This window comes from Schistocerca americana, chromosome 2 (genome assembly GCF_021461395.2).
Source record: "Schistocerca americana isolate TAMUIC-IGC-003095 chromosome 2, iqSchAmer2.1, whole genome shotgun sequence".
NCBI lineage: Eukaryota > Metazoa > Arthropoda > Insecta > Orthoptera > Acrididae > Schistocerca > Schistocerca americana.
This window is the reverse complement of record NC_060120.1, coordinates 440,582,899-441,712,656: the sequence shown is the minus strand read 5'-3', so window position 1 is coordinate 441,712,656 and position 1,129,758 is coordinate 440,582,899. Positions and strand designations below refer to the sequence as shown.

The 1,129,758-nt window shown below is 39.5% G+C and overlaps 4 protein-coding genes and 1 non-coding gene across 8 annotated transcripts; 2 read left to right on the top strand and 3 right to left on the bottom strand.

The window, feature by feature from the left end:
* Nucleotides 1-110,180: 110,180 nt before the first annotated feature.
* LOC124596092 (golgin-45) lies at nt 110,181-162,678 on the top strand. Of its 3 annotated transcripts, none has more exons than XM_047135089.1 (6): nt 110,181-110,203; nt 111,767-112,344; nt 132,742-132,941; nt 152,981-153,109; nt 158,432-158,648; nt 161,735-162,678. In XM_047135089.1, the coding sequence occupies exons 2-6, from the start codon at nt 111,775-111,777 to the stop codon at nt 161,897-161,899; spliced, it is 1,281 nt and encodes a 426-aa protein (XP_046991045.1). In that variant the 5' UTR covers nt 110,181-110,203; nt 111,767-111,774; the 3' UTR covers nt 161,900-162,678. The 3 variants fall into 3 exon arrangements, with proteins under 3 accessions (XP_046991045.1, XP_046991043.1, XP_046991044.1); XM_047135087.1 differs by lacking the exon at nt 110,181-110,203 and adding an exon at nt 110,269-110,507; XM_047135088.1 differs by lacking the exon at nt 110,181-110,203 and adding an exon at nt 110,874-111,188.
* A 62,141-nt stretch (nt 162,679-224,819) lies between these two features.
* On the bottom strand, nt 224,820-751,719 carry LOC124596565 (ATP-binding cassette sub-family C member 12-like). The gene is made up of 29 exons (XM_047135749.1): nt 751,646-751,719; nt 727,139-727,285; nt 721,669-721,815; nt 698,859-699,006; nt 693,232-693,431; nt 658,724-658,814; nt 645,397-645,576; nt 616,321-616,468; nt 601,596-601,738; nt 557,020-557,130; nt 556,783-556,934; nt 553,433-553,526; nt 540,964-541,166; nt 516,065-516,208; nt 476,243-476,369; nt 442,104-442,246; nt 440,953-441,080; nt 428,899-429,053; nt 397,319-397,435; nt 383,434-383,563; nt 361,164-361,317; nt 360,816-360,944; nt 326,475-326,566; nt 324,979-325,187; nt 296,325-296,469; nt 262,629-262,812; nt 246,869-247,061; nt 237,801-237,965; nt 224,820-225,166 (listed from the first exon to the last, which is right to left on the bottom strand). The coding sequence occupies exons 1-29, from the start codon at nt 751,717-751,719 to the stop codon at nt 225,083-225,085; spliced, it is 4,137 nt and encodes a 1,378-aa protein (XP_046991705.1). The 3' UTR covers nt 224,820-225,082.
* A 23,891-nt stretch (nt 751,720-775,610) lies between these two features.
* On the bottom strand, nt 775,611-852,171 carry LOC124595482 (LIM and senescent cell antigen-like-containing domain protein 1). Its single transcript, XM_047134243.1, has 10 exons — nt 852,078-852,171; nt 837,541-837,594; nt 836,112-836,222; nt 827,961-828,073; nt 814,039-814,231; nt 803,663-803,804; nt 798,225-798,341; nt 785,365-785,506; nt 785,081-785,288; nt 775,611-779,342 (listed from the first exon to the last, which is right to left on the bottom strand). The coding sequence occupies exons 2-9, from the start codon at nt 837,546-837,548 to the stop codon at nt 785,089-785,091; spliced, it is 1,026 nt and encodes a 341-aa protein (XP_046990199.1). The 5' UTR covers nt 837,549-837,594; nt 852,078-852,171; the 3' UTR covers nt 775,611-779,342; nt 785,081-785,088.
* Trnat-ugu lies at nt 815,558-815,631 on the bottom strand. The gene has a single exon. It is a non-coding gene; the product is annotated as a tRNA-Thr (tRNA).
* A 68-nt stretch (nt 852,172-852,239) lies between the features above and the next one.
* Nucleotides 852,240-1,101,658, top strand: LOC124595481 (protein brunelleschi). Of its 2 annotated transcripts, none has more exons than XM_047134241.1 (23): nt 852,240-852,492; nt 879,911-880,020; nt 891,196-891,328; nt 891,434-891,625; nt 908,352-908,596; nt 909,476-909,876; nt 926,952-927,084; nt 942,503-942,643; nt 946,844-947,042; nt 979,816-980,089; nt 980,556-980,698; nt 989,728-989,813; nt 1,004,093-1,004,219; nt 1,019,861-1,019,973; nt 1,030,828-1,030,925; nt 1,032,954-1,033,180; nt 1,042,555-1,042,693; nt 1,045,268-1,045,352; nt 1,058,825-1,058,967; nt 1,066,517-1,066,673; nt 1,089,453-1,089,645; nt 1,090,153-1,090,376; nt 1,100,994-1,101,658. In XM_047134241.1, exons 3-23 carry the CDS (start codon nt 891,208-891,210, stop codon nt 1,101,186-1,101,188), a joined length of 3,636 nt encoding a protein of 1,211 aa, XP_046990197.1. In that variant the 5' UTR covers nt 852,240-852,492; nt 879,911-880,020; nt 891,196-891,207; the 3' UTR covers nt 1,101,189-1,101,658. The 2 variants fall into 2 exon arrangements, with proteins under 2 accessions (XP_046990197.1, XP_046990198.1); XM_047134242.1 differs by having other exon boundaries at nt 852,240-852,496.
* The last annotated feature ends 28,100 nt before the right edge of the window (nt 1,101,659-1,129,758 follow it).

The following is a 1,129,758-nucleotide window of genomic DNA, read 5'->3' as shown; positions in this document are numbered from 1 at the left end:
GGCTGTTTCTTCTGAATATGTTGCAATTTCTAAAGTTGTGGTTACTTGGGAACCTAAGAACACAACTATTTGTATCTGAATTCATATCAGATTTTTTTGTCTGTACTGACATGAGAATATTACAAAGTCACTTGCTCCCAAACATATCATCTGCCTGCCGCTCTCTCATTGGCTGCGTAAAACTAGTAGCTGACACACCTCCTTTCATTCCAGTCATACATCGCAGCGAGTGTCAACGACATTGTAGCACGAAAAACCTAAGTAAGCCACTGGCCCCTACCTAGACTTTTACTGTTTATGCAGAAAAGCCAAAGTATGCAATATACTTTCACATGGTTAACAACATAACATAATTTGCTGTGCGCTCACTGTTCCGCTCCTAGCACTGATCTAGTTCTTTCTGTAGTGCCGTGTTTGTGCAACTATGAAACATGTGTATGTGCGTGGTTCTTATGGGTGCCCAATGGCGATGTCATCAGTGCCCTTACACTTAACAATACAAACGAATGTGGGGAGAAACTAAAATCGTTGTACACTCATGCATTCGAAATGACCACAAAGTCACTCTCTCTCATGTGCCCTGAAACCAATTAGTAGCTATACATGAAATTAAAGCACAGAGAAAACAAAACACTGAAGAGCTAAAAGAAAAGTGCAAGGAAATGTGATGGCTGACCACTTACAAAAAACTTGGGTGATCCAGCCACCATGTTGACACATTAAAAACATCTCCCTAAAAAGCATGTTAAAAATGTTGGGCGATTCACAAAACTTTAAAACTTGAACGATATTCATTTGAACGTTGCTTAAAATAGATGGGAGATCTGCCACAGTCTGCTGGTTGGAAAATAAAGCACAGTCCAGCAAAATGTCACACAAAGTGATCTGTACACCACAAGCACGACACTTTGGTGGGTCCTCTTACTGGAGTAAGAATCCATGTGTCACGGAGCTGTGGCCTATGTGAAGACGTTGTCCCATCGATGTGGCTGGAAAGAAGTATGCCATGGCTTAGTTGTGGGCTTTACTACATGGAGCTTGTTGTCAGTCAGTTCCAGTCACTCGTTTTCCCATTGATGCAGGACTTTGTACCTCAACAGTGAGGCATGATAGTGTGAAGGGGATGACACACTGAAATACCAAAGGGTCACGACATGTCTCCTTGGCTTCTCGATCCACCCTTTCAGTCCCCACCATTCCTATGTGCCCAGGTACCCAGCAGAAAGACACCTCCTTCCCTAGTCGTTGTAGTTGGAGGAGGACATCCTGGATGACTATCTGCTGGGTACAAACATTGGACGGAGTAAATAGCACTCAGAGAATCTGAGCAGACAAGATCGCATACAATTCTGTGTTGAAGATTTCTTGAGGCAAGAGGACCTTGAGGACAGACAATTGGACCTTGAGGACAAGATCCGGAAAAATGACAGAGCAACCAGTGAAGCCCCCTGCTTAGACCTGTACGTAAAGACAGCAACATAAATCTGCTGCTGATACAAAATGTCTGAAAATGTGGCACTAAAAACAGAAGCAGGAGGACAACTTCTCCCGTACTGCACTAAATCTAAAATGGCGCTGGGCCTCTGCAGTAACAAGGGTGGCAGATGGTTAGATCCCTGGATCTGGGGTTGTACTTGCTCAACACCAAGAGACACCAGCATATGCTGCATGCGGATCCCATACAGCATTGTGGCCCGTAGATGGTTGGAGAAGAGGTGTACTGGAAGCAGACAAGCAACAGTATGCTGTGCGGATGAAGTCGGAGCTGCAAGGATCCTACATGCCTCATGCACCATGAGGAGCTGCTGCCAGATGGTAAGTGGCAGTTTACTGGCCTCAGCGCAGAGGCTGGGTATGGGAATTGGTGCTGTAAGCACCCGTAATCAGCTGAATCACCTTATGGTGGACAGTGTCAGTGATCTTCAAATAAGAAGGCCTCACTGATCCATATACTGTTCAACCATAGTCCAGTCGAAAACACACAAAAGCCATATCAAACTGGAGGAGACATGTCCTGTCTGCTCCCCAAGACTTGGGCTAAGGTACTTTAAGAGTTGCAGTGTCTTTATGATTCAGGCTTTCTGGTCTCTCGGGTTGGCAACCACAGCATTTTTGAGTCAAAAATGAGGCCCACAAACTGCTCTGAAATGTAGGATGGTGTCCCCCATAGACAAACCAGGAAAAATAAAAATACAACAAGAACGATTAAAATGAAGACAGACACACACTCATCTGCAGAAAACTGAAAACTCGTCATTGCAGCCCACTCCAACCTCCACATAGTAAGTTGCAATTGACGGCTTGCTGTTGCAACACTGGAGGAGGAACAGAAAACAGCAAAATCATCCACAAATAAGGAGCACTTTAAGAGACTCCTTGCCATAGAAGTGATACAGTTTATGGTTATCGCAAAGAGGGTAACACTTAAAACACTACCCTGCTCTAAATGAGCTGACAGCGTGTCACCAACTCAGGCCTGAAAAAACTGTTAAGACAGGAAAGACTGTATGAAGATGGGGAGGTGGTCACAAAAGCCCCAGTGATGCAGTTGTGCAAGAATACATAGTCTCCAAGTAGTATCATGTTGTTGTTGTTGTGGTCTTCAGTCCTGAGACTGGTTTGATGCAGCTCTCCATGCTACTCTATCCTGTGCAAGCTTTTTCATCTCCCAGTACCTATTGCAACCTACATCCTTCTGAATCTGCTTAGTGTATTCATCTCTTGGTCTCCCTCTACGATTTTTACCCTCCACGCTGCCCTCCAATACTAAATTGGTGATCCCTTGATGCCTCAGAACATGTCCTACCAACCGATCCCTTCTTCTGGTCAAGTTGTGCCACAAACTTCTCTTCTCCCCAATCCTATTCAATACTTCCTCATTAGTTATGTGATCTACCCATCTAATCTTCAGCATTCTTCTGTAGCACCACATTTCGAAAGCTTCTATTCTCTTCTTGTCCAAACTATTTATCGTCCATGTTTCACTTCCATACATGGCTACACTCCATACAAATACTTTCAGAAATGACTTCCTGACACTTAAATCAATACTGGATGTTAACAAATTTCTCTTCTTCAGAAACGCTTTCCTTGCCATTGCCAGCCTACATTTTATATCCTCTCTACTTCGACCATCATCAGTTATTTTGCTCCCCAAATAGCAAAACTCCTTTACTACTTTAAGTGCCTCATTTCCTAATCTAATTCCCTCAGCATCACCCGACTTAATTAGACTACATTCCATTATCCTTGTTTTGCTTTTGTTGATGTTCATCTTATACCCTCCTTTCAAGACACTGTCCATTCCATTCAACTGCTCTTCCAAGTCCTTTGCTGTCTCTGACAGAATTACAATGTCATCGGCGAACCTCAAAGTTTTTATTTCTTCTCCATGAATTTTAATACCTACCCCGAATTTTTCTTTTGTTTCCTTTACTGCTTGCTCAATATACAGATTGAACAACATCGGGGAGAGGCTACAACCCTGTCTTACTCCCTTCCCAACCACTGCTTCCCTTTCATGTCCCTCGACTCTTATAACTGCCATCTGGTTTCTGTACAAATTGTAAATAGCCTTTCGCTCCCTGTATTTTACCCCTGCCACCTTCAGAATTTGAAAGAGAGTATTCCAGTCAACATTGTCAAAAGCTTTCTCTAAGTCTACAAATGCTAGAAACGTAGGTTTGCCTTTCCTTAATCTTTCTTCTAAGATAAGTCTTAAGGTCAGTATTGCCTCACGTGTTCCAACATTTCTACGGAATCCAAACTGATCTTCCCCGAGGTTGGCTTCTACTAGTTTTTCCATTCGTCTGTAAAGAATTCGTGTTAGTATTTTGCAGCTGTGGCTTATTAAACTGATTGTTCGGTAATTTTCACATCTGTCAACACCTGCTTTCTTTGGGATTGGAATTATTATATTCTTCTTGAAGTCTGAGGGTATTTCGCCTGTTTCATACATCTTGCTCACCAGATGGTAGAGTTTTGTCAGGACTGGCTCTCCCACGGCCGTCAGTAGTTCCAATGGAATACTGTCTACTCCGGGGGCCTTGTTTCGACTCAGGTCTTTCAGTGCTCTGTCAAACTCTTCACGCAGTATCGTATCTCCCATTTCATCTTCATCTACATCCTCTTCCATTTCCATAATATTGTCCTCAAGTACATCGCCCTTGTATAGACCCTCTATATACTCCTTCCACCTTTCTGCTTTCCCTTCTTTGCTTAGAACTGGGTTTCCATCTGAGCTCTTGATATTCATACAAGTCGTTCTCTTATCTCCAAAGGTCTCTTTAATTTTCCTGTAGGCGGTATCTATCTTACCCCTAGTGAGATAGGCCGCTACATCCTTACATTTGTCCTCTAGCCATCCCTGTTTAGCCATTTTGCACTTCCTGTCCATCGCGTTTTTGAGACGTTTGTATTCCTTTTTGCCTGTTTCACTTACCGCATTTTTATATTTTCTCCTTTCATCAATTAAATTCAATATTTCTTCTGTTACCCAAGGATTTCTACTAGCCCTCGTCTTTTTACCTACTTGATCCTCTGCTGCCTTCACTACTTCATCCCTCAAAGCTACCCATTCTTCTTCTACTGTATTTATTTCCCCTATTCCTGTCAATTGCTCCCTTATGCTCTCCCTGAATCTCTGTACAACCTCTGGTTCTTTCAGTTTATCCAGGTCCCATCTCCTTAAATTCCCACCTTTTTGCAGTTTCTTCAGTTTTAATCTACAGGTCATAACCAATAGATTGTGGTCAGAGTCCACATCTGCCCCTGGAAATGTCTTACAATTTAAAACCTGGTTCCTAAATCTCTGTCTTACCATTATATAATCTATCTGATATCTTTTAGTATCTCCAGGGTTCTTCCATGTATACAACCTTCTTTCATGATTCTTAAACCAAGTGTTAGTTATGATTATGTTGTGCTCTGTGCAAAATTCTACCAGGCGGCTTCCTCTTTCATTTCTGTCCCCCAATCCATATTCACCTACTATGTTTCCTTCTCTCCCTTTTCCTACACTCGAATTCCAGTCACCCATGACTATTAAATTTTCGTCTCCCTTCACAATCTGAATAATTTCTTTTATTTCATCATACATTTCTTCAATTTCTTCGTCATCTGCAGAGCTAGTTGGCATATAAACTTGTACTACTGTAGTAGGTGTGGGCTTCGTATCTATCTTGGCCACAATAATGCGTTCACTATGCTGTTTGTAGTATCTTACCCGCATTCCTATTTTCCTATTCATTATTAAACCTACTCCTGCATTACCCCTATTTGATTTTGTGTTTATAACCCTGTAGTCACCTGACCACAAGTCTTGTTCCTCCTGCCACCGAACTTCACTAATTCCCACTATATCTAACTTCAACCTATCCATTTCCCTTTTTAAATTTTCTAACCTACCTGCCCGATTAAGGGATCTGACATTCCACGCTCCGATCCGTAGAACGCCAGTTTTCTTTCTCCTGATAACGACATCCTCTTGAGTAGTCCCCGCCCGGAGATCCGAATGGGGGACTATTTTACCTCCGGAATATTTTACCCAAGAGGACGCCATCATCATGTAATCATACAGTAAAGCTGCATGCTATCATATGCCTTACTGATATCGAAGAATATACCAATACAGTGATGGTTGCATAGAAAAGACTGCTGAATAGCTGCCTCTAGCAGGGTCAGGTTGTCGACAGTGGCCTGAAATCTCCATAATCCACACTGAGAGTGGCTAAGCAGTTGTCTGGCCTCTCACAACTAGAACAGATGACAGTTAACCATTCGTTTGTGGGTCTTTCCTACAAAGCTCATTAAGGCAATACTCCTGCAACTACTGGGAGATGTGTGGTACTTTCCCGGTTTCAGGAAAGGTATCAGAGCTGCCTCCCTCCATGAGTGATGAAGTTGCCTGTCTGCCATATAAAACATTGAAGGAGGATTTATGTTGATGCGCTGCGAAATATCTAAGCATGCAGGGGGTCATGACCCGGTGTAGTATCACAAGTCTCAGACAGAGCTGATTCCAGCTCCCACATGTAGAAAGGATAGTTGTATGTTTCAGAATCATTGGGTCTAAAGTTCAACTTTCTTCTCTCTGCTTTTGCACAGTAGCAACGAAATGCCGGGCCCTGGCTTGCATCAGCAATAGTTTTGGCAAAACTTTCGGCCATTCGGCCATAATCTGAGCAATGTCTCTGGGCATTGTTTAGAGACATCCCTGTTTCAGCACTGATCGAGCAAGGTGGGACAGTGGTTAGCGCACTATACTCACATTCGAGAGGACGACAGTTCAAAACCGCATCCGCCATCCAGATTTAAGTTTTCCGTGATTTACCTAAATCGCTTCAGGCAAATGCCAAGATCGTTCCTTTGAAAAGACATGGCCGATTTCTTTCCCTAATCCGAACTTGTGCTCCATCTCTAATGACCTCGTTGTCGATGGGGCGTTAAATGCTAATCTCCTCCTCCTTTTCCTCCTCTGTTTCAGCACTGTTGCTATCGGTAAACGACATTACCATAAATCCTCCAGATAGCTTCCCATACTTTTGTCGAACTGATGGAATGGTTTATGGAGTCTAGGAATGCTTGCTATGACCATTTTCTTGCTCTCCTTGGCTCTTGCAACTCAAACAGCTGTAAGGTTGTCCAGTGACAAGTGGTAGTCTTCTGTCCATCGTGATACAGGTCACCTCCTGAGAGGACTGTGGTAGGGATAGCTCTGTGGCATGATGGATCTCACACATTATGTGGTCCACCCATTCCTGGGGGCTGCCATGGTTTTCAAACTCAACCAACTGGCTGAGCTGCACCCAGTTGGCCCTGCCAATTATCCATGTTGGTGAAACAAGGACTGCTATATATTCTACAGTGTAAGTCATGTAGGAAGAGCAACTAATACATAAATAAAAGATCGCAGTTCAACTCTTGAACTTTCACCCCTCCCATGATACTGACATCTGTTGGTACTATCTCGACAATGGATCTTTCCACTTTAATTTATTCTCACAGCAATTATAGTCATTTTAATACGAGGGATTTGTTTGTTAGACATTTCTGTCTGGATCAATTTTCCTTCTTGTTTCATCTGAATGTCATCATCATGTTCTAAAGCTCATTAAAAGCTAGTAACATTTTTAACTGATATTCTAATATGTGAACAGTGACTGAGTTTCTCAATTGCAATCCATGTAGTAAGTCATTACAGTCTCTAATAATCAGTAAAATATTGATCTGGATTCAGGATCAAGTAATGTTTTTTGAAGGACAATGTTTCCATTTTTGAATGTTACCTTTACATAAAAAGGAACATTAATTTTTGTACTCGGTATCCATAGATGTATGAGAACCTTTGCCGGCCAGGGTGGCCAAGCAGTTCTAGGCGCTACAGTCTGGAACCGCGCGACCGCTGCGGTCACAGGTTCGAATCCTGCCTTGGGCATGGCTGTGTGTGATATCCTTAGGTTAGTCAGATTTGAGTAGTTTTAAGTTCTAGGGGAACTTAGAAGTTAAGTCCCATAGTGCTCAGAACCATTTTTTTGAGAACTTTTATTGCAAGGCTCTTCAAATACAACAACATTTTGTAAGTTTCACAAAATTGTCAAATTTTAAGCAGAGCATTAGATTGTTGTAGTGGGTAGTTCATAATTTTTTTGCATATCCCTTGCTCTAGGGCCACCCAAGTCAGAGATCACATGATAGTTTGAGCAATGTTGATTCTGTATCGAGCACTCCAGTGTTTCAAGAAACCATAAACCTGTCCGAACGAGTATCGTTTGCCTAGTACTGCCATTCTGAATTATTCAAAATAAACCTGCATGTGACACCAATATCCGAAGTTTCATCTGTAAAGGAAAGATGACCACTAAGTAATCCATTAAACAATGTAAAAATGTTAACCTCAGCAGAAATAGTGTAATTTGCAAATACAAGATGACCGTATTTTTCAAATGAAGTTTTTGGGAAAAACCTCATCTTACGATCGGTAGTTTGCAATACTGCGCATCACCATAATGACAGACACACATCATAGCATGATGCCTCAGGCGTAAAAGTAACATCAAACATACCCAAATGGAGTGTGATAGGACCACTACTTTTCACAATATATGTAAAGGACATGCCCATCCTCTGTTGGTGGCTTGCCAGGAGGGTTGCAAGTCACATATTTAGCTACTGTTGTATGTTTACAGAGTTTAATTTTTAAATTCCTGGCATGTTTTTGTTTGCTTGTATTGTTTAATTCTTAAATTCGTTGTGTGTTTTTGTATTTGAGAAGGTAGTCTCGTGATTTAGCATCTGTATAGTGTACATTTGGGCAATCTGTAGTGCATATGTCATTTGTTTTGAAGGGTAAGTGACCATTGATCACAGCATTCAGCCACCAACCTCTGCTGGTGACACACCAGGAGAGTAGCAAGTTACATATTTAGTTTTTTCCTTTTTGTTTTCATATTTTAATTATTAAGTTAGTAACCGTAGGAGGGATAGGGCGTGTGCATGCTGTGTGTAGATGCAGAAGGAATTGGCTGCATGTCACAAGCAACTGAAGACAATTACGGCCATGGTCAGCTGTCTGCAGGGTGTAACGATGGCAAAGTATCTAGCGCTTCTCACGGGGCACTTCAGGTGTCGCTTGTTGCACCCATGGGCTCAGCTGCTGTGGCACCTTGTCGTGTACCTGTTGCAGGGAATTCGCACTTACCACAGGGTGAATGTCAGGTTGTGACATATGCTCGCAACACTCTGGCAGAAAGTCAAACTGCGGGCTGGACATCTGACCTCGCCCATTCACCTTGAGTGTACTGGTGGCTGCTTCTTCAGCAGGGTCAGACCAGGCACATGGGATGGAGAAGTTTACTAGTTATCGTGAGCCCCAATACTGGGCATGTTAAAGAGCCCCTTAGGGAAATGGCATTCGGTGATGGAAAGAAAACTCGGTATGTCTGTTGGGGGGGGGGGGGGGGGGGGCAGTGCTTACATGCGGCTGTTGAGTGTGCAGACTGCTGTCATCAGCAAGTTGTGGCTCATGTTGGCACCAATGATGTCTGTATGTGGATTCTGATGCTCTCCTCAATTCGTACGATTTACTGGCAGGTGTGGTGAAGACTGTTGGCCTCACATGTGGGGTTCAAGCAGAGCTCACAATTTGCAGCAACGTTCCTAGAATTGATCGGGGACCTTTCATTTGGAGCCGAGTGAAGGGTCTTAACCAAAGGCTCCGTTGATCCTGTGATGGTCTTGGCTGCAAATTTCTAGAGTTGGTTTTTGGGGTGGAGAATTGTAGGACTCCCCTTGATAGGTCATGGATGCACTAAACATAGAAAGCAGCTACTTGGGTAACAGAGTACTTCTAAAGTGTACATTGGCTTTTTTTTTAGACTAGGTGGCGGTTTGAGATACTCTGGGGAGTGCTTGGCAGTCAATATCCATAGAGCCAAATCCAATTGCATATGGAATAAAGACACATCAATTGTCAAAATAGTAACAGTTAATTGTTGAAGTATCTATAACAAAGTTACTGCCCTCCAGGAAAGTGGTCATGTCATGCTCAAATTATTCTCTGAACCGAGAGCTGACTGAAACCCAAAGTAGAAAGCTCTTCTTCTGTCATTGTATCTCTAAATCAGTACAAAAACAACCACCACCATATATAAAACCTTTGAGTCTTTTTTGGTTACACACAGCCAATCTCGCATCCTTGACAAATTTAAAACATTCTTTAAACTTAATTATTCTTTCGAAACTGACCATGAGTGAGAAATGTGGGAGCTGTTATAGGATAGTGAGTAGAAGGATTTGTTGCCAATGTTGTAGGAAATATTTTCACTGGGGAGGATGCAGTGGGGAGAATGTTGGGAGAACAGAAGAGGCTTTCTCCAGGAACTGCAGAGTATGCAGTAGGAACATTTTGATTGGGGCACAGTTGGAGGAAGCAAGGAAGGAACTCATAACGATCAAGGGAGATAGGGGGAGGAAGGTGGTTGGGAACTGGCAGCTGGTAGGAGGATAGGAAGAAAGAGAACACAATCTGACAGTTTTATCATCAACACCAAAAACAGGTATCTACCACTGCCAGAGTTAAGTGGAGAAGAGCCTCAGGTAGAATGAGGAGCAGGACATGTGCAGCACTCTTCAACCAAGACCAAGAAGCCTAGGAATGTACAAAGTCTTAGGTAGAAGAAAGTGCTACTGCTAGGTAGTAGACATGGGCGAGGTGTAGGCCCTCAGTTACAGAAAAGATTAGGGGCAGTGTACCAGGCCACCAGTATCTTCAAGCCAGATGCAGGGCCAAGTCATGTGTGAGAGGACCTAGGGTCTTTATGTAAGGACTTTACAAAAGAGGACCATGTAGTGATAGCTGGTGCGGCAACAACAGTTTGGACAGGGATGAGGCAGATGACATAGGTGATGACCTGGACAAGATAGCTTCCCGACTCATAGCACCAACGTACACTTTGTTGATCTGTTCTGGCATCATGATTGACCACACCTTGATGGAGCTGTGAGGCAAATCAATGTGGGGTTATGGATGGCTCTGAGGAAGTCAACTTTGCTCATGTTTCTCTGGTGTCCGTCAGGACTGTTAACAGATGGGGTTTCACTAGACATGGGCTACACTTAAGCAGGACTGAGAAGGGAAGATTGTTACAGCTGATTCATGAAAGTATATGGGGTGGATCTTGGGTCACACATGGTCAAATACCTGTTGTCATAGGTAGGAAAAGTAGATCTTTTTTTTAGGATAAATCAAAACAACAGGTTCCCCTGCCTAAACAGTATCTCCAGCACTTTAAAAAATACTGAAATAATCACTCACAAGACAGATTTAAACACCTCAAATGTCACAAAGAAAAACAAACCATGGGAAGGAGTAACATGGGGCATTTCACAGACTTAACAATCCTCCATCAAAACATGCAATCAATAAAAAATAAAATACAACTATTAGAAGTTAAGCTCTAATCTCTGAATTGCACATTAGTAATATCATTGTATGAAAAGGCAAACTCTTACTGCAGAACTACTTCTAGGGGTGGAGAATCATGCATTTATATCAGAAAAGGAACACAGTTCAAATCAAGACATGACCTCTAAGTGAAGACAAACACTTTGAAATATCAGCTATTGAATTAACAGGGCTTGATATCACCACTTAATCATTTTGTATGTATAGAGCTCCTAGTGGTAGTGTGGACCTTTTTTCAATAAGTTAACAGAAGTTGTAGATAAAGTCTCAAATACAAAGGTCAACATAATTCTGTGTGGGGACATTAAAATCCACACTAATATCATAAATGAATCCAGCAGCACCTTCATGTCCCTATTGGTCAATAGTGCAACTAGGGTTACTACGACGACTTCATCAGTAATTGACCATATGGCCAGAAATATGGACAGGAAAAAATGAGATGTAGCTGTAAAAGATCTTGGACTATTAGACCATCTCAATTAAATAACAACAGTAAAATCAGGCATTGAATCATTCCCTAAACTACAAGCCCACAAATGACATCTGTCAGAAATCGAAATAAAAGATTTTTAAAAAGAACTAGAAAAGCAAAACTGGGATGAAGGGTGTAAGGAAACCAAAGTGAATATGAAATTCTCCACATTGTTTAAATTGAACAATGGAAAGGCATTTCCAAAAGTATGCATGTCTGTGTCAACATCTCACAAAAACAGATGGATAACAGCAGGTATTAAAAAGTCCTCTCAAACACTTAAACTACTCAGTTCCATGAAAAAGATTCACACTGATCCAGAATTCTTAAATTTCTATCATAGACACAAAAAGATCTATAGGAAGGTGCTGATTGCTGCAAAAGGTCATTTAATGCCAAAATAATATATAATGCAGAGAATAAAAGCAAAGCAGTCTGGGATGTTATAAAGAAGGAAATGGGGAGAGGCAAACAAATGCAGAATAACATACTGCTAAGAGAGGGGGATAAGGTAATAAATGATCCACAACACTTAGCAAACTATGTAAACGAGCATTTTTCAAGTATTGCAGAGAAGTTCCCCCAAACAAATATAACACCTGTAAATAATGTTGCACTAAATACAGTGATGTTACTTCCAACCAGTCTGCCCGATAGCTGAGTGGTCAGCATGACAGATTGCTGTCCTGTGGGCCCGAGTTCGATTCCCGGCTGCGCCAGAAATTTTCTCCGCTCAGGGGCTGGGTGTTGTGCTGTCTTCATCATCATTTCACCCCTCTGGCGCACAGGTTGCCCAATGTGGCATCGAATGTAATAAGACCTGCACCAAGGTGCCCGGACGTGCCCTGCAAGGAGCCTCCCAGCCAATGACGCCAAACGCCCATTTCCTCTTCCAACCACAGAGAATGAAGCCAATAAAACTGTTCAAAAAATAAAAAGTCTGTAGGCTTAGATTAAGTACCAATGTGTGTACTGAAACAATGCATAGGGATTATACAAGGCCCCTTAACAAATATAACAAATGAATCCTTCACAGCAGGGACATTTCCAGAGCAGTTAAAACAGACAAGAGTTGTACCTTTGCTTAAGAAAGGTAATGCAGAAGACATAGAAAATTACTGGCCTATTTACCTGCTGTCGCCATTCTCAAAAATAATAGAAGCAATTACGAAAGACAGATTGATGAATTACCTGAATAAATACAATCTTTTAAGCGAATCACAGTTTGTTTTCCAAAATGGCAAAAATACGGAGTCAGCCATAGTAGAATTCACAAAAGTTGTACTTGATGCCCTTGATAAAATAAGTGTGTCGCAGGCACATTTTTCGACCTTTCTAAGGTGTTTGAGACAGTCGACCACAAGATTCTATTAAATAAATTAGAAGCATTAGGAATAAGAGGGGTAGGTAATGACTTGGTTTCGATCATACCTAACAGATAGGGTACAAAGAGTAGAGATAACACATACTTAAAATAGATCCAAACATTTAGTAAAACAATAAACTGGTAGCCAAGATCGGAGGAATTCTTTTTATTCCATGATTACCAGTTTTGGCAAAACTAAAGCCGCCATCATCGGATGTTAGGACATAATGTCATCTCTCTTGGATGCCTATGTGCTACTTATGACAATTTTGTAAGACCTGCATGTTATAGGCAACTATTAATATCACCATTGTTTGCCTTGATGTTGTAACCTGTATGTGTCCTAAGATCTGATGATGACGGCTTTAGTTTCGCGGAAACCGGTAATCATGGAATAAAAAGAATTCCTGCGATCTTGGCTACCAGTTTATTGTTTTACAAGCATCTAGATCACTCCCACATGAGCACAATGTGCTCCCTACAAATTTAGTAAAACATTTATCAGAACCAAAATACATTAATATAGGAGTTCCGCAAGGTAGCATATTAGAAACAATATTGTTCCTGATATACACCAATGACTTTCCCAGTAGTATCATTCATGGTGAAAAAATTCTCTACGCTGATGACAGCAATATTATAGTCACTGAGAAAACAAGAGAACTCCTTGCCGAGAAAGTAAATGAAACTCTCAAGGACATTTATGATTGGTCAATAAGCAATAAAGTGACATTGAACATAAACAAAACTAAATGCCATGAATTTCAGTTTGAAGAGGAAAAATGACAATGTTAAATTAAATGTAGATGGCACCTCTATAGTCTATGTAACAAATGGAAAATTTCTAGGAATGAATATTGATTCTCAGTTGAAGTGGTGTGAACACACAAGGGTACTTGCAAACAGAATGTCATCAGCATGTTAGGCCCTTATAATCGTGTCATTAGTGTGTGACATGCAGTGTCTTTTAGTTACATATTATTCATATGTATGTACACTCAATCCTTAGCTATGGCATTCTTTTTTGGGGAACAAATGCACAAAATATGAACACAATTTTCAAACTCCAGAAAAGAGCCATAAGAATAATAACCAAAAATACTAGTTGAGCTCATTGTAAAGATTTGTTCAAAACACTGGGGATTTTAACTGCTCTATGTGAATACATTTACCAGGCAGTTGTACACATCAAAAATGACATTGGTAATTACTGCACAAACAGCTCTGTCCATGACCATGCAACAAGAGAGAGACTCAGCTTACATTTACCAAGAAAAAATAAACAAAAACTCAAAACAGCATTTTCTACCAAGGAATAAAACTGTCCAATAAATTACCAAAAGAGATTAAAGAAATAGCAAAAATACACTTATTAAAAAAGGCAGCTAAAAAGTACCTGTTATGCAATGCATGTAGTACATTGAAGGATTACTTAGCTAAAACAGAGTAGGGGTTTGATAAAAAATGTTATACAAATAAATAATAATGAGTATAAAATATCCAACACTCCACATAACACCTTCGCTTTATGTTTCTTTTTTTTCCTTTCTAGAAATACGTACCCCCAAGCTATGCATATCACAATACTAACACCTTCCTCTCTCTGAGCGCAACAATCACACTCATTATGGAGGATGCTGACTCAGTTTTTTAGGATAGCAAATGGGAAGTTGTGGTTCAGAAAATGGCCCAGAGTGTGCAGTGACTGATAGTGAGATATGAGTGAACAGTATGGCATTACATTATTTAATAAGTTATTTAAAGTATTGTATACCAGGAGAAAATCTAATGATTGTCTCTAACTGGAAGTCTGTAAATAAATGTGTATACGAATTAGCTTATTTTAAATTGATCTAACTTAGTAAATACTTTGACATGTCCTATATCCTTGTAAAAAGAGATCTATAGATGAATAAAGCTACTACTACTACTACTACTACTACTGAAATATTTTGCGAGACATGGAAGATTTATCGAAAGGACAGATTGGATGCCACAGGAAGGCATTCATTGCTGTTGACAAAAATATTGTGTGTACTGAGGTCAAAACTGAGTCTGACTGCAAAGTTATGGAAGCGAGTAGCAGGCATAGATGTACTGAAGGTAATTATCAGAACTTTTGACTGGCTATCCAATGCTCCCATAACAGATGTAGAATCATTCAAAGAGAGTCTACAGTCAGTAGCACAAAAATACCCACTACTTATTGGGCTGTCTATAGCAGGTACAGGCAGAGAGCTGTGTGGAAGTTCTTTTGAACCGATTTTTCTGAAAACTACCTTGAACAGCTAGTTGTACAACCTACTTGCAATTGATTTATTTTAGACCTTGTAGTGCAAACTGGTCTGAGCTTATTGACAGTATAAAGACAGGAATTAGTGGTAATTATACCATTGTAGTGACAATGGTTGCTAAAGTTAAGTAATTCATCAAAGGACAGGAGAGTAATTTTACTAGGAAGAGCAGATAAGCAGTTGTTTGCATCCCACTTAGAAAACAAATCGCAATCATTTAGTTCCAGTATGATGGATGTAGGTGAATTATGGGAAAAGTTTAAACTGATTATAAATTGTGCCATGGACTTATTGTGCTTAGTAAATGGATTAAGGATGGTAAATACCCACTGTGGTTAAAAATAAAATTTGAAAACTGCTGAGGAAGCAGCGGCTGTTACATTCTCAGTTAAAAAGAAGAACACGCTAATTTCAACAGGCAAAAGTTAGCAAAAATTTGTGCGTCTAAGAAGATCAATGCGTGAAGCATACAACTACTTCCATTGTCATACGTTAGTGAAAGATCTTGCCAGGAACCCAACAAAATTCTGGTCATACATAAAATTGTTAATGCAGGTGCATAGGAAAAAGATCCCTTGATATTCAAATACGAGGGCGGTTCAGAAAGTAACCTCCGATTGGTCACAGTGCGGGTTGTGGGGGGAGTAGCGACGCCATCTGTGCGTTCACGCACTCAACAGGTCAGTCGGCATCAAGCCGTGGTCGAGTGAACGTCGTACCTGCGCTAGTTTAGTTTTTGTGGCAGTTTGAAATGTGTGCTGCAATAGAAAACGCCGCCAAATGTTAAGTGCGTGCTGTCATAAGGTTTTTTACAGCCAAAGGATATTCTGCAGCAGCTATTCATTGTGAGCTTTGTGCCGTGTACGGACCAAGAGTTATGAGTGAAGGAGTTGTCCGTGAATGGGTACGTTTATTTAAAAGTGGACGAGAAAACGTTCATGATGAAGAGAGGAGTGGTAGACCATCATTGGTGACTGACGAACTCGTTCAGACAGTTGATGCAAAAGTTCGTGAAAATCGACGTTTCTCAATGTCGGAGTTGTCTACTGGTTTTCCACAGATTTCTAAGACTCTCTTGTACGAGATAGTGACAGCAAGATTGGGTTACCGTAAGTTCTGTGCACGATGGGTGCCCAAAATTCTTACCGACCACCACAAAACTCAAAGAATGGCCTCTGCATTAGACTTTCTGTCACGTTATGAGGACGAAGGAGAACCATTGTTAAACAGAATCGTGACCGGTGACGAAACCTGGATTAAGTACGTGAACCCTGAGACAAAAGAACAATCAAAGATGTGGGCACATTCAAATTCGCCTACCAAACCAAGAAAAGCCTCGCAAGATTTTTCTGCCACAAAACTGATGGCAACGGTGTTTTGGGATGCCAAAGGGGTGTTGTTGGTTGAATTCATGGAACGTGGTACGACCATTAATCAAGACGTGTACTGTGAAACAATAAAAAAGTTACGACGGGCTATACAGAACAAACGCCGTGGTATGCTGACTTCCGGTATCGTTTTTTTGCACGATAACGCCCGTCCTCACTCTGCTCGCAGAACAACGGCCCTTCTTGAGTCCTTCAAGTGGGACGTTATCAACCATCCACCTTACAGCCCAGACCTGGCGCCAAGTGATTATCACCTCTTCATGCATTTGAAGAAATGGCTCGGGTCACAGCGGTTTGATGACGACGAAGAGCTCAAAGATGCGGTCACAGGCTGGCTCCAGGCACAAGCGGGTGATTTTTATGCAGAAGGAATTTCAAAGCTTGTGAAGAGATACGATAAGTGCCTCAATCGCTATGAAGACTATGTAGAAAAATAGTGCAAAGATGTAGTTGTAAGATGTATATATTAAAATATTTTTATTTAACTTGGTGTATTTTTTTAAATCAACCGGAGGTTACTTTCTGAACGGCCCTCGTACATCATGAGTAGAATGCTGCATAATTAAATACTAGGCATAACTTTGGAGCACAACATTAAATGGAACATGCATGTAGGGACGGTAGTTGGAAAGGTGAATGGTAGACTTCATTTTATTGGGAGAATTTTAGGGAAGTGTGGTTCATCTATAAAGGAGGCAGTGTACAGAACACTAGTGGGACCCATTCTTGAGTACTGCTCAAGTTTGTGGAATTCCCACCAGGGCGGATTAACTGAAGACATTGAAGCAATTCAAAGGCTTGCTGCTAGATTTGTTATCGGTAGGTTTGATCAACATGCAGCAAGTATTACAGATATAGTTTGTGAACTCAAATGGGAATCCTGGAGGAAAACAATTTTCTTTTCATGAGGCACTATTGAGAAAATTTATAGAACTGGTAATTGAGGCTGACTGCAGAATGATTTTACTGCCACAAATGTACATTTCGTACATGGACCACAAAGATAACATAAGAGGAATTAGGGCTTGCACAGAAGCATGGTCATTTTTCCCTTGCTCCAGTTGGGAGTGGAAGAGGTAAGGAAATCGCTAGTAGTGGTATAATGTATCCTCCACCATGCACCACACAGTGGCTAGTGGAGTACATATGAAGATGTATATTGATAATATTGGAAGTTCAATGAGACTTTTTGTTGATTATGATGCTGTATACAGAGAAGTTCCAGCAGTAGAAACTGTAACAAAATGCAATAGGAAGTTCACTGAAACTTCTTGCTGACTGTGATGTTGGATACATAAAATTTGCAACACTAGAAAACTGTACCAAAGTGCTGAAGACATGCAGAGGATAGAAGCTTGTTGGGGGATTAGTATTTGAATCTAAACATAAACAGTTGTAAGATATTGTGCATTAATAAGCAGAAAGGCCAATTATTGTATATTGTGACTTCAGAACAATCACTGGATGCAGTCACTTCCATAAAATATGTAGAAGTGTGCATTCGGAGCAACATACAGCGGAATAACCACATAAAACTAATTGCAGGCAAGGCAGATGCCACACCAAGATTCAGTGGAAGAATCCTCAGGAAGTGTAGTCCATTCACAAAAGGACCAAAGGCTAGAAACTTGAAATTTGGAGAGTATATTGATCTTGTACTGAAGGCTTCATTTAAGAAGGGGTTTCTCAATATTCCACCCCTAAGGTTGGTGAGTAGCAACGACCCTAGGATCCACATGAATCATACTACACTCAGCAATGTTCATATGATTTTCTTGCAGGTATGCACCCTTCTGTGAATGAGTGACTTCTGGGTTGGATGAGGTCGTTTGCTCCCTATATAAGCGGGCAGTGAACAGCCCAAACAATTATATTAAATGGACCTATAGTAATATGCCAATTACATTGTATATATGCTCCTGTAGAAAAGTTAGTAATGACGAAAAAACACATGTATGGATGAAAGGACTTGGTGTACTTGCTGAAAATGTAACTGTAACTGAAGATATTACTTTGTACTACAATTATTAATAAAGTGAGCACCTAGCGAGTCAGTGATGCAACCCGCACGACTTGGCACGGTGCACCAGGGTACGCATGCTACGAGTGTTACTACAGCACCTGTACGGAATAGCTCTTTCCTGTGGGCACCTGCAGAGTCTTGTAGACAAGCATGCGGTGGCGGCGTTGATGATACACACGTCGATGGGGCATAGTGCTTCAATGCTGTTGCAGATAGAGCTCACAGTGGAACGGTTCCGCTGGCGTGCACTGCCCGCTTATATAGGGAGCGAACGACCTTTGTTACGTAACGCAGCTTGCTGTAAATGGAACAGCCCAAACAATTATATTAAATGGACCTATATTTTTCAGTGGCTTCAGGGTTAATTTTATGCTTGACGTCAATACTGGTAATTCTGGTAGTGGATGGTTTACCCTAGCCATTGTTCAATGTGAAAATGCCTCACTTCCAGGACTTGAATCCTTTGCCGATCGAGATGTCATCGCCTACAAGACCTGGCATTGGGGTATTGACCCGACGATGCAAAGTAGACCAAGCTATGTTTATAGTAATATGCCATTTACATTGTATACACGCTCCTGTAGAAAAGTTGGTACCAGCGTCGCTACTGGTAATTCTGGTAGTGGGTGGTTTACCCTAGCCATTGTTCGATGTGAAAATGCCTCACTTCCAGGACTTGAATCCTTTGCCGATTGAGATGTCATCACCTACAAGACCTGGCATTGTGGTATCAAATGAGAGGTGGTTGGTTTTTTTTTTTTTTTTTTTTTTTTTTTTTTTTTTTTTTTTTTTAATTATGTCACTATTACGGCAATTTTGAAGGTGGACCTACAAATACTGGCGTTTGTTTCCTGAGTCAGAAATAAAGACATATATTTTTCGACACTTTTGGAAATTTACCCCCTATGGGAATGAAATAGTGGGTGACAGTTTTCTTTAATACTTGTTAAAGAACTACTTAAGTATTTTTAAAGCTACATCTATGAAAACTGGTATTTGATGTATTGGTTAAAAAAAAAATATATTACATGTTTCCATGATTTTGGAAATTCAACCCTCAAGGAGCTGGAATGGGAGATCAAATATTTTATGAAATATTTCATTATGAAAGCATTTTTAAAACTAAATCTATGAAAATTTCAGTTTGGTTTCTCAGTTGGAAATTTAAAAAATTACACGTTTCCCTGTCTTTGGAAATTCAGTTCCTAAGGGGAGCAATTAGGGCCAGCCCAAACAGTTACAGATAGAAATTTGGAGAGGGTGTAGAGCTTATACTGTATGCATCTTTTAAGTAGAGATTGTTAGAAGTTCCATTCCTAGAGGAGTGAAATAGGGGATGGAATGCTTTTTAAAAACATGTTGCTATTATGCAAATTTGAATCTAGATGTACAAAAATTGGTACTTGGTTTCTCAGTCAGATATAAATTCATGTGTCAGCATTTTTGGAAATTCAGCCACTAAGGTGATAAGATATAAGGTGAAAGTTTGGTTTGAAAATAAAGTCATTATTAAGCAACTACTAAGCATTTTTACAGCTACATCTGTTACAAAAGGGTATAAATAGTTTTATGAAATAATTTCATTATGAAAGCATTTTAAAAGTGAAATCTATGAAATTTGTATTTGGCTTCTCTGTTCGAAATAAAAAAAATTGTGTTTCATTGTTTTTGGAAACTCAACCACTAACGAGGAGAAACAGTGGACAAAAATCTTTAAGAAAATATTTTGATAAATTAAATTTTTTTAAAAAGCTTAATCTCACTTCTAGCTTAGATATAAAGAAATGTATGTTATGGGATGAAAGTTTCCACTGATTATCAACACAAAAAGTGTAATTAACAAAAACCTTTGACTCCAGCTACCAGAATCACTTTTTTGGTCAAAATACATTTAGAAAAGACCAGACATCTATAGCCTTAATTTACATGAAAAGTTTAAAATGTATTTCAATTTGTGAACAGTGTAAAAATTTGATTAAAGAATAACAAGGGAAATCTGTGCAGGTTGCACAGTCTATGTGAGCAAGGCAATGGGTGCTAAACTAATTTATATATAAAAGCCCACGTCCTGACACATTGAACTCGTTATCGCCCAACCCAAACCACTAAGCACAGCAACTTCATACTTGGAGAGGGTGTTGATATTGTGCTACAGGTGTCATTTAAGAAATGAACTTTTTGAAATTCCCTCCTGAGACGGAGGGAGGTGGGAGTGTGTAGGGGATAAAAAGTTTTTCCAAAATATGTCACTATTAATGCAATTTAGAAACTAGACCTACAAAAATTGGTATTTGGTTTCTCCATCAGAAATGAAGAATTGTGTGTTTTGGCATTTTTTTTTTTAATTTAAATCCTATAGGGATGAAATAGTGAGTGAATGTTTCTCTTAAAAAGAATCATTATTAAAGAACTACTATGAAAATTGGCGTTTGACTTCTTGTCTACAAATTAAAAAATAAATAAGTAAACAACAACTTATTTCAGGGTTGTTGCAAGTTCAAGCCCCAAGAGGGTGAAATAGGGAATGAAATGTTTTATGAAATAGTTAATTATGAACACATTTTTAAAGCTAATCTATCAAAATTTGAATTTGGATTCTCTATTAGAAATAAAAAAATATGTGATCACTGTTTTTGAAAATTCAGCCCTTAAGGTGGGTGAAATAAGGGATGAAAATTTTTAAGAAACTATTTCATTATATTAAAAAAAATTGTAAAGCTAAATCAATGGAAATGGTATTTCACTTCTCGGTTAAATATAAAAAAGTATGTGTTAGGGGATGAAACTATCTATGGAAATATCACCATAAGAGTGCTAAAGGCATGATTAACAAAAACGGACTCCAGTTACCAGAATCATTTTTTGGTCAGAAGTAAGTTCAGAAAAGACCATGCTTCTACAGCCTTAATCAGTGTGAAAAGCTTAGACGATGCTGCAATTATGAACAACATAAAAATTCGATTAAATTTTTTTTTTTTTTTTTTTTTTTTTTTTTAATCCATCTAGACCATACAGTCTTTTATGTGAGTGAAGTAGCGGGCACTATACTAGTACTTGAACATTGATCGTCAGTGTGGGATCTGTGTCAGATAGGACTGACAGAGAAAATAAAGAAGATCCAAAGTAAAGCAGTGTATTTCCTTACAGATTCATTTAGTAAGCATGACAGTGTCACAAACATGCTTATCAAACTCCAGTGGCAGATGCTGCAAGAGATGCTTTCTGCATCATGATGTTGGTTAATGTTAAAGTTTTGAGAGCATTCATTTCTAGAAGAGTCAAGCAATATATTGCTTCCTTTTATGTATATCTTGTGAAAAGCCCATGAAGGTAAATCAGAGAGATTAAAGATCAGATAGAGGTTTATCAGCAATCATTCTTCCTGGGAACCATCCTTGACTGGAACAGGGAAACGGGGAAGTGACAGTGGTACACAAAGAACACTGCACGACATGCAGTAAGGTGGCTTGTGGTGTATAGATGAAGTATTCCATAAGTCTTTGCAAATGCTGGGTAGCCATCTGCTCAGTTGACTGCCATTCACAACACAAAGAGTTTGGTCAGAGTGGCTTTGAATCGTGTGCATCTATAGAGTTATAGTTGGAAGGGGTAGTGGGAGTGGGGGCTACCCAAGTACCCTCATGTCTGTGAACCTCTTATCATTTGGCAACACTGAGGACAACACAAAGCTTGCCTGGCAATGGTCATTGGTAGACATGCGGAGAGGTTTACAAATCAAGTGGTGGCACCCATATAAACCTGACAGAGCACTTTTTTTCCAACTGTCCACAAGCCACGATGCCATTTGGGATCCATGTGTAGCATATGCTGGAGTCACTTGGTGTGGTGTCAGTGCGACCCCAAGTCCAGGGTTTTAACCATCTGCCACCCGGGTTACAGGAGCGGCCAAGAGTGATTTTAGATTTGGTGCGGTACAGGAGAGAGAGAGCACTCCCGCTTCTGTTTTTAATGTGGTCCTTTCTACCAGTTTATCTGAGCACCACAACCATGTAGTTGTTTTTATGGATGGGTCTAAGCAGGGTGACTCTGTTGGTTGCTCTGTCCTCTTCCCGGATCGTGTCCTCAAGGTCAGACTGCCTCCCGAATTTACCATCTTTGACCCAGAATTATATGTAATCTTGCAGGCACTGGCACAGATGAGACATATCTCCCAATGTGAGATTTCTCATCTGTACAGATTCGTTGAGTGCCTTTTACTCTCTCCAGCGTTTGTATGCAGCAGATAAAGTAACCCAGACTATCCAGGACACCCTACTCCAACTACATCTACATCTACATCTACATTTATACTCCACAAGCCACCCAACGGTGTGTGGCAGAGGGCACTTTACGTGCCACTGTCATTACCTCCCTTTCCTGTTCCAGTCGCGTATGGCTCGCGGGAAGAACGACTGTCTGAAAGCCTCCGTGCGAGCTCTAATCTCTCTTATTTTACATTTGTGATCTCCTCGGGAGGTATAAGTAGGGGGAAGCAATATATTCGATACCTCATCCAGAAACGCACCCTCTTGAAACCTGGCGAGCAATCTACACCGCGATGCAGAGCGCCTCTCTTGCAGAGTCTGCCACTTGAGTCACTTGGTGTGGTGTCAGTGCGACCCCAAGTCCAGGGTTTTAACCATCTGCCACCCTGGTTACAGGAGCGGCCAAGAGTGATTTTAGATTTGGTGCGGTACAGGAGAGAGAGAGCACTCCTGCTTCTGTTTTTAATGTGGTCCTTTCTGCCATTTTATCTGAGCACCACAACCATGTAGTCTGCCACAGTGACTGGGGAAGGGGATGTCTTTCTGCTAGGTACCAGGGCATATGGGAATTGTGGGGAATGAAAGGGCTGACCAAGGAGGCATGTCGTGACCATCAGGTCTTTTAGTGTGCTATCCCCCTGCATGCCCTCACCTTGCTGTTGTGGTACAAAGTCCTGTGTCGCTAGAAGTGACTGACAACAAGCTCTGTGTCATCAAGAGCCCACAACTTGGCCGTGGCATACTTTCTTCCAGCCACATTGGTGGGATGAGGTTCCATTCTCGTCTTCGCATCGGCCGCAGCCCTATGATGCATGGATTTTTACTTCAGTGAGAGGACCCTCCGATGTGTGGTGCTTGTGGCGTGCAGATCATGGTGCAGCACATTTTATTGGACCACATTTTATTTTCTGACCAGCAAACTGCAGCGGATTTGCCGGTGGACCTGCAGTCTATTTTATGCGATGATCAAACAAATGTGGTTCGCATTTTAAAGTTTTGTGAATAGTCCCACATTTTTAACAAGATTTTGGGGAGATGTTTTTAATGTGTTAACAGGGTGGCTGGCTCACCCAAGTTTTTTGTAAGTGGTCAGCCAGTCACATTTCCCTGTGCTATTCCTTTAGCTCTTCTGTGTCTTGTGTACTCTCTGTTTGAATTTCTTGATTAGCTATCTTGTCTCCTCATTGGTTTTAGTGCATGTGAGAGTGCCTGTCTGATAGAGTAACTGTGTGTTCATTTCGTGTGCATGTGTGTATGACAGTTTTCATTCTTATCCACATTTGTTTATTTTAATCATTGTTAGGGCACTGATAACCTTGCCATTGGGCACCCATAAGATCCTTAAACCACACACACACTTACTCTTTCACTGAATACAGAGAAATGTGAACGTGTAGCTTGAAGCTGAAAAACAGTGTTTATGTCATCAACCATATTCATCACAGTTGGTTTGATGTTATTTGACCAACCCTGCCTGTGATGTTTCCTTATGCTGACAGACAACTAGTGCTCTCTATGGCACAAAATATATCAAATGCCTTCCAATATAAGCAGTCATAGTGACTGTGAATGAATAATAGTTGCAACATGAGTTAACACTGTTTTTGTATTTAATCCCATTGCAGACACCTACAGGGTGTTCTGTATATGTGTGGATGGATATGTGTGTGTGTGCTAGTGTATACTCGTCCTTTTTTCCCCCTAAGGTAAGTCTTTCCGCTCCCGGGATTGGGATGACCCTTACCCTCTCCCTTAAAACCCACATCCTTTCGTCTTTCCCTCTCCTTCCCTCTTTCCTGATGAGGCAACAGTTTGATGCGAAAGCTTGAATTTTGTGTGTATGTTTGTGTTTGTTTGTGTGTCTATCGACCTGCCTGCGCTTTCGTTTGGTAAGTCACATCATCTTTGTTTTTAGATATATTTTTCCCACGTGGAATGTTTCCCTCCATTATATTGACCTTAAATTTAGTAATACATTATCGTTTTTTTATTATGATTGCTGTTTTGGTGCTATATGTGACTTTCTGTGTAATATTATTATTGTTTGAAAGTTAATGTAAGTGTTGGAATAATGTTTGTATTATGTGTGTCATACATTTGTTTTATCTGTGTTCACCATTAAAACTGACGTTATTTTATTATTATTATTATTATTATTATTATTATTATTATTATTGATTGGAAATACAACACGATGCAGAAAATCTGGTTCCATCTCTGAATTCAGCATCCCAGAATTACATAAATCTTCCAATCTAGAAATCAACTGCAGAAAAAAATTTCAATTTGTTGACCAGTGTAATTACAGCAAAGATGTTGTTATGAATTGTTTGGCTGCTTATCAGTTGTTGCTCTCCAGGACTGAATTAGTGAGTGATTTGCTACACTGTAGCTCTGTCTATCCGTCAATGGAAGTTTTGATAATCAATGGTAATGCCAGAATTCAACAGACCATTGTGCACATCAATTTGCTTTAGTAACACAGTTTCCTCCAAATAGAGGCTCACATTACCTTCTTGATATGCATATAAAAATGTTGAATGATTTCAAATTTCAGAGATGGAGAGTCCAAATCTAGAACACCCAATCCAGCTGTGACCAAATTAGCTGATACTGCAAATTTTGCTCGCTCTGTGCTAAACAGCTAGTACAAGGTCCCATGACATCCTAGTCCATGACAGGCCACTGTAGTGCTCCTCCTCACCAACACAACAGTTGCCTCTAATTCAGTGGCTCTTGTGTGTCAGTTAGTTAGTGGCCCCCACTGTATAATTTTCTTTCAGTTTCCTATAAAGCTTTATTTCATGATTTGTTGTCATAATAATTAAAAATGAATGCACATTTCATCAGTTCCCTCTGCATTATTTACATAATTTATTTGGTAAGTCATTCACATTCTCTGGACACTGTTTCTAGTGACAAGTTCTGCAACTCATTGGCTGGAGTCAGATAATGACAGGAAACTGTCAAATGTGAGAGAATAATAAACGGTAACCGGGTTTTAGGAAGTGCTTCATATTGAAGTAATGGGCGTACAAATAACACACAGCTCTTTATTGAAAACATGTTGAATATTGTTTATTGCATGTGGGAAATATCTATCATAAATTACCATTTTTGTTGCTCCAAAAGAAGTCATTATAATTGTACATTCTTTCCAGGTGCTAATTTCATATGAAATAATGTCAGTAAATGAAATTATTTGAGTAACGGTTATGTAAAGAATTTGAGCAATAGTAGTCACTGGATTTTTAATGCTATCCAGATTGACTAATGATGATTTGGTTAATATTTTAGTTATTAATATGTCGGTGTAACAAAAAATGTGAGATACCTGCCACCCAGCAATAATTCCTTGTACTAGGAGCATAACAGTCACTAGGAACGATGTGGCACCTATGTAGTTCCATGGAGATAGCTGCTACAAGACAGCAAACAAAAAACATACGTACATAGCTGCAGCACCAGGAAAATGTAGTTGGCTTGGGCAATGCAGCTGTGTGTGTGTGTGTGTGTGTGTGTGTGTGTGTGTGTGTGTGTGTGTGTGTATGTATTTAAACCTTCAGATGAAAAAAATCTTTCTTCCAATTTTTTTTTTTTTTTTCTCGTAATGCTTAAAAGTTTAACCATCTTCTGCATTGTTCCTGTTCGCAACTCAACACATCCTCTACTGGTGAATAGCAATCTATCCTTTTCATATTGTTGTTACTCCATCCTGGACTTTCCATTGTGTGTATTTTTTGTTATTTAGTTCTGAAGGAGAACATTGTATGAAATCTTAACAACATCTTCAGTCCTGTTTATGTGCCTGCAATTGCACAACATCTTTAACTATAAACTAATTAGTTATTTCCTTCCATTATAACCATTAATATTTTTTATGCTGAAGATGGATGAAAGCTTAGAATGTCCTGTTGACATCCACCTCAATAGATATGACATGATAGTTAACGGCTCAATGATGGTGAGATAATTAACCGTGAAATATTTAAGGTACAATTTCAATCTTTATCTGATATGATTTATGGAAATGCTTGAAAATCTAATTCAGAAATTCTCTTATCCTTTTTCCGTGATAAAACTAGTTGAAAAAATGTTTAGATCTTGCTCTCAGCATAATGATGAAATAGCTCTGTATTGTAAAGTATTTCCTATGCAAATGTGGAATCTATGATACATGAACCATGGACCTTGCTGTTGGTGGGGAGGCTGAAGAGGGGCAGCAGCCTTTTCAGTAGTTGCAGGGACAACAGTCTGGGTGATTGACTGATCTGACCTTGTAACACTAACCAAAACGGCCTTGCTGTGCTGGTACTTCGAACGGATGAAAGCAAGAGGAAACTACAGCCGTAATTTTTCCTGAGGGCATGCAACTTTACTGTATGGTTAAATGATGATGGCGTCCTCTTGGGCAAAAGATTCCGGAGGTAAAATAGTCCCCCATTCGGATCTCCCGGCTGGGACTACTCAAGAGGACGTTGTTATCAGGAGAAAGAAAACTGGCGTTTTACGGATCGGAACGTGGAATGTCAGATCCCTTAATCGGGCAGGTAGGTTAGAAAATTTAAAAAGGGAAATGAATAGGTTAAAGTTAAATATAGTGGGAATTAGTGAAGTTCGGTGGTAGGAGGAACAAGACTTTTGGTCAGGTGACTACAGGGTTATAAATACAAAATCAAATAGGGGTAATGCAGGAGTAGGTTTAATAATGAATTAAAGAATAGGAGTGCGGGTAAGCTACTACAAACAGCATAGTGAACGCATTATTGTGGCCAAGATAGACATGAAGCCCATGCCTACTACAGTAGTACAAGTTTATATGCCAACTAGCTCTGCAGATGATGAAGAAATTGATGAAATGTATGGTGAGATAAAAGAAATTACTCAGGTAGTGAAGGGAGATGAAAATTTAATAGTCGTGGGTGACTGCAATTCGAGAGTAGGAAAAGGGAGAGAAGGAAACATAGTGGGTGAACATGGATTGGAGGTAAGAAATGAAAGAGGAAACCGTCTGGTAGAATTCTGCACAGAGCATAACTTAATCATAGCTAACACTTGGTTCAAGAATCATAAAAGAAGGTTGTATACATGGAAGAATCCTGGAGATACTAGAAGGTATTGGATAGATTATATAATGGTAAGACAGAGATTTAGGAATCAGGTTTTAAATTGTAAGACATTTCCAGGGGCAGATGTGGACTCTGACCACAACCTATTGGTTATGAACTGTAAATTAAAACTGAAGAAACTGCAAAAAGGTGGGAATTTAAGGAGATGGGACCTGGATAAACTGACTAAACCAGATGTTGTACAGAGTTTCAGGGAGAGCATAAGGGAACAATTGACAGGAATGGGGGAAAGAAATACAGTAGAAGAAGAATGGGTAGCTCTGAGGGATGAAGTAATGAAGGCAGCAGAGGATCAAGTAGGTAAAAAGACAAGGGCTAGTAGATATCCTTGGGTAACAGAAGAAATATTGAATTTAATTGATGAAAGGAAAACATACAAAAATGCAGTACATGAAGCAGGCAAAAAGGAATACAAACGTCTCAAAAATGAGATCGACAGGAAGTGCAAAATGGCTAAGCACGGATGGCTAGAGGACAAATGTAAGGATGTACAGGCTTACCTCACTAGGGGCAAGATAGATACTGCCTACAGGAAAATTAAAGAGACCTTTGGAGAAAAGAGAGCCACTTGTATGAATATCAAGAGCTCAGATGGAAACCCAATTCTAAGCAAAGAAGGGAAAGCAGAAAGGTGGAAGGAGTTATAGAGGGTCTATACAAGGGTGATGTACGTGAAGACAATATTATGGAAATGGAAGGGGATGTAGATGAAGATGAAATAGGAGGTACAATACTGCGTGAAGAGTTTGACAAAACACAGAAAGTCCTGAGTCGAAACAAGGCCCCAGGAGTAGACAACATTCCATTAGAACTACTGACAACCTTGGGAGAGCCAGCCATGACAAAACTGCACCATCTGGTGAGCAAGATTTATGTGACAGGCGACATACCCCCAGACTTCAAGAAGAATATAATAATTCACGCAATATCATATGAATAATTCTAATCCCAAAGAAAACAGGTGTTGACAGATGCGAAAATTACCTATTTGCCACAAGGCTCACTGCCTTAACTGACTCAAGTTAGGCTTGGCTCAGCAAAAAATACAGGAACTTCTTGAGGTAGGAATTTTACAGCCCTTCTATAGTAACTGGTCACCACCCATACACCTCAACCCTAAACAGAACGGCTCCTTTCGTATATGTGGCAACTACAGATGCTTGAACGCTAGAACTGTGAAGGACAATTATTCTGTACTGAATATTTCTAACTTCACCCACCTTCTCGTGGGTGCTACAATTTTCAACATTGTTGATATTGTTGTTGTTGTGTTCTTCAGTCCAGAGGCTGGTTTGATGCAGCTCTCCATGCTACTCTATCCTGTGCAAGCTTCTTCATCTCCCAGTACCTACTGCAACCTACATCATTCTGAATCTGTTTAGTGTATTCATCTCTTGGTCTCCCACTACTATTTTTATGCTTCACGCTGCCCTCCAACACTAAATTGGTGATCCCTTGATGTCTCAGAATATGTCCTACCATCCTATCCCTTCTTCTAGCCAAGTTGTGCCACAAATTTCTCTTCTCCCCAATTTTATTCAGTGCCTCCTCATTGGTTACTTGATCTATCCATCTAATCTTCAGCATTCTTCTGTAGCACCACATTTCGAAAGTCTCTATTCTTTTCTTGTCTAAACTATTTATCGTCCACGTTTCACTTCCGTATATGGCTACACTCCATACAAATACTTTCAGAAAGGACTTCCTGACACTTAAATCTATACTCGATGTTAACAAATTTCTCTTCTTCAGAAACGCTTTCCTTTCCATTGCCAGTCTACATTTTATATCCTCTCTACTTTGACCACCAACAGTTATTTTGTTCCCCAAATGGCAAAACTCATTTACTACTTTAAGTGTCTCATTGCCTAACCTAATTCCCTCCACATCACCCAACTTTATTCGACTACATTCCATTATTCTCGTTTTGCTTTTGTTGATGTTCATCTTATATCCTCCTTTCAAGACACTGCACATTCCATTCAACCGCTCTTCCAAGTCCTTTGCTGTCTCTGACAGAATTACAATGTCATCAGCGAACCTCAAAGTTTTTATTTCTTCTCCAGTGATTTTAATTCCTAATCTGAATTTTTCTTTTGTTTCCTTTACTGCTTGCTCAATATACAGATTGAATAACATCAGGGATAGGCTAAAAACCTGTCTCACTCCCTTCCCAACCACTGCTTCCCTTTCATGCCCCTCGACTCTTATAATGCCATCTGGTTTCTGTACAAATTGTAAATAGCCCTTCGCTCCCTGTATTTTACCCCTGCCACCTTTAGAATTTGAAAGAGAGTATTCCAGTTAACATTGTCAAAAGCTTTATCTAAGCCTACAAATGCTACAAACGTAGGTTTGCCTTTCCTTAATCTATTTTCTAAGATAAGTTGTAGGATAAGTATTGCCTCACATGTTCCAACATTTCTACGGAATCCAAACTGATCTTCCCTGAGGTCGGCTTCTACCAGTTTTTCCATTTGTCTGTAAAGAATTCGTGTTAGTATTTTGCAGCCATGGCTTATTAAACTGATAGTTCGGTAATTTTCACATCTGTCAACACCTGCTTTCTTTGGGATTGTAATTGTTACATTCTTCTTGAAGTCTGAGGGTATTTCGCCTGTCACATTCATCTTGCTCACCAGATGGTGCAGTTTTGTCATGGCTTGCTCTCCCACGGCTATCAGTAGTTCTAATGGAATGTTGTCTACTCCCGGGGCCTTGTTTTGACTTAGGTCTCTCAGTGCTCTGTCAAACTCTTTCCGCAATATCATGTCTCCCATTTCATCTTCATTTACATCCTCTTCCATTTCCATAATATTGTCCTCAAGGACATCACCCTTGTATAGATCCTCTATATACTCTTTCCACCTTTCTGCTTTCCCTTCTTTGCTTGGAACTGGGTTTCCATATGAGCTCTTGATACTCATGCAAGTGGTTCTCTTTTCACCAAAGGTCTCTTTAATTTTCCTGTACACAGTGATATACGCCTCTACATCCTTACATTTGTCCTCTAGCTATCCTTGCTTAGTCATTTTGCACTTCCTGTCGATCTCGTTTTTTAGACGTTTGTATTCCTTTTTGCCTGCTTCATTTAGGATTGCAAACACGCCTATCACCAAATACCAGTCGCACCCGAGGACATTCCGAAAATGACAATTATCACCCCTGTCGCGTTGTACGAGTACTATTTCATGCCATTTGTATTAAAGAATGCTGCCCAGATGTGGCAACAGTTTATTGACTCTCTCTTCTTCCAGTTCGACTTCTGTTTTGTGTATCTAGACAATATCCTGATCTTCAGCAAATCCACACAAGATCACGAAAGCCACATCACAATAGTAAAGGACACTCTCTCATCTAATGGAGTTGAGATTAACACTGACAGACTGCAACTACACCAACAATCTGTCCAATTCTTGGTGTATAAAATCTTGGCTGCCAGTTTACACCTCCCTGAATCGAAGGTGCAATCAGTCTTACCCATGCCACTCCTTACCACATACAAAGAGCTCTATCGGTTCCTGGGAACAATAAACTGCTACCATTGTCATTTGCCTGCAACTGCCGACATCCGGGCCACCCTCACTAATGCCCCTGCCAGCAAGCAACCTTTTCCATGGACCGAACCATTGCGAGCAGCCTTCCAGGCCCTGAAAGACTTTCTCGCATGAGCTGTCACCCTCACTTATCCAAACTCGGATGCTGAACTCTTCATACCATGGATGCCAGTGACTCCCTGGCAGGCATGGTCCTACAACAGCATATTGACATGGTCATGCCACTTAAGTTCTTTTCGAAGAAGCTCTCATGCGCCTAACAAAAATACTCTGCCGTCCACTGCGAACCTTTAGCAGTTTATGAGGTGGTGAAACACTTCCATCCCCCACCTTGAGGGCAGACCTTTTCACATCCTGACTGACCAAAAACCAGTAACAGATGCCATATGCCACCCCCCCTCTTGACCCTCCTTACCGTCGCTTTCGGCATTTCGATTTCATCTCTCAGTTCTCAAGTGACGTCCACCATATCAAAGGCACCAACAACATTGTTGCAATTACCTTTTCTGCATTGGCACCATGTCAATGGTCATTGACCTTTCCGACCTTGCGTGCCTATAGAACAAGGACGAGGATACACAGCAATTCCTTAACAGCACCTTCTCTTTGCTGTCTTTCACCAAAGAAAAATTTGCTGGCGTCCGAGAGGAGGTCTGGTGAGACTCCTCCACCAGCACCCTCATCCCTAACCCCCTACACCGTTTAGTGTTTGAAACCCAACATTCTCTAGCAACCCCAGCATCAAGTCATTGACATGCCTCGTGTCCGTATAGTTTGTGTGGCGAGACATGAAGTGCAATTGTGAGACCTGGGCCCGAAATGGCATCATCTGCCAGGGCAACAAAGTCATCAGGCACGCTGTTCCACCTCTCCACAAATTCGAGATCCCATCTGGCCTCTTTCGCCACATACACCTGGACCTCATCGGATCCCTTCCCCCCTCAGAGGGCTTCCGTTCACTTAGTTTGCCCTGCTACCATCACCACCGACCAGGGCCAGCAGTGTGAATCAGCACTCTTCGCCGAACTCTTCCAGCTGTGTGGTATAAACAAATGTTGCACGACTGCCTAACACCCCCCAACGAAATGGACTGGTAGAACGGTGGCATCGCACTTTCAAGACAGCACTGTGGTGTCATGACAGTCTTTGGAGTGAGGCCCTCCCGTGGGTACTACTTGGCCTACGGTTGTTGTACAAACCAGATATCAAGGGCACCATGAGTGAGTTCTTACAACTATATGGTGAAAACCCTGACCTCCATGGGGAGCTGTTACAACCTACCCCCTCTGATGCCCCCACCCCACTTCCCAACTTCATAAGCTGTATCCAAATGCTGCACTGCAGACCACAACAACAAGTACTTGTTTTAAGAGAAAGGTTATACTGAAGATCCTTGGAATTCTTTGTACATTTTGTTTACTGTCAATATTATTTTACTGTCAGAAATCAGAGTTGTAAACTTAATAATCTTCTCCAATGCTGGTTATCAGAGTTTGTTTAAAGTTTTCTGAACTGACCATCTGCGTGTTTAAAATTTTGAAGAGACTAACAATAAATCTGTTTTTAAGGTATGTTTGTAAAGTGACTTGGCACCTTACCACACCCCTCCCACTCCTATCATTTGTGATAGGCTGAAATTGTACCAAGACCCATGGCATGAATGATTATAAACTACTACGGTCCTTCTCAATAGAAGAAACATTCAAGAAACACAGTATTATGTTTACTACAAAATAAACCAAATCTATTATGACACAAGGCACTAGTAGAGTTCTCTGGCAACTAAATTTCAAAATTATCTTTTTTATACCTTCTGACTATCTGCATGAATGCAAAATTGCCTATGGACAACTCTGCTCCTAACTCTGTCAAAAGCAAATTAATCATTGTATGTCATGTTTTGTATCCATCTATCATGTTGTTGTTGTTGTGGTCTTTAGTCCAGAGACTGGTTTGATGCAGCTCTCCATGCTACTCTATCCTGTGCAAAGTTCTTCATCTCCCAGTACTTACTGCAACGTACATCCTTCTGAATCTGCTTAGTGTATTCATCCCTTGGTCTCCCTCTAAGATTTTTACCCTCCACACTGCCCTCCAATGCTAATTTTGTGATCCCCTGATGCCTCAGAACATGTCCTACCTACCGGTCCCTTCTTCTTGTCAAGTTGTGCCACAAACTCCTCTTCTCCCCAATTCTATTAAATACCCCCTCATTAGTTACATGATCTACCCATATAATCTTCAGCATTCTTCTGTAGCACCACATTTCGAAAGCTTCTATTCTCTTCTTGTCCAAACTATTTATCGTCAATGTTTCACTTCCATATATGGCTACACTCTATACAAATACTTTCAAAAACGACTTCCTGACACTTAAATCTATACTCGATGTTAACAAATTTCTCTTCTTCAGAAACGCTTTCCTTGCCATTGCCAGTCTACATTTTATATCCTCTCTACTTCGACCATCATCATTTACTTTGCTCCCCAAATAGCAAAACTCATTTACTACTTTAAGTGTCTCATTTCCTAATCTAATTCCCTCAGCATCACCTGACTTAATTCGACTACATTCCATTATTCTCATTTTGCTTTTGTTGATGTTCATCTTATATCCTCCTTTCAAGACACTGCACATTCCATTCAACCGCTCTTCCAAGTCCTTTGCTGTCTCTGACAGAATTACAATGTCATCAGCGAACCTCAAAGTTTTTATTTCTTCTCCAGTGATTTTAATTCCTAATCTGAATTTTTCTTTTGTTTCCTTTACTGCTTGCTCAATATACAGATTGAATAACATCAGGGATAGGCTAAAAACCTGTCTCACTCCCTTCCCAACCACTGCTTCCTTTTCGTGCCCCTTGACTCTCATAACTACCATCTGGTTTCTGTACAAATTGTAAATAGCCTTTCGCTCCCTGTATTTTGCCCCTGCCACCATTAGAATTTGAAAGAGAGTATTCCAGTCAACATTGTCAAAAGCTTTCTCTAAGTCAAAAATGCTACAAACGTAGGTTTGCCTGTCCTTTATCTTTCTTCTAAGATAAGTCGTAAGGTCAGTATTGCCTCACGTGTTCCAACATTTCTACGGAATCCATACTGATCTTCCCCAAGGTCGGCTTCTACCAGTTTTTCCATTTGTCTGTAAAGAATTCGTGTTAGTATTTTGCAGCCATGGCTTATTAAACTGATAGTTCGGTAATTTTCACATCTGTCAACACCTGCTTTCTTTGGGACTGTAATTATTATATTCTTCTTGAAGTCTGAGGGTATTTCACCTGTCTCGTACATCTTGCTCATCAGATGGTAGAGTTTTGTCAGGACTGGCTCTCCCAAGGCTGTCAGTAGTTCTAATGGAATGTTGTCTACTCCTGGGGCCTTGTTTCGACTCAGGACTTTCTGTGTTTTGTCAAACTCTTCACGCAGTATTGTACCTCCTATTTCATCTTCATCTACATCCCCTTCCATTTCCATAATATTGTCTTCACGTACATCACCCTTGTATAGACCCTCTATAACTCCTTCCACCTTTCTGCTTTCCCTTCTTTGCTTAGAATTGGGTTTCCATCTGAGCTCTTGATATTCATACAAGTGGCTCTCTTTTCTCCAAAGGTCTCTTTAATTTTCCTGTAGGCAGTATCTATCTTGCCCCTAGTGAGGTAAGCCTGTACATCCTTACATTTGTCCTCTAGCCATCCGTGCTTAGCCATTTTGCACTTCCTGTCGATCTCATTTTTGAGACGTTTGTATTCCTTTTTGCCTGCTTCATTTACTGCATTTTTGTATGTTTTCCTTTCATCAATTAAATTCAATATTTCTTCAGTTACCCAAGGATATCTACTAGCCCTTGTCTTTTTACCTACTTGATCCTCTGCTGCCTTCATTACTTCATCCCTCAGAGCTACCCATTCTTCTTCTACTGTATTTCTTTCCCCCATTCCTGTCAATTGTTCCCTTATGCTCTCCCTGAAACTCTGTACAACATCTGGTTTAGTCAGTTTATCCAGGTCCCATCTCCTTAAATTCCGACCTTTTTGCAGTTTCTTCAGTTTTAATTTACAGTTCATAACCAATAGGTTGTGGTCAGAGTCCCAAGGCTATCAGTAGTTCTAATGGAATGTTGTCTACTCCCGGGGCCTTGTAGTGACTTAGGTCTCTCAGTGCTCTGTCAAACTCTTCACGGAATGGCAGCGAAAAATTCACACATTTGTTATGTTTACACCAGTGTGGATGGCAGTTTGCGAATGCCAAGCACATGGCAGACATGTGCGTGGGCGTAGAGACTCTATTGTCTATAGTGTGAGAGAGAGGTACACTCAACGGTGGTGGCATTGCTGGCACATGTGGAGCTCTTGAGTGAGCCATGCGAGAAGGCGCGAGAGGGGGGAATGTTTATTAACACAACGGGCAGGGGCATGCATGGTGGCAGGGGGCGTGGACAGAGCCCAGACAGCTGGATTGTCATGAGGCGTGCAAGTGTCAGTTTGCGAAGCAGGTGAGAGAGACATTGAGCAGAACACACTTGATGGGGGTGGGAGAGGTGGAGGTAACACTGTGCAGTTGAGACTGGAGTCACACCAGATAGGTTGGGTGGTGCTAACCTGTGTGCAGTTGTCAGTGAAGCTGTCAGGTGCAGCAGATGAAGGCTCGGGTGTTCGCACTGCCGAGTGGTGTGAATTGATGTGGGTGGTGATCACGGCAAGCTCGTCCTTGGCGTGTGCAATATGATATTCCAAAATGGCGTTCTCACATCGGAGGGCGAATGCTTGATACTTTCCGCCAGGATGAGATCCACGGTTGCACGAGTCCTGCTCATGAGAATTGCGTACTGATGCACTAAATAGTTAAAGGCATTTACACTTGGAGAAGGTGGCAGAACATGTACACATAGGATGTGAGAGTTAAAGGTGTGGTGAAACAGAGACCTCGACACAATGTTTGGAGACAGGCGGTGGTGTGATAAGAAGTCGATTCCCAGGATCAGTTCTGCGATGTCCACCAAGTGGAAGATCCACAGCAGGGAGAGGCCATTAGAGAGGCGGAGATAAAGCTCGACAGTTCTGCAGGTCTGGAGTGTAAATGAGTTCATGACTCACAGGAGAGAGCGTGTGCATGTGAGAGGGCGTGTGACCATTAATTTAGGTACAATTGAGATGTCAGTCCTTGTGTCCACAAGGAAGTTGCGGCTTGAAGAATAGTCTTTGACATAAAGGCAGCAGTTTGATTGGACATAGATGTGGATGGAATGTAGTGTGGGTTGATGCATATCGGACAATTGGCTTTTCAGATGCTCGCATAGAGGGCTGCACCGAATATAGTGTGGTACCAAAAGTGCGGGTAGGTTGAGAGAGGAGGTGGCATCGTCCTCAATGTGTTCGAGTTCATATGCCAGGGCGTACAGTGCAGGTATGATATGCAGCAGCTTGGCAGGTGGAGAGTGCGTGCGTTAGGTGCCAGGTGGTGCAGCAGTCTGGGGAGTGGAGCAGGCCTGCCCCTGCCAGTGGCCCGGTGAAGTACTGGTACAGGAGTGCGAACCTGTTGCATGAGCTCCTGCTGTGGCGCTGGTGTCTGAGCGAATATACCTGGTCAGCCATCCGCACATGCGAACTGATGGATTCCAGGGCGTGGGGGAGGAGATGAACCTGGAGTTCTGTAGGCAGTATTCACAATCACACCGACCAGAGTTTCGTCCGGCATCATCTGCTCGCTGACCAGGAAGTGTAGCCAGTGCCAAAGCTGGGGTGGGGTGCGGTCGCTGAGATGTTCCTTGTACAGTATTCGCATAATAACCCTGGGGAACGCAAGAGGCACTTGGTGATAGTTTTGCGAAATCAAAGTTAGCGGCAGCATCAGAAGTAGGTCACAGGTCAGGTCTGTGCACCCGTGCAGATGAGTCATGTCACTCAGGAATTTTGAATTATCATAAGTGACATGGTACAGTTCAAACAAGTTCTCCACCAGTGCAAACCATGTTACTGGGTTGTCCTTGGATAGCAGTGGCAGGGTTGGTAAGCAGCCTGGTGGTGGAAACAAGGGCACAGCTAGTTCTGTATCTGAGTCCCTCATATCACTTGTATGATGTGGATGCTGGACAGGCACGGTCAACACAGATGGCACTGCGCAGGGTGCAAGCAAGCAGTCTGTCAGAGAGGATGAGAATGGCACCAAACCACTAGGAAATGATGCTGTAGAACTGTCCAATGCAACGTTTGTGGCACAGATGTCTGATGCAGAAGGCATGGCCAGCGCCTTGTGAAAAGTGAGCAGGTGAACAGCTGTAGCCAAAAACCCTGAAAGTTTACTTGTGGTGGTGGTGAAGGGGGAGGGGGAGGGGGGGGGGGTGCGGACGTGCGCAGAGAGCACACTTAAATCTTCCCACCAGGCTGTTCTGAGGTTCAGAAACCACAGTTAAGTGTCAGTACATGGCACATTATTCACATCAGGTGGGGGCCTGTAAAGTGCACTGAAGGGCTCAACGATCACTGGGGGTGGAAACATACCTGGAAATGTCCATGATATGCACTGAGTTTTGTCCACTTTGTAAACCAATGAAGTGGTAAAGCACTCTGGCATCATGGAAGCACAATCGGTACATGTGGTCTGTCCTAACAAAGGAGAGGTTGCACACGGCACTGTTGTACCAGTTACTCGGGAGGCCGGCATATAATACATAGTTTGTGCATGAAATGCAGAATCCATGTTAGCATGATAAAATGCAGAAACTTTGCTCACCTCATTATCATTTTCAAAATGCACACTCGCTGGAGAGGCAAAGTCTGTGTCTACAGTTTCATGTTGCACGTTGAGGTGACAAAACTGCAGGAAACTTGCTGTAGAATCTAAGTGGTGATGAAGTGACAAAATGTTGCATTGTAGGTGCAGGGGCTTTGATATCCACTCACTGCGTGGCAGGATACATTTCCAAATGGAACTAATGAAGGCATAAACAAAGCCAGCACAGTAGACGTGAAAATACTTGCACTACGAGGAAATGGTGCCTGAATTCTTACTTGGGATCAAAACTGTGAGAATATGGTTGGGTTGTAGCCCAATGAAAACACACTTAATACTGTAAGACTCAATATATTTCATATCAGTAAGTACAAACACCCACATTACAGCAAGTCACATATCGAACTGAATAAGCCAAGAGTTTCATTTGAGCAGTTGCCAGCGGGCTCGTGCGCATCCACAGAGCTGAATTCACGTATGAGCAGTGCCTTCTCCCACATCTGGCTACTTGAAGTGTGGCTGTTTGAAGTACGAGCAGTAGCAGCAAGTAGCCAGATGCTACCCAGAAAAATTTTTCTGGTGCGCCCAAGCTGCCCGATTTGTGCATGCGCAGAACAATCTGAGTTATAGTTGGAGGTCATTCTCCATGTGACCCATGCATATGTTTTGTGATATTGCAGTTCATTCTTCATTTACAGTTCCCACATCAAATTAAAACAAAACAGATTTCTGTGACTGGGATTAATCAAGTGAACCAATGTACATCCTCATAATCATGGAAGATTAAAATAAGTTAGTGGGTTCAATTTTCTGATTTTGTATTATTACCACGTTATTAGAAATCAACCATTAATCATCTTAATGAAGTTATTTTTGTCAGTTTGCTGGAGAAATTTGCTTCTATTAATCTTTTCTGCCGAGACAGTCAATTCATTTGAAACAAAGTGTTTCATGAAACACTATTGGCTAGTTTCAGCTTTGTTCAGTTTCAAATGCACATTTTCATTTTCTGGCAGGAATGGCATTATATCATAATAAAGGACCAAACATGCGATAATACAGTACTGGTGCCCCAAGAAAACTGGTATCCCAAAAACTACATAGAAAAGCTGAATATCAGGTACTTCAGTGTCAATCTGGACATACAAATGTGCACTTTAAGCCAAATTAAGCATTTTAGTATGGTTTACAAAATTGTGATGCTCTTGGAGTAGTTTCTGATGTCCTGTTTCTTTTATGACACTGTAAGATCTCCTAATGCTATACAGGTTTGAACATACATAAGTATTCACTACAAGCTGACTAAGCAGACAAATTTGGTCAGTAGTTTTGAATTAAATATTTTGTTTCAAATGTATTGACAGTTTTAGCAGAAATTTACAAATCTGCTTCCTGTGTCTGTGAAACACAATTTTTTTCGATCACAAGACACTTGTCTAGTACTTCCTCTAGGCTTTACATTATTTCTTGATTTGTGTTGTTACGCAATGAAAAGTGTATGAGCAGCGCAAACACCAAGCATGAGCTGCCTACATCATTGTAGCTGCGCGTGCGCGGTACGCCCTGTTTTCCGGCGGTCTCTGGCAATTGCTCAAGCAAACCTAAGATGGCACGTGCCATTAGTTTAAAGAAAAAGATCTTGTGATGGCAGAGATATGTTGTTCCTACTTGTCAATGCCACAGTTGCTTTTTTGTAATGATAAGATTTCTTTCATGTTTTTGTAAGTATCTGCTAGCGAAAATTGTAGAATGGTGTTCAGTTTTCCCATTAATGAGCTTCTGTTGAAATAAATGAGCTCCATAATCACTGATATCTGTCATCACATAAAATAGTACAAACAAATCTGGCCTGTGTAATATCTCACTGTTGCATAACTGATGCCTAATTTCACCAAAAGCTGCTTAACACGCACTAGTCCACCAAATACTATTTTTCTTTAGCAAGTTATATAAACAAAGTGCATTAAGTGCTTGTGCATTCACATGCATCGTTTAAAAATTACATAAACTGCCGAATGATCTGAGTTCCTTTTTTTGATTTTTGCTTTGGGAATCCTACAGTGACCAAAAGCTTATCATTATCAGGCAGAATTCCCTCCTCACTTACAATGTGACCAAGGAAATTCAATTTTTTCTCAGCAAATCTACACTTTTCCTTCTTCAAAGTCATACCTCTTTCTCTAAATTTCTTTGCTACTTCACACAATGTTTATAAATGTTCTTCCCATGTTTTACTGTTCATTAGAATATCATCAATATAAATGACTAATTTCAACAGCAACTCACTCTCAAGACATAGCACAAAGCTCTTATAAACTCAGCAACAGAAACATTAATGCCAAAAGGTACAATACAATATTGAAATGACTTGCCATTATAAAGAAGTGCAGTGTGTTTTCCACATACCAACAGAAGTGTAATGTGATGAAACTGGTAGAAAACTTAGGACTATGTGAGATTTTAAGACATGGAACAATCTAGCGCTATCAAATTTGTTCAACAACTCTTCCATGTTTTAGGGGTGATCATTCTCTCATTCTAAAAATTTATTTAAATACTAACCTGATGCCTCCAACTCTCTTGCATACAACAATTAGTAATGGTTTCATAAAGAATGGATCATGATTTCTGAATTTCAGCTTGCATTGGTAGTCCTTCACACACCTGGCTTTTCACTAAAAACGTCACAAAACTCCCACACAAATTTTTCTGAGTCATCTTTCTCTCCTATACTTCATTTATCAGCTGCATTAGTCTTTTCAGTAACAAGGTGTGTACATGAATTTTTACAATGTTATCATCTCAGAAACCCTCATCCTTATCAAAATAATTGCTAACAATCATAGTTTCTGTTCCTCCTACATGATTACTACAATTTTCATTAAACAGTATATATAACTTTCTTTCTTTAATATTACCAGTCCTTGTTTCAATAAACAATAATTTCTTCTTTTCCCAACAAAAATGAGCATTTACTTTCATTCAAGCCAAGCCTAACAACATGCATTCATTTCAGTCATTCAACATTAAACATTCCTGTTCAAAACTAGGGTTCCCAATGCTAAACATTATCAAATCTTGTCTGTTAATTTTTCCTGTTGGATTCTAACACCTGTGATTGGAAATTCAGAATAATTCTCTGTATGTTTTATTCTGTCTCTCAATTTACATAAACTACAACATATTGAGCTACCTGTGTCAATCAAACATACTCCTTTCCAAGTATCAATCTAAATGTTAATATAGGGACTACCTAATAAGTCTTCAATATCAAGAACATCATTCACAGCTAATAAATCATTCTCAACTTCTCTAAAATTTAATTCTGTTTCTATAAGTGATACAACTGATGTGATGGGCTGTAATGCCGCTAAAGGTACCTTACAACTAATTTTAGTATTCTCTTCTACAGACAAATCATGTTCTTTAATGTAGGTGTTGACTATTCAACTTTATCATGCTATCTGCATTGCAATTACTAAATCAGAATGTGCATGTTTGTCATCTACCTGAAAATCACCATGCACATCACAACTAAGTTTTGCGTTATAAATCTGACTAGCTGTAACACCAATGTGTTCATTCTGCTCTAGCTTGTAATCACCAACATCAATTGACATGATCTGACTCTCATGTACTTTCCTATCCATTACCTTATCATCACCAAGATACATCTATCCCTTTGCCACTAGCATATCATCACTGATCTCAACATAAATCATACCATCAAACTCTTCACATCATCAGCATCAATATCAACATCACTTCTGCATAAATCAACTGACCTTTCTACTAACATCAACATCAAAACAATCTTATCAATAACATCAGCATCACCATGAAAAGTAATAATATTTGTGCCATCAGGTTCACAAATGTCATCATTAAACATACTATCTTACCACCGAGTGCGTGATTATGAACATCCACCACACCAGCTTCAGCTAAACTACACAACTTCATCATTCATCAAACCAAGTTCATCAGCATCTTTACAACTGCAGATATTACTTGATACATACTGATCTCCAGATTCATCAAAAAGATTTGTCAACATATCATCACTTAATTCTAATTCCAGACTCACTTTCCTTCCTTCATCATTCATCTGCATCAAAATATTTTCCCAAACTTCTCTATCAAAATCAATTCTATTTATTTGGTGATCCCTATTATTTCTTTGATGACAACTAGCTGTGAAAAGTAACTCCTTCTTCTAAGTCTGTTTTGACTAGCCTGGTTTCTGTATCTACATCTCAATTCAGATTGATGGGCTCTCAATGAGGTGGTTATCCATTTCTCTGGTTATTATTTCTGTTCTGTACTCTCCACCTGCATTTCTCCTTTCTTCATTCCCCCACTGCCTATTTCATCACTCACTCTTTCTGGTCTGTCATAATTATTGCCTCTGAAATTATTCCCATCTCTCCTCCTGTTTCATTCATCTTGTTGATTACGAGAATACCTCCAACTCTGGTAATAGTTATCCGTCTAATTACTATTAGTCTGATATCTGTCACCTCTTTCCCATGCATATCCAGTTTAGCTACAAACTTCAAAAACTCCACTATGAATCATGTGTCCCATAGACCAATCCCCACTGAAATCTACTTGGGAATCTACATTTTAAGGTGCCAGTTTGAATAAGCTCATTTAATGGTTTATACAAATGTGCTAATGTTCTTAATTGTCTCTTACAGAACTTGCTCATTCTCCTCTGTAATTGGAACATTTAAAAACTCACTCTTAATCTCAGCTTGCCAGCTCCCTAATCAAAATTCACTAAGAAACAACTTTCAAACTCTTCAAATGACATGTCTGGGTTAACACGGTGGTTAGCCCAGCCTAAAGCTTCTCCATGATAAACCTTTTCCATCTAAAAACTTCTTAACTAATCTGACTTTGAAACAATCTGGCATACTGACATTAATTTTTTCATTGACACAAAAATTCCATCAGATGGATCTTACAATCTCCCAAGAAATATTTTAAAGTCACACTAGTGAACATATTTCCAAACAAAAAATTATTACTGAAATTAATAGTGTAAAAATTGCTTTCTAATTGATTGCCTTTAGAGTTAACTACATTTATATTCTTGTTACAGTCCTCAACATTTCCACTTACAATTGCTAACTCTTTCTTTATTTCTGTTTTATTTCATTCCAATCTTTTGTCTAAATTCTGTTAATCCACCTTCAAAAAACCATGCATATGCTTGAAATTCTGATCATTCCTATCTGACTCTTTGATTATTGTTTCCTCTATTTCTCCTAATCTCTCTTCAACAACAGTAACTATCTCTTCCACTGCTTTCAGTTCCATATTAGTAAACTGTTTAAACACACCTAGTTCAGCTTCTACTTCATCAACTCTCTCAAAAGCACAATAATTTTTTTTTTATTAACTTGTGTTAAGTCTTTCTTTATTTGTTTAAAACATATTCCCATTTGCTCGAAATTTTTATTTATGCACTTGGATTGTCCTGACAATTTGTTACCAAAGAATGTTGTTAAAGGTCTTTCAATGGATGAAGCTGCTGAAATCCCTGAAGAAGCAAACAATACTGCTTGTATTATCTTTGCAATCCTCTTCCTCCCAGGTAATTAGCTCTGAATTTGATGAATGAAGTTGCACTTCATTGTTATTAAGATTCGCACTAACACTTGGGGATATCTCACTTAAATTGTTAATGCTCATTTTGAAAAAGTTCTACAAATTCATCACAAGTAAACTTTTCAAAACATAGCACAAGTTTTACACTGCTAACAAGACCTAACAAACCAGGTAAAGACATTACTGCTGAAAGTACTTGTCTTTCTTGTTACATTGGGATGTCAGGCAACAGTCTGGCAAGCAACTGATTTCGACTTAACTGTCCACAAGTCCTTTCAGTAATCATCCACAACTGTCCACAATCCAAATTATTCAAAAATATACAAACCTGAAACTTTCAGACCACATCAGCGCTGCAATCAGTCTTATACACATCTGAGCTCCTACCAACACTGTGTCACATTACTTCTGGGAATGTGAATAAATATAACTATCTGAAATGTAAATAGTAATGTTCACTTTGAAATTTCATTGGGTAGTCCCAGCAAAAATGAATAATTACAAAGCTTCCTCCACCAGGTACACAACACAACACAACGTCCTTGTGCCGAAAATTTAGACTAAAACTAATAAGAATGAAAATGTCAATAAAGTTATTGGGTGATGTAAATTCAGCAGCAGAATTTAATACTCTACTTCTAGATCATCCTATCTACTTTGCTGCTATGTCCCGCTGTCCATAATATGTTGCTGTAAGAAATTGTATAAATTTTCCCACATCGTGTAAATCATCAGTGAAAGTTCAGGAGTTGCCTCGAATTCTTTTGTTATGGCATAGGTGGTGTGCAGCAATGAACAATAGGCATTACAAATTGACTACATCTTGCGTCTCTGAAAACTGGCTACAATCTGTATAATGATAGTGCTCTTCCACATCCATTTATAATTTTAGTAACAACCAATGGTATTGTCCAAGATGCAAATTTACAAAATTATAATAGAAAATTAATACACAGAAATAAACTGTGAACAGCATACTTCAGGTACATTATTTCCTGGTGAACATACATAGGCAGTTTATTAAATTGGCAATTTAGAAGCATGAAACATGACAATATGTGGAAATTAACAAGGTGAATTACATTCGATTAATTTATAAGCAAAATATAAGTTTCAACAGTTTCCTAACAAAAATTTGAATTACAAATTAAATACGCTTTCATTTAACAGTAGTGACATAGAGTAGAAAATCAGTATGTGTTTACATTTTTAATAAGGGCCTGCATAATTACTCTTTAATAACAAACACTATTGCAAGTATTTTACATTACTGCTGTTATTCTGCAAACTTTGATGAAATAACGCATACAATGCCAGAGAGAATATGAGGCAAATATAAATTCTAGTGAATGATGGTAGTCATTAAATAATTTAGCAAACTAGTGACTCTAATGTTAACAAAAAATATTCCTACATTCACACAGCCTGGATATAAAGTATGCTTGAATCTGATGTAGTCATGAGCTTTCTATTTGGCTTCTAACCAGAACTTTCTTATTAACTGCTGTATAATTCACATAGTAACTAGTATCAAATTGCAATGTTGGAATGTTTCTCAATATTTTCTGTGTGTATCTGAGGCTTAAATGGCTCTTCAGAGAGTGTTCTGTAAAATCAGAAATAAAAAATTTAAAGATAAGAGCGTTACTCAAAATTGATAACAACCATAATGTTGAAAACTACTGACCTATGCCTCTCCTCTCAGCATCATCCAAAGTATGAGAGAGATTAAATGAAACAACAGCTTATAAAATACTTAATGGCTACAGGCTATTAAATGGTAATCAACACAGCTTTTGCGCAGTTAGACATGCCTAAACACCAATAATTATTTACCCAGATGAAATAATTAGACACATAGAAAATAACAAAAATGTTGTAGGAGTCATCTTAGATCTTGCTAAAGTTTTTGACACTTAAGCATTAAATTCTCTTAGACAAACCAGAAACGCTAGGAGCCATATTGGTACAAAACTCCACAACATACTGCCAACCAACATCAGAAAGTTAGAAGATGAAAACAGATTTAAAGTAGAATTTAAAGAATTTCTACTTGAACCACGTTTTTATTCGGCAAATGACTATTTAGGCCAATAAATAATTCTCATAATGTTTATACGAGGGCTATCCACAAAGTACATTACGTTTTGGAATTAAAAATAAATAAAGCATTGGAATTTTTTTTTTTATTATATACTGATGAAAGCCACACTTAAATACTACTTTTCTACATAGTTGCCATTTAAATTAAGGCACTTACCGTAGCGATGGACGAGCTTGGAAATTCCTTCGTCGTAAAATTCGGCCGCCTGCGCCTTCAACCACGTGGTTACCTCTTCTTTTGGGACAGAAAAGGTGTGATTTTTGTGGATTTCCTGGAAAGATGCACTACAATAAACTCTCAAAGGTATTGCCAAACTCTGCACAACCTCAGAAGAACAATACAAAACAAGCGCAGGGGAAAGTTGGGCTCAAAGATCTTGCTGATTCACGACAACGCCCGGGCCCACACAGCAAATGCCACTCGTGAAGTTCTCGAATCTTTTAAGTGGGAGTTCTTTCCTCATCTGCCGTACAGTCCTGACCTGGCACCAAGCGACTTCCACTTATTCCCAGCAATGAAGAAGCGGTTGGCTATGCAGCGTTTTGATGACGACGCACAGCCTCAAGAAGAGGTAACCACGTGGTTGAAGGCGCGGGCGGCCGAATTTTACGATGAAGGAATTTCCAAGCTCGTCCATCGCTACGATAAGTGCCTTAATTTATATGCCAACTATGTAGAAAAGTAGTATTTAAGTGTGGCTTTCATCTGTATATAATAAAAAAAATTTCCAATACTTTATTTATTTTTAATTCCAAAACATAATGTACTTTGTGGATAGCCCTCGTATTAAGGAAAAACTGAAAACACTGTCTGTAATCGCCTAAAGTTTTTGTTAATTTTGTATATCTGATGGACAACTGTTGAGTGTGGGAAAATCTTTACTGAATTATTGTAGTGAATATAAGGGCTTCCTGTTCATGAAAGTGTTGCGGCCACATGTAGTAAGCGTTGCTTCACGCAGTGGAGAATGGCAAAACAGAGGCACGCCGGTGACCAAGGCATTGCGAAGTAGGCAGGCACAGATAGCTTTGCTGACAGCAGCAGTCTACCAGCAGGCTGACGCAAGGACGCACACAGACCGGGCACCGGAGAGCACCTGGAGAGTGCTGAGTAAGGGGAAGTGAGGCCAGCAAGCTAAGTTACGCTGCAATATACTGCGGGAGTAATAACAAAAAGCTACCACCGAGGGTAAAAAACATTCTCCTGCCGGATATAAATAGTGGAGCGCAGGCAGCAACAAACAGAAGCCATTAGGAAGCAGTTCAGATCTGAGGACAGACGTGGTCCGTGTTCGAATGTTCAATCTTCGTAGGTGACGATTCCAGAAGTCTGTTCCAGCTTGCAGGAGTCATCTGTTCGCCGCCAGATGTCAGCTTCAGCTCTGGAGGTCGGCCTGAGTTTGGTCGGCACCATGGCTGACTAACTACAGCGAGAACTTCCAGCAGGACTGGCCGCAGCGCGGTCTTGGTCACAGGTGCCGCCGGGGAGTGATGCCCGGACTTCACTGCAACCCGGCCCCACAGCACGTGGTCTGTCCATGGTGGAACCTCGCGGACATTCAGACTGATGGCTTCCCAGCTGCCGGTGCAGCAGACGTCAGCAGCTGACCTCACAGCAATGAGTTCATCTCAACCACAGGGCATCCTGGCTTCAGCGAAGCACTGGTGGCCTGAGGCTCCCAAGTGCAATCAGCAGCATGCGTTGCGCGCATTGTTGGAGAATCTACACAGCAGCAGCCAGGCGGAGGGATCCACAGGGCTGGGCAGCAACGATGAGGGAGAAATTGTAAAGAAAGTTCAATAAATAATTGTAAAACTCCATGCCGTCTCAGTCTTTGGCGCAGCCACTGTGTCTGCTGCTAACAAGTGGTGTCAGGCGCACCCACGCCACGGCTTTGACTAGTACCATGCGGGCAACCGAGAAACACCGAATAGGGTGAGTCCAGCAACTGCCTTCTCTCTCTGTTTTCTGTGTAGGTAGACGTGTCGAGGGTAATGTTAAGGGATGTGAGAGTGTCATTTGAAAGGCCTAGCAGCCCTGTAGACTTATCGCAGTTTTGTGGGAATGATAGTCATGTTAACTTAGTACCATCTAAATGGGTAGTGTGTGGATTAACAGGTCACATCACTCCTTGCGATAAATTTGTACCAAGCACTTGTGATGTGTGTGGCTTGTATGGTCATGTAACGTCATATGGTCATGTGGTAAGTCTATATGGCTTGCCATTAGACGTGCTACGAATTAACTTGCTTCTGGGTAATACAATTTCATTTTTGCGAGGTGAGGTATACCACACGGAAAATGCCAGAGACACGTGCAACCAGGACAAGTGACGCCATAGTCGCATTGACAGAGCAAGTTAACAAACTGATTGAAGAAAATAAGTTGCAAAAGCTGCACATGCAGAGGATGGAGCAACATAATCAGGCTCGGGAAGCAATAATGCAGAATGCAAGGGTACTGTCTTTTCTGGTGTGGCAGATTGTTCAGCGGCTAATTTAGTACCTTCCTTCTGGGGTAAAACATCAGAGGATGTGAATGTTTTCATTGGTGACATACATAGTACGGCTAGACTGTGTGGCTTGTCGGATGAAATGTGTTTGCAAAGACTTATGTGGCATACCACGAAAGTTAAAAGATGCTACTATGTTCACAGAGTTGGTGAGGGATTATTGCAAAGGTTTAGGAAAAAAAACAGTGCCAGATTTTTTAGAGAAAAATTGGGGAGGAGGATGCAAAAAACGGATGAAACGGTAGAAGAATTTTCAGACAGAATTAGGAGAACGAATGCACACACTTATGAGTTAATGCAAGATGCAAGTGCAAATGAAGTTCTATTGAAAGATGCAGAGAATAGAGTTTTAGACACATATTTGTGAGGAGTTATGCCAGATTTTTCACGCCAGATACAGATAGAAAATCCAAGTGACTTAGCAGCAACATTGCACGTAGCTAAACATTTGCAGGAAGTGGATAGCGCCACTACAAGTCGCAATGAAAAGAAAATTTTTTCGTCTTCCAAAGAGTGTTACCATTGTGGGCAGCAAGGTCATTTTATGGGACAATGTCTGCAGTGTTTCAATTGTCAGAAAATAGGGCATAAAGCATGGCAGTGTAAAGCCAAAAAACGGGTTAATGATACAGCAAGTAAAAAACTGTTAAATGAAAAAGGGAGTGTTCCTGCCATCAGGAGGCATTCCCAGTAAAAAGAGGTACTCAGAGAGTGCACGAAGAGGTGGATTGTAGTTTGATGGTTTGGATAAAAGAGAAGTGGCAAAGAGTTTTATTGGATACTGGAGCACATGTATCTGTTGTCATTGTGGACCTTATGGGCAAGAAAGGATTGGAAGCTCCGAGATATAGATTGCATGCAGTAGGTGATAAAAAATTAGATGCACTAGGAACAGCACAGCTCAAGTTTAAAATAGGGAACATGTGGGTCTGGGAGCAAATGGAGGTGTTGTCAACTGTGGGACAGGGATTTTCAGCGATACTTGGGTTGGACTTTCTGATTAAACATCACGCCAAAATTGACCTTTCACAACATACGCTGGAACTCGATGGGAACTTGTTCTCAATGGGTACAGCCATTGCAAATGTTTCAGAGTCGCAAGGTGCTCCGATAGCTAAGGTGATACCAACTAAAATGCGTACAAGTGCATTAAAGGTGATTCGTGTGACAAAGTATGAACAGGTACAGGAAGTTGATCTGGGTACCGGTGGTTGTCGATGTGCCACAGCAGGGGTTATTCTTGGTAGAGCCACTACCGAGTAATGAGGTTTTAGACGAAAAGCATTGCTTTATTCATAGAAGTGTATCACGGGTAACGGACATAAACGGGCAGTTTATGGTTCCGGTGAATTTAGAGAACTTCAGGCGAGATGATGTCGATCTGCCGAAGGGATTAGTAATAGCCACAGTAGAGTTAATGGATGAAGAGCACATTGATAGTTCGAGGCTAGGCTATGATGTAAAGCAAATCATCAGCACATCTGCATTTCATGACAAGGTAAATCATTTGAGAGGAAATGATCATTCGGGTATGGAAGAATTATTACTAAAGTATAAAGCATTGTTTGAAGCACAGGGTATGTTACCTGCCACATCGACAACACAGCATCATATTCCAACAGGGAATCATGCTCCGGTGTATCATAAGCCATACACTCTACCGAAACAATTACGACTAGTAGTAGAGCAATTAATAGAGCAACAACTGGAAGATGGGATAATCCAGCACAGTAACAGTCCTTGGTCTAGTAACATGGTCCTAGTTCCAAAGAAGACACCGGGCGGGTCGAAAAAATTTCGCTTTTGTTGTGATTACAGACATTTGAATGAACAGACAGTGGCAGACGTATATCCGATTCTGAATATCACAGAAACGTTAGACAACCTAGAACAGTGTAAATTTTTCTCCACTATGGATTTGCGAAGCGGTTATCACCAGATTGAAGTATGTCTGGAGGACAGGCCAAAAACAGCATTTACGATGCATTATGGTCACTTCGAGCATAAAAGAATGCCGTTTGGACTAAAAAACGCTCCAGCAGCATTTCAGATGTTGTTGGATGGAGTCCTTCATGGGTTGAAATCGAAAAAATGCATGGTGTATCTGGATGGCATTATAGTTTTTTCAAGAGATATAGAGCAGCATGTGGAACGGTTAGAGGGGGTATTTAAAAGATTAGAGGCAGCACGGCTAACATTAAGTTTGGACAAATGCCATTTTGCGCAAGCACAAGTAAATTATCTCGGTCATGTTATCAGTCAGTACGGGGTACGGACAGATCCTCATCTCACTTCTGCAGTAAGAGATTTTCCAGTCCCGCAAACGGTTAAACAACTGCAATCGTATATTGGTCTTACGAGCTATTATCGAAAATTGGTATAGGGGTTCACAGAAATAGCGAGGCCACTTACTAAGTAGCTAAGAAAAGGTGTTACCTTCCAGTGGATGTCAGAGTGCGAGAAAGCATTTCAAGAGTTGAAACGGATACTGACATCAGATTCAGTTTTGAAGTTTCCAGACTTTTTGAAGGAGTTTATACTGCAATGTGACACATTTAATCACACTCTTGGGGTTGTACTTGGGCAAGAAATTGATGGCAAAGAACATCTGATTGCGTTAGTGTCTCGTCAACTTAACAAGGCGGAACAAAATTACTCCACGACGGAGAAGGAATTGTTAGTGGTAATATACGGGATTTCGTACTTTTGATGTTATCTGTATGGTAGAAGGTTTAAGGTTGTGACGGATCATTCAGCTCTGAAATGGTTATTAGGTCTGAAAGACCCAGCGAGTAGGCTAGTGAGGTGGGCGCTGAAACTCAGCGAGTTCGATTATGTGGTAACACACAAGCCAGGTGTGAAACATGCCAATGCTAATGCATTGAGCAGCAAAGTGGCAGTACTACAAGTAACAGGGGTGACTGAAGATGAGTAGAAAAGGGCACAAGCCGTGGATAGTGATTGCCAATTGTTCAGAAAGCAACCGCAGTTCCTAGTACAGGACGGGTTACTTTGCAAGTCACCAAAATGTGGCCCGCGTGTCGTCGTACCAGCAGCGTTAAGATCTGAAGTTTTGCAACAGGCGCATGACCATTTTCTTTCAGGGCATGGTGGGAAAAGAGCTACAGATAGGCAGATAGTGGAGAAGTTTTGGTGGAGGACACGACGTCAAGACGTGGACGAGTACGTCAGGAATTGCGTGCCATGCGCACAGCGTGCGGACTTGACCCATCAAAAGATTCAGCTTCAAAGATTGCCAGAGGCAGACAGATCTTTCCAACAAATCCGAATTGATGTATTAGGCCCATTTAATAGGAGTGCTGCAGGGAATAAGTATGTGTTAACAGTGATTGAAAACTTTTCTAGGTATTTAGTCATGGTCGCATTACCAGATCAGAAAGCAAGTACCGTGGCACAAGCTTTAGTTAATAATTTGTTATTCAGGTATGGGATACCTCAGTCCTTGATCTTGTATCAAGGTATGAAGCAACTGTGTAAGTTACTGAAGGTAAAGAAACTACAGGCTAGTCCATTCCATCCGCAAGCAAACGGACGAACGGAGAGAGTGCATCGCACGATCGCTAAGATGTTGAGTCACTATGTAAATAGTCAACACACCGACTGGGATGTGTACTTGCAGTTCGTAACCAGTGCATATAATAGCAAGGTACATACATCGACAGTATTGTCGCCGTATGAATTGGTGTATGGGAGGAAGATGCCATCACCTTTTGACATGCTTCGTCCAAGGCTGGGAGCGGAGGGCGAGCATGTAAGGCAATTTGCGAAAACCATTAAGGAAGTATGGCAGAGAGTTAGTCGAGCCAACACGAAAGCATTGGAACTACAAGAACAGATGGGAGGTACGAGGAAGTTGCCACAGTACAAAGTAGGCCAATGGGTGCTGCTAGCTAATCCGTACGTTTCAAAAGAGAGAACCAAGAAGTTCACAAACAAGTTCCAGGGACCGTACCAGGTAGTGGAAATGACATCACCTGTCAATGTAAAATTACAATTGCCTACCAAGACAATGGTGGTTCACATTAGTAGAGTTAAGCTGTTCCAGGGGGCAGTAGACCAGTGTATATGTACTTCTCCTTCTGGCAGAAAGCGAAAAGAAGCGCTAGAAGCAGACAGTAAACCGGGTATTAAGTATAAGTTGCATTCAAGAGATGTGTAGTTAGCAGTAATTATCATGTGTGTATTATTTTTGTGCACGGACTAGGGTTATTTTATTGGTATAAAGGGGTAGTGATGGGAGTTTTTTCCTTCTCTCTCCATTCTGTAGGTGACGCAGGATGGGGTACAAGTGGATAGTGTGGGGCGTAGTCCTCTGGCAGCTGACACAAGCTGGCCAGGTACAGGATATGCCGTTGCGAAGTGGGGTGTTGTTCGGGAAACAACCGGATGTGGTCCTCACGAGTCACAAGTGGACACTTCGGCTGGCACTCAACATCCTGCAGGTAAGGGACAAGATGCGGCAGCTACAGGAGGTGGTATCGAGTGTGGAAACGGTTGCATCTAAGAACGGAATATTACGGGATGTGCAAGAAGAGTACGAGGCTTTGGATAGGTCATGTAAGGAAATAAGGGAACAACTGTGCCAAGTCGTGAGCATGATTCCAGGGAGGAGAAAGAGAGTAAAGAGGGGTTGGTTGAATGCAGGTGAGAAGTTGCTGAAAACAATTTTTGGAACAGCAGATAGAGACGATATTGAGGGTTTGAAGAATTCTTTAACAGTTATTCATGACAAGGAGGAAAGCATAGGGAGTTAGTGGATATATACACAACAGAGATACGTAGATTAGGTACAGAGTTGTTGAATGTGACACGAGTGGTGTGTGGGATGGCTACAGGGTTACGAGCATATATAGAATAAACACAGAAATTATTGAATACGGATCTGGAATAGGTACAAATGCGATTGGATATAGTGGAAAGGAAGTTGGAAATGGCTAAATTCCTGCGGGAAGTGGTTAATAGCATTGGTGATGCACGAGTGAGGATGGATGAATTGCAAGAGGCAATACATCACGCATTGCACGGGCAGGTGAGTGTGACGTTGATGTCACCAGAAAAATTCAGACAGAGTCTGAAGCAGACAGAGGGAGAGTTTCCAGAGAGGGTGAAGCATGTAGTGCTGATAATTGAAGCGAGTATGTCACTTTTTTATCATATGTCTAGGATTAAGGTAACAATGGATCTAGTTAAGATGTATATAGATATCAGATTTCCAATAACTAGTGTGGGGAGACAGTATCACTGTTATACAGTGCATCCTTATCCAGTCAAATGGGAGCGCATGGGGAAGGGTGTACAGTTCAGGACACAGGAGGTTTTATTAATTTCTAAGGAGGGGGATACTCATGCTACTATGTCGAGTTTAGAGTTGAGTAGATGTCTAACGGAGTCAGTTTCCATTTGTCCATCACGGGTTGTTTTCACGGGCAAGGGGTCGTGTGAGATCCAGTTATTCAGGGCAGAAGCAGAAGCTTCGGAGTGTTGGAGAATAATAGTGAAGCCTACGCCACATTTTCAGCAAGTTGGGAGGCATTGGTTGTATTCAGTATTCGCTGTGGAGAGGATATCAGCCAAGTGTTATGACAATGGGAATTGGACAGCAACCACGAAGATGGAATTACGGGACAGTGGTTTGCTAATCAACGGGACAAATTGTGAAATAGTAGGGGATCGTTTCAGCTTACCAGCAACAGTCACGGTGTAACGACAATTATACGTATAATAAATTTTTTTCTTTATGAATTTAGATAAATTAATAATAGCAATGTGTTGAATTTCTTTTTCGATTCTTTTCGTGTCATGTTAAAGAAACTGTGTGTAACTTTTGAAACGAATATTATTATTTCTGTTAGATTTCAAATAATGTGGTAATCAAAGGGAAGTGTATTTAGTGTTAAAACTATTGTAAGATGTGAAAATTGTAATTTATACACTTGGTCCATACGTAGGTAATGCGTTAGGATATGTGTAGTAGAAAACCTGTGGTGAATACCCTACCTGTAGGGGAGCGGGAAAAGGTGGAGGCAGGCGAGGCGGGAAAACGCACACTAGCGCGGTTCTGCACAACGGGCTCAGTAACACAGTCGGAGGCGAGCAACAGTCGGAAGTACACGTACTGTACCGAGGAGGCTACCCAGGAAAAGTGGATTCCATTGAGCCTCGGATGAACCGATTCCGACGACTACTTGGCATGGCTATATTCTGAGGCACAAAATTGGAAAAATTACGACGCTAAGAAGATGGAAAGTGCCGATGTTGTGTGAGCCTTAGCCGTGCTTGTATGTGTGCCGTGCTGCCCGCTATCTCGCTGCCCGCCATCCGCCGCACCGACTTGCACAGGTCAAACATTTATTTCATCTTTAGAAGTGTATCTGTGTGGACCAGTGTCGAAACTGTTTCTAATGGTTCAATAATAACGTGACTTTTACCAGAATTGCTTTAGCCATGACTTATCCTGATCACTGACCTAGACAGGATCCTTACCTCGTATTGTGCAATCCGTGTATCCTAAATAGAAAGTTTAATGTTTGTGTTGATGAAAATTATCAGCAGAGTAATCTATGCCATAAAGGAATCTATAGTTCTGTATGTTGTTGCAAATATTGGTAAAGACCAAAAGAGTTTTTTTTTTTGAATTGAGTTAGCGATGTTATTTAATTAATTTGAAACAGAAATAATGACAGTTAAATTATTCATAAGTAAGACAAAAGAGTAGTTATCCAGAGATTGATAAATTTTGTGTGTTAATTTGCCTTCAGTACTTAACAGTTTCAGTATAACCACTATAACAGTTTCAGGGCCCCCCCCCCCTTTTTTTCTCTTATCAATTCGTTAAAACCTTGATGTGTACTGCTCAGATTTGACCAGTAAAGCTAAATTCTATATTATACCTAAGTGTATTAGTGTTTTTCCATCTTTAATAGTAACATTGTATATGTGCTTTCAAAACTGCTAATTATAGGGTAATCTATGCCCGATGTCAGTCTGCTCAACATACAAAAATGTAGTTAGTAGTAATCATTACTGTGTGGTGTTGTGTAAATGTAGTTCGTCCAAATTAGTACAAAAAGAGCAAACTTTAGTTCAGTGGAATTTTCGGATTCCAAACTTTGCCATATACCGTATCGTTACTACGTGTTACTATGCTTGTACATGCACCCACTTGTACAAGGAAAAAACTCACTAATTGCCTAAGTAGGCTGGCGACCGAATTGTTATTTATAGGTAGCATCTACTGTGTGTACTTCTTGTCCACGCGAAAGAATAATTATACTGTACATTTGCTTGATGCGTCACTGTAGTTATTGACTGAAGATAAGTCCGATTTTGCTTCGATTAGGTACACGCGGTCAACTAATGTACTAAAAATCCTTGTTTATAAGGTGAAGCCCGTGAACTTATTACAGTACAGGCTTTATAGAGCTAACCTACGTCCGAGCAGGGCGGTAGTGTTACAAGTGGCTTCCCGGTGACAGGACATCCAGCTGTTGTCGGTTACATATTAATATAAAGATTGAACAGTGGATGTTCAGGGGCACGAATTGCAATAAGAGTCAGTAAAAGAAACTGCAGTGTGAGCCAAGTATAATAGTGTGGTGTAGTTGGCATTTAGTATGGACAGGAACGTAGGCAGGGTAGATGCGCCAAGTGAAATGGAGAATGCGGCTGGCAGTAGCCGGAGTTTACGCGGCCAGATAACAGATGGCGTTAGCGAAAGACAGTTGGCGTACATACAATACCACGAACATGTCAATGAACAGATTGAAAGGTTGAGATCGCCTCGGACACAGCAAGGGACAAAACAGGAAGCAGAGGGTGACTTTGTAGATGATAGTGGACATGTGAACGAATCCACTGACATATTTGATTCACCACAGATAAAGAAAGAATCGAAAGAAAGTTCTGAAGTAGAATCGGAACACATCGATCCTGTAGAACAAAACAGTATAAAAATTTTAAGTATGGACGACTTATTTGAACAATTAACCAAACAAATTGCAGGACAGAATGAGCAACTTCAAAATCAAGTCGGCAATCAGGTTAATCAGCTTAAAACACATGTTGATCAGCAGCTCAAAACGCAGAATGAACAGCTCAAAACACACGTTAACGAGCAACTCAAAACACAGGTGGATCAAATTAAAGCACAGGTGGAAGGACAGGGAATTAAAATTAGTAAACAGATAAAACAGGTAGAACAAAAAGTGGGTAATTTAAGTTCTGTGGTAAATACTCTGAAATTTGAAATTGATACCATTAACAAAAATATGGATACTATGCAGGAGGAAATTGGAAACATTAATAGTAGATTTGATGTTGAAATTCTCAACATCCAAGAGAAAGTAGAACCTTTGGTTGAAACTAAGGTAGACGAAAAAGTTTTCGGTCTTAAAACTGAGATCGTAAACGAATGTCAACACGGGATATCGCAATTGAAAAAGGTAGTTTTGGACACTGAAAGTAACTTAAGTAAAAAAGTATCCGAATGTGTTCAAAATTGTGAACAAAATACTACGAAAATTCAGGGCAGAATTTTCGATCTGGAAAGCAAAATTAAAGATAGGCCTGGTGTTGTCTGTAATGGCACACCAATTACGAAGCTGTTAGAAGGCGAGGAACGCTTCGATCCAGCCAAGAAACATAACGGGTGGCATCCGTTAGATTTTATCAAAAATTGCGAGAGAGTATTTCCTGAGCACTTGTCTGATCAGGAAAAGATAAACGTAGTAATTAGCGCCTTAGCAGGTGACGCTAAGCGCTGGGGAATAAATTTAAATACCGAACGAATGACTTTCGAAGAATTCAGGCAAAGATTTACGGAAGAATATTGGTCTGAACAAAAGCAGGACCATTTATGGCGCGAGTTTATCATGGCCAAACAGCATGATAACCGGGGCAGAAATTCTTTGAAAGATTTCTGTGAGTATTGGTACCGGAAATTGACACACCTAAGAGGTAGAAGATCAGATTCGGAAATTATCTGGGAGCTATATAAAAAGCTTCCGGAGGATTCAAAAAGGTACGTAGGAAGCAATCATCGTAGCTTCCAAGCATTTCTAGAAAGGGTCGAAGATGAAGACCATTGGCGCGAAAGTCGTGCCAATTATCAAAATTTTGGTAACCGTAATAACCGACACAATGACGAACGAAACGACGGCGATGGATTTCGCGTCAATGTAATACAAAGAGGAAGAGGCAGAGGAAGAGGCAGAGGAAATAATCCAGGTCGCGGTAGAGGGTATACCGCGCAAAATAATAACGACGCGGGAAACTAATTTCCGCGAACGTTGCGGGCCAAACGGAAGCGGACAATATATACCGGCCCCGATTCAAGAAAAGATACCGGACCGACAGTAATGTAATAAGACAGGCTAGGGACGAGCGTGGAACGCCGCGACGTGTTGTGGCGAAACAAGCGTCAGGTGCGAGCCAGAATGAATCATCGCTGCCGCACAGAGCGCTACATGTTAACAGGCGAGTGGAGCATCAGAGGGCAACGGCCCAGCCTAGCCGAACATCTGGTCGGAAAGAAGCCGCTAGCAATACGGCAGCAGTAGATACGAACATAGCCGTCAGAGCTAAAGAAAATTTTACGAGTGATAATTCCGTGGCAAAGGAAACAATAATTGAAACTGTAAATACACAGAGAGGTGCGGTTAGCAGTGTTTGCAATGAGATAAAAGGCGAGGATGAACTAGCAGAAGTAACTGATTGGCGTGTGCAGATCGATGATCTGTACAAGGGCCTAAAGAAATGTGAGTGGGAGGATTTTAAGAAGGAGTATGAGGCGAAGAAATTAGTTGGTGGAAAGAGAGATAGTAGGGACGTCCATAAAGTGACGTGGCCCAAATTTGAAGAGGGGAGAATAAATAGCGCCGCGCAAAGTACGCGTGCTGCCAATAGGATGAAGGTTAATGATAGGAAGGATTTGGAGGATGAAATCCTCCGCATTGATGAAGAAATAACTTCTGCTAACAGTCCGCCAATAGTACAAGCTGCTACCGAGAGGCACCGTGGAGAAGGGGTAGATGATTACCTGAAAGTAATTAAAATCCACGAGGATTACACCAAATATGAAGTCACAGTGGATGTGAATAAAGCTGAGGATGAGGCCGTTTTGCCAAAAGAGGAGATTGAATTAAAATCCAAGCCTGACGACAATACAGAGGAAGAACTTAGTGCCAGTCTCAGAAAAGCTTTTATGTTAGAACCTGAAAGCGATCCGGAATGGTCGGATTCCGACGATAGTTCGGATGATGAAAGATACACAAATACAGACGAAAATGAATGTACTAACTCTCCCTATTGTGCGAAAGTAGCGTACTTAAGTGAATCTGATGTTGGGGAAGAGAGTAGTGGTGATTCTAGTGAAGATGAATTTTCAGGTGTAAAAGAAACTGAATATACTTTTACTGAAAGAGGGTATGAGAAAATCAGTGAAAAGAATAGGGATGCAGTTAATTGCGGTATTGTACCTAATGATGAAGAAACTTCAAAGCAAAATCCAGACGTTGAGACCAAACAAAGAAAGAAAGAGCCACCGGACGACTCAGTGTTTATTTTGCAAAGAGTTCAAGTAAGCAAAGACTTTGGACTCCAGAAACCGAAAAAGCCGCCAGATATAAATGGTTCACAGGTTAGGAACGTATCTTGGGACGATGTCAAAGTCGACCAAGGTGCGTTGCGGAAAATACAGGAAGGGGCATGATTTAGAGTCTGGGGCAGATTTATATCGGATTTTGAGAATGGCATGAACACATTACATCATGAAACTACAGGATTTCCACCAGAAGAAATTTTGTTAGGCAGAAGTAGTAAAAGTTTAATTGAAGAAAAACTAGAGTTTCCACCTTGTACAAGTTTGGGATTGGATCAAAAGAAAGAATTGGTGATAAAAAGGGCAAAGCAAAAAGCTGAATCTAGATCAAAAAGACACGATAAAAATTTAAAAGTTTCAAAATTTAAAATTGGAGATTATGTTCTTTTAAAAACCCACGAAAAGTCTAGTGAACTAAACCATGAAATTTCAAAATTTAAGTATATTTATAATGGACCATATGTAATACAGAATATTCCACACGACAATGCTTACTACCTGATCTACCCAAAATCCAAAAGACCTTTAGGCGTAAGAAATATTGTGGACCTAAAATTGTATGTACCTAGGAACGAGTAAATGTGCTGTATCTTATGCTGAACCCAAATTATTCTAAATGTATCTAATCTTTGTAAATGTCTGTATACCCTTGAAAGTGTGCTAATGTAGTTATGTGAGTTTCAGATTACCAATTGTACTGTAACTGTAAAAATGTATGGAGAAAAGGACTGAAAAGAAAGGATAAATGCTATCAGTCAGATAAAAGATGGGACTGTCAAAATGAAAATGGGCAGTGTATGAACCATAATATGAAGGACTGCCAAATACCAATGAGGGCAGATAAATAATCGATGGAAAATTGTAAATGTGATCCAGGAGATGTCACCATATGAAGTGAAAAGGACTGCCCAAATCCGCATAATAGGCAGCAAATATGTGTAGTTAATTTTCTGAATATATGTGTGTATGTTTTGTTTAGTAAGTAAGAAAATGGACTGCTATTCAAAGCATGCAGCGATAAATTATTTTATAGTGTATACAAAATATGCAATTGTTTTTGTAGTTAAATGTTTGTATTCCAGAATTTTAAATTATTTCTTTGAGAAATTCAGAAAAAATGAGTAAATTGCTATTTTAGTGAGGTTATGATGGGAAGTTGGACTGTGCAAAAGGCACTTGAGTAAATGACAAGTAATTATTCTAGAAGTATTAAAAAAGTGTAAACCTATATACAGTGAGCAAAAGGAAATATGTAGTGTAAATCTTTTTGAACAATTAAGTAAAGACTCGGAACCACTGTATAATTGTAAGATTTATTAGTGTTCCCATAAAATTTAGACTTAAGAAATTTTTCTGGAAACAGGGGCATGTGTAACGACAATTATACGTATAATAAGTTTTTTTCTTTATGAATTTAGATAAATTAATAATAGCAATGTGTTGAATTTCTTTTTCGATTCTTTTCGTGTCATGTTAAAGAAACTGTGTGTAACTTTTGAAACGAATATTATTATTTCTGTTAGATTTCAAATAATGTGGTAATCAAAGGGAAGTGTATTTAGTGTTAAAACTATTGTAAGATGTGAAAATTGTAATTTATACACTTGGTCCATACGTAGGTAATGCGTTAGGATATGTGTAGTAGAAAACCTGTGGTGAATACCCTACCTGTAGGGGAGCGGGAAAAGGTGGAGGCAGGCGAGGCGGGAAAACGCACACTAGCGCGGTTCTGCACAACGGGCTCAGTAACACAGTCGGAGGCGAGCAACAGTCGGAAGTACACGTACTGTACCGAGGAGGCTACCCAGGAAAAGTGGATTCCATTGAGCCTCGGATGAACCGATTCCGACGACTACTTGGCATGGCTATATTCTGAGGCACAAAATTGGAAAAATTACGACGCTAAGAAGATGGAAAGTGCCGATGTTGTGTGAGCCTTAGCCGTGCTTGTATGTGTGCCGTGCTGCCCGCTATCTCGCTGCCCGCCATCCGCCGCACCGACTTGCACAGGTCAAACATTTATTTCATCTTTAGAAGTGTATCTGTGTGGACCAGTGTCGAAACTGTTTCTAATGGTTCAATAATAACGTGACTTTTACCAGAATTGCTTTAGCCATGACTTATCCTGATCACTGACCTAGACAGGATCCTTACCTCGTATTGTGCAATCCGAGTATCCTAAATAGAAAGTTTAATGTTTGTGTTGATGAAAATTATCAGCAGAGTAATCTATGCCATAAAGGAATCTATAGTTCTGTATGTTGTTGCAAATATTGGTAAAGACCAAAAGAGTTTTTTTTTTTGAATTGAGTTAGCGATGTTATTTAATTAATTTGAAACAGAAATAATGACAGTTAAATTATTCATAAGTAAGACAAAAGAGTAGTTATCCAGAGATTGATAAATTTTGTGTGTTAATTTGCCTTCAGTACTTAACAGTTTCAGTATAACCACTATAACAGTTTCAGGGCCCCCCCCCCTTTTTTTCTCTTATCAATTCGTTAAAACCTTGATGTGTACTGCTCAGATTTGACCAGTAAAGCTAAATTCTATATTATACCTAAGTGTATTAGTGTTTTTCCATCTTTAATAGTAACATTGTATATGTGCTTTCAAAACTGCTAATTATAGGGTAATCTATGCCCGATGTCAGTCTGCTCAACATACAAAAATGTAGTTAGTAGTAATCATTACTGTGTGGTGTTGTGTAAATGTAGTTCGTCCAAATTAGTACAAAAAGAGCAAACTTTAGTTCAGTGGAATTTTCGGATTCCAAACTTTGCCATATACCGTATCGTTACTACGTGTTACTATGCTTGTACATGCACCCACTTGTACAAGGAAAAAACTCACTAATTGCCTAAGTAGGCTGGCGACCGAATTGTTATTTATAGGTAGCATCTACTGTGTGTACTTCTTGTCCACGCGAAAGAATAATTATACTGTACATTTGCTTGATGCGTCACTGTAGTTATTGACTGAAGATAAGTCCGATTTTGCTTCGATTAGGTACACGCGGTCAACTAATGTACTAAAAATCCTTGTTTATAAGGTGAAGCCCGTGAACTTATTACAGTACAGGCTTTATAGAGCTAACCTACGTCCGAGCAGGGCGGTAGTGTTACAACGGCAGTCACCAAGGTTACAGATACTCATCTGACATTGTACTGGCCAGATGCGTCATTCAGCATTGCTTCAGGAGAAAATTTGACATATATTAACACCACCTTGGATGCTACACTATTGCTAATGATAGATAAACTAGTAGATTTGGAGAAAGGTCAAATTTCAATGCAGAAATTATTAAGGCATGTGGACGAGTACGATACTAGGCGGAAACATAGCATAGTGACCATTGGTATTTCAACCAATACTATTACCATGTTGATTGTATTTATCGGTATGGTATATGTCTTATTAAAACAGAGGATTCAGCATGTTAATGCAAGACCACTCCATAAGATTCCTGTAGAATGGATTACCAGTAGAGCATGAGTCAGGGCAACCTGGATGTATATAGGGAAGAAGTAGAATATAGGATAGAACTAGAGTTAACGTATAGGGTAAATTCAGGGACGAATTTAATTTTTAGGAGGAGGCAGTGTTGCGGCCATATGTAGTAAGCATTGCTTCACGCAGTGGAGAATGGCAGAACAGAGGCACGCCGGCGACTGAGGCGTTGCGAAGTAGGCAGGCAAAGATAGCCTTGCTGACAGCAGCAGTCTACCAGCAGGCTGACGCAAGGACACACATAGACCGAGCGCCAAGCGAAGCCTGGAGAGTGCTGAGTAAGGGGAAGTGAGGCCAGAACGCTAAGTTACGCTACAATAAACTGCGGGAGTAATAACAAAAAGCTACCACCACGGGTAAAAACATCCTCCTGCCAGACATAAATAGTGGAGCGCAGGCAGCAACAGATAGAAGCCATTAGGAAGCAGTTCGGATCTGAGGACGGACATGGTCCGTGTTCGAATGTTCAATCTTCGTAGGTGACAATTCCAGAAGTATGTTCCAGCTCGCATGAGTCATCTGTTCACCGCCAGATGTCAACTTCAGCTCTGGAGGTCGGCCCAAGTTCGGTCAGCACCATGGCTGACTAACTACAGCGAGAACTTCCAGCAGGACTGGCCGCAGCGCGGTCTTGGTCACAGACGCCGCCGGGGACTGACGCCCGGACTTCACTGCAACCCGGCCCCAAGGCGCATGGTCCGTCCATGGCGGAACCTCGCAGACATCGCGACTGACGGCTTCCCAGCTGCCGGTGCAGCAGGCGTCGGCAGATGACCTCAAGGCGACGAGTTCATCTCAACCATAGGGCATCCTGGCTTCATCAGAGCACTGGTGGCCTGAGACTCCCAAGTGCAATCAGCAGCACGCGTTGCACGCATTGCTGGAGACTCTACACAGCAGCAGCCAGGCGGAGGGATCCGCAGGGCTGGACAGTGATGACAAGGGAGAAATTGTAAAGAAAGTTCAATAAATAATTGTAAAACTCCACACCATCTCAGTCTTTGGTGCAGCCACTGTGTCTGCTGCTAACAAGTGGTGCAGAAGTCGTGACAGAAGACAAAAGTAAAGCCTTAGGGTAAATAGACTATGCAGTTTCAATACTGTTAGCATACATGTATAAAAAGTTGTATTACTGTGCGTTGTGTAACCATGCAATATTCTTTGAACATTTTTTTGTACAATTTTGTATGAATTATTCTTTGCGCTACTTAAAGTAGATTTTGTACGTTCTTTTTCCAGAAATTGTTTCCCATAAATTTACATGTGCTTTTGGACAACATCCATACAATATTTATTGTCTATGGATGGATAAGTAAATAAATAAAATAAATCCAGAAATAAAAAAGTGGTTAACACCGGAAGAAATAGAAAACAGGTAGTAGAATTCAAATCACTTTATTATAGTTATAAAGTTATGCTGGTATCTGATGCAAAGAAATTAAAAAGGAATTGTATTAGAAGGTAGGTTGTTAGGTACACTTCTGTTATCATGTACATGAATGTCTTACAGTTGTCAGAGACTACACAGAAGATCATGGTGTTTGGAGATGACACTAGTGCAACTCAAGATCTCATCTACATTGTGAGTAGCAATCAATCTGTTTCATAATATTATCATTAATTACAACCTGGATTTTTCACTAAATACCCCTTGGGCAGTATACACGGTACAATAGTTTTGGTACTTATATATAAAGTTCCATAAATGGCATATTACTGCCTGACTGTGTTTTGAGCTTAAACCGTGACCTTACAATGTGACATTGCTGAATTAAGTGGCACTGGATAAGCTGTTTACTACACGTTTGTTTCTTTCCCTCTGCCAGAGGATAAAAATGGGCCGGGGGTGGGGTTAGGGGAGGAATGTATGGAGTGTTCATGTGCAGGATTAGAAAACAAGATACAGAAATGTCTCAGGCTATGTAAATAAATGTAAATGTGCATGAATTTGTATCAGTCCTACTTTAAAGGTGACAATCAGTAACATTATATTTGTGAAGTACACCAGCTTACAGCACCAGTCTCATCGCATTTTTGAAGGACTGCTTCCATGTGTAACATTACTTCTGGGAATGTGAGTAAATATAAATATCTAAAACTGCTAAATGGTAATATTCACTTTTAAATCTCATTGAGTAGTCTCACCAAAAATTAATAATAAAAAGGTTCCTCCACCAGGCAGAGAAAATTATATGCTTGTACAGAAAATTTAGACTGGAACTATTAAGGATGAAATCGCACAAGTACTACCCACAACTCCTTTTCAGATAAAAAAGCTAACTATCCTAAATGAGTGTAGCCACTTTTTACAAAACATACTTCCCCTTCATTACTCCTCTCCATTGTGGCACTTGCTTGACCTGCACACAGAAACCCCATTTAAAATGTGTACACTACACTATTCTTAAATCAATTGATTGCTGCACTCCTTTTTTCTGAAGTGGCAAAAACTGAAAGACTTCAGGCTGTTAATGCTTTGTATCTGACTACAGTCACTAACAGTATTCATATTCATTTTATTATTATTATTATTATTATTATTATTATTATTATTATTATACTGTGCACAGCATCACAGTACCCCTTATGTAGTTATTGCTGTGAATTAATTAATTTATCTGTTTTCAAGTGAGTTTTGAACCAATTTCTGGAATACTGCAGGTATTATCTACAACTTGGAGAAGACATTTTCTTGAGTTATTTAACATTTGTTACATACGTGTGTCACTTTTATCATCAGTGATGTAGGGACAAAGCACAAAACATGTCTGTTGTGAGTGGACTATAACCTCCACTGCATTAATGCAACTAGAAAAAGTAATTATTGATAACTTGTATAATCAGTATCTGAGTTTTAGAAAATTGTGGTAATAGTAATGATCTTTTGAAAATAATTTAGTTCTGTGACTGAAACAGAATCAAATCATTTAGTTTTTACCCCTCAGAAAATTTCATTTTATCCCTTAGGGGATAATTACCCCCAGGTTTGGATCCACCGTTTTAGATCTTCGTATCTGATTTGCCGATGATGTCCTGTTGTCCGTAATATGTAGCTGTAAGAAATTGTAGCAATCTTGCTACAATGTGGAAATCATCAATGAAATCTCGGGAGTTGCAATGAATTCTTTTATTACAGCATAGTTGGTGTGCAGCAGGAAACAACTGGCATTACAAACTGATTACATCCTGAGTCTTTGAAAATTGGCTACAACTTGTATAATTACAATGTTGCTGCAAGTCTATTTATACATTTGGAACAATCAATAGAATTGTTTAAGATTCAAATTTACAAAATTACAACAGAAAATTAATATGCAGAGATAAACTGTCAGAAGTGTAATTTAGGAACATTATTTCCTTATAGGTAGCTTATGAAATAAACAATTTAGAAGCATGAAACCCGATAATATATGTAAAATAAGAATGCAAATTACATTTGATTAATTTATAAGCAAAGTATAAATTGTATTGTTTTCCTAACAAAAACTGGAGTTACAAATTAAATATGCTTTCATTTAATAGTATTGTGAACTGTGGTTTATTTATCTCGTAACAGACATAATCTAAATCATTTTATTCAGGCACAGCAGACATGTCAAAGTGGGGTAAAATTTCACCATAAACAAAGAGCAACTGATGTTGACAAACAGCATCATAATAACAATACAATTTTGTTACACATACATACAATAAACTTAGTGAACTTCAGTATTGGCTGGAAAATTCAAACTGTACTGTTATTTCAATAAATGAACACTGGCTTAGCAATGATGAACTTAAATTAAGTGTACCATTTGGGTATGAATTGGCAACCAGCTACTGTAGAACAAGTATTAAACATGGTGGTGTATCTGTATATGTTAAAAATAGTGTGAACCTAATCTATGAAGTTATAGATGTAAGTGGACTGTGCATATAAGCAAAATTTGAAGCTGCAGCCATAATGTTGCCAAACCAGGAAATTATAAGAGTTTCAGTATACTGCCACCACAACACAATGAAGACCTGTTTGCAGAACTTCTGGAGAAACTGATACTCTTCCTACTCAAATACAAAAACTACAGAGTACTAATATTTGGTGATATCAATATAGACATTAGGTTTAAGAACAGAAAGGTTGAGCACTTCCTAAATACATTAAGATCCCTTAACTTTTGCGTAAATGACAAACCCACAAGATAAGCAGCATGTCTAGGTAACATAATTTGTAATTTTCATCTGAGCAAAACAGAATTCAACACAATCAAGCTAGGCATTTCAGATTATGAGGAACACTGGCTCAGACAAACTCTTAACAGTAAAGCAACTAAAACTTCCACAGACTGTAGAAAAATTATAAGACCAATTAATGAATCAAAGCTAAACAAGTTGATAATAAACTGATTTTAATAAAATCTGGTTTAAATGTAGAATGTAGGCACAGCAACACCCAAGGAAGTGTCTCGGACCAGAGACAGTAATGGCCCCTGAGTCCAGTTTTAAGGCTGCGGTGCCATCGTCCATTGCAGGTGGTAGGCTGTCGTATGGATCTTTTTAATACTGCAAAGATTACAGAGAATCGTAAAAAGCGCAGATTCGAACTGGTGGCTCTGGTGGGTTGTGATGGTGCATGGACAACCGAACCTAGTGATCCAAGAAGAAACGAATCCTTTGGCCACAGTTTCTGCTGTGATGTTGGGCTTCCACCCAACGAGACATTTGGTCTATTGTGGACAGGATATACCTGTGGCCCTCCGACGAAGGCAGGGGACTGATAAGGTCAATATGTACATGATGGAAACATCCCTTAGGGATGTCAAACTTTCCGAGTGGTGGAGAGGTGTGATGTCCTATTTTGTTTCGTTGACAGGAAATGCAGCTGCGTGCCCATGTTTGATAGTCTCATTTCACATCTTTACACACAAAACGCTCGGTGATGAGGCAAGTGGTGGCTCAGATGCCGGGGTGGGCAAGATTATGCAAGCCGTCGAAAACCTGTCGGCATAGTTTGGGCGGGAGCAAAGGCCACGGAATGCCTGTACAAGAATCGCACCACACTTCATCCAAAATGGCAGGGAACTTACCCTTGTGAAGAGTGCGGGTCCATGAGCAGAACCCGAGTGTCCTCATCCAAAGCCTGTAGTGCGGCGAGGTCGGATAAATCAACGATAGTTGAAACGGCATTGATCCGCGAGAGGAAATCAGTGGGGATGTTCTCTGTGCCTTTGATGTAGCGCACATCCATAGTAAATTGAGAAACCATGTCGAAGTGGCGGAAACGTCAGGGGAAGGGGGGGGGGGGGGAGGGGGGTTTCCTCTGGCGGGTTGCAGAAGGCGTCCGCCATGGGTTTGTGATCAGTAAGAATGAAGAATGGATGGCCCTCAATGTCAGTGCGGAATTGTTTGATGGCCTTGTATACCACCAGAAGCTCTCTATCAAAAGCAGAATATTTCTTCTGTGCTCTAAACAGTTTTTTTGGACAAGAAATGAAGTTATGAAAGTGTGTCACCTTTGCTCTGTTGTAACACTGCCCCAACTGCGATGTCGCTGGCATCCGTAGCGATGAACAAATCGGCAGACGGATCAGGGTGGGCGAGTATGACTGCATGAGCTAACGCTGTTTTAAGAGCCCTGAAAGCTTCTAGCATGGGTTCAATCCTACGGATTGGTTTAACGCCCGAAGTTTGTTTGCCAGAGAGTGAGCCCATCAGCAGGGCCTGCACGGCGGCGGCAGAAGGTGGATGATGGCGGTAGTAATTACCTAAGTACCTAGGAAACGTCTGAGTTCTTTGTACATAGCTGGGGGTGGCAATGACATGATAGCCTGCACACAGGATTTGGGAGGCTGTGTTCCATCTGTGGAGACAGAGTAACCCAGAAATGTCACAGAAGACTGATGCAATTGAAATTTTTCTTTGTTAACCTCGACACCATTGGATGCCAAAGTCTGGAAGACCTGGGATAAATGATCTTTGTGGTCTTCAGTCGATTTGCTGAAAATGAGTATGACATCCAGGTATGAAAAGCAGAACTCGAATTGTCGTAAGACTGAGTCAATGAAATATTGCCACATTTGCACTGCATTCTTTAAACCGAATGGCGTGAAGTTGTACTGGAACAAACCGAGCGGCATGATGATCGCACTCTTTGGAATGCCTTCGGCGCTACAGGAATCTGCTGATAAGCACATTTGCAGTCAATCACACTGAAGATTGTGGCGCCCAATAACATATTAGTGAAATCGTTTATGTTTAGCACGGGGTAATTGTCCATGACAGTGCGAGCATTTAAACGCCTGTAATCACCACACATTCAAAAAGAACTGTCATGTTTGGTGACAAAGTGAATTGGTGAAGACCAATTGCTGTCTGATGGCAGTAGAATGCCTGCCTCCAGAAGTTCATTAATTTGCTGCCGGGCCACGCGCAACTTAATGGGATTGAGACGTCTAAACTTGTGTCTAATACGAGGGTCGGCAGTGAATTATCTTGTGTGTTGTTCTGTCAGTGACTGAAGAGACTGAGAACTGCACACGAGGCTGAGTAATGTCCTGATGTGGAGTTTTGGGACGATGGGGTGCGATGAGGCATAGCCGTTAGTGTGAGTGGGAAAAGGCAGCACGAAAGTCACATGCCTATTACACGAACGTGTTGTGCGCTTGTTTGTAGAGGGTGGCTGTGCGCGCAGCACAGAGCAGAGTGGGGAGTGCAGCGACTGTCTTTTGTTAACTTTGACTTGGGTAACTGGCACTGGCGAGAAGCGCCGGCGTCATCGCGAGGGGCAGCGATGGCCGCCAGGTTGCTTGGTTGGCAGGCGGGAGAGGGGGAATGCTTATCAACAAGCAGGGTGGCTGCCTGCATAGTAGGCATGGTCGTGTTGTGTGAGCGATTGTTATTAGGGACACTGTTTGAAACAAGAAGCACTGCACCCAGTGGGCGCTTGGGCGGTGCAAAGGTGACTGAAAGTGAATCGTCACATGCAATGGATGTTTTTGAACTAACCTGATGAGTGTTCGAACTGACACTTGGCGATGAAGTTCGATCTGGTGAAGGAACTCGGATTGCAGTTTCAACAGAGAGGTGGAGGCCACAGCGAGCTCGTTGTAAGTATGAGCAATGCGTTGTTTCAGCTTGTCGTTCTCCTGGCGGGGGTGCACCGCTGAGTCGTATTCTGAAAATAGGTTGGTGACGCAGGTCACAATCTTGCCCGCAAGGGTAGAAGACTCGTGACCTAAATCCCATATTACGGCGGAAACGGAACGAGGAGTATGAGTGCCAGAGCATGATATCTGAGTGTTAGACAGGTGGTGTAACACTGAACACTGGACTACGTTCAGGGAGAGCTTGTAATGGGACAAAAAATCCATACCGAGAATTGGTTCATCGATGTCGGCGCTGTATAAGGTCCACAGGAAATGCAGAGAATGGGATAGGTGCACCATCACTTTCACAGAACTGACAATCTGTAATGTTGATGTGTTGACAGCTCGTAGGAGACACTTCGTTGGTGAAAAGTCAGTAGGAGTCAACAATCGAGGTATGACAGACATGTGAGCACCAGTGTCAATTACGTAGACAAACTGCAATAAAATGTCTGTCACGTATAAATAACCGCTCGGCCAAGGGGACGAAGTGCAATGTTAGGGTAAGCCTGTGGAGTTCCCGGCAGGACTCGGTGTAATGTAGTACCTGCGGTCAGCATTTGGGTGTTGGCAAGGTAACCTGCACTTCTTGGCCTCAGCCCCAAAAATCTTGTGGCACCACCAGTACGGACGAGCTGGATGTGGCAGTGGTGGTGACTGTGATAGTGGGGGAGGCTTGTCCTCGTTGATCTGTTCTGGGACATAAACCGGGAAGTATGGAGTGTGGGTGAGTCTTGAGTGCTCGGAAAGAGGAGAGAGCAGACAGGTACTGCCTGGTGGCATAGAAGGCGTGGAAGCAGAACGGGCCCTGCCCCTGCCTGCAAACGTCCAGTAAACAGGAGGTGTAGTGTCACACAGTGATGAGGGACGAGCTGGGTGTTTCTGGTGCAGGAGCGCATACAGCTGATCTGGGGTGCATAGGCGAGAACCGATAGACTCTAAAGAGTGCAGCAGTAGGTGTATTTGTAGGTCGGTAGGTAACTTGACAGCCCATACCGTCCACAGAGTGACATCTGACAGTGTGTTCACTCACGAGTAACCTGAGGCAGCGCCATAGTTGTGACGCAGTGCGGTCCCCCAGGTGCTCCTCGTAGAGAATCTTGATTATCAATTCCTGTGGCGAGCAGGCAAGTCAGTCCAATATCGTTTTCTTGGTGAACTCGTGCTTCAGTGGCGGTGGAGGCGAAAGTAGGAGATCGCAAATTAAATCCGAGTGGTTGTGAAGGTATGTGACCAAACATAGGAACTTGGAGTTGCCATAGGAACTTGATGCAGCTCGAAGAGGTGCTCCACCAGTGCGAACCATGAAACTGGATTGTCCTCGTATAGGAGAGATGGCTTGGGTATGCGGCCTGGAGGTGGAGATGAAGGTGACTTCAGCATGTCTTGGAAGCCTGCGGTCCCACTGCACAAGAGTTCATGCTGGGATCTGGCATCACTGGAGTGGAAATGTTACTAGCACACACATTCAGAACAGCAGCTGGTTGTAACGTCTCTGAAGACACCCGAAAACACGACGCGGCAGGCACGGTAGGTATCATGGAAGCAAACGGGCGAGTGGTGCATAATGAGGGCCCGTAAACTGGACCAGAAATTGTAGGAATAGCACTGACATTGTCCAACTCAGAAATGACGCGGAAGGCTGGCAGCAGACGCAGACGGTACTGTGGAAAGGGCAAGCGATTGTATGGTTGGATTCGAGGCCCCTGTAGTTGGGGAACAGGGGGGGGGGGGGGAGGCTGGAGATTAAAGTGGCAACAACAAGAGTATTCCGCACACTCTGGCCACACACCCTTCGTGGAAGGACCATAAAACACTGGTGAAACCTGTGGGTGGTCACACTGTCGTAGTACAATGTTGCTGGGTGAAGAGGCTGTCTTGAGGGCACTCATACCCACATGGTCGCGAAATTGGGTTGCTGATCCGGTGGTTTGTTCTGGCGAACTGGATGCATAAAAATGTCTGTTACTGATTTGTGAGGAAGGTGAGGCCGGCATAGCTTGGTAATAGTAGACTGCGTGTGTGTTTTGCACAAATGGCGGTGTTGCACATGGCACTACTGTAACCAACATCGTGGCATGTAGAGGATCAAAGCACGTGTGCGAATTTCGGTCCCTTTGAGCTTCATATGAACGATCGTTCGCACACTATTTAGTCGATCATCCACTTCACTTTTTACTTGCTGTTGTGCGTAATCTGGCAAAACAAAACCCGAGTCCATTGTTTCAGGTAACTGCATAAACTCGGTCGTTGTGGAGTTGCTAAAGTAGAGATTATCATTGTCGAAGATCGTGGATCATTGTCCGTTAGCTGCGAAGTAACCGATGGCGGAGGGTTGTGCTGGCCTGGTTGTAAGAGCTAGGCCTCCAAATACTCGTAAAGAATGTTCGGTGATGTAGCCATGGCATTGTACCTGAAACCTGTTGATTCTATATGACCGGTGCGGGAGTCGCGGAAGACGTAGAACTTTTTTGTCTGGGTGGGATTCTGGATACGGATTGTAATAAACAGTTCCCAAGTTTCCTATAAAGACATGAACACTGCACGAAGTACAAAGGCAGACTGAATTAAATATGGCGGCTTGTCAGAGCAGTTAATGTTCCAAAGATTGTAATTTGTGTAGTCGATGTGACTTAACGATGCCACAACTTGTTTACTTCTAGTAACTTGCAACTTATAGAATAGTTTCTGGGGAATAACAGTTTTTAATGGAAATTTGTACATTACAGAAAATGGCTATTCTCATCATGTTGCACCACTCTACAAAGGCATGCTGCAAACCTCTATATAAAAAGTTACATGTTCCTACGGGTGCTCTCCCTATATAGACATAAAAATTTATTGATAATTTACAACACAAAAACAACAGAAACTAAACCAAAAAATGACAGCAACACTACCCTGTTACACCTCTCAATACACGGTGGATCTCTGCGCTCCTATGGTAACGTCATGCAGAGAACAACAAACAGTTTCGCGATCTGCGCATGCTATTTGTGCTCCCACAAGATACCTGGGTATTGAAAGTAAAAGGGTCCCACTGCCCTTTACATTTCAAATCAGTTTCAAAATGGATAAATTTTTCTCTTCCATACAAGAATCCAGTCACAAGAACTGATAATTGGAGGTCACATATTATAATCGTTACTACAAATGACATGAGCACATTAAGTTGTCTCACTTTAGAGGGCAAGTGGCATGGGTGGAAATTAACATACTATGCTGTTACACATATATCAGTGAAATTAGGCTGTATAGCAGATTCTTGACCAGTGGGCACATTGTGGTCACTCCATACCAACTAAACCAACGGTAATTTTTCTTCAAATCAGATATTTACCCGCATTTGTAATGTTTGGTATATTTACCCGCATTTGTAATGTTTGGTTATTAACTAACTTATTGTGTATTAACATTGGTACAAGTCAATTGCAATGTATTGCCAACCAGCAACAAAATTTGTGTTACCAAAATAAATGAGGTAAACTGAACAAATTTTTTCATCGCAAGCATATAATCAAAATTTGTGAGAGAAAACAGGATGTTCATGAGGAATGAGGCGTCAGGAATAATTACTAATTTCTTCTATCACTCGTTCTCCAATAAGTGCCACCCACAACTGGGAAGCAGGAACTTTTGACTCAATATCATTCATCATAATCAATGCTTTTGGAAAGCCTGCGACTCTCATTTATTCTTTAAATAATGAAACACTGCACCACTTATATCGTTTTTCCATGCTTCGCTCGACGCATTTCGAGAACTTCTCATTATAATGATGAAATATTCACATTAGTATTTGTGCGTTGGGCTGCCTGCCTCCCACTGTAACCATCGTTTCGTCGTTATAAGGCTTTTTGTCTGCAAAATGTAACCTCAAAAAGACGACTATACGGTGGAAGACATGCACAACAAACAAAATAATTACGTTAATATTTTTGCTTGAAAATGAGAAATTCTGAAAATGCCTACTGCAAAGCATGAAAAAAAAATATACGTACCCGGTGCACCGTTTCATTATTTAAACCACAATCTGTGTTTTATACTCTTGTGGAAGTCGCCAGAAGAACATCTCTGAATGCACAATGAAACGCAGAATACATTGAGCGTCATTCATTTCACGCTAAGTGAGGAGAGCTCTACGTCATAGTGACGTACGCACGCGTCACGATGTTTCACGAGATGTCCGATCGACTGTTGTGTGCCTCTTCGATATGCATTGCTATTAAGCCCGGTCCACACGCAACGATCTGTCTGCGCAGACATCGGCGCAGATGTCTGTACATGCAAGAGATCGCTGCAAATGTGTGTTCACACGACACAAACCCCAATCTACTACTCGCCCGCCATCTGTCGGTGTAGAAAAGAAATATCAGTGGCAAGCGACTACGCTCGCCGAAAACGTCAAAATTTAATTCAGTTATTTTGAAAAATAGAAATGGAGGAAGTTCTGTTGTGGTCTGTGTTCACAACTTGTGTTGCAAAAAACATTCAGACCAACCGCAGGAAACAGAGAAAGCTGTCAAAATGGTGCAGACAGTGGCTGCTAAAGCGAAAGCAGTTTTGTCACGTAAATTTACTGCGAGAGTTGCAGGGCGAACCTGTTTTGTTTTACATAACCTCGTGTTCCATTTCCTCGCACATTGGCACTCCAATTTCATCTTCAATTGTACTCCTGCTTGGTCTTGACGTTTCTTGATCACTAAGAAAGCCAAGTAGATCAAAATACCATAACGTTGGCTGGTATACTTGATCTACTCCTACACCAGGTCCTCTAGATTTCTGAACTTTGGATAACTCTTTTCGGTAAACAGTTCGCTGACAGACTAATTTACTTGACTTGCCTTCATGAACTCATCTTTCAGGAAAGCGTAAATAGCTTCACATGTGTTGGGTATTATTTCACTCAATGCTTGTTTCGATATTGCAGATGAAAATTCCAAATCATTGTAGCTCCTTCCTGTTGCTAGGAATCTTAATGTTACTGCCAGGCGTTCATGAGGAGAAATTTCCCTTCTCATACAAGTATTTTTATCATAATATGAGGGGTTACATGCTTTAAGAGATAATTATAAGTTTCGACATCCATCCGCAAATAATTTCGCCAGTTCGCAACGAAATTATTTTTTTTATTACTGTTTCTCTGTTTGCCGAGGCGCCAACTGCCCGCAATTTTTCAATTAGAGCATTGTATGCTGCTGTCTTTTTGTCTCGGTCACTATATTCTTTACTTTTAATCTTCCACAAACATGGGTGGTTTCTGTATATTTCAATGAATTCACTTACAAACTCTCGAGAACACTGACGAGTATCAGCCATTTTAATGCCCTGTGCACACAAATACAAACACTAGACTGAGCAAACAGCTGTTTCGCGCCAGATTTGCGACGATCTCCTGTCCACACGCTCCAACTTGTCTGCGCAGATGTGGTTTGAACCGACAGATTTGAGAGGTTTCGCTCAAACCTCCAACTCCAACTTCCAGATTTGCACACACCTAAGGTTGGTGCAAATCTTCTGTTCACACGCAACGATCTGTCTGCGCAGATGTGATGTGCGCAGACATTTGCGCAGACAGATCGTTGCGTGTGGATGAGCCATTAGTTTGTGGCCAAATTGAAACACACAACTATTTGGAAACAAATGAGACAGTACGATATAATGTTTCCAAACAGTTCGTGTTTCGTTATTGTATAGGCCTACACATTATATCATATTGGGTGTCTACTGTATAAATATTGTCTCATAAGCACAAATAAGGTGCGAGAGCGCCAATCATAACGCAGAAAGTATGAAAATTTCACTTAGGTGTCTTGGCAGCTCCGTATTTCCTTCAACAAATGCGCTGTTTTCGTATCATGTGACTTTCATATTTCCCAATTGGCTCAGGTCAGAGTTTGTATGTTTGACATAACAGATTTTGCCAAACAAGTTTCCCTGTATTCTAGTGTCTAATTTTGATAGGTTTTATGAGTGGTGATCTGTATGTGCTCTTGAAAAGGTATATCATGGGATATAATTTATTGAGATCGCAGTCTGGGAAGAGAGGCTCTGAATTAACATTTATGAGTGTGCTACTCACACTTTTCTTACTCACTGCTAAATTTTCCATTGTTTTCGGTATGTTTCCCTAAAGTATGAAATCCAGACTAAAATTTAAAGCAATTCACACGGTGTAATGCCTTTGTGATACCTATATCATGGCATATCTGGCTCTACACCACTTACAATTCTTGTTACGGAAGTTTGTTCGATGTACAGGTATATGGCGTTTCCTCAAGTACTCAGAGCAAGCAGATATATTATCATTTTATTACAAACTTCCCCAGGAAATCAGAGATAAGGTTAAGTTTCTGTTGAAATGCCATTTTTATCACAGTATCTGAAAGCCAAAAACAAAAGTATCAAAGTACCATTTTTGATTTGCCTGAGAATCACCTAGAGGATAGATCAACTTGCTACATCCAAATACTGAGATGTCTGTCACCTTTAAGCACCAGGTACCCACTGCATCTTTAACCAAATAACTGGCACAACGCCCAAAGTTTCCTTGAACCTTCTCAGCTTCAGTCACACTTTCCCCCTTAAAAAACTTCCGATTGTTTGTAATATGGACGAATGTAATAATATTCCGTGGCATTAAGAATTTTCTTAGAAGCATATGAATGTCAGTCATACACCTAATAGGAAAATTTATGAGTAACTGCACATTTTGTTTATCAATACAAAAAAGGATGAAGTTCCTTTTACAGAAAGTTTGTGACCAAAGAGTACTTGTGAACGACTCTTGTACTATGTGATGTTTCATATGTGATGGTGGCATACTGTGTTTACTCTCTCAATAGACATGGCGTACATTTTGTGGGTGTATGGCATGATTACTGTAGCTATTTCCATACTGAGTGAAAGTCATACAAAAAGTAGTTAAAAATGGAACAGTACGCCCTTTCAAATGCTTAAAATGCTGGTAAATGTGACTTACTTGTTGTTTATTCACAATATACAGCTTGTAAAGAAAAATAATGACGCATGTTGCAAAAGGTCAGTACATTATGATCTGCAGGAAACATTTATTTCTGGAGAGCAAAATTTTCTTAGTTGATTTACAACAGAAGGCAAAATTAAATGGAACTAGATGCTGTAATACTTCTACCAACATCGTAACCACCACAATTTTTCAGTATAACGTTTCTGCCCACATGAATTGTGTACAATTCATTGGCTTTTCTAAAAATACGAAACACTTTAATTTCTCCCTATATCACGTTTTTATCCACATGATTTACGCACGATTAATCGGATTTAAAAAAATGACTGGACACTTTTCTTAACTTTCGCTATGGTTATGATTCCTTCATTCAGATATTCGTTCATGAAACACAAAATTTCAGTTTCCTTGGATTGCACCTAAATAATTAATTATTTCACGTTTCTGTCCACACGATTTATGCACGATTCATCGGATTAAAAAAAAAAAATGTTTTTTTTTACGTTATGGTTCCTTAAGACATTTTTTATATTCACGCGAGCAACAACACCGGACAAAAGGACCACACAAACAAATAGCAATACAGATCGAAGAGCCACCCAGTCGATATATACAGCATACACACAACTCGTGAAACATGACCACCCGTAGAAGAGTACGGGCGTGAGTCGCGCTTCGGTAGATCAGATGGTAGAGCACTTGCCCGCGAAAGGCAAAGGTCCCGAGTTCGAGTCTCGGTCGGGCACACAGTTTTAATCGGCCAGGAAGTTTCATGACTACCCGTGCCCACGTCACTATGACGTACAGCTCTCCTTCACTTAGTGTGAAATTTATGCTACCCAAAAGAAATTTCGTCTTCAAGGATAATAATCAAAATGCTTACAACTGGATGTGGTAACTTCTGCGAACCCGTGTTTCGCTGTCGCTAGACAGTCGCGACACTTCGCCTCGATTTTGTTGCCTACTTCGACCATAGATATTTATCTATGGTCGAAGGTTGCCTACCGCGCCAGCAGTGCCCCAAGCGGCCAGTAACTTAAACTGTGAGTGAAAGCGAATAGTGGTTGTTTATCTTGATTTCTACAATGGTTTTTACAAGCGGTAGCGTTTGTAGCGCAAGTAATTGCAGCAATAACAGGAAGAAGACACCACAGCTGTCTTTTTTAGGTTTTCTATGGATCATGAGAGGTATATACCATCATTTTACTAAACTGTATCGTCAGGATTCACTTGCAAACTACATGTGTATTAATGATTAATGTTTCGTTTTGGGGGCAGAAAATGGCTAGTTAATAGCAGACTAGAAGACCTTATGAAAAAAGATCCAGTTTACCTGTGTAATAATACTAGGTTCTGTTCGCTATATTTCGAACAAAACCAGTTCATGAACGCAGACAACAATAAACTAGTGTGGAATGCAGTACCCACACTGTTTGACATCGCAAATAAGCCACCTCATCTTACGATGAAGAGGAAACTGCCACAAAGATTCGACAATCCTTCTAAAGCTGTAAAACAGTCCTATGACAGAAGCAGCCAGTTCAACTCTCCATGTATCAGTGGTAGATTCATGTGAATCGTCAACATTCTTTGACGATGAAGTGGTTAGGTTAAATGCAGTTATTCGTGTCTTACAAAAGCGTATTGTTTGGTATGTATTTCATTCGCTTCTGTTGTTAATCACTTAATTTTCCTTGTTTCCTTCATGTGATGACAATTACTTCGTTAGCAGTGTAGCGACGCTGCCGCGCGCTAATTCAAGCTCGCCGATGTGTGTGTGTGTGTGTGTGTGTGTGTGTGTGTGTGTGGTGTGCGCGTGTGTCAGTGCAGTGCTGTGCGGTCGTAATTACTGTACACGACGTCTGTGTAGTTCCGTGCCCAATCTCTAGAGGCGCTGTGTTTTCTAGCTTTTATATACGCTCTATTTAGTATTATTATTCCTTGTTTTTTTTTAGTTAGGGAGTAGTTCCGTGCCTCCTGGCTTGTTTGGACGAGTACTGTTTTCTCTCCAATAACTACGGATGTTATCCCAGGATTAAGGATCCTTCTGTAGAGTCCGGAAGCAAATTTTGTAACTCCGATCAGCGATTGTAGACACGAGCCAGACAGCCATCGAAGCCGCGTTACAGCAATGGTCTGACAACGCATTGCAGCCACTGGCGTATTATTCCCACAAACTTTCGCCTGCACAGAGAAAATGGAGCACATATGACCGTGAGCTCCTGGCAGTATGCCAAGCAGTGAAATATTTCCGCCCCCAAGTGGAAGCGCGAACTTTCACTATATATACAGACCACAAGCCACTCACGTTCGCCTTCCGTCGGAATAGGGTCAACTGCTCCCCCCGTCAATTTCATCACCTTGAGTACGTGGCCCAGTTTACTACCGACATTAGACATATTTCTGGGATTGACAACATTGTTGCGGATTGCCTATCACGGATCAGCAGTGTTTCCAGTACCATAGACTTTGCTGCACTGGCACAGGCACAGAGAGACGACGAGGAACTCCTTGCCTATGTAAAAGATACAGCTTCTGGATTGCAACTGAAACTCATTGATGTTCCAGGGACAGATACACAGCTATACTGCGACGTTTCTCGCGGCCGACCTCGTCCCTTTCTGATGCCGGCTTTTAGAAGACAAGCCTTTAATACAGTACATGGATTGTGCCATCCAGGGGTACGCCCGACATTCCGCCTAGTATCGCAACGTTTTGTGTGGCTGGGCATATAAAAAGACTGCTGCCAGTGGGTACGATCTTGTCTTCAGTGCCAACGCTGCAAGATTAACCGCCATACACACGCACCGATCGGCGATATTCCTGATACCACCGCCCGCTTTGCTCACGTTCATTTGGATGTAGTCGGACCACTTCCACCTTTGAACGGACAAAGATATCTGTTTACAATGATCAACCATTTTACACATTGGCCGGACGCAGTGCCGATCGATAATATCACAGCAGACACATTGGCTTCCGCTTTAGCAATGACTTGGTTGGCAAAATTTGGTGCCCACTACATATTAACACTGACCACGGACGGCAATTTGACTCAGACCTGTTCTCTGGCCAAGTTCTGTGGTTACACCCACCATAAGACCACAAGTTATCACCCAGCAAGCAACAGAATGCTCGAACGCTGGCACCGTTGTTTGAAGGCCACGCTGATGTGCCACAAAGAAACCTGGACAACTGCATTACCAGTGGTCTTGTTAGTCTTACGAACGACTTTCAAACCAGACATGGGGTCCTCAGCGGCAGAACTGGTTTATGGAGAAACACTGCGCCTTCCTGGTGACTATGTAGATGCTGACGCCATAGAGACAGTTGCTACTGGCCAGCCGGATTTCTTGCGACGCTTGAGGGACCATGTATCAAAGATTCGTCCTCCGAAGGCCACACGTCATGGCAAGCCGCCCACTTTTGGGTACAAGGACCTGGAACAACGTCGTCACGTCATGCTCCGCACTGAGGGCGCTAAACCGCCTCTACAAGCTCCTTATTCTGGTCCATATGAAGTGCAACGGCGCAGTGCCCACACGATGGATATTCTAGTGAAAGGCAAAACCACGACTGTTGTGTTGAATCGGGTTAAACCTGCATATGTTTTTCCTGACACCTCACTAGCGGCACCTCGTCGTAGACATCCACCTACCGCTGTTCCAGGCACTGACGCCACATCTCCGGCGCCGGCTCTTCCACATCCGCCGCCCAACGCAGCACAACATCCGCCTCCTGACGCTGGTACTCCTCCGCCGACGCGTACGACCTGTTCTGGACGTCGGGTGCACTTTCCGACGCGGTATCTCGACGCCGACGCTCCGCTTCCGCCCTGGGGGCTGATGTAGCGACGCTGGCGCGCGCTAATTCAAGCTCGCCGGTGTGTGTGTGTGTGTGTGTATGTGGTGTGTGCGCGTGTGTCAGTGTAGTGCTGTGCGTTCGTAATTACTGTATACGTCGTCTGTGTAGTTCCGCGCTCAATCTCTAGAGGCGCTGAGTTTTCTAGCTTTTATATACGCTCTATTTAGTATTGTTATTCCTTGTTTTTTTATAGTTAGGGAGTAGTTCCGTGCATCCTGGCTTGTTTGGACGAGTACTGTTTTCTCTCCAATAACTACGGATGTTATCCCAGGATTAAGGATCCTTCTGTAGAGTCCGGAAGCAAATTTTGTAACTCCGATCAGTCCATGCATGCCGGGCGTCGTCAGATAAGCGCTCGCAATAAAGTTATTGTTGCTCAACTGAAGGTCTTTACTCTTCTGAATCACGTTAAGCAAAGGTCGGACGGCCACCAGTTTAGCTGAACCCGATAGCAACTTGTTCACTGACAGATTGAAAATTATTCAAATATTTGTTTTTGCGTGAAATGTAATGTAATCAGCTCATTATAATGTTTTCAACATATTTCTCCCACTATTTGGCAGTTACTTGTCCCACTTAGAATAATATAAACATGAAGATCGTACTTGTGGCAACAGGAGACGACAATGACAAACACAGTAGGCCTACAGAACGATAAATGAGCTGTCGATCGCTTTTGCATGTAGAGGTACATGTCTGTGTTTCTTACGTGTGAATCTGTGTGTCTATATACTTTTGATATCAACGTGGTAAGCTGCAGTATTATCCAACGTCACATGTGTTACTTCATAATGTGTTGTAGCTCGCCACTCGATTCACGGTTTTTGTCCATACTTGTGTTTATTTTAGAATCATTGTTAGAAACATATATGCCTTTTGATACTACACAAACCCCCAGAGCAAAGAAAATAAGTCAAACATTTCGTAAATTACGTAGGAAATGGATGCAAAACAAGCGTAATTATTACGACGCGTCTGATGTTCACCTCACTCGTCTCTTGAAGCGTTAGTGTCGCTCCATCTGTCAAATGGTAACAACTTTTACAGCAGTGAGTGTCGCGACTGTTATGTTTAACTGTGGCTAGGGTCTAGTTCTGGCTATTGCACTTCGTTTCGCACAATATATTTAATAAAACTATCTGAAAGATCATCAGAAAAAGTCAGCGTCTTTACATAAGGTACTCATATAGAAAACACCAAAGTAAATATAGTGATACCTCATTTTCTGCACTATTTAACCAAATGAAAAATATTCTAGTCACCAGAAATATATCTATGAAGTACAAGGCAGTAAAAGAAAGGGAAAAAAATCTCACTATTGATGATGGTATCACAAGTGCCTTCAGTATTCAACAGTATGGTGAAATGCCTACAATATATTTTTACATGACACATACGTCGCTAAGAAAATTTACCCTGTGTTTAAGTTACGAATTTTCATCACTCATGTGAAAAAATAGACTAGTATGTCAGGTGAGAAAAGAATTTTATGCTTTCCATCTGGTCACCTAAGAAGCGCGTTGTAGTGCTGGAGTTTTGCCGAATATTATCTAATTCTCTTTAAAAATTAAATGACATTCTAAGCTGTATTGTTTCTTTGCCCATCTGAACTGAAACTGCTCACTTCAATGCAGTTAGTTGGACCGCTGGCTGGAAAGTGCTGTCCAAGTTTAATGCGCCAGTAAACCTGTTGTATTATCACTCAGCCTATGCACATATAACACAGAATAAAATGTATTCTTATGATCGTACCTGACTGTACTGGCCACAACTTGCCTTCCGCTCCACGTGAAACGAAATCCAATGAGACCCAAGCAAACACTGAAGGATACATGACGTTTACATCAGATTTACTATTATGATGAACAGAGTATATCACTGTCGCCTGTTGCCACAAGTATTACTTCCATCTGTACATCACATGGGACAAGCAGCTGCCAAATAGTGGGAGAAAGATGTTGAAAACTTTATAATGAGCTGATTGCATTACATTTAACTCAAAATCAAATATTTGAACAATTTTAAAACAATCTGTCAATGAACAAAGTGCTAAACAAACAATGTCATCACATGAAGAAAGCAATGTGACTAGCAACAGAGGTGCATCAAATACATACCAAAGAAATCAGCAGCCCAAATCAACCAACTTCTTCAGTTTCTTGTCTGGTTTCTTACCGTTAGAAAGTATGTCTTAATTCCAATATCTGAGCCAGTAAAGGAGTCTCACATTAACAAATATTCTGGTCAACAGCAGCTTAGTTTCTTCACAACATCCAGGTGGAAAATTTAAGATAGCCATCAACAAGTCCACAAATAATGCACCACAATTTTTCTTGTGAGCATAGTCATCAAAAACAGAAGCCATCTGATCTTCTCAATCCCTCAAAAATAAACTAACTTTTTCATTTAAAATAATCAAAATTCCAAAATTGTCTGCATAACTTTTGAAATAGCGATATAATTTGTCATTTGCATCTCAGTTCTGGTTGTCCACTACAGATAGAGTCCTGCATTTGACACAATTATAGAAAGAAAAAAGTTCCTTGAAGATGTGGCCAAACACATACGTCATACTATTATGTTCTCTGAGGTCTGCTGGAACTTCCACATTTGTCAGCTTCGTTATAAAACTTGTGTCACTATTGCATAATAATGGTGAGATGTGTGATGTATGAGCAGGTTTCATGTCCAGTACTGCCAGACCCCACTCAGTTCCTTCACAGTTACCGCATGCCACATTGGAAGAGTTTATAAGTTTACATAATGTACAGTTGTCAAATGCAGCACAAAACTGCCTTGGAGATGGGTTCCTGCAGAAACCACCTTTCTGCCTTACAGTTGAAAAAAAGTTTTCTAATGTGTCTTGGTTAACTTTCGTGACAATAAGTACAATTTGGTTCCAGTCAGTACCTCAGCAGCAAGCATTTCCAAATCACCTACATTACTTAGAAGCCCCTTTAGACATTTTATCCTCTTGGAGTAATTCTCCCCTCACAGTCTACAAATTTCTCAGAGTGAATCCATGGAGTGATCAAATGTAGAACACACAGCTGCTTTGAATCACTTTTAATACAGTTTCTTAAAGCCACAGGCCCTTAGACATTACATGTATTACAGATACAAAAAAAGTCATTAACTATCTGACAGAAGTCTAAAATACCTATAGGAGATAATGACATACTACCACAAAAAACATGTGTGTTAATACCCGCCCCACTGTGTAAGTTAACACACAAACTGTAGTGCCCACTTTCAATTTTGAAAGTTTCATAGCTTTTTTAATCAGCTTGGGAGCTAACTTGTATTTTCTGGGCAACTCATTCGAACAGAGCTAGGATATGTCCTTCCAAGAAGCAGTACCAACCAAAGCATCATTTGATGCATGAATTACATACCTATATGGATTGTTTTTGACACTCTTTAACGAACATGGTGTGTCATAGAAGAAGTAGATCTTCTGGTCCTCATACATCAAACTTGGATTGTCTTGTGTAATTCCCAGTCTCTTTCTCCAGTCCACAAAATTTAATCCTTGGCAGTCACGCAAGTATTCAAAACCAAGCTAATTTCCTGTAGTCTTTCGACAACTTCATAAAATGTGGTAGTTAAATGCACAGCTCCCACTGACCCTTTAATAAAACAGTAAAAATGGTTGTTTGAAACATGAAAAGTAGCCATTAATCATTATCACCAACACACTATTGGCAATTTTAACTGTGCATGTAACCCCAAGAGCTCAAAGCCAATAACACTGTAAGAAGTGCTGCCATAAATTAAATTTGCCATTAGAGACATTCATTCAATGACATGGTCACTAATATATCACTACCGAAGAAAAGCTGTACCTTCTGCTTTAAAAAGTGTTATATATTGTCACTTATCCCACATTTTAGTTGCATGCCTTCCACATACATCTGTAATGTATGCACTGATGGAAGCATAAAACATTCTGACAAAAACCTGTATGCCTGAGTGCCATAATATAAGAAATTTAGAGCAAACAGCTCATTTTTGTTTTTCCGTCTTGCCGCACGTTTCCCCTTCAATGGAATGCTAAAATGGTATAACACCAAGTCAAGGACATCGTTTTTTTAAATATTGGGATCCTACAGCCTTCAAAATTTGTTTATCCTTCTTCACCTGATCCTTCTGGTACAGTTTCTGTTGCTATCTGTACTTGACATCATAGGCACTTTCCTTGTCCCTTTACAGTTTTGCACGTAGTCTAGTGATTTACACACTCTGACACTTCATTTGCATTTTCAAGACACGAATAACTGCACTTAATCTAACAACTTCATCGTCAATGCAGGCTCGTGTTGACGATTCCGATGAATCTGGCACTGATATATGGAGAGTTCAATTGGCTGCTTCTGTGCCATACTACTGTTTTACAGGTTTAGACCGATTGACGAACTTTTGTGGCAGTTTCCTCTTCATTGTCAGTTTAGGTGGCTTATTTGGGAGTCAAAAAGAGTTGGTTTAGCGTTCTATACGAGTTTACTTATTTATTCATTTATTTATTTACATGTCAAGTCCCATTTGCTCCACAGAGGAGCAAATCTGCAAGATCATGGAATGTGTCAGTACATGAAATTACAACTTAAAAGTAATAACAATTAAAAATAAAATGTTTATGAACCCAAAAAGTCAAGCAATAAGTTTAAGTTAACACAGTCAACAATACAACAACAATCAGCTTAATATTTAAAGAAATTCCTCGGCAGAATAGAATGAGTAACCCATGAGGAAACTCTTCAGTTTCGATTTGAATGCATGTTGATTACTCCTAAGATTTTTGAATTCTAGTGTTAGCTTGTTGAAAATGGATGCAGCAGTATACTGCACACCTTTCTGTACAAGAGTTAAGGAAGTCCAATCAAAATGCAGGTTTAATTTCTGCCGAGTGTTAACAGAGTGAAAGCTGATTATTCTTGAGAATAAGCTAATATTGTTAACAAGAAATGACAGTAAGGAATATACATGTTGAGAGGCCAATGTCGAAATACCCAGACTTGTGAACAGCAGTCAACAAGATGTTTATGAACTTACACCACTGATTGACAAACCGCCCGATTCTGAGCCAAAAATATCCTTTAGAGAAGGAAGAGTTACCCCAAAATATAATACCATATGACGTAAGCAAATCAAAATAAGCAAAACAGACTAATTTTCGTGTCGAACGATCACTACTTCAGATACCGTATGAATAGTAAAAATGGCAGCATTAAGTCTTTGAAGAAGATCCTGAACATGGACTTTACACAACGACTGGTTTTGTGGAATTGTGTGCTAGAAACTGTAAAATCTGAATCTTACTGTGATATAGCGTTAGTTTATTTTCTACAAGCCATGAACTTATGTTATGAACTGCTCTATTTGAAACCGAGCCAATGTTGCACACAACATTCTTTACTACCAAGCTAGTGTCAACAACAAACAGAAATATTTGAAAGTTACCTGTAATACTAGAGGGCTTATCATTTATATAAATAAGGAACAGGAGTGGCCCCAACACTGATCCCTGGGGCACCCCCCATTTGACTGTACCCCACTGAGACTCCACATCAACGCCATTCTGTGAATAATGACCTTTTGCTGCCTGTTGCTAAAGTAAGAGGTGAACCAATTACGAGCTACTCCCCGTATTCCATAATGGTCCAATGGCTGGAACAATATTTTGTGATCAACACAATCAAACGCCTTAGTTAAATCAAAAAGTATGCCTATTGCTCTAAATCTTTTGTTTTACCCATCCAGTACCTTACACAGAAAAGAATATACTATTGTGAGCATTCATGAACTAGTCTTCTTAGAAGTGCAGCAAACAAAACTTAATATTACTATAAAAGGTAAACAGGATCTTTTTCATAAGATCTTCTCTTCTGCCATTTGCTAGCCATTTTCTGCTCCTAAAACGAAACATTAATCATTAATACACATGTAGTTTGCAAGCGAATCCTGACGATAAAGTTTAGTAACATGATGGTGTACACCTCTCAGGATCCTTAGGAAACATACGAAAAATATAGATATAGTGTCATCATCTTCTTGTAGCTGTCTCATTTGTTAAAACCTTTGTGCAAACCAAAATAAAGAACTGCTATTCGCTTTCACGATCGCGCCAAAATCAACAGTTCAACTTATTGGCAGTTAGGCACGCTGTTGGCACAGTAGGCAACAAAATCCAGGCGAAGTGTCTCGAATGTTATGTTAGACTGTGGCGCGCTCGACAAACTTGTCATATCGACCGCGAGAGTATCTTGCTGCGTGGTATCGATTGTTTCGCAACACGCACACTGTTGACTATTCTCTTGGGTGGTGTAATGCTGTTTTACATAAAAAGCTTATTCTAATCAAATGTGTTGTAATAACACTTTTTAATGTGCCGGAGTTAATTCTGATGTATAAACAGACGCTTAGGAACAAGTGCAGTGTTTCTTTCCAACAATGGTTAACTATAGGGCTCAAGAAACACATTTAAAATCAGAATATTCTAACCTAACACGGTGGTATCCGCATAAACGCCATAACAGCAGAGAAAAAGAAAATATCGCGAATAATAGTCTGTTAACGTTCTGGAGTATCTAACATGGCCGCACCATCTTACCATCTTCAAGCCGAAGCACAGTGAAACTCCTAGTGCCATTTCACCATATTATACCTACATGGGACTAACACAACATGCAGTGACACGGTCTAGTATTTAATTGAGAATTGTATAATTTAATAAGTTTGTGGGAAGTGTTTACTTCGGCCTACACATCGAAATTATCCTTACCAACATAAACATTTGAAACGTCGGCTACGTCGTTTGGATTTTTACGAACACGTTGCAAGCTTATTTTACTTATATTCCCATTCTTTTCAATATTAAAAAGAAATTTCCGGAATTTTAATAGATATGCCTGTACTGTGTGGTACCAGACACCATTTGTAACTCATTTATTACAGTGTAAATTCCAGAAGAAGGTGCTATTGTGTATTAGCTTTGCGTCTACTTTACAGATAGAGCCCCATAAACAAATATGTCACAGGCATCACGTGAGTCGAGGGAAGTATTTTTGCCAGCTTTCAAATTATTTTAGCTTCCTTTTATTACTTTTCTAAAAATATCGCAAATGATCCCGCTCTTTGCCCGCAAATAATACTCAATAAAATAAGATTATTTTTAACAGGAATTGGACCTGTTCAGATTAAAATATCTACATATCCTGCTGGTAGCAACACTATGTTGTTTAATGATATGTATTATAGTACACAGTTACAAAATAAAGAAATTATTTGTCGTGATTGTATTGTTTATTCAAAATCTGCAGATTTGGTATTTTGTTTTCACACACACACACACACACACACACACACACACACACACACACACAAAATTTAAAGGAAAACTTTAATTTTTTTTTGTTACTTGCCAAGGTGGTCTTATAATTAAATGAAAGATTCTATTTGTTAACAGAACCCAACCATAGGTTTTCATTTTTGTTAAACATTGAAAGCTGGAGGGAACTGGAGAGAGACCAAAGAAAGACGCGATGTCTCAACCTAGAGCAAATTTAACACACAAAAATAGATTGGACACTGATGAGGAGCTGGAATAGCTCCTTTTAATTTTTGGAAAGGAACACTACTCCACTCAGTGTGTTAAATTATATTTATTCTAATAATTTAATGTCTGTATTTCCAAATGGTTCGACATCTTTACACAAATATTTAACTCTTTTTTTGACAGGAGCAGAAGGCGAAAGGTCATTTTCAAAATTGAAAATAATAAGAAACTATTTACGATAAACCATGACGCAAACAAACTGACAAATATGGCTATTGAAAGTAGATTTCAAAACAGATGATATCATTAAAAAGGTTGCTAATTTAAATGGCATCAAAACTGAAGTTGCTGTCTGAAAATGTACCTAACTTGATTTTAGAGCAAATACTGAACAAAAAATGTAACATAAAAATTAAATTTTGTCGGTTTTTTTCCTCTATTGGCAAAGGGAAGCAGGGGAGTGTGAAGACTGATTTTTCACACCCTGGCGCCCAATATCGTTAGGATGGCACTGCATATTGAAGTAAGTTTACAGGTGGGAGTGGTTTTAGTACATCAGCTATGTATAGATGATAGAGAAGCACTGGTAGGATCAATCCTTGGAGAATGCCAGCAGTTGCATGGAAAATTCAGTAGTAGGTGTTGTTGATACTTACACAGCATGCATGTTTAGACAGAAAGGATTAAGTTTGGTGGATGTAATTGTTTGGAGGAAATGAATGCAACATATGTTTTTTATATTCATATCATGGACACTAATTTGGAATGATCTGTTTAGAAGACAATGAAACTAATGTAACATTACCTGAAGGTCAAAAAAATTAGCACTACATGAACACAGGCTGGTTGCACAAAAAATAGAAATTAATTTTTAAATGACATTCAATAGCTCTATTTTCTGCAGATAATACTAATGTTTTTGTGGTGTAATTACCACCCTCAAGTATATGTCATTTCAAGTTTTTAAGTGGTACCAAAATACTTATCCATGAGTCAGACCTGTGACGTTTTACGTCACACTTCTTTGTGTAAAATCTGTCTGCCCTGATAGTCCTATTTAGTATGTGTGCAGTTTCTAAGACTTTAAAACATGCTTCCAATTTTTGAATCACTTTCATATCTCATTACGATCTAACTGAATATTTTTACAGTTTTTTCAGATAGTATTTTATTAATAATAACTGCCATGTCTGCAAAATGTACGAGGCTACTATTAGTGTTGTCTACCAGGTCATTAACGTCCATGATCAGTATCATTTTCGAACTCTTACAAATGCAATGTTAAACAAATATATACTGGGTCTCCAAGGTATTTCATGCTCTGATATTACACTTCACTCCCAGAAAGAGAACAATAATAATACTGTGTTTCAAGCTCAAGTTTGGTTGATTGCCATATATGTTTTATGCAATTCCCAGTTAGGATTTTTTCATTGTCTTCAAGAAGTCAGAAGCATCAGAGTCATTATCACCGTGTATGATATCAATTCAGCATCAGTTTTATCTCTGGAATCGCAGACATTGTGTCATTAGGAATCCTCCAAATTTCAGCGTCTGTAAGGAGCCTTTTCGATGGTTTTTGCGAAGTCACATGACTTATACATTATTTTCTTCTTTCATTATGTGATTAGACTAACAGTCAATAACAACTTTTATAAGAAAGATTTTGCGAACTGGGTGAAACTTGACGTAAAAAGCTATAGGTAAAGAAAAATTATGTCATCAGGTAACGCTGGGGGTCACTCCAAACTGCTAAAATATGGTAATTCACCTTGTAGAAGCGATAATAGTAAAGGGTCACTACGATCTTTAAAAGTGCAGTAGCTTATTACGATTTATTTTGATTGATCGAAATTCATGAGGCATTTCACAAGTGTTTTTTACAAGTGGGCCTATGCAAAACATTAGCATCATAGCAACTCGGAAATACGAGGCGTGTTTTTTAAGTAAGTACCATTTTGAAATTAAAAAAAAGACGTGCTAAGATATCGCAATAATTTTATTTTTACATGAAAGCCTGTACCTTAACCTATGCACTGACGTCATTACAGTTTGATTCTTCCTTATTTACGTCGTGTACTGAGTGTTTAAGATGCCTCCGATAATCGTGAGTCCCGCCGACTGTGAAGTACAGGCTGTTATAAGATTTCTTAGTGCTAAAGGCCTAAAAGTGATCGATATTCATCGTGAGATCTGTGCAGTTTACGAAGAAAACATTATGAGTGATGGAATGGTAAGAATGTGGGTGAGAGCATTTAAAGATGGCCGCACAAATGTGCATGATGAACAACGGAGTGGGCGTCCTTCAGTCGTTAATGAAAGTTTGGTGCAGGAAGTGGACAACAAGGTGAGAGCAAATGGACGCTTTACGATTTCCTCCTTGCGGGATGACTTTCCTAATGTTTCTCGTAGGTTTTGTATGGCATTGTGACCGAGCACTTGAATTACGGAACATTGTGCGCACTTTGGGTACCGAAAATGTTGACGGATGTGCACAAACCCAAACGATTAGACAGTGCATTGACTTTCCTTGAGCGGCACCACAACGACGATGATAATTTATTAAGCCAAATTGTTATGGCCTACGTCACACCAGAATCAAAGCAACAGTCCACAGAAGTTGAGCAAGGGCATCGTATTGCTGCAAGATAATGCCCGTCATGTGGCGAATTAGACCAAAGATCTCATCACATCTTTTCGAAAGGAAACTCTGGATCATCCTCCATGAAATTGTCTCCAGTGACTACCATCTGTTCCTGCACTTGAAGAAATACCTGGGCGGTCAGCGTCTTCAAGACAATGAGGAAGTCAAAACAGTGGTGATGCAGTGGTTAACAAGTCAGGTTGCAGACTTCTTTGAGGAGGGTATTCAGAAACTGGTACAACATTATGAGAAGTGCCTCAATATTTGCGTAAATTATCTAGAAAAGTAGATTAAGGTACAGGCTTTCATGTAAAAATAAAATTATTGACAAAAGCACGTCTTTTTTTAATTTCAAAACGGTACTTACTTAAAAAACACTCCTCGTATATAGACATTAAAATTTTTAGTAAAAAAGACTGAAGGAAACGATGATAGAGAGGCAGTTTTACACCAATCCGCATCTACAACTACAACTACACTCTGCAAACCACCGAGAGGTGAATGGCACAGGATATGTCACACTGTACCATTTACTAGTGTTTTCTCCTGTTCCATTCACGTATGGAGTGAATTGATTGAATGCTTCTGTGCATGCAGGAATTGTTTCAATCTTACCCTCACAATCCCTATGTGAGTGTTACATAGGGGAGTTGTAGCATATTGCTACAGTCACCATTTAAAGATGGTTTTTGAAACTTTGTTAATAGACTTTCTGGGGATAGTTATGTCTGTCTTCCAGAGTCTGCTGGTTGACTTGAGTCAGTATCTCTGTGATACACACCTATGGATCAAATAACCCTGTACCATTCGTGCTACCCTACCCTGTATACATTCAGTAACCTCTGTTAGTCCTGTTTGGAACAGGTCCCACACTCACGAGCAATATTCTATAACTGGCCACATCAGCATTACGTCATGTCACATCCCACCAAAACATTCTTCAGTTCATTTCAAATGGCGGCTCCCTTATTGGTCATCCTGTCTCATCCCATCCCATCACGTCACATCACCCTACCGTCAAGGTTTCTCGAGAAGAAAGTTTTGATGGCTTACATCATCCATCCAGCACTGATCGTAATGGTCCCCAAGATCAATTGCTCCCAAGCTCAGCCATGCACAGATCTCCATAGTTCATTTCAGTGTGGTTTTCATGATTACTATCAGTTGTTTTTTGTTGGTTACTTGTTATAAATTGTTCTGTTTCGTTTTTTGTTGAAATTCGTAACAAAGATGAAAGATTAATTGCTGCAGTGAATTAGCAGTCTGAATTGCACAACACAGGCATACTACATTACTTGCTTTTTACTATATTTATAAAGTGGACTTTTATAAATAGCGGTAGGGTATTTAATATGTTACAATGAAATGAAACGCAATATGGCTGCAACTTCAAGCGAAAAAAGTACAGTGGTTAGGATCACATTGATTAGTGTGTGGAATTCATTTCTTGCATTTCATACAGAAATGGACTGAAACCTTCAGACACTACAAGTCGTTTGTTTAAATTTGTGTTCGGGGCAGGCTTATTTATTGTTAAATAACTCTCTGCATAAGTGTGAAACAGTTTAACAGGCATCAGTGGTCAATATTTATGTGATTTCACTAGCTGACTCGTACAAATGAAGCAGTTGAACTACCTAAAAATGTTGAAGGAAAAGGTATTAAGGGAGACATGAGTATTGTACAAAAATTTGCACTCAACCAGCAACTAAAATTAACCTCAAACAAACCAATTTTTAGTGGCATGTGTTGGCAGCTCGTAACATTATGCTCCTTTTACTAATTCAGGGTTGCTTTCGATGTAACATATGAAAAAAAACTAATGCTTCGACTTCCTAAAATATAAAATGAAGATTTATCTTCTCAAACTCCATGTGAAATTTCCCTTCTGTACCACTTAATCACGTTTTTTCGGACCCACACTCTTTTCATGTTGTTTTGCGCTTATCTTCCTTCTCTAACAAACAAGCTATTGCTGCAAGTTTCAAACCATTTAAGCCTAACAAATGTAATTTTCTTATAAATGTGAATTGCAGCATCCATTTATATAAGCTACCAAGTTGTGTATGTGCACTTTGGGCGTAAAAACAAGGATTCAAATTCCTAGGGAAAAAACAGTTGAGGTCAACCATGCAAGTTGAGCTAAGGTGACTTGATTTGGCGTGATATAATGGACAGTGTGAATACACCTTGACTTGATGGTTTTATGATATGGTTGTGCCTTGACTGTCCTTGAGTGGCTTGTAAGCAATCTGGTTTGTAGACTGATTGCACTTCCCCAGCATTCTACCAATAAACTGAAGTCTACCACTTAGTTCACCCACAACCGAGCCTAAATGATCATTCCATATCACAGTCCTAAAAGTGTTTCACCCAGGTATTTGTATGAGTTGGCTGATCCCAAGAGTGACTCACATATATTATAGTTACAGGATACTGTGTTTCTTCTTTTTGTGAAGTGCACAATTTTATGAGGGTCATTCAATAATTAAAGAGACAAATTGGTCTGGAGAAAAAACTGTTAGTAGGGCAAGTTTGGTACCTTTATGATCTCAAGTTGGCATCACTGGGCTGAACTCTGATTAGCTGATGTATCGACATTGTTTTGTTTATAACCTCAAAAATATATTTCAGATAGCGAGTCCACTTAAAACGTCCACATTAGTTGAACAACATTCTGTTATACGTTTTTTGCTTGCTGAAGGCATGAAACCAGGGAATATATACTGTAGAGTGTCTAACGTTTATGGTGAAGGTTGTATGAATCATGCAAACTTTTATAAGTGAGTAGAGAAGTTCAAAAATTGTTGCGAATCAGTGACTGACGAACACCGTTCTGACCGACCAGTTGCAGTTTTAACTCTCTCATTGGAAAGTTTAATTGATGACATTATTAGTGCCAACGCCCATGAAACTGTGGAAATGATAGTTGGTAAGGTTCAAGTTAGTACCGGTACAGTTCATAACATTATCTGTAACAAACTGAAGTACTAGAAAACATCTGCAAGGAATTGACATGGCTACACAAGGAAACACTGTTCAGAGTGTGCACAGAGGTAAAGGAACCGTATGAAAGAGAGGATGTGATGAATCTTGGTTTCACTATTATGAGCCAGAATCAAAAAAGACAAAGCATGGAGTGGAAGCACACCAACAAACCTGTCAAGAAAAAATTCAAGCCCAATCATCATCAGGAAAAGTTTTGTTGACAGTGTTTTGGGATGCTGAAGTCCAGTTTTTTGTGATTATCTCGAAGAGCAACATACAATGAACAGCCAGTACTACTCGAATTTGATTTTAAACATGGTGAACTAACCATGAGAGAGAGACATCGTGGATCTCAGACGACAGGTGTGATTCTCCAGCAAAACAACGGACGTCTTCATATTGCTCAACTAACCCATGAAATCATCGACAAAATGGGCTGGGACGAACTACCTCATCCCCTTTACAGTCCTGATTTAGCAACTAGTGATTTCCATTTCTTTGCTGCTCTGAAGTAGACATTACGTGAGAAAAGGCTACAGGACAACAAGGATGTCAAAAAGTTTGTGAGAAATTGGTTCAAACATCCAGATAAAGAGTTATTTGCAGCTGGAGTAAAAAAACTTGTTGCCTGTTAGAACAAGTGAAAAAATGTTCAAGGGGATTATGTTGAAAAGCAGAAAAAGGATTGTTTTGTAAAAATAAACGCTTTTTTCTCCTGACCACTTTTCATCTTTAAATATTGAATGTCCCTCGTACATTTTTGAACATTTAAAGCAAGTTGCCAAACTTTGCACTATTTTGAAATTTTATCAAGACCTCACTGAATGCTTGTGCAACTTATTTCAGACAGAACATCATTATAGATCATGGCATTATCTGCAAAACGTCTGAGGTTGCTAACAATATTGTCTGCAATGTCATTAATAGACAACATGAACAGCAAGGGTCCCATCACACTTCTCTGGAGCACACCTGAAATTATTTCTACATCTAACGATGACTCTCTATCCAAGATAAACTACTGCGCCATCCCTACCAAAAATCCTCAATCCAGTCACAAATTTCATTTTATATCCCATATAATCATACTTTTGACAATAAGCATAGGTGTGGAACTGAGTCAAATGCTTTTCGAAATCAATAGGTACTGATTGCCTTGATCCTAAGCTTTCAGTATGTCATGTGAGAAAAGTGTGAGGTGAGTTTCACATGCTCGATGTTTCCGAAATCCAACTCCAGATCTACGATATTTCTGATCTGAGGCAAAATCTTGATAATGGTGCCCCCCTCCCCCTCGAGCTTTTGAGATGGGACATCATAAATGTAAAAAAAATCAAAAATCGAATTTTCAAAAATATGTACATTTTGTAATACACACTTTCTGAACAGATGATATACTTGTTATTTGGCCTTAAGTGTGGCAAAGTGCAGTGCCATGCCTCTACACACAGCATTATTCTATCGCACATAGCTGTATTTCACACTGTGGAATTCAAATGTGTATATTTTGTAATGGAAGCCACCAAACCTATATTGAGTATAGGGGAAACTAAAATAAAATATCCTGTGGTGCTTCTCCAGCTCCCAGTCGGCCTGTTTGATATGCTATACAAGAATAGGAACTCTTCAATTGGCAATTTTTATTGCCTATTAGCTAATAAATGTGTGACATAAAATTAAATATAGGAAACATAAAACCAAAAAAGACAAGAAGCGAGCAAAACAGTACACATTTCTTCAGTCCTTAGGTCCCAGCAATTTTTTCTCTCTAATGTTGCTACAACCATACACGGTGTGCTTTCCTTCCTGCAAAAGTTCGTCCAACGTTTTGCTACATGAAAAATCAAATTGTCATTGTCTAATACTGAAAATGCTGTTAATACGAAGAGTGCTCTAAGATTGGCATGGTTTCTATATTTAATTATATCTATTTTGTCACTGACTGCTGGATAAAACGAAACAGGCCCTTCTAATATAGCAGCAGTTGTAACATATGCCAAATAAGCGAGACATTTTTGGCACAAATGGTCATTTTTGTCCACCTCATTTACATAAATAACATGACAGAATATAATTCATGGAGTAACAATATCAAACACTTATTAGGCCTCTTACAAGCAAAAAGTCTTATGTTAGCAAATAGTTTCACATTTCATTCATATGCTCCAGTTTCTCAAGCATGAGATCGAAGTGTATCAGTAGTACGAAATTTTTATATAAATTTTGAATCATCATAAGGTTCCATATAATTTATGTGATGTCCCCACTTCTTCTCCTTCCTCATTCTAACAATTAATCTAGTCATCGCTAATTATGTATGTATTTCTGCATTGTCGAGACTTATTCTCCAGTTAACTTCACTAACCCTGCAAGAAACACTGGTTCGGTTATTCCACGTTTATTCTCTGGTTAGGTGTTACTACATGTTCGTGGAACGCGTTTTCCGCGCAATTCTGAGAATAGATCTGAAGTGGCTGCTAACTGTGCGCTGTACAACTGGCCCTTAGTAGAGTAGCGATATGCAAACAATTTTCTGTCAAAATTCTTTTTTTTTTGATACACCAGGAAGACAATATGCAGTTTTTTACCTGTTATTCCTGTTAGTCCTGTTTTGCACTCTGGTAGTCTGAATCAATGGCCTTAACTAGTAATTGTAACAATGCTTAACATTTGCACACCCAGACAATCACATAAACAAACAGCGATTGGCATTCACCCATCTAGGTTTATTTGGCTTATCCCAAATAGTTCAATCCCCTTTTGTCTACAGGAAAGTTTTTTTAATTTCTAGATGTGACAGGGATTCCCCTGGCAAAGACATCACAAACACTATGCATGAATTCAAAAATCAACTTAGGATTAGTTTAGAAATCAACTTAGGATTTGTTTAAAAATGTAAAAAAAAAAATTATGTGAATAATCGATAGACCAATGTGTGCTAGACGCTAGGTACTTTTTGAAACGAGGTTTTTTTCCTTCAAGAATATGGATTTGGCTCCCCTGAAATTGCCTCCCGGGACATATACCCTGGTTTTTCCCCCTCTTCCCCTTCTCCCCAGTTCCAGGTCTGTTAAAATTTACGCTGATTGGCATTGAGAAGGGCATTATATTCAAGATACCTCATTATGTTTGAGCCGAGAATATATTCTAAGATTTTACAACAAATTGATGTCAGAGATACTGAGTGGTAGTCTTGTTGATCACTTCTACTACCCTTCATTTAGGTGGGTGTGACCTGTGCTTTTTCAAAATACCAGGCGCAGATGTGTTTGAGGGCTCTACAATAGATTGTAGTTAGAAGAGGGACTAATTCTGTTGGGTATTCAGTACAGAATCTGATATGGATTCTATTGGGCTTTGGCGTTTTTTCATTTTTTCGATTACAGCTGTTTATCAACACCACTGACACTGACACTTATTTCATTCATCTTTACAGTGGTACAAGAATTAAGTAGGGCCAATTCTCCTGGGTTTTCCTTTGTCAAGAAATGGAGATAAGCGTTTGAGCTTTTGATTTGCTACCCTCAATTTCAGTTCCTGTCCCATTTGTTAGGGGCTGAACACTACCTTCAGTGCTACTAAGAGCCTTTACATACAGCCAGAATTCCTTTGCCTTCTGTGAAATATTATTTGACAATAATCTGCTATGGTAGTCTTTGAAGGCATCAAGCACTGTTCTCTTGCCAGCCAAACGCTTTTCATTCACACATATTTCTCTATCTAGCCCTACACTTTGTTTTACACCTCTTATGCAGTAATCTCTGTTTCTTTAGAAGTTTCTTAACAGTGACTGTATACCATAAAGGTTCCCTCGCAATATGAACTGTTCTACTGGGTACATATATATCCAGTGTGTGATCAATTATTCTTTTAAACTTGAGCCTGAGTGCTTCTACATGTTACTGTACTGTACCGAAATTTTCAATTTCCTCATTGAGATATGGCACTACTCAGCTTTCATCTAGTTTACTGAAGATGTATATCTTACTGTATACTGTTTTAGTTGTCCTTTGTACTTTAGTAACCATTGTTGCCACAACCACATCATGGTCACTCATACGAGTTTTGATGCAGACATCCTCAAATACATCAGGTGTATTTGTTGCAATCAGATTCAATATAATTTCATTGTGGGTGGAGTTCCTAATTATCTGTTCTAGGTAGTTTTCAGAAATGGCATTTAGTGGTATTTCACAGGATGTCTTATCACTCTCACCACTAAGAAAACAGTAATTTTGCCAATTAATTTTTGGATGATTAAAATATTCACTGATTATTACAGTATGATTGGGGAACTTATGTACAAGTTTTCAGTTACATTGGAAGGTGAGTCTGGTGGACAATATTGTAGAAGGATCCAGTTATCATTTTATTCCCACCTGTGATACCGAGTCTTGCCCAATCACTCCCACATGCAGCTTCAGTTTCTATCTCAGTGGGTTTGAATTTCTTGTTTACCACAATAAATACACCACTTCCATTTTCCATTTGCCTATCCTTTCGATACAAACTAAAATTTTGGCAAAAAATTTCACTGCTATCAATTTCAGGTTTCAATCAACTTTCTGCACCTAATATTATGTGAGCTTCACGTCAAACTCTGGCACTATGTTGCAAATATTCAGACAGTTAACCATTAGGAATTTAATACTCTCACCTGTGGGAGGCATTTCTCTTGATCTTACACTCAGAGGTGGTCATGTGGCTAGGGCCTCCCGTCGGGTAGACTGTTCACCGGGTGCCAGTCTTTCGATTTGACGCCACTTCGGCGACTTGTGCGTCGATGGGGATGAAATGATGATGATTAGGACAACACAACACCCAGTCTCTGAGCGGAGAAAAATCTCTGACCCAGCTGGGAACCGAACTTGCGCCCATAGTATTGACATTCTGTCGTCCTGACTACTCAGCTACCGGGGGCAGACGATATAACACTAATATTCTGGGTTTCCTACAGCTATCGCTATCTGGGTTGGATGAAGAGTCGCCTAATTAAAACCTCCTTGTGTGCACATCACGCACAATCACCTACCTAAGTAGCAGCCTCTGACATGTGGTGCACACCTGATCCATTTAGGGAGACCTACAGTTCTCAACCTTATGGCGCAAGTCCAGTAAGTCTCTGCCTAACTTGTCACACAACCTTTGAAGTCTCTGGTTCAATGTTTCCACTCTAGTCAGAACCCAAAAGAGCATGAGCTGTTGTGGGGACAATGCTGCAAATTGTGAGTTTCGTTGAAACTCCATGCACAATGCTGGTCTTCTCAACCTTCCCTGCCAGTCACTGGAATGACTCAAGTATGACATTGCAGTCCATACAACAGGGACCATTTGTTCCACTGTGCGCGAAAATCTGCAGTTGGTTGCACCCTGTTTCCCACAATGGCTGCCACAAATTGAATGGGGCTTCCAAGCATACCCATTGAGTGCACCTGGCGTCCTTTCCATTTCCTGTTGCAAATTCCCTAAGACATATCATCATTCACCAACTGATGGTGATTAATAGACTCCTACCCATTTGAGTTTGCCTCCTCTTGACAACAGACAGAATAGGTTTCCTCAAATTAGGTGAAATGAGTCCCACTGGCTCAGTTCCAGTTTCAGTGAAAGACAGAACCCCAAACTTGTCGGTTAGGGGGATCGGTACAACACCCTGAGTCCTTGTTGGTCCCTGTGCACTCTGTACAGGACTCCTAGATCTACCATTGAAACGCCACTTGCTGCCATATGGACGAGTGCTTACAGATCCTGTACTTTATATACAGGAGACAAGATCCACAGGAGAGGATAGTACTTTAGGTACCTCTGGTACACGACTCTTGGGTGTTCTTCCAATACAATGATTCGTAGGAACTGCCAATCGCGTGACAATAGTCAGAGCAATTCCCAGCTGCTTACAAACATCATCCAACTCATCCTATGTTTGATAACAGCATTCACAGTGGGACTGCATTTCGGCTACTGCAGTGTTTTACAGGGAATGAACAAATAACTTTAAAACCACTGATTATCGTTTAATCCAAAACTAAAAACTCCACCCATACCGGCCACTGTGTAATCCTCAGCCCATAGGCATCACCAGATGTGGGTATGGAGGGACATGTGGTCAGCACACTGCTGTCCCAGCTGTATGGGCAGTTTACGAGATCGGAGCACCTACTTCTCAACCAAGTAGCTCCTCAGATCGCCTCACAAGCGCTGAGTGCAGCCCACTTACCAACAGCACTCGGCAGACAGGATAGTCATCCATCAAAGTGACAGCCCAGCCAAACAGCATTTAACTTCGGTGATCTGACTGAAATCAGTATTATGACCGCTACAAGGCTGTTGGCTATCTTTCAATCTGTTAAGCTAAAAAGTTGGTAAACCCCTACGAGGACTGAAGTAAATACACAAAATGAGATTTCTATAAAGGCAACACAAAACCTGTGAAAAAATTACCAGTTTCTTGAAACTTTTTGAGTTTAATTATAGTCGCTAACAAACTCGAAAGCACAGTTAATTTGTTATAATTATAGGTAATAGATAGGGCTACACCTGTTTAAGGGAGCACTGGATCCAACACAGTATGTTAGAATATCTCTTACAGTAACTAAATCACAAATGTCAATTTACTACATATTACTCGTAGATTATCCAGAGAATAATGGTAGCTTCTGAAAATTCTCAAAAACTTGAGTTGATATAGAATGAAATTCAGGGGTCATGTACTCTTTGGCGGTAACTGTAAACCTCAAACGCTCATTTTCTATGAAATACATATCCAAAACACTCGTACTGGTATCTAACAAAAGTATGGTTTTTATTACGTAACTATACAATGAAATTAGAGAACGGTTGTTTTGAACGAAGAGAGGCCTACTGTTCTCAGAAATTTTAAAAGAACGCAATTAAGTTTAACCCTACATATAACAATTACAGCACGAGTTTATCGCATAACTCACAATGATCGAAATGTCACACTATGTCACATTACAAACGGGAGATTATACTATCAATAAAAGATTATGGAGAAGCAATGCGAACAGTAAAATACGCGAATCTTGATCTTCAACTCGGCACACGTATCATGTATACGCGGTCTCACACAAGGTAAAATTAGGAAGTCGGCTTTTATATATAAATAATGTTATATATAAATAAACGAGCGTATTGCATTTTTCTTCACTTGGCTGTTTCTGCGCACTCTTCTACACGGCGTGCAGAAGAACACTACAGTATGAGTTTATCTTGGTCAAAATCGCTAAAATATGCGGCACCCACAAAGCACGTTTTGGGGTTGGATTGTTTGGGGGAGGAGACCAGACAGCGAGGTCATTGGTCTCATCAGATTAGGGAAGGATGGGGAAGGAAGTCGGCCGTGCCCTTTCAAAGGGACCATCCCGACATTTGCCTGGAGTGATTTAGGGAAATCACGGAAAACCTAAAACAGGATGGCCGGACGTAGGACTGAACTGTCGTCCTCCCGAATGCGAGTCCGGTGTGCTAACCACTGCGCCACCTCGCTCGGTCAAACAAAGCACGTTTTCCGCTTGTTGCAGCTAACATATATTCATGATCGAGCTGTGCTATTTGTATGCCTTAAGACTATTCCAGCTTCGTCAAAATCATTATAGCAAATTCCAAGTATCTCATGAATGTTTTTTAGAAGTGCGGCCTCTGTCATGGCAACCATTCATGCATATGGACAGACGTTTGCCAACCTTATGATCGTCGGATCCCTTCCCAAATCTTACAGCAAATTCAGAGTTTTCCATGAATGTGTCTTCTAATTTCAGGCTTTAGTGTGGTATCCATTAATGCTCATGACAAGGCATTTGGCTACCTTAAGATCGTCATATCACCGACAGACTATTACAGCAAATTCCAGCTATATCACTACCTTCAAAATTTCATGTCAATAGACTCGAAATTGTGGACTGTAGCTCTGTATGCATGCTCCTGAACAGGCTTTTGGCTACCTTACGATCGTCCAATGACTGTCAAAATATGTACTGCGAATTTCAGATGTTTCACGTGTCTATTTTCAGTGTTTCGAATGGAAAGACCCAATATTACGGTCTACAGTGCGGTATTCAGTCATAATCTTGAACAGCCATTTGGATACCTTGCGATCGCCTGGTAGCCGTCAAAATCTTTGCAACATGTTTGTTTCCTGTTTCTCACGAGACTGTCTTCAGAATTTCAAGCTGAAAGACCCAACATTGTGCTCTGTGTACTATCCACCACGCTTTTGATTATATAGGTTATATAATCCCTGACTCGGAAACTGCGAGGCTCGAGTTGGTTCTAACTGAATTGATCTGTAATCTGGGAAGAAGTGAAAGAGAGAACTGGTTAACCGAACTGCTGCGCTGACGCGAAAGAAAGAACGGCGTTGGAGGTTATCACAGTTTTTTTTGTCCCAACTCAGTTTAATTCAATTTGAGCTCAGTTTACGCAAGCGTTCAACACGGTTTAGCGTAAACCCGAGATAGCCCAATGCTAAGCGACAATGCACAACGCTTCCTTCAGCGTTCAAACGACAATGTAAATTAAGATTACAATATGATATTTCACTATGGTGGCAGGAGGAACAAGACTTCTGGTCAGGTGACTACAGGGTTATAAACACAAAATCAAATAGGGGTAATGCAGGAGTAGGTTTAATAATGAATAGGAAAATAGGAATGCGGGTAAGCTACTACAAACAGCATAGTGAACGCATTATTGTGGCCAAGATAGATACGAAGCCCACACCTACTACAGTAGTACAAGTTTATATGCCAACTAGCTCTGCAGATGACGAAGAAATTGAAGAAATGTATGATGAAATAAAAGAAATTATCCAGATTGTGAAGGGAGACGAAAATTTAATAGTCATGGGTGACTGGAATTCGAGTGTAGGAAAAGGGAGAGAAGGAAACATAGTAGGTGAATATGGATTGGGGGACAGAAATGAAAGAGGAAGCCGCCTGGTAAATTTTGCACAGAGCACAACATAATCATAACTAACACTTGGTTTAAGAATCATGAAAGAAGGTTGTATACCTGGAAGAACCCTGGAGATACTAAAAGGTATCAGATAGATTATATAATGGTAAGACAGAGATTTAGGAACCAGGTTTTAAATTGTAAGACATTTCCAGGGGCAGATGTGGACTCTGACCACAATCTATTGGTTATGACCTGTAGATTAAAACTGAAGAAACTGCAAAAGGGTGGGAATTTAAGGAGATGGGACCTGGATAAACTAAAAGAACCAGAGGTTGTACAGAGATTCAGGGAGAGCATAAGGGAGCGATTGACAGGAATGGGGGAAATAAATACAGTAGAAGAAGAATGGGTAGCTTTGAGGGATGAAGTAGTGAAGGCAGCAGAGGATCAAGTAGGTAAAAAGACGAGGGCTAGTAGAAATCCTTGGGTAACAGAAGAAATATTGAATTTAATTGATGAAAGGAGAAAATATAAAAATGCAGTAAGTGAAACAGGCAAAAAGGAATACAAACGTCTCAAAAATGAGATCGAAAGGAAGTGCAAAATGGCTAAGCAGGGATGGCTAGAGGACAAATGTAAGGATGTAGCGGCCTATCTCACTAGGGGTAAGATAGATACCGCCTACAGGAAAATTAAAGAGACCTTTGGAGATAAGAGAACGACTTGTATGAATATCAAGCGCTCAGATGGAAACCCAGTTCTAAGCAAAGAAGGGAAAGCAGAAAGGTGGAAGGAGTATATAGAGGGTCTATACAAGGGCGGTGTACTTGAGGACAATATTATGGAAATGGAAGAGGATGTAGATGAAGATGAAATGGGAGATACGATACTGCGTGAAGAGTTTGACAGAGCACTGAAAGACCTGAGTCGAAACAAGGCCCCCGGAGTAGACAATATTCCATTGGAACTACTGACGGCCGTGGGAGAGCCAGTCCTGACAAAACTCTACCATCTTGTGAGCAAGATGTATGAAACTTCAAGAAGAATATAATAATTCCAATCCCAAAGAAAGCAGGTGTTGACAGATGTGAAAATTACCCAACTATCAGCTTAATTAGTCACAGCTGCAAAATACTAACACGAATTCTTTACAGACGAATGGAAAAACTAGTAGAAGCCAACCTCGGGGAAGATCAGTTTGGATTCCGTAGAAACACCGGAACACGTGAGGCAATACTGACCTCACGACTTATCTTAGAAGAAAGATTAAGGAAAGGCAAACCTACGTTTCTAGCATTTGTAGACTTAGAGAAAGCTTTTGACAATGTTGACTGGAATACTCTCTTTCAAATTCTAAAGGTGGCAGGGGTAAAATACAGGGAGCGAAAGGCTATTTACAATTTGTACAGAAACCAGATGGCAGTTATAAGAGTCGAGGGACATGAAAGGGAAGCAGTGGTTGGGAAGGGAGTAAGACAGGGTTGTAGCCTCTCCCCAATGTTGTTCAATCTGTATATTGAGCAAGCAGTAAAGGAAACAAAAGAAAAATTCGGAGTAGGTATTAAAATTCATGGAGAAGAAATAAAAACTTTGAGGTTCGCCGATGACATTGTAATTCTGTCAGAGACAGCAAAGGACTTGGAAGAGCAGTTGAATGGAATGGACAGTGTCATGAAGGGAGGATATAAGATGAACATCAACAAAAGCAAAACAAGGATAATTCAATTCAATTCAATTCAATTTATTAGCGTCCTTGTAGTACATCTTCGAAATGATATAGGACTTGTCAATAAACATTACAATTTAAAACACATATACATGAAAATTTGTAATTGAATTTACATGTCACTTAGACATTACAATTTTAATAGAACTTTTAGAACATTAACATAAAAATACACAAGTAGGATAACAACGTACAAAAAAAAAAAAGTTACTGATTCTCACATCAAAGATTATTTACATTCTTACATTAACAGTTTCACACTTTCATAGAAACAGCAAGTATTTAAATGTGAGCAATTACACATATTTAGTATGTCAGGGAAATATTAACTGCACTTTTATTGTCAACGATTCACAAACTCTTCAATACTGTAAAAACTATTGCTTAATAACATGTTTTTTAATTCTCTTTTAAATATGTACAGTTTTGGTATTATTTTTAGTTCTTTGGGGAGAGCACTGTAGAGGATTTTGGGGTGGTATAGTACACTTTTGTGATACATAGCTGTTTTATGAATTTCTCTGTGGAAATCATTCCTATTCCTTGTTTCGTAGTTGTGAAATTCTCTGTTTAATGTAGAAAATTCCTCGTGTTCTTTTAAGAAACATATGCTTTCATATATGTATAAAGATGGTAGTGTCATGATTTTTAATTCTTTGAAAGATTGCCTACAAGAGTCTCTATATCCTATACCTTTTATTATTCTGACTGCCTTCTTTTGTAGTCTAAATGAGTGTTTTGTTAGACTGATGTTCCCCCAAAACTGTACGCCGTATCTTAATAAACTGTGCATGAATGAGAAATAAACACATAACACTGTTTTAATATTACATGAGCTTTTAAGCATTCTAAGTATATAACATGTTTGACTTAATTTTTTGTTCAATGATATTACATGCTTTTCCCATCTTAAGTGTTCATCAAACCATACTCCCAAGAATTTAGTGTATGATGCTTGTTCAATCTTACACTTACCCAGTTCTACTGTAAGGTTAGTTTTTATTTTATTTGTAATATGTCTGAAGTTGATCCACGTTGTTTTTTTGGCATTCACAATGAGTCTGTTTTCATTAAACCATCTGTCTGCTTCGTCTGTTGCTAATGTGACTTTTTCCTGTAAGTCAGCTTCACTATTTGCTTTAACAAACAAACTTGTATCATCAGCAAACAGTACTGCCTCTGCTTCAGATAGATGACTTGGTAGGTCATTGATAAATATTAAAAACAGTAATGGCCCTAATACAGATCCCTGGGGTACTCCATACAAAACTCTCTCGAATCTTGATGAATATGTCCTATCTGCCTGGCTTATCTCCACCTTCTGATACCTGTCTGACAGATATGATTCAAACCATTTGTGGGCAACTCCACGTATCCCATAGGCATATAACTTCCTAAGCAGTAACTTATGGTCGATGACATCAAAGGCCTTTGATAAGTCTAAAAACAATCCACAATTTAATTCCTTTCTGTTTATGGAATTTAGAACAAGTTGCAAAAAATTGAAGATAGCTGTTTCAGTTGATTTATTTTTACGGAAACCATTTTGCGCATTAACCAATATTCTATTCTTAATAAGAAATTTGTATAGTCTCTGATACATTATCCTTTCTATTATTTTTGAGAAACCTGACAACATTGATAAACGCCTAAAGTTACTAACATCATATTTATCACCATTCTTGTAAAGTGGCTTTATAGTAGACATTTTAAGTTTTGATGGGAACACCCCTGTCTTAAAAGATTCATTTATAATTTCAGTGAGATGCGAGGCTATGTTTCTTGCACTTTGCTTAATGACTTTGTCAGGAATCCCATCACACCCCCATGACATTTTATTTTTTAACTTATTTATAGCATTTAGTACCTCTGAATCAGATACTGGATAAAGGAACATTGTCATGTCATTCATGGGGATTTTTCCTTGCTATTGGAATTGCATTTAGTTTTTATTAAATTTATGGCTATATTTGTGAAATGTTCATTAAATATGTTGGCAATCTGAAGTGGGTCCTTAACAGTTTTACCCCCACTTTTAATGACAAAGCTGTTATCTTTTCTTTTGTGTCTACCTATATTTTTATTTATTACCTCCCAAGTTGACTTCATTTTGTTGTTACCTTTCTCAATATAGGTATCATTATCAAGCTTCTTAGCTGCAATTATTACTTTCTTGTACAGGCTTCTATAACATTTCACATGTGCTTTCAGTACTACATTCTTCCTGGCTGATTTATTTAACTTTCTGAGAGTGTCTGATGACTTTCTAATCCCCTGTGTAACCCATGTTTTGGTTTTATGTTTAGTTTTGACTCTTTTTATAGGAAAGGCAACATCGAAGCAGTGTTTGTAGTTTTCAAGAAATGAGTCAAACTTTCTGTTGACATCACCACTTGATTCACTACCCCAGTTGTTATTTTCCAGAATGTAATTAAAAATTCTTATGCTGTCATCATTTATAAATCTCCTTTCTCTGTAATTGTTATTGATAACAGGGTCCTTGTAAGATGTGACATTTAAACTCAATTTGATACCCTTGTGATCCGAGAAACCAGTGTCAATTACTTCAGTGTTATATTCACACTTGTCCTTGTTTAAAAATACTTGATCTATTATAGTTTCAGACATATTTCCGCATCTGGTAACTTCATTTACAGTTGCGATCATATTATGACACAAAAACAGATTGCACAGTTGCTGTTGTTTACTACAATCATTCTTAAAGTTAACATTAAAATCACCAAGAACAATTACATTATGTTTAAGTTCATTCAGCAGTCCCTCAAGGTTTTCCATAAAAATGTCAAAGTTGCCCAGTGGTGATCGGTACAAACACACAATAGTAATTTTTAATTTGGTTAGCTCACATATACTGTATTCAAAATCTTTTTCTATGCATTTTAGTTTACATTTAATTTCTTTTGATTCTACCCCTGTCCTAACATAAATACATGTCCCACCCCCTTTATGGTTGATTCTACAAAATTTGCTAATCATTTCAAAATTTGGAATAATTATGCTAGACACTTGCATTTCTTTTACCCAGTGCTCACTTATGCATAGTATGTTAATGTCTTTTAGATAGTCAGTTAATAGAACTTCTATTTCAGCTAATTTACTTTCTAGTCCTTGCACATTTTGGTATACAACTGTTAAAGTTTCATGTAGTGGATTTGCTGCACTATTTACCTTTGTACTTTCTTGTTGCTGACACTGTAAAGATTCTGCCTTTTCTTCTTCTTCAAATTGCGAAGGTCCCATAAAAAATAGTCACTACGCACAGCAGCTCTTCTTATCCTGAGGCTCTTCCTTTGAGATGTCTGCAGAGCAGCTGATGAGTTTCTGGATCTAATTGAATGGTTCTTGGCTGTTGGTGTGGTTGCAGTCCTAGTTACAAGTGAGCATGAAGCATCGAGTGTGTCGAATGTGCTGACAGCTTCATCCTTGGAGGTTTCAGGTGCACATGAGTTTACACTAGGTTTGTAGGCTTTCTCATCTGAAGAAATTGTTTCCTCTTCAACTCTGCTGGATGTTCCTGACATTTCTGCTGGTACCCCATATTCTACCACTCCTTCAGATACTGGTACCGGTATGTTAGGTATCTCTCTCATCTTAGACGTTTCCTTGCAAATTTCCATTTGCTCAGTTACTGCTATGGTGAGGATACCAGGCAGTTTGTGTTGATCATTGAAATTATTTATTGTTTTCATAATTTGAGCACAGACATACAGTTGTCCTGCTCTATTTAGGAGATCTCCACTGTTTATGAAATGATGTTTTCTGAAATCTAGCTGGACAAATGTTGAATTTGGGTAGCACTTTGTTATTTTGTGAAGCAGTCTGTTAGTTTTTTTTATTTCTTCGTTAACACGAGATTTCTTAAAAAATCGTATGGAATGCTGGTTACCATCACATGTACATTTTTGAGCTTTTCGAGCGTCTCTCTTAGCGCTCGTCTTGCTGATAATACATCATTGCAGCGGGCGTCTACTCCACCCCCTAGGATTAGAACACAATCATTTTTCTTTATCTTGATACTCAGATTTTCGCAGTTGTTGACGATCTCTTTCAGTGGAGCATCAGGTTTTATTACGCTAGTAACACTGCATCCTGAGTTATATAGAGTTTCTGCCAGTCTTTTTCCGAGACTGTCGGCAAGTATATGTACAGTAAAAGCATTATTTGTTGTGCTCAAGTCTTCCGAAGTTTTGCAGTCTATTATACGATCTTCTTTCTTTTCACAGTCTCTATGTATTATATTATTAACAGATTTTAACGTTTTGAGCACATTATAGGCTGAGTTGTTAAGTTTTCGCTCGAGGTTTCTGTTAACAGTTGCTTGTATGTTAGGTGTAACGAACTTTTCGGAGGCTTGTTTACTTTCAGTTCTCACGATACTTACTGCTTCCACTCTCTCTCCACAAGATTTTATCTCATCACATATTTCCCGAGCATTGTATCTGTTTTGTACAGCGATCTTTTTAGTTGCTTTTAGTTCGTATTTTTTTAAATTTTCGCTCGTTTTTGGAAGAATAGATGTGCTGTAGATTTCGGAGTTTGTGATAAGTGATGATACTCCATTCAATTCACATTCACGAAGCTTTGCTTTTAGGACTTTTATTGTTTTTTTAGCACTTTGCAATTCATACAACACACTTTGTAACACATTAATTTCACGTCCGGTAGCGTAAGCGACTAACATGGCGTTAAATCCGTTACAACTTCCCTGATCACATTCACATGAAAACACAGTTTTTGCATTAATGAATCTCACACACGCAGAATGTATCCATACTTGTGATTCTAAGCAAAGTCTGAAACCATTTTGCACATTTGAATTACAGATTACACACACGATTACTTTAGAATTACTGTTTTCTTGAGAGAAACTATCACACAATGGAATGTAGTCTAATTAAGTCGGGTGATGCTGAGGGAATTAGATTAGGAAATGAGGCACTTAAAGTAGTAAAGGAGTTTTGCTATTTGGGGAGCAAAATAACTGATGATGGTCGAAGTAGAGAGGATATAAAATGTAGGCTGGCAATGTCAAGGAAAGCGTTTCTGAAGAAGAGAAATTAGTTAACATCGAGTATTGATTTAAGTGTCAGGAAGTCATTTCTGAAAGTATTCGTATGGAGTGTAGCCATGTATGGAAGTGAAACATGGACGATAAAGAGTTTGGACAAGAAGAGAATAGAAGCTTTCGAAATGTGGTGCTACAGAAGAATGCTGAAGATTAGATGGGTAGATCACATAACTAATGAGGAAGTATTGAATAGGATTGGGGAGAAGAGAAGTTTGTGGCACAACTTGACCAGAAGAAGGGATCGGTTGGTAGGACATGTTCTGAGGCATCAAGGGATCACCAATTTAGTATTGGAGGGCAGCGTGGAGGGTAAAAATCGTAGAGGGAGACCAAGAGATGAATACACTAAGCAGATTCAGAAGGATGTAGGTTGCAGTAGGTACTGGGAGATGAAAAAGCTTGCACAGGATAGAGTAGCATGGAGAGCTGCATCAAACCAGTCTCAGGACTGAAGACCACAACAACAACAACATTTCACTATGGAGAAGCAATAATGCACAATATTTCCTCTAGTCTTCAAACAACGATGTAAATTAGGATTAGAATAAATTTCAATGTTTTATTTCGTTATTACAGAATCCATGAAGTTCCTCAGACTGCACCAGTACGGTTAAAGATTAATGGTTGATAATATGTATGAAAGTGTTCTTCCAAAGTATACATAATACTTAATATTTATATATTTTATATTCCAACTAGCGTTTTTCTACAATGAAATATGACAAGGATGACTCGTATAAGTCATCCATACGGTGATCAGGTGAATATTCATAGTGTGTCGATTTTGAATGTCCGCGTTACGCTATTCCACTTTGCTATTGGATCTTTCCCGAAGAGAAACTGAGAGAGAGATAGTGAGAGAAAACAGCTGTTCTAGTACTACTGACAGTTTGTTTGGTACACATCATGAAATTTTGACGGAAAATGAGGAGGAACTGAGAGATATAACTGTGTTGTCACGAGACGTTTCCTCAACGTGATTTAATTAGCAAATTAGTTTATCAAGATCGTACAGTCGTGAGATATACAACTACGGTTACTGATCCGTTTATTTCCTCTACCAGGTATACTAGATAACATTCACTTCTACGTTTGTAATGTTTGAAACGGTATTTGTGTACTGACCTGGAAAATTTTAGCATTTGCTGACAATATAACATTAATATTTTTTCTTAAAACTGTGTGTGCTGCTTGTCCACATATTATTTCTGGAAATATCACTGATACGTATTAGTATCAATTTATACGTTGTACACTGAATAGAGAGTTTGGCAGAGTATCTTCAGAATCGTGCATATATGCATAACCCAAATATCTGACAGCCTGTGTCCGTTGCACATCATTCTTGTGTCTGTTATGTAGGCCCCTACGTCACAATCAGCCTGATTGTTGAAACGATGGCAGTATTTAAAAATGAGAACTTTTTGGTTATTGGCAAAATATTTCAAAACTCACCGTAATACCAAACATAAATGTTTTATGTTGAAGAACGTAGTAAAGTATATTTCGTTTCATTGTGTGTGCATTGACATGTTCGTATCTTGTTACGCCCTTTAGAGACAGTATGTATTAACTACACTATAGTACGACGGCCTAATAGGAAACAAGTACTCAGCATGTAATACAAGTTTTTTATTGTTTTTCCCATATCGAACTATGGTGCATACAGCAAATGCAACTGTCTGTAATGATGGATAAGGTTATTCCATAAACAAGAAATTGGATAATTTTTTTAACAGAAATCGGTAGGTTCAGTGGTGTGTGTGTAATTTGGGCAGGGGCTGCAGGAACATTGCTTCTGGTATGTTCATATGCTGAAGTATCATTGCTTCTGGTTTGTTCATATGCTGAAGTCTCGTTCTCCAGTTTCAAGATATGTAACTAGACGTGATTGTTTTGTGTGCTTGAGTAGGGGGGTGGGGGAGATGTATCTGTAATGGTGGACACTTTGTAATTAAGTAGTAGAGTGTAAGTCATCATTTTGGTTTGTTGTGTTACCACATATTTTGTAAATGATGCACTTCATGGTGCACACTAATTTTTAACAGGAAAATTTCTGCCAGCTACTGCATCTTTGCCAATTATGTATGTGAACAAGCTGCCTGACAGAATCCAGCAGGTATTTAATTGAGTGACAACAGGTACATGAACAAAATAATCTTGGGTTTATTTCCTTATGATTGGGATGATGTAGAGCATTTCATTTTCCCCAGCTTCATTTTCATCTCTTACTTGTCGTTAGAGCCGTGTGAGTTGTAGATTAACTGTTATTCTAAATGCTTCAATTAGGCTACAGAGACATTGACAAAAAAATTTGTTTCAGTTACCGCTATGAAGAAGACTCAGTTGCTATCCCCGGGTCGTACAGAAGGGGATGGAATGGAGAATGAAGGTGACAATGCTACAGAGACAGTTTCGTTTCGAAATCGGAGAACAGCTTTAGGCGACAAGTTAATTTATCGGCCGACAGATTTCAAAGAGTCTACCCCCGTGCCTCCCATTATCAAAGGACAGATTGTAAACCTAGTACCAAGTAATACTGTGTATATGAAAAAAGATAAGTTACTTAACAGTCTGAAAACAAAAGAGCCGAAGTTTGTTCCGTTTGAACCATATAAAGCTGCTGTCAAACCTATTGTGCCAGTTGAAAAAAGAAATAAAGCAAAGGATGGCAAAATATCCAGGAAATGCAGCATGGACTTGAAACCTGTTTGTAGTGCTGTTTCTGACATTGTAATTGAAAAAGAAAAGGTGATTGAAGAAAGCAAAACTGTTGAGACCAGTAGCATTCACCAGGACCAACCTGAGTGGCTTCCAGAGAAGAAAGCTATGCAAGAAGAAATAAAAACACTGAAAGAAGAAAATGGCCAGCTTGAAAGCCAGCTCAAATTCCAGGCTCAGGTAATAATAAAATTGTATTTTAATCATTTTCTTGAACATGGGTTAGGCTTACATCATATTCTGTCTCCACTGTCCTGGTTAACGTACATTTATCTTTTCTACTGGTTCGTAATTGCTTACGTATAATTAAATGTTATGCTATTCCCAATTTTGTTAATGTTACAGTTATGTTTCATATTGTACTTACTCTGTTTGTTTTTTCTTCATTCAAACTGTTTTGGTATAAGCTGGTTAGGCTATCATTCGTTGATTTAATCCCGCATATATTTCAACATGGAAAAAGTTGACTACATAGAAACTCACTCATGCAACCGGTGACAAACTTTATCGAAAGTGATCACAGGAGAAATGGTGAAGAAATATAAAAGCTCCTGAGAACTCACAATTTAAATTAATCCATCAGGAACAGCACATTCAGGCTATCCTGTAACTGTGCACTAATAACTAGACAAGGATGATACAAAAATGTAAAACCCATAAATCAATGAATAAACAAAACCAAAACATATAAAATACCATACCTCTGGTGTTTGGCATGAAATGTTTGACAGTGCGCGCGCACACACACACACACACACACACACACACACACACACACACACACACTGCATAATGGCAGATGTTCGCTACGTCAGCTCCATTAGTGGAAGCGGAAGACTTTTAAAAATGCGAGCCAGAAAATGGATGTGTTGACCAGATCTTTTAGTGCTTTCAGCTGCCAGGTTAGCTGGTGCTGGAGTTGGCTCTGGTGATGGTGGTGTTGGTGATGGGGTGGGTGTTGTGTGCAGCTAGAGCCTTGGAATTTCTGATGGGTGTGCTGCTTGAAATACATATGCAGACTTGACCTTCTTGTTGGAATCAGGTCAATTTCCCATTAATCAAAATGTCAAGCATTTTGCCTCCCCTTGTGAGTATGTGACTTGGCTTGTGTACAGAGGCTGTAGAGATGGTTTGGTATCCTCCATGAATAGCATGACATGAGAACAGGCACTGAGGTCCTGACACACAAGGGTAGAGGCTGTTCTATGTCTGGAAGGGTGGTGGGGGCTAGATCTGGCTTACTTGTGTCTCGAGTCGATGGACAGCGCTGGGCTGAGAGTGTTTGAGTCTGCAAATTCACATGATGGATTCAATGTCTCAGCGTACACTAGCTCAGCCATTGAAGCACTTAAGTCCATCATATAAATGCTCCTGAGGCCCAATAGCACCATGGGGAGGGCCTTACTCTACTCGGCATCACGGCACATCAGTGCTTATTTAAATGAACGGTGCCGTCTTATCAGTCATTCCCCTGGCTGGCTAAGTGGCAGTTCGTCGTTTTGTGGTGGACTGTACTCCAAAATTTAGTGGTCTGTGGTTGTTTGTGATGTGCAGCAAACAGTCAAATTGCGATACCCACTGTGACACAAAATCAAAGACTGACATATTCACTGAAATATTGTCCACTGATGGAGCTTCTGGCAAGTGGGTGAAACAGTCTGTCATCATGGTTGTATACCATTGGACTGTAGTAAAGGGTTCACTTCATCAGTGTGGACATGCGCAAAGCGGATGGTCATGTTTGGAAAGTTTCCTACAGGTGTGCGCACGTGTCAGTGAATCTTGTTGCACTGACATTTGCTGCAACTTCTTGCCCATTCATGGCAGTCTGTTTGCATCCTTGGCTGTACATATTAATTTGTTGCTAGATGGGTCATTGATTGTATGCCAGGGTAACTCAGCTCGTGTAAACACACAGATGCATCTCTTCTGATGTGGCTGGTAGGAAAGGACGAGGTTTTGTGGTAGACTTGTTGCAATACAGTTTAATGTTGGTTCTGGGAATTGTGATTTGCTGGAGATCAAATGCTGCTGCTGTTGATAGTAGTTCCTGGTTTATTTGTCATGCTTCGGCATGCTTAGTGTAATCAATGGTGCTGGAGACACTCCCAACCTGATGGAGTTAATCAGCCACCATATTGTTAATACCAGAGACGTGTTTAACTTGGGTAATATATTGTGAGATGAGCTTGAGCTGGTTATGTTGCCTTGTCGAACAGTTTACCTTGCTCTGACGAAAGATGCATGTCAACGGTCTATGATCAGTATAGATGATAAAGTCTCTGGGTTCCTGCTGAGGCCTGAAGTATTTAATGGCCTTGTAAGTGGCTGGAAGTTTCCAGTCATACATACTCCATTTTTATTGCAAGGGTGACAGCTTGTGTTAGAAGAACGCTAGCGGTTACCATGCATCATCGCGACATTGCTGTAGTGCCGTGGCAATTGCTGACTGACTGGCATCAATTCCAATGCCAAGGGCACATTAGGCTCAGGGTGCTTGAGTAGTACAATTTCTGTGATACTTTTTTTTGGCTACTTCAAATGCAAAACTCTTACCATCAGTCCACGATATGGGCCAGAGAGTGCTGCAATTAATGGCACTTTTAGCTCAGCTGAGTGTGGCAGGTCGAAGTGGTAGTTTGTTGGTACAACTGTATCATTGTGTGTTTAATCTTTGTTTACTTTCCTTAAAAATTTCATTTCAGTTGACTATTCTTCTATGGTCATTCATAGTCAGTGTTCATAATTCACATCCCCATGCTGTTATGTTGGTAACCAGTACTTTATAAAATTTTAATAACTTTGTATCCTTTCTTATCTTGCCACTCAGTGTTCTGTGACTGTACCACACATCATTTGAAAAATGTTTAATTTAGTATGTCCTTTTCACACATTTGCACTAACATTATGCACAAATTACTTATTAATATTGTGTAGTATTTAATTTATTAGTCATATTATTTTCATATATATATATATATATATATATATAACGTGATTGTTGGCTTCAAATTAATGCGAGTGTATACCTGTCCTTTTTTCCCCCTAAGGTAAGTCTTTCCGCTCCCGGGATTGGAATGACTCCTTACCCTCTCCCTTAAAACCCATATCCTTTTGTCTTCCCTTCCCTCTTTCCTGACGAGGCAACCATTGGTTGCGAAAGCTAGAATTTTGTGTGTATGTTTGTGTTTGTTTGTGTGTCTATCGACCTGCCAGCGCTTTTATTTGGTAAGTTTCATCATCTTTCTTTTTATATATATATATATATATATATATATATATATATATATATATATATATATATATATATATATATATATATAATATGGAAGGAAACATTCCACATGGGAAAAATTATATATAAAAACAAAGATGAGGTGACTTACCGAACAAAAGCGCTGGCAGGTCGATAGACACACAAATATACACACAAAATTCAAGCTTTCGCAACAAACTGTTGCCTCTTTCCTGATGAGGCAACAGTTTGTTGCGAAAGCTTGAATTTTGTGTGTATGTTTGTGTTTGTTTGTGTGTCTATCGACCTGCCAGCGCTTTTGTTCGGTAAGTCACCTCATCTTTGTTTTTATATATATATATATCTCACAGAGGTAGTTAAAAATGAAGTGCAGCTACTCATGGAGGTCCTGTGTGGGCTTAATTATCATATAGCAGTGAAACTTGGTAGATATGCTAGGTAATGCATTAATGTGGAACTGATGTACGCTGAAAAAAAAATTAGTTCCAACAAAATCTGCACCTGGTGGCGAAAGTTGGAACTAATATCTGTTGTGTTATTCTACATCTGCCTGACACCTAGAAGTTAGCTGCACAACTCACTGAAAAATAAAATTTTACAAATTACAAGTTTAAATGTGTCGTCGTGCTTTTCAGTTTAGTGGAAGAGTAGATGTTTTGGATGTTGTCATGGGTTAATTTGTATGGGAGACATACGTCTCACGACTGTGGCTTAGGTTTCATGGGGGTGAGTGTAGTGGGGAAGCTAAAAAAAGTACCAGATGACAGAGTTGTAGATTATATAGCCAAGACAAGAAAATTGTACAGCTGGGAAGAAAACCCCTCCACCCCCCTCACATTCCTCCTGGCAGAATTAGAAATGGCATATTTTGAACTAGATAGGTAGAAGGGGAGAAAGGGACATTGTGAGCTGGGAAAAGGCGACAAGTAATAGACACAAGGAGAGACATTAGAAATCACGTTTCAGATTCCAGTTGGCAATCGGTTTGGGTTGTTTCCTGAATTAGGAGAAGAACCTCAAACGGTTTTACCAGTTTTTGAGCTTAGTTGGGTGAGTGGACTTGTAGGAATGACCTTAAGGCTAGGTTGGTAGAAAAGTCGCATAGAAAGATGTCTTACTGCTAGGAGCAGCCACAGAAGAAGTGTAGGCCAATTGCTGCAGGTATGATGTTGCGTCAAAACTATCATGAAACCTAGCACCAAGCTTCACCAGGTGACAGATAGCACAGGGACTATGTGCAGAGGTTTTGATGGAGAGGATAAGGTGCTTATAGTAGGAGCAGAAGGAAACAGCATGGCCAGCAACTTAGAATATAGTTTTAAAGATTACCTGGAGGAAACAGGTGCAGCAACAGCACACACTCATATAGAGTTTTTGGAAATTTTGCAGCATCATGACCAGCCGTGTTAACAGTTTCCAGAAAAATAAAATTAATTTGTTTCATCAGAACATTAGAGGGTTGAAAAACAAGATAGATGAGCTTCTTGTATGCCTAGAAAGATGTGGAAAATTCTGAAGTGATTATGTTCTATGCCTCTCAAGCACCACGTAACCTGAGAGGGGGAGAAGTTAAATATCAGCGATTATAGACTTGAAACTTCTTGGCAGATTAAAACAGTGTGCCGGACCGAGACTCGAACTCGGGACCTTTGCCTTTCGCGGGCAAGTGCTCTACCAACTGAGCTACCCAAGCACGACTCACGCCCCGTCCTCACAGCTTTAATTCTGCCAGTACCTCGTCTCCTACCTTCCAAACTTTACAGAAGCTCTCCTGCGAGTTCGAGTCTCGGTCCGGCACACCGTTTTAATGTGCCAGGAAGTTTCATATCAGCGCACACTCCGCTGCAGAGTGAAAATCTCATTCGGGATTATAGACTTGCATCATTTTCATGTAGAGTTAACATGGAAAAAGGAGCAATTGTGGCATTTATAAAAGTAGGAACAAATTAAAAAAAGATTCAAACAAATAGAACTTAGAAGCGTGTGCTTGTGAGTTGTTACTGCAGAATACTTCTCAGGTAGTTGTAAAAGTCTGCAGATCCCCTCTAGAAATCTAGATGCATTATTAAGCCAGCTGTCAGACAAGAGAATTTGTGGAGATTTCAATGTAGATTTCATAAAAGATGCAGACAGGAAAATGAACTAGAATTATTATGTGGACGTTTGAACTAATTTCAGTAATCTATTTTCCATTTTGTGTGCAGCAAAATAGAAAATTGACAGGTAACATTTGTATAGATAGTTCTCAGGTTGAAACAATTAATATGCACCCAATTGCTACTGGATTATTTGATCATGACACACAGTTAATGGAAATAACAATGTGCTGCCTTAGAACCATGAGGCAAGTTCATACAGATCCAGATCAGTGAAGCTTATAAATAACAGGATAAGTGCTTTAAGAGTAAGTTAAAAGAGGTGATATAGGATTTGGTATACATAGAAAGAGATACTAATGTCAAATTCAGTTTATTTCAAGGTAAATTTGTGTAGATATTTGAAAGTTACTTTCCTAAAAAAATTATCCAAAAGATCCTTAAAAGAAATTGTGGATAACTAATGGAATGACAATCTTATATGAGAGGAAGAGGGAAATTTATATAATAGCCGAGAGTAAGTCAAGATACAAAATTACTTGTACACTGCAAAAAGTATGATAGTATTTTAAGGAAAGTCATTAAAATGTCCAGAAGTATGCATGTTCTGTCAGAAATAAATAATGCAGATAATAAGATTAAATCAGATTACAACTATATGGGATATTGTCAAATGGGAGACAGGACAGCCTGTCAGTGTACAAGGAACCATAACAGTTAAACTAAATGACAATGTTGTGACTGATAACTCACAGACTGCAATTACTTCTAACAGTCACTTTCTAAATATAGCAGCAAAAGATAGGATTAAATTGGTAAGTAATGTCCTTTATGCAGTGCGTCACTGGGCAGTTATTAAACTTCTTCATGAGAATGGTGACATGCAGACTTAACAATTACCATCCAATTTATTTTTGGAAAATATTTGAAAAATTAATGTATTCAAGAGTAGTCTCACACTTAAGTGGAAACAGTTTACTTAGCATATCAGAGTTTGGGTTTCAGAAGGGTCATTTGACTGAGTACAAGTCTTAATTAATAAAATATCAACCAGTTGGTATTTTTTGTGATGTTTCCAATGCATTTGATTCTGTAGATCATGTTACTTACTTAGACAAACTCAAGTTTTCTGAAATTGACAGCTTTACACACAACTGGTTTGAATCATACTTCACAAACAGAATGCAAAAGATTGTGATGAATAATTCAAACAATGTCAGGAGGGTATAAAATATTAGTGACTGGTGAGAAATCACAAAGAGAGTCCCACAGGGTTCAATGTTGGGTCCTCTCCTATTCATGATATAGTTAATTTCTTCGATTTAATATTCAGCAAGTAAAATTGGTAATTTTTGCAGATGATACTACTGTTATAATAAATCCAATTAGAGAGTAAGCCACAGAAGAAACTGTTAATGATATTTTCCAAAGAATTAAAAAGTGGTTCTCGGAAAATGGACTCTCCATGTATTTTGAAAAAATGCACCATACCTACAATTGATGTAGCACTTGAGCAGGAGTAAATAAATAGGGTAGATTTCTCCAAATTTTTGGGTGTTCATATTGATGAAAACTTGAAATGGAAGAAGCATGTTACTGAGCTTCCCAAACAATTAAGTTCAGCTGGTTTTGCTCTTCGTATAATTGCTAAGCATGGAATGAAATGAATTAACCTCCTGATACATTTTGCATATTTCCACTCAATAATGTCTGATGGAATAATTTTCTGCAGTAGCTCACCATTTAGAAAGAAAGTATTGATTGCACAAAAACAAGCTGTAAGGATAATATGTGGTGTCACTGATGGACATTGTGTAGGTACCTCTTCAAGAATCTAGGCATTTCCATTGCGCTGTCACACTACGTGTATGTTACGTACATACCTACAACATTAGAGGGAAATAAGACCTTCATTACCCATTATGAAAGCTGTCAAATGTTCACAAAGGTGTTCAATATGCAGCAACAAAAATCTTTGATTATTTGTCCAATAACATAAATTGTCTGACATGTAGCAAAGCAAGTTTAAAATCTAACTTAAAATCATTTCACCTTCTTCTGTTCCATTAATGGATTTCTAGTTAAATACTGGTGGCCATTAATGTTAACTCTAATCGTGTAAGCTGACTTATTCCACATTATTTCAATAAAAGAAGCATTCAAATGATCTATGGAACATGTGACTAACTACTAACTGACTAACTATATAGCTTAACAGATTCAATAAGTTCAGACATGTTTGTTCCTAGGAGGTCTAAGATGTTAGCTTCTGAGTTGGTTCTCTAATTATCTGCTCAAAGTAGTTTTCGGACTAGACATTCAGAATGATGTCATTCAAATACCTGCATTTGACACCAGTTTTGATAGTGTGATTCTCCCTATCTAAGCCTAGCAAGTTAAAGTCACCCCATATTACAACATCATGATCAGTAAAGGTATTGATGACATCCTGAAAGTTCTCTGTGAAGTGCTCTACCACTGCAGCTCCTGACCCAGGCAGTCTGTAAAAGTATCCGATTACTATTTTTGTTGATCCTTTGATGCTTAATGTCACCCAGATTAATTCACATTCGGAGTCCATGAGAACCTCGCTAGATACTATCAAATTCTTTACTGCAGTTGATTGCTGTTCATTAGTGTGTTTATTGTTTCATATTTCACTTTTAATCATTACATAAACGGATTAAATACAGGCATTTTATGTTTGTTCTTATGTGTTTGCTATACATAACAGAAAATACAACCTAACTATTTGACAAGGTTGGAGAGGGGGTTCATATTTCAATAGATTGAATTTCCCACTATTGAAACATCTGTTTCACTGACACACAGCACAGACAAATCAAGTTGTACTGCAGGACAGCAGCTGACACTGTTTCTCTGCATTATTAAACACAAGTGGATTGCTATTCAGTGAATACTGTTCCATGGTGTGCAAATTTAAAGCTGATCTCTGTTTCTTTTTTAGTACCTTTTTTACTTAATATTGGTGTTGTATTAGTAATTTACTCATCCAAAGATCATTGTGCAGTGATCGAGGGTTATCAGCTGCACGCACCCGTGCGTGCGTGTGCGCTCTCTCTCTCTCTCTCTCTCTCTCTCTCTCTCACACACACACACACACACACACACACACACACACACACGTATTTGTATATACATATATACTGACATGTGAAAATACGCACATGTTTAGTGATGAGAGGACAGATTATCAGCCATGGTCATGTTGGTAGAACCACCTTGGCATTTGCCTGAAGTGATTTAGGAAAACCTAATTCAGTATACCTGGATAGAGCTTGAGCCTCCAAATTCCTTAATCTGGGGCCAGTGTATTAATAGATGCACTATCTCATTTTCTTATACAAAAATACAATTACCTTGTGTTCATACATACTTGGAACAAATTAGCTTCATAACATGAAAAATAATTCTATCACTCAAAAAGTTTGAGACTTGCTTTCAGTAGATGATGATGTAGATATTTTTATTTATTTATTTGTGTCTAAAGCATTACAATTTAACATACATGATAATGCATAATCTTACTTATAAAATAACTGCTAATTTAAAAATTTGAAGACAGTGTTACATCTTACGGTGTCCTGTAGTCTATCATTGGTACACAGTGAAATAATCTGAAAAGAAATAAAGATAACAATCTAAACAATGTTAGCCTAATATATTGTTGTCACAATGGCTTCAGAACTTTTAGACATCAGGTCATCAAAGGTACATCTTGCAGGACATGCTCTAAACTGCTGCACATGCTCAGTAGTTTGTTGAACAAGGGGTTGATAATGTGGAATAACCTCATTTCTGCATATTGTCTTTTGACATTGTGACCCCTATTCTGAACCTACTCGGAACTTTTCAAAAAGGTCTTTTTCAGTGAAACCAGCAGCTAGATTTTCAGATGGTGTCATCAAGTGGTGCTCAGACTTTGTCTTCCACATAGATAATCAGAACATGTCTGTTAGCCAGTTTTATCTGCTGCCCTCAGGAAACTTTTTTTTTGTTGTCATTTGAGGAGGAGGAGGATAGTGATCAGAAAATGAGTGTTTATTGGCAATAGATACCTTATACCTTTCTCTGCTTGTGGCTATCTCACACTGATGTCTGGAGCAACAGTTTAAGCTAAATGGTGCAGTTTATCCTGCTATGTAGGTTTCAGGTATCCAGTAATGAGTCCACATGACTCATTAAGAGTGGCATCCACTTGTTTAGCATGGGCAGAATTTTGCCAAACAGGGTTAGCCATTTCAGCTGTAGCATGACACAGATAAAACTGTACTTCATCTTTGATGCTGCACCCAAGGATGTTCCCATAATTTTGTACAATGTGTGATCTTGCACTTACTTTTTATTGTACTTCTGACAGTGGTGCTTGAAATGCAATATATTGTCAAGAGTGATTCCAAGATATTTGGGATGGAAACTGTATTCCAGCTGTACTACTCTCCAAGTCACTTGAAGTTTCCTGAGTGCCTGTCCATTCTTTAGATAGGATGCAAACACCTATTCTGGGATTTGGTTTTAAGTTGTTCTTATAATAGCATTTATCTTACTTTTCCAAAGCAGCATTAATCTGGCAGTTAGAATAGGCCCAAGATATTCCTGCCAGTCGTAAGAGGCGATTAAAAGGAGTCTCACATGTTTTGGCCTTTGTGTGATGGCTCTCTGTAGGGTTTGATCTCCATTTTTGAAAGTTTTCCCAAAGAGCGAGCCAACTGAGGAAGGGCGCCTTACATGGCACGTTATATCCATCATGCACTGAGACATATCGCATCTTTCGTCGACATGGATCTGCACTTCTGCTAGTTCTCCAACTGTTGGGTGAGATCACCCTCCTGGGTGCGTTTTTTTCCATCAACTGTGTAGTATCATTTTCTACGCTGACGGTGATAATGGACTTCTTTGCTTGGTTGCACCTGATATCCATAACGGTAGCCAGTCTGCTGTGGTGGGGCCACCATGTACCCTGTTGGTTGTAGCCCCCTGACCACACAGGGATCGCTCTGCTGATGCCTGCGCCTTTAACTCCCCACATATGCCGAGGAGTAGTGTCAGTCATCCCGGGGCATCGGGGCTCCTGGTAATGGCCATCCTGCCAGTTGGCCTTTGCTGCAGCTGGATGGTGCCTGTGGGGAGGGCCCCCGGTCAGAGTGGGTGGCATCAGGGCAGATGACACGCAATGACGCATAGTATATCATCTCTTGCTGATGGTCAAACAAAAGCAGTCTCTGTGTGTTCACGTGCTCAATTCGACGCACAGATGTACGACCCCAAATCATTCCCCTCCTTGGCCACACCATGGGGGGAACGTCAGGTTAAGAATGGCAGCTGCTCTTATTCGCCCCAGTACCTTGCATGTTCGAGATCTGATGGGGAATCTTTCATGACGATGAAGCCTCAGTTTTTTGTTGAACATTTAGAGGACAAGTTTGGGGAGGTGGAAGACTTGACCAAAATCAGATCTGGGTCAGTCTTGATCAAAACAGCATCCTCTGCACAGTCACGGGTGTCGCTTGCTTGCGACAAGCTGGGGGATGTTTCTGTAACCATTACACCCCATAAGAGCTTAAATATGGTCCAGGGCATCATATTTCACAGGGACATTCTTTTGCAGTCTGACAATGAGCTGCACGCCAATTTAGAGCGGCGAGGTGTACATTTCGTTTTGCATGTCCACCGGGGTCCAAGGGATAATTAGGTTGCCATCAGTGCCTTCATCTTGGCCTTCGAGGGTGATACATTACCTGAGGAAGTCAAGGTGATGGTCTACCACTGTGATGTAAAGCCCTATATCCCTCCCCCGATGCGGTGCTTTAAGTGCTGGAAGTTCGACCATATGTCTTCCCGCTGTACTTCCAGTGTCACATGTCGAGATTGCGGACGCCCATCACATCCCAATACTCCACGTGCCCCACCTCCCATCTGTGTCAACTGCGGAGAGCACCATTCGCCTTGCTCGCCTGACTGCAGGATTCTCCAGAAAGAAAGGAAAATCCTGGAGTACAAGACCCTGGACCGACTGACCTACACTGAGGTTAAGAGGAAATTTGAGCGCCTACATCCTGTACGTATGACATCATCTTACGCTGCCGCTACAGTTCTAGCCCCGTCCGCTCCGCCAACCCCAGTCACCTCTCAGAGCCACAAGATGTCACCTGCCTCCTTGATGGTGGGGGCCACTTCCCTCCCTTTTGCTCCTGCACCACTTCGGTAGCAACCCCCCCCCCCCCCCTCCATCTCCGATACCCCCCCCCCCCCCCCCCGCCCCCCAATCATCAGGGATATCAGTCCCCACTTCTGTGCCAGAGGAGCGTAAGTCTTCTTTGGTTCCTCTCGCTAGGAAGGGGTCCCGTAGGTCACTCCCTTCCCAGGTTTCTGCTAGTGGGAAAGATGACGCCCGCCAGTGGCTGAAGAGCCCAAAAGCAGCTGGTCCTAGGGTTTCACGCTCACCCTCAATCCCGGGGACTGAATCAGTGAAGTCCTCCCAGCCAGGGAAACCCAAGGAGCAGCGAAAGAAATCCAAAAAGAAGATCCCCAAGGCCAAGGGAATTGTGATGGCGCCCATACCGCTACCTACAAGCTCTGCGTATGTGGATGAAATGGAGATTCTGGCGTCCGTTGAGGACCTAGATCTCGCTGGACCCTCAGACGCAATGGATATAGACTGCTCAGGCAAGAAGTCGTTGGCAGCGGGCGACCGTGAGTAGTAAACTGCTTCATTGAATGCTCCAAGCCTTCCCAGTCTCACGATGACGTCATCCTCCAGTGGAACTGTGGCAGGTTTTTCCTCCGCCTGGCTGAGCTACGGCAACTATTAAGCTTCATACCTCCTTTCTGCATTGCTCTCCAGGAAACCTGGTTCCCGGCAATGCAGACCCCTGCCCTCTGCAGCTATAAGGGATATTATAGGAACCGTAGCGACTATAATTGAGTGTCAGGTGGAGTTTGCGTTTATGTCCTGAACTCAGCCTGTAGTAGTGATACTGTGCCCCTTCGAACCCCTCTTGAAGCTGTGGCTGTCGGAATAAGGATGACATAGGAAATAACGGTCTGCAATGTATATCTTCCTCCAGATGGTGCAGTACCCCTGAATGTATTAGCTGCACTGATTGATCAACTCCCTAAACCTTTACTAGTTTTGGGAGCTTTTAATGCCCATAACCCCTTGTGGGGTGGGACTGTGCTTACTGGCCGAGGCAGAGATGTTGAAACATTACTGTCTCGGTTCGACCGCTGTCTTCCTGTCACTGCCTCGGCATCAGACACATGGATGCCTGCCCACATGGGCTTTAAACAAGGTGGACTGGGAAACTTTCGCCTCTGCTGTCGCCATTGAATCTCCCCCACACGGCAACATCGATGTGATGGTTGAGCAGGTGACTAAGACAATCCTTTCTGCGGCAGAAAACTCGATCCCTCACTCTTTAGGGTGCCTTCAGTGAAAGGCAGTCCTTTGATGGTCGCTGGAAGTCACTGAAGCAATTAAGGAGCATTGGCAAGCCCTACAGCAGCACCCTTCTCTGGAGCACCTCATAGCCTTTAAACGACTCTGTGCCCGTGTTCGCTAACTTATCAAGCGACAGAAGCAGGAGTGTTGGGAGAGAGAGGCGTCTCATCCATTGGGTGCCATATGTCAGCTTCCCAAGTCTGGGCAAGGATCAAACGTGTTTTCGGGTACCAGATCCCAACAGGTGTTCCTGGTGTTAACGTAAATGGCGTGTTATCTACCGATGCAATCGCGATTGCCGAGCACTTTGTTGAGCACTATGCTTGATCTTCTGCGTCAGAGAATTACTCCTTAGCCTCTCGCACTCTCCAACGGCGGCTGGAAGGGAAAGTCCTCTCGTTCACTACAAGCCACAGTGAATCCTGTAAAGCCCCATTTACAGAGTGGGAGCTCCTCAGTGCCCTTGCACATTGCCCCAACACCGCTCCTGGGCCAGATCGGATCCACAGTCAGATGATTAAACGTCTCTCATATGACTACAAGCGACATCTCCTCATCATTTTCAACCATATCTGGTGTGATGGTGGGAGAGCACAATCATTCCGGTGCTCAAACCAGATGGGGATGTGGCCCATCAGCCTTACCAACGTTCCTTGTAAGCTGCTGGAACATATGGTGTGTCTGTGGTTGAGTTGGGTCCTGGAGTCACGCGGCCTACTGGCACCATTTTAGGGCGGCTTCCGCCACGGTCGCTCTACCACTGATAATCTTGTGTCCCTCGAGTCTGCCATCTCAACAGTCTTTCCAAGACACCAACACCTGGTTGCTGTCTTTTTTGATTTACTAAAAACGTATGACATGACCTGGCGACATCATATCCTTGCCACATTATACGAGTGGAGTCTCCGAGGCCCGCTCTCAATTTTTATCTAAAATTTCCTGTCGCTTCATACTTTCCGTGTCCAAGTTGGTGCCTCCCATAGTTCCCCCCCGATCCAGTAGAATGGGGTCCCGCAGGGCTCTGTATTGAGTGTATCTCTATTTTTAGTGGCTAATAATAGTCTGGCAGGAGCTGTAGGGTTATCCATCTCACCTTCTCTGTATGCAGGTGACTTCTGCATTTTGTACTGCTCCACCAGTACCGATGTTGCTGAACGGCACCTACAGGGAGCCATCCACAAGGCGCAGTCATGGGCTCTAGCCCATGGTTTCCAGTTTTTGGCCATAAAGTCGTGTGTTATGCACATCGTACCGTTCATCCACAACCAGAACTTTACCTTAATGACAATCCTCTCTCATCTGACACTTCCTCTCAATTCTTGAGATGTACTGAGGCCATGTAGCCTGAGGCCTGATGGCTCGTTGGCTGATGATCATGTGGGCTTCGTGTATGTCAATGGAGGACATATTGAACAGCATTCCTTTCCCAGTGGCTGCAGTGTTTTCACTGCCGAGCTGGTGGCTATATCTCATGCTCTTGAGGACATCTGTTCATGCCCTGGGGAGTCATTTCTTCTGTGTACCGACTCCTTGAGCAGCCTACAAGCTATCGACCAGTGCTACCCTCATCATCCTTTGGTAGTGACCATCCAGGAGTCCATCTGTGCCCTGGAACAGTCCAGTCATTCAGTAGTGTTTGTCCGGATCTGCCGGCCGCTGTGGTCGAGGGGTTCTAGGCGCTTCAGTCTGGAAATGCGCGACCGCTACGGTCGCAGGTTCGAATCCTGCCTCGGGCATGGATGTGTGTGATGTCCTTAGGTTAGTTAGGTTTAAGTAGTTCTAAGTTCTAGGGGACTGATGACCTCAGAAGTTAAGTCCCATAGTGCTCAGAGCCATTTGAACTATTTGTCTGGATCCCAGGTCATGACGGAATCCCAAGGCAACAAACTTGCCGACAGGCTGGCCAAACAGGTTACGCGGAAACCGCTTATGGACATCGGTGTCTCTGCAATTGACCTGCGTTCAGTGCTATGCCGCAAGGTTTAGCGGCTTTGGGAGACAGAATGGCATAACCTCAGTACGCACAACAAACTGCGTGCCATTAAGGAGGCTATGAATGTGTGGAAGACCTCCACGCAGGCCTCTCGCAAGGACTCTGTGGTTCTCTGTTGACTCCGCATTGGCCACACTTGGGTGACACATGGCTACCTCCTGCGCCGTGATGATCCACCTCAGTGTTGGTGTGGTACCCAACTGACAGTGGCCCATATCTTATTAAGCTGTCCTCTTTTGGCTGCCCTGTGACGGACTCTTCCATTACTGGACTCGTTGGCATTAATGTTAGCTGACAATGCCTCATTGGCTAATTTAGTTTTTCGTTTTATACGTGATGGTTTGATCATTCTATATACACTCCTGGAAATTGAAATAAGAACACCGTGAATTCATTGTCCCAGGAAGGGGAAACTTTATTGACACATTCCTGGGGTCAGATACATCACATGATCACACTGACAGAACCACAGGCACATAGACACAGGCAACAGAGCATGCACAATGTCGGCACTAGTACAGTGTATATCCACCTTTCGCAGCAATGCAGGCTGCTATTCTCCCATGGAGACGATCGTAGAGATGCTGGATGTAGTCCTGTGGAACGGCTTGCCATACCATTTCCACCTGGCGCCTCAGTTGGACCAGCGTTCGTGCTGGACGTGCAGACCGCGTGAGACGACGCTTCATCCAGTCCCAAACATGCTCAATGGGGGACAGATCCGGAGATCTTGCTGGCCAGGGTAGTTGACTTACACCTTCTAGAGCACGTTGGGTGGCACGGGATACATGCGGACGTGCATTGTCCTGTTGGAACAGCAAGTTCCCTTGCTGGTCTAGAAATGGTAGAACGATGGGTTCGATGACGGTTTGGATGTACCGTGCACTATTCAGTGTCCCCTCGACGATCACCAGTGGTGTACGGCCAGTGTATGAGATCGCTCCCCACACCATGATGCCGGGTGTTGGCCCTGTGTGCCTCGGTCGTATGCAGTCCTGATTGTGGCGCTCACCTGCACGGCGCCAAACACGCATACGACCATCATTGGCACCAAGGCAGAAGCGACTCTCATCGCTGAAGACGACACGTCTCCATTCGTCCCTCCATTCACGCCTGTCGCGACACCACTGGAGGCGGGCTGCACGATGTTGGGGCGTGAGCGGAAGACGGCCTAACGGTGTGCGGGACCGTAGCCCAGCTTCATGGAGACGGTTGCGAACGGTCCTCGCCGATACCCCAGGAGCAACAGTGTCCCTAATTTGCTGGGAAGTGGCGGTGCGGTCCCCTACGGCACTGCGTAGGATCCTACGGTCTTGGCGTGCATCCGTGCGTCGCTGCGGTCCGGTCCCAGGTCGACGGGCACGTGCACTTTCCGCCGACCACTGGCGACAACATCGATGTACTGTGGAGACCTCACGCCCCACGTGTTGAGCAATTCGGCGGTACGTCCACCCGGCCTCCCGCATGCCCACTATACGCCCTCGCTCAAAGTCCGTCAACTGCACATACGGTTCACGTCCACGCTGTCGCGGCATGCTACCAGTGTTAAAGACTGTGATGGAGCTCCGTATGCCACGGCAAACTGGCTGACACTGACGGCGGCGGTGCACAAATGCTGCGCAGCTAGCGCCATTTGACGGCCAACACCGCGGTTCCTGGTGTGTCCGCTGTGCAGTGCGTGTGATTGCTTGTACAGCCCTCTCGCAGTGTCCGGAGCAAGTATGGTGGGTCTGACACACCGGTGTCAATGTGTTCTTTTTTCCATTTCCAGGAGTGTAAGTTTTTGTGCATGTCCTTTGTGTTCAGCACTCTAATACCTTTAGGCTGGATGTTTTATTCCTTTTTACTTTTGTGGTCGGCCAGCCATGGTCATCTGCTCACTCGTTTTTATCCTTTCCACCTGTTTCTTGCTTCTCTCTGTGGTTGTCTTTTCCTGTTTTGTCCATAGTAGTGTTGGTTGCCCATCTGTCATTCTTCTGGTTCTTCCATTTTCCTGTTATTGTGCTGTACGTCTCCTTTCTTTTCTTCTTTCCCTTGTGTAATTATTTTACAGGGAACAAGGGACCGACGACCCCGTGGTTTGGTCACTTCCCACCCTCCTTTAAACAAACCAACCAACCAACCAAAGCAGCATTAAGATTTAGTTCCACTTGTTCAAAGGTATCACTCAGGGAAGACAGGGAAAGATCGTCAGCATAGATAAAACTTGGTATGTTTTTAGGCAAGGGTTTGATTGTTGGTATAAAAATTGAATAACATGGGAGCCAAAATACTGCCTTGTGGTAACACATTCTTTTTGACCCTCCATTGACTGTCCTGATTTTCAAATTCTACAAAAATTTTCTATTGTGACAGAGATCTTGAATAACTCTTGTAAGTTGGTAATCTTTAGTTATTCCATACATTTTGTACAGGAGCATTTGATGGTATTCAGTACTTCCTATAAACACATGTTAAAGATGACATACTAACCTGGCTTTTGGAATTATTAGTTTCTTCCGGGGGGAAGAATGAGGGGGACAGGTAGGGGAATGTTGAATAGGAAAGGAAGGTCACTTCATCTTCAAATATTAATACCCACACCCAGGACCATCATTACAAATATTTAAATTCTGTCCTTCAGAATACTGTTGAGAAATGCAACCTTAATATCAAATTGTTTTATGCAGCAATCATGTTGAATTACAACAACCAAAAGAGCTCTCATTGTTTCATACTTGCTACAAGACTAAATATGTAGATGTAATTTATTCCAAATTGTTGTATGTACTCTTGAGCCACCAACCAGAAATAGATTCTCATATGATTTATCAAAAAATGCGTCAGTGCTTACAATAAACATGTTTCCTGATTAATCACAGAGATTGTGTTTCCAGAGAGCCTGTTTGTTTTCAAGTTTTTCAGTCCACTTCCATGATATCTCTTTTCCTATACATTTTATTACTATTTTTTAAATTTATTCTGAGCAGAAATATCTTTGGCCAGGAGCTACTTACGTGCATGATGCTTTGTTTGTTTTCCTTCCAAATACGTTTTTGAGCTACAGTATATTCTGATTGTACTGCCTTTTATTTATTTATTCCTTGATTTATAATGAAATAGCATAATCTCTGGTTGATGATAATTGTTTGTTCAAGTTTCCTCCATCGCAAGTGTGGATTTATCTTCATTCCTCACTTTAAAATTTCTCTGTTATTCAGTGCCTTACAAATGGTTGCTTAAATGTTTTCAGTGTCTACACCTTGGTTAACACAATCATGTTGACTAGTCTGTTCTAAATCAACTACTTCAAATCATTTTTTGTAGCCCTATCTGCTGCATTTATATCTGAGGTAACAACAGTCTTTTTTGAAGTAAGCTTTTGCAGGGTAGTTGGAGTCTTACATAAAGCATATTCCAATTTAGAACTTTCAGAATTTCTATGACATTCACCCATGGCTCAAACAAACCAGTACCAAATCATGCTTAATCTTCATTACACACATTTAACATTACCTGTTAATCAAATTTTGTATGGGTCCCACACAATTGAGCAATGTTTTTGGATGGGTCGCATAGCTATCTTGCAAGAAAACTCCTTTGTAGACGGAATGCATTTTCCCAGTATCCTACTAATGAACTGGGGTGTACCACCACTTGCTCTACCTATAACTGAGACCATACATTTCATTTCACCATTTCATATACCCCACAAATTATTGCACCTAGGTATTTGCTTGAGTTGACTTACTCCAGTTGTGACTCACAGAAGTGAATGTGAAATGCACAGCTTTACATTTCTGAACACTTAAAGAAAGTTGGTGATCTCTGCACCACTTATAAGTCTTATTAAGATCTGAATGAATATCTACTGCTTTTTACATATAATACTTCATTATAGATAACTGCATCATCTGCAAAAATTCTGAGTTTACTATAAATATGATCTGGCTTGTCATTAATATACTATGTGAACAGCAAGAGTCCCAACACACTTCTCTGGAGCATACCTGAAGTTACTTCTACAACTGTTCTTGACTTCCATTCAAGACAATGTGCTACATCCTCCCTTCTGAGAAATCCCAGTCCAGTTCATTTGATACAGTAATTACAGTTCAATAGAGGAATAATATTGGGACATAACTGCATGGAATAGAGCAAGGCGTGCTTTCTTTCCTTTGCTATTTGTCAAGGCCTCTACCAGGTTGACTGGCAGTGGATGGAAACCACGTCTTGGCAGTCTGTTGCTCTGTTTTACTTCATTTGCGCCTGTGGATCCATGCCAGTGCACCATCTCTCTGGAACTTTTAAAAATAACTCAGATCACTAGCAATATTCAAATTTATGGGACAGGGGCAGGAAAACGGGTCTGTACATAGTATAGAAAATTGATACTAAGGGGCTGTACACTTTATTTTAATGTGGACATTACGTAATTTATCCCCTGTAATGTAGTCAGACTCTTAGGTCATAGTTTGCAATTATTGCATGCAATGGGTACCATCATCAATCGCCTTATTTAACAAAGAAAACTTGATTTGTATCACACGGAACTTGGCTAGGTTTCCTTACACTCCACGAGGTGCTTTCCATTTGAGGTTATGAAAAATATGTGAAAAGGAATCATTGTATTCTGTGTCCACCCCTGGTAGCTGAGTGGTCAGCGCGACGGAATGTCATACCTAATGGCCTGAGTTCGATTCCCAGCTGGGTCAGAGATTTTCTCAACTCAGGGACTGGGTATTGTGTTGTCCTTATCATCTTCATTTCATCCCCATCGACACGCAAGTAGCTGAAGTGGCGTCAACTCGAATGTCTTGCACCAGGCGAACTGTCTACCTGAGGGGAGGCCCAAGCCACACGGCATTTCCATTTCCATTGTATTCTGTTGTGTGAACACTGTAGATTTTAAGCAGTTTTCCCAAATGCCATTAACAGTTATGTTCACATCATCTCAAAGCAACATCTAAAAGTGTTTATAATTATTCACCAGGTTTTCCATTTTTTTCTTACCAGTCAGCTTTTGCTTTTAATTCATCATAGTTGATTATTATGGTGTTATATAACATTGAATTATTGTTGCAAATGTTTGCAACTGTCACATTGTATTTCCACAAAAATTCAGTATTGTGTGGAGAGACCATGATCTGCTATCAAATGAGAATATGACTGACTGATTATAAGTAAAATATTTGTATGCATTAAAAATTACATGATTAAGCTACAATGACGAATTTTCAACAACACAAGAATTATGTAAAAGATTTCCCAAGGATCACCAGTTTTCATGTTTCAAAAGAATATTAATGTACAATATTCATAGCCCCAATGCTTTCTCAACTGTGTTCTAATAAGTCAGATTTTTTCATCATTATTTTTAAAGTTTTATACATGGTTCTCAGATGGTAATATTTTGCCATTTACTTTATACAGTGATCACATACCAAGCCTGGTTACAAAATATTTTCAGCTCAAAAAAATAATATTATACAACTCTTCTTCTTCTTCTTCTTTCCCCCCCCCCCTCCCCCCCCCCCCCTGCGTCTCTGCACTCTTGGTACACATTGAAATCCTCATATTCCAGTGCAGTAGCATGCTGTTAAAAGAACCAAACAGAAGTAATAAAGTGGAGTATATGTGACAATTTATTTTCTATATTTGAACGGGAACAACACTGAAATTGTCCTTACTAAATTGTGAGTAGTACATTAAAATACTGTGACCTTTTTTCTTTAGTTAGAAGAACACGTGATCTCTGTTTATCTGAAAAATAAAAGAATGTGTTTTGTAGGTAAATGCTGAGCTGAAGACATTACTGGTTGCAGCTGTAGGGGAAGACATTGAAATGAGGGTCCACTTACTCACTGAAGACAAGCTACAACTAGCACGGGCCTTACTGAATTCAGCACAGTGTTTGTCTACACACCAAGAGCAGACGGATTGGTTGGCAGGGCAGTGTGAAGTATGGCGCAGCAAGTTCCTGGCCAGTAGGTACGTGCTTCAAATGTTTATTTTGCTTATCATAAATCGCATAATATGCATATAAAGAAAGGTTTCAGTTGCTGATAAGTAGACATTGTTACAGTTTTCTTAAAAAGAATATCCTTGAAACAATATATAGGTGTCAACTTTGCCTTTGCTACATAATGCGACCTACTTTGTGTTGGAATTAAGGCATCATCATCATCATCATCATCCTTTTTATTTTTGTAACACATTATTTTATTGGTTTTGTGGCAACCATCGACCGCCAGTAACCGTCACCTATGAAGTGCGGAGTAAACGATCTTAGGCTACTCATTGTTAGTTGGTTCGGTCTTGTGGACTTGGGTTACGATGTGCGTGTTGTGATTTTCTGTAGTGTTTTTTCTTGTGTTTTGTGTAATTACACGAGCCTTAATAAAAGTGCCTGATCATAATAGGTCTGTGCGCAGTCAGTCGCTATAGCCGAAAACCCACATTGGTGACCCCGAGTTGCGAAAATACATTGCATTCGCTCGCTGTGTACCACTGGTTTCGTGCCGATAGACAATGTCGCAACCCCCAGTTTTTCCGACAGTGCAGGACGCTGTGACTGCGGAACGGACATTCGACTGTGAAGCACAGCGCTTTACCCTGTGTGCTACTAATACACCGTGAATGTTTGTATCTCCGGTGTTTGCTTCGACCGGCCAGATGACCCTAACCTCCGCCGGCACACCACACTGGGCGCTGCACTCATTGGCGCGGACACCTTCTACGGCATTCTACACTCAACATAATGCTACTCCAGCACAAGATCCCGGAAAACCCTTGCCCGAGTTTCTACTGCACAACATGGTCCACGCGGCTGTCCAGTTTTGGGGTCCACACGCATAGCTGTCCCCTCCTCAGAGTGGTCCACTGTCTAATGTGTCCCCTTCCATGCTGGTCGAAGGGACACTCATGTCAGCCGTGCTGGACAATGTATACGGCTACCCGACCTTCCACCCCATGCACACCTTGGCTGACGCACCTGCTGAGGTTCCACCCTGTCACTCAGTGCTCAATCACTATTTTGCACCTCTGCTCGAGATTTCGTCTGCATTGGCTGTTGATCCTTCCACGCCTGCCGCGCCGTGCTCGTTCTGTGGCCGTACAGATTTCCTGCCTACAAGGACTGGATATCACGTCTCGCACTTGTTTTGTGTGTTTAGTGAACCACCTACATGACAGCCCTGATCTCTTCAGTGATTGTTGCTGGAACCACCCAAGAGCAACAAATATGCCTTTGCCCGTGCGTTACTCATCGAACGCCTTTCTCGTGCGCCAGCCGATACAATTCACAACATTATTTATGACGAGACTTTAGGCAACAGAACCCCCTCACAGCTGTGGCGACACTTGCGTGCGCAGGTCAGTACTGAGATCTTGCCAAACTTATCACTCTGGGCATTGTGGTTGGTGAAGCTGCCGCAAGAGCTACAATTACATTTTCTCCCACATACCACAGCGTCACTCAAGGATAAACTACGGCTGGCAGACTAGGCACATGCTATTATTTGGCACCGCTACCGCCCTCCGCGCAGCACAGTGCCTGATACTGCCAAGGTTGGTAATCCTGTGAATATACTTCCACCGTTGGGCAGTAGCGGCTGGGCGCGTGCATATCACATACAGGACATGGAACAGCAGCCATCTAGAGGCCAACACTGGGAATCGCGAGCGGCCAGGCACCAGCATCTCCCCACCCCAACTGGGCTAGCACCTGCCCGCCCCGATTTCCCCTCGCCTGTCGCTTCGGCTGGTGGGACGAGTACAGCTGACTCACACATATTCTAGTTCCACTCCACTTACAGTGACACTGCTCGCAATTGCCGCCCGTCCTGTGCATTCCCAAACGCTGCACGCGGGCTGCAGTAGGTGCCACGCCTCGCGGGTACGTGCAAGGGCGTCCACAGACATTGCATTCTGTCAATCCCCCACCTCATGAGGACGTCTGTTCGCCTTGGATTTATGTTCGCACTGGTATTTTCTTGTCTATACCGGAGCAGACGTTAGTGTCATACCTCTCACATTTGTGATTTCCCTAAATCACTCCAGGCAAATGCCGGGATGGTTCCTCTGAAAGGGCACGGCCGACTTCCTTCCCCATCCTTCCCTATTCCAATGAGACTGATGACCACGCTGTCTGGTCTCCTTCCCCAGACCAACCAACCTCTCACATTTACCGTAAAGGACACAACACCAGCTGTGTGGCAACCATCAACTGCCAATAACCGTCACCTACAAAGTGTGGAGTAAACGTCTTTGAGGACTCGTTGTTCTTTGATTCGGTCTTGTTGACTTGGGTTACAATGTGCGTGTTGTGATTTTCTATAGTGTTTTTCTTGTGTTTTGTGTAGTTACACGAGTCTTAATAAAAGTGCCCGATTGTAATAGGTTGACGTTTTCTGTGCATGGTCAGTCGCTATAGCCAGAAAACCCACAGTTTTGTTTCAGTCCAGCCCCATATTCCTTTGCATGTTCAGTAGTAATTGCAGTGATTCAAATAATATTAAATTAATTTTGCAATTTATGTAATATTCCAATAGCTTCTTTTGCATGCTTCTAGGGTAAAACAGATGACCTGTCTTTCCATCTCTCACATATGACTCATCTTTATACCTAGATCCCAGCATTAGTAAGCCATGAGTGTTCACCTCAGTTAAGCAGAATGACCTTTTATTTATTTTCCACATAAAAGGTCAGGCTGTTTTCTCAGTGATCAAAAGGTTATGCATTGTTGTTACGGTCATGAATATGAAGACTGATTTGATGCAGCTGTCCCTTCTAGTCTATCCTGCGCGAGCGCCATCACCTGTGAATAATTACTGCAATCTAAATTTGTTTGAACCTGCTTACTGTAGTCATATCCGAAAGAACAGACACCATATCCATATAAGTATGTAGTTCTGGCAATACCGGCCATGACCTCCTTCTTCTGTGCGGATGCACACTTATTACCCGAACTCTTACGGGACTTGGTAAGAATGTCTTCCACGAGTAATGAGTGTGTTGGATAGGGACACTATGAATGTAGTGTGTGGACATGTAACGTGGGAATGTGGGTCTCGCGGGAGGTGTGCGCAAAATAGTCCCTTCAGTCGCACTATCCTCTGTCCCTCGGTGGCTCGGATGGATAGAGCATCTGCCATGTAAGCAGGAGATCCCGGCTTCGAGTCCCGGTCGGGGCACACATTTTCACATGTCCCCGTTGATATACATCAACGCCCGTCAGCAGGTGAAGGTATTAATATATTATTCTAATTACTATGAGTTTAGTTTACCATTAAGAAATAATAAACAGCACAGGAAGTTAAAAGTCCTTGGGTGTGCATATTGATGAATACTTAAGTTGTAGAAAACCATATAGTAGATTTTCTAAATGATGAATCTACAGTGCTTTTGTAGGAAGAACAAACAAGGAATATAAAAATAACAGTTGACCTAGAGGAAATAGTTCCCCAACTGAAACAAAGAACTGAACAAGTAGCAGAACTCAAAAAACACAGTTCAACGTAAGTGGAACCGATATTAACGTAACTACAGATAAAACTTTGGGTTGATCTAAATCTTTATTTTGCAGATCAAATAATAAAGACAAGAGAAGTCAAGTTTAAAGAAATGGAATTCTCTCCACAAAGAATAAACGTATTACAGCTTGATATTTGTCACAGGGTAACCACCAGTGTCCACTGTATGCTTCCACTATGTTGCTGGTGGTTCCTACACAGTCCCCCCACCCTTTGTGCTCCCATCTTGCCTGCCCTAGAGCGCTTCTGTGAGAATGATGTCTTCTCCTTTGTGATGAACCTCTGTGTGGGGCTTACTGTGCTCCTTCCTGGGGCTGTCACCTCTTCTTGAGTTTCTTCAGCTTGTTCCCATTGTGTGTTATCTTCAGGCGGCAACATGTGTGCAGGTGTAACTTTCTCAATGGAGATAGTTTGTCACTTTGCATCATGGTCTATTTGAAGTGTATGTTTGTCTTTTGCCAAAACTTTAAATGGTCCAGTATATGCTGGCTAAAGCGGCGATTGTAAGGCACCTTTTAGCAACCAGACCTATAGGCAATTTCTTAGCCCCCTATTCACAAATGGTATATTTGTGTTGGAATCTGATGTCAGGTGTAGCTTCGCCATGTGATTACGCACCTGCTGCAATACGTAAGGCATGTCACCTACGGTCTCATCCTGTGGTTCTGTGAAGAACTCTGCTGGTAATCTTAGGGTCTCTCCATAAACCAGTTCAGCGATGGAGGTGCATAGTTCTGGCTTACATGTGGCTCTGAGGCCTATCAGCACTAATGGCAACACCGAAATCCAGCAGTCTTTCGGTATACGGTATCAAGGCTGCCTTTAGTATCAACTGTGCTGTTGCTCGCTGGGTGATACGCGATAGTACAATTCAAATTCTTCGTAGTATGGCCAATTCTAGAAACAAAATCAATTCAAAATGTCACACTTGATTGGTTGTCACATGCAGTGGACACGTGAAACCCACAATCCATGACAACAAAAGTACTCTCAAAAGAAAGGTCAGCATTGATTGTTGAAGTAGTAATCTTTATTTCTCTTGCAAACAAATTTCAATCACTTCGTGATCATTATCAGTGCTAGTATTAAAGCCCTTTGGACTCATACAAACAGTAAAACCTCATCAATGAAGAGTACTTGTCAGGCTAAAGGTACAAATGCAGCTGGGCAATTCCGCACTGTCCAGTTGCATTTGTACCTTCAGCCTGGTAAGTACTTTTCATTGATATGTGCAGATATTGCAGTTTTACTGCTTGCATTTGAGTCCACAAGGCTTTAATACTAGCACTGATGATGGTCACGAAGTGATTGAAATCAGTTTGCAACGTAAATACAGATTTCTACTTCAATGACCAATGGTGACCCTCCTTTTGTTATTAACACTGGTGTGGGAGTTGTGATGCACACAACTCCTGATGGAATCTGACAGTGGTGATACTTACACCCATCTTGTATAACAATCTTCTGTCATCTGTAAATATTCGTACCCTTCGGAAGATGATAATGGGCCCAAAATACCAAAGTGCACTTGTGAGAATTTCTTTGTAATTGGCAGAAACTCTCTGATACTTTTGTGTACATATCATCCAGTCTTACTACTTTGGCATGGCATACATACATTTACCCAACTGCGGCAATAATTTTTTATGCCTGGCCATATGAAATGCACTATCATAAGCTTTATCTGATACGTGAATGACTCAACCAGTGAATATTGCCAAAAAAGCCTCCCATAGCTCCATCAGAAGGAAAGGCCTAGGTCTATCCTCTGTTACGTTACACTATATTTTAACATTTTTACCTCCTAATTTCATCACGTCTTGCTGATAATCTTGTCACTGTGTCTTGTGTGTTTGCGGTGCTGCCAATTGTTCGTTACAAGTAGCCTGTGAAATTTTCTCAACCCTTGACAGGAAATCCACAATTGCGTTTTCAGCTCCTTTTCTGTCTCTAACATCTGTTGTGAACTATTTGTTGTGAACTGATTAATATATTCCAGTTGCCAAAACTGGCACAGAGAACAGTCATCTCTCAATTTAATGAATGCATCTTATGGTCAGTGTACACAGTAAATGCCTCCACATACTGGCAGAAGTACCTGATCGCTAGAGGTGCCTGCAGTACCATGTGAGCTATTAGTACGGCTTTTTGTAAGTTTGTTTTTATATTTTGAAATGTGGTGTCCATGCCCGCATTCCATTGTAATAGACATTGCTATTCACGTGTTTTCGTGCAGGAACATCTGTTATCGTTGCCCTTACCTCCACTGCTTTTGGCAGATGCTGTCGATTGAAATTGACTGCACCCATAAGTCTTCAAAGTTGCTTGTTAAGTGTCTGGTCGATTGCTACCTTATCTCTGAGCAGTATATTCCTTCTGCTGAAACTTCATTACCCAAAAATGTCACTTACTGTATTTGTATTTCACACTTTGCATCGTTGACTACTGTGCCATACTTGATACATTCAAACACATAAGACAGTTGCTTCTCATGCAGTTCTTCTGATGTCAGTGACACCAATATGTCATCAAGATAGGCAAAACAAACTCTTTGTGCTTCATCTGTGAATCATTCCCAGTTTGTGCTGTATTTTTCTACCCAAAAGGCATTCAGACATACTCGAATAAACCAAGTAGCATTGTAACTGCCATCCTAGATACATCCTCGTCAACTACCAGTATCTGATGATTAGGTTTTTGACAGCCATTGAGGTCAACTACCTTCACCCCTGCTAACTCGTTTGTGAAATCACGAATGTTATATATTGGGTAATGGTGTGGTATGGTACATGCATTCAACCTGTGAAAATCTCCACATGGCCTGCATGACCTATCTTTTTTTTCTTCACCACACTTACAGGTGATGCCCATGGGCTATCTAATCTATGTATCACACCTACCATCAGTAATTCCTCAAATTCTGCTCTCGCTGGTATTAAATCGTCAGGTGCTAAACTGTGAGGCTGTTGATAAACTGGTTGACTAAGTATGCTGTAAATTTAATGCATGGTCTTGTGAATCACTTTGGGCTTGCTTATCACACTGTTGGTCTTTTCGACATGTGACACTGCTCTGTATTTATGTTTGTCTGTGAGGTAATTGTCTTGCCCCAATATATCAGTTACTATCTTGTAATTTCTTTTGAAATGTGTGTTATTTATGTCTGTTATGATTTTCATGTGATAAAGAAAAACTGCACATAATATTGCTTCTGAAACCTCCGTCAGAATGAAAGTCCAGCAGCTGCTTTGGTCAAACTCTAAATCCACTTTAACTTGGACATCCATTGAGTAATTATATCCAATTTATTTGTTGGTGTTAATTGCTTTAATGTGATGTTGTTTGTGTCCTTATAGTCTGCAAAAGGTGGTACAGTGACATCTGAATCCACTAGGTAACAGGAGTTTGATTTAATATCCTTGACATACAACCTTCTGGAAGCAGTAAGAATTTTTTGCACGTTTTATTACACAAATCCAGATTTTGGCTAGTGCCTAGCCATTATCAATGCGCTACTTTTTAAACTCTATGCACGTCAGTTCCCTGTTGTTCGGGCATCAGTCACAGTTATTTGAATACTCAAGATGACCGATTGCTGCGCTCTATCATTTATAAAGAAAATTTTTGACATTACTTGCCCTTATGTAGTCCACATTGGCCCCACCTCTCTGTTGTAGGTGCTATTCTCAAATGTCGCAGCCCACCGTGCCTACTGCTGGCTGCTGCAGCAGTTTGGATACATGCATGGCTTTGAACATCTCCAAGCTCCCCCCCTGCGGGTTTGGGGGTAAAAATAGGCCCGCGGTATTCCTGCTGTTGTAAGAGGCGTCTAAAAGGAGCCTCAAACGTTTTGGCATTTATGTGGTGGTCCTCTGTTGGATTTGACCTCCATATCTCAAAATTCTTCCTAAGAGTGAGCTGATTGGGGAAGGGCGCCTTACTTGGTGCATTGTGTCCATCGTGCACTGAGACCTTTCGCCAGCTTATTTATTGTTGCATTGCAGTCCTGTCCGCTCTCCATCTCTTGGGTATGGATATGTTCCTGTGTGCATTTTCCGCCACTGCAATGTGCAGTGCCGCTTTCTGCACTGGCAACGAACATGGGCTACTTGTTACCTAATATCCAGCACGGTAGCCAGTCCGTTGTGGTGGGGCCGCCATGTACCCTGTTGGTTGTAGCCCCCTGACAAAACAGGGATTGCTCTGCTGAGGCCTGCAGCGTTAACTCCCCATGTATGCCAAGGAGTAGATGCCTATCTCCCTGGGGCATCAGGACTCCCAGCAATGGCCATCCTGCCAGGTGGCCATTGCTGTGGCTGGGTGGCGCCCGTGGGGAGGGCCCTTGGTCGGAGTGGGTGGCATCAGGCAGGGCAGATGACCTGCAATGAAGTGTGGTACATCTTCTCTCGCTGGTGGCCAACCGCCAGCAGTCTCCAAGCGTTCTCGGGCTCAATTTAATGCTCAGAAATACAATCCCAAAATGTTCCCCTTCCTGGCCACACCATGGGAGGAGCATAAGTCTCAGGATGGCAGTGATAGTTATTCGCCCCGGTTCCTAGTTTGTACAAGAGCTGATGGGGAGTCATTCATGTCCACAAAGCCTCAGTTCTTCGTAGAGCATTTAGAGGACAAGTTTGGGGAGGTGGAGGGTTTGTCCAGAATGCGCTCTGGGTCAGTCTTGATAAAAATGTCATCCTCTGCCCAGTCATGACGGGTACTTGCTTGTGACAAGTTGGGGGATGTTCCCGTTACCATCACACCCCATAAGAGTTTAAATATGGTCCAGGGTATTATTTTCCATAGGGACCTACTTTTGCAGTCTCATGACGAACTGCGAGCCAATTTAGAGCGTTAAAGTGTTCATTTCGTCCGGCGCGTTCATCGGAGTCCAGAGGATTGTCAGGTTGCTACCGGTGGCGTCATCTTGGCCTGCGAGGGTGATACATTACCGGAGAAGGTCAATGTGATGGTCTGCCGATGTGATGTCAAGCCCTATATCCCTCCCCCGATGCGGTACTTTAAGTGCTGGAAGTTCGACCATATGTCTTCCCGCTGTACTTCCAGCCTCACATGTCGAGATTGCAGACGCCCATCACATCCCAATACTCCATGTGCCCTGCCTCCCATCAGTGTCAACTGTGGAGAGCATCATTCACCTTGCTCGCCAGACTGCAGGATCTTACAGAAAGAGCGAAAAATCATGGAATATAAGACCCTGGACCGACTGACCTATACTGAGGCTAAGAGGAAATATGACCGACTAAATCCTGTACGAATGACATCTTCATACGCCGTTGCTACAACAACCGTGCTAGCCCCATCAGTTCAGCGAATTCCAGCCAGATTGCTGAGCCGTACAACTCCATATGCCCCCTTGCCTGTAGGGGGCACTACCCACCCCATTGGTCCTGCGCCGTCTACCTCGGGAGCAACACCCCCCCAACCATCGGGGACGTCCGTCCCCGCTTCTAAGCCTGAGAAGCGTCCAACTTCTTTGGCTGCTCTCACTCGCAAGAGGTCCCTTGGGTCCCTCCCTTTCCAGGTTTCCACAAGCAGGAAGGATGATGCCCGAAAGTCGCATAAGTGCCCACAAGCAGCTGGTCGTAGGGCTTCGCGATCCTCCTCCATCCCGGAGACTGAATCGGTGAGGCCTTCCAGCCAGTGAAATCCAAGGAGCAGCGAGAGAAGTCCAAGAAAAAGACCTCTAAGGCCGAGGGACATGCGGTGGCACCCACCTCACCGCAACCTTCGAGCTCTGTGTCTGTGGTCGGCCAACCCCTGTCACACTCTGTGTGATTATAATTCCTTTTGTCTGGTGCGTTTTCTTCTGTGTGGGTGTTTAAAAATTTTTTGGAAAAAGGGACCGATGGCCATAGCAGTCTGGTCCCTTCAATCCCACAAACCAACCAACTAATATCTCCAAGCTCTATCCCCAGAATACTGGTTGTACCAACACTTTTATTCTTGTTGACAGCCATGGTGTGCCTCATCACTCTTTCCGTAATTCTTGAATGCTATTCTCATTTTTCAACAGTTGTGATACCTACAGTTGTAACGATGTCACTTGCTGTGTGAGCTCTAGCAGTCATTTAGTGACATCTGTTTGTTGAATTTTCTGTATTCATGCCACCACTTGTGATGTACCTCCCTCTGTAATTATTTTCATGCATGTTGCACATGAACTGTCCAACTCAGTATGGATGTCATCGTTCCTGCAGGTTACATCCACTACTTTTACCATGCCTGACAACTGAGCCTGGCTGGCTCATGTGTCGCATCTGGAAACTCCACTTTGTTGATGACCCCTCAAAGATGACTCTGATATTCTGAAGGTGTCCTATTACCTATATGCTCCTCCATGAGCACTTCCCACATGTGTTGACTCAGTGGTTTGCACAGTCTGCTCATTGAGAAGTTTTTTGATGTTGTATATGGTCATTCTGTTGGAGGTTGGAGTATCACCTCCTTTCCCATTGCTGTTGCTCCGGCATCAAGGACATTTACTGCCATTGTGAACTTCGTGTGTCTGTAAATGATCTCATTCTAGGTGAAAATTCGTTTGATGATCACGAACAAGAGTTATGGTTTTTCTGATATAAACTGTAGTGTCCATACTTTCAATTGTTACCTGTTTTTCATTGTACTACTGTTGTCTTCTGATGTGTGCATGCTTGTCATTGGAGTAGTTTGTCTCCCTAACTCAAGTTGCTTCTTGGGGACTTCTTGGAGGCTTGCTAATTGTATCTTCTTGATCTTCCAAAAGCCTCTGGACTCGCTAATCTTGATCGCCTATGCGTACTACTTCTTGTTTACCATTAGTTTTCAGGATCACCGCTTTAGACTATGCAGCTCTTGTATTAACTTAACTACAGATAAAACTTCAGGTTATCAAACTCTAATAAAGTTGCAAAGACAAGTGAAGTCAAGCATAAAAAATGGAACACTCTCCATCAAGAAAACAAAGAATAAACATATTATGGCTTGACATTTGCCGTTAAGTAACCACCAATGTCCACTGTATGCTTCCACTACGTTGCTGGTGGTCCTTAAAAAGGGAGACAACAAAAAAAGGAAGGATTTAATCCTAATATCAAAAAGGTATACTTCTAATGATAGAAACAAAAAGTGAGAAAACAAACTCAGGGGATTACTACAAAATATTTGGTAGATAACTACAAACATATGACCCTCTGACATTAATGTTAAAGGATAATAATAACCATAATAATAATAATAATAATAATAATAATAATAATAATAATAATAATAAAATAAATTTTACCAGACAATAGATAACACACGCATTAAAATAGACAATCCACCAAACATAACAGACATGGAACACTTGTGGAGCAACATATGGTCAAACCCGGTACAACATAACAGACATGCATGGTGGATACAAGCAGAAACAGACACATACAAGATAATACCACAAATGCCTGAAGTGATAATTTTGCAACATGAAGTCACCCGAGCAATTAATTCTATGCACAACTGGAAAGCACCTGGAAATGATAAAATAGCAAATTTCTGGCTAAAGAAGTTCACCTCAACACATTCACATCTAACTAAATTATTTAACAATTACATTGCAGACCCATACACATTCCCTGATACACTTACACATGGAATAACTTATCTGAAACCTAAAGATCCAGCAGACACAGCAAACCCAGCAAAATATCGCTCCATAACATGCCCACCAACAATATACAAAATATTAACTTCAGTCATTACACAGAAATTAATGACACATACAACACAGAACAAAATTATAAATGAAGAACAAAAAGGCTGCTGCAAAGGAGCACGAGGATGTAAAGAGCAACTGATAATAGATACAGAGGTGACATATCAAGCTAAAACTAAACAAAGGTTGCTGCACTACGCATACATTGATTACCAAAAAGCTTTTGATAGTGTATCCCACTCATTGTTACTACAAATATTGGAAATATACAAAGTAGATCCTAAATTGATACAGTTCCTAAACATAGTAATGAAAAATTGGAAAGCCACACTTAATGTCCAAACAAATTCAAATAGTGTCACATCACAGCCAATACAGATTAAGTGTGGAATATACCAAGGAGACTCATTAAGTCCTTTCTGGTTCAGCCTTGCTCTGAACCCACTATCCAACATGCTAAATAATACTAATTATGGATACAATATTACTGGAACATACCAACACAAAATCACACATTTGCTATACATGGATGATCTAAAACTACTGGCAGCAACAAATCAACAACTCAACCAATTACTAAAGATAACAGAAGTATTCAGCAATGATATAAATATGGCTTTTGGAACAGACAAGTGTAAGAAAAATAGCATAGTCAAGGGAAAACACACTAAACAAGAAGATTACATATTGGATAACCACAGCGACTGCATAGAAGCAATGGAAAAAACAGATGCCTATAAATATCTAGGATACAGACGAAAAATAGGAATAGATAATACAAATATTAAAGAAGAAATAAAAGAAAAATATAGACAAAGACTAACAAAAATACTGAAAACAGAATTGACAGCAAGAAACAAGACAAAAGCTATAAATACTTATGCTATACCAATATTGACCTACTCATTTGGAGTAGTAAAATGGAGTAACACAGACCTAGAAGCACTCAGTATACTTATACGATCACAATGCCATGAATATAGAATACATCACATACATTCAGCAACAGAAAGATCACATTAAGCAGATAGGAAGGAGGAAGAGGATTTATCGACATAAAAAACCTACATTATGGACAGGTAGACAATTTAATAAAATTCTTTATAGAATGAGCAGAATCTAGCAAAATACACAAAGCAATCACTCATATAAATACATCGGCTACACCGTTGAAATTTCATAACCAATTCTACAACCCTTTAGATCACATAACATCAACAGATACGAAGAAAGTAAATTGGAAAAAGAAAACACTACATGGCAAGCACCCTTATCATCTAACGCAGCCACACATTGATCAAGACGCATCCAACACATGGCTAACAAAAGGCAATATATACAGTGAGATGGAAGGATTCATGATTGCAATACAGGATCAAACAATAAACACCAGATATTACAGCAAGCATATTATTAAAGATCCCAATACCACAACAGATAAATGCAGACTTTGCAAACAAATAGAAACAGTAGATCACACCACAAGCGGATGTACAATACTAGCAAATACAGAATACCCCAGAAGACATGACAATGTAGAAAAAATAATACATCAACAACTTGCCATGCAACATAAACTAATAAAACAACACGCTCCCACATACAAGTATGCACCACAAAATGTACTGGAGAATGATGAATACAAATTATACTGGAACAGAACCATTATAACAGATAAAACACCACCACATAACAAACCTGACATCATACTCGCCAATAAAAAGAAGAAATTAACACAAATAATCGAAATATCCATACCCAATTCAACAAATATACAGAAGAAAACAGGAGAAAAAATTGAAAAATACATCCAACTGGCTGAGGAAGTCAAGGACATGTGGGATCAGGATAAAGTTGACATTATACCAATTATACTATCAACTACAGGAGTCATACCACACAATATCCACCAGTACATCAACGCAATACAGCTACATCCAAACTTATATATACAACTACAGAAACCTGTAATTATTGATACATGTTCAATTACCTGAAAGTTCCTAAATGCAATGTAACATATACCGTACAGTTAAAAGGAAATCACGCTTGATTAAGGTCCGCGTCACTTTCCATTTTTAACCAGATATAACGTCTGAGGGGGGGGAATAATAATAATATTGTGACCCATAGCAGTGGATGAAAATAAAGAAATATCAGCAGAAATATTTAACAAATTACTAAATTGTGAAATTCCCTCAGAACTGCTTCAAATAAACACAGATACACCTGCAGGTAATATAAACACACCCAAAATCCATGAAGTTTACGAAGCTTTGAAAGAGCTCAATACAAGGGGAGAAAATCAGACGAGATAATCACTTTGAAATTAGTAGAAGACAAAAACAGCATGTCATAACCTTGGTATACATCAAAAAAGCTTAAGATTGTATCCACAAATCTTCAGCGATATAGATACTGATGAATTTCAGACTCCATCCCAAATTAATGAAAATGATAAAATTGACTCTAACAAACATTAAATCTGAAGTAAAGTTCAGAGAGAAATATCTGAGTCATTTTCAAGTTAAATGGGGTTAAGACAAGGAGATTGTTAATTGCTATTACTCTTCCACTGTGGTGTGGAGTACATGATGCGGGAATGGTACAAGGAAAGTCCTTAAAACATGAGAAATGGAATCAAAAAAGATTAAATAAACTTAAATTGCTTGGGATTCACAAATGGCTTAGTATTATTACCTAATAACATTCAAGAAGCCAGAAAGCAAATAACAAGCCTACAAAATATAGCACAGAAAGTAGAACTGTATATATCATTCGAAAAGATTGAAATAATGCTAGCAGATGACACTAGTAATCAACCACATAACAGAAAAGTAAAAGTAGTTAAACAGTTTAAATATGTAGGAGAAGTTATAACAATCAAGTTGGATGAGAAACTAGCACGGCAAGAAAGAACTAATAAAATGATGAAACACCTAAAATTAACAGTGTGTACATACAATAAAAATGTTTATCTATCAAGATCGAATTAAAACATTACAAGATGATGGCCCAACCAGAGGTGACACATAGAAGTGAAGGTATTTTCATGGTAACTTAGAGAGTTATAGTAAATTATAGAGAAGCTTTGGAACATGAAGCAACAAGTAGGATTGGTAAAGGAAATCTGGGAGGATATAAAAAAGGTAGGATTAACCCTGGACAATTTGCAAAACAGAATGAAATATATAAAGAAACTGAAAAATATAAAAATAAGATTTAAACCAAAAATAGGCAGATGAAGGAAAAAGGGTATTTAAATATGAGGAACAACAAAAAAGATCGCAAGGTGTGCAAAGGTACTGCACAACTCGGAAAGAAAACTTATTGAAGGTGACTAGGAAATGATTGGCTGAAGTGGTCCAATGAAGCTGTAAAAGCAGCAGCAGGAGGAGGAGGAGGAGGAGGAGGAGGAGGAGGAGGAGGAGAGGCATAGAAATCTGGAAGTTAACATATTTTACATTTTTTTCATGCACTCATCGTGCCCTGTATGACAATATGCTGGCGCAACTGCTCACTAAAGCAACAAATACTCATTACATAAAATAAAGTAATTAGAATTGTATGTGGAGTTCAGAAATGTACATTTTGCAGGCATCTGTTTTAACAGTTGGAAATATTAACCACAACCTCACAGTACATTTATTTGCTCATGATGTTTGTCGCTAATAATTCGTTGCAGTGTGAGAGTAATACAATGCCAGGAGGATAACTGAACTACACTTCCCACTAATGACTCTAATTATGGCAAAGAAAGGAGTGGTGTACTTGGTTTATTACTTGGAAATATTATTTAAGAACTTCAAGACAGCAGAAATGTTTTAAAATGTAGATTAAAGGTGTTTCTTCTTAACTACTACTTCTGTTCCATTGAGGAAATGTTGAATAAAAGTAATATCTCCCTTGTTGTTGTTGTTGTGGTCTTCAGTCCTGAGACTGGTTTGATGCAGCTCTCCATGCTACTCTATCCTGTGCAAGCTTCTTCATTTCCGAGTACCTACTGCAACCGACATCCTTCTGAATCTGCTTAGTGTATTCATCTCTTGGTCTCCCCCTACGATTTTTACCCTCCACACTGCCCTCCAATACTAAATTGGTGATTCCTTGATGCCTCAGAACATGTCCTACCAACCGATCCCTTCTTCTGGTCAAGTTGTGCCACAAACTTCTCTTCTCCCCAATCCTATTCAATACCTCTTCGTTAGTTACGTTATCTATCCACCTTATCTTCAGCATTCCCCTGTAGCACAACATTTCGAAAGCTTCTATTCTCTTCTTATCCAAACTATGTACCGTCCATGTTTCACTTCCATACATGGCTACACTCCATACAAATACTTTCAGAAATGACTTCCTGACACTTAAATCTATACTCGATGTTAACAAATTTCTCTTCTTCAGAAACGCTGTCCTTGCCATTGCCAGTCTACATTTTATATCCTCTCCACTTCGACCATCATCAGTTATTTTGCTCCCCAAATAGCAAAACTCGTTGACTACTTTGTCTCATTTCCTAATCTAATTCCCTCAACATCACCCGACTTAATTCGACTACATTCCATTATCCTCGTTTTGCTTTTGTTGATGTTCATGTTATATCCTCCCTTCAAGACACCATCCATTCCGTTCAACTGCTCTTCCAAGTCCTTTGCTGTCTGTGACAGAATTACAATATCATCGGTGAACCTCAACGTTTTTATTTCTTCTCCATGGATTTTAATACCTACTCCGAATTTTTCTTTTGTTTCCTTTACTGCTTGCTCAATATACAGATTGAATAACATCGGGGAGAGGCTACAACCCTGTCTCACTCCCTTCCCAACCACTGCTTCCCTTTCATGTCGCTCGACTCTTATAACTGCCATTTGGTTTCTGTACAAATTGTAAATAGCCTTTCGCTCCCTGTATTTTACCCCTCCCACCTTCAGAATTTGAAAGAGAGTATTCCAGTCAACATTGTCAAAAGCTTTCTCTAAGTCTACAAATGATAGAAACGTAGGTTTGCCTTTCCTTAATCTTTTTTCTAAGATAAGTCGTAAGGTCAGTATTGCCTCACGTGTTCGAGTATTTCTACGGAATCCAAACTGATCTTCCCCGAGGTCGGCTTCTACTAGTTTTTCCATTCATCTGTAAACAATTCGTGTTAGTATTTTGCAGCTGTGGCTTATTAAACTGATTGTTCGGTAATTTTCACATCTGTCAACACCTGCATTCTTTGGGATTGGAATTATTATATTCTTCTTGAAGTCTGAGGGTATTTCGCCTGTTTCATACATCTTGCTCACCAGATAGTAGAGTTTTGTCAGGACTGGCTCTCCCAAGGCCGTCAGTAGTTCCAGTGGAATGTTGTCTACTCCGGGGGCCTTGTTTCGACTCAGGTATTTCAGTGCTCTGTCAAACTCTTCACGCAGTATCTTATCTCCCATTTCATCTTCATCTACATCTTCTTCCATTTCCATAATATTGTCCTCCAGTACATTGCCCTTGTATAAACCCTCTATATACTCCTTCCACCTTTCTGCCTTCCCTCCTTTGCTTAGAACTGGGATGCCATCTGAGCTCCTGATATTCATACAAGTGGTTCTCTTCTCTCCAAAGGTCTCTTTAATTTTCCTGTAGGCAGTATCTATCTTACCCCTAGTGAGACAAGCCTCTACATCCTTACATTTGTCCTCCAGCCATCCCTGCTTACCCAACTTTGCACTTCCTGTCGATCTCATTTTTGAGACGTTTGTATTCCTTTTTGCCTGCTTCATTTACTGCATTTTTATATTTTCTCCTTTCATCAATTAAATTCAATATTTCTTCTGTTACCCAAGGTTTTCTACTAGCCCTCGTCTTCTTACTTACTTGATTCTCTGCTGTCTTCACTACTTCATCCCTCAAAGCTACCCATTCTTCTCCTACTGTATTTCTTTCCCCCATTCCTGTCAATTGTTCCCCTATGCTCTCCCTGAAACTCTGTACAACCTCTGGTTCTTTCAGTTTATCCAGGTCCCATCTCCTTAAATTCCCACATTTTTGCATTTTCTTCAGTTTAAATCTACAGGTCATAACCAATAGATTGTGGTCAGAGTCCACATCTGCCCCTGGAAATGTCTTACAATTTAAAACATGATTCCTAAATCTCTGTCTTACCATTATATAATCTATCTGATACCTTTTAGTATCTCCAGGGTTCTTCCATGTATAAAACCTTCTTTCATGATTCTTGAACCAAGTGTTAGCTATGATTAAGTTGTGCTCTGTGCAAAATTCTACCAGGCGGCTTCCTCTTTCATTTCTTAGCCCCAATCCATATTCACCTACTACGTTTCCTTCTCTCCCTTTTCCTACACTCGAATTCCAGTCACCCATGACTATTAAATTTTCATCTCCCTTCACTATCTGAATAATTTCTTTTATTTCATCATACATTTCTTCAATTTCTTCATCATCTGCAGAGCTAGTTGGCATATAAACTTGTACTACTGTAGTAGGTGTGGCCTTCGTATCTATCTTGGTCACAATAATGCGTTCACTATGCTGTTTGTAGTAGCTTACCCGCATTCCTATTTTCCTATTCATTATTAAACCTACTCCTGCATTACCCCTAATTGATTTTGTATTTATAACCCTGTAGTCACCTGACCAAAAGTCTTGTTCCTCCTGCCACCGAACTTCACTAATTCCCACTATGTCTAACTTTAACCTATCCATTTCCCTTTTTAAATTTTCTAACCTACCTGCCCGATTAAGGGATCTGACATTCCACGCTCCGATCCGTAGAACGCCAGTTTTCTTTCTCCTGATAACGACATCCTCTTGAGTAGTCCCCGCCCGGAGATCCGAATGGGGGACTATTTTACCTCCGGAATATTTTACCCAAGAGGACGCCATCATCATTTAATCATACAGTAAAGCTGCATGCCCTCGGGAAAAATTACGGCCGTAGTTTCCCCTTGCTTTCATTCGTTCGCAGTACCAGCACAGCAAGGCCGTTTTGTCCAAACTTGTAAATGGTCAGCATGTTGCCATATATTGATGTTTTTATCTGTATTATTTATGTATGTGTATGTGTGTGCAACTATATACAAATTGTCTCTGCAATTTTGTGTCCAACACATTTTACATTTATTGTGAATATGGTCTACCGAACATGAAACTAAGTACAAAGGCATTTTCAAACAGTAAAAGTACTAGATTTGTATATATTTTTAGAAAAAGTGTGTTTGAAAAAAATTGTGAGGATATTGTTGATACACTTGTGGACTATTTTTCCCCATAATCTCCATCCTGTTCTGTGTATGTTGTGAGCCATGGCACCTGCTCATCCATTAAAAATTTAATTTCACTCATGTGCCTTCAGGGAGGTGAAAAAATGATCTGAGTCCAAGAGTGCCTTAGTGGCTACATCTGTGTGAGGACAGGCATTGTTGTGGAGCAAGCACACTCCTCTCGTCAGTATTCCCCTCCTATTGTTTTGAATGTTCCTTTTGAATTTTTTTTATGGTTTCTTATTATTGTTGCACATCAATGGTCTCCCTCTGAGGCAGAAATTCAACCAAAATAATCTGTTTTCGGTCCCAAAACAGTGAACCCATTATTTTTTGCTCGAAATTGTGGTTTTGAATTTTTTGGCAAATGGGGAATTGGTGTGAAGCCACTGTGACAACTGTCTTTTTGTCTCAGGCCTGTAATGAGGCACCTACTTTTCATCTCCAGTCATAATAGAGCTCAGTAAATCTTCACCGTCCAATTCAAGTTGCACAAGAAACTCACAGGCATTACCGACCTGATTTTTCTTGTGCTGCTCTGACAGCTGTTTCAGGACTCATCGTGGACACCGTTTTAGGTATCTCAGCATTACTGTGAGTGTCTCATATAAGAAATTTCTGGAGACTTATGGAAACATCTCAGAAATTCCATCCACTATCATTCAGCAGCCTCCATGAACAGTTTCCTCAATTTCTTTGCACCAACTCGTCAGTCAGAAGGGAAGATCTTCCACTCCTCTGTTCGTTATGAATATTTGTTTGCCTTCACTAAACTCCCCATATCACTTAAACACACTCATTCTGTTTGTAACACCTTTAACATAAACCACACTGATTTGCGAAAAAATTAAAATAGGTGTTATTCCTTCCCTGAGTAAGAAGTGGGGCACAACACATGGCGGAATTTCTTGCCGGAATCTTTCAACAACCAGACATTACAATGTGAGCTTACAGACTACTGTATTCCTGTGATGTTTGCTCAAGTCAGGGGACCCTCTGCCACTCAGCACTACCAACCCTTAAAAAAACACATGCATGCTCACATACAGCCTGTTATGGTCAGAATACACTTACTTTCTGAACATGCCTTGTAACTATCAAGCTGCTAAATTGGCATACAGGAGTTGTTTTGTGGCGGTTCAACATGATATATAAGGAAGGCTAACCAAAACTTTTAATGTTTCACAGAGGCACTGCCAAAGTCTATCCGAAATGCCAAGGTGGGATGGAATGGTGGGGAGTGTGACTGCAAGCTACTCAAGTACATTGTCTAATTCAATATCTCATGAATGAAATTTCATTGTTTAAAAATCTGTAATCAAAGTGACAAGTTACGAACATTAAGACATTTTTAATTTTCTCTGCCCAAAAATCTCTACTGTGGAGATTATTCTTGCTGTGTTTGGGATTGTGCAATGTAATATGAAGTGCAAGCTGTTTTGGAATGCATGGAGTACTTGTAGGTTCTAAGTCTATATTCATTAAGGAGTACTATCTCTGTGTTACTTTAAGAATGTGTTTTAACTTGGGTAATCTTTTTGAAAGTCTTATGGTAGAGGAACTGGCAAGATGGAAAGCAGCCTTGTGTCAAAAAGCAACAGAACTTCAGGAGGGCCTCAAACGAATGTTAGAAGAGAGACCAACAGTGAGGGATTCTCTTCTTAGAGCATACACGTAAGTTGTATGGTTATTTATTACCTCACTAATTTTTACATTGTATTGATGTAATGATAACAGCTCGAAATACTCTTACTAGTAAATTAATGGTGGTGGTCATGAATGTGACAGATTATTCTGCAGGTTGTCAGCACAACTACATTATGCAGTTACCAACAGAGTGAGGGGTGCAGGTACACATCCTGTAAGTTCTTCACAATTTACTTTGGGACAATGCTGGCACTTTATTCTACCACTAGGATGATCTGCAGAGATTTTGTACCCACATGACTTGTATCTCATCTGCCAAATGCCTGTAATTGGCCATCTTCTCGGTTACAACTGAGAATTTTTTGACTGTAGTGAACATGTTGGTGTAGTCTGTATTCCAAAGACTGATGCACCTCTCCATGCTACTCTATCCTGCGCAAGCCTCATCATGTCTGAATAACTACTGCAACTGACATCCTCTTGAATGTGCTTTCTGTGTTCATCTGTTGGTGTCCCTCCTTAATTTTGATCCCCCACACTTCCATCCAGTACTAAGATAGTGATCCCTTGATGTCTCTGAATGTGTCCTATCAACCAACTCCTTCTTTTAGTCGAGTTGTGCATCAAATTTATTTTCTGCTTAATTCTGTTCTGTACCTCCGTATTAGTTATGCAATCGACCCATCTAATCTTCGGCATTTTGCTGTAGCATCACACATCAAAAGCTTCTATTCTCTTTTTATCTGAACTGTTATTCGTAATGAACCTACACACTCTTAAATGCGGGCTGAGGGATTTTACCTGCACACCTTTCATTGGCAGTCAGCAGCCTTTTATCTCCAGATGTGCAACCCACTCATTTTCAAAGCCCATTATGTCATAGAGATTTTGGTTTTTCTGTCTGAGTGGCACCATATGTCATCAGCAAGTAGTTACTTTCCATGTCGCTTGCTGTAAAAAGCACACCCAGATATGAGAGTAAATGCCCCTTAAAACTGATAGTTATATTGTTTGAAAGTACTTTAAACTTGCTTCTTGCATTTATCCAATATGTTACTCTGCCCTTTTTTAATGCACTCTGAGATAAAAAACTTAATTTATCACAAATGAATTAGCTGAATGGGATGTAAATTGGTAGATGTGATGTACATATACTGACAAACAGATGACTTCAATTTCAGAAAAATTGGATGATTTATTCAGGAGAAAGAACTTCACAAATTTAACAAGCCCACCTCTCTCCCATATGCAAGCAGTTATTCAGCTTGGCATTGATTGATTGAGTTGTTGGTGCCAAATTCTGTCCAATTGGCACATTAAATCATCAAAATCCTGAGATGGTTAGAGGGTCCTGCCCATAATGCTCCAAACATCCTCAATTGGGGAGAGATCTTGCGACTTTACTGCAAGCAAGCAGGCAAACAGTAGAAACTCTCGCCATGTGCAGGCGGGCAACGCTATTATGCTCAAGTGTAAGCCCAGGTTGGCTTGCTGTGAAAGGCAACAAAGTGGGGTATAGAATGTCATTGACATACCACTTTGCTGTAAGGATGCTGCGGGTGACAACCAAAGGGGTCCTGCTATGAAGTACAATGGCAACCAAAACCATCACTCCTGTTTGTTGGACTGTATGGTGGACAACAGTCAGGTTGCTATCCCACCACAGTCTGGGGCATCTCCAGACATGTCTTCACTGGTCATCGGGGCTCAGTTCAAATCGGGGCTCGTAACTGAAGACAATTCTGTTCCAGTCAATAATATTCTATGCTGAAGAAGAGGTGCCCCAGATTGTCACTCACCATACCACCTGACAACTAGGACTCTGGGCTGCTGTTTGTTTTCATAGCGGGACCCCTTTGCTTATCATCTGCAACACCCTTATAGCACAGCAGTTTGTCAGCGATATTCTGTGCCCGTTTTGTTGCCCTTCATGGCAAGCCATCCTGGGCTTACATTTCAGCAAGATAATGCCCACAAATACATGGTGAGAGTGTCTACTGCTTGTCTTCGTGTTTGCCAAACCCTACCTTGGCCAGCAAAGTTGCTGGATCTCTCCCCAGTTGAGAACGTTCGGAGTAATAAGAATTATTAGTATATTAAGTTTCCATTGATGTATGGTAATAGCTGCTTCAGGACTTGTGTGACTTCCTTTACATATTCTGTAGTTTTTTCTGCTGGTTATTATGGGTATGATTTGCAAATATGCATCGCTGTAATGTTCATCATTAACTTGCAGTCCTCTTGTCCAAAATGTAAAACAAAGGCATGTTTGCAGTGAGAACTGCAACTTTTCTACCACTACATGTAATATGTATATAAAACACATACGTGCCTTTTATGAAAAGGTAAGTTGCTACTCACCATATAGTGGAGGTGCAGAGACACAGATAGGCACAACAAAAGACTCTCACAGTTAAACTTTTGGCCAAAAAGGCCTTTGTCAAAAATAGATCTCTCTCTCTCTCTCTCTCTCTCTCTCTCTCTCTCTCCCCCCCCCCCCCCCCCCCACACACACACACACACACATAACTGCAGTCTCTGGCAGCTGAAGCTACACTGCGAGCAGCAGCATGCATGGTGGGAGTGGCAGGTGGGAGGAGGAGGCTGGGGTGGGGAGGGGGAGGGATTGTAGAGGTGGGGTTGGGGACAGTGAAGTGCTGCTGGGTAGTGTGCAGGGATGAGGTGAAGAGAGGGTAGGGCAGCTAGATGCAGTTTGGGTGTTTAGACAGAGGGCAGGCAACCTTACACCCGCAGACAGAACTGCAGACCGCCATTTAAAATCTGATCCTGGCCTTATAATTCTACCCGTGGACAAAGAATCCACCACTGTTGTTTTGAATGAACTGCAAGGATTACCTGGCAGAAGAACACCAGTTGTGAGATACATCCACCTTCAAACCTTGCCACAGTTACCCCATTCCAGAAATCCAGCAGGATCTCCAGTCACTCCTGAAATCCTTAGACCCATCCCAGAACCTCCCCCAGAGTCCATCTCTCTGCTCACTCCTACCATTCCCCACACTCCTACCCTCTACATGCTTCCTAAAGTCCATATACCCAATGACCCAGGACACCCCATTGTGGCGTGTTACTGTACCCTCACTGAGAGAGTCTCTGCTCTCGTGGACCAATACCTTCAACCTATTACCCAGAACCTATTCTTCTATATAAAAAATATCAACCATTTTCTCCACTGACTCTCCACAGTTCCTGTCGCTTTACCGCACGGTACCCTGCTCATCACTATTGATTCCACCTCCAATTACACTAACATCCATAATGCCCATGGCATTAGCGGTATTGAACACTACCTTTCCCCATGTCCGACTGATTCCAAACCAACAGCCTTCATCCTAGCTGCCATGACCATCCTTACACACAATTACTTCTCCTTTGAAAGCATTACCTACAAACATATCTGGTTCAGAGCTATGGGCACCCACATGGCGCCATCCTATGCCAAGCTATTCATGGGCCATCTAGAGGAATCCTTCCTAAACACCCAGAATCCTAAACCCCTTATCTGGTTCAGATTTATTGATGACATCCTTGCAGTTCAGATTGAGTGTGAGGACACTCTACCCACATTCCTCCAGAACCTGAACAACTTCTTCCCCATTCGCTTCACATGGTTCTACTCAGCCCAACAAGCCACCTTCCTAGATGTCGACCTCCACCTCAAAGATGGCTACATCAGTACTTCTGTCCATATCAAACCTACTAACCAACAGCGATACCTCTACTTCGACAGCTGCAGTCCATTCCATACCAAGAAGTCCCTTCCATACAGTCTAGCCACCCATGGTCGTCGCATCTGCAGTGATGAACGGTCTCTTTCGAAATATACCAAGGGTTTCACTGAAGCCTTCACAAATCGTAATTATCCTCTCAACCTTGTACAAAAATATTTCTCCCATGATTTATGTTTATAGTCTCTCACCACCTCCTAAACTCTCGCCGTCCAGCCACAGAGGAGCATTCCCATCGAAACTCAGTACCACCCAGGTCTGGAGCAGCTGAATTACGTTCTCCGCCAGGGTTTTGACTACCTCTTGTCATGCCCTGAAGTGAGAAATGTCCTTTCCACTATCCTTCCCACCCCCCACCTCCCTTCCCACAGAGGTAGTCTCCCATCCACTGAACCTACATAATATCCTTGTCCATTCCTACAAGACCCCTGCTCCCAACCCCTTACCTCATGGCTCATATCCCAGTAATAGACCTAGAGGCAAGGCCTGTCCCATACGTCCTCCCACCACCATCTACTCCAGTCCGGTCACAAACATCACCTATCTAATAAAAGGCAGGGCTACCTGTGAAACCATTCACGTGATCCACAAACTAAGCTGCAACCCATGTGCTGCATTCTATGTGGGTATGACAACCAAAAAGCTGTCTGTCCGCGTGAATGGCCACTGAAAAACTGTAGCCAAGAGTGGACCACCTAGTTGCTGAGCAGGTTGCCCAGCACGACAACCTTCATGTCAGTGACTTGCTTCACAGCCTGTTCCATATGGATCCTTCCCACCAACACCAGCTTTTCTGAATTGCACAGGTGGGAACTCTCCATGCAGTATGTCCTATGTTCCTGTAACCCTCCTTGCCTCAACCTTCATTAGCCATTGTTCTCATCCATCCAGCCCCTTACTTGTTCCCATTCCGGTGCTACGCTGTGTAGCACTGGAATGGGAACAGGCTAATGAAGGTTTTTACTTCTCTCCTTTCCCGCTACCCCCCCCCCCCCCCCCTCCCCCACCTCTCCCGTACTCTCCATCTAACCTACCGACTGCACCTAGCTGCCCTACCCTCTCTCCACTTCATCCTTGCATGCTCCACAGCAGCACTTCATTGTCCCCCCACTCCTACCCTATTATCCCTCCCCGTCCCCGTCCCAGGCTTGTCTTTACCCTCACCCAGTTGCCGCTCCCATCATGCACTGCTGCTGTTGCTCGCAGTGTAGCTTAAGCTGCTGGAGACTGCAGTCATGTGCGTGGCAATTGTGTGTGCGTGTGTTTTCTATTTTTGACAAAGGCCTTGTTGGCTGAAAGTTTAATTGTGAGAGTCTTTTGTTGTGCCTATTTGTGACTCAGCATCTCTGCTATATGGTGAGTAGCAGCTTTCCTTTTCATAATATTGTTACATTCCATCCTGGATTTTCCGTTGTTTGAAATATGTTTGTTTGTCAGTTATTGAATGGTCTACATTATGTCACTAGTTTGTTGCCAAAGTTAGTCCTAGACAGATAAATTTTGGGGCATAAAAATTAAGATTAAAACATGTACACATAGAACTTCCACTCTCTCTGTGTGTGTGACTTTCTGCAGATTCTCATTGTTTCCATTTTTGTAGAAGATTAGCTGTACTTCGGAAAAACTTTGACCATCCTGCCAACCGCACTGAATATCTATCTTCGTCAAATATTCTGGACTTATCTGTCGCAGTTGACAGACTCAGTGAAGTGCTTCTTCAACAGTTTTTGGGCAGTTGTCCAGATCAGAGGAAAATTTATGAGCCAGACTTCACAGGGTTGGAGACTCGCACTCAAGCTGAACGCAGTGCTGAAAATGTAAGAATAGTTTTGTTTCTATTTATATCTGCAATCCTTTGTTTTTGTGTTTTGGAGAGGAATTTTACCAACTAATTTCTCATATTATCCTTAGAGTTTACATCTTGGCTGAAATCAGAATGTTGTACAAAACGCTTATTTTACTACAAGCACTGCTTGTACCACGATCAGATCACCACATGCAAAATTAGTCAACTCTTTTTTTTCTCTTCTTAAAAGTAAAATTCAGTGGTCAGTCCTTCCTCATCGAGCTGGGCAGTTTAAATTTTGTCTGAAAGGTCAATGAAAGAACATTCTGTTGAACGAAATTTATTGTAGCACGCATTAACCATGCAGAAATATCGATTTGAATTCAGCCAAGATGCATGTTTTGAATGTTCACATTATGTGCCCTTAATTATTTTTGAGTAACAGGTATTGAGAAATTAGTCATCTTAAAGATAATAGAGAATGGTTTTTGTATTTTTAAAAGACTAGAAAATGAATTGCTGTGTGGATGACTACTATTACCTTTGAGATAACACTGCTAACTACACCATGGACTTGGTTTAACTGAAACACAAACATTTCCACTGCCTATGATAGGTAGATTTCCAGGGGAATGCTTTTTGATAGGTAGATTTCTAGGGGAATGAATTTAATCTGTTTCACACTTAGGTAACTCATTTATTTTTGAAACAAGATGGACCATCACTCTTTGCTTTTCACTTATTTTTCTGAGTAGGGAGAATCCAGGGTCATTTTGTAAATCATCTACAGACAGTGTCACTATCCATCAGCCAGTGATAAATGTACTCCATAATTTACAAATGAAGTTGATAACTGGAAGGACTATTAAATAATAATGGAAAATTTTGGTTCGCTTCTCAAAATGTCAAAAAATCTCAGATTTATGACCAAATATCCAACTTCTAGCTCATATTACATAATTTACAAATGATGTGGTAGGTTATCACATTTGTCGTCTTGACACTGGTGTATCTAGACACTCCAAATATCACCACTCCTGTAAGATTGACATAATATAACATCTACATCCATCAATCTTCTTCATTTCTTGTAGCGTGACTTTATCATAACCTATCCCAGTCAAAGGCTTATATCATCCTAAGCACAAGACTAAAAATATATTTTACTGTCAGTAAAAGAAAAATTATTCAGAATCCTAGCAGCAGACAGAGGTACGAACAAAAATCAAATACAGTCTTGTTCATAAGTATAAGTTCATTCATTTGATAAAAGATTGATAAGGATTAAAGGAAATAATGTGACTTAGGAATTAACTTTCAAAGTTAATGAGAACTGCTAGACAATTGGCTGCTGGACAGTTTGACTGTTATATCTGCAATGAAACTCTAGGGAGACCCTGATTTTTTTTATCATAGATAGTTTGAAGTTTAAAAGTGGCAGATGGGCAGTAAACGAGCTAAAATTAAGAGAAGGTAAAATTGAAAAATAAGCTTGGATAAGACAAGAATTTTCCTAGTTTTGCAAGTGTTCCACACCCCATTTGGCAGTTAAAAGTACTCCTTTTTCCAAAAGCTGTTGCTAGTTTTTTTGCCCCGCTGTCTTCCGCAACTTGATGAGAATTTTTTCTACCTTTATTTTACTATTGTTTGTTTTGATAGTTGTTGTAGGTAGCAGACCTACAGCCACTAGATTCATAGATTACTGGAGTCAAAAATCATTTCAACACACTATATTTCTTAGAGTTTATGAATAACTTGTGGATAGAAAATTAAGTCTCAATTTACTGTTGACAGGCAATCAAGAAACTGAAGGTTCCTAACAGGGTACTCAGTGGTGCCAGAATAAACTGTTCTTATAGCGAAGTATTAGTCAAATGATAAGAATCATATTGTACTTTTAGATATATCAAGATGAATTTTAAATTATACTCCTACATCTACAACATTGAAGCCCAAGCCACAGTACTATGCCTGGTGTAGGGTACTTTATAGCATTGCCAGTCATCCCTTTCCTGTTCCAGTAGCAATGGAGCAAGGGAAAAATTATTTCCTGTATGTCTTGGTAAAGTCTCTATTCTGTTTTAGCTTGGTCTTTCAGTTTTTAATTGTGGTGTACATCAGAAGCTATAGAATTATTTCGCAGTTTGTCACAAATGCTGATTCTTGAAACTTGTTCAACAGCATTTCACAAAAAGAATGTTTTCTTCCTTCCATGGCATTCTTCAAAGATAGCTTTCAAAGCTTGCAGAGAAATTCCATCTCCCTACATATCAGCCTGACCAACATAACAAATCAAGCTGAATGCCTCTGAATTGTTTTGATGTCTTATTTTAATCTTTTATCCTTCATAGTTGGGATCCCAAACACTTCAACAGTGCTCTAGGATGAGTCCTTCTGTACACGATCTCTTTTACAGGTGTGCTTAACATTCCCAGAAATTCCCTGATAAACTGAAATTGGCCTTCTCTATAACTGTGTCACTTAGGTACTTGTTCAATTTCTGTCCCCTAATCTGAACTTGTGCTCTGTTTCAAATGACTTCGACATCAGTGTAATGTTAAACCCTTATTATTCCTACCTACCTTCCTTCCCTCTCTTCATGTCACTTTTAACACTGTTGTTGTGGTCTTCAGATCAAAGAATGGTTTGAAGTAGCTTTCCACACTAGTCTAAGCAAGCAGCTTCATCTATGAACAGCTACTGCAACCTACACCCATATGAATCTGTTTGCTGTTTTCATGCTGAGGTCTAATTCGACAATCCCCCCTACACACACACACACACACACACACACACACACACACACACACAAGATGCATTTCACAACACACCATTACAAATTTTATCTACATGACAGATTCAAGGAGCATTCAGGGAATAGTGTATTTGAACATAATTTTAATCACTTATGTCTTGGCATGTGTGCAAATGTCAGTTACTGATATTACTATACTTCATCACTCCTTTCCGTTAGGCATATTTCTCTAATAATCATTTCTTTTTACTTGTTTGATGGTGTTGTAATACTTCACATTGCCTTTGTTTATTTGCTGTCATAATAGGTTATGGGCTGTTAGTTATAGTATAAAATACCAAAGAATCTTTTGTTTTTAATAGCTGTTGCTGAATCCAAACCCCCTCTTGCTGTCTGGACACCCAGATGCTGCTTGTAGTGCTGTCATGGGTGCTGCAGTTGCTGTGGGAGGACACTTGTTAATGGGCCCAAACACTGTTGTGCCTGGAAGTTGTTCTCACTGCAGTGGTGAGACTAAGTTTGTGTGACCTGCACCCATCTTGGTTAGCAGAGGCATGAATATAACATTGTGTCCATTCTTTTAGTATGAGACATATAAGAACTAGGAATTTCATGTAATGTCAGAGTTCAAAACCTGTTGTGTGTCCTGCCATATTTAGTTTTTCTTCCTTGTTAATATCTTGCAAAATAAAAAAGTGAAATGTATTTGTCATATGCTAACTGAGGAAAATAAGACATGCAAGTGAAAAAGTATATTATTCTCAGTGTCGCTGAAACAGAAATTGGATTTTGGTACATCGGAAAAATAGCACTTTTAGCATAACATTACGTTGACTGGCTTTGCTCTTCAACCAAAAACAGGAGTGTGTTAAAAGATGGAAAAAGTCACAAGGTAACACAGACAGAAACACAAACAACTTGTGACATCTGAATTGTTTTAGAGCAAAGGGAATCTTTTTCAAGACTTTACAGGAAGAAGGAGAAGCTGTACAAAATTGGTAGTTGGTGGTGATTTAATGATAAAAGGTATATAAATTATGTAGAATATCACATTGAGGACCAGAGAGAGAGAAATAATTTTTTAGTATTTTTGTCTATCATGTACAGTGTATAAAAGTATATTCATTAGGAATGCTGTAAACTGCTTTGCATATAGGCACAACAAAAGACTGTCAAACAAAGCTTTTGGCCTGGTGAGTAGCAACTATCCTTTTCATAATATTGTCTTTGTATGATATTGTAATATTTATGGAAATTCCAAGATGTAGATGATAAAAATGAATAAAAGCAATACTGTTTAAGGAAATGCTTTATGCTCAGTAAATGTTTACTATAAACATTACATGAAATTTCCAAACATCTACTGCAACAAAATCAAAATACAAAAAGAATTTAGATCAGTGGTGATGAATTGATGAGCGGCATAGAGTTCAGATGATCTTTCAAAGAAAAAATAGGTCACTGGCAGCATCTTTCATGAAGCAAGAAGAGCAAAAGGTAGGTAAAATATATTTCAGGGAAGTTACTGAAAAGTAAGAGGCATTAGCTAGAAAAGTAGATGACAGCAGCAACTTCAGGTGGGGGCCATGTGACACACATTTGTATGCCAGTTAGTTTCCAGTTAAAGCTGCTGCAAACACAGGTATACAATAATAGCAAATAGTGATATATATATATATATATATATATATATATATATATATATATATATATATATATATATATATATATATATATAAAGTAAAGCTCTTTAAGGATTACATAAAAACATTTAAAGGTATTTATGTGTTAAAAGTGTAGCATGAATATGGGCTCTTTAACGGGAAAAACGTTTTTCACATGTAATTAATTGAAACAGCAGTTAGGGTATTTTGAATGGAAAGATCTTACAAGAGGAAATCAGTGTTTTTCGGGGTAGAAACAACAACGAAGATGTGTACCAAAAAGTGGAAGTGCACATGAAAGCTAGACAGATTGTAACAAGTGGTTGAGGGAGGTGGGATTCAAGTGAAGTTACTTTTTATGGTCCATGACCTAAGAGTGGAGCATCAGTTTTCTCTTTTCCATTAATATATATTTTTTTCAATAGATTGTTGTTTCCATTGTTCAGCCAAGTTAATGACTTCTGTAATAGTGTTTCTTCAGTTTGGGTTTTCATATCTTTACATTTATTTTGTAGAATCCCCAGAAATTTACATTTGATTCCAGGAGTTTAGTACAATGTTGCTAGCTCCTGGATGTTGGTGTTGGTCATATTGTTGTTCTATTATTTGTGAATAATATTTTGTAAATTTCATGATTCTATAACAAAATGTGTTTATAAAAAAATGCATTTTTTAATTTAATGATTTAGTAATGAAACAAATGGTACATGTGGACACCCATGGTATTCGTACAGTTGAATAATATGATAATGGAAAATAGCCCCCTCAGTTTATGTGGTATCTCTCACACATTCTTGAACTGAAATAGCTTTTTATACACTGAAGCAACAAAAAACTTACGGGGATGCTACTTAGTGATGTCATCGACAACTGCCAATATTTCGACAGGAACACTGCCTTGCAAATGGCAGGGTGTGCTTCTGTCGAAATATCAGCGGTTGTCGATGACGTTACATGGCTGCATTCCTGTAAGTTTTTTGAACATTGCATGTACCGGGAGAAACCAAGGTTTCCCATTGAAGGAAAAGTTTCTAATGTATGCAACTTCCTGCCACACACAAAATGGTTCAAAACTGCTCTTATCAAGCTCATAAGTGACATACTGTGGTAAGCTCTTAACAGTGGATCTCTTCCTTTACAACAACACTGCCAGGAGTTGTGGGAGCCCAAGATAGTGAACCTAATAGCTGTTAACCTGATATGTTTCAATACTTGCCACTGACTTCTGTAGTGATATGTTAATAGATCACCAAAGAAGTCAGCTAAACATTTTTAGAAATAAGGTGGATGGTACCAGTAATTTATAAAATGAGCTTGAAGTTGGAATATAAAAAACTGGATTCGAAGCATACTAAGACGACACTGTATAATAAATGAATGTACAAAATTTATTAAGTTCCTAAATGCTTCTTACCATTCTCACACAGACTAACAATGAATATAAATATGATTGTTGAATGAGCAGCATATTATTATAGAGTGTAAGTCAGTAACTATTGCCACCTAGAATAACTCCAAAAGTATGATAGTAGCCGAAAAGTTTGTGGGACAGATGTTGCATGGGACAGTGGGAGCCATAATATGATGTTGGTTTTTTGTTGCTAGGTGGGCTTGCATCAGAGATATGATCAACTGTGTTTTTTTTAAACAGGATGCTATAGTTTGGTACTTACTTTCTGATAGCGGCTATCGAGACAAATCCAATGATGTGTAACAGTAAGGTCTTTGATGGTCAATGAAGGTTACGAAGGTGGCATGAACGTCTATTTACAGAAGGTGTTTGAAGTGATGACCATTGGTATCAATGCAGTGCTGCACTCTTCTTATCAATGGATTGAGTGGTATTCCTTATTACTTCGGCACTTATTGAAGCATATGCTCTGAAAATTCTCTCTTGTATATTGTGCAAATAGTAAATATTCGCCAAATACGGTGTATCCATTTCATGTGCCATTGACATGTGAACACCATTCGACGTTTTCCCAATACTACACTAATAGGAATGGTAAGACTAGTATTGTCAGATCATGCAAAAGTGAATGATGTATTCCTTCGAAAAACAAGTCAATATGTTTCTCATGTACGGAGAATGCCAATGAAGTTCAGTGAGAGCTAGAGACTTACAAGCTGAAAGATATCCTCAATGTACTCACACTATATATCATACATTTAAATTTGTGTGTGATAAATTGAGAATAACTGGACCTTTAACACATCGGAAACATATTTGGCAAGGGAAAGTTACTAGCGAGGAAATGGAAATTGGTACTCTTGCCACTGTGTTAGTTCGCGTCAAATCGCAAATGAATCTGGCATGAGCCAGAGTAGTGTTGTTAGTGTTCTGCATCGCCATAAATATCATCCTTACCATATCAGTCTCCACAAAGAATTAACTGGTACAGATTGTATACGTTGCATTGAATTCTGCTGATGGGCTCAACTTCAGATTCAGAGGGATGACACATTTATTAATTTGATTTTATTTACTGATGAGCCATGGAAATGTTAATTTGCATAACATGCATTATTGGGCAAATGAAAATCTATGTTGGCTGTGGCAAGTTGCACACCAGAAACTGTGGTCGGTGAATGTATGGTGTGGGATTCTATAGGACAGAATTATAGACCCCTATTTCACTGAAGGAAATCTTAATGGTAGGAAGTACACCACATTCGTGCAAGAAACATTTCTTTGTAAGAAATACCTTTATAAACAAGGAACAGAATGTTGTATCAACATGATGGATGTCCGGCACATTTTTCGCTGATGGCTAGAAATGAGTTGCAGAGATGATTCCCAAATTGTTGGATTGGATGCGGATGAGATGTGTCATGGGCGGTTCATTTGCCTGAGTTGACGCCTCTGGATTTTTATAAAGACGTTCCAACTACAGCTGAAGATATGCGAGAGAGAATTATCAGAGCATGTGCTACGATAAGTGCTGAAGTGATAAGGAATACCACTCAATCCATGATAAGAAGATTGCAGCACTGCATTGATATTAATGGTCATCACTTCGAACACCTTCTGTAAATGGACGTTCATGCCACCTTTGTGACCTTCGTTGGCTTTCAAAGACCTTACTATCAAACATAATTGGATTTGTCTTGATAACCTCTATCAGGAAATAAGTACCAAACTATAGCATCTCATTTTAAAAAACAAAGTTGACCTTCATATCTCTGAAGTGACCCCATCTAGCAACAATAAACCAACATTATATTATGGCTCCATTGTCCCATGCAAACTTTTGTCTACAAACTTTTCAGCTCCTATCATACTTTTGCAGTCATTCTTAGTGGCAACAGTTAGTGAGTCACCCTGTCGATAAATAAATCAAACATGAAATAAATGAAATGAGACCAAAACTGAACATCACTTTTCCTTTCCCAATTTTGAATGTTTGTATTGATAAGAGTGATTAATGTATACTAATTATTTACAAAATCAAACTTCTGCACTGTCTAAACACGTTGATTTTTTTAAAGAAAAGAAAATTGTTCCTACCATATTAGTTTGCTTGCAAATAAGCATTATTCCAAGTTACTAGCGAATATTCACGAAACTGACCGGAACCATCATGGAATTATTGTCTTCTTTTTCTTAAAAATGCCCCATTTTTTTTTATAAAGTAATATGTTTAAATCAATTAATTTTTTTAGGCATATGTGATATTCTTATATTGCACTCAAACATCAATACGTACAAGGTGTGTTCAATAAGTATCTAACCTTCTTCTTTTTCATGTAAATGAATGAAGTGTGGGAGACTTTGTTCAGTCGAGATGTTGTGAAGGACAATTTTTTCCCACCACCAAAAAGCGTCAGTCACTAGTAGTTGGTCTATGGGTTGAGGATACGTAGTGGGTGCTCTTCTGATTCCAGTAAGTTGTAAAATGATGGAAAAAGTTGAGCAGCGATATTGCATGAAATTTTGCTGAAACCTACACTGAAGTGGAAACCATTTGCAAGATTCAGCAGGCTTTTGGGGATGATGCAATGAACTCCTCCTTGATAAAGGAGTGGTACAACCGCTTCTAAGATGGCTGCACATCATTGGTTCCACAATCAGGCAGACCATCAATGAGATGAAATGACAAGTTGTGGAACAAGTATTAACTGTGGTCATGGAAGGGTATCGTGTCATAGTTTGTGAACTTGTGAATGAGGTGGAGAATAGATACATTCAATTTTTACCAACAGTTTCTGTACGAGGAGAGTGTCTGCAAATTTGTGCCGAAACTGTTGACAGTGGAGCAGAGGACCACTTTCTGGAAATCGTGTAGGATGTTTTAGACAATGGGAACAGTAACCCCAGCTTTGTAGACATAGTGATCACTTGCAGTAAGGTGTGGGTTCATGGGTACTACCTAGAAACCAAAATGTAGTCGTCACAGTAAAAATATCTTCAAATCTCGTGGGGGAGATGCACCATGATTATGCACCACAAACCAGTGCAAAGAACTATGACCTGGAGGCCCTTTCTTACTTCCGTGGTGATTAGTCTAAATGACTAGATCTGTGGGCAGCAAAAACTTGGTAGCTCCATCATGATACCACACGTGCCCTTTCTTTGCATCTGATTTAGATTTTCCTTGTCAAACAGGGCATTCCTGTGGTTTGTTATGCTCCCTTCTCCTCTGGCATGGCTCTGTGATTATTTAGCTATTTCCCAAGCTTAAAACACTCCTGAAAGGAACAGAATTGGAGGCAAATGAAGACATCAGGTGGAATGTAATTGCTTGGCTGACCACCATTCGAAAAGCCGTATTCTGGAAATGTGACCAACAGTTGGAGCACTCAGTATATGTACATTACCATGTAGACAACTTTGAAAGGGATTAAGTTTCTTTACCTCCAAATCAATAAATTATTTTACCAACCAAAGGTTTGATACTTTTTTATGTACAGGGTTATTCAAAATCACCTTGAAGTGATTATAAAAATGTTTTTTTGAGGTAAGGTATCATTTGATTGTATGGAGACAGCAACTCTGAAAGCTTTTTGTGTCATATTCACAAATGTTCAGTGTGCAACCTCTTAGTCACAAGACGTACGTCCAGTCTGTACTCCAATTTGGCCCACACTCATCCCAGAGTGTCTGCATCAATGTCAGTCATAACTGACCTGATGCGCCCTCATAAATCAGCAGTGTTGTGGGGAAGTGGTGGTATGAAAACGGAGTTTTTAATGTACCGTCAGGTAAGTCAGATGGTGACAGATCCGGTGAACTTGGGAACCATGCCAACAATGCAGATTGCCAGCTGATCCATGACCAACTCATAATTGTGGAAGTGTGGTGGAACACAATTCTGTTTAAAAATGAAATTATCTCTGTCTTCTTGCAGTTGTGTCATGAGCCACAGCTGAAGCATGTCTGGGTAGGAATGCCAACTGATTGTCGCTCCTGTAAAGAGGAAGGGTCTACACACACTTTTTTTTTTTCTTGAAAAAGCACAAAACACGTTAGCCCATGAGAATCCACAGGTATGTTCGACAACAGTGTGGCGTTTCTCTGCTACCCTTACTCATAAATTGTGCCCATTTACTGTACCATTCAGCCAAAAGGTAGCTTAATCACTGACAATCAACCTGTGAATGAGATCCTCAGCTCCCATTAAGAGCTGCATATCAATGCAAAATTGTTTCCACAAAAATTTGTCACAATGTGTAATGGCTTGGAGCAACTGAATTCGATATTGTATCATTTGTAGTAATTTTGTCAGCACTCTCCTGTGAAATTCCTAGTTTGCGACTGGCACAAGACATTGGATTTCTGTGTAATTCTGAACAATGTTTCCCTGATCTGTTCAGTATGTTCCTCAGATGTTGATGACCTCCCACCACTTTTGCTTTTACAAAGACATGCTGAACTTTCATACCCACACATGAATGGATTGACTGGTAGGTGGAGCCCTGTTAACTGTAGTCCTGAATTTCCAACATACTGAACTTGCGGTCTCGCTCGTGCAGAACTCCTTCATACAAAATGCATTCTTTATAGGTCCGGCAGCCACTATGTGCAATACTATTGTAGCCAATAAACTTACTGAGTTGCTGTATCCATACAAAATGCATTCTTTGTAGGTCCGGCAGCCACTATGTGCAATACTATTGTAGCCAATAAACTTACTGAGTTGCTGTATCCATACATGTAATCTTATAACACTGTACCTCAGTACAAACATTTTTTCCACTACTTGAAAGTGTCTAGATAATTTTGACTAACCGTGTGTAGTATAGTAGAAAAGTAGGCAATGATGCAGAAATTGAAATCTTTAAACAGCACATTTTCATCTTGGAGGCCTGTAACTTTTCCTGGTGCATATTTACAAAAGAACTGTGAACCAACTGACCCTGTTTCACATTTGTTTAGTTCAGCAACACTTCTGAGTCCTAACATGTTCTTGGATTTTTGATCAATTGTGTGATATGAATTATTGTATGCCTTGCCCATAATCTGTTATGGATTGTTATAAGCAGTCTGACGTTTTTCAACCATCCTCGAATAAAATGTTTTTTGGCTTGAGTACTTATTGTCTGCTGCCTTGACACAGGGCTAAATAAGGTTTCACACTGTTATGGTCTTGGCTTCTTACTTCTAGGTGTAGCTGAAATTTTAAGAAAGAAAATGTGGTCCAAACAGGCTGTAATATACAGAGTGTATCAATAAGAATCATCCAATTTAAAAGAAATCATTAATATGATGTTATTTGAGATATGTGTGTGAGCAATGTACTGTTGGAAAGAACAAATTGTCAAGTTTTAGATGTTTCCCACTAGTTAGCAGCACTGTGCGCCCACTTCAGTTCTAGTAAAAATGGTGTCACGACAACAGAAAGCATTTTGTGTTCTATGTTTTGCGCAGGGCGGGTCGGTAATAACTGTTCTGTGTGACTTTCATACTAGGTATGGTGAGGATCGTCCTACAGCACAGAGGATTAAACGGTGGCATGAACAATTCCGAGAAACAGGTTGTTTGTGTAAAGGCAAATCGCCAGGCTGTCCCCAAGTGTCTGGCACAGACGTTGAACGCATCCACCATAGTTTCACAAGGAGTTGGCAGAACTCCCTTCACTGTGCAGTTCGACAGCTCAACATGCCCCTACACTAATAGTGTAAGTTACCTTAGATATATTGATATATTACAGTCCTATAATTACAACCACGTGAATTCAACACCAACAAGAATTACAGGTGACTCTCAGACATGTATTGACCATGTTATTACAAACTTAAGTAAGGAGGACCTTGTAGTTGGAACTGTTGAGAACCACATTTCGGATCATAGTGAATTAGTCCTAGAGCTTCACATTGACAAAAAAAATAGTATCTCATAAGGAACAATTTACTTATAAAAGAAAGCTTGACTATCATGCATTAAAGGAAAAACTGACACACATAAACTGGTATCAGGTAGGCCTATATGCAACAGAAGACATTAATGAAAAGCGGGAAATATTTTATACAACATTAACCCATTGTCTAAATCGAGTATGCCCAAGGGTCAAAATACTAAAGAAAACTGACAGTTCCATGAATCTTAAACTCCCCCCTAATGTGATGAAATTAAAGAATGACATGAATGATCTATATATTCTTTTTAAAGATACCAAACTGCAGTACTTTCAGTCTAAATACAAAAACCTGTAGAAAAACCCATAGGGAAGCACTTAAGACATTAAAGGCACAGAAGTATGCAGAACAGATGACTCAATCCTATAATGTTAGCAAAACAGCGTGGAATATAGTAAAGAAGGAAAGTGGGGGGAATGACAAGGCATTGTGTAACAACATAATAATAAGGGGCAATGAAAAATTTTTAGTGACCCAAAAGAAGTATGCAAGAGATTCATAGATCAATTTAGTAAGATGAGTAAGGAGGATGTGATCAACCCACCGCAGGTGCTAAATCCCAGTAATGTCAGTAATTCGTTCTTCCTGAGGTGTGTGACAGAACAGGAAATCCTGAGAACCATTTCCAACTTAAAAGCAAGTACATCCAGTGGCTGGGATGACATCTCAGCCAAATTTCTGAAAGAATGCAGTAATGAGTTAATAAAGCCACTGCAACATTTAATAAACGGCTCTTTCAGACAGGGGTCATTTCCTGACTTGTTAAAAGTCACTGAAATAAGACCAGTGCATAAAAAGAGAAAAAACTACTGATGTACAAAATTATAGGCGTATTTCATTGACATCAGAACTTAGTAAGTTGTTGGAAAGGCTATTTCTTGATCAAATGGAATCATTTTTCTCTAAGTACAACATATTAAAAAGTTCTCAACACATTTATTCAAGCAGTATTGAATAAACTTGATGATGGAAACAAAGTTTTTGGCATCTTTCTAGACCTATCTAAGGCTTTTGATACTGTAAATCACTCCATTCTTCTACATAAGTTAGAAACTTATGGGGTCAGAGGAGTGGCATTAGATTTGTTAAGATCTTACCTTGCTGACAGGAAACAATGTGTTAAGTTGTATCATACAACCGGGGGACTTATACAAACAGTAAAATCATCTTGTAAAATTCTTAACTGTGGAGTCCCTCAGGGAAGTATTATTGAGCCTTTTCTGTTCATTGTGTACATCGATGATATAATAATTCCAAAAAATGCAGACCTTGTGAATTATGCCGACGACACCACCTTCATAAGCATCACAGAATATATGACTAAAAATAAATTGGCATTAAATAAAGAAAAGACAATTCTAATGGAGTTTATGCTAAATTACAAATCAAGACAAGTGGATACTGAGCCAGAGTTATCAATTGAAACAATTAATAAACATAAATTCCTGGGTATTATAGTTGATGAACATCTTACATGGAAGGAGCACATCAGCTACATGTGTAAAAAAATCTCGTGTAATACTTACCTGCTAAAACGCCTTTCTAGCACAATAGCATCACCAGCCTTAAGACAAATCTATTTTGGTATTATACACCCCCACCTACAATACGGTATTGAGATTTGGGGTGGGGCATCAACGGTATACATGGATAGGGCTTTTAGAGCCCAGAAGAGAGCAATTAGGGTAATAGCGAATATTAGTAAACGTCAATCCTATAGAGAATACTTCATTAAGTATAATATACTAACAGTGTATTCATTGTATGTTCTAAGGACTATACTGTTTGTGAAAGAAAATATGGAGCACAGTATAATAAATAGTGATATCCATAGTTATAATACAAGGAAGAAAGAGGATTACCACATAAAATTCAGAAATAAAAAAGCAACCAATCATAATCCATTTTCTGCTGGAAGATTTTTTTACAACAGATTGCCAAATACCATAAAAATGTTAAAAGGAAACATATTTAAAATAAAATTAAAGCAGCTGTTAATTGCTAAATGTTTGTACTCCATCAAGGATTTTTAATGTTGTATGTACTTTATTTCTACTACTAAACTGTTATTATTGTTCATGTATGTACTGACTGATTATGTCCACGACTGTAAAAGTTATTATGGACAAATAAACCATTATTATTATTATTATTATTATTATTATTATTATTATTATTATGTCCATCTGGCAGTGTCTTGTGTCAATGTTTACACATGAAGCCATACAAAATTCAGCTACTGCAAGCTCTACGTGAAGATGACAACAATGTGTGGAGTTCTGTAATTTCGTTCTTGGCAACATGGAGGGTGATATTTTCTTCTACACTTAGTGTTTAGTGATGAGACAAAAAAATGGTTCAAATGGCTCTGAGCACTATGGGACTTAACATCTATGGTCATCAGTCCATTGAAGGATTACTGAAAGATAGATCGGTCACACTGAATCAAATGATTCAGCCTTACATTACTAGCCTCCAAGGTCACTGGACCTGACTGTATGTGATTATTTCTTGTGGGGATTTATGAAAGACTCTGTTCATGTGCCTCCATTACCAACAACTAAGAATGAACTAAGACATCGCTTAACAGTAGCTGTGGAAGCTGTAACTCCAGATGTGCTCACTGCAGTGTGGGAACAATTTGAATACCGCATTGACATGTGCCATGCATCTCAAGGGGGGGGGGGGGCATATTGAACACCTATGAAAAGGTATGAAAAAAACTTTTTGAGTTTCCTGTTTATCAAAAAACAAAATTCACTGTATATGTTTATTAGTTTCAGAAATATACATGTGCCAAATCGGATGATTCTTTTTGATACACTCTGTATTTATTATCCATGCTGTTAGTTAATTTTGACTGTTAATCATTTTCAGGCACCTCAAATACATCCACAAAAATGGTAACATTGGTTTATATGTTGTCTGTCTACATGAAAGATTTCATGTACATGTATACTTCATAAACATTTGATTAAACAGCCATTGCATATGTAAAGCTCCAGATCACTTTTGTGTGTGTGTGTGTGTGTGTGTGTGTGTGTGTGTGTGTGTGTGTGTGTGTAGCACAGAGCCAATACATCCATTAGTACAAATATTAAGAAAAGGGAAGTTGCCATTTGTCACGCAGTGGAGGTGCTGAGTTGCAGATAAGCACAAGCAATAGACTGTCCACAAATAAGCTTTCAGCCAGTAAGGCGTCTGTCAAAAATAAACGACTATCTCTCTCTCTCTCTCTCTCTCTCTCTCTCTCTCTCTCTCTCTCTCTCCCCCCCCCCCCCCCCTCCCCCTCCCCCCCTACCACCACACACACACACACACACACACACACACACACACACACACACACACACCTCAACTCAACTCAACTCAACTCAAGACTGTGGTTGCCAGAGACCGCAGTCGTGTGTGTGTGTGTGTGTGTGTTTTGCACTGTCATTGGCATATTTCTCTAAGTATCTCTTCTACATTGTCTTTATTGGATCACAGTTGTAGAAAACTGCTCTGATAAAAATTCAGATTCAGAGCCTCCTCTAACCTGATACTATCCTTGCAACATCATTTTCTTATTTGTGTGTTTTTGCTTGAAGTCCCTACAGCCATCTCTCAGAGTTTGCAATCTTACTGAGTAAAGTTAGGTTTATCTAAAAGGACATTATATGTACAATAACCTAAAATTCTTCTTATTCAGGCACTTTTTACTAAGATGTAATTGTTTGGTGCTATAAGCTTATTTCCTCTCCATGGCAACTGTCAAGCCGCCAGAAAACATATGGGGTTGTTAGTGCATCTATGTCAGTCTGTAACTGATTACTTTTTTGTATGTATCCCTTGTGGTACTTACTTCCATAACATATTGTTAACGCTTTCACTGCCTAATACCATGTATTGCTGCATGTCATAGGTGAAGCACAGAAGAAACTGTTATTGTCTAGATATGTAACATCTCAGCAGAGGAATTTGTTGCTGAGCAACAATCGCTAAGACCTACTTAATATTTTTAGAAGTTTGACGCTAAGTCAATAATATGTCGTTACATAGTTGGCTTATTTGTCTATGGAGTTGGGTGTGGTAGTAGTAAATTTGTTGCTAATATTAATTGGTTTTGAAAATTTTGGAAGGTTATGGTCACCAGCCATTAAGTAATGTATAAAAAGCATATTTGAACCATCAGCTGTTTTTATTTGATACTCAAATACTTACCAGTTTTGGTCTTTGACGATCTTCATGGACGAAGGGTTAAAATAATTTAAGCCACCATATGAGATTAGTCATTACGTATGGGTAGTGCATGCCATGAATGTAAATGTATGACAAGGACTTTAAAAGCAAACATATGAATACTAAATGTATACAGAGCAGTACTGCTGTGTCTACATTTGGTATTCGTATTTTTTTTGCTTTTAAAGTCCTTATTGTATATTTACATTCATGACATGCACTACCCTTAAGTAATGGCTAATGCAATATGGCTGCTTAAACCAATTTAATTCTTCATCTTTGAAGATTCTCCAAGACCGAAACCGGTACATGTTTGGGTTCAGGTAAAAGCAGCTGATAGTACAGATTTGCTTTGTATAATTGTTTTTGGGTTTACCTATAAATTTGTTTTATCTGTTATCATGTTCTATAATTTCAGTAAAGTTGTCAGTATAATTTTTATGTTTTAAGTTGGTTGGTCCCCCCCATGAACCATGGACCTTGCCGTTGGTGGGGAGGCTTGCGTGCCTCAGCGATACAGATAGCCGTACCGTAGGTACAACCACAATGGAGGGGTATCTGTTGAGAGGCCAGACAAACGTGTGGTTCCTGAAGAGGGGCAGCAGCCTTTTCAGTAGTTGCAAGGGCAACAGTCTGGATGATTGACTGATCTGGCCTTGTAACAATAACCAAAACGGCCTTGCTGTGCTGACTACGGCCGTAATTTTTCCCAAGGGCATGCAGCTTTACTGTATGATTAAATGATGGTGGCGTCCTCTTGGGTAAAATATTCCGGAGGTAAAATAGTCCCCCATTTGGATCTCCGGGCGGGGACTACTCAAGAGGATGTCGTTATCAAGAGCAAGAAAACTGGTGTTCCACGGATCGGAGTGTGGAATGTCAGATCCCTTAATTGGGCAGGTAGGTTAGAAAATTTAAAAAGGGAAATGGATAGGTTAAAGTTAGATATAGTGGGAATTAGTGAAGTTCGGTGGCAGGAGGAACAAGACTTCTGGTCAGGTGACTACAGGGTTATAAACACAAAATCAAATAGGGGTAATGCAGGAGTAGGTTTAATAATGAATAGGAAAATAGGAGTGCGGGTAAGCTACTACAAACAGCATAGTGAACGCATTATTGTGGCCAAGATAGATACGAAGCCCACACCTACTACAGTAGTACAGGTTTATATGCCAACTAGCTCTGCAGATGACGAAGAAATTGAAGAAATGTATGATGAAATAAAAGAAATTATTCAGATAGTGAAGGGAGACGAAAATTTAATAGTCATGGGTGACTGGAATTCGAGTGTAGGAAAAGGGAGAGAAGGAAACGTAGTAGGTGAATATGGATTGGGGCTAAGAAATGAAAGAGGAAGCCGCCTGGTAGAATTTTGCACAGAGCACAACTTAATCATAGCTAACACTTGGTTTAAGAATCATGAAAGAAGGTTGTATGCATGGAAGAACCCTGGAGACACTAAAAGGTAAGACAGAGATTTAGGAACCAGGTTTTAAATTGTAAGACATTTCCAGGGGCAGATGTGGACTCTGACCACAATCTATTGGTTATGACCTGTAGATTAAAACTGAAGAAACTGCAAAATGGTGGGAATTTAAGGAGATGGGACCTGGATAAACTGAAAGAACCAGAGGTTGTACAGAGTTTCAGGGAGAGCATAAGGGAACAATTGACAGGAATGGGGGAAAGAAATACAGTAGAAGAAGAATGGGTAGCTTTGAGGGATGAAGTAGTGAAGGCAGCAGAGGATCAAGTAGGTAAAAAGACGAGGGCTAGTAGAAATCCTTGGGTAACAGAAGAAATATTGAATTTAATTGCTGAAAGGAGGAAATATAAAAATGCAGTAAATGAAGCAGGCAAAAAGGAATACAAACGTCTCAAAAATGAGATCAACAGGAAGTGCAAAATGGCTAAGCAGGGATGGCTAGAGGACAAATGTAAGGATGTAGAGGCATATCTCACTAGGGGTAAGATAGATACTGCCTACAGGAAAATTAAAGAGACCTTTGGAGATAAGAGAACCACTTGTATGAACATCAAGAGCTCAGATGGAAACCCAGTTCTAAGCAAAGAAGGGAAAGCAGAAAGGTGGAAGGAGTATATAGAGGGTCTATACAAGGGCGATGTATTTGAGGACAATATTATGGAAATGGAAGAGGATGTAGATGAAGATGAAATGGGAGATATGATAATGCGTGAAGAGTTCGACATAGCACTGAAAGACCTGAGTTGAAACAAAGCCCCGGGAGTAGACAACATTCCATTAGAACTATTGACAGCCTTGGGAGAGCTAGTCCTGACAAAACTCTACCATCTGGTGAGCAAGATGTATGAAACAGGTGAAATACCCTCAGACTTCAAGAAGAATATAATAATTCCAATCCCAAAGAAAGCAGGTATGACAGATGTGAAAATAACTGAACAATTAGTTTAATAAGCCACAGCTGCAAAATACTAACACGAATTCTTTACAGACAAATGGAAAAACTAGTAGAAGCCGACCTCGGGGAAGATCAGTTTGGATTCCGTAGAAACACTGGAACACGTGAGGCAATACTGACCTTACGACTTATCTTAGAAGAAAGATTAAGGAAAGGCAAACCTACATTTCTTGTATTTGTAGACTTAGAGAAAGCTTTTGACAATATTGACTGGAATACTCTCTTTCAGATTCTGAAGGTGGCAGGGGTAAAATACAGGGAGCGAAAGGCTATTTACAATTTGTACAGAAACCAAATGGCAGTTATAAGAGTCGAGGGACATGAAAGGGAAGCAGTGGTTGGGAAGGGAGTAAGACATGGTTGTAGCCTCTCCCCGATGTTATTCACTCTGTATATTGAGCAAGCAGTAAAGGAAACAAAAGAAAAATTCGGAGTAGGTATTAAAATCCATGGAGAAGAAATAAAAACTTTGAGGTTCGCCGATGACATTGTGATTCTGTCAGAGATAGCAAATGACTTGGAAGAGCAGTTGAATGGAATGGACAGTGGGAAAGGAGGATATAAGATGAACATCAACAAAAGCAAAACGAGGATAATGGAATGTAGTCCAATTAAGTCGGGTGATGCTGAGGGAATTAGATTAGGAAGTGAGACACTTAAAGTAGTAAAGGAGTTTTGCTATTTGGGGAGCAAAATAACTGATGATGGTCGAAGTGGAGAGGATATAAAATGTAGACTGGCAATGGCAAGGAAAGCGTTTCTGAAGAAGAGAAATTTGTTAACATTGAGTATAGATTTAAGTGTCAGGAAGTCATTTCTGAAAGTATTTGTATGGAGTGTAGCCATGTATGGAAGTGAAACATGGACAATAAATAGTTTGGACAAGAAGAGAATAGAAGCTTTCAAAATGTGGTGCTATAGAAGAATGCTGAAGATTAGATGGGTAGATCACATAACTAATGAGGAAGTATTGAATAGGATTGGGGAGAAGAGAAGTTTGTGGCACAACTTGACCAGAAGAAGGGATCGGTTGGTAGGACATGTTCTGAGGCATCAAGGGATCACCAATTTAGTATTGGAGGGCAGCGTGGAGGGTAAAAATCGTAGAGGGTGACCAAGAGATGACTACACTAAACAGATTCAGAAGGATGTAGGTTGCAGTAGGTACTGGGAGATGAAGCAGCTTGCACAGGATAGAGTAGCATGGAGAGCTGCATCAAACCAGTCTCAGGACTGAAGACCACAACAACAACAACAAGTTGGTTGGTTTGTTAAGAATGTTGTCTGGATGTTTGGATGTGTATATATAGATTTGTCTTTTTTCTAAAAAGTTCATTATGAGGCCATTTGGTGTTAAGTGCATGAATAGAAATCTACATACACACATGCAAATATCCAGAGAAAATTCTAAACAACCAAACCGACTTAAAAGATAAAAATTGTATTCACAGCTTCACTAAAACTATAGAACACAATAACGGAGGAAACAAATTCAAAAGTAAAAACAACTCCAGTGAACATCAGCGAAGAATATGCTTTTACACCACGCAGCTCCATAGATGAATAAGCCAATTACATAGCCACATAATGTTATTGACTTAGCTGTCAATTGAAACTGTCAAACTTACAAAAATATTAAACAGGTCTTAGCAAGCATTGCTCAGCGGCAAACTCATCTGCTGAGGCATTACATGTAATTGTTATGGTCCTCAGTCCAAAGACTGGTTTGTTGCAGCTCCCCGTGCTGCTCTATCCTTTAATAGCCTCTTCGTGTCAGAGTAACTACTGCAACCTACATCCTTCTGCATCTGCTTAGTGTATTCATCTCTTGGCCTCCCTCTATGATTTTTACCCTTCATGCTTCCTTTCAGTACTAAATTGTTGATTCCACGATGTCTCAAAACGTGTACTACCTATCGATTCCTTCTTCTAGTCAAGTTGTGGCACAAATTCCTCTTCTCCAGAATTCTGTTGAGTACCTCCTCGTTAGTTATGTGATCTATCCATATAACCATCAGCATTCTTCTGTAGAATCATATTTCAAAAGATTATATTCTCTTGTCTAAATTGTTTATTGTCAATGTTTCACATCCATACATGGCTACACTCCTTACAAATACTTTCAGAAAAGACTTCCTGACACTTAAATCTACACTTGATGTTAACAAATTTCTCTTCCTCAGAAATGCTTTCCTTGCCATTGCCAATATCCTCTCTATCTACATCACATATCTGGAGAATAACAATTTTGCCTGCTCTGCACCTACAATATGCAGCAATGCAAGGTATTAGACAGCAACAGTGTTAACAATGTGTTATGGAAGTAACTACTGTAACAGATACATACAAAACTGTAATCAGTTACAAATAGACACAGATGTGCTAACAACCCTGTATGTTTGTAGATAGCTTGACAGTGACCATGGAGCCAAAACAAGCTTATAGTGCCAGAAAATAACATCTTGTAAAAAGGTGTTTGAATATAGCAGTGTTTTGCTTTATTATACATGTAACATCCTTACAAGACATATATCACTACAGGCTGGGAATAATTTAAAATTTATCTAAAACTTTCATTATGAGTTTTAATTATTGATATATTATTTTGATTATGAAGCATGGCTATACTAGTTGGTAATGGTTGAGGAGACCTATGTATGAAGTCAGTTTGCTGGTTTGCATACAGTTTACACATAATGTCTTTCATATTAAAACTCTGTTTAAGTGTATATTAAAATTCAGTTACCGACTTATAGGAATCTGCTACAGTAGCAGCCCATATGTACGCATCTCTTACTAAATGCCTTTCAATAAATGAAACCTTCTCTATGGAGGACCAGAAGTGGGCAATATATGTTTAAAAACTTCCACAGATTCAACTGGAAGTACATTACTACTAGGGGCAGACTTGCATAAGGACTTATATCTAGCCAACATAAGTGTTTTATTCATAGTTAATTGTTCTAATCTCATCTATAATCTCAAATATTTATCCCCCAAACTCCAACCTTACATCATTACTTCATCTTACCATATTTATTTGAGATATCATAAGCTCATTTCCTACCCTTCAAGTATTGTACTAATGCCTGTGCTGCTTACAGAAGTCATGTTCTGCTGTGCTTTTGCTGGTTGCAGCTGTTCAGCCTCACTAACAGCATCTAAATTACTCATGCTGACACTGACTGTCAATACTGGTAGTACTGTTTCAGTCAACTTGCACTGCACACCTGTTAAATTTATTCCAGCAGCTGTTCTTGTATACATGGTGTGGTGCTACCCTTTCCCACTGTGACATACTGATTGAGTGTCACCTCCTCAGTCGTACCTCATAAAGGAGCTGTCCGTTGCATAGTTCAGGGATTCCTTGCACATCACTCCTCTTGTTTACGCACCATTATGGCCACAGCACATATATTTGTCAAGCTAAACTTCTATTTTCAGTTACTATGCACTATTTGATATACATGTGCTTGCCTCGGAACTTGATCCCCGTGCAGTTAATATTATGGAATGAGTTTCGCTCCTGATGTACTAGTTGTAACAATAAATGATATTTGATTGTTTGGTAACACAGAATGAATTATTGACGTGAAAAATACTGTACAAATAGTTTAAAAAAACACTTTCAGATGTCTACTTCACTGCCTTTAAGCTGCATGAGAACCAGTAAGAAAAAGCTGGATGCGAAACAGTTTAAAAATACTCTTTAACAAGCTTCTGTGCAACCTGCTGCAGTATACTCGTGGCACTGACTTGACACTCTTACTTCAATATTACCAGAAGGAATGAGGGAAGCAGTAATCCAAACCATGATGGCCAACCTGATAGGTTTCAGAGGATAGCATAGCACTGGTATTATTTGTTTGAAGATGCCTTTTTCTTCTATGGTTGTGTATGGAATAGTGTTAGACTGTAGAGATCATTCTTAGTCGCAAACCCCAAATTCCTGATCACTGTTAGTTTTGCATTCTTAAATGATTTTTCTCTAATACATGAAAAATAATGATTGAATGCAGTTACTTTCCAGCCTTAGAAGACAGGTCGCAATTAGTCATACTCGTGTAGTAAAAAAGCAGAATGCACTGCTAATTATTGTCCAAAGATTTCAAAAATAGAAATATGTGTATTTGTAAATGGACAAATTTCGACGGTGTGCGGTGCTTGCCTAGGAAGCATTGAATGTATGCCACTGATCAGCTGTTGTAACAATTGTTGTTTACCACCTATTATTTCATTCAAATCTGCTTTTTGTTAGTATCATCCAGTTTTTTGTTCAAATCTGTATTCAGTTTCAGAATCTCTTGTATTTTCTTGTTCCAGCAACTGCTCAGGTTTTGTAAAAATTGCATTAACACATTCTCCTTCCTGCATTACCAATATGATTGTTGTCTATCATTTCCTCTTGCAGTTCAATGTCTAGGTTCAAATTTTAACTGTCATTTTCAGGCGCCTCTACGATTTGAATTATGTCAGTTGGTCCCAATTCATTACTAACATTCCTGCCCAAATTATCCCACCCAACCGTGTCCTGTACATTTTAATTTCATCATAATTGTCATTTTGTCGAGCCATTGTTATCAAATATGTACATTGCTCACACAGTTTATAACTAATATAATAGTTCACTGTCTGTATTGTTTTTCCTTTCCAAGATTGCTTGAATAATTAAAGTACCACTGAAAGTTCCAAATACACTCACCATATGAGATTTTCACTCTGCAGCAGAGTGTGTGCTGATATGAAACTTCCTGGCAGATTAAAACTGTGTGCCGGACCGAGACTCGACCTCGGGACCTTTGCCTCTCATGGGCAAGTGCTCTACCAACTGAGCTACCCAACCACAACTCACGCCCCATCCTCACAGCTTTTACTTCTGGCAGTACCTCGTCTCCTATCCTCCAAAGTTTGCAGAAGCTCTCCTGCGAAGGAGAGGTGTCTGTAAAGTTTGGAAGGTAGGAGACGAGGTACTGGCAGAAGTAAAAGCTGTGAGGATGGGGTGCGAGTCGTGCTTGGGTAGCTCAGTTGGTAGAGCACTTGCCCGCGAAAGGCAAAGGTCCTGCATTCGAGTCTCGGTCCGGCACACAGTTTTAATCTGCCAGGAAGTTTCACATTCACCATATGTTGTTGCTGGATATTAGGCTCCGGATCTCATGATTGTTGCAGGATGCCATGCACTTGTCACCAGTCTCCAGAGATAAGATGACAGAGCAGGTGGTGCTGTACTAATTGATGCTATCTCTCTGCTCTTCAATTCAGTTATCTATTGATGTACTTTATTTTGCTGGTAATTTTGAGGAAGCAATTAATGTTATGTTCAGTTGAGAATAATTAATTATGGATCACAGATTGTATGATTTATTATGGAAACTGTATCTTGTTCTGGACCAGTTCAGCTGTGCTCAATTTGAGCAACATCCTGTATGACACAATATAGCCTTAATTGCTTCATACTGAAACCATGAGGCTATCAAAATAAAGCATGAATAATTAGCATGGGAATACATGTATATTAGCGAGTGCAACAACCCAGTGACAATGACAGACCCTAGCCATCTCCGTACCAACACAGTGCTCCACCACGTGCTCAAAAAGCAGTAACTCTAGACTTGTCAGGGGGCAAAGATTATTCTTAAATACCAGACACGGCTAAATCAGTAGTAACTGCAGTAACGTAACACATACTTTGTAATGACACTAATCAGTAAGCTAACAGGAAAGCCACAAAATATAACAACTATTGTGATAGCATATAGGATGCTCCCAAGAGGTCTTATGGGGAACAACTTTGTTTACAGGCTAAATGTTCACTGAAGCTTCCCGGAAATACTTGGTGTCTGTTTACTGAATTCACTGGCTATGTGATGACAAGATTTCAACAAACTAGCATGGTCTAGTAACCAGGTGTGTTGCATCCGCGTAATACCCAACCCAGTAAAGTGATAGTGATCTTCAACAACAAAACCTTAAGAATTAGTGTCTCTGAGTGGAGAAAGATATTTTAGTAGCAAATCAGATGACTGGATCATAGGCAATAAATATTGGATATACATGCTGCACCACCATCTTGTAGGAACATAACCCATAATGAAAGATGCCTAGTGTTTCTATGAAGTATCAAAGAACATTTTGTACTAAACAAAATCTGTTACCCATGACATACTCTTATCATTTCTACACATTTGATGCAAAGGCTTTGAAACAGCCTGTATATTCACTTGGTGCTGTATCATCAACTTCTTTTGGTGTTTATTAACGTATTTTCAACTTTTGTGGTATGTATATGTTAGCTTAAACAAGCATATTTCTGAAAGCTGATGAAGTTTTCAGTCTTGTTTATTATGTGCCTGTCAACACTCAATGCCTCTACCATTCATGGAATTATTACCTTTACTCAAAAATCATTGGGTCAGCCCAAACATAGACTACGCGTAGTGAGATTCACACAAAGCATTACACTAGCAGCGTATAGTGAATATGTGATGAGAAATTAAATTCTGGGACTCAGATCTTGTGCTTATCATGAGCAGTTATCTTAATGATTTATGCTGTCTGAACATGCCTCCAGCAATAACTCAAATTTTCAGTGGCAAGCAACTCGTAAGAGTCACACCATAATTTATTTGATTGAATATGCCTATGTCTCTTTTTTTTATTTTTACATTGTTGTTGTTGTGGTCTTCAGTCCAGAGACTGGTTTGATGCAGCCCTCCATGCTACTCTATCCTGTGCAAGCTGCTTCATCTCCCAGTACCTACTGCAACCTACATCTTTCTGAATCTGTTAGTTTATTCATTTCTTGGTCTCCCTCTATGATTTTTACCCTCCACACTGCCCTCCAATACTAAATTGGTGAGCCCTCGATGCCTCAGAATATGCCCTACCAACCAATCCCTTCTTCTAGTCAACAGAGTACAGTAGAGGTTGTGAACATCTTAAGATGTAAAAGGAGATCACTCCAGCTTCCTCATATCAATCCATCAGTACACTCGATGATGAGTATTTGGTATGCTATAAACATATTGTGCTTGTCTGTCACAATGATCTGACATTTTTACATATGAAAATGAAGAGCCACACCATAATTTATTTGATTGAATGTGCCTATGTCTCTCTTTTTTATTTTTACATTGTTGTTGTTGTGGTCTTCAGTCTAGAGACTGGTTTGATGCAGCTCTCCATGCTACTCTATCCTCTGCAAGGAGAAATTTGTTAACATCCAGTATAGACTTAAGTGTCAGGAAGTCGTTTCTGAAAGTATTTGTATGGAGCGTAGCCATGTATGGAAGTGAAACATGAACAATAAATAGTTTAGACAAGAAGAGAATAGAAGCTTTCAAAATGCGGTGCTACAGAAGAACGCTGAAGATTAGATGGGTAGATCACATAACTAATGAGGAGGTATTGAATAGAATTGGAGAGAAGAGAAATTTGTGGCACAACTTGACTAGAAGAAGGGATTGGTTGGTAGGGCATATTCTGAGGCATCGAGGGCTCACCAATTTAGTGTTGGAGGGCAGTGTGGAGGGTAAAAATCATAGAGGGAGACCAAGAGATGAATACACTAAACAGATTCAGAAGGATGTAGTTTGCAGTAGGTACTGGGAGATGAAGCAGCTTGCACAGGATAGAGTAGCATGGAGAGCTGCATCAAACCAGTCTCTGGACTGAAGACCACAACAACAACAATGTAAAAATAAAAACTTCATTTTTCTTTGTGAAAATGTCAGATCATTGTGACTGACAAGCACAGTATGTTTATAACATACCAAATACTCATCATCGAGTGTACTGATGGATTGATATGAGGAAGCTGGAGTGATCTCCTTTTACATTTTAAGATGTTCACAACCTCTACTGTACTCTGAGTGAATGCCCAAGCATTCTGTATTGTTTTTTTCCCTGGTGTTATTCTCGGATACCTGTCACACTGTTCGGCAACTCCAACATTCCTTTGCCCATGATTTGGTGGTGGTGGTGAGGGAGGAGGGTGAAGGGTATAGTCCATTACGCCTAATGCTACACTATCTTGCTTCACAGAATGATAGAATTCTAAAGCATGTGCGTGTTGCCTCCTACCTCCTACCTCCTACATTGTCTTCCTGTGGCCAGCCAGCACAGATTGGGTAGCATGAAAAATTTGCTTTACATATCTGTTGCTGTGAAATTCCATCTTTCAAGCTTCTATTTTGGGCATTACGCTCGCAGCATCTGACATGGTGCGAGCCGTATGTACAGGGGCGGCTTCTGAGGTAGTGCCGCTGTGCTGTAGCACCACTTGTATAAAAAAGAAAGAAAGAGAAATATATGTGAACTGCACATATAACATTGTTTCAGGGTATGTATTTTCTGATTTGAAGAGGTGCGTTTTGCCGCGTGTGCCCCCATGGTAGCGTTCTGAAGCTTGGAGCCAACTACAGATTGGCACCATCTGACCTCTGCTGTGTGGAAGGCTCGGCAGTTGGTTTCTACAACCTTCTTATGGTGGAGGTGGAGTCACAGTTAGTCTGACTCAGAACTTTGAGTTCCTCCCACCAGATAGCTGTAAAGTGAAGGGCCTATAGAATCACGATCTGCCATCTAGCAATCATGTTAGAATACATCGGGGTGCAGATTTCTTGTAATCCAGTTTTACAATCTTTCTGCAAGTTAATGCTAATACATTCCTAAATGCTAATTAATGCTTAATTTAATCACATACAGAAATAATACACTTAAATATCATTATAAATAACTATGTGTAATTTGAATATAATTATGCCCTTAGATTTTGAAACCAAGAGGCATTATTTCAAAATTGGTATACATTGCAACAGCAGGGCTATTGTAACAGAACAAAAAAACTAATGTCTTCACCATCTGTTGAGCATCTGTTTTCCAAAACAAAAAGTTGTGTTTCTGTTCATACTCATTACATTCATGTAATATTATTTCTGTTTATACTCATTACCTTCATGTATTACAGTTCTGTATTCAAACACGTTGTAGTTATTGCAAGGTCAGGTAATTGACCGTATATAGCTGTCTACACAGTGTTTAAGGGAAAATTCAGTTGACTGTGAAAATAGCAAACATGATCAAAGTAAATGAGTTATTAAAAATGCCATTTAGCAACAAGACCCTCAGATAAAAAACGCTAGGTAGGCCATTCCCGAATCTGAGTCTGCAGCAGAAAAGAAAAAATCAATGCCATAAGTTCAATCCAGAAATTTACCAAAAGAAGAAATGGATTTGGGATTGTGAAAAAAGCAATGCTGTTTTTTGTTTTCCTTGTGTGTTATTTTGGGGAGATTTTCATTGGTGTAACACCAGAATAACTGATATTGGGCATATATGGTCTAAGATGAAGGAACATGAAATGTCAAAGTGACACATGAATAATGAACTAAGTCTTCCATTTATAGGGAAAACCAACATTCAGCAGAAATTAGATTCGCAATATAGATGAACAATTGACAGCCACTGCAAACATGTAGAAAAGGGTAGATATATATTGAATTCAATTGTAAACTGTATTCAGTTCTGTGGTGTTTTGGAACTGGTTCTCAGGGGCCACGATGAATGAGATGCCTCTCAAACTAAGGGGTTTTTTGCAAGCTAATTCGGTTCAGAACTGAACTGGATAAAACTATTGAAGTTCATCTCATTCAAGCGTCAGTGTTCAAAGGCATTTCTAAGACTGTTCAGAACGAACTCTGCAACGCATGTTGGAAGTGTTCCATGATGAAGTTCATAAAGAAATAAGTTGTTGAGGGAAACCTGTTGAAAGGTTTTGGAACTTTCAGAATGCTCATGCTATAGCTGAGAGTATTCTGAAAGAAATTGAACCATTAATTGGTGATGATCAAGCAAAACTAATAGCTCAGAGTTACGATGGTGCAAACGTTATGAGTGGCAAGTCGAATGGGGTTCAGAAATTGAGTAAAGACAAATATACAGAGGCAAACTACATCCACTGTTATGTGCATCAGTTCAACTTTATGTCTATGGCAGTCTTTGTTAATCACAAATCCCACATCTTTTTTTGCACACCTTTCAGGTAATTTTTCTTTCTTTTCTAACTCGCCACAGAGAGTGTTGCTTAGCATTATTCAAAAAAGCTTGTCCTGTGTGTGTCACAAGATGGAATTACCATTCACAAGTAGTAAAAGATGTTTTTGAAAACAAGCAAAAATCTTATTACTGTTATGGAAGTCACTGAAACAAGTTGCGGCAGGGTGGAGTCAGTCGTCTGTGTTTTTGTTAATGCATCGTTCAGTCCACCTGCCTCGATAGGCTTCTTGCCGATGTCCCTTCACGTGGCAGCAGATACTGCTTGGCAGTGTAAAGCAGCGTTGATACCGAGCGAGGTGGCGCAGTGGTTAGCACACTGGACTCGCATTCGGGAGGATGACGGTTCAATCCCGTCTCTGGCCATCCTGATTTAGGTTTTCCGTGATTTCCCTAAATCGTTTCAGGCAAATGCCGGGATGGTTCCTTTGAAAGGGCATGGCCGATTTCCTTCCCAATCCTTCCCTAACCCGAGCTTGCGCTCCGTCTCTAATGACCTTGTTGTCGACGGGACGTTATACACTAACCACCACCCCCACCACCACCGCAGCGTTGATGAAACCACTACCTAATACCTACCCTACAGAGACTGCATAACTCTAGTTGAAAGTTAGTTCCTGAAAGTTCATGATTAAAAAATCAGGCGTCCAGGATATTCAATATACTTGCAGAAAAGCGTTTAGCATTAGATTAACTCTGCTTTCTATTCATATTGAAAGACGTGAAATGGCTATCAAGTCTGTATTTAATATGGGAAAACGTTATCATTCCAAATTCGCTGTCTGTATAACAAATATTCACTCAAGAAGCAGCCAGAATTTTGCAAGTCTGACCCAATCAGTTTTCACGTTCTACCAGTCACAGAGCCAGAACTATTTGCGAGTTAAACATTTGGTCTTTTCAGTGGTCGCCTTCATAAGAGGTGCTCTCCAAAATATTCTGTACAGAGCATGAAACATGCCACATGGAGTTGTTACTACAACCAGAAAGTTCACACGCTCATATCTCTCAAATTATTTAATTTAGAAACACCATAATTTCATTAAAATGTCCGTAACTGCAGTCGCTTCAGTCACGATATGTTTGAACCGAAATTAGCTCCCTATTTCCTCATCTTACAGAGTATTTGTAAGGAGCGATTTGATATCGTGTTATCTGTAGACAGGCTAGCAAGCAATTCTTTGCTCTCTCTCTCACCTTTTACTTTCCCCTCCTTGGGGAAGTGTATAGAGGAGTTTGTAGCCTGCTGGCTCCTATTCCACTGTGTGTGTGTTGTGGGTGTGTGATTGTCTTTGACTGCTTTGGCTGTCTGTGTGTTGTACTGGTGTTCTGGTGATGTCTAGTACTTGCCTGAGGTTGGCGATATGTTGGGTGTTTTAAGGGTTAAGGATTGGTGTTAGGATTGAGAGATTTTATTTGATTTTTCTCTTCGACTTAGTCGTCGAAGATCGTTATGGGGTGTTTGTGCTTGTCGCGGGACGTGTCGTACCGACCTATGGAGTGGATAAGGTTATTTCCAGATGTGGAAGAGCTCTCATAGAAAGCCCTTGTCAGATCCTGGAGTCTTCCTTTGAAGAGTGGGATTCCGGCAGGGGTGTGCAGATCGTTGGTGGGGAATCCCATGGGTAAGTGCAGATCTGTCCTGAGGGTGCGGTTCTGCAGCCTCTGGAGTTTGTCCAGGTGCTTCTTTGCCATGAATCCCCAGACAGGGCCCGCAGACTCCATTACTGGTCATATGAGGGCCTGATAGATGTTTAGTCCTACAGAGCAGGGAAGGGAGCTGGTTTTGTTGAGGACTGGGTATATGATGGATATTCTGGCGCAGACCTTCCTGTGGATCTCCTCTATATGGGGTTTCCATGTTATTCTCGAGTCCAAGGTTTCGCCGAGATACTTGATGGATCTGCATCAGGGGAGTTTGGATCCATGAAGGTGCTGCTGAAGGGTTGGGGGGGGGGGGGGGGAGGGGGGGTTGTCTGCGATGCACCAGTGACGGGCCCTGGTTTCTGTGTTATCTAAAACCCTTTGTAACCCATGAATGACCAGGTCCTTATTCGCATTACGAGTGTAAAAGGCGGTGTCGTCAGCGTACTGTGTGGCATGCACCAGGGGGGCCGTTGGAGTGTCCGCAGTGTACAGACTGTACAAAAGGGGCCCCAGGACCAATCCCTGTGGCACTCCAGCACGAATACACCTTTTGGTGGAAGTGGCTGTTTCTACCTTGATGGAGAAGGTTCTATTAGTGAGGTAGCTTTGGATTAGCCTGACTACACTCCCGAGGAACCCTTGTGTGTATAACTTATAGTAGCCCTTTATGCCATACTGAGTCGAAGGCTTTGGCTTCATCAAGTAGCACTATCCCGCAGTAGACTCTGTGGTTGAAGCCCTCTGTGGCTGCTTCCACTAGTCTTGTGATCTGTTGTGGGGCAGAGTGCTTCTGTCAGAATCCGAATTTGAAATCCAGCAAAAGTCGCTTGTTGGTGATGTGGTCTCATGTGGGAGTAAACAGGAGGCACTCATAGATCTTGCTGAGAGTTGGCAAGAGGCTAAACGGCCTGTAGTGCTGTGGGAATAAAGGGTCTTTCCCTTGTTTGTGTATCACGACCACTTCCATGTGTTTCCAGTATGCTGGAAACTCGCAGGTAACAGTAATCTCGTTGAAGACGTTTGTGAGGTGTTCGATAGCCGAGGGCGGGAGGTTTTTAACTAGCTGGTTTGTGACACTGTCGTGTCCTGGCACCTTTTTTGTAGGGAGGGACCTAATTACTTTGGCCACGTCGTTGGGGGCAAAAAGCGGGAGTTTGTCCTCTGGGTCCTCCTCAGTGTTGAGGAAGACAGCCAGTTGACGACGAACTACCTTTTCATATTTGTCATTCTGGGGGTTCTGCCGCTTGAAACTGCTTCTTGAAGGTGTCGGCGAGAGCGTTGGCTTTTCAGCATGGCTGTAGGCCAGACCCCTCTTGCCATGCATTGGCAGCAGCCTATCGTGTCTTTTGGTAAATTGTTTGGTTGCTTGCCAGAGTGTCTGATCGTCTACTTTGAGGGCTGTGAGGCAGTTTTGCCATTGCTGGTTTCTGTGCTCATTGATTGCTTCCTTCAGCTCTCTCTGTAGATGATTGAGCAGCCTCTTGGTGGCCTGATTTACGGTGATCTTCCAATCTTTTGCCACTCTGTTCTTGCGATGGATTTGGGCTAGTAGATGTTCCGGTAGTTGTACTTGCAAGGGTAGGCCATCCCTTTGTGGGGGAGTGGCATCTTCCGCTGCTTGCAATATGGTTCCTGTTAGGTCTTGTAGTGCTTGTTCTACTGTTTCAGCAGTAGGTGGTGGAGCGCGAGCGATATCAGGGGCGACAGTTTCTCGGTATTGCTGCCAGTCTGTATGTTTGTAGGACGTCTGGTACCGTGGGTGTGCTACCCATTCTCCCACATCGAACTCTAGAATCACTGAGTTGTGATCGGAGGATATTCTGTGGATTGTCCTTGCAGCCACAAACCCTGCGATCCTCCTAGTAAGGGATATGTCTAACACGTTGGGCCTACGTCCGTTTTTGGAAAATGTGTGGGCTCGACCGGACCGCATGTTTCGAAGTGGTGGTTGTGCGCTAGTCGTTGCAGTTTGGCACCTACTCTGGAAGTTACTCTAGTGTTCCAATCGGGATGTTTGGCATTGAAGTCATCCCCTATTCTGACTTTGCCTTCAATTTGCCCTAGAGCAGGTATGTCTCCCTCCTCTATCTCGGCTTGTGGGGGGTTGGTAGATTGCAATGATTGTTAGGGGTCTGGTGGCAGTGGTTACTTCCACGGCCACTGCTTCAATTTTATTGGTAGCTGGTACGAATACCTCGTGGTGAGGGATCCCTCTTTTTATGTATATGGCCACTCCTCCACCTTGGGTTGGCATATCTTTATGGTAGCTAACATAGTTTGGAACTGTTGCTTTCATAGCGATCCTTCGAGGTACTCTCCTGTCTGCCCGTTCCTCTATTTGTGCAGGAACAGCTTAATTCTGATTGACTGGGGGAACAAAAACAACAACAACAACAACAACAACAACAACAATATAGCCATCCTCCAGCCAATCGTACTAGACAGCTTCGTGCCATACTGCAACGAATGTCATCTCGTAATAACTTGCTGCATTATTCTATCTTCTACTATTGAAAAAGCTGATGCATCCAAACAAAGACTGCAAAATAATGAATTCATTTTCTGGCTATCATTTTTCTATAAGATAATGCCTCATGCAGACGTACTTTTTAATCAGCTTGAGAAGAACGTAATTGAACAGACCACAGCAACACAAGACAACCAGAACTTTTAAGTGGTAATGCAAAACATCAGAGATAACATTGGCTCCATCCTTAATGAGACTAGTTTTGGAAATGATGAAACAATGCCTTGCAAGAAGCCATGGATTCTTGATGGGCATAAAAAAAGGAGATGCTTTGGAAGTGTGCGATGCTGTCCTTTCTGAAACAGAATTACATTGTCAGTTCACAGGACACCTCATTGTAGCCACTTATTTGATGTAAATCAGTTTGTCAAATACATCAGATTTTCCAGACAAATACCATGAAATTAAAGACACATATACATTTCTGGGAAAAAGAAAGTTGAAGGGTGAGCTTCATGTCTTCTATGCTAGGCCTGACTTGAGAACAGTTGCTGACGCAGTTCCGTTTCTTTCGCTGATTCAAGAGGATGAACTTTGTGACACATTCAATGAGACTGTTAAAGTTTTGAAACTGCTAATTATTATGCCCATCTCGACATCAGAAGCTGAGCAGTGCTTTTCAATGCTCAAGAGAATTTAAATGATACTACGAAACACCATGAAAGAGGAATGACGGAGTACCTTGAGGATGCTATCCTGTGGAAAGTCATTCGTATGTGAAATTGAAGATTTCAATTTGAGAGTGACAGATTTATTTGCCAACAAGAAGGAGCAATGAATAGATTTCCAATACCATTCCTACTATTATTTTGAAGCTGTCTTCCCAAAGTAATGGAGTTACAGCTTTTGGTGAGGACAGCACTTTTAGTTTTAAATGTTGGTAATTTGATTAAATTTGCTTTGCAAAATCCAGATTACAAGTTCAAATTATTATAGGTGCTCTATTATTTCTCATACTGGCAATCATGTTGTATTGGACACTTTTCTGGCAGTAAGCTGCGAATGAAAAACAAATGAAGAGTTGTGGCTGTCGAGGGGAGAAGATCAGAATGGGGAGAAGAGCTATGCTTTCCTCTCACAGGACTGGCAGCCTATGTCCATGTTCTGTGCTGCTGAGAAGGCAGAACCAATATAATAATGTACAAATGGATTGCTGATTCCATCTGGTGTTGTGAGAGTTATATCCGAACCCTGTGACAGAGCACAATTGCTCTCTGCACTAATTTCAAAATAAGAAAAGGAAACAACCAGCAAGCACAACTCAAAGCAAAGTGGAGCACATAAATCATTTGTTAGCAGCTAGGGCGCAATTGTTAGTGGAGGTTGGTGATGTCGTTACGTGGTAGTTCAGGCCCGATCTCCAACGGTATCTTAAGCAACTATACATCAGAACACCCCCTGTTTATGACTGCCATGTAAAAGTGACTGAACATACCCTGTGAAGAGTGAAGAATATTGTGCTATTGATACGTGTGCATGCATGTGCATTTGTGTGTGCGAGAGAGATCTTCAGAGTTAGTGTTATGTTTTATATCTCGTGCAGACATGCGAAAAAGATAGCTAAAGCAATCTCTCTCTCTCTCTCTCTCTCTCTCTCTCTCTCTCTCTCTCTCTCTCTCTCTCTCATACAAACACTTGCAATCATGTTCTCTAGGAATATATCAAACTCTCTTACTGTTCATGAGAAGGGTGCTGTTGTGATAAGTGCTTATTTCTGTTTCTCTATACATTTTGTTTGATATAACATCATATGAAGTATATGAATTATCGACAAAATTCCGTAAAACATTTGATGCTACCAAACAAATCTTTTTTTTTTTTTTTTTTTTGCACCACCAAATGCCCTGCTTCTCTGTGATGAATAGTGATGACTGTCAGTATGTAGATACAGGTTCATATGAGTAAATTTATGATAAACACTACGTCCAAGTCTGTTTGACTAATAAATCGAATGATAAAAGTTTCCTATCTGCTTCCACTTCTATTCTGAGCCTAAAGTTCAGATGTAGATAATTCAGATGTTATAAGAAATGTTGTAATTTGTCTTTTCCTTGAGACTAAATTGCAAATTTGACTTATGTATAGAAATAATAATACTAATAATTGTCATAATCCGTGTGGCTGATATTACTGCTTCCTCATAGAGGTACACCCTAAACAGTTTAAGGAGAAAATGTCAAGACCATTTGGCGTTCCAATGCTACTGGATTTAGGAAGTCTTTATGATCTTGATGTCATACGTCCTTCCACACAAAGCTACTTGGTGCCGTCATTCAACAGACCAGATGCTTTGGAAGGAAGTTTTTTGAGGCTCCACATAGGGTCTTAACAAGTAAATATCAATATTTTCAGTATATACATCAGCAGATGTGAATATCACATTTACAATCTGATAATGTATTATTTCCATTGCATATCCAGTCTGACGTACATCGACTGAACCATTAGAATTGTGAAAGAACACCAATGATGTCACACTGTATGCATTTAGGTCAATAAGGATAGCTGGTGGTTGCAACAAGTGCTTGAAGATTTTATTTTAATTAATTTTTAAATAAACAGTGGACACTCCATGTTGGAATAAAATGTAGATTGGTTCTCAACACACATTCATTCACACAAGCGAGCACACTTCAAGCACACATGGCCACCACCTGCTGCAGCTCAGACCAGAATGCAGCAATCTGGAGGGGTTGGGGAAGATCTCTGTCTGGTGGAGCGTGCAGGAAGTAGACTGCCAACAGGTTCTGTGGCTGGTGGGTGTGGGCAGGGTAGTGCGAAGAGGGTGGGGGCAGGGAGCAAATAAATAAGAGGAGCAGGGAAGGGGAGTGAGAAGAGGAAGGGGAAAGATGGGCGAGTGCATTGACAGTGTGTGGCTGACAAAGAGGTTTGGAGACGAGAAGAGGGAGGAGGTGATAGGACGGAGGGAGTGGAAACTGTTCGGTGAGGATGTGGGGACAATAGGTTACTAGAGTTTGAGACCAGGACAGTTTTTGGAGTGGAGAATGTGTTGTAAGGATATCTACCATCTGTGCAGTTCAGAAAAGCTGGTGGTGGAGTGGAGGATCCATATGGGTCAGAAAGTGAAGCAGCCATTGAAGTCAAGCATGTCGTATTCAGCTGCGTGTTGTGGCACAGAGTGGTTTACTTTGGCCTTGGCCACAGTTTGGCAGTGGCCGTTCATCCTGTTGGACAGCAGGTTGGTATTCATACCAATATAAAAAGCTGTGCAACTATTGCAGCAGAGCTAGTATATGGCATGACTGCTTTCACAGGTGGCCCGGCCTCTGATGGGGTAGTATAAGCCTGTGACAGGACTGGGATAGGAAGTGCTGGATGGATGGATTGGGCAGGTCTTCCGTCAAAGAGATGATCCCTTTGGTAATGGGGTGGGATAGGGAATGGTATAGGGATGGACTAGGATGTTGTGGAGGCTGGTTGGATGTCAGAACATCACATTAGGGGGGATGGAAAGGATCTTGGGTAGAATGTCCCTGATTTCAGGGCACGATGAAGGGTAATCAAAGCACTGAGAAAGGTGGTTCAGTTGTTCCAGCCTGGGGTGGTATTGGGTGATGAAGGGGGCACTCCTTTGTTGCTGGTTCTTGGGCATGGTGGGAGGATTGGGGGTGTGAGGGCCAATGGTGTGGGAGATCTGCTTGTGGACTGGGTCTGGTGAATAGTGCCTGTCTATGAAGGCCTTGGTGAGACCATCAGAATACTGGCCATGTGAGTTCTTGTCACTGCAAATACACTGTCCTTGTGTATCAGGCTGTATGGTAGGATTTTTTTCTTGTGGAAGGGATGACAGCTATCGAAATACAGGTAATGTTGGTGGTTGATGGATTTAATGTGGAGAGAGTACCTTCTCAGCAAGACAGGATTCTGCTTAAAGCAGCAATGTCAAGATCAGAATCATAAAATGAAAATTAAAAAAAAAGAAACAACAAAAAAGGTGGATATAGGAATGAGTGATACTACTCAAAAGCAAAACAATGGATACAGGAATGTTTGAGGTGCTAGAATGAGTGACACTAAGCCAAACACGCTGCCAGGGTGTGAAACTAATTCAGTGCATCGACCACTGGGAACGTACAGTAGTGATGGACACCCACAGATGATGCAGCCTCCTTACACAATCCAGTAGCATACCTGATATCACCTCAACCTGTTGCTAACATTTCATGCACATTTCAGCTGTTCACTTGCCAATTTTCCTCTCAGGAAAAATTATGCTTTAATAGCATATTTTATGATTATGTAAGAAGTAACGTTATGTTTGCAGATATCAGTCAAAGGCATAACAGTTATATTGATTATACCTCTTTAATTAAACAATTTGTTTGATGCCTTGAATTTGAATTAACTAATTAACTAATTGTACATGCAAAGAACCCCTTACAATAGTTGACTGAAGATGAGACTACATTACATTACATTACATTTAAGTTTATCCAGAATGATGATTAGGATATTATTATCTGGTGAAGTGCCATGCTAAACAGTGCTTCCCAGGTCCTACACAGTAATCTGCTGATCTTTGTGTGTGTGTGTGTGTGTGTGTGTGTGTGTGTGTGTGTGTGTGTGTGTGTGTGTGTGTGTGTGTGTGTGTGTGTGTTTTTGTCTAATTCCGATGAAGGTCTTTTTGTCCGAAAGCTTACTTGTTTGACATTCTTTTTATTGTGCCTTTCTGCTACTCAGCATCTCTGCTATACGGAGAGTAGTACTCTATCCTTTTCATAATATTATGAAAATGTTAATTACCCTGTGAAACTAGATTTGTTACTTTCATCTGTAACTTGCAGATAATTGTATATTTAACATTACCCAAATCAGGAAACTTCAATACAAAAAATTATGCTTAAGAGTGTTATCTCAGACTTGCTGTAATGTTATGTTACAAATTCTTTGCACTGAAGTGGTGTGCTATATTTGTTTACTGTAATATAACTTTTTCTGGATTGTCTCTGTGAAGTGTTGGAGGAGATTGGTCATAAGAAGCCAAGTCTGTGACTTGCTTCCATGTTACATGATGTGAAATTTGTCTTGTGAGCTTCCTACACTCAAATATGTCTTTATCAAGAATATTAACATTTGTAACGCATTAGTATGAGAAGAAATTATTATTATTATTTAAACCTGATAAGGCAGGGCTTCTGGAGGAGTCTTATCCCAAATTTTACTGAATGACAAGCCAATCAAAATCAAGAGGGATATATTTATTAAGTGTTAATTAGCCTTACAAAGAACTTGGGAATAGCCTATCTGCAATTACATTTTCCTTTTTAAAAAATTATACAATTATATATCAGTTGTTGCTGACAGAAATGTCAAAAAAACTCAATTATCTATATTTTATTATCTTCATGATTATTGAACTGAGGGAATGGGGTTGTTAGAGTTGTGGGCTCTGTCCGTGATCTTTTGTTGTTGAAAAGACATTAACTCCTCTATATGTTCCAGATAATGCAATTTATTATGTAGTTCAGAGAAAGAAGTTCTAGGGTGAAGAGACATATTTTTGGGATTTGACACAACTTTTGTGAACAATGCTGTATTCAAGAATCAATAAAACAATGAATGAAATTTAAAACAGACTATCAGAGGACTTGCAAACAATGAACCGGGGGAGAAATCAAGTATACCAGAATCAAAAGTCTTCAGTTTTGGCTGAGGTGGTATGTAATTACATTAACAAAGATGACAATCAGTGAAGAGGATGTGAATCAGGCAGTGGGAAAAGTGGGGGGTGGGGGTGGTGTTTCAGATATGAGTCAAAGTTTAGACAGTTTGCATGTTGACAAAAAACCAGACCAAGGGGACCTGTTGAGAATATCATTAGCAAGAATGGGAGAGGTGGTATTAAATATGCAGTCATCAGTAAAATGTGAAATAAAATCTTAAATGATCTATAAAAAATGAAATAAAATTTAACAGTGATTATTTGTAGTTGAAACTGCTAGGTGGCAGGGAGTCAATTACGAAAGTGAGCTTTTAAAAAGTGAAATAAAATCCAAAAGTGATTTTTTAATGGACTTACTTTTAGAGGAAGAAATGGAACAATGAAAGATTTTTGCAGGAATCAGTTAAAGAAATTAGCACACTTAGATAAACCTGTTGATGAAATGACTCAGATCGAAGCACTCAAATACAGGTACGCGAAAATTTACAAAGGGATCTAGTTCATGGGCAAGATGATTCACTTGATTACTTTCTCAAGCACATACACAAATTAGATAAAGGTATGTAGGGAAATGTTTCACACAACTTTGGCCATGACAGTGATCACAATGGGTGAATTTTAGGAGACGGAAAAATGGGAATTTTGGGCATGAAAACCAGAGTAATAGGGCAAGAGACTATAATGGTAACAGAATTGGTGGAGGCTGTGAAACAAATGGTGATAACTGAAGTGGTGGATGGGATGGGGGACATGGAATGCAAACAAACTGGAGACAAGATAACAGGGAAAACCATCCGGAAAACACAGGGTCATGCCGATGAGAGTATGAAGTTTTGGGGTTGGTTCAAATGGCTCTGAGCACTATGGGACTTAACAGCTGAGGTCATCAGTCCCCTAGAACTTAGAACTACTTCAACCTACCTAACCTAAAGACATCACACACATCCATGCCCGAGGCAGGATTCGAACCTGCGACCGTAGCAGTCGTGCAGCTCCAGACTGAAGTGCCTAGAACCGCTCCAGTTTTGGGCTGAACAGATCAAATTATAGCAGGATGTCTAAATTGTGATGGAATTCAAATAGGCAGAATAATTATGATAAACAGAGTCAAAACCTACATGTTAAGCATCAGATGAATCATGTAAGTTTGGATAAAGAATTCTGGAATTGTATGTGGAACAATGATTCATTATGGAATAATGTGTTAAAAAAAATTAGAAAATCGAGATGTGGGTATGGAGACTAACCGATTTTTACAACTGGGCTGAAAGTGGAGTTCAAAATAATAATGAGAGGAGTGATAAGTATATTGGTTCTGAAGTGTGTATGTGTGTCTGTGTATGTGTGTGTGTGTGTGGGGGGGGGGGGGGGTATTTGGAAAAGATAATGATGATGGTGAATGTCAGTGCTGGGCTGCAAGAAGCTGTAAGGGTGATACAAGGTGTAATTTCCACATCTGTATTTTATTCAGAATAATGTTCATGACAGCATTGTGTTTGCAATGTGAATGAACATTCTCATGATATTAATAAAAAGGACTTCATCATTAATAAAATAATGAATAATTATTGTCCATAACATAATTTAATATTTTGTAACAAATTATATTGCAGACAGAACCCATGGAAAAAGATAATGAAAATCTCCATCTTTTGCTATCTATGATTCTTCTAGAATAATCCTTCTTCTTGTTCAGACTGTTGTACTGATAGGATGTGATTGATATCTCGTAACACAGAGGTCTGTAAAAAAACTGTAGTATGTTGCTAATTTAATATTTGAAAAAATAGAGTTTATGTGTCATTGAAATGAATTCACTTTGTTTGGAGTTTTATTTCATTGTGATTCTTGTCCTATATAAGTGTTAAGTTTTCTGACCAGCTACAAAGCACCACAGCCATTAGCGCTATTGATATACAGCGTGGTTTATTGGTAAATGCTGAATAATAAGTGATTAACATGGAGAAATATTTTCAAATGTTACTACCGTGATACTACTTGTAGTAGTACTATATTTTTTAGTACTACTTGATACTACAAGATACTACACACGGCAAAACGCACCTCTTCAAATCAGAAAATACATACTACAAAACAATGTTATATGTGCAGTTCACATAGATTTCTCTTTCTTTCTTTTTTATACAAGTGGTGCCACAGCACAGCGGCACTACCTCAGAAGCTGCCCGTGTACATACGGCTCATACCATGTCAGATGCTGCAAGTGTAATGCCCAAAATAGAAGCTTGAAAAATAGAATTTCATGGCAACAGATATGCCAAGCAAATTTTTCATGCTACCCAATCTGTACTAGCTGGCCACAGGAAGACAGTGTAGGAGGTAGGAGCCAGGAGGCAACATGCACATGCTTTAGAATTATATCATTCTGTGAAGCAAGACAGTGTAGCATTACCCACCACCACCACCAAATCATGGGCAGAGGAACGTTGGAGTTGCTGAACAGGAATCTGAGAATAACATAGGGGAAAAAACAATACAGAATGCTTGGGAATTCACTCAGAGTACAGTAGAGGTTGTGAACACCTTAAAATGTAAAAGGAGACCACTCCAGCTTCCTCATATCAATCCATCAGTACACTCGATGATGAGTATTTGGTATGTTATAAACATATTGTGCTTGTCTGTCACAATGATCTGACATTTTCACAAAGAAAAATGAAGAGCCACACCATAATTTATTTGATTGAATATGCCTATGTCTCTCTTTTTTATTTTTACATTGTTGTTGTTGTGGTCTTCAGTCCAGAGACTGGTTTGATGCAGCTCTCCATGCTAGTCTATCCTGTGCAAGCTGCTTCATCTCCCAGTACCTACTGCAACCTACATCCTTCAGAATCTGTTTAGTGTATTCATCTCTTGGTCTCCCTCTATGATTTTTACCCTCCACGCTGCCCTCCAATACTAAATTGGTGAGCCCTTGATGCCTCAGAACATGCTCTACCAACCAATCCCTTCTTCTAGTCAAGTTGTGCCACAAATTTCTCTTCTCCCCAGTTCTATTCAATACCTCCTCATTAGTTATGTGATGTACCCATCTAATATTCAGCATTTTTCTGTAGCACTGCATTTTGAAAGGTTTTATTCTCTTCATTTCTAAACTATTTATCGTCCACGTTTCACTTCTGTACATGGTTACACTACATACAAATACTTTCAGAAACAACTCCCTGACACTTTTATCTATACTCGAAGTTAACAAATTTCTCTTCTTCAGAAAAACTTTCCTTGCCATTGCCAGCCTACATTTTATATCCTCTCTACTTCGACCATCATCAGTTATTTTGCTCCCCAAATAGCAAAACTCATTTACTGCTGTAGGTATCTCATTTCCTAATCTAATTCCCTCAGCATCACCTAATTTAATTAGACTACATTCCACTATCTTTATTTTGCTTTTGTTGATGTTCATCTTATATCCTCCTTTGTTTCAAGACACTGTCCATTCCATTCAACTGCTCTTCCAGGTCCTTTGCTCTCTGTGGCACAATTACAATGTCATCGATGAACCTCAAAGTTTTTATTTCTTCTCCATGGATTTCAGTTCCTACTCCAAATTTTTCTTTTGTTTCCTTTACTGCTTGCTCAATATACAGACTGAATAACATTGGGGATAGGTTACAACCCTGTCTCACTCCCCTCCCCAACCACTGCTTCCCTTTCATGCCCCTCGACTCATAACTGTTATCTGGTTTCTGTACAAATTGTAAATAGCCTTTCGCTCCCTGTATTTTACCCCTGCCACCTTCAGAATTTGAGGGAGAGTATTCCAGTCAACATTGTCAAAAACTTTCTCTAAGTCTAAAAATGCTAGAAGTGTAGGTTTGCCTTTCTTTAATCCATCTTCTAAGATAAGTAGTAGGGTCAGTATTGCCTCATGTGTTCCAACATTTCTATGGAATTCAAACTGATCTTCCTCAAGGTCATCTTCTACCAGTTTTTCTATTCATCTGTAAAGAATTCGTGTTAGTATTTTGCGAACATGACTTATTAAACTGATAGTTTGGTTATTTTCACTCCTGTCAGCACCTGCTTTCTTTGGGATTGTAATTATTTTATTCTTTTTGAAGTCTTAGGGTGTATAGCCTGTTCATACATTTTGCTCACCAGATGGTAGAGATTTGTCAGGGCTGGCTCTCCCAAGGCTGTCAATAGTTCTAATGGAATGTTGTCTACTCCCAGGGCCTTGTTTTGACTTAGGTCTTTCAGTGTTCTGCCAAACTCTTCACGTGGTATCATATCTCCCATTCCGTCTTCATCTACATCCTCGTCCATTTCCATAATATTGTCCTCAAGTACATTGCCCTTGTATAGACCCTCTACATGCTCCTTCCAACTTTCTGCTTTCACTTCTTTGCTTAGAACTGGGTTTCCATCTGAGCTCTTGATATTCATACAAGTGGTTCTCTTTTCTCCAAAGGTCTCTCTAATTTTCCTGTAGGCAGTATCTACCTTACCCCTAGTGATATGTGCCTTTACATCCTTACATTTGTCCTCTAGCCATCCCTGCTTAGTCATTTTGCACTTCACTTCCTCTTGATCTCATTTTTGAGATGTTTGTATTTACTTTTGCCTGCTTCATTTACTGCACTTTTATATTTCCTCCTTTCATCAATTAAATTCAATATATCTTCTGTTATCCAAGGATTTTTACTGCCCCTCATCTTTTTACCTGCTTAATCCTCTGCTGCCTTCACTATTTCGTCCTTCAGATCTACCCATTCTTCTTCTACTGTATTTCTTTCCCCCATTCTTGTCAATTGTTCCCTAATGCTCTCCCTGAAATTCTCCACAATCTCTGGTTCTGTGAGTTTATCCAGGTCCCATCTCCTTAAATTCCCACCTTTTTGCAGTTTCTTCAGTTTTAATCTATAGTTCATAACCAATAGATTGTGGTCAGAGTCCACATCTGCCCCTGGAAGTGCCCTCCAATTTAAAACCTGGTTCCTAAATCTCTGTCTTACCATTATATAATCTATCTGAAACCTTCCAGTATCTCCAGGCCTCTTCCATGTATACAACCTTCTTTCATAATTCTTGAACCAAGTGTAAGCTATGATTAAGTTATGCTCTGTGCAAAATTCTTCCAGGTGGCTTCTACTTTCATCCCTTACCCCCATTCCATATTCACCTTCTACTTTTCCTTCTCTTCCTTTTCCTACCATTGAATTCCGGTCACCCATGACTATTAAATTTTCGTCTCCTTTCACTATCTGAATAATTTCTTTTATCTCATCATACATTTCATCAATCTCTTCATCATCTGCAGAGGTAGTTGGCATATAAACTTGTATTACTGTGGTAGGTGTGGGCCTCATGTCTATCGTGGCCACAATAATCACTATGCTGTTTCTAGTAGCTTACCCGCACACCTTTTTTTTAAATTTCATTATTAAACCTACTCGTGCATTATCCCTATTTGATTTTGTATTTTATAACCCTGTATTCACCTGACCAGAAGTCTTGTTCCTCCTGCCACCAAACTTCACTAATTCCCACTATATCTAAATTTAACCTATCCATTTCCCTTTTTAAATTTTGTTGCATACCTTCCTGATAGAGGGATCTGACATTCCACGCTACGATCTGTAGAACACCAATTTTCTTTCTCCTGATAATGATGTCCTCCTGAGTTGTCCCTTACCAGAGTTCCAAATGGGTGACTATTTTACCCCCGGAATATTTTACCCAAGAGGACGCCATTATCATTTAACCATACAGTGAAGCAGCATGCCCTTGGGAAAAATTATGGCTGTAGTTTCTCCTTTCTTTCAGCCGTTCACAGTACCAGCACAGCAAAGCTGTTTTGGTTAGTGTTACAAGGCCAGATCAGGCAATCATCCAGACTGTTGCCCCTGCAACTACTGAAAAGGCTGCTGCTCGTCTTCAGGAACCACACGTTTGTCTGGCCTCTCAACAGATACCTCTCCATTGTGGTTACACCTACGGTACGGCTATCTGTATCACTGAGGCATGCAAGCCTCCCCACCAATGGAACGGTCCATGGTTCATGGGGAGAAAATTCCAGTTAGACTGTGAATAATCTCTAAATATAGTGAACTTCTGTGAATGCAAACATTGTCTTACGTGAAACAAATTCTTATATGCTGATGTGTGAAGACTGGTTATTTTGTAACAACTTTTATGAAATATTTTGAAAGGAAAAGTACATTAGTCTTGTGTGCATGTGGTATTGTGTGACAGAACTGTTTATTTTGCTTAAAGAAAAGAATTAAAACCTCGAATAACAGTAGCATTAAATTCGATAAACAATCTGCAACTAATAAAGAGCCTATTATGCAACAGTACTGAAAATTACTAAAAATCATTACTCATGTTTAGTTCAGATTATTTATCATACATTTAGCTTGTTTACTGGTTATATATTATTACTTTTGTGCATGAACTTAGTGCCATTTACACTGCTTGACAGACAACACTGCTACATGTTCCCATGTGGAGATTTCTTTAACAAAATGATGATTATTAGCCGCGAAAAGCAGTGATTAACCTCATGTTACTTAATAATCACTTTCTGAATATAGCAGGTGAACTAAATAGAAACCTAGTCCCAACAGGGAATCATATAGCGCTCTTAGAAAAAAGTGTTCCGAGACTGTTACCTGAAATGCTCCTCCATGATACTGACAAGAGGGAGATTGAGTTAATAATTAAATCACTAAAGACCAAGAACTCTCATGGATATGACGGGGTATCTAGCAGAATACTGAAGTATTGTTCCACGTATGTTAGCTCAGTACTTAGCCATATCTGTAACTTTTCCTTTAGGAGTGGTCGGTTTCCTGACCGATTAAAGTACTCGGTAGTGAAGCCACTTTATAAAAAGGGAGACAGGGATAATGTTGACAATTATAGACCTATTTCTATGCCATCAGTGTTTGCTAAAGTTATTGAGAGGGTTGTATATACAAGGTTACTGCAGCATTTAAATTCACATAATTTGCTGTCAAATGTACAGTTTGGTTTTAGAAACGGTTTAACAACTGAAAATGCTATAGTCTCTTTTCTCTGTGAGGTTTTGGACGGATTAAATAAAAGGTTGCGAACGTTAGGTGTTTTCTTTGATTTAACGAAGGCTTTTGACTGTGTTGACCACAAAATATTACTGCAGAAGTTGGAACATTATGGAGTAAGGGGAGTAGCTTACAATTGGTTCGCCTCCTACTTTAAGAACAGAAAGCAGAAGGTAATCCTCCGCAATATTGAGAGTGGTAATGATGTTCAGTCCCAATGGGGCACTGTTAAATGGGGCGTTCCCCAAGGGTCGGTGCTGGGGCCACTGCTGTTCCTTATTTATGTAAATGATATGCCTTCTAGTATTACAGGTGATTCAAAAATATTTCTGTTTGCTGATGACACCACCTTGGTAGTGAAGGATCTTGTGTGTAATATTGAAACATTATCAAATAATGTAGTTCATGATATAAGTTCGTGGCTTGTGGAAAATAATTTGATGCTAAATCACAGTAGGACTCAGTTTTTACAGTTTCTAACCCACAATTCAACAAGAACTGACATTTTAATCAGACAGGATGGGCATGTTATAAGCGAGACGGAACAGTTCAAGTTCCTAGGCGTACAGATAGATAGTAAGCTGTTGTGGAAAGCCCATGTTCAGGATCTTGTTCAGAAACTAAATGCCGCTTTATTTACCATTAGAACAGTATCTGAAATAAGTGACATTTCAACACGAAAAGTAGTATACTTCGCATATTTTCATACGCTTATGTCATATGGTATTATTTTTTGGGGTAATTCTTCTGATTCAAAAAGGGTATTTTTGGCTCAAAAACGTGCTGTTCGAGCTATGTATGGTGTAAGTTCGAAAACCTCTTGTCGACCCCTATTCAATAGTCTGGGAATTTTGACATTGCCCTCACAGTATGTATTTTCTTTAATGTCGTTTGTTGTTAGCAATATTAGCTTATTCCCAAGAGTTAGCAGCTTTCACTCAGTTAATACTCGGCAGAAATCAAATCTGCATGTGGAATGCACTTCCTTGACTCTTGTGCAGAAAGGAGTGCAGTATTCTGCTGCATCCATTTTCAATAAGCTACCACAAGAACTCAAAAATCTTAGCAGTAGCCCAAACACTTTTAAGTCTAAACTGAAGAGTTTCCTCATGGTTCACTCCTTCTATTCTGTCGAGGAGCTCCTGGAAGAGATACAAAATTAAGCAAATTCCAGTGTACATTTTTGATTTTCTTTATTTAAACTAACGACTTGTCGCCTGAATATGTTTCTTATATTTCATTTTATCTGTTTCTACAATCGTGTTACAATTTCATGTATTGACTCGTTCCATGACCATGGAGACTTCTCCTAAATGTGGTCCCACGGAACAATAAATAAATAAATAAAAAAAACAATAAATGTCACATTAATAATAAATAACTAGTTTTATTACAATTCTTGCTGAAATTGTACAACATGCAGTCAAACAATAGGGCATGCCAGAAAGGGGAGAACAAGGTGAAAGCAACGAGGCTGAAAGGAACTTTAGTGAATGTAATGGTGTTATAAATACTATTGTGGCAGAGAAAGGCGTTGAGGATTCAGAAGTTGAATGCATAAAGTATGTTGAAATAAATGATGATGAAATGTTGAAGTTAAATGTTGATTATGTTTCTGCTCATGATATCAGAGAAGATGCAGTAGTTGATGAAGCTGCATGTAGAAACAGTTGTTGCCTGTCCACACTGATCAATCCTAATTCATTGGAGAATGCAGAGAAAAGAATAGAAATAATTTTTTGTAAGTTTAGAAGGTAAAGAGGAATAATATTTAGGATTTTTGTGGGATTAGTTTGAGAACAGTGTTTGATGGGAATCATTACAAGACACGGTGTGAACCTGAACAGATCAGGAAAAAAAGGATTAGGTACCCTCTTAAAAACAAATATATTGGAAGAAGTCCACAAATGCACCCCAAAATTGGAACCAATTGCACTTAAATGGCTCCAGCCATCAAGTCAGACTCAGTTTCATACTCAAATGTTTCAGGAAATTGTTAGTAATGAACGTACTGTGTCTGTAGCTACCGATAATTTTTTAGGCAAAAGTTTACATCTGTCTCTAATTCCAAAGAAATGACGATTTTTCACCAAAATGTGGGAGGACTTGGTAATAAAGTAAATGACATTACTGTTCTGTTAGAGGAACCACAAGGATTAAAAGATATTTATGTATTATGTTTTAGTGAACATCATGTGAAAGATATTGAAAGGTTACAGCTAAGTGGTTACTGTCAAGCAGCGCATTACTCTAGAACCATCATGGAAAAAGGTGGAGTGGTAATTTATGTAAAAAACAACATATCTTACACTGCATTAGATTTAAAGAGCCATTTTATAGAGCAACAAATTGAAGTATGTGGTGTTGAGATTACTGTAAATGACTTCACGGCTGTAGTGTTAGCACTGTATCGATCTCCCTCAGGGAATTTGAATGTATTTCTTAAGCACTTAGATTCTTTATTATCCATACTGTACTCAAAGTCCAAGAACCTGATAATTACTGGTGGCTTTAATGTTGATTTCCTAAATCAGAGCAATAGTAAAGCTGATTTAGTACATTTAATGGAGTCTTATCATCTGATGGCAATAGTAGATTTCCCAACTAGGGCTACTGTTAACAGTAAAAGTCTGATAGATAATATATTTATAGATAAGTCTAAATGCAATGAGATCACTGTACATCCAATCCTTGGCCTTTCTGATCATGGTGGTCAATTGCTAAGGCTCAATTACATCAGTGTGTGCAACAGTTCCGAGCATTCTTGGAAATCTTTTAGGATAATAAATGAACAGAGCCTTAAAAAATTCAATGACAGCCTAAAAGAGATAGATTGGAGCCCAGTTTACAGGGAAACAGATGTAAACAAAAAGTACAATTCATTTTTAAATGAATTCATGTTTGTATTTGAGTCCATCTTTCCCAAAAAAGTAGTTATAAATAGTCATATAGGCAATGCCAAGAAGTCTTGGATCACTACAGGGATAATAACATCTTGTAGAACAAAGAGAATGTTAAACAGCTCTCTCAGGACTTGTAATGATCCAAAGAAATGACAACACTACAAACTTTACTGTAGCATTCTCAAGAAGGTTATAAATAAAACTAAAAGTATGTGCATAAAATCAGAAACTGAAAGCTTAGAAAATAAAATTAAAACTATATGGAATGTAATAAAGAGGGAAACTGGTAGGACAACAGGGAACATGTCTCAGGTAGAGATTAAAACAGGGGACAGTATCATAAAGAAACCTGAGTTGGTTGCAGAAATATTTAATAACCACTTTTTCAGAGTGGCAGAGAAGACAGGTTGCAATGGTTCTATGGAAGAATCATTGTCCATCCTACAGAAAGCTATTAGCAACAGAATCCCACAGTTATCTTTACCTCCAGTTACTGTAAGCAAAGTCATAAGAGGAATTAGATCATTAAAAAATAAAAATTCTGCTGGTATGGACAATATTTCTAGTAAAATACTGAAACACTGTTATAAATTTGTTAGTCCCGTCTTATGCAACATATACAATACATCCCTACAAGAAGGGATTATCCCTGACAGACTAAATTGGCTGTAGTTATTCATCTCTTTAAAAAAGGTGATAAAAGCATTGTTACAAACTATCACCCAACATCCCTGTTAACTACCTTCTCGAAAATTCTTGAAAAACTCATGCACAGGAGGATTGTAGACCATCTCAACTTCCACAGTATCTTAAGCAAAAATCAGTTTGGTTTTCGTGCCTGTCTTTGTACTGAACAGGCAATATTCTCTTTCAGCAACCAAGTTTTGGAAGCCATTAACAAAAAAATGTTCCAGTGGGTATTTTTTGTGATCTCACGAAAGCCTTTGACTGTGTAAACCACCAAATTCTTTTGAAAAAGGCAGAATACTATGGTTTAGGGGGTACTGTTGGCTTGTGGCTACAATCATATCTACAGGATTGGAAGCAGACTGTAATGCTAAATAGCTCTTCTGGAGAACCTGCCTTGTCTGAATGGGGCACGATAACATGTGGTGTGCCTCAGGGCTCCGTTTTGGGCCCACTGCTTTTCCTCATCTTTATTAATGATCTTCCTCTTTGTTCTGAGACAAACAGACAATTTACCCTGTTTGCTGATGATACCACAATTCTAATTGACGATTTGATAGATCATGATCTTGAACAAACTACAAATACTGTTTTTAATGACATCTTAAATTGGCTCTCCTCAAATGGTCTCTCAATCAATGCAGATAAAACTCATTATATGAGGTTCCATACATCACAAAGTAATCTCGATGAAATTAACATAAAATGTGGAGATCAACCAATACAGAAAGTTGAAGATACAAAATTCCTGGGTGCTTATATAGACAGCAAATGTAATTGGTCAGTTTACATTCTTCATCTATGTAAAAAACTTAGCTCGGCAACATTTGCATTACGGGTGATTTCTTCAGTGGCTGAAGTTGACACCATTAAGGTTGCCTACTTTGGCTGCTTCTGCTCGTTGATGTCATATGCTATCATATTCTGGGGGAACCAACCATTGCAAAAAAAGTTTTCACCAGCAAAAAAAAAAAAAAAAAAAAAAAAAAAGCAATCAGAATAATGTGTGGGGTCCATCAAAGACACTCTTGAAGGCACTTGTTTCGGAAGATAGGTATCCTAACAACTGCCTCACAGTATATTTTTTCCTTGCTGACCTTTGTGTGCAAAAATTATTCTATCTACCAAGACAACAGTAAATTCCATGGCTATAACACCAGAAACAAAAACAATCTACATTTCGAAATGAAACGTCTCACTCTGGTACAAAAAGGAGTTTACTACTCCAGCATTAAGCTGTTCAATGCTCTACCACTACATATCAAATGTGTTCATACAGACTGCCAAAATTTAAACAAGTTCTCAAAGATTACCTGACAGGGAAATCCTTTTACACTTTGGATGAATATCTGAAAGAAAATGTATACCATCACTAAACTTATTGTGTCTAGAAATAGTTCAATTGATTTTATTGTGCACTTGAGCATTAGCACACTTTTGGTAACAACAAATTGGCTGTACCTGTATTTACTCTTGTAGGCCTAATATCTCATTTAACTTTGTGCTCTTATCTTTAACCTTTATTTGAAACTCCTTTTTCTGTTAAATGGTTGTTATGTTATCTAGCTGACATTGTATCTATTACTGTATTTATAGTATGTCTTACTTAATCTATGTACAATTTGGCATTGAATTGCCCTTGTATTTATTGTAAGTTTAAATTGAAACCTGTACAATTTGACACCTTCCATATCCTTGTGATTGACTCACTAACTGGATCTACGGAACATGAAATAAATAAATAAATAAATAAGTAAATAAACATTCTGGAGCCAATTAACAAATAGAACTTTATACCCCAAATGGTGGAAGGAAGTGAAAAAGGGATAGAGTGAAAAATATATAACTAATAATAAATAGTGTTATGTTCAGACAGTTTCAAAAACTGGAACCAGAAATGAAGATTCTGATGCCTCTGTAAATTTAGTTAAAATTGAAATGGATGGAATTCAGGGAAATTTTTAAGATGTTTAGAACAACTAATTATTTGAAATTTGTGAATGAAAGGAAGTTAGGGAAGAGTTAGCTTGTTCTCACATTAAAGATAAAATAGATCATTGGGAAGGTAAATACTTAATTGACATAGGGAGTCCTGTATCTGGAACATCAGGAAAAAAACTTAAGGAGAAAATTCATGAGTGGGAAGAGAATTCTTTAATTGATGTAGGTAATTTTTTATGAAAGAAGCAGTGGAAAGAAGATTATAGAATACAAAAAATGGGAATATAATAAATATTCAAGGTACAGAAATTTAAGGAAGAACAAAGAACTTTCACCTAAAAATAAGGTATGTATTATCTTCCTGCTTTTCAAAATTATAACTTTTCAGAAAACAAGAAAAACTTTTCTCAAAGTTTGAAAATCAAACTGTCTTCTTTTAAACCTGAAAACCTGTTACTTGCAACACATATACACTTATATTTAGAGTTGTGTCCCTACACCATTAAATGCCCTGTGACTGAAAATATCTTTTTAGACTGAACTTAGTATTCAAAAAGTTGCATTTGAACAAAACTATGTTTGAATTTTTGAGATGTGATTTTCATATGAAAACCAATTCTGTCCATGTAAATCACAAATATTTTATCTTAGTGTCATATAAAAACCCCACCTCTCAGTTGTCGGTGCTTTTGGGAAAGAATAATAAAACAGGTGCTTAGAAGTATTTTGGAAAGTGAGGTGTCCCTGTGAAACTCAAATATATTTTCTTATTGTCAATCAAAATCCTCAATTTTATTTGGTCAGTATTCTCAGGGGAGGGGGATGTATGTGAGATGAAAGGAGAGGAGAAAGTGGGTTAACTCCATGCAGTATTTCTTTACTGTTTCTTCAAAGAACTTTTTCATTCATTTGTCGATAGTAAAGAAGTAGAGGGCTGGTGAAAGTGATAATGTACCTCTTGGCAATGGAATTAGAAGTACAAGAGATATGTTTTCACATTATTAATTTTTCTTGGGTCATTTATATTTATCCCTTGAGTTAGTAGCAAATGCTTATAAAGTAAAAGTCACTACCTTTCAATCCCATTGCAGGCTATAACAATACATGTTTAGTAATCAGCATTTTTGTTGCCTTTTCATTTCTATATATCATTTGCTCTGTAGTAAAAATGAATATTTTGTGAAATATATACCTGTAGGGTCTTGAGGAAAACTGTGCACCAGGTAGACATCAATCTGGAAGGGAAGGGTGGGATTGTACATTGCTTAAAATCTCAGTGCGAATTGAAAACATAAATTTTATCCATTTGCCAAATGAGAAAATGGTGCTTATTAGTCATATCCATTAAGATGAAACAGATTACAACTTATTCTGTATGCTATGTGTCTTACAGCTAAAAGAATTTTATATCCCTTTGAAAGGTAGGTGTATTGCTATGCTGTGTTATGCAGGGTGACTTGAGAATTTGACATTTGTATGTACTTAGTTACAGTAACTTATGGAATTCTCACGTATTTGAAACTCTTACTTTCATAAAAACTTACTCTTTTTATTAAATCATGCCAGTCTTGAATGCTAATACAAAGAGAAAAATATTTTCAAAAGCATGATTCTGATATCACTGAAAAGATGAAACTAGAGGAAGGAGCATGCTAAGGACAATTTGAGTAAAGGTATGATTGCTGAACACAAAGAAGGGACTAAAAGAGGTCAAGGAAAATGACAGCATCACTGTGGATGAAAGTGGATATTTAAATAAAGACAATAATTTTGTTTCTTATAAATATTTATAAATCAGTTGATACATAAATCATTATGGACCTATGTTTGAACAGAAGGGAATTTGTGGAGAAAGGAACTAAAGTCTATTTGCATAATTTCCTGTATTATTTGTATTTTCTTATTATGTCTACAACTTTGCTTCCACCATTTTGCAATAGAGGACAGTAGCGGCAATTGGTGGTGCAGGTGGTAGGTTGTTTAATACCATTAGCTTAGGCATGTGTAAGTGTAACACCATCAAAATGTTAATCAATTTGTGATTGCATCATAAAGTTACTCTCGATTGAATGTCAACTGACAACACCATTCTTGTCGTTTGCAGGAAGTTTTAATTTTCTGCTTTAATACGAAGAAATCTGCGGCTGAGACTCATAAAATGCTGGGTAAGACCAATGGTGAGGCACTTGCTAGTGAAAGAACAGGCAGAGAATGGTTTCAATACTTTACGAATGACAATTTTGATGTTAAAGACTGGAATGGTATTGTAAGAGAGAAGGTTTTCAAAACTTCTGAAACCAATGGAAACAATTACAGTAGATCATTATCAAAAGCAATTGATGCATTTGAGCCAGCCATTGTGGCTGAGCGGTTCTAGCCGCTTCAGTCTGGAGCCGCGTGACCGCTACAGTCGCAGGTTCGAATCCTGCCTTGGACATGGATGTGTGTGATGTCCTTAGGTTAGTTAGATTTAAGTAGTTCTAAGCTCTAGGAAACTGATGACCTCAGATGTTAAGTCCCATAGTGCTCAGAGCCATTTTTTGATGCATTTGAGCTGAACACTGGAAGTCATCTGGCTATAATACAGTGATATACATGAAAAGATGATTTGCAGTATGACAATGCTCAACTCCATGTTGCAAAACCTGTAAAACCATACATGGATATGTTGAAATGAGAAGTCCTGCCCTACCTGCCGTATTCTCCAGATATTGCTCCCTCTAACTACCACTTTTTTCAATGGGTGGCACACAGCCCGTCCAGATCAGCATTTCCGGTCATATGAATAAGTGCAAAACTGGATGAATTCATGGATCTCCTCAAAAGACATGCAGTTCTTCCACCACAGAATTTGTATGCTGCCCAAAAGATGAGAGAAATTAATGGCCAATTTTAATCATATATTTTTTGTAAGTTATTCACAATAAAACTTTGACTTCAAGAAAAAAAATGGGGGGGAAAAGGTTGTAGGCCTAATATGTGAATGTAAATGTACACCAATTGCTTGAACATTGATTCAAAAATGATAAAAAATCAGAATAATAACCTATTTTATAATGTTGAACAAGTTAGCTAAATGTTTGTAAACTTTAGTTTAATTATTCGGTTTTTGTTTAAGCTAAAGAAAATCCATGATTAAAGTTCACTTAATTGTAACGTTATGTTAAATCACATTGTAGAGAAATGTCTGCCTAAATGTCTCTTTGATATCCACTTCAATATATCATTATGCTACTTTCAAAATTAACAGAAAAGTATGCAAAGGATTATATGTTTGAAAATCACCACCCTGTGTTAGATATATCAGAATTTGTTTTTATTATATTTGCAAGATGTTACAAAACTCTTTCAATACAGAAACCAAACCTGCCTAAAATTAAGAATAATATTGTCAAAATTAAAGTACATGGGATAATTAATGTTATAACAAATACTTATGCTCCATAAGTACACACAATCCCATAAGCCATAAATGCTTGTGTGTGACAGATGGGATGGAGGTGGGATGTACTGAAATGAATCTGCCTATACCACAGTGTCACATGTTCAATAGTAGATAATGATTCATCTCTGTTTAATGAACTGTTCTATACCATTCATATTGTGATGATGTTTCTTTGGAAATTGGATATCTTATGCTCATTATGAAGGTTTCAGAATCATTCTGTTGTTTGGTGACATTTGAAATTTCATTTATCTTTTTATATTTTTCCTCTTAACTTTGAAAGTCTATTTCTTCCATTTTTTGTCACTCATGAAAATGTTGATTATCTCACAAAAATAGATTTGGTTCTTTGTCAGTAACCAGATAATTGTTTATGTAACATTACCAGAAGCATTAAAACTTCAGTACCAAAAATTATGCTTAAGAATTTATAATTGTTCTTTCTTCATAAAATACTTTTGTGTTCTGATTATTGTTTTCTTTGTAAATATTCTCTCAGACTTGCTGCAATGTAATGTTAAAAACTCTTTGTACTGAAAAGGTGTGCTATCATTGTTTACTGTGCATAACTTTGTCTGGAGAGCCCCTGTGAAGTGTTGAAGAGGATTGATCATAGGAAGCTGAGTATGTGACTTGCTTACATGTTAGATGCAGTGAAATTTCTCTTGTGATCATAGGAAGCTGAGTCTGTGACTTGCTTCCATGTTAGATGGAGTGAAATTTCTCTTGTGAGCTAACAAATGAATCTATATCAAAAATGTTAACATTTGTAATGCATCAGTTTGAGAAGAAATATAAAGCCAGACAAACCTAAAAGCAGTGTTTAATTTGAAAGTGATCATTTTTAACCTGTTTCATTTATTACGTAAATGAAGAGAATCATATTATTGACAGAGCTGAGTACAAGAACATACTTTGTTAATCTATCTTTAACAAGTTAATGTTTTTTCATAAGCTTGATAATACTAGTACCTCTGGAGAAGCTATACCTCATTGTTTAGTGGATGAAGACTTGAGCCAACAATATCTACATAAAATTGGGGTGGATATATTTATTGTCTGTTAATTACTGTTACAGTCACTTAGGAATAGCCTATCTATAATTCTGTGTTATTTCTTAAAACATTATACATCAGTTAATGCCGAGAGAAATGTAAAAAACACCCTCAATTATCTATATTTTATTACCTTTGTGATTATTGAACTGATGGAATGGGGTTATTGGATGGCGGAATACCATTTGTTAAAGAGAAAAAGAACCGTTACTACAATAAATTTCTGTTAGTGGGACATCCACAACTTTTACGTGCATTGTTGAAAACTGAGTCCCCCATTTCCGCTGGTAGACAGGACAAACTAACAGTTTCTATGAGTAATTGTTATGTCAGTTTACATTCAGCGATCACCTGCAATGCTGTACAAACTCGGCACCTGTTTGGACTTCCTCTGTAGGCCCTCACTGGTGCTTGAAATGTATGATTGACCTTTATCATGCACATTTGAAAGATGGTTTTAGCATGGTCACTTTTCCATGCTCCTTCTGATGAGGCATGTACATTAGAAGTGCTGCCTTTTAACTTAATTTGGACATGTACACATTGTACTGACTTTAGTTGCATCTGAAGATGAGACTTAGACCACAAAACTGGGTTGTGTAATGAAAATGTTACTACAATACCGGAATCATAAGGACGATACAATGGCCAATGAAAGAGTCTGTCAACCTCAAAGAGCACAATGCATCAAAAAGCTACCTACTAGTATTTAGTCTGTCAGCAATTGGTCAGATGCTGCACCAAGTTTTACTAAACTTACTAAAATGGGTGGGACTATACCTGGTTGTACAAGGTGTAATCAAAGAATATGGTGAATAATTTTTTTCTTGTAGCAGCAGCTACTAATGCTACAACCATTTTGTGTAATTTGTCTGATAACCTGATGCATTGTGACAGCCAGCATCAAGTTGGAACACATTCTGACTTGTCAGTCAGTGTCCAGAGATGCAAGACAGATTGTGTCATACATCATGGATTTTGAACAATGCATGAAAATTAAGTTCTGTTTCGAGTTGCAAAAAAGTGCCAAAGAAATTCAGAAATTGTTGAAATTGGTATATGATGATAATGCTGTAACTGGGAAAACTGTTTACAAGTGGTATAACAGATTTAAAAAGAGAAACGAGTCGCTAGAAGATGAGCAACATTTGGGACAGCCATTAATCTCAAAAACAGAAGAAACTGTGCAAAAAGTAGCAAAAATTATTTTTGTAAACAGGCAAATAACTATTTGAAAGCTTACCAAATGACTTAGCATCTTGTACAGGTTGCTTGATAATTTGCAGCCTGATAGTTTGCAAATAAGACCAGTGAATGCAAAATTGGTTCCCTGACTTTTGAGTGGTGAACGGAAGGGAAATATTGAGTGTCAATTTGCACTGAGTTGAAAGATCATCTTCATTCAGATTTGGGCTAATGGCTTGCCTTCCTTATTCGTTATGGCAGCATGTGTGACACATCACTTTGGATTCGTGAGTTTTTGAGTGGAAAAAGTGTTCCTATCGATCAACATCCATCCTACTCACCAGATTTAGTTCAATGCAAGTTCTTGCTCTTCTTAAAAATTAAAACTGTGCTTAAAAGAAAACATTTTGACACCATTCGTGGCACTGAGGGGGGGGGGGGGGGGGGGGCACGACAGAGCATCTGAATGCCTTTCCAAAAGAAGCCTTCAAGAAATGCTTCCAGTCACACACAGATCCAACGTTGGGATATTGTAGTGTTTCAAGAATTTCCACATAAATTCTAGAGCCACTTGGCCTTCCACTGTCTCGATCATACAATATTTTAGATGTGAGTGGGAGAAAGGAACCCTATCTACTGCACATCACCTGTCTGTGAGTGCAGGTGTGAAATCAGTCACGATCAAAAGGTTGATGTGGCGGTTGAACGGCACCAACAAGTACTTGTCGGGCAATCCATGGAAATTGTAGTGAAAGCACACGGAAGAACTAAGGAACTTCTGTGTTATTCTGTGCTGTTTGTAATTGTGACTATTGTTAGTGACAAAAGAACAACTGAGATTTGCAATTGTGAAGAAACTCTTATCTTGCGCGTGCTGGAGGCAAAACAAAATTTACGATTTGTTTGTAATATAGTTATGGTTGTTAAGACAACTCTTCGCTAAACGTACTTAAATCTGTTTTTAATGTGAGATGATACAAGTGACTTACAAGAAGTCTAATGTTTATGTGCAAAATGTGAATTTTGTTCTTTATGAAGCTCAAATATACCGATAGTTGTTGAAAAGTGTTCTACAAGTACGTAATTATTTCAAAATAGAGAGAGAGTCTTTAAGGTTCCTGTAACTAGCATCATTCTTCAGAGAAGTAGTTTATAGAGATTCCAGAAAGTGGCTATCCAGAGAAGAAGATTGGCTGTGAACACCAAGTAAGTTGACTCGTATAAGAGAAGTGGGAAGTTTGCACATACACTTCACACACTCTTAGTCATCAAAACGTTAGAATGTGGCAACCGGTGTGAAAGGACCGAAGAAAACAGGAATTTTGTGATGAAAAAGGGAAAAAAATCTATCAGTCATGCCATAGCAACTGAGCATAACAAGACAAGAGAACTATTAAGAGAAACTGGATTATGCCGGAGTATCTGCGGGAGAAAATTTATAAAGGCAAATAAGGGAGAAGATGTAAGAAAGTCACAACGTGAAAAACCGGAGAGAAGATCTCGACGTATTAGGCTAAAAAGAGATACGCCTAGAATGATACAACTAAGAAGATCTGGTGTGGGGAGTATACAGCTCTCGCATGCATCGTGGGGACACAGACATGGAAACCAGCCTACATCCGACACCACTGGTACCAGCTGCTGTTCACCAGTGCTGACCTGCCATCACATCCACTCACCTACTCTGTGAGAATTCTACGCCAGGTGAGCACAAAACAGAACTTTAGTACCTTAGCGAGAAGTGATACAAACTATTTAATGAACTTTATTAATGTAGCTATTGTACTTAAAGTTAATTTTTAAATGCTCACAATATATAAAGCTTGTAAAATTATGGATCATGTTCAGAAAATTGGAGAGATGTCAGAACCAGCTGTGGCTATGAGAATTACTAAAGAAAGGCCTCACTGGTCTGAGTTAGTAAATCTAATCAAAACTCAAAATGCTGCTCTAAGTAAGGAACTAAATGCAACTCTAAGTAAAGAACTAAGCTTATACATTCTACTTTAAATGCTCAGAATGAAACTTTAGGACTGTTAAATGCCAAAGTCGACTCACAGAGCAAAGAATTTGGTAATCTATGTGAAGGCATGGATGCTTTAAAGACTGAATTTGACACCTTGAATAGTAAAGCAGAGGATTTTAAATTATACTTAAACAAAGAATTAACCAATTCCTTGGACATTCATGTAAATCAAGTGTTCGCTTACTTTAGTCGGAAACAAAATGATCAATTACAGGATTTAACAAAAAAATTAGAATTTGATTTTGGGGAAAAATGTAATACTGTAGAATCAAAAATCAATGAAAAGTTAGGATCATTTGAAAATGTAGGCAATGTTAAGTCTGATGCTGTAAAGCAGTGATTGTATACTTTAAAAGAGATTGTTGAAAAGCAAGATAAGTTAATGCCAACAATTCAGTTGCAAATTACAGGTCTAAGTATGTGAGTGGATAATGTAGAAAGAAGATTCCAAGAGGAGATAGCAAACTCTGATATAGTAAATATAAGTAGTTTGGAAGAACAAGTCGAAGAAATTATAGAAAGAAAAGTTACCGAGAGAATAACATCCGGGAACATGTCGCCTATGGCTTCACCTGAACTTACTGATACCAGGAAGGGCATAGATGACCTATGGAGAGAAGTCAAGCTTATCCAGGACAAAGTAGAAAAATGGGTAACATCACCTAATGTTGTGTTAACTAGTGAAGTGGTGACTGATTTGCAATGGGGAGACTATCAAAAAAAGTTTAAAGAGAAATACTGGTCTGCCAGTGCACAAGAAAAGTTAATATCAGGCCCATGGGACCCAGGCAGAGTCATCTATCCACCATGGACGTTAATATTCTGAGTTTTCGGGTGGAGTGACGACTGTCTGATCCTGAGTTGTTTTTGGTGTTTCTTCCTAAATAGCACCAAATTTCTTCAAAATCTTAAACTATTCTGTCATCTGTTCCTAAAATCTTAAACTATCCTGTAATCTTATAACTTAGAAAACCGGATATGACAATCAAATAAAAAACAACCCTAGAGAATCACAGGTAAAAATTGATATTCAGATAAAGTGAACTGAATGGAATATCATGTTTGTAGAAAATATAATATTGTGTGACTTGTCGAACCACCAATATATCATAGTATATGATTTTCTACTTTGTATACAATATTTTATACCTCTTATGAGATGTGATGTAGATGGGATGGTTTATATCAGTTCTGAAAGTGGTGGGTATAGTGGATAAAACATGATTTACGAGAACACATAAATCGTGACTATCACAAAACACACATCACACCTTGCAATTTCCATAGGGTTGCTAAGATTTCCTTCGGGGACCTCAAGGGTGAAGGTGGAAATGTACGTTCTGTACGAGATGATTTAACACCAAACCTCCTCCGACATCTCACTCAAACACCTGTGAGGTAGCAACCATTTCTACACACACACACACACACACACAGATATATATATGTGAAAACTATGACAGTTCTACATCGCCTCTAAAAACTAGGATGAATCTACCTCGAGTATACATGGGTGAATGGGAAAAAAAAAGAAAAAAAAAAGAAAAAACCTCAAGCAAGAGTGGAATTGGTCATGGTAGTCATCTAAGAAAAGTCAGCATAATAAATACTCCAATAAAGTGATGAATTGTAGGATAGTGGGACTCGAATAGCCTAAATAAGCATATTATCTACTGAATAGTGTATATAGACATGGTATCTACTGGTAGTATAGAAGTTGATAAGTAGAGAAGAACTCTAGGGATTAGGTGAAGTATTAAGAAGTATATGCGAAGTGTAGAGTAGATTTGTAACTTTACCAGAAAATACTAAATTATAGTATACATTGGAACGTATACTGGGGTAATGAACCATGAGGTCTACTAGACATGATAATGCGGCGTACCCGGAATTTGCTAAGTATATGGGGCAGGCATATCTACTTAGAGATAGGACGACCTGTGGCCTGAAGAAATAGGAGTGTTTTAGAAAGAGGAATACCTACCAAAATGGAAAGAGGAAATGCTCTCATAAGATCATACCACAGGCAAGGTATAGGTACTGATCCTAGGGGAAAGAGACAGTATCGTGACAAAGGTCACAAAATTTTGGAGGGATTATTCTGGAAAGTTTGAATTCTAGGCACAACAAGGATTATTATGTTTTAATCAAGTTCACAAGTGTCAAAAAGAACACTTTCATTTTGCCCAGCGTTCCTCCAAACTAAGACAAGTAATGAAGCTAGTGCATACTAAAGAAAAGGTAGTACAAAGGATAGAAATAATAGAATACTCAAGTGTCATTAACACCTGCAGTGTACGGTTGGAAATAAGGAAAGAGTCCTCATAATCCTTAATTATTATAAAATATGCCTAAAAACAGGAAAAAAATGTTCGGGTCTTGATGACAAGGTGAAATAAGAACAGAATAAAGGAACGCTCAGCTAAAGATTGTTCTAGAGAGAAAGAAGATTGTTGTTAAAGTGAAAGATGTATGTAGGAACATGTATGAGAAAAGTGTATTGTTATCATATGAAATGTTAATGAGAGTGTTGTTATGTATATAATGATTATGTATAAAACATCGCGTGTACAATCTGGGGGTGGGGGGGTGGGGCTATATAGTATTTTGAGAATTTCCGCATAAATTCTAGAACCACTCGGCCTTCCAATGTCTCAAACACATGATATTTTTGATGTGTGTGGGAGAAAGGAACCCTATCTACTGCAAGTCACATGTCTGTGTGTGCAGGTGTGAAATCAGTCACGAGCAAAAGGTCGACGCGGCGGTTGAACGGCACCGACAAGTACTTGTTGGGTGATCCATGGAAGTCGTAGTGAAAGGACATGGAAGTACCAAGTAACTTCTGTGTTATTCTGTGCTGTTTGTAATTGTGACTATTGTTAGTGATAAAAGAACATTTGAGATTCAGAATTGTGAAAACTCTTATCATGGGCTTGCTGGAAGCAAGACGTAATTTACAATTTGTTTGTAATAGAGTTATGGTTGTTAAAACAACTCTTTGCTAAATGTACTTAAATCTGTTTCTAATGTGAGACGATATGAGTGACTTACAAGAAGTCTAATGTTTACGTGCAAAGTGTGAATTTTGTTCTTTATGAAGCTCAAATATACTGATAGTCATTGAAACGTATTCTTCGAGTACCTAATTATTTCACAGGTGTAGAGAGAGTCTTTAACCCTTTGAGTACTGCAGACATGATATGCCACGGTGCTCCACCTTGCTGCAGGGCCTGCAGAAGTTGTTTGCCACTGGAGTGAGCTTTCCCGTGGGCCCTGCAGATGGCATTAGCGGTGTGGCCTGGCTGGTACTTGAGTCCTAATGACGACTTATATTGCAGCCGGTTCCACTGCCTGTGGGCCTGTGGACATCAATAGCCGCTCAGGGCTGCATGCCGGCCTGTTGCATTTTCTTTGGTCCCTTGCACTCCCTGGGATGGACGTACCCTATTTATTGTTCTGTGCTGCTGTCCCTGCTATCTGGGAAACACTCTGCTACGGATTTTGCAGTCGCTGTTCGACATTCGTGCTAGCTGGTTCGTGTGATCTTCTGCATTCTGCTTGTGTGGTGTCATTTAGCTATCTGCTGTTTCATCAGGATTTTTAGAGTGCTGTCACTTTTGAGTTCCACAGACAAATGGCACATCAGCATCATTGCACAAACAAAGAGATACTGGAGATACTGACAAGGAGTGACAGTGACAGTGAGTGTCACATCTTCAATGAATGTAGTGACGATGAAGATTCATCAGAAGAATTTTGTAGTAATACATATCCATGTACTTCACCTATTAGAGCCTGCTAGGACAGTTCTTCTTCAGATTCTGGAAGTGAAGACAAATCAATCCGTAAAAGACCAGCCATAGTGAGAATGAGAAACTTGATTGGCGAAAACGTGATTTCAGCCCAGCACTTCATGCATTTGATGACTCATCTTCAGGACATAATTGCCAACTAGCACCTGATTCAAGCATTCTGTCCTTTTTCCTGCTATTTCTATCACAAGATCTGTTGAAATTTATAGCACTTGAGACAAACCGATTTTTCACTTTCACCATGGAAATACGTTGGAATCAGTTCGTTCTCAACTATCCACCTGGAAAGATACAGGTTTTGAGGAAATGTATAGCTTCATTGGTATTTGCCTTCTCATGGCTCATGTTAAAAAGTTGAGAATAAAGGATTATTGGTCCAGAGATGTATTTCTGATTACTCCAATTTTTGGCGAAGTTATGTCCCGTGACCGTTTTATGCTACTTTTGAGAATGTTGCATTTTAGTGACAACTCGGCCAATCGTGGAGATGACAGTTTGTTTAAAATTAGGAAAATAATTGATACATTTCATGTGGCATTCCGCAGTGCATTTAATCCATACAGAAAACTTGTGTCGATGGAAGCCTATTATTGTTCAAAGGTCACTTATCTTTTTAACAATACATTCCTTTGAAACAAAATAGATTTGGATTCAAAACATTTGTGTTGTGCGATTGTAAAACTGGATACATCTTGGATTTCATTGTATACATAGGCACAACAACAGAAACTGAAATCCATAATTTGGGGAAATCTGGTGATATTGTGGCAACACTAATGAAGCCATACATTGAACGTGGACATACTCTGTATGTTGACAATTGGTATACAAGTCCAGCCTTGTTCCTCTGGCTTCAAAACCAGAGGACAGCAGCATGCGATACTGTACGTAGGAACAGGTGCAACTTTCTGAAGCTACTAAAGAAACTGAAATGAGGAGAAGTCGAGTTAATGTCAACTGATGCAATGCTTGCCATCAAGTGGTGGGACAAGAGAGAAGTGTCATGCTGACTACCTGCAACACTACAGAAATGCGTGATGTGGGAAAGACAAACAGGACAACTGGCAAAAAAGTAATAAAGCCGCAATGTGTTGTTGATTACAATGCAAATATGGAAGCAGTAGACCACTCTGATATGCTATTAAACTCTGTTGCATCTGTGCGTAAATCTGTTAAATGGCACAAAAAGTTTTTTTTTTCGTGTTGTGGACCTTTGTGTTTTGAATGCTCACTCTCTTCAAAGATTGGTGACAGGGAGCAAAATATCACTAGCAGATTTTCATTTATGTTTGGTACGAGAACTTGTGGAAAAATTTGCTACAGACCGGAGAAGAGATAGGAAACGAAGATGTTCTGACAAGACCCCTCTTTGCTTTACTGGGAGGCACTTTCCACATGTCATTCCAAGTGACGAGTCCAAGAAATGCGGACTATGGCGTAGATGGGCAGTCTGCTTGAAACAGAATGTGCATCGAGAAACGAAATATGAATGCAAAACATGCACTGTATCTTTGTGCGTTGACCCATGTTTTGAAACATACCACACAAAGAAGAACTTTTAGGCAAGTTGCTACAGTTGGAAGATGAAATGAAGCCCTTACTTCTGAAAAAAAATTACTAAAAAATTAAAAAAAAGAAAAATAATTACAAAAAATAAAATATTTTTAACTTTATCGTTGTCGGTCCAAAGCCCAGATGAGAAAGAAGGATGGGAAATACAACTGTGTGTGTGTGTGTGTGTGTGTGTGTGTGTGTGTGTGTGTGTGTGTGTGCAAGTGTGTGTGTGGGGGGAGTAAGCAAATTATCTGAACTTGAAGAGCCTCTCCAGATGAAATACTTTGCTGACAAACACCTTACGTAAGAACATGTGAAACATCCAATCTGTGCTGACAAACACAGACTGGATGCTTCAAATGTTCATACAGAAGGTGTAAAAATTAAAACTTAGTACAAATTTATGGATTCTTCCATAACTTCTTGGTAGAAGTTAAACCTTAAACTTAGTGCAAATATTATTAATTAAACAAAAAATTCTAGCATTATTATTATTATTATATTATTACTACAAAATTGTAGCCTGGGTTGTGGTAAAACATATTTATTTAAGCGGCAACTAGTTTTGAGCAAATACCATTTTCAAACCACCATGTAAAACAAAGACAGTGAGAACCACATCATAGCTGTTAATAAAACCATAGAAGATGGATAGCTATCGATATTCTATGGTTTTATTAACAGCTATAATGTGCTTGTCACATTCCTTTTTGACATGGTTGTTTGAAAATGGACTTCGCCCGAAACTAGTCACCGCTTAAATAAATATCTTTTATCGCAACCCAGGCTACAATTTTCTAGTAATATTCAGTAATGGATTATTGTCCTATTTTTCCAGGACACTGGATTTGTGAAAAAATTCTAGGCCTACACTTGGAAAGGGCGTCTAGGCACACGTTGGTCAATTGCACACACTCGCCTGTTTCTGAAGCACAAAAGGTCATTAGAAATTATAGGTGACATTTAATTAGGTAGTTTAGAAACTTGGGTATTTCCTTATCTAATTCTTAAACAAAAGTTATAAATCATTGTTTATTTCTACTGTACAATAACAATTGTGTCCCGTATAAAAAGAATTCAGAATTGAATTTTTGATTTTGAAGTTTCCTTGGGGATAATTTATTGGGTTAATGCTCTCAAAATATAGTGATTAGCTTCAAAAGTGTGTCTCAGCATCCAGACACTTCCCTTGAAGGTTGTTTGTGGGCGAATTATTGCGCTAGTACAGAAGAATGTCAACGTTTGGTCATTAAGGATTCTGCAGTGTTTACAACGTGAGTCACATACAAAAATCTGATAATTAAGTATCAGTATGCCAAATAAAACATAGATGTATACTGAGACCTTATGACGATTCTCGAGAACTAATTGCAAACGAAAGAAAGCCTTTGATAAGGAGTTACATGTCAGCAGTGTAAGCAGTTGCAGTGTACATTAGACTGTGATGACCGCCGTGGTTTCAGAAATACTCAGGCCAAGGCGAGGACGGCCGAGTGGAGAGCTCAGGCACACCCAGTAGTCCGCGGAAGTGGCTGCCAGCGCAGGTACACAGGTAAGGGGGCCCCGAGGGCAGGCTTGACACAGCCAACCACAGGCACCGGTGCAGCACTCAATTCGTTAAGGTTCCTGTAACTAGCATCATTCTTCGAAGAAGAAGTTTATAGAGATTCCAGAAGCTGGCTATCCAGAGAAGATCAGCTGTGTACACCAAGTAAGTCGACTCGTATAAGAGAAGTGGGAAGTTTGCAAATACACTTCACACACTCTTAGTCATCAAAACATTAGAATATGTGCAGTTCTAGCCAAGGACAGTACTCTGAATGAGAGTAAATCAAATTCCATGTAAACTCATACTTTGTTTCTAATAAAAATTTTCGTCGTACTTTTTGAAAACATCTCATATATCTCATATTTTCCTGTCCGTAAATACTCAAAAAACAATATAAACTTTACCAACGCAAATTAAGAACGGTGTCAGTGGTTCAAGCAGGAAACTGGATAGTGTTAGTAACTGACAGACTAGTGAGAAAACTCGTTGTGGCAGGGAGCATGAACAAGAGAAGAACTGGGTTACCTTTATGACCATGGAGACTTGCTCCTCAATTTGGTTCCTACCAAAATAGACATATAAAATAAAAAATGATTGATAGAAGTTGTTGTATTATATTTATTTTTTGGTATATACATACATGAGTGTCAGCAGTAGCACAGCCAGACCATTTATAATGTACACAAGAAAATTATTTGCATTACCTGTTACACAGATATTGTCTTAAGTTGCTTATTTGTTATGTAGTATGTCTGGAATCTACATATATTAATCTACACATTTGTCATGAAGACTGTTGCACTAAATTTTGAGGAATGTTTTACTGCTCACGTAGTTTTAGAAAACATGTTACACTATACATTAATTATGTTAGTTCTTTGACATGTATTTAGAATTTTCTGTTTTTGATTAAAGTTCAGTTTCTGTTATCATGGCAGAGAGAGCTGATCTGGGATTTCTAAGTAGTCGAGCAGGAGTATCATATTCAACAACCTGTAGAAGAGAAAGTATCATTTTTCACATTGTTCCTTCATAATAAATACTAAAATCCTGTTTAATGCAAATCTTTAAGCCCTTATTACAGTTTCTCTTCACGTTTTATTAATGATATCCAAAGAATACATATAAAACTGTTTTGTGTTAAGTGGTTTTTATTTATTTATTTAAATCAATAAAAAACACTTAGCAGAAAATGATCTCTTTCTGTGGAGAATCAAAACTGAGATTTTCGTTAGAACACTCAATATGAGAAAGGAGACTCTGAAGTTGTAGCTGTAAATACTATGGATTTCTTCTGTGGTATGAGGGAGGGGTACATATACAAAACAAACAGAATATTGTACAAAACTAAATGTAGAACACCTTCATTTTTACTTCAAAAGTGACAACATGCTTGAGAGAGAAACTGAATGCAGACTTAGTAGATAATAATTCAAAATCTAAGCAGTTGAATGTATTGTAGAGAATAAATCATATGATAGCTCAGTACAGGTTAAAAATATTTATTACCAAAGAAAAATATTCTCAGTACAAGTCTATGATTGTGTATAACAATTTCTTCAATGCTTTGAGAAAGCAGTTTTTTATTTTTATGATGTAGTAGTAGTAGTAGTAGTAGTAGTAATAATAATAATAATAATAACCATAACAATAATGACACAGTTACAGTCAATTGAAGATATAAACTGTTATAGTTGGCTACAGCATTAATGGCCTCTGAAAACACAGCTTGCAAGAAATGCTGTCCACTCAGCTGAAAGTGCATAGACAGCAACTATGTTATGTTTCTGCACCTTGGCAGTGTCACAGGATGGCTGGCCTGAATCTGCCTCATGTTTGAAGAATGAGTACACTTTAAAAATAAGGTCCCTTGCCTGTTTATGAAACACCTAGTGCTTTCCAGGTGTTTCTGGTATTACGAGAAAACTCACAGAATACCACAGACATCAGTTAATCATAGTTTCACACATGTAAAACCTGATAGAATGCTCAAATATGACAGAAGTCTACACAGCACAGAATGCAGAAGCAGATTGAGCACTGGCTGGCTAGCTGTGCTGCTGTCTACTGAGCATCTTTGGCTCAGAGGACATAAATGCTTTTGCAGTCTATAACCCATGTGGAAAGTGCTTCAGAGGCTTCGGTATTCTGTGTTTCTCATTCTAGCATGTTTTTAAACATTAATGTCATTAACGAAATACTTTTCAGCATTAGAAACAAATTCATTTAGCTGATTTCAAAACAAAAAATTAGAATCATTTAAATTTTACACATCATAGATCAAAAATTCTTAAACAGCAATATCATGAAAAGGAAAGTGGCTACTCACCACATAGCCGAGATGCTGTGTTGCAAATAGGCACAATAAAAAGACTGTCACAAATGTAGCTTTTGGGCAGTAAGGCCTTCGTCGAAATTAGATGACAGACACACACATACACACTCGTGCTAATGCAACTCTCACACACATGACTGCAGTCTCAGGCCTTACTGGCTGAAAGCTATGTTTGAGACAGCCTTTTTATTGTGCCAATCTGCAACTCAGCATCTCCACTATATGGTTAGTAGCAACTTTCCTTTTCATAATATTCTTACATGCCATCCTAGATTTTCGATTGTATGAAAATTCTTAGATGTTATTCAAAACATTAGAAGCAGATATTTCAAAAGACAAGGTTAATTTCACAGTGCAATGGCTTACCTACCAAATGACATGGCCTGTAAGAAAACATTCATTGATTGACAGGGTTGATGCCAATGATGTGTTATGAGCCCACACATGAGTGATTCTCTAGTGAAGCATATAAATACTGATGCAACTGGCTACTATCTGTGGAATATCTAAGGATTTTTTTAGAACATGTGAATGTTTGGAACGTTAATAAAAGAAAAGGCAGTTAGGTTCGTATCTTCATTTTTCCATCATAAGAACAATGGAGGGTGTGAGAAAACATTTGCAAAGGCTTTACTATTTTTACTTTAGCTACATTTATGATTAGTTAATAATGGTAATGTTTGCCAGACAGTTATCTCTGTGTTTTAAAAACACTGACAACCTACCTCATAATTTAAGGAAGCCAATTGTCTATGAAAAACTAGAATAAAGAAGTGCTATGAAAGTCTTAAAGTAAGCCAATCATAAAATTAAGCATTGGTTTGTAGACACTGTGACACACTATGCTTATTTGTATTTGAGATGAAATACTATTTCTTCATGAGACATCTGATTTGGCTGAGTTATGTGGTTATGAGTAATATCTACAGTTTAATGTAAAATCCAAATGATGGTGAAACGTGGCATTTTTCACAAAAACAAAGCATTGTTAAAGGAGAATTACATTAAATATCAGAAAAAGCTAGGAGCACTAAAGCATCTGACTTTTGACTTTGGAGTTTTTTAGTTTGATAATTCGTCATAGATCCACCAAATTGCAATGATGATGACACCATCATAAAAAACTGTGCTCGTAGTGTCGTAGGTAGAAATTTATTATGAGATTTATATGTGTTTGTACTCTGTAAATTATTATGAAGTATCATGGCAGTGCATGCTTTTTATTGTACTGTTCATTAGTGTTTCTTTCTGGCCATTTCACAGTTGTATGTTTCATGTGTATTGTTATTAGCATAATTTTGTTTATATTGCCTCCATGGAAGTACTGCTTAAGGAGTTGAAGAATGGTTGTATCTTCTGCCCTAAAAACTGGCCATGGAGAAATAAATGACCTAACATCTGGTTTGAGATCATGTGCTTATCATTGTAGCTAATGAAACAGAAGTAACAGACTTCTGTATAAATGTTGATATACAGAAAAGCTGAGACTCAAGCTTATTAGTGCCAGACCTCTTAATGACTTTCACTTTGCACAGCAACACACTACGAGGAATAAGTGTCAAAAATGTGTCATTCCTGGTTGCACCTTTAACACTTGCGCAATGCTTCCACGTTCTCCACTTGAAAAATATTTTCATCATTTGCAAATTAAGAGCAATGTCTTCAGACTTTAGTATCAGCAATGAAGCATACGAGTGTGGGATTTGTGTCTGTGTTGAGACGCCATGATCGGCCTCATTTGAACTCTTCTGCAGGGAGGGTGAACTTGGAGTTGGAGTGGCTGCTTAGGATGGATATAGGGTCCCATATTGGTTTGATTCCTGTGGATGCTATCGATAGGTGGGACTACACTAGGCATGGCCTTCACCTCAATAGGAAAGGGAAGGGAAAACTGTCTGGGTTGATTGCAGAAAACTTAAGGGGGGACACTGTCACAAGTGGTAAAATACCAGTGGCCACAGGTGTCAGAGGGATGCCTTTTTTAGGATAGGGAAGGGGGAAAGAAAACGAGTTTTAAGAGAGACTGGCAGACACACTCAGTTTGAGAAAACAGATGAACAGGAGTCAGATTTTAGCATACAGCCTCCATTTAAACAATGTTTAACAGAAAGTAATCAGAAACTGCCAGTTCATCTTCGCCAAAGCAGTTATAATCCCATTAGTAGGCAGTATTAGTTATCTTTATTACACCAGAACATTCCGGGACTCAGAAATAAAGTTGATGAACTACTCATTTGTATCGATGAAATGAATTCATCTAACCAAATTGACATAATCTGCCTCTCTGAACATCAGGTGACCACTGGTATAGATATGTTAGACATTTCAGGATTTAAGTTAGCTTCCTACTTCTACAGAGTAGATATGGATGGAGGAGGAGTTGCCACATTTATTAAAAACTGCCATAAATTCAAGAACATTGACATTAATAAATTCTGTTTAGAGCAGCATCTAGAAGCATGTGCAACAGAAGTAGAGTTCCATAACAGATCCTATATAATAGTAACTATTTACCGAGCACCTGCAGGAAATTATAATCTATTCATAAATCATCTAGAAGCTCTTTTGGGTTATTTAACAGGAAGAAACAAAGAAATCTTGATTGCTGGTGACTTTAATACAGATTTTCCAATGCAATCTTCCAGTAAACATTTACTGCAGTTATTAATGTTGTCTTTCAATCTAACTCACACTGTAAACTTTCCAACTAAGATCACTAAATCCTCAAGGGCAGCCATTGATAACATTTTTATAGACAAATCAAAGGAGCAAAATCATATCATAAAACCTGTCATAAATGGACAATCAGATCATGAAATGCAGCTCCTTGTTTTAGATGTAAATGCTAAGCAGATTATGAAGACTGCTAATTCTGAGTACAGGAGAGTAGTCAATCAACCAAAAATTGAGTGTTTTAGAAAACTGCTCAAAGATATGAACTGGAAAGATGTTTATAGTGCTCATGACATGAATGAGAAATATAACACATTCATGAACAATGTCAGTACCATGTTTGAAAACTGTTTTCCTCTAAAAGTAACTCAAATTAAACAGAAGTCTATAATAAAACCATGGATTACACAAGGAATAAAGATTTCCTGTAAGACAAAAAGGAAAATGTATCTGTTGACCAAGAATAGCTCCAATGCTGATGATTTAGCTAAATACAAGGAATACTGTAAAACATTTAAAAAAGTAATTCAGACATCTAAACAAATGCACTACGAGAAGAAGATAGCAATGTCAGGGAACAAAATAAAAACAATATGGGATATAGTGAAAGAGGAGACTGTTAGAACCAGAAAGGAACAGGAGCAAATAACACCAAGGGCATATGACACATTAGTAACTGATGGGCATAGTGTGGCAAATTTATTTAACAAGTACTTTATATCCGTTACTGATAGAATGGGATTGTCAGGATCAGTAAATAATGCCCCTGAATATCTGAAACTAGCCTTTACAAATAGCTTCAGGTACATGAATATGTCACTCACTTTACCAAAAGAAATAACTTCCATAATAAAATCTTTGAAAACAAAGCATTCTAGTGGTTACGATGAAATATCAACAAAGTTAATTAAGGCATGTTCTTGTGAGTTTAGTACAGTTCTAAGTTACTTGTGTAACTAGTCAATTTTAATTGGGACATTTCTTGACTGGCTAAAATATGCAGATGTTAAGCCTCTATTCGAGAAAGGGGAGAAAGAGATACCATCAAACTACAGACCGATTTCACTTTTGCCAGCATTCTCAAAAATTTTAGAAAAAGTAATGTACAGGCAGCTTCTCAACCATCTGACCACAAATAACATATTATCAAGAACACAGTTTGGATTTCTGAAGGGTTCTGATATCAAGAAGGCTATTTACACCTACAGTGAAAATGTACTTAATTCATTAAATAACAAGTTACAAGCAGCAGGTATTTTCTGTGATTTGTCAAAGGCATTCGATTGTGTGAACCACAACATCCTTTTAAATAAATTAGAATTCTATGGTGTCACGGGCAGTGCTGCAAAATGGTTCAAGTCATACCTCGCTAACAGGAAATAAAGGGTGTCAGTGCAAGGGACTAGTGAATTAAGTGATCAGTCATCATCAGAATGGGAAGAAATTACATGTGGTGTCCCACAAGGATCCATCTTAGAGCCAATGCTTTTTCTTGTGTACATTAATGATCTCTCATCAGTTACACTGCCAGAAGCACAGTTCATTTTGTTTGCAGATGACACAAGTATTGCAATAAATAGTATGTCGAGTGTAGTTCTAGAAAGATCTGCTAATGATATTTTCATGGATATTAATAAATGGTTTAAAGCCAACTCACTGACATTAAACTTCAAAAAGACTCACTATATGCACTTCAGTACCTGTAAGAGGTTCCACCCAGCATATGCATAAAATACGAAGAAGAGCAGATAGAAGAGGTTGACAGTCTTAAATTCCTGGGATTACAACTTGATAATAAATTCAGTTGGGAGGAGCACACCACAGAACTGCAGAAACGCCTTAACAAATCTGTATTTGTAATTTGAGTGTTAGCAGAGATAGGCAACATAAAAATGAAAAAGCGTGCATACTTTACCTACTTTCATTCCATAATGTCATATGGTATAATATTTTCGGGTAACTCTTCAAGTCAAACAAAAGTTTTCAGAGTACAAGAGCGTGTAATACATATTATTTATACATACAATACCAAGAACAAAAATGATCTGCACAGGGACTTAAAAGCACTTACTTTAGTTCAAAAAGGGGTCCACTACTCAGGAACACTCATCTTCAATAGTTTGCCAGCAAACATAAAAAATTTAAAAGGAGCCTGAAAGACTTACTAGTGGCCAACTCCTTCTACTCCATTGACGAATTTTTTAATAGAAACAAATGATGAATTGTATATATTCATACTACTAGTATTGTTATCTCAGCTTTTTTCAACAAAAAAAAAAAAAAAAAAAAAAAAAAAAAAAAAAAAAAAAAAAAAAGCTAAATCTTGACGTGTTCCTCAGCATGGGTCTATGGAACGAAAAACTAATGTAATCTAATCTACTGCTGTTATATCATCAGATGTTGTGATCTGTCCCCAATATGGCTACTGTGCGTTAGGACAAATATTGTAGCGACCGCTACGCACATCACCTGCTGTGTGATCATGCACATTAGCTCCATTCGTGTCATCCAGAGGTGCACTTGTGGGATGAGTCGAGTGACTGCATGGTGATAAATGAAAGATGTCAACTGCCAGGTCTGCGTCCACAACTTAGAGCGCTGTGTTAATGTTTATTACTTACTCCGTGGAGTTGTAACTCTTTTATTTTATTTTTATTCTGTGCTCTGCTTGCTGTATATTGAGAAGTCACCTATAGCAACTGATTTTCTCCATTGTGTTTTCGAATTAATGAAGCTGTTCAAGCCTATTCTCAGCATGTGGTTGAGCACTTATTAAGTGTGGGTAGCACTACATGATCTACACACATCAAAAAAAGTTTTGCGTCATCTCGGTTCCAAGAGTTCTAGAACCGGTACAGAAAACTGGAATAGAGATCAACATAAACATCATTTCCGCCCTTTTGATTGCTCATGAAAACCACACATGGCATGTTGTATCACCATACAGCGAGACCTTCAGAGGTGATGGTCCAGATTGCTGTACATACCATTACTTCTAATACCCAGTAGCACATCCTCTTGCATTGATGTATGACTGTATTCATCGTGGCATACTATCCACAAGTTCATGAAACCACTTTTGGTCCAGATAGTTCTACTCCACTCCTCTATGGCCATTTGGCATAAATCCCTCAGAGTGGCTGGTGGGACATGTCATCCATAAACAGCCAGTTTGCATCTATCCCATGCATGTTTGATAGGGTTCACATCTGGAGAACATGCCAGCCACTCTAATCGAATGATGCTGTTATCCTACAGGAAGTCATCCACAAGATGCCATGATGGGGGGTGCGAATTGTCGTCCATGAGGGCGAATGCTTCGCCAATATGTTGCTGATACAGTTGCACTATCGGTCTGAGGATGGCATTCACGTATCGTACAGCCATTACGGTACCTTCCATGACCACCAGCGGCATGTGTCGGCCCCACATAATGCCACACCAAAATAGCAGGGAACCTCCACCTTGCTGCACTCACTGGACAGTGTCTCTAAGGCATTCAGGCTGACCGGGTTGCCTCCAAACACATCTCCGATTATTGTCTAGTTGAAGGCATATGCAACACTCATTGGTGAAGAGAATGTGATACCAATCCTGAGCAGTCCATTCGGCATGTTGTTGGGTCTGTCTGTACCATGCTTCATGGTGTTGTGGTTGCAAAGATGGACCTCCCCCTGGACGTTGGGAGTGAAGTTGCGCGTCATGCAGCCTATTGCGCACCATTTGAGTCATAACATGACATCCTGTGGCTGCATGAAAAGCATTATTCAACATAGTGGTGTTGTTGTCAGGGTTCCTCCAAGCTATAATCTGTACGTAGTGGTCATCCACTGCAGTAGTAGCCTTTGGGCGGCCTCAGTGAAGCATGTCATCGACAGTCCCAGTCTCTCTGTTATATACTGCATGTCTGAACAACATCTCTTTGGTTCACTCTGAGATGCCTGGACACTTCCTTCCCTTGTTGAGAGCCCTTCCTGGCACAAAGTAACAATGTGGACATGATTGAACTGTGGTAGTGACCCTCTAGGAATGGATGAATTACAGACAGCACAAGCCGTAGACCTCCTTCCTAATGGAATAACTGGAATTGATCAGCTGTCGGACCCCCTTCGTCTAATAGGGGCTGGTCATACATGGTTGTTTACATCTTTGGCCGGGTTTAGTGAAATCTCTGAACAGTCAGAGGGGCTGTGTCTGTGATACAATATCCACAGTCAACATCTGATGTTTTTGATGTGTGTAGTATTGCCATAGGAGTGACCCTGACATAATTAGTGCTGAGAAGACTGGTCCGCAAAATATTGATTACGGGATGGAATTGTCTGCAGTATCATGACTGGCCATTCACATTCCACAATTCTGCCTGGATAATCCAGTTCTCTGGTTTACCCAGGTTGAGGCCAGCTTTTGCTATGCCAGAATTACAGTGGATTTGACTAAATTTGCACTGATAGTGAGTCAGCTCGATCAACATTATGCTTCTGAAGTTCAGGATATAATCATGGCTCCACTGGCAGAGAACACCTACAAAAGATTAATGGCATCCCAGAAAGACTGTATCAGACAAGTGCTGACTCCGGAAGACATAGGTGACAGAAAACTATCCCAGTACCTGCATTGCCTCTGCAGCAAGGTAGACACCAGAATGGTGAATGACATTCTTTTGCTCTCTCTGTGGAGCAGCCATCTACCATTACAGGTAAAGGTGAATGTCACATTGCAGACAGAGATGTTCTTGGACACTGTTGTAGATCTGCCTGACTGAGTTCAACAAGGCATTGCTCCGAGCCAACAGATTAGTTCTGCGACTATGTCTGGTAGTGGTGTGTCCATGACCTTTCCCATCTCACATGCCGATTACGATGCCAAAGTTGATGCACTGAGTATATGGACTGGCACATTGAGGTTACATGGAGGTCCTAGTTGCTGCAGAGGATATAGCCACAAGTGGTCTAGGAGCCATTCCTCTACTTGGACCACATCGGATGCCAGTCCATCAACCTGCTGGTATCACAGAAGGTGCAATGAGCAGGCTAAAGTGCACTAGCCCCTGCACTTATCCAAATGCAAATGACGATCAGTCATAGTCACTACCAGCTCTCCAACTTCATCCTGGCACCTATTCATTACGAATAGGGTATCAGGACAGAAGTATTTAATAGACGTAGGGTCTAACTTTAGTATCCTGCCCAGAGCATTAATGCACTGTTGCAGACTGCTCACTGTGTTTAGCTTGTCCACCACAAATAATTCAACAACTGCAATATACAGCATGAAGAGCTGAATTTGCGACTCTGTCATCAATTCGCATGGGATTTTACTGTAGCGGATGTGGCCAAAACAATTGTTGGTCCTGATTTCCTAGCTCACTACCAGCTCCTGCTGGACGCAGCTGATGCCTGCCTAGTGGATGATATTACCAGACTATCACTACCAGGTACCATCACGATGCCAGAACATACGATGTCAAGGTCATGTAGGTTGCGGATGAAGAGTAGCACCCGTGCTCTGTGAATTACCATTCTTGACAAGACCTCCAGGCAGGCTACAATAGCTTTTGCATGAAACGATCACCACATAATAACTTGCTGACTGAGAAGATTGGCTCCAGGATGCCTCAACATTGCTAAAGTAGAATTCGACACAATGTTGCAAGAAGGCATCATACAATGTTCCAGAAGTTTATGGGTATCTGAGTTGCATTTAGGAGGGCAGAGCCTGGCATCTGTGTGGTGATTACAGAGTACTCAATTCACAAACCATGCCTGAAAGGTACCCAGTGCCACTATTAAGAATTACAATCATGCGCTGTGTCCAGATTCCCATGGCAGCAGAGGACATTCCTGAAAACTGCCATTATCATGCTGTTTGGGTTGTATGAGACCAAGTTTATGACATTAAGCACAAACCTGGTAGCAGTCAATTGACTCTGTCTTGTGCCAGTTGACCTCTTGTTTTGCCTGTTTGGATGATGTATTAGTGTATTCATCAACAAGGATCAACATCGCCAGCACCTGAGAGACATTTTACTGTTTTGAAAAGTATAGCATGGTGTTAAGCATAGTGAAAGGTGTGTTTTGGCAACCTGAAGTTGAATTCCTGGGTCATCAAACATCTTCAGCAAGCTCATTATCACTCACTGAGAAGGTTGAAGGCATATTGCAGCCCCAGTAGAAGAGCTATGTAGATAGTTGGGAGTGCCCAGTTTTTACCATCAGTTTTACCACACACTGCGAAACAACAGCCGGCATTGAATGCAGCACTGGCTGTTCCCAAGATTAAGAACAGTTCTCCATGCATTGAACCAAGGAGATGAATGCAATCTCTGAAACAACCAAAAGGAGCCTAGCACAAGCAACACTGCTGTGCATCCCAAGCTTGAAGCTCTACTGGCATTAGTGGTGGATGTCAGTCAGTCATTCAGCCATTGGTGTAGCCCTCCGACAGAGACTGGATAATGCATGATGGCAGCCACTGGTTTATTTTTGGAATATGCTCTCACCTTCCCAGCAAAGATGGAGTATATATGTTCAGGAAATTTTAGCTATACATCAAGCAACTGAGTACTTTCAACAGCAGGTTGCAGTGGGAGAGTTTGTGATATACACCAACCCCAAGCCTTTAACATACTATTTCAGGAAAAACAGCAATACTTGCTCACTGTGGCAGTACAGCCAATTGGAATTCAGTTTAAATATAGATTTTTGCTACATGTTGGGCATCACCAATGTTGTTGCTGACTGTCTCCCTCGAGTGGCCCGTGTCTCACTGCCTGTGGACATGATGTCACTTGCCAAGGCACAGTAAGAAGATTCTGAGCTGCGCACCATATTACTTGATGACACTGTGGCACTCAAGTTACAGCTGGTAGAAATGTACAAAATTTTCTTGTGAGCTGTCACATGGCAGATCATGCCCTTTTGTCCCCATCGCATTTCACAGACCAGTGTTCAAGGCCTTACATAATCTTTGTTATCCTGGTGTCTGGTCAACATTCAAGTTAGTACCTCAGCAGTTCATGTGGCGAGAGGTAGAAAGAGACTGCCGCAAGTAGATGAGAACTTGTCAGCATTGTCAGCTTTGCAAAATCACGTGCCACATTCATCCCCCAATCGGAGAGTTCGGTTGCTTCTTGATGTTTCGCCCATGTTCAGCTTGATGTGGTGGAACCACTTCCTCTGTTGGATGGCCAACATTATATATTCACAGTGACTGAGCCACAGCTTTCACAGTGACCTGGCTGGTGTGGTTCTGCTGTCCGCTCCATATCACTACCAGCAGAGTTCGACAGTTCTAGTCAGACTTGTTTGCACAGTTGGCAAAGCTCTGTGGCTACATCAATCACAAGAGAACCAGTTATCATTTGGCCAGCAATGACATGGGCCTATAAGCAACATACAAACCTGATATAGAGTCCTTGGCAGTGGATTGGTTTATGGCAAGACTCTGCATCTGAGACAGGGGAGTTAGTCGATGCCAGCCTACTGTCAGAAATGGACGACCAGCCAGAGATCCTTCAAAAGTTACAGGAGCATGTAAACCACATCAGACCTACAAAGACCTGCAGGCATGTTATGTACAGACTGTATCAAACCACAACTGCAACTACCTTATACTGGACCCCACTGTGTCCTGCGTAGAGGCACACACATGATGGTCATCATAGTGAACAGAAAACATACCACCTTGTCTCTTAGCAGAATGAAGCTCTCTTACATTTTCAAGGAAGCATCACCCACTTGTTGTCAAGAGCTACACGCCAGGCAGATGCAGCACTCCAACTTCCTACCCTGCCGTTACAACAAGTCGATGCAGTACCTATGTGCACCACACACTCTGGACAACATATCCACTTCTTAGCCCAGTTTACAGAAGATGTTCCATGCTGTGCTTTCACCGAGGGAGCTTCTGTAACAAATGCTACACACATTGTCTGTTGTGATCTCATCTGTTGTAATTTCATGCATTAGCTCCGTTTGCACCATCCAGATATGGAGCTGTGGCATGAGGTGAGTGACCATGGGGTGATAAATGAATGGTGTCACTGGCAAGTTTGTGTCCACCATTTGGACTCCGTGGCATTGCATTTTTTTTACTTTATGTTTATTATGCACTCTGCTTGCTTTATTGTTCTGTTTTTGAGTTAATAAAACTGTTCAAGCCTATTCTCAGACTGTGATTGAGCACTTATTAAGTACAGGTAGCACTACATGAGCTAATATTCCTGTCAATATGAAAGTTATATACAAAGACATCATCTGTCATTTCTAATGTTATTACCTCCTGCTTCCTACAAAAGTGTAAAATGAACCAGAGTAGTACCAAGATTTAAGAGAGTTCAGTGATGTCTTTCTCTCATTTCTTCCATTTCCTTTCATTTACAAAATGGAATCAAAAGGAATGCAGAGGGTGAGAAAAGAGAAAGGTCAAGTCCCTGCTAGGAACTTACAGTCTCGTGTCTACATATTCCTGTCAGAAAACTCCCAGGTGTCAGACTTTCAAATTCAAGGAATACAAATTTTTATCTCATTGATATCCATTAGCTATAAACAATGTTAAATGCAGAAGTAAAGGAATTTACAATATTTACTGTAATATAAACTACTGTAATTGACGTACCTGTCCATCTTTAATGAGCAACAATTTGTCACAGTACTCAACAAATTTAAAGTGCTGTGCTATTGTTATCACCGTTGTTTTTTGAAATGCAGTTTCTATGACCTCTTGAAGCTTGCGATGAATGTTTTTGTTTATGGGAACCAAAGGTTCTTCTACTATTAAGATCTGTGAACAATACACATTGATATAATAAATTTAAAAAAAAAAAGAATCAGCAATAATCAGTAGTTCTGCACACAGGCTGACTGGGTCACACAGGTAAAAGTCGGACATCAGACAAAGAATGACGTTATTGATCCTTGTCTGATGTCTGACTTTTACCTGTGTGACCCAGTCAGCCTGTGTGCAGAACTACTAATTACAGTATTATAATAACAGTCACCTGCCTTCTGTGTGACATATTATGCTGCACTGAGATTTAAAACATAAACTTGCACATACATCATTGAGTAATAAAGGGGCGTGTTTATTTGACTGTATCACTAAACTATGGCAACATTTATTTATTTTTTATAACATCTTCATGCATTTCATGAGTATACAAAATGTTTCAGAAGCTAAGAACACGTAGAAGGGATCACTGAGCCTAAGCAGACAGAAAACATTTGATACACTGGTGTAGAACAGTGAAAGGGGAGAAGTGAAGTTCATTGTGCATGACTTTAGTTCCCCCTGCTGGAGGTTCGAGTCCTCCCTTGGGCATTGGTTGTGTGTGTTGTTCTTAGCATAAGTTAGTTTAAGTAGTGTGTAAGTCCAGAGACTGATGACCTCAGCAGTTTGGTCTCTTAGGAATTCACACACATTTGAACATTTTTTTGACTTTAGTTCAAAATGATCAGCCATGGAAAAAAGGTAGAGATCAGACAGAAAATTTGGAAACAGAAGAGTAAAGAGAGACAAGGTAAAGAGAAATATAAAATACTTAGACTTAACTTATAATGATGTATTAACACAACCAACAAAGCCGACCACAAAATGATTGCCAGACACTTGCCAATAAGACAGTTTTCACTAGTTGTTATGAGGTTTCCACCAGCAGTAGTCTTCAAATGTATGCAGTATGGTGCACAACAAAACTTATTATATGTGTTTTTGGACCAATAAACAATTCTACAGAAACCAGAGTATTAGAAGGTTCTGTGTTATGTAGCACATTTTTCATTAATGTAAACTGTGTAACAGAGGCCATCCAATACAAGGGAGCAATGCTGACTGTGCACATAATAATTTGGGATTTATTTCTCTGCTCTATTATTACTAATCCTATCTTGTCCAGCCTATTTAAGCCTGAAGAGCTATGTTTATAGTTAAGTTTCATTCAAAATATAACTCATTAAATTAAAAGAAACTTCCATCTCCAATTCTGTGCATTTACTTCATCCATAATGTAAAGAACAAAGCTATTGTGAAATTGGGTTGGCTTGAACACCGATGTGCTTTACTGAACATGATCCTATTGGGGGCAGGAAAACCTTGCCTTTCTCCATCCTTTAAACTGACTTGCCCAGCCAGTTATTGGGGGGACATGCAGTTTAAAGTGGCCAACCACACAGTAAAACTTGGCATGCATAAATCATTTTCAGCAGAAAAAAAGTGACAATGAAAAATCCCAGGATAAGGGATTAAACCACGTCTTTCAATTTATGGTCAGACACTTTATCACTCAGCTACAAAGCCATACCTTTCATCAGTCTCTTTTATTAATGCTCATGCTCCTGTATTCCTTTCTTTCTGCTTGCTCATTCATTCACATCTTATCTTCCCCATTACACTATATTTTCCTCCTTCATTCAATCTTTGATATCCTAGTGCTGATCAACTTGTAATATTGTCTTATCTTTTCAGTTGCTTTTGTTTGTGGAAATTGAATAGTCCCATAGAGCAGCTGCAAACCTGTAGTTATCAATCACAATTCTGTAGAATTTCAGTCTTTCTCAAACACTTTATACCCAGTTTAATAATGCTGGACTCATCAAAGACAGACTTCTTCATTTGACTTCTACCATGTATTTTCATTCATGATTACTTCCCAGAAATTCTTAATCTTTAACCTTAGTTCATTTTTCTTCACTAGATCACTCTTCAATGAGATAAACCTCCAAACCACAGAAACAGCCACTTTACATCTCTCCATTGAGATCAACCTCCAAAATACAGAAAGAGCCAGTTTCCATTAACGGCCAGTTTAAGGCCCAAGTGACACCAGTCATCACTTGAGTTACCAAGTTGAGAAGTGTGCCGGAGGTGGCACAACTGTAAGATTTCTATACAAGGCATATCACAGTTAGCTGCAGCCGCTTGAGACACCAAGGTGAGAGGGGCACCAGGAGAACCAAAGAGCAAGATTTGTGTACAATGTGTGTTGAAATTAGTAATGAAACCTGGTGCAGTCAAAGTGCATGAGGCAAAAGGGGGGGGGGGGGGGGGGGGGAGGGGAAGGGTACCACATATAAGTCACTTGTGTGAAAAAATGTTCTCGAAATGGCCCTATTTCCATTACTCAAAACAAATTCTGACCATGAGCATTCTCACTGTTGGTCAAGGCTCTGCCACTATTGTTAGGAACAGCAAGTGATCTGACAGAGACCTTTGCTAGTCTTCGGACACACCCATCTTCCAACTCTGTTGCAGTAACCGGGCTCCAGTAGTCCAGCGCCACCTCTAAACATTTCTCAAATTCTTAGGCCACTCCAAAAACCTCTTTCCTGAGTCTTTCTCCTTTTTCCCTTTCATAATTCCCTGGACTCCAACTTTCTACAGGTTTCCAAAAATCTATAACCCCAACCATCCAGGATACCCAATTATAGATGATGTACTTTCTTCCCTTGTGGACCAACACCTTCTACTTATTACCTGCTGTCCATCCTATTGGAACAAAGAGACGAATCACCTTCCCCAAGCTCTTACGATTACTGCCCCTTTATCACCTGATGCTCTTCTTGTGATTGTTTCCTTTACCTTCCCCTACACAAACTTTGCCAGTGCCATTGTCTTAATGCAACTGAGCACTATGGTCATTTCATGAGATGTCTGTGGAATGTAAGTAATAATTTGCAGGACTCTTCTTGGAATATTTATTCTTAGAATCATAACAGTAAAATTGCCAGTAACACACGATAACTCTCTTGTACACCCTGTCACAGGAGTTGTATGATAAGCTCTGTGGCACTTTCATGCTTATAACATGATCATATGTCAAAGCATGAAGCTCTTGACACACAGTCTTAAGTATTTTATATTTTTGCCTTTTTCTACTGAATAATTGCTAATAATGTAATAAAAAATATAAAACATGCTCCATAATTCTACAACAGACTGGCATCAGCAATTAAGGCCCATAATAGCACACATTTATCTGATCCCCATTCTTGAAAATATATGTGCTTTTTTACAGTTACTTGGAACTCTTGGTCATTCTGTTGTTTGCACAACCTGTTATAAAGAAAAGGGGAACAAGCAACACACCTTAACAATAGTGTGAAATTATTATAATGACTTCTTATAGTACACCCACTGAGAATTGTACAATACCTTATTAACAAAATAAACCTAATTCCTTCTGAAAACAAGAATGATTTTCATAAGTTACAAAAAATCATTACAAAACAAAGCAGTCTTCTCTCCTAAGTGCACATCTAAAAACAAAAATAGTGAAAATTGTTATCTCATGACGATGATTATCAGTCTTTAGTAGTGAGTATGTCCTCCCTGCACACGGATGAGTTCTTCCACTCTACAAGGCACACTCTGGATGAGACCATCAAGTTTACCTTGGGGTATGAAGTCCCACTCCTCAGTGGAAGCTTCAGTGAGGTCCTGAATATTGTCTGGATTCAGTTACTGTGCTATGACCCTAGCAGGTGTAGTGTCTGGTCATAAAACAATCCTGGTCTCATCAGCAAACATGGCATTACTCCATTCTGCAATGATCCAATATTGATGTGCAAGAGCCCAGGTCCTATGACTGTGTCAGTTTCATTGGTTCAATGCAAAATGTCTCATTGGTCTTCTGTAATGAAAACCATCTTGATGCAATCTTCTAAGCACTATTTGGTCTGAGAAAAGAATCCCTGTTGCTTGGAAGGAATCATTTCCAATATGTCTGGCAGCTGATGATGAGCACATGATGGTGTTGTCATATGAGGACAATGACTGTGAGGTCTATCATTCACATTTCCATCTCTCTGTACTTTCTCCACACCTTAGACACACCAATGTGAGTGACATTAACTGACTGACAATATCTTGCTGTGTATGAACTGCTGAAAGTAAAGCCACTAACCGTACTCTGTTGTATGCCTCTATGTGGCATGTTACTGCAGCGCCAAACACAAACTGAGTGAAGCTGTTGTTGATACTGGCCTGCTCGTAGTGTTTCTCTACAGCAGTGACATGTTTACATGATTGGGAAATGCCCCAAAAACCAAGCCAATAGTAAACACAGTCCAGATTATAAAATTACCATTTTTCTGTATAACTGAGTTGCTGTGTTTGGATATTTACCATGCCACAAGAACGAAAATTTATATGAGATGTAGAAAACTTATTATATCCCAGAGAACTGATGAAGCTCGGATTTTTCCCAAGAGGCCTGTGTATCACTCATTTGATAGAATTTTTTATGAGAATGTATTATAGGCCAGTTTAATTGAAAGAAGTTTCAATTTATGTTGGAAAGAATACCATCTTCTCTGTCAGAAAAGAGTAGGAAAGGTTAAAAGAAGGTGTTAGATTATGGAGCTGCTGTACCATGCAACAAAGGAAGCTGCAAAAAGAGTCACTCTTTTGGGCCATGCTACCTTCCATTACTGCCTTCTTCAACATAGTGTTGTTGAGTGGACTGTGAGGTTTAGCCCAACTATTGTGGGCAGTGACATTCCCCTCACTTTACATCACTAAGTTATACTACGGGGTATAGTGTAGGGTCTACATCCTACATGATTTTCCAAAGTGTGAATTGTTTGCTGTGCACACTCTAAGAAGACTGTCATTGAGGTAGTTGCTGGTACTACTTGAACTGATAGAATTTAAATGATGGTGATGTGTATTAACTATTTCTGATCTTTGCTAATGCGAACTAACAAACAACACTAGTGCATCTACATCTACAAGAACAGAAGTGATACACTGGGTTAATGACTGATGAAATGTTATGTGTAAATGAATTTGAAATCAACTTATTTTGTGATATATTAGACCCAGTAATCACACTGTTGCCTACTGTCTGAAATTACTACCAAGCAGAAATGAGTCAGCTCTATTTACAAGCAATCAGTTTAATTGATGCAGTTAATCTCACCTATCACCTCGCTGAGAGTCTTCTTAGAGTGTGCATATACTATTGTTGGACTGAAATGACACACTAATTACTGTTTCAAGCCTACTTACTGACATTTAAAGAGGATTAACAAAGGTAGAATTTTTTACAGCCACGTCAGACAGCATTATGAGACCTCCCACAGGGCCATGGAGCTTGGCCTTTATAAGTGACTCACAAAGCACAAAGAAACTAATGATGCCCTTGAAAGAGCAAAAAAATACAGAAAACTGCAATAAACAATTAACTGCAAGTTACAAATGACAGCTTTTTCTGAAAAGGTAGAGAAATAAAGCTTATGTATAAAATTGATTGTGAATACTATGGAATATGAGAGAGATAAAAATGTGTGTATTAATGTTTTAGAAAACATCTTATCTTCCAGAAGATGACCCATTTCACACAAAGCATTTGATGTGATTGAAACAAGCACACCTGTTGCACAACATGACCAGATTCTTCAGGGACAGTTCAGTGATCTGCTATGAAAATTAAATAAACTTACATGCTAGGTCTGTATCCAAATATAATGAGAACAGAGAGTCGACAAAAAATGATGGGGCTCTGTTATCAATTCTGAAAAGGTTCACAGATGTCTTTAGTTTAGGTCAGTGCAGAAATGAAGCTGCATGAAAAGAAAGTCCATAATTTCCCATGCATGTTATGACAACCAAAGATACATAAGGTATGCAGCAATTGGTAAAGACATAGTATTTTGTTAACAGAATCTTCCATCGGTTCTTGATAGAACAACATTATAATAAATGAAAAGTACCAGTTTGCTTTTATTCTACAATATTACTTTTATTGTGTTAACCAGTTTTTGGCTTACAAGGCTATCTTCAGACATTTACTGAGTATTGTCACCAAAGAAGTAACACACCTAGACTGAAGCCAAAACATACAATAAGTAACATCTTTGACAGTGTGATGGAAATGCAATGAAGAAGTAAAAAATTGAACAGTAAATAAATAAAAATGGAGTAGACAGGAAAACCTTAAACACAAAATAGGAACAGCATGCCTACATAACAGCTTTTATTAATAAACAAAACTAATAAAATAAAATAAGATCAGTACTTGAGAAGGTTACATCAGGAGGTATAAAACATGGAGAGTGATACACAAACCAATTAAGAGAAGAAACAATTATCAATGTAACTACAGAATACATAAGGAACTTAAGCAATATCAGAAAGATAAACAGAAATAAATAAATGCAGGAAAATGGAGGCATTGGAGGGAGCATACTGTAAATGTACTCTTTGAGAGTGTGCTGGTACTGCACTTTAACATTAACATTATATTCAAAACTGTGGCTATGTAACAGTTTGCATTAAATAAATGAATCAAGTAAGATATAAACAATATTTGATGAGACAACTACAAGTGGTGTTAAACATGGACAGTAATGCAAGTACCAGTTAAAAGAAAGCCTTAACAATTGGAACTACAGTCTATATGGAATATATAGACAACTTCAATAAAACAAAAGAACTTAATGAATACAGGAAGATGAGAATATATAGGAGCAGACAGTGTGGGAAGTAATGAACAACAGAGATGATTATATGAGGTTTAGGAGAGGGGAGGTGTTGAGCTTTGTCTGTCATTTAGGATTAGAGCTGGATTGTGAGCAAGATGTTTGTTAATTTCCAGGGCTTCCAGCAGGTTGAGTTTAAGGCCTTTGTTTGCTAAGTGAAGTACATAGGGCACTGGCTGGTAATTGTGACCCTTACTCAGTACATGCTCAGCAAATGCGGAGTCAGAATTCTGCAACCTCCAACTGCATTCATGTTCAGCCAGCCTAGTTGCTATGACATAGCTATTTATTTTCTGAGTATGTCAAGTTTGTGTTTTGCCCTCCATCCAAAACGAAAACAGTATTAGGATCAGTCAAGGGTGACTTAGGGCCCCGGAAACCAGGAGTTTACAGCACCCCTTGCCAGTGCAGTGAAATGTATGTAGGCCAGACCATCCGGATGGTACAGGAGAGATGCAGTGAACATAAATGACGCACAGACAATGCACAGCTGACCAAGTCCGCCATGGCAGGGCACTGCATCTCACATGGACAAGACATGAGCTACGATGGCACAAAGGTGTTACAGAAATTGAACACCTTCTGGGACTGTATCCTCAAAGAGTCAGTGGAGATCTCGCTGCATGATGAACTAATAAATAAAGACAGTGGTTTCCAGTTAAGTAAGGCCTGGGATCCAGTTTTGAGTATAATTAAAACATGAGAGTCTACATGGAAATCCACTCCTGTCAGGACACCTGATGAATAAGAAGAAGAAGCATTGTCACCAAGACGGCAGAGTTCCACAAGTGGCCCTGGCCACAGAAGGACTGTGGCCCATGATCTGTCACAGGGAGCTGTGCTTCCCCCAGCACCCACTGCCGCCTTTCCCCACCACTGGCTGTGGACTGCTCGGAAGTGCCCAGATGGAGGCTGTGGGAGAGGGGTGGAGGTTATATAAAGTCGGCATCCATCAGAGATCAATAAGACTCCCAGAATGCCTGAAGATGGCAAGAAGTTGGCTTGCCGAAATATCCCACTTTTTGGACAGCACTACACAGCTGAATACCCAAGAAATTTTCAAGATTTCTGTACGCCGGGAAAACCTCAGATCACACAAATATGTTTGCCTCTGTTGCTAAGGCTGTATGGGAGGGAACATTTGATGTGGGAAGGATGGCAACTGTCAAAACGTAAGTGCTGTTGTTTTTTGGTAGGTTTAATGTGGATAGAAGTCTGTTGCTGCCCTTCAGTGAGGATGAGATCAACATCAAGGAAAGTGGTATGGGGTTCAGAATAGGACCATGTGAAATTTAACTGGGAGAAGGTATTTAGAGATTACAGGAATTTTAGCAGGTGAGCCTCACCATGTGTCCATATGGTAAAGATGTCATCAATGTATCTAAACCAAACCAGGGGCCGATAGCTTATGGATCCCAGGAAAGCCCCCTCCAAGTGACCCATGAAAAGGTTGGCAGAGGAAGGAGCCACTCTGGTTCCCATGGCTGTACCCTTGGTCTGTTTGTATGTCTGCCCCTCAAAGGTGAAGTAGTTGTTGATTAAGGTGAGTAGAAAGTATGTCGTAGATTTGGAATCAGGTGAGCACTGACTGAGGAAATGTTCAATAGCAGACAGACCATGTACATAGGGCATGTTGATATAGAGGGAGACAGCATCAATGGTGACAAGGAAGGTGTGTGGTGAGAGTGGGACATGTGCAGATTTCTGATGATCTAGGAAATGGCTGGTATCTTTGATGTAGGAGAGGAATCTTTGTACTATGGGTGCAGGTGTTAATCAACTAAAGCAGATATATGTTCAGTGGGTGCTTTGAAGCTAGCAACTATAGGATGGCCAGGATGATTGGGTTTGTGGATCTTAAGAAGAAGGTAAAAGGTGGGGGTGCATGGTTTGGGTGATGTGAGAAGTTCTGCAGATTGAGGTGATAGTCCTTTCTTCCTTTTTGCAAGTCTATAAAAGACAGACATCAAGGAAGGCAGGACAAAGGTCAGTTACTTCACACAAAACAGAAAAAGTTGGAGGAAATGCAACTGGCATCTGGCGTCTGTTAAATTGGTCCAAAAGGTTACTGAAATGTATGTAGAAGTACTATTATTGAGACCAAGACTAATAAAGGCATGTGCATGCAAACTTAAAATAACATTAATAATTAAATAACACTATCCTTTCTCTAACAATCATTCCATCGATATAATAATAAATGCTAACCTTGGGGTTACTGAGAATTGCTCTTGCCAAATATAGTAACTGACATTCCCCTGTGGTGAATAAGTTGGTGCCCGTTTGCACTGCTGTTTCAGCCTGCTCAGGCAACTCCTCTACTTTTTCTCTCATCCCAACTGCTTCCAGTGCTTCATATACATTACAAATACTGCTGTCATTGTTGTCAATGAGATTTGATCTGTAAAAATAAAAACTGAATCAGTAAATCAAAACTTTCTGAAATAAAATGCTTAACATGAACTTAATTAGACTTTTACTTTATTCTCACACTTCACAGCAAATTGCATGAAATGGCGCATTTCTTAGGCAGTTGCTGAAGCTGCTCTCAGAAAATGAAAGTCACTCACCAAAACTAAGGCTGGTTTGAATACCACAGCACATTAATATGTTCAGTCCAAAAGATCAGATCTTTAGGCTTTGTACTTGCAGTCTCAGAACTGACCACCGTGCCAGTAAGAACAGAATAGAGCAGCATACATTATATTCAGATTTCTTGTTTTACATGTACTAAAATATATTACTGGAATATACTTATATGGATCTTTATCTAATTAAAGATAGGATTATGTTATTGGAAGGTATTCATGTGCTTCACTACATTAGTGAGGTACATTATGTCAGTCATTAACAACCAACAGGATACAACATCTGAGAACAAAAAACAACATTTAGTTTTAGCACCTGAAAAGGTGAACTGTATTCTACACTATAGCAGCATCATCATCATATTTATTCCAACAAAATAGGGAAATGGAAATACCACCACAGTTGTAGTATACTTACAAATGGAGCACTGTCACAAGCTTAAAATCAGGCAAAAATATATATTGACTGGTATTATTTTTCAACAACACACCTAGCACTGTGGTATTTACTATTTGTAAGGAGTGTGAATCCCTGTCTTGTTTGAATAAATCATGGAAAATAAGTTTGTAGGCTTTTTTAGCCAATTCCAATTTGAACAAAATCATTTAGGGTATTGGGCTGTATCATTATGAAATATTAAAGTGTCTAAAATGCCAATGTTTTTACTGACTTTGCACTGGTGGTCTCTTCGGGATGGCTAACCACTAGCTGTTTGAACCAGATGCTTCATTTTCCATTAACATCTGAATTAATATTATCTCTCCACAACTATGTTTTCTTGTTCACATATACTCACTTAGTTGTCAACTGGTTTAGTTTAATACCAAATGCACTATATACATCAATCTTTTTAACAGTTTCTTTGGTAAAATTGAGTTGAGATTCAGTGTGATAAAGGCTGCGAAATTTTTGCCAAGTTAATATCTCAACATATTTTCCATAGCATTGCAGAAATTGTTGTGTAACAAAACATTTATGTATATCATCAATGAAGTACTCCATGGAGTAAGTATTTGAATCCTACATTTGTCAGCATTGTTTCTGTTCTCCAAAAATTTGCATAACATCAACTTACTCAACTTTGACACTTTGCAAACATTCTGTATTGGTACCATCACTGTTTCTTTTTCTTAGCATAAATAAATAAATAAAATCAGTTAATAGCAAGACATATACGAAGACATTCTCTATGCTCACTGCTTGCACCAAATAATAGATTGAATTAATAGAAGGCTGTAATGTATCACATGACCAAGTTAATCACCATGACCAGAAACACAGAATATTTGGTCAAGTAATACATAATATTGTTATTCCTTCCTATAGATGTCCTTTATCAAGCCAATGCTGGGCCAGAACTACTATGGTACTTTTTCTATTTTATGGAGAACAAGCTGTACTCATATATAGGCTATTATTATGATGGGATCGGCTTCCCAAAGACATTTTAATACTACAGTTACAGAGGGACTTTAAATTTAACATGGACTCCAAACAAAATTGGAACTTGACATTTTTTACAAATCAAAATCATTGTCAGAGGTGAAAGAAGCAATAAGTTACAGAAAAATCCAAGAGGGGGACTACACTTGTCATTTCCAAAATTTTTCTAGTTTGCTTTATAGCTCTCTAGCTGAGGATCTGGAGTTGAAAGGTATGTATTTAGTCAAATCTTCTATTGGCCTTGCTGCTCTTTCCTCTCTCTCTGTCTATTTCCTTCTTCCCCCCCACTCTAACCATGTCCTCCTGCCCCTCTTTCTGTCTATCTACTCCTCCCACTCTCTCTGTCCACCTACTCTTCTTCCTTCTGTCCATCTCCTCCTCCCTCCTCTAATTCCACATCCTCTACCTCCTCTCTGTCCATATCCTTCTTCCCCTCTCTGTCTCTCGCTTCTTCTCCCTGTTCATTTTCTCCGCCTTCCTTTTTCTGTCAATCTTCTCCTCTCTCTTCTCTCTGTCCATCTCTTCCTCTTGCCTTTCTCTGTTCATTTCGTCCTCCACTCTCTCTGTTCATCTCCTCCTCCTCCCTCTCTCTGTCTATGTCTTCCTCTCTCTGTCTCTGCCATCTCCTCCTCTTTCCTTTCTCTGTCCAGCTCTTCCTCTCCCCTCTCTCTGTCAGTTTCACCCTCTCCTCTGTCTGTCCATCTCCTCCTTGCCCCCTGTCTGTGGCCATCTCCTCCTTCCCTCTCTCTGTCTGTCCATATCCTCCTCCCCCCTTCTCTCTCCATGTTATCAACCCTATAGGAGGCTTGTGATTCTTAGCCCTACAGTATTTCTTTACAAATCGTGACTTCTATATGTACCAAATTTGGTTGAAATCATTCCAGGGATTTAACAGGAGTTTCTTGTCCATGGCTTTGCTCATGTACACACAAGTCACATATAGTTCTCATATATTTAATGTATTTCACTCATATTTGTTTACATTTTTGTCTGTATCTCTAGCAAATTTTGCCCTGTGGTTTCATTTTCATGCAGCTCAATGTTTATGGTATCATAAGTCCTGAACTATAAGCTGTACAGTGATACAATTTTGCAGGTACATCCAGTGGTATGTGTGGCTATGGCCTGCGAAATGTGTTGCAAATAAAGTTACAAATAAAGAAGCAACAAATTAAAACATCTTGGATGACGCACCAGTTTTTCATGCATTTCAGTATTTGACATCATATCTTCTAGACTATGTGTCATACATTGCTATATTTTTGTAAGTACATTCAGTAAATTTATGTTGATACTGTCTGCTAAATGTGTAGCAAACAGGGTCTGAAATATTGCTTTTTGAATAATTAATAGTATAGGCCCCACATGTTTAGTTAATACCAAAAGACCTTAAGAATAAATTTTCTCTGTGTAAATAAATCTGTAAATTAATGAGAAAGGGTCATAATTTAATATAAAAATTACTTTTTAATGTTCATACAAAGAATGTTCCAGAGCAATGTTTATATATCGAAACTTTATAAAAGTCGCTCTATAAATCAAGCTAAAGGCAGTCACCGTAATTTATTTTGACTGTTTAAAAGCAAGATCTGTGCTCCTGCTCTCTCTCTCTCTTGTTTGTTACTTCTTGCTGTTCCGTAAATGTTACTATTGATTAAATAATTATGTTAATTTAATGGTAACAGTTGTATTTGAATCAAGAAACCTACTTTTCTCTTCCGTTAATGCTGTATCTCAATTTATTGTATTGCATCTTAGAACTTTTTCACACTGCTGCAAAGGAGAGTTGCCAACAAATTTACTAGTGGCCACAGCCAAATACTACTAGTATTCAATTGGCATTTACTTTATCAAACTTCTATTTCAGCATTCCTGAAATCACTTTTACCAATCTTTTCTATCAGTATCCGGGCAGTGTAATTATGCAAACTGCATAATTTTGAGATCAGTCATGGACCTCTGAGCAATGCCATCAGTCAATGTTCTCATGGGAAACTGATGCTGGATGGTGGAATGCAAATCAGTTAATAAGCAAGTAATAATTTTTTGTGCACTGTTTTACCACTGCAGAAGGTTTCCACCAACAGAAATGATTAAAAGTTTTATAAATTTACTTACTAACTGTTTAACAATCAATAAATGTCTTTTAGGGAGTTAAATTTATTTCAATCAGGAATACTTAAAGCAGATATCAGAAATTAACTTTCAAGGCTATTATTAAACTCAATATTTCAAATTAACTTCCCTACTTCCAAAAAATCATAGTACAATATTTTAATATTAGTAATATTGTTGGTCAGTATTAAAGAAGTAGTAAACCGAAATATCATGCATGATTCAGTAGTTTTTCATGCATCTCAGAATTTAATGCCATATCTCCTGCACTGTGTATTGTACACGAATCAATTTTTCTTTTACATTCAACGGTATGTGTGAATACTGACTCCAAAATGTGTTGCAAATACAGTTAGTAATAAAGAAGCAATTAATTAAAACGTCATGCTTTATGCAGTAGTTATACTAAAAGAACAGCTAAAATGTAGTAAGCAATGAACTTTTTAGAATGAGATTTTCACTCTGCAGCGGAGTGTGCACTGATATGAAACTTCCTGGCAGATTAAAACTGTGTGCCCGACCGAGTTCGAGTCTCGGTCGGGCACACAGTTTTAATCTGCCAAGAAGTTTCATATCAGCGCACACTCCACAGCAGAGTGAAAATCTCATTCTGGAAACATCCCCGAGGCTGTGGCTAAGCCATGTCTCCGCAATATCCTTTCTTTCAGGAGTGGTAGTTCTGCAAGGTTCGCAGGAGAGCTTCTGTAAAGTTTGGAAGATAGGAGACCAGGTACTGGCAGAAGTAAAGCTGTGAGTACCGGCCGTGAGTCGTGCTTCGGTAGCTCAGTTGGTAGAGCACTTGCCCGCGAAAGGCAAAGGTCCCGAGTTCGAGTCTCGGTCAGGCACACAGTTTTAATATGCCAGGAAGTTTCAATGAACTTTTTTCCTTTCATCATTTTGTGGGGGAGTCATCAATAACAAAAAGTTTTGTTAAGGTTGTGTAAAGGGTGTTGCAAGTCTCTAACTGCTCTCATTCTCAAATACTGGATGACTAAAATCTGGGTATTTGTGCATCATGGGCTACTCTGCTTTTCCACCTCCACACCCACTCCTTTGATATGTAGATAGTTTACCCCTACACAAATGATTTCCAGACAGTAGGTGATCTTTGTACCAAGTTTGGTTAAAATCAGTCCTGTGTTTTAGGAGGAGATGTGGGCTGTACATACATAAATATATGCAGATCCATTTTTATAATATGTATGTATTTGCTTGGTATGTATTCCAAGGAGTTCGTTGAAATAAGTATCGCCAAGAAATTTATATCACGAAGGGGAATAGTTGTCTGCACTTGCAATAACCAACACAGAGGATTGCACTTCAGTCTTTTGTGCGAACCATATGCATCTTCAGTAATCATATCCAGTGACACATTAGGCAGAAGATGAAATGTTATTCAGTCAGCATCACATAATTCCCTGTGTGTAATTCTGGAGACTTTTTCTGTTTTGCAGTACAGAACTCTTTGCATATAATGATGAACTGATGCTCAGTATGGTTCTCAGCAAGGAAAATGTACTGTAAATGCCATAAGAGTTTACTAGAAAATATGCCCCAGTTTTGATACAGACAAAAAGTCAAAGGGATATTCTATTACCTGTCAAAAGCATGTGATTCAGTGAACCACTCCTTACTTCTCCACAACTTACATACATATGGAATCAGGAAAAAAGCTTTACAGTGGTTCAGTGCACACTTAACAGATAGGCACTGATGGATAATTATCATTTCAAATGCAAACAGTTCCCCTTCTAATGGGAAAACAGTTCTGCAAGGAGTACCACAGGGTTCAATATTGGGGTCCTATCTGTTCCTGTTGTATGTAAATGATCTAGCAGTTATTATAGATGCTCATGTATGTTATTCACAGATGGCACACCATTTGTAGTTGAAAATGAGATGCCTGATAAGTTTCAGAAAGTGATGAAAATGATTAATAAAAGCTTGAATGCTGAACCTATCAGAATGGACTAAAACAGAATATGACAAAACACAGATGATGACACTTGGAAGTAAATAACTAGAACAGATAGCTTGCAGTGATCAGATCACAGAAACAAACCATGTGAAGTTCTTAGCACTAAATCTTGACAAAAAATTAAATCAGAAGGTACATATAAGCTACAAATAAAGTTAATGTCTGACAGTTGGTGCAACACTAACACCCCAAGTGGCAGAAAGCAGCCATAAAATAAAGATTTGTTTTTAATTATTTCTCTTGTTAATTTGCTTAACAGTTATTATGTTTTATCATTTGAAGCATTAGTAATTTATCAAGAGATATGAATGATCATGAAATACATTTAAAAACAGCTGAATCTCCATGATTCAGTAACATAAGCTACAACTTAATTATGAAGAAATACTTTCAACTACGTGTATAATTGCAGCTTACTCTACTGAAAACAAGAGAATATAAACACATACTGATATTTCATGCATAAGACTATATTTCTTTTGTTGTCTGTTCTTATTATGATAGGCACTTTCCTTGACATGTAAGAACTTTGTATGGAGCCTAATGTTTCACATAGTCTTACACTTCACTCTATTTTATAATATGTTAGTATTTTTGTAAATGTATTACTGTTGCTTCAAAAGTGTATGTGATGAAGATTCTTGCCATTTATGGCTCAGATGCAGAAACAGTTGTGAAATTGATTTCTTCTGTGTTGGGAAACAGTTTTATTGCTTTTATTCTTTTTTATCACATCTGTGAGGTTTGTCCTTCACCTACAGTTGTGGTAGCCTTTCTGCTACATTAAATGATGGAGGCAATGGATTCTTTACATGTATCCTATGTTCCATACTCACTGATTTCACTGGAACTGTAGTGAAGAAAAATTTACATTTTTGAGTAGATATACAATGCCTTTCTGCAAAAGGTCAGGTCTTCTGCTGTATACTAGCAATTTTTGTGTTCTTAAAGAACACAACATTCTCCAGAAATTGTAAATAAACTGTTGTGTAAAGTAGCAGTTCACACCTCTTAGTGTTGTTTGGAAACCTAAAAAAATGCAAGTATGGTATATTCTTGTTGCTGTTGCTGCAATTTATTGTTCTACAGATACTCCCATTGGTAAAAAGTGTTCTGGAGACAAATATAAACAATTATGATCTGTTTATGCTTTCACAAGATCTCGCTGAACTCAATAGTGTAACTTCCTGGCTGCCTGACATGCTGCAGTTGCATTGGGTAACAAAAAAGAGATGGGGCATCATGACTATTACGGTAGACTGTGCCCTTACCCTGTGTATTTTATCAGTTACCATAAACATGGACATTCAGAAGATAGCCTATGCTTATTAGTTTGAACTAGTCATGTCATAATCTTTATATGGAGGGATTGGATGCACCACTTGTAACTGTTTCTAAACATCAGAGTGATCAGAATGTATGGTATTCATAATAAACTAAAAGACCTGATCGTATTCAAAAGGAGCTAAGTTTACTGGAAAGATTGCTCACAGATGACAATTTTTCAATTCATACAAGGGAATTTTTTCCTGTACAATAAATCAAATGATTTGAAAATTGTATACCATGGGATGAATATGAGGAGCAGTCTAATGAAAACCAAATACCTGCCACAATTGGACAGTTCCATTCAAAAGTAATCACCACAAGCAGTAAGATATTTAGCCCAATGGAGGACAAATGATCAGTTCCTGTTTTGTAGAGTGCAATCACCTATTAACAGCTGCACAACTACACTCACTCTTGTACTTCCTTGTCTGCCTCAAACTGGCACCCACTCATTACTTTCTTCAGTTCACCAAAGATGTGAAAATCACATAGTGAAAGACCTGGCATTCACCAAAGATGTGAAAATCACATAGTGAAAGACCTGGCCTGTACAGAGGATGTTGTCGTGTTTCCCATCCAAATCACTGAAGTGTAACAGGATGATTCCATCTGACAACATTCCTACAGCCCCAGTGCAAATGACAAAGCCAAAAGTGAAGTCATCTCACATCTCCCCCACCAAAGAAATCCAAAGCTCTTCACACAAGTTCCCGTAAGGACATGATGATCACCAGCTGCACGGGCCTTCTGCTTGTCAAGTTCTTTGAGCATGGAGCCACAATCAGTGTGCAGTGCTATGGAAATACTTTGCAGAAACTGTGACGAACCATAATGTCAAAACACCCAGGAATGCTGTTCAACAGGACCATCCTGTCACATGATAATACTCTCTTCCCACACACTACCAAACTGATGAAGGCTACTCTTCAGCAATTTGGTTGGGACACACTGCAATAGCCTCCATACAGCCCAGACCTTTTACTGTGTGATTTTTGGATCAGGAGGTGCAAGAGTGGCTGTGGTTGTGGATTTGTCAGTGTGTGGCTGCTTTCTATGAAATAGGAATTGATCACCTCATCTCCCTGTGAGGCAAATGTCTTAACACATGTTAGAATTACTTTTGAATGGAACCATTTTGATGGGTGTTTGCATTGAATTACACTTATTTTTACTACTTAAATAATATTTTTGAGTCAGTGGGCTTACCTTTGCGGAAGGATTTTGTAAGCTAGATGAGCATTTCAGAAAAGCAAAATATGTAAAGTTTTACAAACATAGTATTTCAAATTGTGGAACAGAGGATCACATGAGGTAGTCTGATGAATAATCGTAAAGGTCACTGATCAATTTGAAACCCAAGAAGTTAAACTTTTTTTAATGTCCTGATTGGAGACATTTAAACAAAATATAATGCACTCTCTTTTGCTGATATTTAGCATTAATACCTTATGCTGAAATCAGTTGCTAAACCTAGTTATTGCTGTTTAGGTGTATGTTTCCAGTCATCTAGGTTGACTTCTTGAACAGAGTTGATTTGAGAACATTTTTCTACACAAGCAACTTATCATTTGGTGCATCCCTTTCTACCCTTTTTGCTTGTATGCTGTCACTCTTGTCAGTTTGCACAAATAATTGTGATAAGTACTGTACACAAATCTTGCTCTTGGGTGCCCCTGATACCATTCTCAGCTTGGTGCCTCAAGTGACTACTGCTAATTGTGATACATCTTGTATAGAAATCTTACAGTTGTGGCATCTCTCTCAACTTGGTGCCCCAGCTGCAACACAACCTTGTGTTGCTTATGCCTTAAACTGACACTGATCTTGAATAATGTTATATCATCTGTAAATAGTACTGTCTGAACTATAGAAACAGCATCTAAGAACAGCTGTGTGTGGCACATAATTTTTAACTGGCAAGCAATCTAGTTGCTGATTATTTGCATGCACAAACAGTATCCTCTCAGTTAAACAGATGAAGAGCATTCACTCATACTTCACAGAGCTTTGTGATTATGACATTGTGGGGTCCGTACATAAATCATACTTTACATCAAACAGCATCACACAGTTAATGGTCTTTGTTCTCAAAACAATCATATATTTTTCATTCTGTACTCTCAGATGCTTTGACAGTAGAAAAATCGGGTTAGAAACCATTTGTGTGGAAAGGAACAGGTTGTTTTAATCTAACTACTGGTCAATATAGTAGTGAATAAAGTTATTATACATGGTTTGGGGTTAATGAGATGGACTGATAATCATCATGTAGGGTTGCATCATCTTTCTTATGAATAAGAAGGGATTAAAAATATTATAAATATTCTGCACCTTTTTTGTTGACCTGGATTGTTCTGTTCATCTGCAGTGAGTGTTTTTGCTAGCGTTGTTTTGTCCTTGTTTCATTTTTTATGATGGCAAGTTTAAGTGAACAATGTGCAGCAGTGAAATTTTGTTTTCTACTTGGAACAATGCTGCTGAATCTGTTTTAATGCTGAAAACAGCTTACCAAGATGATGTTATGGGAAAAACTCAAGTGAATGAGAGATTTTCTTGACTTAAAAATGACGACACATTGATTGATAACAAACCTCATTCTGGACATCCATCAGCTGCCAGAATTGATGAAAATATTGTGAAAATTCAAGAGCTTGTGCTCACAGACCATTGACAGACAACAAACCAACTGTCAGAGATTATTGCATTATCTTGGAGCTTGGTTCAGCGAATTTTAATGGAAGATTTGAGAATGAAAAGGTTTGGTGCTAAGTTCCTCAGGTTCTGACCAACAATCAAAAGGAACATCAAGTTGAAACACACTGTGCTTTGAAACAACAGCTTGAAACTGACCAGATTTTCTGTCAAAGGTCATTACTAGTGATGAGTCATGGTGCTATGATGCTGTGGTTACAACCCAGAAAAAAAGCAGCAGTCAAGCCAATGGAAGACCCTATCCAAAAAAATGTCAAGTGAAATCAAACATCAAAACAATGCTGATTTGCTTTTTTGATACCAAGGGCATAGTTCATTCAGAGTTTTTTCCCACAGGTCAGAATGTCAATCAAACCTCTTATTAGGAAGTTTTAAGAAGACTGTGCAATAGTGTAAGTAAAAAAAGACCTGATTTGTGGCAGACAGGAGACAGGTTCTTCCACCATTACAATGCACCTGCATACACACCATCTCCTTTAGACAGTTTTTGGCTAAAATGGTTTGGTTCCACTACCCCATGCACTTAATGCCTGATCTGGCTTTGTGTGACTTTTTTTTATTTCCTCACATGAAAAGGGTATGAAAGCACACTGATTTGATAACATTGAAGAAGTCAAGAAAAAAATGAGGAAGGAGCTGTCAGCTATTTCTAAAGATGACAACAAAAATGTTTCAAACAGTGTAAGCACCAGTGATACAAATATATTAGTCATAATGGAGAGTATTCTGTAGTGGATAACATTGTTTTGTATACAATTTGAAAATATGTAGCTCTAAAAAATTTCAAATTTTTTTTGGGTACCCCCTCATACTAAGACCAAATAAATTGATTTAAGAGTATCCTTGTTCCATTATAAATTGATCTTTACTGTGTTGTGAGTTAAAATGTTGATATAATGTATTTTCATTGACAATTACTACTGCTCCAAAACATAAGTAAGATGGTGGTGAAAAAAAGGTACACAAAAATCGAGTTCTGCGAGAAACATAAAAAAGAGTGACTCTATGTATTCAGGACAAAAAAGTTTCATGGTTCAACCTGGTAAATGTGACTGCTGTGAAGTTAAAGCAAAAAATGCAAACGAGATCATTACAAGATCAAAATCTAGTGAAAAAACCATGGCAAATGTAAATTCAGTGACATCCATATGTAAACACTTTGAAGATTTTCATCTAATTTTAACTACAAAAAACAGTGGTATCCATGAACTTAAAACGACTGTAGCCTTATTGGAGAAACAGCTGCAACATCCTGGTTGTAAAACTCAAGAGAGCTTCAACTGAATCTTAAACAAATATCGGCTACCAATGATATAAACAAAGGAAGAACGACTTTGGAAACCAGCACAAAACTTGGAAATATAAAAGTAAGCGCATCAAATAGTTATAATGACAAACATGATTCTACGAACAATGTCACTCATAAACATATGAGTCCAGATGACAATTACAAACAACAACAGCTGTGCACGGTAAATTTTTCACACAACAAAGAAATGTGATAAAAAATCTGTTGACTGGCCTGAAGTGTGCAAAAAAGAATGAAAATCTTAGTTTTGACAATAATCGTGGATGTCAGATAGCAGAAAAGGTGGCAGATACACAAACTAATGCAAGTGTCCAAGCCTTTGTCAAACCAGTAGCAGCCATTGCAGAAGTGACAAAAACAGTGGTGAAATTGTATGAAAACCTTGACTCAGAAGACATTGTCATAATTTGTGCAGTTGCAAATGATGTTCCCAGATATAAAGATAGTGAACTCATCACTGTTCATGAAAGTGTGCTACCCAAATTAGGCAACACAAATGTAGCTGTTGTAAATCAACCACACAGATACGACCTACCTCCCTGGTCATGTGTAAACAAATTAATAGGAAGAGTAAAAGTAGAGATACATGAAGTATGCAAAAATTTCTGTATGTGAACTTAATAAGTGCAAGCACATTAGACAGATCCATGCATAACAGCCATGGCCTTCATTTAAATCACAGTGGGAAACAATTTTTGGTTGAAGAAACCTGTCATTTAGCATATTTGAGTCACAACAGGCATAGTGTAGAAGCAGTCCAAAGTACTTTGGACAGATGGGTCATAAAGAAAGATGTGATGTCTTATAAAAAGGGTGAAAGACATTTTGTAGTGAAGTAGACTGTATCACAAAAAATGTGATGCAGAATTAAATTGCAACTACACATTGAAGATTGTACACCAGAATGTACAGTCATTAACAAACGAAGTTGATAAAATAAATATACTCCTTAGTAGGGAATGGAAAGATGTTTCAATATTATGTTTTTGTGAGCATTGGTTACAAAACGAGTATTTTCAATACTTAAAAATATTGCAGTTTAACCTTGCAAACTGGTTTTGCAGAATGGAATCAAAACATGGGGGAACTTGTATATATGTAAAAGAAAATGTAGATTAATCAAACAATGGAAAATCTAGGATGGAATGTAACAAAATTAGAGAAGGGAAGTTGCTACTTACCATATAGCGGAGATGCCGAGTTGCGATAGGTACAACAAAAGTATTCACACAATTATAGCTTTTGGCCAAAAGGCCTTTGTCAGCAATAGACACACATACACACGGGCGCGTGCACGCACGCACGCACACACACACACACACACACAAACGCAACTTGCACACACACACATAGCTTTTGGCCAAAAGGCCTTTGTCAGCAATAGACACACATACACACATGCGCGCGCGCACACACACACACACACACACACACACACACAAACGCAACTTGCACACACGTCTGCAGACTCAGAGAACTGAAACCACCCACACTGCGAGCAGCAGCACCAGTGCATGATGGAAGAGGTGACTGGGTATGGGGAGGAGGAGGCTGGGGCATAGAGAGAGAGGGATAGTATGGTGGGGATGGTGGACAGTGAAGTGCTGCAGTTTAGATGGAGGGTAGGAGAGAATGTGCGGAGGGAGGAGGGGGTAAGCAGCGGATAGGAGAGGAATAAAAATAAAAATAAAAGAAATTAAAAGACTGGGTGTAAAAGGTGAAATGACGGGTGTGTAGTGCTGGAATGGGAACAGGGAGGGGGCTGGATGGGCCAGGAGGGTTACGGGAATGTAGGATGTATTGCAGGGAAAGTTCCCACCTGCGCAGTTCAGAAAAGCTGGTGTTGGTGGGAAGGATCCATATGGCACAGGCTGCTCTGTTATGATGCAGATATGAATCTCACAGTCACTCATTACACACAGCACACATCTAATAGAGAAGTTGGTAGAAAGTCTCATTTGGGTAAATATAATGTGTGTTATTGAATCACATTGGAGAATAATCTGCAAACTACAATTTCACCAGAAACTAGAGATATTACCTTTTGTACAAGATAAAATCATAGGGGGAGACCAAGAGATGAATACACTAAGCAGATTCAGATGGATGTAGGTTGCAGTAGGTACTGGGAGATGAAGAAGCTTGCACAGGATAGAGTAGCATGGAGAGCTGCATCAAACCAGTCTCAGGACTGAAGACCACAACAACAACAACAACACAAGATAAAAAGAAAGTTAGGGTACCTCTCTCTAAACAAATAATGCAGTTAAATACTCTGGAAAATGCGGAGACTTAAAACATACCATGGATAAAATTTCAAAGAAGTATCGATTAGTGCCATAGGTTTGTGTCTCTCTTTTCAACAAAGTACTTCAATAACACAGGCAGCCAGAAGATTTTACTGAGAAACTTCTTAACTTTCTGAGGCACATATTCCAAATGTGGCAGTGGGAATCTTACTTTCTACACAAGAGCAGCAACACTGACGAGATTCTCATTTAGTTTTCAGTTGTTCTAAATGAAATATTTATTGCCTCTTTATAATGCTCTGTCATATTGCTTGGCATGTCTCAATAGATGATAATCTCATCTGTGTTGCTGATCTTGTGTAGGGTAAGATTCTTGCTGAGAATGATGCATTTGGATAGCATCACTCAGGTAGTTGAGGAGTTTATAATACTTATATCTGGTGCCACAGCAATGGGACAGCAGCAGACATTGGCACCTATCATTACAGTGCTTTGTTGCACTGTTCGATCACATTTCTGGACACGAGTTTCAGTTCTCAGTTTATTTCATTACTTATCCTCTACAGAGTCTCAAAATTTCTTGGTATTGTTTTGGTACACTGTGCACCTGCGCCCACCCTGAAGTATGCTTGCAGGCAGTGGCAGGTAGTGTTGGTCAACTTCAAGATGGCATGACTGCAAGTATCTTGTGCATGTGTGACCTGCTTGACCACACCTGGATGCCTGCATTTACCCAATGGAGTATGATCATGTGTACTGAGGTCCCACTGTAAGACTGCCCATGCATCAGCTGTTTGCCCAACCCTGCCCACCCGCATACATACCCTCTCAAATGGTCCTGAATAGGACACAAGCTGGAGCAGTCTACAGTAGACATAAGACTTAGCAAGTAATGTTTGAGACTTTCATAAGTTCTTTGGACATAATTCAGTTGTTGACAGAGAGCTCATGTTGCTAAAACAAATACATCAAATGCAAGAAATAAATATAATGTACTGCACATAAGTAGGTGGAAATGTTAAATGACTGGCAATCAATCACTTTAATTACATGTAACTATTAAATTCATTATTTGTAATTTTGTAAATCTCTCAAGTGATTTTTCAGTTTGATGCTAAGATATTTTGTGAGCACATTTCAAACACCAATCTTGGTGACATTGCACAGGCATTAATACCAATAACTGACAGTAAATCAGCTGACAGTATAGCTGAATTTGCACAACTTTTATACAAGTCAGTGAATCAGTAGTCAAGTCTAGTAATTCTAGAGCAGAAGTTTGGTAAAGCCCTGATACATTTGTTACAAAACACTCAGTTAGAAATTACAACTGCTACCAATATTGTAATCTCTGCAAACTCCCAGCACCCACAAAATCACAAACATACAGTACCCGCTCCACAGTGCATTGCCTAATACATTTTCTGCCTTTTAGAAAGACTCTTGGACAATCAAACTCATCACTTTCAGTAATGGCTGTAGCGCTGAGCTAATTGATGACAGTCTATGAAAAAAGAAAAGGCATAAAACTTATATATACCACTTCTGTACACAGGCTTACAGGAATGAATAAGTAGTGACAAAAATGGATGCACAATTCCAGTTATTAGAAAAATTTTAGGTAGTCTTGCAAAAATGTTAAATGTCACGACTACAGACCTGCATTCTTCAATACCAACAATGCAGCTAAATATTATTGCATAGCAATTGCAAGTACTGTGGAAAAGTATTTGTTGGTCAAGATGCCAGAGCTGTGGCAGTTAAGCTGTCAGAACATGAGAGAAGCCGGAGAACAGGAAAGACAGATTCAACATTTGCAGAATATATTTTTGCTTTCTATTATTTAGAAAATTCAGCACAGGGGTTTTACATTTTTGTGGTTCACTCAGTTATGGCAATGTACAATAAGTGAGATAAACTACCAGTACTTTGTAATTTTAAATCCTATTTTGTTGTGTACTGTCATCTCTGATGGTCTTGTTTTGTTTCAGACTCAAAAGAAGCTTATATGAGGAGAAAGATGAATGGGTAAATTATGACAAAGTTTTGAAAAAAAGTGTTACATATTTTTGTCGGCATATAATTGAAAATAAGAGAGAGTGAGGGGGATGGAATAGCTGGTGAGTTTTGGGAATAGTTTAACTGAATAACAATATGTGACAAACAATATTTTACAATGGATATAATATTTTAAAGATTTAAAAACAGCTTTAGAATAACAAATATTACATTTAGTCAATCTACCTTATAGTTCCCCTGAACAGAATAGGGTTGTGTGGTACAACTGCGATTTTGGATCTGAGAACACTCAGAGGAATTTTTTCAATGTTCACTCCTCCAATGAAGATGCGTCCTTCAGATAATTCTACCAGACGATACAGAGCTGCTCCTATGGACTTTCTTCCAGCATCAGGGTAGCCAAAAATGCCTATGTGACAAAATATTTAGGGTTAAATCATTGTTGAAAAGTCTGTTATACAAACTGCTTCTTAACAAATTAAACAATCCAAAATGAAAGTGTAGCAAAATAAGGCAGAAATAATATCTGTTTATCAGATAACAAATGACCAAAAGACACACTTCTAAAAATAAAAGTTACAGGACTTCAAAACTTTCAAAATGATGGGTCTCCAACATTGGAGAAAAGGGAGAGGAAAAATTGTGAAAAAAATGAAACTTTTTAACTTGTTAGACAGAAAACTCACGCAATAGATAGTCTGACCAATTAAATGAAAATTTAACACTGATATCATTTGTGTAGTGCCACAAAACTGTTGACACAAAATTTATACTACTATCACTGGCACAATCACAGGAAATGTTACATTTTGCTGTGCTTTGTATATTCATGGTGAAATTGATAGATACTGTGTTTTAATGCACTACTATTTAATGTATATAATTTTTCTTTCATAAAGATTTGCTTCTAGTTGTTGTTTTTTCTTTTTTATTCCCTGTGTGTTGAGAAAACATCATGGCTGACTGGGGTTCATCCACTGCATATTGTAGACTGGTTACACAGATAAAATATGTTGTGAGGATGAGCTCCATGATGTTGTGTTGATGCTTGTCTTTGTATTTTTTCCCTTTTTTTTTAACAATAATCAGTGTTTATGTTTTTTTCTTATTTTATTGGGAGACATTTGTAATTAGGAATGGAGACAGAAATTAGCTGTGCTGAGCAGTGTGTAATCTTCTTAGCTCCTCAACCATCAATTTGGTTAGCAGAAGTTTGCCATGCATTTCTGTATTCAGCATTCCTCTTGAGAGTGTTACAGGTGGTGCAGCTAGCATCCTCCATGATCTGGTTCATATATTCTACTCAGTCTGCCTCTTCATATTTTTCCCATCTACTGTCCCTTCAATCATACTTTTCATGATACCATCATGTCTCAGTAGATGGACAAACCATGTGTCCCTTCTGCATTTGATTAACTTCAGGAGCCAAAGCTTCTCTTCCTCCAATCTGCAGAGCGTGTCTTCACTTGATATCTTGTATACCCAGGAAATCTTGAGCATTCTGTGGCAGTGCCAAAACTTGAAGGCTGTTATTTTATGTTTTTCTGCTGCTCTGAGTGTCCATGTTTCACTTCCATACAGCAGTACACTCCACACAAATGTCTATTAGGTTTTTTCTTAAATGTTTGTCTGTGCAGCTGGACATTAAAAGGTTTCTTCTCTTGTTAAAAGCAGACTTTGCCTGGGGGATATGGCTTGCAATATCCTTCCTTGACCTTCTGTCTGACGTAATTTTTCTCCTTAGTTAGGCAAAGGATTCGGCAGTCTCTAGTCAGTCATTGTTAAGTGAGCATTGGTCAGTGGTGTTCAGTCTGCTTATCACTAAGATTTTTGTTTTACCTTTATTAATTTTCATATTATAGTAAGAGCTGAGGGTGGTATCCATCTGGGCTAGCATCATTTTTAATTGTTCTTCATCTTCACTTAGCACTGTGATATCATCAGCAAATCTCAGCATGTCTACAGTGAAATCCCTATTTTACATCTTCATGTGGTCCAGACTTAGAAACATAAAATTGAGGAAAATGCATACTTGAGGAAAATGTTAAAACCCCTAAATGTGAGCAAAAACATATGTAATTGGCATGAAAACATATGTAATTGGCATATGTGATTAACAATTGTAATCCTCTCCAACACATTGTATAAAGCCTGAATAAGTTAAGGAAATGTAATGTACAATACAATATTTATACAATAATTTGTGGTAATGAATTTCCTCAGTTCGTAAAAAACCACAGATGTATAGCAGCAAGTAAAAACTGTGAAAAAATTGGAATTGGTATCTGGGCACAACATAATTGAGCTATTTTTTGACATGCTATGACCACAAATTATACATCAAAACATGCGTTTTTGAGAGATCTTTCCTTTGTGATCGCCCAGAAAAAAGCAAAAATTGATGAACATGGTGAATTAAACTGAAAACTGTTAAGTATGGTGAAAGGTGTCAGAACATGTGGGGGTGTGTGTTTTCCTTCTGCAGCTAATAGCAGTGCAGCATATGCTGGTGATGTGAGTACAGTGACCTCTAGTGTATTTCTTGCAAACTTTTCCTTGTTCATTGTCCCATGTAGTTGAAGTGGAGCACTCTTAAGTATTACCAACATGTGCCATTACACTCTGAGCTTGTCGCTTGCGATAGTGTGAACACAGCAAGTTTTGTGAAAACACGTGTGAGAGCTGTTCAAAAAATTCTAGAACTTTTGCCAAAAATTTTTTATACACTTACATTTTACATATTGTGCATGGTCTCCATCTAAATACTCTCTCGCGACTGAATTTCAAACCTACACACACAAACATGTGACACACAGTAGGTAGGATTCTATCATCCCACACTCACTTCTAAAATATCATGTGTTTGAGATGGTAGATGGCCCTTGAGCTGTGGGACGAACTTGGCGGCAACGTGATGCATTCAGAGATGTTGTGTCAGGATTTCATGACATAACCCAATTGAAATGTTACATTCTTCTGCATTCTCTTGGACAGCCAGTCTTAGTTTGGCATGCACAGTTCTGTTGGCATTCCTGACATGAACTTCATCAGTGGACATCAAAGGGTGTCCTGAACATGGGTCATGTTTAATGTCTGTCTAGCCATTTTTAAACCATGTGAACCATTTGTAACACTGAGGATGGTGTAAGCACTTACCAGTGTAGGCCTCCTGCATCATTTGGTGTGTCTTGCTAAATATTTTCTTGAGTTTCATGCAAAATGTGATGCAGATGTATTGCTCCTCTAACTCCGCCATCTTGAAATTAGTAAACTATGCAACAGAACGCTCTACTCAATATAGCACTGAACAATAACTAACAGACCCACAACAATGAAACTTCAGGCAGTTAAACATTAAACATAGGCGTTTGCGGGGATTCTAATGGATTTGGATGACGATTTATGTGTGAAGTAGATATACTAACTTCCACTTCTTTTACGAGATGACTTACTTGAGATGTTTGACCGAACTCCTTTGCTGGCTAGCCTGCTGCTGCAAACTCTTTCTTCTCTTCTTCTCCAAAGTATGTAGCTAGGTACAGGAATTTCTTAAGTCACTTTCTACTTATAAAAATAAGTAGACACACAAATTTTCATTTCCTTCAATTAATTATGTATATTAAACTTCAGATATATTAAAACTCTCACTCTTCACATAAACATATACTGCTTTGTAAGTCTCTCATGTCTCTATACATCAGAAACAAACTAATTTACATATAAGAGAAAGGTGGCTTAAGCACCATGTTCATTCTCAACATGAACCATAATACACGTCTTCCCTTCAACAAGGCTAAGACAAAAGTTTTTCACAAGGGTACCTTCTCAACTGTTCTCATTATTATAACAATGGTCACTGACACAATTAGCACAGAATAACATAGAAGCTCCATGGTCCTTCTGTACGCTTTCACTAAAACTTCCATGGATCGCCTGACAAATACTTGTCATTGCCATTTGACTGCCGTGTCTACATTCTTCTCGCGACTGAATTTCAAACCTACACACACAAACATGTGACACACAGTAGGTAGGATTCTATCATCCCACACTCACTTCTAAAATATCATGTGTTTGAGATGGTAGATGGCCGAGTGGTTCTAGAATTTACACCAACATTCTCGAATCACTACAGGTTGCTACCCGCATTTCGCTCCAACACACCATTAGCACAAAATTACAAATGTTCCAGAATTTTTTGAACAGATCTCATATATAAAAACAAGTTGTTATTCACATGTGACACTTATGTAAACCAGTGAATATGAAATAAAGTTAAGCCTGCTGTAATTTCAATGTTTCTCTGTCCCAGCAATCCATTACATTATAACAATCTGTCCGCCATCACAATGCATTGAACACCACTGAGGACTGCTACGAAGTCAAACAAGCCATTGCACAACAGTTCACTGAAGACATTCTGTTCATGTGGTGCTGCACAAGGCAAATGGAGTAGCCTACATTGGCTGCAATCGGTAGAGGCACAATATGTTTTGGATTCTGTCGACTGTTTCTGAGCAGAACTACAGTAAGTACAGTAAGTAAAATTAATGCATGTTAGTGATGGGTGTATGAGGTATAAATATATAAATTAAAACTAAGTGGAAGCCATTGTCATTCGATTGACTGTAAACTGACCACATCGGCCATACTTTGGGACAAGCCACCAAGTAAGCTTGGCTTGCATTTTATCACTCTATATGCTAGAAGCCACTGCATTAGCATCATAACCATGCTATACAGCTATTGGTTGCAAGTGGAAAACAAACATCAAAGATGTAATCCAGCAGCACTCACTGCATTTCACAGTTTTTGGTTTATTTCAGTATGTAGGCTATAAGTTTGTGCTACTTTCCAGGTGAACATAAAGCGATAGGACCCTCAAAACTTCATGTTTTAAGGTATAGTTTGTGGCAGTTGTGTGTTGAGAAATGACTCAATTTCCTTGTACATCATTAGCAAAAATGATAATCTTTTCAAGTATGCATGGTGCCCTACAGTATTAGTAGTGGCAAAACCCACTTTTTTCCCTAATAGGTCTATTATGTGCATTAAATTTTGTAAATTCCCTTCTTGTTTGTTTATGGATTTACGATTTGGTTATGTCAGTTATGAGTGTTGATAAAGTTGCTACCTAGGAGGAGAAGAATGAAATTCTTGCACCAACATTGATTTATAGCTTCTGTGCCTGTTTATAACCCAGTACTTTAGAAATTTTGAATGTTTCATAAGCTATAAACTTATTACATGTGTTAGAGTGGTGTGGTGGCTGTGCTGGCTGTTAGGTGATGTAACAAGTCACCAGCCAACAAGAGCTCACTAGCTGGGTATGGGTGACATTTTCTTTATTCTGACCAAGCCTATTCTTTGAGACTCAATGTTTGAATTTAAAAGGTTGATGAATGATATTGTTGCTGAATACAGTACATTGCAAATAAATGACAAAAGACAAGACTGAGTTATAAGTGGCACAAGAAAACTTGGTGGATGGGTCCCTTTGTCATATATTGGCTCAGTCCAGAACACTTTACATAAATTGTCCTGTTTTTCCATTGCTACTGCAACCTAGAAGTACTTGCATCATAATTTCATGATGCAGCTAAACATTACAAGTTGTGCTGGCAGTGCCAATCATGGAGTACATAATCATTTCCTCTCTCAAGTCTCTCCTCTTGTGCAATAGCCTAAAAAATTGCTTTTACTCTGCCACTACCCGCAACCTGAACCATCTGTCTGTTGTGTGACTTATAAGTCATTCAGTCACATCAAATGTCAACAGGAAGCAAACAGAACAAAATCAAGTGAGATATTGAGTAATAAAGTAGAATCAAGGTAACCTTACAAGGAATAAACATAGAACTGGGAATTTTTTATCATTTATCTTATGGATTTTTCACAAGGACTATGAATTTATGTGTAGAATAATGAGAAATGTAAAATCGAAAAACATAAAATTGAATTTCGACTGTATTTTCTTTCCATGACTTTTAATTCTTCCTATAGCTCATAGTTCATCCCTAGTTTGATCTATTGCCCTCTGAATGGATTGCTGAACAAGACAGGAGAGAGTAAGCAACCCTGTTGTGCACCCTACTTAACAGTAGCTCTTATTTTATGTTCTACACACTTTAAAAAACTGTCGCCAGTCTTCCCTGTCATATGCTTCTTCTAAGTTGATGATGCAATATATGTGTCTTGCCACTTCATTACTCTTTTCTCAAAAATTAATATAAGCTGAGTATTGCTCCTCAAGTGTCTACGCCTCTTCTATGGCAAAACTGGTTGTCTGTGAACACTATGTGTATCCTGGCTTCTATCCATCATAAAATGATAGTGGTCAAGATCTTTGAGTCATATGTTACCAAATTGAAGGTCCTGTATTGTGCACCTCTGTTTGCATATGCTTTTTTGATACTGGAAGTGCGATACATTTTTAAAGTTTGTTGGGTGCTCTCCAGTTTTGTATATAACTTGTATGAGATGGGACAGTTCTTCATGTAACACTGTGTAATATAGATGCAGGAACTATATTTATATATTAGCAGAAAACTGGACTATATTTTATGACAGCTATGTAAAAGGAACTGAAATTATTATTATTATTGTTATTATTATTTAGTTAGCTTTGAGTTGTAAAATATAGTCATGGAACCTGCTATTTGAGAAAAAAGTTAGAGAGAGAGAGAAAGAGAACCACTGTAATAGACAACGCTTGGAAACATGAGATGGCAGGGATTATATAAAGGACAGTCATTAAACAAGGACTTGGTAAAAAAGGAACTGAGAAGGGCAAGTGAGGCAGGGAAAGATGGAGAAATTTGGTGGAAGCAACAAAAAATGCAATAACAACATAAAATCATAAAGAGTACAGGGAAGAGTAGTGTACTTTGTGACATATTTGCAACCAGATATTCATATTCCAATGGCTTGATCAACAATTAATTATAGACCAGTAACAAATACTTTATTCATAATATGACTCTGGCAGTAAAATGCTTTCTCCCCTCTGGCTACACTGAGATTTCTTCATTCATCACTCAGTGATGTGTCACAGTTGCAGAAAATTGCTTCCTGCATCTGCAGACTGTAGCAAAATCTTGTGACCTTAGTGAGAAATGCTTATAAGAATACAAGGAGCTGAGGATGACATCTAATCCTCCTTCCAAAAATTGTTATAAAATGAAAAGAATGTACTACAAAAGGCGTAACTCATTTTTTAAGCTAGAATTTAAAATTTAGGAAATTGTTGCACAATTATGAAAAAAATTATCAGTAGTGCTAAAATGTTGGAAAATTTGCAATATTTTATTTGTTTCTTGTTTATTAAAAAGGCTGCAGCAGATGCAGTGTACGAGAAATGAAAAATGTTCACAAAGTATGAAAACTGGTGTTCTGTGGGATCACAAGACCCATTCATCACATCTCACGTATGGAAACATGCTGTCTCAAGTTAAGAGCACTGACTCATTTTGTGATAAGTGCAATAGTATGGGGTCTGTTACTGATTTATGAAGAATCAGAAAAGACGTAAATCACAAGAGAGTCATTTATGAGAGGCCCCAAGAAATCAGCTCAAAAATTCCCAATGAAAAAAATTATCCCCAAAAAATAATTAAATCAACTATTAGAAAATTGTGGAAAATATGATAGTGTCTTCAGAATGAGAAAGAACCAGCTAGAAAACAGGCAGAAGCATAAGCATCTGCAGGGGGGCAGGGAGGGGGGGGGGGGGGGGGGGAGTGAAGGGCAAAAGAGGTACTTGCCCCCACCCCACTTCCCAGAAATTGAGAACAGAATTTTTTTGCATTACAGAATTCTCATACACTTTTAGAAGTGGGTGGATATTTTCTAGGATAGAGTAAGTTTTTTGTGTCACCCATAAAATTTAGTTCTTGTGGCATGAAGCATCTTGAAACTGACTACCTCACTTGGCAAATATGGAAACTATAGATTATTCCCCTGAACTGGAAGACTGAGGGAACTGAAAAAACTGAGTAACAAGACAACAAACACAAGTGATAAGATGGGGAAATAATGGAGGAAATTAATGATGAACGAACATGGCAGATAATAACTACAATTGAAAAACAGTTAACTTCTACAGTTTGCTTTCAAATTTAACTTTGCCCTCTGTCAAACATTTTATATCACTGGGCAAGTGATCACAAATTTTGGTGGCAGCATTGTTCACATCTTTTTGTGCTAAAGAATACCATAATGTTGAATAATGAATGTCATTTTTATGGTATTGTAATTACATACATCATTGTTCCTTTGAAACTGTGCTAACTTTTTTGCATCAAACTTCATAAGGCTAATATAACAATGAAAATAATCAATTTTTGACAACATGATTTTTGATGACAGACTGTAATTGGATAGATAAATTATCTGAAATATTTATATCATGCAAGGGCCTCACTTCCAACCCTAAAGCTACATTTAATAGTGCTGCTTTGACGAAGAACATACTTTCCTTCACATTTGATATCAACTGGAAGTATCACATTGCAACCCCAATCCCAAAACCTTTCCAACAGAAAACCTGATACTGATGTAAATCACAATTTCTATGCCGGAAATTTTAACACTGGCTTCAGTGATCACTATGCACAGTTTATTGCTTTACACACCCCAAGTGAAACAACTGAGAAAGAGGAACTCATAAAAGAAGCAAGGAAATTCACTAACATACAAATAAACCTTTTTGTACAGAGACTAAGTGAAGAAACTTGGTATGAAGTGTATATTTGTGAAAATACTAACAAAAAGTTTGAAAAATTCATGGAAATCTTCATGTCATACTTTGAAGCTGCATTTCCATTAAAAAAACAAAAATGTCAACCTAACTTCAAAAAGAACAAATGTATTACAACAGGTATCAGAATCTCTTGTGCAGAGAAAAGATTACACTATATAGCAAAGACACAGAACATGCCTCATGAATTTCATTTGTACCTGAAGAATTACAAGAGGATCCTCAAAAATGTTGTAAGGAAAGCTAAAACAATGGCAAATGACAAACACATTGAAAATTAAAAAAACAAATCTAAAGCTATATGGGAAGTTATAAAAAATCAAACAACAAGTGAAACTAAACAATATAAAAATATGAACTTATGTTATGAAGGACAAATGATTTCTTGCCCAACAGAAATTGCAGGGACCTTCAACAAATATTTTGCAAACATAAGTGAACAGTTGGTGAGTGGACTGGAAGAACACAACAAAATATCACCTCCATCATGCAATAGTGTGAGAAACGTGTCTACATCTTTGTTCTTTTCACCCGCAAATACTGAAGAAATTTTATCAGTTATAAAAACCTTGAAAACAGGGTACTCATGTGGAATTGATGGAATACCAGATGAAATTATTAAAAAATTCAGTCTTGCCTTAGCCGAACCCTTTACAAACTTGTGCAACAGCTCACTGGCATCAGGAACCTTCCCTTCATGCTTAAAAACAGCAAAACTGAAACCACTGTTCAAAAAAGGAAATCCAGAATGTGTTTCAAATTATAGACCAATAGCCCTACTGCCTGTATTTTCAAAAATTTTAGAAAATGTTTTTTATAAGAGATTGTCTGATTTTCTACATAAAAATAAAATTCTCTCTCCTTCACAGCATGGCTTCAGGAAAGGCTATTCAACTGAAAGTGCAATATTTGAATTTCTTAATAAAATCTATACTAAACTGGATGCAAGTGAGTTTGTGACAGGCATATGTCTTGATTTATCTAAAGCTTTTGACGTCATTGACCATAATGCCCTACTGCAGAAGCTTGACCAATTAGGAATTAGAGGTATATCCAATGAGTGGCTCAAGACATACCTATGTGGTCGCAAACAGGTGGTTGAAGTGCAATATACTGACCATAAAAAAATCAGCTACTACTATTCAGGATATGAAAATGTGAAATATGGCGTGCCTCAAGGATCAGTATTAGGACCCATTCTGTTTCCCCTGTATGTCAATGATCTTATGTACAACAAGTATTGCCAAACTACCCTCCAATTTGCAGATGATACAAGCTTCCTTATTAGTGGTAAAACAGAAGAAAAACTTAAAGACTCCGCTGTCCAAACAATGAACAGTGTAGAACAGTGGTTCAGCTACAACAAGCTAATTATAAACAAAGAAAAGACAGTAGCACTGAATTTCTATAATGTAAAAGGAAGACACCACCCAAACATAGAACTTGGGGACAGAGTTCTTGAAAGTGTTGACAGCACTAAATTTCTGGGGCTCTGGCTCCAGAACAACACAAAATGGGAGGTACACATTGAATATTTGCAAAGAAAACTAAGCAAAACCTGTTACATGATACGGATCTTAAAAAGTTGTTGCAGCAAAGCCAGCCTGTTAAATGTATATTACTCCTATGTGCATTCTGTAATTAAATATGGCTCAATCTTCTGGGGAAATACAACAACAAATATTAAACTTTTCAGGATGCAAAAGGGAATACTAAGAATTATTGAAGGGGTAAACAATACGAAATCATGCAGACCCATATTCAAAAAACTGTCAGTTCTTCCTCTTCCTTGCATTTTTATCTACAAAACATCAGTTTTCATCAAACAATATATCGATAGACACCCAGATATCTTATTAAAAAATGAAGATATATATGCGCACAATACAAGGCAAAAATCTGACCTTCATATGAAACAGGTGAGAACATCATTGTGCCAAAAAGGCACACTACATACTGGGATAAAGATTTTCAATAATCTGCCTAACCATATTAAATCAATAGGTAAACTCTGTAGTTTTAAGGCTGAAGTAAAGGCATATTTAATTGATCATTGCTTTTACAGTCTGACAGAATATATAAAAGCCAAACAACAAAAATAAAGATGCATTATTAATATTCTACTTTGTATGTTGCCTGTAAGGTTTGTTGTATGTATGAATCTTTGCTAAATCACTTCAATATCTAGTCCTTAGGATTGCAATACAAACTGTATTTTATCTTGTAAATACCTAACCATGTCCAATATCCTTGTATATATTCTATACATATAGGGTTTGAAGGACTAAATAAAATAAAAAATAAAATAAAAACCCTGCATTGACTGACCACAATCCCAACTTGATCCACCATCACTACCTCAAAATCATCCCTTATACACCTTCCAACAATTCCTCACATCCAGCATTGCTTCACATCCCTTCCTCAGGTCCCTACAACATGACCCTAATCTGACCTCTGCAGAACCCCAAGCTCCGAATTCCTAAAAAGCTGATGATTTCATCGTTATCCTCCCAGCATACAAAGGATCTACCACTGTAGTACTTGACTGAAAGGAGTGTGTTAGTGAAGGTCTACACCAGCTGTCTGACACCTCTACATACAGTGTCTGCCATCAAGATACAAAGCCACCTGCAGTCACTCCTTAAAACCTCAGGCCCCTCACAAGGACTATCACCTCAATCCGTAGAACTTCTCACATCACCCAAACCATGCACCCCCCACCTTTTACCTTCTTCTTAACCTCCACAAACGCAATCATCCTGGCCATCCTATAGTTGCTATCTTCAAAGCACCCACTGAACATATATCTGCCTTAGTTGATTAACAGCAGTACCCATAGTACAAATATTCTTCTCCTACATCAAAGATACCAGCCTTTTCCTAGATCATCAGAAATCTGCACCTGTCCCACTCCCAACACACACCTTCCTTGTCACCATTGATGCCACCTCCCTCTATATCAACATCCCCCATGTACACGGTCTGTCTGCTGTTGAACATTTCCTAAGTCAGTGCCCACCTGATTCCAAATCTATGACATACTTCCTACTCACCTTAATCAACTTTATACTTACCAACAACTACTTCACCTATGAGGGGCGGACATACAAACAGATCAGGGGTACAGCCATGGGAACCAGAATGGCTCCTTCCTCTGCCAATCTTTTCATGGGTCACTTGGAGGGGGTTTTCCTGGGATCCATAAGTTATCAGCCCCTTGTCTGGATTAGATATATTGATGACATCTATACCATATGGACTCATGGTGAGTCCATATGGAAATTACCCCACCAGCCTAGTTAAAAAGCAGATTTCCCAAGCCATCACATTCAATTCTGGTACTGCTAATCCCTCCAAAAAACAATTTTAGAGCACACCATTGGTGACTCAGTATCATCCTAGTCTAGAATGTGTTAATCAGCTACTTCAACAGGGCCATGACTTTATAAAATCATGCCCTGAAATGAGATCCAGTCTGTCTGAAATTTTGCCCACCACACTTAGAATTGTTTTCCATCACCCTCCCAATGTCCGCAATATTCTTGTTGGACTCTATACAGCTTCTACAACCATCTCCCTATCCTATGGCTCCTACCCCTGTGACCATCCCCAATGCTAGATTTGCCCTATTCACCCACCTACCACCACCTATAAAAGCTCTCTAACTGGCAAAACATATACAACCGAAGGGAGAGCCACCTGTGAAATAACATGTCATATTCTAGCTGTTATGTAAACACTGTTTGGCCTTCTACATTGGCCTGACTACCACCAAATTATCAATTGGGATGAATGGGCATAGGCAGAGGGTATATACAAGCAATACACAACATTCTGTAGCAGAGCATTCTCTACAAAATGACAGTCATGACCTCAGTGCCTATTTCACCACATGCGCCATCTGGATTCTTCCCCCAAACACCAGTTTCTCAGAACTCGGCATGTGGGAACTAGCGCTAAAACATGTCTATGGTTCTTACCACCCATCTGGCCTTAATTTACGTTAATTTCTTCCATCTCAGCATTACTTCACAGTAACTACTCCTATCTTCACTCTGTTTTAGTTTTCTGCACCTTTCATTTTTGAATATTCATTTATCACCAACCCCGTCCCACCCATGTTACAAATGATTACTTAGCTTTTCTGTATTACAACTCATGCATGATATTTTAGTAGTAATCTCTGTCTTGTATATTACCCTGTCTTCCACCTTTAAACTCTCAGGTTTTCAAATCTTGTCCAGTGCAGTCTCCAACAATCAGTCTTTCCTTTTCATCCCATCTGGTAAGTCTCCCCTGACTCAGGGTTCAGGCTGACTTTTCTGACCTCTACCCCTTCTCCTAAACCCCTCCAGTCCTTTTCCTTCAACCCTCTTCCTTCCTCTTCAACCCTTCTGCTGAAAAAGGAGCCACTGGCTCTGAAAGCTTGCATAAGTGTGTTCTCCTGCTGCTGCTTGGTGAGTAGATTTTTTTATCCGTCCAATTATATTATATTGTCAGACTTTGTACGGGAATAAATATACTGTGAAGCAGAAGTCAATATGCTTGACTCTTTAAACAGATGTTTGCAAGATGATTATGGTCATCACCACACATTATTCTTACAGCACATTTTTGAGCAATGAAGACTTTCCTTCTTAAAGCTGAGTTCCCTAGAACATTACTGATCTTATTGAATGAAAATATATACATATGACAAATTGCTGATTTGCCTCTCTTCAAGAGATCTGCAAAAGTGGCTGAACTAAATTGTTTTAGATGATACTAAATGAATTTTTTCCAGTTTAAATTCTCATCAATATGAACCTAAAAATTTTGATGTTTCTACCTTAGTTATTATTCTTCACCATGTGTTACACTTATCAATGGTGTGGTATTGCCAGATGTGCAGAACTGAATATATTGTGTCTTTTGGAATTGAGGAAAAAACTGCTCAATAATACTTTAAAGAATATTAATTACTATGTCTTCTGTTATTATATGTTTTTTTGATTGATTACAATACTAGTGTTATTTGCAAAAAGAAATGATTCTGCTTGTTATAATTAGATAGAAGGTCATTTATGTATATGAGAAACAATAGTAGATGTAAGATTGAATCTTGTTGAAACCCATAAGTGTTTGCTCCCCAGTCCAACACATACACCTGCACAGTTACATTGTCCTGACTGCTTAAATAGAAGCAGCACTGAACCTTGACTTGGGTGAGAGATTATGTCAGGTGGATTGGGTGAGTGGAGAAATGAGACGAGGAGCAGTAGGGAGGGTTGGGAAGGGCAACTGCTGGTTAACAGGGAGAGACAGCATCCACATAGGATATGAATGTGGCACCAGTCAGCTTTCTGGCTGCAGGAGGAAGAGTTGAGCATTGTGCACAACATACATGATTTGAATGGCTGTTTCACAACCCATGCCATCTGGATACACCCCCATAACACTAGCTTCTGTGAATTATGTATATTGGTATTGTCCTTGCAACGCATCCCTTGATGCCATAATCTTCCTGGCCTCAGTCTCCACTTAATGCTGCACTACACCATCCCCACCTCTGCCCCATGACTCTTTCTTTGCTCACCCTCCTCCTCTGATCTGCCTCTTTCTCCCTCTGTGCTGTCTTCTCTCCCAATCTTCTCCTCCACATCACTGGAGAAGATCCAGCTGAAAGCTATCAAATGATCTCAGTCTTGTTTATATGCCTATTAGTGACTCATTTCTTCAACTGTTTGGTGAATTGTTACCCCTGCTTACTAGAACAGATACATCAAGTAATCAAACAGAACTGCTTGCTGAGATGAATGATATTGTAACTCATGATGGAAAGTTTAGTGAGTCTGATGTCAATATGATGAAAGATGAGATAGATATTATGAAGTTATAGAGGAAGCTCTGATTAAAGTTGAGAATGGGGTATATGACTGTTTTCTGGAAGTCATCTTAAATGTTTGATTGTGTTGTTTTATACTCATAACATGCTCTTTTCCTCATGAAAAGAAAGCCATAAATTAAAATCAAATAATTTGAAAGCCCACTAAAACACTTCATTTGAGTCATGTGATGCCTGTGACACCACTGGCTAGCATGCTGTTCGCAGCGTATATTGTTTTGGAATTTATGTTTTGAAAAATAGGTTACAAGTGGTGAGTGGTGCCACATTGTACAAATACATCTATAAAAACTCCCCAAAAATTATTTTTGAGTGTTCCAGAGAATGAGAAGATACATGAAATGTGGATGCTATTTGCTCATAGGGATGCAATTTTTTTCTTTCTTCATTTTCTTTTCTGTTTTCCTCTTCGCTTAATACTATTTCCTTCTTAAGTTTGCTTTATTTAGAATACAGTTATGTGAGAGATTTATAAATTCTGTATCATATTACGTTTTAGTAGCTATTTTCATTTATTAGCTTCACTTTACACCAGATTAAACTGAGATGAATCATAAGGATGGTGTTGAGAACCTGTGTTTCATGCCTGATGTATATTTTAGAGAATGTTATGTTATGTTATGTTATGTGTTATGTTATGTGGTTTATTCATCTCATTACATACAATTTTCAAATCATTTGATTTGATGTACAGGAGACATGTCAAGGTTTGCAAAAGAAACTTTTTTCACTTTTTTTTAAAGAGAAATACAAAAGTTTACATTATATTTTACATTTCTAAGTTACAGCTACACATGTACATAAAATAATAAATGTATTACAATCCCTGTGTTCAGATTGTGGAGCTGTCCTCAATGAATTCATCGACAGAATAATAACACTTTTCCACCAGGAGAGTAAAGAGCAATCTTTTCAGTGAACCAATCTCCATTTTAAATATATTACTGCCTTTTATTTTATTGAAAATTTTTAACCCCATATACTCTGGCGTTTGGGCATAAAGTTTTAAACGATGTGTTGGAAGTTTGAAGTTATCTCTGTGGCGAGTGCTGTAGTTGTGGTCAAAACGGAAATTGTCTAGTGTATGTTGATTTCTATATAGGAACACCACCATCTCATATATGTAAAGTGAGGGGATAGATAGTACTTTTAAATTTTTTAACAGTGGTTGACAGGATTCCCGTTTTTTTGCAACACACATGTTTCTAATTACTTTCTTTTGTAATACTAGGAGCCTAGTGACATTTGCTGAATTTCCCCAGAAGATTATGCCATAACGAATAACTGACTCAAAGTAGCAATGATAAACTATCTTTCTGGTATCCATGTTTGTGGCACCTGACAAAATACACATTGCAAATGCTAAGTTGTTCAGTTTATTTGCTAAGTAATCTATGTGTACCTTCCAATTTAAATTTTTGTCAAGATTTAGGCCTAAGAACTTCACGTGGTTTGCTTCTGTGATATCCTGATCATTGCAAGTTATCTTTATTTCACTCCTTTCTACTGATTTAGCTTCAAATTGCATCATTTTGGCTTTAGTTACATTTAGTATTAGTCCATTTTGATAGAACCAAGATTCAAGTTTTTCTAAAGTATTTTTGGCTTTTTCCGGAATATTTTCAGATACCTCATTTTCAATTAGAACTGATGTATCATCAGCAAATAAGACTGAATGAACATCAATAGCAAGTGGTAGGTCATTTACGTAAAAAAGAAACAGATAGGGACCCAATATCGAACCTTGTGGGACTCCTTGGGGAACTGTTCTCCAGTCTGATGAATAATTGGTTCCATTTGAAGTTAAAATTACTCTTTGTTTCCTACCTGACAGGTAAGAGCTAAACCATTTGAAAGCAGTGTCTCTGATTCCATACATCTGTAATTTGTGGAGGAGTAATGCATGGTTCACTGAATCAAAAGCTTTAGTCAGATCACAGAATATACCTGTGACCTTTCTACCTTTATCTAACGTGGAGCATATTTTTTGGATAAACTCATTTATAGCATTCGCAGTGCTTTTACCCTGTTGGAATCCGAACTGGTTTTTAAAAATTATATCATTTACAGTAAGAAAGTTATTAATTTGTTTTGCTGCAATCTTTTCAAACACTTTAGAGAAGACTGGCAAGAGAGAGATAGGGCGGTAATTCCCCATATCTTCTGTCGATCCTTTCTTGAATAGAGGTTTGATCTCACCATATTTCAATACCTCTGGAAAGCATCCCTGTTCATAAGATTGATTTATAATAGTTGACAGTGGTTGGGAAATAATATCGTACACATACTTGATTACAGATGTTGTTATTTCATCCCACCCATGTGAGGTTTTGTTTTTTAGAGACAATATTTCCTTTTCCACATCCCTTTGGGTTATTTTTTCAAAATGTGTTCTGGCTGTTTTCCAAATTTGTGATGCCCTGATAGAATGTCATATCCACATCCGATCTTACTACGTTTAGGAAGAATTCATTGAAACAACTTGACATCTGAACAGGGTTTACTATAATTTCATTTTCATGTCTAATTTTCAAAATCTCATGAATTTTTACTTTGGCTCCTAGTTCAGAATGAACAACTGACCACACTGCTTTTGTCTTTTTTCTGTGTTCTCGTATGAATTTATTATTTGCCATTTTTTTAGCTGCCGCTACAACTTTCCTAAATACAGCTTTATACTGTTTGACATAAATAACAAAATCTGGATTTCTGTTTGATTTTAACTCATTGTGGAGCTCTCTCTTTCTGGCACTAGAGATCTTTATTCCTGTTGTAATCCATTTGAGTTTACCATTAACCTTCTTTTGCTTATATCTACGAGGAAATGATTCATTTAATACCTCTAAGAAACAATTTAAAAAGTTGTCATAGTTTATCGAGCTTGAACTATTGTAGTCTACAGGCCAGCTTATTATGCTTAATTTACTGCGGAATAAATCCATTTTACTTTTACTGAGATCCCTTTTTATGCACACTTCTCGAGGCTTTAGGTTATTTGCTTTTGGGAGCTCAATAAACAGAGCTGAGTGATCTGAAATACCCAAGTCTAAGCAGTATTTGTGCTTATTTCCACTGTCAAATATGTAGTTAGTAATAATATTATCAATGCAGGTCACTGATCTGCTGTTTTCCCTAGTGCCTTCAGAAAAATTTAGTTTGAAACCAGATTTCTGAATTAAGTCACGAAATTTTGTGGAATCATTGCTTTCAACTAAGACATTTAAGTTGAAGTCTGCTGCTATAACAACTTTTTTCTTACTTTCTTTCTGGAGTTTTTCCAGGAGGCATTCGAATTTGGTTAAAAACACTTTTGTTACCGCACATCCAGGAATTCTGTAGATTGCTATAACCAATGTATTCAGATCACTCAGCTCTACAGAGCAACTTTCAAACACGCTCTCTTCATTTAAATAATTAAAACTATCTCTTACTGTATAACTTATGGAAGAATTGACAAGAATGCAGGAGCCTCCACAAGATTTGCTTATTCTACAAAAGCTAGCAGCTACCTTAAAATTATTAATACTATTTAGTACTTTTATACTATCTTCTGTTAACCAGTGTTCATTTAGGCAGATTATTTTAATATTTACGGATTCTGAAAGCAGAATTTTTAGTTCATTGATTTTTGAGAATTTACGATTTGGTAGTTCTGCCCCTAAGCCATTTATATTCAAGTGCATCAATAGATCATTTTTGCTTTTAGTTATTTCACGTGCATCCTTTGTTTGGTACCTAAACTTTTTATTTTCAGTTTGAATTTTTTCTTTGTCACCCCTATCACAATGAATTAGTTTCCCTTGCTTCTTAGGACTTTACACACGTCTATGAACATTTTACTAAGGTTCACAGAGCCTAATCTATTCAAGTGCAGGCCGTCTTTTCCCAGACAGAATCAGAGAAATCATATAACAACATTTGACCACATTATTATTCCCAAACATGCCATTGAAGATACTAATTTGCCACTTCTAATTGTCTCCACTGATCCTATTATAAAGCTGTATGATTGAGAAAAAGAGAAAAATTGGATATTGCTTGGAACGTATGAGGAAATGTAATAAGACCAGGGAATTATGATAAAATGAATGTTGGTCATGCCTAAGTACTTTGAAATCATATTGCTTCAGCAGCAATTAAGTAGGTGGTAGGGCAACAGATTCTTTCAGATTTCACTGCATCAATGCACATTTTATACACAAAATTAGCCAGTAGTTTAAATCAATGACCTGAAGATACAGAGAAACTGCAATGTGTAAAGCTGTTGAAGGGAAACAAGTTTTGCAATTCCTCACAAGTATTATTAAGCTATCTAAAATTTTGAGAATTGAGAAAAGAGGTACATGGAAAACAATAGTAGTGCTGGTAACAATGACAGCAATTAACAGTCAGAATTATCTTCTGAATCAAAAAGATGTCACTATGTTTTATTGTGCATGTTTTCACAAGCTGCCATGGAAAACCTTGTCAGTATTGTCTGAGCAAACAATTCAGTTCCAGATTCCCTCAGTTTTAGGACTATTCTGTAACTTATTACTGTGTCATAGTACATCTGTACAAGTTTCCATGCGATGCAGTTTTCACATTTCTTATTTCCGCAAAATAAAAACCTGGGTTGTTTTTCAAGAATGAAGAGACCATAAACACATCAACTTTCAGAAGATTTACCCTACCAGCCTTTACAAAATTCCTTTGTATTGTTATTTAAAAATTGTAAATATATTTCCCATCACTAAATAACTAAAATGTTTGCAGAAAAGAAGGTTTCCCCTACCAGCCTTCACAAAATTCCTTTTCATTGTTACTTAAAAACTGTAGACGTGTTTCCCATCTCTAAGCTATGCAGTCTGAGGCACCTTGCCATGGTCTGCGCAGCTCCCCCCATTGGAGGTTTGAGCCTTGGGCATGGGTGTGTGTGTTGTCCTTAGCGTAAGTTAGTTTATGTTAGATTAAGTAGTGTGTAAGTGTAGGAACTGATGACTTCAGCAGTTTAGTCCCATAGGAACTTACGACCACCCCATCACTAAATAATTAAACTGTTTGCAGAAAAGATACAGAAGAACAGTAGTAAATTTTGGCTAACATTATTATCTTACTCCTAGCTTGTGATGTTTCCAGAATGTCAGCCAATAACAGAGAATTTTTGATTATGTGACCATATCTTTACATTTAATAATTTTAACCTTTAATTACATAAAAATAACATGTATTTTGTTATAATATTGACCAAAAATACTATCTGAATGCTATAGCCATTCAGAATAACAATAGTCTGAACCATATTTTTAACATAAGAAAATTACTTGCACAGATGAGAATGTAAAATGTTTTGTTAATTTGAATGAAGAATTTTTGTGAGAGAACAGAAAAAGTAATGTATCTGATATAACGATGCTGCCAAAACCAGATGGATTTCCAACAGGGATAACTGACAGTAACTCAAAATCTATTGTGTCTGAAGAATAGTGTGGCAAAGACTATCTATATTTTCTTAACAATTGCATCACAACCAGTGGGAGAAGTATTGGAGTGCATTTTGGAAATAGCTTAAAAATAAATGGAAGGAACTTGGTAAGTATGTAGTGAATGATGATTTATTTTAAGTGCACTTGTGGTGAAAAGGTACTCAATTCTGATTTGTCTGCTATGCTGAGAGAGAGAGAGAGAGAGAGAGAGAGAGAGAGAGAGAGAGTGGAGGGGGGAAAAGGGTTAGGGAAGGAGGGAGGGAGAGAGAGATACAGAGAGAAAGAGAGAGAGAGAGAGAGAGAGAGTAATTGAAGAGTGTGCAGTTAGTATTATATGTGGTGACAGAATTGTGAAAGAATTGAATTGTGGAGAACTGAAAAAGCCTCCAGATAAAACAGAGATCTGTATGGAAGTACAGTAGCAAAGTTGAAATATACAGATTTTGTTTATGGAGGAGAATTTTTACTGATTCATCTATTAATTATAGTGTATTATATTTTATGTTAGAAATACTAATGATTGGTTGGTACAGTAAATTCTGACATAATATTGTGTTTGGTTGGATTGGTGTTTGGTAATGAACTGGTATGTAGGATTCTATATTTTGATTATTGAAGATGTTCACCGCTAGTATGATTCATATTTTTGTGAGTTTTGTGCTTGGTGCGAATAAGACTGTGGCGTAGAGCGCCATAAAAATCGATATTTGTTCTGTGCGTAAGTGTGCTATCTTTGAGGAGAGGGCTTTGGAGAGCATGTTGGACGCTACAGTTAGCCTCCGGACTTGTATCTGTGTAGACGCTAAGTGTGAATAAATCTGTATATGAGTAAAATTCTAGTTGTTTACCTACAACTATACCATATTCCCTCACTGGTGACCCTGTTTTTGTGTAATATGCGTCCAAGTTACCGCCTGAAGGTTATTTACGCGCCTACCGTGTCGGGGTTCTCCGCGATCGCAAGGGCCTTTGTTCAGCTCCAGACAATGGCCTTTCAGCATTCACCGCCGCCCGGATTCCAGCAACATCTCTCCAGCACTCCTGCCGTCATAGTGGACATGCCGCAAGAATCTTCGGAATCCTTCAGCCAGAACATGCAGTGGAATTCATCGAGTGCCGGCAGTTTCTTCCAACCGCCAACGGTCGTGGACTCTGGCTTTGTTAGCCAGGACCTTGCCACGTGTTCTCCACAGAGTGTTGGTCGGAACATTTCAATACAGTTTGTGGTGTTGAGCGAGGTTTTGCTACTTTGGAAAATCCAGTAGTAAATTCAAACTCGAATCAGTTCCCGCCATGTGTGTATCCTTCCGCGCCAGCTAGTCAACAGGTGTTCAATGCTTGCCAAACAGCAAATATCACACCGAGTGTGCACCCTAGTGGACGTGTGTGGGATCCTTGTGTTGCTTTTAATCAGGTCAACAATTCTGTGCTGGATAGTAATTACTCCGACATCTACAACCAGCCCCACCACTCACGGTCGAGTGAATACTGTGTGCATAATGGACATTCATCGGCGTACTTAAGCACTTGTGGCTTCTCTCCGAGCTACCACGTCAATGAGAATGCACATTTTGACTACGATCCTCACACCGTTCGAGCGTCCATCGCTTCCCAGCCGCCCCCCGGCGTCAAGTGAATTTCGCGATTCCCGCATTACGGGATGCCAATAATCTGGACTCGCAATCTTCTGCATGTTCTACTTCCATCCGAAGTAATAGGCACACCTCTGCAGTGACTGCAGTGCCGAATCTGCCGAAATTACCAGACTTCAAACCCGCTCACCCGGAGTTCTGGTTTAACCTGGTTGAGCAAACATTCAATGTCTGTGCTTTGGACGACAACGCACGCTTCGCCTGCCTCATGAACCATCTTCACGACCGCGTCAATTTAATTTATGATCTGGTCAAAGCACCCCCTCTAGCAGGGAAGTATGCTGTGGCGAAACAAACGATACTGGAGCGCGTCTCTAAAACCAGAAGAGAAAATGTGCGACAGCTCATCTATGAAGAGCGTCTCGGTGACAGGTCTCCGTCCCAGCTGTGGCGGTGCATCCGTCTTCTCGTCGATGAGCAAGTTATGCCTGATGACACGCTCGCAGAAATCTGGACTGAAAAGCTGCCTTTGCCTGTCCAGACTGCAATCTCTGCATATGAAGATAGGCCAGTAAATGAATGTTTATGCGTCGCCGACAGAGCATACTCCGCCAGGCAACGTGAGCTCCGTGCACTGCATTCTGGACGTGACCACACTAAGACGCTTTCTGACGCCACGCCCTTGTCTGGTGCTGCTGATAACAAGTTTTTTAAACTAGCCGCCCTGCCTGCACCTTCAACTCCTCGCAACGACAGTGCATCGGCCTCTGTGGAAGACTCTGGGGCACATACTCCGTCACCTAGCAACTACCCACAAGGGCACAGGCCCGCCCAACCTTACTGTTTCTTCCACGCGAGATTCGGGGAGCAAGCTCGTAAATGCCAGTCACCGTGCTCTTACCCAAACTCCAACCACAGGTAGGCTACGGTGCCACCTCCTGCGATGTAAACAACGGGCACCATCCCACGTTGCACTCCGTTTCGGACAATAACAGTAAGTGTGGTCGAGTCTATGCTCGCGATTTACGATCAGGTGTATGTTTTCTGGTAGACACTGGCGCAGACGTCTCTTTGCTGCCAGTTCGCCTAGCAACCAATAAAGTGCAACCACACAAAACAGTACTTCATGCAGTGAACTTGTCTACCCTACAGTGTTCGGGTTCCACTTTGTATACAGTGAAACTTTCGCCCGAGTGCAAGCTGGAGTGGACGTTTCCAGTGTCAACAATTGAAGAACCTATTCTCGGAATTGATTTCCTCAAGCACTATCAGTTGTCACTAGATTTTGTGCAAAATACTGTGTTTTACCCCTCCCTTAACAAACATATTCCTTTCGCTTCGCCGAGTGACAGTTCGGCTAACACCAAACATGTGTGCTGCGCTAAGAAGTGTGTAAACCTATCCTTGGAGCTGCAATCTTGGACAAACAAGTGGCTTGTGGAGTGTGCCAAGTCTTCTAAGTTGCGGATGGAACGTATGGAAATGCTGCTGCATCTCCGCGACATACACCACGAGTTGGCCTCCACACAACAACGCCTCACGGCACTACAAGCAGATGACTCGTCAGCTACAGACAAGGTCAGTCCGTGCCAATCTGGTGTTCCCGTGCCCGCGCATATTAACGACAATGTTGTGAACTCTGTAAACTGTGTCAGCACCCCCTTTTGTAATGATAGGGTATGCCCGAGTGCTCATGCTCCTTGCGTTCCGAAGGGAAAATTAACTTGCCAAGCTTGTGGCAATGAACTACGGCCATCTGCTGTCCGGCCACGCCCACTCGTGCCTACAGCGCTCGTAGCGGCACGGCCCGCTACCAAGAACCAGTGTACCAACCTCGCCCATGTTAACACGTGTGCGGCCTTTACGCAGCCTACGAGCGGGTGGCAACCTGTACTTCTGTGCCCTCAGCGCCACAGCTTGGCCCGTCCACCACTGCCTGCTCCGCTTCACAGACATCTGACTATCGTGCCGCGCCACGTATTGCAGTAGTCACTAACGGCACAGTTCATCGGTTACATCTAACCGATGGGCCGCCCATATCGCAAAGTCCACTTCGCCTCAAGCCGGAATTTATGAAAATTGCAAAAGAACAATTGGACGATCTGTTACAAAAGGGAATAATTGAATGTTCTTCCAGTTGCTGGGCTAGTCCTATCGTGTTTGACCAAAAGAAAGACGGTACTTGGCGTATGGTCGGAGACTATAGGCGTTTAAATGCCCGCACCATTATTGATAAATATACGGTCCCACACATCGCAGACTTCAATCATGCGCTCGCAGGTGCAAAGTACTTCTCTGTTTTGGACTGTAAGCATGCATTTCATCAGATTCCTATGGCTCCGGAGGACATTGAAAAGACTGCCATAACCACTCCCTTCGGGCTGTTCCAATACAAATTTATGCCGTTTGGGTTGAAAAATGCACCCCAAACGTGGCAGCATTTCATCAATCAAACTTTATCCCATCTAGACTTTTGTTTCGTATATATGGATGACATATTGGTTTTTGCTTCTACTTTAGAACAGAGTGAGGAGCGTGTTCAAGTCGTGACAGATATTTTAACAGCCGCTGGTATTGAATGTTGTTGTTGTGGTCTTCAGTCCTGAGACTGGTTTGATGCAGCTCTCCATGCTACTCTATCCTGTGCAAGCTTCTTCATCTCCCAGTACCTACTGCAACCTACATCCTTCTGAATCTGCTTAGTGTATTCATCTCTTGGTCTCCCTCTACGATTTTTATCCTTCACGCTGCCCTCCAATACTAAATTGGTGATCCCTTGATGCCTCAGAACATGTCCTACCAACCGATCCCTTCTTCTGGTCAAGTTGTGCCACAAACTTTTCTTCTCCCCAATCCTATTCAATACTTCCTCATTAGTTACGTGATCTACCCATCTAATCTTCAGCATTCTTCTGTAGCACCACATTTTGAAAGCTTCTATTCTCTTCTTGTCCAAACTGGTTATCGTCCATGTTTCACTCCCATACATGGCTACACTCCATACAAATACTTTCAGAAACGACTTCCTGACACTTAAATCTATACTCGATGTTCGACAGAGAACTACTTGCAGTTTACGAGGCCATAAGACACTTCAGAACTGATGTTGAGGGACGAGATTTCTATGTGCTCACTGATCACAAGCTGTTGGTTCCTGCCATAAAAAATCCTGCGGCTGATCCGCCCCCACGACGCTTTCGTCACATCGATTACATCTTGCAATTTACAAATGACATTCGCTACATCCGAGGAGCGGACAATGTGGTCGCTGATTTTCTCTTGCGTGTTGGTGCTGTCACAACCTTAATTGACTTAACGGGCCTACCTCGGTTGCAATCCGCAGACCCCGATACCATGCAGTTAATTTCAGACCACAGCTCCTCTCTCCAACTGGTACGCTCTACTTTCCCTGGCATATCTGACTTAGTGTGGTGTGATGAATCGACTGGTACATTGCGGCCATTCATTCCTAAGCCCCTTCAACGCCAGGTCTTTGACAAACTACACACATTAGTACACCCCGGTGTCAAAGCCTCCACCCGTCTGGTAGCTGAACAGTTTGTCTGGAGAAACATGCGCCGTGACTGTCAGTCTTGGGCAAGGGCATGCATGGTGTGTCAACAGAACAAAGTTTCCAGGCACACTTCTCCACCCCTTGGCTGTTTTGTCCAACCTTGAGGCCGGTTTCACCATGTTCATGTCGACCTCGTAGGCCCTTTGCCCCCCTCCGAGGGTTTCCGTTACTTGTTTACAGCTATTGACAGGATGACTCGGTGGGCTGAGGCTGTGCCTATTCCAAACATTACCTCTGAGACAGTAAGTCGAGCATTCTTAGATTCATGGATCTCTAGATTTGGCTCACCTGTTTACCTCACCACTGACCAGGGGCGACAATTTGAGTCTTCAGTTTTCTCTGACTTATGTAAATTGTGTGGTATTGTCAAAATTCATACTTCTGAATACCACCCCCAAAGCAATGGGCTTGTCGAGCGATGGAATCGCACCCTGAAGTCTGCCCTGCGTTGCCATGACTCAGTATGGACAGAGGAACTGCCCTTCGTGCTTCTTGGCCTTCGTGCGACTTTCAAGGAAGACCTCAAAGGGTCCGTAGCCGAGTTTGTATATGGCCAACTTCTGGTTTTGCCTGGAGAATTAGTCACTCCGACCCCACTTCCATGGCCCTCTGAACTCCCTTCACTTCTTGAGCGGGTGCGCTTGCACTGCAGCAAAATTCAGCCGCCACCTCCGGCTGCTCATACACCTCCACGTGTGTACGTACCGTGCACGCTAGACTCTTGTGTGTACGTGTTTCTCAGAGACGACTCAGTCAAAGCCCCGCTTCAGTCGCCCTACACAGGTCCTTACAAGGTCGTCAAACGCTCTGAGAATAACATGGATCTCCTCATAAAAGACTCTGTAACCACGGTCTCACTCAACCGAGTGAAACCAGCTTTCATTGAGCCTCAGGTGAACCTCCCTGATTCTGCCCCTATTTCTCCCACTCCTGCTTCGAGCGGCCATCCATCTTCCCACACCATGCATTTGGGTATTGATTTTCCACAGCGTGTTTCTCTTCTGAGCACTGCTCCTTCTCCGCATTCATCTAATTCAAGCGGCCAATCTTTTCGGGGCTTCACTCCTCACAGCCCTCGCAGTCGAACTGCCAACCACTCGGATTCTACCATAGTGTTACCATCTTCGTGTGACAGCTCTTTGTCACGCCGTTCAACCCACATTGGCTCCTCGTTGCCTTCGGTCACGCTCCCTCGTCTGTCAGCTGATCGCCCGAGGTTGTCTCCTGCACAGTCTAGTGCACCTGCCACCCCCCTCTTAGCAGATGCTTCCCCCTGCCATGGCTTTCCCACACCTCCCTGCCTCCCTACCATTGCTCGTACTGGTGCCATCCAAGAATTCACAACACATGTGCACCCTGACGACATACATAAATTATCTGTTGTCGTAGATGGCGATACAGTGTGTGTGGTACTCGTGTGTGACAATATTGAGGGAGGAAGTGCAGAATCTCGTGTGGTGCACCGCTTTAAATTGAGCAGAAGTGCTGCAAGTGGCAATTTGCGTGCCTTTGTTAGGCCTTCTGGCAAGGTGATTCTCCGCCTGCCGGCTGACGAAGTGCTACACCTTCACTCCAGGACGGGACATGGTCTTGAGCCGCCGCCGTCGCTTGCTGACCTCACCGTCAATGTACCGGGCTTCACCCCCCGGGTCTCCTACCAGTCGACCGCTTCCGCCTGATGCAGAAGAACTGTGCGTTACCTTCCTAACTTCTCACCCCCCTCATTCACAGGGACGTACTCCATACTGCGTGGGGCAGGGGGGGGGGGGGGGAGGGGGGGAGGGGGCTATGTGGCGTAGAGCGCCATAAAAATCGATATTTGTTCTGTGCGTAAGTGTGCTATCTTTGAGGAGAGGTTTTGGAGAGCATGTTGGACGCTAACGGCAGTTAGCCTCCAGACTTGTATCTGTGTAGACGCTAAGTGTGAATAAATCTGTATATGAGAGAATTCTAGTTGTTTACCTACAACTATACCATATTCCCTCAAGGCTCTGGGACATGTTGAATTAGTTCTCACATCAACTTCCTTGTTGCATCATCTCTTCATTCCAATCATTTGTAACAGTTATCTTTTCTGTTACTGCATCCTCTTTTAACTAGGATGATATGATGATTTTATGAACCATCACAAAGCAGAAATATTTTTTCTTTGTCCTTTTAATGATGTGTAACAATAATAATAATAATAATAATAATAATAATAATAATAATTCTGGATTCTTTCATTTTCACCCCAACAGGCTTAGTGTTTTGCCATTATACTACTTTTGCTGAAACTCAGCCACGTGATAAGATCAGTTTATTCACTTAAACTTCAACTTATGACATGATGTGCATTTTGATAAGACTCTATCTACTTTATGTACTAAATTATTGCTGTCTTTTGACTAATTTATGACATTGTGCCCTTGTTATTTGTTTATTTAATCCATTATTCCAACATCCATGCCACACAACATAATTACTCATGATGATATTTTGCTTTGAACATGACAATTAGTCACTTGCTAAAATATGAACACTAGCTACTTAAGAGAAGATGATGAGAGATAAGTTGGTTTGAGATGATTTGGAAGTATGATGGTGGTGATGGTGGTGTGATGGTATAGTTTGCTCTGATGAGATGCTTTAGAGTTTTTTATATATACGCCTGAAGTCTGGTTTTTCTTACTGCTTTGGTCTCTGTATAAACATTATGAACATGTATTGGATTACTCTGTTGTCATACTTAATACAGTATGAGATAATTTTAACTAAAGCTAAAGAACTGTATTCTTGTGTCTGTATATGTGCAGATGGATATGTGTGTGTGTGTGCGAGTGTATTCCTGTCCCTTTTTCCCCCTAAGGTAAGTCTTTCTGCTCCCGCGATTGGAATGACTCCTTACCCTCTCCCTTAAAACCCACATCCTTTCGTCTTTCCCTCTCCTTCCCTCTTTCCTGATGAAGCAACTGTGGGTTGCGAAAGCTTGATATTTGTGTGTGTGTTTGTGTGTTTTTTATTGTGTCTATCAACCAGCACTTTCCCATTTGGTAAGTCACAGCACCTTTTTTTAATGTATATTTCCCATGTGGAATGTTTCTTTCTATTATATTCATAAAGAACTGTAATGTTTTATAAGATATACAACAAAACTAGTTTAAATACAAATGTTTATGGTTAAATTTTAATGTGACTACTATTGGTATCAAATGATGTAGGAAGTATGTGCTGTATGTGATTTAACAGACAGGCAAAAGAGCCTGTATCACTGGAGACAGTCCCACTGGTTAATCCAAAGTCATAGCACAGCACCTATCAGCCATATTAATTCAGATAAACCCTCTTGATGCCAAAGTTTAAACCTATGAAACAAACTGTGGGAATAAATAAACAGCGATTGGCAACAGTAAACTTGTTGCATTCAGGTGATTACTGTGAGTGAAGATGCAATCTCTGGGAAAATGTGAGCTTAATGAACACTTCTTGATACATGAAAACTTTCACTATAAATGACAAATGCATTATAAATTATAGCATTTATTATTTTGTTACTACACTTGATGTTTTCTTAATAATGTTTGTGCTCTGCAAAGCCATACTGAAGCAATGCTGAACCTTCAGCAGAACTGCCAAAGCTGTGCCTAGTCTGCCCTGGTTTTAGTGATTTTATGATGTGAGATTAAGGATGTTGCATTTTGCTGGATCTTGTATGACCTGTAGGCTTTAACACAAAATATTCCATCAGAACCAACAAAGATAAGTACTGTACTTTTCATTTTCACATAACTTCATTTTTAGTGCATAAAAATTGTTTATTCTCAGATCTTTATGCACAGATGGAATTGATGTTATTTAGCCAAATAAAGGATGTGAAATCACTGTGGTGCAGAGATCCACACCTTTCCTAACATGAATTTCTCATTATTCTACAAATAACATTTTAGGTCAGGCAACCACAGCTACAGAACTTGTACATCATGTGAAGAACAATCAAACAATTTAAAATCAGAGATGGTAAAATAGTCTATATTAAACTGAGTGAAAGTCCAAATCTGCAATTGCTGTTTATTGTGTTTTTCCATGTATGATGACCAGTTTCATATCCTGGAGGTATATCTTCAGGTCATATCTGCATACGGAATGAAACTACATAAGAAAAGGTGACAATAATCAACATAACCTACTGAACAAAGCAGACACTAAAGCTGGGTTCACACACACAAGAAAAGTGCCACCACAGCTAATGGCATACTGCAGATGCAATGCAATTGCACGTGTGAATGCCCAGTTTTTAGTGGTGCAACTTAAGAGATGCAACTTTTGTCATGCCACAAAAAGTTCAGCTCAGTTGTACCACTTTCCTACCACCAGTGCTCCCTGGTGGCAGTATTTCAAAACATGAGCATTCTGTCACAGTTATCATTTAGTAATTTCAGCTGTAATTCATTCGATTTCAGTATGTTTTTAATTTATTTCTAAAAAGAACTGAAAACAGTTGTCAGCAGGTACACTTTCACAGCTACTGGAACTACAAGAATAGCAGTGTGTGTGTGTGTGTGTGTGTGTGTGTGTGTGTGTGTGTGTGTGCAATATTTGCTTGACATATCCCACACTCTTAAAAGATTTTTGAATAAGTAAGGAAATAATCTTAATAAATGTAACCAAAAACAGTGAGTTGTACAAGCTTCATGATTTGTGAGACCAAACATTCCATAAATTGCGGATTTTATACAGGAAATAGCTCCAGACTGTCATGAGGCAGCTGTTAAACTAAAAATTAGTTATTTGAAATGCCTATAACAACAAATTCAACAAGATTCTAAATTTTTGAAGAGTGGTGTGTCTGTGGATGATGTTTACATGCCAGCTGGCAGTTAGTTTGCCACTGCAGATGGCATTTTTGTCTCTCAATGTTATTTGTATTATAAAGATGTTTGTGGTCCCTGATTTATCCCTGTGCAAAATCTATTGTCGGATACAACATTTGGGCTTTGTCTTTCTTGTACTTAGCTCTTTGTCACAGCTCTAAAAAGCAATAATATACACTATAACATTCATATCCACTGATATGATTTCAATTGATGCCATATTGAAAGCTGTGGCATCCTGTATGAATGGTAGCTCATGGTGCCACTACAGAAAGCCACAATCTTTGGTGGCACCACATTAGGTGTGTGTGTATGTGTGTGTGAGTGTGTGTGTGTGTGTGTGTGTGTGTGTGTGTGTGTGTGTGTTTGTGTGTGTGAACCTGGCTTAGATGTAGTCACATGTGCCATGACTTCCAAGATGCAAGTGTGCATAAAAACAAAACTCTGTCAAAAAACAAGCCTGGACAGCACATGACAATCCACAGTTGAAACAAGGAATGAAAGGACATACAATCCTTGGGAGCTGTTAACATACTAAAAATATTTAAAGATATTGGCATTCATCAAATAGAACTGCATCTGCCACACACAGAATACTGTGAGGCTGAGCATGCGCCAACGCATTATGGGTTTAAAATTGCTATATCTAGCAGTAGAACCCAAATTAAAGGACATGCAGACTGGACATTGGAAATCGCAGTAACAATATTGATTTCAGTGTTAAATAACAATCCAGTACAAGAGATCAAAAATATTAACAATTACACTTACGAGAAGAAAGTACACTTAAAATTACAGCTAAGAAAACTAGACTGCCTGGTTACATCCACAACAAGATAACAAAATCTGAATGAAGGCTTACTCCTAGATGGCAAAGTATATTAAACCAACAAAACTACAAAAACAAATTTTTATAAAAAATATAAGAAGTATAAAAATAAACAGCTATTGTGGGTTTGGACTTTCATTCAGTTTAATACAGAGTATTTTACTATCTTTGATTTTAAATTGTTTGATTGTTTTTCATTGTTGATGGAGTGGTCTTTATGGATGACTACCTGAGCTACATTCACTTATCAAATGGTAAAAGCCTTAAATAACAATATATTGCCAGTTGGTATTTTTTGTGATCCCTCCAAGCCCTTTGATTGTGTAGAACATGATAGTCTCTTATTGTTAGAAAAAATTACATTTTATGGAACTGATGACTTTACACACAGCTTGTCTGAATCATACTAGACAGACAGAATGCAAAAGGCTGTGCTAGATAATTTAGACAATTTCAGAAAGGTAGAAAATTTTAGTTTTTTAGTTACTGTCGTAAAATCACAAAGGGAGTCCCAGAGGGTTCAATGATATCATATGGAATAATTTTCTTTGGTTCACTTAAAAAAATTATTGATTGCATAAAAGTGAGCAACGACAATAATATATGGTGTTTACCCATGCACGTCATGTAGATACCACTTCAAGGAACTATGCATTTTAACTTCTCTTTCACATTAAATTTTTCCCTAATGAAATTTGTCATAAATAATCCACTACAATCTGAGAAGGACACTGATGTGCACCCCTATCACACTAGAAGGAAAAACTGACCTATATTACCCATTGTTAAAGCTACCAGTAGCTATTTTCAATCATTTACCCAATTGCCTAAAATGATTAATGGAAAATCTCATATAAAGATGTGAAACAAATACTAACAAAGAGATAGAGGGGCTGGCCAGTGCTTACCTCAGCTCAGTACAGCTGATAGATACACAAAACAGAACAGAAAATTTACATTCCTAGCTTTTGGAAGAAACACTCCTTAATTTTCTCAAAAACCTCAACTCCTTTTCGAATCTGAATTTCACCTGGTCCTTCTCCAAAACTTCCTGGATGTTGACCTCCATTTTGTGGAAGCTCACATCCACACCTCTGTCCACATCAAACCCACAAACAAACAACAATACCTTCACTTTGACAGCTGCCATCCATTCCACATCAAATGCTTCCTTCCCTACAGCCCAGGTATTCATGGCAAACGTATCTGCTCCAGTGACGAATCCCTCAACAATTACACCAATAACCTGACCAGTGCTTTCCACTCCCACAACTATCCTGCAGACCTTGTCCACAAACAGATCTCCTGAGCAATACATTCCTCCCCGTCCAACAACAATGTTCCTACACCCAGACCACACAGAAGCATCCCCCTTGTCACCCAATATTATCCTGGCCTCGAATACATAAATAAATTACTCCACCAGGGATATGACTTTCTCAAGTCAAGCACTGAAATGAGATCATCCCTTGACAATATTCTCCCCACACCACCCAGAGTTGCCTTTCGTCACCCCCCCTAACCTCCATAACATCCTTGTCAAACCCTATGATATTCCCAGACCACCTTCTCTACCCAGCGGTTCCTACCCCTGTAACCGATCCCGTTGCAAAACCTGCCCCATGCATCCCCCCACAACCACCTACTCCAGCCCCGCTACTGGTAAAACATACACAATTCAAGGCAGGGCCACGTGTGAAACAACACATGTCTTTTATCAGCTGACATGCCTGCACTGCACAGCCTTTTACATCGGTATGACGACAACTAAACTGGCTGAGCGCATGAATGGGCACAGACAAACTGTCCGCCTAGGAGATGTCCAATACCCAGTAGCAGAGCATGCCCTCCAGCATAATTCTAGGGACCATGGAACCTGCTACACCGTATGTGCCATTTGGCTTCTCCCACCCAACACCAGTCCCTCGGAACTGCAGAGATGGGAACTTGCACTCCAACACATCCTTCCATCCCGCCATCCCCCTGGACTGAACCTACATTAACCAACCTCACTCCCATTTACTCTTTAGTTTTCTCCTTTTTCCCTCTCCTCTTTAGCCATTCACGCATCTTTTCTTCCTACATAGTTGTGTTTATCTTTATACTATATACCTCTTTACTTCTGTATGCATCCTCTTTGGTTTGAAGCTGGCACAGTACTTACAGTAGAATATCTTCGGCTTCCCTCTGACAACCATGCCTCCATCCTTATTACCCTCCCTGTTTACCTTTCCCTGTTGCTTCATATCCTGGGTTGTAAGTAACTGAATCTACTTTCCCTTCTTCCCTTTTTTCCCCTCTCTCCTCCCTGATGAAGGAACAAAGTCCCGAAAGCTAGGAAAGTAAATTTTCTGTTCTGTTTTGTGTATCTATCGGCTGTACTGAGCGGAGGTAAGTACTGGCCAGCCCCTCTATCTCTTTGTTAACAATAGCCTAAAATGTCTCACAGGCAGGTACTGAAGTAAGTTTTAAATCTAATTTTAAAATCATTGCTTCTGGATAACTCCTTCTGTTTCATTGATGAAGTTCCAAAACTGGTAGCTAAAAAAAATTTTAAATTAAAATTGCATGAGTAGGAATAAAATGATACTGTGTTCATTATTGTTAACACTAATCATGTATACACATCCTGTAAACTGACTTGTTCCACATAATTTTGATAAAAGAATTGTTCAAATGATGTTACAGTGATGCTGGATAAGGGATGGGTTAACTGAATATCAACTAGAAATGCTATCCACTATCAAGGGTGCTCATTTCAAGATTCACTGCTTTTACCGTTGTGCCATAAACATCATTCCATAATATTCACCATTTGAGATTTTTTTGAGCAGAAATAAATATTCTTTATGTTCCGCAATGACTTTACAGTCATTCTGTGGTTCTGCACTAACAAAATAAACTTTTCAAGCAACAGATTAGTCAATATTCAATGGAGCAGTATTTCTGAATTAAGTAAAATTTACCAATCTTCTGATTGCTCTTTATTTTGAAAGTTAGTGCTTTATGCCCTGGAGGCCAGAATTTTAATTTCACATTGTGGAAGAATATACTTCCTTCTTCTGCCAATGTATATGCTGATTTGTTGTTAGTTGGTACCACATCAATATTCTGAAAAGAGAGACAACTATAAATGTTTGCATGTAATGCAATGAACCAGTACACTTTGGTACTTAACAAAATGTTTCTGTTATGAATAAATAAAAAAGAAATAACACTAAGTATGCTGCAAAAACAGAAGAGTTATTTTTTGTTACAATAGTCTTAGCATAGGCTTGATTGTAATAAAATAATAAGAATAATAATAACAATAATTTAAAAACAGCATTGGAGGTACTGAATAAATCTAGAAAAGAATAGCAGGACTTGTTTAAAAAAGAATAAACAAATGATATTCAATGAAAATCATTAACCTATGCACCAATGTAACCACATGCTGATGAAAACATAAATGATCTGTGTGAAAGGATGTAGAAACTAAAGCAGACACCAAAACCCACTACAGGATGATGATGGGATATTTTAATGCAAATTTAAGAAAAAAATTTAGGAAGTATCCTCGCTGATGTACAGCAAATTGAATTGACAAACTACAAATGGAAGGAAAAATGAAAGATTATATTTTATCAAACACTAAGCAAATTGTACAGATAGTGATGTAATCAACTATTGAAAAGGATGAGTATGTGACAGGCATATTCTTAGCTCTTTGCAGAAACTACAGGCATATTCTTAGATTGTTACAGAAACTACAGGTAAATCTTATATCATAAAGAATAGTCTCTCACTGGACTTCATTTTGGTCCCATTTTTATTTAACTTATACACCAGCCAGTGACCTAATGATAGTAACTCAAAGAAACTTATTTGAAGAGGTTGAAGAAAAAGTTACTAACAGTCTAGTAAAGCTTGATCAGTATTACAAAACACTGAGACTTTGCCTCAACCACAATAAATAAAAAGTCAGCCCACTCCATCTAACCAACATGATGACAAAGAACTGAATTTAATCTTCCACAACAAATCTTCCGCCACAAATATTTAGATGTAACTTTTGACAGATCTCAGACTTAAAAAAAAACACATAGAACTAAGAGGAAAAAAAGCTAAAATCAAGATATAATATATTAAGAAAACTTGCTGGTGCAAGCTGGGGATATAAAGCAAACACATTATGAACTACAGCACAAGCAGTTGTGTGTCTTGTCTTCGAGTACTGTTCTCCTGTTTGAAGCAGAAGCAGCCATGGCAATGAAATATATATTTATCTAAATGACATAATCAGGATTGTGATAGGAATTCTTAAATCCACACCAATATTCTTGTTGTTAGTTCTCACTGATATTGTTCTATCAAATTTTTGACAACAAAAATAAATAACACTTGAATTGACAAAAATCAAAAGATCCAGACAATTATAAATTCTTGAAACAATGCAGAATACACCATACACCTGACTAAAATCTAGAGAAACAATCTGGGTAAAGAATGGTCAACCCTCTTGAGCAAACTATTATGTAACAAAAGAATGGAGAAATCAGTGGCCATTCTTCCTTGACTGTGAGAAGATAGGCAAAGCAGGTATGACCATACAACTCCCAGAAGAGGATCTTAAAAGCATGGAGTTCCCTCAATGGTGTAGGAACTAGCCATGCCACAACTAAAGCAGCACTACATGAATGGGAATGACTGATGTTGACAAATTTGACATTTAGAAAGCAGCACAGTGGATGCAGCTTAGTTTGAAGAGCACAACATGAGAGAAGAGATTCTCTCTGTGGGGGCACAGTAACCAGCTGCAACTGGGGGAGGGAGGGGGGTCCTGGATGAAAGGGTTTATGGACTTTAGGAAGCACGTAGATTATGGAAACCAATCTTACATCTGCAGAAAGAAAATCAACTCACAACCTAAAAACTGATCCCGACCTTATAAACATCCATGCTGACAAAGGCTGCAGGGATTAACTGGCAGAGAGACTTCACCAACTGTCTCATACAGCCACCTAAACACCCAAGCACAGTGACCACATGCCAGAAATCCAGCAGAATATCCAGTTATTCTCAAATCATTAGGTCCAGTCCCGAACCTCTCCCTGAGTCTTTCTCTCTTCCCGACCCCATCACTCCCCACACTGCTACCTTCTACATGCTTCCTAAATTGCATAAACCCAACCACCCAGAACATGCCCCTGTGGCACCCACAGAGAGAATCTCTGCTCTTGTGGATTAACACCTTCAGCCTATTACGCATAACCTATCCTACTATATAAAAAACACCAACCATTTCTTCCATTGAATCTTCACAGTTCCTGTTCCATTAAAACTTGTTGCTCTGATCCTCAATGTCAATGTGACCTCCCTCTACACTAATATTTACAATGCCCATGGCCTTTCTGCTACTGCACTAACTTTCCCAGCAATTGAGTAACTCCAAACCTACAATCTCCTTCCTGGTCACGATGACAAAGTGTATCCTCACTCACAACTACTTCTCCTTTGAAGGCATCACCTAGAAACAAATACTTGGAACAGCAATAGGCATCTACCTGGCACCATGTTAATTGGACATCTAGAGGAATCCTTCCTGACAAGACAGAATCTCAAACCCCTTACCTGGTTCAGATTCATGAATGACATCTTCATGATCTGGAACAAGGGTCATGACAACCTTTCCAGTTCCTCCAGAACCTGAACACCTACTTCCCCATTCACTTCGTATGGTCCTCCTCAACCCAACAACCCACCTTCCTTTATGTTGATCCCCTCCTCAAGAATGGCTATATCAGTACCTCCATCCACATCAAACATAACAAACAGCAACAGTACCTCCACTCCACAGCTGCCACTGAAATGAATGTGTAACATAACCATTGCTTGAGCAATGGCAGAACACAATATATCTCTGTTTAACGAACCAATTGATACCACTCATTTTTAGATGATGTTTCTATGAAAAATGCATATTTTATGTTCATTATGGGAACTTTCATAATTATTATGTATTGCATATCTTATGTTTCATAACTGGAGTTTGTTATTTTGTTGTTTGGTGACTATTATTTGAAATTTCATTTACCTTTTTACATTTTTCCTATTATATTTTGGAAACCCATTTCTTTAATTTTATGTTACTTATGAAAATGTTAATTATTCTTTGTAATTAGATTTCTTTCTTTTGTCAGTGACCAGAAGATAATTACATATTCAACATTACCCAATTCACAAAACTTATGCTTATGAGCATATAATTGCTTTTTTTCTGTATACAATATGCTTGTGTTCTGATTATTACTTTCATTATAAATGCTGACTCAGACTTACTGCAATGTTACGTTTCAAACTCTTTGCACCAACAAGGTGTGCTATCTTTGTATACTGCTCTATAACTGTGTCTATAGAGCTTTGGGAAGTGGTCAGAAGAGACATTTATTTATTTATTTATTTTATTTATTTATTTATTTCTTGTTCCGTAGTCTGCAGCTTGCTTCCATATTAGATGATGTGAAATTTGTTTTGTGAGTTGACTATGGTCAAATATGTCTTTATCAAGAATATTAGTTTGATTTATTATGTGAATGTTACTGACTGATTTGAGACCAAGAATATACTGCGAAATGAGTTAATGTTTTTTTCATGAAATTGTTAACACTAGAGACTCTGGAGTACTTGTTCCCCAAATTTTACTGGACGACAAGCCAAGCCAACAACATCTACAAAAAATCAAGATGAGCATATTTACTGATTGTTAATTATTGCTTCAATCAACTTAGGAACAGCATATCTACAGTTCTGTTTTTGTGCGTAAAACATTACACATTTATACATGCTGACAGAAATGTCAAAAAACTCAGTTATCTATGAAATCCAATAATAAACAGATGGAATCTAGAATGTGAAGTGGAAAGGGGGCTGGGAAGTTCAGTTCAACAGTGAAAGCTGACAGTGATCATTTAGAGTCAACTATAAAATCCAGTAGCGATCTCTTAAAGCTGAAAATTGTAAAGAACAGTGAGTAATTCAATAAAAGAATAATAGTTTTAGAAAATGAGTTTGGCAAAGAAAGGCAATGTAAGGACATTGAAGAATTAAAATCTGTACAAAAAACATTAGAGTTAAGTTCTGAAACTGAGAGAATAATAACTAAATTAGAGTCAAACATAAATGAGGTACATGGAACTGTTACAAACAATATAAATGTAATCAATAAAAAGGTAAATGAGATTCCACAGAATTTAATATCAAAGTTATGCATTAATAGTAAAGCTGTATGGGTTAGGTTACCAGAGAAAAGCTTTTCTTGTGATAATTTACACACTGTTGATTTCTTGCAACATTGTAAAGATAGCTTTGTATTTGGTGAGTTAGATAATTTAAATGTCAATTTATAAAAAGTTTCTTGAAGGGGGGGGGGGGGACTGTCTTTGGCTAATAAACCTTTTCACCTGTGGGAAACCTTGAATGATATTACGAAAAGTTTTTGAAGAAGTTCTGGTCAGAATCTGAGCAATGTAGAATCAAGAGTGATTTTTAAATGGACCTATTTTTAGAAGAAGGAATGGAATGATGAAAGATTTTTGCAGGAACCTATAAAAGAAATTAGTACACTTAGATAAACTTGTTGATGGAATGACTCAGATATATGCACCCAAAAGGAGGTTACATGGAAAGCTACAGTGGGATCTATTCTGTTGGCCAGAATATTTACTTGATCAGTTACTTAAGTATGTAGACAAATTAGATAGGGCAATGGTGAGAAATCTTTCACATAACTTTGGCCATGAGAATTATCACAATGGGTTTGTAATTCTGGTTTCAATGGGGAGCATTTCAGAAGAAGGAATAAGGGAACTTTGGGAATTAAAATCTGAATAATAGGGCAAGAGACTACAATGGAAATGGGAGAGATGGAGGCTGTGAAAGAAATGGTGATAACAGAAATGGAGAATGAGAACAAGAAATAGAATGCAAACAAACTGGAAACAAGATAACAAGGCAACACATCCAGAAAACACAGGGTCATGTCAGTGAGGGTCTAGAGTTTTGGGGTGAACAGATCAAATTATAATAGGACCTCTAACGCCTGGTGGAATTCAAATAACCAGAATAATTATGATGAACAGAGTTAAAACATATACCACAAGCATCAGATGAATCAAATAAATTTTGGTAAAGAATTTTGGGATAGTATGTGGAAGAATGATTCATAAGTGTGTTCAAAAAAAGTAGAAAATCAAGGTTGGGTGTGGAGGTGGTGAGTGATTTTCACAACTGGGCTGAAAGTGAAGTTTAAAAGTAATAACGAGGAGAGTGATAAATGCACTGATTCTGAATTTTGGGAGGGGGTATTTGGAAAAGAGGATGATGATGACTTAGAGAATGACAGTGCTTTGCCAACTTTAGTGAAGGTAATGATCTTATTAATATTATTGTTGGAGGAGAAAAACTTTAAGGATTCTGAAGCTAAATGCAAAATTAAAGTTGAAATATATGATGATGAATTGTTGAAGCTAAGAGTTGATAATGTTTTTGTTAATGAAACTGAGGAAATGCAGTAACTGATGAAGTTGTGTCTGGAAAGCAGTTTTTGCCTGTCCATGATGATCAGTCCATAGTAATTAGAGAATATAGAGATAAGAGTAGAAATAAAGAACATGTATTGTTTAAATTTGTACATAAGTTTAGAAGGTAAAGGGTGAAGAAATTTATAAGATTGTTATGAGGTCAATTTGAGAACAATGTTGAAGTTGCAATTGTGCAATTCTATATTTGAATGACTGAGCTGTGATTTTCATATGAAAACAAATTTTGCTCCTGTAAATCACAAATATTTTTTCATACTGTCATACAAAAACCCCAAATCTCATTTGCAACTATTCTGGGGGAAGAAAAGTAAAACAGATCCTTAGAGGTATGGCAAGTGGAAGGGATACCTATGAAACTTAAAAAAAAAATTCTTACTGTCAAATATTCTTGGGTGAAACTGATGTCCTGATTTTAGGGGAAAGGAAAGGAAAAAGAGGGTTAAAACTATGCTATAGTTTAATTAATGTTTTTTCAGAGTACTTTCTGACTCATTTGTCATTAGTCAGGAAGTTGACAACAAATGAATATGATTATGTGCCTTATGGTAATGGAACGAGTAGTAAAAGAGATATTGTATGTTATTAATTTTTGTTATGTCATTCATATTCAGTCATTGATTTAGCAACCAGAACTTATGAAATAAAAATAAATTTGCAACCCCAATGTGGTTTATCACAATATATGTTTAGTAATTAGTATTTCTTGTGCCTTTTTATTTCTGCATCTCTTTTGCTCTTCCATGAAAATAAGTATTTTGAAATATTGTCTTGTGCAGACTTGACGAAACTGTATGCTGATGTACATCAGTCTGGGGTGGCGGATGGGTGGAGAGGGAGGTTGGCGTAGAAACTGTAAATACTGTTCTTTGATGAAAATATATCTCAGTTGAATCTAAAACATAAATAGTTTTTACCTGAAAGATGTGCTTTTGCAGATATGAAGGCTGGAAAGTTCTGGCCTCTAGAAATTTTTAGAACATTCCAGAAGATTTAAGAGTATTCAAGAACATGCCAGAACATATGAGAGTACCTGGAAGCATTCCACAAGATTCCAGAATGTTCCACAATGCTCTGAGATGTTCTAGAATGTTTGGGAATAATCTGGAACATTTGCGAAGTTTCCAGAATGTTCAGGAACATCCCAGATCACTGTAGAACATTCCAGAACACTCTTGAATGTTGTGGAATGTCATGAAAAATTGTGGATCATGGAAAGCCATTTTGGTATGTACTGGAAATAGGCACAGTGGGGCTACCCATTTGTAGGGGTAAATAAAGTTAGACCCATCATGGGTTTGAATGCACTTTCTTATCAGTGATGAAGGGAGGAACCAAAAACATAGTGTAGCAAGTGATTAAAAAAAAAATGAAGTGTGAGTAGTCAAAGTGATACACTGGCTGATAGTACATAAAAAATAAAGTACGAAAAGTGTGTAAAGTGTACTAAATTTATTTGTTAATAAACAGTTGACTTGATTTATATTTTGGACAATGCCAAAAGCCGGCCAAAGTGGCCGTGCGGTTAAAGGCACTGCAGTCTGGAACTGCAAGACCACTACGGTCGCAGGTTCGAATCCTGCCTCGGGCATGGATGTTTGTGATGTCCTTAGGTTAGTTAGGTTTAACTAGTTCTAAGTTCTAGGGGACTAATAACCTCAGCAGTTGAGTCCCATAGTGCTCAGAGCCATTTGAACCATTTGAACAATGCCAAAACATAAAAGAGGAGGAGTTCTTGCCAGTTCTGAAGCAAAACAGTGAAAACAAAAAGAACAGCAAAAATGTAAAACAGATAAAGATTGTGAAGTATGTTTAAGTTCCCAAAGAATGACAATGAGTATCATGAGAAGCAGAGAAACCAAAGAACAAAGAAATGAATGGATTGCACAATCAAGAATGATTCTTGAAATCCATACAAATTGTAAAAATTGATGTACATGTATGTGTGCATATGTAAGTTCCACATCTCCTCCTAAACCAATGGTTTGATTTCAACTAAACTTGATACATATGTACCATACTGTTGAGCAACAATCACTGTGGGGGAAAAAACCACCTATCTATTAAAGGGGTAAGGGGTGACAAAGGAGTGTAGCCCACAATGCAAGCGTTGTGTCTGTATATGTGTGGATGGATATGTGTGTGTGTGCGAGTGTATACCTGTCCTTTTTTACCGCTAAGGTAAGTCCTTCCGCTCCCGGGATTGGAATGACTCCTTACCCTCTCCCTTAAAACCCACATCCTTTCGTCTTTCCCTCTCCTTCCCTCTTTCCTGACAAAGCAATCGTTGGTTGCGAAAGCTAGAATTTTGTGTGTATGTTTGTGTTTGTTTGTGTGTCTATCGACGTGCCAGTGCTTTCATTTGGTAAGTCATATATATATATATATATATATATATATATATATATATATATATATATATATATATATATATAAAGAAAGATGATGAAACTTACCAAACAAAAGCGCTGGCAGGTCGATAGACACACAAACAAACACAAACATACACACAAAATTCTAGCTTTCGCAACCAATGGTTGCCTCGTCAGGAAAGAGGGAAGGAGAAGGAAAGACAAAAGGATATGGGTTTTAAGGGAGAGGGTAAGGAGTCATTCCAATCCCGGGAGCGGAAAGACTTACCTTAGGGGGAAAAAAGGACAGGTATACACTCGCACACACACACATATCCATCCACACATACACAGACACAAGCAGACATCTGCTTGTCTGCTTGTGTCTGTGTATGTGTGGATGGATATGTGTGTGTGTGCGAGTGTATACCTGTCCTTTTTTCCCCCTAAGGTAAGTCTTTCCGCTCCCGGGATTGGAATGACTCCTTACCCTCTCCCTTAAAACCCATATCCTTTTGTCTTTCCTTCTCCTTCCCTCTTTCCTGACGAGGCAACCATTGGTTGCGAAAGCTAGAATTTTGTGTGTATGTTTGTGTTTGTTTGTGTGTCTATCGACCTGCCAGCGCTTTTGTTTGGTAAGTTTCATCATCTTTCTTTTTAGATATATTTTTCCCACGTGGAATGTTTCCCTCTATATATATATATATATATATATATATATATATATATATATATAAAATAGAGGGAACATTCCACATGGGAAAAATATATCTAAAAACAAAGATGATGTGACTTACCAAACGAAAGCGCTGGCAGGTCGATAGACACACAAACAAACACAAACATCACACAAAATTCAAGCTTTCACAACCAACGGTTGCTTCGTCAGGAAAGAGGGAAGGAGAGGGAAAGACGAAAGGATGTGGGTTTTAAGGGAGAGGGTAAGGAGTCATTCCAACCCCGGGAGCGGAAAGACCTACCTTAGGGGGAAAAAAGGAAGGGTATACACTCGCAAACACACATATCCATCCACACATATACAGACACAAGCAGACATATTTAAAGACAAAGAGTTTGGGCAGAGATGTCAGTCGAGGCGGAAGTGCAGAGGCAAAGATGATGTTGAATGACAGGTGAGGTATGAGTGGCGGCAACTTGAAATTAGCGGAGATTGAGGCCTGGTGGATAACGAGAAGAGAGGATATATTGAAGGGCAAGTTCCCATCTCCAGAGTTCGGATAGGTTGGTGTTAGTGAGATGTATCCAGATAACCCGGACGGTGTAACACTGTGCCAAGACGTGATGACCGTGCACCAAGGCATGTTTAGCCACAGGGTGATCCTCATTACCAACAAACACTGTCTGCCTGTGTCCACTCATGCGAATGGACAGTTTGTTGCTGGTCATTCCCACATAGAATGAATCACAGTGTAGGCAGGTCAGTTGGTAAATCACGTGGGTGCTTTCACATGTGGCTCTGCCTTTGATCGTGTACACCTTCCAGGTTACAGGACTGGAGTAGGTGGTGGTGGGAGGGTGCATGGGACAGGTTTTACACCGGGGGCGGTTACAAGGGTAGGAGCCAGAGGGTAGGGAAGGTGGTTTGGGGATTTCATAGGGATGAACTAAGAGCTTATGAAGGTTAGGTGGATGGCGGAATGACACTCTTGGTGGAGTGGGGAGGATTTCATGAAGGATGGATCTCATTTCAGGGCAGGATTTGAGGAAGTCGTATCCCTACTGGAGAGCCACATTCAGAGTCCGATCCAGTCCCGGAAAGTATCCTGTCACAAGTGGGGCACTTTTGTGGTTCTTCTGTGGGAGGTTCTGGGTTTGAGGGGATGAGGAAGTGGCTCTGGTTATTTGCTTCTGTACCAGGTCAGGAGGGTAGTTGCGGGATGCGAAAGCTGTTATCAGGTTGTTGGTGTATTGGTTTGGGGATTCCGGACTGGAGCAGATTCGTTTGCAACGAAGACCTAGGCTGTAGGGAAGGGACCATTTGATGTGGAATGGGTGGCAGCTGTCATAGTGGAGGTACTGTTGCTTGTTGGTGGGTTTGATGTGGACGGACATGTGAAGCTGGCCATTGGACAGATGGAGAACAATGTCAAGGAAAGTGGCATGGGATTTGGAGTAGGACCAGGTGAATCTGATGGAAACAAAGGAGTTGAAGTTGGAGAGGAAATTCTGGAGTTCTTCTGCACTGTGAGTCCAGATCATGAAGATGTCATCAATAAATCTGTACCAAACTTTGGGTTGGCAGGCCTGGGTAACAAAGAAGGCTTCCTCTAAGTGACCCATGAATAGGTTGGCGTACGAGGGGGCCATCCTGGCACCCATGGCTGTTCCCTTTAATTGTTGGTATGTCTGGCCTTCAAAAGTGAAGAAGTTGTGAGTCAGGATGAAGCTGGCTAAGGTAATGAGGAAAGAGGTTTTAGGTAGGGTGGCAGGTGATCGGCGTGAAAGGAAGTGCTCCATCGCTGCGAAGCCCTGGACATGCGGAATATTTGTGTATAAGGAAGTGGCATCAATGGTTACAAGGATGGTTTCTGGGGGTAACAGATTGTACACGATCAAAGGCAGAGCCACGTGTGAAAGCACCCAAGTGATTTACCAACTGACCTGCCTACACTGTGACGCATTCTATGTGGGAATGACCAGCAACAAACTGTCCATTCGCATGAATGGACACAGGCAGACAGTGTTTGTTGATAATGAGGATCACCCTGTGGCTAAACATGCCTTGGTGCACGGCCAGCACAGCTTGGCACAGTGTTACACCGTCCGGGTTATCTGGATACTTCCCACTAACACCAACCTATCTGAACTCCGGAGATGGGAACTTGCCCTTCAATATATCCTCTCTTCTCGTTATCCACAAGGTCTTAATCTCCGCTAATTTCAAGTTGCCGCCACTCATACCTCACCTGTCATTCAACATCCTCTTTGCCTCTGCACTTCCACCTCGACTGACATCTCTGCCCAAACTCTTTGCCTTTGAATATGTCTGCTTGTGTCTGTATATGTGTGGATGGATATGTGTGTGTGTGCGAGTGTATACCCTTCCTTTTTTCCCCCTAAGATAAGTCTTTCTGCTCCCGGGATTGGAACGACTCCTTACCCTCTTCCTTAAAACCCACATCCTTTCGTCTTTCCCTCTCCTTCCCTCTTTCCTGACGAAGCAACCGTTGGTTGCGAAAGCTTGAATTTTGTGTGATGTTTGTGTTTGTTTGTGTGTCTATTGACCTGCCAGCGCCTTCGTTTGGTAAGTCACATCATCTTTGTTTATAGATATATTTTTCCCACGTGGAATGATTCCCTCTATTGTATATAGACATAAGATATGCAATTTTCAAAGATACATCATCAGAATATGAATGGTATCAAATGGTTCATTTGACAGAGATGTATCATCATCTACTATTGATGTATGTCCCTATGGAACATAAGTATTTATTATAACACTATCAGAGAAACTTGGCTTTGCCCAGGTATTTATTTATAGCTGTGCATCCATGCCTGTATCCCATAACATCTGCTCAGATGTTTAGTGTTTATGATGTCATACTTCCTGCATTAAGTATCATACAATGATATAATTTTGTAGGTACATTCAATATCATATGTGGATGCTGTCTGCAAAATGTATTATGAATAGAGTTAGTAGAAAGAGATAATAAAGTTAAACATCATGCATTAAAGGCCTTTACAAATGTCTGCTTTGTCTGTATATGTGCAGATGGATATGTGTGTGTGTGTGTGTGTGTGTGTGTGTGTGTGTGTGTGTGTGCGCGCGCGAGTGTATACCTATCTTTTTTTCCCCCTAAGGTAAGTCTTTCCGCTCCCGGGATTGGAATGACTCCTTGCCCTCTCCCTTAAAACCCACATCCTTTCGTCTTTCCCTCTCCTTCCCTCTTTCCTGATGAAGCAACCATTGGTTGCGAAAGCTTGAATTTTGTGTGTGTGTTAGGGAAACATTCCAATTTTGGAAATCCATTTCTTTCATTTTTATGTTACAGTATATTAATTATCCTGTGAAATTGGATTTGTTTCTTTCATAGTGACCAGCAGATAATTATATATTTCACATTACCAAAATCATGAAACTTCATTACATTACAAACTCTTTGCACTGACAAAGCATGCTGTCTTTGCTTACTGTAATATAAATGTGTCTAGATAGCTCTGGGAAGTGTTTGGAAAAGAAAGGTGGTATGAAGCCAAGTCTGTGACTTGCTTTTATGTTAGATTATGTGGATTTTGTTTTGTGAGTTGACAATGGCCAAATAAGACTTTATCAAGAATGTTGACATTTCTAATGCATCAGTAGGAGAAGAAATCTTAAAAGCAGTGTTTAATTTGAAAGTGGTCATTATTAACCAGTGCCATTTATTATGTGAATGAACAAGATCATATTACTGAGTGAGCTGAGTTGTTGAATACACTACAATAATCCATTGTTAACAAGTTAATGATTTTTCCATAAACCTGGAAACACCAAAGTTCTGTAGGAGTCCTACACCGAATTTTGCTGGACTACAAGCTATGCCATTTATATCTATGAGAAATTTTCTTTTAATGACTGCTGCAGTGAACTTGGAGGGAGGGTGGGGGGTGGGAACATCCACCCGAATAGGCCATTGAAGGCCGAAAAGTACCAAGCAGCCACCATGTCATTCTCGGCCCACAGGTGTCACTGGATGCAGATATGGAGGGGCATGCAGTCAGCACACCACTCTCCCAGCTGTATGTCAGTTTATGGGACCGGAGCTGATCAAGTAGCTCCTCAGTTTGCCTCACTAGGGCTGAGTGCATCCCGCTTGCCAACAGCACTCAGCACACTGGATGGTCACCCATCCAAGTGCTAACCCAGCCCAACAGCATTTAACCTTGGTGGTCTTATGGGAACTGGTGTTACCACTGTGGCAAGGCCATTGGCCAACTTGGGAATAGCCTATCTACAATTCTGTTCTCCTGCTTAATTGTACATTTATATACATCAGTTGACGCTGACAGCAATGTCAAAAAACTTCTATATTTCATTATCTTTGTGATTACTGAACTGAGGCAATGAAATAGCCCTTCCATACAATCTAGCCATTCATTGTTGTCACATCTGTAACAAGGAGCAGTGCCTCTCCAAATATGCCAGGAGCCTCACTGTGGCCTTCTCACATCAGTATTATTCTCCCAACCTTATCTAGAGACAGATCTTCCATGTCTTGTCTCTCTAGTCACATACCACCTCCCACACAACCACTATCTGCCCACAAATGAGCACTCCTCTCATGAATCAGGACTGGAGCAACTGAATCACATTCTCTGCCAGGATGTCAACTACTTCTGATCATGCCCTGAAATGAAGAATATTCCCCCAACCCTTCCAACAGTTGTATTCTGAAATCCATCAAACCTACACACATTCCTAGTCCATCCCTACTGCAATCCTGTTTCCAACCCCTTGCCCCTTGGCTGATATTCCTGCTATTGACATAAATGCAAGAGCTATCTCATACATCCTCCCACTACCACCTGCTCCAGTCCCATCCCAGGCACCTCCTGCCCCATCAAATGCAGGGCAACCTGTGAAAGTAACCATGTGATCTACAAACTAAGGTCTAACCACTGTGCTGCTTTCTATGTGGGCATCAAAACTAACAAGCTGTCTGTTCTCTTCAATGGTCACCACCAAAATGTGACCAAGAGACAGCTGGACCAAACAGTCACTGAAGATGCTGATCAATATGATGTGCTTCACTTTAATGACTGCCACATAGCCTGCATCATCTGGTTTCTATCTAACAACACCAGATTTTCCAAAATGCACTGGTGGGAACTTTCCCTACAACATATCATTCATTCCTGTAAATCCACTGGCCTCTACATTCAATAGTCCCTGTTCTCCACTTTCCCTACATTTCATTCATTCCTGTAAATCCACTGGCATCTACATTCAATAGTCCCTGTTCTCCACCTATCTATCCCCTTCCCCACTCCCATTTCAGTGCTACACATGCTTTCTATCCCACCAATGAATCTACCAGTCTTTTATCATTCTGCCGGCCGCAGTGGTCTCGCGGTTCTAGGCGCGCAGTCCGGAACCACGCGACTGCTATGGTCGCAGGTTCGAATCCTGCCTCGGGCATGGATGTGTGTGATGTCCTTAGGTTAGTTAGGTTTAAGTAGTTCTAAGTTCTAGGGGACTGATGACCACAGCTGTTAAGTCCCATAGTGCTCAGAGCCATTTGAACCATTCTTTTCCCATTCTCTCTATTTCTCTCTCTCTCTCTCTCTCTCTCTCTCTCCCCCTCCCCCCCCCCCCCTTTCCCTTTATCTCCCAGATTAGATTAGTTTTTCGTCCCATTGACCCATGCTGAGGAGATCCTCGTGGATGTGGAACATGTCAATTTATGTTTTTTTTTTTTTTTTTTTTTTTTTCTTTTTTTTTAAGCTGAAATAACAATACTAATAGTATGAATATATACATGGGATGAGGAGTTCCGCCTTATGCAAGACACCTTTTTTCTTTTGTTTCACCCATACATGTTTCAGCACTTTTGTGCTATCATCAGTGGGTTCTATTTTTATTTTTAACTTACATTATATTATTGTCCTCTTGTTTTGGTAGCTGTTATGCTACAGAATATACAACATGTAGTTGTGGTATGTTTTCCTGTTTTGTTAGCAAAGTAAATGGGCTTACCTCTTTGCCTGTGTTCGTGTGGTAATGCAGTTTTTCGATTACTCAAAACGTAGGTGGAGTTATCGCTGCCATTACGTGTGACAACAACACGTAATGGCAGCGATAACTCCACCTACGTTTTGAGTAATCGAAAAACTGCATTACCACACGAACACAGGCAAAGAAGTAAGCCCATTTACTTCGCTAACAAAACAGGAAAACGTACCACAACTTCAAAACTACGACATGTTGTATATTGTGTAGCATAACAGCTACCAAAACAAGAGGACAATAATATAATGTAAGTTAAAAATAAAAATAGAACCCACTGATGATAGCACAAAAGTGCTGAAACATGTATGGGTGAAACAAAAGAAAAAAGGTGTCTTGCATAAGGCGGAACTCCTCATCCCATTTTCTTAGCAAGCACAGAGACAACAAGAAGAACTGCACCACAAGATGATGAATATATACAATACATCATTTGTCTCTATTAAAAAATTCGTCAATGGAGTAGAAGGAGTTGGCCACTAGTAAGTCTTTCAGGCTCCTTTTAAACTGATCTTTATTTGTAACTAAATTTTTTATGTTTACTGGCAAATTATTGAAGATGAGTGTTCCTGAGTAGTGGACCCCTTTTTGAACTAAAGTAAGTGCTTTTAAGTCCTTGTGCAGATCATTTTTGTTCCTGGTATTGTATGTATGAACTGAGCTGTTTGTTGGAAAAAGAGATATATTGTTTAGGACAAATTTCATTAATGAGTAATTATACTGAGAGGCAGTAGTTAGTATACCCAGTTCTTTGAAGAGGTTTCTACAGGACGTCCGTGAATTTACTCCACAAATAATACGTATTACACGCTTTTGGACTCTGAAAACTTTTGTTTGACTTGAAGATTATATTATACCATATGACATTATGGAATGAAAGTAGGCAAAGTATGCAAGCTTTTTCATTTTTATGTCGCCTATATCTGCTAACACTCGAATTGCAAATACAGATTTGTTAAGGCGTTTCTGCAGTTCTGTGGTGTGCTCTTCCCAACTGAATTTATTATCAAGTTGTAATCCCAGGAATTTAAGACTGTCAACCTCTTCTATCTGCTCTTCTTCGTATTTTATGCATATACTGGGTGGAAACCTCTTACAGTTCTGAATTGCATATAGTAAGTCTTATCGAAGTTTAATGTCAGTGAATTGGCTTTAAACTATTTATTAATATCCATGAAAATATCATTAGCAGATATTTCTAGAACTACACTTGACATACTATTTATTGCAATACTTGTGTCATCTGCAAGCAAAACGAACTCTGCTTCTGGCAGTGTAACTAATGAGAGACCATTAATGTACACAAGAAAAAGCAATGGCCCTAAGATGGATCCTTGTGGGACACCACATGTAACTTCTTCCCATTCTGATGATGACTGATGACTTAATTCACTAGTCCCTTGCACTGACACCCTTTGTTTCCTGTTAGTAAGGTATGACTTGAACAATTTTGCAGCACTGCCCGCGACACCATAGAATTCTAATTTACTTAAAAGGATGTTGTGGTTCACACAATCAAATGCCTTTGACAAATCACGGAAAATACCTGCTGCTTGTAATTTGTTATTTAATGAATTAAGTACATTTTCACTATAGGTGAAAATAGCCTTCTCAATATCAGAACCCTTCAGAAATCCAAACTGTGTTCTTGATAATATGTTATTTGTGGTCAGATGGTCGAGCAGCTGCCTGTACATTACTTTTTCTAAAATTTTTGAGAATGCTGTCAAAAGTGAAATCGGTCTGTAGTTTGATGGTATCTCTTTATCCCCTTTCTTGAATAGAGGCTTAACATCTGCATATTTTACCAGTCAGGAAATGTCCCAGTTATAATTGACTGGTTACACAAGTAACTTAGAATTGTACTAAACTCACAAGAACATGCCTTAATTAACTTTGTTGATATTTCATCGTACCCACTAGAATGCTTTGTTTTTAAAGATTTTATTATGGAAGTTATTTCTTTTGGTGAAGTGAGTGATATATTCATGCACTTGAAGCTATTTGTGAAGGCTAGTTTCATAATATTCAAGGGCATTATTTACTGATCCTGAAAGTCCCATTCTATCAGTAACGGATATAATGTACTTGTTAAATAGATTTGCCACACTATGCCCATCAGTTACCAATGTGCCATCTACCCTTAGTGTTATTTGCTCCCGTTCCTTTCTGGTTCTACCAGTCTGCTCTTTCACTATATCCCATATTGTTTTTATTTTGTTCCCTGATATTGCTATCTTCTTCTCGTAGTGCATTTGTTTAGACGTCTGAATTACTTTTTTTAATGTTTTACAGTATTCCTTGTATTTAGCTAAATCATCAGCATTGGAGCTATTCTTGGTCGACAGATACATTTTCCTTTTTGTCTTACAGGAAATCTTTATTCCTTGTGTAATCCATGGTTTTATTAAAGACTTCTGTTTAATTTGAGTAACTTTTAGAGGAAAACAGTTTTCAAACATGGCACTGACATTGTTCATGAATGTGTTATATTTTTCATTCATGTCATGAGCACTATAAACATCTTTCCAGTTCATATCTTTGAGCAGTTTTCTAAAACACTCAATTTTTGGTTGATTGACTACTCTCCTGTAGTCAGATTTAGCAGTCTTGATAATCTGCTTAGAATTTACATCTAAAACAAGGAGCTGCATGTCATGATCTGATAGTCCATTTATAACAGGTTTTATGATATGATTTTGTTCCTTTGATTTGTCTATAAAAATGTTATCAATGGCTGTCCTTGAGGATTTAGTGATCCTAGTTGGAAAGTTTACAGTGTGAGTTAGATTGAAAGACAACATTACTAACTGCAGTGAATGTTTACTGGAAGATTGCATTAGAAAATCTGTATTAAAGTCACCAGCAATCAAGATTTCTTTGTTTCTTCCTGTTAAATAACCCAAAAGAGCTTCTAGATGATCTAAGAATAGATTATAATTTCCTGCAGGTGCTCGGTAAATAGTTATTATTATATAGGATCTGTTATGGAACTCTACTTCTGTTGCACATGCTTCTAGATGCTGCTCTAAACAGAACTTATTAATGTCAATGTTCCTGAATTTATGGCAGTTTTTGATAAAAGTGGCAACTCCTCCTCCATCCATATCTGCTCTGCAGAAGTAGGAAGCTAGCTTAAATCCTGAAATGTCTAACATATCTATATCAGTGGTCACTTGATGTTCAGAGAGGCAGATTATGTCAATTTGGTTAGATGAATTCATTTCATCGATACAAGTGAGTAGTTCATCAACTTTATTTCTAAGTCCCGGAATGTTCTGGTGTAATAAAGATGACTGATACTGCATACTAATGGGATTGTAACTGCTTTGGCAAAGATGAACTGCCAGTTTCTGATTACTTTCTGTTAGACACTGTTTAAATGGAGGCTGTATGATAAAATCTGACTCCTGTTCATCTGTTTTCTCAAACTGAGTGTGTCTGCCAATCTCTCTCAAAACTCGTTTTCTTTCCCCCTTCCCTATCCTGAAAAAGGCATCGCTCTGACACCTGTGACCACTGGTATTTTACCACTTGTGCCAGTGTCCCCCCTTAAGTTTTCTGCAATCAACCCAGACAGTTTTCCCTTCCCTTTCCTATTGAGGAGAAGGCCATGCCTGGTGTAGCCCCACAGGCAGTACAGCATATTCCTCCACCTGTATCCTGCTATTCCTGCCCCTGTTCACCTCATACCCCCTCCTTATCCCCACCACCCATCCCTGCAGATTGCTGCTCATGTCAGATGCAGTTGCAGTGGAAATCCAGATCCAGAGAAAGTGGGCATATGTGTGTGAGTTCTTCTTGTGTGAGTGGGTGTGTTTTTTTCTATTCTGGAAGAAAGACTTAGTGCAAAATTTTAGCACTCTTTTTCTCGTCATGCCTTCCAATGTCCTTGCCAAAGTGGTAACAACAGTTCCCATCAAATTAATGAAGTCAAACGCTGTCGGGCTTGGCTAGCACTTGGATGGGTTGCCATTCAGGTCTGCTGAGAGCTGTTGGCAAGCAGGGTGCACTCAGCACAGCACTTATGAAGCTAATTGAGGAGCTACTTAATTGAGAAGTAGTGGCACCAGCTTTGAAAACTGACACTGTCTAGAAGAGCAGTGTGCTGACCACATGCCACTCTGTATCCACCTTCGCTGATGCTGAGGATGACATGACATGACATCTGGTTGGTACCATTGGGCCTTCAAGGCCTGTTTGGATGGTTTTTGTTTTCATTGTGCCTGTCTGTGATTCTACAGCTTCTCCATCTGGTGTGTTGCAATCTACACTTTCTACACTACTGGCCATTAAATTTGCTACACCACGAAGATGATGTGCTACAGACATGAAATTTAACCGACAGGAAGAAGATGCTGTGATATGCAAATGATTAGCTTTTCAGGGCAGACACACAAGGTTGGCACCAGTGGTGACATCTACAACGTACTGACATGAAGAAAGTTTCCAACCGATTTCTCATACACAAACAGCAGTTGACCAGCGTTGCCTGGTGAAACGTTGTTGTGATGCCTCGTGTAAGGAGGAGAAATGTTTACCATCACGTTTCCAACTTGTAGCCTATCGTGATTGCGGTTTATCATATCGGGACATTGCTGCTCGGGTTGCTCAAGATCTAGTGACTGTTAGCAGAATATGGAATTGGTGGGTTCAGGAGGGTAATATGGAACGCCATGCTGGATCCCAACAGTCTCATATGACTAGCAGTCGAGATGACAGGCATCTTATCCGCATGGCTGTAATGGATCGTGCAGCTACATCTCGATCCCTGAGTCAACAGATGGGGATGTTTGCAAGACAACAACCATCTGCATGAACAGTTCGACGACATTTGCAGTAGCATGGACTACCAGCTAGGAGATCATGGCTGCAGTTACCCTTGATGCTGCATCACAGACAGGAGCGCCTGCGATGGTGTACTCAATGACGAACCTTGGTGCATGAATGGCAAAATGTCATTTTTTTTAATGAATCCAGGTTCTGTTTACAGCATCATGATGGTTGCATCCGTGTTTAGTGACATCGTGGTGAACGCACATTGGAAGCCATTCTGGCATATCACCCTGCGTGGTGGTATGGGGAGCCATTGGTTATACATCTCGGTCACCTCTTGTTCGCTTTGATGGAGCTTTGAACAGTGGACATTACATTTCAGATGTGTTACCACTTGTGGCTCTACCCCTCATTCAATCCCTGCGAAACCCTACATTTCAGCAGAATAATGCACGACTGCATGTTGCACGTCCTGTGCGGGCCTTTCTGGATACAGAAAATGTTCGACTGCTGACCTTGCCAGCACATTCTCCAGATCTCTCACCAATTGAAAACGTCTGGTCAACGGCGGCCGAGCAACTGGCTCGTCACAATATGCCAGTCACTACTCTTGATGAACTGTGGTATTGTGTTGAAACTGCATGGCCAGCTGTACCTGTACACACCATCCAAGCTCTGTCTGACTCAATGTCCAGGCATATCAGGGCCATTAGTACAGCCAGAGGTGGTTGTTCTGGGTACCGATTTCTCAGGATCCATGCACCCAAACTGCGTGAAAATGAAATCACATGTCAGTTCTAGTATAATATATTTGTCCAATGAATACCCATTTATCATCTGCATTTCTTCTTGGTGTCGCAATTTTAATGGCCAGTAGTGTATGTTGTTATTTTATTCTGGACTTATATATAATTTTGCTGTTTCATATTGTCTTATCCAGTATCAGATTAATGTATATACTTGTATGCTATAATTCAGTAAACCATAAGCTGAACAAATAAATAAATTAATTAATCAAATAAAATTCTTAGAAAATGTCAAAACATTTTTTAAACTACAGGAAAAGGTCTTAAGAACAATGATCAAAAGTAGTAATCAGCCTCCTTCTAAGTATCTGTTCAAAACAAAAGGGATGTTAACTACACCATATGAGCACATTTATCTCTGTTATGCACATCAAAAAAGATAATTATTGCACATACGACCCTCTCCAATACCAAGGAATGAGATCTGGACTGAAAGAATAAACATAAACTGAAAATAAGTCTTCTACCATGGGATGAAACTGTACAATAAACTACCTGAGGAGATTAAAGAATTAACTAAAACCAACTTAATTAAAATGTCAGGTAGAAAGTACATATTAAGCAGTACATTCTGTACAATGAAGCATCACTTCGATAACACAAAGTAGGAGTTTTGTAAAAAAATGTAACCCAAGTACATATCGCTACATTAGAAGAAAATTGGCACAACTCGAAAAATGCTGATTTTTCGCTCATGTCATCAACAAAATGAGAAAGGGGAATACTTCTATGTGGAAGAGTGTCACAAACGTAACTGGCATTATTCGTCCACTAGAGAGCAGTTATGACAGTGATGCATTAACAGAACCTATACCAACAACTGGAAAAAGAGTGTCGCATTGTCAGTTGTGCAGAAGCATTCGGCCAGTGCTCATGCGGATGTTGGAAGAAAAGAGTCACATTTTGAATAGTGCCTGTGTTCTCCATGTGAAAGTAAGTAGGCACAGTACATTTATATGATAAATAATGTTTTATTTTGAGATCAATCAATCAATCTCTTTATTCATCCGTTAACAATATACATTGTATGGATGTAGACAATTACAATATATTTTCTTATCTTTAATTTGTTTCAAAAACTTGGAGAATAAATACAAATATTTTATATCAGTATATATAAATAATATTACTTTTCCATATTCAGATATTCTTCAATGCTATAGAAACTGTGTGTTAGTAAAAATTGTTTAAGATCTACCTTGAATTTATGAAATTCTTTAATTTTCTTTATTGTAGAAGGCAATGCACTAAAAAGTATTTTGGGCTGGTAGTTTACACTTTTTTGGTAGAGTGCTCTTTGTGGCTGTCTCTGTGAAAATCATCCCTGGTCCTTGTTTCATGGTTATGAACCTGATTATTTAATGTTGAAAATTCCTGGTGAGTTTTCAGAAAGCATGCACATTCATAGATGTATAAGCTAGGGAGAGTCAGTATTTTAAATTCTTTAAATATTTCCCTTCATGACACTCTGGAGGGAACCCCTTTCATTATCCTAACAGCCCTTTTTTTGAAGTTTGAAAGCTTGTTTTGCCGTACCTGTATTTCCCCAGAAGATCACACCATATCTAAGCAAACTGTTCATGTAAGCATAATAGGCACACTGCAATGATTCAGTGTTGCAGCATTCCCGAAGCATTCTTAGCACATAGCAGCATTTACTTAATTTTTTACTCAAAACTTTTAAATGCTTTTCCCATCCCAAGTGCTCATCCACCCATATACTGAGGAATTTTGTGTATGCAGCTTGTGCAATAACATAGTTCCCTAACTCAGCTTTTACTCTTCTTCTAGCTTTACTTTTAATATTACTGATATTCATCAATACCGTTTTATCCTTATTTATGATCAAAGCATTATCACTAAACCATTTTCTTGTCTCATTTATTGTCCTAGACACTCTGCTGTAGATCATCCTCAGTATATCCTTTTATAAAAATGCTAGTGTCATCAGTGAACATCACCATTTCTGCAACTGTCAGATGGTTTGGCAAATTGTTAATGTACACCAAGAACAACAGAGGGCCTAACAAGGAAATTATTGTGACAGTTTTGTTTATAGAATTAGTTTACATACTATTTCTTTTCCTGTTTTATTTTGAGATGTGCCACTCTTCTAAAAAATTATTCATAACCTTTTTTTGAAACTGTAATGTCATGCTCTAATATTTTGTCTTGTGCCACTCTTGAACAAAGAAGTACATATAGTGATGAATCTGTTTCAGTTGCAACAATGTCGGCTAGTTCATGAAGTCCACTAATTGTCATGTTAGCTGTTAAACGAAATGATCAAAATGCTGCAATTTGGGAGCTTCAACGTCCAAACAATTCTGAAGAAAATGTACAGCATATTATGACCGGCTCTCAAGGTCAGTTTTGTGCAATGACAAATCATGTATTATGTTAAGTACGTTTTATGCAATTCACATGAAAGGTACTTACTTATTTTGTTTATTGCAGCTGTTCCAATACACTGTGGTGATACTGAGGTTTTACAAGGCAGTAGCGTTTTGAATGATTCTGGTGATCAGAATGATAACAACCTCAGCAGATACACATCTGCTAAAAACGATTGTAGTGATCCAGGTGAAAACAATACCTCCATGTTTTTGAAGAGTGTTGCAGATAGACTTTTTGAAGATTTTGATTCCGATGACACAGATGCTGACCCTAACTTTGTTGCCTATTCTAGTGACTCATCATCCACTTCAAATTCACAATCTGCTCAAAGAATTACAAAATCTAAACAAGGGGGAAGAAAAGATAAAAGTAAAGTGTTATTCCCATGTAAATCTGACAATAAAACTCGAAAGACAAAGAGGAATGTTGGCAAATGCAAAAAAACAAAAGCAAAATCCTAAGGAACTGTGGTAAAATTATAAGTCTACAAAGAAAATACAAAATGACAATGGAACAATTGAAAGGACTCTAGTAATGAGAGAAGCTTAGAAAATGATGCCTCCATGTGGGGAAAAGTGTCACCTTAGATGTTCAAAAAAATTCTCTGATGAAGAGAGACGAAATATTTTTCAGAGTTACTGGAAAATGGGAGGCTTACAGAGGCAATGTGATTACATCACTATTAACATGACAACCACACAGCCAAGAAACCGCTATCAGAAGGAAGATAGTCACCATCATCTTAACACTGCTTTTTATTTTGATCATAATAGTGAAAAAGCAAGAGTTTGTAAACAGTCTTTTACTGCTACTTTAGGTATAAGCGGACAAATGGTTAGAACTGTTGAGGAACAGAGAATTTCTGTTCAAGGAGGAGTTATTTCCACTGATTTACAGGGAAAACATGGTAAACAACTGACTGTGTCAACAGAAATAAAATAAAACCTTAGGAAACATTTCAGCTCAATTCCAAAGATTCCTAGTCACTACTGCCATGCCAGAACTTCTAAAGAATACATTGAAGGTTGTAAAACAATAAGTGACCTTTATGGAGATTAAAAATCTGTGCAAAGAAGAAAAGTTGGAGTATGGTAAGTACCTCATGTATTACACAGTTTTTACCAAAGAATTCAATCTGGCTTTTTTTTTACCCCAAAGAAGGATCAGTGTGAGTTCTGCACCAAGTTTGAAAATGCATCTAATGAAGAAAAAGAAAAATTTGCAGTGCAATATGAGAACCATTTGAAAGAGAAAGATCTGTCACAAATTGAGAAAGAGAAAGATAAGAAATCTAGTAATATAGTAGTAGTGTATGACTTACAAGCTGTATTACCATGTCTTGTGGGAAGAAAAGTTGGAGTATGGTAAGTACCTCATGTATTATACAGTTTTTACCAAAGAATTTAATCTGGCTTCTTTTTACCCCAAAGAAGGATCAGTGTGAGTTCTGCACCAAGTTTGAAAATGCATCTAATGAAGATAAAAGAAAAATTTGCAGTGCAATATGAGAACCATTTGAAAGAGAAAGATCTGTCACAAATTGAGAAAGAGAAAGATAAGAAATCTAGTAATATAGTAGTAGTGTATGACTTACAAGCTGTATTACCATGTCTTGTGGGTGATGCCTCCATGTTTTACTACATTTCCAAACTGAACATTTTCAATTTCACAATTTTTCAGCTTAACACAAATTACATTAATTGCTGTGTTTGGCACAAAGGACAAGCAAATCAAGGTTCTGTTGAAATTACTTCCTGTGTATGACATTATTTAGAACAACTGCATCAAGAAAGGGGTAATGACTCATTTTTTATTCAGATAAGTGTGCCAGTCAAAATAAAAATAAAAACATTATTACTATGTACTGTAAAGCTATACTGACTTTCAAGTGGATTAACGCCATAATGCACAAATTTTTAATCTTTGGGCATACCCAAAATGGGGAAGACAGTGTACGTTCTAATATTGAGGAACAGATCAGGACAGCTTGAAAATCTGGTCCTATCTATGTTCCTCATCATTATGTAAGCCTAATAAGGTCAGCAAAAAAATCTGGCATGCCATATACTGAGCACGATCTTTGTTATGATGATTTTTATGACTTTCAAAATTAAGGCAAGGAATACTGACAAAGAAATATTCAATATTTCTGAAGTTAAGATTTTTAGGATCGACCAAGATAAACCAAATGAGTTGATGTATAAGAACTCTTATAGTGAACAAGATTCTAAAGTAGTATTATTAACCAATAATCATAAAACAACTCGATAACAAACATCAGAAAGTGACAAGCAGAAGATGTGTCTGGCAAAAGTCTATAATGCTAAGAAATGTGTATCAGATGCTGAAAAGGGCGAACTGTTGCAGTTAATACATAAAAATATAGTTCCAAAATTTGATTTTTTTAATAACTTGTAGGTTAATTTTTCTGTGCTAACTATTTTATGTAAAATGTAAAACAAACCAAAAAACTGAGTTGATTAATTTCTTGATTTGATTCAAATAATTTGTGCTGTGTTATGTTGTATTTTTTACAAATAAATATTTTCTTATAATTATTTCTTTATTCAATTATTTATTTCATACCCTTTACAGATATAAGAGCTGAAATTTATATTTTTATGTGTCACAAGTCAAAGCACTTTAACTAAAATTGAAGTTTTCTTTGTAGAAAAGTGTCACAATTGAAGCCATTAGGGTTAATTTATCACTCAAAATGAAAGAAAAAGTATGGAAAAGTTACCTCTGAGTATGTGCTACTTAGAAAGAAAAAGACAATGCTGATGTGATTTCATGGAGAAATGTTGACTGAAACTTTGGTTGCTATCTGTAAGTGGGGATTTCACTAAACTAGAGGTTTTAGAGATGTGCTGGTTCTCCTCAAGGTAGCGATACATAATAATATGACACCTGTCTAATTTCGCAACACACCTTTGCTCTATTAGACTTTTTTATTCTTCTTCCTCTCCAACACCCCCCCCCCCCCTCCCCCCCACTCCTCCTCCCACTACCCCTCACCTTTTCTGGAAAAACTTTACACAAAAACTCTGTAATGGATAATACAAACTACTTATCCTCTTCCTTGGAAATTACATTAGGTTAGATTATAGGTTATATGTCCCATCGACAGTACCCTCTTTCTGAGTTCAACATCTCACTCATTATGGAGAGGTACTGACACAGCTTTTCAGGGATTAATTGGGAAGCTGGCAGAAGACAGCAGCAGACAGAGATGCATGTAAACTCCTCTTAAAAATGTATTTAATAACTTAAAGAGTCTGCATCTTGTATAGATTGAATTAGCTGAACAATAAATAAGTGGGAAGCTGCAGTGCGCAATACGCAACTAAAACATCCCCCAACATCATTTTCATGAACCTGATATTGCCTGATCATGTGTGTAGTGTATGGAGAAATTTATGAACACTGTCACTAGCATATTACATTAAAACCTTCCTTCCTTGAATGTACACTACCGCTCTTTAATTTCAATACACCCAGTAAATGACATCTTGTTCTCTGTAGATAAGGTCTAATACTGTTGTACACATGTCATGATTATTGTTTGTGGTCATCGAGATAGAATAGTACCCAACAAACAATGTTGTGTACATAAACATTATGTACATATCTGATATGTTTGTTTACGTATTTGCTGGTGCACCTGTGTTGTTCCCTGTAGTGATTGTTTGGCTGTACATGTATTTACTCTTGTAGGCCTAATATCTGATTTAACTTTGTGCTCTTATCTTTAACCTTTATTTGAAACTCCTTTTTCTGTCAAATGGTAGTTATGTTATCTAGCTGACATTGTATCTGTTACTGTATTTATAGTATGTCTTACTTAAACTATGTACAATTTGCCATTGAAATGCCCTTGTATTTATTGTAAGTTTATATTGAAACCTGTACAATTTGACACATTCCATATCCTTGTGATTGACTCACTAACTGGATCTACGGAACAAGAAATAAATAAATAAATAAATGATGTGATGTCCACAGCGAATGGCAAACATTGCTACGATACATAACATGCGGTTCCTGCACGTCAGTTTCTTCATGACATTGAGGTGTGCACGTCATTAGTATGTCTCCATGAGTGGAGATATCCATAGAAAAACCTGCTGTTATTTTACCACTTAGCCAATTATCTATTCGCCAAATTGTGAAACAGTGTAGTGTGTCTATAGGGGGAGTGCAATACACCCTTCACTGCCAGAAGACAACAGATAGCAAAAAGGACATACCATGACCAGGACAACCTCATAAAACAACTAAAAGTGATGATAAATATATCAGAATTACCAGTAAGAGAAATAGATTCAACACAGTGCCACAAATTTGTACATAATTGGTAGAAATGAACATGACAACAATATCTGTTGCAACAATATACAGGAGACTGACTGAAGCCGGCTTGAAAGGATGTGTCACAGCAAGAAAACTGCTTCTAAGACCCATAAATAAACAGAAGGGGCTTGAATGGGCTAGAAAACATTGTAATTGGACATTGGAAGAGTGGACGAAGGTGTTATTCACTGGTGAATCGAAGTTTGAGATTGTTTGGAACCAGATGGAGAATATTTGTTTGCTGATTTGTAGGGGAAAGTGTAGCCCAGCAGTGTGTTCTACCTACAGTTAAACATGGTGGTGGTTCTATTATGGTTTGGGAATGTTTTGCTGGAGATAGAGTTGGCAACATTGTGAAAATAGAAGAATGTATGGATCAGAAGCAGTACCACTGCATACTTCAGTATTGTGCAATAAAAAGCAGATTGCACTTAATAGGGAAAGGGTTCACCTTACAACAGGATAATGACCCAAAACATCTGTCAGTGTACTGTATGAACTACACTGCTTCAAAGGAAAAACAGAAAGTAATGAATGATATAGTATGGACATCCAAAAGCCCCAATTGTAATCCCATTGAAATGGTCTAGGATGAAGTGGACAGATGTATCAGGGAAGTTAATATATCCAGCAAGGAACATCTCTGGAATATTGTTTAGGGGTTGTGTGGAATAATATAGATTCACGATACCTAGAAATGCTAACTGACCGCATGCCTTGAGTCTGTGAGGCAGTCATTAAATCCAAAGGAGGATACCCTGATGAATGTAAAATATAATGATTTTGATTGTATTATGTACGTGGAAATTAATATAATTATATTTTGTGAGAAATAATGTTTGGTTTGTGTTGTAAATATGAAATACCAGGGTGTATTGAAATTAATGAGTGGTAGTGTATAAACAAAACGGTATTTTTCACTTAAGATAAGACAAATGAAGTACACAGATTTTAACAGACTGGCCTTGTATTTGGAAGCATGGAGGCTCTAATCCACATCTGTTCATCCTGTTTTGGCTTAACACAATGTTCCTAAATTACTTTGAGTCAAATGCCACAATGGTTTTTACTATAAGGTCAGGGCCAACTACCTAGCTCATTGTTACTAGACATGTAACTATGTTAATGTCTGTGTGTATGAGATGTTTTTTGTTCTTAAATTGTCATACCAAACAATGTCCATCATAGTAAAAGTGACCCATAGATGAATATAATTGTTCATACTACTAAAATTTCAAGTTATCATAGCCTAGAGAAAAGTGTAGACTTCAAGGCAGAATGAACTCAACTCACCAGGAAGGAAATCAGGAAATCTAAGCAATAAACATTTATTTATGAAAATAAAAGTATGTCAGATTGAACTACACAATATGTTCAGTGTCTTAGGAAATGTAGTTTGTACCAACACAGACGACAGGGACAAATACTTATCATATGTACTGATGCATAATTAGTTTGAAGGAAAACACATGCAGCAGAAAACTGCTTATCATTTTTATCTATCTATATTTATAAACTGATGCTCCCTTTGTGGGTTTCCCTTTAAGTGTATCATTGTTAACAGTAAGTGAAAATATAAATGAAAATAATTTTGAGAACCACTGTATTCATTTTAAAATTCTTACCTGAAGTTTAGAATTAGCTTCAAAATATTTGAAATACTGGAGATATTCTGCTATGTCCTGTGTTAAATTCTGTATGACGGTGCTGAGCAGATTAATACATATAAAAATGAAACCCACGGTAGTTGCTGTGAGTTTGTGGGCACTAATTATGAGCACTTCATGATTTCTCATCAGAGCAATCATTAACATCACCAACGTGATGAGCAGCACTAGAAAACATAAAAATTAGTCATTTAGTAGATAATGAACACTGTACAGCCTTGATTAAAATGAGTAATTTTATTGAATTCACTTTTTATGAAGGTTATCCAGAATACAGGTGTCATACACTAGTGGGAGGTTGCTATTGAGTTTGACAGTTAACATTTCCCTATTGTTTGTAACATCCCTGTTCTTGTGGTTGAAAATTGTGGCTGTGATTCTTTCTTCTACCAAGTGTTAAGTCTGTGATGACTTTCTAATCTCTCTCACTGTAGCAACTGAAACTCATCTTCAGCTCTACTTATGGGTCAAATACCATGAACCAGTAGAAATAATAATGTAATCAACACTTCTGCATATATTAAAAGGTGTAAACAACTGTGACATACTGGTTATAATTTGATATGCTAATCTTCTACATCAGGGATGTACAAAGACTGATACTGAATGTATTGAGAAACAGTACAACAAATTCAGTACCAACTTTGATAAATGTTTCTGTGCAACTAAACTTTATTTCTATTTTTGGCACTAGGAAAACTTACTCTCTCAATGAAACTTGAACTGTAAATTATAGATTGCAGTGATCAGTCATCCTTTTTAAATTTTATTGTGGAGAGCTAGATTTCAACTAGAAGCTAGCCATTCTCAATGCACTATTATTTCTACTCAATGCATGTAATGCCTGTTGCTAGTCACCATATAGCGGAGATGCTGAGTTGCAGATAAGCACAACAAAAAGACTCTCACAATTATAGCTTTTGGCCGTTAAGGCATTCACCAACAATAGACAGACACACACACACACACACACACACACACACACACACACACACACACACACACGCACATGCATGCACACACACACACACACACACACACACACACACACACACACACACACGCAAAAGCAACTCACACACATGACTACAGTGTCGGGCAACTGAAACTGCACTGCTTTACTGCTGATACATGTATGTATCAACAATATTAAATGTTTTGCCTTGTGAAGGTAAGTAATGGCCACTACATATTTAATTATTTCATATATTTAGAAAAAAATGGTTTGTGAAAAAATGTTGACTTGGATGTTTTCTTTACATCCTTGGTTTATAAAGGATATTGTTCAAAAAACTGTGTGAAAGCTACCAGCAACTTTGTTCTCTAAGTAGAAAGTATTCTGTAACTGTGTATTCTGTGTTCTGCATTTCTGCATCTAATGCAAAAACATTCATTAATCCACCCACTACTTTCATCAAATAGCTTATTACACCGAAAAGAATAAGTTTCTGTACCTTTCAGCATACTTATCCAGAATGAAATGCATCCAGAGGTAGCTTTTATTAGGTATACACTTGCAGCCTTCTGGTCATTTTGTTTCACAAAACTGAAAATAAAAGTTGTGTTAGAATAGGGCACATAACAAAATAAACTGGATTTAAGGTGAGCATTGATACAATAAAGTACTGATAATCAGACAAAATACCAGGATGTGATGATTCTACACATCCACAAAATGACAGAAACTAAGGCTGAAATGCTATTCAAGGAACAATAAGTCAAACACTGATGTTAGCTATCTTAGTAGACAACAGAGGTAGAAATTTTAGTTATTTTTAATATACTTCACTTTTGTGAATAATTTCCTTTTTCTTTTGTAAGTAAATTTCATTATGTAAAGTACATATCTCCAGCACAATACTGAACAGAAATGGTGACAGAAGATCACATTGTTTCGACCCATTCTTAACTACGAAGGGTGCTGACAACTGATTTGCAACCTGGCACTGGAATCATTGTAATAGGGTGCAAACAGCCTAATGTACTTCAGTGGTATGCTGAATGCTTGCATTATCTTTCATAGTGTTGGCCAATTAATGTTGTTGTATGCCTGCCAGGAGTCAATGAATATAAAGTGCAGGTCTTTATCATATTCATAAAACTTCTACTTCATTTGTGTCAGTGTGAAGATACGGTGAGTGGTTGAGTATTCCAGGATAAATCCTCAATGGTATTTGCCTACAATTCCTCTGAGCAATGGTTTTGGTTAGCTTAGTATCAAGAGTGGTGTAAAATTTATACCCTGTCTCCAGCAGTGAGATTTCTCTGTAATTATACATGTTCATGACATCATCCTTTTTTAAAACTGCATATAAAATTGGCCTTTTCCATTCTGTGGGGATCTCCTCAACTAATCATATTTCTGCCAAAAGCTGTATCCTAAATTCTACTAGCACTGCCTCCTTCCTCCCCCTCCCACCCCCCCCCCCCCCCCCTCCTCCCTGCTAGCCTCCCTACTGTTCTTTGGTTTCTACTTGGTTTTCATGATTTAGTATTCTGTCAAAGTATCTTCCAAAGGTATCTGCTTGCTCCACTGCAGAAAATGTCAGATGTGCAGTTGATAGTAATGGAGTGATGGAGATCACTGGAAGTGAGATGATCCTTGCATTTGCAGATGATTTGGTGATAGTGGGTGAAACTTTGAGTGAAATGACGGCAGATACATCTTGATTTATGCTAGAAGTAAGTAAACTAGGGTTACTGGTCAGTAATGAAAAAACAGAGTATTTGGTAGTATTTTGTTGACAAAATTATATGGATGCCATCAGCATAGATGGTCGCAATTTTGAATGAGTTGAAACATTCAACTACCAGGGGCAATAGTGTCAAATAAAAGTGAAACAGAGAAGGAAATTTGACAAAGAATAATAAATGTGAACTGGGTGGACTATAGTTTAAACCACCTATATATGTTACACACTGGATCCCAGGAAAGCAAGATACAGCTGTATATATCACTAGTGTGTCCAGTTATATTGTATGGTCATGAGACATGGGTATGCCACAGACAATGGAGGAGCACATTCCTGCATTTGAAAAGAAGATTTCATGGAAAATTAATAGTCTGGTATGCAGTACAGAAACTGGAAGACAGGAAAGAAGGCAAAATTAAGATCTGTATTGGCAGTTTAAGAAAGCTGATATTTGGAGAGTGACTGCATGAAGAAGAATAGAGTGAGCAGGATATGTTCTCCGAGCAGAGGGTACTGTTCCTAATAGAGTATTAGTACATCAGCCAACTAGTAGACATTTGAGAGGTCATCTGCAAATGAGGTGGATAGACAGAACTTTAGTGACCCTGGAAGAGGTAGATCCAACAGCCAGTATTGAAAATTTCTAAGACAGAAGTAAGTGAATAAACACACATAATCAGATTACACTTACCTATTATGAATATTTTAGAGCCTGTGACTTTTAATTGAATGTCAATACATAAAGCTGCTATCAGTCACTTTTCTGACTAGTATTTATTATTCCATGAACTGATTTTTGAACCTTTTCAGGTTCATCTTCAGATGGTTTTCTGGAAATTATGATACTATGCTAGAAATAGCAATTCCAGAAAACCATCTGAAGATGAACCCGAATAGGTTTGAAAACCAGTTCATGGAACAATAAATAACAATTCAAAAAAGAGACAGGTTGCCGTTTTATGTATTTACATATGTAATCAGTTTTTGTGATGTTACATTCTATTTATTTATGATTCAGGTACTAGATGAGTTGATCATTTCATTGTTTTATGTTTATGTATTTGCATATTTTTGTCTTCAGTCACAAGCTTAAATGAACTGTCTGTGTGCAATAAATTATGATGATGATGATAAAAGTTGGTATTTAAACTTAAAAGATAGGCTACATTAAATTAAACAATGCAATTGTTACTAAATAATAATTATTATTTTAAAAAATCTGAAAAATTGGTTTTTTATTCCGGTATGTGTTACATTTCTTTGAACAAAGCTTTTTAACCAAATACCTTGGCTGTCACAATAGTCAAGTGTGCAGATTGGCACAGAATCATCAAAAGTGGTTATCAGTGTGGGGAATGCCAGCATTATTTTTATGTGTGATACTGAAATGCAACCTGCATGAGGAATAATGTTAGTCATTTCCAGATATGCCATGACTGTCACTACTGCTATACAATACTAAGAAAAGAGCAGCTTATCTTGAAACTTTGAGCTGATTTGACGGTGGCACAATGAAAGTTAACAATTTTGCATGCTGCCATGTGTAATAGTAATATTAGGTCTAGACCAGCTGTATCCAATAGCTGTAACATATCCAATAGCTTAATTGCTTTGGAGACTAAGACAAAAACATTCTGATAACCCAAGAAATTCCAAATCCGTCTGACAGTATAAGGCATAAGGTGCAAGCTAAGCCTAGGAAGGAAAGTTTGTGGTGACTAAGAAGGTCTTATTGCTTGGTGGTAGTCACATGAGAGGAATGTCAGAAATGGTTCAGAACTCTTTGGGTAGTGACTACCAGGTATCTTGTATTTTTAAGCCAAGTATAGGGCATACTGATGTCAGCTGTGCTTTATGTTCTTTGTGGAAGGATCTTGGAAATGAAAATCATGTTATAATACAAGCAGATTTGTTGTGCATAACAGAATGTCACATGAAACTCACTGAAACTAAACAGATTCATATTGATGGAACCAATAAGAAGAAAGGAGAGTGGTTATGTATGCAAAAAAAGTTGGTGTCAAGTCCGAGGTCCTTTACGTTAATGAATGTTGTGCTGAACAATTTTTTGAATGTAATGTCACAATAGTATAATGGGAAACATATATGCTTGTAGTACTGACAGTTTACACATGATCGACAGGAAGTATCTTAAGCATCATACACAGCTAGAAACAGTTTTAATACAATTATGTAGACTTCTTTGGAATACATCATTTATAAAGACTTTAATACTGATTTTCTGTCAGATGATACTGATTAAGTACATCTAGAGTTACTGATGTATGGCTTTGGATTATTTTCTACAGTAAAATTCCTTGCAATGTTTGAATACCAAAAATCTCAAAAAGTTCTTGCCTGATTTACTTAAAATTTTTACGCAATACTCTAACAAACAATGAGACAGGCATAGGCTATATAATGGCTTATCAGCTTATGTTTAGAATATTGCTACAGTATCTGAATTTACAATAACAGTAAACAATGCTCAAGGTCAGAGAGAGAGGGGGGGGGGGGGGGGGGGGGAAGAGGAAATGGATAAAGGGGTCAGAGGAAACGGGCATAGAAAGTGGAGAGGAGATAAATAGAGAGAGAGGGGGGGGGCAGGAGGAGATGGAGAGAGAGAGGGAGGAGAAGATAAACATAGAGAGGGGGAGGAGAAAATGGACTGAGACAGGTGAGAGGAGGAGATCAATAGAGAGAGGGGGAGGTGTAGATGGGCAGAGAGAGGGGGAGCAGTAGGTGGGCAGAGAGAGGGCTGAGGAGTTGATGAACAGAGAGAGGGGAGAGAGCGATGGCAGGGAAAGATGGAGAGAGACGGGAAGGGGAAGATGGACAGAGAGAGGGGCAGGATGTGATGGACAGTGAGAGGGGAAGGAGGAAGAGATGGAAAAAGAGAGATGCAGAAAAAGCTGAACAGAGACAGGGGAGAGGGGAGAAGGAGATTACAATCTATATACAAATCCTGTACATATCAGAAATGTGGGCTTTTTCCTTTCCATTTAAAAAGACTGAGCCACTGCAATGTGCGAGCGGGAAATTTACTGACCATTTAGGTACAGATCTTAGAAGTAAAGTATTATGTTGTAGAATCATAAACAATGACTCAATCACAGTATTTAAAAAGCATTTATGGGACGAACACTAGTGAGGAATTTATAAATCAGACAGAGTTAATGTAAAATTTAACTCTCTTGTAAATGTATTCCTGTAGCAATTTGAAGCTCATTTTCCACTTATAAAATGGCAAACTTGAGAACAGAAGAAAGAATAAGGAGTGTATAACTCCTGGGATTAAAGCCTCTTATATGAGGATGAACTCAGGCATGGAAGTAACCTTAGTTTTGAGAAACATAACATGTGGAGTGCCAACAGGATTGCTACTGTGCCCACTCTTGTTTCTAACCAAAAGAAATGCTTTTCCAACAACTTTAAATGGTGGTTCAAAAACTGTAATGTTTGTGATACAAACATACCAATCAGGGTCCAGACTCAGCCTTAGTAGATAATTTTCAGGTGACAGCTGGAAACATCTACAAGTTGTTTGTAGCTAAATCAGCAATAATGGCCATTAGCACCAGTAGTAGACATTAGGATAACATTTTAAAATGGAAGCAACACATAAATAAGCTAATCAAGAAGCTCAGCCTATCATGTTATGTACTTAGAAGCATCTCCCACTGTGTTGCCCAATTGCCAGAGCATTGTTTTATTTTGCATATTTTTGCTGTCTGTTGTCTTATGGAACTATCTTCTGGGACAGCACACCTAAATTAAATAATGTATTTGTTCTGAAGAAGTTAGCAGTAAGAGTATTGTGTAAAGTAGATAGTTGTACATCGTGTAAAAGCCATTTTAAGGATCTTGGAATTCTTACACTCACATCCCTATAAATTTAATCTTTAATGGTTTTTGGTGCTAGTAATAAAAAAACAATTTCAGCTGAACCGTGTTACATGCAGTCACAATACAAGACACAGGAATAATTTTCACGTGTATTTTGCTTCCTTGTCCAAGGTTCAGTTATTACCCTAATGGTCAGATGTTCAACAAGTTTCCACCTTTCATAAAGCAAGAAAATAGGAATTTCTAACAGCTCAAAAGAAAATCAAAAAGATACCCTATTAGCCATTCTCTAAAAATTACCTGAATATCTCAATTCAGGGACTGAAAAGTTCTGTTAGCCACGTGACAAGTGACAGTGTTTGTTACAAAGCTGTATGACAAGTAATGATGTGCAGTAAATAGGACTCTATATTTATAGAAGTAAAAACATTTTCTTTGAAACATACTGTAGTAATCAAGTAAATATTAAGCCACCCATGGCAGACAAACAGCAACTACTGTATATAACACAACTGAGGAGACAGCAGGTTTTATCAAAGCACCAGCTTTCCTACTAATTTAATAACATAATATCTGTGAATAGCATTAAGACATGCAGTGATAGTTTGTTGTTAATACAGCATACAGATTAGGTTTTTATATCTTTGTCTTATGTTAATGTGTACCTTGACTCATTCTGCATCCTTGAAGGTTGTCCTCATTGATAAGGCAACCAGAGTTTGATAAATAAATGAATGGAATTAGTCCATCAAGTGCCATTTGAAGTTATCTGATTTTCAACATTATTGTTCTTGTCTTGAATCTTCTGTTCCCTTCCTACTTCCAACTTTTCTCTCATTTCAGTCATTATATTCATTGCTAATTAACCTGTACTCTAATAGGCCTGTAGTTCTCCAAACTACAAAACACATCACTATCAGTGATCCAATATTCTGGTCATGATGCATTGTAAGCATTCTACACTCTTTGCTAATTCATCACTCTCATCTGGAAATACTACCTGTTTCCACCACCACTGCACCACATATGAGCTCCATGTGGTTACTTTGTTTCACCACGCTGGTTGGTTGTTGGGAACTGGATGCAGATTCTAATATCTCAGTTATACAGGGTGTTAAAAAAGGTACAGCCAAACTTTCAGGAAACATTCCTCACACACAAATAAAGAAAAGATGTTATGTGGACATGTGTCCGGAAATGCTTAATTTCCATGTTAGAGCTCATTTTAGTTTCGTCATTATGTACTGTGCTTCCATCGATTCACCGCCAGTTGGCCCAATTGAAAGAAGGTAATGTCGACTTCAGTGCTTGTGTTGACATGCGACTCATTGTTCTACAGTACTAGCATCAAGCACATCAGTACGTAGCATTAACAGGTTAGTGTTCATCACGAACGTGGTTTTGCAGTCAGTGCAACGTTTACAAATGCGGAGTTGGCAGATGCCCATTTGATGTATGGATTAGCACGGGGCAATAGCCGTGGTGCGGTACGTTTGTATCGAGACAGATTTCCAGAATGAAGGTGTCCCGACAGGAAGACGTTTGAAGGAATTGATCGTGGTCTTAGGGAGCACGGAACATTCCAGCCTATGAATCTCGACTGGGGAAGACCTAGAATGACGAGGACACCTGCAATGGACGAGGCAATTCTTTGTGCAGTTGATGATAACCCAAATGTCAGCGTCAGAGAATTTGCTGCTGTACAAGGTAACGTTGACCACGTCACTGTATGGAGAGTGCTACGGGAGAACCAGTTGTTTCTGTACCATGTACAGTGTGTGCAGGCACTATCAGCAGCTGATTGGCCTCCACGGGTACACTTCTGCAAATGGCTCATCCAAAAATGTGTCAATCCTCATTTCAGTGCAAATGTTCTCTTTACAGATGAGGCTTCATTCCAACATGATCAAATTGTAAATTTTCACAATCAACATGTGTGGGCTGAAGAGGATCCACATGCAATTGTGCAATCACGTCATCAACGCAAATTTTCTGTGAACGTTTGGGCAGGCATTGTTGGTGATGTCTTGATTGGGTGGGCCCCATGTTCTTCCACCTACACTCAATGGAGCACATTATCATGATTTCATACAGGATACTCTACCTGTGCTGCTACAACATGTGCCTTTACAAGTACAACACAACATGTGGTTCATGCACGATGGAGCTCCTGCACATTTCAGTCGAAGTGTTCGTACGCTTCTCAACAATAGATTCGGTGACCGATGGATTGGTAGAGGCGGACCAATTCCATGGCCTCCATGCTCTCCTGACCTCAACCCTCTTGACTTTCATTTATGGGGGCATTTGAAAGCTCTTGTCTTCGCAACCCTGGTACCAAATGTAGAGACTCTTCATGCTTGTATTGTGGACGGCTGTGATACAATACGCCATTCTCCAGGGCTGCATCAGCGCATCAGGGATTCCATGCGACGGATGGTGGATGCATGTATCCTCGCTAACGGAGGATATTTTGAACATTTCCTGTAACAAAGTGTTTGAAGTCATGCTGGTACATTCTGTTGCTGTGTGTTTCCTTTCCATGATTAATGTGATTTGAAGAGAAGTAATAAAATGAGCTCTAACATGGAAAGTAAGCGTTTCCAGACACATGTCCACATAACATATTTTCTTTCTTTATGTGTGAGGAATGTTTCCTGAAAGTTTGGCCGTACCTTTTTGTAACACCCTGTATACATACATAGTTATATACATGTATAGTTGCTACCATGAGTAAAATGGTAGAGCTACATCATGTTGCAGCAAAAGAAAACATCAAGCATAAGAATTTACCATATTTTACTGTACTGCAGTATCAGCTTTAAATGCAATATCAGCCTGATTTGTTTATGCATTTACTTTCAGGCAAAGTCTAATAGCTTCCAACATTTATCAATGAAAGTCACCACCTGACAGCATTTTCACTTAGTTATTAATAATTGACCTTTACCATGCTTGGACACCAATGTTAACTGGCTTATGACAGTTTCTATTCTTCTGTGTTGTTAACTCTCTCCTGTGGCCTCACAGTTTTTTTTCTGATAATAAAGTTACTGAAGCTATTAGGTGGCAGTTCAGTTTTAACAGGTCCTGCAGTGGAGTATTTGTCAAACCACTCCCATTTACACACCCATGTCAGGTGTGATTACCATCCTCTTCACTGCACTCACACAGTGGGTATGGTATAAGATTGATGCAATGCAGATGTTTCTTGAAGCAGCTGTGATTGAAGCTCAGATAAGCAATGGGAATTCTGAACCTCCATGGATATTGACAGCTGTCATACTAGTGACACAAAAGCAACAATGGTTATGTTTGTATGTAAACTTTTATATCTAATCCCAAGAGATTCTGTCATTCTTTGCATCAGAATTCCCTGGCTGTGCTGTAACTCCTCACCAGAAATAACAGAATCAGTAATATCTGTACTGGTAGGGAACTGCTTAGCCAAAAGTCTATCATTTTGCTTCCTTTAATATTGTAACATGCCTTTATTCAGTAGTGATTGACATGTTGACCATTGTGGAATAATGTTAACAAATCATTTATATCACACACAGTAAACCTTTAACTACATAAATGCTTCAGGAGAGGAAGACTTGAACTGACATTCAGTAATATGATGATTAGTTCTTCCACTTGTTGCTAAGAATTTCAGAAACCCAATAGAAAGGCTGTTAGTTCTGCTGTTGGGAGACTGATTTCCAGTGGAAGTATACATTTTCCTTTGCTTTTGGCTAGGATGTCACTAAGTGTTCCTGTGCCTTGCCTCATTTAGTGAGACTTCATTATAATTAGATCTGAAGCTTCTTCATTTAGAGAGGTTTTTTGCTGGGATATTATGTACCTACACATATGAATGTGGTCTAACAAGATGTCTGATAGCTATCAGCTGTCTACATATGGGAAGAAATCAAAACCTTTTTAAAATAAACATTAAAGTTATGCAGAATCTACAACCCCGAACCAAATGTCCTCATAAATTGTTTAAGGAGTCATGAATATGGTTTTATGATGTCTACTGGTAACCTGTTACAGACTTTCACAACATATAAAGCTCCACTTCCAACTGTACCTAAAATAAAGGAAAGGCAGCTACTCATCTGTGGCAGACTGAAGTATAGTGCATAGACACACATAACACAACACAGTATTAGCTACCTTTCAAGCTCTGGTTCTTCCGCTAGCAGAAAGTAAACATATTCACACACAAAACCACACAGCCAATGAAGTGCACACTACACAGCCACTGTATAAGATTACAGTACCTCTATGGGTTAATTTGGAGGCCTCATTACTTAATCAGTTACATCAGCAATGTTTTAAGGTGTCCAACTGAAAGACTTAGGGAAGTTTAAAATTGAAGTTTAAATAATGATGAAATTATTACATGCATATTGATTCAGAAAACTTCAGTTTGGCTCAATGAGTTCCCTCAGAAAATGATCCCGTATGATGGGATTGACAGTAAGTGAAGTATATTAGCTATTTTATTTTTATATCACCTGTGTCTGTCAACATCCACATTGCAAAATAAAGATTTGTTTCGCCATATCTGCAGTTCTGTTGTATCCTCCTTCCAGTTGAATTTATTATCAATCAGTAAACTCACTAATTTGAAACTGTCAACCTCTTCTATCTGCCTGTCATCATATTTTAAAAATATTCTCAGGGGAAACATCTTATAAGTTCTGAACTGCAAATAGTGTGTTTCTTCAGAGTTTAGTGACAAAGAATTCTCTTGGAACCATTTATTAATATCCTTTAAAATTTCATTAACCAATCTTCCTAAAATTATAGTTGATATGCATTACAATAATGTTTGTATCATCTGCAAACCAAATGAACTTTGTATCTGACAATGTTATTGATCACTGTAAGGTGTGTGAACTCATCTTGCATCATGTACAGGCTCTACAGAAAACATAAATCTAGAAGGTCTGACAAAAGATTTCAGGCCCACTTCCCTGAAATCAGCCTTAACATATTAACCACTGGCTCACTTCATTCATTATGACAATCTTCAATGCACTGAAATTCTGTATTTCTTCTTCAATCTGTAATCCATAAGATCTTCCCATGTGAAGGCTAAGTTTGAAACTGGATTATAGCCTATACATTCTGCCATCACCATCAACATAAATATTAAATAATCTAGTGTAATTGGACACATATCTTTAGTAAGTTTCAAAGATACTTAATTTTATGGGGGTCACAGGGCCATTGTTAAATGTGTAAGACAACTCTGACTTTGTTGTAAGTGAGAATAAAGATAAGAAGTAGATTCACTGATAAGCAGCACATTTCAGCAGTTGTTAAACAAAGAAGGAATACTTTAGAGTTCATGGGAACTGTAATGACAACCAAATATTTATATTTTTCTTTTTTCAGTTGATCTGCAGCCAAATTGTTGGGGCAAAAGTTGCTCTCTGTCTTCCACATACGCCTTAGATATCACACCTTGATATTGATTTGGCTGTTAATGAAACTATATTTTCCAATGATTTAACTGGCTCACAGAGAACCGACTCGTGGAGATAACATATTGGACCTACTGATAACAAACAGACCCGAACTTTTCGAATCTGTATGTACAGAACAGGGAATCAGTGATCATAAGGCCGTTGCAGCATCCCTGAATATGGAAGTTAATAGGAATATAAAAAAAGGGAGGAAGGTTTATCTGTTTAGCAAGAGTAATAGAAGGCAGATTTCAGACTACCTAACAGATCAAAACGAAAATTTCTGTTCCGACACTGACAATGTTGAGTGTTTATGGAAAAAGTTCAAGGCAATCGTAAAATGCGTTTTAGACAGGTACGTGCCGAGTAAAACTGTGAGGGACGGGAAAAACCCACCGTGGTACAACAACAAAGTTAGGAAACTACTGCGAAAGCAAAGAGAGCTCCACTCCAAGTTTAAACGCAGCCAAAACCTCTCAGACAAACAGAAGCTAAACGATGTCAAAGTTAGCGTAAGGAGGGCTATGCGTGAAGCATTCATTGAATTCGAAAGTAAAATTCTATGTACCAACTTGACAGAAAATCCTAGGAAGTTCTGGTCTTACGTTAAATCAGTAAGTGGCTCGAAACAGCATATCCAGACACTACGGGATGATGATGGCATTGAAACAGAGGATGACACGCGTAAAGCTGAAATACTAAACACCTTTTTCCAAAGCTGTTTCACAGAGGAAGACCGCACTGCAGTTCCTTCTCTAAATTCTCGCACAAACGAAAAAATGGCTGACATCGAAATAAGTGTCCAAGGAATAGAGAAGCAACTGGAATCACTCAATAGAGGAAAGTCCACTGGACCTGACGGGATACCAATTCGATTCTACACAGAGTACGCGAAAGAACTTGCCCCCCTTCTAACAGCCGTGTACCGCAAGTCTCTAGAGGAACGGAGGGTTCCAAATGATTGGAAAAGAGCACAGATAGTCCCAGTCTTCAAGAAGGGTCGTCGAGCAGATGCGCAAAACTATAGACCTATATCTCTTACGTCGATCTCTTGTAGAATTTTAGAACATGTTTTTTGCTCGCTTATCATGTCATTTCTGGAAACCCAGAATCTACTATGTAGGAATCAACATGGATTCCAGAAACAGCGATCGTGTGAGACCCAACTCGCCTTATTTGTTCATGAGACCCAGAAAATATTAGATACAGGCTCCCAGGTAGATGCTATTTTTCTTGACTTCCGGAAGGCGTTCGATACAGTTCCGCACTGTCACCTGATAAACAAAGTAAGAGCCTACGGAATATCAGACCAGCTGTGTGGCTGGATTGAAGAGTTTTTAGCAAACAGAACACAGCATGTTGTTATCAATGGAGAGACGTCTACAGACGTTAAAGTAACCTCTGGCGTGCCACAGGGGAGTGTTATGGGACCATTGCTTTTCGCAATATATATAAATGACTTAGTAGATAGTGTCGGAAGTTCCATGCGGCTTTTCGCGGATGATGCTGTAGTATACAGAGAAGTTGCTGCATTAGAAAATTGTAGCGAAATACAGGAAGATCTGCAGCGGATAGGCACTTGGTGCAGGGAGTGGCAACTGACCCTTAACATAGACAAATGTAATGTATTGCGAATACATAGAAAGAAGGATCCTTTATTGTATGATTATATGATAGCGGAACAAACACTGGTAGCAGTTACTTCTGTAAAATATCTGGGAGTATGCGTACGGAACGATTTGAAGTGGAATGATCATATAAAACTAATTGTTGGTAAGGTGGGTACCAGGTTGAGATTCATTGGGAGAGTGCTTAGAAAATGTAGTCCATCAACAAAGGAGGTGGCTTACAAAACACTCGTTCGACCTATACTTGAGTATTGCTCATCAGTGTGGGATCCGTATCAGGTCGGGTTGACGGAGGAGATAGAGAAGATCCAAAGAAGAGCGGCGCGTTTCGTCACTGGGTTTTTTGGTAACCGTAATAGCGTTACGGAGATGTTTAATAAACTCAAGTGGCAGACTCTGCAAGAGAGGCGCTCTGCATCGCGGTGTAGCTTGCTCGCCAGGTTTCGAGAGGGTGCGTTTCTGGATGAGGTATCGAATATATTGCTTCCCCCTACTTATACTTCCCGAGGAGATCACGAATGTAAAATTAGAGAGATTAGAGCGCGCACGGAGGCTTTCAGACAGTCGTTCTTCCCGCGAACCATACGCGACTGGAACAGGAAAGGGAGGTAATGACAGTGGCATGTAAAGTGCCCTCCGCCACACACCGTTGGGTGGCTTGCGGAGTATCAATGTAGATGTAGATGTAGATGTAGATGTAGATGAATACTTTCTATCATCATTTCTTACATGTATTGTGATTTCTTACACCTTTTTAACATTGTCCTTCTTTTATTGTTTTCAAACGCGACTGATATTCCTGCACTTAAAAATACGTAGCACTTTTGATGCTTGTGCATTTGCTGTTTCTTGTTTTATCTTCAACCGCTTTTTGTTTATTACTACAATGAAGTTGGCACTATGTTGTTGTTATTGTTGTTGTTGTGGTGGTGGTGGTGAAGGTAGTTCTCATTCCAAAGGCTGATTTGATGCAGCTATAATGGAATAGAGGAAGAAGACACACTTCTTACATGAATTCTGTAAAGGGGTTTGCAGATCTTTTTTTTTATTGCAGTCTGTTAACAATCATTGTACTTTGAAGTTGCTGGTATTGATGGAGAGCAAGACAAATACATGCTCATAGAATTTTGCAGTATGTTGGTTTCTTGTCTGACCTTCCTGGTGGAAGTGCTGATGTGTGCTCTCCCTGTGGCCGCTTTATTGCTGTAGGGTCAAGTTTCCTGGCCCAATGTGGCTGCTTTGCAGTGAATACATATGGCAGTGACTCACAACAGCAACACAGGGTGAGAGTGTTCCTCATTTGAACCTAAGCAATGCAGAGCTCACTGGATACTCTGTGTTGTAATTCCATGGAGGTGGCAAGATGGTGTGCTGTCCAAATGCCCAAGTGATCAGGCAGAGGGCAGACGTTTAAGCCTGGAAACATTAGGGGTGGTAGCATCATCAGTAAGGCCTTGATCATCACAGACTGCATGCCGCAATGCTGCCCAGCTGTTCAACAATGATGGCTGTCCTGGGGAGTTTCAATGCAGTTGCTTGCACCTGACTTTGCAGAAGTCATGTAGAAATGTTTTGAAGCAATGACTGAAGTGGCTTTTATCACATGGAAGTACATCAAACCAGAGTGGCTTTCTAAAGTCTGACCCCTAGGTGTTGAGAAGTGTCTTGCTGCTGCTGAAGGGTGCTGATGAAGCAGCTTGGTGTCTGGCAACAATCAATGCCCATTTCCTACTTCTCTACCATTCGCTCCAAGTACTGTTAGAGTCCATCCCACCTAAGAAAAGCCTGGTCTCCAGATTACCATTGGAAACTGGCTGTAATGTAAACACTGATTTATTTACAAGCATTTACACTTTGTGTCCACTACTTCATTCACAGTTACACATAATCCTTTACACAACTTTTACTTCATTGTGACTTCACTAGCACTTGGTTCACACATGTATTTTTTGCTCATCATTGATTCTTTCCTCTGTAAGATTGTTTCCCACTGACATGGTTATTACTGGTTTGAACCAGTAGGCTGGATGTTGGCAGGGACAGATTTTGCGTAACATTCCACTTGAAGTGATAGTATGAAATACCTATTATGGCTAAAATCCTGCAGACAGCTGATGCTGAAGTTCCTGTGGTTATGAGTTGGCACTTATGTTCAGAATGATACTTTTTCAAGTGGTCTAAAAGGTACTCCCTTGATATGTGGCCATTCTGTGCAGATAACATCTGATCTGCAGAGACAAGTGGTGTCCGGTCTAAAGTGTTATTCAAGTACATCAGATTTTTAGTGGCTAGGATCTCTAAGGGTAAGTCAGGTTGGTAAATTAAAATATGGCTGACATTTAGATTGGTGTTTCCAGTGATGGAGGCAAATAATTGAAAAGTTGGTCTAGAAGTATCACATCAAGTGCTGTTGATCAGTAACCTTGACCCTGTAGCTCTATGCACTGTGTGTCTCTGTAATGTCCTCACTTGTAACAACTGAAAACAATAACCACTGGGTTTGCATAACCAATGCAGGTTGATTGGTTGATTCAGGGGAGGGGACCAAACTGCGAGGTCATTGGTCCCATCAGATTAGGGAAGGATGGGGAAGGAAGTTGACTGTGCCCTCTCAAAGGAACCATTCTGACATGCCAATGCAGGCCACCTCTTTGGAAGGCTTATGTTTTGTCTGTGATTATCTCTTTACAAAATTCTGTTGCAGATTTCTGGGGTTGAACAAGGTGAACTCATGTGACCAAGGGATGCTGTGTACACACTGTGTAGGGTAGATGGTGACTAGCTTGGCTCAGCAGTGTAGAAATTCCTTGTTACTTTATTATTCCTTCTCATGGCTTAAGTGCAAAGTGATGTGTCAGTCTAACTGTAGGAGTGTCCTGCTTTACTTACCTGCTTTTACCCTTCTTTTCCTTTTTCTCTAGGTACTGCCCTCTCTTCCTTCTGAAACTGGTGCCAGAAATGGAGGCAGCACCTCTAGGGTCCTTTTATAAGGGGCAGAAATATTTTTATGTTAACTGCCATGGCATGAGTTGGAAGTTGTAGTTTAACACAAATAAGTGACATAACTTCTACACTTGGTAGGGTCTTTGGTAACACATAAAAAATTATTTAGTCTTTGTCTTGGCTTCATAGGGACTGGGGAGGACACGGCCTGATGCGACACTCTGGTAATACTGATTTTTGATTAGGGGTATTTTCCTCCTGTTACAAGGCTTTTGCATTCATCTTTTTAACCTGGTGCCAAATATTTTTTAATTTGTTCAAGAAATTTTTTCCTGATCACACATTTTTTCCTGCAAAGCTCTTATATTGCTCGAAAGCGCCTGGCATCTTCTGATCAAAAGCAACTTCATAGGGGGAATAAACTGTTCTCTCATGGATTTTTGAGTTATATGCTGCCATTACATAAGGCCCATTCCATTCAGTATGATGACTATTAATGTATTAATGGAAAATTTTTCCTACCACACAATGGACATTCTCAGTTTGCCTGCATTGGTTGTAAGTTTCTTAAAGCACAGTACTCAGCAGAACCTCTTTATTAAATCATAGATAAAATTTGGTCCTTGGTCAGTTATTACTATCTTGTGTGTTCCAAACTTAAATTACCTATCACTTGTGCCACAGTTTCTGTCTGATGGTTAGGTACTGTTATCACGGAAATGAAATGTAAAAAATGATCAATTATTGTCTGCACGCAATAGTTTCCATTTGGTGTTTGAGCAAATTATCTGAGTATATCCATGCCAATCATCAGAAATGGTTTAATGTCACTGGTAACCACTTAATTGTAATTTTTTTATTACTGAGTTTTGCTCTTCTAGTGCAGGGGACACAGTTTTTTACCTACTGGTTGATGTCTTGTTTACATGTTGTCCAGCAGTAATTTTGCACAATTCTGCATACTGTTGTTGCTGTGTCCAGCTAAAATTGAAACATGAGCCTACCTCAGCATCTTGTAATTTTTCTGGTAGCTCTATGCATAACCCACATCTTCTCTTCCTGTAGAGTATTCCATTTTATATACTGAGTTATGGCTGCATAGTGAACTGCTCCCAATCTGGGTCAATGCTTTATGGTTCTCTCCATTCATATATGTTCATCCCGGCATGTTCTGTGGTATGAATTTTGCAACTGAGGCCATCGTGATTCCTGTATGATTTAACTAGTTGATGTACTACTTCAGAATAGAATTCACACAGTCCCCACACCCATCAAGTTCAATGCCTCATTGGATCTTTAAGTCCTAGTAACTATTTCAGTGCTGCATTATCAGTTATTACTTTGAAGTGCTGTCAGCGGCAGTTGGTCATAATATGCTAATATATTTCAGCACACCATAAATATTGCACTTAAGTCATGAAATGCAGTCTGGAAATTGCATTAAAATTACAGTATTTCTCTTCAAGTGTGATCCATAAATTGTATTAACATTAAGGTCATTCTCTTCAATAAAATGGACAAAGGCATGTTCTGTAGCTCTCTCTCTTGGTGATAACTAGAAATCAGTGTTGACTACTGAACTGACCATCAGCTGCACTATAATCAGCTCAGAGAAGGGACACAGCTCCGTGTTTTCAACTGTGCATGCTCTGATATTACATCATCCCTTCAGGCACTATGAGCTCTATGTTGTTTATGGTGTAAGGTCAGTATTTTTCTCTGAAACTGCATGTAACATCCTGTGCAAGTGTAGACTATGAGAGATTCTTGAGGAGCAGCTAATGTAACCATGTCATGGCCAAGTACCCATGAACACCAACTATCAATTCACTGGTTTGGGTTCGGTTCCCACTACTACAATCTTTTTTTAAAAAAAGTTTAAATTACTCCTTGGAATATTAAACTATTTATTTAACACTTTGACTGCTACAGACATTCTCTCTACATTTTGTGTTTTGTTGCCACTGCACTGCTCTCCTAACACTGCTACCCACGTTGAAAAACAGTGGTGTAGCTGCTGCGAAATACTTATCATACAATTTTAAGAAAACTATTCAGTGAAACAATTTGACTTTTGCACGTCTTACAGTTTGATATTTTTTATCAATAAAGGACTGAATTTATTTTTGTTATTCATCATAGTTACTGTTTGCACAAAATTAAGAAAAACATTGTACTAAATTTTAGAGAGTTAGCAGAGGTAAAATGCTTTGCATAAACTTTATGTATGGTTAATTTAGGATGTAAATTGCTGTTTATGAAATGTACATAAGACATCACAGTTTTGTTTAAAACTGAGAGCAAAAATCCCATTTCATTCTTAAGTTATTGTTTTTTAAATCCAGCAGACAGTTGTGTGTGATGGGCCAATTTAGTACCTGCACATCAGGAAGCATATGGTCATAACAACTGTCATATTCCATAAATGGTTCAAGACATTGAAATGAGTATTCAAGCAAATGTTAGCATGCAAAAAGGCACATGTATTATATAATAAATACCTGAATGTTTTTATTCGCTGAGCATGGAAGTAAGTCACCTACAGCAGTGAGAGGGTCAGTGGGACGGGATGTGTAAACACATCAACAGTGCCTAAGTTTGATAAAGATTTACATGTGAAGTATGAGGTATTTTTGAGCAAAGGCACATGAGTGAGTCCCATATCCCAGTGTTCAAGCACAATGTCAGCCAATTCACTGGCTTAGGTTTGATTTCTGTTAATACTATTCTTTGTTTTTTCCCTTTGTTTCCCTCATAATGTTAAATGATTAATTATAAAATTTAAATACATTTAAACAATTCAGTTTATATAAATAAAAATAATATTCTCAATTTAGTTATGATAACCACCCTTTTATGTCCAATGGCTATAGGCCACCACATTAAAGCACATTGGTAAAATTTTGCCCAAGCCACCAATGAGTGTTATCCATACAAATAATACTGGAAATAAGTTATTCCACATATTAGTGATAGCATTTTTTTCAGTAGTTCAATAATTTATTTCCTGGTTTACTAAGCTGTCTTGATGCATAAGCTGTTGGGTGGCCTAGAATGTCTACGCCTTGGCTTAAAATACATCCCAACACAAAATTATTAGCATCACACAAGAAGCATGAATTGTTTTGGTAATCCTGAAAAGTGAGAAATGGACTAGGGGGTCAATAAACCTTTCAGTTTTACTTATACAGCTGCACAATATGCAGACCATTGAAATTTTACCTTCATTTTTCAATAAATGAGTGAGAGGTGTTGCAATTTCAGCAAATGTCAGAAAAGTTGCAGATCAGAATGTCCACTATTTTGGACAACAATACACACCAAGTAATGGATTTCTTGTTGCAAAATAAATTTTTCCAGGCTCAGTGTTAATTGTGCTGCATGCTAATGGTCAAAGAATTCACATAAATGCATTATATTCCCCTGGATGTCCTTAGAGAACATAATAATATCACTAAATAGATCATGCATTACTTTGTTTTTAACCCTTGAAATACACCATGTAAAATTCCTGGGAAAGTTCTACTGCATTTTTCAGTCCAAAAACCATGTAACAATATTTATAATGAGCAGATGGAGACGAGAATGCTGTTTTCAGATGATCTTCAGATGCTACCACTTTGTATGTCTGTTGTTATAAAATAATGACAGTGGCCAGATTTATCTAAGGTCTCTGTTATAATCTGTAATTGCTTTCAAGTTTAACCCTCAAGTGGGTATGCCATTTTTATCACATGAGCAGGCATGTGGTGTACGTTGTACACATATCAAGAGTAGCTGTCTTTATGTTACCAATGTAAAAATATATGAGCAATTAACAGTTTCCCCTTAGTTTAACTGAACAATGATAAAATAAACTTACTCTATACAAGCTAAATCAATGCTTAATTAAACAATAATAAAATAAACTTTATTATATCAGTCTACTTCTGCCTAGAAGCATTATTATCCCACAGTAATGACTTACTCAAAGCATTAAACAGCACATTTGCTTGAGATCCTAGCCAACAGCTTATTTTTTGCTAATTATCTGGAAGACAACTGATTCAATGTGGGTTTGTTCCACTAGCTCAGATTATGGGCCATTTTTGTGCATGGGTCATAAATTTTTTTCTAATCTAGTTCACTGTTTATATTATTGCTGCTCTCTTGGACATATAACAATACAACTTATAACAGTGTTAGCTGAAGCAATAATGCAGGAATAGATATTAGGTCACATTTTAATTCAACAATGGAATGGTACAAGACAATGTTATTTGTGGCTTGTGCACTTTATACATTCCTGCTCAAGGGTTAAATAATGTTAGACACAATAAAACCTAAATCTTTTGATGCCTTCTGATGATTTCTTTGGTATAATGATGATGGGTGGAGACTAAGAGCTATTATCCACTTCTATGATACCATATTGAAGTTGTTGATCCATAAACTGTTTAATGAACAATTTGCAAATGCTGTGAAACTATATGGAATTTATTATAGACAGGTTACTCATTCCCAGTAGTAATATCATGTTGTGTTAATGGCATGACAGCCAATCATCCAGTTGTTGTTGTTGTTGTGGTCTTCAGTCATGAGACTGGTTTGATGCAGCTCTCCATGCTACTCTATCCTGTGCAAGCTTCTTCATCACCCTGTACGTACTGCAGCCTACATCCCTCTGAATCTGCTTAGTGTATTCATCTCTTGGTCTCCCTCTACAATTTTTACCCTCCACACTGCCCTCCAATACTAAATTGGTGACCCCTTGATGCCTCAGAACATGTCCTACCAACCGATCCCTTCTTCTGGTCAAGTTGTGCCACAAACTCCTCTTCTCCCCAATCCTATTCATTACCTCCTCATTAGTTATGTGACCTACCCATCTAATCTTCAGCATTCTTCTGTAGCACCACATTTTGAAAGCTTCTATTCTCTTCTTGTCAAAACTAGTTATCGTCCATGTTTCACTTCCATTCGTGGCTACACTCCATACATATACTTTCAGAAACGACTTCCTGACACTTAAATCAATACTCGATGTTAACAAATTTCTCTTCTTCAGAAACGCTTACCTTGCCATTGCCAGTCTACATTTTATATCCTCTCTACTTCGACCATCATCAGTTATTTTGCTCCCCAAATAGCCAAACTCCTTTACTACTTTAAGTGTCTCATTTCCTAGTCTAACTCCCTCAGCATCACCCGACTTAATTCGACTACATTCCATTATCCTCATTTTGCTTTTGTTGACGTTCATCTTATATCCTCCTTTCAAGATACTGTCCATTCCGTTCAACTGCTCTTCCAAGTCCTTTGCTGTCTCTGACAGAATTACAATGTCATCGGCGAACCTCAAAGTATTTATTTCTTCTCCATGGATTTTAATTCCTACTCTGAATTTTTCTTTTATTTCCTTTACTGCTTGCTCAATATACAGATTGAATAACATCGGGGAGAGGCTACAACCTTGTCTCACTCCCTTCCCAACCACTGCTTCCCTTTCATGTCCCTCGACTCTTATAACTGCCATCTGATTTCTGTACAAATTGTAAATAGCCTTTCGCTCCCTGTATTTTAGCACTGCACCTTCAGAATTTGAAAGAGAGTATTCCAGTCAACATTGTCAAAAGCTTTCTCTAAGTCTACAAATGCTAGAAACATAGGTTTGTCTTTTCTTAATCTAGCTTCTAAAATAAGTTGTAGGGTCAGTATTTACCTCACGTGTTCCCATATTTCTACAGAATCCAAACTGATCTTCCCCGAGGTCAGCTTCTACCAGTTTTTCCATTCATCTGTAAAGAATTCGCCTTAGTATTTTGCAGCCATGACTTATTAAACTGATGGTTCGGTAGTTTTCACATCTGTCAACACCTGCTTTCTTTGGGATTGGAATTATTATATTCTTCTTGAAGTCTGAGGGTATTGCGCCTGTCTCATACATTTTGCTCACCAGATGGTAGAGTTTTGTCAGGACTGGCTCTCCCGAGGCTGTCAGTAGTTCTGATGGAATGTTGTAGTTTTGTCAGGACTGGCTCTCCCGAGGCTGTCAGTAGTTCTGATGGAATGTTGTCTACTCCCAGAGCCTTGTTTCAACTTAGGTCCTTCAGTGCTCTATCAAAATCTTCACACAATATCATATCATCTTCATCTACATCCCCTTCCATTTTTATAACTTTGCCCTCAAGTACATCGCCCTTGTATAGACCCTCTATATACTCCTTCCACCTTTCTGCTTTCCCTTCTTTGCTTAGAACTGGGTTCCCATCTGAGCTCTTGATATTCATACAAGTGGTTCTCTTTTCTCCAAAGGTCTCTTTAATTTTCCTGTAGGCAGTATCTATCTTACCCCTAGTGAGATAAGCCTCTACATCCTTACATTTGTCCTCTAGCCATCCCTGCTTAGCCATTTTGCACTTCCTGTCGATCTCATTTTTGAGACGTTTGTAATCCTTTTTGCCTGCTTCATTTACTGCATTTTTATATTTTCTCCTTTCGTCAATTAAATTCAATATTTCTTCTGTCTCCCAAGGATTTCTACTAGCCCTTGTCTTTTTACCTTCTTGATCCTCTGCTGCCTTCACTACTTCATCCCTCAAAGCTACCCATTCTTCTTCTACTGTATTTCTTTCCCCCATTGCTGTCAATCATTCCCTTATGCTCTCCCTGAAACACTGTAAACATCTGGTTTAGTCAGTTTATCCAGGTTACAACTCCATAAATTCCCACCTTTCTGCAGTTTTAATCTACAGTTCATAACCAATAGATTGTGGCCAGAGTCCACATCTGCCCCTGGAAATGTCTTACAATTTAAAACCTGGTTCCTAAATCTCTGTCTTACCATTATATAATCTATCTGAAACCTGTCAGTATCTCCAGGCTTCTTCCATGTACACAACCTTCTTTTATGATTCTTGAACCAAGTGTTAGCTATGATTAAGTTGTGCTCTGTGCAAAATTCCATGAGGCGGCTTCCTCTTTCATTTCTTAGCCCCAATCCATATTCACCTAGTAAGTTTCCTTCTCTCCCTTTTCCTACTACCGAATTCCAGTCACCCATGACTATTAGATTTTCATCTCCCTTCACTATCTGAATAATTTCTTTTATTTCATCATACATTTCTTCAATTTCTTCATCATCTGCGGAGCTAGTTGGCATATAGACTTGTAATACTGTCATAGGCATGGGATGCATGTCTATCTTGGCCACAACAATGTGTTCGCTGTGCTGTTTGTAGTAGCTTACCCGCATTCCTATTGTTTTATTCATTATTAAACCTACTCCTGCATTACCCCTATTTGATTTTGTAAAAGTCTTGTTCCTCCTGCCACCGAACTTCACTATTCCCACTATGTCTAACTTTAACCTATCCATTTCCCTTTTTAAATTTTCTAACCTACCTGCCCGATTAAGGGATCTGACATTCCACGCTCCGATCCGTAGAACGCCAGTTTTCTTTCTGCTGATAACGATGTCCTCCTGAGTAGTCCCCGCCTGGAGATCCGAATGGGGGACTATTTTACCTATGGAATATTTTACCCAAGAGGACTCCATCATCGTTTATCCATACAGTAAAGGCTGCATGCTCGGGAAAAATTCTGGCCATAGTTTCCCCTCGCTTTCAGCCGTTTGCAGTACCAAGCACAGCACAACCCCCCCCCCCCCCCCCCTCGCCCCCCATGAACCATAGACCTTGCCGTTGGTGGGGAGGCTTCCATGCATCAGATGGTTCCTGAAGAGGCCCAGCAGCCTTTTCAGTAGTTGCAGGGGCAACAGTCTGGATGATTGACTGATCTGGCCTTGTAAAACTAACCAAATCATCCAGTAGAATCAACTAACTCAGCATATTCCTCTAAAAAGCTCTATATGTCCTCCTTTCCCTCTAGGTATGATACTTTCCTCCTCAATATGGTTAAACTGACAGACTTTGATGGCCCTGCACATTTAGTGTGAAATTCCTGTCTAATTCATCTTCATCCACTACTTCTAAGCTGGCTATTAGAGTGCCTCACCTTCACCTCTTCAGAACTAAAGTTATCACTGTCGACAGATGCAACTCTCCTTCTATCAATTTCCTTTATTCAGGACAAACTACTCATGTAAAACATTGTGCTTTGTCTAATTCTTCATTTTCACACAAAGGTTCAGCTATACACAAAGAGTTAACCTGAAAATCAGCTCCTACATCAACCCAGATTAATTTTCAATTCCATTTCAGTATGATATCCTGCAAGTTGACTTTAAGATACTTCTATGGAGTTCAGGTGGCTGCCTCTGGCCTAGAGGTGATCTTTGCAACAGTAATGGTTTTGTAACACAACTCAGAAATCTAAACTGAGTACGACTTGCTAGCCACTGTCAACCACATGGATGGCTATCCAAGGAGTAGAAAGCATTTGGAAGTCAATGAGACAAAATAAAACTCTAAGCACCTGCACACATGATTTTCTTATGAATAGAATCCCTCCAAACAAAGGTGAGGTAAGTGATGTAATAAAAATGGACTTAGGAAATTTGGACATTAATTTAAAATCCAGAATAAAAATAAATTGTAGTACCAAGTATCTCTCCATATACTGCCAGAATATCCAGTCAATCACAAACAAGGTTTTAGACATTGAAATTTTGATAAACACTCATCTTCATTTTGTCAGTGTTCTATGTTTCTCAGAACACTGGTTAGAGGCAGATCAGACTACATAATTTTCAATATCAAGCCACACACTTGCAAACTACTTCCATAGAAGAAATCACAAAAATAGAGATACTGCTGTTTTAATTAGAAGTTGGTTGAAATTCAAAACTATTGACAGTTTTTCAGTACCTTAATGCAGAAAGAGAATTTGAAGCAACAGTTGTAGAAATCAATGTTGCAAATACAGTTGTTATGTGTATCTATCACTCTCCAAATGGGAACTTCAAGGCATTTATCAATAAACTTGCAACATTACTAAATAAGATATATGTAAGCAAGAAATCAATAGTGGGCAAATTTCAACATTGACTTTCTTGCAACAATCAGGATAAAAGAACTGTTGCTCAACTTAATAGATACTTTTGATTTAAATCAAATAATTACAACCAACAAGAATTACAAAAACTTCTGCCACTACTATGCACCAAATATTTGTTAACATCTCCTTTCACGACTTGTGAAAGTACAAATGTAAGTGATCATGAAGCCCAAGTGATAACACTTGCAGGCTGATTACTCCACATCAAAACCATAAAGAACTGTAGCTGCAACAAGATTCAACATACAGAGTGTAGAAACATTCAGTCACTAATTATCAAGAGAAAGATGGGAAGAAGCTTCTTGGTGCATAACACCGACAAAAAGTTTGAAAAGTTCTCTGACATTTTCAATTATTATTTTGCATCAGCATTTCTGTTCAAAACATGGGTGGTAAAGAATAAAAATCTGAAAGAAAAGCTGTGGATAACAAGAGGGATAAAAGTCTCAAGCAAAACAAAAAGAAAACTGCTCAGTTACTAAAAAACCACAACAATCCTGTCTCCTTAACAGCTATATTACAGAATATACTCAGGTGCATGGAAAAGTCATACACAAGGCAAAAAAATAACCAATGATAAGTTTATATCAGAGTCAGAAAACAAAAGCAAAGCAATCTGGAAAGTAATAAACCGGGAGGGAAATAGTCAAAAGGAAAATATCACCCTGAACTGTGACAACAACAGACTTACTGACCCCCAGAATATTGCAAATCTCTTCAGACATTACTATGAAGACAATACGAAAAGATCTGATGGTTAATAGTAAGAGAGACAGCCCAATCAACCAACAGAACACAGTAAGTCGAAGCAAAGCTTTTGAGATTTTGGACCACAGAATCCTGCTGGAAAAACACCAAAAGCAAGACATTAGAGGCACCACATTAAAATGGTTCTCCTCATACTTGACAAATCAGAAACAGAAAGGAGTAAGGACACATGAACTCCATGATAGCACTAGAACACATTTTTCTTATGCAGGAATAATCAAAAGTGGAGTCCCTCAAGGATACATTCATGGGCCTCCCCTTTTCCTTCTATACATAAATGACCTAGATATAAGCACAGAATCACAAATAAATACCTTGTTTGCAGATGACACTAGCATTCCTCTTACAGGAAGAACACAAATACAGCTACAAGAAAACATAAATAAAACTACAGAACAGCTAAATGACCAGTTTGGAGGAAATAAACTAATAATAAACACATCCAAAACAACTGTTCTTAATTTCTGTTTAAAAGGAGAAACCTGCAACACCTCAGAGATGATAAATGCCAATGGTATTATAACATCACTGGTAAAAAAATTTTAGGCATATAACTTCAACATGATTTTAAATGGCCGGTACGTGTAACAAAAAACAAATATGACATTGAAAACAGTATTCTACAGTATGAAATTATATTCTGGGGTAGTGCATCTCATCTTCTTGACCCAAAAAAAGAACTATAAGAGCAATATACCATGCACATTGACTGACTTCTGCAGGCCCTTCTTTCAGAAATCTTCAATCCTCCCCAACCCATGTCTTTTGATTCTAGAAACTTGTAAATTATGTGAGGAAGAATTGTATCGAGATAGATAAAAACTTTAATGTACATGAACATAATACCAGACAAAAAGATAAACTCCATGTCCAGTCAGTAAGGACAACAGCCTTTAAAGCCTCCACTTCAAATAGCACAATACAAATGTACAATGGTCTGCCACATAAAACAAAAGTCATTTCCTCATTTTCACTAAGGGCATTCTTATTAGACCACTCTGTCTATTCAATGGCAGGATTCTTAAACCATGTGAGTAGAATAGGCTAAAAAGCAAGAATATGCTAAATCAGCTACTGATGCTAAAGCAAGATCAAATAGAATGAATTTATTGTACGATTAAAATAAATTTTGTTGTTATATGTAATTTGTGTGTGTGTGTGTGTGTGTGTGTGTGTGTGTGTGTGTGTGTGTGTGTGACAGAGAGAGAGAGAGTGCACACTTATGTGCAAATAATATCCCATGATCTGTAGAGATTTGCTGGATGAATAAATAAACAAAATAAATAAACCATTAGGAGAAACTCTACATTAACCTGGAAGTTAGAATGTGACCCCTGCCTACTCCACATATTCTCCAATCTACTTCTAAATATACATCTAAATCATACTGCACAAGCCACCTAATGGTGTGTGGTGGAGGGTACTTTCGGTACCACTATCTGATCCCTACAACCCTGTTCCACTCATGAATAGTGTGTGAGGAAGATGATTGTTGGTAAGCCTCTGTATTGGCTCTAATTTCTTTAATTTTCTCCTTCTGGTCAATGCATGAGATGTATGTATGGGGGAAGTAATATGTTGTCCGACTCCTTCTAAAAAGTGCTGTCCCATAATTTCAATAGCAAATCTCTCTGTGAAGCACAACACCTCTCTTATAACATTTACCAGTGGAGTTTGTTTAGCATCTCCATAATGTTATCTTGCCAGTTAAATGATACTGTGGCAAAACAAGTCCTTCACTGGATCTTCTCTATATCTTCTATCACTCCTACATGATAAGGAGCCCAGATAGATGAACTATACTCAAGAATCAGGTGAACAAGCACCTTATAAGCTGCTTCTTTTGTGGATGAGTTACATTTCCTTAAGATTCTTCTGATGAATCTGAGTCTGGTATCTGCTTTTCCACACTAACTGTTTTATGTGGTCATTCCAGTTAAGGTCACTCTGGATAGTTACACCTGGATATTTTATGGCAGATGCTGTCTCCAGCTATTTGTCATCAATAGTGTAGCTGTACAGTAGCAGATTTCTTTTCCTATGTAAGTGCAATATGTTACATTTATTTATGTTCAGGGCCAGCTGTAGAGCCTGCACCATTCATCAATTCTCTGCAGGTTGTTCTGCAAATTCTTACTATCTTCTTGCATTGCTGCCTTGATATAGACAACTGCATCATGTGCAAATAGTCTTAAAGAGCATCCGATACTTTCTACTAGATAATTTATATATATATAGTAAACAGCAACAGTCCTATCACACTCTCCTGAACTCTAGATATTACCTTTACATCTGTCAATTTTTCTCCATTAAGAGTGATGTGTTGAGTTCTATCTGCAAGAAAAGTCTGCTTTGATATTCCATAAGCTTGTATTTCTTTTCATTAAATGGCAATGTGGGATGGTGTCAGATGCCTTATGCCTTACTGAAATGAAGGATACTTGGCATCAATCTGAGTGCCATCGTCAACTGCACTATGGATCTCATGGAGGAGCAGAATGAGCTGAATTTTGCAGGATCTCTGTTTGCAAAATCCATATTGATTTTTATAGAGGAGATGTACGTTTTCCATAAACATCATAATTCTGAGCATAAAATATGTTCCATAATTCTGCAACAGATTGACATCAATGAAATAGGTCTATAATTGTGTGAATCTGTCTTATGGCCTTTCTTAAAAATGGGAACAACATACACTTTTTTCCCATTGTTAGGTACCTTTCATTGCTCAAGTGATCTATGATAAATTACTGCTAGAAGGGGAGCTAGTTCTTTCACATAATCTTTATAGAATCTTATAGGTATCTCATCTGGTCCTGATGTCTTTCTACTACTAAGCGATTGTAGCTTTGTTTCAATTCCATTCCATAATTGGTTATCCCTATATCTGCCATTTTCACATTTGTATGATGATTGAAAGGAGGGACAGTGTTATGATCTTCCATGGTGAATCAACTTCAGAAGGCCGAATTCAGTATTTCGGCCTTTTCTCTGTTATGTTTTGTTTCAGTGCCAGTGTGGTCACTGAGAGAATGAACAGATGATTTTGATCCACTTACTGATTCTTTACATACAACCAAAATCTCTTAGTGTTTTCACTCAACATTTTAATTTCAAAATCATTGAATGTTTCTCTCATTGCTCTCCTTACACTCATCTTCAATTCATTCAGCTTTTGTTTGTCAGCTAGGTTTTCACTTCTCTTGAATCTGAGAAATCTGAGATGAAGTGCTCTTTGTTTACGTAGTGCTTTTCTAACATGGCTCTTAAACCATGGTCACTCTTTCCCATCCCTTAAAACCTTACTTGGAACATACTTGTCTAGGGCACATTCAATGATAGCTTTGAATTTTTTCCATTTGTTCTCCACATCTTCATCCTCATCACCAAATATTTAATGCTGACTGCTGAGATATTCTGAAATTTGTATCCTGTCACTCTTGCTGAGCAAATATATCTTCCTACCTTTCTTATCATTCCTTGTAGGACCCATTGTCATAGATGCTGTCACAGCCTTACAATCACTGATACCTTCCTCTATGTTAACTGATTTGATAAGTTCAGGTCTGTTTGTTGCTAGGAGGTCTAAGACGTTACCCTCATGAGTTGGTTTTCTAACTACCTGCTCAAGGTAATTTTCGAACAAGACATCCAGAACGATGCACATGAATCCCTGTCACTGGCACCAGTTTTGATGGCATAACACTCTCAATCTATACCTGACAAGTTGAAATCATCCCCTATTAAAATGGCATGATCAGGAGAATTACTAATGATATTCTTAAGATTCTGTCTGGAGCGCTCTACGACTACAGATCCTGACCAAGGTGGTCTATAAAAGCATCCAATCACCATTATTGACCATTCTTTGATACTCAGTTTCACTCAGATTAATTCACATTTGGAATGCATGATAACCTCGCTAGATTTTATCAGATTTTTTACTATAATAAGCACACCACCACCATTGGTGCTTAACCTTCTAACATTTCAATCTGAGCTTAGGATTTCATCATCATTGATGTCTGATTTCAACCAGCTTTATGTCACCAATACTATCTGTGCATTACAACATTCAGTAAGCAATAGTAATTCTGGGACCTCTCCTTGGATGCTCCTGCAGGTTATTAACATCATATTAATCTTTTATATCTCTGATCTGTGAGGACCAAGATTCTCTGAGGTCACTGTGGCTGATTTAACAGGCAAATTGTCTTTGATCCCTAGGCAAGGGAAGGGTTCTCTAACCTAAAAAGCTCCATCTGCATGCCACATGTACTCCGCTACCCTAGTATTCACTTCCTACATGTAGTGCACACCTGACCTATTAAGGGAAACCCTACAGTTCTACACACGATAGCAGAGGTTGAAAAATGTGCATCCGATACCATTGCAGAGTTGTCTGAGCCCTTGGTTTGGACCTTCCACTCTGCTCCAAACCACAGGGCTGTGATTAACCCTGATAAAATGCTACAAATAGACAGCTTAGCTTGCACACTGCTTGTGTTGCTTGTTGCCTAGAACCCAAGCATCAGGCATCACTAGTGCTGACATGTGCCACTACATCCAGCTGTTTGCACCCAGTGCACTCGATAGCTGCCGGCACGGCCTCCTCCACATCATGGATGAGACCTCCTGGCAAACATACCGAATGCACATTGGAATTCTTTCCTGCCTTGCCTGCTATCTCCCTGAGGGGCTCCATCACCTGCCTAACACTGGAGCTTACAATGACAAGCATACTCACCCTCTGTACTTGTCTAGACTGGGCAGGAAAATCTACCACTAGCACAACAGGTGAGGCATCTCATGCTGGCTCAGAGTTATCATCAACACTGGGTAGCACCTCGTACCTGTTGCTGAAATGCAGGGAGCCAGCCATATAGCCTGCTCCCTCTTTTGTCCTCCCCCCAACTGACACGTGAAGCAACCACTGTCTGCCATCCACGCTGGAGTGAGGATGGACCGGTCAGATGTTGCATATCAGAAGTCACAGCAACATCTGGGTCACCAGGGGATTCCAATGATACCAAAGGTACTGCAGGTCTCATCACTGGCACCCCGATGCCACTCTCAACTTTGAGCATTAGCTAGAAGCTTGTTGATGGTAGCCAACACAGCTTCCAGCTGTTCACAGACAGCAGCCAATTGTCCCTGTGACCACTCACAACAAGCACAGTCCCTAGCCATATCTTACTATGTATAAAATAGATATAAAGTCTCAAATGGCGCTACTGGGTTTGAATTGTATACAAAGTTTATCAAAGGAGAACAAAGTAACACTAAAAATTGCTGTACAGATTTCTCACTGTACTCTCAGACTGCAACAGAAATAAATTTCTCTACTGAAGTTAATGTATTTACAGATATTTATTATTAGAAACCTTGTTTACCTAAAAGTTACTGCATTCAAACTAGAGGCATGTAATCAGTATGCTGTCTACTAGCTCAAAATTAAAACTTAGTCGGGTGATGGAGTTTCTGGCGATGGGAAAACTTACACTAGGAAGCCACCCTACACAAGGATATTCACAAGACATACACAAAAACAAATAGTACAATTAATTTTCTAACAACTAGTCTACACAGTGAAATACACATGTATAGTTCACTTCTTTGTAGAAGCATCTGAAAAAAGGAAAGACTAAATTAATTTACTGTATATTAGACAGCTGATGTTACTGCTGGTGGCACTGCGGCATGTCCTCTCAGCTCGGTGGCTGCTGCCACAATGTGGCAGATTCAATTGTACTGTGTCAAGTATACCCTTACTCGCCACAAATACCTGAGAATCAGCCTCTAATAAGAAGTTGCACAATTTTCCTTTCATGTGACTAGTCAGAAAAAAGTCTGTGCTAACTCTTACTGGGAGTATTGCAGAGTGGACATACCACACACTACTCCATTAAATCACAAGTTACAAGGTCAACGCTATGAACACGTTTCCTGTTTCTGTGACTCTTGTGCATACAATTCCATTTGGAATGTCCAAAACACTTACATGCATGACACTGTTGCTCCCTTCAATTACGTTTCATATGGCCTGCATGACCACATCTAAAACATTTGATATCTCTATTAAATCTTATAATTAATTTCCTCAAAAAATTTGAGTCTGTTAACTATTACTTTCTTTTCCCATGGTTTGGTGGCCACAACAATTTTGGCTAGTGCTACCACTGTTTCTATTGCTTCATTCAGAGTCTTTGGAAATTCTGTATAAACACTACACTACATTTCTGGCTGTAAACCCAATAAAAATGCATCAAGTACTTTCTGCTCAGATACCTGCAATATGGCCTTCTTCACATTATCTTCATCACTGACCTCATATGTACTGACATTAATTTTGTGAATGCTGTCTACAAGACATTTTACCAATTCTCCATGTTTCCAGAGAATCCCAATATGCCACTCGTGGTGGTACCACAAAGTATTTTTCCTCATATAGAGGATGTTTCACAATTCATGTTACACACTTCTGGAGGTTGTAAAGGGAGCTTACTAGATCAAGTTTTATGTGGGAACCCATGTCCAGAAACATCATCGAATAACACTACATAAAATAAAAGTCATAAGCATTGGCACCTGTAAATGTATGTATATGCAGGATGATTCTGTGATAATGTTACAACCTTTCCAGGGTGGTGGAGAAGGACAAATGTATGAATCCGAGGTAAGGGTCCCTGTACCAAAAATGAATGAGTTGAAAGTTATATGTGAAAAAAGTTCTGATACTCCAATAGTGGAATGCATATATTGCTACTGTTGTTGCTAAGATTGTTGGGTAGGCAACTTTCAGAGGTAATAGTATGGACTAAAACAAGAAAAAAATGTCAGGTAAATATGGTGTCTAAAATGCATACCTGAGGAGCTATGAGCACTTGTTCATTTTCACTACTGTGAAAAACATCTCCTCCACTGAAAAAGTGCTAATAGCTCTTAAGGTATGCATTTTCGAGCCCATGTTTACTGGATGACTTTTTTTTGTTTTGGTCCATACTATCACCTCTGAAGGTCGCCTACGCTATAATCTTAGCAATGACAGTATACGTACATGTAATTCACTGTCAGAGGTACAGTATCAGAAGAGTTTTTGCTTGTAACTTTCAACTCATTCATTTTTGGTACAGGGACCCTTACCTCAAATTGATATTTTTATCCTTCTCCATCACTCTAGATATTTTGTAGAATCATCTTGCATATACATACATTTACAGGTGCCAGCATGTATAGCTATGAGACTCTATAGTGTCATTGGATGATGTTTCCACATAAGGGTTTCTATGTAAAAGTAGATCTACTATGTCTCTCTACAACCTCTTGAAATGTGTAACATGAATTGCGTGACACCGTGTGTATCTTTTCTGAACTTCCCCTGAAGATATCAAATGACTGTGCTTCTCTTAATTTCTCATTATGCATCACACATGCGCTAGTGCCTCCTGTTAACTTTAATTTAGCTACACTCAGTAATTGCTTATTATTACAATTTTCCAATGTTGCAGCCACATCCAAATTGTCAAAAAACACACAGGGATCTTCCCACAATTTCCTGGAAAATGGAAGTGGCTATCAGCATCCAGAAGTTTTTCAAACCAGTGTGGCCTCCTGAGGGCTGGTCCCAGGGTGTTGACACAATGAATAGTGTCAAAAGTGACTTGTTGCTGCTGAGGGGTGCTGACAAGGCAGGCTGACAACTGGCAGTGGTCAATGCTCCTTTCCTGGTTGTCCATCCCCGGCTCCAAGCATGTCTACAGTTCATTCCACTATATAGCTCTCTGTGTTGCTGAATCATGTGCAAACTTCTTCATCTCTGAATAATTACTGCAACCAACATCCATTTAAACCTGCTTGCTGTAACCCTCCCTCTACAATTTATACTCCCCACACTTCCCTCTATCAACAAATGGACCGAGCAAGGTGGTGCAGTGGTTAACACACTGGATTCACATTCAGGAGGACGATGGTTCAATCCCACGTCCGGCCATCCTGATTTAGGTTTTCTGTGATTTCCCTAAACTGCTCCAAGCAAATGCCATGATGGTTCCTTTGAAAGGGCACAGCTGACTTCCTTCCCCATCCTTCCCTAATCTGATGAGACCAATGACCTTGCAGTTTGGTCTCTTCCCCCAAACAACCCAACAAACGAATGATTCCTTCACATCTCAGGATGTGTTTTGTCAACTGATTCCTTCCATTAGTCCACTGCCACCATAATTTTTTTTCTCCCTGATGTGATTCAGTATCTATGTACTATGTACCCATGTAATTTTCAGCGTTCTCCTACTGCACCACATTTTAAAACCTCCTAGTTTCCCTCAGCAGTTGAGTCCCATAGTGCTCAGAACCAACCTCCTAGTTTCTGCTTATCATCCACGTTTCACTTCTGTACAAGGCTATGCTCCAGATTAATATCTTGAGAAAATACTTCCTAATTTTTAAATTAATGTTATATGTTAACAAAATTTCTCTTTTCAGAAGTTCTTTTCTTGATTTTGCCAGCCTGCAAGTTATATCTTTTCTACGTTGACTTTTATCAGTTATTTTGTTGCCCAAGTAGCCAAACTCATCCACAGATTTTAGCGTCTCATTTACAAATTTAATTCCTTCAGAATTACCTGATTTCAGTTGACTACATCCTATTGCTCTTTTTTACTTTATTGGTGTTCATCTTATTACCTCTCATCAAGTCACTATTCATTTTGTTCAGCTGCTCTACCAAGACCTTCACCATCTCTGACAGAATTGTATTGTCACCAGGACACTTCAAAGTTTTTATTTTTCTCCTGAAATTTAATTCCCTTTCCAAATTTGCCCTTTGTTTCCTTCACTGCTTGGCCATTTACCAGATTGCATTAAAAGTCTGACAGATAGCCAACCAGCATTTAAAAACAAATTAAAAGAATTTCTGAATGGGAACTCCTTCTACTCAATAGGTGAATCTTTAGATATAAAGTAGTAATTGCAAAAAAAAAAAAAAAAAAAAAAAAAAAAAAAAAAAAAAGTAAGAATTTAATTATATTGTGTAAAGAAGCCTTATGTTAAACTGAAATGTTCCATATCATTATGAAATGTCATATCCATGATCTACAGGACAAGTATTACTGTAATGTATAAAAGTAATGCCCTGTCTCATTCCCTTCTTAACCCCTGCTTGCCTTTCAAGTCCTTCAACTGTTATAATTGCAGCCTGGTTTCTGTACAAGCTGTGAATAATGTTTTACTTCCAGTAATTGGCATTCTATAGCACAATAGTCCATGGATGCATTGCCTGATAAACATTGACATGCCACAAACAATATTAGACATTCTTTTTAGAATAACATTTAACAAGATGAAAGGCTCTCTCAGAGTGTAGGCTTAAAAATCAAGCAAAACTACCTCGTGAAAATGGTTAACAAGGCATATTTCATTAAAAAAAACAGAGCTAATGTTGTTATGATTAAGTACTCTACCTGTAGATAAAGTCATTTTCTTTTGAATATGACTGAACTGATGTTCTTCCCTCAATCGTGGAAGTCATAAATGCATTTAAATTTGATGAAGATTCTGTTTCCAGTTTGTGGAAATTTGGAAGGGCCATCCTTAAAATAAAATGTAAAAAATATTAATTACAATTTTTAGTCTCATTCATTTGTTGAAAATTACTCATGTTGCAAAACAGGATTCACACTTAGTAGACACTAGACTAAGATCCACCTAAAGAGATTATTACATCAGTTTGCTTCTGCGTTTATTTTACATAATTCATCTTTAAAATACTCTTGTAAAGCAAAAAAAATTCTTCATAATTGCATACTCACAGATAGATCCTATAACCAAAAAATCCAAAGACACAAGCTACGAAAAAGGGTAGCAGAATCCATGTAAATACATATGCCAATAATGTAAGAATACCCAGAAGCAACACAATGTTTCCAGTAATACTGATGAGAGACTCTGGCACCCATGTGTCAACTGCAATAAAATAAAACAGTATTATTTTACAATTTCAAATATAAGCTACTGGATATGTATGGTGTCTGATACTTTTTGCTGCCTCAGAGTCCTTACAAGGACCTATGACTGAGTAACTTTAGCATTAGTAAAAAGTTTAATTTAAAATGGGATGTTATGTTATGTTAACCGGGGACCGAGAAACGATGGAGAGGCTCCATCCCCGCCACAGTCGCAGTGGTCTGCAACCCTATGATGACTACCGCAGTCCCTCTGCCGCCCCACACTGAACCCAGGGTTATTGTGTGGTTTGGCCCACAGTGGACCCCCCCCAGGGAATGTCTCACACCAGACGGGTGTAACCCCTATGTTTGCGTGGTAGAGTAATGGTGGTGTATGCGTACATGGAGAACTTGTTTGTGCAGCAATCGAAGACATAGTGTAGCTGGGGCGGAATAAGGGGAACCAGCCTGCATTCGCCGAAGCAGATGGAAAACCACCTAAAAACCATACACAGACTGGCCAGCTCACCGAACCTCGACACTAATCCCCGGGCGGATTCGTGCTGGGGACTGGTGCAACTACCTGCCCAGAAAGCCGTGCGCTAGACCTCACGGCCAACTGGGTGGGTTAAAATGGGATAGTGAGAAAACTAGAATTTGTACTGGAATGGGCAGTAGATTTTCTAATATAACCAACATATGTAGTGTACAAATATTAAGTATGATGCACATGCTTTAGAAGTTAAATTAATAATGAACATATGATGCTGAAAGTATTAGTAGACCTGATCTGTGTTTATCTAATTGATACCATTACCATTATGAGTGCTAAATAGAATATGTTGCTGTACACATAAGAAATATAAGCTTTCAGATAACATATCAGAGTTATAATTCAGCCTATACTGAATAACACTAAATAATGCTATCGAAACACTCATGACATTGATGTAAATAATCTGGCCACTGCCTAAACAATATTAATATATGTAAGTTACTGAATACAGAAATGCTCTGTTTACTGGTATGCAAATTCTATTTATGTACAATCTGCCAATACACTTCTGTAAGTTATAATGTAATTTTGATGTTACATACCAGTACATTTTTATAACTTATATGTGCATATTAGTCACTCAGTAATGACCACAGGGTTCCAATGTCATCTAGTCAAGCTAGACTATTAAATACAGCCTAATTAAGTAACAATGAAATCACTTCATAAACAGGAAATAAGAGTGTTGTAAGATGTCTGAAAATTAGTAAAAACTATATTATTGGCGTTCATTCACTTTTAGATAATTTCAATCCATAACAGTAACCATGAATAATGAAAAGTTTGCCAGTTTGCAGTAATCATTGATCTGCAGACAAACTAACAATTAGGTTTAGAAATCTAATAGAGATAATATAACTTTAATCAAAATCCGATGTGGTTATAGAAGTTCTAGAAGTAATTTAAAAAGTGTAAACAACCCAACATTATTCTGAATGAGTCTACACAATATACAATTACTTAACTCTAAAATGTTCATGAAGCATTTGCAACATAGGACTGAAAATGCAAAACATAGATAGAACTTACACAGGTAATTTAGAGGCCAAGAAACTCTAGGAAAGTAGTGGGAGGAGTAGGATGAAGTATTTTCTGTAGACAATCAATATAATTAACTAAGTTAACCATCAGCTTCCACCTTGCTAAGGTTTTTAGTTCACAGTGCACATCAAGTTTTCTCCTTGCATTGAGGCTATGAAACATATCCTTTTATTCTTAAGAATAAAACGTGCCAATGAGTATATACATAATTTAGGAAGGCACAATAGGTAAACACATTTCTTGAGGATCATAGCCACTCCTTCATGCAGTTTGTTTATCCTTGGCATGATAGCATCTACCAGCTAATACACTGTATCCTAATGCAATGGGTCACACAGCTTGCAGTGTACATGCATGGTCTGAAGAGCACCAGATGAGTTTACTGTACCGCCCTGACCAACAAATTCCACAGATCTGAAAACAATCAAGAATCTTTGGACCACCTCAGCTGGGCTGTTTGCACCATGGATCCTCATCTGGAGAAACCTGGCACAGCTGGCCACAGCACTGGAGTCACCATGGCTCCATGTCCCTGTCAATACCTTATAGTTTCTGCGTGCCTCACAGTCATCTGCACTGCAAAAGGTGGTTATTCAGGCTTCTGTCAGATGGTGATATTAATGTTACTGGACAAGTATAATAATAAATTTTTAGAACTAATTAAATATGTTTCTAACTTAGCAAGGTGAGAAAATTCTACATGTCCTTATATCGCTGATGATGTCAGTATTGTTTTTTTTCCCTTTTCTGACCACTTTTTGTTAATAATACACATTGTCTACAATAGTTACACAAAATATATAATTTCTTATTCAAGCAGGAATTCATAAAACTTTAATATTCACTGTGGAATTTTTGTTATGATGGCAACACTATGGTTAGAAATATTTATGATTTCCTATATGACAAACCATGAGGTTGAAACTTTTGATGAAGTTAAAGTTGTTTGTTAATATATTGATACAGTTCATGTGAATGTGCTCATTCTCAGGTCATTAATATACAACATGAACAACAAGTGACCCAGCACACTTCTCCCCAAGATAACTTGCTGTGACCTTCCTACCAAAAAATCTTCAACTCAGTCACAAATTTCACTTGATACCCCCTATGATCATATTTCTGATTATAATCTCAGGTGTGGTACTGAACCAAGTGTTTTATGGAAATCAAGAAATGCAGTAGCTACCTGATTGCCTTAATCCATGACTTTCATTTTGTCATTTGAGAAAAGGGCAAGTTGGACTTCACATGATCAGTGTTTTTGAAGTATAAGCTGATTGGCTCCTGTCTTGTCTGTTTGAAGTACCTCATTATATTTGAGATCAGAGTATGTTCTAAGATTCTACATCAAATAGATGTCAAGGACATCTGACAGTAGTCTTGTGCAATACTTGGGTTATCCTTCCTGTAGTTGGGTGAGACCTGTGCTTTCTTCCAAATACTGGGCACAGATTTTTGTACAAGGGATCTATGATAGATTACAGTTAAGAGAGGGGCTAACTTAGTTGCAAGTTGGGAACAGGATCTGACAGCGATTCCCTTTGGCTCTGGGGTTTTATACTTTCTGACATGTTTCACACCCATGAGAATCATCTCATTTTTGGGTCTATGGAATGAAAACTGAATCTGTTCTAATCTAATCTAATGTAACATTTCAGCTGTGTCCCAGTGCCATTGACACTAATATTTCTTTCACTCATCTTTCCAATGGTACAGGAATTAAATTGGGGCAATACTCCTGTGATTTCCTTTGTAAAGGAACATTTGAAAACAAAATTAAGCATTTATACTTTGGTATTGTTACTCTCTATTTTCTATTTCATTTCCTCTCTCATTCGTCAATGACTGGATATTAACTTCAGTGCCTTTAGGTATGACAAGATTTTCTTTGAGTTTTGTGAAAGATGTTTTGACATACTCTGCTATGATAGACACTGAAGGCTTCACATATTGCCCTCTTGACACCCAAATGCATTTCATTCAGTATATCTCTGTCGATAGCCCTATGCTTTCTTTTATATTTTTTATGCTTCTTTACAGAGGCCATATACCATCATGAATTGTTCTACTCATTACATATCTATCCAGTGCATGGTAAACTATTCTTTTAAATTTGAGCCATAGTTTCTCTACAAGCTCCCATCCTGAGCAAAAAGTTTGAAGTTACTACCAGAGATATAACAGTACGGGTTCTCTGTCTAGTTCATCGGACATATAGATCTTACTACTTGTTTGAGTTGCCCTTTGTACTTTGGTATTCTTTTTTACTATAACTGTCTCATAGTCACTGATAGCAGTTTTGATGTGGACATCCTCAAAGAGGTCAGGGCTCTCTGTTACCATAGATCTAATATACCTCCATCATGAGTGGGGTTAAAAACTATCTGTTCAAGGTAGTTGTCAGAGAAGGCATTTAACAACTTTTCACAGAAAGTCTTGTCTAGCCTACCATTAGCAAAACTGCAATTTTCCCAGGTGACTGTTGGATGATTAAAGTCCTCTCTGATGATTATAGAATGATTTGAGAACTTATGTACAGTAAACTGAGGTTTTTATAAAGTTTTTAGTTCCATTTGGAGGTGACTCTAGTGGTTGACAGAAGGATCCAGTTATAATTTTATGTCCATCTTTGATACTGAATCTTGCCCATACAATCTCACATGCAGTTTCAGTTTCTACATCAGTGGATTTGAGTTTCTTGTGTACTATGACAAATACATCATCTCCATTTCCCATTAACCTATCCTATTGGTAAATGGTACTTGGATAGTTGCCTCTGATATGTAGCTCACATCTGACCCATTTAGGAAGTCACACCCTAGCTTGTTACAGAACCTTCACAGTCTGTAGTTTAATTTTTTATGACAAAATGAAAAATGATCAAGTAGAAAGGGAAACAGCTAGGTAACGTTAAAGTAATCAATAGGTACAATACAAATATTGTAATGAAGATGTTGCAAAAGAGTACTGGGATTTAAAGTGAGATTGGTAGTTAAAAGCCAGAAGTAAAAGAAATCAACCAGAAAACTAGCAGTGAAGTAAATACACAACTGGACAAAAATGGTCGTGAAAGAAATAAAAAAACTGAACCAATCTAGCAATGACATTAGTAACTTAAAATTAGACTTGAGCAGTGGTATTAATGATTTGAAACTGGAGCTCAATAAGAAATATGTGCACTGCAACAACAATGCAGATTCCCTGAAAGTGAACTGTATTATAAAATGGAAGAGATTAATTGTGATCTAAAGAGTAATACTGACTCTATGAAATTTTGCTTGGTTAGTAAATTAGAAAATACAAAAGAAAATGCAGAGTTGAAACAGGTAACTTCATAGTGGGAAGGAAATTTAAAACAGCTGTAATGAGCAGCTGGAAGTTGTTGCCAATTCTTGTCACGCTAAGTTAACAGAGGTAGTGCAAATCTTTTTTGACAATGATGAGAATGAATTAGTTTCCCAAACACACCAAATAGATAGTGATTGTGTAAAGAATATGGAAGTTGGTGAGGAAAATGCAAGTATTGATAAAGTTAATGCCACTATGACAGAATGTCAGGTTGAAGAATGTAAAACTTTTGTAATGGACAGTGAGGTAAATGAATTCCAGCCTGTTGAACAAAAGGTAAATAAAGTTGAGATGAAGTGTATCCATATTGGAAATATACAGGTTGGAAATGTAAATGTTAGTATTATTAAATTCATAGATGTAATTGTATTCAAAATATTTGAAGTGGCCAAGTAAATAGCAGGAAGAAACTAGCTTTCAAAGCATATGCATTATGTAATGGAATGATGTTTGTGTATTTAGAAATGTTACAAGAAATTGATGGCAGCTTTATTGTACTTGCAACTGGTTTGGATAGTAAAAGGAGGATTTCACCCAATGCATGGAGACTAGGCTGAGAAGCAGAGAGTCAGATGAATTTTGAGGCTCCCCCCATGAACCATGGACCTTGCCGTTGGTGGGGAGGCTTGCATGCCTCAGCGATACAGATAGCTGTACCATAGGTGCAACCGCAATGGAGGGGTATCTGTTGAGAGGACAGACAAACATGTGGTTCCTGAAGAGGGGCAGCAGCCTTTTCAGTAGTTGCAGGGGCATCAGTCTGGATGATTGACTGCTCTGGCCTTGTTACACTAACCAAAACGGCCTAGCTGTGCTGGTACTGCGAATAGCTGCAAGCAAGGGGAAACTACAGCCGTAATTTTTCCTGAGGGCATACAGCATTACTGTATGGTTAAATGATGATGGCGTCCTCTTGGATAAAATATTCCGGAGGTAAAATAGTCCCCCATTCGGATCTCTGGGTGGGGACTACTCAGGAGGATGTTGTTATCAGGAGAAAGGAAACTGGTGTTTCTACGGATCGGAGCATGGAATGTCAGATCCCTTAATCGGACAGGTAGGTTAGAAAATTTATAAAGGGAAATGCATAGGTTAAAGTTAGATGTAGTGGAAATTAGTGAAGTTCGGTGGCAGCAGGAATGAAGCCCATGCCTACCACAGTAGTACAAGCTTATATGCCAACTAGCTCCACAGATGATGAAGAGATTGATGAAATGAATTATGAGATAAAAGAAATTATTCAGATAGTGAAGTGAGACAAAAATTTAATAGTCATGGGTGACTGGAATTCGATAGTAGGGAAAGGAAGAGAAGGAAACGTAGTAGGTGAATATGGAATGGGATTAAGAAATGAAAGAGGAAGCCACCTGGTAGAATTCTGCACAGTGCATAACTTAATCATAGTTAACACTTGGTTCAAGAATCATAAAAGGAGGCTGTATACATGGAAGAAGCCTGGAGATACTGGAAGATCTCAGATAGATTATATAATGGTAAGACAGAGATTCAGGAACCAGGTTTTAAATTGTAAGACATTTCCAGGAGCAGATGTGGACTCTGACCACAATCTATTGGTTATGAACTTTAGACTAAAACTGAAGAAACTGCAAAAAGGTGGGAATTTGAGGAGATGGGACCTGGATAAACTGAAAGAACCAGAGGTTGTAGAGAGCTTCAGGGACAGCATTAGGGAACGATTGACAAGAATGGGGGAAAGAAATACAGTAGAAGAAGAAAGGGTAGCTTTGAGAGATGAAATAATAAAAATAGCAGAGGATCAAGAAGGTAAAAATATGAGGGCTAATAGAAATCCTTGGGTAACAGAAGAGATATTGAATTTAATTGATGAAAGGAGAAAATATAAAAATGCAGTAAATGAAGCAGGCAAAAAGGAATACAAATGTCTCAAAAATGAGATCGGCAGGAAGTGCAAAATGGCTAAGCAGGGATGGCTAGAGGACAAATTTAAGGATGTAGAGGCACATATCACTAGGGGTAAGACAGATACTGCCTACAGGAAAATTAAAGAGACCTTTGGAGAAAAGAGAACCACTTGTATGAATATCAAGAGCTCATATGGAAACCCAGTTCTAACCAAAGAAGGGAAAGCAGAAAGGTGGAAGGAGTATATAGAACGTCTATACAAGGGCAATGTTCTTGAGGATAATATTATAGAAATGGAAGAGAATGTAGATGAAGATGGAATAGGAGATATGATACTGCGTGAAGAGTTTGACAGAGCACTGAAAGAACTAAGTCGAAACAAGGCCCCGGGAGTAGACAACTTTCCACTAGAACTACTGACAGCCTTGGGAGAGCCAGGCCTAACAAAACTCTACCATCTGGTGAGCAAGATGTATGAGACAGGCGCAATACCCTCAGACTTCAAGAAGAATATAATAATTCCAATGGCAATGAAAGCAGGTGTTGACAAATTTGAAAATTATCGAACTATCAGTTTAATAAGCCATGGCTGCAAAATACTAACACAAATTCATTACAGACAAATGGAAAAACTTGTAGAAGCTGACTTGGGGAAGATCAGTTTGGATTCTGTAGAAATGTTCGAACACTTGAGGCAATACTGACCCTATGACTTATCTTAGAAGATATATTAAGGAAAGGCAAACCTACGTTTCTTGGTTTTGTAGACTTAGAGAAAGCTTTTGACACTGTTGACTGGCATACTCGCTTTCAAATTCTGAAGGTGGCAGGGGTAAAATACAGGGAGCAAAAGGCTATTTACAATTTGTACAGAAACCAGATGGCAGATATAAGAGTCGAGGGGCATGAAAGGGAAGCAGTGATGGGAAGGGAGTGAGACAGGGTTGTAGCCTATCCCCAATGTTATTCAATCTGTATACTGAGCAAGCAGTGAAGGAAACAAAAGAAAAATTCAGAGTAGGAATTAAAATCCATGGAGAAGAAATAAAAACTTTGAGGTTCGCTGATGACATGGTAATTCTGTCAGAGACAGCAAAGGACCTGGAAGAGCAGCTGAACGGAATTGACAATGTCTTAAAAGGAGGATATAAGATGAACATCAACAAAAGCAAAACGAGGATAATGGCTATAGTCGAATTAAATTGGGTGATGCTGTGGGAATTAGAGTAGGAAATGAGACATTTAAAGTGGTAAATGTGTTTTGCTATTTGGGGAGCAAAATAACTGATGATGGTCAACGTAGAGAGGATATAAAATGTAGACTGCCAATGGGAAGGAAAGCATTTCTGAAGAAGAGAAATTTGTTAACATTGAGTATAGATTTAAGTGTCAAGAAGTCGTTTCTAAAAGTGTTTGTATGGAGTGTAGCCATGTATGGAAGTGAAATGTGGATGATAAATAGTTTAGACAAGAAGAGAATAGAAGCTTTCAAAATGTAGTGGTACAGAAGAATGCTGAAGATTAGATGTGTAGATCACGTAAATAATGAGGAGGTATTGAATAGAATTGGAGAGAAGAGAAATTTGTGGTGCATCCTGACTAGAAGAGAGGATCGGTTGGTAGGGCATATTCTGAGGCATCAAGAGATCACCAATTTAGTATTGGAGGGCAGTGTGGAGGGTAAAAATCATAGAGTTAGACCAAGAGATGAATACACTAAACAGATTGAAAAGGATGTAGGTTGCAGTAAGTACTGGGATATGGAGAAGCTTGCACAGGATAGAGTAGCATGGAGAGCTGCATCAAACCAGTCTCTGGACTGAAGACCACAACACCAAAAACAACAACAACAACAACAGGAACAAGTGAGCAGGGCGTCCACTCTCTGGTGATCACTGCTTTCCCAGCTGGGTGATTCCATTCTTCATTTTTTGGTTCACTTTCTTCTTCTGCTATCTTATCTGTAGATTTTAAGCAAAGTAAATTCTACTATTTTAATAAAGATCAATATAAAAAGTAAATTACCTTTTTGTTTTTCAATGAATACTAGCAATGCCTTTTAAGAAGTCGGAAGCTAATGGTATGTTAGTTAAATTAATGAGAAATATTTTTAATTTTGTTTTTGTAGATCAAATAATAATGGAGTTACTCATAAAAAAATAAATCTCTTTTAGATGAAAATAAAAATCTGTGGTACCGGTAAACCACAAGATTAAAGAATGTGACATATCCCAGAAACTGTAATTGGAAAAGTAAAAAGAAATGTGCAATGGCTACTATAAATTTGTGCAGCAGCAGTAAAAACAAGTTTTAAATAATTAATTCAGTGCCAGTTGCATAAGCATTCAGAGATACTGTCAAAGTCAATTAAAGTGAAATAAGTGTATGTGAAATTTGAGTAAAATGTGTCACAGTGTATCCTTTCAGGACATAGAGAAAAAAATATTTCTTAGAGGGGAAACAATGCTTTGACTTACTTGTATATTATCTTTTGAGTAAAGTGGAGTTACAGTTTGTCAGCAATTGCCGTTCTGATTTGTTACTGTGGAGTGTTAGGCTTTATAGTTATTTTTGTAATTATTTTTGATGGTAAAGTTTTAATAATGATGCAGTGAAGAAGCATTTAATGGATAATGAAGTAATAATGAAGTTAATTATGAAGAAAATGAGAGATATTGTGTAATGTTGAGTTGGTTAGGGCATCTGGTAGGGACACTGTCTTGTAGTATCCGGTTTCTGGTAAGTGCACTTCAACAGTTAGCAAATTTCAAATAAAGAAGTAAAGAAATAAATATTATTTGTAAATGTCTGGAAGCTATGGTGTTAAGGAATATTATTTGCTGTGAAGGAACATGTGAGTGATTTGAGGCAATATTTCAAGAACTAATGTAAAAGTTATAGTATTCAAGTTAAAACTGCATGATGTTTTCTGAAATGTAATGGTCATATTCAATAGTACCAAGAAAGTTCTGTGAAACTGTAAAATGGATTAATAATTATTTATAGGTATATACAGATTCAAAAAGTACATACTGCTTTCATATTTTGTGTATATATTTGTATATGAAATTGTGACTTATGCTTTCAAATGTGGTTAGCTTTGCTCCACTTGATTTGCAAAAATATATGCTATATGTAATCGTTATTGGTCATTTTAAAAAAATTGAGTGTATTTAATAATTTGTGATAGCATGTGGTTTATTGTGTTGTAACTTTGATTTTTTTTTGGGGGGGGGGGGGGAGGGGGGGGGGTAATCCAGCAAGGTGGGACTTCTGGTGTCACTATTATTTTATTTTTTATTTTTATAATAATACAAATACAATAGTTACAAAAATATACAATTTCTTATTCAGACAGAAATTATTGTTCACAAGAATATAGTTAGTTCACCTGGAAATGTAATGTAATTGTTATTGGTCATTTTAAAAAATTTGAGTGTATTTAATAATTTGTGATAGCATGTGGTTTATTGTGTTGTAACTTTGATTTTTTTTTGGGGGGGGGGGATGGGGGGGGGGTAATCCAGCAAGGTGGGACTTCTGGTGTCACTATTATTTTATTTTTTATTTTTATAATAATACAAATACAATAGTTACAAAAATATACAATTTCTTATTCAGACAGAAATTATTGTTCACAAGAATATAGTTAGTTCACCTGGAAATGTTCTCTCTAGAGACTGTACTGTAGTGCCGTGCCTGTGTTGTACTATATAGTCTGAATATTCTACAGCCGATGCAGAACCATAATTGCAACCATTTCTCTCTAAAGAAATATTAATGATTTACTATACAGGCAAATCATGTGAATATGAAATTTTTCATGAGTTACAAATTGTTTGTTAATAGATGGGTATAGCTCATTTGAAATCCCTAAGTCTTTTCAACAAACATTTTACTTTTTCCAAAAACTTCATAATTCAAAAGTATTCCAATCTTAATTAATTATTTCCAAAATTCAGTATCATAGTTTTGCAGCTCTGATTTTTCTGTTTCCAACAATGCATACTTTCATTTAAATAACTCGGTATTTAGTTAATTATAGCAATTAGAAAATTTCACTTTCTCAAAACATTTTAGTGGATTTTGGGACTCACCTTTTATAATGAACTGCTCTCTCATAACATAGTACCAATATTTTCACCATTTTGTAATTATTCCACTGTTAGTTACAGAACTCACTTAACAGCCCATTATAACTTTGTCTTCTGAGAGAAAAAACTGAGTGGCTGCCATGATCCATTGATCTTTGGCTGTACCATTGCCTATAAAGCAGTCTGACTACCATCGACAGCCACTGTTACAGGTGCCAAAGGTACAGCACGAGCTAGAAATACTGCTTCTCACAAGGATTATTTAACTTTGTGAAATGCAGCTAATATCTCCGTAGCCCATACAATAGCTCACTGTCTCTATGAATTGCTACTTGAAAGCATTGCTTTGAGCAGTGCCTGTAACTCAGCTGCCTATGGCAGATGACACCTGTAAAAATTTACTATTTCAAGTACCAGCTTAACTGTTCATATGTTTCCAGAAGCAGTACTGCTTGCAATGAGTCTACTTCAGATCACAAGGGCTCAGTTACTTCTGGGATTATTCAACATCCTAAAAAATCCACTGCCTCTTTATGAAGGACACATTTGTCTTTGTTTGTCAGCAATCCATATTCATAATTTCTTCAAAAAATTATTTGTAAGTGGCTTTCATGCTCAGACAGAGAACTAGAAAAAATTAACACATTGTCCAGATATGCAAAACAGAAATTCAAACCATGTAGGATCTCACTGATGAACCATTGTCATGTCTACACGGGTTATTGAGTCCAAATTGCGTTTGCACATATTCAAACACCCCAAAAGGTGTGACAACTGCAGTCTTTTTCACATCTTCTGCTGCTGTCAGAATCGGATTATGTGCCTATCGAAAATCAATAGCACTGAACACCTTGAAGTCTGCCACTGTGGCCATAAAATCATACAAATGCATAATTTGATAGTGATAATGGTATGGTACATGCATTCAGGGCATGATAACCTCCACAAGAATGCCACGACACATTTTTCTTCCTTACTAGATGGAGGGGTGATGCCCAAGGTCTGTCAGAACATCTGATAACCCCCATTGCAATTAACTCCTTACATTCCGTCTTTGTGGCTGCATATATATCAGGGGGTAGCTGATGTGCCTTGTAAGCTACCAGAGGTCCTGACATTGTAGGTATATCATGGAAAGTATTGTGCCATATCCAAATTGTGTTTTCATAGTCATTGATACTGCAAATTTCATGGCATCCTCAAATGTACACGTATCACTTCACCATCTGCTATGAAGCATCTCATTTGGATACAATGATATGATAATAGTACAGGAAATCAGCTTGAAGAATGGGTTCAATGATGTCAGCAATCAGGAAAGTCCATCTTAATTTTCATGAAAGCCAAAACTTACAGCTGCCTCTTCATTGTCATATGTAGGAATCTTCAATTCATTTGCTGCCATTAGCCATGATTGTATGGAAAAATGATTAATTGTCATCACTGGAAAGAGGCTGACATCTGATCCTGTATCAACTAAATATATGAGTTTGTTGTACCGGTCTTTGATGTAAAATCAGAGTGATATGGAGAGTCTGTGAATTCAAAAGTCCTTGCTAGCCCACCTCGAAACAGATACACCAGCACTGCTAGGCATCAAGTGGTTATGGCTTAATGGGGCACTATTGTTACATGTCATATTATCTAGGCACTGTCCAATGGAGGGACCGTCTGTGCCTGAGTCCGGTCACTGTTACCCTTTTGGGTAAGCATAAGCATGCCAGCTGCCCATGGTGTGTGTGGTACCAGCACAGTTTCCCCTGTTGGCTATCTTAACTTGAGTTCTGTATCATCTCTCAGGTTGTGTGCCAAAGGAAGTGCTTGAAACTGTGTAGATCTACTGCTGGAGAGCATCGAAGATGCATTGTAGTATATTCACCCGTTCCTTTAGCAATAGTTGTTGACCTTTATCATCAACATCTGCATCTATACACCCTACACTTTGCTGTCCAATAAATCAAACTCCTCTAGTGTCTGAGAGTGCCAGCTTGTGATAAAATTGGACTGTGATTACTGGGAGCCAAGTGAAAAGGAGGTGCCAGAAACCTCTGCGCTCTTGACCACAAAAGGTAACTGTTCCATCCAAACTTGCCTACATGTAGTGTTAGGAACGTCAGTTGCAGAAACCATTGATAAGAGGTGTTACCAAAAGTTTCAGCAATCTTGTTTCTCTTTGCCGCACTTGTTGAATGTGAATGTCTAAGGGTCTGCACACTCGTTGGAGTACATTGATTCCGATGTGCATAGATATTTCCTTTCTGAGGTGGTATTGAGCACCAAGTCTGCTATTAATGATAATGTTTGTGAGTTCAATGCTCTCAGGGTGATAATGAACTACATGGTATCATCCACCATTCTGTAGGCTTTGGAAGAGAGCTTGAGAAGTCAGAACCAAAGCTCTGGCTGCTGTGGCGTATACAGTGGCACAATGATTTTACTATGCAATGCAGAAGATCAATGCAGCCCATTGGTGAAATGTCCATGACTTGCTCAAACATAACTTTGGTTGTCCCCCCACACTTGATATGTGTTCCACTATTATAGAGCCTGCCCCCTTAGCTGAACTGATTTTGCTATTAATTGATTTATCTTATACCATAACTGGGATCACCACTTGTGGGTACTACAAACCACAATTGATTAAAAGGTTCCATAACTTTATTTTCGTTATTTTTATCACTTCCAAAATCTCAATAACTCCAAAAAATTAACACACATTACAATCTTTAAGGAAATTACATAAAATTACTGAGTTACAAAATGACAACAAAGAATCTCATTTTTTTTCATCATCTAGATCCAGAGATATTCTACCACTCCACTTGCACTCCCATTTACATCATCATAGGGCATATTTCAGGTATCTGTTCATGGATGTTTCCAGTATATATATATATATATATATATATATATATATATATATATATATATATATATATATATATATATATATATATATAAAAAAAACAAAGATGAGGTGACTTACCGAACAAAAGCGCTGGCAGGTCGATAGACACACAAACAAACACAAACATACACACAAAATTCAAGCTTTCGCAACAAACTGTTGCCTCATCAGGAAAGAGGGAAGGAGAGGGGAAGACGAAAGGAAGTGGGTTTTAAGGGAGAGGGTAAGGAGTCATTCCAATCCCGGGAGCGGAGAGACTTACCTTAGGGGGAAAAAAGGACAGGTATACACTCGCACACACGCACATATCCATCCACACATACAGACACAAGCAGACATATTTAAATATGTCTGCTTGTGTCTGTATGTGTGGATGGAAAGAGGGAAGGAGAGGGGAAGACGAAAGGAAGTGGGTTTTAAGGGAGAGGGTAAGGAGTCATTCCAATCCCGGGAGCGGAAAGACTTACCTTAGGGGGAAAAAAGGACAGGTATACACTCGCACACACGCACATATCCATCCACACATACAGACACAAGCAGACATATTTAAATATGTCTGCTTGTGTCTGTATGTGTGGATGGATATGTGCGTGTGTGCGAGTGTATACCTGTCCTTTTTTCCCCCTAAGGTAAGTCTTTCCGCTCCTGGGATTGGAATGACTCCTTACCCTCTCCCTTAAAACCCACTTCCTTTCGTCTTCCCCTCTCCTTCCCTCTTTCCTGATGAGGCAACAGTTTGTTGCGAAAGCTTGAATTTTGTGTGTATGTTTGTGTTTGTTTGTGTGTCTATCGACCTGCCAGCGCTTTTGTTCGGTAAGTCACCTCATCTTTGTTTTTATATATAATTTTTCCCACGTGGAATGTTTCCTTCCGTTATATATATATATATATATATATATATATATATATTGGTGTATGTGCGGATGGATATATGTGTGTGTGTGTGTGTGTGTGTGTGTGTGTGTGTGTGTGTGTGTGCAAGTGTATACCCATCCTTTTTTCCCCCTAAGGTAAGTCTTTCTGCTCCCAGGATTGGAATGAGTCCTATAGAGGGAAACATTCCACGTGGGAAAATGAAGCAACCGTTTGTTGCAAAAAGCTTGAATTTTGTGTGTATGTTTGTGTTTGTTTGTGTGTCTATATAATAGAGGGAAACATTCCACGTGATAAAAATATATCTAAAAACAAAGATGATGAGACTTACCAAACAAAAGCGCTGGCAGGTCGATAGACACACAAACAAACACAAACATACACACAAAATTCAAGGTTTCGCAACAAACGGTTGCTTCATCAGGAAAGAGGGAAGGAGAGGGAAAGACGAAAGGATGTGGGTTTTAAGGGAGAGGGTAAGGAGTCATTCCAATCCCGGGAGCGGAAAGACTTACCTTAGGGGGAAAAAAGGACAGGTATACACTTGCACACACACACACACACACACACACACACACACACACACACACACACATATATCCATCCGCACATACACAGACACAGGCAGACATTTGACATATGAGGTATGTTCAAAAAATTCTGTAACATTTGTAATTTTGTGCCAATGGTGGGTTGGATCAAAATGTGGTTGGCATCCCTACATGTTCCTGTGTTTAAAGTGTAACTGCTGGAAGTTTCACTATTGTATGTAGTTACTGCTCAGTGCTATGTTGTGTAGAATGTTATGTCGCACAGTTTATGGATTTCGAGATGGCAGAGTTAGAGGAACAGCAAATTTTGCATGAAACTCAAGAAAATTTACAGACACACACCAAATGATGCAGGAAGTCTACATGATGAGTGCTTAAGCCACACTTGGTGTTACAAATGGTTCACATGGCTTAAAACTGGCCAGACGGAAGTTAAATTCTCGATGTCCTTCAACATCTACCAATGACGCTAATGTCAGGAATGTCAACAAAATTGTGTGTGTTAAACAAAGACTGACTGTCCAAGAGATGCACAAGAATGTAGCATTTCAGTTGGATCATGTCATGAAATCCTGACACAGCATCTTGGATTGCATTGTGTTGCTGCCAAGTTCATCCCACAGCTCATGAGTTGAGACCAGAAAGACCATTGCCTCACAGTCTGTGAAGAGGTTTTGGATTGTATGCAAAGGAGGATGAGATGTTCCTTAAGAGAATCATAACAGGTGATGAGACATGAGCCTGCCATTATGATGTTGAGACCAAGGTTCAATCTTCACGATGGGCTGGGAAAGGTTCTCCAAGACCAAAAAGGCTTATCAGGTCAGGTCAAATGTGAAAGCCATGCTGATAGTTTTCTTTGACTTTGAATGATTACTTCATTAGGAATTCACACCACAGGGACAGATTGTCCATTGATGGTGATATTGGGATGTGTTGTGATGTCTCAAAGAAAATGTGGGAAGATATGGCCTGAAAGTGGTGAGACAATTCATGGCTCTTGCATCATGATAATGCACCCACACATTCATCCCTATTTGTTCATGACTATTGCCCCTGCAGACGTTTTTTATTTCCAAAGATAAAAACACCATTAAAAGGAGGGAGATTTGTGATGATAGACAAGATAAAAGCAAATTTGCAGACAACTCTTTGTGTGATCCAGCAAGAGGTGTACAAAGACTGCTTCCAGAAATGGAAACATTGTTGGTAGTGATGTATCAATTGTGGAGGAGAGTATTTCAGAGGAGACAATGCACAATGAGTAAAAGATTTGCACAGAAAAATTTTGTGGACAAAGTTCCAGAATTTTTTGAACAGTCCTCATATATTCAATGTGAATGCTTCAAGTCATGATAATAAAGCAGTCAGACTATCAGGGCTGTACAATGTAACATACCCTCTTTACCTGCACAAATGTGCCATTGGCAGTTGTGCCTCCACTGAATCTGGTTGAAAAGTCATTGTCCAAAGTAATCTATTTTAAATGATGTTGTCCAAGCCAAGTTTACAATCCAAAACACTTTAACAGTACTTTGATATTAAATAATCCTTGTTTATCGCCATGTCAAGTGTCGTTTAGTATTATTCATGCACAGATAATGAATAAGCCACATGCTACACTCAACTGGTGTCCAAAAATAATGATTATTGTTCAAGTGCAGAAACATAACACAAATGCACTGATTTACAACAATTAATGTGTGGCAAGGAAATCATTAACACATTCATCAATTACACTGTCCTTTCAAATAGACAGTCGCATCAAAGTGAAAATGACGTGCACAGAAACCATAATTCAGAAATAACACAGTTCACAGTTTAATACTATTCTCACAGTTTTCAGAAGGCATTATTAGAAAATTAATACATTTTATGAAGTTAATTACAATTTCATAGGAAACAGTCACTGAATAGACTCTCAGACATGGATTTCAGATAGAACTTGGCACACTGTACAAGATGTATTTTGTGTTAACTCATCTGTGGTACATTGTTTGATACTTATGGGCACAGATCTTGTTGAAATTATACATTATACATTTCTGCAGACTGATGCAAATGGCTTCCAACAGCCATTCTCTTATAAGATTACAATAATTAAAACTGAACCCATCTATTGTTGCTTGCTGTGTTTTTACAAGTAACATCTAAAGACTTCTATAACTGAAAGGTGGAATAAGATTTCTTCTACATCTACATCTACATGGATACTCTGCAAATCATATTCATGTGCCTGGCAGGGGGTTCATGGAACCACCTTCACAATTCTCTATTATTCCAATCTCATATAGCATGCGAAAAGAATGAACACCTATAACTTTCCATACTAGCTCTGATTTCCCTTATTTTATTGTGGTGATCATTCCTCCCAATGTAGGTCAGTGCCAACAAAATATTTTCACATTCAGAGGAGAAATTTGGTGATTGGAATTTCATGAGAAGATACTGTCGCAATGAAAAATGCCTTTCTTTTAATGATTTCTAGTCCAAACCCTGTATAATTTCTGTGACACTCTCTCCCATATTTCGCAATTGACTCAGGACTGAGGACCTTTAGATAAAACAATAATTACTATTGAGTTTCACCATCTAGTTTGTCTCAATATGGGCTTCTATTTCATTAACAATATTTTAACTGTGACTGTATCTGTGAATACTAATTACTCTGAAACCAAATGAATGCAAGTACTGCTAACCTGTTCTCATCATTAGCTGTTTAGATACTTCCTTTATTTGTATATAATTTTGATCTACTTTGTCTGAAAGTTAGTAAATGGGCACATGTTTATAAAGGAGCAATGATAACCAAGTTTTATGTTTCTGGCACTTTGCAATTAGCACAGTTCATAGGTAAACTAATTGCACCAACAATTCTGATTAACTAAATGAATGTACTGGATAATAAAATCAAATTGGCTAAGCCGCAAGTTAATATTCATGATTTTTGGCACTGTGCACATGTCTTGTAAGTGATAATATCAAAGACATCTGAAAAAGAGAGAGAGAGAGAGAGAGAGAGAATTGGAGCAAGATAAACATAGCAGCAGGAAAGAATCCATCGGCTTTGTTATAATACAGACCAAAAACTTTGCTGGGATACCCAAACAATAAAATTGTGTGGGAGACTATAGTTGAGTTGGCATAAGCTGATCCATGACAGTCGTAGTGGGATGGATGTGGCAGCTTTACAAGGCTACCTCAACCAATAATGGAAGACGATTTTGTAAACATCTCTATGACAACACCTCAGTGTTGTCATAGCTCCATAGACAGCTAATGTTTCCACCTACAGCCATTAGTGCTTCACAGCTAAAAGCTCACAACAGTGCTATGCTGTCAGAGCTCTACTTATGTTGTCTTGACTATAGCCCATTCCATCTAGCTACATCTACTTACAATCTAGGGAGTTAGAATTAATGTCACTTCTGTCCCACAGTTGTTTCTTAAAAATAAACCAGTCTTCATTATTTTTGACTGTATAAGAAGTAAACCTCATTTTCTTGGGGACAGGGGTTGGGGGGAGAAGGGGAGGATCTTAAGCCATCTGGTTTGATGCACCCATCTAGTATCACGAAAGTAATTCCCTGATGACTTAACATGTCTTATCATCCTGTACTGTCTTCTTGTTAATGCTTCCCAATGATTCTGTGAAAAACTTCATCATTTCACATTTTAGCAGTACATATAATTTTCAGCGCAACGTTTAAAATGCTTCAATTCTCTCTTCTCCAGTTCCCCCAGAGTTCATGTTTCAATTTTATACAATGCTGTGGTCAAAATGTACATTCTCAAAATTTCTTCATCAAATTAAGACCAATGTTCAAAGCTACAATACTTTTTTTGGGTAGAAATGTCCTCTTTGTCTATACAAGTTTACTTTTTACATCCTCACTGCTCCGTATGCTATATGCTATTTTGCTTCCAAGATAGCAATATTCCTTCACTTTATCTAGTTTGTGGTCCTCAACTTTTATGTTAATTTTATCACTAATATCATTTCCGCTACTCCTCATTGTTTTTTTCTTTGTCTGGTTTACTTTCAGTTCGTATCCTGTACTCACTATTATTGATATTATTTCACTCTGAATTTTGATCCCACTCCTGAACCTATCTTTTACTTCCATCATTACCTCTTCAGTGTACTGGCTGAACAGTAAAGGGGAAATGAGGCATACAGTACCTATCTTACACACTTTTTTAATTTGAGCATTTCGTCTTGTTCTTACATTCTTATTACTCCTCCTTGGTTCTTACACATTTTGCATATTATCTGTCTTTTGCCATAGCTTACACCTAACTTCCTGATAATTTTTAACTTCTTGCACCATTTTAGATTCCTGAGCACTTTTTATAGGTCTAAAATGTTATGAAGATGTCCTGATTTTTCTTAAGACTTGCTTCCATTATTAAGCATGACATCACAACTATGTTTTTGGTGCCTTTACTTCCCTAAAGTCAAAATGATCATTGCCTAAGAGATCCTCAATTTTCCTTTGAATTCTTCTGTATATAATTCATGATAGAACTTGGATGCATGAACTGTTAAGTTGATTGTTGGGTAATTCTCACACTCATCTGGCCTTGCTGTCTTTGGAACTGTGTAAACCATATTTTTCTGAGACTGATGGCATGTTTGCAGTCATAGAAACTACTCACCAACTTGAATAGTGATTTGGTTGTTATTTTCCCCAATGATTTTACAAATTCCAAACACACGTTATCAGTATGTTCTTCTGTATTTTGTTGCAAGTCTTTTTAAGCTTTGTCAAACTCTGATTGCAATACTATATCCCCAATATCTTCCAAATTGACTTTCATTTTTTTCCTTTTTTCATGCCTGCACACACTTCTTCCTAATAGAGGCCTTCAGTGTATTGTTTCCATATATCTGTTCTCTCTTCTACACTTAACAGCAAAATTCCTCCTGCACTCTTAATGTTAACATTACTGCCTTTAATTTAACTGAAGGTTGTTATCATTTTTCTGTGTGCTGAATATGTCCTTCTGGCAACCATTTCTTTTTCGATTTCTTCACATTTTTCCTTGTACCATTTCACCTTAGCTTCCCTGCATTTCCTATTTATTTTATACCACAATAGACTTTCAGAATGATTGTTTTTGCTCTGCAGCAGAACATATGCTGACATGAAACTTCCTGGCAGATTCCAACTGTGTGCAGGACTGAGACTCAAACTCTGGACCTCTGCTTTTCACAGGTGGGTGCTCTACTGACTGAGCTATCCCAGCACAACCTATGACCTGTCCTCTCAGCTTTACTTCTACCTGAACCTCATCTCTTACCTTTCACACTTCACAGAAGTTCTCATGCAAAACGTGCAGTACCAATACTCCTAGAAGAAAGGATACTGTAGAAAAATTGCTCACCTACATCCTGGGGGTGTTTATAGAATGAATTTTTCACTTTTTAGCAGAGTGTGTGCTGATATGAAACTTCCTGACAGGCTAAAACAGTGTGCCAGACCAAGACTCAAACTCAGCACCTTTGCCTTTCGTGGGCAAGTGCTTCACCAACAGAGCTACCGAAGTACGACTCATGACCCATCCTCATAGCTTTACATCTGCTAGTATCTCATCTCTTACCTTCCATGCTTCACAGTTCTCTTGTTAAACTTGCAGGACTAGCATTCTTGGAAGAAAGGGTATTGCAGAAATATGGCTTGACCACAACATGTGGGATGTTTCCAGAATTAATTTTTTGACCTGCAGTGGAGTGTGCACTGATAAGAAACTTCTTGGCAGATTCAAATAGTGTGCTGGACTGAAACTTGAATTTGGGACCTTTGCTTTCCACAGGAATGTGTGCTATTGACTAAGCTACCCAAGTATGACTCGTGACTCTTCCTCACAATTTTACTTCCACCAATACCTCATCTCTTAACTTCCACACTTCATAGAAGTTCCCCTGCAGAACTTGCAGGACTGGCACACCTGGAAGAAAGGATACTGTGGAAAAGTGGCTTACCTCCAACCTGGGAAAAGTTTCCAGAATGAATTTTTCACTATGCAGTGAAGTGTGCACAGAGATGAGACTTCTTGGAGGATTAAGATGGTGTACCAGACTGTGACTCAAACTTGGGACCTTTGCTCTTTATGAGTAAGTGCTCTACCAAATGAGTTACCTAAGCATGACTCATGACCCAGTCTCACAACATTACTTCCACCAGTAGCTAATATCCAACCTTCCAAGTTTTGCAAAAGTCCTCCTGCAATACTTATAGGACTGAAACTCCTGGAAGAAAGTATACTGTGGGGAATGGCTTAGCCACAGCCAGGGGGATGCTTTCATAATGAATTTTTCACTCTGCAGTGGAGTGTGCACTGATATGAAAGCTCAGTCAGTAGATCACTTGCCTGCGAAACGCAAAGGTCCTATGTTCAAGTCTTGGTCCAGCACACAATTGTAATCTGCCAGGAAGTTTCTCAATATACTTGTTTATTGAATTTTTGTTAAGTGACTTCCATTTTTAAATATTTTTAGAAATTCATTTCAAATAATATTTACTTAGTCATTTCTCAGTTGGCATACACGTTTTTTTTTTCTTTTTTTTTCAATAGTTTACTTAAGCATTATGTAGAAAGATGCATACTGATATCAACATGAATGAGTTATATTATTTTTTCCAGTTTAACAGAAAGATGCATACCAATATCAACATGAATAAATTATATATTTTTTTCAGTTTAATTCATGAATAATATCAGAAAGTGTTTACTACAGATGCTGCCAGTATCAGAATACAGCTTTCATAGAGCTTTCCATAAAGAATGCTGTAAATATTTACCCAAGAGTATCCATTGTGTTCCATAACACAAAAATAATTTCAAACTTTGTGTCATATTTTAACACACTTACTGTTGTGCAAGTGCAATGAAAACCAGTTCAGAATGGATGTTGTAGTTTCCTTTTGTATACATGTTATGTATGTGTCACAGATCTTTTTCATCCAGGAAAGACTTGTTTCAGTTGATACAGCTCCCGTCACCTACAAAACACAAATATATTCATTGTGGATTGATTATCAAACATACAGCAAATCATTTCTTCTCTTAGCCATTTTAACCAAAATTCAGTGAAACCTGGTGAGGACTGGGGTGAGAAGGCACTCTTAATGTGGTATATTAAACAATTTTTTAAAAGTAAAAAATTTAATGCCCAGACCACAATTTTCCTATCACAATTAAAGTTCAATAACTAGTTTAGGTTGCTATCTGCAACCATCTTCAGATCTGTAACACATGTAAGAAACATAGCCTCAGAAAATTAAGTACAATTAAGTAGCAATATTATGAGAAGGAAACTTGCTATTCACCATATAGTGGAGATGCTGAGTCGCAGATAGGTGGGTGTATGTGTGTCTATTGTTGACAAAGGCCATTGGCCGAAAGCTTTAGGTGTGAAAATTTTTCTGTTGTGCCTATCTGTGACTCAGAATCTCCACTATATGGTAACTAGCAACTTTTCTTCTCATAATATTGGTACAATTAAGTAAAACACACAAAAAAATAATGAGGAGCCAATTCTAGATGTAAAAGTGAACATTGACAAAGCTCATTTAACAGTGTAGAATAAACTTTGTTAATGCCTATGAGGTAATCAGAGTATGAAAGGGTGTGAATAAGCATTGAAAAGCATCATTAGCTGTAGCCATGCAACAACATGTATTCATAAGTACCAAAATAATAACAGTACATAGTTAAAAATGTCAATGTAATCAAGCCACATTGCAGACCAGAAAGCTAACTGGATTTTAAGATATAAAGATAATAATGGTATAAAGTTAAAATTACAAGGCAGGTATCTGTATTATGTCTTGAAGTAGCAACATGCCATTTATAGGAAGCAGATCCTATGTAATAGGCATTAATTCATGTATAAATCCACGAAGCTTGTGCCTAAGTTCAATTAATTTTGAAACCATAGAAGTAAGAGGGAAATGAAGTTAAAAACTACAAGACAGGGAAGCTGCCTTATATAGCTAACTGGCAATGTGCCCTATGTAGAAGATAGATCATATGTGAAAGTCAATAGATAAGATCAATAGATAAGAACATCAAAGAATAGAGTAGCACTAACAAACAGTAAATAACAGATTAGAAGACAGATTGTAAGGAGTGTCCAATGATAAAAACATCAAACTACATCATAGCACTAAAAATATGAATAAGATATGGTAATTTTGCATGTTGACAGTCATACAGAGAATTATCCAGTTGCATAAGTAGAAGTTGGATCAAGAGCTCATTACTTGCAATGGTATAACATGTTTATTGTAAGAACAGTATACACAATGGTTCCAAAAACTGCCAGCTTTGCTGTAGCTGTAAACATACAAGCCATACATTCATAGTAATTTTGTAATAAAACTACATGATCAACAGTCATAAAATGAGAGGAAAATATCTCACCCTGCCTTATACAATGTTTCTAACTACGTACTGTTATTGTTTTGGTTCTTATGAATGCATGTTGCTGCTTGACTGCAGCTCATGATGTTTTCCAATGCTTATTCATTGCCTTTCATATTTTGAACAGTGTGTTACCTGATAAATATTAACATAGTTTATACTACACTGTTAAATGGTTTTGTCAAATGTTCACTTTTACATCTAGAATTGGCTCTCCATTATTTTCGCTCAGGTGTTACAGTGTTTTTGTATTTCTTAGGTTATGTTTTTTACATGTGTTAAAGATCTGAAAATGGTTGTAGATAGCAACTGAAACTAGTTATTGAACTTTAATTGTGATAGAAAATTAACCAAATTGCCCTTTATTTAATTTAGTGATTTGTCAAATATATTTGACAATGCTGGAACACTATAAATTCTCAACTACTTTTGAGAATACCAAAAGAATTATCCACAGTTGAGGGTATTTCTCTTTTTGGTAAGAGGTTTTTAGAATGGCTGCTTTCATTCTCTCACACAATATACATTAACACAAAGGTGAATTAACATTTGGCTCAGTATCCTGCTTACTTTATTAATGGACTTTTCCACTAGCTAACTTGAGATATTAAACAATGGAAAATGCAGGATCGAATAATGACAATATTATATATCATTATATGTCACCATATAGCAGAGATGTTGATTCACAGACAGGCACAACAAAAAGCCTGTCAAAAAAAGCTTTCAGCAAACAGGCCTTGATCAGAACAGACAACACAGACACACACATCAATGCAAAAGCAACTCACACACACATGACTACAGTCTTTAGCTGGCAAGGCCAAACTGTGAGCAGCAGAGCATGATGAGGCAACCAAATGTGGTAGTGGGGATAAAGTGGAGGCTGGGGTGGGTAGGGGTAGAGATAGTAGGGTAGGAGTGGGGTACAGCAAAATTCTGCTTGTGGGATCACACAGGGACGAGGCGAGGAGAGGGTAAGGCATCTAGGTGCAGTTGGATGGTTAGACAGAGGGCGGCATGATGGAGGAGGGAGCACAGAAAAGAAGAGAAGTAAAAAGACTGTGGGTAGATTAAAACTGTGTGCTGGACCGAGACTCGAATTCAGGACATTTGCCTTTCACGGGCAAGTGCTTTACCAACTGAGCTACCCAAGCATGACTCACGACCCGTCCCCCACAGCTTCAATTCTGCCAGTACCTCATCTCCTACCTTCCAAACTTCACAGAAGCTCTCCTGTAAACCTTGCAGCACTAGCACTCCTGGAAAAAAAGGATATTGCGGAGATATGGCTTAGCCACAGCCTGAGGGATGTTTCCAGAGTGAGATTTTCACTCTGCAGCGGAGTGTGCACTGATATGAAACTTCCTGGCAGAACAGTTTTAATCCACCAGGAAGTTTCATATCAGCACACACTCTGCTGCAGAGTGAAAATTTCATCCTGGAAACATCCCCCAGGCTGTGGCTAAGCCATACCTCTGCAATATCCTTTCTTGCTGGAGTGCTAGTTCTGCAAGGTTTGCAAGAGAGCTTTTGTGAAGCTTGCAAGGCAGGAGATGAGGTAGTGGCAGAATTGAAGCTGTGGGGGATGGGTCGTGAGTCATGCTTGGGTATCTCAGATGGCAGAGAACCTGCCCGCGAAAGGCAAACGTCCCGAGCTTGAGTCTCAGGCCGGCACACAGTTTTAATGTGCCAGGAAGTTTCTTATCAGTGCACACTCCACTGCAGAGTGAAAATCTCATTCTGGACTGTGGGTACATTGATGGAACACAGGGCTATGTAGTGCTGGAATGGAAACAGGGAAGGGGTTAGGTGGGTAAAGGACAACAATTAACAAAGGTTGAGGCCAGTAGTGGTACAGGAACATAGGATATACTGTAGGGAGAGTTCAACCTGTACAATTCAGAAAAGCTGGGAAGGATCCAGATGGCACAGGCTGTGAAGCAGTCACTGAAATGAAGAATGTTGAGTTGGGCAGAGTGCTCAGTAACTAAGTGGTCCAGCTGTTTCTTGGCCACAGTCTGTTGGTGGCCATTCATGCAGACAGACAGCTTGTAGGTTGTCATGGCCATGTAGAATGCAGCTTAGCTTGTAGATCACATGACTCGTTTCACAGGTAGCCCTGCCTTTGATGGGGTAGGTGATCCTTGTGATCATACTGGAGTAGGTGGTGGTGGGAGGACGTATGGGAGAGGTCTTGCATCTAGGTTTATTACAGGGATATGAGCCATGAGGCAAGGGGATGGGAGCAGGGGTTGTGTAGGGATGGGCAAAGAATTGTGTAGGTTCAGTGGGTGGCATAATACCTCTGTGGAATGGGTGGGAAGGATAGTGGGTAAAATATCCTCATTTGAGGGCATGATGAGGGGTAGTCGAGACCCTGGCAGAGAATGTGATTCAGTTGCTCCGTTCCTGGGTGGTACTGAGTCATGAGTGGAATGCCCCTCTGTGGCCAGAAATTGGGACTTGTGGAGGTGGTGGGTGATTGGAGAGGATAAAACACAGGAGATCTGTTTCTGTATAAAGTTGGGAGGGTAATTACTGTCTCTGAAGGCCTCAGTGAGACAGTGAGACACTTGGTATAATTTGAGAGGGACTGATTGTCACTACAGATGCAACAGTGGCTAGGCTGCACAAAAGGGCTTCTTGGTATGGAATGTGTAGCAGCTGTCAGAGTGGAAGTGTTGCTTGCAGTTGGTAGGTTTGGTACAGACAGAGGTACTGATGTAGCCATCCTCGAGGTGGAGGTCAACATCAAGGAAAATGACTTGTGGGGTTGATGAGGACCAGTTGAAGTGAATGGGGAAGAAGGTGTAGAGGTTCTAGAGGAATGTGGATAGGGTGTCCTCACTCTCGACGCAGATCATGGAGACATCTTCATTGAATCTGAACCAGGTGAGGAGTCTAGGATTCTGGGTGGTCATAAAGGATTCCTCTACATCATTGGTTCCCAAACTGGGGTTAATTACACCACAAGGTGTAAAATGAGATTTTCTAAGGGGCAAGAAATTGAAAGAGTGTGACTGTTTCAGTCATGAAACTAAATTACTTTTAAACATCATTAATATTATCATAATTTTGTAAGGCTTTAATATTGATTATATAAGTTATCAGTAATTACTTTTTCCTCCATTACTAGCCTAAACATGTGACACCATACAGTGGAGGTCACAGGCACCTCACATAGACCACTGATTACACATGTACTTTGGACTCTGAATGGCATATATATGAAAGTAAAAGTAAGATATACATAACAAACGTTAAGCATTTTATGAAAATGTCTTCTTCAAGTTGTAGATAGTTCCTGCACTAGACCAGAAATTGCTTCACTACTTACTCTGAAGCAGATATATGAACTATTGGCAGTACAACATTATAGTGCTGTACGCAGAATTATCATTATTGTTATGAGAGTGGTCAGACACAAAGCACTAACAGCCTGCGACTTCAGAAGGAAGGAGTCCAACAGTCAGGTGATTTATGAATAGTAACTATAGCGTACACATTTTAACTAGATGGATTTTAAATGGGGATCCATGGTGCGGGTATAGTAAATGCTGTTAAGGTGAGGAGTAGTGCAGAGAAAGCACATTTTGTAACAAGTGTCTACCCTCACTGTATATAGTTAGTTTTCATGACTGAGTTGTAGGTAGCACTCACTCTTCATAGGTTGATAGGGAATTGCTTCATCATTCATTATAGAACACACACACACACACACACACACACTAAATGTCATTTAACATTCCACATGCACAAATTAAACATCATTTGTTTCATCAATTTAAAAACAAAGTTAAAAAAAAAAATTCTTTTTCATTCTATAGTTTAGTTATGTGTAAAAGTTGATGATGGTTGGAAGAAGTGGTTGATGGGTCAGTGTGGTGTATTGGGGGGGGGGGGGGGGGGGGGGAGGGTAGGGGGGAAGCAGATAATATCTCTGATGAGAGGTAGTGGTCTAAGGAAGGCTGGGAACCACTGCTCTAGATGGCCCATGAATGGGTTGGCATAGGATGGGCCTTGTGGGTGCCCACAGCCTTACCCTGGATTTATTTGTAGGTGATGCCTTCAAGGGAGTAGTAATTGTGGGTGAGGATATGGTTGACCATGTTGACTAGGAGGGAAGTTGTAGGTTTGGAATCCACCCGGCATTGGAAGAGGTAATGTTCAATAGCAGCTAGGCCATGGCCAATAGGGATGTTAGCATAAAGGGAGATGGCATCAATAATGATGAACAGGGCACCATGTAGTAAAGGAACAGGAATTGTGGAATGTCGGTGGAGGAAATGGTCGGTATCTTTTATACAGGAGGGTAGGCTGTGAGTAGTAAGCTGAAGGTGTTGGTCTATGAAAGCAAAGATTCTGTTAGTGGAGGCACAGAAACCAGCCATAATGGGGCATCCTGAGGTGGTTGGGTTTATGGACTTTAGGAAGCATGTAGATGGTAGAAGTGCAGGAAGTGGTAGGAGTTAGAAGAGATATGGACTCTGGGAAGAGGTTCTGGAATGGACCTAAGGATTTGAGGAGAGACTGGAGATCCTGCTGGATTTCTGGAATGGGATCACTGGGTCAGGGTTTGTAGGTGGATGAATCTGACATCTTGTGGAGTCCTTCTGTGAAGTAATCCTTGCTGTTCAAAACAATAGTTGTGGTGACTTTGTCAGCAGGTAAGATTATAAGGTCAGCATCAGTTTTTAGGTGGTGGATAGTGGTTCTTTCTGTGGATGTACGATTAGCTTGCATGTTGGGGGATTTAAGGAATGATGGTGACACAAGGTTTGAGTTTAAGAAATCCTGGAAAGTTAACAGGGGGTGATTTGGGGGCAGTGGGGATGGATCACAGTTGGATGGAGGAATGAACTCATTCAGGCATTAAACACTATTCTTTGATTGAGACTGATTGGTAGGGTTGGTGGTGAAAAAGTGTTTCCACTGCAGATATTATGAGAAGGAGAATAGGTATTTAGCAAGTCCTGCATAAATGAATTTGGGAGTGGGGCAAAAGGTGAGGTCTTTGGAAATGACTGATACTTCTATGGGGCTACAGCTTTTGGAGGAAAGAACCATGACTGTGTTTTGGGTCTGTTTAAGTTTTGGATTCTGTATGGTCGTGGGAGGGAGTATTTGTGGATGGTGTAAATGCAATAGGTCTGCAAGGCAGGGTTTGTCAGCTATGAGGGGATGTTGTTGTAGAAGTAACGGATAGTGGTAGTCCAAGGTGGGAGTAGGAAATGTACAGGGTGGAGAGTTTTTTGAGGTGGTGTTGTGCATGCTGCTCTTATTCCTCAAGGACAAAAGTTTCAATGTGTGATATGGGATCCTGAAATTTGGGATTGCATAGACGTAGAATTCTATGGATGGAGAGGAGATATTGCAAGAAAATTTTTGCTTGATTGACAGGACTATGTTGATGGTGATGATTAAGGACTTCAGAATCTGAACAAATGGAAGTCATTGTGGAAAGAGGGGTTGCAGCTGTAGATGGGTAATTTGATGGTAAGGCCATTCGGGGGGATTCCACGAGCCGAGCAACATTGCAGGAACAGTACCATATGTGGGACTGGGTTCAGGTTAGACATAAGGAAGCTTTTCTATATTGACGCAAATGGGAGGAGTGAGGATTCATGATGGAAGTTAAAAACACTTAATGATACATAAGTAGCACAGAAGTACATCTGAAAAATTCGCAAAAATACATTAAAAAGGTGGGGAAAATTGCAGAAAAGATGAAATGGTTGAAGTATGGGGAAACAATATGAAATCTTAGAGAATGTGCCAATAGGTAAAGGTGAAAACCAAATGAAATAGATGTTAAAACACTATGAGATCAAAGTAAAAATGAATAAAAAGATTGCAATGCAGGTTGCAGGTTCTTGGGTGGATCAGTGTGAAGAAGAGGGATGGCAGATGTGATTAGGTAACTGAAGTTAACATGTGTGAAAAGGAACAGAGAGGAGAAGGAGTGGGGGATGAGGAAGGATTGGTAGGGTGGGATACAATTTCATGTGGGACAGGAAGGTACTGAAAATAATGCACAAAAATACGTGAGTAACACAGGAAGGGTGATCAATTTGAAGGTCTAGGATTAATTATATCAGTGGGAGTAATATAGGTCATGAGATAAGGCACCAACTGTCAAATGTTTTACTTTTTTAATGAGACATTGATTTTCTTGATTCACTAATATTTTAAGAGATATAATTATTTTATCATTAAGTAATTTCAGCTTGCTGCTTGATGATATAAACTGTCTCACATAGGGGAACCTTTAGGCTATTTGCTCAGTGATTGTTAAGAAATTTTGATTGGAGATGTTAGCAATTTCCTGCTTGCCACTAACCTTATTATTGTTAAGATTGAGTACTATGTTGTGGACCTAGTAAAAGCAACACCTGCATCACCTTTTATTACATTCCAAATACTTTTGTTTTTTGTTACTTTAATTGCTTTTTCTAAAAATCTGTTTAGAATGTTACAGACTGTTTTGCAGAAGTTTGGTTGACTGGGTTATCTCATGATCTAGACTTGATGTTTAACCCTGTTCTTCTTTTATATAATATAATGGTGCCTGAAGTAGCCCACAGCACCTTAAGAATTTCTTTGGAGTGGACTAGTACATTTTATTGGAAATACATTTTCGAAAAGTGATGAATTTTCATTACTAAATCCATCTTGTCTCAGTGTATATTCTAGATCAAGCAAGATTTCAATCAATTTCCAGAATGTTTAAATTTTTGAATTATATCATTATTAACAAGTCTGCTTGTTCTCCAGCTGGATTCCACCATGTTCAGAGATGCACTATGGGCAGAGGGAGTTTCCTGGTTGCTTGGAAATAAAAACCTATATTATTCAGTTACAAGTAAAAACACAATGATTCTCATGCCTGTAAACACACTGCTGACCCTTAAAATTGCAACACTATGAAAATGGCAAGCAACAAACATCAAACTGATATGAAGTGTACAACATGTTTGGACATACAAATAATCATCATTTCAGTGCAATCACTCAAAGTAGGTAGGAGGAAAACCACCTAAATTGTAAATGAAAGACTACACAGGCGCTTTCTCTTTCAGAAATTGCATCAGAACATTGGTTGTTTTTGAGAAGCTGTGTGTGCTTCATTAAAGAAGGAGAAACATCTACCAGCATGTGTTGGAATTCAACCTTGGCTAGATCACAGGCTATTGAGACTGTGGTTTATGATCCATTAGGCAGATCCATCACTGCAAGTTTAACATTCTACAGTACTTCCAGTTTTCCATATTTTTCATAACTACATATGACACATTTATCTTGATGTCATCACTTAACGTTCTACCTCTGATCCTCTTTCTGGACACCATTTGTTCTGGTGAATTCTTTATTGTTCAGTATTTTCCCACCCACACCCTAGCTAATTTCTTTTCACCAACTTTGTTTCCAGTATTTGTCTAAAACACTAATTTTCATTATCACTGAAAATATGCACACATCAAAAAAAGTTTTGCATTACCCTGGTTCCTAGAACCCCTTAAGACAGATGTTGACTATGGATATTGCATCACAGACACAGTCACTTTGACTGTTCAGAGATGTCACTAAACCCATGCAAAGATGTAAACAACCACGCATGAGCAGTGCCTACTAGAAGGAGGGGGTCCGACATCCAATCAGTTCCAGTCTTTCCACAAGGAAGGAGATACACAGCTCATGTTTCTGTAGTTCAACCATGTCTAGACAGTCAGTACCATGGTTCAATTGCGTCCGCGTTGTTACTTTGTGCCAGGAAGGTGTAATATTGTTCCCTGCCCATGATGTAATAACATACTATTTTCCTTTCCTATCGAAATACCAAAAGTTTTAGATATAATTTAACCACTGAGTCAATGAACTGCGCTGCAAGTCAGCAAATATGTACACCCAGGATAATGAGATTGGTGTAACATTATCATCTGTATTTTGTTCTATATAAGAATGTGCGCTCATCATTTTCTCTCTCTTCTTCTTTATTCGCACGCCTTTCCGACAGCATCTTATGTTATCAGACTCTTATTTTCTTTCATTTTGTTCAAATGAACTGAAATTGTATTCCTGTTAGGAATTTGTTTAATTGTGCCATTATTATCGCCAATTGCAATTACCGATATGACTTTACCATGAATACTTTTTCTTTCGCTCCAGAGCTGGGCTACAGCAAAAAATTCTTTGTAATGTTCAAAATTGTGAGATTAATGCACAAGATGTCAGATGTCTGTATAAAAAGCTTCTTTGGTTAAATAATAACTGTTTAATTTGGCATTTCTGCTTTCATTTCATAGTAACAATCGTCAATCTCCAATTTATAGATGTTACAGATTTTGCTTTACTACATTTTTTCTTACATTGCCAATGCGATACCCATGAAATTATATTCAATTATTCTGAATTTTCTCATGAGGTGCAAAGACAATAACTTCCCTGAGATCACAGAAACCCAAATTAGATGTTTTTCAGCATGCTACGAGTCTACCGACCCTCACTTCAAACAATAAAAAAGGTAAAAAAGGGACAGTATTAACTAAGGAGCGAAGCGATTTTTTTTTATGTAGTTGATAATAGACAAAAAATAATTTTCATTATAGAGACTAAGAAAATGATGTGTGTGTGTGTGTGTGTGTGTGCGTGTGCAATATTTGGGTTCATTTTGCTTTTCATTTAGTATATTTCCTAACAATTATATATTTAATTATTATCAATTATTACTATTATTATTATTATTATTATTGTTATAAAGGGTTCTCAACAAGGGAAGTGGCCAGACATCTCAGAGTGAACCAAAGCGATGTTGTTCTGGCATGGAGGAGATACAAAGAGACAGGAACTGTCGATGACATGCCTCGCTCAGGGCACCCAAGAGCTACTACTGCAGTGGAGGACCACTACCTAGGGATTATGGCTCAGAGGAACCCTGACAGCAATGCCACCATGTTGAATAATGCTTTTCATGCATCCACAGGACGTCATGTTACGACTCAAACTGTGCACAATAGGCTGCATGATGCGCAACTTCACTCCCGACATCCACGGCGAGGTACATCTTTGCAACCATGACACCATGGAGTGCAGTACAGATGGGCCCAACACCATGCAAAATGGACCACTCAGGATTGGCACCATGTTCTCTTCACCGATGACTGTCGCATATGCCTTCAACCAGAGAATCATTGGCGGTGTGTTTGGAGGCAACCCGGTTAGGCTGAACGCCTTAGACATACTGTCCACCGAGTGCAGTAAGGTGAAGTTTCCCTGCTCTTTTGAGGTGGCATTATGTGGGGCCAAAGTACGCCGCTGGTGGTCATGGAAGGTGCCATAACAGCTGTATGATATGTGAATGCCATCCTCCGACTGCTAGTGCAACCACATCGGCAACATATTGGTGGCGTATTCGTCTTCATGGATGACAATTTGTGCCCCCTTCATGCACATCTTGTGAATGACTTCCTTCAGGATAGTGACAATGCTTGACTAAAGCGGCCAGCATGTTCTCCAGACATTAACCCTATCAAACATGCCTGGGATAGATTGAAAATGGCTGTTTATGCACGACATGACCCACCAACCACTCTGAGGTATCTACACTGAATCGCCATTGAAGAATGGGACAATATGGACCAACAGTGCCTTGATGAACTTGTGGATAGTATGCCATGATGAATACAGGCATGCATCAATGCGAGGTACTGGTGTGTACAGCTATCTGGGCCACCACCTCTGAAGGTCTCGCTGTATGGTGGTACAGCATGCAACGTATGGTTTCCATGAGTAATAAGAAGGACGGAAATGATGTTTATGTTGATCTTTATTCCAATTTTCTGTACTGGTTCTGGAACTCTCAGAACTGAGGTGATGCAAAACTTTTTTTGACATGTGTATTTAATTTCATAGATTTTAATAAAAAAACAGTGTTTGCATAACAGGACCTTATATCCAATGTTTGTAACACAAACTCATTCCTTATTTTATCTGTCCATTTCTCACATTCTACTCTTCTCCAAATCCATATTTCAATGGTCTCTAAGCATTTCTCCTGTCTCCACCACACTGTCCACATTTCTGCACAATACAGAGCAATACACCATAAAAAAACTCTTCGCTTGCCTTTCCCTTCACTTTATTTAACAGACTACAGATAATGTACCTCCTCCTGTCATACATTTCTCTTGCAGTAGCTTTTCTTGTTTTTATTTTATATCCTTGTTTTTTTATTTCTATCCTTGCTTTTATTTCTAGATTACATGTCATATTACTGGTAATTTTGCATCCTAGGTACCTGAAGTTGTCGTCTTGTTCTATTTACTCATCGCAATTTTTCACTTTGATCTTTCTTGATTGTCTAGCAAAAATTATGGCCTAAATTTTTCTCACATTTATCTTTATTTGTATTCTTAACAGCTGCTGTTCAATTTTTTAACATATTGTTACGTGGCTTTTCATTTTCATTCAGTAATTGCACATCACCAGTATATCTTATACATTTTATTATTACTCCTCCTGTTGCAACACCACATTTTTGTTGCAAGCAGTTTTTAACTAAATCATGTGGAAAGATATCAAGCAGAGTGGGTGAATTACATCATCCTTATCTAACTCCTCTCCCATTTAATTTCCTTCTGTTCTCATTTTCTACTCTTACTTTTACTTTTTGAGTGATGTATAAATTACTTATTTATTGCTTGGCATCCCACAATTGTCAGGCAATTATGGAATTGAAGGGTTAAGGATGGCCATATTCAATCTATGCTTTAACTCAATGGCTTAACATACATATTGTTCATGGGCTGTGCAGGATCATACAGCTATGTCATGTGCCTTGAGTTAAGATATGGGCTTGTCTGCAGTGAGACAAATATAAATACAAACAAATGACATGAGGCAGCTTGGGCTATGAGTACAGTTACGATTGTTGCATTAATATAAACAATCTTTTTAATATGGAGGCTGCACACACCATATGTCCAATATTAACTCTCAATATGTTTCTGCAATGTTTAGGATCAACAACAGTATTCAGTACCGAACCAGTCCTCCTTTCTGTCCAGCACCAAATTCTGTGGTGGAACAGTTAGTCTATATCATCATGAGATAAATGCAGAAGACAGTAATGGATACACAACCTGAAGAATTCCTGATGAGCTTCCTCATTATGTTCTGTTTTACTGCCATTTATGGTCACAGCCTCTCAGTGCTGCTTCATGGGTGTACACACTGCACCATTTTTAATGGACTGGAAATGGTTGAAATGGCTCTAAGCACTATGGGACTTAACATCTTAGGTCATCAGTCCCGTAGACCTAGAACTACTTAAACCTAACTAATCTAAGGACATCACACACATCCATGCCCGAGGCAGAATTTGAACCCGCGACCATAGCAGCAGCGCGGTTCCAAGCTGAAGCACCTAGAACCGCTTGGCCACAGCAACTGGCCTCAATGGACTACATCCAGCATATGCTGACAGATGCAACTGCACCGTCTTGTGGTTGTCCACACCTGGCTCATATTTTTGGCTGTATACTGAGGTGGACTCAAGGAGTCACTGATAAATAATTTTTTGCATAGGTTGGTATTCAGGACACACATCACATGAAACTATTTTCACACACCACTGCACATCATTAAAGTAGTTCAACAGATCCCTCAAAATACAATTTAGTGATGTATAAATTTGGAATCATCAGTTTAGCAAGAAGACCAAAATTATTATTTCTATTAATTACCTCTGCAAAGCCTCTTCATAGCTTCTTGTTACAAATGGCTTAGCCATCTCAATAATTCAATGTCAATCCCCTTGTCTTCTGCTTGACAGAGTATGCAAAACTTAAATTTATCAGATTAATGTTTCCACAGGTATAGATATGAAGAAACACACATGATTACAGGTATAAGCTGCGTCAATGAAGATGACTTTTGCACAGCAGGCTGTCCTACATATTCAGGCTAGTCTGAACTCTGATATATGTCATTTCAACTGACTAGTCTAATACAGTCTGATGATTGCTCTTAATACGAAGATATACTTGACTGTATAATGTGATAATACATGAAAAATACTTGACTTGAATTATTTCTCTTCCCTGAGAGAATTACATACAAATAGATCAATTATAGCTGACCTGTAAATGTAATTGACACAACCTGTTCATTTTTAAATGGAGAAAAAAACTAAAAATATTTTTTAAAATTTAAATTTAAGAAAACTGTTATTTTATTCACTGAATAATATATATATATATATATATATATATATATATATATATATATATATATATATATATATACTAAAAAATAAATACTAGTTATCTTACCTTAAGAAATGAAAAAGCTGCTCCCAGGAAGGCTGCAGTTATAAGGATGGTGATGGAAGCAATAATACCATAGAATACATCTGGATTTAGAGTACTGAAAAAGTTTGCTTCAAATTTCTGTGAACACAATGTTTCAAAGATGAAATTATTTTGTTGTGACTGACTGAGTGTTAAATTTTTAAACTGAGACTGACTTGCTTACAACAATACTACCCACAATACACATTGCATTTTTCAGTAATTGCATGAGACATGCTGAAATGCAACAGCCAGGGTTAAATTTACTGAAATCTCTGTCATAAGCTGACCAGAAACTGATAAATTAGCACATTGCAAGAAATGAAAACAAACATCGCAAAGCACCTGTATCCATGAATGAAGATTTATTTGTGTTCCCTGTATATGTGCATAACCACAGGTTCATAAACCCATTGAAAAATGGCATCTTACTGGCATTGCAGTAATGGTAACAGAATGGACTGAAAAATATTTGGCTATATCTTGCACAGTTCAATGTTTCTTCAATAAACATCAGAGGTATACAGGTATTATAGTCCATGAATGGGGAAAAAGTTGGTCCTGCAAGTCACCATTAGGTACACTACTGCAGTTACTGGATGTAGAAATGCCTTTGATGGCTTAGGAGACCAATCCTGGCTTGAAATACACGGCCACATAGATTACATAGAACAGACAGCATAGGGAATGACTAGGCTTGGTGAAGTTTGCAGTCTGTCATTTCTCATTTCCCATTTTTTGATACTCCCTGGAGTGTAACGGCTAAGTTCTCTAACTGGATTAAGCCAAAATGAAGTGTTACCTAACAAATGATCTGTCAGCCTGATACTATTTGTGATAGTTTTATCTAAATTATATCTTTTTCTCAAAGCTGCCTTTCTCAAAGCTTCTTGATGTACTGGACCTGCTACGCAGTGCAACAAAATCTTGCCATACGGCTTCTTCACTTTCTGGAGAGAGTTAAGGGATCTACAAGAGCTCCAAACTATGCAAGCTACAAAATGACATGAATATCTTTCAATAACTCTTCTGTGTTTTGTATCCAATGCATGACATTTATAGCTGTGGGTGGGCAGATCTATTTTCAGTTTGTAACTCACATAAATCATTACATATTCCATACAGAATCTCAGAACAGAATGGCCTTTTTGTTTAGCTTTCTTCACCTGTTCTCAGGAATTGTCATTACTAGCAGTGCCTCTTGCTCTGTGCTTTCCAAGACACTGCCAAGCAATGGCATGAAAGTATAAGTGGCCCCACCACCACAGAGGGAGATGCTCAATCACTGTTGTTGTTGTGTCTAGACAAGACAGCCTAGACACAATGAGAGGAAGCCGAAAGACACGCGCTAAGCCAAAGCAGGGTGTGTGAGGTCTGAAACAGGATACGTAATGAATGCATAAAGAAAAGTACGTAACTTCTGGAATACTTAACTTTAATCCATCCTTTTGGTACATCTGGAGATTGTGGCGATACAAGTGAGACTCTTTAGATACATGCAATGTTATTAATGGCGCCTTGCTAGGTCATAGCCATGGACTTAGCTGAAGGCTATTCTAACTATCTGCTCGGCAAAGGAGCGAGGCTTCGTCAGTGTAGTCGCTAGCTACGTCGTCCGTACAACTGGGGCGAGTGCTAGTCCGTATCTCGAGACCTGCCTTGTGGTGGCACTCGGTCTGCGATCACACAGTGGCGACACGCGGGTCCAACATGTACTAATGGACCGCGGCTGATTTAAAACTACTACCTAGCAAGTGTGGTGTCTGGCGGTGACACCACAGTTGCATCTTCTCAATGTTCTGTGCTCACCCTTCTCTCATTACATCTGCACATACATCAAACCACACCATGCATAGTAGGTGGTACTCTACTTAAATACTATGTAAAAAACATTTTTACACACACATCTTTCAATGGTCTGAGAGGAAGAAGTGTAACATGTTGTTCCATGTTGTTATATGTCACACAGTGTCATGTGAATGTAAACACGGCATCGAGTATAGTAGTGTTGATGAATCAATCAGTTAACATTAGTTTTGTAGCATCAGTAAAGTGTGTATTATGTAGCAAAATAGTTGAAAATGGAATAAGGATATGCTCTGTTTTTCAAAGATGGTATCACGCAGAGTGTTTCGGTATTACAAATTTTTGTGACTCGTTTTTGTGAATGTAGAGTACATACATGCAATGGTTGTCAATCTGCAGTAGAAATGTGCACTGCTGAGCTGAAAGAAAGTGTGTTGATGCCTCTTCAACATGATGTGGAGACATGTGAGAGTATTTATATGTATTAAAAAAGCCGTGAAAACTGTCACAGGTATTTCAAACATGATTATTGACGAAATCAGTCATGAGTTTGAGAACCCAAAGAAGGTTGTACAACATAAGCAATGTGTAAAAACATTAGTGCCTACAGGGACCTATTATCAATTCAGTGTACGTGATGACAAAATATCTACAGAAATGTCTGTAAACAATATAAACAAACATGTGCAGAAAGGCCTAAAACTGCAAAGTACCAAATTCAAAGTGTATATAAATACATTCAGACAGTCATGAATGTGGCCTAGCAGAATTTATATGTATTGAACATGGAATAGATGCTATTTATTCTGTAAAATCAGGTGCATCAACAGCTGAAGTAACAAGAAACATAAAAGATACAAAAACGTCTAACTCTAATTGATCTACTATAATAAATGGGGGTGCCAATGATGTATATAAAATGAGTTAATTAAAGCCACAAATAACTTGAAAGAAACCCTGAGTTGCTACAACAATGGATCAGTAGTTGTCGTTGGAGTTTCACACAGACATGATCTGATAGAAAGTTCTTGTGTGACTACATAAATTACTAAGGCAAACGGATAGTTCAAAAAAATATGCAAAGCATTCCTCGACACAAATTTCTTATCGGTTGATTTCTTGCAGAGCAAAGACTTTACTAAACATGGCATGCATTTGCATGTAAGTGGAAATTCACTCCTTGGACATAAAATTGTGCAATTGTCAGATAAAAAAAATAATAAAGACCTTTGCTGTAGTGGGTACTCCAACATCAGCAGCAGTACCCAGTCCAGTAACAGCACAAACAACAGAAAAAGCCCAACCAACATCACAATCAGCTTCATCTGCAGCACCACCAACAGTATCATCAATGAGTACTCCAGAAACTACTACAACAGCCTTAGCAACAACACCATAAGCCCAACCAACACCACAATCAGCTTCAGTAGCCACTTCATCAGAACCAACAACAGCAGCAGCAATAATTTATGGGCTACCAATTAAAAGAAGTGAGAGGCAGCCTGAAGGATTTTTTAATGTCAGAGAGCCTCAAGAAAGCAGTGTTAAGATAAGTTATAGTTTATTTAACTTTGTGTCTCATAATCAGTTATCAGTCCTATGTCAAAATGTACAAGGTTTATGTAATAAGTTGGGTGAACTTGAAATCTTGTTAAGTGACAGCCAGTGAACACTGGTTGCAAAACTCTCAAATATGTACAGCAGACCTTCCCAAATTTAAAATTATATAAGCAGTTTTTGCAGAGAAAAGTACAGATGTGGAGGTGTATGTATTTCTGTTAGAGACAATATTAATTCCAAAGAAGTACAGTTAAGCAATGTGAAGCATATAGAAAAAGAATTTGTATACTGTGTCTGTGAACCAACTGACTGTGGTTTGGTAATTGTATACATAGGTCACCTTCAGGGAATATTCCTTTATTTTTAAAAAAATCTTGAGGACCTAATGAATGAATTGAGACATAGGTAAAAATCAACAGTTGTACTGGGTGATTTCAATGTCAATTTTAGAAGTAATAATGACGCACACAAGGATCAATTCCTAAATCTCTTCACCTCATATAATTTAGAAGCCACAGTAACTGATATCACCAGGTACGGAGATCAGTGTGAGACAACAACTGATCAGGTGTTTATTAACAAAGAGACCTGTATTTATGAGGTTGAAGTAACAGATACCAGTTCCTCTGATCACACGGAATTCAAGTTCTTACTAAAAACATGGTTAGGAAAAAAAATGCAGTGGAAACCTTATAGAAACAAGATACAAAATGAAAGTAGCCTTAGGAATTTTCATAGCATTTTGCATAGTGTTGTATGGGGCAGAAACCCAAACAAAGCTGTATACTCTAAACTTGAGTCATTTTTCTATGTTCATAAATACTGCTTAAAAAAGATGTTGCTTTTCCCCCTTAGAAAAGTAAAAAGCTTTCTCAAATCAAATTCATGGTTAACTACAGGAATTAAGAAATCTGCAGGTACTGTTAGAAATCTGGGTTGGCATTCAAAGCATAATGCAGCATTAAAGCCATATCTTAGATACTACAGAAAAGTCTATAGAAAAGTTATTCATGCAGCAAAAAAACTGAACAATGATTTAATTACCAGAAAAGGCAGCAATAAAACCAGATCAGTTTGGAAGGTCATAAACCATAACATAGGTAAATCCAAAGTGACAAACAATAATCTTATTATAAAAAAGGGAGGAAAAGTTGTTGAAGACCCTCTATATGTTGCCAATATGTTCCATGACTGCAGCATTAACACTGCCCAAAATCTTATCAGAACATGGGGAACTCTAAAGTTAGTAAGTCAAAAGTTCCCACAAATGAAAAGACAATGTTTTTGTACCCAGTTACGCATTTAGAAGTAAGAAATGTAATTAATAAGCTGAAAAATAAAATGTGCTGTGGATGTGATGGTATTCCTGATAAGGTCACAAAAGGCATATTGCAAACAAAATAATAACTAAATTAGTTTATATTATTAATATATTATTTAAAACTAGTGAATTCCCTTCTGCACTTAAAAAATCAATAATGAAGCCACTGTATAAAAAAGACTGTCCATATACCATAAAAAATTATAGGCCATTGTCACAACTATCTGGTTTTGCTAAACTTATTGCGAGTAGTTGGACAATAAACTGCACATGTGATCAAAAGTAAGAGCTGTCAGTTCTTGTACAGGGGCAACATGACACAGTAATTGATACACCTTAGGTGGAATACACATGAGGAATAAGGCTTTGCACAAATTTGACTCTGTCACACTGAAAGCCAAAAAGCGCTGTCTGAGTCTTTTTTCAAAAGTCTCTCAATCCTCAGCTGAACCATCATACAGAGGAAAGTGGGTGGATAGACCCTGTCTGTTAATGAAAGCCATGAATGTGGTCACTGCCAAAGTAAGCTGTTCAGTCAGGAGTGGTAGCACAGTGTTCATAATGACTAAAACTGATGAAACCATACTTACAGATTGCACATGCAGAAACTATTTCAAACTCATCACCAGTCATGTAGAAACCATGTAATACATGAAACCAATCCAACTAGCACAAGTGTGGATTTATTCATAAACTTCTGAATGTTATGAAAATAAGCCTCTCATGACTCCACACATAACAAGACAAAATAATCATACAGAAGGTGCAACAAAAGTGATACACAGAACAATTGATGTGAGGAATACAAACTAAAAGAATATAGTGAGATTCAGTCAGCTCTGCTCCATGCATATAGAAGTGTGAGTTGGGAGTAGACTGTGTGGTAGAGACAGTGCCTTGTGCATGTTTCCTACAGGTGACCTCTAGCGGCAGGCCTGTGCTGATACATTTGGTGGTTGATTTAAGTACATAAACATGGTGATGGCACACTCGGCACACTCAAACTGACATGCACTAGTAGCAGGATACAGTGCGCTGCTTGGCGATTAATTAGGAAGATGGCTGTTCATCTGGAGTGCAGACCATGCTCAGGTCTGCATACTCCTTTACTCCTGCCATCTGGAATAAGGGTGACAAACACTAACCCCTTCCATGTACAATCAGTACCAATACTCATACACATCTGGCATGTCATGTACAATGTATAAGGCAATGCACTGGAAAGACTAACAAGCATTCCCTAGGCTACCAATGCAACCTTCATGAAACTATGATACTTACATGAATTGTGCTCCTTGGTGCCTTTATGATCAGTAGAAGGTTTCAACTTTATTCTCAGCAGTGCACTTTGAATTATTACCTTTGGTACTCTCTGTCAGTGCTTCATTAAATTATGTCACATAAATTTTAATTGCTCAGTAGTGTATTTCTATGAGTGTAGGAGTATTGGGGTGCAAAAAGAGGGAAGAGTGACTGAAAGAAACAAAAAGTCAAGAACTGATATAGTACTGTCAGTAAAATAATGCAGGTTTCACAACATTTACAATAAACATGATGTATTCCAAGTTCTACATTGGATCCTTTGTTGTTTTTAATATAAGTCAAGTCTTTTTATCCTGCACTTTCATGAGATTCAGATTTTGTCCTAATTTTTGATAAACAGGAGGAGGAGAGGAGGAGGAGATTAGTGTTTAACGTCCCGTCGACAACTAGGTCATTAGAGAAGGAGCACAAGCTCGGATTAGGAAAGGATGGGGAAGGAAATTGGTCGTGCCTTTTCGAAGGAACCATCCTGGCATTTGCCTGAAGTGATCTAGGGATATCATGGAAAACCTAAATCAGGATGGCCGGACACGGGATTGAACCGTCGTCCTCCCGAATGCGAGTCCGGTGTGCTAACCACTGCGCCACCTCACTCGGTGAATAAACAGGAAAAAAATAGTATTAAATCCTAAAAGAAAAGCTCATGATATATTCTCAAACATCAGCAGATAGTCCAGAGAAAATGGACTATCATTACATTTTGACAAAATTAAATTAATACAGTTAAATAATTCTTTTAAAGCCCAAGTGAACTATCTTGCTGCTGCTGAGGGGTGCTGAGGAGGCAGGTTCGTGGCTGGTGGCTGTCAATGGTTATTTCCTGGAGCTCCATCCTTGGCTCCAAGCACTGCTACAGTTCACTCCATTACAGTTCTTCCTTCCTAAGAAAAATCTGGTCTCCAGATTACCATTGGAAACTGGCTGTTATATATCACTGATTTATTTACACGAATTTACAACTTGTGTCCACTATCTCACTCACAGCTACACTTGGTCATTTACACTACTTACACTTCTTTGTGATCTCTCCAGCACTTGGCTCACACATGGAGTTTTTGCTCACTGTTGATTCTGTCCTTCATCAGACTGCTTCCCATTGGTGTGGTTATGACTGGTTTAAACCCGTAATTTCGGCAACCATCCACATGAAGCATTAGTAAGCAATATCTGTTATGGCTGAAATTATTCGGGCAGCTGAGTTACCATTGATGTTCAGAGGGATGCTTTTCATATCACCTAGAAGGTGCTCCATTTATATGTAACCATTTTGCACAGCTAACATCTGATCTAGGGAGGCAAGCAGATTTGGGTCTAAAGTGTTATTCAAGAAAATTAGATTTTCAGTAGGCAGGGTCTCCAAGGGCAGGTCAGGTTAATAAATTAACATGTGGGTGATATTTAGGTCAGTGGTTTCAGTGGCCATGGTAAGTAATTGGAAAGTTGGTTCAGAAATGTTGTTCAAATGCCATTGATCAATAACCATTGACCCCATAGCTCTTATGCGCTGTGTGCTATTGTAATATCCTTGCTTGCAACATGTGCAAATAATAACCACTGTGTTTTCCATGAAATATAACCAATGCAGACCCTCTATTTAGAAGGCTTACATTTTGGCTTGATTATCTCTTTATGACATACTGTTGCAGATTTCTGGCAGTGGAACAATGTCAAATTACATGTCCTGGAGATGATGTGTACCCATTGCATATGGCAGATGGTGATTGTCCTGGCTCAGCAATGTAGTAATTTCTGTTGTTGCTTTAATATTTCTGCTCATAGCATAAGTGCATAGTGCTGTGTCAGAATCACTGTAGGGATGTCCTGCTGTTCTTGCCTAATTTTATCCTACTCTTCCTTTTTTCCAGGCACTCCCTTCCCCTCTTCTGAAAGTGGTATCAGGAATGGAGCCAACACCTCTGAGGTCCCTATTAAAGGTAGAACATGACTTGAGTGAACTACAGTGGTGTGAGCTGCAAGTTTTAATTTAGTATTAAGGGGTGACATCATTTCTATCACTTGGTAGGGCACATGGAAACATGTAACAATTTGTTTAATCTCTTCCTTTGGTTCATAGGGTTGGTTAGCATAACTCATTGTCCGACAAGATACTCTGGTAATACTACTCTCTGCTTATGAGTATTTTTCTACCATTCCAAGGCTTCTGCATTCATCTTTTTAATGTGGTGCCAAATATTTTTTAACCTTTCCAAGAAATTTTTTACTGATGCTATACCTTTTCCTGTAGGGGTCTCACATAGCTCAAAAGGATATGGCATCTTCTGACCAAAAACACTCTTGGGAGGATAACCCTGTACTCCTATGGATTTTTGAGTTACAAACTGCTACTTCACAAGAGAGTAGGGCATCTAAATCATTGTGGTGACTGTTAATGTAAAAATGCAACATTTTTCTTAGTGTGTGATGGACTCTCTCAGTATGTACATTTGCTTGTGACTGAAAAGCACATGTTCTTCACTTGCCTGCAAGTGCAATACACTGGTTTTAAGTTTCTTAATGTTTAAAAATTGACACAACTGTTTTTTTTTTTTTAAGTTGAACATAAAATTTATTCCTTGGTTTGGTATTGTGTTTTCTGCTGGTGCATGAGCATATGGTCTCAGTATGTCCACACCACTCAACAGAAATGGTTTATCATGTGTCTGTATGTGTGGATGGATATGTGCGTGTGTGCGAGTGTGTACCTGTCATTTTTTCCCCCTAAGGTAAGTCTTTCCGCTCCCGGGATTAGATGACTCCTTACCCTCTCCCTTAAAACCCACTTCCTTTCGTCTTCCCCTGTCCTTCCCTCTTTCCTGATGAGGCAACAGTTTGTTGCGAAAGCTTGAATTTTGTGTGTATGTTTGTGTTTGTTTGTGTGTCTATCGACCTGCCAGCGCTTTTGTTCGGTAAGTCACCTTATCTTTGTTTTTATATATAAAACAACTGGTTAGATCTTTAAGTCTCAGTAACCATTTCAAAGCTGCATGATGAGTTATTACTTTGAAGCATTGTCCATACATGAGTGGAAATAAGTTACTGTATATACTAACACTAGCATTTCTTTTCCAGTAGCTGAAAAATTTTTCTGGCTCCTTTTAACCCTTGCAGTCCACCATCTAATGGGTACTGGAAAGTTGCAGCATGTTCTCAGTCCATGTGCATGTGTCAATATAGATAATGATCAGATGGAGTTGAGAATGATGTTTTTGGATGATCTTCAGACACTAGCTGTAATTGATGGTACCTACTTTGTAGGTCCATAGTTGTAAGATAATGACACTGCACTAGATTATCTAAGGTCTCTGTTATATAATGTGTATTGTAGGCATGTGAGGGTTTTCTTGTTTAAGTAATGGTAGTTGCAGCAAAACCTATATGCTTGGCTGGTCTCTGATGATTTCTTTGGTACAATGACAAGTGCAGACATCAATCCCACCTCAATGTTATTGATCTAAAAACTCTTCCATGATAGTTGACAAATGCTATTAGATGCTGTAGTTTCTTATTGATAGGTGGCTTATTTTCAGTGGGAATATGATGTTGAGTTAGTGGTAGCAGGTGATGCTCCACCAGGATCAAATAACTCAGCACATTCTTTTAATAGTCTATCCATGTCATCCTTATCCTGTCCCTCTATATGTGATACTTTCCTCTTCAGTGTAGTTAAGCAGACAAACAGTTCTGGCATTGTACATACTGGCATGAAATTCCTATTTAATTCACCTTCATTCAGTGCTTCTAAGCTAGCTATCAGAGTGTCTTGTGATAGTTTCAACATTTCAGAACTAAACTTAACTGACATGCACAGCTCTGCTTCCATCAGTCCTGTATGTATGACTTACTACATCATGTAAATCACTGTGCTTTGTCTAATTCATCTCTCTCAGGCAAAGGCTCAACTATACATGAAGAGTTGACTAGGATAAATGCTCTTACATCAACCCAGATTAGTTTTCCAGTGCCTTTTGGTATTATGTCCTGTTAGTTGATTTTCAGGGACCCCATACATGGTTTAGGTTGCCAACCCTGGCATCGGTGAGATCCTTATGACAGTAATGGTTTTCCATCTATAAAACCCAGGTGAAATAATGTTCCATCCAGTTGTACTATACGTCACTTCAAGTCATCTTTGATGTTATGTGAAAACAGGAAATCTAACCAGAATATGACTTTGTAGCCACTGCCAACCTTAGGAAGAACTTCTACATTGTCCCAAATGTTACTTCCCCCCCCTCAGAATATAGCACTATTGATCTGAGTGAATCAACATGACCACTATCTATGCTGATTAATCTCCAGCATAGTGGACTGAGTTCTACTTTACCAAGTATATTCCTGCTTGCCACAGATACTTGAGAACCAGTACCTTGCACAATTTTACTTTCAGATACCCAGTTAGAAACAAGACTGCCACTAATTCAACAATGAGGAAGCCTGTACTACCCGTTAGTGGGAATGTTGTAAAGTAGACACACTGCAATTTGTATTGTTTAAAAGGGAGAGCATGATGTTCACCTTGTGACTGCCTTCCCTATCTCTCCAAACATTTATTTGTACAATTTCATTTGGAATGACCAAATTGTTTACATGCCTACAGTTACATTAAATTGCATCTTTGCAGTTACCCTTCATATGATGTGTATGACCACATTTAAGATATTTGATATCTGTATTAAATATTGCTTCCTTTCCCATGGTTTGTGAACATATCAATTTCAGCTAGTGCCACTGTGATTTCTACTGCTTCATTTAGAGTCTTTGGGAATTCCATACAAACTCTACATGACATTTCTGGCAGTAAACCCCACAAAAATGCATCAAGTACTCTCTGTCTGGATTGCTGTAATATGGCCTTATTTGCTTTATCATCCTCAGTGAGCTCATATGTATTGATATTAATTTTGCAAATGTGGTCTACAAAATTTTCTATTGATTCCTAGTGTTTCTGGAATATCCCGTTAAGCTGCCTGTGGTATTATATTGATGTCTTTTTCCCTCTATTTCTGTCTACTAACACTTTCCTGAAGTCTCAGATGACTGCACTTCTCTTAGTTTCTCATGGCAGATCACATTTTCTCTAGTGTCTCATGTTAACTTTAGTTTTGCTACACTCAATAACTGTTCAGTACTACCATTTCCCAACATGAAGCTACAATGTGTACAACTTTGCTTCCGCCATTTTTCCCCAACATTTGATGCTTTAATGAAATAAATTGGTTACACAAGTATCATTCAAAGTATTTTCCATTGCTGGCCACTACTTTCTTTCATTTTTTGGGCAGTGCACAAATCCCATGTCAAAAAAATTATTCTTCTTTTGAAGTGATCCGCGAATCGATCCAATTTGTGACTTCTTCATGAGATCAGGAGTGTTGGTCAGCCAGGCCACGCACCATTGATCTAAATAGGTGAGGGGACAATGTCTGGAGGATAAGGTGGGTGGGATAGGACTTCCCATTCTAATGTTTCCAAGTACATTTTGACCTCTTTTGCAACATGGGGTCGAGCGTTGTCATGTTGCAAAATCACATTATCGTGCCTCTCACTGTATTGCGGCCATTTGTCCTTTAATGCTCTGCTCAAACACATTAATTGCATTCAATAATGAGCACCTGTGATTGTTTCACTTGGTTTTAACACATCATAGTACACAACACCGAGCTGGTCTCACCAAATACAGAGCATGATCTCGGAGCCATGAATATTCGGTTTGGCCATCGATGTGGAAGCATGGCCAGGATATTCCCATGATTTTTTGGGTTTAGGGTTACCGTAATGAACCCATTTTTTTTCCCCAGTCACAATGAGATGCAAAAATCCGTTGCCTCTGAAGCAACTGTTCACAAACACTCAAACGCCGTTGCCTCTGAAGAAACTGTTCACAAACACACAAACGCCGTTCAATGTCTCTTGGTTTCAGCTCGCACGGGACCCAAGTTCCTTCTTTCTGAATCATGCTCACAGCCTTGAGACATTTTGAAGTGGCTTGCTGTGTCACTCCCACTAATCATGCCAATTCTTATTGTGTTTGACGCAAGTCTTAACTCAGCAATGTCTCCAATTCTGCATCTTCGAAAACATTCTCTCTTCCACCACTACGATGGCCTACGACATTAAAATCACCATTCTTGAAGCACTGAAACCACTCACAACACATTCTTTCACTAATAGCGTCCTTACCATATGTACTTGATAGCATTCAATGAGACTCAAGAGCTGTTTTCTTCATGTTGAAACAAAACAGTAACACCTCCCGCAAATGACGAGAATTAGGCTCGTAAACTAACATTTTCAATCAAGATAAACTTTATGATGCAGACACAAATGGACTAATGTTTGAATGAGGTTATGTTGACTGAGGTCCATGCTAACTTCCTGACATCTGTGATCTGTTTCTTTCGACCACTACTTACCGTTGTCGCCACCTATCGGCAAATGGCGGAAGCAAAGTTGTAAACCTTGTATATCCAAATTGTCAAGAAACCCAGAAACCTGCCCCAAGTTTCTTGGGAAATGGAGTGTTCAACAAAGTTGTGTTTGTACCAAGGAAATGTGCACTAGGATGTGACTATCTCCTTCCTTCCTCTCTTAGTTGCCCTAATCTGCCTGCAGCCGAACTACTTGGTCTATCAGATGCTGGACGATATCTTGCACCAAAATTTGTTTTCCATATTACCTACTTATTACCTACACAAGTATATAGTATACCCAAGATAACATGAAAAGGAAGAAGAATGGACAGCAAAATGACCATACAGGCACAAAAAACCTCTAAAAAGATACTTACTCAAGTTGCTCCATAAGATATCCTTGCTGTAGAACCCTGGAACTGATTTCTGTCTCAACCATCTAGTTCCACCACAGTTCTTCTGACACCAATTATAGTCAAGTAGAGGGGAGAAGACACACTTGTGACAGTAACTCTAATTGGGTTTCAGAGATGGCTGGGTATGGGTGGTCATTCTCTGCTAAAGATGAACACAGGTGCAGCAGGAGATGACAGTTTGTAGATACAAGTATTTCTTTATTACTGTTGGTTTACTATCACTGGACTTTGAATCTGCTAGTGGTGATAGTGAATGAGGCTAATGCACATCATGAGTTTCTGGCATGGTGTCAATAGTTAATAGCACTGAGCAAGCACTTCCACTGTGGCTGCCACACAAGGAAAACCTCACACTTTCTGGCCCATGAAGTACTGGGCCAATGAAGTGCCCTGGTCTGAATACGTCATACTGTGCTACATCCACTTGTGCTGGGCATGGGAATGTTCCACTGATACCTTGGCAGGGACAGGGATGGCTGGATTGCTTTTGTTGTAGTTCTGTGAAGGTGGCACAGTGCCGAGCTGCCCATTCACCCAGGTGCTCAGGTGGCAGATTGAGGTCTGAAGCCTGGTGTTGGTAGAGATGGCCATGTCATTGATACAGTGTTGAACAACACAGTCCGCACATCACATTGTTGGCCAGCCGTTCAACAATAATGGTTAGTCCAGGGTGGGGTTTAAATGCAGCTGCTAATTGCTGACTTTGCAGAAGGGTGGCATTTCTGTGTTACTGCAGAATTTTTCTGAAACAGAGGCAATGACCAAAGTGGACATCATCACGCAACCGTTCATGATGCCAGAGTTGCTTCCTGAAGGCTGGCTGCAAGGCATTGTCAGGTACAAGTCTAATGATATGGGAGTGGTGACTTCTGCTGCCGAGGGATGCCAAATAGGCAGGGGCACCAAATGATGGTGGTCAATGCACATGTCCTGATGCACTGTTCTTGGCTACAAGCACTCCTACAGTCCATTCTGTTATAGTATGAATCACTTGTACACCAGTTTCAGTGATCTTCTGCCTTTGCCTAATATGGATGTATTTGAGCCCCTGTGTCAATAGCAAGCAACACAGTTTTTTAGGCGTCCTTCAAAGTCTCTAGTAAACAATTCATGTATATCAAGAACAGCAGTGCATCAACTATAGAATCTTGTTTCCCCACCCTTAATTTAATTTCATTTGTAAGTAACATTTGTGACTCAGAAGATCTGTTTCCATTTGTTAATACGAGGGCAGTTCAATAAGTAATGCAACAAATTTTTTTTCTCGGCCAATTTTGGTTGAAAAAACCGGAAATTTCTTGTGGAATATTTTCAAACATTCCCGCTTTGTCTCGTATAGTTTCATTGACTTCCAAAAGGTGGCAGCGCTGTACGGAGCTGTTAAAATGGCGTTTGTAACGGATGTGCGTTGCAAACAACGGGCAGTGATCGAGTTTCTTTTGGCGGAAAACCAGGGCATCTCAGATATTCGTAGGCGATTGCAGAATGTCTACAGTGATCTGGCAGTGGACAAAAGCACGGTGAGTTGTTGGGCAAAGCGTGTGTCATCATCACCGCAAGGTCAAGCAAGACTGTCTGATCTCCCGCGCGCGGGCCGGCCGTGCACAGCTGTGACTCCTGCAATGGCGGAGCGTGCGAACACACTCGTTCGAGATGATCGATGGATCACCATCAAACAACTCAGTGCTCAACTTGACATCTCTGTTGGTAGTGCTGTCACAATTGTTCACCAGTTGGGATATTCAAAGGTTTGTTCCCGCTGGGTCCCTCGTTGTCTAACCGAACACCATAAAGAGCAAAGGAGAACCATCTGTGCGGAATTGCTTGCTCGTCATGTGGCTGAGGGTGACAATTTCTTGTCAAAGATTGTTACAGGCGATGAAACATGGGTTCATCACTTCGAACCTGAAACAAAACGGCAATCAATGGAGTGGCGCCACACCCACTCCCCTACCAAGAAAAAGTTTAAAGCCATACCCTCAGCCGGTAAAGTCATGGTTACAGTCTTCTGGGACGCTGAAGGGGTTATTCTGTTCGATGTCCTTCCCCATGGTCAAACGATCAACTCTGAAGTGTATTGTGCTACTCTTCAGAAATTGAAGAAATGACTTCAGCGTGTTCGTAGGCACAAAAATCAGAACGAACTTCTCCTTCTTCATGACAACGCAAGACCTCACACAAGTCTTCGCACCCAAGAGGAGCTCACAAAACTTCAGTGGACTGTTCTTCCTCATGCACCCTACAGCCCCAATCTCGCACCGTCGGATTTCCATATGTTTGGCCCAATGAAGGACGCAATCCGTGGGAGGCACTACGCGGATGATGAAGAAGTTATTGATGCAGTACGACGTTGGCTCCGACATCAACCAGTGGAATGGTATCGTGCAGGCATACAGGCCCTCATTTCAAGGTGGCATAAGGCCGTAGCATTGAATGGAGATTACATTGAAAAATAGTGTTGTGTAGCTAAAAGATTGGGGAATAACCTGGTGTATTTCAATGCTGAATAAAACAACCCCTGTTTCAGAAAAAAAATGTGTTGCATTACTTATTGAACTGCCCTTGTAAATGACATCAACCATGAATGTGAGAGGGAAGGCAGGTGGGGGGAGGGGGTGGGGGGTTACATTTAAAACAATAACATTTCAGTTTTTCTAGAAGAATCTATGATCTATGCAAAGGGCTTGGTAAGATCAAAGAGAATTCACATAAAGTAATTTTTCTTGTTGAGTTCCACTAGAACTGAGTTTGTGGAATCATCTCTATAGGGAAGCCATTACATAAATCAAACTGAACTGTTGTTAGAAGTTATTGTCAGAAAGGTGGTTTGATATTCTGTCATAATCTACCTTTTCAATAATTTTTAAGAACCTGAGAAGGAGGGAGACTGGCCTACAGCTGGAAGTTATTTGGTTTTCTTCACTTTAATAAATGTATATTACTATTACACATTAAGCTCTCTCATGAAGTATAACTTGACACAAAGGCTGATTACAAAGTGTTATAAAGCTTTTAGTACTTTCATTGGAATATTGTCACAATCAAAGACTACTACTCTTCCACGACCTAATAATTTTTGTGATCAATTATATAGCTGACTGGGAAAAACTTATGTCTCTTATGGGTGTATGCAAAGCTTGTCCAAGTAAATCTATGGCTCTGCTTTCAATGGTCCAATTCTACCACTATTTACAACTATTATTAGAAAGAAATCATTGTTGTAAACAATTTGAATTTAATGTAATCTGTCTTTATACTACTTCATCAGGACACTGACTATCATTTGCCCTCATGAGTTTATATTTATTTTAAGCCTCACAATAATCAAAATTACCTTGACTTTATTTTGGAAATTTCATTTTTTTTTCACACAGTGTATGTGTTTCATTTTCTTGAGGATGTGGTGAAGAATTTTGCAATATTGTTTCTAGTGCCCCTTTACGTTTTGATTATATGAAATCCTCTGCACAATATAAAGAGCTCTCTTTCTGGTGGAACATATTTTGATCTCAATGTTTGTTGTCTTTTTTCTTAGTTTCCACGTTTATTGTCCCTGGCCCGTTCTAAAAGGCATAAAGCATTCATAGAGCACATGTGTTTTTAGTAAAAAATTAAATTTTATGCCTACTATGTGCCATTGGTTAACTTCTTCTTATCATTCACCCAATAAATTCTCTCTCAATAATGTGAATTATATGAAACTGTATTTATCTTTGAAAGCAGAGCACATTTTTAAAGATGTTTTATTGCTGCCCTATAACCACTGTGGCCAAGTAAGACATTTATTATTGAAATCACTTTTGTTTCATGAAAGACAATTGTATTTAGTAATAAATTATCAGTCACAGTCACTTAGTGTCCAACTCTCATTGAGAATGTTGCTATGGGGAACAAGACAAATCAAGCAATCAGTAATTCTCGGATCCTCCTGTCAGTAATACCTGAGGTGAAGTCAGTCTCAAACCACCACATACAAAGTCTTTCCGCTTATTTGTACTACGTATTATTAGTGCGCCATCCATATAATTATCTGATGAAGTTAAAATGTTTTCTGTTGGGGGCCATGTATAGTGTCAGCACTACTATTATGTATGTTATCAAGTCTTTTAGTTAAGTACAGCTCTCACAGAGTTGTGCACTATTTGTTTAGGAATATGGTGAGAAATGTTATTACACTCTTAGTGTATAGTATTTCACCTCTCTCTATATTCTGCCTACAGTAATGTGATACTAGGAAATCTGTCATTTGGGATGGTACAGTTTTCTGGGGAAGTTCAGATAACATAACTTGAATGCGGAAAAAAACTGTCACATACAAGTGTACTGCACAGCAAACAGAATCTTGCTGCCTATTATTTTGGAAACTACAAATCCTAATTGTTCCCTGTGAATATATTTACAAAATTATAATTTTCTTTGGAGTAAACAAAATTGATTTGAAGAAAATAATTTTAGCCACAGACACAACATGAAAAACAAAGAGAATTTTATATTACCCACATAGTAATTGAAACTATATGCACAGTCTCCACAGTATAGGGGAATGAAAATATGTTAGTAAAAATACGCTTAATATTAGATTTTTAACCCCAAAGGCCTCACACTTAAAGTTCCCATCTCTGGCTGCAACCCTTCTTTCCATCAGTCTCTATACCAGTTCCAAACTGAACAATCCATTGCCCTCACCCACCTAATCAAAAATCCTACGTGGAATGTTTCCCTCTATATATATATATATATATATATATATATATATATATATATATATATATATATACCTAAAAACAAAGATGATGTGACTTACCAAACGAAAGCGCTGGCACGTCGATAGACACACAAACAAACACAAACATACACCCAAAATTACACAAAATTCAAGCTTTCGCAACAAACTGTTGCCTCACCGTAAATCAGGGGTTTACAAATACCATGTAAATGCGGTAAGGAATACATAGGTCAGGTAATTCACACAATTGAAGACCGATGCCATGAACACAAATGGCACATGAGATTGTAACAGCATAATAAGTCTGCAATAAGTCTGCAATCACCGAGCATTGCCTGTCAGAACTTCATGGCATGGATTATGACAAGACCGAGGTCCTAAGACAGACTTTGAAATATTGGGACTGTGTCATCAAAGAAGCTATAGAGATCAGAGTAAGAAAACCTGAACTGAATTGTGACAGTGGCTATTCCCTTAACCAAGCTTGTGAACCAGCCATTATCCAGATTAAGGAGAAGATATAAATATCCCAGAATGTACTGACTTCTAGGGCATGGGGAGAAATCTCCGAATCCTCACTGGCAAGTCTCCCTGGGTGTAGACCTATGAGGGAACATGCAGACACAGCATTGAACCCTGGCGCGAACGGCCGAGAGAATGCCCGCAGGGCAGATGGTGGAGGGAGTGCCCGAGGGAGGGGGAGCAGGAATCTGATATATACCTCAAACCTGCCATCCCTTTGGCAGTACATCAGCACACCTGATGATGGTAACGAGGTCGATTGCCGAAATATTGTATCCTTTGTGTACTCATACTAGGTTGTTTGCCCAAGATTTATTTCATCATGAAATATGCCTGGAGAAACTGAAGAATCATATACTTACATAGTTGCATCTTCTCAGTCCTTTCCATCAAAGGATGATCAGTAAAACATAATAGAGGGGCATTGTTTATTGCATCAGTGTCATTAATGCAAATAGACAACTGGTCTAGTTTGTTTCTTAGACCCATTATATTCTGATGAAAAATATAAAGTTTGTCATTTCCTAAACTCTTTGTTCTGATGTCACTGTTTTGTTGTAAATAGAAATGAAAGATTATAGGCAGTTTATCTTCAGAATTTTGACTTAATTTACTCCTAGAACTGAGGCTGGGCACCAGAAATCCAGTAGAGTTGTGAATTTCCTGGTTCTTGTGCTTCTTCTGCTTGTCTTTGCTACTGGTGATGATATTGAAGACACATCAGATGCACAAGCATATTACATTGCTGTAGACTGTGCAGTGACTAAGACTGATGAAGGGTCTTGAGCCACTGATGGAAGGTCAACAGTAGATGAAATTTCTACCACTACTGCTGTTGAATGCAGGAGGATAGCAAATGCAAGTTTGATGGCTACATTTTGAGATTCCACTGTTGCTACACCTGAAGTTTGTGGTAGTGTTCCTGTTGAGTAATCTGTTATTTACACAGGTATGATTGTATCTTCAGTACTTTTCAATGCTGGCAGGTCATTAGCATACTGTTTATTTTAGTGGTTGATAGAACAGCTTTCATTATTTCAGCACACATTGGAATCTTTACCCCTGCTATTTCGGTGCAGACTATGCTTTTGTAAACTGCACTCTCACAAAGCTGTCAACTTCTATGAATGTTGCATTGGGAAATGATTTACAAATTCTTCATACTTTCCTATTAGTGTTCATGATTTTAATATTAACACATGATTCTTCCATTAAATTATGCCTCCATGGAATAGCAATGACAAAAAAAGGTAATTTGTGGGTTATTTCAAAGTTTGTCTTTCAAAACCCTCATTGCCCACCTACTTTAATTACAGTAGATCTCATTTGTGCCTCCTACTACAATACACTTGTTTACAGACTGTAAGGAGCTTTCACAGTTTTTTAGAATTTCAGATAAAGGTGCTCCTGGTTTGACAGTATAGTCTTTGGTGAGCATTACGAAAAATTTTGGTGATTCCTTTACCATGGCTATCTGCAAGAACATACATTTTGCTATTTTTCTTTGGTACATGAGTATATGCATGATATACATGCTGCACATTTCTGTTAATGTTGTCTTTCTTATTTATTTCATTATTATGTGCAGTGCATGGTATGCACAGCTGCTCACCGCCACTGTTTATCCTAATACTACAGTGACTAAGACACTGGAACTGTATGTTGAGTGATTCTTGTTCAAACACAGCCATGTTGTTGTTGTTGTGGTCTTCAGTCCTGAGACTGGTTTGATGCAGCTCTCCATGCTACTCTATCCTGTGCAAGCTTCTTCATCTCCCATTACATACTGCAGCATACATCCTTCTGAATCTGCTTAGTGTATTCATCTCTTGATCTCCCTCTACGATTTTTACCCTCCACGCTGCCCTCCAATACTAAATTGGTGATCCCTTGATGCCTCAGAACATGTCCTACCAACCAATCCCTTCTTCTAGTCAAGTTGTGCCACAAACTCCTCTTATCCTCAATTCTATTCAATACCTCCTCATTAGTTATGTGATCTACTCATCTAATCTTAAGCATTCTTCTGTAGCACCACATTTCGAAAGCTTCTATTCTCTTCTTGTCAAAACTACTTATCGTCCATCTTTCACTTCCATACATGGATACTCTCCATACAAATACTTCCAGAAATGACTTCCTGACACTTAAATCTATACTCGATGTTAACAAATTTCTCTTCTTCAGAAACGCTTCCCTTGCCATTGGCAGTCTACATTTTATATCCTCTTTACTTCGACCACCATCAGTTATTTTGCTCCCCAATTAGCAGAACTTCTTTACTACTTTAAGTGTCTTATTTCCTAATCTAATGACACTGTCCATTCTGTTCAACTGCTCTTTCAAGTCCTTTGGTGTCTCTGACAGAATTACAATGTCATCAGCAAACCTCAAAATTTTTATTTATTCTCCTACTCTGAATTTTTCTTTTGTTTCCTTTACTGCTTGCTCAATATACAGATTGAATAACACTGGGGATGGGCTACAACCCTGTCTCACTCCCTTCCCAACCACTGCTTCCCTTTCATGCTGCTTGACTCATATAACTACCATCTGATTTTTGTACGAATTGTAAGTAGCCTCTTGCTCCCTGTATTTTACTTCTGCCACCTTCAGAATTTGAAAGAGAGTTTTCCAGTCAACATTGTCAAAAGCTTTCTCTAAGTCTACAAATGCTAGAAACATAGGTTTGCCTTTCCTTAATCTATCTTCTAAGATAAGTCATAGGGTCAGTATTGCCTCACGTGTTCCAACATTTCTAAGGAATCCAAACTGATTTTCCCTGAGGTCAGCTTCTATCAGTTTTTCTATTCATCTGTATAGAATCCTTGTTAGTATTCTGCAGCCGTGACTTATTAAATTGATAGTTCGGTAATTTTCACATCTGTCAACACCTGCTTTCTTTGGGATTGGAATTATTATATTATTCTTGAAGTCTGAGGGTATTTCGCCTGTCTCATACATCTTGCTCACCAGATGGTAGAGTTTTGTGAGAACTGGCTCTCCCAAGGCTGTCACTAGTTCTAATGGAATGTTGTCTACTCCTGGGGCCTTGTTTTGACTTAGGTCTTTCAGTGCTCTGTCAAACTCTTCACACAGTATCATATCTCCCAGTTCATCTTTGTCTACATCCTCTTCCATTTCCATAATATTGTCCTCAAGTACGTCGCCCTTGTACAGACCGTCTATATATTCCTTCCACCTTTCTGCTTTCCCTTCTTTGCTTAGAACTGGGTTTCCATCTGAGCTCTTGATATTCATACAAGTGGTTCTCTTTTCTCCAAAGGCATCTTTAATTTTCCTGTAGGCAGTATCTATCTTACCCCTAGTGAGATAAGCCTCTACATCCTTACATTTGTCCTCTAGCCATCCCTGCTTAGCCATTTTGCACTTCCTGTTGATCTCATTTTTAAGACGTTTGTATTCCTTTTTGCCTGCTTCATTTACTGCATTTTTATATTTTCTCCTTTCATCAATTAAATTAAATTCTTCTGTTACCCAAGGATTTCTTCTAGCTCTCGTCTTTCTGCCTACTTGATCCTCTGCTGCCTTCACTACTTCATCCCTCAAAGCTACCCATTCTTCTTCTACTGTATTTCTTTCCCCCATTGCTGTCAATCATTCCCTTATGCTCTCCCTGAAACACTGTAAACATCTGGTTTAGTCAGTTTATCCAGGTTACAACTCCATAAATTCCCACCTTTCTGCAGTTTCTGCAGTTTTAATCTACAGTTCATAACCAATAGATTGTGGCCAGAGTCCACATCTGCCCCTGGAAATGTCTTACTATTTAAAACCTGGTTGCTAAATCTCTGTCTTACCATTATACAATCTATCTGACATCTTCTAGTATCTCCAGACTTCTTCCATGTATAAAACATTCTTTGATGGTTCTTGAACCAAGTGTTAGCTATGATTAAGTTATGCTCTGTGCAAAATTCTACCAGGCGGCTTCCTCTTTCATTTCTTACCCCCCAATCCATATTCACCTACTATGTTTCCTTTTCTTCCTTTTTCTACTATTGAATTCCAGTCACCCATGACTATTAAATTTTCATCTACCTTCACTATCTGAATAATTTCTTTTATCTCATCATACATTTCATCAACTTCTTATCATCTGCAGAGCTAGTTGGCATATAAACTTTTACTACTGTAGTAGGCATGGGCTTCGTGTCTATCTTGGCCACAATAATGCATTCACTATGCTGTTTGTAGTAGCTTACCCGCACTCCTATTTTTTTTTATTCATTATTAAACCTACTCCTGCATTACCCCTATTTGATTTTGTATTTATAACCCTGTATTCACATGACCAAAAGTCTTGTTCCTCCTGCCACTGAACTTCACTAATTCCCACTACATCTAACTTTAACGTATCCATTTCCCTTTTTAAATTTTCTAACCTACCTGCCCGATTAAGGGATCTGACATTCCACACTCCGATTCGTAGAATGCCAGTTTTCTTTCTCCTGATAGCGATGTCCTCCTGAGTAGCCCCACCCAGAGATCCAAATAGGGGACTATTTTACCTCCAGAATATTTTACCCAAGAGAACACCATCATTATTTAACCATACAGGAAAGCTGCATGGCCTCGGGAAAAATTACCGCTGTAGTTTCCCCTTGCTTTCAGCTGTTCACAGTACCAGCACAGCAAGGCCGTTTTGGTTAGTGTTTCAGGGGCAGATCAGTCAATCATTCAGACTGTTGTCCCTGCAACTACTGGAAAGGCTGCTGCCCCTCTTCAGAAACCACACATTTGACTGGCCTCTCAACAGATACCCCTCTGTTGTGGTTGCATCTACGGTACAGCTATCTGTATCACTGAGCGCCCCCACCAACGGCAAGGTCCATGGTTCATGGGGGGCAGAACACAGCCATACTAATTTATATTTTCTCTAGTTTCCCTATTTTATCTCTAGTTGATAATAGCACAGTTTCTTCAATAAGACTATGACTGGTTCAATCCTCTGTCTTTCTCCAGTCCAAGTTATTGCTCTGTTCAAATGTTCTCAACATTGACAGAAATGTCTTCCATTAATTTATAAATTTCTTTTGGAAAATATTTAATTTTGAAGTAATGCATGACAAAAATGCCTGTTGCTTGGAGCAAATTTTTTAATAGAATTTCACTTGAATGTACGTATGCATGAAAAGGAAAGATTTTGTAAGTATCAGTAACTTTGAAGCTTTAATTTACTGCGCTGTGCCTCTTAGGTTTTTCTGCATAGAGATGAGAGTTCTTACAGTGAAATTTCCAGTATATAAATGTACTTTAACAGGTTGCATCAGTTTTACTGGAGGAAGAACAAGGCATATATAACAGTACATCTTGTGCTGTACTACTCTGTGGGAAGTAGGCAGTGACTTCCTAGACTTGAGAGGAGTAGTGTCCCCCTAAATGGGTCAGAAGTGCACTACACATCAGATGAAGCTACCCAAGTAGCCAACTTGGTATTTGTTGCACACAAGGGCTTTTTAGATTAGGTATTTCTGCATACAATCCAGATAACAACAACTGTAGAAAACCCAGAAGTATCAGTGTAAGAGCCAAAGAAATGCCTCCTGTAGGCGAGAATATTAAAAGCCTAGTGGTAAACTACCAAAGCATTTGCAACAGTCTGTCAGAGTTTGAAGCACTACTAAAAAGCACTGAAGCTCACATAATACAGAGTGGGGTAGGGCAACTTTCTTCTGTAGAAAATAAATTTTTTAAAAGTAATGATTATATATATTTAATTCTTTGAACAGTATCAATTACAACATTTAAATTTTATGTTTACACAGTTTTAAGTGGGTATCAGACAGATGGTATCTGTTATTCTCAATAAATTGCATTAATCAAAGTTGGTGACAGCTTCAAAAATGTTATTCTTCAAGCGAGGCAGGATCCTAGAACAATTGTTGTAACCAAGTGATTTTATATAGCACCATAAAAAGAGGTGCAGGAGGCTAAATCAGGTGGCTGGGCTGGCCAGTGCAGATTGCCCCTCAAGAACATGAGGCATCCTGGGAAGTGTCCACCCCCGGTAGCTGACTGGTCAGCGTGACAGAATGTCAATCCTCAGGGCCCGTGTTCGATTCCCAGCTGGGTCGGAGATTTTCTCCACTCAGGGACTGGGTGTTGTGTTGTCCTAATCATCATCATTTCATTCTCATTGACACGCAAGTCACCAAAGTGGCGTCAAATCAAAAGACTTGCACCCGGCGAATGGTCTACCTGACGGGAGGCCCTAGTCACACGACATTATTATATCCTGGGAAGTGCTGCCACAAAACAGTCATTTGATACACACACTCTGCATGCCTTAGCATTATCCTACTGAAAGTATGCACTGAGAGTTGTCAGGAAAAACTATTGAATCATGTGGACATAGCAGTCAGAAGTCACCAAAACTGCCTTTTGATTTCTTCAAAAAGCCTTGGTTCAATTATTCCAACTTGTGATAGAGCACAGTACACAGTTACGCACTGTGAATGTAGAGGGTGCCACTACTGAAGCTGTCTGTTACCTAGGCTCAAATAGTACATGTTGTGCCTATTTTCAGATCCCAAAAGATGGAAGTGACCCTCATCACTGAAGAAAACAAATGTGTTATGACACCTACCAGGAAGCACCTTACATGCATTTTCTCAAGCAACAAAATCATGTCAATTAAGTTACTGCACCACAGCAGCTGCATGATAGCAGACAGAGCGCTGAGAGGATCACAAAAGAGAAAGCCTTACTATGTCAATGTTTTGGGATGACATTGTTGTTCATGGAAGCACCGCCTTTTTTTCCTTCTTTTGCTTAAGTTTTTTACCCATGACACAACTGACTGCTGGCTAGGAACGTGACCATGTCGTGCAATGTAGAAATTGCTATGAAATGCACATTGTGTGCTGATGATCAAGTGATAGAAAACTATACCTTGACAGTGAATGCATGCTCCATTCACTCCATGATGCTCACTAAACCAAGGACAGTTTCAACTTTACACCTCACACTCTTGAATGTGCCTATCCCTACCCTCGTCAGAGCAACCATTATTTCAGGGCCCCAAATTCAAACAAGCAAGTTGTTCTGCCCCATGCTACACTAGACACAGAAATCTGGTTAAAACCTGAAGCTGACAGCAGTGAAATGAAACACCAAAATTTGAACATACACCAGAAGGATAGGGAAATGAGAAATGGAGGTGGTGTATTTGTTGACATAGACAAGAAACTCAAATCTACAGAGACAGAAACTGAAGCTGCACAAAAGACTTTTTGCGCAAGACTCATCTGAAGCTACATCTATACAGTGCAAATCTTTGAGAAGTGCTTGGCAGAGGGTATGTACTACTGCACTGGTTATCAAGGTTTCTTCCTGTTCCATTCACATGTGGAGTTGAGGAAGAATGATTTGCTTAAATGACTCTGTGCATTCTGTAATTAATCTAATCTCATCCTCATGGTCCCTGTATGAGAGATACATAGGGAGTTGTAGTATATTTCCAGAGTTGTCATTTAAAGCTGTTTCTTGAAACTTTGACAGGTCTTTAAAGTCAGTACAACCATTAGACAGTTGTTTATTTATGGTGTTACATTTACACTTACACAATCATGATTTCGGCTTCAAAGCACCGTTATCAAGTGTTTTCTGAAATCAGGTTAGACAATAACAATGAGATACATAACAATTGATATAACTGTATAAGAATCCATATTTGTAATGCTTACTTACAAGTGTTATAAATTGCCTAAGATGGCATACTGTCTTATTAAAATACACTATTAGACACATTGTCTAAGAGTTGATATTTCTGACAGACAATTTCTTAGACAGTGTGTCTAATAGTATATTTTAATATGACAGCATGCCATCTTAGGCAATTTATAACACTTGTAAGTAAGAACTACAAATATGGATTCTTATATGGTTATATCACTTGTAATGTATTTCACTGTTGTTGTTTAACCTGCTTGCAAAAAACGCTTGAAAATGGCACTCTGAAGCCGACATCATGATTATGTAAGTGTAAATGTGACACTGTAAATAAACAACAGTCTAATGGCAGTATTGACTTTAAAGAAATATATTATGAGAGTGGCCCTGGATTATGAAAAAAAATATTATTTATCAGTAGACTTTCTTAGGATAATTTTCCTCTATTTTCAAGAGTCTGCCAGTTCAGTTTCTGTAGCATCTCTGTGACACTCCCTCACAGGTCAAACAAAGCTGTGACCATTTGTGTTGTACTTCTCTGTACACATTCAATATCTTGTGTTAGTCCTGTCTGGTATGGGTCCCACACATTTGATCAATGTTCTATAAGGAGTCAAATGGATGATTTGTAAGCAATCTTGTTTGTAGACTGATTGCATTTCCACATTATTCTACCAATAAACTGAAATCTGCCACCTGCTGTATCCACAACTGGGCCTAGGTGATCATTCCAATTCATATCCCCACAAAGTGTTACACCCAGGTATTTGGATGAGTTGGCTGATTCCAACAGTGATTCATCGATATTATGATCATAGGTTTCACTGAAATCCACAGTTTTACATTTCTGAACATTTAAAGCAAATTGCCTATCTCTGCACTGCTTTCAAATCTTATCAAGATCTGACTGAATATTCATGCAGCTTCTTTCAGATAGTACTTCATTACAGGTAGCTACATCATCTGCAAAAATATGAATTGCTACCAATATTGTCTGCAATGTCATTAATGTGCAACATGAACAGAAGGAGTCCCAACACATTTCCCTGTGTACAGTCTCCATCCAAGATAATATGCTGCATCCTCCCTATCAAAAAATCCTCAGTCCAGACACAAATTTCACTTGATACCCAATTTGATCATACTTTTAAAATATAATCATAGATGTGGTTCTCAGTCAAATGTTTTCACAAATCACGAAATGCTGCAGCTACCTGATTGGCTTGATCTGCATCTTTCAGTATATGAGAAAAGTGTGAGTTGGATTTCGCATAATCAATGTTTTCAGAATCCATGCTGGTAGGCATGGATGAGGTCATTCTGTTCCATATACCTCATTATGTTTGAGCTCAGAATATGTTCTAAAATTTTACAACAAACTGATGTTGAGATAGTGGACAACAGTTTTGTGGATCACTTCCACTGCTCTTCTGGTAAACGGATGTGACTTGTGATTCCTTCCTTTGTAAAGAAAATTTAGAAAGTGAGTTAAGCATGTCAGCTTTTGTTTTAATATCCTCAATTTCAATTCATGTCTCACTTGTGAGTGTTTGGACCATAACAGCCTTCAAATATGATCAGAATTTCTTTGGGTTTTGTGAAAAATAATTTCACGGTATTCTGCTGCAGTAGTCATTGAAGGCTTCAAGCATTGCTCTCTTGACAGTCAAACACATTTCATTCAGCATCCCTCTATCTATAGCCCTATGCTTTGTTTCACTCCTATTACACAATAGTCATTGTTCCTTTAGAAGTTCCTTTACATTGACTGTATACCATGGAGGGTCCCGTCCATCATGAACTGTTCTCTGGGTATGTTTCTATGCGGCATGTGGTTAACTATTCTTTTAATCTTGAACCATCATTCTCTACATACTCCTGCCCTGTGCTGAAAGCTTAAAAGTTCCTCACTGAGATATGAAGCTACTGCTTTTTTATCTAGTCTACTTGACATATATACCTTTCTGCTTGTTTTAGTTGTCTTCTATACTCGGGTAACCATTGAGCCACAACTGCATTATGGGCACTGATATTAGTTTCGATGTGGACATCATCAAAGAGGTCAGATCTACTTGTTGCTCTTAGGTCTAATATATTTACATCACAAATAAGGTTCTGAACTATCTGTTGTAGATAGTTTTCAGAGAATGCATTTGGTAATATTTCACAGGATATCTTGTCACATTCACCTCTAATAAAACTATAATTTTCCCAATTGATTGTTGGGTGATCAAAATCATCACCAATAATTACAGTATGATTGGCTAATATCAGGAGATGAGTCTGACAGCCAGTAGAAGGATTCATTTACCCCTTTATGCCTGTGCCTGATACTGAGTCTTGCCCAAACAATTTCATCTATAGCTTCAATTTCTGTTTCAATTGATTTGTGTTTCTTGTCTACTCAGACAAATACACCACCTCCATTTGCCACTGGCCTATCCTTTTGATAAACACTTACATTCTACCCAAAAATCTCACTGCTATCACTTTCAAGTTTCAACTAGCTTTATGTGCCTAGTGTTATGTGAGCTTCACTGCTTTCCAGAACTGCTTCAGACTCTGGCATTTTGCTGCAAATTCTTCAGCAGTTAACTACTAAGATTTTAATACCCTCACCTGAGGGGGCTATTCTTTTGGATCTTACACTTATTCTTCTGGACCTCCTTGGATGGAGAGATGCCTAATTTAAAAATTCCTTGTGAGTTCTCAACCCGAAGGCACAAGCCCAGGAAGTGGCATCCTAAGGTGTCACAGAACTTTTGAAGTCACTTCTTCAGTCCTTCCACTTTACCAATAACCAGAACGTCATGAACAGTTCAGGATACATTGCTGCAAACTGTGAGCTCTGTTGAAACGCTTGTGAGCAAGGCTGGTCTTCTCAACCTTCTCTGCCAGTCACTGAAACAAATGAAGTATGACCTTTGTTGCAACATGCACCACAGTCTGCAGTTTCTTGCACCCTGTTCCTCAATGGCTGTCAGAATAGCCTCTTCAACTTTTTAAACAAGGCTCCCAGGCATACAAACTGAGTGCATCTGGTGTTTTTTCCTGTCCCTTGCTGCCATTTCCCTAAGGAGCACCTTTATTCACTGTACATTGGAACTGCCAATGGTTAATAGACCACTACCCTTTTGATTTTGCCTCTTGCAGACACTGGACAAAACAGGTTTCCCCAAAACAGGCGAAGCAAGTCCCACTGGTTGCTCAGAATCGAGGGTGAACATAAAATTATAATAGAATCTTTCTATTTAACACCACATTCACCTCCTGATATAAACAAAAAATTTAGACATAATCTCAGTTTGCTTGTATATAAATTATCTAATCATATTATAATCATCATAGAAGACTTTAATCACCCATCAATCAACTGGGATAATTGTAGTTTCATTAGTGGTGGTTGTGACAAGACATTCAGTAAAAAGTTACTAAAGCCTTCTCTGAAAACTACCTAGAATAGATAGTTCAGAACCCCACTCATGATGGAAATATATTAGATCTAATGACAACAAACAGACCCAACCTCTTTCAGGCTGTCCACACTGAAACTCGTATCAGTGACCATGAGACAAATACAGCAACAATGAATACCAAACTAAAAGGGGCAACTAAAGCAAGTAGAAAGTTTTATATGTTCAAAAAGCAAACAAAGAAGTCAATAAGGAACTTGAATCTCTTAGCTCAGGTTAGGAGCATGTGGAGGAACTATGGTGCAAGTTTACAAGAGTAATTTACCTTGCACTGGATAAATAGTACTCTGTAGAACAGTTCATGATGAGAGAAATTGTCACTGTAAAAAGATTCTATAGATACAGAGACTACTGTATAATAGATATAAATCAAAACATAAAGTTACAGACAGATGCTGAATGAAAGGCATTTGGCAGCCAAGAGAGCAACGCATTAAGCCTTTGGTGACTACTGTAAGCCTTTGGTGACTACTGTAGCAGCCTATTGTTGAAAAATCTGTCACAAAACCCAAAGAAACTCTGGTCATGTGTAAAGGCTGCTAGTGGCACCAAACTTACTGTCAAGTCACTCATGGACAAGAGAGGAGTTGAAATTGAGAGTAGCAAAGCGAAAACAGTAATGCTTAACTCTGTTTTCAAATGTTCTTTACAAAGGAAAACCCAGGTGTGTTGCCCTCATGCCATCAGTTTAATTATCATACCACTAACAAGATGACTGAAACAGATATTAATGGCAGTGGCACTAAGAAGCAGCTGAAATTAGTGACACTGAATAAAGCTGCATGGCCCTATGTAATCTCTATCAGATTCTATACTCAGTTTGGGGCTGAGTTAGCCCTGCTGTTAACTATAATCTAGCATAGAACCCTCGTACAAAAATCATACTCATTAGCTGCAAGAAAGTGCAGGTTACCACTGTCTCCAAGAAAGGTACCAGAAGTGATCCACAAAACCACCGTCAAATATACTTGGCACCCATTTATTCTAGAATCTTAGAACATATTTCGAGCTCCATCCTAATGAGGTATCTCATATAGAACAACTTCCTCCATACCAGTCAGCATGGACTTTGAAAACATGTATCACACTTTTCTCACATGACATCTTGAAAGCCCTGGATCAAGGCAGTCAGGCAGGTGCAGGATTTCTTGATTTCTGAAAAACATTTGACTCAGCACCACACTTAGTTGTGGCTAGATTGAGGATTTCTTGGTAAGGATGATGCAGCATGTGGTCTTGAATGGAGAGTCATTAACACATGTAGAAATAACTTTGGGTGTACCCCAGGGAAATGTGTTGGGTCCCTTGTGTTAATGACCTTGTGGGCAATGTTAACAGCAACCTCAGACTTTTTGCAGATGATGCAGTTACCTACAGTGAAGTACAGTCTGAACAAAGCTACATAAATATTCTGTCAAACCATGATAAGATTTCAAAGTGGTGAAAAGACTGGCAAAGTGTTTTAAACATTCAGGAATGTAAAATTGTGCACTTCAAAAAAAGGAAAAAATAGTATCCTGTGGGTGTAAAATCATTGAGTCACAGCTGGAATCAGTAAACTCATACAAATACCTGGGCAGAACACTTAGTAGCAACATGTAATTGAATAATCATATAGACTCAGTCATGAGGAAAGCAGGTAGCAGATTCTGATTCATTCTAGGGAAAACACAATCAGTCTGCAAGGGCACTGCATACAAAAAACTCATGCAACCCATCCAAGAATAATGCCCAAGTGTGCGGGACCTGTAGTGACTACGACTAGCAGGGGATATTAAACATGTACAGAGAAAGACTGCAAGAACAGTTACAGGTTTCTTAGACCCATGGGAGAGTGTCACAGATATCTTGAAAGAAATGAATTAGTAGACTCATGAAGATACTCAGAAACTATCCTGAGAAAGTCTCCTAACAAAGTTACAAGAACCAGTTTTAAATGGTGACTTTAGGAATATACTCCAACCCACTACACACTTTTCCCACAGAGATCATGAGGAGAAGATTAGATTGATTACAGTATGCACAGAGACATTTAAGCAATCATTCTTCCCATGCTCCATACATGAAAAGAACGGGAAAATGCCCCAACAACTGGTACAGTGGGACATACTCTCTGTCATGCATTTCACAGTGGTTCACAGACTGTACATGTAGACGGTACTGCAGAGAGGCAGACAAGTGATATGCAGTAGTATTTTTTCCAACTCTTTCTGTGCTGTATATTTTCACCATTTCAAATGAGTTAACATCTTGTTAGCAGAAGTCAATAAGAGATGCATACAAAAAGAAGAAAAGCAATGCAATACTTACAAGAATGAAGAGGAGAAGTGCTGTGATTATGGATAGAAAACAGACTAATTGTATTACTAATCCACATGCCAAAAAGGCATGACAGCTACGTTGTTTTCCAGAAAGGAGGTAAGTTGATAAGTTGTTCTTGAAAACAATTTCTTCAGATTCAGGACCTATAGCAAAAATTGAAATATATGATGACAAAAACTCTTAACAGACTGTAAATGAACAGTACAATCTTTTATTATGTTTAATGTGCTGTATTAGGATATTAATATTCTCAGCAAGTTTATTTGATTTTGCAGAGTCTACAGCTCCTGCTCACCTATAGCCTGACTAGATACATTAACTAAGAAAATAGACCTTTTATATTATGAATGATTAACAATATTAATGCTATTAAGAGAAAGAGGTAACATGCATGAGAGGCTTATTTCATATAAGTAAGTATGCACATCCCTCTTTCTGAGTCTCTGTCTTCCTCAGGGGGTATGCTTGCTATTTTTGTGAATCTAAAGGATATGATAAACTATACATTCACACCAACATCATACTCATGAACAAAAAATCTGTATGTCACTGAAAATATACAATGAAATAGGCTTCATCACTTTTATATAACTACAGACATATAGAAATACACTATGAGTCTTAGAATATCAGATTGACACAATTTAATTTAAGTAAGTCTGTTATATTCCAAAATGGATTTTCTGACAGCTGGTTATATCATTTCATGTGGAACAATTTTGCAGAATATAGCAATCCAAAAGTTATGATTTATGAATGACTTCTAGGGGTCTAACTCCAGCTGAATGGGCTGCTGTTACCTGTCTATTTCTTGGAATATCAATTTTGAATCTGACAGTAGAGTTGAGTTGATGAATATTTTCTCTTAAATTTCACTGCTTAAGTACATTTTAATACAAAGCAAATAGCATTTACATGGAGGTCTATAAATATGAGTATCTTACATTTGTTAACAATAAGTCAAGAGTAATAGCTTGGAGCACCCCTGCAAATTGCTTATACACCTTCCGGTTTGTATTCTCAGTATATCACCCTTATGTGAGGAGTATCTCACATCAGAAGTCCATAAGAAATGGGCATTTGCTTAACTGCAAGCACCCCAGGTGGCCCAGAGTGCCATGGCTGGATTTGGATTTGGCTTGATTATGGTTTTGAAGTTGTAGCTGATCATCACTGCCACACTTCTATTACTGAAAGCTCTGTGTGTGCCTCAGAAACTAGTTTGTGATAACACCTACTCAGTGCTCGACCTACACATATACCTTTACCATATTTACTCAAATCGAAGCAGCACTTTTTTTCCATTTTTTGTAATCCAAAAAACCACCTCTAGCTTAGAATCAAGTGCAAAGTAAGCAGAAGTTCTGAAAAATGTTGGTAGGTGCTACCACAACTAACTTCTGCTGTCGAATATATGTAGCACAACACAGGCATGCTTTTCAGGCACAAAGATGAATACCGGCATCAAAACCTCTGCATCAGTAAATAAATTTAAAAAAAGGTAGAAGACGAGTTTTTTTCTCCGCCCTGAGTTTCGACCACTGCATCTTCATACATTATCCAATGAAGTAAATAGAATTCCGTATTGTTCATCTTCGAATGTAGCAGCCTTTCAAATATTCATAGCAACAAAAATAAATTTCTTACACAAAAATACCAACAATGCACAAGGCTTTAGGATTGTTGCACGAGTTGACATGCTGGTGCTCATTAAGATTTCACGTAGTGGCACCTATTGCTTAATGGAATTTTGTGAAGTGCTTGTTGGTGTTAGTGAACCATAATTAAGCAATTTAATTACAGTGCCAAAATCAAGAGGGGAGTTATTTATTTTGCGGAACAAAGTTCTAATCATGCTGCAGGTCTGTGATACGGGATTGATAAGCACAATGTCAGGCGATGGCGACTGCAGAGAGACAAAATACTTGAATGTTCAAGTAGCAGGAAAGCATTTAATAGGCCAATGTGTGGCCGATATCATGCACTAGAAGTGATTTTAAATGAATTTGTTAAGGAACAGCGTCAGAAATTTCTGCCTGTGAATGCCGAAATTTTAAAAATTAAGGCATATGTAATTGCTAGAGAACAAAAAATGGAAAATTTTAAGGCTGGTCACAGCTGGCTTTATCTGTTTCTGAAGCACTGTGGTTTTTCACTTTGGAGGTGAACTTCAGTTGCACAGAAGAAAAACTTGTGGAATTTCAGCACTTCATAACTAGGCTGCACACAGAAAAGCAATACCTTCTTTGTCAGATAGGAAATGCTGACCAAACTCCTGTATATTTTGACATGCTGTCAAATTATACAGTTGACACCAAAGGAAAGAAAAACATAAGTGTTCTTACTTCATGGGGTGAAAAACAGCGGATGTCCGTCATGCTTGCTTGCACAGCAGATGGACATAAATTATCCCCATACATAGTTTTCAAGTGAAAGACTTTACCAAAATCAGAAGTGTTTCCAAAAACTGTAATTGTACAAGCAAACAAAACTGGGTGGTTTTCGGATGACATGGTGCTGGAATGGATAAGGTATGTGTAGAATCGTCTTCCTGACACAATGCTTGGTTTACGCAGTCTGTTGGTGTTAGATGTGTATGCAGGCCATACAACACCTGCAGTAAAATGAAAATTAGAGGAAAGCAAAATGGACTTGGCAGTAATTCCAGGCAGGATGATGTCAATTCTGCAACCAATTGATGTCTGTTTGAATAAACCATTTAAGGACAAACTTAAATGGATGTACACAGACTGGCTTTTGAAAAGTAACAGAGAACTGACACCAACAGGCCATGTAAAACACGATAGTTTGTCACAAGGGTGCCAATATTTATGATGCATGCAAGTGCGTTCCAAATCAAACTGTGTAACAAGCATTTAAAAAAAGTTTGATATCCAATGCACTAGATGGTACAGAGGACCATGCTCTGTATGAAGAAATGAGCAACAAAGAATCGAGTGATAGTGATTCAGAATCATGACTGATATTTTAAACATTTCATATAAGATGTGTTACAAACCTAATAAAATTTTGATTTAAATTTCAGCGTTTCATTTCTAAGTTATTTTCATTCTTATTTTATAAGTGTTGCTCTGCTGTGAACCTTGCAGAACTAGCAATGCCAAAAGAAAGGATATTGCGGAGACATGGCTTAGCCACAGCCTGGGGGATGTTTTCAGAACGAGATTTTCACTCTGCAGCAGAGTGTGTGCTGATATGAAACTTCCTGGCAGATTAAAACTGTGTGCCAGACCGAGACTCGAACTTGGGACCTTTGCCTTATGAGGGCAAGTGCTCTACCATATGAGCTATCCTTTCTTTCGGGAGTCCTAGTTCTGTCAGGAAGTTTCATATCAGTGCACACTCCACTGCAGAGTGAAAACCTCATTCTGGAAACATCCCCCACGCTGTGGCTAAGCCATGTCTCAGCAATATCCTTTCTTTTGGCAATGCTAGTTTTGCAAGGTTCGCAGGAGAGCTTCTGTAAAGTTTGGAAGGCAGGAGATGAGTTACTGGCAGATGTAAAGCTGTGAGGACAGGGCATGAGTCATGCTTGGGTAGCTCAGATGGTAGAGCACTTGCCTGCAAAATGCAAAGGTCCTGAGTTCGAGTCTCGGCCCGGCACACAGTGGTAATCTCCTAGGAAGTTTCATCTTCTATCATACACAGTCTATTATTTGGATCTTGTTGATCATTATCAAAGAAATAAGCAGTGTAAGTAACAACAAATAGCAGTCTCCTCACTTTTTTTTTTGTAAGCGGCGGTAGTGTGCACAAAAGCAAGGCATTCTGCGAGCGGCAACAGGTCGTAAACACTCATTATCAGAATGAGATAAACAATGCATGACACAGTACAATAATGAATTTTCAGCTTAGAGTGACATAAAGACCTATAACAAAGAGAACGGCATTTATCAGATAAAAACAAAATAATCAATTGATTCAAGCCAGACGAAGCACGTGAAAAAGGAAGGGTACCCATATAAATACGGACGGAGTGCCTGACGCATAGCAATGGCTACCTGGTAAAGCTTAACTGCTAAGCTTATGACTTGAACTAAACTACTGTAGCTGTATCTTCATCCATTCGACCTAAACTGTGTCTCACATTACAATGGACCAACTTTGTTTCGATCTGGAGGGTGGTCTAAAGCTTTTCTCACCCCTTGAATTTCAAGTTTCAAATTTCAGGTGCAGCTTAGATTTGGGAAATTTGTTTTTCCTTGATTTTGAGTCTCATTTTTCAGGTGCAGCTTAGATTCGAGTAAATATGGCACTCACTTCTTCTCATCTGGAAGACTATCTATAAATCTTATCATTCTTACTTTTGTTTTAGTATGGTATGAAAAAAACAAATGTAGTCACAGTTTAAATGAAATAGCATTGCACTTCTTCAAGTGTCTTTCAGTCAGGTGGCAATGCTCCATGCTTCAGTAACTGTAATCAAGTACTGTACATTACAAATTACTATATTTCATTTCTGTTTTGAGCATTTTCTACTTTCAACTCAAAACAGTAGACAGCGTGATATTCACGTGGGACTAACTAAAAATTGGCAAATTGATCCAGAGCAAAGACATACACAAATTATAACCTCAGAGTACAGTCATATACCCATATAACAATTTTATACAAGTATTTCTGTATGTGGAAAGAAAATTATTGTCTTCAAATGCAATTTTATAACCCTTGGATTGTAGGAAGTTGATATAGTTTCTCTTTCACTGCACATCACCAGTACAATGTGTGGTGTCTGATAAAACTGTACAGATAAAAATAAAACATTAAAAATATACAGTATCAGTTAGCTCTAATACCACATGATGAAAATAAACCACTTCTATAAGAGACTTGTCAGATAAATATGGAAATATGAAAAATGGTGTGTACATCATCACTGGTACACAATGATATGCACCACGGATTGCCACCTTGCAAGCAATCCAGCCATGGTGCCACACTGAGTCCCATTCTATTATTGTCTAGATGGCACTCATAATATGGGGCCCATTTCTGATTTTGCTAAAAGACTGTCAAAGCATCAGATTCATCCACCATTAGTGATATCAGCTGCGACAGGCATCACTGATATTTGGAACTGCTTTCCTCTTCACAGATGCAAGATTATTCTGTCAGTTATGTGATAAATAGTGTTGACTCTCATCCAGTTCACATCGAGTACTTGTTGCTTCTGAAGAAAATATTGTCACATTTTTGCAATAGTGAGTGTAGCTTTTTTGGTCGGAAGTTCAGTATAAAACTGATTCACTCCATCATGAATTGTGAAGCCTAGAATATCACATTTGGTGCAGTTCATGCTGAGTTCATGTTCGAATGCCCACAGTGCTGCAGTTCTGTCTACATTAGCTGATGTTATCTTGAATTTCTGCCATAATAGCAACTGTTACTTATGAGTAATTGTTGTACTGATCAACAAGAAGTGTCTAGGGAAGCATTAGACACACAAAGAATAGAGTACTATCAAATACAACAGTCTTGCTGAGCATTTTTAGATTAGATAGTTATCTCCAACATGTTGGGTTAGTCAGCACACTGGACTTCATATGTCAAGCCATACATCTGTCAACACTAAAAGCTGAATATTATTTTTCATGCAAGCTTAATAAATACTTATTACTGATCTTATTTTTTGTTGCTCATGTTATGAGTGTTTTAGAATCCTGTGTAGCGTGCAGACCAGTCACCCTGCACAGCAAATAAATATCTGTAGTTGGGAGTACACAATCTGCAACCTGTGATGTTGGGCATTCTAAGGTTCTGATGAATACTATGTTACAAGTGGTGATGAGATAAAAGTAGGAATTCACACCAATCAGAAATAGTGATGAGGTAAACGATAGATTTTCCAAAGACTCATAAACAGCAAAAGGGAAAAGCTGTGACTTTTAACTCATTTCATGATTACATTTCTGAAATGCTTTTGCAGCAATACTTTCATTATGTGGGTCTTTGACTTTTTTTTAACTATACTGATAATTCCCTATTTTTCCAGGAAGAACTTAAGGACTTTCACACACTGTTTTGAGTTATATTTTTCAGACACAACACAGTTTCAAGCAGATGTACTGCAGCCTATTATCCTATTACTGTAGCAACTCTAAGACATGGTGAAACTAGACGAAAAGAAGGAAGCTGGCTCAGCACAAATTAGCCTGCTGCCACCACCCATTCCAGGGTTTGATGAGAAATTATAAGGCTACCAGGCCTATATTTCAAGACTGAAACAATATCTCATCCCCCACAATGTTGAGCTTTTCTTATTGCCAGTTCCAGGCCTGACATGTACACAGTGCTCCAGAAATTATTTCAAAGACTGATTTACCTACTTCAAAATTCAGAATAAACTTGAAATGTATTTTGAGTCACAGGCCATGTTTAAAGAAACAATATCAAGGCTATAAAAAGTTGATAGCACAGACACATGGCCTAATTACAGAGTGTAAATTTCAGTGCAAAAATAATCAGTGTGAAAATTCATATGTAGACTCTTTAATTGAAGGTATCCTATTCATACATTTACCAGACACTAAATTAAGCAAGTACCTGCTTAGCTTAATCAATATGTCTTTGCAAGGCTGTCTGCTATTAATATGGGCACACAAATGGACGCAAATATCAGCCGAGATAATACATTGTGATGATGATGATATTTTTACAATGCACTGGCAACTGTCAAGGCCTTGTGACATGTGTAGCCATATGTGGAAAATACAGGTCTTATGGACACTACTATCCATAAACAGATCTAGTAAGACAAAATTAAAATCTTGTGCATGCTTTAGAGTTAATGACTCATTGAAAAATTATTTCCTTCAAGATGCTAAACACAGTTATTGTCACAAGACATGGCACACAGAAGAAGCCTGCCATACAAAGCACATAAGGCAATGATACAAGACAACTGGGTGTACAAGAGTGATTAAGAACAAAATTTGGTGTGATGTTCACAAAGAACATGAACAAATAAACAATCTTCCACACACAAAACATAATGTGAATGCAATATTTTCTATGACTGTTAAAGTTTTAACTGTAGCACTTAGAGCAAACAAAGTGTTACTAAAATTTCAAATTGACGCAGGCTTTTCAATTTGAACAATTAATGAACAGGTATACCACCAATTAGGGCTGCAAAAACTAAAAAAGTTCCAGAGTTCACTATTTAGTGATAGTGACTAGCAGAGTCCACAAAGTTCAATTTACAATGGAAGTGGCTTACAAGTAATTTACCAAACAAGCAAGATTCTTAGATGTTAATTCCTGAATGCAACAAATTTTCCAGGATTTGATCTTTTAACACTCTAGGCTTCACAGTTCATAAGATACCAAATCTGATTCAGACTGATGTTCCAACAGAAAAAGTATAAACACTGTTGCAACAATTTAACAACACTTTTTCACAAGCAACAAGCAGCACTAAGAACTACAAGTCACACATCATGTTGAAGCTGAATGCAGTGGCAAAATTTTGCAAAACATACAATATTTCCTTTGCATTAAATGGTAAAATCAGACAGGAACCGATGACCTGGAACAAAATGATATCATAGAATGTATAGCTAGTAGCCAACAGGCAATGAGAGTTCTGGTAGTACAGAAACCAAATAGCACATTAAGGATCTGTGGAGACACAATCCATTATTGATTCTCATCTGATTCTGAAACCAGAAGAACTAACACCAAAATTATTTGGTGAAGTTTACTTTGCAAAACCTGATTTCAAGAAGGCGTAATTACAAATACTATTGGAGAATGAAACACAAAGGTTCTGGTTATCAACAATCTGTTTGGTCTATATTGGTACAAAAGATTACAATCTGGATTAGACAGAGTATTGAGTTTGTTCCAGCAACATTTAGAACAATTAAGAATGCTCAAAATGCTACAAACTATCTTGACAACATCACTGCCTCAGGAACAACTCCAGATGAGTTGTTACATAACTTGGAATCTGTCTTCAAAATTTTGGAAGCCACACATTTAAAATGTTATAAAGACAAGTGCATCTTCTTCCAGCATGAAGCGCAGTACATAGGACACATTTTGTCTGAATACAGCATCAAGGCAACACTTCTACATACTGAAGCAATAAAAAACCTTCTGCTTCCTAAAGGCATCAAGCAATTATGTGCTGAATTAAGAACTTTATCAAACATGCTTCTTCTATAAGTAGAACACTACAGAAATTATTACACAAGGACACAAAGTGTAACTGGAGCAACAAATGGCACCGTGGATTTAATAAAGCAAAGTTTGCTTGATGCTAAATTTCTCAAGACATATGATACACATAAAAGGATAACAAGAGAAGCTGATGATTTGATATACAGCAAAGCCACTGTTTTATCACATTCGCAACTTGAATCTCAATGGCCAATACCGTACACATAAAAAACTCAGTCTGTTGCTCAAAGAAACTACAGTCACATTGATAAAAAGACTTTTGTGATTATTTTTGTTGTGCAAAAATTAAACAAATAGATTTAAGATCATAAATTCACACTCTTTATGAACCACAAGCCTTTTGTGGCTAACTTTGGACCAAACAATACTTTTCCTTCTGGGCACCTCAGTGACTGCAGCACTGAGTGTTACTTTTGTGAGATAATAACTGTGGATCAAATTACATTAAATTCTTCTGAAAAACACAGCAGATTTGCTTTCAGAACTGCTTATGGGGCAGGACAAAAATGTTGATTCTTCAGCAAGTGTATTTTCCTTTATATTTAGTTAGTCAAGATGCTGTGGAAAATTTCCCATCAAATTCTAATTTTATTGCATAGCTTGTGCCAAATAATTCAGTTTTATGATTAAATGGTGATGAGGACAACACACCCAGGCCCCATAGTACTAAACAGTACATTCAGATGGAGTGGCCTACTGACAGAAAATTGATAAGTTTGAAATTATATCTTTCTGGCATATGAGACAAGCACTCACAGTGTACAAGGGTATTATTCTAGTACATTCAGAATCCAGAAAAACATGAAGGTAACTCCTGAGGTACTTAAATCCATAGTACTCCAAGTGTTCTGTCAATACCACTGGGGCATAGTACATACTAAGTGCATTTCCAAAGAACATTGCTACTGGAAAAATATAGATCAGGACATAGAAGTGGTCCTACCTAAATGCCACTGATAACAAAAATGCCAGTCACCTCCTCCTCAAGAATATTTGCCATGGGAACAGGCATCAAAACCATCTTCACATCTACACGTCAATTTTTCAGTGCCATTTTTTAGGAAGATACTGGCTCATCATCATCATTGATGCATTATCAAAATTTTCATTTGCAATTAAATGTCATCAATGGGAATGATTCAGGCTTTGTTTGGACAATGACACTCAGTTTTCAACTATGGATTTTTTTTTGAAGGGAATAGCATTTCACAATACAAAGCTGCACCATTTCATCATGAAGCCAATGTACTTATGGAGAAGCTGAATAGTCAGTGTGGCTGACAGCCATGTGAGGGGGGACACAGTTTGATTCCTACCTGGGTCAGAGATTTTATCTGCTTGGAGACTGGATGTTGCATTGTCCTCATCACCATTTCATCATCATTGACATACAAGTCACTGAAGTGGCACCAAATAAAAAGACTTGCACTAGGTGGCTGAAAAAACCCATATGAAGTCTCCTGGCTGAAACTGCCATATGATTATTTAATTTCATTGATTTTTTTCTCTCTCTCAGAGCAGAGCCACTCTGCATGATGCCAGATTTCAGCAGAGAAACTACATTGAAGACTGAATCACAGTTAAAGGTAAATTGTAAAGCCACTTGTGCATACACAGCTAAAACTTCAACAACAGTCAAGACAAAAATATTTTAAAATAAATGATCCAGCACTCATTACAATGTGTAGAAGTGTAAGAAATCTTAGGTACATGGTACAATCATTCAGTACCTAAGCAATGCAACATTTAGAATAAAACATCAACAAGGTGTCGTTACGGTCACAGGTTCGAATCCTGCTTCGGGCATGGATGTATGTGATGTCCTTAGGTTAGTTAGTTTTAAGTACTTCTAAGTTCTAGGGGACTGATGACCTCAGATGTTAAGTCCCATAGTGCTCAGAGCCATTTGAACCATTTTTTTTTGAACGCATCACAGGAATAACATCTGGCCAGAATGCATTCATTGACATGTAGGAAGAACTCATGGGCTATTTTCTTTTTCAGACTCAGAAGACTACAGTACAGCCACTCACCTGGGGACCTCCAGATGCAGCTAGCAGTTTCCCCCAGTTTTGCCTCCAGCAGTGAGCTCCAACTGTGGCCAACCAGTGACACCCTGGTGAAGGTGAACATTGAGCCTCAACCCACAGAAAAGCCTATAGAGATTGAGAGATATAACACTTCACAGATTGTCTCCTCACTGGGGTTTTGTGTAGGTTTACCCTGGTGCCATGGGTACATGCCATGGGGAGCAACATGTGTGCACCCACCAATCGCATAACAAATAGTGATGCAGAGTCACTCTCATTCAGTCCACATTGGGGAGGAGGAGGAGGAGATGAGTGTTTAACATTCCATCAACAGTGAGTTGATTAGAGATGGAGTATGAGCTCAGACAGATTTAGGGAAATCACAGAAAACCTAAATTAGGATGGCCAGATGTGAGCTTGAACTGTCATCCTCCCAGATGTGATTCCAGTGTGCTAATGATTGCATTACTCCACTCATCAGTCCACATCGAGTTCAGTTCCGGTTCAAATCCGACGAATTCACGTGAAGGTGCCTAGAGTGCTACGGTTCTATTTTACATTAGCCCACTCCATCATCAAGTGCCACCATAATAGCATATCCTACTTATGAGTAATCATCATCATGTTGTTGTTGTTGTTTTGGGGGAAGAGACCAAACAGCGAGGTCATCGGTCTCATCAGATTAGGGAAGGATGGGAAAGGAAGTCGGCCTTGCCCTTTCAAAGGAACCATCCCAGCATTTGCCTGGAGCGATTTAGGGAAATCACGGAATTCCTAAATCAGGATGGCCGGACGCGGGATTGAACCATCGTCCTCCCGAATGCGGGTCCAGTGTGCTAACCACTGCGCCACCTCGCTCGGTCCTTGGTCCCATGATGAGTGTTTAGTGAAGTTATTAGTTAGTGCCAGAACAATGTAGTATAAAATGCAGCAGTTCTGGTAAACCTTTTTAAATTGGAAACTTCCTGGTAGATTAACTGTGTGCCAGACGAAGACTCGAACTCGGAAACTTTTCCTTTCATGCTCTACCATCTGAGATACCCAAGCATGACTCACGACCTGTCCTCACAGCTCCAATTCTGCCAGTAGCTCATCTGCTACCTTCCAAACTTCACAGAAGCTCTCCTACAAAATTTGTTAATTATTTTCGATGTGTTAGGATAATCAGCATGTTGGACTTTGGATACTGAGTCATGCATTTTTCAATGCTATAATCTGAGTATTACTCTGTACAAAAGCTTAATAAATTTTTATTACTGATCTTATTTTATGTTGCCCACATTATGTGTGTTTTACAGTCCTGTGCTGTGTTTACATAAGGTTGCACAGCATGCAGGTCTGCCACCAAGCACAACTAAATAACTGTAGCAGGAAGTTTTCTTCCTGCCACCTTTGATGTTGGACATCCCAAGGTTATAGCAATTGAAACAAAAAAATGTTATTTCTTTTTCTTGAAGAAGGTTTACTAACAATCAGAGGGAATAAGCTTTACATTAGATTGGGATTCATCCTTCAAGCAGAACAGTTACTTGCATTTGCCTTTAATTTGCATACAGGAGTAGTAGACATCAACATGACTTCAGTTCTATAAAATTAAGGAAAAGTTATTTAAAATATGCAATGTGTTGTGACTGACTGCTGAGAAAGATGGATTTCTGGATCAGGTTAACTGAATTTACAAATATTCTAGTGTGGAAAGAGAACAGCTGGATGAATATCAGCAGAAGATTTCAATACCATCCATCCAACTGTTCCTTTCAGAGCTTGTTCTTGAACATTTGAAGGTACTGAAGAATTTAAATTCTACCTTCACCAGTGAGTGCTGCAACTTCATCATCACATGCTGTTGTGACACTGCTCAAACTGCTGTTCAGGTTGCTTGATGTCTTGAATACATCAGATGACAATGTTGAAACACTGTCATAGCTCTGGAGCCTAAGAGAGAAAGGATACTTAGACTGACCAGATGTTAGTATTAAACAAAAATAATAAAAGTTGTTATTGAAATTTAGTAATATTAAATACAACTGCTATACTACTCTAGTTCACGGAACTCATTTGACATACAATACTTCCTTTCACAGTGTCTCAGCATGCTTCTCTGATAACCAATTTCATATTGATCAGTATTTATTTTAACTTTTAGAGACAGAATTACAGATACCTTATGATATGATTACGGCAATCCAGTAACTCCCACATATCTACAGACAGAATTTGCAAGAGTTTTTGAACTGTCAGGTTCAGATACTACTCGTACTTATGTACAATGTATTTACTATGTAGCATATTGATGAAGCTAAATTGTTTAATTTTCTGAAGAACCTTACATTCTTTTTAGTGCATGACCTGGCTCTTGATGAAAAAAATAGTCTGCCTTGGTGCAGTATCAACAAAATAGCTTATCTTAGGGTTTTTACTCTTATTGGATTTGTTGGTTTCTACGCCACTTTTTCTCACCTCAAAGACAATTTACCTTCCCTACTGTCTGTTGTTTTTGGTTCATGTTTATTTATATTTCTTTGCTCGTTTGTGATTAAAACCTGCTTTTGTCTTCAGTTACCCCTAGGCCTTGTCCTTAGAGTCCTTCCTCCATTCAGATACTTGTACACATGTCTTTTCATTTCCATTTGTAGCTTGTGATTTGCTTCTAGATCTTACCTTTGTGTTATAATCTAGCATGTACCTTTCCCATTTCTACAAGAATCTTAGTCTCCACAGTTACTTCTCAATACAACTAGGTATGTCATTTAAATTTCAAGACCAAGGGGTGTGAGGGTCTTAATTTTAGGAGCATAATTTATTAAGAAAGTAATTGGAAACCTAAGTATGAAATCCTGGCTTCCTTTCACTATGGAGATATCTTTTTAGCTTTAGTGATGGTTGCATTAAATAATATTTCAATTTAAGGTAGCATACACCAAGTTTAATCAATTTCCTTACAAGCAAATCACTTACCCCTGAATATTTTGTGTGCTGTCCATATAAAGTGTCAGCAAATCTGCATAATAATTACAAGAATTTATTAGTTGTTCATGTTGTCCGCTCGCAATTATCTTTCCATTTTTCAAGACATATATGATGTCACATCGGGTAAGAAACTGTAAATTAAAAAAATGAAATAAAATAAAATAAAAAAGCCATGTAACTTTCTACACTTGTACAACAATTGTTGTATTGCGATTTTACATCATGATGCTACATTGAAACTCAGTTATTCAGTGGTCTGAACAGCTGGTAGCCATTTACTATGTGCGACTGAGTAATATATGAAAAGAAACAATAATCTGTTTTAACAGAGTTTATCCCATGTATCACATGAGGAAAAAGTTATAAATAACAAATCTGCAGCAAAAAATGGGTTAGTTTTGATATATTTGGAGCAATAACAGAAAGCACATCATTTCGCCTTAGAAATTATTGTGTAGACTAGCAGGTATTAAACAATAGAAAATGCCAGGGTGGAATGTAACAATATTATGAAGAGAAAAGTTGCCACTCACCTTCATCAAAAATAGGACACACACACACACACACACACACACACACATATTCATGCAAACACAGCTCAAGTGCACAACTACAGTCTCAGGCAAGTGAAACCACACTGCAAGCAGCAGCACAAGTGCATGAAGGGAGTGGTGACTGGGTGGGGGTGAGGAGTGGCCATTCATGTGAACAGACAGCTTACTGGTTGTCATGCCCACACAGAATGCAGCACAGTGGTTGCAGCTTAGCTTGTGGATCTGACTGGTTTCACAGGTAGCCCTGCCTTTGATGGGATAGGTGATGTTTGTGACTGGACTGGAGTAGGTTGTCGTGGGAGGATTTAAGGGACAGGTCTCTTAGAACGGTATGAGCCACAAGGTAAGGGGTTGGGAGCAGGGGATGTGCAAGGATGGACGAGTATATTGTGTAGGTTTGGTGGATGCTGGAAAACCACTGTCAGAGGGGTGGGAAGGATAGTGGGCAGGACATTTCTCATTTCAGGATATGACGAGAGATAGTCAAAACCCTGACAGAGACTGTAATTCAGTTGCTCGAGTCCTGGGTGGTACTGAGTCTACATCTACATCTACATCTACATCTACATCCATACTCCGCACGCCACCTGACGGTGTGTGGTGGAGGGTACCTTGAGTACCTCTATCGGTTCTCCCTTCTATTCCAGTCTCGTATTGTTCATAGAAAGAAGGATTGTCGGTATGCCTCTGTGTGGGCTCTAACCTCTCTGATTTTATCCTCATGGTCTCTTCGCGAGATATACGTAGGAGGGAGCAATATACTGCTTGACTCTTCGGTGAAGGTATGTTCTCGAAACTTTGACAAAAGCCCGTACCGAGCTACTGAGCGTCTCTCCTGCAGAGTCTTCCACTGGAGTTTATCTATCATCTCCATAACACTTTCGCGATTACTAAATGATCCTGTAACGAAGCGCACTGCTCTCCGTTGGATCTTCTCTATATCTTCTATCAACCCTAGCTGGTACGGATCCCACACTGCTGAGCAGTATTCGAGCAGTGGGCGAACAAGCGTACTGTAACCTACTTCCTTTGTTTCCGGATTGCATTTCCTTAGGATTCTTCCAATGAATCTCAGTCTGGCATCTGCTTTACCGACGATCAACATTATATGATCATTCCATTTTAAATCACTCCTAATGCGTACTCCCAGATAATTTATGGTATTAACTGCTTCCAGTTGCTGACCTGCTATTTTGTAGCTAAATGATAAAGGATCTATCTTTCTGTGTATTCACAGCACATTACACTTGTCTACATTGAGATTCAATTGCCATTCCCTGCACCATGCGTCAATTCGCTGCAGATCCTCCTGCATTTCAGTACAATTTTCCATTGTTACAACCTCTCGATACACCACAGCATCATCTGCAAAAAGCCTCAGTGAACTTCCAATGTCATCCACAAGGTCATTTATGTATATTGTGAATAGCAACGGTCCTATGACACTCCCCTGCGGCACACCTGAAATCACTCTTACTTCGGAAGACTTCTCTCCATTGAGAATGACATGCTGCGTCCTGTTATCTAGGAACTCCTCAATCCAATCACACAATTGGTCTGATAGTCCATATGCTCTTACTTTGTTCATTAAATGACTGTGGGGAACTGTATCGAACGCCTTGTGGAAGTGAAGAAACACGGCATCTACCTGTGAACCCGTGTCTATGGCCCTCTGAGTCTCGTGGACGAATAGCGCGAGCTGGGTTTCACATGACCGTCTTTTTCGAAACCCATGCTGATTCCTACAGAGTAGATTTCTAGTCTCCAGAAAAGTCATTATACTCGAACACAATACGTGTTCCAAAATTCTACAACTGATCGACGTTAGAGATATAGGTCTATAGTTCTGCACATCTGCTCGACGTCCCTTCTTGAAAACGGGGATGACCTGTGCCCTTTTCCAATCCTTTGGAACGCTACGCTCTTCTAGAGACCTACGGTACACCGCTGCAAGAAGGGGGGCAAGTTCCTTTGCGTACTCTGTGTAAAATTGAACTGGTATCCCATCAGGTCCAGAGGCCTTTCCTCTTTTGAGCGATTTTAATTGTTTCTCTATCCCTCTGTCGTCTATTTCGATATCTACCATTTTGTCATCTGTGCGACAATCTAGAGAAGGAACTACAGTGCAATCTTCCTCTGTGAAACAACTTTGGAAAAAAGACATTTAGTATTTCGGCCTTTAGTCTGTCATCCTCTGTTTCAGTACCATTTTGGTCACAGAGTGTCTGGACATTTTGTTTTGATTCACCTACCGCTTTGACATAAGACCAAAATTTCTTAGGATTTTCTGCCAAGTGAGTACATAGAACTTTACTTTCGAATTCATTGAACGCCTCTCACATAGCCGTCCTCACACTACATTTCACTTCGTGTAATTTTTGTTTGTCTGCAAGGCTTTGGCTATGTTTATGTTTGCTGTGAAGTTCCCTTTGCTTCCGCAGCAGTTTTCTAACTCGGTTGTTGTACCACGGTGGCTCTTTTCCATCTCTTACGATCTTGCTTGGAACATACTCATCTAACGCATTATGTACGACAGTTTTGAACTTTGTCCACTGATCCTCAACACTATCTGTACTTGAGACAAAACTTTTGTGTTGAGCCAACAGGTACTCTGAAATCTGCTTTTTGTCACTTTTTCTAAACAGAAAAATCTTCCTACCCTTTTTAATATTCCTATTTACGGCTGAAATCATCGATGCCGTAACCGCTTTATGATCGTTGATTCCCTGTTCTGCGTTAACTTTTTCAAATAGTTCGGGTCTGTTTGTCACCAGAAGGTCTAATATGTTATTGCCACGAGTTGGTTCTCTGTTTAACTGCTCAAGGTAGTTTTCAGATAAAGCACTTAAAAAAATTTCACTGGATTTTTTGTCCCTGCCACCCGTTATGAACGTCTGAGTCTCCCAGTCTATATCCGGCAAATTAAAATCTCCACCCAGAACTATAACATGGTGGGGAAATCTACTCGAAATATTTTCCAAATTATCCTTCAGGTGCTCAGCCACAACAGCTACTGAGCCAGGAGGCCTATAGAGACATCCAATTGCCATGTCTGAGCCTGTTTTAACCGTGACCTTCATCCAAATCATTTCAGATTTCGGATCTCCATCAATTTCCTTCGATACTATTGCACTTCTTATCGCTATAAACACGCCTCCCCCTTCACTGTCCAGCCTGTCTCTGCGGTATACATTCCAATCTGAGTTTAGGATTTCATTACTATTTACGCCTGGTTTCAGCCAACTTTCTGTCCCTAGTACTATATGAGCGTTGTGACCGTTTATTAATGAGAGCAGTTCTGGGACCTTTCTGTAGACGCTCCTGCAGTTTACTATTAGCATATTAATATTGTTATTCTCTGTTGCATTTTGCCTACTCCTACCTTGCTGCGTCTCAGGAGGCGTCTTGTCGGGCCTAGGGAGGGGATTCTCTAACCTAAAAAACCCCCATGTGCACTCCACACGTACTCCGCTACCCTTGTAGCCGCTTCCGGCGTGTAGTGCACGCCTGACCTATTCAGGGGGACCCTACATTTCTCCACCCGATAGCAGAGGTCGAGAAATTTGCACCCCAGATCTCCGCATAATCGTCTGAGCCTCTGGTTTAAGCCTTCCACTCGGCTCCAAACCAGAGGACCACGATCAGTTCTGGGAACGATACTACAAATAGTTAGCTCTGATTTCACCCCACGAGCGAGGCTTTCCGCCTTCACCAATTCCGCCAACCGCCTGTACGAACTGAGGATGACCTCTGAACCCAGACGGCAGGAGTCACTGGTGCCGACATGAACAACAATTTGCAGTCGGGTGCACCCAGTGCTCTCTATCGCCGCTGGTAGGGCCTCCTCCACATCTCGGATGAGACCCCCCGGCAAGCAGACAGAGTGAACACTGGCCTTCTTCCCCGACCTTCCCGCTATTTCCCTAAGGGGCTCCATCACCCGCCTAATGTTGGAGCTCCCAATAACTAATAAACCCCTCCCCCCGTGTGCCTGCTCGGACCTTGCTGAAGGAGCAGCCATATGTCCACTCACAGGCAGAGTGGGGAATGCTTGTCTGTGGCTGGATGGTGGGACTTTGGGAGGTGGTGGGAGACTGGAAATATAAGGCACGGAAGATCTGTCTTTGTACGAGTTTGGGGGGATAATTACAGTCTGCGATGGTTTGAGTAGGACCCTTGGTATATTTCAAGAGGGACCACTTGTCACTGCAGATGCGATCACCACATGTGGGTAGGCTGTATGGAAGGGACTTCTTGGTATAAAATGGGTGGCAGTTGGCAAAATGGAGCTATTGCTGGTGGCTACTAGGTTTGATATGGATGGAGGTTCTGATGTAGCCATATTTGAGGTGAAGGTCAAAATCCATGAAAGTGGCATGTTGGATTAAGTAAGACCAAGTGAAGCTAATGGAGGAGAAGATTTGAGGTTGTGGAGGAATGTGGATAGGGTGTCCTCACCTCTGATCCAGATTGCAAGGATGTCATCAATGAATCTGAACCAGGTGAGGGGTTTAGGATTCTGGGTGTTTACGAAGGATTCCTCTAGATGGCCCATGAAAAGGTTGGCATAGGGTGTTCCATGTGGGTGCCCATAGCTGTACCCTGGATTTGTTTGGAGGTAATGCCTTCAAAGGAGAAGTAATTGTGAGTGGAGATTTGTTTGGTCATGGTGAGTAGGAAGGAGGTTGTTTGTTTGGAATCTGTCCTGCATTGGGAAAGATAGGCCATGGGCATTAGGAATGTTAGTGTGAATGGAGGTGACATCAATATTGACAAGCAGGCCATTGTGTGGTAAAGGGACAGGAACTGTGGAGGGTTGGTGGAGGAAATGGTTGGTATCTTTTGTATAGGAGGGTAGGTTTCGGGTAATAGGTCTATGAAAGCAGAGATTCTCTCAGTGGGGCACAGTAAACAGCCACAATGGGGCATCCCAAGTGGTTAGGTTTATGGACTTTAGGAAGCATGTAGAAGGTAGGAGTGCGGGGAGTTGGAGGGATGGGTAGAGTGATGGACTCTGGGGTGAGGTTCTGGGATGGGCATAAGGGTTTGAGGAGTGATTAGTGATCCTGCTGGATTTCTGGAATGGAGTCACTGTGGCAAGGTTTGTATGTGGAAGTATCTGACAGCTGGTAGAGTCATTCTCCCTGGCAACTCTTGCGGTTAAAAAAAAAAAACAGTAGTGGAAACTTTGTCAGCAGTTAGGATTATAAGGTCAGGATCAGTTTTTAGATACTTGACTGTGGTTCTTTCTGTGGATGTAAGGTTAGTTTGTATGTTGAGGGATTTGTGGAATGATGGTGAGGCAAGGTTAGAGGTTGAGAAAGTCTGGAAAGTTAATAGCAGCTGATTTGAGGGTAGTGGCGGTGCATCACAGTTGGATGGAGGAGTGAACTGAGTTAGGCAGGGTTCAATATTGGTCTTTGGTTAAGTCTGATTGATAGGATTGCTGGCAAATAAGTGTTTCCACCGTAGGGACCAGGAGAAGGAGAGAATGTCTGCATGAATGACTTCAGGAGTGGGGCAAAAGGTGAGGCCTTTGGAAAGGACTGATATTTCTGCAGGGCTAAGGCTTTTCGAGGAAAGGTTCACGACTGTGTTTTGGATCTGTTTAGTTTCTGTATTCTGTATGGTGGTGGGAGATAGTTCTGGATGGTGGGGTAAGTATAGTAGGTCTGCGAGACACGTTTGTCAGATATGAGGGGATGTGGAGGATGTTCGGAGATTATTGTAGTGGTGGTGGACAGTGGTACTCCAAGGCGATAGTAGGAAGTGAGCAATGTGGAGAGCTTTCTGAGGTGGTATTGTGCATGTTGCTCAAGTTACTGCAGGGCAAGAGTTTCAATGTGTGTTATGGGTTCCAGGAATTTGGGATTACAGCTAGAGAATTTTGCAGGTGTAGAGAAGGTACAGCAAGGAGGTTTGGGCATGATTGATATGGTTCTGCAGGACCATTTTGGTGAGGACTCAGGATGTCATTATGGAAGGAGGGGTGGCAGCTAGAGACAGGTAATTTGATGGTACGGCCATTTGAGGAGGGGGGATTCCATGAGCCAGGCAAGAAAGCGTGAACAGTATGTGGGACTGGGTTCTGGCAAGGAATAAGGAAAATTTTCTATATTGACACAGGTGGAAGGAGCAAGGATCCATGGTGGTGCAAAAAGGCAAAAAATTACATAAATAACATAGAATTACATCCGAAAAATTTCACAAAAATAGGTGTGAAAATTACCAAAAAGTTTAAATTGATGGAAAATGAGGAAAGAAAATGATATATGGGGGAGGATTCTCTAGATGGGCCCTTTTCATGGGCCATCCAGAGCAATCCTTCCTAAACACCCAGAATCAGAAAATCCTAACCTGCTTCAGATTCACTAATGACATCCTTAAGATCTGGATCAAGGGTGAGGACAACCTATCCACATTCCTCCAGAACCTCAAAAACCTCTCCCCCATTTGCTTCACCTTGTCCTACTCAACCCAACAAGCCATCTTCCTAGATTGACCTTTGCGTGAAAGATGGCTACATCAGTACCTCTGTCCATATCAAACCTATCAATCACCAACAATACCTCCATTTTGACAGCAGCCACCCATTTCATACCACGAAGTCCCTTCCATACAGCCTAGCTGCTGGTGATTGTTGCATCTGCAATGGTGAGCGATCCCTCTCAAAGGGTCTCATTGTAGCCTTCATGGACTGTAATTATCCCCCCAACCTTGTACAAAAACAAATCTCCCGTGCCTTATCTTTCCAGTCTCCCACCACCTACCAAAATTCCACCACCCGTCCATAGAGGATCATTCCCCTCGTAACTCAGTACCATCCAGGACTGGAGCAACTGAATTACATTCTCTACCAGGATTTTGACCACCTCTCACCATGCCCTGAAATGAGAAATGACCTGCGCTCTATCCTTCCTACCCCTCCCGCACCATCCACCAAACCAACACAATATACTCATCCATCTTTACACAACCCCTGCTCCCAACTTCTTATCTCATGGCTCATACTCCTGTAATAGACCTAGATGCAAGACCTGTCTCATACATCCTCCCACCACAAACTACCATATTTACTCGAATCTAAGCCGCACTTTTTTCCGGTTTTTGTAATCCAAAAAACCGCCTGCAGCTTAGAATCGAGTGCAAAGTACGCGGAAGTTCTGTAAAATGTCAGTAGGTGCCGCCACAACTAACTTCTGCCATCGAATATATGTAGCACTACACAGACATGCTTTGTAGGCACACAGATAAATACTGGTGCCAAAACCTCTGCGTCAGTAAATAAATTTAAAAAAAGTTGGAAGACGAGCTTTTTTCTCCGCCCCGAGTTTCGACCACTGGATTTTCATACATCATCCAGCAAAGTAAATACAAATTCCGTATTGTTCATCTTTGAATGTAGCAGCCTTTCAATATACTACAAAAATCCGACTGGCAAGACTGTTTGGGATGATTGTCAATATGGCCAACTCTACGTTCTGAATTTTTTCCTACCTGTGACAAGAGATGGTTGCTAATAGGAACTTTTATAGATTGTGAATCACATGCAGTATTCTCTTCACCATAAGAATAATATGAATATAAACATTTTGCCATGTATTCTTTCATGTTTGCTGCTATCTCATTTAAATCCTGTCTGCCTAATGAACTACGAAACTATAGAGTGAGACAACAGCAAACGCATAAGAATATACATATCATGCCATGTTTATATTCGTATTATTCTTACGCCGAATAGTGATACAGTCAGAAATGGAGCACGACAACTGACTAGATTTTTAAATCTGAAATGACTCTAATTTCTGTGCAGAATGTAATGTACTAAAGAGACGTCTGCAAAGATTTTCAAAAAGAGAAAAATTTTTCCTAAATTCTCGTTCAGAACATCTTCTATTATACACAGTCTATTATTTGGTTCTTGTTGATCATTACCAAAGAAAGCAGCAATGTAAGTAACAACAAATAGCAGTCTCTTGCCATTATTTCGCTAATGAGAAGATTCCTCATTTTTTTGGAAGCGGCGGTAGGGCGCACAAAAGTAAGCCACACCGCGAGCGGCGCGGCGACAGGTCATAAACACTGATTATCAGAATGCGAGAAACAATGCATGACACTGACACAGTACAATATTGCAGTTTCAGCTTAGAGTGACGTAAACACCTGTAACAAATAGAACAGCACTTATCAGATCAAAGAAATATAAGCAATCAATTCAAACCAGACGAAGCACGTGAAAAAGGAAGGGTACCCGTATAAATATGGACGGAGCGCCTGATGCATAGTAATGGCTACCTGGTAAAGCTTAACTGCTAAGCTTACGACTCGAACCAAACTACTGTAGCTGTATCATCATTCATTTGAGCTAAATTGTGTCTCATATTACAGTGGACCAACTTTGTTTCGATTTGGGAGGTGCGGCCTAAAACTTTTCTCTCTCCTTGAATTTCGAGTCTCAAATTTCAGGTGCGGCTTAGATCCAAGAAAATTTTATTTCCTTGATTTTGAGTCTCATTTTTCAGGTGCGGCTTAGATACGAGTGCAGCTTGGATTCAAATAAATACAGTACTACTGTATGGTCACAAACATCACCTATCCCATGAAAGACTGGGCTACCTGTGAAACCAGTCATGTGATCTACAAGCTAAGCTGCAACCACGGTGCTGTGTTCTATGTGGGCATGACAACCAAAAAGCTGTCTGTCCACATGAATGGCCACCGACAAACTGTGGCCAAGAAACAAGTGAACCACCCAGTTGCTGAGCACACATGCCAAACATGCCATCCTCCATTCCAATGATTGCTCCTCAGCCTGTGCCATATGGATCCTACCCACCAACACCAGCTTTTCTGAATTGCACAGATGGGAACTTTCCCTGCAATGCATACTACATTCCTATAAACCTCTGCCTTATCATTCATTAGTCACTGTCCTCACACATTCAGCTCTTTTCCTGTTCCCATTCCAGCACTACACAGCCATCAATACACCATCAAACCCAGTCTTTTTACTTCTGTCCTTTTCCACTGCTTGCCCCGCCCCCTCTTCCTACCTCACCGCTGCCCATCGTCTAACTTTCAGAACTACACTGTTCACCACTCCTACTCTACTATCCCTCCACGACCCTCTCCCTGCCCCAGCATGCTCCTTACCCCCACCCAGTTGCCATTCTCATCATGCACTTATGCTGCTGCTTGCAATGTTTGGAGCCATGTGTCTCAGTTGCGTTTGCGTGAGTGTTTGTGTGTGTGTGTGTGTGTGTGTGTGTGTGTGTGTGTGTGTGTGTCTGTTTGTCTGTTGTCTGTTTTTGATGAAGGCCTCACTGGCCGAAAGCTTTATTTATTTGTGACAGTCTTTTTGTTGTATCTATCTGCAACTCAGCATCTCCATTATATGGTGAGTGGCAACTTTCCTTTTCATAATATTGCTAGTACACATTAAGATATGCTAAATTGAAAATCTATGACAATGATGTTTTGATTATAATACATTTGTAGAAATTGTTATCAGGATGTTATAAACATTTGAGAGTTTAATCATAAGGTTTACCCTCATATAATATGCATGTGACTGGGATAAAAAGATGAGAAATAAATATCATGGAAGTAATTTATCAGTAAAGTGTGGTAGGACCACTCTTGTTCTCCATGTAAAAAACAATCTAATGGGTAGGATTAGCAGCAGTCTGCAACTGTTTGCTGATGACACTTTAGTGTATAGGAAAGTGTCAGCATTGAGTGCTTTATGAGGATACAGATAGTCTTAGGCAGAGTCTCTATTTGTGTGGTGAATGACACCTTGCTCAAGACACAAAAAAATGCAAGCTAAATAAGATGAATACAAAATGCAATCATGTAATGTTCAAATACAGTACTAGTGGTCTGCTGTATGACAAAGTCACATCAATTATATAACATTGTGTAATGTGCAAAATGATTTGAAATGGAATGTGCACAAGAGGCTGCTTGTAGGATAGGTAAATGACTGACTTATTAGAATAATTCTATGAAAGTATAACTCATATCAGAGGAGACTGCATATAGAACACCTGTTAACCTCATTCTGAGTACTGCTTGAGTGTTTGGGATCTCTATCAGGTCAGTTTAAAGGAAAGCACAGAAGCAATTCAGAAGCGTGCTGCTAGATTAGTTAATAGTAGGTTTGATCAACACACAAGTACTGTGAAAATGTTCTATGAACTCAAACAGGAATCCATGGAGGGAAGTCAATTTTCTTTTCTTGAAACGCTATTTAGAAAGTTTAGAGAAGTGGAATCAACAACTAAATGCAGAATGGTCCTTTTGCCACTAACGTAAATCTTGTGTTAGGACCACAAACACAAGAAAAGGCAAAATAGGGTTCCCATGGGAGCATACAGACAGTTGTTTTCCCTTGCTCCATATGAAAGTGGAACAGGAAAGTGAATTACTAGCAGTGGTGTGATATAAATTATGCCATGCACTGTATGGTGGCTGATCATGTATGTATGAAAATGTGAAGGACTTGAATTCTTTGTTAATATGTGGAACACTCTTGATACTGTATGACATGACTCACAACTTGTAACAAAGTGTCACTATGTGCTTGAGTGAAAACAAATCATGAGTAACATTTTGTTTTCGTAATTGGATGCAGTAGACTGTAAGAAAGCATGGAGTAGACAGAAATTGTAACATTATTCTCTTTCGTAAAGTAGTTCTCACACTTTTAACTGGCTGCTAAAATTATACAAACAGTCATTTAATGTTAGTCCTGACAAAGTGTCTCAGAGTCAGATTTCATCAACATAGCAACTGTTCTGCTTTCTAACAGGACCCAACAACAGCAACACGAGAAATTGTCTTGTTGTAGTTATATCACACTGTCCACTGAATCTACTTCAAAATTCAGTTGTTTTCCAAAAAATATTTAAGTTTATTAAAACATACAATAATAATTTTTGGTAACTGTGACCCACTGTAAATTATAACAATTTGGTATTTGGCCTATCAAATTGTCTATTTGAAGTACTTGCTCCCAGTACCTTGTTATTTATTTTAAATAGTAAATCATGTACAAAATTACACATATATTTCTGTCTTATAATCTAAGGTAGATTTCTGCTTGAATTCCTATCCAAAAAAATGTAATTTTCCATCTTTTTCAATTTGCATCCAAAATTTTGATGCATGGATGAAGACAGTTAAAATAATCTAGAAACCGATTAAGAGCTTCCATTCCATGTGGCCAAACATATCATCTGCGTATCTCCAAAAACATGTGGGTTGAATAGAAGAAGTCCTGAGTGGAATATCTTCAAAATATTCCATAAAAAGATTGGTGACAATAGGAGAAAGAGGACTTCCCACAGCCACACTGTCAGTTTGTTAAAAAAATACATCATTAAATAAAAAGTATGTTGGTGTCAACACATGGCAACACAGCTCAGTAGTTTTATCATCCAAAAGTTGACCAATTAACAACAGGGACCATCACAGGAACCAGTGCCAGATACTAGTAAATCAGTTGCTTTTCTACCATTTGCTGGAAGTACTTCTTCAAAAATTTCTGGAATTCTCAGGAAATATGATATTAAAAGTGTTTTTCTGGCTTTGGCCAAGACTAGAGCGCTGTTTGGATCTGTTAAAGATGATTTGGTATTGAGAAAGCCTGGAGTATATAAAATTCACTGTCATTGTGGAAAGGCCTATATTGGACAGGCTATTCACACTGTTCATGACCAATGTGTGGAATATCAGCATCACACACCTCTGCTCCAGCCTGAAAAATCAGCCATTGCCCAACATTGTCTCAACAAAGGGCATAACATGTCGTTTAATGACACACAAATTGTTGCTACAGCTTCTTGTTACTGGGATTGTGTACTCAAGGAATCCATCGAAATATGATTGTCTGATGATCATATTAACAGAGACAAAGGTTTTCCTTCATGCAAGATATGGAACCCTATTTTATCTTATATAAAACAACAATGGTCTGGTTTTCGATCCACTACATTTTAATTTGCGATTTATCACTTTTGCCAGTTTCTACTGCTGGTGGCACTGCAATTCTTCACTTCACAGGGGGCAGCTCTTCCGCTTCTTGTGCAGGCACAGTGGCCTGATCCAGAGGATATAGGAGCTGCCATTACTGATGTTCATTCAGTTCCGGGGTGATTGTATCTCAGCAATCGGATCTGAAGATGGCGGCCAGATGGATTGCTGAAATGTCGTATACTGAAAACGATCATATCCAGCAGCATAACAAAATGCAGGTAGGAGTGGTAGAGTCTGACTGGGGAAGAGCAATTTATGAAGTTCCCCAAGGTTCTGTCCTGGGTCCACCACTATTTCTCATATATATATATATATATATATATATATATATATATATATATATATATATATATCGTCTGTGTATGTGCGGATGGATATGTGTGTGTGTGTGTGCGAGTGTATGCTCTTTTTTCCCCCTAAGGTAAGTCTTTCCGTTCCCAGGATTGGAATGACTCCTTACCCTCTCCTTTAAAACTCACATCCTTTCGCCTTTCCCTCTCCTTCCCTCATTCCTGATAAGGCAACAGTTTGTTGTGAATGCTTGAATTTCATGTGTATGTTTGTGTTTGTTTGTGTGTCTATCGACCTGACAGCACTTTCGTTCGGTAAGCCACATCATCTGTGTTTTTAGATATATTTTTCCCACGAGGAATGTTTCCCTATATATATATATATATATATATATATATATATATATATATGGTTATAATAGGGGAAACATAGGAAAAATATATCTAAAAACAAAGATGATGTGACTTACCAAATGAAAGTGCTGGCAGGTCGACAGACACACAAACGAACACAAACATACACACAAAATTCAAGCTTTCGCAACAAACTGTTGCCTCATCAGGAAAGAGGGAAGGAGAGGGAAAGATGAAAGGATGTGGGTTTTAAGGGAGAGGGTAAGGAGTCATTCCAATCCCGGGAGCGGAAAGACTTACCTTAGGGGGAAAAAAGGACGGGTATACACTCGCACACACACACATATCCATCCACACATATACAGACACAAGCAGACATATTTAAAGACAACTCTTTGTCTTTAAATAAATATGTCTGCTTGTGTCTGTATATGTGTGTGTGTGCGAGTGTATACCCGTCCTTTTTTCCCCCTAAGGTAAGTCTTTCCGCTCCCGGGATTGGAATGACTCCTTACCCTCTCCCTTAAAACTGACATCCTTTCGTCTTTCCCTCTCCTTCCCTCTTTCCTGATGAGGCAACAGTTTGTTGCGAAAGCTTGAATTTTGTGTGTATGTTTGTGTTCGTTTGGGTGTCTGTCGACCTGCCAGCACTTTCATTTGGTAAGTCACATCATCTTTGTTTTTTATATATATATATATATATATACATCACATGATCACACTGACAGAACCACAGGCACATAGACACAGGCAACAGAGCATGCACAATGTCGGCACTAGTACAGTGTATATCCACCTTTCGCAGCAATGCAGGCTGCTATTCTCCCATGGAGACGATCGTAGAGATGCTGGATGTAGTCCTGTGGAACGGCCTGCCATGCCATTTCCACCTGGCGCCTCAGTTGGACCAGCGTTCGTGCTGGACGTGCAGACCGCGTGAGACGACGCTTCATCCAGTCCCAAACATGCTCAATGGGGGACAGATACGGAGATCTTGCTGGCCAGGGTAGTTGACTTACACCTTCTAGAGCACGTTGGGTGGCACGGGATACATGCGGACGTGCATTGTCCTGTTGGAACAGCAAGTTCCCTTGCCGGTCTAGGAATGGTAGAACGATGGGTTCGATGACGGTTTGGATGTACCGTGCACTATTCAGTGTCCCCTCGATGATCACCAGTGGTGTACGGCCAGTGTAGGAGATCGCTCCCCACACCATGATGCCGGGTGTTGGCCCTGTGTGCCTCGGTCGTATGCAGTCCTTGATTGTGGCGCTCACCTGCACGGCGCCAAACACGCATACGACCATCATTGGCACCAAGGCAGAAGCGACTCTCATCGCTGAAGACGACACGTCTCCATTCAACCCTCCACTCACGCCTGTCGCGACACCACTGGAGGCGGGCTGCACGATGTTGGGGCGTGAGCGGAAGACGGCCTAACGGTGTGCGGGACCGTAGCCCAGCTTCATGGAGACGGTTGCGAATGGTCCTCGCCGATACCCCAGGAGCAACAGTGTCCCTAATTTGCTGGGAAGTGGCGGTGCGGTCCCCTACGGCACTGCGTAGGATCCTACAGTCTTGGCGTGCATCCGTGCGTCGCTGCGGTCCAGTCCCAGGTCGACGGGCACGTGCACCTTCCGCCGACCACTGGCGACAACATCGATGTACTGTGGAGACCTCACGCCCCACGTGTTGAGCAATTCTGCGGTACGTCCACCCGGCCTCCCGCATGCCCACTATATGCCCTCGCTCAAAGTCCGTCAACTGCACATACGGTTCACGTAAACGCTGTCGCGGCATGCTACCAGTGTTAAAGACTGCGATGGAGCTCCGTATGCCACGGCAAACTGGCTGACACTGACGGCGGCGGTGCACAAATGCTGCGCAGCTAGCGCCATTCGACGGCCAACACCGCGGTTCCTGGTGTGTCCGCTGTGCCGTGCGTGTGATCATTGCTTGTACAGCCCTCTCGCAGTGTCCGGAGCAAGTATGGTGAGTCTGACACACCGGTGTCAATGTGTTCTTTTTTCCATTTCCAGGAGTGTATATACAAAGATGATGGGACTTACCAAACGAAAGCGCTGGCAGGTCGATAGACATACAAACGAACACAAACATACACACAAAATTCAAGCTTTCGCAACAAACTGTTGCCTCATCAGGAAAGAGGGAAGGAGAGGGAAAGACGAAAGGATGTGGGTTTTAAGGGAGAGGGTAAGGAGTCATTCCAATCCCGGGAGCGGAAAGCCTTGCCTTAGGGGGAAAAAAGGATGGGTATACACTCGCACACACACACACACACACACACACACACACATATCCATCCGCACATACACAGACACAAGCAGACATTAGTAAAGGCAAAGAGTTTGGGCAGAGATGTCAGTCAAGGTGGAAGTAAAGAGGCAAAGATGTTGTTGAAAGACAGGTGGGGTATGAGTGGCGGCAACTTGAAATTAGCGGAGGTTGAGGCCTGGCGGATAACGAGGAGAGAGGATATACTGACGGGCAAGTTCCCATCTCCGGAGTTCTGACAGGTTGGTGTTGGTGGGAAGTATCCCGATTACCCTGTCGGTGTAACACTGTGCCAAGATGTGCTGGCCATGCACCAAGGCATGTTTAGCCACAGGGTGAGCTTCATCACCAACAAACACTGTCTGCCTGTGTCCATTCATGTGAATGGACAGTTTGTTGCTGGTCATTCCCACATAGAAAGCTTCACAGTGTAGGCAGGTTAGTTGGTAAATCACGTGGGTGCTTTCACACATGGCTCTGCCTTTGATCGTGTACACCTTCCAGGCTACAGGACTGGAGTAAGTGGTGGTGGGAGGGTGCATGAGACAGGTTTTACACTGGGGGCGATTACAAGGGTAGGAGCCAGAGGGTGGGGAAGGTGGTTTGGGGATTTCATAGGGATGAACTAAGAGGTTACGAAGGTTAGGTGGACAGCAGAAAGACACTCTTGGTGGAGTGGGGAGGATTTCATGAAGGATGGATCTCATTTCCGGGCAGGATTTGAGGAAGTCGTATCCCTGCTGGAGAGCCACATTCAGTCTGATCCAGTCCCGGAAAGTATCCTGTCACAAGTGGGGCACTTTTGTGGTTCTTCTATGGGAGGTTCTGGGTTTGAGGGGATGAGGAAGTGGCTCTGGTTATTTGCTTCTGTACCAGGTCGGGAGGGTAGTTGCGGGATGCGAAAGCTGTTTTCAGGTTGTTGGTGTAATGGTCCACGTCAAACCCACCAACAAGCAACAGTACCTCCATTATGACAGCTGCCACCCATTCCACATCAAACGGTCCCTTCGCTACAGCCTAGGTCGTCGTGGCAAACGAATCTGCTCCAGTCCGGAATCCCTGAACCATTACACCAACAACCTGAGAACAGCTTTCGCATCCCGCAACTACCCTCCCGACCTGGTACAGAAGCAAATAACCAGAGCCACTTCCTCATCCCCTCAAACCCAGAATCCCCCACAGAAGAACCACAAAAGTGCCCCACTTGTGACAGGATACTTTCCAGGACTGGATCAGACTCTGAATGTGGCTCTCCAGTAGGGATACGACTTCCTCAAATCCTGCCCGGAAATGAGATCCATCCTTCATGAAATCCTCCCCACTCCGCCAAGAGTGTCTTTCCGCCGTCCACCTAACCTTCGTAACCTCTTAGTTCATCCCTATGAAATCCCCAAACCACCTTCCCTACCCTCTGGCTCCTACCCTTGTAACCGCCCCTGGTGTAAAACCTGTCTCATGCACCCTCCCACTACCACCTACTCCAGTCCTGTAGCCCGGAAGTTGTACACGATCAAAGGCAGAGCCACGTGTGAAAGCACCCACGTGATTTGCCAACTAACCTGCCTGCACTGTGAAGCTTTCTATGTGGGAATGACCAGCAACAAACTGTCCATTTGCATGAATGGACACAGGCAGACAGTGTTTGTTGGTAATGAGGATCACACTGTGGCTAAACATGCCTTGGTGCACAGCCAGCACATCTTGGCACAGTGTTACACCGTCCGGGTAATCTGGATACTTCTCACTAACACCAACCTGTCAGAACTCCGGAGATAGGTTATTGCCCTTCAGTATATCCTCTCTTCTCGTTATCCGCCAGGCCTCAACCTCCGCTAATTTCAAGTTGCTGCCACTCATACCTCACCTGTCTTTCAACAACATCTTTGCCTCTTTACTTCCGCCTTGACTGACATCTCTGCCCAAACTCTTTGCCTTTACAAATGTCAGGTTGTGTCTGTGTATGTGCGTATGTATATGTGTGTGTGTGTGTGTGTGTGTGTGTGTGTGTGTGAGTGTATACCCGTCCTTTTTTCCCCCTAAGGTAAGTCTTTCCGCTCCTGGGATTGGAATGACCCCTTACCCTCTCCCTTAAAACCCACATCCTTTCGTCTTTCCCTCTCCTTCCCTCTTTCCTGACGAAGCAACTGTTGGTTGCGAAAGCTACAATTTTGTGTGTATGTTTGTGTTTGTTTGTGTGTCTATCGACCTGCCAGCGCTTTTGCTTGGTAAGTCTCATCATCTATGTTTTTATGTATATTTTTCCCACGTGGAATGTTATATATATATATATATATATATATATATATATATATATATATATATATATATATATATATATATATTTTTCAACAACTTCTTTGCCTCTACACTTCTGCCTCGACTGACATCTCTGCCCAAACTCTTTGTCTTTAAATATGTCTGCTTGTGTCTGTATGTGTGGATGGATATGTGCGTGTGTGCGAGTGTATACCTGTCCTTTTTTCCCCCTAAGGTAAGTCTTTCCGCTCCCGGGATTGGAATGACTCCTTACCCTCTCCCTTAAAACCCACTTCCTTTCGTCTTCCCCTCTCCTTCCCTCTTTCCTGATGAGGCAACAGTTTGTTGCGAAAGCTTGAATTTTGTGTGTATGTTTGTGTGTCTATCGACCTGCCAGCACTTTCGTTCGGCAAGTCACCTCATCTTTGATTTTATATATAATTTTTCCCACGTGGAATACTTCCTTCTATGATATATATATATATATATATACCGTCCACATCAAACCCACCAACAAGCAACAGTACCTCCATTATGACAGCTGCCACCCATTCCACATCAAACGGTCCCTTCCCTACAGCCTAGGTCTTCGTAACAAACGAATCTGCTCCAGTCCGGAATCCCTGAACCATTACACCAACAATCTGACAACAGCTTTCGCATCCCGCAACTACCCTCCCGACCTGGTACAGAAGCAAATAACCAGAGCCACTTCCTCATCCCCTCAAACCCAGAATCCCCCACAGAAGAACCACAAAAGTGCCCCACTTGTGACAGGATACTTTCCGGGACTGGATCAGACTCTGAATGTGGCTCTCCAGCAGGGATACGACTTCCTCAAATCCTGCCCTGAAATGAGATCCATACTTCATGAAATCCTCCCCACTCCGCCAAGAGTGTCTTTCCGCCGTCCACCTAACCTTCGTAACCTCTTAGTTCATCCCTATGAAATCCCCAAACCACCTTCCCTACCCGCTGGCTCCTATCCTTGTAACCGCCCCCGTTGCAAAACCTGTCCCATGGACCCTCCCACCAGCACTTACTCCAGTCCTGTAACCCGGAAGGTGTATACGATTAAAGGCAGAGCCACGTGTGAAAGCACCCACGTGATTTACCAACTGACCTGCCTACACTGTGATGCATTCTATGTGGGAATGACCAGCAACAAACTGTCCATTCGCATGAATGGACACAGGCAGACAGTGTTTGTTGGTAATGAGGATCACCCTGTGGCTAAACATGCCTTGGTGCACGGCCAGCACATCTTGGCACAGTGTTACACCGTCCGGGTTATCTGGATACTTCCCACTAACACCAACCTGTCAGAACTCCGGAGATGGGAACTTGCCCTTCAGCATATCCTTTCTTCTCGCTATCCGCCAGGCCTCAATCTCCGCTAATTTCTAATTTCAATTTGCCGCCGCTCATACCTCACCTGTCTTTCAACTTCATCTTTGCCTCTGTACATCTGCCCCGACTGACATCTCTGCCCAAACTCTTTGCCTTTACAAATGTCTGCTTGTGTCTGTGTATGTGTGGATGGATATGTGTGTGTGTGCGAGTGTATACCTGTCCTTTTTTCTCTTTTTTCCCTTTTTTCCCCCTAAGGTAATTCTTTCCGCTCCCGGGATTGGAATGACTCCTTACCCTCTCCCTTAAAACCCATATCCTTTTGTCTTTCCTTCTCCTTCCCTCTTTCCTGACGAGGCAACCATTGGTTGCGAAAGCTAGAATTTTGTGTGTATGTTTGTGTTTGTTTGTGTGTCTATCGACCTGCCAGCGCTTTTGTTTGGTAAGTTTCATCATCTTTCTTTTTAGATATATTTTTCCCACGTGGAATGTTTCCCTCTATTATATATATATATATATATATATATATATATATATATATATATATAGACACACACACACACACACACAGGGTGCCCCATTGATAGTGACTGGGCCAAATATCTCACGAAATAAGCATCAGATGAAAAAACTACAAAGAACAAAATTTGTCTAGTTTGAAGGGGGAAACTAGATGGGGCTATGGTTGGCCTGGTAGATGGCGCTGCCATGGGTTAAACGGATATCAGCTGCGTTTTTTTAAAATAGGAACCCCATTTTTTATTACATATTCATGTATGTAAAGAAATATGAATATTTTAGTTGGACCACTTTTTTCGCCTTGTGATAGATGGTGCTGTAATAGTCACAAACGTATAAGTACGTGGTATCACGTAACATCCCTGCCAGTGTGGACGGTATTTGCTTTGTGATACATTACCCATGTTAAAATGGACCATTTACCAATTGCGGAAAAGGTCTATATCATCTTGATGTATGGCTATTGTGACCAAAATTCCCAATGTGTGTGTGCTATGTATGCCGCTTGGTATCCTGGACCAGATCATCCAAGTGTCCGGACCGTTCGCCAGATGATTACGTTATGTAAGGAAACAGGAAGTGTTCAGCCATGACCTGCAACAAATGATGATGCCCAAGGAGGTGCTTTTTAGTTGCTGTCAAGGCTAATCCGCACATCAGTAGCAGACAAACTGGCAGAGAATTAGGAATCTCAAAAACGTTGCTGTTGAGAATGCTACATCAACACCGATTGCACCCGTACCATATTTCTATGCACCAGGAATTGCATGGCGACAACTTTGAACGTCATGTACAGTTCTGCCAATGAGCACACGAGAAATTACTGGATGATGACAGATTTTTTTCACGTGTTCTATTTAGCGATGAAGCGTCATTCACCACACATTGGAACAACCAAAATAAAATGTTCAAATGTACCTACATTCTGTATTTTAATTTAAAAAACCTACCTGTTATGTCTAAAATTGTGAGCCATATGTTTGCGACTATTACAGCGGCATCTATCACAAAGCGAAAAAAGTGGTCCAAAACCAGTAACATTCATTTCCATTCTGGTCACAAAAGCCCACAGGAGATACACATTGCACATGAGAGCCAGCAGATACAGAGGGTAGATTGTTTAATATTCTTGGGCATACATTTAGGTAACCGGCTGAACACCATATCCAGTAAACCCTAAAAAGGCCTAGTTCAGCAACATTTGCCATCTGCATAATCGACAAAATTGGAGACATCAGTGTCTCAAAATCTGCTTACTTTGGCTTATGTGTTATGGAATAATCTTCTAGGACAATTCACCACTGTTGAAAAAAGTCTTTACAAATCAGAGAAAGGTTGTCCAAATTTTGTGTAGTGTGCCTCCTAGAATGTTATGTCACGTCCTTTTTAAGCAAATAGGAATACTAACAGCTACTTAACAATATCTCTTTTCAATCAAGACATTCATGCTTCACAATCCTTACTCAATATGAAACGAATGAAACATACCATCATCACAACACAAGAAGGAAATGTGACCTGAAAAATTTGTCTCTGGGGCAAAAAGATGGAAAATTCCCCATCACAAAATCTTCAATGCACTTCCAAGTAGTATTAAGTGTCTACACGGTAATAAAGTACTATTTAAAAGTAAGGTAAAGGAGTTCTTGCTTGAAAACAGTTTATATTCTCTATAAGAATTCTATATCAGAGTTAGCTAAGATTATTTACTATGTATTATTGTGTATTCCTGATTCAATACATCTTCCTGCTTCAATTAGATTAATTGGTGATCTGTAAGTCAAGAATATGGTCATGTTTACTCTGTAAAAAACTGTTTAGATAAGATCTGAAAATTACATCTTAATCTCTGTTTGTGAGTGTAATTAGAACTTACTGACTGCGTTACTTTATTATTATTTTCAATTTGTATTCTTAATCTTTGTTTATTGTCCTGGTGGAAACAAATGAATTAATGAACTACATGTTATGACTCATTTCATGTCCATGCTTTACCATGCAAGAATGGATCCATGGAATTCAAATTGGAATAAACAATAATAAACTACACTAGTAAAGTCAGTTATTCACTTTCTATGATTGTAGCCATAAAAAATAACTGCACTCTTCTTATTTTTATATTCAGTATTAACTGCAGGGACAATATTAGCTATTAAAACAACTATTTTCTGACAGAATTTTATTCACACATTGCCAACAATGATAATGTCCTCAACTTCACTGACCCAAAATGCAGTTCCTCTATTCCAGGCAAGATGTGAGAGTTTTGTGCTCTTGTACAGATAAGTGACTTAGACTGAAATAAAACTTAGTTTAATACCAATAACTACTTAAATATGTGTATTAGTTTGTTTTTCACACATACCATTAAAGAATTCACTTTTCTTTGCTTTTTATTCCAGAAAACATCAAAATATCATAAAGTAGAGTTACAGTCATCTTTTTGTTTATGTTTTGGTGAAGTAAACTTAAACAGTCTCATTTAACTGTTTTTTTTTCTTTTCAGTAAGTTAAGTACAATGTACCCCTTTATTGTTTTAATTGTTGTTTGTGAAACAAATTTTAATTTACTGGATATAGGAACTTTGCACTTAGTAGCTTTGTTTACATACATATGTGATAGGCCTAATTTTTGTAAATGTGTTTTTCTTGCTTTTTATTAATTGAAATGAATTATACTCATTAAAGTATTATTTTTATCATGCATTAAAATTGCCTGTCTTGCCATAAAATTGTTAACTCTAGGGTTTGGTGTGATGGATGCAGTAGTTTTCTCCATTTGGATGACTATAGTGGCGTGGGCATTGGGGAAGTGAATCAGGCTCATCAGGGGTTCTGTAGGATATGAAGTAGAGATAGAAAGATAGTGGAACAGATGGGGAAAATTGCCACCCTTCATGCTGAGTTAGATCAAGCTAGTAAAGATCAGGACAGATTAAGAAGGGAGAAGGGTGAAGGGAGATTGGAAGTGTGTAAAGGGACATCTTCCTCTAGCATTACTTTTCCACAACAGTAGCAAATGTCATGTGACTTGGGCCTCCCATCAGGTAGACCGTTCGCCAGGTGCAAGTCTTTCAATTTGATGTCACTTTGGCAACTCGTGCGTCATTGGGGATGAAATGATGATGGTTAGAACAACACAATAACCAGTTCCTGAGTGGAGAAAATCTCCGACCCATCCAGGAATCGAAGCTGGGTCCTAAGGATTGACATTCTGTCACACTGATCACTCAGCCACCAGGGGCAGACACAACAGTAGTAGTCGATGCCAGTAATATTTTTCGAATTTTGGACAGGTCAATATTATCTCAGCTGTTTTTCTGAAAAAATTCATATAATTTTATATACAATATGTTATGTGTCAAGCTAAAATTCATGAAAAGGAATTATTTTATTTTTGTTGTTAAAATTGCTAGCTCTGAATGTACAGTTAAAACTTTTATTATTATTATTATTATTTATTTATTTGAAATTATGAAATATTTGGGGCACTTAAAATTTCTATTATTAATTGCACAACCTAGTACTGTTTATTATATTTATTTCTGGATTTATTTATGAAATAATAACAGAACTTAATAGAAATTTATTTGTCAAGAAAAATTGTAAACCCTTTGGAATATTGTTATTACCGCAGAGTGAAGAAGTAGTAAGCCTCTGATGTGATCAGACATATATTTGGTATTTTGGGTGAATAATGTAATTTTGGCTTTGTTAATGGGAAAATTCAAGATTGTGTGATATAATAAAATGTGACAAAATAAATTAACACATTAAAAATTCTGCAACAAAATTCCTCAAAATTATTTACATCAGTTCAACCATGAGGACCTAAAATGTGAGAATTCCAGCTTCAAGAATCAGACCCATAGACATGAAGAAATAGAGCCAACTGTGCCAGAAAAGATAAGTAAACTAAAAAGTTTATTGTGAATCTTACTCCTCTTGAATCTTCAGAAAAGACTTTACCACAGTGGGCAGTAGCAGCAAGAAAGAAGGAGGGGTATATTACAAGTAGCAATGATCAACAGAAGGTACAGATTCAGAACTTCATCAGACAGGTTTGTGGTGAATGTAAAAAATAAGTTCAACCTATTGCTTCAGTTAGAAACTGATGAGCCTCAGGTAGAGTTAGGTCTAGACTGGAAACAACAAACTTTCAGTAGAAAACTGAGTAAGTGTATAGGAAAGTCAGCAAAGAGGAAAAAAAGTATTGGTGTTTGGTTAGCTCTCATGCCATAGGTGTAGGAAAACTTCTGCAGGATGAATTAGGATCAGAATATCAGGTCACCATTTTTTTTGTTTTAATCTAGTGCTGGTCTGGGTCAGGTGACAGAGGGTTTAGTTTCACTCTGTAAAGACTTTACCGGGGAGGACACAGTGGTTATTGTGGGTGGGATAGGCAACAGTATTGACAGAGATCCTGAGTACAATGTGGAATATAGCATGGTAAAGACTGTATCAGTATTGAGACATACCAGTGTGGAGATTGTGGCTGTTCTGTTTCTATGCATTTAAATGTTTATGAGTATAGTCTTTATAGCTCTGCCCTGGTTTTCCCTCGGTTTCCCATTGGATTTTACCCAAATGGGGCAGCATAATACAAATCATTCCGAGGGGAAGTAATAGGCTGTACTCAACTTCAAAGTAAAATCATCCATGTGCAAGAATTGCAAGAAAGCACCTGTATTATCACAACTATCACAATCACATGTATATGTAGTCACCTGTTTGGATGCAGATAAGCTAAGAATATATTAATACCATGACTATATCGAATACATCTGCAGTCACCTGTTTGGACACTGACAAACTTAAAATATATTAATATCATAATCAAATAAAATATATCTATCATCACCAGTTTGGACATAGACAATCAATATAAAGAAATATGCTATAGTGGAATGCCATTTAAAAAATTGTATGTAACTATCCAAATGGCATTCCAGGGGGCTTTTATAGCATAGCCTCTGGTAAAAAAGAGCATAAATCAGTCGTTGATACTCAAAAATGGAGAAGCACTATCTATGCTCTTAGAATCGCAATTATTATTATCTTTGTCCCTTTGTACAAGAAGAATGAGCATATTTTTTTATTTCATAATCTTATTGATTCTGATGTTCTAGCTGACGGACACTGATTGTTCACGGTCTGTAACTGATACAATTATCTGTAGTAGTAATAGAATTTTGGTGAATATACGCGAAATTAATAATTGTAATATGTGTTTTTGTCAGTAGTGAGTACCTATCCTGCTTATGATTCAGTATGTAATAATTAAATGTTGCCTTGGACATTTTGTGTAGGCTCATTATTGGAGTGACGCCACTGATGGCAAAAATTATACAAGTTCTTTTAACAGTAATTTTATATTAAAATATTAAAAAGAATAATCTCAATAAATTGAAAACAGCATCTTGTAATATTTTCTAATTCATATTATGCCAGACGTACAGTTTTTATTAATAGTATTATCTACAGGGTGTTACAAAAAGGTACGGCCAAACTTTCAGGAAACGTTCCTCACCGACAAATAAAGAAAAGATGTTATGTGGACATGTGTCCGGAAACGCTTAATTTCCATGTTAGAGCTCATTTTAGTTTCGTCAATATGTACTGTACTTCCTTGATTCACTGCCAGTTGGCCCAACTGAAGGAAGTTAATGTTGACTTCGGTGCTTGTGTAGACATGCAACTCATTGCTCTAAAGTACTATCATCAAGCGCATCAGTTCGTAGCATCAACAGGTTAGTGTCCATCACGAACGTGGTTTTGCAGTCAGTGCAATGTTTACAAATGCGGAGTTGGCAGATGCCCATTTGATGTATGGATTAGCACGGGGCAATAGCCGTGGCGCGGTACATTTGTATCGAGACAGATTTCCAGAACGAAGGTGACCCAACAGGAAGATGTTCGAAGCAATTGATTGGCATCTTAGGGAGCACAGAAGATTCCAGCCTATGACTTGTGACTGGGGAAGACCTAGAACGACGAGGACATCTGCAATGGACGAGGCAGTAGACGATAACCATAATGTCAGCGTCAGAGAAGTTGCTGCTGTACAAGGTAACGTTGACCACGTCACTGTATGGAGAGTACTACGGTAGAACCAGTTGTTTCCGTGCCATGTACAGAGAGTGCAGGCACTATCAACAGCTGATTGGCCTCCACGGGTACACTTTTGCGAATGGTTCATCCAACACTGTGTCAATCCTCATTTCTGTGCAAATGTTCTCTTTCCAGATGAGGCTTCATTCCAACATGATCAAATTGTAAATTTTCACAATCCACATGTGTGGGCTGATGAGAATCCACACACAATTGTGCAATCACGTCACCAACACAGATTTTCTGTGAACGTTTGGGGAGGCATTGTTGGTGTCTTGATTGGGCCCCATGTTCTTCCACCTACGCTCAATGGAGCACGTTATCATGATTTCATATGGGATACTCTACCTGTGCTGCTAGAACATGTGCCTTTACAAGTACGACACAACATGTGGTTCATGCACGATGGAGGTCCTGCACATTTCAGTCGAAGTGTTCGTACGCTTCTCAACAACAGATTCAGTTACCGATGGATTGGTAGAGGCGCACCAATTCCATGGCCTCCATGCTCTCCTGACCTCAACCCTCTTGACATTCATTTATGGGGGCATTTGAAAGCTCTTGTCTACGCAACCCCAGTACCAAATATAGAGACTCTTCGTGCTCGTATTGTGGATGGCTGTGATACAATACGCCATTCTCCAGGGCTGTATCAGCACATCAGGGATTCCATGCGACAGAGGGTGGATGCATGTATCCTCGCTAACGGAGGACATTTTGAACATTTCCTGTAACAAAGTGTTTAAAGTCACGCTGGTACGTTCTGTTGCTGTGTGTTTCCATTCCATGATTAATGTGATTTGAAGAGAAGTAATAAAATGAGCTCTAACATGGAAAGTAAGCGTTTCTGGACACATGTCCACATAACATATTTTCTTTCTTTGTGTGTGAGGAATGTTTCCTGAAAGTTTGGCCATACCTTTTTGTAACACCCTGTATAAATGCTTACACTGCCATTGCAGATAGGTAGCTACCCTGGAGCATCCAGCCCCACAGAAAAAATAATTAAGCTTTCTTTAAACGGATTATTACATAATATTATAGAGAGATTTTTAATCCATGAGTAAGACAGATGTCTTCATGTTGGGATGCGTATGATATTTCTGGTGATAGCGCCCTGAGAAAACTTAGCCATGGCTTTTAACAAACATAAAAGAGTACTTTCAAAACCATTCTGTACAATAGGAATAACAGCACAGTTTTTGTTGTACAAATCAGTATTCAATTTAATTCATTCAAAACAATTACGCGATAACTGGCGCCCAAAGTTGGGCTCGATGTTCCAGAAAATTTATGTATGTGGAAAGAATATATCATTAATAGAAGAAAATTAATGCTTGTATATGTAGTCTGTTTCATGTGTGTGAGGAATATTATTTTTGATGTAAAGAGAAACAGAAGACCTGGAACCCACCACAGATTTGACTAAGAATAAATATGACAATAGAAATGAAAATATCTCTTGCTTTTGTGTGCCATATTGTTTCCCAATATTCATGGTTCGTACCACATGGTAGTGTTTTGTAAACAGTAATTCAAGTAGGTAAGGAAATTTATATTTGCTGTAAATTTATGTGGGGTTAGAAGTTTTATACTGTATTACTATTATTTTTGTGGTAATTACCATGTGAAAATAATTGTGATAGAACAATGTCTCATTAAGAGTTAAAGAGATTAGTAAGACTAGGAGAGAAGTTGATATGGAAGCAGATTAACGAGAGTATAGTGATAACAAATTGGAGGAAACCCCCATGGCATCCACATCTAGTAAGAACATGCAGGAACATATTACTGATCATGAAATAATAACTGCAAATCAGCACATAGAAATTGAGCATAGCGCTGATAGCAGCATGTTGCCAACTGTTGTGGGTGAAACAGCCATGCCCGCAAATAAGCAAACAGTTACGTGTGCAGCGCCTGGTTACAACGCCATGACTGCAATTCTAATGAAGTTAGATCAGTTCCAGAAGCAACAGGAGGAGACAGATAGAAACAGGGAAAGAATACAGTTAGAAAGGGAGAGACAGCAGTGGAGAGAGAAAAAGGGAAGAAAGGGAAAAAGAGAGGGAAAACGGAATATATAAACAGCTTAAATGTTTAGAGGTCATGAAAGCAGACATAGCCAGTTTGAAACAAGCCTACCAGAAATTGCAAATTTGGTAGCCAGTTTAACCACAGACATACAAAATCAGCAAATAGAGCAGAATAGTATGCATAGAAAAAGTAGAAAAATGGATAGATAACAAAGAGAATTAGATAGATGACAAAATATGAACAGAAGTGACGCACAATTCGCGCAGTTCACTCAACTTGTCTGATCAACCAGACACCTCAGGAATGAGTAAATATGAGAATGGAGGACAATTATGTACCTACTTTGCATGCTTTAGCCGAAAATTTGCCATTCTCTGCCACATATAATACAATTTGTGGGGGACAGGCAGGAACATGTAGTCCTAACACTGAACCGTTGAATGAAGCAGGGGCTGTGCCCACTGTATCTTCAATAATGATGGAGGAGAGTTTAATAAAACACCACCAGTTTCAATCCTTCTCCACCGACAAGAAAAATATTCACCCAGTTGTATTCATAAAAAATTTTTGAACATAGCATTGACAGAGAAACAAAAGATACAGTTTATTGTTTTGCACATAGTAGGAAATGTTGCTCTATGGGCGACAGATGCAGCTGAAAATAGCTACACCTGTGAACAAATTGAGAAGGCATTTCTAAATAAATACTGGTCGCCTTGTATTCAGAAAAGACTTAGAAAAGAAATATAAAGTGCAGAGGCATATAGTCCTAAACAAGGAAGCCTAGGAAAGTATTTCGAAAAGCACATCAACAAAATGCGATATTGGGACGACCTGATTTCAAATTGTGATGTGATCAGGCTATTAAAAGCCAGACTTCCACCAAATATTAGAGAGAAACTAATCCATGTTCCAGACAATGATTTGGATAACTTCTTGTCTGTCTTAGATTTGTTAGATTTAATTTAGGAAGACTTAAAGTTGCAAAGTATCAATGGAAATAGTTACGATTGTAAGGAAACAGTTGTTTAGCAGTCATCTGAATGATAACAAAAGTAATAACAATAGACAGGCTTAGGGAAACGGTTCACCTCAATACAGATGGAAACGAAGGTATGAGGAAAGGTTTGGTCCAGGAGGTGGCCATCAACAGGGGAAGAATAGACTTGCAATGGCATTGCATCCGAGTCAGAATAACACAGAAAGATACACAAACAATAGCAATAATAGGAACAAATATGGTCAAACAGGTAATTCAAACAACCTGGCTTGGCAGAATCAGAATCAAAGTGTGAGAATAGTTGATGTGACAAATGACAGTCATCCTACGTCAACCAATTCGACAAGCTAAAGATGGCCACAATTAGCTCTCCATTGTCGGCTGTGGGATGGAGGGAGAGCTCACAAGAGAGTAAGGGGAAACATGATGACGTGATTATGTTAAGATATAACAATGGTGTTGGAATGAAGGAGGAACTTTTATCGGAGAATAAGAGATGTAACCAAGTAGATAGTGAGTTGATACTGGCTGTGGTTCAGGCTAAAGTTATTAGTATATGGGTCAATATCATGATCGATACAGGATCTGCAGTTAATGTGATGAGTTATGATTTCTATAGGAAATTGTGCCAACTGCATAAAGTGCCAGTGTTGCCAGTTCAGAATTGCAAAGTGTCGGGTGCCATTGGTGCACAGGTAGTGGAGAGCCAGGTACAGGTGGACATATTTATGGGAAATGGAGCATTCAATTGCACATTCCTGGTTGTAAAGGGATTAAGAGTCGCCTGTATTCTGAGTTGAGAGTTTTTGAGAGAAAGGAGTGCCTACATGGACCTCTCTCAAGGTATTTGCAGCTTGGAGAATAAGGAAGTGAGAGTGAAACTGGAATTGGTGTGCAATAAAGCTATACATGGCAAGTATTGTCAGAATGTTAAAGTGAAGAGTAACCTCACAAAAATACCAGATATGCAGCAGTGTTTTGGGAGGGGGGGGGGTGGGGGGGGGGGGGGGGGGGGGGGGGGGGGGAGATTACAGCCATCACAGTGGAAAGAATGTTAGTAACACAGTGTCTTGTCAAGCAATAAACAATAAAGTAGAGGAATCTACATATCTGGCACCACAGCAACAATTACAATTATCTCAGCTATTGAAGGAACAATTAGAGGTATTCTCTGAGAGACCAGGGGTCATCAGAGGTTATACATATAATACTGATGTGATGTGATACCACACAAGACATTTTGTAATGTTACTTACTCCATTCCATGGTCGAAAAAGGAGGCAGTGAAACTAGAGATACGTAAGATGCTAGAATGGGGAATAATTGAGCTGTCAATGTCACCTTACAGCAGCCCATTACTAACAGTTACAAAAGATAGTGGAAAAATACGTCTGGTGATAGATGCTTGTGATCTTAATAAAATTATTGTGCCAGTAAGTACTAGACCAGAGAATTTGGAGGAACAGTTGCAAAAGTTCTTTGGAGTAAGGTATCTTTCATACACTTATTTGCAATTTTCCTACTGGAAAATCCCCTTGACAGAACAGTCAAGAAAATATACAGCTTTCATTTTCCCTGGTCGGAGTTACCAATTTAAAATACTCCCATTCAGGTGAAATGCAAGTGCTGGAGCATTTATAGCAGCTCTTGATTCAATGTTGGGCCCAGAGTTGCTTGATAATGTCACTATATATGTGGATGATATTTTGATTGTGACTCCCACCTGGGAAGAGCATATGGAGATAATAAATAGAATATTGAGCAAATTTGAACAGGCCGGAGTCACTGCCAACCTATGTAAGTCAGAATTCGGTAGTGAAAAGATTAAATGTCTGGGACATGTCATTTTACCCTTAGGGACTGTGCCAGATGAAAAGAAAATACAAGCCATAATGAATTTTCCATCACCTAAAACAAAAAGGCAGTTGAAAGCATTCTTGGGATTAGTATCCTTTTACTGGCGTTTTGTAGCCAATAAGTCAGTTAACAGCAATGTGTAGTTAAATCTGCTCAAGATAAATATAGTTTGATAGTCGAATTCCACCTGTGAGAGAGAGTTCAATAGCATCAAGGAAGCGTTAGTCAACGCAGGTATTCTGTACCACCCCCCATATGGAGAAAGATTTTTGCATTGCTGCTGATGCACCTTTTACAGGACTAGGAACTTATCTGTTTGAAGTGGATGAAACAGATGGCGAACACCAAATTAAAGTGATTAGTTTTGCAAGTCGGGTACTAACAGAATATGAACAATTATACTCAGTAACGGAACTTGAAGCCTTAGCTGTGGTTTGGGCTTCCAAGGAATTCCAGTTTTTTGTTTACCACCAATCTTTCAGTTTCTTATTAACATGTAAACTGTTACATGCACACTTAGCGAGATGGGCTTTAGCGTTGCAAGAGTATCGCTTCCACATTGTATATATTAATGGGAAAGATAACATAATTGCTGAGGTCTTGTCCAGGTTGCTACAGGGCATTTCTGAAAGTGCAGAACTAATTGAACAGGCATCAGAGTACAAAGTACTGTTGGTTAAAGATCAAACATACAGACATAATTTTCTAGATATGTGTAAACGTATGTCTGAATTGGAAACTGCTGACTGTAAGTGGAAAAACATTGTGCAAATGATCACTGAGAATCCGAAATCAGAATTAGCTAAGCAATTTATGATAAAAGATGGCATTTTGTATCATAAACCTAAGAAAGAGGAAGAACTGTGGAGTGTGTGCATTCTAGAAAGTTGTTTACGAGACTTTATCTGGTATACCCATAAAAGTTGGGGGCATTTTGGCATAAATAAAACTTTTGCTAAGATTGAACAGTTTTGCTATTACCCAAGTTTAGGCAGGCATGTTCACGAATTTTGCTCGTGACATCACCACTGTCACCTATGAATGTGCATGCTCTATTAATGCCGGAAGGCAAGCTCCCCAAGTGCGGAAGGGTGATTCCACATGAATATTGCAAGCACACTCTCAAGCACTGCAATCCCTCCACATGCAAGACATACTAAAAGCTAGTTAATTATCAGTAGTGTTGGGATGCTGTGGTCCTCTTGAGGAACTCTGAGCATAAAACCCAAGATAAGTAAATCATATATTGTAGCGATGCAGGAGGTACCAAATTTGTTATAAAAGTCAGTAAATTACTCAACGGACAGTATTTTTCAGTACAGGTATTTTGTTCATTCCAAGCAAGTGTTGATTAATGATGTCATCAACCAGACACGAGTTGACTGTAATCTGAATCCGATTTAGCAAACTAATAATTTCCTCTCAGGCGATAAAATTTTATTGATTATGAAATGTTATTCAGAATCAGAAATGTTTAATTAGTAATTACATGCCATAATTTATTTGTTTAATATAAAGGTGTTTTGAATTTTGTATGCATAAAAAAAAGTGTGAATTTATGTGTGGCTTTTACTCTGAGATGAGTTATCACTAAGAGTGCTAAAAGTGTGTGTGTACAGTTCGCAGACCTATGTGGTGAATTTTGATCTTGACCTGAATGGAGAGTAAAACCAGTTTCACTTGAACTTTATGTGAGATAGCCACATCATGTTATTACAAAACAGTTGTTTAGCCCATTAGGGAAAACTGAAACCTGCACGCTTGATTTGAAATATGTTACACACCAGTGTGAGATCAAGCTGTCCAGTAAATTGGGTAGAATAGTTGCAAATGCATTTGGGCTTAATGCACAAAGTTTGAACTTAATTTTCAGACAAGTGCTGATTTTGGAGGGGGAAAAAAAATTGAACCCAAAATTTATTCAAAATATCAAGGTCCAGTTTTAATTGAGACATGTATCACTTTGTTGATTATGTTGCCTAGCAGCACTGTAAAGCAGCTTAATTAATTCATTAGAATGATTTGCGATGTAGTAAGGCCCATTACACACACAAAATGTTACACGAGGTTTCCTGACCCCATGAGAGATGAGAGTGTTTTTCTTTCTATAAATGCCAATAAACCGGCAGTTTCAAAAGTTAAATTATTAACTGTTGTGTAACTTCACTGATTGTCCTACACCACTACATAACTTGTTGTATCATGTCTCTTCACAAGAGATCTCAAGAAACCAGGATAAACAACAAGAAGAGAAAGACTAAAGAAGAGGCACTGGCATTGGTATTATCTGTTTTTCTTCCTCTTCCAAGTATTGCATTTTGTATGTCAACATCCATAGCCATCCATAATTCAACAGTTAATTTCAGTTTCCTCTAAGTAGTCTTTTTCAACCTAATTTCAATCTATTACAGTTTATCCCATGGCTGAGATTAATTTTCTCACACAGAGCACATACTCCTCCCCCCCCCCCCCCCCCCCTCTCTCTATCTCTCTCTCTCTCTCTCTCTCTCACTCACTCACTAACTCACTCTCCCTTTCTTTTTTTCCTATAACTTTGATGGGAATTATAAAAATTCAACCAATGCACAATTTAAAATGAAATTTCAGCTCTTCTCCTTTTCTTCAATTCCTTGATTCTTTTTGTCACTTTTGATAAGAAGTGTGTGCCCTCATCTGTCTACAATGGCTGGCTGCAAACACTTCTCAATATTTGTAACTGTGGGAAAGTAATTTATCACTAGCTCAAGCTTTTATTCCATTTCACACTATTTTAATTCAGTAATTTTTTTGTTATTCCTTGGCTGTGGACCATAGAATACCCTTCTAAAATGGCAATCACCTGTTTTTGATTCACATGTTTCTGCCAATCAAAAGTTTCTTCACAATTTTGCTCAACTTCTTTTTTTCCATGGTTTATTTCATTTTGATCATGTAGCCATCTTGTGAGCAACTATTTGGATTTATGTTACATTAAAAAGATTAAGGTCAAAATATTTTACGGTGAGCTTTTTGGAAAGTTTGTCTGATCCAGTAAACCAGACAGAAATAGATCCAGATGAATGCTGAGATAGTTTCCACTAACAGAGCTTCTCCTTCCCTCGATAATTATTAAGAGTTTTAAAATGAACTACATTCTTATACAGTACATTGTTGTTGCCAGTATTCTTCTTGTTCTGATCTAAGGCTTTGTGGCCTTCACATGGTGATCCAACTGATTAAAAACAAAGCAACTAAAAATAAGTGTTTTTGAATTACGCTTCATCATTACTTAAATTCGAAATATAGCTCACCCACTGCACACAAACACACACACACACACACACACACACACACACACACACACACACACAAATATAACCATACTAACACAAAGATAACTTTTAGATATGTAGAGTTTGCCATTTATTTCCATTTAAATATAGCAGTTAGTGGGGAACATGAACTGAACTATATATTTAATTTTACCGTTGTAAGTTTTGTGGCTATAAAGACAGTTTTTCCATTAAGGGCTGTCAAAATTGCTTTCTCAAACACAGTTCTTCGTGTATTTGGGTCCACCATTGTTAGAGGTTCATCTATGAGGTATATGTCCCTGTAAAAAAGTGGAGTTTGTGAAAGAAAACTTTCCAAAGACTGTTAACTGAAATAAATGTATACAGATTAGTCAGATTAAACTCAAAAGAAATTCACTCTGTGCAGCCACAAACAAATGACTATAGACTTCAGAGGTGATTGAATGGAGGGGATGCAATTGTCTTATGACTGTTATTGGTTCTTACACACTTTCCATGTATTTAGCAAATTATGAAATAACATTAAAAAATATAGTTATCCTTCAGGCCAACAGATGCAGAAAATGGTGTAACTTTAGTGTACACACATGAATTATTGATTGTAGTATGCTGTTAATCAATATGAAAATAAAAAGTATATATTTATCTATATTACAGCATATTTTCTTCTTGCTTTTCTTCTTTTATACACAAATATTAACAAAAACCCAGGACAATGAAAAATTAAATTTTATGTGATTTTTTAAAATGTCACTTCCTTCAATGTGATACATTTTATAAGGCAAATTTTCTAGAAAATAAAAATAAACATATTTCTGTTTCTGTGATGATACTGAATTACACATGATCAGCAGCTGTACTTCTGATTATCAAGGATATGCTGACAGCTGTTTTCTCACAGAATTTAGTTACTAAATGAATAGACATCATACAGTTTCATTCCTACAAGTGTCACCAAGTAAGATGGTACTGCAGCAGAGACAGGAGATTACAAGTTTAAATCTTCTTATCTAAGTTTATTGAGGTTTACCCAAAGCATTTGAGATTAACCCTGCTGTGGTTTCCTCAAAACTTTTACATACTCTTCCTTCCACATCCATATCACTCGGCTCTAGTGTTTGACTTTCTATGACTTCCACACTGATGGAAAAATAAAGTCCACCCTGCACTCTATTCCTTTTTTGTCTATGTTTTCTACTAAATATTTTATATTCCACCATACAGACGACATACAGAACCAAATATCCTCCTGATTTCTTAACGATCTTAGCTTACTCCAAGATGCTCAACTTATTACAATACTTGACTAGAAAACTCTCCTAATAGTTTTGTATGTGGCATTGAGACTGATAACCGAATCACTGGCTGTGTTTTGTAGTGAAATATTATGCAATTTCAATACCTTATATCAGCTGTAAGTTAAAGAAGCAAATAAACAGTTACTGCTCTGGGGGGAAAAGCACTGTAAGGACCAGTTTCTGTTTGTGTCCTTTAGAGGTACGTTTCTACCTTATTTTTCATTTTATAATGGGTATTCATGTGCAGCTTGACCAGTTTAAACTTGTGTCAAACAGAGGAGACTCTACTAAACAGAAAAAAATTATTCTGTGTGAGGGGCAGATTTGATAAAAGCAGAAATTTACAAAATTTGTGTTCTTTATTTTCATGGTACCCTGAGTGCAAAAAGACTTTTATGAATGGCTGACCAGAGACCTTAGCGAGGGAACATTCTAAGAATTAATGTGAGATCAAAGAAGAACAGCCAAATAGTAGATAGTACATGTCACAAGTTATATAATCTGTTAAGAAGTCACAAACTGTGTGCCTGTGAAGTGTGCTAATGCTGCACAATTTAGAAATATTGAGAATAAATGAAATTGGAAATGCTGTACTAAAAAGTCAAATGTTAAGTGTTCACTATAAACTGCTATTTCATTACATTTTGAAATGCCCTTGATTTTTATAAAACCTCGTTGTAATTCATTTTGTTAGTGAATAGTTCATAACCTGTGAATAAATCATTCTTAAAAGAAACTGTGTTGGTCAATCCTAATAGTTCATAACAGATTATGGGCCAGGACCATGTCAAAATAAACAAACCATAATTTTAGTGAAGATTAAAGAAACCAAGTGTGTGATTGATAAGAAATTTTTTGCCAATTGAAATGCACAGTAGCAGTAAAATTTCATAAAAACATGGGTACCAATGTGATTCTTAAGTTTCTCCCAGCGTATTTGATAATCAAAATATCCACGGGTGTATTGCCGGTCTACAGTGTCCAACGGGCACAATATTTCGACGATCATACATGTAGCCATCATCAGGTGAACTGACGGAGTGACCTCCTGAAAATGTGCTGGTTCGGAGATCCGTACGCTATGGCTGCTCAGGGGGAACTGGCTTCAGTCGCGGCGGTGGCTGATTTAAATACCCTCCGCCCACGGCGCACTCCCTCCGCTGTCCACGCCCCGCGCCACGGTCACGCGGTGGAACAGATTGCAACGGCGTCTGAGATGATGTCGGTGTGATGGCTCTGTCCGCCATGGTCGTCACAACTATACGTTTGCTCGATTTACTTGTGATTAACCCAATCACTGGTTCCCAAGCCTTACTAAGATTATAGCCACAGTCACGGTTTATGAGGTCGTCATTGGTGCGAATTTCGATGGCCTCTCTAACAACACTGTCCCAGTATCTCGATGTCTGTACCAGAATCCTCGTGCGTTCGTTCATACTCCATAGCATGATTTTCCGACAGACAATGTTCAGCGACCGCCGACTTGCTCGGATACATCAGTCGAGTGTGCCTCTGGTACTCACGGCATCGATCCTCGACGGTACGCATCGTCTGACCAATATACGACAGCACAACCTGTGGAGATGGATGAAATCACGAGGGAGGAGGTAGGCACTGTGTTTATTCCATATACAGGCGCACTCTTGGGGAAAATCGCCCGCATTTTGAAGAAACACCGGGTGGGAACTGTGTTTTGTCCTCCGAATAAAACCCGTGCACTGGTGGGGAGTGCCAAAGATGACCTCGGTCTGAGGAAGGCCAGCGTGTACCAGATTCCATGTCAATGTGGCAGTCGTATATTGGTCAGACGATGTGTACCGTCAAGGATCGATGCTGTGAACACCAGAGGCACACTCGACTGATGTATCCGAGCAAGTCGGCGGTCACTGAACATTGTTTGTCGGAAAATCACGCTATGGAGTATGAATGCATGAGGATTCTGATACAGACGTCGAGATACTGGGACAGCGTAGTTAGAGAGGCCATCGAAATTCACACCAATGATGACCTCATAAACCGTGACTGTGGCTATAATCTTAGTAAGGCTTGGGAACCAGCGATTGGGTTAATCATGAGTAAATCGAGCAAATGTATAGTTGTGATGACCACGGCGGACAGAGCCATCACACCATCGTCATCTCAGACGCCGTTGTAATCTGTTGCACCGTGTGACCGTGGCGCGGGGTGCGGACGGCGGAGGGAGTGCACCGCGGGCGGAGGGTATTTAAATCGGCCGCCGCCACGACCGAAGCCAGTTCCCCCTGAGCAGCCATAGCGTACGGATCTCCGTACCGGCATGTTCACAGGAGCTCAGTCCGTCAGTTCACCCAATGATGGCGACATGTATGATCGCCGAAATATTGTGCCCGTTGGACACTGTAGACCGGCAGTACACCCGTGGATATTTTGATTATTGGTACCAATGGCGATTATAAAGTGAATATTGATGTACTTGTATGACCTCAGAATTGGGAAAACTGGAAATGGCACATCTCTATGGTGCTCTGCTCACATGATCTTGAAGATATTAAAGGTACTTATGAATATGTGGTGTTGCCATGGAATGAAAATATGAACAAAATGTGGCATATATAGAAGGACAAAAGGATGACTGAAATTACCAAGCCTGACAGAAAGTGCAAAGTACACCAGATACTGAACATGTTTTGGCATGCAATAATGCTAATGTGCAACTTGAATGTAGCAGTATGAAAGGTTTAAACATGTTATTTGAACATCTTCTTTGGATTAAACACATAGAAAATGAAGATATTAACACACTTGTAGGTATGCTGCAAGAGTTATTAATTTTTTAAGTCTGAATGATGAATTAATGAAATATGAAGAGAATAAATTGTCTGAAAGTGTACTAAATGGTAGAATTTTTCCTATGCTGAGAAAGGGAAATGATAATTTTAAAAATCTCTTGGACAATTTACCATCAGAAATCCAGAGTTTAAATTAACATATCGAAGAAAATCTGTTCTACTGAACTGCATGAAAAAGTGCAGTGGATCAACTGCATTTATCATTTCTAACACAAAAAGGGGAATAAAATAACAGATATATGAAGATGTCAAATGTATGAGTGAAGCAAATATTTCTAAAACTACTAGGACACAGGAAGGAAGTGTCCACAGAAGACTTGTGACAGCAATAATGTTTGACAAAATGAGATGTTGAAAAGAAATATTGCTTCTACTCAAGCATAATTGGTGTGTCTGCTGGAAACTTCAGTGATGCAAAGAAATGGTATTGTGACAGCGGAGCTATGAAGATTATTAATCTGAATAACCAGCATTTTCGTTCTACAATGGATTTAATGTTCTATAAGTGATTTCACTGGGAAAACAAGATACTAATATGTGCATACAGTATTTAGCTAAAGAGCTGCTGATACAAACATTAGGTGAAGCAGTGAATGATACACTGCTAGAATTGACAATATCTTATATGTGTCTGATGCAAATGTATCATATAACATTTGACTACACTGATTCAGAAGAAAGCCACTGGTGTCACTTTTATCATCAAGTGAACTTAGTGACACCCTATGAAATACTCCAAGTGTACCACTTTTAGTCACCAAAATTAGCTTCACATTAAGAACATCTTGAGCAAATTTGACAACAACATTGATGACTGCAAGGGAGAATTTTGTGGTGGTTGTGTATTAGGAAAGATGTACAGAATACCAAACAACAAATAAACTGATCCACAGTTACTGACAAACTATTACAAGCAAATGTCAATGGACAACTGAGAGATGTATTTTCCAAAGATGCTTTCAATAAATTTAATGAATTTTTCTTCCTGAAACACAAAAAAATGAACTGTATGATGTACTTAAACAATTTTTACATGAAACTCAAACAAAACACTTTAGATGTGATGGAGGCAAAGAATTCAATAACAAAAATTTTAAGGAATTGCTCACACATAAGGTAACAGAATTACTGATTCCTCCACCCTATACCCCTGAACAAAATGATGTGACTGAATGTGAAAATAATTCCTCAGGCTGTATGACGCTGAACCCAAGTAAACTATAAAAATGAATAGAGCAGTGTATATCTTAAACTGTCTTCTTTTCTTTTCTCTCTCTCTCTTTCTTTTTTTTTCTTTTTTTTTTTTTTTTAATACAATCAAACAGTAGGAACACTGGATCACCTCAGAATTTTTGGCCCATGCTGCTATGTTAATATAAACCAACATTTCTGTTCACAGTTTGATGAAAAGGTTGTTACTGAACAATTTGTTGGATGTGTCAATGACAGGAACAGATATGGAGTCATTACCAAAGAAAACTAGTCCTGAGACATGAAGTGAAATTTAAAGCAGAAGCAGTCTACAGTTTTCATAGTGACCATGTTGAATCTGATATTTCTTGCCAAGATTCCAAGATCTGAAATGGTCAGATGTGGTACTCAAAGCAGAAGAAGACAAATGTCATAGGCAGTCTGGTCCTAGAGGAAGTCAAAGCGCATAAAAATTTGGCACACTTGATATTGGAGGAAGTCAAATATCAAATGGCTGTAATAAGGAATCAACAGATTTCCTGAAATCAAAAGTTTCTGAATTTTCTGAAGAACATAGACTGGAGCACAGAAGACAACAAAATATACAAGTCTGGATAGAAAGTGGTGAATTCTTGATGTTAACAAAAGTTGGTGCTGATAAACATAAAAATCACAGCTGTTTATCTGATGTATTTCAGTCAAATGAGAAGAAATAATAGATGTAAGCTATTGATGAAAAAAAACTGAATTGCTTAAGAGAAACAAGTGCCTCGTGGACCATGGACCTCACCAAGATGGGATGATTTGAGTGCCTCAGTGACAAAGACAGTTGTACAATAGGTGAAACAAAAACAGATGGATATCTGTGGAGAGGCCAGGCTAACTCGTTGTTCCCTTTCAGTATTTGCAGGGGTAACTGTCAGGATGATTGACTGATATGGCCTTGTAATGTTAACCTATATGGCCTTGCTGGGCTGGCACTGCAAACAACAAAGGACAACAACAGCCATTATTTTATGAGGGCATACAGCTCTTCAATATTGTTAACACCTCAGCCATTTTGTATGAGCTAGGCTCAGCCAGGTCCAGTGCTTCATCATGCACAGTTTCTAGACTGAGTGTGGGCTGTCTGGTGGTGTTGCATTACATACTCTAAGAACAGCACTAGGGGCCCATAGTCAACAACATTCAGGAGGCTCTACAAAATGTATCTAGAGTTGTACATCAGCTGCAATGGTCTCATTACCTAATGCAAGCATCACCTAACAGATATTGCTGGTGTTTTGTTGTGTGAAGAAATTGTTTATCGGGTAATAGACAGGTTGTTCAGACAGGAATAAACTTGTAGAAGCATGCATTATCTTTGTCTTTGTATGATGAAGACACTGAAAGATTATTAAATGAAAATGGTAATAAGTAATGTAGGGACATCTTTTCAAGCAGTGGAGAAGGAAGCAAAGATGAGGACCTTAATGACAGTGATAAAATGGCAAAAGCAGCTTTAGGGAAGTGCTAACTGCTGATTGTGGTTCTACAAGAATATGCTCTGTTACCTGCAGAGGGGCAAGGAGAGGGTCGGAGGGTGTGTGTGTATAATGCTCATTGCATCCATGGTATTTTTGATAAAGCCATATGTACTCCACAGGTCATTCTAAATGGCAAACATCTATGGAGCACAGCATTCATTTTCTGGGTACAGGCTTGACGAATCTGGTTTTCCTAAACTGGGTGTGATGTAGTGTGTCACACGGAGTGGGGATCTTGGTGTATGTACCCAGATTACAAGGATGCTATAAACCTCTATTAAAAATACATAACAAAATAAACAGCAGTCTCAAGGTGTTCAGCACCAATGAGATGCATAGTTGCTGAGGCAGAATAGCTGCTAGTGGGCTACCTCTGGGGCACCTGCTGCACCTCTGTGTATGAGTTACTAAGACAAGCAGATCTCTGTCTGAGTGGACTTATGCTATCCTACCTGTGTGTAGGATGCCTATGGAGCCTATCAATTCTTCAAAATCCATGTCCAGTGGTTTGGCTATGCTGCTGGTAAATGCTCAAACCCAAACCATCAAGAAAACTCATGAGAGTAGTTCTCCTGAATACAAACCTACCAAACAAGGAACAGTTACAGTTCCAGGGGACAGGCATGTCAAAATGTTTCTGCTATTGTTAGAAATGAAAAGCATACCTTTGACATGGTGTCACCATTCTACATCACAGAAAGATCTTGATGGTATCACAACTGGCCTGAAGTCAGTAAAAATGGTACATTGTTGATTGAAATTGCCATTTGTGGAACTGCATTAATCTCTAAATTCCAGCCATGAAATAGTGTCATATGAAGGCCTTATAGATAGAAACCTCTTTGCGCTTCAAAAGGAATGAGTAGCAAAGGCATTGTAGATGTGTAGAACATGATGAATACAGTAAATGTCATCCCTGAAAGAATGTCTACATTCATTGTAACTTCCAATTCAGCAGTTTCACCGAGTCACATTAAGGCTGGTTTCTTGTGCTTAAATGTTTACCATTATTTTCCAAATCTTTTGAGGTGTTTCAAGTGAAAAAGATATGGCCACAAGACAGTTTCATGAAATGCTACATGTGGGAAGCAAAGAAATTGTTTAAGGCCAAGCAACCCTCTATCATTCATTACTCATTTGCATCAGTCATAAAACAGGCCATAGCTAAAGTTAGTTTGTCAACACACACACACACACACACACACGCGCGCGCAACACCACCCCCACCCCCTCCTCTCTCTCTCTCTCTCTCTCTCTCTCTCTCTCTCTCACACACACACACACACACACACACACACACACACACACACACAAATCCTGCTACAACACCTGCTCATGTTGCTGCACATAACAAATTACAGGCACCAGTAAAACTGTGCCTGCCAGAGAATCAGTGTCCTAGAGTTCTAAGATGTACAATATGTCACCACTGCCTCCCCCCCCCCTCCCCCCAAAAATAAGAAATTATCTTACCAGTGCTACTTAGTTCACTCACTCAGACACCTTCCTGCATTTCTATGCAAAGAATGGATAGTTACCTTGAAGAACAAGACAAAGCCCAACAGAATGAGAACTAAAGCCAAAGGGATAAAATCAGCTGCCATCTCTGATGATGGTGATTTTGAAATGGAAGTGATCACTTAAAAGGACCAATCAGGCCCATGTAGTCCACAGCCAATAGCCTTGGGCTCACTACCAATGTGCAAAGAGAAAGGGAAGGCAACCCTCACAAATAGATAATGGACATATTAGAGACAAATTTAAAAGGCATCAGAAATCTTGTAGAAGAGATAAAGCTTCCAGCACTGGCTAGATCCTTGTGTATATTCCTTCAGGAAACACATTCTGTTACTCATGTGTCCTGGGGCTATCACCTACATAGAAAATGACTGGATTCTGTTACTCATGTGTCTTGGGGCTATCACCTACATAGAAAATGACCCAAGTGGGAAAATGGCTAATGTGGGGAGTGGCAGTGTTTGTCGCTGACACTCTTTACTCCTCACTTGTCACGCTGCAAGCAGTTATTGTCACTGTACATGGTGTGTCATTTCAGGAAACACTTTCTTCCATTTATCACCCACCACATGACTCACTGGATAGTGAGGCACTCTTTGCGCTGATCAACCAACTTTCCCCACTTTTCCTTTCAATTCACACAGTGCTCTCTGGGATTGCAACTCTACCTGTCCAAAAGGTTGAGTGGTTGCCGCTGTATTAAGATGTGAAACCATATGCTTCCTGAATACAGGGACAAAGACACATTTTAGTGCAGCAACAGGGTCATTGTCCCCCAATGATCTGATAGTTTTCTCTCCTGCACTCACAGATGCTATGCAGTGGGCTGTAGTAGATAACCTTCACTCCTCTGCAAGGAAAACTCTGAGGTGTACAGCCAGTTGGCTGTGCTTGAGCACTGAGACAGTGTCCAAGATTGGGTGGATCACATTCCTGATGTGATCCAATTCAGACACTGATAACTCTATACCAAAATCCTCATGCTTTCACAGGAGGCAGCCTGTTCCTGGGTGGAATGATAAGTATCAAGCACTATAAGGGACAGGCAGATGTCAGTGTGAAGATTCAAGTACAGTTCATCTGCACAGAACCTTGGAGCCTTTCAGATAGAGAGAGCAAACGCCCAACAGACATTCAAGAAGAGAGAGAGAGAGAAGTGACTGTGGCACAATATCCTGAAGGCAGTTAACTGGTCAACATTCACCACTGAGTATGGGAATCAGTAAGGAAGATCTCTGGAAAAAGGATGTCACGCCAATTAGCTGCCATCCAGAACAATGGAGTTCTGAAAGTCATACCAGTACAAAAACTACAGACCATGGCACTTTACTTTTATGCATAATATCATCCTTGAGCAGAGTTCCTGGTTTCTAGACCTATCGAGAAGTTAGAGAGAGAGAAAGAGTGCATTTCAACTACAATAATGAAGAGCCCTATAACCTACCCTTCTCCATGTGGGAACTGGACACAGCACTATCTGCAGCTCACAAGACTGTATATGGCCTGAACAGCATACATTGTGGCATTCTATGGCACCTTAACCTTGAACCTAAAGAAATCTTACTTGCATTTTTTATTAAAATATTCAGGAATAGTCAATATCCTGACCCTTGGAGGGAATCATTAATGATTCCCATTCTTAAACCAGTAAAGAATTTGCACACACCCTAGCAGCTATTGTAATGACACTCTTGTTGGCTGTGTAGAAAAGATGCTAAAACAGACCATCAGAACAAAGCATCAACTTCCACCAAAGCTGTGAGGATGGCTCATGAGACGTATTCAGGTAGCTCTGCTGGAAGAACACTTGCCTTCAAAAGGTAACAGCACTAGGTTTGAGTCCCAGCCCAGCACACAGTGTTTCAGTCACCCACAGGGGCCAGCTGCGGCGACCTGCATCTTCTACTTTATTGGCCCAAGTAGCCAGGTGATGAAGTCAAATTCAGGCACCTCCTACTCAGTAATACCCTCCCATTTCTTCCAGTCCATGGACAGGGTGGTGGCACGGGTAGGCTCTTCTGCTTTTGTACCAAGGCCATGCGAAACAGCTGCACTCATTTGCCACAGCTGGCAAAAAGCCTCTTCTGTCTCAGCAGCTAAGATGACTCAAAATATAGCCATCTCTGTTGCTCTTAACTTTTAAGCTTATAGTTATCTCATCTACAACATGGAATGGTGTGGCGTGCATGTTGTCATTCCGCAGATATTGTATCTGCTCAAGCAGGGGCAGCGTTTCCATCCTTTCTACTGATGGCTGCTCTCCCCCTCCATTGGTGGGCAATTCTGGCCTTTTCCAAGCAGGAGGAAATGGCACCAGTTCTCCTGTCTGCTGTTTTAAATTTGAACTTCCCAGTCAATGTCATCTTCTTCTTCAATTGTGCATCTTTACAGCTTGGGCCACCATCTTGCTGTTGGTCTGGCTGCAGCCCGAGGAAGCTGGGCAGCCTTGCCATTTGGCAACATTGGGCCTACCACAGATGGTGCACATCAGAGACTCTTCCCTATGCTTCTCACAAGTGCCACTCTTGAGCTTGCCAAAGCATTTCACCCATCTTGCAGCTCTGCAACAGTACTTTGCCACATGGCCTTCACCTGGAACTTGAATCACTGTTGATTAGGGTCTGGATTTGTTAGGAGAACTTCCACCTTCACAGGGAAGTCCAGATATCGCTGGTATTAGTAACTGTTTGCATAGTGATGATGAACGGTGGTGGCCTCTTGTTATGCTTCCCATTCTGTAGCTTGTTCGCTACTTCCAGAAGCCAGCACATTGCAGCTCTTTCTAACCTGTCTTTTCATCTCAGATTCAAGGCAGCCCCTGAAGAGTGCTTTGGTAGCCTTCTCCCACTGCTTCTGTGATTTTGCCTGCTTCACAGGCACTGATACAATGTGGGCAGCCACAATTCCCCTGAGTACCATGTAATTGCCCATGTTTGCTATATACAAGAGCAAACAACATGTTAAACTCAGAGCTGTCAGGCTAGGCTGGCAGCAATGGAAAGCTATTAGTGCAACTCAAATACTTTCAGTCTGTATTGTTTCAGGTCACCAGCATCAAACACCATTTCAGTGTCTTCAGGACATGCGGTTCTAGGCACTGCAGTCTGGAGCCGAGTGCCCGCTACGGTCGCAGGTTTGAATCCTGCCTCAGGCATGGATGTGTGTGTTGTCCTTAGGTTAGTTGGGTTTAATTAGTTCTAAGTTCTAGGCGACTGATGACCTCAGAAGCTAAGTCGCATAGTGCTCAGAAACATTTGAACAATTTTGTCTTCAGGTAGTGTGTGAATAATAGGTAAGAATCATTTCTTTTTGTAAAGTAATAAACAAAACAGAACAAATTAACTGACCAATACAAGTTTCTAGCAGAGAAACTTCAGAAAAAGTAGACAAAAATATTAGTATTTGTTTCAACATAAAGTGGGAATGATGAGTTGCAAAAAGACTGTCATAAAGTTAGCTTTTAGCCAACAAGGCCTTTCTCAAAAATAGACAACATACACACATGCAAACACTCATGCAAATGCAACTCGCACACACATGACTATAGCCTCTGGCAGCTGGAGTTAGGCTGCGAGCAGCAGGGCATTATGGCAGAGGCAACCAATTGGGGCTAAGGAGGAGCCTGGGGTGGGGATGGGGAGGGATAGCAGGGTAGTGGTGGAGGACAGTGAAGTGCTACTGGGAGTGTGTAGGAATGAGGTAGAGAAGGGGGCAGTAGGTACAGTCAGGAGGTCGATGAGGGGCGGGGGAGGGGGGGGGGGGGGATGGAGGGGGATAGCGAAAAGGAGAGAAGTTAAAAGACTGGGCACATTGGTGGAATAGAGAACCAGTCAGTGCTGAAATGGAAACAGGGAAGGACTAGATGGGTAAGGACAATGACTAATGAAGATTGAGGCCAGGAGTGTTACAGGAATGTGGGATATATTGCACGGAGAGCTCCCACCTGTGCAAATCAGAAAAGCTTGTGCTGGTAGGAAGGATTCAGGTGGTACAGGCTGTGAAGCAATCACTGAAATGAAGGCCATTGTGTTGGGCAGTGTACTCAGCAACAGGGTGGTCCAGTCGTTTCTTGGCCACAGTTTGTCAGTGGTTACAGTTTAGCTTGTAGATCACACGAACAGTTTCACAGGTAGTCCTGCCTTTGTCGGGATACGTGATGTTTGTGACCAGAATGGAGTAGGTGGTGGTGAGAGGGTGTATGGGAAGGTCTTGCATCCAGGTCTATTACAGGGATTGATCCATGAGGCAACAGATTGGAAGCAGGTTTGTGTAGGGATGGATGAGTATATTGTGTAGGTTTGGTGGGGGCAGAATACCACTGTGAGAAGAGTGGGAAGGATAGTGGGTAGGACATTTTTCATTTCAGGGCTTGATGAGAGGTAGTCAAAACCCTGGTGGAGAATGCAATTCAGTTGCTCCAGTCCTGGGTGGTACTGGGTCATGAAGGGTATGCTCCTCCTGACTGCACCTAGGTGCCCCACTCTCCACCTCGCCTTGCATCCTCCCAGTAGCACTTTACTGTTTCCCACCCCTACCCTACTATCTCACCCCTTCCTCACCACACCCTCCCCCTTACCCCCATCCGGTTGCCTTCCACAAAATGCCCTGCTGCTCGCAGTCTGGCTTCAGCTGCCACAGACTGTGGTCATGTGTGTGTGAGTTGCATTTCCGTGAGTGTGTGAATATGTGTACGCTGTCTATTTTTGACATAGGCCTTACTGGCTGAAAGCTAACTTTCTGACACTCTTCTTGTTCAGATTTTCTGTGACTCTACACCTCCACATTATGGTGGGTAGCAACTATTCTTTTTATTATATTGTTACATTCCATTCTGGATTTTCCATTATTTAGTATTTGTTTCACCCCTTTGAGGTTACATAAGGCAGTAAAGGACAATATTCCTATTTTTCTCATGTTTTCATTATTTTGTAGGTAGATCTAGTGACTTAAGTACTATAATGCATGCAACAGACTAATCTCGATCTCAGTGGTGCTTAATAAAAGAGTTCTCATTTCTGTATGGTAGTATGACATATTCATTCGGTGTGTGTGTGTGTGTGTGTGCATGCACATGCATCTGTGGATTTATTTATATCCTGGGAATGAATAATCCTTATGATACTTCACAAGCATCCACTTGATCCTTCACTCAATGACTGAATCTCTCTTTCTGTTTGTTTGTCCATATGTCCATCAGTCTCTCCCCCCCCCCCCCCCCCCCCTCTCCCATGTCCTACAGATCACACTATGAATTGGAACACTCACTCTTATGAAAAAGTGTTAACCTTCTTCCTGTAATTGTACAAAGAATTTTTCATTTAGTTTCTTAATTTGGCTTTGAACTATTTTTAGATACATTACTACATAAAGAACTGAACAGAAAGCTGAAAGTCCCATCAGACACTCTTGAACTATGCAAACTAAAAGTGAACAAACAGAAAACAAAAGTAATGGTAGTACAGAAAAATACAGGCAAAATTAAAACCAACAGAAAACTTTATGACATCCAAATTAAGCGGGAGAAGCAATTTTGTTATCTCAGTAGTATACCCACAAAGGACAATAGATGCTTAATGAAAGTGAAGAGAAAGACAGCATTGGAAAAGCAAGTATTTATGATTAATAAAACATTTTAACTATCTAATATATGAATACAGATTCAAAAATTCTTTGGAAAATCATATTTATGTAGTATACTGCTCTACAAAAGTGAACGTTGGACTCCAGGTAATCTGCAAAGGAATCAACTTGGATCTGCTGAAATGTGGATGTAGTGGAAAATGACAAGAATAAGGTCGATGGAAAGAAAAACCAACTTGGAAGTCTTGAGGGAAATCAACAAAGACAGAAAATTTTTAAAGGAAATGGAAAAGAGGAAAATAAAATTTGTTGAACATGTCATCAGACACAACATATTCATCATTAATATTCTTGAAGGGAAATAAAGGAAGAGGATGACCTAGGATGAAGTATTTGAAAGGCTTCAAGAAGAGGAAAGGATGAGGCAATTACATGGAACTGAAACAAATAGTGAATGACAAAAGAGTCATTGCAATGACACAGCATTAGCCTTTAGAATATATATGTATGTATTAATATATGCTCTGTAAGCACAGAAGTTTATAACAAAAAACTGACACCTACAAGAACAGGAATCATAAGAAATGAGTAAAATTAATGCAATACATGGGTAAAGATGGATTGAGTATATTATAGCAATTTAAGACTAAAATACAACAATCTGAAAAAACTTATGATTATTGCCCACTGCAAGGTTGAATGTTGCTTGGTGGGGTTACAGACACATGCCAATGTAAAGAAAGTACATACGTGGAGCAAAGGCAAATGGGCAATCATTCTAGAGGCGATGCAGGCTACAAGTACATTAATCCACTGACATAAGTGACTTTCAGATAGGGCAGAATCAAACAATGGAAAATCCAGGATGGAATAACAATAATCGGAAAGGATAGACTGCTACTCACCACACGGAGAAGGCCCTGAGTTGCAGACAGTGCTTCAATAGATTTAGAAAACTCACACTCATTCACACAAATACATCTCACAGAAACTTGGCCACTGTCATATCCAGATGCCAAGGACCAACTTAGTGCCTGGAAATGACAGTAGCCATGTGTGTTTGAGTTATGATTCTGTGAATGGTTGTGAGTTTTCTACATTTCAGAAAGCACAGATTGTTATGGCCCATTGCCTGGGAATGAGCATCTGAGAAATTGTTAACCTGTTTGGCTCCTCATATGCTACTATTTCCAGCATGTAAGAGAGGTGGTTGAAGGATGGTAAAACACAAATAGGCTTGGCTGCTCTGAACAACAGGACAGTTAGTAATCTGTAGTGGACCTGATGACAGATTACAATACTGGTACAGGTACAACTGCTTCAGAGCACATTGTTTGGGGCACATCAGTGAACATCGGGCTCTGAAGCACATGACCTTTACGTGTTTCCATGTTGACTCAACAACAGTGTCAGTTCAACTGCATCTTAACCGAATGGAATACATTTGGGAAACTACTGGGTAGCAGCTCCTTTCCCTCAATCCTCTTGCCCATAATTTACAGGAACTGGGTACCTGTGGCAAGATATTGGGTGCCATATATCTCTGGAAACTTACCAAGGCTTTGTTGAATCCATGCCACACAGAACACCTTCTGTACTGTGTTCCAAAGGTGTGCCAACAAGATGGTCACAATGTTTGGATTCATCAGTGTATATTTATTACAGATTTCAACAATGAAATGTTCTTTACATATAACCATAAAAGTAGCAAGGTTCTTGATGTATTCCAGGTATACTATCATGTCATTTCATGATCAGTCTACAGTTCATTCACACTGACTTCTGCATAATACTTCTATGCCAAGAGAACTTATCCAGAAATTTCTTGACAGAACAGAAATGTGCATAGGATGGTCACTTGAACCAAAATTCTTAACTGTCATTAGCAGTGCTCTTGCTGGATGAGATAAGCTCTATAATTAGCTCATAATTTCCATCTGCAAGTACGTATTTCTTACATTCCAAATGACTCCAACTCTCTTCCTCATATGTCCCTGGTCTGCAACCTTGAGAGAAAAAATACAACCATAGCTAATTTTATGTAATTCATAGAAGCTTGGGAGGCTGGTGTTGTCCAAGAGCTACTAATCATTACATCTGTTAGCCATCTGGTACTGAATCCTTACAGAGTATGAATATGGGGTGTGCAGTCACAAGTAAAGATTTTCTGAGCCTTCCAGTTGAATCGTGAATCTGCAAAATGACTTAAACCCATGGTTTTGAGTTATGGAAACAGCAATGTTCTAATACCCAACTTACATCACTTAAATATCAAATGACTTTAGTCTATAACTTCTGTACATTACTTCCAGTAAGGGAACATTTGTGTTTACCAGCAAAACAGCCTTAGACCAGGACTTAAGTTGGTTTGCTTGTCAGGGAATAATTATTACTACTAGATTCATGTATAACTTTAAGCAGGTAAAATGTCTATATTATTTGGGTTTGTGTGGTAGACCTGTGATACATAAGTTGAAAACAAAAATGGCATCTAATAGCAGTGCTTTATGTATTGGTGTTGTTGAAAACGCAGAAAATAATGACCAATCAAGGAGGAAAGGAACTGAAAGGGGTGGAGAATACAAGAGAGCTACAATAAAATCTGCAAAGGATAAAGGTTTGGGGCATGTAAATTTGGGGAAGATATTTTCAACTACACAAACAGGACCTGCTTGTGGGTAAGCAATTTGGATTTAATTTTGTTTCACAATGTTGTTGTAGACATTATTCTTGTACACAACAATGTAGCTTACCAAGACTGGTAATGACATTAGTAATGCATACTCTTGTCTATAAAACACTGTCATATATTTCAGATGCAAGAAACAATGTTTCAACTTGATTTCTGCAAATCCATTGTTAGGAGCAGTTAATTACATGAAAGAGTTTGAAACAAAGAATGAACAAGATGTGTTCTTGCTGGACAGATTGAAAGTACTGCCATAAAAAGATGAAGAGGAAAGAAAGACAAGCCAGGTACTAGGAAAGCTACTGTATGTTCAAGTATTATTTTAAAGATTCAGACAAGCAGATAGAGGTATGTAAGAAAGCCTTCCTCACTGTTTATTGTCTTACTGAATTCAGGATGAAGAGACTGTGTAAGTTGCTGTTTAGTAGTAAGTCTCCTAAAGACCAACATGGAGAACACAAACCAGGGAACACAAAAGAGGCTGATATACTTCCTTCTATCAATACTCATATTAATGCTCATTCCCAACTAGACAAACTCACTATGAAAACACAGAAGTTTTCTACTTAAATGGTGAACTAACTGTAAAAACAATGCATGAAATACTTCTTGTCAAATGATGATGAGGTCCCGTACTCTGAGGAGCATAGGGGACAATGCGGGAGACCCGCTCTGCTGTACTAGGCAAGGTCCTAGTGCACATGGTTTGCCATTGCCTTCCTCTGACCATAATGGGAATGAATGATGATGATGAAGACAACACAACAACACCCAGTGATCTTGAGGCTGGAAAAATCCCTGACCCCGCCGGGAATCGAACCCGGGACCCTGTACGCGAGAAGCGAGAACGCTACCGCAAGACCATGAGCTGTGGACTCTCGTCAGATATCCTGACAGTAATTTGTTTACCACTATTATCAGAGATATTTAAAAAACTGCTTCCATTTGAGATGTGGTAGGTCCAGTGTAGACACAATCATTATGTGTGAAGAACTAAATGTTAAAGTGAAAAGCAGTGCACTTAGTGACTGTGCTAAACATGTAGATGCAGCAGAACTGCTAGTTCACAAATGTCACAGCGAACCTATAAAACACTGGAAGATATAACCAAGTGATACACTGAGAGAGTGGATTTTCTTGCTTTAACGTTTAACTACATATAAAATGTTTGCTGTGCAACACTTTTGGACCTCAGGAAAACTTTTAATATGGTCTCCCATAATATTCTCGTAAAAAAGCTCTACCACTATGGAGTGAAAGAGAATGCACTATGCCTAATGCAGTCTTACTTGGACAACAGAAAACAGTTCATTAAGGTAAATAATCATATGTCAGAATGTCTCCCAGTTACCCGCAGTTGTACTATATGGTGCAGTGCTATATGCTGATGACACAACACTCATCACATGTGGTACCAACCTTGAAAATGTGCAACACAGCATGGCAGTGGAAATGGAGAGATGAACTACTTGGTCTGAGGCAAATACACTGAAGAAGAATTATAGTAAAACTGAAATTATTGTATTCAATCTGAAAGCTTCCAGACATGATAACAAAACAGTAAAATTATTAGGATTTCATATAGATCAAAAGCTCAGCTGGGATACCCACACAGGGAAGATATGTGGCACAATGGCATGTGTCATCTATCTGCTGAACAAGCTGAGGAGCAGTGTAAGTAAAGAACTTCTGTTATATGCATATTTGGCAGTCTTCCATTCCCACCTGAGTTATGGAATACTATTACGGGGCAATTCTGTAGGTTCAAAATTAGTGTTTAAATAGCAAAAGAAAGCCAAAAGGTGCACAGCAGGACTTAGCCCATATGAATCATGTTGAGATTATTTTAAGAAACTAAATATAAAGTCAATGCCTGTCCTGTATATTTACAACTGCCTTGTCTTCATTAAAGAGAATCTGAGTAAATTTTACTTAAGGACAACAGTTCATGACCAGAAAAAAAGAACTGGACATCCAGTTAATATGCCATATGCAAGGCTTGCAAAGACACATAACAGTTACATATATCTTGGTCTGGTCCCCTTCAATGAATTACCTGAAAATGCCAACACAGTGCCAGTAAATAAATTTAAAATGACCATCACATTCCAGCAATGAGATAGACCACATTGAATCAACAAAAATAGAAGCAGATGCAGCATCAACAGCAGTATTGGAACAAACATACTGGAAAAAACAGAAAGATCACAATGTGTCAACAGAAATAACTGATAGTGGATTAAATGTAATAAAGGAACCATCACACACAGCTCCACAAAAAGATTGTGAAATAGATTAAACCATACAACCAACAACTTCAAAAGTTGAACAAACAGAAAGGAAACCAACATGGACTTCGGAGAGAGTATGAGCAGTTCCCCACTATTTAAAAAAAGATTTTTCATTCCACAGCCAACAAAAGGAAAGGAGGGCAAGATAAATCATAATAAATACAGCATAGTCACATATCAATTCCAACTACAACAGATATTCAGCAACCCAGGACTCATAAAGAGAACAAAAACCTTAAAATCTTGTACCAAAATATTCAGTACTTAAGCAACAAATAACTTGAAGTGGAAGTGGTCCTCAATGAAACACAACCAGATATATAATGCATCAGTGAGTATTGGCTAAATGAAGCAGAAATTAGCAGCCTTATAATAAGAGACTATGATTTGATTAATTATTTCTGTAGATCAAAACATAAAGGTGGAGTTGTTGCTATATACAAGAAGAAAATTGAAAGTCAACAAGATACTGAATACTGTGAATATGTAAACCTTCCAGCTTGCTTTGAAAAAGATTTTGAAATTACTGGCATAATGAGTGAAGAGCTCAGAATTATCTGTGTATACAGGTGCCCAAGCAGTAATATTACAACATTCCTGAAAAAAACTAGAAACATTATTAATGAAGATTAAAATGAAAGATGTTGTAACATGTGGAGACTATAATATAGAGATAAGTAAAGAATCAAAACCAAAACAAAAATTGAAAAATACATTATTACAGTGTAAAATGAAAACAATAATAGATGTACCTACAAGAGTGACTGATCATAGTCAGACCATCATTGACAACATAATCACAAATATTGAAGATAGTAAATGTAAAGCAAAAGTTCTACAGACAACAATATCTGACCATCATGAGTTACTAATTCACATCCACATAAATAGGAGCTCAAATACAGAAGAAATGCAAGATAAGAAAGAAGTCAGGGTTATCAGTGTACAAAACATGACCATTTTCAAAACAACACTGAGGAAAGAAGAATGAGTTGAAACAATGCAAGCACAAGGTACAAATGAGAAGTATGATGCATTTCTTAACACATTAATGCACCACTTTCATGTAGTCTTCCTCAAAGTAGCCTATCAGAAAAATCAGAGTCACAGTAACAAATGGATTACGAAAAAAATAATTGAACTCAGGACAAGAGTGAAGGAACTGAGGCAAGCAAGGAGTATGGAGACATATAAACAATATCAAAAGAAGTACAGGCAACTAATAAGAGGAGCAAAAGCCATTTCAATAAACAGAGCCATAACAAATTCAAATCAAAAAAGCAAACCAACATGGGACATAATCAACAGTGAAAGATATAGCCAAAAAAGTATAAAAAACAGCAATTTTATTAATTTAATGAGAACTGATGACAAAATAGCTACAGATGGAACAAAAATTGCTAATATACTAAACAACAAGGGGAAACACATCATCAGGCATCGAAGCAGGCTAAAACACTTGGCCAATGATCCCACTCAATGTTTCTGGAACCAGTGACGTGATGAAGTATCAGATTATTTAATAAAACATGTGAATGAAGAAATAATCAAGAAATAATCAAACATCTTTTGGATATGGCAAACTGCTCATTTAGAGGAGGAGTATTCGCCAAAAAATTAAAAGTAAGCAAAGTAGTACTAATACTTAAGAAAGGAGACAAAAATGATCCAAATAACTACAGACCAGTGTCTTTAATCTCAGGTTTCTCAAAAATACTAGATATGCTTGTGCATAATAGGTTGACCACATTCCTGGAGAAACACAGTATTCCGATTCCAGCACAACATGGTTTCCAAAAAGGGAAATCTACAGAAACTACCATCTCAAGCCTCACAGAATCCGTTATAGATGCATTAGACAAAAGAAACTCTGTATCTGCTATGTTTCTGAATTTGTCTAAAGTGTTTGACACAATCACCCATACTACACTTACTGAAAAACTTGAAAGCTATGGTATTTGTGGACATGCAGCCAAGATGATAAAATCATACATCAGCAACAGAAAGCAGTATGTGGGAACAGAAACTGGATGCAGATCTGAGATCAGAAATATTAAGTACGTAGTGCCTCAAAAATCTGTACTAGGCCCACTTCTGTTCAACCTATTTGTAAACAATATTGATGTCAGCAAGAAAGATAAAAAAAATACTATATGCAGATGGCATGACACTAATGAATGTAGAAAAAAATCTGGGAAGTGTGTTTATGTCAGTAAATAACATAACTCAGTGGCTTATACAAAACTAGATAATTTTAAATCTAAAAAATACAATGTTCATGGTGTTCACAAATAGAGAAAAGGAAGAACACACAGATATATTCATAGATGAAACAAGATTGGAAGACGTTACCACTATTAAATTTTTTGGGATTATAGTTGACAATAAGCTCAACTGGAGTCATCATATAGATAATGTTCATTGTAAATCAAGCACTGCAATGTTTGTTATGACACAGCCTGCACATTATGCCAACAAGGAGCTTCTATGTGCAGTGTACCATGCTCTATTTGAGCCATACCTACAATATGGAATTATTGTCTGGGGAAATTCCAGCTGTGAAAATAAAAATAGAATATTTACTTTGCAAAGAAAAAAAAATGTTAGGACCATCTTGAACAAGAAACAAAGAGACTCATGTAGAACTGTTTTCCATAGTCAAAAAGTACTGACATTTCCATCTCTATACATTTACAAAACAATAATATCATTAATAAAAGGAAATGCGGTACTAGAAAGAAATGCAGACGTTGACACACATGAAACAAGAAATAAAGGCCAGCTGAGAAGTATACAGCACTTACAGAGAGTTGCTGGAAAAGGTCCTTGGTGCTTGGGTGTCAAACTCATAAAGTGCCTTCTGAAGAGTTTGCAGGACAATGTGGGCAAAAAGATATTCCAAAAATTTTTAAATGATCATTTAATGGAAAAAGAATTTTGTAGTGTAGAAGACTATATGTATCAATGAATGGAAAATGCTATTATTACTGTTATAGAGGTACTGTAACTAACAGAACATATTATGATGTGTAAATAACACAAGAACATGAATACTGAGGGAAAAACGTATTTGTGAGTATAGTGTAGTATGTAAATAATTTTCAGGATCTAAAAATGGGTGAATAATGTGTGGCACCGATGAAATCTACTCCAACATTGATGCATCCATCTGTGAACCAATCTAAGCATTATCTTTGTTCTGTTCCGCCGAATCAGTTCTTTGTGAGCCTTGCTTGTGTAAAGTGGTGAATACATGAACTACTGCTAAATGGGGGTTGTTTGGTGTAACTAACCCAAACACCTCCCTCATTGGTGACCCCGAGTTATAACGTCTTCTGTTTTTGTCGTTTTACTGTGTCCGCGACCTCCGTGTTCGTTATTTTTGTGTGTATTGCATTGACACAGCATTTGAACAATGACTTTGGACCAGTGCCTAACACTGGATTTTTTGATCGACATGCATCATGTTGCGGGTCTGTACACCCGCCAGGACTGCAACATGACTCTCACTCGACGATTAGGCTAATTTGCCGGACGTTTTCGAGCCTGCAATAATAAGTGAGTTAGGAGTGTGCATGGCTCCGGCTATCAAACACCTTTGCTCCCACCACATGTGCCCTCACTCATCGACTGTGCAGCTACCTCTTATGGATCTCCGTGCAGTGCGGGACCAATGGCGATTTCTGCAAATGCTTTGTTGGTCAACCTACCACCACCAGGACAATGATTTACCACACCGCAATCCGTGCAGTACCACGCGGATACCTGCCACATGTCCAGAACTGCTTCATTCACAGGTCAACCTCCTCAGCATCCGACCACGCCTGCACCTGCTTCAGTTCAGCATCAGCACATGCCTTCCTACTTTGATACCTCGGCCTTCAACAGGAACAATAACTTGATATCTGTGCCTGACCTCCACCTCCGTCCTACTGCTATGCCTCAGTGTTTTGTGCCACAACATTCACCTTATCCACACACCATTTTGAGTGGAGTGACTATGAACAGTGAACATTCACACATTCCATCCCACATTCAACATCATTTCCCGCACTGTGCTTCTGGACAGCCCACACCTCCACAGCCTCCCTGCATCACAGGTGGCCTCGGCTCCGATCATACATTGAGCTTTCCACGGACTAACACGCGTTCTCAAACTTTGAACTTTTTCTCACCTGTCGCCCCCACACCGGCTCCAGTTGAGGTTCCGTGATGCATCAATCCAAACACATCTGCAACATGTTGAGCTTCCGCAACTGCAATCGACACATCACTGTGTCTCACCCGCATCGGCATTCTGTGTCGTGACGGATCGCGCTCAACCAAAACGTGTCACTTTCACGCTGCCACCCGAACAGCCATCGTTGCCACATCTCCTGGAGGCACACTCTCCTCGAATACTACAGCAACAACAGCTCAATTCAGGCAGTGCCCCGATGAACTCAACTCAACCTGTTATTCAGAACATTCTACAATGCTTACTGACGCTGCCGCCGTTTAATCCCAACCTGGTTCAAAATTGTGGACGAAGTGTTTGACCATTACAAGATCAACGACTCAACCAGATTTCTGTGCCTCATCACCCACCTGCACGACCAGGAGGACTTGATTGCTGACCTGGTCGATGCCGCAGACTCATCTACCCGGTACACTCTAGCCAAAAAGACAGTTCTACGTCAGCTTGCATGCTCAACTGAGGCAGCAAAATGGCAAGTGCTCGACGTCGAACAACTAGGCAATGACAAACCTTCCCAGCTCTGGAGATGGCTACGTGCCCTGGTCAGCGCCGATCTACTCTCTGACACAGCTCTCCTCGCCATCTTGTCAGATAAACTATCTTCTCACATCTGCTTTGCTCCGCCTCAGAGGTCTCCCGAACCTGTCGAGCAAAGAATGACAATTGCTGACAAGCTACACGATGCATCACTGCCCTATTTCGCGAGCAACTGCCTACCTGACAAGTCTCAGGTTCAGGCTAATCGTCTGTGGCCGGACGCGGCCGGGGCCGCATTGTGCTGACCATTCCGCTTGCTCCCGGAAGCAGTAAACAAGCTACTGGGACGTCACCTGCTCCGCCCATGGTCACGACCCCTGCTGCAACCAACCCTGCTGTGCCACCGAACCTCGGCCACCACCACTGGAAATGAACGTTCCACAGGAACTGCAACTGCACTACCCATACTGTTACTTCCACACATGGTTTGGTGAGGCGGCACGGAACTGCAGACCACCCTGCTACTTCCCAAACGCCAATCGCAGGTAGGTCTGGGTGCTGCCTCCTGTGCACAATATGACAGGCACCCCCCAGTGCTCCATTCTGTCTGGGAACGACCAGATAATATCAAATGACTTTACATTAAAGACATTTCATCGGGATGCCTTTTCCTAGTGGATACAGGCGCCAATGTTTCGCTGCTGCCTGTGTCCTTCGCATCATCGAACATCCACCCTCATCATACTTCACTGCAGGCCGTGAATTCTACTAAACTACAATGCTCAGGTTCCACTTCCCACATCCTCTCACTCTCTGCTAACTGCAAACTCGAGTGGACATTTTTAGTGTGCAAAATTGATGAATCTATACTAGGCATTGACTTCTTGCAACACCACAAACTTTCACCGGACCTAGTGCGAAACACCGAGTTTCATCACCCGTCCAAGACTCACTTCCCCTGTGCTCCGTCGAGCAAACCCCCCCATGACACATCGGTCCAGGCTCATTTCATCCGTACATGCTCGTCTCGGTCGATGATGTTACAAGAAACAACACGGAAGTGCCTTGTCAAGCTTGAAAATGTCACTTGCCTACAGAAGGAAACCTTCAAGCTCTCCCTCTGGGTGCACGAAACTCAGCTCCACCTCTCCGATGCAGCAAAGCAATTACAGATACTACAGCAAGGACAAAGCAAGGTCAGTAAGTGCGCCGAATCTCGTTGCAGTCACAGCAACCGAGCCTCCGTGTGTTTACCTCTTGCTACCCCTCGCAACTGTGCTGTCAAGACTGCCATAACATGTACTGACAGCTCTGCAGGGCCACACCCTCTTAATACGGCAGCGTTTGACACTATGCCTGACACGAGTGCACAAACGCGACGAGCATCACATGTTCCTGAACTGACAGCTCCTTCCCTGCCCCTTGCGGACATGACCTCAAACTATGCAACTTTGGCTCCTGCAGGCTGCCGTGCGACCGCCACTGACAACACAAACAGTGCACTCACGCCAAATGTTTCGCCCGCGACTGTGCTGCCACAGGCCGCACCCTCAGACAATGGACTCACTAACGGCTCATGAGCTCTACCGAGCTCACCCGATCACAGTGCCACTGCTGCGGGCTGGCGGCCATCTTGTTGGCTCCTGGGATACTTCACTATATTGGCTCCCGTCGGATCCGTCGAGTGGCTCCGAACACCAGGAGCACGCTTTGCTTGCCCCGCCCACTACACATTGTAAACAAACAGCCTCCCGTGCCGCCGGCAACATTTCTGTTGTCACCAACGGCACGGCTCACAAGCTTCGCCTCACGCCAGGTCCCCCAGTCTGCAGTAAACCACGTCGACTTTGTCCCGAGGGCCTCTCCGATATTAAAAATCAGATTTCTGAACTACTAAGCTCCTGCGTAATTGAACCCTCTGCTAGTAGCTGGTCTACACCCATACATATGACACTCAAGAAAGGCGGGTACTGGCGCATGTGCAGAGACTACCATCGACTAAACGCACGAACAATTATGGACACCTACCCCATACCCAACAGTACCAATTTTACCAGTTCCCTCACAGGTGCGACCACGTTCTCTGTCACTGATTGCAAACGGGCCTACCACCAGTTGCCCATGGCACCTGAAGACATCGAGAAGACAGCAATCACCAGCCCCAATGGGTTATTTCAGTTTCGATTCATGCCCTTCTCTCTGAAAAACGCAGCCAAAACCTGACAACGCTTCATCAATGAAGTGCTATTTGACCTGAAATTCTGCTTTGCATATTTTGATGGCATTCTTGTGTTCAGCTCCTCTGTCGAGGACAACATTCGAGATGTGCAAACTGTTATGAACAGTCTTGCGGCAGCAGGCATTGAGACCAACCAGGAGAAATTGCAGCTACATCAACCCGCTGTCACTTTTCTTGGTTTTCGGGTCTCTGCCGACGGCATTTCACCGCCCCCTTGAGACTTTCGTCATTCAAAGAGCTCCAGCGCTTTCTGGGGATGGTTAATTATTATCACCGACATCTACCTCAGGCTGTGGAGATTCCGGCTCCACTGTCAGACGCCTTGGCAGGCACCAACACTTCTGGATCTCGGCCCGTTCCGTGGACCCCTGCTATGACTGACTCTTTCACTGCCCTCAAAAATCATCATGCCGAGGCCTGCACCATCGCGCATCCTCATCCCAATGCGCAGCTTTTCATCACCACAGACGAGAGCGATACTGCCATCGGCGCTCTCCTTAGTCCGACAATCGATGGCCAAGCTTCCCCTCTGCAGTTCTTCTTGCGCAAGCTCACCAATGCGCAACGGAAATATTCCGCATTTTACAGGGAGTTGCTCACGGTTTATGAAGTGATCATACATTTTAAGACTGATGTTGAGGGATGCCCTTTCTATGTTTTAATGGACCACAAACCCCTGGCTGCGGCCATTACTAACCCGCCAGCTGACCCACCTCCTCGCCGCTTCAGATACATGGACTTGATATCTCAGTTCACCACTGATGTCAGACACATAAAGTTTGCAGACAATATAGTTGCTGATTTCCTATCATGAGTCGGCGCCGTCCATTCACTGTTAGACCTCCCTGAACTGCCTAACCTCCAACCCGCCAAACCTGATTTCAGGCTCTACCTCTTCACTACACTTCGTCCGCACCACCCTCCCTGGCATTTCTGGTGAGATTTGATGCGACAATAGTACGGGCACGTTACGCCCCCTCATCCCAACCATGCTCCATCGAGCTGTCTTCAATGCATTGAATAGTTTAGCCCACCCCAGTGTTTGTGCGTCCGCCCGCCTCATAGCGGAGCGCTTTGTGTGGGGATGCTCCTGCATCACATGCTAATGCTGCAAAGTACACAAGCACACTTCAACCCCCCCCTGCCCCTCGGCACCTTTTTGATCCTTCCTGTGCGTTTCCAGCATGTTCATATTGACATTGTCGGCCCCCCCCCCTCCCCCCCCCCCCCCCACCCGGCTGTCCCCTCACCAATATTACGGAAAAACTGTTTCTCGAACTTTTGGCGCGTCATGGGTATCACATTTTGGATGTCTAGCTATCATCACGACTGACCAAGACTGACAATTTGAGTTGGCCCTGTTCAATGAGATTTGTAACATTTGTGGCATCTGGCGCATCCATACCACAGCATATCACCCGAAAAGTAACTGGCTAGTTGAGCACTGGCACCGCACTTTCAAGGCAGCTCTTTGATGCCACGACTCTCTATGGATGGAGACCCTTCCACTTGTGCTACTCAGCATTCATGCGATCTATAAGGAAGACCTCAAAGGCACAATAGCTGAGTTCGTATATGGCTAGAACATTGTTCTCCCTGGAGAACTTGTAAGCCCTTCTGCTTCTCTCCCTCAGTCTGACTTAACTTTCTTCATGGACCGCGTCAGATGCCACTTCATTAACCTCAATATCCCTCCAACCGCCAGCCACTTCCGCCCTAAGGTTCTTGTCCCGAAATCTCTGGACAATTGCGAGTACATGGTGCTCCGAGATGACACTGTCCATGCTCCCCTCCAACCTCCGTATACCAGCCCTTACTGAGTTCTCTGGCGCTCAGCCAACACCTATGACATCCAGATGAAAGATTCAGCTGTTACAGTCTCTCTCAATAGACTTAAGCCTGCTCATGTCGAGCCTTCTTCTACCGCCCCCCCCCCCCCCCTCCAAGCCCTCTTCAGGCCACAGCCGTGCCACTCACTGTCGTGGCTCACGATGCTCTGACCACTCCCTTCATGTCAGACTTACACACTCGGTCGAGTGACTTCCAGATCCAGTCGTCGAGCTCTCCTCCGTGCTCATCCTCTACTCTGGTCTCACGCACTTTGTCGAGTGTCCACATGCTGCCCACGTCGAGCTTACCTACAATCATGCCCTCACTGCCGGGCCCTTTGCCAGTCCCTTTGACCTCTCCACCGTCACCTGCCTCGCCCTGTTGAGGTTTCTCACGCCCCCCCCATCTTGAACGTGCCCTCGCTCGATGTGTCTGTGCCTGTCCCCCCAGACATAATCCACGACATCTCAATAATACTGCACAATTATACAGTGTTCGTTGTGTGTTTCTCTTCATGCAGTTCTCATGACATAATCTCTGCCATTCCCTGCCACCTGGTGAAATGTGTTTCCCTCCCACCCGACATCGACCTGGACATGCTTCGTGTGTTCGCCATGCCCACCAGAGACATCGTCGTTGTCGCTCTGTTCCACCCGCAAACTGTGTGTGTGAGTATAGTGTAGTATGTAAATAATTTTCAGGACCTAAAAATGGGTGAATAATGTGTGGTGCCGATGAAATCAACTCAAATATCGGTGCATCCTTCTTTCTGTGAACTAAGCTAAGCATTACCTTTGTTCTGTTCCACCATGTCAGTTCTTTGTGAGCCTTGCTTGTGTTTAGTGGTGAATAAATGAACTACTGCTAAATGATGGTTGTTTGGTGTAACTAACCTGAACATCTCCCTCAAATGTATGCAACATTATTATAAGTACTGCCACTTTGATGTGTTAAATTGTAATAAATAGGTTAAATATCGAAAGAAAATTGGTTTAAGTTGACTTGTCCTATTTAAAAGTACACATTTTGTACAAAATGTAATCAAATGGGACCAAATAAAAATCAATGAATCAATCAATATGCCACACCTGCAACTATTTTATTACTGTTTGATATTCTTTCCGTTAATTATCTGTTTGATTATTTATTTGTCATGTACTGAACTATGTAGTTCATTTATCTTGTAACTGATCTGTTTTGAAACTTTTTGTTGTTATTGACATTTGCATGAATGTGTATTGTATCCATCTTGGATTATTCTATTGTAGTTAATGGCATATATCCAAGTTTATATTATTGTTATTATTATTGTGTTAACTCTGACAACACCAATCGCATTTGACAATGCTCAAAGGTGGAATTAAACATTTATTTATTTAAGTTCAGGGTATATATTCTTATCACTTAATGACAGCTGAAATTTTCTCTAGGCATAATATGAAAACTAAGCATGCCATCTGAAGGAGCAGTCAACACTGGAAAACCCATCAAATGGTCGTATACTGAGGAAGAAGAAAGCAGCAGCAGTTTCATCCCATCTCAATGATTTTTTCTGAAGGGCTAGGAAAACCACAATAAAATAAGTACAAGTGCAATGTTCTTACATATTAATGTGCAGTCTCTTAAGAACAAACTTAATGAACTTCAGTATTGGCTGGAAAACTTAAACTGCACTGTGATTTCAATCAATGAACACTGGTTTAGCAACAAGAAACTATAATTAAGTGTACCATTTGGATATGAATTGGCTACCAGCTACTGTAGAACAAGTATTAAACATGGTGGTGTATCTGTATACAGAGTGTTACAAAAAGGTATGGCCAAACTTTCAGGAAACATTCCTCACACACAAAGAAAGAAAATATGTTATGTGGACATGTGTCTGGAAACGCTTACTTTCCATGTTAGAGCTCATTTTATTACTTCTCTTCAAATCATATTAATCACAGAAAAGAAACACACGGCAACAGAACGTACCAGCGTGACTTCAAACACTTTGTTACAGGAAATGTTCAAAATGTCCTCTGTTAGCGAGGATACATGCATCCACCCTCCATCGCATGGAATCCCTGATGTGCTGATGCAGACCTGGAAAATTGTATCACAGCCGTCCACAATACGAGCACGAAGAGTCTCTACATTTGGTACCGGGGTTGAGTAGACAAGAGCTTTCAAATGCCCCCATAAGTGAAAGTCAAGAGGGTTGAGGTCAGGAGAGCGTGGAGGCTATGGAATTGATCCGCCTCTACCAATCTATTGGTCTGTTGTTGAGAAGCGTACGAACACTTCGACTGAAATGTGCAGGAGCTCCGTCATGCATGAACCACATGTTGTACTTTTAAAGGCACATGTTCTAGCAGCACAGGTAGAGTATCCCATATGAAATCATGATAATGTGCTCCATTGAGCATAGGTGGAAGAACATGGGGCCCAATCAAGACATCACCAACAATGCCTGACCAAACATTCACAGAAAATCTGTGTTGACGACGTGATTGCACAATTGCGTGCGGATTCTCGTCAGCCCACACATGTTGATTGTGAAAATTTACAATTTGGTCACGTTGGAATGAAGCCTCATTCGTAAAGAGAACATTTGCACTGAAATGAGGATTGACACATTCCTGGATGAACCATTCACAGAAGTGTACTCGTGGAGGCCAATCAGCTGCTGATAGTGCCTGCACATGCTGTACATGGTACGGAAACAACTGGTTCTCCCATAGCACTCTCCATACAGTGACGTGGTCAACATTACCTTGTACAACAGCAACTTCTCTGATGCTGACATTAGGGTTATTGTCAACTGCACAAAGAATTGCCTCGTCCATTGGAGGGTCCTCGTCGTTCTAGGTCTTCCCCAGTGACGAGTCATAGGCTGGAATGTTCCATGCTCCCTATGACGCCAATCAATTGCTTCGAACGTCTTCCTGTTGGGACACCTTCATTCTGGAAATCTGTCTCGATACAAACGTACCACACCATGGCTATTGCCCTGTGCTAATCCATACATCAAATGGGCATCTGACAACTCCGCATTTGTAAACATTGCACTGACTGCAAGACCATGTTCATGATGAACACTAACCTGTTGATGCTACGTACTGATGTGCTTGATGCTAATGCTGTAGAGCAATGAGTCGCATGTCAATACAAGCACCGAAGTGAACATTACCTTCCTTCAATTGGGCCAACTGGGGGTGAATCGAGGAAGCACAGTATATACTGACGAAACTAAAATGAGCTCTAACATGGAAATTAAGCGTTTCCCGACACTTGTCCACATAACATCTTTTCTTTATTTGGGTGTGAGGAATCTTTCCTGAAAGTTTGGCCGTACCTTTTGTAACACCCTTTGTGTTAAAAATAGTGTGAACCTAATCTATGAAGTTATAGATGTGAGTGGACTGTGTATAGAAGCAAAATTTGATGCTGCAGCCATAATGTTGCCAAACCAGGAAATTACAATAGATTCAATATACTACTCCCCAAAACACAAAGAAAACCTGTTTGTGGAGCTTCTGGTGAAACTGATACTCTTGCTACTCAGATACAAAAATTACAGATTTGGTGATATCAATATAGACATTATGTTTAAGAATAGAAAGGTTGATCATTTGTGAAATACATTAAGATCCCTTAACTTCAGTTGTGTAAATGATAAACCCATAAGACAGAAAGCATGTATAGATAACATAATTTGTAATTTTCATCTAAACAAACAGAATAAACACAATCAAGCTAGACATTTCAGATCATGAGGGACTATGGCTCAGACAAACTCTTAACAGTAAAGCAACTGAAACTTCCACAGACTAGAAAAATTATAAGACCAGTTAATGAATCAAAGGTAAACAAGTTGATAAATAAATTGAATTTAATAAAATGTAATAAAATAATTGCCACTGCAAGTGCACATGAATCTAACAACAAATTTCTAGGACTGTTAACTGAAAATTTTGAAGCATGTTGTCCTAAACACTGCAAGAAAATATCAAAGCAAAATCGTTACACCAAACCACAAAATCTATAAAGCTGGTACACCCCACATCTAAGCAGAATAAGATCCATAATGCTACTCTATCATGATAGGTCCAAGAACAGTAATGATGACAAGGAAATGTACATAAAAGTGAAAAAGATTTACAGGTCTGACATCAAGGCAGCTGAGTGTAAAGCAAGTAATACATATATACTGAACTCAGTAAATAAATACAAAGCTATATGGGAAATTATTAAAACAGAAACTAACTGTGATGATAAAGTATACCAGTCACCAATTCCATCTGATATTCTAAATTTGCATTTTGTCAGTTCTCAATCAGATAACAGCATTATCGAGAATGTGAGTAAGGCAGAGGCACTGCCGCCAGAAATCAACGGTAAGCAGACAGACAGCTTTCACGGGACTTGTATAACTGAGAAGATGGTCAATGAATCAATAGTGAAACTCAGTAATTCTACAGAAGAGGATGACTATGGTCTCTCAAATTATGTTATTATTATTATTTATTTTATGGCCTTCATTGGACCACTGTAGTCAAAAATACAAAGTTCTAAACAAGTTGTTACACATGGATACAATTTGGTTTGATAATAACTTAATATATTTAGGTAATATAATTATTAGAGGCTATTCTTATATGAAAGGTGTTTTGCTCTTTTGTCTGCCCAATATTTCTTCATTCTTTCAGATATTTTCTTTCTTTCTTCATCTGAGACAACTCTTCCTGTACTCCTTTTATTAATTTTCATCTGTAGTCTGGTTTGCGGGTTTGCAGTATTCTGGTTTTCTCTGTCTTGTTTTTTAGGTCATCTACTGTAATTTGAAGTTCTTTTATATCTTCCTTAATTTCTGTGATCCATTTAATGTCGCTCTTACTATTTCACAATTTTTGTATTATTTTTTTACTAATTCTGTTTTCTGGAGTTCTCATCAGATGTCCAAAGAATGAGATGCATTTCTTCCTGATTGTGCTCATGACTGGTTTTATTTTCTTATATACTGTTTCATTTGATGCTATTCTCCAATGTCCATTTATTTTATACTGTTTATTTATACATGTCCTAATTATTCTTCTTTCTATTTTTAGTATTCTGTCAATTTCTGCTGTATGAGTTGTTTTGAAGATAGTTTCAGCTGCATATGTTATTTTTGGTTGTGTAACTGTTTTATAGTGTTTTAATTGTGCATCTATAGATAGGTTTTTTTTGTTGTATGTAGTTTTGGTAATGTAATTCGCATAGTTCAGTTTTTTTATTCTATTTTACCATGATGGCTTCTCATTTAGATTGTATGTTATTATTTCGCCTAAATATTTAAATTTATCAACAATTTTGATTTCCTGTTCTCCTATTGTAATTTTGTTTGCAAGTGGTGGATCAGTTAGCATTATCTCCGTTTATTCAAATGATATTCTAAGGCCTACTTTCTCTGCTATTTCTTGTAGTGATTTCACTTGTTGCCTGGCTTCTTGAATGGTGTTGGCTAGGAGAGCAAGATCATCACCGAATCCCAAGCAGTTTAAGCTAATATCATCTTTTGCACTTCCAATTCTTATCCTCTTTGGATTGTCCTTGTACCATTCTCTCATTATGTATTCCAGTGCACAGTTGAAAAGTAATGGTGATAGGTAGTCACCTTGTCTTAAGCCTGTTTTTATGAGGAATGGTTCCGAAATTTCTCCTCTAAACTTCACTTTTGATTTGGTGTTGGTTAGAGTGAGTTGTATTATTTTAATTAGTTTTGGATGGAGTCCTAGATTTCTTAAAATTTTTAATACTGAAGGTCTCTGGAGACAGTCATATGCCTTCTTAAAATCTACAAATGTTATTGCCAGAGGTTTGTTTCGTTTCTTGTAGTATGCCATAATCAATTTTAAACTAATTATCTGCTCTGCACAGCTTCTCCATGGTCTGAAACCTCCCTGATATTCCCCTAACTCCTGTTCTAATTGCTCCTTGATTCTTTCATATAGGATCTTGGATAGAATTTTATATGTGCAATCTAGGAGAGAGATGCCTCTGTAGTTGTCTGGGTTGCTCTTATCTCCATTTTTGTGTAGTGGGTGGATGATAGCTGTGGTCCAATGTTCGGTAAATAGTTCTGTTACCCAAATTTTTGTTAGAGCCATGTGTAAGGAGGTCTTGACTGTGTCACTTGCATATTTCCACATTTCAACAAAAACCTGATCTTCTCCACATGCCTTATAATTTTTTTGTTCTTTAAGAATTTCTTCTACTTCTTGGAAAGTTGGAGGGTCTAGTTTGTTAGGTTTGGTTTTTATTGGGGTATTTATGTTGATTTGTAAGGGTTCTTTGGGTTCCTCACAATTCAGAAGTTTGTAAAATGCTTTTGCCATGATTTCTGCATTTTCCTTGTTACTGTGTGTCATTCTTCCATCTTCATCTTTCAGTATTAGTGTAGAGGCCTCATATTGTTGTAGTTGTTTCCCAAAGATTTTGTAGTAGTTCCTGGAGTTGGTTTTATGATAATTACCTTCTATAGACTTTATAATATCTTTATGAAATCCTCTCTTGATTCTTCTAATTTTTTGAGTGAATTTTTTTCTTTCATTTTTTAGGTTGATGGCATTTTCTTCAGTTTTATGTGTTTGAAACTTTAATCGTGCTTGTTGTCTATCTTCATGGAATTTGTCACATTTTGATGTCCACCATGCATGTTTCCTTCGTGGATTCAAGGGAGCTAGATTCTCTGCTTCTTTTTTAAGATTAGGCACTAATTGTTCTAGATCATCTGTTAATTTGATGGTTTGTGTTATTTGTTGGTACTTATTATTTTTAATTAGCTGATGTGGGTCAAACCTCCTTTTTATTTTATTAGTTTTTCCGGTCCTCTTCTTTAATGGTGTGAATTTGATTTTAATTTTAACCATATAATGGTCTGAGCCTGTGTCTACTCCTCTCAGTACTTTAACATTGTGGATCTCCTCATGAAAATTTTTGTCCATACAGACATGGTCTAGCTGCCATTAAATATATCAGATATATATATTAAATATATCAGAAATCAAATTGTAACACCACTGACTAAAATAATCAACAAAATTTTAAATGAAGGTAATTATCCAGAATGTTTAAAAATATCTGTAGTTAAACCAGCACATAAGAAAGGAGATATAGCATCACCAGATAACTATTGACCAACATCACTTATACCCATAATATCAAAAATAGTAGAATATTGCATTCATAAACAGACGAGTCAATATTTTGAACATAATCATATACTAACTTCCTCACAGTATGGTTTCAGATCCATCCATTCTACAGTCAAAGCAGTTGAGAGAATGGTAGCATAAATACACAATTGTTTTGAAAATAAAGATATTGGCTGTGCAACACTGTTGGACCTCAGGAAAGCTTTTGATATGGTCTCCCACAATATTCTAATAAAAATACTCTACCATTCTGGAGTGAGAGAGAATGCCCTATGCCTAATGCAGTTATACTTGGACAATAGAAAACAGTTAGTTAAGATAAATAATGAAATGTCAGAATGTCTTCCAGTTGTAAAGGGTGTGCCTCAAGGATCTGTTCTTGGACCTTTCCTTTCCATTATTTATATAAGTGATTTACCTGCATGTGATGCAGTGCTATATGCTGATGACACAACACTCATCACATGTGATACAGATCTTGAAAATGTGCAAGACAGCATGGCAGTGGCAATGGAGAGGTGCACTACTTGGTTTGAGACAAATGTACTGCAGAAAAATGATAATAAAACTGAAGCAATTGTAACCAATCTGAATGCTCCCAGTCATGATAACAAAACACTGAAATTATTAGGATTTCATATAGATCAAAAATTCAGCTGGAATAGCCACATAAGGAAGACATGTGGCAAATTGGTATGTGCCATATATCTTCTGTACAAGCTGAGGAGCAGTGTCATAAAAAGCTTCTGTTATATGCAGATTTTACATTCTTCCATTCCCACCTGAGTTATGGAATACTACTATGGGGCAATTCCATAGACTCAAAATTTGTGTTTAAATGGCAAAAGAAAGCCATAAGGTGCATAGCAGAACTTACCCCATGTGAATCATGTCGAGAATATTTTAAAAAACTAAATATAATGAGAGTGCCTGACCTGTATATTTACAGCTGCCTTGTCTTTGTTAAAGAGAATCTGAGTATATTTTACTTAAGGAGAAGAGTCCATGACCATAACATAAAAAGTGGACATACAATTAATATGCCATATGCTAGGCTTGCAAAGTCACATAACAGCTACAAATATCTTGCTCCTGGCTACTTCAACAAATTACCTGAAAATGCCTACACAGTGACAGTAAATAAATTTAAAAACAGTTTATTGAGGTGAATCAAAAGTACAGGGTGTCCACAACGAGACTCCAACATTTTAATATCCTATGTCTCTCTCATCTCAAATGGTGGACATGTGAATCCTGAAGGGGCAGACAGAGCAACTCAACAAGTTTGTGGTGTGCAAATTTGATACACCAAGTGGCCGTAGTGGAGCTGCAATCAATTGTTTTAGCAAAATGGAGGATATGAAGGAGCATGCACAAGTGGTCTGGTGGTATGTAGAGACAAAATCGGTGACTCAAGTGCAAAGAAACTTTCGTCGAGTTTACAACAAAGCGCCTCCGTCCTTCAGGACTATAAAGAAGTGGTGTGATCAGTTTTTGGCTACTGGGAGTGTTGCGAAAGGGCATGGTGGTAGTAGGCCTGGGATCAGTGAACATCATGTGGAACAAGTGTGGCAGTCATTCGAACAAAGTCAGTGTGACAGGCAGCATGAGAACTTCGTATGAAACGTTCAACAGTGCACAAAGTGCTTCATCAGCAATTACGTTTGTATGCATATAAAGTGCAGGTTGTGCAAGAAATCAAGTGTGATGATCGACCAAAGCGAGAAGAATTTGCATGTGTCATGTTAGATCGCATTGCCGTGGACGAGACATTTTTATCACGTGTGATGTTTACTGACGAGGGGCTGTCAATCGTCACAATGTGCGCATCTGGGGGTCTGAAAATCCACATGCACCTGGGGAACACATGCGCGACTGTCCAAAAGTTAATGTGCGGTGTGGTTTGATGATAAATCGCATTGTTGGGCCATTTTTCTTTCAGGATACGACTGTGGATGGATCACTCTACCTGCACATGTTGGAACAATTTGCCGTGCCACAGATAACAGACCTGCAGCCAAATGTGCTGTTTGAACAGGACGAGGCACCACCCCAATGGAGCCTTGATGTCCGATTATTTTTAAATGACACATTCCCGCATCGATGAATTGGCTATGGAGGTCCAATTCTTTGGCTGCCACATTTGCCCGACATAACCCCCCTCGATTTATTCTTGTGGGGTTATGTGAAAGACCGGGTACACGCTACACCAGTAATGGACCTGCAAGACTTGAAATAGCGAACAACAATTGTCATCAACTCTGTCACAGAACAGACGTTCTGTAACACATGGCATGAAATCGATTATGGATTTGATATTCTTCGTGCTACCCGTGGCGCCCATGTTCAAGTGTACTGAACTGTCCACCTGTGTATGAAAACTTGATGAGCTGCTGTATGATTTCCCTGTATTTGTTCATCAATAAATTGTGTTTCCTCTCAGATTTTATGAGTTCAAATGTTGGAGTCTCATTGTGGACACTCTGTAAAGTAATTTACTCTGCTCAAGAGTTCCTTGAGTATGTGACAAATGAGCCATTTTCCTTATGAGAATGAACTATAAATTAATTGCAAACTATACACACACCACACTGTGCAACTATTTTATTACTGTTTCATGTACTTATTGTTAATTATCTGTTTGATTATTTATTTGTCATTCACTGATCTATGTAGTTCATTTATCTTGTAATTGATCTATTAGGAAACTTCTTGTTGTTATTGATATTTGCACAAATATGTACTGTATCCATCTTGGATTATTATATTGTAGTTATTAACATTGGTCATCTCAAAGTTTATATTATTATTATTGTTATTATTATGTTAACACTGATGACGCCAATTGCATGTAAATAAGCTCAACAGTGGAATAAAACATTTGTACTTGTATTTGTAACTCGGTATCCTTCTACATCTACCATATGGGCAAGCTAAGAAAACTCCCAATGAGGTATGCAGTTTTATTCTCCATTCTTTGAATATCTATGTCTCATATAGTAATAAAGAACTCAGGTTGTTCTGTGATGGCTGTCCAGGCCAGAATGAGAATAACACTCTTATCAGATTTTTAACAGCTATAAGTGCTCAGCGGCATGTTTTGAACATAAGACTTCTTTTCCCTGTCAGAGGACACTCCTTTCTGCCAAATGATAGGAACTTTGCTGTAGTGAAAAGAAGACTGAGATATGTAGACAGACTCTACACAATGAAGGAAGTGTGTTAACACATAGTCAGCTCTAGCACTAAAGGAAATTTTACAGTTACTATTGTTGAAAGTGGGAATGTTTATGATTGCAACAACTGGTGGCCAAATTATATCAAAAGTAATGCCACTTTCACAGACTCATCTATTAAGCACTTTCCAAAAGATAAAAAGGTATTGTTCACTGTTTCAGTTTTTTTGAATTCTATTTTTCTGCAGAACAGATAGGAACAGTTGTGGCAAAACCATTTACAGGAGGAATAATTGAACATTCTTTCATCCTTGGGCCAACGTATCCACATATCACAGAACTACCATGCAGACATGCTTATCCAAATGGTGCATGTCCAGTCAAAGAAAACAAAATTAAAGATATACACAAAATGCTCAAGTACATTCCTGACTGTAATGAATCTAGAGCATTTTGTGAGAAATTTGTAGCTTGGGAAACAAAGACAAATGAGTAAAATTGCACTTTTTTATGGGAAAGTTTGTCATGCATGTTTATTTCTCTGGATGAGTTACTGTTCTATATATTCTGAATGTGTTTTTCAATAAAGAAAATACATTTTTCTGTGTTTATACCTCAGAATTTTATTGCATAAGAAGCACAACTGAAGTTAGTTTGAAAATCAACTGAAGTCCTTTTTTAAACCGAAATGTGAACATAAAGGGATTACAAGGTCATGCTTTTGTAATGACAGTTTTATGTAATTTTGATGTATGCAACACATCATGCAATAACTTTTTGCAATATTTGCTTCAGTAAGATAATAGACAGTTTTTTGTTGTTTCTGAAAATGTACCTCTAGGGACTTAGTCATTTTGCAAATTCACAATTCAGTAGAAGACTATAATTTTTCTTCAGAAATATATTTATAAATGACTTTGATTCCAATTTACACCAATGTACTTTATCTGGAAGATCTTCAAAATATAAATTTATGGCTCTCAATCAATAATGGAAAAAATGCTGTCCATTGCACTTCTAAAAAGAAAGACTCCAAATTACAAGAAAATGATAGACAGCACATTCTTACATAACCCCATGTTGCTCCAGATAAGGTAAATTTTGAAAACAAAGTTTCGCTTGCCAGACTAAAGTAAGAAAGTACCACCAACAAGCGGATCATTCCAGCTGAAGCACTGTGGTTTTTAAAACAATATTCAGGTTAATGATATAGCCTACTATATAATTCACAAGCATCAGTCCAATGAAGACATAAAAACAAGTGACAAGGGCCATATTCATATTGGATATTTATTTGAAAGAAATTTGCTGTTCCTAAGAAGCATTTTTTTTTTTAAACTTCTCTGGTGATTATATTTGTTCAGTGTTAGTTCTACTGCTCCATATCACCGATTCTCAGGCAGTAAACCAAGAATCAAAACTCCTGAGACAGTACAACTTAACAAAGAATGAAAATTATTGTTTTATTTGTATTTAAGATTGAAAAAATGGGGTAAGACATTTTCAATTTTAATAAGCTATTTCATTTGTTCATTGTTTTAACTGTTACTTCTAAAGTTCAATTATTTTGACCCATTTATTCTGCCATCAATTCATGTGTCCTTCAGTGCATTTGTGTCATTTTATCTTAGTAGCAAATAACTCCACATTGTCTCAAATTAACTTTTCTACTTATTGTTGGAATACCATGTTAACTTGATGCAAGGCAATAATACTGCAAATAACCAAATGATCATAAATTTTTGTTTCATATGATTATGTAGATATTTATAGATTTAAGTTAGCTTTAAGTTTTGCCTTGATGATAGACACCAGGAATTTGATTAAAAGACATAAAGAAAATTTGATTAAAAGAAATAAGAGGAATTATTTTGCCTTCCATACACTATCTTTATGAAACATACTTTCCTTCAAAAAGATGTGAACTTATTACCTGTTGGAATAAACAGCACGAGCTAGTTCTATTCTCTGTTGAACACCCATAGATAGAGTTTCATTTGCAATTGCTGTTTCATCTTCTGCAGCTAGGTTTTGTAATACACTACTCAGAAGGCAGCTGTAAACTGCATTGTAGTACCTGTTGTAGAAACGAAGTAAATAAAATTATTTGTGGTAAAACACATTTTATACTGAACTAACTGAATAAGTTGCTGATGATAAGAATTAAACAAGAATATCTTTTTCTTTGATCCAATCAGGAACCTACAAAGATATGGAGCATCAATAAATACAGATCATTAGTTGAATTTTTGGTCTAATATTTAGGAAACACTACTGCTACTGCATTTGAGAATGCTATTCATGACATGTAATCTTTACAAATACAGGAGCAACAAGTTGGGGAAACAACAGAAAAAAGAGGAAGTACTGGGTGTACATATTGTTTGATATTTGAAAAAAGTATAATTTTATGTTTTATATTTGCAGCCATGCAGACTTTGTTTGTGACAACCTCACAACAGAAACTGATGTTTTAAGTAAATTGTAGGTTAATTTTTCCTTCTCACGGCAATCAATTTTATAATTACCCTGTGAAAAACTAAAAGTTTTGTGAGTATGGCACTGTATTTACTGTGAAACAACTATCAACAAAATACATCAGTAGAGACAGACACAGTCAAAATGTCAATTTTATTGACTGATAGGTATTTTTTTTACCTCAGGATAAATTAATAAATAAATGTGGTATCACAATCAGAAAAGTCTTTCATAAGCTGATTATTGCTGTGGAAGTCTACACAATTACATCTAATGATGATATGCACACTGAATGATGAATGCTTTCAGTTTATTTCTGAATGCTTTCAAGATTAAAAGGTCAGTCTGTTTCATCTGGGGGCCACTTTGAGCACAAAGCCATTGAGCAACTGGTGTGCCACCTGAAGGGAGCATTGGCAGAATATTCCAGTATGTGACACAAGTGATCTCATAACTCACACCACAGCAATAAACGATAAAAATCAAGAGCAGACAACTACTTAGCCTTTCCAACTTAATGTTACTGAGTCTGGTATCTACCTCTGGAAGCTGCATCATTTTTGCTCTTCTTGTTCACAAAATAACTTACGGACACGCAGTGTATATTATTGTTTTTAAATGCATTATTTGCTCATTTTATAACCTGGTACAACTCTGACTTTGTATACCATTTATTTGGGAAAGATACACTCCTGGAAATCGAAATAAGAACACCGTGAATTCATTGTCCCAGGAAGGGGAAACTTTATTGACACATTCCTGGGGTCAGATACATCACATGATCACACTGACAGAACCACAGGCACATAGACACAGGCAACAGAGCATGCACAATGTCGGCACTAGTACAGTGTATATCCACCTTTCGCAGCAATGCAGGCTGCTATTCTCCCATGGAGACGATTGTAGAGATGCTGGATGTAGTCCTGTGGAACGGCTTGCCATGCCATTTCCACCTGGCGCCTCAGTTGGACCAGCGTTCGTGCTGGACGTGCAGACCGCGTGAGACGACGCTTCATCCAGTCCCAAACATGCTCAATGGGGGACAGATACGGAGATCTTGCTAGCCAGGGTAGTTGACTTACACCTTCTAGAGCACGTTGGGTGGCACGGGATACATGCGGACGTGCATTGTCCTGTTGGAACAGCAAGTTCCCTTGCCGGTCTAGGAATGGTCGAACGATGGGTTCGATGACGGTTTGGATGTACCGTGCACTATTCAGTGTCCCCTCGACGATCACCAGTGGTGTACGGCCAGTGTAGGAGATCGCTCCCCACACCATGATGCCAGGTGTTGGCCCTGTGTGCCTCGGTCGTATGCAGTCCTGATTGTGGCGCTCACCTGCACGGCGCCAAACACGCATACGACCATCATTGGCACCAAGGCAGAAGCGACTCTCATCGCTGAAGACGACACGTCTCCATTCGTCCCTCCATTCACGCCTGTCGCGACACCACTGGAGGTGGGCTGCACAATGTTGGGGCGTGAGCAGAAGACGGCCTAACGGCGTGCGGGACCGTAGCCCAGCTTCATGGAGATGGTTGCGAATGGTCCTCGCCGATACCCCAGGAGCAACAGTGTCCCTAATTTGCTGGGAAGTGGCGGTGCGGTCCCCTACGGCACTGCGTAGGATCCTATGGTCTTGGCGTGCATCCGTGCGTCGCTGCGGTCCGGTCCCAGGTCGACGGGCACGTGCACCTTCCGCCGACCACTGGCAACAACATCGAAGTACTGTGGAGACCTCACGCCCCACGTGTTGAGCAATTCGGCGGTACGTCCACCCGGCCTCCCGCATGCCCACTATACGCCCTCGCTCAAAGTCCGTCAACTGCACATACGGTTCACGTCCACGCTGTCGCGGCATGCTACCAGTGTTAAAGACTGCGATGGAGCTCCGTATGCCACGGCAAACTGGCTGACACTGACGGCGGCGGTGCACAAATGCTGCGCAGCTAGCGCCATTCGATGGCCAACACCACGGTTCCTGGTGTGTCCGCTGTGCCGTGCGTGTGATCATTGCTTGTACAGCCCTCTCACAGTGTCCGGAGCAAGTATGGTGGGTCTGACACACCGGTGTCAATGTGTTCTTTTTTCCATTTCCAGGAGTGTATATGTGCACTTGTATCAGGTTAAATGCCTGTATACCATGCTAGTATCATATGACAACAGTGGTAATGCCCACCCGGCTAGCCGAGCGGTCTAACGCAATTCTTCCTGAACGGGAACATGTGCTGGTCCCCGACATGAATCCGCCCAGCGGATAAGTGTCAAGGTGTGCCGGCAAGCCTGTGTATGGTTTTTAAGGAAGTTTTCCATCGGTCTCAGTGAATGCGGGCTGGTTCCCCTTATTCCACCTTAGTTACACACGTCAGCAATTGCTGTGCAAACACGGTCTTAACGTATGTGTACACCATAATTACTGTCCACGCAAACACTTGGGGGGTTACACTCATCTGGTACGAGATGTTCCTGGGATCCTGCGTGTAGAGGGGGAGGTGGGGAGGGGGGGGGGGGGGAGGGGGGGGGCGTCCACTGGGCCCCTAACACTACACAATTCTGCGATTGGTGTGGGGCAGCAGTGGGGTGATTGGACAGTTGTAAGCTGTTGTGGGGTTGTGAACCACTGAGGGCTATGGCAGGGATGAAGCTTCTCTGTCATTTCTAGGTCCTCAGTTCAATGCACAGTACACACACACAGTGGTAACATGTTTTCTCATGTTCATATCCTGACATCTAACACAAAGGTTGGAAATGTGGGCAGACTTGGAAGAAAGATATAAGCAGCAGTAACTGTAGTCCAAAAACATCACAGGAGCAGATAGTTAGTTTGTTGGCTAACAATGGAATCACTACCTCTATCAGCACCAACATCTACTTTATTTAATAAAACAGTACAGGAATGAGATGACTAATTTTGTGGGGATATGGACTTGTACTGAGGCTGTTATAATTTGAACTTGGTAAATTTACCACCCCTCTGTACTGCATCTCTTCTTTTTGTCGATTTCATTTTCAGTCCAGTTGGTCTTGTGCTGGAAACTGGACACAAGTACTCAGTCATCCAATTTCTGTGAAATGATAGAACAAACTTCCTCTTTTATCAGCATACGGTCATCCAACATTCACAGTTTGGAAACACCTCACACAATGAAAGTCTGCCATGTGATAACTGACATTACTGTTCTGTATTCATCTAATTTGAGAGACCATAGCAGACTAACTGACTTCTTTTCATCCAAAACATAATTTTTGATTGTCAAAAATGTCCTCACTCTATGGAGCACAGTGTAACTCTAAGGCAGGTGTATTGACTGAATGACAAATAATGAAGGGTTCAAAAAAAATTTGCTTAGTATCAATATTAGGTGCAAGCCTTGTAACTTAGGTAGAGACGGACAGTGTACCATGTAAGGGTACAAAGACTCCCTTACAAATGTTGATTTTATATCCATGTATTATAGCTTCAAATAAATGAACAAGCAGAATGAGTTGAGAATTAAGAGTGTTTCTTGTTAATATTAGAATTCTTTCATTTTTGTAAGCTGTGGTTGTTGTATTCTTTAAGATATTCCTTTCGAGGTATGTGTGGCACCAAGAGCAGTCAGACTGCCCTTGACATCATTGCAAGTACAAGCAAAGAGACCACAGCCTGTGAACAGCTCCAAGCAATACTGAATACTGGAACGTACAGCTGACAAGAATTTCAATGGAAAATTCAATTGTTTCTGGTGTGAGAATGAGACTGATCAGTCCTGCTTGTCTGTATTTGTCTATGTTCATAAATAAAAAATAAATTGTCATTCTGTATTAGAGGGATGGTGCTACTCCTTTAGTTGATAGTGTGATGCAAAACAAAAATGTATTTGTTGAGAGTCAGTTGATGTTTGCTCCACTGAAGATTTAAGATAGTCAAAGACCCTTGCAGCAAACCCATTTTGTCAGCCCATTAAGAAACCACTGATTTCATGCTCACTGATTGTGAATTGGAGGTGAAAAGTAACATAGTCATGTTCCATCTTTCAGCAAAAGGCCCCAAACACTGTATATAAAGGTCCTCAAATGTCAAGCATGGCAGAGTTCAGGAGTCTAGTGATCAGAAGAGTTCCAACCAAGAATGACTGAGAGCCTACAGTGGATCCCATGTGAGTGAGCATTATCTTCATTCAAGTGTGTACACTAAGAAGGACTTACAAAACTTGCCTGTATGTGTCTTTGGACTACAGTTATTGGTTTCCATCATATATTTGTCTACATGTACCTATGTCTGTATGTCATTTTCATTGCGATGAGTACTTGAACCGAAGAGTTCAGTTAGAAAAATATAATCTGGCTCTTCCAAGATTCATGGTATATAGTACCATATGTTACTATGTATACCCAAATCTTAATAAAGTTATACGCTGGGATCGCCTTTTTTCTGGTAATTTATTGGTTAATCTAGTAAGCCTCATCTATGTTTTATGCCTACTGCAATCATAAACTGGTGTCTGTGCAGTTCTGCATGTTCCTTGCAAACACACGGAGATGCAATATCCTTTTGTACTATCTCCAACCAAAGAGACATGAAAAATCTCAGCTTCATCATGTTGTTGTTGTTGTGGTCTTCAGTCCAGAGACTGGTTTGATGCAGCTCTCCATGCTGCTCTATCCTGTGCAAGCTTCTTCATCTCCCAGTACCTTCTGCAACCTACATCCTTCTGAATCTGCTTAGTGTATTCATCTCTTCGTCTCCCTCTACGATTTTTACCCTCCATGTTGCCCTCCAATACTAAATTGGTGATCCCCTGATGCCTCAGAACATGTCCTACCAACCAAACCCTTCTTCTGGTCAAGTTGTGCCACAAACTTCTCTTCTCCCCAATCCTATTCAATACTTCCTCATTAGTTATGTGATCTACCCCTCTAATCTTCAGCGTTCTTCTGTAGCACCACATTTCGAAAGCTTCTATTCTCTTCTTGTCTAAACTATTTATCGTCCATGTTTCACTTCCATACATGGCTACACTCCATACAAATACTTTCAGAAATAACTTCCTGACACTTAAATCTATACTCGATGTTAACAAATTTCTCTTCTTCAGAAATGCTTTCCTTGCCATTGCCAGTCCACATTTTATATCCTCTCTACTTCAACCATCATCAGTTATTTTGCTCCCCAAATAGCAAAACTCCTTTACTACTTTAAGTGCCTCATTTCCTAATCTAATTCCCTCAGCATCACCCGACTTAATTCGACTACATTCCATTATCCTCGTTTTGCTTTTGTTGATGTTCATCTTATATACTCCTCTCAAGACACTGTCCATTCCATTCAACTGCTCTTCCAAGTCCTTTGCTGTCTCTGATAGAATTACAATCTCATCGGCGAACCTCAAAGTTTTTATTTCTTCTCCGGGGATTTTAATACCTACTCCGAATTTTTCTTTTGTTTCCTTTACTGCTTGCTCAATATACAGATTGAATAACATCGGGGAGGGGCTACAACCCTGTCTTACTCCCTTCCCAACCACTGCTTCCCTTTCATGTCCCTCGACTCTTATAACTGCCATCTGGTTTCTGTACAAATTGTAAATAGCCTTTCACTCCCTGTATTTTACCCCTGCCACCTTTAGAATTTGAAAGAGAGTATTCCAGTCAACATCGTCAAAAACTTTCTCTAAGTCTACAAATGCTAGAAACGTAGGTTTGCCTTTCCTTAATCTTTCTTCTAAGATAAGTCGTACGGTCAGTATTGCCTCATGTGTTCCAGTATTTCTACGGAATCCCAACTGATCTTCCCTGAGGTCCAGTAGTTTCTACTAGTTTTTCCATTCGTCTATAAAGAATTCGTGTTAGTATTTTGCAGCTGTGGCTTATTAAACTGATTGTTCGTTAATTTTCACATCTGTCAACACCTGCTTTCTTTGGGATTGGAATTATTATATTCTTCTTGAAGTCTGAGGATATTTCGCCTGTTTCATACATCTTGCCCACCAGATAGTAGAGGTTTGTCAGGACTGGCTCTCCCAAGGCCGTCAGTAGTTCCAATGGAATGTTGTCTACTCCGGGGGCCTTGATTCGACTCAGGTCTTTCAGTGCTCTGTCAAACTCTTCATGCAATATCGTATCTCCCATTTCATCTTCATCTACATCCTCTTCCATTTCCATAATATTGTCCTCAAGTACATTGCCCTTGTATAGACCCTCTATACACTCCTTCCATCTTTCTGCTTTCCCTTCTTTGCTTAGAACTGGGTTTCCATCTGAGCTCTTGATGTTCATACAAGTGGTTCTCCTATCTCCAAAGGTCTCTTTAATTTTCCTGTAGGCAGTATCTATCTGACCCCTAGTGAGATAAGCCTCTACATCCTTACATTTCTCCTCTAGCCATCCCTGCTTAGCCATTTTGCACTTCCTGTCGATCTCATTTTTGAGATGTTTGTATTCCTTTTTGCCTGCTTCATTTATTGCATTTTTATATTTTCTCCTTTCATCAGTTAAATTCAATATTTCTTCTGTTACCCAAGGATTTCTACTAGCCCTTGTCGTTTTACCTACTTGATCCTCTGCTGCCTTCACTACTTCATCCCTCAAAGCTACCCATTCTTCTTCTACTGTATTTCTTTCCCCCATTCCTGTCAATTGTTCCCTTATGCTCTCCCTGAAACTCTGTACAACCTCTGGTTCTTTCAGTTTATCCAGGTCCCATCTCCTTAAATTCCCACCTTTTTGCAGTTTCTTCAGTTTTAATCTACAGGTCATAACAAATAGATTGTGGTCAGAGTCCACGTCTGCCCCTGGAAATGTCTTACAATTTAAAACCTGGTTCCTAAATCTCTGTCTTACCATTATATAATCTATCTGATACCTTTTAGTATCTCCAGGATTCTTCCATGTATAAAACCTTCTTTCATGATTCTTGAACCAAGTGTTAGCTATGATTAAGTTGTGCTCTGTGCAAAATTCTACCAGACGGCTTCCTCTTTCATTTCTTAGCCCCAATCCATATCCACCTACTACGTTTCCTTCTCTCCCTTATCCTACACTCGAATTCCAGTCACCCATGACTATTAAATTTTCATCTCCCTTCACTATCTGAATAATTTCTTTTATTTCATCATACATTTCTTCAATTTCTTCGTCATCTGCAGAGCTAGTTGGCATATAAACTTGTACTACTGTAGTAGGTGTGGGCTTCGTATCTATCTTGGCCACAATAATGCGTTCACTATGCTGTTTGTAGTAGCTTACCCGCATTCCTATTTTCCTATTCATTATTAAACCTACTCTTGCATTAGCCCTATTTGATTTTGTGTTTATAACCCTGTAGTCACCTGACCAGAAGTCTTGTTCCTCCTGCCACCAAACTTCACTAATTCCCACTATATCTAACTTTAACTTTTTAAATTTTCCAACCTACCTGCCCGATTAAGGGATCTGACATTCCATGCTCCGATCCGTAGAACGCCAGTTTTCTTTCTCCTGATAACGACATCCTCTTGAGTAGTCCCCGCCCGGAGATCCGAATGGGGGACTATTTTACCTTCGGAATATTTTACCCAAGAGGACACCATCATCATTTAATCATACAGTAAAGCTGCATGCCCTCGGGAAAAAATATGGCCGTAGTTTCCCCTTGCTTTCAGCAGTTTGCAGTACCAGCACAGCAAGGCCGTTTTGGTTATTGTTACAAGGCCAGATCAGTCAATCATCCAGACTGTTGCCCTTGCAACTACTGGAAAGGCTGCTGCCCCTCTTCAGGAACCACACGTTTGTCTGGCCTCTCAACAGATACCCCTCCATTGTGGTTGTACCTACGGTACGGCTATCTGTATCGCTGAGGCACGCAAGCCTCCCCACCAACGGCAAGGTACATGGTTCATGGGGGGAGCTTCATCATGTCACCAATTTTTTATTGATGGAGCCACTCATGTACCAAGAAACGAATGACTTTAAATTCTGCATCCCACTGAACTTTGCATCTGGTTCCAAGTAATTAAGTCATGACCCACACTGGGTTAGTATTTCCATGATAAACAGTCATCATTCATCATCGGTTCTAAGAATATGGTGCATCATACCACTTTAACAAAATGATTTGGTACATCACATATCTCTTGCCTTAGACAAATAATAGATCCTACCTAACTAAATAATACTAGTATTGCTAAAACACCTTTGGTGAATTATTAACTAATAACATGTTAATTTTACATATATTCTTCCTTTAAATTTTCAGCAGAAGACAAACTCAAACTACTAGTACATCTACATCTACATCCATACTCCGCAAGCCACCTGGTGGTGTGTGGCGGGGGGTACTTTGAGTATCTCTATTGGTTCTCCCATCTATTCCAGTCTCGTATTGTTCGTGGAAAGAAAGATTGTTAGTATGCCTCTGTGTGGGCTCTAATCTCTCTGATTTTATCCTCATGGTCTCTTCACGAGATATTTGTGGGAAGGAGCAATATACTACTTGACTCCTCGGTGAAGTTATGTTCTTCAAATTTCAACAAAAGCCTGTACCAAGCTGCTGAGCGTCTCTCCTGCAGAGTCTTCCACTGGAGTTTATCCATCATCTCCGTAACACTTTTGCGATTACTAAATGATCCTGTAATGAAGCGCGCTGCTTTTCGTTGGATCTTCTCTATATCTTCCATCAACCCCATCTGGTATGGATCCCACACTGGTGAGCAATATTCAAGCAGTGGGCGAACAAATGTACTGTAACCTACTTCCTTTGTTTTTGGATTACATGTCCTTAGGATTCTTCCAATGAACCTCAGTCTGCCATCTGCTGTACCAACAATCAACTTTATATGATCATTCCATTTTAAATCACTCCTAATGCCTACTCCCAGATAATTTATGGAATTAACTGCTTCCAGTTGCTGACCTGCTATATTGTAGCTAAATGATAAAGGATCTTTCTTTCTATGTATTTACAGCACTTTACACTTGTCTACGTTCAGATTCAATTACAATTCCCTGCACCATGCATCAATTCGTTGTAGATCCTCCTCCATTTCAGTGCAATTTTCCATTGTTACAACCTCTCGATATACTACAGCATCATCCGCAAAAAGCCTCAGTGAACTTCCAATGTTATCCACAAGGTCATTTATAACTCTTCAATCCAATCACACAATTGATCTGATAGTCCATATGCTCTTACTTTGTTCATTAAATGACTGTGGGGAACTGTATCAAATGCATTGCGGAAGTCAAGAAACATGGCATCTACCTGGGAACCCATGTCTATGGCCCTCTGAGTCTTGTGGACGAATACCGCAAGCTGAGTTTCACACAATCGCCTTTTTCGAAACCCACGCTGATTCCTACAGAGTAGATTTCTAGTCTCAAGAAAAGTCATTATACTCTAACATAATACATGTTCCAAAATCCTACAATTGATCGACATTGGAGATATAGGTCTATAGTTATGCACATCTGTTCAACATCCCTTCTTGAAAATGGGGATGACCTGTGCCCTTTTCCAATCTTTCAGAACGCTACGCTCTTCTAGAGACCTAGGGTACACCGCTGCAAGAAGGGGGGCAAGCTCCTTTGTGTAAAATCGAACTGATATCCCATCAGGTCCAGCGGCCTTTCCTCTTTTGAGCAATTTTAATTGTTTTTCTATCCCTCTGTCATCTATTTTGATATCTACCATTTTGTCATCTGTGTGACAATCTAGAGGAGGAACTACAGTGCAGTCTTATGCACAATTTCATGTATTTATGCTTAACAGTCTCTTCATAATATATCAGACTCAGAATTCTTCACTCATAATTTTCTAATTCTCTTGACATGGTTCGGCAGCTGTGCTGCAAACATCTGTGAATGAACTGGAGCCACTCATGGCCGGCCCAAGTTAGCTGTATCAAATATCTGTCGGCATGCAAACCCACTGATAGGCAAAATTCTGGCAATGTGTGGCATGCAAGGGTGCAGGTAGGCAAAACGCAACAGCAGAGCAAACTGAGCCACTGTATAGAACAGATGCATTTTTTTGAGAGTCTATAACTTCAGTTCACAGATCATTTGTGTTGAGCTTAACCATAAGCTCCCCACTGATGTGTATAGAAGTTTCTTTGGCGGTCTCTATTCATTTCACTTTCACTTCATCATGTCCACAAAATACATGGCACTCCAAGATCGTGAGGAAAGTTCATTCATTCCTGACATGCGTCTTTTGTTCTCCTGTGCTCATATGATTGGACAACTTGCTCATTGCTGTGGAGTGTACACACTCTGGGACTGGTGTTCAAGTGGAACTATTATGCAAACACAGTTATTGCAATCACCGGTTAATAGACGTTGTGATCTGATTTCATTTTTGTCACTTGTTCATTAACTCTTTTGTGCAGAATAAATACAATTTGGCAAAAGTCTACTTATCAGCTTCCATTACCACATTCTCACCATAGCCTACATTCTGAAAAAGTGCATCGGTGTGACAGTAAAATCAGCTCACTGCACCACTGACATAGAAGCATTGATACCCACATGTTCCTGCTTCACTGGTGATCCTGACATGATTACTAGGCTAAGTACATGGTGACAAACTTTCATTGGTGCAATGACACAGAACTGCAAGTGATCAATCACTTACATTCTTTCATACAAAGAGTTATTTGTTTGTGAACAAACTATTGAGAACTAGGCACTAAAGCAAGATGATCACTTTGGAACAACCGCAAAAGACAATATACAGTAATTAAAAGAGAATACATGAGCTGCTAGCACAAAACAGAGGCTAGAGAGCAAGCTGAAGACACTATCTCCAGGCATGGTCTCCACCTACACAGAACCAGCCGAGGAAAACTTGCACGCACAAGGCACAGTCACACTGGCACTTCCCAATGTTACAGGAGCAGCAGCAAACACTGGATGGATGTTGGTTAGGCTGCCGACCTTTTGGCCCCATGACCCAATCATGTGTTTCAGCCAAGAGGAGGCAGTTTTCCTGAGCAATAACATCACCTATGACCTCGCCAAACTTGGGCAAATTGTGAGCCAATTAGATCAAGGCTATGTTGCTGAAGTGTGGAACATAATCACTGCCCTGCCAAAGCAAACTTTATATAAGTGACTAAAAGAGGAGTTAATCCAGTGACTTTCATCACCACAGGAACAATGAGTACATCAACTGCTGCACCAAGAGGAATATGGCAACAGGAGCCACCTCAGTTCCTGCACCGCCTGTGGAGCATTGCACAATCCAACATGATTCCGAACTCAATGTTGCATGCTACCTAAATGTGCAGCCTCCCAGCCCAAATGCAAGCAGTTATTGCCATGCAAACAGAAATGCACCTGGATTCCATCACAGACTTGGCTGATGCGGTGCATGGCACACTGGCAACAGTGCCCAGTCCGCTGCCATGGCAGACTACAATGTCATAGCAGTGCCAGCAAATGTGACTCTCCGGCAACATGCATCTCCTGCAGTCACCAGCATGGATGCCAACCTGCACCACCTAGTTCAGGACCTGACCACACAGTGGTAGCACTCAGCATGCAGATTGAGTGGTTGGTGTACTCACAGACAGGGGTCAGCAGGCACTGTAGTGGCAGCAGATCCCTCTGCCACTGATCCAGCTCCTGTAACTGGCAGTGGAGTACCAGCCATTCTGGCACTATCCCGCCAATATCAGAGCAGCAGCTGAGTGGCTTTTGCTGGTATCATTCCAGATTTGGCAACAAAGTGTCAAAGTGTCAGTCTCCCAGCTTGCATGCAAATGCCAATTGCAACTGGGCCTAGGTGCATGCAGGTGCAGTACAGTATCCAGGCATCTCTTTGTAATGGGATGGGCTGGCAGTGTGAAGTACCTTGTTGGCATGGGCTCCGATGTGTCTATTTTCCCCTGATTTATGCTAAGAAACTGCCAAAAGGCTGAGACACTGTCTCTTATAGTGTAAAATGTGCGGCACTCATCACTGAAATTTGGACCATTGGACTGTGACACACATTTGTGTGGGCCTTCACTGTGGGTGTCATCAATGAACCAATCCTAGATGCGGATTTCGTCGGCTACTATAATTTATTAGTCAACATTATGATCACTCAGCTGACTGATTTGACAACGAAGTTGAAAATAGTGGGACAACAATGGCTGGCCACTTTCTCCAGTGTAAAAAAGTGAAGCCCCCCCACACCATATGCAGTCATACTAAACCAATTTCCAGAGCTCAATCACCAGTCTGGTGAACTGAAGGAAGTCAAACACTTCACAATCCTCTACATCACGACTACACCTCGCACACATACCTCGTGCCATCCACATCAACTCATACCCAAGTAAATCACTGTAGCAAAGGCTGAGTTTAAGACCATGTTGTGACAGGGAATTGTTCAATCATTATGCAGCCCATGGTCCTCAGCCTTGCAATTAGTGCCAAAGCAAGATAATTCATGGCATCATGCACAAACTATCATGCCTTAAACACATGAATAGTGCTGGACCGATATCTGGTACCACACCTGCCATGCCTTTGTGGGCTCAGTTATATTTAGCAATAGTTATATTTACCATAGTGTTCCATATACCTCAATGACATCCTCGTCTCTTCAGAGTCACCTGAATTCCACTGCCGCCACCTAACAACCATGTTTTGGTGCATAAGCAAGGCCAACATCATCATTAACCCCTCAAAAAGTATAGTTGGGGTCACTGAAATTGAGTTTCTAGGGCATTTAATTACCACTAGCAGATACATGTCACTACTGGACAAGGTACAGGCATGCTTGAACATGCTGCCCTCACAGACACACAAAGGCTTATTATCTTGGCATGATAAATTTTTATTGGCACCATCTGCTCATGCTGCCCTCACAGACACACAAAGACTTATTATATTGGCATGGTAAATTTTTATCAGCACCATCTGCTCAATGCTGCCAAAGTACAAGAACCCCTTTCTGTGATGCTATGTGGCTCTACCTTGAAGGAAAGGACACTGATTAACTGGACAGATGCAGTGGAATTAAGTCCAAATGAAGCCTCACAGAAGCAATGCTGCTCGTTCACTCTGTGCATGATGCTGAACTGACTGTGGTCATGGACACCACTCAAACAGCCATAGGTGCAGTAATTTAACATTGTGTTGGTGGCAGCTGGCATTCATTCAGTTTCTTCTTGTGGAAGCTTTCAGAGTTGCAATGCGCCTGGACCGCTTATGATCATGAGTTGCTTGCTATGTTTGAGGAAATAAAATACTTCTGGCCATCAAAAGAAGACCATCCCTTCATAATCTTCACCGATCAGAAGCCCCTAAATCACGCATTTTGGAACAAAAATACGGGAACAGACTAGAGCCCTTCATGGCCAGCCTGAGTTAGCTGTGTCAGATATCCATCAATGTGCATACCAACCAATAGGCAAAATTCTGGCAACATGTGGCATGCATGGGCAACGCACAGTAGTGCAAACAGGGCCACCATACAGTAAAGATGTGTTTTTTGAGAGTCTATAATTTCAGTCCACTGACCATGTGGGTCACTCCCCACAGATGCTTAGGGAATTTGTTTGGCACTCTCCATTCCTTTCTGCTTTCAATTTATCATACATGATACCCTGAAATTGTGAGGAAAGTTCATTTGTTCTGGATACACATCCATTGTTCTCTTGTGCTTACATAATCAGATGGTGGGCTTGTCACTGAGGAGTATACACCCTCTGGAATCAGTGTTCAAGTGGAACTGTCATGCAGACACAATTATCATGATCACTGGTTAATGGACATTGTGATCTGATTTCATTTTTGTCACGTGTTCATTTACTCATTTGTTCAAAGGAAATACACTTTCAGCAAGAGTGCACTTATCAGTTGCATTTACCACACTGTCACCAAAGCCTACATCCTGAACAAAGTGCATCCGTGTGACAGTAAAGTCACCTCACTGTATGACTAACATGTAAGTGGTGATACCCACACATTCTCACTTCAAAATCTTTCACATTTGCCAAGAAAAAGTGGAATTATGAGTGTAACTAATAGTCACATGCTCTAGGCATGATTGCTTTTACATAGTTTCATTTACTTGGTAGACATGTCTGATTCACTCAGACAGGTTTATCTACCAACCTCAAACTTAAATAAGAGAACTATTCTCAATTTAATGTTCTTCAAGTAAGATAGGTAAGTATGGAATTCTTTGCTCTATTAGCTTTAAATTAACTTCTCCTAGAAATCAATATCAGCTCAGCCATATTATTTGATCAATACCAACTAAAACTGGAAATTTCCCTCATACAAACTTTTTATAAACCTGCACAATATTATTAACAGGGAAAGCATGTAAAACTTCCACAAATGTATGAAGGTAGACTCCTTTATGAGGCCCTCATTAGACATCACCGAACATGCATTATGGCACTTATTTCTATGCCATCAGCTCGCTCCTTCTTATTATTGATATAAATCCAAAAGAGTTGCTTGTATAGAATACTAGCAATCTTTCATTGTTCTGTATACCACATTTATCTGCTTACCACTCCCCACTTCAGTAATAGTTCGCAAACCACAGACATCCACATCATATCATCTATTTATTACATGCATCTAAAAGTGAACTGCAGAAGTCAACTAGAACAACTTATATCACAACTTTGGGGTAAAACTCAACAAATCAATGGTATCCTAACTCTGCAGGCATCAACAATACACTGCCTTCCACAGGTCACCCATTGCCCCACCCAATACACTCTTTTGTATTTAATTCCATGTCCCTAATGAAACATTTTTAGTCATTATATGCACTGCATGCTGGAGAGGTCTGTACACTACTCTTGTATGCTCGATGTTAGCACACCACTTTATTCATGCATGTGGTGTCTACCCTTTTATTCCCCCATTGACCTCTGTGTTGCTAAAAGCCAGTGACAATCTACATAACTATTAGTCAATGTGCTCCTATGTAAATTATTTGTTTCTATTTACTTCAACACTTTAGACATTCAATTAAGATGCTGAAGAGGTATTTAATTGTTACAATATTTATACATGTCATTTGTTGAGTATGCCTGCAAGAGTGACAAATGCTTGTTTATATAGCCATATTCAGTGATAAGGTGCTCATTTTCTCCAATTATTAACGTCTTGTAGGATAGTCTAAGTATGTATAAATTATGAGAAACTTATAGAACAAAGGAACAGTAACTGTTACCTAGTAAACAAAACATGGAAGAAATGTAATAATTAGCTCAGAGTTTGATGGTCATCAGTTCGTCTGGCCATCAAAGAGAGCAGACCCTGCTAAAATCATTATTAGGCTTCCATTGTTACATATTCTCTTGTTCTTTTGTTGAAATCAGAAGGGTAACAATTGCCTTTCTGATTTTCTGATGTATCATTCTCACTCTGTGAGTAATCTACTTTTTCTTTACTAAATGTATATAATCCTTCCACAAAGGTTAATAAAAATTATTTACTGTCATCCAGTCCTTATACCATTTCTTGGTTTTTTACTTGGTAAGGTAACCTTCTCACCAAAACTTTGACTAAATGACTCTCCTTGACGTGTTTGTCTAAATATTTTGACTTGGTCAGATGTCTCTTGATATACTTCTTGTAATTACCCCAATTATTTTTATAGTTCTCCAGATCCAGTAATTCCAGTATTAACTACTCCCAAGTCCTGGAAGACCAGTACTTTTTCTTAAACTATCCTTGAAAGTCAATCTAGGAACAGAATTTTTCAGAATGTGCTGTCACCCATTCAGCAGTAGCCCCTTCTAAATAGCTTAGAGCAAAATCAGTGCCTTTACTATAATTTCAGCATTTTGGTGATGATTTTGTAAACTCTCTTAAGAACTATGTGACATGAACATCTGCATCAGGCTTTAACATGTAAAATCTTTTGGATAGATGAGTACCTACCCTTAAATTTAATTCCTTAATAAGCTCCATTGAGAGTTTGCTGTTTTCATTAAATTTCCACATTCTTGATTTTCTTACATTCCTCTCAAAGTTTCATAATTCCACTTTGGTTCTTTCTAGGCCAATTGTGGATTACTGTGTATTGGTGGCTGAATTGTTTTGTTCATGTATCTATTGCTCTATCAATTTCCTAACACATCCCTCCAAAAGTGCTAAACTAGACTCAATCAAAGGGGTTACATCAGAGTTCTTAACATTCTCCAAAACAGTTAACCTGATGTTTGTATCTGAGATTTGCTTATCCATACAAGTAAACTATTGTTCAATAAAATATTTACTTTGTTTTGCATCACTTTTTATTTTGTGGGAACTGCTCTTTCACTTTTTTCCTTAGCAAACTACATCGCTTTATGACCTCTGAATGCAACTCCTCAGATGAAGAGTCTAATTTTAGTTTGCAATGTAGAAATCCTATTATTTATGTTTTGTTTTCCTTGGTGAGACTCAATAATGTGTCTCTCCAAGTTTGCATTAGTTTCAATCAATTTTACATTTGTCTGTGATCTACATGGCTGGCCCTGGTGACTGAGCAGTCCTAGGCGCTACAGTCTGGAACCGCGCGACCGCTACAGTCGCAGGTTCGAATCCTGCCTCGCGCATGGATGTGTGTGATGTCCTTAGGTTAGTTAGGTTTAAGTAGTTCTAAGTTCTAGGGGACTGATGACCTTAGAAGTTAAGTCCCATAGTGCTCAGAGCCAGTTTGAAACTACATGTTTACAATTAATACATTGAACTGTGATACTTGCAGATAATTCAGCTCTTAGCTCAACATTATTGGTATCTATTTTATAACCTAGATCTACAATTTTCTTATCTAATCAAGTGCTTAAGTTAGCAATGTTCATACTCTGATCGTTTAATTACTTTATAATAATCTCATTTAAGGTTTTACACATCTCTTCTATGTATTGCTCCATGTTTTTAGTAAGTACAGGCATACAACACAAAAAACCTAACTTATTTTCAGTCATCATCTAGCACCAACTGTCATAATATCTTGATAACCAACCAGTAAATTACAAACATAAAAAAATAAAATTGAAATAAAATAATTTCAATCAAATACAGCTAATCAAAGAGCTTGTGGTGCTCATTATGTCGAGATGTCAATAGGGAGTTGAATCAGCAGGTCAGATGAACTCTGTTGCAGCCAATGGGCGTGCTGCAAAGGCGGCTGATGGGATTTGCTGATCTGTAGATGTTCCACTGTAGCCTGTGGAGCATTGCTGTGGTACTTTTTAGATTAGATTAGTTTTCGTTCCATAGACCCGTGCTGAGAAGATCCTCTTTTTTTTTTTTTTTTTTTTTTTTTTTTTTTAAATGCTGAAATAACAATACTAATAGTATGAATATATACAATACATCATTTGTTTCTATTAAAAAATTCGTCAATGGAGTAGAAGGAGTTGGCCACTAGTAAGTCTTTCAGGCTCCTTTTAAACTGATCTTTATTTGTAACTACATTTTTTATGTTTACTGGCAAATTATTGAAGATGAGTGTTCCTGAGTAGTGGACCCCTTTTTGAACTAAAGTAAGTGCTTTTAAGTCCTTGTGCAGATCATTTTTGTTCCTGGTATTGTATGTATGAACTGAGCTGTTTGTTGGAAAAAGAGATATATTATTTAAGACAAATTTCATCAATGAGTAAATATACTGAGAGGCAGTAGTTAGTATACCCAGTTCTTTGAAGAGGTTTCTACAGGAGGTCCGTGAATTTACTCCACAAATAATACGTATTACACGCTTTTGGACTCTGAAAACTTTTGTTTGACTTGAAGAGTTACCACAAAATATTATACCATATGACATTATGGAATGAAAGTAGGCAAAGTATGCAAGCTTTTTCATTTTTATGTCACCTATGTCTGCTAACACTCAAATTGTGAATACAGATTTGTTGAGGCGTTTCTGCAGTTCTGTGGTGTGCTCTTCCCAACTAAATTTATTATCAAGTTGTAATCCCAGGAATTTAAGACTGTCAACCTCTTCTATCTGCTCTTCTTCGTATTTTATGCATATGCTGGGTGGAAACCTCTTACAGGTTCTGAATTGCATATAGTGAGTCTTTTCGAAGTTTAATGTCAGTGAGTTGGCTTTAAACCATTTATTAATATCCATGAAAATATCATTAGCAGATTTTTCTAGAATTACACTTGACATACTATTTATTGAAATACTTGTGTCATCTGCAAACAAAATGAACTCTGCTTCTGGCAGTGTAACTGATGAGAGATCATTAATGTACACAAGAAAAAGCAATGGCCCTAAGATAGATCCCTGTGGGACACCACATGTAATTTCTTTCCATTCTGATGATGACTGATGACTGAATTCACTAGTCCCTTGCACTGACACCCTTTGTTTCCTGTTAGTGAGGTATGACTTGAACCGTTTTGCAGCACTGCCCGTGACACCATAGAATTCTAATTTAATTAAAAGGATGTTGTGGTTCACACAATCAAATGCCTTTGACAAATCACAGAAAATACCTGCTGCTTGTAATTTGTTATTTAATGAATTAAGTACATTTTCACTGTAGGTGTAAATAGCCTTCTTGATATCAGAACCCTTCAGAAATCCAAACTGTGTTCTTGATAATATGTTATTTGTGGTCAGATGGTTGAGCAGCTGCCTGTACATTATTTTTTCTAAAATTTTTGAAAATGCTGGCAAAAGTGAAATCGGTCTGTAGTTTGATGGTATCTCTTTATCCCCTTTCTTGAATAGAGGCTTAACATCTGCATATTTTAGCCAGTCAGGAAATGTCCCAGTTATAATTGACTGGTTACACAAGTAACTTAGAATTGTACTAAACTCACAAGAACATGCCTTAATTAACTTTGTTGATATTTCATCATACCCACTAGAATGCTTTGTTTTTAAAGATTTTATTATGGACGTTATTTCTTTTGGTGAAGTGAGTGATATATTCATGTACTTGAAGTTATTTGTGAAGGCTAGTTTCAGATATTCAAGGGCATTATTTACTGATCCTGAAAGTCCCATTCTATCAGTAACAGATATAAAGTACTTGTTAAATAGATTTGCCACACAATGCCCATCAGTTACTAATGTGTCATTTACCCTTAGTGCTATTTGCTCCTGTTCCTTTCTGGTTCCACCAGTCTGCTCTTTCACTATATCCCATATTGTTTTTATTTTGTTCCCTGACATTGCTATCTTCTTCTTGTAGTGCATTTGTTTAGACGTCTGAATTACTTTTTTTAATGTTTTACAGTATTCCTTGTATTTAGCTAAATCATCAGCATTGGAGCTATTCTTGGTCGACAGATCCATTTTCCTTTTTATCTTACAGGAAATCTTTACTCCTTGTGTAATCCATGGTTTTATTATAGACTTCTGTTTAATTTGAGCAACATTTAGAGGAAAACAGTTTTCAAAAATGGTAATGACATTGTTCATGAATGTGTTATATTTTTCATTCATGTCATGAGCACTATAAACATCTTTCCAGTTCATATCTTTGAGCAGTTTTCTAAAACACTCAATTTTTGATTGATTGACTACTCTCCTGTATTCAATTGAAGCTCTTCCCACTTGTGGACTTCCATTATCTTATCTGTCACAATGATTGTCAAGTAGCTTAATAATCTTCCTCAACTACTGAATTCATCTTCCAGTTTATTTAACTACAGTACTCATATCATTTGGGCATGTGATTCTTTGTTTGCTGTTGTCACACTTGCCAAGTACAACTGTGTTGTTTAATGGAACTTGTTATGATGAAAAAAATTAATTTCTTCCAGACTGTTAATAAAACTTTGTTTATTAGATACTGTCAATTTTTTAGCACATAAATGTTTATGCTCTGCATGTGGTTGCCTAGATGAGCTGTTCTGCTAATCTTATAGACACATGGATGTGTTCAGATGCTGTTATAATTTTGTTTGATATTGTAAACTTGAAACTGGTAAATTTAGTATGCCGCTATACCACATCTCTTCTTTCCACTGACTTTGTTTCCAATGCAGTTGGTGTTGTACTAAAAATTGGACAGAAGTACTTGATCCTCCAAATTTTATGAATTGATAAAACAAAATGTTTTCTTAAATCAGCATATATTCATCCAGCATTCACAGCTTGGGAACACCTCATTCAATGCATGCCTGCCTTACAATAAATAAATGACTTTACATGCACAATGTACTTCTAATCTGACATGTCACAGCAGACTAACTCACTTCTTCTTTCCATCTCATGATGTAATTGTTGGTTGTCATGAACATTCTTATTCCATGGAGCATGGCATAACTCCTAGGCAAGAACTGGCTACAAGGAGAAACCACCTACACAACGAGCAGTGCGAGTGTAAGCCATTGCCAACATTGCCCCAACTGATGGAAAAACTGTGTCCATTTCTACTCAATAACATGCACAGACAGAAATGAATTCTTACATAAAATACATGTGTTCAGCCTTACCAAGTAAACTATTAGAAAATATTTTCATGATTGATGATCATCAACCATCAGTACTAACAACATGGTGAATCCTGTCACTTTAGGAAAGTTATTTGATATACTAAAGTACTTCTACCATCACTGACATCTGCTTTATTTAATGAAACATCATGGGTGTGAGGTGGCTACATGTGATGCTTCTAGGTCTACCTCCGAAAATTTAAGACACTATCCCTCAAATTGTAATGGCTATTTGTCTTGTCAGTGTCACCTCAGGAGATGTTGTGTTTTACTACACAGATCATTGAGCCTCCTAACTTATGTCCTCCAAATTACTGTGTAACCAATTAAGATCAATTTCCAAGAGGCTTTAGCCATATTTCACACAGTTGAAAAGTTTCAATTTTTTTTCCTTTATGTCACCAAATTCTTATTCATTACCAACGATGAACCATTATTGGTTTAGAGATTGCAGATATGTCTTTCGTTATTTAGCACATATAACAATGATGTTCATTTTTAAGTCAGTCTCCTAATATGTGAATGCAATTTCTCCTTCTGTCCTTCCCAAGTGCTCAAACCCATACATAATTCATAGCAAGTGGTTTATTTTCAAAGTGATGCTAAATTCTTGCATGAACTACACGCAGACCACAGTCAAAGACTTCCCCTAATCAATATTGTGAAGTATGTCAACCACGTTAGGTCAAATAGCTTTGCAGGACTAATAGTCAGTACTTTGTGTGAAATTCTTAGATTGGCTTCATTTTGCTCCTTTATGTCCTCTATGTCATTTCCAGTTGCACTGAAAATGGTGTCATTAGCATGCAGAAACGATTTATAGGCATGACCCTAGCTAGCTCATTAATATAAGTTATAATCAATAAGGATCCCAGTACAGAACCTTGAGGCATGCCTCTTGAAACATCTAGGAGTTCAGAGCTCATACCATTGAAGTGTACCTTCTGCTTCCTATTGTCAAGACATGATTCTTTAAGTGTAATGCCATAACACCTACATTCATCATTTAGAATCTGATTACTCACAGAGTCAAACGACTTGCTTAGATCAATCAGTAGGGCACTAACAGATGATTTTGCTTCAGAGGCATTGTGTATTACCAAAACAACATTTTCAATAACTTTCAGTGGACATGAATTTTTCCTGAAGCCATACTAAGTGTTTAGGCTAACAGCCTTTCTGTAGTGGTAACACTAGTTCCTGTCAGATCTCTGAAGTTAAGAACTGTCAGGCTGGGCTAACTCTTGGATGGGTGACTATCCAGGTCTGCTGAGTGCTGTTGGCAAGTAGGGTACACTCAGTTTTTGTGAGGCCAATTGAGGAGCTACTTGACTGAGAAGTAGCAACGGTGGCCATGAAAATTGACAATGGCTGGGAGAGCAGTGTGCCCCTCCATACCCACATCCAGTGAAGCCTATCAGCTGAGGATGACATGGCAGTCAGTTGGTGCCATTGGATCTTCTGAGGCCTGCTCAGATGGAGATACTGAGTGTTTGTCAGTGTTCCACTGCAGATGAAATGTTTGTAAATCTGTTGGTACATACAATGTTCTACTATTTTCAAAAGTATTGGTACAAAAGAAATAGGAAGGAAGTAAATAGCATTCTTAGTGAAAACACTGTTACTGAAACAGAACACCACATTTTGGGAAGCTAGTCAGTGTAATTTAATAGAAATGATTTCTGTATCTAAACATACTAGCTAAAATTGATATCCTTCCACTATTCAATTATTCAGAAATATAAATCATAGTTGTAACTTGTAAAAATCTGGTTAACAACATTAGCTAAAGCTATGTCTAGTTATTGTAAAGAGATAGGTTGGAAGCCATTTTAAGCCAGTCTGCTGTGAGTCTGAACAGAGCAGGGTCTATGTCTGAATATATGGCATAGTGTATTGCAGATGGTTTAGTACATATTAAATTGGTAAATGTACAGCAGTTTATCTAGATTTTGCACCAGGAAGTTTATTCATTAATTCAGTGACTGTCTTAAACAGTTAATTCAACTGTGAAAGTGTAACCATTATCATGGGAAGCTTCAATAATGCTCACTATGGCAATAGAGTCAAACTGAAAACTGTACTATTTCCAATAGCTACTTACTGCATACATCGTTTTCAACCTAGGATGTCTGTTAGACTTCAAGGACAGTGATCTGTGAACCTTAATCAGTGACTGTGTTAAATAATTGTTTGCCACATTTGAACTTTTGTGTCACTTCAGTGTTAGGATACTGCACTTGAAAAATCATATTAGAGGTCATCATCTGAGTATAGTACACAGCTATCCAGTTATCTGTACTGTACTTGCTGTAGATGAGACTCAATATACCCATAAACAATAGTTAATTCAACATTCAAGTGCAATTAAAGTGCGTGATCTGCAAGTCCAGTGTGGATTGCATTAATTGTTAGCAAATTGTTTCCATCACCAACTTTTCAGCCAGATACAGCCGAGGTGCAGTTACTGAAGGCATTTTTGTGTGGGTAATGGTTATGCTACATCATGTAAACAAAGGTTATAGATTCACTTTTATTTGTAACACATTTTGGGTCCTAAGGGCTCATCATCAGCTATAGACAATTTTTATATCATTTCATGTTGCACTTTTGTTTGAGCTTTTCATCTAACCTGTAATTATACTACAATAATGATGTATAATGCTGAATTTGAGACAAAGTGCAGCAGTAGGAAAAGGAAGTAGTGAACTGAGAACTGTCTGCTCTCTAAAGATGCCAACCCCCCCTCCCCACCCCTCAGTCTACACCATAACCTTGGGATCAGGAATCCCACTGTACATAAAAAAAGTGAACAAATAATTGTGAATGAAGACAGTGTTTATACATGAATAAATTCATTATCACAGTCACAAAATATAGCAAGCATTGACGTTAATCACAAAATGCATCAAATCATGTGATTGTTCTTTTTTCTTTGGTCATACACAGCAAATTATCAGCATCAGTTTCTTCAGTGTTACATACATTTCTACATACAATGTGTAACAGGAAAAATCATCTTAAGCTGCCACAGTGTACGCCCATGTGATGGAATTCAAATTATTAGTGTGGAAGATTTCCTTTATTATTTAATGATGGAATGACATAAAATGTCCACTATTATAACCATAAGGGCACTTCCAGAAACAGTGACTCCAACTTGTTATGAAAATTTTAAAAAAATTGAACAGCTTGACATTTACTCTGACATTTAAAAAGAGCTTCCATACTGCACTTGTAAAATTAAAATTGAGGAATTTTTACCCATTATTTAACTGAAATGTCTTCTCATATCTGTCATAAATTCTGTATTTGGTGCTTTCAGACTGTCACCTCTTGGTCGCATGCAGTGATGTTACTGATTACTTACCAGTAACCACAACAAAGCCAGTAACTTCTTTGCAATTTAAATAGAACTGCAGTGATAATCAGTCAAGCAGCGTTAATGTTTCATGGGTGAAATAATTACAGGACAAGGCAGTGACAAATATAACTTACTGTTTCTTGAAATGACTCCACTTGAAAATGTCTTGTTGTTCAGAGTCAAGATATTGGTTCAAGATATAATGAATAAGTGGTTCTACTGCTAAAACTAATCAAACATTCAATCTGTTCTGAAAATTTCAAAACAAATGTATTCAATTTTTTGTTACAGGCACTGCATGGAAACTGAAAATGCTACAATGTTACTTTAGCAACTATCAAATGATACACATTTGTATGAAATTAATGTAAAGACATCTGCCTGTTATTGGAAAGAAAGATACATAGCCAATGAGAAGTACTTCATTAGAAAACAATATGTCGTGGTGGAAATTTTATTCTACTGTGTCTATTTTGAATCCCTTTTTTACGTTTTCATAGAAGAAGAAATTTCAGCTAGGGTAAACATCATGATATGAAAGAATTCTCACCAAGATTTGTGTTTTACTTATAAAGGGATGGGCGCAGCTTTATAAACTAATAACATCATGAATGTTACTCACCTATCACGTTTAAATTCTTCCATGAATACTATATTATCACGTAAAGTTGCATCCCACATCCAAGGGTTTTGCTTCACATATGCACAAAAACCATTTCTTGTAATATGTCCAGATCCACTTGCTATCTTTAGCTGTCCTAGTATAGCCATAAGAAGCGCTGTTTTACCAGACCCTGGTTCACCACATAATCCTATAATGCTTCCCTACACAATGAACAATACACGCACTTATAGATCAATATGTCTTAAATATAATTAATTTTACAGAAGTAAAAAAGAAAAAAAACTTGCACTAAAAATTTGGAAACAGAAGATAAAGTTAATGAATTTTAGCACCCATTAACTATTGTAATTCATTCTCATCCTTAACAATATTGTCAGTAGTAGTATAAAAAATAATTTCAATCATTAGGTGAACAAAAAAATGAATAATGAATATGTCAATTTGTGACAAACAAATCAGTCATATATGGGACTGATTTGTATGAGCTGTGAGTGGACTGAAGTTTTTATAGTTATGTTTGATCTTGTATGAATGAAATGGAATGTGTAAGCAAAACTGAAACTGAATTACAGTAATAATACAAACTCTGTACTGTTTTTGTATTTGATGTGTAAATGGTGAATGAGTAAATCACAATGTCCAATTAAGATTGTAAGATAATAATGCAGAATAGTAAGATATTATGTTCCTACCAAAGTCTGTCTTTAACTATGAGGAAAACAAAACTACAAATCAATCTCAATCAGTGATTTCATTTGTTAAAGTGTGGTAGCTATAGAAAATAGTGCTCATATTCATTGCACGATTCCTTTCAATGGAAGATAGGAGTGTCAAACAGAAAGCATAACAAAAGTATCATGTGATTAATTTTTGGACAAGGACAGCACAATTTACAGCATTTTTTCCACCAAGTGTCTAATGTTTTAGATTTGACACGGGGAGTTTATTTATAGCTGCACTACAATGTGAGCTTTCACGTGCAGGAAAATCATATCATATCATTAGTTTCTAGTCATTCCAGGAAACTATATGATTGTAAGATGGGAACATTTTGTGGTATTAGTGGGTGCCTAAAAATACTTTCCTATCTTTGTATGCTTAGGTGTTCTCTTTTTCTAATAACAGTGAGGAATATTTGTAATAATGATTCTGGTAGAAAGGAATACCTCAAATTGGAATAAGAACAATATGGAAAGGACAGAGCGCTGCCCATCGCATGAGTCACAGACAGGTACAATGAAAAGGAAAAGGAATACTGTGTATAGGCAGCCATCAGACTATGTTCCTCATCAGAAATAGATGATCCACACACATTCACACAAAACAACTCACTCACATATGGCCTGACTGCATCAGAGGTGAGCAGCAGTCTTGGCTGAGGTGTGTAGTGGGGCACAAAAGAAGTAAGGGTAGGGAGGGGGAGGGATAACAGTGTAGGGATGGGGAAGTTGCCAGTGCTGACAACGGGAGTGTGCAAAGAGGTGGTAGGTACAGGATAGGGTTGCCAGGTGCAGCATGAGGAGGTTGTGCTGAATGGGGGAAGAGGGAAGGTGTAGAGGAGAGAAGTAGAGAAGGGAAAACAGCTCTGCTGAGGTGTTGGTGGGATAGCAGGCAAGTGCAACACCAGAGTGAGAGCAGAGAATGGGATAGCATATGTAGAACAGGGATTATCAAGCACTGATGCTGGGGGTATTATATGAATAAAAGATATATCGCACTCAGAAAAGCTGGTGCTGGTGGGAAGAATTTAGATCACACAAACTATGAAACAGTTGCTAAGATCTACCATATAGTGTTGCATGGCATGATCAGCAACTGGGTGATCCAGATGATCCAGCTGTCTCTTTGCAACTTATTAGTTGCCATGCCCACATGGAATGTGGCACAGTGGTTGCAGCTAAGTTGGAAGTTAGTAGATCACATCACTGCTTTCATAGGTGGCTCTCTCTTTGATTGCGTAGGAGATGCCTGTGACAGGAATGGAGTAGATGATAGTGGGAGGATGTATGAAGCTGTGTCTATTGCAGGGACATGAGCCATGTGGTAAGGGGCTGGGAGCAGGTGTAAAATAGGGACAGAAAAGTATGTTGCACAGTTGGATGGGTGGCAGAACAACACTGTGGGACAGTGAGGAGGGGAGTGGAGAGGATATTTCTCATTTGAGGGCACCATGAGAGCTAGTCAAAACTTTGGAGCGGAATGTTATTCAGTTGCTCCAGCCCTCTGTGGTTCTCAGTCATGGGATGGGTGCTCTTTCATGGTCAGATAGTAGGTATGGGGGGTATAATAGGTGACTTGGGAGACAAGACATGGGTGCTCTGTTTCTGGACAAGGGTGAAGGGGGAAAATTTCAGTATGTGAAAAGGCCTCAGTGAAGCCTTGGCAGATTTTGAGAGGGATTGCATGTCACCACAGATGTGATGTTCACAGGTGCCTAGGCTTTATGAAACATGCTTCTTGATGTGGAATCGTGGCAGCTGTCAAAGTGGAGATATTGTTGGCTATTGGTAGGTTTGACGTGGATGGATATATCAATGTAGTGATCCTGGAAGTTGCTAGGTTTTATGTGGATGGAGCTACAAGTGTAGCCATCTTTGAGATGGAAGTTGCTTGTTGGTGGTCAGTAGGTTTGATGTAGACAGAGATACAAATGGAGCCATTTTTGAGGTGGAGGTTGACAGCAAAGGAAGGCAACTTGTTGGGTTGAGGAGGAACAGGTGGAGCAAATGGGGAAGAAGTTGTAGAGGTTCTGGAGGAATGTGGAACAAGGCATCCGCACCCTTGGACCAGATCATGCAAATGCCATCGATGAATCTGAATCAGGTGAGGGGTTTGGGATCCTGTTGGTTAGGAAGCATTCATTTAGATGGGCCATGAATAGGCTAGCATAATATGGTGCCATGTGAGAGACCACTGCAGTACCACTGTTTCCTTAATGTACAGATTGAATAACATCTGGGACAGGCTGCAATATTGTCTCATTCCCTTCTCAGCTTCTGCTTCCTTTTCATGTCCTCTGACTCTTGCAGCTGCTGTCTGGTTTCTGTACAAGTTATAAACAGTCTTCTGCTCCCTTCATTTTACCCTGCTATCTTGAGAATGTTGATGAGTGTATTCCAGTTAACATTGTCAAAACCCTCTCTAAGTCTACAAATACTATGTTTGTCTTTATTTAATCTGAGACAAGCCATAGGATCAGTATTGCCTCATGTGATCTTACATTTTTTATGGAATCCAAAATGATCTCTCAAGACTTCAGCTTCCAAAGTTTTTCTATTGTTCTGTAAATAATTCATGTCAGTATTTTGCAACTATGACTTATTAAACTGATAGTTCAGTACTATTCACATCTACTGTCTTTGTAACTGGAATTATTACATTCATCTTGAAATCTATGGGTACATTACCAGTCTCATACATCTTGCACGCCAGATGGGATAGTGTTGTCATGGCTGGCTCTCGCCAAGGATATGAATACTTCTGAGGGAGTGTCATGAATTCCAGGGGCCTTGTTAACTTTTCTCACAGTAGCAGATCTCCCCCCTCATTTTCATCTACTCCCACTTGCCCTTCTATGATACTGTCTTCAGGTTCATTTTCCTTGCATAGTCTCTTTACAATTTCCTTTCATTTTTACTTTCTTTGCTTAGAACTGATTTCCATCTGAGTTCTTAACATTCAACTGCTTCTCTTTTCTCCAAAGGTCTCTTTAATTTGCTACACATGTCATCTATCTTTCCTCTACTTATACATGCTTCTGTAGCCTTGCATTTTTTCTCTAGCCATCCCTGCTTAACCATTATTCACTACCTGTCAATCTCAGTTTTTAGATGTTTCTATTGCTGTTCGTCTGCTTCATTTGCAGCATTTTTATATTTGCTCCTTTATCAAGTAAATTTAGTATGTCCTGTGGCATTCAAAGGTTTCTACTAGGCCTTATCTTTTAACCTGTTTCATCCTTTTTTGCCTTCACTATTTCAGCTATCAAAGTGACCCATTCATCTTCTACTGAACACTATCCCTTTTAAACTCTCAATAGCCTCTTGATAATTCAACATACCCATAAGCCACCTCTGTTATTTACTGCCTTTTTGCAATCTCTTCAATTTTATCTACAGATCATAAACAATAAATTGTGAAAAGAGCCCACCACTGCCCCTGCAAATGTCTTACTATTTAAAATCTGGTTCCAAACTCTCTGTATTATCATTATATAATCAATCTGAAATCTTCCAGTGTCTTCAGGGCTCTTCCATGAATACAATTTTCTTTCATGACTCTTAATCCATGGATAACTATGATTAATTGTGCTATGCACAAAATTCTGAGGCAGATTACTGTTCCATTTCTTTTGCCCAGTCCAGAGTCTCCTACTACTTTTTCTTCCCTACCTTTTCCTACTATCAAATTCCAGTCACCCATCACAATTAAATTTTCTTCTACTTTAATTATTTAAATAATTTGTTGTATGTCATCATACATTCTTTCAGTCTCATCATCATCTATGGTAAGCTTGTACTACTGTGCTTGGTATTAGATTTGTGTCTATCTTGGCTATGATAATGCATTCACTATGTTGTTCATAGTGGCTTATCCACATTGATAGCCGGCCGAAGTGGCCGTGCGGTTAAAGGCGCTGCAGTCTGGAACCGCACGACCACTACGGTCGCAGGTTCGAATCCTGCCTCGGGCATGGATGTTTGTGATGTCCTTAGGTTAGTTAGGTTTAACTAGTTCTAAGTTCTAGGGGACTAATGACCTCAGCAGTTGAGTCCCATAGTGCTCAGAGCCATTTGAACCATTTTTTCCACATTGATATTTCCTTATTCATTATTAGACCTCCCCCTACATCATGCCTATTTGATTTTGTATTTACAACCCTTTACTCACCTGACAACATTTCCTGTTCATTCTGCTTCTGATCGTCACTAGGGACTGGAAGAACTCACATTTTGTAATAAATGTGAAATAGATGTGAAGTCTACCTCAAAATGCAAGAATGTGAAATTACCTAATAGATGTTAGAAAACTGTATCCAGAGGAACTATTTTATTGGAGATAGTTTTATTTTCAGTGTATTAATATCATAAAGGTAACCAATTTTCAGTTACTAATATTTTACATCATCTGGCGAAGCCCAGTTTGGATGATAATATACATCAGAACCTGTCTGTAAAATAAAAAAGTGCACAAACACAACAACTGTCAACTACCAATTGTGGGAATTTGTGTGGTCTATTTAAGATATATGCCATGTAGTGCAGTTAGTACTCAGCTGTGTGACCTTGCATTTTATGACACAGGAAGGTATACATTTATTTGTTTGCTCAAGTTCAAAATTTGGTGTAATGTTGATGCTTTTAATGTGGAAAATTAGGTGGCAGATGTTTTGAATGGTGGTTACATTGAATACCATCTACCAATGTCATCAAGGAACTGTGTGGTAGTCATTCCAGATTACCTTCTGTTGTGCGTTGTTCATTGTTTTATTTTCTTATTCTGAAATGAGTGAAGCAACTAATCATGGTTCCATCATGTATTTCAAGTATGACTCTTACAACCAGAAGAAATTGGTGATCCCTGTGACAGTGTGTCAGTTCTGCCTTCGCAGAATGGGGGCATAGGCTGACTGCCCTGTGAGAGGAAGGTGTAGCTTGCTTCCCTGTACCACTCCTCTATACCCTGGTGGTCAAAATTCTAGTTTGTTTACACTCACATCCAGCTGCCACTATATTGTGCTCACATTAGCTATAGTGACTGGAAAAAAAATCTGACATATTTTTCTGACTAAACTGATATTCTTCCCCTTGTTGTTCTAATAGAATTACTTTCAGTTCTACTTCTACGATAAGTGCATGTTCAGTTCTATCTGTAGTATTGTCAGGCAATTGTCACAATGGCTATAAATGGTCATGAAAGGTTGAAATTAATATTCTGCAGATTTCATAATCATGTGATTGGGCAAGAAAAGACAAAGAATGTTGAAAAACACCTTCAATAAGAGATGCATTCAGTGAAAAAGCTGCTGCTTTTCAATAGAACAGTCATTTCTTGGAAGCTTAAATACAGCCAAACAAAGAAAACAAAGACCATTTTGTGGTAAAAAACTCTCGAAGTTTTTCAAAAGAAAACATTCCACTCAAAAAGTTCCCAATCAGCACTTTTTTGCAGTCAATTTCAAAGGACTAATGCTTTGTTTATCTTCACTTATGTAGTTTGACAACCTTTTAAATTTGTGTGTTTAATAATTTACAAACAAAAAATTGATGCAATATTTCTAGTTCCTAACCATCAGTAATTTGACTTCAACATATCCATTCCTCTTTTTAAATTCCCTAACCTACCTACTTGATTAAGGAATGTAACATTCCATGGTCTGACCCATGGAACGACAGTTTTTCTTTTCCTGATGACAATATTGTCCTGTGTAGTACCTGCTCAAGATCTGAATGGTGCACTATTTTACCTCTGCAATGTCTTCTCCAAGAGGATGTCATCATCATTTAACCAAGTAGTAGAACTGCATGCCCTTGGGAAAAATAACAGCCGTAGTTTTCCCACACTTTTAGCAGTTCATAGCCCAAGCACAGCAAGGTCATGTTGGTTAATGCTATGAGACCAGATCAGTCAGTCATTGAGACTGTTGACCCTGCAACTATTGAGAAGTCTGTTGTCTCTCTTCAGGTACTACATATTAGTCTGGCATCTCCATATGTACTTCTCCATTGTGATTGCACCTCTGATGCGGCTTTCTCTATCATTGAGTCAGGCAAGCCACCCCACTTTGGCAAGGTCTGCAGTTCTTGGAGGAGGGGGGGGGGGGGGGGGGTGTCAACGGGAGTACAAATTGTTAAAGAGTTGAAGTCTTGAACTTACAAAGACTCACATATGACATTTCAAACAAGAACAAATGACCAGCAAAATTAATAATGCAAAAACAGTTATCAATTCAGAATAATAGGTAGTTTTTAATCCACACTGTTCTCCTGATTGAAAGGTGTGAAAGGGGAGGCTCTTCTATATCTACATCTGTACTCCACAAGCCACCTTAAGGTGTGTGATGGTGGGTACTTGTGTACCAGTGCCACTTTCCCCTTTTCCTGCTGTTCGAGTTGTATATGGTTCATGGGAAGGACAATTGCTGGTACCCCTCTGTGTAGGCTCAAATCTCTTATTTTATCTTGATGGTCCTTTTGTGAGATATACAGAGGAGGAAGCAATGTACTGGGTGACTCTTCTAAGAACATACACTCTCAGAACTTTAACAGTACACCATACTGTGACACAGAATGACTCTCTTGCAGCATCTGTCACTAGAGTTGGCTGAGCATCTCCATAATTATTCTGCCCTTACTAAGTGAACCTGTAACAAACATGCTGTTCTTCTTTAGATCTTCCACCAGCCGTGGTAGCCAAGCGGTTCTAGGTGCTACAGCCTGGAAGCGCGCAACCGTTACAGTCGCAGGTTCGAATCCTGCCTCGGGCATGGATGTGTGTGATGTCCTTAGGTTAGTTAGGTTTAAGTAGTTCTAAGTTCTAGGGGACTGATGACCTCAGATGTTAAGTCCAATAGTGCTCAGAGCCATTTGAACCCTTTTTTTAGATCTTCCCTATTTCCTCCATCAGTCCTATCTCATATAGATTCCATACTGACAAGCAAGATTTAAGTATTGGTTGAATGGGTGTTTTGTAATCTACTTCCTTTATAAATAGACTACAGTTCCTGAGCATTCTCCTAGTGAATCTCAGTCTATCATCTGCCTTACTTGCAGTTAATTTTATGTGGCTGTTCCACTTCAGATCACTGTATACATCTACTTGTAGATATTTTATGGAAATAAGTGCTTCCAGTGATTTTTCAGCAGTTGTATAATCATAGAAGAAAGTGTCTTTCTGTAAATGAATTTGCAATACATTACATTCATTTACGCTGACAGTCAGTTACCATTTGCTGCACCAATCATCAATCATTTGCAGATCTTCCTTTCCACTTCAATTTTGCAGCATCATGATCTATCTGTATATAATAACATCATCAGTGAAAAGCCTCATGGAACTTCTGATGTTATCTACAAGGTTGTCGGTATATATTGTGAAAAATGATGGTCCTACAACGCTTTCCTAGGGCACACCTGAAGTTACATTTACATCTGCAGACTTCTATCCATTCGAAATGACATGCTGTATTCTGTTCGCTATAAACTCTTCAGTCCAGTCACACAGTTGGTCTGATAATCCACATGCTAATGGTTTGTTCATTAGGTATAAGCAGCAGTGTGTGTTTTTTGCAGAGACCAAATTTGTTTTTACTTGGTATCTTCATTACAGAGTCAGTGCATGAGTTAGGAAATGTTCTTAGTAATTTGTCAAAGACAAGATGTAATTATTTTAAATATGGGTTATGTAATTACAAGAATTTCACTTGTTTATTTATTGTTTTATTTGTTTTATCTGTCTTGGTGATGTCTCAGTTGTCACAGTTGTGAAGAATTACCACACCATCAAATATGACCAGCTGCCTGTATTAGTGCACAAGCAAAATTCAGGTCAGTGAGTCAAAGGTTGCTGGTAATAATGAAAGCAATGGACATACAAAAACAGCCAAAAGAAACTATAAAAAATATTATTGTTTGTTGTTTTCCAAACTGTCACATACACTAAAAAGATAATTTAGTTTATATGTGGATAGAACCACATCAGTCATCAGTATTCAACTTGAAAACTATATGTCGATATTTAGTGGAAACAATCTACAACGGTCACAAATTATTTTTTCGTAAAGTACTGATTTATTTCAACTGAACTGTTCTGTACAATCATTAGTTATGGAACTAATGGTTCAAAAATAGGATGCTATGATTGGATGATTCTACTACTGATACTGATCAGCACAATTTCCTTTACAAAATAATTAATGAATCATAAATTATTTATCTGTCATAAGTATAATAGGAAATATCTTGTTTTGTAATTCATGATCTACATACAATAGAATAAGGAAGTAAGATCTTTTTCCCTGTTATTAACAGGTAAGCTAAGGTGAAATTAAATTATGAAGCAACTACACTATCTAATGAGTATTACAGTACTCCAATAAGGAGTACAAAAATGAATAATTTTTAACTCTTCTATCCATAATACTTACTTTTTTCCTCTCATGGTTTATAGTATCATTCCCTGTAGCACAAATTGACTTTCATCAATGAATATTCTATTTCCATCATTTTAGCTTCACACTTTAAGTAATGCTAAAACCAAAGGAAAATACAATTGCTCTCTCTCTTTCTCTCTCTCTCTCTGTCTCTCTCTCTTTCTCTCTCACCATGTGCCAGAGAGAGAGAGAGAGAGAGAGAGAGAGAGTGAAAGAGGAGGGGTGAAGGGGGGTGGGAAAGAGGGGGGAGAGAAAGGGGGGGGGAAATAAAGAGGGGAGAGACAGGTAGATAGATAGATAGAGAGAGAGAGAGACCATGTGCCGGAGAGAGAGAAAGGGGTGGAGAAGAGGGGTGAAGGAATGAGGGGGGAGGTAGAGGAGTAGAACAGAAACAGAGAGAGAGAGAGAGAGAGAGAGAGAGAGAGAGAGAGAGAGAGAGGAGGGGGGCAGAATCTTTGACATGAAATATGTAGGAAAGAAAGTACTTTGTCATTCTGTGTAAAAGGATGCACGAAACCAGACATTTATGGCAATCACATGTTCTTACATAAGGAAGCCTGCTATTATTTATTTTACTTATTGCTTATTTAACCTAACTTGATTAGAACCTTGAGACCATCTCTTACATATAACTAGGAACAAAACACAACAAACTACATCAAAACTTTCTAGTAATAATAATTCACATTAATAAAGGTGCTAATAATAACTAACACTACTACTGCTAATATTAGAATAACAATAATAATAAAGGGCTGTGAGAATGATATATTGGTTAGTCTAGTATATTCAAAGCTGTGTTTTGTCTTATTTGAAGCAGAAGTGATAATGAAGAGGTGATGATGGAAAGGACAGTGAAAATGGCTGTTATGAAAGAAGAGAATTTAAATAGAGCAAATGGGGAGGCAGAATTGGTTGGTGGAAGGGGGTTTCATCAGAATGAACTGCAGGCAACCGTATAAAAATGAAATCAGTTGTAATAGAAGGTGGACCATTTGCTGTTTCTTGGCTTTATTTCTCTGATATTTGGCAGAAGATTTTTTCGCAGTGGGTTATCTGATACATAAAACAATTTAGAGAATGTTGGAGTATATTTAGCTGTCCAGAGTATTTTAAATTGTTGAAAATGGGTATTTCTGCTGTACTGTTCAGACAGTAGTGTAGGAGTTGAAGATAAATAAAAGTGAGTACAAGAACTGAGAAGACAATAGAGCAAACACAGGATATGCTTGTCGGTAAGTTATGATGATAACTGTTAGTAGTCTGCAGTGATATGACTGAAATAGCATATGTATTGGATGTACCAAACACAAGCATTTGTCACCAGTTCCAGCCAACATGAGCTCTGATTCGAAAGTCCTTGGAGAATAGAATTATCTTAATCAAGTATGGGGGGGGGGGGGCAACTTGTGATTCTCTGAGCATCACATTGTTACTGATATGGACAAGGTAAATGTAAGTGGATATAAGCTCTCTGCACATGTAATGAGAGAAAATATGGAGAAAGGAGGAGTTGCCATGTATGTCAAAAGTTATCATTGTGCAAAAAGTATAGAAACAAAAAAGTTTTGTGTAGAGAAACATACAGAAGCATGTGCCTGTGAGCTTAAATTAAATAAAGGCACATTCATAATTGTAACTGAATATAGGTCCCCATCAGGAAATTTTCATCTATTTCTGAAAACTTTGGACTCCTTGTGCTATCTGTCAGACAGGGGGAAGCAAATTATTATTTGTATTATTGTATTATTCAATGTAGATTCTCTGAAAGAGGGTAATAGGAAAAATGACCTTGAAGTATTACTCGGTTCTTTCAATTTGACACCCGTTATTGATTTTCCTTCTCGGGTGGTAAAGGATAGCAGCTCACTGATAGATAACTTCTTTATAGACCAAGACAAGTTTAACCAGATAAATGCTCAGCCTGTTGAGAATGGTCTTTCTGATCATGGTGCACAGCTAGTTACAATATATGACATAGCTCCATTCAGCAATACTAAACAGTCCTCCAAAGTAGTACGTTCAGTTAACGATTTAACAATTGCAAATTTCAGGGAAAGCCTACAGCAGTTAGACTGGGATGAGGTGTACCGTGAACCTGATGCCAATTTGAAATATAATTTATATCATGACTTTTTGTAAATATTCCAAATTTTTAGGTGTGTCCATTGATGAGCGATTAAATTGGAAGAAACATATTGATGATCTGCTGAAACGTTTGAGTTCAGCTACATATGCAATAAGGGTCATTGCAAATTTTGGTGATAAACATCTTAGTAAATTAGCTTACTACGCCTATTTTCACTCATTGCTTTCATATGGCATCATATTTTGGGGTAATTCATCACTCAGGAATAAAGTATTTATTGCACAAAAGCGTGTAATCAGAATAATAGCTGGAGTCCACCCAAGATCATCCTGCAGACACTTATTTAAGGATCTAGGGATATTCACAGTATCTTCTCAGTACATTTACTCTCTTATGAAATTTGTTATTAACAACCAAACCCAATTCAAAAGTAATAGCGGTGTGCATAACTACAATACTAGGAGAAAGGATGATCTTCACTATTCAAGATTAAATCTAATTTTGGCACAGAAAGGGGTGAATTATACTGGCACTAAAGTCTTTGGTCACTTACCAAATAGTATCAAAAGTCTGACAGATAACCAACAAGTATTTAAGAAGAAATTAAAAGAATTTCTGAATGACAACTCCTTCTACTCCATAGAGGAATTTTTAGATATAAATTAAGAAAAAAAAGAAAATAATATAAAAAAAAAAAAAGTTGTTATATTAACTTAAGTATGTTGTTAAATTAACTTAATTATGTCATGTATTGGAAAATTTGACTTGTTCCACATCATTACGAAATATCGTATTCACGATCCATGGAACTAGTATTAATCTAATCTAATCTAATCTACGAGTTTCTTCATAAGCTCAATAGGAACTACTTTATTATTTTATTTCATTACCCTGTTTCTGGTTTCTGCTTCATAATTATAAGTTTTACAAGTTCCTGTTTAGAATTATATTGATGTTTAAATTCATAACTTTTTGTAATCACTATGACATCCCTTTAAAATGCTGATTACTTTTCCCAGTCTATTATCTATACACACTCTCATATGGTGAGCTTGTAAAATCTCTCTGAATATATTTAATTTTAAGTCCAACATTTTACTATACGTTTAGCTTCAAAAAGAACACAGTAGGTGCAAAACATTTACTCTACATAAAAAAAAGATTTTTGATCATGAAAAAGTCAACAAAGTGGTGCATTAGTTCAAAGGGACATTATTTGTAATTACCTTTTCAGCAATAAGACTGATGTTTTCCAAAATTAATGAATTTGTTCTTGTCATATTTAAATCTTCATGTCTACTACGAAGTACTCCACAACACCTAAAATATTAAAAAAAGTACATCTGATTTTATTTTAAAGTGGTGGCATCCACAACTGAAATGATTTTTAATATCAATGAACTGTAAAATGTTTATAACTGAATGATTATCATGTTGCGTAGTGTTTAAAGAATAAATCTTGTAACACCGTGGAGAGGAAAAAAAAAAAAAAAAAAAAAAAAAAAAGCTACCATGATGTTTACAGCTGATAATAAGTGTACAATATGCGAATGTACATTTTTCTGTAAAAATATACTGTAGTATGCCCACTTGACAACTACATTTTTACTTCACACATGGTTATTCATTTAATGTGGTACCTTTCAAAAACAAAATCATAGACAAATAATGTTTCTCAATCTTTTTCCCCCTCATTTAATAACACAGAGTTAGCACTTTTTCTGTCTTGATAGTACTCCAAAAATTGCAGCTTAATAGCACATTTATACATTATTGTTATTATGGCTTACAATGGTCATTTTCCATTCTTATAAAGGAACTTTAGACATAAAAATGATTAAATATCCACAGAACAATACAGGGGGAGTCAAAAGTCCTTGGACACCTTCATAAGTTGGAAGATTAAAGGGAAAATTGAAATGTGATGATGTGAACATAGGTTTGATGTGAGGCCACAACTTTTGGAGTGAATGTCATTCATGGCCGCTATCTTGAAATCCGCCATTTTGGATACAAGTCATTTTTTTTAAATGGGAAGGACGGTGTATGACACATCAAATAACACTTGCTTGAGCTCTGGAATTGAGTGGTGTAATTTGTTTTTGTCTATCTTGTATAGTTTAGAAGTTACTAATGTTCAAAGTTACCTTGATACTGACTCATGTCTCTCTTTCTTCCAGGTGATCTAAAATGGGTCTGACACATGAACAGAAGATCAAAATCATCCTTATATCCGGGGAACACAGTTATCAAACAATAGCAGCTGACTACAACTGACGGCACACAGACAGAGAACCGGTATCGCACAGCACGGTGACTCACGTGATCACCAAATTCTGGGAGACGGGCTCTGTCCACGATAAGGCACATAGTGGGCGACCAAGGACTGCCACCAATGTGGAAACTGCAACCGTGGTTGTTGCCTTGTTTGTGAAAAGTCCTATACAAAGTACCTGTCGTGTGGCCCTAGCATATGGAATAAGCCAGTCCTCCGTTGTTCAGATATTGCACACCAATAAGTGGCATCCTTAAAAGCTGCAGATGCAACATCGACTTAATGAGGATGGCCCTGATCACCGGTTGGAGTTCTACCTGTGGGGTACTGAACAAAATGAACTGGATCCTTTGTTTGCCAAGGGCATACTGTTCAGTGATGAGGTGTATTTCACTTTGAACGGGGAGATTAATCAATATAATTGTCGATACTGGAGAGACGCAAATCCGAACTGGGTTGCCCCAATTCGAGAACGTAGTCCAGCAAAGGTGATGGTGTGGTGTGGCATATGGGACACCCGCATCATTGGGCTATTTTTCATTTACAACACCTTAATTGCACCACAGTATCTGATGCTGCTGCAGGACCTTGGGTTCCCTTCCGCACTGAACACTGACAGCATTTTCCCATCTTATTTTCAGCATGATGGCACCCCTCCAAGCTACGGCATTAGTGTCCATGAATGGTTGGAGGAACAACTGCCAGGGAAGTGGATTGGTTGCCGTGGTCCCGTAGAGTGGTCACCCAGATCCCCTGACTTAACGCCCCTTGATTTTTATCTATGGGGACATCTTAAACAGATAGTGTATGCTGAGAGCATCCGTGATTTGAGACACCTGGATGAACGCATACAACATGCCTGTGACCAAATTGCTGGAGACACTCTCCTCCGTGTGCAGTCAGAGTGGTTGCGGTGACTACAGTTGTGCATTACGTGGGATGGACAACACGTAGAACATGTGTTGTAACAGTCGGTATGAAGGTAATTTCCCAACTTTGAACATTAATAACCTCTAAACTGTACAAGATAGACAAAAACAAATTACACCACTCAATTCCAGAGCTCAAGCGAGTGTTATTTGATGTGCCATACACACCCTTCCCATTTAAAAAAAAAAAAAAAAAGGACACTTGAATCCAAAATGCCGGATTTCAATATGGCGGCCATGAATGACATTCACTCCAAAAGTTGTGGCCTCACATCAAACCTATGTTCCCATCATCACATTTCAATTTTCCCTTTAATCTTCCAGCTTATGAAGGTGTCCAAGGACTTTTGACTCACCCACTATATATAGTGTAAACAAACAAACACACAAAAATTTGTATAGTTGAATGTGTACATCTCTTAAGCAGTCTGCAGATCTTGATTTTTTTTTTTTTTCAGTCTTATTCCACAGAAACAGTTGGTTAACAGAGTAGTTGGCCTATAATGGGAATGTTGTTACACGTAGCTGTGTCACTAAACATGTTTCTTTTACAGCTAACACCTCCATTTACTTTGTTGAGAAATAACTGTGCATTTTATCCATAAGATATGCAATTTTGTTAATAAAATTCAATAGCATATCTCAAAATTCTATTGCAGTTCATTCAGATCCCACTATCTATAACATTTTAATACAGAATATTTTCGTTATGCTAAACAGTTAGTGTGTGACAAGTGATGTTATGGGAAGTAACATAAATAAATGTTCTGCAGGAAATTCAAGGAATCTGGTTTTTTTTCACAGTTTTTAACTTTTTAAGTCTGTATTCTTTATTCAAACTTGTGAAGACTATGTTTATTACCAAACACAGATTAGTCTTTTTGCTTGAAAATTAACTTCAATTTATATTATTATAAACTAATTTTATGGAAATTAGTTTGTGGGAATTAAATTCACTAATAACCAGAATTCCTCAACATTGACTGTTTTCATGTATAAAACATGTTCTGAGTGAACGGTAGCCAACTGCTAACATGAAATAATGATTTCTTTTGTATTTGTTCTTTATTGCCAAGTTTCCTCAGCTTATCATTGGCAATAATGTGATTTGCGAATAACTACTCACAGAAGCCTATTCAAATTCTTTACGAAGTACCCTGAATAAGTATCTAGAATTGTACAGTGTTCCGTCTTTGAAGGACTTCATGTGTATAATTACAAATAATTAGATGCAATAGAAAAAAATGTAAGGGGCAAAATAAATATTAATGCTGAAAATGTTAGACTGTCAGTGGTGAAACTGCAAACCCTCAGATGGTATAAAGATGGGAACAGACAACATAAATGACAAAATTTCAACTTATTCTAGTACCAATTTGCAGTAATGTTTCCATTTTCATTCTTCTGGTGAGAAGTATCAGACACTGGCAGCCACTCACAGGATATTTTATTAACAGAAACAGCAACCTGCTGATCTATGCCTCTGTTAACATTTTGTATTATTGTTGGCAATAGCTGAGTTTCCTACAAAAGTAAAATACATAAAAAATTTTATGAGTGTAATTAAAACTGACAAATATTTTGAAACTATAATCAAGATGAACCTTACCTTCAGTCTTGAAAGTGATATTTCAGCACTCTTTATGTATGATATCCCTGTCCAGAAATGATGAAGGGATGTCTTCAAGGGAATAAATGCCAGAAACAATGCTCCCAAGACCTAAAATAAAAAATCTGTATTGTGAAATATTTTTTCACCTCTCTCTCTCTCTCTCTCTCTTTGGAACATTGTTAATTATGTTTCTAATGTTTATTTTATTTTTAGGTAATCAGGGAAACAAAACACAAATGATGGGGATGGCAAGCTGCCTACACAGCTAATAATCTTAAGTAAAGAATTTATAAGATATGACATTCTTCAAACTAAAGGTAAAAGTGAAAGAATATTTTAGATGCATTTAAACACAAAGGCTTGCATAAAACATGTACATGGCACATAGGGTAGAATTAACATTCTGTAATTGCTTCATGCTGGAGGGAGAAATATTACATGCTTTGCCTAAACATACATGAGCTCATATAATAATCAGTAGTGTTGGTACAAGTAAAACAATTCATGGGGATTTCTGTGTACTGAAGAAATTCCTTCATATATATGGTAAGACATGACTTCTGAATTATGAGGGCATGCTTGACATTTTGATGTACAGAATTAGAGGGAAAACAATTTTTTAACGCTTTTGACATGAAGAGTCCCAGGCAAAGAAGTAAAGCATGTATTCTTGATAAATTCCAGTGCTTCTTTCAGAGATTAAGAAGAGAGAAAATTAAAAAGATAGTGATAGCTGTTAACTTCATCAAAAACATGATAAATGAAACCAGCAGAATTTGCTGGTCTGATTTGAGCACATGATGTCAGGCTCAATTTCACAGAATTCACAAGAGAGAATTGGTGAATTGCAACCTGTATAGGTAACATTCTACAAAATTGATGACACAAAACAAATTCTGCTTTGATTTAGTGATTGCTGAACATTTGGCATTTGTTTTGGAGCTATATGAATCAATTAACTAGGAATTCAGGACATGTGCATCAATGACACTGCAGGGAAAAAAAACGATTATCTTTAGCTGGCAGTCACACCTTTATTTTGTCTGCCGTTGCCAGTTTACATGTCAAATACCATCATTAAGGTAATGAAGAAATCAGAAAATGTACATAAAACATTCATTAAGAAACATTTACAAAATATATTTCTCTATAACAGCTAATGAATGGTATAAAGTGAAACTTTAAAATTTAGGCAGCCCCTTACCACTGGCACACCGTCAGCAAGCTCATGAATGGTGCACGTCATATGCTAAAAGTAAAAGTTGATGTTATGCTTTAATCAAACAATGTAAAATCCAAGATAGAATATAACAATATTATGAAAAGGGAAGTTGCTACTCACCATATAGTGGAGATGCTGAGTCGTAGATAGGTACAACAAAACGACTGTCACAAATAAGCTTTCAGCCTTTGACAGAGGCCTTATTGGCCGAAAGCTTATTTGTGACAGTCTTTTTCTTGTGCCTATCTACTATATGGTGAGGAGCAACTTATCTTTTCATAATGATGTTATGTTTTAAATAGACACAAATTCTGTCCTGAATTGGTAATAGTGTGCCCCCACCTCACACACACAAAGACTGTGAACACAGTTTTTTTATTTTTTATCATTTTACATTCCATATTTTATGTGATTTGTACTTTTATACATCTTTTTTCATTCAGACTTTTTTTTAAGAAGTCTACAGCAAATAATTTTTTCTGGTTGTGTCACTTACTGATGCAACTGACAGTATATCAAGAATGTGTAAATAACACTTCAATAAAGAAAATATGAGTATATTTGACAGTAGACAGCATGAAGAAAGTTGACCACTACATATTCATCTACAAACATGTACTGCAAACCACTGTGTATGGCAGAAGGTACTTTGCATGGTACCACATGTTAGCATTTCTTATCATTCCCAATGTGTATGCAATGCAGGAAGAATGATTGTTTAAATGCATCTGCGAATGCTGTAATTAGTTTATTCCTTTCTTCACAAACCCTTTGGGAGTGATATGTAGGGAGCTGAAGAATATCTGTAGCTCCTTCATTTAACACACAATCTTGAAACTATGTAAGTAAGTTTTCGCAGTATAATTGTCTTCTCTGTTCAAGAGACTGTAAATTCAGGTTTTTCAACATTAATGTAACATTCTACTGTGATTCATCCTGCAATACAACATGGCAAAAATGTTTTTGGCGAAGTTTGGGATGTGTATCATTGTTTAACACAAGAAAAACAATTTTCAGTATATCACGTCTTAATACACATATTCTCCTCCAAATATACACATATCTCGTGTAATCCAGGGTGCTGCTTCTTGATGCTGTTGTAGGTTCATTTTGATGTTACTGCATCGTCACATGGAATTTATGTAACAGTTAGAATAAGTTTCAGTGCTTCATGTTTACAATAGATTTTATTTTGCACACTAGATGTTCGGTGGTAAAATTACAAAGTCTGACTACATGCTGTTGACACAAAATTTAGTCTAAGATTGACCTAAGACAGACATATGGCAGCGTACAAATTGCCTCTGTTCATATGGTTTCAAACAATTACTGTGAGTGTTACATATTGAATTTTGGATTTATACAATTACAGTTTTTACATGCATCTTCCAAAATTACATAGAAATTTACACGGAATAAAAATGAATAATTTTATACATGACAGGAAAGAACCTGTTTCTATTTAGTCTATAAACTAAATGTTTTATCATTTCAACAATATATTTTGTTAATTTGCATATGTTATTTTGCTGACTTAAAGGAATATCATTCTATCATTTTCAGGGGAACAGAGTGATTAATTTTATTGAATAAAAGGTCTAGATTCAATTAATTAAATTTTGTATTGGTAAAATTTGACATTTTTATATGTTAGTAATTACAGTTCTGTTAACTAACACCAATAAAATATGAAATTCTTAATGCAGACTGAAAAATCATTGTGCTATATTTTTATTAGGGATATAAAAAATTTCTGGCTTAAAAACATAAAAATAGCTGTCTCTCAATGGCTTGGAAATATTGTAACTTAAATCATTAAATATTCCATAATTACAATGGCAAAATTATTCCTACCATGTGGCTGAAGTTTGTGTTGTGTGTCGGTACATTAGATTTTAATCGAATTGGTTTCCTTCATTCTATATACTGGCGACACACAGTGTAAACAATGTCAAAGCAACAGTTTAAATAAGTGTAAATTACTAATATTACATATCTTAGGGAGAGTGAAGATGAGATTGGAATAGCATACAGAGTCCCAAGGTGTTGTGGTATTGAAACAGAAAGCAGTGACAGTCTGTTCTGCCCTTCTTTGCATACATTTGACACCTGCTATTAGTTCTGTCTGAATTTTCCCAATATTCTGCCAATGAAACAAAGTCTGCTACTTATTTTTACTATAACTGAGTCTATGTGATCTTTAAGCAATTGAAAATCCAGGATAGAATATTGACAATATTATGAAAAGGATAGTTGTTACTCAACTTACAGTGGAAATGCTGAGTTGCAGATAGGCACAACAAAAAGACTCTCAAACAAAGCTTTCGGCCAAACAGGTCTTAATCAGAATAGGCACCATAGACACACACACACACACACACACACACACACACACACACACACACATGCAAGTGTAACTCACACACACGCATCTTTGTGATTATTGTATTTCATATCCCTTCAAATTGTAACACCAAGGAATCTGTGTGACTCATTATTTCTTTAGTTTTGGTCCTGTGACATCTAGTACAGATAGAGGACAGGTGTGTGTGTATATATATATAAAAACAAAGATGAGGTGACTTACCGAACGAAAGCGCTGGCAGGTAGATAGACACACAAACATACACCCAAAATTCAAGCTTTCGCAACAAACTGTTGCCTCATCAGGAAAGAGGGAAGGAGAGGGAAAGACGAAAGGAAGTGGGTTTTAGGGGAGAGGGTAAGGAGTCATTCCAATCCCGGGAGCGGAAAGACTTACCTTAGGGGGAAAAAAGGACAGGTATACACTCGCACACACACACATATCCATCCACACATACAGACTGTCTGTATGTGTGGATGGATATCCTTACGTCTTTCCCCCTACTTCCCTCTTTCCTGATGAGGCAACAGTTTGTTGCGAAAGCTTGAATTTTGTGTGTATGTTTGTGTATGTTTGTGTGTCTATCGACCTGCCAGCGCTTTCGTTCGGTAAGTCACCTCATCTTTGTTTTTATATATAATTTTTCCCACGTGGAATGTTTCCCTCTATTATATATATATATATCCTTGTAACTGCCCCCGGTGCAAAACCTGTCCCATGCACCCTCCCACCACCACCTACTCCAGTCCTGTAACCCGGAAGGTGTACGTGATCAAAGGCAGAGCCACGTGTGAAAGCACCCACATGATTTACCAACTGACCTGCCTACACTGTGATGCATTCTACGTGGGAATGACCAGCAACAAACTGTCCATTCGCATGAATGGACACAGGCAGACAGTGTTTGTTGGTAATGAGGATCACCCTGTGGCTAAACATGCCTTGGTGCACAGCCAGCACATCTTGGCACAGTGTTTCACCGTCCGGGTTATCTGGATACTTCCCACCAACTCCAACCTATCCGAACTCCGGAGATGGGAACTTGCCCTTCAGTATATCCTCTCTTCTCGTTATCCGCCAGGCCTCAATCTCCGCTAATTTCAAGTTGCCGCCACTCATACCTCGCCTGTCTTTCAACAACTTCTTTGCCTCTACACTTCCGCCTCGACTGACATCTCTGCCCAAACTCTTTGTCTTTAAATATGTCTGCTTGTGTCTGTATGTGTGGATGGATATGTGTGTGTGTGCGAGTGTATACCTGTCCTTTTTTCCCCCTAAGGTAAGTCTTTCCGCTCCCGGGATTGGAATGACTCCTTACCCTCTCCCTTAAAACCCACTTCCTTTCGTCTTTCCCTCTCCTTCCCTCTTTCCTGATGAGGCAACAGTTAGTTGCGAAAGCTTGAATTTTGTGTGTGTAACATTCCACGTGGGAAAAATATATCTAAAAACAAAGATGATGTGACTTACCAAACGAAATCGTTGGCATGTTGATAGACACACAGACAAACATGAACACGAACATGTTTGTGTTTGTTTCTGTGTCTATGGACATGCTAGCGCTTTCGTTTGGTAAGTCACATCATTATATATATATTCATATAAAAACAAAGATGGTGTGACTTACCAAACGAAAGCGCTGGCAGGTCGATAGACACACAAACAAACATACACATAATTCAAGCTTTCGCAACAAATGGTTGCTTCATCAGGCAAGAGGGAAGGAGTGGGAAAGACGAAAGGATGTGGGTTTTAAGGGAGAGGGTAAGGAGTCATTCCAATCCCGGGAGCGGAAAGACTTACCTTAGGGGGAAAAAAGGACAGGTATACACTCGCACACACACACATATCCATCCGCACATACACAGACACAAGGATATATATATATATATATATATATATATATATATATATATATATATATATGTGTGTGTGTGTGTGTGTGTGTGTGTGTGTGTGTGTGTGTGTGTGTGTGTGTGTGTGTGTGTGTGTGTGTCTATTAATTTAACATTATAAAATACTGTTTCATTCTGAGAGGTATTCGTTTACAGAGTAGAAACTGTGGTCCATCAGAAATGACTTCAGCTCTTTTTCTTGAACATGCTGTCTTGCTTTTCCAACTTGATGTTGTTAGGAGTGTGGTTACACAATTGTATGCTTCTATGAAAGACACTCTTCCGGCAGGCTGATGTCTTGGCATATGAGACATGAATGTTATTGCCATTTCTTGTTGTGTAATTGTGCACAGAGCTGTTCAGCTTGAGGGAGATGTTCGGGTTAGTTACACCAAACAACCCCCATTAAGTAGTAGTTCATTTATTCACCACTTTACACAAGCAAGACTCACAAAGAACTGACATGGCGGAACAGAACAAAGATAATGCATAGCTTAGTTCAAAGATGGATGCATCGATGTTGGAGTCGATTTCATCAGTGCCACATAGCTCCTCCTCCCCTCCCCCCTCCCCCACCCCTCCCCCACCCAAGCAGTACAGAGTACTCTTGAGAGGCCGGGGGTGGGGGGTGACTATGATGTTGGCAGGATTGGTCCGCGGAAGCCGGACCACGATTCCACGATTAGCCAGGCATCCTACCGGGCCTGCTGGCGACAGGTAAGCCAGCGGTTTGCGGCTGGAATGGAGCGATGAGGCCGATGTCTCTGGTGGGCATGGTAAACACACAAAGCATGTCCAGGTCGACGTCGGGCAGGAGGGAAACACATTTCACCAGGTGGCAGGGAATGGCGGAGGTTGTGTCACGAGCACTGGATGAAGAGAAACACACAACGATAATCGCGCAGTATTATTGAGGGGGCAGGCACAAACACCTCGAGCGAGGGCACGCTCAAGATGGGGGGGGGGGGGGGGGGGTGAGAAACCTTGACAGGGTGAGGCAGGCAATGGTGGAGAGATAGAAGGGACCAGCGAAGGGCCCGGCGGCAAGGGCATGATTGTAGGTAAGCTCGATGTGGGGAGCATGTGGTCACTCGAGGGAGTGTGTGAGAACGGAGCAGAGGGCGAGGTCAGAGGAGAGCTTGACAACTGGAGCTGGAAGACACTCAACCGAGTGTGTAAGTCTGACATGGTGGGAGTGGTCGGAGCGTCATGAGCCACGATACTGAGTGGCGTGGTCGTCGCCTGAAGGAGAGTAGAAGAAGGCTTGACATGAGCAGGCTTAAGTCTATGGAGAGAGACTGTAACAGCTGAATCTTTCATCTGGATGTCATAGGTGTTGGCTGAGCACCGGAGAACTTGGTACGGGCTGGTATATAGAGGTCGGAGGGGAACACGGACAGTGTCATCTTGGAGCATGACGTACTCACAATTGTCCAGAGATTTCGGGACGTGAATCTTAGGGCAGGAATGACTGGTGGGCATATGGATATGGAGGTTGATGAAGTGGTGTCTGACATGGTCCATGACGAAAGGTAAGTCAGACTGAGGGAGAAAAGCGGAAGGGCTCACAAGTTCACCAGTGAGAACAATGTTCTAGCCATATACGAACTCAGCTATTGTGCCTTTGAGGTCTTCTTTATAGATCGCATGAATGCTGAGTAGCACAAGGGGAAGGGCCTCCATCCATAGAGAGTCGTGGCATCAAAGAGCTGCCTTGAAAGTGCGGTGCCAGTGCTCAACTAGCCAGTTACTTTTCGGGTGATATGCTGTAGTATGGATGCGCCAGATGCCACAAATGTTACAAATCTCATTGAACAGGGCCAACTCAAATTGTCTGTCTTGGTCAGTCGTGATGATAGCTGGACATCCAAAACGTAATACCCATGACGCGACGAAAGTTCGAGCAACAGTTTTTTCCGTAATATTGGGGAGGGGACAGCCTCGACCCAGCGAGTTGTTCGGTCAATAGACGAGGGAACATAATGAAAGCCATTACTGAGGGGGGGGGGGGGGGGGGGGGGCTCTAGAGGGCCGACAATGTCAATATGAACATGCTGGAAACGCACAGGAAGGATCAAAAAGGAAAAAGGTGCCGAGGGGGGTGGGGGGTTGAAGTGTGCTTGTGTACTTTGCAGCGTTAACACACGATGCAGGAGCATTCCCATTGCTGGCAGTCCTTGTTGACATTTCTCCACACAAAGCGCTCCGCTACGAGGCGGGCGCACGCACAAACACTGGGGTGGGCTAAATTATTCAATGCATTGAAGACAGCTCGATGGAGCATGGTTGGGATGAGGGGGCATAATGTGCCTATACTATTGTCGCACCAGATCTCACCAGAAATGCCAGGGAAGGTGGTGCGGACGAAGTGTAGTGAAGAGGTAGAGTCTAAAATCAGGTTTGGCAGGTTGGAGGTTAGGCAGTTCAGAGAGGTCTAACAGCGAATGGACGGCGTCGACTTGTGAAAGGAAATCTGCAACTATATTGTCTGCAAACTTTATGTGTCTGACATCAATGGTGAACTGAGATATGAAAGTCCGTGTATCTGAAACGGCGAGGAGGTGGGTCAGCTGGTGGGTTTGTAATGGCCGCAGCCAGGGGTTTGTGGTCCGTTAAAACATAGAAAGGGCATCCCTCAACATCAGACTTAAAATGATTGATTGCTTCATAGACCGTGAGCAACTCCCTGTTAAACGCGGAATATTTCCGTTGTGCATTGGTGAGCTTGTGCGAGAAGAACTGTAGAGGCAAAGTTTGGCCGTCGATTGCCTGGCTAAGGACAGCGCCGATGGAGTATCGCTTGTGTCTGTGGTGATGAAAAGCTGCACATTGGGATGAGGATGCGTGATGGTGCAGGCCTCGGTAAGAAGATTTTTGAGGGCAGTGAAAGAGTCAGTCATAGCAGGGGTCCATGGAACGGGTCGAGATCCAGAAGCCTTGGTGCCTGCCAAGGCGTCCGTCAGTAGAGCCTGAATCTCCACAGCCCGAGGTAGATGTCGGTGATAATAATTAACCTTCCCCAGAAAGCACTGGAGCAATTTGAATGACGAAGGTCTGGGTAGTTTTAGTATTGTTTGTACTTTCTCAGGGGGCGGTGAAATGCTGTCGGCAGAGACCCGAAAACCAAGAAAAAAGACAGCGGGTTGATGTAGCTGCAATTTCTCCTGGTTGGTCTTGATGCCTGCTTCCGCGAGAGTGTTCATAACAGTTTGTACATGTCAAATGTTGTCCTTGACGGAGGAGCTGAACACAAGAATATCATCAAGATATGCAAAGCAGAATTTTAGGTCAAATAGCACTTTGTTGATGAAGTGTTGCCAGGTCTGGGTTGCGTTTTTCAGACCGAAGGTTATGAATCGAAACTGAAATAACCCGATCGGGTTGGTGATTGCTGCCTTCTCGATGTCTTCGGGTGCCCTGAGGATCTGGTGGTAGGCCCATTTGCAATCAATGACAGAGAACATGGTCGCACCTGCGAAGGAACTGATGAAGTCGGTAATGTTGGGTATGTTTGTTAATGCGTTTAGTCGATGGTAGTCTCCGCATATGCGCCAGGACCCGTCTTTCTTGGGTGTCATATATAAGGGTGTAGACCAGCTACTGGCAGAGGGTTCAATGATGCCGGAGCTTAGTAGTTCAGAAATCTGATTTTTAAGGTCGGAGAGGCCCTCGGGACAAAGTCGACGTGGTTTATTGGAGATCGAGGACCTGGCGTGAGGCAAAGCTTGTGAACCATGCCATTGTTGATGACGGAAATGTTGCCGGCGGCACGGGAGGCTGTTTGTTTACAATTTGTGGCAGGCGGGGCAGGCAAGGCGTGGTCCTGATGTTCGGAGCCACTCGGCGGATCCGACAGGAGCCGAGGCAGTGAAGTGTCCCAGGAGTCAACAAGATGGCCGCCAGCCCCCAGCAGTGGCACTGTGGTCGGGTGAGCTCGTTAGAGCTCATGAGCCATTAGTGAGTCCATTGTCTGAGGGTGGGGCCTGTGGCAGCACGCTCACAGGCGAAACGTTTGGCGTGAGTGCACTGTTTGTGTTGTCAGTGGCGGTCACACGGCGGCCTGCAGGAGCCAAAGTTGCATAGTTTGAGGTCCTGTCCGCAAGGGGCAGGGTAGGAGCTGTCAGTTCAAGAACATGTGATGCTCGTCACGCTTGTGCACTCGTGTCAGGCATAGTGTCAAACGCTGCCGTATTAAGAAGGTGTGGCCCTGCGGAGCTGTCAGTATATATTATGGCAGTCTTGATAGCACAGTTGTGAGGAGTAGCAAGAGGTAAACACACGGAGGCTCGATTGCTGTGACTGCAACCAGATTCGGTGCACTTACTGACCTTGCTTTGTCCTTGCTGTAGTATCTGTAATTGCTTTGCTGCATCGGAGAGGTAGAGCTGAGTTTCGTGGAGCCGGAGGGAGAGCTTGAAGTTTTCCTTGCATATGCGAGCGACGTTTTCAAGCTTGACAAGGCACTTGTGCGTTGTTCTTGTAACGTCGTCAACAGAGACAAGCATGTACAGATGAGATGAGCCCGGACCGATGTGACACGGAGGGGTTTGCTCGATGGAGCACAGGGGAAGTGAGTCTTGGACGGGTGATGAAACACGGTGTTTCGCACTAGGTCCGGTGAAAGTTTGTGGTGTTGCAAGAAGTCAATGCCTAGTATACGTTCATCAATTTTGCACACTAAAAATGTCCACTCGAGTTTGCAGTTTGCAGAGAGTGAGAGGACATGGGAAGTTGAACCTGAGCATTGTAGTTTAGTAGAATTCATGGCTTGCAGTGAAGTATGATGAGGGTGGAAGTTCAACGATGCCAAGGACGTAGGCAGCAGCGAAACATCGGTGCCTGTGTCCACTAGGAAAAGGTATCCCAATGAAATGTCTTTAATGTAAAGTCATCCGCATTTATGCGATCATTCCCGGACAGAATGGAGCACTGGGGGGGGGTGCCTGTCATGTCGTGTGCACGAGGCGGCACCCAGACCTACCTGCGATTGGCATTTGGGAAGTAGCAGGGTGGTCTGCAGTTCCGTGCTGTCTCACCAAACCGTGTGTGGAAGTAACAGTATGGGTAGTGCAGTTGCATTTCCTGCAGAACGTTTGTTGCCAGTGATGGTGGCCAAGGTTCGGTGGCCACAGCAGGCTCGGTTGCAGGAGGGGCCATGACCGAGGGTGGAGCCGGTGACATCCCAGTAGCTTGTTTACTGCTTCCCGGAGTGAGCGGAACGGTCGGCACAGTGCGGCCCTGGCTGCGTCCGGTCACAGGACGATGAGCCTGAACCTGAGACTTGTCAGGTAGGCAGTGGCTGGTGAAATAGAGCAGTGATACATTGTGTAGCTTGTCAGCAATTGTCATTCTTTGCTCGGCAGGTTCAGGAGACCTCTGAGTCAGAGCAAAGCGGATGTGAGCAGTAGTTTATCTGACCAGATGGCGAGGAGAGCTGTGTCAGAGAGTAGATCAGTGCTGACCGGAGCACGTAGCTGTCTCGAGAGCTGGGAAGGTTTGTCGTTGCCTAATTGCTCGGCGTGGAGCACTTGCCATATTGCTGCCTCAGTTGAGCATGCAAGCTGACGTAGAACTGTATTTTTGGCTAGAGTGTACCGGGTAGATGAGTCCGGGGAGTTGACCAGGTCAGCAATCAAGTCCTCCTGGTCGTGCAGGTGGGTGATGAAGCACAGAAACCTGGTTGACTCGTAGAGTTTGTAATGGTCGAACACTTTGCCCGCAATTTTGAACCAGGTTGCAGCTCTGTTGGGATTAAACAGCGGCAGTGTCGGTAAGCATTGTAGAATGTTCGGAAGAACAGGTTCAAGCCCAGGAATACAGAACTCCTCTTGAAACATAACTTTGGTATTATTAGCTTGTCACATTTTTATCTTTGGATCTTAGCCAAATATTTTGCCTGCTGCCTCCTAATCAATCCAAGTAGTTTTGATTGTATCATCACCTTAGTGATGAGTAAGACAAGTTGTGATCATGCAAATGGAGTCATTTCACCTAACCTGGCAAGCCTATCGGTTGTTCATTGCCACCAATTCCTGAGTGACCAGGGACCTAAAGCAGGTTTTTACTGTTGCTTTCACTATGTCTCCAAATGGCTTCATGCCATTCTGCAACAATCTTGGATGTCTTTGCAGGGCTGATAGGTATTTCAGAGCTGCTTGTCCATCAGTATGAATGTAGATATCATGATCACTATAGCACCTTTGCAGATTCACATCTGCACACATTCTGTTAACAACTGATGCCCTTTTCATAGGACCACAATTTATTTGGGTTTGGTGAGAGATCATTCAATAACAATCTGCTATGGTAGTCACTGAATTTTTCACAGACAAATGTATTCCATTCAGCATCTTGCTATCTCAAGCCCTCCTTCTTATTTTATACCTAGTAGTCACTGCTTCTTTGGGAGTTTTTTGACAGTGACTGTAAACCATGGAAGGTACTTCTCATCATGAACTATTCTACCATATACGTTTCTGTCCAGTGCAGGATCAACCGTTCTTTTAAATTTGAGACACAGTTTTTCTGCATGATTTTGCCCAGAGCTTCATCTCACTCCTCTTTGAGATATGACATGATTATTTGTTTATCTAACTAACTGAACATGTTAAGCTTCCTACATGTTTCAGCTGCCCATCCTACTTTATTAATCATTGCTGCTACAATTACTTCATGATTAGTGATCGCAATTTCAATATGGTCATCCACGGAGGTCATGTCTATCTGTTGCCACTATGTCTAATATATAATTTCGTCATGAGAAGGTTTCTAAACTGGCTGGGCTACATAGTATTTAGCGAAGGCATTTAGTGTCTTTCAGTACCATGTCTTGTCACTTTCACCACCTACAAAACTGCCCTCCAGGAAAGTTCTCACACTCAAATTATTTTGGGGACCGAGAGCTGGCTGAAACCTGAGGTGGAAAGCTCTGAGATATTTCACAAGTTATGGAATGTATATATGAAAGAGAGATTAGAGGCCACAGGAGGGGGAGTATTCATTGCAGTTGACAAAAATTTTGTATCTATTGACGCCAAAGTTGAGTGTGACAGTGAAATTATCTGGTCACACATAACAGGTGTAGGTGAAACCAAGTTAATTGTTAGTTGTTTTTACCAGCCACCTAATTCTGATGTGTCATTTCTAGAGTCATTTAAAGAAAGTCTGTCTACATCTACATCTACATAATATATACTCCGCTAACCACCAACCAGTGTGTGGCGGAGGGCATTATTCGCGCCAAAGTCATATTCTCCCCCCCCCCCCCCTCCCGCTTGTTCCACTCGCAGATCGCATGAAGGAAACATGACTGTCTAAACACCTCAGTATGAGCTCTAATCTCCCTTATCTTCGAATGGTGATCATTGTGAAATTTGAAAGCTTGTGGCAGTAATATATGCTCTACATCCTTGGTGAAGATCAGATTTTGGACTTCACTGAGCAGCCCCTTCCGTTTAGTGTGTCGTCTACCTGCAAGTGTATCCCACTTCAAACTATCTATGAGATTCATGATGCTCTAATGATGGCTAAATGTACCAGTCACGAATCTTGCCACTCTTCTTTGGGCCTTCTCAATGTCTTGAATCAGACCCAACTGGCAAGGGCCCCATACAGATGAACAATACTCTAAGACTGGATGAACTAGCATATTGTAAGCAATTTCCTTTGTTGAAGGACTTCATCACTTCAGGATTCTACCAATAAAGTGCAATCTAGAGTTTGTCTTGCCCATTACTTGTGTAATCTGATCATTCCATTTGAGATAATTCTGAATAGTCAAACCCAGATACTTGACAGATATTACCGCTTCCAAAGACTGGTCATTTATTTTGTACTCATACATTCATGGAGAGTTTCGCATTGTTATATGCAGTAGGTTGCACTTACTAATATTGAGAGATAACTGCCAGTCATTACACCACACATTTATTTTCTGGAAATCCTCATTGATTTCTTCACAACTTTCATGTGATACTACTTTCCTGTAGACTACAGCATCATCAGCAAACAGTCTAATGCTGCTGTCAATACCATCAACCATATCATGTATGTAAATTGTAAAAAGCAGCGAACCTATTACGCTGCCCTGGGGCACACCTGAAGTTACGCTTGTTTCTGCTGAAGTCACCCCATTCAGGATGACATACTGCTCTCTGTCTGTTAGAAAGCCTTTTATCCAACCGCATATGTCATTGGATAGACCATAAGCAAGCTCTTTTTGGAGCAAGTGATAGTGTGGAACTGAGTTGAACACCTTTCGAAATTCGAGATACATGGGATCAACCTGGGAGCTGGTATCTAGAGCCTGTTGTATATCATGCACAAAGAGGGCAAGCTGTGTCTCGCATGACCTCTGTTTACTAAAACCGTGCTGGTTTCTGCAGATGAGCTTCTCAGAGTCTAACAAGGTCATTATGTCTGAACACAAAATATGTTCCATGATTCTACAACAAATCGATGTCAGTGAAATTGGGCAGTAATCATGCGAATCCGATTTGCTATCCTTTTTATAGATTGCTATAACCTGGGCATCTCTGATAGATGATGGATAAGAATGGTGCTATATTTTTAGCATAGTCAACATATAATTTTACCAGGATACCATCTGCGACAGATGCCTTCCTGGCATCTAAGGATCTTAACTGTTTTACAATCCCAGACACACTAAACACTATCTCAGCCATCCTTGCATTTGTTCAATTATTGAATGGGGGAATGGTGCTGCAGTCATATACTGTAAATGAGTTTTTGAAAGCTAGGTTTAGAATTTCGGCCTTCTGTTTATCATCGTCCATTACTTTTCCCGTACTGTCAGCAAGAGAAGGTATTGAATTATTTGTAGTGTTCAAAGATTTTACATATGACCAAAATTTTTGGGGGTTATTTTTAGAATCTGCAGATAAAATACTGCTTTCAAATTCGTTAAAAGAATTGACAGCTGCTTTCATTTTGCATAATTTCTGTTTGTCAACGGAGCAGTGACTACATTTAAAATGACTGTGCAAAATTCTCTGCTTTCTCAGCAACTTCCTAATATGTTTGTTGTACCAAGGTGGATCCTTTCCCTCCCCTATATTTTTGCTAGGCACATGCTTCTCTAGCACATGGTGGACAATACCTTTAAATTCCAACCAAAGATGCTCAGTATCTTTGTGTCCCGTGGTGAATGCTTGGAGCTGACTATGAAGATATTCATTAATGATAGTTTTTTTTACTTTCCCAAACAAGGAAACTATACACTGTTTCTTTGTTTTTTGGAACTTCCACTTACATAGAAGCCACAGTGACATGGTCACTAATACTTTCTTCTAGATTAACTTCTTCAAAAAGATCAGATTTGTTTGTCGCCAAGATATCTAATATGTCCCCATCTTGAGTTGGTTTTCTAACCAATTGCTCAAGGTTGTATGTTGAGAGCGCTTCTAGAATAACTTCAAAAGAGTCTTTGCTTCTGCCCCATGCAATAAATGTGTAATTTTCCCAGTCAATGGGTGCTAGGTTTAAGTCTGCACCTATAACTAATGGATAATTTGGATATTTATTTCCTATGTACTCAAGACTTTCCCTGGAACATTCTGACATTTGTTGTGGATGCTGGTGGTCTATAAAAACATCCTAATACAATGGTCAATCCTTGTCTGATTGACAGCTTTATCCAGACTATTTCACAGTCCGACCCAGTATCGATCTCAGCTGCATTTAAACAGATTTTAATTGCAATGAACACACACCTTCCCATAGCATCAGTCCTATCTGTCCTAAACATTGTCCAATAAAAGTTCAAAATTTCACTGCTATTTATGTCTGGTTACAACCAGCTTTCGGCACCTAATACAATATTGGCATTGCTACTGTTTATTTCAGAGAGTAACTCAGGGATCTTGCTAGAGACACTTCGACAATTTACTAACGTGAGAATTAGCTTATTTAAATCCTTTGGAGTGACCCATATCAGTGTCATGAACTGGTAATTTTTCAGGCCAAGGTTTGTTTCCCGTGGGGAGGAACCTAATCTAAAAAACTCCCATGTGCGCACCACAAGTACTGTGCTACCCATGTAACTGATTCCTGTGTGTAGTGCCCCCCTGATCTATTGAGGGGCATCCTACAATCTTCCACCCCATAGCGTAAGTCAAGGAATCTACAACCATTTTTGTAACAGAGTCAACGTAGTCTCTGGTTTACATTCTCAACTCGACTCCAAACCACCCTGGGTAAGATGCTGCAGATCATCAGCTTGGCTTCCACTCCTATAGAGATGGAGGCTGCCTTCGCCAATTTAGCCAGCCATTGAAAGGACCAAAGGATTTCCTCAGAACCCTGACAACAGGCATCGTTGGTGCCAACATGTGCAACAATCTGCAGCTGGCTGCACCCCGCACACTCGATAGCTGCCAGAAGAGTCTCTTGCACATCCTGGGCAAGGCCCCCCAGCAAGCACACCGAGTGAATGTTGGACTTCTTCCCTGCCCTAGCCGCTATGATCCTGAGGGGCTCCATGGCCCGCCTAACATTGGAGCTCCCAATAACTAACAAACCCCTACCCCTGCCTGTCTAGACCTTGCTGAAGGAGCAACCTCTTTCCTGACAGAAGGTGCATTCAGATCCAGCTCAGACTCCCCCCCCCCCCCACCATCCCCCATCCCCTCCAGCATCAGATAGCACACTGAATCTATTAGCAAAGTGCATGGTATTTGGCAGAAGGCTGCGTCCCCCATGCAGCCTTCACCTATGGTCAATAGCGCATAAATACCCAGATCATGCAATACCAGTTGGAGGTGTCTTTAACTTACTGAGTATAGACTAGGATGTCTATGGATTCATTGAAGGGTGTACAGACAGACAGTCATGTGAACTACTATTGAACACTTTTTCTGAAAACTGTCTTGAGCAGCTAACACGGAAGCCCACACACCATGGAAATATCTTAGACCTTGTGGCTGTAAATAGGCTGGACCTTATTGACAATGTCAGTATACAAATGGGGATTAATGACCATGATGTCATTATAGCAACTATGATTATGAAAGTAAATAAATTTGTCAAGAAGGCTAGGAGAGTGCTCCTATTAGATAGAGCAGATAATTGGTTATTAGTATCTCACTTAGTCAGTGAATTGACAACACTTAGTTCCAGTAAGATGGATGTAGAGGAATTACGTGCAAAATTTAAGCAGATTGTAAATCATTGTTTGGAGAGTTATGTGCCTAGTAAGTGGACAAAGGATGGAAAACATCCACCACAGTTTAATAAGGAAATTCCTCTGAGGAAGCAGAGGCTGCTGCGCAGATGATAACAAGAGAAGCTTCGTAAAGACTTGTGCATCTGTAAAAATACCTATATGCAAAGCATACAGCTACTACCACCATCACACCTAAGCAAAAGATCTGGCAGTGGACCCAAGAAAATTCTGGTCCTATGTAACATCAATAAATGGGTCTAAGGTTTCTGTTCAGTCCATTGTTGACCAGTCTGGTGTGACAGATGAAGACAGCGAAATTAAAGCCGAAGTTTTAAATTTCACATTCAAGAAATTGTTCACACACGAGAATTTCACAAAGATCCTGTCATTTGACCATCAGACAAACTCCCATATGGATGATATAGTAATAAGCTCCCCTGGCATACAGAAACAACTGAAAGATTGAAAAGTAAATAAACCACCTGGTCCAAGTGTAATCCCCATCCAGTCTCACAAAGAGCACTCTACGGTACTGGCTCCTTGCGTAGCCTGTGTTTGTCATGAATCTCTCACCAAGCACAACGTTCCAAGTGACTGAACAAAAGGACAGATGACTCCAGTATATAAGAAGTGTAAAGGAACAGACCTGCAAAATTACTGACCCATATCCCTAATTGCAGAATCCTTGAACATATTCTCAGTTCAAATATATTAAACTTTCCTTGATATGGAGAAACTTATGTCCACAAATCAGCATGGTTTTAGGAAGAATCACTCACGCAAAACTCAGCTTCACCTTTTCTCACATGATATACTGTGAACTACAGATGAATGGCAACAGGCAGATTCCACATTTATAGATTTCCAGAAACCATTTTACATGATGCCCCATTGCAGGTTGTTAATGAAGATACAAGCACATGGAAAACGTTCGAAGATATGTGAGAGGCTCAAAGACTTCTTAGGTAGTAGCACCCAGTATGTTGTCCTTGATGGTGAGTGTTCATCACAGATGACGATATCATCAGGAGTGCCCCAGGGAAGTGTGATAGGACTGCTGTTGTTCTCTGTAGACATAAATGATTTAGCAAACAGGGTGGGCTGAAAATTCTGCAATTTTTTGCTGATGGTGCTGTGGTATATGGTAAGCTGTTGAAGCTGAGCAACTGTAGGAAGTTACAAGAAAATTTAAACAAAATTTCTAATTGGTGTGATGAATGGCAGCTAGCTCTAAATGTGAAAAAATGCAAGTCAGTGTCAATGAATACAAAGAACAAACCTGTAATGTTCAGATGCAGTATTACTAGTGTCTGGCTTGACACAGTCAAGTCGTTTACATATAAGGTCATAACACTACAAAACGATATGAAATAAGATGAGCATGTGAGAACTGTGGTAGGGAAGGTGAATGGTCAACTTCAGTTTATTGGGAGAATTTTAGGAAAGAATGGTTCACCGGTAAAGGAGACCACATACAGGGCAACCTATTCTTGAGCACTGCTTGAGTATTTGGGATCCGTACCAGGTTGGTTTGAAGGACGATATCGAAACAAATCAGAGGTGGGCTGCTAGATTTGTTACTGGTAGGTTTGAACAACACATAAGTGTTATGGAGATGCTTTCAGATCTCAAATGGAAATCCCTGGATGGAAGGCAACATTCTTTTTGAGAAGTACCCCTGAGAAAATTTAGAGAAGCTGATTGCCAAATGATTCTGCTGCTGCCAACATCCATGGTGCATAAGGACTAGGAAAATAATATATGAGAAATTAGGGCTCATACAGTGGCATAGAGACAGTTCTTTTCCCCTTCCTCTATTTGTGAGCGGAAAAGGAAAGAAAATGAGTAGTAGTCCACAATGCACCACACAGTGGCTTGCAGGGTATTAATGTAGATGTAGATGCAGTTGTAGATGTAGACTGGCAGTGTATTGGTACAAAGAATCTGTGTCTGAACAAACACATTTTCCTCAAATGCTAAGGCTGTGTGGGACAGAACTTTTGACATAGAAATGATGGTAAGTGTCAAAATATAACTACTGTTGCTTATTTGTAGATTTCATGTAAACAAAAGTGTGTAGCTGACCCTTCTTGAAGAAGAGGACATCACCAAGGAAAATGGAATTTAACAGGTCACCCTCACCATGAGTCCATATGGCTAAGATGTCATCAATATATCTAAGGCCAGCCAGGGACTGAAGGTTTTGGATCCCAGGAAACCCCCACCAAGTCACCCATGAAAATACTGGCATAGGAAGGAGCCATTCTGGTTCCCATAGTCATACCAATGATGCACTGATGACATCTTTGCCATATTGACTCATGGTGAGTCTGACCTGTTAAAATTTTTGGACTTTCTACATACATCTTCACAATCAAATCTCTTATGGTCCTACTCTGAAGTTCTTGCCACTTTTCTTGATTTTAGACTTCTTCTTTACCAAGTGTCATCTACACACTTCTGTTCACATTAAATTTACAAACAAACAACAGTTTCACAACCATCATCATTTTCATGTCAGATGTTCCCTCCCACACAGTCTTGGCACTCAAAGCAGATTTGTTTGTTCTGATGCAAACTCTTTACACCAACATCCTAACTACCATTCTTAACCAAGCCTCTACTGTGACAGGTTGTATAAACAGACAAAACAAAACTTCTTGAATTTTCCCTGGATGTCCTAGATAAAAGTACACTTTTTCCTGCATGAAAATACACCTTTCTTTGGGTGAAAATACACTATACCTCAGATGAAAATATATTTTTCCCATGTTAAGTGGCAATATACATGCCCTCAGAGCTGTAAAACTTATCAATACTATGAATGGTAAAGGTTTTATATGCCAGTGTAGGACTTCCCAGCACTTTAGGAAACTAAATCCAGCAAACAAGCAACATGTTTTTGAAAGAACTCTGGTATGTGGAAACATTTACACTGCATATTTTATATTACAAAAGTATACATACTGTGTCTACCAAATACAGCATGGTAGCTTCCAAACCACTAAATTGAGATTGCACTCCATGATGCTATATATATATTCTCTTGAGTTGTCAGTCTTTTGACTGGTTTGATGCGGTCTGCCATGAATTCCTCTCTTGTGTTGTGTCCTGTGCCAAACTTTCCACCTCACAGTAGCACTTGCAATAAATGTCCTGAATAATTATGCGGATGTATTCCAATATCTGTCTTGCTCTGCAGTTTTTACCCTCTAGAGTACCATGGACGTTATTCCCTCATGTCTTAACAGATGTCATATCATCCTAACCCTTCTTCTTGTCAGTGATTACCATATAGTCCTTTCCTCACCAGTTCCGCAGAGAACCTCCTCATTCCTTACCTTATTAGTCCACCTAATTTCCAACATTCTTCTGTAGCACCACATCTTAAATACTTCTATTCTATTTACCAGTTTCCCATAGTCCATGTCTCACTACCATACAATGCTTCCTCAAATTAATACCTATGTTTGATACCAGTAGACTTCTCTTCACCAGGAATTCTTGTTTTGCAAATGCTAGTCTACCTTTTGTGTCCTCCTTGCTCCATCCGTCATGGGTTATTTTGCTGCCTAGGAGTCAGAATTCCTTAACTTCATCTACTTCATGATCAACAGTTATGATATCAAGTTTGTCACTGTTCTAATTTCTGCTAGTCTTCATTACTTTCATCTGCCTTGAATCTACTCTCGTCCAAATTCTGTACTCATTGAACTGTTCATTCCATTCAACAGATTCTCTAATTCTTCTTCCCTGTTACTGAGGATAGCAATGTCATCAGTGAATCTTAACATTGATATTCTTTCACCTTGTATTTTAATCCCACCCTCGCACATTTTTTTTATTTTTTTTATTCTGGCATTGCTTCTTTGATGTATAGATTGAACAGCAGGTGTGAAAGATTACATTCCCATCTTACACTCTTTTTAATCCATGCACTTCATTCTTGGCCTTCAGCTCTTATTGTTTCTTCTTGGTTCTTGTACATATTCTATATAACCTGTCTTTCCCTATAATTTATCCTAATTTATCACAAGATTTTCAACACCTTGCAGCATTTTACATTGTCTAATTCTTTCTCCAGGTCAACAAATCCTATGAATGTGTCTTTATTTTTATTCAGTCTTGCTTCAATTATGAACCACAACATCAGAACTGTCTCTCTGGTGCCTTTACCTTTCCTAAAGCCAAACTGATTGTTATTTAACCCTTCAGTGGACACGTCTTTCATACTTCCATGAGTGGGCGCATTGAAGCTTTTACACCACAATTAGCATTACATTTTTAACCTAAGAAAAAATAACCTTTATATAATCGCCAGTTACATTTTATTGGAGAAAACATAACATAACATTACATGGCTCTATAGAAATAATCTTTTATTTATTTGCTGCCTTCAAAATTGTCTATTGTTGTCACTGTAATTTACAACAAGCCAATCTTCTTTGTTGCCTTCATGGTTCTTTTAATTATATCACTTAAATGCAGTGATTCACATGAAAAGAAAGTAACAAGGGAACACATTATGAAATGGATCATTCATAAACTCCCACTCCTGTTTATGATTGTGAATAAATTAGCCAACTTCCATCTGCAGCTCACTTTCAAATTGCACATATTTTGTGTCTATGACACTACCAGTCTACCAGTATGTTACTTGCATTCATTTATCTTGCATTTCATACATACTGTTTTGGTTCTGTTGTTTTATGCCTGCCACATATGTAACAAATTCCAGGTTTTGTTGGTTCCTTGGTCTTCTCTTCTTTGCACCTATACTTGGTCAAGAAGGCGTGAATATCCTTGGGAAGTGTCTCAAGTAATGCTTGTTGTTTCAAATGTTCTTCCATCAGGTCCAGAGCAAGATGTTTCAAAAAAATTCATCTTCTATTTTTATTATCAGGATTGTTGAATTTGAAAATAATGTTTGCATTTATCCCAGAAATATCTAGATGTCTGTAGAAAAGTGCATGTGGCCATCTTCGTGTTATCATGGAAGTACTGTAGGATGAGCACATCTGATCTACAGTGTCTACACCTCCTCTGGTAGCGTAGTAGTCCAAATTCACTCTTGATTTCTTAGTCTCTTGATCAACTTCATTTGTGCTGTGCATTGTCAATTAAAAGATCACAGCTTTGTTCCTTTTAGGAACAATCAAGACCATACAAAAATCGTCTTGAAAACTGAAGACACATGACTGGACTTCTCGGGTTACATTTGCTTGGAATTCTTGAGGTATTTCCTTCTTATTTTTTTTTCATGGTTCCCAAGAAGGTCAAACCTTTGCTGAGGAGATTTTCAGCCAGAGGGTAGCTACTGTAGTAATTGTCAGTCATAAGATTTCTGTTTGTTTTTTCAATTTGTGTCACTAATCTTTGCACAATGTCATCAGGCTTGTTAGACTTCAGGTAGGGTCCTGGCATCTGTTTACCACAGTAAATTTCAAAGTTCAGGGTGTAAAATATTTTAGTATCACACAAGACATAAATCTTTATCCCATATTTTGCAGGCTTATTAGGGATATACTGCACAAAACCACATCGTCTTCTGAAAGGATGCATCTCATCAATAGTGACAAACTTGCTTACATTGTAGTGAGCAAGGCAGTTGTTGACAAACAAACAGGTGCTAGTTTGTCACTTTGTTTTCTTTCATTCCGGGTGCCCAGGTCGTTGAACCTAAGAGTTCGAAAAGTAGAAAGCGAAAGTGCTTATAGCTGAAGAGAGCTCATAAAATAATAATTCCTGTACAATCTGCATCCCACAATTCACACCAATTCATTCTCTTGAATATTGAACTGCAGCTCTTTTACTAGTCTGGCTGTATCAGTTTGTATTTTGCACAATGTTGTCAATCATCCCATCAGTAATAAATAGGTAAAATGCATCAGTTTCTTTTTCCACAATTTTAGCACTTGCTCTTGGACCTGGCAAAACTTTTAGGATGTTCTTGGCCTCGGTTTTAGAAGAAGGAAGTGGTTCACTTATTCAAATAGTTTCTTTATCTTTTCCTACATAAAATCAGTAATCATCTGTTTGTTGTCTCCCCTCTTCAACCAGATGGTCATCTGTTTCCTCTGTTGACTGTTTGGAGTCACTGCTGTGGTTTTCTTCTTCAATAACTTCCTATTCCAACTCAAATTCACATGAATCTGACAATTCTTGTTATTATTCTTCTGACAATTCTCACAATACTTTCTCATAGTCTTCAGGATGTACAATTAGATGGTGCCTGTCAAATGCCTTCTTTTTCTCCATTTCCTCACTTCTATGAGACCTAATGAAACACATGTTTATATAAAAGTAATATATTGTAGCAAATCAATATCCAAGATTGTAAAGAGTAATGAAAATTGCACATGGGAACTTTGATTTGATTCGAATATTCATTATATATTAATATAAAAGAATGATTGCCTTGAGGTGGAAGAAAAACACAAGTATAGAAAATACTTACATCACAAGGCACATTGCGGCAAACACACTGCAAAAGCAACACTCATGTTTCAACCAACAGTAGCAACCAAACTGCTGAAAGCATGAATTGCACAAATGCATTGAGTGATGACATCTGATGAGAATAACAAATACGTACCTGGACATGAACGCAATTGTAACGCTATCTGTGATACTAACAGAAAACTAAATCTTGTGAGTAACTGCTGCAGGCACACCCACCGAAGGGATAACTCATTCTGAATTATCTTTTCTGTTCTTCTGTATATTATTCTTGTCAACAACTTGGATGCATGAGCTGTTAAGATGATTGTGCAATATTTCACACACTCGTCAGCTCTTGAAATCTTGGGAATTGCTTTGATGATGGTTTTTTTCAAAAATCTGATGGTCTATCACCTATCTCATACATTCTACACACCGACATCAATAATCATTTTTTTTGCCTCTTCCACCAATGATTTTAGAAATTCTGATGGAACTTTATGAGTATCTTCTGCCTTAGCTGTTTTTAAGTCTTCCAAAGCTCTTCTAAATTCTGATTCTAATACTGGATCTCCTATCTCTTCCATATCAACTCCTGTTTCTTCTTCTATCATGTCATCAGCTAAGTCCTCCATCTCATAGAAGCCTTCTTTGTACTCTTTCCAACTATCTGCTCACTTCTTTGTAGTTAACAGTGGAATTCCTGTTGCACTCCTAACATTACCAGTCTTGCTTTTAAATTCATCAAAAGTTGATTTGACTTTTCTATATGCTGAGTCATCATACCAACAATTATTTCTTTTTCAATTTATCACATTTTTCATGTAACCACTTCACCTTCACTTCCCTGCACTTCTTGTTTATTTCATTCCTAGGTGCCTTTTATTTCTGTATTCCTGGATTTCCCTGAACATTTTTGTACTTTCTTCTTTCATCAATCAGCTGATGTAGTTCTTCTGTCATCCGTGGTTTCTTTCCAGTTACCTTCCTTGTGCCTACAATTATGATGTCAAGTTTGTCACTGTTATAATTTCTGCTACTCTTCATTACTTTCGTCTGCCTTCAATTTATTCTCAGTCCATATTCTGTACTCATTAAACTGTTCATTCCATTTAACAGACGCTGTAATTCTTCTTCACTGTTACTGAGGATAGCAATGTCATCAGTAAATCTTAACATTGATATTCTTTCACCTTGAATTGTAATCCCACTGGATACATGTTATGTGCCCTTAATGAGTGGTTTCCATTGCCTTCTGCATCCTCATGTTTGATCACTGCCAATTCCTTCACTTCTAGGGGCAGTTTCCCACCCCAAGGGCAAGATAGTACCCTGAACCTCTGTTTGCTCCTCTGCCCTCTTTGACATGACCTTTGGTACAATGAGAGTGATTTTTTACACCAGAAGTCTTCACTCATGATTGTTGATGATTTTTATTCAAAATTAAAACAGTAGTCAAAAATATTTTGCTGTTTTTTTCTGAAGGTGTGGTTGGGCAGGATCCTAAGGGCACAGCTTAAATCACAGCAGTTGAATATCTCTGAAAAGCATGATTATAATTTTCACTGACATGCAGTGAACAGTTTCTGGGTTACCTTGCTCAATACATGCTCCATCATGAACTTCTACTTTTCCATAGAAAAGTCACTTACATGGAAATTGTTCAAGAACTCACCATGTACTTTTTTGAATGGTAATTTCACATTCTGTCAGCATTATTGCATAATTTTTAATCTATGAAAGAAATAAAATAAATATGAAAAACCAACCTTGAAGCTTGGCATTTTTAGCATATGTTATCCTTTAAGATACATCAAACACAAATGTGCCAGTAAAATTTTAAATAATGGCATAAACAGCTCATCTTTTGAGACCAAAATTTTTCTAAGTGTCTAGTCCTCAAAGTGTTAAGTTTTGATTGAGAGTCAAATGCTCCATAATTTTAAAAATTCATCACACATTCTCACATGTAACATAATTCATCTTGCATAAAAGGAAATTTACTTTGAAAGTAACACATCTCAAATCACCATTCACAATATCTTCCTGGGACCTGTTAGAAATGTAAACAGTTCTGACATCATGCTCATCAAAAGCAGTTTGTTGTTAGAATGTGTTGCATAGTCTAAACTGTTTCACACATTTTGCTGTCAACAGATGCTTCTGTGTGCACTGTGTTTTGTTGTTGTAAGTTACACATTTTCTTTGCAACACAAGTTTTATTTAGGTGTTATTCTCTTGTTTATGTTTTATTGATGCAGTATTATTCTGCACTAATGGCCTAAAGTAAAATTCTTTGCTAGAGTATCAGTTCTTATCATCAAATTTACAAAAATTCAATGGAAAATAAAAACAGCGAAAATTCCTAGAAGTCTAAAAAATTTCAGGGTTTTTCCTGGATGAAAAATTCTCACATTTTTCCCAGATTTCACATCTGTCCCAAGGTATGTACACTCTGTGTAGGTAATTACCCCAGCAGCCTAGTTCAAGAGCCAATTCCTGGGTCATCACATCCAACCGAGGTACAGCTAATCCTTCCAAAAAACAGCTTAGGAGTACATATCTTGTCACTCAGTATTATCCTTGTCTTGAATGTATTAGTCAGCTACTTTGAAAAGGCTATGACTTCCTAAAATCCACTCTGTCTGATATTTTTCTCACTACACATACAATAGCTTTTCATCATCCGCACCCCTTTCCATTCTATTCAATATCTTTCTGCACCCATTTCCCCAAACTACATCTCCTACCATTGTGACCACATTAACTGTAAGACTTGCCCAATGTGCCATCCTAATAGCACTTATGCCAGAGCTGTAGTTGGCAAAACATATACTATCAGAGCTGTAGTTGGCAAAACATATACTATCAAAGGGGCAGTCACCAGAGAAATGATGCTTGTTGTGTATGAGCTGTTATGAAAATGCTGTTGGCTTATTTAAGTTGGAATGACTACCAGCTGAAGCTAAACACCTCCAGGAATGTGTCTGTTCTATCAATTTTTTTAGAAATTTGCATGCTTGTTCAGCAGTGAATTATAGTTCAATAAAGGAAAAATTTTGTGAGCAACAGAGAAATATAAGAGAGGTTATTGAAATAATCAAATAATCTAATAGCATGAACAGGGAGGTTGGCATGAACAGGGAGGACAACTACAATTTACCTAAGGCCTGACTGACAGTGATTCCACCCCAGTGGACTACATGTGTCAGCAGTGAGCATCACCATTTGACATGGCTTTAACAGCATAAACAGCAGCCATGAGAGAACTGTCATGCAGCCTTAGTGCTTCAGTTCAGGGGAGCTTTACCTCTGGGAACAAGCTGGCAATTTGGTATTGCCTACCAGTCACCAACAGGAGTCACCTGCTGATACACTATTTCCTACCAGTCACCTTAAAGAGTTGTCTTCCAATCAGCCACCAAAGTAGCACAGGGAATAGTCTACCCCTCCATAGTTACCTCTTTTCAAATTGTCCAATGACATCTCAGATATGTGACACTGGTAGCCACCAGATAATCAAAATCAAAATCAGCAGTGTATAGGGGAAGATATTCATTAGCATCCAGCAGTTAACTGCACTGAAGAGGACCACAGAAAGTCAGTCAAAGCATGGGCAATTTAGTTGCTTTGGTGTTTTATAATGATGTAGCCTAATATCCAAAATGATTTTATTCAAAATTAGTCACAAAAATCAGGAGCTTAGAAAAACAGAGTTAAATCAAACTTCTCGCACTACTTTTAGAAAACAGTTTACCATGGTCTTCTTACTGAAACTACTTGGTTAATGAGTTAAAAGTTATTGCATTAGTAATAGGTTGTCACTCTATTCAATACTGTTATTTGTCACGTAGCAAACTTAACTTTTGAATCCACAAACCCAGATATTCATAGAATTTGGTGAAAAAGAAGCTAATGGGGAATGTTTTTAATTTTTTTTATTTGTTGAGAGTCCCAGTTTTTTGTTTATGTTAGATGGGAGAGTGTTGAATGCCTTTATACCAGAGCACATAACTCCATTCTGAATCCTTGACAAATTGACAAAGTCTATATGCAAATTATTTTTGTGACTTGCATTATGATTTAGTAGATTAGAGTTCAACTGAAACATATTTTTACTGTCATCAATGCACCATTAAGGCATAAATGCACTGAGAAATGATTGAAAGTGTTCAGCAATATTTATAGTTATTTATATATAAAGTATTCTTATTGCTTGCTTCTGTTGAATCAATACTTGACTTACTTTATAAACATGGTCATGGAAACCTCTGATGAAAAGTAAATAATTGAAGCTTTAAGGGTAACAACACAAAGAAATGCAGAGACACTGAGGGATCAAAAAGTGCACAAATAACATTGAGAATGTTGCTAACTTTAGGTTGAATCCTTTTTCAGAGGTGCAAAGTATATATATACACATTACAACCTGAATGAGTAAACTGTCCCAGCTGACTACTTGGTGATGGCACAGTAACTTAGTTGAAATGTGGGATAGTGCATATTAAGAAAGGATGTGGAGATTAGGAGGGAGAGGCTGGAAGAGTGTCTGACAACTGGGATGAAGAGGTAGCAGTAGGCTTGATATGATGTGGACAGTGAACTGAATGTGACCATCAGAGAGGTGGAGATCGACGTCAAGGTATGTGTTACACAGGATCTAGGAGAATCAGGTGAAGCAGATGGGAATACAATAAATGTGAGCTTGTTTCAGCCACAGGCAGGGGCAGTTGTGCATAGTGTCTGATTCCATGAGATAATGGATTTGGGGGTGGGGGGTGAGAACAAAGGAAGACAGAGATGGCAGGGAAGAGGGTGTGGGTGCAAGACGAGTGAAGTCAGGGTCTTAGGGCAGAGGTGGAGGTGGGTGTTGGCAGGAATGTAGCACAGTGTGGTAGTTCTATCCCATGTGTTATATTTTGAATCCTGCTAATAATTTTCTCCCACATAAATCTATTGTTTGGATTGCCCTTTTGGTTGGGCTGATTCTAGAAGTTTGTTTGCAGACCATGCTAATTAAAACTTACAGTTAATTAAAAGTCAGTGCTGTAGTTCAATACATGTAAGAGCTTTGTGGGCTAATAAGCATAATTCCATATAATGACACACACCAACAGAAAGCTATGCATTCCAAATTTTCTGGGAAGCACTTTAATTTATTAGAAACTAATTAATTGGAAAGAAAATTAGAATTCCATCCATAAACATCTCCATTTTCCAGTGCATATTTCATCATAGATTCTGCAATTTGTCTATCTCCTTTTTTGCCTTTATTTTTTGGTGCATAAGACAGGCAGTATAAATTAACAAATTTAGTAATTAATAATTTCATGTAATTTACCCTAATTTGTGATATGGCAGTTATACATGTAAACAAGGTGTTTCACAATGCATAAGAATAACAACGACCATTCATTTCTCTAAATTTCTGACCAGCAACATTTTGTATACTGTACGCCAAAATCACATTAGTTCTTGTATTTCATCCAAAACAGTAAAATCCATCCTAGCCTATTTTTAAAGCATAATACAGGTTAGAAAATGCTCATCTATAAACAGTTAGACACCCAAAGTTGGCAGATCACAGATAGAAAGCTCATAAGTAAGACCTCTCTCGGGTGCAATCTCGGTGTTCGTATGCATAGTCATGCACATTCTGTATGAGAAAACACATGCACTGACATTCACAAAACTCAAGAACTTTAGCATTTAATAACTTTTGAGTGATTTCAGTAACCCAAACTAATGAACATGTCAATAGAATTGTGTATTGATTAAAAAGTAATGTGGAAAGTTGTTGTCATCAAAATGAGTGACTATTGGACATGGTGAGTCACATTGTGGATCGAATTAGTGTATTCTTCTTTGGTAAGTTATTACAAAACAATACTGATTGTGGACTGAAATGTTTTTCATGTATATGTGAGCTGTGTTTTATGCCACAATTGAAAAATTAACTGGCAACATATAAATCCTGTCAGAGAGCATGCTCTACAACATGACAGTGCCTGTTTCAATACATGAGGCATCTGGATTCTCTTTCCTTACACCAGTTTATCAGAACTCTGCAGGTGGGAACTGTCAAAAACACATGATTGGTTCTCTCCACCCAACTCACCTAAACTCACATTAATTTCTGTGGCCTCAGCATTTTTCAATAACTATTCCTTTCCTTTGATCCACTTATTTTTCTATGTCTGTTATTTTCCAACCGATCTCCCCCCCCCCCCCAGTCTTCCATGTATAATGCACTTAGCTTTCTGCTCTTACTGGCTCTTGCACGTTGTATTTTCAGTAATCTCTATCTTGCTTATTATATATTTCTATCTTTAAGCTGTCATATTTTAAAGTCTCGTCCAGTGCAGACATCAAAAATCAGTCTTTCCTTCTCACAACTTTTCCATAACTCTCCCCAGTTCTTAAACCTCACCAGTCCTTTTCCTTCATGCTTCTTCCTTCCCCTCAACTCAGCTGGCAACAGAATGAGCTACTAACTTCAAACATTCATGCATTTTCATTTCTGTTATACATGTTTCTCCTGCCACTTGATGAGTAGAGTATTTATCTGTCCATATTTTATTTTCAAACATTACTATTTTCATTGATATATATATACCAATTTCTTTGATGTATGGTGGTATCAAAGAAGATTCCTGGATGAATGAAAACAGCCAAAGTAAGATCTATCTTTAAAAAATGGCAACAGAAATTAAGCAGCCATTTACTAACTCCCAGATATAAATTGTACACCAGAATGTTAAACAACAGTATGAACATTATCTGTGAAACAAAACTAGTATTATGGTTTTAGGAAAGGGGGCACTGTTTTTATATTGTTTCTGCTCTTAAACAACTAATGGGAGAGTGCAGGGAATTCGTCTAGCTACTAATATGGCAGTTATAGATTTTGAAAAGCCCTTTGATCCAGGAAAAAGAAAATGTCTATGGCACATTCCTCAAGAACATGCATATCAAACACACATTATAAACTATATATAAAAACAAAGATGAGGTGACTTACCGAACAAAAGCGCTGGCAGGTCGATAGACACACAAACAAACACAAACATACACACAAAATTCAAGCTTTCGCAACAAACTGTTGCCTCATCAGGAAAGAGGGAAGGAGAGGGGAAGACGAAAGGAAGTGGGTTTTAAAGGAGAGGGTAAGGAGTCATTCCAATCCCGGGAGCGGAAAGACTTACCTTAGGGGGAAAGAAGGACAGGTATACACTCGCACACACACACATATCCATCCATCCATCCAGGTATGTGTGGATGGATATGTGTGTGTGTGCGAGTGTATACCTGTCCTTCTTTCCCCCTAAGGTAAGTCTTTCTGCTCCCGGGATTGGAATGACTCCTTACCCTCTCCTTTAAAACCCACTTCCTTTCGTCTTCCCCTCTCCTTCCCTCTTTCCTGATGAGGCAACAGTTTGTTGCGAAAGCTTGAATTTTGTGTGTATGTTTGTGTTTGTTTGTGTGTCTATCGACCTGCCAGCGCTTTTGTTCGGTAAGTCACCTCATCTTTGTTTTTATATATAATTTTTCCCATGTGGAATGTTTCCTTCCATTATATACACATTATAAACTGTATTAGACTAGTATACAATAACAGAAAAATAATGATTGACCTGCCAAAATCAAATGTAAAAAATAATCAGCAATCAATATGTCCAACAGGGATGCAGCAATCACCTATTATATTTAGCATATACCTAGATGATGTTTTTAGAAGAAGGAAAGAATTGTTTTAGCCCAAAGGATGAAAAATTGATGACAGAAGGACACATACTTATTTTTCCTGATTGTCTTTTAAGAAGTTAATACAGAAGACAGGGTGAAATTTCCTATTCATAAACTGAATCATATTTGTTCTCAAACTATAATGTTCTGATCTCAAAAGTAAAAATTAAAACAATGGCAATCATATGAAAATACCCACAGTACAACAGATAATAAATTAGCAATAACAACAATTGAACAATTTCTTGTTTTAGTTATTTAGAGTAAGTGTCAGTTAAAACTGCAATGAAGATAAACTGATAAAACTGAACAGATTCAAACCTATTTACATAAATATGTACAAGGAAAATCAAGAATAGTGGTACAACTCCAATTGCATAAACTGTTGCTTTACCAGCAGGGTTGCATTTATGCACAGACTGTTTAGGCTGCAGCATGTAGACCCACACAACAAATGGGCTGTCAAAACCATTTAAAATAAATAAACATCTTAATTTTAGTATTTCGGCAGAGGATCTATTAGATAAAATGTATATGTGATTATTTCACATGGGCTTTTGAGCTGTATGTATCAGTGGGCAGTGCACATGAACTAAGTGAAATGCCACGTCATTTCATGACAAATTTACAGTGGCTCCCAGTCAAACACTGGGCACTTCAGACAGCAAAATTGATAAGACTTTGTAAAATAACATTAACACAATTTGGGCAGCATGAAGTAAACTCACTTTTGTGGGAAGCAGGGGCCCAGGGGAAATTCAGGCCCTACAACAAACGTGATGTCACACTAGTCAGCTCATCCACCACACTTCGTGAACACTTGGCTCCAAGTGGGCCCCACAGGAAATCAATACATCAATGGAAATGTATCCACCAAAGGTCTCAACTTTGTCATGTGCTACCAAGAGTCACATGCATTTAAAAGTGTAGTTAAGGATTATTAAACTCAACTGAAATAGTTACTTGCTCTCCATGAGAGACAGTTTCTGGCATTTGTAAGAGCTGCAGTGCCACGTGTTCTCATGTACACATATCAGCCTGTCTTTCTTCTGGACCTCATGGGAAACTGTTTTTTTTCCATACCTCATTTCATCCAAACTGAGACCCATGACATTGAACACTACCAGTTACTGATTCTAGAGCTTTAGAAGTTGTGGAAACCATTTTCAGATACCTTTATACATCAACAAGACACCACTGGAAATGTGCAACATGTAAGATCCACAGCACATGACACATAGCTTACTGACTTGTGACATAGTAGTGAGGATGCATGGTCACCGTGAGCTTTTTACTGGCAAATTCAAAAACCAAATAAACAAGTATGTTAAAATACAAATGTATTTTCATAAAAAATATTTCATTCTCATGATAATTAAGCTACTGGTGGCTTTTGTTCCCCTACAGGCAAAAACCCAGGTGGCAGACAGGTAATGGATCTGCAGATATGCAGGGTGGGTGGGAAATAAAATACAATCCTTGTATCTACACAGGAATCAAAATCCAAAGGTAGCTGTTTTTCTGTCCCTCGATTGGCTGGCTTTTGGTCAGTGTCTGTTCCCCATGTTAGAGGCAGCTAAGGAAACCTCCACGGCTAACAACTGTGGTTGTGAACTACTGGCTATAACAACAGTCACACCATAAATAATATTATCAATCACAGAAGAGTGTGAGGTGAAACAAATTATCCTGGGAAGACAATCCACTGCACCAAAGTGCATGAACACATAACTGGATTCTGGGGATTCTGCACCATTACACAGAGATGAGCATCTTGGAACATCAAGCAAGATAAAGCACAAAAAAATCCAAGTTATGTAGCTACTTTCAATATAAATTTTCTTCTAAAAACTGTAATACTGAAACATTTTGAAGACACTGTCAAAAACCACAAAATTCTAATAACAGCACTACAAGAAACCAGATTCTTGGATGAAAACAATTTTGATTCTGGAAGTTTTAGAATATACATAGCGGGAAAAAAATATGAAAAGCACATCACACCTTGGAACTTGCTTCATAACAGGCAAAAATATTTTGAATTCCATTATGAGCTTTGAATTACAGTCTGGAACAGCCTCTATACTCATTTTCAAATCTGCTAACAGGAAATACACCACTCTGAATGCTTGTGCCTCCATAAATGAAGACAATAAAAAGGCCAAAGTAAAGGTGGAACCCTTTTGGAACCAACTAGATGATGTTCTACAAAAAATTCCAAAAAAACACAACATCCTACTTATGGGGAACTTCAATGCCCACATAGGGATTGTGAAGAAATACAAAAATTTCACTGTACAATTATGTGAGAAATAGGTTAGGTTCAGAATTTTCAGATGCTTACAAAATTATGTTCTAATAAGTTAGTGACACAATTATTTTGGATATGTAATTTAATTTGTAACAAATCAGCATCTGTGGTTTACAGTTCAACCAAAGTATACATCTTCACTGAATTTCATTGCATATCAATGCAAATAAACAAACATTTTTGAGAATTTTCAGAAGCTGCCATAGTCCTTTGCATAATTCACAAGCAATTTGCAACAAATCAGCATTTGTGATTTAGTTATTGTAGTAGATCTTCTAACTAACACATTGTATTACATGTATTTTCCCTTAAAGGGGAGAAGCCCTGTATACTATGCACATTTACTGTAAATTAACTAGGATTTCAAGTTTGCTAACAACTATAATTAACATCAAAATGTTTTAGAGAACTAGTAATTTTTATCACAGGTTTTTGTGTTGTCTTAATAGAAATCTCATTTTATGTATCTGCTTCAGTTCTTACAGGGAATTAGCAATCTCTTAGCTCAACAGATTGGAAGATAATCAGCACATTTAATTTAAAGTTATTTGTCACTGCTTTGATATACAATGTGCCAGCTAAAATGCAACCCCACTGTGAATGCTGTTCTCAAATAAGAGATGAGTTGGTTGACACTTGTAAGCAGCTGTAAATTGCCCTGTCTACTGTCAAACGATTGGCAGCTGCTGCAAATTGGTGTGTTGGAAGAGCTCCTGCAAGTCATGTAACTGTACCAGTGGTACCTCAAGCACTGTCATCTCTTGTCGATCCTGTCTCCTCTGCAGAAAGTACAGGTTCTGTCATTGCCCATCCACTTGACTGTGAGGGGTGTATCAATGGTAGATCTAGGTGTCCTGTATAGCATGGACAGTGGCTGGGGAGGACTCAGGGTGTTGTACTGATCACCCTGCCTTTCACTGAAACTGAAACTGAGCCATTGTAATTCACTTCACCTGTTTTGGGGAAAACTGTTTTGTCCAGTATCAGGAGAAGGCAAACACGAAAGTATAGGGGTCTACTAATTGTTGACAGTTCAAATGTATGAAGAATAGGGAAATGGCAGTAAGAAACAGGAAAGGACTCCAGCTGCACTCAGTGTGTATGGCTGGAAGCCCCATTCAACATACTGAAGAGGCTATTCCAGCAGCCACTGATGGAACAGGGTACAACCAACTGCAGATTGTGGTGAACATTGGAACAAATTATGCCTATTGTCTGGGATCCGATGTCATTCTTAGTTCATTCCAGTGATTGGCAGAGAAGTTTGAAAAGGCCAGCCTTCCGCATAGAGTTTCAACAAAGCTCACAATTTGCAAAATTGTTGCCAGAACCAATTGTGGCCCTTTAGTTCTGAGTTGGTGGAAGCACTGAAACAGAGACCTCGAAGGGTCTGTGACAAGCTAGGCAGTGATTTCCTGAACTTGCATCATAGGGTTGAGAATTGTAGGGTCCACCTAAATAGGTCGGGTGTGCACTACACATCAGAGGCTGCTAATCAGGTAGCTGATTGTGTGGGGGATTCACATAAGGATAGTTTTACATTAGGCAACACTCTATCCAATCCAGATAATGACAGCAGTAAGAAACTCAGAAGTATCAGTGTAAGGTCAAAAGAAATGCCTCCCACAGGTGGGAGTATTAAAATCATAGTGGTAAATTGCTGAAGCTTTCACAACAAAATGCCAGAGTTTGAAGTCATCATGTAAACCAGTGAAGCCACATAATACTAGCTGCAGAAAGTTGGTTGAAACCAGAAATTGATAGCAGTGAGACTTTTTGGGAATATTTAAGTGTATATGGAAGGGTTAGGCAAATGGGGGAATGGAGGTGGTGTATTTGTCACAGTAGACAAGAAACTCAAATCCACCATAATGGAAACTGAAGCTGCACGTGACAGTGTTTGGGCAACAGTCAGTATTAGTGTTGAGCATAGCATGATAATTCAATCCTTCTATTGCCCACCAGATTCATCTCCTGATGTTACCGAAAACCTTAGAGAAAACCTCAGTTCACTTGTATGTAACTTTGTCAATCATACTGTAATCATCAGTGGAGACTTTAATCAGTCCACCAATTAACTGAGAAAATTACAGTTTTGTTTGTGGTGTGTGAGATAAGACTTCCTGCGAAACATTACTAAATGTCTTCTCTGAAATCTACCTAGAACAGTTAGTTAGCAACCCCACTCATGATGGAAATATATTGGACCTAGCGGCAACAAATAGACCCGACGTCTTTGAGGATGTCAACATTGAAATTGGTACCATTGACCATGACACAGTTCTGGTAACAATGATTACCAAAGTACAAAGAACAACTAAAACAAGCAGAAAGATACATATGTTCACTAAACTAGACAAAAAATTAGTAGTGTCATATCTCAGTGACAAACTTGAAACTTTCTGCACAGGGCAGGAGCATGTAGAGGAACTCTGGCTCAAGTTTAAGAGAATCATTGGCCATGCACTGGATATATATGTACCTAGTAGAACAGCCCATTATGAAAGAGAACCTCCATGGTATACAGTCACTGTAAAGAGACTTTTAAAGAAACAGAGATTACTGTATAATAGGTTCAAAACAAATCATAAAGCTACAGATAGAGAAATGCCGAATGAAACGTGTTTGCCTATCAAGAGAGCAATGCATGTTACCTTCAATGGCTTCTGTAGCAGAATACTGTCAAATGATCTCTCACAGAACCCAAATAAATTCTGGTCATATAGTGGCACCAAAGGTAGTGTCCAGTCCCTAGCGAATGACACATGAACTGATATTGAGGGTAGCAAATCAAAAGCTGAAATACTTAACTCTATTTTCAATATATCCCTTTACTAACGAAAACCCACAAAAATTGCCCTAATTTAATCCTCGTACCACTGCAAAGGTGACTGAAGTAAGTATTAGTGTCAGTGGCATTGAGAAACAGATGAACTTGTTAAAATTGAACAAAGCTCCAGGGCCCAATGGAATCCCTATGAGATTCTATACTAAATTTGGCCAACGACCTTGCCACAGTGATAACACCGGTTCCAGTCAGATCACCAAAGTTAAGCACTGTCGGACTGGGCTAGCACTTGGATGAGTGACCATCTGGTCTGCCGAGCGCTGTTGGCAAGCAGGGTGCACTCAGCCCTTGTGAGGCAAACTGAGGAGCTACTTGATTGAAAAAGAGCGGCACTGGTCTCGGAAACTGACATACGGCCGGGAGAGCGGTGTGCTGACGACATGCCCCTCCATATCCGCATCCAGTGATGCCTATGAGCTGAGGATGACATGGCGGCCGGTCAATACCGTTGGGCCTTCATGGCCTGTTCGGGAGGAGTTCAGTTTATACTAAATTTGAGGCTGAGTTAGCCATTCTTCTCACTTCACAAAAAAATGTGCCCAGTTCTTGGAGAAAAGCACAGGGCACACCTATCTACAATAATAGTAGTAGAAGTCATCCACAAAACAGAAGTGATCCACAAAACTACATCCATTATCCTTAACATTGATTTGTTGTAGAATCGTAGAACATATTCTGAGCTCTAACATAATGAGGTATCTTGAACAGAATGAAATCCTCAATGTCAACCAGCATGGATTTAGAAAACATCAACCATGTGAAACTCAACTTATACTTTTCTCTCATGACATACTAATAACTTGATCAAGGCAACCAGGTAGATGCAGTGTTTCTTGATTTCTGAAAAGCATTTGACTCAGTACCACACCTACACTTATTGTCAAAAGTATGATAATATGGAGTCTCAAGTGAAATTTGTGACTGGGTTGAGGGTTTTTTGGTAGGGAGGACACAACATGTTATCTTGGATGGAGAGTCATCATCAAATGCAGAAGTAACTTTGGGTGTGTCCCACAGAAGTGCGTTGGGACCCTTGCTGTTCATGTTGTATATTAATGGCCTTGCGGACAATATTAGTAGTAAAATCAGGCTTTTTACAGATGATGCAGTTATCTATAATGAAGTAATATCTGAGAGAAGCTGCATAAATATTCTGTCAAAGCCTGATAATATTTAAGCACTGTACAGAGATTGGCAACTTGCTCGAAATGTTCAGAAATGTAAAATTTTGCACTTCACAAAATGAAAAAAAAAAGTAGTATCCTATGACTATAATGTAGTGAGAGACTGTTGGAATCAGCCAATTCATACAAATTCCTGGGGATAACACTTTGTAGGGATATGAAATTGAATGATCACATAGGTTCAGTTGTGGGTAATGCAGGTGGTAGACATCAGGTTATTGGTAGAATACTGGGGAAGAGCAATCAGTCTATAAAAGAGATTGCTTAAAATCACTCACCTAACCAGTTCTACAATATTGCCCAAGGGTGTGAAACCCATACCAGACAGGACTAATACTGGTACTGTATGTGCACAGAGAAAGGCAGCACAATTGGTCACAGGTTTGTTTAATCCATGGAAGTGTGTCAGAGAGATACTGAAGGAACTGAAATGGCAGACTCTTAAAGACAGATGTAAACTATCTTGAGAAAGTCTATTAACAAAGTTTCAAGAATCAGCTTTAAATGATTATTCTACAGATACACAGGGTGACACAGAAAAACAGGAACACTTTCACAATCCAATAAAACTAGAAGTGATGAAGGAAAGAAAGAAATTGCATTCATAGTGATTGAAATCTTACAACTTTGTCATTTACCAAATATTGATGGCATTTATCATTTTTTTTAAATTATGTCCTTTACATGGGATCCTTTTGTATGAATACGTTCGTGAAATCTGCTGTTGAGATTCCTAATTGACAGCTGCAACATCTCAGCTGGGATACTGTGAATTGCATCCTGAATTCTCTGTTTTAACTCATCCAGGGTTCTTGTTTGAGTTGTGTAGACTTTGCTCTTGAGGTAGTCCCACACGAAAAAATCACAAACAGACAAATCTGGTGATCTAGGGGGCCAGGGAATGTTACTGAATGATGAGATCACATGGTTGCCAAACAATACTCACACATATGCCATCAATTGCTATGCAGTGTGTGATATTGATATGTCCTGGTGAAACCAGGCTTCTTGAATGCTTGGAAAGTTGTTTAATGCATGTGAAACAAAAGTTTGTAAAATCTCCATGTAACAACCGGCATTGACAGTTACTGTGTTTCCCTTTTCATTTGTGACAAATACAGCCCAATAATCCAATGTGATGAAACACCACACAATAGTGTCATATTAGTAGAATATAAGGGGCACTCATGAACATCATTAGGATTTGTGTTTGCCCAGTAATGGTAGTTCTGTTTATTCACAAAACCTGTGAGATGAAAATGTGCCTCGTCTGACATCCACAACTTGTTTAGAAATTCATCGTCATTGTTCATTTCTGCTATCATTTGTTGACAGAATCCTAATCGTGACCGGTAATTGTTGTCCTTCAATTGTTGCACAGATGAAATTTTAAATCAAGATGAATAATTCTGCAAACACACTCCTGGGACATTCCAAGCACAGCTGCTTGCTTATGAATTGAATGCTGTGGGCTCCATGAGGCACACTTCCTTACAACATCAATGTTTACTGGAGAATGCACACTTCTTGTTTGTCCTGTCGGTTTCTTCTTGAGGACAGATCCAGTCTCTTCAGATTTATTAATCCAACATTTTATTGTGAGTTTCAACAGAATGGCATTATGACATCCTAAATTATAAAAACATCAAAACTCTCTCTATGCCACTACAAAACTATCATTGTTTTCATAAAACATTTTTATGGTTAACACATGCTGTTGTCCATTCCACTGATCCATGATTACTGAAATGGCAGACTGTTTACTCGATAAATGTCATGAACCCACAGTGCTGCCACCTGCCCATGGCTGCCACTACTCAAGTCAAACATTCCCGTTATTCTGTGTCACCCTGTACTGCAACCCTCTACATAGTGCTCACATAGTATTGTAACAATAAGATCAGAATAATTACTGCACACACAGAAGCATTCAGACAATCATTATTCCCATGCTCCATACATGACTGGAATAAGAAGAAACCCCTACAACTGTTACAATCCTCTGTCATGCACCTCATGGTGATTTGCTGAGTATTGATGTAGACGTAGATGCAGATGTAGAAACATTCTTAGGAACTATCCATCACATAACAGAACTAACCAAAATGGCATAAGATTGAGAGAACTAAGACAAGCAGACAACATGGTCCTGAAATCAATGTCTTTTAAAAAGTCACCACGGCAATAGGAAACACAGAGCTCACCAAATAAACACCTATGTGCTTTCAAACTTAATCACATGTCCCTCATAGTTCCATAGAGAAACACAAAATGCCAAAGTCCTCAGAGGTGCAAACCTAGTCTCTGATCACTACCTTTCTAAAATAAAACTCAAAAATTGTTGCCAAAAGTAAAAACTGAACCAATAAACTCAAGAGCAGAAATTATCATTGAAAGAAGATAATAAACTCAAAAAAGTTTCCTCTCGCAACTGAAGACATGCAAAACCAAAACTGGGATAAAAAAAAAAGAAATTCTAATAACTAAACCTGACCAACCAACTCACACAACCAAAGCCAAAAACAAGCCTATCGGAGAGATGTTTGTGATATATTCATTGAACTGAGAAGAAAAGACAGTGGCATTCACAGAAAAATGAATATAACAGACGAAACATCTTAAATGTGAGGAAATGTGTCAGAAACAACCTCAAAAGAATCAAAAAAGCCCCAGAAGACCTCCTCCTCTTTCAGACCAATGAAGGCTTAATCAAAAACAACATAAAAATATTTTACAGACTTTTAAACAAAAAATAGCTAAATACAACCCACCAGCCCTACAACTCCAAGACGAAAAGTATTGCCAACAACAACAAGGATAATTGCAAAATATCAGGAGAATATTTCAGAAACCTCTGCAACTGAGAAAAAGCCATAGAAAAAAAATGAAGTTCAGCACCTGAAACACAACCAACACTAACTAGGAACTACTCACCATTGAGGAACTAAACACAATGATGTAGGGTCTTGAAAACTTCACGATCCAGTCACCTTAATGTGAGCACCACCTATGTTCAGTGCCACCTTGCAATAGCCACTCACAGATGGCAAGTGATGGCAGTGAAGGGTATATAAAGTGTGTCAGGGTGGGATGGGGCGAAACGCTGCAGTCATTGTTGTAATGCAAGAACTGAGCAATTTATCTGTTATCCAAATTGGTATGATCCTTGACTTTTGGGCCAAGGGTGGATGTATATCCAAAATGGCTAAACTTTTAAACTGTTCACATGTCACCTTGGTTGAAAAATACCCTGCATGGCAAAATGAAGCTATCCAAAACCTACACTGAGGCAACTGTGGTACACTGCAGGCTGTAGATGGCACGGGTGAATGACAGCTGTGGAAATGTGTACAGGTAAATAGACATGTAACTGTTGAGTAGCTGACCATGCAGATAAACCAAGGGGCTACCAACAGTATCTTCTTTATGACTGTTCAGTGAATGTTACTGCATATTGACCTCTGCAGCAGGTGCATGGTTCATGCACCCATGCTGACTACTATTCATTGGTGATGAAGGTTGGAATTTGCTTGCCAGTCTCATAGCTGGATGTCCACTGAGTGGTGACAGGTGGCCTTTTCAGATGAGTCATGTCTTATGCTCCATCATACAGATGGCAGTTGGCTTGACTGGATTGAAACTCCTGAAAGCATACACCTTGCAACAATCGTTGGGAGAGTCCAAGCTGCAGGAGGGAGAATTATGATCTGGGGAATGTTTTGTGGCATTTCCTAGGTGGTCTCACCATCTATCCTTGGGGATCAGGTCCACCACCAAATGCAGGTTTCCGCCCCCCCCTCTCCCCCCCCCCACCCCCACCCCCCACCCCTGCCGAGGAATGACAGGACAGGATGAGTTTACTGTACTCCTCTGGCACCACAATCCTCAGATTTAAGCCCAATCAAGATCCTGTGGGACCACTTTGCATGACCCTACACTGTTGGTACCTTCCGGAATCTCCCAGACTCTCTTCCTCCATATCTCACAGTTGTCCACAATGCAAATGGTTGTTATTCTGGCTTTTGGCAGGTGATCATCTTAACATGACTGGACAGTGAACTAGACCTCAGACAAAAACCAAATCACAGCTGAACTGAATGAAAGAATGCCAGATCAGTGGAACATGGCTCTCATCTACCCACTCCATAAGAAATGGTCCAAAACAGGCAACTACAGAGGGATTTCACCCTTAGGTGTAACATACAAGATATTCTAAAAGTACTACTAAACAGAACAGAACCTCAACTAGAAAACCAATTTGGAGAATACCAAGAAAGTTTCAGCAAAGGAAGAGGCCGCCCAGAACAAATCGTTTATCTTAAAAACCTAATGATCTATCAAAAAAAAAAAAAAAAAAAAAAAAAAAAAAAAAAAAAAAAAAAAAAAAAAAAAAAAAAAAAAACCAGGAGCAATATCATATATTATCAATTTCATTGATTTTTAAAAAGTGTACAACTCACTAGACTGGACATCCCTCATATCTATACTAAAAGCACTAAACCTAACCAAAAAAACCACAAACCTAAACAGTAAAACCCTTACCGAAACAAACTCCAAAGTTAAATTCAGAACTCTCCAACTATTTTGAGATAAAAACTGGTGTATGGCAAGAAGGTCGACTCACCCCACTGCTATTTAACTGTGCACTAAAAAAGTAGTCAGAGATTGGAACATGAAGACCTATAGTGAAATCTGATTAGGAGAAAAGACTAAAGGCATCAAAGTCAATTGCCTAGCCTTTGCAGATGATGTGGTTCTAATAGCTAAAACCTGGGGAGAAGCTTAAGAGCGGACCATCAAACTATAAAAACAAGCAGGAAAAATTGGTCTCAAAATCTCTTTTGAATTTACCAAGCTAACAACAAACATAAAAAAAAAAAACACTGGAACATCTTAAATTTGGAGAACAAAAAATAGCAATCATTAAAGAATTCAAATATCTTGAAGAATGGATCAGCTGGAATGACATTTAGAAAAAGGCTGGGGAATCTAGAACAAATAAAGTTCAACTGGCCTTACAACTTAGCAAAAACACATAGGTTTGTAACAAAAGGTCCCTATCATGGAATGAAAAAACAAGCCATAAATTCAGCTGAAACACTATTCTTCACCAACCATGGACCAGTTGAAAGGTTGGAGATCAAAGTGAGGATATATAAAAAAAATTTATTAAGTTACCTTCCATTAGGAAAGTTGGTGCACTCAGTGACTGTGATATTATTTATAAATTGAACACTGAAGGAACTGTGACTGACACCCAAACAACAGAGAACTGACATGTATCGAGACTAGAAATAATGCATTGATAATGGCTAGGCACTAGCCAAAATCTGGATTTGCAAAATAAAACCTACAAAAAAAAAAAAAAAAAAAAAAAAAAAGAAGGATGACTGATTGCTGCACTCTAGAATTTATAGATATATACAGAAAAATATTATGTTACAAATTCTGTAACAACAAACTAATCCACACCAAAAACAAAACCCTTTAACAAACAACCACAAAAATCTCAGAAACAATGAGAAAAGAGGAACTGAATTTACATGGACACGTCTTTGAATGAACCCAAATAGACCAAACAAAAAATTTTTGATTATTTCCAGAAAAAAATAAAACCTATATTGGTTTAAAGAAACAAAGAAGGACTTAAAACTATTCCAAATCACAGAAAATCTGTCTACATCCCCATTACATATTATGATGATGCACCCACTACTGTAGCAACAATATGCAGATCTGTCCCAGCACCTGTACCCACCATTGTAGGCTAATAACAAATATGCCATGGCAAAGATGGCTATCACTGTAATCAGAAATTACAGTAGATTGTTATACAATTACAAAATAAGCCTTAACTAAAAAATTGATCTGAAACTTATCTTTTGGCTTAATTACCACAGAATTTGTATTGACAGGGCCCACATAAACTTGGCATAGGGGCCCATAGGTACTAAATATGGTCCTGACTACCAGAATTTATTTGTGGAACTGAAAGATAGGTAAAGAACAAAAAGGGCAAATGCCATGGAGAGATAGCAAAGATGAAATTCCTTACATTATTCAGAAAGTATACTCTGAAGTATCAAGGCATTGTGACTGCCTGCTTAATAGTATGTTTCTGTATTTTTGAAACACAGCACAGCAGCAATTCTGCATAGCTGAATTTGACAAATCCTTTGTAGTTGTGTTAGAGTTATTTGGCCCCAGATTTCTACTCAGAGGTCACCAAATCTCCATGAATTATGGCTGGTGTTTTGTGGGCATGGAGCTGACAGCTAATAATAAAACATACGTGTTCCACTGAGTTCAGGTCAAGCAAATTTGGTGGCCAGGAAATCAATATGAGTTCACTGCCATGCTCCTCATACCACTGTAGCATGATTCTGCCCTTGTGACATGAGAAATTATCACGCTGGATAAAGCCATGGGAAGACATAATACATGAAAGAATTCATGTATCTGCAATAATTTGCACTTATTGCACAGATTACCAAGTCCATCTGATTACAACCACATGTCCTGTGGAACCTCAGGTGAACATCAGCATCCAGCATAGCTGGCCTGCATCCCTGGCACAGTGCATATTTTGAGCAGCCATTTTACTGGATGGTAGCACATCTGGACATGATTACTGACTTGGTATAGCAACAAACATGATTATCTGACCAGGTAAAACATTTTGAATGATGCACAATCCAACAGTCCAATCTTTGTAATCTTGTGCCATCCGCAGCTATAACTGATATCATTGCCTCAACAAAGGAACATGTAGAAGTCGTCTGCCACAGAGCTCAATGTTCACCAATGTGCACTTGATTGCACCAGTAACCTGCTAGGAGATGAGAAATTTCTTTCATGTAGTTTCTGTAGAATTACGAGTATCTCATACAGTCCAGATGACTTTCCCTTGTTGAGCAACTTTAGCTGAATTTCTATTCTGTGATAACTCACTCTTAAAAATATACACCCACATCTGGAAAGTTATTAATATTTTCCAATTAATGATGATAACTTTTCCACAATACTGGAACTGAAATGTCTCTGACAAACTGAAAACATCTATTCTGCGATACAATGACCACAAAAAAAGGTATATTTTCCTTTCCTTTTGCTTTTTAAAAACCTCTCTTCATTCTATATTATTGGTAGTATGAATAGAGGTGTAATTCTCATTTGTGTTCACATTTAAACATACCATTTTGAAGGCCACAGATGCAGTCTCTTATAATTGATGCTACATGGGATGCCAATCAAAAGCAATATGATTTTATGGTGTTTCTCTGTTGTTAAAAAAATATCAACTTAAATGAAACTAATTAGACAGCTAATGCAATACTGGGTAGCAATTTACTTTTTATCCATCATTACGGTAAATAGCTCACCATGTATGAAGGAACATTAAACAAGCTTCTGAACAGCAGCAATGTTGATGCAGACATGATTGGAATGGTATGAACAAGAGATATTCCAATAGTATTCCAAATGTAAGATTCTTTTACATATCGAAGTTCCTCTTTTCTTGTTGCTGAAAAAATGAAAGTATAAGAATGTGTGTGTTATAAAATAATAAAATTTATTTTAAATATTGCAGGGACTTCTATGCACACAATGTCATAACTACACATGTATCAGTCAATACAAATTTGTACACAGTACAAATAAAATCTGTTTCAATAACAACAGTAAAACTATGTAGCTAACTTTTTGAGGTTAAATACTATTAATTTTCATGATAATATTGATTCACAATTTATGTAGTGAACCATAACAAATATATGCATGAAGAAAAGATGATGTATGTTACACACAATAATAAAAAACAATTTTTTTTGTACTCCATAGGTTGATATCACTGACTCAACAATGACATGCATTATTCTCACAGTTTTTCTTGTGCATAGCTCTGTTGGTCAAAATAATACCCCTATTTAAATGGTTTCAGATCATTTTCTCATAAATTTCCCATTGGCCAGATGCGCTATGAAAGAAATGATTGGAATGTTTTGTTTGCTGTACTTTGAAGGCACTAAATATTTGGAGATAATTTGCAGAATGAAGCTACAATACAGTGATAACTCTCTTAGTGAATGAAATATTTAAAAGTGAGCATTTATCTGTCTGTGACAAAAACCATTCATGTAGGTCATCCACTTCCAAAATGAACAGGAACATTAAAAAAGATGAGAAAATGATTGGTAGCACTTAATATAACATATGGTGTGGTTTGGAAAGGAAGGAGAGACTTTCTTAGCCACATAGTAATCAGTGATGAGATTTGGGTCCATCAGTATCAACCGCACAGTAAGCAGCATAATATCATGTTGAAATATCAAACTTCACCTCAGCAAAAATATTCCAAAAGCCATGTTCTGCAGGAAAGTTGACAATGACAGTTTTGTGGGATATGGGAGGTACACTGTGGATTAATTACAATCCTGAAGGTCAAACAGTGAATATTGACAGCTACTATGTGCTACTGATAGGCCTGAAACCCAAAATCAAATGAAAGAGGAGAGGCAAACTTTCAGAAAGTGTGGTTTTGCTTCAGAATAATTCACAATCCTCAGACAGCTGGGAAAGATAGCCAGAGCTTTTAAAATCTTGGTATTTACCTGGTGGAGCAGTGAAGCAGCCCACCACTGCTTCTCCACACACCCCTCCCCCTCCCCCATGTCCTACCTCAAAAGTGATTTTCTTGTTTTTGGACCTTATTCTGTGGAGGCTGGGAAACATATTGAAAATCCCTTTTCCTTCCCTTTCAGTATACACATATATTGCATTTCTAATGACCACCGCTGCTACTATTATTACTACTAAGATGATGATGAAGACTACCACTACTAATGCTACTGCTAACAGTAATAATAAAAATTAAAAAAAAAAAAAAAAATGATGATGATGATAATGATAATGATAATGATAATAATAATAACAATAACTGTTGCTGTAAAATCTTTTGGGGTGAAAGCCTTATTCTATTTTCAATAATAATAACGGTAATAATAATAATGACACTTAATTTTATCTACAAATGAACTGTTAGATTGTGCAGTTGAGCATTGTTACTTATAAAAGAAGTTAACTCAACAATCCTTCTTCTTCCCAAATCTTTTGATGACATCATCATACCATGCTCTTGGTTTTCAAGTAATCACTGGTTTCTCAAGTGAGGTAGAGACAAGAGCCGAGAGCTGATATACAATCCTGGGCCATACTATTCCTCAAATATGTTTTTATGCATTTAAAACTACAAAAACTCCTTTCAACTGAAGAATGTGCTGCAAGAATGGTACAAAATTAGACAAAACAGTTTGAAAGCTCCTGGAAGAATTTGGTCCATTTCATTCTCTTTTCATTACATCTCTCAAACTGACAAAGTAAAATGTTTATTTATGCTGGTAAGGAAATATAGTCTCCAGTTCTACATGCAGCTGAAGAACACACCATATTTTCACAAAACAGAATCCACACTGTCTACAGGGAAATGCTGAGCCCAATTGGAGAAGTGAATACTGTGAAGCATGGAGAAAAAATCCTTAGTGATACTATACAAGAATAGCTCTGCTGCAAGACTAAATTTAAATGAAGTGCAAAACAGTAGGTAAAAATAGCTTGGGAGGCAATTTTACTGACCTAAGATTGCAGTTTATTTAATTCTCCTGCAAGAAGAGGATCACAACCATAGATCTGGGCTACCAGTTTATTCTTTATTTCATAATTCTGAAACATGCCACTCAGCATAGTGAATAAAGCAGCATGAAAACCAAGAAGAAATTCTTGAATTTCACTGCTGCAGTTAACCAGCCACATAAGAATAGAGCATTGTGACTAGTCCAAAACATGTGTTGCTTCATCCACAATGCAGGAATAGAATGAGCTTCTACCCAACCTTGAATGTATACATTCATAAATGGATTCATTTATACAGTGAATCTGTATGTTCTGTGTAATTTTTGAAAATTCAAAAAATAGCCTATTTCTTCCTGTATGCTTTCAAATCTTCATCACTTTTTGGCACAAGTTTAAAAAAGGCTCTGTAATTTCCAGGACACAGGGAATTTTCTGACTCATATCCTGTTCACACAAAAGACTTATGATGTCAATTAGAATTTTCATGATCTCTGTTAGTTTTCACTTCACTGTTTTGTCTCATTTTCTTTGGTTTGTGATGTTCATTAAGTAATTCTGAAATACTAAACATTTGTTTGGATAATTCTTTAACTCAAATAAAACTACTTAGATGATCTTTATAACAAGCATGCTGTGCTAAACCTCTAGACAGATTCTCTGGATTATCAAAACCCTTGGCAGACCATTTTGTTTTTCAGTGCTTCAGAGCAAATATAGCCAGCAGAATAATTTTCCTTTTGTAGGGCCACCACACAACCACTTGTGCTGTTCATACCATGAAGATTGAAATGCACATTCTTTTAACTTATCTTTCCGAAGAGGGTGTGATGTCAGTGTTGGACATCCTTTCTTCAAAATTTTCTCTTGTTCAGTTTCACATCTCCTGGGAAACAAAAGTGCCTAGAAGGAAGAAATGATGTCCTCACTCAAAACTGTTACATCAGTACTTGTAAAAAGTTAGGCTTTGTCCAGATTCACTACACACAAGATAATTAACACAGGGGAGAGACCTCGCATGGCACAGAAGTGCATGGTATCATGGCTAAGGCAGCCTGTACCTCTTCTGTTTCCAGCAGTGACATAATGGAAGCCTGACTTGTGTCTGGCCTCAACGTAGTATGCTTCGTTCTTCTTGTGCTTTAGGTTACGACTACCCTTTCACACTTTGACTTGCTCTCTAACGTTGATGGTTCAGATGGAATAACACAAGCTAATGTCTTTTGTGCCTGCTGACAAAACTGCATAAAGGTTTATTGTAAAAATAACTACTACCACTACAACTACTGTTACTACTTCAACTACACAAATGTGAAGAGGTCCAGCCTTCCTTGGCTCCTCCAGTCAGCCATCACTGATTAAGGAGCACCTCTAAGATTCATAGTTTTCATTGGATGATGATATTGTGGAGGTGAATTGAGGGTGGATGTGCATCATTCCACAAAACATCTTCCAGGACAGAATTAGGAAACTTGTCATAAGATGGATAAAGCACATATAGTTTTTTGAGATACTGTGTAGGAAAGGATGTTATATGCAATTTTGTTTTCACAGTAAAAAGTCTCTTTTTAAAAAGTAGCCTTTATTTTTGACTTGTTCTTGTATATATTCACTAAGTTCCTTGTCAATATATTTAACACCAGATGGTTTCGAAAAAGGCTGGTAAGTATCAGTTATGGTCAAAAGAACCAGATGAAACAAAATGAAGTATCCAACAACAAAAATAGCTCTCCAAATACAAGGGATGTCATATAATAAATCATCTGTGGTCAAGGTTAGATAGATAAAATGATAAAACATGTTAATATTGTCTAGAGCATTTAATCTCAAATTCCTATTCTGGTCTCATTTTGGAGCAACAGAAATACAGAAATTTGTTTCATGAGCAGATTTAAGCTTTATTTCATGCCTTGAAAGTCTTATGGAAGTGCTCCTGTGTTCACATTTTCTTTTTCCTGCAGAAATGAGTCAATTGGGTCAGTTGTATGAGATGGTGGCTCTTGTATCCCAAAGTGGGAAAATAGTCTGGGTAGCAGCTAGCAATTTTTGAATTTTCTCTGTCTAGCTGTTGTGACAATGCAAACTAGCTAATTGTTATCATTTATCAATAAAAATAATCCATCTTCAAGGTCTTAGGTATTTTAGTCATTAAAGGTGTTGTCAGCTGTAGGCAACCAAATTAAATAATGGTATGAGGTGTCAGCAGTCCAGCCCTCTCTTTCACACCAAGCTTCAGACTGTTCACAGTGGGAAGACATAGTTGTGGCAGTCTGCACACAATCACAGCATCAAGTTGGCTAGCCTTGCTACCAGCAGCTGCATCAATAAAGCAAACAGATCAGTAAACAGCAACATATGCATTCCATGTTCTCATCCTGTCCTTATTGTTTCATTAACCATGAGTATCCAGACAGCCCAAAAGACTGATCTACTTGTCATAATTGCAACAAAAGTGCCACAAAGCTTATGTTTGTAATGTAAAAATTCAGCACAATGATCCATTTGCAGATGTGGATGTAAACATCATATCAGCTATTTCTGTTACCCAAAACGAGCTTTCCATTGATGATATGGTCTTCCATAAAGTCCTGCACATACAAGTCAATACAGGAACTGTAGTAACCTTATTAAACTCACACATTATATGAACTTGAGCTCCCCTCTGCTTCTCCCTGTGTCATGCACATTAATACATTACAATAAACAGACCATTCCTTTTCTCAGACAGTTCTCTGCCCCAGTGACCTACAAATCAGTAGTCCACCCACTTACATTTCTTGTTGTAGTTAATACACATACAGAGAATCTTTTTGAATTAGGAGCATTTAAGGAGTCAGGTTTTACCACTTCATATGAAGTGAATTTAGTGTCTGAAAAAGTGCCATATACACAGTTAGATGCATTATGTTCTGAGTTTTCCTCTCTGTTCTCTCTTGGATTGGGGTGTGCCAACAATTTTCAATTGCACTTTACCATGAATCCTTATGACAGGCCTTGTTTTTTCTGCATCTGTCTGGTTCCTGTGGCACTCAGGGAGCAAGTTAAAGATGAATTAGATTGCTTCACAGAATCTGGCATTGTTTGGCCTATTGCATCAAGTGAATGACCCATCCCTTGGTTATAGCAAAGAAATCGTCAGGCAGGTTACACCACTGTGATGATTTCCAAGTTTCTGTGAATGCACAATCTATAGCGGATACATATCCGAAACTGCGCCTGAATGAACTCTTTGCAAAGTTATCAGATGGTCAATATTTCTCAAAAATTGACTTGTCAGACACCTATTTACAACTCTCTTTAGATACAGAGTCAAAATGTTTATTAGTTGTCAATACTCCTTTTGGAGCGTGCCAATACTTGCAGTTGCTTTTTGGAGTTTCCAGTGCTCCCACTATTTTTCAACATTTTTTGGAACAACTTACAGTGTCTGTACCAGGTTGTGCAGATTATTTGGGTGACCTTGTAGTTTCTGGTACCTCCACTAAAGAACATCTGCAAAAACTCTGTACTCATTTTTCTCTTCTTCAAGCGGCTGGGCTGAAGTGTAATTTAGAAAAATGTCAATTTTTTTCAATCTTCTATTATTTATCTTGGATCTGAAGTTCCTCATGAAGGTCTCAAACACATGCATCAACATGTTTCTGCTATTGTGTCACTTTCACACCCTACACCAGTCAAAGAACTTCAGGCTTTTCTATGCAAAGTCACTTACTACCACAAACTTTCGCCTGGGCAGCGACAATTGCATAGATTTTACATGTGTTGCTGTGCAAAGGGTCTCATTTCTGCTTGTGAAACCATGTGTAGACAGCTACACCCTGCTGAGTGATGCACCAATCAGGCCTCCACTTGGTCCTTGTGACAGATGCATCACAATATGGGCTGGGGGTGGTATTGGCTAATAGATGTCTCGATGGCTCCGAGAGGCCTACTGCTTATGCCTCAAAAATTCTGACTCCTGCTCAGACTAGGTACTCTCACATAGAAAGGGAAGCTCTGGAAATGTATACGCTGTGTCGAAATTCAATGTTTTATGCTATGGTACCAAACTCCACTAGTTTTCTTATTCAATGCTTCTGCATCATTAACAGATGAAGGACCATATCACACTGAATATTGGGGTTGTTTCCTTTCATGTTACATCTACAAGATTCATTTCTACCCTACTAACCAACACGCAAATGCCAATGCTCTGTCACACCTGCCAGCAGGTCTGGACCCAGGATTTGATCAGAATAAATTGCTTTGTTTGCACATTTATGTTACCATGCAGCAGATAATTAATGGTTTTCCTGTAACCAGCACATGGGTCATGAAGGCTGTAGCTTCAGATCCCACTTTGTGGAAGGTCATAACATTCATACAACATGGTTGGCCAGATTCACTACCTTCTCGTGTATTCGACCCACTACATAATTACTACATCTTTTGACACTGATTCTCTGTTGTGGATGGTGTTCTGCTTTTAGACATGGGTAACATGGCCCCTTGAGCAGTGATCCCCTCTGTGCTTCCTTCAGAGGTTCTCCGTTTATTACATGCCGATCATTGGGATGTATCACACACAAAAGTGTTAGCCTGTCAACACGTTTTTTGGCTCATCTTGGATGGTGAAGTTACACACCTGTTTGCCTTTTGTTCACAGTTTGTGATGCACCTAGCAGCTCTCAGGGCATTATTGTCTCCTTGGCCTATGCCATCGTGTGCATGCCACCGTACATATGTGGATTCTGCTGGCCCCTTTCTCAACACTTATTGGCTGTTGGTCATTGACACACATTCTTCTTTTCTGTATGTTCTTCATTGTGTCTCTACATTCACAACTGCCACCATTGTAGCCTTGTGCAAATTTTTTTCACTTGAACACTGGCCCAATAATTGTCCACAATTTTCATCACATGAATTTGCGGCATTTTGGAATTCCTGTGGTATCTGTCACATCCTCGCCCTGTCATTCCATCCAAAACCTAATGCTGAGGTGTAATGCCTAGTGAAAACGTTCAAAACTCAGATGAAAAATTATTTTGCCACCTATTCACCCAATGTTGCCGTTGATCATTTTCTTTCCTCATACTATTTTACACCATTTAGTAAGAAGAGCCTGGCATAGCTACTGCACAGGTGACAGCTGAGGACACTGCTACACCTCCTGTATCGTCCACCTGGACATCAATCCGTGCATCCGCTGTCTCTCTTTCTGCCAGATGTGGCTGTCTTGAGGCAGAGTTTTGGACATTACCCTAAATGGGTTCCAGCTCTCATTAACAGGAGTTGGGGGTGGCACTTCCACGATATCTGCAACGGGGGATGGCCTCTGCTTGAGGAACCATGGCCAGCTTCACCTTCATGTGGATGGCTGGGTGCCCCTTGATGTCACACCATTGCCTCCATACCCATCCACAACAGATGCCACATCAACTGCCATTGTCAGTTCTGCATTACTGTGCAGGTGAGGGCATCCACCCTGTGGCCGAATCAGCAGTTCCTCTATTTCTTCAAACACCATCATCAGGGATTACTTCAACCATTCCTGGACAACTGTTTGTACCAGTATCACCAGCACCAGGAGCACCGCAACCAGAGCTGATGACCGAGGTCGACATGGAAACAGTCCCGGCCTTGGTCTTGTCGTATGCTTTGACATGGAAAGGTAGGAGCAGAATGTGTCTGCGTCTAAAGCTCATGAGATGGCACACTAAACTTTCCACCTTAGACAGAGCCCAGCAGATGAGGAGGACAGCATGGACACCTCAAGAAGCCATGATCTTCCTAAGAGAGGAGGAAAGCAGTGACGTATGCACGTACTTTTAAAAGGCCACATATGCAGCAGTGCTATGCCATTTGCAGAGGGTGCCTCAGACTTGTGTGTGTGTGTGTGTGTGTGTGTGTGTGTGTGTGTGTGTGTGAGTGACTGAGAGAGAGAGAGAGAGAGAGAGAGAGAGAGAGAGAGAGAGAGAGAGAGATCACCATCAGAGCCTGCCCTGGGCACCATCTATTTAAGGCTAGCAAAGCTACTTTCATCCTCAGTTCTCTACATGTATTGCCACAGCTCTTTATGTATGTAATTGGTTCCTGCTCAATGTTACATAAATACTGTGTTCAAGTTGTTAATGCTTCTGTGAAATAAAGTTGAGTTGTATTCAATCTACTGGTCATGTTGTACTTATACCTAATTACAACAGCATTGTTTCACAACCCTTCCTCAGGTACTTAAAACAGGACCCTAAGCTGTCCTCTGCAGAACTTCAAACTCTTCATTTCCTAAAAGCTGATGACTCTGTCATTATCTTCTCATCAGACAAGGGAACTACCACTGCAGCACTTGACCAATGTGTGTTTGGAAGTGAATGTCTACACCAGTTTTCTGGCACCTTTACCTACAACATCTGCCATCAAGATCCCATGTCAGTGCTTCTAACTGTCCGCCACCGGTAGCTGAGTGGTCAGCGTGACAGAATGTCAATCCTAAGGGCCCACGTTCGATTCCTGGCTGAGTTGGAGATTTTCTCCGCTCAGGGACTGGGTGTTCTGTTGTCCTAATCATCATCATTTCATCCCCATCAACATGCAAGTCGCCGAATTGGTGTCAAATCAAAAGACTTGCACCCGGCGAACAGTCTACCTGACGGGAGGCCCTAGCCATGCAGTCCCTCCTAAAAACCTCAGGACCTTCACAATGACTAACACATCAATCCATAGAGCTTCGTACCCCTTCTTCCTAAGATCCACAAACCCAATCACCCTGACTGTCCCATAGTTGCTGACTTTGAAGCACCCACCATACATATATATCTGCCAAAGACTTCCCTCCTATATTAAAGACACCAACCATCTGAAATCTGTGCCTGTCCCACTTGCACCAAACACCTTGCTTGTCACCATTGATGCCACTTCCCTCTATACTAACATCCCATACGTACATGGTCTGCCTGCTGCTTAACATTTTCTCAGCCAGTGCCCATCTGATTCCAATTGTATGACACCACTCCTGCTCACTTGATCAACTTTCTACTAACCAACAACTACTCCACCTTTGTGGGGCAGACATACAAACAGATCAGGGATACAGAACTGGGAACCAGGATGGCTCCTTCTTATGCCAACCTTTTCACAAACCTCAGCTCCTGGTTAGCTTCAGAAACATTGATGACATCTTAACCATATGGAGTCATGGTGAGGTGAACTGTTAAAATTTCTGGAAACTCCCAATAAAATTTCACTTGGTCCTACGTGGAATTTCATAACCACTTTCCTTCATGTTGACCTCTTCTTCACAGAGGGTCAGCTACACACTTCTTTTCAAATTAAACTTACTAACAAACAATATACCAACATTTTGACAGTTTCCATCCCTTCTATGTGAAATGTTCTCTCCCATACAGTATTGGCATTAAAGGCAAACATCTTTGAACTGATGCAGACTTTTTACAGCAATACACACCACCATTTTCACCTCAGCCTCCACTGGTTGTAATTACCCAACCAGCCTAGTCATAAAGCAAAGTTCCTGCTCCGCCACATCCAATCCTTGTACTGCTGGTCCCTCCAAAAAATGACATAGGAGTACACCACTTGTCACTCAGTATTACTCTGGTCTTGAAAGCATTAATCAACTAGAATGAGATTTTCACTCTGCAGCGGAGTGTGCGCTGATATGAAACTTCCTGGCAAATTAAAACTGTGTGCCAGGCCGAGACTCGAACTCGGGACCTTTGCCCTCGAAAGGCAAAGGTCCCGAGTTCGAGTCTCGGCCTGGCACACAGTTTTAATTTGCCAGGAAGTTTCATTAATCAACTACTTTGATAAGGTTATGACTTCTTAAAATCATACCCTGATATTCTGTCCAAGATTTTACTCACCAGACTTAGAATAACTATTCATTGCCTTCTCAATGTTCACAGTACCCTTTGTCAGATCTATGCTCATTCTGCACCAACCTCCCTAACCTATGGATCCTACCCCTGTGACTGTCTCCACTGCAAGACTTGCCCTGTGCACCCTCCTGCCACCACCTGAATCAGCCCTATAACTGGTAAAACACATACTATCAAAGAGATAGCCATCTGAGAAACACCATGTCATATGCTAACTGTTGCGTAAACATTGTTTGGGCTTTTACATTGGCATGACTACCACCAAGTTATAAGTTAGGAAGAATGAGCATAGGCAGAAGGTGTATACTGGGAACACACAATACAAATGGGTACCCAAAATATAGTAATTATTTTTAAAAGCTATATTTTCTTTCTTTCTTTGGACCTTGTCCTGTGTCACACAGGGTCAGCCCTGTTATTAAGAATTTGGCAGTGTCATTAGCAGAGGGTGGCCGGATGCCTTCCTGCTGCCAACCCGAACCCCCCAGGATGGAAGAAGTGTACCCCAGCTGTTTATGTCTAGTTTAAGCCATGAAATAGTGCAAACGTCTGCAAATGCCTGTGAGTCATGGAACTGAGGCGGAACATGGGGACCAGCCTGGTATTCACCTAGCAGGATGTGGAAAACCACCTAAAAATTACATCCAGGCTGGCCATCAGACCAGCCCTCATAATCATTTTGATACACTCAAGGAACTTTTAGTTGGGTTGTTACAGCAGGGACTAAAAATCAAATTAACCACATCTCAGCATGATAGGAGCAAAGTAAAGTTTATCGGACACATAACGAATACACAAAGAATAAGGCCTGACTTGAAGAAATTAGAAGCCACTGACAAGTTTCCAATACCCTTGATGAAAATACAGTTAAAGACTTTTGTAGGGATGGTAGGATTTTAAAGAAAATTTGTCTCTTGGCCCAACCTGAATATCACATCACTACTTAACATTATAAGGACAAGAAGAAAGTTGAAGTGGGCAAAGAAATCCAAACAGAAATTTGATCCTGCAGAGAAAAATTCATTACAAGCTACTTTGCTATGTCATCCCAATTTCAGCTTGTCTTTTTGTTTAGCCACAGCTGCTTCAGTTTATGGACTGGGATGTGTACTTTTAAATGAAGTAGGAAATACTGATGGTATTATACAGCACATTACTGCCCATGCAAGTAGGTTAATGGCAGTACAAAAGAGGCTTATTGGGTTGGTTAGTTAAAAATCCCAGAGATCACTTGAACAATTCTTTTATCCAAATGATGTGGAATGAGTCAGTTTACAGGATATGTACACATGATTAACATTAACACTAATGAACACATTTTTTTGCACCACCCATGCACTTACATTTAGAAACAAAGTTTTATCATCAGGCTATTCCATTTTAAATGGAAATTTGTCTATGGAGTAGAAGGAGCTATCCAAGAGAAATGATTTTAACTTAGTTTTAAAACTTGCTTTGTTAGTTATCAGACTTTTTATGTTATTGGGCAAATGATCAAAACTTTTCACTGTTGCATATTGACCTCTTTTCTGAGCCACTGATAAATTTAATAATGGGTAATTACATTTTTTCCTCTAGTACCATTCTCAAATTGTAATGGATTATTGACAATTATTTTTAAATGAATATATGTATGTGACAGTGGAGTTAAAATGCTTAACTCTTTGAAGAGGTACCTATACGGCTGCACAGGATGAACATCGCCTATTATTCTTACTGCTCACTTTTGTGCAATCAGTACTTTATTTCTAAGTGATTAGTTATGCCAGAAATTTATTCCACAAGACATAATTGAGTGAAAATATACAAAAGCGTCAGGAGATTGATTCACTTGATTCCAAGACTAGCAATTGTATGAAGGGCTGAAAAAAGTAGTTCAACTTAATTTTTGCAAAAGTTCTGTGACATGTTTCTTACATTCAAGTTTTCACCAATATGTACACCCAAAAATTTGGAACATTCTACCCTATTGACTGATTCCTGTTCATATTCTACATTAATTGTTGTATAGAACTGGATACTAGTATAGTGTGTTATCTCAAAATTTAGAGAGAGTCCATTTTCTGAGAACTGCTTAACAATTCTTTGAAAAACATCATTAATAATCTCTTCGTTGGCTTCCTCTCTAATTGGATTTATTGTAACACTAACATCATTTGAAAAATTAAAAATGACCAAGTCTGCATGTTGAATGTCAAGTGGAAGATTATTGACATATATAACAACAGACATCGATCCAAAATTGATCCCTGTGGGCTCCCTTTGTCATTTCTCACAGTCACTAAAATTTTCTGCCCTTCCAACATCACTTGAATAATTCACTATAATTTTTTGCATTCAATTTGTTAAGTATGATTCAAACAGTTTGTGTGTAAAACCATCAATTCTATAAAACTTGAGTTTTTCTATGAGTATAATATGACCTACACAATGAGAAGCCTTGGAAAGGCCACAAATAGTACTGGCTGATGATATTTTGTTATTTGAGGCCTGTAATATTTGATGAATGAATGTAAAAATTGCATTGTCAGTTGAGAATCCTTCTGGAATCCGTATTGTGATATGTTAAATAAATTGTTTGTTCTTAAATGTGAGACTTGTTTTGACTACATTATTTTTTCATACATTTTGGGGTAAGGTGTTAGTAACAGTAATTGACAACAATTATTTGAGCATTTCTTGTCCCCTTTCTGATGAAGAGTTTTAATAATTACATTTGTAATCTGCCTGAAAAAATTCCCTGTGCCAGTGATGCATTACATACATCACTCAGGACATTATTTATTACTTATTGAGTTAGAACAACTTTTCAGAGCTATGTCTGAAATTCCATTGACATCCTATCAGCTTTTGTTTTTTTTTTATAATGATTATAATTCTATTAATTTCAGTAAAGGGTGTTGGTACTACTTCTACCTGCTTAAGGCTTTGTGAAATGATATCATTTTAATACAGTCACCTGTGTCTTTAACTGGAGCATTTTAAATCTATTTTTGCTGCTACATTCAGAAGGTGATTATTAAAAGCACTTGCAACTTGTGAATAAGTTCATCACTTAATTCGATTGGTATGGTATGTTGCACACTGATTGGCTGTCCTGTCTCCAAACTGACAATATCCCATAGAGTTTTAATTATACTATTTGCATTATTAATTTCTGTCAGGACATACATACTTATTGACATTTTAATCACTTTCCTTATAATAGTACAATATTTTTTGTAATTTGCTAGTAATGTTGGATTTTGATGTAACTTGGCGTTTATACAAGTTTCCCTCTTCTTCTTACACAAGATTTTAATTCCCCTAGTTATCAATTGTTTTCTATTTCTTTAACGTATTTTCTGAAAAAGATTTCAGGAAAGCAACTTTCAAGTACTGACTAAGTTTTGTACATAATTAACTGAATTTGAAATTAGCATTTCTTTCCACATATGTCTCATTCCACGCCACCTCTTTTAAATTATTCTTAAACACTGTATGCTTCTCTCATTAACAAGACACACAATTAAACTGTAATAAAGTAATAATTAGTGAAAACTTATCTATCAGTGAGTTGTGCTACTGATTGTGACATGTCAGATGGATGGAAAAACACCAGAATGCAAACAACATGTAGGTGTTTTGTAAAAGTAGGTTTTAGGTGGCACCTTTGAAATGAATGAAAATTAAAAATGATGATTTTCTAACAATAACTAAACAGACACTATAAGGTTGTCATGTGAAGAATTTAACATATCCAAACAACACTTAATGACTAGAGGGTGGGCAGAAGTTAACAGTGGTATCTAAACACTCTGCATATATTCACTGAACATAAGCTTAAAATCACAGAAGACACATAATGAATGAAAACTGGAAAAAGCATGATATCTTTAACAACAGTATTAAATGGACATTATCTGGGCATTCAACAAAAATTAACATCTGGAAATGAGGTGAGAGAGTATAATTTACACAAATAATAAACCACCAACACTTCTAATAAATAGTAGCCTAAGTCACTTTGCAGTAGATTAAGCAGTTGGGAATACTTTGCAGGATTTTAAACTCAAGATTCAGCATATTTGGGGGTCATATACTCAGGCAATGGATGTACTTTCCAGGACACCTTCAAGATTATTGCAAAAATTTAATATATTGTTTTTAAAAGTTCAAGAGTAGGAGGAAGACTGAAAATGCTCTTGCAATAATTTACAAACTTAGCAGAAAAAATATGAGGAATTGGTATGCATAATTAAAACTTTGGAGGTGGTTTGGAATCATGAATCTTAAGAATAGAAATTGCAGAAAGGAATTCTTTTAGAAGGCAGTCAGGTGGTTTACAGGAGATGTTTATTGTGCATCTTAGAAGATAGCACATAATTATTAATCTACTCACTAAGCAGGAAAAAACACATAAAAAGATTAAAGAAGTGCGTAAGGTTTCAGAGCCAATGGATCCTTCTTCTGGCAGAAGGGTTGAAGGGGAAGGAAAAGGGATGAAGGAAGAAGCAAGGTTTAGGAAATGACAAGAGTTCAGAAGCCTGGGTCAGGGAGATTTACTGTCCAGTGGACATACAAGACAAATCCAGTATGAAAGATCTATCCTTTTTCAAAATATTACCTCTGAAATTGTTGAACACTACGGTTTCCCATTGGACCATCTTAGCAAGTTTCATGTTTTGCAACATATCTTTCAGTTCAGAGACTCGACTTGATGACAACTGTTCTGCTTTGGCAGCTGAAAGTGCTCTTGCTTGTGAAACTGCTGTCTGAAAACACAAAGAAAGTGACTACAAATTATTAATCCTAATATGTCATCTTGTACTGGCATCATTAAGTTGTGGTAAGTTTAACATGTTCAGTACTGATAGAAAGAATATTAAAATAGTAAATTGTGTAATTTACATCAGTAATACATAACTCAAAAGTATTAATTAAACTGCAGCAACAAGTGTTCAGATATGCAGGAAAAACATAACTTGATTAGTATATATTCTTGAAAAATTAATATATTTCATTGTCAATTTTGTTCTGCTAATGGAGAAAATAAGTCAGATTGTAATGATGGAACTATTACCTCATATTAGGTATGCAATGTATTTAATAAATGTTTACTCTGTTTGAAGAAAAAATACGAATTTTTCATGTAGAATCACTGATCTGGTACAAACTTCCAGCAATGAGACATGTGGTCATCTTCAGAAATGTGTTGACGGTTGCCAGGATAGTCCATTGGGCATTGTTTCACATCCTGTTCAGGTTACAGCTCAGTTGTTGCTCTGCCATTAGTGAAATTACATATCACTCTACGCTGAAGAGTCAGCATCCTAAGAGCAGGTCCTCACACATATTGCCACAATGGAATTCACTACCTTTGTTTATGAAACACTTGTCTTGCTTGTTTAAGAGAACAGAAGGAAAGGTTTCTAAATACCATATTACTTTTTATATGTTATGTGCCCTCTTGCTAATCAGAATTTCACAATGACCAATGAAGTGGTTTGGTGGAACTCTTCGTGGGGTTTATGTTGATGGCAGCTCTCCTCTACTGTGCATAAACTGCCATCAGCATGGAACAACATAATGTATGTTTTATACCAAGAGTCTCTGACATCCTTGCTATGCTGAGGGAGGAAAGATGTTAAGAGCATAAACAGCACATAGAATATTAACAACCCGCCAAATTGGCAGCTATTTTACGCTGATTAGACACTGGCTATGCCATTGAGTATGAAAAGATTAATGGCCTCTGACAATAATTTTGTTTTTGTGTCATGTATGTAAAGTAGTAGAAATCTACTTGATAGGAAACTGGTAAAACAAAATAGGTTATTCTGTCTTAATATTGCACAGGAAAAACTTGAGTATGCATACAAAGGTGGAAGCAAGTGATATTCCAAGATTTCATGCAGAACCAATAACTCCATCTTGCAGAACACTCAAGAAAATTTTAAATTATAAAGTAACCAGGAACATCCCCAACTGCATAATTTTCAGGTCATGCAGGACTATCGCATGTACAGCTGGGCAAAATGGAGGGAAAGAAATGGAAATATCCTGTTTAAGCTACCATCTCAGTCTCCGCCTGGAATAATTTAGAGAATCTACAGTAAATAATAAATAAGGATCACCTGACAAGAATTTAAGCTCTCAGGCCAAGAAACATGCCAAGAGCATTAATTAGTGAGCCACATCAATTTTTCAATTTGCTTTGTGAAAGGAGTTCTACTTTTACATTTTTAATTTACAAATCACATGAATTGTCTACTGCAGGACCATTTTCACTGCACCACAAGCTAAAGTGCTTCCCCATTCAGTTAACTGAAGAAATATGGTAGGGTGATTCGTTATATTTTTTATGTAAATTATCAGTATTACGTTTGTGAGAAAGTTGTAGCATTTTTGTTTTGCCTATTGGTATTCTGGTTGCTATGAGTATTATTTATTGATTGTCATTTTTTATTTGTGGTTAAATGTCGCTATTTGAGTTTACATATTGTCATTCTGTCATCTGAAGAAAGTGAGTGGAGCTGTGTGTGCTAGAAATTAGAGTGCCAAGTGGAGAAATCACATTTCCAAAATATTTTACATTCTTCAGTTTGAGTTTAACAGAGAGGTGATAGCAGTGAAGGCAGCCAGAAACATTTGTGCCATGTATGGGGATAATGTCACTGGACACAGCACACCACGACAATTGTTCTTGTTTTAAGGAGGATCATTTTGACATTAGTGACTCTCCACATTCATGAAGACTTTTGGGGTTTGTTGTAGATCATTTAAACACATTAATCCACAATGAGCCATGTCAGTGTACTGAAGAACTGCCAGATGTGATGAACTGTGATCGTTCCATCATTGTGCGACATTTGCATGCAATGGGGAAGCTTTAATAGTCAGGTGTATGGGTACCATATGCTCTAAGCCAAAATCAGAAAATCAGTGGGTGGCCATGTGCACAGCTCTGCTTGCTCATCATCAATTGGCTTGTGAACAACCGTCATCAGTGCTCATGCTTACACAAGGAAAAGGAAGGAATGGTTGATTCTAAATACAGTAGCAACTCATTGTACACAGACCAGTGCACATCCACAAAAGATAATGTTATGGATCTGGTGGAGCAGCGACAGTGTGGTACACTACAAGTTGCTTCCCTAAGGTGTAAGTATTGCTGCTGACATTTATTGTCAACAACTGAGATGTCTTGCAGATGCAGTCCATGAACAGTAACCAGAAAGACTGTGTGAAGTGGTAATGCACACCCACATTCTACTAGACTCACAAAAGGTGCTACGCAAGAGTTGGGTTGGGAAGTCATTCTGCACCCACTTTCTTCACCTGACCTTGCACACTCAGATTTCCACCTTTTCTACTCTCTATTGAACAACCTTCAAGGAACTTCCTTTCCAGATGAAAGTGTGCTCAGACATGGCTTGATGAGTTTTTTGCCTCAAAACCCCCATGTGATTTCTACAGTCATGGAATCATCAAGTTATCCCAGCATTCACAGCCTGTTCTAAATAGTGATGGAGAACATATCATTGATTATTAAAATCTCTGTTATATGTATCTGTTGTGTTTATAAAACTTATGGAAAAACACTGTGAACTTATGCACCAACCTAATAGCTTCATCATATCTCCACAGACAAAAAGGTGGCAGTGTGTAAAATGCAGTAGGGCATTCTTTGTTTCCTCACAATAAAATAATTCCTGAAACTTTATAACCAGAAATATTTGTTTTGTAAATAACAAACACCTTCTCTTGCTGTACTGTACAGCGCTGCATATTGTGTTGAGTCATCAAACTTGTAGTCAGTGTAATTTCCTAATTTGAAGAGTCTCAGTCTCAGAGTAGCTGAAAGCATACAACACAAGCATGGTTTTTTAGATAAAAAGAAGATACCATAAATATGCTGCAAAACAACACAGGCGCATGCATTTGAATACACAAGAAAGTATGCTTCATAAATTTCATGGGATATGTAAGGAGATGAAACCTGCTAGATCATTATCATTAGTCATTTCCACTGCTAGACCTCCTATACCTATCCATGCGCACCACTTTTTCAATGATACACATCCATGTTGCTCTTCAGGTTTTCTAATATTATCTACTTACCTTGCATTAAATTCTCTCTTAATCTCCTGTCACCTTTTGAAATACAGAAATGAAATTTCTTGGTACATCACACTTCAACCCCCTAATCTCTTTTTTATTTTTCTGTCCATGACATGCATCCCTTTATTGCTTACTGAGTATCCCTCAATTTTTGGATGTGTTCTGCACTAAAAATCCCTGACTCACTACCACTAGTCAAAACTGTCAATAACACTGATTCTGATCTTTCCTTTACAGATATAATGGGAGGTTTGTTTTGAAAATCCCACTTAGTTTATCAAAAATTTTAAAACTTTCTTTGTTGAGCTATTTCATTTCATGTTGTAGCTTATCTGGAGCAGATGCAAAACTACAAAATTATCATCAAATGAGGGTAGTTCAGATATTCCTTATTATCATGTATCCTTTCTTCTTTTTCAAGTTCAAGGATTGGAAAACTTCATCTAGGCCTGATGGGAACAATTATGGTTATATAGTGTTTCCTTATGTGAGTCCTCTTTGATTATAAATTTCTACTTTTGAAGAAGTCTAGTGGAACTGTACCATAGAGATAAACATATTTTGCAGTACACTTGCATATGTTGAATCAAGTCTTGTTTTCTTAAGGTAGTATGAATTTAATTAAAACCATTCCAAAAACTTTCTCAAAATCTGTGAAGCCCAGGCAAAGTAATCAATCTTATTCATATCACTGCCCTATAATTTTTTGTACAAGCAGCAAATTGCCCATTTTATTGCTGAGAAGTTTAGTGAGTATCTTCCACGTTACAGCAATGAGACTGAGTGTTAGATTTATATGCCTTATAACTCTCATTTGCTGTTAAGTGCAATAATTACAACATTATATCCGTTTTGGGGAATTGTTTTCTTCCATAGAAATTCTTTAAAAAATTCTGTAATTTCATTTATTATTTACCAACCATTTGTATCATCTAAAGGGCCTCATCTTTGTATGTTTAATTCAGTCTGCCTTTGTACTTCATGCAGTGTTCAAGTGTATCAGTCTTTATTGTAAAACATATGTGTATATAGAAAACTTGGGAACTGTTTATTATGTATATTACGATCCATATCCAGAATCCCATATTGGTGACGCTGGACAAAAAAGTTCTACGTCTTCTGCGACTTCTGCGCCGGTCGTATAGAATCAACAGGTTTCACATCCAACACCATTGCTAACACACTGAACATTCTTTACAAAGATTTGGAGGCCCAGCTCTTACGACCAGGCCAACACAGCCTCCTGCCATTGGTTATTTCACAGCTATCGGACAATGATCTACGATCTTTGATGAGGATAACCTCTACTTTAGCAACTCCACAATGACCAAGTATTATGAAGTTATCTCGAACAATGGACTCAGGTTTTGTTTTGCCAGATTATGCACAACAAGTGAAAAGTGAAGTGGACGATCTACAAAATAGTGTGATGATCGATCACTCGTATGAAGTTCAAAGGGACCTAAATTCACACACATGCTTTGATCCTCTACACACCATGACATCAGTTACAGTAGTGCTGTGTGCAATGCCACCATGTGTGCAAAACGTACACACAGTCAACTATTACCAAGCTATGCCAGCCTCACCTTCCTCACAAATCAATAACATTTTTATGCATCCAGTTCACCACAACAAACCACCGGATCGGCGGCCCAGTTTTGTGACCACGTGGGTACAAGTGTACCCAACATAGCCTCTTCACCCAACAATGTTGTACTATGACAGTGTGACCGCCAACAGGTTTCACCAGTGTTTTATGGTCCTACCATGAAGGGTGCATGCCCAGTGTGCGCGGAAAACTCTCATTGTTGCCTCTTTAAGCTCCAGGCCACCCCCACCCCTACCCTCCCCCTCACCCACATGGGCCCTCAATTCTGACCATACAACCACTCGCTCCTTCCACAGTACCATCTGTGTCTACCATGCCGGACTTCCATGTCATTTCCAAGTTGGACAATGTCAGTGCTATTCCTGCAGTTTCCGGTCCAGTTTACGGGCCCTCATTATGCGCTGCTTGCCCGTTCGCTCCCACAGTATCGGCTGTGCCTGCTGCGTCATCTTTTCAGGCATCTGAAGAGACATTACAACTAGCCATTGTTCCGAACATGTGTGCTAGTAACATTTCCGCTCCAGTGATGCCGGATCCCAGCATGAACAATTGTGCAGCAGAATCGCAGGCCTTCCAAGACACGCCAAAGCCACCTTCATCTCCACCTCCAGGCTGCCTACCTGAGCTCCCTCCCCTATATGAGGACAAACCAGTTTCATGGTTCGCACTGGTGGAGCACGTCTTTGAGCTGCATCAAGTGACTGATGACAACTCCAATTTCCTATGTTTGGTCACACACCTTCATGACCACTCAGATTTAATTTGGGATCTCCTACTTTTGCCTCCATCACCACCAAAGTACAAGTTCACCAAGAAAATGATATTGGACTGACTTGCTTGCTCCCCACAGGAGTTGATAATCAAGATTCTGTACAAGGAGCACCTGGGGGACTGCACTCCGTCACAACTTTGGCGCCGCTTCAGGTTACTCATGAGTGAACACACAATGCCAGACGTCACTCTGTAGTAGGTATGGTCTGCTAAGTTACCTACTGACCTACAGATACACCTACTGCCACACTCTTTCAAGTCTATTGGTTATTGCTTATGCATCACAAATCAGCTTTATGCGCTCCTGTGCCAGAAACACCCAGCTCATCCCCCATCGCTGTGTAATACTACACCTCCTGTTTACTGGCCGTCTGCAGGCAGGGGCAGGGCCCATTCTGCTTCCATGCCTTGTACGCCACCAGGCAGTACTCGTTCACTCTCTCCTCTTTCCAAGCATTCAAGACTCGCCCATGCTCTATACATCCTGGTTTACGTCCCAGAACAGATCAACAAGGACAAGCCTCTCCCACTATCACAGTCACTGCCACCACCACATCCAGCTCATCCATACTGTTGGTACCACAAGATTTTTGGGGCTGAGGCCAAGAAGTGCAGGTTACCTTGCCAACACCCAAACGCTGACCGTAGGAACTAAGTGATGCCGAGTCATGCGGGGAACTTCACAGGCATACCCTAACATTGCACTCTGTCAACTCGTCCCCACGGCTGAGCAGTCGTTTATACGTGACAGACATTTCATCGCAGTTTGTCTACCTAATTGACATGGGTGCTGACGTGTCTATCATACCTTGATCGTTGACTCCTACTGACCTTTCACCGACGAAGTCTCTCCTACGAGCTGTCAACGCATCAATGTTACAAACTGTCGGTTCCGTGCAAGTGATGGTGCACCTATCCCCTACTCTGTGTTTCCCGTAGACCTTCTACACGGTCGCAGGTTTTAATCCTGACTCAGGCATGGAGGTGTGTGATGTCCTTAGGTTAGTTAGGTTTAAGCAGTTCTAAGTTCTAGGGGACTGATGACCTCAGATGTTATGCTCAGAGCCATTTGAACCATTTTCGACCTTCTACATCACCGACATTGACGAACCTATTCTCAGTATGGATTTTTTGTCCCATTACAAACTCTCCCCTAACGTAGTCCAGTTTTCAGTGTTATACCATCCGTCTCACACTCAGATACTGTGCTCCGGCACCTTTACTCCTTGCTCCATTTCCACCGCAACATGGGATTTAGTTCGCAAGTGTTCCACCCTCGCGGGCAAGATTGTGATCTGCATCACTAACCTACTTTCAGAATACAACTCAGTGGTGCACCTCCGCTGGCAGAATGACAAGCTGAAACAATGCATTGCTCACACTTAAAATGAGCTCGCTGCATCCCGCGCCTCGCTGATCGAACTTCATCACCAAGGATCAGTTGGAACACTCATCAGGTTAGTACAAAAACATACATTGTGTGTGGCGATGCAAGTTCAGTGACCTCTGCACCGCCCAAGCGCCCACTACGCGCAGTGCCCCATGTTTCAAACAGTGGCTCTAATAACAGTCGCTCGCGCAGCACGACCATACCCACTACGCAGGCAGCCACCCCACTTGTTGATAAACATTCCCCTCTCCAGAATGCCAGCCAAGCAACTTGGCGGCCATTTCTGTCCCTCACGCTACGCCAACGCCTCTCTTGCCCATGCCGGTTACCCAAACAACAGACAGTCACTGCGCGCCCCACTCCGCTCCACGCTGCGCGCGATGCTGACCTCTACAAACAAGCGCACGCCATGCTTGCGTAATAGGCATGTGACTTTTGTGCTGCCTTTCCCACTCATGCTAGTGGTTACGCCTCATTGCACCCCACTCATCCCAAAACTCCAAATCGGAACGTTACTCAGCCTCGTGTGCAGTTCTCAGTCTCTTCCGTCACTGATGGAACAACACACAAGATAATTACCACTGCCAGCCCTCCTATTAGACACAAGGTTAGATGCCTCAACCCCATTAAGTTGCGCATGGTCCAGCAGCAAATTAACGAACTTCTAAAGGCAGGCATTCTACAGCCATTGGACAGCAATTGGTCTTCACCAGTTCACCTCATCACCAAACACAATGGTTCTTTTCGAATGTGTGGTGATTACCCATTTAAATGCTCGCACTATCATGGACAATTACCCCATGCCAAACATAAACGATTTCACTTATATGTTATCAGGCAGCTCAATCTTCAGTGTGATTGACTGCAAACGTGCTTATCACCAGATTCCCATAGTGCAGAAGACATTCCAAAGACTGCGATCATCATGCCGCTGAGTTTGTTCCAGTGCAACTTCATGCCATTCAGTTTAAAGAATGCGGCACGAATGTGAAAATGTTTCATTGACTCAGTCTTACGATGATTCGAGTTCTGCTTTGCATACCTGGATGACATACTCATTTTCAGCAAATCGACTGAAGACCACGAAGATCATTTATCCCAGGTCCTCCAGATTTTGGCATCCAACAGTGTTGAGGTCAACAAAGAAAAATTCCCATTGCATCAGCCTTCTGTGACATTTCTGGGTTACACTGTCACCACAGACAGAATACAGCCACCCAAACCCTGCGTGCAGGTTATCACGTCATTGCCACTCCCAGCTATCTAAATAGAACTCAGATGTTTCCTAGGTACTATAAATTACTACTGCCATCATCTACATTCTGCAGCCACCGTGCAGGCCCTGCTGATGGACTCGCTCTCCAGCAAATAAATTTTGGGTGTTAAACCAGTCCATTGTACTGAACCCATGCTAGAGGCTTTCAGGGCTCTTCAAACAGCTTTAGCTCATGCAGTTGGACTCACTCACCCTGAGCCGTCTGCCGATTTGTTCATCACTATGGACACCAGCGACATTGCGGTCAGGGAAGTATTACAACAGAGCAAAGGCAACACAGTTTCACCACTTCATTTCTTCTCAAAAAAACACTGTCTACAGCACAGAAGAAATATTCTGCTTTTGATTGAGAGCTGCTGGCTGTGTATGAGGCTGTCAAACATTTCCGCACTGACATTGAGGGCTGTCCTTTCTTCATTCTTACTGATTACAAACTGCTGGCAGATGCCTTCTGCAACCCGCCACAGGATCCTCTCCCCTCCCCCCCCCCTCCAACGTTTCTACCACTTTGACCTGGTCTCTCAATTTACTACAGACATACGATACATCAAAGGCACGGAGAACATCCTCACTGATTTCCTCTCGCGGATCAATTCCGTTTCAAGAATTGTCGATTCATCCGACGTCACTGCTCTACAGGCTTTGGACGAGGACACTCAGGTTCTGTCTGCTCACAGACCCACAGTCTTCGCTCATGTTTACCAAGGCTAAGTTCCCTGGCATTTTGGATGAAGTGTGGTGCGACTCTTCTATGGGCATTCTGCGGCCCTTGCTCCCACCCATGCTGTGCCGACAGGTTTTTGACGCCTTCCATAATCTTGCCCACCCCAGTGTCTGAGCCACCATTCGCCTCATCACTGAGCGATTTGTGTGGAAAGATGTGAAATGGGACTGTCAAACATGGGCATGCAGCTGCATTTCCCGTCAATGAAACAAAATAGGGCGTCACACATCTCCACCACTCATCCCTAAGGGACGTTTCCATGATGTAAATATCAACCTTATCAGTCCCCTGCTTCCATTGGAGGGCCACAGGTATATCCTGTCCACAATAGACTGAATGTCTCGTTGGGTGTAAGCCATCCCCTTACCCAACATCACAGCAGAAACTGTGGCCAAAGGATTCATTTCTTCTTGGATCACTAGGTTCGGGTGCCCTTCCACCATCACAACCAACCAGGATCAACAGTTCAAATATGCACTTTTTATGATTCTCTGTAATCTTTGCGGTATTAAAAGATGCATTCAACATCCAACCACCCGCAAAGCAACGGGTTGGTCGGACAGTGGCACCACACCCTTAAAACTGCACTCAGGTGCCATGACTATCTCTGGTCCGAGGCACTTCCTTGGGTGTTGCGAGGCCTGCATTCTACATGTAAACCAGATTAACATGGGATGATTTCTGAATTTGTTTTCAGCAAAAACCCAGTTTTATCTGGGGAACTAATTCTCCCTCTAGATCCTGGAGATTCCCCCTCCTTCCCAGACTTTATCGGAAGGATGCGTGCACACTTTAGAAACACCCAGCTACACCCACCTGTCAGTCATTCCCCACCTGACACTTACGTGCTGACTGCACTCAGCTCTTGGTCACAAGTCATGCTCTGGGATGACTCTGTCAGACAACTCTTACAACCCCCTTATCTCGGCCCCTCACACTCACACGCCGCTTTCTCTCCCACACCGCTAATCCCAAGTTGGCCAATGCATCATTGCATCAAACTCTCCCCCCCCCCCCCCCCCCCCCCCCCGGTTTTCGAATTACGAGTTGGACCGAATGCCGCCCGCCGCACCTTTGCACACCAGCTTGATAGAGATGGAGCTTCCGGTCATGCACCTACCGCCTCACACCACTCACGCCGACGCTGACACCCACACGAGCCTCCCTCAGGAAACATAGGCCATGGACCCCACAAATTACAATCTTTGGAACATTAACTGCTCTGACAACTTGCTGCCATGTTTAATTCAGTCTGCCTTTGTACTTCATGTAGTGTACGTGTGTATCAGTCTTTATAGTAAAATATATGTGTATATAGAAAACTTGAGAACTGATTATTACGTATATTACAATCTGTATCCATAATCCCATAAGATGATCATCTCTAATACGGAGTTTAAGACAACTGCAAACAGTCCATTACATGATCAACACCAGTTTTAATTGAAATATCTTTCCCAGTTATCCCATGAATTTAGCTTCTGTATATGTATGTTATAATTTGCTTTATACTACCTCTGTTTTATGGTGCACACCAAATTCTATCAAAATGTTGAACACATTTTCTGGTCAACTGAATCAGAATTTTTGCAATTAAATGAAGATCACTAACAGATCCTTAGAGAAGTAATTTTCCAGTGCTCTTTTCAGACTCAACATCTGTTCATGAATCCACCTTGACATTTGCGTATCTGATGATCTACTTGCTTCATCATGATAGCCTGCAGTGCTTTCTTATAAGTCTGAGATATGGTAGTAATTGAGGAGCACTTTTTCAGAACTCAATAAAAGTAAAAAAGTATTTTTTTGAGGAAACATCCTTTCAAGTATCATACCAAAAAACTAATTACATAAACACAATAATTAAACATTTAAACAGCTTTTTAAGCACCATTCTGATAGTGTGTTTGACTTTCCTAAAATTTTCATTGCTTATTACAGAATAGAAGGACAAAGTTGCAAGTTTTTTCAAAAGTTGATAAATGCAAAGATGGAAGTTGATTTTTTTGTAAATATACACACTCAAAGTGAGTTTTTTCCTTTTCTATGTTACAAAGAAAGCTACTTTTTAATTCATTTTGCATAGAAATACAATAATGTACTACAATATAACACCTTAGTATCATACTTTTCCATAAAAGTTTGATAAGCAGAAGTGCAAAATAGCAACAGACACTACTGAAATACAACATAAAATACTGGCTACAACAGTACTAAACTGGAAATCTATAGACCACTTTCAACAATGAACACCCTATAACAACAGCAAGAATCAGTTTTTGACAGAACCTTTCCAAAAGGTCATGCTTGGCAACAAGCGTGATTGTAACTACATAAATCTAAATTTGTAACACCCGAATCATTTATCAACTTTCGATAAAAACCATCCTCAATTGTTGATGTCAATTTTATCTCTCCTTTTGTGCAGAGAGTGATTCAGTGCTGTTTTCCATTTACCACATATTATTCCAGTTTTACTTTTATTTCTGTTAATAAGTAAGTAACTGAGGAGGTGAGACTGATTTTTGGATACAATAATTATGAACTTTTTATGTTTGAGCTTCTTGCTGGAGACAACATGGTGCATGCTGACATGCTGTAAGTCATTGATATGAGTGTTGCTGTCTATCCATTTGGGGACATGAGTTGGTAGCGATCTATTAGAATAAATTAGCTACAGTTTTACTGGTTCACACAACTGCTTCTGACCAGAGCAAAAATTTATAAGCAAAAGGAAAATGCTGATAATAATTAGCCATCAGTACAGCTGAGTGCATTAAACAGTAAAAATCCACACTCTGGGGAGGTGCACCACTCCTAATCAAATACACCTCATGCATTAATGACAGGGACCAGCATGCTAGCAATGCTGAATGTGACTTCTAGGCAGTTTTTCACATCCATTTAGGTAGATACTGGATTATTTCCCGCGTCCTGCCTCAGTTACACAATGTGCAAGTGCTTTGAAAAATAGTATTACATCTGGCCATGTAGACTCAGGCAAAAGGGGTGTATAGAGTCCCCCTTGTGACAGAGCTGCCAGTAACTTTAAGATGCCTTTGTGAATGGTGATCCTAGTACAACAGTAACCTACTTACAGGTACAGTTCTCCATACCTGGCATTTGCTAGATACAGGACACCAGAATGGATGGATGGTTACAAATAACCTGACCTACTTGTCAAGGGTAAAAAAATGATCTTTTTATCCTTGAAGTGTAGCCTGCTCTGCATAATTGGCATTTGTGGAAGTAGTATCTCCTTACTGTACTGAACTGAACTTCAGGGGCTACATGTGCCAGTGAGCATGGCTGGGAACAGAATGAGATGGATAGAGGAGGGGATGGACATAGTGAGGGGGAGGAGAAAATGGAGAGAGAGATATGGGAGGAGGGGGAGGTGCCTGAGGCAGGTGGAAGGCGTAGAGGGGTAGTGGGCAGGTGGAAAGGAAAAGAGGGAGGCAGAGATGGAAAGAGAGAGGGGGAGGGGAACATGTTCAGGGGCTGGGGGAGGAAGATATGGCCAGAGAGAGGAGGTGGAGGAAATGGCATTCTTCATGATCTCCAAAATCCACAAATCTGACAATCTTAGACGCCCCATTGTAGCTCATTATTATGCTCCCACTGAAAGAATTTTGGTGCTCATTGAGCAACATCCCCAAACTATTGATCAATATCTCACCTCTCATGTCAAAGACACCAACCACTTCCTTTATCAACTCTGCACCATCCCCACCCCCTCTACCTTCTCGATCCCTTCTTGTCACTGCTGATGTCACTTCCCTATACACCAACATCTCTTATGCCCATGGTATTGCCACAATTGAGCACCTACTCTCCCAGTATCTTCCAGAGTCCAAACCCACTGCCTGGTTCCTCACACATCTTACTAACTGTGCCCTATCAAACAGCTACTTCTCCTTGTTGGGAAGGTATAAAAACAAATCCACAGCACAGCCATGGGTACCAACATGACACACTCCTATGCAAACTGGATTAGTGCCCTATAGTGGAAACCTGCCTAACCTCCCAAAAAACCAAACCCCTGCTCTAGTTCAGGTTCATTGATGAAATCTTCATGATCTGGAGTCAAGATCAAGGCACCCCATCGTCATTTCTTCACAACCTCAACACCATCTCTACTATCTGCTTCACCTGGTCCTCCCCAATACAGAGTGTCACCTTTATGGATGTTCACTTCCCCCTTCCTGATGGCTCCATCCACACCGCTGTCCACATTAAACCCACCATCCACCAACATTACCTGCATTTCATCAGTTGCTCACCCTTCCACAACAAAATATTCCTCCCATACAACCTGGGCACTTGAGGACAACGTATATGCAGTGACAAGAACTTCCTTGCTCATTATACTGCAGGTATCACAAAGGCCCTCACAGACAGGCACTACCTCCCAGAACTACTTACAAACAGATTTCTCAAGTAATATCTCCACACACACCAAATTCTCCCACCACCTTCATGAACCAGCAACAAAGTAGTGCCCCCTTCATTGTCCAATAGCACTGCAGACTGGAACAAGTGAACCACATCCTTCATCAGAGCATTGATTATCTATCATCATGAGATGTAATGAGGCAAATCCTACCTAAGATCCTTCCCACTCCTCCTAAAATAGTGTTCCATTGCTCATCCACCCTCAACAACATCTTAGTCCATCCCTATGTCAGTTCGAATCCCAACCCCTTGCCATAGGGTTCATATCCCCGTGGAAGACCTAGGTGCAAGACCAGCCCAATCCACCCACCAAGCACTGCCTATACCAGTCTTGTCACAGGTTTATCCAACTCCATCAGAGGCCAGGCCACCTGCAAAGGTAGCCATGTCATACAGCTCCTCTGCTACAGTTAGTACTCAGATTTTTATATTGGTATGTCTGTCAGTCATCTGTCTAGCAGAATGAATGGCTACTGCCAAACTGTGGCCAAGAGCAAAGTGGACTACCATGTGGCACAACAAGCAGTTGAACATAACATGGTCCCATCCACCACTAGTTTTTCTGACCAGTGCAGATGGGAGTTATCCTTACAACACATACTCCACTCCTGAAATTATTCTGACCCCAACCTACTATAACCTACTGTCCCCACACCTTCCACCCTACTGTTTCCATCCCCTCTATTATTTCACCTCTTTCCAATTCACACTCCCTCACCCACATTGTGAGCCACTCTCTGCCAACACACCCATCAGTCTTTTTCCCTTTTCTGCTCCTTTCCTTTCCCACTCATCATTCTCCCCATCCCCCCCACCCTCCTAGATGGGGAGACTTCAACAAATGTAGAAATAAGTTGAATCATGCCCCAGGGAAGTGTGCTGGGAATCTTGTTGTTCATGTTATATATTAATAACTTGGAAGACAATATTAATTGTAAACTTGAATTTTCACAGATGGTGCATTTATGTAAAACAAAGTAACATCTGAGAAACACTTCACAAATATAAAGTCAGATATTGACAATGTTTCAAAGTGATGCTTTAATGTTCACAAATGAAAAAGAGGTATTCCTTAAAATAAAAATATAATAAAATATAGAAATAGAATAAAATAAAATAAAATAAAGTAAAATAAAACAAAATAAATAAAAATTAATCCTATGATTGCCATATCAATGTATCACAAATGGAGTCATACAACTATGTGAATTTCATAATTTATAGGGATATACTATAGAAAAATCACCTGGGCTCAGTTGTAGATAAAGCCAGTGGCAGACTCTAGTCAATTGGTAGAATACTAGAGAAACAGAGTCTGTTAACAAGATTGTCTGGTGAACATTCCTTTGACAAATCCTAGGATAATGTTCAAGTTTGTGTGACCCATATCAAACAGGACTAACAGGGATACTGAACATGAATGGTTAGGTTTGTTCAACCCATGGGTATGGAGTCATGGAGATGCTCAAAAACATGAAATGGCAATAACTTGAATGCAGACACAAACTACCTCATGAAAGCCTACTTACAATGTTTCTAGAAACACTTTTAAGTGACAAGTCTTGGAATACACTAGAACTCTGACCTGTCTCTGCCACTGGGACCGTAAACACAAGATTAGACTAACTATTATGTACACAGAGGCACTTAGGCGGTCATACTTCTCACACTTTATACATGAATGGAACAGGAAGAACAAGTGGTACAATGGGAAAATCCTCTGTCATGCTTGTCATAGTCGGTTGATGAGTATAAATGTAGATATAGATGTATAGTCTGGGAGACAAGTCTTTGGTATTGACAGCTTGGTAGCGTCTTTCCGTTGCCTAGCGACCGCAGGCAGGCAGCCAATGACAGCCTGACTTTGAGCGGGTAGCAAGGGCCATGTTGCCGCTCTGAAACCTGGTCGCGCGCGCTTATGAAACTTACCAGTGTCTCGCGTGCAGGCGGTGCGGTCGTTCGTCGTTTGTCTGAAGTTGAATTCGCAGTTTATTTCGTTTTTGTTGTTTTTAGTGTTTCTTTGTTTATGTTTCGTTGTAAACAATGTCTAGTGCGGTGGGTAGTACCAGCCCAACACAAGAAGTGAAACGGAGGGAGGAAAGTGTGCTACACACCCAGGCCCGTGAATTCATGTGCTCTGTGAGGGATTACTTTGAGAAAGAAAAGGACAAAGGTGGACCCTTAATTCCTGTTGTTCAGGTTGTGAAGAGAACTGCAGCAGCATTGAAAATAAGTAAGAACACTGTTGTAAAGATAGGGAAAGAACAGTATAGTGTAGATTGTGACAAGAGTGGCACAACAAAGCTGCACACACCAGGAAAGAAGCGACCGAGAAATAAGCAGGTGACAGCTTTGGATGATTTTCAGAAAGACGCTATTCGTCGTCATATATACAGCTATTATAAGAGAAGGGAACATCCCACTCTATCTAAATTACAGGTGTCGCTTCAGAAAGACGATCTTTTTAAAGGGAGCAAATTTTCATTGCGTACAGTGTTGACAGACATAGGCTTCAGCTATTTACTGTTTAACGGACGCAAAATATTAATGGAAAGGACAGATGTAGTTGCATGGCGGTGCAGATTTCTGCGCAGGATCATGGGTGTGGAATTCGAAAGTATAGTGTGGTTAGATGAAACTTGGGTCAATGCCAGCCATTCTTTACGTAGAGGCTGGAATGATGGAATGCCCGAGGGGACAATGGCAGTGCCTGTTGGCAAAGGAGGGCGTATTATTGTCTTACATGCAGGAACATCAAAAGGTTTTGTGCCAAACTGCTTGAAAATGTTTCGGTCAAAAAAGACGGGAGATTACCATGAAGAAATGAACAGTGTAGTATTTCAAGAATGGTTCGAGACATCACTTATGACAAATCTGACAAGTCCATCAGTGATTGTTATGGACAATGCACCTTATCATTCCATTGTTCACGATAAGGCACCAACCTTGGCAACAAAAAAAGAGGATATCATTCAGTGGTTGAAACGGCAAAAAGTAGATTTCAGAGAAGATTTAAGGAAGGCGGAACTGCTCGAAATTGTGGCACAAAAGAAACCCCAATTTCCAACATATGTAATTGACGAGATTGCTAAAAGGCACGGGCATGAAATTGTTCGGCTTCCTCCATACCAGTGTCACTTCAATGCAATTGAAGGAGTGTGGGCGCAGATAAAAAATTAAATTACTGCAAACAATAAAAAATTCACGATCTCTGAAGTGGAAACTCTCCTTCCAGCAGCTATCAATAAAGTGACAGGTGAGACGTGGGCTAAAATTGTAAACAACACTGCAAGTGCCATCAGAGAGGTGGCCAAAACCCAAGGGGTTGTGGAAGAATGCATCGAAAATTTAATTATACATCTGGGAGAGAGCAGTGATAGTTCGAGTAGTGCTGAGGAAGACAATGTCAAATCAGATTCTGAGAGTGATGTGAGTGGTGTTTTTCCATTACAGTAACTACAACGTATTCAGGAATGTAAGGAGGGAGTTTGCTATCGATCTACAATCAGATCATCATATTGTGAGTACTTTCTTCAGATTATAACTCTTAATACACTGACCAATTATTTTGTAGCTTGTAGTAGAACAAATTAATAATGCTAATACTTAACAATGGAAACCAAAACTGCTAATGTTCAACAACTTGCGAAAATAGTTTTCATTTCAGTTGTGAAGTTTAACAAATAACTTTATTATGTTTCAGCATCTTAGATACTTGTACTAAATAGCTCTTATCAGTTTTTGAGTTAATATATTTCAAGCATCAACTTTAAATAAATTCACGCGTACCAATACGACTTGTACTTTGTCTCGCTTTTATATCTGCTGCTAGAGAATGCGTGTAGCAGACAGGGCGCCGTGTGCTGTGAGCCACGTTCGGCAACAGCGCTGTCTGCCCGCTGGAACTATCAGTACCAATCACTCGTTTCACGGACTATAGATGTGAGAATGAAGTGAAGTGCGAAATTATTAAAGTGGTTGACATGAAGTTCTTGTTATCTTTTGAATGTAGATTCATGACTAACTCTGTGATCAACATGACCTGTATCATCTGATGGAAATGTAGGTAAATATCCACAATAAAAGGGTGATGTAAATGTTTCATGCTTAAAAGATACTAAAGTTAAAAGATACACAAGATGAGATAAATATTTAAATATGAGGTAAAAATCACTTGAAGGACTTTAGTAATGAAAACAGAAAGATAATAACTGTAGCTGATTTATTTCTGAAAGTAACATTAATGTATTATATATTAAATACAAATAGTTAACAATAAAAATGATGTTATGTATATAATGTCAAGTTATGTGTGCAAAATGTTAATATATTGTGTATTAGATACAAATCTAATAAGATATGTGTGCAAAGGTAATTAAGGTGAGAAGAAAGGGAAGTTACCGGGAAACGACTGTAGATGGAGGAAAATAAATACAAAAAGGGGTCACAATATAGTTTACATAATGTTTGTAATAGAGCAAAGTTTCCCAAAACTGGTACAATGCTACGATTATTCTTCTTTACAAGAAAGGAGACAGGTAATATATAATAAAACAACATACCTGTCAGTATTCCAATCTGTAACATACAAGTTAATCACTAAAATTCTTATCAATGATACTAAGACAGGGGTACAAGTTGGATTCAAACAAGCTTTATACTGGTAGACATCAGGAAACTAGGCAGTGATTTCATTAAACTTCATCAGAATAGTAGCAAATTCAAAACTAAATAAAGAGGAAACCAAGGGGATTCCATATCACAAAGACAATTATAACCTGCCCTAGAAGATTTTTTCATACCCTATGAAAATGAAGAAGGAATATATGCTGCTGGAATATAATAGGACCATCTTCAGTCTGCTGATCACATTGTACTATTTGCTTCTAGTACAGATAAACTAAAACAGTGATGGGGATATTTAATACAGAAAGAGTCAAAGTTTTTAATAAACTTAACTTAAAACCAGCAGAATCTGACTTTTAGTGTGAAAACTGATCAAAAACTCTGGGTACCACAGTGAGCAATGGACAGATGCATGATAAGAATTAGTAAGATAGAAAAAAAACCATGAACCATGGACCTTGCCATTGGTGCGGAGGCTTGCGTGCCTCAGCGATACAGATAGCCGTACTGTAGGTGCAACCACAACGGAGGGATATCTGTTGAGAGGTTCCTGAAGAGGGGAAGCAGCCTTTTCAATAGTTGCAGGGGCAACAGTCTGGATGATTGACTGATCTGGTCTTGTAACACTAACCAAAACGGCCTTGCTGTGCTGGAACTGCGAACGGCTGAAAGCAAGGGGAAACTAGAGCCATAATTTTTCCTGAGGGCATGCAGCTTTACTGTACGATTAAATGATATTGGCGTCCTCTTGGGTAAAATATTCCAGAGGTAAAATAGTCCTCCATTCAGATCTCCGGCCAGGGAATACTCAAGAGGACATCTTCATCAGGAGAAAGAAAACTGGCATTCTACGGATCGGAGTGTGGAATGTCAGATCTCATAATCGTGCAGGTAGGTTAGAAAATTTAAAAAGGGAAATGGATAGGTTAAAGTTAGATATAGTGGGAATTAGTGAAGTTTGGTGGATGGAGGAACAAGACTTTTGGTCAGGTGAATACAGGGTTATAAATACAAAATAAAATAGGGGTAATGCAGGAGTTGGTTTAATAATGAATAAAAAAATAGGAATGCGGGTAAGCTACTACAAACAGCATAATGAATGCATTACTGTGGCCAAGGTAGGTATGAAGCCCATGCCTACCACAGTAGTACAAGTTCATATGCCAACAAGCGCTGCAGATGATGAAGAAATTGATGAAATGTATGATGAGATAAAAGAAATTATTCAGGTAGTGAAGGTAGGAAAAGGGAGAGAAGGAAACCTGTTAGGTGAATATGGATTGGGGTGAAGAAATGAAAGAGGAAGCTGCCTGGTAGAATTTTGCACACAGCATAACTTAATCATAGCTAACACTTGGTTCAAGAATCACCAAAGAAGGTTGTATACATGGAAGAAGCCTGGAGATACTGACAGATTTCAGATAGATTATATAATGGTAAGACAGAGATTTAGGAACCAGGTTTTAAATTGTAAGACATTTCCAGGGGCAGATGTGGACTCTGACCACAACCTATTGGTTATGAACTGTAGATTAAAACTGAAGAAACTGCAAAAAGGTGGGAATTTAAGGAGATGTGACTTGGATAAACTGACTAAACCAGAGGTTGTACAGAGTTTCAGGGAGAGCATAAGGGAACAATTGACAGGAATGGGGGAAAGAAATACAGTAGAAGAACAATGGGTAGCTTTGAGGGATGAAGTAGTGAAGGCAGCAGAGGATCAAGTAAGTAAGAAGACGAAGGCTACTAGAAATCCTTGGGTAGCAGAAGAAATATTGAACTTAATTGATGAAAGGGGAAAATATAAAAATGCAGTAAATGAAGCAGGCAAAAAGGAATACAAATGTCTCAAAAATGAGATCGACAGGAAGTGCAAAATGGCTAAGCAGGGATGGCTAGAGGACAAATTGTAAGGACGTAGAGGCTTTTCTCACCAGGGGTAAGATAGATACTGCCTACAGTAAAATTAAAGAGACCTTTGGAGAAAAGAGAACCACTTGTATGAATATCAAGAGCTCAGATGCAAACCCAGTTCTAAGCAAAGAAGGGAAAGCAGAAAGGTGGAAGGAGTATACAGAGGGTCTATACAGGGGCGATGTACTTTTGGACAATATTATGGAAATGGAAGAGGATGTAGATGAAGATGAAATGGGAGATACGATACTGCGTGAAGAGTTTGACAGAGCACTGAAAGACCTGAGTTGAAACAAGGACCCGGGAGTAGACAACATTCCATTAGAACTACTGACAGCCTTGGGAGAGCCAGTCCTGACAAAACTCTACCATCTGGTGAGCAAGATATATGAGACAGGCGAAATACCCTCAGACTTCAAAAAGAATATAATAATTCTAATCCCAAAGAAAACAGGTGTTGACAGATGCAAAAATTACCAGCTGCAAAATACTAACATGAATTCTTTACAGACGAATGGAAAAACTAGTAGAAACCAACCTCGGGGAAGATCAGTTTGGATTCCGTAGAAATACCGGAACACGTGAGGCAATACTGACCCTACAGCTTATCTTAGAAGCTAGGCTAAGGAAAGGCAAACCTACATTTCTAGCATTTGTAGACTTAGAGAAAGCTTTTGACAATGTTGACTGGAATACTCTCTTTCAAATTCTGAAGGTGGCAGGGGTAAAATACAGGGAGCGAAAGGCTATTTACAATTTGTACAGAAACCAGATGGCAGTTATAAGAGTCAAGGGGCATGAAAGGGAAGCAGTGGTTGGGAAGGGAGTGAGACAGGGTTGTAGCCTCTCCCCGATGTTATTCAATCTGTATATTGAGCAAGCATGAAGGAAACAAAAGAAAAATTTGGGGTAGGTATTAAAATCCATGGAGAAGAAATAAAAACTTTGAGGTTCGCCGATGACATTGTAATTCTGCCAGAGACAGCAAAGGACTTGGAAGAGCAGTTGAACGGAATGGATAGTGTCTTGTAAGCAGGATATAAGATGAACATCAACAAAAACAAAACAAGGATAATGGAATGTAGTCGAATTAAGTCGGGTGATGCTGAGGGAATTAGATTAGGAAATGAGACACTTAAAGTAGTAAAGGAGTTTTGCTATTTGGGGAGCAAAATAACTAATGATGGTTGATGTAGAGAGGATATCAAATGTAGACTGGCAATGGCAAGGAAAGCGTTTCTGAACAAGAGAAATTTGTTAACATCGAGTACAGATTTTAGTGTCAGGAAGTCGTTTCTGAAGTATTTGTATGGAGTGTAGCCATGTATGGAAGTGAAACATGGACGATAAATAGTTTGGACAAGAAGAGAACAGAAGCTTTTGAAATGTGGTGCTACAGAAGAATGCTGAAGATAGATGGGTAGATCATATAACTAATGAGGAGGTATTAAATAGGATTGGGGAGAAGAGAAGTTCGTGGCACAACTTGACTAGAAGAAGGGATCGGTTGGTAGGACATGTTCTGAGGCATCAAGGGATCACCAATTTAGTATTGGAGGGCAGCGTGGAGGGTAAAAATCGTAGAGGAAGAGCAAGAGATGAATACACTAAGCAGATTCAGAAGGATGTAGGTTGCAGTAGTTACTGGGAGATGAAGAAGCTTGCACAGGATAGAGTAGCGTGGAGAGCTGCATCAGGCCAGTCTCAGGACTGAAGACCACAACAACAGATAGAAAAAGAAGACAACTGGAAATACTGCAGTGCTGTGAAAGGTAACTGGTATAATAATATCTAGAAAGGAATTCCTCTAAAACTTTGGTTCATTAACCACAAGCTTAACAGATATTGTCACCAGCATAAGAAAATTACAGTCAGTAATGAAACTGTAATGAAGAAATTGTTGGATATATAAACAATATATTCCTTTGCTATTCCAAATTTATATTATATTATCTGTAATTGATTATTTTTGTTGTTAGATACCACACTATATACTTCTTTAAATAACTTTCTTTAAATAACTTTTTTTCTTCTTTTAACTCTTAAACTGATAGCAGACAAAACTAGTTCACTTAAAATATCAAAATCGCTGTTTAATCAGTACTTTATTATAATTTGTATTCACTACATTGAGTCCTGCTAATTCCCATGGCATAGTTATTTCTCCTTAGAACATTTCCTTTAATATAAATCTGTAACTCAAGTTGTTCCCATGCCAGCTGTATGTGAGAATGTTGTGCACTAATAACTAACCATTGATGCCACTCCCTTACACACACACACACACACACACACACACACACACACAGATATATATATATATATATATATATATATATATATATATATATATATATATATATATATATATATATCGAATATAATGGAAGGAAACATTCCACGTGGGAAAAATTATATATAAAAACAAAGATGAGGTGACTTACCGAACAAAAGCGCTGGCAGGTCGATAGACACACAAACATACACACAAAATTCAAGCTTTCGCAACAAACTGTTGCCTCATCAGGAAAGAGGGAAGGAGAGGGGAAGACGAAAGGAAGTGGGTTTTAAGGGAGAGGGTAAGGAGTCATTCCAATCCCGGGAGCGGAAAGACTTACCTTAGGGGGAAAAAAGGACAGGTATACACTCGCACACACGCACATATCCATCCACACATACAGACACAAGCCTCACGATAGCTGCTGGATCAAAAATGTTGTCTGTTCTTTCAGACACCACATTTATAGATATTCTGTAGGTTGTCTGTATGTGTGGATGGATATGTGCGTGTGTGCGAGTGTATACCTGTCGTTTTTTCCCCCTAAGGTAAGTCTTTCCGCTCCCGGGATTGGAATGACTCCTTACCCTCTCCCTTAAAACCCACTTCCTTTCGTCTTCCCCTCTCCTTCCCTCTTTCCTGATGAGGCAACAGTTTGTTGCGAAAGCTTGAATTTTGTGTGTATGTTTGTGTTTGTTTGTGTGTCTATCGACCTGCCAGCGCTTTTGTTCGGTAAGTCACCTCATCTTTGTTTTTATATATAATTTTTCCCACGTGGAATGTTTCCTTCCATTATATATATATATATATATATATATACGCCTGGTGTTTTCCTCTTTAATGGTTTAGTAATGCAATGGCAGTAGGCAGGACATATTGCATGAATGAAGGATTGAAGATGGCCAAAATCAGTTTTAGAGTGGTTTCCCAGAGAAAAACGAAGACCACCAGGGAGACCAACTGACTGCTGGGGCAAGGAACTCAGTAAAGTTGTGGGCTTCAACTGGCAGAAGACAGCAGCAGACAGAGTGTGTGTATGTATCTCTTTGGATAGCAACAGTTTCACACTTTCCAATAAGAATTTATATTTTCTGAAAATTAATTAATCAAAAAGTTATTAATAACAAAACACACACCCACATGAAGTTCCAAGTCCAGCAGTAATAGAAATCATTGGACAGGGCAATACATAAAATAAGGGAAAGTAACCCCTCACCTATAGCAGACTAATGTGTGGCACATAGACAAATGTAACTAAAAACAGTGTCCATTAGCTTTCAAGCTCCGGATCTTTTTCTCCTAGAAAGTATACACATTCACACACACAATCACATCCACATCCAAATGCACACTACAACAGGCTTGGCAATACTGATGATAAATTATTGATTATTGAGTGCAGTTTCTGGGCCGATGGATTTGGGGAGGGTGGCGGGGGAGGGTGCATTAGGCAAGGAGGATGTAGTGGGGTAGTGTGAGGCAGAAATGGGAAAGTCAGATGATTGAGTTGCTGCACATCAAGATGAAAGGAGTTCTGAGGAGGTAGAACATATAAGAGATATAGAATAAGAAGAGAGAGGAGAGGGACTGTGGACAAAGAGAGGAATGTGGAGTCCAAGATAAAGGCATGGAGATGAGGAGAGAAGGGGAGAGGGGTGGCAAGTAGGGGAGAGGGGAGGAAGGAGAGGGAGAGGGAGGGAGAGAGAGGGAGAGAGAGAGAGAGAGAGAGAGAGAGAGAGAGAGAGAGAGAGAGAGAGAGAGAGAATGCCCACATCAGGGGAGGGTGAGGGGGGTGGGTGGTGGGAGAAGGCAGTACAGCATCTGGTCAGGGAAGGAGTGATATAGACAACAACAGAAGAGAAAAGGGAGGAGGTAATGCGACACAGTGGGAAACAAGTTACCTGCAGTTTAGGCCAGGGGAATTGTGAGGAAGCAAGCTATACTGGAGGATCAATTACCACCTGCATAGTTCAGAGAAGCCTGTATTGATAGGAAATATCCAAATGGCACATGTAGTGATGCAGCCGTTAAAGTCATTTGTGTTATGGTGTGTAGCATGTTTGGAACTTGGTGATCAAGATTTTTTTTGGCTACAGTTTTTTGATGGACATTCATGTAAATAGACATTTGGTTACCTTTCATCTCCACATAAAGTGCTCCACAGTAATTGCAGAATAGCTTATATATAACGTGGCTTCATTCACATATAGCTCTGTCTTTTCTAAGGTAGGAAATGCATGTGACTGGACAGTGGCAGAAGGTACTGGGTGGGTGTATGGGGCTGGCCTTGCACATGAGTCATCCAAAAGGGAATGGCTCTTGGGATGCAGAATTCCGTAGGCACAAAGGAATATCAGACATTGGTAGCAAGTGGGCACTGGTTGAAATCAATGGGTAAAGTTAAAGTGCCATACCGGATTTGAAACTGGGTCTCCTGCTTGCTAGGCAGATGCTCTGATCTTTAAGTTGTCCAGACACAGTGGTCATTGCAACTGCACACTTCCCACCAGACCCAAATGTTTAAGGTATCCACACACTACTAATGTAGTGACCTTTCCCACTATCCTCATTACTCATGGAATTTCACTGAATCCCATAAGAGCTTGAGCCTGGTGGGCATCTGCGCTACTCCGAAGAGATCATTGGCTCTGTGTGTGTGTGTGTGTGTCTATATATATATATATATATATATATATATATATATATATATATATATATATATATATATATATATATATATATATATAAATTAAAGTGAAGCAGCCAATGATCTCTTCAGTACAAATGCACACCAGGCTCCAACTCCTATAGGACTGGCAAAATTATGTGAGTAATGAGGATAATGGGCAAGGGGCACTACTTTAGTAGTGTATGAATAAGTTAAGAATTTAGTTCTGGTGTGCTAGGGTAGTCCATGCAGTTGCAATGATTACTGTGTCTGGACAGCTTAATGATCAGAGCATCTGCTTAGTAAGCAGGAGACCCAGTTTCGAATCCCAGTCCTGCACAAATTTTCAACTTTCTCCATTAGTTTCAAGCAATGCCCACTCACAGCCAATGTTTGTAATTCATTTGTGTCTTAATTCATAATGGCTAAAAAAGTAAACTCCACCCAAACAGGCCACGATGGCTGCTGGATCAAAAATGTTGTCTGTTCTTTCAGACACCACATTTATAGATATTCTGTAGGTTGCAGAAAACTACTTTGGGTGATGTGGGTAGGATTTTGCGTATAATATCCCTCATCTCATGGCACAGCGAGATGTAGTCAAACACCTGGTGACTGCTGTGGTTGAGCCTTTAGGCCAGCATGATACTGGGTGATGAGAGGTGTGTTGGTCAGTGGCTGGTTAGCAGGCTTACTAGTGTTAGAGATGGCACAGCAGATCTGTTTATGGATGAGAGGGATAGAATACAGTGTGTCAATAAAGGCTCTGGTAAGGTTATCAGTACATTTTGATCACTCCTGTTTTCCACTACTGATGCAGCATCCATGGGTGGTGATGCCATAATGAGGAGATTTTTTGACATGCAATGGGTGACAGCTGCCAAAGAGGAGGTAGTGCTGGTAGTTGGTGAATCTGACACAAACACATGAATTTATGGAGTTGTCTTAGAGGTGGAGATTGACTTCTAGGATGGTGGCTCATTGAGTTGAGAAGGACAAGGTGATGCCGATTTAGAAGTAGGTGTTGAAGTTATGGAGCAAACAGCAAAGGTTGTCCTTGACATGAATCCAGACCATGAAAATATCATAAATGGAAAGCAAAACTCCAATTACACATCCTCTTTCTGAAATACTCAGCACATGGTATCCCAGCTAATTGGCTTACTCAAGTTGTCACTCATCCTACTACAGGTACCTTCACCTTTTCAAGTTCCATAAGCTCCTCACCCTCACCGGTGCAGTCTTTCATAATCAAACAGTCCAAGCTCAAACCATATCTGACAGCCTCTGCTCCTTTTGCTCCTTTTTGCTATGTGGCCACAATGTCTTGAATGCTATCACTTCAGTAGAAACTCTTGCCTTCAATTGCTGTAACAGGATTCCCATCACCATCTGAGGGAGCAATCCAAGCTATTTCTGTCTTATGCCTGCATAGGATTACCTCAGCGAATAAAGAGCCTATCACTCTGATCCAACCCACCCATCTACCCCTCTTAGCTCCCCTACCATGCCTTGCTAACTTACTTCACCTTCCACAGCCCCATAAACGTCCTCATCTTCCATGAAACACACTGCTCCTGAACACCCATCCTGTAACACTGTTGTCAATATTTCTGGGAAACCTCTGACCTCTGAAGAAGCTTCAGTATTTTCTAAAGGTCTCACTTTTAATATGAAACCTAAGTTCAACCATGCTGGACTTGTAAAGGACCTCCTTTCCATTCCTCATTCTCTGCATTCCTTATTCACTATGCACCCCACTGACAACAGCCAATGAAAACACCACACATAACGTTATGGAAGACAGTTCCAACCTCCCTCCAACCATGGTCCTTCTTCCTATCCATCCTGTCTGTCATCCCCTGGCAATCTTTCAAGAATTTCTCATTTCTAAACTTGTCCGACCTTCCTTCCCTAACCTGTTGCCTAGTGAGTCCTGCATCACTCCTATGCAACACACAGAGATCCATAACCTGAAAACCAGTCACCTGAACCCATCTTCCTCTTCACCCCAGCAACCACCTGCACTTCCGTCTTTTACCTACTCTCCACACTCAACACCACAGACCACCCGACTGATTGTCCCATTGTGGCTGCTCTCTCAGAACAATCCTCTGTGTTGAGCAACATCTCCAAACTACTGTCTGTAACCTCACATCCTACATCCAAAACACTGCTCACTTCTTTAACCACCTTTCCACAGTACCTGTCCTATTACCACCAGATTCCTTGTTCGTCACATTGAGACCCATCTTGAACAGTTTGTTACAGATAACGTGAACTCTACCAGTACTAACTTGAACTTTATCAACTATCATTTCCACAGTCACATGGCGGTTGACATGAATAAACAGATGATAAAAACAGACAAAACAAGAACAAATGGTTCTGAAATATGGTGTTATAGAAAATACTAAAGTTTATATGGACATCAAGTAATTAATGAAGCTTACTGCACAGAATTAGAAAGAAAGACTAAAACAAGGGAAGAGTGATGTAACACATCATGAGGCATCTAGGAATGTTAATTTGATAATGGAGGGAAGTGTAGGTGGTAAAAATTGTAGAGGAAGACCAGGACCTTGCTGTAGTATCAACATTCAAGTGGATGTAAGTTGCAGTGTTTAAGCAGAAATGAAGACACTAGTACAAGATTGACTAGTTCAGAGAGTGGGATCAAATCAGCCTTCAGCTTGGTGACCACAAAAATAACACTGATAGACAAAATAATAACAATGAAAGACTTAATCTGTCAACTGAAGAAATCAGGAGTTCATTTTTCTTTTGCTGTGCTAAATTTATTGTTTGAAAACTTTATGCATGTAGACAATAGACAATACAGATTTATCATACCATTGCCCCTTAGGTAGTAGCTTTTCTTATACACTCAATACAATGCCAAATTTATTAAAAATGTGAACATAAAATCAGCCTACATATGTGTGGAGTTAAACTGTGAACTGTAAAGAAAATTTTTTGGTATTTATTTTTATAATGTACATCTTCCATATACATGTCATATTGTTTATTGATTTTGATACAAACTTCATAGAAAGGAAGGCTCTATAGTGGACTAAATACCAAATGTCATGTAAAGCAAAAATGGGGGAGGGGTAGAATCTGTTAGGACTTCAAAACTACTCCTCCTGATACAGTGAATATTGCTTTCAGTAGGTTTATGTAAATAAGCAGGTAGCCCAGGACTCAACAGAAATGCATTGATTTAATCAAATTATTATTGCTGTTTTGCCATTTATTTGTGACTGAAATTTGTCCTAGGGTGAGTGTGGTAACAAGTAGTATGGGCAATGCAAAACTTGTAAACGCCAGTTCAGTTGGGTTGCATGAATTCTTTGGAAGACTGTGAAGTTTTGCTGCCGTGCATTGTTGTGTAGAATGTAACCTTTTCTGTTAATGCATTTTGGACCTGGAGCAATTTTCTTTTACATTTTAACTTTAGCAGAAAAAAATGTTAAAATTAGACAAAGTTTATAATTATTCACAAATTAATGAGTCATGAATGTTAGAAAAAGCCAAAACAATTGTCTTTTATCAGGAAATAAAGTTTAGTTGATACTTAAGTGGAACATTGCAGATTTATCACACTTCTGTGTGAGAGTCTAAGAAATTCTTTTTATCTGCTACAAACTTGAACTGATTTAATTTAAATATGAAATTATTCCTCATAGTAAACCATATAATTACTACAGATGACCTGAGACTATGCTCTGAAATATTATTTTTGAAACCAATCATTCCCACATCTTTCTTTCCATTTTCAAACGAAAAAGTTTCAAATGCATAAAATCATAATTTTTAATAATAAAATAGAGTAGTTGCAGCTTTCAGGTGACTGTGAACTTACCATTACACAGAAGCTGATGATACCACTCAATATGAGGAAAGTTACTTTCTTCCAAGTAAATAACAAAGAAAGCATTCCACACGAACAGAAAATAAATACCAAAGGAGCAGACAGTACTAAAGGTGTGTAGAGAACTGCATTAAAGAGTTTTTCTGAATCAACTCCACAAAAACTTGAGATCTGAAATTTAAAATAAGAAAAATTAGTAAATTGTAGTGAGCGGCACAATGTCTAAAGATATGGAGAATTCAAATGTGCTTGTAAAGAAACAAATGAGCATTCAGAAGTTTTTCTAACATAATGCATAACAAAAACACAAAACAGAAAGTAAAAAAAATGAAGCAAAAGAAACAGCTAACATAGTAAACACCAATAGAGAAACAGCTAGACCAGGACTTACTGAAGCACAGGAATAACAGATATAACTTCAAAAAATTCATTCTGGTTGGATGATCACACCAAGTTCTCATACAAAACATTGTTTAAACAACACTGCAAGTAGTAATTACAATGATGATCTTGGTCATCATCTTCAGCCATTTCATAACACTGCTAGATAAAAGCCCCATAAAGATTTTTTGATGCATTATGGATTTTTTAATTGTGGTTTATTAGTCTCATAACACCCTTAATCAAAACAGTTCGATTCACATATAGGAGGCATGTCAAAATTGTGGTAAAGTTTCACCATAAACATAGAAAAGCTAATATTAAGAGCATCCCAATAATAAAACAATTTTATTATACATATATACAATCAAAAAATCTAACCCTAAATTATCTCTTGCTCAAATTATCATTTCATCCTCTATGAATTCTTCTACCAAACAATAGCATTTCTTCTACAGAATCTGGGAGCATTGTGTTTAGAATCTCTGGCTTCATATTAAATATGTATTTGCAAATAACTTTGTTATATATTGTCATTTACAAATGCTGTGGGGTCCATGTGTGTAATTTCACACTCCGTTTATAGAAGAAAGGTGCCACATTGGTTTGTCAGATTCACAAAAAAGAGTAAACAAGAAGTCCATAGCACCAACAGTGTGCCCAGGAGTAGATGTGAGGTTCTATGGACCTGTTACAGCTATTCATGGATAATAAATAATATTATTTTAGGTAGACCCAAACATGAGAGTTATACTCTGTGGAAACAGGTCATTGAGGAAATAAAAATATTTCAACATGTGATGTTTGCTGCAAAAATTCTTATTTATCACCAAGATTCTGTTTGCTCTGTAAAATACACATATCTGATAATTTTCTTCTGCAGTTTCAGTATTCAAGATACACTATTTGAACTTCCCCAGAGAATTTTGACAGACCTAATTACAGATTCAAAATAACTACGATATGCTATTTTTCATGGAGTCAAGGCAGTGGAATTTGCTAGTATTTGCACTGGAAATGCAAAATTGCTTAGTTTATTTGATAGGAACTCAATATGTGTATTCCAACTTATGTTCTTGTCCACATTTAGTCCTAGAAATTTGATTGCATCAACACCTTCCACAAGAAGATTGTTATTTCATGTTTTAAGTTCCACCCATTTTAAATATTTGGTTTTGAAATTTACCATATGGGTTTTGCAATGTTCAGTTTCAATGTGTTTGACTGAAAGCAGCTTTATAGCGTAATCCAGTGTGCTCATGATAGAGCTCCAAATTTTCTCCTGCTTCATCATCTTCAACTAAAACAGAAGTATTGTCTGCAAACAGCACCAATTGAGATTTCTACATCTACATCTACATCCATACTCCGCAAGCCACCTGACGGTGTGTGGCGGAGGGTACCTTGAGTACCTCTATCGATTCTCCCGTCTATTCCAGTCTCGTATTGTTAGTGGAAAGAAGGATTGTTGGTATGCCTCTGTGTGGGCTCTAATCTCTGATTTTATCCTCATGGTCTCTTCGCGAGATATACATAGGAGGGAGCAATATACTGCTTGACTCCTCGGTGAAGGTATGTTCTCGAAACCTCAACAAAAGCCCGTACCGAGCTACTGAGCGTCTCTCCTGCAGAGTCTTCCACTGGAGTTTATCGATCATCTCCATAACACTTTCACAATTACTAAATGATCCTGTAACGAAGCACGCTGCTCTCCATTGGATCTTCTCTATCTCTTCTATCAACCCTATCTGGTACAGATCCCACACTGCTGAGAAGTATTCAAGCAGTGGGCGAACAAGTGTACTGTAACCTACTTCCTTTGTTTTCGGATTGCATTTCGTTAGGATTCTTCCAATGAATTTCAGTCTGGCATCTGCTTTACCGACGATCAACTTTATATGATCATTCCATTTTAAATCACTCCTAATGAGTACTCCCAGATAATTTATTGGATTAACTGCTTCCACTTGCTGACCTGCTATATTGTAGCTAAATGATAAGGGATCTTATGTATATTGTGAATAGCAACGGTCCTACGACACTCCTCTGCGGCACACCTGAAATCAATCTTACTTCAGAAGACTTCTCTCCATTGAGAATGACATGCTGCGTTCTGTTATCTAGGAACTCTTCAATCCAATCACACAATTGGTCTGATAGTCCATATGCTCTTACTTTGTTCATTAAACGACTGTGGGGAACTGTATCGAATGCCTTGCGGAAGTCAAGAAACACGGCATCTACCTGTGAACCTGTGTCTATGGCCCTCTGAGTCTCGTGGATGAATAGCGCGAGCTGGGTTTCACACAATCGTCTTTCTCGAAACCCATTCTGATTCCTGCAGAGTAGATTTCTAGTCTCCAGAAAAGTCATTATACTCAAACATAATACGTGTTCCAAAATTCTACAACCGATCGACGTTAGAGATATAGGTCTATAGTTCTGCACATCTGTTCGACGTCCCTTCTTGAAAACGGGGATGACCTGTGCCCTTTTCCAATCCTTTGGAAAGCTACGCTCTTCTAGAGACCTACAGTACACCACTGCAACAAGGGGGGGCAAGTTCCTTCGCGTACTCTGTGTAAAATCTAACTGGTATCCCATCAGGTCCAGCGGCCTTTCCTCTTTTGAGCGATTGTAATTGTTTCTCTATCCCTCTGTCATCTATTTTGATATCTACCATTTTGTCAACTGTGCGACAATCTAGAGAAGGAACTACAGTGCAGTCTTCCTCTGTGAAACAGCTTTGGAAAAAGACATTTAGTATTTCGGCCTTTAGTCTGTCATCCTCTGTTTCAGTACCATTTTGGTCACAGAGTGTCTGGACATTTTGTTTTGATCCACCTACCGCTTTAACATAAGACCAAAATTTCTTAGGATTTTCTGCCAAGTCAGTACATAGAACTTTACTTTCAAATTCATTGAACGCCTCTCATATAGCCCTCCTCACACTACATTTCGCTTTGCATAATTTTTGTATGTCCGCAAGGCTTTGGCTATGTTTATGTTTGCTGTGAAGTTCCCTTTGCTTCCGCAGCAGTTTTCTAACTCGGTTGTTGTACGACGATGGCTCTTTTCCATCTCTTATGATCTTGCTTAGCACATACTCATCTACTAACACATATTGTACGATGGTTTTGAACTTTGTCCACTGATCCTCAACACTATCTGTACTTGAGACAAAACTTTTGTGTTGAGCCATCAGGTACTCTGAAATCTGCTTTTTGTCTCTTTTGCTAAACAGAAAAAATCTTCCTACCTTTTTTAATATTTCTGTTTAGGGCTGAAATCATCGATGCAGTAACTGCTTTATGATCGCTGATTCCCTGTTCTGCATTAACTGTTTCAAATAGTTCGGGTCTGTTTGTCACCAGAAGGTCTAATATGTTATCTCCACAAGTCGGTTCTCTGCTTAACTGCTCAAGGTAGTTTTCAGATAAAGCACTTAAAAAAATTTCACTGGATCCTTTGTCCCTGCCACCCACTATGAATTCTTGAGTCTCCCAGTCTATATTTCTAGTTTTGGGTAAGTTGTTTACATAGAGTAGGAACAGATTGTCCCTAAAATGAAGCCTTGAGGCACACCTTGTGATACTGGACTCAGTTTGGAATAACAATATTTATGTAATTTGTAGATAAGCAAGGTATGGTTTATGGAGTTAAAGGCTATTCTAAGCTCACAGAAGATACCTGCAATTTTGTTCCTCTGATTCGATGTGTGTCTTTTCAGTTAAGCTATTCACTGCATCCAGAGTATTTGTTTCTTGCTGTAACCTAGATTGGTTAGTTACAATAATATCATTTTTACAATAAAATTTAGGATCTGATCTGTGGCTACTTTCTCTAACTCTTTCAACAGGATTGAGAGAATGAAATTGGCCAATAATTTCCAACATCTTCCCTCAACTCTTTCTTGAACAGACTTCTGCATGCTTTAACACATCTGGAAAGCATCCCTGTTTTAAAGACTGGTTGATTATTTTAGATAGTGGAGGTGCTATTATGTGATACACCACTTTAATCACTTTAACCACCCAGCAGAGTTTTTTATTTTTTAATAATATAATATTTTTAATATAATATTTTTTTATATTTGATATAATATTTATAATAATACAATATTCCCCATCTTTTATTGAGACTTACTTAAAATCTGTGAGATATTCAGCTTATTGGTGGGGTCCAAAGGAATTAACTTTACTGTGATACTCAGCACTTCAACATCTGACACTGCCACATTTGTGAAGAATTGGTTTAAACACTCTGATATTTGAGCCTCTCTCACAAGAAGCTCTACATGTTTCACATCTCAAGAAAACTCCTCTCAAGAACTGTTATTCATGTTATTTATTCAAGTATAAGGGTCTATGTTCATTATTAATGGAAGGTAACAGGACTTTGTGGCCACCCTGCACTGTAAATGTTTCTGATAGTTATTCTTTCATAGCCTTTTGAGTTTTATTTTGACTCATATTTGTTGCTTTGAAGAAGCATTTCTTCCATTCAATGGTCACATTTTATGAATCAAATTTGAGTTTAAACACTGCTTATCATCAAGTGTTAAACATAATGAATATTAATTCAGTTTTATCTACATTTCTAAAATTTCTGCTACAGCAAAAGTAACTGCTAATTATTATGGATAATAAATTAATTGCAAATCTGACTGACAGACAATTATTTGAAAGAAATTGACAATGAGAACTGAAATTTACTTTAGAAATTATGATTGTGCCAAGTCATGTTATCTACACTCCTGGAAATTGAAATAAGAACACCGTGAATTCATTGTCCCATGAAGGGGAAACTTTATTGACACATTCCTGGGGTCAGATACATCACATGATCACACTGACAGAACCACAGGCACATAGACACAGGCAACAGGGCATGCACAATGTCGGCACTAGTACAGTGTATATCCACCTTTCGCAGCAATGCAGGCTGCTATTCTCCCATGGAGACGATCGTAGAGATGCTGGATGTAGTCCTGTGGAACGGCTTGCCATGCCATTTCCACCTGGCGCCTCAGTTGGACCAGCGTTCGTGCTGGACGTGCAGACCGCGTGAGGCGACGCTTCATCCAGTCCCAAACATGCTCAATGGGGGACAGATCCGGAGATCTTGCTGGCCAGGGTAGTTGACTTACACCTTCTAGAGCACGTTGGGTGGCACGGGATACATGCTGACGTGCATTGTCCTGTTGGAACAGCAAGTTCCCTTGCCGGTCTAGGAATGGTAGAACGATGGGTTCCATGACGGTTTGGATGTACCGTGCACTATTCAGTGTCCCCTCGACGATCACCACCGGTGTACGGCCAGTGTAGGAGATCACTCCCCACACCATGATGCCGGGTGTTGGCCCTGTGTGCCTCGGTCGTATGCAGTCCTGATTGTAGCGCTCACCTGCACAGCGCCAAACACGCATACGACCATCATTGGCACCAAGGCAGAAGCGACTCTCATCGCTGAAGACGACACGTCTCCATTCGTCCCTCCATTCACGCCTGTCGCGACACCACTGGAGGCGGGCTGCACGATGTTGGGGCGTGAGCGGAAGACGGCCTAACGGTGTGCGGAACCGTAGCCCAGCTTCATGGAGACGGTTGCGAATGGTCCTCGCCGATACCCCAGGAGCAACAGTGTCCCTAATTTGCTGGGAAGTGGCGGTGCGGTCCCCTACGGCACTACGTAGGATCCTACGGTCTTGGCGTGCATCCGTGCGTCGCTGCGGTCCGGTCCCAGGTCGACGGGCACGTGCACCTTCCGCTGACCACTGGCGACAACATCGATGTACTGTGGAGACCTCACGCCCCACGTGTTGAGCAATTCGGCGGTACGTCCACCCGGCCTCCCGCATGCCCACTATACGCCCTCGCTCAAAGTCCGTCAACTGCACATACGGTTCACGTCCACGCTGTCGCGGCATGCTACCAGTGTTAAAGACTGCGATGGAGCTCCGTATGCCACGGCAAACTGGCTGACACTGACGGTGGCGGTGCACAAATGCTGCGCAGCTAGCGCCATTCGACGGCCAACACCGCGGTTCCTGGTGTGTCCGCTGTGCCGTGCGTGTGATCATTGCTTGTACAGCCCTCTCGCAGTGTCCGGAGCAAGTATGGTGGGTCTGACACACCGGTGTCAATGTGTTCTTTTTTCCATTTCCAGGAGTGTATTTAATGATGTTCCATCAACCAAAGATATGCGCCTGCCATGTTGCTCATGTGCATTCCACTACAGATCTGGTAGGGGTGTACAGTTCTCCAGTCACCTGGTGAGCTATGTATTTGGGAATGTTCAACATTATTTTTAAATATTTGCAGGGCATCTTAGCAGCTAAAATTTTTACAGGATCCTTGTATCAGTGTATTCTTCCTGTACAAAAAATTTCAGTATATGTTTTGACATGTCAGATCAGATCATTCCATTGTTAGACCATTTGCATTCCAGTGCAAAAGACCATACTTTTTGTTTATGGTTTAAAGCATACTTTTTTGTGAAAGGCATTTCAATCTTGCCATTTCTGCTGCCAAACATTGGTTCTCAAGCCAGTCATTTCAAATAAGTTTTCCCTATTATTCTGAATTTTACATGTGTTAGCACACATTTTACTGAGAATTTTGGATCCTAATCTATTTAAATGAAGACTGTCATTATCCAAGCATTTATTGCTTAACAACTTTAAATTTATAAATTCAGCCACTAGATTGTTTTACTTTCTCTAGCAATGTGCATTGTAGCTGCTTCTGCGTGTTTTATAATGTTTATTGCTCACATTCATTTGGTTCTTGTCTTGGTGTTACCCCATTTCTTAGAACCCAGCAAAGATTTTTCTTTATCTACCTACCAACCACATGTTTCACTAACTGTCCCAGATGGCACCATTTCTTTTCATTATAGTCACAATTTCTTCCTACACTAACTTCATTTGTTGTCCATCCAACTGTTGTTTTCATAACTCTTAAAATGACTCTGTGATATCATTGAAAATTGAACCCATGAATAGGCAATAATGCGAAATGGCATTAGAACTTAGTACCGAATTTTTTTTGAAATAAGCAGTACCCAAATTCTTTAACTAGTTTGGAGAAATGGAATCAGGCATTAGTTGAACAGAAAGTACAAAATAAAGTTAAATTTGTCATTGCTACACCTGATTCTTTGAACAGAACTGTAGAAAATGGAATAGAATATACATGTTATAGCAAGTATAGTAAAGATTATGACTATTGAAAATGTCTGTATGAGAAATATTTGGGTTGTAGTGAATACATAAATAAGGAAGTGAATTTTGATTTCATCACATGTCAAAGTACTAGTAAAGATATCTGAAGGCATACTGAATTTGAACTCTGTGGCAGTAAGTGTGAGAATGCAGATCAAGATTTAAAGCAAGATTTAGGCAATAATGAGTTCACAAATAAAGATTTCAGTTTGAGATTCACTGGAGGTCAAGAAGTAGAACTATGACAGAAAATATCCATGTATATACTAATTTTAAGTTCTGTTGCAGTGAGTGTATGAGTATAGACAAATATATAGACGGATTATTAAGTTCTGAATACTCATTACAAAAACTACCATGTCATTTATTGTTTAGCGAGAGAATAATGTATACTGACAGATGAGTCTGTACTGTATCTGGCATAGGATGTTACATACATGTACTGTACCTTAAGAGTGAGAATTATATTGTTTCATGGCTCAATGGGAAATAAGGATTTAAAATATACTTGTATTTACAGTCCAAAGCCTGGTGGTGGTTATATGACTTCCATTGAGTGTACATACAATCACTGCAGATTAAGTGTTACTCACATAACGCACATTTGAATATAAAACAATTTTGTTTATTCTGTGAACAGATTATAGGAATTTATACAAATTTTATTACTGGAGTTGCTCAACTGAGGTGCATTTAGCCTTATCTTAACATCTATTAATGCTTATATGAGAACAACACAATTTTTTTGTTTTTTACATACTATAAAGAATGTTATTAGGTGCTCATTTGTCTGCACTAGCAGAAAGTATATGAGTAGTATTAAATGAAATCACTCATTCAGCAACAGAGCATAAGCTCAATATTGAAAAACTCTTTCACAAATGTCAAGGTATTACAGCATTTTAATTTAGTATTCACTTTATTCTAGATGAATACTGAAAAAATATCATACCTGCTTGAAGACGCATATTAGTGGTGTTTAAAACAAACTCTACATGGGCTTATGCATTACTGAAAATAGAAATGACACACAATTTTGTGATAAACTAAATCAAATTAACCAATAATAAGATACTGAAGCTAAGTATACCTAGGTAAATGGTATACAGAAGATGAGTTTGTCTGCAGCTCGTGGTCTAGGGGCTAGCATTGCTGCCTTTGGATCATGGGGTTCTGGGTTCGATTCCCAGCCTGGTTGGAGATTTGGTGTTTGTGTTATACTCATCATTCCATCATCATTCATGAAAAGTGATGAGATGGGACAGTGTTCAGATTGGGAAAGCGTACGGGCATTGATGAGCACGAATTTGAGTACACCACAAACCAAACATCATCATCATCAGAAGATGAATTTTGATGTGGTTGTATGTGGAATTTTCTACCTTTTCTTTCCTATCCTACAAAATGGATAGTTTTATATATCTTTTATAGGGCAAGTATCATTACTCAGGAAGTACAGCAGTATATATGAATATTATGCTTCCTATGCATACATACTTCCAACATCTTTTGTAGGGGAAGTATCATTACTCCGGAAGTACAGCAGTATATATGAATATTATGCTTCCTATGTATACATACTTCCAACAGTGTGGAAATATACACAAATAATTTTTTGTATTACAGTACACACAAGAAGGACTTATATTTCGGTATGAAACACCCATTAACAATGTCAATCAAACGAGGGGTAGAGGAAGGGGGCTAGTACTACGCCCTAAGGCAGAAGGTGATATGCTAAGATGTACGTGAAAATAAAATAGCATTGACACAAACTGTTTTACTCATGCTACGGTAGATGACATTCATGTTATATCTGATAGAAGAGTGCCAATGACTTGTTATTCCTAATTATGTGTGATGAGAGTACACTCATGCATAAGAGATATGCATAAATGTTAGAAAATTATGATAGTTAATGATATGTTACACCTTTTAATGAAAAGTGGGAGCTATAAAGAAAAGGTTTTGTATTTTTAGACATACACACACACACACACACGAGTGATAGCACTGGAAGAGATCATAAAAGAAGGGGTTAGGAAATAGCTGGATAAAGTCAATATCATACAGAGAAACTTCATCATTGGAAGTCATAAGGGTTAGAGTTAGAAGCTGTGCATACAATTTCAAATTGTTAAGTTGGGTGGACCCAATTTTATGTAGGTATTGGAGAGAGGAAGGATAGGCTAATCCAGAGAAGGGTAGGTCTATCCTTAGTCAGGTGAATCCATGACTTGTATCACTTCTTTTACGTATAGGGGTAAGGAAGAGACCCTTGCATCACAAAGATGATGATGTACGTAAACAGTATCTGTCTGGAGAATAAAGTGTAAATGCATTTTTTACAGCAGTAGGAAACAGCAATGTGACAGGTAGTCACACTAGTGAAATATTCTCCAAAACAGACAAAAGCAAATAGACTTGCCTGAGCAACAATGGGTTATTTTAATATCTGATATAAAATTGAAACTCTCAGCTGCTGACAGGTGTTGTTGACATACCTTGATGGGGACAGCTGAAAATGTGTGCCCCGATCAGGACTCGAACCCAGGATCTCCTGCTTAAATGGCAGGTGCTCTATCCATCTGAGTCACCAAGGACACCAATGAATAGCGTGACTGCAGGGACTTATCCCTTGAACACTGCCCGGGTTCCAGTCCCGGTCGGGGCACACATTTTCAGCTGTCCCCATAGAGGTATGTCAATAACACCTGTTGTCAGCTGAGGGTTTCAATTAATTATCATCTACTCTAGAGAAGCTGCACAGTCATCAATGGTATCTGTTCTTTCGAGAGCAGTTACTACCTTCATATATAGTTAAATGGTTACCCAGCCATTGACATTTGTTTGTGCGAGTGCGCACAGGTTTTCCCAAAATCTTACGGGAATCGTCAACTTAAGTGGGTGCGAGTAACGAGTGGATGGGCAAAGTATCTTTCAGGAACATTTCTTATGTAGATTGTGGACAGTTGGGAATGTGGGTCAAATGGGAAGCGTGCAAGGGATAAGTCCCTGCAGTCGCGCTATTCATCTATGTCCTCGATGGCTCAAATCAAACAATGGAAAATCCAGGATGGAATGTAACAATTCGAGAGAAGGAAAGTTGATACTCACCATATAGCAGAGATGCTGAGTCGCGATAGGCACAATAAAAAGATTCACACAATCATAGTTTTCGGCCATTAAGGCCTTTGTCAGCAGCAGACACACATACACACATGCACAAACACACTCACGCAAGCGCAACTTGCACACATGTCTGCAGTCTCAGAGAGCTGAAACTACACTGTGAGCAGCAGCACCAGTGCATGATGGAAGTGGCAACTGGGTGGAGGTAAGGAGAAGGCTGGGGCGAGGAGGGGGTGGGATAGTATGGTGGGAGTGGCGGACAGTCAAGTATTGCAGTTTAGACGGAGGGCAGGAGAGAAGGTACGGGGGGAGGGGGTAAGTAGCGAAAAGGAGAGAAATAAAAATAAAAATAAAATTAATAAATTAAAAGACTGGGTGTGGCGGTGAAATGACAGCTGTGTAGTGCTGGAATGGGAACAGGGAGGGGGCTGGATGGGTGAGGACAGTGACTAATGAAGGTTGAGACCAGGAGGGTTATGGGAATCTAGGATGTATTGCAGGGGAAGTTCCCACCTGCACAATTCAGAAAAGCTGGTGTTGGTGTGAAGAATCCACATGGCACAGGATGGGAAGTAGTTGTTGAGATGAGGGGTATCATGTTTGGCAGCGTGTTCAGCTACAGGGTGGTCCAGTGGTTTTTTGGCCACAGTTTGTTGGTGGCCGTTCATGCGGACAGACAGCTTGTTGGTTGTCATGCCTACATAGAATGCAGCACAGTGGTTGCAGCTTAGCTTGTAAATCACACGACTGGTTTCACAGGTAGCCTTGCCTTCCTGCATTGTTGTAAAATGTGGATTGTTTGTGAGACATCAGATTGGCCATACTCACAAGGTATCTTGTAGACCTCAAGTGCCACATCTTTAACTGTTCTGAATAATTGCTGTATTTTTGTTGGAGGAGTGAAGATCATTTTGATTTATTGACTTTTCACCAGGCAACTCATCTTGCCTGAGACATGGTCCACAGAATGGCAAAAAAAAAGTGAGTTTATTTTCCTGCTCCTCCTTGATCTTATTGCAAGTCATTCTTGAGATTACTTCATGTATTTGGTCGACAATGTATCCATTGTTCCTTAAGACCTTGCTCAGATGTCTCAGTCCATGGGGCAGATTACTGGAGTCTGATATCAATCTTGTATGATGAACCAATTTAATAACATAGTGTGCTTCTGTGCCATGTGATGATGGCCGACAGCATGCAAGTACAAACTGATATGCATAGGTTTTCTGTAACTGCTGTTTCTAAGACATCCATTTTGTTTGTGGTGGCCAAGGACACCAAGGAAGGCCAATGCATTGCCTTTTTCTACTTCCATGGTGAAGACGATGTTATTTTTAATACTGCTGAGGAACCTCAAAAACTCATCAAGTTTTTAATGTCTATTGAACCAGTTGGTGCTTCTCCCTTGTGTCAATGGCAATACTGCTGTAATTATGGATAGGGCAACACAGCCATAACTATGGATTATGTGAACTACTATGTGAGGATCTGTAATTTACCAGAAGCTCCCACCTGATCCACCATTGAGAATAAGATAAAAGAGATCTGAGGTTCTTAAGCGCTTTTTGATAGAAGATAGTGTGGTTCAAAAACTTCTCTCTTGGACTCCTAGACCAACTACTGTCTATGATTTGTGGAAGATCCATAAAGATACATTAACTGAAATAAAAACTAATAAAGTACTTAGCCAATCGCCTTGCTCCACATGTGGGTCACAATGAACATTGTATTAGGAACTCAAGTGATTTTATCAGCCAAATTAACCACCTTCAACTTAGTGAGGGTACCATAATGATCAGTACTGAAGTGGTGGCACTGCTTAAAAATGTGCCTAGTATCCCAATTCATCGGTGGCGGTGGAGGGAGGATGTATGTTCTTTCTTAATAGATGTATGCTCTATTCCATTCTACTGCACACTGCAGGTGAGTACCTCATATCGTGGGGTCTTAGTGACCTGACTTTAGGAAAGCTAGGAGACATTCATGTACTTTTATGTTATTATTAATAGCTGTCATTATTATTATTATTATTATTATTATTATTATTATTATTAAGCAATAATATTATTTGTGTATGTCTCTTTTCAAGCAGTTTACAGCAAAAAATCATGTCTCTCTGTAATGAAAAAGGTATTTATGGTTCCAAATGCTAGAATTGCTGTCCTGAAGTAAGTATTGACCAACCCAATTGCTCGTTGAGAATTTAACAATTTCATGAATACAATTTTTCCTCAACAGTTCAAACATTTTTTTCATTGTCAAAGCTAGATATAAGCAATGTGCTAAAAGACTCTGAACTACTACAACAGGAAAATCATCTTACATGTCATAAGTAAACATTTATCAGGCTACCATTTGATATTTAGTAGCTAAAAGATTATTTTCACTTCAGATAAAAACTAGTAAGCATGTCAAAATCAAATCTCAATTTATTCTACTATGAACAACTTACATACCAGATACATGAATCTTACAAAATCTCATTAGAGTTCAAGTAAGACATGAAGTATGAATGTGAGAAAGTCTGACATAAACTAAGTGAAAGAAAATTGGTGAAAAAAATTAAATCTGTGTCATTACCTGTTGTGTAGATATCACATTTATACAGCTTGCTGTCATCATCTTTTTGTATAAAAAGTATGTTACAGCTGACTGTACTCTAACAGCAGTCCTAAAAGGAAGACAAAAATATTTATGAAGTCAAATAGTGCATGCTATCTCAACTATACTGGCACTAAAGCACTAAGGGATACACCCACTAAGTGCAAACTCAAATTCCTAAAACAGTGTTTTATCATTTTAACAATATCATTTTAACAATATTTTAACAATTTTAACAATATTTTAACAATATCATTTTAACAATATAAACAGTACTAGTGGTCATTATTACTGACATTAAATGCTTCTTTTAAGGACACACTAAATAAATTATTTTTTAATAGTAGGAATGACTTACTTTGCAGCAATAATGTTCTTTTTCTAAGCTTTACACAATTTAATGTATTTATGTATGTAAGTCTGAAGCATCTGAGCAGCAAGATACATAGTTATTTTTAGATTGTATCACAAATAAATCACTAGATCAAATACTCCATCACCTAATGAATGTATTACATAACAAAAACTACAACAGAAAGAAGTTGCCAGAGTGTTTTTGATACGTGTATGATATGCAATAGATAGTTAATACAAAAGCAAAAAGACAAACTAATGAAATAAATTGTGATGAAATGAGAAAAATTGCAAAAAAGAAGAAGAAGAAAAGAAAGATAAAACTTTTCATGATATTGTAAGATATGAAACAGGAAAAGTAAATCTAGAAGTTGAAGAAATTGCTTAAAAGACTCATACTGAGATAATTATGGAGAGACCACAAGTTGGTGACATTGTGTATCTTTTTTCTATTATTAGCAGATAACAGCCTTGAAAAATTTTGTTAGTAATAAACCTACAACTCTAAAACAAGTTGGTAAAATTTTGCAAAATTCAACATCAGAAAGAGGTTTTTAGTGTTACTATCACATTTTCACACACTAAAAAGATGATATTAAAGCCTATTACAATTTAAAGATGTGAGAGAGTGGGCACACATATTCTAACATGTCTGAGAAAGAAGCCTTTTCACCATGCATCAGGAAATTGGAAACAGCATATCAACTAACCAAGAAACATATATCAGAAGAAATAAAGATCTGTTTATGCCAAAAACAAATACTGAAAGGTGAAAGGACTATAGGAGGGGAAACAAGGGAAACAAACCTGAAGAAAATGTTATAGAACTGAAACAGGAGATGGATGAAAACGAGATAGAAGAGATGATACTGTGATGCAAATTTGACAGAAAACAGACAGATCTAAGTCAGAATAAGACACCTGAACAGATGGCATTTCCTCAGAATTATTGGTATCCTTGGGAAAGCCAGCTACAACAAAATTATCCCACCATGGGGAACCACAGTCTTACAAAACTTTTGAAAGAAATTTCCACCATTTGACTCTAAATTATTGTTCATTTATTTCTTGCCTTTTGTTACTGTAGCTCTTGCTTGACTCATTATACAACTTTGTGGAAGATAAATGAATAAAAATTTATAGTCAAATGGCAACAATTTATTTTGGGGTGTGAAAGATATGCTGTGTAATGGAGGTAAAACGTCCACAGACTTCAAGATGAATGTAACAATTCTAATTCCAAAGACGACAGTGCTAACAGGTGTGTATACTTCTGAACCAGCAGTTTAATAAGTCATGGCTGCAAAATGCTGTCATGAATTATTTACAGAAGAATAGAAAAACTGGTAGATGCCTAGCTCAGGGAACATCTGTTTGGGTTCTTGAGAAATGCAGGAACATGCAAAGCAATGCTGATTATATGATTTATTTGTGGAAATATAGGTTGAATAAACTTATACATTTATAGCACTTGTAGATATAAAGAAAGCTTTTACAGTGTTGATTGGAATACAATCTATGAAATTTCTGAAGGTAGCACGACTAAAATACAGAAAGCAGAAGTTACCTACTACTTGTACAGAAATCAGACTGTAGTTATTAGAGTTCAAAGATATGTTAAGAAAGGTGTGAGACATGGTTGAAGTCTATCCCCAACATTATACAATCTGCACATTGAGCAAACAGTAAAGGAAACTAAATATAAATTTGGGAAAGGAATTAACGTTTGGGGAAAATCAATTAAAAATTGGAGGTTTGCTGATGACCCTGTAGTTGTGTCGGAGATGGCAAAAAAATTGGAAGAGCAGTGGAATGGAACAGACTGTGTCTTCAATAGAAGTTACAGCATAAATATCACCAAAAGTATTATGAAATGAAGTTAATTAATTATGGTGATGTAAACGAATTAGATCAGACAATAAGACGCTAAAAGTAATAAATGAATTTTGTATTTACCCAGCAAAGTAACTGGCAATGTCTGACAAAGAGAGGATGTAAAATGCAGACTGACAATAACAAGAAATACTTCAGTAAAAGAAAAATTTGTTAACATCAAAAGTAAATTGAAGTTTTAGGAAGTCTCCTCTTACAGTGTTTGTTTGAAGTGTAGCCTTGTGTGGAATTGAAATCTAGAAAATAAGCTGTTCAGACAACAAGAAAACAGAAGCTGTTATTGTTGTTTTGGGGTGTACAAACACTCAGTGGTGAGGCTATCAGTGCCCTTATACACTATGTGATCAAAAGTATCTGGGCACATGGCTGAAAATGTCTTACAAGTTCGTGGTGCCCTCCATCACAAATGTCAGAATTCAATATGTTGTTGGCCCACCCTTAGCCCTGAAGACAGCTTCCACTCTCGCAGGCATACTTTCAATCAGGTGCTGGAAATGTTCTTGGGGAATGGCAGCCCATTCTTCACAGAGTGCTGCCTGAAGAGAGGCCTGGCATGAATTAGGTGTTCCAAAACATCCCAAAGATGTTCTACAGGATTCAGGTCAGGACTCTGGGCATGCCAGTTAATTACATGGATGTTATTGTCGTGTAACCACTCCACCACAGGCCGTGCATTATGAACAGGTGCTCAATCGTGTTGAAAGATGCAGTTGTCATCCCTGAAATGCTCTTCAACAGTGGGAAGCAAGGAGGTGCTTAAAACATCAATGTAGGCCTGTGCTGTGATAGTGCCATGCAAAACACCAAGGGGTACAAGCCACCTCCATGAAAAAGATGACCACACCATAACACCACCGCCTCCGAATTTTACAGTTGGCACTACATACACTGGCAGGCGACGTTCACCGGGCATTCGCCATACCCACACCCTGCCATCAGATCACCACATTGTGTACCATGATTCATCACTCCACATAATGTTTATCCACTGTTCAATCATCCAATGTTTATGCTCCTTACACCAAGCGAGGCGTCGTTTGGCATTTTATGGAATGATGTGTGGCTTATGAGTGGCTGCTCGACCATGAAATCCAAGTTTTCTCACCTCCGACCTAACTGTCATAGTACTTGCAGTGGATCCTGATGCAGTTTGGAATTCCTGTCTGATGGTCTGGATAGATGTCTGCCTATTACACTTTACGGCCCTCTTCAATGGTTGGCGGTCTCTTGTCAGTCAACAGATGAGGTCGACCTGTATGCTTTTTTGCTGTACATGTCCCCTCACATTTTCACTTCCCAATCACATCAGAAACGGTGGAGCTAGGGATGTTTAGGAGTGCAGAAATCTTGCATATAGAAGTATGACACAAGTGACACCCAATTACCTGACCACATTTGAAGTCGGTGAGTTCCGTGGAGTGCTCCATTCTGTCTCACTTGTGTTGATCCACACATTTACTCCATATTACATGATGTAAAACAAAGGAGAAATAATGGAAGGTACTACACTTTAGAAGAAAACAGAATGAAAGTGACAGAGGAGCTAAAACAATGGCAGAGGGATATGCGGCCAGCTGACAACCAGCATAAACATGGATGAGCCAGTGACACTGTCAACACTAAAGAACATCTCCCTAAAATTTTTGGAAACAAGCTGGGCAAATTACAAAACCTTAAAAGTCTCACCACATTCATTTGGACATCGCTTAAAATAGAGGGCAGATCTGCTGACAAATCTGTTGCTGCCCTCCGGTATGAAAATAAAACACAGTCTAACAAAATGTGGCACACAGAGATCTGTATGACCCAAGTACCACACATTGGAGGGTCATCATGCTGGAGCAAGAAGCCATGTGTCAGAGGACTAAGGCCTATGTGAAGACAAGTAAGGAAAATTTCATTCCATCTTTGTGGCTGACAGGAGGTATTCCACAGCTGCACAGTGGGATCTACTAGATGCACCTTATTATCTGTTACTTTCAGCCACTAGTCTTCCCACAGATGCATTACTCGGTACCTAAACAGTGTGATGATAGCATGCAGGGCAATGGTGCACTAAAAAAACTGAGGATCAGAAAATGCCTCCTTGGCTGATACATCTGCCCTTTGTTCCCTGAATATCCATGTGGCATGGTACAATGCAGAAAGACACCTCCTTTCCCAGCTGTGGTAATTGGATGAGGGTGTCCTGGATATTCTGGACTACTTTATTTGCTGGGTATAAGCATTGTAAAGTGTGAAGGGCACTCAGAGAATTGGAACACGCAAGGGATTTAGCACTCATAGGACATCTTATTTGTTGCAGTGCCTGCAAGATCACATATAATTCAGCATCAAAGGCAGTAAACTCTCATGGCAGTCAGACCTTGAGGACTCCTTTAGGGGAAACAAGAGAGCAACCAACAAATTTACCATGTTTCAAATCATGTGTAAAGACAGCTGTATAGTTGTGGTACTAGTGCAATCTCTCCTGTACCACACCAAATCTCAAATTTCTCTGGGCCTCTGCAGTAACCATAGTGGCAAGCAGCTAAAACACTGGATTTGAGGTTGTATGTGCTTGGCACCAAGTGACTCCAGCACACACTGTATGTGGATCACAAATGGCATTGTCGCTCATGGACGATTGGAGAAAGGCGTCCCAGAGGTGAATGAGCAACACTATGGTATGTATAGGAAGTTGGAGCTGTGAGGAACTTATATGCTTGACACACCTTGAGGAGCTTCCATCTAATGGTACACAGCAGTTCTCCAGCCTCAGCACAGAGTCTGGATATGGGATTGATCCCGTAAGCAATGGTGGCCAGCTTATTCCCCTCATGGTGGATAGCATCAACAATCTTCAGGTAAGAAAGCTTCACTGATGCATACACTGTGCACCCTAAGTCTAGCCTTGAATGCATGAAAGCTCTATAAAATAGGAGCAGATATGCCCTGTCTGCTCCCCAATACCTGTGGCTGAGGCACTTTATGATATTAGAGCCTTCTGGGTTCTGGCTTTCAGATCTCCAGGTGAAGTAATCATGACAGTTTGGAGTCAAAAATGAGACTGAGAAACCTCACTGATTCTTGAAAATGTAGAATGGTACCCCTCACATGCAAGTCAGGTAAATTAAAAACATGATGAGAATGATTAAAATGAACACTCAGACACACTTATCTGCAGAAAACAAAATCTGTCTTTGCAGCCCACTCCTCTAACCTTCACAAAGTAAGTTGCAAGCAATGTCATTTTTGTAACACCAGAGGAAGAGAAACAGAAAATATCAAATTCATCCACAAATCACAAACATTGTATGGGACTCTGTACTGTACACATGATACTGATTAATGCTACGGCAAAGAGGGACATCATTCTCCTGCTCAAAATAAGTTGACAGCATGTCGCCCACACATGGCCTAAAAGAACTTCAGTTTCAGGCAATGCCGATTCCAGCTCCCACACAGAGATAGGGCAGTTGTAAGACCCAGAATAGTGGGATCTTAAGTCTTACTTGCCCCTATCTGAAGTTGCATGGTAGTGGCAAAATGCAAGATCCTGGCTAGCATTGGCAGTAATTATTGCAAAATGCTCTGCAGTTGTCTGAGCAATCTCTCCGGGACACCTCTTTTTCAGTGCTGTTGCTAGGCCAAATGACTGCATGTACTGGAAATCATATGGATGGCTTCCCACACTTTTGTAGAACAACTGAAACAGCTGAAAAAGTCCAGGAATGTTTTCCATGACCTTTCCTTGCTCTCCTTAATTACATGTCGTGTCTTGGCTCTTGTGACTCGAAAGGCTGTGGTATAGTCTGCTGCTGGCAGTATTCGAACCACTGAAGAGTCACATGCCTGTCACTGATTGTTAAATGGTAGTCACCAGTCCACCAAGGCACAAGTTGCCTAAGATGACTTGAAGAGTTTGGGATGGATAAGTCAGCAGCTTGTTGGATCACTCAAGTGATGTTGTCCACTCACTCCTGGACACTCTCATGGTGTTCCACCACAGCCATCTGGCTGAACAGCATCCACTTAGCACTGTTGACCAACCATTTTGGTGGCTTTCATTCAAGCATTCCTCCTTCCTGTAGTGGATCCACAGATGGAAGTGGTCACTAAAATGAAGATCATCAGTCACTTCCCACTGTGCTGAGTTTGCAATGGCTGGAGAGCAGATAGGAAGGTCAGTGACTGAGGATGACATAGTGGCAGTTAAGAAATGAGTGGGACCCCTGTGTTGAGTTTGCACATCTCCTGAGACATCATGAGATTCTTCAAAGCTTGTCTCCTGGAGCAAGTATAGTTTGAGCTGCAAAACACATTATGGGCATTGAAATCACTCAGTAGGAGAAATGGTTGGGGGAGTTGTTCAGTAAGGCCTGCGACAACCTCAGAGTCTATCATATGCTGTGGAGGTAAGTACAGGGAGCAGATAATGATATTGTGACCAATATGAATTGTTACAGTTACTGTTTGTAGGCCAGTAACCAGTAAGGTGAGAGCAGAGGAGTCGAGTTTCTTATTGACACACAAGCAACCTCTCTCTCGGCTCTTTCCCCAGTCAGGTCATTTTTTCGGTGGAGCGTATAGCCCTGTGGCCCAGGGCACAGTCAAGAGACAGTCCACATTCTCTGTGACATATAACGTTCCACCACTATGAAACACAGTGGTTGCTGAAGCCTGCCCAGAACTTACAGTAACAGAGGACTGGGAGTGCTTACCAGCCCCGGCTAAGGAACCCTGGGGGTGCAGAAATGAAACAGTCTGAAAAGTTTTAAGAGAAGGTATCTGATATTTTAGCATTAAGTCAGCATTTGTTTACCTGAATACCTCAGGTACTAAAGCTCTATCATTTTTGTAGAGGTGGGTCAGTCTATATTTTTGTAGGGTCACTTAGGTTAATTGGCTGAGTCTGTGATTGGCAGTGACATCTGCAACAAACTCAAGTTTATTTTTCTAAATTTTGTGAGTCTTCAGAGACATCAGGGATCTAGTTGCTATGGCAGTTTTCGGGGTGGGAAGGGGAGGGGAGGGGAGGGGAGGAAGGATGTTGCCAGTTTTTACACCAGCAGGAATTCAGAACCACTTCTTTGGGCCCATGGTCATGGTCATGGTCATGAAGCAACAAACATCACTATCTTCTGGTCCTATAGCCCAGTGAGGTATCTTGAGGTGAGGGAGTGAAGGAATATGCCTTTGAAGTCTCTCTTCTGTCCTTTTTTGGCTTTAATCTTCCCAGATTTCTTTCTTTTTATGGCATATTGTCTGTTACTCTCAAGGAGGAAGCCATACACATGGCCAGCTGATATGACTCATATTTGGGAGGTTACTTGTGTACAGCCTAAAATAAAAGACTCTAAGACATTTTGCTCAAAAACCTTATTTTTAAGAAAAGCACCCTTACATTTCATGGCATGCAGTAGACTCAAAATTTATGGTATTGATAGATAATGGAAAACTGAGTATTTTTCATCATTGAATATGTGGCCTGCAAATGTATATTTTCCTAGAAATCAATGAAAGAAACTTTTTTGACTTCAGCTTACATATCCGCAAGTGTGGCAGGGAGCCTTAGGGGTGGCTGGGAGCTTCAGTAGGAGTGAAGGGTGAAATTAGTCAGAGAGGGAAGAGGGAGGCGCGATGGGGAATGGGGGATGGTGGATGAGGGATGGAGGAAGGGGATGGGGGATGAGCGGGGGAGGGGGGATGGGGTGAGAGAGATAAAGATGGCCAATATTAGTCTATCATATAATTACTATTATCTAGTTAAGAATGTAAGTGAAAAGTTAGGGGAAGTACAATGCAATTTGAATGACAAAGTATCCTGGTGGTCACATTTGTTTGAAACTAAATGCCACACAGTGGTATTGTGACATTCAAACTATGGAATGACACAATCCTTAATGACACAATTCCAGAATGATGATGCTGGGGATAAAATTTCTCTTTTCATAAATCATGCAATGTCCTGTATTCAGATAGTGTTCCACAATTGCCAACTTTTCCATTTGATGAAGGCATGTATGGCGCTGATGTTCATCACAGCATTCTTGTACTGTGCAATGTGTCTGACTTGGAGTTGATAGTATTTAGTCATTCGATAAACCTAGTGTGGAATTTGCACAACATGATCTGGCAGCAAACCCGTGAAGACTATTTACAACATATCTGCTGGGAAAGCTTGAAGAGTCACATTCAGTAGCTTTACAGGGAGGAGATGGTGAAGAACATATGTGAGTTTGACAAGTTATGTCGCAAAAGAGGTAGATTGTTAAGCAGCCTTGCATTTTTACTGAGATGTCATGACAAGCAAACCATCCCTATGTTTGCTAAATTTAAACATTATATAAATTCTGCAGCTGCCATCAGAATTAAATGACAGGTGAGTGCAGCACTTTTGAGAGAATGGGTGCACTATACACATCAGGAATTGTGCTTGGTGTCCAGACAATTACTAACGCTCCATCTGAAGAGCCTTTCAGTGGTATCCTGGAACTGTGTAGACAGTGCCACTTGAGCAGTGGCTGACTGGACTGAATGACAAGCTAAGGTTCGTCAAATGACTAAATATGATAGACTCAAAGCCCAAATGCAAGAAGACATACCATGTTTAATCTCATGGAGAAGACTTTGACACCAGGGACCATTCCCATCTGAGATATGATTAGTGGAATAGAGTAGGCTGTTTTGAAACTTCCCAAGGATGCTGCCAAAGAGATTAGGCATGAGACATGCCGCATCTTAAGCTTCCCCTAAGAGGTCCAGTTTTAACATCACCTCAGCTGAAAGAAATACTCCACGAGAATTGAGAGGAGACAAAGACATCATCATCTTACCTGCTGACAAAGGAAATGCTACTGTGCTTATCTCACGTACAGAACATAACAGAAAGATATACAAACTGCTCAATGATCCTGCATATAGTAAATTAAAAAGTTATCTGACGGGTAGGTTTTAGAGAAAAACTTTGGAACTCATCAGGAAGAGCTTGAGTCCAGTGCAAGTCACTAATGGTTTGCATCAGCGGACTGCAGTTCCTCCTAGACTCTACGGCCTACCCTAGATCCATCAGAATGGGGTGCCTCTCCATCCCATTGTAAGTAACATAGGAGCACCTACTTATTTTGTTGCCAAATATGTGATATCACTGTTGGGACCTCTCGTAGGCAAGTGCAACCATCATATTCGAAACTCTGAAGGTTTCATAGGCCACCTGAAAACTCTTAGATTACAATCATCAGATCTTTTAGTAAGTTTCGATGTTGTGTCTTTTTTATTTACAAAGGCGCCCTTCCATGACTCTTTGGAGCTCATTAGCAACAAGTTTGAGGATGACATAGTAGTATTATTTAAACACGTGGCTTACTTCAACATATTTCTTATTTCATGACAAATATTTTTAAAAACTGGACAGGGCCACCATGGGAGGCCCTCTGTCTCCTGTGGCGGCCAATTATTTTATGGGAGACTTTGAAGAAAAAGTACTACCGTTAGCCACTCTCAAATCTTCTTGTTTTCTGTGGTATGTGGATGATACATTTGTCGTGTGGCCACATGGACTTGATACTCTACCTACATTTCTTCAGCATCTAAATTCAGCCCATCCAAATATAAACTTCACAACAGAAGTGGAAAAGATGGTATTTTATCTTTTCTTGATGTTTTGGTACAAAGGAAAGCAGACGGAACCTTGGACACAGCATCTACCGCAAGCCAACACACACAGATCTATACCTGCAGGCCACAAGCTGCCAATGATCTTGCCCTGAGGAAATATGGTGTGTACAAGATTCCTTGTCAATGTGGGGCAGTGTATATAGGCCAGACATGCTGCACTATACAAGAACACTGCAGTGAACTTAGCATCATACATGCCTGCGTCAAGCGGTAAAGTCGGCAATTGTGGAACACTGTCTGAATACATGACATCGCCTGATTTATGAAAAGATGGAAATTTTATTCCTGACATCATCTTTCTGGAATTGCAACATACAGCCAATAATCTCATCAACAGGGATGCAGGATTTCAACTGAACACAGCCTGGAACCCTGCAGTGGTTGCTATTAAATCACGACGCGAAAATCAAGACTCTCCGATAACAGACCCGTCACAACATTGGTCTAGTACCGTCTTTGGTGAGTAACATCTGGCCACACTGTTAGCAAATGCAGCATACTGTGGACCCGCAAGAGAGCCGTTCTGCGATTTTCAGCAGAGGATATTTGAATATGGCACCATCTATGTGTTAATCATTGCACATGTGTGATTTCCATGCCTGAGCATTCTTTGTGGGCATGTTCTATTAATGGGGCATCAGTGTGCAGATACCATCAGTCATACCTAGCCAACAACAAGGTAGAACCAGCTGAAGATGTTGGATAGTTGCTCCGAGGAAATATTGTGGAATTTGCACATCGTGATACAGTGGCAAACCCTTGAAGACTATTTACAGCAAATCCACCAGGAAAGCTTAAACATTTATTATTTATAACTGTGTTACAAGTGATTACAGACAAGTTAAGGGAACATGTGGAACACCAACAAAAAGATATTGACATCAGTTACACAGTGAGACAACTTGGTGATGCAGTTACTGCACATGTACACTGATGAGCCAGAACATTATCATCATCTACTTAATAGCTGCTATGTCCACCTTTGACATGGATAACAGTGGCGATGTGTTGTGGCATGGAAGTAGTGAGGCCACGGTACATTGCTGGAGGGAGTTGGCACCACAGCTGCACATACAAGTCATGTAATTCCCATAAACTCCGGGGGCGGGGGTCAAAAAGCTCTGACACTATGTTCAGTCCCACCGCAGCAGACGTGTTCAATTGGATTCAGATCTGGAAAGTTGGGGGGCCAGTACATCAATTAGAACTCACCACTGTGTTCCTTGAACCAATTCATCACACTTATGGCCTTGTGACGTGGTGCATTATCCTACTGCCATGGGAAAACATGATCATCATGAAGGGTTGTATGTAGCCTGTGACCAGTGTACAATACTCCTTGCCCATCATGGTGTTCTGCACAATCTCCAATGGACCCATGGATGCCCATGTGAGTGTTTCCCAGAGCATAATGGTGCCACCACTGGCTTCTTGCTGTCCAGCAGTACTGACAAGGAGCTGTTCCCTACAACCCCCCTCCCATTGGTAGGATGAAGAAGGTATCGGGATTCATGAGACCGTGCAACACTCTGCCACTGTGCCAATGTCTTGTGCCAATGGTCACCTGGTCATTTCAGTCATAGTCATGGTGTTAACATTGGCACAAGTATGGGTCATCGTCTGTGGAGACCCAGTGTTCGGAGTGCTTGGTCCACTGCGTGTTCAGACACACTTGTTCTCTGCCCAGCATTAAAGTCTTAGATTAGTTCCATCACAGTTTGCCTCCTGTCCTGTTTTACCAGACTGCCCAGCCTACGGTGTCTGACATCTGTAATTAGGGGTGGCTGCCTAACCCCACAACGTCTGTATGTGGTTTCACCTTTGTTTCTCTACATGTTGTAGACATTCACCACAGCACTCCTTAAACACCTGACAAGTCATTCAGTTTCTGAAATGCTCATTATGAGCCTATGGGGCATCACAATCTGCATGTGGTCCAGCTCATGTGGATCACGTGTCTTCCTCATTCTACACACACACACACACACACACACACACACACACACACACACACACACACACAGGACGTTCACTGATACTACATGCACCATGTGTGTGTATGACTAGTAGCCATTTCTTGCCAGGTGATGCTATCACCTACACAGGTTTATATCAATCTACTATTGATATAAACCTGTCAGTGGTCATAATGTTCTGACTGATCAGCAAAAATTATTAAACATCTTCATCTTCATCTTCTCTTCAGCTATAGGCAGGAATTGCCTGTTACGGTACCCATCTCTGTCAGGATCTTCCTCTGTCTCTTCTCCCATGGCACTTATAATTTCTTGCCTTTAAGGGAAGTCTCTCACTCTCCATTCTGCGTAGATGTTCATTCCATTTTCTTCTGTAATCTTGAATTTTATCATTGAGGCTAAAGATTTGCATTTCTTCTCTAATATCTTGATTTCTTAGCCTTTCTTCTCTTATGCAACCTATAACACGTCTAAGGAATTTCACTTCTCGTGCCTGAACCTGGCTTTCTTGCTTTTTGGTAATCAGCCAGGTCTCGCTTCCATAGAGCAGTGTGGGAACTGTAACAGTTTTGTAAAATTTAATTGAATATGTTTCCTGGTTTTGTTTTTTAGGTTTCTGTTAATTGTTCCACATACCCGGCTGAATTTACTAAGCTTAATTTCAATTTAAATTGTAAGACATTTCCAGGGGCAGATGTGAACTCTGACCACAATCTATTGGTTATGAACTGCAGATTAAAACTGAAGAAACTGGTAAAAGGTGGGAATTTAAGGAGATGGGACTTGGATAAACTGACTAAACCAGAGATTGTATAGAGTTTCAGGGAGAGCATAAGGGAACAATTGACAGGAATGGGGGAAAGAAATACAATAGAAGAAGAATGGGTAGCTTTGAGAGATGAAGTAGTGAAGGCAGCAGAGGACCTAGTAGGTAAAAAGACAAGGGCTAGTAGAAATCCTTGGGTAACAGAAGAGATACTGAATTTAATTGATGAAAGGAGAAAATATAAAAGTGCAGTAAATGAAGCAGGCAAAAAGGAATACAAACGTCTCAAAAACAAGATCGACAGGAAGTGCAAAACGGCTAAGCAGGGATGGCTAGAGGACAAATGTAAGGATGTAGAGGGTTATCTCACTAGGGGTAAGATAGATACTGCCTACAGTAAAATTAAAGAGACCTTTGGAGAAAAGAGAACCACTTGCATGAATATCAAGAGGTCAGATGGAAACCCAGTTCTAAGCAAAGAAGGGAAAGCAGAAAGGTGGAAGGAGTATACTGAGGGTCTATACAAGGGAGATGTACTTGAGGACAATATTATGGAAATGGAAGAGGATGTAGATGAAGATGAAATGGGAGATATGATACTGCATGAAGAGTTTGACAGAGCACTGAGAGAGTCGAAACAAGGCCCCAGGAGTAGACAACATTCCATTAGAACTACTGACAGCCTTGGGAGAGCCAGTCCTGACAAAACTCTACCATCTGGGGAACAAGATATATGAGACAGGCAAAATACCCTCAGACTTCAAGAAGAATATAATAATTCCGATCCCAAAGAAAGCAGGTGTTGACAGATGCGAAAATTACCGAACTATCAGTTTAATAAGTCACGGATGCCAAATACTAACGTGAATTCTTTACAGACGAATGGAAAAACTAGTAGAAACCAACCTCGGGGAAGATCAGTTTGGATTCCGTAGAAATATTGGATCACGTGAGGCTATACTGACCCTGCGACTTATCTTAGAAGCTAGATTAAGGAAAGTCAAACCTACATTTCTAGCATTTGTAGACATAGACAAAGCTTTTGACAATGTTGACTGGAATACTCTCTTTCAAATTCTAAAGGTGGCAGGGGTAAAATACAAGGAGCGAAAGGCTATTTACAATTTGTACAGAAACCAGATGGCAGTTATAAGAGTCGAGGGACACGAAAGGGAAGCAGTGGTTGGGAATGGAGTGAGACAGGGTTGTAGCCTCTCCCCAATGTTATTCAATCTGTATATTGAGCAAGCAGTGAAGAAAACAAAAGAAAAACTTGGAGTAGGTATTAAAATCCATGGAGAAGAAATAAAAACTTTGAGGTTCCCCGATGACATTGTAATTCTGTCAGAGACAGCAAAGGACTTGGAAGAGCAGGTGAACGGAATGGATAGTGTCTTGAAAGCAGGATATAAGATGAACATCAACAAAAGCAAAATGAGGATAATGGAATGTAGTCGAATTAAATCGGATGATGCTGAGGGAATTAGATTAGGAAATGAGACACTTAAAGTAGTAAAGGAGTTTTGCTATTTGGGAAGCAAAATAACTGATGATGCTCAAAGTAGAGAGGATATCAAATGTAGACTGGCAATGGCAAGGAAAGCGTTTCTGAGGAAGAGAAATTTGTCAACATCGAGTGTAGATTTTAGTGTCAGGAAGTCGTTTCTGAAAGTATTTGTATGGAGTGTAGCCATGTATGGAAGTGAAACATGGACGATAAATAGTTTGGACAAGAAGAGAATAGAACCTTTTGAAATGTGGTGCTACAGAAGAATGCTGAAGATTAGATGGGTACATCACATAACTAATGAGGAGGTATTGAATAGGATTGGGGAGCAGAGAAGTTTGTGGCACAACTTGACTAGAAGAAGGGATCAGTTGGTAGGACATGTTCTGAGGCATCAAGGGATCACCAATTTAGTATTGGAGGGCAGCGTGGAGGGTAAAGATCATAGAGGGAGACCAAGAGATGAATACACTAAGCAGATTCAGAAGGATGTAGGTTGCAGTAGTTACTGGGAGATGAAGAACCTTGCATAGGATAGAGTAGCATGGAGAGCTGCATCAAACCAGTCTCAGGGCTGAAGACCACAACAACAACAACAATTTCAATATCTCTGCTGTAGCCACATGTCATTTCACATTTGAGGTAATTGAAATGGTTTACTTGCTCTAAAATCTTCTGGTCACTATTTTGGTTCTGGTTGCTTCTTTCCCCACGAAGGTCATTGTCTTAGTTTTTTCTTTTGAAATTTCCATGTTAAATTTTGCACTTATCTGTTTTAGCAAGTAGATTCCTTTTTGAAGGTCATCTTCCTTATCTGCTAGGGTCGCTGCATCATCAGCATGTAGCAAATTATTTAAAAGAATGTTCCTGTATAGGTAGATGCCTTTCTGAAATTCTGATTTTTTTATATATATATATATATATATATATATATATATATATATATATATATATATATTATCTCATTAATGTAGACATTGAACAAAGTTGGAGAGATGCAGCAGCCTTGTCATACCCCTTCGTTAGTTGATATCTGATTAGTTATTTTACCATTGAGATCTAGAGTGATTTTTGTGTCTTGATATAAGCTTTTTATTGCATTTACTAGATGCTTTGGATATCCATGATTCATATTTCCCAAAGTTTCTGTCTATTGACATTGTCAAAAGCTTTTTTAAAGTCAATAAAAGCAATGTTTGTTTCTTTATTATACTCTCTCTGTTTTTATACCATTTGCTGTAGAATACAAACTGCATCTATTGTGAAGCATCCTTACCTAAAACCCATTGTTCCTCTTGCAGTACTGATTCCGCTATGTTTTTAAGTCTTGTATTTAAAATCTTAGCATACACCTTGTATGCTGAGTCCAGTAAATTTATTCCTCTGTAATTACTGCATAGGCTTTTATCTCCTTTTTTAAAAATTGATATCACTCTCAGCTAGTTGTTCAATTTCAGTTTCCTGTGCTGCATGATCATAACACAATATGCTGTAATGCTTTATCCATCGTTCCTCTTCAATACTATTTATTTGTATCTTCTCTCTTTCTGTTGTGTTTAAGGTTTTTAAAATCTTATATGCGATTTGTTGTCTTCCATAGATATCATGTTCGATATTATAAATAAACCTATCTCAGTGTTCCTGATGTGCTTTCCTTACTACGCATTTGATGCTATTTCTTTTCTCCTTATAGCATTTTTTTTCTCACTAGTGGTATTTCTTAAGTATTTTATATAGTATAGTATAGTTGGTTTATATAGTATAGTTATTACACAAATTATTATTTATTGTTGTTGAAACATTAACCAAAACAGAGTTTTTTCTAGATGTGCACAAATTACTAGCAGAAGCTTGCTGCATTTGCAATAAGTACCATGCAATAATTATAAATGCAAATAGATATTGTTATAATTATTAAAGTTAACAGTGTTTGGTTTGACCAGTATAGTACTGTAATAGTATGCAGAAGCCAATCATACATTTGGCTTGAGCTAGGCCATCAGATCAATACAAGTATAATTATCTTTTTCATGACTGTGGTGAGATTTTAGGTGCTCAGACTGCCACAAACGTATAGAGTGCTCAGCATTTGTGTATTTCATCATTTGCATACATTTCAGTTATTGCATGGAACTTACAGACTCCATGTGCAAACTGTAGAACTGTTGTTAGTGACAGATTTGTGAGTGTGAATAGAGCTTTTCTTACATAGCTGGTGATTACCATAGTGACTTATTTGCTTTAAGAACTTTAACAGCACACGGAACATTGGCTGTCGCTCTGCTCGCAACTCATTGTTTTATATATTTTCATCAGTGATTGAGAAACTCTTATTCATAATAGAATTCTATGGCCACAATTTGTACATTATTTCTTTAGGGTTTCTTTACTTGAAATAAACATTGCAAATTAATATTTAATTCAGTGCATTTTGACTACATTGTTTTTCCTGTGGAATAAATCATTATTCTGTTAATTCCTTGTCTGTGTATTTTGAATACTTGCTTGGTCATCAAGTTTATAATTTGGTTGACTATTCTGTATGACACATGCATTTTATTTTAATTGGTCCAAAAGTGCAACAGTGTGCAACAGAACACTTGTAGAGCAATGAGTTATGTAATTATACAGGTTGCATACTTGCCCATCTGGAAGACAACTATTACGTTTGCATTCAGTTGTAGCAAACAACATCAAATTTAACGTCACTCTTACCCTCCAGGAACTTTCACAACAGCACATATGAGGACAGGCCCTACTCTCTGCACAGCTGCCAAATTGATTAAGCAAGGGTGACCACAGCATCAAGTTTATAATTTGGTTGGCTATTCTGTATGACACATGCATGTTATTTTAATTGGGCCAAAAGTGCAACAGTATGCAACAGAACACTTGTAGAGCAACGAGTTATATTGTACCTCTTGGTGCTCACAGAAATAGGAGAAATAGGTGGAGGAAAACTGAAAAAATTTAGACTAAAAGTCCACCACTGTTTCTCAATCACTGATGAAAATAAATAAAACAATGAGTTGCGAGCAGAGCAATAGGCAATGTTCCATGTGTTGTTTATTGTTAAAGCTCTTAAAGCAAATAAGTCACTATGGTAATCACCAGCTATGTAAGAAAAGTTCTATTCACATTCACAAATATGATATTATCAAAATCTGTCATTAATAACAGTTCTTCTCATGGCACTGTTTCAACACCAGTCTAATTTGTGGGTGGAATAGATGGCACAGACCTTCACAGACAAGAAAGAGGCTGCAGAAAAATCTGTGCCATTGGAAGACTTAAAAAACAATATTTATAAAGAAGAGACATTTAAAAATTGAATAATATACATTTTTCTCATGCATCCGTATTATAATAATTTCTCTGTGTAAGTTTCGATAGCAAAGAAATATAACAAAATGATCTAGAGACGACAAGATACGCTCTTTTGTTAATTTTTTAGTCGTCTTCACTTCTTCTCTTGTCTCGGTTGTACGTAGACAGACATCTTGCGAGTGCTGGCAAATGTAAGCATATTTGTACTAATTAAGCAGATAATATATTGATTTAATATTATTGTTCTCTTTTAATTTGTAAGAGGTGATACCGATTTCATGTCCGCCTTCCTTGAATTAACCTGCATTCAAGTAATTTACAGAGCAACAACTGCAGTGGCTGATGCAGCCAACAACGCCATTATGTGGCGATATTAACTTATAAAGATTAGCAGAAGCGAAAAACTTGCTCGCTATTAACATAATATACATTTTTCTAAACAGCCACGCGACATTGCAGAAAATACGTAGCTTTAAGATTCTTAGTTTCAGTACAACAGCTGAGAGCCACAGCCATGACTCTGACTACAATACAATGGTTAATGGAGGTAAGAAGAAATACTCTCAGTGTGTGTGGGCTGCAATTGTATATAATGTTGTTGTTTTGGTCATCAGTCCTGAGACTGGTTTAATGCAGCTCTCCATGCTACTCTATCCTGTGCAAGGTTCTTCATTTCCCAGTACCTACTGCAACCTACATCCTTCTGAATCTGTTTAGTGTATTCATCTCTTGCTCTCCCTCTACAATTTTTACCCTACACGCTGCCCTCCAATACTAAATTGGTGATCCCTTGATGCCCCAGAATATGTCCTACCAACCGATCCCTTCTTCTAGTTAAGTTTTGCCACAAACTTCTCTTCTCCCCAATCCTATTCAATGCCTCCTCATTAGTTATATGATCTACCCATCTAATCTTCAGCATTCTTCTGTAGCACCACATTTCAAAAGGTTCTATTCTCTTCTTGTCCAAACTGTTTATCGTCCATGTTTCACTTCCATAGATGGCTACACTCCATACAAATACTTTCAGAAACAACTTCCTGACACTTAAATCAATACTCAATGTTAACAAAATTTCTCTTCCTCAGAAATTCTTTCCTTGCCATTGCCAGTCTACTTTTGATATCCTCTCTACTTCGACCATCATCAGTTATTTTGCTCGACAAATAGCAAAACTCCTTCACTACTTTAAGTGTCTCATTTCCTAATCTAATTCCCTCAGCATCGCCCAACTTAATTTGACTACATTCCATTATCCTCGCTTTGCTTTTGTTGATGTTCATCTTATATCCTCCTTTCAAGACACTGTCCATTCTATTCAACTGCTCTTCCAAGTCCTTTGCTGTCTCTGACAGAATTACAATGTCATTGGCGAACCTCAAAGTTTTTATTTCTTCTGCATGGATTTTAATACCTACTCCGAATTTTTCTTTTGTTTTCTTCACTGCTTGCTCAATATACAGATTGAATAACATCAGGGAGAGGCTACAACCCTGTCTCACTTCCTTCCCAACCACTGCTTCCCTTTCGTGTCCCTCGACTCTTATAACTGCCATCTGGTTTCTGTACAAATTGTAAACAGCCTTTCGCTCCTTGTATTTTACCCTTGCCACCTTTAGAATTTGAAAGAGAGTATTCCAGTCAACATTGTTAAAAGCTTTCTCTAAGTCTACAAATGCTAGAAACACAGGTTTGCCTTTCCTTAAAATAGCTTCTAAGATAAGTCGTAGAGTCAGTATTGCCTCACGTGATCCAATATTTCTACGGAATCCAAACTGATCTTCCCTGAGGTCAGCTTCTACCAGTTTTTCCATTCGTCTGTAGAGAATACGCATTAGTATTTTGCATCCATGGCTTATAAAACTGATTGTTCGGTAATTTTCACATCTGTCAACACCTGCTTTCTTTGGGATCGGAATAATTATATTCTTCTTGAAGTCTGAGGGTATTTCGCCTGTCTCATACATCCTGCTCGCCAGATGGTAGAGTTTTGTCAGGACTGGCTCTCCCAAGGCCGTCAGTAGTTCTAATGGAATGTTGTCCACTCCCGGGGCCTTGTTTCGACTCTCTCAGTGCTCTGTCAAACTCTTCACACAGTATCGTATCTCCCATTTCATCTTCATCTACATCCTCTTCCATTTCCATAATATTGTCCTCAAGTACATTGCCCTTGTATAGGCCCTCTATATACTCCCTCCACCTTTCTGCTTTCCCTTCTTTGCTTAGAACTGGGTTTCCATCTGAGCTCTTGATATTCATACAAGTGGTTCTCTGTTCTCCAAAGGTCTCTTTAATTTTCCTGTAGGCAGTATCTATCTTACCCCTAGTGAGATAACCCTCTACATCCTTACATTTGTCCTCTAGCCATCCCTGCTTAGCCATTTTGCACTTCCTGTCGATCTTGTTTTTGAGATGTTTGTATTCCTTTTTGCCTGCTTCATTTACTGCATTTTTATATTTTCTCCTTTCATCAATTAAATTCAGTATCTCTTCTGTTACCCAAGGATTTCTACTAGCCCTTGTCTTTCTACCTACTAGGTCCTCTGCTGCCTTCACTACTTCATCTCTCAAAGCTACCCATTCTTCTTCTATTGTATTTCTTTCCCCCATTCCTGTCAATTGTTCCCTTATGCTCTCCCTGAAACTCTGTACAACCTCTGGTTCTTTCAGTTTATCCAGATCCCATTTCCTTAAATTCCCACCTTTTTGCAGTTTCTTCAGTTTTAATCTACAGTTCATAACCAGTAGATTGTGATCAGAGTCCACATCTGCCCCTCGAAACGTATTACAATTTAAAACCTGGTTCCTAAATCTCTGTCTTACCATTATGTAATGTATCTGAAACGTGACAGTGTCTCCAGGCTTCTTCCATGTATACAACCTTCTTTTATGATTCTTGAACCAAGTGTTGGCTATGATTAAGTTGTGCTCTGTGCAAAATTCTATCAGGCGGCTTCCTCTTTAATTTCTTAGCCCCAATTGATATTCACCTACTATATTTCCTTCTCTACCTTTTTCTACTACTGAATTCCAGTCACCCATGACTATTAAATTTTCGTCTCCCTTCACTATTAGAATAATTTCTTTTATTTCATTATACATATCTTCAGTTACTTCGTCATCTGCAGAGCTAGTTGGCATATAAACTTGTACTACTGTAGTAGGAGTGCGCTTCGTGTGGGGAAACATTCCACGTAGGAAAATATATCTAAAAACAAAGATGATGTGACTTACCAAATGAAAGTGCTGGCAGGTCGACAGGCACACAAACAAACACAAACATACACACAAAATTCAGGCTTTCGCAACAAACTGTTGCCTCATCAGGAAAGAGGGAAGGAGAGGGGAAGACGAAAGAATGTGGGTTTTAAGGGAGAGCGTAAGGAGTCATTCCAATCCCGGGAGCGGAAAGACTTACCTTACGGGGAAAAAAGGACGGGTATACACTCGCACACACACACATATCCATCCACAAATATACAGACACAAGCAGACATATTTAAAGACAAAGAGTTTGGGCAGAGATGTCAGTCGAGGCGGAAGTAAAGAGGCAAAGATGTTGTTGAATGACAGGTGAGGTATGAGTGGTGGCAACTTGAAATTAGCGGAGATTGAGGCCTGGTGGGTAACGGGAAGAGAGGATATATTGAAGAGCAAGTTCCCATCTCCGGAGTTAGGATAGGTTGGTGTTGGTGGGAAGTATCCAGATAACCCGGACGGTGTAACACTGTGCCAAGATGTGTGGGCCGTGCACCAAGGCATGTTTAGCCACAGGGTGATCCTCATTACCAACAAACACTGTCTGCCTGTGTCCATTCATGCGAATGGACAGTTTGTTGCTGATCATTCCCACATAGAATGCATCACACTGTAGGCAGGTCAGTTGGTAAATCACGTGAGTGCTTTCACACGTGGCTCTGCCTTTGATTGTGTACACCTTCCGCGTTACAGGACTGGAGTAGGTGGTGGTGAGAGGGTGCATTGGACAGGTTTTACACTGGGGGCGGTTACAAGGGTAGGAGCCAGAGGATAAGGAAGGTGGTTTGGGGATTTCATAGGGGTGAACTAAGAGGTTACGAAGGTTAGGTGGACGGCGGAAAGACACTCTTGGTGGAGTGGGGAGGATTTCATGAAGGATGGATCTCGTTTCAGGGCAGGATTTGAGGAAGTCACAGGATTTGAGGAAGTCATATCCCTGCTGGAGAGCCACATTCAGAGTCTGATCCAATCCCGGAAAGTATCCTGTCACAAGTGGGGCACTTTTGTGGTTCTTCTGTGGGAGGTTCTGGGTTTGAGGGGATGAGGAAGTGGCTCTGCTTATTTGCTTCTGTATCAGGTTGGGAGGGTAGTTGCGGGATGTGAAAGCTGTTTTCAAGTTGTTGGTGTAATGGTTCAGGGATTCCGGACTGGAGCAGATTCGTTTGCCACGAAGATCTAGGCTGTAGGGAAGGGACCGTTTGATGTGGAATGGGTGGCAGCTGTCATAATGGAGGTACTGTTGCTTGTTGGTGGGTTTGATGTGGACGGACGTGTGAAGCTGGCCATTGGATAGATGGAGGTCAACGTCAAGGAAAGTGGCATGGGATTTGGAGTAGGACCAGGTGAATCTGATGGAACCAAAGAAGTTGAGGTTGGAGAGGAAATTCTGGAGTTCTTCTTCACTGTGAGTCCAGATCATGAAGATGTCATCAATAAATCTGTACCAAACTTTGTGTTGGCAGGCCTGGGTAACCAAGAAGGCTTCCTCTAAGTGACCCATGAATAGTTTGGCGTACGAGGGGGCCATCCTGGTACCCATGGCTGTTCCCTTTAATTGTTGGTATGTCTGGCCTTCAAAAGTGAAGAAGTTGTGGGTCAGGATGAAACTGGCTAAGGTAATGAGGAAAGAGGTTTTAGGTAGGGTGGCAGGTGATCGGCGTGAAAGGAAGTGCTCCATCGCAGCGAGGCCCTGGACGTGCGGAATATTTGTGTATACGGAAGTGGCATCAATGGTTACAAGTATGGTTTCCGGGGGTAATAGATTGGGTAAGGATTCGAGGCGTTCGAGAAAGTTGTTGGTGTCTTTGATGAAGGATGGGAGACTGCATGTAATGGTTTGAAGGTGTTGATCTACGTAGGCAGAGATACATTCTGTGGGGGCTTGGTAACCAGCTACAATGGGGCGGCCGGGATGATTGGGTTTGTGAATTTTAGGAAGAAGGTAGAAGGTAGGGGTGCGGAGTGTCGGTGGGGTCAGGAGGTTGATGGAGTGAGAGGAAAGGTTTTGTAGGGGGCCTAAGGTTCTGAGGATTCCTTGAAGCTCCGCCTGGACATCAGGAATGGGATTACCTTGGAAAACTTTGTATGTGGTGTTGACTGAAAGCTGACACAGTCCCTCAGCCACATACTCCCGACGATCAAGTACCACGCTCGTGGAACCTTTGGTCGCCGGAAGAATGACGATGGATCGGTCAGCCTTCAGATCATGAATAGCTTGGACTTCAGCAGTGGTGATGTTGGGAGTATGATTAAGGTTTTTTAAGAAAGATTGAGAAGCAAGGCTGGAAATCAGAAATTCCTGGAAGGTTTGGGGAGGGTGATTTTGAGGACCCCATTGTAGCTGGTTACCAAGCCCCCACAGAACGTATCTCTGGCTACGTAGATCAACACCTTCAACCATTACATGCAGTCTCCCATCCTTCATCAAAGACACCAACCACTTTCTCGAACACCTCGAATCCTTACCCAATCTATTACCCCCGGAAACCATACTTGTAACCATTGATGCCACCTCCGTATACACAAATATTTTGCACGTCCAGGGCCTCATTGCGATGGAGCACTTCCTTTCACGCTGATCACCTGCCACCCTACCTAAAACCTCTTTCCTCATTACCTTAGCCAGTTTCATCCTGACCCACAACTTCTTCACTTTTGAAGGCCAGACATACCAACAATTAAAGTGAACAGCCATGGGTACCAGGATGGCCACCTCGTACACCAACCTATTCATGGGTCACTTAGAGGAAGCCTTCTTGGTTACCCAGGCCTGCCAACTCAAAGTTTGGTACAGATTTATTGATGACATCTTCATGATCTGGACCCACAGTGAAGAAGAACTCCAGAATTTCCTCTCCAACCTCAACTGCTTTGGTTCCATCAGATTCACCTGGTCCTACTCCAAATCCCATGCCACTTTCCTTGACGTTGACCTCCATCTGTCCAATGGCCAGCTTAACACGTCCATCCACATCAGACCCACCAACAAGCAACAGTACCTCCATTATGACAGCTGCCACCCATTCCACAACTAACGGTCAATTCCCTACAGCCTAGGTCTTCGTGGCAAACGAATCTGCTCCAGTCCGGAATCCCTAAACCATTACACCAAGAACTTGAAAACAGCTTTCACATCCCGCAACTACCCTCCCGACCTGATACAGAAGCAAATAAGCAGAGCCACTTCCTCATCCCCTCAAACCCAGAACCTCCCACAGAAGAACCACAAAAGTGCCCCACTTGTGACAGGATACTTTCCAGGACTGGATCAGACTCTGAATGTGGCTCTCCAGCAGGGATATAACTGCCTCAAATCCTGCCCTGAAATGAGATCCATCCTTCATGAAATCCTCCCCACTCCACCAAGAGTGTCTTTCCGCCGTCCACCTAACCTTCGTAACCTCTTAGTTCACCCCTATGAAATCCCCAAACCACCTTCCTTACCCTCTGGCTCCTACCCTTGTAACCGCCCCCGGTGTAAAACCTGTCCAATGCACCCTCCCACCACCACCTACTCCAGTCCTGTAACCCGGAAGGTGTACACAATCAAAGGCAGAGCCACGTGTGAAAGCACCCACGTGATTTACCAACTGACCTGCCTACACTGTGAAGCTTTCTATGTGGGAATGACCAGCAACAAACTGTCCATTCACATGAATGGACACAGGCAGACAGTGTTTGTTGGTAATGAGGATCACCCTGTGGCTAAACATGCCTTGCTGCATGGCCAGCACATCTTGGCACAGTGTTACACCGTCCGGGTTATCTGGATACTTCCCACTAACACCAACCTGTCAGAACTCCGGAGATGGGAACTTGCCCTTCAGTATATCCTCTCTTCTCGTTATTCGCCAGGCCTTAACCTCCGCTAATTTCAAGTTGCCGCCACTCATACCTCACCTGTCTTTCAACAACATCTTTGCCTCCTTACTTCCCCCTCGGCTGACATCTCTGCCCAAACTCTTTGCCTTTACAAATGTCTGCTTGTGCCTGTGTATGTGCGGATGGATATGTATGTGTGTGGGAGTGTTTACCTGTCCTTTTTTCCCCCTAAGGTAAGTCTTTCCATTCCCGGGATTGGAATGACTCCTTACTCTCTCCCTTAAAACTCGCATCGTTTCGTCTTTCCCTCTCCTTCCCTCTTTCCTGACGAAGCAACCATTGGTTGCGAAAGCTAGAATTTTGTGTGTATGTATGTGTCTGTTTGTGTTTCTATCAACCTGCCAGCGCTTTCGTATGGTAAGTCACATCATCTTTGTTTTTAAATATATTTTTCCTGCGTGGAATGTTTCCCTATTATATTCATATCATTAATTTGAACCCAAGAATCATGTTTGTTATTGTCACTGTTGCATTTCGAAATCTTTTCTGTCTTCTTTATTTCCCTTTCTGTTTTTTGCCAGTAGTTTCACTTTGTATTCACCTTCTCCTTTTTAGCGTAATCTACTATACAATTTTATCCCGCCGATATATACTCAATAATACGTTATACGTAATAATACGTAACCCACTTCCAAACCATAACCAAAAAAAATTTTTTTTTTTTTCCTCTTTCAACACTACTGCCACTATAAAATCCACCGTTTCTAGTTCACAAACAGTTCCTTTCACCTATTAAACAACCATTTCAGCCATTTCTAATAACTTTCGCTTTATTTCCATTTCCGTTTTTTCACACATCATTGATAATTTTTAGCCGCTTCCCACCGGTTTTAACGTCATTATTTCTTCGTCAGACAATTGTTAGCCTCATTCTCATAATCTGCCACCACAAAACCACTACTTTTAATACATTTACATGTAGTTTTTTCGAAATTTTCCAGAATTTCTTCACCCTTTAACGTGTTTTGGCGGCAACACAACCACCTAACCTTTATGCACATCGTTGTCTACCAACCCAAGTTCACCACAGGATCAACACAGCCCAGCTTTAACCAACACTTTTTCGCCTTTTTTCACACCAGATCTCCAGTTGCTTTCTAGTTCACCTTTATCTCTCCCCATATATATATTTTTTTCATTTTCATTTCAGCCTCATGTTACACTTCCACCTTCTAATACCATGTCACCCCCACAACACCCCCACAATGACCCCATTAAGTTTTATTTACATTCCCTCCGCAAACATGCCTTCGCCCTAGCCAGATTATGCTCCCATATTTTATTTTCTCAGGCTTGTCTGACATTTGGCATTACCCCCAAAGGCCTCACATTTAAAGTTCTCATCTCTGGCTGCAACCCTTCTTTCCATCAGTCCCTATACCAGTTCCAAACTGAACAATCCATTGCCCTCACCCACCTAATCCTTCACCTACACATCAACTCAGCCAATGAACACACCCGTCAACTCCTATCCTTAATAAAAGTCCTTAATCTTTCCTCTCCCACATCCACACCGGCTGTTCAGAGCATCCTCCTACGGGCCAACCGCAAATTAGAACAGCATGCCACCCTCCACCTCAAAAAATTATCCAATCTCCTGGTTTCCCAACTCCGGAAAGGCAACTCACTCACCCTTCACAAGCTTTCCAGCAAACCTCAACCTCCTCTCATTGCACACAAACCCAGTCTCTCCCATCTACTCAATCTCTCACTTCCAGCTCCACTCCCTCCAAAACCTCAAAATTCCAATCAACGCAATCTGGAACCACAACACCCCAATTCAGTAGTTAACCTTTCCTCCAAACATCTCTCCCAATCCGAAACCTCTGTCCTATCCAAAGGCCTCACCTTCAGCCCCACTCCCAGATTCAACCAAACAGCCCTCGTCAAAGATTTACTGTCCTACACTCATACTCTCTGCTGGAAATATCACTTTGTCACGAAGAAAAATGATTCTAATCCTACTCCTAATGATCCAACTCCACAAGACACTATCCAAATTGAATCCTGCCTGGAACAGTTCCGTCCTCCGTCACAGCGGGACCCACCTCCTCATCCTCAAAATCACCCTCTCCAAACCTTCCAGGAATTTCTGACTTCCAGCCTTGCTTCTCAATCCTTCTTAAAAAAACCTTAATCATACTCCCAACATCACCACTGCTGAAGCCCAAGCTATCCGTGATCTGAAGGCTGACCGATCCATCGTCATTCTTCCGGCGGACAAGGGTTCCACGACCGTGGTACTCGATCGTCGGGAGTATGTGGCTGAGGGACTGTGTGAGCTTACAGACAACACCACATACAAAGTTTGCCAAGGTAATCCCATTCCTGATGTCCAGGCAGAGCTTAAAGGAATCCTCAGAACCTTAGGCCCCCTACAAAACCATTCCCCTCACTCCATCAACCTCCTGACCCCACCGACACCCCGCACCCCTACCTTCTACCTTCTTCCTAAAATTCACAAACCCAATCATCCCGGCCGCCCCATTGTAGCTGGTTACCAAGCCCCCACAAAACGTATCTCTGCCTACGTAGATCAACACCTTCAACCCATTACATGCAGTCTCCCATCCTTCATCAAAGACACCAACAACTTTCTCGAACGCCTCGAATCCTTACCCAATCTATTACCCCCGGAAACCATACTTGTAACCATTGATGCCACTTCCGTATACACAAATATTCCGCACATCCAGGGCCTCGCTGCGATGGAGCACTTCCTTTCACGCCGATCACCTGCCACCCTACCTAAAACCTCTTTCCTCATTACCTTAGCCAGTTTCATCCTGACCCACAACTTCTTCACTTTTGAAGGCCAGACATACCAACAATTAAAGGGAACAGCCATGGGTACCAGGATGGCCCCCTCGTATGCCAACCTATTCATGGGTCACTTAGAAGAAGCCTTCTTGGTTACCCAGGCCCGCCAACCCAAAGTTTGGTACAGATTTATTGATGACATTTTCATGATCTGGACTCACAGTGAAGAAGAACTCCAGAATTTCCTCTCCAACCTCAACTCCTTTGGTTCCATCAGATTCACCTGGTCCTACTCCAAATCCCATGCCACTTTCCTTGACGTTGACCTCCATCTGTCCAATGGCCAGCTTAACACGTCCGTCCACATCAAACCCACCAACAAGCAACAGTACCTCCATTATGACAGCTGCCACCCATTCCACATCAAACGGTCCCTTCCCTACAGCCTAGGTCTTCGTGGCAAACGAATCTGCTCCAGTCCGGAATCCCTGAACCATTACACCAACAACTTGAAAACAGCTTTCACATCCCGCAACTACCCTCCCAACCTGATACAGAAGCAAATAAGCAGAGCCACTTCCTCATCCCCCCAAACCCAGAACCTCCCACAGAAGAACCACAAAAGTGCCCCACTTGTGACAGGATACTTTCCGGGATTGGATCAGACTCTGAATGTGGCTCTCCAGCAGGGATATGACTTCCTCAAATCCTGTGACTTCCTCAAATCCTGCCCTGAAACGAGATCCATCCTTCATGAAATCCTCCCCACTCCACCAAGAGTGTCTTTCCGCCGTCCACCTAACCTTCGTAACCTCTTAGTTCACCCCTATGAAATCCCCAAACCACCTTCCTTACCCTCTGGCTCCTACCCTTGTAACTGCCCCCGGTGTAATACCTGTCCAATGCACCCTCCCACCACCACCTACTCCAGTCCTGTAACCCGGAAGGTGTACACGATCAAAGGCAGAGCCACGTGTGAAAGCACCCACGTGATTTACCAACTGACCTGCCTACACTGTGAAGCTTTCTATGTGGAAATGACCAGCAACAAACTGTCCATTCGCATGAATGGACACAGGCAGACAGTGTTTGTTGGTAATGAGGATCACCCTGTGGCTAAACATGCCTTGGTGCACGGCCAGCACATCTTGGCACAGTGTTACACCGTCCGGGTTATCTGGATACTTCCCACTAACACCAACCTGTCAGAACTCCAGAGATGGGAACTTGCCCTTCGGTATATCCTCTCTTCTCGTTATCCGCCAGGCCTTAACCTCCGCTAATTTCAAGTTGCCGCCACTCATACCTTACCTGTCTTTCAACAACATCTTTGCCTCTTTACTTCCGCCGAGTCTGACATCTCTGCCCAAACTCTTTGCCTTTACAAATTTCTGCTTGTGTCTGTGTATGTGCGGATGGATATGTGTGTGTGTGCAAGTGTATACCTGTCCTTTTTTCCCCCTAAGGTAAGTCTTTCCGCTCCTGGGATTGGAATGACTCCTTACGCTCTCCCTTAAAACCCACATCCTTTCGTCTTTCCCTCTCCTTCCCTCTTTCCTGATGAAGCAACCATTGGTTGCGAAAGCTAGAATTTTGTGTGTATGTATGTGTCTGTTTGTGTTTCTATCAACCTGCCAGCACTTTCGTATGGTAAGTCACATCATCTTCGTTTTTAAATATATTTTTCCCACGTGGAATGTTTCCCTACACACTCACACACACAAAATTTCAAGCTTTCGCAACCAACTGTTGCTTCGTCAGGAAAGAGGGAAGGAGAGGGAAAGACGAAAGGATGTGGGTTTTGAGGGAGAGGGTAAGCAGTCATTCCAATCCCGGGAGTGGAAAGACTTACCTTAGGGGGAAAAAAGGACAGGTATACACTCACACACACATACATATCCATCCGCACATACACAGACACAAGCAGACATTTGTAAAGGCAAAGAGTGTGGGCAGAGATGTCAGTCGAGGCGGAAGTACAGAGACAAAGATGTTGTTGAATGACAGGTGAGGTATGAGTGGCAGCAACTTGAAATTAGTGGAGGTTGAGGCCTGGTGGATAACGGGAAGAGAGGATATATTGAAGGGCAAGTTCCCATCTCCGGAGTTCTGATAGGTTGGTGTTAGTGCCTATCTACCAGCGCTTTCCCGTTTGGTAAGTCATGGAATGTTTCTTTTTAATATATTTTTCCCATGTGGAATATATATATATATGTATACACTCCTGGAAATGGAAAAAAGAACACATTGACACCGGTGTGTCAGACCCACCATACTTGCTCCGGACACTGCGAGAGGGCTGTACAAGCAATGATCACACGCACGGCACAGCGGACACACCAGGAACCGCGGTGTTGGCCGTCGAATGGCGCTAGCTGCGCAGCATTTGTGCACCGCCGCCGTCAGTGTCAGCCAGTTTGCCGTGGCATACGGAGCCCCATCGCAGTCTTTAACACTGGTAGCATGCCGTGACAGCGTGGACGTGAACCGTATGTGCAGTTGACGGACTTTGAGCGAGGGCGTATAGTGGGCATGCGGGAGGCCGGGTGGACGTACCGCCGAATTGCTCAACACGTGGGGCGTGAGGTCTCCACAGTACATCGATGTTGTCGCCAGTGGTCGGCGGAAGGTGCACGTGCCCGTCGACCTGGGACCGGACCGCAGCGACGCACGGATGCACGCCAAGACCATAGGATCCTACGCAGTGCCGTAGGGGACCGCACCGCCACTTCCCAGCAAATTAGGGACACTGTTGCTCCTGGGGTATCGGCGAGGACCATTCGCAACCGTCTCCATGAAGCTGGGCTGCGGTCCCGCACACCGTTAGGCCGTCTTCCGCTCACGCCCCAACATCGTGCAGCCCGCCTCCAGTGGTGTCGCGACAGGCGTGAATGGAGGGACGAATGGAGACGTGTCGTCTTCAGCGTTGCAAGTCGCTTCTGCCTTGGTGCCAATGATGGTCGTATGCGTGTTTGGCGCCGTGCAGGTGAGCGCCACAATCAGGACTGCATACGACCGAGGCACACAGGGCCAACACCCGGCATCATGGTGTGGGGAGCGATCTCCTACACTGGCCGTACATCATTGGTGATCGTCGAGGGGACACTGAATAGCGCACTGTACATCCAAACCGTCATCGAACCCATCGTTCTACCATTCCTCGACCGGCAAGGGAACTTGCTGTTCCAACAGGACAATGCACGTCCGCATGTATCCCGTGCCACCCAACGTGCTCTAGAAGGTGTAAGTCAACTACCCTGGCCAGCAAGATCTCCGGATCTGTCCCCCATTGAGCATGTTTGGGACTGGATGAAGCGTCGTCTCACGCGGTCTGCACGTCCAGCACGAACGCTGGTCCAACTGAGGCGCCAGGTGGAAATGGCATGGCAAGCCGTTCCACAGGACTACATCCAGCATCTCTACGATCGTCTCCATGGGAGAATAGCAGCCTGCATTGCTGCGAAAGGTGGATATACACTGTACTAGTGCCGACATTGTGCATGCTCTGTTGCCTGTGTCTATGTGCCTGTGGTTCTGTCAGTGTGATCATGTGATGTATCTGACCCCAGGAATGTGTCAATGAAGTTTCCCCTTGCTGGGACAATGAATTCACGGTGTTCTTATTTCAATTTCCAGGAGTGTATATATATATAGGGAAACATTCCAAGTGGGAAAAATATATCTAAAAACAAAGATGATGTGACTTACCAAACGAAAGTGCAGGTAAGGACAGGTATACACTCGCACGCACACACACACACTGTGGATGGATATGTGTGTGTGTGTGTGTGTGTGTGTGTGTGTGTGTGTGCGTGTGTGCGATTGTATACCTGTCCTTTTTCCCCCCTAAGGTAAGTCTTTCCGCTCCCAGGATTGTAATGATAATAACAAAAATTTTTTTGCTTTAAAGTGAGCTGGCTAGTCGAGAAAATTAAGATGAAAAGTTAATTCCATTGTTCAACTTATATACTCATGTTTCAACATTCAGCGAGTCTAATTCCACTGAAAATTAATATTGTTAAAAAAGAGAACTTCACAAAAGAATTTAATTGTAAATCAAAATTGAATTAAATATCATTTTGATTAAGGTCCATCACGTAAGTCGGCAACAATCAACATTACAAATCAATTTCTGTAGTAAATAATAAATTAAATTACAATGGCTGATGGACACAAGACCATCTACAGGGCCATGCCATTTTTAGGGAATAGTCTCAGATCATTCTCACTCTGCTCTCACTACTGGACCCTCATAATTCCCAGTTTCCAGCCCAAGTCTGGTAGAATACTGGCATTCTGGTGTGGGCACAATCATTTGCGACTATCTGACCTGGGTTCTAGCCACCATCTGGAAACCAAAAGCCACTGGATGCATGCATGGGGTATCTGCTGTCCCACAGGTTGCCTTTGGCATGATCACCTGTTCTGTACAATCTGCGGCCCCAACTTCATCAGCCACAACTGCCCCGGTTCTTCATCACCAATGGATCATCCCAAGTCAAGAGATCACATTTTTAAATAGTTTCCCTCTCTTTCATGTCAGATTTTGTTCAAGTATAGTATGGGTACAGATATACCTTTAAATGAACTCATGCAAAATTTGAGCTCATAATAAGCAGTGTGTTGGAAACTGTGGCCCTATATTTGAGAAGCTCTTGGACAAGGAGGCAGTGAAAGCAAGCAAGCTCCAATGTTTGAATCTTTCTTAATAGATAGAAACAGCAATTAGGAATCTCTTTTTCTTCAGATCCTCATTAAATCCACATTTTAGATTTAAAAACAAACTTGAATGGTTTAATTATCATTGTGTTTATAAAAGGAATGCTAACCCACTGGAATTAGATCATGGGAGAAAAAGCCGTATTACAGACTCAACAATTTAATTACAATATTTAGAGAGAAATTATGGAAAGATAAATGGAAAGAGTTACAAAGTACCCAGTGTAGATACAACTTTTAACTCTTTGTTAATCATATCTCTTCAGCAGCATGACTAATGTTTTTGTTACATAGAGGAAAAGAAATATAATAAAGGACAGCTGAAACTGAAGTGTCTTATGCCAGGAAGAGACAGTTATACTTAATTCAAAGGACATGGAATAAAGAGTCTAAATTCCATTACTGTGTATATCTTAAATACACTTCAGTTATTATCAAGAATGTGACAAATGTATCATTAATTAAGTATAGAACACTATAAAAATAAAGCAAATATGATATGGAGCATTTTTAAACAAGAAAAGAATGAAAAGAAAGAAAAATGAAACTGAGTTCCCAGATAACGTGACAAGAATGATGACAACCCCAAATGGCTTCACAAAAATAATCATGCAACATTAAAAAGTAACATGTTGTCTGCATTTGTACAGCACAGCTTTCATTCCAGTCTTTTTCAATATGTCAATGGAGTATGACATTCAACAGATTGCAGTAACAGTAAAACACTTTTATCACAGTTATCTGTGGGCTGGTTTACAGTTTTGGGAATGCATAGGGTTAAGCAGTGATACAGTGGGCCCGTACGTACTACAGCAAGGCCTCCCTCATGGAAGGGTTCTCAGCCCAGCATGCTGATTTTGAAATTTCTCTATCATCAATTGATAATTATTGCACTATGCAAATAATATATGACTTTATTCTAAAGCTACATCATTACAGGATGCTTGACATGTACTAATCATGCTCTCATAATACTTGACACTTGGATGATAAAAACCAATATTGCAAACAATCATATTTTTGTTCACGATATGTACTACCAGTTGCTACAGAGATGATGCTGGAAGGCCATATGGTATCAGCAAATTCAACTTATTATTCTACGTACTTTCATCTCATGATGATTTTCTTCAGAAAAAGTACGCTATTATCATAAGTGTCTGGCTGAACAAGAAACATATTTTGAGGAGTCCTGCTTGAGTAAAACACAATCTCTAACAATGGAAAGTCTAGACTGGAATACCAACAAGATTATGAAAATGACATATTTGTGATCCAGCATAAAGATGACACATTGAGTTGCAGATAAGCATGACGAAAAGACTGTTATTTATACGCTTTCAGCCAAAGCCTTCTTCAGAAAGGAAAAACACACACACATTCACACAAGCGCACATGCACACACACACACACACACACACACACACACACACAGACACACAGACACACAAACCACTATCTCTGGCTGTCTGGTCAGAATTTTTGATTCCGGACAGATGAACAGATGATAAGAGATTGCAGTCATGTGTGTTTGTGTGTGTGTGTGAGTGTGTGTGTGTGTGTGTGTGTGTGTGTGATGTGCTTGCTTATGGGAATGTGTGTACATTTTTCTTTTCTGGAGAAGGCTTTGACTGAAAGCTTATATGTAACAATCTGTTCATTCTGCCTGTCTGCGGCTCCATGTGGTGTCTTTAGGTTGAGAACCAAAACACAATTTATTATTTTTGTCCTCCATGTGGCATCTTTAGGTTGAGAAGCAAAACACAATTTATTGTTTTTGTCTCTTCAGTTACACATCTTCTGGGGTGTTACACCATCATAAGTGGGCTTTCCTTGATTCTGCTCAACAGTATATTACATGATTTCTTTTTCTGCCTGCCTTCTGCAATACAGAAAAGATTATACTGTTTGTCATCTGAAATTTCATTGTTGGTGACATTTATCATGTCAAGCACATAGTTAGTTGTTGATATCTATCAACCATCTTTGAATATTTTATATTGCACAGAAACACATCTTATGGGCATGCCTTTGTCCCTGTAAGCCTCCTAGAACACATAAGAATTTTGGCTCAGTGTTACTTGATTGTTCACTATACCTTGATTCTCAATACAACCTCAACATTCGTTCATTCTGGGCATGATCTACCCATGCAAAAGGGCCAGTAGCCACTGAGTTAAGTTTCTTAGCTCATGTTACATTCACCATGACTGATTCTCCCCTCCATCCTTTCCCATTGACTGGGAAAAATTAACTTTCTTGCTTGTAAGAGACACACTGCATAGATATTACTTATTCTTGTTTGATACTGTAACATATAAAAATATCTACATTCTTCTGATATGGTCCATCTACTATTTGCTTCACATTGAGATAAAGAACAGACCTGTAATTCATGCTCCAGCTCCATGAGATAAATATTGATGAGAAAAACTCAGCTAAAGCATAACCAAAAGCAGCATAAATATTAGCTGAAGAAGACTGAAGGGTAGCTGACTCATCTGCCATCAGCCCATTTATGGGTGATTTTGTAGTGGTCTTCTCTGGAATGTTATTCTTGCCAGTTGATGTTATCAAGAAAGAGACCTATGGGAAAAAATATATACTAGAATATAATTTCTGTAGAACAAACAATGATATAAGAGATATATGAGAGAAATATTTAAGATATAAGAATATTTTAACTATACAGGAGAAGTGAGTTTTTATCACAGATTACATGGACAAAATTTAACAATCCTGCTAGATAACTAAACATAGAATGATGAGCTACATGTTTAAGAAGCAAAATTGTATTTTGTTGTAATTTGAAAACAACAGACCCCCACTGATAGTACGGTACTAATGAATATATTCTTCTGGCTGAATTAGATTCAACAGCAGACACATCATCTCATTCCAGTTAGTACAACTTATTTTTGTGAGAAATGTAAAATTTGGAGGGAGAAAATATGTATAATTTTTTTGTACATGAAAGGAAATGTAGTAGTTATTCTCATTACAAATTCAAACCCTATTCACATTTGCTTAAATGTATTGTTATGAAAACATTGTGTAAACTGCACAATGACAAGTACTTTAATATTAATTATTCCTATTCTATGTCTTTGATCAAGAGAACAAATGCAATTTTTATTTTGCCTTGTGCATTTTACAACATCACAAGTAATAGTATTTTACCAAAAGGAAATTTGACGTATCATTCAGATCACGAGACTATGAGATGAAACTGAAATTCAACAACACCATACTGCTGACTGGAATCCTTTGGAAATCAGTAATCGGATTATGATCTGAATTTCCCACACACAATAATTTCTTCACCTTTTGATGTTGCACTTAAATACTTGAATGCATGATGAGTATAACTATCTGATAATAATATTAGGACCACCTTTTGCATGGAAAACCTCTTTTGCAAGGAACTGAGCGTTACTTCAGGAGAATAAAATAGCTTTAATAGTTCCACCAATGCAGATAAAATGGCTAAATAATACCCACTTTCAAAATTGTGGAGACCAGCAATAGGGGCTTTTTCATCCTATGGTTCAACACCATCTTGGAGATTTTGAGCTGTATTAGTGGTATCGTTATCGCCTGAAAAGATTCTGTCTTTGCTGGGAAACAAATATTTCCACTCCTGAATTACTACTGCCACCTAAAATTATTTCACAGATTTCATCAGTAACATTTGATTTAAGATTGCATTAATAACTTTCACTGAAAACACCCAAATACTGAACATCAACTATATTTCACAGGCTGGAAGACGAAATTGAAGATTGTTCACTTTCTACACATACACAGGTATCCCATGCATTAGGAAAAGTTACATTTTTCAATTTACTAGTACAAAACAGAGCTAAAGCAACTCACCATCAATTTAATAACACTATTCTCAGAAGTTATTTCTAAATATTTTTTCTTCTGATGTGTATGGGGTAATTTGGAAGTTTTAAACCCATTCAAACACTTGCCAAATCAAGTACAATAACTCTGTACCCTGATGTTCTCTGAAATAAACATTGCAATTGTATTGTCCTGTTATGAATGTTTAATGAAGATCTGAAAGTTGTAAAATTATCTTCAGAGGATGAAATTCTGAGTACTTCTGATAAACACACATAATAATACACACAACTATCCTTGCTTTCAAAATATTATCTCATTGCTCTGACAAGAAAGAAGGTAAACTGTGGAAGGCTCTAAAGGAGGGACAGGTCACTCAGTTCATAGGATGAGAAGGACTAATATATTGTAAGGACAGGGTCCCTCTCCTCCTATGATGAGAGTATCGTCTTTCTGTCCCAAGCAATGAGGTGACAGTTCTGAAGGCAGGGCTAGTTTTGTGTAGTTTTATGTGTCTACCTGCTGTACTCAGAATTTTGCCTCATAAAATTAAGTACAGGTTAGTTTTCACAAGTGGTTTGCACATTTTTACACACAATATTGCGTCCTGCCAACTGTTGGATTTTAAATTTTGTTTACAGTGCCTCCTTCACTGGAATACGCTCCATGTAGGCTGCAGTTGCATTTTGTTTATTTGCATCCCACAGGTCTTTAATACTGGTGCCCAGTCATTACCTACTACTATGCAGAGGACCATGATACATAGAAAATAATAACACAAAAACCTTTCAGTAATTTAAAAATTGAATACATAATCGTGTTATGTCAGCATTCATCTTAAGATGACTACAAAAGGAGGACGTACAAGTACATCATCACATAACTTGAGTATTCATTTTGAACAGTTGCAATTAAATGAATATTTGAGTATTCAAAAGCTTTACTGAAAGAAATTGAGGAACAAGTATCAGATTATTTGCAAGTAATTACATTTTGATAAAAAATTAATGTAAACTGGCTGCTTCTGACAAAGACAGATTATTCTAAGCAAAATAAATCAGAAGCGATTGTTTTTGAACTGTTTTGAGGGCTAATTTACACTATTTAGGCATATACTTAGACATATGAAAGTCCAATTCTTTTACTTATTTAAAAAAAAATCAGCACTTTAATGCAGTTTTACACAAATATCTGTGAGTAGGCAAAACTGTCACATTTTCTAACTAACTTGTAGGATTTAAATTTTCATATGTAGATTGTACACACATGTGCAAGATAAGCTGTCAGTTCTTCAGCTTTTTATCTCAGAGTCCAGAGTAGTATAACTAGATAACTGAAGCTAAGTATAGTAAAATGAATAGCAGTTTCTCTTAAGGGAATATGCTTTGATGATCAGTAATAACTATTTACACTTCTTTGATTTGATCATGACTAGATTTTTACTGTTGTTAAAAATAGCAACATTGATTGCTGTCATCTTACAAAACCTGTTATCACGTTTAAACAATAGAAACTCCAGGTAGGAATATCAACAATGTAGGAAAAGACAGATTGCTACTAACCATTAAGAACACACATTAAGTTGTAAACAGGCACAATTAAAAGACACTTCTATAAAGCTGTCACCCACAGCCTTCATCAGCAAAAAAGAAACACACACCATTCATGAATTACTTTACAGTAAGTAGCAATCTGTCTTTTCCTACATTGTTGGTATCATGGTTATGCGTGTAGCAGACAAAACACTAGTGCAGTATGTTCCACAACATGGAATGTATCTGCCATTTGTAATTTATTTTTTGATTTGTGTAATGATGAACATGATAGAGTAAGGGAATTGCTCTCTCTTCAAACACCATTTCAAAAGTGGAGACATTCTTACAGCAGACAGCTGCACATAAAATATCACACATTAAGTTCCCTTGTAATGATTTGCATGTGAAGGACTACATCAGTGGGTTTCTATTAGTAGGTCAGGTATGACTGTAGATCAGCAAAATATTGCAATGACCAAAGGTGAAATCAAAAGGAAATAGCTTTTTGTATATGGCTTAGGCGTTCCTGTCTTGCCTAACATTATAAAAAAAATATTTCATTGATGATAATTTTAGTAAAACATGACCACTATTCACTAAGTCATTTGCATTGTTTTTGAATATATCAAATGAGTCTCTCAACAATAAAGAAATAATCATATGACACTGCTGACTGGGGAACCTGAAGGGGCACATTCAGCCACCTAATTGGAAAGGTTTAGCATTCAGCATGCACAGTGGTGCAGTCCCTCTGCAAACCGTGAGATTTGTGTCTCAACTGTAATGAATGAGGGGACTGTTATGAGATTGTATGAAGTTATAGTGTTGTTAATTAATGTAAAGGATGCTGCTGTTACCCTTTTGAACTTCGTTTGGTCCACAGAATTCTACAGAGTAACTGGAGCATCCTTTTCATTAATTAAACAAACAGTTCTGGAGCACACAGAGAAACTGATAATATTAGTGTTGTGTTTGTGTTATCGAAGACAATAAAGGGAAGACAGAGGGGGAGACTCAATGCTGTGATAATTTCTTCCACCACCAGTATTTGAACTGGCTACCTTCAAACTGAGTGCCATTGCACCTTCGTGTGTTAGTGACATCAGTTACACAAATTAATAATTTTGCAGCTATAACAGAAAAAAAGTGTCAGGTGTGCTAATCCTGTTGCTATTGTGCAGTTAGAAATATTGTAAATAACATATAAATGATTTTCATAGGAAGAAATTATACAAATTATACAGAGGCAAAGTAAACAACAGACCAGGACAGATACCAATAATATGATTAACAGAAATGGGAAAGGAGAGAGAAATTATGGAAAAGAGAATAAGAGAAAGGAAGTAAACATCAAGCATCCAGTGACATAAGGTAATGCATCTCAGAGAAGACTATCCACAGTTAATAACAAAAAAGATTACAGAAATGCTAGAACACATTTGCTCTTAAACAAAATAGATTGTAATACAACAGTGGTTTACCCTTGTCTTTGCTGAGGTAGAATAAATTGTAATTGGTAAAGGCAGGAAATAACATGAGTGAGCATAACTGACCATTGCTGGCCTTCAGGAGGAGGAAAGTATAGTACTGCTGACAGACACATATAAAGGTAAAAGAAACACACTATCTAGCTTTCAGAGCTAAATTTCCTTCACTAGGAAGGAGAGACAGAGGGTGATAGCTGGAGGAGGTTAAAAAGATACTGCAATTCACTCAGACCCCAGGATGAGAAGGAGCCATCTGTAATGAGGACAATGGTAGACAAAGATTAAATCTAGGTAGTCAATCCCTTTTACTTTTATGTGTGCCTCTTGGCAATACTGCGCATTTGATCTCTTGAAGTAAGTATTTACCAGAAACTATCTGTCATAATTTACTAACTTACTTGATTGTATTTTCCTTTGATACATGCAGGAAATATGAACTTATAAAATCCTATATTAAAATGCAAAAATGCATGTTCGTTTTCTTTCTTAATTGTATTATCGTATGACAACATATTTCAACATAATATGGTCAAAATAATAAGTCATTAATTAACCAGTGGTAAATCGAGAATGGAATAACAATACAGCCACAGAAGCTGGAGATGGTGATCGTGTGTGTGTGAGTTGTGCTTGTGTGAATGTGTGTGTTCTTTCTATTTCACAAGAAGATGTTTCGCCCAGAAGATTAAATCCTAGCAGACTTTACATTGTGCCTGTCTGTGACTCAACATCTCCACTTTACGTTAAGTCATTAATTACATTAATTTACTTTAACAAAGGTTGCCATACTGAAAATAGAGATTCAAAATGTGAGTTCAATTCTAAGTTAGTAAAATTAATTTTAATTTTAATATTATATTGTGCATCTGACACAAATCATTATTCATGCACTCTTTGCAAACACTGAACACAATGGGGGATTACTGAATTGATACAAATAGGAAGTACTCAACAGTCACTGAATTTTTCCTTGATGTCAATGCTGCTTGATTTTGTGTCTATCAGCCATGCTCTAAGTGTTTCTGCTTCAATAATTGGTAAGGAGGGGGCACTCTTCAACTTCAAATAATATAAACACAACTACACATATATTTCCAAAAATAACAGCAATTCTAAAACATTATTAGGGATCTGCTACTTACCAAGCCACTAATATGGATAGAAGTTCCAACAAGAAAAAGGAACATGGCCACCAGTGCTCTTGTTTGAATAAACTTCCATATTACATATACCATGGAGTAGTTTTCAATGCCTCTGTTAACGACAGCATTCCAATTAAGGTCATAAAACCTGCAATGTAAATGAAAAAATATTATAATTGAGAATGTATTCTAAGTCATGTAACTTAGACAGTGGTGGCTCTGCATCAACTGTCATTCATTGTGAATATTTTATGCAGACAGTGAGTCGTCAATGCAAGCTGCCTCAGGAAGCTATGGTGAATAGCAAAATCACCTCATATATGTTCAGAATGTTAACAGTGCTTTTTCTACAGTATTTCAATCATCACCTAAGATATTTTCAGTGGCAGCACACTAGTATTTAGTAGCACATGTGATATTACATTTTATAGTAAGGAAAGTTCTGACACAATGTAAGAAACCTGCTTTTCTGAAGTACACAGGTGGGAGTTCATTCTTGCAACACACTCTTTGCTCCTGTAACCCTCTTGCCTCAGTCCCCATTAACCCACTGTCCCACACTCCCACCATGACAGACCCCCTTCCTCTGTCCTGTCACACCCTCCCAATCCATGTCTTCATGTCACTATGCACCACATTCCCATGTATCACATGCCTAGCCCATGTGTCTGCCACCTCTCCCTCCTAGATTCCTAGCCAGCAAACCTGCTGCCTCCCTCCAAGCCACTACCTACTCACCACAAACCCCTTTTCCTGTCTCCTGCCTCTCTCTCCCCTACTCAACCCACTCAACACAACCCCCACCTTAAAACCCTCCACTGGCTGTAATGCAATCCCAGTGCTGCACATCTAGCCAGCACCAATGTAGCAACACGTGTGTGCGTGTGTGTGTGTGTGTGTGTGTGTGTGTGTGTGTGTGTGTGTGTGTGTGTGTGCGCGCGCGCACATGCATTTATGCGTGCACACTTGCATGTGCACGCATGCGTGTGTGTGTTTTTCGAGTTGGCACTGTAGCTTGACAAAGCCTGTTAACAATTCAACACTTCCACTGTTCAGTGACTGATATTACATTTTGCTAGAATTAATCTATGCTCTTTGATTGTATATTTATGTGCTGTAATGTTTTATGAGAAATGGTATGAGCAGCTATCTTCAGGTAATGGATGAGATTAGTCAGTGTATAAGACCAACAGAGCACCTGCTGAAAGGACACAGACAGGTACGTGCCAAAAGCCCATTCCGTAAATGAGACAGATGAGGTGCCAACTGCCACAAAACACAAGAGGGGCACAGTACATTTGTGTCTCACCTGCAGAGTGTCCTCCCTCCACCCCCACCCCTCCCAACATCCTATTATATGTCTGATGGGCAGAGGCTCAGATGATGTATATGCATTGTAGTGGTCACCCATTGGGTCACAATTTTTAGTGGTCATGGAGGCTGAGTAGGTGAGATGGTGATGTTACAGGAACAAGAGACTGAGCTTAGTAGCTGATGTGGGTGGTTGTCACATGCCCTAAAGCACAAGTGAAATATCATTGTCTGTAAATGCATTTATTGCTTGTGATTTTACAGTAGGGGATATATGCTCTGGTACAGCAAAAGGCATGCTGTATTGCATACTCAAGTACAACAAGGAATGTGGATGCAGCACTTTGTCAGCTGAGGCTGTGGTGTATGTCAGGGCACAACAGCACGTCATGTGGGTAGCCATATCAGGAGTCTGTAGCCGAAGGCCTGCCACAGCTCACCAGCATATAGTGTGGCCCACCTCAGAGCTTTCAAAGACAGACATGTGCTACAGCAGCTGCAACAGCTGATCATGGTCAGTGGGTGTCATGGTGGAAGCCCAGAACCCAAATGAGCAACAAAGCATACAGCCAGGGAGGCAGTATCCCACACAGCCAGCAAGATGGTAATCAGGTGACTCGCAAAACAAATTGAAGACAGTAGTTCGTATCATCTCTTATTTAAAAAAACCTTAAGGCAGTTCCTATTGCAAGGATCATTTTATACAAGAGAAGAGTTCCTGAACTACAGTGTTTAACATTTCTTGTATTGTAAATTGCAAGTGTATGCCCAAATTTGTATTTGTAATACCGAATATTTTTATTGTAAACATATATTTTGCAATATTTATTTCTCTGTAACACTTATTATTTTGTAATCTTTATCTATCTCTAAAATGTATTTTTTGTAGTGGGACCTAATTTACTGTTTACTGGTTTTGTTTTGTTTTATGTATTACCATAAATTCTGGCCAAAAGCTTGTAAAATTGACACATTCCATATACTGTGATAGTGTCACAACATGGATCACCGGAGCAAGAGATAAATAAATAAATAAATAAAGTCACTTGTTATGGCTCTTCACTAGGAGAAGGCCTAGGCTTGTCCACATCTTCTATCAGTCACGGTGGTGACCAAACAGCAGTGGCAGCTTGCAGCAGCTAAGTTCCACTCTGTCTCAGCAGGAGATGGCACGTCACAATTCGTGAACCAAGTTATCCTTTAATTCATGAGACTGTCATTCCATTTGAATCAGAGATGCAAACAGGATAGCTAGACACTGAGACTGAGACTTCTGAAAAAAGTTGGATGTAACATCATTGTGGTTGGCGACACAGTCATTTGCCTTCATTATCAACAAGACTCAACAGACTTGTTCCTCCCATAACGTCTCAGTTATTGTCAGTCCATCTCAAGTTCACACCTTCCATCAGTGTTTGGATGCCATGGAGCAGGTAAGCTCAGATATCACATGTTATGGCTCTGTTTTGCAAGGCTCACAGAATGACGTAAGTGACATATTGGGTGGTGCCCCACGCCACTGTTTACTCTCCCTGATTACAGCTTGGCTCAGTGTGGAAATGTATTACAAGCAGTGCTCTTCTTTGTGCAACATTTGCACTCTTTGCATGCCCCTGATACTGGCTGTGAAGCATGGTATGAGCTGGATCTGAATGTCTGCCATCTGTATGAAGCAAGTTTTAAGAGTTTATATGCCCACCCAGGAATTGGATCACCCCTGAAACAGTATCATTAAGCTGGTGCAGAAATAAAGGCACTTTTCAAAGCTAAAGATGATACAAGAATGTGTCCACAGGATGACAGGTAGCAGAAAATGAACAGCTTGCTATGACAAAAGAATATTGCCTAAATAAAATAAAATTTGTTGGCAACTACATGGTCTTTTTTGCCATCAGAATGAGAGTGGAAAAGACAACCAGAAAGTTGTCAGAAAATCATTTGATTGACAAGAAGAAAAGAATGAGCAGGCAAATTGGATGCATGGACATGCCCAGAGCAATATTTGTAGGATGTCAGAAGACAGATTGTCTGTGTGCTGTAGATGACTTTGAGACTCCACAGTACAGGGTGCAATATTAGACCTCAGAGTAGAGACTTTGATGCTAACTTTGAGGAGACAGCTCAGATGTCGCTCAATATTTCATTTTTGAGCTCAGATGTTGGTCAAGATTTTATCTCGATTCTGCTTACACTGGCAAACACATTGTCATCACCACCCATAACCTCACTGCCCAGCAATGTGCTATTGTCACAAATTCACAGTTTCATAAGTCCTAATCACCAGCATGCCATATGCACTGCCTGGTAATGAAATGCACCAATGCATTACCATCATAGTCTGCCCATAAATGTTTCATTTGTTTCTTAGTAATAATGATTAAAAACTGTGAAAAAAACCCTGACCAACTGTTACTGACAATGAGGACATTATTGATTTATTATTTTATTAGTGAGCCTAGAGATGGAAATATGTGAAAAATTTTGTAACAGTAATTTGAAAAGAGTGACTTAGTTTAATAATCATCCTCAAAAACACTTTTCTTGTGCAAATAAATGCACAGTCTATTAATATAATCAATTTGCATTTCTGCAGGTGATGCACCCAAACCCTTTAAGTATTATTATTATTCTGCAAATTCTGCACTCAGTTATAACTGAAGTATAATTAATAAATGTAACTTTATTAAAGCAAACATCATTCATTATAGTGTAGATATTAGAAAACAGCTGTTTTGAATAAAGCTACTGCTCCTTCCTGTATATTACCACAGTAATAGCTAACAACTCAAACAAAGCATTTACTTTACACAGGCCACATCTGATATCTATATATGGGAATAGTCCAGATCCATTTCTAACATATAAATATAAAAGAGGTATCTAAAATTTATATCCTTCAACCCAAACATTCTGATCTGTTGTAAGAGGAATACAACACTCTTACTGCCCACTTCTGTAAAACAAATACATATTGGCCTAAGCTGCATTACCCCATAGCATTATGAAATAAGACAGTACTGAGTTATAATAGTATGCTTCAGTGTCTTATTTTTAATATGCTTATTCTCACAGTGTAAGTAATTTTCATGAAAACCTTGTTAATTACAAAATATGGATAGTTGAAAAACTTGTCAATCCAACATGCAAGAGAAAATTTCTATGGAGCTAATTGGTACAACTGATCATGCTGACATCATCCATTAGAAAGACTGGCATCCTGATTTTCCATTAAAGTATTTTGATTCATACAAAACCAACTAACTTACAATATAATTACCATTACAGTCAGGAAATCACGAAAGTTTGTGCCAGATACACTTTCCATTGCAGATTTCACTGATGTACTTGTTAGATTCCAACCTATGCCATCATACTTCTGTCAAAACGCTTTTTATGCACAAGGTGCCATACTTCACTAATGAATTAGGCCATTAATTGTGATTTTTACATACTTTCCCATAATTTTCAGTAAGGCATTTGTACTTGTAAGTGGAGTTTTTGCAATGAGGATGCATAAAATAGTTTCATTAACTTTTCTATTTTGCTAAACCCATAATATATTCCATAAACTAAATTACTATTAATACTTACAGAACATCCTAAATAGCAAATTATAACCTAGCCCTTTTTTTTTGATTATGTAATTTCTGAGATGACAAGATGTTCAAATGTCAATCTGTAAATAATTGGACGGTACCCACAATTTTCGATCAGGGACCAGCTAGCATTCACACAACAACTATTTGAGATATCTAGAAACTGTAGCTAGTCTGTATTCAGTACTCGTGAAGTTCATATTTAATATATCTATGGAAATATTTTGATTATATATACATGATCATGTGGGAATTATCTGGTTTACTATTATCAAACAATAACTGTGTTAATTCTCTTGAACTGATGGATGTTGTTTACTTCTGACTGACATTGTGTTTTATTCACTTGGTATTTATTCATCTTGGTAACTGTCTCAAAAACTTAAGTGTGTGCACTGTTTATGAAATTTACAGTCACTGTGTTCTGCTAATACTGTGTCTAAAAGGATTGTGATTTAATGCAGTGATTATGTTGTTAATATCACATCTGTATGTGGAGAAGTGGAGATACCTACTTGTGTAGAAACATATGATGTGAAACTTGATCTGGTCATTGTAATGTTTGTAATGGTAATAAACATGGGGAAAAAGCCAGATCACTTGGAAATTTGTGTAGTGAACATTGTTTGCACAATTCCTAGAAATTGGTTTACAGATATTCTACAAGACTTTGATCATCAAGACACCAGGGTTTTAATGGACAACAAAGGTAAGCACTGTCACCGAAAGCTGAGGACACCTCCCTGCTTGGGTATTGTGAAATGAACTTGTTCATTTAAAGACAGTGATACAGGGCAGAAATGATAAACTTGTAGACAGTGAAATTAAGATCAAAAGTGCTATGAGGATATGAACTAGGAGTCACAGTGACAGTGAACTTATTGTATGACACTAGCAAAACAAAAGAGAATGTAGATAGTAAAAGGTGCAGAGGAACAGTAGAAAAGATAACTGTGCAGCCAAATAATACAAGGTGGCTGCCAAATTGGAAGGACTTCACTAATACAAGATGAAGAGACTGGTGCCATATTGGACAGTGTAGCAGCCAACAAAGAGCCACTTGGAGGCTGAATTTCAACATTGCAGACAAATGCTGAAATATAAAAGGCTGATGATAGTTTTTGATAGGAGCAGCAAGAAAATCAGGACAATTTAAGATAAAACTGTTTTTATTAGGTGTACAGTTGATTATTGACAGAAAAATGAAAAACAGTGTATATTGTGAGAAGTTAGAGCAAAGGTTGGAAAGCAAGGATCTTGTCATAGATAATAAGGTTTGTGAATGAGAGCATGTGTATGAAAAATGATCTAAACCAATTTAGTAATGAACTGAATGCAAAAATGAACCAGATTAATGGTAACCTGAATAATTTAAAATCAGGTTTGCAGAATACAAATGATAACCCAAATTCAATCCAAGTTTGTTTAGAGAAGAAAATAGATGATTTTACAGTAAATGTGGAATCAACATTAGCTGCTTGGAGTCACAATCTGTGAAACTATGGAGATGAGCTTGAAAAAGTATGTAGTATGGAGATAGAAGTCTTATCAGGATGAGTTAACAATAGTAGTGCAAACGTGATTTTGTTATGATGTTTCTGATGCAAAGCAAGTAAATACTGTTGATGTTCAGAACTGGTGGTGATTCAGAAAATCATTGTTGTAAATACTGATGCAATTAGTGATGTTTAAATAGAATGTGTTCAGTTACTGAATAACATTTCTTGATAAAGTAGAAGGGCAGTCTTGATGAGTGCCAGTTTGAGAAAGAATGTAGAAGTTTGGTGATGAATAATGATGCAAATAATTTACCGCTAACTGCATCTAATGCAAATGACGTTGAAATTACACACATTCAGTTATTATATGACATGACTCACAAAGTTCAAAATGAAACAATGAGAAAGGAAATACTTCAATCTTATTGGTTTGATTTATTCAGAAAAGAATTAACTATTGAGAGTCAGCTAAATGTGATGGCAAAACATTGTGATTGTGTTAGAAGGGAAATTAAGGAGATTTGGAAGATTTTGGTCATAATTTTTTTCTAAATTAGATTCAATGCAAGCTTGCATATGGGAAGAAAATGTTAATGTAAATATTGTTACTTTGGAGAATACACCACACAAAACAACTGAAATGGACTGTGTACAGGTGGTAAATGAAAGACAATTAGTAAAAGATAATGTAAGCAATGTTATGATGAAAAATGTGTACACTGGAAGGAAAAAGGTTGCTAAAGTTAAGAAGCTTGTGATTAGATTACAAGTGGTAGATATGTTCAAATTACACAGGGCTTGAAAATTAAAATTTTGTCAAAGTTTTTAAACTTGAAGAGTGATTTTTTTTAATTGCTGGCCTCAGTCAAAGAAAGTGGAGTCAGATTTTGCCTATACATATGAGAAAACTGTAACACTTCTATAAAATTTGCTATATTCATACAATGCTAAGACATTTTAATATATTAATAAAGACACTTACAGCTATACAAGTAACCTGTAAACTGTCATCCAGAACCATGGGTCAGGAGATACTTACCAGACAGGATGGAAAGGAAAAACAGTTCGTTGGGGACTACACTGGACAAGATTTGAAAGCCTGAGAGCTTAAAGGTGGGAGACAGGGTAATATGCTAATCGATGATTTTCGTTGCTATAATCACAATTTAAGTTCAACATATTGCAAGTCTTATGGAGACACTGCCCTTTTTCAGTATCACTTCCTCTTAATATTGACACTTCGTCTTCGAGATTTTCTTCCATGCTGTAGCTCCATATTATCTCTTGTTAGAGACCAACAGTACTCAGCCGTCAGCCCTTCATCCCACCTGCCTTGAGAACGAGATTGAGATTCTATTTCTTTCATGTCTTGATGAGCCCTTTCTCCATGTTCTTCACTAACATCTCCAAGACTGTCAGGGAAGACATCAAGATGGCTGTGAAGAAAATAGATTTTAAGGCTCATGTTGCATTCTAAATTATTCAGAGTCATCAGTATATTTTCCAGCATGGCTTTGAAATCTAGATGTTTCCTTTCCCCAAGAAATTGCCAACCATGCGCTTAAATCCTATCCAAGGCAGACATTCTTCCTGTGGTAGCATATTTTCTAATACTTCATCTTTCATCAAACTCCTAATGCTAAGTCCCACAAATATTCCTTCTTTAAGATTAGCCTCAGACAGAAAAGAAAATTTGGAACTCACATACCTAAAATAATCACCATCTTTATACACTGCTTTGACAAAATGTTTCATGATTACTAGTTTAATATGAAGAGGTGGCAGGATGATTTTCTCTCTTTTCACCAGATATTCACACACAACATTTCTCTCTTCAGAATTCATTCTATTCTACTCAACATGATTCACAAGCATGACAATCCCAGAGGCATGGGAAACAAAATTATTCTGTAAAGCCTGACTGTTGTTCCAGCAGCATTCCTCTTACTTTTAGGTCTCCACATATAATCCATTGGCATTCAAACAGTGTAACGTCTTCAGCAGCATATTCATATTTTCATAGGTTTCTTTTAAGTGCACAGAGCATGCTACTGCCACTGAGCCATACTTATTTCCAATGGGTAGAAATATGGTCTTGAGGCTTTTTTTTTGTTAGAATCTATAAACAGCCTCCATTCATTCATGTTGTACATAACACTATATCTCAAAACACATCTTCAATATTCTTACAACACACAAGAGGGCCTTCTGAAGTGAAATACTAATGAAATTCTGATTCTCTTGATTGAAATCAATAGACAGTTGTGCCCAGGACAGGCAAATATTTTTCTTTTAATTGAGACCCCAAAGCTTGTGTTCGTTCTTTTGAAAGCTCCAGATCTCTTACCAAGTCACTCAGTTCTTCTAGTGTAAGTGGCTCTGGTTGTCCTTTTGTGGGTGTGGAGTTATATCAGGATCTGAAGTTTCAATTGATGATGTTGAAGACACTAAAGCAGAGGGCGGGTCAAGTACAGGAATGATAGGATGATGTGGTATGATCTTACAGCTGATTTTAGGTTTGGATAAACAAGTCCTTTCACACTGTTCCTGTTCGGTGCACCAGCTTTCATCATACAAAAATTGCTGTCATCTGCATGGTTTCTTTCCATAGCACTGGAATCCTGAATGGTAAAGATTTCTGCTTGCTTTGTGTCCATTTACCCAAACCTGCAATGCATGTATGACAAGCAGTATATGGAGGAAAAGTTTTGTCCTGATGTCCCTAACTTTATACTGAAATAAGATAGGTATGCTTCTCTGAGATATGAGGTTATGTTCTATCTCCTGATTATGAGAGTCAGAGAGCTGCAGATGTAAAAAAAACACATAAGGATCATGTCATTACTGTTGACCCATACAAATTCCACTTTAAATTTATATTCAAATAACTTTGATGCATTTGTGTGCCTCTAAACAAATTGAAGAGTATTGCTCTTCTCAAAATCAAATTTACAATCTATTGCATTAGTCAAATTTAACAAAAGAAACTTTAGGAATTACGTAAAAACTGTGAGTGTTAGAAGAAAACAGATTACATTTTTGTAAAGAGTATTACAAAGCTACTCTAACTGATGCACTTTCAGGTAAAGTGCTGAAACATAGCAACCCTGTATTATTAGATGTTGACAGTGAGGTATGCAATATATGTGCAGCAGTTTTACACATAAATGTGCCTAGAACAGTTTTCAGTGTGTATGTTATGTTGCAGGGACTTGTAATCATAAGATGAGGTGTGTTCAAAGATTATATTGAGTGGGTACTGTGTTTGTGATTGAAATGAAAAAAAAAAAAGAGGTTAATATTTCACCCAATATTGCAAAAGTAAATGCAAGAGCAGGGTATCAGAGTAAGTGTGACCCATTAAATAGGTAGCAAATTAACTGAATTTTAGTAAACACATGAGGCAGGAAGTGATGTCTCCCCAGCAGGGTGGTCTCATTCGTCCTTTATTAAATCACTTTCTTTTCATTATATCCTATCTACAGAGTGTCAGAAATAAGCAATCTTCTCCTCCTATTTCCACTTCATAGGTATGTAAAGGGTTTACTGCAATAACTGAATTTTTGTATGTTCATGGACTCTAATATACCAGAGGATGGGAACATATGTTGGTTAAATACTATATCAGTTCAATTTCATGAGAAAAATGTCCTGCATATACAATGACAGAAAAAAATCACAATGCAGAAAGTAATAAATATAGAGTAATGAAATTTTGGGAATACATTTGTCTAGGTAACCTATGTAAGTAACTAACATTGTAAGATCACAAATTAATGTAAGCACAAGGTAAGCCATTGTAAATGTGAAATGCTGAACATTAATATCCAGTGTAGCTGCCAGAATTTTGAATGCAAGCTTGCACACATACATGCATTGTGTTTACAGGTGCTGGATGTCAACTTCTGTGATGGAGTTCCATGCCTGTTGCACGTGGTCATTTGGTACAGGGACAATTAATGCTGGTTGTGGATGATGAAGGACTTGTCGTCCAATGATGTTCCCGTAAGTTCTTGTTTGGAACAGATCTGGTGATCGAGCAGGCCAAGGCAATGTGTTGACACTCTGTAGAGCATTTTAGGCCTCCTTCTAGCCAACACATGGCCATCACTGACACCAAGGCAGAACCAGCTTTCATCAGCTAACACAACAGACCTTCACCCTGCCCTCCAATAACCTCTTGCTTGACAAAACTGAAGTCACATACTGTGCTGGTTTATGGTCAGTGGAATGCACGCTACAGGGCATCTCGCTCAGAGCTGTCCTTGAAGTAACCAATTTGCGACAGTATGTTATGTCCATGTGGTGCCAACTGCTGCTCAAATTACTGCTGCAGGAACAATATGACACACCAAACTCCAAAGGTAATGGTCTTCCCTCCCAGTAGTGCCACACGGCTGTCTGGAGCTTGATCTTCTTGTGACCATACATTCTTGTGAACACTGCTATCAGCAATCATGTACAGTGGCTACATTCCTGCCAAGTCTTTCTGCAGCATCACATGAGGAACATCCAGCTTCTCATAGCCCTATCGCACAACCTCGTTCAAACTCAATGACATGTTGATAATGGTATTTCTGTTGTCTTAAACACATTCTTGACTACATCAGCTCACCACGTCCAGTCGCAAAGGTAACTAATACTCATGACCATTGTAGCGTGTATTTAAAGCAGACCTGATTTGCAACCTCATAGTGGTGTTACTACAGCCACTCTTATGTGACTTGTGCAAATTTGAATAGACATCATTTTTCAGATGTAGAAACATGCCTATGAGTTTTTGTTTCTGTTGTACAACTTCCTCTTGGTGCTGCAGTTTTTTTTTCTATCAGTTGAGTTAGATTGGGTGATGTTGAAAACTTTATTTAATTAATTCCAAAATCTTTGTCTGCTTAATAATTATACAGTCATTTCCTTCAATTCAAATTAAAAATAAAACCATTTTGCTATATTATAGTGCTGACTTCATAAAAACACATCAAAAGTCACCTTTCAGGCTAAAGTAAATAAATTTTGAGATGAAATTAATAATGTTTCCAACAGTAAAAATTTCATAGGGATGAACTAACAGGTTACGAAGGTTAGGTGGACGGCGGAAAGACACTCTTGGTGGAGTGGGGAGGATTTCATGAAGGATGGATCTCATTTCAGGGCAGGATTTGAGGAAGTCGTTTCCTTGCTGGAGAGCCACATTCAGAGTTTGGTCCAGTCTCAGAAAGAATGTGGCTCTCCAGCAGGGATACGACTTCCTCAAATCCTGCCCTGAAATGAGATCCATCCTTCATGAAATCCTCCCCACTCCACCAAGAGTGTCTTTCCGCCGTCCACCTAACCTTCGTAACCTGTTAGTTCATCCCTATGAAATCCCCAAACCACCTTCCCTACTCTCTGGCTCCTATCCTTGTAACCGCCCCCGGTGTAAAACCTGTCCCATGCACCCTCCTACCACCACCTACTCCAGTCCTGTAACCCGGAAGGTGTACACGATCAAAGGCAGAGCTACGTGTGAAAGCACCCACGTGATTTACCAACTGACCTGCCTACACTGTGATGCATTCTATGTGGGAATGACCAGCAACAAACTGTCCATTCACATGAATGGACACAGGCAGACAGTATTTGTTGGTAATGAGGATCACCCTGTGGCTAAACATGCCTTGGTGCACGGCCAGCACATCTTGGCACAGTGTTACACCGTCCGGGTTATCTGGATACTTCCGACCAACACCAACCTATCCGAACTCCGGAGATGGGAACTTACTCTTCAATATATCCTCTCTTCCCGTTACCCACCAGGCCTCAATCTCCGCTAATTTCAAGTTGCTGCCACTCACACCTCACCTGTCATTCAACATCATCTTTGCCTCTGCACTTCCGCCTCGACTGACATCTCTGCCCAAACTCTTTGTCTTTAAATATGTCTGCTTGTGTCTGTATATGTGTGGATGGATATGTGTGTGTGTGCGAGTGTATACCCGTCCTTTTTTCCCCGTAAGGTAAGTCTTTCCACTCCCGGGAATGGAATGACTCCTTACCCTCTCCCTTAAAACCCACTTCCTTTCGTCTTTCCCTCTCCTTCCCTCTTCCCTGATGAGGCAACAGTTTGTTGCGAAAGCTTGAATTTTGTGTGTATGTTTGTGTTTGTTTGTGTGTCTGTCGACCTGCCAGCACTTTCATTTGGTAAGTCACATCATCTTTGTTTTTAGATATATTTTTCCTACGTGGAATGTTTCCCTCTATTATAACTATATATATAAAGATGATGTGACTCACCAAACGAAAGTGCTGGCACGTCGATAGACACACAATCAAACACAAACATACACACAAAATTCAAGCTTTCGCAACAAACTGTTGCCTCATCAGGAAAGAGGGAAGGAGAGGGAAAGACGAAAGGATGTGGGTTTTAAGTGAGAGGGTAAGGAGTCATTCCAATCCCGGGAGCAGAAAGACTTACCTTAGGGGGAAAAAAGGACAGGTATACACTCACACACACACTCATATCCATCTGCACATATATATACCACTCGTAGACACGTGATGACCATCTCTAGCCACTGAGCCCTGCAGTCCAGTCTCAGAGGTCGTGTGTGTGTGTGTGTGTGTGTGTGTGTGTGTGTGTGTGTGAAATGTTTTCTACTTTAGAAGAAAGTCTTTTGGTCGGAAGTTTAAATTCTGTGTGCCTGTCTTTTTGTTGTGCTTGGCTCTCAAATAATCATCTCCTCTATAGGGTAGGTATTGAATTACACTTTTCATAATATTGTTCTTATTCCGTTCTGGATTTTCAATTGGTTGAGGTATATAGGGTGTTTTACGCATATCTTAAATTTCTGAGGCTGAGAGTAAGTGGAACTATGGACACCGTGGAAAGTGCCTGGTGTGTGGTTCCACAGCCTGAACCTTTGAAAGAAATCGCCAGAATACACAATAACATGTATATGTGTAGCATTTTCACCTAAACCATAAGTTACATAAAATAAAAGTGATGTATTTGCCCATAATATTGTACCACATTTGTATATTTCTTATACAGGGTGTTTCAAATATACTTTTACAAAGTTTGGGACATTTTCCTTACATCTAAACAAGTAAAAAGTTTATATAAACATATGGCTGAAAATCCTTCATTTTTGAGTTATTAATGAAAGTTTACAATTTAGGTAATTGGGGCTCATCAACACACATACTCATGAAAATACCTGAAATGTGCTCCTCTTGCTTCTAAAGGAGCATGTTATCATTGAATCACAAACTGCCACATCCTTTCAAATATTCACTGATAGTTTTGAATTGTTTCGTAGGCTTCGATGACACATCAATGAAAGTTTCTGCATGCAGGTGCTCTGTTGTATAGACCAACTGTTTAAGATGCCCCCAGAGACAATAATCCAAATTCTTGATATATGGGGAACTGGTCCTCTTGTACCTATCCATCAGTCATGGTAGATACTAGCCAATTCATCCTGAACACTGAGACTGAAATGTGCTAGAACTTCATCACACACACAAATCACATGTTTCTTCTCATTTGCAGGGGAATATTTTTTAGTAGGTCTTGGAGGATGTTCTGAATAAAGTCACTCATATGATGTGCTGGGAGAGTGTATAGTCCTACCAGACAATAAGCTACAATTCCAGCCCACAGAATAATCTTAAGCTCATGCTGATATTGTAGCCTGTACTGTAGCATGATGATTAAGATTGGTCCATATGTGTTGGTTGTGAATACTCGTTATTCCATCTCTTCCCAACCTTGCATTGTCTGAAAATAAAACTGAAGAGACAAGACAATAGCTTGGCAGTGTTTGCAACAAACCATTGGCAAAACATCTGTTTTGGTGGGCAATTGGCAGCCATAAGCCACTGCACACATTGAGAATGATACTGATACAGGAGTTTGCTTGTGAATTATCACCCATGCTGAATTTGGAGATGTACATCTACATCTACATCTAGATCTACATCTACACTATTACTCTGTAATTCATTGTTAATTACCTGGCAGAGGGGTCATCAAATTACCTTCAAGCTGTTTCTCTACTGTTCCACTCTAAAATGGCATGTGGAAGAAATGAGCACTTAAATCTTTCAGTGCAAGCTCTGACTTCTCTTATTTTATTATGATGATCATTTCTCTCAATGTAGATGGGTGCCAATAAAATATTTTTGCATTCAGAGGAGAAATTTAGTGATTGAAGTTTCATGAGAAAATCTTGACACAATGAAAAATGCCTTTGTTTTAATAATTGCTATTCCAGTTTATGTATCATGTTCCTGGCACTCTCTCCTATTTTGTGATGATACAAAATGAGCTGCCCTTCAATGAACTTTTTTGATGTCCTCCATCAGTCCCAACTGATGCAGATGCCACACTGTACAGCAATGCTCCAGAAGAGGATGGACAAGTGTGGTGTGAGCAGTCTCTTTTAGTAGACCTGTTGGACTTTTTAAGTGTTCTGCCAATAAATCACAGTCTTTGATTTGCCTTCCCCAAAATGTTATCTGTGCGATCATTCCAATGTACCCCAATATTCATAATTGTGATACCTAATTACTTAGTTGAATTTACAGCGTTTAGATTTGTGTGGTTTATTTTGTAACTGAAATTTAGCAGATTTCTTTTAATATTCATGTGAATGACTTCACACTTTTCATTTTAGAGACATTTCCCATTTTTTTCACTACACAGATATCTTGCCTAAATCATTTTGTGATTGGTTTTGCTCATCTGATGACCTTAGAAGACAGTAAATGACATCTGCAAACAATTTAAGAGGAGTGCTCAGATTGTCTCGTATGTCGTTTATGTATATCAGGAACAGCAGAGGGCCTATAACACTTGCTTGGGGAATGCCAGATGTTACATTTGTTTTACTTGATGGTTTTCTGTCAGTTAGTATGAACTGTGACCTTTATGAAAGGAAATCATGAATCCAGTCACACAATTGATGTGATACTACATGGCCACACAATTTGATTAGAAGTTGATTGTGAGAAACAGTGTCAAAAGCGTTCTGGAAATCTAAAAATAAAGAATCAACTTGACATCCCCTGTCAATAGCACTCACTATTTATTGTGATTCACAAGAACAATATTTTCTGAATTCATGCTGACTATCTGTCAATAAATAATTTTCTTTGAGGTAAGTCATAATGTTTGAACACAGTATATATTTCAAAATCCTAATGAAAATTTACATTAGTGATATGGATCTGTAATTCTGTGGATTACTTCTATTTCCTTTTTTGGGTATTGGTGAGAGTTGTGATCCTTAAGTAAGGACCTTTTGTTGAGTGAGTGGTTGTATATAACTGCAGAGTATAGAGCTATTTTTTCAGAATACTCTGAAAGGAACCTGAATGGCATATGACTTATTAAGTGAGTTAAGCTGCTTCATTACAACACAGATATCACGTTGGCAGCTGTTCTAGATTCAAATTCTGGAAAATTTATTTGGTCTTCTTTTGTGAAGGAGTTTTGGAAATCTGTGTTTAGTAACTCTGCTGTAGTGACACTGTCATTAGTGACATCACATACTACTGCACAGAGAAAGTACTGATTGTACAGGGCTATTACAAATGATTGAAGCGATTTCATTAATTCACTGTAGCTCCATTCATTGACATATGGCCACGACACACTACAGATACATAGAAAAACTCATAAAGTTTTGTTCGGCTGAAGCCGCACTTCAGGTTTCTGCTGCCAGAGCGTTCGAGAGCGCAGTGAGACAAAATGGCGACAGGAGCCGAGAAAGCGTATGTCGTGCTTGAAATGCACTCACATCAGTCAGTCATAACAGTGCAGCGACACTTCAGGACGAAGTTCAACAAAGATCCACCAACTGCTAACTCCATTCGGCGATGGTATGCGCAGTTTAAAGCTTCTGGATGCCTCTGTAAGGGGAAATCAACGGGTCGGCCTGCAGTGAGCGAAGAAACGGTTGAACGCGTACGGGCAAGTTTCACGCGTAGCCCGCGGAAGTCGACGAATGAAGCAAGCAGGGAGCTAAACGTACCACAGCCGTCGGTTTGGAAAATCTTACAGAAAACGCTAAAGCAGAAGCCTTACCGTTTACAATTGCTACAAGCCCTGACACCCGATGACAAAGTCAAACGCTTTGAATTTTCGGCGCGGTTGCAACAGCTCATGGAAGAGGATGCGTTCAGTGCGAAACTTGTTTTCAGTGATGAAGCAACATTTTTTCTTAATGGTGAAGTGAACAGACACAATGTGCGAATCTGGGCGGGAGAGAATCCTCATGCATTCGTGCAGCAAATTCGCAATTCACCAAAAGTTAACGTGTTTTGTGCAATCTCACGGTTTAAAGTTTACGGCCCCTTTTTCTTCTGCGAAAAAAACGTTACAGGACACGTGTATCTGGACATGCTGGAAAATTGGCTCATGCCACAACTGGAGACCAACAGCGCTGACTTCATCTTTCAGGAGGATGGTGCTCCACCGCACTTCCATCATGATGTTCGACATTTCTTAAACAGGAGATTGGAAAACCGATGGATCGGTCATGGTGGAGATCATGATCAGCAATTCATGTCATGGCATCCACGCTCTCCCAACTTAACCCCATGCGATTTCTTTCTGTGGGGTTATGTGAAAGATTCAGTGTTTAAACCTCCTCCACCAAGAAACGTGCCAGAACAGTGAGCTCGCATCAACGATGCTTTCAAACTCATTGATGGGGACATGCTGCGCCGAGTGTGGGAGGAGCTGGATTATCGGCTTGATATCTGCCGAATCACTAAAGGGGCACATATTGAACATTTGTGAATGCCTAAAAAAACTTTTTGAGTTTTTGTATGTGTGTGCAAAGCATTGTGAAAATATCTCAAATAATAAAGTTATTGTAGAGCTGTGAAATCGCTTCAATCATTTGTAATAACCCTGTATGTTGCTGCATGCCAGGGCCACTTGTCTTGTGCTGATACCTGTCTCTTCTTCGACAGCCCATAGAACATACTCTTCCTGGTAAAACACACAAGGAGGATGTAGTCTCTTTCAATCATTAGCTTGTGGTGTTATGGATCCTGTCTTGGCAGTGTAATGGTACACAGCACCAAAGGTTGGATGACATGGCTGTCTTCAATCTGGTTGGTTGGTTTGGGGAAGGAGACCAGACAGCGTGGTCATCGGTCTCATCAGATTAGGGAAGGATTGGGAAGGAAGTCGGCCGTGCCCTTTCAGAGGAACCATCCCGGCATTTGCCTGGAGTGATTTAGGGAAATCACGGAAAACCTAAATCAGGATGGCCGGACGCGGGATTGAACCGTCGTCCTCCCGAATGCGAGTCCAGTGTCCAACCACTGCGCCACCCCGCTCGGTGTTCAATCTGGAAACATCACCCAATAAAGCTGTGCAGCTTTGTGTACACACACACACACACACACACACACACACAAATGCAAACAAACATGTATCTGCCTCCTCACGAAATGAATATCCTCCCACGTCTGAGCAGTGCACTTTCAGTTAACTCACTACCTGTAGTACATGTACATAATTGACCCATTGAAGACAGATGCATGAGGAATGTAAACAAGTTTCCCTGGCAAACAGAACACCATTTGGGTTAGAATGAGGCAAACAGGTGCATAGGTAAGTGCAGTTGTTGGGGTGTACTTGGAAATCCATAGAATGTCAACTTTCATTCTAACTAAAAGACAGAGGATTTTCAGACATACATTTATATGAACTTTTTTTCTTGTTCAGGTGCAAGAAACATGTCCCCAAAGTTTTTAAAAGCATTTTTGAAATATTCTGTATAATGATGATTACCAGCAAAAGTTCTGGCAGCATTCACATCTGAGAAGTTCTGATTGTCACATTATTTAAATTATCATTATTTATTATAGTTTTGAAAAATGTTTAAGTCATCTGCCACTGAATTACTCAGTCAGCTATTTATTAATACCTGTGCATATAACTCAATGCAGGGTGATGAAATACAGCAAGCTGGAACCACCCATCTGCTCTTATTGCACAAAAACTAATAATTTTTTTCTGTATTCATTAGTCCATGTTTGATAAAGTTACCTAGGCAGTGTACATGTAACATATGCATAGTATTTTAAAACATTAACTAGAATGAGTATCATTTGGATTTATGATTCAGTCTCTTTATAATGTGCTGATTCTCATGCTCTAGATAGTTCTCATGGAAAACTTGTCTTTTTTTTTTTTTTTTTTTTTTTTTTTTTTTTTTTTTTTTTTTTTTTTTTTTTAAATATGGATAACTAAACTTCTTAACATAACACTCAAGAGTAAATTTCTAGTGAACTAATTACCAGCTCTGTTCACACTGACACCACTCTTAGGAAGACTGACATACTGACTTCCCCATAAAAAGTATTTTGATTTATCTTAGACCATTGCAGATTTTGTCTACGTGCTTATTAGATTCTGACCTTTACCATTATACTTTTGTCAACATGTTTTTTGTGCACCAGATTACATACTTCACTGATTAATTAGGCCATTAATTAAGATTTTTTCATACTTCACCATAGTTTTCAGTACACCACTTGTACTTATAAATGGGGTTTTCCCAATGAGAATACATAAAATGGTTTCATTAACTTTTCTAATTCACTTAACCCACAATATATTCCATAAACTAAATTACTCTTAATACTTATAGAATATCCAACTTAGCAAATTATAATCTTCCAGTTTTCAAATGATTACAAAGTTTTTGAAACCACAATACGTTCAAATGCCAATTATTAAATACACTCCTGGAAATGGAAAAAAGAACACATTGACACCAGTGTGCCAGACCCACCATACTTGCTCCGGACACTGCGAGAGGGCTGTACAAGCAATGATCACACGCACGGCACAGCGGACACACCAGGAACCGCGGTGTTGGCCGTCGAATGGCGCTAGCTGCGCAGCATTTGTGCACCGCCGCCGTCAGTGTCAGCCAGTTTGCCGTGGCATACGGAGCTCCATCGCAGTCTTTAACACTGGTAGCATGCCGCGACAGCGTGGACGTGAACCGTATGTGCAGTTGACGGACTTTGAGCGAGGGCGTATAGTGGGCATGCGGGAGGCCGGGTGGACGTACCGCCGAATTGCTCAACACGTGGGGCGTGAGGTCTCCACAGTACATCGATGTTGTCGCCAGTGGTCGGCGGAAGGTGCACGTGCCCGTCGACCTGGGACCGGACCGCAGCGACGCACGGATGCACGCCAAGACCGTAGGATCCTACGCAGTGCCGTAGGGGACCGCACCGCCACTTCCCAGCAAATTAGGGACACTGTTGCTCCTGGGGTATCGGCGAGGACCATTCGCAACCGTCTCCATGAAGCTGGGCTACGGTCCCGCACACCGTTAGGCCGTCTTCCGCTCACGCCCCAACATCGTGCAGCCCGCCTCCAGTGGTGTCGCGACAGGCGTGAATGGAGGGACGAATGGAGACGTGTCGTCTTCAGCGATGAGAGTCGCTTCTGCCTTGGTGCCAATGATGGTCGTATGCGTGTTTGGCGCCGTGCAGGTGAGCGCCACAATCAGGACTACATACGACCGAGGCACACAGGGCCAACACCCGGCATCACGGTGTGGGGAGCGATCTCCTACACTGGCCGTACACCACTGGTGATCGTCGAGGGGACACTGAATAGTGCACGGTACATCCAAACCGTCATCGGACCCATCGTTCTACTATTCCTAGACCGGCAAGGGAACTTGCTGTTCCAACAGGACAATGCACGTCCGCATGTATCCCGTGCCACCCAACATGCTCTAGAAGGTGTAAGTCAACTACCCTTGCCAGCAAGATCTCCGGATCTGTCCCCCATTGAGCATGTTTGGGACTGGATGAAGCGTCGTCTCACGCGGTCTGCACGTCCAGCACGAATGCTGGTCCAACTGAGGCGCCAGGTGGAAATGGCATGGCAAGCCGTTCCACAGGACTACATCCAGCATCTCTACGATCGTCTCCATGGGAGAATAGCAGCCTGCATTGCTGCGAAAGGTGGATATACACTGTACTGGTGCCGACATTGTGCATGCTCTGTTGCCTGTGTCTATGTGCCTGTGGTTCTGTCAGTGTGATCATGTGATGTATCTGACCCCAGGAATGTGTCAATAAAGTTTCCCCTTCCTGGGACAATGAATTCACGGTGTTCTTATTTCAATTTCCAGGAGTGTAGTTAGACACCAAACACAATTTTCTGTCTGGACCAGCTAACATTAGCGCAACACCTATGAGAAATATCAAGAAATCATGGTTAGCCCGAGTTGTGCTTATTGTGTAGTTCACATTTAACATTTCTATTAGGTATTGTGACAGTGTATATATGATCAGCAGGTACGCATGGAGGATTTGATGTACTATGTCAATTCTTTTGAATTGATTGATGGTGTTTACTTCTGATTGGTATTGTGTTTTATGCAGTTAATGTTTATTCATCTCAGTGGCTGTCACAAAAACTTGAGTTTGCACACTGTTTACATAACATACAGTCTCTATGTCCTGTTAATACCGTGTCTAAAAGGATTGCGACTTAAGGCAGTGATTATGTTGTTAATGCCACATCTGTGCATAATGAAATGGACATGTGAAGCTATCTGCTTGCATAAAAACATGTGTTGTGAACTTGACTTGGTCATCATTTCTGTATCCATGAGTAGCTATATAAGAATGCATGCATCAGAACCCAGGAGAAAAATAGGTGATGCTGCAAGGCAGAAGGGCCACCTGCAGAAGCAAACACATCACCAAATGATAGTCAAGCTAAGCACTACTGCCTCATAGTGGAGGAGACACAGGCTAGGACAACTCCAAAGCAACTTACACAACAATAAGACACAAAGCAGATCCTTCACCACAATGATGTTAACAGGCCAAGAGCAAAGGGAGATACAACCCGAATCATAACCAGAGGGAAAGACCATGTGCCAAGTGAGGTTGTTATTTAATAGTCTGCAGTACAGTGATGATAGTAACTGACAGTATCAGACGGGAGTACTCAACTGATTGACTGTTCACATGGTGGTAGTATTTTACTACTTGCATCATGAGATAGGTGGCATGTTCATTATGCAAGTGGATTTATGCCCTCTGATGGTCATCTATGTCCATCTCATCTAGCAAACATTCAACTTCCAGGGAGCCCCATATGAGAATCACAATGTTTGTAATGGCAATAAATGTAGAAAACAGACAAGTCACTTGGAAATCTATGTAGTGAACATCATTTACACAATTCCTAGAAATCAATTTCCAAATATCCTACAAGACTTTATGACTGAGACTCTGACATCTTAATGGATAGTGCAGGTAGACACCTTTGCTTGGGTAACCACTGAAATTTGCATACAAAAGAAACTGAATAAAGAACAGGGCAGGACAAAACAATTATTTATTCTAAAGATTGGTGTAGTATGAATATTATTTAAAACTCATAACTGGACATCTCTGGAATTCAGAAACAAAGCACATAATAATTACTTGCCACTTCTTGCATAATTTGGCAGAATATTTGAACTAGGAGATATGTATTTCAGTAAACATTAATGTTCATAACTTAGCCAAACACTGCAAAATCTCAGATGGAAAAGTAACAAAATATATTAGGATAGATTGCTACTCGCCATATATAAGAGGCATCGTGAGGCAGACAAGCACATTTAAAACTAGACTGAGATGTCAGACAAAGCTCTTTATCATATTTCAGAAAATACACAACCCCCCCCCCCCCCCCCGCCCCACACACACAGACACACTTGGCCACTGTTATCTCCAGGCACTGAGGTCCAATTGCACCTGGAGACAACTGTGGCCATGAGTGTGTGAGTTGTGTGTGTGCTTCTAAGTCAAATGAAGGACTTTGGACAGTAGCTTAGTCTACTTTTAAATGTGCCTGACTGCCACTCATGGTCAGTGTCTTCTATACAAGATGAGTAGCAGTCTATCCCAATCCATACTGATGTTAATGTTCATAGCTTTTTTGGTGTAATGACAGTTTATATTGTTCTCTAAAATTAGTTGAAATAGTAAAAATGCTCAGTATGAAGTAGTATGTGGCAGATCATAATTTCTGAGTCAGTTACTAACAAGAAATACATGAAATTGCCAAAGGCCGACCTAGGATCTGAGATCTAAGCTGGAGCTGCACTTTCCCTACCCTGCTTTGCTGGACAAGCACTTGGAAATGGTATAAAGTAAAATAGTTGATGCAGAAAATTTCACAGATAGTCAGAGGGGCTAAACAGCACCTACCTTCAAGAGGTGTTACTCCCAGTACTGCACACATAAAGTCTTAAAATTGAAACCAGTTTTTACCTTCTACAAGTGTATATTTTGTTCTGAATTTGCAAATGTCTATGTGTATATGTGAATTACAATAAAAAAATTATTAAAAATTCTATTGTGAAATACCTTTCTCCCATTTTTTTACTTGAATCCTCTGCAGACACTGTCTGTAAAGCCAGTGCTTTCTGTGCCTTCAACAGAAATGGTGTTACCCATTGGAATGATATCATTGATATAAGACCAATTTTATCCACAGGCAGTCGCTCAGCAACCCTGAATAACAGATCAGAAATATTTTTTAAAATGTGAGATTAGGTTTTTTTCTATTTTTAATAAATCTGGCTAGGGTCCAGAATATAAACATCCAATTTTATAGCTGATCTTAATCCAAATTGGACACCACACACATACACGACATGTAGTATTTTACTATACACCGATCAGCCAGAATATTATGACCACTGACCACTATTGACATAAACCCATTCAGGCAATAGTAGCATCACATGACAAGGAATTATTGCTGTTGAGACACATGCATGGTGCATTTGGTATCAGTGACTGTGCTGCCTGTGTGTAGAATGGGGAAAACACACGAACTATCTGAGTTTGATCAAGGGCAGATTATGGTGTCCTGGAGGCTTGGCATGAACATTTTGGAAACTGCACAACTTGCTGGGTGTTAGAGGAGTCCTGTGGTGAGTGCCTTCAACACTAGGCAAAACCCAGGCAAAACCACATCCAGACATCATGGTCTCGGGCGGCCACCCCTCGTAACAGATATCGGATGTCAATAGACTGGACAGACTGGTAAAACAGAACAGGTGGTGAGCTGTGGTGGAACTCAGATCATACTTTAATGCTAGGCAGAGTACAAGTGTGTCTGAACACACAATGTGCCAAACAATCCTAATGAGGGGCCTCTGCAGCCGACACTGTGCCATTGTTAACGCCACGACATTAGCAACTACAGCTGAAATGGGCATGTGACCATTGGCACTGGACATTGGCATAGTGGCAGAGCGTTGCATGGTCTGATGAATTCTGACGTCTTCTTCATACACCAAAGGGAGGGCACAAATCCTTCCTCTTCCAGGGGACAGCTCCTTTTCTGTACTGTGGGATGGAGTCAAGCTGGTGGTGGCTCCATTATGCTCTGGGAAACAATTACATGGGCATCCATGGGTCCAATAGAGCTCATGCAAGACACCATGACAGCCAAGGAATATCATACACTGGTTACAGTCCACATACACCCCTTCATGGGAGTGGCATTTATCAACAAGATAATGTGCCATGTCACAAGGCCAAGAGTGTGATGGAGTGTTTTCAGGAGCACAATGGCAAGTTCCAATTGATGTGCTGGCCCCCCATCTCACCAGATTGGAACTCGATCGAACATATCTGGGATATGATTGAACACGGTGTTAGAGCTCATAATCCCACTCCCCAGAATTTATGGGAATTAGGTGACTTGCACATGCAGATGTGGAGCCAACTCTCTCCCGCAGCCTACCAAGGCCTCACTGCTTCCATGCCATGATGCATTGCGACTGTTATCCACAAAAAAAGTGGACAAACCAGCTATTAGGTAGGTGGTCATAATGTTCTGGTTGATCAGTGTATGTTGTGTGTCTGAAGTTGAAAAGCCCAAACTGTTATCACACATTTATTTATTTCGATTATTGACAAAAAGTAACACACCCTACCAAAATGCAACTCCCAGACTGTAGTACAGTGTGGTAAGTACCGTATTTACTCGAATCTAAGCCGCACTTTTTTCCGGTTTTTGTAATCTAAAAAACCGTCTGCGGCTTAGAATCGAGTGCAAAGCAAGCGGGAGTTCTGAAAAATGTTAGTGGGTGCCGCCACAACTAGCTTCTGCCGTCGAATATATGTTGCGCCACACAGGCATGCTTTGTAGGGCACAAAGATAAATACTGGTACCAAAATCTCTGTGTCAGTAAATAAATTAAAAAAAAAAAGTGGAAGACGAGCCTTTTTCCTCCGCCCAGAGTTTCGACCACTGCGTTTTGGTACATTATCCAACGAAGTAAATACAAATTCTGTATTGTTGATCTTCGAATGTAGCAGCATTTCAAAGTACTACGAAAATCCGACTGGCAAGACTGTTTGGGATGTTTGTCAATATGGCCAACTCTACGTTCTGAATTTTTTCTACCTGTGAGAAGAGATGGTTGCTAATAGGAGCTTTTATGAATTGTGAATCACATGTAGTATTCTCTTCGCCATAAGATTAATACGAACATAAACATTTTGCCATGTATTGTTTCGTGTTTGCTACTATCTCATTTAAATCCTGTCTGCCCAATAAACTACGAAACTAGAGTGAGACAACAGCAAACGCGGAAGAATATACATATCATGTCATGTTTATATTCGTATTATTCTTATGCCTGATAGTGATAAAGTCAGAAATGAAGCACGGCAACTGACTAGATTTTTAAATCTAAGATGACTCTAATTTCTGTGCAGACTGTAATGAACTAAAGAGGCGCCTGCAAAGATTTTCAAACGGAGAAAAATTTTCGCTAAAATTTCGTTCAGAACATCATCTATCATACGCAATCTATTATTTGGTTCTTGTTGATCATTATCAAAGAAAGAAGTAGTGTAAGTAACAACAAATGTTTCGCTAATGAGACGACTACTCTCTATTTTTTATTTGCAAGCGGCGGTAGCGCGCACAAAAGCAAGCCACGCCGCGAGCGGCGACAGGCCGTAAACACGCACTATCAGAATGCGGCAAACAATGCATGACACAGTACAGTAATGCATTTTCAGCTTAGAGTGACGTAAACACCTATAACAATGAGAACAGCACTTATCAGATCAAAGAAAAATAAGCAATCAATTCAAACCAGACGAAGCACGTGAAAAAGGAAGGATATCCGTATAAATACGGACGGAGCGCGTGACGCGTAGCAATGGCTACCTGGTAAAGCTTAACTGCTAAGCTTACGACTCGAACCAAACTACTGCAACTGTATCGTCATTCATTCGACCTAAATTGTGTCTCATATTACAACTAGGCGAACTTTGTTTCGATTTGGAGGTGCGACCTAAAACTTTTCTCTCCCCTTGATTTTCGAGTCTCAAATTTCAGGTGCGGCTTAGATTCGGGAAAAAAAATTTTCCTTGATTTCGAGTCTCATTTTTCAGGTGCGGCTTAGATTCGAGTAAATACGGTAATGACAGACTGAATGTGCACATGATTTGAATTCATAAATTATGTGTGCAGTTCCTTACAAGCTGACTTCTCTGGACCTTTGAACAAATCTTTGTCCTTTGGTACTTTTTTTATTAATTTTTAGACTCCTTGTAAGTTCTCCTACTACCACTGTAAAATTTTCACACTTTCAGGTAAATTGTTAACCTCCAAACTGAAAAAGGAACGCAAGAAATAGGAATTTGTGGAAGGTGGTGAAAACTTTCATGAACAATTAAATTAAAGACATCTTTCTAGTAGCAAGAAGCACTTCCTTTTGCACTAACTAAAACAGTGATATATTTTACATGGACACTAGGAAAAGCTGGGGGTTTTGAAAATAATTAATTTTGAGGTACAATGATATACAATGTCAGTATGAAATCACCAGTTTCTACAGTTAACCAGCCACCTTCAGATCAACAAGGCAAATAGGATTGAATGTTAAAAGAGAAGTTATACAGGTTACAGCAAAATTAATATGCAGTAAAATACCAGTGTAATGACTGAATCCTGAAAAGTTGCCAGACAAATGAATATTAACAACAAAGATTAGCTACATGTCTTGTAACTTAGATAGAGACATACAGGGCAAGCAGCTTTTGCCAATCCATTAAGACATCATATGCATGGAGAAACTGCTGATTTCATGCTCACTGATGAGAATTTGAAGGTAAAAAGCAACACTGTCATGTCCTGTCTGTAAGTAAACAACCCAAATGCCATATATGGAGGGAATCAAACATTAAGTAAGGCAGAGTTGCAAAGTTTGACTGGATGTACCTCTGGACTAGGGTTATTGGTTTCCATAATACATTTGTCTACATGTGCCTAAGTCTGTATGTCACTTTCACTGTGACAAGTACTTGAACCGAAGGGTTTGATTAGAGCAACATAATCTGGCACTTCTGTGGTTCATGGTCTTTAGTACCATAAGTTGCGGTGAATACCCAAATATTAACAAAGTTATAGGCTGGGTTGGTCATTTGTTGTGGTAATTGACTGCAGAATATAGTAAGCATCATCTATAGTCAACACTCACTAAAGTTATAAATTAGTGCCCATGCACTTCTGCAAGTTCATTGTTAACAAGTGAAGAAGGAGACCAGTCAGGAAATCCACAGTCTCATTTCCCTATCATATCTATATCTACCTCTCATTTCACTCTTATACATAGCTGCTTATGTACCAAGAAATGGATGACCTCAAATCCCATGTCATCTCTAATCTGAGTGAGAGCTAAGTAAATAAGTTGCAAAATACACCCCATTATGGCACCTAAAATACATGTCAGGTGTGAGGTCCAGGCTTCAATTCCTGGCTGAGTACCTTTACTAAGAAGTAAGATGTCTCAGAGTACAAAAGACGGGACTTCCTCCTAAAAGAACTAGCAAGCCACATCTTAAGAAGAATTGGCTTGAGCTTTGAGTGGCAGGGGTGAAGCAAGGAAGAAGCAGAAGTCACCATCCCACAGCACAGAATTGGAAGACTGCAGTGAGCAGTCTACAGCAGTAAACAAGATAGAACACCTTTCATAACAATTGTGACAGTCGAGGTTAGGGCCACCAACACTTGAATCAGTGGCACACACTTGCTGACTACACCAAATTTGGACATTGCACTTGCACAAGATGCCAGCACAGTGCCTCTCCCTGACCGACAAATGCGGTGGGTGAATCACAATATAGCATGGAAACAAAGTCTATGGCTGTGAGAAAGGATGAAAAAATTATGCATTAAGTGGTGCAACCTTATTCAGTGTCCTAGACTGTGCCAAAGGATGCACTCAGATCCCAGTAGCACAGGCAGTCATACTGAAGACAGCCATAATCACCCCATCCATTTTATACGAGAGTATTTCATGATATTCTGCCTCTAAAATGTCACATAGACTTGCCAAAGGTTTATAGACTCCATATTACACAGTCTCTCCCTTTGCTTTGTGTATCTGGATGATATTCTGGTTTCCTCAGCCTTGCCAGAACAACATCAAAAGCATCTAACTGAGGTGTTCCAAAATAACTGCATGAAATTTACACTTTGTGGTAACAGACAATGGTGGCTTTATTCTCAATGGACACCAAGCCAAGACTGAGCATTCCAGCAAGGCATGCATATACTTGTTTAGGAGTGGGGGTAGCACAGATCACAATAGTCTGACCAACAGCTGTACAAACCATTTTTCTATGTCTCCAACACTTTCAAGGCCTTTATTTTGGTATTACCCTTGTACATTATTGAGTTTCAATAGAGTAGCTGAAAAATCACAAAAACATTAATTTAAAAAGAAAGCTAAACCGCTAGTAGTTTCTTAGATCTACATTTCTTTCCACTGCCTTACAATAACCTATTTGATATTTATATTACCTTGGCTTCTTTCTTATTGGTATCAAACTCCGAAAAGATGCAGAATATCGTTTGAAGGCTGATTTGTGAGTGTATGTCGTTTCCAGTGTGGCTGTAGGAGCCATGAGAGTAATGCTTGATGAATCATGACTATCTGTTTCTCTGACCCTGCAACACAAGCATCACTCATTAACTTCTTAGGACTAATTATCACATATAAAAGTTCCAACTTATCAATTTTTTTTATTTTTGTCTTGTATATTGCCTCATGATATAAACATTTTCTGTTTCAAAATTTGTTGAAACAATAAGAAAGCGTAAATTTTATGAACTCTTATATTTGTAAGAAATACTATTTAAAAACAAGTATCTGTGAAAAGTGGGAAGTTTGTAACACTGATTATAAATCAACTTAATAATTTTGTACTTAATAATTATAATGTGAAGGAAAAATCTCTTCTCTTTGTCTGTGAATCAGCTTTTATGATGAACTTAAGTGGAAGTATATTCATATAAATGAACTGGTAGTGAACTTACCATAAACAGTCATAAGTCCATATCTTCCATGTAGTTGAAATCTTACAAAAATCTATTACAATGAAGATTTTCCTGACAAATAACACATTTAATTTCAGTGTTAGTAGACTACATAGAGAGAAAATGTCTCTTAACTGTTGACTTCAGAAAGCACTTATTCATTTTCCTATTGCAGAGTCCTGCTACACATTTCAGTATCAAACATCACAATCTAAAACTCTACAAACAAATCTATGAATTGGCACCAATCTATACTAACCTATTTATGGGGTATCTACAGAAATCCTCCTTAATCATCCAGAATCCCAAACCCCTCACATGGTTCAGATTCATTGAGGACAACTTTATGGTCTGGATCAAATGTGATGACATCCTATCCACACTTCTCCAGAGCCCCAACACCTCTCTTATTTGCTTTGCTTTGCTTGGGCCCTCTCAGCCTAACAAACCACTTTCCTTGATGTTGACCTCCAACTAAAGGCTGGCTACGTCAGTACCTCTGTCCACATCAAATGTACCAACCACCAACAATACTTCCACTTCGGCAGCTGCCACCCATTTCATTCTATACAGCACAGCCATGCTTGACTTTCACATCTTTATTGATGAATAGCACTTTTCCAAATACACCAAGGGTTTCACTGAGCATTCATTCACAGACTGAAATTACCCTCCTATCCTTGTTCAGAAGAGATCTCCCATGTCTTGTCTCACCAGTCACCTATCATCCCCCACATATCCACCATTCAGCCACAAAGGAGCTCTCCTTTCATGACTCAGTACCACTCTGGACTGCAGCAACTAAATCACATTCTCTAGCAGGGTTTTGATTATGTCTCATCCCACCCTGAAATGAAGATATCTTCCCCACCCCTTCCACAATGGTATTCCACTGCCCACACAAAATACACAATATCTTTGTCTGTTCCTACTCCACCCTTGCTTCCAACTCCTTGCCTCGTGGCTCATATCCATGCAACAGACTGAGATGCAAGACCTGCACCATATGTCCTCCCATATCATCCCCTAGAGTCCTGCAACTAACATCTCCTAACCTATCAAAGGCAGGGCCATATGTTAGAGCAGCCATGTGATTTACAAACTTAGCTGCAACCAATGGATTGTGATCTACATTGGTATGACTACTGACAAACTCTCTGCCAAGCCACACTGTTGCCAAGACACAAGTGGGTGAAAGTGTCACCCAAAGTGGTGTGCTTTGCAGTCTGTGCCATCTAAATTCTTCTCACAAACAACAGCTTTTCTCAATAAATCCCCCCCCCCCCCCCCTTCACTGTGTGATGTTACAAAATAAAAGTGATGTTGTTATTCAATGGAAAGTTGGAAATTGAGATTTAGCTCACTGTTTTATCAATCACAATTGGCGTAAGAATCATGGATTGACCATTGTTATAAAATATTGCATTATGAGATGTGAATAGTTTTTTTTACTTGCAGTTTCGCGTGGCTTGAGGCAGTCACAACTAGCGTGCTACAATTTCCTAAGGGACCAGAAAGTTCTTAAGAGCGCAAAAACAACTGTAACATCACACAAAAGGGAAATTCAATATTAAAGCTGATGCAAGAAGATGATAAAACAGTTTTCTTTTTATCAATGTAACACGCACATTGGACTGCTGATCTCCGTGTCTGTAATCTTAGCAAAATGCATAATTAAAATGAAAATAATACTGAGGAGATGATAGGAATGAGCACTGCTAAATGATTCAGTATTCCCAGAACAAATATTTATTATAAACTAAAACATATATCGTACCTTAAGCTTAGTGCTACAATGATGGTAGATTTTTATGTCCGTATCATGTCCATTGAGCGCTCTTTTATATAGCCATTGTCTTCTTTGAGTCGCTCGTGCGTCGTCACGGTAAGTTATAACAGTTCCTTACACTTCACTCAACTCAGACATACACGTTTTTATACATTTAGTAAAAATTAGATCAGACTGCCACAGATCTGCGTCCGTCTTACTTGGGAAAAACAGTACAAGTCTTTTTAGCGCTCAAGGCTTCATTTGTTCTCCAGCGAACAAAATAGTGAAGGATCGCATATCTATCCGTATTTTTCTGTTTATATTGCCGCCCAAAGACGACAAATTACATTATTTAGAAAATTCCACCGTCGCCATGCGACGCCTCATTATACATTAATCATTATTTATAAACAAGTATTTGCCTTCTGGCTGAAAGTATTAACTACTCGTATTTGCTGTTTTAATGAAGTCAAAAATAGCAAATATCACAACTGGTCTCAACGTTGAAACGTTGATTAGCCTCTGTCCTCCACCTGCCTATCCATTTGCCAGTTCCCAGTACAGTACACATAAAATGTGATGACAGAAGTCTTGGGATGCCTCCTAATATTGTGTCAGACCAGTGTAGTGCAGCAACTTGACTTAGTATGGACTCAACAAGTCACTGGAAATCCCCTGTAGATATATTGAGCCATGCTGCCTCTATAGATATCCATAATTGCAACATTATTACCAGTGAAGGATTTTGTGCATTAATTGACCTCTTGATTGTGTCCGACAAATTTTCAGAATGTTCAATGGGATTCATGTGAAGTGATCTAGGTGGCCGCATCATTCAGTACAATTGTTCAGAATGTTCTTCAGGCCAGTCATGAACAACTGTGGTCTGGTAACTTGATGCACTGTCATCCATAAAAATTCCATCATTATTTGGGAACAGGAAGTTCATTCATGAATGGTTGCAAGTGGTGTCCAAGTAGCTGACATAACCATTTCTATTCCATGATCAGTTTCATTTGATGTAAACACAGCCTACACCATTATGGAGCCCCCATCAGCTTGTGCAGTGTCTTGTTGACAACATGGGTCCATGGCTTTCTGGGGTCTGTGTCACACTCAAACACTACCATCAGATCTTAAGATCTCAAATTGGGACTCAACTGACCTAGCCACGGTTTAACAGTCACTTAGGGTCCAACCAAAATGGTCATGAGCCCAGGAGAAGAGCTGCAGCAATGCCATGCTTGTAGGAAAGACACTCGCATCGGTCATCTGATGCCACAGCCCCTTAATTCCAAATTTAGACCCATTGTCCTAAGAGATATGTTCATTAGCTGCTCCACATTTATTTCTGTGGTTATTTCATGCAGTGTTGCTTGTCTGTTAGCACTGATAACTCTATGCAAATGCCACTGATCTGAGTCATTAAGTGAAGGCCGTCAGTAACTGCATTGTTCGTGATGAGAGATAATGCCCGAAATTTGGTGTTCTCAGCACACTCTTGGCACTGTGGTTCTTGTAATATTGAATTCCCTAACAATTTGTGACATGGATTGTCTCATGTGTCTAGCTCCAACTACTATCTGCGTTCAGAATCTGTTAATTCCTATTGAGCGGCCATAATCATGTCAGAAATCTTTTCACATGATTCACTTGAGTACAAATAACAGCTTCACCAATGTGCTGCCCTTTTATACATTCTGTACATGATGCTGCTGCCATCTGCATACATGCAAATCACTATCCCATGACTCTTGTCACCTCAGTGTATGCCTTGTATACCATCACTTCTGTACTTCTCTCATCTGCCTCCATAGCTGAGTGGTTAGCATGGCTAACTGCCAAGTCAGGGAACCAGGTTTATTTCCTGGCCATGTTAGAGATTTTCACCCACTTGGGTGACGTGTCATCCTCAACATCATTTCATCACAATTGATGCACAAGTTGCAGAAGGGGCATCAAACGAAAAGACTTGCATTGGGCTGCTGAACAACCTCAAATGGGATCTCCCAATTAAAAACGCCATACAATCATTTTATTTTTTTTCCCCTTTTCTCCCCTCTCATCCCCTTCCCCATCCCTGCCCCAGCATAGTCTCCTGATGCTGCACTTAGTAATCTTATCCTGTCCTCACCATTCCTCTGTACATTCCAACAGGCAGCACTAACCTCTTTCCCCACTCTTACCTTACTACCCCCTCTCCACCACATGTCTTCTGCTTACCCCCACCACAACCCCAGCAGACTGCTGCTCACTTCAGATATAGTCACGGTAGTGCCTTAGAGCCTGGACACAGTGGCCACATGTGTGTGTGAGTTGTTGTGCGAAAGTGTGTGAGTTCTACTGCTGAGGAAGGTCATTCTCCAAAAGCTTATAAATTTTTAGTATTCTTTTTCTTTGTGACTGTCTGTAACTCAGTGCCTTCTCTTAGTGGTGAGTAGCAATCTATCCTTTCTATATAGTTGTTATTCCATTCTGAACTTTCCATTGTTAGAAGGAATAACAAAAAATATTGTGTATCCAAAGGTACTCCAGTAAACAGAATTTAAACACAAACATTTTCTTTCTTTGCATGGCATTGCAACACATGCTGGGTACTCGCAAGTATATATATTCACAGTAGAAAAAATAATAGTCAGCCAACACCTGATGAAATCACATAGTTTTTATACTTTCATCAAAAACTTTGTTATTGTTTTTATACCTTTTCTCAAACAAAATGTGATCCCCAGAAGTAAAAGACTCTATTATCACTTCACCTCAGTTAACTGGTAGGAACTGTGATCCACAATGCCATGCTTATTGCAGATAACTTGTAGCTGAAGTAATTAAATTGCAAATTTTACCAACAGTACCAGGACATCATCTTAAATGAGTTTTTTTTTTTTTATAAACCAACATCTCATTTATGATGTTACATTTTAGGAAATAGTACCAAATAAATTTATCTGTTCTTGATGTATCTTTAATGTGCTATTGGCTAAAAATATTTTTTTCTTGCATGTTAGGTATAACAGAATGATCAGCAAATATTGCACAAAACCACCGATAGTATGCAGTCTCCTGAGACTTTTCTCCAACAGACAATCACAGAACAGGTAACAGACAGTTATTATTAAGCATTAAAAATAACTGCCATCAAATAATGACTGTGATTCCAACATCTGCTAATGAAAAATCTCTCAAATGCATATTTCCAGAAGCTGAGAAAATTTATATTCCTTCCTCACCCCATACCCCCCAACACTGGAAGGAAACAACATCACTGTTATGAAATCTGCATTTTGTTGAAAACACCAGTCACATCAGAAGCTGCATGGTATCAACAAAAAATTATTAGTAATTTTATAGGAATCTAGTAAAGTATGAGGGCATTCTTATGAAAATCCCATGATTGGAATTCATATTTGCATTATCCATTTAGTGATGGTAATTCAGTGGTAATTTTAACTAAACACCTATGGTGGAAAAATCTTGATCATCTAGCTATCAAAATATTTCCAGCCCTTGAAATTAAACATTATGATTGATCAGGCAGACTCAGATTCCTACTATTACTCCAGTTCTGTCACAGGCTTATCCTACCTCATCAGAGGCTGGGCCACCTGTGAAAGCAACCATGTCATTTACCAACTCTGTTGCAAACACTGTGTCTGTATGACTACTAACAAGCTGTCCACCAGGATGAATAGCCACTGCCAACCTCTTGCCAAGAACAAAGTTTCTAGAAAAAATTTGATGGAAAAACATGCAGCTGAAAACAGCATGCTCAATTTCAATGACTGCTTCACAACCTGGACCTTCTAGATCCTTCCCTCCACCACCAGCTTCTCTGAACTATGCAGAAGGGAGTTACCTTTACAAAACATCTTCCAGTGCCATAATCAGTCACAAGTAATTCACTGTCCCTGCACCCTCCGCCCAACAGTTTCCCCTTTCTTTCTCCTGTCACAAAATCCCAATTCATGTCCCCATGTCATGTCCCCAGTCCCCAAGGGCTCCTATAACAGTGCATCACATGCCTAGTACATATCCCTGCCACACCTCACTCCTGCATTACTAGCTGGCAAACCAGCTGCCTCCCTCTGAGCTGTTGGCCACCAACCCCCACTCCTTCTCCCTGTCTCCTGCCTCCCACCCATCTTGGCATTACCCCACCACAACTTGTTCACCTGCTGAAACGCAGCACTGGTGCTGTAAGTCCATCATGTAGGCACATAGGCGTTCGTATGCATGTGTGTGTGTGTGTGTGTGTGTGTGTGTGTGTGTGTGTGTGTGTGTGTGTGCGTGTGTGTGTGTGTCTGTGGAGGGGGGGGTTGGATGCGTGGGGGGGGGGGGGGGGGGTAGGTTGGGTGGGGGAGTGTTTTCTGCATGCATTCTACTCTAGCTCAATAAAGGATTACTCCAAATACCAGCAAGTTTTCTTTCTTTTAATGTGTGCTTATTGACAACTCAATGCTTCTACTTTTCAGTGAGTATTCTCCTTTAATGCAAAAGTATATACTACAGCATCACCAAGTGCATCGTTCCAGACAATGATTAGTTGAAGAAACTATAAAGTGTTTACCATAATGATGGGACCTTAAAATATCTATAGGCTTTCAGTCACGTCACCTATTCATCGAATCTTCAGAATTCTTCTGTAGCATCACATTTCAAAAGCTTCTATTCTCTTCTTGTCTGAACTATTTATTGTCCATGTTTCACTTCCATAGATGGCTACACTCCATCCAAATACTTAAAGAAAAGAATCTATACACAATGTTAACACAATTCTCTTCTTCAGAAATGCTTTCCTTGCCATAGCTAGTCTACACTTCATATCCTCTCTACTTCAACCATCAACAGTTATTTTGCTCCCCAGATAGTTAAACTCATCTACTACTTTAAGTGTCCCACTTCTTAATCTAATTCCCTCAGCATCACCTGATTTAATCTGACTACATTTCATTATCCTGATTTTGCTTTTGTTGATGTTCATCTAATATCCTCCTTTCAAGAGACTCTCCATTCTGTTCAACTGCTCTTCCATGTCCTTTGCTGTCTCTGACAGAATTATAGTGTCATCAGCAAACTTCCAGGTTTTTATTTTTCTCCATTGATTTTAATTCCTACTCCAAATTTTTCTTTTGTTTCCTTTACTGCTTGCTCAATATACAGGTTGAACAACATCAGGGATAGGCTACAACCCTGTCTTACTCTCTTTGCAACCACTGCTTCCTTTTGATGCCTCTCAACTCTTATAACTGTCATCTGGTTTCTGTACAAATTGTAAATAGCCTTTTATTCCCTGTAATTTACTCCTGTCGTATTCAGAATTCTAAAGAGCGTATTCCTGTCAGCATTGTCAAAAGCTTTCTCTAAGTCTACAAATGCTAGAAATATAGGTTTGCTATTCCTTAATCTATCTTCTAAGATAAGTCATAGGGTCAGTATTGCCTTGTGTGTTCCAACATTTCTACGTAATCCAAACCAATCTTCTCCGAGGTCGGCTTCAATCAGTTTTTCCATTTGTCGGTAAAGAATTTGCGTTAGTATTTTGCAACTATGACTTATTAAACTGATAGTTTGGTAATTTTCACACCTGTCAACACCTGCTTTCTTTGGGAATGAAATTACTATATTCTTCTTGAAGTCTGAGGATATTTCGCTTTTCTCATACATCTTGCTCACCAGATGGAAGAGTTTTGTCATGTCTGGCTCTCCAAAGCTATCAGTAGTTCTAATGGAATGTTGTCTACTCCTGAGGCCTTTTTTGACTTGGGTCTTTCAATGTTCCATTGAATTCTTCAAGCATTATCATATCCCTCATTTCATCTTCATCTACGTCCTCTTCCAGTTCCATAATATTGCCCTCAGATACATTACCATTGTATAGACCCTCTATAAACTGCTTCCACTTTTCTGCTTTCCCTTCTTTGCTTAGGACTGGTTTTCCATCTGAGCTTTTGATATTCATACAGGTGGTTCCCTTTTCCCCAAAGGTCTCTTTAATTTCCTGTAGGCAGTATCTATCCTACCCCTAGTGATATATGCCTCTACATCCTTACATTTGTCATCTACCCATCCTTGCTCAGCCATTTTACACTTCCTGCTGATCTCATTTCTGAGATGTTTGTATTCCTTTTTGCCTGTTTCATTAACTACAATTTTATATTTTCTCCTTTCATCAATTAACTTCAATATCTCATCTGTTACCCAACGATTTCTACTACCCCTCACCTTTTTACCTACTTAATCCTCTGCTGCCTTCACTATTCCATCTCTCAAAGCTACCCATTCTTCTTCTACTGTATTTCTTTCCCCTGTATTTGTCAGTCATTCCCTAATTCTCTCTCTGAAACTCTGTACAATCTCTGTTTCTTTCAGTTTATCCAGGTCCCATCTCCTTAAATTCCTATCTCTTTGCAGTTTCTTCAGTTTTAATCTGCAGTTCATAACTAATAAATTGTGGTCAGAGTCCACATCTGCCCCTGGAAATGTCTTACAATTTAAAACCTGGTTCCTAAACCACTGTCTTACCATTATAAAATCTCAAAGCTTCCAGTGTCTCCAGGCCTCTTCCATGTATACAACCTTCTATCATGATTCATAAACAGAGTGTTAGATATAATTAAGTTATGCTCTGCACAAAATTCTACCAGATGGCTTCGTCTTTCATTCCTTATCCCCAATCCGTATTCACTTACTTCTTTTCATTCTCTTCCTTTCCCTACTATTGAATTTCATCCCTCACAGCTATTATTTTTAATCCCCCCTCACTATCTGAATAATTTCTTTTATCACATCATACATTTCTTCAATCTCTTTATCATTGCGGAGCTACGTTGGCATATAAACTTGTACTACTGTGGTAGACATGAGCTTTGTGTCTATTTTGGCTATGATAACGTGTTCACTATGCTGTTCATAGTAGCTTATCCATGCTCCTATTTTTTATTCATTATTAAACCTATTTCTGAAACTTCCTGGCAGATTAAAACTGTGTGCCCGACCGTGACTCGAACTCGGGACCTTTGCCTTTCGCGGGCAAGTGCTCTACCATCTGAGCTACCAAAGCACGACTCACGCCCGGTCCTCACAGCTTTACTTCTGCCAGTATCTCGTCTCCTACCTTCCAAACTTTACAGAAGCTCTCCTGCGAAACTTGCAGAACTAGCACTCCTGAAAGAAAGGATACTGCGGAGACATGGCTTAGCCACAGCCTGGGGGATGTTTCCAGAATGAGATTTTCACTCTGCAGCAGAGTGTGCACTGATATGAAACTTCCTGGCGGATTAAAACTGTGTGCCCGACCGTGACTCGAACTCGGGACCTTTGCCTTTCGCGGGCAAGTGCTCTACCATCTGAGCTACCGAAGCAGAGTGAAAATCTCATTCTGGAAACCTATTTCTGCATTACCCCTATTTGATTTTGTATGATTTTGTATTTATAACCCTGCATTCACCTGACTGGAAGTCTTGTTTCTCTTGTCACCAAACTTCACTAATTGCCCTTGTCCACTATATCTACCTTTAACCTTTCCATTTCCCTTTTTAAATTTTCTAGTCTACCTGCCTGATTAAGGGATCTGATATTCCATGCTCCAGTCCATAGAACACCATTTTTCTTTCTCGTGATAACAACATCTTCCTGAGTAGTCCCCACCCAGAGATCCAAATGGGGGACTATTTTACCTCCAGAATATTTTACCCATGAGAATGCCATCATCATTTAACCATACAGTAAAGCTGCATGCCCTTGGGAAAAAATACAGCTGTAGTTTCCCCTTGCTTTCAGTTGTTTGCAGTACCAGCACAGCAAGGCCATTTTGATTAATGTTACAAGGCCAGATCAGTCAATCATCCAGACTCTTGCTCCTGCAACTATCAAAAAGCCTGCTGTTCCTCTTCAGGAACCACACATTTGTCTGACCTCTCAACAAAGATCATTCAATTAACAGATATCAAATGATTTGTTAAAATTAGAATTTATAGTCAGGTGTTTTAGCTATTATCAAACTCATTAGCTGGGGGTCAAGAAAAATGCTCAGGGTGATGTGAAAACAACAATATTTATCACTGTGTAGGGTGATACATACTACCACATTGTGGTATATCTTTTTTATCACCTCATCTGTACTTTTTCATTCTTGTTACCCAACAAAGTGACAATCCTCTTCCTTGCTTCTCACTACTACCACAAACAGAAACCAGCTGTCCTTTATTACCATTCCTGTTAAAAATCTTCCCCAAGATCTTTTAAATTGTTGTAAAGCTCTGAATACTGAAATGAGATATCTAGATATGCACAAATTCATAGTTTTAACTACTGTTGTAACTGCAATGATATTCTTCAAATTTTGTCTAAGCACTTTCAATTCTTACTGCTGGAGCCTCTTGTATTTCTAAAAAAACAGTGACACAAAATGCCACTGAAAACAAAACATTGTAAATTTATTACATAATTTTAATTTTGTAAGATCACATGAGATAAACTGTACGTAATGGCTAGATATCAAGGCCTGTTTAGGACCATTTCTCCAGTAACTGTGAAAATAAATGTACTGAGTGTGGGAGGGGGGGTAGTTTTACAGACAATTTCAATAAGTCTTAAAAGAGTTATAGTGGGATATGTGTAAGATCAGAGCATGAATGAAATCACCCATGTCATTGGTGTATCTGTGTGACAGTCAAAAATGTCAACAAGGAACAGTGTACCACTTTGTAAAGGGACACCCTCCTCTTGCATTACTTTTCCTCAATCGATACCAGAAATAATTACAACTTTTTAAAAGGTTAATATTATCTCAGCTGGTTTTCTAAAAGAATTTCATATGATTTTGAATGTGATGTGGTATATTTCAGGCTATAATCCATAAAAAGAAATTACTTTATTTTTGTTGTTACAATCAGTATTTCTAGCTCTGTATGTACAGTTAAAATTTCTATTCTTTTTCTTTTTTTTGTTTTTAGAAATATTCGAAATTATGAAATGACTGGCAAACTTAGAATTCCTATTATTAACTGCACAATCTGATGATATTTATTATGCTTACTTCTGGATTCATTTATAAAATAATGGCATAAACTGGTAGAGATTAATTTGTCAAGAAAATTTGTAAACTCTTCAGAATATTGTTAATACCACAGAATGGGTGAGGAGTAGTGGGCTTGCCTATGATGTGATCAGACATATTTTTAATTTTGGCAATAACTATGTAATTTTCAGTTTTGTTGAAGCAGTAATTGCAAAGACAGTGTGATATAGAAAAATATGAGAGAATAAAATCAGCATAAAAGCAGAAATTACTACTCAGGCAATTCTTCAGAAGTTATTGCATCAATTGGAAACATGAGAACCTATAATGTCAAAAATTTCAGCTTCAAGAATCAACCCCTAGACATGAAGAACTGGAGCCAATTATGAGAATAGAAGATAAGTAAAAAATTTATTGTAAATCTTACTCCTCTTGAAGCTTATTTAAAAATGGCAAAGATAGAGACAATCAACAAATGATGTGAAGGAGGGGTAGATGACAAGCAGTGGCATTGTCTGGAATCAGCTGACTGATAATGAAGTTTTGTCTGTTGCAGAAGTAGAAGAGAAGTGATTCATGTATGAACAGATTTCTGATCACTCAAAGATAGAAGACCAAGAGCTGCCCAACAAAGTCATATCAACAGTGATGATGTGCTACCTACACTGTTGGAATGGATCAAATGAAAGTGGACTTTACAACTACAACCAGGGACATCAAAAAGGAAAGATGAGTACAAACTATTTGTGAAATTAATTTGTTTGTGGATTCGAGTCCTTATTAACAAAATGAATATAGGTGAGTGTAGTAGTGATGTAGAAGAGAAAGCTGTAGGACCCAGCCAGGACATGTCTGAGACAAGTGAAATTGTAGTCAGTAAAGAAACAGTAAAAACTGACATTTTGCAGTTAATTTTGGTAAAACTAGAAGAAATGAAGAAAGATAACAATAGAAAATTTAGTGCCGTTAATAATCAGTTAACTGAAAAATTTACTTCACTACAAGGACATTTAAATGATCTGAAAACTGAAACCAATAGTAAAATGGATATGGTACATTACCAAATAGACCAACTTAGTAATCAGGTTTCAGAGCTAAAAAATGGGTTGTCAGAAGGGTTAAAAAACTTTCATGAAAAAGTTGATGTCTTAGGAAATAAATTTTTTGTTTTGGAAAATGAGTTCATTGCCGAATTGGATAGACAGTCAAAGAATGTTGATGACATTAGAGTTGAACAGAAGGCCATGGCAGAAAAAATGGAACAAAACATTACCACTTTAGACCAAAAAATTTTAAATGTTGCAAACAATATGCAAACTAACGTAAATGTTTTAGATAAAAAAAATTGCATCAGTTCATGAAAATTGCATTCACAAAAATCTGTATTTAGGCAATGGTACTGTGTGGTCCAGCACTCCAATAGAAAATTTCCCATCAGACAATTTACATCCAGTGGATTTTCTGCACCACTGTAGAGACAGTTTTGTGTCAGGCATGAGTGGTAATCAAAAGACTTAATCTGTTAAAAGATGTCTTGAAGGTGAAGCTCCTAAATTTAAATTTAGGTCAGTGGGAAACATATCAAAGTTTCAAGAAAAGTTTTTAAATAAATTTTGGTTGGAAGCTGAACAGGGGAGAATTAAAAGTGAATTTTTGAATGGTCCTAATTATAAGAAAAGGGACGCTACTCTGAAAGAGTTTTGTCAGAACCAACTTAAGAAATTGACACACCTTGACAAACCATTTGACAAAATGACATTGATTGATGCTCTTAAAAGGAGATTACCAGAAAGTTTGCAGTGGGATTTAGTACATGGACCTGAAAATTGTCTTGAACAATTTTTACAATATGTTGACAGGCTGGATAGGGCAGTAGAAAGAAGTATGTACCATAAGAATCAGAATGATAGAAATCACAGTGGAAGTAACTACAGAAACAGAGATAGTGGTAACTTCTATCAGGAACAAAATGATAATAGAGAAAGAAATTTTTAACGTCAGCAGGATAGGAATAATGGGGACAACCATGGGCAATTTAATAGGAGAAACAATCATAGAAGTAAGTACTTGGGGAATGGCATCCATCTCAATGAAGTTTTTGGGGCAAGGAAACACAACAAGCACAGGACCCACAATTTACACTTTCAATTAAACAATAAAAACAGTGTTAATAATATGGCACAGGTATCTGAAGGTGAACAGAAAAAATATCAGATTTCTCATTTATGTATTGATCAAAAGTATTGGGATACTATGTTTAATTATGGTGAGGTAGGTACTAATCACAAACTAAAACATGAGAGTAATGAGAATTTTGATGTAGTATGTACCAATGACTTATTCTCTTGGTCAGAAAACAGTGTTATTGATGTATGTAAATTAGGTGATGACTGTATTGGATCTGAACTAGGTGATATTTTTTATATAGATGTGAAAGAAAGCTGTGAAATAACTGAGGTTGGTAAGTCTGAGACTGGTAGATTATTTCAAATGAATGTAGGTGTTGATGGACATGAGACTTGAGTTGTTAATGATGTTGTTGATGAAGTAATTTTGGAAGAATATGATGATGATGGTGATGATGTTGATGTTGATGAGTGTCAGGTATTTGTGGTGTTTAAGAATAATGAAGTTTCAGAGTTACTTATGAATGATGTTGACAATATAGATAAGGTAAGTGATGTATGTGATGATGTTAAGTGAGAGTCATGGAATACCAGCCCAGTCAGAGAAGTTTTTCATTAATGTCATGCAGAGTAAAGGTGAGTTATCTGTAAGCCTAGAGAACAAAAGTGAAAACTTTTTGCAGTTTGTTTGGTGCAGGTTGATGATAACATAGATAAATGTGCATTCTGGAATAGGTTAGCTGGGGTTAGTCAAAATTTGTATGCAACTTGGTGGAATGTAGTGAAAGAAGATTTAAGCAGGAACTGTAATTTTTGCAGCAATGTGTTTTGTGTTCCTTCTGTAATAAGAGCATGGCAAAATCATCTTAAGTGTACACGATAATTCAAGGATCAATCTAAATCACAAATTTAAATCAAGCAAAGTAAAAACTCTACTATTCAATGGCACATAACTAAAGGCTTCAGTGACTAGGAAGAGACTGACTAGCAATAGATGGGCTGTGGAATTTAGCAGTAAACACTCATCAGAGGGTGGCATCAACTTATGTGTTTGCCACAGCTGCTGTGCCTCAGACTGGCAAAAGCCACAGCTGTCACCTGGATTCCGAGTATCTCTGACATGTTCCCCCTCCTATTGATACATGGGCTAGGCAGGGAATCCAAATCAGTCTCAGATACTAAATGTGAAATTTATGTAAAATAATGGAGTGATATATGGAGCACAGTAACACGTAGCAGAAAACAGCATTCACACTAGGTTTCAAGCACGAGTTCTTTTTCCAGCAATAGTACACATAGTCCACATATTCACACACACAGAGACACACTACTGTGGCAACAGCAAGACTAATTATTGATATCCAATTATTGAAAACAGTTGTCTGATCTGATGGAGTGGAGAGAGGGTAGGCAAGGCCACAAAGAATGGGTAGCAACAAAGAGGCAGGTCTTTGGATAGATGACTGTGTGGCCACACAACAAGACGAAAAAAGTACAGAGGGTACAATAAGAGGTGTCAGAAAAGGGAGATGGGGGAAATGAGGAGGAAAAATGAGGGAGGGTGGGAAATGGATGGAAAGGTGAAGATGAAGAAGGAGAAATAGAGGGGAGAGGGAGAGGGAGAGGGAGAGGGAGAGAAGCCGAAGGAGATTGTCAGAATGTCCTCAAGGCAGTGCAAGATTTGGGCACAGAAGGACTGGTATGGACAGAAGAGAGAAGGGAAACACAAAGTAGTCCAGTAAGAAAACATTAGCTGAGATTTAGGCCAGAGGGACTGTAAGACCATAGAATGTTGTGGAGGGACAGATCCACCTGGATGGTTCAGCAAAACTTGTGCTGGAAGGGAGTATCCCAATGGCCCACATAGTGAAGCAGATGTTGAAGTCATTTGTGTTGTGGTGTGCAGCGTGTTTGACAACTGGATGGTCAAGTTTGTGGTTTGCCACAGTTTGGCAATGGACATTCAGCTGAGTAGACAATTGGTTACTTGTCACGTCCACATAGAATGCTATGCGGTAATTGAAGTTTAGCTGATATATAACATTGTTGCTTTCACACATGGCCCTGTCTTTTAATGGGTAGGAAATGCCTGTGACTGGACTGCAGTATGAGGTGGTGGGCGGGTGTATGAGACAGGTCACACACCTGGGCTGACAGCAAGGGGATGACCAGTGAGGCACAGGACTGGGAATAGGACTGGAGTAGGGAGAGAAAAAGGTATTTTATAGGTTGGGTGGGTGGTAAATCACAACTCTGGGGGATGTGGGAAGGATTTTGAGAAGGATATCCCTCATCCCAAGACACAAAGTAAGGTAGCCGAATCCCTGGTGGAGGATGTGGTTGAGCCTTTCAAGGCCAGGGTGATACTGCGTGATCAGGAAAGTACTGGTCAGTGGCTGATTAACAGGTTTACTGGCATCAGAAGAGCAGATGTCATGGGTGACTTGTTTATGGATGAGCTGGACAGGGTATTGACTGTCAGTAAAGGCTCTGGTAAGGTTATCAGTATATTTCAACAACTCCTGCTTTCCACTGCAGATGCGGCATCAATGGGTGATGGGGCTGTAAGAAAAAGACTTTTTGACATGGATTGGGTGACCACTGTCAAAGTAGAGGTACTGTTGGTAGTTGGTGCACTTGATATGGACAGGCAATTTTATGGAGCCCCCTGAGAGTTGGAGACTGACATCCTGGAAGGGCTTGATGAGTTTAGAAGAACCAAGTGAAGCAGATTTGGAAACAGTTGTTGATGTTACGGAGGAAAGAGCAAAGGTTGTCTCTGTTGTGAGTCCAAATCATGAAAATGTCATCAAAGAATCTGAACCAGATGAGAGGTTTTAGGTGTTGACTGGATAGGAACGAGTCCTCCATATGGCCCATACATAGGTTGTCATAGGAAGGTGCCATGTGACTACCCATGGCAGTACCACAGATTTGTTTGTAGATTTGAAATAATTAATTCTGGGTGAGGACGTGGTTGTCTAGGAGGATTAGGAAAGAGGTGGTGGCTTTGGTATTAGGAGGATATTGTTCACCTCCCTCACCACCTCTCCACAGTTCCTGTCTCATTACCACCAGACTCCTTGTTAGTCACTGTGGATGCAATGTCCTTATGCACCAACAATGCATGCCCATGGCTTTATAGTCATGGAACACTACATTTCCCAACATCCTTCTGTACCAAACCCATAACTTCTTTCCTAATCCTCCTAGCCAACCACATCCTCAGCCGAAATTTCACTTTAGAAAGGCCAAATCTACAAACAAATCTGAGGTATTGCCATGGGTACCTGCATGGCACCTGTCTGGTTCAGATTCATTGACGACACTTTCATGATATGAAGTCATGGAAGGGACAACCTTTGGTCTTCCCTCCATAACCTCAACACTTGTTCCCAAATTCAGTTCACATGGTCCTTCTCAGCTTGTTGAGCCACCATCCTAGATGTCGATCTCCATCCTTCAGGTGGCTCCATAAGTATGTTGGTCAATACCTCCACTTTGATAGCTGTCACCCATTCCATGTCAAAAAGCTCTTCCTAACTGCCTCATCATCCGAGGAAGCCTCATCTGCAGGATAAAGCAGGAGTTATTGAAACTAGTGATAAACTTCCCAGAGCCTTTAATGATAGACAATATCCTATCCAGCTCACCCACAAATGAGTCACCCTTGCCATATGATCCTCTCAAACCAGTGAAAAGCCAGCGATTAGCACTCCTCTGATTATACAGAATCATTCTGGCCTTGAAAAGCTCAACCACATCCTCCACCAGGACCTTGACTACATCACATCATGTCCTGAAATGAGGGATATCCCATCCAAAATCCTGCCCACACCTCCAAAGAAGTGTTCTGCCACCCAACAAACATACGGATTTTCTTTGCCCGTCTATACTCCAATCCTACTCCCAGTTCTGTGCCCCATGTGTCATTCCTTTATGGTCAGCCATGTTGCAATTACTATAAAGCACACTATGTGGGCAAGACAAGAAACCAATTGTCCACTTGCATGGATGGCCACCATCGAACTGTGGCAAATTGTAAACCTGGCCATCCAGGTGTTGAACATGCCACATCTAACAACACAAATGAGTTCAATAGCTGCTTCACTACTTCAGCCATTTGGGTGTTCCCTTCCAGCACAAGTTTCTCTGAACTTCACACATGGGAATTGTCTCTTCAACAAGTCCTGAACTCTTGCAAACCCCTGGTATAAAGTCTGCTAACCTGTACCCACTACCCCACCTTCCGTTTCTCTTCATTTTTTCATTCATACCATTCCACCCAAATCACACACTGCCTTCTCCTACCAATCTTCCCTTCCCCCCCCCCTCCCCCCTCTCCATGCACAGGCATTCTCCCTCTCCCTCTCTTTCTCTCTTCCCCTCCTGTCCACCCTTTTCAACCCCTCTCACTTCTCTCCTCCCTCCACTTTCTCCCTCTTCATCTTAATCTTCTTCTCCTTTTCCCCATCATTTCTCCCCACTCCTCCTTCCTACATCTCTTTTGTTGTAGCTTCTACTTTGTACTTTTTTCATCTCACTGTGAGGCCATGGAATCTTCTGTACAAGACCTGCCTCTTCCTGCTAATACCTCCTTGCATCTTTCCACACCCCTCCCTACTACCATCAGATCAGCAAACTGCTTTCAGTAATCAAGTACCAATAATCAGTCTTGCTGTGGTCACAGGATTGTGAGTTTGGGTGGTTGTGTGTGTGTGAATGGGTGTACTATGTCTGGAAAAAGAGTTAGGGTTCATAAACTAGTGTGAATGTGTTCTCTGTTATGTTTTACTGTGCTCCATGCATTGATCCACTATAGGTGCTCCATCCAGAAATTTCCATTATTGCTATAAATTTTGAGGATGAATGAGAAGTATGCTGTATATCTTGCAAAACTGTGGTAACCTTAAAAGTAAGAGCAAAAATGGTTCAAATGGCTCTGAGCACTATGGGACTTAACAGCTATGGTCATCAGTCCCCCAGAACTTAGAACTACTTAAACCTAACTAACCTAAGGACATCACACAACACCCAGTCATCACGAGGCAGAGAAAATCCCTGACCCTGCAGGGAATCGAACCCAGGAACCCGGGCGTGGGAAGCGAGAACGCTACCGCACGACCACGAGCTGCGGACAGTAAGAGCAAAGTATGCAGTATTTTTGAGACAGTCTGACTTGGCTGCTGGCTATAGGTGTAAATAAATCATGATTTTGACTGTTGGTGGGAAGGGGCAACGCAAGGAAATCAGCCCCAACTTTCTCTTTCAATGCTGGCTGGCTACAGCCGTGTTTTGTTTTCCTACAGAGCTTCAAATGACACATAAAGGCAGCAATTTATGATCCACTTTGGGGTGGGGAGACTCATACTAGAAGCCTGTGGTTAACCCTGGGGCAACACCCTCACTCATTTCAAAATAAGAAAAGAAAACAAGGAGTACACAACAAAAACAAAACAAAGTACATAACAAATCCATTAATGGCTATCATATTTGCAGCACATGGCTGACTCATTTCACAGCAACTTCTCATGACTTTTCACCACTCACTGTAATACTCTGCTGGCCAGTGTGGCCAAGTGGTTCTAGACGCTTCAGTCTGGAACCGTGCGACCGTTACGGTTGCAGGTTCGAATCGTGTCTCAGGCATGGATGTGTGTGATGTCCTAAGGTTAGTTAGGTTTAAGTAGTTCTAAGTTCTAGGGGACTGATGACCTCAGATGTTAAGTCCCATAGTGCTCAGAGCCATTTGAACAATTTTGTAATACTCCTTTCATTTGCCTTACCCATTGTCAATTTTAATTAAAATTTTTTTTTACCAGAATCTTAATGCTAAATCCTGTATGTGGTTGTCCAAAGTGGTAGGGTGGTGTAATGTTTTATTGTAAATATTTCTGTTGTTGTTGTTGTTGTGGTCTTCAGTCCTGAGACTGGTTTGATGCAGCTCTCCATGCTACTCTATCCTGTGCAAGCTTCTTCATCTCCCAGTACCTACTGCAACCTACATCCTTCGGAATCTGCTTAGTGTATTCATCTCTTGGTCTCCCTCTACGATTTTTACCCTCCACGGTGCCCTCCAATGCTAAATTTGTGATCCCTCGATGCCTCAAAACATGTCCTACCAACCGATCCCTTCTTGTAGTCAAGTTGTGCCACAAACTTCTCTTCTCACCAATCCTATTCAATACCTCCTCATTAGTTACATGATCTACCCACCTTATCTTCAGCATTCTTCTGTAGCACCACATTTCGAAAGCTTCTATTCTCTTCTTGTCCAAACTAGTTATCGTCCATGTTTCACTTCCATACATGGCTACACTCCATACAAATACTTTCAGAAACGACTTCCTGACACTTAAATCTATACTCGATGTTAACAAATTTCTCTTCTTCAGAAACACTTTCCTTGCCATTGCCAGTCTACATTTTATATCCTCTCTACTTCGACCATCATCGGTTATTTTACTCCCTAAATAGCAAAACTCCTTTACTACTTTAAGTGTCTCATTTCCTAATCTAATTCCCTCAGCATCACCCGACTTAATTTGACTACATTCCATTATCCTCGTTTTGCTTTTGTTGATGTTCATCTTATATCCTCCTTTCAAGACACTGTCCATTCCGTTCAACTGCTCTTCCAAGTCTTTTGCTGTCTCTGACAGAATTACAATGTCATCGGCGAACCTCAAAGTTTTTATTTCTTCTCCATGAATTTTAATACCTACTCCGAATTTTTCTTTTGTTTCCTTTACTGCTTGCTCAATATACAGATTGAATAACATCGGGGAAAGGCTACAACCCTGTCTCACTCCTTTCCCAACCACTGCTTCCCTTTCATGCCCCTCAAATCGTATAACTGCCATCTGGTTTCTGTAGAAATTGTAAATAGCCTTTTGCTCCCTGTATTTTACCCCTGCCACCTTCAGAATTTGAAAGAGAGTATTCTAGTTAACATTGTCAAAAGCTTTCTCTAAGTCTACAAATGCTAGAAACGTAGGTTTGCCTTTTCTTAATCTTTCTTCTAAGATAAGTCGTAAGGTCAGTATTGCCTCACGTGTTCCAACATTTCTACGGAATCCAAACTGATCTTCCCCGAGGTCGGCTTCTACCAGTTTTTCCATTCGTCTGTAAAGAATTCGCGTTAGTATTTTGCAGCTGTGACTTATTAAACTAATAGTTCGGTAATTTTCACATCTGTCAACACCTGCTTTCTTTGGGATTGGAATTATTATATTCTTCTTGAAGTCTGAGGGTATTTCGCCTGTCTCATATATCGTGCTCACCAGATGGTAGAGTTTTGTCATGACTGGCTCTCCCGAGGCCATCAGTAGTTCTAATGGAATGTTGCCTACTCCGGGGGCCTTATTTCGACTCAGGTCTTTCAGTGCTCTGTCAAACTCTTCACGCAGTATCTTATCTCCCATTTCGTCTTCATCTACATCCTTTTCCATTTCCATAATATTGTCCTCAAGTACATCGCCCTTGTATAAACCCTCTATATACTCCTTCCACCTTTCTGCCTTCCCTTCTTTGCTTAGAACTGGGTTGCCATCTGAGCTCTTGATATTCATACAAGTCGTTCTCTTCTCTCCAAAGGTCTCTTTAATTTTCCTGTAGGCAGTATCTATCTTACCCCTAGTGAGACAAGCCTCTACATCCTTACATTTGTCCTCTAGCCATCCCTGCTTAGCCATTTTGCACTTCCTGTCGATATCATCTTTGAGACGTCTGTATTCCTTTTTGCCTGCTTCATTTATTGCATTTTTATATTTTCTCCTTTCATCAATTAAATTCAATATTTCTTCTGTTACCCAAGGATTTCTATTAGCCCTCGTCTTTTTACCTACTTGATCGTCTGCTGCCTTCACCACTTCATCCCTCAGAGCTACCCATTGTTCTTCTACTGTATTTCTTTCCCCCATTCCTGTCAATTGTTCCCTTATGCTCTCCCTGAAACTCTGTACAACCTCTGGTTCTTTCAGTTTATCCAGGTCCCATCTCCTTAAATTCCCACCTTTTTGCAGTTTCTTCAGTTTCAATCTGCAGTTCATAACCAATAGATTGTGGTCAGAATCCACATCTGCCCCAGGAAATGTCTTACAATTTAAAACCTGGTTCCTAAATCTCTGTCTTACCATTATATAATCTATCTGATACCTTTTAGTATCTCCAGGATTCTTCCAGGTGTACAATCTTCTTTTATGATTCTTGAATCAAGTGTTAGCTATGATTAAGTTATGCTCTGTGCAAAATTCTACAAGGCGGCTTCCTCTCTCATTCCTTCCCACCAATCCATATTCACCTACTATGTTTCCTTCTCTCCCGTTTCCTACTGACGAATTCCAGTCACCCATGACTATTAAATTTTTGTCTACCTTCACTACCTGAATAATTTCTTTTATCTCATCATACATTTCATCTATTTCTTCATCATCTGCAGAGCTAGTTGGCATATAAACTTGTACTACTGTAGTAGGCATGGGCTTTGTGTCTATCTTGGCCACAATAATGCGTTCACTATGCTGTTTGTAGTAGCTAACCCGCACTCCTATTTTTTTATTCATTATTAAACCTACTCCTGCATTACCCCTATTTGATTTTGTATTTATAACCCTGTAATCACCTGACCAAAAGTCTTGTTCCTCCTGCCACCGAACTTCACTAATTCCCACTATATCTAACTTTAACCTATCCATTTCCCTTTTTAAATTTTCTAACCTACCTGCCCGATTAAGGGATCTGACATTCCACGCTCTGATCCGTAGAATGTTAGTTTTCTTTCTCCTGATAATGACATTCTCTTGAGTAGTCCCCGCCCGGAGATCCGAATGGGGGACTATTTTACCTCCGGAATATTTTACCCAAGAGGACGCCATCATCATTTAATCATACAGTATTTCTGTAGTAAGGAATATAAAGTTCAAAATATTTTTCTTTTTCTGAACTGATTGGCCATTTGTTAGATAGAAGCTGTTTATTTTCTAATAAGTTCTGAACAGAATCACAAATTTCAGGTGTTCTATTAATAACTATTTCAAACTACTGCAGCTGGATGATGTATACCTCCTGAGGTACCACCTGAAGCACTACCCACGATAGGAACCAAACAATGAAATGTAAATACTTTAATGAGGATGTGGCCCAAAAGATCTAAAGATACATAGTTGAGCCAAAACATTATAACAACCTCATCTCTCAGGTTTTCTTGGCATTACTGATTAATGGTGATCTGGGTATTGAGCCATGTTATTGTTTCCATTTGATGTACTGTAAAATTTCAGCTACTAGTACAGCCATCTACTTCAGGTTCTGTGAGTTTTGTTGTCATGTGACAACAACTCAGCTGAATATCTAGAAAAATCACCATTAATAATGACCACTTGCTTAATAATGTGTTGTTCCATGTTCAAAAGACAATAAAGCAGTGTTTCTGTGGATCAGGCAAATTTGATGGCCAAGGTATTCATGCCACTCAAACTACCATATCACAGTTCTCATCCTGTGACAGCTACCCTGCTGGAAGATGCCATCACCATCAGGGAAGATGTCAAGAGTGAAGGCATCCAAACAATAATCTTAATGTAGTCCACTTCAGCATTGATGCCTTTGATTACTACCACAAGTCCCACAGAAGCCCAAGTGAATGTCGCCCGTAGTATAATACTGGTCCCACCAGCCAATATCCATGGTGCAACTATTAATCTGGATGACGCCATACATGGACATAAGCATCAACGTGATGATTCATCCAACCAGTTGACACATTTCTATTGATCCATGGTCCAATCTGGCCACATTTTTTGGTCAACATGGGGAGACATAGTGCTTCTCTGCTGTGCAGCCTCATTTTCAATTAGTAGTGTGCTCTGAAACACTAATGCCTGCACCAGGACTATACTGTGTAGTTAGATCTGCCACAGATCACCAGCTGTCCTACTTTACAGAGAAGGTAAGCTTCAAATGACCATGTTCTGTAATGAGGTGTGAACATCCAACACTTTATTGCACACTCTTGGTTTCAGTGTCATTCAATCATTTTCCATAGATGCTCACAAAAATAACATGTGGACAGCTGTTTACAAGATACTCATTCCAACAGGCCAGGCAATAATAATGCACCCTTTTTCAAATTTGCTTGTGTCGGTGAGTTTCTAGTGCAGTGGTTAGCACACTGGACTTGCAGTTGGGAGGATGATGGTTCAAAGCCGCATCTGGTCATCATGATTTAAGCTGTCCATTATTTCCCTAAATTGCTTCAGGCAAATGCTGGGATGGTTCCTCTGAAATGGCATGGCCGACTTCATTCCCCATCCTTCCCTACTCCAATGGGACTGATGACCTCACTGTTTGGTCCTCTTTCCCAAATCAACCAACCAATCAATCAGTTAGTTTCCCCCATTTGCAGCCTGTATCAACTCTATAATGATTCCTCATTAGTCTTTACCTCACATATGTACACATATGTACTTTCCTTAAGAGCCATATCCTGCAACATTACAAGGTGACATTCAGTCTTGCAGTGTGCATTATTCAAATTGTTTTAGCTCATCAGTGCATATTTTATGATGATAACCACAAAGTCTGTGACAAATCATGTTTTATTTGTAGCTCAATTTCTTGAGCATTCGCTTGTTACTAAAGAGAATATAATTCATTATCTGTAATGATTCTGAAAAAAGTTTGAACTGCTCTTTGTTGTTCAGTCAGGTGCAGGCATTAGCAAAACAGGATATTTTGATAGCATCTCTTGGTATCCTCTTCAGGTGATACAAAGAACACGGTAGATTCTTCAGAAAAATTTAAGATCAAACATCAACTATGAAATAGTATTTTTGTATAAAATAAAACATTTCTGCATAAATTATACATTCCATTCAGAATGCCCCCTTCACCATTTACGTGTTCAATTCTTTTCAGTTTACAGCAAAGGGCATCTTCATAAGGGATATAGAACATGCAAGAACAATATATGTATATAAATATCTTACAATTTTTTTTGAGTTAGATACAATACAGTTCAAAAAAAATGTAACATTTTATAAACGTGAAAATCATTTGCAAGCAGCAGGACTTACGCTTGAGCAGAAATTCCTGTCTGAACTGTTGGTAGTTTCACATATCCAGCAGCAGAACTGTTTTGATTTGACATCTTTAATAATCATCTGAAATACAACAATTTGATTGTACAGACCTCAGCCACCAAAAATTTAAAATACTTTAAGATAAACTGGGGAAGAGATCATTTTTAATCATGTGCAAAAACAGTTTAAGGTAAAATTTTTCTTTCTGCTCTGTTATATTTACAAAAACATTTTTTTTTTTGTACTTTGATTTGTCACATCTCTCCAGTTGTTTCTTTCGTATTGTGTTTTATTGTTCATTTCAGATTTGTTCTCATCTTAATTTCTGTTACCTCATTAGAGGTAAATTGGAATCTCTCCAGCACTGTCACATTAAATATCATGATTATTACAAATCTGCTGTTGCCAAACACAGCCTCATGAACGAACATATAATTATGTTTGACTAAATGGATATCTCATCCTCTGCATCTGTCTACTGGTATTCTGTCAGCAAAGAAGCCACTGAGATTAGAATGTGCTATAACAACTTTAATTGGAATAGTGGCTATATCCTTAGTTGTGCATGGAAATGGTCACTTGAGTTTGAAAGTCAACAGAGAAATATGGTTAATTACCTACCATTTAATGAAACCAACATAACTATCAGTGTTCTTCCATCACAGACATCAACAAAATCTCTGACAGTATATGGAATTTTCATGAATATCACATGTCCCCATGAGACAATCCAGTCAGCTTAACAAACTACCACAGTGAAGGAATTACGTACAAATCTGATGCAACAAGAAAATCGTGAAGTATTTTTCTGAGCTGCTGCATTATTAGGCTGTCCTACAGCATGACTGGATGTATTTGCACCCATCGATAGTGATTTGTGTACAGGATTAATTATGACAGACAAGGATATTTTGACGATTGTTCAAAGCTCAAAAAATCACTTTTATGTAGATGACATGAATTTGGCAATGAAATTAACATTTCAGTTCCTGTCCCCACTGCATCATAAGTGCAGATTGTCCCAAAATGGTTGTGTAGCTATTTAGATGTGCGTATGAATAGCAAAATGAATAAAACAACTGAAAATATACTCAAAAATACACTGCAAAAAACATAACATTTTTTCCCTGAGAAACACTAATGTAAATAAACTTCCCGAACACAAATGTAATTACAAAAGTAATTTTTAGCCAGAAGTCAAATTACTGTACTGTAACAAAATTTTACAAAATCAATTATAAAGTAATGCTCTTTTTCCCACATACATCATTTACCATGAAAAAATATTCCAGTCCACTAAGTATTACACTGTATTTATAAACAGTCTGTGTAATGAGAAGTGGCAGAGCCAGGTATCATCCTCAGAATTTGGAAGTATTGCTACCAGAGAGTGAGGACTCACACAATCAAACTTGTGTCCATTGCACAGCAATTATACAAACACTCTTGACCAATGGCCTTACCTGTGAACATGTATATCACATATACTTCAAACATATATCTCTGAATCTCTGCTGTTTTACGCTATACAACTCCAGAGAGCATGTTAAATGTATCTGAGGTGTTCAGCCATGTAACACGATTTTGGTCCTTAAACACATTGACAAAAACAATGGCTCCCTGCAGTGTTCATTCTTGCAACCTCCTTGACACACTGAATGATACAAATAAGAGGTAAATTGCATTCCATACTTTTATAGTATTTCAAGTCAGCTGAATCCATGATGCTAGATGTTAGCTATGGTTTCATAAAAACAATCAGAACTTCCCTAATCTATGTTCCCCCTTCACTTTGTGTCTTCTCACTTCCATTTGCTTCATCACAACTTGTCTCTCTTCCTGCTGCCTCCTCACAAACTGTCCCTCTTCCAAGTTGTTCCCCACACACCCTGCTACTTCCACCTGCTCACCTCCTTAACCTGCCTCATCATACCCTGTTTCTCTTCCACGTACCTCCTCACAACCTGTCCCTTTTGCACCTGCCTCTTCATAAATTGCCTGTCTTCCACCTTCCTCTCAACATCCCCTCCCACTTCCACCTGCTCCCTCTTCCATCTGCTTCAGCACACACTGCTCCTCTTCCATGCACCTTCTCACAACCTGTGCCTCTTCCACCTGCCTTCGTACAAACTGTCTCTCTTCCATCTGCTTCCACACATTCCCTGCCACTTCCAAAGCACCCCTTGTCCACCTGTTTCATTGCATCCAGTTCCTCTCCCCTATGTCTCCACACTATCTGTCTGTCTTTCGCCTGCCTCCCCATACACCTGCCCACTTCCACCTGGGTCCTCACATTCTCTCCGTCTTCCACCTGCCGCCTCACACCTTCTTTTTTTTCCCCACCTGCCCACTACCTTTATCCATCTTCCACCTGCCCTTTCTCTGTGTCCAACTCCTCCTCATTCATCTCTCTGTCCATCTTCTCCTCCCCTTCTCACTGTCCATCTGTTCCTCCCCCTCTCTCTTTCCATCTGCTACAACACCTTGTTTTCAGTCCCACTGCCACTGGAGTGGGAGGTAGGCAGTTCTTATTTCCTCAGTGGTGCTTCACACTGCACAATGAGTGACTCATGTACCAACCTCAGTTGAAATTGATCTAGTGGGTTAGGACAAGATGTGAAACATACATATGTAGGTAGGTTGGAACTTAAATAGTGGCAACACCGCTGAGGAAACACTATGCAATGGAATCTACTATTGTCACTGATAGCACACGTTGTTGACATGCCTACCTTACCTCTGAGAGAATGGACTCACCCATCCCATGTCACCAGCGTGCGCACAATCGAGGGAAACACAGTCACTTGTGGGCGAGCAGTCTAACATAATGGTGTCACTATGTTTTCGAAACAGGAACAATGGAGTTGGATCAAGATTGAATGTGCCAGAGGCTGTACAGCACAACTGTGTCATTAAGGTCTTCAAGAGGTGTGCAGGGAATCGGCATTGCCATACAGAACACTAGCACGTTGGGTAAAAGCCTTCAATAAAGGCCAGCAGACTGTGGCAGACATGCATCAGGCATGTCGTCCTAGCATCTCTGAAGAAGAATTGCATGCTTTTACCACGTCAGGGGACAGTGATCAATGCCATAAGATTTGCAAGCTTTCCCACGAACCTGGATTTGTGCATACAACTGTGCTTTGCATCCTGAAGGAATGTCTGGTCTTGTGAAAAATTGCATCACAGTGGGTTTTGCATGACTTGACAGAAATGGATGCATTATGACACTGCTCAGACACACTTGGAGTGCTATGAGCACAAAGGAGAGGCTTTCTTATGCCATATCATAACACTGGATGTGACATGGGCCACATCGTAAAAACCAAAACTGAGACGCCAATCCAACGAATGGCATCATTATGGGTTGCCGTAAAAGCCAAAGTGCATCAGAGCCCCAGTATGGTGAAAGTTTTGGTGATTCTTGTGTGTGACTGTGATTGTTATCCTAATGCATTATGTTCCTCCAAAGCAATCATCAATGCACAGTATTACTGTTCGTTTTTGGAGCGTCAACTGCAACCAGCTTTGTGAAAGAAGTGGTGACACTTTTTGTGCAACCCACCCATCATTTTGCACAACAATGGGTGGGCACATACAGGACAAGCTGTGGTTGCTCTGTTCGGTCGATGGGACTTGGAAGTACTGAACCATCTACCATACTTCTCGGACTTAAGACCTTGTGGCTTTGATTTGATTCCAAATATGAAGGAATCACTTCATGGTATTCGCTTCAGAACTGTTCCAGAGATTTGACAGGCAGTAGACTGCTCCATTTGCACCATCAACAGAACAGGTTCCACTAACGGCATACTATGCCTTCCACATCGTTGACAACAGGTTCTACACAATGCTCACGACTACTTTGGAGGACAGTAACAGGTGCAAACATGTAACTCTTTTGTATCGGTTGTGAATAAATAGTTGCTATTATTTAAGTTCCAACCCTCGTACATATATTTTTGTGGAATTACCGCCATTAAATTGGCTGATTACATGAATGAGCATGGAAGAACTCTTCTCCTCAATGCCACCCAGAACCCAAATGCTGAGCATATTTTAAACATGTCTCAAGAGACTTGAGTGTCTGCTACATCACTTGGGGTATTGTGATTCTCCCACCAGATATTAGTTTCCCTGAGTGCCAGAGGTGGGAGTTTTCCTTCCAACATGTCCTTGCATCTCAACACACTCCTGGACTCAATCTGCATTAACACAGTCCTCCCTCTCATTGTTATCATATTTTTCATTATACATCCTTTATACAATTTTTGAAGTTATATCGCACTCAGTTGTTTTCTTGAATGGTCTTGCTTTTTCATCTTTAGTCTCCTCACTCCTCTTTCTCCTTCCTTTCCTTCCCATCTCTTTTCCCTCTTACTTTTTAATTTCTCTTTCTCTTAATCCAATTTTGCTTCTCTCACTGTCCTCATCACCTCTGGACTGAAGCTGGCACTGTGCTTACCAGTATACTATCTTTGATGTCCTAGTCTTTGACAGCTCCCCCTTAATCAATGTCACCCCTTGTCAGCGCATGTGGGTTCCTCTAATCTAGGGGTCTGAGTGAACTGCACCCTTCGTTTTCAGTCTTCCCCAATGCATCCCCCTATTCATTCTGAGGAAGTAATTAACAATTCCAAAACCTAGGTTACTTCTACATGTATTTAATGGCACTACTTAACACTTTACCTTCTGAAGGTAAAAACTGTGAACAATTCATAATCTATCATTAAAATTGTCAGATGGATAATTAAGTCATTGCTTTTAAATTCTGCCTTATATTCAAAAATAGTATATTCAGAATTTCTGGGAGACATCTAGGCATCTGTACTCCACAACCCACTGTAGAGCACGTTGCAGTGAGTGGGTGGTGTACAAATGTAATTAAACACCATTGCTGTTTCACCACTGGATGACGTACGAGGCGTGTTTTCTAAGTAAGTACTGTTTTGAAATTAAAAAAATGACATGCTAAGATATCTCAATAATTTTATTTTTACATGAAAACCTGTACCTTAATCTACGCGCTTACGCCATTACAGGCTGATTCTTCCTTGTTTACACTGTGTACTGAGTGTTTAAGATGCCTCCGATAATCATGAGTCCTGCTGACTGTGAAGTACGGACTGTTATACGATTTCTTAGTGCTAAAGGCCTAAAGGCGATCGATATTCATTGTGAGATCTGTGCAGTTTAGGGAGAAAACATTATGAGTGATGGAATGGTAAGAAAGTGGGTGAGAGCATTTAAAGATGGCCGCACAAATGTGCATGATGAACAACGAAGTGGGCGTCCTTCGGTCGTTAATGAAAGTTTGGTGCAGGAAGTGGACAATAAGATGAGAGAAGACAGATGCTTTATGACTTCCTCTTTGAGGGATGACTTTCGTAAGTTTTCTCGTAGTGTTTTGTATGGCATTGTGACCAATCACTTGAATTACTGAAAATTGTGCGCAGTTGGGAACCGAAAATGTTGACGGCTGTGCACAAAAACAAACGTTTAGACAGTGCATTGACTTTCCTTGAGTGGTACCACAACGATGGTGATGATTTCTTAAGCCAAATTGTTATGGGTGATGAAACATGGGTGGCCTATGTCACACCAGAATCAAAGCAACAGTCCATGGAAGTTGTGCGAGGGCATTGTTTTGCTGCAAGACATTGCCCATCCGCATGTAGCGAATCAGACCAAAGATCTCACCACATCTTTCTGATGGGAAACTCTAGATCATCCTCCGTACAGCCCCAATCTTGTGCCCAGTGACTACCATCTGTTCCTGCACTTGAAGAAACACCTGAGCAGTCAGAGTCTCAAGACGATGACGAAGTCAAAACAGTGGTGATGCAGTGGTTAACAAGTCAGTTGGCAGACTTCTATGAGGAGGGTATTCAAAAACTGGTACAACATTATGACAAGTGCCTCAATATTGACGGAAATTATGTAGAAAAATAGATTAAGGTACAGGCTTTCATGTAAAAATAAAATTATTGAGATATCTTTGCACGTCTTTTTTTTTAACTTAAAAATGGTACTTACTTTAAAAACATGCCTCGTACATGGAGAACGAGTCTGTGTAACCATTAATATCTATCATTTTTACTATCATGATAATTGTGTGAAGTATGTGTGACAGGAAATAATAAGTTGCTGAACTTCCTTGGAAAATACACTTTTAGAATTTTAAAATTTTAATATTATATGCTCTCAACATTGATTATGCACTTTATCTATCCCACTGAACTCTGCTGAAAATTTTTGTGATTTTTTCCCAGTTGAATAAGTAAACCCCTAATAAATTGCATAGATTGTGATATGAATTTCATTAATCTAACTTGGTGTTGGTTGACAATGATGAACAAAGTTCAGGAATTAGTAAGATGAATGTTTAGTGAATTATTTATTTATGGATGAATTATACTTCCTTGGCAGATGAGTGGGTAGTGAAAAACTACAAATTGAAAACTTAGTGTTTCATAACTGGTCAGTCTTATGATTTTTTTCTGTCACTTATTGCTGCCTTTATTTACTGCAAAGCTCTGTGTGTGTTAATCACACCAAGTCACACTTTTGCTGAGATTACATCTTAAACTGCTGATTTACAATAAACAGTTCAGCACACAACATTTTCACAGTATTAATTCAGTGAATTTCACTTGGGTGCTTACTTTTTTCATATCTAGAGTTATGTCACTGTTCCACCTTAGGTTGCTCAGATGGACACTGTAGATAATGACAGTTGCGACTGTTTAAGTGAGAATGGAATAAAAAAATATTGGGTTCTTTGCCTACTTCCACTCATTACACTGACCCAGCATGTATTATGATGCTGCTTTTGGGTTTTGGTGAGGCATACGAGCCCTGGATCAAATCCACATGGTAGGTTAACAATGAGGGTCATTGTGATGGCCAACATGGATGTGCTTTTTAAGCAGTTACCCACATATGACTACATACATATCAGGCTGATACTCACATTTTGCCACAGTTACATGCTTTGCAAACATTTCAAAAATGTTCTCCCTCTTCACATGGGATAACTCTAGTGTGGTACACAAATTTCATCCCAGGGACAGGGAGGGAGAGATGTGGCAACAGGAAGGCCATCCAGCCACCCATACCACTAACATTGCCAAATACAGAATTATGTGATGACTGCATGAAAACTCAGAATAAGAACAGTAAAAAGAAGAGGGTGACATTTATTGCACTACTTATCTTTATGTTGAGATTCAGAAGTCAGTTGTTGCACCAGGGTTGATCATCTACAGGTCATGTTAAATTTTCCAGTTATTTTGTTATGATTTAAAGAAGCTAACAGTCTGTCTAAAATTGCATAATCTTTGAACAGCCTCAATGAACTACTAACAACAAATTACTATTATTATTATTATTATTATTATTATTGTTATTTCATTTAGTCCTTTAAACATCACTAAATAGTTTTAGCCTTCTTGTTCTTTTTATGTTCCCAAAATCACTTCATCCTGTCATTATGGTTCTGCTGTTGTTCTGGCAACCACACATTTTTTTTTAGTTTTAGACTTCTTTCTGTTAGTTGTTCAAACATGGATTTAAGTGAGTTGATGTTCTATCTGTATGTTATCTGCACAGTAGCCAGTGGATCAACAGCAACTACATTGAGACCCTTCTGGGTACTGACTAGCCAACATAATTTGGTTCTATGGATCCCATTTATGATGCTGAAGATTTTCTTGGCTAAGTGTGAGTCATACATCTGTGCTACATGACCATACAATTTCATGTTTTTTTGTGCAGTGAAGCTAAATTGTTCTGTCAAGGAATGTGATTTATTTATAATTTTTGACCATCCAGATACTGTCTTGGATCTTGAGTCTGAATATTTTCTGCAGTATCTATCGTTCACCTTTTTATGGCATTTGCATTAATAGTTAACAATGTCTCAGCTGTGTAAAGTGGTCTTGGGGGAATGGATGTTTTGTAGCGGCATGGTTTGGCTTTGATGGAAGTATATTTCTTGTTATAAATACTCCAGAGGTTTGTGTAGGCTTCAAGTAATTTTTCTGCACAAGTTTTATTGTTTTCTTTGGCATTGCCAGTGATCCCAATAATTTCACCCAAGTAGGTTTGGTGTTGAACCTGAATGATTTTGCCGTATTTTATTATGACAGATCCCAGGTGTGTGTGTGTGTGTGTGTGTGTGTGTGTGTGTGTGTGTGTGTGTGTGTGTTCCTCAGGCAATGTCATCTGATAAGAAATTTCAACACCAGTTTTATCATCAATCTCATAAAACTTCTCTACAGCACACCTGCCCTCAGCATTACTTTTAGTAATTATTGCAAGGCAGTTGGCAAAGGCAAGCCATTTTATTTTGATGTTTTTATTTTTTTGTTCTCACATTTATGCCAGGTATTTCTTTCAGCCATATTTTGATAATCTTCTCTAGTACTAGATTGAAAAAAGTGGAAATAACTTATCATCTTGCCATACATCTGTTTTTATGTTAAATGATTTGGAGATGTCACCCATGAATTCTGCTTCATGGGATATGTTTATTAAAGTCTGTTGGATTAAGTTAGTTGTTTTGTTATCCGCACTATAATCATGCAGCATTAAAGAATTGGGGCAGTCAAACAATGGCTTTTCTAAAATCTGTAAATGTGAATATTGTGCAAATCGACTGGTGGTGCTGCTGTATTGTCCTGAGATCCCACATCTGTTTTGCACAAGATCAGCCTTGTTGAAAGCCCACATGGCATTCATCTGTCTTGAATTCTGAGTGTTGCTCTAATATGGTAAGAAGGGTAAGACTAAGTACTTTGTAGGTAATTGGCTGAAGTGAAATATCTCAGTAACTGTTTAAGCTGTCTTGTCACTCTTTTGGTATAGACAGCAAATCAGAGCTTTTTTCAAATCTGTGGGTATAACTTTATTCTCTTGTGCATTAACAATGACAGCTTGTAGTATAATGACTTTGTGCCCTGTATCTTGTTGTTTTTGAGATGTTATATCATGTTACATTCTCCATTTTGCATCAGTGAAACTGAGTCTTTGGTCAGGATGTATTTATCAAATTGCAGTTTTTGTCGACATGGTTCACAGTTGTGTAGTTTCTCAAAGACTTTAGACTGTCACAGTTAGTTTTTGAGTGTGTCTCGAGTGTTCCATCTAAGTGGTGGAGATAAATTGATTTATAATTTGTTATTTGTTCCCTAAAACGCCTGTAGAAATTTTATATGTTGTTCTATTTGAAGCCATTAATTTCTCCAGTCTATTGAACTGGTACATGCACTTAATTCTTCTGATTGTTTTTTTATGTTTTCTTCAGTATTTCTAAGAAGTTCTGCCAATTCTGTGGTGGCTATTCTAGTTTTCCAGGCTCAGATGTGAAATTCCTGGGCTCCACCAACTGCATTTATGTTTTTGTGGAGGTTTGCAGAATTTCCTTGCTGATTCATGAATGGTTCTGAGAATTCAAAAGGCTACTTATATGTCACTGTTTGTCTTCCAAAATATTAAAAATACACCATATTCCCAGGCACTGGCGTTATAGCCTGAGCTGCCAGAGTTGGCGGTCATGTGTGCATGAGGTATGCTTGCACGTGTTTGGATGGCGTGTGTTTAACTTTTGTTGATGAAAGCTGTGGTTGACAACTTTGTGTAAGTGTCTTAATTGTGGATGTCTGCAACTTAATGCATCATCTTTATGGTAATTAGCAATCTGTATTTTCTACATTGTTCTATTTCTACCTGGAGCTACCACTGTTAGATCATAACTTAAGAAATTTAGTGCTCCTGCTCTTATACCATAAGTTTCTAAAAAAAAAAAAAAAGTCCTGGATATAAGAAGAAAATAATAAGGCTGTGTTAAAAGAACTCAATGAAAAAATATACAATGAAGAAAGACAACATTGACTGGTTATCTGCTTAGGTACAACAATTTCTTAAAAAACATCATCAAAAGGAAAATATCTGAAGAAGAAAATCAATAGGTAGGCTCTGAATATAATATTGCAGAATGTCATCAGTGGAATGAACTGTCCAAGTTATAGTGCAATGGCCACAAGCAGAGAAAAATGGCTGCATCAACTAGGCATCATGGATGATATTGACAGGCATATGAAGGATGTATGTTGGTAAATTTGACTGTTTATTGCAACACATAATGAAGTAGTTTACTCTAAGTGTCTAGATTGATTACACAAAAATCAATTCATACATCTGCTCCATTGCCTATCATTTTCTTTTACTTTGGAATGCACAGATTGTTTCAGGCATAATGGCCATTAGGGAGAAGATCGTTGCTCATCAGAAAATGACCTTGTGGATCTAAGAAGTAGTAAATAACGCCACAATACTTAAGAAATGTGAAGTGTTATTTACAGAGTATGACTTAAATTTGTTGACAAGTTGAATTAATATTGATTGAGGCAAGTCCAGTTGTTGCTAATAAACTGAAAAAAGTGTATATTTCAGATAGTTTTTATGAGAGAAAACAGTTTAGTCATTGTGTAGCTACATGAAGGGGACCAGTTTTGTGAATAATTTGTTTGAGAGAAAAATTGGCAAAAGCAAATTTCTAAAATTCAGAGTACAAATGACTTTAAAATAGTTCAATAAAGGACAACTTGAAGTGCTAGATCATTCTTCACTTACTGGACATTGTACTTAAAACAAAAATCTTTGGTAACAGTGGTCTTGCAGAAAATTGATACTTACAGGAAAACAGACATCGGTTGCCTGGGTGAAATCTACTCCACTAGGATAAACACACAGTAATCTTTATCATTTCCCAAGCTTTGCAAACCTAACATGATAAGACTGATAAGGTACAGGCAATGATAACTTTCCTTGAGAAAACCACAGAGAGGTACAGGACAGAGAAGGAGAAAGAGAGAAACGAAATAAGCACTTCACTATTAATATTTATATTTTCTTCCTGTAACTGTGCTAATGGAGGTCCTGAGTTTATGAAGAATAAATATTTTCTACCTGTAAAATATTTTTAATTGCTCCAGTGCTTTTTGAAGATTCGTACATTAATTTCTGTTTCAGTTATGATTTCACTTAATTTTTATTTTTCATGAAGCTCTTCTCATAAATAATTATGCTTTGTGATCTACATAACAGGGCAATTAGTACTTAAATCATAATTAAGGCATTAAAAGAATATGATGAAATGAAAATTTCTTATGGATGTTGCTTATTACAAGACTTTTATTGTATATTATTGATAATAATGTATCTTATAATACTGCAAGCAGAATGACTAATCTGAATATTATATTTTTACTCCCGAAGTTAAGAGAGATTTGTGAAGTGTTAGTTCATGGATGTTTTTCAATTGCCTAATCTAATGAATTATTATTGAAGCATAAATAAAAATGTGACAACTAATAGAGAACGGGCTGAAAGAAAATTGAGGAGGAGGCAATGAGATGGAGGTAGGGAGTGTTGATCATATAGATTGTGCCAAAACAAAATAAAATACATTTATTACTGAGTTTACAACTGTGTTTTTCAAACATGTATGCAGTCCAACACTGTCAATACAGTGTGTCCCAGGAAGAATGGTCAATATTCAGGAACATGCCTGAAATGACCATTCAGTGCAAAATAGTCTAGCAAACGCTGGCTCCAAAATGTACGGTAGACCTTAAGAGATATGAGCACTTCTTCTTCTTCAGTAATGTGGAACAAATCCAATTTACTGCAAGGTCTTTGCTGTTTTCATTCTGCATGGAGGTAGAATGTACCAAAACAAGAAAAAAATTGTCTAATAAATCTGGGCTCTAAAATGCGTATCTTAAGAGCTATGAAGAGCAGAAGAAATGTTTCACAGTAGTGAAGATAAACAAGTGTTCATAGCTCCTAGGGTATTCACTTTAGAGACCATGTTTACTGGACATTTTTTTCTTGCTTTGGTTCATACTACTGCTTCTCAGAATATGGAAAGTAAAGAGCTTGCAGTAGAGAAGATTGTTTCACAGTATTGAAGATGAAGAAGTCCTCACAGCTCTTAAAGTATGAATTTTAGAGCCTATGTTTATGGGACTTTTTTGCTTTGAATGATCATTCCTGTCATATCCCTGAATATTTACCATTCCTCCTGGGATACCTTGGATATACTTTCCTTATGTAACTTGAATTCATAGGTTTTAGAAAGCAAACCAGAAATAGTACATAGATTTTAACCAGAATAATGATTGTTAAATGAGACAAAAAATATAATTAATGTTCCTTTATTTGTACATATTCACTCATTTCTATAGGGTGGCATGTGTGAACTATACAACTTTTGCTGAATTAAATTTGGGATTTTTCCTAAAGTGTCAGAGGTGTGAAGAGTTGCGTACCCTTGCAGTCTATAAATGAGTAAACGTGCCTGTAATTAATGTTGTTATAATAATTATGATGTTTAAATACCACAAAAACTGTATAACTTCTGTATATAGATTCTTGGGCAGCATGTGGTGGTTGGAGTTCGTCAGTAGATACTCATGTCACAACAGGTGCTGCATGATGCTAACAACATCACAGGGACTGTCTGAGGGGGGAGAGGGGTCTTGGAATGGGTGAAGCATTTTTAATATTTTGCAAAAATGAATAGTGACTTGTAAGTAGCCATAAAGAAGTTCCAGTCATGACCCAGTTAAAAACCTACAGAATACCAATTTTTAAATCTTTTCTTGAAAACATCTCACTACACTATACCTTTTCCTTCTAATATACTAAGGAGTAAATGTATTGGGAAGTGAGTGTAAGAATTCACAGATCTTTAAAAAGGCTTCTGCAAGATGTAAGTTATCTACTTTACACATTATACTTACTGCTTGCTTTTGCTGAACAAGTATGTTGTTTACTTTGGGTGCACTGCCCCGACACATATTTCCACAAGACAACAGGGACTGAAAATACAAAATTAGCAAACGCTTTCTGTCTTCAGGTCACCACAATAAGAGATGTTTCTAAGGGCATATTATCCTTAACTAGCTTCTTGATTAGTTTATCCATGTGTTAACTACATTTTAACTTGTTATTCAGCCAGATCCGAAGGAATGAGTCATCATGAGGTTAAGACTTAAAACATTAAGAGTTGTGAACTACAAGTAGGCCCATCTGAGCTGTGTCTGCTAAGGCTGACTTTCCATCCTTGATAAGTACATTTGTGTCATTAGCAAACACTCCAGTTTTGCCCTTTAAGTTATTTACATAGTCAGAAGCAAGAGTGGGCCAAGCACAAAGTCCTGTGGCACTCTACAGGCTACATTCCCTCATGCTGAGGTTATTTTCATGTCTGAGATATATGCTGTTAATGTAAGCATCTAAACATTGAGATAAAGATCTCACCCAAGCAAGAGGGATGCCGCAACACTTTAATTTGTTAAGAACAATTTTGTGATCCACACAGCCAGATCATTTGGCAAGTTAACAAAATATACCAACAGGATAGTTCCTCTTGTTTAGCTCTGTTAGCACTTCATTTGTGAGGTTTTGTATTACTTTGTGTGAAGAGAAACCTTTACAACCTGAGGCAGTTGCCAAATTCTGCTCAGTTAAATGTGTCAGTATTCTGGCATACACTACTTACTCACCCACTTTCAATAAGCCTGGTAGGAGTGATACAGGTCTGCATTTAGAAGTAGTTTGCTTATCTGTAGTTTTGTAGTAATGTCCATCTACAGCATACTCAGTCTGTCAGAAATTGTGCCCTGGAGTAGTTGACTGATTACAAAGATAGCGCAAGGCAGCCCTATCAGGTCAACACAAGACTTGAAAATTCTGCTAGATCTTCATCAAAGCCAATATAATTATTACTGTTTAGTGATCTGATGAATTCTGTAATCTCCTTAGGGTTTGTATTTTTTGAAACTAATGTCTGTTGACGAGACATGCAGTGTCTGCACTAGTAAGTCTGAGACATTTGTACTTGCTTTATTACTGGGTGCAGTGTTTGCAGCTACTTTGATGAAGTAATCATCGAATTTCGCAGCCAAAAATTTGACAGTGTCTCCTTATCTGCCAGAGCTATTTTCTGGATGCTCAGTTTCATTTGGTTGAATAGTATTGTTCTTTTCTTACTTAATAATGTTCCAAATACTTTTGCCTCATTCTTGGAGTGTTTTATTTGTTTGTGGATTGTATTTTATAATGAGTATTTTATAATGACAGAGTACAGGATTCTACAATACTGGTGATAATGGAGTTTCAAATCTTGAGTCTGCTCTCTGAATTATGTAGGGTTCTCTCTACCTAGCACAAGATACTTTAATTCCATGACTTATCCACCCCTTATACTTGCTTTTGTTTGATTTTGCTCTTACTTATACACGACAAAAGCAAGACTCAAAGTGTTGCACAAATATGCTTAAGAGAGTGTGAAATTTCCCATTAACTCTTACTTCTTTATGAAGTTCTCTCTAAACACTGTGACTGAGTCACTGTATATGATTCTGCAACACAATACTTTCATTCTATGATCTGTTTATAAGTGGTCAGTAAATGTTATTGTTAACATCTGACCATCATGGTCAGAGAAACCACGGACTATAAGCTATACAGCTGAATCACTACAAGTTTTTGGGTCAGAAAACAGGTTGCCCTGTCTTTCAACCATCATAGAGAATTTCACTGTGGAAGATAGCCGGGCATCAGCAACTCTAGATGGCCTCGGTCTTTACTATCCAATAGAAAGTCAACATTAAGGTCTCCACAAACAACAGTTTTTTTTTTTCAGTTATGCCTGCATACCCTTATTAAAACTGTCTATAGTTCCTTTATGAGTTTTAACATATTTCCTGCCAGTGGCCTGTAAACTCTCAGTACTACAAGCATGTGTGTCTCCTGTGGTGGTACACCATTACTCATCCGGAAAAACATGTTCCACCTCTTCCACAAAATCAGATGAAAGATATTTACATAAAAACGATATTTAGATAGATGGTAAGCAGAGAAATTTCCGCTGAATGCACTTTATGTTGACATACGTGCAGAGACGATGAAAGAAGCATGGGCACAGGACAACGGCAAAGCGCAATGGATCGAGCACTCACCCTGCTGGGAAGGAGTTGCTTATACTATGGTCACACAGCTTGGGGGTGTTTTGGAATGCAGAAAGAAAGGGGCACTACCTACAGTGCCAAGGTGCGGAAACAGTTGAACATAGCTCAAGAGAAATATCACTCTTCTGTCATGTTATGAGATTCCAGTTAATATGAGATCTGTTCACCTAATGTATATGAATGATACATTTAGAGCAACAAAATCCAGAAAAGTTCTTGAAAAGGCAGCTACATCATTTGGTAGCTTGAAGACTATAGAGCTCTCTTACAGCTCTACCCTCTGCAAATGGAAACAAAACCACACAGCGAGAGTTGATGGCCCTGCATAGTAGGTCCAAAGCATCAAGAAACTACAAGGTGACCATAAGAAAATAGTCAAGATAAAATTTCACAAGCAGCATTAAGGTGAAAGATCACTGAAATGTAATGCATCTTCTGGCTCAGTAAAACTATCAGAAGCCCTCCCTTTCTCAATGTTACATTTTGTTTGGCACCCAAGCTGATGGATGTGGATAAGAGATGCAGAAATAAGAGATCCTTTGAGATATAAAAAGAAATTTTCAAGAAATAATGGAGAAATATGTGACACTATCTATAATAACTGAAGTAACAACAAAGAAGATATAGGCGAACACATGATGTAGAGTAGTCCAATACAGTTGTTCTATTTAACACAAAGTTGTTTGGCAATTTGTTATAAACCCAATGAGTGTAAATTATCACAACATGAGACCAAGAAGATTAACTGACCTTAGCAACCACGTCAACAAGAAATATTTAAATAACCCTCAGCAAGTGAATCAAGAAATGTAACACTGACAAAACTGAAGAGTTGTGTGTGCTGTTTCCAAATCCATGAGTGAATCCTGAGTTCCGACAGCATCAGCAGCAGTCAACCAATGATGGCAGCAGAGTAACACTTTTCACTGTTCTGGTCGGGCAGTTGACAATGACAATGGTTACATAGTGGCTCACTGAGGCATTGTTACACACACACACACACACACACACACACACACACACACACACACTCACTATGTTGGTAACACAGTATGTTTAGCAGTGCGAAACATTAAGTCAGACTATTTTTTGGCAGTGATTTGTTTGCGAAGTGTTGCAGGTAAATATATGACTGATTCTTTCTGTTGATCTCAAAACAAAAGCACAGGATATTAAGATTGAGAAAAGTACAGATTACTGTTGTTACTAGATGCTGATTACTAGAAGCAACATGGAAAACCATTTAGCTGAAATACTAGAAAAACTCGAAATATTGGACGAACTGTATAATGGAGTTAAAGCTCAAGGGGAGATTTACAGAAATTAGAAGAGCAAGATGCATTGAAAAAATGAAGGAAGGAATTAAAAAGTAGCACTGAAACCACAAAGACAGAATTAAACTAACAAATAATACACTAGGTGCTAAAATTTCTAATATAGTAGCTACCTTAGCAAAGTTATCTAAGGATTTACAGCTGCAAATAAACAAACAATGTGGCCAAGTAAGAAGCAAAGTTATTGAACAAATCAAAGAGATAGGTGGTAAAATAAGGAATACAGAGGAAGTAGGCACTCAGGAATTTGAATATGTATGGATGTGCAGAGACACTGAACATAGCAAAGAATTTACTGAAATAGATAGTGAGACTAATGCTTTAATTAGTTTAAGAGGATTGGAAACACTCATAAGTAGAACAGAAAATCTGTCATTGCTACATCTAGTTCTTCGTGCAGTACCATAGAAAATCAAACACAAGTTATATGTCATAGCAAATATGATAAAGTATAAAAAATATTTATGTTGTAGTGCTTTCACCACGTCAAGAAAGTAGAATCACTGGTAAAGGTATTTGTAACTAAACTAAATTTAAATTTTATGATAATAAATGTGGAAATACAAATGAATATTCAGAGGACGCTTTAAGGAAGAAGTAAGCTTTGAATGTGGTATAGCTCTGGAAAGTAGAACTATGAGTGAGATACTCAGGCACATACTACTTTTAAGCTTTATTGCAGAAAGCGTATGACTTTGAACAAATAATGGATGGGTAATTAAGCTATAAATGATGTTATGTAAATTACTAGGACATTTACTGTTTGCTGGAAGTATACAAGTATGGATCATGTATAATGACATGCATTCTACACTAATGGAGATATGAAATACACATTTATAAACAGTGTACTATTTAATGGAAGCCCAGAAATAAACTTAGTGTCTATTTATTATCCTGAGCCTGGAGGTGGCTATCAAATTACTATTTTGAGGACACCTAGAGAGCAGTACGGGTGAGGTGGGCCTCACATTAAGTAGAAGAACTGAAAAAAAAGTGTTCCATTTATTTTAGTTAAATAATTATAGTTATTTTAATTGCTTACCTGAGGCAGAGTTGGCCTTATTTTTTTTATTTCTTGGCTTACAAATGACATTATCTTCATTTTATATAGAAATATTAGTACTGGTTAAAGATAACCATCAGGGTTCAAATATAAAGAATGAAATATGTGTTAAGTTTTTTCCAAGATACTGTGGGCCTTTTAGGATATTAAGGACACCACGTCCAAATATAGTATTTCTGTTAGATTCCAAAATGGGTAAAGAAAAAGGGCTCTATAACAATGATACAATAAGGAAATTTAAACTTCAAGAGAATCTCCCATCTTTACAAATTAAGTGCCTGATGACCGCCAGGTTCCAAGTTAATTTGCTTCTTTACTTCGTACTTAGTTTTCTACAAAGCAATTTCTTTCTCTCAACTATCCTTTTGTTTGCAGTCTACATACCTCTGTTACTGTCTTTATAGTATGGAAGTAACAGGAAAAACCTCTTACCTGAGTATAAAGAAAATACACCAGTGAAAAATTATTAGAAGCTCTATTTGAATAGAACAAGTGAGACTTCCCAATTTTTAGGTGAGATATTTTTATACCTTTCCTAGCCTTTAGGAATAATGCTTGGGCTTCATATATCTTTTATTGGAAAGTTTCAGACATATAAGGTGTTAAATATGTACTTTAAGTACAAAGGTACTTATAATCCGATACACGTATTTCACACATGAAATACTGCGAGTTCCCACTAATATACACTCCTGGAAATTGAAATAAGAACACCGTGAATTCATCGTCCCAGGAAGGGGAAACTTTATTGACACATTCCTGGGGTCAGATACATCACATGATCACACTGACAGAACCACAGGCACATAGACACAGGCAACAGAGCATGCACAATGTCGGCACTAGTACAGTGTATATCCACCTTTCGCAGCAATGCAGGCTGCTATTCTCCCATGGAGACGATCGTAGAGATGCTGGATGTAGTCCTGTGGAACGGCTTGCCATGCCATTTCCACCTGGCGCCTCAGTTGGACCAGCGTTTGTGCTGGACGTGCAGACCGCGTGGGACGACACTTCATCCAGTCCCAAACATGCTCAATGGGGGACAGATCCGGAGATCTTGCTGGCCAGGGTAGTTGACGTACACCTTCTAGAGCACGTTGGGTGGCACGGGATACATGCGGACGTGCATTGTCCTGTTGGAACAGCAAGTTCCCTTGCCGGTCTAGGAATGGTAGAACGATGGGTTCGATGACGGTTTGGATGTACCATGCACTATTCAGTGTCCCCTCGACGATCACCAGTGGTGTATGGCCAGTGTAGGAGATCGCTCCCACACCATGATGCCGGGTGTTGGCCCTGTGTGCCTCGGTCGTATGCAGTCCTGATTGTGGCGCTCACCTGCACGGCGCCAAACACGCATACGAGCATCATTGGCACCAAGGCAGAAGCGACTCTCATCGCTGAAGACGCCACGTCTCCATTCGTCCCTCCATTCACGCCTGTCGCGACACCACTGGAGGCGGGCTGCACGATGTTGGGGCGTGAGCGGAAGACGGCCTAACGGTGTGCGGGACCGTAGCCCAGCTTCATGGAGACGGTTGCGAATGGTCCTCGCCGATACCCCAGGAGCAACAGTGTCCCTAATTTGCCGGGAAGTGGCGGTGCGGTCCCCTACGGCACTGCGTAGGATCCTACGGTCTTGGCGTGCATCCGTGCGTCGCTGCGGTCCGGTCCCAGGTCGACGGGCACGTGCACCTTCCGCCGACCACTGGCGACAACATCGATGTACTGTGGAGACCTCACGCCCCACGTGTTGAGCATTTCGGCGGTACGTCCACCCGGCCTCCCGCATGCCCACTATACGCCCTCGCTCAAAGTCCGTCAACTGCACATACGGTTCACGTCCACGCTGTCGCGGCATGCTACCAGTGTTAAAGACTGCGATGGAGCTCCGTATGCCACGGAAAACTGGCTGACACTGACGGCAGCGGTGCACAAATGCTGCGCAGCTAGCGCCATTCGACGGCCAACACCGCGGTTCGTGGTGTGTCCGCTGTGCCGTGCGTGTGATCATTGCTTGTACAGCCCTCTCGCAGTGTCCGGAGCAAGTATGGTGGGTCTGACACACCGGTGTCAATGTGTTCTTTTTTCCATTTCAGGAGTGTACATTGTGGCAATTACAAGAGCTGTTTTCACAGGTAATGCTGGCAGATGGTACAGGGTAACATCCAAGACATATTGACATAAAACATTTCCTTTTATGCATGGATGAGAAGGTCGTGCGTATTATGTTAAGATGCACTTGCTAGTAAAATAATTAAACAGGGGAGGAGGAAAGGTGCCAACAACACAGAAAATGGAAGGTGACATACCATCAAATGGGGTGATTTCGGACGGTTTTGTTGTTATATTTATTGTAACGTTCATATATATTGTTAGATTAAATTGACTGTTATGGAAGTGGTAGGGTATATGTGTAACGAATAAAATATCCCAGAATCGGAAAGTGTATGTGTAGGTATATTTATCTGAGGCAGTTAAATAAAGTGTCCGAAGTCACCCCATGGATTGGGGTGATTTTGGACACATGTTTTTTAAATCTCTGTCTGAAGTTACAGTATATAGAGGGCAAATACGGACAGTTACTGCCTTTTTTAAAAATTCTACATGCTTTTTATTTGATCTTGGTGACATTTTAAGGTAGCCCTTTGTTACGAATAAGTGATATGGAATGATATAATGAATTTTCTATATTACAGATAAGTTCTGCACGAGCTCGTTTAATATTTTCGCTTAAGCGAACAGAAAGATCTTCTGACTGTCGTTTGAGGAATAAATGCACCCATTCTTCTCCTGGCAAATTATTACGAAATTTCTTCTCTTTTTGGTCAGATTTATCAAGGTAGCCTTTAACTAAATTTTTTTTTCCAGACGTGCTTTCTGCACTTTATTTTGTAGGGTTGGTTTAGGTATACCATACAAATCTTACGCTTTTTTGTATGATAATTTACGACTCTGAATATCACGAACAGCTTTATCTAAAAGTTCCGGGTCATAATTACATCATACTGTAGCACCTCTTCTGCTCTTATACGTTCTTGGCATTGTCCGGAATCACCCCACACAGTACACAGTTTTACAAAAACCATTGTTATTTTATAACCTTGCACAAGAAACTCGACAAACTTGTACAGAAACTGTCTCAATGCTGTTAGCTACTGAGTGCATCAACAATTACGGTTACAATAACTTCCTGCTCGGCATAGCAATAGAAAGTTTCCACTTTACGATAATGCATGGATTTTTAACACTGAGACTGTTCGCCAATTATTCACCTAGGGAAAAAATTGATGCAACATAACAGTTGTGGGAAGTGATACATGCAATCTTGCGCTTAAAATAACTGGCACACGGACGTTAAAATAAGTAACTTTTTGTTTCTATGCAGTGGCAAAGAGCAAATAAGCCATACTGTCTGAATTCGCCCCAATGTCCAAAAATCAGTTTGACGATACTAAAAAACCACAAATGGGATGCCACAGCACACAAACTGTTTAGTCAATGCTCTGATAGATGGCATTTGTGTTGCCTGTGATTAGCAAGCACTAATCACTTGTTTTAATAAATGAGGAACAAAATTAGTCTAAAAAAACTCATTATTTCTGCTGACAGTGTGCTAGTGCATAAAAGATTTATGTAAATGTAGAAAAATGTAATAATTAGCAATATATTACATAATGTGGAAGAATTAAAGAGCTATAAAGTAAAGGTTTTGTCTCTGGCAATTGATAAAAAAAAATTAACAGTTAATGAAGAGGTGTTCTCAACAGGATCTAGGAATCTATATTGTAATATATGTATCTGGCAGTTGTCCATAAAATTGGAAAAGTAACAAATTGAAGGTACATCTGTCTGTATGGCGCTACGATTTTTAAAGTAAGCGAGATGTAACCACGTGAATAATAAAAAACAAGGAACAATATTATAATCAGGTAACAAGGAATGCGTGCTTGACAACATCCCTTAAAGCCAAGTGTATGTGAGTGAAGGCTTTTTATGAAATACTCCAACAACCTGTATGTAAATTACAGCATTGCGAAAAGCACCAAGAAAGGCTATTATAGGAGGGCAACAAGAAACTTGTGTTTTAATAAGCCAGTTAAAATTTACTAGGCTATGGAGTAACTTCGATGTTGAAGTTACAGAAGTAGGGCTTATAAACAGTGTATAGTATTTCAAATTTTAAGATAAGTGTCAATGCAGCTCTTACAGAGGTATGAAGCTAGACAATGGCGGCTAGTCAGACTGTTGAAGGGCTCTCAAAAATAGCCAAAGGCAAATAGATTTACCTGGGCAATGACTGATGTTTTGAATCTTTGTTACCAAACATGATGACTTTTCACAAAACTGAGATTTGGAAAAAAGTAGTATGGAGTAAAATGTCAGCATGTAACTCCTCTAGGTAAATAAAAGTCACAGCTTGAAGAAAAGATTTTTAAATGTTTAAACCAAAGCAGCTGTTTACTTACTGGTTGATTAGTTTCAGACTTCACCCATTTTCACACGCCACATATTTGTATTTACAACCGGTATAGTACAGACAGTTTTATTTATGTCATCACACTTAAAACTTTTTTCATATTTTCATTATCCAGCATGATGTAACCACTTGACATTGATATTTTATTTAAAATGGAGAATTTGTTCTTACTGAATTACACTGTGTGTGACATGCCACACCAAACACATCCTAAATACAAATATGTGGCATGTGAAAATGAGCAAAGCCCAAAACTAATCAGCCAGTAAATAAACAGCAGGTTTGGTGTTAAACATTTAAAAATGTATTTTCTTTGAATCTGTCCAGTTTCAGTGTTTTCATGCGACATTTCGATAAGCACAAATAGTCTGCTGAAATTCCAACTGCTTTTTTATTTTCGTATATGGAGATGAGAAGTTCATCATTTTTATTTATGAGGCTTCTGGTGTTTCATTTCCCACAATATCCTTGGCTTTGTCCATGCTGCAGTATTTTCTTGAACCAGCAGCTATTTAGACTACAATTATATTTACTATGCAGCTCTGTATTTTGGAAGAATTTACCCGAAAAAGGCCTAGTGACCATGTTGGAAACCACTGGGATAGGATGGATACTGCTTCGGTCAGAATGGATGCTTTTGGCTGTCAGCCATGCAAGCAGCCTCTTACCAGAAGCATTCTGATGCAAACCGTGCTGTGTATGATGTGACTTAGTGTAGGGCAATGCTTCAATAACATCAAAGTACAAATGTCCCTTTCCCCTAAGTGATTTTCCAAGCTGTCCATTAACACATTCCACAGAATGCTTCATCCAGAGTTTATCATATCACTCAAGGAATGACATAATTTTCACACTATTTTGAGAAGCATTCTCAGCAATGTGCATGTTCTAGTTGTATAATTCAGGCTACTATCCTATCTGTTAACTGCACATCCTACTATGGTTACCAATAAATCACAGCTGACATCACTGCACCCGGCACTTAGTTTAAAAATGATAGTTGCCTGGTAATCAGTTCTCACAGAGTTCTGACATTCCGGTCCCGTGATTACTACCCAGCAGTAAAACCCTCTTGATCTTTTGGTCTTCATACAACTCTTCTTCCTATATTTGTCTTGAACATTATGCTCTGTATTGTCAGACTGCTTTGGAACTTCTTGGGATGTCTGAATGCTTTCATCCTGTCTCCAAAGCACTGAAGCTACTGGAGACAGTGAGACATAAACAGGCAGACTTGCAATGTCTCCTGGATCTTAGACAGTAGGTAAACTTTCAGTCCCTGTATTTTATCCCTGTTATCCTAAAATTTCAAAGAATGTATTCCAGTCAACACTGCCAAAGCTTTCTCTATATCTACAAATGCTATAGACATAAATAAAGTTGCCTTTTTTTCAGTCTATCTTCTAAAATAAATCTTATGGTCAATACTGCTTCTCATGTTCCTACATTTCACTGGAACACAAACTGATCTTTCCAAAAGTTTTTGCACTCATCTGCACATAATCGGTGTCAGTATTTTGCAATCATGACTCATTAAATTAATTATTCCTTATATTCATACCTTTCAACACTTGCTTTCTTTGGAACCGGAATTATGTTGCTTTTTAAGTCAGAAGGTATTTTACTTTTCTGGTGTATCTTACATGCAATATGAAATAGTTGCACCGTACTATGCTTTCCCTGGGACCTCAATAATTCTGAGGGAATTTTGTGTCATTCCCCATCGACTTTGGTCATTCAGTGTTCTGTCAAATTTTTCCATCTCATGTTTATCTGCTTCCTCTTCCCTTTCTGTCGTATAGTCTTCAAGTTTATTTCCTTAGTGAGTTTTATTACACATTATATCGTGGACACACAAATTTTTCTTCATAACTTCTGTTTTTTACCAGTCCTTAGATGATGATATGAAGATTCTGACCTGAAGAGTAATGACAGGTATAAGAAGCTGCATATTAATGTAGTGAATTTATAGTGCAAAATTAGTTGGACTGCTTTGACGCAGTTTTACAAAAAGTGTTCACAAGAAAATTCTTGATAATATTATCATTTTCTGAGATATATTTGGAATTTAACATGAGTAGATACACAAAACTGATTTAATTCAACAGAGATGAGATTAATACATGTTAATATGTAACTGGATATAATCTCACTAAGTTTAAAATAACAAAAGTTATGGAAAACAGAAATTCCATTCTCATGAAACACAGAGATTCATACCTTTTTATAATGTCTGGTAGTGAAGTTACTAGAGAATTATACACATACTTCAATATTTTAACTGAAGACAAAGCTTTAAGAAACAATTTTGCCTTCTATAAAATAAAATATTTTTTCAACACTTTCCAGATTCCTGGAAATTACTTTAAAAGACTTGTTGAATTGTAATATTACTGCTACACATATGTCCCTTAACATGAAAAGTAAATAAGAATTTAGTCGAAGTCCATGTATGTATGTATGTATGTATGTATAAATGATTCAAATAACAACAAGCACACATAAATATTTAACAATCTTTTCCAACCTAAAACATAATATCAACAGGAGCAGGTAGAGGTTTGGAATGCGAAGACTCTTTGTCAGACTGCAACAAACAAACCAACCTTCCTTCATCACCAGAGCTTTCATGACACATTGCTGTGAGATTCATCATTTTCTCATCCTACAACAGGTTCACAAATGCACAAAGCACATTACATGTAAACCAATATTATATTTTACACGCTATTCAGAAGTTAATAATAAATTAATATGGTAATCACTTAGATTTTTTTTTTACTTACAAGGGTAGTTAATTTATATCTTGAATTCAATGGGGTTTAATATCAACAAGGTAGTAATCATCATTGTTGATAATTTAATAAAATTTCTTTCCCTTCAATGACACACTAATACATTATGTAAGTAAAAAGCATAATTCTTTAAAGCATCCTACATAATTATTTTTTGAGTTACTTTAACTGGCTGACATAATTTGCTATGCACAAAAATAATGTAAAATCACTTACTAAAACGAATTACAACTAATGCTTTTTTTAATAATGTCATGTATGAAAGAACTGAAAGTTACTGAGTTATTAAAATTACTTGTGAATTGACACATCGCATTTTGTAACTTAGTACCTCCAACCAGAGCTCTCAACACAAAGTGCAAACTGCCCACCACCGTCAATGTGACACAACATAACATTTAACTCACTTGCATGTTAGAGGTGCACAGCAAGTGTCACAATTGCAACAAGTGTCATTTAACTAGTGGAGCAAAGAAATCTGTCCACAATTGTTTACATATTACTGGTCACAGTGAGAAATGGTGCTTTCTGCCTGGACTGTCAATCATTCTTGTTTGACCAAGCCACAATCAAGGGCTAATTTTAACAAAACTGTAGTGGCACTAGACAGATGTAAATTAACAAATAATTTTAATCCGACTATTATTAACTAACACTGAAATATAAATCTTCAATGTGCTTAACCATATATAAATCAATCTATAAAAAAGTACAAAATAATTAAATCCATTTTAATATATGAAAAGTACTACAAAATAATTAATAATATAACAAAAATGGCAGTTTCTATTGTTTGACTTGTAATAAATGACACACCAAGTTTTAATACATCGATGATAACTGTCAGAGATATGTGATCCAAAGTTCAAATACAGCACCTAAATGAAGTTTGATTAACAAATAATTGTCTCAATACATTGCACTGATCCAAAATAGGAATGTTTCAAACCAGGTGACTTAAAAGATACCAATGCTCCTGGAACTAATGCAATTTTGTGTATTTAAAAAATCATTTTTGTTCTGTAAAAGCATACATCAATAAGTTAGTTTGATTTTATATTCATAAAAATACATTACGATGGTGTACTAACTAATTTAAAGATATGTGATAATGATCTCAGAACTAATGTACTGTAGTGAACCTGCACACACTAGTATGGCTATGAACGATCTACCATGCCTTTCATATTTTCTCAGCTTTTAGTGACATTTCATTCAGTTCTATTACTCTCCTCAATCACATTTACTTCATACTCAGATATCATTGGTCATCAAACGGCAATCAAAATGTAAGTTCAACTTCACAGATAAAATTATCCATGACAGAACCCACTGTGTGTGTCACACGCGTGGGGAAAGGGATGGGGAGGGGGGGCAGGGGCAGGGGCAGGGCAGGGGGCAGCAACAACAAAAGTGCGCTCGTTCAAATGATCAATGAACGGACACACCAAGTTATAAAAAACTGATCGCATTTTCTATGAATGGGAAGGACTGTGCTTCATTGACAAAATTAAAGAATGAAATTTAAGTCATGGCATATTTATCTTCTAATTAGTATTCCTTAATAATGGAGAGCAAAAACTTTTATCTTACAACCTCTTTGGTTGAAGACATAGGACAATATCGATTAAAGAAAGAAATGAGAAGCAGAAATAGCAGGCTACTGCATGATCATTTAACAGGAAATCTGTATACTAGGCTTCAATCCAAAAGTGAACATAAATTAAGATAATAAAATTTCAGAACACATAATTTTCACTGCACACATTACTTTTTGAAAATATTACAAAGTGGGAAATTTTTGCACTGAAGTAGTAATGTAAATTAGGAATGGCAACCATTCCTTTGCACCTGAAAAAAATACTAACTCATAAGATCACAGTTGCATTCAAGTTACAGTATCACTTTTTCTAATATACTCCTCCATGCTGATGTTGCTGTTCTTATTGGTTGTGTGTGTTGGGGTGGGGATTACTTATTTATTTATATTTTTAAATATTTTAACTCTATGCAATGTTTTGTTCAAAATTGTGCATGTACTGTTTACATTCATCTGAGAAAAATGGTATATTATTAAACCCGTTATTACACTTTAAACATTTTAAGGTAATTGGATAGATAAAAAAATCTACTCATCAAGCGGCAGCAGAACACACACATAACAGATTACAATTAGGCAGCTTTCGGAGCCAGTGGTTCCATCTTCAGGCAGAAGAATTGAAGGGGAAGGAAAAGGGGTAGAATTTGGGTAAGTCCCTTCTCATACTGTCAGGTAATTGGGTGACTTTCCTGAAATCTACCCCTTTTCCTAAACCTCTACAGTCCTTTTCCTTCCCACCTCTTCCTTCCCCTTCAGCCCTTATCCCTGAGGAAGGAGCCACTGGCTCCATACGCTTGCCTAACTATAATCTTTTATGTGTGTGTTTTGCCACTTGATGAGTAGATAGTTTTATCTATCCAATTGCCTTATTTTGTCAAAAATTGATTTGTTTTTATTGTTATTTTACACATTTTGATAGTGATCCTGATTGGGGCATCCAACAGTGTTGCCACAAAAGAAGTTCCTATTTCAATCTATTATTTGAACAAACATGTATAACACATATTACAGAACTCCCACTGGTAGAATGGTTAATATTACAACTGTAACAACATAAATGAATTTTTTTAGGATTAAGCACTATCAAAATAGTAAATGTTATAAATATGGCATGCATAAGATTGTACAGTTACAGTTATTTTAGTGGAGATGTACATAAAATTATACATATGCATCAATATTAAGTTGTTGGTCAATAACAATTTCATAATGTAATCATGCTACTGTCAATAAAGGCTCATACGAAACACTGCAGCGAGAGTGTGGAACACACAAAAATTTCAGGCACTTCAGTAAGGCACAGTAGTTGTAGGAGTGAAATAAGAGTTGTATATTTTTATTCTGGAAACTGAATTTGTAGATGTCTTGCATCCTGGAACAGATGAATAGAGGGTACATTATATGTACAATACAGTTAACTTTTGCTTAATGATCTCCTAATTAACATTAATTAACGCAAATTTAATATCAGCATAAAATTCACCCGACTTAGTTACAACTTTCATTAGAAAATTGTGAGTCTTAATAAATTACCATTTTTAAAATGTGCATATTTCTAGACACTCTTTATCATCTTCACAATTTTTTCCAGTAATTCTCTGAACTGAAATGTTTGTACAAGCACTGAAAAAAATTTTATATTGCTGTTACAAGTTCGTCATAGTTCTATATACTTCATGTGTTTTCAGAGTGCCGTAGTATTAAAAAAATGCTGGTGTACTTTTACATTTGCATTCTCCATACTACCAAATAATGTAAACCTGGATGATTCTGTGCCTACCATACCTTCATTTGCCCTGATCCCTCAGACAAACAAACTGCTTCATTGAGAACCCACACATCTCCAGAACCTCCAACCACAATAATGTAACATTCATTACAATAGATGGATAATTAATAAGTACACTGAATAATAGCCACACTAATAACACTGCATCAGTAATAATATGTCAATTTAATATTAATAATATATGGCCAGGAATGCAGAAGGCTGTACTATTGTTAGAAATCAGTCAGTATACACGATTACTATGGGATAAAACGAAAAACCAAAATCAGAATGGGTGGACTACATAACAATTCTAGTGCCAATATTACACAATTTTTTTAAAAAATTCTATGCATTTTAGTTACTCACAATAATAAACATAAAAGTTAAATCGATCTTGGGTAGCCCTTCAGATATCAGAAGCAGTTTGCAGAGATAATTCTCTACTCTGACAAGAAAATATATAGTTTCTCACTGGTCATTTTTAATTTTTTAGCAAGGTAGTTGAAAATGTAAAAGGTCTTATGATTGTGTTTGCAGCACAGATTATACTGCATGCACTATTTTTAGAATGAAGTAGTTTCTTTGTCCACTACCCAAAAGAATCTCAATTGCTTGCAATTTCCTAGTCAACACTGTGATAAGTGCAGTTCTGTTCTTGTCCACATATGGTCTGTATATGTGATGAGGGGAAGTAATACCAACTTTGGAGAGCAGATAGCTGTTATGAAGTTCCTTGTGAAACCACAGAAAGCAAGTGTGTAAATTCTTGAAAAGATCGTGTTGCCTCACAATCAGAAATGTTGCTGATGATACAAGAATAAACATAAAGACAGTGGCCCTTATTCACATACAGAAGTTGGAGACATCAACACTTTGTACAAATCTCTCCTAAAAATCTTACACATGAGCAAAAGAAAATCACTTGTGCGGTATAAACAGTTTGTTCATAACTGCACTCGGCATGTCACTCTATTTTCCACAGAAGAATCATTTAAACTGGCTGCTATGAGCCGCCACTGGAGGGAATTTGCACAAGCCATCAGGTGGTGGTTGGGCCTCCACTAGAGGGAGTTTGACAGAAGCCGCCAGGTGGCACTATACATGTCACCAGAGGATGCAGAATTTGTGTCGTCTCACTGCCCACAACTGTGATTGGTCCCCCGAGTCTTTTTAAGCTACCAAACTCAGACTGTTCTCAGATTATCATCAGACTACACTCCAATCACACTGACCATACAGATGATAGTACAGTGGGATTTTACAAATGTAGACAGTGAGACTTGCCAAACCTAGCTCGACACCGTCACTGCAACAGCTGCTCAATAATATTGTGAATTAAGTACTAGTGTAAGGGGGAGGGGGGGAGAAAGAGAGGAGCAGGGAGGAGGGAGCAGGGAGGAGGGGGAGAGGGGTGAGAGAGCGGGAGGAGGGAGGGGGGAGAGGGAGGGGGGGGAGGGGGAGAGAGAGAGAGAGAGAGAGAGAGAGACCGAAGGATACGAAGTTATGTATCATTTATGTAAAATATATTGTAAATAAATACATTTACATTTTAATCCTTCTATAGTGTTTGATGTGTTCTAATGTTCATTCTCCTCATTACACCAATGGGCACAACAGACTTCTCTAATGACGAGTTTGTGATTTGTAACTACTTGGATCTATGGAAGAAGATTCAACATCTCTGCATACTGAACTGTAAATGCAAGCACAAAAATCATAAAGCAACACACATAGTGTAAAACTTGGATAAATAAAACTGGCTTTCTTCACATGGACAAACAGCAGAAGGCTCCCTCACTCTTGCACTCTCTCTCTCTCTCTCTCTCTAAACAGATAAAAAGCAGTCTTCTTAAAATCAAAACTGTCAGTCATATTCACAGAACAAACCACAAACTATTTGTATCTTTACAGATATGCAATCGTTGTGTACCATTTCAGTTAGATACTGGTGCTTCAATCACACTAATTGCTCGATTACTCGAACTACTTGCGAGCAATTGGGACACCCTAGCTCCAAAACCCAAACCTGTACCTAAAACGCTATAAAGGCAAAGTATCTTCTTTGGATGTGCACCCTGTAAGCAAATGATCAAAATAGGACTGTATTAGTGCCATTCACAGTAGTTCAATCACACTCAAGTCCCATTATGTTTGGCATGGAATGCATCTGATTTGTTTGGATTAAATATTCAGAACAATGAGAATGCTATCGACATGCAAGTCTACCAACTCAGCGTTCATCAGTTGTGTGAAAAATATAAACATGTGGTTGCTGGCATCCTGGAACGCACAAAGAATTTTCATGTGTACATTGTGCTCCAAGACAATGCTCACAATGCCGTTCGTGATAAAGATGCTTCTGAACTCTACAGATTAGGACAAATTCTTGTACTGAAGCCTATTTCTTCCAGTCATTGGGCATCTCCTACAATTATCATAAGAAAACTGAATGGAAAAATCAGACTTTCTAACAACTTTAATGCAACTATTAACACCTGTTAACAATCAAATGGTTATTGATTCACAATGGTCCACGTCCACAATTTTCTTCATTGGAATTTCTCTGCCAATGAAATGGGAATCATATCCAAATAGGGCACTGTTCTCTCCTCAATCGAATAGTGAAGGCGAACACTTCATTCATCCTTTCAAGGTCCCAGAGTCCAGTGTCAGATCTAAGGGAAAATGCTTTGGTGTTGTTTTCAATACCTATCACACTTTGTCTTTCCATGACATTTCACAGGCGAACTTATTATGTTGTTGTCGGCACTTCACTCTGCTGCATCTATGTCACACTCAACACAGCTTCACTAGCCAACTTCACAGCAAAGTTCTGCATGAAGGATAAAGTTTTCTACTATGTCTTTAGCAAGCCTCCAACTGGGAATCCACCATCATCACTCAGATGACAGGTTGACTCATTATACCGCTTGTGTCACTTCAGACATCCATCAAAAACACTTAATCAAGTACATTTCTGTGATTATTATTATCCTACCACAGATTTTCAAGTTTTAGAAATGCTGCCTGCATCCCAGACTGCAGTCACGAGCAGTCCTTGCTGGTGCCTGACATTCATGCACATGGGTCATCATATGACCTTGCCATGGAGGTCGAGCCCTGCCTGCCTACGCTGCCGGTGCCGTAGTATCCAGTGCCATTCACAGTGAAGTCACTCACAGACACCGAGCCTGCATTAACAGCAGTGCCAATTCTACAATCACCCTGCTGTTAGATGGAGGCCTTAGCTCCGCCACACCTTCTCGTCGCCTGCATTCACACTATGCAACAATAGTGCACTATTTTTTGAGGGGGGGGAAGGGGGGGGGGTGTAGTATTGACAGCCTGTTTGTTGACTGTACTCAGCATGTCATGCACCATACTCATCTCCACAGATGAAACATTTAAACTAGCAACCATGTGCCACTGCTAGAGAGGGCTCACCAGACACCACCAGGTGGCCATCTCACTGTCTGTAATTGTGATTTGTCCATGTGTTTTTTTAAGTCATCGAACTCAGAGCTTTGCCTCATATTGCCCTCTGATTATCTTCCAGTTATCATCAGACTACTCTCCCGTAACACAAAGCATAGAGAGAACACTGCAGTAGGATCTTATGAATGTTCAACTCAAACATAAAGGCTTTGTTGATCTTTCCACAAGATTAAATGGTTAATTCTGATTACTACTGGACAACGACAAAACATTTAGACACAAGTCTACACTGAAGGAATCCAATTTGTGGCAACAGAAGTCACGGGTGCTCTTCCAAAAAATGCTTCTGTTCATATGGCGATCACTGCTGAACAACTTTAAACCCAAATGTGCAACACATTCACAACCATATTCCCATCCATTCACTGGATATCACCTCTGTTACTTCATTCCAAACATTAAAGATAAAATGAAAGGATGACAAAATAGAGGTCTTGAACAAGTCATTCAAAGAGACAATATCGGAACAGAAAATGAACAATTCTTTCAGCATTAGTCCACACAAATCACAAAATCTCATGTTCATTGAAAGAATGCAATTGTGTTTCTAAACAACTGTATTTTGTCAACAAGAAATCTCATCTAGAAGGTGACGTACTGCGATGTCATAGAAAAAATTCACTCCTTATTAATTGTGAACTTAATAGCAAGACTCTGCTCTAAAAATATTGCCTTAACCAAGATGCTGCAAAATATTTCCCATACAGCATCAAAGGAGTAAACTACAAATACCAAACCAAGTTAAATGAATCACTGGTGTTCACTGTGCATAATAATCTAATTTTAAAGATAGCTGCATGCAAATTCTACAGGAGATAGTAAATATGTCATAACCATAAAAGCTTCCTAAATGTCCTAAAACTCAGAAAGCTTATGTTATTTATGTTGGTACTTCTCTTCTGCCGAAGAATGTTGTTAATATTCTCTCTGACATAACAACAGTTTTTATCAAGATAAACAGTTAGTTGTACTGTCATATAAACACTGGAAGTGTTTGCTCTTACGACGTTTTGTGTGAAATAACCATAGCTTTTTTTTTTTTTTTTTCCAACAGCTGTTAGGTCTTTGAAACAAGGTTCCAGTATATTGTTCATGTACCTTTCAGAAGATGTGGTTTGCTGGTAAAAGATTGGTCTAATAATTTGCATCACACTAATTCCACACCACACCCTCATTTTCATGTTGTGCAGAGGCTGTCGATGAAACTGTTGAGGTTTCTCAGAGCTACAGTGTCAACTCTTCTGAGAGTTCCCATACATAGATTTATTTCTGCCTCATCATAAAAACGATCAACATTTCAAGATCAAGTTCTTCATTACGCACACACTACAACAGAGATGTTGCAGTACTGACACTGAGCAATAGTACATGAATTGGTCAGACGATGTACTATATTACTTTGTAATGTTTCATTCGTAGAGAGTTCTGTGAGCAGATGCTACTGATACAAGTCTAAATAGCTTAATGGTGCAACAATTTTCTTTGACTTCCTTCTGAGGCTGATTCTAAATCATACATATTATTCTTGGCTATAATTGATACACCATCCACCACACTGTCTGAATACTGAGCTGGAGTGTCAGAGCCTGCTTACAGGGGAACTGGTTCCCACTTGAGTGTTGGAGACAGTGCTTGTCTCATACATGAAAACACCCTGCACCTTGTTTATTGAATCCTGTTCTAGGACTGTATTTTGTAATAAAGGGAATATTTTTTCTTGTAATGGTAGAGCAACATTTCTGCAGAGCCTAATACAAGATGACATATAAAATTCAAGTACCTAAATAGCATATAAAATAAAATAAAAGGGTGAGTACAGTAACTGTCAATGATATAGTTATTACCTTTCATCTTATGCAGAGGTTTTCTTGGGTGTCTGCTCATGAGCCTTACGTAATCGGCGTTTCAATTCAGATGGAAATTTCTCATAACATTTCTTACACACAGGCTTCAAGTCAAATTCGTAAAACTTGGTACGCTGATTCATCTTTTGATCACAGATGGAACATGCAAAGTGGTGAACACACCAAGCTTTGTTCATAGCAGTGAAAACTGTAACAGCAAAATATGATTAAATATCTGATAAATGTAGTTTTCCATTAAATTACCAAAATCAAATGCCACTTACCATCTCCCGAAATCACTTGGTTACAAACAAAGCACAAATTTCCAAATAACTGATGGTAATGAGTTTCACAATAGGCTAAACCCTTTTTCTCATAATGTCTATGGCCCAAAAAAGGTTTCTCACACTTGGCACAAACAAAATGCTGAAAATATAGAGCAGATTCTACATTAAAACACTGCATATGACAGTCAGTGAAAGACATATCCCCCCAACACATATATTTCTTTAGTGACAGGGATTACAAAATTAATCTGTGCAAATCCTTATAGTGAAACAATACTAGCCAAGTACAACAGTGAACTATTTTTGGGTGTTTTTGCTGATTTGCAGGCTGTACTTTAAGGGATTAAGGTTTAAGATAGGATTATTTAGTCCACAAGTAACATTTATACCCGAGTGAGTGATATGGCTGTGACAATGGGCTATTACTTAAGACTGATTAGAAAAAAGTTGTACATAAACATAATGAAATTTATATTTTTGTTAATATCGAGCAGATGAACTGCAGATTGAAACTGAAGAAACTGCAAAAAGGTGGGAATTTAAGGAGATGGGACCTGGATAAACTGAAAGAACCACAGGTTGCAGAGAGCTTCAGGGAGAGCATTAGGGAATGATTGACAAGAATGGGGGAAAGAAATACAGTAGAAGAAGAATGGGCAGCTTTGAGAGATGAAGTGGTGAAGGCAGCAGAGGATCAAGTAGGTAATAAGATGAGGGCTAGTAGAAATCCTTGCATAACAGAAGAGATATTGAATTTAATTGATGAAAGGAGAAAATACACTCCTGGAAATGGAAAAAAGAACACATTGACACCGGTGTGTCAGACCCACCATACTTGCTCCGGACACTGCGAGAGGGCTGTACAAGCAATGATCACACGCACGGCACAACGGACACACCAGGAACCGCGGTGTTGGCCGTCGAATGGCGCTAGCTGCGCAGCATTTGTGCACCGCCGCCGTCAGTGTCAGCCAGTTTGCCGTGGCATACGGAGCTCCATCGCAGTCTTTAACACTGGTAGCATGCCGCGACAGCGTGGACGTGAACCGTATGTGCAGTTGACGGACTTTGAGCGAGGGCGTATAGTGGGCATGCGGGAGGCCGGGTGGACGTACCGCCGAATTGCTCAACACGTGGGGCGTGAGGTCTCCACAGTACATCGATGTTGTCGCCAGTGGTCGGCGGAAGGTGCACGTGCCCGTCGACCTGGGACCGGACCGCAGCGACGCACGGATGCACGCAGTGCCGTAGGGGACCGCACCGCCACTTCCCCGCAAATTAGGGACACTGTTGCTCCTGGGGTATCGGCGAGGACCATTCGCAACCGTATCCATGAAGCTGGGCTACGGTCCCGCACACCGTTAGGCCGTCTTCCGCTCACGCCCCAACATCGTGCAGCCCGCCTCCAGTGGTGTCGCGACAGGCGTGAATGGAGGGACGAATGGAGACGTGTCGTCTTCAGCGATGAGAGTCGCTTCTGCCTTGGTGCCAATGATGGTCGTATGCGTGTTTGGCGCCGTGCAGGTGAGCGCCACAATCAGGACTGCATACGACCGAGTCACACAGGGCCAACACCCGGCATCATGGTGTGGGGAGCGATCTCCTACACTGGCCGTACACCACTGGTGATCGTCGAGGGGACACTGAATAGTGCACGGTACATCCAAACCGTCATCGAACCCATCGTTCTACCATTCCTAGACCGGCAAGGGAACTTGCTGTTCCAACAGGACAATGCACGTCCGCATGTATCCCGTGCCACCCAACGTGCTCTAGAAGGTGTAAGTCAACTACCCTGGCCAGCAAGATCTCCGGATCTGTCCCCCATTGAGCATGTTTGGGACTGGATGAAGTGTCGTCCCACGCGGTCTGCACGTCCAGCACGAACGCTGGTCCAACTGAGGCGCCAGGTGGAAATGGCATGGCAAGCCGTTCCACAGGACTACATCCAGCATCTCTACGGTCGTCTCCATGGGAGAATAGCAGCTTGCATTGCTGCGAAAGGTGGATATACACTGTACTAGTGCCGACATTGTGCATGCTCTGTTGCCTGTGTCTATGTGCCTGTGGTTCTGTCAGTGTGATCATGTGATGTATCTGACCCCAGGAATGTGTCAATAAAGTTTCCCCTTCCTGGGACAATGAATTCACGGTGTTCTTATTTCAATTTCCAGGAGTGTATAAACATGCAGTAAATGAAGCAGGCAAAAAGGAATACACAAGTCTCAAAAAATGAGATCGACAGGAAGTGCAAAATGGCTAAGCAGGGATGGCTAGAGGACAAATGTAAGGATGTAGAGGCACATACCACTAGGGTTAAGATAGACACTGCCTACAGAAAAATTAAAGAGACCTTTGGAGAAAAGACAACCACTTGCATGAATATCAAGAGCTCAGATGGAAACCCAGTTCCAAGCAAAGAAGGGAAAGCACAAAGGTGGAACGAGTATATAGAGGGTCTATACAAGGGCAATGTACAGGAGGACAATATTATAGAAATGGAAGAGAATGTAGATGAAGATGAAATAGGAGATATGATACTGCATAAAGAGTTTGACAGAGCACTGAAAGACCTAAGTCAAAACAAGGCCCCGGGAGTAGACAACATTCCATTAGAACTACTGACAGCCTTGGGAGAGGCAGGCCTAACAAAACTCTACCATCTGGTGAGAAAGATGTACGAGACAGGCGAAATACCCTCAGACTTCAAGAAGAATATAATAATTCCAATCCCAAAGAAAGCAGATGTTGACAGATATGAAAATTACCGAACTATCAATTTAATAAGCCACGACTGCAAAATACCAACATGAATTCTTTACAGACGAATGGAAAAACTGGTAGAAGCTGACCTCGGCGAAGATCAGTTTGGATTCCGTAGAAATGTTGGAACACGTGAGGCAATACTGACCCTATGACTTATCTTAGAAAACAGATTAAGGAAGGGCAAACCTACGTTTCTAGCTTTTGTAGATTAGAAAAAGCTTTTGACAATGTTGACTGGAAAATTCTATTTCAAATTCTGAAGGTGGCAGGGGTAAAATACAGGGACCGAAGGGCTATTTACAATTTGTACTGAAACTAGATGGCAGTTATAAGAGAAGAGGAGCATGAAAGGGAACCAGTGGTTGGGAAGGGAGTGGGAAAGGGTTGTAGCCTATCCCCGACGTTATTATATCTGTATATTGAGCAAGCAGTAAAGGAAACAAAAGAAAAATTCAGAGTTGCAATTAAAATCCATGGAGAAGAAATAAAAACTTTGAGGTTCGCCGATGACATTGTAATTCTGTCAGGGACAGCAAAGGACCTGGAAGAGCAGCTGAACGGAATGGACAGTGTCTTGAAAGGAGGATATAAGATGAACATCAACAAAAGCAAAACGAGGATAATGGAATGTAGTCAGATTAAATTGGGTGATGCTGCGGGAATTAGATTAGGAAATGAGATGCTTAAAATAGAAAATGAGTTTTGCTATTTGGGGAGCAGAATAACTGTTGATGGTCGAAGTTGAGAGGATATAAAATGTAGACTGGCCACGGCAAGGAAAGCATTTATGAAGAAGAGAAATTTGTTAACAACAAGTATAGATTTAAGTGTCAGGAAGTCGTTTCTGAAAGTATTTGTATGGAGTGTAGCCATGTATGGAAGTGAAACATGGACGATAAATAGTTTGGACAAGAAGAGAATAGAAGCTTTCGAAATGTGGTGCTACAGAAGAATGCTGAAGATTAGATGGGTAGATCACATAACTAATGAGGAGGTACTGAATAGAATTTGAGAGAAGAGAAATTTATGGCACAACTTGACTAGAAGAAGGGATAGGTTGGTAGGGCATATTCTGAGGCATCAAGAGATCACCAATTTAGTATTGGAGGGCAGCGTGGAGGGTAAAAATCGTAGAGGGAGACCAAGAGATGAATACACTAAACAGATTCAGAAGGATGTAGGTTGCAGTAGGTACTGGGAGATGAAGAACCTTGCACAGGATAGAGCAGCATGGAGAGCTGCATCAAACCAGTCTCTGGACTGAAGACTACAACAACAACAACATCAAGCACTTTTCTGTTTGAAAATTGTCAGAGGACCTTCTTCCCTACAGATACACAATGTCAGAGTAACACCTTTTGCCACAGAACTGTAAGCATGACGGCCAACAGCTGCTAGAGAGATCTTAATGATTTCTTTCAGTTTGCTAGGAAACTTCTGAAGATATCTGACAAAACATTTGGAGAAACGGAGCTGTTGTAGAGGGTGAGATGCTGTAAGTCACAGTGTTGCTAATGTCCATTTAGAGTCCTATTGCCATATAATCTTGCAGTAACCATTAACTCCAGCTTAAAATGTAATGAATTTATTAAACATTATAACATAAAGTATACAAAACAACGCAATGGCACAAGAAGCCAGATTAACTTGATAAATGAATAATGTTTAAACACCTGAGAAATGTGATGTCCCACAGAAATTTGAGTCTATGATCAGCAGATAAACTCTGTTATTAAGTAAACAAATAAGCAAGTACATTCACTGTCTTACCTGGGAATACAGTATCTTATCAGAGTCATGTTACATCATTGTCACACTTTCGCCCATTAGACATGTAGAATACATTTTTGTTGTGTTGCACACATTTGTTCCTGTAGTATGCAAATTGCTTGTCTACAGACATGGGTTCCCACTCCCAAAAATATCGTTATTGTACTCATCACCTTCTATGCATCCCAGCAGTCTGTAAGGGGGATACTGAATTGTGATACATGTCACGAGTATCTGACATCCAATGCTAGATGAAGGCCTCCTAGACTTTTAAATGCATTACGGGACTTCAGCTATATGCAACGTCATTCTAGCATACTTTTAATGTCATATACCCACCTTTCATTAGGTCACTATCTCGTTCTTTTACATCTCATAGAATGCAGCAAAGAATTCCTTTGTCTATCTACCATCCACTCACTTGGCTTCATGCTCTGCCCTCCTCCATTACTCTTTCATCAATCGTAATTGCATTTTACAATCAATTAAGTACCTTGATACCCCCCCCCCCCCCCACATCCCTCCTCTTAATTTGCATCAAGTAACGTTCAATCCTCATTGAGCAACCCTCAGTTTTTGCATGGATTTTAGGTTAAACACCCATGTTTCACAGTCGGAAGATGAAACTGGTTATACAATCTGTTTACTTTTCTTTTCACGCACAACAGAAGCTTAATTTTTAAAAAATCCAGTTCATTTTTACTCATGTTTAGTTCCTCAAATGTCTATCCAGTTGTTATCTACAACTATCATAAATACAACAAGTGATCACTTGGTTCTATGACTTTCTTGTCAATTTGCCCTTCTTAGGATTCTGTACCTCAACTGGTAAAAATGGAACCCTTATAGGATCACACTGTTTTTTGTCCACCTGTCTGTCTAACCATTAAAAACCCCTTTTCTCAGGAACTGCCAGAGGTATCAAGCTGAAATTTATGTCACATACTAAGGCCTATGGTCCCTTAGCGGGGTAAAAGCTTGAAGCTTGCAAGTCAACACAATCCCATAGTGTTGCCATTTATGTCACATGACTTATTTACTGTAGCAAATATTCTAAAATTTTCTGTTATATCTTGTTTTCCTTAAAGAAGAGTAGCCCTATATACTACCTACATTTATCGTAAATGAACTCTGTTTTCGTGTTCCCTAACAACTGTAATCAACCTCAATAGAAAACTAGTAATTTTTAACATAGGTTTTTGTGTCGTCCTAATATAAATCGTGTTTTGTGTGTTTGCTTCAATTCCTATAGGGAATTAGTAACTTTTTAGTTCAATAGATTAAATGATTATCACTTGGTTCAATTTCAAGTTTTAATACATTGCACCAGGAAAAAGGAAGCTCCATTGCGAATGCTGTTCTCTTAATATGGGATGAGTTGGTTGAAGTTAATATGCAGCTGGAAATAAACCTGACTGCTGTCAAACAATTGGCAGCTGCTGCAAACTGGTGTGCTGGAAGAGCTCCCAAGAGTCGTGTACCTTTGATACCAGCATCAGACCCAGGGTGTCGTACCAGTCCCCCTAACCACCAAGTTTGGGGTGCTGTCTTTCACAGAAACTGAGCCAATGGAACTCACTTCACCTGATTTGGGGAAACCAGTTTTGTTCAGTGTCGAGAGGAGGCAAACACAAAATGGTAGGGGTGTATTGCTCACTGGCAGTTCAAATTTAAGAGCGAATGATGGTACCCCTCACAGAAATGGCAGGAAGGGACAGGAAAGGGCACCAGGAGCATGCAGTGTGTATGCCAAGGAGCCTCATTCAACATATTGAAGAGGCTATTCCAGCAGGTACTGAGGGAACAGGGTGAAATTAAATGCGGATTATGACCCATGTTGGAACATGGAGTCTGAACGAAGCTCACAATTTGCAGCATTGTCCCCAGAACTAATCGTGGGCATTTAGTTCGAGTGGAAGGACTGAACCAGAGGCTTCGAAGGTTCTGTGACAAGCTGGGCAACAACTTCCTCGACTTGTGCCGTAGGGCTGAGAACTGTAGGCTCATGATAAATGGGTTAGGTGTACACTAAACATCAGATGCTGCTACTCAGGCAGTTGGCTCTGTGTGAAGTGCATACATGGGTTTTTAGATTAGGAAACTCTCCATCCAATTCAGGTAACAACAGCTGCAGGAAACCCAGAAGTACCAGGGTAAGACTGAAAGAAATGTCGCCCATAGGTGAGAGTATTAAAATCCTAATGCTAAACTGCTGAAGCATTTGCAACAAAGTACCAGAGTTTGAAAGGCTCACAAAAAGTAGTGAAGTCCACATAATACCAGCTACAGAGAGCTGGTTGAAACCTGAAATTGATAGCAGTGAGATTTTTCAGAAAAATACATAACTGTACATAAAGGATACACAAATGGGAAATTGAAGTTCAATGTGAGCTATTTGGGCAAGACTTAGTATCAGGGTTGGTGGGCATAAAATGATAACTGGTTGTAGCCAACAACTTTAGAGTAAACCTCTGTTCATTTGTACATAGGTTCCCTTGCTATAATCTTATCACTGGTGGAGCCTACAATCATCAACCAACTAGCTGGGAAAATCACAGTTTTGTTAATGATAGGTGTGATAAGACATCCTGTGAAACATTTCTACATGCCATCTCTGGAAACTTCCTACAACAGATTGTTAGTAGCCCCATCATGATGGAAATATATTGGGTCTTGTGGCAACAAATAGGCCTGCAGCAGAATATTGTCAAATGATATTTGACAAATCTCAAAGAATTCTGGTCACGTGTAAAGGCTGTTAGTGACACCAAATTTAGGTCCAGTCCTTAGTGAATGACACAGGGACCAAAATTGAGGGTAGCAAAGCAAATGCTGAAATGCTTAACTCCATTTTCAAATGTTCCTATACAAAGTAAAACTCAGCAGAATTGCCCAAATTCAATTCTTATACCACTGAAAAGGTGAATAAACTAAGCACTAGTATCAGTGATATTGAGAAAAAGCTCCACTGAACAAAGCTCCAGGGGCTGATGGAATCCCTACCAAATTATATACTGAATTTGCAGCCGAGTTAGCCCCTCTTCTAACTATATCTTAGATCCCCAGTTCTTGGTAAAAAGCACAGGTCACACCCATCTACAAGAAGGGTAGCAGAAATGATCCACAAAACAACCATCCAATATCCTTGACATCGATTTGCTGTAGAATCTTAGATCATATTCTGAGCTCAATCATAATGAGGTATCTTGAACAGAAAGTCCTTCTCAATACCAACCAGAATGTAGTATGGAAACATCCATCACGGGAAACCCAACTCCCATCATTCACATGACATCCTGAAACCTTTGGATCATGGCAATCAGGCAGAAGCAGTACTTCTCGATTTCCAAAAAGCAGTTGATTCAGTACCACACATATGCTTATTGTCAAAAGTAAGATAATATTGCTTATCAAGTGAAATTTGTGACTGAATTGAGGACTTTTTGGTAGGGAGGATGCAGCATGTTATCTTGGGTGGAGGGTCATCGTCAGATGTAGAAGTAACTTCAGGTGAGCCCCAGGGTAATGTGTTAGGAGCCTTGCTGTTCACGTTGTATATTAATGGCATGGGAGATGATATTAATAGTAACTTAAGACTTTTTACAGGTGATGCAGTTATCTATAATCAAGCACTATCTGGGAGGAGCTGCATAAATATTCAGTCAGATCTTGATAAAATTTCAAAGTGGTGCACACTGGGAACTTGCTTTAAATGTTTGGCTATGTAAAACTGTGCACTTCACAAAACCAGAAAATGTAGTATCTTTCAACATCAATGAGTCACTGCTGGAATTGGCCAACCCATAAAAATACCTGGGTGTCACACTTTGCACGGACATGAAATGGAATGATCTCATAGGCTCAGTCGTGGGTAAAACAGGAGATAGACTTAAGTTTATTGCTGGAATACTGGGGAAGTGCAATCAGTCTACGAAGGAGATTGCTCACAAATCCCTTGTGCAACCAGTTCCAGAAAATTTATCAAGTGTGTGGGACTCGTACCAAAGAGGACTAACAGTGGATGTTGCAATACACAGAGAAGGGCAGCACAAATGGTCATAGGTTTGTTTGATCTGGGGGAGAGTGTCACAAAGATACTGAAGGCACTGAACTGGAAGTCTTTTGAAGACAGAGGTAAACTATACCGAGAAAGTCTATTAGCAAAGTTTCAAAAATTGTCTTTAAATGATGATTCTAGGAATGTACTACAACTTATTGTTCACAATATTGCTCACATTGGCAGCGTGAGGATAAGATTACAATAATTACAGCACACATTAGGGCATTCAAACAAGCATTCTTCTCACTCTCCATACGTGAATGGAACGGGAAGAAACCCTAATAATTGGTACCATGGGATGTACCCCCTTGCTATGCCTCTCATGGTGGTTTGCAGAGTATAGATGCATGTATTTTGATACTCCCAAATTCATTCATCAAAACCTATAAGGTACTTCCCGTTGACATAGAATCATGAGATTTGGCAAGAAACTAAGTTTCACAGTAGAACCAAAGACAAAAATCTCAACATTTATAATTTGTAATTAAATCACATGGGGGGGGGGGGGGGGGAATCACTTTTTGTCATTCATAATGCAGCTGTTTTGTCTGTAAGGTCATTAAGGGTAGACGTATCAAGTTGAAATTTATGTCACATAACTAAGATCTAAGGTCTCTTGGCAGTGTAATAAATGTAAGCTTTTAAGTCAACGCAATCAAAAGGTACTGCCATTTATGTCATATATTTTGACTTTTGCAAACTCGCTCATCAAAACCTATAGGGTACTTCCTTTTGGCCTAGAATCATAAAATTTGCCCAAGAAGCAAGGATTCACACGACAAGTGCAGCAAATATATGAAAGTTGTTGATTTGTAATTATCTCAAACAGAAAAAGAATTGTCATTTATTATCTGACTGTGTATGTTTGTCCATTTGGTTAATGGATAGGAATGGGTGAACATGTTGCTGGTGTAAAAGTAATTGGAATAAAAAAATATGGCCATTTATTTCACATATTTTGTTAGCTGCAAACTCACTCATTACAACTTATATAGTCATGAAATTAGGAAAGAAGCAATGTTTCACAGTAGAAGTAAATGAAAAAAACCATGAAATTGAAAATTTGTAATTATATCACAAACTTAAAATTAATACATTCACAAAAGTCTTGAAATTCCTGGTACCAATATCTTATTAGTATCAAAGTCAATAACAGGCAAAATCATTGAGATTCTCGATTCTCAAGGCTGGTTGAACTGTCTATACAAATAATTAAGTCTGTAGGGAACCCTCTACGTGTAAGTCCTACTAGCACTTGCCCCCCCCCCCCCCCCCCCCACCTCCACAATAGGTCAGGTATACATAATTTTAGTCTTATTATAACTAACTTTCAAGGTGATTTTCAAACTTCCTCCATTAAGCTCTTGCTTTTGTTTTCTGTCTGTACCAGATGCAGACAGTACACTATCACTATCAGAATTAAAGTGGTTCAGATATGATCCATTAACAAGTATTCCTTCTTTGCTTTCATAGTTTAAAGATCTGAAACTTTCTATAGGGCTGCTACTAATACACTGAGGTGACAGAAGTCATGAAATACCACCTAATATCATATTGCACCTCCTTTTGCCAGGCATAGTGCAACAACTTGACATGGCATGGACTCAACAAGTTATTGGGATTCCCTTGCAGAAATAATGGTCTATGCTGCCTGTGTAGCCATCCATAATTGCAAAATGTTGCCAGTGCAGGATTTTATACATGGTCTGACCTCTTGATTATGTTCCATAAATGTTCGATGGCATTCATAATGGGCAACCTGAGAGGCCAAATTGTTCGCTTTAACTGTCCAGAATGTTCTTCAAACCAATAGTGAACAATTGTGTCCTGGTAACATGGCACATTGTCATCTTAAAAATTCCATCATTGTCTGAGAGCACGACATCCATGAATGGCTGCAAATGGTCTCCAAGCAGCCAAATGTAACCATTTTTAGTTGATTATTGGTTCCATTCCATGTAAACAAAGCTCAAACTATATGGGGCCACCACCAGCTTGGACAGAGCCTCTTTGCCAACTTGGATCCACGGCTTTATGGTATCTGTGTCATGCTTGAAGCCTACTATCAGCTCTTACCAAATGGAATTGAACTCACCGAACCAGGCCACAGTTTTCCAGTTGCCAGTGTCCAACTAATATGGTCACAATCCCAGGAGAAGCATTGCAGTTGATGTGCTGTTAGCAAAGGGACTTGCATCAGAAATTGGTTGCTGCCATAGCCCATTAATTACACAGCACTGTCCTAAGGGATATGTTCATCATACATCCCACATTGATTTCTGCATTTATATCACACAGGGTTGCTTGTCTGTTAGCACTGACAACTCCATGCAAACGCCATTGCTCTCTGTCGTTAAGTGAAGGCCATTGGCCATTGTGTTGTTCACAGTGAGAGGTAATGCCTGAAATCTGGTATTCTCAGCACACTTTTGACACTGTGGATCTCAGAATATTGACTTCCCTAACAAGTTCCAAAATAAAATGTCCCATGCATCTAGCTCCAACAACCATTCCACGTTCAAAGTCATGCGGTCATTATCATATCAGTAGCCTGTTCACATGATTCAGCCAAATACAAATGACAGAGCCACCACTGCACTACGCTTTCACACCCTTTGTTCGCAATACTGCTGCCATCTGTATACGTGCATATTGTTATCCCATGTATTTTGTCAGATCAGTGTATGATGGGACTAAATAATGTGATAAACAAAGGAAAAGGAAACAAAGAAAGATAAAGAAGTTACAAATCTCCCTATGGTGTCTCAGGAGAGCATGTTCCCAGGTATACTAGAGAAGTAATTGTTTCGAAAGGAGAATTGTGGAGTAGATCACAAGATACTGTGACTTTCTGAAGATGATTAACGCAGAAAATGATGGCAGATACAGAAATCTCTTACAAAAGCAGGGGGGGGGGGGGGGGGGGGGGAGGTGGCAGATGATTAGTGTTTAACATCTTGTCAACACTGATCTCATTAGAGATGGAGCATGAGCTTGCATTAGACAAGCACTCAACAGTAAATCTGCAACAGTTCTTTCAAAAAAATCTTCCTCAGAATCACCTTAAGTGGTGTAAGGAAATAGTACCATAACTAATGTGCCATCTTGCAGCTATTGGGCATCAGAATGCTATCTACACTAATTATCAATTAAATTAGAGCCTTGTATATAGTAACAAGCAACACCCACTCTGGCATTGATGATGGTGATGATCCATCATGGTGTGGACTCCACTATACACCAAAACCACTGGGAAAACATCCTGATCCACAACTGCTCAAACGTGTCCCACAGCTCATGCAGATTTGTCCGAGTTGGTCCAAGGTACAATGGCATCCCGTATGTGCTCAGTAGGACTGAAGTTTGTTGACCTTGTGGGCCACACAAGCACCTTCACATGTTCTCAAACCATTTTGGCACAGTTTAAAAAAAGATGCAGTTGAGGTGATTAGAGATGGAAAGAGATAAGATTAGAATTTAATGTCCCACTGACTATGAGGTCATTAAAGATGAAGCAGAAGCTCACATAAAGATGGATGGGAGAGGAAATTGGTTGATTTGGGGGAGGAGACCAACCAGTGAAGTCATCGGTCCCATCAGATTATGCAAGGATGGGAAAGGAAGTCGGCCATGCCCTTTCAAGGGAACCATCCCGGCATTTGCCAGAAGCGGTTTAGGGAAATTACGGAAAACCTAAATCAGGATGGCCAGATGTAGGTTTGAACCATCATCCTCCCAAATGCAAGTCCAGTGTGCTACCCACTGTGATACCTCACTCAGTATTAGACATCAAGCAAGAGAATGGGCAATGGTACGATGGGTAAGTAAATTGGCTGTGCCCTCTCAAACAAATCATCCTGACGTTTACCTTAAACAAGGAGCAATGGTATACTGAATTCTGTTTCGAACGGTAGAGGCCACATGTGCTGTGTAGTAGGTGAAAAAACAGGTGCACATGATGTGAGTCATCTGCCAGTTATAGCTGGTGGTAGACATATCAAATGTCAACATCCTCCACATGAGGATATCTAGACTACCTTCCTCAACAGTGGCCTGTTGACAACTAAGATGCATCATGTAGTTTGGTATGTACTCATACCCTAAAATCAGCATGTATCAGTGTCTGTTTTGACTCATCGGTCTAAAAACATAGTGAAAAACTGAAATGTATTGTACACCACAAAGTAACATAACTAGTAAGCACAAACACAAAATATTCAGCTTGTACAAACTAACAATACGATACTGTTTTGCCTCTCACCTCAACATGCCAATGCTTTCCCAAAGCAGTGACAACACGTTCCTCTATTGGACGACGACATGCTCCACATATAGGAATACCCATTTTATCATGGCATCGCAGGCAATACAGTTCATTCTGAAGGCAAAAAAAAGTTTCAAATATAATGAAATGCATCTTAAATTGTAAAATTTTAAAAACCTTGGCCTGCCAGAGAGATAGAATTAATGTAAATGAAATTTTATTTTTGTTATATTGGTTATTGTGTTATAATGTAAGTCAAGATCTGCCACACATTTTAAGTTATACAATTTCTAAAGTAGCGGAGGAGCATGTGTCTCATTAAAACAGATTAGATCCAATACCAAACAGCCACAAAATTCTTTGCTTTAGACTGCTGGACTCAACAGAAATTCACCCAAAGTTAGGAAAGTTTTATAAAAGAGTCTTTTCCTTCATTTTCAGCAGTTAAGAAATGGGTATCTGAATGCAAATTTACCATAAGTGGAAAAAAAAAAGAGTATAGTACATTCTGCATGAGCGATTAACTTTGAAAAAGTTTTATGTAAGATAGGCGCCACTTTTATTGAATACTGACCAAAAGCAAATGTAATTTTGGGATCATTTTAAAAAGATTCCAATTGATTTTTTATGCTAATATGTCACTGTGGATATTTTTGGGGCAAACACTGCATGCTAGAAACAAAACAAGGATTTCATTTTGTTTATTCATCAAAATATAATACAGTATCATATGTCAAATAAATACATAATTTGATACCATAAAGACCACGCAATACAATTTAAATGATTGAGACCTATTTCAATATATAAAGGGAGCATTAACAATGTTATGAAATGGAGGAACCGGAAACAGCTGGTGCGTGCGTGAGGCATGCTTGCAGGCGTGAATGTGTGGGTGTTTTCATTTTTGAAGACATCATTGGACAAAAGTCATTGTGTAACAGTCTTTTGCTGTGCCTGTCTGCAACTCAAATGTGTCTTCTTTACTGCGAGTAGCAATCTATCCTGTTAATAAGATTGTTAATATTCTAACCAGGACCTTACAATGTTTAAAGTTAATATTAAACAGTGTAAGGCACAATGCAGAACAGGCATACAATTAGAAACTTCCCGGTAGATTAAAACTGTGTGCCGGACTGGGACTCAAACCTGAGACCTTTGCCTTTCGCAGGCAAGTGCTGGTGGAAGTAAAGCTGTGAGAGTGGGCCGTGAGTCTTACTTGGATAGCACAGCTGGTAGAGCACTTGCCCAGAGAAAGCAAAGGTCCCATATTTCAGTCCTGGTCTGGCATTTTATTTGCTAAATAATTTCATATCAGTTACACACTGTGCTGTTTGAGGGTTTTCCCGGTGCTGCATCTGCTTGATAGGTTCTCGGGAATTATGCCGGATAATATTGTAAAAACCGCACAATATTATCTGGTGCAATTCCTGGGAACCTATCAAGCAGTTACACACTGCTGTAGAGTGAAAATTCTTTGTGGAAATTACACACTTTGCTTTAGTAACAATACCAGAAAACCAAAAGAAAACAAAACATATGAGACTATTGTTCCTGGAGTTTCCATGCTTTGGTTTTTGCGTAACATATGAGAGACAGAACAGAAGAAAGAATTATTGGAGGATTACAAAACATTAATGTTTTAAGACATAACATTACAGCCTTCCCTTTTTTTATTTTTTTCAACAATTCTTTATGGAATTTTACTCGAGTAATCGTTCACATCACACAAGTATTTTAGCATGACATATTTGCAAACCAGATAATTGTTCTTAAATGTTGATGAATAACACAATTGTTTTAAAAATGCTTTATATCAATGCTAAACTAATTTCAGGCTATCATGCCCTTCTTCAGACGGCTAACACTTCCTATCACATTAATATTTACATCAGCACCATGTCATTTACTCCTGCATTACACAAGAATATTTGGATACTTATATGTTGTATTGATAATAAAAACATGTACACTGCAACAGCTTATACATTGTCCTGAAACAAGGATACAAGGCAAGAGAAATATATTTATCAGAACAAATATTTGATTGGAGGACCTTTTTCTTATTATTCCTACAGACTGTTTTTGTACAATGAAAACTGTTTTGAGATTTGTTTCACCCTGCTCTTACAATTGGATTACACATAATTATAGAGTGGAAATATGAAAAATGAGCACCTCTGGCTCATTCAATGTGGCTTATGTTTGTGATTAAATGTAAAGCAAAACAAAATGAGTTCAATTTACTTGAGAGATATAGAACATGGATCTTCCAATATCCAGATGCAAACCCAAGAATGCAGTGGTAGCTACCCCTCTCTGTTTTGTGATTATTAATACTTACAAGTTTTTAATAACAATTTTTTCAGAACCAAATGAAACTGCTTTTTGAAAGATTTGCAGCCAGCAAATTTAAGTCAAACCTCAAAACTCTGCCTGCAATGTCTGGCAAATGCTGACTTCCAACAAAAAATGTAATTTGTGAACTACAGGAAAAAATTTTATTTGTGTATTACAGCAAAAAATGTGATTTGTGCACTATTACCAAGGACCCTAATGTCATTAACATAAATATGAAATATGAACGGTCCTCAAACACAGTCTCATTGGATGTCCATTAAGAGGTTGGCTGTTTGAAGTGAATTTAATTCTGTGATTCTTATATTTACTACCTCCCCTCTCCTCCTCTCCACTCCCACCTTCTAAAGAAACGGTTGAAATCCATAAATCTGAAGAATACACCAGGGCCCAATAGGATAACTATCTGATTCTGTGCCTAGTTGTTGGAAGAAAGTGCAAATCACATACATGTGTAAAAAGAGTAACAGTTGTGATAAGTTTGTTTTCAAATCTTAGAACATATCTGGAGACCAAACGTAATGTGCTACCTTGAACAGAATGACCTCCTTCATGCCCATCAGCATGGATTCTGTAGATATTGATCTTGTGGAACACAATTCGTGCTTTTCTCACACAACGTTCTGAAAGTCATTAACTAAGGTGGTCAGGGAGATGCAGTATTTGTGACTTCTGAAAAGCATTTAACTCAATACCATGAACAATTCTTAATGAGAGAATAATCATATGGGAAATTAAACAAAATTTGCAACCGAAATGAGAATTTTTTGGCATGGAGGAAGTAGTATATCTTTTAGATGGAGAATAAACAAGAGATGTGGAATTAACTTCAGACATCATTCAGGAAAGTGTGTTGAGACCCTTGCTGTTCACACTGTATATTAATGACCTGGCAGACAATCTTAATAATAACCTCACATTTTTCAGCAGATGATGTAGTTACCCTTAATGAAGTAACCCCTGAAAAGCATCTGCACAAATATTCAATCATATCTTAGCAACTTGCTTTAAATGTTCGAAAAAATAGTATTCTATGACTGCAATATCAATGAATTACAATTATGATCAGATAACTCAGACCAATGCCTGGGTGTAATAATTTTTGTAGGCTCAGTCATAGCTGAAGCAGGTTGCAGACTTCAGTGCACTGGTTGGATACTAAAAAACACATTCAGTGTACAAAGGAGGTTGCTTACAAAACACTTGTGAAACCCATCCTAGGATATTGTGATGCATGCAATCCATAACATACAGGGTTAATGTGAAATTTTGACTGTGTGCAAAAAGAGCAAGAAGAACAGTCACAGATTTATTTGTCCCATGGGAGAGTGTCACAAAGATGCTGCGAATTCTTAACCGAGAGATGATTTGGAGACAGATGTTAACTATTTCAGGAAAACCTACTTGCAAAACTTCAGTAAGTAACTTTCAAAGTTAAAAATCGGAATGCTCTGCTCCCGTAGTCTGCAATCGCTCTCCCCAATCTCTATACATGAAAGGAATGGGAAACAGCCCTAATAATATATGGTATAGTGGGAGCTCCCTCCAATATGCATTTCACAGTGGTTTGCAGAGTGTAGAGGAAGAAAAATACACTAATTTTGTCTAATTTACCCAATATGATATTGCACTGCATTGGATAATATGCCTTTGGTAAGTTAAAATTTATTCCAATACTGCTTTTCTCTGGTCCAGTCCACTCACAAATTTCTTCTATGAGCAGGATCATAGCTCTGTCTGCTTTCCTACCTTTACAGAAGCCATTTCAAAATTCTATGACTACAGTATCGAAGAGTGGAGAAGGTTCAGACTTTCCAAAAAAATTGATACTACGTTTTTTATGACAGTTTCTATCGTATGAGAAGGCTGGCAGTTATAATATGAGTCTCTAGCTACTCATTTTCAGAGCAGTATTTTTAACACACCTTCTATGAAAACATATTTATAAAATGTGATACAGGTTTAGAAATTGTACTAGTACATTCAGTTAGGATAGAAAATGATAACACATATAAGCCAGATAACATTTTACTTATCAGTGATTTTACTGTTCTCAGAAAGTCTCTGAGATTCAAAATCAGCAACACTGATCTTCCCTACATTTCATTTGATGAGTTTTTGTTTGATTAGGTCTGTTGGTGTGTTCATGTAATAGTCATTTATATATTCATCTAAATTCAAGTTCTTGACGGTCTCTTAAGATTATGTGTGGTGTCACCGCCAGACACCACACTTGCTAGGTGGTAGCTTTAAATCGGCCGCGGTCCATTAGTACATGTCAGACCCGCGTGTCGCCACTGTCAGGGATCGCAGACCGAGCGCCACCACAAGGCAGGTCTCGAGATACGGAATAGCACTCGCCCCAGTTGTACGGGCGACGTAGCTAGCGATGCACACTGACGAAGCCTCGCTCATTTGCCGAGCAGATAGTTAGAATAGCCTTCAGCTAAGTCCATGGCTACGACCTAGCAAGGCGCCATTAGTAGCATTGCATGTATCTATGGAGTCTCACTTATATCGTCAATAGCGATGTACCAAGGATGGATTAAAGTTAAGTATTCCAGAAGCTACGCACTTTTCTTTATAGCATTCATTACGTATCCTGTTACAGACCTATCTCTTGCCTGCATGAACTAAACGCGTGCCTTTCAGCTACTTCCGTGGCGTGGCTGTCTTGCTACGCCACAGCATTATGCATTCTTCATCTACAGTGATATTCCACATGGCTATGGATTTTACTCTTTTTTGCACCTTTGATTACTCTACCATAGTATTTAAACTTTGCTTTCATAGTCACTTATGTGTAACAAAGATAAGAGATATCATAGCATCCTCTCCCATTTTTAATTAATCTACTCAAGACATTACGTCTGCAGAAGAAAGATGTAAATTATCTCTACTAGCCATTTTGAAATGAAAAATGAATTACACTTATTTTGCAGGCATGTATAAAATCTTATTTGTAAACATAACACAGTTCACAAAAAAAAAAAAAAAAATCCACATTTACAAATGTAGTGCATCATTGCACAGTCCTGCCCAATTTATGCTCTGTTTCCAAGCTGTTATGAACTTACCATTTCGTTTGCAGTAAATCCTGGTCGACTTCTCACTTCCCGTGCATCAGAATTAAGTTCCGTGCCACAAGCGGCACAGTTGAAATGGTATGGATGATAGACTTCCCCACGGAAACGAAGAGGTTTATCATCAATCAAACCACTATGATACAAGGGAGGAAAAGAAACAGTAATTAAGAAATACTGAAATAAATTTCAGTTAATTTGTAAAGAGGCATTAATCCACCACATGGATGGCCATAATATGATTGAAGTTATTAGTTTTAATTTTTAAGCAGTTAAACAAGCAGTTTTGCTGCAAATTTCAATGTGCGAAAAATACAATGTTAGTGCCTCATAAGAATATATTGTGCTGGGCACACTACTGTGGAATGTTATCAATTTTAGGATTGCACAAAAAGAACACCAATCAATAAGTATTTACCTTAGAGCATTACACATAATTCACTCCTACTAGAAAGGTCTCTAGATAATTTGAGCACTCTACTGCAATGCTGGATAGCCATAAGTGTCAGGACTAACTTGATTTCAAACATACATTTGTGAAGTTAAGAGATCTATACGTATTGTATATCTGACATATTGTTTTCTCTCAAACAATGGAAAATATAGAGCTGCATAACAATATGAATTAGGATAGATTGCTACTGAGCACATATAAGTGGCAATGATTGGCAGAGATGCTCATTTAAAAGCAGACTGTGGAAAAACACTAGCTTTCAGACAAAGTCTCTCTCTCTCTCTCATTTGTGCAGGTATAAAAAAATGTGTGTGTGTGTGTGTGTGTGTGTGTGTGTGTGTGAGAGAGAGAGAGAGAGAGAGAGAGAGAGAGAGAGAGAGAGAGAGAGAGAGAGGGGGGGGGGGCACAAGCTAGTAGGACTCTCTCTCTCTCTCTCTCTCTCTCTCTCTCTCTCTCTGAGGTTTCCGTGCAAATTTAATTATATACATAGATAATTCACTCATTGCAGGAATCAAGAATCTTGATGATTTTTGCCTGTTAATTCATATCAATACTGGCAAAATATTGGTCCCAGGAATTCTAAGACTTTCAAGAATGCTTTAGCTTTACATTTAAATTTTTTGTGTAATTGTGCAGCTGTTATAATAATTCCTGAGAAAAAGAGATCTTAATAGACAGATAAGACACACAGAGAACAAATTACAAAATAAATATTTTTTTAATGACATAATTACAAATTAATGATTTTTCATTGTTTTCTTTATTTTTTCTCTAACACTCAACTTCTTGCAAATTCCATGATACTAGGTCAATGATAGAATTTCATGATTCTAGGTCAATGAGAAGTACCCCACAAGTCCTGATGAGTGGGTTTGCAAGTATCAAAATATGTGACACACACGGCCACATCTTTTGATTGCACTGACTTTAAAGCGTAAGATTTTTACACCATCAAGGGACCATAGACTTTAGTATGTGACAAATTTCAACTTGGTATGTTTAACCATTCCTGGCAGAAAATGTTCTAAACAGTTGGGCAGAGTGACAGACGGGTGGACAACAAAGTGATCCTATAAATGTTCTGTTTTTATGGACTGAGGTATGGGACCCTAAACATGAAATCAGCAAAGACAGTTAACAGCAGAGGTATTGAGCAATGGGCAGAAATGTAAATGACAATGGAAATCACAGCCAGCCCACTCTGTCATCAGTTTTGCCCCTCCCTTCATCATGTCTTTTCCATGTTTGCCCCAATGCTCTTATATGATAACCATTCACTCCAATCAGAATATCATGCCACAAAAAATCCATTAGATGTTTGCAAGGGTGCTTGTGTCCTCTAGAGAACAACTCAAATTCTTATGCTATGATTGTGTGTTAAAGTTCTTGTTAAAGTTGACAAGACATTTCTTAATGCCCCCACTTTACGGTAATAGGAAAACTTTGCTCATTTCATTGTTTAATTTTCTGCACTGCTGGATGAACCAAACCACGCTCACGCAACTTCCTCCAATTATGTTTCCGGTGTGTTTCAAAAATTATATGCTAGATTGCCATTTTCTTAAAGGTAAAATTCTATCATAAACTTTGGTAACATTTCCTAGTCCTCTGCAGTTGCTTCCACATCCTTGTTTACTGATGACTCTCAAAACACATGTTCAGGCTTGTTCATAAAATGTTAGTTAATGTTGAATTTCCTCTCAATTGCATGGGAGGAATGGCAAAAGGAAAGACTGACTGGCATAATAGCTTTGGTTTGTTTGTCATAGAAAATAAAATAGAAAGACACAGTACAACAGCAACTGTTACTTTATTTCTAAATCCAAATGCCTTTCATAAAACAGATGTGAGACCCATAATAAAGAATTTTGTTCGACAGAGCTATACTCAACAACAGAAAATTCTATGTTATGCTGAAATGTAAGAAGACACACTGAAGAAACTAGAACAAAAGATTATTTCAAGGCAGTGTGTTGTACCCGATTCTTTACGACACCTATACGTGATCAGCCAGATCTTCCAAATGTAAGGTGATTTGTCTATGTGGCTAACATAGTTGACAGTTCGAGGAAGGACCTTTGATTAAGTCAAAGCTAAAATAAGCAAAGCGCTTGAAAAGTTCAAAGAGTATTACAATCTGAACCATCTTAAGCCAAATCCAAGAAAAACTTGTGTAAGTTCTTTCCACTTAAGAAACAGAGATGCTAGAAGCAAAATTAATATTACTGGATAGGATTGGAAATTCAGCACTGTGACACCCAAAAATATTTGAGAATCACTCTGGGTAGCACTCCCATGTTTTAGAGCACACTGTATGGTTTTGAAAGGCAAAATCTGCAACAGAAACAGTACACTGAGGAAGCTGACAATCTACAGGTTCTCCTATCAATTGCTATGGGACTGTTTGTCTGTAGGAGAAGATGAAGCACCAGTGTGGGGAGTGTCAGTTCACACCAGGCATGCGGATGTGGCCTTAAATGAATCTGTCCATTTACTTACGGGGTGCCTCAGACCAACCACAGTCCCAAAGATCTACCCCCTGGCCTGCACTGGACCCTACCCAAAAGACACACAGTGGTGTGAAAATAGAATGGAAGAAACAGATTGGAAACCAAAAACACTTACTGTACAATTATACCTGCAACACGTCACCTTAAGTTCAGGAAAAGTTTTTGCAGTGAACACTACAAGTAAATGTCAAGTTTGATGTCAGACATGATTTTCTGTGGCACGAAAGTGCTCCTATGTAAAAGGGTTTTACTACAGGGGAAGAAATTAGTTGCAATTACAACCTACCCTACATGACTTGTAGAACTCTTAATATAGTGAGAACAGGAGTCTCAAGGTGCAGAACAAATTTTGTCACACAGGGGTAAGAGGATGACATTACATGCAGATGTAGGACAATCCACACTTTTTTATCACCACTTAATATGTGAAAACATATATGAAACCTGTACACAGGCAGAAGTGTCAATATAAAGTGTACGGAATTTGTGGAATTATGGACAGGAGAAGTGTGATACCTTTCTCTCGAACACAGAAAGTTAGTACGTATTTCGTTTAATGCCTCCAGAGGAAAACATTTGTACACTTTTCTGCGAAAATGCTCTGTAGACATTAGTATGAGGATATCTGGAGAGTAATCTTTGTTTTCACATTTGCACGGGAACTATTCGGAGGGACAGAACAATAATTATAATAATTCATACAGTAGGTCACTTTGCTTAGAGCTGCAAGAGCAAGAAAGCCACAATGCTTCTTACTCGTCTACAGTTGCTGCTCAAAGTAAATGCTGCAAGTGAAAATCATGTTCTGTAACACAGTTTTTAGTGACAAAAAATTTCCAAACTGTTGACATTTGTCACAAAATCTGTAGTGTATATGGCTCACATGTGATGAGTAAAGGTGTTGTACATCAATGGTGTCATTTTCTTCAGAGTGAAAACATGGATGTTCATGCTGACGTAAGAAGTGGCCATTCGTTTGTAGTCAGCTATGGAAAACTGGTATTTTATTATACACTCCTGGAAATGGAAAAAAGAACACATTGACACCGGTGTGTCAGACCCACCATACTTGCTCCGGACACTGCGAGAGGGCTGTACAAGCAATGATCACACGCACGGCACAGCGGACACACCAGGAACCGCGGTGTTGGCCGTCGAATGGCGCTAGCTGCGCAGCATTTGTGCACCTCCGCCGTCAGTGTCAGCCAGTTTGCCGTGGCATACGGAGCTCCATCGCAGTCTTTAACACTGGTAGCATGCCGCGACAGCGTGGACGTGAACCGTATGTGCAGTTGACGGACTTTGAGCGAGGGCGTATAGTGGGCATGTGGGAGGCCGGGTGAACGTACCACCGAATTGCTCAACACGTGGGGCGTGAGGTCTCCACAGTACATCGATGTTGTCGCCAGTGGTCGGCGGAAGGTGCACGTGCCCGTCGACCTGGGACCGGACCGCAGCGACGCACGGATGCACGCCAAGACCGTAGGATCCTACGCAGTGCCGTAGGGGACCGCACCGCCACTTCCCAGCAAATTAGGGACACTGTTGCTCCTGGGGTATCGGCGAGGACCATTCGCAACCGTATCCATGAAGCTGGGCTACGGTCCCGCACACCGTTAGGCCGTCTTCCGCTCACGCCCCAACATCGTGCAGCCCGCCTCCAGTGGTGTCGCGACAGGCGTGAATGGAGGGACGAATGGAGACGTGGCGTCTTCAGCGATGAGAGTCGCTTCTGCCTTGGTGCCAATGATGGTCGTATGCGTGTTTGGCGCCGTGCAGGTGAGCGCCACAATCAGGACCGCATACGACCGAGGCACACAGGGCCAACACCCGGCATCATGGTGTGGGGAGCGATCTCCTACACTGGCCGTACACCACTGGTGATCGTCGAGGGGACACTGAATAGTGCACGGTACATCCAAACCGTCATCGAACCCATCGTTCTACCATTCCTAGACCGGCAAGGGAACTTGCTGTTCCAACAGGACAATGCACGTCAGCATGTATCCCGTGCCACCCAACGTGCTCTAGAAGGTGTAAGTCAACTACCCTGGCCAGCAAGATCTCCGGATCTGTCCCCCATTGAGCATGTTTGGGACTGGATGAAGCGTCGTCTCACGCGGTCTGCACATCCAGCACGAACGCTGGTCCAACTGAGGCGCCAGGTGGAAATGGCATGGCAAGCCGTTCCACAGGACTACATCCAGCATCTCTACGATCGTCTCCATGGGAGAATAGCAGCCTGCATTGCTGCGAAAGGTGGATATACACTGTACTAGTGCCGACATTGTGCATGCTCTGTTGCCTGTGTCTATGTGCCTGTGGTTCTGTCAGTGTGATCATGTGATGTATCTGACCCCAGGAATGTGTCAATAAAATTCCCCCTTCCTGGGACAATGAATTAACGGTGTTCTTATTTCAATTTCCAGGAGTGTATGTATATCTCAACTATGAGACAAGTTGCTGCAAATTTATTGGATTGTTTTGCATGAGGTCTTGACTTAACAGTGGCAGAACCTTTCAGGTTCCAAAACTGTTCAAAACATTATAGATAACGGCTTCTCTGAACTTAGTGTTTCATTACAACATGGAATGCAAAGATCTATTGAACAGGATCAAAATCAGTCATAAGAAATGGGTTTCATGTACTACTTTAGATACAAAACAGCTATCAATGATGCGCGAGACCACCTGGCCTGACGAATCTTACAAAACTTTGTCAGTCATGTATAGTATGACTCCCCCTTCTAGGATGTTTAAGAAATCCTGTTTGTTGGTATTATAAAAAGTAAAACAGCAATCTATTCTGAAGCCTATTGTGAGACATTTAGAAAACATTTAGAATACTTCATCATTAGTTATGTGATCTACCCATCTAATCTTCACCGAGCGAGGTGGCGCAGTCGTTAGCACACTGGACTCGCATTCGGGGGGACTAGGGTTCAATCCCATCTCCGGCCATCCTGATTTAGGTTTTCTGTGATTTCCCTAAATTGTTTCAGGCAAATGCCGGGATGGTTCCTTTGAAAGGGCACGGCCGATTTCCTTCCCAATCCTTCCCTAACCCGAGCTTGCGCTCCGTCTCTAATGACCTCGTTGTCAACGGGACGTTAAACACTACCCACCACCACCACCACCATCTAATCTTCAACATTCTTCTGTAGCACCACATTTCGAAAGCTTCTATTCTCTTCTAGTCCAAACTATTTATCGTCCATGTTTCACTTCCATACGTGGCTACACACCATACAAATACTTTCAGAAACGACTTCCTGACACTTAAACCTATACTCGATGTTAACAAATTTCTCTTCTTCAGAAATGCTTTCCTTGCCATTGCCAGTCTACATTTTATATCCTCTCTACTTTGACCATCATGAGTTATTTTGCTCCCCAAATAGCAGAACTCCTTTACTACTTTAAGCATCTCATTTCCTAATCTAATTCCCTCACCATCACCCGACTTAATTCGACTACATTCCATTATCCTTGTTTTGCTTTTGTTGATGTTCATCTTACATCCTCCTTTCAAGACACTATCCATTCCATTCAACTGCTCTTCCAAGTCCTTTGTTGTCTCTGACAGAATTACAATGTCACCAGCGAACCTTAAAGTTTTTATTTCTTCTCCATGGATTTTAATATATACTCCGAATTTTTCTTTTGTTTCCTTTACTGCTTGCTGAATATACAGATTGAACAACATCGGGGATAGGCTACAACCCTGTCCTACTGCCTTCCCAACCACTGGTTCCCTTTCATGCTCCTTTCTCTTATAACTGCCATCTAGTTTCAGTACAAATTGTAAATAGCCTTTCGCTCCCTGTATTTTACCTCTGCCACCTTCAGAATTTGAAAGAGAGTACTCCAGTCAACATTGTCAAAGTCTACAAATGCTAGGAACGTAGATTTGCCTTTCCTTAATCTAGCTTCTAAGATAAGTCGTAGGGTCAGTACTGCCTCACTTGTTCCAATATTTCTACGGAATCCAAACTGATCTTCCCCAAGGTCACCTTCTACTAGTTTTTCCATTCATCTGTAAAGAATTCGTGTTAGTATTTTGCAGCCGTGACTTATTAAACTGATAGTTCGGTAATTGTCACATCTGTCAACACCTGCTTTCTTTGGGATTGGAATTATTATATTCTTCTTGAAGTCTGAGGGTATTTTGCCTGTCTCATACATCTTGCTCACCAGATGGTAGAGTTTTGTCAGGACTGGCTCTCCCAAGGCTGTCAGTAGTTCTAATGGAATGTTGTCTACTCCTGGAGCTTTGTTGCAACTCAGGTCTTTCAGTGCTCTGTCAAACTCTTCACGCAGTATCATATCTCCCATTTCATCTTCATCTACATCCTCTTCCATTTCCATAATATTGCCCTCAAGAACATCACCCTTGTATAGACCCTTTATATACTCCTTCCACCTTTCTGCTTTCCCTTCTTTGTTTAGAACTGGGTTTCCATCTAAGCTCTTGATATTCATACAAGTGGCTCTCTTTTCTCCAAAGGTCTCTTTAATTTTCCTGTAGGCAGTATCAATCTTACCCCTAGTGTGATAAGCCTTTACATCCATACATTTGTCCTCTAGCCATCCCTGCTTAGCCATTTTGCACTTCCTGTCGATCTAATTTTTGAGACGTTTGTATTCCTTTTTGCGTGCTTCATTTACTGCATGTTTATATTTTCTCCTTTCATTAATTAAATTCAATATTTCTTAACGCTATTTTGTCGAAAGTCGACATGTTAAGAAACGTGGTTGTTGTACTTAAGGTTTATAATTTATATAAAAAACAGCTACCAGCCACATGTATGGTTTAAAAAGGTTTATTATCTTCAGACCATGACCGGTTTCGGATTTTTCTTTACAAATCCATCTTCAGATGGCAGATTACAAGCATTCTTAGTTGGACAAATTTTTTTTTGTGTTATTCGTTTGCTGCAGAGCTGTGTAGTTCCGCCTGACGAAATATTCATGCGTTCGAAAACATAAACGCGTGAATATTTCATTAGGCGGAACTACACAGCTCTGCAGCAAATGAATAACACAAACAAAACTAGGTCCAACTAAGAATGCTTGTAATCTGCCATCTGAAGATGGATTTGTAAAGAAAAATCCGAAACCGGTTATGGTCTGAAGATAATAAACCTTTTTAAACCATACATGTGGCTGGTAGCTGTTTTTATATAAATTATAAACCTTCAATATTTCTTCTTTTACCCAAGGATTTCTACTAGCCCTCGTCTTATTACCTACTTGATCCTCTGCTGCCTTCACCACTTCATCCCTCAAAGCTATCCATTCTCCTACTACTGTTTTTCTTTCCCCCATTCTTGTCAATTGTTCCCTTATGCTCTCTCTGAAACTCTGTACAACCTCTGGTTTAGTCAGTTTATCCAGGTCCCATCTCCTTAAATTCCCAGCTTTTTCCAGTTTCTTCAGTTTTAATCTACAGTTCATAACCAATAGATTGTGGTCAGAGTCCACATCTGCACCTGGAAATGTCTTACAATTTAAAACCTGGTTCCTAAATCTCTGTCTTACCATTATATAATCTATCTGAAACCTGTCAGTATCTCCAGGCTTCTTCCATGTATACAATCTTCTTTTATGATTCTTGAACCAAGTGTTAGCTATGATTAGGTTGTGCTCTTTGCAAAATTCTACCAGGCGGCTTCCTCTTTCGTTTCTTACCCCCAATCCATGTTCACCTACTACGTTTCCTTCTCTCCATTTTCCTACTGACAAATTCGAGTCACCCATGACGATTAAATTTTCATCTCCCTTCACTATCTGAATATTACTTTTATTTCATCATACATTTCTTCAATTTCTTCGTCATCTTCAGAGGTAGTTGGCATATAAACTTGTACTACTGTGGTAGGCGTGGGCTTCGTATCTATCTTGGCCACAATAATGCGTTCACTATGCTGTTTGTAGTAGCTTACTCGCATTACTATTTTCCATTACCCCTATTTGATTTTATGTTTACGGCCCTGTAGTCACCTGACCATAAGTCTTGTTCCTCCCGCCACCGAACTTCACTAATTCCCACTATATCTAACTTTAACCTATCCATTTCCCTTTTTAAATTTTCTAACCTACCTGCCCGATTAAGGGATCTGACATTCCACGCTCCGATCCATAGAATTCCAGTTTTCTTTCTCCTGATAACAACATCCTCTCGAGTAGTCCCCGCCCAGAGATCCGAATGGGGGACTATTTTACCTCCGGAATGTTTTACCCAAGAGGACGCCATTATCATTTAACCATACAGTAAAGCTGCATGCTCTCGGCAAAAATTACGGCCATAGTTTCTACTTGCTTTCAGCCATTCACAGTACCAGCACAGCAAGGCAGTTTTGGTTAGTGTTACAAGGCCAGATCAGTCAATCATCCAGAATGTTGCCCCTGCACTGAAAAGGCTGCTGCCCCTCTTCAGGAACCACACGTTTGTCTGGCCTCTCAACAGATACCCCTCCGTTGTGGTTGCACCTATGGCACAGCTATCTGTATCGCTGAGGCACGCAAGCCTCCCCACCACCGGCAAGGTCCATGGTTCGTGGGGGTAGGGCTGAAATTGGTAGCAAAAAAGAACAAAGAAATTCGTCAAACAGCCGTGCAAATTGAAAAGTTATTTTATTTTAATTTTTGCTACCAATTTCAGCATATTTTTGCTGAAACTGGTAGCAAAAATGAAATGAAATAACTTTTCAATTTGCACGGCTGTTTGATGAATTTCTTTGTTAAATTTTTCACGTCCACAATGGATCAACAGTGTCATTCAAAACAAGTGACACTGCCTCTTGAATATTAGTGTTGTGCTTTCCACAATAATCCTATGGTAGAGTTGGTGACAGGGACCCTACAATTGGTGCAACTTTACTGCACACGTACCTCAACCAACCACAGAACACAATTTTATATACACCTCCTTGGCAATGTCTCAGCGTTATTGCAGCTTTATAGACAACTACTTTTTTCACCTGAAGCTGTTTACGCTCGACAGTTGAAAGCTGAAAACAGCACTGCCAGCTGTAAGTTCATCTATTGTCACTCTACAGCATATCCCTGTCTTCCAGTGATTTCCACCTCTTCATGCACATAAGGAAGAGACTTGGTTCTCAAAGCTCTGACTCCAACAAGGAACTTCCAGATACTGTCATGGAGTGATTACAATCTCAGGTGACGCAAATTTGTAAATGCACTAAGAAATATCACACATGATTAAATCTGAATGATGATCATGTAGAGAAATAATAATAATGTGTAGTTTTAAGATGAACATTTGCATTAATGCTTTAATTATTGTGGAATTTTATTTTTACCTCAATGGAGGTTACTTTCCAGGCAGCCATCATAAACCACACACTGTTTTCTAATAAAAACAACATGATTAAGAAACTTACTGGCATTTGTGGCATACATATTTTCCCAATCCAACTGCTTTGGCTTTAGCATTACATTCGTGGCAGAGAGCACGTCCCTGATTGCGTATAAAGCCTAAGTCTGCCAATTCTTTGTCACACATCTCACAACGAAAACATCGAGGATGCCAGTTAGCATTCATTGCTTTAATTACACGTCCAATGACGAATTCACCTGGAGAACATTCAGGTAAAACAATGACAGGATTACACATTATTTACTATTCTACGACAATAATTTGAAGTAAGTTACATCACAATAAAAGAGAAGCAAATATTTTAGGAAAAAGCAAATTTACTATTTAAAAATCTACAAAGGACAAAAAACAGTAACTTTCATTATGCAGTTTTGTCTTATATTAATATTATATTCATTAATTTAAATGAAATGACAATAAAAGTCTTTCAGTGAGTTCTCTAATGTTCTCCGCCCTTCTCCAATTACTAAGTTACTACGAGGCCAGTACAGCAACAAAAAATGTGATATTTACATTAGCTTTGTTAAAGCAGCATTTCCACAATCATGTATGTACAGAGTGAAGGCACCATCTGAGCAGTGGTTCCTCATACTCAAACTGCTTGGGTCTGACTGGCAGCTGTTCATGTGGTGCCTCAAACTTGTCTTTTTTTTTCCAAACTACCTAACACTGTGACTCAGCACAGAACTGATCGTGTACAACAGCCATGCACATATCCTGTGAAAGGAGAAAGAAAGATCGATGGGCACAGAGTAGAGATAAAGAGATAGATAGAGAGATAGATAGGGGTATGGGAATGTGAGATTTCTTATCTTGTGTATGTCAGATCAAATCTTTGTCATTTAGCATGAAATCGTAGCATGACATTGCCAATATAACAACATATAATCTTTATTTTGTAGATTGGGATGTGGACATCTTGCAGAGAAATGGTTCACAAGCATAAAATATAAATAATATAAAAAACATGTGGTTTACATGCTTTCTGTAGGTATTGTAGAATAATTATAGGAATGCAAGTGAAGACTTCACCCTACACAACACCGAAAAATTTAATTTTTACTGCGAACACAGATAGATTGAAGGCAAAATGTTCACTTATCGGTACTTTATTCTAGAATTTATACCAAAATGTTACTTTTTTGATTCATCTTCAATGCACAGAGCCTCAGGATTACTCTTCCTAGCCGTGAAATGGAAACCACGAGAGTTGGGTAGTTGATGGCACTTCATAACTTCAGAATAATGGAACCCAATATTGCACAAACAGATATTCTGTGTTAACAGCAACCACTTGAGTCTACATCTACACTATACAAGCCACATATGGTGTGTTGAGGAGGGTACTTTGTGCATATCTGTTACTTTCCCCTTTTCTGTTCTGATTATGTTCTCAGGAAGAATGATTACTGGTAAGTCTCTGTGTGAGCTTGGATCTCTCATTTTATGAAATGATAATTAAATGGACACCCTAGCTGCAAACAGGCGTTGATGTACTTCATTGGGGACATGTTGAAAATGTGTCCCCCGACCGGGACTCGAACCCGGGATCTCCTGCTTACATGGCAGATGCTCTATCCATCTGAGCCACCGCGGGCACAGAGGATAGTGCGTCTGCAGGGACTTATCCCTTGCACGCTCCCTGTGAGATCCACATTCCCAACATGTCCACACCACTACATTCGTAGTGCGCCTAATAGATGTTTGCCCATCATACTCATTACTCATGGCAGATTAATCTACCAAGTCCCGTACGAGTTCGGGCATAGCGTGTGCGTTCGCACAAGAAGGTGAATGGCCGGGAAGCCATGTTTTAACTATATATGACGGTAGTATCTGTTCCCGAAAGAACAGTTACCGTGGAAAGCTGCATGGTCATCCACGGTAACTGTTCTTTCGGGAACAGATACTACCGTCATATGTCTCTCATTTTACCTATATGGTCCTTTGGTAAGATATATACGGAAAGAAGCAATATATTTGTTGACTCTTCTGGGAGCATATGCTCTTGAAACTTTAACAGTAAACCACAATGTGATGCTGAACACCTCTCTTGCAGAGCCTGCCAATTGAGTTCCTAAGTATCTTTGTGACAGACTGGCACTAAATAATTTGAAATGTGTTGCTCTTCTTTGGATTCTCTTGCTCACTTTGTTACAAAGTAATGGCCCTATAACATTCCCTCATGGTATATTCAAATTTACATTTACATCTGAAGATTCCTCTCTATTGAGAACAACATGCTGTGTTCTGTTCCCAAGAAATTTTTCAAGCCAATCAGACAGCTGGTCAGACAGTCCACATATTTCTTTCATTAGTTGGCAGTGTGGAACTGTACTGAATGCCTTCTGGAAGTCAAGAAACACGTCATCAATCTGCATGACAGTGCCTACTGCTTTCTGGGTCTCAAAGTGATTTACACAATTGCTGTTTTCAGAATCCATGTTGATTCCAACAGTGGAGATTTTCAGTCTCTAGAAATGTCATAACATGTGAGCATTAAACACGTTCTAAAATTTTACAGCAACCCAACATCAATGATATAGGCCCATAAATATATGCACCAGTTTGACAACCCTTCTTGAAAATGGGAATGACCAGCACTTTTTTCCAATCACTAGAAATGTGCTTCTCCAGCTACCAACTATACAGTACTTTCATACATCCTATGTAGAATCATACTAGCATCCTGTCAGGTTCAATGGCCTTTCCTCTGTTTTCACTATCGGTCATTCTGACTTTCAAGTGACTGTTTAAATGAGGCACCAGAATGCAATCTTCTACAGTAAAAAAATTATTTCCACCTTCTCTCTGTCATCCTCCGTTTTGAGACCATTACGATCACAGAATGCCTGGACAGATTGGTTGGTTTAAAAGAGGGGGAAAGGGACCAAACTGTTTGGTCATCGGTCCCTTGTTCCGAATAAAACAATGCCATAAGGGGGAGAATAAAACAAACGAGACGTACAACACAAAAGGCAAAGAAAGGTAAAACCACAAGAACGAAGGAACTGAACAAACACTAAAAGGAACAAAAGAGAACAACAAAACAACAAAGAGATGCAAGAGTACAACAGGAATGCAGATTACAGTGGTTGGCCGACTACGGGTATAAAAAGGAGAAGCCAGGCACTCTGCAACACATTAAAACCTCCACCTTAAACCAAGCGAGGAGGAGCAGTGGTTAGCACACTGGACTAGCATTCGGGAGGATGATGGTTCAATCCTGCGTCCGGCCACCCTGATTTATGTTTTCGTGATTTTCCTAAATTGTTTTGGGCAAATGCCAGGATGGTTCCTTTGAAAAGGCGCGGCCGACTTCCTTCCCCATCCTTCCCTAATCTGTTGAGATTGATGACCTCACAGTTTGGTCTCCTCCCCAAATCAAATCAAATCAACCCAACCCCCCCCCCCCCCCCTCCACCCTAAAAGTATTAAAAGTATTAGGGTGGAGGAAATAGAGGGACAAAGGACATGCGTGAAAACTTAGATCAAATGATAAAACCCACCCTCATGAATAGAACGTAAAACTAAAGCTGCTGTTGAGGATTGTCGCCCAATACCAAAGGTGGGGTGCTGGGAAAGGTAAAAGTCCGCCACAGAGGGGCTAAAAGTGGGCAGTCCAGCAAGAGATGGACGACCATCATTTGTGAGGCACAGTGACACTGAGGTGGGTCCTTGTGACAGAGGAGGTAACCATGCGTTAGCCACAGATGCCTAATGCTGAGCCGGCAAGAACAACTGATTCTCTGCGAGGGGCCCGCATGGGAGACTTCCAGACATTCGTAGTCTGCTTAATGACACGCAGTTTGTTGTGCGTACTGTTATGCCATTCCGCCTCCCAAATCCTAAAAACTCTGTAGCGTAAGACAGAACGCAGGTCATGTCTAGAGAAGTCGATCTTCATAAGCGGTTTCTGTGTAGCCTGTTTGGCCAGCCTGTCGGCAAGTTCGTTGCCTGGGGTTCCAACATGACCTGGGGTCCAGACATAGACCACTGAATGACTGGACCATTCCAGGGCATTGATGGACTCCTGGATGGTCCTTACCAAAGGATGTCGAGGGTAGCACTGGTTGATAGCTTGTAGGATACTCAGTACTCAGAAGAAACGACTCCCCAGGTCATGAACGGATGTGCTCAAGAGCACGAGATATAGCCACCAGCTCTGCAGTGAAAACACTGCAGCCCTTGGGCAAAGAATGCTGTTCAATATGTCCTCCATGGACATACGTGAAGCCGACGTGACCATCAGTCATCGAGCTATCGGTATAAACCACTTCATGGCCTCGGTACATATCAAGAATCAACAGGAAGTGGCAGCAAAGCGCTGCGGGGTTAACTGAGTCCTTAAGACCATGTGATAGGTCCAGGTGAAGCTGCGGCCTGGATGTACACCATGGAGGAGTACGTGAATGGACCTCAAGTATAGATAGAAAAGGCAATGACTGCAGTTCAGATAGAAGGGATTGGATGCAAACTGCAATTGTAAGCCCTGACCTGGGCCACTGATGTGGGAGATGAACCGCCGTGGGTGGGAAAAGGAGTAATTCGGATGCGCAGGAGAACGACAAACATGTGCAACGTAACTGGCGAGCAGTTGTGCACGCCTAATCTTCAATGGAGGGACACCAGCCTCCACCTGGGTGCTGAACACCAGACTCGTCCTAAAAGCTCCGTCGCTTGTTCAACGTCACAGTGGTGTGCCGTGTCGAGTAAACACAACACTGAGGGCTCCACCAAACCATAAACCACACTCCCATAGTACAGGCAGGATTGAACAAGGGCTCTGTGGAGCTGCAGCAGCGTAGAGCGTTCTGCACCCCAGTTGGTATTGCTCAGCCGGCGAAGGGAATTGAGGCGCTGCCAGCACTTCCATTTAAGCTGACGAAGGTGAGGAACCCAAGTCAATTGGGCGTCGAAAACCAGTCCTAGGATATTATGTTGCCAGGTGGTGTCATACACGTTTAGTAAATCAAAAAAGACGGCAACAAGGTGATGGTGTCTGGAAAAGGCTGTTCGGATGGCAGACTCGAGGGACACACGATTGTCAGTAGTAGAGCGACCCTGGCGGAAGCCGCCCTGGTATGGAGCCAATAGGTCACGTGAGTCCAGGACGCAACCTAACTGCCGACACACTATATGTTCTAGCAGGTTACAAAGAAAGTTGGTGAGGCTGATGGGCTGATAGCTATCCACATTAATCAGGTTTTGCCAGGTTTGAGCACTGGTATGATGGTGCTTTCCCACCACTGTGATGGAAAGACGCCATCACACCAGATCCAGTTGAAGATGACGAGGAGATGTTGCTTTTAGTCAGATGAAAGATGTTTAAGCACCTGACTGTGGATCCAATCCGGCCCAGAAAATGTGTCGGGGCAATGTGCAAGGGCATTGACAAGCTCCTATTCTGTAAATGGGGTGTTTAGGGTTCACTGTGGTGTATAGTGAACGAGAGGACTTTTCCTTCCATCCGCCATTTGAGAATGCAAATGGCTGGGGGTTATTCTCTGAAGCAGAGGCTCGAGCATAGTACTCAGCAAAGTGTTCAGCAATCGTGTTTGCGTCGGTAGATAACACACCATAGTTGGTAACACCAGGGACGGCTGCTGGGATCTGGTACCCAAAAACTGATCTTCATCCGGACTTGGGAAGGTGACGTATGGCAGCCAATAGTCGAGACATACCTCTCTCAACACTCCTGTTTCCACCTGCTGATAAGCTGGCGAACGAGTGCATGGAGCCGTTTAAAGGCTATTAGGTGCTCTAGGGAACAGTGCCACTTATGTCGCTGTAGAGCTCGCTGACACTCTTTAATTGCCTCAGCGACTTCCGGCGACCACCTAGGTACCGACTTTTGCTGGGGGCACCCCAAGGAACAAGGGACTGCATTTTCTGTCGCAGAAACGATTGTTGTAGTTACCTGCTCAACCACAACCTCGATGGCACCATGTGGGGGAGATTCAATGGTGACAGCAGAGATGAAGGCTTCCCAGTCTGCTTGTTGAAAGCCCATCTGGGTAGGTGTCTGTGAGCATGAGGCCGGGGGAGTGACAGGAAGATGGGGAATTGGTCACTACCACACAGGTTGTCATGTGCTCTCCAGTGGATACATGGGAGAAGTCCTGGGCTGCAAATTGGTAAATCAATGGCTGAGAAGGTACCACGAGCCACACTGAAATGTGTAGCGGCCCCACTATTTGAGAGGCAGAGGTCGAACTGAGACAGTAAAGTTTCATCATCTCTGCCTCAACCAGTAAGCACAGTGCAACCCCACAAGGGGTTATGGGCGTTACAATCTCCCAAAAGTAGGAAAGGTTTTGGGAGTTGCTCAATCAGTGCAGTTAATACATTCAGTGATACTGCATCATCTGGAGGAAGACATACAGTGTGATTCAAAAAGAATACCACAACTTTAGGAATTTAAAACTCTGCAATGACAAAAGGCAGAGCTAAGCATTATCTGTCGGCGAATTAAGGGAGCTATAAAGTTTCATTTAGTTGAACATTTGTTCGCCATTTCAGCCAATAAAGTTTTTGGTCCCTTTTTCTTCGAAGGTGCTACTGTAACTGGACTACAGTATCTGGAGATGTTAGAGAATTGGCTGTTCCCTCAGCTCGAACAAGAAGCACAACAATTCATATTTCAGCAGGATGGAGCGCCACCACATTGGCACTTATCTGTCCGTAATTACCTGAACGTCAACTACCCGAGGCGATGGATCGGCCGCCAGGCAGCCCTTGACAGAGCACTTCATCACTGGCCTCCAAGAAGCCCTGATCTTACCCCCTGCGATTTTTTCTTATGGGGGTATGTTAAGGATATGGTGTTTCGGCCACCTCTCCCAGCCACCATTGATGATTTGAAACGAGAAATAACAGCAGCTATCCAAACTGTTACGCCTGATATGCTACAGAGAGTGTGGAACGAGTTGGAGTATCGGGTTGATATTGCTCGAGTGTCTGGAGGGGGCCATATTGAACATCTCTGAACTTGTTTTTGAGTGAAAAAAAACCTTTTTAAATACTCTTTGTAATGATGTATAACAGAAGGTTATATTATGTTTCTTTCATCAAATACACATTTTTAAAGTTGTGGTATTCTTTTTGAATCACCCTGTACATTGCAGACAGTTATTTCCTGTGTTGTCCTTACTCTGACAGCCACAGCTTCAAGAGGGGTTTGAAGGGGCACAGTTTCACTACAGACTGAGTATAGGACATAAACGCGAACTCCACCTGACACACTATTGTATTCCCTACGGTTCTTGTAACACCCCCTGTAACCACGAAGGGCAGGGGTCCGCACCATCAGGAAGCAAGTTTCCTGGAGGGCAATGCAGAAAGTAGGTTTAAAGCTTAACAATTGCCGTAGCTCATCCAGGTGGTGGAAAAACCATCGCAATTCCACTGGAGGATAATGTGATCATGAGGCTGGGAAGGCACGGAACATTCAATGAGGCACCTACTTATTTCCTGAGCAGTCTATATCCATTGTGTCTGAGGGTCCAGCGAGATCTAGGTCCTCAGCAGACGCCTGAATCTCCACCCCATCCTCAGACGCAGAGCTTGTAGGTAGCAGTGTTGTGGGTGCTACCGCAATTACCTTGGCCTTTGGTGTCTTCTTTTTGGGTTTCTCTGGCTGCTCCTTGGGTTTCACTGGCTGGGAGGGCTTCACTGGCTGGGAGGGCTTCACTGATTCACTCTCAGGGTCTGAGGATGATCGCGAAGCCCTACAACCAGCCACTTTTGGGTACTGCAGCCACTGGTGGGTGTCACCTTTCCCACTAGCAGAAACCTGGGAAGGGAGTGACTCAAGGGACCCCTTCTTAGCGAGAGGAGCCGAAGAAGACTTACACTTCTCCAGCTGAGAAGTGGGGACTGGTGACCCCAATGGTTGTGGAGGCAGTGCTCCCGAGGTAGGTGGTGCAGGAGCAACAGGGAGAGAAGTGCCCCCCGCCATCATGGGGGCAGGTGTAGCCTTCTGGCTCTAAGAGCCAACTGGAATTCGTGGAACTGATGGGGCTACAACTGTTCCCGTAGTCGCAGCATAAGGGGAGGTCATAGCCACAAGATGGAGGTGCTAAAATTTCCTCTTAGCCTCAGTGTAGATCTGTCAGTCCAGGGTCTTATATTCCATGATTTTCCTTTCTTGCTGTAAAATCCTGCAGTCTGGCGAGCAAGGGGAATGATGCTCTCCGCAGCTGACACAGATGGGAGGCAGGGCACATGGAGTATGGGGATGAAAAGGACATCCACAATCTTGACATGTGATGCTGGAAGTACAGCGTGATGACATATGGTTGAACTTTCAGCACTTAAAGCACCGCTTCGGGGGAGGGATATATGGCTTGACATCACAGCGGTAGATCACCACCTTGACCATCTCGGGCAATGTGTCACCCTCGAAGGCCAAGATGAAGGCACCAGTGGCAACCTGATTATCCCTTGAAACCCTATGGACGCCCTGGACGAAATGAGCACCTCGGCGCTCAAAGTCAGCACGCAGCTCATTATTAAACTGCAAAAGAAGGTCCCTGTGGAATATAATGTCCTGAACCCTAGGAGGGGAATGATTTAGGGTCACACTTCCTTGCATTGTACTGAGACTTGGAACACTTAGAGGCTGCTGGTGTGTGATAACCAACTAGTGATGACATGGTATGCTTCATCGCATGTCATTCGCCCTGATGCCACCCACTCTGACCACGGCCCTCCCCACGAGCGCCAACCAGCTGCAGCATAGGCCACCTGGCAGGATGGCCATTGCCGGGAGTCCTGACGCCCCAGGGTGACGGGCATCTACTCCTTGGCATACATGGGGAGTTAACGGCGCAGGCATCAGCAGAGCGATCCCCGAGTGGTCAGGGGGCTACAACCAACAGGGTACACGGTGGCCCCACGACAATGGGTGGCTACTGTGCTGGATATCAGGTGCAACCAAGCAAACAAGTCAATATCATCGTCAGCACAGAAAATGATACCGCACAGCGGATGGAGAAAAACACACCCAGGAGGATGACTTCACCCAACAGCTGGAGAACGAGCAAAAGTGCGGATCGACATCGACGAAGGATGCAAGAGGTCTCAGCGCATGATGGACACATTGCACCATGTAAGGCGCCCTCCCCCAACTGTCTCTCTCTTCGGGAAAATTTGGAAAAATTGAGGTCAAACCCAACAGAGGACCATCACATAAAGGCTAAAATGTGTGAGACTCCTTTTAGTCGCCTCTTAAGATAGGCAGGAAAACCTTGGGCCTATTCTAACCCCTGGACTCGCACGGGGAGCCTGGACACATGGCTTAAATTTGTTTACTGATTTAATATTGGACCAAAACTTCTTAGCATTTTTTCCAAATCAATACATAAAATTTTAATTCTGAATTCACTGACTGCTTTATGCATAGCCCTCCTTACACTAATTTTGGCATAATTCAGTTTTTGGTTGTCTGAGAAGCTTTGGCTACGTTAAAATTTGCAGTTAAGCTCTCTTTGCTTTTGTTGCAGCTTTTCACAAGTTCTTCGAATCATGGTGGGTCTTCCCCATTCCTCATAACTTCACTGAGTACATAGCTGCCTAAGGCATGTAGTACAATGCTCTTGATACTTAACATTTTTGGTCCTGGAGAGGAATTTTTCTTGTTGACCGTTCTGGTGATCTGAAATCTGTTTTTGGCACTCTTGCTACACAAATGTATCTTCCTACCTTTCTTTATATTTCTATTTACAGCTGCACTGACTGATGCTGTAATGACCTTACACTCACTGATTCCCTGCTCTATGATGAGCTGAAAATGTCAGGCCCAATGGTGACCAGAGGGTCGAATATTTTATCTTACACAACTCTGTTTTCTAATTAGCTGCTTAAGATAGCTTCTGGACAAGGCATTTAGAACAATTTCACATGATTCCCTGTTCCTATTACTGGCCTTAACCATTTGAGTCTTCCTGTCTACAGCTGATAAGTTGAAGTCTTCACCTAATGCAACAACCTAACTGGGAAATTTATGTGAAATAGTCTCCAAGTTTCCCCTCAAATGTTCCCCCACTCATGGTCCTGAGGCAGGGAGTCTACAAAAACATCCAAGGACCATGTCTGATCCATCTTTATGTCTTAACACAAATTATTTCACATTCTGAATCTATACTAGTCTCATTAGATATTACCATATTTTTTATGGGTAGAACATGGTTCCACCGACAGTGCTCAATCTACCTTCGCAATATATATCCCCATAGGAATTTAGAATTTCTTTTCTATTAACATCTGATTTAAGCCAGCTTTCTGGCTCTAGCACAATGTGGAACTTGTTATTGTTTATAAGCAAGGCCTCTGCAGATGCTTCTGCAGTTAACTGATAATATACTTCCTGTACATTTGGTTTTCTGCAGCTTGAGAAATTACAAATATGTGATATTAATTATTATGTATTTGATGTAAGCTGCTTTTAGATTGTAGTTCATTTTATTGGGCTTCGACTAGTATTGGGCGTTTGACCATCATCAGCGGTATCTTTACTACACCAGACAAATCTCTCTTGTAACATGCAATTTATAGTACATAGTGCTTTATGTGTATGTCGTTTTCTATATCACAGTAATGTGAATTGCCTTATATAACACAAATTAGAAGGAACATTATATACAGTCTATGGCATAAAACAAATAATGATCTTTGCATGTACCATGATAGACTGCTACTTGCCATATAGTGGAGGTGTTGAGTCACAGGCAAGCAAAACGAAAAGACTGCTAGACATATAAGCTTTCAACCCAAAGGTGTTGTTCTGAATTACACAACATACACACACATATTACACAAATGCAACTCACACACACACATGACCAGTGTCTCTGGTTGCCGAGACATTATTCCATCCTGGATCTTCCATTGATTCATACATAATTATTAATGTGACATATTATTTTGTAAACAATTTCTTTCTTTTGTCTGCCATGATGAAAGTTGCTCTTTTTAATTGTTGGGGATAATGTTCTTCCTTGTCTGAAATCAGAATGCATGTTATCAGGCCTGTGGAGAACCATCTTTATCCTAAAACACACACATTTGCACTCCTTACTTACTCCACTATACTAGTAGCTGCTTCCTTTATGTAGTGCATACCTGACTTATTACGAGAGTCCTACAGTGCTGCATCTGACAGTGAAGATCACTAAATTCCCATCCAAGGATTTCACTGAATCGTCTGTGACTATGGTTTAAGTTTTCCTCTCAGCTGCAAACAAGAGGACTATGTTTGGTTCTGGGAATGAGGCTTTGAAATGCTAGCTCCGATTCCATCCAGTGAGTGAAGCTAGCTGTCTTCACTACATCTGTATACTCATTTTACAAGTCATTGCACATCAAAGGATACTTCATAGAAATGCTGCTTTCTGTGCATTTGTGTGTTCATGTAAAGTCTCTAATAGTCATTCTATATTCCTAGCACTACTATGACATACGTTCAGATAACAAAAGGCCGGCACTCCTCAAACTGTCCTCTTATTGCAACTGAACTTCTTACATCACATTCATTGGCATCTCCAACGCTCAAACAAATTACCACCTAACACTCCGGCTACTATACAGATCAGCCTGTCATCACAATCTTTACTACAATTACATTATCTCATCAAATTGTGTGTAGTAACCGAGGACTACCTTTGAACTCTGGCGACAGGTGTCATTCGTGCTGACATGAGCTACAATTTGCAGCTGGGTGCAGCCAGTGTGCTTATCTGATACCACTTTAATCTCCTCCTATCTTGGATGATACCCTCAATGAGCAAACAAAAGTAAACACTGGCCTTCCTTCCAAAGCTGCCCACTATTTCTCCATGAGACTCCATCACCTGCATACTGTTGGAACACTCAAAAACAAGCAACTCTACCCTCTGCATTTGTGCGGACCTATAAGGAAGATCGGCCCCAATCCCAACAGATGACGGCACCCATACTAGTTCAGATGTACTTTCAGCAGCAAGTAATACCTTGAACCTGTTTTAAGGCAAAACAGGACAGCCATGCAACAAGTACCCTCTTTCATCTTCCACCCAGAGATCCGCATCCTGCCACTGTTCAACATTCCCATCAAGTGAGTGTCAATCAGTCAGGACAAGTAAACCAGAAGGCTCCGCAAGATCATGGTACCAAGTGACTATAGACACCAGAGGTGACAAAACATTCATCTTCGGTGCCCCAAAACCACAGCAGGCCAGGGCAACTGCCTGAAGCCTGTCTGTGCACAGAGGGCAATTCCACTTGCATCCATACACAACAAATATAGTCCTTACCCAGCTCTAACCAATGTGATGTTTGTCTGTACTACAAAGCATATAAAACTAATTCATGCAGTCACTGGAGAAAATCTAAGAATTTCTGCTACACTACTTCTACATCTATGTCTACAAACACTTTCCATGTGACACTGCGTGGGGTGTAGGGGAGGGCTACCAATCATTTCCTTTCCCATATCATTCGCAAATTGAGCAAGAGAAAAATGACTGTCTATATGCCTCCATTCAAGCCCTAATATTCCTCCTCTTATCTTCACGATCCTTAGGCAAAATGTACAGTGGCAGCAGTAGAATTGTTCTGCAGTCAACTTCAAATACCAGTTCTCTAAATTTTTGCAATAGTGTTTCACAAAAAAAGAATCCTGTCTTCCCTCCAGTGATTTCTATTTGAGTTCACGAAGCATTTCCATAATACTCACGTGTTGATTGAACCTACCAGTAACAGATTTAGCAGACTGCCTCTGATTTGCTTTGATGTCTTCCTTTAATATGACCATGTGAAGTTCCCAAACACTAGAGCACTACCGAATAATGGGTCACACTAGAGTTCTATAAGTGGACTCCTTTACAGATGAACCACACTACTCTAAAATTCTCCCAATAAACCAGAGCTGAACATCTGCCTTCCTTATTACCATCCTTACATGCTCATTCCATCTCATATTGCCTTGCAATGCAACACACAGATATTTAATTATGTGATCGTGTCAAGTAGCACACTACTAATGCTGTATTTGAACATTTAAGAATTGTTTTCCCTACTCATCTCCATTAAAATTTTTCTACATTTAGAGTAAGCTGCCATTAATCATACCAACTTGAAATTTTGTCTAAGTCATCTTGTATCCTATATTCACTCAATGATAACAGCTTTCCATACACAATAGTATCATCGGCAAACAGCAGCAGACTGCTGCACAACCTATCTGTCAGATCATTTATGTATACAGACAATAAGAGCAGTGCTATCACAGATCACTGGTGCACTGCTGACAATACCCTTATCTCTGATAAATACTCACTGTTGAGGACAATAAGACTGGGTTCTTTTACTTAAGAAGTCATCGAGCCACTCCTGCATCTGGGAACCTACTCAACATGCTTGTACTTACACCTTGTTAAAAGTCTGCAGTGGGGTTCTGTGTCAAATGCTTTCTAGGAATATGGAATCTGCCTGCTGCTCCTAATCCAGGGTTCGCATACAGGACATTGCACAAGAAAAGGGCAAGCTCAGTTTCGCACAAGTCATACTTTTTAAATCAGTGCTGATTTGTGAGCATAAGCTTCTCCATTGCAAGGAAATTAATTATAAAGGGTGAATAAGGACGAAAGGTACATGCTTTGAGGGGTGATAGTATTAATGGTTCTGCCCAAAAAACTTCATACGGACATGTGCCTTATTCCAAATGGTTTCCAGAATAGAAAACATTGAATACCACTTTTGAATGTTTTCTTTAATAACTCAAAAACCACATCCTCCAAAGAACACACGTCACAGTACAAAACATTAAATTTTCTAAAAAAATGGTTCCATTTATTTTTTTATGTAGGACTAATAGCTGTTAGATACTGAAATTCTCACATGACACACATGCACTGTATAAATAAGTTCACACTTGGAATCGCTTACCACATTTTCCACAACATGGTGCAAATAAAACATGGAAGTCATGTTCGCAATACTTTCTTCCTTCAAACTCATAAAAAATACCTTCTGGAAATGGTCTGAAACATTGCGCACACCTAAAAAAAAATCATAATGCCAAAAATGAATCATTACTAATATGAACATGACAGAACAGCAGGAACCAAATTTTCCACTTCTTTTACTAATAAAGTTACAATGTGTACACATCATTTGAAATACATCAAAGTCAAATTTATCAATTCATTCTTAATTATTGAGGTTGATACAGAAAATGCAGCTCCGCCAGCTCTTGAGAAAAACAATAATTCTGAAGTTATGAATTATAAATTATTAAACTTGGTCACTGTTAAAAATTACTGTTTGTACTTTTATTTTATGTAATAACCAAAGTAATTCAGCATAACAATGAAAATAATCAATTTTTGACAAAATAATTTAATTGGACAGATAACAAGTCGACTCACCAAGCGGCGGCAGAACACACATATCACAGAAGGTTATAATTAGGCAAGCCTTTGGAGCCACTGGCTCCTCCTTCAAGTGGAATGGTTGAAGGGGAAGAAATAGGGTGAAGGAGAATGACTGGAGAGATCTGGAAAAAGGGGTAGATTTCGGGAAAGTCACCCAGAACCGTGGTTCACAGAACCGTGGTTCAGGGGAGACTTACTGGACGGAATGACAAGGAAAGACTGTATCGAACGAGATTTGCAAACCAGAGAACTTAAAGGTGGAAGACAGGGTAATATGTGAGAGACAGATTACTGCTTAAACATCATGCAAGAGTTAATCAGAATGAAAAGCAAAGTGCTTTGTACATAACAGAGGTGGGAGGGGGGTGATGAAAAATAGACAGGTAAGCAAATGAAAAATGTAGAAAACTAATACAGAGTGAAGGAAAGAAAAGTTACGGTGAAGAAATGTTGAGACGGAAGAAACTAACGTAAATTAAGGTCAGGTGGGTGGCAAGAACCAAGGACAAGTTGTAGCGCTAGTTCCCACCTGTGGAGTTCTGAAAAACTGGTGTCTGGGGGAAGAATCCAGATGGCGCATGCGCTGAAACAGGCATCGAGGTCATGATTGTCATATTGTAGAGCATGCTCTGCAATGGAATATTGCATGTTACGAGTATACAGCCTCTGCCTATGCCCATTCATCCTAATTGATAATTTGGTGGTCGTCATGGCAATGTAAAAGGGCAAACAGTGTTTACAGACAGCTAGTACATGACGTACCAGGTTGGTTGGTTGGTTAGTTGGTTTGTGGGATTGGAGGGACCAGACTACTAGGTCCAGCGGTCCCTTTTTCCATGAACTTTAAACACCCACAAAGAATAAGAACAAACAATGGAGATGACAAGATATGACACAGGACAAGAAAGACAGAGACCAGACAAAAGAAATTAAAATCACACCGAGTGTGACAGTGGTTGGCCGACCATAGAAACAAAAAAGGAAAAGTCAATCACCAAGAAACGCACCAAAAACCCCAGTCTAAAATTGTAGGTGATTAGTCCAAAAAGATGTGGACCACTGTCAAAGCTGACCCACAGCGACATAAAGGTGCGTCCTCGCGGCGCAATAAATAGCTGTGTGTTATCGAGGTGTGGCCAATGCACAGCTGGCAGAGGACAACAGAGTCCTTGTGAGAGACACGCAAGGAGGAGCACCATGCACCCGTAGCCGCTCTGATAGCCCGAAGTTTATTGGGTGAAGGAAGGGTGCTCCATTCTTCACCCCAGGCGCGAAGTACCTTCTGCCGCAAAACTGACCTGAGGTCACTCTCCGAAAGGCCAATCTCCAAGGCTGGTGCACCGACAGCCTGTTTGGCCAGCATGTCAACACATTCATTTCCCGGGAGGCCGACATGACCCGGGATCCACACAAAGGCCACAGAGCGGCCGCAACGGGCAAGAGTGTGGAGGGACTCCTGGATAGCCATCACCAGACGAGACTGAGGGAAACACTGGTCGATAGCTCATAAAACACTCAGGGGGTCATTACAGATAATGAAGGTCTCACATGAGCAGGAGCGGATACTCCAGGGCGCGAGAGATGGCGACCAGCTCGGCAGTGAAAACACTGCAGCCAGCTGGCAAGGAGTGTTGTTCATAATGATACCCTAGAGTAAGAGCATAACCGACACAACCAGCAACCATCGAACCGTCAGTGTAGACAACGTCAGAGCCTTGAAATGCAGCAAGGATTGAAAGAAAGTGGTGGCAGAGGGCCTCAGGAGGGGCTGAGTCCTGCGAGCCCTGTGTCAAATCAAGCCAAAGGCATGGGCGGGGCACACTCCACAGGGGTATGTGCAGAGGGGCCCGGAAAAGAGGTGGGAGAGGGAAAATCTCAAGCCCAGAGAGAAGAGCTCTGACGTGAACCGCAATCGTACACCCTGACTGGGGCTGCCGTTCTGGAAGATGGACAACCGACTGAGGGAACAGGAGACGATAATTGGGATGCCCGGGCAAACTACAAACGTGTGTAGCATAAGCAGCCAGTAATCTTTGGCACCAGAACTGCAACGAAGGGACACCTGCCTCCTCAAGTATGCTGTTGACAGGGCTTGTCCGGAAAGCTCCAGTGGCGAGTCAGATCCCACTGTGAAGGATGTGGTCCAGCAATTGCAATGTGGAAGGAGATGCCGAACCGTAAGACAGGCTCTCATAATCTAGACGGGACTGAATTAATGCCTGGTACAGTCGTAGCAGGGTAGACCAATCGGCACCCCAGCTGGTGTGACGCAAGCAATGGAGAGCGTTAAGGTGCCGCCAGAACATCTGTTTAAGCTGCCAAATAAGAGGGAGCCAAGTCAACTGGGTATCAAAAACCAATCCCAAAAACCGATGCGTCTCCACCACAGCAAGAGGTTCGCCGTCAAGATAAAGCCGTGGCTAAGGGTGAACAGTGCGTCGCTGGCAGAAATGCATAACGCAGGTCTTGGCAGCTGGAAACTGGAAGCCATGCGCTACAGATCAAGACTGCGCCTTGCGGATAGCACCCCGCAGTTGCCGTTGAGCAGCTGCAATGACAGTGGAGCTAAAGCAAGGCAGAAGTCGTCAGACGTTACCACCGCCGCAGCTAGCCCATTAATTGCAATTAAAAAGAGGCAGACACTTAAGACAGATCCTTGCAGTACCCCATTCTCCTGAACTCGCGAAGAACTATGGGAGGCCACAAATTGCACGCGGAAGGAACGAAGCGACAGAAAATTTTGTATGAAAATCTGGAGCGGACCCCGAAAACCCCAACCATGAAGTGTAGAGATGATGTGATGTCGCCATGTCGTATCGTATGCCTTCCGCATGTCAAAAAAGATGGCGACCAGATGCTGACACTGGGCAAAGGCCGTACGGATGGCAGACTCCAGGCACACCACATTATCGGCGGCAGGGCAACCCTTACAGAACCCACCCTGAGATGGAGCGAGAAGGCCCCGCTGTCCACCTCCAATGGGTGCTTGCGAGGTTTCAACAGTGGATGCGATCTGGCCTGGGAGCCGTATCACAGCAAGTGGCTAGGGCACTTTGGAATTCCCACTCACTGAATGGAGCATTGTATGATTCAGGATGTCACGTGTGAAATGAAATGCTCCAACATTCCAACCGCTCTTTCAGGGAGTGGAAGGCCAGTGGGTAATTCGCAGAAGCAGAACTCTGAGCAAAATGCTCTGCTAAGTGGTTTGGAATTGTGTTGAGTCAGTACAGAAAGCTCCATTCAGTGGAACCGCAGGTACACTGGCGAGGGTCCGATAGCCATAGAGTCGCCTGATCTTGGCCCAAACCTGCGATGGAGAGGTACGTAGGCCAATGGTGGAGACATACCTTTCCCAGCACTTCTGCTTATGTTGGCGAATGAGGTGTTCCAATGAGGGATGCCACTTTGTGACGCTGGAGTGTCCGCCTGCTATCTCTAATCGCCTCGGCGATCTTGGGCGACCACCAAGGCACAGTCCTCTGCCGAAGGGATCTAGAAGAACAGGGAATGGCAGATTCTGTGGCAGTAATGATGCCAGTGGTGACCGAGTGAACCACCGCATCAATGGCATCATTGGTAAGAGGCTCAATAGTGGCAATGGAGGTGAACTAGTCCCAGTCAGCCTTATTCACAGCCCATCTGCAGGGGCGCCCAGAAGAGTGATGCTTTGGCAGTGACAGAAAGATCGGAAAGTGGTCACTACCGCACAAGTCATCATGCACACTCCCTTGGACAGATGGTAACAGGCTAGGGCTGCAGATCGAAAGGTCGATGGCTGAGTACATGCCATGTACCACACTGAAGTGTGTGAAGGCACCAGTATTTAAAAGAGAAAGGTCGAGCTGTGACAATATTTGCTCAACGATGCTGCCTTGTCCTCTTGCCACTGATCCACCCCACAGAGGATTATGGGCACTGAAATTGCCCAGTAACAAAAAAGGTGGCAGCAATTGGTCTATCAGCCCAGCCAAGACATGCTGTGGGACATCACCATCCCGTGGAAGATAGAGACTGCAGACCAGTTGCAGCCTGAGGTGTTCACACCCGAACAGCGACAGCCTCTATAGGTGTTTGTAGAGGGACAGACTCGCTGTAAAGAGAGTGAAGGACGTAGATGCACACACCACCACATACCCTCTCATAAGCCCGGTTCTTATAACAACCCCGATAGCCACGGAAGGCGGGAGTTCGCATCACCGGAAACCAAGTTTCCTGAAGAGCAAGGCAGAGGAAAGGGTGAAGGCTGAGAAGTTGTTGGAGCTCAGCAAGATGGTGGAAAAACCGCTGCAGTTCCATTGGAGGATGACATTGTCCATGGTCAAGAAAGGTGTGAAGGGACCGAGGAGGCAGATTACGCCATTGGGTCACCTGCTGCCACCGACTGAGTACCGATGGGAGTGACATCCATCACGTCTGAGGGACCGGCAAGATCTAGGTCCTCAGCGGACGCCAGATCTCCACCGCGATCTCAGATGCAGAGCTTGTAGGTAGCAGTGGAGTGGGTGCCACCACCATTTTCTTGGTCTTAGGGGTCTTTGATTTCAATTTCTCACGCTGTTCCTTCAGTTGCCCTTGCTGGGAGGGCTTCTTTGATTCAGTCTCTGGGACTGAAGAAGGACTGAGAAGCCCTACGACCAGCTACCTGGGGCTTCTTCAGCCCCTGACAGGTGTCTGGTTTGCCACTGGTAGGAACCTGGGAAGGGAGTGACCCAAGGGATCCCTTCGTAGCGAGAGAATTCGAAGAAGACTTATGCTTCTCCGGCTTAGAAGTGGGGACTGGTGTCCCCGATGGTTGAGGGGGTGCTGCTCCCGAGGTAGATGGTGCGGCAGCAACAGGGAGGGAAGTGCCCCCCACCATCAAGGGGGCATGTGTGGTCCTTCGGCTCTGAGAGCTGACTGTATGTGGTGCAATGGATGGAGCTGTAACGGGAGTGACAACAGTGGCGGCATAAGATGACGTCATGCGCACAGGATGAAGCAGTTCAAATTTCCATTTAGCCTCAGTGCAGGTCAGTCGGTCCGGGGTCTTGCATTCCATTGTTTTCCGTTCCTTCTGTAGAATCTTACAGTCCGGCAAGCAAGGGGGATGGTACTCTCCGCGGCTCACACAGATGGGAGGTGGGGCACATGGAGTATCGGGATGGGATGGACGACCACAATCACGACATATGAGGCTGGGAGCACAGCGGGAAGACATATGGCCAAACTTCCAACACTCGAAGCACCGCATCGGGTGAGGGATATATGGCTTAACATCACAGCGGTAGACCATCACCTTCATCTTCTCAGGTAATGTGTCACCCTCGAAGGCCAAGATGAAGGCACTGGTGGCAATCTGATTATCCCTCGGACCCCGGTGGACGTGCCGGATGAAATGGACACCTCATTGCTCTAAGTTGGCACGCAGCTTGTCATCGGACTGTAAGAGAGGATCCCAGTAGAAGATAATGCCCTGGACCATATTTAAGCTTTTATGGGGCGTGATAGTAACAGAAACATCCCCCAGCTTCTTACAAGTGAGTAATGCCCGTGACTTGGCAGAGGATGCTGTTTTTGTCAAGACTGACCTGGACTGCATTTTTGACAAGTCCTCCACCTCCCCAAACTTGTCCTCTAAATGCTCTACAAAGAACTGAGCCTTCATGGACACAAAGCTCTCGTACAGACTAGATACCAGGGCAAATACGTCTCGCTGTCATTCATAGCCTTTTGTTCCTCCCATGGTGTGGCCAGGGAGGGGAATGATTTGGGGTCATATATGTTTGCATTGAAGTGAGCCCTCGGATGCTTAGAGACTGCTGGTGGTTGTCCACCAGCAAGAGAAGATGTGCCACGCTTCATTGCGTGTCATCCACCCTGATGCCACCTACTCCGACCAAGGGCCCTCCCCACGGATGCCACGCAGCCACAGCAAGGGCCACCTGGCAGGATGGCCATTGCCAGGAGTCCCAATCCCCAGGGAGATAGGCATCTACTCCTTGGCATACGTGGGGAGTTAACGGCGCAGGCATCAGTAGAGTGATCCCTGTGTTGTCAGGGGGCTACAACCAACAGGATACATGGCGGCCTCACCACAATGGACTGGCTACTGTGCTGGATATTAGGCGGCAAGTGGTCCATGGTCGTCGTCAGCGCAGAAAGCGACACTGCAGAGTGCATGGTGGAGATCGCACTCAGAAATGTATCCTCACCCAAGAGATGGTGAGCGAGCGGGACTGCAATGCAACGACAAATAAGCTGGCTAAAGGTCTCAATATACGATGGACACAACGCACCAAGTAAGGTGCCCTTCCCCAATTGGCTTGCTCTTCGGAATAATTTTGATATATGGTGGTCAAACCCAAGAGGGGACCATCACATAAGGGCCGAAATATTTTTCAGAACTCTGCATGTGGGAACTAGCATTCTAGCATTACAACATGTTCTTGGTTCTCACCACCCAACTGGCCTTATTTTATAGTAGTTTCTTCCGTCTCAGCATTTCTTCACAGCAACTACTCTTTTCTTCACTCTGTATTAGTTTTCTGCATCTTTGATTGTCTTACCTGTCTATTATTCACCAAACCCCTCCCACCTCTGTCACATACAGTGCACTTAGCTTTTCACTCTTATTAACTCATGCATGATGTTTATGGAGTAATCTCTGTCTTACATATTACCCTGTCTTCCACCTTTAAGCTCTCAGGTTTGCAAATCTCATCCGATGCAGTCCCCAGCAATCAGTCTTTTCTTCTCATCCTGTCTGGTAAGTCTCTCCTGACGCACGATTCTTGGTGACTCTCCCAAATCTACCCCTTTTTCCTAGACCTCTCCAGTCCTTTCCCTTCACCCCTCTTCCTTCCCCTTCAACCTTCTGTCTGAAGAAGGAGCCATTGGCTCCAAAACTTTGCCTAATTATAACCTCCTTTTATGTGTGTGTTCTGCCACCACTTGGTGAGTAGATTTTTCATCTACACAATTAAATTACTAAGAAATTAAATGGAAATACAGGCAAATAAACTTACATCTTTATCCACAAATAAAACTAAAGAGACAGGTTGGATGAAGCTGCAGATATTGAAAAGAATGCTTCATTGCAAATTTCTCTAATGTGAGTACAAGCGTACATTAAACTGTTGTGTGAGTCAATTATAAGCCCATTCCGCTACTCCATCACTCATATTTGGCAGTGTGAACATGTTTTTTATGACCATGTAAATTATGTCTTCATCTCACAAAAGTTCATATTACTTAACAGCAGCAGCTTAGCAATTTTTTTTTTTTTTTAAATTTTACATAAATGGTCACATCCTGAATAATGTTTCACATTAAATAAAATCTTGAATTTTATCAATGCATACACCACCGAAAGCTTACTGCTTATCACAATATAAACAAGGCTTCATCAAAGAATGCTGGTAAAACATGTGAATTTTATTGAATTATATGACATCTTTGCTTGATATATGGTCTTGTATAATTGTCATAGCTCCTGTAACGAGCAATGGAAGTAGCAGATATGGGAAGGATGAAAGGTCGGTAATGTGCCAAATTTTTGTCATGAATGCTCTCTCCACATGCCACAAGCCCTTCTTGTTACACACTACATATTCCACTAAACATGGATGTAAATATCTATAAGATAATGTCTTATTCAACCACAAAACAACATGTAACTTACACAAAACACTGTGGATGCCAAAGTTGTCCATGTGAGTTCACTATCTTTTCGTGGGGTTCAAATCCCTCCCCACAGCGGGAGCAGAACATATTTTCAAGAGGCATGCTGACACTGTAATATCAAGTTTAATAATGAATTAAAAAACAAACTTGATCAGAAAAAGAATTGTGGTCATAATTATGACAACTAGATCCTTATGTCCAGATTTAACAAACAGATTTTTAAGTTTTGAAGTTTCAAATCATAAAAAAATCTTTTGGACAGCACAATGGTTGAAAATCCCTTATTTCCAATCATGGAAACCAACTGAATAAAACACTGGCATAACTGTATAATACAGCATGGCGACTGACAGTTTGATTCATGAAGACATATAGTCAGATTATTCGAAAATCAAACACCTTTATAAATTTGAATAAAAAAGTGAAAACATTTCATTAGTACCTTTCCCCATGTTTCTGGACACGTTTATCTCTATCCTTTTCAGAAGAATCCAAATAAACTTTGTTCACAAAATCAGACAGTGTCACTTGATTATTTTCTACTGAAGTGTTATAGTTAGTATAACTTCTACTATCAGGAGACTTCTCTTTTCTTCGCCGATATAAAGAACTCTGGTTAATTAACAAGTTATTAGTTTCCATGATCAATCTCCTCTTCTGATGTTTAGAGGTATAATAGATCCTTAGTCAAAATTAAAAGAGTGAAAATTAGATTATAACTAAAATACTGTTTGCAAATATTGTAATAATTGGAGCAATATGTCTCTTGACCATCTGACTACACATAAAAAGTCATATCACTGTGTAAACACACCTCAGTCCTTTTATCAGTGTAAGGTGTAAATACTTTGATAAGCAGCAACTGCAGAGATAAGTAAGCACAACATAACTATGAACAGTTTTCATCAAGGAAACTGCGAAGGAATGCAGAATTGTTTTTGAAAATGGTCCAACAATGAAGAGAGGAATTCCAATAATGTATAGAGTGTTAAAAATGAATAAAATTCGAAATAATTACTTTGGAGTTATATGGAGCAGACAACTGCAAGTGTATATAAAGCATTTATCTCTTGTGCTAGAAGTTAAATTTCCTGCACGGTTGCAAAACAAATGTGGTATTATTTTTGCTGGCTTCACTGTGGATAAATTTTTGTACAGTTAGATACATGTCAGCCCAATGCCAGTTCCTCAAATACTTTGTGTGTGGCAGTTTTGGGGGGGGGGGGGGGGGGGGGAGGAGGGGTTAATCACATATCTATTTATATAAGTGATAAACAACGTAGCATCAATTCAAGTTACAAAAGCACAATGAGTAGTTAATTTCCGATAGAGTAGATAGATTAAACAAACATTCAAATGTGAACATGTATAATAATTATTAATCAATTAAAATTAAAAGATCATAGTAAATGAGTCTTTGTACTGACCCTGGCATTGGTAGATTCCACTCTTCCACCAGTAACAAAACAAATGCTGAACTCCTGGAATGAAAATGCTTTTCAAAAACATGTAGACCAATATGACTATCAATTAAGTAAAGCAGAACTGGTTATGCATGATTCATATTTTAATTTTTTACATATATATGCATTGGTTAATAGGTGTAATGACTACATAACCATCTCTTTTCTCTACTTTTCCCTAACGGTTACTGTATTGCTACAAGAAACAAGACCAAATCAATGTTTACCAGACTTTTCTCTTTGTGTCCACAGATCCATTTCCCTACATTCACAGATATGACAATGATATTTGTGACTGGGCAAGAATCATAGTGCTCACAATTTAAGAATGTTTTACATTATAAGATTAAATAAAGAGCATTTACTGTAAAATGAAAAAAATTCTGCTTGTTAAAGTAGAGCATATTCAAAGCAGAAGTGTCAATTGCCCAACAGCTCTTGTTAAACATTACCCTGATCTATCTTAGGCAATACAGTATTTTCAGTCATATTCAGTATTTTTTCAGAGGGTAAAGGTAAAATTGCCCTTAACCCAAGGATTGGCTTGAGCGCTACAGTATTTTACTAGGTATAGTCCTATTTAAAGTGGTGTTACACTGTCTTCCTCCAACTTACTAATTGACTTTCCCAGCCAGTTAGAGGGGGACATACAATTTAATGTGGACTCCAAAACACTGTGCAATTTGTAGTTGTTGGAAGAGGACTGACACTTCAAGTTTATAATCTGATGGTTATCCACAAAGGCAACGGTGACCAGGCCACACTTTTTCCAGAGAAAAAAAAAGTTCTATACCAAGACTCATATATTTAACTACTTTCACTTCTCAGCTTTTTTCTCTCCCCTCTTCACTACAGAACAAGGCGTTTCTAAATTGGATAGCTACTCCATGAAATCTTTTTCATATACACGCACACGATCTCGTAGTGATATGACATATTCTTCTTAGGCATAAACTGGTTATAAATCCACGAGCTTTAGGCCAAGTGCACCTTGGCCCATGTCTTTGTCATTACAACTCCATTTAAAGAAACACTGCAGCGAAAAAACAGCATATCCTTGTGTGCCCTAAAAGTGACTGTATCACCTAAATTGCATTTCTTACTTTACTTTTCTCTGTCTGTTTTTGACCTCTGTGTAGCTCAAGGAAAAGTTTATTTTTTAGTTCTCTGTACAATATCATTCTCAAACATTGGTTCCCTCTGTATTTTTATTGTATTTTGCATAGCTCTATAGTGTTAGTAGCATTCCTGTGCAATGTGACAAATATAGGAATCAGCTATGTTGTAGGTGGAAACTGATATCAATTAGTTCTCATGTAATAATGTACTGTAAAGACAACAGCTGCATGCATAAAAAAATTCACTCATTTAATGGTAATAATTCCATTAAATCTGCAATTTTTACTATATTTTCCTTTCTCATGCTATCAGTTTCAAGGTGCCTCATTACAAAATGGTTGTTGTACAAAACCAAGCTGTCAAGAGTACACAAAATTAAATAAATAAATTAGATTATCTTACAATTTCAATAAATATAAACAGAAGAAGTCACATATTAATGCATCAGGTCATAGTGATACAACTGTAAAAACTCTCTTTCATTAAAGCTGCAGTGCTCACGATAAAACGTGTATTCAAGTGATGGGGCATTCTTCTGCAGTGAAAATCATGTGTGATTGGATGCATCTAATTGGAAGAACAATTTTTTATTTGTTGTTGCATAAAGTATTTGTGTAAGTGTGTGTACTTATCGCCAATGGCATTTCACTGTATACCGTCTTGAGTATACACCAACAGAAAGAGGCACTAAATCACAGGAGTATATGTTAGACCTCTATATCATAAATGTTACTTTAATTTTCGTAAATGGTACAGCCCTTTGAAATATGTGTATTTTGTAAGTAACTCGCACAAAAAAGTAGAGAACAAAAAGTATAACAAATAAAGCAAAAGTACTGGAGACCTGGCAGATGTTTAGTGTTAAAGTTCCCTCTTAGTGTGTTGAAATTTAATTGACATGCGAACACTTATTGGCTTCCTTTAACTTACAAATTGAAGATAAAAACACGAAATTTAAATTACTTTTTCCACTTAAAATATTTTTTACCTAATTTGGAAAGTCTCAGAACGCTATCTTCTCTGTCATGTTACCAGATACTAGTGTTGTAGTTATAAAAAGTATCTTCTCAGTGCCAGCTATCTGTATTATGAGAATATTTACTACTAAAACTATAAAAAATTGCATTTTTAGAAGTTTTAATGAATTATTCACTCAAAAAACCCCATCCAAAAACTTTTGAGAATTACACAAAATATTGTTGGTTAATATGTTAGTAGTCAGTGCAAACACTGGGCAATATTTTTCTGTGTAAAGCGTTAAAAATCTTTTCAACATTCTGCATATTTTGCAACACTAAATTTCTAATGTAAAATGCACATGTTGGCAACACTGGTTCCGGTGCTCTTCTGTTTATAACAAACGGGTGAGAACTTGCACATAAACTATTCTGCATCGAGTTTTCTGTTTGGTGTGAATTTTTTGTTAAATACAATGCCAGTGAGAAAATACAGTAGTGAAAGAGTGAGGCATGTGAATTATGAAAAAAAGACACAAGAAGGTACCGTTTAAGAAAACTGAAAAACACTTTACAGTTGTTGGAAATTCAGATACTGCAGAAATATCTTGGTGCTCAAGTGGTGATGTTTGGTTTGTTGCGTGGTCATCAGCACCCGAACAAAGCCCCAATTTTTTACACAGTCCACTCTAGCCACTGTCATGAATGATGATGAAATGTTGAGGACAACACAAACACCCAGTCCCCCAAGCAGAGAAAATCCCCAACCTAGTCAGGAATTGAACTCCGGACCCCGTGATCCACAGGCAGTAACACTAGCCAGTGGACCATGAGCTGCGGACTTTGTACTCGAGTACCAGTATTAGCACCACATCCATTGTACAGGAATTACTACATTCACTACAAGAAGAAATTTAGTGAGAACCCACCTGAATGATCACCATCACCTGAATGTGAAACTGAAGAAGACAGTGCAGATGTTTATATTCCTGGGCGAAAAGCTGCTGATGTGTTAAATGTTAGCATTTATGTTGTAGCCCCTACTACATCCCCCCTTAAACGAACAGGAAAGGTAAGAAGTGCAAGAAGAAAATAGTATATAAAAAGAAAAGTGGGAAGAACTAAAACAAATTTTATATGAGCAACATCTTCAAAACTTTGTGTAGTGTATAATGTAGATACACTTGGTGCAGAACCTGAAGATATTGATATATTCATGAAATGTCATGTGTGGTTTGAAATACTGCTATCTCAGGAACCACCTATACTGAGAAGGTACATTTACTGGCACTAATACCAGGTAGCTACTCTAAAAATGACAAACGTATTTTGGAATACCCAATTCTTGCTATGGGTATCCGTTACAACTGATATGCTTATGGTGCTCTGGAATATTAATTACCTAAGTGATGACAAAGATTGCAGCAAAGTCCTAACCAGGTTGATGTTATCTCTGTCAGTCAAATGATGAAAAAGTTAAAAAGATAAAAATGTATATGACAAGATCAATAAGAGAAGCATATCTCCTAATGAAAAAGGAGAACCCACATTTAAAAATTGGTCTCTCAAAATTCTGCTCCTTGCAACCAAAGTGGGTAAAATGCCAGCCAGGAAGCATGCACATGTATTTAGTGCAGTATTTTGAAACTTGTTTGTTTCGTCATAAGCAGTGTCACACGAAAGAAGTACACAGAGATGGACCTCACGCTTTTGTGTACATGTCAAGAGCTGTAAATGTTGGTTCCAGGAGTGTGCAATGTGTCCTGGTGCTGAAGTGATGGCTGTTTGAAACATTACATCTTCAGGATACTGAAAGTGACATAACCTATGCATTTTGGGGGGGAGGGGAGAGTTGGTGAAGAGGACAGTAGAGCCAGAGAAGTTTGATATAGAGGTTAGGCACTGGGTCATGAAAGGAATAGCTCACCATCATATCCAGAGGATTCATAGACAGGCCACAGCAGAAGTAAAATCAGCCACATCCTGGGATGTGTCATACTGACACATTAGTTCTTCATTTCGACTTTGCTTGGAACTGGTCTGTTGCTTTGCACAACGAAATTGTAACTTACCACTGGCACACATCACAGTTATCAATATTCACATGTGTTGCTCACTTCCTTGGAGCATCACACTGTTTTCCTATTGTCAGTGATGATCTCATTCATGACAGTGCACATGCATGCTATTCTGTAAGCATGACAACTGATGACATAGCATCTAGAGCTTACGCATTTCTTAAACGTGTATATGACTGATGGCGCAGCATCTCATTTTAAAAATCACTTTCAGCTTTATGAGCTTAGTTAACACTGTAGTACAGGAATTAAGACAAAAAAATGGATATTTGCAGCTACAGGTCATGGAAAAAGTGCATGGGATGGTGCATGAGGTCTCTGGATTAATCTCCAGCATGAAGCTGTTGATGCTATAAGAGATGCTGCTGGATTTGTACACACCATCTCAATATTAGTCGGGCGCTGATCACCTCGCTGTTGTGCGCCCTAACACACTAATAATCATCATCATCATCAATATTAGTAACACACATGAAACTCTTAATTCTAAATGAAAGTACATTAAGGGAATTCTGTTTACAAAAGAGAGAAGAGTGGTTTGCTATGAAGCCTGTGGTAGTAATTCAATCAGGTCACTACTGGGTTGCATCCCAGAGTGGGACATACATTGCAAGAACAAGTCTCCATGAAATGCAGCCTGTTACTGTGTGTGAAATGCAGAGACCACAGTATGCATTATAAGACTTTGTAGTGAGCCACTTCATTTATTATGTGTGAGATAATCAGTGGTGGGTGGGACAGATAAGTCTCTCTCATGAGCTCTAAGATATAACCCTCTCCTTTACGACACCTCATGGTCCTGCCAATGCTTTCAAATTGTCATCAAAAGATCAATGCGCCGTTCTCATTTCCCAAGAACTGCTCTTGTTGGGACATTCTTGTTCGTGTGCAAATTCGCTTGGCCTATACAAGGTCAATGAGAAGCAGATGGAAAAAACAAATGAACTCCCTTCAACAATGCAGTGTTAACTGTTACATTGCAAGCAATTTTAATTGACGGAAAGTCATGAAGAAGTAAAATCATGATTCTTCTTCTTCATGTGCCGTCTCCTCTAAGAAGGTTGGCTGTCATCATGGCAATTTCTGATCTTGATTTGGCTGATCTAAGGAGTTCTGACGTTGAACAGTTGTACCAATTTTTTAAATTGTCAATACAGGATGTCCGTCTTCTACCCCTCGTTCTCTTCCCACAAATTTTCCCTTCTAGTATTATTTGCAATATTTTGTAATTTACTCCCCTAATAACATGGCCTAAATATTGTAGCTTCCTTACTTTAATAATTTTAATTAATTCTTTTTCCTTTCCCATTCTTCTTAGGACATCTTGATTAGTAATCCTCGACACCCAACTAATTCTAAGTATTCTTCTATATGCCCACATTTCAAAAGCTTCTAAACTGTTCATGTCCTCCTTTTTCAATGTCCACGCTTCCATTCCGTATAATAATATTGAGAATACATAGCATCTTAGCAACCTCATTTTTGTGTTTAAACAAATGTCTCTCGAACAGAATGCATTTTTCATCTTATTAAAGATACTTCTGGCCTGTCCTATTCTCGATTTAATTTCTTCTGAGCTTTCAATCTCCTCATTTACAATTGTTCCGAGATATTTAAATTTACGTACTTGATCGACTCTTTCCCTATTGATTGTAAGATTTTCTTGTTGGTGTGTTTTAGATATCACCATGAACTTAGTCTTGCTTACGTTAAGAGTCAAGCCAAATTCTTCACTTTTTTCTGCGACTTTGTCAAGAAGTAATTGTAGATCTTTGAGGTTTCCAGCTAGTAGTGCAGTGTCATCAGCAAACCTAACATTGTTAATGTTTAGCCCATTCACTTTAATGCCAGCTATTTCATCTGATAGAGCTGCCTGGATTATGTCTTCTGAATACATATTAAACAATAAGGGTGAGAGAACGCAACCTTGTCTCACACCCCTCTTTATTTCTATATCATTCGATAACTCATTTTCTACCTTCACGGTTGCGGTTTGATTGTAGTAGAGGTTATATATAATGCGGATGTCTTTCTTATCAAGTGTTTTCTTTTCTAACAATTCTATGAGATGATCATGACGAACTTTGTCAAATGCTTTATTATAATCCAGGAAGCACACATATAGTGGCTGGTTAACCTCCATACATCGTTGCGCTAATATGTTAAAAGCAAACAATGCTTCTCTTGTACCGAGGGAACTTCTAAAACCGAATTGTGTTTCACTTATACCTTCTTCTACTTTTTTGTATATTCGTTGGTGTATAACTTTTAGAAATATCTTTAAGGTGTGACTCGTTAAGCTTATTGTACGGTGATCATTACAAGTTTTGGCATTAGCCTTTTTGGGTAATGTAACAAAGGTAGATGTCAACCAATCCCTAGGAATAATTCCCGAATTATAAATATCATTAAACAATTGTACAAATATATCTAAATGGTCTATTCCTATGAGTTTCAGGATGTCATTTGGTATCTTATCCGGTCCAGGGGCTTTTCCTGTCTTTGATTTGTTGATAACATGTAATATTTCTTCTTTCGATATGCTTGGTCCTCGTTCTCCGATCATGTTATCATAAAATTCATAAAAATCATGATAGAAGACCATAATAATTTGTGAATAATATCATAAAAAGAAAAATGGGTATAAATATTCTATATCTAATTATTGTTATGAAATACTTTCGAACAAAATTATGAATTGTTTTCCCCCTCACTTATAATATAATAAAGAAATTATTTTTAGTCAGAAATACCAATTTTGCATGAAATTTACTTAAAATCAGCAATCAATTGAAATATTTCAGTGTCTATGATTTTTTGGCCTTGAGAGTAGAGCTAGGTCTACCTAGAAATTTTCTAACACTTTGTACAGACAAGTATTGCCCACTCTGATTGTACACTGCCTGAGTACAATGACCAACTAACATACCATGAAATTTTTAGAACATTTAGGAGGGGGGTGTTGGAGAAAATAATTTCAAAATAACCAAAAAAATCAAATTCTTTCAGATCTAAGAAAAATATTTTGACAGTTTAAGAATTTCAAGCATTAATGTCATAGCTGACAGTTAGTATTCCTTCCACTTTATCATTTCTCAAGACAGTTAACATCCTGTGACTACTCATCTTTTCAAAACATAATTCTGAAATTCACAAAAAGTTACAAATTTCCAGTTTATTTTTCCAAACAAACAAAAATAAATAAATAAAATAGAAATGAACAAAAAGTTCAGAAGTATGTCTGTACGAATCATGTGTCATAGTACTGGGAACAAGATATTTATTAAAAATAAATTTAGATCCATCACTTTTGGTTTGTTTATTCCAATTTTTCAATTTCCCCTTTCATTATGACATTTTCACAAATACTCTCAAAATGGTTCAATGGCTCTAAGCACTATGGGACTTAGCACCTGAGGTCATCAGTACCCTAAACTGAAGAACTACTTAAACCTAACTACCCTAAGGACATCACACACATCCATGCCAGAGGCAGGATTCGAACTTGCGACCGTAGCAGCAGCGTGGTTCCAGACTGAAGCACCTAGAGCCGCTCAGCCACAGTGGCCGGCTAAATACTCTCATTTAGAGAGGTCTGTAGCATTTTAACAAATCATCAGTTTTGGAGAGGTATTACGTGCAACTTTGACATATATTTCTTCAGCAAACTTTAAAATAGTGATGTCACACTTTCATTCTTGATTTGTGTGATTTGAGATAAAATTGCCCCACAGTTTTATCATAATTATATTCACAGAATGAATCTTTCACTCTGAAACATGCTGCCAGATAACAATTGTGTGCCACACCAGGACTCAAATATGTAACCTTGCCTGTTGGGGACAACACTCTTGCTGACTGAAATATTGAAGCATAACATGCAATCTGACCACAAAACTGCAATTTTGCCAGTATTAGTCTCCTATTTTCCAAGCTATATCACATAACATGAGTGCTATGTAATTTCTGACTTTGGCACTACTTCAGAACAGTAATGCAGTCTGTGCAAGAAAGCCAAAAAAACTGAATGTTTCTGACAATTCTTGGGTGCATCAGTATTAGAAATATCTTACACACTAGTATGTGTATACTTTAATGTTTGTGGCAAATTCTTACATTAATGTGTAAATTTTTCTACACATCACTTAACATTCAGCTCTTATTCCTGAGACATGGGCATATATTGCTGGACTATCACTCCTGGAAGGTAGCGTATGGTAGAGATAACCTTTAGTCACAGCCTGACTGTAACTTATACTAAGAGACCACCAGTTGCACTAATCAAATAAATGAAAATTTGTAAGAGCAGCACGCACACTCACACATTTATTTATTCGTCCTTTGACCATTCAGCACAACTGTATAGGACAAGTATGACATATTACAGAGATAATACATACATATATAAACATATAAAAGTACAATTGGATTAGACAAGGTTAGAAATATGAAGTTATTGTAAACTGACATTTACAAAATGTGACTAGAGTTTTAATTTTCAGGAAACTTGACTAGATGTGCAAACAGATGTCTCACAATAGCTTATGGCGTCCTTCATGATGAAACTGTTATTAACAAATAAATCATCTTTCCAAGATGGCCATAGTTTTAGGTACAAATCGATTCCATGTGCAAAAATAATTCATTCTGTACACAAGTATTACTATCCGTTCACGCACTATAACTGAGGTTTGGGCATTCTCTGAGAAAGTTGTTGGAAATAGTTCATTTACATTGTCACTACTAAATACTTGGTTCTAGGCTTAAATTTTAGGACAAATAACTCAAATTACATTGACTCACAATTGTAAACACATTTAAACCTACAAACACTTAATTATTCTTGTTCTTGTCATTTATATTAACTACCATAAAATCAGTGTACAATAGCAAAAAAAAAAAAAAAAAAAATCTGTGTACAACTTCCTTTTTTTCAGTTACACAAATTTTCTGAAATAACCTAAAAAAAAATCATGTAGTTTCTTCCCACTTAGTTTACATACATTTTTGAACTCACGGCTAAAACAATAATCATATATTGCAACTCATTAGTATAAATTAACAAATTTAAGGTTATTTAGTGAAGTAATTCTTATCAAAACAAGTCCGTCCGTCTGTCTGTATGTATGTATGTCTGTCTGTCTCTCTCTCTCTCTCTCTCTCTCAGCAGTGCATGATTAACAGTAGCAATATATTGGTAAAGGCACAGGAAAGAAAGAATTACGCTCTTCTGATACAAATGAAAGAAGCCAGAAATGAAGGAGGGAAGTTGAAGGCTGGGAACTGGCAGCTGGTAAGAAGTGTGGAAGAGAACATGCTCTAAGATTTTTATATTGGACATGAGAAAAAGGAAATTAATATGTTGGAAATGGCACATATGACAGCTCATTTGCACACAATACTATGATATCTATTGTTACATCAGTATACTGGGTTTTATACGGTGTGGCCTACATCGCAAAAGGTCTGGGAAAAGGAAATTGGTAGAAGTAATTAGTGTGAGTACAGTGGGTCGATATTCAGTGACCTACGGCCAAACTCCTGTGAATGGCCAGAAGAGAGTCATAGTCCCTTTACGAATAAAACAGGGAGTGACAACAGAATAAACATCAGCAGCATACAAAATGAAGTCAATCACTAGTAAGAGTAACAGCAACCAGGAAATGAACACAAATGAGAAGGGCAATACTACTATCAAGCCTGAAAGAGGCTCTAAAGCTTGAAAGTAACAAGACATTGCTAATGTAAATAGAGGGCATAAGACAGAATATACAGATTGTTTAACAATGCTACACTAAAATGTACAAGATTTAAGAAGCAAGGTGGGTGAACTTGAGGCGGTCCTTAACGATAATGTTTAGGGATTGTAAGTGCTGTGAATCAATGACCATTGGTTACAGGAAACATAAAAAAGTGCTATACTTGGGTCAGAATAACAAATACACAGACAGTTTAGCATGGAAGGGAGGAGAGGGAGAGGAGGAGGAGATGATGTCAGTTTGCCATTACATATACAAGCAATACAGCTCTGCTAGCAGCAGTAGTAGTGCAGTTCCATATGAAGTACATTCATATGTTCGCCTTTCATGCCCAGAACTGAGTTTGCTTTGCAGGGTCGTAATTGTCTTATTACTTTACTAAGAAATTTCCCAGTTAGCTTCACATATTCTGTAAAGGAAACATAATTACTGAACAGAGAAACAAACCCTATGAAACAAATGGCAATAATTATGTTGAGACCACAATTGCCATTTGCAGCTGGCCATCAGAGTAAGCAAAGCAATATGACAACTGTGCACAGGGGGGAAAGGTGTGTGCCAAACTCATGCTCTGATTGGTTGTTGCTATGATAGCTGTCAGTCACTTTGTTATTCTGATCAACATATACTACCAATTACAGATTTTCGAAGATAAGCTGCTTCTGTAGACAAATTAACAGATGTGTCTCAGTACATATATTTGCTAGAATTGGCTGTAAATAAAATGAAATAAAACAAATGGAAGAAATGCACTGAAAAAGGATGAGTGCTGCATAACCTAACAAACTGGAATCATTAGATGTGTTAGATGCGGTGAACTCTAGCATGTGATACACTCATCTGCTTTGATCACTGATGTAACCATGTTGTGTTGCGTAACGTCATGATGGTGCATATTTAAGATGTATCGTGTTTGCAGAGGGCTTATTGCAAGTACATGGTGGTGCACTCTACTGTTGAATGCTAATTTCTAGATAACCAGTGAGTGTTAAGTGATACTGGACTCCTTGAGTGAGTGCTGTTTGTGGTGGTGGTGGTGGTGGTGGTGGTGGTAAAGAGTTATTTTGATGAGAATTAGCATTGTGGTGTGTTATTTGCATTTGGAGATTTAATTTTTTGATTTGTTTTTTGTTAGTCATGGATGTTGCAAAGAAGTTTACAGGCACATCTGTGCATGTCATAATGGTGGACGACACATTGAACACAATTTAATTCCTCCAGTTATTTGGTTCAATTGCTGAGTATGTATAGTCTTATGTTTGTGGAGAAGGATGAGACTGACCAAAGTTGCTGCATCTCAGACCAGGGGCCTGTGTATATGGCATAACATCTGTCATTCTATCTGGAGAAATTCCTCATTTGGGAAGTCTAAGCTGCTTGTTTGAGAGACGTGTGAATGACTTATTGTTTTTGCTAACACTAGATTTGTGAGTGTGCTATCTTTGGTCAGTATGTATGTTTTTATGGTGTGTGTGTGTGTGTGTGTGTGTGTGTGTGTGTGTGTGTGTGTGTGTTATGGGCACAATTGTATGTTTCTTGTACACTGGAATTGGTGTTTAGTGTGATTATTTATCAATTTTCTTTTTCAGTTGTGCTGTTAGTTGCTGGTAATTATCTCAGACTGTGAGTGGTGGCTTTCATGGAGTTTATTTTGCTTACTTTGATGAAGTTGGGTTTTCAATGTAAGTTATACAAGCGAGTTTTGGTTTTGCAGTACTTTTACTGTCAATGCCTTTTTTTTCCCACAATTCATCTCTAGTTTCATTTTGCGATTCTTTTAGGATTTGTTTACTGGTATCGGTCTTTCAAGTTGAAACATACATCACAACTCAAGTTTTCGATTCTCATATTGTTGTAGGTTTTGAAAAACCCCACGGTTGTGCCATTAGTTTCAATATTTATTAGGGAGATTTACACATTCTGTACTTTGTGATTATATCTGGGCACCATGAGAGCATTATTAACACTGGTAGCCATTCTGAAATCATGTGAGAGTTGCATTTTGGAGCGTGGTACGGCGTCATTGGTCAAAGCTGATGGATGGTATGAAATGCCCTGATTTATCCACTGCATGTGTATATAGATGAGTTACGGGTAATTTTTCTGGAAGTCCTTTAAAATGAACTTCAAATCCAACCAAAATGCATTTACATTTAGAAACAGAAACAGTTCATACAATTTTTTACTGTGAGCAATAGTCCACACCAAAATAATGTTGTACATTAAAAAGAAATAACCAGAGTAGAAAATTCCAAGTTCTTGCATGCACATACTGATAAAAATTTTACGTGGAGAAACTATATATATTAGATCGGTGAAAACAGTTAATGTGACAACTGAAATGTTAATATATTTTCATTCACCGATATCTCACAGGATAATAATCTGGGCGACTTCTTACTTATGGAAAAAAGTGTATGTTGCAGAAAGGAAAGAACCGAAAGCAGATTTAAATGAGGGATTCGCAGATGTACATCTTGCAGGCACCTGTTACAGCAAATGTGAATGTTAACCACTGTGTGAAAGTACATTTAGTCACTGTTGAAATTTGATACCAACAATCCATCACAGTTTGGAAGTAACAGAGATAGTCATAAATATATCACAATCTTGTTTAAACCATGGTAGTGTGTCACAGAGATACCAAGGAACTGAAGTGGAAGACTCTTGAAGATAGACGTAAACTATCCTGAGAAAGTCTACTAACAAAGTTTCAAGAACTGGCTTTAAATGATAACTCTAGGAATTTTCTACAATCTCCTATATATTGCTCACTTGTGAATTGTAAAGATAAGGTTTGAGTAATTACTGCACATATAGAGGCATTCCCACACTCCACATGTGAATGGAACGTGAAGAAACCCTAAAGACAATGGATGTACCATCTGCCATGGACCTCACAGGGGCTTGCAGAGCGTAGCTGTACATGCAGATGAAGAAGAAAAAAAATGATCTGTATTTTCTTCCAGCAAATTTAACTCTGTCACAGAAAGTAATGAAATACATGTCCAAAAACCTCTGAAAATCTGTCCATTGAAATAAAAGATCTGACATATAGCAGAAGCATTTTCAAATGTAAAGTCAGGTTGTTTGTTTAACAAAGCCTTCTGAAATATAGTGGAATTCTTGAACAGAAATAAGTAGTCAACTTCAAAACTGTAGATAACTAGAATATGCATATATTTTGATCTATGGAACATTGAAGTAACTAAGAGAGCGCAAGATATGGACAACAACTGACAACCTACTTATGGCAAATAAATGTACAGCTATGACATTTAGGTAACAAGTATTGCACTTTTCCTGAGCATAAGAAAAATAAATTTAATGCATTGCCTTCTAAAGCAAAGCAGTAGAAACAGCTGGAACATTGTTAGATCCAACCACTTCTACAGCAATGAGGAATACAAAAATTGGTTACTTGACAGAGGACTGATACTTTGTTCAAAATACATGTAATGCACTTTTTCAATCCTCTCCCCCCTCTCACTGCAGATGGGTATAGTTAAGCACTTCGCCAATTTCAATACAATTGTACTCTAAAGTATGGGTAAATATCATATAATTTTTATTATATCTTTCCCCTGAAAGATTTCACAGCTGCAAATTTTTTTTTTTTTTTTTTTACAAACAAATGTAAATCTGGGAATCAAGCACACATTTTGTGTATGTGGATAACTGGTACCAGATAGATAGTTTGCCAGTGATTACTCTAATCACACCCGGCATTGGAGGTATATATATAAAACGGCCAGACACGAAAACTCAGCTTGTTTAAAATATATTGATTGTCAAAGTATATCACGCACGTGAAAAATTTATGACTAGTTGCATGGACTAGTCTGGTTCATGACTCACTCATACTTTTTGCCCATCTCACATTTGGTCTCATCAGTTACTCAGTATATCTTGCTTCTCGAACAGACCATAATTTTGGTCTAAGCCGAAAACATTCTTTTTTTCTAACACGTACGTATTAAAGCGAAGTATGAAGATGTACTTGATTCCTCATTACTGTTACTTGGACTGAATCTGTAGAATGCAGCAGGCCTACTGCTGTCGATGCTGTGGCTAAATTGTCACGTATTGGTTTCTACAAAACTTACAACCACTAAACAAACAATTATCAAGGTAACCGTCTAGTCATTAGTTGGGGCACAGTAAACGACTCCTTGCAAGCAATCTACGTGATAAATTTTACTAGTTACAGAAACTGGAGAAACACTGTTCAACCTCTACTCTTTAATGTGTCAAAAAGATGTCCCACAAAAAAAAGTAGCAAAATTTGTTCTATGTATACAACAGTACAATACAATACGTACACCTATTTGTACTTATATGTTGAACTGTAACAGCCTCGAACTGCAATTTATAAGTGTCTTAGTCTGTTCGTTCGATAGCTGTACAAGAGCAGATGCGTAAACGTTCTAATAACCGAGATTGGGGCACAATTATGAAGAAAACACTCTGATTCAAGAATGCGCTATATAAAACCCTTCATGTCTACCAAAATCAGTGAACAACTTCCAGGTATGCTAGAGAAATTAGACTGTCATAGCTCTTTGCACTTCTAACACAAATAGCTTTACCTTAGTTTGACAACAACTCACTGCCACGCCTCTCTAGTCACAATCGCAGCCCACCTATCCTCAACCTTTCCCATATTTGGATACGTGAATGCTAAACGCTAAAATCTTTGCAGGTTTCGGTAATCTTTGAGATCGTTGTTATGACTGAGGTAGAAGATCTTTGAGACCCGCGGAGGGTGTGCTCTTGTAGGGTAAATAACAGCTGTGACAGACATCGTCAGGATGAGAGTGATATGAGGGGCGCAACAGCGGAATACAATTCGTATTGTTCATACACTTAGTCAATGAGAAAAATTTTCCTTCCGATGATTAGCAACATAGTCGTCAATTTTTGGCTTTCAGTTTCCTTAGTACTTTGAATCACAAGCGGGAAATTAAATAATGAGCAGCTGCTGTACTGCTATTTGAAGTATTGGTATGTAAGTGTACCGTGTATTTATTTATTTATTTATTTATTTTCTCAAGAAAATCTAAAAGAACAGTATCACATGTAAGAATGTGACCAGCTGTTCGTCACCGTTAATGTTATTGTGTGTATCAAATGGAGTGAAGAGTTGCTCCCATTGATTGTTTATTTTCTCGCTGAAGCTGTTTACGCTCACATGTTTATGGAATGACCTAAGACATCGTTGTTTAAAAACATTAAAAATGAGTGAAAGATACGTGTTCTACTCGTAGTAATCATGTTTTATTCTATAGGATGTCATACTTCGACATAGTGCTTGTCACAGGTTTATTTCATCAATTCGTACAAGAGTGTTGTAGGTGTAAAGGGATACTTCCTGCCGCTAGTTACGGCATGTTGTTATCCGTGTCCGATGTTTTGAGACTTACGCAAGTATTGCGTCCGAAACACAAATGACATCATTACCTGACTGACAACATGAGTTTAACAGGCAGGCAACGACGACTTAGTTTTGAGACTCTGGATATTCATTAGCAGCTCAATGTGTAAGGATGGTACGCGTAACAAATTCAAATCTACAACTTTTTCGGATTCTGTATACGGTACATACAGCTACCCAATACTCTGCTACCCACCGGCAGCATGTTACCTTCATCCCGGATCCCCTCTTTAACTTACAAATACATAGGCCTATTCGAATGTAAAGTTGCGTTAAAGATTTAGATAAATATTAGGCCTAGTTGATCTTTATTACATGTGGTGTGGTGTTTGTTTGCTTTTCTTAGTGTTGTTCACAGGCTCAGATAATCGAAGTTTGCGTTGCAAATCTTTTCAGTCCTGGGAGATTTTTCTGTCAATTACTACATGCTTCATGTCTGGCAGGGAGCTGCATATCTACGGAAAAAAAAAAAAAAATGCTAAGATGTTACGTAGTATGTGATGCATGTTAAGTTGGTCATTTTGATGCCTAAAATGTTTATTTGCTAGATGCCAATTAAAAAAAGGTTGCAAGTCTCCCTAAAAGTGCCTTAGTGAAGCAGTTCAAAATTATAGGAAGGTAAGAGCTTTCCTCTGATATGACCATGCCAAGCAAAGCATCGTGAAGTTTGAACCAGCTTTGAGGTTGACAGCTTTAACTTTTAATTTGCTCATGGTTGGTCCAGTGGTTTCATTCTGGTTAACTTTCACTGCACAACAACAAAGTGTTCTGTGTTTGTTTTAAGATGTTTAGGCCATATTGCTGTTCTGATTTTTAGTAATCAGTCTCGTGTGAATGCTTGATTATTCAAAGAGCAATCAGCAAGTCATCTATGTGTTTATAGGCATGAAGTTTATCTTGTAGTTTTTGTGTTGGCGAAAGGAACAGCTTGTTGTAATATTTTGCAGTGAGACATTCCTCATACAGATAGGTGGAACAGAATGAAATTTTCACTCTGTCGCAGAGTGTTTGCTTATACGAAACATTTCAGATATTTGGAACTTTTGTGGTTTTGGTAATCACTCAAATTATAGAGTTCAGTTTTTATTGGATGCAGGTGACAGTCATCTATGTGCAAGCACAGTAAAAAGGACAACCAGTATGACTATCTGGGTTTTGCTGGCTCTTAGGAACAGCCCATTAGGATTGGTCGATTTTTTTCAGAAATGATTCCTCTTTGTTGTTGAAGAATGTTGTATGGATACAATTGAAGAATGGCATTCAGTGTTTGGCGAGAACAGTTCTTGTTGTGATGTACTGTAACTTGCCCAAATTGAGAGGTTCGTACTATCCTCTATTACATCCCAAGCTTCTGGCACTCATTTGAATGCCGTGGTTCTTCTCTCATGAAATACACACGTACAATAGACCATATTTACTACCTGTGAGAGAACACTAGACCAACGTTTGTAGCTTTTCATTACAAGATTTTTTTCCATCCTTTGTAGTAGTTTGCCTGGATCTGTATCTGTTTATTGTGCTTTTGAAAAAAGTATTACTATTTTGTGAACATAAGGTTATGAATGTGAAAAATTTGCAGACAACCTGTAACAACATCGTTGTCTCCAGCCATCAATACAGAGATGAGGAGCTGCTGGGTTTGTTACCAATAGCTCTGATCAACACACAAGTATTACTGGGATGCTTTTCGAACTCTAATGGGAATATCTGGAGGTAAAACAACATTCTTTTCAAGGAGTGCTGTTGAAGAAATTTATAGAACCAGCAACTGAAGCTGTCTGTAGAGCAATCGGAAATACAGAAGCATTCGATTCCACACATCTGCTTTGACCCATCACATCACAAATATGGCTTAAACGACCGTACACCATGACTCCAATATGGCGCCTATGACTTCATTACATAAAAATGACAACAAACACGAAAATCCATCGAAAAACCAACACACACACACACACACACACACACACACACACACACACATTCCACAAAAAACCTAATGACACTAACGTAACAAGCGTGGCAAATTGGGGGTTTTGTGGTGGGGACAAAGTAAATATAAACAAATTTAGACACACACCACCATATCAAACCACACAAAACGACGAAAAACCAACAAAACAAAACTCCCCAAATTGAACTAAACACAATATCCTCTGGAATCGGACACTTCCCTTAACCTATATAGCTCAACAGCATCTCCCGATCCCACAAATTGTAATCAAACATTGCCCTTGACCGATATAGCTGAACAGCAACTCCCGATACCAGAATACCCACAGCCACAATCACAGATTGGAATCGAACACTTCCCTTGACCTATATAGCTCAAAAGCAACTCCCATTACTGGAACACCCACAACCACAGCCACAACCACACATTGTAATGGAACACTTCCCTTGACCCCAGCACACAACAAATACGCTAAGAACAAGAAAAATAACAACTTAGCCCCTAACCAACACCCCCCCCCCCCCCCTCCTTCGCCCCAAAATAAAATACTCGTAAACAAAAACCAAACGCAAAATAAAAAATCTCGATCACACACTACAACTCGACAAAAACTGCAACAAAGTAGATCCTGCACAACTAAATCACAAACCAACACTCTTCTCCTCCCCCCCCCCCCCACTCTCTTCACAAACAGTACCAAGAAAACAACTAACCCCCCCCCCCCCGCCCCTTCCCCCAAACTGCAGCAACCCACCCACCCGCCCACCCAAACCACCCTAACTAACCACCTTCGGCCTGTACATCTTACTAATAGTCCTTAAAAAACACCCGAAGAAGACAATAGCGCTCAGGGACGCTCTTCCGCCATCAGTACTCATCTAAATGAAACTGAAACTTAGAAGAGCGCCTTGTCACCCTCCCAAGAACTGATTTAACAGCCCCCCCACATCCCCTCTATAGTATTCGTACAAGCCCCCGTCTCATAATTTTTAAACTCTACACCATGGTTAACAACTAAATGATTGTACCCCCTCTCACCCAACCACCTATAAGAAGAAAAAACATAGGAAACTATAGTGGAACCTTGTTCTATAAACTCCTCAATTAACCCCACTAATACCACCTTAGACCGCCCCTCCACAACCCTAAAATCACATTCCAAACACCCACCCCTCCGGTACAACAGCCCCCCACACCCAGAGACCAACTACAGACTTACCCCTCCCATACTTACTGCGACTCGTCCACCTCCACCACAACCCCAGGCCCACCCAACTTACCCATGTTCTCAATAAACTCAGAACATACTTCACAGCAAAACATAAACCAGTCAAGCACACTCCTCTGACTCACGCCAGTCTCATGCACGCAAAAACTTTGAGAGGATCTACAACAAAAGTAATACGTCAACAACACAATCTCTTGCATGCCCAACCTAGACTTCTCGAACCAGGAACCACGATGTATGGAGTGCCGTATGTTAGCCCAACGGCACCGTTCTTGGTCCGAGACGCCAGAACCGTTTCCAATGTCATTTCATTCCAACAGACAGCTCACTTAACCACCTCTGCAATCGACCAAAAAGCTGTAGAAATTTGATCAGCTCCAACTGAGTCACGCCCATCATAGCATGGAGTGGCACACTATTTATTTTATCGGTCATATCCATACCTAACAAGAGCAACAACAAATTAATTTACTCAAATTAACACATGACTTACAGTGAACAGCACTACAATAACTTTCGCGCAAAAACACTAAATCGTTAACTCCTTGAAATCAATTCCGCTCCAAACACAGCCACAACCAGAACCAGCCACTAGAATCAGTAATGCCAAACTGAACCCAATACACCACACAACACGAAACCCCTAAACATACCACCAGAGGGCACCACGAACCGCAACAAAATGACACCTATAAACATGCCACACTCACAAACCAAACTCCGCGCCGTCATGACATCACACACAACAGCCTTACGTCACGGGTCAAAGCCGATGGGTGGGATTGGATGCTTCAGTCGACCATTCGACTGCCACCATAATGCATTTTGCATAAGGACCATGAACATAAGATAAGAGAAATTAGGGCTTGTACAGAGGCACTTAGGCAGTCGTTTTTCCCTTTACTCTATTTACAAGTGGATTAGGAAAGGAAGTTACTGGTAGTGGTATGTGCTTCCCCCCATGCTCCGTATGATGGCTTGCTGAGTACGTATGTAGACTTGGGTGTACATTAACAAGTACTGCTCTGTATTTTGGGAATTGGCAGTATCTATGAGTTGTTTCTAATTTTTACTTTTGAAGACACTCCCAACCCTTCCAGTTGATCAGGTCAAAATTTTGCATAAATGTTAAGAAGATATTGCTGCACAAGTTTCTGAGCACCCTAAACAGCTCCACTAAGATATAGTTGTGTATGTGACCATGAGGAGGATATTGGGAAGAAGTTGGATACTCTAAGTAAGGAACTGTTGTAAAATAAAATGGAATTATATAGAATGGCACGAGAGATATAGTACTGATAATGGTGGACATGTAACTAGTGATTATTTTTTACTAACACTGAAGTTCCAGTGCTACAGGATAGCTCTTATTGTAGGCAGTTGGAAGTATTTGCTCCACTAGTAGCAAAACATGTAGTTTTATCTCTCAAGTTTTCTCAGCTCAATCAATTAATGCTTCTAGATGCATAAAATGGAAACTACTTGGCAGAACAGTTGGAAGCACACCATTAAGCATATAATTGCTCTTTCTACACTTGCAAACTGGATTCAGCATCATCTGCAGCTCTAGACTCAACACCTAGTCACAGTATGCTCTCCATGAACAAATTCCTTTTTGTTCTTATTAATTTTATCTGTATGACAGGCTAACTTGTGGAGGGAAAACATTTTCGTGGTACGTAATACCACCTGGAGTAGTCTCTGAAGTTTATCCAAGAAGGAGCAAGACTGTAAATTGCCACTTTGATATAACTGATTTGGTGAGTTTGATAAGGTTTTGTGCTCCATGAACTAAATTAGTTTGGAAGCAGACAAAGGTGAATTCTATCTCAAATGATCAGTAAATGTTAATTTTCTACTTTCAATGTACATTACTTTGATACATGAATAAGCATATTATGGTTGTGTCTGCAAAGAACAGCTTTATATATTAATAACCTGAATATGAATGCCACATTTCTGATTCAGTGATCTGAAATTATATCCTCGTCTGATTAAATACGAGGTATTCAGTTAGTTATATTTCATGACTTGAAAATATTCACAAAAAATATTAATCTTCTAAAAAATGCTAGCTTGACACTGAAAATTAAAAATTTGAAGTATAAAAAAATCTGAATGATTGAGAAAATCTTGTAGGATATACCGGTAACAAAAATAACCAACAAAAAATTCCTCATTAATCTCCTCAAAATGGAGAAAAAAGAATGGACTATAAATACGCTTGGTCTGCTTTAATAATACCTATGACACTCTGCTCACAAAACTTCACATCTACTCACATTAATGGCTTCATTTCATTACTTTCTTGCTTTTTATTTTTTAATGTTGATTGTCATAACTAAAGATGTACGAAATGTGTTTTGACAGCAACATTTTTTTGATTGTTTCTGAAATGTAATCCAGGGTGAGTATATGGTTAGATGAATGTGGGAAATCTTTCAATACTACCCTTAAACTGCCTGGTAGAATTGACGTATGCAGGGTAGTACTGAATCAAGGCACTTCTTATCTCTTCAGTTTGTCACATTATTGTGTGTCCATGCCAACTGGACTTATGAATGCGTAGCTCTATGACCGCATGTGGCAAAGTGTTGCCCTTCAATGAGTATGAAAAGATCCCTATTGCTGGTCAAGACTTATTTTTGGCCTTGAAATTTCACACCTTTTCTAGTGCAGCAATAGTGCTTTACTTTTCTACTGGTCTGTGTGGCCCAGTAGATCAAGTACAATATGGTTTTCTACAGAGTCCACTACAATTGCCCTACCATGTAAAAACTAAATGTACAGTCAGCAAGCAATCAGCGGTCTTCTTCATACATAGACAAAGGATAAATTGCTATTGCAAGCAACAATGGTTTAAAGACTGAAACTATTCCCATCCTCAGTGCCGTGATTGGTGAGAAACCACTTGATGCTCTTGGGGGACTCCTTATGGCCTAAGTATGTAAGGTGTATTCATCTCTACAGACACCTGTGTGCCAAACTATTGTTTAATCATCAAAGGATTGCCTTTTAGAAATGCATGTGATCTAAATCAGTGTTTTACACTAAGGTTAGAGCTGATCATTAATTGGCAAATACTGAACATATAGCTTATGAAAGTCACAGTCGGGCCTGAATGCCGAGAGACAACAGTGGCCATCTGTGTATTAGTTGTGCTTGTGTGAAAGTGTATGTGTTTTCTACATCTGATGAAGACCTTAACCTGATGGCCGAATATATTCAGTATCCTTTTTCACTATGCTTGTCTGCGACTCAGTGACCCCTGAACATGCTGAGTAGCATCATATTCTTCTTAATTTTATTATATTGAGGCCTTTGTAAGGTATTTTATTCACATGATGACCTCTGTTTTATTAAAGACTGACAGTTTAAAGAAAGGGATTTCCTTAGGTACTCCATTTTCAACAGTCATGTATTCACTATTAATTTTTTTAACTCTTTGACTGCACTGCACACTTAAACATTATATCCTAATTCTGTTACATTTGCTTTATGCCGTGGATTTGGGCTGCTAGCAGCTGCTGAGTTACACAAGTGATCTGCCTTGTCCTGTGCTGAATATTTAAAGATCATCATCAGTCAAAACTCATGCCTCTTGAGTCTTATCACCACCAACACAAACTGAATATGACAAATGTAAAATTTATTCTGATCATTAACGAACATCTTTGAAGCTACTGTATAAATTGATTGTTGTTGTGGTCTTCAGTCCAGAGACTAGTTTTATGCAGCTCTCCATGCTAATCTATCCTGTGCAAGCATCTTCATCTCCCAGTACCTACTGCAACCTACATCCTTCTGAATCTGCTTAGTGTATTAATCTCTTGGTCTCCCTCTACGATTTTTACCCTCCACGCTGCCCTCCAGTACTAAATTGGTGATCCCTTAATTCCTCAGCACATGTCCTACCAACTGATCCGTTCTTCTAGTCAAGTTGTGCCACAAACTTCTCTTCTCCCCAATTCTATTCAATACCTCCTCATTAGTTATGTGATCTACCCACCTAATCTTTAGCATTCTTCTGTAGCACCACATTTTGAAAGCTTCTATTCTCATCTTGTCCAAACCATTTATCATCCATGTTTCAGTTCCGTACATGGCTACACTCCATAAATTGATTAGACTTAGGGAAAAAATGATGGAGAAGTTGAAATTGCTTTATTTTTTACACATTTTCATTACTAAGAATTTCACATGTATTAGTGGTGTTTACACAATTTTTCTCTAGCAGAGATGAAATGCTACTGCAGATTCATTTTAGTTCATTTATTCTTCCTTGTTACACTGCTGGCAATTAACATTGCAATACCGTGGAGGTTGCATACAACAAATGTTAAATTGGCATAAAGTGTGCAACATACTTGATATGCAAATAATTAGTATTTTAGCATATCTTCATAAAGTAGGTTTGAGTAACATCATCTACATCCTGTAGATAACAAAAGATTACACAGCCATTTCGCATTCAGAAATTTTATTTGAATGTTGTTTGTTCCTGATGAGATTGTGTTATACGCCAAGAAGAAACATATGTATGCATATTTATGATATTTCTGCTCACATTGGGCAGGATTACATGACCTTCAAGAAAATATGGAACTGGTGGGTCAGGAGGACCATACTCGGCACTGTGCAGGATCTCAGTGACACCACGTAAGTGCCGCTTAGGATGCATTAGGAAAATGCGCTTGTTGCCATCAAGATGAGTATAAATTTAGGCAGTGAAACAACATCTGAAATTCAATGGACTGTCAGTATGGCCCTCCTCAGGGGAAACCACCTTAACGTAGCAATGTTTGTGTGGGCGAGGAGATTTGTGTGTTCTGGATCCGGAGGGCTATGCCGGTAGTAGCTTAGCTACCAGAAGGGTCACCCAAGCTCGACAGGCCAAAGGGGAGGAGCCAGACAAAGTGTGTCCCACAACGGCCTATCACTCCCCCTTTCCTATCCCAAACCTGTCCTCACCATGTCCTTTTCCTGTCATTTCCTGTTATATGTATTAGATCTCAATGGCAGTGATAGTGGAGAAAGAGTCTTTTGGAACGGTGAAGCTGGCGGAAGAGGCACCTCTTCTCTTTGGGTACAAAAAGAGTACAAGTAGTGACTGTACCCCAGATGGGCAGCTACAGACAGTGTCTGACTCATAGTGAGCAGCTGATTTTATGCCGGGCACCCTACTGCCTATGTGGAAAGTAATGGGAAACTACCACATTACATTCCCAAGCAGTACATGGTATGTCTCTCCATTGGAAGATTCTGGAGTTAAAACTTCCCCTCATTCAGATCTTCGGGAGGGGAACACATTGAGAGTAGACATATTTGAAGAAAGGGACAATGAAGGGAGGAAAGATAAGGATTGGAACATGGAATGTGAGGACACTGCTGTAAGCAGGAAAGCAAGAGAATGCAAAACAGGAGATGAAAAGGAACAGATTAGGTGCCCTTGGTTTGTGTGAAATGAGGTAGGGAGAGAATGGGGAGATAGAAAATGGAGATTATTAGCTCTTTTACTCAGGGGAAATCAAGAGTGGTGAAAACGGAGTAGGATTAGTGATAGGGCAAAAGCTGAAAAATAAGGTAATGAAGGTACAATATATTGATGGAAGAATGATGATGATATGACTGAAGGTTAGTTCAAAAGATATGGTGTTAACACGGGCATATATGGCAACCAGCCAGCATAGAGATGAGGAAGTGGAAGAATATTATGAGAAAATACAAGAACTCATCGAGAAAGAAAATAGAAATGCCTGCATTATCATCATGGTTGGTTGGTTGGTTGGTTGGTTGGTTGGTTGTTTCGGGGAAGGAGACCAGACGGCGAGGTCATCGGTCTCATCGGATCAGGGAAGGACAGGGAAGGAAGTCGGCCGTGCCCTTTGAAAGGAACCATCCCGGCATTTGCGTGGAGCGAATTAGGGAAATCACGGAAAACTTAAATCAGGATGGCCGGACGCGGGATTGAACCGTCGTCCTCTCGAATGCGAGTCCAGTGTTATCATCATGGGGGACTGGAGTGCAGTGGTGGGTGAAGGAAGAGATGAAGATACAGTAGGAAAATTTGGATTAGGAATAAGAAATGCAGTGGGTAACACATTATTTGAACACCACAAAAAGAGATATTACACATGGACATCAAATTTGAATAGGGAAAGATATCAGTTGGACTACATCCTGATACAAATAAGGTGTAGGAACTGTTTGAAGAATGCCAAAGCTCATTCAGGAGTGGATATAAATTCAGACCACAACCTAGTAGTGGGAGAAATACCAGTGAAGTTGAAAAAAAGTCTGGAGAGGTGAAGCGAAAGAAAAACTAAACATAGAAAGACTCAAAGAGGTAGGAAAGGCATCAGATTTGTAAAACAGATTTATGGAAAAATGGGAAAGAGGTAGTGTTGATGAAAATGTTAATGACAGATTGATGAAAATGAGGGAAGGACTCATGGACTCTGCCAAAGAAGTAATAGGAATTAGAATATCCCAAACTACCAGGAAAGAATGGATAACAGAAAACATGTTGAAAAGCGGAGAAAGTGGAAAAACATAGAAACTGAAAAAGGCAAATGGAGGCGCAGGGAACTGAATAATGAATTAAGAAGAAAAACTGAAGCAAGGGAAAAATGAATGAAACAGAAATGCGACAAAATGGAGGTAGAGGGGAAGTATGAAATGATATATAGACTGGCAAGTGAGATAGTTTCTGAATGTAAAAGAAAGAGGAATAATGTGGAAATAGCAAGAGCAGATGGTACTCTAGCAGAGAAACCACAGGAGGTTTTGAACAGATGGCAAAAATATATTGAATGTCTGTATAAAGAGGATGAAATACAAAGTGAAGTTAAGGTTGAAGAGATGTGCAGGAAGATGGAAAGGGATTCACTATCTTGGAATCATAAGTAGAAAAGGTGCTAAAGGAGATGAAGGATGGGAAGGTATGTGGAATTTATGATTTGCCAGCAGAACTGTTGAAGAGTCTGGGAAACAAGGCAAGAAAAGAAATAGCCTACCTCTATAATGAGATATATGACAAAGAGGAATGGCCTTAGGACTCCCATGCAACAATTATGATAGCAATAGAGAAAAAGATAAACACTAAAATATGTGAAGAGCGTAGGACCACCAGTCAATGTCTCATGCAGCTAAAGTGTTACTGAAAGTGTTGAATAGAAGGCTATATGGCAAGCTGGATAGAGGAATTGCAGAGGAGCAGTTCAGATTTAGAAGGGGAAAAGAAGCAAGAGATGCTATTGGCCTGTTAAGAACAATAGGGGAAGGATATATGGAAAAAGGTAGAGGAATCTTTGCTGTTTTTATTGATTTAGAAAAGGCTTTTGACAGAGTTCAGTGGAACAAGCTGGTGGATATTTTGAAGAGGAAAGGAGTGGACTGGAAAAAGAGATTACTGATACAGAATCTGTATTTACACCAGAAAGTAAGGATAAGGATTGGAAATGAAATGTCAGAAGGAAGCAGCATTGGACGAGGTGTTAGACAAGTTTGTTGCCTTTCCCCATTGTTGTTTCACGCATACCTTGAAGAGATTATTGCGAAAGGCTTAGATGGGAAAAGAGGAATATGTATTGGTGGAAGAGATTTGCTGATGACATGGTATTAGTGGCAGAAAGTGACCGGACAGTGAATAATATGCTGAAAGATCTGAATGAAGCTTATGTGGAATATGGGATGCAAATAAATAAAGCAAAAACAAAGAGTATGGTCACCAGTACAAGACACAGACTGCCCAACATTAAAATAGGACAATCTACCATTAGCCAAGTAAGTGCATTTAAGTATCGTGGAAGCACAATAACTGTAGACTTGAGATGTCACCAGGAGGTGAAAACTCAAATTGCCATAGCAAAGGAGGCATTCAACAGAAAGAGGAGACTCTTGTGTGGCAAATTAGATAAGGGTCTAAGGAAAAGTCTTGGCAAATGTTCTGTCTGGAGTGTGGCCTATATAGGGCAGAAACATAGATGCTGAGACAAGAGGATGAAAAAAGGTTAGAAACATTTGAGATGTGGATGTGGAGGAGAATAGAGAGAATAAGCTGGATGGAAAGAGTTAGTGATGAAAGAGTATTGGAAAGGGTTGGTGAGAGATGATGTCTGCTGAAGGTTGTTAGAGGAAGGAAAAAGAACTGGTTGGGACATTCACTGAGAAGGGAGTGCTTGCTAGCAGGTGCTTTGGAAGGATTGGTGTGTGGGAGAAGACTGAGAGGAAGAAGGAGATACAAGATGATAGACGACATAAAGAGAAGAGGAAATTACTCAGATCTGAAGAGGATAAAAGAAGACCGGACAGCCTGGAGAACTACCATGTGAAAATCTGCCTTTTGGCAGAACACTGATGATGATGGTCAGTATGGCGACCCTTATTGCAGCTTCACTTGACTCGGCAAGGGTGTGACGCTAGGCAGTAGTTGTGAGCCTAATAAGAACACTGGACATAGGGGTGGCATTACATCATGTTATCGGATGAGGCCTGAGTAAATTTGAGCAACATGAAGGTGGTTTCCATGTGGGAAGATTGTGACGAGGACAAACATTGCCAGACAGCATGATATGCAATTGGGTACTCAACACTAATCATCTCAGGTTCACATAGTCCTTATGGACATTCTGATGTATTAAGGCCAGTTGCTATGCCTTACCTTCAAGGTATCTGTGACATTACTTTCCAGCGAAATAAAACGAGATTGAAACACCTTGATATGGACTGTGTTCGACTGTTGCCCTGGCTAGGGCATTCTCCAGATCTTTCATCTGTTGAAAATGTCTGGTCGTGGGTTACTGAGCAACAAGCCCATTAATAGTTTGCAGGCAAACATCAGCACACAGCTACAATAGTTTACTGTTGAACATCTATGAGCATTAAAAACCTAACCACACAGTTCTTGCAGAATAATACAGTACATGTGACACTATTGAACCAACACTGTCATTGTTTTAAAACACAGCCTATTTGCGTAACACTTATTTCACGGATAAGTTAATGCATTGTTGTTGATCTAACCAGTACAGGTTTCTCATCTGAAAATCATCTGTGGACTGACTGATTCAGGACCAAAAATCAGGCCTTTATATATCCTCACAATAACAGATACGAAGTTATACATTGTTCGACGTTTAATTTACAGAAATTACAATTAAAACATAACTCATTGAATTAACTGAATGTATAGAAAAATTCCTTCGTTTTAACAGTTTCTTCTAGAACAAGGGTTTGGCCAAATTATTTGTTTAAATGATGAAATTAACAGATGTAGTTATACAAACAATACTTGTGATAAACCTGGTAATTATTTTGGAATTATTTAAGGGTGGGCTTTGCTGATACGTTTTCAAATAGAGCCAAATGAATACTTTAAGAATCCTAGTAGTGTTTCTTTCAGACGTTTATAATTAGTACAGAATTTATATCTGTTTATAAGTCAACAATAGAATCTAAGTCATGAAACAATTACTGATTTCATTTACAACAAAAGCTATTAACTAGAAATAGTCAAAATAAATTAGAAAATCAATTACATACACAACACTAAGCCCAAAATTAGATCTGTCACTATATTCTTTAAGACTCAGGGCCAACCTTTCTCTTTTATGGAAATGCAGATTATACTTATGTGTGTTAATGCTAATTAGGCAAAAGATAAAAATAAAATGACTTTAATGAGGCAGAGGGCAAAACAAGAGAGGAGGTAAAAAGATTTCAGCTTGCTTTGTCACAGACTGATGAGTCTGACATAGAGTTGAAGTGTGTAATGTCATACCTGTATCTGTCATCAAAGTTGTTTGATTTGATACCCAGCTGGGGAAGAGACATTGTTGAAGCCAGATGTGGCAGCTCCATGAACTAAATTTCACATATTGTGTGCCCCCAAATGTAATTATATATTCTTCCAATTAATGTAATCTTGTGTTATTTCTACTATACTGTATATTGGTGGTAAGTAAAATTTATTATTTTCGACCTCCTTGATGTTGCCTCTCCATAATTATCCTCTGTGATGACATTTGTTGTGCTACTATGGCTGCATCAATCCATTTTCAATCCAAAGCTGAGAGTGACTCCATCAGACTCATATTGACAGCCATTAGCTTGTGCATGTTTGTATCCAGCTGCTTTGTGGTGTGATGTGTCCTGTCTCACAGCAGGGCGAAGCTGGCAGGACTAAATAATCTCTTGGCCACATCAGTGTTAAAATGGCAGCTCTAAAAACCAAAATGTAGACTCATCTTCTCTCCAGGGCAGCACAATAGAAAGGCTAGTGAGATTAATAAATTAGCCTTTGTAACCTGCAGCTTCCCCAGGTATTTGATGCTGCACCACAGTTCCACCCCATAGAGGTAAATGATATATGAATGCAAGGTTTTGCATTGATATGTACAGATAAAATTTTCTTGAGCTCCCAGTCACACCAACTGGTTTAAAATCCATGAGCTTTTGGCTGAGTACTCCTTGACTGTTGTCAAGTGGTGACTGCCTTTTGGATGGTACAACCATCCTTATATAAGGTATTTCAAACCCTTGAGGTCAACTTGAGACAGCTGATAGTGGATCCAAAACTGATAGTATTGTGTTATGGAGATACACAGCACACACCTTGTAATAGCAACCTAGCTCATAGTTATTGTTCAAAGCAGTGACTGCCAGTCTCAGTGCATGTATTGCAATGGCACGTGCACTTTTGGCACATTCTCACAAAGATTCCAGGTGTCTGTTGTATGCTGGAATGGGCAGCAGGTGATAAGCAGCATACACCCCTGACCACCAGACAGACATATACACAACTTAGCACATAGCACATGTGACGTGACTACTGTATGCTTCACACTGGGGCATTAACCTGCGCTGCTTGCAGAGCACTGTTCATGCTGTCAGCTGTCCATGCATCAGACAGCTTACGATGCGTCCATGGTGAGATTTGTTAAGGTACTGTGTACAGAGCATGACACACAGTCAGAGATGGAACATTACTTGTCACGAGAGTTGGTAAACAGGCATTTAATGTATGGGGTGGCAGGTTGTAGTGCCCATAAATAAGCTCCCCTGTGGCCCCTCATGCTCTTTGCATCTCATATCCAGCACGGTAGCCAGTTGGTTGTGGTGGGGCCACCATGTACTCTGTTGGTTGTAGCCCCCTGCCAACACAGGGATCGCTCTGCTGATGCCTGTGCCGTTAACTCTTGATGTATGACATGGAGTAGGTGCCCATCTCCCTGGGGCGTCGGGACTCCCAGAAATGGCCATCCTGCCAGGAGGCCCTTGCTGAGGCCGGGTGGCACCCGGGAGGGCCCGTGGTCGGAGTGGGTGGCATCAGGGCGGATGACATGCCATGAAGCGTAGTACATCATCTCTTGCTCATAGTCTGCCGCCAGCAGTCTGTATGCGGGCAAAGTCTGACTTTAATGCTAAGAAATATGATGCCAAGTTGTTCCCCTCCCTGGCCCCACCATGGGAGGAACACCAGGCCAAGGCTGGCAGTGAAGCTTATTTGCCCTGGTACCTCGTATGTACAAGAGCTGATGGGGAATCTTTCATGACGATGAAGCCTCAGTTTTTTGTTGAACATTTAGAGGACAAGTTTGGGGAGGTGGAGGGTTTGTCCAAAATGTGCTCCGGATCAGTCTTGATAAAAAAAAGCATCCTCTGCCCAGTCACGGGCATTACTCGCTTGTGACAAGTTGGGGGATGTTTCTGTTACCATCACACCCCATAGGAGCTTAAATATGGTCCAGGGCATTATATTCCACAGGGACCTTCTTTTGCAGTCTGACGACGAGCTGCACACCAATTTAGAGCAGCGAGGTGTTCACTTCGTCCGGTGCATCCATTGGGGTCTGAGGGATAATCAGGTTGCCACCGGTGCCTTCATCTTGGCCTTCGAGGGTGACACATTGCTTGGGAAGTTCAAGGTGATGGTCTGCTGTTGTGACATCGAGCCATATATCCCTCCCTTGATGCGGTGCTTTAAGTTCGGCCATATGTCTTCCCGCTTTAATTCCAGCGTCACATGTCCAGATTGTGGACGTCCATCGCATCCCAATACTCCATTTGTCCTGCCTCCCATCTGTGTCAACTGCAGAGATCATAATTCACCTTGCTAACCAGACTGCAGGATTTTACCGAAAGAGAGGAAAATCATGGAATAGAAATTGCTGGACCAACTGACCTACACTGAGGCTAAGAGGAAATTTGAGCACCTACACCCTGTGGCTATGACCTCCTCTTACACCACCGCTACGAGAACAGTTGTCGCCCCATCAGTTCTTCGCATTCCTGTTGCCTCTCAGAACCAGAAGACTACACCTGCCTGCTTGATGGTGGGGGTGGGGGGGGGGACACTTCCCTCCCTGTTGCTCCAGCACCACCTACCTCGGGAGCACTGCCTCGACAACCATCGGGGACGGGACACCAGTCCCCACTTCTCAGGTGGAGAAGTGTAAGTCTTCAACTCCTCTTGCTAGAAAGGCGTCCCTGGGTCACTCCCTTCCCAAGTTTCTGCTAGTGGGAAAGATGACACCCGCCAGTGGCTGAAGAGCCCAAAAGCAGCTGGTCGTAGGGCTTCACGCTCATCCTCAGTCCCATAGACTGAATCAGTGAAGTCCTCTCAGCCAGGGAAACCCAAGGAGCAGTGAGAGAAATCCAAAAATAAGGTCCCCAAGACCAAGGGAATTGTGGTGGCACCCACACTACCAATACCTACAAGCTCTGCATTTGAGGGTGGGGTGGAGATTCTGGCATCCGCTGAGGACCTAGATCTTGCCGGACCCTCAGACACAGTGGGTATAGACTGCTGAGGAAAAAGTCGGTGGCAGCAGGTGACCCTGAGGCGTAAACTGCGTCATTGAATGTTCTATCCCTTCCCAGTCTCACGATGACGTCACCCTCCAGTGGAATTGCGGTGGTTTTTTCCACTGCATGGCTAAGCTACATCAACTGTTACGCTTTACACCTGCTTTCTGCATTGACCTCCAGGAAACCTGGTTCCCGGTAATGTGGACCCCTGCCCTCCACCCCTATAAGGGGTATTACAGGAACCATAGTGACTATAATCAAGTGTCAGGTGGAGTTTGCGTTTATGTCCTAAACTCAGTCTGTAGTGAAACTGTGCCTCTTCAAACCCCTTTTAAAGCTGTGGCTGTCATAAGGACAACACAGGAAATAACTGTCTGCGATGTATATTTTCCTCCAGATGATGTCGTATCTCTGAATGCATTAACTGCCCTGATTGGTCAACTCCCTAAACCTTTCCTACTTTTGGGAGATTTTAATGCCCATAACCCCTTGTGGGGCTGCACTGTGCTTACTCTGCCTCGGCAGAGATGTTGAAACTTTACTGTCTCAGTTCGACCTCTGCCTCTCAAATACTGGGGCCGCTACACATGTCAGTGTGGCTCGTGGTACCTACTCGTCCACTGATTTACCAATTTACAATCCAGGGCTTTGCCCATCTATCCACTGGAAAGCACATGATGATGATCTGTGTGGTAGTGACCACTTCCCCATCTTCCTGTCATTGCCCCAGGATCAGGCCCATGGACTCCTGCCCAGATGGGCTTTAAACAAGGTGGACTGGGAAACTTTTACCTCTGCTGTCACCACTGTATCTCCCCCACATAATAACATCGATGTGGTAGTTGATCAGGTGGCTACAACAATTGTTTCTGTGGCAGAAAATGCAATCCCTCGTTTTTTAGGGTGCCCCCCGCCGAAAGGCGCTCCCGTGGTGGTCACCAAAAGTTGCTGAAGCAATTAAGGAGCATTGGTGAGCTCTACAGCTGCATAAGCAGCATCATTTCCCTGAGCACCCTATAGCCTTTAAACGGCTCCGTGTCCGGGTTCGCCAACTTATCAAACAATGGAAACAGGAGTGTTGGGAGAGATATGTCTCGACCACAGGGTGCCATATGTCACCTTCCCAAGTCTGGGCAAAGATCAAACGTGTTTTCTGGTACCAGACCCCAACAGGTGTTCCCAGTGTTAACATAAATGTTGTATTATCTACTCATGCAAACGCGATTGCCGAGCACTTTGCCAAACACTGTGCTCGAGCCCCTGCATTGGAGAATTACCCCAGCCATTTGCACTGTCAAACAGCGGCTGGAAGGGAAAGTCCTCTCGTTTACTACAAGCCACAGTGTATCCTATAACGCCCCATTTACAAAGTGGGAGCTCCTCAGTGCTCTTGCATGTTGCCCCAACACAGCTCCTGGGCCAGATCGGATCCACAGTCAGATGATTAAACATCTCTCATCTGACTACAAGGGACTTCTTCTTGTCATCATCATCTGGATCTGGCGCGATGGCGCCTTTCCATCACAGTGGCGGGAGAGCACCTTCATTCTGTGGCTCAAACCCGCTAAAAACCCGATTTGTGTGGATAGCTATCGGCCCATCAGCCTCAACAACATTCTTCATAAGCTGCTGGAATGTATGGTGTGTTGGTGGTTGGGTTGGGTCGGGTCCTGGAGTCACGTGGCCTCCTGGCTCCCTGTCAGGGCGTCTTTTGCAAGGGCTGCTCTACCACTGATAATCTTGTGTCCCTCGAGTCTGCCATCCAAATATCCTTTTCCAGATGCCAAAACATGGTTGCCGTCTTTTTATTTACGAAAAGCTTACGACACCACCTGGTAACATCATATCCTTGCTGCATTATATGAGTGGGGTCTGCGAAGCCCACTCTCGATTCTTATCCAAAATTTCCTGTTGCTTCATACTTTGTGTGTCCAAGTTGGTGCCTCCCATTTTTTCCCCCACATATCCAGGAGAATGGGGTCCCGCAAGGCTCTGTATTGTGTGTGTCTCATATTTTTAGTGGCCATTAATGGTCTAGGATCAGCTGTAGGGCCATCTGTCTCACCTTCTCTATATGCAGACGACTTCTGCATTTCCTATTGCTCCACCAGTACTGGTGTTGCTGAGCAGCGCCTGCAGGAAGCCATCCACAAGGTGCAGTCATGGGCTGTAGCCCACGGTTTCCAGTTTTCGGCCGCAAAGTCGTGTGTTATGCACTTCTGTTGGCATCATACCATTCATTTAGAACCTGAACATTACCTTAATGATGATCCACTCACTGTAGTGGAGACATATCGATTGTTAGGACTGGTTTTTGACACCCGTTTGATTTGGCTTCCTCACCTTCATTAGCTAAGCAGAAGTGCTAGTGGCACCTTAATGCCCTGCGCTGCCTGAGCAACACCAACTGGGGTGCAGATTGCTCTATGCTGCTGCAGCTCTACAGAGCCCTTGTTCAATCCCGCCTCGTCTATGGGAGTGTGGTTTATGGTTCGGCGGTGCCCTCGGCATTTCATTTACTCAACATAATGCACCACTGTGGCGTTCACCTAGCAACACTAGGTTTTAGGATGAGTCCAGTGGCCAGCATCGTTGTAGAGGCTGGAGTCCCTCCATTGCAACTTATGCTTGCACAACTGCTCACCAGTTACGTTGCACATGTTTGTAGTTGCTCCTGTGCATCTGAATCACCATCTCCTTTTCCCACCCATGGCAGTTTGTCTCCCGCAACGGTGGCCCAGGTCTGGGCTTCCAATTGCAGCTCATGTCGGATCCCTTGTTTCTGAACTGGAGTCCTTCCCTTTACCACCTATACTTGAGATCCATTCACGTACTCCTCTGTGGTGTACACCTGGTCCGCGGCTTCGCCAGGATCTTTCATATGGCCCTAAGGACTCGGTTAACCCAGCCGCTCTCCACTGCCGCTTCCTCTTGATTCTTGACATGTACCAAGGCCACAAGTGGTTTACACCGACGGCTCAATGGCTGATGCTCACGTTGGCTTCATGTATGTCCATGGAGGACATAATGAACAGCATTCTTTGCCCAATGGCTGCAGTGTTTTCACGGCCTTGCAAGTGGCTATATCTTGTGCTCTTGAGCACATCCATTCATGCCCTGGGGAGTTGTTTCTTCTGTGTGCTGACTCCATGAGCACCCTAGAAGCCACTGACCTCTTCCTTTGGAGCGATCGTCCAGGAGTCCACTATGTCCTCGAACGGTCCAGTCATTCAGTGATGTTTGTCTCGACCCCAGGTCATGTCGGAATCCCAGGCAATGAACTTGCCAACAGGCTGGCCAAAGAGGCTACGTGGAAACCGCTTATGGAGATCGACTTCTCTGCAACTGACCTGCGTTCAGTACTACACCACAAGGTTTTGCAGCTTTGGGAGATGAAGTGGCATAACCTCAGCGCACACACAACAAACTCTGTGCCATTAAGGAGACTATGAATGTGTGGCAGTCCTCCGTGTGGGCCTCTCGCAGGGACTTTGTGGTTCTCTGCTGGCTCCACATTTTCCTCGCTTGGGTGACCCACAGCTACCTCCTGACTGTGATGACCCACCTCAGTGTCAGTGGCCCATTTCTTTGTGAGCTGTCCTCCTTTGGCTGCCCTGTGACGGACCCTTCAGTTAACAGACTCGTTGCCATTAATTTTAGCTGACAACACCTCATCGGCTAATTTAGTTTCACGTTTTATACGTGGTGGTGGGTTTTGTCATTCTATATAAGTTTTAGCGCATGTCCTTTGTCCTTTTGTGTTCTGCACTCTAAAGCGTTTAGGGTGGCTCTTTTAATGTGTCACAGAGTGGCTGGCTTTTGCTTTTTATTCTCATGGTCGGCCAGCCGTGGTCATCTGCTCTTTTGTTTTTACCCCTTCTATCTGTTTCTTGCTTCTGTCTGTGGTTTTCATGTTTTGTCCGTAGTAGTGTTGGTTGTCATTCTTCCGGTTCTTCATTTCTCCCGTTGTTGTGCTGTACGTCTCCTTTCTTTTCTCCTTTCCATAGTGTACTTATTTTACCGGGAACACGGCACCGATGACCTTGCAGTTTGGTCCCTTCCCCCCCTCCTTTAATCAACCAGCCAACCATAAATAAGCATGGATGTACAGAGAATGCTTTCCCAACAGGCATCATCCTAACTGGAAGAATATTATCTCCATGGATACCAACTTAGGAGAGATGGGGTTGTACATCAAACAGAGAGCTGGCCAAGGTTCCTACCAAAGACATGTCTCAACACCAGACTTTGAGGAGATGGTGTTGGATTGTCTTGCTGACCACCCAACAGTAAGCACCAATCAACTTGCACTTCGAAGGATACAATGTGGAGCATACTGGTGGAACCAATATTACACCCCTATTGTAGTGAACGTGTGCAAACACTCGGATCAATGGATTCTGAGCATAGTATTCACTTCTGTCTATGGATTATCCACCATGATGCTGTAGTGCTTAACTTCGTACAGTTTGTATTGTTCACGGATGACGACTCACTCATTTGTAATGGTGTTTTCAAGAGCCATGTCTGGAGTGAGGACTATACCCATACCACCCACATCGGTGAGCACTAGCAATGATTCTCTGTCAATGAATGGGCGGGCATTGTCCAAGATCACATAACAGGACCTTATTTGCTGCCTCCACATTTGACAGGTCCATGTTACCTGGTGTTCTTGTGAGATGTGCTGCCACAGTTCTTGGAGACTGTACCCCTTGTCCGTGAAAGGATGTGGTTTCAATATGATTGTGCACCAGCCCACTTTGATGTTAATGTCTGCAAGCACCTGAACAACACATACCCTCATCGTTCGAATAGAAGGTGAGATCCTGTCCCATGGCCAGTGCGATCACCAGATCTATTGCCTCTGGACGTCTTTGCTCTGGTGTTACGTTGAGATGTTGCTGTATAAAACCCTCATAGAAATGGTTGAAGACCTGCTTGCTAGGGTCCAAGATACCTGTTCCTGGTACAAAATACATCAGGGATCTTTGACAGACTGCGGCAGACATTCACGCCCCATTGCCATGCATGCACTGAGACTGACAGTCATCACTTTGTAATTGGTGAGTGTGCTCCATTGATTGTTATGTGGTGCACACTGTGTATACCCATAAAACACTAAATATATATTTCTTATCAGTGGTTCCCTGTATCAATATAATTGGTTGTGGGTCTGCTATCACCTGTTTCTTTGGCTCAAAAGCTTTGAGACATTATGTATAGTCATGCTGCCTTCTGAGAAGTCACTGATGCTTGCTCCAGCACAATATAAGGTAATGTTTTCGTTGCATGCCTGCCATAATCTTCCAATATGCGAAGGAAAATATTTTCACAAGATGGATGGCATCTCAATGAAGAGTCTGTTAGCTCCAGTTGTAACCAACCTGTTCATGGAGCACTTGGCGGAAATTGCCCTGGACTAAGATCCTGCAAAGCCTAGCTGCTTTTACCATGACATCTATGACACATTCGCTGTCTGGTCTCATGGACATGAATAGCTGGGAGAGTTCGTGGACCACATCAACAACATCCATGGCAATATGAAGTTCGCAGTGGAGGTAGAGACAAATGGTGCTTCGTCTGCCACAAGGAAAATGGATGTTAAGAAATATTCTGTTCTGAGTTCCTTAGTACACTAAGCAGAAGCAGTTTCAGACGCTGAAAACTTGCCAAGGGAACTGAACCACTTACAGAAAGTACAGGGTGATACAAAAAGAACACCACAAATTTAGGAATTTAAAACTCTGCAACGACAAAAGGCAGAGTTAAGCACCATCTGTTGGCGAATTAAGGGAGCTATAAAGTTTCATTTAGTTGTACATTTGTTCGCTTGAGGCGCTGTTGACTAGGCGTCAGTGTCAGTTGATGCTAAGATGGCGACCGCTCAACAGAAAGCTTTTTGTGTTATTGAGTACGGCAGAAGTGAATCGGCTGTTCCCTCAGCTCGAACAAGAAGCACAACAATTCATATTTCAGCAGTATGGAGCGCCGCCACATTGGCACTTATCTGTCCGTAACTACCTGAACGTCAACTACCCAAGGCGATGGATCGGCCGCCAGGCAGCCCGTGACAGAGCACTTCATCACTGGCCTCCAAGAAGCCCTGATCTTACCCCCTGCGATTTTTTCTTATGGGGGTATGTTAAGGATATGGTGTTTCGGCCACCTCTCCCAGCCACCATTGATGATTTGAAACGAGAAATAACAGCAGCTATCCAAACTGTTACGCCTGATATGCTATAGAGAGTGTGGAACGAGTTGGAGTATCGGGTTGATATTGCTCGAGTGTCTGGAGGGGGCCATATTGAACATCTCTGAACTTGTTTTTGAGTGAAAAAAAACCTTTTTAAATACTCTTTGTAATGATGTATAACAGAAGGTTATATTATGTTTCTTTCATTAAATACACATTTTTAAAGTTGTGGTATTCTTTTTGAATCACCCTGTATTTAAGGAAAATGGCTACATCAACCACTAGATTTCGTAAGCCATCCTCTGGAAACAGGTAAGCATAATGACCCTGAGGAGAGCACAAAGAAGCTTGTATTTTTGCCGTTCTGTGCCTCAGTAACAGGAAAGATCGGGCAGCACTTAAAGAGGCGTAAAGTCAATTTGGTCTTCAGGGCTTCAGCAAAAAATTCAACAACTCATGAAGTCTCTGAAAGACAATGTACATCTCATAGTACACCTCAGAGTATATAAAATGCCATGTGGGTTTGGACAGCCAGTGGCTCCTTCTTCAGACAAAAGGGTTGAATGGGAAGGAAGAGGGGTGAAGGAAGAGGACAGGAGAGGTCTAGGAAAAGGGGTAGATTTAGGGAAAGTCACCCAGAACCATGGGTTAGGGAAGATGCACCAGATGGGATGAGAAGGAAAGACTCTTTCTTGAGCCTGAGTCTTTCCTTTCTTGAGCCTGAGTCTTTCGTTCTCATCCTTTCCGGTATGTTTCCCCTGACCTGTGGTTGTGGGTGACTTTCCCAAAATCTATCACTTTTCCTAGACCTCTCCAAACCTTTTCTTTCATCCCCTTCAACCTTTCTGCCTGAAGGAGGAGCCACTGGCTCCAAAAGATTGCCTAATTGTAATCTTCTTTTGTGTGTTTGTTCTACAGCTGCTTGGTGAGTAGATTTTTTATCTATCCAATTACATTATGTTGTCATAAACTGTTGTGTGTTTATAATGTCTTTGGGAGTGATCACATTCACATTCATAGAAACATCTAAAGGAGCAAGGAGGTGTACCTCCCACTCACTCACCAGGCATGCAAGTTAAGTGTATCGATAAGAGATTTCTATCGTATGACACACATATTGTCATCAGTGTCATGCATGATGCACTGATTGTGTTCTCCAGTGGAGGATTTGGTTGTCTTGTCACCTTGTCATCAAACGTTTACGGTTTCCTTTCGAGAACCACTTTCTTTTTGCTGCTAATAGAGTAGGTATGCAGAAATAACTTCCATTATATGTTCCTTCCTTACATTTCAGCGTTTCAAATGAACGTTGCACCATGAGTTGGACAAAAGTTTGAATACATTGAACAGATATATCAGTTACCGTATGGGCAATTCATTGTTTCACAGTTCAGTGCATCTTCTTCCTATTTTCATGCTCGATCTGTGTTCAGTTTTTGACAAGCTGTGCACTGGGTTATCTTAATACTAAATCTGAGGGGGTTGCATTGGGGAGTTCCCCATGTAAGTAAGTGTTTATTATCATAGACCCAGTACAAGAGCCTTTCAACTGCTGTCAACTAAGTCAGCTGGCATCTGCTGTGAAGAAATGTTAAAAGAGAGGTGGTTTGTATCATTAGCGAATAATGCATGTATTGTTGAGGGTAGGTGTTCTGGTGGTCATTAATAAAGATAAGGAAGAGGACGGGGCCTAAGGCTAAGCCCTGCAGGATTCCTGATGTAATTGGTGTTATATCTGAACAGATTGTTCTCCCATCATGTGTTGTTTCTGTCCTCTGATTGATACAAGTGAGACCATTCGTTACAGACCCCTCTATACACCATAAGCATCCAGTCTCGATAGGAGCAGTGTGTGATTGATAGTGCTTTGCAACATTAATGTATTATTTGATATGGTGAATTTTTTCTTCAGTATAATTTAGTTCATTCATTCTTAGTCTTTGTCAAAAATGAGTTATGGCCCAGTCCCTAATTAAATCAGTATTAGCTAGATTAAAAAACACAGTAACTGAAAGGCTTGGCACAAGAATCAGACATTATAAAACGAGGCCACTAAAAGCTCAATTAAAAAAAGTCAAAGATAAAAAATGTGAGGATCATCTACATCAGTTGATAGAAGCAATACTAATATAGAAATTAAAGTGAATATAAGTTGGTTTGTGTTAGTTTATTTGTATGACTGTTAGAGTTCTTTTTCTTGTTTTGGTAAACACTTTGCTGTAGAATCACAGAGTAATGGGAGATCATTTGAATCTGTCTTTAACATACTTCCCCTTATGTGTACTGAGTTTTAACTCACTCCCATGTGAATGACTTGCTGCATGGGAGAAGTAAAGAGTAGCTCATGTTTTATTTCAAAACAACATACAGTACACCTCATCAAGGTAATTGCACAGACACTTTATAACAGTCCATTGATATTTTATTCACTATATCCATATTATGACGTGATCAACAGTGAACATTAATGAGTTTAACTTTTGTATTGAATAAGATTTTGATGTGAGCTTGTGACAAAGCAAGCTGGGATGTTTTTACTTCCTCTCTTGTTTTACCACCTTCCTCCTTAAATTCATTTTCTTCATTTTTGACTAATTACCTTTAATAATCTGCATTTTCATAAAAGAGAAAGGTTGGCCCTCAGTCTTAAGAAATATGGCGCTAGATCTAATTTTGTGTTTAGTTTTGTGTATGTAATTAGCTTTCTAATTTATTTTGACTATTCCTAGTTAATATCTTTTATTATAGGGTGAAATCTGCAATTGTTTCGTGACTTGAATTCTATTGTTGACTTATAAACAAATATAAATTCTGTACTAATTATAAGCATTTAGAAGAAGAACTAAGAAGAAACTGTTCAATGGAGGACATTTTTCAATGTATTCAGTTATTTGAATGAGTTATGTTTTAATTGTAATTTCTGTAACTTAAACATCGCACAATGTATAGTTTCAGTGCCTATTATTGTGATGATATATAAAGGCCCGAGTTTTGGTCTCGAGACAGTCAGTCCACATAAGATTTTCAGAGGGAAATTATGTACTGCTTCAAGTAACATCAGTGCATCAACTTAACTGCGGAATTAGTGTAACACAAATAGGTCGTGTGTTAAAAGTATGACAGTGCCTGTTCAGTTTTCTTGAGATATAGTGTCACACGTACCGTATTATTCTGCAAGAACTGTGAACTGTGTGGTTAGGTTTTTACTGCTCATAGATATTTAACAGCAAACTACTGTAGCAGTATGCTAATGTTTGCCCGCAACATATTAATGAGGCTTAACATTTACCAATAGTCAACTGGCCATATAAATGTGTAATATTGGGGGGTTGTGAACAGTGAAAATAAAGAACTGTAAAACGCAACTGTGCAATTGTCATCTACAACGTTAACACCCCCCCCCTCCCCCCCCCTTTTTCACCCAGTATAACAATGCAGTTCATAGACACCAAGGACTGTCAACGAAGAAATAAAGCAGGAGAATGTCACAAGCTGTGTAGTCTAAAAACAGTTTGTGTAGTTTCATGAACATCAAACTTGTGACATTATCTGTATCCACATGCAGTACTCTTTTGACAAAATATATTGTCTCATTTTTGGTTTTTTGATTACAACAAAGGTCCTGTCACAGGGAAAGAAGCTGTGTCCATACTTGCCATACTTGGGACGTCAACATATCATTTTCTTCAATCTTCCAAGATCTTTCATAAGATTCTACAGAAAATGATGACTGACATTCTTATCCTATGCTGAACAGTCGTTTGGTAACCATGATAGCGTTACGGAGATGGTTAGCAAACTCAAGTGGCAGACTCTGCAAGAGAGGCGCTGTGCATCGCGGTGTAGCTGGCTCGCCAGGTTTCGAGAGGGTGCATTTCTGGATGAGGTATCGAATATATTGCTTGCCCCTACTTATACCTCCCGAGGAGATCACGAATGTAAAATTAGAGAGATTCGAGCGTGCATGGAGGCTTTCAGACAGTCGTTCTTCCCGCGAGCCATACGTAACTGGAACAGAAAAGGGAGGTAATAACAGTGGCACGTAAAGTGCCCTCCACCACACACCGTTGGGTGGCTTGCGGAGTATAAATGTAGATGTAGATGTAGATGTCCAAAAACTAATAACTTAGCTTAGATTGTATCAATGAGTAAACATGCTAATCATCCTGTTTTGAACTTTTCTTTCACAATTTTATTGTAAAGAAAGCAAAAAAAAAGAAAAGAAAAACACACATGGTTTTCATTGTACATTAAACAAAATGATTTTCACATCTTTCCAGTGTGTACAAGTGTTATATACCCACAACAGCCTTTCACAAAAGATATCTACAGGTAGTTTTACTGATAGTTTTTTTCAGAGTTAAATAACAATACTCCAGTGTTTTCAGTTTCCTTAACCTTCTATCAAAATACTATGTTACAGGAAAGATATCTTGTGCAGTCTCGGTAGCAACTCCTGAGACAGTCTGCAAGGGTGCTCTCAGATTAAATGATTAAAACAAACTCTGGTAGCTCCTTTTATATTCTGATTATTCATGAAATTGGTAGAGCAGTCTGGTTCTTGCACCAACACACAGATCATCTTTGTTATAGTAGGTTACAGGAAAAAATTGAGATAAGACTGGAAATGTCTAGTTCTTGTATCAGTGTTCACAACTGTCCACAATCTCACTTAATATTTTTACTATTTTTGCAAGAAAATGCAATTAGATTTACTCGTATGCTGAGTGTTAATGCTGATAATGCTTCTATGTTTTTTTGTGGACCAAAATTTAATTGACTCATATGATTTTTTTGCAGGTATTTTGTAACAATGTGTGTTGGAATATATTTAGTGCCCTTGGCAAGTGTTACTCAAAGCTTCATGGTTACAAGATGCAAAGTAAACATATTGTAACATGGGTTAAAAGGTGAGAGTTCCACAGTAGTGGTTTTAATATAACCACACATTTAATGTGGCTGATGTTTTTGTTGTCGTTGTTGTTGCTTATCATTTATTGTTTTTCACAAGTTTTTCTGTACAAATGTAAGTGAGCACAACTCTTGCCTATTTGGTAAATATTAACTTTAGCTTCAGTTGAACTTCCAATAATAATACAGCAGCTGAATGTTTGACTATTATATCAGACTCCTACAGAGATTACTCCCAATTTTTAGGGAGGCACACACTTACTTCTACCTTTCAGAATGCACTCTGGTCTACCAATATAAGGTAACCTCTTTAGGTGTAAGAAATGAAATACAACACAGGTGGTGAACATCAGTTGATTGACAGTTATCTCAGACTAATTTGAACTTGGGGGCTAACTACAACAAATGGGCTGAGAACTGTACGTAGTTTACAATTCTAATGACTTTCATCATCTTCTGGAATAATATAATAATGATGCTGCTCTGTGCTTATCATTAGGAGATCTTCTGGACGTAATTCTGCAAGTCCGAAACCACAGTGCATTGCCCATTGTCCAGCATACTCGTTACTCACTCCATTGCTTCCATGCCATCACCTCTCGAATACCCAGGTGCCTCTGAAACAGCAAATACTAGCCTTCTACAATAATTAAATGCTAATACATTGTATCAAGCTGCACACTATTATACCCTAGTATGATTTATAATTGTTAAGGGACATATTACGCTAGTAAATTTTATTAGTATCATACTCAAGTATGTTGTTATAATTGCTGGTTTGTGTTATGTATTTAGCAAGTCTGACATTTGTACACTCACTCAAAGAAACTACTATGTCTGAAGATGGCCTTGTAAGCCGAAAACCGGTTAGCAATAAAAGTAACATTGTAGAACAAAAGCAAACTGTTGCTTTCCATTTATTACTATTTTTGACTATGAAAATTGTTTTAAGAACTTAACAAAGTTAGCAAATGTGTGGAATCCAGTCATTTCCCCTTTTCCATCCTCTCATAGCCTGTCTAAATTTAACACAGAGCAATAGTTCTTAATTTTATGCATTATCTCAACATATCTGTCATAAAAGTTAAGTGGTCTTTCTCCACACCTGAAGCATCATTTATTGGTGTCAGTTTCCACCTGCTGGATGGTTACCTTAACTATTCTGTTCACATTGAGCTCACTGACATACCTTCACTTTTGGGTCCCCCTGCCACATCAGTATGTATTTTGTGGTGCAGTAAGCAAACAATTAATGCCATCATTACCCAGCAGAAACTGAATAACACACTACCATGACAAGAAAAAAGTATTTTCCATTACTACACATTGCAACAAGTGGACTAGAGCATTAATTAGGTGATAATCCATGGGTGTATTGCCAGTGGGAAATTAATCCAAAGTAGTGAAGGTTTATAATGAGTCTGTTTCTTAATTGTCAACAATTATGAAATTAACAGCAAATTTGAAAAGTCTCTATACTTCTTTGGAAGATGATCCATGTGAAAGACATCCTAATAACTACAACCATAGATGGAAACTTTAAGAAATTACAGAGTGTGATATTGGACAGTCAACTTGTAACTTGTATGAAACAGTAGATGGCATGAAGCAAACCATAAGAAAGTTTATGATGTAATTTACTGCAAAAGATACTTACAAATAAAGCCTTATCTGAGTAAAATGGTGCATTTGCTAAATGCTGACCAAACTAAATACTGAAGCCATTTATAGTGAATGTTTAGGTAACTTTAAGAAAAATATAACTTATTTTGTTTCTTGAGTTGTAACTGTGAATGAGGCATGGCTCCATTACTTCACCCTGGAAACAAAACAGCAGTCAATGCAGTGGGTGAAAGTAGTTGCCCTAAACCAAAAGAGGCTTATTTGATTTAATCTGCTAGAAAGCTTATGACCACTTAATTCTGGGATACAGTTGGGAATTCTTCTTACTGATTGCATTGCAAAGGGAAACACAATAAATGTTAACAACTAAATTTGTTTCCTGGATCAGCTGAATGAAAAACTGTGGAAAAATGGTCTGGCTTGTAAAAATGACAAATACTCTTGCACACACAATAGTAATTGATAAAGTGTGTGATTTAAAGCATAAATAGTTTGAATTTCCACAATATTCACCAGATTTGGTACTCTCTTTAACCTGTTTGAACAGCCAAAGAAATGTGTTGCTGGTAAACCTTCTGAATCCAATAAAGGGGTAACTGCAGTTGTATGGACATTTTCACAACTTCCAGTATCATGAGTGAAGACTCAAATTTACTCAAAGGAAAAATGTTAAGCAGAGTACTTTAAACCCAGAAGGAATAATGTGGAAAAGTGATTGAATTTAGACAAATTTATTATTATTATTATTATTATTATTATTATTTTTTATAATTACTACTACTACTATATCATTCATTTACTGGCAGGTTTGTAACTTCTCAACTTGCCCTACTATACATGCATCACTCCAACATTGTGGGCTACTTCCAAACTTCGTAAATGAGTGTGGCCTATCCCATTGTAACACTTATCTCTGCATTTGGTCAGTGCCACTCACTCATACTCCAACACTGGCAAAGTAAGCGTATTTAGTTATAGAGAGAAAGGGGGGAGGGGCGGAGGAGATTACACATGATGTGGCAAATGACCTAAAAGATTTTCCATTGTTGTTAATAGCATGAATGGCCACAGGCCAGCTGTCTGCCCCGCACTCACTGTTCCATTGCATGCTGTGCATGTAACAGAGGGAACCTGTCTATCTTGTCCTAAAATTGCCTTTTGTACCCCCTTCTACGAAAATGACACAACCAATGATATATATATATATATTTATATATATATCTAAAAAGAAAGATGATGAAACTTACCAAACAAAAGCGCTGGCAGGTCGATAGACACACAAACAAACACAAACATACACACAAAATTCTAGCTTTCGCAACCAATGGTTGCCTCGTCAGGAAAGAGGGAAGGAGAAGGAAAGACAAAAGGATATGGGTTTTAAGGGAGAGGGTAAGGAGTCATTCCAATCCCGGGAGCGGAAAGACTTACCTTAGGGGGAAGAAAGGACAGGTATACACTCGCACACACACACATATCCATCCACACATACACAGACACAAGCACACATATATATGTGTGTGTGTGTGTGTTTTATTATCTAATTCTTATGTATGAGAGATATATTCATAAAATAATATAATTTTTTTAGAAAAAATTTCATTTATTCATCTACATCAATTTCATCTACTTCAAAACAATCCTCATTAGATATTATACGCTTAGTCCAAAGCTTTATCCAATCCCCAAAACATCTTTCTGTGATGCATTTTTAGTCTGATTATACTCGTGAAACAATGGTAGTGTAATTTTCTTTATTTTTGGAAACAGGAAAAAAAAGACATGGTGACATGTCTGGTGACTGGATGATGAGGTATCAGTACAGTATTTTTTTAGCCAAAAATTAATGAACAGGAAAAAAAATGAGAGCAGGTGCATTACCATGGTGCAAAAACCATAAATTGTTTCACCATAAATGTGGGCAAGGCTTTTTTTTCCCCAGGTTGCATTATGCAAACAGTGTTGCAATTGTAAGTAGTGCTCCTTATTAATTGTTTGACTATGAGTTGAGAACACATGGTGCACTAACACAGTGAGCATAACATTCGTATTTGACTGCACTTGTCTGGATTTTTCAGTCTTGGCAATCCATAGTGCTTTCACTGGTATGATAGAGCATTTCAGTGTCATATCCGTAAACCCTAGTTTTGTCACCAGTTGTGACTTTTTTTCATAGTTCTGCATTGTTGTTGATACCATCTAGCAACTTGTGAGGATCTTACTTTCACCACTGTTTTTATTCGAAATTCAAAAATTTTGGAACAACTTTCGCTTTCACGCGTTTCATACCAGAAGTATCTGCAAAATTTTTTTTTTCACATATGCCATCTGATATGCCAACACTATAAACAATTTCTCTGATTGTGATTCAGCAATCATACATAACCATTTTTTTTACTTTTCCCATGATTTATTGATTTCTGATTGATGACCTCTTCTAAATGCTTATACCACTTGTAAACCTTAGTTTTACTCATAGAAGACTCACTAAAAGCAATATTTAACTTTTCTAAGACTTGATATTGCTTCTTTCTTATAGAAAAATTTTGTAGTAGTTCTTGACCCATTTTTATAAAAAAAACGTATAATTGCTGATACTGCACCTGTAAGCTATGTGTAAGTTGACAACAGACTGAATATGCTATATAGCCAACACAACAATGGAAAAATACACAAATCTGACTCTACAACATGTGAAATTACAAAATTCCCATTACTTTCGGAAAACATGTTGGAGAGAAGCTTTTTGTACCCTCTACATTCTTTCAAGTTTAGCCATGTTCATTGGTCTTTTATTTAAGGACATATCATTGCCAGTATCGTACAACTTGAATATCATCTTTCATCTTGTGGTAACTCTAAACCTTTCCTGCAACTTGTCTTCCTCTCCTGTGATGTGGTTTGGAGCAATGATTTTCTTCTCCTATGTGGCTGCGCATCATATTCTTCCCTATTTTGTATTGCACCTTTTATGCTATTTCTACAAGTTACGTGTTATAGCAACAGAAACTGTAAATAATAATAATAATAATAATAATAATAATAATAATAATAATAATAATAATAATAATAATATTAATAAACCCCGTGGAGGCCCAGGAAAAGAATAGGCCTCCGGTATGTTCTGCCAGTCATAAAAGGCGACGAAAAGAACAAACCACTAATAGGACTAACCCCCCTTTTAGTGTGATTAGTTGGTTCAGGACAGAACTAAAGAAGCCTCGGACAAGCGCCGTCATGGTCGGGGACGATGTTTGAACCCTATGCCTGCCCACAATGCTAACGACACTGCTAGCCAACAGGAAAATGATTTAAATCCAAATAGAGGTGTTTTGCAGGATATGCTTCCTGCAACCACCCTAGAAGGAAAACAAAGACAGAGGATGAGAGGGTCAGATGAAGTTAATCGACACCTCATGTTCTGTTATTACCAAGCAACAAACCTAGGAACCAACACAACTGGATACAGATCACAAGTATACACAACATCTATCATCAGATACCCAGAATTAAAATTTTTAACAGAACAACGACTAGCTGATCAGATCCGTGTAATAATAAAAAATAACAGGATACCCCAGTCAGAATTAGAAAACATCAAACAACAAGTACAACAAATACTGGAACAAAATAATGTGCAATCAGAAGACGAAGAAAATACAGTAATGGACTCAAACATCCCAGAGCAAACAAACGAAGAACAACACACATCAATTAAACAGTCAGAGGAAAACGAAATCGTAAGACAGCCACCAGAACAAGCACAAATAGAACGCGAAGTAACACACATGTTAGATATAGAAGAAAAATTTCAGCTGACATATATAGAATACAAAGACACAAATACAGACATTAGACCATTCTTGGATAGACCACCAAATAACCCACAAGTCGAAACAACAATAAAAACTATCAACACAATCATACACAACAAAATAAATGAAAACACAACTATGGAAGAGTTACAACTACTGGTTTATATAGGAGCACTCACTACACTAAATATACGCACTAGGCAGAGATCAGAACCAACCAACACACAGAAGAAACCCACAAAACCAGCATGGCAACACAGGCTACAGATCAGAATAGAAAAACTGAGAAAAGACATGGGACAGCTAACACAATTTATAAGAAGTGAAATGTCAGAAAAAAAACGAAAAAGGTTAGGTAAAATCTCACAACAAGAAGCGATAGAGCAATTAGATGAAATGAAGCATAAATTACAAGCATTGGCCAAACGACTTAGAAGATACCAAAAAAGTGAAAATAGAAGGAAACAAAACCAAACATTCAACACAAACCAAAAGAAATTTTACCAGACAATAGATAACACACACATTAAAATAGACAATCCACCAAACATAACAGACATGGAACACTTCTGGAGCAACATATGGTCAAACCCAGTACAACATAACAGGCATGCACGGTGGATACAAGCAGAAACAGATAAATACAAGATGATACCACAAATGCCTGAAGTGATAATTTTGCAACATGAGGTCACCCAAGCAATTAATTCTACTCACAATTGGAAAGCCCCTGGAAAAGATAAAATAGCAAATTTCTGGCTAAAGAAGTTCACCGCAACACATTCACATCTAACTAAATTATTTAACAGTTACATTGCAGACCCATACACATTCCCTGATACACTTACACATGGAATAACTTATCTGAAACCTAAACATCAAGCAGACACAGCCAACCAAGCAAAATATCGCCCCATAACATGCCTACCAACAATATACAAAATATTAACTTCAGTCATTACACAGAAATTAATGACACATACAACACAGAACAAAATTATAAATGAAGAACAAAAAGGCTGTTGCAAAGGAGCACGAGGATGTAAAGAGCAACTGATAACAGATGCAGAGGTGACATATCAAGCTAAAACCAAACAAAGGTTGCTGCACTACGCATATATTGATTACCAAAAAGCTTTTGATTGTGTACCCCACTCATGGTTACGACAAATATTGGAAATATACAAAGTAGATCCTAAATTGATACAGTTCCTAAACATAGTAATGAAAAATTGGAAAACCACACTTAATATCCAAACAAATTCAAATAATATCACATCACAGCCAATACAGATTAAGTGTGGAACATACCAAGGAGACTCATTAAGTCCTTTCTGGTTCTGCCTTGCTCTGAACCCACTATCCAACATGCTAAATAATACAAATTATGGATACAATATTACTGGAACATACCCACACAAAATCACACATTTACTATACATGGATGATCTAAAACTACTGGCAGCAACAAATCAACAACTCAACCAATTACTAAAGATAACAGAAGTATTCAGCAATGATATAAATATGGCTTTTGGAACAGACAAATGTAAGAAAAATAGCATAGTCAAGGGAGAACACACTAAACAGGAAGATTACATATTGGATGACCACAGCGACTGATTAGAAGCAATGGAAAAAACAGATGCCTATAAATATCTAGGATACAGACAAAAATTAGGAATAGATAATACAAATATTAAAGAAGAACTAAAAGAAAAATATAGACAAAGACTAACAAAAATACTGAAAACAGAATTGACAGCAAGAAACAAGACAAAAGCTATAAATACTTATGCTATACCAATATTGACCTACTCATTTGGAGTAGTAAAATGGAGTAACACAGACCTAGAAGCACACAATACACTTACACGATCACAATGCCACAAATATAGAATACGTCACATACATTCAGCAACTGAAAGATTCACATTAAGCAGAAAGGAAGGAGGAAGGGGATTTATCGACATAAAAAACCTACATTATGGACAGGTAGACAATTTAAGGAAATTCTCTCTAGAACGAGCAGAAACTAGCAAAATACACAAAGCAATCACTCATATAAATACATCTGCTACACCACTGCAATTTCATAACCACTTCTACAACCCTTTAGATCACATAACATCAACAGATACGAAGCAAGTAAATTGGAAAAAGAAAACACTACATGGCAAGCACCCATATCATCTAACACAGCCACACATCGATCAAGACGCATCCAACACATGGCTAAGAAAAGGCAATATATACAGTGAGACGGAAGGATTCATGATTGCAATACAGGATCAAACAATAAACACCAGATATTACAGCAAGCATATTATTAAAGATCCCAATACCACAACAGATAAATGCAGACTTTGCAAACAACAAATAGAAACAGTAGATCACATCACAAGCGGGTGTACAATACTAGCAAATACAGAATACCCCAGAAGACATGACAATGTAGCAAAAATAATACATCAACAGCTTGCCTTACAACACAAACTTATAAAACAACACGTTCCCACATACAAGTATGCACCACAAAATGTACTGGAGAATGATGAATACAAATTATACTGGAACAGAACCATTATAACAGATAAAACAACACCACATAACAAACCTGACATCATACTCACCAATAAAAAGAAGAAATTAACGCAACTAATCGAAATATCCACACCCAATACAACAAATATACAAAAGAAAACAGGAAAAAAAATTGAAAAATACACAACTGGCTGAGGAAGTCAAGGACATGTGGCATCAGGATAAAGTTGACATTATACCAAATATACTATCAACTACAGGAGTCATACCACACAATATCGACCAGTACATCAATGCAATACAGCTACATCCAAACTTATATATACAACTAGAGAAATCCGTAATTATTGATACATGTTCAATTACCCAAAAGTTCCTAAATGCAATATAATATATACCGTAGAGTTAAAAGGAAGTCACGCTTGATCAAGGTCCGCGTCACTTTCCATTTTTGACCAGACATAACGTCTGAGAAAAGAAAGAAAGAATAATAATAATAATAACACTAGTTAGCAAATTTAGACATTTTCTGCATCTGGTTTGTAAATGGGTGGATTTACCTAAATTTGTGGTGCTGAATACACTTGTAAAATATGTTTTTCTCTGCATCACATTTCCTAGATACACGGCAGAATAAAAAATGGTACTAGTGAAAATTGACAGAATTAAGTCAAACAAAAATATGCATTCAGAACATTTGAAATCAATACTGTTTTGTTTGTATATATGGGCATGATGCCAATAAAAGGTCCAGATTAGATCAGAAGATATTTTCACCTTCAATCGTCTGTGGTTTCTGAAAAATGTGACGACAGAGCTCTTCTTTTTTTCTCTTTCTTTCTTTTTTTTTTTTTTTTTTTTTTTTTTTTTCCATCACTCTCCCTAACAAGACCCCAGCAGTAGTCACCCATCATCAAAGGGTTCCAATGGCATTGATAACGGTGGTCCGTGGTAAGAATGTCTTGGTGAAAGTGTTCACCATGCTCGTCGCTTACGGCTCCCAAATTTTCCGGGATGAAATCAAGGTGAGAATGTAAAAAGTGAATTTAAAGCAATATTCTACACCCCGTGTTCTTATAGTTGTCCAACAGACCATTCACAATGGTAACATAGTTTTTGTCTTTCTTGTTACCCAAAAAGCCCTTCACAATTGCTTTAAAAGAAAACCAAGCAGCTAATTGGATACCTGTAAGTTTGGTATCAAAGGTTGGATCTTTCAGCAATTTTCTTGTTTGTGATCCAACAAATATACCCTCTTTCAGCTTTGCCTCACTTAATTTGGGAAACATTTCTTTTAAGTGATTGAAGGCCTCACCTTCTTTATGCCAAGCTTTTACAGAGTTCTTGATAAGGCCCAACTTAATATGAAGGGGAGGCAAAATGATTTTATCAAGCTCAACCAATGGGGTATTGTCCACATTTACATTTCCAGGGACATATGACTTCCTTACAGGACATTCCTTGACAGTATAGTGGTTCTTCATGTCACGGCTGTCCCAAAGGTGCAAAAAGCAGCAGTATTTCGTGATTCCAGCCTGTGAATCTGTAAGGAGTGCAACAACTTTTAAATCACAGCAGAGCTGCCATTCATGATCCTTATATTTGATTGCCTTTAGCAGCAAAGCCATGGTTTCATGTCTATTGTGTAAGCCAAAGGTTCTAATGGAAATGCATTGCTATTATGCAGTAGTACTGCTTTCACGGTTGTTTTACTGAAGTCAATAAATAGTTGTCACTCCTGTGGATTATGTTGGACACCTGGCTGCATCATCAGACCATTGACTTCTCTACATACACACATTGCATTCTGCATGTTGAAATATTGAGCAAAGGATGCACCTTTTGATCTGATCTCCCTGGAGCTAGAAGGTTCCGTTGTTGCAGTCTCGATCCCAAGAGTTCAGCTTGCTGTTTTGAAAGTTTTAGATTGCGAACCAAATCGTTCATTTCCTTTTGATGAAAGAACTGAGGTGAAGTGTCATGTTATTGAGGGCAGTACTCTTCTATATGTGCAATACTTTCTGATTCACTTGACATGGTGTTTGGTCCTATGGCTTTCAAGTTACAGACAGGAAAAGGTAACCCCTCATCATGGGGCACAGGCAAATGCACTGAAGATATGTTTGATGTTTGGATACTTTATCTCTAGTTTTGCTTGAATATCCCAAAATATTTGAGAGACAGAAGTAACAGTCTGAAACGTGGTCATTAGGCTCACACCACACCATTGGAACAGTGAATGCCATGACTCGGCGTTTTCCTTTCAACCAATCGGTCATGGTTGAAGTACAGGTTATGCAGGTGCAAAATGTTTATCTTGATCACAAACAGGACAATCAAAATACAATTTATATGTCTTCTTAACCAACTCAGTGATTGGTTTCCTTTGGGCTTTTGGAGTGAATTTCCCACACACATAACAAAAGTTGTTGGGGTGGTTTAGACAGCAATGACATTTACTATTTGCCATTTTTCTTAGTGTAAGTTTTAAACACAAACCACAAACAGTTTGCACTATGAAACTTCCTGGCAGATTAAAACTGTGTGCCCGACCGAGACTCGAACTCGGGACCTTTGCCTTTCGCGGGCAAGTGCTCTACCAACTGAGCTACCGAAGCACGACTCACGCCCTGTACTCACAGCTTTACTTCTGCCAGTACCTCGTCTCCTACATTCCAAACTTAATCTGCCAGGAAGTTTCATATCAGCGCACACTCCGCTGCAGAGTGAAAATCTCATTCTGGAGTTTGCACTATGTTTCCCAGGAAACACTCACTGAGGATCTCTTTCACATCACTGGATTACCACACCAACCATTTACTGACAATTTGTAGATCTTCTAGCTCTTCTCTGGAAATCAAAAACAGACAATTAAACAACAAAACAGAAGAACAGAAAAAAGCGAAATACTGAATACAAAAAATAAAAAACCTTTAAAAATGCAAAAGTGGTATGTGCTAGGACATTTTTAAAGGTGTATTCAGATTATACCCACCAAAATACATACTAGTTGATGTATCACTTCCCAGATGCAAAATAGCTGTTGACTAGTGTAATTGTTGCTGTTGTTAGTAATTGGCTAATAACAAACTATCGTTTCGTTTGGTGATTTAAATTGCTGAGTGAGTGTCTTACAGTTTATAGTTTGTGACATGTGATACCAGTGTTGTATTTTAAATTCATTATTTTCAGGTGTCTGTACCAATGCGATCCTCAGTAAGTGTTATTTTATCAGATCCAGCACCAGATGCAAATATGTCTCATCCTGACTATGAACAGACAGCTCATGATCATGCTGCAGTACTTGTACTTGTTAAACAGATAGGTAAGTCTTCTTTTGCATTTTAAGCAAACAAATATTTCTAGATCAAGCATTTTTGATGAAATTTGTAATATTTGTTCCAAAACTTTTTGTGTATTGACATTTCAGGAAGCCAGATTAAGCAGAAAAATTTTAATCGAATCTTCGATCGAATTGCACGTGTGAACCATATAAAAGTAGTAGACTCAAATGGAGTGTCCCGTGAAGTTATCTCCCGTTATGTAAAAGACTATCCTGTAGAAAATAATGATTGGGGAGATTACCAGACACATCGCCGTGTTCTTGGCCTAATTTCTGTCGGTAGGTGTGGTACATTTATTATTATTATTCTTATTGTTGTTGTTGTTATACTCTTGTGAGCATGTGCATGGTCAGTGTGGCACCACAAGACATAAAATTAGTCCTTTATCTTCTGTACCAGGGTGTATACACCCGGGAAATCTGGGAAAAACCCAATAATTTTTTCATCCGGGAGAAAACCAGAAAAAAACCAGGAATTTTCCATTGTTTTAATTTTCAGTTAAATTTTTGTAATTGTTACTGGTAAGAACTGACACTCTAACAAAGAATATTACTGTATCCCTGTACTGTAGCTAAAATAAAACTTAAGTTGCAAAGGAAATGAGCCATTTACAACAACAAAACACAGTGCACACACAAGCGTCTGTCACAGCAAAATGTGTCAAGGCTTTAGGACAAAGATGCTATATTCATAACAACAAACTGCATCCAGTGAGTGCGACTTCACAACTGTTTACATTAGGTTCGTTTGAGCAGTTGGCAACGGGCTCATGCTCAGTTGAGCCGCGTATGAGTAGTACCTTCTCTCACTTCCAGTTCCTTAAAATGTGGCTGTTAGCTATGTCGGCAGTAGTAACAAGTGGTCACATGCTACCAGGTAAAATTTTTTTAGTGCACCCAAGCTGCCAGATTCCCACATGCGCAGAGCAGTCTGAGTTTTAGAGGGGAGGGGGTAGTCTCCACATGACCCGTGTTTACATTTAGTGATTTTGCTGTTTCCTCTTCGTTTTCAACTCTCATGTCAAATGAACACAATACGGATTTCTTTGGTCAGGAAGTATCAATGAATTAAAATACATTCACATAATTATGGAAGGCTAAAATATGTTACTGGTTTCAGTTTTCTTATACATAAATAAATAAACAAACATTTTTGGCAATCAAGCATTAATCAGTTACCGTGCAGAACAATGAAATTAATTTTGTCAGTTTATTAAAGAAATTTAGCTTCTATTAATCTTTTATGCTGAGGCAGTCAATTTATTAGAAATGAAGTGTTTCAGTCCACACCGTTGGTAGCTTCAAGTGTTCGCTCAATTGCTGGTGCATGTTTTCATTGTCTGGCCCATGGCGGATACAGAAAAACCTCAAGCAAGGGGCACTAAAGATATCTTGAGCTACCTTTACTTTTACCATTATAAAAATAAGATGACGCCAATGAGCTTGCTACACAGGGAAGTAAAACTACACTATAACTCAATTCAGTTGAATCAACTGACGAAAAAAATGAACGAATAGCATGCAGGCTGACTAAAAGGGGGAGGCGCAGGTGGCAATGCGGGCGGCCCCATAAGGGAAGGGCGCGCACCCCGGCCGCCCCCCCCCCCCCCCCCCCCATATGTATTCACCACTGTGTCTGGCACATGTGGCATTATGCCATAATAAAGAACCAAACATGGGATAATACAGCAGTGGTATTCCAAGATAATTTACATCCCGAAAACTACACCAAACAGCTTAATATCAGGTTGTGGCCTGCGTCATTGTGAATCTGGACACATGATTGTACGCATTAAGCCACATTATGCATTTTAGTATGATTCACAAAATTTCAATGCTGTTGGATTATCCTCTGATGTCCTGTTTCTTTTATTATGTAATGTAAGATGTATAATGCTTTATACGTACGAACTTACAGGCTTCCTACGTCATCATTGCTGCACACGCGCAGAAAAAGATGCCTGTTTTCTGCACTTGGAAAGCATTACTTTCAAAGTAAATTTCCTTTTACGCAAACTGTGCCATCAGAAAAGGGACAGCTGCATTGAAATGAAGGACAGTATTCCCTGCAATATATAGTTCATACCAGAATGAATGACAATCTTTCTCAACAACTAAACTCCAGTTTTGTAGAATACATTGGCGACAAGTTCGAAGAGGTGGTGGTACTGGAAAAGATGTTTGTTGGCCCTGTCCAACAAACTCCATTCCTTTGTGAGCCTAACTTTCCTGTGTATCCTTTGGTGTTATTCCTCTTACTAGTTGCCCTTCCCCACAATAGGAATTTTGTACGACTGATGATATTATTATTTTCTACTATGTCTTGATATGACAGTTTGTAAAGGAATTTCATGCAAACCTTTAAAAGAAGAGCTGCATTTTGTCTGCCATATTCAGAATGGGACAAGATACAACTGAGTAGATGCAATATTCATCATACCTTACTCCTAGAAAATGTATGGTGTACTATTGTGTTGTCAGATGTTAGGTATCATAGCCCATGAGGTGTTTTAAGTACCTTCATGTCGACCATGTAATACTGCTGTACTCAAAAGTTCAATTGTGGCAACTGCAGACACCCCTTTCACAGTGGAACAGTTCGCAAACACTTTCTGACCTGAGTTAACTGCCAGGATCAATACTGTTCAGGGTTAATGATACATCATATTTTTAAATAGGAAAGAAAAATATAGGAATATAAAACACTTGATCAGTTGTACTTCAACACTAAGAATAAATGCAAATGTTTTCACTGTCAATTCTCCATGTAAGCCATGAAGTACATGGCTAGCTTCTTTATTACACCAGGATTCTGGGCAATGCCCACTATGCCAAGTGGGCAATTCTGTTGTGGCTGTGGAGAGAGTTTCCAGTTGAAGTGGTTGATACCAGGACAGATAATATACAATGAAACAGGTTACTCCCCCACCAATACTGTGCCTATGAGGCCTCATCAATCTACTTGCATGGGCATGGTCATTATGATGCTGACTATTAAAACATCATGCTGTTAGTGCTCTTCACTATGCTGTCAGAGATGGAACAGTTACGTTGCCATCAACACAATGTGACTGTACCCCTTTCCTCATGTTGAGACTAACATCCTCTTTGCCTCAGACCCCACTCTCCACCAGATAGCAGTACCCTCGCTCAGACATTTGCCGTCTGAGGAACCTCCTTCCCAATGTCCAGTGATTCTACACTGGCCAATGGCTGATGAAGCCACAGGCTGTAAGTTTTAGGGTGTCCATTCTTCTTCTAATGTTAAAACAGATAAACCCTCACAGGACCTAAAACTTCCAAGAGACATAAAGGAAACGAAGTAAAATTCCAAGGTGAAAGCAATTATAATGACACCTGTGGCACTGGACCCGCTCCCCCATTCATTTCTGAACCTGTGTTTGTGGATACTCCATTAACAGTTACACTGTCCCCCCCCCCCCCCCCCCCCCTTTTTACAGTCAGCACAATGCCTATATGGTGTTAATTAAGTGGAATTTTAGTGGGTATTACTCCCACCTCTCTGATCTCTGACAGTGTTGTCATCCTACACAGTCTCCAAAGCCCTACAAGAAACACAGTTCTCTGGCAGTTACTACCCACCATTCAACATTAACATCCCTACTACAGAAACAATATTATCCCTGAGAAAAAGTCTGGAGGGTCTATATGTGTATTCACTCACATGTTAATAACAAATGGTTGCTCCATTGTACAGCATAAGAAGCAGAAGTTGTGCAGGTTTGGATTATCACTTACGTCATGCTCTAATATCTGCTGGTCTCATGATAGGAAAACAATGTACCCCAAGATCATCAGTTTGATTCAGTAAACCCCTCTTCCTGCCTAAAGATTTAAAGAATCATGATTGTCCTTAGAGGAAAAACAAATAGTCCACAAAGGGTCTCCTAATGGAAGTACTACTTTCTGATTTTGATGTGCATTATTTTAACAATGGAACTCCTACCAGTTATTCCTTGGTCTTCTGTCTTGTGTTTCCACCCTTCTGTTTGTTGTTGTTGTTGCTTTTTATTTCCTACCCTGGTCCCCCTTGGGGATTCATGGATGTCACTCCTTCCTTACTGATGATGGACATTGACTTGGCACAATGACCAATTATGAATTCACTATCCATCCAACCTCTTGCCCTACTCTTCTCCAATGGAACTGTAATGATTAGTATCATCGTGTTCTGGAATTGTGGTCTCTTCTTTCTCTACACTCTGTAGCTTGTGTTGTATCGCAGGAATCTCATTTTGTGAATATGCATTCAACAACTTTTCATGGTTTCCAAACCTTCTGCCAGAACTGGGTCAGCACTTTGCAAGCCTCCAGTGGTATCTTTATGTTGGTCCACACAGATATTGTTAGTTCCTGGGTTCCTCCTCATACTACACTGGAAGCATTGGCTGTTCAGATCCATTTAGACTTTGTGGTAGTGATATGAAATCTTCATTTACCCCCATACCTGGCTTCATATGCTTCCTACTCTTCTTGCTCTCCTTCAACTACTCCCTCCCCTCATCTTTCTCCTTTGGGATTTTAATGCCCATAACTCTCTGTGGGGTGACACTGTGACCACTGACCGGGGCAGGAATGTTGAAGAACTGCTGGTAGGGCTCGATCTCTGCCTCCTCAACACTGTCCCCTCCACACACTTTATCGGCTATTAATATTTCCAACTGTAGCCCTAGATTCCTCCCCTCCGTTCAGTGACAATTTGTCTGTCTTACCTTTTCTTGAGAATCACTCACCTACACGCTTTCCCAGATGGATTTGTAATAATTCAGATTGGGATGCCTTATCCTCGGCTGCCATCCCAACCACTCCACCACACAGCGCCATTGATGAGTCTATATGGAGTTCGACCAATGCCACCCTTTCAGCAGGTGCTTCAGTGATTCCTCCTTCATCAGGTTCTATTCAATGAAAGACAGTCCCTTGGTTTACTCGAAAAATTTCTGTAGCTATTAAAGACCGCTGTTGGACCCTTCAACACTACAAAAGGCATCCATGTCTCAACCATCTCCTGGCCTTTAAGTGGCTTTGTGCCCAGACACACTATATTCTTAAATACCAGAAACAGATTTGGCAATATGCCACTGTCATAGGACCACATACTCCCTTTTCACAGGTACAGACAAAAATCATGGATATTTTTGGCCAATGTCCTCATACAGGTGTTCCAGGAATTTCCCTGAATGTTGTTATCTGCATCAGCACGGAATCTACCACTGAGCATTTGCCCAGGCCTCAGCATTGGTCCACTATTCACCTGTGTTCTCTCTTCTCCAATATCATCTGGATCTACTCCCTTTACCTTTCATTCTCTGGAGGCTTATAACGCTGCATTTGGCAATGGAGATTTCACCAGTGCCCTAGCTCTCGGCCCCAACATGGCTCCTGTACGAGACGAGATGCACAACCAAATGCTTTAACACTTATCGGTGGCTAACCATCGTGTACTTGCCCTTTTTAACCATATCTGGTGTGAGGGGGAATTCCCCAGAGGTGAAAAGTATCATAATTCCAGTTTTGAAACTGGGTAAACTGCTGCATCAGCTGAACAGTTATTGTCTGATCAGCTTAACCAATGTCCTCTGCAAGTAACTTGAACATATGGCGAGTTGAAGGCTGTATTATATCCTTGAACCTCAGGACCTCTTGGCCTTGACCCAGAGTGGTTTTTACTGAGACTGCTCTACTGCAGGTAATTTAGTCCATCTGGATTCTGCTATTCCAATGGCTTTTGCACAACATAAACACCTTGTTGCAGTATTCTTCATTGCATAGAGCTTATGGTACCACATGATGCCACCACATCTTGCCACCTTACATGAGTGGGGATTTCATAGCTTGCTCAAGAGTTTTATCTAAAACTTTCTTTCATGTCACACTTTCCAGGTACAGGTTGGCACCTCCTGTAGTACCTCCCAGCTGCTTGAGAATGGGGTTCTGTAGGATTCTGTTTGGAGTGTCCCTCTCTCTTTAGTGGCTATCAGTGGAATGGTGGCAGCTGCAGGCCTTCAGTGTCGCCTTCTGTGTGTGATGATGATTTTTGCATTCATTTTTCTTTGTCCACAATGGGCGTTAGTGAATGCAGACTGCAGGGAGTAATACACCAAGCACAATCTTGGGCTGTCACCCATAGCTTCCATTTTTTGGCTGCCAAGACTGTGTTATGCATTTCTGTCTTCACCATACAGTCCATCCCCATCTGGATCTATACGTTGATGCCCAGTTGCTCAATGTGGTGGACTCACATTCTTTTTTTGGGACTGATCTTTGATGCGTGGTTGACTGGCTTCCCCATCTTCGGCATGTTGCTTGCACCTCAATGATCTTTGATGCCTTGGTAACACCATCTGGGGCATGGCCTGCTCTACTCTGATATGGCTCTATACAACATTGGTCGAGTTCTGTCGAGGTTATGGAAGTTTCACATATCACATCATCTGTGATATTACAGACGCTGGACCTGATACACCATTGTTGGGTATGATGGTCAACTGGTGCTTTTGGGACAAGCCCTGCGATCAACCTCCTAGCAAAGACAGGGGTTGCATAGTTGTGGGTTCCATGCCAACAGTTGATTGCTTATGTGTTAAGCATCCACTGCTCCCCAGAACACCCAAGTTACCGTGTCCTCTTCCCAGATAAAAAAAATGTTCAAATGTGTGTGAAATGTTATGGGACTTAACTGCTAATGTCATCAGTCCCTAAGCTTAAAGACTACTTAACCTAAATTATCATAAGGACAAACACACCCATGCCCAAGGGAGGACTCGAACCTCCGTCAGGACCAGCCGCACAGCCCATGACTGCAGCGCCTTAGACCGCTCGGTTTCCAGATACAGCGAACCGCCTCCTGTAATGGTGGCCCAGGTATGGGCTTATGATTGCCATCTGCATCCAGTCCCTTTTTTCTGAACTCCAACTTCTTCCCCCCCCCCCCCCCCCCCAACCACCACCACCACCACCACCACCACCACCACCACCACCACTTCTTCTCTGGGCCCACTCTCTTACACCCCTGTGGTGCATCCCCTGTACTGACCTATCACAAGGTCCATTCTTGGCATTTTTCGGGGTTCACAAGTAGCCTGAACTGATGGCTCAACAGTTGCTAGTCACACTGGCTTTGCTTACATTCATGCGGGATGTAATCCTTGCTGTATAGCTGCAGTGTTTTTGCTGCAGAGTAGATAGCTATCTCTCATGCACTTGAGCATATCCATTGCTGCACCTATGAGTCTTTCCTCACCTGTAACGACTTGTGGAGCAGTTTACAAGCTTTTGACCAGTGCTACGCTCACCATCCTTTGATCATGACTATCCAGGATTCCCTTTTTTTTGTTCTTGAACAATGTGGATGCTTTATCTGGGTCCTAGGCCACATTGGGGTCCCAGGAAATGAACTCGTAGACTGACTTGACAAATTGGCTACTAGCAAGCTGCTTCTTGAGATCGGTATTCTGGAATCAGATCTTGATTGGTATGACACCATTTGAAATACAGAATGGCATACTCTGACTTTGCTGAAAAAACTACAGGTGATAAAGGAGCCCGCAAATTCATGGAAGTCCTCCATGCAAACATCTCACAAGGACTCCATGGTCCTTCGCCAGCTCCACATTGACCGTACTTGGCTGACTCACAGTCATCTCCTCCGTCGTGAGAATCAACGCTTCATTAGTGTTGGGGGTACCTGTTTGATTGTGGTTCACATTTTGCTGGACTGTTCTCACCTAGCTGCCCTGTGACAGACTCTTAAATCTTCCTGACTTGTTACTCCTGGTGTTAGCGTACGACGTGTCAGTATCTGAACTTGGTTTTAGGGTTTATTTGTGAAGAAGGTTTCCCCACTTCCTCTAAGGGAGGGCACCTCAGCCTTGACGGTCCACTGAAGGTTTGGCATATGCCCCTGAATGGGCAGCAGCTGTCTGGGCTCGGTGGTCTACTCCAGCCCTCACTCTTCTCCTCCCCCCCTCCCATCTCTCCCCCTCACACACACACACACACACACACACACACCTACTCCAGCCCTCACTCTTCTCCTCCCCCCCCCCTCTCCCCCTCACACACACACACACACACACACACACACACACACACACACACACACACCATCTCACATGTTCTGTTTGATACAGTGTTCTTCCTCTGTTTTCCTGTGCTTCTCTTGCTCTGCCTGTGTCGCTAATCTTTTACTGGGTATTATTGGGAGGGATGCTTCTGGTAAGAGGCAGGGAGCATGTCCCCCGTCACACTTTTTGCCTTTTGGGGGCCTGTAGCTGCTCCTTGGGTGGGGCACCTCACCCACCTTCCTTTCACTTGTTTTCTTTTTCCTTGCTCCTTCTGTAGGTTTTGTTGACATTGGGATTTTCTTTCCTTGGGTTTCATGCACTGGCCCCTCCTTTGGTGTGTAGTTTTTTTACTTGCCTTTTCCAGGTTGGAGGAACTGATGACCTTGATATTTGGTCCCTTTAACCATTAAACCAACCAACCAGAAACTGTTGCTTTGGTGAAAGTTGGTTGCAGCATGCATTACAATGCAGGAGTTTTGAGAACTACATCTTCCACAATTTCCAGAGCCCTAAGAAGGTACAGGGAAACTGGAGGCTGTGCAAAGAAACCATTATCAGACCCAAGAGTGACTACTATGTACAATTTCAAGTTCTCTGCAACTTTCACACTGCTGCCATTGAAACAAGAAATGAATTCCTCCAAGTTCAAGGGAGTTAGTGAGAGAGTCATACAAATAAGACAGGAAGAAGCCAGTTCTCAATTCAGAAGACCTGCTACAGACGCATAACTCACCGGACTTGACTCCATTTCGCAAGAGCATATCCCAGCTGGAGAGGACAACAGTGACTGTTCATCAATGTGTTATGGTTCAGCCTGCGATCCCCAGATTGTGGAGAGAGGGTGTGGGCCTGGAGAAAGATATGCCTGATGCATATTCCCATCCAGCCTTTTCAGGGTGGTTTTCTGATGGTGTAGACCATAATCAGTATGATTGCAAGGACATATTTGGTTTATGTGGTGCATGGGAGCCTTACAGTGTACCAGTATGTGGAGAAAATCCTTTTGGAACATATTGTGCTTTTTGCACCATTTATTGATTTTACTCTAACTCATGATAATGCGTGTCCACATGTGAGAATTTTGCTAGAGTTTTTTGATGAAGCGGAGATTCACATTACGGCTTGACCTGATCTGAATTCTATTGAGGATGTATGGGACCAGCTGGTGAGAAGGGCCCATCAGTACTATTCAGAGATCTTACGGGGCCTGCAGGAGGTGCTCCTAAAAGAATGGGAGATAATTCCTCAAGAGGACATTGCAGATCAACCAAGAGGATGCCTGAAAGGTTATGTGCTGTGATTTTTGAAGAGGAGGTAATACGTGCTTTTGAAGATGCGAAGATAGGCCAGCGAAATGAAGTTTGAAGTGTAGATAGCCAAAACAGAAATATATTACTTCATGAACACCCCTAAAATTGGCTTGGAGTGTGAATCCATTCATGTTATTTCTGCATCTCGTACTTAATGTGTTTACAGCCGTTCCATTTTTTCACTAGTAAACACCTAGATGTGACTGTACCATAATATTTTATCAGGAAATAGTAGATTAGTGACTTAAAAGTGATAGAAGTTAAAACAACAATATTATGAAAAGGAAAGTTGCTACTCACCATATAGCGGATGTGCAGATAGGCATAACAAAAAGGCTGTCACAATTAGGCTTTCGACCAATAAGGTCTTTGTCAAAAATAGGTGACAGACACATGCACACACTGACAACTGCAACTCGCACGAGACTGCAGTCTCTGGCAGCTGAAGCAACAGTGCGAGCAGCAGCACCCGATGAGAGTGGCAACTGAAAGTTAAAACAACCAATTTAAAATAAAAAAATAAGAAATTTGAAGTGTTACATTTTTCGTGCTAATAGATTTATCTCTGTGATGATGATTTTCTGACCGTCATGTCACGATTCATCAGACCAGCCATCATACGTGAAATTTTGCAGGATGAATTGATGGTCATATACCACCGATGATTTGCATTTCACCATCATGAACCATGGACCTTGCCGTTGGTGGGGAGGCTTGCGTGCCTCAACGATACAGATAGCCGTCCGTAGGTGCAACCACAACGGAGAGGCCAGACAAACGTGTGGTTCCTGAAGATGGGCAGCAGCCTTTTCAGTAGTTGCAGGGGCAACAGTCTGGAGGATTGACTGATCTGGCCTTGTAACATTAACCAAAATGGCCTTGCTGTTGTGGTACTCCGAACGGCTGAAAGCAGGGGGAAACTACAGCCGTAATTTTTCCCGGGGGCATGCAGCTTTACTGTATGGTTAAATGATGATGGCGTCCTCTTGGGTAAAATATTCCGGAGGTAAAATAGTCCCCCATTCGGATCTCCGGGTGGGGACTACTCAGGAGGACGTCGTTATCAGGAGAAAGAAAACTGGCGTTCTACGGATCGGAGTGTGGAATGTCAGATCAGTTAATCGGGCAGGTAGGTTAGAAAATTTAAAAAGGGAAATGGATAGTTTAAAGTTAGATATAGTGGGAATTAGTGAAGTTTGGTGGCAAGAGGAACAAGACTTTTGGTCAGGTGAATACAGGATTATAAATACAAAATCAAATAGGGGTAATGCAGGATTAGGTTTAATAATGAATAAAAAAAATAGGAGTGCGGGTAAGCTACTACAAACAGCATAGTGAACGCATTATTGTGGCCAAGATAGACATGAAGCCCACGCCTACTACAGTAGTACAAGTTTATATGCCAACTAGCTCTGCAGATGACGAAGAAATTGATGAAGAATATGATGAGATAAAAGAAATTATTCAGGTAGTGAAAGGAGACGACAATTTAATAGCCATGGGTGACTGGAATTCAAGAGTAGGAAAAGGAAGAGAAGGAAGCATAGTAGGTGAATATGGATTGGGGCTAAGAAATGAGAGGAAGCCGCCTGGTAGAATTTTGCACAGAGCACAACTTAATCATAGCTAACACTTGGTTCAAGAATCATGAAAGAAGGTTTTATACATGGAAGAACCCTGGAGATACTAGAAGGTTTCAGATAGATTATATAATGGTAAGACAGAGATTTAGGAACCAGGTTTTAAATTGTAAGACATTTCCAGGGGCAGATGTGGACTCTGACCACAATCTATTGGTTATGAACTGTAGATTAAAAGTGAAGAAACTGCAAAAAGGTGGGAAGTAAGGTGATGGGACCTGGATAAACTGAGTAAACCAGAGGTTGTACAGAATTTCAGGGAGAGCATAAGAGAACAATTGACAGGAATGGGGGGAAGAAATACAGTAGAAGAAGAATGGGTAGCATTGAGGGATGAAATAGTGAAGGCAGCAGAGGATCGAGTAGGTAAAAAGACGAGGGCTAGTAGAAATCCTTGGGTTACAGAAAAAATATTGAATTTAATTGATGAAAGGAGAAAATACAAAAATGCAGTAAGTGAAGCGGGCGAAAACAAATACAAACATCTCAAAAATGAGATCGACAGGAAGTGCAAAATGGCTAAGCAGGGATGGCTAGAGGACAAATGTAAGGATGTAGAGGCTTATCTCATGAGGGGTAAGATAGATACTGCCTACAGGAAAATTAAAGAGAACCACTTGCATGAATATCAAGAGCTCAGATGGGAACCCAGTTCTAAGCAAAGAAGGGAAAGCAGAAAGGTGGAAGGAGTATATAGAGGGTCTATACGGGGACGATGTTCTTGAGGACAATATTATGGAAATGGAAAAGGAGGTAGATGAAGATGAAATGGGAGATACGATACTGCGTGAAGAGTTTGACAGAGCACTGAAAGACCTGAGTCGAAACAAGGCCCCGGGAGTAGACAACATTCCATTAGAACTACTGACGGCCTTGGGAGAGCCAGTCCTGACACAATTCTACCACCTGGTTCAAAAATGGTTCAAATGGCTCTGAGCACTATGGGACTCGACTGCTGTGGTCGTAAGTCCCCTAGAACTTAGAACTAATTAAACCTAACTAACCTAAGGACATCACACACATCCATGCCCGAGGCAGGATTCGAACCTGCGACCGTAGCGGTCATGCGGTTCCAGACTGTAGCGCCTTTAACCGCTCGGCCACTCCGGCCGGCTACCATCTGGTGAGCAAGATGTATGAGACAGGCGAAATACCCTCAGACTTCAAGAAGAATATAATTATTCCAATCCCAAAGAAAGCAGGTGTTGACAGACGTGAAAAGTACTGAACTATCAGTTTAATAAGCCATGGCTGCAAAATACTAACACGAATTCTTTACAGACAAATGGAAAAACTGGTAGAAGCCGACTTCGGGGGAGATCAGTTTGAATTCCGTAGAAATGTTGGAACAAGTGAGGCAATACTGACCCTACGACTTATCTTAGAAGAAAGATTAAGGAAAGGCAAACCTACGTTTCTAGCATTTGTACACTTAGAGAAAGCTTATGACAATGTTGACTGGAATACTCTCTATCAAATTCTGAAGGTGGCAGGGGTAAAACACAGGGAGCGTAAGGCTATTTATAATTTGTACAGAAAGCAGATGACAGTTACAAAAGTCTAGGGACATGAAAGGGAAAAAGTGGTTGGGAAGGGAGTGAGACAGGGTAGTAGCCTCTCCCCGATGCTATTCAATCTGTATATTGAGCAAGTAGTAAAGGAAACAAAAGAAAAATTCGGAGTAGGTATTAAAATCCATGGAGAAGAAATAAAAACTTTGAGGTTCGCCGATGACATTGTAATTCTGTCAGGGACAGCAAAGGACCTGGAAGAGCAGCTGATCAGAATGGACAGTGTCTTGAAAGGAGGATATAAGATGAACATCAACAAAAGCAAAACGAGGATAATGGAATGTAGTCAGATTAAATTGGGTGATGCTGAGGGAATAGATTAGGAAATGAGATGCTTAAAGTAGTAAAGGAGTTCTGCTATTTGGGGAGCAAAATAACTGATGATGGTTGAAGTAGAGAGGGTACAAAATGTAGATGGCAATGGAAAGGAAAGCGTTTCTGAAGAAGAGAAATTTGTTAACATCAAGTATAGATCAAAGTGTCTGGAAGTCATTTCTGAAAGTATTTGTATGGAGTGTAGCCATGTATGGAAGGGAAACATGGACAATAAATAGTTTAGACAGGAAGAGAATAGAAGCTTTCAAAATGTGGTGCTACAGAAGAATGCTGAAGATGAGATGGGTAGATCATGTAACTAATGAGGAGGTATTGAATAGAATTGGGGAGGAGTTTATGGCACAACTAGACTAGAAGAAGGGATCGGTTGGTAGGACATATTCTGAGGCATCAAGGGATCACCAATTTAGTACTGGAGGGCAGCGTGGAGGGTTAAAATCGTAGAGGAAGACCAAGAGATGAATACGCTAAGCAGATTCAGAAGGATGTAGGCTGCAGTAGGTATTGGGAGATGAAAAGACTTGCACAGGATAGAGTAGCATGGAGAGCTGCATCAAACCAGTCTCAGGATTGAAGACAACAACAACAACAACAACAACAACAACAACAACATCAACATCAGAAATCATCATTGGTGATGTTCGGGGGCATCTCTGCTGTTATCATCCTTACTGCCGGGACAACAGTCCCTCTTTCACCGGCCGTCTCCAGCAGCAATCAATCAATGATTGCCAGGAAAGTCGTTCCCTTTTTACTTTGATTTTATTATCTTTCATATCTTTCTCTGATATTGGCAATACTATTAGATTTTTACTTATATTGACCTCTGCTCAATCTGTGTAGAACTGTGTTGTTTATTATATTACTGTTGCACACTTCACATGCCCAATTTTACACCAACTTTTATTTTTCGCTTTTATTAACTCTTATCATTGTCAGTGTTCTGTACATCACTGCCCTGCTACTTTTCATACTCGATGATAGAACAGTCATACAGCTATTAATCCTCATTAGGAACACTTGTTCTCCAAACAAAAGGCAATTGATCTTGTACTCTATTCCTTTAATTCCCTATAAAACCATCAAATCAGTCATTGTACTTTTGTTATTAACTATTATTATTACTACCTCTGTTACTAGTATTCTTACAGTTGTTGGGTATTCCCATTATTTCATTCCAACTTCACACACATTCCTTACAATCACACATTGGAAAAATTCAGACTGCTATGGTAGACGAAGTGAAGGTAAGATTGGGAGAGGGGCCATAGGAAGGAAAGCGTGAGTATCTTTGCATTTAGCAATCAAGAATTCCAGAAACTTTATAATATATAGTTTACAAAACAAAACTGTTCACATGGAAAATGGTGAAGTCCTACATCAGCCATTCTTGGTGTGTGCACTACCTGTGACAACACTTCCCCTTGTGTTGGGTTATAGCAGCAATATATTGTAATACCAGTGAGATGCACTACTCACAACATTGGAAATTATTTCCAAGTAAATGTTATACACAGAAGTATAGGATCTAGATCTACATCTGCATCTACATGGATATTATGCAAATCACATTTAAGTGCCTGGCAGAGGGTTCATCAAACCACATTCACAGTTCTCTCTTATTCTGGTCTAATATAGCACACGGGAAAAACGAACACCTTTACCTTTCCATGTGAGCTCTGATTTCCTGTACTTTATTATGGTGATGGTTTCTCCCTTTCTAGGTCAGCATCAACAAAATATTTTCGCATTTGGAGGAGAAAGTTGGTGATTGAAATTTCATGAAATGATTCTGCCGCAGCGAGAAACTCCTTTGTTTCTTCAGATGACTTTACTAGTTGATAAATAACAGTGTCATCTGCAAACAACCTGAGATGACTGCTCAGATTGTCTCCCAAATCATTTATATAGATAAGGAACAGCAAATCATTTCAATGACACACTCTCCCCTATTTTGCAGTAATACAAAGCTTACTGCCCTTCATTGAACTTCTTCGATGTACTCTGTTAATCCTGCCTGGTAAGAATCCCACGCCATGCAGCAGTATTCTAAAAGAGTGGGGACATGTGTAGTGTAGGCTGTCTCTTTAGCAGATCTGTTACATTTTCTAAGTGTTCTACCAATAAAAAGCAGTCTTTGCTTAGCCTTCCCCACAACATTTTCTTTGTGTTCCTCTAAATTTAAATTGTTCGTAACTGTAATTCCTAGGTATTTAGTTGGATTTATGGCCTTTAGATTTGACTGATGTATCGTGTAACGGAAGTTTAACAGATTCCTTTTAACATTCAAGTGGATGACCATACACTTTTCACTATTTAGTGTCAATTGCCAATTTTTGCATCATACAGATATCTTTTCTAAATTGTTTTGCGATTTATTTTGATCTTCAGATGACTTAACTAGTTGATAAATGACAGCGTCATCTGCAAACAACCTAAGATGACTGCTCAGATTGTCTCCCAAATCATTTATATAGATAAGGAACAGCAAACACTACCTTAGGGAATGCCAGAAATCACTTCTATTTTACTCAATGATTTTCTGTCAGTTACTACAAACTGTGACCTCTGACACAAAATCATGAATCTAGTCATGTAACTGGGACGATATTCCATAAGCATGCAACTTCACTACAAGCCACTTGTATGGTACAGTATCAAAAGCCTTCCAGAAATCCAGAATCAATTTGAAATTTCTTGTCAATAGCCTTCTGCACTTCATGCGAGTAAAGAGCCGCCTGTGTTTCACAAGAACAATGTTTGCTAAATCCATGCTGACTGTGTGTCAATGACCATTTTTTCAAGGTAATTCATAATGTTCGAACACAGTATATGTTCCAAAATCCTGCTGCATATTGACATTAATGATATGGGCCTGTAATTTAGTAGATTACTCCTATTATCTTTGTTGAACATTGGGGGGGTCTGTGAAACTTTCCAGTCTTTGCGTACGGATCTTTTGTTGAGAGAATGGCTGTATATGATTGTTAAAATGGGGCTATTGTAGCAGCATACTCTGAAAGGAACCTAACTAGCAGACAATCTGGACCAGAAGACTTGGCCTTTGTGAAGTGATTTAAGTTGCTTCACTACACTGAGAATATTTACTTCCACGTTGTTCATGTTGGCAGGTGTTCTTGATTCAAATTCTGGATTATTTACTTCATCTTCTTTGGTGAAGGGATTTCAGAAGGCTTTGTTTAGTAACTCTGCTTTGGCAGCACTGTCTTCAGTAGTATCTCCATTGCTATCATGCAGAGAAAATATTTAGTGTCTCTTGCCACTAGCATACTTCACATATGACCAGAGTGCTGGTCTCTTTGGATTTTCTGCCAGGTTTAAAGATAACGTTTCATTGTGGAAACTATCATAAGCATCTCATATTGAAGTCTATGCTAAATTTTGAGCTCTGTAAAAGATTGCCAATGTTGGAGATTTTGCTTCTGTTTAATTTTGGCATATTTCTTTCGTTGTTTCTGCAACAGTGTTTTGACCTGTTTTGTGTACCAGGGAGGATCAGCTCCATCGTTTGTTAATTTATTTGGTATAAATCTCTCAGTTGCTGCCGATACTGTTTCTTTGAATTCAAGCCACATTTGGTCTACACTTACATTGTTAATTTGGAAGGAGTGGAGATTGTCTCTCAGGGAGGCCTCAAGTGAATTTTTATCTGCTTTTTTGAACAGGTCTTTAAGTGGCAATTACCCATAAGAAATTTTATGCCTATACACTAAAAGGCCATTTTATTTCCCAAATGAAATGTAGTTTTTCTTGCATAATTGGCACCTACTTCCTCACCTTAAATATTTAGATCCTTGTCTACATGTTCTTCAAACAGTTGTAGTTGTGTACATATTAACTTTTCATAATTTTTGTTACTGAACTTTTTTGCTCACTGACTTGGTCATTTGCTGCTCCACTCAAAGAATTTTTAAAAAAAGTGTATATCATTTTGTTTACTGTGTTACATTCATAACCTTTTAGAAAATATTTTTCTGTCCATTCTTGGTGAAATATTCAGTGTCAGTTACTGTTTTACTTAGTTATCCCCACAATTTCAGGCAAATATGATGGTCAACAAGAATTGAATGAACTGTGTAGAGTACATGAATCTTTGAAAGTAAAGTATTCATCTACGCTGTTTGATTCACGCAGTGTACTACTTGGCCTACCTGCTTGTAATAGCTATGCAATTGATGCATCTGGCAGTACTGGAGATGAAAATATCCTTCGTACTCCTTCTAACTTCAAGACAAGAGCCCTTTTTTATCGCGATAGTGAATCTTGTGAAGGTATTGAGACTCAGGTAAGCTTATATTTGGTGTGGCTCATACATTTACAAAAATTTTATATTATGTGAAGTAATGTATGAATTAAAAAAGTAAAAAAGTTAGGAAAGAACAGACTCACAAATGTTAAAAAGCATTACATTTAGGAACCAATAACAAAATTTGGAAGAAAATGAGGCCATGACAAGGTCTTAAGTAGTCAGTTTGTTTTTAACCTCTCACATAGGATACCTTGTATTCATATTTATTATTAATCTCTTATTAACATGGAATGTGTTTCTTAGTGCATCAAGGCTTTACCTTTTTCTGATGGTTTTTATATATATATATATATATATATATATATATATATATATATATATATATATATATATATATATATATATATAGTGTCCGGGCTAAGAAATATTTTTCTCAGTTGAGATTCATGTGAATGTTTTTTAGAGCTGCTAACTTTGAAAATACTTTCCTCATTTGAGATTCATACATCTCCATATCAAAAGCTAGTTTCTCTGGTGATGCTCATTTCACTCCGTGTAAGGCTCACCAATAAACATGAATACCTACATGAATGAATTTTGTTACTCTTTGATGGATTAATTGCAAGATAGAACATTTGTTCACCTTGCGACTCTACTTGTTCTTCTATTGCCATGGGAATCAATTGCAGTCAAGCTGCAGCTCAAAAAATGTTCTCTTTTGTGCTTCTGCCATCCTAACCTTTTTTTTCCCTCCATATTTTGTGAGACTAATTTCCATCAAGCAGAATGTTGGTCAGTGAGCTATTGCTGATGAGCCTCCATAATAGTTTTAATGATGCACCTTATTGTTAATATAGTTTTAATGATGTATTTATATAATAATTACTCTAAATTTTATTTTGTTATTTTTCTTAGGTCTCAGAGTTTCTGTCATCACTCTTTTGGGTATTGGAATCCAAGCGTCTGGAGCGAAGTCGTGAAAAAATTGATCGGGTGTCTCTTCTGTTGGCTCCCTTTGAAAAAAAAGATTTTGTAGGCTTGGACCTAGAATCACGAAGTAGCCGTAAGCGATGTGTTGGCAGGATGACAAAGCACCTTGGAGACTTGTCACTTCAAGCAGGAATGCTAGGAGATGCTCTTAGCTACTACAGTTCTGCTGCTGACATTTTGCGCTCAGTAAATGATTGGTTATGGCTGGCTGGAGCTTTTGAAGGCTTGTGTGCTGCATCCGTGGTTGTACTATATCCTGATTTATCACGAAGTGTTCCATTACAACGAAATGCATCACTACAAGAGGGCAGCCCTGGCAAACAAAGGTATGAACTGGTATATATTTAATACTACTGAATATAATTTTTCATTTATTGCTATCATTTTAATGTCTTGATTTTCCAATAGTCCAGTTAATAAGTAACAGTTATATTCGAATAAAGCTAGCTGCAGTTTCTACACTCCAGTTGTACCTGTGTGTGAAATTGCAGACAGGCACCTTAGTTCACCACTGCGGTTTTGTGTGTGTGTGTGTGTGTGTGTGTGTGTGTGTGTGTGTTTTACTATCTTCTTTTGCTGTTCCTTGTGGGTCTCATTTTACTTTGTATTGCACTATACCCCTCATAGATACTTAAAAAAATTCACTCTTGCTTCAGTTTTTGTATTTCCTATTCATCATATATTTATTTATTTGAATTTCGCTGATATGGTCCTCTTACTGCTAGTGATTGTTAATAAAACTGAAGATGAGTATTCAGTTCAGTTTAATTTTTATTTAGTTCTGCAGGACTGTAATAATTGTGGTGACCAATTCAAATTCACCTACACAGGTCGGAATATGGCTACCCCTGATCATTTGCAATGACAACTAAAAATATGCCCATTTGATGTAAGGCTGTTTTCCAGTATACACTTTTTTCCTCTAGGGTATCTGCCATTGACTATATCCTGATTTATCACGAAGTGTTCCATTACAATATATTGTGACTTTTTGCAAGGGGCTGAGTGTGAGGGTACTGTCAGGTCTAAGTCTTCTAGCAATATCTTCCTCAATACATGTACATAAGAAAACAAATAATTTAGAATATGAAGTATACACAACACTATGGACATAGATGGTTGTAAATGTTGAAACTTTATTACTAAAGTTGACGCCACCTACCCAATCAGGACAGTAATAAGCTAAGTACTAATTAAAACATTTATTTTTGTATTTTGTCAGTGCAGTGCTGTGTGAACACTTGGACCCTTTTTTTTTACTTTTAGCTTTGATAATTTACGAACACATGTACAAAAAATGGATTGAGATCAGAACAATGAAATAAATATGCCGAACCTACCAGCTTCAACAAGTGACTTTAAACAGGACGTAGCTGATAGAGACATGTTTCAAGATGTATTGGACAATAGTCTACCAAAACAGTTAAATGACATCAGATTTTCAGACAGTAGCATGTTAGATTCTAGTCCAGACCATGTGAAACAACTACAGTCGCATGTAAGAAAGACAATGCTGAGTGAAAAACCCAAACAGTTAAGTTTACAAGACATTTTTACTGCACTAATGTCGTCAATGAAAAAAAAAAATGAAAGACTTGAAAAAAATTAAATATGAAGTGATAGATGTAAGTTCTCTATGTATAGAAACAGTTTTTGAAGTCTCAGAAATAATGATACCAAGTCAAGAACTAATAGCTATATCAGTGTACCACTCTTGTTAGCAATAACACAGAATTGTTCATAGAAAAATCTCAAATGAAAATGCTCTTAAAATACAAAAATTGCAGAGTTCTGATATTTAGATATTTAGTGATATTAATGTAGATATTAGGTATAAGACCAAACTTGTGAAGCTTGTATTAGACCTATTAAGATCATTAAACTTCTAATGTCTAAATGACAAACCCACTAGGCTCAGTCCTGCTTAGGTAATATAATAGGCAACTTTCAGCCAAATAAAACTGAATTTGTTACTGTAAACCTCAGGATATCAGATCATGTAGATCAAGCTTAGGCACTCCCTAAACAATAAAACAGACAGTCCTTTGACTGAACTGGGAAGAGTAATTAGGCCAGTCAGTGAACATAAATTGAATCAGTAAAAAACCAATCTTTAGTTTAATGGCCTCTTTTGTTATGCACAATTGGATGACCATTAATTGTAATAAATTTTCATGGGTAAAAAAAATTATTGGCTGGGTCTAGTGGTAGTATTAAAGAAAAAAATACTCATCTTGTTTTTTGTTGATCTCCTTCAATCCATTGCTTGAATTTCTTCTGTCTGGAACTCAGATTCTCTTGGAGGTGTTGACATGTTTCGTGAGTAATGTAGATGACAAACTGATTTGTATGTAATTTTCGTACTTAATAATCCTAGATGCCTTGCTGCCATTAATTACAATATTCACTCAGCGAAATACATTCCATTTGTACACAACTCGAATTTACAATTTGTTCAATAACTGAACACAACAGAAAAACTTTACATCCATCCCTCCCTCCTTCCTTCCTTCCTTCCAGAAAAACACAACACAACTTGCACACAGTTAACGTCATTCCAAAGTACATCGGTAAAGATATAGTCATACTAAGATCGAAATGTAGAACATTAAATCGAAAATAATTTACAGAAAATGAAATACACTCAGAAAAAAATCAGATTTTTGTTGGATGTAATTTTGCTGTTGAATTTTGTACAAATAGTAATTAGCAATATTGAGGAAAAGAATACTTATACTATGACAAAAAACTCTAAAGAAAATATTAATGCATTAGGGGTAACAAGATAAAAACTACAACTCAACAATAGGTAATTTTAAATTGAATGCAGAAAGTAATAAGATAAATGACTTGTTATCTGATACACTTAACATCCTAAAGTTAATCAATCTTTGAAAAGTTAATACTATTTTGAAAACAATCTTTTCTGCTACTTTCATCATAACTGTAAAATACGATACCTTTTGCAATATTGTAGATTAAGATACCAATTTCACTACCAAAAAATGTGATTCCATATCTCAGAAGCAAGTCCTCTGTGCCTTTTTGGCACTACCATGGCTTTCAATACCATTTTACATTGTTAATAGTTCATGAAATACTGTGTGCAGCAGAGACACTACTAAAATGTCAAAGCATTTGATAAAGTTCTATGTGCTAAGCACTGCTCAGTTCCAGGATACTGGTGTGTGTGTGTGTGTGTGTAGTAGTTCAAACATAAGTCTGGTATGCTAACATGACACAACTACAATTGGGGATACCACATGGTAAAATATCTCACATAACTAAAAGTTCTTTATGAAAATTTTAACTTAAAGTCCAGTTGAGGATACCATGTAGTATGTTTAAACACACAGCTAAGTTCACTATCAATGTGGCTCAACTCATAGTTGAGGATACTATACATAAATAAAGAAATCTACTGCCACTAACCAGAATCATCAACCAAATGCTACACCAAGGAATCTCCCAGACTTCCTAAAAATTACAATTGTAAAACTTATCCAGAAGAAAGGTGATAAGGCATCTCATAATAAATGTTGTCCCATGTCACTCATGTGAATCATATCAAAAATTATAGAATATTGTGTGCACAAACAGATGAACCAGCATACTGAGCAAAATAATCTATGTAGCTCCTCACAATACAGGATTTGTATAAAAAGTAATGAGAGCTTGTAAATCAAAATTTATTGTAGATATCGCTACAACCACTTAGTACGCTTCCGTGTATGACCCTCGAGAGTCAACAACCTGCTGCATGCAAGATTTCCATGCTTCAGACACTGCAGTGAACGCTGAGTCTGGGATTGCCTTCAAAGCCCTTGTCGTGGTGGCTTGGACCTCCTGCAGGGTCCCATGACGGTGTCCTTTCAGGGACGTTTTTAGTTTGGAGAATAAAAAAAATGTATGTCGTGGCCACATCGGAACTGTAGGGGAGCTAGGGAAACATTGGAATCCCTTTCTTGGCAAGGTAGCTGGCCACCATGAAGCATGTGTGACTCGGTGCATTGTCATGATGCGGCTTCCAATTGTCAGTGATGGCTGGCCTCACACGATGGACCCTGGCCTTCAGTCTCTTGACCACTTCATAGTAAAAAGCACCGTTGACAGTTTGGCCTTGGAGCACAAACTCATGATGAACCACACCCCTGACGTCAAAAAACACAATGAGCATGGCTTTCACCTTCAACTTGCTCATGCGAGCCTTTGTTGGACTTGAGGATGCTGTGGTGTTCCATTTGGCACTCATGCACTTTGTCTCTGGGTTGTAGTGAAACATCAAGGTTTTGTATCCAGTGATAACATTATCTAAACATTCCAGCTCAGCCATCTTCAAGGCTCTGAAGGTCGTCTTGGCAGGTGTCCACACGTGCTTGCTTTTGAACGTCTGACAATCTTTGGCACCATCTTGGCGCATATCTTCCTCATCAACAATTCTTTGGTGATGATGTTGTGCACTGTCATTTTATCAAGTCTGAGGTCATCTGCTATCATCCTGACACTCATCTGACAGGCGGTGTTCAATAAAACGTTCTCACAGTTGACGTTTTTGTCAGTATTGCTGGTTGACGGGCATCCAGATCGGTCCCCGCCCACAACGCTGTCCCCGCCCACTTCAAAGCTCTTCACCAAACTGAAAACGTGGGCTTTTGACGGGCAATCATCGCCATAGGCTTGCCTGTACATATCCAGTGTTTTCGTACCTGACTTTTCTAGTTTTGCACAAAACTTGATGGTGTAACATTGCTCGATCATGTGCTGCATGTTGTGCCACGACCAACGACTTTGCAACGTGTCCACTAAACAAGCGATGCTGCCAAGACAAGTTTTCAGCCAGACACCCCCCACCACCAATCCACCCCCGGGCGAGTGCGCGCTGTGAAGTAGTCGTGTCAACAAAAAATAGTCTCATTACTTTTTATACAAACCTTGTATGGTTCCGATCTTATCTTTCCACTGTCAAAACAGTTGAGACTATCAACACAAAAATGTATGAGGGTTGGAACTTTAACAGTGGCAACTATTTATTTTCAGCTTGTGCAAAACAGATTTGTGTTTCAAAGTTTTACTGACCTTCAAAGTAGTCACCAATATTGTGTATAATCTGTTGATAGCAATGTGGAAGTCGTAGGATACTCATAGAGCAGTGCCAGTTGTGTTGACAGTTCGAGTGGCGCGGTCTATTGCCCGACTAATTTGCAGCAGTTCTGAAGTGAATGCTGTGAAGTGTTTCCTTCAGTTTAGAAATAGAGTTTAACTCATGAGGGCTTAAGTCAGGGGAGTGCGTTAGGTGGTATAGCACTTGGCAGCCTCATCAGTCAAACAAGCAGTTTGCTCTGTACAAGTTTGAGCATTGTCCTGCAAAATAATTGTCAGCTCCTGCAGAAAGTGAAGTGTCATCACTTCTGTCTCTATGCTGTTCATTTTTGGAACACAACCTACAGCAACACCACCCCCCCCCCCCCCCCCAACAATTGGGGACGCCCATCCCTACTTCTAAGCCAGAGAAGTGTAAGTCTTCTTCGGCTTCTCTTGCTAGGATGGGGTCCCTTGGGTCACTCCCTTCCCAGGTTTCTGCTAGTGGAAAAGGAAAAGAAGACACCCGCCAGTGGCTGAAGAGCTCAAAAGCAGCTGCTCGTAGGGCTTCACGCTCATCCTCAGTCATGGAGACTGAGCCAGTAAAGTCCTCTCAACCAGGGAAACCCAAGGAGCAGTGAGAGAAATCCAAAAAGAAGACCCCTAAGACCAAGGAAATTGCAGTGGCACCCACACCACTGCTACCTACAAGCTGTGTGTCTGAGGATGGGGTGGAGATTCTGGCGTCTGCTGAGGACCTACATCTCGCCAGACCCTAAGATACAATGGATATAGACTGCTCAGGCAAAAAGTCGGTGGCCACAGGTGACTCTGAGGTGTAAACTGCCTCATTGAATGTTCCATGCCTTCCCAGTCTCACAATGACGTCATCCACCAGTGGAATTGCGGCAGTTTTTTCCACCACCTGGCTGTGCTACAGCAACTGTTAAGCTTTACACCTGCTATCTGCATTGCCCTCCAGAAAACCTGGTTCCCGGCAATGCAGACCCCTGCCCTCGGTGGCTATAAGGGATATTGCAGGAACCATAGCAACTATAATTGAGTGTCAGGTGGACTTTGCATTTATGTCCTAAACTCAGACTGTAGTGAACCTGTGCCCCTTTCAAACCCCTCTTGAAACTGTGGCTGTCAGAATAAGAATGGTGCAGGAAATTTTCTGCAATGTATGTGTTCCTCCAGATGGTGCAGTACCCCTGAATGTATTAACTGCACTGATTGATAAACTCCCTAAACCTTTCATACTTTTGGGAGATTTTAATGCCCATAACCCCTTGTGGAGTGGCACCATCCTTACTGGTCAAGGTAGAGATGTTGAAACTTTACTGTCTGAGTTTGACCTCTGCCTCTCAAATACTGGGGCCGCTACACATGTCAGTGTGGCTCGTGGTACCTACTCAGCCATTGATTTACCAATTTGCAGCCCAGGACTTCTCCCATCTATCCACTGGAGAGCACATGACGACCTGTGTGATAGTGACCACTTCCCCATATTCCTACCACTGCCCCAGCACGAGGCCCATAGACATCTGCCCAGATGGCCTTTAAACAAGGCGGACTGCGAAACTTTCACCTCTGCTGTCACTGTTGAATCTCCCCCACATGGTAACATCGATGTGGTGATTGAGCAGGTGACTACAACAATTGTTTCTGGGCAGAAAATGCAATCCCTTGCTCTTTAGGGTGCCCAAGGCATAAGGCAGTCCCTTGGTCGCCGGAAGTCGCTGAAGCAATTAAGGAGCATCGGGGAACTTTACAGCGGCTTAAGCGGCACCCTTTCCTGGAGCATCTTGTGGCCTTTAAACGACTCCGTACTCACGTTCACCAACTTATCAAACAACGGAAGCAGGAGTGTTGGGAGAGATACGTCTCAACAATTGGGTGCCATAAGTCATCTTCCCAACTCTGGACATAGATCAAACATGTTTTTGGATACCAGACCACAACAGGTGTTCCCGGTGTTACCATAAATGGCGTGTTATCTACTGACGCATATGCGATTGCTGAGCAGTTAGCTGAGCACTTTGCTTGAACCTCTGAATCGGAGAATTACCCCCAGCCTTTCGCACTCTCAAACAACGGCTGGAAGGGAACGTCCTCTCATTCACTACATGGGACAGTGAATCCTATGACACCCCATTTACAGAGTGGGTGCTCCTCATTGCCCTTACACATTGCCCTGACACAGCTCCTGGGCCTGATCGGATTTACAGCCAGATGATTAAACATCTCTCATCTGACTACAAGTGACATCTCCTCGTCATCTTCAACCGGATCTGGTGCGATGGTGTCTTTCCATTGCAATGGTGGTAGAACACCATTATTCCAGTGCTCAAACCCGCTAAGAACCCTCTTGATGTGGATAGCTATCGGCCCATCAGCCCCACCAATTTTCTTTGTAATCTGGTGGAATGTATGGTATGTCAGCGGTTGATTCATGTGGCCTACTGGCTCCATGTCAGGGCGGCTTCCGCCAGGGTCGCTCTACCACTGATAATTTTGTGCCCTCGAGTCTGCCATCCAAACAGCCTTTTCCTGACAGCAACGCCTAGTTGCCATCTTTTTTTACTTATGTAAAGCATACAACACGACCTGGCGATGACATATCCTTACCGCATTGTATGAGTGGGGTCTCTGGGGTTCACTCCTGATTTTTATCCAAAACTTCCTGTCACTCCGTACTTTCCGTGTCCAAGTTGGTACCTCCCATAGTTCCATCCATATCTAGGAGAATGGAGTTCCTCAGGGACTGTATTGAGTGTCTCTATTTTTAGTGGACATTAACAGTCTAGCAGCACCTGTCAGGCCCTCCATCTCACCTTTTATGTTTGCAGATGACTTCCACATTTCGTACTGTTGCTCCAGTACTGGTGTTGCTGAGCATCGCCTACAGACAGCCATCCACAAGGCGCAGTCATGGGCTGTAGCCCACGGCTTCCAATTTTCAGCCGCAAAGTCATACTGTTCATCCAGAGTTAGAACTTTACCTTCATGATGATCCACTCACTGTAGTAGAGACATATTGATTGTGGACTGGTTTTTGACGCTCGATTGACTTGGCTTCTTCATCTTCATCAGCTTAAGTAGAAGTGCTGGCAGCACCTCAATTCCCTCTGTTGCCTGAGCAATACCAATTGGGGGTGCAGATTGCTCTACGCTGCTTCGGCTCTACAGAGCCCTTGTCCAATCCCAAATTGACTGCGGGAGTGTGGTTTATGGTTCGGCAGCACCCTCAGCATTATAAATCCCTGTGCACCACTGCGGGGTTCGACTAGTGACAGGACCTTTTAGGACAAGACCAGTGACCAGTGTACTGGTGGAGGCTGGGGTCCCTCCATTGCAGATCAGACGTGCACAACTGCTGGCCAGTTATGCAGCACACATTCATTAGTTCTCCTGAACATCCGAATTACCGTCTACTTTTCCTGCCCATGGCAGTCCATTTCCCGCGTTGGTGATCCAGGTTGGAGCTAATGATTGTGGTTCACGTGCGGTCCCTTCTCTCTGAACTGGAATCCTACCCTTTACCACCTCTACTTGGGGTGCGTTCAAGTACGCCTCCATGGTGTACACCTCAGTTGCAGCTTCCTCGGAACCTTTCACATGGCCCTAAGGACCTGGTTAATTCTGCGGCTCTCCGCTGTCATTTCCTCTTCATTCTTGACATGTTCCGGGGCTCTGAAGTGGTTTACACCGACGGCTTGATGGCTGATGGTCGTGTTGGCTTTGCTTAAATTTACCGTGGCTATATTGAACAGCTTTCCTTACCCAACGGCTGCAGAGTATTCATTGAAGAGCTGGTGGCCATTGCTCGTGCACTTCCCCTGGTCATGTCGGAATCCCCGGAAATGAATTTGCTGACAGGCTGGCCAAACAAGCTGCACCCAAACCACTTCTGGAGATTGGCATCCCCACAAGTGACCTGCGTTCGTTATTATGCTTCAAGGTTTTTCAGCTTTGGGAGACGGAATGGCAAAATATCAGTACGTGCAACAAACTGCGAGCCATTAAGGGGACCACAAACGTGTGGAAGTCCTCGATGAGGGCCTCTCACATGGACTCCGTGGTTCTCAGTCGGCTCCTCACTGGCCATGCCTAGGCAACCCATGGCTACATCCTGCGCTGTGAAGACCCACCTCAGTGTTGGTGCGGCGCCCGGTTGACAGTGGCCCATATTCTTCTACTCTGTCCTCCTTTGGCTGCCCTGCGACTTCATCTTTGGTTGCCGGACTCATTATGATTGATTTTAGCAGACACCACTTCATCGGCTGGTTTGGTTTTACATTTCATCCGTGAGGGTGGGTTTTATCATTCGATCTGAGTTGTAGTGCATGTCCTTTCTCCCTCTGTGTATCCACCCTAATGCTTTTAGGGTGGAGGTTTTAATGTGTTGCAGGGTGGCTGGCTTTTCCTTTTTATTTTCGTAGTTGGTCAGCCACTGTAACCTGCTTCATTGTTTTACTCTCTCCTAACTGTTTCTTGCATCTCCCTGTTGTTTTCTTGTCTTCTTTTGTTCCTTTTAGTGTTCGTTGCCTTTTCTTCGTTCTTCGCCCAAATGGCAGCTTACTAAGGCTACTGGCAGCTTTACTCCTCCCTGGTGACCTTCGAAGAACAAGATTTCCCAGTTGTGATGACCAGGTGGACTACATCACCAATGTTATCCTTACTGCTGCAGGATGTTCCATTCCTGGTACTTACTCTTTACCACTTTGTGTCCCCGTCCCTTGGTGGACTGGGGCATGCCACATTGCCATTCGAGCACGGAGACGTGCTCTCTGCGTTTTTAACCGTCATCCTACAGTGACAAACTGCCTTCATTATAAACAGATACATGCAAAGTGTCATCACCTTCTTTGGGATAGCAAACGAGCTAGCTGGATTTCATTCACTAGTTCATTTAACAGTTCCATCCCTTCCTCTGTCATGTGGGCCAACCTCTGATGGCTGTCTGGGACCAAGATCCATTCCCCTATTTCTGGCCTCACAGTAGCAGACGATGTTATCGTGGACCCTATTGCTATCTCCAACACCTTGGGCCACCAAGTTATGGAAGTTTCTAGCTCTTCCTACTGTCACCCTGCCTTCCTCCATCAATAACGAGTGGAGGAGGCTTGGCCGATACCCTTCTCTTCTCCAAATCGTGAGCGCAACAATGCCGCCTTTACTATGAGGGAGCTCGATCATACTCACAATTCATCCCGATCCTCCTCCCCAGGGTCGGACGCCATCCATATTCAGATGTTGCAGCACCTTTCTTTTGCGGGCAAGCACTTTCTGCGTAACATGTACAACCTCATCTGGACAGAGGGCACATTTCCTGGACACTAGCATGAAGCCACCATCGAACCCATACATAAGCCTGGTAAGGACAAACACCTTCCTTCTAGCTACTGCCCCATCTCTCTTGCCAGCTGCATTTGCAAGGTGATGGAATGCATGATTTATGCCTGGCTGGTATGGTGGCTCAAGTCTTGCAATTTACTGACGAATGCGGGAATTTTTTAGAATTTTGGGATTTTTTTTGGTTTTGTTTTTGTTTTAGTTTTCAGTTACTTTCTTGTAATTTTGACTGGTAAGAAATAATACTCTAACAAAGAATATTACTGCATCCCGCTACAGCAATACTGCAGCAATAAAACATGAACGAGAGGAAAAAACTAAAATAAAATTTAAGTTGCAAAGGAAATGCGCCATGTACACAACAAAACTCAGTGCTCATAGAAGCATCGGCCAGTAGCAAAATGTGTCAAAATGCTTTAAGAAGACTACGCAATGCTTCATAACAACAAATTGCCTCTGATGACCATGACGTCATAACTGTTTACATTAGATTCGTGTGAGCAGCTGCGGGCAGGCCCATGCCCATGTGCATGCGCAGTTGAGTCGCACATGTACCTTCTCCTGCTTCTGGCTGCAAAAGTGTGGCTGTTAGCTGTATAAGCAAGCAGCAAGATGCTACCCAGAAAAATTTTACTGGTGCGCGCAAGTTGCCATATTCACTGGGAGCAAACCGGGGTATCTGCCCCAGGAGGCAATTTCAGTCAAGCATTAATCACCCTACAGAACAGTGAAGGTATTTTTGTCGATCTGTTAAAGAAATATGGCTATATTAATCTTTTCGCCTGAGGCAGTCAGTTTTCTTTGAAACAAATTGTTTAATTCCACACTATTGGCTATTTTCAACTGTTAGCTGCATTTCAAAAGAGCATGTTTTCATCTTCTAGCACTTATGGCATTATGCCATAATAAAGAACCAAAAATGAGATAATACAGTACTGGTACTCCAAGAAAATTTACAACCGAATCTGGACATACGAATGTGCTCTTTAAGCCGAATTATGCATTTTAGTATGGTTCATGAAATTCCTCCGATGTCTTGTTTCTTTTATGACATAATGTAAGATCTTTTAATGTTTTACATGTATGAACATACGGGCTTCGTGTGTCATCGTAGCTGCGCAAGCATGGTGACACCTGTTATCTGGCACTCTTTGGCAACTGTTGAAATGAACCTCTTTCTAACAAGTCGTGGGAAAGTATTGTGAATGATTGATTGAAAAGCATTACTTTCAAAAGTAAATTTCCTTTTACGCAAGATGAACTAAGTGCAAGAATGTGCGATGAATTTCACAAATAACAGAGCATTTGACTCTCATTTAAAAATCAACTATTTGAGGATGACCATTTAGAAAAATTTTCGAGCCCAGAAGATCAGACATTGATGTCGGTATTAAAAATTTTACTGGCACATTTGTGTGATGTATTTTAAAGTGTAACACATGCAAAAAAGATCAACATTATACGTGAAAGTTTAGCTTCTCTTGCAGCTTAACAGTCATCAAGACCAATATTATATGTGAAAGCTCTGCTTTTCTTGTAGCAACACTGTATGTTAATTTACACCATTAACTTTTCCTATTTGTGTGTACGTGCTACTTAACAGTGATAATGCTATTGGCTGACTGCATCGCTTATCCTAAGCTCTGAATATCCCCTGTATCGGGTGGAGAGATCTCGTGACATGAGGCATGACTGGCTTACAAAAGCGCACTGCAGTCTTGATTTCAAAGCTTCGGAAAATAACATGTGGTGCTTCGGAAAATAGCCTGTGGTGCTTCAGAAAATAACACGTGGTGTTTGGTGGAATTTGAATTTATGCTTTTGGTAATACGAAAATAAGCATAGTACATTATCTTTTTTTCTGAGTTTCATTTTCTAAAGGGCTGAGAAATTCTACACCGGTGTATAAAACCATAACCATTCAAAGGATTTATAAGTTTTACAGTTCTGAGGAAAACTATAATGTCACTTAACACGGAAAAGGTGTATTTTCACCAAGGAGAAAGTATGCTTTTAATTGGGAACTCCAGGAAAAATCTGGGAATTTGTTTTCCTTGTGTGCATATACACCCTGAGTGTGGATTTCGAGTGTGGCATTTTATAGTAGACCATCTCGTTAATTTGTCCACCCATGTCATGAATGGTTTTCTGTGAAAATCCCAGACTGTGGCCGTGTTTTTCGATTTGGAGAAGGCCTATGACACATGCTGGAGAACTGGTATCCTCTGTACTCTTTACATGTGGAGCTTCCGTCACCGCCTGCCTTCCTTCCTTCAGGCTTTTATAAAAGATAGAGTTTTCTGGGTGCGTGTGGGTTCTGCCTTGTCGGACACCTTTATCCAGAAAAACGGTGTGCCTCAGGGTTCCGTCCTGAGTGCCGTCCTCTTTTTTTCTATCGCCATTAACCCTATCATGGCCTGTCTCCCACCGGGCATCTCTGGCTCCCTTTTCGTTGATGATTTTGCCATCTATTAGAGTTTTCCATGGACCTGTCTCACTGAGCAGCGTCTTCAGTGGTGTCTTGATGGTCTTTATTTTACTCCTGGAGCATCGACAATGGCTTTTGTTTTTCTACTTACAAAACTGTCTGTACAAATTTCTGGCAACACAAGTTTTTCTCCCACCATCTTTACATTTTGGACCTGTTGCCCTTCTGTTCATTGAAACTACAAAATTTCTGGGGCTCATTCTCGATAGGAAAATCTCTTGGTCCTCTCGTGTCTCTTACCTGGAGCCCGCTGTACGCGGTTCCTCAGTGTTCTAGGTGTCCTCAATGGTACTTACTGGGGTGCCGATCAAACCCCCCTCCTCTGTTTGTACCAGTCCCTTGTCCGTTTGAAACTTGATTATGGGTGCTTTGTTGATGCGTCTGCATGCCCATCCCTCTTACGTCACCTCAACACTATCCACCATCATGCCATCCAGTCGGCCATGGGCCCCTTTTACACCAGCCCGGTTGGGAGTCTGTATGCTGAAGCTGCTGAACTACCACTGTCCTACTGCTGTGACTTTCTCCTCAGCAGGTATGCATGCTATTTGTCTGCCATGCATGGCCACCCATCCTATGCCTCCTTCGTTGATGATTCCTTTGATCATCAGTATGAGCTCGTCCTTCTTCTCTGTTACCTCCTGGAATCCACTTTCGGCACTTGCTACAGCGGCATAAGTTTGCACTGCCTGCACCTTTCTCGGTGGGTGTGAACCCTTTGCCACCTTGGCTTCATGAAGTGGCCCAAGTTAACCTTGGCCTTCATTTGCTTCCTAAGGACACTACTCCAGCCTCGGTCTATCGCCTTCAGTTTCACGAACTTCACATGGAACTTCGCCACAGTACCTTTGTATACACTGATGGCTCTCGGGCTGGCTGTGGGGTCAGTTGTACCTTCATTATTTGTACCCGTGTGTTTAGATATCGGCTTCCGGCACACTGCTCAGTATTTACAGCCGAGCTCTTCACCCTGTATCAGGCCACGGAGTACATCCAGCGACACAGACTTTTCAAATATGTCCTCTGCTCAGACTCACTCATCGCCCTTAAAAGTCTGTGCACTGTACACCACTCATCCCTTAGTGCAGCGGGTCCGGGAAAACTGTCACTTGCTCACTCTTGGTGGAGTCACTGTGATGTTCATGTGGGTTCCTGGTCATGTCGGTCTGCCAGGAAACAAGGCTGCTACCGAAGCTGCGATCCTAGCACCTCAGCCCACAACTACCTATATTCCCTCTGATGATCTATGTATTGCTGTCTGTCAGGAGGTGGTGTCCCTTTGGCATTGCCAATGGCCTCCCTTCACAGGATTAAGCTCCAGATTATTAAACCACTCCCAGTGACTTGGACGACCTCCTCTCGGCCCTCCCACTGGGAGGAGGTTATTTTAACTCAGCTGCGTAATGGGCACTGCCTTTTTAGCCATTGTCATTCACTAAGTGGCGCTACCCCACCACTTTGTACACACTGTGCCCAAGTTTTAACCGTCTGCCACTTTCTGATGGAATGTCCATTTTTTGACCTTTTACATTCCCGTTTGAGTTTGCCGTCTGAGTTGTCAGCCGTTTTAGCAAATAAGGCCTTTTAATTTTTTAGTTTTGGATCTCCGTTTGTGTCTGTTGTCATTTTCAGTCCTTTTTCCATGTGCCTGTTTTTACCTGTCTTCTGTTATGTCAGTTGGGATTGACATATAGTCGTTTTTTAACTCCTCACTGTCTTTGAGTTCTATAGTTTTGACTTGGGCGTGTGTGACCCCAGTTGTTTGTGCACCCTAAAACAAAACAAAACAAAACAAAACAAGACTTCCACAGGGTACAACATTATTCTTAACTCTAAATCACTCATTTCCAGTCATTCACTGTCCAGGTATCACTCTCTATACCACTTGGTGTCATTTAGCACAGACTAAAGAAATGTATGGCTTATGAGAACTGCTCAACCATTGTGCCCCATTCTTTTTAAATCCCTACACACAGTCATTGTGCTAGATGGACTGCTGGTAACACTTTGTAATTCACTAGTGATCTCTTCCACCGATTTCATGTTATTTTCTGTAACCACCCTCCACAGTGCTAAACCGTCGCTGTCTGCCAGTACATGATGTCTGCCTTGTCTTGCCTGTAGTTGTTCCTTTGCATTTCCACTTCACAGTCACATCGCCAAGTCACCTTTGCTAGTTTTAGAACATTTAAATGTTGAAATATCCCTCTAGGATTTGTTATATGCACAACATCCTATGATTAGTCCACATTTGAAGCCGCTGGACTCCCCTGACCAAACCATTCTGCTTTTACTTCATCTCTACTAACAACACAACACTCCCTTCATCCTTTTATGCTGGCAGATCTGCATTACAGTGGTTAATTCTGCATTACATAGGGGTGTTCTGATAGTGTATCTGAGCTAAAGTTCAGAGGCATGTTATGTGTGTCAAGTGTGTTTTCATTAACCAAGTTTTTAGAGCAAGCAAAAATAAATGGTTTTGTTACGTAAATTTTAAATGCTTGTAGCTACAGTTCAACTCCAATAACATTCAGATTTAAAAGTCCAATAGTGTTAGTTTTCAAAATTCACATGTCTGTCATACTGTCTTTGAATTCATTGGACAAATATCAGATTTCTTACCCATTTTTTTTCCCTAGTGGGCTTATTTTGACAATAATCAAAACTTAATGCACTGAAAAATGCTCTGCTGTATATCAAAATGGCAACACCCTGAAGAGGACATGCAACATACGTAAAATTCATTTTAAGTGTACTACATGTTGGGATATGCAACTGATAAGTGTTTCACCCCAACCACATGAGGAATAATGCCATCTACCATATTTAAGGATATATTATGCTGCAGTGCTCTCATTCAGATACACATTAAAGTGTTGTTTGTTTGTGAGAAAATCATATTGTGCTTAGTGTAAAGAAGGGAACGTGTACCAGCATGTCAGAATTAAATGGTGACAGGATCATGGCCTATTTAGACTATAGCTTATCATCCTCAAATATTGCTGTTTGCAATTGTGTGCAATCCCATGACAGTCATGCAAATAAGGGCCATAGTCCAAGCAGTGTCAGATGTTAGTAGCCCCTCATGACTAGTGCCCAAGAAGGCAGAGACATTATTAACATCAGCATGTAGTATCATACAACCACATCACATAAGCTGAGTCATGAAATGCTCTTGTTTGCTGCAAGACAAATATTCACATTGGTCTTCTCATGACATTTGAAGCAGTACTGTCTTCATAGCAACTCTTGTGTCTTCCCTTGACATGGCAGCAGAGACCACATCAACAGTGGTGCACCCAGTGAAAACAGTGGACACGAGAGTGGTGTGACCTCACCTTTCTCTCTGAATCCCTGTGCCTTAATGGATGTATCCATGTATGGATGAGGAAAACAAACATTGTCATATTGCATTTGCCATTGACATAAGGGCCAAGCATCTTGTGTGATGGTATGTGATGCCCTTGTGTACACAACACATTGCATTCTGGTAGGCATAGGTGGTTATTTGGACTGCAGCTATTACATTTCAGATATGTCAAGGCCAATGGCTGTGCTCCATCATAGAGATGTTCATGACACAAGATTATACATTGCTCCTGCTATCCTGACCTATCTCAGTACAGAGGGTTTTCAGGTGTTGCTCTGTCCAACACAATCTCCTGATACCTCATCCATTGAAAACATCTGGTCGTGGGTTGTGAGAAACTGACATGGTACAGCTCACCAGCCAGTGCAGTTGATAAACTGTGGCACACACAACTGAAGCAGCACAGAGTTACATTGCTGCTAGCTGTGCTGCATGCTACGCAGAGTAGTGATTAGGAACATGAGCTGGTGTGCTGTGGGCCGCCAGTCCAAATTTAACCACCAGCAAACACGTGTTATTTAGTGTTTATCATTTCTAAACGGTTCTCAAAATTTCTTTTGTTTGTAATGTTTGCATGTTCTGGGATATTCATAATTTGTATAAATAGCAGCACTCTGTGTCCAAGAGACAGTCCAATACTGCCTGCACATTTATGTCCATAATAAACAAGTGTTCTATGATAAGTGTAGTACTACATTGATGGCACAGGATTTGCATTTGGTCTTCATTGCGGTTACAATGTGGCAATACTCCTATATCTCTCACCCTAGATTGGTTCAAATCAATACCCAGCTGGGACGGAGCTGTTGTTACTGTCAGATGCGATAGGTGCTAAATTTTGCACCCTGTACACCCCCATATCACCTACAAATTAATTCTTGTAACTCTGTTGTGCTCTACATATGCAAATAAGTAAAATTTTATTTTCTATCCTTCTTCGTATCACAGTGTTAATTGCCAGCAGTGTACCTACTACTTCTACTGATGTTCATAATGAGTTCCCACATATTCTATAGATATTTCTACTGTAATGAAGAAAGCTTCCATACTGTATTATTTATTTATGGTAGTGTTCTTAAATGTTTCTCATTGCTGTATTGCAGATCGAATTCTTTGTATAGTAATTCATTGCCCAATGGTATTACACCACCTGAAATGCAACAAGATATTCAGAATGTGCTACCACAAGAGGAAATTCCAAAGCGTTACAGAGAGGCTATCATTCATTACAGCAAGGTACAGTGTGTTTTAATGTTGTTTTTCAGTGTAAAACTGTGTGTAAATTGAAAGCACTTCACAAACAGTGGTTATGAATATGGATTCTGTAACCTTATATGAGAAGGAAAGTTGCTACTCACCATATAGAGGAGATGCAGTGTGGTTTCAATTGCATGAGACTGCAGTCCTGTGTGTGAGTTGGTGTTTGCGTGCGTGCGTGTGTGTGAGAGAGAGAGAGAGAGAGAGAGAGAGAGAGAGAGAGAGAGAGAGAAGGGGGGGGGGGAGGAGGAGGCACACGCGTGCACCTGTATGTGTCTATTGTTGACGAAGGCCGTAGTGGTCGAAAGCTTTAATTGTGAGAATCTTTTTGCTGTACATATCTGCGGCTCAGCATATCCGCTATATTGTGAGTAGCAACATCCCTCCTCGTATAGTGTTACATTCCATCCTGGATTTTCCATTGTTTGATTCTGCAACCTTGATATGTATTTCAGTTGTACGGTAGCTAATAATATCTATAGCATTTTTGATAGGCATATTTACAAGGACCAATGAAATGAGTGATTACCATACTCAACATCTGCGACAATTACAATGCTCTGGCAGCACAAAACTTAAATGTTGAGTGCATCTTAATTGGAAAAAAATGTTCCTTCTCATGAAGGTGAAGTGGGTGACATTATAATTTTGATGGTAGCCCACATAGAATCTACATTCAAGGGTAGCTTTTGCCAAACATAGCGCATTGTTTGATGTTTGGATTAGTTTATGTATGGAGAGAAACTGGGTTGTCAAAGAACAGTATGTGATAGATTTATGATGTTGTGTGTCATAAATTTGTGATACAAAATGAAAGTCTAAGAGGGATTAACAAAAGGCAAATTTATATCTTTTCATAAATAATGGGAGGAGATGAATGCAGGTAAGAACTTCGTGACTTTTCCATGTAAAAACTGGGGAAAGGTGGGAGGGAGAAAAGCCGAGAAAACCATTCGCAAAATATGAAGTATACACTAATTGTGACTTCACTGGAAGTATTACATTTATGCTGTCCTGATTCCAAGACTAGCCCAAATTTAGTATTGTAGTTCAAACTAAGAGATCTTCCTCTAGTATACATTTTAATTGTTACAGTGTAAGTTTGTTATTTTAATTGTTCTTTCAGTATAATTTGGTTGGCACCCTTAAACGAGGCACTGAAATTTATGCTTTGCTACATTAAGATCATTTTGTTGTTGTTAGCATGGGTGATTGTATACTGTTGTTGTTGTTGTTTCAGTTTTGTGGTATGTGGTGTTTATGTTCCACTGAATCAGAAAGAGTAAATGTCTGTCACAGTATTTATGAGAACAGAAGGGTATTTTTTGTTGAAGTTAATGTTGGTATTTCATATACTATTTCCATTTTGTATTTGTAGTGGACTTTGGTTTTCTGTGACACACAGCAGCCGTTTTGAAACTAGTTGTGTAAGAATCTTGTCTTAGCTAGCAATTTAAACCATTTCACTTTCCTCCAAGGCATATACTCAACCTTTGATACATCATGATTTTTAGCAATGTATTTATGAATAATTAAGTTCTTTCACTTTTAAGAAATCCTCATAACATACCGATTGCTCACTTTCACAGAATCTGTTAACATATATTAGCTTCTCTTTTTCTTTAATCATTAATTTCATGGTTTTATCCAAGCAAATTAGGCTTCAGATTTGAGTTTCTTGAGATTATTATTTATTGCTTATTTTCTTTGTTTTGAAATTTCTATTAAATATGAATTTTAAGTTATGTCTGTAGCATCCATCAGTTCTGCCACCGGTTTTTCTGCTTTTGGCAACAAGGTAGTGCCATGAACAAATAATGCCACCCACCATCTACACTTCAAGAATTAAGTGAAATCAATTTCCTTGGAGTATATCCTGAGTCTTGGACATGATATAACACATTAGTCTCCAGATACGTGTATTCAAGGCAACTGATCTTCCTGCATTCTTCGTGAATCATTCTGTCAGTTGTCTCTCTATTCTGCAACTTAATTTTCTATAAAGTAATTCTTAAATTTGTCTTATGCTAATCTGTGATTATTTGCAGTTCAAAGAAAATTTTTAAGTTGCTGTAATTTGTATGGTATTCTTTCTCAAAATTCTCTACATCTCACTCATATACAGTAGCACCACATAACCATAACTATTGTCTTGTAAAATGACAAATTTGTTTCTTTTCCAGTTTCATGTTTAGGTATGTTTGAATATACTAAGTGTATTCTAGCATCAGTGTGCAGTGGAAGGTATTTCACAGTCATAAAGATGAAAACTGGGTACCTGCTTCAGAATTTGCCATGTAATTGCACGATGTAATTAAAACTGTAATTCCAGATAAAGTTCTTTCTCTCCCTCTCTTGTCTCTCCCCGCGTACATACCACTTTGAATTACGAGGAGGGTGAGGATGCAGAAGGTCATTTTCCTAAGCTGAAAAAGAGTGGTGGCTTGAAAGCCAATCAAATGTCCTGAACTATCAAGTCTGTTTGTGTGTCTCACATCAGTCAACTATAATTAAATGTTTTTCTCTTCTCATTTTTGTCTATTGTTTCAAACACAGTAATTCCATTATCATACTAGTAGTATCTACTGGATATTTCTTCTTGTTTTGTGAGATCAGAGTACTGCCCCATGACCATCTTTCTTCCATTCCATTCCACTCTACATTTTGTAAAGATTCACAAGGCATAGTCCATATCAATTCAGGCAGGCTAGGACAAAATGTTACTTTCATAGTCTCGGATGATGTTGAATTTAGCATATGTTAAAATGAAAGACTAAGTAAGGAACACACATTTTTTGGTTTTTTCCAAAAAATTTCGGCACACACACACACACACACACACACACACACACACACACAAACACACTCACTTACTATTTTGAAGATGCACATTTTGTAAAAAATTTTAAAATGCTGTATCTCTGGAAAAGTTGCAAATATTTTGTTGGTTTTTATTTGAAAGATAATTGCTTTATGATTACAGAGAAATCCTCCATTTGGATTTATCTGTCAAAGTTCTTTCACTATAGCATTTTGAACTTTTTTATAATTTGTGGATTTTTTTCCCCCAAAAATACCAATCCATAAAATTTTGTTTTTTTCTGTTTATTAGTACCATATAGTTCTACATTCCCTGAAAAGGAGAGCTTCCACTTTTATGTTGAACAGGTTTTATAAACATTTGAAATTTTTGGCACACATGAAACCTGTTTTATTACCACATTATCACATAATAGGCTCATAAAAATCAAAACCTAGCCAGATTTAACATAATTTTAGTTTTAAAAGATGAGTAAGAGACTCATTTCTCAAGCATTTTAAATGGTTCCAAAATGTATGTAATAGGTCCAAAGACTTAAAGGTTTCAATTTATACAACATCTGTGCACTCAATTTTGTACTGAAATTAGCTAGTCAGAGAAGTAAAAATCTGTTCCACTGCTTCAGTATCTTCCTTTGGTATAGAGTGATTCCTTCCTGTTGAACCAACAAGAACTGGAGCACTTGCAGTCTTCAATATATTGTAAACAGAAAGTGAAAACTGATGGTGTTGTTGCTATCCTTCAGCTGGAAACCTATACCCAGCAGCTGGTCCATGTGGTGTCATAAAGTTCACTACAATTTCGTTTTACTCATAACTGGTGTCTATAATCATTGTAATCCACCAGCCACAGTAATACTCACATGCCACAAATGTCCCCCTTCTCAGGTTGTGAATCTGAATATTATCCTGTTGGTTCTGAGGTGTTGGCCTAACGAACAAAATTTCTTCTTTCTTGCTCTTTAAAGTGCACACAATATGAGTTTGCTCATCACTTTGAGTCCAGAAATGTCTTCTGAATTCCTTTCACAGGAGTAGTTTGTTTGGACTATCCTTTTTTCTGTCATGGAATTCTTCAATTTCCTCTTTGGACAAAAGAATGAGGACTGTGAATGTGTAAGATTTCACGACTCTCATAATATCGTCAGCATTCTGAATCGCAGCTGTACTTGGTCTGGAAAGATCATGTTTCGGAGCACGATGCTTCAACAGACCACCTACACCATCACAAGACCCCTTCCCATGACCAATAGCACTGTATTCCCAGTCAGTTGGCTCAAGTGACATACTCCATTCAAACAGCTGGTAACGAGTTTTAAAATGACAAGGAGCACCATCAGAAATAGTTGCAGTTGATGAATTTTGCGCATTACTAGCAAAGCATGTGCTGAGTCACGCCCTGCATCATCACTTATAACTGCAACACTAGTGGTCTTATTTTGAAAATGTGTCAATTCTGTAAAAATTTAAATCTGGTCATTACTCCAATGATACCCTTGTACTTGTGGGAGAGCTACTGACCAGTTCTCAGCAAAATCACTGTGAAACACTAAACATAGTTCTTCAGCCTATACACACCCTTTCACTTCTGAAATGTGTTGTTGCAATTTCTTCAGATGCTGGTGTGTTACTGCTTTCATTGACCATTTACCAAGTTCATCAATGGAACTGTCAAAGGCAACAGTTTTCTTAATTAGTTTATTTCCTTCCCATGTTGCATATGTAATTTCTGCAGAGTTATATGCTACATCTTCCAGTCCAAGTGTCTGTAAATACAGTCCTCCCTTTCCAGGTCAGTCACCACATTCTTGAAACAAACAAGTCTCTCTCTTTACATCACAGACTACTAATGACTTGACATGCCCAACCAAGATGTCATATGTCATGTGCCCAAGTAAGTTCTTCAAAATTACCACACAAAGTTCAAAATTCGCACAGTACACACATAAACAGACATCTCTAGGTGAGTGTGGAACTTCCCACTTAGGTTGTAGTGTATAAAATTTTGATCTTACAATATTGAAGTTGTATAGATGCTCGAGGTGCATGAAAGGGAAGCAGTGGTTGGGAAGGGAGTGGGACAGGGTTGTAGCCTCTCCCCGATGTTATTCAATCTGTATATTGAGCAAGCAGTAAAGGAAACAAAAGAAAAATTTGGAGTAGGTATTAAAATCCAGGAAGAAGAAATAAAAACTTCGAGGTTCGCCGATGACATTGTAATTCTGTCAGAGACAGCAAAGGGCTTGGAAGAGCAGTTGAATGGAATGGACGGTGTCTTGAAAGGAGGATATAAGGTGAACATCAGCAAAAGCAAAACAAGGCTAATGGAATGTAGTCGAATTAAGTCGGGTGATGCTGAGGGTATTAGATTAGGAAATGAGACGCTTAAAGTAGTAAATGAGTTTTGCTATTTGGGAGCAAAATAACTGATGATGGTCGAAGTAGAGAGGATATAAAATGTAGACTGGCAATGGCAAGGAAAGCGTTTCTGATGAAGAGAAATTTGTTAACATTGAGTATAGATTTAAGTGTCAGGAAGTCATTTCTGAAAGTATTTGTATGGAGTGTAGCCATGTATGGAAGTGAAACATGGGTAATAAATAGTTTGGACAAGAAGAGAATAGAAGCTTTCAAAATGTGGTGCTACAGAAGAATGTTGAAGACTACGTGGGTAGATCACATAACTAATGAGGAGGTATTGAATAGGATTGGGGAGAAGAGAAGTTTGTGCACAACTTGACTAGAAGAATGGATTGGTTGGTAGGACATGTCCTGAGGCATCAAGGGATCACAAATTTAACATTGGAGGGCAGCGTGGAGGGTAAAAACCGTAGAAGGAGACCAAGAGATGAATACACTAAGCAGATTCAGAAGGATGTAGGTTGCAGTAGGTACTGGGAGATGAAGGAGCTTGCACAGGATAGATTAGCATGGAGAGCTGCATCAAACCAGTCTCAGGACTGAAGACCACAACAACATAGATGCTCTAATAAATTGCAAAAGACCTTCAACTGTTACACTTATAATGTCTCTTTTTCTGGCACTATAGTGAGAACAGTCCCATTTATCTTCCAGGTAAAATGACTGCGGTAGTTGAACTTGAGCTGCTTCCGTAGGATGATTATAATGGAGATCTGGTTTTCCAAAGACTCTTGCACCTTGTCTCTGTAGGATGCACAATATTCAATTGCTGAATTGTGAAAAATTCCTGGCAAAGAGGAACAAGAGTACTTTGGTTCATTTTCTTCTGAAGGTGGAATGTCTACTTTGAAGAGTGTGGTCAGATTTGCTGTAGTTGTTCTGAACCTGAACAAACTGTGTTTTTTGTTTGTCTTATGTATCACTCTTTTATGGATATGCAAATAGTCAGCACACGTCACTCTCAGAAGAAATTTCAAACAGTCCTTTTCACAAAACAGACTGCAAGTGTGTCAAATGGCAAATTCCTCACGATAACGCAGAACTCGCTGGCTGGCATCATATTTCTTAGAAGCCTCTTCAGTAAACAAATTAGCACAGAACAATAATACAGAGAACGTGAAAAGAAATAACTGCAACAAAGAACGTGAAAAGAAATAACTGCAACAAAGAACGTGAAAAGAAATAACTGCAACAAAGAACGTGAAAAGAAATAACTGCAACAAAGAACGTGAAAAGAAATAACTGCAACAAAGAACGTGAAAAGAAATAACTGCAACAAAGAATGTGAAAAGAAATAACTGCAGCAAAGACAATAGAAATAAACATTGTAACAAATAAATTAGTAAGAAACAACTTAAGTGAAGACACACATTACCTTTGAAAGTTTAAAATTTTTTTTTTTGGTTGATAAAACCTGTTCAACTTAAAAGTGGAAGGTCTCCTTTACAGAGAATATAGTACTACATGGCACTAATCAATAGAAAAAATCTAACTTTCCTGCATTGGCATATTTTTCTGTAAATTATAAAAAAAATTCAAAAGGTGACAGTAAAAGAACTTTGACAGATATGTCCAAACAGAGGATACCATTCTAATCATAAAGCAATTAACTTTCAAATAAAATGACTGTAACAAAATATCTAAAACTGTCCCAGAGATACTGTGTTTTAAAAATATTTCCAAAATTTGCTTCTTTGTAATGGTGTTCGTAGTGTCATCTTTCGAGGCCTGTATCTTGGGGCAGGAATTTTTTCGGAGAAAACAAAACATATTGTTTATTACTTACTCCCGAGTTTTAACATACACTAAATTCAATAACATCCAAGACTATGAACGTAACTCCCCTGCCTGAAGTAATACGGATATAGGTCATCATTTGTCTGTTGTGGAATAACAAAATTGTCCACATACAAAATACTACAAAATCTATAGTCTCAAAGAGTCTTTGCCCTATTCTCAAAGTTACCCCCACCCCCACCCCCACCCCACCTACCCCCACCCCCCTTTTTTCCAAGCAAACAGATGTTAAAAATTTTACACACAGCGGTCATTTATCACCTCTCTTCTAAACTTAATTGCCATTGCCAGTCATTTTACTCAGTGAAATATAGATTTAACATCTGTGTTCTGTAACTTAGTCTGTTGTTCTGTGTGCTCATTTTAGAAGTCTCACTCTATTACTTAGTTATTAAAGGCAATGTTGGCTGTGTTCAACAGATCAGCTGGTTACATTGATGTTTATTGCACTGGTATCATAATTATGTCACATGTGAAATATTTCAGTTACTAGATATTTTATCAGAAACCTTCATGGTGTTGACTTGGCTCTCCCACAAGCTTGTGTTTGTTAATTATTTGAGGATATTAAATATAATTTTGCCATTTTGAGTTAAACTCATTAATATTGTTGTTCTTCTGTCAGAATGTATTATTAATAACAGATTCCAGAGGAGAATTATTATATTGCAAGGCTATTGTGTGTGTTTATAATTGTTTTAAAATACCTACAACATGGTTGTGTTTGAAAAAGACACACACACAGAGTTCCAGTTATTTTCCTATTGAAAGTATTTTGCCTTAATATGTAATCAACCCAAAAAATCACTGTAGGAAACCAAAAATGAAAATACTCAAAACATAGTAATTTAATTATTTTTGTGTCCCAGGTGATTATTCATGTAGCAGAATGAACTGAACCAAGTTTTTTTTTAGGAAATCCGTGACAAAGTTTCTCTCATTTAGCCATCTGACAAAAATTTAAAACCTTCTACCTTAGTTAATTTATTCTGTTATAATTTATTTTCTGTTATGGATTTTGTTTACAAAAGTGAACAGGCTGTACCTTTTCAGAGTCAGAATAACTGCATTTCTGGCAAATCTTCAATGATTTTAATAAAAATGTTACAGTTTTTTCTTCGAGTTTTTCCTGTGGCTAATTTTTATTACCGAGGAAAACAGCTAATTCTGATATTTGTAGTGAAATAAAATGTTAGATCATTCACATGCTGAGAAGGTACCATATGAACAAAGCTCCTGAAATCTGTGATGGGATTTTTACGATGTAACTATCAAGGCACATGAATTTTCTTATTTCCTGCCTCTCTCTCTCTCTCTCTCTCTCTCTCTCTCTCTCTCTCTCTCTCTGTCTCTCTGTCTCTTTTTTTTTTTTTAAAAAAAAAAAAAAAAAAAAAAAAAAAAAACAGTTATGCATGCCAAGCACTACACCAGAAATCTATAGAATCTCTACAACAGGAAGCTGTGAGTGAAGGAATCAGGCCTCTTGAATGCCTCTCAAAAGGTTGCGGCTTGTGGAGGCTTCTCATTGAAAATAATAATAATAATAACGGCAGCGAAGGCGGAGAAGATGGACTTCGGTGCGGGGGAGCTGGCGGAAGAGGCAGTCTCTTGTCAAAGGCCAAAATGGACAGAGGGCACGACGGTTCCACATGTTAGTGGCGGCACCCCGACAGTGTCTGTTCCACATGTTAGTGGCAGCTGAATAAATAATATTCCAGGCCAACAACCTGTTCTTACTTTGAGAATTCAGGGATGACCTTGGATTCCCTACAATTTACAGCTTCAAGTCCCAATATGGAAAGTTCGCACAATGGATGCTCTACCCCAGGTGGTAACTCTGATGAGGAATCCACCATTACATCATGTAATGCAATGGGACCTAGGATTCTGGGGAGTCCCAACATTTGCAGTGAAGAAAAGATGAAATACACTCCTGGAAATGGAAAAAAGAACACATTGACACCGGTGTGTCAGACCCACCATACTTGCTCCGGACACTGCGAGAGGGCTGTACAAGCAATGATCACACGCACGGCACAGCGGACACACCAGGAACCGCGGTGTTGGCCGTCGAATGGCGCTAGCTGCGCAGCATTTGTGAACCACCGCCGTCAGTGTCAGCCAGTTTGCCGTGGCATACGGTGCTCCATCGCAGTCTTTAACACTGGTAGCATGCCGCGACAGCGTGGACGTGAACCGTATGTGCAGTTGACGGACTTTGAGCGAGGGCGTATAGTGGGCATGCGGGAGGCCGGGTGGACGTACCGCCGAATTGCTCAACACGTGGGGCGTGAGGTCTCCACAGTACATCGATGTTGTCGCCAGTGGTCGGCGGAAGGTGCACGTGCCCGTCGACCTGGGACCGGACCGCAGCGATGCACAGATGCACGCCAAGACCGTAGGATCCTACGCAGTGCCGTAGGGGACCGCACCGCCACTTCCCAGCAAATTAGGGACACTGTTGCTCCTGGGGTATCGGCGAGGACCATTCGTAACCGTCTCCATGAAGCTGGGCTACGGTCCCGCACACCGTTAGGCCGTCTTCCGCTCACGCCCCAACATCGTGCAGCCCGCCTCCAGTGGTGTCGCGACAGGCGTGAATGGAGGGACGAATGGAGACGTGTCGTCTTCAGCGATGAGAGTCGCTTCTGTCTTGGTGCCAATGATGGTCGTATGCGTGTTTGGCGCCGTGCAGGTGAGCGCCACAATCAGGACTGCATACGACCGAGGCACACAGGGCCAACACCTGGCATCATGGTGTGGGGAGCGATCTCCTACACTGGCCGTACACCACTGGTGATCGTCGAGGGGACACTGAATAGTGCACGGTACATCCAAACCGTCATCGAACCCATCGTTCTACCATTCCTAGACCGGCAAGGGAACTTGCTGTTCCAACAGGACAATGCACGTCCGCATGTATCCCGTGCCACCCAACGTGCTCTAGAAGGTGTAAGTCAACTACCCTGGCCAGCAAGATCTCCGGATCTGTCCCCCATTGAGCATGTTTGGGACTGGATGCAGCGTCGTCTCACGCGGTCTGCACGTCCAGCACGAACGCTGGTCCAACTGAGGCGCCAGGTGGAAATGGCATGGCAAGCCGTTCCACAGGACTACATCCAGCATCTCTACGATCGTCTCCATGGGAGAATAGCAGCCTGCATTGCTGCGAAAGGTGGATATACACTGTACTAGTGCCAACATTGTGCATGCTCTGTTGCCTGTGTCTATGTGCCTGTGGTTCTGTCAGTGTGATCATGTGATGTATCTGACCCCAGGAATGTGTCAATAAAGTTTCCCCTTCCTGGGACAATGAATTCACGGTGTTCTTATTTCAATTTCCAGGAGTGTATATAGAAAAGCCTTCCAAGTTTCAGTTCAAGAAGAAGTACTACTTTGGATCCTTAAATATAAATTCTCTTCTGAAAACTGGGAAACAAAAGGAATTAGAATTATTTCTGCAGAAGAACGATATACAGATTATAGTAGTTCAGGAAACATGATTCTTAGATGAGGATGTAGTTGATACACAACATTATAGAATTTGTGAAGGGAAACCAGCAGTGAGAATAACGGAAAACATGCCGATGTTTGGAACAGCATGTTATGTAAACAAAAAAATCGTGGATAGTGTAACAGAATCCAGATCAAATTCAGAAAGGATATCCATGTTAACAATGAAGTGCAAGAATAAAAGTTACACCCTCATAAACTGTCATGCACCTATAAATGCTGACAGCAGAAGAAATCTAGAGAAAGTAAGTAAATTCTGGGATCTTTTAGAATCTTAAATTTCTGTCATACCTAAAAAGAACATTAAAATACTTCTTGGTGACTTCAATGTGCAAATTGGGAGGGAAAAGAAATTTAGAATTATTGTAGGTGAATATTCAGCACACTCAAGAACAAACAGAAATGATGAAAGACTAATCAACATGTGTAAAATGTTCCAGTTAAAACTCATGTCCACACATTTCTGCAAACTACCAAGAAAAGCCAAAACCTGGAGACATCCAAATCCAAACCTAGGCGAATTTCAAGTGGATCACGTAGCCATATCTAAAAGGAACATCACGGAAATTATGAATTTTAAAATAGTCAGAAATGGGGAATTCGATTCAGATCATTCTCTCTCTAAGATTAAAATAAAATTTCTTCCATCTAAACCAAAAAAAGGCGACCAAGAAAGTGATCAGATACAACACCACTACAGCTAATATTACAAAAGAAAATGTAGAAAAATTTAGAGAAGAAATTGAGACAAGTAAAGAAGGTGATTGGCGTGAACTCCAGATGAAAATAACTCAAGCAGCAGAGAAAACTTTAGGATTAGCCAAGAATAAAAAGAAGACATGGTGGAATGAGGAATGTGAAGAAGCACTAATACAAAGAGCTCAAAAATGGAGACGTTCGAAAAAAGAGGAAGACCTTGAACAATTCAGACAACAACGAAAAGAAACATCAAAAATAATCTGGAAAATCAAAAGGAACTTTGAAAATTGTCAGCTTACTGAAATAGAAGAAAATTTCACCAAAAATAATTCTAGAAATTTTTACCAAACCTTTAAACACATACTTAAAGGATATCAGGCACCAAGTATTTGTTTCAAAGATGAAAATGGCAAAATAGGATTAAATAATAAAGAAAATTGTGGAATTTTAGCAATTTTTTTTGAGAAGTTGTTAAACTGTCCAGTTCCAATAGATAAATTTGAATTGCCAGTGACACCTCAAAATCTAGAGGAAGATTTCCCACCAACAGAGCTAGAAATTCATGAAGCCATCAAAACACTCAAACAATAAAGCAAGTGGTGAAGACTCCATTACAGCAGAATTATTGAAGTGGTCAGAACCAAAAATCATAAAGGGTCTACAGCTGCTATTTGAGAACATTTGGAAAACTGAAAAGATTCCAATTGAATGGAAAACAGCATTAATCCACCCGCTACATAAAAAGGGAGACAAACAAAATGTCAGTAATTACAGAGGAGTGTCACTTCTGCCAGTGGCATACAAAATATCATAAAAAATTCTCCTCAACAGAGTGGTAGATAATTTAGACAAACAACTAGGAGAATATCAGGGTGGCTTTCGAAAGGGAAGATCCTGTGCAGAACAAATTTTTAACTTAAAGTCAATAATTCACCATAGAATGTTAACCAGCAAACCAATACTAGTGTCATTTATAGATTTCAAGAAAGCATTTGATTGCATAGACAGAGAAATGATAGACAAGGTCAATAGAGAATTTGGTGTTAAATCAAAACTAGCAAACATAATTCGTGAAACACTAACAGGTACAGTATCTAAAGTCAAATTTATGGGAGAAGTATCTCAGCCTTTTGAAATAAAAACTAGTGTTAGAAAAGGTGATGGTTTATCACCTTTACTGTTTAACTGTGTTCTAGAAAAAATCTGGAATTCGGAGCTAAAAAAATCACAAAATTGAATCAATAACTCTGGGAAGGAAAACAAATGGAATTAAGGTAATCTGCTTGGCTTTTGTGGATGATTTCGCAATACTTTCAGAAAACCTGATGGAAACAGTTACTCAAATAAACATTCTGAAAAAATTTGCAAACAGAACTGGTGTCAAAATTTCAGCTGAAAAAACGAAATTCATGACAAATATAAAAAATGCACCAAAATGCATGGAAACACAAATAGATAAAATAGAGCGGGTAAACTATACAACAGAATGGACTAGAAAAATCTGCAGTAGATGTAAGAATTAACCAAATGGAAAGGGCATATGGTTTGACCAAAAATATTTACAACAAGAAATGTGGTTGGGAAATAAGAAGTAATGAGGAGATCTACAAAAATATAGAGAAAATATCTGCAGTAATGGCCAAATGAAGATTAACCTTTTTTGGACATCTCTTCTGAATGGATGGAAATAGACTAACAAAACAAATACTTCTATATTTCTGGAAGAAAAAATCGACAATAGCATGTATTACAGAAGTAAGAAAAGAGATTGAAAGAAACAACATCAAAGAATCAGAAATAGTAGAAAGAAACTGTTTTAAAAACTAAATACTAAATTTGGAAGGCTTTCAAAGCAGAAGAAATAAAAAATCGGGAACAACATGGACAGAAGAAAGGAAGAGGCTTCATGGAGAGAAAATGAGGGAATACTGGAAAAATAGGAAACAACAAAAAAGGAAGAAGAGGAACTGAAGTTGTTAACGGGATCCTAGTTGGGCAATACAATTGTAAAAAAAACAAAAGAAAAAGGGGGGGGGGCATTGAATGTATAGGTAGAAAAGTACTTCTGAGCGTCAAAAGCTTCGTTTATCTAAATATTACATTATGATAAACATGAGTAGCAACAATTTGATTCATTATTTACTTAAATCAATTGAGTATTATGCACGCATACAGTGAATTTACACAATTACTAATCTTACCAAGAGGCATACAAATAGCATGTTCTCATCCCCTCAAGTTAGAAATTTGAAAACATACTCGCTGGCCATGAAGCACCTGAATTTGCCCTTGCCAGTTGTAGTCTTGTGCAGTGACCCACATGTAGAGTGAAGAAATGGACAAAGTACTTTGCTAGTTTGTATGTTAGTAAATCAGTCATGGATGCAGTGAGGTTTAGGGGTGCCCATGACTGCTGACAGTGATGGTCATGAGAATATGTGAAAACAAGAGGACTGCACTCCAGATGGCCATGTGGCACTACTGAGAGGGAAGGTGGCTCAGGCACTTTGTTCTGCATCTGTGGCAGCAATTTGAGCAGCAGTGGGCACCTCAGTGACAGACTGAACTGTTAAGTATTGGTCACTTCAAGTACAGCTCTGAGCCAAATGCCTTGTAAAGTGCATCCTCTGATCCCAAACCACTACCGTTTGCAACTTCAGTGGTATCAAGTGCAAACTCTTTGGAGGGCAGGGTTCAGGTCTGTCGTGTTTTTTGATGGAAAGGTGGTTCTGCCTTGATGCCAGTGATGCCCTCATGTTGATTAGGAGGGTGTCAGTTTAGGGCCTGCAACTGACCTGTCTGCTTGCTAGACACACTGGGCCTACTACACATGGAGGTATGGTTCGGGGTGCAGTTTCGTATGACAGCAGAAGCACTCTTGTGGCTATCACACACGCCCAGACTGCAGATTTGTACATGGGTCTGGTGATTCAACTTATTGTGCTGCCATACATGAACAGCATTCTAGGGAGTGTTTCCCAACAGGATAATGCTTGCCCACAAACTGCAGTTGTAACACAACCTTCTCTGCAATGTGTCAACACGTTGTCTTGGCCTGCTCTACCACCAAATCTGTCTCCGATCAAGCATACATGGGACATCATCAGTCAACAACTCCAGTGGTATCCACAAAGAGCACTCACTGTCCCTCTATTGACCGACCAAGTGCCACAGGCATGGAACCCCATCATACAAACTGACATGTGGTACCTGTCCAACACAATGCATTCACGTTTGCATGCTTGCATTCAACATTCCGGTCATTACATGGGTTATTAATGTACCAGCATTTCACATTTGCAATGGCTTATATTACATTAATATTAACCTGTGATCTTGCAATGTTAATCACTTAAATATGTTACCTAGCTCAAAGTATTCCTGAAATTTCATTACTCTTTGTTAATTATTTTTGGCATTGTGTGTGTGTGTGTGTGTGTGTGTGTGTGTGTGTGGTTTTTTTTTTTTTTTTTTTTTTTTTTTTTTTTTTTTTTTTTTTTTTTTTTTTTTTTTTTTTCCTCTCCAAGTGAATGTTCAGAGTTCAGTAAACTATCATGGTACACACAAATCTGGTTGACCTTAGATTATTTGGTTGATGAGTTATTTCACAGTCTCTCAATTGTTGCCATTACACACTGTTCTCATCAATGTGTGTCTTGTACATCACGACACACGCAGTTCTAAAATTTCTCCACCTGTTGTCCACAAAACCACAGAAGTGCCATTAGTGCTCTCACAATACACTTTCATTACAAAAGTGTGTGGAGTATTCACAAACTTAACTGTTTCAGAAATACTACACTCACACACCACACCACCCCACCCCACCTCTTCCCTGGCCTAGTAGCTAACAAGGTACCTATTTGGAACTTTAACTGTGACAGCAAGAAGCCAAATGTGGTACAGGCAACCTAAGTTTTTTTTTTTACAATGATTAGTACATTTCATGGGACATGTATGTATGTGAGCACAATAATTTGTTATTTTGTGAACAAATTTGTCTGACCATGACATACTGATATATTGAGATATTTCTGCTACATCTGAAATCTAAAATCTGTGGTTTCAGTTACTAATTATTCATATAGTGCACTTCTCTGTACCATATTATGTCATTTTAAATATTTAATTTTCTTCTTCTTTTCAGTATCAAAATGCTGGCGTTATTGAAACTGAGGCATGCTTTAAAGCAGCTAGAGTAGCTGTTGAACAAGGATATACGTTGCAAGCTGCATCGTTTCTCCAAAATGTCATTTTTATTAACTTACCATTAAATGAGCAAGAAAAGGTATTACTATGCAAGAGAAAAACATTTTTATAAGATAAATTGCGTGTCAGTAATTATGTAGATGTAACCACCTGCTAGTGAGTATATACAGTAGTTACGTATCATTGAATGCAATACATAAAAAAATTCACAAAAATCGTTGTCGTTATTTGTATGGTCATTTTACAGTCTTATGCAAGGACTTTATTTATAAATTATTAAATACATGTCACAAATACATAATATAAATAAATAAACAAACAAACACTCAAAAATTTTATGACTGAATATTTAGGTCTCTCTCAGTTCACAGATGTTAGCATCACCAAATGCAGTTCACTGAGCTCACCAACAAATTTTAATTATAAACACTTTTCACTTAGGCACTCCATAGTTTCCTGGGAAGACCGAATCCATTCACACATTTAATAGGACAAGTAATAATGTGATAATTTTCTCGAGGGAACTTTTGCCAGACCTCTTTCCATTCTTAGCACAAATCACATACAAATCGCACATTTTGCACGGACCAGGGTGGTATTCTGGATTTAAATCTGCAGGCAGCTATATTCTATAGCTGGTTACACAGAAGTGAGTTCTGATGAGTAATACGCTTTTGGAACTCTTACACATGCTGCTTCTCATCTAATAGATGGTGGTGCAATATTACAAAATACAGACAGCCGCAGAAGTGGTACTGATTTAGTAGTGCCACTTTTTAGTCTCATTGCATTATTTAGTTTAGTATTGACCATGGTCACTACAAAAATTGCCGAAAGCGTACACAAACCTTGAGACATTTTTAGGTGAAATGTTACATGAATACTTAAGAACAGTTTAAATTTTCAAAATCCTGCCATTGACTTCAGTATACTTATCAGCTCTCAACTTTGAGTGTGGTTGCTATTATGGTGTCTTGAGATGCATTTGAGAGGGTAACATGTGTAGTGTATATCTAGTTTGTTTTGGTGTATCCAATCCATCCGTCAGGGAGTGGCAAATTTTGAGTTTCATGATGATGGAATCTTCAGGGGCTGCGCTGTGCCAAAATAACATATCTTGTAGCCAACGGGACTTCTTCCAATAACTGTTACAGCTTTGTACATAACACTAATAAAATGATTTGAGAAAATAACAGGCACACTTATCTGTTTGCATATCACTCCACATGACAGATTTACTAAGTACTGTGTTGAAAATCCAACTGTTGTGCTGTATCAGTTTGATTTAATTTAATTTGTAATTGGTGTATTGAGAAATAAGTGCAGCAACCAATAACTTTAAACACTATTTATTCTATTCATTATTGATTTCTACCAGCAAAGCTAAATTTCATGTGGGGTACATTCTCCAAACTGCAATTTTTGTGATGGAGGCCATCTTATCAAACTTGAGTTAACAAAAAGATATTTTGGTACACATTCTCACACTTTGGTGATGCAGGTGGTGCACAATTCAGTAATGGATTGTTGAACCTCCCAAAAATATGGCAGGAAATGTTGCTTGTGGTGCAATAATATTTCTGTAGTTAGGTGCGTGGCATTTTTACCCCCCCCCCCCCCCCCCCCACCCCACACACACACACACACACACACACACACACACACACACACACACACACACAGTACATGTATCACATAGCTAACCTTTTGATTTATGGATACTGAAGTACTTCATTTCATTTCACTTACGTCAGACAGCATGTTACAGTCTTTCAATCACAGATGATTTACACAGAGTTATTAAAGCTGCAATGATATTATTCCTTATGGATTATTTTTTTATGACCTGTATATTGGAATTAGATTTTTTGGTTGGGAATAGAGGTCATTGTAGTACGGCATTTGAAAAGAATATAAAACTTCAGGTGGGATTCTTATGAATTCTTAACATTTTCTTGGGAAATGTATTTTTACCAGTTAAAAAAAAAGTCTTAATATGTTCAGGTTTTAAATTGATGATGCTTTACTTAATACCAATGTGTCATCATTCTTTTAGCACTTTATTTTTGAGAAATGTGTTGTTAGCCAGCTCATGTCAGTAATTAAGAATGTAATTGAGGGAATGGCTCCTGTGAATAAATATTTCTATTTCTTCCGCCGGCCAGTGTGATTTTAGGATACTGCTACATGAGCATCTTCAGAAAATAGATTTATGTCTGTGAATTTCTGGGTTGCATGCTGTCCTCTGTATTTATTTAATTTTCAGTTATTTTATAAAAAATTCGGTAACTAGGCTCATCAGATATGTGGCTGTAAACAGTGAAGTTTCTTTTTCTCTAAAAAAGAAAAAAAGGGGGGGGGGGGGGGAAGGTAGGTTGCACTAAGGATTCATTCCACAGACCCATATTGAGCAGATCCATGGATGTGGAGCATAAAAATGTAGCAGAAAAATATAGGTTTCAAGTTTTGTATAAGAATTAATGACTGAAGTTCTCATTCGTTCCAATGAACCATAGTGAAGTCAACCTCAACTATGTGCACTGTTAAAAACTAGAAATTGTTATGTTTATATAGTACTGCAGTAACAGTCACAGACATAAGTCACAATCGAAAGTATGTTTTGGTGACAACTGTCTGGAATCATAACATTAATTAGCCCTTCTTCCTGCTCGGGTTGGTCAAAAAATGATCTGCAAACTCACTGCTGCTAGCTTTGGTGTGAGACAGTTCCTCAAGTATTATGTGTGGGTTGCCACAAAAGCTATATAAAGGTGAATAATGGGAATGGGTTACTTGGAACCATGTCTTATATAAGGCGTTTGGGGACATATTATTGGTACATTGGAATTCAATCATCTGGCCTCCCATACTTTTTTTAAAAAAAAAAAAAGGCAAAATTGTGGATAAGAAGATATCATGAGGAAGGAAAAAGGACTTCATACTTACGAAAAAGCAAAGTAGGAAGCCCTGAAGCAATTGTTAGAGACCAAACCCATCATGTTAAATGCAAATGTTCAGAATGATTCCATGTTCCTGGAAAAGTGGGCAGAAATCTTGATCTTCCAGAGAGTGTAATTACTTTCAACATTTACAGTACTTGGTGGTATAGTTCAATGAAATTCTTATTTTTGTTCTGGAGAGGAGGGCAGACTATCTTTATGAAGGTCTGATGACAGTCAGTGCTCTCCAAACCAGATTGCTTCCACAACATACTGTGGAAGTATAAGCTCGATTGTTTGGAGCTGGATGACTACTGCAGCTGGAGAGAAGGAATTAGTCCAAGTTTCATGACATAAAAATTGACTTGGTGTGTGAATAAGTTTCTTGAATGTTCTGTTGGCATTATGTCATGGTTAAATGTTAGAGATGTAGGCAATGGATTGAAAATGAACACAAACATTCAAAACTAGTCACTGTTAAAGATTATATGCAATTATGATGGGATAGCAAATAAATAATATCTTTTCTGTTTTTTCTCCATTCACAGACGTTTTGAACTGATGAAGCATATTCACTAGCAACAGAGCACAATAATAATTACACACTGAATTTTGTAGCTTCAAATTTCTTTTGAAGGAAAACCACTTTTAGTTTCTCTTTAAACATATTGATTTTCCTGTACATATAATTTGAACACTCATCAAAAACGTATGATCGTACATAAAACAACAATGATACTAGTATTTTGTAAATACAGCCATGGACACGTATTGACGTAGAAAGAGGGCAGCTAGTAGTGCTGTTACGATAACAGAAGACGAATTTCTGTGAAACTCGCTGTCCTTCTAGGCTAACACGCACAGATGAACTGGAATGACAGTTATGATGAACACCTTAATGTCAGTAAAACAACCAGACTGACTCATATAAAAGTTGATTATCAAGATGAACATGAATCATCCCCTTTAAAACTTGGATGATCAGTAGAGGAGGTCACTGAATTTGAGAAAAAAAGGGTAATCAGAAGTTAAAAACTACCCATTCCCATCTCAGATAATCAGAAATTCAGATAACTTGCTCTCATGCAATTGGGATTGGGAGTGTACTATGTATTTATCACTTTCACTTTTAAGTTATATATTTTATGTATAAGGATTTCCTATATTCATCTGATTAACTGATTCAGCTACTGCATAAGATAAAGCACAGTGGTCAAAATATTTTGGTGGTAATAGTTCACATCCTTCCTTTACATTAATTGCTGTTATGCTTATTTTTTATCACAGATGATATGATTTTTGTGTCTTGATAATTAGCTTTATTTTGCTCTCTCTTTCAGATTCAGAGATTCACAAATTTATCAGAGTTGTACACACAGATTGGATTCCACAGGAAAGCGGCTTTCTGCAAGAGGTTAGCTGCAACAAGATACGTATCTGCTCAGAATCCTCAACCAAATTGGTCTCAGTGCTATCATTTAATGTTGCAAGCGTTATCTGGCCACAAACTTAGTCTGGATCCTACTGATTTCCCTAAAGGTAAGAATAATATTGTAAATTAGCATAATTTTATATAAATAATCAGCAATTAACAATTAATGATATCCAGAATGAAATTTTCACTCAGCAACGGAGTGTGCGCTGATATGAAACTTCCTGGGGGTTAAAACTTGTGCAGGATAAAGACTCAAATTTTGGACCTTTGCCTATTGCGGGCAAGTGCTCTACCATCTGAGCTATCCAAGTACGACTCACGTCCCGTCCTCACGGCTTCCATTCTGCCAGTACCTCGTCTCCTACCTTCCAAACTTGACAGAAACTCTTCTGCGAACCTTGCAGAATTAGATGGTAGAGCACTTATCTGCGAAAGGCGAAGGTCCCAAGTTTGAGTCTCATTCTGGCACACAGTTTTAATCTCCCAGGAAGTTTCATATCCGTGCCCTTTCTGCTGCAGCATGAAAATTTCATTCTGCAAACATCTCCAAGGCTGTGGCCAAGCCATGTCTCTGCAATATCCTTTCTTTCAGGAGTGCTAGTTCTACAACATTCGCAGAAGAGCTTCTGTGAAGTTTGGAAGGCAGGAGATGAGGTAACGGTAGAATTGAAGCTGAGAGGATGAGGCGTGAGTTGTGCTTGGGTAGCTCAGATTGTAGAGCAGTTGCCCATGAAAGGCAAAGGTTCCAAGTTCGAGTCTCGGTCCAGCACACAGTTTTAATCTCCCACGAAGTTTCAATTGATAATATTCTATTGTATTTTACATTTTTCACAGTTTTAGGCATCAAAAAGTTCTTTATGTTAAATGATGTCCAGTGAACAGCAAATCTTTGATCTGATGGGTGTGCCTTATACAGAGTCAATCAACCCAGCTACTGTCTTTAATTATTTCTATAATCATAGATGTATCAAAATATGGAAATGGACGAGTATTTAGCTGTGTGGTTTAGTGATCTTATTTTTTTGTCAACTGAGATATTTTGCACCATGTATTTCTTTCAGTGGCTATCAGAAGCTTTCGAAAAATAAGGGCATAGCAAAGTTCTCTTCTTCTTCAGTAGCTCTACAGCCCTTGGTGAGCCTTGGCTTCTTCAACAATCTTCCTCCACACTTCTCGGTTATTTGCTGCTCTTTTCCACCCCCGGACTCCCATATTGCTGATATCCATTATTACCTCATCGATCCATCTTCTTCTAGGTCTCCCTTTTCGCCTAACTGAATGGATCATACCTTTCATCATTTTCTTTGGCATTCTATCCTTTGCCATTCTCTCCAAGTGTCCTAGCCATCGTATTCGCTGTGATTTAACAAATTTTACTATGTCCCTGCCTTGTATTAACTCCTGTAATTCAGCATTGTAGCGTATTCTCCAGCCTTCTTCCTCCCTTATTGGCCCATAGATTTTGCGTAGTATTTTCCGCTCAACGCTTCTTAGAGCATTTTTATCGTGTTCTGTCAATGTCCATACCTCTGAGCCGTATGTGATAACTGGGCGGACTAGGGAATTATATATTAGCAATTTAGTTTTTCTTGTAACAAGGCTACTTTTGAAACGCTGCATATTTGCAAAGTAAGCTCTGTTTCCTGCTTGTATTCTTTCCCTTATAGCCTTTCCAATACTGTTATCATTTGTTATTAGGGCTCCCAAATAGTTAAAAGAGGACACTCCATTGAAGCATTTCCCATTGATGTTTAGGTTTTTAGGGGTTCTTCTGGCCTCAGATTGTGACATTACCATATATTTTGTTTTGTTTACATTTACTATGAGGCCAATTTTTAAGGCTTCTGTTTCCATTGCCCGGTATGTTTCTAGGAGTGTATTGGTATTTCTTCCTACTATAGCAATGTCATCAGCGTATGCACATATCTGGCTAGTTTTCATAAATATGGTGCCTCTTTTGTTGATTTTATTTACTGCACTATGCAGGGCAATGTTGAATAGGACAGTGGAGAGGCTATCCCCTTGCTTCACACCTTTATTAAAGTCAAAGCTCTCACTTGTTCTGCTAAGGACCTTTACTTTTGCTCTTGTCTCTGTCATTGTCATTCTGATTAGTCTTATTAATTTAGCACATATACCAACTTCTTTCAGTACTCTGTATAGTTCTTGCCGAATTATGCTGTCAAAGGCTTGTTTGAAATCGATGAATAAGAAATGCAGATCTATATCATATTCATAGAACTTTTCCATCATTTGCCTTATCACAAATATTTGATCAGTTGTTCCTCTGCCCGGTCGAAAGCCACACTGATATTCCCCTAGCATGCCTTCTGCACACTTCCGTATCCTTTCGTTTAATATACTTGTGAAGATCTTATAAGCTGTACTTAGGAGTGTTACACCTCTATAGTTTTCACATGCTGTTCTGTCCCCTTTCTTATAAATGGGGACTATTATTCCAATTTTCCAATTATCTGGCATAGTTTCTGTTTCCCATATATCTGATATTAATGTGTGCAGTTCCTTTATTACAGCCTCACCACCAGTTTTTATTAATTCAGCAATTATGCTGTCTTCCCCAGGGGCTCGATTGTTTTTTGACTTGTGCACAGCCTGGGAGACCTCTTGTAGTGTTGGTTTTCTTGCCTCATTGGTTTCATTGTTTACTTCCAGCTCCACTCTTCCCTCCTGTGCAGCTGTCTCTTCATCTTCTAGGCTGGTGCTTAGTGTATCTTTGAAATATTCTGCCCATCTTCCCACTATCTGTTCTTCCTCCCTTATCATTTTCCCATCTTTACTGGAACAGGCCATTGTTTTTGGTTGGAATCTATTCTTCATTTTGCCTATGGCATGATAGAACTTTCTTATTTCACTCTGTTCCTTTAGTTCTTCTAGTTCTTGAAATTTCTTCTTATTCCACTCTCTTTTCTTTCTCTTGCACAGTCTGTTAGCTCTTCTCCTTAATTCTCTATATTGTTCCACATTATTTCTGGTTTCTCTCTGTAGCATTTTTGTTCTTGCCCTGTTCTTTTCCTCTATTGCTGACCTGCAATCTTCATCAAACCACTCCTGGGTTCTTCTGTTCCTTCTTATGCCTATTATTTCCTCTGCAGCATCCTTAATGGCTTTTTCAAACCTGTTCCACCTTCCATCTACTCCTTCTGTGGTCTCTTCATTGCTCAACTTTCTGCTTAGTGTTGCTTGGTATTTTTTTACTTCATCGGGGATGTTCAGTTTGTCTGTATTCCATTTCATCATCTTTCCCATTCTGTTGCCATTTGTTAGTGGCAGTTTCTCTCTCAAGACTGATTTTATCAGAAAGTGGTCTGAATCACAGTTTGGTCCTCTGCAGCTCCGTACATCCGTAACTGACGTGGAGTGGTGTGCAATCACTAAAATATGATCAATCTGATTGACTACTCCATTGGCTGCAGACTTCCAAGTTCCCAGATGGATCCTTTTATGTGGAAAGCAGGTACTTTTAATAATCATATTATTCCTTGCTGCGAGTTGGCATAATAAGTCTCCATTCTCATTGTTTTCTTCATGTAGTGAATATTTTCCAGAAACTCCATACAGATGTTCATTCCTCCCTATTTTTGCATTAAAATCTCCTATTACTAGCATCAGGTCATATTTAGGTACTGCACCGTATACTTTTTCCAAGTCTTCGTAGAAATGTTCTTTAATTATATCCTCTTTTTCCTCTGTTGGTGCATGTGCATTAACTATTGATATATTCCTAAATTTACCTTTTAGTCTGAGTCTGCACATCCTTTCATTTATGGGTTCAAATTCTAGAAGGCTTTTCCTAACTTACCTAGTTATTATAAACCCTGTTCCAAGTTGGCCTGTTCTTTCTTCTGGTCCACTATATACCAACGAGTACTCAGGTTTATCTATCTGCCCATTCCCCTGCCATCTTATTTCCTGTAGCCCTACAATATCATATTTGAATTTTAAAATTTCATTAGCTATTTCTTTCATCTTTCCAGGCTGAAGCATTGTCCTCACATTCCATGATGCTACTGTTAGATCCTTTATCCGTTTCCTTTGCCGGGGTCGTGATACATGCTTTCCATCCAGTTTCCGAGGCTTCTGTTGAATTTCCGTAATATTCTTTTTTTTTACAGTATGGGGTTATTAGCCCCATGCCCAACCCCCAAACTGGAGGACCAGGATTTGTATGAGGTTTACTCCTCTAGGGAAGCTGGCTTCACTACGCCTCTAGAGCCCTCCCTGCCCTATGTTGTGGGACACACTTTGTCTGGCTCCTCTGTCGGGACCAGTCCGGCTTGGGAGACCCTGCCAGTAGCTATGCTACCGCCGGCATAGCTCTCGACTTCACCGAAGCACGCAAACCCTCCCGCCCGGCACTGAAGGTGCCTACTATAAGGCGGTGTCCCCTGAGAGGGCATAGCAAAGTTACACTTACTATTGTTTTCACTGTAACTTTTCACAATTGGTCCTTGTACTTAGCACATTCATCACCTCTTTTTGCAAAAAGTTTCACTTCTAACATCACATCACTATACTCCTCTTATCCAGAACTTTTGAATGCTACTAAAATGTATTATGTTCTGTTGTTGTTGTTGTGGTCTCCAGTCCTGAGACTGGTTTGATGCAGCTCTCCATGCTACTCTATCCTGTGCAAGCTTTTTCATCTCCCAGTACCTACTGCAACCTACATCCTTCTGACTCTGCTTAGTGTATTCATCTCGTGGTCTCCCTCTACGATTTTTACCCTCCACGCTGCCCTCCAATACTAAATTGGTGATCCCTTGATGCCTCAGAACATGTCCTACCAACCGATCCCTTCTTCTGGTCAAGTTGTGCCACAAACTTCTCTTCTCCCCAATCCTATCGAATACTTCCTCATTAGTTATGTGATCTACCCATCTAATCTTCAGCATTCTTCTGTAGCACCACATTTCGAAAGCTTCTATTCTCTTCTTGTCCAAACTATTTATCGTCCATGTTTCACTTCCATACATGGCTACACTCCATACAAATACTTTCAGAAATGACTTCCTGACACTTAAATCTATACTCGATGTTAACAAATTTCTCTTCTTCTGAAATGCTTTCACCGAGCGAGGTGGCGCAGTGGTTAGCACACTGGACTCGCATTCGGGAGGACGACGGTTCAATCCCGTCTCCGGCCATCCTGATTTAGGTTTTCCGTGATTTCCCTAAATCGCTTCAGGCAAATGCCGGGATGGTTCCTTTGAAAGGGCACGGCCGATTTCTTTCCCCATCCTTCCCTCCCCCGAGCTTGCGCTCCGTCTCTAATGACCTCGTTGTCGACGGGACGTTAAACACTACTCTCCTCCTCCTCCTGAAATGCTTTCCTTGCCATTGCCAGTCTACATTTTATATCCTCTCTACTTCGACCATCGTCAGTTATTTTGCTCCCCAAATAGCAAAACTCCTTTACTACTTTAAGTGTCTCATTTCCTAATCTAATTCCCTCAGCATCACCCGACTTAATTAGACTACATTCCATTATCCTTGTTTTGCTTTTGTTGATGTTCATCTTATATCCTCCTTTCAAGACACTGTCCATTCCATTCAACTGCTCTTCCAAGTCCTTTGCTGTCTCTGACAGAATTACAATGTCATCGGCGAACCTCAAAGTTTTTATTTCTTCTCCATGAATTTTAATACCTACTCCGAATTTTTCTTTTGTTCCCTTTACTGCTTGCTCAATATACAGATTGAACAACATCAAGGAGAGTCTACAACCCTGTCTTACTCCCTTCCCAACCACTGCTTCCCTTTCATGTCCCTCGACTCTTATAACTGCCATCTGGTTTCTGTACAAATTATAAATAGCCTTTCGCTCCCTGTATTTTACCCCTGCCACCTTTAGAATTTGAAAGAGAGTATTCCAGTCAACATTGTCAAAAGCTTTCTCTAAGTATACAAATGCTAGAAGCGTAGGTTTGCCTTTCCTTAATCTTTCTTCTAAGATAAGTCGTAAGGTCAGTATTGCCTCACGTGTTCCAGTGTTTCTACGGAATCCAAACTGATCTTCCCCGAGGTTGGCTTCTACTAGTTTTTCCATTCGTCTGTAAAGAATTTGTGTTAGTATTTTGCAGCTGTGACTTATTAAACTGATAGTTCGCTAATTTTCACATCTGTCAACACCTGCTTTCTTTGGGATTGGAATTATTATATTCTTCTTGAAGTCTGTGGGTATTTCGCCTGTTTCATACATCTTGCTCACCAGATGGTTATGTTCTATTAAAAATAATTGTTGCAATTTGTCAATTGTGGTTCTCTTTGTATATTTTGCATTAACATGTCTATACTAATCTTGCTGTCAGTGGAGAGAAAAAAGAATTGAATTCTGTCTTCAGTAGAATAATAATCTTGTTACGCATTGCTAGTTACTTAAAAATCTGCTGTCTCCCTCTCTTTTGAGGATGTTATTAAAAAAAAGTTAAATTCCACTCGTGAAGATTTTCCACGTTAAGACATCACACTTCTGCTACCTTAGTTAAAACATGAAGCAAGCGCACAATATGGCATTGCACCACTGGCAATTAAAGGGTTTTATGAATTCTATGACAAAAAGGCATTTGTTTTATATTTTCTGCTGCATCTTGGTGTTAGGTCCTACCATTTTGTGATTAAGATGGATACCTACACCTACTCCTACATCTATACTTTGCAAACCACCATGAAGCTCATGGCAAAGGGTATGCCCAATTGTACCAGTTATTACAGTTTCTTCCCATTCCATTCACATATGGAGAGCAAGAAGAATGATTGAATGCCTCTGTCGCATGCAGTAATTATTCTAATTTTATCCTCCCGATCCCTAAGTGAGTGATAAGTATGTGGTTGTAGTATGTTCCTAGAGTATCATTTAAAGCTGGTTCTTGAAACTTTGTTAACAGACCTTCTTGGTATAGTTTGTCTCTCTTCAAGAGTCTTCCAGTTCAGTTCCTTCAGTATCTCTGGGACACTCTCCTCTGGATAAAACGAACCTGTGACCAGGTGTCCTACCCTCCTCTGTATACATTCAATGTCTCCTGTCTGTCTTATTTGGTATGGATCCCACGCACTTGACCAATATTCTAAAACTGGTCGCACAAGTGTAAGCAATCTCCTTTATAGAATTGGAGCACTTCCCCAGTGCTCTATCAATAAATTGAAGTCTACCACCTACTTTATGTGCAACTGAGCCTATGTGATCATTCCGTCTCATATCCCTACAAAGTGTTACTTCCAGGTATTTGCGTGACTTGGCAAATTCCACCAGTGACCCATTGATGTTATGGGCTCAGGATACTATGGTTTTTTGTTTTGTTTTATGAAGTGCACAATTTTACATTCCTGAACATTTAAAGCAAGTTGCTAATCTTTGCATCACTTTGATAAGTGCAGCTTCTTTCAGACAGTACCTTCATCATAGGAAACTGCATCACCTGCAAAAAGTCTCAGGTTACTATTAATGTTATCTGCAAGGTCATTAATATATAATATGTACAGCAAGGGTACCAACACACTTCCCTGGAGAACATCTGATGTTACTTCTACATCTGACAGTGACTCTCCATCCAAGATGACATGCAGTGTCCTCCTACCAAAAAGTACTTAACTGAATCACAAATTTAATAATATACCCCATAAGATCAAATTTTGGACAATTAGCATAGGTCTGCTACAGAATCAAATGGTTTTTGGAAATAAAAAAATACTACATTGCTCCCAAGCTTTCAGTATGTCGTGTGATAAAAGTGGAAGTTGGGTTTGACATTATATATATTTTCAGAATTCGTATTGGTTGGCATTGAGGTCATTCTATTCAAGACACCTCATTATGTTTGAGCACAGAATATGTTCTAAGATTCTACAACAAATCAATGTCAAGGATATTGGACAGTAGTTTTGTGGGTGTGACCGGTGTCTTTTTCCAAGAACTAGGCATGGTTTTTTTGTTCAAGGGATCTAGGACAGATTATAGGGAAAAGGGGCTAACTCAGCTGCAAATTCAGTATAGAATCTGACAGAGATAATGAGTTACGCAGTATGTAATAAGGGCGTGAGAACTCAGCGGGTTACAATGGTGGAGTAGCTTATTTCATTAGCAGCTGTAGAAAATTTACAACTAATTATTCAAGAAATGAGTAAACACTTAAAGCCAAAAAATTGTGTATGTTTTCAGAATAGAAGTAAAAATCTTTTGACTTCACTAATATTGAGGGAAACATGATGAAATAGAAGATAGGTGAGGATATTTGGGTTAATCCTCTATGTAGTCACTGGTAAATGTAACACTGTGAATAGGTCTGCACCCCCAATCATTCTATCAGTTAGTAGCTCCCTTGTAAACATGTGGGGTTGTTGTGATTATATTAAATTCTGACTCACCCTTGGAGGTGTGATGTTAAACATCAACTGTTTTAATCTTAGTTTCCATGTACTTGAAATAAGGGAAAGGCAACATCTCACCTGTAGCATAATGACATGTAGCACGTAGATGTGCGTAATGGAACACAGTGTTCACTTGTTTTTTCTGCTGTGAGCATGGTGGTGTGCATTTGGTTGTCATTGTGGTTGTGTGTGTGAATGTATATACTCTATGCTAGAAAAGAACCAGAGCTTGAAAACATGTGAACACTTTTTTGTGTTACATTTGTGTTTGCACCAAACATCAGTCTGCTATAGGTGAATGGTTGCCTTTCCCTTTTTTACGTATTGTTCCATCCAGGACTTTCTATTAATTTTCATGTATGTGTTTATTTTACAACCACTCAAACAAAAGCTCATGCCTATTACAGTGAATACAAAAAAAGATGCAAATTACAATTTATAGTGTTTATCCCTCTCTGCATCAGTTTCTGTATGCTAGTGAAGATCTAACTTGCTTATGGGTAACTATCTGTACTGTTTTCATTGAATACTTAGCTAATGTAATGGTACCAATGAAGAGATAATTAGCATCATAATATTTTCTGATTTTGCATACCATTACTTAATCTTATGGAATGGATATCTACCAAATCATCTACAACTGAGCAACTTTTTACATGCAATAAAAATTGTTGGTTTTCAGTGTAATGTTTCCAGATGGTTTTTTTGTCATTTGTAGTTACATTTTGTTGTCATCTGTCTTATAGTAACTGGAAACATCTTTATTTCATCATCACTATGTACTGTACTCCATTACAAACACAAATGATGATGTCATAAAGTGCAACCTGTAGCACCAGACTTTAATTTATAAATCAGTAGTTCAGTTGTTCCATTAGAACTACTGATGGCCTTGGGAGAGCCAGTCATGACAAAACTCTACCATCTGGTGAGCAAGATGTATGAGACAGGCGAAATACCCACAGACTTCAAAATATAATAATTCCAATCCCAAAGAAAGCAGGTGTTGACAGATGTGAAAATTACCGAACTATCAGTTTAATAAGTCACAGCTGCAAAATACTAACGCGAATTCTTTGCAGACGAATGGAAAAACTGGTAGAAGCGGACCTCGGGGAAGATCAGTTTGGATTCCGTAGAAATGTTGGAACACGTGAGGCAATACTAACCTTACGACTTATCTTAGACTCTAGATTAAGAAAAGGCAAACCTACATTTCTAGCATTTGTAGACTTAGAGAAAGCTTTTGACAATGTTAACTGGAATACTCTCTTTCAAATTCTGAAGGTGGCAGGGGTAAAATACAGGGAGCGAAAGGCTATTTACAATTTGTACAGAAACCAGATGGCAGTTATAAGAGTCGAGGGGCATGAAAGGGAAGCAGTGGTTGGGAAGGGAGTGAGACAAGGTTGTAGCCTCTCCCCGATGTTATTCAATCTGTATATTGAGCAAGCAGTAAAGGAAACAAAAGAAAAATTCGGAGTAGGTATTAAAATTCATGGAGAAGAAGTAAAAACTTTGAGGTTCGCCAATGACATTGTAATTCTGTCAGAGACAGCAAAGGACTTGGAAGAGCAGTTGAACGGAATGGACAGTGTCTTGAAATGAGGATATAAGATGAACATCAACAAAAGCAAAACGAGGATAATGGAATGTAGTCAAATTAAATCGGGTGATGCTGAGGGAATTAGATTAGGAAATGAGACACTTAAAGTAGTAAAGGAGTTTTGCTATTTAGGGAGTAAAATAACTGATGATGGTCGAAGTAGAGAGGATATAAAATGTAGACTGGCAATGGCAAGGAAAGCGTTTCTGAAGAAGAGAAATTTGTTAACATCGAGTATAGATTTAAGTGTCAGGAAGTCGTTTCTGAAAGTATTTGTATGGAGTGTAGCCATGTATGGAAGTGAAACATGGACGATAACCAGTTTGGACAAGAAGAGAATAGAAGCTTTCGAAATGTGGTGCTACAGAAGAATGCTGAAGATTAGATGGGTAGATCATATAACTAATGAGGAGGCATTGAATAGGATTGGGGAGAAGAGAAGTTTGTGGCAAAACTTGACTAGAAGAAGGGATCGGTTGGTAGGACATGTTTTGAGGCATCAAGGGATCACAAATTTAGCATTGGAGGGCAGCGTGGAGGGTAAAAATCGTAGAGGGAGACCAAGAGATGAATACACTAAGCAGATTCAGAAGGATGTAGGTTGCAGTAGGTACTGGGAGATGAAGAAGCTTGCACAGGATAGAGTAGCATGGAGAGCTGCATCAAACCAGTCTCAGGACTGAAGACCACACAACACAGTTCAGTTGTTGAAAAAAATCATCTTTTAAATGACTACTACCCAAGATTCAGTTAATGCGGTGTCAGAAAGGAGTTTCTGCACAGATGTTTCACTTTCTAACTTAATGTCTAAATCATTTCACTATTATCCAGCCACAGTGTGGATAAGACTATGGTGGATCTTAACATGATTTATTAGGAATTTATATGATCTTTTGTGCTTTTTGGTCAGATAGTGCTCCCATTTATTTTTTCTTGTATTAAGTATACTGAATTATAATTATTATTATTACATTATCTGTATAACTGACATTACATTCCTCAATGTCTAGCTGTTAGTAACCTATAACCCTGTCAGGAAAAGAGGATGTTACATATTACATGGAGAATTAAGTATGAGCATGCTTTGTGAAAAATGGGCGGCAAATTTGAGTGATGCCAAATAAATTTGGAACTAATATCTCTTCTACATTGATGAGCCAGTAGTAGGACTGGTGGGTTTCCAGAGGTGTGTGGCGCCAGATATCTGTGCGTAGGCTACACAATTCCCATAAACTACAAGCCATTGGTTTGTGGGCATGGATCTGATGCCTGATAGTGCCCAAGATATATTCCGTCATGTTCAGATGAGACAAATTTGGTCTCCAAGATATGAGTTCACTGTTGTGCTCCTTCAACCACTGTAACCTTGTGACATCAGCAGTTATTGTGGTGGGAGATGAAATCAGTGATGGGGAAATTACCAGCCATGAAGTGATGCAGGTGGCCCCAAATAATTTCACATCATCTGCAGCTGTTATTACCACGGGTCCCATGGAATCTGAGGTGAATGTCACCCATAATGTAATACAGTAAAACTTCGTTAACACGAATCCGAAGGGACCAAAAAATCAGGAGTTTGTGTTAAAAAAATTCGTGTTAAGTGAAAAACACAGATTTTAATAAGTATACATGTACAGCAGTACACTGATGTGTAATACACTACACTATCAATCATGTTATTGTAGACTTACAACACTGTAAAGTGATTGTAAAATTACAAGTACTCACAAATTATGTACGTTACTTTCGTGGAAAAAAATCAGTCATGGTTCGCTGACATTCATGGAAACGATAATATTTTGTAATTTCACAACTAATTGTAATGATAACGTCCATAAACCCAGCAGTGACGTTTGATGTTGAAGCAAACCGTTCGAAACAGTCCAAGTCTGTAAACATCAAATGACGGGTAGGTGGAATGGTATCTGTATTCTCTTCCTCTTCACTTTCTTCTGATGGCCCTTCTTGCACCTCATTCACAGTTTTTGGCACATCTGTTTCCACAGAAGCACATACGGCAACATCATCGTACACTAATGAATTCTTCGAAACTAATCCCAGGGTTCACAAAGTCCTGGAGAACTGTCCATTCCTCAGGTGAAATGGCATCTTCCAACTTGTGGACATCTTCAGTTTTGCTATGTCTCCAAGCTCTGTTAAAGCACTTCCCTATATGATGTGGCGATACTGAGTTCCAGGCTGCTGTGATGGCTTTTATTGTGTCAAGCAGATTCCAATTTGGGGTTGCACTATTGTTTTAAGCAGCACGAATTGCAGCTCTTACAAGTCGCTTGTGATAAGCTCTCTTTATGAGAAAGATTGTGCCTTGGTCCAAAGGCTGAAGGCGGCTAATGGCGCTGGGTGGAAAAAACTGAACCTATATGTTGGATAGGTTCAGATCATGAACATTATGGGCAGTACATCTGTCCAGTGTAAGAAGAACATGTCTATTTTGAGCAACCATTCGACTGTTGAAACGAAGAAGCCACTTGCAAAATGATGTGCCATCGATCCAAGCTTTCTTGTGGTGAGAGTAGATGCAAGCTAAAGTGTCCATATTTATGTTTTTAAAACAACGTAGTTTCTCGGATTTAGCGATAACTCAGGGACGAAACTTCTCACTGCCATCAGCATTACAGCACAGTATAACAGCCACGTGTTGTTTGCTTCATGCTCCACCATGACACTTATCACCTTTTATCCCCAGGGTGTGATTTGGAAAAAGATTGTAGAAAAATCCAGTTTCATCCATGTTAAACACATCACACGAGGCATACTTCTCCCTCACTCGGTTGAATTCATGCAACCAGCTGTTCGCACTTTCTTCATCAACTTTTATTTGCTTTACCACAAATTTGTACAGATGAAATTGAATGTCTCTTTTGGAACCAGTACAACCAACCAGCAGAATAACAGAAGTCTTCGATGCCCATATCTTTAGCAAGATCATTTGCTTTTGACTGAATCACAGGGCCAGTTAAAGGTATGATAGATGCACGCATATGATTGAACCATTCTAGCAGTAATGTCTTGATGTTTTGATACTTGGCGGTACGAAGTCGTTTAGATTTGTTTCCAGAACCTGATGCCACAGCATTAATAATTTTTTCTTGATTCTTAATAATCATAGATAAAGTAGATTTAGGTATTCCAAACTGCTCTGCAATTGCTGTTTTCTTGGTACCATGGTCCACTTCATCTAGAATCTTAAGCTTTAACTGTACATTTAGAGCTGTCAGTTTCCTCTTTGCCATTTTCGCGTGCTGCGGTACCGGTTGTAACTGTAATTTTTATTCAGTATTCCAACTTGATACGAATATGACTAACAGAACACCTGTCAAATCTGGCACTGAGTACATTCCTAAATGCTGCTGCACACATTATTGAATGTCTTACAATGTATAGCATACGCTGATTGTTGAGGTGATAATCACGGCTACCGACGTACAATACGTTAAAAATGAGTCAACAATAAGTATAATTAGCTTTGTAGCTACATTTCCTACATTCATTTCGGAAAAAAAATTACACTTGAAAATACTCTAAGGTTGGAAGTTTGTGTTACAGTGAAATTTAATTATGCTAGGAACTGAAACAGAGTTCGTAATTCGGATATCGCTGGCAGGTCGATAGACACACAAACATACACACAAAATTCAAGCTTTCGCAACCAACGGTTGCTTCGTCAGGAAAGAGGGAAGGAGAAGGAAAGACGAAAGGATGTGGGTTTTAAGGGAGAGGGTAAGGAGTCATACCAATCCCGGGAGCGGAAAGACTTACCTTAGGAGGAAAAAAGGATGGGTATACACTCTCGCGCGCGCCCACACACACACACACACACACACATATATACAGACACAAGCAGACATATTCAAAGTCAAAGAGTTTGCCCAAATGGATATGTATGTGTGTGCGAGTGTATACCCGTCCTTTTTTCCCCCTAAGGTAAGTGTTTCCGCTCCCGGGATTGGAATGAAACCTTACCCTCTCCCTTAAAACCCATATTCTTTCGTCTTTCCCTCTCCTTCCCTCTTTCCTGGCCTGGATTATAGTGCTTATGGACACAACCATCACATGGTGCAACAAGAAAGTTGAGTCATCTGTCCATTGAGCTATAATCCAGTTATACTGGTACCATGCCCATTGCTATTGTAAGAACAATGTCATTAGATTAACATGGGTTGTCTGCTGCAGAGCTCCACGTGTGCACAGAATGGCGTTTGCCAAAAAACTTGTGCCTGGGAAAGTGTTGTTCTCTGTCATGTATCTGCCATAATTTGCCACATATACTGCTTTATAGAGCAGATTAGGTGCTAACCTCCATATGTCATAATAAGGTGTGGACATCCAACACCTCATTGCCCACTCATAATTTCACTTTTGTATATGCTCATGACAGTGGCATGGAAACATTTGACCAGTGTAGCATTTCTGAGCTGAGCTGCAAACTTGCATTCTTTGTAAATCAGTTGCATTTTTACCTTATCTACATCAGTGAAAATTGTACTTACACAAACCTTCAACTAATGATATTGGTCAGTGTGCATCTTCCTTGTGTTTCCATTACTTTACTGTCAACTCCAGCAAGTGGCTAGTTACATTACCTCAGGTTCCTGCATTGTGTGGTAATACAGAAGAGTCGGTCAGTTTCATGTTAAATTTTTATTAATTCATGGTTATGTGAATAGTATATTGAGATACATTTTTGAAAGGTCTTGAGGAGAGGAAGTGGATTAGCAAATAAAAAAGGTATGGTGCTGTATAAAAAAGACATACTGCTGTTCGCATCTTTGTAATGAACAAATTGAAAGAAAGGAAAGTTGGTGTCCATAAGTAGTTTAACATCATTTCTTTGGACAGGCCTCAGTGGTGCACAATTCTGCTTCATGACACTGCTCTGATAATGTTGCAGAAAGGACAGGGCTGCAGGTGGACGCATTACTGTCTCCTTATCTAGCACCCTAAGACTTAAGTCTCTTCCAAAACTTAAAGAAGTTATTGGTGGTCAACAATTGGAGAAGGATGACATGTTGAAAGGAAATGTAATTCACAGGTTAAATGAACTGGCAGCAGAGTTCTGTGATGACGGTATCCAAGGTTGGTGCTGTGACTGAACAAGTATTTGGAAATTAATGATGACTGAGTGGAAAAATAAAATAATGTTCGTATTTTAATTTCCTATAAAAGTTACATTCATAAATAAAATATTTCTTCTGCTTTGGCAGACCACTTCATACTTAAAAACCAGTCCTCATAGAACTGTATCAAACATTAGGTTGCACTGTTTTTACCTTTGCAACTCACCATGCTCAAATATAAAATAATTGTTGCTGTCCAACTTTATACATTACTGACTCAGAACGTGTTAATGAAGACATCTTTTATTTTGTCTTGGAACTGTTCAGGCAACATTGAGAAATAGAACAATCATCACTTTTATATTCGGCAAGTACTGCATGGTATTTATTTATTTATTCATTTATTCTTTATTATTACACCCTACTGTCCATGAAGCTAACATATGCCATACAACTCGCATTTTTTGTAAATAATAAAAAATATATATTAATTATCTGTGCATGGTACTTACTAACTAAAACAAATAAAATAAAATAAAAATGCTAATACTGAAACTATTTTGTTGCCACCACAAAACTACTATAAACCCATTAACCAATTATCCAACTACTAATACTACTGCTGTTATTATACATTTTGTTCAGTTTTTCATTTATTAGAATGCATCTAAATTACAAATGATTGTTTCCACTATTGTACTTGCCCTCATACTACCCCAGTCAACAGCCACTGTCTGCTGGATTCCTTGGGTATAGGGCAGCAAGTCAACAGCATTTCCACTGTAACAAACAATTCCATGATCCAATGTAAAATCTTAGAATCCACACCTCAGTGATCATTTGCACCAACCTGAAGTGTATATTGTCTAGCCAGAATGCAGCATGCTGACATGTGGCTGAATATCTCTTGAAGTTATCCTGTATACTGTGGCTGCAATATTGTCAAAGATTCATCAAGTTGGCTCGTTCCTCAGTATTGCTTTAGGATGCTGCATCCTTAATGCCTGGCGACGATTACTCGCTGCATATTGATAAAGTGCACAGTCCCACAACATGTTCTCTGGAGTGACCAAATTGCTGCAGGTGCAACTATCATTTTGATTTTTTACAGCTACATAGCATATGGGCATGACTGGTCAGGTAATGTATCAGCTGCTGAAGAAATCTCATTTTTAGTGCCTCCTTGGTGTTAGGGAGCAATTCGTTTGTTGTCTTCTTGTGCCTGAACTGTCCCACTCATTCTGGCACATTTGGAATATGTGATCTTGGATTAACCTTTCTGTATTTACCACAGTTGGAGGTATCCTTCTTACTTCCATTCGATTGACTTTCTTTAACCAGCAAAGGCCTGCCCATTTTCTGGTCTCAGAGACCAAATGATAACCTTTTGATATGGCCGGTATCGTTTCCTTTCCTGATGTAAAGGAATTGACCAATATAGCCCATTTTGTTATGAGATATTATATACTAATTAAAGTTATTTTCGAAAAGCATTTGCTTAGTATGATGTTGGAGTAGGTGTAGCAATCTCTCGTACATCTTTTCCTGCTGCTATTTCTGAGACTGGTGGCAGAAATCTTGTGGCTGCATTGCCTGCATAATATTCTCTCTCTATCATTTTCTTGAAATCTTATAAAATGTTTAAGTAGTTCAATGAAATGATGTAATTCACATCATTGTTTTGGAATACACCAATTTTATCAAGTATGGTGCAAAGACACGGGCATACTTCTCTTTGCATCTGCTCTATTCTGTAGTTACCAAAAGAAGACAAATTAAGTCTGACTTTCTTCATTTATTTTGAGGCAAATAAAACGAGACAACAGATAGGAAATTGCTCAACTGAGCACCTAATCAATTATAATAAATATTTTATGCAAAAAATATGATGAAAACAATACCTAACACCATAGAGGTAAACAGAAAGAGTTCAGTCACAGCTAGAGATTATTTCTGTCTGTGTCATGATTCTCTGCTGTTGCATCTGGGCTCTTCTTGTTTCACATCTTAATTTATTCAGTGCCTTGGTCTAGATGCAAGGTAGTCCTCTATAAGGACCCCCATCTGAAAGGTATCAACACTTTCATTGCCCTGTGTGTGTCCACTGTAAGTTGTTGTGCTTTAAAGTCTACATCATCACACAGTGATGGGCATCCAGGACAGTGAAACGCTCTTCTCAGTTCATCCCAGTGATCCTTCTTGATGTTCTATTTGGGCCTTATGCGTACATTTTCTGTGGTGTCTTGGATGTTCCTTCCAATGATTATATAGTGCGTGACACTGTGATAACTCAGTATCATACCAGTTTGTCTTCCAACCTTTCAGATGGTGTCCCACTGTTACATTTGCGAGAGTGACATCTATGTTTGATGTTATTCCGACCCTCCCTTTGTCAGTTAGCACAGTGCAACATGTGAACGAATACCTGTAGGCTGAGTTCTATGATGATTCCTTCTACTTACCTTTCATGGTCCTCAGTCAGGTGGCTGTGCCACAATACTGACTTAACGTTTGCATCAACAGCATTCACAAGAGGTCTTATTCATCCTAGGAGACTAATTAAATTAAATTAAAAGTATATGGAAAATGCATGGCACATTGATATTAAAGATGTTTCACAGTATGTAAGTACATATGCAAGCTTCCATCCTGTACACACAAAGGAAAGTTGACTCCTTGTGGTGGCAGTAGTTAAATACACTTGTTACCAAGAATAATTTTAGTATCTACTTGCCACCATTGTAGCATCTCTCTTACCTTTACTGAACCAATATAATGCTTGAAACAACAGACAACTATTTTGGCCAGACAGGTACATTTTGGGGCTCTGCCTTAGCATTCTCAATATGCCTTTCCCACTCTGCCCAAAGTGTGATACCAACCTGTAATGCTGTCTGTGTGTGATGTATGGTTTCCTCTGCCACTGAATTGATTCACCTAGTGAGAATTACAGTTTAACATGGACTCCAAATCATGATGCAACATGGTGAATGTTACATTAACAAATCATTGTGGAGAAGAAAAAGGTGATAAGTGACAGGAAAACAAAACCTGGACAGGTAGATGATGAAATCTTGGGGTTGGAACTGTGGGCTTTCGATCTTGTAGTCTTGACACTTAACAGATCACACAACAGACGGCCAGTGAAAGTTAAATATAATACATGCAGGAGCCTCATTCTGTTTTCTAGTGTCTTGCAGAAACCATACTTTACACACAATTATGTGATTTGCATAATAAATATGAAAAGGCAGCCATCAATTACAGATGAGATACTAAAATTAATAAAGAAATTATGAAAGTGTAAAAATATTGAAAGATGGCCCTGAAAATGTTTGTGTGTGTGTGTGTGTGTGTGTGTGTGTGTGTGTGTGTGTGTGTGTGTTTGGTCTTCTGTCTGAAATGTTACTACATTCTGTGCAAGCCTCTTCATCTCCAAATAAGTACTGCAACTTACATCCCTTAAGATCTGTTTACTGAATTCTTCTCTTCGTCCCCTCTACAATTTTTACTTTCCACACTTCTCTCCAGTACTAAATTGGTGATTTCTTGATGTCTCAGAATGTGTCCAACTGACCAATCCCTTCTTCTAGTCAGGTTGTGCCACAATTTCTTTTCTCCCAAATTCTATTCAGTACCACCACATCTATAATTTTAAGTATCTCATTTCCTAATCTACCTTCCTCAGCATCACCTGAATATCCATATTTTGCTTTGGTTGATTTTCATCTCACATGCTCCCTTCAAGACACTTTCAATTCCATTCAACTGCTCTTCCATGTACTTTGCCGTCTCAACAGAATTATCATGCCATTGGCAGATCTTGAAGTTTTCATTTCTTCTCCCTGAACTTTAGTCCCTTCTCCAAATTTTGATATTTTTCTTTTGTTTTCTTTACTGCTTCCTCAGTGTACAGATTGAATAACATTGCATGTAGGTCACAACCCCATTTCACTCCCTTTTCAACCACTGCTTATCTATGATGCCCCTCGACTCTTATAATTGCCGGCTGATTTCTGCACAAGAGTTGTAAATAGCCATTCTCTCCCTGTATATTACCCCTGCTACCTTCAGAATTTCAAAGAGACTATTCCTGTCAACATTGTTAGAAGATTTTCTAAGTTTACAAATGCTATAAATGTATGTTTGCCTTTCCTTAACATATCCTCTAAGAGTAGTTGTTAGGCTGTATTGCCTTGCGTGTGCCTACATTTCTCCGGAATCCAAACTGATCTTCCCCTGTTCAACTTCTGCCACTTTTTCAGTTCTTCTGTAAAGAATTCATGTTATTATTTTTCAACCATCCATCACTTATTACATTGATAATTCGGTAATATTCACTCTGAGAGGTTAAATTATCCAGAAATGTTGAAAAGGTAGAGACTAATGGAGGAAGGAAATACGTGATAAGATACATATCAAATTGCAAAACGGATATGTAAATGCTGGTCAATGACCATCAATTACTTTAGAAAGCATAGAGCAAGGGAAGCAATGATTAGAGAGTTAGTTAGTTAGTTAGTTATATGGTGTTCCATTGATCAATCTCATGGCAACAGCTATGATGATGTGGAACGTGTCAAGTGCATAAGAAATGCACATATGAATAGATACAGTTTTTATTGCCTACCCCATTCCCTTAAATAACACAAAATGCATACATTATACATATACAGTACATTTATTAATACCTATTCAAGAATTCATCTGTGGTTTAGAAGGAGTTGTCAAGGAGATATGATTTCGATTTATTTTTGAAACTATTACTGCTGTCTGCTGACATTTTACTTCATCTGGAAATTTATCTAAAAGTTTTACAGCCAAATATAGTTTGAGTAGAGTATAGTGTAAGTCTTTCTTTGTTCTGGTATTATACTCTTGAATTCACTGTTTTTAAACTGGTCCATTTTATTTTTGAGTAAATGTACTTTCCTAATCTTGTACACAGATGCCTACAAGATGTGCGACTATGAGCCCCACACATTATTCTAACCATTTTTTGACCAGTGAATACTTTTTGCCTAAGTGTTGAGTTGCCCCAAAATATTATTCTGTATGACACCAGATAGTGAAAGTATGCAACGTATATTAGCTTACTAATTTCTATATCGTCAGAATTGGAAATTATTCTGATTACAAAAGTTGCTGAACCTAGTCACTTTAGGAGATACAAAATATGAATTTTCCAATTAAGATTCTCATCTATATGTATGCCTAAAAACTTAGTGTTCACTGCTCTGTTTACTGACTTACATTGATGTGTTACATTTATTAAAGGAACTGTACTTCTTGCAGCGGAAAATTGAATGTACTGTGCTTTTTCAAAGTTCAGAGCAAGCCCATTTGCAGAAAAGCAATTAATAACTTTTTCAAAGACAGTATTTGTATCATTTTCCATTGGAGTTTCTTTTACTGTATTAATAATGATACTTGTATCATCAGCAAACAAACAGTGCCAGTTTAGCTTCTTGTTTCAGAGAAGAAGAGAGGTCATTCGCATGTATCAAGAATGGAAAGGGACCCATGGTCGAACCCTGTGGAACACCTAATGTAATTTCACCTGTTAGATGAAGTGGCAAACTTTCTTAAATTACTTAAAGCATACAAAAAAAAATCCTTTGCTTCCTGTTCTGTAGATCTGACTTAAGCCATTCATATGCTGTTCCATTTATACCATAGAATTGTAATTTCTGTAACATAATGTCATGGTTCACACAATCAAATGCTTTGATAAGTTAATAACTTCCTATTGGTGACATTTTGTTATTTAAAGACTATTATGTGGGCAATGAATTTGTATATTCCTATCTCAGTGGAACAGCATTTTTGAAACCCAAACTGTGATTTACTAAGTATCCAATTACTGTTGAGATGCCTAACCACTCTTGACTACATTACTTTCTCATGATTTATGAAAATGCTGTAAGCAAGAATACTGGTCGCTAATTGTTGATGTCTGTGGTGTCCCCTTTTTTTTGTAGAGTGGCTTAACAGTTGCATATTTTAACCTATCTGTGAAAATACCTTAGTGATGCATTACATATGTGACACAGAACATCATCTGTAACTGCTCCACATTGTTTTAATATCTTGTTACAAATGTCATCTACTCCAAAAGAACATTTATTTTTCAAAAATTTAATGATTTTCCTTATTTAACAATAGGTTGTTAGATGAAATTTAATCTGACTAGGATTTCTCAAAACTGCCTTTCCATGTACTGCTTGGTGTTTTCTTTTGACCTATTCTCACCAATTTTTACACCTACACTTAAGAAATGCTATTTAAAAACATTAGCTATTTGTGTACTACTGGCTAAGATGGTCTCATTCTCTTTAATGGTAAAACTACTTACCCCAGTGGTTACTTTTCCTGTCTCCCTTCGAGCAACACTCCATACTGACATGATTTTATTGCCTGAGTTGATAATTTCATCTCTAACATACATATTTCTTGATTTTCTGACTACTTTTCTCAGTTTGTTACAGTAATTTTTATAGTGTAAAATTACTTCTGGGTCTTCAGTAATTCTTGCTATCTTGTATAGTTTCCTTTTTCTTTCTGAAGACACTTTAATACCTGTAGTAATCCAAGGTTTCTTTGAAAACTGTTTTGTGTTATATTTAGTAATTTTTTTTGGGCATCAATGTTCAAAAAGGGATGTATATTTATAAAGAAATATGCTGCATTTATCATTGGCATTTGGCTCATTATATACTCTGCGATCAAAAGCATCTGGACACCTGGCTGAAAATGACTTAAAAGTTTGTGGCGCCCTCCATCGGTAATGCTGGAATTCAATTTGGTGTTATCCCATCCTTAGCCTTGATGACAACTTCCACTCCCGCAGGCATACATTCTATCAGGTGCTGGAAGGTTTCATGGGGAATGGCAGCCCATTCTTCACGGAGTGCTGCACTGAGGAGAGGTATCAATGTCGGTTGGTGAGGCCTGGCACAAAGTCAGCATTCCAAAACATCCTAAAGGTGTTCTATAGGATTCAGGTCAGGACTCTGTGCAGGCCAGTCCATTACAGGGATGTTGTTGTCGTGTAACCACTCCACCACAGGCTGTGCATTATGAACAGGTGCTTGATCGTGTAGAAAGATGCAATCGCCATCCCTGAATTGCTCTTCAGCAGTGGGAAACAAGGTGGTGCTTAAAACATCAATGTAGGCCTGTGCTGTGATAGTGCCACGCAAAACAACAAGGGGTACAAGCGCCCTCCATGAAAAACGTGACCACACCATACCACCACCTCCTCCGAATTTTACTGTTGGCACTACACACGCTGGCTGATGACGTTCACTGGGCATTTGCCATACCCACACCCGGCCATTGGATCGCCATATTGTATACTGTGATTGGTCACTCCACACAACGTTTTTCCACTGTTCAGTCGTCCATTGTTTACACTCCTTACACCAAGCGAGGCATCTTTTGGCATTTACAAGCATGATGTGTGCCTTATGAGCAGCTGCTGGACCATGAAATCCAAGTTTTCTCACCTCCTGCCTAACTGTCATAGTACTTGCAGTGGATCCTGATGCAGTTTGGAATTCCTGTGTGATGGTCTGGATAGGTGTCTGCCTGTTACATGTTACAACGCTCTTCAACAGTTGGCTGTCTCTGTCAGTGAACAGACGAGATCGGCCTGTACACTTTTGTGCTGTACATGTCCCTTCACATTTCCACTTCACTAGTACATCAGAAACAGTGGACCTAGTGATGTTTAGGAGTGTGGAAATCTCGTGTATGGGCATATGACACGAGTGACACCCAATCACCTGACCACATTTGAAGTCCGTGAGTTCCGCGGAGCACCCTATTCTGCTCTCTCACGATGTATAATGACTACTGAGGTTGCTAATGTGCAATACCTGGCAGTAGCTGGCAGCACAATGCACCTAATGTTTTTGGGGATGTCCGGATACTTTTGATCACATAGTGTACATCTCTTCAATTAACATTTCTTAAACTTTCTCTGAAGTGCAGTATAGATACCAGGTTGAGCAACTTTACACTTTTACTTAATGGTTTCTGAACTGTACACCCTGCAAGGTTTCATAAGTTAATAAACTGTGCATCATGATCTGATAATCCATTTATCACAGGGAAAGCATGTGGTAGTTTTGCATCATATTGCTGTACAAATACATTATCTATTACAGTGCTACTGTCTTGAGCTATACGTGTAGGGAAATTGATTACTGATTCTATGTTATATGTCATCGACAACACTCCTAGTCAATAAAATTTTTCTGGGTTTGAGGCCACAATGTCATCTGTAAAATTTCTCTGTTTCGGCGACTGTCGCAAGATGCCTTCCTCAAGGTGTATTGCTAACGGCTGAATGAGCAGTAGTTTGGATACTTATATACTATGGAGGAGCGTTCTCATTGGATGTAAGCGTGAGGAGGAAGGTTATTAGGACTTCATTTTATTGGTCTTTGCATTGCATGTTGTCATTGGCGGAAATGGGCATTTTCCATTGGAGTATCCTTTACTGCTTGCCATTGGTGGAAATCTGCAAATAGGAGACTAAGCGGCAACTACAGTGTACATTGTTTACTAACTGCCTACTATTGACTAGGCCGCGTCAGCACTCTGTGTACCCACCACCGCTGTTGCTCTGTGAGAGCTGTCCTTCCACAAAGCTGTCACAGCTGGCAACCAAGACGCTGGAAGTCGGTACCAGTCTTACCTGTTCGTATTGTCGGGTCACTTGGCTATTTCTGTAGCCACTCTAATCTTCCTCCCCAAACTAAATGGCTGTTTTGTTAGTACATGGGCCTCTCAAAATTCGATCTTCATCCTGCACTGTTCCTGATGTTCTGCCACTGTTGATTTGTGGTATTGTGTGAGACGGATATATCTCTCATGTTCAGTTCACCTCATGCTTATTGGACGACCAGTTTCATCTACATACACCAGTCCACATTTGCACCCGATTTCATAAACTCTGGCGGCATGAAATTTGTTGATTGTATATTTCGTCTAGCCCAGAATGTCTTTTATTTTGCTACAAAAAATCGCCTTAATGCCTGCCCGACGGAGAATTTTACCCAGACGTTCAGTAAGCCCTTGTGCATATAGTAGCATGACAGTATTCTGTGCTTTGTTCTGCATTTCCCTGTTGCCCTCCTCCTTCGGCAAGATGGTTTTGTGTATCATCCTCACGTCATAGCCATTAGCTCCAAAAATGGAGCTGAGGTTCTGTAGTTCAGCTTGCAGGTTGTGTTCATCACTGATCCTGTAGGCTCTCTTAGTTGAGAACACTCCTCCATAGTATATAAGTATCCAAACTAGTGCTCATTCAGCAATTATCAATACACCCTGAGGAAGGCATCTTGCAACAGTTGCTGAAGCGTCGGAATTTTACAGATGACAGTGCGGCCTCAAACCCAAAAGAATTTTATTGACTGTGACAACGGCTGTGGAAGCCTACATTTACAGATAACGCTTTTAGTTTACTTTTTCTATCAGAATTGCTTAGAAAGTTTACATTGAAATCACCACAGATGCATAAATTTTTCTTTTTGTCTGGCAGACAGCATAATAGGCACTCAAACTTCCAATCTCCTAATGGGCAGCTGTACATTGTTGCTAATATCAGCACTATTATCTAGCCATGGTTCACCTGTGCAAACTTCAAAGTGCTTATTGCCACAAAACTTGATTACTTCTACAGTGTTGTAGTTATACCCTTGTTTTGTGTAAATGGCAACTCCTCCTTTATCCGTACTAGATCTGCAAGTGTAACATGCTAAATTATACCCATTTATACTGACACTTTCCATCCCCAGTTACGCAGTGTTCAGATAGACAGACAGAGTATATCAATCTCTGTTTTTATTTTTGAGATCATCTAAACACACTAACAGCTCACCTATTTTATTTTTTATTCCCCCGATATTTTGACGAAAAAAGTTGATACTGCCCTTAGCTTTACCCCTATTTACTGTACATGAAGCTTCTTTTATTCAATTTTTCTTGGTTGTTGTCCAGCTGGGCTTTGGCTTTAACCTAAAAAGCCTGTCTGCCTGGTCCCGTTAACCAGAGGTACCATCCCATATGTGACTGTGCCCCCCCCCCCCCCCCCCCTACATGCACACACCTTTTTACAGTACCTGCTAATAGAGAAGCTAAATGAATTTTCCCCTTCCTCCTTAGGTGCAGACTGCGTGTAGTGTATCCTCACCTACCAATAGCATCAACTGGAACAACACTTAAGTGAGATTTTGCCAATATCTGGAGCATCCTGTTCAGCTCAGTGTCAACATGCCTTACAGCAGTGTTTACCGAGGGTAGATCATGGTGCTGAAAGACTTCCATAAACCTCACATTTGTGTGCCCAGTTTCTGCTGTATTTTATCCAGGTCTCTCCCAATACTATATCTAGGATTTGTAGCCAAGCTGTTTCCTGCTCCCCTAAATATAATTATCTGATCTTCCTTCTCAAAGTCCCTGCATAGCTGACCTAATTTTTCTGTCACCTGGCTAAGGCTAGCACTTGGTTTCACAGAATTTGTGACCTAGTGCCCTGCTCCTAATTTCCCCTGAAGCTGCAGGCCTTCAGCCCTCCCATGACTGCTATCTAGAACCAAAATTCATCTTTTCCTATTCAGATTTGGTCCCAAACTGTCTTTTTTTTCTTTAAGCTAATATTCTACCTTGACCTACATTCAACTGCATCTGGATGATGCCCTTCCTACACTACTTCAGATAGCAAACCAAACTGATGTACTAACTGGATTTTGAAAGTTTACAACAGTTTCCCTTTTCCGCCCTTTGCTTTACTAGCTTTTCTGAGCAAACCGTCTCTTTTTCCTCCCTTAGCCTACATAATTCCAAATTTGTGTTTTTTAATTCAGCCTAAAGCACACAAATTATTGCCTCCTGTTCAGCAAATTTTCTGTCCTCCTTACATAACCTACATTGCCATGACAGGCTTAAGCACACAAATTATTGCCTCCTGTTCAGCAAATTTTCTGTCCTCCTTACATAACCTACAATGCCATGAAAGAGCCTCATTATCTACCCCATTTCCTCACAGCTACATTTGCCCCAATGCAATCGTTACCTACAGTCTCACGAACACCCTCTGCTTCAAATTTCTATGGCAACCACCACATTTGTTACACGTGGTTTGGTAGAAAAAGTCACACAGAGGCAGAGAATAACTTGGCACAAGAACACAGAAGTTTCGTAACCTGTACTAATATGTAACTAAGCGCTAATGTAAGAATACTTTTAAACCTATGTTTGAAAGTTTTAATGAACTACCTATACTCTATATAACACACACGAAGTAATTTAACTTTAAACCGCTAAGTCTAGTCAATCAATATTATGAAAAGGAACGTTGCCACTCGCCATATAGCGGAGATGCTGAGTTGCAAATAGGCATAACAGAAAGACTGCCACAAACACACAATCAACTCACACATATGACTGCAGTCTCAGGCAACTGAAACCATACTGCGAGCAGCAGCACCAATGCATGATGGGGGTGGCGACTGGTGGTGGTAAGGGGGAGGCTGGAGCGGGATGTGGGAGGGATAGTATTGTAGGGTTGGTGGACAGTGTTGTGCTGCAGGTTAGACAAAGGGCAGAGGTGAGGAGGAAAGGGGGGTGGGGTGGGGTGGGCTGGGCTGGAGGAGCAGAAAAGGAGAGAAGTAAAAAGACTGGGTGTGATGGTGGAGTGACAGCTGTTCGGTGCTGAAATGGGAACAGGGAAGGGGCTGGGTGGATGAGAACAATGATTAATGAAGGTTGAGGTCTGGAGGGTTATGGGAACATAGGATGTATTGCAGGGAAACTTCTCACCTGCGCAATTCAGAAAAGCTGGTGTTGGTGGGTAAGATCCATATGGTACAATGTGTGAAGCAGTCATTGAGATGAGAGGTATCATGTTTGGCAGCGCATTCAGCAACAGGGTGGTCTACTTGTTTCTTGACCACAATTTGTCGGTGGCCATTCATGTGAGCAGACAGCTTGTTTGTTGTCATGCCTGCGTAGAATGCAGCACTGTGGTTGCAGCTTAGCTTGTAGACCACATGACTGGTTTCACAGGTAGCCCTGCCTTTGATGGTATAGGTGATGTTAGTGACCGGACTGGAGCAACTGGTGGTGCGAGAATGTATGGGACAGGTCTCGCATCTAAGTCTCTTACAGGGATATGAGCCATGAGGTAAGGGATTGGGAGCAGGGGTTGTGATGGATGAGTGTATTGCATAGTTTCAGTGGATGGCAGAATACCACTGTGGGAGAGGTGGGAAGGATAGTGGACAGGACGTTTCTCATTTCGGGGCATAACGAGAGGTAGTTGAAACCCTGGTGGAGTACATAATTCAGTTGATCCAGTCCTGGGTGGTACTGAGTTACAAGGGCAATGTTCCCCTGTGGCTGGATTGCAGGACTTTGGGAGGCGGTGGGAGACTGGATAGATAAGGCATGGGAGATTTGTTTTTATACAAGGTTGGGAGGATAATTATGGTCTGTGAAGGCTTCAGTAATGCCCTCGGTACATTTCGAGAGGGACCACTCGTCACTGCATATGTGATGACCACAGGTGACTAGGCTGTATGGAAGGGACTTCTTGGTATGGAATGGGTGGCAGCTGTCAGAACAGAGGTATTGCTGGTGGTTAGTAGGTTTGATATGGATTGAGATACTGATGTAGCCATCTTTGAGGTGGAGGTCAACATCTAGGAAGGTGGCTCGTTAGGTTGAATTGGACCAGGTGAAGCAAATGGGGGGAGAATTTGTCGAGTTTCTGGAGGAATGTGGATAGGGTGTCCTCATCATCGATCCAGATCGCAAAGACGTCATCAGTGAATCTGAACCAGGTGAGAGGTTTAAGACTCTAGGTGTTTAGGAAGGGTTCCTCTAGATGGCCCATGAAAAGGTTGGCGTAGGATGGTGCCTTGCGGGTGCCCATAGCTGTATGCTGGATTTGTTTGTAGGTAATGCCTTCAAAGGAGAAGTAATTGTGGGTGAGGTTATGTTTGGTCGTGGCAAGTAGGAAGGAGATTGTTGGTCTGGAATCCGTCGGACATTGGGAAAGGCAGTGTTCAATAGCAGTAAGGCCATGGGCATTAGGAATGTTAGTGTAAAGGGAGGTGGCATTAATAGTTAAAAGCAGGGAATTGTGTGGTAAAGGGATAGGAACTGTGGAGAGTTGGTGAAGGAAATAGTTGGTATATTTTATGTAGGAGGGTAGGTTCCAGGTAAGAGGTAGGTGGTGTTGGTCTTTGAGAGCAAAGATTATTTCAGTGGGGGCACGGTAACCAGCAACATAGGGGCATCCTGGGTGCTTAGATTTATGGAAGCATGCAGAAGGTAGGATTGCAGGGAGGGGTAGGGGTGAATAGAGATATGGACTCTGGGGAAAGGTTCTGGCATGAGCCTAAGGATTTGAAGAGTGACTATAGATCCTGCTGGATTTCTGGAATTGGGTCACTGTGGCAAGGTTTGTATTTGATGTATCTGACAGCTGGCAGAGTTGTTCCTCCGATAATCCTTGCGGTTCGAAACAACAGTGGTGGATCAGTTTTTAGATGGTGGACTGTGGTTCTTTCTGCAGATGTAAGGCTAGTTTGCATGTTGAGGGATTTGGGGAATGATGATGAGGCAAGGTTCGAGGTTAAGAAATTCTGGAAACTTAACAGAGTGTGATATGGGGGCAGACCATAGTTGTATTGAGGAGTGAACTGAGTTAGGCAGGGTTCAATATTGGTCTTTGGTGGCGAAAAAGTGTTTCCACTGTACGGACAGGGAGAAGGAGAGGTCTTTAACAAGTACTGCGTGATCGAATTTGGGAGTGGGGCAAAAGGTGAAGCCTTTGGAAAGGAGTGATATTTTTGTGGGGCTAAGGCTTCAGGAGGAAAGATTCATTACTGTTGTATGGGTCTCTTCGGATTCTGGGTTCTGTGTGCTGGTGGGAGATCATTTGAGGTGGCATTGTGCATGTTGCTCAAGTTTGTGCAGGGCAAGTGTTTAAATGTGTGTTATGGGTTCCAGAAATTTGGGATTGCATAGCAGGAAAAGTTTCTGGATTGAGAGAAGGTACTGCAAGGAGGTTTGTACTTGGTTGTTATGGTTTTGCAGGGCTGTGTTGGTGAGGGCTAAAGATTGGCGGGATCTGAACAGATGGGGGTCATTGTGGAAGGAGGGGTGGCAGCCAGAGATGGGTAATTTGATGGTAAGGCCATTCGGGGGGATTCCATGAGCCAAGCAACAACACAGGAACAGTATATGGGACTGGGTTCTGGCTAGGGATGAGGATGGTGGCAGAAAAAATGATCTAGTCAAAAATAAATATCTGCACTTGCATGAGATTTACGCCTAAAATGTAAACAAAACAAATGAGTAATAGCCTTTACAAAATACGCTCTGAAAAGTGAAACAGTCAAGAGATAGCCTAGAGAAGTAGTAAATGTACTAGTCTACACTGCAATACTAACTAAATTAGCTCTTATTTCAATATTAATCACTTGTCTTAGTGAGAGCTTCGTGGACATGCGTCTGCGTAGTCAAAGAACTTCAAACAATGAAAGATTTAATTTGTAATGGAAACAGAAAATAAGGTGACAAGATGGAAAAGATAATTGTGTAATGTAAACAGAAAATAATTCGAGAAGATGTAAAAGATTCTTTGCTAAATTGGAAGTGAGGACATGTTGCAAATAGATATGAGAGATTTGCAACCATGCTCCCCTCTGTTGTTGTGAAAAATGGGTAAGATCTTATAATTTGAAAAATGTCAAATCAAGTACATGTTTTAGCTATGACAACAACAGTATAGTGCAGCTAAGAAATGTCTGAGAAGGAATATCGCACAATATTTAATCATACCTGTTTCTTGTGGCTGCTTAAAGAAAATTTGGCTGGCTGTAAAAGTGGCTCTTTGTGATAATACAGTAATTTATGTCTAGTAAGTATGATGCAATTTTTGTATTTCAGATAAGAACACAGCATGGTTAAATTGTAATATTTCTTTTTGTTGCCACAATGATGAAATTACAATTATTCAGCATTGCAGTATATGCCAACAACCATACCCACCAAGTACGTACACCATCTTCAGCTTTCAAAAGAACAGATTCCTGCCTACTACTAACACATGCCAAAAACATGTTTGGTCAAGGAGACCAGAGATACAGAAACCTGCAGGACAGTGATCTCAAGAGTACCAATTTTTTACATCCAGTGAAATTTATATTTGATCAACTTTTTATTTTACAAATGCTTTCAAATTATTATCCAGAATAAATTATGCAAATAACAATAATGACAATAATTTCAAATGTAATTGCAATTTTGAATTAAATCAAAATATGAAAAATAAGCATACATTTTAATAATAATTAATTTAATATTTTTTCTGTTAGTGTCATCATTTGAACATAAATTTTTATCTTTGAATACAGTTGAAACCAGTCATAACAATGTCGAAAGGACCAGCAGTTTAAAGTTAGAAAAACTTAAAAAAATTTCATATCAGTAAATTTTAGACCGCCATAGAGTTAACACTTCTAAAAGTAGCAGGAATGCAGAACACCTATAGTATTTACAGTTCAGTATTTGTGGACAGTGAGGGAGTTTTCGTATGTTTATGTAGTACATACAACAATAAAATGCCAGCAAAATGTAAAAGGAAGGAAGAAGTAGCAGCAGTGTAAATTGTTCGATAATGTCAAACATGGTCTTAGATAATAAATGAGATAAAAGTTGGCATGTTTAAAAATTACCATAAGTGGCTTATAGCAACAATGATGAAATGAAAAGACAGTATTTTATACATGCATTACATGAAGGCCTACACTTTCTGATACATTTCTCATTAAAATGTTGTACAAACGTAATGTACTGTACCTACTGTAGCCCACAGAAAATATCTCACACATATAACCACAAAACATCATTAGTGAGTACACTGTTATTCCACTTCTGCACTTTGAAAAAATAACTCGTACTGGAATTTAATTTTCTAATTTTCTTCAGAGACAGGGTTGTTAAGATTTTTAACTAAGTGCTTTAACATTAAAATGCAATGCAGTAACATACTGTTCTGCTTAAGGTAATCAGTTATCTTCGTTTGTTTTTCACATTTAAGATGTGTGTATGCATTTTGCATTTGATGATGCATTTGTTTTAATGCCTGAATTGAAGACAACAATCTGCGGAAAACAATAGTTTGAAAATAAGCATTACATTGTTGTTAGTAATCCCCAAATACATAACAAACAAAAATGAAAATTGGACATTATATAAAATATATTTCTCCAAAAATATAATAAAAAATGTCGTTTTATATGTTAAGCCATAATAAATGAAGTACTAAGCGATTTTTTTAAGTATAGCATTTACATATGATATAGACGGGACCATTAGATTTCTCTATTATATCCAGTATGTCATAAAAACGATGTGACAATAAATGGTATTGATTACATATGTAAAATAATGCTTTACTAATTGTTTACTAAATTTCTGTAATAAAAAAGTCTTTTTGTCAGGTGCTCCAAGTATTTGTATGTATCAGGTACTGCTATAGTTTGTGTGTCATGAAATAATTTGTGTGACATGTATTTCAGTTCGTGATGAAAATGGCCATTGACCTGGTCCAGTACAGAATCAATATCTATTTCTGAGCTTCAAAAAGATATGTGCATGAACTTGGAAGGGATGGATGCTTTGTGCATTTATGTAACACCAGCATAACTCTTACAAGCATATGTACGAGAGCAAAGAAAGAACTTTGCAAACTTGTAGATGAAGTTTGTGTATTTGGGGTCAGTGTTTCCATTTGTTTGCAAAATCTTGTGTACATTAGGTACTAATTTTTCATGATTTAATATTATTGGATAGGTAAAAATATCTGCTCACTGAGTGGCAACAGGAGAGAAAAATGCATAAAGGATAGGGAAATGTGTAAGTGTTTGGAGCCAGTGGCTTTTCCTTCTGACAGAACCCTTGAACGGAAAGGAAGACGGATGAAGGAAAAAGACTGTGATGAGTTTTAGGAAAAGGGGAGGATTATTAGAGAGTCGCTGAGAACTCAGAATTGGGGGAGAATTACCAGATGTCACGGGAGCGGAAAGCCAATTGTTGGTATGTGCACCAGATTAGATTTGAAAACCTCGGAGCTTAAAGGTGGAAGACAAGGTAATAAGCAAGACAAACTTTACTGGAAAATATCATGCAAAAGACAACAAGAACAGAAAGCTAAGTGTGTGGTAGACAAATATAGGTTTGGAGGGGGGGGAGGTAGATCAGTTGGAAAATAAAAGATATAGAAAAATAAATGGGAGTGCAGAAAAGGAATGCTTACTGACAAGAAATGCTGAGACCACAAAAATTAACATAAGTTTATCAAATGAATGGCAAGAACCAAGCACCTGTTGTAACAATAGTTCCAAACTGTGAGGTTGTGAGAAATTGGTGTCAGGGAAGAGAATCCACATGGCACATGTGGTGAAACATTCACAGAGGCCACTATTGCCATGCTGTAGAGCATGCTTTGAAAGAGGATATTGAGTACTGCCAATATACACCCTCTGTCTATGCCCCTGCATCGTAACTGATAACTTGGTGTTAATCGTACCAATGTAGAAATCAGAACATGTTTGTTATTTTGTACTGTTCTACAAAAGAGGCATACCTGTAGAGAATAATTCTAACCTTATTCAGAGTATTGTTCTTTCATTGGCTGAACATTATTTTCTGGGGATGAAACTTTTTGTTTCCATGTATCATAGCTGAAATGTGTCTTGGCAGTACACTAATGCTATGTATTTATAGATGGCAGTGTGCACGGATGGCCAGTTCTCCAAGTTCAACTTGTGCAGGAACTGGTTGTAGCTGCCCGACGTATGGGCCATTCAGCATTAGCAACAAGGCACACTACATTCCTCCTCCAAGCTCTTTGGGGTGCATTGTCTCAAGCAGAACGTAAGGACCTCGCTATGCAGTTACAAGCATTGGCAGCACAGTGTGAAGGAGCACCAGTACCACTTGTTCTTGACTCTGGGACTGTAGTACCACCAGCGAATCTTACCCATCTACCACAGTTGAAGTAAGTTGACAATAATTCAAGTAATATTGAAAGTTTTGTCTTGAGTTTTATACATGAAAAATTACTGTCTAATACAGATGGCATGTAATTTCGTGCCCTTTGCCCCACTTCCTGCCCCTTGCCCCACTTCTCACCTATTCTACTGCACACATGTGTCCAGTTTCTGCCCCTCGCCCTGCATTACATCATCTGTTCCTACCTCTTGCCCTGAAAGCTCATCCCTAATTCCTATTCGTTCTCCAGTTCCTTCCCCTCATTTGACATTTCTGCAACTCATATCTAGCAAGGTTTTTATTGTATGTGATGGTATATTAGGAATACGTTATGTGAAAATTATTTTAAAGTGATACTGATGTATATGTATCTATGCAAATAATTTCCGGGCTACTTTTCAGTATGTCTCAATTTTGACAGTGTGAGCAATTATTAGTAATATATATATAGTAGACGGTATTTTATTTTATAGGTGTTTCACTCTTCAAAATTTAGTACCACATCTTCGACCACAGAAAATAGAAAAACTGAAAGAGGATTCAGGCCCATTTCTATTTACACCAATTCACTTTGGTTCACTAGACAGGAAAAGTACATCATCAAGTTCTAAAATGGGTGAGTTAATTTCATGACAAGTTTGTAATGTCAGTTTTCCAATCATTAATGAATATCTTTTGGCATACTGATCAAGTATCGTTTGTGTTCATATAAAAATTGTGTCTGGGCAATGAGAAAGAATGGCTATAAAGACTGTGAATATTTAAAACTTAACACCTATTTGTTTGTTTGTTTGTTTGTTTGTTTGCAAGCTTTCTGACATTGCTAATATTTTTCCCCTGTTCAAGCAATGTAAATATAAGAGTATTTAATCATCTCACCTCTTCAGTGCTCTTATACTTCCTAAATACCATCGGTCCAGTTCTTCAATTTTGTGTATGTGATTTCAGTTTTTGTTGCATACATAGTTTATTAATACCGGTGTTCCCAGAATGAATTTTCACTTTTTAACTTGAGTATGTGCTGATTTGTAGTTTCCTGGCAGATTAAAACTGTGTGCAAGACTGGGGTTCGAATCTTGGACCTATGCCTTTTGTGGCAAGTGCTTTATTGACTGACCTATCCAAGCACAACTCACGACCTACTCCACAGCTTTACTTCTGCCAGTAACTTCTTTTCTTACTTTCCATGGTCAAAAGTTCTATGTTCCAATTCCTCTTCGTCACATAGTTTTAATCTGCCAGGAAGTTTCAGCACTGGTGCTATATATATATGCACCTACTGAAATGCATTTTTTCTGATACCGCATGTTTCATATTTTTCTTTTACATCGTTACTTGTACTTGGGCTCACTCAGCCAGTTCTTGCCTACAAGGAGATGTGATGCCTGCATACATTTCACAAGAATTTTCTCCTTTGTTGTACATAAAAATAAAAGAAATACGTAGGCCATAAATGATGAACAGTGAAACTAATAAGGCTGACATTGAAAACTACTACAGTAGATGGGCGATATTTTTCAGACAGCCAATAATATAAAAGATTACGTGCTGTGAGGTGGAAGGGACTGAGAAGAATTGTTTCCCCACCTCAACTCTAAGAAGCATTCTTCTGAACTACCTACTCTACTAACTGGCAACTCTCTGCCATAAAATGAAAATGTAGAAGCATACTGTAATAAGAAAATTGCCAGCACTGAACAGCCAACAGTACAAAAGACCATGTAATGAGTAGTTGTAAATACTCACTCTCAAGGAATGAGATGTACTGTCAATTACAAATTCCATCAGAAATGTGGAGCAGTGGCACCCAATAGATACCTAAGGTTATCTAACAAAACAGAAATTTTAAATAACCAACAAAGCATCTCTGGAGCACTCCCCCTAACTAAAAGAAGAGTTTGTTAGTGTCTTTGTGAAAGATGGTAACCTGTAATAGCTGCAAAACACAGGTCTATATTAAAAATTATAAGAACACATTGAAAACTTGTTCACCTGGCAGTGAAAGACTGTGCTACATAGGTTAAAAATGAACTTTTTTTAAACTTAAATATTTTAATTGAATCTTCTTTTGTACAACATTTTTTCTGGCATGAGATTCATCCCTGCAGTGAGATTTTGAAAGGTCTTCAAAATACTGATCTACACCTGCCATAACTTCTTCTTTGGACTCAAAAACATTTTCAAACCACAAAATTTGTTCAAGTGTGAGAATAAATGGAAGTCAGAGTGTACTAAATCTGGTGAGTTAGGATGGACATTCCAACAATTCATACTCCAAATCGCATTGTCAGAGCAGGCTGCTTATCAGATTTTTCTGTTTCACCTCCCTCCCCTCTTTGCAAGGTAATTAATATTCCCAGGAGTCTCAAAGCTCTTTTGTGATCACATGATTGGTGGGTGTATGGTCTGGAGCATTTGTAATTCTATTTTCCTTTCCACACCGAAATGCTAACTTCCGGTTGCCCCCATGGGTAAAGTCAGCAATGGCAGTGTGTGGAAGTTACACTCAAGGTTCACAACCTCTGGACATGCTTCAGCAATAACAAGGCTTGATGATGGTGTGTTGTGTGATTTAGAAAGCAAAGTGTCTTAACTGCCTGGCTTAAAAGGATGGTAAAAATCTTTTATCTTCAAGGTGCACTATTTGCTGGTGGGATGGATGGCTGTTGAGGCATAATAGTAATTAATGGACAACTTACGAGGTACCTGCTGCATTTCAGTTGCATGAGCCTTTCCTAAATAGAGAGAGATCTGTGTGAGAGGTTTATTTCCTTAGTGCCTCTTGGAACTGAATGATTGTTGCTGCTCATACTTCTGATGGAAGAGAAAACCACCAGAGATTACTACTACCCAACCTGCAAAGTCAGACTGGATAGGTGGTCTTCCTTAGAAAACAAATGCAAAATTTATGGTGGAGTGAGTAACAAATTCAAGTTTGCCAAAATTCAGATATACTTATCAAGAGTGAAGCAAATCCTTTGAAAATATCTCCACTCTTATGTTGACCAAGTTTTCGAAAAAGTTTCTGGATCTTTGAAAGGAGTTAAACGATACTCTACAGATAGGGACTGTGTGTAAGCTTTTAGGGGCCGAAGATTGAATTGACAACGATATGACTACTGAAATGCATAAGACTTTCATTTCAGCATATGATTAGTTACTTGTCACAACATAAAGGAAATGGACCCCAACGAATGACAAGAATAATGGGGGAATGTGAGGTGAATAATATGAAGAATATAAATGGACCACTAGAGAAAGAATGTAGCATCTATTTTAACATTCAACTGTCCAGTATTATCAGAATATATCGTAGCTGGGTTTTTCTGCCTCAAAGGTGAAACTACAGCCGTAATTTTTCCCGAGGACATGCAGCTTTACTGTATGATTAAAGGGATCGGTTGGTAAGACATGTTTTGAGGCATCAAGGGATCACAAATTTAGCATTGGAGGGCAGTGTGGAGGGTAAAAATCGTAGAGGGAGACCAAGAGATCAATACACTAAGCAGATTCAGAAGGATGTAGGTTGCAGTAGGTACTGGGAGTTGAAGAAGCTTGCACAGGATAGAGTAGCATGGAGAGCTGCATCAAACCAGTCTCAGGACTGAAGACCACAACAACAACAACGACAACAACAACAAGGTATGTCCTTTATACAGGTTGACAATTATTGAACTATATGAAATAAAATGGTCATAAATTCTGAATGGTTTGCATTAGGATGTTCAAACTGCTGGGTTGGCCACAGGGCATGATAGGAATTAGTATGGTTTGGTTAGCAATGAAGCCCACTTTCATTTGGATGAGTTCATCAATAAGCAAAATTGATACATATGGGGGACTTTGATTACACATTTTGCGATCGAGAAGTCTCTTAACTCTCAACGGGTGACTGTGTGGTGTGCAATGACCAGTCATGGACTAATCGGTGCAATATTTCTTGATGGTACGGCGACTACCAAACAGTACGTGAAAGTTCTGGAAGATGATTTCATCCCCATTATCCAAAGTCACCCCAATTTCGACAAGATGTGGTTCATGCAAGACGTAGCTCAACCCCATCGAAGCAGGAAAGTGCACTTTGAGGACTGCTTTCTGGCTCTCGATTGGCTGCCATATTCTCTGTGTCTGAACACATGTGATGCCTTTTTGTGGGGCTATATTAAAGAAAAGGTGTACAGCAGTAACCCCAAAACCATTGCTGAGCTGAAAACAGCCATTCAGGAGGTCATTGACAGCATCGATGTTCCAACGCTTCAGCGGATCATGCAGTATTGCACTATTCATCTGCACCACATCAGGCATATTGAACATGTCATAACCTAAATCCGAATATCTGTAGTGATGTTTACATGTTGAAGAAAATGTGTGCACGCCATGTTTTGTAACTAATTTACGATTTTTTTCATGTAGTTCAATAATTGTCACCCTGTAACAATCCTACAGGGTGTTTGTAATGCCTAATGTTTAGATATAGAACTTACAATTGCAATGGTGATGCTATATGTAGTGACTTACATACAAATCAAAGGCACATAAAGCAATGAATCATGCAAATCTGTACTGAAGCACATAAATTGTTTAGGTGATCATTCCATATGAGGCAGGTGTTGTCATTTTTGTGTCAAGAAGAGAATAATTCAGGAACTGAAGGTCACAAGGAGATTAGTGAATGGTGAGAATGAGAAGGCTTTCAACATGGTGCAGTGTTTGACATTCACCACATCGTTTGAAACAGTTTTAAAGAAGTTTGTCATTGATAGCAGTTCTTCAACATCATCCCAGCTCTACATCATGTGCACAGACAAAGCTTTCTCTGAACCCTTAAATGCTCTGAAACCAGTGCGTCTTCCAAAGAAGAGCAGTTGGTCTCAATACTCTAGAAACTCAACATCTTTGTGCAAACTAACTTCACTACCACCAATTAAAGAGAAAAATCAATTGAGTCCAAAGAAAGTCAAATTAAAACCATCTCTAATATTAATGTTGGAACATTGCTGTAAAATATCCTGTTATGAGGGAAACATGATTTCATATAGTTGTATTGTGTAAGAGTTAAACTGTACCTACTGATTGTACTAATGATGCAATAATTTTGGTTGTGAATGTGTTATTTAAATTTCGGATAAGTCATCAGACATCTTTTGCCAAAGATTGAAATAAAAAGAAACCAATAAGATCCATTCCATTGTCACAGTCTTATAAAGGAATTAATGCTCAGTATTGTTGTGAGCACAAAATAGTGAGAGTAAAGTTCATAAATACAACCCTGTTAACATAAATTGTGACCGTTTACGCAAAGGCCACATGTTGATTTTGAACATGTACTTGATTTAACCTCATGGTAACTTAGCGTTATGAAATGTGCAAGCTTCTATAGTGATCTTAATAACTTTTTCAAATGACAATGAATGTAAACAGTCAGAAAAGAACAATGACCTATTTCACTGAGAAACTTACACAGTTTTGAAGAGTGATGACACCACATCCTCATAATAGTGTGCATTTTGAGCCATCAGTATTTTTATGATGAACTTCCTAACACTACATTGAACGTAAAATATTTAAAGACTAACAGAATAATAACAGTGATGATGAAATCACACAGGACTAACACATCAAGCAAAATCGCACATATAACGTAGAGCCCTGACAGGCATTTTCAGTATCAACTTTTACTGTATTGTCAGTATTAGTTGTAGAAATTGAAGAATGAACCCGTATCATACAATACGGGCTTTGATGGCCAGTATTTGCATCCTTGATGCTTTTTGTTTTATGAACATAAGGCTTTGGTCCAAGCATATTTCTCTGCTTAACGTATAGTCTCCTAATGCTGGGAGCTATAAATCCTCGGATAGCTGTTTCAAAGTGAAACAAGCTCAGCACACTGAATCATTTATATGTATCCATTCAACAGATAGTCTGTTACGTCATCAGAACTGCTGCTGGAGACTGCAGTGTTGTGCCAACATGTGTAGACATTCATTGTTAAACTCTTCAGTTTCGAATTTCATCTGTTCATTCAAACAGTAATTTATACATAGCTAAAAAATGTTGTTGCCCAAATACTATTATTGTACATACTAATAATAGTTGTGTAAAATCATGTTTAGTATTGCCACATAAACCATGTTAGTGATATACATCTGTTCGGTAGCTGTTGTTTTCTTATGATGTTCCTGATGTGCCCCCCCCCCCCCCCCACCAAAAAAAAAAAAAAAAAAAAACTTCTTATTGGCAACTACAAAATAAGGAACATGAGGAATGAAAGAACTGGTGTGCGAACCCTTATTGTCACTTTGGGTAGAGCAGTATGTTCTCCTACTAACATGCCTCACAGGAAAACATATTATCTTTAAATTTTGACAAGTTTCTTACAGAACACCAGAACCTACTATCATAGCCAATTCAAACAGTGAACAGAGAAAGTAGCTAATTTTTTGTTCTCAAGGAACAATCTGGATTTGACAATCTACATTAGTTCTCAAGACTACTAATATATCCCAGTCTGAAGACCTTTCAAAGGCACTTTTGAATCAGACCATCATCTCCTACAAATAAAGACAAATTTTCAGTCCAATAGAAGGAAAAAATGCCCACCCAAAAACATGAAGCCAGATCCGGAATACCTGAAATGCAACAAAGCACAAATCATCAAACAAATTAATCAGGAAAAATTGACAGGCTGGAAGAAACTAACAAGGAAAATTCAGGAAGGCGTGAAACTACGACTGCCCCTTCGCACCAGAAAACACTGCTGGTGGAACACAGTCTGCAGTCAGCCAGTAGACAACTGAGTAACAGCCTGGAAAAAATTCAACAGCCACAGAACTGAGAGAAACTGGGACAACTTTCTTAGAACTCGAAAACACACTGCAAAGGTGATTCAGAAAGAAAATTGAGGCTGTGACAACAACAGACTCCATGAAATTCAACAGGATTTCAACAAAAATAATACAAGAAACTCTACAAAACATTTAGATAAAACCTATAGGGATACCAAGCGCCCAGTCTTTGCTTCAAAAGAACCGACGAATCATTGCAAACCAACTCAAAAAACAACTGCAAAATATTAACCCAATATTTCTGCTCCATTCTTAACTGTGAACCACCACAGGAGAAGCTTGACTTCACACCCCTGGTATTAACACACTTGGACTCAAAAGCCCCAGATCTCACAGAAATTACAGTGATAATCAAGCAGCTCAAGAACTACAAAGCACCAGGAGAAGATGAGATTATCTCAGAACTCTCGAAACGGAACGATCCTACACTGGCACAGAAACTTCATCACCTAATCTCAGACATATGGGAGACAGAGGAAATACCAGAAGTCTGTAAATGCCCTCTGATCCACCCGTTACATAGAAAGGGTGACTAGACAGACATCAACTATAACAGAGGAATCTCCCTGCTCCCAGTGGCATACAAAATCCTCTCCAAAGCATTCCTAAACAGAATAGAGCCCCTGGCAAATCCACTACTTGGTGAATACCAGGCCGAATTCAGAAAAGGGTGATCATGTATGGAACAGATCTGGAGCCTAAAGACGATACCACAAATGGGAAAATGCAGAACAACAGTAATTACATTCATCAATTACAGGAAAGCTTATGACTCAATAGGCTGCGAAACCCTCTTTAAGACCATGGAAAAATTCAGAATCGACCAAAATCCCTGGAAAAATCGTAGAACAGACACTTGCAAGAACAACTTTCAAAGTGAAATTCATGGGTGAGATATCGGAACCTTTTGAAATTAGAACAGGAGTACAGCACAGGGGGACAGACTATCCCTGATGCTTTTCAATATTGTTCTGGAAAAGATCATCAGAGAATGAGAACCTCATGTAAAAGATGTTCAAATTGGTATCAGAAAAGAAAACTTTACTAAAGTAAAATGCCTTGCCTTCATGGGCAATATTTAAACTATCACAAACAACAGGACAGAAGTGATTCACACAGTTGAAAAACTACATGAAATTGCACAGAAAACTGGTTTGTATGTTTTGTACGAAAAAAAAGAGTAGATGGAAAGATCGCCAGAAAGTAAGTCCCCACCAATCTCAAAACACAGTAACATCACCCAAGTCAACCACTTCAAATATCTTGGCAGAACTATACAGTTACCTGGACTAATCAGAATCGCCAATGAACAAAGTATCAGCAAGCTGCAAAAGGCGTATAAATTAACATGGGCATACTACAACAAGAAATGCATTTCGACAAATGCAAAACTGAGACATTACAAAACTGTGATTCTTCCAGAAGGAACGTACACAGCTGAAACAATGGTAATTGGTAGTCACTCCAAAATAAGGGTAATAGAAAAACAGGAATGAAAAATTCTGAGGAAAATTTAGAGCAAAAAACAAAAATGACATTTGGATGAAGAGACCTCAGAATGAACTCGATCAAAAGACCAACACAATAACCGAAGAAATCCGGAACTGACTAGCAAAGTTCTACACATACCACATCTGCAGAATGAAGAACACCAGAATGGCAAAGAAACTACTCAACATCATAACAAAGAGTAAATGTGCAGCACGGAGTGGCTAAAGGAGGTCCAGAGGGTCATGTAACAGAGCAACATAGAAAATCTTGAAGACCGCAATGAGTGCCAAAGTAAAATCATGAATGTGAAGTTCGAATAAGAACAATGCAACAACCTGGTAAGAAGTGGACAGTCAAATGGAAGAGACAACATTCCGAGAGGTTGAAGAATTCCTGGAAGAGGAAGAGGGAAATCATCCAAAAATAAAATTGTAAATTCAAGTTCAATCACTCTCCTGAAGGGGGATAATCGATTAAATAAATAATAATATCCCAGTCTGAATTAGACAATCCACATACTGGATTAAATGAAGTGTCTTAGATCAGTTAAATCTGTGGTATGCTTCAGATATAGATTGTATAAAGAAACTATTTTTCTACGTGTTTCCAATAGCTAAATGAGTTACACAATGTTATGGCGATCGTGACTTGGATTGAATATTTTTCAGTATAGAAAAACAAGTTATCAGGATATCTTGTTTTTTTTTTCTCAATGAAAAAGACAGAGCATGATACCAATAAGAAGACTAAGTGGTTGATACAAAAGTTTTTAAAATTAATATTGGAAAAATAGTCATCTACGTGGGTGTACTTGTATTGAAAACTGGGAAGACATTGTTAGACATCTTTTGGGGAAATTGAGAGGGAACTTTTTTATGCAATGCCTTTTTACTTAATTCAGGAATATCTACTTTTTAAAACTGATACTTTTTGATACAATATAATTCCCATTAATACTCCAATAACATAAAATTTCATTCATTTCTGCATCCTGTCTACCTTATGTCTCCCCCCTGCTCCTAACTTTCTATGAATAGTTAATTGCAAAAGCTAAAAGTTTTTGTGCCATGTTGGAACAGGTGCATTTTGTACTGTTATTGGGTACAACTTTTTCTTCAGCTTGACTTTTTTTTTCTTATTTGTTAGTGATAACTTCATATATTGAAATCTTTGCAGGTTCAATTTGTTTGCTTTTTTAAATTTGTGCACTAAGAAGTAAGTTTGATAGTGTGCTAAGTTCCTGTAATCAATTTATTGTGCAATGTTATTAGTAATGCCAAGTACTCAACTTTTTTTTCCCCGACAGATTACCTTTGGGTCGTTGGAGACACATGTGAAGTTCATATGGAATTTTACAATTTGCTGCCGATGGAGTTGATGGTTTCAAACATGGTTGGTGCATAGATGACATAAAAACTTTAATTTTTCTTTTTTTCTTCTAAGTTTGGCACTTTCATAGTTTTCCTTAATGTATCTATCTTACTATATAAATTGAATAGAATAGAGGGAAACATTCCACGTGGGATAAATATATCTAAAAACGTTTTTTGCTTACTATATAAATTTGTTTATGTAAATGAATATAACATGTCTCCTGACATTTAACTGGTTTCCGAAGGACTATTGTATGTAGGTTTCATTATATTAGCCACATGTGGTCCCCTGTTGGCCCTAGGATTTATTCTTTTATTACTATGATACTTTCCTGTTGCACTACTTTTTGTATGTCCAAAAGGCAAGTTGCTTTTTGTTTCTACATTGAACTTAAGTAACAGGTGATTTGATGTTTCATGAATATGATTGGTTTTATATAGTTCCTTGTTGAGGTCTGCCCAGCATTATATTATAAACTCATATCAGTTTCATTAAGTTGTAATGTGGAACCATGTTGAAAGCCTTCTGGAAACCAAGATACCTGACATTAACTTTGGGTTGCACTATTTATAGCACTGTAGATCCACAAACAAAACTATCAACCAAGGACTGATGTTTGTGAAGTCCTTGTTTATGATTGAACATTGTTTATTTTTATTTCCAAAGTAATCATGTCATATTATCACAGTTCCAAAATTCTACAACAAATTGATGTCCTTGATATTTGCCAGGCCAACCCAGGTAGCTGAAGGAGTCCTGTGGATTAGCCTGGCACGAGTGCAATGTTTCTGTTGTTGCTCAAAATGAATTTCTGTACAAATTCCTCTTCATCAACTGACTGTGCCTCCTCATTTTGGCTCCTCTAGTGGTGTGCTGCAGTACTGGAGTGCAGGAATATCATTGTGTACCAGAACTGCTGACATGTGTTTACAAACAAACAAACAAAATTATGTAACTTTATTATCATCTGTATCACTGCAGGCAAGGGGGGGGGGGGGGGGGGGCGGCTTACCTTCATAGTCTCAGATATTATTGAATTTAGCGTATGTTAAAATTCAGGAGTAAGAAAGAAACATGTATTATTTTGTTTTTCCAAAAAAATTCCTGCTCTGACGTACAGGCCTCCAAAGATGACACTACGAACACCATTTTGAAGATGCAAATTTCAGAATTTTTTTTAAAATGCTGTATCTGTGGAACAATTTGAGATATTTTGTTACAGTCCTTCTATATCAAAGTTAATTGCTTTATGATTACAATGGTATCCTCCGTTTGGATATATCTGTCAAAGTTCTTTTACTGTCGCCTTTTGAATTTTTTTTATAATTTACAGAAAAAACTTTTTTTCAAAAATGCTAATCGGGAAAAGTTAGATTTTTTTCTCTGTTTTCTCTGTAAAGAAGAGTTTCCACTTCTAAGTTGGACAGGTTTTATTTTAAAAAATCTTATTTTTCAACTTTCAAGGGTAATGTATGTTTTTACTGTAGTTCTTTCTTACTAATTTCTTTGTTGCAGTGTTTATTTTATTGTCTTTGTTGCAGTTATTTCTCATCACTTTCTTTGTCGCAATTATTTCTTTTCACTTTCATTGTTGCACATATTTCTTACACTTTTTGTAGTTTCTTGTCAGTTTCTTTATCGGGTTGTTCATTGCAGGTTTCTGAATTGTATTTGTTGAGTGCTAATTTGTTTACTGAAGAAGCTTCTAAGACATCTGAGACCATTGAGCGAGTTCTGTGTTGACACAATTGCAGTGTGTTCTGTGAAAAGGACTGTTTGAAATGTCTTCTGACTGGGGCCACAGGAGAGTGAAGTTTGCTGACTATTTGCATATCCATAAAAGAGTTATATACACACGTCAAAAAAGTTTTGCCTCATCCCAGTTCCCAGAACTCCTGAAGATAGATGTTGACTGTGGATATTGTGTCACAGACACAGTCCCTTTGACTTTTCAGAGATGTCACTAAACCCACCCAAAGATGTAAACAACCACGTATGAGCAGTGCCTCTTAGACAGAAAGGGTCTGACAGCCAATCAGTTCCAGTCATTCCAACAGGAAGGAGGTACATGGCTCGTGTTGTCTGTAGTTCAACCATGCCTAGACAGTTGATACCACGGTTCGATCACTTGCTCATCGTTACTTTGTGCCAGGAATGGCTCTCAACAAAGGAAGTGTCCAGGCATCTCAGAGTGAACCAAAAGGATGTTGTTCAGACATGGAGGAGATACAGAGAGACAGGAACTGTCGATGACATGCATTGCTCAGGCCCTCCAAGGTCTACTACTGCTGTGGATGACTGCTACCTACGGATTATGGCTCGGAGGAACCCTGACAGCAACGCCATAATGTTGAATAATGTGTTTTGTGCAGCCACAGTACGTCATGTTATGACTCAAACTGTGGGCAATAGGTTGCATGATGTGCAGCTTCATCCCCAATGCCCATGGCGAGGTCCATCTTTGCAACCACGACACCAAACAGCGTGGTACAGATGGGTCCAACAACATGCCGAATGGATTGTTCAGGATTGGCATCACATTCCATCTTCAGAAGAAAATGAATCAAAGCACTCTGGCACCTCTTGCCAGGAATTTTTCACAAATATCAATTCAGCTGTTGATGAGTGTTGAATATGCCTTCAACCAGACAATCGCCGGAGATGTGTTTGGAGGCAACCAGATCAGGCTGAATGTCTCATAGACACACTGTCCACGGTGGAGGTTCCCTGCTATTTTGGGGTAGCATTATGTGGGATTGAAGTACGCCACTGGTGACCAAGGAAGGTGCCGTAACGGCTGTACAGTACGTGGATCCCATCCTCCTATCGATAGTGCAACCATATTGGCAGTATATTGGCGAGGCGTTCGTCTTCATGGACAACAATTCATGCCCCCATCATGCACATCTTGTGAATGACTTCCTTCAGGATAATGACATTGCTCACCTAGAGTGGCCAGCATGTTCTCCAGGCATGAACCCTATCGAACATGTCTGGAATAGATTGAAAATGGCTGTTTATGGAGGATTTAACCCACCAACCACTCTGAGGGATCTATGCCGAATTTCTGTGTAGGAGTGGGACAATATGGACCAACAGTGACTTGATGAATTTGTGGCTAGTATGCCACGACGAATACAGGCATGCATCAATGCTAAGACGATGTGCTACTGAGTATTAGAGGTACTGGCGTGTACAGCAGTCTGGGCCACCACCTCTGAATGTCTCAGTGTATGGTGGTACAACATGCAATATGTGGTTTTCATGAGCAATAAAAAGAGTGGAAATGATGTTTATGGTGATCTCTATTCCAATATTTTATACAGGTTCTGGAATTCTCGGAACTGAGTTAATGCAAAACTTTTTTTGATGTGTGTATAAGACCAGGTTGGGAATAAGTGTTCTCATTTGAAGACTCTGTTTCAAAGTGAAGATGTTTCCAGTGATGACATTTTGTGTTTTTAAATGTTTTGACAGAATTACAACAATGATAGTACCTGAACAAGTTGAAGCCTCCCATGGTGCAGATGATGCAGATTTTGCATCAATAGAGGAAGAATTAAATACTCCGAATCAGTCAACTACAGCTACTCCTGTAAGAAACTGTGGTCAGTGAAGTTGGGTCATAAGCTCTATGCATCAAGAAAGTGCAGAGAAATTACTAAAGCTATGGATGAATGCACAACAACAAATCTGGCCACACTCTTCAAAATAGACATTCCATTTTCAGAAGAAAATGAATCAAAGCACTCTGGAACCTCTTGCCAGGAATTTTTCACAAATATCAATTCAGCTGTTGAATATTGTGCATCCTACAGTTAAAAGGTGAAATTTTTAACTATTATTCCAGAGATATTAAAAAAAAATGTTTTTTGAACCATGTTCCATCAGTATCAAAGAACATGGTAGACAAATCAAGAAATGTGAGGGCTGTAAAAGGAGTCTTTGGAAGACCAGATCCCTACTATGGTCATCCTGTAGAAGCAGCTTAAGTTCAAATAGTACAGTCATTTTATCTGGAAGATAAATGGGACTGATCTCGCCAGAGTGCCAACAAAAAAGACCCTATAACTGTAACAGTTGAAGGTCAAAAAGTTGTGAAAGTGAAGAGGTACATGATTCGCAGTATTAAAGAAACTTTTGCAATTTACGAGAGCGGCTGTCCAACTTCACATATTGGAAGATCAATATTTTATTCACTACGGCCTAAGTGGGTAGTTCCACACCCACCTAGAGATGTCTGTTTATAAGTGTACTGTGCAAATTTTGAACTTTGTGTGGCAATTTTGAAGAACTTACTGGGGCACATGGCATATGACACCTTGGTTGGGCATGTGAAGTCATTAGTAGTCTGTGACATAAAGTGAGAGACTTGTTTGTTTCAAAAATGTGGTGACTGTCCTGGAAAGCGAGGACTGTCTTTAGAGACACTTGGACTGGAAGGCGTAGCATATAACTCTGCAGAAATTACATATGCGACATGGGAGGAAAATGAACTAATTAAGAAAACTGTTGCCTTTGACAGTTTCATTGATGAACTCGATAAATGGCCAGTGAAAGCAGTAACACACCAGCATCTGAAGAAATTGCAACAACACCACATTGCAGAAGTGAAAGGGTGTGTATAGGCCGAAGAACTATGTTTAGTGTTTCACTATGATTTTGCTGAGAACTGGTCTGTAATTCTTCTACAAGTACAAGGGTATCATTGGAGTAATGACCAGGTTTCAATTTTTACAGGAGTGACATATTTTCAAAACAAGTCCACAGGTGTTGCAGTTGTAATTGAACATGACTCAGCACATGCTTTCTTAGCAATGTGGAAAATTCTTCAACTGCAAACAGGGGCAGAGAAGATCATCATTATATCTGATGGTGTTCCTTGGCACTTTAAAAATCATTACCAGCTGTTTGAATTGAGTATGTCACTTGTGCCAACTGACTGGGTATACAGTGCTTTTGGTCATGGGAAGGGGCCTTGTGATGGTGTAGATGGTCTGCTGAAGCACCGTGCTACAAAACATAATCTTTCGAGACCAAATACAGATGTAATTCAGAATGCTGAGGAATTTATGAGAGTCAAGAAATCTTACACATCCACAGCCCTCATTCTTTTGTCCAAAGAGGAAATCAAAAAATTTCATGAGCAGATAAAAGGAGGACAGTCCAAACAAACTACTCCTGTGAAAGGAATTCAGAAGACACATTTCTGGACTCAAAGTGATTGGCCAATTCATAGTGCATGGACTTTAAAAAACAAGAAAGAAGAAATTCCATTCGTTCGGCTGACACCTCAGAAACAACAGGATGATAATCAGATTCACAACCTGAATAGGAGGATGTTTGGGGTGTGTGTGTATGAATGTAACCAGGGGATTTGCAGAGATTATAGACACCAGTTATGAGTTAAACGAAATTGTAGTGAACATTATGCAGCCACATGAACCAGCTGCTGGATATAGGTTTCCAGCTGAAGGACCGCAACAACGCCATCAGTGCTCTCATCGTGTTCACAAGTGCTCTAGTTCCTATTGATTCAACAGGAAGGCATCACTCTATATCAAAGAAAGGTACTGAAGCGGTGGAACATTCATTGATTGGCTAATTTCAGTACAAAACATAGTACACAGAAGTTGTATAAATTGAAACCTTTAAGTCTTTGGATCTTTCACATACATTTTGGAACCATTCAAAATGCTTGAAAAAAAGTCTCTTACTCATCTTTCAAAACTAAAATTATGTTAAATAAGGCTAGGTTTTCATTTTTATGAGCCTGTTGTGTGAAAATGTGTGTAAGAAAACAAGTGTTATGTATGGCAATAATTTCAAACGTTTATAAAACGTGCTCAACATAAAAGTGGAGGCTCTCCTTTTCAGGGAATGTGGAACTATATGGTACTAACAAACAGAAAATTTTATAGATTGGTATTTTTGAAAGAAAAAAAATTTTTCCACAAATTATAAAAAAAAGTTCAGAACGCTATAGTAAAAGCTGTAGGAAAAGAAGCGAAATGAAGGCAGAGCTCACCATCTGCAGCATTGTCAACAGGACCGATTGCGGACCATTGGTACAGAGCCGAGTGGAGGGTCTGAATCAGAGGCTCTGACAGTTCTGCGACCGTGTAGGCTGCAGACTCCTCGACTTGTGCCATAGGGTGGTGGGGTTTCGGGTTCCGCTAAATAGGTCAGGTGTCCACTACACACAGGAGGTGGCTACATGGGTAGCAGGGGCTGTGTGGTGTGGGCTGGGTGGTTTTTTAGGTTAGACAGTCTTGGGAAAGATCAAAAAGGGCTCCAGTCTCAAAGGGTACAGGACAAAGAAATGATGAGAATCAACCAAGCAACAGTCGGTATTGTAGCTGTAAATTGTTGTAGCTATGTTGGAAAAATACCAGAGCTCCAAGCACTGGTAGAAAGCACTGAAGCTGAAATCGTTATAGGAACAGAAAGTTGGCTAAAGCCAGAGATAAATTCTGCTGAAATTTTTACAGAGGCGCAAACCGTTTTCAGAAAGGATGGGTTAAATAAAGTAATTGGTGGTGTGTTTGCATCTGTTGGTAGTAGCTTATCTTGTAGTGAAGTTGAAATAGATAGTTCCTGCAAATTACTGTGGGTAGAGGTTATACTCAACAGCTGTACCAAAATAATAATTGGCTCCTTCTACTGACCCCGCCCCCCCCCCCCCCCCCCCACCCACCCCCCGACTCAGATGATATAATAGCTGAATGCTTCAAAGAAAACTTGAATCTCATCACAAATAAGTACCCCACTCATACAGTTATAATTGGTGGAGACTTCAATATACCCTCGATTTGTTGGCGAAAATACATGTTCAAATCCAGTGGTAGACAGAAAACATCTTCTGAAATTGTACTAAATGCTTTCTCTGAGAATTACTTCGAACAATTAGTTCATGAGCCCACACAAATTGTAAATGGTTGCGAAAACACACTTGACCTCTTTGCCACAAATAATCCTGATCTAATAGAGTGTGTCATGTCGGATACAGGGATTAGTGAACACAAGGTCATTGTAGTGAGACTCAAAACCATATCAACCAAAACCACTAAAAATAAATGCAAAATATATCTCTTTAAAACAGCAGATAAAAATTCACTTGATGCCTTCCTAAGAGTGTGTCTCCATTCCTTCCTAGCTAATTATGTAAGTGTGGACCAGATATGTCTCAAAAACAAAGATACAGTATTGACAGCAATAGATAGATTCATACCACAAAAATTAATAAGAGATGGGACTGATCCACCATGGTACACAAAACACATCAGAACACTGTCGTAGAAGCAACGAAAAAAGCATGCCAGATTCAGAAGAATGCAAAATCCCCAAGACTGGCTAAGTTTCATGGAAGATCGAAACTTAGTTCGGACGTCAATGCGAGAAGCTTTTAATAGTTTCCACAATGAAATATTGTCTCAAAATATGGTAGAAAACCCAAAGAGATTCTGGTCATATGTAAAGTATACCAGGGGTAAAAAACAGTCAATACCGTCACTGCGCGATAGTGATGGAAATGTTACCGATAATGGTGCCACTAAAGCAGACTTACTAAATACAGTTTTCCGTAATTCCTTCACAAAAGAAGATGAAGTAAATATTCCAGAATTCGAAACTAGAACAGCTGTTAGCATGTGACAAAGAAGTAGATATCTTGGGTGTTATGAAACAACTCAAATCACTAAAGAAAGGCAAGTCTTCCAATCCAAATGATATACAAATTTGGTTCCTCTCTGAGTACGACACGAATGCCTTTCTTAGCAATCATATACAACCACTCACTTGGTGAAAGGTCTGTTCCGAAAGACTGGAAAGTAGCACAGGTCACACCAATATTCAGGAAGGGAAGTAGGAGTAACCCATTGAATCACAGACCCATATCACTGACCTCGATTTGCCGTAAGATTCTAGAGCATATACTGTACTCAAACATTATAAATCACCTTGAAGAAAATGACTTATTGATACATAATCAACACAGATTCAGAAAATATCGTTCTTGTGCAACACAGCTAGCTCTTTAGTCCCATGAAGTAATGAGTGCTGTCGACAAGGGATTTCAGATCAATTCCATATTCCTAGATTTCCAGAAGGCTTTTGATACCGTTCCTCACAAGCGACTGTTAATCAAATTGCGTGCAATGGGGTATTGTCTCAGTTGTGTGACTGGATTCATGATTTCCTCTCAGAGGGGTCACAGTTCGTAATGGTAGACTGTAAGTCATCGAGTAGAACAGAAGTGATATCTGGCATTCAGCAAGGTAGTGTCATAGGCCCTCTGCTGTTCCTGATTTATATAAATGATCTAGGTGATAATCTGAGCAGCCCCCTTAGATTCTTTGCAGGTGACGCTGTAATCTACTGTCTAGTAAAATCATCAGACGATCAATTCCAATTACAAAATGATCTAGAGAGAATTTCTGTATGGTGCGAAAAGTGGCAATTAGCACCAAACAAAGAATAGTGTGAGGTCATACAAATGGGTACTAAAAGAACTCCGATAAATTTTGGGTATGCGATAAATCGCACAGATCAAAGGGCTGTCAATTCGACTAAATACCTAGGAATTACAATTACGAGCAACTTAAATTGGAAATACCACATAGGTAATATCGTGGGGAAGGCGAAACGAAGATTGCGCTTTGTTGGCAGAATACTTAGAAGTTGTGACAAACCCACTGAAAAGGCAGCCTACATTACACTTGTCCATCCTCTCCTGGAATATTTCTGCGTGGTGTGAGATCCTTACCAGGTAGGATTGGTGGAGGACATTGAAAAAGTGCAAAGAAGGGCAGCTCATTTCATGTTATTGCGCAATAGGGGTGAGAGTGTCACTGAAATGATACACGAGTTGGGGTGGCAGTCACTAAAACAAAGGCATTTTCTTTGTGGTGAGATCTATTTACGAAATTTCAATCACCCACTTTCTCTTATGAATGCGTAAATATTTTGTTGACACCCACACACGTAGGGAGAAATGATCATCATAATAAAATAAGAGAAATCAGAGCTTGAACGGAAAGATTTAGGTGTTCCTTTTTCCCACACGGCATTCGAGAGTGGAAAGGTAGAGAAGTAGTATGAAAATGGTTCGATGAACCCTGAGCCAGACACTTAAGTGTGAATTGCAGAGTAAACATATAGATGTAGATGTAGAACTTTGACAGATAAGCCCAAATGAAGGATTTCTTTGTAATCATAAAACAATTATCTTCCAAATAGAAAAAGAGTCAACAAAATATCTAGAACTTTTCCAGAGATAAAGCATTTTAAAATTTTTTCCAAAATATGCTCTTCAAAATGGTATGCGCAGTGTCATCTTCGGAGGGCTGTATCTCGGAACTGAAAATTTTTTTTGAGAAAACCAAAAAATACGTGTTCCTCACTTAGTCCTTCATTTTGACATATGCTAAATTCAATAACATCCAAGACTATGGAGGTAAGATTTTTTTTCCAAGCCTGCCTGAATTGATGTGAACTCTAAGCCTATTATGAAAAGGATAATTGCTACTCACCGTGCAGCAGAGATGCTGAGTCACAGATAGGCACAACAAAAAGTCTGTTGGCTTGTCAGCTTTTTGGCCAACTGTCTTGTTGGCCAGAAGCTCACTTAGTGACAGTCTTTTTATTGTGCCTATCTGCGCCTCAGTGTCTCTGCTGTATGGTGAGCAGCAACTGTTGTTGTTGTTGTTGTTTTTGTTGTTGTTGTTGTTGGCTTTGTGGTCTCCAGTCCAGAGACTGGTTTGATGCAGCTCTCCATGCTACTCTATCCTGTGCAAGCTTTATCATCTCCCAGTACCTACTGCAACCTACGTCCTTCTGAATCTTCTTAGTGTATTCATCTCTTGGTCTCCCCGTACGATTTTTACCCTCCAAGCTGTCCTTCAATACTAAATTGATGATCCCTTGATGCCTCAGAACATGTCCTACCAACCGATCCCTTCTTCTAGTCAAGTTGTGCCACAAATTTCTCTTCTCCCCAATTCTATTCAATACCTCCTCATTAGTTATGTGATCTACCCATCTAATCTTTAGCATTCTTCTGTAGCACCACATTTCAAAAGCTTCTATTCTCTTCTTGTCTAAACTGTTTATTGCCCATGTTTCCCTTCCATACATGGCTACACTCCACACACATACTTTCAGAAATGACTTCCTGACCCTTTGATCTATACTCGATGTTAACAAATTTCTCTTCTTCAGAAACGCTTTCCTTTCCATTGCCAGTCTACACTTTACATCCTCTCTATTTCGACCATCATCTGTTACTTTGCTCCCCAAATAGCAAAACTCATATACTACTTTAAGTGTCTCATTTCCTAATCTAATCCCCGCAGCATCACCCGACTTAATTTGACTACATTCCATTATCCTCGTTTTGCTTTTGTTGATGTTCATCTTATATCCTCCTTTCAAGACATTGTCCATTCTGTTCAACTGCTCTTCCAAGTCCTTTGCTGTCTCTGACATAATTACAATGTCATCGCTGAACCTCAAAGTTTTTATTTCTTCTCCATGGATTTCAATTCCTACTCCGAATTTTTCTTTTGTTTCCTTTACTGCTTGCTCAATATACAAATTGAATAACATCAGGGATAGGCTACAACCCTTTCTCACTCCCTTCCCAACCACCACTTCCCTTACATGCCCCTCAATTCTTATAACTGCAATCTGTTTCCTGTACAAATTGTAAATAGCCTTTCATTCACTGTATTTTACCCCTGCCACCTTCAGAATTTGAAAAAGAGTATTCCAGTCAACATTGTCAAAAGCTTTCTCTAAGTCTACAAAGGCTAGAAACTTAGGTTTGCCTCTCCTTAATCTATCTTCTAAGATAAGTCGTACGGTCAGTATTGCCTCTCATGTTCCAACATTTCTACGGAATCCAAACTGAGTTTCCCCGAGGTCGGCTTCTACCAGTTTTTCTATTCATTTGTAAAGAATTCTTGTTAGTATTTTGCAGCCATGACTTATCAAATTAATAGTTCGGTAATGTTCACATCTATCAACACCTGCTTTCTTTGGGATTGGAATTATTATATTATTCTTGAAGTCTGAGGGTATTTCGCCTGTCTCATCTTGCTCACCAGATGGTAGAGTTCTGTTAGGGCTGGATCTCCCAAGGCTATCACTAGTTGTAATGGAATGTTGTCTACTCCCGGGGCCTTGTTTCGACACAGGTCTTTCAGTTCTCTGTCAAACTCTTCACGCAGTATTATATCTCCTATTTCATCTTCATCTACATCCTCTTCCATTTCCATAATATTGTCCTCAAGTACATCGCCCTTGTATAGACCCTCTATATACTCCTTCCACCTTTCTGCTTTTCCTTCTTTGATTAGAATTGGGTTTCTATCTGACCTCTTGATATTCATACAAGTGTTTCTCTTTTCTCCAAAGGTCTCTTTAATTTTCCTGTAGGCAGTATCTATCTTACCCTTGGTGAGACAAGCCTCTACATCCTTACATTTGTCCTCTAGCCATCCCTGCTTAGCCATTTTGCACTTCATGTCGAACTCATTTTTGAGACATTTGTATTCCTTTTTGCCTGCTTCACTTACTGCATTTTTATATTTTCTCCTTTCATCAACTAAATTCAGTATTTCTTCTGTTACCCAAGGATTTCTACTAGCCCTCATCTTTTTACCTACCTGATCCTGTGCTGCCTTTACTATTTCATCTCTCAAAGCTACCCGTTCTTCATCTACTGTATTTCTTTCCCCCATTCTTGTCAATCGTTCCCTAGTGCTCTCTCTGAAACTCTCTACAACCTCTGGTTCTGTCAGTTTATCCAAATCCCATCTCCTCAATTTACCAACTTTTTGCAGTTTCTTCAGTTTTAATCTACAGTTCATAACCAATAGATTGTGGTCAGAGTGCACATCTGCCCCTGGAAATGTCTTACAATTTAAAACCTAATTCCTGAATCTCCATCTTACCATTATATAATCTGTCTGAAACTTTCCAGTATCTCCAGGCCCCTTCCATGTATACAACCTTCTTTCATGGTTCTTGAATCAAGTGTTAGCCATCATTAAGTTATGCTCTGTGCAAAATTCTACCAGGCGGCTTCCTCTTATGTCTTAGCCCCGATCCATATTCACCTACTACGCTTCCTTCTCTACCTTTTCCTACTATCGAATTCCATTCACCCATGACTATTAAATTTTTGTCTTCCTTCACTATCTGAATAATTTCTTTTGTCTCATCATACATTTCATCAATCTCTTCCTCATCTTCAGAGCTAGCTGGCATACAAACTTGTACTACTGTGGTAGGCATGGGCTATGTGTCTATCTTGGCCACAATAATGCATTCACTATGCTATTTGTAGTAGGTTACACATGCTCCAATTTTTTATTCATTATTAAACCTACTCCTGCATTACCCCTATTTGATTTTGTATTTATAACCCTGTAGTCACCTGACCAAAAGTCTTGTCCCTCCTGCCACCGCACTTCGCTAATTCCCACTATATCTAACTGTAACCTATCCATTTCCCTTTTTAAATGTTCTAACCTACCTGTCCGATTAAGGGATACAACATTCCATGCTCCGATCCGTAGAACGCCAGTTTTCTTCCTCCTGATAATTACACCCTCCTGAGTAATTCCCGCCTGGAGATCCGAATGGGGGACTATTTTACCTCCGGAATATTTTACCCAAGAGGATGCCGTCATCATTTAACTCCACTGTAGAGCTGCATGGCCTCGGGAAAAATTACTGCTGTAGTTTCCCCATGCTTTCAGCCGTTCGCAGTACCATAACATCAAGGCCGTTTTGGTTAGTGTTACCAGGCCATATCCGTCAATCATGCCCCTACAACTACTGAAAAGGCTGCTTCCGCTCTTCAGGAACTACATGTTTGTCTGGCCTCTCAACAGATACCCCTCTGTTGTGGTTGCACCTACGGTATGGCTATCTGTATTGCTGAGGCACGCAAGCCTCCCCACCGACGGCAAGGCCCATGGTTCATGTGGGGGTGTAGCAACTATCCTTCTCATAATATTGTTACATTTCAATTTGTATTCTCCATTGTTTCATTATGTAACTTTACTATTTTCAAGATGATAATTAAAAATTATTTGTTACTGTTTCTGTAGAAGTTTAACAAGTATCCCATCTGTTCCCAGAAACTTCATTTTACTGAGTTACTTTCCTGCACTGTATTGTCTTTTATTTTGGTACCACTATCGTCCAGTCACTGGATAAATTAGTCTGATCAGTTAACTGACTTAAAGAGAGAGCTGTCATTAAACCAAGGTGCACAGCATTTACTAGTTTTTCTCCTGTTGTATGTGGTATGTGGCACCTTCCTCTGGTCTTTGAATCAACTTATGACCTAGTTATAAGGGATCTATAGTTCAACAAGGAGTCCAAACCATGGATCAACTCAGCATTTTTCACATGGAAAATCATTGCAAAAAGTGAAAGAAATCACAAGTGACTGATAAATATCCAAATACTGAGTGGGCAATAAACCTGAAACATTTGAAGCTGTAGCCTGGCACTTTATCATTCAGCCACTAAGTCACAACTAATTTTATGTACAGCCAAAAGTTCTTATGATTTTTAGTATTATGACAGATAAGATTTTGTCTTCAGATTCACTGAATTTGCTCATTGTGGTTGTTAATTTAGATTTTGTCTGTCCATGAGAATTTACCTTTGTCAGAATCTGTTGTAAACTTTTTTTATATTAACTTTGCTGCTACTTCTGTCCAATCTCTGTCCTATCCATCTTATCTCTCAGAATCTTGCATAGACAGTTTATACATAGTCTCTATCCTACAATACCTGAATAGGAAGGGTCAGAATTGTTTGCTGTCAGGAGACTCAGGGTGTACTTAAGACTTACTACTTATCTCATTCTGCCACACAGTTTCAACCTGACAGAAAATTTTGACAAATAGAATTGTTGGAAAACATATAGAGCACAATATCATGTGAATCTTTCCTCCAACGACCCACGTTATCCCACCTTATTACATTCTCTTCAAGGAATTTGTATACAATATTCTTCAAACTTTCTGGAAAGCAATCAGTCATTTTGTTGCATGGTGTAGGTAACTGGTGGATGAAATAAACTACTTTGTCTGGCTCACCATTCTAATTTGTCTTTTCCTAGAGTGTTTTGAATTTTAAATAGGTGTATGCCTGAGTAATCATGGGTGTGTTTTTTATGATAAAGAATTTTATGTATTTATATGGAGTATTTAATCCATTACTTTAAAGTATAGCAAATAGCAACACACATTTTATTAACTGTTAATCTTTTCTAGCGCCTCCTAACTAATGGAGCTGTGTTTGAGAGCATACCGTCATCTCTTTGTCTTCCACCAGAATCTGGGCCACATCCCATCTCTCTATCTGGCATTCCAAAAGAACATGGCGAACTAGAAATACTAGGTATGCCATTATAGAATATTTTTAGCTAATTATAGAAATATATTGACTGCGGTGATATTAAAATCACAGAATATTTTATTCGTGTGTCTTCAAGTATCAAAAATTATCCACTGCCCCTTTTGCAAGAAAACTGACAAGTTGTATGTACTGGTGCTTAAAGAAGACCATGGTCTTAACATACCTGGAGGCCGGTATCACATTTCATCCTTGAGGTTAATAAGGCACAAAAATATGTATCCTTCTTCTTAGTACTGTGTTGGATACTCCCAAATTGCAGTCTTTCATTATGTTGTTGGGAGAGAGTTAAGTTCACCACATCCTTAGCCTTTCACAAGTTACATACACACTAGGAGTCACATCATATGAGGAGCAGCAAAAAAAGAAAAGAGAAAAAAATGTTGTTGGGCAGATGGTTGTCAGGTCAAACAGTTGTTTGTGTGTAGCTCGTATAGTATCTGACACACCTCAACTGTAGTGGGGTTGCTTAGATATGCCAGGTTCTGCTCGGGTCAGCCAGCTTCAGTATCAGTTTTTTGTAAAAATGTCATCCACAATAAAAGATGATGATGATAACAAAATTACGAATCCAATACTGTACACAAAGTCAAACAAACCTTCTCATCATCTTTCAGCTGAGGTGTCAAGATGTTTTTCAAAGTGAATTCTGAACCACGAACAGATTGTTTGGAATCAATACTAAGTCTGTCCACAAGCAAAAGAATACCTATTCAAAATCATAGGTTCGTCACAAAGATGGCAAGTAAGGGGGAAGAGCAAAGATACATCCACTGATAAAATTGGCCCAGTTGTGAAGTAGAAACAGTGGTTTAGGGACCATGTGGAAAAGCTAATGTTCTTTACATAGCAACTCCTTGCCTGTGTCTCATCACAGTACAAAACTTGTCATTTTCCTGAACTCTTCACATGAAGGGTGACCTCACTTGGTATAAAGCTAAGAGGAGCTTTGCTGTGTTCATTAGTGGCAAATATCATGCCAAAAGCTGAGTATCAGCATGTGGTAAATTGATTAAAGTAACAAATTAATCAACATAGATAGTACAAAGGTGGAAAGATGACCACTTGTAGGGTTTACATTCTGTGCATAAGCCAGTTCACACTTCAGTCATCAAGAGCAGTTACAAAAATCTGACAGATATCTAGAGGTGACATCCAGGAAGTGCAATAGTCTTCGTAGAGAGAACAGTACAGTGAATAAAAAGGCAAGCTACTTTGTGAAATTATCAATATGAGTAAGTGATGTGGCAGCAGTGGCCTTTATTTGCAGTAAGTCACAACTACGCACACTTACCACACAGATCCTGATCTGTGCTATTGTGGCCGAGCTCCAGCACCATGGTGTGCTCTCCTGTAGTTAGTCACTGCTCTCAGCTGGCTGCAAACCTCTGTTGTATTATCAGTTTCAGTACTAGACACTAACACTGATGCTGCTTGGATTAAATGACACTGTTACAACTGCATGTGTTTACTGTCATGGGCAGAATGAAAATCTTATTTTTGTGGGCAGAAGACAGGAAAAGGAGGGGGGGGGGGGGGGGGGGGGGGGGGGTGAGCTTTGGTGCCTCGTCAAATTAACTTTTAAACTTTCTTTTCATCTCCTGCCCCAGAACTTAGTGGGAAGACACAAGCGTGTGCTTCTGGGCAAGCTACTCCCTCTCCATTGCAAGCTCTGTGATGTCATGTGCAAACCAATTCATGGGTTCATGCTTCCACAGGTTTTGGAGTCATTCATCTGAAGCAGTTTTTTATTTATTAACATTCCAAATTTTGCTGTTTCGGGGGGCACAAATGTGGACAGGAAGAAGAAAAGTATACCAGTGAAATAGCTTCAGCATTGCCACCACTCCTCAAAGATAATTTTTTGTTTACATTGTCACACCCTTCTTACAAAACTTGCCAGGAACTGAAACTTCCTGGCAGATTTAAACTGTGTGCCGGATCGAGACTCGAGCTCGGGACCTTTTCCTTTTGTGGGCAAGTAGTCTACCATCTGAGCTACCCAAGCACGACACACATCCCGTCCTCACAGCTTTACTTCTGCCAGTACCTCATCTCTTACCTTCCAAACTTTACAGAGTCTCTCCTGCTTCCTTGCCAGGAACTGCTTGTTGGATAAGTGATTCATGTTTGAAAATGGGAAAATCACAAATTTAGAATTCCTGTTGAAATTGTTACTTAATGCACAAAATAGTGATTTAAAAGATGCACTCAACATGCAGGAAAATAATTTTTCTATAGAAGACAGACAAAATACCAAAACTGGTCACAGCTGTTTCCTCATTCAGATTTTGGTGTTTCTGGTATTGTAGTGAAGAAGTTTTCATATCAAACATTTGGAAATCTACTGCATACCGTTTGCCTAAGTTCAATAACTGGTTTGACATTTTTAATTTGAGTAAATCCCATATGTCACAAAAGTGGAGATGCTGACTCACAGACATGTAGAACAAAAAGACCGCTAACAAGTTAAGGTTTTGGCCAGAAAGCCTTCCGCATTAGTCAACTTATACACACACTTTCATGCAATGTAACTCACATTCACATGAGGACTGTCTGTGGTAGCAGAGGCCAGACTGTGAGCAGCAGCTCATGATGGGAGAAGCTATCAGAGCGGTGGGGGAAAAGCGGTGGCTGGAGTGGGGAGTGGGAGGGATAGCAGGGTAGAGATTAGGATGGTAAAGTGCTGCTTGTGAGAGCATACAGGGATCAGGCAGGGAGGAGATAGGGCAGTTAGGTGCTGTCATTAGGTAGACAAAAGGTGGGGGGAAAAAAGTAAAAAGCCTGTGCACGTGTTGTTGGAATAGAAGGCTGTGTGGTGCTGGTTTGGGAACATGGAAAGGGATAGGTGGGTAAAGCACAGTGACTAACAAAGGCCAATGCTTCAAGGGTTATGGGAATGTAGGCTATATTGAAGGTAGAGTTCCCACCTGCACAATTTGAGAAAAGCTAGTGTTGGTAGTTAGGATCAAGCTGGCACAAGCTGTGATGCAGTCATCGAAATGAACATTGTGTTGGCCTGCATGCTCAGCAACTGGGTGGTCCACCTGTTTCTCGGCTGCAGTTTGTCAGTTGCCATTCATGCAGACAGACAGCTTGGTTGTCATGTCCACGTAGGATGCAGTACAATGGTTGCAGCTTAACTTTTACATTACATGACTGGTTTTACCGGTAGCCGTGCCTTTGTTGAGATAGGTTATGCTTGTGACTGGACTGGAGTAGTTTGTGATGGGAGGATGTATGGGCAAGTGTCGCAACAGGGTCTGTTACATGGATATGAGCTGTGAGGCAAGAAGTTGGAAACTGGGGTTGAGTAGGAATGGACAAGGATATATGTTCAGTGTGCGGCAGAATATCACTGTGGGGGAGGCGGGGAATGATAGTGGGTAGGACGTTCCTCATTTCAGGGCATGACAAGAGGTAGTCAAAACTCGGGCGGAGAATGTGATTCAATTGCTCCATTCCTAGATGGTACTGAGTCAAGAGGGGAATGATCCTCTGTGGCCCGACAGTGGGACTTCGGGGGTTGTGCGTGACTGGAGAGATAAAGCATGGGAGATATGATTCCATAAAAGTTTGGGAGAGTAACTACAGACTGTGAAGGCCTCTGTGGTACCTTTGGTATATTTTAAGAGATACTGCTTGTCACTACAGATGTGTTGGCCAAGGGTGGCTAGGCTGTATGGAAGGCGTCTTCTTGGTATTGAATGGGAGGCAGACTTCAAAGTGGAGGTACTGCTCATGACTGGTAGGTTTGGTATGGACTTAGGTACTGATGTGGCCATGTTTGAGGTGGAGGTCAACAGTGAGGAATGTGTCTTGTTGGGTTGAGGAGGACCAACTGAATGGAATGAGGGAGGAGATGTTGAGGTTCTGGAGGACTGTGGTTAGGATGTCCTTACCCTTGATCCAGATCACGGAGATGTCATCAGTTAATCTGAACCAGGTGAGGGATTTCGGATTCAGGGTGTTCAAGAAGGATACCTCTAGACAACCTGTGGCATAGGATAGCACCATACTGCCATTGTTACATGTTGTGGGGTGTTTTTTTTTTTTTTTTAGGTGATGCCTTCAATGGGCCATCGGGTGTTGGGAAAGGTAGTGTTTAGTAGCAGCAAGGCCGTGGGCTTGAGTTATGTTACTGTGAAGGAAGGTGGCATCAATAGTGATGAACATGGCACCAAGTGGTAAAAGAACAGGAACTGTAGAGAGTTGGCAGAGGAGATGGTTGGTATCTTTTATATAGCAGGGTAGTTTGCAGGTAACAGGATGAAGGTGTTGGTCTATCAGAGTAGAGATTCTTTTAGTGTGGCACAATAACTGGCCACAGTGGGGTGTCCTGGGTGTTTCAGTTTACGGACTTCAGGAAGCATGAAGTAGGTAGGAGTGTAGGTAGGGAGTGGTAGGTGTGAATAGGGAGGGGGAGAGGGAGAGGGGGGGGGAGGGAGAGAGAGAGAGAGAGAGAGAGAGAGAGAGAGAGGTTCTCGGATGGTCCTAAGGATTTGAGGAGAGGCCAGAGATCTTGCTGGATTTCTGGAATGGGGTCATTGTGGCAGGGTTTGTAGGTGGACAAATTTAACAACTGGTGGAGTCCTCCCACCAGATAATCCTTGCAGTTCAAAACCACAGAGATGGAACCTTTGTTAGCAAGTAGGATTATAAGGTCGGGGTTAGTTCTTGAATGGTGGATTGTGATTATTGCTGTCAATGTAAGTTTAGCTTGCATGTTGAGGGATTTGGGGAATTATGGTGAGGCAAGGTTCAAGATTAAGAAATTCTGGAGAGTTAACAGGAGGTGATTTCGTGGCTGTGGTGGTGGATAATGGTGGGATGGAGGAGTGAACTTAGTCAGGCAGGATTCAACATTGGTCTGTGCTTGAATCTGATTGGTAGAGTTGGTGGCAAAAAAGTGTTTCCACTTTAGAGACTGGGAGGAGGTGCAAAGGTCTTTAATAAGTCCAGCATGATTGAATTTGGGAAAGACGCAACAGGTGAGGCCTTCGGAAAGGACTGATACTTCTATGGGACTAAGGCTTTCACAGGAAAGGTTCATGGCTGTGCTTCAGATCTTTTTCGGTTCTGGATTCTGTATGTTAGTGGGAGGAAGGGTTTGAGAGTGGGGTAAATGTAGTAGGTCTGCAAGGTAGGGTTCATCAGCTATGAGGGGATGCGCGGGGGGATTGGAGGCTGTGGTAGAGGTGGTGGACAGTGGTAGTCCAAGGTGCGAGTAGGTGGGGAACAGGTTGAAGGGTTTTTTGAGGTGGCATTTTGTATGCTGCTCAAGTTCCTGCAGGGCAAGAGTTTGTATATGAGATGGGATACAAGAATTTGGGATTGCACAGCAGGAGAATTTTACAGATGGAAAGGAAGTATTGGAAGGAGGTCTGGGCCTGATTTACATGGCCTTGCCGGACTATGTTGGTGAGGGATAAGGACTGGCAGAATGTGAACAGATGGAGGTAATTGTGGAAGGAGGGGTTTCTAGCTAGAAATAGGTAATTTGATGGTAAGGCCATTAGGGGTGATTCCATAGCCAGGCAGATGTACAGGAACAGTATGTGGTACTCGGTTCTGGCAAGGGATGAAAACTTTTCTGTATTGGTGCACATGGAAGGAGCAAGGATCTTTTTTGGAGGATAAATACTTGTAAAAATGCACGTAAAATACATGAATAACATGGAAATATGTGCAAAAAAAAATTTGCAGATCTATGTCAAAATAAGCAGGAAAAATCCCAAAAAGGTCAGAATGGATGAATTATGAGGAAACAAAATGAAGCCTGAGGGAGCAGGCCAATTGTGAAAGGCGAAAACGAACTGAACTAACATGAAAACACAGTGAGACCAAAGATAAAAATAAATAAAAGGGCTATAATGTACGTTGCAGGTCAGTGGGGGGAAACGTATGGAGGAGGAGGAGGAGGAGGAGGAGGAGGACAGTAGATACGAGTAGATTAGGTGAGATTAGTTGTGTGAACTAGAATAAGAGAGGTAAGGAGGGCTTGGTAGAATGAGATACAAGTCTGTGTGGTACAGGGAGGTACAGATAATAACACATGAAAATATGTGAGTAGCTCAGGAAGATTGATCAGTTTGAAGGTCTATGATTGCTGATATTGGTGGGAGTGTTGTTGGATATGGAGATGCAGCACACACAATCAGTGTGGTCATATAGCCATGTGCTGTGTGCAGGCGAGCTGATGGATACAGCATGGCTTGTAATTCAGAGCATGTGGTGTGCTCTGGAAGGCAACAGGTAAAACTTGGGACAGAAGACAAAGGAAAGGACAGACACTAAGTGTGTAATGTGATGGGAAATACTAATAAAGGAAAGCAGCACTGGGTTAAGGAATGGAAGAAAAGCCATTGGGCAAATCAAGAAATTAATATTAATTAATGGTGTGTGACGAGGGCCTCCCGTTGGGTAGATTGCTCGCCTGGTGCAAGTCTTTCGATTTGATGCCACTTCGGCGACTTGCGCATGGGGATGAAGTGACGATGATTAGGACAACACAACACCCAGTCCCTGAGCGGAGAAAATCTTCGATCCAGCCGGGAATCAAAACCGGGCCCTTAGGATTGACAGTCGTCGCACTGACCACTCAGCTACCTGGAGCGGACTAATCAAGAAATGGAAAATCCAGGATGGGAATATGACAATATTTTGAAAAGGATAGATTGCTACTCAGGGCTGTGGGGAAGAGGTTAGGGCAGCTAGGTGCAGTCAGTAGGTTGACAGAGAGTGGGAGGTTTTGAACTATAAGGGTTACCTTGCAGAAGGACTCCACCAGCTGTCAGATTTGTCCAACTACAGACCGTGCCACAGTGACACAATTCCAGAAATTCAGAGGATCTCCAGTCTCTCCTCAAATCCTAAGACCATCCCAGAACCTCTCCCCAGAGTCTCTCTCTCTCGTCACCCCTACCACTCCCCACACTCCACCTTCTACGTGCTTCCTAAAGTCCATAAAACCAACCACCTAGGATGCCCCATTGTGGCTGGTTACTTTGCCCCCACTTAGAGAACCTCTGCTCTCGTAGACCAACACCTTCAACCTATTACCTGCAACCTACCCTCCTACATAAAAGATACCAACGATTTCCTCCACTGACACTCCACTGTTTCTGTTACTACCTGCTCATCACTAATGATGTCACCTCTCTTTACACTAACATCCCCAATGCTAATGGCCTTTGTGCTATTGAACACTATCTTTCTCAACACCTACAGACTCCAAACTACAACCTCTTTCCTGGTCATCATGACCAATTAATCCTCACCCACAATTACTTCTCCTTTGAAAGCGCACCAACACACCATCCTGTGCCAGCGTATTCATGGGCTGGCTAGAGGAATCCTTTCTAACTGTCTGGAATCCAAAACACCGCATCTGATTCAGATTCATTGATGACATCTTCATAATATAAATCGAGAGTCAGGACATTCTATCCACCTTATTCCAGAACCTCAACACATCACCCATTTGCTTCATCTGGTACTCCTCAACCCGACAAGCCACCTTCCTTGAAATTGACCTCCACCTCAAATATGGTTACATCAATATCTCCTCCATATAAAACCTATCAGCCACCAGCAATGTCTCCACTTTGACTTCTGCTACCCATTTAATGTGAAGAAGTTCCTTCCATAAAGTCTGGCCACCCATGGCCGTTGCATCTGTTGTGACGAGTATTCCGTTTCAAAATATACCAAGGGTTTCACTTGTTAACATACCTTTTTGTTGTGCCTTTCTGTGTCTTAGCACCTTCACTATACGGTGAGTAGCAATCTCTCCTTTTCATAATACTGTCATTATCCCATCTTAGATTTTCCAATATTTGATTCAGTATGTCACAAAGAGAGAGGAAGGATTTTGAACTGAACTTAAATGAGCAAATGAAGCTATTAAATGAAATTACTGACAGCAGATTTAACCATGGGTACTACTTTTCACACATCATAAGTATGGTCCACAAATATGACGAAGCCAGTGCATTACAGCTACATGCAGAATAAATTGTGGGTAAGCATTTATTAACATCATTTGATATGAAAAGAAACAATGAAGATAACAGTCAAGAGTGACTGAGTGCTTGTAGAACATTGGTGGTAATTTACAGCTAGAATATCCCAAGGTTTTTCTACAGCATAAATCATCAGTAAGAATTGTGAATTGTGGTTTCCTCCATCTCTTGATATACATGCAGAAACATTAGGGTCTGTGTCCAGGACACATTTCAAAAATTTACATTACAATTACAATGAGTTTTATGGTTCAGATAGCACACTGCAATGACACAAAGTCTAAAGGATCATTGACAACACTAAGAGAGCAATATCTGGGGCTTGTTGATGTAATAAAGGAGTGTTTTGTTACTTTCGTTGGGCCATACAAATTATAAAATAAAATGCCAGGTATTGAATATATATATATATATATATATATATATATATATATATATATATATATATATATATATATATATATATATATATATATATATATATATGTGTGTGTGTGTGTGTGTGTGAGTGTTTCAATATGTATCAGAGGGTGGCTGCCATGGGACAAATAAAAGAAGAAATAAGAAAAAACACATGTGACCTACATGTCTAGCTCATGTCGCAGCATTCCTCTTGTGAAGCTTAGTACGCACTGTTGAGTCATTGCTGTAATTCTTTGTTGTGAACTCTTTATGACACCCTTCTTCACCATACCATGCAAGGAATTGTGTCCACATGTACGTTTGATTCAGGGAAATCGGGAAACTGAAAGTTGGGTCATTTGCTGCACTGCTCAAAGAACACACTGTATGGAAACAAAGCAAAGTTGCTGAAGTACTTCTTTACTTGAAGCCTAAAGAAACCCACCATATATTTTGAATTCACATGTTTTTTCACTATTATGTTACTTCAGAGTTAAGTTACTTGCAGCCTATTGTTCAAAGAATTTGTGGTGAACTGAGGGTGCGAATTGTGACTTGTAATTGAGGGAAGCAGAATTTAGCCATTTGAAATTGTGCTTATATTTCAAAATGCTTCTCTGAACCATCTGTAGAAGGATTTCAAAATCTTATGTATTCATCTGCAAGAAATTTCTGAATTCCAGTCAAGATCATACCCATGGCTTTGATCTTTAAAAAGCCTACATCCCTTTCTTTCCAGTGGAGATTCATTTACCAGTCTTCTGTATAATTTGAAAGTTTCCAAAAAATATTACTTTTTGTCCCACCATGCAAAGAATCATGTTTGCATCTATGACTTGGGGAAAGCAGGAAGCATAAAGTTGAGGCATTTGCTGCATTGCTGCACACTTTCTGTATATAATTGACGTAAAGGTGCATCCCATGCTGTGTTTTACACTAAACACAAATAATTGAAAACAATTTTCATCCTCACATGTTTTTTCACTAGACAATTGTTCTAAAAAGACTGCAATAAATTGGATGTCACTTATGCGATTTGCATGTCCCTAACCAATTATGAAACTAGAAAAACGGGAGGTGCAGTGCAACATGGAATCTCCACCATCATTGAGAGATGAATGCTAGGTGAAAAGGCAGATTGAAAAAAGCTGACCCAGCCAGGGTTCCATCCTGCAACCTTTTTGTTCCTAGCGAAACATTCTACCACTAGACTGTCAAACCACATACAAAATAGATCACACTTGCTGCTAACACTAGACACTACTGCTCTGTCTGTGATGTCCGCTGTTCAGTAGGTCGCTGTGGCATCATTTTCACAACTTAAGTTTAATTTGTCATAAGTCAGAAAATTTGTACAAAATATTTATAAATTATATATATAACTTTTCTCGTGGATAATTGTATCTATTATTGAAAACCAGATCAAAATCCCTACAGTAGTTCCTGAGATTAGCCTGCATATGTAGACGTATGCTAGGAGGTGTCTTCATTTATTTTATATTGTTAATGAAAGTTTTGTTAAGGAAAGAAGTTTGGAAGATATATCAGTCCTCAGGTGCTACAAGAAAGTAAAAAATTGTACTGATACAGTGATATTTAGGTGTTTAAACAAAATAGAAATTTCAAATAGTATTTGTTTCTAACAGCTGTAGCCAGTTCATAACCAAATATATATGAGATGTGACAATAAAGTAATGAGACTGGTTAGAAAAAACACCTTTATTTACATTTTTAACCAGCTTCAAGGTACTCCATTGTGCCTCCACACAGTTACTTTATCAGTGTTTGTGTTGTTTTTACCCTCTGGGACTCATCTTCTGGTACACCAGCAAAAGCTCTTGTTACAGCTATTGAGATGTCCTGTACTGTTGCAAAATGGTGTCCTTTAACGACTGCCTTCACTTTACAAAAGAAAAACATCACATGGGGACCATGTTGTGCGAATATGGAGGTTGTGGTAGCACTGCAGTGGAGTTGCATAGCAGACAGGTAGTATGGGATGGTGTGTTGTCGTGATGCAGGTTCCAGTTGTTAGCAATGTGTAGACGAATACAATGGACCCAATTTTGAAGTCTTTTGAGAATCTGTTGGTAGTAGTTCTGGTTTACCATCTGACCTGGAGATAACCACTCTTTGTGCACAATATCTGTGGAATCCAAGACTTTAATGTATGTGCTTTCCTTGTTCTTGAAGATTCTTCTAAATAACATTGCAAATTCTGATGTATCGTCTCAGGGTGATACTGGAAACACTAAATTTAATTACCTGTGATAACTTGGTTCAGTAATTCTGGGTTCAGTTCAACTTGTCCCAACAGGTCAGCTGCCACAGTCTGGTCTTTTTGTTGCTGTGTAAGAGTTTTGGAAACCATTTTGGTACAAAACTTTCTCAGTTCCAGATTTTCAGCCAATATCAGGTGAATAATTTCTCAATTAATGTTCAGTTCATTTGCAGTCATTTTTATGGTTGATCTTTGATCCGCTGTCACACATTCACTCACCTTGGCTGTGTTGTCACTTGTTTGTGCTGTTAATGGTTGCACACTGTAGTGTTCGTCTTCAATGTGCATCTTCAGCATTGGTTCTATCTTCAGAAAATCTTTTGTGCCATCCAAACACTTGTGCCCTTAGTAAAATCTCATTTCCAAATGCATGGAACTCAGAGTTCCACCTACACACACACACACACACACACACACACACACACACATATATATATATATATATATATATATATATATATATATATATATATATATATATGGCATATTGTTGTGCTATATTTTGAGATTCCATTCTTCTGTCGAGAAGCAAGCACAAGACTTCACTCTTCAAGTACCTGACTGAAACAGTGTAGGTGCATACCGCTTGCAGTTATGGTGGGGAAAGACCAAAGTCACACACTGCCTGTGGTAGCAGGCTGCGAGATCGCCATCCTAGGGAGGAAAAAATGAATCTCATTACTTTGTCACAGTAATATTTGGGGGGGGGGGGGGGGGGATGCAGAGAAAATGTCATGCATTATATGCAGTGTTGTTGGTGGTGGTGGCGGCAGCAGAGCAGCAGTCGTAGTAGTAGTAATTGTTGTTGTTGTTGTAGTAATCTGTCTGAAGACTGGTTTGATGTAGCTGTCAATGCTGCTATAATGTGTGAAAGCCTCGTCTATTCTAACTCTACAACCTACATCATTTTGAACATGTTCACTGTATCTCTCTCTTGGTCTCCCTCTACAATTTTTACCCCTCACACCTCCCTACACTATTTAATTGATGATTCCTTAATCTCTTGGAATGTGTCCTTTCAACTGATCCATTCTTTTAGTCAAGTTGTGCCACAAATTTCTTTCATCCTTATTTCTATTTGTTACCTTGTGATTAGTTGTATGATGTTTCCATCTAATCTTTAGCATTCTTTGTAGCACCATATTTCAATAGCTTCTATTCTCTTCTTGTCTGAACTGCTTGTCATCCACTTTTCAATTCCATGCAAGTTTACTACCTAGGTCTTCAGAAAAAGACTGCCTAACACTTAAATTTATATTTCATGTCAACAGATTTCTTTTTTTTTCAGAAATCCTTTCCTTGCTATTGCCAGTCAGCATTTAGTATCCTCTTTATTTTGTCTATCAACAGTTATTTTACACTCAAATAGCAAAACTCATCTAATACTTTTAGCATCTCATTTCCTGATTTAATTCTGTAAACATCACCTGATTTAATTTGACTGCATTCCATTACTCTTGTTTTGCACTTGTTGATGGTCATCTCTCCCTCTTCCAAGGCACTGTTCATTCCATACAAATGCTCTTCCAAATCCATTGCTGTCTCTGTTGTTGTTGTAGTGGTCTTCAGTCCAGAGACTGGTTTGATGCAGCTCTCCACGCTACTCTATTCTGTGCAAGCTTCATCATCTCCCAGTACCTACTGCAACCTACATCCTTCTGGATCTGCTTAGTGTATTCATCTCTTGGTCTCCCTCTGTAATTTTTACCCTCCACACTGCCCTCCAATATGCCTCAGAACATGTCCTACCAACCGATCCCTTCTTCTAGTCAAGTTGTGCCACAGATTTCTCTTCTCCCCAATTCTCTTCAGTACCTCCTCATTAGTTATGTGATCTACCCATCTAATCTTCAGCATTCTTCTGTAGCACCACATTTCAAAAGCTTCTATTCTCTTCTTGTTCGAACTATTTATCGTCCATGTTTCACTTCCATACATGGCTACACTCCATACAAATACTTTCAGAAACAACTTCTGGACACTTAAATCTATACTGGATATTGCTGTATCTAACATTTTTAAATGTCAGCAGCAAACCTGAAACTTTGTATTTCTTTTCCCTGAACTTTAATACCTTCTCCAAACTTTTCTTTGGTTTCCTTTACATCCTGCTCAATATACAGATTAATCACCAGTGGGGCTAGGCTACAGCCCTGCCTCACTCCTTCTCAAACATTGCTTCCTTTCATGCCATTTCACATGCAGACAGCACCTAACTTAAATGGCACATCCCTCTTTCTGTCCTCCATGCTCCGGACTAAGTTCTTAAGTAAATTACTCTTGTTTTGCACTTGTTGATGGTCATCTCTCCCTCTTTCAAGGCACTGTTCATTCCATATAAATGCTCTTCCAAGTCCATTGCTGTCTCTGTTGTTGTTGTTGTTGTAGTGGTCTTCAGTCCAAAGACTTGTTATCTATATGGTCGCCTCAATTTGCTGCTTTTTGTTATTTCCATTGTTTATGAAATGAATTTACTCTTTGTGATGGAAAGGTTTATGTTATCTCAAGGGCATCAGAGATGATGAGATTGATCCAACCCATAAAATTTATCACCAGTTCTAGGAGCCATCAGTCTATAGTCTGAACACCAGTCTAAAACTGTCTTGAGCATATGCAGAGCAAAAACAGCATTTGGACAACACCCCTGAGTACTTGAAACTGTTTCTGGCGAACATTAGGTTGTTGAAGCAGTGACTCCAAACTGGTCATGGTCAGTTGGCAACTTACTGAACTCATTAGAGGTATTTCCTGAAACTGCTAATGTTGCATATACATTTGCTAATTCATCTCAAGCTTTGCACTTGTGTTGCATCTTTCAGTGAAAGTTATTATGATTTAGCAGAATGAGATTTTCACTCTGTAGCAGAGTGTGCGCTGATATGATTTGGCATTTGGTCTTCAGCTTTTTTTTATCATTGTATTCAGGGAAAGTTTTCCATAAAGTTCATTTCTAACAGTTGCCTATATGAGCTGGGGTATCTGGGGTGTTCAGGTGATGAGAAAATGAACTTCATGAAAAAAGTTATGATTGTTATAGTGACAAAATTAGCATTTAAACATTTAAAATTTTTATACATTTAAAATGATTATTTCAGTCCCTGCAGAACTTATCAGCAGTATGGTACATTCACAGTATTTATTAAGAACATCTGCTACTCTAAGCCAGTGTTTAGTTACACAATCCAGAATCCACATATTTCTGAGAATTTCAAGTAGTGTTTGTGTGAGCATGTTGAGAAACACAGGATATCGTAAGGAGAAGAAAAGGAAATTTATAGGTGTGTGGTATTGAAAGCATATTTCCAGGAATTAAAGACCAAAGTCACGTACAGAAAGATTTCATCTTTGAGACCAAGTTATAAATCTGACCAGAAATTCCTGAGAAACAGATATGGAGAGGTTTTTATAAACAACTTTTGCAGATATATGAAAGGAGTGCTTAATAAATCTACTAAATTGTCCACTGCCAACAACATTGTTTTATTTTCAAAGCCAACACAACATGAGCTCTCAGTATAAAACACAAACACTGTAAAAGATCAAGATATAGATAACAGTGACTCAAGAAGAACTGAAGTTCAGGAAAAGATGTTAATAACATTGAATTCACCTAGGAAGAAGGCAAATCACTCATTCTGAGGATCCAAATATTAAAACCACCATTTGCGTTACTGAATAGCTCTGTGTAAAATGGAAAAGTCCTATAATGTGCCCCATCAATCAGAACAATGAGCCCGTGATATGTGAGAACTACTATAATATTGTACTGCTCAACTTCCGCTGTAAAATATTCTCAAAATGGTTTTTAGATGGGATGTAGCTGTTAACAGATACATTTACATGGTAATTCCGAGGAGGGCTTGGCAGTTTCACCAAATTTTTGATGCTTTCACTTTTATGTGTAATAGCTTATTTTAATTTGACTGTGTCTAGAGTAATATGCAAGTATATTTAAACTTCATATTGAAATAGTAGAGGAGTAAATTAAAACTGTGCAGCTTAGCCTAGACTACTGGTAATCTGGAAACCATTAGTAGAACATAACATTATTGTTTGGTATGAGAAGCAGAGCTTTTTAATTGTGCTGTCAATTTTCCATCAAAATACGTGCGGTTCTAGGCGCTACAGTCTGGAGCCGAGCGACCGCTACGATCGCAGGTTTGATTCCTGCCTCGGGCATGGATGTGTGTGATGTCCTTAAGTTAGTTAGGTTTAATTAGTTCTAAGTTCTAGGCGACTGATGACCTCAGAAGTTAAGTCGCATAGTGCTCAGAGCCATTTTTCCATCAAAATATGACATGTCTCTGTGATAATTAGCATTCATACATTTTTTGACTCCCTGAAATGATAAGGAACTTTGATTAACTGAACCAGAATTGAAAAAAATGTTAATGTACATGTTTATGATCTTAGGACCTTATGTCAGTGTATAACTAAAGCAACTGGTAGACTAAAGAGTTTCAGCAGAAACCTTAAGAGGCTTCACTAACAATGCCGGGCATGTTTCAGAACAAAGGCAGCTGCAAAAATTCCTGCAATTTTGCATTAACAAAATCTCTCAAAGAGAATAGGTCAGTCAGTTGATCAGCTTCAGTGTTGTGCATTATTAATGCATATGGTATGATATGTTGTTTGTTTTGCTGATCTGGAAAAGACACCTGCACATAAATATTTTGTATAAGCTACCAGTGTTGATGACAGTTCAAATTATATGAAATCTTATAAAAAAACTAATATGACTGAATTACTGGTTTTCATCCGTGTTTTACATGGAAATATTATAACAGTAAATATTGGCCACTGGTAGGAAGAGGAAAGAACCTGCTTCAGCAGTCTGATAGTTACCAGCTTTCTCTATCCAACTTTACATAATAGCAATAAAAACAACAATACAGTTATTCCCCTTTTTTCTTTTGCAGGTTATTCTACTCACACATTAGGTGTGAAATCAAACTGCAGGTTGCGTCATATAGCAGGATTCCCTCAGACGCATTTTTCGGTAGACATAATTCCAGCTTTACCTCAAATGCAGGTACTGTCTGATATTTACTCTATAGAAAAATCAATGAATTATTATATTCTTATTTTACTGTGTAATATAATTGTACAGCATCAATCTTGCACTTAAAATGTGCGTCACTTGACATTTGTCTTATATGTTTATGAAGAATGCTTAAGTGGGCTGATAAAATGCTATCTAGTTTGTGTGTGTCTCAATTTTTCATCAAACACAGAGTAAATATACTGTCAGGCTGTCATCAGTATGCACTATTGTTGAAAGAGCTGCGAATAAGAGATTATTGTGCTTTTCTGTATAATGAACACTTCTTTCTTCAGTGATGATTTACCCCAGAATGTAGTGCAATAAGACATTAGTGAATGAACATAGAAAAAGTAGGCCAGCTTTTTACATTTTCATCTTCAAAGTCTGATATTATCTGCTGTGCAACAGCTGCAGAGCTAAGATGTTCAACAAGATCTGTAACCTGTGATTTCCACTTCATGTACTTATCAACATACGCACCTAAGAATTTAGAATATTCTGTTTCATTTATTAATTTATGTGTATGCATTATTTTGAATAGTGGTTGTCACACCTTTTACAGTACTAATAGCATGTATTGTGTTTTATCTAAATTCAATGGCAGTCCATTTGGAGAGAAATAGAAAACAATATTTACGTTTATGAGTGTTGAAATTACTCCGTTTGGCTTCATCATAATACTTGCATTGTCAGCAGATAAAAATATTTGATGATGGAAGTTCATTTGTATATAACAAGAATTATAGCAGGCCCCATACTGATCACTGTGATATACGTGTAGTGATTTTTCACATCCTGAACTTGCTGTTTCATTGCGGTGCTTCCTTAGTTTTGTAATAGGACACACTGCATACCTTGTAGTGAGATAGGATGAAGAGAAGTTACCAGTAAGATATCTGATATGATACTATTTGAACTTATTTACAATAATACTGTGAAATACACAAGCAAATGCTTTTAACAAGTCACAGAAGATACCAATTGGCAATATTTTGTCACTCAAATCTTGTGTAATCTGGTTTGTGACTTGACAAATAGCATGTTCTGTGGAGTGACCCTTTTGAAATCCATATTGAGATTCTCTTATTTTGAGAGAGGTGTGTTATGGTTCTTCCATGTATAATTTTTTCTAATACCTTTGAGAAGGAAACCAATGAAACTGGTCTGTAATTATTAATCTGTCTCACTACCTTTCTTGTAAAGGGGTCTGACAGTAGCATGCTTCAGTCTTTCTGGAAATATCCCTTGTCATTGTGATGTGTTGCATATGTACCCGAAAACATGTCACATATATGCAAAGAATAGTGTTTTTTTTTTTTTTTTTATTTTTTTTTTACTTGAAGTACTGTCACCTTTGAGTATTCATTGGAGAAATTAATCACATGCTTAATTTATTTGGCAGAGCGTGGGTTAATTGTAATTTATCTGTATGCATGAGTCATTGCATTCTGAATATATTCTATTGCCTTATCCCTTCAGCTGACCGTGACAACCTTCTAAGATATTTTCAGGAAATGATTATTAAATACATTGGCTACCTGACTGTTATCATTTATTGTTTGTCTAGCTTTTGTTATAATGAAATCCTCTGCATGACTGGTTTCCTGGTTTCTCTTTTAACTACTGATCACATAGATCTAATTTTATTATCAGGATGATTGATTTCAGGGACACAATGATTTTTTGATTTTTTTTTAAAAGTCACTTTCCTGAAGACAGTGATATATTTGACAGAAATATATTTCTTGTAATGAGACCAGTCCTCTGATTTCATAATCATTTAAAACAATTTCTTTTTCTAAACATGCTACTTTCTTCCTTTTATAATTCAGGGCTATTTTGCTGTCTTTTGTGTAGCATACTTATTTTTTCTTGGGAAAGCAGCTGTTAAAAGATACATTAAATCTGGAAATCACATTTGTCACAATTAACACATCCTTCCAGTCAGCTTCCTTTAAGTCTGTCTTGAAACATTCTGTTGTATGGTCATTAATTACATTATGTTCCATGATACCACTTCATTGTAATCATATACAGTTAGTTGTTTAGCATGGCTAGTTGTGCATCATGGTCAGAGAGGGCATTAAGTACTAGACAAACATTTATATCACGGATGAAGTGTGCACATACAAAAATGTTGGCTATTAGTGTACTGCTATATGTGTAACTCTGGTGGGAAGATCAGTAACACATTACATGTTGTAAGTGTTAAGTAACATTTTCATTACAGAAAATTAATGTTAAAGTCTCCACTGATTAACATCTGCTTTGTGAAAGTTTCGCAGTGGGGATGTAAATGTGTAACATTATCAGTAACTTTTCCAATAGCAGCAGTTCACGAGAGGTCTAGCTAAATGAAATGCCTTGCACAAAAGAAACTTGTTTGAATTTCCTTACCATTATGCATTGGAATATTAGAGGACTAAAAAACAAGTTAATGAACTTCTTTTCTTACAGTTATTGATCTTGGCAGAAATTATTGGTATTAATCAATTGGAATTTTGGTTATAATTTAATTGGATAGATGAAAAATGTATTTTATCCCAGCAGAATACACCCGTATAAGAAGGTTGTAATTAGGCAAGCTTTCTGAGTTACTGGCTCCTTTTTCAGGCAGAAGGGTTGAAGGGAAAGGAAGAGGGGTGAAGGAAACTTACTGGAGAGGCCTAGGAAAAGGGATAGTTTTGGAAAAGTTGCCCAGAACTGCACTTCAGAGGAGACGCCGCACAGGATGAGAAGGAAAGTTTTCCTTCACCCTTCTTCCTTCCCCTTCAACCGTTGTGCCTGAAGGAGGAGCCAACGGCTCCAAAAACTTGCCTAATTACAACCTTCTGTTATGTGTGTTTTGTGCTGCTGCTGTCTATCCAATTAAATTATTATGTCAAGAATTGATTGTTTTCATTGGAATTTTGGTTATGTTTCACATACATGACAACTCTTCCTTTCTCCAGATTTTCCCCAACTAATTTATTGTCCTGCATGTTTGATATGTGGATTCTTGCTTTTAGATGCTTCTCTGATAGACATAATACATCAACATTCTACATTGTGTGAAGGTAAGAAGTTTACTAACATAGTTTTTAGTCCTCTAATGTTCTGATGCACAGTGGTATGGTGATTAAAACAAGTTTATTTTGTGCAAGGCATTTCATTTACCTGGACCCCTCTGTCTGAATAAGATATTTACCCTAAAAAAAGGCTTACTTCTCACACCTGTAATGTTTTTTATGTTTTTGTGTGGTATTCTGCCTTAGCCAGCATTTATTTTCCTTTTGGTTGTGGTAACAAATTTTTTACTTCTTCCTCTAAAAATCATTTCTGTTATGACAGGACATAAGCAGTTGTAGGTAATGCAGTTATGTCATTGAACTATAACAGATCACTTAATGCTTAGGATAATGTTTCTGATCTCAAAATTGGATAATTGTTCCTTTCAGAATGTTGTCATTTTACATTCAACAAGGTTTCAGTGTATTTTAAAAATACTCAAGTCTGTAGACTGAATTAGAAATAGAGCATTTTCAATAGAAACATCAATTTCCCACAAACTGCACAATTGTAGAAAGACAAATTGGTTGGGAATACTTTGAGTATGGCTGAGCATCACAGTATCCTTAATTTACGAGAGGGAGTTGTGTCCTGCGTACATTTAGTGAACTTAGATCTCAAAGAAAACAGAGATGGAAAAAGCATCTCCCAAATTAAAGGTACACTTTTGTCTATAATTTAGGGCATATTAGAGTTGTGAAAAAGAACATGAAGTGTGACAATGTGCATAGGAATAAGTGCCCAGCCACTATTATCACACATGACAAATGGCCCCAATCTACCTGTAACCACTCACTGTGGGCAATACTTGGTGTACCTGAGAACAGGCCCAGAGGTATGGGCGGCAGCTACTGTGTCTAGTATCTGCCTGCCAGTGATATACAGAATATCCGTGATAAATAAAAAAAGAAAAGATTTTTGCTGTTAGAATATCATTAAGAGGATTTCCTGAGAGTGAACTGTTCACCCTATATATATGATGTCATAATGCTGCAGAAAGTCTTTCACCATGCTTACCATGTTTTGACAAGCACTATTATCTACAATCCATCTAAAAGATAGTCCATATGCAGCAAAAAAAGATGCACATAACATTTTAGGGTGCCATCTCTGTACTCATGACAGGAAACACATACAGCGACATATATGCTTCTGACATGATGCTAGTACACTCCGGAAAACGATTTTATCCCATTTCACAATATTTTCAGGTTTATTATGTATACTAAAGAAACAAATGGTAAAAATTATTCCTCAGGGTAAACTGTTTATAACCTCTCAACAAGGATTAACTCACCATTTCCAGAACCGTTCTTATTGGGCAAGATACAGCATTGAACAAGTGTTTTTCTGTACAGTGTTGTCATACAGTCCTTGCGAATTTCAGAGCTCCCCCAAAATATATCTGCAAGTACATAAGAAAAGGGGAAGAGGTGAATAAGTACGGAAAAAAACTCGTACTTTAATACCCAAATTTTCTTCTCCAGTGTTACCACAATATGCAATAACTGGATTTATTAAAGTGAGGTCTTATATTTCTCCACTTAGGTGCCTAAGGTATCTATACTATGGGTAAGTATACTCATTTTATACAAGGCCATGACAAGTATAGCATGATAAATGCAGCAAGCACACACACAAGTCTTGTAGTGTAGCCCTACTCACAAAGACACTTGCTCCTGTATTGAAAGAATAACAGATCAAGAAGCTGCAGCTCAAAAGAATACCAGCACAATCATCAGACTGTGTGTTTTAATAATGTACAGAAAACTGGTAGAAAATTAAGAATAGTTGCACAAACAAAAGGCATGGAACTTGGCTACCTTTTGGATTGCTCTTCCTTTTTCTAGTTGTAGGAAACACACACACACACTCACACTTACATGCACTGGCATTCAAGCACTCACCTGTCACCCTACATTGTGCTCAGTCAGCTGCCAGCTCTTTACTTGTCCACGGTTAAAGTACTGGGATGAGGTGAGGGCATGGGGTAAGGGATGGAGAGAAGCAGAAAGCAGGGAGGGGATTCGAGGAAGTGTCTAGTGGCTTGTGGGAGAGTGGGGAGCTATCTGTGAGCAAGCTAGGGATCCAGGTAGAGGGAGCAGATAGCATACGGCTCACAATTTCATAGACTAGAGCATGAGATAACAGTGCACGGTTAACAGATGTGGGGACACACATTGGGGATACAGGATCTGGGGATGGTGTGTGTGTGTGTGTGTGTGTGTGTGTGTGTGTGTGTGTGTAGACACACACACACACACACACACACACACACACACACACACACACTATTGGGTGGTGGATGGGGAGCAGCGAGTTACCTTAAGTTTAGGACAGGAAGGTTACCAGAGCGAATGATGTGCTGTAAGGATAGCTCCTATCTATGCAGCTCAGAAAAGCTGGTGATGGTGGGGAGGATCCAGATTGCACGGGTTGTGAAGCAGTCATTGAAATCTATTTTGTGCTCTGGTGCATGTTGTGCCACTGGGTGGTCCACCTTGTTTTTGGCAGCAGTTTGGTGCTGGTCAGTGATTCTAGTTGACCGCTGGTTGGTTGTCATACCAATGTAAAATGCTGTGCAGTGATTGCAGCAAAGCTGGCAGGCCAGGCCGTATGGGAGGGATTTTTTGGTGTGCGAAGGGTGGCAGCTGTCGAAGTGCAGGTACTGTTGGTGATTGGGGTGTTTGATGTGGACTGAAGAGTGGATGGAGCCATCTGAAAGGAGAGAACAACATCTAGGAAGGTGGCACGATGGGTAGAGGAGGATCAGGTGAAGTGGTTGGGAGAGGTGTTGAGGTTGTGAAGGAATAAGGATAAGGTGTCCTGGCCTTGGGTCCAGGTTATAAAGATGTCACTGATAAACATGAACTAGACCAGGGGTTTGGGGTTTTGGAAAGCTAGGAATGTTTCCTCTAGGAAGCCCCTGAATAGTTTGGCATAGAAGGGTGTCCATGGCTGTGCCACGAGTTTGCCTATCTTCTTTTCAAAGGTGAGGTAGCTTTGGGTTATAATGTAGTTGGTTAAGTGTATGATGAATTAAGTGGTGGGTTTGGAATATGCAAGGCTTTGGTAGAGGTAATGTTCAGTTGCAGCAAGGCAGTGGGCTTGGGGGGATGTTGGTGTATAGGGAGGTTGCATCAACCATGACTAGTAGGGATTCAGGAGGTAAAGGTGTGAGGATGGTGGAGAGCCAGTGCAGTAGGTGATTGGTATCTTTAATGTGGGAGGCTAGGTTTTAGACAATTGGTTGGAGAAGCTGATCAACAAGGGCTGAGATTCCTCCAGCAGGGACACTGTAACCAGCCATAATTGGGAACCCACAAATGTTAGGTGTGTTGTGTTTGGTGAGCATGTAGAAGCAAGTTTGCTGTTGCTGGGGTGAGCAGGGAGATGGATTCAGGGGAGAGGTTCTGAGAAGGCCTAAGGACTTCAGCAGGGATTGGAGGTTATGTTGGACTTCTGGGGATGGGGTCACTCTGGCAGAGCATGTAGGTGGAGGTTTCACACAACTGGTGGAGACCGTCTGCCAGGTAGTGACTCCGGATCATCACAGCAGTGGTGGAACTTTTGGCTGCCGGGAGGGTGTTGTGTAGCACAGTCCTTTCTTTTGTTGAAAGGTTGTTGTTCATAGGGAGGGACCTGGTGAAGCATGGTGAGAGCAGGTTAGACATTAGGAAGTCCTGGAAGGTAACAAGGGGATGTTTAGGTGGGAGTGTGGGAGGCTCATGATTGGCTGGTGGTATGATTGGTGCGGCAGTGTTCGGAGTTGGGATTGCATTGGCTTTGGTTGGAGGGGTTGATGGCAAAGAAGTGTTTCCACTGTAGACAGCAGGTCAGCTAGGCAGGGTGTGGGTGCTGTGAGGGGTTGATAAGGAGGAACACTGTGGGTAGGATGGGGGTTGGATAGTGGTGCCCTAAGGCGGGAGTAGGATTTCTTCAGGCTGGATCACTTGTGGAAATGTTGTTTGGTATGTTCTTCTACATGCTGCTGGAGTGTCAGGATTTCAGTCTGAGCAATGAGGTGTAGGTAGTGGAGATGGCATAGTAACAGTATTTTGCAGAGGGAATGTAAGTGTTTAAGAGATGCCCATTTTTGGAGAGTCTGGTAGGTGAGGGAAAGGGACTGGCAGAGTTTGAAAAGATGTAGGTCATAGTGTAAGGGGGTGGGATCCAGATATAGGGGAGGGCTTTAGCTAGGTATATGGAAACTTTTCTGAATCGGTGAAGATATATAGAGCAGGGTTCCATTGGGGAGGGGACGGGTGGGAACAGGTGAGGAGGGGGGGGGGGGTAGTGCTGGGGAAAGAAGTTGGCGTTGGAAGTGGTGAGTAAAGGTGTCATGTGGTTATAGTAGGAGTTGAATAAAGTTGGCGGGTGTAAGGAGTGAAAGGAATTGTGTTGGCGGAAGGGGCTAGTTTTGTGACTGAGGTACATCTCATCACACAATATATTGTCAAGCACATGAAATAAATTTTATCATGTGTTATTTGCCATTACATTTAAGAGATAAAAGGAAACAAGGACAGACAAATGGGGAGTGATATGTGGGGGGGGATTGAATTGGTGGAAGTGTTATGCTGTAATTGGGGGTTGCATGGTACAAGGAGTTGCGCGCACAGCTGCTGTAATGGACGTGGCTGATACTACAGGGTGTGACAAAAGTCACATGCAACAACATGTGTCATGGCCATTACAGATTGTGCCATAAAGACGAGAGGGAAAAATGTAAGATAAAAAGATATACAATGGAGAGGTGCCAAATAAAGGAGCTAGTAACTAAGGATGGATGACACGAGATTTGGATGAAACGGAGCTACCAGGTGGTATAATAATGTACAGAAAGCTCTGGTTAAAAATTTCAAATTATTTAGGAATAAGGGAGATAATTCACCAAAAGGCTGAATAGCTGCATCATACACAGGCACTCAAATGAAAGGTACTGAACCTGGCTAGCTTTTGGAATGCATTTTCCTTTTTTTAGCTGTAGGACACACACACACACACACACACACACACACACACACACACACACACACACACACGCCTGTCTCCCTACATTGTGCTCAGTTGCCTGCCAGCTCTTTACTTGCCCAGGGCCCATGGTGAGTGTACTAGGGTGGGGTGAGGGTGTGGGTTGGGGTGAGGGGTGAAGAGAGGCAGGAGGCAGGGAGCAGGTTGGAGGAAGTGTCTAATGGCTCATGGGAGAGTGGGGGCTGTCTGTGGGCTAGCTAGGGGCGCAGGTAGAGGGGACAGGTGATCTACTGGATACGTGATTTCACAAACTAGGTCATGAGATAACGGGAGACAAGTAGCTGGTGTGGGACACAAAATATATTTCCATAGCACAGGCATCCCTGAACTGCCTGCACTCCTTCGATTAAATACTGTTACTATGCAATCTCTACTAATTACCTTATCGCCCAAATTGGAATCCTCACCCTCCAACATCTAGAACAACATTCCAAAAACCACCTCCATAAGTTATCTATCCAGCCTGCTGACATCCTACTCCTGCCTTGGGGCACCACTATCCAACCCCCATCCTACCCACAGTGTTCCTCCTCATTGGCCCCTTGTAGTACCCAGACCCTGCCTAGCTGACCTTTTCAACCTACCACAGCCTCCAAAAACCCCTACCAACACTCCACAAAATCCAGAGCCACAACAATCCGAGAACACTGTTGTTAACCTCTCCACCAAAATCCTCGACTCCACAGAAGTTTCAATCCTATCCAGAGACCTCATATTCAACTCTGTGTGTGTGCACGTGCGTATCCCCCGTTATCAGCTAATTGTGTGCTGTTATCTCATGTCCTAGTCTGTGAAATAGTGCCCTCCAGCTGTCTGCCAACTGCCACCTGTACCTGTACCCCCAGCTAGCCCATAGATGGCTGCCCACTCTCCCATGAGCAGCTAGACGCTTCCCCCACTCCTGTCCATGCCTCCCCACTATTTGTGTGTTACACTTACCATTGGTGTAGTACCCCTAGATGTGCAGAACTGAATGTGTTTAACTTTTTAAAACTGAGGACGAGACCATTCATGGAAATTAGTCAATGATATGTTAAGAATATTGCTTACCCCTTCTTCTGTCACTGTGTATGTACTTGTATTGATTACAATGCGAGTGTCATCTTCAAAAGAACTAATTCTACTTGTTGTATATAAGATATATGAGGAACAGCAGTGGATCTAAGGTTGAGTCATGGGAACACCATAGAAGATTTCTCCCCAATCAGACTAATGTATCCTGATTACATTACTCAATTACTAATTAAAACTTTCTACTTTCCTTCAGTTAGACATGAAAGTATCCATTGGTTGGCTATACCTTCAATCCCATAAAACTTCAGTTTATCTAGAAGAGTGATTTGCGGAGTCTGTGCCTTAGGTAGGCTGCAGAAGATATCAGCTGACCCTGTATTGTTATTTAATGCCTGTAAAATTTGATGAGTGAACATGTAAATGTATTCTCAGTAGAGTTACTCTTCTGAAACCAAAACTGTGATTTGCTGAGGATAATATTATTGTTAAGGCGAGATACTACTATAGAATACATCGCCTTCTAAAATATTTTGGAAAATGATGTCAGTAATTGAACAGGTTGTAGTTATTGACATCTCTCTTATCACATTTCTTAAAGAGGTGTTTGACAAACAGCATATTTCAGTCTCTCTGGAAAAATGCCTTGAGTTAGTGGTGCATTACATTTTTAATACAAGATAGGGTGTCTTATACGGAAACAAAATTTTTAGTACAGTATTGAAAGTAGCATCTAAAGCACATGGAATTTATTGATTTATTCTTCAAGCAAACTTACAACATAGATCACCACCATCACGATGTGACTAACCGTGAAGATGAAAATGTTGAAACACATTATATCAAATTTTGAAACTTCACTGAAACAAGAATCACTTTAATTATGTGCCTCAGACCTTTGGAGAATAATTGTACACTGCAGCTACACAAGTTTTTTACAATCAAATCAGAGAGAAATGAATATCCTAGTGATTTTATTTTTACAAGGTAGCAGTGGATACCCACATTAATGTGAATCACTAAACACAGTCCTTTTAGAACCAGAGGTTCTGTTGTTGTGAGGAACAAATGTTGGTGGAAACTCTTTGATTAAACAAGAAATCACATAGGGTAGCCAGTCAACAGATTACAGCAGGATGAGAAGGAAATTGTAAGTGAAATGCAAGACACTGACAGCTTTCATAGCTTCCATAGCTAGTAGTTGTCTTTGATAACAATAGTCATTCGTTGCCAGTAGTAGCTTTGGAACCCTATACTGTTAGTACACAGTGCTATATTTTTCCACCATTGGTATGAAATGTTACTACAGGAGAGTGACTAATTAATCCACTTGTGTGAGAATTTTATGGGCACTATCAAATCTTCTTCTGAACATCTTGGTTGGAGTATTTGACCTCATGAAGAGGAGAATTGAAATAAAAAGTGATTTTAAAAAAAAGTGCTGATTGTTTCTCTTTTGAATTTCTTGTTGACAGAACAACTTTAATGGAGAATAGATATTTGAAACATAGATCCACTCTTATGTACTAGCTACTAAACAAGCTTCAGAATATTTACCAAGTCTGTATCTTTTCTTGTAGACCTATATTTGAAGTACATTTTGTCGCTTACTTAGTTCACCATTCTTTTCTATGTAGGAAAACTGTAAAAATGTGTGACCGGTCGGTAGCCTTGTATAATTGCAATGAATATTTATATAGTCTTTTAATCAAATTCACAGTTTTTAATCTCAGTATATCCCTTTTTCAGGTTTCAACATCACTACCAAAAAGTACAACATTCAGCTCATTAGGAGCAGCAGCACATGTTGTTACAAGTGCTAGTATCACACTGTATGCTGGTGAAACGTAAGTATTGTGTTATGTTGTTCTAACATACTTTCTTTGTTAATTGTCCAGGAATTCCTCTGTGTCTTAAATCAGTTCACGTCATTATAAGAAACAAGAGAATACACCACAATTTTCTTCATTGTCATTTATAATTTGATTAAAGTAAGTTTTTGATTGACATTTGAGTGAGTTGAGTGGCAGCCAGCATTTAGATAATTGTAGTCCCACCCCACACAAACCTTCCCAATCCAGCTTTAAGATGGGCATAGATAAACAAATCATATGTTAAACAATATTGTGACTGCTTGCATCAAACATGGGCCAGTCACATTAATGTCACCCCTGCCTATGTTAGACTTCAACATGCGTGACCACTCACAGATGGCAGGCGGCAGCACTAACAGTAGAGGGTACATAAAGCGTGCCAGGGTGATGTGGAAAACAGTGCAGTTGTTGTTGTAATGTGGAAATGGAGCTATTTATCTTACATTCAAAAGGGCATGATCATTGCCTTTTGGGCCAAGGATTGAAACATTTATGAAATGACTAGGTTTGTAAATTGTTCACATGCCACCATGGTTAAAGTAAACTGTACATGGCAAAATGGCGCTTTCCAAAACTGACACAGAGGCAACTGTGTTGTATCAGGGGCCATAGATGACAGGGTTGAAAGACGGCTGCAGAGATGTATGGCGGAATAGACGTGCAACTGTTGAGAGCCATATGAGCTAAGTGACTATCCGCAGTGTCTCCTCGATGACTGTTCAGTGGATGTTGCTGCCTGTGGGCTTTAGCATCAGGTGCCTGTTTCATGCACCCATGCTGACTGCTGTTCATCGATGACGAAGGCTGGAATTTGCACACCAATACCACAACTGGATGTTGTTGTTGTTTTGGGAAGGAGACCAGACAGCGAGGTCATCGGTCTCATCAGATTAGGGAAGGACGGGGAAGGAAGTCGGCCATGCCCATTCAAAGGAGCAATTCCACATTTGCCTGGATTGATTTAGGGAAATCATGGAAAACCTAAATCAGGATGGCTGGACGTGGGATTGAACCGTCATCCTCCCGAATGCGAGTCCAGTGTGCTAGCCACTGCACCACCTCACTCGGTCCACAACTGTATGTCAGCTGAATGGGGACAGGTGGCCCTTTCATATGAATTACATTTTATGCTCCATCTAACAGATGGCCATTAGTGTACGGCCTTGCAACAATCATCAGAAATGTCTAGGCTGGAGGACAGAGTGTTATATCCTGGGGAATGTAACATTGGAGAGATTTGAGCATGCACCGAGGCTTTCCGGCAGTCGTTCTTCCTGCGAACCATACGCATCTGGAACAGGAAAGGGAAGTAATGACAGTGGCACGTAAAGTGCCCTCCGCCACACACCGTTTGGTGGCTTGCAGAGTATAAATGTAGATGTAGATGTTTTTGTGGCATTCCCTGGGTGATCTGTCATTCTGGAAGGTACAGTGGATCAACACAAGTATGCATCTATCCTTGACGACCATGTCCACCCCCCTACATGCAACTTGTTTTTTCTCAGCACACTAGCATCTACCAGCAGAACAGTGCAACATCACACAGATCACAGTGTACGTGTGTGGTTTGAAGCCCCAGGATGAGTTTACCGTATTCGCATTGCCATCAAACTCCCCAGATTAAAACCCTATCAAGAATCAGTGGGATGACCTCAGTCAGGCTGTTCACACCATGGATTCTCAGCTGAGAAACTTAGTGCAGCTGGCCACAGCATTGTAGTCAGCATTGTTCCACATACTGGTTGGTACCTTCCTGAACCTCAATGACACTCTTCCTGCCTGTCCGCTCTGCAAAAGCTGGTAATTCAGGTTTTTGACAGGCTGTTACAGTAATGTGACTGGACTGTGTACTTCTATACAGTCATTGAGCTCTAATACATCACAGATAAAATAGTTTTTAAGGTATTTGCTTTGTTATTACATTTGAGACAATAGGAAATGTATTATTACTGTTTTTGTTTATCATCTGATTGTTATGTTGTACTTTATCCAACTGTGCAGTGCGGAGTGCAGTGTGTCCATCAGCAATGTTGGAGAGCAGCCTATTGAGATGCTGGAAGTGTCTGTGCAGTCTACATTGGAGCCAAGTGTCCAGCAAAAAGTTTTCCAATGGAGCCAAGAAAACCTTCAAGCCCAGCTTCCATTGCAACCTGGGGCTACTGCCAGCTTCACTGTCTACCTGTATTGTGTAGCAGATTTTCTTTCTCCTGGATTTTTTAATGAAAATGGTACTGTGTAGCTGTTTTTTTTAAAAAAAAAAAGAAAGAAGGCAAGTCATTATCCACATACCAAAACACATTTCAGTCTTTATGAGACAATGTGACATTGTCTGCAAAGGGTCTACAACATTTTGAGAAACCATTATATTTTCCTTGCCATTTCTATTAGTTGCAACACTTTTTATTAAAGGACATCTTCTAAACACCAAGCATTGAAGATTATTATAACTGAAGTTTTTGTTCATGGTAGTAATTCTAAGATTAACGGAGCTGTTTGTTTCAATACGATATACTTACCTACGAAAAAAATGAATAATTATATCTTGTGTGTTTTGTAAACAGCATAAATATTTTTGCAACCCATTTATGAAACTAAAACTAACACATTGTGCACCAAAGGAATATACAAGACAAAATTGCAGCTCAGTTGCTCTTGAGATTGAGTGTCATAAAATGCTGTTCATATCTTTGTTGTGCTCTTTTTATTTTGTGTGTTTTGGTAACTCATAAATAAAATTAAGTTAACTCTTCATTGTTCAGCTACATTATTAATTATCTGTACAGAAGAGAGAGAGGAAGGGTGTACGTTAATCCTACGTTTACTGAAATGAGAATATTACTTGTTTAACGCAAGCTGACTAAACTGTTTTGTAGATAGCAAGTGCACAACTTTCCCTAAACCATTCATTGAAGAAGGTAGTAGTGTACTCAAGATGTTACATATATGTTAAGTAAATGTGTATCCACAGTATTGATTATTGCAACTCTAAATCTGTAACTCTTAATCAGAGCTACTGACATCCTTGGAAGAACCAGCCATAGCAAAACTATTCCACCTGGTAAGTAAAATATATGAGACAGGCAAAATACCCTCAGACTTCAAGAAGACTGTAATTATACCAGTTCCAAAGGAAGCAAGTGTTGACAGGTGTGAATATTATCGAACTATCAGTTCATTAAGTTGTGGTTGCATAATACTAACAGTTTTTTACAGAAAAATGGAAAAAACAGATAGAAGCTGACTTCAGAGAAGATCATTTTGGATTCTGGAGAAACGCAGGAACACACCAAATAATAGTGACCAGGCAAATTATCTTAGAAGATAGGTTAAGGGAAGGCAAAAAGTATGTTAATAGCATTTGTAGAGTTAGAGAATGCTTTTGACAATGATGACTGGAATATACGCAATGAAGCTCTGAAGGTAACAGGGGTAAAATACAGGAAGCAAAAGGTTGTACAGAAGTTTCACAGAAACCAGATGCCAGTTGTGAAGAGTTTGAAGGGTATTAAAGGGAAGGGAGTGAGACAGGGTTGTGGCTTATCCCCAGTGTTATTCAACCGTACATTGAACAAGCAGTAAAGAAAAACAAAGAAAAAATTTGAGAAGGAAGAAGAAATAAAAACTGTGAGTTTTGCTAATGACGTTGTAATTCCTCCACAAACAGCAAAGGATTTGAAAGAGCAATTGATTGGAATGAACAGTATCATGAAAGAGAGATATAGATGAACGTCAGCAAAAGCAAAACAAGGACAATGAATGTTACAAAATTAAGTCAGACAGTGCTGAAGGAATTGGATTAGGAAATAAGGTATTAAAAGTAGTAGATGAGTTTTGCTATTTTGGCAGCAAAAGGACAGATGGTGGCCGAAGTAGAGAAGATGTGATGCGCTGAGTGGCAATGGTCAGAAAAGCATTTCTGAGCAAGAGGAATTTGCTAACATAGAATATAAATTTGTTTTTTAGGAAATCTTGTGAAGACTTTGTCTGAAGTGTAGCCTTGTATGGAAGTGAAACATGGATGATAAACAGATCAGACACAAAGAAAATATAAACTTTTGAAATGTGGTGCTGCAAAAGAATGCTGAAAATTGGATGCGTAGCTCATGTAACTAATGAGGAGTTTCTGAATGGAACTGGGGAGAAAAGAAATTTGTGGCTTAACTTGACTAAAACATGTTCTGAGATGTGAAGGGATCACAAATTTAGTGTTGGAGAGAAGTGTGCGTGGGGAGGGGGGGTAAAAATTATAAAGGGAGACCAAGAGGTAAATATAATAAGCAGTTTCAAAAGGATGCAGGGTGCAGTAGTTATTCGGAGTTGAAGAGGCTTACGCAGGATAGAGTAAAATGAGAGTTGCATCGAACCAAATCAGTCTTCGGACTGAAGAACACAACATCATAATCTGTAATAAATAATTCAAAGCTTTCCAATTGGCTTGTTGTACTTATAACCTGATTAAAATATGCAGAGAGTTGTTTCTTTTTTAAGCTATTCGTCAGTTGAGTGAGAGGGGGCGAGAGCAGGAATAAAGATGAGACAGTGACATTGTCTTTCATATTTCTTCTGACTTACAGGGCAGAATGCTGGAGATGAGTGTTGTAATGGAATTACCTGAATAGCAATGAGGTGGGAGCTGGAGGCCATCTGAGTGAGCATTACGTAGAAGGAAAGAATTGACATTAGGGAATATTGGTGCATATGAATTGCGTGAAGTGCAGAGTCTTACATGTACATGAAATGTATCTAATAATTTAACAGTCAGCTAAATTCTTGTATAAATTTTATGAGCATAATTGTGTGAACTCTTCTACAATAGCAAAAGTTGTGTGTAAATGATTAGAATAATAAACGTTCAATAATTAACCAGCTACATATGCAATAAACATAATGTTATGACTTATGAGCTGAAGTTTAAGATTATCTAGCAGAGCATGAGCTACACCAATAAAAAGCTGTAAAGTTGATTTTAGTTTTAAAGCCATAGTTTGCTTTCCTTACATACTTCAATCAAATATATATCTGAGGTACAGCAGTAAAGTAAAGAGACTGGTTAGAAAAAATGCCTTTATTCACATTTTTGATCAACTACACTGGTGTCCACTTCAAAGTGACTCCCTTGTACCCAAAAACACTTACTCTATCAGTACTTCCATTGTTGCCAGTATCTCTGGGTCTCTTCGCTGAGCCGGCCGAAGTGGCCGAGCGGTTAAAGGCGCTATAGTCTCGAACCGCATGACCGCTACGGTCGCAGGTTCGAATCCTGCCTCAGGCATGGATGTGTGTGATGTCCTTAGGTTAGTTAGGTTTAAGTAGCTCTAAGTTCTAGGGGACTTATGACCACAGCAGTTGAGTCCCATAGTACTCAGAGCCATTTGAACCATCTCTTCGCTGGTATACAAACAAAAACCATGTCACAGCTGTGTAGACGTCCTGTACTGTTGCAAAACAGTGTCCTTTTGTGAATGACTTCGCTTTTGGGAATTCAAAAGAGTCACACAGTGTCACGTTGTGTTGGCACTGCAATGGACTCTGATGTCAAAAGTTGCCTAGCAGACTATGCAATAGCGAATGCTGTGTTGTTGTGATGCAAAATCCTTTAATAATGTGTAGATGAACACAATGGAGCCAGTTTCGAACTTTTTCAAAAATTTTGTGGTTGTAGTATTGGTTTAAGATCTGGCCTGGAGGTAACCACTCTTTGTGCACAATATAATCTACATTGATACTCTGCAATCCACTGTATGGCGCGTAGCGGAGGATTCCTCATACAGCTACCAGTCACTTCCATTCCTGTTCCACTCGCAGTAGCTGAACGGTCAGCGCATGTAATGCCATGCACGGGGGCCCGGGTTCGATTCCCGGCTGGGGTGAGAGATTTTCTCCCGTCAGGGACTGGGTGTTGTGCTGTCCTCATCATCATTTCATCCCCATAGTCAACGCGCAAGTCACCCGATGTGGCGTCGCACTCAATAAGACTTGCACTTGGCGGCCGAACTTCCCACCTGGGACCTCCCAGCCACTGACGCCATACGATTATGATCATTTCCATAGAATGATGGAAAAACAAATGTCATTATGCCTCCATGTGAGTCTAATTTTTAGTATCTTATCTTTATGGTTCTTACACACAAGGAATGCTTGGGACTTTGCGCTGGGCGAGAGATTCACGATAAATGCAATCAGATAAGGGGCCAATACCAAACTGGGATTCCATCCGTACCTGGTGACTTATTTTTTTTCAACTCCTTCAGTTGTTTTTCTACGCCAGGGATCCTTATTACTATATCGTCCATGTGGGAGTCTGTTCGATGGTCAATCAGCAATGAACAATTTCTCAAACATGAAATTTATAACTTTGGCTTTCGTTTTGCTATCATCAACTGTCATGACAGACTGGGGAACAAGTTACTGGATGGATGCCTTACACCCACTCAGTGATTTTACATAGGACCAGAATTTTCTTGGGTTCTCAGCCACATCTTTTGCTCAGGTATGACGGTGGTAGTAGTTCTAAGCTTTATGCATAGTGATTTTACATAGGACCAGAATTTTCTTGGGTTCTCAGCCACATCTTTTGCTCAGGTATGACGGTGGTGGTAGTTCTAAGCTTTATGCATAGATCTTTTACAGACACACGACTCTCTACTAACCTTTGCTTTTCATGATTTGTACATTCTCATTTGAACCGAGAGTGCAATGGGCTCTGCTTCCTCAGCGTTTTCCGAAACTTGGTGTGAAACCATGGTGGGTCTTTTCCATACTTAATCCATTTACTGGGCACATAATTCTCCAGATTGTGATTTATAGTCTGCTTAAACTTTGCCCATAATTCCTCTGTATCAGTCTTACTAGAACTAAGTGATGTCAATTCACTGTGTAAGTGAGATGCTAACAACTGCTTATCTGCTCTTTTTAACAGAAACCCTCTCCTGGCCTTCTTAACTGGTTTGATCACTGTCATAACTGTAGTTGCTATAATGACATGATCACTAATCCTCATTTCCATACTGACGTTGTCAGTAAAATCTGACCTGTTGGTGACTACAAGGTCTAAGATATTTCCATTGTATGTGGGCCGCTCAAAACAGTTTTCAGAAAATGATTTCACATGCATGTCTGTCTGTCTGTCTGTCTGTCTGTCTGTCTGCCTGTCCTGCAGTGAATCCGTAGAAATTGCAGTCTATACTCAGTAGGCTAAAATCGCCTCCGACTGGTAATGCATGATATGGGCATTTGCATGCTACTGACCACAGACATTCTTAGAATAATTGTAGAACTGTCTAGCAGAATCATGCAGCCAGTAAAAACATGCAATAATTAACTTAGTTACAACTATACCTCATAGACAACTTCACTGTCACACTCAACTGATAAAATTTTGACAGTTGAAATGTCTTTACTATGAATGCAGCTGACTTTCCTTGCTGTTATCGACCGGTGAGTGTTGATCTGAGTACCTGAAACTACTGCCTAGAGTGAAAAACCCTCGTGTGCACTCCACAAGTACTCTGCTACCAGAGTAGTTGTTTCCTTTGTGTTGTGCACCCCTGACCTATCGAGGGGAGTCCAACAGATTCCCAACCAATAATGAAGGTCATGCTGCTGTGGGGGTGGATTGACAATGTCCGATACACAAGGACGTGCATCAGTCAGCAAAACCCATGAGTGAAACAAGTGACACTGAGATGTCCCATGGGTTGTTCTGGATTCTACACCACTGCTGCACCTGAAGGCAGTAGCCTGAAGGTAACTGTCCATAGCCGAAAGCTCATTCAGCTGTTCATGAATTGTGGACAGCTCCTCCTTCGTCCGCACACAGCATGCACACATCCTACCCATCCCAGCAAGAGTAACTTAAGATGTAAACTATAAAAGCAGATATAATCCTAGGTATGCAACTTGCTGCCCTCCTGATGAGTAACCAATGGATGCTGTTGTGTCAGTAAGCTATGCAGCTGGCTAATCAGAAGAAATGAAAACTGCACTACTGACTGCCTGAATTTACATTTACAGAATGGGAGCTACATCTCTTGAACAGAAACACACATGAAATTTTAGAATTATACTATGAATAAAAGACAGGAAAAGATACACACCTAACCTGCCACTCTGTTGAAATGTATTGGCTGAGAGCTGGAGCGTGACTGACTGACTTATTAGTCACACAGAAGCTTGTCTTCTAAACAAACAAATGAGCAACTACTGTGCTGCAGACTCAATGAATTTAAACTGCCAAAGCTGCGAGGTTACAACACCCATGGGGTCAAAGAAATGCACTTCGCCTTTGACTTTGACATGTGCTCGTTCTATGGTTTTTGTGGTTCCTTCAAGCACCATTGCGAAATTTGACATTTCCTCTCAAGTCCATGCTGGAAAAAAAACCACTTTCATCACCTGTGATAACGTGGTTCAGTAATTCCGAGTTCAGTCCCACTTGTTCTGATAGATCGACAGCCACAGTTCTCCGCTGACATTTTTGTTGCTGTGTGGGATTTTTGGAAACCATTTTGTCACAAAGTTTTCTCATTCCCATATTTTCGGTCAATATCAGGTGAACAGTTACCCCGATCAAGGTTCATTTCATTTGCAATCATCTTCATGATTAATCATTAATAAGCTCAAGCAAGTTAACTCACCGTGGCTGTGTTGTCATATGTTTGTGCTGTTGATGGTCACTCACTGTGATGTTCATCTCTGACATTGGTTCTGCCTTCAGAAAACATATTGACCCACAGTGAAACACTTGCACTTTTGATAAGCCCCCATTTCCAAGTCCCATATGTTACTCCAGCATTATCACCAAGTTTGAGACAGCATACCACTGTGCAGTATTTGAAGAATCGATTGTTGTGACAAAAAGAAAATACAGGGCTTTGCTCTTCCAGCTGCTACTCCTACAGGGTGTTTCAAAAATGACCGGTATATTTGAAACGGCAATAAAAACTAAACAAGCAGCGATAGAAATACACCGTTTGTTGCAATATGCTTGGGACAACAGTACATTTTCAGGCAGACAAACTTTCGAAATTACAGTAGTTACAATTTTCAACAACAGATGGCGTTGCAAGTGATGTGGAAGATATAGAAGACAACGCAGTCTGTGGGTGCGCCATTCTGTACGTCGTCTTTCTGCTGTAAGCGTGTGCTGTTCACAACGTGCAAGTGTGCTGTAGACAACATGGTTTATTCCTTAGAACAGAGGACTTTTCTGGTGTTGGAATTCCACCGCCTAGAACACAGTGTTGTTGCAACAAGACGAAGTTTTCAACGGAGGTTTAATGTAACCAAAGAACCGAAAAGCGATACAATAAAGGATCTGTTTGAAAAATTTCAACGGACTGGGAACGTGACGGATGAACGTGCTGGAAAGGTAGGGCGACTGCGTACGGCAACCACAGAGGGCAACGCGCAGCTAGTACAGCAGGTGATCCAACAGCGGCCTCGGGTTTCCGTTCGCCGTGTTGCAGCTGCGGTCCAAATGACGCCAACGTCCACATATCGTCTCATGCGCCAGAGTTTACACCTCTATCCATACAAAATTCAAACGCGGCAACCCCTCAGCGCCGCTACCATTGCTGCACGAGAGACATTCGCTAACGATATAGTGCACAGGATTGATGACGGCGATATGCATGTGGGCAGCATTTGGTTTACTGACGAAGCTTATTTTTACCTGGACGGCTTCGTCAATAAACAGAACTGGCGCATATGGGGAACCGAAAAGCCCCATGTTGCAGTCCCATCGTCCCTGCATCCTCAAAAAGTACTAGTCTGGGCCGCCATTTCTTCCAAAGGAATCATTGGCCCATTTTTCAGATCCGAAACGGTTACTGCATCACGCTATCTGGACATTCTTCGTGAATTTGTGGCGGTACAAACTGCCTTAGACGACACTGCGAACACCTCGTGGTTTATGCAAGATGGTGCCCGGCCACATCGCACGGCCGACGTCTTTAATTTCCTGAATGAATATTTCGATGATCGTGTGATTGCTTTGGGCTATCCGAAACATACAGGAGGCGGCGTGGATTGGCCTCCCTATTCGCCAGACATGAACCCCTGTGACTTCTTTCTGTGGGGACACTTGAAAGACCAGGTGTACCGTCAGAATCCAGAAACAATTGAACAGCTGAAGCAGTACATCTCATCTGCATGTGAAGCCATTCCGCCAGACACGTTGTCAAAGGTTTCGGGTAATTTAATTCAGAGACTACGCCATATTATTGTTACGCATGGTGGATATGTGGAAAATATCGTACTATAGAGATTCCCAGACCGCAGTGCCATCTGTTGTTGAAAATTGTAACTACTGTAATTTCGAAAGTTTGTCTGCCTGAAAATGTACTGTTGTCCCAAGCATATTGCAACAAACGGTGTACTTCTATCGCTGCTCGTTTAGTTTTTATTGCCGTTTCAAATATACCGGTCATTTTTGAAACACCCTGTAGTTCAAATATTGTAGGCACATGCCACATGAGGTTGTAGTGGGAAAAAACCAAGGTTGGTTACTGCCTGTGCCAGCAGGCTGCTTTGTTTGCCACCCTAGGGAGGAATAAAATGAGTCTCATTACTTTATTGTCACACTTAGTATATATTGTTGTTTTACAAAGACTTAGCTTTTTCTTTTACAGAAGTTTGCTTCAGGCTATCCTATGTTCATGCTTGTATAAAATTGATCCTGTATGGCTGCTATGAGTCTTTTACAAAAGTAATCCATGCTAATGTGTCTCATTTATGTCAAACCAAGCAATTTGGCACTGTGGTTAGCATGATAATTGTCAGAAGAAGTGATGTCTGAATCCCTACCCAGCTATCCAAATTTAGTTTTTCTGTAACTTGTTTAGCTGGATTAAGGACACAGCAGATTCTCTTCTGTACCTTTTTCCGATATCTGAGATTGAAGTCCACCACTAATGACCTCATCATCAACTGCATTTTTAACTCTGATATTCCTCCCTTTGTTAATCTAAAAACTTTCTTTGTAATTCGCTGGTCATTTCTTTTATATATTATGCTCTTTGGTTGTTCTTAGATTTGTTCCATCTCACACTCAATACAGATTAAACTTCAATGACTCTTTCCTTACATCTCTGCTTATTCAAATGCCGTTTCTACGTGTTTAGTAATCACCCTACTTGTGATGTTGACAAAGTTAATTGTTCCTGAACAGCAAATTTTTGTCTGTTCTCTTGCTTTTATCTTGTTACATTTCCTGTTATTGACAAACTGTTGTTCGTCTTTCCTGAATTCCCAGATTGGTTTGTTTAATCTGTTTCATTGTATATCTGGTGACCTGCACATAGTGTTGTTACATATGCTTTCTTTTTATAGGTTCATTGTGGATGTTTTATTGATTGGGACTAAAGCTCATTTTCATTGCTCTGGTTGGTGCTGGCTCTGTTGAACACTTTGAACTTTTATCTTTTCCACATTTCCACCTCCTTATGGCCATGAGCTTCCCTTCATTGTAAATCTCTCTCATTGTGTAACGTTTTAGTTGTAGATTTCTTCATTAAGGCCAATATAATTATTTAATCATGCACTGAAAAGAGAGATCCTTAATAGTATAAAAAATTTTAAACTATCACTTTATTTTTTTCAGAGATGAACAGTCTGATGACCGGAAGCCAACCAGTAAGCTCAGTGTCAGGTCCTAGCTCTCTCCCATCTCGACTGAGTTCACCATCATTAAGCAAAGACCAGTACCTTCCCAGGAGAGCCGAAATAATGTCATCTTTCAGGTTGAGAATATTAAAAGCTATATATAATATATACTAGCTTGCCGCTCACTGCTTCACTTTCATATGCTCTGTGGTCTGCACAGATTTTTTTTTTAATCAAATTGTTACAGATATTGTTCACAAACTGTATCATCATCTGAAGGTTCACGCAATTAAGGCTGTTGTATTTTCCAAATATACTTCTGACCAAAAATCATTTCTAGTAGCTGAAGTCCAAAGTTTTAGTTCATTGTGTCTTTTGAGTTCTTGTGATATTTCTATAGAAACATTCGCCCACTAACACACATTTATTTACATCTGATTGAGAAGTCAAATATCATTTGTCATAGTTCTAGCTTTAAAAATATTTTAATATAACAAAATATTTTTTAAAACACATAATGTAATTGAACACAATTATTAAAAATAATCTACTCACCAAGCAGCAGCAGAACAACACACACATAAAAGATGAAGTAGTTGTTGGCAGACATACAGACAGATCAGGGGTATAGCCATGGGAACCATAATGGCTCCTTTGTATGCTAACATTTTCATGGGTCACTTGGAGTGGGTTTCCCTGGGATCCGTAAGTCTTTGCCCATGGTTTGGTTTACATACATTGATGACATCTTTGCCATATGGACTCATGGTGAAGCTGACCTGTTAAAATTCCTGGGCTCTCTAAATGCATTCTCCAAATTAAATTTCACATGTCCCTATTACGAATCCCATGCTGCTTTCCTTGATGTTGATCTCGTCCTCACTGGAGGCCAGCTACACACATTAAACCTACAAACAACAGTATTTACATTTCGACAGTTGCCATCCTTTCCTTGTCAAACATTCCTTCCCATATAGACTTGGTATTCGAGGTAATTTATTTATTCAGATGCAAACTCTTTACAGCAACACACCACCATTCTCACCTCGACCTTCACTGGATGCAATCACCTCACCAGCCTAGTTCAGAAGCAGATTTCCTGGGCCACCACATTCAATCCTGGTAATGCCAATCCCTCCAAAAAAAACAACTTAGGAGTACACCATTTGTCACTCCTTATTATCCTGGTCTTGAATGTATTAATCATCTACTTTGATAAGGCCATGACTTCCTAAAATCATGCCTTAAAATGAGGTCCATTGTGTCTGAGATTTTGCCCACCACACCTAGAATAACTTTTCATTGCCCCTCGATCTCCACAGAATCCTTGTCAGACCTACCCCTATGACCATCCCCACTACAAGACTTGCCCTATGAACCCTCTTACCACCACCTATACCAGCCCTGTAATTGGGAAAACATATACTGTCAAAGGGAGAGCCACCTGTGAAATGACAGGTCACATATCAGCTGTTATGTAAACACTGTTCGGCTTTTTACATTGGCATGACTGCCATCAAGTTATCGGTTAGGATGAATGGGCGTAGGCAGATGGTGTATAATGGCTACAAATAATATCCTGTTTCAGAGCATGTCATAAAACATGACAGTCATGGCCTTGGTGCCTGTTTCACCATCCGGATTTTTCACCCTGAAACCAGTTTCCCAGTACTCTGCAGATGAGAACTGGCCCTACAACATGTCCTTAGTTCTTGCCACCTGCTTAGCCTTAATTTACATTAATTCTTTGGTCTCAGCATTTCTCCACAGTAACTATTCCTTTCTTAATCCATTTTAGTTTTCTATGTCTTTCATTTTCTGGCCGGTCTATTTTTCACCATCCCACTCCCTCCTGTAACAAGTACAATGCACTTAGCCTTTCACTTTTATTAACTCATGCACAATGTTTTAGAAGTAATCTCTGTGTTGCATATTACTTATCTTCCATTTCTAAGCTCTCACACTTTCAAATCTTGTCCGGTGCAGTCCCCAACAATCAGTCTTTCCTTTTCATCTCATCTGGTAAGTCTCCGCTAACCATGGGTTCTGGGTGATTTTTTTGAACTCTCCCACTTTTTCTGTACCTCACCAGTTCTTTTCCTCCACACCTCTTCCTTCCCCTTCAACCCACCTACCAGAAGAAGCCACTGACTCTGAAAGCTCGTATACATAATAAATGTTATATGTGTGTTCTCCTGCTGCTGCTTAGTGAGTAGATGGTTTTTTAGCTATCCACTTACATAATGTTTTCAAAAATTGGTTATTTTCTTAAAAACTTCATCCCATGTTGAACATCCAAAAAAAAAAAAAAAGAAAAGAAACAGGTATTTTGTTACTGCTAACTGAGAAACAGCCTTTCACATACTATTTTACTCCCTTAGTGGCTGAATTTCCAAAAATGCTGAAACATGTATTTATTTATTTCTGACTGAGAAACCAAATACCTATTTTAGCTTCAGAATTGCTTTAATAGCGACATATTTTTGAAATCCCTTTCATCCTCTGTTTCGCCTCCTTGAGGGGGGGGGGGGGGGGGGGGGATTTTGAGAACTCCCTTCTTAAATGATGCCTATAGTATAAATCAACACCCTCTCCAGATTTCAAGTTTGTATCCTTAGCGGTTTCAGTCTGTCAGTCACGACATTGCCTTTTATGTACGTAAGATATATATTCTCTTCATTAATTTCCTTTATTCTGTAACTTCCTTCCAGGTCAGCTGCAAGCAGCAATTCTGGCAGTAGTGCGAGCTCATCCAGGTTCAACACTCTTAAGATGTCCTCCCCAACCACGCCCAAGGTGAGTTCATGCATTCATTCACACACCATTTTCTGTCAATCCTATACTTCAAGGGTGAGGAATGAGTCAAGTTGTACTTTAACAGGCAGAAGTGAACACTGATGGCTACCTCTGCAAAGTATGCAAACACACAAACAAACAAACAAACAAACACTGTCCGAACAGGCCTTGAAGGCCCAGCGGTACCGACTGGCCACTGTGTCGTCCTCAGCCCTCAGAAGTCACTGGTTGCTGTTATGGAGGGGCAGGTAGTCAGCAACTGAACTCCCAGTTGTTGTCAGCTTTTGTGACCAGGACTGCTACTTCGCAATCAAATAGCTCCTCAATTGGCCTCGCAAGGGCTCGGCTCAGTGCACCCCGCTTGCCAACAGAACTCGGTGGACCCGGACGGAACAGCACTCGGCAGACCCGGATGGTGACCCATCCTAGTGCTAGCCAAGCTCGGCAGCACTTTAACTGCGGTGATCTGACAGGAACCAGTGTTATCACTGCAGCAAGGCCATTGGCTTCTGCAAAATATACTAAAAACAAATCATAACTGTCACTCCAGAATGAAATTTTCACTTTGCAGCGAGGCGTGTGCTGATATGAAACTTTCTGGCAGATTAATTAAAACTGTGTTCTGGACCAGGATTTGAATTCAAGTACCAGAAAGGCCCATAACTGTCACTACTCAAACATTATTATGGTAATTACATAGATTACTTTATTCATGTATGCTAGAAGCAAAAATAGTTACTTTGAAAGAAGCCAATGCTCTCCCTTCTCAGTTGCTGTTATTAGTCACTACTTCTTTCAAAACATTTTAACTTTACGACTGCTATTAGCTGTCTGATTATTAGCGAAATTAGGATTTATCCCATTCAAATATTAGATTTAGGCAGAATTTACATCCTTAAGTCAAAGAATTTGGATGTATTATAGATGAAATTTCTAATTAGGTTCCTCTTTTGACTTTGTGTGTAAATATTTGGGAATTTTAAATTTCTTGTCTGATATCTTCTGGCAACCCGTTTATGGGCTTTTGCACAAGAATATAAAACAGCATTCTGAACCCTAGAGCTGGATGCACAGCCTGTATGGAAATTATTTCTACTTTTGATACTGTGCTTGTAAATTGCTGAGTTATTCCTAAATTCTTTCTTGTTATTAACTATAAATACCATTAGGGAGCACATGTAAGAATCCATACATCCCTGAAGAGGATTGTGTATGATGTTCTCTGCAGTTTACACACATTCTTGGTATTTTCTTACAGTAAATTCTTTTTCACCATAGCTACTGTGCCCCAGTAGATTATTCCATAGCACAGAATTGAGTGAAAGTATGCAACATATGCTGACAATATTCTCTGCAAGTCAGCACAGTGAGTGCAAAGGAGACAAAACTGAGCTTTTTGTTTGACTTAATGCAGTTGGCATCTCAGTTTATTATTTGACAGGATACTCAAGAACTTCACACATGGAGTCTCATCCAGTGTATGTCCTTTTAACTCTATTTCTGGTATCTGTAAGTCATTTTTTGTTTGTTTGGTATGGCATAATATGAGTTTTTACAAGATTAAGGGTTAGGCTTTAAAATGTGAAGAATTTGTGAGCCATCATTATTCTCTTGTTTGTTTCTTATGTGACTGTATTTGGGCATTTTATCAGTATATTTGTATCATCAGCACTCGATATAGTTTTGAAGAGTCCTCCAATGTCCCAAATGAATCATTTGTCTAGGTCAAGATCTGGAGTGGGCCAGAGCACCAAATCTTTTGGGACACAATTATTTATTTACATAGTTTGCGCCCACATTGGAGCACTAAAATCAAACATAATACAACGGAGCGTACTATGATTAAGTTTAGGTCTTAGCAGTCAGCAATTTCTTGATTTTCCAAAATTTCTTCATTCGCTGTGATCTGGCTGCTCATTCTGATGGTTTGAATGTCAGCTGTGTGTATTTTTTCTTCAGAAGCAGTTTCTCTTCTGTGTGTTGAATTTGGTGTGTGGTGATGTTCAATTTATCCAGATCACTTTGTACTTCTTTAAACAAGATGTTTTTGGTTTTACTGTTCCAGAAATAGTCAAAAAGTTGCTTCAGGTTTTGGTAGGCGAGATATGTGGCCAAAAAATGTAATCCTCCTTTTCCGCATTGTGTCAATAATGGATTCACTTTCTTTATACACTACTGAATTGGGCAAAACTCTCCACTGCCCATTAACTCGAAGTTTTTTACTGATAATTGTTCGGAGTATTCTTCTATCAACTTTCTGCAATTTGTCAGTTGTTGCTTGAGTATTTAGTTTCAATAGTGTTTTACTTGCATATGTTGCTTCTGGTTTAACGACAGTGGGGTAATGTCGAAATTTAGCATTTCTTGAGAGAGATTGTTTTTTTTTGTAGGTGGGCCATGTGGTTCTCTGTGCTCACTGTAGTTTCAATGTTCTACTCTCTATTGATGCTCTTTCATTAGCATTCCAGGTAATAATCTTACCAAGATACTTAAACTTTTTTACTACTTTAATTTTTTGATCATTATGGAGTATGATATGGGATGTGTCAACTGGGAAGCTGGGCATCATTTCTGTTTTCTCAAACGAAATTTGCAATCCAACCTTTGCCGCTGATCTTTCTAGTTGTTCTATCTGAACCTTTGCTTCATCAATATTGTTTGCAAACAGTGCCCAGTCATCTGCAAATGCCAAATTTATCTTCCAGTCTTAACAGATGGCGGGCATATCTTGTTCCATTCATGCATGATTTTCTCCAGCACACAATTGAACAATAATGGAGACAATCCATTGCCTTGTCGGAGGCCAGTATGAATCTCAAAATGTTTAGAGTCTTCATTTCTGGACCTTACTCTAGCTTTGGTATTTTGAAGGGTGACTGCAATGAGATTGACAGGTTTCTGATGTAAACCAAATTCTTTAAGAATTGACAGTAGAGATTCACGATGGATACAATCATAGGATTTTTTTAATTTTTTTTTATTTTTTAAATCGACAAATGTGATCATTAGCTTCTTGTTCCTGGCCCTTTGATGTTTCATTATCCATTTGAGACTAATAATTTGATCAGGACAGCTTTATCTTGGACAAAAGCCTCCTTGATATTCGCCTAGTTCACCATCAAGCTGTTCATGAATTCTGAAATACAGAACCTCGGAAAAAATTTTATAAGTAATATCCAGCAAGGATAGACCCCTATAATTATTTGGATCCGATCCATCTCCTTTTTTTGTGTAGTGGATCGATTATTGCAACATTCCATTCCTCTGATAACTTCCCAGTATTCCAAATGTCAGTAATGTGTTTGCGTAAGTTCAGAATAGTTTGTACATTTCCATGTCGTCGAAGTTCTGCTGCTAGTTGGTTCTCACCTGCTGCTTTGTAATTCTGAAGTGAGTTAATCGCTGCTCGTACTTCATCTGGATGTAGGGGCATAACTCTTTCTAAATGCGTTTTGTTTCTTGGATAGGGGTCAAATTCCAATTGATGTACAGCTTCCATACTATTTAGTAACTGTTTGAAATATTCAGCCAATATTCCTTTCTGTTTGTATCCTTCATCATAAGAGTAGGTGGAGTGTATTTTGACAGGTACTGTTTGAATGTCTGATAGTAATTTCTTGTCTTGTGGTGATTGAAAGCATCCTCGATAGATTTTAGCGAGTCCTTATGAAATTGCCTTTTGACCTTTCTAATTTCTTTAGCGGTTGATCATCTAACATTTGTTAATTCCTTCCAGGAGCTTTCAGTTCTCCTTTGTTGGTAATTTAACCAGGCCTGATGTCTATGTTGAATCGCTACATCAGATTCCTCATTCCTCCAAACATGTTTCTTGCATTTCCGTACAGGAGCTACTTCTTCAGCCAAGGTTTATTTGATTCATAGTGGCTTCTAGGTTGTCACTTAAAGGTATACTTGATCTCTCATAATATATCTGATTATTAATAATATAACTAGGGTCATATGTACTTACTGTATCTAACTTTCAAGGTTTGCTTGTTGTTTTAGGTGTCAGTTTGATTTTAATTTTTGAAATTTAGTGGTCTGAAGCAACATAAATGCCACACAGCACTTTAACATTATAGATTTCCTTATGGAATTTCTGATCCATGGCCACATGATCTATCTGGAACTCTCCTAGTTTGACGTTAGGGCATTTCCATGTCATTAACTTATGTGGTCTTCTCTTAAACCTTGTCTTCAAAACCAATCCACTTGTAGTACAAAATTCAATTAACCATTCCTTGTTCTTGTTTGTTTGTAAGTTCATGCACTGGCCATTGCCCCATCACACCTCGAAATTTCTTTTCTCGGCCTATCTTCGCATTACAGTCTCCAAGCAGAATTTTAATGTTAGTATCCGGTATGGTCCTTACTAGTTGATTAAGTTCATACCAGAATTTTTCTGTTTCATCCTTGTCAGTTCTATTTTTAACGTTAGTTGGAGCATGAATATTTATCAGTGTGTATCTTTTGTTTTCCACCTTAATTGTTAACAATACCATTCTTGAGGAATTGGAAGAAAAAACCGCAATGGAATCCAATATTCTATTATGTACCAAGAAACCCACACCAAATTGGGGAACATTTTCTATTACCCTTTCCCCTGGTGGTCCCTTATAAAGTCGATATCCTTTTGATTCAATCGGGTCCTGGTCAGTATTGTGTAACTGTTGAAGAGCTGTGATAACTATGTTCTGTTGATCTAAGACATCTGTTAAATGTTTCAATTTACCAACTTTCCTTAAAGCATTTATATTTACTGTTGCAAAATACGAAAATCTTCCTGGTTTGTTAAATTTTAGCACCTTCTTATGTGGAATATGTTGCGTGTTTGTTTGTTCATTCAGTGTATCACTAGGCGCTCTGACTTGCCTTTGTCCTATGTGACACCCCACCGAATCTGAATGGTGCCTTCACCTGGATAATCTTGTCATGACTGTCCAAACGAGTGGATTCGTTCAATAGAAGACTCATCATGTTTGTTTGATTGTCTGATCAATGATCAACTGTCTGACCAAGGTCAGGGTTTACAGTTCCAGATGTGATCTGGAAAGGTGATGGGTGCATTATGGATGGTAAAAAATGAGATTGATGGGATGTGTGTTTGGGACACAATATTTTATCATACAATGTAAGCTTTCACGGCTGGTACTGACATCACTTAAAACTTCAGGGCCAGTAGGCCATGGTTGACATATAAAACTTTCTCCTAATGTTTCCTCTTTGACTGCAGGGGACATGTTCAGAGGTAACTGCAACCAGAACATGAGGGAGCACTGAATATATGGGTATGTAGGAGGCATCACAGTCCATCTCATTACGTTGGCTATGAAATTATCTCTGGTAGTGCCAACATTCTTGACTGAAAGTAATGGATCGTATTTCTTATGTTGCAACATTAACATCCAGATTTTATTTGATTTAATACCTTCCTCTTTTCTGTGAAAATTATTTCTGTGTTTGTGTAAATCTCAATAACCTTTCTATACATATGAACATAGTAGTGCGAAGTTTTTGATATGACATTCTTGTCGGTGTATTTTATTTCATGATCACTCTCTTGGTAAAGAGGTTCTGGTACAACCAATTTATCCATGTCTCCCAGGGTGTAATTCCTCTTGTGTTCAATCAGAAGGATGTTAAAACTTCTTTTTGCGGTACCCACACAAACTCAACCACAACTACAAGGAATTTCATGTGCACACTGTGTAACCAAAGGATGTCGCATACCTTTTGCGGATCTTAAACATTCTTCTACTTTCCTTATGGGTCTCAAGGTTGTTTCCACACCATACTTGCTTAACACTTTCCCAATTTGATCTGTAATCACACTGATGAACAGAAGGAAGTTTTCCCTTTGAGTGGGTGTCGTTCCTTGTTGATCCTTATTCTCTCCCTTGGCCAAAGTTGTTGGAATAACCATTCTTTTTGAAGTTCATGGTAGGTGTTCAAGCTTATCTTTTAAATAAGTCAGTTCATAAATTTTGTTTGCCCTGCCCACCAAGATTTTAATTACACATCATTTTGTCTGGGGTGTTGGTTAGGATCTTTGTGCAAGTAACGGTCAGCATGCGTAGCTTTTCTGTGTGCCCTATGGCCCAACGTTGCAACAAAACCTACACACAGCTGTTATTAAAAAGTTATTCTCAGAAAATTGGACCAGTATCCTGTTGTATGCTACTGTATCAAAAAACTTTTGAGAACAAAGGAAGGAGTGAGATCAATCTATAACGGGAGATAAGTTGCTTACCGTATTTACTCGAATCTAAGCCGCACTCAAATCTAAGCCGCACCTGAAAAATGAGACTCGAAATCAAGGAAAAAAAAATTCCCGAATCTAAGCCGCACCTGAAATTTGAGACTCGAAATTCAAGGGGAGGGAAAAGTTTTAGGCCGCACCTCCAAATCAACAAAGTTTGTCCATTGTAATATGAGACACAATTTAGGTCGAATGAATGACGATACAGCTACAGTAGTTTGGTTTGAGTCGTAAGCTTAGCAGTTAAGCTTTACCAGGTAGCCATTGCTATGCATCAGGCGCTCCATCCGTATTGATTCGGGTACCTTTCCTTTTTCACGTGCTTCGTCTGGTTTGAATTGATTGCTTGATTTTTCTTAGATCTAATAAGTGCCGTTCTCTTTGTTATAGGTGTTTACATCACTCTAAGCTGAAAATGCATTACTGTACTGTGTCATGCATTGTTCGTCGCATTCTGATAATGAGTATTTACGACCTGTCGCCGCTCGCGGCATGGCTAGCTTTTGTGCACACTACCGCCACTTACAATAAAAAAAAAAGAGTGGTACTGTCTCATTAGCGAAACAATGGAAAGAGACTGCTATTTGTTGTTACTTACACTGCTGCTTTATTTGATAATGATCAACAAGAACCAAATAATAGACTGTGTATGACAGAAGATGTTCTGAAAGAGAGTTTAGCGAAAATTTTCCTCCGTTTGAAAATCTTTGCAGACGCCTCTTTAGTATATTACATTCTGCGCAGAAATTAGTCATCTTAGATTTAAAAATCTAGTCAATTGCCATGCTACATTTCTGACTGTATCACTATTAGGCATAAGAATAATACGAATGTTAACATGACATGATATGTATATTCTTCCGCGTTTGCTGTTGTCTCACTCTAGTTTCGTAGTTTATTAGGCCGACAGGATTTAAAGGATATAGCAGCAAACATGAAAGAATACAAGGCAAAATGTTTATATTCTTATTATTCTTATGGTGAAGAGAATACTGCATGTGATTCACAATTCATAAAAGTTCGTATTAGCAACCATCTCTTCTCACAGGTAGGAAAAAGTTCAGAACGTAGTGTTGGGCGTATTGACAAACATCCCAAACAGTCTTGCCAGTCGGATTTTCGTAGTACATTGAAATGCTGCTACATTTGAAGATGAACAATACGGAATTTGTATTTACTTCGTTGGATGTTGTATGAAAATACAGTGGTCGAAAGCCAGAGTGGAGAAAAAAGCTCGTCTTCCACCTTTTTTTTAAAAAAATTTATTTACTGACTCAGAGGTTTTGGCGCCAGTATTTATCTTTGTGCCTGCAAAGCATGCCTGTGCAGCGCTACATATATTCGACGGCAGAAGTTAGTTGTGGCAGCAGCTACTAACATTTTTCGGAACTTCCGCTTACTTTGCACTCGATTCTAAGCCGCAGGCGGTTTTGTGGATTACAAAAACCGGAAAAAAGTGCGTCTTAGATTCGAGTAAATACGGTAACTCCACTTTTGTATGATGGTGTTACTCCTCCATACTTCAGTCTTTCATGAAATACTCCATGACACATTGACTGACTACAAAGGTGACTCAAGGGTGGCAATCCCAAGTCAGCAGAAGATTTTAGTACTTTGGCTGAAACCCATCAAAGCCAGAAGAGTTATTACTTTTTAGTTACCCATTGATTTTTGTTGTCTCTGTAACAGGTGAGAGGTATAATAATGGCGTGTGACGAGGGCCTCCCGTCGGGTAGACCGCTCGCCTGGTGCAAGTCTTTCGATTTGACGCCACTTTGGCGACTTGCGCGTCGATGGGGATGAAATGACGATGATTAGGACAACACAACACCCAGTCCCTTAGCAGAGAAAATCTCCGACCGAGCCGGGAATCGAACCCGGGCCCTTAGGATTGACAGTCTGTCGCGCTGACCACTCAGCTACCGGGGGCGGACTAGGTGAGAGGTGAAAACTGATGTCTTTTGGGGGAGTATGCACTACTAAGTAAGTTTACTGGACATGCTTTCAATGGACAATTTTCCTTCCATTTTGTTAACTGCAGTAGGAAATTCATTTAATTTGGTAGTCAATGATTTTAATTTTGTATCATCTGTCTTTATGGAACTAACATCTGTGAATTCACTATCATTTGTCTCGCTGAGTTCATTTTTTTCATGTCTAATGAAGCACCAAATTGCACTTGTCCTGTTCCTGGAATTTTGAATTTTTTGTTTGGATAAGACATGGTTTTTGCCTTCTTGATAATACAATGTGATATTTATAACATTTTTACAAAATCTTAGAACACTAATTAAAAACAATAACTGAATGTGTTTAGAAGAGAACAAAAATAGCAGATCTTTCAGAAATAAAGCAAAGCAGTAGAGCCTAAAAAAATTGAGATGAAAAGGAAGATTCGATGTGGGGGACTGTAGCTGCAAAACCTTACAATGACAGAGTGGCAGAAATAGCTATGTAAAGGACAGATTTTTGAGAATTTCAGCCATTGCTGGAAGCAGAATGTGAAAATATCATCTAAATAGCCGTATAGCAAAAAGTGTGAAGTTCTGCAAATAGTATGATAAAAAATTAGAAATCGAAAATCCACCAGAGAGAGAGAGAGAGAGAGAGAGAGAGAGAGAGAGAGAGAGAGAGAGAGAGAGAGAGAGAGATCTGTAAGAGCCCGTACCAGATGCGAAAAGTTGCAGGATTGGTGGGAGGTCAGAGAAGTGAATAAATACATCTTTGTGTGGGTCCCCCCCCCCCCCCCTTCATATTTGAATTGAAAATCTCTCATGCGAAATGCCCAAGGTTCTTTGTTTTTGTTTTTTTTTTTTTTTCCTTTCTAATTGCAGACTGTCATTATCTGTTGTGCCTTAAATAAGGTGCTGCTACAAACACATGACTTATGAACTGTTCTTCTTTGCACTCAGTACGTTCCTTTAACTTGAATAACCAACTGCAGGCTGTGGATCCCTTTCCTGGTATCATATCCCACCAAAGATTGAAGCATTGATTTGTGCCAACCAAGCAAAGCAGCTCAGTGTTTAAGGAATCTGGTTGAGGAATTCACATTTCAAAAGAACAATGTTCAAATCTTTATCTGACCATCCTGATTTTAATGTATCATGGTTTTCCTAAATCGGTGAAGGTGAATCCTGGAATAGCTCCTTGCAAAAAAACGTGACTGCTTTCCTATCACAGTTTTATCCTACCCAAACTTCTGATCTGTCTTAAATGGTCTTGTTGTAGATGGGATGTTGAAACCTGATCTTTCTTCATCATGACACACAGCCATCATTGTGCTGAAGGCTTGGCTTTGCTCTGTCTGCTGTAATATACTGCCGCAACATACTTACGAAATTTTGTGATTAGCATGTAAGACGATCAGTACTCAGTTATGGACATTTACTGACAGCTTTTCATTACTTGGGATGAGGTGTATGATGTAGACCACATGTATGTGTTGCCAGGAAAGCTCTGCACGCTTGTGTGCATGCCCCATTTGATAAGATTCATATTCCCATCAGGTCATTCTAGAAAGCATGCGCCCCAGGACATTGTTCATACTTGACAGAGATCATGTTTGATGAAGCTGGGTTGCATGATTTAGGGATTGGGGAACTATGTTAGTCCTCTTTAACAGTATGCTATGGACATGATTCAGTTTCAGTGTTATGTGATATTAGAAGGTGTTCTATAGGGTACTTGGCTACTGAAATGAGCCATTCAGTAGCAGGAAACCTTAAGGTTACTTGTCATTCTTCAGTTGCATTATGATAATTTAGGTTCTTGGCTCTCTACTGAGCTGACTGTATTTTCCAGAATTTTTATTTAAGTGAAAGTAGATCAATTTTTCAAAACAAAAAACATCCCAGTCATTTGAAAGGAACACTCAGTTTGTCAGATCTCAACAGGCTACTCCTCCAGAGAAATCAAACTGTGCAAAAGTCATGTGCTCATTCCCATAATTTTGTGTGTTTTGCTCTGGTGATCATTTAGAATGGAGCTGAAATTACTGTGTTTCGGGGGAACAGAAGATGTGGGATATTTGTGTCCCCAACTGAGTACCTAATGCTGAAACAAAGAAATTAAACAGACATTCACTATATTGCAAAGATTTTGAGATAGTGTCATTATTCTCTCCTAGATTTTCCATGCTTTGAAATTAAACAACTGCAGCAACCCAAATTTACTATATCCTTCTAAAACTAAAAACTGAACAGACTGTGAAGACCCAACAGTACCAATCGGCCACTGTGTCATCCTCAGCCCACAGGCATCACTGGATCCGGATATGGAGGGGCATGTGGTCAGCACACTGTTCTCCCGGCTGTATATTGGTTTTCAAAACAAGAGCTGCTACTTCTCAGTCAAATAGCTCCTCAGTTTGCCTCACAAGGGTCAAGTGCACCCTGGTTGCCAACAGCCCTCGGCAGACCAAATGGTCACCCTTCGAAGTGCTAGCCCAGCCCAACACCACTTAACTTTGGTGATCTGACAGGAATTGGGTTACCACTGCGGCAAGGCTATTGGCACTACATCCTTTGCCTTCATAGTTAAAAAAAAAAAGTTTCATCAGAGGCAGTTAAAAAAAAGTTTCTTCAGAGGCAGTATGTCAAATCAGGTGCCAGCCAACAGCATAGATACAAATACAAACTTCTACAAGTGCACTTGTAATGCTGCTTTTGCTTCTATGTCAGTAGCTTGCCGACCAGCCCCACACAACAATGAAATTACCATCAAGCCATGTGCGATGTCACAACAGGAGGCAGTCCAAAATGTGTATCACATATATGCAAAAATAAAGATGTTGCATTATCATAAACATAGAATGATGGCCATACCACGATTGCTTGATCTGACTCCTATGCTGTACAACACAACTTAGATATGATATTCTTGGATAGCTACACCATTGGTGTTTCATCATTAGTCATCTGTCTGTGTTCATATGATCCTTTCCGTCAAGAATGTTTAGAATGTTGTCTCTTAATAAAGTTCAAGTTTGTCTCTCTATGATTGCCATTGAAACGATGATGTTCATGGAAAGGAGTGCTTCTTGTGTATGGATGCCTTTTTTGTTTATACTCACGTAGAGATGCGAGTTGAAGAAAATGGCTAAATATTTTCTACAAATAAATGCATGTTTGTCAGTTTTAACAATTTTCACCTGTCATTAGTTTACTTGGTCTGCAAATGAAGGGTAGCGGTCTGTTCTTAAATTTCATGAGAATTTGTGACCTAATATTTGACTTGAAACTGTCATGGTAACCTCACTAAAGGGATTTGCAGTCAAGATACTTAAAGGCACTGGACATTTTAAAGTTTTATCTGATTTTGTATTTTGTGCTGTTTTTAGTTTTACATATACTGGCAATGGTTTTCTCAACCAGTTTAGCAAGAATGCTAGCAAGTTAGACTTGAGCATCCTCATTCAGTTTATCATTATAATCCTTGCTGTCTGTAGACTAATTTCTTCTGTGTTTTTTTTCAGTTATTTATCACTATTACTATTTTATATTACATATTAAGGTAATGGGTTTAGATTTTTCTTTGGCAGCACCTTTAGTTACAGGTGTAATATACTGCCTGTGACGCCGGCTGCGGTGGTCTCGCGGTTCTAGGCGCGCAGTCCGGAACCGTTCGACTGCTACGGTCGCAGGTTCGAATCCTGCCTCGGGCATGGATGTGTGTGATGTCCTTAGGTTAGTTAGGTTTAAGTAGTTCTAAGTTCTAGAGGACTGATGACCACAGCAGTTGAGTCCCATAGTGCTCAGAGCCATTTTTTGAACTGCCTGTGAGTACAAGTTTGTGGTGATACACCTGTAGTGTCCACATCATATATGTAATTTACTGCTCAACTGGCTGCTTTTTCATTTTCTGTAACTGTAAAATTAATGTTGTACCTTGTCTGATATCCCCATCAAGATCTTTCTGTACCCTTGTCCTCACTTCAGGAGGATACCTCACATTCTGGGGTCTGAGGGACCTCCCTTCCTTTTTAATCATTCCCAACTTCTATCCCTCTGTCTTCCCTGATGAAAAAACTAATAGTTCTGAAAGCTAGGACAGTTTCATCATGTTTCTTAAATATGTGTCTGTTGGCAGTACTATACATTTTGCCTTCTGAAGTTCAGTATGGCCAACAGTTCTCTCTCATATTTTACAAGGGCTTGCTGTAAAGTAATGCCTCTGAATTTTTTATGTGGAAAGCATTAAAGCTTTTCAAATAAATAAATGTTATTAACATTCTCCATCTTTATTATTCGTGTCTACATATTTGCAGCCCTCAGCCACTAGAGGGTGCCAAATTGTAGTATGTAATGTAACTATGTGAGTACGTGAGAAACGGTGTGCTGTAATCAAGTTTCAAACTTGAAGAGTTTGTCTACATATGGAGCACCCTCTCCTTCAGCTTGACAATGCCAGACCACACATGAGCAGTGTGACATCTGCAACAATCAGTTTCCTTGGGTTCACTGTCATTGATCATCTTCTATGTGGTTCCAAATTGGCCCCATCCACTTATTATGTGAACTCCTTCGAGGACTTCACTTTCATAATGATCAAGTGGTACAGGCAGAGGTAAGGTTGTGGCTCGTTCAACAAAGTCGAGCATTCTACAGTGATGGTATAAAAAAACTGGTGTCTCATTTGGAGCAATGTATTCGTGACCAGAGTGACTACATTGAGAAATAAATCTGTGGACATGAAGAATAAAGATGTAGAATGTTAATAATGTTTGGTTTTATTTAAAAAGCTTTAAGAGTTTTCATATAAAAAATCTGGAGTCATTACTTTTCAGCATACCATCTTATTAGGTTTTTTGATTGAATTTTCCTTTTGATGTAAAACTAATGTCTAATTTATATCATTAAGTAATTATTATGCTTTCTGTCCACCTTCTTAGCTGAGTGGTAACAGCTTGCCTACCATGCAGTGGGTCCAGGTTCGATTCATGGCCAGGTTGGAGATTTTCTCCGCTTGTGGACTGGGTGTTGTGTTGTCCTCACCATCACTGACACGCAAGTCACTCAATGTGGCATCACCTGAAATAAGACTTGCAACCCAGCATCTGAACTTCCCCGGATGGAGCCTCCCAGCCATCATTGCCATACAATAATTTTTATTATTTTGCTTTTTTTGCAGCCCATTCTCAACATTAACGCTAAATCTTTGCAGATAACTGCACTAAACTCTGTGGTTGATTGCATTATATTTTTATTTGTAGGTTCTTGAAGGTCAGCTGAAGTTGCGCTATTCTGGGGGTCCTGGGCTGACAGATGGATATTGCCGTATGTGTGCTGTATCTGTCACTATAGAAATGCTGCCATCCATCTACATCACTAACTGGGATGTGCTTCCTGCAGAAACGTAAGTACTTCATCGTTGAGCATTGGTGCACTATTTTGCATTGAAATTCATGCAAGAGATGTGAATACATTCTTCAAAGAACCGAGCAAAAAAAAAAAAAAAAAATCTTCCTTATTTCACTTCATGTTTAATCTTGCAGGTACATTAGTTGTAAAGTTTTGTGAAGGTATGGTATAGTACCTGTTCTTAATATCAAAAAGAAGAGAGTGGTAATACACAGGGCTCAGTAGTAAACAAGAACTGGTACTATCCTCATTTATGTGCCAAGAAAATAAAAAATGTGGGGAAAATGGTCCAAATGAACAAAGAGAGACATATATTTGTAAAATAATGTATAACCCTTGTGATCATCCCACTCCTCCAATCGCCTATCTGATTCACAATCTTTGATTTACTATTTTATGCTCTTGAGAAATTATTTTGTTTCCCAAATATTCATGTACCTTGGTTATGATTTTAAATTACAGTAATTGTACCCCAAATTGTAGGAGCACGCAAAAACTATTTTTCAGTCATTCACTGTGTATACAGATGTCTGTGTAATATTGTTGATTTTCTTAGGTTCCTCTTATGTAACCTGACAGTTAGTTAGCTGTTGGCCAATCATTTACCTTCAAGACAATTTCAGTATTACAAACATACCTTCCTAACACAAACGTTAAGTTTTTATGAAGAACAACAGCTCATTCTTGGAGGTGGCCTACAATGAGGGCAGATGTCAGTATTGCTTTTTATGATTTGACATTATTTCCACATTCTTTAAAAATTTAGTCACAATCGGATAGTCATTGTATGCTACAGAATGCATGTATCAATAAATATCCCCAGAAAGTGATTGCCCTTTCATTCATGACCTGTTCTAGATGAGCTACAAGAAAGTATAAGGTCTGTGTAACTATGATACGGTACTGTCTCACAGAGTAACAATAAAATCAAAGCCTGTCGACAGGAATCAGCATTACACTTTCAGTTCTATTCTTGCAGATTTCACTATAGGCACTTTGCAGGACAATAATGCTAGTTATCACTCATCCAAATGTGTGTGCTGCCATTTAATAATCATATCATAATACCTGAAGATAGAAGTACTGAAGGACATAGCTGGTACTTAGAAATCGGTCAAAAACTTATTCAACAGACTTTAATAATGGAGACTGCAGCTTCTCAACTGGTCATCAAACTGCAGAATGAGACATTGCTTGAGGAAAGAAACTGGGCAAGTTGCTGCAGTTGATACATGTTAGAGAGAATCAGTGGTCAGTTCCATGTCAGATTTTTCAGATTTAGGTTTTCTTTCAGTTCTCCAACTTGCTTAAAGAAAATGTTAGAATGGTTCTGTTTCCAGGGACACAACCAATTTCCTTCCTCATATTTCCCTAATCTGAGCTTGTGTTCTATCATTGATGATCTCGTCATGGACAGGATGCTAAACTCCAATCCTGCCTCCTCCTTTCTTTACTGGCAGAATGTGAGAGAGACTGAGTGGCACAGTGACATGGACATTTGAGAATGTTGTGTCATGCAGGGATGTAATGAATGAAAAAAAGTTTCAAGTGGAATGAGAGAGAGATTTTGGGGTCAATCTCTAAAATAGTTCACATTAATGGTGGCTTTACACCACAGTATAAGGCTCCACATGAAGAACCCAATTTACTATTTTAAATGCTATCAGTTCACCCACATGTCATTGATATCGAAGGAAAAGACAGATGGTGGACAATGCGGTCTAGCCATTCACATAGTAACTGTTTCTCTCTGCAAGCTTGTGCCAGTTACTCTGTGAACTATCATCTCTGAAACAATGTATATCCTGAACAGAGAAATTTATGGGAACTTGAGGATATGAGAATGATATTATGAGCTGAAGCAAAAAATTCTGTAAGGCAATATAACATTTTTGATTGCCAACAAAATTTGTTGTGGCACTTGGTCAGATTGATGCATTATTGTAAATGCAGACTAACTGCAATTTTCATTTGTTATCAAACCTGATACCGTATTTACTCAAATCTAAGCTGGACTTTTTTCCAGTTTTTTTAATCCAAAAAACCACCTGCGGCTTAGAATCGAGTGCAAAGTAAGCGGAAGTTCTGAAAAATGTTGGTAGGTGCCGCCACAACTAACTTCTGCCGTCGAATATATATAGCGCTACACAGGCATGCTTTGCAGACACAAAGATATATACTGGCACCAAAACCTCAGCGTCAGTGAATACATTTAAAAAAAAAAAAAGGGGGGGGGGGTGGAAGACGAGCTTTTTTTCCTCAGCCCTGAGTTTCGACCACTGCATTTTCATACATTATCCATCGAAGTAAATATAAATTCCATATTGTTCACCTTTGAATGTTGCAGCCTTTCAGTGTACTACGAAAATCCGACTGGCAATACTGTTAGGCATGTTTGTCAATATGGCCAACTCTACGTCCTGAATTTTTTCCTACCTGTGAGAAGAGATGGTTGCTAATAGGAACTTTTATGAATTGTGAATCACATGCAGTATTCTCTTCACCATAAGAATAATACGAATACAAACATTTTGCCACATATTCTTTCGTGTTTGCTGCTATCTCATTTAAATTCTGTCTGCCTAATAAACTATAAAACTAGAGTGAGACAACAGCAAACGCGGAGGAATATACATATCATGTCATGTTTATATTCGTATTATTCTTATATGTAATAGTGATATAGTCAGAAATGAAGCATGGCAATTGACTAGATTTTTAAATCTAAGATGACTCTAATTTCTGTGCAGAATGTAATGTACTAAAGAGGCGTCTGCAAAGATTTTCAAATGGAGAAAATTTTTCGCTAAACTCTCGTTCAGGACATCTTCTATCATACACAGTCTATTATTTGGTTCTTGTTGATCATTACCAAAGAAAGCAGCAGTGTAAGTAACAACAAATAGCAGTCTCTTGCCATTGTTTTGCTAATGAGATGATTCCTCTCCCTTTTGTGTGTGTGTGTGTGTGTGTGTGTGTGTGTGTGTGTGTGTGTGTGTGTGTGTGTGTGTAAGCGGCGGTAGTGCGCACAAAAAGCAAGCCATGCCGCGAGCGGTGACAGGCCGTATACACTCATTATCAGAATGCGACAAACAATGCATGACACAGTACAGTAATGCATCTTCAGCTTAGAGTGACATAAACACCTATAACAAAGAGAACGGCACTTATCAGAGCAAAGAAAAATAAGAAATCAATTCAAACCAGACCAAGCACGTGAAAAAGGAAGGGTACCTGTATAAATACGGACGGAGCGCCTGACACATAGCAAAGGCTACCTGGTAAAGCTTAACTGCTAAGCTTACGTCTCGAACCAAACTACTGTAGCTGTATCGTCATTCATTCGACCTAAATTGTGTCTCATATTACAATGGACCAACTTTGTTTCGATTTGGAGGTGCAGCCTAAAACTTTTCTCTCCCCTTGAATTTCGAGTCTCAAATTTCAGGTGCGGCTTAGATTCAGGAAAATTTTTGTTTCCTTGATTTCGAGTCTCATTTTTCAGGTTCGGCTTAGATTTGAGTGCGGCTTAGATTCGAGTAAATATGGTACCTATTCATGTCAGCTAGCAAATCCTCAGGTAGTAACATCACTGAGCTTGCCAAACATTTCCAACAGATAGATAAAGAGAAATTCATCATTATGTGCACAGTTGCACAGTTTCAACGATTACTATTGAAAGGCATGTGGAGATAAAAAGCCAGAGACCTGGGAGAATGGGCCCAAAGCCATCACATTCTGCAATACTCATTTGGTCTGAAATATGATAACCCTGCTTAGATACTACAGATCAACTACATAAATCACACAACCATCCTTCCCTAACCTTAATGGGAAGCAAAGAGCGAGAGTAAGCAATTGTGACATTGATACTCTGTTCCTGATGTTGAAATGTGACGGAAAATGTTTGCCATTAATGCATAGTTGTTGGGACTTCTACCACATCAGTTATGTTTTTGGTTGATGTTAGACAAGATTGTAAACATTCAGACATCACATGTCTATATCTCTCACATTACAAAGTTCAAAACTAAGAGCTTATCTTACTTCTTCAGTCTTCTTCTCAACCCATCTATCTCAAAGACAGCTTTAACTCTTTCCTTGTGCATTTAGTCTGCTGTCCACCATGTGCACATAATTTTCAAGTGGTGCATACATGTATGACTGTAGCAGTCTATCATTGTTGTTGAGAACAATTTAAACAGTGGAAAATACAGAATGGAATAAGGCAATATTATGAAAAGGATAGTTGCTGCTCACCATAAAGCAGAGATGCAGAGTCACAGCGCAAGACCAAAGTCTGTGTCTGATGAGGCCAGACTGTGAGCAGCAGTGCATGATAGGAGAAGTAGTCTGGGTGCTGGGGGTAAGGAGGAGGCTGGGGCATGGCAGGGGCAGGGAGGGGGAGATATAGAAGGGTAGATGGGGGGGGGGGGGGGCGGTAAAGTATTGCTCGTGGGAACGTAGAGCGACAAGGTGGGGAGAGGGTAGAGCACCCAAGTGCAGTTGAGAGGTCAGATGTTGGGTGGGGAGGGGCTGGGGGAGGAAGCAGAAAAGGAGAGAAGTAAAAAGACTGAGTCCTTGGTGGAATGGAGGGCTGTGTAGTGCTGTAATGAGAACAGGGAAGGGAATAAAGGAGTAAAGGAGAATGACTGATGAAAGTTGAGGACAGGAAGGTTATGGGGATCTGGGGCACATTGTAAGGAGAGTTCCCCCTGCACAATTCAGAAAAGCTGATGTTAGTGGGAAGGTTCTAGATGGCACAGGCTGTGAAGCAGTCATTGAAATTAAGAACATTGTGTTGGACAGTGTGCTCAGCAACTGGGTGGTCCATCTGTTTCTTGGCCCCAGTTTGTTGGTGACCATTCATGAGGACACACAGCTTGTTGGTTGTCATGCCCACGTAGAATGCAGCACAGTGGTTGCAGCTTAGCTTTTAGATCACATAATTGGTTTCACAGATAGCCCTTTGATGGGAAACGTGATGCTTGTGACTGGATAGGGGTAGGTGGTGGTGGGAGGATGTATGGGATCCATATCTAGGTCAATTATGGGGATATGAGCCATCAGGCAAGGGATTTTCCCTGTCAGTTTTGTAAGTTGCTGTAATTTCACTTTCAAGAAGAGTTGAAAGCAACCTCATTTCCTGCTTGCCCTGCCTCTTGAGAGCCAGAGCTTTATTTGTTGACATAAATTGACCTCATCGGTTTTAAGTTTTTTTGATAAAGCAGACAGCTTTTCGTGGTTTTTCCTTGTAGTACTACAAGCATTAGTTACTCTGTCGTGCATATAAGAAAGTAATGCCAGGATAGTATACTAACTGACAATGTACAGTGTATGACTTTACCAAGGAAGTGCTCTAATAAAGGAAGAACAATGCTTCAAGGTATTCCAACACTTACCCAAAATCCATTCATTTCTTATGACTGTTGCTGCTCCCACATAAATAATAGTGTCAAGAATATATTCAGTTTCACAGTCACATGACGCAAAAACTTTGACAAATCTATGGTATTTGGATGGAATGTACTGTTTGAAGAGGACATAGCCTTTTTAGAAAATTAAACTTCCATCAGTGCACAATTTTTTAACATAATGGAAAGCATTTGGAAATGCTTTTCTTATATGACCCACAACTCACCTAATTGTCCAGATTTTGTCATCTCCAGGGTCCTCATTGTCATCAACAAAGTGTAACATTCTTTGTAACAGAAGATACTTCTCTTGGCATGATTTGTGTAAACATTGGAATAGACTGTACTGGATTGCTGGTCCAATAAGAGTTTATTTCATTTTTTCTCACTTAAAGCATCAGAAAATTTATGGTGAGGAAGCAATAAATTTTATTGCTTTTTGTGTTTTTCCAGTGTTCCAGTCTTGGATGTTTCACTGGCATTGTTGCAGACATGCTCATATTATAAGTTACATTACTTTACAGTTTCTTGACTAAAAAAAGAAACTTGAAAGCAGTCATATAAAGTAGATGAGTCATTTAAACAGAAAATTTTGCAGTCCAAATCAGTCTTCCGTCTAAAATCATGTATTTTGTTTATTTTAGTATATTTGTCAGTCTCTTCTTTGATATCTGTGGTAAGTGATGGTACATCAAAATCTGGATCTGTATTTAGTGGCTCAGCATTTGCTGGTTCACTAATATTTTGAATATTTGTGAAGACTGACTCTTGAATCATTATCTATCCAACCATAATTGGCTGGATAGGGAATGATTAAGTCCTTGTCTACACTTTCATTTAGAAGACTTAGCGTCTCATCTGCTGTAAACAGATGGTAACGTAGTGTAATTTTATTTGATAACACGTAACGTGCAGCACACAATCTAGGTAATTTTACAATACCAGTGATCTCTAAAGAGAATTAAACACCCAATAAATAGTTTGGTTAATTCTCAGTACTCCAACAATTGGGCCACATACTTGTGCAACAATCATCTCTGAATCGCTGGTTGGGTAATAGGTTTTATATGTAACTATACGATTGTAGCTGGAAACTGCTGTAGATATTTTTCATAGCAAGTTGCATATATACACTGAGAGCATTGAAATGGTTAGCATATATATACATCTAGACCAGTGAAAGGTTTAATGAACAAATGTGTTATAGGGTCCATTTCAGCTAACAGGGATTGAGTGCTTGGTAGCCTCATTCTGTACCTGTATAATTCTGTCTACTGAGTGTGGAGCAAACCACATACTTCAGCCCTGCTTTTGCACAGTTATGCTCTTGTTCTGCTCTCTTGAACTTACAGGTATTGCTATGTGGGATGTGGTTGATTACTTACTCTTCTTGAGATCACTTCATGCATGCAGATTTAGATTTTCCCAAATAACTTAAGCAAATACCAGGGAGATTCTATCGAAAAGAACAATGCTAATTTTTCTTTGCCATCCTTGTCCTGTCTGAGTCAGTACTTTGTCTCTGCTGATCTCATTGTCAAAAAGTTGCTGATCTTCATTCCTTGTTGCATCTGCCAGACATAGCAATGTCTGAGAAACAGTTGCCATAATGAATGCTTGGAAAGGGAAGCAGGATACAATAAAGCAAAGTGGCCGCTTTTAATATTAATATAACATCCTTGAGTAAGTATATGATTCACTGTGACGCTATTTTGTAGTTATCAGGATACCTCCAAAAACAGCTGATTCTGTGATTAGAGTAAAGAGATGGGTCTATCACTAGCGGAGAGAGAATGTCACACTTTCTGTCACAGTTTTACAGTAACTGTTTAGAGAGAGAGAGAGAGAGAGAGAGAGAGAGAGAGAGAGAGAGAGAGAGAGAGAGAGAGAGAGAGAGAGAGATTACATAATCAGTATTAGTAACATTGTGATGCAAAACATCGCTTCCCATTTCTCTGATATGATGGAAAACCATAAGAGATCCAATTCATGCACACTACAAGTAAGTAAATGTAATTTAAAATTTTGTAGCGTGTTGTTTGAGGATTGTTCGTATTAGACAATACCCTTCGTATTAGACAATACCCTCCCAGCAATATACAGACTTGCATTTTTTCCCTCTCTTTTCAGGAGTGCACAGTTTTATTTAGTTCTTGATGTGGCGAACAGCACAGGATATGAAATGGAATTGCAGTATACGTCTTCAAAATGTATACTCATAGAAGCTAGTGAATCTTGTAGGATACCCGTACCTGTCAACCGTTGCCCTCTTTCAAAACTTGCTAAGGTCTGTATGCTTTTGCAATGATTTATGTTCATATTTTATTTGTAATATATGAACAAGTCTATTAAAGTAAATTATCTTTTATTGAACTGTATTGTATTTACTCATGCACAAAACATTATTGTTTTTTCACCATATTACTTACTTTTACTGTTCCTGAACAACTTCCCATGTTACTAGAGGAAATAGTTTCCATGTGAAAAAAATGAGAGCCCTTTTGTGAATTGGTCAGACACAAGTAGTCTGAATGTGGTGTAGAGCATTTAGTATTAACATTTTAGTCCAATCCACCATTCTACAGAATAGAATTTCATGAGTAAGACATTGTACATAAAACTGGCTGCCAAAAAGCTTACAGATGAGTATGACGAGAGTATAGTTGTAGGTATTTTGCTATTGTTCCTGAATAAAATATAACAAAATATCTTTTAAGAATAGTTTTTGTATGATGCATGTTTCTGGCAAGCAGCATAGATGATCAGAAATGCCTGATTCTTTAGTATTTAGAAGGCTTAATGATTTTTTTCCTTAAATAACAAATTGTTAAGCCATTTTGTTTTTAGGTTTCCCTTTCCCCCACTCCCTCTCATGGTGACATCTTTTGCATTGTGGCATGATCATCTTAATTGTACTAATCAACTGACACTTGCTGTGAGTGATTACAAATAACACTGCGAAAAACTGTTGATGGAAATTTTATAAAAGGCTAGCTCACTCTTGGTATCAATCACAACCTAATCAGTTACATGTATGCCTGTCTAAGATCCATCAGCAAACAAACACTATACCATGAGAGTCCCCAACCAACATAATACTGATATACATTAGGAAGTGAAATTTAATGTTCAGAAGCATATTTATTCACAATTAGTCAAAAAGTGGCTCTGAGCACTATGGGATTCAACTGCTGAGGTCATTAGTCCCCTAGAACTTAGAACTAGTTAAACCTAACTAACCTAAGGACAACACAAACATCCATGCCCGAGGCAGGATTCGAACCTGCGACCGTAGCGGTCTTGTGGTTCCAGACTGCAGCGCCTTTAACCGCATGGCACAATTAGTCATCAAGGGCTATTCCATGTGGTGTGCTTCTCGTAGCTCTGTCAGGTCACTTTGCATTACTTGCAGCTGTTGCTCGCCCAATTTCAAGTACTTCCTCATCTCTGCTCATGTCAATATTTAATTAAGGTACTAACCCCCTCCTTCACCCACCCCTCTCCTTTAACCAACCCTTAAAAGTAAAGTCTAGGACACTCATCCCACAAATGGGGTCCTGCCCTGACTGCAGGTAGAGTGCATCCTTTTGTTCATGGCAGCACTAGGAGAAGGTGGAGGGTGGAGAGCCCTCACCCAGGCCACCTTACATCCCCCAGGAAAGACCCACACTGCTCAGTCTGATGGCAAACAGAGCAGACCTGTGACCATCCTGGAGGGACTGGAACAAGGAAAGATCCCTGCTGCTACCTGAGATTGAATGTGGGACCCCTGGAGCTGGATCTACTGCTCTTACCTGCTAGATCACCCCAGCCATCTTCACCAACTCTAGCAATTGCAAATATCCTAGTGATATCTGAAACATCATCAGACTGGTAATGCCTCCAGAGGCTCCTGTACTTTAGAAGCTGGTGTCTTTTTGTCTGCACTGTGTAGGTCAAATGTCGCTGAGGATGGTGTGAGGAACTGAAGTCAGTGTTGTCTGGGGTGATGTGATGGGCCATCTCTATCAGTATCTGCCTATCATCCTGTAGTTCCTCTAATTGTGGTGTAAGCAGTGCAGAGCAGTTTTGGTGGAAATAGTAGCAGTGAATATGCCAGGGAGTTTTAATACTTGTGCCTCAGGGCATAACTGATGTGGCAGCAGTAATAATGGTGCCGTGCCTACGCACATAGGCATCCTGCACCTGCACCAGCACCTGCTTCAACCACAACTGATTATAGCACCCATTGAGCTACCTCTCCTCAGCCATAGAAGAAAACATATATTAGCATTACTGGTCTATAGTAGTGCCAGAAATTCACCTTGTGTGTGTCTGAAAGTGGACATCCAGACTTGGGAGAAGCCACTATTGGTGGAGGCTGGTGGAGTTGCTCCAGCAGCCACCTGTCATATGCATGCAAGATTTGTGATGAGCTGCAATCGTATTGGAATAATAGTTGGTCAAAAATTCATGAAGACTGTCTTTGTGGACATGTTGGAACAATATTTGGTCAAATAATTCATGAGGACTGTCTCAGTAGGTTCTGCCTCTCCAGCATACTGCATTTGTACCTTAAACATCTTCGCCAACTGCTCAACCCTTGCATTTGAAATGAGGATGGTGGTGATGTGCTATATTACATTTCTGTGACAAAAAAGACTTGAATTGTGAGGAAATTAATTTCCAACAGTTATAAACTATGTGCTCAGCATGCCCTCAATAGCTCTCACTGTGATGGAATTATGCTCATGACATATGAAAAACTGAAAAACGCATCCACCACAATCCCATATATTGTGTGTGGACAAGGTTCCACAGGATCTTCTATTAGGCCATTGTAAGTAGTGTATTGAAGTGCAAATTGGTTTACATAGAGAACCCAGCATCAGAAGTCGCCCTCATTCAGCCAATGGCCTTTTCAGAGAGGGTGGAGGAATGGACAGACGTTTAGGGCACTCTCTTGCCATGGAGTGGAAAACTGCCCCTAAAGGTGGAAGAATCAGCAGTAATCAATGGCATGAGGATGGAAAAGGCAATGGAAACCACTGCATTTAAGACATGTAATGTGTATCCACAGGACATGTGGCTTGTAATTGATGATCTGTCCATTGGCAAGAGATTCTGGATTAGCCCCCATTTGGATCTCCGGGAGGGGATTATGAGAAAAAGATGGAATAATCATAGATAGGATAATGTGCTACAAGTTGGGATGTGGAACGCCAGAAGTTTGGACAAGGTAGGGAAGCTAGAAAAGCTGAAAAGGGAAATACTAAGGCTCAGTCTATATACATATAGTGGGGGTCATTGAAGTAAAATGGAAAGAAGACAAGAATTTCTGGTCAGATGAGTATGGGCTAACATCAACAGCAGCAGAAAATGGTGTAGCAGGAGTAGGATTCCTCAGGAGTAGGAATGCAGGGAAGACAGTGCATTACTGTGAACAGTTCAGTGATAATGTTGTTCTTATCAGATTCGACAGCAAACCAACACTGACAGTAATAGTTCAGGCATACGTGCCTGCAAGCCAAAGATGAAGAGATAGATAGAGATAGAGATACTTAGAGAGAGAGAGAGAGAGAGAGAGAGAGAGAGAGAGAGAGAGAGAGAGAGAGAGAGAGAATATGAGGGTAATTCAGTACGTAACGGCAGATAATAGTCATGGGGAGCTGGAATGCAGTTGAAGGGCAAGGAGTGTAGAAGAAAGGGTTATGGGAGAATATAGGTTTGGTACTAGGAATGAGAGAGGGGAAGGACTAATTGAGAACTTCAGTGAATTTGAGCTAGTAATAGCAGTGTCCAAAAATCACAAGAGGAAGAGGTATACTTGGAAAGGCCAGGAAATATGGGACGATTTCAGTTAGATTAGATGGTCAGGTAGAGATTCCAAAATCAGATACCTAGGAACGGATACAGACTCAGATCAGAATTTTGTAGTGATAAAGTGTAGGCTGAAGTTTAAGAGACTAATTAGGAAGAATCAGTGCACAAACAAGTGGGATATGGAAGTACTAAGAAATGAAGAAATACACCTGAAGTTCTCTAAGGCTGTCAAAATTACAGTAAGGAATAGTCAGTAGACAGTTCAGATGAAGAGGAATGACCATCTCTAAAACGGGCAAACACAGAAGTAGGAAGGATAAACATAGGTACAAAGAAGGTAACTTGTGAAGAAACTGTGGGGAACAGAAGAAACACTTCAACTGATCGATGAAAGAAGGAAGTACAAAATGTTCAGAGAAATTGAGGAAGACATAAATACAAATCTTGTAGGAATGAAGTAAATTGGAAGTGCTGGGAAACTAAGGCATAATGACTGCATGAAAAATGTGAAGAAATTGAAAAAGAAATGATTGTCGGAAGAACTGACACAGCATATAAAAATTCGAAGCAACCTTTGGTGAAAATAAAAGCAAGGGTGGTAACATTAAGAGTGTATGCAGAGGAGAGAGCAGTAGGTGGAAAGAGTACATTGAAGGCCTCTGTGAAGGGGAAGACGACTGATAGAAGAAGAATCAGGAGTTGATGTAGAAGAGAGGATCCAGTATTAGAATCCGAATTTAAGAGCTTTGGATGACTTAAGTTCAATAAGACAGAAATGATGTATAACATTCCATCAGAATTTCTAAAATCATCAAGGGAAGTGGCAACAAAACAACTGTTCTTGTTGGTGTATAGAATGTATGAGTCTGGTGATACACCATCTGACTTTTGGGAAAACGTCATGCACATAAGTCTGAAGATTGCAAGAGCCAAAAAGTGTGTCAATTGTCATGCAATCTACATCTACATCTGTACTTTGCAAACCACTGTGAGGCGCATGACAGAGGGTGTGTCCCATTGCACCAGTTATTAGGGTTTCTTCTTCCATTTGCGTATGGAGTGCGGGAAGAATGATTGTTTGAATGCTCTGTGCATGCAGTAATTATTCTAATCTTATCCTCCAGATCCCTATGTGAGCAATACATAGGGGGTTGTAGTGTATCCCTAGAGCAATTATTTAAAGCTTGTTCTTGAAACTTTAATAGACTTACTTGGTATAGTTTACATCTGTCTTTAAGAGCCTGCCAGTTCAGTTCCTTCAGTATTGCTGTGACACTCTCCCATGGTTTAAACAAACCTGTGACTATTCATGCTGCTCTTCTTTGTATATGTTCAATATTATCTGTTAGTCGTACCTGGTATGGGTCCCACACATTTAAGCAGTGTTCTACGATGGGTTGCGTGAGTGATTTGTAAGCAATCTTTTGTAGACTGATTGGACTTCACCAGTATTCTACCAATAAACAAAGTTTATCGCTTGCTTTATCCACAATTGAACCTATGTGATCATTCCATTTCATATCCCTACAAAGTGTTACACCGAGGTGCTTGTATGAGTTGGTCAATTCCAACAGTGACTCATTGATATTATAATCATAGAATACTGTGTTTCTTCATTTTGTGAAGTGCAAAATTTTACATTTCTAAACATTTAGATCAAGTTACCAATCTCTGCACCACATTGAATACTTGTCTGACGGGATATTAATGCAGTTTCTCTCAGATAATACTTCATTATAGATAACTGCATCATCTGCAAAACTCCTGATTTTACTGTTAATATTGTTTGCAAGATCATTAATATACAACATGAATAGCAAGGGTCCCAACCCATTTCCCTGGGGCACACCAGAAGTTACTTCTACATGTGACGATGACTCTCCATCCACGATAACGTGCTGTATCCTCCATACCAAGAAGTTCTCAGTCCAGTCTCAAATTTCATTTAATACTCCATATGATCATATTTTTGACAATAAGTGTAGGTGTGGTACTGAATCAAATGCTTTCTGGAAATCAAGAAATGCCACATCTATCTGGTTGCCTTGATCCAAAGCTTTCAGTATGTCACGTGACGATCTTAACTGTTCATGCATCCAAGTTTCTGACAAGAATAATACACACATGAATGTAAAAGAAAACTGAGGATCTGTTAGATGACAAACATTTTGTTTTTAGGAAAGGTAAATGCATCAGAGAGGCAGTTCTGATGTTGCCGGTGATAATGGAAGCAGGCCTAAAGAAGATCAATAATAATTCATAGGATTCGTCAGCCTGGAAAAAGCATTTGACAATGTAAAACGGTGCAAGATCTTTGATATTCTGAGAAAAATAGGGTACGCTACAAGGAAATACAGGTATTATACAATATGTATAAGAGCTAAGACAGAACAATAAGATCGGAAGAGCTCTGATTAAAAAGGGTGTAAGTGAGGGATGTAGTCTTTCACTCTTATTGTTCAATCTGTACATTGCAGAAGCAGCGACGGAAAGAAAAGAATGGTTCAAGAGAGGGATTAAAATTCAAGGTAAAAGCATATCAATGATAAGATTCGCTGATGACAGTGATATCCTGAATGGGAGTGGAGAAAAATTACAGGATCTGATGAATGGAGTGAACGGTCTGATGAGTGCAGAATATGAAATGAGAGTAAATTGAAGAAAGATGAAAGTAATGAGAAGTAGCAGAAATGAGACTAGTGAGAAACTAACATCAGGATTGGTTATCACAAAGCAGATGAAGTTTAGGAATTCAGCTACCTAGTTAGAAAAACTAGCCCATGATAGAAAAGCAAGAAGAACATAAAAAGCAAACCAACACTGGCAAAAGGTCATTCCTGGCCAAGAAAAGTCTACTAGCATCAAATATAGTCCTCAGTCTGAGGAAGAAGTTTTTGAGAATGGACAGTGGGAAAAACGGAAAAGAAGAGAATCAAAGCATTTGAGATGTGATGCTACAGAAGAAAATTGAAAATCAGGTAAGGTAAGGTAAGAAATGAGGAAGTTTTCAGGAGAATTGGCGAGGAAAGGACTATATGGGAAACACTAACAAGAAGAAACAACAGAGTGATAGGACGTGTGTTAAGACATCAGGGAATAACTTCCATTAGAATGAGGAAAAGGGTGATAGGATGTGTATTAAGAATGGCTCTGAGCACTACGGGACTTAACATCTGAGGTCATCAGTCCCCTAGAACTTAGAACTACTTAAACCTAACTAACCTAAGGACATCACAACCATCCATGCCCAAGGCAGGATTCGAACTTGTGACCGTAGCGGTCGCGCGGTTCCAAACTGAAGCACTTAGAACCGCTCAGCCACACCGGCTGGCAGGTATTAAGATATCGGGGAATAACCTCCATGGTACTGGAGGGAGCTATAGAGCGTAGAAACTATAGAGGAAAACAGAGATTGGAATACATCCCACAAATAACTGAGGACATAGGTTGCAAGTGCTATGCCAAGATAAGAGGTTGGCACTGGAGAGGAATTGTTGGTGAGCCACAGCAAACTAATCTGAAGACTGAAGACTCAAAAATGGAAGCAGGCAGAGAGCTAAATCATGGATAGGAGAATCCACATATAATTGGCTGAAATTCCATTTTTACATTCAAAATATCAGTGCTAGCTAAGTCCTTTCAAATTCACTACCATAGTTGAGAGCCCTTCTTACATAACTGAATGGTCACCAGATGCCACTTGGTATGAAAAAAGAATGGTTGGACAATAAACTATGTATCTCTTCATTGGATATACTGCTATAATCTGCCACAGAGGCAAACTTGCAAATCAGTTCATAGATCACAGCAATAGAAAACAACAAATATGTACATTATAAAATAAGGTAATAATTTTGCTGCTCCAACCTGGTGATGATATTAAAACATCTTTTTATGAAGTTGTGTGTCAATGAGTAGGCCTATCAGTTCTCAACACTGTTAGTTATCTATGGTAGACTTACTTAGACATACTGATAAAAGTTCATACATACTTCAAAAATAAATGCTTTTAGTTTTTAAACTCTCACCATTTTTCATCTGTACACTATATATTATTCACCTCCACAACTGGCATTTTTAATGCATGCTTGTGTAGTGATATTTATCTGGTAGGTAGCTGCATCAAATCTGGATGAAAAAAAATTTCATCAGCAGTATTTACCTGCCAAATAGTGGAGATGCTTAGTTAAAATTAATGATCATCAGGCGTTATCCCAGTGTCCTGGACTAAATTCCAAAATTTGGACCAAGGCCGGGAATTATACCCGGAAATCCTGCTTACTAGACAGGTGTGTTACCACTAAATAACCTTGCCACAGCAGTCCACACAACTGCATGGATTACTCTGCTATGCCTCCATCCTTAACCCAAATTCTCACTGTTGCCCCAGTCTACTTTAAATTCTCCCTTACATGAACAAAAAACATCAAATTTTCACTTGCTGCTTACATCAATATACATAAAATCATACCTGTATGAGACCCATAAAGTCTCTGACATTGTATTTTTTTCATTTGTTAATTCCAAAGCTTGGCTGTACTGTCCATGGAGTGAGAGCTTATGACATTTCTAATGAGAATCTGCCTGTCAGTTTGTTGTTTCCTTAAGTGCTGCTCAAGAGTGGTAGGCTATGTGTCAGTGTGGGATTTCATTCTTTCCTCTAATATTCATGGAGAACGTAACTGGACACTGCACTGTACATGCACTCATAAGAATTATAGTTAAGCCATCTCACATGCAAGTTGCCCAAGTGGCTTCAACTAGAAAGGCTTGCACAAGAAAGGAAAACATATATCTGGTTTTTAGTGTAAAGAGCTAATTACACACCTGAAACATCTAAAAGCATGATTTTAAAACGTGAGACATGTCACAGGGGATCAAGTATTCAGATTTTAACACATCATACATCCTATGTATCATAATCAGCTACTGGCAATATTAGGAAAAGGATAGATTGCTACTCACCGTAAAGATTACCCACTGGTTTGCAGACATCCACAATGAAAAGACTGTTACGCATTATAGCTTTCAGCCAAAGCATTCTTCAGAAAAAAAAAAAAAAAAAAAAAAAAAAAAACACGTACCCATCACACAAGCAAGCACACTTAATGCACTCATGAACACTACCACCGGCAGCCCCAGCTGGAATGCAATTGTCATGTGAGTAGCAACATGAAGTGGGGCATGGAAGGGGTGGGATAGCAGATTACATGTGGGAGGAGAGAAGAGTGCTGCCTGACAGGTGGCAGGCCATGCAGGGAGTAGATCATGGCCTGACTGCCAGACACAGCCTCAGGAGGTGGGGGTGTGGGGCAAGAAGTGGAGAGTGAAAAGGAGAGAAGCAGGGAAGGGAAAGGATGGGAGGCAGCATTGGCAGAGGGTGGCACAAAGTGAGAGTGGAGGATCTAAAGAGGGCGGAAGTGATAGGAAAGAGGAGGCAGAAACTATTGAATGGAAGGTTTGGGGACAGTAAGTTACTTTAGATTGAGGCTGGGATAATTTTGGGAGCAGAGAATGTGTTGTAAGGATAACCCCCTTCTGCAGAAATCAAAAAAGCTGGTGGAGACGGAAGGATCCAGAAGGCCCAGGTTGTGAAGTAGCCATTGAAATCAAGCAAAGTATGTTCAGCAGCATGTTGTGCCACAGAGTGGTCCACTTTGCTCTTTGCTACAATTTGGCAGTGGTCCTTCAACCAGGTGGACTGCTGGTTCGTAGTCGTTGTTGTTGTTGTGGTCTTCAGTCCTGAGACTGGTTTGATGCAGCTCTCCATGCTACTCTATCCTGTGCAAGCTTTTTCATCTCCCAGTACCTACTGCAACCTACATCCTTCTGAATCTGCTTAGTGTATTCACCTCTTGGTCTCCCTCTACGATTTTTACCCTCCACGCTGCCCTCCAATACTAAATTGGTGATCCCTTGATGCCTCAGAACATGTCCTACCAACCGATCCCTTCTTCTGGTCAAGTTGTGCCACAAACTTCTCTTCTCCCCAATCCTATTCAATACTTCCTCATTAGTTATGTGATCTACCCATCTAATCTTCAGCATTCTTTTGTAGCACCACATTTCGAAAGCTTCTATTCTCTTCATGTCTAAACTATTTATCGTCCATGTTTCACTTCCATACATGGCTACACTCCATACGAATACTTTCAGAAATGACTTCCTGACACTTAAATCAATACTGGATGTTAACAAATTTCTCTTCTTCAGAAACGCTTTCCTTGCCATTGCCAGCCTACATTTTATATCCTCTCTACTTCGACCATCATCAGTTATTTTGCTCCCCAAATAGCAAAACTCCTTTACTACTTTAAGTGTCTCATTTCCTAATCTAATTCCCTCAGCATCACCCGACTTAATTAGACTACATTCCATTATCCTTGTTTTGCTTTTGTTGATGTTCATCTTATATCCTCCTTTCAAGACACTGTCCATTCCATTCAACTGCTCTTCCAAGTCCTTTGCTGTCTCTGACAGAATTACAATGACATCGACGAACCTCAAAGTTTTTATTTCTTCTCCATGAATTTTAATACCTACTCCGAATTTTTCTTTTGTTTCCTTTACTGCTTGCTCAAAATACAGATTGAACAACATCAAGGAGAGGCTACAACCCTGTCTTACTCCCTTCCCAACCACTGCTTCCCTTTCATGTCCCTCGACTCTTATAACTGCCATCTGGTTTCTGTACAAATTGTAAATAGCCTTTCGCTCCCTGTATTTTACCCCTGCCACCTTTAGAATTTGAAAGAGAGTATTCCAGTCAACATTGTCAAAAGCTTTCTCTAAGTATACAAATGCTAGAAATGTAGGTTTGCCTTTCCTTAATCTTTCTTCTAAGATAAGTCGTAAGGTCAGTATTGCCTCACGTGTTCCAGTGTTTCTACGGAATCCAAACTGATCTTCCCCGAGGTTGGCTTCTACTAGTTTTTCCATTCATCTGTAAAGAATTCGTGTTAGTATTTTGCAGCTGTGACTTATTAAACTGATAGTTCGGTAATTTTCACATCTGTCAACACCTGCTTTCTTTGGGATTGGAATTATTATATTCTTCTTGAAGTCTGAGGGTATTTCGCCTGTTTCATACATCTTGCTCACCAGGTGGTAGAGTTTTGTCAGGACTGGCTCTCCCAAGGCTGTCAGTAGTTCCAATGGAATGTTGTCTACTCCGGGGGCCTTGTTTCGACTCAGGTCTTTCAGTGTTCTGTCAAACTCTTCACGCAGTATCATATCTCCCATTTCATCTTCATCTACATCCTCTTCCATTTCCATAATATTGTCCTCATGTACATCACCCTTGTATAGACCCTCTATATACTCCTTCCACCGTTCTGCTTTCCCTTCTTTGGTTAGAACTGGGTTTCCATCTGAGTTCTTGATGTTCATGCAAGTAGTTCTCTTTTCTCCAAAGGTCTCTTTAATTTTCCTGTAGGCAGTATCTATCTTACCCTTAGTGAGATAGGCCTCTACATCCTTACATTTGTCCTCTAGCCATCCCTGCTTAGCCATTTTGCACTTCCTGTCGATCTCATTTTTGAGACGTTTGTATTCCTTTTTGCCTGCTTCATTTACTGCATTTTTATATTTTCTCCTTTCATCAATTAAATTCAATATTTCTTCTGTTACCCAAGGATTTCTACTAGCCCTCGTCTTTTTACCTACTTGATCCTCTGCTGCCTTCGCTACTTCATCCCTCAAAGCTACCCATTCTTCTTCTACTGTATTTCTTTCCCCCATTCCTGTCAATTGTTCCCTTATGCTCTCCCTGAAACTCTGTACAACCTCTGGTTCTTTCAGTTTATCCAGGTCCCATCTCCTTAAATTCCCACCCTTTTGCAGTTTCTTCAGTTTTAATCTACAGGTCATAACCAATAGATTGTGGTCAGAGTCCACATCTGCCCCTGGAAATGTCTCACAATTTAAAACCTGGTTCCTAAATCTCTGTCTTACCATTATATAATCTATCTGATACCTTTTAGTATCTCCAGGGTTCTTCCATGTATACAACCTTCTTTCATGATTCTTAAACCAAGTGTTAGATATGATTAAGTTGTGCTCTGTGCAAAATTCTACCAGGTGGCTTCCTCTTTCATTTCTTAGCCCCAATCCATATTCACCTACTATGTTTCCTTCTCTCCCTTTTCCTACATTCGAATTCCAGTCACCCATGACTATTAAATTTTCGTCTCCCTTCACAATCTGAATAATTTCTTTTATTTCATCATACATTTCTTCAATTTCTTCGTCATCTGCAGAGCCAGTTGGCATATAAACTTGTACTACTGTAGTAGGTGTGGGCTTCGTATCTATCTTGCCCACAATAATGCGTTCACTATGCTGTTTGTAGTAGCTTACCCGCATTCCTATTTTCCTATTCATTATTAAACCTACTCCTGCATTACCCCTATTTGATTTTGTGTTTATAACCCTGTAGTCACCTGACCAGAAATCTTGTTCCTCCTGCCACCGAACTTCGCTAATTCCCACTATATCCAACTTTAACCTATCCATTTCCCTTTTTAAATTTTCTAACCTACGTGCCCGATTAAGGGATCTGACATTCCACGCTCCGATCCGTAGAACGCCAGTTTTCTTTCTCCTGATAACGACATTCTCTTGAGTAGTCCCCACCCGGAGATCCGAATGGGGGACTATTTTACCTCCGGAATATTTTACCCAAGAGGACGCCATCATCATTTAATCATACAGTAAAGCTGCATGCCCTCGGGAAAAATTACGGCTGTAGTTTCCCCTTGCTTTCAGCCGTTCGCAGTACCAGCACAGCAAGGCCGTTTTGGTTATTGTTACAAGGCCAGATCAGTCAATCATCCAGACTGTTGCCCTTGCAACTACTGAAAAGGCTGCTGCCCCTCTTCAGGAACCACACGTTTGTCTGGCCTCTCAACAGATACCCTTCCGTTGTGGTTGCACCTACGGTATGGCTATCTGTATCGCTGAGGCACGCAAGCCTCCCCACCAATGGCAAGGTCCATGGTTCATGGGGGGGGGCATGTAGTCATACCAATGAAAAAAGCTGTGCAATGTTCAAACTAATTTCAGGCTTGCAGCCGGTCGTCGTTCAATACTTCACACGATATTTCAACTGGGCACATGCCAGTCATCTTCAGGTGAGCCGTCGCAGACTGCGACGGCTCACCTGAAGATGACTGGCAGGTGCCCAGTTGAAATATCGTGCGAAGTATTGAACAACGACCGGCTGCAAGCCCGAAATTTGTTTGAACAGTCAATTCGCCGGGAAAATTTTAAAATTCACAAGCTGTGCAATGGTTGCAGTAGTGCTGGTATACGACATAGGTGCTTTCACGAGTGGCCCGGCATTTTATGGGGCAAGGTAAGCCTGTGACACGAATGGAATTCCTGGGTGGGTGAAAGAGACTGGGAGTGGCAGAGGGATGGACCCAGATCTTCTGGAGATTAGATTAGATTCAGTTTTTGTTCCATAAACCCAAAAAATGAGATGATTCTCGTGGGCATGGAACATGTCAGAAAGTATAACATAAAAACATAAAACATTTGAATATAATACATTACTAACCTGATCATTTGTCAGGAGATGGTCGAAATGTGTTAAGACACTGCAGTAAACTGGAACAGCTAATATTTACAGAATTAGCGCACTGTCAGAATGAAACACTGTTATGCGCTATTAATGAATTTATCATACAGAAAGTACCTAATCTTGACTGTTGTGATCAAGTGTTGTCAAAACTGAAATCTAACAGATATTTTTACTTAAGCTGTCTTAACAGTCTCTGTTAAGATATTCATCTATGGAGTAGGAGTTGCATATCAAAAAGTCTTTCAAACTCTGTTTAAACCGTGCTTTATCTGAAAACAAGTTTTTATTGGTTGCTGGCAATTTATTGAAAATGTGTGTTCCTGAATATTGGACCCCCTTTTTTGGACCAGGGTAAGTGATTTTAGGTCTTTATGTAGATTGTTCTTATTCCTAGTATTGATACTATGTATTGAGCTATTGGTTGGAAATAGAGATGTATTACTTGCAACAAATTTCATTAAGGAATAAATATACTGATAAGCAGTGGTTAGAATACAAAGTTCTTTGAACAGGTTTCTACGAGAGGTTCTTGAATTTGTACCACAAATGATTCTTATCACACACTTTTGCACCCTAAAACCTTTTGCTCGGTTTGATGAGTTGCCCCAGAATCTGATCCCATATGACATAATAGAATGAAAGTAAGCAAAGTATGCAAGTGTTTTTATATTTATATCTCCTACATCTGACATCATTCTCACGGCACATACAGACTTGTTTAGGTGGTTAAGTAATTCTTCGGTATGCCCTTCCCAACTGAATTCATTATCGAGTTGTAATCCCAGAAATTTAACACTGTCAACCTCTTCAATCTGCATGTCTTCATATGTTATACTCATGCTGGACGGAAATCTCTTACAGGTTCTGAACTGCATATAGTGGGTCTTCTCAAAGTTTAATGACAGTGAATTAGCTTTAAACCACTTATTAATGTCAGTGAAAATTTGATTAGCAGCTATTTCTAAATCTGTACGTGACTTGCTACTTATTGCAATGTTTGTATCATCTGCAAACAAAACAAACTTAGCATCTGGCAATGTAACAGATGAAAGGTCATTAACGTACACAAGGAAAAGCAATTTACCCAACATGGAACCTTGAGGAACACCACATGTAATTAATTCCCAGTCTGATGAAGACTGACTGCTTACTGCACAGGTATTTTGCAATGACACCCTCTGTTTCCTGTTGGATAGATAAGACTCAAACTATTTTGCAGCACTGATGGTGCATAATAATCTAATTTACTTAAGAGAGTGCTGTGGTTCATACAGACAAAGGCTTTTGACAGGTCACAGAAAATGCCAGTAGCCTGTAATTTATTATCAAATGAATTAGGTACATTCTCACTGTAAGTGTAAATAGCTTTCTCTGTATCAGAACCCTTAAGAAATCCTAACTGTGACTTGGACAATATATTATTTGCAGTCAAATGCTTAAGGAGACACTTGAACACAACCTTTTCAAATATTTTTGAGAAAGCTGGCAAAAGTGAAATTGGTCAATAGTTTGATGGTATCTCTTTATCCTCCTCCTTGTAAAGAGGCTTAATTTCAGCATATTTTAGCCAGTCTGGAAATGTTCTGCTGATAAGAGATTGATTACACAAATAACTTAAGATAGAACTAACTCGCATGAGCACTCTTTGATTAACTTTGTTGATATGTTATCATACCCACTGGAATACTTACATTTTAAGGATTTTATGATGGATGCTACTTCTTAGGGAGACGCGAGTGTCATTTTCATTTTACTGAAGTTATGTTTAAAGACTGGTCTCAGATACTACATTGCACTGTTCACCGAACCTGTAAAACCCCAAGCTGTCAGTAACAGAAATGAAGTACTTGTTTAATAGGTTTGCAACACTACATGTACTTGTTACCAAAGTCTCGTTTATTTTAGTTCCTCTTCCTTTTAGGCCCCACCTGTCTCTGTCTTCACAATATCCCACACAGTTTTTATTTTGTTATCTGATGTAATTATCTTTTTGTCATAATAAAGCTGTTTCAATTTCTGGATTACTTGCTTCAATATTTTGCAGCATTCTTTGTAATACATTACAATCCTAACATCAGAGCTGTTCCTCGATAGCACATAAAGTATCCTTTTTGTCGTACATGATATCTTTATTCCTTGTATAATCCCCAGTTTATTTTTTGACTTCTGTGTGATGTGAATTACGTTTAGGGGAAAACAATTTTCAAAAGTGGAGGCAACTTTATTAGTGAGTCAAACGTATTGTAAACATCTATCCAGTTCATGTCTTTGAGCAATTTCCTGAATTTCTCAATTTTTGGCTTATTTATTACCCTCCTGTACTCAGATTTAATAGATTTTTTTTTTATCCTGTCAAGTTTCAACATTTAACACAAGATGCTGCGTGTCATGATCAGATAGCCGATTTACTATTTTCGTTAGATTTGTCTACAAAGATATTATCAATAGCAGTCTTAGAGCATTTACATATCCTAGTAGCAAAGTTCACAGTAGGAACTAAATTGAATGATAGTGTTACTGACTGCAACAATTGTTCACTGACAGAGCTTTTCAATAAATCCACATTAAAATCCCCAGCATTTCCTTGTTTTTTTATTAAGAGATGGGACAGCAGAGCTTCCAGATTTTTTATGAAGAGGTTGGAAGGATGATGGCACTCTGCTTTAGGAAGGGTGGGGAGGATCTTGGGTAGAATGTCCCTCATGACAGGACATGATGATAGCTAATGAAAACCCTGATGAAGGATGTGGCTTAGTAGTTCCATAGTTCCAGTCTGGGGTGGTACTGGATGCCGAAGGGTGCACTCTTTTGTAATTTGCTTGTGGGGGTGGCTGGAGGATTGCGGGGTGTGTAGGGAAATCTATTTGTGGACTAGTTCTGGGGGACTGTACCTGTCTGTGAAGGCTTTGGTGACACTTTCAGCGCAGTGGAAAAGGGAGTTTATGTCACTGGAGAGATGCCTTCCCTGGTTGGCCAGGCTGTATGGTATGTATTTTGTGGTGTAGAAGGGATGGCTGTCAAAATGTAGGTACTGTTGGCAGGTTTAATGTGGACAGATGTGTGTATGGAGGCATCAGAGAGGACGAGGTCAAATTTCAGGAAGATGATATGCTGGGTTGAGGATGACCAGGTGAAGTGGATGAGAAGACAGTGCTGAGATTGTGAAGGAATGAGGATAGAATGTCTTGGCCTTGAGTCCAGATCATAAAGATGTGAATGAGGTGAGAACTTTAGGGTTTTGGGAGACTAAGAAGGGTTCCTTTAGACTTCGCATGAAAACGTTGGCATAAGAGGGTGCTATCTGGGTGCCTACGGCTGTGCCGAGGATTTGTTTGTCTGGTGGTCCTATCAGGCCACAGTATAGCCTCTGCATTCCCTGCCAGACAGCACTCTTCTCCCTCCCTCCCCCCCCCCCCTATACCCTGCTATCCCTCCCCCTTTCCTGCCCCACTCTCCCCACTCTCTAATGCATTTCATGTAACATTTGCATTCTGGTTGAAGCTGCTGGTAGAAGCGGTCACGTTTGTATAAGATGTCCTTGCTTGTGTGAATGTGTGTGTGTTTTCTTTCCTGAAGAGGGCTTTGGCTGAAAGCTATAATGTGTAACAATCTTTTCATTGTGCCTGTCCGCAGCTCATCGGGTAATCTTTATGGTAAGTAGCAATCTATCCTTTTCCTAATATTGTTGTTATTCCAACCTGGAGTTTCCATTGTTCGATAATCAGCTGTCATGTGTTTCTAATATATCATATTTTCCATGGCTTACCTACTCTGTGTATTTTGTAGGAAACTTGTGGGGACTAATAACATTTCAAAAGTTGATTAGTGTTAAATATATGGTATTAGATAAATTTAAGTTCTCATAAATGGATGCTGCATTGAATGGGATATGCATTTGATGAGAGATTTTAATCAGTAGGTTTAGGTACATCATTATTTGTTGAAAGATTTTTAAAGATGCTGTGCTTCTGAGGTCCATTCCCTCAACTTAATGTTGTATTTCCCTGCTCATGATATTGATATTTCATGAGACAGTAAGGCATAAACAATTTAATTAACCTCTATTATCCTAAGAACATCATTGCTACCTTTTTACAACTACCAATGAAATACAGCCTGCTTGGTCAGTATGTATGTGGTGTCTGCATTCATACAGACTACAGAAATTCTCTATGGAAATTGTTATACTTGTTGTTGTCTTCAGTCCGAAAACTGGTTTAAGGCAGTTCTCCATGCTACTCAATCCTATGCAAGCCTCTTCATCTCGAAATAACCACTGCAACTTACATGCTTCTTAATCTGCTTGTTTTGTATTCATCTCTTGGTCTCCGTCTGCAATTTTTACGCCCCACACTTCTCTCCAGTACTAAATTGGTAATCCCTTCATATGTCAGAACATGTTCTTCCAACTGATACCTTCTTCTAGTCAGGATGTGCCACAAATCCCTTTTCTCCCCATTTCTATTCAATACTTCCTCATTAGTTACATGATCTAACCATTCTTCTGTAGCACCACATTTCAAAAGCTATTGTCTTCTTGTCCAAACTACTTATTGTCCATGTTTCACTTCCGTACACAGTTATGCTCCAGACAAATACTTTCAGAAAGACTTCCTAACGTGTAGATTTACATTCAATGTTACCAAATTTAACTTCTTCAGAAATTATTTTCTTGCCATTTTTATATCCGTCTGCTTCGGCCATCGTCAGTTACTTTGCTGCCCAAACAAAAAAAATCTTGTCTACTACTTTGTGTCTCATTCCCTAATCTGATTTCCTCATCGTCATCTGATTTAATACAACTACATCCCATTATTCTTGTTTTGCTCTTGTTGATGTTCACCTTATATCCTCCTTTCAAGACACTGCACATACCATTCAGTTGCTATTCCAGGTCATCAGCAATGTCATCAGCAAACCTCAACATTTTTATTTCTTCTCCCTGAACTTTATAACCTACTCCGAATCCCAATGTATGGATGAATAACATCAGGGATTGGCTGTAACCCTGTCTCAATCCCTTCTCAACCACTGCTCGCTTTCATGCCCCTTCATTCTTATAACTGCAAACTGGTTTCTGTACAAGTTGTAAATAGCATTTTGACCTCTGTGTTTTACCCTTACTTCCTTCACAATTTCAAAGAGAGTATTCCAGACAACATTGTCAAATGCTTTCTCTAAGTCTAAAAATATTATGAACATAGGTCCGCCTTTCCTTAACTTATCTTCTAGGAGAAATCATAAGGTCAGAATTGCCTTGGGTGGTTCTTCATTTCTCTGGAATTCAGACTGATCTTCCCCTAGGTAGGTTTTTACCAGTTTTTCCATTCTTCTGTAAAGAATTCTTGTTAGGATTTTGCAACTTTCACTTATTAGACTGATAGTCTGATATCACACTTTCAGCAGCTGCTTTCTTTGGAGTTGGAATTATCACATTCTTCTTGTAGTCTGTGAGTATTTCGTGTGTCTCATATTTCTTACATACCATATGGAATAGTTTTGTCATGGCTTGCTCTCCAAAGGCTGCCTGTAGTTGTGCCAAAATGTCGTCTTCTCATGCAGCCTTGTTTCAACTGAGGTCTTTCAGTGCTTTTCTTGCCATATCGTACCTCCCATCTCACCTTTGTGTATGTGCTGATCCATTTCTATAATATTGCCTTCAAGTTCAACACCCTTTTATGGACTCTGTATGTACTCCTTCCACCTTCGTCTTTTTTGCTCAGGACTGGTTTTCCTTCTGAGCTCTTGATATCCACATTGCTGCTTTTATTTTTTTTCAAAGGCCTTTCAATTTTCCTGTAGGCAGCATCAGTCTTTCCCCTAGTGAAAAATGCTTCTAAAACATTACATTTGTCCTCCAACCATTCCTGCTTAGCTCTTTTGCACTTTCTGTCAATCTCATTTTTTGATTGTATTCCCTTTCACCTGGTTGATTTGTTGCAGTTTTATGTTTTCTCCTTTCATCAATTAAATTCAGCATCTCCTGTTATATCCAAGGATTTCTGCTAGGTGTTGTCTTTTTACCTATTTGATCCCCTGCTGCTTTCACTATTTCATACTCAAAGCTACCAATTCATTTTCTACTGTATTCCTTTTCCCTGTTCTAGTCAGTCAATGCCTAATGTTCTCTGATACACTCAACAACCTTTCCTTTCAGCTTATCCAGGTCCCATCTCCTTAATTTCGTACCTTTTTATAATTTCTTCAGTTTTAATCTACAGTTCATAACCAATAAATTGTGGTGAGAGTCCTCATCTGCCTACAGAAATGTCTTAAAATATAAGATCTGGTTCCAAAATCTCTGTTTTAACATTATACACTCCTGGAAATTGAAATAAGAACACCGTGAATTCATTGTCCCAGGAAGGGGAAACTTTATTGACACATTCCTGGGGTCAGATACATCACATGATCACACTGACAGAACCACAGGCACATAGACACAGGCAACAGAGCATGCACAATGTCGGCACCAGTACAGTGTATATCCACCTTTCGCAGCAATGCAGGCTGCTATTCTCCCATGGAGACGATCGTAGAGATGCTGGATGTAGTCCTGTGGAACGGCTTGCCATGCCATTTCCACCTGGCGCGTCAGTTGGACCAGCGTTCGTGCTGGACGTGCAGACCGCGTGAGACGACGCTTCATCCGGTCCCAAACATGCTCAATGGGGGACAGATCCGGAGATCTTGCTGGCCAGCGTAGTTGACTTACACCTTCTAGAGCACGTTGGGTGGCACGGGATACATGCGGACGTGCATTGTCCTGTTGGAACAGCAAGTTCCCTTGCCGGTCTAGGAATGGTAGAACGATGGGTTCGATGACGGTTTGGATGTACCGTGCACTATTCAGTGTCCCCTCGACGATCACCAGTGGTGTACGGCCAGTGTAGGAGATCGCTCCCCACACCATGATGCCGGGTGTTGGCCCTGTGTGCCTCGGTCGTATGCAGTCCTGATTGTGGCGCTCACCTGCACGGCGCCAAACACGCATACGACCATCATTGGCACCAAGGCAGAAGCGACTCTCATTGCTGAAGACGACACGTCTCCATTCGTCCCTCCATTCACACCTGTCGCGACACCACTGGAGGCGGGCTGCACGATGTTGGGGCGTGAGCGGAAGACGGCCTAACGGTGTGCGGGACCGTAGCCCAGCTTCATGGAGACGGTTGCGAATGGTCCTCGCCGATACCCCAGGAGCAACAGTGTCCCTAATTTTCTGGGAAGTGGCGGTGCGGTCCCCTACGGCACTGCGTAGGATCCTACGGTCTTGGCGTGCATCCGTGCGTCGCTGCGGTCCGGTCCCTGGTCGACGGGCACGTGCACCTTCCGCCGACCACTGACGACAACATCGATGTACTGTGGAGACCTCACGCCCCACGTGTTGAGCAATTCGGCGGTACGTCCACCCAGCCTCCCGCATGCCTACTATACGCCCTCGCTCAAAGTCCGTCAACTGCACATACGGTTCACGTCCACGCTGTCGCGGCATGCTACCAGTGTTAAAGACTGCGATGGAGCTCCGTATGCCACGGCAAACTGGCTGACACTGACGGCGGCGGTGCACAAATGCTGCGCAGCTAGCGCCATTCGACGGCCAACACCGCGGTTCCTGGTGTGTCCGCTGTGCCGTGCGTGTGATCATTGCTTGTACAGCCCTCTCGCAGTGTCCGGAGCAAGTATGGTGGGTCTGACACACCGGTGTCAATGTGTTCTTTTTTCCATTTCCAGGAGTGTATAGTCAATCTAAAAACCTTCTGGTATCCCCGTGTATCCAACCATATACAATCTTCTTTCATGACTCTTAAACCAAGTGTTAGCAATGATTAAATTATGTTCTGTGAAATACTCTAGCATTTAGCTTCCTCTTTCTTTCCTTTCCCACATTTCATATTCACCTACAATTTTCCTTCCCTACTATTGAATTTCAGCTTCCCATCACAATTAAATTTTCATCCCCTTTAACTATCTGAATAATTTATTTTACCACGTCATACATTTGTTCAATCTCTTCATTGTCTGTGGTGTTAGTTGGCATATAAACTCTTACTACTGTGGTGGGTGTTGACCTTTCTGGCTGTCTTGGCTACAATAATACATTCACTATATTCGTCATAACGGCTTACCTGCATTCCTATTTTCTTGTTCATTACCCTTGCATTACATTTTGTGTGTGTGTGTGTGTGTGTGTGTGTGTGTGTTTGTGTGTGTGTGTGTGTGTGTGTGTGTGTGTGTGTTTTGGGTGCATGTGCATATTGTCCTTTCTTGACAAAGGCCTTGTTGGCCAAAAGCTCATTTTTTGACAGTTTCTTTTTTGTTATGCCTATCTGTGACTTAACATCTCCGCTATATGGTGAGCAGCAGTTATCGTTTTCTTAATATTGTTACATTCCATCCTCAATTTTCCAATGTTTGATTTGGCCTTGTTTGATTTTGTATCTATAACTCTATATTCACTTGAACAGAAGTCCTGTTCCTACTCCCACCAAACTTCACCAGTTCCTATGACATCTAACTTCATCCTATTCATTTCCCATTTTAAATTTTCTAACCTACCTGTGTGATTAAGGGTTCTAACATTCCACACTTTGATTCATAGAATGCCAGTTTTGTTTCTCCTGGTGACAACATATTCCTGAGTTGCCTGCGTCCAGAGATTCAAATGGGAGGCTATAGTTTGCCCTTGCTTTCAGCTGTTTGCCATACCAGCACAGTAAGGCTGTTTTGGTTGATGTTACAAGGCCATATCAATCATCCAGACTGTTGCCACTGCAGCTACTGGAAAGACTGCTGAAAACTGTAGTGTACTATCAAACATTACAGATACTAAGGAGGTATTGCGAATTAATTCCGGATGGTGCTATTGTAACTCTTCATCTAATTTCAATGTGTGAATCAATGAAATGATAGCACTGAGGGCTCTAGTAGTACTTGTAATACATTTCGACTGTGAACTTGTTCACAACTTCAGTCCTTTCTTGTAATTAATTTGTTCTTTTGTGAAATAGGTTACCTTATTTCTTACCACTGGAGCATATATAACTAAATGATCCAGCAGAATGTGCACTGCAGTGGTGTGAGGGGACCATACATTGAGAATAATGGAAATTCCTGTATGAAGCAGTATGTAAAATAAGTGAAAGGCAACCACTCATTTATAGTGGATTGATGCTTGGAGCATAGTAACATGCCTCAAAAAACAGCATACATTGTTTTCTGTTGTGTGTTACTGTGCTGTAAACAGTGACCCACCACTATAGGTGAGTGGTTTCCTTTCACTTATTTTACATATTATTTCATGAGAATAATTATGCCATAAAAGAAATATGATGATATCTTTGTTTGATGTTAGACTCCTACTAAATAATAGCATTGTTAGCTCAGTTGATGCAAACACTGTATTTTAACTTCTGGTCTCTCTTCCCCCCCCCCCCCCCCCCCCCCAAGAGAATATTCTTTATGCCTCAGTGATCACACTACTGTACCTCCTGTTGTTGAGCACCTGCACTTCCATCCCATTGTGGACAAAATTCATAAAGAATAAAATTTTTTGCTGTAAAATGGACTCTCACTATTACTGTTTCGTGTCACTACTGCTAGAATGAAGCTAACTTAGTAACTCAGGTTTGTACGATGTAAACACTATACAATTGTATAATTTAATTTATTTATTGACAGCTGTATCAGATAGAGAAACTAACTGCAGAAGAACAACAGGAGCTCGACGCAGTGTGTAATGATCACATTGCTTCTTTTGTGGACTTGCGATGGCGGATGCCAGCTTCTGACACAAAGGGTCGTATCTCTCTGAGTGGTATAACCCTGACCCCTGAAATGCTTGACCTTGTTCGCATGTCACCACTGCAGTGGGGTAGGTACTCAGTTTATTTATCAATTTAAATGTACCTGTCAGTATATTTTGAAAGTTAGATAATGTTTTTCTCATCATACGAGACTCTTGTATATGATAATATTACAAAAAATACTATAATCATTAAAAGACAGTAACCAAAAAAATGTTTTGAAAAGCAAATCATTACTTGCAGCTCTCAAATATTAAAATAATAATTAGTACCAGAAACAAAATTGGTCTTTAAAGATTCTAAATATTTTTTTAGCTAACTTTGTACAAAGAATTTTTCAGTTTCCTGTTAGCCCAGTACTTCTTCATTCTCTAAATCACCCTTCCTATTGTCTGTTTGTTGATTCTCATTTGCTGTCTGGTTTGTTTGTCTGTGAATTTCCTGATTTTGTCAGTTTTGTTTCTTAGGTCTTCCAGTGTAATCTGTAGCTCATCCATATCTTCCTCGATACCTGTAATCCACTTAATGTTGCACTTACTATTCCACAAAGATTCTATTTTATTATATATTTACAGAAATAACTATAAATCAACAGCCAGTGAAGTCCCAAGAGGAAGTGAGTTGTCATACAGGACAGTGCCTGCAATTAGGAATCACTGTCTTCAACTATTTGGAAAGACCACTGTGGCAAGTTGTGATGACAGTACAGTTCTATCAAGATCATCAAAATGGTGTCAATAATTATCGACTAGAGACAAGGCTGGCTTGTGCTGGCTCAACGAAGGTTCTGCTACCAGAGGTATTCTTTTATTCCATTTTATATGAATAATTCCTGTTTAACTGAAGGGCTTGTGTTTGGGCCAAAAGGGATTTAATACATCTTTTGATATGTGTGCATGATTATAATGAAACTACAGTTTAACATTACTAATTTTTATATTTGTTATGGAAGGTATGTCATTACATCAGTGTTGTTTCTGCATAGGCAAATATTGTGGCTTTTTTTGTTCAGTTTCTGCACAACACTTTTTGAACATGTCATGTAAAATAAATTAAACATATTTTTCTTGCGTCATTTTAAAAAGTTAGAGAAATCACTATTTACCTTTCATGAACCATTAAATGCAAAGTGCAGTCCCTGCACCCAGTAGAAATACATTACATGCAGAGAAAATTGAAATGCCTTACGGTTTGTTTGAAATCAAATAACATCAGCATCATAATTGTAAACAGTTCTCACTTGTAGAATGTCTGCATTGGCAGGATTAGCTCCACTGGATTAATGCTATACATTGTATGCATGAAAGAGTAGCTGTCTGTTTCTAACTTCTGTGGGTAACATAAAGTAAGCAGGTATGGACCGACAGATACAATAATTCACTGCACTGAAAGTAGTCTCTCCTGCATTCATGGCTATCTTAATATAGCAAATACTTACAATAATTCCATGTTTTGTAGAAGACAGCCTACACACACACACACACACACACACACACACACACCTGCTACTACTACTACTACTACTCCTACTGCTGCTGCTGCTACTACTACTACTATTACTATAGCTTATTCCCAACAAAAGATACATGTACCGGATGCTACTAGGAACAGTCCATATTCTCAAGCAAAGTCCAATCCAAGATGTATCAGAGACCTGTCTGTTACAAATAGAGCCACCAGAATAACACTGTAGCCAAACCATGCACAATTGGGATACAACTCTCCAGTGCTTGCATGAATACACACAAAGAAGAGACACATACTGGCCCTGCACCTGCTTTTATGCCAGTGTGTGGTGTTATCTCATCAGAGGACACACCTGAAGTCCAGTGCAATCAGAATAGTGATGCCAGAGGGATCAATAATATTGTTGCACCAGCTTCTTGCTTTTCATGGTAACATCAGGCGGCACCACTACACACACCCCCCCACCCCCCCTCCCACAGCAGTGACCACAAATGTGAAGGATCGATAACTGTGAGCATTGCTGTGAAAACCGAGGGCAGGATGATGCACAAAGAGAGTTGCACAAGTTACCTTGTCCATAGAGGATCCGCCAGGGGTGGAGAAACTGGCAGCTGCTGACCAGAATGGCAGAGGCAAATGTGATTTCAGTGATGGCACAGAAGTCCACAGGCAGAAGCAATGAAATATATCACAGACCATGTATGGGTGGAGGTCTTCCCATGGACCTGAATTGGAGGGGGTCATGACTCTTGAGGGTATGCAAGGATGCCCACCTGGAAAGAAGAATCCTTCTCAGCAACATGTAGTGCAAAATGTCCAAGAGGGTACAGTGACGGGCAGTCATGAAACCACTCCAACAGGCTGCAGTCTTCTGTCGTGATGGGCCTGCAACTTACCAGAAGATCACAGAACACATTAGGTGCAATGTCAGACATCATTTCCTTGCAGGTGGTGGGTGACCACAAGATGACCTTCCACGTGTTAATCACCTGTTGGCCAAGATACTGGAACCAAAGTCTGTCACTGGCAGCTACCTGAAAGAGCATTTGCACAAGTTGCATTTTAGTCCTTCTGCTATTTCATGAGTCATAAATCCAGAAGCATGAAAAGCATCTTTCCCAAAAAATGGGATCAGCTATCACAAAAATATTTTCTAGGTGAGTGACTTTGTTGCAAGTAAGTAAAACTGGAAGTACTTTTACCAATGGTACTTGATGGTTTCAGTAGTTCCACAGGTTCACCTTGGATGCCTGCAAGGGCAGCACCCCTAAGCTTAAGAAAGCAAATTGGTATAGCAAGGCTGCAGAACCACTTATGTCCAGAAGTTTGACTGTGAATTCATCTAAGTATGTTTGTTGGGTTGTGTGCTGAGAAATCTGCGATTCTGCAGATTTATCATGCATTTGTTATAGTTCTATAGGATGGGATATGCCTGCATTGGAAGCGCTACAACATATATTTTGCAAGTGTACTTCTTTGCTGTATACAGATGCATGGTTCACGCTGATGGGGGCAGACGCTGGTGTGTGACGAATGAAACAAAGTTTATAGCAGGGTAACAGCTGTGCTGCTGATGTGGCACCCATTCCCACTGGCACGTTTCTTTACAGCTGACCTCAAAGCCGTGGGGCAGGTGGGGGGGAGCCCTCCACCACGTGAATGGTGGTGGGGAGCTGACTGCCATGACATCTTTTTCCATCACAAAGAAAGCCTGTGCTGCATGAGCAGTTTCATAGGCTTGAGCTATTCACATAATTTCCATTAGGGATGGATCAGATTTCCTCAGTGCATGACTCGTGTCTTCCACAAGACACACGATAATTTCACTGATTAAAGTGTTTAGATAATTCTGCCTGCACAAACATTGCAATTCCTATGTAATATGTGTAGTTTGGTAGTCCAGTCTGCATGTGATTGATTGGGGCTCTTTTCTTGTCATTAAAAATCTAATCTTGAGATATAATGTGACTCTTCACTGAAAAATGTTCTTACAACAGAGAAAACTAAAATTCTGGTGGCTTCATTAACACCTCTAGTTTTTGTACTAGATGATGTAGTTTGGGATGTCCTGACAAGATCATGACCTTTTTTCTTTCCATTATCAACATCAAAAAAATATAACTGCAATTGTTGGTGGTCAGTATCCCATTACTTGTGTTTTTCATTAAATGGCGGAGAAGCTATAGAAATGGGGACACGGGAGACATTCCTGCTACAATTGTTAGCAATTCCACTACCGAATGGTGTGGACTCCATGTGGTTCCCAAGTTATGCAGCGACCATAAACCATAAAATTACCAAATAAGCAGCAACCAGTCACAAAATCATGTTTTCTTTATTTACTTTTGCAAATAAATTTCAGCTGATTAACAGCCATCACCGGTGCTACAAATACAAGAATAAAAATAAAAATAATTAATAACAGTGACCAAATGAAAAAATGTACGTAAAGCAATGTAAAACCAGTTAAATGTATATATTATGCTCAAATACAACTTTTTTCGGTCCAATGACGAAATTTATGTGCAAAAAGACTGTCTTAGTATGGGAAAAGGAGTTTCTGTTTTTTTAGCTGACGTGTTCATCAATCACCTTGAAACCAGATGGTTTCATAAGAATGTTGAGTTGGCAAAGAAAATTGTCTTTTACGTTAGGTACGTTGATGATACATTATTACTTGTGAATGACATTAACGAAATTGTATCCTCATTTAATGCTTTACATGCTAAAATAAAGTTCACATATGAACTTGAAACGAATGGGGTTATTAGTTTTTTGGATCTATACATAAGGAATAGCGAGTGAAGGCTTCCTTTTGGCATATTTCGAAAAAAGACATATACTGACTGTATCATAAACTATTATTCAGTCCACCCTAGTCAGCATGAAATGGCGTTTTTCAGATATGCATTTAATCATGTTTTCTGTACCATTTTCTGAAGAGGATCATAAAACTGAGTTAGATATTATTTATTCCATAGCTAAATCTAATGATTATGCGCTACTCTTTGTTCAAAAAATTTATGAAAAATTTGCCAATAAATATAAAGACATGGGAGCAAATGAAGTAATTGTAGGGAAAAATGAAGCAATGAGATATATTTCTTTACCATACTAAGGGGCAGTTAGTCTTAAAGTTGCAGCTATTTTTAGGAAACTCAAGGTTAAGATTAATTTGGGACAAATTTTAGATCATGGCGTAGATAAAGTAAAAGTTTTACACCAGTCAGGGGTTTACAAAATACTTTGTCCAAGCTGTAAACCACGTTACGTAGTTCAGACTGGATGAAAAATTGAAACTAGATTTGCTGAACATGTTGCCGTTGACAGAAAGGACATATTATAAATAGTGGACATGAACTTCCTTGAATTGAGACGCATGTGAGGTTAATACGTAGAGCAGAAAAGGGAAATTATCTTGATTTGGTAGAGGATATGGAGATCTTTGTCATCATAGATCGCCTAGCTTGTGCTTTCTCATTGAGCAGGTGAATGTGAGGGAAGTTCATTTTTGGGAGCTCTTTGCCAAGCATTTGCTTGATAGGAATGGAAATGATAGGACAAGGATAAATGAGAGGGGGGTGGAGGAGGGAAGAACGAAAGGGGGGGGGGGGGGGGGGAATAAGTAGATTGGTGATATGAATTATGTTATTGTGACTAAGTTTGCATTGATGCCCTTTAATTGGGCTTTTGCCGTCTTTGTCGGCTGCACCAACAGACATATGGTGTGGATTTACGTCTCATGATATACGAGCACACCGTAAGAGCCCCTAAGAGTTCTCAATTCGTCCTATCGAGCCTGTGTTAATTTTCCCATGTATGAAGTGAAGTGTGCTAGCACTTTATTTCTGCATTTGGTCTTGTTTCTTTAATATGTTTGTTACGTTCGTGTCCATAATTTTCTTATCTCAACTTAGTTTACTTTACATGTGCATTCAGCAATGTGGCGCCATCTGCCGAAAAAAAATCCAATCTTCCAGAATATCATTAACTGTACGCTAGATGGATGCCAACACTGATTTACATTTTGGCATTATGATTAACTTTTGCTCTTTGATAATATGATAAATAACTTTAAATTTTTTAAAAAGTTTTTTAAAATTTTTCCTATAGTGTGCTTCTCACCTATGTTTGTTCCTTTTTTACTAATTTGTACAATCGCTTTTGGCTTATATAACTGTACTATGTGGTTGACAAAATCTTTGTCAATATATCCATTTTTGTAAATATTTCATTATTTTATCATTATATTTTACCTCACTTTGTATGTCATTTTCTTCTCATTTTTATTTTAGCTGTATCTTTTTGCATAGAGGGCGGGTTTGCTTTGCAACGCCCCCTTATGATTTCTTGTCATAGTCAATTCTCGATGTATCTCTTTATGTTTGACCTCTGCTTAAGACAGTGTTACTACTCAGGGCACGTATTCGTTGAAAGGTAAATTTGTATGTGCATTTTAAATGGTTTAATGTGTCTATATACATTTAATTGGTTTTACGTTGCTTTATGTATATTTATTCATTTGGTCACTGTTATTAATTATTTTTATTTTTATTCTTGTATTTGTAGCACCAATGATGGCTGTTAATCAGTTGAATTCGATTTGCAAAAGTAAATAAAGAAAACATGATTTTGCGACTGGTTGCTGCTTATTTGGTAACTTCCACTACCTGTAATATAGCCCTTGTTAGCTCCTGATAAATCTGCATGTTTTGTGTGTTGTTGTAAGTATTCCATGCTTGAAAAACCCTCTCTCTCGCATAATTACAAAATTATTCAAGGTCTGATGTGCACGCATCACAGGTCTAGTCATTCTCACTTTTTGAAAAGGTGACCTACACACACTACCAATGCAATTTATTTGTAATAGATGGAAGTCTGACATTGCTTGGACTGGATTCTGGTTGGGAATATGGACTTAAGATGACATATGATTCATAGTTGCATCTTGTACATGTACTCGTATGTCTCATTGTGAACAGAGACCATCAGAATAACGCAATAACCAAACCAATTACAGTCGCAGCACACACACTACTCTTCACATCAACATGCATAGAGAAGAGATGCAGGGTGACAATTATTAAACTACACGCATCAAAAAAAGTTTTGCATCACCCCAGTTCCCAGAACTCCTGAAGATAGACATTGGCTGTGGATATTGTATCACAGACACAGTCCCTTTCACTGTTCAGAGATTTCACTAACTTGCATAAAGATTTAAACAGCGATGCATGAACAGTGCCTATTAGATGGAGGGAGTCCAACAGCCGATCAGTTCCAATCATTCCACCAAGGGGGAGATACACGGCGCGTGTTGTCTGTAGTTCAATCATGCCTATTCGGTCAGTACAGTGGTTTGATTGTGTCCGCATTGTTACTGTGTGCCAAGAAGGTCTCTCAACAAGGGAAGTGTCCAGGTGTATCGGACTGACCAAAGCGATCCTGTTAATTGGTTTCAAAACACAACATGGTAATTACATTCCAGATGGTATTGTTCCAGGTCTTACGAGGGTCTGATATTCCTCATGGACAATATTATTCCACATTTGTGACCACTTCATGCTCATACTGAAATCAACTGCAGAAAATCTGCTAGTATGATAGGTGACTGCCTGGATTTTAGTTGGCTCATTCTAAGTGCAGACTGGAGAATTTTAATTCTGTTAGAAAAGCATTCTGCCTTTTAAGATCTAATGGCACAGTGTCATTTAGAGAAGGTAATCAGTTAAGAGGGGTAGATCTGATGCAAGCTATTATTGTCCTCATTGCTGCATTTAGCTGAACATCGATTTTTCTCACATGTGAATGATTAAGCTACATTGGAGCTCAGTATTCAGCAACAGAACAGATGAGTCCTAAGGAAAAACATTGTGGTGTTGTAGCTCTTGCGTCCAATGAGGTGCCCCTCAGTTTGTGTTTCTTGCTATTGTATCATCTCACCTTTCACTGTTGAACGCGATGTTTAGCTTTACATTGGCCATTCTATTGTTAAGATGAAAGCAGCAAACTTCAGTCTTCATTGGGCTTGCTGTTAATTTCCACTTTTTTAATTATTCATATATTGTACTTCGGTCTGTAGAGGTATCTTATGTTTAACCCTTTGACTGCTGGAGGTGCACCATCTGCTTGGGGTACTGAGGCGTAATCTGGCTACCTGCGCTGCATGCCTGTCCCTCGGAGCTGCCGTCAAGACCAGAGCGGCCCGTGCTGCCCAACCTGCCCTATGCTGAATACTTCTGGGCTGATTACGACTCACGCAAAGCCAGCATGAATTTTTGCCGACTTTGAGCTGTAATATCTTGGGCAGCAGTTTTTGAAAAGAAATAAAATGTAGCCATCTTGTACAACTCCTTGCGTTCTCTTAAGAATAATAATGAAAAATTTATGAGCCATATTGAGCCAGAAAACTGTAAGTAAAATCAGCCAAAAAAATAGGCGCCCGAAAAAATTTCGAAGGTTGGCTTCTTGCATCTCCTGCAATAATACCATGACGTACTTGAAACATGGTATATAGTAACCTAACAACACAATTCCCTTAAATATAAAGTTTCATTTCCGTATCATTTTCCAGTACTGAATGAGTTAATTGCAAAATTGAAGATTTTGTAATAACGTCAAAATTGAGGTATTTTCATTCTGATTTTGCTGAAAAACTATGCTCTATAAAACAGTCCAAGCTGTATAATTGGAACAGAAGTCAGGGACAAAAATCAGGACCAAAAACAATGTAAACTTCGGATTTGCGTATCTAGTAGAGTGAACACATGATGAAACGGAAATTTAGAGTGCAGTATGTTGACAGCACAATGATATGGAATAAAAATTTTTGTTCCCTCACTATTTTCCAATATTCTACAAATTAGTCAAAAAGATGTTGATATTTATGAAAAGATGAAAGCAGGGTATATTCGATACTTCTTTTACAAATATCGTTTTCTATTAATGCTTCAAAGCCAGACTCGTTCGAACAACCAATTTTAAGCCCTTCACCCTCTCCAGAACAGTGAGTTTAATTTCTGATAATGGCTAACAAGAGAGGCAAAGTAGCAAGAAAAATCACACTGAGAACAGAGTTTTAACTTTGGCATGTTGTTTCTTGTTGATCAAAGGCGTTTGAAATCAGTTATGGAAAACAGGTTTTATACAAGTAGACCGAATGTGATCTACATTTGTACTACTAAGGATAAAAGAATATAACTATCCATGTTACATGTTAATAATATAAATGTATCATACATAGATTAATATATAGGTTTTGTTACATTGGTGCAATGTACGCACCATAATTCCATTTGCCACAGCACAGATATTGCGCCATCTCGATCACCGAGTCCATTCATTTGCAAGTAAACTTCTATATATGAAGAATTCAGGCATTGTTTGAATAATTTCACACCTGTCGCATATATTTTCCATCCGTGCTCTGGACCGGCACTGGCAAAGTCAAAAATAGATTTACCTTTCTTTCTCCGATTTAGTTCACAATAATTAGTAATGCTTCTTTGTATTTGCATTGGTATTTAGTTTCCCGGCGCACTTCCTGTTTCGAGCAAACTACGCATCTGCGAATTTCACTCACAATAACAGCTGGAAAATGTCTCCCTGTGAATCACAGAGGATTCTCGTCATCGTAGCACCTTCCCCTACCAGCTTTTTTTCATTCTATAGCATATTGTTCTACAATCTCCCTTATGAGAGAAAGGTAAAACTCTGCGAGTGCCTTTTTTCGCCCTGTTACTGACTGTTGGAGAGCACAAATGTAGAAATGCACAAATCCAGAATGTGAAAAAATATTTCTTGTACCACTTCATAGTTTTATGCACTTATCCTACTGAGCTCAGTCACATGTCACAATGGTCAACTGCAAACATACTCTAATTGTAATCTACAGTACATTGCGGTGTGTCTATTTTTTGACAGTATTTCTGTCAGTCTTCTCTATTTTAACCATTTGTGTTGTGTGACATGTGGTCAACATTCACACGTCTCTCTCATCACACCACTTGGTAGCGAGGATCTTGTCAGTTTCTCCTCGTTTTAATATCTTCTGCAATTTTGGCATATTGCGCATATTCTTACGAACAGTGCGGCATGCGGCTGTTCCGTGGTGTGAAGCTAGATAAACAGATCCAAGCTGGAGTACCAATTATCGACATATAGAATATGACCCCATAAAAGTTGCCACTAAGTCGCCACTTTTCCCTAAATTGTGGTACCCCGTTTTTGTTGTTGCGCCTGTATGTACAATAAAATCGAAACTATACCCACTCTGACAGTAACACAGTACAAATGTCTTTATTCCAAATCTACTTCGCTTGGTTGGAATAAATTGCTTGAAAATAATAGTCCTTTGAACAGTAAGAGACTTTCATCTAAATAAAGCTTTGATGTGGCTAAATGAATTACGAAACCTCTTACAAATCTTGTCAACAATCGTCCTAATTTTAAATAGACTTCATCTCCAGTACTTGCAGAGTTATCACTGAAGTGTAACATTCTCAGAAGTAGACAAAAATAGTCTCGGAATATAATTTCACTGAAAACTGATGTGTTCAGCTCTGGAGGAATGTTCAGAAGTGTATCTCCGGAGCAATAATCACTTAATTTTAACTTCTTAACTTGGGCCATTAGCAGGCAAATAGCAACAAGCAATACATTTCCTCAAATCCTGTGTCTTTCCACTTTGACAGTCAAGAATTCATTGATTCTGTAGTATTTTGTCTGGTGTAAACATAAAAACGATTTGTTTCATCTGCAACAAATTGCAACAGTTCTTCAGACATAAATATCACAAAAATTGAAAGAATACTTGGGTCAATATCTAGCTGACATTTGTGTCCTGAACTCGAGTCATCAAAGTAATGGCTTAACGGTTGCAAATCAGTTTCTTTCTGGTCAAGTGTGTCACTTAAGCATGCTCTTTTCTGAAGCACTTCTCTGTCACTTTTTGTTTCCTCGGATTCAGAAGAACTGCTGACTGTAATTCTTGCTCTCCCCTCTGATGTAACGACCTGAGGACTACAGCTTCTAGATTCTGTTGAAGGCTCGTCACTGATATATGTGCGACCACGATGACGTTAGAAAACAAGAAAACTGACAAAAACATGGGAAGTGAAGTCAAATTCTACAAAGAGGGAACACAGCAACAAACATTTATGCACACTCGTATTATACAGTCGGAACACTCAACAGCTACTGGAAGAGCAAGACGGAAAGACAGCTCTGCGTGTTTACAGATCTGTCGCGCTGAGGTAGCTGTGACTCAGCACGCCTAAACTTGTCACTAAAGGTGGAAAGGCCGGTGGCACAGCACGCGTCAACACATCTGTAGTGCTATAGGGAAGACCCAAGGGCCGCACTTAAAACACGTCAGGCACAGCAGAAGAATGGTGAGGCATGACAAGTTAACATGTCCACAGCAGTCAATGGGTTAAGCTCAGAATATGTGCTAAGATTCTACAACAAATGGATGTCAAAGATATTGGATGCCAGTTTTGTGGATCACTTCTGCTAACCTTCTTGTGGACAGGTGTGATCTGTGACACAGGAATTAAATTGGGACAATATTCCTGGGTTTTCCTTTGAAAACTAAGCTAAGCATTTCTGCTTTTGCTTTGCTACTCTCAGATTTAGTTCTTGTCTCATCAATGAGAGACTCAACACTAACTTTGGTGCCACTAACAGTATTTACACATGATCAGAGTTTCTTTGGGTTTTGTGAAAATTCTTTTGACAATATTCTGCTATGATAGTCATTGAAGGCTTCGTGCATTGCTCTCTTGACAGCCAAATGTGTTTTATTCAACATCTTTCTACCTACAGCCTTATGCTGTGTTTTTACCTAATATGCAATAGCCCATGCACAACATCAGTACTATTTATTGTGTCAGGTTATGAATTATTCATAATAAAGTACATTAATTTTCTTAATTTTCTTCCTTTTCAGCTGGTAGAACAAGGTAATGCATACCATGAATGCAGTGTCATTTTCTTCACACCAGGTCAGTACAAAATTGATATTCAATGTCTATCACAAGATAATGATGAAAATTTACAAGACAAAAATTTAGCCTTCAGTGACGTAGGACACACATGGAAATACATACCACCTGTTACAATAACAGTTGTTGATGCAGAATAAATGGGTTTATAAATTCATTCAGTTTTAATAATTTCAGCTGTTTCAGCTGAAAGGACAGCTACAATATTTACTCACTTAAGTTGAGCAGTGCTGTGACAATATATAGGAAACTAAAAGTTCAGTTTAGTTACATGTTGTAAATACATTATTTGTGCCATAAATGTATTAAGCAGATAATAAGAAACAAAACAGTACATATGTAAATAAAAGCAGTTCTAGTTTATTGTAAACTTGTTGTACATTTGTGATGTAATTAGTTTACAGCTGTTAACAAAACTGTATCAGATGTGTAAACACTATACTGATGTCAGTGGTCGAAGTAAATCATTTTTATAGAGATTTTTTTCAGTATTTGAATTATTTTTTACCCTATATATTTGATATCTTTTCAGGAGCTCATTCCTTGTATCAAAATGTGTAATCTACTGACCTCCATCTGTTCATGTTAAACAAAAAGAAACCCCTTGAAATAAATTCTGCATTTGTCATCATTTGTTTCATTTTTATTACAAATTATCAGTCACATTCTAAATGATAGAAAAATTTTCATTTTCTTATGTCTTTGTATTACAAATTTGTGTATTATACATAATATTTGTTGCATTCTTATAAACAAATGAAAAAAAGCAATATTAGTTTCTGTAATTTACTGTCTTTCCCAACATATTTTTTCTGTATACTAATTTTGCATCACTGAGACGTCACATTTGAATTTTGACATGGATGTTAACTGAAATTTTCTGGGTCACATGTTTGAGATTGGGTAAAGTACACGGAGATTACAAGGACACAGTTTTGACATAAAATCTCTTTTAAAGGAGTGAAAGAATTAGTTCTTGCATTAACTTATTAATCGCAAGAAATTACTCTTTTGCCCATTTATTATATGATAATTTTAGTAATCAGTAGAAATAAACTTGCCATGAAACCTCCAATTCAAATGTGTTGTGATAAATAGTCAGCACTACATATGGACTTGAACTGCCACATTGTTAACATAACTTTCACAAGACTGAAACAATATATATGATAGAATATGTGTTGTGCTGTGCTGACCATCTGTAAGAGAAATGTTGCTGTTACTGTTACTGTTTAAATTGATGTATTCTTCACCAGTGCTAGATACACAAATACTTATATGATAGTGGATAAGATCTGCAAATATTGTATGGGCTATTGTTGACATCTATATCTTGCGTAACTCCAAAATTTATTTACATTACACTTTCATTCATCCGAGTAGACTTATTCGTAATAAGAAAAACAGATGTTTAGTAGTGAGGGGGACACATTACACAAAGCTAATTTGCTGTCCTGACAGTGTGCAACTAGATACTGCATTGTTGTGCATTTCTCTTCCAGTTAGCTTTGACCTCAAGCTAACTTACGTCTTTTGGCACTTTATCCACCTACACCTTTTGGGATGTGTAAAGCTGGTGTATTTCCTCAGGCCTTTCCACCATCATAGCTTTGTCTTGGAGGTGGTCTGGGATGTGAACCACGACTTTCGACTGTTAGTCTTTCCCCATTTACGCTATGGACAATTTTAGGTTTGTCATGTTATTTCTGCAGTCTTTCAATCTCATTTCTTGTTTAGCCATCAGTACCTTCATTGGACTGAAGTCCTACTTAGAAATTTGTTGTAAAAAGCTTTACAGTTTCTCAGCATCTTTATGTGTGACACTCAGTCTCAGTTCCATAGAGCACCACTGGAACTACTATTCCTGTATACATCTTGATTTTGGTTTTACTGAAAGTCATAAGTTATTATGTATTGTCCTAACCTTTTCTAACTGAGGTATTGACTGCCTTATTAATCCAGTGTTTTATATCCAGTTTCAAATTGGTACCATTCAGGAACTGATTGATTGAGAACCACAGTGTCTTATAATAACACTCCTCTGACTTTTGAACTGACTTACTCGGCTAATTATAAGGGGACCTGCAGTTTAACCTGGAATTTGAACCACAATGTGACTTGTAATTTTTCACTTCAGCATCTATTATTGCCAGTGCTGAAAGAAGTGACAAATGACTGATAAATAAAAATCCTGTGATTGACCAGTGATCAACTACTCTTTTCTTTTTATATATATATGAAGATAAAATAAGTGTTTCTTCTGAATCGAAATAAAGTTGTGCATCTTCGTTTGCCAGTTTTTCCTAAAATTATTAATCAAAAACCTGAAGTCCTTCAAGAAAGCTTAAAACTGAAATTTCTCTCAAAACTTAAACTTCTTTAATGAAAGGAAAAAATTTCTTGTGTCTTGACAGAAACACGGGAAGTGAAATTAAACCACTGATGAGGATGGAAACTAAAAATTGTTTCTTTATGCTTTATATCTGTGCAACTAATTAATCTAAAGCATGTAGTTTGATTTTTAATCATCTTTCTGAGTTCTGTTTGCATTTTAAATGCATTAAAATTTTCTTACGTGTGATATACATTTGGTGTTCATATGAGGGACAATACTCATGGTTTTGCTGAGGCCTTCACGTCTGCCATAGTGGGCTTGCAGCCCACTAATACCCTATCATACTTCACTCTTATTGCTTATGCTCTACTTGTTGCTGGCACATCTATTCTTTGTTTCCCAGCAAAAATTCTGCTATACATACTTGTTATCTTAAACCTTTCTTTTGGAAGATGAGATTTAACAGATTCCCAAATCATGCTTCATTATATTTCAGTTAGTATTTCTTATAAATATATATATTTGGAATTCCACCAGGTTGTTATATCTCCTTTCTCCTTGATGATATAATTGATGTAACTCCTTTAAAGACTCACAGTTCTGTTGGTTTTCATGTTTAGATGTGCTACCATAACAATTAGGAGATTTCTATGTATTTACTATCAGTTCCTTTAATCAAAGCTATTTTTCTTTGGATACCTTTAGAGATTAATAGACAGCCACCGCATATGAATCTGCATGATAACATGTTTACAAGTAAACATTTTGGACAAAACTTAATTGGTTTAAGCAACACAAACTTAAGTCTGTCATTTGTACTTGCAACATTTTTCACCACTCTGTACAAGAATTCCTTTATTTCACTTGTAAAGATATTTCTGCATAGATTTCTCCAGACTGTCTTCTAATTTTTGTCTTGATACTTGTGTTGTGTTTCATATTTTGAATCATCCCATCTGTGACTGAGTGCTTATTTGCATCTAATTGGTTTTTTTACTGTGTTATAATGTAGCTTAGTTCAGTGTAAAACTGCCTTAAATGTTTTAATTTAGGGCTCATTGGTGCAGCATTAGCCAGTTCTGTTGTTTTCATTATGGGTGCAGGGACTGTCTCTCAGTATTTTTGACACACTCTAAACACCTCTTTATATGCAAGGCTGTAGTATTTTCTGAATGTCTATCAGACCTAGGCCGCCTCCTCCCATCTTTAGTGTAAAGTAATGGATGTGAGTGGGAGCATGTGCCTATGTCATATCTGTGTACTTTAGTTATTAAGTTCACCATTACTTTAGAGATTGACAAACTTTACCCAAAAAAAAGAACTTTTTCCAAAATATAATGTCAACATATTCAACTTTCTATAATACATTTATCTCTCTGCATCTATTTTACCTTCTTGCACATCTAATATTACTTAAGTATTGCATTCCAAATTGATAGTTCTTCCACTCCGCATTCCAAATTGATGGTTCTTCCACTCCTATCTGCTGTCAATTTGTGTGGACTTCTTTCACATTCAAAACCTTGACTTCCATCATCTGTAACCCAGGAAAACTACACTCACAAGTTAGTGGCAGCTGAGAGAGCTAGGCCAAGGTTTGGTTGAGAGGAGCTTCACGAGAAGTAAGATGCTGCAAGTAGTACCACTTAGGAACATTGAATGTAAGATCCATGTATCAAGGAAAATAGGAACTAAGCAAAAGAAAACTGGAGAGAATTGGCATCAACATATTGAAAATAAGTGAAACGAGGTGGACTGGCATTTGAGAATTTGCTTCTGTTGGCTGTACAGTATATTCTGGATAAGAGAATAACAGAAGTAATGGAGCAGCTTTCATAGTTAGTAACATAGTAAGAAATGCTGTAATGGGGTGCAATTATAAAAATGATAGAATGATGTCCACTAGATTTTAAATGGAAATTGAAGGTCCTTATGAGACTGTTTGGACAAGACCTCGTATTAAGAGTGGGTGTAAAATGGTAACTGGATCCTTCTCTTGCCCACCAGATTCACCTACTGGTGTAACCAAAAACTTTAGAGAAGACCTCAGGTCATCTGTAAGTAAGTTCCCCAGTCATAGTGTAATCACTGGCAGTAGTGTCATATTTCATGGCTCATGTTTAAAACAATAGTTGACCACCCATTGGATAGGTATGTACCCACTAGAACAGTTCACAATGGATGGGACCTTACGTACACAGTCAGTGTAAAGAAACTTCTAAACATGTGTAAAACAAAGCATGAGGCTACAGATACAAACATGCTGAATGAAAGGCATTTAGCTGTCAAGAGAGCAGTGTGGGAAACCTTCAGTGACTACCATAGTAGAATATTGTCAAATGATCTTTCACAAAACCCAAATAAATACTGATCGTATGTAAAGGCTGTGGCACCAAAGAAAGTGCACAGTCACTCACAAATGAAACAGAAACTGAAATTGAGGGTAGCAAAGTTAAAGCTGAAATCCTTAACTCTGTTTTCTAGTGTTCCTTTAAAAAGGAAAACTCATGGAAATTGCCCCAATTTAATCCTTGTGCCACTGACAAGATTAGTGAAATAAGTGGTAGCATCAGTAGTGTTGAGGAACAACTGAAATCAGTAAAATTGAACAAAGCTCCACGGCCCAGTGGAATCCCCATCAGATTTTCCAGTGAATTTGTGACCAAGTTAGCCTGTCTTCTAACTATAATCTATTGTAGATTCCTCAAACAAGAAACAATGCACAATAGTTGGAAGAAAGCATAGGCTACACACATTTACAAGAAGGGTAGTAGAAATGATCCACAAAACTTGACATTGATTGCTTGTAGACTCTTAGGACATGTTCTGAGCTCAAACAAAATGAGATATCTCATACAGAATTATTTACTCCATGCCAGCCAGCACAGGTTCTGAAAACATTACTCATGTGAAACTCAACTCTCACTTTTCTCACATGACATACTGAAAGCTGTGAATCAAGGCAACCGGGTAGATGCAGTATTTTTTTATTTCTGAAAAGAATTTTACTCTGTTCCTCATCTGCATTATTGTCAAAAAATTGTCATGTGGGGTATCGAGGGAAAATTTGTGACTGGATTAAGGATTTTTTGGTGGGGAGGACACATCTTGCTATCGTGGATGGAGAGTAATCATCAGATGTAGAAGTAACTTTGAGTGTGCCCCGGCAAGATGTGTTGACACCCTTGCTGTTCATATTGCATGTTAATGACCTTGCAGACAATACTAGTAGTATCCTCAGACCCTTTGCAGATTACACAGTTGTCTGTAGTGAAGTACTGCCTGAAAGAAACTGAATAAATATTCAGTTAGATCTTGATAAGATTTTAAAGAGTTGCAAAGATTGGCTACTTACTTTAAATGTTCAGAAATGTAAAACTGTGCACTTCACAAGATGAAGAAAACGTAGTATCGTATGACTGCAATATCAGCGAGTTACAGTTTTAATTAGCCAACTCATACCAATACCCAGGTGCAACACTGCAGCGATGTGAAGTTGATTGATCTCATAGGCTCAGTCAAGGGTAAAGCAGGTGGTAGACTTTAGTTTACTGGTAAAATACTGGTGAAAAGTAATCAATGTACAGAGAAGATTAATCACAAATCACTCATGTAACCCATTCTGGAACTTTGCTCAAATGTGTGGGGCCCATACTAAATAGGACTAACAGAGGATAATAATTGTACACAGAGAAGGGCAGCACAAATGGTCACAGATTTGTTTGACCCATCCGAAAGTGTCACAGATACGTTGAAGAAAGTTAACTGGAAGACACTTGAAAACAGAGATAAACTATCCCGTGAAAGCCTACTTTAAAAATTGAAAACAGCTTTATATAATGACTCTAGGAATATACTACAGCCCAGTACTTATCGGTCAAATAGGGATCATGAGGACAAGATTAGATTGATTACAGCACACACACACACACACACACACACACACACACACACACACACACACACACACACGGAAGCATGAAAACAATCATTCTTCCTGACTTCATACATTAATAAAGGAACAGGAAGAAACCCTAATACTGTAACTGGTAGAATAGGAGGATGTACCCATTGCCATGCACTTCACAGTGGTTTACATCATACAGATGTAGATGTATATGTAGATTTGAAGATCAACCCTCTAATATAAAAGCCATTCAAGTTTATGCGCTAACCACCAAAGCTGAAGACAACATTATTAACTAATTTTATGGAAATTTGCAAGCATTACTGCTGCCGACACAAAAAAAGGATGTCATCTTCATAGGTTGAGATAGGAACACCAAAGTGAGAAATCAAACTATTGAAGATGTTACAGGAAAATTTGGTCATAGTACAACAAATGAAGTGGGATATAGACTCCTGGAATTTGGCCAAGACAGTTTGCTTGTTATTACTAACACACTGTTCCAGCTACCCGAATAATGCCTCTACATGTGGACTTCACCAGGCAGCCAACACCGGAATCAAATTATTTACATACTTTATAATCGGAAGTGGAAGAATGCTATCAAGTCAACTAAAAGAAGACCTGGAGCTGACTGTCCAGATCATGAGCACTTAATTACTAAATTCTGGGTGAAACTGAGGAATGTAGCCAAAACTATTCCATCTTACAGATACAAGTTTAAAATCTTACCATCTGGTTCACTGCATAAGCCAAGAAAAGATTTAATGCATTATAGTTAGAAGACAAAATCCACAAGAGCTGTGTGCATAAGTATCCTGTGCTGTCAGTGAGGCAGCAGAAAAAGGAGAAAAACCAAAAATCAAAGGGAACAGATCAACAATTTTTAAATTAAATGCAGAGTTTCAGAAATTAGCTAGAAAAGACAAGAATATCTTATTACCTGAATAGTGCAAAGAAACTGAAGAGATAAGCATAATGGGGAAGATGAGGGACCTTCACAAGAAAATTAATGTCATCAAAGGAAAATTCTTGGTGAATATTGGAATAATAGCCGATAGAAATTGTAAAAACGTAACAAAAACAGAGGACATTAAAGAAAGAAGCATAGAATATGTAGAAGGCCTATATAAGAAAGAACTGCATCTTGATGATGAAGCTAATGTGATTTTAAACCAGGGCCAGATAATTTCGAGAGGAAAGCCAAATGGGCCACATAAAATACTGCTGGAAACAAGGCCAGTGGACCAAATGGAATTCCAGCATAATTGTTCAAAATGATTGGAAGGAATGCAGGGAAAATATTGTGTTCAGTATGTCAGTAATATGAAAAGCCCAATATGGGTCAAAAGACTGGAAATGCTCCATATTCATCCCAATTCCAAACAAGAAAATTTCTGAAGACTGTTCAAATCACCAAACAACTCCACTTATCTCTCATGCTTGCAAATTCATGCTTAAAATCTTGCAAAATGGACTGTGCTAGTCTATACAGACCGAGAACTACCTGAAGAACAAATTGGATTTTTTTATGGAAGCGAGACCAGAGATCAAATTGCCAACATCTGATAGATTGTGGAGAAGGCAAGAGACTTCCAGAAAGATGTATATCTGTGCTTTATTTATTAGTCTGAAGCCTTTGACTATGTCAGCCACAATAAATTATGGGAGGTATTGAAAAACATGGGAGTAATAACAGAGCACCTCATTTACTTCACATGAAACTTGTATTCTGACCAAGAAACAACATTGACAACCATATATCGAGCATCTGAAAGGGCCGAGAAAGGAGTATGTCACAGCTGCATATTGCCATCTTATGTATTCAGTCTGTGTGCAGAGCACATTATGAGGAAAGCCAAGTTTTATGAAGAAGAAACTATAGTGAAAATGTAGGTAGTGGGGAGCGTATATGGTAATTACAACAGTAAATAATCACTCATACTCCTGTCACTTTCTATGAACACTTTTATTCTTGTAGTGTATACCCAATGCATGTAGCATAGAGCGCGTACTACAGAGAACTTATCTGGCAAAGATACAGTTGTTCTTGCTGCGGTAGGACAGCGCTATTATTGGGGGATAGAGCCAAATGGTTCTACGTACCCACAGAGCCTCCCCCTCTCCCACAAGTGTGGAGCACGGTGATTGGTGCACATCATGATGTGTTGTCCTGCTGGCGATAGCCAGGGCCAACATACTGTACTCTGCCAGGTGCCTGGATGGCCGTAAAGGGTGACCGGCCTGTGACATCAGTGGCGGTGCTGATTGGGTGATGGCGTTGTTCATTGAGGTGTTGGTAGCTGGTGGTGCATCGTCCAGTGTTGGTAAGGCTGTTGGTCCACCACCGGCGGTGTCTTGAGGTGTCAATCATTGTTATGATGTGGTCCAGGGCTGACACAAGCAGGTAGCCACCTGAAGAAAGACTGGATTTCGGACCTGCTGAGCCGATCGTAGGCAGAAGGAAGGTTCTAGTGCTCTAATGACCTCGAGACCATGCTGTAGCCCAACTGTCTATTGCCAAATTTGGTCATAACCATAGAGTGAGTCCTGCAGTGTTACGGAAATGTCTTCTGGGAGGTAGTTTCGCAGGTCTAGGTGGACTGTAAATTGGCTTGAAGAGCCTGAAGCTGGGGCTGGTGGAGGGTAAACACCAGGTGTGTCTGCTAAGGTCCACACCCGTTGTAGGCAGTTCAGTGACACTGTTGTTGTTTTTTCCAGCTTGCAAGATATCAAAAGTGTTTGGCCCTCATTTCAATACCTTGTATGGCCACTGTGCGCAGGTGTTGGAGGGTGCGTTTGACAGCATCAGTCCTGAGCATGACATGAGTACACAATTGGAGGTCCTTGTGTTTAATGATAGTCATTCTGTTGTAATGGGATGGAGGAGGGATGCAGATGTGGCGGATGTTTTAATGGGTCCCGCAGGTTGACATCCACAGGGTTGCTGGTTTGTGATACAAACTGTGCTGGACGGGTGGTTGGTTCCCCATAGAGCACCTCTGCCAGTGAGGCATCCAGATCCTCTTTGTACACAGCTCGTCTGCCCAGCAGCATCCAGGGGAGGGTCTCTGTCCACTCCTGGTTGTAGCATATCAGCGCTGTCTTGAGGGTGCAGTGCCACCATTCCACAAGGCCATTGGATTGAAGGTGGTAGGCTGTCGTGAGGAACCGGTGGCACCTACAGAGGTGGAGAGTTCATAGAACAGGGCTGACTTGAACTTACAGCACTGGTCAGTTGTCAAGGACTCAAGCATGAGGAATGGTGCAAGCATGAATCATGCAATCCATAGTGTGATGAAAGCTCGGGCAACAGTGACGGCCAATATATCAGTGAGAGGTGTGGCCTCCATCCATCAAGTTGTCCTGTCTATGGCTGACAAGATGTACTTGTATCCATTTGAATCTGAGAGTGGCCCCACCAAGTCTATGAGTACATGTTAGAATTGGCCCTTTGGAATGGGGAATTTCCCCAAGGGCAGTTGGGTGTGACGTCTTACCTTGGCCCATTGGCATTGGACGCAAGCTCTCATCCGTGAAACGCAGTCCTATTTAATGTTAGTCCAAATGAAAAGTTATGATGTAAGTGTCAGGCGTACTCTGGGGTGAGACAAGTTGTGGAGGAGGTGGAAAATCATCTTCCTGAGGTTCTGTGGCACAACTGGTAGTTGCCTACCACGAGATATATCATGCCAAACTAGTTTGGTTGTGCCTGCAACGGTGCACTGCTTGAGTTGCAGGCCCGTTGTGTGTCCAGATAGCAGGTTTTGAGGGTCAGTGCCCGTTGCTTGTGCCTCCATTAGGTGGTCGAAGTCAAGGTCTGCCGATGTGGCAGCAACTCATGATAGGTAGTCAGCCATCATGTTTTCTGCTCCCTGTACATAGCGTAAGTCTGTGTATATTGTGAAATCAAGTCCAGGTGGCAGAATCATCGAGGGGAGGTATTGGCTGGCAGGTTTTTAATAGTGTCAGCCAGAAAGAAGTGGTGTGTGTAGGTAGTAAGTGGCTGGCCCTTGATGTCATCTTGGAAGTACTGAACCACATAGTATATCGCCAAAAGCTCACAGTCAAAGGTTAACCACATTTTCTGGGAGACAGTAAGTTTTTCCAAGAGAAACCATTGCGGTTGGGTTGCACAGGGGACTTCCTGTTGTTGCACCACCCCTATCGCCTGGTCACTGGCTTCGGCCATTATAACCATGAGGACATCCGGTGATGGGTGTGCCAGGGTGGTGGTCTGAGCAAGCTCAGTTGTGATGTTCCCGAAAGCTGCTTGCATATCAGGACTCCAAGTGAGCTTACATTTACCTGATGTATTCTTGCTATGGAATGACTCTGTGAGTGTAAAAAGTGTTCCTGCAGCATGGGGGAGGTGTTGCTGGTAAAAATTAATTACCCCTAAAAAAACAGTACAAATTTTAGTAGTCAGTCGGGGGTGGTAGGTTACGGATTTGCTTATCTTTCTCAGGGGTGGGGCAGATGCTCAAAGTTTTGACGAGCTCGCCTACGAATGTAACACATTTTTGCTGGAGTTGGCATTTGTCCTCATTGACCACAACACCATGCTGTTGCTAGTTTGTCAAATACTGCTTGGAGGTGTTTCTCATGATCTTGAGCTGTTTGTGAAAAGATAAATATATTGTCGAAGTAACAACAGCAAAAGGGCATGGTAAAAAACAAGCTGTCAATGAACCGTTGCCAAGTTTTGGCTGCATTCTTTAGTCTAAAAGGCATAAAGAGGCATTCAAATAGGTCAAATGGTGTAATTGTTGCTGTCTTTGGGATGTCCTCTGTGGCCATTGGAATTTGCAAATAAGCTCTTTTGCAGTTGATCATGCTAAAGATGGTTGCACCAGCCAGTTCCTGGGAGAAGTCCTGAATATTGGACACAGGGTAACTATCAATGATGGTGTGCCCACACACTGTCTGAGGCGGTGGGGCCAGCGTCGGACTGGGGATAGTATTAATTCTGTGTACAGTACCATCACATACGTTGTTAATCTTATGGGGCTGAAGTGGAGTATCATGTGAGACACACGACCTGCTTGCAGAAGCGATACCACTGTTTACACTCAACCTGCTCATGAGATGAACATCACTGTTTTTGCGCGGCTCATTCGCAGGAGCAATTTCACCAGAAGTAAGAGGCTCTGCACTGACCTGTGGTACTGAAGGCCTTGTGGTGTCTTGGGCAGGTGGCTCTCGTTGTTGCTGGTGCAATGGCAGCTGTTGCTGTGTGATGTGCATTGGTGCTGTGAGCTTGGAGCAGCAGTTGCGGAGGTGTTTGTTAGCTGCTTGGGAGCTGGCATTGGTCCGTCAGAAGTCGATGTATGCAGTAGTCATGGTTTTAAGCTCCTTGAACAATGCCTGGCACATTAGCGTAAGGCCCAGTACTGTTTCAGAGGTAGGAGGAGCAGATGGTGGAGTCTTGTCTGTCAGTAGGTGGTTATTGTTTACTCCAGTGATCGACATGCAGCCGTCGTGATGTAATAGTAAGGCCCTACCCCGGTCTGCATGCAACACTGTCTCTAAGGTGTAAGGTGTCAGCAACAAAAAACATCCTTGGATGAGGGGTTGTCCAGTTGAACTGTGATAGAGTACATGCCTATCATGGGAATCACTAAATCATGGCACTCAGTTGTATAGCAGATGACATAAGTTTTCCATGTGGTAGCATGCTAATGTCGGCACCCGTGCTGACTAGAAAGTACGCTCTTAAGATTGTTGTTGTAGGCGAAGAGCTGCACACTATTAGAATGTAGACGAAGGATATGATAAATGTCATGTTTTGTAGCGAGGCAGCTTGAAGCATGTGAGTAACCTGATGCACCTGCGTCAGACCACAGTACTAGTTTGGGTAGCTGCAGGATGGATGACAGCAGTGTGTGTTAGCACCGAAGTGTGCGTGGAACCAGTAGGAGCAGTGCAGCCATGTAGGCGCAGTGTCCTGGCCAGGTGAGGTGTTGTGATGGTTAGACTTGGGTTGACAGCCAGGGTGAATGCAGCAGATGGTTGCTTACATTCTGCTACAAACACGGCACCTGGGTCCGTTGTGGTATCTGATTATTGGTGCCTCGCTGCACCAGAGTCTTGCGAGGCTCTGCAGGCGTGGCGTGGAAGGCCTCATCTGAGGTCGGCGCAGCTCGACGACTGTTGGTTGGCCTGGCGCTGTGCAGTGAGTGTTTCGCGGTGATCTCTGTGGGCATGGACAGCGTGTAGGCTGGCCCGGCCTGGCTGTAGATGCAACCGGTGTTGTCAGTGCCAGAGCCGATGTGAGTGTGATGTTGTGCAAGGACAAACATCCGATCAGTAAGGCGTAACTGGGGTTCCAGCGATTTGTCCTCATGCATTAGCGTGGCTGTCTGTAAGTTTTCAGGCAGCTTGAAAAGCCGTAGTGATCAGATAGCATGATCTGGTAAGAGGTTTGTGTCGATTCGGAGGCATAACCTGCACCAGAATACTGGCAGGGTGTCGTGGCCCAGTGATGTCTCAGCAATGGCTAGGTGGATTTTTTGTTCAAGTGATCGTGACAGGCATCTGGTCATCTGTGATCCCGGCTGACTGCATCAAGCACTAGCAGAGGGCGGGCCATACTTGTGGAGAATCAACGTGTAGAAGTGGCATATGTAACTTGGTGTGTAGCCAGTGGTAATCTGTCTGGTGGCAAGAGGCTGGGAACAGTAGGAGGTTTTTGTAATCATACGAAGTACATGGTGTGGGTTTGTGAATGTCTGGTGGCACTGACAGAGGTGGCAGCTGCCATTGCAGAGAGTTAGTCACGTTAGGTGTATCGGTAATGTGTGTGTCATGACGGATTATCACAGGACGTGACGCGGGTGTCGCAGCTGGTGCATTGGCATCGTGGAGGACAGCGTCATAGTGGGGTACCAAGGAATGCAGCATGACAGATGGGTCCTCATTGCTGGCAGTTGTGGTGGATGGCACACCAGTGTAGGTCAGCCAACACAGTGGCTGTTGTAGGTACTGCTTGTGTTCTCATGGTGCATGGGTCGTAGTTGCAGTCAGGCTCACTGCATTGTGATAAGCTGCGGTTACAAGGTGTGAATACCATGCGTGGCTGCAAATAGTCACGGTGTGCCTGCTTTTTGAGTGAGGCCACATGGCTGGCATGGGCCAGAGCGTGGCTGTTATTGGTGTGACATCATTGTGATGATGTGATGTAGGTCGCGGCATGGCCATAACAAGTGTGACGTAACTCAGGTGACGTACAGTATCACAAGGGACATAAAGTTCAAGTGTAGGGCATGGAAAAACATGGTCTGGCACAGGAAGGTCACTTCTAGGATGGATTTGTCTGCAATGCAGTGGAAGGCGGTCATATATGGTGGTCATGGTTTGTCAACAATTACAGTACTCTGGAGTGTGCCCATAATTGCACACGGCATGTCAATATGCGCCGAATCATTAGAATGAGAATGAGTGTGGTGTAGTTCATTAACACTGTCACTGATCAGTGTATTAGTAGTAGTGGTTAGGTAGGAGGTGAGAACGGTGGCAGGCAACCATTGTTCACCGTTTATGGTCACTGTTGATGTAGGACATTTAATTAAGGGATTGGCAGGCTTTGTCTCACCACCTCACTGATAACATCATACTTGATTTGCGATTTAGTGTGTCTGCCCATTTGGTGAGAGGTAATGAAGCCCTTGTCCGATGGTTGTTGAAACAATGGGAACATAGTCGACCATTTGAGAACCACAGTTGCATAGTTTATATCATCTGGGAATCAGGAGAACATCAAATAGGTGCACAAATAAAATGTCTTTAGTGATGTCAGGCGACGAAGCACCATCATGGGGCATATTCTTCGCAGCCTGAAGTTTGTGTCCTACAGTGATCGGTGGCATGCCGGCACAAGTATAACTTGGTATTTTGTGGCGTTGTTCATGGTTGAAAAGAAAATAATGGGGTCACCACTGCACTTAGTGGGGAGCAGGCATGGTAATTACGACGATAAGTAATCACTCACACTCCGCCACTTACTATGAATACTTTTATTCTTGCAACGTATACACAAAAATGTGTGTAGCATAGAGTACATACTACAGAGAACTGATCTGGCGAAGATACAGTTGTTCTTGCTGTGGTAGGGCAGCAATATTATTGAGGGGTAGAGGCAGTGGTTCTATTTCCTCGCAAAAATAAATAACTTTAGATATGCAGATGATGCTGTACTGGTGGCAGTTGTTAAAGATAAGTTAGGGATCCTCTTACGGGAGGTGAAAGAAGAAACTGCGAAGGCCATTCTAATGCTCAATGTCAAGAAAACGAAAATTATAGCAACTACACATACCACTTCATGGCATGTAGGAGGATAAACAATGGACGTAGTTTCTGTGTTCATTACCTTGGCTTCCAGATTTCTGCTCATTGTGACCACAGCCATTAGACTCTTGTACATTGCAGAAAGACAATGTTCAGTCTCAACAATGTTTTAACAACAAATATCCATATAGAAAGGCTATGGTGTTTCCAGTTGTGATGTATAGGTGTAAGATCTGGACCAGAAGAAAGGCTGGTATGGCATAGAACAGACCCCTTTGGACCGTGGTGCTGGAGGAAACTCCTTAGAATTCCATGGACCACAAAGAAAACAATTAGGTCAGTTGTTGTTGTTGTTGTGGTCTTCAGTCCTGAGACTGGTTTGATGCAGCTTTCCATGCTACTCTATCCTGTGAAAGCTTCTTCATCTCCCAGTACCTACTGCAACCTACATCCTTCAAAATCTGCTTAGTGTATTCATCTCTTGGTCTCCCTCTACAATTTTTACCATCCACACTCCCCTCCAATACTGAATTGGTGATACCTTGATGCCTCAGAACATGTCCTACCAACCGATCTCTTCTTCTAGTCAAGTTGTGCCACAAACTCCTTTTCTCCCCAGTTCTATTCCATACCTCCTCATTAGTTATGTGATCTACCCATCTAATCTTCAGCATTCTTTTGTAGCGCCACATTTCGAAAGCTTCTATTCTCTTCTTGTCCAAACTATTTATCGTCCATGTTTCACTTCCATACAAATACTTTCAGAAACACTTTCCTTGCCATTGCCAGTCTACATTTTATATCCTCTCTACTTTGACCATCATCAATTACTTTGGTCCCCAAATAGCAAAACTCATTTACTACTTTAAGTGTCTCATTTCCTAATCTAATTCTCACAGCATCACCCGATTTAATTCGACTACATTCCATTATCCTCGTTTTGTTTTTGTTGATGTTCATCTTATATCCTCCTTTCAAGACACTGTCCATTCCGTTCAACTGCTCTTCCAAGTCCTTAGCTGTCTCTGACAGAATTACAATATCATCGGCGAAACTCAAAGTTTTTATTTCTTCTCCATGGATTTTAATACGTACTCCGAATTTTTCTTTTGTTTCCTTCACTGCTTACTCAATATACAGAATGAATAACATCGGGGAGAGGCTACAACCCAGTCTCACTCCCTTCCCAACCACTGCTTTCCTTTTGTGTCCCTCAACTCTTATAACTGCCATCTGGTTTCTGTACAAATTGTAAATAGGCTTTCGCTCCCTGTATTTTACCCCTGCCACCTTCAGGATTTGAAAGAGAGTATTCCAGTCAACATTATCAAAAACTTTCTCTAAGTCTACAAATGCTAGAAACGTAGGTTTGCCTTTCCTGAATCTATCTTATAATATAAGTCGTAGGGTCAGTATTGCATCATGTGCTCCATTATTTCTACAGAATCCAAACTGATCTTCCCCAAGGTCAGCATCTACCAGTTTTTCCATTCGTCTGTAAAGAATTCGTGTTGGTATTTTGCAGCCATGGCTTATTAAACTGATGGTTCGGTAATTTTCACATCTGTCAACACCTGCTTTCTTTGGGATTGGAATTATTATATTCTTCTTGAAGTCTGAGGGTATTTTGCCTGTCTCGTACATCTTGCTCACCAGATGGTAGAGTTTTGTCAGGACTGGCTCTCTCAAGGCTGTCAGTAGTTCTAATGGAATGTTGTCTACTCCCGGGCCCTTGTTTTGACTTAGGTCTTTCAGTGCTCTGTCAGGCTCTTCATGCAATATCATATCTCCCATTTCATCTTCGTCTACATCCTCTTCCATTTCCATAATATTGTCCTCAAGTACATCAGCCTTGTATAGACCCTCTATATACTCCTTCCACCTTTCTGCTTTCCCTTCTTTGCTTAGAACTGGGTTTCCATCTGAGCTCTTGATATTCATGCAAGTGGTTCTCTTTTCTCCAAAGGTCTCTTTAATTTTCCTGTAGGCAGTATCTATCTTACGCCTAGTGAGGTAAGCCTCTACATCCTTACATTTGTCCTTTAGCTATCCCTGCTTAGCCATTTTGCACATCACAATAGGTCAGTATTGCAGCAAATAAAACCAGATTGCTCCTTGGAAGGTCTGATACTGTAGAAAAACTCCCCTACTTTGGGTTCATTATGAGAAAAATATAATTTACTGGAAAAGATATTAATGCTAGAGAAGATCAAAGGCACAAAAGTAAGAGGGTGGCAAATGATGAGATGAACAAATGGTTCACAGAAGTAATGGATTCCAACCTGGAAAATCCGCTGGAGAGGAATTCAGGAAGCACGGAAGTACCCTCTTACTGCTGTAACAATAAATTAGTGGGTGCATTTTACTACCACCACCACAGCGTGTGTGAGACAACTCTCGACATGGACAATGTGCACCCAGAGTTCTTTGCCAGCATGTCAACCAGTCAAAAGAAAAACAAAAATTGATGCCAAACTTTTATTGGCATTTTCTTAAAGGAATGTTGACAATTTACCTAAAATTAAAATTGTTGTAGCTTTGAAACATAGTAATTCACCTAATTACCTCCAAAATTATTGATATATATGAGTATTCTGATTAGTGTGAGTATTCAGCTGCACTTAAGAAGTTCGGTGAAAGACTAGTCTACAAAAAAATTTACTAGTCTATTTGGAACAATTGGCAGCAAGGCAAACGGGATTCAGAGTTCTTATGAAGTGCTGCGTTTAAGAACTAGGTGCAATAACTTTTAATTAGGCTAACTTCAATGATATTCAAAATCTCTATTTTTGGAAACTATACCCCATTATGTGACTGAGGAAGGGAGTCGTCGTCGTCGTCGTCGTCATCATCATCATCATCATCATCATCATCAGCAGCAGCAGCAGCAGCAGCAGCAGCAGCGTAGCCATTAAGGGATCAGACACGGCAAGATCAAGAGCCCCTGCCAAAGTGCACCGTACCGTCTCAGTCATTACAATTTGGCCTTGACCTTCAACAGAGTTCTGGGTTGTATATTGATCCAATATTATTACCTTGGACTACACTTTTGAAATATTCTCTTGGCACTATGACTTGGCTCATAACAACTTCAGCTTGTTTCTTGTGTTTGGTTGTTGTATCAATCTATTTTGATATTCTACTCACCATCTAGAATTCCTCCAGCTCTGGCATTTCATGCTACCATTGTTTCAACACATCTATTTGTGACATCTGCAGTTTCACAACTTGACACATCTCCAGATGCAAGTGTTTCTTTCATGACTAATAGTAAACATACAAACAATGCACCATTACACATTTTGAATTCTTCCACTATCATTCCCATAACTTAAAGTATTAATGTTAATTTTGTTTAAACATTACTGACAGTAAAGATAATGATGTTCACTTACATCCCATATTCATTAAGTAGAAGAAAAACTAGGCACTTTTCGTAAGGAATGGAGTTGATAATCCTGATCAATGTCTCTGCGCTTTGGCAAGTATTAGATCCATTGGTCACAAATAATGGTGATTCAAACTATGCTACCAGTTCTCCACGACGTACATTGTTCACTAGCTGTTATTAAATGAATGTAATTACCTCTACAGAAATGAATTATATTCTTTGCTTTCTTTTCCAAATTGCATCAGAGTCTACACTGTTACTTATGAAGATCAAGTCATACTCCTATGTAATATAACTATCAGACAATGTTTTCTATATATAAAATTCTGCCTGTTGGCTTATGTCTTGGGCTCTATGACCAATACTGGTTTAACAATTTTCCTGATGTTGCACCAGCATGAGTGGCTGGCATTGTCAAAGGTTAGTCCTCCATTAATGATGGCAGAATGGCTGTGTGGGTTCACAATGTAGCTGGGAGGTTCTTTTAATAAATTTCTTCAACCTTAGTATAGACATCAGCACAAGGAGACACTTCTTTAGCATTTACTGAAAAACCATAGCTACATATTCAATAATCCCTGCCAGCTCCCAACACCCACAAACATGCAGCCTTCCATTCAATGAATCATTACCTCATATCTCTTCCCTTATTTGATTCTGCCTTTTAAATAGAATCATAGACAATCCAATATATTTCCAGTAATGGCCCTACGTCTGCTGTGGTTGATAATAAACTATGAAAAAAGAAATGCACACAGGCCGACACGAACCAGTCAGTACGCAGTTACAAAGACTGGTGCATCATTGCATATGTGGCAAAAATTCAGATAACCTCACAAAAAAGTTAGTCCTGCAACTACAAGTCTGAATTTTATAATATTATCAGCATTTGTCTATTTTTATTCAATAGTAAAGACAAACTGCAGCCCTTGACACAGAGTGGTGTGTATAAAACCACATGCCATGACTGTGGAAAAGTATATGTTGATCAGCCAAGCAGACTGTGGCAGTTACCTGAACATTAGAGAAGCAGGTGATTAAGAAAGAAAGGAAGAATCATCTAATGCCAATTAACTTTTTACAAAAAAACCACTCATATGATATAGAATATGAAGTTTTGCATTCTGTTGAGAAAAGTAGAGAGATGACCCTACTTGAAGTACTGGATAACAACAAACAAATGATGTGGAATGCCAGTTTAGTATTAAATGACCAATCTCATTTCCTCAGTGTAAATTTTTTGATTTAACTTTTTCTCAATTGTTAAATGCCACTTCACATAAATTCCTTTTCTAGTTAGTGTAATGATTTCTGCATAAAAAGTAATACTTTTTGTATCTTCTGTACAAATAAAAAAAAAGGTCATGTGGCTAAGCTTCCTGTTAGGTAGACTGGTTGCCTGGTGCAAGTTTTTTTAGGTGACTCCACTTTGGCAGCTTGCATGTTGATGGCGAAGATATGATGATGAAGACAATACAACACCCAGTCCCTGAGTGGAGAAAATCTCCGACCCAGCTGAGTATTGAACCCGGACCCCTTTGCAAAGCATTCTACCACATGGACCACTGAGCTATCGAGGCACTGTGCACAAATAATATCTAAGAAGTCATATGTCGTTTTATCTGTGTTTGTGAAATTCACATGTCGCCATACAATGGTGTAAGAAAGTAAAAGCCAGCCTGAGAATAAATAAATTAATTTTGTAGAACATTAGGAAATTTTTCCTGCTTAGTATTCAGTTGATTGCTTAGAATCTTAGTTCCTCCATAATACAGCCCTAAAGAACATACCACATTTCAGTACATTTCAGCATCTAGCAAATGCATTTTCCAATGCTTACCAAACATTTTTACTTACTAAACTTTACATGAGGGTACATCAGTGTTCCAGCAAAAATTTATTGGTAGGATTGAAATTCTTCGACTACATAGTATTATGAAATTTTAAATATCATGTTCTTATGTTACATTAACAGTCCACTGAAAAACTTTCACCTTTATAATCAGTTCTAAATTATTGTCTGTAAAATAAGAATATGGAAAACACAGACTTTGAAGCAACTTTATTTACATATATTTACTAGGTAACTGTTGTCCTAAATTAAAAAAGGGAAAATATTTACTGATAACAAACATACAGTATAAATGTTCAATAATGTGCAGGTAGCCCAGCATCTGCTTATACCATTGATGTCTGCTGCACGCAGAATGTTCCCAGTCAGATAGTTGAATTTATATCTAGCCATAATTTGGTGTTTGCCACTCATGCACATAGGCAGATGCTTAGTTTACATAATCACATTGAAGACTGCACAGTACCTGCAGTTCACTTGGCAAGTGGCATGGCAGCTTCATTGTGTTGTTCTACTTATGGATAGGAAATGCCTGTGACTGGATGGCAGTAGAAGTTGGGTGGCAAGTTCATGCAGTGGATCTGGCATAAAGGTCATCTGCAAGGGAATGACTGACAAATTAAAAGAATATGAGTAGTGTAGGGACACATTATTATTTTGCACACATTTAATGGGTGTTAAAATGCCACTTTTGAGATGGAGTGCAGATTTTGGTACATCATATCTCGTATTAGAGCATGTTGCATGCTGTTTGTCAATGGCTTGTTCGTTCTGGTACCAAGCTTTGACAACAATGACAATATACCAACTGGGCCTTGAAAAGCTCAACCACATCCTGCAGCTTTGACTTTTACGTACAAACAGAAGGTTGTGAAATGAATACTACATTACCCAAAATTTTATCCGTGTTCACCAATGTAGTAGTCTATCACTGATATGGCCTGTTTAATATCGTAGTCCAACCTCAAGTAATCCCAATTCTGCATCCCATGGGTCATTTTCCTGTGGAAAAGCCTTGAGTAAAATCTGTCCCTTAAACTTTTCCAGCACTTTTAGCTTCAGTTACAGACTTTTTCTGTTTGGTCCAAGAAAATGTATGTATGAGAGCAGCTGTGTTGTGTACCAACTGTGCTACAATTGTTTAGTGTTTTATGTAGGTATCACAAGTGAACAGTTGGCTACATGCATGACTGGCATCACCAAATTAGGGTAAATTACAAATTTGGCCACTCAGTTGTTAAACATGCTGCACACCACAACACCATTGATATCAACAGCTGCTCCAAGGCCTGTGCATCTTGGATTTCCTCCCCTCTCCTAGTACCATCCCCTTTGACTTTTGAAGACGCAAACTACTGTTCCAGCACATACCCTATTATTGTCAAGCCCCTGGCCTGAATCTTTATTTGTCCCCCTCCTCAGCCACCTGCTCCTTACTTCTTTCCCCTTGCCCTTTTCTCTCCTCATTTTCCACACCAATCCTTCCCAGTCCTAGCACTATACTCCCCCCAACCCCTTCCCCCCACCAAAACCATCTGCCTCTCCCTCTCCCAGTCATTTGTCTCTTCTTCTCCTGTCTTCCAACACCGCTGTTCCCATCTATATCCCTCCTCCCTTGTCAACCCATTTTAATTGTCCAATCCTTTCCTTCGCCACTAAACCCAGACAATCACTCTAACAGTTAGTATTAATAATAAAGCAAACTTTGTGGTGATAAGTGTGAACTTATCAAAAGGGACATATCTTATATATTTGATTTAGATGCCTTTCATTATTAGCCACTTCGCATTAATATATCAGGCATGAGTAAATAAATAAGTGCTATTAACATGCCTCATAAATTGCTAGTACAAAAAAAGGTGGCATTTATTTCAAGTATTATTTACATTTTGTAGATGTTTAATTGGCTGGATTGTTTGGTGTACTCCCTGTATCTGAGTTCTGGAACTGAATTAGAATTACTAAATATGTGGTAACAGCTCCAGCAATCTGAAACAAATAGTTAAAAATTAATGAAAGATTTCTGTGTTTTGTCAGAAATGTTTGGAAAAATAAATGAGAAAATAGTTTCTTCCAATACCTGAGAAATGGACTGAAAGTGCTAACTAGTATAATCATTAGTAATATTAGATGTAATAAAAAATAAAATATAATAAAGAAAAATTTTAAAAATCATAAATTTCATTCTTTTCCAGCAAAATGGCAATATGCTAGTTTTATAGTTATAAGATCACAAGTTGTTGTTGTAATCTTCACTCCAAAGACAAGTTTGATTATGCAGTTCCCCACATTTGTTTATTCTATGGAAGTCAGTTCATTATCTCTACATACCAATTGCAAACTACAGAAATTTGAATGAGCTAACTGTGTTCAAGCCTTGACCGTTCTCTACAAATTTGTATTCCCCACAATTCTCTCCATTACTGTGTCAATTATTTTCTTGATAGCAGAATGTGTCCTGTTAGCCTGTCCGTACTTTTAGTCAAGTTGTACCATAAATTTCTTTTCTCCTTGATGATATTCAGTTCCTCTACATTGGTCATCCGATCTACCTGTCTAATATCCAGCACTTTTCTGTGCCACCACATTTTTAAACTTTCTGTTCCCTGATTGTCTATACAGTTTATCATCTTCCATATTACACTGCACTCCACACAAACATTTCCAGAAAATACTTCCTAACACTTAAATTTGTATTCAGTGTTAACAGATTTCTTTTGTTCAGATAAGCTTTTCTTACTATTGTTAGTCTGAATTTTATATCATCTCCATTTCACCGTCATCAGTTACTTTAATGCTCAAATAGCAAAATTCTTTTAATTCTGTTAATATCTCACTTCCTAATCTAACTCCCTCATCACCCGAATTACTTCAATCAAACACCATTACATTTATTGTTGTGATGTCTTATAAATTCACTTCAAGACACTAGCCATTCCATTTAACCAATCTTCCAGATCCTTTGCTGTCTGTGACAGAATTAGTGCTTTGTTTGCAAACATTATATTTTTTCTTCTTCCTGAATATTACTTTTTTTCCTATTTTTCTCCCTAATTTCCAATACTGCTCCCATATCTCTCCCTAATTTCCATCACTGCTTGTTATTTGTACAGATTGATGAGAGAGGCAAGATGGCGACGATTGAGAAGTTTAGTGAATTTGTGCCTCCAGCTATTTCGAATTTCCAAATGTTATCCGGCGTCAATAGCAAGAAGATGATCAACAAAAGTGCTCCGCAAAGTTTCAAGTCTAGTGCCACGCAAAAAACTCGCAGTGGAAAATCATCCAGATTAAAATGTAAGTGTGTAACATGTGAAGTCCATCCTGACAAAGCAAAACTAGTTGAAACTATTAATTCGTTGCAAGAAATTGTGCGCAGATCCTTGGCAGAAAACAAAGTGTTAGCTGATAGACTCAAATGTCTTGAAAATGATCATAGAAAACTAAAAACCGCCAAGCAGGGCGTAAGTGAATTCGACAGAAATAAAGTGTACACAGTGACCGAAGATTCCGTCGCCATCTCAAGTTTTCCAACACATTCTGGGTGTATCGGTAACGCTAACCATAGCGCAATCATTTCGTCGTCCTTAGTAATACATTCGTGGTCAAAAAAACGGTAGGCCTATCTACAAAAGATCAAATCGTGCACCATCTGAAAGAAAAGCCTGTTGTTAAGCAAAATGTGGAACCTTGCCAGCCAAAACCGTCACTCGTAAACAGAAGCAAGGTAAATTCAACATTCAAGACGACAGTTAATTTAACTAACACCACAAATGCAGCAAGAAGAATAAACGTATGTTTAATGGGTGATAGTCATCTTAGAGGCCTTGCACACGAAATAAAAAGCATAAACAGTGAAGTAAATGCCTCAGGTTTTATTAAACCTGGCGCTCGTCTTGACCAAGTGCTTTCAACTGTAAACAATATCTCTCGAAAGACAATGAATGAAGACTTCAATGTAATATGTGGTGGTGCAAATGACGTCGCACACAATGATGGTTTGCATGCTGTTAATGCACTAAAATCTGCCCTAAACCATCTAAATGACTCAAACGTCATTGTTCTCGATATTCCACACAGGTATGACTTGCCTCAATTCTCGTGTGTAAACAGGGCAGTAGCATATACAAACAGTGAATATGCAGAAATTTGCAACCGTTACGCAAATGTACAAATGGTCAACGTGCAACATTTTAGTAGAGATCTTTACACCACTCACGGCCTTCACCTCAATCGCCGCGGAAAAAGTCACTTAGCGTCCATTATTTGTGAAATCGTCGTAAATGCTAGGAACAACGTATACTCAAAACACACACATTCGAAGAATGAGTGCTCCACAACACAAGAAAACTGCAGGAATGAGTATAGACAGACGACATTGGACAAATGGCTGCTGAAAACACCAGGTAAAGCTGATTCTTCCCAGGCTCCCAGTACATGGAAACAGACCAACTTGAGTAAATGGATAGTGAAAAATACCAAACCCACTCTGTCAACTGATATTTCTTTTTTAGGGATAAATGTGTAATTGGTTCTGGCAGGGTGACACGTCCATCAAGCGTTCAACAATCCAAACTCACTTTCAAATTAATTCAGCAGAACTTTCAAAGTCTTGGCAATAAGCACAACGAGTTGGATGCCATTGTAGCAATTGATAACCCTGATGTTTTAGTTATAAGTGAACACTGGTACACAGATGAGCTAATTAGTGTATGTAAGCCACTTTCCATGAACTTTTGCTCTGCCTTCAGTAGAAAAGAGAAACGTGGTGGTGGGGTAGCTATCTTTGCAGTCAGTGGTAGTAATTATAGTGTAATAGATGTAAGTGCTTTCAGCATTGAGGGTGTAATAGAACTAGCAGCAATTAATTACAAGTGGGGGAAAGAGAACTTAATTATTATAGGCCTATACAGACCTCCATCTGGTAGCCTAGATAGTTTCTTTGATGTTCTTAATGACCTGCTTGTTGACATTGACAGTAAACACTGCAATAAAAATGGCTGGGTTAACATAATACTAACTGGAGATATAAACATTGACTTGCTGTCCAATGACTCTGTATCTAAAAAACTAATGCTAATATTAGCTCAATTTAACTTAACATTTCTGATAAACGAGCCCACTAGAGAGGTCAATAGTGTAAAATCATGTATTGACAACATTATAACTAACATGTCCCACTTTACATGCAGTGCATCAGTTCTGAAGCTTGCCATTTCTGACCACCACGCAGTACAGGTATTGATAGAAGCTGAAAATCTTCATGTCAATAGAAAAGAGAAACAATATGTGACAAAAAGAATGACCAATGATGACAATGTTAAAGATTTCAACAGTTTGCTAAAAAGCTTACAATGGGGTGAAAAAAAACAGCATTACTTTCAGTGAATTTTCATCAGATTTTTATTATTGCTTCAATGTCTCATGTCCAGAAATGACCTTTACAGTAAATGACTGCAAAAAGATACAAAAAAATAACTGGATAAATCATGAAGTAAAAACAGCAAGAGAGAAACTTAGACTTTTCCAGTATGCAATGATAAATAATAACAATAATAATAGACTAAAGGTAGAATTTAAGAACTATCAGGATTACTATAAAGATCTTCTGCTAGAAACTAAAAGTAAATATGTAGCCACAAGGTTAAGAAACTCTACTAACACAGGTTTAGCTGTTTGGAAAGTAATAAATAGCTTTAGGGATTGTAAGGACAGATCAACAAGTGATTTTACTATAAACCATAAAGGGTATATCATGAAATGTCAATGTCAGATTGCAAATGTTTTTAATGAGTACTTTTCTTCTGTTGGAAAATCTGTCAATGACCATTTTAAGAATGTTCAGAATAGATATAGGGGCATTCCAATCAAACAAAACATAAACTTGGCCCCAACCAATAACGAGGAAGTCAAGTATGAAAAACAAGTCAACATCAGTAGCAGCAGCACAATTAATAGACAAAATAATAATGGCCATAGAGAACAAGGAGTATGTAACTGGAGTGTTCCTTGATCTAGAAAAAGCTTTTGGTTGTGTCAACATCACCATATTACTTGACAAGCTGTGGAACCTGGGTATCAGAGGAACTGGCTATGAGCTAATAAAATCATATATGAGCAGTAGAAACAATTTGTCTTGCTTAAAACAAACAGTGGGTCTTACAAATCTAAAATTACAGACATCAAATATGGAGTGCCTCAAGGTTCTGTCTTGGGACCCCTTCTTTTCTTGATTTATGTCAATGATATACAGTACTGTTCTCCTAACTGTACAAAAATATTGTATGCAGATGACACATCAATAGTGTGTAAACACAAAGACTATGAGAGTCTGGAGGTACAGTACAACAGTGTAACTAATGAAATAGTCAAGTATTTTAATGAAAGCCATCTAAATGTAAGTGCTTCAAAGACTGCAATGATGGAATTTAAGACAAGGAAACAAATAGAATTTGACATGAAATTATCCATAGGAAATGCCATTGTGATAAAGGAAAAATGGACAAAGTTCTTGGGAATTACAATCCAGGACAGCCTCAAATGGGGCATGCATATTGATTGCTTAGCATGTAAGCTGTCAAAGAATGTGTTTGCTATAAATATGATTAGCAAATATTGTAAGGACATGGGTGTACTAAAAACTGCTTATCATGCCTTATTCTCATCAAACCTAAAGTATGCTGTAGAAATATGGGGTGCAACAACTCAAGCCAACCTAAGTACATTATTAATACTACAGAAAAAAGTTACCAGAATTATTTGTGGTGTCAAACCTCGAGAATCATGCCGGAACTTGTTCCCAAAATTAGGTGTGCTTACCATTATAGGTGTGTACATATTGAAAGTTATATTGCTTGTGAAAACAATTAATCCAAATTTCAACGGTGACCTGCACCAATATGATACAAGGCAAAAGTTCAGATACCATGTAAATAGCCACAGAACAGCTTTATATGAAAAAAATGCACTTCATGCTGGCCTGAAGCTAGCCAATGCCCTACTGAAAAGTCTCACAGCCCTTCCTGCTAACAAATTAAAAGATCAGCTAAAAAGAGTTCTGATTGAAAACCCTTTTTATTCCCTAGACGAGTATTATATCTGTATGAAAAGTGTTTCATAAGTATGTCAAGCTCATAGTTTTAAGTAACCTACAACTAATATAATGTTGATAAAAACAATATTTGTAATATCGTGATTGTATACTACCAGACGTAAAATCCATCAAAATGCAAAATTTATTAATACAAACAAATCTTTTAGTTTGTAATTTATAAACTGACGTATTCAGAAGAATAATCTGTATGATGTCCTGAAACTGTATTATTTCTAGGGATTGTATTTGATTATTTGATGTTGAATAAATATTATTATTATTATTATTATTATTATTATTAAAAGTGGGTATAGGCTACAGTCCTTTCTCACTCCTTCCTCAACTGCTACTTCCTTCTCATGACCTTCAACTCTTTTAACCACAGTCTGGTTTCTTTACAAATTGTACATAATCTTTCAGGCCATGTATTTTTTCCCTGATATCTTCAGAATTTCAGACTGTTTCCAATCAACAGTATAAAAATCCTTTTCTAAATCTGCAGTTGCTATAAATGTTGGTCTGTCCTACTCAACCTATGATCTTGCCTTGCACATGTCTACATTTTCTCTACTTCTTTATATAGTTTTCATTAGTATTTTTCAATCATTGCTTATTAAATTAATGGCTTGCTAGTACTTGCACCTGTGTCAGAAGACATTTAACCTGTCTCACATATTCTGCTACTAGATGGAGTCGTTTAGCCACATTTGATTGTGTGAAGGATCTTAATAATTTGGAGATGTTGTCTACTCCTGTGTTGCTTTGACTCTGACCTGTCAATTCTGCATTAAATTCTTATTGCAGCATTTCATAACCAATATATTACAAACAGAGACCAAATTGTTCCTGTAAGTGTGTTAAAATGTGATTTCTATATCTGTATATTGCCATTACATAATCTGTCTGGCCCGCACGGGGTAGCCGTGTAGTCAGAGGTGCCTTGCCATGGTTCATGCGCTCCCCCCATTGGAGGTTCGAGTTCTCCCTTGGGCATGGGTGTGTGTGTTGTCCTTAGCATAAGTTAGTTTAAGTTAGATTAAGTAGTGTGTAAGCCTAGGGACCAATGACCTCAGCAGTTTGGTCCCATTGGAACTTGTCACAAAAAACAAAAAAAAACAAAAAAATCTGTCTGGAAGGTTGAGTATCTCCACATGTCTTACATGTACACGTGTCAACAAAGGCCAAAAATGGCCGACCTGTGGAAAGAAATTAGTTTCACAGTGGTAGGAGGGAGTGTCATGGATAACATAACCTGACCATTTTAAAACCACAGCTACCAATAAAAATGTTTCCCAGTTCAAAAATACACTCCTGGAAATTGAAATAAGAACACCGTGAATTCATTGTCCCAGGAAGGGGAAACTTTATTGACACATTCCTGGGGTCAGATACATCACATGATCACACTGACAGAACCACAGGCACATAGACACAGGCAACAGAGCATGCACAATGTCGGCACTAGTACAGTGTATATCCACCTTTCGCAGCAATGCAGGCTGCTATTCTCCCATGGAGACGATTGTAGAGGTGCAGGATGTAGTCCTGTGGAACAGCTTGCCATGGCATTTCCACCTGGCGCCTCATTTGGACCAGCGTTCGTGCTGGACGTGCAGACCGCGTGAGACGACGCTTCATCCAGTCCCAAACATGCTCAATGGGGGACAGATCCGGAGATCTTGCTGGCCAGGGTAGTTGACTTACACCTTCTAGAGCACGTTGGGTGGCACGGGATACATGCGGACGTGCATTGTCCTGTTGGAACAGCAAGATCCCTTGCCGGTCTAGGAATGGTAGAACGATGGGTTCGATGACGGTTTGGAAGTACCGTGCACTATCCAGTGTC

Coding starts and splice junctions, on each gene's coding strand:
- LOC124595482 (XM_047134243.1), bottom strand. Junction 828,074..836,111: donor TGGCATCCACAGTGTTTTGT/GTAAGTTACATG, acceptor ATTTTTTTTTAG/GTGTGCGCAATGTTTCAGAC. Junction 814,232..827,960: donor ACCATGTTGTGGAAAATGTG/GTAAGCGATTCC, acceptor AATGTTCTCCAG/GTGAATTCGTCATTGGACGT.
- LOC124595481 (XM_047134241.1), top strand. CDS start 891,208: ATGCGATCCTCAGTAAGTGTTATTTTATCAGATCCAGCACCAGATGCA. Junction 1,004,220..1,019,860: donor TGGCGAACTAGAAATACTAG/GTATGCCATTAT, acceptor TTTCTTTTGCAG/GTTATTCTACTCACACATTA. Junction 1,042,694..1,045,267: donor GAAATAATGTCATCTTTCAG/GTTGAGAATATT, acceptor ACTTCCTTCCAG/GTCAGCTGCAAGCAGCAATT.
- LOC124596565 (XM_047135749.1), bottom strand. CDS start 751,719: ATGTCAAATCAAAACAGTTCTGCTGCTGGATATGTGAAACTACCAACA. Junction 325,188..326,474: donor CTGGATAAGTATGCTGAAAG/GTACAGAAACTT, acceptor TATGTTTTCTAG/TGCTGCTCATCACGTTGGTG. Junction 225,167..237,800: donor TGCTCATTAAAGATGGACAG/GTACGTCAATTA, acceptor TCTCTTCTACAG/GTTGTTGAATATGATACTCC.
- LOC124596092 (XM_047135089.1), top strand. CDS start 111,775: ATGAAGAAGACTCAGTTGCTATCCCCGGGTCGTACAGAAGGGGATGGA. Junction 153,110..158,431: donor TCTCTTCTTAGAGCATACAC/GTAAGTTGTATG, acceptor CCATTTTTGTAG/AAGATTAGCTGTACTTCGGA. Junction 158,649..161,734: donor CTGAACGCAGTGCTGAAAAT/GTAAGAATAGTT, acceptor TGTTTTTAATAG/CTGTTGCTGAATCCAAACCC.